Source organism: Agelaius phoeniceus, chromosome 28 (genome assembly GCF_051311805.1).
Source record: "Agelaius phoeniceus isolate bAgePho1 chromosome 28, bAgePho1.hap1, whole genome shotgun sequence".
Lineage (NCBI taxonomy): Eukaryota > Metazoa > Chordata > Aves > Passeriformes > Icteridae > Agelaius > Agelaius phoeniceus.
Window position 1 is genome coordinate 3,373,822 of NC_135292.1, and position 1,141,545 is coordinate 4,515,366.

Below are 1,141,545 nucleotides of genomic sequence, written 5' to 3' on the forward strand. Positions count from 1 at the left end.
TCCTGGGTGCCACAAGGCCTGCCTTTGTCACAGTGGAACCTTGCTTGCACCAGCCCTGGCAATGTCCCAGTGGCACAGGGGTTCCAGGAGACCCTGCCGTGTCACAATGGGCCCTTGGTTCCATCAGGTTCCATTGTGTCACAGCGCTCTCCTAGGTGCCATGAGGCCTTGGTCTGACACAGTGGTGTCTTGTTCCTACCAGGCCTGACAATGTCCCTGTGGCACCTGTGTCCCATGAGGCCCCACTTGATCAAAGCAGAGCCTTGCTCCCATGAGATTCCACTGTGTCACAATGTTCTGCTTGGTTTCATGAGACCTGATGTGTTGACAATTGATCCTTGGATCCTAGAGATTCCATTGCATCATGGCTGTGTCCTTGGTTCCACGAGGCCCAGCTTTGCCACAGCTGGACCTTGGTTCCATGAGATTCCATTGTATCACAGCGGTGTCCTTGGTTCCATGAGGCCCTGCTGGGTCACAGTGGAGCCTTTGTGCCATTCGTTTCCATGGTGCCACAATGGTCTCCAGCATTCCATGAGGCCACGCAGCAAAAGAGTGGACCCTTGAATCCATGAGTTTCCATTCCATCAGGATGATCTCTTGCATTCCATGAGGCCCTGCTGTGTCACTAAGGAGCCTTTGTTCCATGTGTTCCCTTTGGGACACCATGGTCTCCAGTGCTCCTTGAGGCTGAGCTGTGAAACTCTGGGCTCTTGGTTCCATGAGATTCCACCACGGTGTCACCATGGTCTCCTGGGTGCTCTAACAATTCACACTTGGTTCCATGAGATCCCACCACGGTGTCACCATGGTCTCCTGGGTCCCATGAGGGCCCCTCTCTGTGTCACAGTGTTTGCCTTGGTTTCCTGAGAAGCTGATGTGTTGACAGTTGACCCTTGGCTCCTTGAGATTCCATTGCATCCCAGTGGTGTCCTTGGTTTCATAAAGCCCAGGTTTGTCACAAGGGAGCCGTGGTTTCAGGATATTCCATGGTGACACAAGGGTCTCACCACTCTCTGAGGCTGCACCATCAAACAGTGGACACCTGGTTCCATGAGATTCCGTGGGGTAACAGTCAATTCTTTTGCTTCTTTTCTGCCAAGGTCGGGATGAAATCCCAAGACAGCATTTCTTGTTTGGACTCAGGTGTTCATTAGCTCTTGTCTCTAGAACAGTCTCACAAGCTGTGAGTTCTGCAGCACTTCGCTAACAAGGTAAAAATGGAGCCCTGTCTCTCTCTCTGCAAGGTCTTTTGAGGATAAACTGTCCAATTAAGAAATGACACCTAAATTATTTTTACTTTTAACCCAATAACCAATCACCCGTGCCCAACATAAGGGACGAGGAGGAGGAGGAGGAGGAGGAGGAGGAGGAGGAGAAGGAGAAGGAGAAGGAGAAGGAGAAGGAGAAGGAGAAGGAGAAGGAGAAGGAGAAGGAGAAGGAGAAGGAGAAGAAGGATCAGCCTCCACCCTAAAACCTCCATCTTGCTTTATCTATATTACTATATTCTAAAACCTTAAACTCCAAGTTGTCCACCATGTGATATTACACCCTTCTATTCAAACTCCACACCCATAATCCCAGTTCCATCATTCCATTTTGGAAGCCTTCTCCACAGCCTCAGGTCAAATGCAGTGTTCTCTTGGGGGTCAGTGTCTGTCAGCTCAGAAAGTCCAAAATTCTCAGCAGCCTGGGTTCCAACAGGTAACAATGTTCTCCTGTGTTCTAGTAGGTTCCATTAGGCCTGGCTCTGTCACCATGGACACCTGGTTCCATGGGATTCCATTGGGTGACAATGTTCTCCAGTGTCACCATGGACACCTGGTTCCATGGATTCCATGGGGTGACAATGTTCTCCAGTGTCACCATGGACACCTGGTTCCATGGATTCCATGGGGTGACAATGTTCTCCAGTGTCACCATGGACACCTGGTTCCATGGATTCCATGGGGTGACAATGTTCTCCAGTGTTCCATCAGGCCCGGCTCTGTCCCCATGGACACTCGGTTCCATGGGCAGTGTCCGTGTCCCAGTGGCACCTGTGTTCCATGGCACCCCTGTCTGACCAGGGACAGTTTGTTCCAGGACATTCCATGGAGTCCCAGCGGTCACTTGGGTTCCATGCAGGTGCCTGGGCAGCGGGAGCTCAGCCCAAATATCCTGGGGGTCCCTGGGCTGGTGTTTTTTGGGGGGAACCTTTGGATCTTGCAGGGCTCCAAAGCTGAGCCACGGATGCCCCTTGGGACAGAGTGGAGCATCATGGAAGCCAGGAGAGCCTGATGGAGCCAGGAGAGCCTGATGGAGCCAGGAGAGCCTGATGGAAGCCAGGAGACCCTGATGGAAGCCAGGAGACCCTGATGGAGACCAGGGGACCCTGATGGAGCCAGGAGACCCTGATGGAGCCAGGAGACCCTGATGGAAGCCAGGAGAGCCTGATGGAAGCCAGGAGAGCCTGATGGGAGGCAGGAGACCCTGATGGAGCCAAGGCTGCAGCGGGACACAGAGGGACCTCACAGGAGCCAGGAGAGCGTTGTGAGGCTGTGGAACAATGTGGCACCGAGGTTTCCCTGGGGCTTGGCAGAAGCTCCCGGAGACAAGGAAGCGCTGGGAGCCTCCGGAATCAGCGTCTGCAGGAGGATTTTCTGCTCCCTCCTGGGATGCTGGTGGACAATAAAGCCTGAGGCAGCCTCCCAAGGGTCCGGCTGTGCCACCAGCGGGGGCCACATCTGGGGGGACGCCCGGCCAGCCCTGGCCCTGCTGCTCCTCCTGGCCGGGCCTGGAGCTGCTGGGAGCCCGGGCTGGGGGAATCCTCAGGGCTGTGCAAGGAAAGGTTCAGCACAAGCAGCCCTGGAGCGAGATGTGCAGTGTGAAACACGCCAATCACTTGATTTTGAAATTGTAAAAGCTCCAAAGTAATAAAATGGTTATAAAAACAGTAATACAATTAGAGTAATAATAATTTGGACAATTTGAATTAGGACAATATGAGACAATAGAGAGAAAGGGTTATGGAGGTCTCGGTACCTTTTCTGGGCACCACGAGCCTGAAAAAGGAACCCGTTAACACAGGATTAACCCTTAAAAATAACAGCCTGTTGCATATTCATACACTTCATCCAGGATGCATAAATTCCATTCAAACACAGGATTCTGTCTGGGCAGTGCCACCTTCTTCCTCCGAATCCTAACAGCGCCTTCGAGGCGGGAAAAAGTTCATTTCTTCTGATAAGAGGGAAATAAATTCCTTTTCTCTGAAAGATTTAGGTGTCCTGTGGCTGCTATCACACTGCGAGTCCTTTCTTTAAAAAAAGAATCCTTCATAGCATCGTTTCTTTTTTAACATTTTTTATAACCTAAAACTATATTTAACACAAGAGAATTAATACAGCATTGCTTTCTAACACAAGACATATAATATTAATTTTAATATTTGCGAAAAGCCAATCATAAAATACATGCATTTTTCACATGCAGGCAAAGCCAGCGAGGCAGCAGAGCAAGAGAGAGAGCAGAGCCAGCGACACAACAAACGCACCGAGAGCGAGAGAGCAAGTTTGAACAGAGCTTGCAAAGGGCAAAATCAGCTCAGACCAGGTTAGACTGAAGAACAAGGAGCACCAGGCATGGGCTGATGGTCCAGGTAAAAAGTTCCAGCGTGAGGAGGACGACAGAAGCCTTCATCAAAAGAGCACCAGAAGACTGAGGGCCGCCACAGGAGGAACGGACGCAGGCGCTGAAGCCACACACGGCTGTAAAACCGGGACACAGCTTTATGCAAATGTGAGTATGCTAATGAAGTGTTGTAATTGTGACTTTTAAAATGGAGCTGAAGGCCAAAGGAGACCGAGTGGGTTTTTGCCAGAGAGATCCCCCTCGCTCCCAGCGCTGGATACACAAATCCCTGCTCTGTCTGACTGCAGAGTTTGATTTCCTCGCCCAGTTTGTCCCACTCCCCCTTTCCCTGCCCTCTCCTCCCCTCTCCCAATCCCATTTATGGGATTTGGGGTCATTTATGGGATTTGGGATCATTTATGGGATTGGCGTAATTTGAGGGATTTGGGCTCATTTGGGGGATTTGGGTTCTTTGTGTGCCTTTGGGGTTATTTGGGGGTTTTTTGGGGTGTTTCAGGGTAAATTTGGGATAATTTGGGGTAATTTTTCACATTGTTAGTTTTTTAGGGCTGTGTGTGTGGGGGGTAATTCAGGGCCAATTCTGTGTGGGTTTGGGATTATTTTATGGGATTGGATGGGATTTTAATGGATTTAAATAGGAATTTAGTAGGATTTTAATGGGATTTAATAGGAATTTATAGGATTTAATGGGATTTTAATTGGATTTTATGGACTTTTAATGGAATGTTATGGGATTGTAATGGAATTTTATGGGATTTTAATGAGATGTCATGATATTTTAATAGGATTTTAATGGTATTTAATGGGAATTGAGTGGAATTTAATGGGATTTTTATGGGATTTTAATGGGATTTGATGGGGGTTTCCCCCAGTCCACAGCTCCCTCCCACCTCAATTTGGGGGTCCCATCCCCCTCTTCCCGCCGCTCTCCCGCCCCTTCCCCATCGTTCCCCCAGTCCCCAGTCCCCTCCCCCGTGCTTGGTTTTGGGGGTTCCAGGCCCCTCCTGCTCCCTTTGGGGGTCCCGACCCCCCTTTGGTTCAATTTGGGGCCCCCCCGACCCCCTTCTCCCCGCGCCCCCCGCTCCCCCCGCGGCCGGGGGGGCTCCCAGCGCCCCCAGCGCCACCAGTGCGGCCCCAGCTGCCCCCGCGCGCCCCATCCCCATCGCCGGGGTCACCGCCCCCCGCCCCAAATTCCGCTCCTGGACACTGAGAGCCATCAGCGACAAACGCTCTGATTGGCTGGGAATGGCCCCGCGCAGTCTCTGATTGGCCAGCGCTGTGAGAGGCGCTGGGTTCTGCCCGGCACGCGATGAGTCACAGCCGAGCCGGGCGCTGATTCGCTGGAAATCGCCGGGCGGGGCCAGTGCGCCGAGTTTCTGCCCGGCAACGGGATCGTCATCAGCGCCCCGCGCTCTGATTGGCCAGGATCTGTTTCGGGCTGGGGACGGGAGGAACTGGGCACCCCCAGGAGCCCCTCGGGTTTGGGGCTTTCGATCCCCCCTCGGCCCTCGGGGCGGCCCTGGGGCCCCCCCAACACCCCCAAAATGGGGAGGGTCCGCGGGGCCCTTTGGAACCCCCAGAAATGGGCGGGGAGCGGCAGGAGCCGCCCCAAAAAGGGATGGAAGGGTCCGGGCCGGGAATGGGGGAGGCTCTGGGGATGGCTCCGGCCCGGATCGGGGCGGGCTGGGATTGAGGGAGGCTCCGTTCAGCGGCCGGGGAGGGGCTGGGCCTGGGGAGGGCTCCGGGATTGTGGGGATGGGGCCATTCCGGGACTGGGGAGGGGCCTCTCCCTGGGGTTGGGGTCCGGCATTGGCTCAGGGACCCTCCCCGTTCCTGTTCCGCTTCCCGATCCCGTTCCCGATCCCGATCCCGCCGCTGGCTCCAGGGCATGTCCCTGATCTCAACCCCGGCCCCAAACCCGAGGTGAGGTCAAACATTGGGGTCAAACACCCCAAATCCTGGGGTCAACTCCCCCGGACCCCAAATCCTGGGGGTTCAAACACTGGGGGGGGCCAAACACCCCCAGACCTAAACTCTGGGATCTCAACCTCCCCCCTGCCCCCCAGCCCGAACCCCAAATTTTAGGCCTTAAACCCCCCAAATCCCAGATCCTGGGGTGTCAAACACTCTGCAATTTGCAAATGTTGGGGTTAAATCCCCCTGACCCCAAATCCTGGGGTTTGAAACATTTGGGGTGTCCAACACCCCCCGTTCCTAAAGTCTGGGGTCAAACACCCCCAAATCCCAAATCCTGAGGTGTCAAACACCCCCAAGCCCAAAAGTTTGGGGTCTAAAGCCCCAATCCCCAACTCCTGGGGTTTGAAACATCTGGGGTGTCCAACCGCCCTGATCCCAAAGTTTGGGGCTCAAACCCCCTGATCCCCAAATCCTGGGGAAAAAAACTTCCAAACCCCAAATCCTGGGAACAAAAACCCCCAAATCCCAAACCCAGGGGTGTCAAACATCCCAAATTCCCAACCTTTGGGGTCAAAAATCCCCAAAGCCTGAGGTGTCAAATCCCCTAACCCCCAAATTTCAGGATCAACCCCACACAACCCCCAAATTTTAGGATCAAACCCCCCAATTCCCAAAGTTTGGGGTCAAACACCCCCAAACCCCGAATTTTAGAATCACCCCCCCCCCCCCCGCCCCCAGTCCCAAATTTTGGGGTTATTTGGGGTTTATTTGGGGCAGCTCCATGTGCAATGTCTGCAGAGAGACCCTGGGTACAATGCTGGGAAAAACCCCAATAACCCCTCTGGAGCCCCAAAATCCCTGGGGGCTGGGAAAGGGGATTTGGGGTGAAAGAAGAAGGATTTGGAATGCACAAAGAAGGATTTGGGATGGAGAGAGGGGATTTGGGTGGGAAACTGGGTCCCTTTTTGGCGCAGGAGATCTTCCTGGCGCTGCTCTGGGTGATGCTGAAGCCCTGCAGGGCCTCGCGGGCGGCGCCCGCCTGCACCTCGGGCTCCAAGTGCACCCAGGCGATGTCGCGGGGCCCGGGCACCAGGGCAGCTCCTGAACCCCGGGAACCTGGGCTGGGAACGGGGCCAGGAGAGCCCCAGACACCCGGGAGTGTTCCCCAGACACGCGGGAGTGTTCCCCAGACACCCGGGAATGTTCCCCAGAAACCCGGGAGTGTTCCCCAGGCACCCGGGAATGTTCCCCAGAAACCCAGGAATGTTCCCAGACAGCCGGGAATGTTCCACAGACACCCGGGAATGTTCCACAGACACCCGGGAATGTGCCCCAGAAACCTGGGAATATTCCCCGCCAAAAATCCAGAAATGTTCCCCCACAATTGGAGAAATGTTCCCCAAAAAATCCAGAAATGTTCTCAGAAGAACACCTGAAACATTCCCCCAAAAATCCAGAAACATTCCCATAGAAATCCAGAAATGTTCCTCCAAAAATCCTGGAACATTCCCAAAAACTGAGGAACTTTCCCCAGAAAATCCAGAAACATTCCTCCCCAAACTATACAAAACCAACCCCATTCCCCATGCAGAAACATTCCCAAAAACTCCAGAAACATTCCCAAAAACCCAGAAATCCCTCCCCAAAAATCCAGAAGAGCCCCACAAAAAATTCAGAAAATTCTCCCTAAAAAATCCAGAAATTTCCACCAAAATTCAAGAAATTTCCTCCCTAAAATATCCAGAATTTCCTCCCCGCCAAATCCTGCTCTTTCCCAAAACTCCAGACATTCCCCCAAAATCCCGATCCTTTCCCCAGACAATCCAGCCCCAAGCCCCCCTCACCCCTCTCGCCCCCCAAGCCCCAGAATCCCCCAATGCCCAAAGGGCCCGGAATGCCCGGGATGCCCGGGATGCCGGGATTGCCCCAGATCTCCCTGGGTGCAGAGCATGGGGAGCAGCAGCTCCTTGGGCTCCTCAGGGAGTGGGGCAGGAACAGGATGTGCTTCGGGGCTCTGCCCACAGCTGGGGAAACGGGAGAAAAACCCCAACAGCAGCAACAAATCTGCCCCAAACCTGCCCCAAGCAGGCCCCAAATCTGCCCAAAGTCACTCTGGATACACACCAAACCATCTGCCCAAAATCCCACCAAAATCCTCCATGCTTTGACCCAGGGCTGTCTCATCAGTTTTAAGTCTTTTTCACAGTTCCAAGAAATGATATCTCAGCTTGGTGGGAAGCCTCCTCTAAACTGATGGCATTGTGACATCTACTCTCAGTAATCAGATGCAGCCCCAATGATTATTACAGAACCACTCCAACAGTTTGCTGGGTTTAAAGCATCTCTGTGCTGAGGGGATTTTGGAGGAGACAGCTCTTGCATGGTTCATTAGTCTGTCACCCCCAGACCTTTACTCCTCAGCGCTGTTCTCAAGAGCCTTGTTTTCAATGACGTTCAGGGAATTCTCTCTCACTTGGAGCTTGGGTGGCGGCCAGGCCTTGGCTCTGCCTGGACGGGAATTTGCCAACAGACCCAGATGTTTTCTGCATCAAAACCAGATTTGAGTTGCTTTGACTTGGCCATCTGACCCTCTAGACATGACAGTTGAACTCTTTTTAAAGGCAGCTTGGGAATTATTATCTGGAAATAATGATCCAAGTCCCCCCTGAATCGAGGTTTGTCAGCTGTTTGCAGACTCTGGGATGATGGTACATTATTGCAGAGATTGCTATTTACCTCATTCCACCTACGTTGTTAGCTTTGTCTGCTATTTGAAATGTTCCTGACTGTTGTATCCAAATTCTTCCTAATTGCTCTAAGTTTCTTGTCCACTGCATGTATTATTTTACTGTGATGGTGCTTCATACTCATAACAAAAGACATGCATCTCATTCTTAAAAAACAAAAAAGAAGAGGAATGAACGCCTTAAGAACGTTCAAATAATGCAATATGTACATGAGACATTTGGACAAGGAATCATTTTGAATAATGCAATATTTACATGAGGAATTTGGAAACAAGATCATCCCATCTAAATCCCAATGGAGTGTACCACAGTGCAGCCTGATTGATTCATTCCCTTCAGGAGAAGATGTGCCTGTGTTTCATCATCAGCAGCTCAAAGCAGTCACCTGTTCATTCCATCAGATCCTGATCAGCTCTGAAGAAATGAGGCCCAGTGCAGAGAGAAATAACCTCATCACCTTGCAGCCTTTGTGGCCAGAGCAGGAGCAGGAGGAGGCCTGGCCAGACACGGCTGTGTCTGGGCACTGACAGAGGCAATTTGCCAGCAAAAGCCTCCTGGCATCCTCATGGTACAGAGCTCCTACGAACCTTCTCCAGTTATTCCCTGTTCCAGCTGCCAGGGGACATTCAGTGGTGTCAAAGATCAACATTTCCAGCTCAAAGACTTTCTCACACTTCTCAACTCATTGGAAACAATGGTCATTTCTTTCCATTTCCCCAAGAGACATTGGACATTATTCTTTTGTCTTCTCATGCTGCAAAACCCTGTGTCAATGACTTGATGGAATTTGGTAAGTTTTGTTGATTGTAAGTGGTCTTTTATCTCTCTTATCCCATATCTAACAGATAACCAGTGATAACCTTGATGAGATAATGCCCTGACAAGAGTGAGCTGTTTCAGCATCAGAACATAGGAGCCTTTTTTAAATGAACGAGAAGGGGGAGATGTCACAGGCAGGTGGGATAATGATAAAAGAAAGGCCCTATGAAATCAGGCCTTGTTCTGCCACATTAACAGCTGGCCTGCCATCTCTTCTGAGTGCAGCTAAGCAGTTACAAGTTCCCATGGGAAGCTCTTGTGAGAATGAGACTTTGTGAACAATCTGTTCTGAGGGTGAAAAACAAATGCACCTGCAACAACAAGGGATTTGTCCGTGAGAATCAGTGCAGAGAACAGGTAAACAATAAAACAGAGAGATTTGATGCACAAGTAAAATCTATTTTATTAACCAGTAATAGAATAACCTGCAAGAAATCTATGAACTAACTAAAGTTGCACACGAGGTCTGTCAAACTGTGTAAAATGAGTTGTGTGAAAAAGAGTAAAGAGTTCTTCTCCAGCTCAGCTGTGTCCTCTGGGATTTGAGTTCCCCCCTTCTTTGGGGCTTTGATTTCCTTCTTCTCAGAGATTTTGGTTTCCTTCTTCTCTGGGATTTTGGTTTCCTTCTTCTCTGGGGCCTTGGTTTCTTTCTTCTCTGGGGCTTTCTTTTCCTTCTTCTCTGGGGCCTTGGTTTCCTTATTTGGGATTTTGTTTTCCTTCTTCTCTGGGGCCTTGGCTTCCTTCTTCTGTGGTTGTTTGCTTTTCCCCTTCTCTGGTTTTGGGGGTTGCTTCCCCACAGAGACACCCTTCTTTTCCTTCTTCTGCCTCTCTTCCTCCTTCCCCCTCTCTCCCTCCTCTAAGGCTTTTGCCTCCTCCTCAAGCTTTTGAGCCGGCTGCTTCAGCTCCCTTGTGCAGACAAAACAGAAGCCATGGCTGAGAGTCCCCACCAGAAACTTGGGCTCCCCAGTCCTGGCTGGCCCTGCACTTCATTCCTTGACCCTGAGGCCATTCCCGTGAATTCTCCTCAAGCCACAGGGGCTGGGAACATCCCAAGGGAGGGCATTGGTGGAAGGGGACCTCCAGGCCCAGCCAAACCTCAGCTTTGCCATCAGAGGCTCTTGACTGTGCCAGCTCCCTCTGAAGGCACAGCCAGACCCCTCCAGGCCCTGCCCAAGGCTGATCCAGCAGCTCTCTGTGCTGCTGCCTGAAAACGCCCTTTGTCTCTTGGCTTCCCAGTTTAGAGCAGAGCACAGATTGCTGACAGCTGCTCATCTCCCCTACAATTCTTACTCAGCTCATTCAGCCCCCTTCCCCCTGGGCATGGCTGAAGCATGATTGTAAAGAGTTCAGATTTCAGCTGAGGCTTAGAAGCAATTCCCATTGATCAGGATGTAAGTTAGACAGGCAGACCATAGGTTAATGATGGTGAGATGCTTAAGCTGGAGCTGATTGTTCTATTGTTTACCATTAGGAGCTCCTTTCTAGAAGGAAGTGGAGTCAGTGAACTGTTAGAAGAACATCTTGAAACCAGGAGAACAATGGTTTAGCACCTGGGCTTGATGTCAATCAGTCACTAAGCAGGGGACCTTGGATGGTGCCAGAGGGTCACAGAGACCTGATGAAGACATTCCTGACTTCATCCCTTAAGACCACGGACCCAATTCGAGACCACGGACCCAATTCAAGGGAGGAATTGCACAGGTGTGAAGGACCAATGAGCTCATTTGAATACAGAGCAGGGATGGGAGGTGCTGGGCTTGTGTAGATGTATTGTATGTAAGATCTTGGGCAATAAAGAGAGGGCAAAGAACCTTGGGCAGCGCGGTCTCGCCTTTTAGGGACGGCTCTGGTGCCACCCGCCGGTGTTAATAAACACAGCACTGTCTAACTCTAATTAGTTAGAGAGTCTCTGCCCGTGATCTTGGGCTTTAACGACCCATAGCCTGCTCCTTCATGAGAACAATGCTGTCAGTCAGAAAGCAGAGGCTGCAGGAACTCCTCTCCTGCAAGGCAGGCTCTTGTCAGGCAGATTTCCTGCTGGAGCCCAGCTGGGACCAAGCAAACCAGTGCTGGCTGCCACGGAAACCATTGGAAGCAGCCTGGTCCCTCTCCTCCCCATGAAACCAACTCCAGCCTGGCCTGAAGAAGTCCTGATGCACAGGCTGGCTTGGAGCACCTCCACTCCCAGCTCCACCCTGGGCCTGTGTGTCCTGGGCTGGGCTGCCTTGCTGGAGCTGAGCTTCTCCTGTGCTTGCCCACGGCTGCAGCTGCAGGGGAGCCTAAAGGACAGGAGCTTTTCTGGCTGCTGTCCCAGCATAAGGAGAGCCCTGGCAGATCAGCAGTGCAAGGGCTTCATCTGGGGCAGGAGCAGGGCCCAAAGCAAGGTTTGCTCTGTGCCCCACGCCTGGCCATAGCACAATCCCAGTGCTTTGGTGAAGAAGGGAGATGATGGAGAAGATGCCACTCAACACCATGGACTTGCAGACCCCTCTAGAGGCAGTGCCAAGGCAAGCCCAGAGCCCAGCTCCCTGCAGGCAGCAGCTGAGCCAGGAGGGCTCAGCACTCAGATAGAGAAGAAGATGTTGTGTCTCAACAGGAGAAGGTCCTTCCTCTCTTGGCAGCCAGGGAGCTCAGAGTGGCCATGCCTGTGTTGCTGCTGCCTTTGCTGTGCAGCACCTCTGAGCTCAGAGTCCTTGGAGCAGGGAAGCCCTGCAGGGACAATAACCCATGGCAGAGCAGGAGCCCATGGAAGGCTGACTCACCTGTCCCTGAGAGGGGCCTGGGAGCCACAGTTGATCTCGGGGGGCTCAGGGAGGAGCTGACACGTGAGGCCTCCCCGGGCACCAGCCCCTCGTAGCTGGGGCCTCCCTCCACGTGGCACAGCTCCGGGACACTGCAGGTGCTGCTGAGGTGGCCAGAGAAGGTGGAGGAGACCTGCTGGCTCTCTCCTGGCTGCAGCACACCTGGCAGGGGCAGGATTCTGAAAGCCTGGGGGGAAGACAGGAGAGATTGAGGTGCTGAGCATGGGAATGGATGCAGAAGAGCATCTTGGAGCAAAGGGCAGCTGTAGCCGGAGGGGCCTATTCCCCAAACACTGCCAGAATCACCCTTGCCTCATCCTGCATCCATGCCACTGACCAGGGCAGGGACCATGGGCAAAATCTTCTCCCACACTCACGGGCCAATGCATTAATTAGTACATGACAGGAAAGGGAGCTGGGATGTCTCCTGGCAGCAGAAATTCTCTCTGATGCACAACTTGCCTTTAAAAAGTTTAAAAGCTTCCTGCTTTTAGAAAAGGAGGAGACTCAGAGTGAGAGCTCCTGGAGCTGAGGGAAGGAGTCCAGCCCAGCTCATCTGACTCCTGAGGCTCTTGCCCTCTCTCTCTGATTTAAATGCTGCTTTCTCAAGGTGCTGCAGCAAAAGCTCCTGCCAAAATTTCCAGTGGAGCACCTGAGGAGTTCCAGGGGGAGCAGTGCCCTGCACAGGTGCTGCCCAGCGTCCTTGGGCAGCCCTGCAACGTGTCCTGCAGGGCCTCTCCAACAAGCAGCTGCTCCAGCAGCCCTTTGTGATGGGCCTGCAGGGATGGGAGGCCCCTCTGTGGCCAGTGCTGAGGGCCCCCAGCGGCACTGGCAGCTCCAGCCCTGCTGGCCACGCTGACAATGGGCAGGGAGACAGATTCCCTCCTGCCTTCTCCGCTCCCAGGGGAACGTGCGCCACGTCCAGGGAGCACCTGAACCCCTCCGAGCCTCGTGGCAGGTGAGGGTGCTCAGGAGTTGGTGCTGGCACCTGGAAAACAAGCCATTTTCTGTGCTGGGAGGCAGAGACAGCCACTTTGCAAAGTCTCCCTTTGTCAGACAGCTCCAGGGCCAGCAGGGCAGCAGCAGCTCTGGGGGAAAGCAGAGCCCTGCAAACAGGGAGTCTGGCTGCCTTGGGAAGAGGCTCCAGGGAGATCAGGATCATCCCAGCTGGCTCTGGGAGGGAAGCTGGAGATCTGACCAGGATGATGCAGGGAAAAGCCTCATCTTACACTGGGAAGGAAACAAGGCACAAAATCCCACACTCAGCACAGGCCTGTAGGATCTGAGTCAGCTTCTCCAAGGAAAACTCTCCTGTTTCTCCCTCCCCCTCAGCCCATGTCCAGCCACTGGCCCTGCTGCCCAGCCCACTGTCAGGGCACAGCACAGCAGGGCAGCAAAAAGGGAGCTCAGCATGAGCAGGACTTGGTGCTGGCAGGCTGGGGAGGAACACAAGCACGGCATGGACAAGAAAATCTACCTCTGCTCCTGAAGAGTGGGGAAAATCCTGCACTTCTTTCAGGGCTGCGGCTGGCTCCTCCACATTTCTGACCTTGGAATGCCTCCATTGAGATGCCAAGGAACCCAAACTGCTTCTCTTCCCCTTTGGTGGTTGGGGTTTGACTTTAGGAGGGTAAAGTTCATCTCTGGAAAATAAGATAACCATGAACAGGGACCTGCAGTGGGAGGGAGGGACACCTGCACCAGCAGGAGCTGTTTGTGCCTCCCATCCCTCCTGTCCTTCTCCGCAGCAGCCTGGGCCTGTTTTCCCCGGCAGAATCCCTGTCCCTGTGCACCCTGCCAGGAGCAGCTGCACACAAAAAATCCAGGGAGGTCTGAGTGGGATTTTTTGGGATTTTTGGGGGGGATCTCACCTGTTTTTTATTTTATTTTTAGGGGTTTCTCCTGGATTTTTTGGGGTGGGTTTGGGATTTATTTGGGTTTTTTTGGGGGGAGGGTCTCACCTGGACTTTTTGGCATTTTTGGAGGACCTCACCTAGATTTTTGAGGAATTTTTTGATGTTTCTCACCTGGATTTTTTTGGGGGGTCTCACTTGTTTTCTGGGCTTTTGGGGGGGTCTCACTGGGATTTTCGAGGGGGGGGGTCTCACCTGAATTTTTAAAAATTTTTTTGTGGAGGTGTCTCACCTGGACTTTGGGGTTTTTTGGGGATTTTTTGGGGAGGATCTCACCTGGATTTTTTGTCATTTTTGGGGGAATCTCACCCAGATTGTTTGAGATTTTTCAGGGGGGTCTGACTGGGATTTTTTGGGATTTTGAGGGGTCTCCCCTGGATTTTTTGGGATATTTTTGGAGTGTCTCACCTGTTTTTTGGGGATATTTTGGGGTCTCAGCAGCCGCAGCTCTGCCGGGCGGGGGCCGGAGCCCTCCGGGGCTGCCGGGGCTGCCGGAGCGACGCGTCCCCGTATTGGATCCCCGAGCCACCCGCTCGGGACCCAGCTCATCCCCGAACACGCCGGTGACAGCGCTGGGGCCGTGAGTGCCCAGGGCCTGCACTGCCACCACAGCTGGGATCTCTGCTGAGCTCTGGGGCTGCACAATCCCACAGGGCTTGGGGCTGGGGTCGAGCACAGCAGAGTCCTCCTTGCGTTTCTGGCAGGGACAGAATGAAATGCAGCTTCAGAGGCACCTCTGGAGAAACTTTAGACTCCTCAACATGCACCGCAACAGAACTTACACACGCGTTTACAACTGCCCAGGACAAAGGTAAAAGGCACAAACAAGATGCAAGAATTGTAGGCTTAGCACTCCCAGGGGATCCTGCAAGGAGGCTGCCAGCACAGGCACTGGTGTCTGTGGATGCAGCAGCTTTTCACAACCCTCTCACATCTCCCACAAGAAAAGCCCCTGAAGACCAGAACATCAACTGTTTCCTCAGGAGCTTCAACTGCCTCCTAAAGTTTACATTCGGGTAGGATCCTGTTCTCAGCAGATCTTTAAGGCTGAATAGAAACCAGCAAGGTCTTATCCAAACCCTTTTTTTCCCCTAATAATCTCCTCAGTAATATTTGACAGGAGGAGGTGGATGTGATGCCAAACCTGGGGAATGAGCCTGTAGCAGCCAGGAAGGTGGCTGGGATTCCTAATGAGGATCTTCCTCTCATGGGGCACCTTCAGGTGGCACTCATCGTACAGCAGCACTTGGGGGGACACTTGGAGCTCAGGAACGAGACATCTGGGCAGAGAGATGACCCCAGGGCATCAGAGATCCTGAGAGAATGGAGAACGTTTCCCCCCAGAGATTGTGCAATGGAGCAGAACACATTGGTCACTGTCCAATGCACATTGAACAGCCCTACAGGGATAAATTGCCTTCTACCTCTGCCCACTCCAACACGTCTTGTCAAGGAGGCCCAAACCCTGAGAGGCAGCACCCAGAGGCTGCCCAGTGCCCCAGGCAGAGCCCTTTGCCCCACAGCTGCCTCAGCCCCTCCTGCACCCCAGAAGGCTTGCAAGGACTCCTGGAACAGTCCCAGTGAGCCACGAGCTCTGGGGGAGCCTTCCCAACAAGGATCAGGGCTCCCCAAGGCCCAAGGAACACACAACCCCCGTGTCTCAGTACAAATGACTCCCTTCTCTGCCATGGTGCTGCTGCCCTGCCTGAGAACTCAGCTCTTTGCCCCAGCCCTGGAGGGCACGAGACAGCAGCTGCCCCACAGAGGGGCTGATCAGCCCCTGCCAGGCCCTGCAGCTCCCTGGCTCCTGCACTGCACAGCTCCAGGCCCTGCCTGGCCCCAGCTCCACCTGCTTTACAGAATGGCAGCCCAGGCACTGCCTGCATGGCTCTGCCTGCGACAGGGAACAGCCCCAGGGAGCTGCATCCCTCTGGGCATCACACTGACACCCACAGCAGCACAGCAGCATGGAATTCTGCTGCAGCAACCACGACTTTTGGGCTCAGCTCTGACAGCATTAAAGCTCAAAATGGGAAGCAGAGGGAAGGAGAAAATCTGGAGCTGACCTGCCCCACCAAGGGCTGCTTTCCCCTCATCAGACCTTGCCCTCCCCACTCTTGCTGGGAGCCACTTCCCCCCTGCCATGGGCCCTCATGGACAGAGCCAGACCCTGACTCTCAGCAGCTGCTTGGTGTGGCCCAAACCCGTGCACGGTGCTCACCACCAGCACAACTCCACCTCTTGCAGGAAGAAGGACAGGAGGCCCTCGGGAAATTTGTTCCCCCTCACGCACCAAAGCCCAGGCCAATCAATGATATCATTGCTGGTGCCTTTAGAAGAGGGCCCAGGCCCGTGCTGGGCTGTGAGCAGGGGTGCTTTTCACCACAGGCTGCTGGCCAAGCACTGCTGTTCTCATGTCCAGCTGGCACAACATGAGGGCATTCAGCAGCACTTCTCCTTGGCACTGCAGCCAGCAAAGCCTGGGCAAGGCAGTGCCTGGGGGAGCCAGGCAAGGGCTGGGACCTGGCTGTGGTGATCAGGGTTGCCCCTCCCTTGCCAACACCCTCCAGGTGCACCAGCATTCTCTGGTAGAACTCCATCACCGTGTTGGAGCACAGGGACACCTGGTGGGAGAGAAGAACAGTCAATTCTCCCTTACAAAAGCTCCTTACCCACGTGTGATATCCTCCAGATCCTGAGGGAGGATTTGGCTTTAATTCTTCTGCTGCTCCATGTGCAGAGCACAGTCTGAGAGTAACAAAAGCCTTCTGGCAATACCAGATTTGTTAAACACCCCTTGCTATCAGGGCACAGGTCAGCTACATTGAAACATTAGACTACAGCTCTATGCACCACTGCATTCAAATTAAGGGGCCAATTTCTCATCTGACTACAATGACATCCGTGCAGAGGAAATCTGATTGAACACAATGAGTTCAGCTTCACAGCAGGAACCAGCTCACCTTGCTGTTCATTCAAATCAGCCTGGCCATTTTCTTCTTGATCATCTTCATGGTCTTCCACATCACCTTCAAGTCTTTTTGCATGTCCTCTTGAAGCGAAGCCTTCTCTGCTCCATTTCCATCCTGCGCCTTCTGGCCTCTTCTTCAGCTCTCCGGGCCACTGCTCTCTGCTTCATGGCCACCCTTCTGCGCCTGAGGCAGAGGAAGAAAGGCAGGAAGAGCAGCTCAGCAGCAGCCCAGTAGGGCCCCTGCTGCACGGCTGCCCAGAGCAGGGGTCCCCAGGCAGGCTCGGGTGCCTCTGGGGGAGCCTGCTCCAGGCCCTCTTTGCCCAGCTCTGCATCCTCATCCCAACTGATCACCACGGGCCGCGGGAAGTGGAAGAGGAGCAGCACCAGCAGGGCAGGGACTGATTTGGACACCATGGTCTGCAGGAGGAGAGAGACAATTTGTGTTGCTTTGCACAAGAGTTGCAAACCCGTGTGTTATTAGGGAATGGCTGCTCCTGCTGTGCCAGAACGCTCGAGCAGGGGTGAGGATCTGGTGTCAAAGTGCATTCATGTGCTCCATGTTGCATGGGGCACCCGTGTGCAGGAATAGAGAACACCTTCCCTCAGATGGGATCTGCTGTGGCAAGACCCCTCTGGTTTTCTCCTCCACACAGCAGTTTGCATGCAGAATGTGGGCAGATGTAACTTGGAGGTCCTCCTGCTCACCCTTGGGTTCCTCTTGCAGAGCCTCAGCCCCTGTGTTCTGTCAGGGCCCCTGGGCAGGTGGGATATTCCCAGAGGAGAGGGGCCGGCTGTGTCCCCATTGCCCCTGTCCCTTATGTGCCTGTGCTCAGGAGGGCACAGAGAGGATGGGGACTCCTGCCTGCCCCGTGTCCTGTCTGCCTGCCGGGCCTGTCCCAGGGCAGCCGGGCTGTGATTGCTGTGCTGTGTCCCCCTGTCCCTGCTGTCCCTGCTGTCCCTGCTGTCATGGCCCACTGCAGGTTCCACACCTACACAGCCATGGTGGTTCCTGAGCTCTGCAGGGACCCGAGTGACAGTCTGAGTGGTGGCACTCCTGGTTTTCTTGCATTTGGCATCGCGCAGAGCAGAGGCTGGATCACAGCACCAAAGGAGCAGCTGCTGCAGGGGAGGAAAGGAGCCTCTGCATGGCCAAGGGCTGCTGTGGTGCCCCTGTGTCAGGAATTCCCCACAGCTGACACCTGAGTCCAGCATGGCCACTCACAGACACAGCGTTTGTTCAGGCATTGCCTTTATTGCATCTTGACAGGGACTGCAGCTGCCTGAGGGAAGTCACCCTCCCGAGACAGGAGGGCAGAGAGTGTAATTTAAATTAACCAATTGTGATTATAGGCATTCGTAGCAACAGCCTATATACTGTATATATGAATATTAAACAAGACACAAAGTAATTATTGGATCATGGAGATTAAGCAACATTTGCTGTTTTAAACAGAAATAAAGTATACTTCAGTTTTGGTTAACTGTAATAATTCTTGGTAATTTTGATGAATTATAAGTTCTATGTAATATAAGGAAAAGTGCCATTATTTATTACTACTTAATATTAAAATATTTATGTTATCTTACAAGAGTAGTAATCTACATTATAGTAATAAAAAGTTTGGAAAATGTTGCTAAAGACAACTATTTTTAAATAAAACATTTTAAATATTTCAAAACTATTTAAGAATTTGAATCATTCTCCAATCATTGGGCCCGATGCCTTCAGATGGTGCTTTCCTCCGAGCAGATGCAAAGGCTCTGTATGGGAAAGGGTTAAAATCGATGCAGTTACTACAGATCCCGTGAGGAGAGAGAGGGCAGAGGGGCAGGGTGTGTCAGGAGCCCGGAGCCTGTGCCCCGGCGCAGGGCTGTGCTGGGCAGCAAGCGCAGCTCTGTGCGCCGGCTGCTCACAAAGATGTGCGGCTCGCCTTGGCCGGCCCAGAGAGCATCTCCAGCAGGAAGCTTTTCTTCACACAGCCACTGCCTGTGCTCCTCCAAAAGCCTGCCCTGCCTACCTTCAGCATCCTGTTTGTATGCCTATTCATTCCAATCAGCCTGGCCATTTGCTTTTCTATTTCTTTCGTGGCCCGGCGCATTTGCTCCATGTCTTTGAATCTCTTCCTAAGGAGCCGCCTTCTCCGCTCGCTTTCCACCTTCCTCCTTCTGGCCTTTTCCTCAGCTCTCTGGGCCGCTGCTCTCTGCCTCGTGGCTGCCCTTCTGCGCCTGAGCCACCAGCCCAAAAGCAGGAGCAGCGGCTGAGCAATTTGCCAGAGCTGGTGCAGGTAGCGCAAGGCAGCCAGGAGCCAGGGTCCCCAGCCAGGCTCAGCTGGCTCTGGGGGGGCCGCTTTCATCTCCTCTGCACGGGGCTGCCCATCCCCGTGAAATCTGTCCACCACGGAAAGTGGGAACAGGAAGAGGAGCAGCACAAGCCCAGCCAGGACTGCTCTGTGCGCCATGGTCTGCAGGAGGAGAGAGACAAGGCTTTCACTGGGGCTGCCAAGGGAGCTTGTGGGGGCTGAAGTGAGGCCCGGAGGCGCAGGGCTGTGAGGGCAGAAGCAGAGGGCCCCGGGCAGCTGGCAGGCAGCAGGGCCTGTGCCAGTGGGCCAGCAGCAGCAGCCCCGTGCCCCGGCCAAGGCGCCGGCCCCAGGGGCTGGCCCTGGGTGCAGGGGGACAATGCAGGCCCGGGTGCGGCGCTTGTGGCCCGGCCCTGGCCCGGCCCAGCCCCGCCACGTGCGCACTCACCGCTTGCTCAGGCTGTGCTGGGCCAGCGTTACCTGCGGGGGCCTTTTCCAGCTGCCCCCATTGTGACACGCTGCCCCTGGTGTCACAGGGGCCAGAGGCATCACAGCCGGGCCAGCCCTGCCCTTGGTGCCCAGCCCAGCTCAGGGGCTCCCAGTGGGCCCAGCAATGAAAGCCCCGGCAGGCAGCAAGTGCAGCCCCTCTGGGAGGGGATGGGCCCCAGGGGTTCCCTTCACAAAGCAGGCAGAAGTCCCCACTGATAAGGTTCCAAATGGAAAAGATTATAATCCATAATGTTGAGTAGGATACATATTATCAACTATGAAAACGCCTGAGGTGCTTTTCCTAATGGGATTTGGTTCTTCTGTGAGTGGCATTGGGTGATGGTTGCTCAGTTTTTCTTGCTTGACTCTTCCCTGATCCAGTCCATCCAAGACTTCTCTGAAACCTTCCCATTATCAGACAGCAGAAATAAAGAACTGCAGTGAAACCACTTCTAGTCCCCTTCAGATCAAGAAGGAGGTGCAGGGGGGTGGTTCTGGCAGAGAGTTTGAACTGCTCTGGACAGAGTCGCACTGCTGTGTTAGCAGGGACTGGCTGCTTGTGTTTTCCTTTGGATGAACAGAATCTTCCTTGTGTCCCCAGTGAACACATGGAGCTCACACCAGCAGTGCCTCTTGCCTGTTCCCTGCCCAGCCAGACCTTCCAGCCCAGCTGAAATGCCCAGCGTGGCCTTTGAGCACAAAGGGATTGCAGAGCCAAAAGCATCTGTGTAGCCACCATGGTGTTCAGCGGCTGCTGCTCGGGGAAGGGCACTGAGAGGAGGCCACTGCTGCTCTTGTCAGAGCGCTGCTGTGCAGGGATGTCCCTCGCCCTGCTCAGTCCCACATCTGCCCATCTTTTGGCCTGCTCTGAGCTCAGGTGGATGCCATCTGCTCCCAGCAGACCCAGCTGCTCCACGGTAGATGCACAGGCATGGAATCCAAAACCTTGAGTATCCCCTGAGTAGCCAGGCATTCAGCTGTTCAGTTTGTCACGGCCCACAGCAGGGGTTAGAACAAGATGGTTTTTCAGATTCCTTGTGACCCGAACCATTCCAGGCTTCTAGGATTTCTCCATGACTGACTTTGGTCCCCTCAAAAGACCTCCTCTCTCCTCTCTTCCCTCCACCTGTGGAGAACGCATTCTGATGCTGCTGCTGCTGTTGGGACAGGTTGGTGGATACTCTTCCTGCCATCCCATGGGTGTAAGCATGACTCCTCTCTGAAGTCTTTGTCCCTGAATCAGTGCCTTCAAAGAACAGTTATCTCCCCTCCTTCCTTTTCCATTCAGCACTTGAGCACATACAGCATTTCTCATCGTTTTCCACAGAACAGGACAGGTGCCAGTTCCCATCTTGTGGAGCCCTCTGCCATAAATCAGCCTGACAGGTTTATTCTCAACGTAATGGGAAATGATGACAAATGCAGCTGCATAATCTAGTTAGTAACTCACCATAATGACTGCTTCTGGGCTGATTTATGGGTTTTGTCACATGTGAGCTTTCAGAACTTTAGAGATTACATTTTTCACACTTTTTTGTTGGAATCTCAGTTTATCAGACTTTACTGCAGCATTATCACTTCCAGTACAACCCTGGACTTCACAAATGTATCACATCAGCGTGAAAAAGGCAGAGAAAACAAGAACTGTTGTGAATTAATGAGCCGGGTAACACATGTCTCACAACAGCGATGAAACAACCTGTGTTCTTCTTCAAGCCGCAACAGAAAGTCCCAAAGTCTGGTTATTTAATTTTTTTTTTTTTTCACAAAACACAAGCAGAGGCAAAGAACTGAAACAACACAGCCAGGCTTGAAACCTGAAAGATCTGAAAGGCTGAGTCTATCCTAGTTAGTGGTGAAATGATGTGTGACTCTGTCCTAGATGTTCAAATGAAGAAGATTGATTCACAGTTATAATATGGCTTCTAAGCAAAACACTGGGATTATATAGGAGAAATGCACGTGTCATGAAACAACCAAGAAATCAGAGAGACAGTTCCAAGCTCTGCTGTGAAGGTCTGGGAAATGTTCAGAGTTACCATCTATGGAGTTTGGTGCAGGATAAGCTGGAACAAAAGGCCATCATTACCCAAATTGATTTCCTTTGGGCTGGTCTGTTGGTTTTTTGGTTTGTTTTTTCTTATTTTTTTGCGGTTTTTTTGGTTTGTTTTTTTTTTTTGGTTTATTGTTTGTCAGGTAATGTTTTATAATACTCCAAGAAATATGTTGAAAAGGTCAGCATGATCCATCAGACACAAGCAGCGGGGCTGGGGTAGATGCAACATGTTCCTTGCACTGGAGGGTAGACAGAGGCAAGATCTGGTTTGGGGTCAATCACACCTGGATCAAGGAGGTGGCTGAAACCTGGGCTGGCCAAAGCCTTAGAATCACAAAATATCCTGGGCTGGAAAGGACCCCCAAGGATCACCAAGTCCAACTCCTGGCCCTGCAGAGGACACCTCCCCAAGAACCCCATGCTGTGCCTTGGCATGTGCTGGTGGGCAGGAGCACACAGCTGGCCGTGGCTTTGGGTGCATGGGTAAGATGAGATGGTGAGGAGCATCCCTGCTCCCTGAGCTCCTGGAGAGCTGCAGACACTGATCACTGGTAAGGACAGCACCAGGGCCATGGCCTGGGGCTGGTGATCTGGTGTCTCCTTCCTGCTGCTGCTTTCTGCTACAGATAACAGCCTGGTACCAAGGTCTTGTTGCTGAGGTGATAAACGGCTGGGGAGATTCCCTCCCTGCTCTTGTCTGCACGAGTTCTTATGCTCAGCACCAGGAAGGATTGGGCCAGAATGGAGGCATTTGGGGTCTCAGGGCTGAGGCTGAGACAGACAGGCAGGCAGAGCAGCTCCTCCTGGCTGATGCAAACATTAGCCCTGTGCTGGCCAGGCCAGTGATCCATAGCTATGGGTCCACAGTTATGGTGGTGCTGGGTACTCACTGGGAGAAGAGGAGGTGTAAAATGAAGCTTCTGAAGCTGCTTGGGATCCTGGAAGCTGCTCAGACCCCACTTGACCACAGTGGTTGTTTGGCCAGCTGAAGTGATGGAATTTATTGGGCTGTGCAGGGACAGTTTTCTGTGCAAACATGAAGGACTTTCAGGGGGGATGAAATACAGCCTCATAGTAGAAACAGCTGGGCTGAACACTCTTTATTCCAGCTATGAATCTTTGCTCTTAAGAGCAACAGATTCCACCTTTCATTAAACCAGAACTTCTTGTTGTTGTTGTTGTTGTTGTTGTTGTTGTTATTTTGAGGAACAAAAATGACCTTTCTTGTTTATTTTATTAGCATTTTAAATCATCTGGTCACCCACTGCATGCATGAAACATGAGATGTTCCCAAAGTGTAGCTCACTTCAGACAGGGAGTGCTGATAGTTGGCAGATCTGTACAGGTGTCCTCATCCTGGGTGCATTGGATGTTATCCCATCCAAGCAGGCAGTTTAACACAAGCAGCTATTTCACTAAGCTTAATTAACAACAGAAATAAAAACTATATCTTTAGAACAAAGTTACTTTGACATCTACCATCACTCAGCGAGAGGTTTATTGTTATGGACACATAATATTGGCTTTTTGCAGAGATTAAAATGGATTTTCTATCTGTGGTGTTCAAGTAACTTTGTTATTGTCTTGGTTTGAAAAGCCAGGTGTCTGCTAAGGAAGGCAGGAGCCTCCCCTGGAATGGAAAATGTCAACCCCTCCCTCTGAATTGTTATAATTTTGAAATTAAGGAGCTTTCAGGCAAAGATATGGGAATAGGAATAACAGTTCTTTTTTAGGAAAAATTAAAAATATAAATGCAGTAGTACAAACAAAAAAAACCCCACAGACAGAGTCAGAACAGGGCCTGACCCCCTGTGGGTCAGGGTGCTGGCAGCAGTCCCATTCAGTGGTGGCTGCAGCCCTCCTGCAGTGCCAGGTGTGGCTCTGTTGGAGCAGGGATCCTGGAGAAGGGTGGAGTTTTCCTCTGAAGGTCCAGGGCTGCTGTAGATGGGCCTGGGAATCTTCCTTCCTCTGGGAATCCAGGAGGAAAAGGCTGATCCTCTGGGAATCCCGTGGAGAAGAAAGACAGCTGCTCCTCTGGGAATCCAGCAGGAAAAGGCTGCCTACAGTGTTCCAAATCTCAGATTCTACCCAGGTAGGAATGCTTGGCTCCTCCCCCTGGGCGGAGCATCTCCCAATGGGATGATGTCATTTAATCAGCCATGCAGTGACACTCAGTGGCCCAATACCAGAAGATAATTAATAATTAATGGCCTATTAATGGAACACACCTCCCCAGAGGGAGGATTGGTTGTGGAAGAGAGAAACTGCCCAATGAACAGAAGATAACTGCCCCACCACTGACAGATGGCAAACAGAACACACACTTATCTTGCAGTCCAGGACCTGTCCCCACTGGCTGCCCCCATTCTCCAGAGTTCATGGTGTCCAGGGAGGCTGCAGCTGCCGGTGCCGGGAACAAACGAGACGGGTCTGGGTTTCAGAAAGCTCCAGAATCCATTTCTGACCCCCGAAAGACAGGGCAAAGGCAGGGCTGTGGGGCTTTTATAGGGTATCCCAGGGCTGGAGTTTGGGTTTGGGTCAGGGGAGGAGTTCTTAGCAACACAAGATGGGTAAGATCAAATTCCTGCCTCTTAGCAACAGGGGCACTCCACACAGAATGGGTCCTCAAATCCTAAATTCCCCCTCAAACACGTCTGAAATGGTGGGACTTTAGACATCTTTGATCAATTTCATCCTCTAATAACACTGATGCTGTTAGTTTCAGAGTGCCCAGGATCCGCCTGGCAAGTCAGCTCTGGCAGGAAGAAGGCGGCTGCCAGGGGACTGCTTGTGGCCTCTGACAGCCCCATTGCTCAGGGCTTGCCAGCGCCCCAGCCCCTCAGGCCCTGCCCCAGCGCGGCCAAGCTGCCCGGCAGCAGCGCCGCAGCCCCACAGCAGCTCCAGAGCAGCCCCATGCAGAGGCACCCGGGAGCCCTCAGCAAGGCAGCCAGCAGCAGACGGGCAGGAGGGCACGGATGGCGCTTCCTGCCTGGCACAGGGCTTGTGGCCATCTCCAGGCAGCGCTCTGGCAGGGATCCCCGCAGCTCCGGCCCCTGCCCAGCCGCTCTGTGGGCAGCACAAAGGCTTCAGCAGAACCACCAAAGGCCAAGGGCCTTCTGGCCATTTCCCCTCGCCCACTGCACGCCTGGGCATCTGGCTGAGCACAAGCACCCTTTATCCCCTCTTCCCCTAGGCCCTGCGCACCCTGGGCAGCAAAAGAAAGATCCTGGCAGTCTGTGTATTAGAACACAGTCTATATTTACATGGTAAAGGAAAAAAAAAAAAAAAAGAAAAGAACATTCTTGAAGTAAAAGAAAATTTCTCCTGACTCAGGTGGCCCCAGCAAAAAGAGCTTCTGGGATCAGCTCTCCACAGAGCTGCAGCAGGGCAGGCAGCCGAGCCGTGACACACGAGGCCGTGCCTTCCATGCCCTGCGCAGGTGATTTCAGAGCCACTGGAAGCTGGAGATGGGAGCCCGCTCTCCTGACTTGAGGATGCAGAGGGTTTGAATTGCCAGGCTTCCGACGGCGAGGCTGATGTCATTTGTTTTTTCTTCAAGGGCTGCAAGAGAGAGCAACAGAGCCACGGTCAGAGCCGGATGTGCGGGGAGCCGAGGAGAGCCCCCAGCAAGGGCCATGCCAGGCGGCTCTTGCCATGGCCAGGAGGGAGCAGGGAGCAAGGCGATCAGGCCGAAGCTGCGGGCCAGCAATGGCCCCCGTGGCCCTGAAAGCTCAGTGTGCTCTGGCCACGGGAGCAGAGCCCTCCGCAGCCGGGGCAGGGCTTGCAGCTCCCCCCCGGCAGCCCCCGCTGCCAGCCCGCTGCCCTCACTCACCAGCGCAGATCAGCTGCAGCTCTCGCTGCTGCCCCCTCAGGCGCCGCCCGGCCATGCCTGTGAACACAGAGCCTGTCACGGCGGCAGCGGCACAGCTCCCTGCCAGCGGCGCTGCCGGCGCTGTGGCCACACGGGCTGCTGGCCCGGCAGGGCTCAGCCCGGCCCTTGGCGCACGCTGCCGCCCCAGGGCACGGCTGCCAGAGGGCGGCAGCAGCAATGCCCAGCCCAGGCGGGGCTCCACGGCGTCGGGCCCGGTTGGCGCTGCCGGGGCAGCAGGCGGGGCCGGGGCCGAGCTGCGGCGGGCCGGGCCGGGGAGGGGGCGCGGGCTCGTGGCTCACCCGTGAAGCTGATGGCCGCCTCTCGCAGGGGCTCCTGCGGGCTCTGCAGGTAGCGCAGGGCCCGCCGCAGGTGCTCGGCCGCTCGGCTCCTGTCCTCTGCCAGCTGCAGAGAGCGGCAGGAGGGAAGGCTTGGCGCGGGCTCAGCCCCTGGGCCGGGCGCTGCCTGCGCCCAGCCCCGGCCTCCCCTGCCCGCACAGCCCTGAGGCGCGGCCAGCAGCCGCCGGCCAAGGGCTCCCGAGGGGAGGGGGCAGCGGGCCGGCTGCTGCCCGGGGAGCCGCGGTGCCGCCCCGCAGCCCCGCCGGGCCGGGGCTCCACGGGCACCCGGCTCGGGCCCTCGGGAGCCTGGAGAGGAGCCCGCGCGGCCTCTGGCTGCAGCAGCGGGCAGGGGCACAGCTGCCCGGCCCGCACACTGAGCGCCGCCCTCAGGGGCCTTCTCCAGCCTGAGGCTGGGCCTTGCAGGCCCTCCTTACCAGGCACTCGCTGAACTTGCACAGTTTCTGCTCCTTCACCAGCTTCTTGAGATCCCTCCTCTTCATCAACTTGAGCGCACAAAGCAGCGCTTCCCGAGAAGCCTGGAGAGCAGCAGGGACGCGGAGATGGCCCCACAGCCCAGGGCACGGCACCCGCATCCCCGTGCCATGGCCTGGAGGAGGCTGTGATCCAGCAGGCGCAGGGCAGGAGGCAGCCGAGCCCCCTGCCAGGGGGAAAGCAGCACACGAGTCCTCACCTCTGCCACACGCTGATTCTTCCTGGCAGTGGAAGAAGAGTGGAAGCAAGCTCTGTTGCACAGGGCTTTCCAAAGGTTTTTCTCTCTCTTCCAAATACTCCATCATGTCTCGGAAGAGTTTGATGGAGAGCAGCTGGACCTGGCTATTATCCTGTAGGGAAAAAAAAAGAAAACTACCTCAGCATTGGCTCCTGCAGACCACCTGGGCACAGGGCTGGAAATGCACAGGGCACACAGTTTCCAGGCAGCAGCCAGCGGCTGTGGCTGGGGGCACAGAGCCTTACGTGGTCAAAGAGTGGCAGGAGCGCCTCAGCCAGCTGCAGGGCAATGGGGGTTGATATCAGAATGTGTGATTTGTGCAGGAATAGAAAGCTGAGTGTGATGAGGGTCATGCCAGCGATCTCTGCATCATTGTCGCACAGTAGGTCCATGAGGCATTGGGTCAGGCTCCACATTCTTTGGGCCTGTGCGGAACACAAGTCTGTGAAAGGCCATCCTGCTGCCGCAGGGCCCAGAGGCCAAAGGCCTGTCCCGAAGCACGCGGGCAGCTGAAGCGGGAGGCAGGAGAGCTGGGAGCAGCTGCCCCAGTGCCCCAAGCCCAGGCCAGGCTGAGTGACTGCGTTCCCAGCGCAGCTTCAGCCACCGCCCCCTTCTCACCATTGAGGGATCATCAATGAGCTCCAGCAGGGCCCTGAGTGCCAGGCGACGCCTCTCCCTGCACTCGCTCTGCAGGTACCTTGAAGAGACCTTCACAACACTGGCACCACATTCACTGGCATCCAGGCACTGGAGGAGCTGAAAGGCACAGGCCAGTGATGGGGGAGCCGGCCGGCAGGAGCCCGGAGCCGCACAGGGCTGGGCCCAGGCAGCAGCAGCAGCAGCAGCAGCAGCAGCAGCAGCAGCACAGGGCGCGGGCAGCGTCCCAGGTGGCTGCGGCTCCCAGAGGGCAGAGAGCTGGGAGGCAGCTCAGCCAGGCAGCGCTGCACACCCGGCTCACCTCCACAAGGAACGCCAGGGCGGGCAGATCCCAGTGTGGCTCCTGTGTGCTGAGCAGCCCGAGGAGGTGGAGTGCAATACTGGAACCCAACCCAAGACAAGCATGGCGCATCTCCCTAGGAGGGCGAAAAAGGGACCAGGAACCTGAGCAAATCTCTCCAAGGACAGGCTGGCAGAGCCTGCTGGTCTTTCACCACCATCCTGCAAGGGGACCTGGGCCCTTTAGGAGGTGTCTCCTCCTGTGCTCTCTCCCCTGCCAGCCTTTTCCAGTCTGCTTGGCTGTCCCTCAGTGACAAGGCCCTGTGTCCCAGGGCCACGGGGACTGTGTGGGACAGCCCAGGCACAGGGCACAAATGCCGGGAGCAATGGGGAGAAGGGGAATCTCACCTGGCCAGCAGACCCACGGCATAGTGGCGGGTGTCAGCACAGAGCAGCGTGTCCCAGCCACGCTTGCGTTCCACTGACACCACCACCTCCTTGTACTGCTTTTGGCAGAGCAGGGACTTCAGGCTCTGCACTGCCAACCTGTGTGCACAGCAAAGGCCAGGTCACCCTGGCAGCACTGGCTCCTTGGCAGGCCACGTGGCAGGGACAGGAGGACTGGCATGGAGCACCTGTTGGGGCTGGTGGCAAGGCCGTGCTCTTGCAGGCATTCCTTCCAGAAGGCATCGACCTCCTCTGGCATCTCTTCTGTGCTGAAGAACACTTGGAAGAGCAGATGCACAAATAGCTGGGGGAAATACGACGTCACTACACGTGGCACATGGGGCTCCTGGAGCATCTTCCACATGACCACAGTTGCCTGCAAGGGACAAAGGCCCCCGAGACAGTGCTCAGTGCCCAGGTGTCCCTGGGGCAGGGCCCGAGCAGGGCAGGGAGAGGCCCGCAGAGACCTTGGCAGGGGGAGCACGGGGCCTGGTGGGCCTGAGGCTGCCCCTGGGCCAGGTTTCAGGGCAGTGCCTGAGGCAGGGAGATGCAGTGGGGGAAGGAGGATGGAGAGCTGCTGGAGAGGCGGCCTTGGGGCCAGCAAAGGCCACTTGCAGAAACTCACAGCCAGGCCAAAGACACCTGTTTTGTCCCCATCGGAGGTGCATGTGCTGCGCTCTGGCCAGCTGCCCAGCACATCCAGGAGGATCAGCAGCACTGGCTCTGCAGTCCTGGACGAGCACATGATGGTCTTCCACATGGTGATGGCAGCTCTGCGGGGTTAGAGCTCTGTCTCAGGGGGGTCTCAGACACAGCACCGTGGCCTGGGCATCCCTAGGGGCCCGGGCTGACCGCCGGCTCTGCCTCTGCCCACTGGGCCTGGCCAGCAGCAGCCAGGCAGCCCAGCCCTGTGGGGACAGGCCCCTGAGGGGCGGCAAGGGAGCATGGCAGCAGGCTCGGGGGCTGACGTGCCAGGGCTTGGAAAGGCAGCAGCCAGAGGGCCCTGGAACTCTCTGTTGCTCAGACACCTGGGCCAGGCGGTACAGGGTGATGGGCTGGGGAGGCCTGAGCCCTCTGGGCAGGTGGGCCCCATACCTGTCACAGGATGGGGCCACACGCAGGAGCGTCACCACTGCGTCACCCGGGTGTGCTCTGGTGAGATTCAGCAGGGCCTTGTCCAGCCGGTGCTGGGCTGAATCATTGGCCAGGAGGCATCAGTGAATGGACCTCACCATGGCGGGCACCTGGAGAAGGCACGGGGAGACTTGGAAAGCTGCCAGAGGGAGCGATGTCCCCAGGGTCCCCAGAGAAGTGCTTCCCTTGCCAGCGCACTGCCATGGCCTCAAAGGCTCCCAGGGACCAGCAGGCGTGGCTGGGGAAGCCACGGGACTCATGGGGGAATTGAAGCCTGGCCCCAGGCTGCTCACTTGTTCTGGCCTGGCAACAGCCTTCTCCAGGAGCAAATCCAGCAGGGCGGCACTGGTCTCATGACTGAGGAGCTCTGAGTGAGCTCTGAGCCCAGTGCCCATGGTGCTGGTCTCTTCCTGCCCAATGCTCCGGATAAAGTCGCAGACGAGCTGTAGGAGAAGGGCAAGAGGCCGGGGATGTTGCATGGAGTGCTGCACACACGGTGCTGGGCTGAGCAGGGACAGCAGGCCCAGCCCAGGTGGGGGTGGCTGCAGGTACCTGCGCTGTTCTGCGGAAGCGGCCACGGCTGGATTCCTGCTCTTGTGTGCGCTCCAGGGCTGCATCTGGCAAAGAGCGAGCGCAGCCAGAGCTGAGGGGCTGCGGGAGAGGCCGGAGAACAGAGCCCAGCCCTGCGCTGCCCAGGCAGGGAGAGCCCCGGGATGCCCCAGGGGATGGAGCACGGCCACTGCGGGGTGTCTGCCCGGGCCCTCTTCCCTCCTGTCCATGGGCATTTCCCCAGGGGATGGCATGGCATGGCATGGCATGGCATGGCATGGCATGGCATGGCATGGCATGGCATGGCATGGCGCCAATTGGCTGCAGGCTCCAGCCCTGCAGCCCAGCTCTGCCACTCACCCTCCTGCGGTGGATGGAACGGCACCACCTCTTCTGTCTCCTGTGCTGGGGCAGCTCCAGGGCCTTCTTCTTCCTCCTCCTCCTCCTCCTCCACCCAGGCCAGCTTGGGCACTCTCGGGGGTCTCTGCTCCATGGCTGTGCCTGGAGCTCCTTGCAGGAGAGATGCCTTGGGAAAGCTCCGGGGCACCGAGTCCCACGCTCTGCCCTTGAGGGCAGCTGCAGAATAGAAGCCTCAGGAAGGCCACGGGTCAGCGAGTCCCGTGCTCTGGCCTCGAGCTCAGCTGCAGGAACAGCGCCGCGGAGAAGCTCCGGGTCAGACGGGAGCGAGTGCGCTGTGCGGGGGCTCCTCACGGCACCGCTCTGTCCCGTTGTGCCCCGTTGCGTGTTGCCAGCAGCCGGGCAAGCTTCTATTTCCCACGTGTCACAAAGGGGCCTTGGACACCGGCTTCCGTTCCATGGCACGGTGACCGTGCTGCAGCGTGCCACCCAGGGCCCTTGCACACACTGCCTTCTGCCCCGGGGCCGCCCCCGGCCCAGCCAAAGTGGCCCAGCTTGGAAGGAATCCCTGGCCCCAGGTGTCTGAGACAGCCCGCACAGGATCTTTAGGAAGGGCTCAGAGCATCAGCAAACACTGCCTGGCTCTGCGGGCTCAGTTCCTATCCCCATATCTTTCCCCGAGAGCATTTGAATTTCTAAATGAGAATCATTTGAAGGGAGGGGATTGACATTTTCCATTTCAGAGAAGGCTTCTGCCTTCCTTAGCAGACACCTCTCTTTTCAAACCAAGACAATTGTTTATCATCTTGCAGATCCGCACTTGCTGGGCAGCCCCGTTCTACAGCCATGGCCTGGAGAACCATTCCCAGCAACTGGGAAAATCCTAGCTGCTCCATCCTCCCAGAGATGAGGTCTCCAAATTTGCCCCGAAAGTGGCTCCAGATTTTAGAGGCCAAAAAGAGCAAGCCCCAGTGACTTGATGACAGTTTTAGCCCAGAAAGCCCTGCAGCTGATGGCACACTTGACAATCAGCAGGGGACACAGCTAGGCCAAAGCCCAGAGCTCTGCCGGGAGCCTTTCTCCTCAAATACCCTTCAAACAAACCTCCATGCAAGTCAGTTGGGAAAGTTTCTTCAAATGATCCATTTCTGGCACCACAGAACTGCACAGGGTTCTGTGAAAGATTCTAAAGCAGCTGCTCTGGAGTCCAAGAGCCAGCACTAAGAGTCCTTGTCATCTATTTGTAGCTAAATCACACTTTGGGCGATTTGAAGGAGTTTGGAAGGAGCTAGAGAGCGGACCTCTGAGTTTTTCAGATGATGCCATTGCTTTTTCTTCTCTTCTACATAGACAGGAAGGGTGAGTTGGGCTCCCATCTGCACCGCATGGCTCACAGGGCCGCAAGACTTTTAGTTACAAGAGCTTTGAAGGATTTCTTGGTCAAGAAGACACAACCAACAAGGATATTTATGTTTTGGAGCCAGTCCTTCAAGATTTCGTCTTACGGACTCATGCACTCGGGGTCTCTGGCTGGTCAGAGTGAGCCCGAGATAAGTTCCAAAGTCTCTTTTCCCAGCCCGGCGCTCGAAGAAGGAGTCAGAGCTCTTCATTTCTGGCTCTCCGGGTTGTTTCTTGTATCTTATCTATAAAATTCTTTTTCCTGTCCTGCCAAGGTCCGCTCAGCAAGACAGTCTAAGGCACTCTGCCTGCCCCAGGGAGGTGTTATCTTTTTATCCTAAAAACTACCTGTACGATATTTACAATTACTTTCCAATACCTATCACCTATGTTAGACAGTGAGCTTCTACTCTAAACCAATCTAAAAGTGCCACCATCCAGCAGAAGATGAAGGCCAAGAAGAAGAAGAAGAAAAAGAAGAAGAAAGGCTGGACACGCTCAGATTCCACCATCTTGCCCCTTGAAGCCCCATTCTAGAAACCCCCAAAAATCTATTTTCCACCCTGGGATAAATTCACTATCATTCTACTTAAAGTGTCATGGCTCACAAATCTTCATATAAGCTTGTTTTTTCCAAGGGCTAAATCAAAGGCACAGGGGTCTTGGGCTCTGTGCTAGGGTCTCTGAGCCCCCTGGGCAGGGGCTCGAGTCCTCCAGGGCAGCCAGAGGAATTTCCTGGGTTCTGACAAGCAGCCCTGTTGTAGTCCCTGCGTACAAGAGTTTACTTGATCCCTTTGATGCCAGAGAGCACCAAGAACTTGAACCTTACTGGAGTCCAGCACTGCCTGCCTGTCATGGAGAAGACGGAAAAGATGAAGAACCTGGGCGGTGGTTGAGCCAAATTGGCATTTTTCCATTTCTGATTTCCTCCCAGCTTTTGCAGCAGGGCAACAACCCCATCACTGCAAAGCACTTCCTTTTGCAAGGCACACACTGACCTTGGTGGAAGCTCAGGGCTCTTGAAGGGGCTGCTGCAGTTGGCAACAGGAGCTGTTGTTGAATTTTTCACGTTGCTTAACCCCCCCTGCCAAATGCCATCAAGCGGTTGAGGAAGGAAAAAAAAGATTACCCTGGAGGAAGGGAGGCCAAGAGCTTGGAAAAGGAGGAAAGAAATGCTCCGATGATGACAATGACAAAAAAACCCAATTTATTTTTGACAGCAAATGAACACCGGCCGCCCTCCAGCCGTCCCAGCCTGGCAGGCCGAGCGGTGCCGTTCCCATGGCATGAGGTGCTGGCAGCCTGCGGAGAGAAACCAGAGAGCCACGGTCAGTGGCAGCAGGCTCCTGTCCCCCTGTCCCGCCATGGCCTGTGCCTGGGCCAGGCTGCTGGCTGTGCTCAGAGCCCAAACCTCCCGACCCATTCTCTGTTTTTAGAGAAGGGCAGCGGGGCAGGCCACGTTCCACCTCCTCTGCTTAATCCCGGCACAGCAACCTCCTCAGCAGCTGCAAGAGCGGGATGCCCGTGTGCCCGGTGCCGCCTGCCCGGAGCCCTTCTGCCAGCTGAGCTGTGGAGCCAGGTGCCCACCTCTGCAGAGCTGCTGCCAGGAGAGGAGCCGATCCCAAACCAGGTCCTCGTCCTTCTGGAAGGGGCTGTCCCTGCAGACCATGGCCCCTGGGGCAGCACTGGCACTGGATGCGCTCCACGGACGCTGCAGGCGCTTCCCCGTCCGGTCCGGGCACCAGGTGTAATCCTCCTGGGAAAAACAAAGAACAATTGCACGAAAGTCAATTCAAAACAAGACCTGGAAACAAGAAAAAGCACAAAGCCTGTCACCGTTTCATGGGCCTGAGGAGGCTCTGACCACTCCATGTGAGAATTAAACCTGTCCACAGGTGGGGAAAATCCGCACCTTTCCTGCCCATAAACACACCCCTTCCTCAAGGGCCTGCAGAGCAGACCAGCTGGGGCACGGCTTGGGAACCCGTCCCCCTCTGCCGCCCCCATCCACATGGATGGATGCTTTTGTCAGGCTGGCTGCCCCCGCCTCAGCCCGTGCCAGGCTGGCTGGCAGAAGCTGTCAGCAAGGCCAGGAGCCGGCTCCCCTTCCACAACATCCATCCCCTGTCCTGCCAAAAAGTAGCTCGGCGGCCGGAGGGAAAATTAATATTCCCCAGCGCCGCCGAGCGGGGAACCTCTGGCGCGTGGCCAGGCCGAGCCCTGCCGTGCCTGGGAGCACCAGCATCCCCCCGCCCCTGCGCCGGCTGGGGACTCATCTTGATTCCATCGGGGCGCAGAGCGTGTCCTCCAGGCAGGGGCTGCAGCCAAAGCCAATCGGCTCTGCCCCGCCAGCCGCCAGCTCCAGGATGGTGTTCCCAGCTCCACGTCGTGCTCCAGAAGAACGCGCCAGCTGTGCCCCGGCTTGCGGGGACATCACGATGCCATTGAGCTGCAGGGGGATGTTTCCCCTGTCCCAGTCCGTGGCACCTTCACCGCACTGCCACCACTTCTCCAATGGGACGGGCAGCACGGAGCCGCTGCCTCCACAGCTCGCGGGGACCAGCGGAAGCAGCATCTCCTCGGCTGCGCTCTCTCCTCCGCACCGCGGCCGCAGGGAAACGCTCCGGGGTTTTCTTCCAGCGCCACGAGACGCGTGCCGCTGCTGCTTGCTGGGCTCCTGGATCCTACTGAGCACAGGGAGGCATCTCTGCTGTCTCCTGGGCCAGGCAGGGCTCCTGCAGCCAAGAATGCTCAAAAAGGTCCTCCAGTGCTGGCCTGTCTGTGGGCTCCATGCATAAACACCACCTGATGAGGTGTTGGCACTCTGCACAGAGAAACCAGAAACCGCCACTCAGCGGGACAAGGCTCCTGTCCGTGCTCTCCCACATTCCACAGTGCCCAGGCCACACCAGGAGTGCTCAGAGCTGCATCCAAAAGCTTCCTATCGATCCTCTCTTGCAGAGGACACCAGCACAGAGGCACAGGTGCCACCTCCTCCAGCTAAGCCCGGGAGATCCACCTCCTCACCAGCTGCAAGAGCAGGACGCTTATGTGCCAGCCGCCCCTCCCAACCCCGTTTGTTCTTCCCCTCGTGCCTTGAAGGCGCATCCCCACCTTGAGACACCCGGGACAGGAAGAAGAGCTGGCCCCAGACGATGTCCTCGTTGGTGTGGAAAGGAAGGTGCCCTCAGAGCAGCTCATAGAGCAGGATGCCCAGGGACCAGATGGTGGCTGGCTGGCCATGGTAGCAGCCAAAGAGGATCCACTCCGGTGGGCTGTACTCCGGCGTTCCTATGGGACACGGGCGCAGCTCATCAGGCCCATGCTGCTCCCTCCCTCCCAGCCAGCTCCCGTTCCACAACAGCCAGGGCCTGCCCTGCCAAAAAGCAACTTGGCTGCAGCTGGCTGAAGATGGATTCCCCCTCCTTCCTTCCCTCCTTCTTTTCCTCCCTCTTCCCCCTCTGCCAGCCAAGGGGGGAACTCCGCTGCCCGGCTGGGCCCCGTCTTGGGCTCACCTGACATCCGGGTGTAGAACGTGTCCTGGAGGATCGTGCCGCAGCCGAAGTCGATGAGCTTTGCCTCGCCTGTGGCCAGGTCGACGAGGACGTTCTCGGCCTTGATGTGGGGGTGCAGGACGCCGCGGCTGCTGCAGTGCCCCATGGCCTCCAGCACCTGGCGGAACAGCCCCCGCGCCACGGGCTCCGTCAGGAACCGCCGCTCGTGCAGGAAGTACCAGAGGTGCTGACAGCGCTGCGGACGCTCCATGAGCAGCGCGAAGCCCTCGGGCACCTCAAACCAGTCCAAGAGCCTCACGACGCCGGGGAAGCCAGGCCGTGACACCATCCACAGCAGCGCCAGCTCCAGGGGCACAAGGGCGCCCTTGCACTGCGGGGGGACCGCGATGCCGTCAGCGGGGCCGATGCTGAGCCGCGCCTTGGGCAGCCCCTGCCCGGCCCCGCCGCGGCTCGCCATGGCCCGGCCCGGGGCGCTGCGCGGCCCCCGCTCACTCCACGCTCGCTGCCCTCGCAGTGTTCCGGCTGCCGCCCTGCCGGGCCTCGCCTCAGCCCCGCCCGGCACGCCCCGCCGGCTCCTCCCGCTGGCCCCGCTCACTCCCCAGCCGCGCCCACTCCGAGATGCGCTCCCGGACACTCGCTTGATGGCCGCCTGCGAGCCAAGGCCAGCGGCGGGCTGAGCTCATCGCCCGCCGCCCGCCGCCGCCCTCCGAGCCGGCCCCGTCTCTTCCCGGGGCGCCTTCGGTGAGGCGGGGACCGGAGTAAACGCTGCCGCAGCCGCCGCTGCCCAGCAGCGGGCCCTGCCGCTAGAGCTGCTCTAGGGGAGGCGTCTCCGCCTGTGCGGGCGGCACCGCGCTGCCGCTCTTCTGCCCGGGGCACCCGCCCGCCCGGCGCGCTGCTGCTTGCCGAGCTGCGGGGCAGCTGCCGGCCACACTGTCGGCCACGGGGCGGGAGCCGGGCGGCAGCGGGGCGGCTGCGGGCGGAACCGCGGCAGGGGCTTTGTTCGGGGCCGGGCCCTCGGCCGGGGCTGGGCCAGAGCCCACGCCAGGCGCAGCCAAAAGCCCGCGCTGCTCCGCCAGCACCAGAGCGAGCGGCTCTTCCAGCGGCGCCACAGCCAGGACGGAGAGAGCCCGGCCGAGGCGGAACCACGGCGGGCCAGGCAGGGGCGGGCACGGGGCGGCCCCGCCGAGGGGCGCCTTGCGGGGCACAGCATCAGCCGGGCTGGGAGAGGCGGAACACGGACGGGACAGGACGGAACGGGACGGGAGTAGAGTGAGTGTGAGAGGGAGAAGGGGATGGGGAGTGAGTGAAAAGTCGAGTGGAAAACCAATCAAGAGAAGCGCTGCTGCTGCTGCTTCTGCTGCTGCTGCTGCTGCGGAGCCGCCGGAGCTCGCGGCCGTTCCTCCGTTGCCCCCGCGAACCCAACGGAGGAGCCGCCGCGCGCCCCAAGGAACGAAAGAGAGAAACAAACAAATCACACCCCAAAGTCATTCCTATTAGAGAAGTAACCAAAGAAAACAATGTAGCAATAACGAAGACTGTTGGCTTCTGGCTTCTTTCTTCTTTGCACGAGACCAAGCATTTCATGGGGAACAATTGCCTCTTGTGACAATTTTGCCAGAGTGGACAGGAGCAGAGCATTTACTTTTCAAGTAGAAAAGGGAAATCGTGTCAGTAATGTCATCTCTTTTCATCCTCTGTTGACACAGTTGCAGGCTACCAAAAGACATGGTCTGTAGTGTGGAACATGGGGCCAAGTTTCTTTTTCTGCCAGAGGATGAGGAGGGGCAGTATCCCAGAATCATGGAGTCGTGGCATGGTTTGGCTTGGAAGGGATCTGGAAAATCCCATGGCTGCAACCCCCCTGCTGTGGCTGGGGACCCCTTGCACTGGACCGGCTTGTCTAGAGCTCCATGCAGCCTGGCCTTGAACACTGTCAGGGACGGGACATGCCCACCTTCTCTGGGCAACCTGTTCCAGGAGAGCCTTTTTTCTGAATCCCTTACCTAAACCTAATCTCTCTCCATTTGGATCCATGCTTCCTTGTCCTGTCCTTGCCTGGCCTCGTACAAAGTCCCTGTCCAGCTTTCTTGTGTGTTGCCCTCAGGTACTGGAAGGCCACAGCTGGATCAAGGCTGGGTCTCTTTCCCAGGCTGAAGAAGCCGAGCTGTGTCAGCCTTTCCTTGCAGGAGAGGAGCTGCAGCCCCGGCACCATCTGGGTGTCCCTGCTGGGCCCCTGCTGCAGCGTGTCCACGTCCTTGCCGTCCGTGCCGGGGAGCCCGGCAGAGGCGGAGGCAGCGCTGCAGGTGCAGGGTCAGCGGCGGGGAGGAGACCCGGCCCTGGCAGCGGCTCCGGGAGCAGCGATCGGCGCTGGGCCGCCCGCACTGCAGAGAGCCGGGGCCCTTGTGCCTGCCCTTGTGCCCAGGGCGCCTTTCCCCGCCGCCCGCCCGCCCGCCCGCTCGGGGGAAATGCCCCCTGTGCCGCCCCTCAGGGCCGCCCCTCGCCGCTGCCCCGGGCGCTCCCGGCGCCGCCTGGAGGGGCCCAGGCCTCGGCCTCACCCTGCTCAGCCCGAGGCCTGGAAAAGCAGATTCAAACACCCACCCAGAAAGTGCCCCAGGATGCCAAGGTCAATCTTTTGTCACCAGCACGGCTTTGCTATCAGAGTCTGGACGGGAGTAGAAAATCACCAGGGGAAAAGAGCATGAACAAGTTCTGCCTTGGCAGTACCTCATGCTGTGGGGTACCAGTTGTTGGTTTCACTGGCTCTGGATTGAAGGCACTTGAGACAGTAATTCATGTTCAGACTCAAGTGTTTATTATTTCTTATCGGTAAAACAGCCTCATTACTGGGAGTTCAGCAGCTTTTCATTAGAAGGCACAAAATGGCCAACAATCTCTTGTTCCAAGGTCTTTTAAGACTAAACTATCCAATTAGGAACTGACACCTAGATTATTTTCCCTTTTAACCTAATAACTGATCCCAAAGAGCCTGCAATGTGGAATTTCTGCCCAAATACAAAAAGCCACCCAAACCCATGAAGAAGAAGGAAGAAGCATGAAGAAAAAACCCAGGACGAAACACTGTGCCCTCCATTTTGCTTCCATCCACAACATACTAAAAATCCCAAAACCTCAATTTCTCAGAGTCAGAGTGAACCAAAGCCCAAAAACTGGAGGTGATAAAAATGGACTAAAGCCACAACCAAGGAATCTGCATCGCCCTGAAATACCTTTCCCCTTACATCAGCCTGGTGCATATTCATAGAGCCTCACGCATATCCATAAACTACTTTACATATTCCAGGAATGATTTTACATGGCCCCTCCTTGGGTCTGCCTTTTCAGAGCATGTGTGTTTCTTGGCTGTGGTTTTGGCTCCTTCTCTTTATCACCTCCAGTTTTTGGGCCTTGGTGCACTCTGCCTTCAGACGGGGAGTGCTGATAGTTGGCAGATCTGTACAGGTGTCCTCATCCTGGGTGCATTGGATGTTATCCCATCCAAGCAGGCAGTTTAACACAAGCAGCTATTTCACTGAGCTTAATTAACAACAGAAATAAAAACTTATAACAAAGTTACTTTCAGAAACAGTCCCAGCCCATATTTGATCCCAGTCCAATTGATCCCAGTCTGTGTGGTCCTGATCCATATGGTCCCAGCCTGTGCAGCCCCAATCCAAAAGATCCCAGCCCATATTTGATCCCAGCCCATATTTGATCCCAGTCCATATTTGATCCCAGTCTGTGGGGTCCTGCACACACTCCCAGGGTCTGGAATTCCAGTTCCCAGCCAGGAAAAAATGTTCCTGCCCTTGAACTTCCTTCCTATCCCCTCAACAAATTGCAATAAAATTATAAACAAAGAAATAATAATTGAAATTAAATAAATTATAATAAAAAAATCTCAACTCTTCTTTACAATACTCCAACTATGATTTAATAACTTTAATAACATCCTTAAGTACTCTTGAAAAATTAAAATTATTTTTAAAACATTAATTGTGTGCGGGTGGTTTTATTTTGATATTGGTTTTTGGATTGTTTGGGTTAGATGATTTAAAACATGGGATTTTTATAGGAATTGAATCAGCTGAGAAGGTGGCACTCTGCAAACAGAATTGACTGAAAATAAATGGGACAGAAATCAGTAACTCTGAAAGTTTTATTTGCTATCAAATACATCCCACACAATCCCCATCCCATTGCTCCAAATTGGGATCCCACTTCTCCCAATCTCCTTCCAACCCCATCTCACCCTGGTGGGTGTGGAATGGATTGAGTTTGGCATGGGATTGAGTTTTTTTTAGGAGGGAACAAGGAATTTAAGGTAGGATTGAGCCTTTTTGGGTTAAAGTTCAGTTATGTTCAGTGGGATTTGAGTGGTTTTGAGGGGACAGATCCATCCCTCTTGGCTTTTGGAGTAGAGAGAGATGGAGAAGAGAAAAAAATTCAGGCCAAACCAAAGGACAAGCAGCCAGGAGTGTTCCCAACATGGATCACATGGAATGTGAGTGACCAGGGCTGTGCCCAAAGTGCCTCCTCCAGTGGGGGATGGAGCTGCAGCAGCGCACGAAGCTCTTCCCGCACTCGGGGCACTCGCAGGGCTTCCCTTACCGGTGCCTCCGTTGGTGTTGAGTCAAGTGAGAGCTCCTGGAGAAGCTCTTCCCACACTGGGGACACTCGTAGGGCCTCTCCCCTGTGTGGATGCGCCGGTGGGTGATGAGGTGGGAGTTGAGCTTGAATCCCTTCCCACAGTCGGGGCATTGGAATGGCCTCTCCTCTGTGTGAATCCAATAGTGCTGGAGGAGCCTGGAGCTGGTCAGAAACCTCTTCCTGCATTTATCACACTCGTAGGGCCTCTCCCCTGTGTGGATGCGCTGGTGGGTGACGAGGGTGGAGTTGTTCTTGAATCCCTTCCCACAGTCGGGGCATTGGAAGGGCCTCTCCTCTGTGTGAATCCGATAGTGCTGGAAGAGACTGGAGCTGGTCGGAAACCTCTTCCCACACTTGGAGCACTCATAGGGTCTCTCCCCAGTGTGGGTCCTCTGGTGGCTGATAAGGTGGGAGCTCCTCCTGAAGCTCTTCCCACACTCCCCACACTCATAGGGCCTCTCCCCCGTGTGGGACCTCTGGTGCCTGATCAGGCTGGAGCTCTCTCTGAAGCTTTTCCCACACTCCCCACACTCGTAGGGCCGTTCCCCAGTGTGGATCCTCTGGTGCCTGATCAGGTGGCAGTTCCACCTGAAGCTCTTCCCACACTCCATGCATGTGTGGGGCTTCTCCCCATCATGGAGCTGCTCATGGAGCACCAGCTCCGAGCTCTGCCTCCATCTCCGGCCGCCTTCCCGGCCCAGGCTGGCTCTTTCCCCCTCCCATCCCCGCCATCTGCGTTTGCAGCCCCTCCTCATGCGGCATCTCCGGGCCTTTTCCTCCCCGTTGGCTTCCTGCGCTGTGGAGCCGCTCAAAACGGCCTCTGCCACCAGGTTCTGCCGCGGGCATTTGTCCTCCCTGCTCTCCATGCTCAGCTCCTGCTCTGGGCGAGGAAGGACAAGGACAGCATGGGATTTGCCTCCGTGCCACAGGCAAGGGCAACGAGATCCCCCCAGGGCTGTGCTGCAGCTGGGGGCCCTGCTGGGCTGGGAGATGGAGAAGCACAGAGGGGAAAGGGGCCCTGACTTCCTCCTCACCTGCCTCAGTGTCCCAGAGCATCTTCCTCTTTCTCACAGCCTCACAGGGGTTGGCAATGTGAAATCCTGGTTTGGAGAAAACAAGGGATGAGCACCTGGAGTTTGAAGTTCCCCCCACCCAAGTCCATCTCTACAAGTCACCGGCCATCTGGGCTCCAGAAAACCCTCCCAAACACCAAGATTCAGCCATGAAAAAGCCTTCCAGGAGTTCCCCATCCCTGGTCCCTCCCCTCTGGAATTCGGGGATTCCCCCCTGTCCCAGCTGCTGGGGTCAAACTTGGATTGGGGGTCCCCCTTCTCCTGGGTGCCCCCCCTGCCCAGGCTGCTGGCAGTGCCAGCAATGCCAAAAGCTCCCCCCTCTTGGCTCTCCCCATTTCGGGATGCCGGGGCTGTTTGGGCTCCCGGGCTCCCTTCTCCCCTCATTCTCTGCTCTGGGCTGCAGCGGCTCCAAGGAGTCCCCCCTGCCCCTCTCCAGGCTCTTGAGGCTCCCGCCAATGGCGGCGCTCCCCCCTCTCTGGCCTCCCCACTTTGGCCTCCTGGGGGACACAGGGCTCTGCTCCTCCAGGCTGCCTCTGCCCGCAGCCGCCACCGCCACCCCCCGATGTCCCCCCGAGGGGCCTTTTCCGCTCAGCCTTGGACTTCTTCATTCTCCAAACATCCCCCCAAAAACCCAACCCAGGGACCCCCCGGGATATCCGGGCCGGGCTCCCCCTCCCCGCTCACCGGAGCCATGGGGGGGGGCGATGATCCCACAGGTGGGGGCTGCGAATTCAGGCAGGATCGAGACCGCGTGGCTCCCGCAGCTCAGCCTTGATCCGCCTTTGTCCCTCCTCTTCCTCTTCCTCCCGCTCCTCCTCTGTCCTATCTCCACCTCCCTGTCCTCCTCCCTCCTAACCCCGCCTCCTTCCCTGCTCTTTCTCCTCCCGCTCCTCCTCTTCCATCCCCCCTCCTCCTCCTCCTCTGTCTTATCCCCACCTCCTGCTCCTCTTCCATCCCGCCCCTTCCATTCCTTCTCCTCCTCCCCCTCCATCCCTGCCCTTCCCTCCCTCCTCCTCCTCCCCCAGCAGCAGCCACACCCTCGGTGCCCCGTTCCCGCAGCCCTCGCAGCCCGCGGCAGCAGCGGCCATGGAGCCGGGCCAGGTCGGCATGGGCAGCGCGGGGCTCTCGGCTGCTCCCAGCCGCTGCGGGCGGGGGGAACCCGGCCCGGGCCAAAGGAGAGGCAAACTGGGCAAACTGGGGGCAGATCACAAAGCTAAGGATGCAGCAGAAAATGGAGCTGAAAGAGTTATGTTAATATTCACTCCAAACGAGGAAAAGCTGGAAATTCCAAAGTTTAGGGAAGCCGAGAAAAAAGAATTAAACAAGATAGGATATGAACAAGATAAATCAGGGAAATAGAAACTTCTACATGGAAGACAATTACTTAATAAAATGTGCTTACTAGGAAAAGATTAGAAGACGTGCATCAGAAGCCCCACTGGCGTACTCAAGCTTTGTGTGATCATTTTTTAAGGAATTTTGGGTGCACTGGGATTTTTGGTGTAGCAAAGCAAGTAACTGAAAGATGCTTCATTTGCCAAAGGATAAATAAAAAAGGTGATGAGAAAAACAACATTAGGAGGTCATGAGTTAGCTCGTCGACCATTTCAAAATATCCAAGCAGAAGTTTAGATTTGTTAGGTTCTGGATTTATTTGGAAAAAAACCCATTTAATCTAGAAGAAAGAGAATATGCCATATGTTAGACAGGAGATTTTAGGAGAATAAAAATCTTTGAAGTATCAGAAACACCCGAGGAAAAAACCAAGAAAATAAAAAGGGGAAATGAAAGGGAGGGGAACAAGAGGAAAAGTCAGAAAGAGAGTGGGATCCTCTGCAGCTCTTGCCCCCTCCGTTGGCGGCCGAGGCGCCTGTCCCGGGTCCCGGCTGGCTGCCCGCCTCAGCTCCGCCTGCCCCGGTTTCCATCCCAGGTGCGGGCTCACTGCCCAGGGCAGCTCCACCTGCCCCGGCGCTGGCGGTGAATTTGTGTGCCCTGGCCCCACTGCCCGGCCCGCGGCCGCTCTGCCGGCCATGCTGGGCAAGATGGGGTTGCTCTGTCCTGCCGCGTGGGCCGAGGTCACCGCGCCGACCGCACCGAGGGCGGGTCCCAGCCATCCCATCCCCGGCTGCCCTGCCCGTGCCAGCTGCGCTGGGCAGCGCCGCTGCTGCTGCCGGGGTCTCCCACCTGCCTTTTCTCTGCCGGGAGCTGCCGGATCAGCCGCCAGAAGCCATGTGGGGGCTGCCCACGCTCCGGCTCGGCCTCCACGGGAAGATCCCCCTCTGGCGATTCCGGCAGCACACCCTGCCCACACTCCGACCGAGCCTCGGCGGGATATCCTCCCCTGACCCCTCCTGCTCTGAGTTACGTCCCCTTGGTAACCACAGCTCCGGCTGTTCAGGGAAAATCCCTCTCTCTACAGGAAGCACCTTATCGAAACACGAGGAGCTCAGTTAAAAGGCAGCCCTCTCCAAATTCTTTCTCAAAACACGGGAGAAAGGCTAGAGAAGGTAAAAAAGTGAAAGAGTTAGATGAAGGGATTGCTCTATTGCCGTTCAGAGAGGTTCCCATGGCAGGGATGCGCTGCCCCGCCCCGCGGGAGCCACCGGCGCCCCTGCCGGCCGTGCCCGGAACTGCACCCAAGGGGAAAGCGCCGCAGCCGAAAGGCCGGGACCGGCTCCGGGCTCTGTTTGTTGGCACTGCCGGAGCTGTTGATACACACTACTATTATTATATTATACACACTAGTAAAGAACCGTTATTCCTAATCCCATATCTTTGCCTGAGAGCCCCTTGATTTCACTATCCTAAAAATTAAGAGGGAGGGGGTTTGCATTCTCCATTCCAAGAGAGGCTTTTTCTGCCTTCCCAAGCAGACGCCTGTCTTGTAAAGCAAGACAAGCACCCACAGGCACTGAGGGGGGCTGCAGGAGGGGCAGAAGAAGGCCCTGCAGCACTTGGGCACAAAGGCCCAGCAGGTGAATGCAAGAAGGGAGCAGCAAAAGGCCAAGCTGAAGGCAAAGGCCAGGGCAGAGCTCCTACAGCCCCTGAGGGATCAGCCCCAGGGCCCAAGGGGGCCCCAGCACCCAGGGCACGGCTCGGCCACAAGCACCCGGCAGAGGCATTGCCCTCCTCGGCAGGGCACAGCCCACCCAAACAGCCCCTGGCAAGGAATCAGGGCTCCGGCTGCAGGGCACAAGGACACTGCAAGCAGAGACAGCAGCACCCTCAGGACCAGCAAGTCCAGCCCGTGATGGACATGGATTGGCAGGGCTGTCACAGCTCCCATCACACCAGGGACCCTCCACACTGGAGCCCTTGAGAACATTCAGGTGGGTCTGCATTGAGAGGAGGCATTTCCTGATGGACACAGGGGCCTCTCAATCTGCTCTGAATCTTAGACCTAAAGGGGAAAATAGTAAAGGAATATTTTAATTTTTAAGGGAATGAGTGGGAAAGATGAGCAGGTATGATTTGTTCAACCACTATTAGAAGCTGTGGGGGATAGGTTTGAAATAAATGAATTTCTTTTTCTTCCTCCTGTGATTGTAATTAACTAGGAAGGAGTTTGAGAGCTGGATTTTAATACTGTAAAAAGGGACACAGAGGCTAGTTCTGTTGTACCTCTGTGTCAAAAGTCTGACAAGGCCTATGCTGAAGTGAACCCAGAAGTGTGGGCAGCCCCAGGGAAATACAGAAAATTAGATATGGAGCCTCTACAAATTAAAGCAACCAGGACAAGCACTACCCTGTTCCAAGAGAGGGAAGGAAGGGCTCACAGCCTGGTATTGAGTCCCTGTTAAAGGCAGGGCTTTTGGAGCCAAGGATGTCTCCCTACAACACTCCTATCCTGCCAGTCAACAAACTGGATGGATGGACACAAGGAGGAAACACAGAATTTTCAAGTGTTAAAATTAAGATTAACTGAGGCGAGTGGCCTGGGCCTTCAAGACAGGGAAAAAGAATTTGAATTATAGGTGGACGTTAAACAGGGTCTTGCCAAAGGAATTCTTGTGCTAAAATGTTTAACCCAGTGGCCAGAGAGCAGCCTCATTGTCTGCAGAATTGTGCAGCCACAGCTTCCGTGGGAGCAGAGGCCTGAAAACTGATGACAACAGGAGGATCTCCTAGAGTTCAAGTCTGGCATCAAGTTAAAGCTTTGACAACCACAAGAGCCTCTAAATGGATGAGCAGGGCTCGGTTATTACAGTATGAAACTTGTTCAGTGGCACAGGAGGATTCAGAACTGAGGACAGGGCAAGGGTTTAACCCAGCCTCCTGTTTGAACAGCCTGGAGAGGGGCTGGCAAGGAACCCAGGACTGCACTCAAGGGACAGAGCTCCCGAGCCAGGCTGGGAGAGATGGATGGGACATTCCCTGGCCTGAGGGAGACAATGTGTTTGTGGATGGCTCTGCAAGGGCAGCAGGAGGGAAAAGAGCTACAAGACAGGCTGTTATTAAGGAGGGGGAATCAGACAAAGCGCAGGTCACCGGCCCATGCTCAGCTCAACCCGCGGAGCTGTGGGTGCTTGTAAGAGCCTGGCACTGAAATGCCCTGAGCAGGAAGGCTTCAAAATCTTCTGCTGACACCATGGCACCTAACAGGGGGGCAAAAGCAATTCTGACTGCTTCAGCAAGCACTGGATCACTTATTAACCTATTGCTAAAACAAATAATTCAAAGATAATGGATTGTGGAAGCCATAGATTCAGATGGGGAACTCATTTTACAGGAAAGACCCTTCAGGGGGTTATGGCAGCTTTAGGAATACAATGGGACCTCCATAACCCCTGGCAAGCCCAGAGCTCGGGTTGGGTAGAAAGAATGAATGGGGAAATAAAGAAACACCTTTGGAAGCCGGAGATGGAAACCAAGATGCCATGGGTACAGCTTTTGCCATTGGCCTTGGCAAGAAAAAGAGCCAGACCCAAGGCAGATATTCAATTATCTCCCTTGGAATTCATGTCTGGAATTCCTTACCTGGGCAATTCTCCACCTAGTGCAGGGTGGAAATAAGGGATGTAAATGTAAGGCAGGCTGTAGCCAGAATCCTGTCTCCTGTGGAATCTCTCCCCCAGGAAGCTGGGCTGGCACAGAGCCTGCCCTGGGACTTTGCTGTTGCCAACACCCAGCCAGGCCATCGGCTCCTGCCTAAGGAGTGCAAAGCAGCACCACTGGTGGCCAAGGGGCCCACGCCAAGTGTCCCTGAGGCCAGAAACAGCCGCCAGCACAGCTGAGCACGGGGGGACCCCTCAGCCTGGCCTCAGGGGCTCTGAAGCCCCGGAGATTTGCACTTCCCGCCTGCAGCAGGACCATGGGAGCCGCCCCTGAGCCTGCCCTGAAGGCAACGCAGCAGCAGCCAGGGCTCCACAGCGGGCCAAGCCCCTGGGCCTGCCCACAGATCCTCTGCTCAAACCCTCGGGAATCCTGGCCACCCTCCCCTGGCACCTCCAGCCACTGCGGCCAAGCCTCGCTGCCGCTGCTGCAGCTCCAGCGCTGGCTGGGCCTGCACTGCCACAGCTGCTGGGGAGCACCGCGGCACAATTCCACCCTGGGGCTCACTCACACCCACACTCTGGGCTGCCTGCGACTGCACTGCTGCAAAATGTACCCATCCTGCTTCTTTTAAATCTTATTTCCCTGCTCAGAAAGGTTTCTCTACTCAAAGGTTTGCCTTTGGGAAAGAAATTTTAAAGGTTTTATTTAAGGGGTTCCCAGTCTGTTCGGATGTTAAACTCATCTCCACCACTCAATGGAGACGAGTTTAACATCCGAACAGACTGGGAATAGCCCAAAAGACACCCACAAAGATAAGGACCAGCAACAAAACATCAACGCCCCGCAGCAAACAGCAACCAACAGCTACCCCAGACACTGCCCCCGCACAGCTGGAGACACCTGGTCTGGAAAAGGCTGAGAAGGAAATCCAGGAGTGTGGGCGGAATTCACATCAGAGGGGAAGAAATCCCAGTCTAATAGGAAACCAAACACTAAAAACTTACACGACTTGGAAGCAATGAACATTAAAGCAGTGGATTTAGATTGGTTCAGACTATGTAAAGTTTAGGAAAAATCGAGTAAAACTGACATGTCATGGAATGATGTTTTCTGCTCAGCCGGGCTATGTGTGGATGAAAGTATTTCTGTTGCACATCCTGGCCAGAACCAAGCAATGCCTTGACTCTCTCACACGAAAGAGATTCTTGGAGAGTTTTTGTTTTCCCTACAGTTTCAGTGATAAGATTACAACATGAGAAACATTTTTTATTATAATCCTACTTTATATTGTCAGGTAGGTTTGGGACAGAAGGGTGAGAATCAATTTTTGGTCTGGGTTTTTCCATGTTCGCCTTTATGTTGCATTTTGCAAAATTGAAGAGCTTTAACCGTGATACTTTTAACCCTTAAATAGTTAATACTTTTTTTTAAAAAAAGCAGATTCCGGGGGGCCACATGTGACTCACCAGATGGCAGCCCTGGAAGAGAAGCTTTGGTTCTAGTCAGCCAGGAGAGGAGCTTTAGGAATGCAAATGAACCCTGCTGGGCAAAGCCTGGCCAATGTACCTGGGTCTCTTGCCTGGGGCAGGAATTGGGCTGGTTCCCCCTGCCCCTCACCCCGAGCTCTGCCTGCTTGCACTGATGGAATTTGCACAGCTCAAGGCAGAGCCCGGGGTGAGGATATCTGACCCTGCAACAGAAACGGGTGAGGCTGCACAGGGAAACAGCAAATGGAGAATGTTGGGAAAACTTCACTATAAATAAATGGGGGGGAATCATCCCTCTGCCCACTCCAACGTGTGCTGTCACTGTCTATGTTATATAGGGTGGATTAGAGCACTGAGATGTTCTTGCTACCACAAGTTCCGGGAAATCAGTTGGGAATCCAAGTATTTGATGATTTAATTAGAGACAAATGGTCAATTGATGCAGCCCTGGCTGGAGAGAGCGGCCAAAAATGGGGAGAAGATGAACGGCCAGCAGAACAAATCCTACAACACCATGGACCAGCCCCTGGGAACCCAAACCAATTCATATCAGGAGCCACAGAACCCATTTCTCATTTCAATGGCACCATTAGATTACAAGCTGCCCTCGGAATAACCACCCAGACAGCTCCAGCTCCTGACCTTCCTGCTGAGCAATCCACTGAAATGAGGAACACAACATTTCACCATGGGATGGGATCAGATCATCTGTTAGCAGAGAAAAGAGGAGTTTGTGGAAAATCAAATGACTCAAACTGGTCTTGGCAAATAGATGACAAAGCCAAAGTGGTGAAACAGATAACAAAGGAAACAAAAAAGCAGCTCATGTACCAGTCCAAACGTGGAAAGGATGGGAATGGGACATGGTTTTGTGGTTCCCTGGCAGACCATGGGTTAAACGAATGCTGCTTCTGCTCTGATGTGCTGCAGCACCTCTCACCTTTTTACCATGCTCCACACCTTGAGAGTGCAGCTCATTCAGCAGCTGAGCGAGGGGCCAGGGGCTTGTAGATAAGGAAGTAAGGGGCGAAACCACCAGCTTCAATAAATGTTATTAATTAACATGGACTGCTGCTCACAGAAAGTCCCGCTAAATTCCTGAACGTCGAGAACAAAAAAGACTTAACAGAGCCGTGAATATCGGCTGTTCTACAAAAGTGGGGGTGCACATTAACGAGGACGTGCAGTTGGCAGATCGGGAGGTCTGAACCTTCCAAGTACCTCAGCCAGTGGGCAAAGGGAGAGGGAGATGAGCCGGGAAAATGAGGATAAAAAGGAGGCTGCGAACTACAACAATGGCAGCGAGCGCACGGCAAATGCGCCACGGCCTCTCCCTCTGCTCAGCAATAAAGTCACTTGTACAGGACTCCTCTGTCTCCTCGGGGCACAGAAACCTCCGGCCACGTGAATTTCCCCGCACAGCCGCGGGCACGGGGCAGCCGCCCCTGTGCCAGCCACAGGAACCGGGCCGAGCCAGCGCTGCTCCGGCAGCGGCTCCTGCCGAGGCAGCGGCCGCAAGGAGACCGCGGGCAGCCGCTCCCGCAGCGCCCTCACGGCAGCGGCACCACGGGCCGGACACGGCACAAGGAACCCGCCTGAGCCCCCTGCCGCCCCCGAGGCCCGCAGCGAGCCCCGAGCCCCCGCACAACCCAGCGCGGCTCCCACCTGCGCTGCGGCCGCCTCCCAGCTCCGCCGCCGCCTCACCGGTGGCTCCCGGTCACTCCCAGTATGGTCCAAATCACTCCCGGTAGGATCCCAGTTGCCCCCGACACGGTCCCAGCGGCTCCCAGTCATGCCCTGTATGGTTCCTTTCACTCTCAGTCCCTCTCAGGAAGAGCCCAGTGTGGCCCCAGGCACTTCCAGGATGAGCCCGGTCACACCTTACCCGATGCCATTTGCCCCCGCTGTGGTCCCAGTTGCTGCCAGTATAAGTCCAGTCACCTCCAGTTTGATCCCAGTTACTCCCAGACACTCCCAGTACTATGCCAGTCACTCCAAGTGTCACCCCATCAGTCCCAGTATGATCCCAGTATGACCCCAGCATGGGGCAGCTGCTCCCAGTATGATCCCAGTTGCTCCCTGCATTATTCCAGTTTCTCTTCTTCACCCCTACTACAGATCTGATCACTCCCAGTATGATTCCAGTCAGTCCCAGGATGATCCAAACCATTCCCTGTCCAATCTCAATTGTCCCCTGCATGTTCCCAGTAGCCCTCAGTGTGGTCCCAGTATATCCCAGTATGATCTCTGCTGCCTCAGTTCTGCTCCCAGTGGGTTCTTTTCCCAGTCTGTCCCAGTCCATTCCAGTCTGTCCCAGTCTCTCTCCAGCAACTGCTGCCCACCCCCCCCTCCCAACCCCATTCCCAGGTACTGGGACCCCCCCTGCACCCCCTTATCCTGCACCAACACCCCCCTGCACCCCCTTTCCCGGGTATCCTCCTCTCCCAGCCCCTGGATCCCCCATTTCCGTGAGCCCAGGGAGCCGCGGGCCCCCATTCCCGGCCAGCCCGGGGCACCTCAGCCCCAGCCTCCCTTTGCTGGGAAACCCGGCCTGGGCACGGGGCTCTGCGGCCGCTCTGGGATTTATGATCCCCCAAAGGAAAGGGAGAGAACAGCAGAGAGAGAGCGAGAGAGAAGGAGATTGGGAATCAGGGATCGGGTCCCAGCGCCCAGCCCTGCTCCGCCGGGGGTGGGACCCGCACCCGCAGCAAAAATTGGCTCCGCTGCTCCCGCTGCTTGCCCGGCTTTGGGCCGAGCCCAGCGGGGTCCGGGCAGAGTTTGAGCGCAGGGCCGGGAGTTCAGCAGAGCCCGGCCCGGGGGTCCCGCAGGGCGCGGCCCTGGAGGGTCCCAGACGGATCCCCGAGGGATCCAGAGGGGTGCCAGGAGGGGATCCAGGTGAATTCCCTGGAATTCGCCCTTTCCCCCTCCCCCCGCGCTCCCTCGGGCACTTTCGCTTTCGCGTCTCTGCAGCCGCGATCGGGGACGGCTGCGATGGCCCCAGCGCTGGGGCTGGGGGTGCTCCGGGGGCTCCTGGGGCTCCTGGGGGACCCGGGGGCCGCGACCAAAGGTGAGTGGGACCCCCCGAAACCGGGACCCCCCTGAACCGCAATTCCCGGGTACCGGGACCCCCTTGATCTTCCATTCCCGGGCAGGGGAACCCTCCTGAACCCCCATTTTGGGTCATGCCACCCCCCCCTCACTCCACTTCCCCAGCACCGGGACCCCCCTGTACCCCCCCATCTGGCACCGAGATCCCCTGAACCCCCATTTCTGTTCACCGGGACCCCCCTGAACCGCAATTCCTGGGCCCCGGGAACTCCCTAAACCTCCATTCCCGGGTACCGGGACTCCCCTGAACCCCCATTTTCGGTCCTGTGACCCCCTCAGCACCCTTTTTCAGCACCGGGACCCCCCTGAACCCCCATTCCTGAGCACGCGGACCCCCTTGAGCGCCCATTTCTGGGCACAGGGACCCCCCTGTACCCCCTTGCCCAGCATTGGCACCGCCCTGTACCCCCTCATGTGGCCCCAGGACCCCCCTGAATCCCCATTTCTGGTCACCGACGCCCCCGGAACCGCAATTCCCGGCCACCGGGACCCCCTTGAATCCCAAATTCCTGGAAGGAAACTCCCCCCGAACCCGCATTCCCCGGCACGGGAACCCCCTGAACCCCAATTTTTGGGCACTGGGACCCCCCTGCCCCCCCTAATCCGGGCCTAGGATCCTCCCGCACCCCCGTCAGTGCTCTGGGACGCCCTGCACGCCCATTCCCGGCCACCTCGTCCTTCCCAGACCCCAGACCCGCCCTTTTCCTCGGCTTTTGGACCCCCAGATCTCCCAAATTTCGGCGTCCCCACAGTTCTTCATTGCCGGCGCTTCCTGGAAGGGGTTCCAGGGGATCCCGGAGGGTCCCCTGGGGTTGCAGGGGGTCAAGAGACCCCCCTTGAACGTTCATTTCGGGACACTGGGACCCCCCCTGTACCCCCTTCCTCAGCCCCGATAACCCCTGCACCCCCTTATCTGCAGCCTGGAACCCCCTGAGCCCCCATTCCCGGGCAGGGAAACCGCCCTGAACCCCAATTTCTGGGCACCAGGATCCACTACATCCCCTTACCCGGCACCGGGACCCCCTGAACCTCAATTTTCAGGCACCAGGACCCCTTGAACCCCGGAACTCGGGAATGGAACCCCCTGGAACCCCATTCCTGGGCACCGGGACCCCAGTGCATCCCGTTATCTGGCCCTGGGACCCCCTGCACCCCTTTTCCCAGCACCAGACCCCAGCCAGGCCATTATCTGGCACCGGCACCCCTGAACCCCCATTCCTGGGCACCGGGACCCCACTGCATCCCCTTATACAGCACCAGGACCCCCTGAACCCCCATTCCACTGCACCAGGACCCCCGTGCACCCCCATATCCGAGATTGGAACCCTCCCAAACCCTCCGTTCTCAGGCACAGGGACCCCCCCCTGCACCCCCTTATCCAGCACGGGGACCCTCCTGCACCCCCTCATGCAGCACCAATGCCCCCCCGCACCCCCTTTCCCGGCCCTCCCCCTCTCAGACACCCCAGCCCCCGCTTTTCCTTGACCCCAGCACCCCCTGGACCCCCACTCCTGCCTTCCACAGCCCCCACCCACCACCTTCCTCAACACCGGGGCCCGTGCACCCCCTTTCCTGGGCACAGGGACCCCCTGGACACCCCATTGTTATAAAATTGACTCAAAACGAGTAATTTCCAATCAAAGAATTTATTAATTATTGAAGCAGTTATACTACGTAAGCAAAGGCTCAGCGCTGGGCGACAGGGGAGTCTCCGCTCCACCAACTGCCGCCCCAACTAGTTTCTGATTCAGTCCTTTTATCCTCTCCATCCTTCAGGAGTCCATGTTATCTCGGAGTTCTCTGCGCCTGCGCTGGTTGTTGCTAGGGGGTCATCCTTCTGTCTCCTGGTGGTCGGTGATAAAGGCTGCGGAGTCTTCCTCAGCCGCGTCTTCTTCACCCTATGTCCTTATTTGGTGACTTCTCTGTGGAAAATTACCAAAATCTTATGATTAACGCAATATGTGCCCTATCAAGCTTAAGCAGGCAAATGTCCTGCCTTGCAAACTGTGCCCTATCAAGCTTAAGCAAGCAAATGTCCTGCCTTGCAGACTGTTTATCTGCCCCTGCCCTTTCCCCAGCCTTTCCCTGGTCGTTATTTCTGTGAGTTATCTGTTTGTACCATTTGCTGGGTGGGACTATGTGTGGGCTCCTGCAACCCCTTCCCTGGTATCCTTGTAGCTCATATCTCATGAAGTAGTACAGAAATAGTCAGCAGACAACTCTTGTAACACACTGGTCTCTTTTTCATGACAAACAAAATGTAGTCCCTCATCTCAATCCCCCCTTTGTTTTTATACTCAATTTTGTTCGTCAAAACGCTCTAATTCCCTTTTGCTGAGCTCCAGAGATTCTTCTGGATCATCCATCTTCAAGGTTCCGTATTTTGCTCGTGTGAGCATAAGGTGAGCAGCTTCTAATCTGCCTTTTACAATGCTAATCAATTTATTAAAAATACAAGGGCCAAACGTGAGTCCCAATAGTAAGAGAAGTAGTGGACCCGCTATCGTTGATAATAAAGTTGTAAGCCAAGGAGAATAGTTAAACCAAGATTCATAGCAGCTTTGGTGTTTTTCCCTTTCTCTTTGTCTTCTTTCTAGCCCCTCCCGTAGTTTTGCCATTGAGTCCTGTATAATTCCGCTCTTGTTTACATATGTGCAGCATTCTTCTCTTAAAGCAGCACATAGTCCTCCTTGTTGCAGGAATAATAGATTTAACCCCCTTCGATTTTGTAAGGCTACCTCTGCTAGGGAATCTAATGATTCTGTGAGGTCTTTGATGGAGGTTTCGATCCTCCTGAGGTCTTCATCTACAGAGGCTCTTAGTTCTTGGAATCCTTGGTGTTGCTGTATGAGTGAGGCTATTCCTGTTCCTGTCCCGGCTGCACCTATTCCTAGTAACATTGCTACAGTGAAGGTTGTGAATATTTCCCGTTTCACTATGTGGGGTCCTATATTTTGATATTGTTCATAAACGTACTCTACGGGGTGGTAAAGGACTCTGGGTACTATCAATACTTGAATACAAAAGTCACTGGATTTATTAAATCGGTCTATATTTATACATGGGGTGACTCCGAGAGTGTTACAGACCCATTTAGTATTTGCTGCTGGCAGTATCCAGCTGGCAGGTTTCTTAGGGTCACTCAAATTCCCCATAACCTGACATAGATGTCGTTTTTCCACTGGTACTCGTCCTATACATCTTCCTCTCCCCGTTACCCTTGCCAAGGTTATCCCTCTCGATTCTTCTCCTTCTTTTTTCCATAGGCACCTAGCTGGGTTGGTCCCATTTACTCGTCTGCTTTTTGCTGTTACCCCTAGGGCTTCATAGAACGGGGGGTTTACGGTGTAACACAGCCAACATTCCTCAGTTAGATTTGGATGGGTCTCATTCAGGACTAGGAAAGTGGCCTGTAATATTTTCCACAAGTCCCCTTCTCCCGGGTTTTCAGGTCCTTGGGTCGAATCAGTAAAGTTTTGCTTATACATTTCTGGAAAACTAGTGGTTGGGGCTGTTTCTGATTCATTTCCATTATTTTCTCCTAGCATTAGTTCTCCAGCTATCGCCTGGTTTGGTCCAATTGGTTCGGGGTCGTGTGGCACGGTTGTCTTTTGGATTATAAAGTGCCCCCCTCTGTCTGTCCCTGGTTCCCATAATCGGGCTCCCCACATTTTCCCTAATAACCAGACTTGGTCATGTGGTTTTGTCACATTAATGTAAATCATATTGCATGTTCCATCTAACCCTCCTTCTTTCTGGGTATATGTGGAAGTGGGCTGTGTACACCCGTATGGACCCCATCCAGTTCTGATAAACCCGTCCTCGTTCCCCCCAAAGGAGCTTACTGATACACAGTCCCAATAAGCACAGTAAAAGTGTCCTGGATAGTTACAATACCCTTCTCCCAGGTTTGAGCTTGGACAAAAATAATATCCAAACTGATTTAAACATGGATTTACAGGTATTAAATCACACAAAGTACATAAAAAGCTGGGTGCGCCAGACGTGATTTTGGTCTGGATAACATACTGGTCTTCCCATCTAATCAGTGACCATTTGAAGGGTTGATGTGAATACCCTTCTGCCCCTGAACTTGTTATGATGCACCAGAAAAGAATTAAGGCTTGTAATTTGGGGCTGTCATTGTCGGAGCTCAGGTTGAATTTTACCTTTGGTTTCCCCAGTGGTGGGTTACCAATCCTGGGGCAGGACGGCCAACATTTCCTGGACATCCCATATGGGGGTCGGGGCTTCCGACGGACTCCACTGGTTATTACCTCTCTGCCTCGCCCGACGATTCGGTTGCTGCGAGCCTCGGGGTTTACCATCTTCTTGGCAGCAGGGGTATTCTTCAGGAGCCGGATAAACCTCCCGTTTCCACTTTTTAGCACTGGCGGCCCAGTTATCAGCTTTTATTAATGAGAGGTCACGCCGCAAATTGGGGGCTTTCTTCCGACACACCACTTCCAGGATGTCCAGGAGAAAGGGGATCGGTTCGTTAGGGTGGTAGCAGAACCGATCAGGATTTACCCCTTTGGAAAAGGTTTCCCACCACTCGTCAGATCCAAGCTTTACCTCCCCCGTAGCAACTCTGCTACTAAGAATGATAGAAGTTAGTCTCCTCTCTTTCTCATAGCACGGCGTACAAATTCCCCTAGGTGTTCTACCACTCCGACAATGAGACCACCAAGGTTCGTGACACAATTTACAGGAAAAGCATACAAGGAGGTGACAGTCACAATCTAACCAGTTACACTTTAACCTAATATCTTTGTTTTGTGCTTTTTCCCCCTCCCATGTGTGCCCTTTATGTTCTAATCTCGGGGACTTAAAGTAGGGCTTTCTCAACTCGTCCTCTAAGAGTTTGCAATATCCAAGAGCCTCCTGATTCCCTATTAGGTGGGTTTGGAGATAATGGTTATCTCCAACCCAGATTATTATCCAAATCATTTATCAGTTCGTTTCAGCTTTAATTTGGTTTCTCCCGGGAGACTGCAAACCTCCCAGCTGTGAGGGGGTTTTACCGGTCCTTTTATGCGACTAGCATGAGTCCATCCTTTTTCAGCGGCTCGTATGGCTGCTTCTGTGGTGAGGAGTACTTGGAACGGTCCTTCCCACCTTGGAGTCAAGGGGTTTTCTTTCCAGCTTTTCACGAGCACCCAATCTCCTGGCTGTACCTGGTGTAAGATAAAATCCAAAGGAGGCCGTTGTGCTAACATACCTTTTTCCCATAATGCCTTTCTGTACTTTGTCAATTCCACCAAATATTTTTGCGTACATGTGTCATTAATGACAGGATGTTTGTTAGGATTTTCTAGGTTATACGGCATCCCATACATCATTTCAAAGGGTGATACCCCTAAATCAGCTCTAGGTCTTGTTCTTATATTTAGCAACGCTAGAGGAATACATTTAACCCAGGTCAAATTGGTTTCTGCTACCAGTTTGGTCAATTGCTTTTTTATTTCCCCATTCATTCGTTCAACTCGTCCAGAGCTCTGGGGATGCCAGGGGGCATGTTGTTCCCACCGTATGCCCAGAGCTGTTGCTAAGTTTTGGGTAACTTGGGAAATAAAATGCGGCCCTCTATCTGAGTCAATGACTTCTGGGACCCCGTATCTCGGGATTATCTCTTCCATCAATATTTTCGTAACTACTTTGGCTGTTTCTCTTACGCTTGGGAAGGCTTCCACAAAATGTGTTAGGTGGTCCACCAAGACCAAGAAATATTTGGTTCTCCCTACTTTGGGGAGCTCGGTGAAATCTATCTGAATGTGGGAGAAAGGCCTTTTCGCTAGCGGTCGGCCTCCCTCCGGTAATTTTCTCAAATTTTTTCTATTTACTTGTAAGCAAATTAGGCATCCTCTGGTTACTTGTTTGGCAATGTCCCAGATTCCCACACTCACATACTTTGCAGCAAAATAATCTACCAGTCCCTGTGATCCCCAATGTGTTTTTTGATGTATCTTAGTCAGTAATCTATGTGCCAATGCTCTAGGTATTATTTCTCTGCCATCTGCAAATTTCTATGCTCCTTGTGCATCCCTTTTAGCTCCTAGTTTTTGTATTTTATTCTCTTCCTCTTTATTAAACTTGATGTTGGGGTCAGGTTCTGGCGTTTGGGAGTGTTCTATGTTTTCCTGCAAAGTGAGAAGTCTCAGGGCAGCCCGTTTAGCCTCCTGGTCAGCTGCATTATTTCCCCTACTTCTCAAATCCAGTCCTTTCTGGTGACCTTTCAGGTGAACTATAGCTATTTTTCGGGGTTTTTGTAGGGCACTGAGCACGTCTAATATTAATTTACGGTGAACTAAATCTTTCCCTTGTGAATTTATTAGTCCTCTTTCCTCCCATATTTTGCCAAATGTATGGACTACCCCATAGCTATATTTCGAGTCCGTAAAAATAGTCCCATCTTTTCCTGTTAACCATTCCAGGGCTCATAGTACAGCATATAGTTCACATGCTTGGGCGGACCAGGATCCACTAAGGGGTCCCGATTCTATCACTTCCAGGTTGGGTCCCCTTATGATAGCATATCCTGATTTTCTCCTTCCCTCAACTACTCTGGACGATCCATCCACAAACAGTCTTCCTCCTTTTTCCAATTCTTCTTCTTCCAAATCTGGTCTGATTTTTGTCCGTTCTTCTATAGTCACTATACAATCATGTGTTAGTGCTTCTTCTGGTCCTCCATATAAGAAGGAAGCTGGATTTTGGATATTAGTAGTTTCTAGAGTTAAATTTGGAGCCTCAATGAATATTCCTTCATATTTTAGAAGCCTTGCGTCTGAGATCCATTTTTCAGCCTTTTGCTGTAAGACTCCCTGTATGTTATGGGGGGACAGCACTTTCAGGCTGCTATTAAATGTAATTTTCCGGGCTTCTTCTACCAAAAGAGCACATCCTACAATTGCTTGTAAGCACGTAGGCCATCCTCTGCTTACTGGGTCCAAGATCTTTGATAGATAAGCCACCGGTTTCCTTTTCTCTGCCCATTCTTGAGTAAGGACCCCATATGCGACCCCCTTGTCTACGTTTATGAACAAAAAGAAGGGTCTATTAGTATTAGGTAAACTTAATACCGGGGCATGGATTAGGCTCTCTTTAAGCTCTTGCAGCCTTTCGGTGTCCTCCTGATCCCATTTTAGGAGTCCCTCTTGAGTAAGTTTCTGATACAAGAAAGTCGCCTTACTACTGTAGTTTTCAATCCATTGTCGACAATAACCAGTTAGTCCAAGTATTTGCCTGATTTGTCTCTTATTTCTTGGAATTGGTAATGCTAAAATCACCTGTATTCGTTCGGGGTCTATTCTCTTCTCTCCTTTCTTTAGATAATGGCCTAGGTATTTTACTTCTTCTTCGACAAATTGTAGTTTTGCCTTGGAGACTTTCAATCCCTTTAATCCTAAAAAGTTCAATAACTTAATACTTTCTTTCCGTACATTCTCTTCCTGCTGCCCCGCCAGGAGTAGATCATCTACGTATTGGATTAATGTAACCCCTGGCCCCGCTTGGTAATCCTGTAAAATTTGCTCTAAAGCCTGCCCGAAGAGATTAGGGGACTCAGTGAATCCTTGAGGGAGTACCGTCCATCTTAATTGTTGTCTCCTTCCCGTATCGGGGTCTTCCCATTCAAATGCAAAATAATCCCGGCTTTCTTTAGCCAAAGGGCATGCCCAAAAGGCATCTTTGAGATCTATAACACTGTACCATAAATTCTCAGGCCCCAGTTTAGTCAAGAGGGTATAAGGATTTGCCACCACCGGGAACCGGGCTACAGTTCGCTTGTTTATTTCCCTTAAATCATGCACCAATCGATAGGTGCCGTTTGGCTTTTTAACTGGTAGGATGGGAGTATTGAACGGAGACATGCAGGGTTCTAACAATCCATTATCCAACAACCTTTCTATTTCTGGTTTTAATCCTCGTCTCCCTTCTGGGGATAATGGGTATTGCTTAATTCGGACGGGGACATCCGGATTTTTGATAGTTACCGAAAATGGAGTGATTTTTAGCTGTCCCACGCTCTCAGGCGTGTACCAGACTTCGGGGTTAATTTGCTTTTCATCTTCTACCCTTAAAGGGCATAATTTAATTTTTAATTCCTTATTATCTACACCTATACTAATCCCTAATTCTATAATCATGTCTCGCCCGAGCAGATTATAATCTGACTCGGGTACCAATAATAGATTTCCCATCCCTATTTTGGATCCTGATTCTATAGTCACATTTTTTATGATTTGTACTTCAAAAGGTTCCCCTTTTGCCCCTATGACAGTGGCAGTTTCTTTAGAGATGGTACATCCTTTTGGTAGGTTCTGTACCGTGGATCTTTCTGCCCCCGTATCTACCAAGAATTCCATTTCTTGGTTGTGGGGACCCACTTTAAGTTTTATCAAGGGCTCTTTATGATTTTTCCGGGTCCCCACCAAATAGAGCCCCTGACCCCCCTAGTCCATTTGGAACTGCTTCTCGTCTCTGATTCGGACTCTACATTCTTGCTTAAAATGCCTTTTTTTTCCGCAATAAAAACACACCTTCACCCCTTCTGACTCCCCTATACTTTTCTCTTTTTGTTCACTCGAACCTCCCTTTCGCCCTTCTCTTTGGTACCTCTCCCCACCTGTTGCTGCGACCATCAACCTTACTTGTCTGCGGTCTCTTTCGTCGTCCCTACAGACATATACTTTCTGTGCCTCCCTAAGCAGTTCATCCAGCCCCCTGTCCTGCCAGTCCTCTAACTTCTGGATTTTCTTCTTTATGTCGTCCCACGATTTTAAAACGAAATGGACTTTCAGCATTGACTGTAAAGTTTGGCTATCAGGGTCCATTCTGGAGTACAATCGTAAGTTCCGCCGTAATCTCTCGAGCCATTCCGTAGGCGACTCGTCCTTCTTTTGCCTATCGTTGAATGCCCGATCTATATTTTGCCCCCTCGGGACTGAGTCCCTAATCCCCTGAATAATTATGGTCCTTAAATCCTGCATATGTGTTCTATGTGCCGCATTTTGGTGGTCCCAATGGGGGTTCTGTAGGGGCCATTTAGCGTCCACAGCCGGGCCTTGGACATGCTGCGTGTCCCAAATACACATTCCTTCCCTTCTTATCATATTCCGTTCTTCAGTAGAGAACAGAATGCCCAAAATGGACTGCATTTCTTCCCAGGTATAGATGTTTGGTCCTAAGAACTGGTCGACCCTCTCGGCTACCCCAATAGGGTCCTCTAATAAATGTCCCATGTCCTTCTTAAAGTCTCGTACATCTGCCAAACTCAAGGGGACAGTAATAAATCCTATACCCGCCTGTGGTCCACCCATGGGCATCTCCCGTAGAGGGAATAACCCCGTCTCAACCCTACTGCGGCTCCTTGTAATCGGGCCTTGGTAACCGGTTTGGTTAACCTCCCCTTGGTTACCCTCTTCATCATTGTTCGGTGCAGGTGGTTGTGGAGGTGGTGGGGCATTGGGTGCTAGCGGTGGGACATATGGGGGCGGTGCTTTAATTAAGTCGCCCAAATTATTGTCCCTCTTCCCCTTTTTGTCCGGATCCCCTTTCCCTTCTCTTAATTGGAAAACATACACTTCGGGTCTTGCTACCCATATTTTGGCATAATCACTCTCCTCTTACGAGAAGGGCTCTTTAGAATTTACCCATAGGTTCGAGTCCTGTCGAACCCAGTCTTCAGATGATCCAAACATGGGCCAAAAAACTTTTTTGGAAATCTCTTTCCAACCCCATACTTCCATGCAATAATGTATCATTCTGGCCCTATCCTTAGTCTCGGTCCCCGGGTAATGCTTCCAATTACTAAGCATAAATCCTAGGGGACTGTCCCTTGGAATGGGGGGAGTTTGACTTGGGTTGGGGTCTTGCTTTTCCCCTGCCCCATTTGTCTGGAGTGCCTTCTTTCACTCTCAAATTCCTTTCACTTCCCCTTTTTTGTGGCCCGAGCCCTCGCGGGTCTACGGGAACCGCACTACTCAAGGGTCCGCACTCACTTGGAGAGTCCGGCTGCCGGCCCTCCTCTCATTCACACTTGTCCACCGCCACACTCCGGGATCCCAACCCCGCCCGAACGGATTCCCTTTTATACTTACGCGTCCTGCGTCTTCGTCCGGACTCCGTGCACAGATTATTAAGGGGGTCACCGGTATAATTTGTCCCGTTTGCTTACTAGTATATATTTTAGGGTCGTCGGTGAGAGTGGCGGAGGTTCTCCCAGAGGGGCCACCCGGAAAGCACTGGATGAGGCGCCCCCCACTCTGGGTAGATCTTACCCGATCCAAACTCTCATCCGAGTCACGGCACCAAACTGTTATAAAATTGACTCAAAACGAGTAATTTCCAATCAAAGAATTTATTAATTATTGAAGCAGTTATACTACGTAAGCAAAGGCTCAGCGCTGGGCGACAGGGGAGTCTCCGCTCCACCAACTGCCGCACCAACTAGTTTCTGATTCAGTCCTTTTATCCTCTCTATCCTTCAGGAGTCCATGTTATCTCAGAGTTCTCTGCGCCTGCACTGCTTGTTGCTAGGGGGTCATCCTTCTGTCTCCTGGTGGTGGGTGATAAAGGCTGCGGAGTCTTCCTCAGCCGCGTCTTCTTCACCCTATGTCCTTATTTGGTGACTTCTCTGTGGAAAATTACCAAAATCTTATGATTAACGCAATATGTGCCCTATCAAGCTTAAGCAAGCAAATGTCCTGCCTTGCAAACTGTGCCCTATCAAGCTTAAGCAAGCAAATATCCTGCCTTGCAGACTGTTTATCTGCCCCTGCCCCTTCCCCAGCTTTTCCCTGGTCGTTATCTCTGTGAGTTATCTGCTTGTACCATTTGTCAGCGGGAAAGGTTTCCCTGCTGGGTGTTTATCTGCCCCTGCCCTTTCCCCAGCCTTTCCCTGGTCGTTATTTCTGTGAGTTATCTGTTTGTACCATTTGCTGCGTGGGACTATGTGTGGGCTCCTGCAACCCCTTCCCTGGTATCCTTGTAGCTCATATCTCATGAAGTAGTACAGAAATAGTCAGCAGACAACTCTTGTAACACACTGGTCTCTTTTTCATGACGAACAAAATGTAGTCCCTCATCTCAATTCCCCCCCATTTATTTATAGTAAAGTTTTCCCCACATTCTCCATTTGCTGTTTCCCTTTGCAGCTTCACCCTGCTTTTTTTAAAAAAAGTATTAACTATTTAAGAGTTAAAAGTATCACGGTTAAAGCTCTTCAATTTTGCAAAATGCAACATAAAGGCGAACATGGAAAAACCCAGACCAAAAATTGATTCTCACCCTTCTGTCCCAAACCTACTGACAATATAAAGTAGGATTATTAAAAAAAATGTTTCTCATGTTGTAATCTTATCAGTGAAACTGTAGGGAAAACAAAAACTCTCCAAGAATCTCTTTAGTGTGAGAGAGTCAAGGCATTACTTGGTTCTGGCCAGGATGTGCAACAGAAATACTTTCATCCACACATAGCCCAGCTGTGCAGAAAACATCATTCCATGACACGTCAGTTTTACTCGATTTTTCCTAAACTTTACGTAGTCTGAACCAATCTAAATCCACTGCTTTAATGTTCATTGCTTCCAAGTCGTGTAAGTTTTTAGTGTTTGGTTTCCTGTTGGACCCGGATTTCTTCCCCTCTGCTGTGAATTCCGCCCACACTCCTGGATTTCCTTCTCAGCCTTTTCCAGACCAGGTGTCTCCAGCTGTGCCGGGGGCAGTGTCTGGGGTAGCTGTTGGTTGCTGTTTGCTGCGGGGCGTTGATGTTTTGTTGCTGGTCCTTATCTCTGTGGGTGTCTTTTGGGCTATTCCCAGTCTGTTCGGATGTTAAACTCGCCTCCATTGAGTGGTGGAGATGAGTTTAACATCCGAACAGACTGGGAACCCCTTAAATAAAACCTTTAAAATTTCTTTCCCAAAGGCAAACCTTTGAGTAGAGAAACCTTTCTGAGCAGACAAATAAGATTTAAAAGAACCAGGACGGGTACATTTTGCAGCAATGCAGTCGCAGGCAGCCCAGAGTGTGGGTGTGAGTGAGCCCCAGGGTGGAATTGTGCCGCGGTGCTCCCCAGCAGCTGTGGCAGTGCAGGCCCAGCCAGCGCTGGAGCTGCAGCAGCGGCAGCGAGGCTTGGCCGCAGTGGCTGGAGGTGCCAGGGGAGGGTGGCCAGGATTCCCGAGGGTTTGAGCAGAGGATCTGTGGGCAGGCCCAGGGGCTTGGCCCGCTGTGGAGCCCTGGCTGCTGCTGCGTTGCCTTCAGGGCAGGCTCAGGGGCGGCTCCCATGGTCCTGCTGCAGGCGGGAAGTGCAAATCTCCGGGGCTTCAGAGCCCCTGAGGCCAGGCTGAGGGGTCCCCCCGTGCTCAGCTGTGCTGGCGGCTGTTTCTGGCCTCAGGGACACTTGGCGTGGGCCCCTTGGCCACCAGTGGTGCTGCTTTGCACTCCTTAGGCTGGAGCCGATGGCCTGGCTGGGTGTTGGCAACAGCAAAGTCCCAGGGCAGGCTCTGTGCCAGCCCAGCTTCCTGGGGGAGAGATTCCACAGGAGACAGGATCCTGGCTACAGCCTGCCTTACATTTACATCCCTTATTTCCACCCTGCACTAGGTGGAGAATTGCCCAGGTAAGGAATTCCAGACATGAATTCCAAGGGAGATAATTGAATATCTGCCTTGGGTCTGGCTCTTTTTCTTGCCAAAGCCAATGGCAAAAGCTGTACCCATGGCATCTTGGTTTCCATCTCCGGCTTCCAAAGGTGTTTCTTTATTTCCCCATTCATTCTTTCTACCCAACCCGAGCTCTGGGCTTGCCAGGGGTTATGGAGGTCCCATTGTATTCCTAAAGCTGCCATAACCCCCTGAAGGGTCTTTCCTGTAAAATGAGTTCCCCATCTGAATCTATTGCTTCCACGATCCATTATCTTTGAATTATTTCTTTTAGAAATAGGTTAATAAGTGATCCAGTGCTTGCTGAAGCAGTCAGAATTGCTTTTGCCCCCCTGTTAGGTGCCATGGTGTCAGCAGAAGATATTGAAGCCTTCCTGCTCAGGGCATTTCAGTGCCAGGCTCTTACAAGCACCCACAGCTCCGCGGGTTGAGCTGAGCATGGCATGGGCCGGTGACCTGCGCTTTGTCTGATTCCCCCTCCTTAATAACAGCCTGTCTTGTAGCTCTTTTCCCTCCTGCTGCCCTTGCAGAGCCATCCACAAACACATTGTCTCCCTCAGGCCAGGGAATGTCCCATCAATCTCTCCCAGCCTGGCTCGGGAGCTCTGTCCCTTGAGTGCAGTCCTGGGTTCCTTGCCAGCCCCTCTCCAGGCTGTTCAAACAGGAGGCTGGGTTAAACCCTTGCCCTGTCCTCAGTTCTGAATCCTCCTGTGCCATTGAACAAGTTTTATACTGTAATAACCGAGCCCTGGTCATCCATTTAGAGGCTCTTTTGGTTGTCAAAGCTTTAACTTGATGCCAGACTTGAACTCTAGGAGATCCTCCTGTTGTCATCAGTTTTCAGGCCTCTGCTCCCACGGAAGCTGTGGCTGCACAATTCTGCAGACAATGAGGCTGCTCTCTGGCCACTGGGTTAAACATTTTAGCACAAGAATTCCTTTGGCAAGACCCTGTTTAACGTCCACCCATAATTCAAATTCTTTTTCCCTGTCTGGAAGGCCCAGGCCACTCGCCTCAGTTAATCTTAATTTTAACACTTGAAAATTCTGTGTTTCCTCCTTGTGTCCATCCATCCAGTTTGTTGACTGGCAGGATAGGAGTGTTGTAGGGAGACATCCTTGGCTCCAAAAGCCCTGCCTTCTACAGGGACTCAATACCAGGCTGTGAGCCCTTCCTTCCCTCTCTTGGAACAGGGTATTGCTTGTCCTGGTTGCTTTAATTTGTAGAGGCTCCATATCTAATTTTCTGTATTTCCCTGGGGCTGCCCACACTTCTGGGTTCACTTCAGCATAGGCCTTGTCAGACTTTTGACACAGAGGTACAACAGAACTAGCCTCTGTATCCCTTTTTACAGTATTAAAATCCAGCTCTCAAACTCCTTCCTAGTTAATTACAATCACAGGAAGAAGAAAAAGAAATTTATTTCAAACCTATCCCCCACAGCTTCTAATAGTGGTTGAACAAATCATACCTGCTCATCTTTCCCACTCATTCCCTTAAAAATTAAAATATTCCTTTACTATTTTCCCCTTTAGGTCTAAGATTCAGAGCAGATTGAGAGGCCCCTGTGTCCATCAGGAAATGCCTCCTCTCAATGCAGACCCACCTGAATGTTCTCAAGGGCTCCAGTGTGGAGGGTCCCTGGTGTGATGGGAGCTGTGACAGCCCTGCCAATCCATGTCCATCACGGGCTGGACTTGCTGGTCCTGAGGGTGCTGCTGTCTCTGCTTGCAGTGTCCTTGTGCCCTGCAGCCGGAGCCCTGATTCCTTGCCAGGGGCTGTTTGGGTGGGCTGTGCCCTGCCGAGGAGGGCAATGCCTCTGCCGGGTGCTTGTGGCCGAGCCGTGCCCTGGGTGCTGGGGCCCCCTTGGGCCCTGGGGCTGATCCCTCAGGGGCTGTAGGAGCTCTGCCCTGGCCTTTGCCTTCAGCTTGGCCTTTTGCTGCTCCCTTCTTGCATTCACCTGCTGGGCCTTTGTGCCCAAGTGCTGCAGGGCCTTCTTCTGCCCCTCCTGCAGCCCCCCTCAGTGCCTGTGGGTGCTTGTCTTGCTTTACAAGACAGGCGTCTGCTTGGGAAGGCAGAAAAAGCCTCTCTTGGAATGGAGAATGCAAACCCCCTCCCTCTTAATTTTTAGGATAGTGAAATCAAGGGGCTCTCAGGCAAAGATATGGGATTAGGAATAACGGTTCTTTACTAGTGTGTATAATATAATAATAGTAGTGTGTATCAACAGCTCCGGCAGTGCCAACAAACAGAGCCCGGAGCCGGTCCCGGCCTTTCGGCCGCGGCGCTTTCCCCTTGGGTGCAGTTCCGGGCACGGCCGGCAGGGGCGCCGGTGGCTCCCGCGGGGCGGGGCAGCGCATCCCTGCCATGGGAACCTCTCTTAACGGCAATAGAGCAATCCCTTCATCTAACTCTTTCACTTTTTTACCTTCTGTAGCCTTTCTCCCGTGTTTTGAGAAAGAATTTGGAGAGGGCTGCCTTTTAACTGAGCTCCTCGTGTTTCGATAAGGTGCTTCCTGTAGAGAGAGGGATTTTCCCTGAACAGCAGGAGCTGTGGTTACCAAGGGGACGTAACTCAGAGCAGGAGGGGTCAGGGGAGGATATCCCGCCGAGGCTCGGTCGGAGTGTGGGCAGGGTCTGCTGCCGGAATGGCCAGAGGGGGATCTTCCCGTGGAGGCCGAGCCGGAGCGTGGGCAGCCCCCACATGGCTTATGGCGGCTGATCCGGCAGCTCCCGGCAGAGAAAAGGCAGGTGGGAGACCCCGGCAGCAGCAGCGGCGCTGCCCAGCGCAGCTGGCACGGGCAGGGCAGCCGGGGATGGGATGGCTGGGACCCGCCCTCGGTGCGGTGGGCGCGGTGACCTCGGCCCACGCGGCAGGACAGAGCAACCCCATCTTGCCCAGCATGGCCGGCAGAGCGGCCGCGGGCCGGGCAGTGGGGCCAGGGCACACAAATTCACCGCCAGCGCCGGGGCAGGTGGAGCTGCCCTGGGCAGTGAGCCCGCACCTGGGATGGAAACCGGGGCAGGCGGAGCTGAGGCGGGCAGCCAGCCGGGACCCGGGACAGGCGCCTCGGCCGCCAACGGAGGGGGCAAGAGCTGCAGAGGATCCCACTCTCTTTCTGACTTTTCCTCTTGTTCCCCTCCCTTTCATTTCCCCTTTTTATTTTCTTGGTTTTTTCCTCGGGTGTTTCTGATACTTCAAAGATTTTTATTCTCCTAAAATCTCCTGTCTAACATATGGCATATTGTCTTTCTTCTAGATTAAATGGGTTTTTTTCCAAATAAATCCAGAACCTAACAAATCTAAACTTCTGCTTGGATATTTTGAAATGGTCGGCGAGCTAACTCATGACCTCCTAATGTTGTTTTTCTCATCACCTTTTTATTTATCCTTTGGCAAATTAAGCATCTTTCAGTTACTTGCTTTGCTACACCAAAAATCCCAGTGCACCCAAAATTCCTTAAAAAATGATCACACAAAGCTTGAGTACGCCAGTGGGGTTTCTGATGCACGTCTTCTAATATTTTCCTAGTAAGCACATTTTATTAAGTAATTGTCTTCCATGTAGAAGTTTCTATTTCCCTGATTTATCTTGTTCATTTCCTATCTTGTTTAATTTTTTTTTCTCGGCTTCCCTAAACTTTGGAATTTGCAGTTCTTCCTCGTTTGGAGTGAATATTAACATAACTCTTTCAGCTCCATTTTCTGCTGCATCCTTAGCTTTGTGATCTGCCCCCAGTTTGCCCAGTTTGCCTCTCCTTTGGCCCGGGCCGGGTTCCCCCCGCCCGCAGCGGCTGGGAGCAGCCGAGAGCCCCGCGCTGCCCATGCCGACCTGTCCCGGCACCATGGCCGCTCCTGCCGCGGGCTGCGAGGGCTGCGGGAACGGGGCACCGAGGGTGTGGCTGCTGCTGGGGGAGGAGGAGGAGGAGGGAGGGAAGGGCAGGGATGGAGGGGGAGGAGGAGGCAGGGTTAGGGGGGAGAAGGAGGGGGAGGGATGGAAGGGGCGGGATGGAAGAGGAGCAGGAGGTGGGGATAAGACAGGGGAGGAGGAGGAGGGGGGATGGAAGAGGAGGAGCGGGAGGAGAAAGAGCAGTGAAGGAGGCGGGGTTAGGAGGGAGGAGGACAGGGAGGTGGAGATAGGACAGAGGAGGAGCGGGAGGAAGAGGAAGAGGAGGGACAAGGGCGGATCAAGGCTGAGCTCAGGGAGCCACGCGGTCTCGATCCTGCCTGAATTCGCAGCCCCCACCTGTGGGATCATCGCCCCCCCCTCCATGGCTCCGGTGAGCGGGGAGGGGGAGCCCGGCCCGGGTATCCCGGGGGGTCCCTGGGTTGGGTTTTTGGGGGGATGTTTGGAGAATGAAGAAGTCCAAGGCTGAGCGGAAAAGGCCCCTCGGGGGGACATCGGGGGGTGGCGGTGGCGGCTGCCGGCAGAGGCAGCCTGGAGGAGCAGAGCCCTGTGTCCCCCAGGAGGCCAAAGTGGGGAGCCCAGAGAGGGGGGAGCGCCGCCATTGGCGGGAGCCTCAAGAGCCTGGAGAGGGGCAGGGGGGACTCCTTGGAGCCGCTGCAGCCCAGAGCAGAGAATGAGGGGAGAAGGGAGCCCGGGAGCCCAAAGAGCCCCGGCATCCCGAAATGGGGAGAGCCAAGAGGGGGCAGTGCGTCCCCAGAGACGGCCTGGGGGGATCTCGTTGCCCTTGCCTGTGGCACGGAGGCAAATCCCATGCTGTCCTTGTCCTTCCTTGCCCAGAGCAGGAGCTGAGCATGGAGAGCAGGGAGGACAAATGCCCGCGGCAGAACCTGGTGGCAGAGGCCGTTTTGAGCGGCTCCACGGCGCAGGAAGCCAACGGGGAGGAAAAGGCCCGGAGATGCTGCACGAGGAGTGGCTGCAAACGCAGATGGCGGGGATGTGAGGGGGAAAGAGCCAGCCTGGGCCGGGAAGGCGGCCAGAGATGGAGCCAGAGCTCAGAGCTGGTGCTCCATGAGCAGCTCCATGATGGGGAGAAGCCCCACACGTGCGAGGAGTGTGGGAAGAGCTTCAGGTCGAACTGCCACCTGATCCTGCACCAGAGGATCCAGACAGGGGAGAGACCCTATGAGTGTTCCGAGTGTGGGAAGAGGTTTCAGACCAGCTCCCATCTCCTCCAGCACTATCAGAGTCACACAGAGGAGAGGCCCTTCCAATGCCCCAACTGCAGGAAGGGATTCAAGCACAACTCTGACCTTGTCAGGCACCAGCGCATCCACACAGGGGAGAGGCCCTACGAGTGTCCCCAGTGTGGGAAGAGCTTCTCCAGGAGCTCTACCTTGACCAAACACCAACGGAGGCACCGGTAAGGGAAGCCCTGCGAGTGCCCCGAGTGCGGGAAGAGCTTCGTGCGCTGCTGCAGCTCCATCCCCCACTGGAGGAGGCACTTTGGGCACAGCCCTGGTCACTCACATTCCCTGTGATCCATGTTGGGAACACTCCTGGCTGCTTGTCCTTTGGTTTGGCCTGAACTTTTTTCTCTTCTCCATCTCTCTCTACTCCAAAAGCCAAGAGGGATCGATCTGTCACCTCAAAACCACTCATATTCCACTGAAAATAACTGAATTTTAACCCAAAAAGGCTCAATCCTACCTCAAATTCCTTGTTCCCTCCTCAAAAAAACTCAGTCCCATGCCAAACTCTCCATTCCACAGCCACCAGGGTGAGATGGGGTTGGAAGGAGATTGGGAGAAGTGGGATCCCAGTTTGAAGCAATGGGATGGGGATTGTGTGGGATGTATTTGATAGCAAATAAAACTTTCAGAGTTACTGATTTCTGTCCCATTTATTTTCTGTCAGTTCTGTTTGCAGAGTGCCACCTTCTCAGCTGATTCAATTCCTATAAAAATCCCATTTTTAAATCATCTAACCCAAACAATCCAAAAACCAATATCAAAATAAAACCACCCGCACATAATTAATTTTTTAAAAATAATTTTAATTTTTCAAGAGTACTTAAGGATGTTATTAAAGTTTGTTTGGTTGAAATGTCTGAGAAATTATAGTGGTGTTTGCTTTTGTGTTTAGTATATTTGTAATATGAATTGTTTAACTAAGATGTGTTAGATTGTTTGTTATTTTCTTTAGATTTTTTAATCTAAAAAAATTAGTCATCGAGTTAAACTTTTCAAGAGGTATTTCTTGATATATAATTTGTTTATTTATATGCATTGGTAATATTATAGTAATACTTATTTTTGGTTTGAGTTAAATCATAGTTGGAGTATTGTAAAGAAGTGTTGATTTTTTTTTATTATAATTTATTTAATTTCAATTATTATTTCTTTGTTTATAATTTTATTGCAATTTGTTGAGGGGATAGGAAAGAAGTTCAAGGGCAGGAACATTTTTTCCTGGCTGGGAACTGGAATTCCAGACCCTGGGAGTGTGTGCAGGACCCCACAGACTGGGATCAAATATGGACTGGGACTGTTTTTTAAAGTAACTTTGTTATAAGTTTTTATTTCTGTTGTTAATTAAGCTCAGTGAAATAGCTGCTTGTGTTAAACTGCCTGCTTGGGTGGGATAACATCCAATGCACCCAGGATGAGGACACCTGTACAGATCTGCCAACTATCAGCACTCCCTGTCTGAAGGCAGAGTGCACCAAGGCCCAAAAACTGGAGGTGATAAAGAGAAGGAGCCAAAACCACAGCCAAGAAACACACATGCTCTGAAAAGGCAGACCCAGGGAGGGGCCATGTAAAATCATTCCTGGAATATGTAAAGTAGTTGATGGATATGCGTGAGGCTCTATGAATATGCACCAGGCTGATGTAAGGGGAAAGGTATTTCAGGGCGATGCTGATTCCTTGGTTGTGGTTTTAGTCCATTCTTATCACCTCCAGTTTTTGGGCTTTGGTCCACTCTGACTCTGAGAAATTGAGGTTTTGGGATTTTTAGTATGTTGTGGATGGAAGCAAAATGGAGGGCACAGTGTTTCGTCCTGGGTTTCTTCTTCATGCTTCTTCCTTCTTCTTCATGCGTTTGGGTGGCTTTTTGTAATTGGGCAGAAATTCCACATTGCAGGCTCTTTGGGATCAGTTATTGGGTTAAAAGGGAAAATAATCTAGGTGTCAGTTCTTAGTTGGATAGTTTAGTCTTAAAAGACCTTGGAACAAGAGATTGTGGGCCATTTTGTGCCTTCTACTGAAAAGCTGCTGAACTCCCAGTAATGAGGCTGTTTTACTGATAAGAAATAATAAACACTTGAGTCTGAACATGAATTACTGTCTCAAGTGCCTTCAATCCAGAGCCAGTGAAACCAACAACTGGTACCCCACAGCTTGAGGTAGTGCCAAGGCAGAACTTGTTCATGCTCTTTTCCCCTGGTGATTTTCTACTCCCGTCCAGACTCTGATAGCAAAGCCGTGCTGGTGACACAAGATTGACCCTGGCATCCTGGGGCACTTTCTGGGTGGGTGTTTGAATCTGCTTTTCCAGGCCTCGGGCTGAGCAGGGTGAGGCCGAGGCCTGGGCCCCTCCAGGCGGCGCCGGGAGCGCCCGGGGCAGCGGCGAGGGGCGGCCCTGAGGGGCGGCACAGGGGGCATTTCCCCCGAGCGGGCGGGCGGGCGGGCGGCGGGGAAAGGCGCCCTGGGCACAAGGGCAGGCACAAGGGCCCCGGCTCTCTGCAGTGCGGGCGGCCCAGCGCCGATCGCTGCTCCCGGAGCCGCTGCCAGGGCCGGGTCTCCTCCCCGCCGCTGACCCTGCACCTGCAGCGCTGCCTCCGCCTCTGCCGGGCTCCCCGGCACGGACGGCAAGGACGTGGACACGCTGCAGCAGGGGCCCAGCAGGGACACCCAGATGGTGCCGGGGCTGCAGCTCCTCTCCTGCAAGGAAAGGCTGACACAGCTCGGCTTCTTCAGCCTGGGAAAGAGACCCAGCCTTGATCCAGCTGTGGCCTTCCAGTACCTGAGGGCAACACACAAGAAAGCTGGACAGGGACTTTGTACGAGGGCAGGCAAGGACAGGACAAGGGAGCATGGATCCAAATGGAGAGAGATTAGGTTTAGGTAAGGGATTCAGAAAAAAGACTCTCCTGGAACAGGTTGCCCAGAGAAGGTGGGCATGTCCCGTCCCTGACAGTGTTCAAGGCCAGGCTGCATGGAGCTCTAGACAAGCCGGTCCAGTGCAAGGGGTCCCCAGCCACAGCAGGGGGGTTGCAGCCATGGGATTTTCCAGATCCCTTCCAAGCCAAACCATGCCACGACTCCATGATTCTGGGATACTTCACCTCCTCATCCTCTGGCAGAAAAAGAAACTTGGCCCCAAGTTCCACACTGCAGACCATGTCTTTTGGCAGCCTGCAACTGTGTCAACAGAGGATGAAAAGAGATGACATTACTGACACGATTTTCCTTTTCTATTTGAAAAGTAAATGCTCTGCTCCTGTCCACTCTGGCAAAACTGTCACAAAAGGCAATTGTTCCCCATGAAAAGCTTGGTCTCATGCAAAGAAGAAAGAAGCCAGAAGCTAACACTCTTCGTTATTGCTACGTTGTTTTCTTTGGTTACTTCTCTAATAGGAATGACTTTGAGGTGTGATTTGTTTGTTTCTCTCTTTCGTTCCTGAGGGCATCGCGGTCCCCCCGCAGCGCAAGGGCGCCCTTGTGCCCCTGGAGCTGGCGCTGCTGTGGAAGGTGTCGCGGCCTGGCTTCCTCAGCGTCGTGAGGCTCCTGGACTGGTTCGAGGTGCCCGAGGGCTTCGCGCTGCTCATGGAGCGTCCGCAGCGCTGTCAGCACCTCTGGTACTTCCTGCACGAGCGGCGGTTCCTGACGGAGCCTGTGGCGCGGTGGCTGTTCCGCCAGGTGCTGGAGGCCATGGGGCACTGCAGCAGCCGCGGCGTCCTGCACCGCCACATCAAGGCCGAGAACGTCCTCGTCGACCTGGCCACGTGCTGGGCGAAGCTCATCGACTTCGGCTGCGGCACGATCCTCCAGGACACGTTCTACACCCGGATGTCAGGTGAGCCCAAGCCAGGGCCCAGCTTCACAGTGGAGTTCCCCCCTTGGCTGGCAGAGGGGGAAGAGGGAGGGAAGGAAGGAGGCAAGGAAGGAGGGGGAATCCATCTTCAGCCAGCTGCAGCCAAGTTGCTTTTTGGCAGGGCAGGGACTGGCTGTTGTGGAACAGGAGCTGGCTGGGAGGGAGGGAGCAGCATGGGCCTGATGAGCTGCGCCCGTGTCCCATAGGAACGCTGGAGTACAGCCCACCGGAGTGGATCCTCTTTGGCTGCTACCATGGCCAGCCAGCCACCATCTGGTCCCTGGGCATCCTGCTCTATGAGCTGCTCTGTGGGCACCTTCCTTTCCACAGCAACGAGGACATCGTCCGGGGCCAGCTCTTCTTCCTACCCCGGGTGTCTCAAGGTGGGGATGAGCCTTCAAGGCACGAGGGGAAGAACGGGGTTGGGAGGGGCGGCTGGCACATAAGCGTCCTGCTCTTGCAGCTGGTGAGGAGGTGGATCTCCTGGGCTTAGCTGGAGGAGGTGGCACCTGTGCCTCTGTGCTGGTGTCCTCCGCAAAAGAGGATCGATAGGAAGCTTTTGGCTGCAGCTCTGAGCACTCCTGATGTGGCCTGGGCACTGTGGAATGTGGGAGAGCACGGACAGGAGCCTTGTCCCGCTGAGTGGCGGTTTCTGGTTTCTCTGTGCAGAGTGCCAACACCTCATCAGGTGGTGTTTATGCATGGAGCCCACAGACAGGCCAGCACTGGGGGACCTTTTTGAGCATTCTTGGCTGCAGGAGCCCTGCCTGGCCCAGGAGACAGCAGAGATGCCTCCCTGTGCACAGGAGGATCCAGGAGCCCAGCAAGCAGCAGCGGCACGCGTCTCGTGGCGCTGGAAGAAAACCCCGGAGCGTTTCCCTGCGGCCGCGGCGCGGAGGAGAGAGCGCAGCCGAGGAGATGCTGCTTCCACTGGTCCCCGCGAGCTGTGGAGGCAGCAGCTCCGTGCTGCCCGTCCCATTGGAGAAGTGGTGGCAGTGCGGTGAAGGTGCCACGGACTGGGACAGGGGAAACATCCCCCTGCAGCTCAATGGCATCGTGATGTCCCCGCAAGCCGAGGCACAGCTGGCGCGTTCTTCTGGAGCACGACATGGAGCTGGGAACACCATCCTGGAGCTGGCCGCTGGCAGGGCAGAGCCGATTGGCTTTGGCTGCGGCCCCTGCCTGGAGGACACGCTCTGTGCCCCGATGGAATCAAGATGAATCCCCAGCCGGCGCAGGGGCGGGGGGATGCTGGTGCTCCCAGGCACGGCAGGGCTCGGCCTGGCCACGTGCCGGAGGTTCCCCGCTCGGCGGCGCTGGGGAATATTAATTTTTCCGCCGGCCGCCGAGCTGCTTTTTGGCAGGACAGGGGACGGATGTTGTGGAAGGGGAGCTGGCTCCTGGCCTTGCTGACAGCTTCTGCCAGCCAGCCTGGCACGGGCTGAGGCGGGGGCAGCCAGCCTGACAAAAGCATCCATCCATGTGGATGGGGGCGGCAGAGGGGGACGGGTTCCGAAGCCGTGCCCCAGCTGGTCTGCTCTGCAGGCCCTTGAGGAAGGGGTGCGTTTATGGGCGGGAAAGGTGGGGATTTTCCCCACCCCTGGACAGGTTTAATTCTCACATGGAGTGGTCAGACCCTCCTCAGGCCCATGAAACGGTGACAGGCTTTGTGCTTTTTCTTGTTTCCAGGTCTTGTTTTGAATTGACTTTCGTGCAATTGTTCTTTGTTTTTCCCAGGAGGATTACACCTGGTGCCCGGACCGGACGGGGAAGCGCCTGCAACGTCCGTGGAGCGCGTCCAGTGCCAGCGCTGCCCCAGGGTCCACGGTCTGCAGGGACAGCCCCTTCCAGAAGGACGAGGACCTGGTTTGGGATCGGCTCCTCTCCTGGCAGCAGCTCTGCAGAGGTGGGCACCCGGCTCCACAGCTCGGCTGGCAGAAGGGCTCCGGGCAGGCGGCAGCGGGCACACGGGCATCCCGCTCTTGCGGCTGCTGAGGAGGTTGCTGTGCCAGGATTAAGCAGAGGAGGTGGAACGTGGCCTGCCCCGCTGCCCTTCTCTAAAAACAGAGAATGGGTTGGGAGGTTTGGGCTCTGAGCACAGCCAGCAGCCTGGCCCGGGCACAGGCCATGGCGGGACAGGGGGACAGGAGCCTGCTGCCACTGACCGTGGCTCTCTGGTTTCTCTCCGCAGGCTGCCAGCACCTCATGCCATGGGAATGGCACCGCTCGGCCTGCCAGGCTGGGAGGGCTGGAGGGCGGCCGGTGTTCATTTGCTGTCAAAAATAAATTGGGTTTTTTGCCATTGTCATCATTGGAGCGTTTCTTTCCTCCTTTTCCAAGCTCTTGGCCTCCCTTCCTCCAGGGTAATCTTTTTTCTCCTTCCTCAACCGCTTGACGGCATTTGGCAGGGGGGGTTAAGCAACGTGAAAAATTCAACAACAGTTCCTGTTGCCAACTGCAGCAGCCCCTTCAAGAGCCCTGAGCTTCCACCAAGGTCAGTGTGTGCCTTGCAAAAGGAAGTGCTTTGCAGTGATGGGGTTGTTGCCCTGCTGCAAAAGCTGGGAGGAAATCAGAAATGGAAAAATGTCAATTTGGCTCAACCACTGCCCAGGTTATTCATCTTTTCCCTCTTCTCCATGACAGGCAGGCAGTGCTGGACTCCAGCAAGGTTCAAGTTCTTGGTGCTCTCTGGCATCAAAGGGATCAAGTAAACTCTTGTACGCAGGGACTACAACAGGGCTGCTTGTCAGAACCCAGGAAATTCCTCTGGCTGCCCTGGAGGACTCGAGCCCCTGCCCAGGGGGCTCAGAGACCCTGGCACAGAGCCCAAGACCCCTGTGCCTTTGATTTAGCCCTTGGAAAAAACAAGCTTATATGAAGATTTGTGAGCCATGACAGTTTCAGTAGAATGATAGTGAATTTATCCCAGGGTGGAAAATAGATTTTTGGGGGTTTCTAGAATGGGGTTTCAAGGGGCAAGATGGAGGAATCTGGGCTTGTCCATCCTTCCTCCTTCTTCTTGGCCTCCATCTTCTGCTGTGATGGTGGCACTTTCAGTTTGGTTTAGAGTAGAAGCTCACTGTCTAACATAGGTGATAGGTATTGGAAAGTAATTGTAAATATCGTACAGGTAGTTTTTAGGATAAAAAGATAACGCTGCCCTGGGGCAGGCAGAGTGCCTTAGACTGTCTTGCTGAGCGGACCTAGGCAGGACAGGAGAAAGAATTTTATAGATAAGATACAAGAAACAACCTTGAGAGCCAGAAATGAAGAGCTCTGACTCCTTCTTTGAGCGCCGGGCTGGGAAAAGAGACTTTGGAACTTATCTCGGGCTCACTCTGACCAGCCAGAGACCCCGAGAGCATGAGTCCGTAAGACGAAATACTGAAGGACTGGCTCCAAAACATAAATATCCTTGTTGGTCGTGTCTTCTTGACCAAGAAATCCTTCAAAGCTCTTGTAACTACAAGTCTTGCGGCCCTGTGAGCCATGCGGTGCAGATGGGAGCCCAACTCACCCTTCCTGTCTATGGAGAAGAGAAGAAAAAGCAATGGCATCATCTGAAAAACTCACAGGTCCGCTCTCTAGCTCCTTCCAAACTCCTTCAAATCACCCAAAGTGGGATTTAGCTTACAAATAGGTGTCAAGGACTCTTAGTGCTGGCTCTTGGACTCCAGAGCATCTGCTTTAGAATCTTTCACAGAACCCTGTGTAGTTCTGTAGTGCCAGAAATGGATCATTTGAAGAAACTTTCCCAACTGACTTGCATGGAGGTTTGTTTGAAGGGTATTTGAGGAGAAAGGCTCCCGGCAGAGCTCTGGGCTTTGGCCTAGCTGTGTCCCCTGCTGATTGTCAAGTGTGCCATCAGCTGCAGGGCTTTCTGGGCTAACACTATCATCAAGTCACTGGGACTTGCTCTTTTTGGCCTATAAGAGATGGACCCACTTTCGGGGCAAATTTGGAGACCTCATCTCTGGGTGGATGGAGCAGCTAGGATTTTCCCAGTTGCTGGGAATGGTTCTCCAGGCCCTGGGTGTAAAATGGGGCTGCCCAGCAAGTGCGGATCTGCAAGATGAGAAACAATTGTCTTGGTTTGAAAAGAGAGGTGTCTGCTAAGGAAGGCAGAAGCCTTCTCTGAAATGGAAAATGTCAATCCCCTCCCTTCAAATGATTCTCATTTAGAAATTCAAATGCTCTCGGGGAAAGATATGGGGATAGGACTGAGCCTGCAGAGCCGGGCAGCGTTTGCTGATGCTCTGAGCCCTTGCTAAAGATCCTGTGTGGGCTGTCTCAGACACCTGGGGCCAGGGATTCCTTCCAAGCTGGGCCACTTTGGCTGGGCCGGGGGCAGCCCCGGGGCAGAAGGCAGTGTGTGCAAGGGCCCTGGGTGGCACGCTGCAGCACGGTCACCGTGCCATGGAACGGAAGCCGGTGTCCAAGGCCCCTTTGTGACACGTGGGAAATAGAAGCTTGCCCGGCTGCTGGCAACACGCAACGGGGCACAACGGGACAGAGCGGTGCCGTGAGGAGCCCCCGCACAGCGCACTCGCTCCCGTCTGACCCGGAGCTTCTCCGCGGGGCTGTTCCTGCAGCTGAGCTCGAGGCCAGAGCACAGCACTCGCTGACCCGTGGCCTTCCTGAGGCTTCTATTCTGCAGCTGCCCTCAAGGGCAGAGCGTGGGACTTGGTGCCCCGGAGCTTTCCCAAGGCATCTCTCCTGCAAGTAGCTCCAGGCACAGCCATGGAGCAGAGAGCCCCGAGAGTGCCCAAGCTGGCCTGGGTGGAGGAGGAGGAGGAGGAAGAAGAAGGCCCTGGAGCTGCCCCAGCACAGGAGACAGAAGAGGTGGTGCCGTTCCATCCACCACAGGAGGGTGAGTGGCAGAGCTGGGCTGCAGGGCTGGAGCCTGTGCCAATTGGCGCCATGCCATGCCATGCCATGCCATGCCATGCCATGCCCTGCCATGCCATCCCCTGGGGAAATGCCCACAGACAGGATGGAAGAGGGGCCGCGCAGACACCCCGCAGTGGCCGTGCTCCATCCCCTGGGGCATCCCGGGGCTCTCCCTGCCTGGGCAGTGCAGGGCTGGGCTCTGTTCTCCGGCCTCTCCCGCAGCCCCTCAGCTCTGGCTGCGCTCGCTCTTTGCCAGGTGCAGCCAAGGACCAGACTCAAGAGCCGGAGCCCACCCCTGGCCTGTTCCGCAGAGCAGCGCAGGTACCTGCGGCCGTCCCCACCTGGGCCGGGCCTGCTGGCACTGCCCGGCCGAGCCCCGCGCTTGGAGCAGGCCATGGAATGTCCCTCTCTTCCCGCCCTTCCTTCTGCTGCAGGCACTGCGGAGGCTCCTGCGCCTTGGCCGCACAAAGACCGGCGGCACCGGCACCGAGGGCACGGCCCAGCCCGACCCCAGGCCCGGCGAGCTGCGGGCAGAGGCTGCTGCCAGCTCAGCATCCTCGGAGCTCACAGCAGCCTCTGAGCAGGACACGGCCCAGAGCAGGGCGGAGGCTGACACGGCCCTGACTGAGGGCACGGCCAGCACCCACACCCAGGCTCAGGGCGTGCCAGAGACTCAGACCATGCCCACACTGACTGTGACTCCTGCAGCCACTCTGGAGGTTTTCCAGAAGGGAGCTGCTTCTCCACAGCAGGTAAGCAGCCTGGGGCCAGGGCTGAAGGCCTCCCAGGGTCATGTGGCCTCTCAAGCCACGTCCCCTGGACCCCCTCAGCCTTTGAGGCCATCACAGTGGGCTGGGAAGGCAAGCACTTCTTGGGGGAAGCTGGGCAATTGCTCCCTTGGACAGCACTCCAAGTCTCCCCCATGCCGCCTCCTCCAGGTGTTAGCCAGGGTCAGGGACATTCTCCAGAGACTGGCGTCCTGTGTCACCGTGGACGCCAGGCTGCAAATGGAGATTCTGAGCCTGACGGAAGAACACCCTGCTCAAGTGGTGATGAGCCTCCTGTGCTGTGCCCCGACGTGTGACAGGTACAGGGCACAACTGCCTCGAGAGCTCGGTGCTCCCTGGCCCGTAGGGCCCCTGGCCCTGTCCAGCCTGTCCAGCGGGCTCTGCCAGACAGGTGGAGAGCTGCGGGAGCCTAGGGCCCCTCTGTTTCCTGAGCCTCTGCCATGCTCCCTCCCTGCCCCTCAGGGCACCGGGGCTCTGTCCCCCGGCCCCATGCAGCCGCACGGGGCACGGTGCTGACGCACAGCTCTGCTCCCACAGAGCCGCCACGCTGATGTGGAGAGCCATGGGCACGTCGGGAGTGGCCGCCCAGGAGGTGCTTCCAGCGCTGCTCTCTGCCATGGAGGAGCAGCCGCCCTATGGCAGCTTCTCCTGCGGGGACAACAAGGCCGTCTTTGCCCTGGCTGTGAGTTTCTGGAGCTGGCCTTTGCGCGCCCTCCCGGTCGCCTCCCCAGCAGCTCTCCCTGCTCTCCCCAGCCTGCAGCTCCCTGCCTGGGCTCAAAGCCGGCCTAGGGGCTGCAAGCCGTGTGCTTCATGGACACCCTGGCACTGAGTGCTGCCTCGGGCTGCTTTGTCTCTTGCAGGCCACTCTGGTGCTGTGGAGGATTGCCCCCATGTCCGAGTGGCACTATGCCATTCTGCTTCATTCTCCCCAACTGTTTGTGGCTCTGTTCTGGCAAATTGTCACCACCACAGGGCAGATGCCAGGGGACATTGAGACCTGGAGCTTCTGGAGGGCGTGCCGGGAGGAACACGGCCTTCCCTGCCACCCCAACAGGTGCCAGTCGCCCCATCCTTCCCACGTCCTCGTGGCCAGGGCCAGCGCTCCCAGAGTGACCTGGCCTTTGCTCGGCACGCAGGTTTGCAGCGCAGACCATGAAGGCTCTGCTCTCCCGCCTGGGCTTTGGCAAGAATCTGCTGGCTTTGGAGCAAAAGCAGCTCTGGGACACCCTGCTCTGTGCCAACACCCAGCACTATGCAGCGGGTCTGCTGGCCAGGTGAGATCCCTTACTCCTGCCACCACTGCCAGCGTTTGTGCCCCCTGCCCAGAGTGCCCCACACAGTCCCCGGGGTTGTCAGTGAGAGGGCCTTGTCAGCGAGGGAGGGCCGAGCAGACTGGAAAAGGCTGGGAGAGGAGGATGCCCAGGAGCAGCTGCCTCCCAAGGGGCCCATGTGCCCTTGCAGAGTGCTGGGGAAAGATCAGACCTCTGTGAGTCAGAGAGAGGTTTGCCTGCCCGGCTCAGGGCCTTGGTGCCTTTTTCCCCTGGCAGGGAGATGCACCGTGGCTTGAGCCCCTTGTGTCCCTACATGGCCTCGCACCTGCTCAGCCTGCTGATGGGGAAGCAGCGCCGCTGGCATCTGCCCGCCCTGGCGTTCCTTGTGGAGGTGAGCCGGGTGTGCAGCGCTGCCTGGCTGAGCTGCCTCCCAGCTCTCTGCCCTCTGGGAGCCGCAGCCGCCTGGGACGGTGCCCGCGCCCTGTGCTGCTGCTGCTGCTGCTGCTGCTGCTGCTGCTGCTGCCTGGGCCCAGCCCTGTGCGGCTCCGGGCTCCTGCCGGCCGGCTCCCCCATCACTGGCCTGTGCCTTTCAGCTCCTCGAGTGCCTGGACTTGAGCAAACACGGTCCCAGTGCCCTGCTGGTGGTATCCAGGCACCTGCCCAGCCAGTGCAGGGACAGGCTGCGCCTGGCGCTCAGAGGCCTCGTGGTGCTCAGCAAGGAGCCCTCGCTGGTGAGAAGGGGGCAGTGCCTGAAGCCCCGCTGGCAGCATGGGACTGGGCAATGCAGACCTCTGGGCTTGGCTGGCCTTTGGCAGCAGAGGCAGCTGCTCCCAGCTCTCCTGCCTCCCGCCTCAGCTGCCCCAGTGCCCCAAGCAGCTGTTGGTGCTGCGGCCATTCACGGCTTCACAGCACAGCCTGGTCCTGCACACAGGGAGAAGGAATACGTGGCCTCTATCAACACCTGGTGCAGCAGCTGGATGATCCAGATGCAGAGGTGGTCTGGATGAGCCTCTGTGTGCTCACACATATACTCCAGGACAAAGACCTCCTGCTACCCTTCACCGCCCTGAAGCTGGCTGAGCCCCTCCTGCCACACTTTGAGAACGTAAGGCTCTGTGCCCCAGCCAAGGGCACTGGATGCTACCTGGAAACTTTGTGCCCTGTGCAGTTCTGGGCCTTTGCCCCAACGGGCCTGGAGTAGTTGGTGCTTAGGACTTTTCCTTTCCTTCCAGGACAACAGCCACGTGCAGCTGCTCTCCATTCAGCTCTTCTGCAAGGTGATGGAGCTGGTAGTGGAAGAGGGGGAAGAGCTTCTCACAACAGTCGTGAACCAGAGCCTGCTCCCTCTATTCTTGCGCTGGCACGATGAGAACCTGCAGGTGGCCAAGGTGAGGTTTTCTGTGACGCTGCCGCATCCCTGGCAGGGGGCTCGGCCGCCTCCTGCCCCGGCGCCTGGCGGGCTCCAGCCTCCCCTGGCCTTGGTGCAGGGACACGGGTCCCGTGCCCTGGGCTCTGGTGCCACCTGCGGCTCTCTGCCGCTCTCCAGGCCTCCGGCCAAGCCCTGCTTTGTGCGGCACGCTTCCTGAGGAGGAGGGACCTGGAGGAGCTGCTGACGAAGGAGCGGCGGACGAAGTTCGCCGAGAGCCTGGTAAGGCCAGCCCGGGAGCCCGAGCCCTGCCCCCGGTGCTCGGTGCGGGGCGCTGGCAGCTGTGGCCCTGCCCGGCGCCGCAGCCGGGCCCGCCAGCCTGCGCCGCCCCCGCTGCTCCCTGCCCCGGGCCGTGCGGGCCGGCTCGGCCGCTGCTGGGCGCAGGGAGCGCCCGGCCGAGGGGCAGAGCCCGTGCCGAGCCTTCCCTGCCGGCGCTCCCCGCAGCTGCTGCAGGACGAGAGCCGAGCGGCCGAGCAGCTGCGCTGGGCCCTGCCGCGCCTGCGGAGCCCACAGAGGCCCCTGCGAGAGGCGGCCGTCCGGTTCATCGGTGAGCCCCGAGCCCGGCGTCCCTCCCTGCCCCTGGCCCGGCTGCTGCCCCGGCTACAGCGGGAGCCGCGCCCGGGCCGCCGCAGCCCCGGCCGCCCTCGGCGCTGCCGCCGCCCTCCCGCAGCCGAGCCCTCGGGCGGCAGCGTGCGGCAGGGGCCGGCAGGAGCCCTGCCCGGGCCGGAGGGCGTGCGGCCGCAGGGCTGGCAGCGCCCGTGCCGGGCAGCTGTGCCGCCTGGCGCCGCCACGGGCTCTGTCTTGCCAGGGCTGGCCGGAGTGCTCATGATGGGGCAGAAGGAGGAGCTCCAGGTCCTCACTGAGGGTGAGTCAGGGCAGCCGCGTGGCAGCGAGCACCACCGGGGGCAGCTGCACATCCCGGCCCCGCAGCTACAATCCGTGCCCGGGCTGCGGAGGGCTCTGCTCCCCGTGCGGACCAGGGGCGGCGGGGGCAGAGCCCAGAGAGCTGTCAGGGAAACGTGGGCGATCCGTGGCCAGCACCTTCCGGCCCAAGCCCTTGTCTGCCGCTCCCTCCTGTCCATGGCAAGAGCCGGCTGGGATGGCCCTGGCAGGAGGCTTTCCTTGGATTCCCTCAATCTGGCCTCTGACCGTGCCTCTGTTCCTCTTTCTTCCAGCTCTTCAAGCCCTGAAGGAAGATGAGAGCCCATCGTGCATGAGCAAACTGCTTCAGATGACCTTTGAAAGAAGATCTACAGGACTTTGTTGGTCTGCTGGATCAGATGTACCGGCGTCCATCGGCGATTTCCAGTGCCCATTGAAGATGGGAGTGAGATGAGGGATTACATTTTGTTCGTCACGAAAAAGAGACCAGTGTGTTACAAGAGTTGTCTGCTGACTATTTCTGTACTACTTCATGAGATATGAGCCACAAGGATACCAGGGAAGGGGTTGCAGGAGCCCACACATAGTCCCACCCAGCAAATGGTACAAACAGATAACTCACAGAAATAACGACCAGGGAAAAGCTGGGGAAAGGGCAGGGGCAGATTAACACCCAGCAGGGAAACCTTTCCCGCTGACAAATGGTACAAGCAGATAACTCACAGAGATAACGACCAGGGAAAAGCTGGGGAAGGGGCAGGGGCAGATAAACAGTCTGCAAGGCAGGACATTTGCTTGCTTGATAGGGCACATATTGCGTTAATCATAAGATTTTGGTAATTTTCCACGGAGAAGTCACCAAATAAAGACACAGGGTGAAGAAGACACAGCTGAGGAGGACTCCGCAGCCTTTTATCACCGACCACCAGGAGACAGAAGGATGACCACCTAGCAACAACCAGCACAGGCGCAGAGAACTCCGAGATAACATGGACTCCTGAAGGATGGAGAGGATAAAAGGACTGAATCAGAAACTAGTTGGTGCGGCAGTAGTGGAGCGGAGACTCCCCTGTCGCCCAGCGCTGAGCCTTTGCTTACGTAGTATAACTGCTTCCATAATTAATAAATTCTTTGATTGGAAATTACTCGTTTTGAGTCAATTTTATAACAGGGAGCACCTGCAGAGCAGGATGGACCAGCTGGAGCTCCAGGCACAGCTCTGGCTGCTCAGAGCTGAGCCCGTGGCAAGCTCCAGGAGCTCCTGCCATCTCTCTCCCTGTTGGCAGCTCCCTCCCTGCAGCCCTCAGGCCCTGCCCATCCCCTTTTCTGCCTCCCAGCCCGGGGAGGCGCAGGGCCCTGCTGCCGTTCCCCTGCGCGCTGCCTTCTGGGCACGGACAGAGAGGAGCAAGGGCAGCTCAGGCTGCAGAGGTCCCTGTGCCGCTGCTCCGGGGGCCATTCCCAGCCAATCAGAGCATTTGTCGCTGATGGCTCTCAGTGTCCAGGAGCGGAATTTGGGGCGGGGGCGGTGACCCCGGCGATGGGGATGGGGCGTGCGGGGGCAGCTGGGGCCGCACTGGTGGCACTGGGGGCGCTGGGAGCCCCCCCGGCCGCGGGGGGAGCGGGGGGCGCGGGGAGAAGGGGGGGCGGGGGGACCCCAAATTCAACCAAAGGGGGGTCGGGACCCCCAAAGGGAGCAGGAGGGGCCTGGAACCCCCAAAACCAAGCACGGGGGAGGGGATTGGGGACTGGGGGAACGATGGGGAAGGGGTGGGAGAGTGGAGAAAAGAGGGGAATATGGAATATAAAAATCTCAAGTCTTCTTTACAATACTCCAACTATGATTCAACCCAAACAAACAACTACTACTATAATATTACCAATGCATATAAATAAACAAATTATATATCAAGAAATACCTTTTGAAAGTTTTAACTCAATAACTAATATACTTTAGATAAAAAAATCTAAAAAACTAACATGCAATCTAACACACCTTAGTTAAAAATTCATATTACAAATATACTAAACACAAAACCAAACACCACTATAATTTCTCAAACATTTTAAACAAACAATTAAACTTTAATAATATTCTTTAGTACTCTTAAAATATTAACATTATTTTTAAAAATTTAATTGTGTGTGGGTGGTTTTATTTGGATATTGATTTTTGGATTGTTTGCGTTAGATGATTTTAAAAAGGAATTAAATCAGCTGAGAAGGTGGCACTCTGCAAACAGAACTGACTGAAAATGAACGGGACAGAAATCAGTAAGTCTGAGAGTTTTATTTGCTATCAAATACATCCCACACACCCAGCCCCACACAATCCCCATCCCATTGCTCCAAAAAGGGATCACACTTCTGCCTGTCTCCTCCCAAACCCATCTAAGCCTGGTGGCTCTGGAATCGAGTGGGTTTGGCATGGAATTGAGGTTTTCTGAGGTGGGAATGAGCTCTTTTGGGGTAATATTGAGCTGTTTTCAGTGGGATTAGGGTTGTTTTGAGGTGACAGATCCATCCCTCTTGGCTTTTGGAGTGCAAAGACATGGAGAAGAGAGAAACATTATGGTGAAAAAAAAAGGAAAACAAGACACGTGTGTTCCTAACATGGACCACGGGGACTGTGGCTCACCAGGGCTGTGCCCAAAGTGCCTCCTCCAGTGGGGGATGGAGCTGCAGCAGTGCACGAAGCTCTTCCCGCACTCGGGGCACTCGCAGGGCTTCCCTTACCGGTGCCTCCGTTGGTGTCGGATCAAGTTAGAGCTGCAAGAGAAGCTCTTCCCACACTGGGGACATTTGTAGGGCCTCTCCCCAGTGTGGATGAGCTGGTGCATGATGAGGTGGGAGTTGTGCTTGAATCCCTTCCCACAGCTGGGGCAGCGGAATGGCCTCTCCTCTGTGTGAATCCGATAGTGCAGGAGGAGATTGGAGCTGGTCTGAAACCTCTTCCTGCATTTATCACACTCGTAGGGCTTCTCCCCAGTGTGGATGCGCCGGTGCTTGACAAGGGTGGAGTTGTTCTTGAATCCCTTCCCGCAGTCGGGGCATTGGAAGGGCCTCTCCTCTGTGTGACTCTGATAGTGCCGGAGGAGATGGAAGCTGGTCAGAAACCTCTTCCTGCATTTATCACACTCGTAGGGCCTCTCCCCTGTGTGGGTCATCTGGTGCCTGATTAGGTCAGATCTCTGGCTGAAGCGCATCTCACACTCCCCACACTCGTAGGGTCTCTCTCCAGTGTGGGTCCTCTGGTGCTTTATAAGGTCAGAGCTCCTCCTGAAGGCCTTCCCACACTCCCCACACTCGTAGGGCCGTTCCACAGTGTGGATCCTCTGGTGCCTGATCAGGTTGGAGCTCAGGCTGAAGCTCTTCCCACACTCCACGCACACATAGGGCCGCTCCCCAGTGTGGATCCTCTGATGCTGGAACAGGTTCCCTTTGTGTCCAAAGCTCTTCCCACATTCCACACATTGGTAGGGCCGTTCCCCAGTGTGGATGCGCCGGTGCTTCACGAGGGTGGAGTTGCGTTGGAATCTCATCCCACAGTCGGGGCAGTGGAAGGGCCTCTCCTCTGTGTGATTCTGATAGTGTCGGAGGAGATGGGAGCTGGTCTGAAACCTCTTCCCACACTCCCCACACTCGTAGGGCCGTTCCCCAGTGTGGATCCTCTGGTGCCTGATCAGCTCAGAGTTCCACCTGAAGCTCTTCCCACACTCCACGCACGTGTGGGGCTTCTCCCCATCATGGAGCTGCTCATGGAGCACCAGCTCCGAGCTCTGCCTCCATCTCCGGCCGCCTTCCCGGCCCAGGCTGCCTCTTTCCCCCTCACATCCCCGCCATCTGCGTTTGCAGCCCCTCCTCGTGCGGCAGCTCCGGGCCTTTTCCTCCCCGTTGGCTTCCTGCACCGTGGAGCCGCTCAAAACGGCCTCTGCCACCAGGTTCTGCCGCGGGCATTTGTCCTCCCTGCTCTCCATGCTCAGCTCCTGCTCTGGGCGAGGAAGGACAAGGACAGCATGGGATTTGCCTCCGTGTCACAGGCAAGGGCAACGAGATCCCCCCAGGCCGTCTCTGGGGACGCACTGCCCCCTCTTGGCTCTCCCCATTTCGGGATGCCGGGGCTCTTTGGGCTCCGGGGCTCCCTTCTCCCCTCATTCTCTGCTCTGGGCTGCAGCGGCTCCAAGGAGTCCCCCCTGCCCCTCTCCAGGCTCTTGAGGCTCCCGCCAATGGCAGCGCTCCCCCCTCTCTGGGCTCCCCACTTTGGCCTCCTGGGGGACACAGGGCTCTGCTCCTCCAGGCTGCCTCTGCCGGCAGCCGCCACCGCCACCCCCCGATGTCCCCCCGAGGGGCCTTTTCCGCTCAGCCTTGGACTTCTTCATTCTCCAAACATCCCCCCAAAAACCCAACCCAGGGACCCCCCGGGATATCTGGGCCGGGCTCCCCCTCCCCGCTCACCTGTGCCATGGGGGGGGCGATGATCCCACAGGTGGGGGCTGCGAATTCAGGCAGGGCTCAAGACCACGTGGTTCCTGCAGCTCAGCCTTGATCCACCTTTGTCCCTCCTCTTCCTCTTCCTCCCGCTCCTCCTCTGTCCTATCTCCACCTCCCTCTCCTCCTCCCCCCAACCCCGCCTCCTTCACTGCTCTTTCTCCTCCTGCTCCTCCTCTTCCATCCCCCCTCCTCCTCCTCCCCTGTCTTATCCCCACCTCCTGCTCCTCTTCCATCCCGCCCCTTCCATTCCTTCTCCACCTCCTCCCCCCTTACCCCACCTCCTCCTCCCCCTCCATCCCTGCCCTTCCCTCCCTCCTCCTCCTCCCCCAGCAGCAGCCACACCCTCGGTGCCCCGTTCCCGCAGCCCTCGCAGCCCGCGGCAGCAGCGGCCATGGAGCCGGGCCAGGTCGGCATGGGCAGCGCGGGGCTCTCGGCTGCTCCCAGCCGCTGCGGGCGGGGGGAACCCGGCCCGGGCCAAAGGAGAGGCAAACTGGGCAAACTGGGGGCAGATCACAAAGCTAAGGATGCAGCAGAAAATGGAGCTGAAAGAGTTATGTTAATATTCACTCCAAACGAGGAAGAACTGCAAATTCCAAAGTTTAGGGAAGCCGAGAAAAAAGAATTAAACAAGATAGGAAATGAACAAGATAAATCAGGGAAATAGAAACTTCTACATGGAAGACAATTACTTAATAAAATGTGCTTACTAGGAAAATATTAGAAGACGTGCATCAGAAACCCCACTGGCGTACTCAAGCTTTGTGTGATCATTTTTTAAGGAATTTTGGGTGCACTGGGATTTTTGGTGTAGCGAAGCAAGTAACTGAAAGATGCTTAATTTGCCAAAGGATAAATAAAAAGGTGATGAGAAAAACAACATTAGGAGGTCATGAGTTAGCTCGCCGACCATTTCAAAATATCCAAGCAGAAGTTTAGATTTGTTAGGTTCTGGATTTATTTGGAAAAAAACCCATTTAATCTAGAAGAAAGAGAATATGCCATATGTTAGACAGGAGATTTTAGGAGAATAAAAATCTTTGAAGTATCAGAAACACCCGAGGAAAAAACCAAGAAAATAAAAAGGGGAAATGAAAGGGAGGGGAACAAGAGGAAAAGTCAGAAAGAGAGTGGGATCCTCTGCAGCTCTTGCCCCCTCCGTTGGCGGCCGAGGCGCCTGTCCCGGGTCCCGGCTCGCTGCCCGCCTCAGCTCCGCCTGCCCCGGTTTCCATCCCAGGTGCGGGCTCACTGCCCAGGGCAGCTCCACCTGCCCCGGCGCTGGCGGTGAATTTGTGTGCCCTGGCCCCACTGCCCGGCCCGCGGCCGCTCTGCCGGCCATGCTGGGCAAGATGGGGTTGCTCTGTCCTGCCGCGTGGGCCGAGGTCACCGCGCCGACCGCACCGAGGGCGGGTCCCAGCCATCCCATCCCCGGCTGCCCTGCCCGTGCCAGCTGCGCTGGGCAGCGCCGCCGCTGCTGCCGGGGTCTCCCACCTGCCTTTTCTCTGCTGGGAGCTGCCGGATCAGCCGCCATAAGCCATGTGGGGGCTGCCCACGCTCCGGCTCGGCCTCCACGGGAAGATCCCCCTCTGGCCATTCCGGCAGCACACCCTGCCCACACTCCGACCGAGCCTCGGCGGGATATCCTCCCCTGACCCCTCCTGCTCTGAGTTACGTCCCCTTGGTAACCACAGCTCCTGCTGTTCAGGGAAAATCCCTCTCTCTACAGGAAGCACCTTATCGAAACACTAGGAGCTCAGTTAAAAGGCAGCCCTCTCCAAATTCTTTCCCAAAACACGGGAGAAAGGCTACAGAAGGTAAAAAAGTGAAAGAGTTAGATGAAGGGATTGCTCTATTGCCGTTAAGAGAGGTTCCCATGGCAGGGATGCGCTGCCCCGCCCCGCGGGAGCCACCGGCGCCCCTGCCGGCCGTGCCCGGAACTGCACCCAAGGGGAAAGCGCCGCGGCCGAAAGGCCGGGACCGGCTCCGGGCTCTGTTTGTTGTCACTGCCGGAGCTGTTGATACACACTACTATCATTATATTATACACACTAGTAAAGAACCGTTATTCCTAATCCCATATCTTTGCCTGAGAGCCCTTTGATTTCACTATCCTAAAAATTAAGAGGGAGGGGGTTTGCATTCTCCATTCCAAGAGAGGCTTTTTCTGCCTTCCCAAGCAGACGCCTGTCTTGTAAAGCAAGACAAGCACCCACAGGCACTGAGGGGGGCTGCAGGAGGGGCAGAAGAAGGCCCTGCAGCACTTGGGCACAAAGGCCCAGCAGGTGAATGCAAGAAGGGAGCAGCAAAAGGCCAAGCTGAAGGCAAAGGCCAGGGCAGAGCTCCTACAGCCCCTGAGGGATCAGCCCCAGGGCCCAAGGGGGCCCCAGCACCCAGGGCACGGCTCGGCCACAAGCACCCGGCAGAGGCATTGCCCTCCTCGGCAGGGCACAGCCCACCCAAACAGCCCCTGGCAAGGAATCAGGGCTCCGGCTGCAGGGCACAAGGACACTGCAAGCAGAGACAGCAGCACCCTCAGGACCAGCAAGTCCAGCCCGTGATGGACATGGATTGGCAGGGCTGTCACAGCTCCCATCACACCAGGGACCCTCCACACTGGAGCCCTTGAGAACATTCAGGTGGGTCTGCATTGAGAGGAGGCATTTCCTGATGGACACAGGGGCCTCTCAATCTGCTCTGAATCTTAGACCTAAAGGGGAAAATAGTAAAGGAATATTTTAATTTTTAAGGGAATGAGTGGGAAAGATGAGCAGGTATGATTTGTTCAACCACTATTAGAAGCTGTGGGGGATAGGTTTGAAATAAATGAATTTCTTTTTCTTCCTCCTGTGATTGTAATTAACTAGGAAAGAGGTTGAGAGCTGGATTTTAATACTGTAAAAAGGGATACAGAGGCTAGTTCTGTTGTACCTCTGTGTCAAAAGTCTGACAAGGCCTATGCTGAAGTGAACCCAGAAGTGTGGGCAGCCCCAGGGAAATACAGAAAATTAGATATGGAGCCTCTACAAATTAAAGCAACCAGGACAAGCAATACCCTGTTCCAAGAGAGGGAAGGAAGGGCTCACAGCCTGGTATTGAGTCCCTGTTAAAGGCAGGGCTTTTGGAGCCAAGGATGTCTCCCTACAACACTCCTATCTTGCCAGTCAACAAACTGGATGGATGGACACAAGGAGGAAACACAGAATTTTCAAGTGTTAAAATTAAGATTAACTGAGGCGAGTGGCCTGGGCCTTCCAGACAGGGAAAAAGAATTTGAATTATAGGTGGACGTTAAACAGGGTCTTGCCAAAGGAATTCTTGTGCTAAAATGTTTAACCCAGTGGCCAGAGAGCAGCCTCATTGTCTGCAGAATTGTGCAGCCACAGCTTCCGTGGGAGCAGAGGCTGAAAACTGATGACAACAGGAGGATCTCCTAGAGTTCAAGTCTGGCATCAAGTTAAAGCTTTGACAACCAAAAGAGCCTCTAAATGGATGAGCAGGGCTCGGTGATTACAGTATGAAACTTGTTCAGTGGCACAGGAGGATTCAGAACTGAGGACAGGGCAAGGGTTTAACCCAGCCTCCTGTTTGAACAGCCTGGAGAGGGGCTGGCAAGGAACCCAGGACTGCACTCAAGGGACAGAGCTCCCGAGCCAGGCTGGGAGAGATTGATGGGACATTCCCTGGCCTGAGGGAGACAATGTGTTTGTGGATGGCTCTGCAAGGGCAGCAGAAGGGAAAAGAGCTACAAGACAGGCTGTTATTAAGGAAGGGGAATCAGACAAAGCGCAGGTCACCGCCCCATGCTCAGCTCAACCCGCGGAGCTGTGGGTGCTTGTAAGAGCCTGGCACTGAAATGCCCTGAGCAGGAAGGCTTCAAAATCTTCTGCTGACACCATGGCACCTAACAGGGGGGCAAAAGCAATTCTGACTGCTTCAGCAAGCACTGGATCACTTATTAACCTATTTCTAAAACAAATAATTCAAAGATAATGGATTGTGGAAGCAATAGATTCAGATGGGGAACTCATTTTACAGGAAAGACCCTTCAGGGGGTTATGGCAGCTTTAGGAATACAATGGGACCTCCATAACCCCTGGCAAGCCCAGAGCTCGGGTTGGGTAGAAAGAATGAATGGGGAAATAAAGAAACACCTTTGGAAGCCGGAGATGGAAACCAAGATGCCATGGGTACAGCTTTTGCCATTGGCTTTGGCAAGAAAAAGAGCCAGACCCAAGGCAGATATTCAATTATCTCCCTTGGAATTCATGTCTGGAATTCCTTACCTGGGCAATTCTCCACCTAGTGCAGGGTAGAAATAAGGGATGTAAATTTAAGGCAGGCTGTAGCCAGGATCCTGTCTCCTGTGGAATCTCTCCCCCAGGAAGCTGGGCTGGCACAGAGCCTGCCCTGGGACTTTGCTGTTGCCAACACCCAGCCAGGCCATCGGCTCCTGCCTAAGGAGTGCAAAGCAGCACCACTGGTGGCCAAGGGGCCCACGCCAAGTGTCCCTGAGGCCAGAAACAGCCGCCAGCACAGCTGAGCACGGGGGGACCCCTCAGCCTGGCCTCGGGGGCTCTGAAGCCCCGGAGATTTGCACTTCCCGCCTGCAGCAGGACCATGGGAGCCGCCCTGAGCCTGCCCTGAAGGCAACGCAGCAGCAGCCAGGGCTCCACAGCGGGCCAAGCCCCTGGGCCTGCCCACAGATCCTCTGCTCAAACCCTCGGGAATCCTGGCCACCCTCCCCTGGCACCTCCAGCCACTGCGGCCAAGCCTCGCTGCCGCTGCTGCAGCTCCAGCGCTGGCTGGGCCTGCACTGCCACAGCTGCTGGGGAGCACCGCGGCACAATTCCACCCTGGGGCTCACTCACACCCACACTCTGGGCTGCCTGCGACTGCATTGCTGCAAAATGTACCCATCCTGGTTCTTTTAAATCTTATTTCTCTGCTCAGAAAGGTTTCTCTACTCAAAGGTTTGCCTTTGGGAAAGAAATTTTAAAGGTTTTATTTAAGGGGTTCCCAGTCTGTTCGGATGTTAAACTCATCTCCACCACTCAATGGAGATGAGTTTAACATCCGAACAGACTGGGAATAGCCCAAAAGACACCCACAGAGATAAGGACCAGCAACAAAACATCAACGCCCCGCAGCAAACAGCAACCAACAGCTACCCCAGACACTGCCCCCGCACAGCTGGAGACACCTGGTCTGGAAAAGGCTGAGAAGGAAATCCAGGAGTGTGGGCGGAATTCACAGCAGAGGGGAAGAAATCCAAGTCTAATAGGAAACCAAACACTAAAAACTTACACGACTTGGAAGCAATGAACATTAAAGCAGTGGATTTAGATTGGTTCAGACTACGTAAAGTTTAGGAAAAATCGAGTAAAACTGACATGTCATGGAATGATGTTTTCTCCACAGCCGGGCTATGTGTGGATGAAAGTATTTCTGTTGCACATCCTGGCCAGAACCAAGTAATGCCTTGACTCTCTCACACTAAAGAGATTCTTGGAGAGTTTTTGTTTTCCCTACAGTTTCAGTGATAAGATTACAACATGAGAAACATTTTTTATAATAATCCTACTTTATATTGTCAGGTAGGTTTGGGACAGAAGGGTGAGAATCAATTTTTGGTCTGGGTTTTTCCATGTTCGCCTTTATGTTGCATTTTGCAAAATTGAAGAGCTTTAACCGTGATACTTTTAACTCTTAAATAGTTAATACTTTTTTTAAAAAAAGCAGTGTGAAGCTGCAAAGGGAAACAGCAAATGGAGAATGTGGGGAAAACTTTACTATAAATAAATGGGGGGGAATTGAGATGAGGGACTACATTTTGTTCGTCACAAAAAAGAGACCAGTGTGTTACAAGAGTTGTCTGCTGACTATTTCTGTACTACTTCATGAGATATGAGCCACAAGGATACCAGGGCAGGGGTTGCAGGAGCCCACACATAGTCCCACCCAGCAAATGGTACAAACAGATAACTCACAGAAATAACGACCAGGGAAAGGCTGGGGAAAGGGCAGGGGCAGATTAACACCCAGCAGGGAAACCTTTCCCGCTGACAAATGGTACAAGCAGATAACTCACAGAGATAATGACCAGGGAAAAGCTGGGGAAGGGGCAGGGGCAGATAAACAGTCTGCAAGGCAGGATATTTGCTTGCTTAAGCTTGATAGGGCACAGTTTGCAAGGCAGGACATTTGCTTGCTTAAGCTTGATAGGGCACATATTGCGTTAATCATAAGATTTTGGTAATTTTCCACAGAGAAGTCACCAAATAAGGACATAGGGTGAAGAAGACGCGGCTGAGGAAGACTCCGCAGCCTTTATCACCCACCACCAGGAGACAGAAGGATGACCCCCTAGCAACAACCAGCACAGGCGCAGAGAACTCCGAGATAACATGGACTCCTGAAGGATGGAGAGGATAAAAGGACTGAATCAGAAACTAGTTGGTGCGGCAGTAGTGGAGCGGAGACTCCCCTGTCGCCCAGCGCTGAGCCTTTGCTTACGTAGTATAACTGCTTCCATAATTAATAAATTCTTTGATTGGAAATTACTCGTTTTGAGTCAATTTTATAACAGTTTGGTGCCGTGACTTGGATGAGAGTTTGGATTGGGTAAGATCTACCCAGAGTGGGGGGCGCCTCATCCAGTGCTTTCCGGGTGGCCCCTCTGGGAGAACCTCCGCCACTCTCACCGACGACCCTAAAATATATACTAGTAAGCAAACGGGACAAATTATACCGGTGAACCACTTAATAATCTGTGCACGGAGTCCGGACGAAGACGCAGGACGCGTAAGTATAAAAGGGAATCCGTTCGGGCGGGGTTGGGATCCCGGAGTGTGGCGGTGGACAAGTGTGAATGAGAGGAGGGCCGGCAGCCGGACTCTCCAAGTGAGTGCGGACCCTTGAGTAGTGCGGTTCCCGTAGACCCGCGAAGGGCTCGGGCCACGAAAAAGGGGAAGTGAAAGGAATTTGAGAGTGAAAGAAGGCACTCCGGACGAATGGGGCAGGGGAAAAGCAAGACCCCAACCCAAGTCAAACTCCCCCCCATTCCAAGGGACAGCCCCCTAGGATTCATGCTTAGTAATTGGAAGCATTACCCGGGGACCGAGACTAAGGATAGGGCCAGAATGATACATTATTGCATGGAAGTATGGGGTGGGAAAGAGATTTCCAAAAAAGTTTTTTGGCCCGTGTTTGGATCATCTGAAGACTGGGTTCGACAGGACTTGAACCTATGGGTAAATTCTAAAGAGCCCTTCTCGTAAGAGGAGAGTGATTATGCCAAAATATGGGTAGCAAGACCCGAAATGTATGTTTTCCAATTAAGAGAAGGGAAAGGGGATCCGGACAAAAAGGGGAAGAGGGACAATCATTTGGGCAACTTAATTATAGCACCACCCCCATATGTCCCACCGCCAGCACCCAATGCCCCACCACCTCCACAACCACCTGCACCGAACAATGATGAAGAGGGTAACCAAGGGGAGGTTAACCAAACCGGTTACCAAGGCCCGATTACAAGGAGCCGCAGTAGGGTTGAGACGGGGCTATTCCCTCTACGGGAGATGCCCATGGGTGGACCACAGGCGGGTATAGGATTTATTACTGTCCCCTTGAGTTTGGCAGATGTACGAGACTTTAAGAAGGACATGGGACATTTATTAGAGGACCCTTTTGGGGTAGCCGAGAGGGTCGACCAGTTCTTAGGACCAAACATCTATACCTGGGAAGAAATGCAGTCCATTTTGGGCATTCTGTTCTCTACTGAAGAACGGAATATGATAAGAAGGGAAGGAATGCGTATTTGGGACACGCAGCATGTCCAAGGCCCGGCTGCGGACACTAAATGGCCCCTACAGAGCCCCCATTGGGACCACCAAAATGCGGCACATAGAACACATATGCAGGATTTAAGGACCATAATTATTCAGGGGATTAGGGACTCAGTCCCGAGGGGGCAAAATATAGATCGGGCATTCAACGATAGGCAAAAGAAGGACGAGTCGCCTACGGAATGGCTCGAGAGATTACGGAGGAACTTACGATTGTACTCCAGAATGGACCCCGATAGCCAAACTTCACAGTCAATGCTGAAAGTCCATTTCGTTTTAAAATCGTGGGACGACATAAAGAAGAAAATCCAGAAGTTAGAGGACTGGCAGGACAGGGGGCTGGATGAACTGCTTAGGGAGGCACAGAAAGTATATGTCCGTAGGGACGACGAAAGAGACCGCAGACAAGTAAGGTTGATGGTCACAGCAACAGGTGGGGGGAGGTACCAAAGAGAAGGGCGAAAGGGAGGTTCGAGTGAACAAAAAGAGAAAAGTATAGGGGAGTCAGAAGGGGTGAAGGTGTGTTTTTATTGTGGAAAAAAAGGGCATTTTAAGCGAGAATGTAGAGTCCGAATCAGAGACGAGAAGCAGTTCCAAATGGACTAGGGGGGTCAGGGGCTCTATTTGGTGGGGACCCGGAAAAATCATAAAGAGCCCTTGATAAAACTTAAAGTGGGTCCCCACAACCAAGAAATGGAATTCTTGGTAGATACGGGGGCAGAAAGATCCACGGTACAGAACCTACCAAAAGGATGTACCATCTCTAAAGAAACTGCCACTGTCATAGGGGCGAAAGGGGAACCTTTTGAAGTACAAATCATAAAAAATGTGACTATAGAATCAGGATCCAAAATAGGGATGGGAAATCTATTATTGGTACCCGAGTCAGATTATAATCTGCTCGGGCGAGACATGATTATAGAATTAGGGATTAGTATAGGTGTAGATAATAAGGAATTAAAAATTAAATTATGCCCTTTAAGGGTAGAAGATGAAAAGCAAATTAACCCCGAAGTCTGGTACACGCCTGAGAGCGTGGGACAGCTAAAAATCACTCCATTTTCGGTAACTATCAAAAATCCGGATGTCCCCGTCCGAATTAAGCAATACCCATTATCCCCAGAAGGGAGACGAGGATTAAAACCAGAAATAGAAAGGTTGTTGAATAATGGATTGTTAGAACCCTGTATGTCTCCGTTCAATACTCCCATCCTACCAGTTAAAAAGCCAAACGGCACCTATCGATTGGTGCATGATTTAAGGGAAATAAACAAGCGAACTGTAGCCCGGTTCCCGGTGGTGGCAAATCCTTATACCCTCTTGACTAAACTGGGGCCTGAGAATTTATGGTACAGTGTTATAGATCTCAAAGATGCCTTTTGGGCATGCCCTTTGGCTAAAGAAAGCCGGGATTATTTTGCATTTGAATGGGGAGACCCCGATACGGGAAGGAGACAACAATTAAGATGGACGGTACTCCCTCAAGGATTCACTGAGTCCCCTAATCTCTTCGGGCAGGCTTTAGAGCAAATTTTACAGGATTACCAAGTGGGGCCAGGGGTTACATTAATCCAATACGTAGATGATCTACTCCTGGCGGGGCAGCAGGAAGAGAATGTACGGAAAGAAAGTATTAAGTTATTGAACTTTTTAGGCTTAAAGGGATTGAAAGTCTCCAAGGCAAAACTACAATTTGTCGAAGAAGAAGTAAAATACCTAGGCCATTATCTAAAGAAAGGAGAGAAGAGAATAGACCCCGAACGAATACAGGCGATTTTAGCATTACCAATTCCAAGAAATAAGAGACAAATCAGGCAAATACTTGGACTAACTGGTTATTGTCGACAATGGATTGAAAACTACAGTAGTAAGGCGACTTTCTTGTATCAGAAACTTACTCAAGAGGGACTCCTAAAATGGGATCAGGAGGACACCGAAAGGCTGCAAGAGCTTAAAGAGAGCCTAATCCATGCCCCGGTATTAAGTTTACCTAATACTAATAGACCCTTCTTTTTGTTCATAAACGTAGACAAGGGGGTCGCATATGGGGTCCTTACTCAAGAATGGGCAGAGAAAAGGAAACCGGTGGCTTATCTATCAAAGATCTTGGACCCAGTAAGCAGAGGATGGCCTACGTGCTTACAAGCAATTGTAGGATGTGCTCTTTTGGTAGAAGAAGCCCAGAAAATTACATTTAATAGCAGCCTGAAAGTGCTGTCCCCCCATAACATACGGGGAGTCTTACAGCAAAAGGCTGAAAAATGGATCTCAGACGCAAGGCTTCTAAAATATGAAGGAATATTAATTGAGGCTCCAAATTTAACTCTAGAAACTACTAATATCCAAAATCCAGCTTCCTTCTTATATGGAGGACCAGAAGAAGCACTAACACATGATTGTATAGTGACTATAGAAGAACAGACAAAAATCAGACCAGATTTGGAAGAAGAAGAATTGGAAAAAGGAGGAAGACTGTTTGTGGATGGATCCTCCAGAGTAGTTGAGGGAAGGAGAAAATCAGGATATGCTATCATAAGGGGACCCAACCTGGAAGTGATAGAATCGGGACCCCTTAGTGGATCCTGGTCCGCCCAAGCATGTGAACTATATGCTGTACTACGAGCCCTGGAATGGTTAACAGGAAAAGATGGGACTATTTTTACGGACTCGAAATATAGCTATGGGGTAGTCCATACATTTGGCAAAATATGGGAGGAAAGAGGACTAATAAATTCACAAGGGAAAGATTTAGTTCACCGTAAATTAATATTAGATGTGCTCAGTGCCCTACGAAAACCCCGAAAAATAGCTATAGTTCACCTGAAAGGTCACCAGAAAGGACTGGATTTGAGAAGTAGGGGAAATAATGCAGCTGACCAGGAGGCTAAACGGGCTGCCCTGAGACGCCTCACTTTGCAGGAAAACATAGAACACTCCCAAACGCCAGAACCTGACCCCGACATCAAGTTTAATAAAGAGGAAGAGAATAAAATACAAAAACTAGGAGCTAAAAGGGATGCACAAGGAGCATGGAAATTAGCAGATGGCAGAGAAATAATACCTAGAGCATTGGCACATAGATTACTGACTAAGATACATCAAAAAACACATTGGGGATCACAAGGACTGGTAGATTATTTTGCTGCAAAGTATGTGAGTGTGGGAATCTGGGACATTGCCAAACAAGTAACCAGAGGATGCCTAATTTGCTTACAAGTAAATAGAAAAAATTTGAGAAAATTACCGGAGGGAGGCCGACCGCTAGCGAAAAGGCCTTTCTCCCACATTCAGATAGATTTCACCGAGCTCCCCAAAGTAGGGAGAACCAAATATTTATTGGTCTTGGTGGACCACCTAACACATTTTGTGGAAGCCTTCCCAACTGTAAGAGAAACAGCCAAAGTAGTTACGAAAATATTGATGGAAGAGATAATCCCGAGATACGGGGTCCCAGAAGTCATCGACTCAGATAGAGGGCCGCATTTTATTTCCCAAGTTACCCAAAACTTAGCAACAGCTCTGGGCATACGGTGGGAACAACATGCCCCCTGGCATCCCCAGAGCTCTGGACGAGTTGAACGAATGAATGGGGAAATAAAAAAGCAATTGACCAAACTGGTAGCAGAAACCAATTTGACCTGGGTAAAATGTATTCCTCTAGCATTGCTAAATATAAGAACAAGACCTAGAGCTGATTTAGGGGTATCACCCTTTGAAATGATGTATGGGATGCCGTATAACCTAGAAAATCCTAATGAACATCCTGTCATTAATGACACATGTATGCAAAAATATTTGGTGAAATTGACAAAGTACAGAAAGGCATTATGGGAAAAAGGTATGTTAGCACAACGGCCTCCTTTAGATTTTATCTTACACCAGGTACAGCCAGGAGATTGGGTGCTCGTGAAAAGCTGGAAAGAAAACCCCTTGACTCCAAGGTGGGAAGGACCGTTCCAAGTACTCCTCACCACAGAAGCAGCCATACGAACCGCTGAAAAAGGATGGACTCATGCTAGTCGCATAAAAGGACCGGTAAAACCCCCTCACAGCTGGGAGGTTTGCAGTCTCCCGGGAGAAACCAAATTAAAGCTGAAACGAACTGATAAATGATTTGGATAGTAATCTGGGTTGGAGATAACCATTATCTCCAAACCCAGCTAATAGGGAATCGGGAGGCTCTTGGATATTGCAAACTCTTAGAGGACGAGTTGAGAAAGCCCTACTTTAAGTCCCCGAGATTAGAACATAAAGGGCACACATGGGAGGGGGAAAAAGCACAAAACAAAGATATTAGGTTAAAGTGTAACTGGTTAGATTGTGACTGTCACCCCCTTGTATGCTTTTCCTGTAAATTGTGTCACGAACCTTGGTGGTCTCATTGTCGGAGTGGTAGAACACCTAGGGGAATTTGTACGCCGTGCTATGAGAAAGAGAGGAGACTAACTTCTATCATTCTTAGTAGCAGAGTTGCTACGGGGGAGGTAAAGCTTGGATCTGACGAGTGGTGGGAAACCTTTTCCAAAGGGGTAAATCCTGATCGGTTCTGCTACCACCCTAACGAACCGATCCCCTTTCTCCTGGACATCCTGGAAGTGGTGTGTCGGAAGAAAGCCCCCAATTTGCGGCGTGACCTCTCATTAATAAAAGCTAATAACTGGGCCGCCAGTGCTAAAAAGTGGAAACGGGAGGTTTATCCGGCTCCTGAAGAACACCTCTGCTGCCGAGAAGATGGCAAACCCCGAGGCTCGCAGCAACCGAGTCGTCGGGCGAGGCAGAGAGGTAATAACCAGTGGAGTCTGTCGGAAGCCCCGACCCCCATATGGGATGTCCAGGAAATGTTGGCCGTCCTGCCCCAGGATTGGTAACCCACCACTGGGGAAACCAAAGGTAAAATTCAACCTGAGCTCCGACAATGACAGCCCCAAATTACAAGCCTTAATTCTTTTCTGGTGCATCGTAACAAGTTCAGGGGCAGAAGGGTATTCACATCAACCCTTCAAATGGTCACTGATTAGATGGGAAGACCAGTATGTTATCCAGACCAAAATCACGTCTGGCGCACCCAGCTTTTTATGTACTTTGTGTGATTTAATACCTGTAAATCCATGTTTAAATCAGTTTGGATGTTATTTTTGTCCAAGCTCAAACCCGGGAAAAGGGTATTGTAACTATCCAGGACACTTTTACTGTGCTTATTGGGACTGTGTATCAGTAAGCTCCTTTGGGGGGAACGAGGACGGGTTTATCAGAACTGGATGGGGTCCATACGGGTGTACACAGCCCACTTCCACATATACCCAGAAAGAAGGAGGGTTAGAAGGAACATGCAATATGATTTACATTAATGTGACAAAACCACATGACCAAGTCTGGTTATTAGGGAAAATGTGGGGAGCCCGATTATGGGAACCAGGGACAGACAGAGGGGGGCACTTTATAATCCAAAAGACAACCGTGCCACACGACCCCGAACCAATTGGACCAAACCAGGCGATAGCTGGAGAACTAACGCTAGGAGAAAATAATGGAAATGAATCAGAAACAGCCCCAACCACTAGTCTTCCAGAAATGTATAAGCAAAACTTTACTAATTCAACCCGAGGACCTGAAAACCCGGGAGAAGGGGACTTGTGGAAAATATTACAGGCCACTTTCCTAGTCCTGAATGAGACCCATCCAAATCTAACTGAGGAATGTTGGCTGTGTTACACCGTAAACCCCCCGTTCTATGAAGCCATAGGGGTAACAGCAAAAAGCAGATGAGTAAATGGGACCAACCCAGCTAGGGGCCTATGGAAAAAAGAAGGAGAAGAATCGAGAGGGATAACCTTGGCAAGGGTAACGGGGAGAGGAAGATGTATAGGACGAGTACCAGTGGAAAAACGACATCTATGTCAGGTTATGGGGAATTTGAGTGACCCTAAGAAACTGCCAGCTGGATACTGCCAGCAGCAAATACTAAATGGGTCTGTAATACTCTCGGAGTCACCCCATGTATAAATATAGACCAATTTAATGAATCCAGTGACTTTTGTATTCAAGTATTGATAGTACCCAGAGTCCTTTACCACCCCGTAGAGTACGTTTATGAACAATATCAAAATATAGGACCCCACATAGTGAAACGGGAAATATTCACAACCTTGACTGTAGCAATGTTACTAGGAATAGGTGCAGCCGGGACAGGAACAGGAATAGCCTCACTCATACAGCAACACCGAGGATTCCAAGAACTAAGAGCCTCTGTAGATGAAGACCTCAGGAGGATCGAAACCTCCATCAAAGACCTCACAGAATCATTAGATTCCCTAGCAGAGGTAGCCTTACAAAATCGAAGGGGGTTAAATCTATTATTCCTGCAACAAGGAGGACTATGTGCTGCTTTAAGAGAAGAATGCTGCACATATGTAAACAAGAGCGGAATTATACGGGACTCAATGGCAAAACTAAGGGAGGGGCTAGAAAGAAGACAAAGAGAAAGGGAAAAACACCAAAGCTGCTATGAATCTTGGTTTAACTATTCTCCTTGGCTTACAACTTTATTATCAACGATAGCGGGTCCACTACTTCTCTTACTATTGGGACTCACGTTTGGCCCTTGTATTTTTAATAAATTGATTAGCATTGTAAAAGGCAGATTAGAAGCTGCTCACCTTATGCTCACACGAGCAAAATACGAAACCTTGAAGATGGATGATCCAGAAGAATCTCTGGAGCTCAGCAAAAGGGAATTAGAGTGTTTTGACGAACAAAATTGAGTATCAAAACAAAGGGGGGATTGAGATGAGGGACTACATTTTGTTCGTCATGAAAAAGAGACCAGTGTGTTACAAGAGTTGTCTGCTGACTATTTCTGTACTACTTCATGAGATATGAGCCACAAGGATACCAGGGAAGGGGTTGCAGGAGCCCACACATAGTCCCACCCAGCAAATGGTACAAACAGATAACTCACAGAAATAACGACCAGGGAAAGGCTGGGGAAAGGGCAGGGGCAGATAAACACCCAGCAGGGAAACCTTTCCCGCTGACAAATGGTACAAGCAGATAACTCACAGAGATAACGACCAGGGAAAAGCTGGGGAAGGGGCAGGGGCAGATAAACAGTCTGCAAGGCAGGATATTTGCTTGCTTAAGCTTGATAGGGCACAGTTTGCAAGGCAGGACATTTGCTTGCTTAAGCTTGATAGGGCACATATTGTGTTAATCATAAGATTCTGGTAATTTTCCACAGAGAAGTCACCAAATAAGGACATAGGGTGAAGAAGACGCAGCTGAGGAAGACTCCGCAGCCTTTATCACCGACCACCAGGAGACAGAAGGATGACCCCCTAGCAACAACCAGCGCAGGCGCAGAGAACTCCGAGATAACATGGACTCCTGAAGGATGGAGAGGATAAAAGGACTGAATCAGAAACTAGTTGGGGCGGCAGTTGGTGGAGCGGAGACTCCCCTGTCGCCCAGCGCTGAGCCTTTGCTTACGTAGTATAACTGCTTCAATAATTAATAAATTCTTTGATTGGAAATTACTCGTTTTGAGTCAATTTTATAACAATGGGGTGTCCAGGGGGTCCCTGTGCCCAGGAAAGGGGGTGCACGGGCCCCGGTGTTGAGGAAGGTGGTGGGTGGGGGCTGTGGAAGGCAGGAGTGGGGGTCCAGGGGGTGCTGGGGTCAAGGAAAAGTGGGGGCTGGGGTGTCTGAGAGGGGGAGGGCCGGGAAAGGGGGTGCGGGGGGGCATTGGTGCTGCATGAGGGGGTGCAGGAGGGTCCCCGTGCTGGATAAGGGGGTGCAGGGGGGGTCCCTGTGCCTGAGAACGGAGGGTTTGGGAGGGTTCCAGTCTCAGATATGGGGGTGCACGGCGGTCCTGGTGCAGTGGAATGGGGGTTCAGGGGGTCCTGGTGCTGTATAAGGGGATGCAGTGGGGTCCCGGTGCCCAGGAATGGGGGTTCAGGGGTGCCGGTGCCAGATAATGGCCTGGCTGGGATCTGGTGCTGGGAAAGGGGGTGCAGGGGGTCCCAGGGCCAGATAACGGGATGCACTGGGGTCCCGGTGCCCAGGAATGGGGTTCCGGGGGGTTCCATTCCCGGGTTCCGGGGTTCAAGGGGTCCTGGTGCCTGAAAATTGAGGTTCAGGGGGTCCCGGTGGCGGATAAGGGGATGTAGTGGATCCCGGTGCCCAGAAATTGGGGTTCAGAGCGGTTTCCCTGCCCGGGAATGGGGGCTCAGGGGGTTCCAGGCTGCAGATAAGGGGGTGCAGGGGTTATCGGGGCTGAGGAAGGGGGTTCAGGGGGGGTCCCAGTGCCCCGAAATGAACGTTCAAGGGGGGTCTCTTGACCCCCTGGAACCCCAGGGGACCCTCCGGGATCCCCTGGAACCCCTTCCAGGAAGCGCCGGGAATGAAGAACTGGGGGGACACTGAAATTTGGGAGATCTGGGGGTCCAAAAGCCGAGGAAAAGGGCGGGTCTGGGGTCTGGGAAGGACGAGGTGGCCGGGAATGGGCGTGCAGGGCGTCCCAGAGCACTGACGGGGGTGCGGAGGGATCCTAGGCCCGGATTAGGGGGGGCAGGGGGGTCCCAGTGCCCAAAAATTGGGGTTCAGGGGGTTCCCGTGCCGGGGAATGCGGGTTCGGGGGGAGTTTCCTTCCAGGAATTTGGGATTCAAGGGGGTCCCGGTGGCCGGGAATCGCGGTTCCGGGGGCGTTGGTGACCAGAAATGGGGATTCAGGGGGGTCCTGGGGCCACATGAGGGGGTACAGGGCGGTGCCAATGCTGGGCAAGGGGGTACAGGGGGGTCCCTGTGCCCAGAAATGGGCGCTCAAGGGGGTCCGCGTGCTCAGGAATGGGGGTTCAGGGGGGTCCCGGTGCTGAAAAAGGGTGCTGAGGGGGTCACAGGACCGAAAATGGGGGTTCAGGGGAGTCCCGGTACCCGGGAATGGAGGTTTAGGGAGTTCCCGGGGCCCAGGAATTGCGGTTCAGGGGGGTCCCGGTGAACAGAAATGGGGGTTCAGGGGATCTCGGTGCCAGATGAGGGGGTACAGGGGGGTCCCGGTGCTGGGGAAGTTGAGTGAGGGGGGGTGACATGACCCAAAATGGGGGTTCAGGAGGGTTCCCCTGCCCGGGAATGGAAGATCAAGGGGGTCCCGGTGCCCGGGAATTGCGGTTCAGGGGGGTCCCGGTTTCGGGGGGTCCCACTCACCTTTGGTCGCGGCCCCCGGGTCCCCCAGGAGCCCCAGGAGCCCCCGGAGCACCCCCAGCCCCAGCGCTGGGGCCATCGCAGCCGTCCCCGATCGCGGCTGCAGAGACGCGAAAGCGAAAGTGCCCGAGGGAGCGCGGGGGGAGGGGGAAAGGGCGAATTCCAGGGAATTCACCTGGATCCCCTCCTGGCACCCCTCTGGATCCCTCGGGGATCCGTCTGGGACTCTCCAGGGCCACGCCCTGCGGGACCCCCGGGCCGGGCTCTGCTGAACTCCCGGCCCTGCGCTCAAACTCTGCCCGGACCCCGCTGGGCTCGGCCCAAAGCCGGGCAAGCAGCGGGAGCAGCGGAGCCAATTTTTGCTGCGGGTGCGAGTCCCACCCCGGCGGAGCAGGGCTGGGCGCTGGGACCCGATCCCTGATTCCCAATCTCCTTCTCTCTCTCTCTCTCTCTCTCTGCTGTTCTCTCCCTTTCCTTTGGGGGATCATAAATCCCAGAGCGGCCGCAGAGCCCCGTGCCCAGGCCGGGTTTCCCAGCAAAGGGAGGCTGGGGCTGAGGTGCCCCGGGCTGGCCGGGAATGGGGGCCCGGGGCTCCCTGGGCTCACGGAAATGGGGGATCCAGGGGCTGGGAGAGGAGGATACCCGGGAAAGGGGGTGCAGGGGGGTGTTGGGGCAGGATAAGGGGGTGCAGGGGGGGGTCCCAGTGCCCGGGAATGGGGTTGGGACGGGGGGGTGAGCAGCAGCTGCTGGAGAGAGACTGGGACAGACTGGAATGGACTGGGACAGACTGGGAAAAGAACCCACTGAGAGCAGAACTGAGGCAGCAGAGATCATACTGGGATATACTGGGACCACACTGAGGGCTACTGGGAACATGCAGGGGACAATTGAGAGTGGACTGGGAGGGACTGGGAATGGTTTGGATCATCCTGGGACTGACTGGAATCATACTGGGAGTGATCAGATCTGTAGTAGGGGTGAAGAAGAGAAACTGGAATAATGCAGGGAGCAACTGGGATCATACTGGGAGCAGCTGCCCCATGCTGGGGTCATACTGGGATCATACTGGGACTGATGGGGTGACACTTGGAGTGACTGGCATAGTACTGGGAGTGTCTGGGAGTAACTGGGATCAAACTGGAGGTGACTGGACTTATACGGGCAGCAACTGGGACCACAGCGGGGGCAAATGGCATCGGGTAAGGTGTGACCGGGCTCATCCTGGAAGTGACTGGGGCCACACTGGGCTCTTACCGAGAGGGACTGAGAGTGAAAGGAACCATACAGGGCATGACTGGGAGCCGCTGGGACCGTGTCGGGGGCAACTGGGATCCTACCGGGAGTGATTTGGACCATACTGGGAGTGACCGGGAGCCACCGGTGAGGCGGCGGCGGAGCTGGGAGGCGGCCGCAGCGCAGGTGGGAGCCGCGCTGGGTTGTGCGGGGGCTCGGGGCTCGCTGCGGGCCTCGGGGGCGGCAGGGGGCTCAGGCGGGTTCCTTGTGCCGTGTCCGGCCCGTGGTGCCGCTGCCGTGAGGGCGCTGCGGGAGCGGCTGCCCGCGGTCTCCTTGCGGCCGCTGCCTCGGCAGGAGCCGCTGCCGGAGCAGCGCTGGCTCGGCCCGGTTCCTGTGGCTGGCACAGGGGCGGCTGCCCCGTGCCCGCGGCTGTGCGGGGAAATTCACGTGGCCGGAGGTTTCCGTGCCCCGAGGAGACAGAGGAGTCCTGTACAAGTGACTTTATTGCTGTGCCGAGGGAGAGGCCGTGGGGCATTTGCCGTGCGCTCGCTGCCATTGTTGTAGTTCGCAGCCTCCTTTTTATCCTCATTTTCCCGGCTCATCTCCCTCTCCCTTTGCCCACTGGCTGAGGTACTTGGAAGGTTCAGACCTCCCGATCTGCCAACTGCACGTCCTCGTTAATGTGCACCCCCACTTTTGTAGAACAGCCGATATTCACGGCTCTGTTAAGTCTTTTTTGTTCTCGACGTTCAGGAATTTAGCGGGACTTTCTGCGAGCAGCAGTCCATGTTAATTAATAACATTTATTGAAGCTGTGGTTTCGCCCGTTACTTCCTTATCTACAAGTCCCTGGCCCCTCGCTCAGCTGCTGAATGAGCTGCACTCTCAAGGTGTGGAGCATGGTAAAAAGGTGAGAAGTGCTGTAGCACATCAGAGCAGAAGCAGCATTCGTTTAACCCATGGTCTGCCAGGGAACCACAAAACCATGTCCCATTCCCTTCCTTTCCACGTTTGGACTGGTACATGAGCTGCTTTTTTGTTTCCTTTGTTATCTGTTTCACCACTTTTGCTTTGTCATCTATTTGCCAAGACCAGTTGGAGTCATTTGATTTTCCAAAAACTCCTCTTTTCTCTGCTAACAGATGATCTGATCCCATCCCATGGTGAAATGTTGTGTTCCTCATTTCAGTGGATTGCTCAGCAGGAAGGTCAGGAGCTGGAGCTGTCTGGGTGGTTATTCCGAGGACAGCTTGTAATCTAATGGTGCCATTGAAATGAGAAATGGGTTCTGTGGCTCCTGATATGAACTGGTTTGGGTTCCCAGGGGCTGGTCCATGGTGTTGTAGGATTTGTTCTGCTGGCCGTTCATCTTCTCCCCATCTTTGGCCGCTCTCTCCAGCCAGGGCTGCATCAATTGACCATTTGTCTCTAATTAAATCATCAAATACTTGGATTCCCAACTGATTTCCCGGAACTTGTGGGAGCAAGAACATCTCAGTGCTCTAATCCACCCCATATAACATAGACAGTGACAGCACACGTTGGAGTGGGCAGAGGGATGATTCCCCCCCATTTATTTATAGTGAAGTTTTCCCAACATTCTCCATTTGCTGTTTCCCTTTGCAGCTTCACCCGTTTCTGTTGCAGGGTCAGATATCCTCACCCCGGGCTCTGCCTTGAGCTGTGCAAATTCCATCAGTGCAAGCAGGCAGAGCTCGGGGTGAGGGGCAGGGGGAATCAGCCCAATTCCTGCCCCAGGCAAGAGACCCAGGTACATTGGCCAGGCTTTGCCCAGCAGGGTTCATTTGCATTCCTAAAGCTCCTCTCCTGGCTGACTAAAACCAAAGCTTCTCTTCCAGGGCTGCCATCTGGTGAGTCACATGTGGCCCCCCGGAATCTGCCTTTTTTAAAAAAAGTATTAACTATTTAAGAGTTAAAAGTATCACGGTTAAAGCTCTTCAATTTTGCAAAATGCAACATAAAGGCGAACATGGAAAAACCCAGACCAAAAATTGATTCTCACCCTTCTGTCCCAAACCTACCTGACAATATAAAGTAGGACTATTATAAAAAATGTTTCTCATGTTGTAATCTTATCACTGAAACTGTAGGGAAAACAAAAACTCTCCAAGAATCTCTTTAGTGTGAGAGAGTCAAGGCATTACTTGGTTCTGGCCAGGATGGGCAACAGAAATACTTTCATCCACACATAGCCCGGCTGTGGAGAAAACATCATTCCATGACATGTCAGTTTTACTCGATTTTTCCTAAACTTTACGTAGTCTGAACCAATCTAAATCCACTGCTTTAATGTTCATTGCTTCCAAGTCGTGTAAGTTTTTAGTGTTTGGTTTCCTATTAGACTCGGATTTCTTCCCCTCTGATGTGAATTCCGTCCACACTCCTGGATTTCCTTCTCAGCCTTTTCCAGACCAGGTGTCTCCAGCTGTGCGGGGGGCAGTGTCTGGGGTAGCTGTTGGTTGCTGTTTGCTGCGGGGCGTTGATGTTTTGTTGCTGGTCGTTATCTCTGTGGGTGTCTTTTGGGCTATTCCCAGTCTGGTCGGATGTTAAACTCATCTCCATTGAGTGGTGGAGATGAGTTTAACATCCGAACAGACTGGGAACCCCTTAAATAAAACCTTTAAAATTTCTTTCCCAAAGGCAAACCTTTGAGTAGAGAAACCTTTCTGAGCAGAGAAATAAGATTTAAAAGAACCAGGATGGGTACATTTTGCAGCAGTGCAGTCGCAGGCAGCCCAGAGTGTGGGTGTGAGTGAGCCCCAGGGTGGAATTGTGCCGCGGTGCTCCCCAGCAGCTGTGGCAGTGCAGGCCCAGCCAGCGCTGGAGCTGCAGCAGCGGCAGCGAGGCTTGGCCGCAGTGGCTGGAGGTGCCAGGGGAGGGTGGCCAGGATTCCCGAGGGTTTGAGCAGAGGATCTGTGGGCAGGCCCAGGGGCTTGGCCCGCTGTGGAGCCCTGGCTGCTGCTGCGTTGCCTTCAGGGCAGGCTCAGGGCGGCTCCCATGGTCCTGCTGCAGGCGGGAAGTGCAAATCTCCGGGGCTTCAGAGCCCCTGAGGCCAGGCTGAGGGGTCCCCCCGTGCTCAGCTGTGCTGGCGGCTGTTTCTGGCCTCAGGGACACTTGGCGTGGGCCCCTTGGCCACCAGTGGTGCTGCTTTGCACTCCTTAGGCAGGAGCCGATGGCCTGGCTGGGTGTTGGCAACAGCAAAGTCCCAGGGCAGGCTCTGTGCCAGCCCAGCTTCCTGGGGGAGAGATTCCACAGGAGACAGGATCCTGGCTACAGCCTGCCTTACATTTACATCCCTTATTTCCACCCTGCACTAGGTGGAGAATTGCCCAGGTAAGGAATTCCAGACATGAATTCCAAGGGAGATAATTGAATATCTGCCTTGGGTCTGGCTCTTTTTCTTGCCAAAGCCAATGGCAAAAGCTGTACCCATGGCATCTTGGTTTCCATCTCCGGCTTCCAAAGGTGTTTCTTTATTTCCCCATTCATTCTTTCTACCCAACCCGAGCTCTGGGCTTGCCAGGGGTTATGGAGGTCCCATTGTATTCCTAAAGCTGCCATAACCCCCTGAAGGGTCTTTCCTGTAAAATGAGTTCCCCATCTGAATCTATTGCTTCCACAATCCATTATCTTTGAATTATTTGTTTTAGAAATAGGTTAATAAGTGATCCAGTGCTTGCTGAAGCAGTCAGAATTGCTTTTGCCCCCCTGTTAGGTGCCATGGTGTCAGCAGAAGATTTTGAAGCCTTCCTGCTCAGGGCATTTCAGTGCCAGGCTCTTACAAGCACCCACAGCTCCGCGGGTTGAGCTGAGCATGGGCCGGTGACCTGCGCTTTGTCTGATTCCCCCTCCTTAATAACAGCCTGTCTTGTAGCTCTTTTCCCTTCTGCTGCCCTTGCAGAGCCATCCACAAACACATTGTCTCCCTCAGGCCAGGGAATGTCCCATCAATCTCTCCCAGCCTGGCTCGGGAGCTCTGTCCCTTGAGTGCAGTCCTGGGTTCCTTGCCAGCCCCTCTCCAGGCTGTTCAAACAGGAGGCTGGGTTAAACCCTTGCCCTGTCCTCAGTTCTGAATCCTCCTGTGCCACTGAACAAGTTTCATACTGTAATCACCGAGCCCTGCTCATCCATTTAGAGGCTCTTTTGGTTGTCAAAGCTTTAACTTGATGCCAGACTTGAACTCTAGGAGATCCTCCTGTTGTCATCAGTTTTCAGGCCTCTGCTCCCACGGAAGCTGTGGCTGCACAATTCTGCAGACAATGAGGCTGCTCTCTGGCCACTGGGTTAAACATTTTAGCACAAGAATTCCTTTGGCAAGACCCTGTTTAACGTCCACCCATAATTCAAATTCCTTTTCCCTGTCTGGAAGGCCCAGGCCACTCGCCTCAGTTAATCTTAATTTTAACACTTGAAAATTCTGTGTTTCCTCCTTGTGTCCATCCATCCAGTTTGTTGACTGGCAAGATAGGAGTGTTGTAGGGAGACATCCTTGGCTCCAAAAGCCCTGCCTTTAACAGGGACTCAATACCAGGCTGTGAGCCCTTCCTTCCCTCTCTTGGAACAGGGTATTGCTTGTCCTGGTTGCTTTAATTTGTAGAGGCTCCATATCTAATTTTCTGTATTTCCCTGGGGCTGCCCACACTTCTGGGTTCACTTCAGCATAGGCCTTGTCAGACTTTTGACACAGAGGTACAACAGAACTAGCCTCTGTATCCCTTTTTACAGTATTAAAATCCAGCTCTCAAACTCCTTCCTAGTTAATTACAATCACAGGAGGAAGAAAAAGAAATTCATTTATTTCAAACCTATCCCCCACAGCTTCTAATAGTGGTTGAACAAATCATACCTGCTCATCTTTCCCACTCATTCCCTTAAAAATTAAAATATTCCTTTACTATTTTCCCCTTTAGGTCTAAGATTCAGAGCAGATTGAGAGGCCCCTGTGTCCATCAGGAAATGCCTCCTCTCAATGCAGACCCACCTGAATGTTCTCAAGGGCTCCAGTGTGGAGGGTCCCTGGTGTGATGGGAGCTGTGACAGCCCTGCCAATCCATGTCCATCACGGGCTGGACTTGCTGGTCCTGAGGGTGCTGCTGTCTCTGCTTGCAGTGTCCTTGTGCCCTGCAGCCGGAGCCCTGATTCCTTGCCAGGGGCTGTTTGGGTGGGCTGTGCCCTGCCGAGGAGGGCAATGCCTCTGCCGGGTGCTTGTGGCCGAGCCGTGCCCTGGGTGCTGGGGCCCCCTTGGGCCCTGGGGCTGATCCCTCAGGGGCTGTAGGAGCTCTGCCCTGGCCTTTGCCTTCAGCTTGGCCTTTTGCTGCTCCCTTCTTGCATTCACCTGCTGGGCCTTTGTGCCCAAGTGCTGCAGGGCCTTCTTCTGCCCCTCCTGCAGCCCCCCTCAGTGCCTGTGGGTGCTTGTCTTGCTTTACAAGACAGGCGTCTGCTTGGGAAGGCAGAAAAAGCCTCTCTTGGAATGGAGAATGCAAACCCCCTCCCTCTTAATTTTTAGGATGGTGAAATCAAGGGGCTTTCAGGCAAAGATATGGGATTAGGAATAACGGTTCTTTACTAGTGTGTATAATATAATAATAGTAGTGTGTATAAACAGCTCCGGCAGTGCCAACAAACAGAGCCCGGAGCCGGTCCCGGCCTTTCGGCCGCGGCGCTTTCCCCTTGGGTGCAGTTCCGGGCACGGCCGGCAGGGGCGCCGGTGGCTCCCGCGGGGCGGGGCAGCGCATCCCTGCCATGGGAACCTCTCTTAACGGCAACAGAGCAATCCCTTCATCTAACTCTTTCACTTTTTTACCTTCTGTAGCCTTTCTCCCGTGTTTTGAGAAAGAATTTGGAGAGGGCTGCCTTTTAACTGAGCTCCTAGTGTTTTGATAAGGTGCTTCCTGTAGAGAGAGGGATTTTCCCTGAACAGCCGGAGCTGTGGTTACCAAGGGGACGTAACTCAGAGCAGGAGGGGTCAGGGGAGGATATCCCGCCGAGGCTCGGTCGGAGTGTGGGCAGGGTGTGCTGCCGGAATCGCCAGAGGGGGATCTTCCCGTGGAGGCCGAGCCGGAGCGTGGGCAGCCCCCACATGGCTTCTGGCGGCTGATCCGGCAGCTCCCGGCAGAGAAAAGGCAGGTGGGAGACCCCGGCAGCAGCAGCGGCGCTGCCCAGCGCAGCTGGCACGGGCAGGGCAGCCGGGGATGGGATGGCTGGGACCCGCCCTCGGTGCGGTCGGCGCGGTGACCTCGGCCCACGCGGCAGGACAGAGCAACCCCATCTTGCCCAGCATGGCCGGCAGAGCGGCCGCGGGCCGGGCAGTGGGGCCAGGGCACACAAATTCACCGCCAGCGCCGGGGCAGGTGGAGCTGCCCTGGGCAGTGAGCCCGCACCTGGGATGGAAACCGGGGCAGGCGGAGCTGAGGCGGGCAGCGAGCCGGGACCCGGGACAGGCGCCTCGGCCGCCAACGGAGGGGGCAAGAGCTGCAGAGGATCCCACTCTCTTTCTGACTTTTCCTCTTGTTCCCCTCCCTTTCATTTCCCCTTTTTATTTTCTTGGTTTTTTCCTCGGGTGTTTCTGATACTTCAAAGATTTTTATTCTCCTAAAATCTCCTGTCTAACATATGGCATATTCTCTTTCTTCTAGATTAAATGGGTTTTTTTCCAAATAAATCCAGAACCTAACAAATCCAAACTTCTGCTTGGATATTTTGAAATGGTCGACGAGCTAACTCATGACCTCCTAATGCTGTTTTTCTCATCACCTTTTTATTTATCCTTTGGCAAATTAAGCATCTTTCAGTGACTTGCTTTGCTACACCAAAAATCCCAGTGCACCCAAAATTCCTTAAAAAATGATCACACAAAGCTTGAGTACGCCAGTGGGGTTTCTGATGCACGTCTTCTAATCTTTTCCTAGTAAGCACATTTTATTAAGTAATTGTCTTCCATGTAGAAGTTTCTATTACTCTGATTTATCTTGTTCATTTCCTATCTTGTTTAATTCTTTTTTCTCGGCTTCCCTAAACTTTGGAATTTCCAGTTTTTCCTCGTTTGGAGTTAATATTAACATAACTCTTTCAGCTCCATTTTCTGCTGCATCCTTAGCTTTGTGATCTGCCCCCAGTTTGCCCAGTTTGCCTCTCCTTTGGCCCGGGCCGGGTTCCCCCCGCCCGCAGCGGCTGGGAGCAGCTGAGAGCCCCGCGCTGCCCATGCCGACCTGGCCCGGCTCCATCGCCGCTGCTGCCGCGGGCTGCGAGGGCTGCGGGAACGGGGCACCGAGGGTGTGGCTGCTGCTGGGGGAGGAGGAGGAGGGAGGGAAGGGCAGGGATGGAGGGGGAGGAGGAGGAGAAGGAATGGAAGGGGCGGGATGGAAGAGGAGCAGGAGGCGGGGATAAGACAGAGGAGGAGGAGGAGGAGGGGGGATGGAAGAGGAGGAGCGGGAGGAGAAAGAGCAGGGAAGGAGGCGGGGTTAGGAGGGAGGAGGACAGGGAGGTGGAGATAGGACAGAGGAGGAGCGGGAGGAAGAGGAAGAGGAGGGACAAGGGCCGATCAAGGCTGAGTTGCGGGAGCCACGCGGTCTCGAGCCCTGCCTGAATTCGCAGCCCCCACCTGTGGGATCATCGCCCCCCCCATGGCACAGGTGAGCGGGGAGGGGGAGCCCGGCCCAGATATCCCGGGGGGTCCCTGGGTTGGGTTTTTGGGGGATGTTTGGAGAATGAAGAAGTCCAAGGCTGAGCGGAAAAGGCCCCTCGGGGGGACATCGGGGGGTGGCGGTGGCGGCTGCCGGCAGAGGCAGCCTGGAGGAGCAGAGCCCTGTGTGCCCCAGGAGGCCAAAGTGGGGAGGCCAGAGAGGGGGGAGCGCCGCCATTGGCGGGAGCCTCAAGAGCCTGGAGAGGGGCAGGGGGGACTCCTTGAAGCCGCTGCAGCCCAGAGCCGAGAATGAGGGGAGAAGGGAGCCCGGGAGCCCAAACAGCCCCGGCATCCCAAAATGGGGAGAGCCAAGAGGGGGCAGTGCATCCCCAGAGACGGCCCGGGGGGATCTCGTTGCCCTTGCCTGTGGCACGGAGGCAAATCCCATGCTGTCCTTGTCCTTCCTCGCCCAGAGCAGGAGCTGAGCATGGAGAGCAGGGAGGACAAATGCCCGCGGCAGAACCTGGTGGCAGAGGCCGTTTTGAGCGGCTCCACGGCGCAGGAAGCCAACGGGGAGGAAAAGGCCCGGAGATGCCGCACGAGGAGGGGCTGCAAACGCAGATGGCGGGGATGTGAGGGGGAAAGAGCCAGCCTGGGCCGGGAAGGCGGCCGGAGATGGAGCCAGAGCTCAGAGCTGGTGCTCCATGAGCAGCTCCATGATGGGGAGAAGCCCCACACATGCGTGGAGTGTGGGAAGAGCTTCAGGTGGAACTGCCACCTGATCAGCCACCAGAGGATCCACACTGGGGAACGGCCCTACGAGTGTGGGGAGTGTGGGAAGAGCTTCAGAGAGAGCTCCAGCCTGATCAGGCACCAGAGGTCCCACACGGGGGAGAGGCCCTACGAGTGTGGGGAGTGTGGGAAGAGCTTCAGGAGGAGCTCCCACCTGATCAGCCACCAGAGGACCCACACTGGGGAGAGGCCCTACGAGTGTGGGGAGTGTGGGAAGAGCTTCAGGAGGAGCTCCCACCTGATCAGCCACCAGAGGACCCACACTGGGGAGAGGCCCTATGAGTGTTCCAAGTGTGGGAAGAGGTTTCAGACCAGCTCTGATCTTCTCCTGCACTATCAGAGTCACACAGAGGAGAGGCCCTTCCAATGCCCCGACTGTGGGAAGGGATTCAAGCGCAACTCTGACCTCGTCAAGCACCGGCGCATCCACACAGGGGAGAGGCCCTACGAGTGTGATAAATGCAGGAAGAGGTTTCAGACCAGCTCCCATCTCCTCCAGCACTATCGGATTCACACAGAGGAGAGGCCATTCCGCTGCCCCGACTGCGGGAAGGGATTCAAGTACAACTCCACCCTCGTCACCCACCGGCGCATCCACACTGGGGAGAGGCCCTACGAGTGTCCCCAGTGTGGGAAGAGCTTCTCCTGCAGCTCTAACTTGACCAAACACCAACGGAGGCACCGGTAAGGGAAGCCCTGCGAGTGCCCCGAGTGCGGGAAGAGCTTCGTGCGCTGCTCCAGCTCCATCCCCCACTGGAGGAGGCACTTTGGGCACAGCCCTGGTCACTCACATTCCCTGTGATCCATGTTGGGAACACACCTGCCTGCTTCTCCTTTGGTTTGGCCTGAATTTTTTCTCTTCTCCATGTGTTTCCACTCCAAAAGCCAAGAGGGATGAATCTGTCACCTCAAAACCACTCAAATCCCTCTGAAAATAACTGAATTTTAACCCAAAAAGGCTCAATCCTACCTCAAATTCCTTGTTCCCTCCTCAAAAAACCTCAATCCCATGCTAAACTCTCCATTCCACAACCACCAGGGTGAGATGGGGTTAGAAGGGGACTGGGAGAAGTGGGATCCCAATTTGGAGCAATGGGATTGGGAATGTGTGGGGCTGTGTGTGTGGGTTGTATTTGATAGCAAATAAAACTTTCAGAGTTACTGATTTCTGTCCTGTTCATTTTCAGTCAGTTCTGTTTGCAGAGTGCCACCTTTTCATCTCATTCAATTCTTATAAAAGTCCCATTTTTTAAATCATCTAGCCTCTAACAATTAAAAAAACAATATCCAAATAAAACCACGCACCCCCAATAAACCTTTTAAAAATAATTTTAATTGTTTTGGAGTACTTAAGGATGTTATTAAAGTTTAATTGTTTGGTTGAAATGTCTGAGAAATTGTACTGGTGTTTGGTTTTGTGTTTAGTATGTAATATGAATTGTAATATGTGTTTTGTGTATGAATTGTAATATTGTCATATGTGTCATATGTGTATGAATTGTAATATTGTAATTTTGTGTTTAGTTTGTAATATGAATTGTTTTACTAAGGTGTGTTAGATTGCTTGGTAGTTTCTTTAGATATTTTTATCTAAAGTACATTAGTCATAGAGTTAAAATTTTCAAAAGGTATTTCTTGATATATAATTTGTTTATTTATATACATTGGTAATATTATAGTAATAGTTGTTGCTTTGGTTTGAATCACTGTTGGAGTATTGTAAAGAAGAGTTGAGATTTTTATATTTTATTTTTATTATAATTTTTTAAAGTTCAATTATTATTTCTTTGTTTATAATTTTATTGCAATTTGTTGAGGGGATAGGAAGGAAGTTCAAGGGCAGGAACATTTTTTCCTGGCTGGGAACTGGAATTCCAGACCCTGGGAGTGTGTGCAGGACCCCACAGACTGGGATCAAATATGGGCTTGGATCAAAGATGGGCTGGGATCAAATATGGGCTGGGATCAAATACGGACTGGGATCAAATATGGGCTTGGATCAAATACGGACTGGGATCAAATATGGACTGGGATCAAATACGGACTGGGATCAAATATGGGCTGGGATCAAATATGGGCTGGGATCACATGGATGGGGATCCTGTGCATCAGAACCCTCCAGACCAGGATAGCCTGGAGTGGGATCAAATATGGACTGGGATCCCAGGGACTGGGACCATATGGATCAGGACCACACAGACTGGGATCAAATATGGGCTGGGACTGTTTTTTAAAGTAACTTTGTTATAAGTTTTTATTTCTGTTGTTAATTAAGCTTGTGAAATAGCTGCTTGTGTTAAACTGCCTGCTTGGATGGGATAACATCCAATGCACCCAGGATGAGGACACCTGTACAGATCTGCCAACTATCAGCACTCCCCGTCTGAAGGCAGAGTGCACCAAGGCCCAAAAACTGGAGGTGATAAAGAGAAGGAGCCAAAACCACAGCCAAGAAACACACATGCTCTGAAAAGGCAGACCCAGGGAGGGGCGATGTAAAATCATTCCTGGAATATGTAAATAAATTTATGGGTATGCATGAGGCTCTATGAATATGCACCAGGCTGATGTAAGGGGAAAGGTATTTCAGGGCAATGCAGATTCCTTGGTTGTGGTTTTAGTCCATTCTTATCACCTCCAGTGTTTGGGCTTTGGTCCATTCTGACTCTGAGAAGTTGAGGTTTTGGGATTTTTAGTATGTTGTGGATGGAAGCAAAATGGAGGGCACAGTGTTTCGTCCTGGGTTTCTTCTTCATGCTTCTTCCTTCTTCTTCATGGGTTTGGGTGGCTTTTTGTAATTGGGCAGAAATTCCACATTGCAGGCTCTTTGGGATCAGTTATTGGGTTAAAAGGGAAAATAATCTAGGTGTCAGTTCCTAATTGGATAGTTTAGTCTTAAAAGACCTTGGAACAAGAGATTGTTGGCCATTTTGTGCCTTCTACTGAAAAGCTGCTGAACTCCCAGTAATGAGGCTGTTTTACTGATAAGAAATAATAAACACTTGAGTCTGAACATGAATTACTGTCTCAAGTGCCTTCAATCCAGAGCCAGTGAAACCAACAACTGGTACCCCACAGCTTGAGGTAGTGCCAAGGCAGAACTTGTTCATGCTCTTTTCCCCTGGTGATTTTCTACTCCCATCCAGACTCTGATAGCAAAGCCGTGCTGGTGACAAAAGATTGACCTTGGCATCCTGGGGCACTTTCTGGGTGGGTGTTTGAATCTGCTTTTCCAGGCCTCGGGCTGAGCAGGGTGAGGCCGAGGCCTGGGCCCCTCCAGGCGGCGCCGGGAGCGCCCGGGGCAGCGGCGAGGGGCGGCCCTGAGGGGCGGCACAGGGGGCATTTCCCCCGAGCGGGCGGGCGGGCGGGCGGCGGGGAAAGGCGCCCTGGGCACAAGGGCAGGCACAAGGGCCCCGGCTCTCTGCAGTGCGGGCGGCCCAGCGCCGATCGCTGCTCCCGGAGCCGCTGCCAGGGCCGGGTCTCCTCCCCGCCGCTGACCCTGCACCTGCAGCGCTGCCTCCGCCTCTGCCGGGCTCCCCGGCACGGATGGCAAGGACGTGGACACGCTGCAGCAGGGGCCCAGCAGGGACACCCAGATGGTGCCGGGGCTGCAGCTCCTCTCCTGCAAGGAAAGGCTGACACAGCTCGGCTTCTTCAGCCTGGGAAAGAGACCCAGCCTTGATCCAGCTGTGGCCTTCCAGTACCTGAGGGCAACACACAAGAAAGCTGGACAGGGACTTTGTACCAGGGCAGGCAAGGACAGGACAAGGGAGCATGGATCCAAATGGAGAGAGATTAGGTTTAGGTAAGGGATTCAGAAAAAAGGCTCTCCTGGAACAGGTTGCCCAGAGAAGGTGGGCGTGTCCCGTCCCTGACAGTGTTCAAGGCCAGGCTGCATGGAGCTCTAGACAAGCCGGTCCAGTGCAAGGGGTCCCCAGCCACAGCAGGGGGGTTGCAGCCATGGGATTTTCCAGATCCCTTCCAAGCCAAACCATGCCACGACTCCATGATTCTGGGATACTTCCCCTCCTCATCCTCTGGCAGAAAAAGAAACTTGGCCCCAAGTTCCACACTGCAGACCATGTCTTTTGGCAGCCTGCAACTGTGTCAACAGAGGATGAAAAGAGATGACATTACTGACTCGATTTCCCTTTTCTACTTGAAAAGTAAATGCTCTGCTCCTGTCCACTCTGGCAAAATTGTCACAAGAGGCAATTGTTCCCCATGAAAAGCTTGGTCTCATGCAAAGAAGAAAGAAGCCAGAAGCCAACAGTCTTCGTTATTGCTACGTTGTTTTCTTTGGTTACTTCTCTAATAGGAATGACTTTGAGGTGTGATTTGTTTGTTTCTCTCTTTCGTTCCTGGCGGCATCGTGGTCCCCCCGCAGCGCAAGGGCGCCCTTGTGCCCCTGGAGCTGGCGCTGCTGTGGATGGTGTTGCGGCCTGGCTTCCGCGGCCTCGTGAGGCTCCTGGACTGGTTCGAGGTGCCCGAGGGCTTCGCGCTGCTCATGGAGCGTCCGCAGCGCTGTCAGCACCTCTGGTACTTCCTGCACGAGCGGCGGTTCCTGACGGAGCCCGTGGCGCGGGGGCTGTTCCGCCAGGTGCTGGAGGCCATGGGGCACTGCAGCAGCCGCGGCGTCCTGCACCGCCACATCAAGGCCGAGAACGTCCTCATCGACCTGGCCACGGGCTGGGCGAAGCTCATCGACTTCGGCTGCGGCACGATCCTCCAGGACACGTTCTACACCCGGATGTCAGGTGAGCCCAATGCCGGGGCCCAGCTGGGCAGCAGAAGTTCCTCCCTTGGCTGGCATAGGGGGAAGAGGGAGGGAAGGAAGGAGGGAAGGAAGGAGGGGGAATCCATCTTCAGCCAGCTGCAGCCAAGTTGCTTTTTGGCAGGGCAGGGGCTGGCTGTTGTGGAACGGGAGCTGGCTGGGAGGGAGGGAGCAGCATGGGCCTGATGAGCTGCGCCCGTGTCCCATAGGAACGCCGGAGTACAGCCCACCGGAGTGGATCCTCTTTGGCTGCTACCATGGCCAGCCAGCCACCATCTGGTCCCTGGGCATCCTGCTCTATGAGCTGCTCTGAGGGCACCTTCCTTTCCACACCAACGAGGACATCGTCTGGGGCCAGCTCTTCTTCCTGCCCCGGGTGTCTCAAGGTGGGGATGCGCCTTCAAGGCACGAGGGGAAGAATGGGGTTGGAAGGGGTGGTTGGCACATAAGCATCCTGCTCTTGCAGCTGGTGAGGAGGTGGATCTCCTGGGCTTAGCTGGAGGAGGTGGCACCTGTGCCTCTGTGCTGGTGTCCTCCGCAAGAGAGGATCGATAGGAAGCTTTTGGCTGCAGCTCTGAGCACTCCTGGTGTGGCCTGGGCACTGTGGAATGTGGGAGAGCATGGACAGGAGCCTTGTCCCGCTGAGCTTTGTAGACAGTTGGCTGGCTGAGAAAGGTCACGTCAACATAATACCCCTGGTTAAGCAAGAAGGAGAGAAGTCTAGAAGTCAGCAGTCAGTGTCCATATAAGGCAAGGACATTATGCCCTTGATGCAACAACAGGATAGGGAAGAGGCTCTTTTGCCAAAAATATGAAGAATAGTTTCAACAGAATAACCACAAGAATGCAGAAGAAGGCGTAGTTGGCCGATAAGTAACTAACCAATAATGAGCACTCCTTTGCAATATGTATGAGCTTTATTAAATCCAATATAAACATGTGTGACTCTCAATAAAGTTCGAGACGTGCTGATCAGTCATATTGCATGCCACATTTCTCCCGCCGATCCGACACAAACCCAAACTCCAGCCCTGGGATACCCTATAAAAACCCCACGGCCCTCCCTTTGCCCTGTCTTTCGGGGGTCAGAAATGGATTCTGGAGCTTTCTGAAACCCAGACCCGTCTCGTTTGTTCCTGGCACCGGCAGCTGCAGCCTCCCTGGACACCATGAACTCTGGAGAATGGGGGCAGCCAGTGGGGACAGGTCCTGGACTGCAAGATAAGTGTGTGTTCTGTTTGCCATCTGTCAGTGGTGGGGCAGTTATCTTCTGTTCATTGGGCAGTTTCTCTCTTCCACAACCAATCCTCCCTGTGGGGAGGTGTGTTCCATTAATAGGCCATTAATTATTAATTATTAATCTTCTGGTAATGGTCCACTGAGTGTCACTGCATGGCTGATTAAATGACATCATCCCATTGGGAGATGCTCCGCCCAGGGGGAGGAGCCAAGCATTCCTACCTGGATAGAATCTGAGATTTGGAACACTGTAGGCAGCCTTTTCCTCCTGGATTCCCAGAGGAGCAGCTGTCTTTCTTCTCCATGGGATTCCCAGAGGATCAGCCTTTTCCTACTGGATTCCCAGAGGAGCAGCTGTCTTTCTTCTCCACGGGATTCCCAGAGGATCAGCCTTTTCCTACTGGATTCCCAGAGGAGCAGCTGTCTTTCTTCTCCACGGCATTCCCAGAGGATCAGCCTTTTCCTACTGGATTCCCAGAGGAAGGAAGATTCCCAGGCCCATCTACAGCAGCCCTGGACCTTCAGAGGAAAATTCCACCCTTCTCCAGGATCCCTGCTCCAACAGAGCCACACCTGGCACTGCAGGAGGGCTGCAGCCACCACTGAATGGGACTGCTGCCAGCACCCTGACCCACAGCGTGTCAGGCCCTGTTCTGACTCTGTCAGTGGGGTTTTTTTCGTTTGTACTACTGCATTTATATTTTTATTTTTTCCTAAAAAAGAACTGTTATTCCTATTCCCATATCTTTGCCTGAAAGCTCCTTAATTTCAAAATTATAACAATTCAGAGGGAGGGGTTTACATTTTCCATTCCAGGGGAGGCTCCTGCCTTCCTTAGCAGACACCTGGCTTTTCAAACCAAGACAATAACAAAGTTACTTTAACACCACAGATAGAAAATCCATTTTAATCTCTGCAAAAAGCCAATATTATGTGTCCATAACAATAAACCTCTCGCTGAGTGATGGTAGATGTTAAAGCAACTTTGTTCTAAAGATATAGTTTTTATTTCTGTTGTTAATTAAGCTCAGTGAAAAGGCTGCTTGTGTTAAACTGCCTGCTTGGATGGGATAACATCCAATGAACCCAGGATGAGGACACCTGTACAGATCTGCCAACTGTCAGCACTCCCTGTCTGAAGTGAGCTACAATTTGGGAACATCTCATGTTTCATGCATGCAGTGGATGACCAGATGATTTAAAATGCTAATGAAATAAACAAGAAAGATTTAAAAATGCTAATAAAATAAACAAGAAAGGTCATTTTTATTCCTCAAAATAACAACAACAACAACAAGAAGTTCTGGTTTAATGAAAGGTGGAATCCGTTGCTCTTAAGAGCAAAGCTTCATAGCTGGAATAAAGAGTGTTCAGCCCAGCTGTTTCTACTATGAGGCTGTATTTCATCCCCCCTGAAAGTCCTTCATGTTTGCACAGAAAACTGTCCCTGCACAGCCCAATAAATTCCATCACTTCAGCTGGCCAAACAACCACTGTGGTCAAGTGGGGTCTGAGCAGCTTCCAGGATCCCAAGCAGCTTCAGAAGCTTCATTTTACACCTCCTCTTCTCCCAGTGAGTACCCAGCACCACCATCACTGTGGACCCATAGCTATGGATCACTGGCCTGGCCAGCACAGGGCTAATGTTTGCATCAGCCAGGAGGAGCTGCTCTGCCTGGCTGTCTGTCTCAGCCTCAGCCCTGAGACCCCAAATGCCTCCATTCTGGCCCAATCCTCCCTGGTGCTGAGCATAAGAACTTGTGCAGACAAGAGCAGGGAGGGAATCTCCCCAGCCGTTTATCACCTCAGCAACAAGACCTTGGTACCAGGCTGTTATCTGTAGCAGAAAGCAGCAGCAGGAAGGAGACACCAGATCACCAGCCCCAGGCCATGGCCCTGGTGCTGTCCTTACCAGTGATCAGTGTCTGCAGCTCTCCAGGAGCTCAGGGAGCAGGGATGCTCCTCACCATCTCATCTCACCCATGCACCCAAAGCCACAGCCAGCTGTGTGCTCCTGCCCACCAGCACATGCCAAGGCACAGCGTGGGATTCTTGGGGAGGTGTCCTCTGCAGGGCCAGGAGTTGGACTTAGTGATGCTTGGGGGTCCTTTCCAGCCCAGGATATTTTGTGATTCTAAGGCTTTGGCCAGCCCAGGTTTCAGCCACCTCCCTGATCCAGGTGTGATTGACCCCAAACCAGATCTTGCCTCTGTCTACCCTCCAGTGCAAGGAACATGTTGCATCTACCCCAGCCCTGCTGCTTGTGTCTGATGGATCATGCTGACCTTTTCAACATATTTCTTGGAGTATTAGAAAACACTATCTGACAAAAAATAAACAAAAAAAAAAAACAAAAAACCCCCACAAAAAATAAGAAAAAAACAACAAAAAAACCAACAGACCAGCCCAAAGGAAATCAATTTGGGTGATGATGGCCTTTTGTTCCAGCTTATCCTGCACCAAACTCCACAGATGGTAACTCTGAACATTTCCCAGACCTTCACAGCAGAGCTTGGAAGTGTCTCTCTGATTTCTTGGTTGTTTCATGACACATGCATTTCTCCTATATAATCCCAGTGTTTTGCTTAGAAGCCATATTATAACTGGGAATCAATCTTCTTCATTTGAACATCTAGGACAGATTCACACATCATTTCACCATTAACTAGGATAGACTCAGCCTTGCAGATCTTTCAGGTTTCAAGCCTGGCTGTGTTGTTTCAGTTCTTTGCTGCTGCTTGTGCTCTGTGAAAAAAAAAAAAAAAAAAAAAAATTAAATAACCAGACTTTGGAACTTTCTGTTGTGGCTTGAAGAAGAACACAGGTTGTTTCATCGCTGTTGTGAGACATGTGTTACCCGGCTCATTAATTCACAACAGTTCTTGTTTTCTCTGCCTTTTTCACGCTGATGTGATACATTTGTGAAGTCCAGGGTTGTACTGCAAGTGATTAATGCTGCAGTGAAGTCTGATAAACTGAGATTCCAACAAAAAAGTGTGAAAAATGTAACCTCTAGAGTTCTGAAAGCTCACATATGACAAAACCCATAAATCAGCCCAGAGGCAGTCATTATGGTGAGTTACTAACTAGATTATGCAGCTGCATTTGTCATCATTTCCCATTACGTAGAGAATAAACCTGTCAGGCTGATTTATGGCAGAGGGCTCCACAAGATGGGAACTGGCACCTGTACTGTTCTGTGGAAAACGATGAGAAATGCTGTGTCTGCTCAAGTGCTGAATGGAAAAGGAAGGAGGGGAGATAACTGTTCTTTGAAGGCACTGATTCAGGGACAAAGACTTCAGAGAGGAGTCATGCTTACACCCATGGGATGGCAGGAAGAGTATCCACCAACCTGTCCCAACAGCACCAGCAGCATCAGAATGCGTTCTCCAGAGGTGGAGGGAAGAGAGGAGAGAGGAGGTCTTTTGAGGGGACCAAAGTCAGTCATGGAGAAATCCTAGAAGCCTGGAATGGTTCGGGTCACAAGGAATCTGAAAAACCATCTTGTTCTAACCCCTGATGTGGGCCGTGACAAACTGAACAGCCGAATGCCTGGCTACTCAGGGGATACTCAAGGTTTTGGATTCCATGCCTGTGCATCTACCGTGGAGCAGCTGGGTCTGCTGGGAGCAGATGGCATCCACCTGAGCCCAGACCAGGCCAAAAGATGGGCAGATGTGGGACTGAGCAGGGCGAGGGACATCCCTGCACAGCAGCGCTCTGACAAGAGCAGCAGTGGCCTCCTCTCAGTGCCCTTCCCCGAGCAGCAGCCGCTGAACACCATGGTGGCTACACAGATGCTTTTGGCTCTGCAATCCCTTTGTGCTCAAAGGCCACGCTGGGCATTGCAGCTGGGCTGGAAGGTCTGGCTGGGCAGGGAACGGGCAAGAGGCACTGCTGGTGTGAGCTCCATGTGTTCACTGGGGACACAAGGAAGATTCTGTTCATCCAAAGAAAACCACAAGCAGCCAGTCCCTGCTAACACAGCAGTGCGACTCTGTCCAGAGCAGCTCAAATTTGTCTGCCAGAACCACCCCCCTGCACCTTCTTGATCTGAAGGGGACTAGAAGTGGTTTCACTGAAGTTCTTTCTTTCTGCTGTCTGATAATGGGAAGGTTTCACAGAAGTCTTGGATGGACTGGATCAGGGAATAGTCAAGCAGGAAAAACAGAGCAACCATCACCCAACCCCACTCACAGAAGAACAAGTCCCATTAGGAAAAGCACCTCAGGTGTTTTCATAGTTGATAATATGTATCCTACTCAAGATTATTGATTATAATCTTTTCCCTTTGGAAACTTATCAGTGGGGACTTCTGCCTGCTTTGTGAAGGGAGCCCCTGGGGCCCATCCCCTCCCAGAGGGGCTGCACTTGCTGCCTGCCGGGGCTTTCATTGCTGGGCCCACTGGGAGCCCCTGGGCTGGGCTGGGCACCAAGGGCAGGGCTGGCCCGGCTGTGATGCCTCTGGCCCCTGTGACACCAGGGGCAGCGTGTCACAATGGGGGCAGCTGGAAAAGGCCCCCGCAGGTAACGCTGGCCCAGCACAGCCTGGGCAAGCGGTGAGTGCGCACGTGGCGGGGCTGGGCCGGGCCAGGGCCGGGCCACAAGCGCCGCACCCGGGCCTGCATTGTCCCCCTGCACCCAGGGCCAGCCCCTGGGGCCGGCGCCTTGGCCGGGGCACGGGGCTGCTGCTGCTGGCCCACTGGCACAGGCCCTGCTGCCTGCCAGCTGCCCGGGGCCCTCTGCTTCTGCCCTCACATCCCTGCGCCTCCGGGCCTCACTTCAGCCCCCACAAGCTCCCTTGGCAGCCCCAGTGAAAGCCTTGTCTCTCTCCTCCTGCAGACCATGGCGCACAGAGCAGTCCTGGCTGGGCTTGTGCTGCTCCTCTTCCTGTTCCCACTTTCCGTGGTGGACAGATTTCACGGGGATGGGCAGCCCCGTGCAGAGGAGATGAAAGCGGCCCCCCCAGCGCCAGCTGAGCCTGGCTGGGGACCCTGGCTCCTGGCTGCCTTGCGCTACCTGCACCAGCTCTGGCAAATTGCTCAGCCGCTGCTCCTGCTTTTGGGCTGGTGGCTCAGGCGCAGAAGGGCAGCCACGAGGCAGAGAGCAGCGGCCCAGAGAGCTGAGGAAAAGGCAAGAAGGAGGAAGGTGGAAAGCGAGCGGAGAAGGCGGCTCCTTAGGAAGAGATTCAAAGACATGGAGCAAATGCGCCGGGCCACGAAAGAAATAGAAAAGCAAATGGCCAGGCTGATTGGAATGAATAGGGATACAACCAGGATGCTGAAGGTAGGCAGGGCAGGCTTTTGGAGGAGCACAGGCAGTGGCTGTGTGAAGAAAAGCTTCCTGCTGGAGATGCTCTCTGGGCCGGCCAAGGCGAGCCGCACATCTTTGTGAGCAGCCGGCGCACAGAGCTGCGCTTGCTGCCCAGCACAGCCCTGCGCCGGGGCACAGGCTCCGGGCTCCTGACACACCCTGCCCCTCTGCCCTCTCTCTCCTCACGGGATCTGTAGTAACTGCATCTCTTTTAACCCTTTCCCATACAGAGCCTTTGCATCTGCTCGAAGGAAAGCACCATCTGAAGGCATCGGGCCAATGATTGGAGATTGATTCAAATTCTTCAATAGTTTTGAAATATTTAAAATATCTTATTTAAAAATAGTTGTCTTTAGCAACATTTTCCAAACTTTTTATTACTATAATGTAGATTAATTCTCTTGTAAGAGATCATAAATAGTTTAATAGTAAGTAGTAAATAAATAATGGCACTTTTCTTTAGATTACATATAATAATATATTATAATTAATTTATAATTAATTGTATAATTTATATAATTCTTCAAAATTACCAAGAATTATTGCAGTTAACCAAAACTGAAGTATACTTTATTTTTATCTAAACCAGCAAATGTTGCTTGATCTTCATGATCCAATAATTATTTTGTGTCTTGTTTAATATTCATATATACAGTACATAGACTGTCGCTACGAATGCCTATAATCACAATTGGTTAATTTAAATTACACTCTCTGCCCTCCTGTCTCGGGAGGGTGACTTCCCTCAGGCAGCTGCAGTCCCTGTCAAGATGCAATAAAGGCAATGCCTGAACAAACGCTGTGTCTGTGAGTGTCCATGCTGGACTCAGGTGTCAGCTGTGGGGAATTCCTGACACAGGGGCACCACAGCAGCCCTTGGCATGCAGAGGCTCCTTTCCTCCCCTGCAGCAGCTGCTCCTTTGGTGCTGTGATCCAGCCTCTGCTCTGCGCGATGCCAAATGCAAGAAAACCAGGAGTGCCACCACTCAGACTGTCACTCGGGTCCCTGCAGAGCTCAGGAGCCACCATGGCTGTGTAGGTGTGGAACCTGCAGTGGGCCATGACAGCAGGGACAGCAGGGACAGCAGGGACAGCAGGGACAGCAGGGGCAGGGGGACACAGCACAGCAATCACAGCCCGGCTGCCCTGGGACAGGCCCGGCAGGCAGACAGGACACGGGGCAGGCAGGAGTCCCCATCCTCTCTGTGCCCTCCTGAGCACAGGCACATAAGGGACAGGGGCAATGGGGACACAGCCGGCCCCTCTCCTCTGGGAATATCCCACCTGCCCAGGGGCCCTGACAGAACGCAGGGGCTGAGGCTCTGCAAGGGGAACCCAAGGGTGAGCAGGAGGACCTCCAAGTTACATCTGCCCACATTCTGCATGCAAACTGCTGCGTGGAGGAGAAAACCAGAGGGGCCTTGCCACAGCAGATCCCGTCTGAGGGAAGCTGTTCTCTATTCCTGCACACGGGTGCCCCATGCAACATGGAGCACATGAATGCACTTTGACACCAGATTCTCAGCCCTGCTCGAGCGCTCTGGCACAGCAGGAGCAGCCATTCCCTAATAACACACGGGTTTGCAACTCTTGTGCAAAGCAACACAAATTGTCTCTCTCCTCCTGCAGACCATGGTGTCCAAATCAGTCCCTGCCCTGCTGGTGCTGCTCCTCTTCCACTTCCCATGGCCCGTGGTGATCAGTTGGGATGAGGATGCAGAGCTGGGCAAAGAGGGCCTGGAGCAGGCTACCCCAGAGGCACCCGAGCCTGCCTGGGGACCCCTGCTCTGGGCAGCCATGCAGCAGGGGCCCTACTGGGCTGCTGCTGAGCTGCTCTTCCTGCCTTTCTTCCTCTGCCTCAGGCCCAGAAGGGCGGCCATGAAGCAGAGAGCAGCGGCCCGGAGAGCTGAAGTAGAGGCCAGAAGGTGCAGGATGGAAATGGAGCAGAGAAGGCTTCGCTTCAAGAGGACCTGCACAGACTTGAAGGAGCTGTGGAGGACCATGAAGATGATCAAGAAGAAAATGGCCAGGCTGATTTGAATGAACAGCAAGATGAGCTGGTTCCTGCTGTGAAGCTGAACTCATTGTGTTCAAGGCAGATTTCCTCTGCACGGATGTCATTGTAGTCAGATGAGAAATTGGCCCCTTAATTTGAATGCAGTGGTGCATAGAGCTGTAGTCTAATGTTTTAATGTAGCTGACCTGTGCCCTGATAGCAAGGGGTGTTTAACAAATCTGGTATTGCCAGAAGGCTTTTGTTACTCTCAGACTGTGCTCTGCACATGGAGCAGCAGAAGAATTAAGGCCAAATCCTCCCTCAGGAACTGGAGGATATCACACGTGGGTAAGGAGCTTTTGTAAGGGAGAATTGACTGTTCTTCTCTCCCACCAGGTGACCCTGTGCTCCAACACGGTGATGGAGTTCTACCAGAGAATGCTGGTGCACCTGGAGGGTGTTGGCAAGGGAGGGGCAACCCTGATCATCACAGCCAGGTCCCAGCCCTTGCCTGGCTCCCCCAGGCACTGCCTTGCCCAGGCTTTGCTGGCTGCAGTGCCAAGGAGAAGTGCTGCTGGATGCCCTCATGTTGTGCCAGCTGGACATGAGAACAGCAGTGCTTGGGCAGCAGCCAGTGGTGAAAAGCACCCCTGCTCACAGCCCAGCACGGGCCTGGGCCCTCTTCTAAAGGCACCAGCAATGATATCATTGATTGGCCTGGGCTTTGGTGCGTGAGGGGGAACAAATTTCCCGAGGGCCTCCTCCCCTTCTTCCTGCAAGAGGTGGAGTTGTGCTGGTGGTGAGCACCGTGCACTGGTTTGGGCCACACCAAGCAGCTGCTGAGAGTCAGGGTCTGGCTCTGTCCATGAGGGCCCATGGCAGGGGGGAAGTGGCTCCCAGCAAGAGTGGGGAGGGCAAGGTCTGACGAGGGGAAAGCAGCCCTTGGTGTGGCAGGTCAGCTCCAGATTTTCTCCTTCCCTCTGCTTCCCATTTTGAGCTTTAATGTTGTCAGAGCTGAGCCCAAAAGTCGTGGTTGCTGCAGCAGAATTCCATGCTGCTGTGCTGCTGTGGGTGTCAGTGTGATGCCCAGAGGGATGCAGCTCCCTGGGGCTGTTCCCTGTCGCAGGCAGAGCCATGCAGGCAGTGCCTGGGCTGCCATTCTGTAAAGCAGGTGGAGCTGGGGCCAGGCAGGGCCTGGAGCTGTGCAGTGCAGGAGCCAGGGAGCTGCAGGGCCTGGCAGGGGCTGATCAGCCCCTCTGTGGGGCAGCTGCTGTCTCGTGCCCTCCAGGGCTGGGGCAAAGAGCTGAGTTCTCAGGCAGGGCAGCAGCACCATGGCAGAGAAGGGAGTCATTTGTACTGAGACACTGGGGTTGTGTGTTCCTTGAGCCTTGGGGAGCCCTGATCCTTGTTGGGAAGGCTCCCCCAGAGCTCGTGGCTCACTGGGACTGTTCCAGGAGTCCTTGCAAGCCTTCTGGGGTACAGGAGGGGCTGAGGCAGCTGTGGGGCAAAGGGCTCTGCCTGGGGCACTGGGCAGCCTCTGGGTGCTGCCTCTCAGGGTTTGGGCCTCCTTGACAAGACGTGTTGGAGTGGGCAGAGGTAGAAGGCAATTTATCCCTGTAGGGCTGTTCAATGTGCATTGGACAGTGACCAATGTGTTCTGCTCCATTGCACAATCTCTGGGGGGAAACGTTCTCCATTCTCTCAGGATCTCTGATTGCCCTGGGGTCATCTCTCTGCCCAGATGTCTCGTTCCTGAGCTCCAAGTGTCCCCCCAAGTTCTGCTGTACGGTGAGTGCCACCTGAAGGTGCCCCATGAGAGGAAGATCCTCATGAGGAATCCCAGCCACCTTCCTGGCTGCTACGGGCTCATTCCCCAGGTTTGGCATCACATCCACCTCCTCCTGTCAAATATTACTGAGGAGATTATTAGGGGAAGAAAGGGTTTGGATAAGACCTTGCTGGTTTCTATTCAGCCTTAAAGATCTGCTGAGAACAGGATCCTACCCAAATGTAAACTTTAGGAGGCCGTTGAAGCTCCTGAGGAAACAGTTGATGTTCTGGTCTTCAGGGGCTTTTCTTGTGGGAGATCTGAGAGGGTTGTGAAAAGCTGCTGCATCCACAGACACCAGTGCCTGTGCTGGCAGCCTCCTTGCAGGATCCCCTGGGAGTGCTAAGCCTACAATTCTTGCATCTTGTTTGTGCCTTTTACCTTTGTCCTGGGCAGTTGTAAACGTGTGTGTAAGTTGCTGTTGCGGTGCATGTTAAGGAGGCTAAAGTTTCTCCAGAGGTGCCTCTGAAGCTGCATTTCATTCTGTCCCTGCCAGAAACGCAAGGAGGACTCTGCTGTGCTCGACCCCAGCCCCAAGCCCTGTGGGATTGTGCAGCCCCAGAGCTCAGCAGAGATCCCAGCTGTGGTGGCAGTGCAGGCCCTGGGCACTCACGGCCCCAGCGCTGTCATCGGCGTGTTCGGGGATGAGCTGGGTCCCGAGCGGGTGGCTCGGGGATCCAATACGGGGACGCGTCGCTCCGGCAGCCCCGGCAGCCCCGGAGGGCTCCGGCCCCCGCCCGGCAGAGCTGCGGCTGCTGAGACCCCAAAATATCCCCAAAAAACAGGTGAGACACCCCAAAAATATCCCAAAAAATCCAGGGGAGACCCCTCAAAATCCCAAAAAATCCCAGTCAGACCCCCCTGAAAAATCTCAAACAATCTGGGTGAGATTCCCCCAAAAATGCCAAAAAATTCGGGTGAGATCCTCCCCAAAAAATCCCAAAAAAACCCGAAGTCCAGGTGAGACACCTCCCCAAAAAAATTTTTAAAATATCAGGTGAGACCCCCCCCCGAAAATCCCAGTGAGACCCCCCCAAAAATCCCAGAAAACAAGTGACACCCCCCAAAAAAATCCAGGTGAGAAACGTAAAAAATTCCTCAAAAATCTAGGTGGGGTCCTCCAAAAATCCCAAAAAATCCCACTCAGACCCCCCTGGATTTTTTTGTGTGCAGCTGCTCCTGGCAGGGTGCACAGGGACAGGGATTCTGCCGGGGAAAACAGGCCCAGGCTGCTGCGGAGAAGGACAGGAGGGATGGGAGGCACAAACAGCTCCTGCTGGTGCAGGTGTCCCTCCCTCCCATTGCAGGTCCCTGTTCATGGTTATCTTATTTTCCAGAGATGAGCTTTACCCTCCTAAAGTCAAACCCCACCCACCAAAGGGGAAGAGAAGCAGTTTGGGTTCCTTGGCATCTCAATGGAGGCATTCCAAGGTCAGAAATGTGGAGGAGCCAGTCGCAGCCCTGAAAGAAGTGCAGGATTTTCCCCACTCTTCAGGAGCAGAGGTAGATTTTCTTGTCCATGCCGTGCTTGTGTTCCTCCCCAGCCTGCCAGCACCAAGTCCTGCTCATGCTGAGCTCCCTTTTTGCTGCCCTGCTGGGCTGTGCCCTGACAGTGGGCTGGGCAGCAGGGCCAGTGGCTGGACATGGGCTGAGGGGGAGGGAGAAACAGGAGAGTTTTCCTTGGAGAAGCTGACTCAGATCCTACAGGCCTGTGCTGAGTGTGGGATTTTGTGCCTTGTTTCCTTCCCAGTGTAAGATGAGGCTTTTCCCTGCATCATCCTGGTCAGATCTCCAGCTTCCCTCCCAGAGCCAGCTGGGATGATCCTGATCTCCATGGAGCCTCTTCCCAAGGCAGCCAGACTCCCTGTTTGCAGGGCTCTGCTTTCCCCCAGAGCTGCTGCTGCCCTGCTGGCCCTGGAGCTGTCTGACAAAGGGAGACTTTGCAAAGTGGCTGTCTCTGCCTCCCAGCACAGAAAATGGCTTGTTTTCCAGGTGCCAGCACCAACTCCTGAGCACCCTCACCTGCCACGAGGCTCGGAGGGGTTCAGGTGCTCCCTGGACGTGGCGCACGCTCCCCTGGGAGCGGAGAAGGCAGGAGGGAATCTGTCTCCCTGCCCATTGTCAGCGTGGCCAGCAGGGCTGGAGCTGCCAGTGCCGCTGGGGGCCCTCAGCACTGGCCACAGAGGGGCCTCCCATCCCTGCAGGCCCATCACAAAGGGCTGCTGGAGCAGCTGCTTGTTGGAGAGGCCGTGCAGGACACGTTGCAGGGCTGCCCAAGGACGCTGGGCAGCACCTGTGCAGGGCACTGCTCCCCCTGGAACTCCTCAGGTGCTCCACAGGAAATTTTGGCAGGAGCTTTTGCTGCAGCACCTTGAGAAAGCAGCATTTAAACCAGAGAGAGAGGGCAAGAGCCTCAGGAGTCAGATGAGCTGGGCTGGACTCCTTCCCTCAGCTCCAGGAGCTCTCACTCTGAGTCTCCTCCTTTTCTAAAAGCAGGAAGCTTTTAAACTTTTTAAAGCCAAGTTGTGCATCAGAGAGAATTTCTACTGCCAGGAGACATCCCAGTTCCCTTTCATGTCATGTACTAATTAATGCATTGGCCTGTGAGTGTGGGAGAAGATTTTGCCCATGGTCCCTGCCCTGGTCAGTGGCATGGATGCAGGATGAGGCAAGGGTGATTCTGGCAGTGTTTGGGGAATAGGCCCCTCTGGCTACAGCTGCCCTTTGCTCCAAGATGCTCTTCTGCATCCATTTCCATGCTCAGCACCTCAATCTCTCCTGTCTTCCACCCAGGCTTTCAGTATCCTGCCCCTGCCAGGTGTGCTGCAGCCAGGAGAGAGCCAGCAGGTCTCCTCCACCTTCTCTGGCCACCTCAGCAGCACCTGCAGTGTCCCAGAGCTGTGCCAGTGGAGGGAGGCCCCAGCTACGAGGGGCTGGTGCCCGGGGAGGCCTCACGTGTCAGCTCCTCCCTGGGCCCCCCGAGATCAACTGTGGCTCTCAGGCCCCTCTCAGGGACAGGTGAGTCAGCCTTCCATGGGCTCCTGCTCTGCCATGGGTTATTGTCCCTGCAGGGCTTCCCTGCTCCAAGGACTCTGAGCTCAGAGGTGCTGCACAGCAAAGGCAGCAGCAACACAGGCATGGCCACTCTGAGCTCCCTGGCTGCCAAGAGAGGAAGGACCTTCTCCTGTTGAGACACAACATCTTCTTCTCTATCTGAGTGCTGAGCCCTCCTGGCTCAGCTGCTGCCTGCAGGGAGCTGGGCTCTGGGCTTGCCTTGGCACTGCCTCTAGAGGGGTCTGGAAGTCCATGGTGTTGAGTGGCATCTTCTCCATCATCTCCCTTCTTCACCAAAGCACTGGGATTGTGCTATGGGCAGGCGTGGGGCACAGAGCAAACCTTGCTTTGGGCCCTGCTCCTGCCCCAGATGAAGCCCTTGCACTGCTGATCTGCCAGGGCTCTCCTTATGCTGGGACAGCAGCCAGAAAAGCTCCTGTCCTTTAGGCTCCCCTGCAGCTGCAGCCGTGGGCAAGCACAGGAGAAGCTCAGCTCCAGCAAGGCAGCCCAGCCCAGGACACACAGGCCCAGGGTGGAGCTGGGAGTGGAGGTGCTCCAAGCCAGCCTGTGCATCAGGACTTCTTCAGGCCAGGCTGGAGTTGGTTTCATGGGGAGGAGAGGGACCAGGCTGCTTCCAATGGTTTCCGTGGCAGCCAGCACTGGTTTGCTTGGTCCCAGCTGGGCTCCAGCAGGAAATCTGCCTGACAAGAGCCTGCCTTGCAGGAGAGGAGTTCCTGCAGCCTCTGCTTTCTGACTGATAGCATTGTTCTCATGAAGGAGCAGGCTATGGGTCGTTAAAGCCCAAGGTCACGGGCAGAGACTCTCTAACTAATTAGAGTTAGACAGTGCTGTGTTTATTAACACCGGCGGGCGGCACCAGAGCCGTCCCTAAAAGGCGCGACCGCGCTGCCCAAGGTTCTTTGCCCTCTCTTTATTGCCCAAGATCTTACATACAATACATCTGCACAGGCCCAGTACCTCCCATCCCTGCTCCGTATTCAAATGAGCTCATTGGTCCTTCACACCTGTGCAATTCCTCCCTTGAATTGGGTCCGTGGTCTCGAATTGGGTCCGTGGTCTTAAGGGATGAAGTCAGGAATGTCTTCATCAGGTCTCTGTGACCCTCTGGCACCATCCAAGGTCCCCTGCTTAGTGACTGATTGACATCAAGCCCAGGTGCTAAACCATTGTTCTCCTGGTTTCAAGATGTTCTTATAACACTTCACTGACTCCACTTCCTTCTAGAAAGGAGCTCCTAATGGTAAACAATAGAACAATCAGCTCCAGCTTAAGCATCTCACAATCATTAACCTATGGTCTGCCTGTCTAACTTACATCCTGATCAATGGGAATTGCTTCTAAGCCTCAGCTGAAATCTGAACTCTTGAAAATCATGCTTCAGCCATGCCCAGGGGGAAGGGGGCTGAATGAGCTGAGTAAGAATTGTAGGGGAGATGAGCAGCTGTCAGCAATCTGTGCTCTGCTCTAAAGTGGGAAGCCAAGAGACAAAGGGCGTTTTCAGGCAGCAGCACAGAGAGCTGCTGGATCAGCCTTGGGCAGGGCCTGGAGGGGTCTGGCTGTGCCTTCAGAGGGAGCTGGCACAGTCAAGAGCCTCTGATGGCAAAGCTGAGGTTTGGCTGGGCCTGGAGGTCCCCTTCCACCAATGGCCTCCCTTGGGATGTTCCCAAGCCCTGTGGCTTGAGGAGAATTCACGGGAATGGCCTCAGGGTCAAGGAATGAAGTGCAGGGCCAGCCAGGACTGGGGAGCCCAAGTTTCTGGTGGGGACTCTCAGCCATGGTTTCTGTTTTGTCTGCACAAGGGAGCTGAAGCAGCCGGCTCAAAAGCTTGAGGAGGAGGCAAAAGCCTTAGAGGAGGGAGAGAGGGGGAAGGAGGAAGAGAGGCAGAAGAAGGAAAAGAAGGGTGTCTCTGTGGGGAAGCAACCCCCAAAACCAGAGAAGGGGAAAAGCAAACAACCACAGAAGAAGGAAGCCAAGGCCCCAGAGAAGAAGGAAACCAAAATCCCAGAGAAGAAGAAAACCAAAGCCTCAAAGAAGGGGGAACCCAAAGCCCCAAAGAAGGGGGGAACTCAAATCCCAGAGGACACAGCTGAGCTGGAGAAGAACTCTTTACTCTTTATTCACACAACTCATTTTACACAGTTTGACAGACCCCGTGTGCAACTTTAGTTAGTTCATAGATTTCTTGCAGGTTATTCTAATATTGGTTAATAAAATAGATTTTACTTGTGCATCAAATCTCTCTGTTGTATTGTTTACCTGTTCTCTTCACTGATTCTCACGGACAAATCCCTTGTTGTTGCAGGTGCATTTGTTTTTCACTCTCAGAACAGATTGTTCACAAAGTCTCATTCTCACAAGAGCTTCCCATGGGAACTTGTAACTGCTTAGCTGCACTCAGAAGAGATGGCAGGCCAGCTGTTAATGTGGCAGAACAAGGCCTGATTTCATAAGGCCTTTCTTTTATCATTATCCCACCTGCCTGTGACATCTCCCCCTTCTCGTTCATTTAAAAAAGGCTCCTATGTTCTGATGCTGAAACAGCTCACTCTTGTCAGGGCATTATCTCATCAAGGTTATCACTGGTTATCTGTTAGATATGGGATAAGATGGATAAAAGACCACTTACAATCCACAAAACTTACCAAATTCCATCAAGTCATTGACACAGGGTTTTGCAGCAGGAGAAGACAAAAGAATAATGTCCAATGTCTCTTAGGGAAATGGAAAGAAATGACCATTGTTTCCAATGAGTTGAGAAGTGTGAGAAAGTCTTTGAGCTGGAAATGTTGATCTTTGACACCACTGAATGTCCCCTGGCAGCTGGAACAGGGAATAACTGGAGAAGGTTCGTAGGAGCTCTGTACCATGAGGATGCCAGGAGGCTTTTGCTGGCAAATTGCCTCTGTCAGTGCCCAGACACAGCCGTGTCTGGCCAGGCCTCCTCCTGCTCCTGCTCTGGCCACAAAGGCTGCAAGGGGATGAGGTTATTTCTCTCTGCACTGGGCCTCATTTCTTCAGAGCTGATCAGGATCTGATGGAATGAACAGGTGACTGCTTTGAGCTGCTGATGATGAAACACAGGCACATCTTCTCCTGAAGGGAATGAATCAATCAGGCTGCACTGTGGTACACTCCATTGGGATTTAGATGGGATGATCTCTTTTCCAAATTCCTCATGTAAATATTGCATTGTTCAAAATGATTCCTTGTCCAAATGTCTCATGTTCATATTGCATTATTTGAACGTTCTTAAGGCGTTCATTCCTCTTCTTTTTTTGTTTTTTTAAGAATGAGATGCATGTCTTTTGTTATGTGCATGAAGCAACATCACAGTAAAATAATACATGCAGTGGACAAGAAACTTACAGCAATTAGGAAGAATTTGGATACAACAATCAGGAACATTTCAAATAGCAGACAAAGCTAAAAACGTAGGTGGAATGAGGTAAATAGCAATCTCTGCAATAATGTACCATCATCCCAGGGTCTGCAAACAGCTGACAAACCTCAATTCAGGGGAGACTTGGATCATTATTTCCAGATAATAATTCCCAAGCTGCCTTTAAAAAGAGTTCAACTGTCATGTCTAGAGGGTCAGATGGTCAAGTCAAAGCAACTCAAATCCAGTTTTGATGCAGAAAACATCTGGGTCTGTTGGCAAATTCCCGTCCAGGCAGAGCCAAGGCCTGGCCGCCACCCAAGCTCCAAGTGGGAGAGAATTCCCTGAACGTCATTGAAAACAAGGCTCTTGGGAACAGCGCTGAGGAGTAAAGGTCTGGGGGCGACAGACTAATGAACCATGCAAGAGCTGTCTCCTCCAAAATCCCCTCAGCACAGAGATGCTTTAAACCCAGCAAACTGTGGGAGTGGTTCTGTAATAATCATTGGGGCTGCATCTGATTGCTGAGAGTAGATGTCACAATGCCATCAGTTTAGAGGAGGCTTCCCACCAAGCTGAGATATCATTTCTTGGAACTGTGAAAAAGAATTAAAAATGACGAGACAGCCCTGGGTCAAAGCATGGAGGATTTTGGTGGGATTTTGGGCAGATGGTTTGGTGTGTATCCAGAGTGACTTTGGGCAGATTTGGGGCCTGCTTGGGGCAGGTTTGGGGCAGATTTGTTGCTGCTGTTGGGGTTTTTCTCCCGTTTCCCCAGCTGTGGGCAGAGCCCCGAAGCACATCCTGTTCCTGCCCCACTCCCTGAGGAGCCCAAGGAGCTGCTGCTCCCCATGCTCTGCACCCAGGGAGATCTGGGGCAATCCCGGCATCCTGGGCATCCCGGGCATTCCGGGCCCTTTGGGCATTGGGGGATTCTGGGGCTTGGGGGGCGAGAGGGGTGAGGGGGGCTTGGGGCTGGATTGTCTGGGGAAAGGATCGGGATTTTGGGGGAATGTCTGCATTTTTGGGAAAGAGCAGGGTTTGGGGGGGAGGAAATTCTGGATATTTTAGGGAGGAAATTTCTTGAATTTTGGTAGAAATTTCTGGATTTTTTAGGGAGAATTTTCTGAATTTTTTGTGGGGCTCTTCTGGATTTTTTGGGGAGGGATTTCTGGATTTTGGGGGATGTTTCTGGAGTTTTTGGGAATGTTTCTGCATGGGGAATGGGGTTAGTTTTGTATAGCTTGGGGAGGAATGTTTCTGGATTTTCTGGGGAAAGTTCCTCATTTTTTGGGAATGTTCCAGGATTTTTGGAGGAACATTTCTGGATTTCTTTGGGAATGTTCCAGGATTTTTGGAGGAACATTTCTGGATTTCTTTGGGAATGTTTCAGGATTTTTGGAGGAACATTTCTGGATTTCTTTGGGAATGTTTCAGGATTTTGGGGGGAAAAGTTTCAGGCATTCTTTTGAGAACCTTTCTGGATTTTTTGGGGAACATTTCTCCATTTGGGGGGGAACATTTCTGGATTTTTGGGGGAGAATATTCCCAGGTGTCTGGGGAACATTCCCGGGTGTCTGTGGAACATTCCCGGGTGTCTGTGGAACATTCCCGGCTGTCTGGGAACATTCCTGGGTTTCTGGGGAACATTCCCAGGTGTCTGGGGAACACTCCCGGGTGTCTGGGGAACACTCCCGGGTGTCTGGGGCTCTCCTGGCCCCGTTCCCAGCCCAGGTTCCCGGGGTTCAGGAGCTGCCCTGGTGCCCGGGCCCCGCGACATCGCCTGGGTGCACTTGGAGCCCGAGGTGCAGGCGGGCGCCGCCCGCGAGGCCCTGCAGGGCTTCAGCATCACCCAGAGCAGCGCCAGGAAGATCTCCTGCGCCAAAAAGGGACCCACAACACCCCAAACCCCACCAAAACACCCCCAAACCCAAAACAACGGGCCTGAAGTACCCCAAAAATCCCAAAAAACGCCTCAAACCTGCCCCCAAATACCCAAAAACTGCCCCCAAACACCCCAAATCCCTCCAAACCACCCCAAAATCCCATAGAAACACCCCAAAATCCCTCAGAAAGACCCCAACATTATTCAAAACTTCCCCTGAATACCTAAATCACCTCAAATGCCTTTAAGCTGCCACAAAATCCCATAGAAGCACCCCAAAATCCCATAGAAACACCCCCAAATCCCAGAAAACTTCCCAAAAAACCAGTCCTGACCCTACCCCAAACTCCCCATGTGCCCCCACTCCCCCAGGTAAGCTCAGCTCTGCGCAAATCCTCCTTTTTTTATCCCAAATCCTCATTTTACCCCCAAAGCCTCCCTTTTTCAACCCCAAAATTTCTCTTCACCCCAAATCTCCTTTTTTTTGACCCCAAATCCTTCTTTGTGCACCCCAAATTTCCTTTTCCCATCCTAAATTCTCCTTTTTCCACCCCAAATCCTTTGTGTGTGCCCAAATCCCTTTTCCCATCCCAAAATCTCCCTTTTCCACCCCAATTTCCCACCCCAGATCCCCTTTTTCCTTCCCAAATCCTTCTTCTTTCACCCCAAACCCTGTTTTCCCACTCCAGATCCCCTTTTCCCACCCCAAATCCTTCTCCTTTCACCCCAAAATCTCCTTTTCCAATCCTAAATCCTTCTTTTTCCACCCCAAATCTCCTCACCCCAAATCCCCTTCTGCCACCCCAGATCCCCACCCTAAATCCCCTTTCCCAGCCCCCAGGGGTTTTGGGGCTCCTGAGGGGTTATTGGGGTTTTTCCCAGCATTGTACCCAGGGTCTCTCTGCAGACATTGCACCTGGAGCTGCCCCAAATAAACCCCAAATAACCCCAAATTTTGGCACTGCGGGTGGCTGACACTAAAATTTAGGGTTTGGGGGTGTTTGACCCCAAACGTTGGGAATTGGGGGGTTTGATCCTAAAATTTGGGGGTTGGGTGGCGTTGATCCTAAAATTTGGGGTTTAGGGGATTTTGACACCTCAGGGTTTGGGGATTATTGACCCCAAAATTTGGGAATTGGGCATGTTTGACACCCCTGGCTTTGGGATTTGGGGGTTTTTGTTCCCAGTATTTGGGGTTTGGGAGTTTTTTCCTCAGAATTTGGGGATCAGGGGATTTGACCCCCAAACTTTGGGATCAGGGCAGTTGGACACCCCAGATATTTCAAACCCCAGGAGTTGGGGATTGGGGGTTTAGACCCCAAACTTTGGGGCTTGGGGGTGTTTGACACCTCAGGATTTGGGATTTGGGGGTGTTTGACCCCAGACTTTGGGAACAGGGGGTGTTGGACACCCCAAATGTTTCAAACCCCAGGATTTGGGGTCAGGGGGATTTAACCCCAACATTTGCAAATTGGAGAGTGTTTGACACCCCAGGATCTGGGATTTGGGGGGTTTAAGGCCTAAAATTTGGGGTTCGGGCTGGGGGGCAGGGGGGGAGGTTGAGATCCCAGAGTTTGAGTCTGGGGGTGTTTGGCCTCCCCCAGTGTTTGAACCCCCAGGATTTGGGGTCCGGGGGGGTTGACCCCAGGATTTGGGGTGTTTGACCCCAATGTTTGACCTCACCTCGGGTTTGGGGTCGGGGTTGAGATCAGGGACATTCCCTGGAGCCAGCGGCGGGATCGGGATCGGGAACGGGATCGGGAAGCGGAACAGGAACGGGGAGGGTCCCTGAGCCAATGCCGGACCCCAACCCCAGGGAGAGGCCCCGCCGCAGTCCCGGAATGGCCCCATCCCCACAATCCCGGAGCCCTCCCCAGGCCCAGCCCCTCCCCGGCCGCTGAACGGAGCCTCCCTCAATCCCAGCCCGCCCCGATCCGGGCCGGAGCCATCCCCAGAGCTTCCCCCATTCCCGGCCCGGACCCTTCCATCCCTTTTTGGGGCGGCTCCTGCCGCTCCCCGCCCATTTCTGAGGGTTCCAAAGAGCCCCGCGGACCCTCCCCATTTTGGGGGTGTTCGGGTGGCCCCAGGGCCGCCCCGAGGGCCGAGGGGGGATCGAAAGCCGCAAACCCGAGGGGCTCCTGGGGGTGCCCAGTTCCTCCCGTCCCCAGCCCGAAGCAGATCCTGGCCAATCAGAGCGCGGGGCGCTGATGACGATCCCGTTGCCGGGCAGACACTCGGCGCACTGGCCCCGCCCGGCGATTTCCAGCGAATCAGCGCCCGGCTCGGCTGTGACTCATCGGGTGCCGGGCAGAACCCAGCGCCTCTCACAGCGCTGGCCAATCAGAGACTGCGCGGGGCCATTCCCAGCCAATCAGAGCGTTTGTCGCTGATGGCTCTCAGTGTCCAGGAGCGGAATTTGGGGCGGGGGGCGGTGACCCCGGCGATGGGGATGGGGCGTGCGGGGGCAGCTGGGGCCGCACTGGTGGCACTGGGGGCGCTGGGAGCCCCCCCGGCCGCGGGGGGAGCGGGGGGCGCGGGGAGAAGGGGGGCGGGGGGGCCCCAAATTCAACCAAAGGGGGGTCGGGACCCCCAAAGGGAGCAGGAGGGGCCTGGAACCCCCAAAACCAAGCACGGGGGAGGGGATTGGGGACTGGGGGAACGATGGGGAAGGGGCGGGAGAGCGGGGGGAAAGAGGGGGATGGGAACCCCAAATTGAGGTGGGAGGGAGCTGTGGACTGGAGGAAACGCCCATCAAATCCCATTAAAATCCCATAAAAATCCCATTAAATTCCACTCAATTCCCATTAAACATTATTAAAATCCTATTAAATTCCATTAAAATCCTATTAAAATCCCATGACATCTCATTAAAATCCCATAAAACTCCATTACAATCCCATCAAATTCCATTAAAAATCCATAAAATCCCATTAAGATCCCATTAAATCCTATTAAATTTCTATTAAATCCCATTACATCCCATTAAAATCCTACTAAATTCCTATTAAAATCCATTTAAATCCCCTCCAATCCCATAAAATGATCCCAAACCCACACAGAATTGGCCCTGAATTACCCCGGACACACACAGCCCTAAAAACCCAACAATGTGAAAAGTTACCCCAAATTATCCCAAATTTATCCTGAATAACCCCCCAAAAAAAACCCCAAATAACCCCAAAGGCACACAAAGAACCCAAATCCCCCAAATGACTCCAAATGCCCCAAATGATCCCAATCCCATAAATGACCCCAAATCCCATAAATGACCCCAAATCCCATAAATGGGACTGGGAGAGGGGAGGAGAGGGCAGGGAAAGGGGGAGTGGGACAAACTGGGCGAGGAAATCAAACTCTGCAGTCAGACAGAGCAGGGATTTGTGTACCCAGCACTGGGAGCGAGGGGGATCTCTCTGGCAAAAACCCACTCGGTCTCCTTTGGCCTTCAGCTCCATTTTAAAAGTCACAATTACAACACTTCATTAGCATACTCACATTTGCATAAAGCTGTGTCCCGGTTTTACAGCCGTGTGTGGCTTCAGCGCCTGCGTCCGTTCCTCCTGTGGCGGCCCTCAGTCTTCTGGTGCTCTTTTGATGAAGGCTTCTGTCGTCCTCCTCACGTTGGAACTTTTTACCTGGACCATCAGCCCATGCCTGGTGCTCCTTGTTCTTCAGTCTAACCTGGTCTGAGCTGATTTTGCCCTTTGCAAGCTCTGTTCAAACTTGCTCTCTCGCTCTCGGTGCGTTTGTTGTGTCGCTGGCTCTGCTCTCTCTCTTGCTCTGCTGCCTCGCTGGCTTTGCCTGCATGGGAAAAATGCATGTATTTTATGATTGCCTTTTCGCAAATATTAAAATGAATATTATATGTCTGGTGTTAGAATATTATATATATATATAATATAATATAATAATATACTATAATCTATATATTATATATAAAATATATAATATATAACAATATATAATATATATAATATTATATCTTTTATATTACATATATAATTATATGTAATATAATATATATTATATATTATATAATTATATTATATATATTATATAATCATACATTATATAATTATTATATATAATATATTTATATATTAATATTATATGTCTGCTGTATTAATTCTCTTAAGTACTGTGTTAAATATAGTTTTAGGTTATAAAAAATGTTAAAATAGAAACGATGCTATGTAGGATTCTTTTTTTACAGAAAGGACTCGCAGTGAGATAGCCGCCACAGGACACCTAAATCTTTCAGAGAAAAAGAATTTCTTGCCCTCTTATCAGAAGAAATGAACTTCTTTCCACCTCGAAGGCGCTGTTAGGATTCGGAGGAAGAAGGTGGCACTGCCCAGACAGAATCCTGTGTTTGAATGGAATTTATGCATCATGGATGAAGTGTATGAATATGCAACGGGCTGTTATTTTTAAGGGTTAATCCTTTGTTAACGGGTTCCTTTTTCGGGTTCGTGCTGCCCAGAAAAGGTACCCAGACCTCCATAACCCTTTCTCTCTATTGTCTCATATTGTCCTAATTCAAATTGTCCAAATTATTATTTCTCTAATTGTATTGCTATTTTTATAACCATTTTATTACTAATGAACTTTTACAATTTCAAAATCAAGTGATTGGCGTATTTCACACTGCACATCTCGCTCCAGGGCTGCTTGTGCTGAACCTTTCCTTGCACAGCCCTGAGGATTCCCCCAGCCCGGGCTCCCAGCAGCTCCAGGCCCGGCCAGGAGGAGCAGCAGGGCCAGGGCTGGCCGGGCGTCCCCCCAGATGTGGCCCCCGCTGGTGGCACAGCCGGACCCTTGGGAGGCTGCCTCAGGCTTTATTGTCCACCAGCATCCCAGGAGGGAGCAGAAAATCCTCCTGCAGACGCTGATTCCGGAGGCTCCCAGCGCTTCCTTGTCTCCGGGAGCTTCTGCCAAGCCCCAGGGAAACCTCGGTGCCACATTGTTCCACAGCCTCACAACGCTCTCCTGGCTCCCGTGAGGTCCCTCTGGGTCCCGCTGCAGCCTTGGCTCCATCAGGGTCTCCTGCCTCCCATCAGGGTCTCCTGGCTCCATCAGGGTCTCTTGGCTTCCATCAGGCTCTCCTGGCTTCCATCAGGGTCTCCTGGCTCCATCAGGGTCCCCTGGTCTCCATCAGGGTCTCCTGGCTTCCATCAGGGTCTCCTGGCTTCCATCAGGCTCTCCTGGCTCCATCAGGGTCTCCTGGCTCCATCAGGCTCTCCTGGCTTCCATGATGCTCCACTCTGTCCCAAGGGGCATCCGTGGCTCAGCTTTGGAGCCCTGCAAGATCCAAAGGTTCCCCCCAAAACACACCAGCCCAGGGACCCCCAGGATATTTGGGCTGAGCTCCCACTGCCCAGGCACCTGCATGGAACCCAAGTGACCGCTGGGACTCCATGGAATGTCCTGGAACAAACTGTCCCTGGTCAGACAGGGGTGCCATGGAACACAGGTGCCACTGGGACACGGACACTGCCCATGGAACCGAGTGTCCATGGGGACAGAGCCGGGCCTGATGGAACACTGGAGAACACTGTCACCCAATGGAATCCATGGAACCAGGTGTCCATGGTGACACTGGAGAACATTGTCACCCCATGGAATCCCATGGAACCAGGTGTCCATGGTGACACTGGAGAACATTGTCACCCCATGGAATCCATGGAACCAGATGTCCATGGTGACACTGGAGAACATTGTCACTCCATGGAATCCATGGAACCAGGTGTCCATGGTGACAGAGCCGGGCCCAATGGAACCTACTGGAACACAGGAGAATATTGTTACCTGTTGGAACCCGGGCTGCTGAGAATTTCGGACTTTCTGAGCTGACAGACACTGACCCCCAAGAGAACACTGCATTTGACCTGAGGCTGTGGAGAAGGCTTCCAAAATGGAATGATGGAACTGGGATTATGGGTGTGGAGTTTGAAAAGAAGGGTATAATATCACATGGTGGACAACTTGGAGTTTAAGGTTTTAGAATATAGTAATATATATAAAGCAAGATGGAGGTTTTAGGGTGGAGGCTGATTCTTCTTCTTCTTCTTCTTCTTCTTCTTCTTCTTCTTCTTCTTCTTCTTCTTCTTCTTCTTCTTCTTCTTCTTCTTCTTCTTCTTCTTCTCCTTCTCCTTCTCCTTCTCCTTCTCCTTCTCCTTCTCCTTCTTCTTCTTCTTCTTCTTCTTCTCCTTCTCCTTCTCCTTCTCCTTCTCCTTCTCCTTCTTCTCCTTCTCCTCCTTCTCCTCCTCCTCGTCCCTTATGTTGGGCACGGGTGATTGGTTATTGGGTTAAAATTAAAAACAATTTAGGTGTCATTTCTTAATTGGACAGTTTATCCTCAAAAGACCTTGCAGAGAGAGAGATGGGGCTCCATTTTTACCTTGTTAGCGAAGTGCTGTAGAACTCACAGCTTGTGAGACTGTTCTAGAGACAAGAGCTAATGAACACCTGAGTCCAAACAAGAAATGCTGTCTTGGGATTTCATCCCGACCTTGGCAGAAAAGAAGCAAAAGAATTGACGGTTACCCCACGGAATCTCATGGAACCAGGTGTCCACTGTTTCATGGTGCAGCCTCAGAGAGTGGTGAGACCCTTGTGTCACCATGGAATATCCTGAAACCACAGCTCCCCTGTGACAAACCTGGGCTTTATGAAACCAAGGACACCGCTGGGATGCAATGGAATCTCAGGGGACCAAGGGTCAGCTGTCAACACATCAGCTTCTCAGGAAACCAAGGCAAACACTGTGACACAGAGAGGGGCCCTCATGGGACCCAGGAGACCATGGTGACACCGTGGTGGGATCTCATGGAACCAAGTGTGAATTGTTACAGGACCCAGGAGACCATGGTGACACCGTGGTGGGATCTCATGGAACCAAGTGTGAATTGTTAGAGCACCCAGGAGACCATGGTGACACCGTGGTGGGATCTCATGGAACCAAGTGTGAATTGTTACAGGACCCAGGAGACCATGGTGACACTGTGGTGGGATCTCATGGAACCAAGAGCCCAGAGTTTCACAGCTCAGCCTCAAGGAGCGCTGGAGACCATGGTGTCCCAAAGGGAACACATGGAACAAAGGCTCCTTAGTGACACAGCAGGGCCTCATGGAATGCAAGAGATCATCCTGATGGAATGGAAACTCATGGATTCAAGGGTCCACTCTTTTGCTGCGTGGCCGCATGGAATGCTGGAGACCATTGTGGCACCATGGAAACGAATGGCACAAAGGCTCCACTGTGACCCAGCAGGGCCTCATGGAACCAAGGACACCGCTGTGATACAATGGAATCTCATGGAACCAAGGTCCAGTTGTGGCAAAGCTGGGCCTCGTGGAACCAAGGACACAGCCATGATGCAATGGAATCTCTAGGATCCAAGGATCAATTGTCAACACATCAGGTCTCATGAAACCAAGCAGAACATTGTGACACAGTGGAATCTCATGGGAGCAAGGCTCTGCTTTGATCAAGTGGGACCTCATGGGACACAGGTGCCACTGGGACATTGTCAGGCCTGGTAGGAACAAGACACCACTGTGTCAGACCAAGGCCTCATGGGACCTAGGAGAGCCCTGGGACACAATGGAACTGATGGAACCAAGGGCCCATTGTGACACGGCAGGGTCTCATGGAACCCCTGTGCCACTGGGACATTGCCAGGGCTGGTGCAAGCAAGGTTCCACTGTGACAAAGGCAGGCCTTGTGGCACCCAGGAGACCATTGTGGGACAATGGAATCTCATGGAAGCAAGGCCCCATTGTGACAAAGCGCGGCCTCATGGAAGCCCAGTGCCACTGGGACATCTCCAGCCTTGGAGGAAGCAAGTGTCCATTGTGACACAGCACAGCCTCAAATCACAGGAGAGCAGAGGGATGGAGCCATGGAATCTTGGGGAACCAAGTGTCAATTCTAAACACAGCGAGGACTCATGGAACCCAGGAGACCATTGTGATGCTGCACTTTGTCACAACGGGGCCGTGCTTCTATGAGGATCCATGGGCCCACAATGTTCTCCTGGGTTCCAGGAGGCCCCGCTGGGTCACAATGGCCCCTTGCTCCCACGAGCCACAGCACGGTCCCCGTTGCCCCTGGGTTCTGTGAGGCCCTGCTGCGTTCACAACTGACACTTGCTTCCATGGGATTCCATTGCGTCACAGTGGCCCCCATGTTTCCATGAGGTTCTGCTGTGTCACAGTGGACACTGAGTTCCACAAGAGCTGGCAATGTCCCAGTGGCACCTGTGTCCTGTGGGCCCCACTTTGCCAAAGCAGAGCCTTGGCTCCATGAGATTCCAGGCTGTCCCAATGCTCTGCTGAGTTCCACGAGGCTGTGCTGTGTCACAATGGACACTGAGTTCCACCTGCCCTGGCAATATCCAAGTGGCCCCTGGCTTCCATGAGGCCCCGTTGTGTTTGCAGGTGACACTTGGTTCCCCAAGATGTCATTGTCACGCTGCTCTCCTGGGCGCCCTGAGGCCTTGCTGTGTGTGAGAAATGACCGCTACTTTTAAAATTTTAAGGGTGATTCAACCTTGAAAAAAATGACAACAAAGGACTGAAACAGGAGAAATCACAGCACTGGGAGCCCTTCCCCACCCCGTGGCTATCAGCCACATGGCTCCTTCACAAATTGGCTGCTCCTCCTTTTAGACTTTTGGTGTTGCATCAGGTAATCCTAGCTCCACCCAAAGTCTGTCAGGTAACTCTTTGTGGCCGTCCATTGGTGGAGAATGCTTTCTTGCAACCTGACTGGAGAGCAGGTGTTGCCATGCCTGCCTTCCAGTGACAAACCTGCCCTCCCCAAATGCCCCAACCACCAAGGCCATTACAAGGGGAGGGGAAGAGGACTATGGGGGACAGATGACAATAACATCACTACACATCTTAACACACACATAGGATCTATCTCCTCACTGTGAGACCCAACTATGACATTACTCATCTGTAACACTGTGCAATAATGGAGCCTTGTTCCTACCAGACCTGGCAATGTCCCAGTGGCACCTGTGTCCCATGAGGCCCCACTTGGTCAAAGCAGAGCCTTGGCTTAACAACTGACCCTTGTTTCCTTGAGATTCCATTTGTGAAAAACACGTTCACTCTCCTGTGAAAATGTACAAAGTTTAATAAAGGACAATGGGAGACCAGGACCATGGAGCAAAGGTTATTACGGCCGGGTGCATCTTGGCAGTCAGCCAGGAGCACCCTGTTACCTCGGGGATCCCCTGAAATACCTTTCCCCTTACATCAGCCTGGTGCATATTCATAGAGCCTCATGCATATCCATAAACTACTTTACATATTCCAGGAATGATTTTACATGGCCCCTCCTTGGGTCTGCCTTTTCAGAGCATGTGTGTTTCTTGGCTGTGGTTTTGGCTCCTTCTCTTTATCACCTCCAGGTTTTGGGCCTTGGTGCACTCTGCCTTCAGACAGGGAGTGCTGATAGTTGGCAGATCTGTACAGGTGTCCTCATCCTGGGTGCATTGGATGTTATTCCATCCAAGCAGGCAGTTTAACACAAGCAGCAATTTCACTAAGCTTAATTAACAACAGAAATAAAAACTCTATCTGTAGAACAAAGTAACTTTTACATCACACATATAAAATCCATTTTAATATTTGCAAAAAGCCAATATTATGATATTTATCTATAACAGGGTGAAGGAGCCCTGGCCCAGGCTCTGGCCCTGGGGCACACGGGGACGCTGCCGGGGGGTCCCTGTCCCCCTGTGCCACCCCCAGGGCCCCGGCCCCCCGTGCCCATGTCAGGCTCTGGGGTCGATCTCGTGGAACATCCTCTGGGGGAGGCTGCGGGGCCCGGGCCGGGGGGACCCGGGGGGACAGGGGACCCCACTGTGCACGAGCAGGGTTGGACTGCTCTGGGGGGAGCTGTGAGGGGGCCGGGGCAGAGTGACCTACCCAGGGACCTCAGACAGCCATCTGTGATGTCACACAACCCCTGTGACGTCACAAAGCCCTCGTGGTGTCACACGGCCTGCAAGGCCTGCAAGGGTCACTTGTCCCCTCCTGGCTCAGGCCCAGGGCCAGCAGCCATGGCCAAAGCGCTGCCCAGGTTGGCTCTGTCAGGGCTGTCTTGCAGCTGCTGCCCATCCCTGTGCCCTGTGCAGCCCAGGCTGTCCCACGGTGTCCCTGCCCTGGCCTCTGTCCCTGCAGGCTCTCGGCATCCCCAGGCTGCCCCACCTGGCTGGGCCCTTCCTTTGCTGACAGCTCTGCCTCCTGCCTGCCCCTGCCTGCCCACACAAAGCCTGGGGCTGCTCCAGGCTCCTGCTGAGGACGTGCTGCACCACAGCCCTGCCCTGACAGGGAAATTCCTTTCTCCTGCAGCCACTCTGGGCCTCCCCAGCTGCACTTGGCGTTGATTCTGTCTCTCTCTGACTGTTTTCCACTATGTCAAAAGGATCCACCATCCCTGAAATCGCTCTTTAAACACTCTCATGGCTCTGCTCCACTGTCCTCAGTCTCCACCCCACTGAGCACAGAGCTCCTTTGTCCCTATACAGTGCTCATGGGCCCAAGGCCTCCAAACCCCCACTCCTTGGGACATCTCTGGGCCCTCTCCAAAGTGTTTCCAAATGAAAACATTCGGCTGAGGGTCTAAAGAAATCACCAGAGGACAGGGCCAGCCAGACCTGTCTGCCCGGGCTACTTTTGTCTGGGAGCAATCCTTGGATATACAGAATTTGGGAGGCCAAATTCTAATTTTGGCCATGGTCCCTGGACAAGAAGGCCGGTTCTTTTCCATAGGAATGAAGGAACAGAGTCCCAGTGTTTCAGGGGCAGATGAGAGGTGACCACCAGAGGCCACGGCCAGCCAGACCTGGCAGGTTTTGTTTGGTGAGATACCCTTGCAAATAGAAAGTATTTTAGGCAGAGTACCCATTTTGACAATGACCATCTGGAAAGTCAGACAGCTCTTTTCCATAGCAAGGAAAGCAGAGAGCCCCAGTGCTCCAGGAGCTGATGAGAGGCAGCCCTTGACATGCCAAGATCAGCCAGAGCTGTCAGGTGGCCCCTGGGAGGCCAAGCCAGCCAGAGCTGTTCCATGTTCCCTGGGTTCCATGGGGCCCCACAGTGTCCCAATGGTCCCTTGCTTCCATGGGGCCCTGAGGTGTCATAATGTCCCCTTGGTGACACCAGGCCCTGAAGGTTGGAATGGTCTCCATGCTTCCATCAGGCCCCACAGAGCCACAATGGTCTCTGGGTCCATGGAGCCCCTCTGTGTCACCATGGCCCCTTGGTTCCCTGGGCTCCAGTGGGGCCACAATGATCCCCTAGGTTCCCTGGGCTCCAGTGGTGCCACAATGATCCCCTTGGTTCCATGGGCTCCAGTGGGGCCACAATGATCCCCTTGGTTCCATGAGGTCCCCACAGTGTCCCAGGGATCTCCATGGGAAGGAAAGAACCCAGCCCCACTGTTGCAGGCGCAGCCACCAGAGGCCAAGGCCAGCCAGCCTTGACGGTACTGGAGCAACCCTTGGATATTGAGAATTTCAGAGGTGGAATCCCAATTTCAGACATGGACACTGGAGGAGAAGGATGGTTCTTTTCCATAGGAAAGAAAGCACAGAACACCGGTGGTGTCTCAGGGGCAGATGAAAGGCGGCCATCAGAGGCCAAGGCCAGCCAGACCTCTCTGTCCTGGCAGCTTTTGTCTGAAAGCAACCCTTGGATATCGGGAATTTGGGAGGTGGAACCCCAGTTTCGGCCCTTTCTGCATGGATAAGAAGGACGGTTCTTTTCCATAGGAAGGAAAGCACCCAGCCCCAGTGTTTGGACAGCAGGGGAGCGGCACCCCCAGGAGCCCAAGGGCAGCCAGACCTGTCTGTCCTGGCAGCTTTCACCTGGGAGCAATCCTTGGATGTACGGAGTTTTGGAGGGGGAATCCCAGTTTTGGCCATGGTCAAGATGGGTGGTTTTGCCCATAGGAAAGTAAAGCACAAAGTCCAAGTGTTTAGGAAGAAGATGAGAGGTGGCCACCCTCAGGCCAAGCCAGCCAGCCCTGTCTCTCCTGGCACCTTTTGTCTAGGGGCTTTCCTTGGACATTGGGCATTTTGGAGGTGCAATCTCAGTGTTGGCTGTGGGTGCCTGGACAGGAAGAAGAGTTCTTTTTATAAGGAAGGAAAGCACCCAGCCCCAGTGTTTCAGAGGCAGATGAGGGCCAGCCCTCAGGAAGCCAGGGCAAGCCAGACTTGTCAGTGCTGGCAGCTTTTGTCTGGGAGCTATCCTTGGATATAAGGAATTGCAGAGGCAGTTGCCCAGTTTTGGCCATGAGTGCCTGGTTGAGATGGAGGGTTTTTTCCTACAAGAAATAAAAGTGATAGTGGAGCCCTGGAAAATGTTAAAAATAGTCTTTGAAAATATTGGGCTTTGTGTTTTCTCAGGTCACTGCACCTGTGTAAGCAGTATGATAAAAGATATAATTGTTAGATGTGGTGATTTTTTAGTAATTAAATATAATTATTCTATAACCATAAGAAGAATTGTGAGAAACTCTGTTGGAAATTTAAAGGGGGCTATGTTTAGCTGAAATCTGTGTATACAATAGAACAATTTAAGTTTAATAATTACATGAAGGTTATGTAATGATAGAGGATAAAACACGTTCACCTCGAATGTATGGTCGGAATCAGATTTGGGTGGAAACTACCCCGATTCCCAGAGCTCTTGAATAAAAAGCACCGCATATAATCGCTTCTGTGATTATGTGTTTCTGAACGCTAACATTTTGGCGACCCCGGATGGGACCCTGCGGGTGCTGCTGAGCGAGTTTCGCGACTCGACCGCGCTCCAGCCGGCACCGAGGGATTCTCGGGGAGCTCGATCGGCCGCGACCGCTTCTGCCGCTCGCCACGTCCCCGGGAGAAAGGTAAGGTGCTTTTTACTTTGGTTTGGGTGCCTGCCAATGAGACGCAGCGAAAGCTACGCTTGGTTGGGCTAAAGGAATTTCTGCTGGTACAAGCCCAGGCGCCGTCCCATAAGACAATCGCGAGAGCGTTGCGGGTTCGGCAATTTGTGGTATATTTGGAATGGAGAAACTGAAAGGGATTTTGGGCAGCAACACCTCTATCCCGCAAAGTTCTCCTTTGGGGTGCTTATTAGCACATTGGAAACAGGGTAATTTTGGGGAAGAATTACGTAAAGCCAAGTTGATTGATTATTGTAATACATGGTGGCCAGGATATGCCTTGGAGTATGGTGAAAAATGGCCAAAATACGGGACTCTGCAATATAACACTATTTCGCAGTTTATGTCGTTTTGTAAACAAGAAGGAAAATGGGATGAGGTTCCGTATGTTGATTTGTTTTTCTATTTACGGGCAAAGCCAGAATGGCAGGATGAATGTGGATTAATGATGGTTAAAACATCTGCAAGCAATAAGTGTGGGGTTTGTGAGGAACGTTGTTTAGAACACTTGGCGTTGAAAGAAAGCCTGAGTAGGGAAAATTATACAGATATTGATTTACAGGTAGCTCCAATAGGAACAAGAGAACCTAACCCTATCCCACCTGTTCCATCTGTCCCTATCCCACTGCCTGCTCCTACCCCACCTAGTCCTGAACCGGTCTCGTCTAGTACACCCTTCCCTCTTTATTCTCCTCTCCCATCGTCACCTGATCCCTCTTCCTCGGAAGATGAGCAAAACCTAACTGTGGCAGGAAGGAGAGAGAGAGAATCAACGATGGGGTAGCCCACAGAACCAGGAGTCGGTCTAACCTTGCCCCAGTTATGGATAGAAAAGACATAGGCAGACAAAAATGGATTGTAATTGCCCCCTTGCGACAAAGTGTAGGAGTGGAAGGGCCAGTATTTATAAAAGTGCCTTTCTCTCCTGCAGATTTAGTTATTTGGAAACAATCAGCCAGAATTCATAGAGAAAATCCTGATAAAATGGCATGAGTATTGAAAATGGTTATAAAAACCTCAAAATCCTGACTGGGATGACATACAATAATATGTATAATAATATTATATATATATAAAATTATATATAGTATAATAATATATCTAATATATATCTATATATAATATATTAATATATCTAATATATTAATATTAGATACTTTGATGGATTCTACTGAGAAAGAGACGGTACTTAAGGCAGCCAAAGAAAGGGTAAGACAGAACATCAGAAATGGATTCGTAACAGGGAATTTAGATGAGAATTTCCCAATTGAGGATCCAAATTGGGACCCTAATTTATTTTGCGGTATGGGGAGACTACGGAAATATCAAGAGTGGATCCAAATAGGAGTTCAGAATGCTGTGCCCAAAACTATAAATTGGTCTAAACTATACAAAGTTCGACAGGAAGGAATCTCCCACTGCGTTTTTGGAGAGGCTTAAGGAGGTAGCAAGAAAATATACAGATCTCCAAATGGACACAGCACAAGCAAAGGTTCAGCTCGCTCTCATATTCTTGGGCCAGTCACAGGACAATATTCATAGAAAATTGCAAAATTAGAAGGGGAAGAACGAAGGAATTTGGATAAGCTACTTGAGGTAGCCTGGAAGGTATATAACAATCGCGAAAGACAAGCGAGTAAAAGGCAGCAGCAGAATCTGTTGGCAGTAATACAAGGAAAAGGGAACCCAAATTTCAGGGGATGTAACAGGAATAGTCAAAATAGGAGACCAGTCAGGCAGGGGTCAAACCTAAATCAATGTGCGTATTGCAAGCGGGAGGGGCATTGGAAGAGACAATGTCCAGACTTGAACAACCAGTTTCACCAGGGCAATCAGTGCCAGCAGGTTACCAAGGGGATGGTTTTGGGGGAGTATACTGGCTGACTAGACACAGAGCCAGTAGAACAAGTTAAGGAACCTGTTATAAATAAACAATTAGGACATAAAGAGGTCAAATTTCTAATAGATACAGGAGCTACTTACTTGGTATTGAATGATTTGCAAGGACAAATTGGGGACAAGCAAACAACAATAGTCGGTGCTACAGGGAAAGAGGAAAAACGGCCATTCTTGCAACCCCTAGATTTGTGTTTTGGGAACAAAGTTATAACACACAAATTCCTATACGTACCTGAGTGTCCAATTCCGCTTTTAGGGAGAGATTTGCTAGAGAAACTTGATGCGGTAATAACCTTTGAAAATGGAGAACTTATACTGAAAATATCTGAATCAAAGACGGGACAGATATTAATGATCAAAGAAAAACCTGTTCCCTCTACCCCTAGGGAGGTAGGAGATGCAGTGATTCCCTCTGTATGGGAGACAGATATACCAGGGAAATCTAAATTGGCACAACCAGTGCATGTAGAGTTAAAAGAAGGGGCGAGGGCTCTACAAGTCAAACACTATCCCATAAAACCAGAAGCATGGCAAGGAATAGTAAAGATTTTTGAGAAATTCTTGAAATACCGAATTTTAGAAGAATGTGAATCAGAATTTACTACACCAATATTTCCAGTAAAGAAGCCAAATGGTGAATATAGATTAGTGCAGGATTTGAGAGCAATAAATACAATAACAAAGGACATTTCTCCAGTGGTAACAAATCCTTACACACTGCTAAGATCCGTAAAAGAGATATATAAGTGGTTTACTGAAATTGATTTAAAAGATGCCTTTTTCTGCATCCCCCTTGACAAAGAAAGTAGGAAACTGTTTACCTGTGAGTGGGAAAACCCAGGGAATGGGAGAAAGACCCAGCTCACCTGCACACGATATAAGAACTTGCCGACCCTATTTGGAAACCAACTGGCAAAGGAGCTGGAGATTTGGACCGAGAGTGGGCAAGTACCAAGAGACCAATACCTGTTGTTGCAGTATGTTGATGATATACTAATAGCTACAGAAGAAAAGCAACCTGTATAAAGGTAACCATTGAGATTTTAAATTCCCTGGGAATGGGAGGTTATAAAGTATCCAGAGGAAAGGCACAAATTGCCCAAATCACAGACTGTGATCTACCTGGGATGTGAAATTTCACAAAGGCAATGAAAACTAGGCACTAACCGTATCCAAGCTATTTGTGCTATTCCAGAGCCCCAGAATCTACATGAGCTGCGAGTCTTCCTCGGGATGGCAGGATGGTGTCGCCTGTGGATCATGGACTATGGACTGATTGTGAAACCCCTGTGTGAAGCTCAGAAGATGCAGCCATTCACCTGGGGCAAGCCGCAGAAAGAAGCCTTCCTAAAATTAAAGGAAGCACTGACAACTGCTCCAGCATTAGGGTTACCTGATCTGTCTAAAGATTTTCAGCTGTTTGTCCATGAAAGGCTGCGCCTAGCACTAGGAGTCCTGACCCAAGGTCTGGGAAGCTGGAAAAGGCCGCTGGGCTACTTTTCCAAACAACTTGACAGCATAAGTGCCGGGTGGCCTCCATGTCTGCGGGCAGTCGCAGCCACTGTGATGCTGATACAAGAAGCCAGGAAGCTCACGATGGGAAGGCACATAGATGTCAATGTACCACACATGGTAACCACTGTCTTAGAGCAGAAGGGGGGCCATTGGCTATCCCCAAGCAGGATGATGAAATTACAGGTAGTCCTGACTGAGCAGGATGATGTCACATTAAAAACAACTAACCTTTTGAATCCAGCTTTGTTCCTAGGTACCACAACTGAAGAAGGCCCATTAGAGCATGACTGTGTGGAGGTAATAGAGTACACCTACTCAGCAAGAGAAGACCTGAAAGACGTCCCACTAGAGCAGCCAGAGTGGGAGCTGTTTACAGATGGGAGCAGCTTCGTGGAAAACGGAACCAGATACGCTGGGTATGCGGTAACAACAGTCAGTACAGCAGTGGAGGCAAAGGCATTACCACCAAATACATCTGCCCAGAAGGCAGAACTGGTTGCCTTAACCAGGGCCCTGGAATTAAGTGAAGGGAAAAAGGCAAATATCTGGACTGACTCAAAATATGCTTTTGGAGTGGTGCATGTACACAGAGCACTGTGGAAAGAAAGAGGACTATTGTCCTTCTCTGGGTATGCACATTAAACATCAGGATGCAGTCCTGCAATTGATAAAATCAGTACAAAAACCTAAACAAGTGGCAATCATACACTGCAAAGCACAGCAATCAGGAAACTCCAAAATCTGTGAGGGAAATCGAAAGGCAGACTGGGCAGCCCGACAGGTTGCTCGAGAGGTGCAAACAACAATGGCATTGATACCTTTAAAGCTTAATGTATCCCAATTCAATTTGCCTCCAGAACCAAAATATTCAGTAGAAGATGAGAGACTGGCACGTTTGCTAAATGCACAAAAGAATTCAGAGGGATGGTATGTGACTGCACAAGGACAGATAGTGGTACCCCCTTGATAATGAGAGAAGTTGTACAAATTAAACATAATGAATGTCACTGGGGAGCAGAGGCATTGGTAAAATTGCTAAAGCAGAGTTTAATTTCAGTACAGATGTTAACAATGGCAAAATCAGTAATGTCAAAGTGCGATATCTGCTTGAAAAACAATCCAGTGGCTGGCGACAGGCACAGCTAGGAAGAATTCGGATAGGAATAGAGCCAGGAGACTATTGGCAGGTAGATTTTGTAGAACTGCCAAGAACTCGAGGATACAAATACCTGTTAGTGGGGGTTGACACATTCTCTGGGTGGCCAGAAGCCCTTCCCTGTCGCACCAACCAAGCAAAGGAAACAGTAAAGTGGTTACTACAGGAGATTATTCCCACGTTCGGGGTACCCCTAGGGTATCATCAGATAGGGGGCCCCATTTCATAGCTACAGTAGTAAGAGAGGTAAGTAGATTGCTGGGGATAACTTGGGACCTCCACACACCGTGGAGACCCCAGTCGAGTGGACAGGTAGAGAGGATGAATCAGACACTAAAGAGGCAAATCAGTAAAATATGCCAAGAAGCCACATTGCAGTGGCCCCAGGCTTTGCCAATAGCACTGTTGAGGATTCGGATAAAGCCTAGGAGTGGGATGTCAGTCAGTCCTTATGAGATATTGCATGGGAAACCATATGAATCTCCTGAGCCTAACCCTAATGTGCACATCACAGGAAAGCAGGAAGTGTATAATTATGTTCTGTCTCTCGGGAAAACTTTAGCTCGGCTCCGGAGCATCCTCGTGTGGAATAGACCGCTGACTCTCGAGAACCCAGTTCATAACATACATCCAGGAGACAAGGTGTACATCAAGAACTGGAACGAAGAACCGCTGAAAGAAAAGTGGAGTGGGCCCCACCAGGTACTGCTGACCACCTTTACAGCAGCCAAAGTAGCCGGCGTGGACCCCTGGATTCACTACACCCGAGTGAAGAAAATCCATCCTGGATCACGGCCTGTGTAAACTGTGGAACCAACAAGGCTGCAGATAAGATGTGTTTAATCACTTTGAGAATGCTATCAGTAATTGTGCCAATGTTATGGTCATTAATGTCTTTGGGATGTGGAATGCAAAAAGATCAACTAACCACTCTTCATTCTAGAATGAAGAGAGAGGTACAAGCAGAAACACAGGTGATAAAGGTTTCTAATGCAGTTTGGGCTGAGAATGTAATGATTGGATTAGTCAAAGACTTTGCCAAAATGCAAAACACCTGTAGAATAACTGCCTGTCTGCCAATACCAAAGGGCAGCAGGAGACCCAGTAAATTGGGGAATCATAACATCAAAACTACCTGAAATACAAAACAACAAAACAATTCCATGCAAACAGGTACCTGAGTCGAGGCAAGTAGTCAAGGAAACTTGGGAGAAAATAGGAACATGGATGAGACCCATGGGCCAGAAAGACTGTATTCTAAGTGATGGCACACTAGGAACCCCTATGGGAGAATCAGCAGGCATCACACAATGGCAATGCTATTTGCCACACTATAAAAAGATTACAGAAAACGTTACAGAAACCACTCTGGTATGGAAGTGTGAGGCCAAGGATCAGAAAGATCAGACAGAGCCTTGGGACAGTGCGTGGTCTGTGAGTATCCTTCAAAGATTCCAATGTATGGCAAACACCCCTTGGTGCATTAAGTGGGAAGGCCCCGAGAATGAAACAGATCCAGCAGTAACAAACACTGCCACCAGTAGCAGAACGAGGGCAGACAAAGTAAGTTGGTGGGCATGTAATAAAACTTATGACTGCACTTCTGATGATGCAGAGTTAAAGCAGATGCCACCCCTGGCAATAGCCCTACAAACTGGCTGTGCTTGCAGAGGGATCAAACATAAACAAGGCAGAGGGAATTATAAAGCAGCTGTAGGATGTACCAGGAGTACAGTCCGAGGTCCAGGACAATTTGTATGGGCAGCAAGCGATGGCACCTGGACAACACATCTGCCTGTAGATGGGAAAGTAAAGGAAATTACTTTAGGCCTCCCAACCTCATGTCCAATTTGGAAAAAGTCCCCATTTAACAGAAAACATGAACTTGTGCAGATAAGAGCAAGATGAGAAGTTCTAGACAATGAAAATCCAGATGACACTTGGCAAGAACCCTCTGGTGGAGTGAAATTTGGGTGGGCCCGAGAGTCTTTGCTTGGTCCTACAGCAAACTATCAGAGTAGAAGATGCTGTACAAACTTACAGGTCAGGTAGATAGACTGGCAAGAGTCACCCGGGAAGGATTTAAAGAATTAAACGTACAATTACAAGCCACCACAAAAATGACTTTACAAAATCGATTAGCCTTAGATTTGTTACTCCTGAAAGAGCATGGAGTATGTGGATTTTTAAAGGGACAAGTTGGTCATTGCTGCGTTCACATCCCAAATGTAACTGCAGATGTAGAATGTGACATCAATCAGTTGAAACAAAGAGAGCATGAAGCACAAGAAGAGCAAAAGGATTTGACTACGACCTGGCTAGGCAAAATCTTTAAAGGGCTAGGGTGGAATGTGAGTTGATGGATTAAATCTATCATTGAGAGTGTGATAATCTTACTAATTGTATTCTTAGCAATTTGGTTAGTTCACAGCATCTTGAAAGGAGAGATACAGAAGAAAACGTCCTGGAACCAGAAGATAATAAAGGCTCTGACACGAGATCCACGCCCACCATCTTCTGGTTCTCCAGTTCGTGACAGCATCCACGACAACGTTTACATCAACCATGGACTTGAAGAATGTCAAGAATAAATTGAGAAATAAAGGACTGTATCAAGTGAAAACATTTACACCTATAGTGAAGTGAAAATGCTTTCAAAGGGGGGAGAATGATAGTGGGGCCCTGGAAAAATGTCAAAAATAGACTCTGAAAATGTTAGGCTTTGTGCTTGCCAGATCATGTGAAATTGCACCTGCGTAAGCAGAACATGATAAATGATATAATTGTTAGATGTGATGATTGTTTAGTAATTAAATATAATTATTGTTTAATCATAAGAAGAATCATGAGAAACTATGTTAGAAGTTTGAGGGGGGCCATGAGGAGCCCATGCTTGGCTGAAATCTATGTATACAATAGAACAATTGAAGTTTAATCATTAACATGAACGTTATATAAGGATAGAATATAAAAACATGTTCATCCCAAACCCATGTCGGAGTCAGATTTGGGTTGGTACCCCTGACACCCAGAGCTCTTCAATAAAAGCACCTGCATATAATCATTCTGGTGATTATGTGTTTCTGAACACTAATATACCCAGTAAAGTGTTAAACCCTTCCCAGTTGCTGTGCATGAGGCTCTATGAATATGCACCAGGCTGATGTAAGGGGAAAGGTATTTCAGGGGATCCCTGAAGGTAACAGGGTGCTCCTGGCTGAGTGCCAAGATGCACCCGGCTGTAATAACCTTTGCTCCATGGTCCTGGTCTCCCATTGTCCCTTATTAAACTTTTTAGATTTTCACAGGAGAGTGAACGCATTTTTCACACTTTTGAATGGCTGAAGTTTTTTCATTTTTCACGGGAGGGAGTTTTGAAGAGCTGCAAGTGGCCAATCTGCCTGCAACAAGGACCATTCCACGGGCTCTTGTCACCTTTCCCGACAGGTCTGCTGCAGCTCATGGAGGGTAAAGCCCTGGAGGCTCCTTATGGGCGGTTATGGACGATTGCAGGCAGCGCCTCCATGCCCTGGATCAGCGGTGCCCACTCCTGGGAACCCCCACGTGTTCCAGTTTCTGTGAAGCTGCCTGTGAAAAACACGTTCACTCTCCTGTGAAAATGTAAACAGGTTAATAAGGGACTTTAATAAAAGTTTAATGGGAGACCAGGACCATGGAGCAAAGGTTATTACGGCCGGGTGCATCTTGGCGCTCAGGCAGGAGCACCCTGTTACCTTCGGGGATCCCCTGAAATACCTTTCCCCTTACATCAGCCTGGGGCATATTCACAGACCCTCATGCACAGCAAACTTTTCCCCCAAACTAGTTTACGTTCCAAGAACTCGATGACTAAAGTACTTCAGATGAAAAATATCTAAAGAAACTACCATGCAATCTAACAGATCTTAGTAAACAATTCATATTACAAATACACTAAACACAAGACCAAACACCACTATAATTTCTCAGACATTTCAACCAAACAATTAAACTTTAATAACATCCTTAAGTACTCTTGAAAAATTAAAATTATTTTTAAAACATTAATTGTGTGCGGGTGGTTTTATTTTGATAATGATTTTTGGATTGTTTGGGTTAGATGATTTAAAAAATGGGATTTTTATAGGAATTGAATCAGATGAAAAGGTGGCACTCTGCAAACAGAAATGACTGAAAATGAACAGGACAGAAATCAGTAACTCTGAAAGTTTTATTTGCTATCAAATACATCCCACACACCCAGGCCCACACAATCCCCATCCCACTGCTCCAAATTGAGATCCCACTTCTCCCAGTCCCCTTCTAACCCCATTTTACCCTGGTGGCTGTGGAATGGATTGAGTTTGGCATGGGATTGAGTTTTTTGAGGAGGGAACAAAGAATTTGAGGTAGGATTGAGCCTTTTTGGGTTAAAATTCAGTTATTTTCAGTGGAATTTGAGTGGTTTTGAGGGGACAGATCCATCCCTCTTGGCTTCTGGAGTAGAGAGAGATGGAGAAGAGAAAAAAATTCAGGCCAAACCAAAGGACAAGCAGGCAGGTGTGTTCCCAACATGGATCACAGGGAATGTGAGTGACCAGGGCTGTGCCCAAAGTGCCTCCTCCAGTGGGGGATGGAGCTGCAGCAGCGCACGAAGCTCTTCCCGCACTCGGGGCACTGGCAGGGCTTCCCTTACCGGTGCCTCCGTTGGTGTCGGGTCAAGTGAGAGCTGCTGGAGAAGCTCTTCCCACACTGGGGACACTCGTAGGGCCTCTCCCCAGTGTGGATGCGCCGGTGGGTGATGAGGGTGCAGTTGCGCTGGAATCCCTTCCTGCAGTCGGGGCATTGGAAGGGCCTCTCCTCTGTGTGAATCCGATAGTGCTGGAGGAGATTGGAGCTGGTCTGAAACCTCTTCCTGCACTTGGAGCACTCATAGGGTCTCTCCCCAGTGTGGGTCCTCTGGTGGCTGATCAGCTCGGAGTTCCACCTGAAGCTCTTCCCACACTCCACGCATGTGTGCGGCTTCTCCCCATCATGGAGCTGCTCATGGAGCACCAGCTCCGAGCTCTGCCTCCATCTCCGGCCGCCTTTCCGGCCCAGGCTGCCTCTTTCCCCCTCACATCCCCGCCATCTGCGTTTGCAGCCCCTCCTCGTGCGGCATCTCCGGGCCTTTTCCTCCCCGTTGGCTTCCTGCGCCGTGGAGCCGCTCAAAACGGCCTCTGCCACCAGGTTCTGCCGCGGGCATTTGTCCTCCCTGCTCTCCATGCTCAGCTCCTGCTCTGGGCAAGGAAGGACAAGGACAGCATGGGATTTGCCTCCGTGCCACAGGCAAGGGCATCGAGATCCCCCCAGGCCGTCTCTGGGGACGCAGTGCCCCCTCTTGGCTCTCCCCATTTCGGGATGCCGGGGCTCTTTGGGCTCCCGGGCTCCCTTCTCCCCTCATTCTCTGCTCTGCGCTGCAGCGGCTCCAAGGAGTCCCCCCTGCCCCTCTCCAGGCTCTTGAGGCTCCCGCCAATGGCGGCGCTCCCCCCTCTCTGGCCTCCCCACTTTGGCCTCCTGGGGGACACAGGGCTCTGCTCCTCCAGGCTGCCTCTGCCGGCAGCCGCCACCGCCACCGCCCGATGTCCCCCCGAGGGGCCTTTTCCGCTCAGCCTTGGACTTCTTCATTCTCCAAACATCCCCCCAAAAACCCAACCCAGGGACCCCTGGAATATCCGGGCCGGGCTCCCCCTCCCCGCTCACCGGAGCCATGGGGGGGGGGGGCGATGATCCCACAGGTGGGGGCTGCGAATTCAGGCAGGGATCGAGACCGCGTGGCTCCCTGAGCTCAGCCTTGATCCACCTTTGTCCCTCCTCTTCCTCTTCCTCCCGCTCCTCCTCTGTCCTATCTCCACCTCCCTCTCCTCCTGCCCTCTAACCCCGCCTCCTTCACTGCTCTTTCTCCTCCCGCTCCTCCTCTTCCATCCCCCCTCCTCCTCCTCCTCTCTGTCTTATCCCCACCTCCTGCTCCTTTTCCATCCCGCCCCTTCCATTCCTTCTCCCCCTCCTCCCCCCTTACCCACCTCCTACTCCCCCTCCATCCCTGCCCTTCCCTCCTCCTCCTCCTCCCCCAGCAGCAGCCACACCCTCGGTGCCCCGTTCCCGCAGCCCTCGCAGCCCGCGGCAGCAGCGGCCATGGAGCCGGGCCAGGTCGGCATGGGCAGCGCGGGGCTCTCGGCTGCTCCCAGCCGCTGCGGGCGGGGGGAACCCGGCCCGGGCCAAAGGAGAGGCAAACTGGGCAAACTGGGGGCAGATCACAAAGCTAAGGATGCAGCAGAAAATGGAGCTGAAAGAGTTATTTTAATATTAACTCCAAACGAGGAAAAACTGGAAATTCCAAAGTTTAGGGAAGCCAAGAAAAAAGAATTAAACAAGATAGGAAATGAACAAGATAAATCAGGGAAATAGAAACTTCTACATGGAAGACAATTACTTAATAAAATGTGCTTACTAGGAAAAGATTAGAAAACGTGCATCAGAAACCCCACTGGCGTACTCAAGCTTTGTGTGATCATTTTTTAAGGAATTTTGGGTGCACTGGGATTTTTGGTGTAACAAAGCAAGTCATTGAAAGATGCTTAATTTGCCAAAGGATAAATAAAAAGGTGATGAGAAAAACAACATTAGGAGGTCATGAGTTAGCTCGTTGACCATTTCAAAATATCCAAGCAGAAGTTTAGATTTGTTAGGTTCTGGATTTATTTGGAAAAAAAAACCATTTAATCTAGAAGAAAGAGAATATGCCATATGTTAGACAGGAGATTTTAGGGGAATAAAAATCTTTGAAGTATCAAAAACACCCGAGGAAAAAACCAAGAAAATAAAAAGGGGAAATGAAAGGGAGGGGAACAAGAGGAAAAGTCAGAAAGAGAGTGGGATCCTCTGCAGCTCTTGCCCCCTCCGTTGGCGGCCGAGGCGCCTGTCCCGGGTCCCGGCTCGCTGCCCGCCTCAGCTCCGCCTGCCCCGGTTTCCATCCCAGGTGCGGGCTCTCTGCCCAGGGCAGCTCCACCTGCCCCGGCGCTGGCGGTGAATTTGTGTGCCCTGGCCCCACTGCCCGGCCCGCGGCCGCTCTGCCGGCCATGCTGGGCAAGATGGGGTTGCTCTGTCCTGCCGCGTGGGCCGAGGTCACCGCGCCGACCGCACCGAGGGCGGGTCCCAGCCATCCCATCCCCGGCTGCCCTGCCCGTGCCAGCTGCGCTGGGCACTGCCGCTGCTGCTGCCGGGGTCTCCCACCTGCCTTTTCTCTGCCGGGAGCTGCCGGATCAGCCGCCATAAGCCATGTGGGGGCTGCCCACGCTCCGGCTCGGCCTCCACGGGAAGATCCCCCTCTGGCCATTCCGGCAGCAGACCCTGCCCACACTCCGACCGAGCCTCGGCGGGATATCCTCCCCTGACCCCTCCTGCTCTGAGTTACGTCCCCTTGGTAACCACAGCTCCTGCTGTTCAGGGAAACGCCCTCTCTCTACAGGAAGCACCTTATCGAAACACTAGGAGCTCAGTTAAAAGGCAGCCCTCTCCAAATTCTTTCCCAAAACACGGGAGAAAGGCTACAGAAGGTAAAAAAGTGAAAGAGTTAGATGAAGGGATTGCTCTATTGCCGTTCAGAGAGGTTCCCATGGCAGGGATGCGCTGCCCCGCCCCGCGGGAGCCACCGGCGCCCCTGCCGGCCGTGCCCGGAACTGCACCCAAGGGGAAAGCGCCGCGGCCGAAAGGCCGGGACCGGCTCCGGGCTCTGTTTGTTGGCACTGCCGGAGCTGTTTATACACACTACTATTATTATATTATACACACTAGTAAAGAACCGTTATTCCTAATCCCATATCTTTGCCTGAGAGCCCCTTGATTTCACTATCCTAAAAATTAAGAGGGAGGGGGTTTGCATTCTCCATTCCAAGAGAGGCTTTTTCTGCCTTCCCAAGCAGACGCCTGTCTTGTAAAGCAAGACAAGCACCCACAGGCACTGAGGGGGGCTGCAGGAGGGGCAGAAGAAGGCCCTGCAGCACTTGGGCACAAAGGCCCAGCAGGTGAATGCAAGAAGGGAGCAGCAAAAGGCCAAGCTGAAGGCAAAGGCCAGGGCAGAGCTCCTACAGCCCCTGAGGGATCAGCCCCAGGGCCCAAGGGGGCCCCAGCACCCAGGGCACGGCTCGGCCACAAGCACCCGGCAGAGGCATTGCCCTCCTCGGCAGGGCACAGCCCACCCAAACAGCCCCTGGCAAGGAATCAGGGCTCCGGCTGCAGGGCACAAGGACACTGCAAGCAGAGACAGCAGCACCCTCAGGACCAGCAAGTCCAGCCCGTGATGGACATGGATTGGCAGGGCTGTCACAGCTCCCATCACACCAGGGACCCTCCACACTGGAGCCCTTGAGAACATTCAGGTGGGTCTGCATTGAGAGGAGGCATTTTCTGATGGACACAGGGGCCTCTCAATCTGCTCTGAATCTTAGACCTAAAGGGGAAAATAGTACAGGAATATTTTAATTTTTAAGGGAATGAGTGGGAAAGATGAGCAGGTATGATTTGTTCAACCACTATTAGAAGCTGTGGGGGATAGGTTTGAAATAAATGAATTTCTTTTTCTTCCTCCTGTGATTGTAATTAACTAGGAAGGAGTTTGAGAGCTGGATTTTAATACTGTAAAAAGGGATACAGAGGCTAGTTCTGTTGTACCTCTGTGTCTAAAGTCTGACAAGGCCTATGCTGAAGTGAACCCAGAAGTGTGGGCAGCCCCAGAGAAATACAGAAAATTAGATATGGAGCCTCTACAAATTAAAGCAACCAGGACAAGCACTACCCTGTTCCAAGAGAGGGAAGGAAGGGCTCACAGCCTGGTATTGAGTCCCTGTTAAAGGCAGGGCTTTTGGAGCCAAGGGTGTCTCCCTACAACACTCCTATCTTGCCAGTCAACAAACTGGATGGATGGACACAAGGGGGAAACACAGAATTTTCAAGTGTTAAAATTAAGATTAACTGAGGCGAGTGGCCTGGGCCTTCCAGACAGGGAAAAAGAATTTGAATTATAGGTGGACGTTAAACAGGGTCTTGCCAAAGGAATTCTTGTGCTAAAATGTTTAACCCAGTGGCCAGAGAGCAGCCTCATTGTCTGCAGAATTGTGCAGCCACAGCTTCCGTGGGAGCAGAGGCCTGAAAACTGATGACAACAGGAGGATCTCCTAGAGTTCAAGTCTGGCATCAAGTTAAAGCTTTGACAACCAAAAGAGCCTCTAAATGGATGAGCAGGGCTCGGTTATTACAGTATGAAACTTGTTCAGTGGCACAGGAGGATTCAGAACTGAGGACAGGGCAAGGGTTTAACCCAGCCTCCTGTTTGAACAGCCTGGAGAGGGGCTGGCAAGGAACCCAGGACTGCACTCAAGGGACAGAGCTCCCGAGCCAGGCTGGGAGAGATTGATGGGACATTCCCTGGCCTGAGGGAGACAATGTGTTTGTGGATGGCTCTGCAAGGGCAGCAGGAGGGAAAAGAGCTACAAGACAGGCTGTTATTAAGGAAGGGGAATCAGACCAAGCGCAGGTCACCGCCCCATGCTCAGCTCAACCCGTGGAGCTGTGGCTGCTTGTAAGAGCCTGGCACTGAAATGCCCTGAGCAGGAAGGCTTCAAAATCTTCTGCTGACACCATGGCACCTAACAGGGGGGCAAAAGCAATTCTGACTGCTTCAGCAAGCACTGGATCACTTATTAACCTATTTCTAAAAGAAATAATTCAAAGATAATGGATTGTGGAAGCAATAGATTCAGATGGGGAACTCATTTTACAGGAAAGACTCTTCAGGGGGTTATGGCAGCTTTAGGAATACAATGGGACCTCCATAACCCCTGGCAAGCCCAGAGCTCGGGTTGGGTAGAAAGAATGAATGGGGAAATAAAGAAACACCTTTGGAAGCCGGAGATAGAAACCAAGATGCCATGGATACAGCTTTTGCCATTGGCTTTGGCAAGAAAAAGAGCCAGACCCAAGGCAGATATTCAATTATCTCCCTTGGAATTCATGTCTGGAATTCCTTACCTGGGCAATTCTCCACCTAGTGCAGGGTGGAAATAAGGGATGTAAATGTAAGGCAGGCTGTAGCCAGGATCCTGTCTCCTGTGGAATCTCTCCCCCAGGAAGCTGGGCTGGCACAGAGCCTGCCCTGGGACTTTGCTGTTGCCAACACCCAGCCAGGCCATCGGCTCCTGCCTAAGGAGTGCAAAGCAGCACCACTGGTGGCCAAGGGGCCCACGCCAAGTGTCCCTGAGGCCAGAAACAGCCGCCAGCACAGCTGAGCACGGGGGGACCCCTCAGCCTGGCCTCAGGGGCTCTGAAGCCCCGGAGATTTGCACTTCCCGCCTGCAGCAGGACCATGGGAGCCGCCCTGAGCCTGCCCTGAAGGCAACGCAGCAGCAGCCAGGGCTCCACAGCGGGCCAAGCCCCTGGGCCTGCCCACAGATCCTCTGCTCAAACCCTCGGGAATCCTGGCCACCCTCCCCTGGCACCTCCAGCCACTGCGGCCAAGCCTCGCTGCCACTGCTGCAGCTCCAGCGCTGGCTGGGCCTGCACTGCCACAGCTGCTGGGGAGCACCGCGGCACAATTCCACCCTGGGGCTCACTCACACCCACACTCTGGGCTGCCTGCGACTGCACTGCTGCAAAATGTACCCATCCTGCTTCTTTTAAATCTTATTTCTCTGCTCAGAAAGGTTTCTCTACTCAAAGGTTTGCCTTTGGGAAAGAAATTTTAAAGGTTTTATTTAAGGGGTTCCCAGTCTGTTCGGATGTTAAACTCATCTCCACCACTCAATGGAGATGAGTTTAACATCCGACCAGACTGGGAATAGCCCAAAAGACACCCACAGAGATAACGACCAGCAACAAAACATCAACGCCCCGCAGCAAACAGCAACCAACAGCTACCCCAGACACTGCCCCCGGCACAGCTGGAGACACCTGGTCTGGAAAAGGCTGAGAAGGAAATCCAGGAGTGTGGGCGGAATTCACAGCAGAGGGGAAGAAATCCGAGTCTAAAAGGAAACCAAACACTAAAAACTTACACGACTTGGAAGCAATGAACATTAAAGCAGTGGATTTAGATTGGTTCAGACTACGTAAAGTTTAGGAAAAATCGAGTAAAACTGACATGTCATGGAATGATGTTTTCTGCACAGCCGGGCTATGTGTGGATGAAAGTATTTCTGTTGCACATCCTGGCCAGAACCAAGCAATGCCTTGACTCTCTCACACTAAAGAGATTCTTGGAGAGTTTTTGTTTTCCCTACAGTTTCAGTGATAAGATTACAACATGAGAAACATTTTTTATAATAATCCTACTTTATATTGTCAGGTAGGTTTGGGACAGAAGGGTGAGAATCAATTTTTGGTCAGGGTTTTTCCATGTTCGCCTTTATGTTGCATTTTGCAAAATTGAAGAGCTTTAACCGTGATACTTTTAACTCTTAAATAGTTAATACTTTTTTTAAAAAAAGCAGGGTGAAGCTGCAAAGGGAAACAGCAAATGGAGAATGGTGGGAAAACTTTACTATAATTAAATGGGGGGGAATTGAGATGAGGGACTACATTTTGTTCGTCATGAAAAAGAGACCAGTGTGTTACAAGAGTTGTCTGCTGACTATTTCTGTACTACTTCATGAGATATGAGCTACAAGGATACCAGGGAAGGGGTTGCAGGAGCCCACACATAGTCCCACCCAGCCAATGGTACAAACAGATAACTCACAGAGATAACGACCAGGGAAAAGCTGGGGAAGGGGCAGGGGCAGATAAACAGTCTGCAAGGCAGGACATTTGCTTGCTTAAGCTTGATAGGGCACAGTTTGCAAGGCAGGACATTTGCTTGCTTAAGCTTGATAGGGCACATATTGCGTTAATCATAAGATTTTGGTAATTTTCCACGGAGAAGTCACCAAATAAGGACATAGGGTGAAGAAGACGCGGCTGAGGAAGACTCCGCAGCCTTTATCACCGACCACCAGGAGACAGAAGGATGACCCCCTAGCAACAACCAGTGCAGGCGCAGAGAACTCCGAGATAACATGGACTCCTGAAGGATGGAGAGGATAAAAGGACTGAATCAGAAACTAGTTGGGGCGGCAGTAGGTGGAGCGGAGACTCCCCTGTCGCCCAGCGCTGAGCCTTTGCTTACGTAGTATAACTGCTTCAATAATTAATAAATTCTTTGATTGGAAATTACTCGTTTTGAGTCAATTTTATAACAATGGGGTGTCCAGGGGGTCCCTGTGCCCAGGAAAGGGGGTGCACGGGCCCCGGTGTTGAGGAAGGTGGTGGGTGGGGGCTGTGGAAGGCAGGAGTGGGGGTCCAGGGGGTGCTGGGGTCAAGGAAAAGCGGGGGCTGGGGTGTCCGAGAGGGGGAGGGCCGGGAAAGGGGGTGCAGGGGGGCATTGGTGCTGCATGAGGGGGTGCAGGAGGGTCCCCGTGCTGGATAAGGGGGTGCAGGGGGAGGTCCCTGTGCCTGAGAACGGAGGGTTTGGGAGGGTTCCAGTCTCAGATATGGGGGTGCACGGGGGTCCTGGTGCAGTGGAATGGGGGTTCAGGGGGTCCTGGTGCTGTATAAGGGGATGCAGTGGGGTCCCGGTGCCCAGGAATGGGGGGTTCAGGGGTGCCGGTGCCAGATAATGGCCTGGCTGGGATCTGGTGCTGGGAAAGGGGGTGCAGGGGGTCCTAGGGCCAGATAACGGGATGCACTGGGGTCCCGGTGCCCAGGAATGGGGTTCCAGGGGGTTCCATTCCCGAGTTCCGGGGTTCAAGGGGTCCTGGTGCCTGAAAATTGAGGTTCAGGGGGTCCCGGTGCCGGATAAGGGGATGTAGTGGATCCCGGTGCCCAGAAATTGGGGTTCAGGGCGGTTTCCCTGCCCGGGAATGGGGGCTCAGGGGGTTCCAGGCTGCAGATAAGGGGGTGCAGGGGTTATCGGGGCTGAGGAAAGGGGGTACAGGGGGGGTCCCAGTGTCCCGAAATGAACGTTCAAGGGGGGTCTCTTGACCCCCTGGAACCCCAGGGGACCCTCCGGGATCCCCTGGAACCCCTTCCAGGAAGCGCCGGGAATGAAGAACTGGGGGGACGCCGAAATTTGGGAGATCTGGGGGTCCAAAAGCCGAGGAAAAGGGCGGGTCTGGGGTCTGGGAATGACGAGGTGGCCGGGAATGGGCGTGCAGGGCTTCCCAGAGCACTGACGGGGGTGCGGAGGGATCCTAGGCCCGGATTAGAGGGGGCAGGGGGGTCCCAGTGCCCAAAAATTGGGGTTCAGGGGGTTCCCGTGCCGGGGAATGCGGGTTCGGGGGGAGTTTCCTTCCAGGAATTTGGGATTCAAGGGGGTCCCGGTGGCCGGGAATTGCGGTTCCGGGGGCGTCGGTGACCAGAAATGGGGATTCAGGGGGGTCCTGGGGCCACATGAGGGGGTACAGGGCGGTGCCAATGCTGGGCAAGGGGGTACAGGGGGGTCCCTGTGCCCAGAAATGGGCGCTCAAGGGGGTCCGCGTGCTCAGGAATGGGGGTTCAGGGCGGTCCCGGTGCTGAAAAAGGGTGCTGAGGGGGTCACAGGACCGAAAATGGGGGTTCAGGGGAGTCCCGGTACCCGGGAATGGAGGTTTAGGGAGTTCCCGGGGCCCAGGAATTGCGGTTCAGGGGGGTCCCGGTGAACAGAAATGGGGGTTCAGGGGATCTCGGTGCCAGATGAGGGGGTACAGGGGGGTCCCGGTGCTGGGGAAGTGGAGTGAGGGGGGGTGGCATGACCCAAAATGGGGGTTCAGGAGGGTTCCCCTGCCCGGGAATGGAAGATCAAGGGGGTCCCGGTGCCCGGGAATTGCGGTTCAGGGGGGTCCCGGTTTCGGGGGGTCCCACTCACCTTTGGTCGCGGCCCCCGGGTCCCCCAGGAGCCCCAGGAGCCCCCGGAGCACCCCCAGCCCCAGCGCTGGGGCCATCGCAGCCGTCCCCGATCGCGGCTGCAGAGACGCGAAAGCGAAAGTGCCCGAGGGAGCGCGGGGGGAGGGGGAAAGGGCGAATTCCAGGGAATTCACCTGGATCCCCTCCTGGCACCCCTCTGGATCCCTCGGGGATCCGTCTGGGACCCTCCAGGGCCGCGCCCTGCGGGACCCCCGGGCCGGGCTCTGCTGAACTCCCGGCCCTGCGCTCAAACTCTGCCCGGACCCCGCTGGGCTCGGCCCAAAGCCGGGCAAGCAGCGGGAGCAGCGGAGCCAATTTTTGCTGCGGGTGCGGGTCCCACCCCCGGCGGAGCAGGGCTGGGCGCTGGGACCCGATCCCTGATTCCCAATCTCCTTCTCTCTCTCGCTCTCTCTCTGCTGTTCTCTCCCTTTCCTTTGGGGGATCATAAATCCCAGAGCGGCCGCAGAGCCCCGTGCCCAGGCCGGGTTTCCCAGCAAAGGGAGGCTGGGGCTGAGGTGCCCCGGGCTGGCCGGGAATGGGGGCCCGGGGCTCCCTGGGCTCACGGAAATGGGGGATCCAGGGGCTGGGAGAGGAGAATACCCGGGAAAGGGGGTGCAGGGGGGTGTTGGTGCAGGATAAGGGGGTGCAGGGGGGGTCCCAGTGCCCGGGAATGGGGTTGGGAGGGGGGGGTGGGCAGCAGCTGCTGGAGAGAGACTGGGACAGACTGGAATGGACTGGGACAGACTGGGAAAAGAACCCACTGGGAGCAGAACTGAGGCAGCAGAGATCATACTGGGATATACTGGGACCACACTGAGGGCTACTGGGAACATGCAGGGGACAATTGAGATTGGACTGGGAGGGACTGGGAATGGTTTGGATCATCCTGGGACTGACTGGAATCATACTGGGAGTGATCAGATCTGTAGTAGGGGTGAAGAAGAGAAACTGGAATAATGCAGGGAGCAACTGGGATCATACTGGGAGCAGCTGCCCCATGCTGGGGTCATACTGGGATCATACTGGGACTGATGAGGTGACACTTGGAGTGACTGGCATAGTACTGGGAGTGTCTGGGAGTAACTGGGATCAAACTGGAGGTGACTGGACTTATACTGGCAGCAACTGGGACCACAGCGGGGGCAAATGGCATCGGGTAAGGTGTGACCTGGCTCATACTGGAAGTGCCTGGGGCCACACTGGGCTCTTACTGAGAGGGACTGAGAGTGAAAGGAACCATACAGGGCATGACTGGGAGCCGCTGGGACCGTGTCGGAGGCAACTGGGATCCTACCGGGAGTGATTTGGACCATACTGGGAGTGACCGGGAGCCACCGGTGAGGCGGCGGCGGAGCTGGGAGGCGGCCGCAGCGCAGGTGGGAGCCGCGCTGGGTTGTGCGGGGGCTCGGGGCTCGCTGCGGGCCTCGGGGGCGGCAGGGGGCTCAGGCGGGTTCCTTGTGCCGTGTCCGGCCCGTGGTGCCGCTGCCGTGAGGGCGCTGCGGGAGCGGCTGCCCGCGGTCTCCTTGCGGCCGCTGCCTCGGCAGGAGCCGCTGCCGGAGCAGCGCTGGCTCGGCCCGGTTCCTGTGGCTGGCACAGGGGCGGCTGCCCCGTGCCCGCGGCTGTGCGGGGAAATTCACGTGGCCGGAGGTTTCTGTGCCCCGAGGAGACAGAGGAGTCCTGTACAAGTGACTTTATTGCTGAGCAGAGGGAGAGGCCGTGGGGCATTTGCCGTGCGCTCGCTGCCATTGTTGTAGTTCGCAGCCTCCTTTTTATCCTCATTTTCCCGCCTCATCTCCCTCTCCCTTTGCCCACTGGCTGAGGTACTTGGAAGGTTCAGACCTCCCGATCTGCCAACTGCACGTCCTCGTTAATGTGCACCCCCACTTTTGTAGAACAGCCGATATTCACGGCTCTGTTAAGTCTTTTTTGTTCTCGACGTTCAGGAATTTAGCGGGACTTTCTGTGAGCAGCAGTCCATGTTAATTAATAACATTTATTGAAGCTGGTGGTTTCGCCCCTTACTTCCTTATCTACAAGTCCCTGGCCCCTCGCTCAGCTGCTGAATGAGCTGCACTCTCAAGGTGCGGAGCATGGTAAAAAGGTGAGAGGTGCTGTAGCACATCAGAGCAGAAGCAGCATTCGTTTAACCCATGGTCTGCCAGGGAACCACAAAACCATGTCCCATTCCCATCCTTTCCACGTTTGGACTGGTACATGAGCTGCTTTTTTGTTTCCTTTGTTATCTGTTTCACCACTTTGGCTTTGTCATCTATTTGCCAAGACCAGTTTGAGTCATTTGATTTTCCACAAACTCCTCTTTTCTCTGCTAACAGATGATCTGATCCCATCCCATGGTGAAATGTTGTGTTCCTCATTTCAGTGGATTGCTCAGCAGGAAGGTCAGGAGCTGGAGCTGTCTGGTTGGTTATTCCGAGGGCAGCTTGTAATCTAATGGTGCCATTGAAATGAGAAATGGGTTCTGTGGCTCCTGATATGAATTGGTTTGGGTTCCCAGGGGCTGGTGCATGGTGTTGTAGGATTTGTTCTGCTGGCCGTTCATCTTCTCCCCATCTTTGGCCGCTCTCTCCAGCCAGGGCTGCATCAATTGACCATTTTTCTCTAATTAAATCATCAAATACTTGGATTCCCAACTGATTTCCCGGAACTTGTTGTAGCAAGAACATCTCAGTGCTCTAATCCACCCTATATAACATAGACAGTGACAGCACACGTTGGAGTGGGCAGAGGGATGATTCCCCCCATTTATTTATAGTGAAGTTTTCCCAACATTCTCCATTTGCTGTTTCCCTGTGCAGCTTCACCCGTTTCTGTCGCAGGGTCAGATATCCTCACCCCGGGCTCTGCCTTGAGCTGTGCAAATTCCATCAGTGCAAGCAGGCAGAGCTCGGGGTGAGGGGCAGGGGGAACCAGCCCAATTCCTGCCCCAGGCAAGAGACCCAGGTACATTGGCCAGGCTTTGCCCAGCAGGGTTCATTTGCATTCCTAAAGCTCCTCTCCTGGCTGACTAGAACCAAAGCTTCTCTTCCAGGGCAGCCATCTGGTGAGTCACATGTGGCCCCCCGGAATCTGCTTTTTTTAAAAAAAGTATTAACTATTTAAGAGTTAAAAGTATCACGGTTAAAGCTCTTCAATTTTGCAAAATGCAACATAAAGGCGAACATGGAAAAACCCTGACCAAAAATTGATTCTCACCCTTCTGTCCCAAACCTACCTGACAATATAAAGTAGGATTATTATAAAAAATGTTTCTCATGTTGTAATCTTATCACTGAAACTGTAGGGAAAACAAAAACTCTCCAAGAATCTCTTTAGTGTGAGAGAGTCAAGGCATTACTTGGTTCTGGCCAGGATGTGCAACAGAAATACTTTCATCCACACATAGCCCGGCTGTGCAGAAAAAATCATTCCATGACATGTCAGTTTTACTCGATTTTTCCTAAACTTTACGTAGTCTGAACCAATCTAAATCCACTGCTTTAATGTTCATTGCTTCCAAGTCGTGTAAGTTTTTAGTGTTTGGTTTCCTATTAGACTCGGATTTCTTCCCCTCTGCTGTGAATTCCGCCCACACTCCTGGATTTCCTTCTCAGCCTTTTCCAGACCAGGTGTCTCCAGCTGTGCGGGGGCAGTGTCTGGGGTAGCTGTTGGTTGCTGTTTGCTGCGGGGCGTTGATGTTTTGTTGCTGGTCGTTATCTCTGTGGGTGTCTTTTGGGCTATTCCCAGTCTGGTCGGATGTTAAACTCATCTCCATTGAGTGGTGGAGATGAGTTTAACATCCGAACAGACTGGGAACCCCTTAAATAAAACCTTTAAAATTTCTTTCCCAAAGGCAAACCTTTGAGTAGAGAAACCTTTCTGAGCAGAGAAATAAGATTTAAAAGAACCAGGATGGGTACATCTTGCAGCAGTGCAGTCGCAGGCAGCCCAGAGTGTGGGTGTGACTGAGCCCCAGGGTGGAATTGTGCCGCGGTGCTCCCCAGCAGCTGTGGCAGTGCAGGCCCAGCCAGCGCTGGAGCTGCAGCAGCGGCAGCGAGGCTTGGCCGCAGTGGCTGGAGGTGCCAGGGGAGGGTGGCCAGGATTCCCGAGGGTTTGAGCAGAGGATCTGTGGGCAGGCCCAGGGGCTTGGCCCGCTGTGGAGCCCTGGCTGCTGCTGCGTTGCCTTCAGGGCAGGCTCAGGGGCGGCTCCCATGGTCCTGCTGCAGGCGGGAAGTGCAAATCTCCGGGGCTTCAGAGCCCCTGAGGCCAGGCTGAGGGGTCCCCCCGTGCTCAGCTGTGCTGGCGGCTGTTTCTGGCCTCAGGGACACTTGGCGTGGGCCCCTTGGCCACCAGTGGTGCTGCTTTGCACTCCTTAGGCAGGAGCCGATGGCCTGGCTGGGTGTTGGCAACAGCAAAGTCCCAGGGCAGGCTCTGTGCCAGCCCAGCTTCCTGGGGGAGAGATTCCACAGGAGACAGGATCCTGGCTACAGCCTGCCTTACATTTACATCCCTTATTTCCACCCTGCACTAGGTGGAGAATTGCCCAGGTAAGGAATTCCAGACATGAATTCCAAGGGAGATAATTGAATATCTGCCTTGGGTCTGGCTCTTTTTCTTGCCAAAGCCAATGGCAAAAGCTGTACCCATGGCATCTTGGTTTCTATCTCTGGCTTCCAAAGGTGTTTCTTTATTTCCCCATTCATTCTTTCTACCCAACCCGAGCTCTGGGCTTGCCAGGGGTTATGGAGGTCCCATTGTATTCCTAAAGCTGCCATAACCCCCTGAAGGGTCTTTCCTGTAAAATGAGTTCCCCATCTGAATCTATTGCTCCCACAATCCATTATCTTTGAATTATTTGTTTTAGAAATAGGTTAATAAGTGATCCAGTGCTTGCTGAAGCAGTCAGAATTGCTTTTGCCCCCCTGTTAGGTGCCATGGTGTCAGCAGAAGATTTTGAAGCCTTCCTGCTCAGGGCATTTCAGTGCCAGGCTCTTACAAGCACCCACAGCTCCGCGGGTTGAGCTGAGCATGGGGCGGTGACCTGCGCTTTGTCTGATTCCCCCTCCTTAATAACAGCCTGTCTTGTAGCTCTTTTCCCTCCTGCTGCCCTTGCAGAGCCATCCACAAACACATTGTCTCCCTCAGGCCGGGGAATGTCCCATCAATCTCTCCCAGCCTGGCTCGGGAGCTCTGTCCCTTGAGTGCAGTCCTGGGTTCCTTGCCAGCCCCTCTCCAGGCTGTTCAAACAGGAGGCTGGGTTAAACCCTTGCCCTGTCCTCAGTTCTGAATCCTCCTGTGCCACTGAACAAGTTTCATACTGTAATCACCGAGCCCTGCTCATCCATTTAGAGGCTCTTTTGGTTGTCAAAGCTTTAACTTGATGCCAGACTTGAACTCTAGGAGATCCTCCTGTTGTCATCAGTTTTCAGCCTCTGCTCCCACGGAAGCTGTGGCTGCACAATTCTGCAGACAATGAGGCTGCTCTCTGGCCACTGGGTTAAACATTTTAGCACAAGAATTCCTTTGGCAAGACCCTGTTTAACGTCCACCTATAATTCAAATTCTTTTTCCCTGTCTGGAAGGCCCAGGCCACTCACCTCAGTTAATCTTAATTTTAACACTTGAAAATTCTGTGTTTCCCCCTTGTGTCCATCCATCCAGTTTGTTGACTGGCAAGATAGGAGTGTTGTAGGGAGACACCCTTGGCTCCAAAAGCCCTGCCTTTAACAGGGACTCAATACCAGGCTGTAAGCCCTTCCTTCCCTCTCTTGGAACAGGGTATTGCCTGTCCTGGTTGCTTTAATTTGTAGAGGCTCCATATCTAATTTTCTGTATTTCCCTGGGGCTGCCCACACTTCTGGGTTCACTTCAGCATAGGCCTTGTCAGACTTTTGACACAGAGGTACAACAGAACTAGCCTCTGTATCCCTTTTTACAGTATTAAAATCCAGCTCTCAAACTCCTTCCTAGTTAATTACAATCACAGGAGGAAGAAAAAGAAATTCATTTATTTCAAACCTATCCCCCACAGCTTCTAATAGTGGTTGAACAAATCATACCTGCTCATCTTTCCCACTCATTCCCTTAAAAATTAAAATATTCCTGTACTATTTTCCCCTTTAGGTCTAAGATTCAGAGCAGATTGAGAGGCCCCTGTGTCCATCAGGAAATGCCTCCTCTCAATGCAGACCCACCTGAATGTTCTCAAGGGCTCCAGTGTGGAGGGTCCCTGGTGTGATGGGAGCTGTGACAGCCCTGCCAATCCATGTCCATCACGGGCTGGACTTGCTGGTCCTGAGGGTGCTGCTGTCTCTGCTTGCAGTGTCCTTGTGCCCTGCAGCCGGAGCCCTGATTCCTTGCCAGGGGCTGTTTGGGTGGGCTGTGCCCTGCCGAGGAGGGCAATGCCTCTGCCGGGTGCTTGTGGCCGAGCCGTGCCCTGGGTGCCGGGGCCCCCTTGGGCCCTGGGGCTGATCCCTCAGGGGCTGTAGGAGCTCTGCCCTGGCCTTTGCCTTCAGCTTGGCCTTTTGCTGCTCCCTTCTTGCATTCACCTGCTGGGCCTTTGTGCCCAAGTGCTGCAGGGCCTTCTTCTGCCCCTCCTGCAGCCCCCCTCAGTGCCTGGGGGTGCTTGTCTTGCTTTACAAGACAGGTGTCTGCTTGGGAAGACAGAAAAAGCCTCTCTTGGAATGGAGAATGCAAACCCCCTCCCTCTTAATTTTTAGGATAGTGAAATCAAGGGGCTCTCAGGCAAAGATAGGGGATTAGGAATAACGGTTCTTTACTAGTGTGTATAATATAATAATAGTAGTGTGTATAAACAGCTCCGGCAGTGACAACAAACAGAGCCCGGAGCCGGTCCCGGCCTTTCGGCCGCGGCGCTTTCCCCTTGGGTGCAGTTCCGGGCACGGCCGGCAGGGGCGCCGGTGGCTCCCGCGGGGCGGGGCAGCGCATCCCTGCCATGGGAACCTCTCTTAACGGCAATAGAGCAATCCCTTCATCTAACTCTTTCACTTTTTTACCTTCTGTAGCCTTTCTCCCGTGTTTTGAGAAAGAATTTGGAGAGGGCTGCCTTTTAACTGAGCTCCTAGTGTTTCGATAAGGTGCTTCCTGTAGAGAGAGGGATTTTCCCTGAACAGCAGGAGCTGTGGTTACCAAGGGGACGTAACTCAGAGCAGGAGGGGTCAGGGGAGGATATCCCGCCGAGGCTCGGTCGGAGTGTGGGCAGGGTCTGCTGCCGGAATCGCCAGAGGGGGATCTTCCCGTGGAGGCCGAGCCGGAGCGTGGGCAGCCCCCACATGGCTTATGGCGGCTGATCCGGCAGCTCCCGGCAGAGAAAAGGCAGGTGGGAGACCCCGGCAGCAGCAGCGGCGCTGCCCAGCGCAGCTGGCACGGGCAGGGCAGCCGGGGATGGGATGGCTGGGACCCGCCCTCGGTGCGGTCGGCGCGGTGACCTCGGCCCACGCGGCAGGACAGAGCAACCCCATCTTCCCCAGCATGGCCGGCAGAGCGGCCGCGGGCCGGGCAGTGGGGCCAGGGCACACAAATTCACCGCCAGCGCCGGGGCAGGTGGAGCTGCCCTGGGCAGTGAGCCCGCACCTGGGATGGAAACCGGGGCAGGCGGAGCTGAGGCGGGCAGCGAGCCGGGACCCGGGACAGGCGCCTCGGCCGCCAACGGAGGGGGCAAGAGCTGCAGAGGATCCCACTCTCTTTCTGACTTTTCCACTTGTTCCCCTCCCTTTCATTTCCCCTTTTTATTTTCTTGGTTTTTTCCTCGGGTGTTTCTGATACTCCAAAGATTTTTATTCCCCTAAAATCTCCTGTCTAACATATGGCATATTCTCTTTCTTCTAGATTAAATGGGTTTTTTTCCAAATAAATCCAGAACCTAACAAATCTAAACTGCTGCTTGGATATTTTGAAATAATTTTGGATTATTCTTCTGCTTGGATATTTTGAAAAACAAGCTAACTCATGACCTCCTAATGTTGTTTTTCTCATCACCTTTTTATTTATCCTTTGGCAAATTAAGCATCTTTCAGTGACTTGCTTTGCTACACCAAAAATCCCAGTGCACCCAAAATTCCTTAAAAAATGATCACACAAAGCTTGAGTACGCCAGTGGGGTTTCTGATGCACGTCTTCTAATCTTTTCCTAGTAAGCACATTTTATTAAGTCATGTAGAAGTTTCTATTTCCCTGATTTATCTTGTTCATTTCCTATCTTGTTTAATTCTTTTTTCTCGGCTTCCCTAAACTTTGGAATTTCCAGTTTTTCCTCGTTTGGAGTGAATATTAAACTAACTCTTTCAGCTCCATTTTCTGCTGTATCCTTAGCTTTGTGATCTGCCCCCAGTTTACCCAGTTTGCCTCTCCTTTGGCCCGGGCCGGGTTCCCCCCGCCCGCAGCGGCTGGGAGCAGCCGAGAGCCCCGCGCTGCCCATGCCGACCTGGCCCGGCTCCATGGCCGCTGCTGCCGCGGGCTGCGAGGGCTGCGGGAACGGGGCACCGAGGGTGTGGCTGCTGCTGGGGGAGGAGGAGGAGGGAGGGAAGGGCAGGGATGGAGGGGGAGGAGGAGGCGGGGTAAGGGGGAAGAGGGGGAGAAGGAATGGAAGGGGCGGGATGGAAGAGGAGCAGGAGGTGGGGATAAGACAGGGGAGGAGGAGGAGGGGGGATGGAAGAGGAGGAGCGGGAGGAGAAAGAGCAGGGAAGGAGGCGGGGTTAGGAGGGAGGAGGAGAGGGAGGTGGAGATAGGACAGAGGAGGAGCGGGAGGAAGAGGAGGGACAATGGCGGATCAAGGCTGAGCTTTTCGAACAATGCGGTCTCGATCCCTGCCTGAATTCGCAGCCCCCACCTGTGGGATCATCGCCCCCCCCATGGCGCAGGTGAGCAGGGAGGGGGAGCCCGGCCCGGATATCCCGGGGGGTCCCTGGGTTGGGTTTCTGGGGGGATGTTTGGAGAATGAAGAAGTCCAAGGCTGAGCGGAAAAGGCCCCTCGGGGGGACATCGGGGGGTGGCGGTGGCGGCTGCCGGCAGAGGCAGCCTGGAGGAGCAGAGCCCTGTGTCCCCCAGGAGGCCAAAGTGGGGAGGCCAGAGAGGGGGGAGCGCCGCCATTGGCGGGAGCCTCAAGAGCCTGGAGAGGGGCAGGGGGGACTCCTTGGAGCCGCTGCAGCGCAGAGCAGAGAATGAGGGGAGAAGGGAGCCCGGGAGCCCAAAGAGCCCCGGCATCCCGAAATGGGGAGAGCCAAGAGGGGGCAGTGCGTCCCCAGAGACGGCCTGGGGGGATCTGGTTGCCCTTGCCTGTGACACGGAGGCAAATCCCATGCTGTCCTTGTCCTTCCTCGCCCAGAGCAGGAGCTGAGCATGGAGAGCAGGGAGGACAAATGCCCGCGGCAGAACCTGGTGGCAGAGGCCGTTTTGAGCGGCTCCACGGCGCAGGAAGCCAACGGGGAGGAAAAGGCCCGGAGATGCCACACGAGGAGGGGCTGCAAACGCAGATGGCGGGGATGTGAGGGGGAAAGAGGCAGCCTGGGCCGGGAAGGCGGCCGGAGATGGAGGCAGAGCTCGGAGCTGGTGCTCCATGAGCAGCTCCATGATGGGGAGAAGCCCCACACGTGCGTGGAGTGTGGGAAGAGCTTCAGGTGGAACTGCGACCTGATCAGGCACCAGAGGACCCACACAGGGGAGAGACCCTATGAGTGCTCCAAGTGTGCGAAGAGGTTTCAGACCAGCTCCAGTCTCCTCCAGCACTATCAGAGTCACACAGAGGAGAGGCCCTTCCAATGCCCCGACTGCAGGAAGGGATTCCAGCGCAACTCTGACCTCGTCAGGCACCGGCGCATCCACACAGGGGAGAGGCCCTACGAGTGTGATAAATGCAGGAAGAGGTTTCAGACCAGCTTCAATCTCCTCCTGCACTATCGGATTCACACAGAGGAGAGGCCATTCCGCTGCCCCGACTGTGGGAAGGGATTCAAGCTCAACTCCCACCTTGTCACCCACCGGCGCATCCACACAGGGGAGAGGCCCTACGAGTGTCCCCAGTGTGGGAAGAGCTTCTCCAGGAGCTCTACCTTGACCAAACACCAACGGAGGCACCAGTAAGGGAAGCCCTGCGAGTGCCCCGAGTGCGGGAAGAGCTTCGTGCGCTGCTGCAGCTCCATCCCCCACTGGAGGAGGCACTTTGGGCACAGCCCTGGTCACTCACATTCCCTGTGATCCATGTTGGGAACACTCCTGGCTGCTTGTCCGTTTCTTTGGCCTTAATTTTTTTCTCTTCTCCCTCTCTCTCTACTCCAAAAGCCAAGAGGGATGGATCTGTCACCTCAAAACCACTCAAATTCCACTGAAAATAACTGAATGTTAACCCAAAAAGGCTCAACCCTACCTCAAATTCCTTGTTCCCTCCTCAAAAAAACTCAATCCCATGCCAAACTCACTCCATTCCACAGCCACCAGGGTGAGATGGGGTTGGAAGGAGATTGGGAGAAGTGGGATCCCAATTTTGGAGCAGTGGGATGGGGATTGTGTGGGGCTGGGTGTGTGGGATGTATTTGATAGCAAATAAAACTTTCAGAGTTACTGATTTCTGTCCCGTTCATTTTCAGTCATTTCTGTTTGCAGAGTGCCACCTTCTCAGCTGATTCAATTCCTATAAAATTCCCATTTTTTAAATCATCTAACCCAAACAATCCAAAAACCAATATTGAAATAAAACCACCTGCACACAATTAATTTTTTAAAAATAATTTTAATTTTTCAAGAGTACTTAAGGATGTTATTAAAGTTTAATTGTTTGGTTGAAATGTCTGAGAAATTGTACTGGTGTTTGGTTTTGTGTTTAGTATATTTGTAATATGAATTGTTTAACTAAGAGGTGTTAGATTGCTTGTTTGTTTCTTTAGATTTTTTTATCTAAAGTACATTAGTCATCGAGTTAAAATTTTCAAAAGGTATTTCCTGATATATAATTTGTTTATTTATATGCATTGGTAATATTATAGTAATAGTTATTTTTGGTCTGAGTTAAATCATAGTTGGAGTATTGTAAAGAAGAGTTGAGGTTTTTTTTATTATAATTTATTTAATTTCAATTATTATTTCTTTGTTTATAATTTTATTGCAATTTGTTGAGGGGATAGGAAGGAAGTTCAAGGGCAGGAACATTTTTTCCTGGCTGGGAACTGGAATTCCAGACCCTGGGAGTGTGTGCAGGACCCCACAGACTGGGATCAAAGATGGGCTGGGATCAAAGATGGGCTGGGATCAAATATGGGCTGGGATCAAAGATGGGCTGGGATCAAATACGGACTGGGATCACATGGATGGGGATCCTGTGGATCAGAACCCTCCAGGCCAGGATAGCCTGGAGTGGGGTCAAATATGGACTGGGACTGTATGGACTGGGATCCCAGGGACTGGGACCATATGGATCAGGACCACACAGACTGGGATCAAATATGGGCTGGGACTGTTTTTTAAAGTAACTTTGTTATGTAGTTTTTATTTCTGTTATTAATCAGTGAAATAGCTGCTTGTGTTAAACTGCCTGCTTGGATGGGATAACATCCAATGCACACAGGATGAGGACACGTGTACAGATCTGCCAACTATCAGCACTCCCCGTCTGAAGGCAGAGTGCACCAAGGCCCAAAAACTGGAGGTGATAAAGAGAAGGAGCCAAAACCACAGCCAAGAAACACACATGCTCTGAAAAGGCAGACCCAGGGAGAGGCCATGTAAAATCATTCCTGGAATATGTAAAGTAGTTTATGGATATGCATGAGGCTCTATGAATATGCACCAGGCTGAAGTAAGGGGAAAGGTATTTCAGGGCGATGCAGATTCCTTGGTTGTGGTTTTAGTCCATTCTTATCACCTCCAGTGTTTGGGCTTTGGTCCATTCTGACTCTGAGAAGTTGAGGTTTTGGGATTTTTAGTATGTTGTGGATGGAAGCAAAATGGAGGGCACAGTGTTTCGTCCTGGGTTTCTTCTTCATGCTTCTTCCTTCTTCTTCATGAGTTTGGGTGGCTTTTTGTAATTGGGCAGAAATTCCACATTGCAGGCTCTTTGGGATCAGTTATTGGCTTAAACGGGAAAATAATCTAGGTGTCAGTTCCTAATTGGATAGTTTAGTCTTAAAAGACCTTGGAACAAGAGATTGTTGGCCATTTTGTGCCTTCTAATGAAAAGCTGCTGAACTCCCAGTAATGAGGCTGTTTTACCGATAAGAAATAATAAACACTTGAGTCTGAACATGAATTACTGTCTCAAGTGCCTTCAATCCAGAGCCAGTGAAAGCAACAACTGGTACCCCACAGCTTGAGGTAGTGCCAAGGCAGAACTTGTTCATGCTCTTTTCCCCTGGTGATTTTCTACTCCCGTCCAGACTCTGATAGCAAAGCCGTGCTGGTGACAAAAGATTGACCTTGGCATCCTGGGGCACTTTCTGGGTGGGTGTTTGAATCTGCTTTTCCAGGCCTCGGGCTGAGCAGGGTGAGGCCGAGGCCTGGGCCCCTCCAGGCGGCGCCGGGAGCGCCCGGTGCAGCGGCGAGGGGCGGCCCTGAGGGGCGGCACAGGGGGCATTTCCCCCGAGCGGGCGGGCGGGGCGGGCGGCGGGGAAAGGCGCCCTGGGCACAAGGGCAGGCACAAGGGCCCCGGCTCTCTGCAGTGCGGGCGGCCCAGCGCCAATCGCTGCTCCCGGAGCCGCTGCCAGGGCCGGGTCTCCTCCCCGCCGCTGACCCTGCACCTGCAGCGCTGCCTCCGCCTCTGCCGGGCTCCCCGACACGGACGGCAAGGACGTGGACACGCTGCAGCAGGGGCCCAGCAGGGACACCCAGATGGTGCCGGGGCTGCAGCTCCTCTCCTGCAAGGAAAGGCTGACACAGCTCGGCTTCTTCAGCCTGGGAAAGAGACCCAGCCTTGATCCAGCTGCGGCCTTCCAGTACCTGAGGGCAACCCACAAGAAAGCTGGACAGGGACTTTGTACGGGGGCAGGCAAGGACAGGACAAGGGAGCATGGATCCAAATGGAGAGAGATTAGGTTTAGGTAAGGGATTCAGAAAAAAGACTCTCCTGGAACAGGTTGCCCAGAGAAGGTGTGCATGTCCCGTCCCTGACAGTGTTCAAGGCCAGGCTGCATGGAGCTCTAGACAAGCCGGTCCAGTGCAAGGGATCCCCAGCCACAGCAGGGGGGTTGCAGCCATGGGATTTTCCAGATCCCTTCCAAGCCAAACCATGCCACGACTCCATGATTCTGGGATACTTCCCCTCCTCATCCTCTGGCAGAAAAAGAAACTTGGCCCCAAGTTCCACACTACAGACCATGCCTTTTGGCAGCCTGCAACTGTGTCAACAGAGGATGAAAAGAGATGACATTACTGACACGATTTCCCTTTTCTACTTGAAAAGTAAATGCTCTGCTCCTGTCCACTCTGGCAAAATTGTCAGAAGAGGCAATTGTTCCCCACGAAATGCTTGGTCTCATGCAAAGAAGAAAGAAGCCAGAAGCCAACAGTCTTCGTTATTGCTACGTTGTTTTCTTTGGTTACTTCTCTAATAGGAATGACTTTGGGGTGTGATTTGTTTGTTTCTCTCTTTCGTTCCTTGGGGCGCGCGGCGGCTCCTCCGTTGGGTTCGCGGGGGCAACGGAGGAACGGCCGCGAGCTCCGGCGGCTCCGCAGCAGCAGCAGCAGCAGCGCTTCTCTCGATCGGTTTTCTGCTCGACTTCCCACTCGCTCGACAGCCCCTTCTCCCTCTCACACTCACTCTACTCCCGTCCCGTCCCGTCCCGTCCCATGCCGTGCCTCTCCCAGCCCGGCTGATGCCGCGTCCCGCAAGGCGCCCCTCGGCGGGGCCGCCCCGTGCCCGCCCCTGCCCGGCCCGCCGTGGTTCCGCCTCGGCCGGGCTCTCTCCGTCCTGGCTGTGGCGCCGCTGGAAGAGCCGCTCGCTCTGGTGGTGGCGGAGCAGTGCGGGCTTTTGGATGCGCCTGGCGCGGGCTCTGGCCCAGCCCCGGCCGAGGCCCCGGCCCCGAACGAAGCCCCTGCCGCGGTTCCGCCCGCAGCCGCCCCGCTGCCGCCCGGCTCCCGCCCCGTGGCCGACAGCGTGGCCGGCAGCTGCCCCGCTCCGACCTCCGCCGCTCGCCAGCTCGGCCGCCGGCCCCGAGCCGCCGCAGCCCAGGGCAGCTCGGCAAGCAGCAGCGCCTCGGGCGGGCGGGTGCCCCGGGCAGAAGAGCGGCAGCGCGGTGCCGCCCGCACGGGCGGAGAGGCCTCCCCTGGAGCAGCTCTAGCGGCAGGGCCCGCTGCTGGGCAGCGGCGGCTGCGGCAGCGTTTACTCCGGTCCCCGCCTCGCCAATGGCGCCCCGGGAAGAGACGGGGCCGGCTCGGAGGGCGGCGGCGGGCGGCGGGCGACGAGCTCAGCCCGCCGCTGGCCTTGGCTCGCAGGCGGCCATCAAGCGAGTGTCCCGGGAGCGCATCTCGGAGTGGGCGCGGCTGGGGAGTGAGCGGGGCCAGCGGGAGGAGCCGGCGGGGCGTGCCGGGCGGGGCTGAGGCGAGGCCCGGCAGGGCGGCAGCCGGAACGCTGCGAGGGCAGCGAGCGTGGAGTGAGCGGGGGCCGCGCAGCGCCCCGGGCCGGGCCATGGCGAGCCGCGGCGGGGCCGGCCAGGGGCTGCCCAAGGCGCGGCGCAGCATCGGCCCCGCTGATGGCATCGCGGTCCCCCCGCAGTGCAAGGGCGCCCTTGTGCCCCTGGAGCTGGCGCTGCTGTGGAAGGTGTCGCGGCCTGGCTTCGTGCGGCTCCTGGACTGGTTCGAGGTGCCTGAGGGCTTCGCGCTGCTCATGGAGCGTCCGCAGCGCTGTCAGCACCTCTGGTACTTCCTGCACGAGCGGCGGTTCCTGACGGAGCCCGTGGCGCGGGGGCTGTTCCGCCAGGTGCTGGAGGCCATGGGGCACTGCAGCAGCCGCGGCGTCCTGCACCGCCACATCAAGGCCGAGAACGTCCTCGTCGACCTGGCCATGGGCGAGGCGAAGCTCATTGACTTCGGCTGCGGCACGATCCTCCAGGACACGTTCTACACCCGGATGTCAGGTGAGCCCAAAGCCAGGGCCCAGCTGGGCAGTGGAGTTCCTCCCTTGGCTGGCAGAGGGGGAAGAGGGAGGGAAGGAAGGAGGCAAGGAAGGAGGGGGAATCCTTCTTCAGCCAGCTGCAGCCAAGTTGCTTTTTGGCAGGGCAGGGGCTGGCTGTTGTGGAACGGGAGCTGGCTGGGAGGGAGGGAGCAGCATGGGCCTGATGAGCTGCGCCCGTGTCCCATAGGAACGCTGGAGTACAGCCCACCGGAGTGGATCCTCTTTGGCTGCTACCATGGCCAGCCAGCCACCATCTGGTCCCTGGGCATCCTGCTCTATGAGCTGCTCTGTGGGCACCTTCCTTTCCACACCAACGAGGACATCGTCTGGGGCCAGCTCTTCTTCCTGCCCCGGGTGTCTCAAGGTGGGGATGCGCCTTCAAGGCACGAGGGGAAGAACGGGGTTGGGAGGGGCGGCTGGCACATAAGCGTCCTGCTCTTGCAGCTGGTGAGGAGGTGGATCTCCTGGGCTTAGCTGGAGGAGGTGGCACCTGTGCCTCTGTGCTGGTGTCCTCCGCAAGAGAGGATCGATAGGAAGCTTTTGGCTGCAGCTCTGAGCACTCCTGGTGTGGCCTGGGCACTGTGGAATGTGGGAGAGCATGGACAGGAGCCTTGTCCCGCTGAGCTTTGTGGACAGTTGGCTGGCTGAGAAAGGTCACGTCGACATAATACCCCTGGTTAAGCAAGAAGGAGAGAAGTCTAGGAGTCAGCAGTCAGTGTCCATATAAGGCAAGGACATTATGCCCTTGATGCAACAACAGGATAGGGAAGAGGCTCTTTTGCTAAAAATATGAAGAATAGTTTCAACAGAATAACCACAAGAATGCAGAAGGAGGCGTAGTTGGCCGATAAGTAACTAACCAATAATGAGCACTCCTTTGCAATATGTATGAGCTTTATTAACACCAATATAAATATGTGTGACTATCAGTAAAGTTCGAGACTTGCTGATCAGTCATACTGCATGCCACATTTCTCCCGCCGATCCAACACAAACCCAAACTCCAGCCCTGGGATACCCTATAAAAGCCCCACGGCCCTGCCTTTGCCCTGTCTTTCGGGGGTCAGAAATGGATTCTGGAGCTTTACTGAAACCCAGACCCGTCTCGTTTGTTCCTGGCACCGGCAGCTGCAGCCTCCCTGGACACCATGAACTCTGGAGAATGGGGGCAGCCAGTGGGGACAGGTCCTGGAGTGCAAGATAAGTGTGTGTTCTGTTTGCCATCTGTCAGTGGTGGGGCAGTTATCTTCTGTTCATTGGGCAGTTTCTCTCTTCCACAACCAATCCTCCCTCTGGGGAGGTGTGTTCCATTAGTAGGCCATTAATTATTAATTATTAATCTTCTGGTAATGGGCCACTGAGTGTCACTGCATGGCTGATTAAATGACATCATCCCATTGGGAGATGCTCCGCCCAGGGGAAGGAGCCAAGCATTCCTACCTGGACAGAATCTGAGATTTGGAACACTGTAGGCAGCCTTTTCCTCCTGGATTCCCAGAGGAGCAGCTGTCTTTCTTCTCCACTGGATTCCCAAAGATCAGCCTTTTCCTCCTGGATTCCCAGAGGAGCAGCTGTCTTTCTTCTCCATGGGATTCCCAGAGGATCAGCCTTTTCCAACTGGATTCCCAGAGGAAGGAAGATTCCCAGGCCCATCTACAGCAGCCCTGGACCTTCAGAGGAAAACTCCACCCTTCTCCAGGATCCCTGCTCCAACAGAGCCACACCTGGCACTGCAGGAGGGCTGCAGCCACCACTGAATGGGACTGCTGCCAGCACCCTGACCCACAGGGTGTCATGCCCTGTTCTGACTCTGTCAGTGGGGGTTTTTTTTGTTTGTACTACTGCATTTATATTTTTAATTTTTCCTAAAAAAGAACTGTTATTCCTATTCCCATATCTTTGCCTGACAGCTCCTTAATTTCAAAATTATAACAATTCAGAGGGAGGGGTTTACATTTTCCACTCCAGGGGAGGCTCCTGCCTTCCTTAGCAGACACCTGGCTTTTCAAACCAAGACAATAACAAAGTTACTTTAACACCACAGATAGAAAATCCATTTTAATCTCTGCAAAAAGCCAATATTATGTGTCTGTAACAATAAACCTCTCGCTGAGTGATGGTAGATGTCAAAGTAACTTTGTTCTAAAGATACAGTTTTTATTTCTGTTGTTAATTAAGCTCAGTGAAATAGCTGCTTGTGTTAAACTGCCTGCTTGGATGGGATAACATCCAATGCACCCAGGATGAGGACACCTGTACAGATCTGCCAACTATCAGCACTCCCTGTCTGAAGTGAGCTACACTTTGGTAACATCTCATGTTTCATGCCTGCAGTGGGTGACAAGATGATTTAAAATGCTAATAAAATAAACAAGAAAGATTTAAAAATGCTCATAAAATAAACAAGAAAGGTCATTTATGTTCCTCAAAATAGCAACAACAACAAAGACAAGTTCTGGTTTAATGAAAGGTGGAATCTGTTGCTCTTAAGAGCAAAGATTCATAGCTGGAATAAAGAGTGTTCAGCCCAGCTGTTTCTACTATGAGGCCGTTTTTCATCCCCCCCTGAAAGTCCTTCATGTTTGCACAGAAAACTGTCCCTGCACAGCCCAATAAATTCCATCACTTCAGCTGGCCAAACAACCACTGTGGTCAAGTGGGGTCTGAGCAGCTTCCAGGATCCCAAGCAGCTTCAGAAGCTTCATTTTACACCTCCTCTTCTCCCAGTGAATACCCAGCACCACCATAACTGTGGACCCATAGCTATGGATCACTGGCCTGGCCAGCACAGGGCTAATGTTTGCATCAGCCAGGAGGAGCTGCTCTGCCTGCCTGTCTGTCTCAGCCTCAGCCCTGAGACCCCAAATGCCTCCATTCTGGCCCAATCCTTCCTGGTGCTGAGCATAAGAACTCGTGCAGACAAGAGCAGGGAGGGAATCTCCCCAGCCGTTTATCACCTCAGCAACAAGACCTTGGTACCAGGCTGTTATCTGTAGCAGAAAGCAGCAGCAGGAAGGAGACACCAGATCACCAGCCCCAGGCCATGGCCCTGGTGCTGTCCTTACCAGTGATCAGTGTCTGCAGCTCTCCAGGAGCTCAGGGAGCAGGGATGCTCCTCACCATCTCATCTTACCCATGCACCCAAAGCCACAGCCAGCTGTGTGCTCCTGCCCACCAGCACATGCCAAGGCACAGCGTGGGATTCTTGGGGAGGTGTCCTCTGCAGGGCCAGGAGTTGGACTTGGTGATCCTTGGGGGTCCTTTCCAGCCCAGGATATTTTGTGATTCTAAGGCTTTGGCCAGCCCAGGTTTCAGCCACCTCCCTGATCCAGGTGTGATTGACCCCAAACCAGATCTTGCCTCTGTCTACCCTCCAGTGCAAGGAACATGTTGCATCTACCCCAGCCCCGCTGCTTGTGTCTGATGGATCATGCTGACCTTTTCAACATATTTCTTGGAGTATTATAAAACACTATCTGACAAAAAACAAAACAAAACCAAAAAAAAAAAAAAAAAGGAAAGAAAAGAAAAAAGAAAAAACAAACCAAAAAACCAACAAACCAGCCCAAAGGAAATCAATTTGGGTAATGATGGCCTTTTGTTCCAGCTTATCCTGCACCAAACTCCACAGATGGTAACTCTGAACATTTCCCAGACCTTCACAGCAGAGCTTGGAACTGTCTCTCTGATTTCTTGGTTGTTTCATGACACGTGCATTTCTCCTATATAATCCCAGTGTTTTGCTTAGAAGCCATATTATAACTGGGAATCAATCTTCTTCATTTGAACATCTAGGACAGATTCACACATCATTTCACCACTAACTAGGATAGACTCAGCCTTGCAGATCTTTCAGGTTTCAAGCCCGGCTGTGTTGTTTCAGTTCTTTGCTGCTGCCTGTGTTTTGTGAAAAAAAAAAATTAAATAACCAGACGTTGGGACTTTCTGTTGCGGCTTGAAGAAGAACACAGGTTGTTTCATCCCTGTTGTGAGACATGTGTTACCCGGCTCATTAATTCACAACAGTTCTTGTTTTCTCTGCCTTTTTCACGCTGATGTGATACATTTGTGAAGTCCAGGGTTGTACTGCAAGTGATTAATGCTTCAATAAAGTCTGATAAACTGAGATTCAACAAAAAAGTATGAAAAATGTAACCTCTAAAGTTCTGAAAGCTCACATGTGACAAAACCCATAAATCACCCCAGAGGCAGTCATTATGGTGAGTTACTAACGTGATTATGCAGCTGCATTTGTCATCATTTCCCATTACGTAGAGAATAAACCTGTCAGGCTGATTTATGGCAGAGGGCTCCACAAGATGGGAACTGGCACCTGTACTGTTCTGTGGAAAACGATGAGAAATGCTGTGTCTGCTCAAGTGCTGAATGGAAAAGGAAGGAGGGGAGATAACTGTTCTTTGAAGGCACTGATTCAGGGACAAAGACTTCAGAGAGGAGTCATGCTTGCACCCATGGGATGGCAGGAAGAGTATCCACCAACCTGTCCCAACAGCAGCAGCAGCATCAGAATGCGTTCTCCACAGGTGGAGGGAAGAGAGGAGAGAGGAGGTCTTTTGAGGGGACCAAAGTCAGTCATGGAGAAATCCTAGAATCCTGGAATGGTTCGGGTCACAAGGAATCTGAAAAACCACCTTGTTCTAACCCCTGATGTGGGCCGTGACAAACTGAACAGCTGAATGCCTGGCTACTCAGGGGATACTCAAGGTTTTGGATTCCATGCCTGTGCATCTCCCGTGGAGCAGCTGGGTCTGCTGGGAGCAGATGGCATCCACCTGAGCTCAGAGCAGGCCAAAAGATGGGCAGATGTGGGACTGAGCAGGGCGAGGGACATCCCTGCACAGCAGCGCTCTGACAAGAGCAGCAGTGGCCTCCTCTCAGTGCCCTTCCCCGAGCAGCAGCCGCTGAACACCATGGTGGCTACACAGATGCTTTTGGCTCTGCAATCCCTTTGTGCTCAAAGGCCACGCTGGGCATTGCAGCTGGGCTGGAAGGTCTGGCTGGGCAGGGAACAGGCAAGAGGCACTGCTGGTGTGAGCTCCATGTGTTCACTGGGGACACAAGGAAGATTCTGTTCATCCAAAGAAAAACACAAGCAGCCAGTCCCTGCTAACACAGCAGTGCGACTCTGTCCAGAGCAGCTCAAACTCTCTGCCAGAACCACCCCTCTGCACCTTCTTGATCTGAAGGGGACTAGAAGTGCTTTCACTGCAGTTCTTTATTTCTGCTGTCTGAGAATGGGAAGGTTTCACAGAAGTCTTGGATGGACTGGATCAGGGAAGAGTCAAGCAAGAAAAACTGAGCAACCATCACCCAACGCCACTCACAGAAGAACAAGTCCCATTAGGAAAAGCACCTCAGGTGTTTTCATAGTTGATAATATGTATCCTACTCAACATTATTGATTATAATCTTTTCCATTTGGAAACTTATCAGTGGGGACTTCTGCCTGCTTTGTGAAGGGAGCCCCTGGGGCCCATCCCCTCCCAGAGGGGCTGCACTTGCTGCCTGCCGGGGCTTTCATTGCTGGGCCCACTGGGAGCCCCTGAGCTGGGCTGGGCACCAAGGGCAGGGCTGGCCCGGCTGTGATGCCTCTGGCCCCTGTGACACCAGGGGCAGCGTGTCACAATGGGGGCAGCTGGAAAAGGCCCCCGCAGGTAACGCTGGCCCAGCACAGCCTGGGCAAGCGGTGAGTGCGCACGTGGCGGGGCTGGTACAGGCCAGGGCCGGGCCACAAGCGCCGCACCCGGGCCTGCATTGTCCCCCTGCACCCAGGGCCAGCCCCTGGGGCCGGCGCCTTGGCCGGGGCACGGGGCCGCTGCTGCTGGCCCACTGGCACAGGCCCTGCTGCCTGCCAGCTGCCCGGGGCCCTCTGCTTCTGCCCTCACATCCCTGCGCCTCCGGGCCTCACTTCAGCCCCCACAAGCTCCCTTGGCAGCCCCAGTGAAAGCCTTGTCTCTCTCCTCCTGCAGACCATGGCGCACAGAGCAGTCCTGGCTGGGCTTGTGCTGCTCATCTTCCTGGTCCCACTTTCCGTGGTGGACAGATTTCACGGGGATGGGCAGCCCCGTGCAGAGGAGATGAAAGCGGCCCCCCCAGAGCCAGCTGAGCCTGGCTGGGGACCCTGGCTCCTGGCTGCCTTGCGCTACCTGCACCAGCTCTGGCAAATTGCTCAGCCGCTGCTCCTGCTTTTGGGCTGGTGGCTCAGGCGCAGAAGGGCAGCCACGAGGCAGAGAGCAGCGGCCCAGAGAGCTGAGGAAAAGGCCAGAAGGAGGAAGGTGGAAAGCGAGCGGAGAAGGCGGCTCCTTAGGAAGAGATTCAAAGACATGGAGCAAATGCGCCGGGCCACGAAAGAAATAGAAAAGCAAATGGCCAGGCTGATTGGAATGAATAGGGATACAACCAGGATGCTGAAGGTAGGCAGGGCAGGCTTTTGGAGGAGCACAGGCAGTGGCTGTGTGAAGAAAAGCTTCCTGCTGGAGATGCTCTCTGGGCCGGCCAAGGCGAGCCGCACATCTTTGTGAGCAGCCGGCGCACAGAGCTGCGCTTGCTGCCCAGCACAGCCCTGCGCCGGGGCACAGGCTCCGGGCTCCTGACACACCCTGCCCCTCTGCCCTCTCTCTCCTCACGGGATCTGTAGTAACTGCATCTATTTTAACCCTTTCCCATACAGAGCCTTTGCATCTGCTCGGAGGAAAGCACCATCTGAAGGAATCGGGCCAATGTTTGGAGATCGATTCAAATTCTTAAATAGTTTTGAAATATTTAAAATATCTTATTTAAAAATAGTTGTCTTTAGCAACATTTTCCAAACTTTTTATTACTATAATGTAGATTAATTCTCTTGTAAGAGATCATAAATATTTTAATAATAAGTAGGAATTAAATAATGGCACTGTTCTTTAGATTACATAGAACTTATAATTCACCAAAATTACCAAGAATTATTGCAGTTAAGCAAAACTGAAGTATACTTTCTTTTTATCTAAACCAGCAAATGTTGCTTAATCTTCATGATCCAATAATTATTTTGTGTCTTGTTTAATATTCATATATACAGTACATAGACTGTTGCTACGAATGCCTATAATCACAATTGGTTAATTTCAATTACACTCTCTGCCCTCCTGTCTCGGGAGGGTGACTTCCCTCAGGCAGCTGCAGTCCCTGTCAAGATGCAATAAAGGCAATGCCTGAACAAACGCTGTGTCTGTGAGTGTCCATGCTGGACTCAGGTGTCAGCTGTGGGGAATTTCTGACACAGGGGCACCACAGCAGCCCTTGGCCATGCAGAGGCTCCTTTCCTCCCCTGCAGCAGCTGCTCCTTTGGTGCTGTGATCCAGCCTCTGCTCTGCGTGATGCCAAATGCAAGAAAACCACGAGTGCCACCACTCAGACTGTCACTCGGGTCCCTGCAGAGCTCAGGAGCCACCATGGCTGTGTAGGTGTGGAACCTGCAGTGGGCCATGACAGCAGGGACAGCAGGGACAGCAGGGACAGGGGGACACAGCACAGCAATCACAGCCCGGCTGCCCTGGGACAGGCCCGGCAGGCAGACAGGACACGGGGCAGGAAGGAGTCCCCATCCTCTCTGTGCCCTCCTGAGCACAGGCACATAAGGGACAGGGGCAATGGGGACACAGCCGGCCCCTCTCCTCTGGGAATATCCCACCTGCCCAGGGGCCCTGACAGAACGCAGGGGCTGAGGCTCTGCAAGGGGAACCCAAGGGTGAGCAGGAGGACCTGCAAGTTACATCTGCCCACATTCTGCATGCAAACTGCTGCGTGGAGGAGAAAACCAGAGGGGCCTTGCCACAGCAGATCCCATCTGAGGGATGTTGTTCTCTATTCCTGCACACGGGTGCCCCGTGCAACGTGGAGCACATGAATGCACTTTGACACCAGATTCTCACCCCTGCTCGAGCGCTCTGGCACAGCAGGAGCGGCCATTCCCTAATAACACACGGGTTTGCAACTCTTGTGCAAAGCAACACAAATTGTCTCTCTCCTCCTGCAGACCATGGTGTCCAAATCAGTCCCTGCCCTGCTGGTGCTGCTCCTCTTCCACTTCCCACGGCCCGTGGTGATCAGTTGGGATGAGGATGCAGAGCTGGGCAAAGAGGGCCTGGAGCAGGCTACCCCAGAGCCACCCGAGCCTGCCTGGGGACCCCTGCTCTGGGCAGCCGTGCAGCAGGGGCCCTACTGGGCTGCTGCTGAGCTGCTCTTCCTGCCTTTCTTCCTCTGCCTCAGGCCCAGAAGGGCGGCCATGAAGCAGAGAGCAGTGGCCCGGAGAGCTGAAGTAGAGGCCAGAAGGCGCAGGTTGGAAATGGAGCAGAGAAGGCTTCGCTTCAAGAGGACATGCAAAGACTTGAAGGAGATGTGGAGGACCATGAAGATGATCAAGAAGAAAATGGCCAGGCTGATTTGAATGAACAGCAAGGCGAGCTGGTTCCTGCTGTGAAGCTGAACTCATTGTGTTCAATCAGATTTCCTCTGCATGGATGTCATTGTAGTCAGATGAGAAATTGGCCCCTTAATTTGAATGCAGTGGTGCATAGAGCTGTAGTCTAATGTTTTAATGTAGCTGACCTGTGCCCTGATAGCAAGGGGTGTTTAACAAACCTGCTATTGCCAGAAGGCTTTTGTTACTCTGAGACTGTGCTCTGCACATGGAGCAGCAGAAGAATTAAGGCCAAATCCTCCCTCGGGAACTGGAGGATATCACACGTGGGTAAGGAGCTTTTGTAAGGGAGAATTGACTGTTCTTCTCTTCCACCAGGTGACCCTGTGCTCCAACACGGTGATGGAGTTCTACCAGAGAATGCTGGTGCACCTGGAGGGTGTTGGCAAGGGAGGGGCAGCCCTGATCATCACAGCCAGGTCCCAGCCCTTGCCTGGCTCCCCCAGGCACTGCCTTGCCCAGGCTTTGCTGGCTGCAGTGCCAAGGAGAAGTGCTGCTGGATGCCCTCATGTTGTGCCAGCTGGACATGAGAACAGCAGTGCTTGGGCAGCAGCCTGTGGTGAAAAGCACCCCTGCTCACAGCCAGCACGGGCCTGGGCCCTCTTCTAAAGGCACCAGCAATGATATCATTGATTGGCCTGGGCTTTGGTGCGTGAGGGGGAACAAATTTCCCGAGGGCCTCCTGTCCTTCTTCCTGCAAGAGGTGGAATTGTGCTGGTGGTGAGCACCGTGCACTGGTTTGGGTCACACCAAGCAGCTGCTGAGAGTCAGGGTCTGGCTCTGTCCATGAGGGCCCATGGCAGGGGGGAAGTGGCTCCCAGCAAGAGTGGGGAGGGCAAGGTCTGACGAGGGGAAAGCAGCCCTTGGTGGGGCAGGTCAGCTCCAGATTTTCTCCTTCCCTCTGCTTCCCATTTTGAGCTTTAATGTTGTCAGAGCTGAGCCCAAAAGTCGTGGTTGCTGCAGCAGAATTCCATGCTGCTGTGCTGCTGTGGGTGTCAGTGTGATGCCCAGAGGGATGCAGCTCCCTGGGGCTGTTCCCTGTCCCAGGCAGAGCCATGCAGGCAGTGCCTGGGCTGCCATTCTGTAAAGCAGGTGGAGCTGGGGCCAGGCAGGGCCTGGAGCTGGGCAGTGGAGGAGCCAGGGAGCTGCAGGGCCTGGCAGGGGCTGATCAGCCCCTCTGTGGGGCAGCTGCTGTCTCGTGCCCTCCAGGGCTGGGGCAAAGAGCTGAGTTCTCAGGCAGGGCAGCAGCACCATGGCAGAGAAGGGAGTCATTTGTACTGAGACACTGGGGCTGTGTGTTCCTTGAGCCTTGGGGAGCACTGATCCTTGTTGGGAAGGCTCCCCCAGAGCTCGTGGCTCACTGGGACTGTTCCAGGAGTCCTTGCAAGCCTTCTGGGGTACAGGAGGGGCTGAGGCAGCTGTGGGGCAAAGGGCTCTGCCTGGGGCACTGGGCAGCCTCTGGGTGCTGCCTCTCAGGGTTTGGGCCTCCTTGACAAGACGTGTTGGAGTGGGCAGAGGTAGAAGGCAATTTATCCCTGTAGGGCTGTTCAATGTGCATTGGACAGTGACCAATGTGTTCTGCTCCATTGCACAATCTCTGGGGGGAAACGTTCTCCATTCTCTCAGGATCTCTGATTGCCCTGGGGTCATCTCTCTGCCCAGATGTCTCGTTCCTGAGCTCCAAGTGTCTCCCCAAGTGCTGCTGTACGATGAGTGCCACCTGAAGGTGCCCTAGGAGAGGAAGATCCTCATGAGGAATCCCAGCCACCTTCCTGGCTGCTACGGGCTCATTCCCCAGGTTTGGCATCACATCCACCTCCTCCTGTCAAATATTACTGAGGAGATTATTAGGGGAAAAAAGGGTTTGGATAAGACCTTGCTGGTTTCTATTCAGCCTTAAAGATCTGCTGAGAACAGGATCCTACCCGAATGTAAACTTTAGGAGGCAGTTGAAGCTCCTGAGGAAACAGTTGATGTTCTGGTCTTCAGGGGCTTTTCTTGTGGGAGATGTGAGAGGGTTGTGAAAAGCTGCTGCATCCACAGACACCAGTGCCTGTGCTGGCAGCCTCCTTGCAGGATCCCCTGGGAGTGCTGAGCCTACAATTCTTGCATCTTGTTTGTGCCTTTTACCTTTGTCCTGGGCAGTTGTAAACGTGTGTGTAAGTTGCTGTTGCAGTGCATGTTGAGGAGTCTAAAGTTTCTCCAGAGGTGCCTCTGAAGCTGCATTTCATTCTGTCCCTGCCAGAAAGGCAAGGAGGACTCTGCTGTGCTCGACCCCAGCCCCAAGCCCTGTGGGATTGTGCAGCCCCAGAGCTCAGCAGAGATCCCAGCTGTGGTGGCAGTGCAGGCCCTGGGCACTCACGGCCCCAGCGCTGTCACCGGCGTGTTCGGGGATGAGCTGGGTCCCGAGCGGGTGGCTCGGGGATCCAATACGGGGACGCGTCGCTCCGGCAGCCCCGGCAGCCCCGGAGGGCTCCGGCCCCCGCCCGGCAGAGCTGCGGCTGCTGAGACCCCAAAATATCCCCAAAAAACAGGTGAGACACCCCAAAAATATCCCAAAAAATCCAGGGGAGACCCCTCAAAATCCCAAAAACTCCCAGTCAGACCCCCCTGAAATATCTCAAACAATCTGGGTGAGATTCCCTCAAAAATGACAAAAAATTCATGTGAGATCATCCCCAAAAAATCCCCAAAAACCAAGTGAGATCCTCCCCAAAAAATCCCTAAAAAACCCCAAAGTCCAGGTGAGACACCTCCCCCAAAAAATTTTTGAAAATTCAGGTGAGACCTCCCCCAAAAATCCCAGTGAGACCCCCCCCCAAAAATCCCAGAAAACAAGTGAGACCCCCCAAAAAAATCCAGGTGAGAAACGTCAAAAAGTTCCTCAAAAATCTAGGTGAGATTCTTCAAAAATGCCAAAAAGTCCAGGTGAGGCCCTCCCCAAAAAAACCCCAAATAAATCCCACACCCACCCCAAAAAATCCAGGAGAAACCCCCAAAAAATAAAACAAAAAATAGGTGAGATCCCCCCAAAAATCCCAAAAAATCCCACTCAGACCCCCCTGGATTTTTTGTGTGCAGCTGCTCCTGGCAGGGTGCACAGGGACAGGGATTCTGCCGGGGAAAACAGGCCCAGGCTGCTGTTGAGAAGGACAGGAGGGATGGGAGGCACAAACAGCTCCTGCTGGTGCAGGTGTCCCTCCCTCCCACTGCAGGTCCCTGTTCATGGTTATCTTATTTTCCAGAGATGAACTTTACCCTCCTAAAGTCAAACCCCACCCACCAAAGGGGAAGAGAAGCAGTTTGGGTTCCTTGGCATCTCAATGGAGGCATTCCAAGGTCAGAAATGTGGAGGAGCCAGTCGCAGCCCTGAAAGAAGTGCAGGATTTTCCCCACTCTTCAGGAGCAGAGGTGGATTTTCTTGTCCATGCCATGCTTGTGCTGCCTCCCCAGCCTGCCAGCACCAAGTCCTGCTCATGCTGAGCTCCCTTTTTGCTGCCCTGCTGGGCTGTGCCCTGACAGTGGGCTGGGCAGCAGGGCCAGTGGCTGGACATGGGCTGAGGGGGAGGGAGAAACAGGAGAGTTTTCCTTGGAGAAGCTGACTCAGATCCTACAGGCCTGTGCTGAGTGTGGGATTTTGTGCCTTGTTTCCTTCCCAGTGTAAGATGAGGCTTTTCCCTGCATCATCCTGGTCAGATCTCCAGCTTCCCTCCCAGAGCCAGCTGGGATGATCCTGATCTCCATGGAGCCTCTTCCCAAGGCAGCCAGACTCCCTGTTTGCAGGGCTCTGCTTTCCCCCAGAGCTGCTGCTGCCCTGCTGGCCCTGGAGCTGTCTGACAAAGGGAGACTTTGCAAAGTGGCTGTCTCTGCCTCCCAGCACAGAAAATGGCTTGTTTTCCAGGTGCCAGCACCAACTCCTGAGCACCCTCACCTGCCACGAGGCTCGGAGGGGTTCAGGTGCTCCCTGGACGTGGCGCACGCTCCCCTGGGAGCGGAGAAGGCAGGAGGGAATCTGTCTCCCTGCCCATTGTCAGCGTGGCCAGCAGGGCTGGAGCTGCCAGTGCCGCTGGGGGCCCTCAGCACTGGCCACAGAGGGGCCTCCCATCCCTGCAGGCCCATCACAAAGGGCTGCTGGAGCAGCTGCTTGTTGGAGAGGCCCTGCAGGACACGTTGCAGGGCTGCCCAAGGACGCTGTGCAGCACCTGTGCAGGGCACTGCTCCCCCTGGAACTCCTCAGGTGCTCCACAGGAAATTTTGGCAGGAGCTTTTGCTGCAGCACCTTGAGAAAGCAGCATTTAAATCAGAGAGAGAGGGCAAGAGCCTCCGGAGTCAGATGAGCTGGGCTGGACTCCTTCCCTCAGCTCCAGGAGCTCTCACTCTGAGTCTCCTCCTTTTCTAAAAGCAGGAAGCTTTTAAACTTTTTAAAGGCAAGTTGTGCATCAGAGAGAATTTCTACTGCCAGGAGACATCCCAGTTCCCTTTCATGTCATGTACTAATTAATGCATTGGCCCGTGAGTGTGGGAGAAGATTTTGCCCATGGTCCCTGCCCTGGTCAGTGGCATGGATGCAGGATGAGGTGAGGGTGATTCTGGCAGTGTTTGGGGAATAGGCCCCTTTGGCTGCAACTGCCCTTTGCTCCAAGATGCTCTTCTGCATCCATTTCCATGCTCAGCACCTCAATCTCTCCTGTCTTCCCCCCAGGCTTTCAGTATCCTGCCCCTGCCAGGTGTGCTGCAGCCAGGAGAGAGCCAGCAGGTCTCCTCCACCTTCTCTGGCCACCTCAGCAGCACCTGCAGTGTCCCGGAGCTGTGCCACGTGGAGGGAGGCCCCAGCTACGAGGGGCTGGTGCCCGGGGAGGCCTCACGTGTCAGCTCCTCCCTGAGCCCCCCGAGATCAACTGTGGCTCCCAGGCCCCTCTCAGGGACAGGTGAGTCAGCCTTCCATGGGCTCCTGCTCTGCCATGGGTTATTGTCCCTGCAGGGCTCCCCTGCTCCAAGGACTCTGAGCTCAGAGGTGCTGCACAGCAAAGGCAGCAGCAACACAGGCATGGCCACTCTGAGCTCCCTGGCTGCCAAGAGAGGAAGGACCTTCTCCTGTTGAGACACAACATCTTCTTCTCTATTTGAGTGCTGAGCCCTCCTGGCTCAGCTGCTGCCTGCAGGGAGCTGGGCTCTGGGCTTGCCTTGGCACTGCCTCTAGAGGGGTCTGGAAGTCCATGGTGTTGAGTGGCATCTTCTCCATCATCTCCCTTCTTCACCAAAGCACTGGGATTGTGCTATGGGCAGGCGTGGGGCACAGAGCAAACCTTGCTTTGGGCCCTGCTCCTGCCCCAGATGAAGCCCTTGCACTGCTGATGTGCCAGGGCTCTCCTTATGCTGGGACAGCAGCCAGAAAAGCTCCTGTCCTTTAGGCTCCCCTGCAGCTGCAGCCGTGGGCAAGCACAGGAGAAGCTCAGCTCCAGCAAGGCAGCCCAGCTCAGGACACACAGGCCCAGGCTGGAGCTGGGAGTGGAGGTGCTCCAAGCCAGCCTGTGCATCAGGACTTCTTCAGGCCAGGCTGGAGTTGGTTTCATGGGGAGGAGAGGGACGAGGCTGCTTCCAATGGTTTCCGTGGCAGCCAGCACTGGTTTGCTTGGTCCCAGCTGGGCTCCAGCAGGAAATCTGCCTGACAAGAGCCTGCCTTGCAGGAGAGGAGTTCCTGCAGCCTCTGCTTTCTGACTGATAGCATTGTTCTCCTGAAGGAGCAGGCTATGGGTCGTTAAAGCCCAAGGTCACGGGCAGAGACTCTCTAACTAATTAGAGTTTTACAGTGCTGTGTTTATTAACACCGGCGGGCGGCACCAGAGCCGTCCCTAAAAGGCGCGACCGCGCTGCCCAAGGTTCTTTGCCCTCTCTTTATTGCCCAAGATCTTACATACAATACATCTGCACAAGCCCAGCACCTCCCATCCCTGCTCTGTATTCAAATGAGCTCATTGGTCCTTCACACCTGTGCAATTCTTCCCTTGAATTGGGTCCGTGGTCTCGAATTGGGTCCATGGTCTTAAGGGATGAAGTCAGGAATGTCTTCATCAGGTCTCTGTGACCCTCTGGCACCATCCAAGGTCCCCTGCTTAGTGACTGATTGACATCAAGCCCAGGTGCTAAACCATTGTTCTCCTGGTTTCAAGATGTTCTTATAACAGTTCACTGACTCCACTTCCTTCTAGAAAGGAGCTCCTCATGGTAAACAATAGAACAATCAGCTCCGGCTTAAGCATCTCACAATCATTAACCTATGGTCTGCCTGTCTAACTTACATCCTGATCAATGGGAATTGCTTCTAAGCCTCAGCTGAAATCTGAACTCTTTACAATCATGCTTCAGCCATGCCCAGGGGGAAGGGGGCTGAATGAGCTGAGTAAGAACTGTAGGGGAGATGAGCAGCTGTCAGCAATCTGTGCTCTGCTCTAAAGTGGGAAGCCAAGAGACAAAGGGCGTTTTCAGGCAGCAGCACAGAGAGCTGCTGGATCAGCCTTGGGCAGGGCCTGGAGGGGTCTGGCTGTGCCTTCAGAGGGAGCTGGCACAGTCAAGAGCCTCTGATGGCAAAGCTGAGGTTTGGCTGGGCCTGGAGGTCCCCTTCCACCAATGCCCTCCCTTGGGATGTTCCCAAGCCCTGTGGCTTGAGGAGAATTCACGGGAATGGCCTCAGGGTCAAGGAATGAAGTGCAGGGCCAGCCAGGACTGGGGAGCCCAAGTTTCTGGTGGGGACTCTCAGCCATGGCTTCTGTTTTGTCTGCACAAGGGAGCTGAAGCAGCCGGCTCAAAAGCTTGAGGAGGAGGCAAAAGCCTTAGAGGAGGGAGAGGGGGAAGGAGGAAGAGAGGCAGAAGAAGGAAAAGAAGGGTGTCTCTGTGGGGAAGCAACCTCCAAAACCAGAGAAGGGGAAAAGCAAACAACCACAGAAGAAGGAAGCCAAGGTCCCAGAGAAGAAGGAAACCAAAATCCCAGAGAAGAAGAAAACCAAAGCCTCAAAGAAGGGGGAACCCAAAGCCCCAAAAAGGAGGGAACTCAAATCCCAGAGGACACAGCTGAGCTGGAGAAGAACTCTTTACTCTTTATTCACACAACTCATTTTACACAGTTTGACAGACCCCGTGTGCAGCTTTAGTTAGTTCATAGATTTCTTGCAGGTTATTCTATTACTGGTTAATAAAATAGATTTTACTTGTGCATCAAATCTCTCTGTTGTATTGTTTACCTGTTCTCTTCACTGATTCTCACGGACAAATCCCTTGTTGTTGCAGGTGCATTTGTTTTTCACTCTCAGAACAGATTGTTCACAAAGTCTCATTCTCACAAGAGCTTCCCATGGGAACTTGTAACTGCTTAGCTGCACTCAGAAGAGATGGCAGGCCAGCTGTTAATGTGGCAGAACAAGGCCTGATTTCATAAGGCCTTTCTTTTATCATTATCCCACCTGCCTGTGACATCTCCCCCTTCTCGTTCATTTAAAAAAGGCTCCTATGTTCTGATGCTGAAACAGCTCACTCTTGTCAGGGCATTATCTCATCAAGGTTATCACTGGTTATCTGTTAGATATGGGATAAGATGGATAAAAGACCACTTACAATCCACAAAACTTACCAAATTCCATCAAGTCATCAACACAGGGTTTTGCAGCATGAGAAGACAAAAGAATAATGTCCAATGTCTCTTGGGGAAATGGAAAGAAATGACCATTGTTTCCAATGAGTTGAGAAGTGTGAGAAAGTCTTTGAGCTGGAAATGTTGATCTTTGACACCACTGAATGTCCCCTGGCAGCTGGAACAGGGAATAACTGGAGAAGGTTCGTAGGAGCTCTGTACCATGAGGATGCCAGGAGGCTTTTGCTGGCAAATTGCCTCTGTCAGTGCCCAGACACAGCCGTGTCTGGCCAGGCCTCCTCCTGCTCCTGCTCTGGCCACAAAGGCTGCAAGGTGATGAGGTTATTTCTCTCTGCACTGGGCCTCATTTCTTCAGAGCTGATCAGGATCTGATGGAATGAACAGGTGACTGCTTTGAGCTGCTGATGATGAAACACAGGCACATCTTCTCCTGAAGGGAATGAATCAATCAGGCTGCACTGTGGTACACTCCATTGGGATTTAGATGGGATGATCTTGTTTCCAAATTCCTCATGTAAATATTGCATTGTTCAAAATGATTCCTTGTCGCAGACATCTTTCATGAAAAATCCTTTCTTAGGATTTTTCCTTGTGAGAAGCTGCAGTTTCAGCAACCAAAGTAAACAATGGTTATCTGCTGCTGTGGAATGCAACAGGTAGACCCGTGATTGGTCTTCTGTGGGTGTTTGGATTTCCTGACCACTCATGGCAGAGCTGGCTCTTGCTCTGTCTGAGACACAGATCTTTGTTATTAATTCTTTTTTATTCTTAGCTTAGGTAGCTTCTGAAGAAGCCTTTTCTTTTCTATTTCTTTTTAGTATAGTCTTAATGTAACATATATCATAAAATAATAATTTAAGCCTTCTGATCATGGAGTCAACAGTCTTGTCTCTTCTTCATCCTGAAAACCCTTGAGACCATGGTCACAATTTCTTGTCCAAATTTCTCGTGTACATATTGCATTATTTGAACGTTCTTAAGGCGTTCATTCCTCTTCTTTTTTGTTTTTTAAGAATGAGATGCATGTCTTTTGTTATGAGCATGAAGCAACATCACAGTAAAATAATACATGCAGTGGACAAGAAACTTACAGCAATTAGGAAGAATTTGGATACAACAATCAGGAACATTTCAAATAGCAGACAAAGCTAACAACGTAGGTGGAATGAGGTAAATAGCAATCTCTGCAATAATGTACCATCATCCCAGGGTCTGCAAACAGCTGACAAACCTCGATTCAGGGGGGACTTGGATCATTATTTCCAGATAATAATTCCCAAGCTGCCTTTAAAAAGAGTTCAACTGTCATGTCTAGAGGGTCAGATGGCCAAGTCAAAGCAACTCAAATCCAGTTTTGATGCAGAAAACATCTGGGTCTGTTGGCAAATTCCCATCCAGGCAGAGCCAAGGCCTGGCCGCCACCCAAGCTCTAAGTGGGAGAGAATTCCCTGAACGTCATTGAAAACAAGGCTCTTGAGAACAGCGCTGAGGAGTAAAGGTCTGGGGGTGACAGACTAATGAACCATGCAAGAGCTGTCTCCTCCAAAATCCCCTCAGCACAGAGATGCTTTAAACCCAGCAAACTCTTGGAGTGGTTCTGTAATAATCATTGGGGCTGCATCTGATTGCTGAGAGTAGATGTCACAATGCCATCAGTTTAGAGGAGGCTTCCCACCAAGCTGAGATATCATTTCTTGGAACTGTGAAAAAGACTTAAAAATGATGAGACAGCCCTGGGTCAAAGCATGGAGGATTTTGGTGGGATTTTGGGCAGATGGTTTGGTGTGTATCCAGAGTGACTTTGGGCAGATTTGGGGCCTGCTTGGGGCAGGTTTGGGGCAGATTTGTTGCTGCTGTTGGGGTTTTTCTCCCGTTTCCCCAGCTGTGGGCAGAGCCCCGAAGCACATCCTGTTCCTGCCCCACTCCCTGAGGAGCCCAAGGAGCTGCTGCTCCCCATGCTCTGCACCCAGGGAGATCTGGGGCAATCCCGGCATCCCGGGCATCCCGGGCATTCCGGGCCCTTTGGGCATTGGGGGATTCTGGGGCTTGGGGGGCGAGAGGGGTGAGGGGGGCTTGGGGCTGGATTGTCTGGGGAAAGGATCGGGATTTTGGGGGAATGTCTGCATTTTTGGGAAAGACCAGGGTTTGGGGGGGAGGAAATTCTGGATATTTTAGGGAGGAAATTTCTTGAATTTTGGTGGAAATTTCTGGATTTTTTAGGGAGAATTTTCTGAATTTTTTGCAGGGGTCTTCTGGATTTTTTGGGGAGGGATTTCTGGGAATGTTTCTGGAATTTTTGGGAATGTTTCTGCATAGAGAATGGGGTTGGTTTTGTATAGTTTGGGGAGGAGTGTTTCTGGATTTTCTGGGGAAAGTTCCTCATTTTTTGGGAATGATCCAGGATTTTTGGAGGAACATTTCTGGATTTCTTTGGGAATGTTTCCGGATTTTTGGGGGAATGTTTCAGGCGTTCTTTTGAGAACATTTCCGGATTTTTTGGGGAACATTTCTCCATTTGGGGGGGACCATTTCTGGATTTTTGGGGGGAATATTCCCAGGTTTCTGGGGCACATTCCCAGGTGGCTGGGGAACATTCCCGGGTTCCTGGGGAACATTCCCGGGTGTCTGGGGAACACTCCCGGGTTTCTGGGGAACATTCCCAGGGGTCTGGGGAACACTCCCGGGTGTCTGGGGCTCTCCTGGCCCCGTTCCCAGCCCAGGTTCCCGGGGTTCAGGAGCTGCCCTGGTGCCCGGGCCCCGCGACATCGCCTGGGTGCACTTGGAGCCCGAGGTGCAGGCGGGCGCCGCCCGCGAGGCCCTGCAGGGCTTCAGCATCACCCAGAGCAGCGCCAGGAAGACCTCCTGCGCCAAAAAGGGACCCACAACACCCCAAACCCCACCAAAACACCCACAAACCCAAAACAACGGGCCTGAAGTACCCCAAAATCCCAAAAAACGCCTCAAACCTGCCCCCAAATACCCAAAAACTGCCCCCAACCACCCCAAATCCCTCCAAACCACCCCAAAATCCCATAGAAACACCCCAAAATCCCTCAGAAAGACCCCAAAATTATTCAAAACTTCCCCTGAATACCCTAAATCACCTCAAATGCCTTTAAGCTGCCACAAAACCCCATAGAAGCACTGCAAAATCCCATAGAAACACCCCAAGATCCCAGAAAACTGCCCAAAAAACCAGTCCTGACCCTACCCCAAACTCCCCACGTGCCCCCACTCCCCCAGGTAAGCTCAGCTCTGCGCACATCCTCCTTTTTTTATCCCAAATACTCATTTTACCCCCAAAGCCTCCCTTTTTCAACCCCAAAATCTCTCTTCACTCCAAATCTCCTTTTTTGGACCCCAAATCCTTCTTTGTGCACCCCAAATTTCCTTTTCCCATCCCAAATTCACCTTTTTCCACCCCAAATCCTTTGTGTGTGCCCAAATCCCTTTTCCCATCCTAAAATCTCCCTTTTCCACCCCAATTTCCCACCCCAAATCCTGTTTTTCTACCCCGAATCCTTCTTTGTGAATCCCAAATCTCCTTTCCCACCCCAAATCCCCTTTCCTCACCCCAAACCCTTTCCCCATCCAAAATCTCCCTTTTTCAACCCCAAAATCCCCTTTTCCCACCTCGATCCTGACCCCAAACCTGCAATCCCCACCCAAATCCCCTTTTTCCTTCCCAAATCCTTCTTCTTTCACCCCAAACCCTCTTTTCCCACTCCAGATCCCCTTTTTCCACCGAAAATCCTTCTCCTTTCACCCCAAAATCTCCTTTTTCCATCCTAAATCCTTCTTTTTCCACCCCAAATCTCCTCACCCCAAATCCCCTTCTGCCACCCCAGATCCCCACCCTAAATCCCCTTTCCCAGCCCCCAGGGGTTTTGGGGCTCCTGAGGGGTTTTTGGGGTTTTTCCCAGCATTGTACCCAGGGTCTCTCCGCAGACATTGCACCTGGAGCTGCCCCACATAAACCCCAAATAACCCCAAATTTGGGGACTGGGGGTGCCTGACACTAAAATTTAGGGTTTGGGGGTGTTTGACTACAAACGTTGGGAACTGGGGGGTTTGATCCTAAACTTTGGGGGTTGGGTGGGGTTGATCCTAAAATTTGGGTTTTAGGGGATTTTGACACCTCAGGGTTTGGGGATTTTTGACCCCAAACTTTGGGAATTGGGCATGTTTGACACCCCTGGCTTTGGGATTTGGGGGTTTTTGTTCCCAGGATTTGGGGTTTGGGAGTTTTTTTCCCCAGAATTTGGGGATCAGGGGGTGTGAGCCCCAAACTTTGGGATCAGGGCGGTTGGACACCCCAGATGTTTCAAACCCCAGGATTTGGGGTCAGGGGGTTTTGAACCCAAAGTTCAGGAATTGGGGGGATTGACCCCAGGATTTGGGGGGATTTAACCCCAAAGTTGGGGGGATCAGGGGGATTTGACACCCCAGAGTTTGGGATCGGGGGGCCTTTGACCCCAAAGTTTTGGGATTGGGGGCTTTGACCCCAAACTTTGGGATCAGGGTGGTTGGACACCCCAGATATTTCAAATCCCTGGAGGTGGGGATTGGGGGTTTAGACCCCAAACTTTGGGGCTTGGGGTGTTTGACACCTCAGGATTTGGGATTTGGGGGTGTTTGACCCCAGACTTTGGGAACGGGGGTGTTGGACACCCCAAATGTTTCAAACCCCAGGATTTGGGGTCAGGGGGATTTAACCCCAACATTTGCAAATTGCAGAGTGTTTGACACCCCAGGATCTGGGATTTAAGGGGTTTAAGGCCTAAAATTTGGGGTTCGGGCTGGGGGGCGGGGGGGGAGGTTGAGATCGCAGAGTTTGGGTCTGGGGGTGTTTGGCCCCCCCCAGTGTTTGAACCCCAGGATTTGGGGTCCGGGGGAGTTGACCCCAGGATTTGGGGTGTTTGACCCCAATGTTTGACCTCACCTCGGGTTTGGGGTCGGGGTTGAGATCAGGGACATTCCCTGGAGCCAGCGGCGGGATCGGGATCGGGAACGGGATCGGGAAGCGGAACAGGAGCGGGGAGGGTCCCTGAGCCAATGCCGGACCCCAACCCCAGGGAGAGGCCCCGCCGCAGTCCCGGAATGGCCCCATCCCCACAATCCCGGAGCCCTCCCCAGGCCCAGCCCCTCCCCAGCCGCTGAACGGAGCCTCCCTCAATCCCGGCCCACCCCGATCCGGGCCGGAGCCATCCCCAGAGCCTCCCCCATTCCCGGCCCGGACCCTTCCATCCCTTTTTGGGGCGGCTCCTGCCGCTCCCCGCCCATTTCTGGGGGTTCCAAAGGGCCCCGCGGACCCTCCCCATTTTGGGGGTGTTGGGGTGGCCCCAGGGCCGCCCCGAGGGCCGAGGGGGGATCGAAAGCCCCAAACCCGAGGGGCTCCTGGGGGTGCCCAATTCCTCCCCTCCCCAGCCCGAAACAGATCCTGGCCAATCAGAGCGCGGGGATCTGATGACGATCCCGTTGCCGGGCAGACACTCGGCGCACTGGCCCCGCCCGGCGATTTCCAGCGAATCAGCGCCCGGCTCGGCTGTGACTCATCGCGTGCCGGGCAGAACCCAGCGCCTTCCACAGCGCTGGCCAATCAGAGACTGCGCGGGGCCATTCCCAGCCAATCAGAGCGTTTGTCGCTGATGGCTCTCAGTGTCCAGGAGCGGAATTTGGGGCGGGGGCGGTGACCCCGGCGATGGGGATGGGGCGTGCGGGGGCAGCTGGGGCCGCACTGGTGGCACTGGGGGCTCTGGGAGCCCCCCCGGCCGCGGGGGGAGCGGGGGGCGCGGGGAGAAGGGGGGCGGGGGGGCCCCAAATTGAACCAAAGGGGGGTCGGGACCCCCAAAGGGAGCAGGCGGGGCCTGGAACCCCCAAAACCAAGCACGGGGGAGGGGATTGGGGACTGGGGGAACGATGGGGAAGGGGCGGGAGAGCGGCGGGAAGAGGGGGATGGGACCCCCAAATTGAGGTGGGAGGGAGCTGTGGACTGGGGGAAACCCCCATCAAATCCCATTAAAATCCCATAAAAATCCCATTAAATTCCACTCAATTCCCATTAAACACCATTAAAATCCTATTAAAATCCCATGACATCTCATTAAAATCCCATAAATTTCCATTACAATCCCATCAAATTCCATTAAAACTCCATAAAAACAATTCTATTAAAATCCTACTAAATTCCCATTAAAATCCATTAAAATCCCATCTAATCCCATAAAATGATCCCAAACCCACACAGAATTGGCCCTGAATTACCCCCACACACACGGCCCTAAAAACCCAACAATGTGAAAAATTACCCCAAATTATCCCAAATTTACCCTGAATAACGCCAAAAAAAACCCCAAATAACCCCAAAGGCACACAAAGAACCCAAATCGCCCAAATGACCCCAATCCCATAAATGACCACAAATCCCATAAATGGGACTGGCTGGGAGAGGGGAGGAGAGGGCAGGGAAAGGGCGAGTGGGACAAACTGGGTGAGGAAATCAAACTCTGCAGTCAGACAGAGCAGGGATTTGTGTATCCAGCGCTGGGAGCGAGGGGGATCTCTCTGGCAAAAACCCACTCGGTCTCCTTTGGCCTTCAGCTCCATTTTAAAAGTCACAATTACAACACTTCATTAGCATACTCACATTTGCATAAAGCTGTGTCCCGGTTTTACAGCCGTGTGTGGCTTCAGCGCCTGCGTCCGTTCCTCCTGTGGCGGCCCTCAGTCTTCTGGTGCTCTTTTGATGAAGGCTTCTGTCGTCCTCCTCACGTTGGAACTTTTTACCTGGACCATCAGCCCATGCCTGGTGCTCCTTGTTCTTCAGTCTAACCTGGTCTGAGCTGATTTTGCCCTTTGCAAGCTCTGTTCAAACTTGCTCTCTCGCTCTCGGTGCGTTTGTTGTGTCGCTGGCTCTGCTCTCTCTCTTGCTCTGCTGCCTGGCTGGCTTTGCCTGCATGTGAAAAATGCATGTATTTTATGATTGGCTTTTCGCAAATATTAAAATGAATATTATATGTCTGGTGTTAGAATATTATATATATATATATATAATATAATATATTATAATATAATAATATACTATAATATATATATTATATATAAAATATATAATATATAACAATATATAATATATATAATATTATATCTTATATATTACGTATATAATTATATTATATATAATATATATTATATATTATATAATTATATTATATATATTATATAATCATAAATATATAATTATGATAAATAATATATTTATATAATAATATTATATGTCTGCTGTATTAATTCTCTTAAGGAGTGTGTTAAATATAGTTTTAGGTTATAAAAAATGTTAAAATAGAAACGATGCTATGTAGGATTCTTTTTTTACAGAAAGGACTCGCAGTGAGATAGCAGCCACAGGACACCTAAATCTTTCAGAGAAAAAGAATTTCTTGCCCTCTTATCAGAAGAAATGAACTTCTTCCCACCTCGAAGGCGCTGTTAGGATTTGGAGGAAGAAGGTGGCACTGCCCAGACAGAATCCTGTGTTTGAATGGAATTTATGCATCATGGATGAAGTGTATGAATATGCAACAGGCTGTTGTTTTTAAGGGTTAATCCTTTGTTAATGGGTGTCCCTTTTCGGGCTCGTGGTGCCCAGAAAAGGTACCCGGACCTCCATAACCCTTTCTCTCTATTGTCTCATATTGTCCTAATTCAAATTGTCCAAATTATTATTTCTCTAATTGTATTGCTATTTTTATAACCATTTTATTACTAATGAACTTTTACAATTTTAAAAACAAGTGATTGGCGTATTTCACACTGCACATCTCGCTCCAGGGCTGCTTGTGCTGAACCTTTCCTTGCACAGCGCTGAGGATTCCCCCAGCCCGGGCTCCCAGCAGCTCCAGGCCTGGCCAGGAGGAGCAGCAGGGCCAGGGCTGGCCGGGCGTCCCCCCAGATGTGGCCCCCGCTGGTGGCACAGCCGGACCCTTGGGAGGCTGCCTCAGGCTTTATTGTCCACCAGCATCCCAGGAGGGAGCAGAAAATCCTCCTGCAGACGCTGATTCCAGAGGCTTCCAGCGCTTCCTCGTCTCCAGGAGCTTCTGTCAAGCCCCAGTGAAACCTCGGTGCCACATTGTTCCACAGCCTCACAACGCTCTCCTGGCTCCCGTGAGGTCCCTCTGTGTCCCGCTGCAGCCTTGGCTCCATCAGGGTCTCCTGGCTTCCATCAGGGTCTCCTGGCTCCATCAGGGTCTCCTGGCTTCCATCAGGGTCTCCTGGCTCCATCAGGGTCTCCTGGCTCCATCAGGGTCTCCTGGCTTCCATCAGGCTCTCCTTGCTTCCATGATGCTCCACTCTGTCCCAAGGGGCATCCGCGGTTCAGCTTTGGAGCCCTGCAAGATCCAAAGGTTCCCCCCAAAAAACACCAGCCCAGGGACCCCCAGGATATTTGGGCTGAGCTCCCGCTGCCCAGGCACCTGCATGGAACCCAAGTGACCGCTGGGACTCCATGGAATGTCCTGGAACAAACTGTCCCTGGTCAGACAGGGGTGCCATGGAACACAGGTGCCACTGGGACACGGACACTGCCCATGGAACTGAGTGTCCATGGGGACAGAGCCGGGCCTGATGGAACACTGGAGAACATTGTCACCCCATGGAATCCCATGGAACCAGGTGTCCATGGAACACTGGAGAACATTGTCACCCCATGGAATCCCATGGAACCAGGTGTTCATGGTGACACTGGAGAACATTGTCACCCCATGGAATCCATGGAACCAGGTGTCCATGGTGACATTCGAGAACATTGTCACCCAATGGAATCCATGGAACCAGGTGTCCATGGTGACACTGGAGAACATTGTCACCCAATGGAATCCATGGAACCAGGTGTCCATGGTGACACTGGAGAACATTGTCACCCCATGGAATCCCATGGAACCAGGTGTCCATGGTGACACTGGAGAACATTGTCACCCCATGGAATCCATGGAACCAGGTGTCCATGGTGACACTGGAGAACATTGTCACCCCATGGAATCTCATGGAACCAGGTGTCCATGGTGACACTGGAGAACATTGTCACCCCATGGAATCCCATGGAACCAGGTGTCCATGGTGACACTGGAGAACATTGTCACCCCATGGAATCTCATGGAACCAGGTGTCCATGGTGACACTTGAGAACATTGTCACCCCATGGAATCCATGGAACCAGGTGTCCATGGTGACACTGGAGAACATTGTCACCCCATGGAATCTCATGGAACCAGGTGTCCATGGTGACAGAACCGGGCCCAATGGAACCTACTGGAACACAGGAGAACATTGTTACCTGTTGGAACCCAGGCTGCTGAGAATTTTGGACTTTCTGAGCTGGCAGACACTGACCCCCAAGAGAACACTGCATTTGACCTGAGGCTGTGGAGAAGGCTTCCAAAATGGAATGATGGAACTGGGATTATGGGTGTGGAGTTTGAATAGAAGGGTGTAATATCACATGGTGGACAACTTGGAGTTTAAGGTTTTAGAATATAGTAATGTATATAAAGCAAGATGGAGGTTTTAGGGTGGAGGCTGATCCGTTTTCTTTGCCTTCTTCACCTGCTTCTTCTTCTTCTTCTTCTTCTTCTTCTTCTTCTTCTTCTTCTTCTTCTTCTTCTTCTTCTTCTTCTTCTTCTTCTTCTTCTTCTTCTTCTTCTTCTTCTTCTCCTCCTTGTTTTCCTTCTCCTTCTCCTTCTCCTCCTCCTCCTCCTCCTCAGGTTTGGGTGGTACTGTGTAATTGGATAAAAAAGTCCCTTATGTTGGGCACGGGTGATTGGTTATTGGGTTAAAAGTAAAAATAATTTAGGTGTCATTTCTTAATTGGACAGTTTATCCTCAGAAGACCTTGCAGAGAGAGAGATGGGGTTCCATTTTTACCTTGTTAGTGAAGTGCTGCAGAACTCACAGCTTGTGAGACTGTTCTAGAGACATGAGCTAATGAACACCTGAGTCCAAACAAGAAATGCTGTCTTGGGATTTCATCCCGACCTTGGCAGAAAAGAAGCAAAAGATTTGACTGTTACCCCACGGAATCTCATGGAACCAGGTGTCCACTGTTTCACTGTGCAGCCTCAGAGAGTGGTGAGACCCTTGTGTCACCATGGAATATCCTGAAACCACGGCTCCCTTGTCACAAACCTGGGCTTTATGAAACCAAGGAAACTGCTGGGATGCAATGGAATCTCAAGGAACCAAGGGTCAGCTGTCAACACATCAGCTTCTCAGGAAACCAAGGCAAACACTGTGACACAGAGAGGGGCCCTCATGGGACCCAGGAGACCATGGTGACACCGTGGTGGGATCTCATGGAACCAACTGTGAATTGTTACAGGACCCAGGAGACCATGGTGACACCATGGTGGGATCTCAGGGAACCAAGAGCCCAGAGTTTCACGGCTCAGCCTCATGGAGCACTGGAGACCATGGTGTCCCAAAGGGAACACATGGAACAAAGGCTCCTTAGTGACACAGCAGGGCCTCATGGAATGCAAGAGATCATCCTGATGGAATGGAAACTCATGGATTCAAGGGTCCACTCTTTTGCTGTGTGGCCTCATGGAATGCTGGAGACCATTGTGGCACCATGGAAACGAATGGCACAAAGGCTCCACTGTGACCCAGCAGGGCCTCATGGAACCAAGGACACCGCTGTAATACAATGGAATCTCATGGAACCAAGGTCCAGCTGTGGCAAAGCTGGGCCTCATGGAATCAAGGACACAGCCGTGATGCAATGGAATCTCTAGGATCCAAGGATCAATTGTCAACACATCAGGTTCCCATGAAACCAAGCAGAACATTGTGACACAGGGGAATCTCATGGGAGCAAGGCTCTGCTTTGATCAAGTGGGGCCTCATGGGACACAGGTGCCACTGGGACATTGTCAGGCCCGGTAGGAACAAGACACCACTGTGTCAGACCAAGGCCTCATGGGACCTAGGAGAGCGCTGTGACACAATGGAACCTGATGGAACCAAGGGCCCATTGTGACACGGCAGGGTCTCCTGGAACCCCTGTGCCACTGGGACATTGCCAGGGCTGGTGCAAGCAAGGTTCCACTGTGACAAAGGCAGGCCTTGTGGCACCCAGGAGACCATTGTGGGACAATGGAATCTCATGGAAGCAAGGCCCCATTGTGACAAAGCGCGGCCTCATGGAAGCCCAGTGCCACTGGGACATCTCCAGCCTTGGAGGAAGCAAGTGTCCATTGTGACACAGCACAGCCTCAAATCACAGGAGAGCAGAGGGATGCCATGGAATCTTGGGGAACCAAGTGTCAATTCTAAACACAGCGAGGACTCATGGAACCCAGGAGACCATTGTGATGCTGCACTTTGTCACAACGGGGCCGTGCTTCTATGAGGATCCATGGGCCCACAATGTTCTCCTGGGTTCCAGGAGGCCCCGCTGGGTCACAATGGCCCCTTGCTCCCACGAGCAACAGCACAGTCCCCGTTGCCCCTGGGTTCTGTGAGGCCCTGCTGCGTTCACAACTGACACTTGCTTCCATGGGATTCCATTGCGTCACAGTGGCCCCCATGTTTCCATGGGGTTCTGCTGTGTCACAGTGGACACTGGGTTCCACAAGAGCTGGCAATGTCCCAGTGGCACCTGTGTCCTGTGGGCCCCACTTTGCCAAAGCAGAGCCTTGGCTCCATGAGATTCCAGGCTGTCCCAATGCTCTGCTGAGTTCCACGAGGCTGTGCTGTGTCACAATGGACACTGAGTTCCACCTGCCCTGGCAATATCCAAGTGGCCCCTGGCTTCCATGAGGCCCCGTTGTGTTTGCAGGTGACACTTGGTTCCCCAAGATGTCATTGTCACGCCGCTCTCCTGGGCGCCCTGAGGCCTTGCTGTCTGTGAGACATGACCGCTACTTTTAAAATATAAGGGTGATTCAACCTTGAAAAAAATGACAACAAAGGACTGAAACAGGAGAAATCACAGCACTGGGAGCCCTTCCCCACCCCGTGGCTATCAGCCACATGGCTCCTTCACAAATTGGCTGCTCCTCCTTTTAGACTTTGGTGTTGCATCAGGCAATCCTAGCCCCACCCAAAGTCTGTCAGGTAACTCTTTATGGCCATCCATTGGTGGAGAATGCTTTCTTGCAAACTGACTGGAGAGCAGGTGTGGCCATGCCTGCCTTCCAGTGACAAACCTGCCCTCCCCAAATGCCCCAACCACCAAGGCCATTACAAGGGCAGGGGAAAGAGGACTATGGGGGACAGATGACAATAACATCACTACACATCTTAACACACACATAGGATCTATCTCCTCACTGTGAGACCCAACTATGACATTACTCATCTGTAACACTGTGCAATAATGGAGCCTTGTTCCTAGCAGGCCTGGCAATGTCCCAGTGGCACCTGTGTCCCATGAGGCCCCACTTGGTCAAAGCAGAGCCTTGGCTTAACAACTGACCCTTGTTTCCTTGAGATTCCATTTGTGAAACACACGTTCACTCTCCTGTGAAAATGTACAAAGTTTAATAAAGGACAATGGAAGACCAGGACCATGGAGCAAAGGTTATTATGGCCGGGTGCATCTTGGCACTCAGCCAGGAGCACCCTGTTACCTTCGGGGATCCCCTGAAATACCTTTCCCCTTACATCAGCCTGGTGCATATTCATAGAGCCTCATGCATATCCATCAACTACTTTACATATTCCAGGAATGATTTTACATGGCCCCTCCTTGGGTCTGCCTTTTCAGAGCATGTGTGTTTCTTGGCTGTGGTTTTGGCTCCTTCTCTTTATCACCTCCAGGTTTTGGGCCTTGCTGCACTCTGCCTTCAGACAGGGAGTGCTGAGAGTTGGCAGATCTGTACAGGTGTCCTCATCCCGTGTGCATTGGATGTTATCCCATCCAAGCAGGCAGTTTAACACAAGCACACTTCTATCAGCTATTTCACTACTATGTCTAAGCTCAATTAACAACAGAAATAAAAACGATATCTTTAGAACAAAGTTACTTTAACACCACACATATAAAATCCATTTTAATATTTGCAAAAAGCCAATATTATGATATTTATCTATAACAGCGTGAAGGAGCCCTGGCCCAGGCTCTGGCCCTGGGGCACACGGGGACGCTGCCGGGGGGGTCCCTGTCTCCCTGTGCCACCCCCAGGGCCCCGGCCCCCGTCCCCGTGTCAGGCTCTGGGGTCGATCTCGTGGAACATCCTCTGGGGGAGGCTGCGGGGCCGGGGGACCCGGGGGGACCCGGGGGAACAAGGGACCCCGCTGTGCACGAGCAGGGTTGGACTGCTCTGGGGGGAGCTGTGAGGGGGCCGGGGCAGAGTGACCTCCCCAGGGACCTCACACAGCCCCCGTGATGTCACACAGCCCCTGTGATGTCACACAGCCCCTGTGATGTCACACAATCACTCTGTTATGTCACACAACCTCCATATGATGTCATTCCGCTGCTATGTGATGTCACACTGCACATTTGTGATGTCACTGTCACCCTGTGATGTCACAGCCTTCTCTGTGGCATCACACAGCTGCTCTGTGACTCTGTGTCACAACCCACATTGTGATGTCACAGAGCCGCCTTCAGTGATGTCAGGCCAGTGCTGAGCCCCTGTGAGCTCTGTCTGTGCCCTGCTGGTGTCCCTGAGGGGCCCTAGCAGTGCCCCAGCCCTGCTGGGCTGTGCACAGGAGCTGCTCCTGGCCAGAGCTGTCTCTCTGCAGCTCTGCTGCCCTTGCCAGGAGCTGCCTCTGGGCCAGGAGCCCAGCCCAGCTCAGCAGCACAGACACAGCACAAGGACTTTAATCACCCTCTGGGCCTTTGCTGCTCTTTGCATCACACCCAGTCCCACAGAGTGGGCTCAAAGACTTCTCAAGAGCTCCAAGTGAGATTGAAAGACTGAAGTTTCTTGTACTTTAAAGAGATCCCTGTGAGGGACAGGACTGAGAAAGTGTCCCTGGGTTCCAGGGAGAGCAGAACACTGGAGGCACTGATGGCAGCTGGGGACAAACAAGGCAAAGGTGTCTCTGGTGCTGAGCAAACCTGGATTTGTTTCAGGAATGTAAAGGGCCAAGGCCTGAGCCCCAGGGCCTGGCCAGGCAGATCCTGTCCCTCCCTCCTTGCTCAGGGCTCTTCCCGGGACGGGCCCTGGCATGTGGGGATGGGCAATGCCAAGGGCAGGAGCGTGGGGCGGCCCCTGCCAGGCTGCTGAGCAGGGACAGGGAGGCCATGAGGCCCCAGGCCTGCAAGGGTCACTTGTCCCCTCCTGGCTCAGGCCCAGGGCCAGCAGCCATGGCCAAAGCGCTGCCCAGGTTGGCTCTGTCAGGGCTGTCTTGCAGCTGCTGCCCATCCCTGTGCCCTGTGCAGCCCAGGCTGTCCCACGGTGTCCCTGCCCTGGCCTCTGTCCCTGCAGGCTCTCGGCATCCCCCGGCTGCCCCACCTGGCTGGGCCCTTCCTTTGCTGACAGCTCTGCCTCCTGCCTGCCCCTGCCTGCCCACACAGAGCCTGGGGCTGCTCCAGGCTCCTGCTGGGGACGTGCTGCACCACAGCCCTGCCCTGACAGGGAAATTCCTTCCTCCTGGAGCCACTCTGGGCCTCCCCAGCTGCCCTTGGCTTTGATTCCTTCTCTCTCTGGCTGTTTTCCACTATGTCAAAAGGATCCACCAGCCCTGAAATCGCTCTTTAAACACTCTCATGGCTCTGCTCCACTGTCCTCAGTCTCCACCCCAGTGAGCACAGAGCTCCTTTGTCCCTATACAGTGCTCATGGGCCCTAGGTCTCCAAACCCCCCCTCCTTGGGACATCTCTGGGCCCTCTCCAAAGTGTTTCCAAATGAAAACATTCAGCTCAGGGTCTAAAGAAATCACCAGAGGACAGGGCCAGCCTGACCTGTCTGTCCTGGCTACTTTTGGGAGCAAAACTTTTGGCAAAACTTTTGGGAGCAGTCTGGGAGCAATCCTTGGATATACAGAATTTGGGAGGCCAAATTCTAATTTTGGCCATGGTCCCTGGACAAGAAGGCTGGTTCTTTTCCATAGGAATGCAGGAACAGAGCCCCAGTGTTTCAGGGGCAGATGAGAGGTGACCACCAGAGGGCAAGGCCAGCCAGAGCTGGCAGGTTTTGTTTTGTGAGATGCCCTTGCATAGAGGGAATTATTTTAGGGAGATTACCCGTTCTGGCAATGGGCATCTGAAAAGTCAGACAGCCCTTTTCCATAGCAAGGAAAGCACAGAGCCCTAGTGCTCCAAGAGCTGATGAGAGGCAGCCCTTGACACCCCAAGATCAGCCAGAGCTGTCAGGTGGCCCCTGGGAGGCCAAGCCAGCCAGAGCTGTTCCATGTTCCCTGGGTTCCATGGGGTCCCACAGTGTCCCAATGGTCCCTTGCTTCCATGGGGCCCTGAGGTGTCATAATGCCCCCTTGGTGACAGGAGGCCCTGAAGGTTGGAACGGTCTCCAAGGTTCTACCAGGCCTCAAAGAGCCACAATGGTCTCTGGGTCCATGGAGCCCCTCTGTGTCACCATGGCCCCTTGGTTCCCTGGGCTCCAGTGGTGCCACCATGATCCCCTTGGTTCCATGGGCTCCAGTGGTGCCACCATGATCCCCTTGGTTCCATGGGCTCCAGTGGTGCCACAATGATCCCCTTGGTTCCATGGGCTCCAGTGGTGCCACAATGATCCCCTTGGTTCCATGAGGTCCCCACAGTGTCCCAGGGATCTCCATGGGAAGGAAAGAACCCAGCCCCGCTGTTGCAGGCGCAGCCACCAGAGGCCAAGGCCAGCCAGCCTTGACGGTACTGGCAGATTTTGCCTGGGAGCAACCCTTGGATATTGAGAATTTCAGAGGTGGAATCCCAGTTTCAGACATGGACACTGGAGGAGAAGGATGGTTCTTTTCCATAGGAAGGAAAGCACAGAACACCGCTGGTGTCTCAGGGGCAGATGAAAGGCGGCCATCAGAGGCCAAGGCCAGCCAGACCTCTCTGTCCTGGCAGCTTTTGTCTGAAAGCAACCCTTGGATATCGGGAATTTGGGAGGTGGAACCCCAATTTCGGCTGTTTCTGCATGGATAAGAAGGATGGTTCTTTTCCATAGGAAGGAAAGCACCCAGCCCCAGTGTTTGGACAGCAGGGGAGAGGCAGCCGCAGGAGGCCAAGGGCAGCCAGACCTGTCTGTCCTGGCAGCTTTCACCTGGGAGCAATCCTTGGATGTACGGAGTTTTGGAGGTGGAATCCCAGTTTTGGCCATGGTCAAGATGGGTGTTTTTGCCCATAGGAAAGTAAAGCACAAAGTCCAAGTGTTGAGGAAGAAGATGAGAGGTGGCCACCCTCAGGCCAAGCCAGCCAGCCCTGTCTCTCCTGGCACCTTTTGTCTAGGGGCTTTCCTTGGACATTGGGCATTTTGGAGGTGCAATCTCAGTTTTGGCTGTGGGTGCCTGGACAGGAAGCAGAGTTCTTTTCATAAGGAAGGAAAGCACCCAGCCCCAGTGTTTCAGAGGCAGATGAGGGCCAGCCCTCAGGAAGCCAAGGCCAGCCAGACTTGTCAGTGCTGGCAGCTTTTGTCTGGGAGCTATCCTTGGATATAAGGAATTCCAGAGGCAGTTGCCCAGCTTTGGCCATGAGTGCCTGGTTGAGATGGAGGGTTTTTTCCCACAAGAAATAAAAGTGAGAGTGGAGCCCTGGAAAATGTTAAAAATAGTCTTTGAAAATATTGGGCTTTGTGTTTTCTCAGGTCACTGCACCTGCGTAAGCAGTATGATAAAAGATATAATTGTTAGATGTGGTGATTGTTTAGTAATTAAATATAATTATTATATAACCATAAGAAGAATCGTGAGAAACTCTGTTGGAAATTTAAAGGGGGCTATGTTTAGCTGAAATCTGTGTATACAATAGAAGAATATAAGTTTAATAATTACATGAAAGTTATGTAATGATAGAGGATAAAACACATTCACCTCGAATGTATGGTCGGAATCAGATTTGGGTGGAAACTACCCCGATTCCCAGAGCTCTTGAATAAAAAGCACCGCATATAATCGCTGATGTGATTATGTGTTTCTGAACGCTAACATTTTGGCGACCCCGGATGGGACCCTGCGGGTGCTGCTGAGCGAGTTTCGCGACTCGACCGCGCTCCAGCCGGCACCGAGGGATTCTCGGGGAGCTCGATCGGCCGCGACCGCTTCTGCCGCTCGCCACGTCCCCGGGAGAAAGGTAAGGTGCTTTTTACTTTGGTTTGGGTGCCTGCCAATGAGACGCAGCGAAAGCTACGCTTGGTTGCGCTAAAGGAATTCCTGCTGGTACAAGCCCAGGCGCCATTCCATAAGACAATCGCGAAAGCGTTGCGGGTTTGGCAATTTGTGGTATATTTGGAATGGAGAAACTGAAAGGGATTTTGGGCGGCAACACCTCTATCCCGCAAAGTTCTCCTTTGGGGTGCTTATTAGCACATTGGAATATAACACTATTTCGCAGTTAATGTCATTTTGTAAACAAGAAGGAAAATGGGATGAGGTTCCGTATGTTGATTTGTTTGTCTATTTACGGGAAAAGCCAGAATGGCAGGATGAATGTGGATTAATGATGGTTAAAACAACTGCAAGCAATAAGTGTGGGGTTTGTGAGGAACGTTGTTTAGAACACTTGGCGTTGAAAGAAAGCCTGAGTAGGGAAAATTAGACAGATATTGATTTACAGGTAGCTCCAATAGGAACAAGAGAACCTAACCCTATCCCACCTGTTCCATCTGTCCCTATCCCACTGCCTGCTCCTACCCCACCTAGTCCTGAACCTGTCTCGTCTAGTACACCCTTCCCTCTTTATTCTCCTCTCCCATCGTCACCTGATCCCTCTTCCTCGGAAGATGAGCAAAACCTAACTGTGGCAGGAAGGAGAGAGAGAGAATCAACGATGGGGTAGCCCACAGAACCAGGAGTCGGTCTAACCTTGCCCCAGTTATGGATAGAAAAGACATAGGCAGACAAAAACGGACTGTAATTGCCCCCTTGCGACAAAGTGTAGGAGTGGAAGGGCCAGTATTTATAAAAGTGCCTTTCTCTCCTGCAGATTTAGTTATTTGGAAACAATCAGCCAGAATTCATAGAGAAAATCCTGATAAAATGGCATGAGTATTAAAAATGGTTATACAAAACTCAAAATCCTGACTGGGATGACATACAATAATATGTATATTAATATATTATATATGTATTTATATATATATATATATAAAATTATATATAGTATATTAATATATCTGATATATTAATATTAGATACTTTGATGGATTCTACTGAGAAAGAGATGGTACTTAAGGCAGACAAAGAAAGGGTAAGAGAGGACATCAGAAATGGACTCGTAACAGGGAATTGAGATGAGAATTTCCCAATTGAGGATCCAAATTGGGACCATGATTTATTTTGCGATATGGGGAGACTATGGAAATATCAAGAGTGGATCCAAATAGGAGTTCAGAATGCTGTGCCCAAAACTATAAATTGGTCTAAACTATATGAAGTTCAGCAGGAAGAGACAATGTCCAGACTTGAACAACCAGTTTCACCAGGGCAATCAGTGCCAGCAGGTTACCAAGGGGATGGTTTTGGGGGAGTATACCAGCTGACTAGACACAGAGCCAGTAGAAAAAGTTAAGGAACCTGTTCTAAATATACAATTAGGACATAAAGAGGTCAAATTTCTAATAGATACAGGAGCTACTTACTCGGTATTGAATGATTTGCAAGGACAAATTGGGGACAAGGAAACAACAATAGTCGGCGCTACAGGGAAAGAGGAAAAACGGCCATTCTTGCAACCCCTAGATTTGTGTTTTGGGAACAAAGTTATAACACACGAATTCCTATACGTACCTGAGTGTCCAATTCCGCTTTTAGGGAGAGATTTGCGAGAGAAACTTGATGCGGTAATAACCTTTGAAAATGGGGAGCTTATAATGAAAATATCTGAATCAAAGACGGGACAGATTTTAATGATCAAAGAAAAACCTGTTCCCTCTATCCCTAGGGAGGTAGGAGATGCAGTGATTCCCTCTGTATGGGAGACAGATATACCAGGGAAATCTAAATTGGCACAACCAGTGCATGTAGAGTTAAAAGAAGGGGTGAGGGCTGTACAAGTCAAACACTATCCCATAAAACCAGAAGCATGGCAAGGAATAAGTAATGATTATTGATAAGTTCTTGAAATACCAAATTCTAGAAGAATGTGAATCAGAATTGAATACACCAATATTACCAGTAAAGAAGCCAAATGGTGAATATAGATTAGTGCAGGATTTGAGAGCAATAAATAAAATAACAAAGGACATTTATCCAGTGGTAACAAATCCTTACACATTGCTAACATCCGTAAAGGAGATATATAAGTGGTTTACTGAAATTGATTTAAAAGATGCCTTTTTCTGCATTCCCCCTTGACAAAGAAAGTAGGAAACTGTTTGCCTGTGAGTGGGAAAACCCAGGGAGTGGGAGAAAGACCCAGCTCACCTGGACACGATATCAGAACTTGCCGACCCTATTTGGAAACCAACTGGCAAAGGAGCTGGAGATTTGGACCGAGAGTGGGCAAGTACCAAGAGACCAATACCTGTTGTTGCAGTATGTTGATGATATACTAACAGCTACAGAAGAAAAGGCAACCTGTATAAAGGTAACCATTGAGATTTTAAATTCCCTGGGAATGGGAGGTTATAAAGTATCCAGAGGAAAGGCACAAATTGCCCAACAGACTGTGATCTACCTGGGATGTGAAATTTCACAAAGGCAATGAAAACAAGGCACTAACCGTATCCAAGCTATTTGTGCTATTCCAGAGCCCCAGAATCTACATGAGCTGCGAGTCTTCCTCGGGATGGCAGGATGGTGTCGCCTGTGGATCATGGACTATGGACTGATTGCGAAACCCCTGTGTGAAGCTCAGAAGATGCAGCCATTCACCTGGGGCAAGCCACAGAAAGAAGCCTTCCTAAAATTAAAGGAAGCACTGACAACTGCTCCAGCATTAGGCTTACCTGATCTGTCTAAAGATTTTCAGCTGTTTGTCCATGAAAGGCTGCGCCTAGCACTAGGAGTCCTGACCCAAGGTCTGGGAAGCTGGAAAAGGCCGCTGGGCTACTTTTCCAAACAACTTGACAGCATAAGTGCCGGGCGGCCTCCATGTCTGCGGGCAGTCGCAGCCACTGTGATGCTGATACAAGAAGCCAGGAAGCTCACGATGGGAAGGCACATAGATGTCAATGTACCACACATGGTAACCACTGTCTTAGAGCAGAAGGGGGGCCATTGGCTATCCCCAAGCAGGATGATGAAATTCCAGGTAGTCCTGACTGAGCAGGATGATGTCACATTAAAAACAACCAACCTTTTGAATCCAGCTTTGTTCCTAGGTACCACAACTGAAGAAGGCCCATTAGAGCATGACTGTGTGGAGGTAATAGAGTACACCTACTCAGCAAGAGAAGACCTGAAAGACGTCCCACTAGAGCAGCCAGAGTGGGAGCTGTTTACAGATGGGAGCAGCTTCGTGGAAAACGGAACCAGATACGCTGGGTATGCGGTAACAACAGTCAGTACAGCAGTGGAGGCAAAGGCATTACCACCAAATACATCTGCCCAGAAGGCAGAACTGGTTGCTTTAACCAGGGCACTAGAATTAAGTGAAGGGAAAAAGGTAAATATCTGGACTGACTCAAAATATGCTTTTGGAATGGTGCATGTACACGGAGCACTATGGAAAGAAAGGGGACTATTGTCCTTCTCTGGGTATGCACATTAAACATCAGGATGCAGTCCTGCAATTGATAAAATCAGTACAAAAACCTGAACAAGTGGCAATCATACACTGTAAAGCACAGCAATCAGGAAACTCCAAAATCTGTGAGGGAAATCGAAAGGCAGACTGGAGAGCCCGACAGGTTGCTCGAGAGGTGCAAACAACAATGGCATTGATACCTTTCTAGCTTAATGTATCCCAATTCAATTTGCCTCCAGAACCAAAATATTCAGTAGAAGATGAGAGACTGGCACGTTTGCTAGATGCACAAAAGAATTCAGAGGGATGGTATGTGACTACTCAAGGACAGATAGTGGTACCCCCTTGATAATGAGAGAAGTTCTACAAATTAAAAATAACGAATGTCATTGGGGTGCAGAGGCATTGGTAAAATTGCTAAAGCAGAGTTTAATTTCGGTGCGGATGTTAACAATGGCAAAATCAGTAATGTCAAAATGTGATATCTGCTTGAAAAACAACCCAGTGGCTAGACGACAGGCACAGCTAGGAAGAATTCGGATAGGAATAGAGCCAGGAGACTATTGGCAGGTAGATTTTGTAGACTTGCCAAGAACTCGAGGATACAAATACCTGTTAGTGGGGGTTGACACATTCTCTGGGGGCCAGAAGCCCTTCCCTGTTGCACCAACCAAGCAAAGGAAACAGTAAAGTGGTTACTACAGGAGATTATTCCCAGGTTCGGGGTGCCCCTAGGGTATCATCAGATAGGGGGCCCCATTTCATAGCTACAGTAGTAAGAGAGGTAAGTAGATTGCTGGGGATAACTTGGGACCTCCACACACCATGGAGACCCCAGTCAAGTGGACAGGTAGAGAGGATGAATCAGACACTAAGGAGGCAAATCAGTAAAATATGCCAAGAAGCCACATTGCAGTGGCCCCAGGCTTTGCCAATAGCACTGTTGAGGATTCGGATAAAGCCTAGGAGTGGGATGTCAGTCAGCCCTTATGAGATATTGCATGGGAAACCATATGAATCTCCTGAGCCTAACCCTAATGTGCACGTCACAGGAAAGCAGGAAGTGTATAATTATGTTCTGTCTCTCGGGAAAACTTTAGCTCGGCTCCGGAGCATCCTCGTGTGGAATAGACCGCTGACTCTCGAGAACCCAGTTCATAACATACATCCAGGAGACGAGGTGTACATCAAGAACTGGAACGAAGAACCGCTGAAAGAAAAGTGGAGTGGAGCCCACCAGGTACTGCTGACCACCTTTACAGCAGCCAAAGTAGCCGGCGTGGACCCCTGGATTCACTACACCCGAGTGAAGAAAATCCATCCTGGATCACAGACTGTGTAAACCGTGGAACCAACAAGGCTGCAGATAAGATGTGTTTAATCACTTTGAGAATGCTATCAGTAATTGTGCCAATGTTATGGTCATTAATGTCTTTGGGATGTGGAATGCAAAAAGATCAACTAACCACTCTTCATTCTAGAATGAAGAGAGAGGTACAAGCAGAAACACAGGTGATAAAGGTTTCTAATGCAGTTTGGGCTGAGAATGTAATGATTGGATTAGTCAAAGACTTTGCCAAAATGCAAAACACCTGTAGAATAACTGCCTGTATACCAATACAAAAGGGCAGCAGGAGATCCAGTAAATTGGGGAATCACAACATCAAAACTACCTGAAATACAAAAGAACAAAACAATTGCATGCAAACAGGTACCCGAATCGAGGCAAGTAATCAAGGAAACTTGGGAGAAAATAGGAACATGGATGAGACCCATGGGCCAGAAAGACTGTATTCTAAGTGATGGCACACTAGGAACCCCTATGGGAGAATCAGGAGGCATCACACAATGGCAATGCTATTTGCCACACTATAAAAAGATTATAGAAAATGTTAGAGAAACCACTCTGGTATGGAAGTGTGAGGCCAAGGATCAGAAAGGTCAGACAGAGCCTTGGGACAGTGCGTGGTCTGTGAGTATCCTTCAAAGATTCCAATGTATGGCAAACACCCCTTGGTGCATTAAGTGGGAAGGCTCCGAGAATGAAACAGATCCAGCAGTAACAAACACTGCCACCAGTAGCAGAACGAGGGCAGACCAAGTAAGTTGGTGGGCATGTAATAAAACTTATGACTGCACTTCTGCTGATGCAGAGATAAAGCAGATGCCACCCCTGGCAATAGCCCTACAAACTGGCTGTGCTTGCAGAGGGATCAAACATAAACAAGGCAGAGTGAATTATAAAGCAGTTGTAGGATGTACCAGGAGTACAGTCCGAGGTCCAGGACAATTTGTATGGGCAGCAAGCGATGGCACCTGGACAACACATCTGCCTGTAGATGGGAAAGTAAAGGAAATTACTTTAGGCCTCCCAACCTCATGTCCAATTTGGAAAAAGTCCCCATTTAACGGAAAACATGAACTTGTGCAGATAAGAGCAAGATGAGAAGTTCTAGACAATGAAAATCCAGATGACACTTGGCAAGAACCCTCTGGTGGAGTGAAATTTGGGTGGGCCCGAGAGTCTTTGCTTGGTCCTACAGCAAACTATCAGAGTAGGGAGATGCTGTACAAACTTACAGGTCAGGTGGATAGACTGGGTCTATGGGAAGGATTTAAAGAATTAAACGTACAATTAGAAGCCACCACAAAAATGACTTTACAAAATCGATTAGCCTTAGATTTGTTACTCCTGAAAGAGCATGGAGTATGTGGATTTTTAAAGGGACGGGTTGGTCATTGCTGCGTTCACATCCCAAATGTAACTGCAGATGTAGAATATGACATCAATCAGTTGAAACAAAGAGAGCATGAAGCACAAGAAGAGCAAAAGGATTTGACTACAACCTGGCTAGGCAAAATCTTTAAAGGGCTAGGGTGGAATGTGCGTTCATGGATTAAATCTATCATTGAGAGTGTGATAATCTTACTAATTGTATTCTTAGCAATTTGGTTAGTTCACAGCATCTTGAAAGGAGAGATACAGAAGAAAACATCCTGGAACCAGAAGATAATAAAGGCTCTGACACGAGATCCACGCCCACCATCTTCTGGTTCTCCAGTTCGTGACAGCATCCACGACAACGTTTACATCAACCATGGACTTGAAGAACGTCAAGAATAAATTGAGAAATAAAGGCCTGTATCAAGTGAAAACATTTACACCTATAGTGAAGTGAAAATGCTTTCAAAGGGGGGAGAATGATAGTGGGGCCCTGGAAAAATGTCAAAAATAGACTCTGAAAATGTTAGGCTTTGTGCTTGCCAGATCATGTGAAATTGCACCTGCGTAAGCAGAACATGATAAATGATATAATTGTTAGATGTGATGATTGTTTAGTAATTAAATATAATTATTGTTTAATCATAAGAAGAATCATGAGAAACTATGTTAGAAGTTTGAGGGGGGCCACGAGGAGCCCATGCTTGGCTGAAATCTATGTATACAATAGAACAATTGAAGTTTAATCATTAACATGAACGTTATATAAGGATAGAATATAAAAACATGTCCATCCCGAACCCATGTCGGAGTCAGATTTGGGCTGGTACCCCTGACACCCAGAGCTCTTCAATAAAAGCACCTGCATATAATCATTCTGGTGATTATGTGTTTCTGAACGCTAATATACCCAGTAAAGTGTTAAACCCTTCCCAGTTGCTGTGCATGAGGCTCTATGAATATGCACCAGGCTGATGTAAGGGGAAAGGTATTTCAGGGGATCCCTGAAGGTAACAGGGTGCTCCTGGCTGAGTACCAAGATGCACCCGGCCGTAATAACCTTTGCTCCATGGTCCTGCTCTCCCATTGTCCCTTGTTAAACTTTGTACATTTTCACAGGAGAGTAAACACATTTTTCACATTTTTGAATGGTTGAAGTTTTTTCATTTTTCACGGGAGGGAGTTTTGAAGAGCTGCAAGTGGCCAATCTGCCTGCAACAAGGACCATTCCACGGGCTCTTGTCACCTTTCCCGACACGTCTGCTGCAGCTCATGGAGGGTAAAGCCCTGGAGGCTCCTTATGGGCGGTTATGGACGATTGCAGGCAGCGCCTCCATGCCCTGGATCAGCAATGCCCCCTCCTGGGAACCCCCACGTTTCCAGTTTCTGTGAAGCTGCCTGTGAAAAACACGTTCACTCTCCTGTGAAAATGTAAACAGGTTAATAAAGGACTTTAATAAAAGTTTAATGGGAGAGCAGGACCATGGAGCAAAGGTTATTACGGCCGGGTGCATCTTGGCGTTCAGGCAGGAGCACCCTGTTACCTTCAGGGATACCCTGAAATACCTTTCCCCTTACATCAGCCTGGGGCATATTCACAGACCCTCATGCACAGCAAACTTTTCCCCCAAACTAGTTTACGTTCCAAGAACTCGATGACTAAAGTACTTCAGATGAAAAATATCTAAAGAAACTACCATGCAATCTAACAGATCTTAGTTAAACAATGCATATTACAAATATACTAAACACAAAACCAAACACCACTATAATTTCTCAGACATTTCAACCAAACAATTAAACTTTAATAACATCCTTAAGTACTCTTGAAAAATTAAAATTATTTTTAAAACATTAATTGTGTGCAGGTGGCTTTATTTCGATATTGGTTTTTGGATTGTTTGGGTTAGATGATTTAAAAAATGGGATTTTTATAGGAATTGAATCAGCTGAGAAGGTGGCACTCGGCAAACAGAAATGACTAAAAATGAACGGGACAGAATCAGTAACTCTGAAAGTTCTATTTGCTATCAAATACATCCCACACACCCAGGCCCACACAATCCCCATCCCACTGCTCCAAATTGGGATCCCACTTCTCCCAATCTCCTTCCAACTCCATCTCAACTTGACAGCTGTGGAATGGAGTGAGTTTGGCCTGGGATTGAGTTTTTTGAGGAGGGAACAAGGAATTTGAGGTAGGATTGAGCCTTTTTGGGTTAAAATTCAGTTATTTCCAGTGGAATTTGTGTGGTTTTGAGGGGACAGATCCATCCCCCCGGACTTTTGGAGCAGAGAGATAGAGAAGAGAAAAAAATTCAGGTCAAACCAAAGGAGAAGCAGCCAGGAGTGTCCCCAACATGGATCACAGGGAATGTGAGTGACCAGGGCTGTGCCCAAAGTGCCTCCTCCAGTGGGGGATGGAGCTGCAGCAGCGCACGAAGCTCTTCCCGCACTCGGGGCACTCGCAGGGCTTCCCTTACCGGTGCCTCCGTTGGTGTCGGGTCAAGTGAGAGCTGCTGGAGAAGCTCTTCCCACACTGGGGACACTCATTGGGCCTCTCCCCAGTGTGGATGCGCTTGTGGGTGATGAGGGTGGAGTTGTACTTGAATCCCTTGCCACAGTCAGGGCAGCGGAATGGCCTCTCCTCTGTGTGAATCCGATAGTGCCGGAGGAGACTGGAGCTGGTCTGAAACCTCTTCCTGCATTTATCACACTCGTAGGGCCTCTCCCCTGTGTGGATGCCCTGGTGCTTGACAAGGTCGGAGTTGTACTTGAATCCCTTCCCACAGTCGGGGCATTGGAAGGGCCTCTCCTCTGTGTGACTCTGATAGTGTCGGTGAAGATTGGACCTGGTCTGAAAGCTCTTCCCACATTTGGAGCATTCATAGGGCCGTTCCCCAGTGTGGGTCCTCTGGTGCAGGATCAGGCTGGAGCTCCAACTGAAGCTCTTCCCACACTCCCCACACTCATAGGGCTTTTCCCCAGTGTGGATCCTCTGGTGCTCGATGAGCTTGCACTTCCTCCTGAAGCTCTTCCCACACTCCACGCACGTGTGGGGCTTCTCCCCATCATGGAGCTGCTCATGGAGCACCAGCTCCGAGCTCTGGCTCCATCTCCGGCCGCCTTCCCGGCCCAGGCTGGCTCTTTCCCCCTCACATCCCCGCCATCTGCGTTTGCAGCCCCTCCTCCTGCGGCATCTCCGGGCCTTTTCCTCCCCGTTGGCTTCCTGCGCCGTGGAGCCGCTCCAAATGGCCTCTGCCACCAGGTTCTGCCGCGGGCATTTGTCCTCCCTGCTCTCCATGCTCAGCTCCTGCTCTGGGCGAGGAAGGACAAGGTCAGCATGGGATTTGCCTCCGTGCCACAGGCAAGGGCAACGAGATCCCCCCAGGGCTGTGCTGCAGCCGGGGGCCCTGCTGGGCTGGGAGATGGAGCAGCACAGAGGGGAAAGGGGCACTGACTTCCTCCTCACCTGCCTCAGTGTCCCGGGGCATCTTCCTCTTCCTCAGAGCCTCACAGGGGTTGGCAATGGGAAATCCTGGTTTGGGAAAAACAAGGAATGAGCACATTGAGTTTGAAGTTTCCTCTGCCCAAGTCCATCTCTACAAGTCACTTCCCACCTGGGCTCCAGAAACACCTCCCAAACACCATGATTCAGCCCTGAAAAAGCCTCCCAGGAGTTCCCTGTCCCTGGTCCCTCCCCTCTGGTGTTCGCGGGTTCCCCCCTGTCCCAGCTGCTGCGGTCACGCTTGTATTGGGGGTCCCCCTTCTCCTGGGTGCCCCCCCTGCCCAGGCTGCTGGCAGTGCCAGCAATGCCAAAAGTTCCCCCCTCTTGGCTCTCCCCATTTCGGGATGCCGGGGCTGTTTGGGCTCCCGGGCTCCCTTCTCCCCTCATTCTCTGCTCTGGGCTGCAGCGGCTCCAAGGAGTCCCCCCTGCCCCTCTCCAGGCTCTTGAGGCTCCCGCCAATGGCGGCGCTCCCCCCTCTCTGGCCTCCCCACTTTGGCCTCCTGGGGCACACAGGGCTCTGCTCCTCCAGGCTGCCTCTGCCGGCAGCCGCCACCGCCACCCCCCGATGTCCCCCCGAGGGGCCTTTTCCGCTCAGCCTTGCACTTCTTCATTCTCCAAACATCCCCCCAAAAACCCAACCCAGGGACCCCCCGGGATATCCGGGCCGGGCTCCCCCTGCCCGCTCACCGGAGCCATGGGGGGGGCGATGATCCCACAGGTGGGGGCTGCGAATTCAGGCAGGGATCGAGACCGCGTGGCTCCCGCAGCTCAGCCTTGATCCGCCCTTGTCCCTCCTCTTCCTCTTCCTCCCACTCCTCCTCTGTCTTATCTCCACCTCCCTCTCCTCCTCCCCCCTAACCCCGCCTCCTTCCCTGCTCTTTCTCCTCCCGCTCCTCCTCTTCCATCCCCCCTCCTCCTCCTCCCCTGTCTTATCCCCACCCCCATCTCCTCTTCCGTCCCGCCCCTTCCATTCCTTCTCCCCCTCCTCCCCCCTTACCCCGCCTCCTCCTCCCCCTCCATCCCTGCCCTTCCCTCCCTCCTCCTCCTCCCCCAGCAGCAGCCACACCCTCGGTGCCCCGTTCCCGCAGCCCTCGCAGCCCGCGGCAGCAGCGGCGATGGAGCCGGGCCAGGTCGGCATGGGCAGCGCGGAGCTCTCGGCTGCTCCCAGCCGCTGCGGGCGGGGGGAACCCGGCCCGGGCCAAAGGAGAGGCAAACTGGGCAAACTGGGGGCTGCACATCCAAACTGGGCCTTGCTGGGGACCCTGCCTGGCCCCTGCCAGCCCTTGGGGCTCCTCTCGGCACATCCGCCAGGGGGGAACGCACACAGGCCTGGGGGATCCCAGCAGTGGCAGCACTGCCAGGGACTGGGCTGCACTGGGATCGTACTGGGAGCGACTGGGGCTGTACTGGCTTTGTACTGACATCAGACTGGGATCATACTGGGATTATACTGCCATACCAGGGCAGATTGTGATCACACTGATGGATACTGGGATCATACTGGGAGCCAGTAGGAGCCTTCGGGGGGCTATTGACACCATGTTATGGGCAATTGGGATATACTGGGAGTGACTGGGATTATGCTGAGGGTGACTGGGAACAGCTGTGAACAACTGGGATCATGCCAGGAACAACTGGGAGTGACTGGCTGCACACTGGGGGTGACTGGAAACTGCTGGGCTTATACTGGGGTGAACTGGGATCATGCTGGAGCTGACTGGGATCATTCTGGCAGTGAGTGCCACTACACTGAGGCTGACTGGGAGTGCTTGGGAGCAAATGGGATCATACTGGAAGGAGCTGGAAAGATGCTGGAGGGAACTGGGCTACACTGGGACATACTGGGAGTGACTGGAACAAAAGTGAGGGTGAAAGAGAGCAACTGGAACCATGTGGAGCACAACTGGTTCATACTGGCAGGGACTGGGAGCACACTGGGCTCATCTCTGGATCATACTGGGAGGGACTGGACTAATACTGGGAGGATCTGAGAGGGACTGGGAGCACACCCTGCACATCATCCCCCATACTGGGCCTGACTGGGAGAAACTGGGAGCACGCTGGCAGCAAATGGCATCATACTGGGACTGACTGGGCTGATCTAGGGAGCAACTGGAACCGTGCTCGAGGCAGCTGGGACCATACTGGGAGAGACTGGAAGCAACTGGGATTATACTGGGACCACACTGGCAGAGCTGGCATGTGACTGGGATCAAACTGGAGCTTACTGGGATCATATTGGGGTTGAAAGGGAGTGACTGGGATCACGCTTTGGGCTACTGGGAGCAGCTGAGGGAAAACTGGGATGATGCTGCAAGCAAACTGGAGGAACTGGGAAGCACTGGATGCATGCTGGAGGCAACTGGGATATACTGGGCATGACTGGGGGATCATACTGGGATAACTGACACCTTACTGGGGCCACTGGCAGTGCCTGGGAATGACTGCAGACATGCTGGGGGCAACTGGGATATACTGGGAGTGTCTGGAACCATCCTGGGGGGACTGGAACCACACTGGGAACAACTGGGATCATGCTGGGGAGAACTGGGACCACGCTGGGGGCAACTGGGAGTGAGTGGGACCATGCTGGGAGGGACTGGGATCATATGGGGAGTGACTGGGACTAGAGCAGGGGCAACTGGGTTCAACTGGGACCATCCTGGGAGTGTCTGTAACCATAGGGGAGTGATGGAAGCACACTGGGAACAGCTGGGCCCATGCTGGGAGCAACTGGGATCCCACTGGGGGCACTGGCATCAGACTGGGAGTGACTGGGAGCAACTGGGATTAGACGGCAAGGGACTGGGATCATACTGGGAGTGGCTACACTCATACTGGGATTATACTGGGTGTGAATGGAACCCGACTGGGGCTTACTGGGAGCTACTGGGCCCATGTTGGGAGGAAAATGTGACCCACTGGGAGCAACTGGGATCGGCTGGAAGGTTCTGGAACCATGCTGAGAGGACTGAGACTACAACTGGGGCAACTGGGATCATACTGGGAGCAACTGGGGCCACCCTTTGAGCAACAGATGGAAACTGGGATGATGCCAGAGGAAACTGGGAGGAACTGGGAAAGACTGGGATCATTCTGAGGTAACTGAAACATACTGGGAGTGTCTCTAACCATCCTGGGGGCACTGGAACCACACTGGGAACAGCTGGGATCATGCTGGGAGCAACTGGGACGATGCTGGGGGAAACTGAATCTACCCTGGAGGCAACTGGGCACGACTGGGACCCTGCTGGGAGGGACTGGGACTATTCTTGGGGCAACTGGGATCATCATGGGAGGAACTGGGAACCTCTGGAATTATGCTGGGAGCAACTGGGATCACACTGGGATCCCAGTGAGAGCAGCTGAGTCCATGCTGGGTTACACTGGGATCTCATTGAGAGTGACTGGAATCACACTGGGATTGACTGGGAGTGGCTGGTTTTGTGGATTTTGGGGGTTTGGATTTTGGGGGATTTTCTTGGCATTTTGAGGGGGAGTTTTTCTGGGGGCGTTTGGGGGTTTATTGAAATTTTTTGTGGCTTTTACTGGGATTTGGTTGGGATTTTTAGGAGATTTTGGGGCATTTTATTGGAATTGTGGTGGCATTTAGTGGGATTCATTGGGGATTTGAGGATTTTTGGGATTCTTGGAGGGATTTGAAGGTTTTTGTGGGTTTTTTTTGGGTGTTGCCAGGATTACTTTGGGTCTTGTGGGAGATTTTGTGGGACTTTTGATGGTTTGGGGGACATTTTGGGGGGATTTGCGTAGTTTAATTTGGATTTTTGGGGGTTATTGGGATTTCAAAGGATTTTGTGGGTTTATATTGGGATTCTGGAGTGTTCTAATGGGATTTTGAGAGATTTAATTGGGATTTAGTGGGTTTTATTGGGACTTTTAGGGCTTTTAAGGAGATTTTGGTGCCTCTCAGCCCTTCCCCACACCCAGGGAATGCCCCAAAGCCCCCCTAAAATTCCACTAAAACCCCACAAAATCCCCAAAAAATTACAAGAAAACCCTCCAAAACCCCAGAGAATCTCTGAAAATTCTAGTGGAACACAAAAATATTTTAAAAACCACCAAAAATTTTCAATAAATCCTCCTCCAATAAATCCCCACAACCCCAACAAAACACCCAAAATCCAAAACCTCCCCAAATCAACAAAACCCCCCAAAATCACATAACCATCCCAAAACCAAATAATTCTTCCCAAAAACCCCAATGCTTCCCCCCAAACTCCAAACAAAATCCCCCAAAGCCCAAAAAAGCCACCCCGAAATCCCCAAAAACCCTCTCAGAACCCCAAAGTCCCCACAAACCCCCCCAGACTCAGTGGGGCCGTCCTGGATCAGGGGGCACCGGCCGGTGGAAAGGAGCCACTTCAGGGGGCCCTGGGAGCTTTTTGGGGAGGGGGCACCATGGCAGACCCCCCCAAAAACAGGGGAGGGGGAACCCCTGCAGTGCCCCCTCCCCCCGAAACCCCCAGACCCCGGTTCAGGGTGGGCCTGGGACCCCCCGGGACGCCCAAATCTCCCCCAGGACCCCCAGAGCCCCCCAAGGTTTGCCCAGGACCCCCCTGAGAGCCCCCAGACCCCAATGGGGCCCAGCCCAGGATGTCCCCTGAGACCCCCCCAGACCCTTCCCAAGACCCCACCCAGGACCCTCCAGACCCCTCCCCAAACCCAACTCAGGCTCCCCCAGCCCCTCCCCAGATCGCGCCGGGACCTCTCCCCAAAACTCCCCAAATCCCCCCCCCCCACCAGAGCCTCTCCCAAAACCCTTCCAGACCCCCCAAAGCCCCTCCCCAAAACCTCCAAAACCCTCCCAGGACAGCCTCAGGACCCCCCAGAGCCCTCCCCAAATTCCCCCAGGACCATCCCAACACCCCCAGACCTTCCCAGGACCTTCCTACGACCCCTCCTCAAAACCCCCCCAGACCCTCCCACGACCCCCTCCCCCTCCCGAGACCCCTCTTAGGACCCATCCGCACCCCCCAGGTCCCCCCACAGTGCCCCAGGACCCCTCCCCAGACCCCCCCAAACCCCCGGACCCCTCCCCAAAGCCCCCCCAGACCCCCCGGACCCTCCCCCGCCCCCCCCGATCCCCTCTCAGGCCCCTCCCGCTCCTGTCCCGAGCCCGGGGGGTCCCGGCGGCGGCGGGGAAGGGGGCGCCGCTTCCGGCTCGGCTCTGATTGGCTGGGACGGCGAGGGGGAGGCGGGCCTTGCTGGGAGATCCGCGCCGTGATTGGTTAGTTCAGGGATGTGCAGCGCGCTGATTGGTTGGTTCGGGGCGGGGCGCGCCGCCATTGCTGGGAGCCCGCACACGCGGTGGAGGCGCGCGATTGTGAGGGAGAGCGGAGCTGAGGTGGGGCCGGGGGCAAACTGGGGGGGTTTGGGGCGGGTCTGAGGGGAAACTGGGGATTTTTGGGGGCCTCGACGGGAAACACGAGGGTGTGCGGTGGGTTTGGGGGGAATGAGGGGGTCTGAGGGGGCTTTGGTGGGTCTGAGGGGGCTTTAGGGAGCTTTGGGGGGAGCTTGAGAGCGTCTGGAGCGTTCTCAGGTGGGTTTAGGGGGAACTGAGGGGAATTGGGAGAGTCTGGGGGGATTTTGGGGGATTCCGAGAGGAACTGGGCGGTTGTGAGTGGATCTGGGCGGTTCTGAGGTGGGTCTGGGGAATTTCGAGGAGTCTGAGGCGATTTCATGAGGTTTGGGGGGATTGAGGGGTCCGAGGGGGATTTGGGGCAGTCTGATGGATTTGGGGGCGTCTCAGGTGGGTCTGGGGTGAATTTTGGGGAGAACTGGGGGGGTTGAGGGTCCTGGGGAGGTTTTTGGGGTCCTGGGGAGGGTTTGGGGGTCCAGAGAGGTTCTGGGCCAACACTGGGGGAGCTCTGCGGGGTTGGGCGTTCCTGGAGGGGTCCCGGGGGAGATTTGGGGGTGCCGGGGGGTCCCAGGCCCACCCTGAACCGGGGTCTGGGGGTTTCGGGGGGAGGGGGCACTGCAGGGGTTCCCCCCCCCCGGTTTTGGGTGCCCCCTCCCCAAAAAGCTCCCAGGGCCCCCTGAAGTGGCTCCTTTGCACCGGCCGGTGCCCCCTGATCCAGGACTGCCCCACTGAGTCTGAGGGGGTTTGTGGGGACTTTGGGGTTCTGAGAGGGGTTTTGGGGATTTGGGGGTGGCTTTTTTGGGATTTTGTTGGGAGTTTAGGAGGGATTATTGCGGTTTTTGGGAAGAATTATTTGGTTTTGGGATGGTTATGTGATTTTGGGGGGTTTTGTTGATTTGGGGGATTTTGGATTTTTGGTGTTTTGTTGGGGTTGTGGGGGCTTTTGGGGGGAGATTTATTGAAAATTTAGTGAGTTTTTTAAAATTTTGGTGAGTTCCACTGGGATGTTTGAAGATTCCCTGGGGTTTTTGAGGGTTATCTTGTAATTTTTGGGGATTTGTGGGGTTTTAGTGGAATTTTAGGGGGGCTTTGGGACAGTCCCTGGGTGTGGGGAAGGGCTGAGAGGCACCAAAATCTCCTTAAAAGCCCCAAAAGTCCCAATAAAACCCACTAAATCCTTTGAAATCTCTCAAACTCCCATTAGAACACCCTAGAATCCCAATAAAAGCCCATAAAATCCTTTGGAATCCCAAAAACCCCAAAAATCCTGATTAAACTCCGCAAATCCCCCAAAGATGTCCCCAAATCTAGAAAAAGTCCCACAAAATCTCCCCCAAGATGCAAAGAAATCCTGGCAACACCCAAAACCCCCCAAATCCCACCAAAAATCCTCATAACCCCAAATCCCCAATTAATCCCTCTGAATGCCACCACAATTCCAATAAAATGCCCCAAAATCTCCTAAAAATCCCAATAAAACCCCAGGAATTTCTGAGAATCCCAAAAAATCCCAACAAAATCCCAGTAAAACCCCCAAAATTCAGAAAGAGCCACAAAAATTTCAATAAACCCCCAAACTCCCCCAGAAAACTCCCCCTCAAAATGCCAAGAAAATCCCCCAAAATCCAAACCCCCAAAATCCACAAAACCAGCCACTCCCAGTCAATCCCAGTGTGATTCCAGTTGCTCTCAATGAGATCCCAGTGTAACCCAGCATGGACTCAGCTGCTCTCACTGGGATCCCATTGTGATCCCAGTTGCTCCCAGCATAATTCCAGATGTTCCCAGTTCCTCCCATGATGATCCCAGTTGCCCCAAGAATAGTCCCAGTCCCTCCCAGCAGGGTCCCAGTCGTGCCCAGTTGCCTCCAGGGTAGATTCAGTTTCCCCCAGCATCGTCCCAGTTGCTCCCAGCATGATCCCAGCTATTCCCAGTGTGGTTCCAGTGCCCCCAGTATGGTTAGAGACACTCCCAGTATGTTTCAGTTACCTCAGAATGATCCCAGTCTTTCCCAGTTCCTCCCAGTTTCCTCTAGCATCATCCCAGTTTCCATCTGTTGCTCAAAGGGTGGCCCCAGTTGCTCCCAGTATGATCCCAGTTGCCCCAGTTGTAGTCTCAGTCCTCTCAGCATGGTTCCAGAACCTTCCAGCCGATCCCAGTTGCTCCCAGTGGGTCACATTTTCCTCCCAACATGGGCCCAGTAGCTCCCAGTAAGCCCCAGTCGGGTTCCATTCACACCCAGTATAATCCCAGTATGAGTGTAGCCACTCCCAGTATGATCCCAGTCCCTTGCAGTCTAATCCCAGTTGCTCCCAGTCACTCCCAGTCTGATGCCAGTGCCCCCAGTGGGATCCCAGTTGCTCCCAGCATGGGCCCAGCTGTTCCCAGTGTGCTTCCATCACTCCCCTATGGTTACAGACACTCCCAGGATGGTCCCAGTTGGACCTAGTTGCCCCTGCTCTAGTCCCAGTCACTCCCCATATGATCCCAGTCCCTCCCAGCATGGTCCCACTCACTCCCAGTTGCCCCCAGTGTGGTCCCAGTTCTCCCCAGCATGGTCCCAGTTGTTCCCAGTGTGATTCCAGTCCCCCCAGTATGGTTCCAGACACTCCCAGTATATCCCAGTTGCCCCCAGCATGTCTGCAGTCATTCCCAGGCACTGCCAGTGGCCCCAGTAAGGTGTCAGTTATCCCAGTATGATCCCCCAGTCATACCCAGTATATCCCAGTTGCCCCCAGCATGCATCCAGTCCTTCCCAGTTCCTCCAGTTTGCTTACAGCATCATCCCAGTTTCCCTCAGCTGCTCCCAGTAGCCCAAAGTGTGATCCCAGTCGCTCCCTTTCAACCCCAATATGATCCCAGTAAGCTCCAGTTTTATTCCAGTCACATGCCAGCCCTGCCAGTGTGGTCCCAGTAGAATCCCAGTTGCTTCCAATCTCTCCCAGTATGGTCCCAGCTGCCTCGAGTGTGGTTCCAGTTTCTCCCTAGATCAGCCCAGTCAGTCCCAGTATGATGCCATTTGCTGCCAGCGTGCTCCCAGTTGCTCCCAGTCAGGCCCAGTCTGGGGGATGATGTGCAGGGTGTGCTCCCAGTCCCTCTCAGATCCTCCCAGTATTAGTCCACTCCCTCCCAGTATGATCCAGAGATGAGCCCAGTGTGCTCCCAGTCCCTGCCAGTATGAACCAGTTGTGCTCCACATGGTTCCAGTTGCTCTCTTTCACCCTCACTTTTGTTCCAGTCACTCCCAGTATGTCCCAGTGTAGCCCAGTTCCCTCCAGCATCTTTCCAGTTCCTTCCAGTATGATCCCATTTGCTCCCAAGCACTCCCAGTCAGCCTCAGTGTAGTGGCACTCACTGCCAGAATGATCCCAGTCAGCTCCAGCATGATCCCAGTTCACCCCAGTATAAGCCCAGCAGTTTCCAGTCACCCCCAGCGGGCTCCCAGTCACTCCCAGTTGTTCCTGGCGTGATCCCAGTTGTTCACAGCTGTTCCCAGTCACTCTCAGCATAATCCCAGTCACTCCCAGTACAATCCCAGTCTGATGTCAGTACAAAGCCAGTACAGCCCCAGTCAGTCCCAGTACGATCCCAGTGCAGCCCAGTCCCTGGCAGTGCTGCCACTGCTGGGATCCCCCAGGCCTGTGTGCGCTCCCCCCTGGCGCATGTGCCGAGAGGAGCCCCAAGGGCTGGCAGGGGCCAGGCAGGGTCCCCAGCAAGGCCCAGTTTGGATGTGCAGCCCCCAGTTTGCCCAGTTTGCCTCTCCTTTGGCCCGGGCCGGGTTCCCCCCACCCGCAGCGGCTGGGAGCAGCCGAGAGCCCCGCGCTGCCCATGCCGACCTGGCCCGGCTCCATGGCCGCTGCTGCCGCGGGCTGCGAGGGCTGCGGGAACGGGGCACCGAGGGTGTGGCTGCTGCTGGGGGAGGAGGAGGAGGAGGAGGGAGGGAAGGGCAGGGATGGAGGGGGAGGAGGAGGCGGGGTTAGGGGGGAGGAGGAGGAAAGGGAGGAGGGATGGAAGGGGAGGGATGAAGGCGGAGAGAGAGCAGCGATGGAAGGAGGAGAAGGAGGTGGGGTTAGGGAGGAGGAGGAGGAGAAGGAATGGAAGGGGCGGGATGGAAGTTGAGAAGGCGGTGGGGATAACAGAGAGGAGCTGGAGGGGGGATGGAAGAGGACGATGGGAGGAAGAGGAAGAGGAGGGACAAGGGCGGATCAAGGTTTAGCTGAGGGAGCCACGCGGTCTCGATCCCTGCCTGAATTCGCAGCCCCCACCTGTGGGATCATCGCCCCCCCCCATGGCTCCGGTGAGCGGGGAGGGGGAGCCCGGCCCGGATATCCCGGGGTGTCCCTGGGTTGTGTTTTTGGGGGGATGTTTGGAGAATGAAGAAGTCCAAGGCTGAGCGGAAAAGGCCCCTCGGGGGGACATCGGGGGGTGGCGGTGGCGGCTGCCGGCAGAGGCAGCCTGGAGGAGCAGAGCCCTGTGTGCCCCAGGAGGCCAAAGTGGGGAGGCCAGAGAGGGGGGAGCGCCGCCATTGGCGGGAGCCTCAAGAGCCTGGAGAGGGGCAGGGGGGACTCCTTGGAGCCGCTGCAGCCCAGAGCAGAGAATGAGGGGAGAAGGGAGCCCGGGAGCCCAAACAGCCCCGGCATCCCGAAATGGGGAGAGCCAAGAGAGGGCAGTGCGTCCCCAGAGACGGCCTGGGGGGATCTCGTTGCCCTTGCCTGTGGCACGGAGGCAAATCCCATGCTGTCCTTGTCCTTCCTCGCCCAGAGCAGGAGCTGAGCATGGAGAGCAGGGAGGACAAATGCCCGCAGCAGAACCTGGTGGCAGAGGCCGTTTTGAGCGGCTCCACGGCGCAGGAAGCCAACGGGGAGGAAAAGGCCCGGAGATGCCGCACGAGGAGGGGCTGCAAACGCAGATGGCGGGGATGTGAGGGGGAAAGAGCCAGCCTGGGCCGGGAAGGCGGCCGGAGATGGAGCCAGAGCTCGGAGCTGGTGCTCCATGAGCAGCTCCATGATGGGGAGAAGCCCCACACGTGCGTGGAGTGTGGGAAGAGCTTCAGGTGGAACTGCCGCCTGATCAGGCACCAGAGGACCCACACTGGGGAACGGCCCTATGAGTGTGGGGAGTGTGAGAAGAGCTTCAGCTGGAGCTCCGACCTGATCAGGCACCAGAGGACCCACACAGGGGAGAGGCCCTATGAGTGCTCCAAGTGTGCGAAGAGGTTTCAGACCAGCTCCAGTCTCTTCCGGCACTATCAGAGTCACACAGAGGAGAGGCCCTTCCAATGCCCCGACTGTGGGAAGGGATTCCAGCGCAACTCCACCCTCGTCACCCATCGGCGCATCCACACAGGGGAGAGGCCCTACGAGTGTGATAAATGCAGGAAGAGGTATCAGACCTGCTCCAATCTCCTCCAGCACTATTGGATTCACACAGAGGAGAGGCCATTCCAATGCCCAGACTGCGGGAAGGGATTCCAGCGCAACTCCCACCTCGTCACCCACCGGCGCATCCACACCGGGGAGAGGCCCTACGAGTGTCCCCAGTGTGGGAAGAGCTTCTCCATCAGCTCTACCTTGACCAAACACCAACGGAGGCACCGGTAAGGGAAGCCCTGCGAGTGCCCCGAGTGCGGGAAGAGCTTCGTGCGCTGCTGCAGCTCCATCCCCCACTGGAGGAGGCACTTTGGGCACAGCCCTGGTCACTCACATTCCCTGTGATCCATGTTGGGAACACTCCTGGCTGCTTCTCCTTTGGTTTGGCCTGAATTTTTTTCTCTTCTCCATCTCTCTGTCCTCCAAAAGTCCATTGGGATGGAACAGTCACCTCAAAACCACTCAAATTCCACTGGAAATAACTGAATTTTAACCCCAAAGGGCTCAATTCCACCTCAGATTGCTTGTTCCCTCCTCAAAAAACTTAATCCCAGGCCAAACTCACTCCATTCCACAACTGTCAAGTTGAGATGGAGTTGGAAGGAGATTGGGAGAAGTGGGATCCCAATTTGGAGCAGTGGGATGTGGATTGTGTGGGGCTGGGTGTGTGGGATGTATTTGATAGCAAATAAAACTTTCAGAGTTACTGATTTCTGTCCCGTTCATTTTCAGTCAGTTCTGTTTGCCGAGTGCCACCTTCTCAGCTGATTCAATTCCTATAAAAATCCCATTTTTTAAATCATCTAACCCAAACAGTCCAAAAACCAATATCAAAATAAAACCACCTGCACACAATTAATGTTTTAAAAATAATTTTAATTTTTCAAGAGTACTTAAGGATGTTATTAAAGTTTAATTGTTTGGTTGAAATGTCTGAGAAATTGTACTGGTGTTTGGTTTTGTGTTTAGTATATTTGTAATATGAATTGTTTAACTAAGAGGTGTTAGATTGCATGGTAGTTTCTTTAGATAATTTTATCTAAAGTACATTAGTCATCGAGTTAAAATTTTCAAAAGGTATTTCTTGATATATAATTTGTTTATTTATATGCATTGGTAATATTATAGTAATAGTTATTGTTGGTTTGAGTTGAATCATTGTTGGAGTTGAATCATTGTAAAGAAGAGTTGAGATTTTTATATTTTATTTTTATTATAATTTATTTAATTTCAATTATTATTTCTTTGCTTATAGTTTTATTGCAATTTGTTGAGGGGATAGGAAGGAAGTTCAAGGGCAGGAACATTTTTTCCTGGCTGGGAACTGGAATTCCAGACCCAGGGAGTGTGTGCAGGACCCCACAGACTGGGATCAAATATGGGCTTGGATCAAATACGGACTGGGATCACATGGATGGGGATCCTGTGGATCAGAACCCTCCAGACCAGGATAGCCTGAAGTGGGATCAAATATGGACTGGGACTGTATGGACTGGGATCCCAGGGACTGGGACCATATGGATCAGGACCACACAGACTGGGATCAAATATGGGCTGGGACTGTTTTTTAAAGTAACTTTGTTCTATAGTTTTTATTTCTGTTGTTAATTAAGCTCAGTGAAATAGCTGCTTGTGTTAAACTGCCTGCTTGGATGGGATAACATCCAATGCACACTGGGTGAGGACACCTGTACAGATCTGCCAACTATCAGCACTCCCTGTCTGAAGGCAGAGTGCACCAAGGCCCAAAACCTGGAGGTGATAAAGAGAATGGACTAAAACCACAGCCAAGGAATCTGCATGCTCTAAAAAGGCAGATCCAGGGCAGAGCCATGCTAAACAGTTCTTGGAAGATGTAAACTGGGTGCATCTTGGCACTCAGGCAGGAGCACCCTGTTACCTTCAGGGATCCCCTGAAATACCTTTCCCCTTACATCAGCCTGGTGCATATTCATAGAGCCTCATGCACAGCAGCTGGGAAGGGTTTAACACTTTACTGGGTATATTAGCGTTCAGAAACACATAATCACCAGAATGATTCTATGCAGGTGCTTTTATTGAAGAGCTCTGGGTGTCAGGGGTACCAACCCAAATCTGACTCCGACATGGGTTCGGGATGAACGTGTTTTTATATTCTATCCTTATATAACATTCATGTTAATGACTAAACTTATATTGTTCTATTGTATACATAGATTTCAGCCAAGCATGGGCTCCTTGTGGCCCCCCTCAAACTTCTAACATAGTTCCTCATGATTCTTCTTATGATTAAACAATAATTATATTTAATTACTAAACAATCATCACATCTAACAATTATATCATTTATCATGTTCTGCTTACGCAGGTGCAATTTCACATGATCTGGCAAGCACAAAGCCTAACATTTTCAGAGTCTATTTTTGACATTTTTCCAGGGCCCCACTATCATTCTCCCCCCTTTGAAAGCATTTTCACTTCACTATAGGTGTAAATGTTTTCACTTGATACAGTCCTTTATTTCTCAATTTATTCTTGACGTTCTTCAAGTCCATGGTTGATGTAAACGTTGTCGTGGATGCTGTCACGCACTGGAGAACCAGAAGATGGTGGGCGTGGATCTCGTGTCAGTGCCTTTATTATCTTCTGGTTCCAGGACGTTTTCTTCTGTATCTCTCCTTTCAAGATGCTGTGAACTAACCAAATTGCTAAGAATACAATTAGTAAGATTATCACACTCTCAATGATAGATTTAATCCATGAACTCACATTCCACCCTAACCCTTTAAAGATTTTGCCTAGCTAGGTCGTAGTCAAATCCTTTTGCTCTTCTTGTGCTTCATGCTCTCTTTGTTTCAACTGATTGATGTCATATTCTACATCTGCAGTTACATTTGGGATGTGAACGCAGCAGTGACCAACCCGTCCCTTTAAAAATCCACATACTCCATGCTCTTTCAGGAGTAACAAATCTAAGGCTAATCGATTTTGTAAAGTCATTTTTGTGCTGGCTTAATTCTTTAAATCCTTCCCGGGTGACTCTTGCCAGTCTATCAACCTGACCTGTAAGTTTGTACAGCATCTCCCTACTCTGATAGTTTGCTGTAGGACCAAGCAAAGACTCTCAGGCCCACCCAAATTTCACTCCACCAGAGGGTTCTTGCCAAGTGTCATCTGGATTTTCATTGTCTAGAACTTCTCGTCTTGCTCTTATCTGCACAAGTTCATGTTTTCCGTTAAATGGGGACTTTTTCCAAATTGGAGATGAGGTTGGGAGGCCTAAAGTAATTTCCTTTACTTTCCCATCTACAGGCAGATGTGTTGTCCAGGTGCCATCGCTTGCTGCCCATACAAATTGTCCTGGACCTCGGACTGTACTCCTGGTACATCCTACAGCTGCTTTATAATTCACTCTGCCTTGTTTATGTTTGATCCCTCTGCAAGCACAGCCAGTGTTTAGGGCTATTGCCAGAGGTGGCATCTGCTTTATCTCTGCATCATCAGAAGTGCAGTCATAAGTTTTATTACATGCCCACCAACTTACTTTGTCTGCCCTCGTTCTGCTGCTGGTGGCAGTGTTTGTTACTGCTGGATCTGTTTCATTCTCGGAGCCTTCCCACTTAATGCCCCAAGGGGTGTTTGCCATACATTGGAATCTTTGAAGGATACTCACAGACCACGCACTGTCCCAAGGCTCTGTCTGATCTTTCTGATCCTTGGCCTCACACTTCCATACCAGAGTGGTTTCTGTAACATTTTCTGTAATCTTTTTATAGTGTGGCAAATAGCATTGCCATTGTGTGATGCTTCCTGATTCTCTCATAGGGGTTCCTAGTGTGCCAGCACTTAGAATACAGTCTTTCTGGCCCATGGGTCTCATCCATGTTCCTATTTTCTCCCAAGTTTCCTTGATTACTTGCCTCGATTCGGGTACCTGTTTGCATGCAATTGTTTTGTTCTTTTGTATTTCAGGTAGTTTTGCTGTTATGATTCCCCAATTTACTGGATCTCCTGCTGCCCTTTTGTATTGGTATACAGGCAGTTATTCTACAGGTGTTTTGCATTTAGGCAAAGGCTTTGACTAATCCAATCATTACATTCTCAGCCCAAACTGCATTAGAAACCTTTATCACCTGTGTTTCTGCTTGTACCTCTCTCTTCATTCTAGAATGAAGAGTGGTTAGTTGATCATTTTGCATTCCACATCCCAAAGACATTAATGACCATAACATTGGCACAATTACTGATAGCATTCTCAAAGTGATTAAACACATCTTATCTGCAGCCTTGTTGGTTCCACAGTTTACACAGTCCGTGATCCAGGATGGATTTTCTTCACTCGGGTGTAGTGAATCCAGGGGTCCACGCCGGCTACTTTGGCTGCTGTAAAGGTGGTCAGCAGTACCTGGTGGGGCCCACTCCACTTTTCTTTCAGCGGTTCTTCGTTCCAGTTCTTGATGTACACCTCGTCTCCTGGATGTATGTTATGAACTGGGCTCTCGAGAGTCAGCGGTCTATTCCACACGAGGATGCTCCGGAGCCGAGCTAAAGTTTTCCCGAGAGACAGAACATAATTATACACTTCCTGCTTTCCTGTGACGTGCACATTAGGGTTAGGCTCAGGAGATTCATATGGTTTCCCATGCAATATCTCATAAGGGCTGACTGACATCCCACTCCTAGGCTTTATCCCAATCCTCAACAGTGCTATTGGCAAAGCCTGGGGCCACTGCAATTTGGCTTCTTGGCATATTTTACTGATTTGCCTCTTTAGTGTCTGATTCATCCTCTCTACCTGTCCACTTGACTGGGGTTTCCACGGTGTGTGGAGGTCCCAAGTTATCCCCAGCAATCTACTTACCTCTCTTACTACTGTAGCTATGAAATGGGGCCCCCTATCTGATGATACCCTAGGGGTACCCCGAACCTGGGAATAATCTCCTGTAGTAACCACTTTACTGTTTCCTTTGCTTGGTTGGTGCGACAGGGAAGGGCTTCTGGCCACCCAGAGAATGTGTCAACCCCCACTAACAGGTATTTGTATCCTCGAGTTCTTGGCAAGTCTACAAAATCTACCTGCCAATAGTCTCCTGGCTCTATTCCTATCCGAATTCTTCCTAGCTGTGCCTGTCGTCTAGCCACTGGGTTGTTTTTCAAGCAGATATCACATTTTGACATTACTGATTTTGCCATTGTTAACATCCGCACCGAAATTAAACTCTGCTTTAGCAATTTTACCAATGCCTCTGCTCCCCAGTGACATTCGTTATGTTTAATTTGTAGAACTTCTCTCATTATCAAGGGGGTACCACTATCTGTCCTTGTGCAGTCACATACCATCCCTCTGAATTCTTTTGTGCATTTAGCAAACGTGCCAGTCTCTCATCTTCTACTGAATATTTTGGTTCTGGAGGCAAATTGAATTGGGATACATTAAGCTAGAAAGGTATCAATGCCATTGTTGTTTGCACCTCTCGAGCAACCTGTCGGGCTGTCCAGTCTGCCTTTTGATTTCCCTCACAGATTTTGGAGTTTCCTGATTGGTGTGCTTTGCAGTGTATGATTGCCACTTGTTCAGGTTTTTGTACTGCTTTTATCAATTGCAGGACTGCATTCTGATGTTTAATGTGCATACCCAGAGAAGGACAATAGTCCCCTTTCTTTCCACAGTGCTCCGTGTACATGCACCATTCCAAAAGCATATTTTGAGTCAGTCCAGATATTTACCTTTTTCCCTTCACTTAATTCTAGTGCCCTGGTTAAAGCAACCAGTTCTGCCTTCTGGGCAGACGTATTTGGTGGTAATGCCTTTGCCTCCACTGCTGTACTGACTGTTGTTACCGCATACCCAGCGTATCTGGTTCCGTTTTCCACGAAGCTGCTCCCATCTGTAAACAGCTCCCACTCTGGCTGCTCTAGTGGGACGTCTTTCAGGTCTTCTCTTGCTGAGTAGGTGTACTCTATTACCTCCACACAGTCATGCTCTAATGGGCCTTCTTCAGTTGTGGTACCTGGGAACAGAGCTGGATTCAAAAGGTTGGTTGTTTTTAATGTGACATCATCCTGCTCAGTCAGGACTACCTGGAATTTCATCATCCTGCTTGGGGATAGCCAATGGCCCCCCTTCTGCTCTAAGACAGTGGTTACCATGTGTGGTACATTGACATCTATGTGCCTTCCCATCGTGAGCTTCCTGGCTTCTTGTATCAGCATCACAGTGGCTGCGACTGCCCGCAGACATGGAGGCCACCCGGCACTTATGCTGTCAAGTTGTTTGGAAAAGTAGCCCAGCGGCCTTTTCCAGCTTCCCAGACCTTGGGTCAGGACTCCTAGTGCTAGGCGCAGCCTTTCATGGACAAACAGCTGAAAATCTTTAGACAGATCAGGTAACCCTAATGCTGGAGCAGTTGTCAGTGCTTCCTTTAATTTTAGGAAGGCTTCTTTCTGTGGCTTGCCCCAGGTGAATGGCTGCATCTTCTGAGCTTCACACAGGGGTTTTGCAATCCGTCCACAGTCCATGATCCACAGGCGACACCATCCTGCCATCCCGAGGAAGACTCGCAGCTCATGTAGATTCTGGGGCTCTGGAATAGCACAAATGGCTTAGATACGGTTAGTGCCTAGTTTTCATTGCCCTTGTGAAATTTCATATCCCAGGTAGATCACAGTCTGTTGGGCAATTTGTGCCTTTCCTCTGGGTACTTTATAACCTCCCATTCCCAGGGAATTTAAAATCTCAATGGTTACCTTTATACAGGTTGCTTTTCTTCTGTAGCTATTAGTATATCATCAACATACTGCAACAACAGGTATTGGTCTCTTGGTACTTGCCCACTCTCGGTCCAAATCTCCAGCTCCTTTGCCAGTTGGTTTCCGAATAGGGTCGGCGAGTTCTTATATCGTGTCCAGGTGAGCTGGGTCTTTCTCCCGTTCCCTGGGTTTTCCCACTCACAGGCAAACAGTTTCCTACTTTCTTTGTCAAGGGGGATGCAGAAAAAGGCATCTTTTAAATCAATTACACTAAACCACTTATATATCTCTTTTACGGATATCAGCAATGTGTAGGGATTTGTTACCACTGAATAAATGTCCTTTGTTATTTTATTTATTGCTCTCAAATCCTGCACTAATCTATATTCACCATTTGGCTTCTTTATTGGAAATATTGGTGTATTAAATTCTGATTCACATTCTTCTAGAATTCGGTATTTCAAGAATTTCTCAATAATCTTTACTTATTCCTTGCCATGCTTCTGGTGTTATGGAATAGTGTTTGACTTGTACAGCCCTCACCCCTTCTTTTAACTCTACATGCACTGCTTGTGCCAATTTAGATTTCCCTGGTATATCTGTCTCCCATACAGAGGGAATCACTGCATCTCCTACCTCCCTAGGGATAGAGGGAACAGGTTTTTCTTTGATCATTAAAATCTGTCCCGTCTTTGATTCAGATATTTCCATTATAAGCTCTCCAGTTTCAAAGGTTATTACCGCATCAAGTTTCTCTAGCAAATCTCTCCCGAAAAGCGGAATTGGACACTCAGGTGCATGTGGGAATTCGTGTGTTATAACTTTGTTCCCAAAACACAAATCTAGGGGTTGCAAGAATGGCCGTTTTTCCTCTTTCCCTGTAGCGCCGCCTATTGTTGTTTGCTTGTCCCCAATTTGTCCTTGCAAATCATTCAATACCGAGTAAGTAGCTCCTGTATCTATTAGAAATTTGACCTCTTTATGTCCTAATTGTATATTTACAACAGGTTCCTGATCTTGTTCTACTGGCTCTGTGTCTAGTCAGCTGGTATACTCCCCCAAAACCATCCCCTTGGTAACCTGCTGGCACTGATTGCCCTGGTGAAACTGGTTGTTCAAGTCTGGACATTGTCTCTTCCAATGCCCCTCCCGCTTGCAATACGCACATTGATTTAGGTTTAACCCCTGCCTGACTGGTCTCCTATTTTGACTATTCCTGTTACATCCCCTGAAATTTGGGTTCCCTTTTCCTTGTATTACTGCCAACAGATTCTGCTGCTGCCTTTTACTAGCTTCTCTTTCGCGATTGTTATATACCTTCCAGGCTGCCTCAAGTAGCTTATCCAAATTCCTTAGTTCTTCCCCTTCTAATTTTGCAATTTTCTACGAATATCGTCCTGTGACTGGCCCAAAAATATGAGAGCGAACTGAACCTTTGCTTGTGCTGTGTCCATTTGGAGATCTGTATATTTTCTTGCTACTCCTTAAGCCTCTCCAAAAATGCAGTGGGAGATTCCTTCTTTTCCTGTCGAACTTTGTATAGTTTAGACCAATTTATAGTTTTGGGCACAGCATTCTGAACTCCTATTTGGATCCAGTCTTGATATTTCCGTAGTCTCCCCATATCGCAAAATAAATTAGGGTCCCAATTTGGATCCTCAATTGGGAAATTCTCATCTCAATTCCCTGTTACGAGTCCATTTCTGATGTCCTCTCTTGCCCTTTCTTTGTCTGCCTTAAGTACCATCTCTTTCTCAGTAGAATCCATCAAAGTGTCTAATATTAATATATTAGATATATTAATATACTAAATATAAATATATATTAGATATATTAATATACTCTATATATATATATGTATTAATATACATATTATTTTATGTCATCCGAGTCAGGATTTTGAGGTTTTTATAACCATTTTTACTACTCATGCCATTTTATCAGGATTTTCTCTATGAATTCTGGCTGATTGTTTCCAAATAACTAAATCTGCAGGAGAGAAAGGCACTTTTATAAATACTGGCCCTTCCACTCCTACACTTTGTCGCAAGGGGGCAATTACAGTCCGTTTTTGTCTGCCTATGTCTTTTCTATCCATAACTGGGGCAAGGTTAGACCGACTCCTGGTTCTGTGGGCTACCCCATCGTTGATTCTCTCTCTCTCCTTCCTGCCACAGTTAGGTTTTGCTCATCTTCCGAGGAAGAGGGATCAGGTGACGATGGGAGAGGAGAATAAAGAGGGAAGGGTGTACTAGACAAGACAGGTTCAGGACTAGGTGGGGTAGGAGCAGGCAGTGGGATAGGGACAGATGGAACAGGTGGGATAGGGTTAGGTTCTCTTGTTCCTATTGGAGCTACCTGTAAATCAATATCTGTATAATTTTCCCTACTCAGGCTTTCTTTCAATGCCAAGTTCCAAACAACGTTCCTCACAAACCCCACACTTATTGCTTGCAGTTGTTTTAACCATCATTAATCCACATTCATCCTGCCATTCTGGCTTTCCCCATAAATAGAAAAACAAATCAACATACGGAACCTCATCCCATTTTCCTTCTTGTTTACAAAACGACATTAACTGCGAAATAGTGTTATATTGCAGAGTTCCGTATTTTGGCCATTTGTCACCATTCTCCCAGGCATATTCTGGCCACCATGTATTACAATAATCAATCAACTTAGCTTTACGTAATTCTTCCCCAAAATTCCCCTGTTTCCAATGTGCTAGTAAGCACCCCAAAGGAGAACTTTGCGGGATAGGGGTGTTGCCGCCCAAAATCCCTTTAAGTTTCTCCATTCCAAATATACCACAAATTGCCGAACCCGCAACGCTCTCGCGATTGTCTTATGGAACGGCGCCTGGGCTTGTACCAGCAGGAATTCCTTTAGCGCAACCAAGCGTAGCTTTCGCTGCGTCTCATTGGCAGGCACCCAAACCAAAGTAAAAAGCACCTTACCTTTCTCCCGGGGACGTGGCGAGCGGCAGAAGCGGTCGCGGCCGATCGAGCTCCCCGAGAATCCCTCGGTGCCGGCTGGAGCGCGGTCGAGTCGCGAAACTCGCTCAGCAGCACCCGCAGGGTCCCATCCGGGGTCGCCAAAATGTTAGCGTTCAGAAACACATAATCACAGAAGCGATTATATGTGGTGCTTTTTATTCAAGAGTTCTGGGAATCGGGGTAGTTTCCACCCAAATCTGATTCCGACCACACATTCGAGGTGAACATGTTTTATCCTCTATCATTACATAACTTTCATGTAATTATTAAACTTATATTGTTCTATTGTATACACAGATTTCAGCTAAACATAGCCCCCTTTAAATTTCCAACATAGTTTCTCACGATTCTTCTTATGGTTATATAATAATTATATTTAATTACTAAACAATCACCACATCTAACAATTATATCTTTTATCATACTGCTTACGCAGGTGCAGTGACCTGAGAAAACACTAAGCCCAATATTTTCAAAGACTATTTTTAACATTTTCCAGGGCTCCACCCTCCATCTCAACCAGGCACCCATGGCCAAAACTGGGCAACTGCCTCTGGAATTCCTTATATCCAAGGATAGCTCCCAGACAAAAGCTGCCAGCACTGACAAGTCTGGCTGGCCTTGGCTTCCTGAGGGCTGGCCCTCATCTGCCTCTGAAACACTGGGGCTGGGTGCTCTCCTTCCTTATGAAAAGAGCTCTTCTTCCTGTCCAGGCACCCACAGCCAAAACTGAGATTCCACCTCCAAAATGCCCAATGTCCAAGGAAAGCCCCTAGACAAAAGGTGCCAGGAGAGACAGGGCTGGCTGGCTTGGCCTGAGGGTGGCCACCTCTCATCTTCTTCCTAAACACTTGGACTTTGTGCTTTACTTTCCTATGGGCAAAACCACCCATCTTGACCATGGCCAAAACTGGGATTCCACCTCCAAAACTCCATACATCCAAGGATTGCTCCCAGGTGAAAGCTGCCAGGACAGACAGGTCTGGCTGCCCTTGGCCTCCTGGGGGTGCCTCTCCCCTGCTGTCCAAACACTGGGGCTGGGTGCTTTCCTTCCTATGGAAAAGAACCGTCCTTCTTATCCATGCAGAAACGGCCGAAATTGGGGTTCCACCTCCCAAATTCCCGATATCCAAGGGTTGCTTTCAGACAAAAGCTGCCAGGACAGAGAGGTCTGGCTGGCCTTGGCCTCTGATGGCCGCCTTTCATCTGCCCCTGAGACACCACCGGTGTTCTGTGCTTTCCTTCCTATGGAAAAGAACCATCCTTCTCCTCCAGTGTCCATGTCTGAAATTGGGATTCCACCTCTGAAATTCTCAATATCCAAGGGTTGCTCCCAGGCAAAATCTGCCAGTACCATCAAGGCTGGCTGGCCTTGGCCTCTGGTGGCTGCGCCTGCAACAGTGGGGCTGGGTTCTTTCCTTCCCATGGAGATCCCTGGGACACTGTGGGGACCTCATGGAACCAAGGGGATCATTGTGGCCCCACTGGAGCCCATGGAACCAAGGGGATCATTGTGGCCCCACTGGAGCCCATGGAACCAAGGGAATCATTGTGGCCCCACAAGAGCCCATGGAACCAAGGGGATCATTGTGGCACCACTGCAGCCCAGGGAACCAAGGGGATCATTGTGGCACCACTGGAGCCCATGGAACCAAGGGGATCATTGTGGCACCACTGGAGCCCATGGAACCAAGGGGATCATTGTGGCCCCACTGGAGCCCATGGAACCAAGGGGATCATTGTGGCCCCACTGGAGCCCAGGGAACCAAGGGGATCATTGTGGCCCCACTGGAGCCCAGGGAACCAAGGGGCCATGGTGACACAGAGGGGCTCCATGGACCCAGAGACCATTGTGGCTCTGTGGGGCCTGATGGAACCATGGAGACCATTCCAACCTTCAGAGCCTGGTGTCACCAAGGGGGCATTATGACACCTCAGGGCCCCATGGAAGCAAGGGACCATTGGGACACTGTGGGACCCCATGGAACCCAGGGAACATGGAACAGCTCTGGCTGGCTTGGCCTCCCAGGGGCCACCTGACAGCTCTGGCTGATCTTGGCATGTCAAGGGCTGCCTCTCATCAGCTCCTGGAGCACTGAGGCTCTGTGCTTTCCTTGCTGTGGAAAAGAGCTGTCTGACTTTTCAGATGCCCATTGCCAAAACGGGTACTCTCCCTAAAATAATTCCATCTATGCAAGGGTATCTCACAAAATCAAACCTGCCAGCTCTGGCTGGCCTTGGCCTCTGGTGGTCACCTCACATCTGCCCCTGAAACACTGGGGCTCTGTTGCTTCATTCCTATGGAAAAGAACCAGCCTTCTTGTCCAGGGACCATGGCCAAAATTAGAATTTGGCCTCCAAAATTCTGGATATCCAAGGATCGCTCCCAGACAAAAGTAGTCAGGACAGACAGGTCGGGCTGGCCCTGTCCTCTGGTGATTTCTTTAGACACTGAGCTGAATGTTTTCATTTGGAAACACCTTGGAGAGGGCCCAGAGATGTCCCAAGGAGGGGTTTGGAGGCTTTGGGCCCATGAGCACTGTATAGGGACAAAGGAGCTCTGTGCTCACTGGGGTGGAGACTGAGGACAGTGGAGCAGAGCCATGAGAGTGTTTAAAGAGCGATTTCAGGGCTGGTGGATCCTTTTGACATAGTGGAAAACAGCCAGAGAGAGAAAGAATTAATGCCAAGGGCAGCTGGGGAGGCCCAGAGTGGCTGCAGGAGAAAGGAATTTCCCTGTCAGGGCAGGGCTGTGGTGCAGCACATCCCCAGCAGGAGCCTGGAGCAGCCCCAGGCTTTGTGTGGGCAGGCAGGGGCAGGCAGGAGGCAGAGCTGTCAGCAAAGGAAGGGCCCAGCCAGGTGGGGCAGCCGGGGGATGCCCAGAGCCTGCAGGGACAGAGGCCAGGGCAAGGACACCGTGGGACAGCCTGGGCTGCACAGGGCACAGGGATGGGCAGCAGCTGCAAGACAGCCCTGACAGAGCCAACCTGGGCAGCACTTTGGCCATGGCTGCTGGCCCTGGGCCTGAGCCAGGAGGGGACAAGTGACCCTTGCAGGCCTGGGGCCTCATGGCCTCCTTGTCCCTGCTCAGCAGCCTGGCAGGGGCCGCCCCACGCTCCTGCCCTTGGCATTGCCCATCCCCACATGCCAGGGCCCATCCCGGGAAGAGCCCTGAGCAAGGAGGGAGGGACAGGATCTGCCTGGCCAGGCCCTGGAGCTCAGGCCTTGGCCCTTTACATTCCTGAAACAAATCCAGGTTTGCTCAGCACCAGAGACACCTTTGCCTTGTTTGTCCCCAGCTGCCATCAGTGCCTCCAGTGTTCTGCTCTCCCTGGAACCCGGGGACACTTTCTCAGTGCTGTCCCTCACAGGGATCTCTGTAAAGTACAAGAAACTTCAGTATTTCAATCTCACTCTGAGCTCTTGAGAAGTCTTTGAGCCCACTCTGAGGGACTGAGTGTGATGCAAAGAGCAGCAGAGGCCCAGAGGGTGATTAAAGTCCTTGTGCTGTGTCTGTGCTGCTGAGCTGGGCCGGGCTCCTGGCCCAGAGGCAGCTCCTGGCAAGGGCAGCAGAGCTGCAGAGAGACAGCTCTGGCCAGGAGCAGCTCCTGTGCACAGCCCAGCAGGGCTGGGGCACTGCCAGGGCCCCTCAGGGACACGAGCCGGGCACAGACAGAGCTCCCAGGGGCTCAGCACTGGCCGGGGCTGTGGGATGTCCCCACGGGGGCTGTGTCACAGCAGCACCTCTGGGGCTGTGTCCCAGAGCCACAGAGCAGCTGGGATGGCAGCAAGGGGCTGTGTGACAGCACAGAGTGGGCTGTGTGACAGCACTGAGGGGGTTGTGACATCACAGAGCTAGCTGTGACATCAGAGAAGGCGGCTCTGTGACATCACAATGTGGGTTGTGACACAGAGTCACAGAGCAGCTGTGTGATGTCACAGAGAAGGCTGTGACATCACAAATCTGCTGTGTGACATCACATAGCAGCTGAATGACATCATATGGAGGTTGTGTGACATAAGAGAGTGGTTGTGTGACATCACCAGGGCTGTGTTACATCACAGGAAGCTGTGTGACATCACAGGGTCTATGTGACATCACAGGCAGCATTGTGACACCACGGGAGCTGTGTGACATCACAGGAGGCACTGTGACATCACAGGGGCAGTGTGACATCACGGGGGCTGTGTGAGGTCCCTGGGGAGGTCACTCTGCCCCGGCCCCCTCACAGCTCCCCCCAGAGCAGTCCAACCCTGCTCGTGCACAGCGGGGTCCCCTGTCCCCCCGGGTCCCCCCGTCCCCAGCCCTGCAGCCTCCCCCAGAGGATGTTCCACGAGATCGACCCCAAAGCCTGACACGGGGACGGGGGGCTGGGGCCCTGGGGGTGGCACAGGGGGACAGGGACCCCCCCGGCAGCGTCCCCGTGTCCCCCAGGGCCAGAGCCTGGGCCAGGGCTCCTTCACCCTGTTATAGATAAATATCATAATATTGGCTTTTTGCAAATATTAAAATGGATTTTATATGTGTGGTGTTAAAGTAACTTTGTTCTAAAGATATAGTTTTTATTTCTGTTGTTAATTGAGCTTAGACATAGTAGTGAAATAGCTGATAGAAGTGTGCTTGTGTTAAACTGCCTGCTTGGATGGGATAACATCCAATGCACACGGGATGAGGACACCTGTACAGATCTGCCAACTATCAGCACTCCCCGTCTGAAGGCAGAGTGCACCAAGGCCCAAAACCTGGAGGTGATAAAGAGAAGGAGCCAAAACCACAGCCAAGAAACACACATGCTCTGAAAAGGCAGACCCAAGGAGGGGCCATGTAAAATCATTCCTGGAATATGTAAAGTAGTTTATGGATATGCATGAGGCTCTATGAATATGCACCAGGCTGATGTAAGGGGAAAGGTATTTCAGGGGATCCCCGAGGTAACAGGGTGCTCCTGGCTGAGTGCCAAGAGGCACCCGGCCGTAATAACCTTTGCTCCATGGTCCTGGTCTCCCATTGTCCCTTATTAAACTTTGTGCATTTTCACAGGAGAGTGAACGTGTTTTTCACAAATGGAATCTCAAGGAAACAAGGGTCAGTTGTTAAGCCAAGGCTCTGCTTTGACCAAGTGGGGCCTCATGGGACACAGGTGCCACTGGGACATTGCCAGGTCTGGTAAGAACAAGGCTCCATTATTGCACAGTGTTACAGATGAGTAATGTCATAGCTGGGTCTCACAGTGAGGAGATAGATTCTATGTGTGTGTTAAGATGTGTAGTGATGTTATTGTCATCTGTCCCCCATAGTCCTCTTTCCCCTGCCCTTGTAATGGCCTTGGTGGTTGGGGCATTTGGGGAGGGCAGGTTTGTCACTGGAAGGCAGGCATGGCAACACCTGCTCTCCAGTCAGGGTGCAAGAAAGCATTCTCCACCAATGGACGGCCACAAAGAGTTACCTGACAGACTTTGGGTGGGGCTAGGATTTCCTGATGCAACACCAAAAGTCTAAAAGGAGGAGCAGCCAATTTGTGAAGGAGCCATGTGGCTGATAGCCACGGGGTGGGGAAGGGCTCCCAGTGCTGTGATTTCTCCTGTTTCAGTCCTTTGTTGTCATTTTTTTCAAGGTTGAATCACCCTTAAAATTTTAAAAGTAGCGGTCATTTCTCACACACAGCAAGGCCTCAGGGCGCCCAGGAGAGCGGCGTGACAATGACATCTTGGGGAACCAAGTGTCACCTGCAAACACAACGGGGCCTCATGGAAGCCAGGGGCCACTTGGATATTGCCAGGGCAGGTGGAACTCAGTGTCCATTGTGACACAGCACAGCCTCGTGGAACTCAGCAGAGCATTGGGACAGCCTGGAATCTCATGGAGCCAAGGCTCTGCTTTGGCAAAGTGGGGCCCACAGGACACAGGTGCCACTGAGACATTTCCAGCTCTTGTGGAACCCAGTGTCCACTGTGACACAGCAGAACCTCATGGAAACACGGGGGCCACTGTGACGCAATGGAATCTCATGGAAGCAAGTGTCAGTTGTGAACGCAGCAGGGCCTCACAGAACCCAGGGGCAACGGGGACCGTGCTGTGGCTCGTGGGAGCAAGGGGCCATTGTGACCCAGCGGGGCCTCCTGGAACCCAGGAGAACATTGTGGGCCCATGGATCCTCATAGAAGCACGGCCCCGTTGTGACAAAGTGCAGCATCACAATGGTCTCCTGGGTTCCATGAGTCCTCGCTGTGTTTAGAATTGACACTTGGTTCCCCAAGATTCCATGGCATCCCTCTGCTCTCCTGTGATTTGAGGCTGTGCTGTGTCACAATGGACACTTGCTTCCTCCAAGGCTGGAGATGTCCCAGTGGCACTGGGCTTCCATGAGGCCGCGCTTTGTCACAATGGGGCCTTGCTTCCATGAGATTCCATTGTCCCACAATGGTCTCCTGGGTGCCACAAGGCCTGCCTTTGTCACAGTGGAACCTTGCTTGCACCAGCCCTGGCAATGTCTCAGTGGCACAGGGGTTCCATGAGACCCTGCCATGTCACAATGGGCCCTTGGTTCCATCAGGTTCCATTGTGTCCCAGGGCTCTCCTAGGTCCCATGAGGCCTTGGTCTGCCACAGTGGTGTCTTGTTCCTACCAGGCCTGACAATGTCCCAGTGGCACCTGTGTCCCATGAGGCCCCACTTGATCAAAGCAGAGCCTTGCTCCCATGAGATTCCACTGTGTCACAATGTTCTGCTTGGTTTCATGGGAACCTGATGTGTTGACAATTGATCCTTGAATCCCAGAGATTCCATTGCATCACGGCTGTGTCCTTGGTTCCATGAGGCCCAGCTTTGTCACAACTGGACCTTGGTTCCACGAGATTCCATTGTATCACAGCAGTGTCCTTGGTTCCATGAGGCCCTGCTGGGTCACAGTGGAGCCTTTGTGCCATTCGTTTCCATGGTGCCACAATGGTCTCCAGCATTCCATGAGGCCACGCAGCAAAAGAGTGGACCCTTGAATCCATGAGTTCCCATTCCATCAGGATGATCTCTTGCATTCCATGAGGCCCTGCTGTGTCACTAAGGAGCCTTTGTTCCATGTGTTCCCTTTGGGACACCATGGTCTCCAGTGCTCCATGAGGCTGAGCCATGAAACTCTGGGCTCTTGGTTCCATGAGATCCCACCACGGTGTCACCATGGTCTCCTGGGTCCTGTAACAATTCACACTTGGTTCCATGAGATCCCACCACGGTGTCACCATGGTCTCCTGGGTGCTGTAACAATTCACACTTGGTTCCATGAGATCCCACCACGGTGTCACCATGGTCTCCTGGGTCCCATGAGGGCCCCTCTCTGTGTCACAGTGTTTGCCTTGGTTTCCTGAGAAGCTGATGTGTTGACAGCTGACCCTTGGTTCCTTGAGATTCCATTGCATCCCAGCGGTGTCCTTGGTTTCATAAAGCCCAGGTTTGTCACAAGGGAGCTGTGGTTTCAGGATATTCCATGGTGCCACAAGGGTCTCACCACTCTCTGAGGCTGCACAGTGAAACAGTGGACACCTGGTTCCATGAGATTCCGTGGGGTAAGAGTCAATTCTTTTGCTTCTTTTCTGCCAAGGTCGGGATGAAATCCCAAGACAGCATTTCTTGTTTGGACTCAGGTGTTCATTAGCTCTTGTCTCTAGAACAGTCTCACAAGCTGTGAGTTCTGCAGCACTTCGCTAACAAGGTGAAAATGGAGCCCCGTCTATCTCTCTGCAAGGTCTTTTGAGGATAAACTGTCAAATTAAGAAATGACACCTAAATTATTTTTACTTTTAACCCAATAACCAATCACCCATGCCCAACATAAGGGACGAGGAGGAGGAGGAGGAGGAGGAGGAAGAGGAGGAGGAGGAGGAGGAGAAGGAGAAGGAGAAGGAGAAGAAGAAGAAGAAGAAGAAGAAGAAGAAGAAGAAGAAGAAGAAGAAGAAGAAGAAGAAGAAGAAGGATCAGCCTCCACCCTAAAACCTCCATCTTGCTTTATATAGATTACTATATTCTAAAACCTTAAACTCCAAGTTGTCCACCATGTGATATTACACCCTTCTATTCAAACTCCACACCCATAATCCCAGTTCCATCATTCCATTTTGGAAGCCTTCTCCACAGCCTCAGGTCAAATGCAGTGTTCTCTTGGGGGTCAGTGTCTGTCAGCTCAGAAAGTCCGAAATTCTCAGCAGCCCGGGTTCCAACAGGTAACAATGTTCTCCTGTGTCCCAGTAGGTTCCATTGGGCCCGGCTCTGTCACCATGGACACCTGGTTCCATGGGATTCCATGGGGTGACAATGTTCTCCAGTGTCACCATGGACACCTGGTTCCATGGATTCCATTGGGTGACAATGTTCTCCAGTGTCACCATGGACACCTGGTTCCATGGATTCCATTGGGTGACAATGTTCTCCAGTGTCACCATGGACACCTGGTTCCATGGATTCCATGGGGTGACAATGTTCTCCAGTGTTCCAGGGCTCTGTCACCATGGACACCTGGTTCCATGGATTCCATTGGGTGACAATGTTCTCCAGTGTTCCATCAGGCCCGGCTCTGTCCCCATGGACACTCGGTTCCATGGGCAGTGTCCGTGTCCCAGTGGCACCTGTGTTCCATGGCACCCCTGTCTGACCAGGGACAGTTTGTTCCAGGACATTCCATGGAGTCCCAGCGGTCACTTGGGTTCCATGCAGGTGCCTGGGCAGCGGGAGCTCAGCCCAAATATCCTGGGGGTCCCTGGGCTGGTGTTTTTTGGGGGGAACCTTTGGATCTTGCAGGGCACCAAAGCTGAGCCGCGGATGCCCCTTGGGACTGAGTGGAGCATCATGGAAGCCAGGAGAGCCTGATGGAGCCAGGAGAGCCTGATGGAGACCAGGAGAGCCTGATGGAGCCAGGAGACCCTGATGGAGCCAGGAGACCCTGATGGGAGCCAGGAGACCCTGATGGAGCCAGGAGAGCCTGATGGAGCCAGGAGACCCTGATGGGAGCCAGGAGACCCTGATGGAACCAGGAGACCCTGATGGAGCCAAGGCTGCAGCAGGACCCAGAGGGACCTCACGGGAGCCAGGAGAGCGTTGTGAGGCTGTGGAACAATGTGGCACCGAGGTTTCACTGGGGCTTGGCAGAAGCTCCTGGAGACAAGGAAGCGCTGGGAGCCTCCGGAATCAGCGTCTGCAGGAGGATTTTCTGCTCCCTCCTGGGATGCTGGTGGACAATAAAGCCTGAGGCAGCCTCCCAAGGGTCCGGCTGTGCCACCAGCGGGGGCCACATCTGGGGGGACGCCCGGCCAGCCCTGGCCCTGCTGCTCCTCCTGGCCGGGCCTGGAGCTGCCGGGAGCCCGGGCTGGGGGAATCCTCAGGGCTGTGCAAGGAAAGGTTCAGCACAAGCAGCCCTGGAGCGAGATGTGCAGTGTGATACACGCCAAACACTTGATTTTAAAATTGTAAAAGTTCATTAGTAATAAAATGGTTATAAAAATAGCAATGCAATTAGAGAAATAATAATTTGGACAATTTGAATTAGGACAATATGAGACAATAGAGAGAAAGGGTAATGGAGGTCCGGGTACCTTTTTCTGGGCACCACGAGCCTGAAAATGGACACCCGTTAACAAAGGATTAAGCCTTAAAAACAACAGCCTGTTGCATATTCATACACTTCATCCATGATGCATAAATTCCATTCAAACACAGGATTCTGTCTGGGCAGTGCCACCTTCTTCCTCCGAATCCTAACAGCACCTTCGAGGTGGGAAGAAGTTAATTTCTTCTGATAAGAGGGCCATAAATGCTTTTTCTCTGAAAGATTTAGGTGTCCTGTGGCTACTATCACACTGCAAGTCCTTTCTTTAAAACAAGAATCCTACATAGCATCGTTTCTATTTTAACAATTTTTATAACCTAAAACGATATTTAACACAGTACTTAAGAGAATTAATACAGCAGTGCTTTCTAACACCAGACATATAATATTCATTTTAATATTTGCGGAAAGCCAATCATAAAATACATGCATTTTTCCCATGCAGGCAAAGCCAGCGAGGCAGCAGAGCAAGGGAGAGAGCAGAGCCAGTGACACAACAAACGCACCGAGAGCGAGAGAGCAAGTTTGAACAGAGCTTGCAAAGGACAAAATCAGCTCAGACCAGGTTAGACTGAAGAACAAGGAGCACCAGGCATGGGCTGATGGTCCAGGTAAAAAGTTCCAACGTGAGGAGGACGACAGAAGCCTTCATCAAAAGAGCACCAGAAGACTGAGGGCCGCCACAGGAGGAACGGACGCAGGCGCTGAAGCCACACACGGCTGTAAAACCGGGACACAGCTTTATGCAAATGTGAGTATGCTAATGAAGTGTTGTAATTGTGACTTTTAAATGGAGCTGAAGGCTAAAGGAGACCGAGTGGGTTTTTGCCAGAGAGATCCCCCTCGCTCCCAGCGCTGGATACACAAATCCCTGCTCTGTCTGACTGCAGAGTTTGATTTCCTCACCCAGTTTGTCCCACTCCCCCTTTCCCTGCCCTCTCCTCCCCTCTCCCAGTCCCATTTATGGGATTTGGGGTCATTTATGGGATTTGGGGTCATTTATGGGATTGGGGTCATTTGGGGGATTTGGGTTCTTTGTGTGCCTTTGGGGTTATTTGGGGTTTTTTTTGGGTTATTCAGGGTACATTTGGGATAATTTGGGGTAGTTTTTCACATTTTTCGGTTTTTGGGGCCGTGTGTGTGGGGGATAATTCAGGGCCAGTTCTGTGTGGGTTTGGGATCATTTTATGGGATTGAAGGAGATTTTAAGGGATTTTAATAGGAATTTAGTAGGATTTTAATAGAATTTAATGAGATTTAATAGAAATGTAATAGGATTTAATGGGATTTTAATGGGATTTTATGGACATTTAATGGAATTTGATGGGATTGTAATGTAATTTTATGGGATTTTTATGAGATGTCATGGGATTTTAATGGGATTTTAATGGTGTTTGATGGGAACTGAGTGGAATTTAATGGGATTTCTATGGGGTTTTAATGGGATTTGATGGGGGTTTCCCCCAGTCCACAGCTCCCTCCCACCTCAATTTGGGGGTCCCATTCCCCTCTTTCCCCCCGCTCTCCCGCCCCTTCCCCATCGTTCCCCCAGTCCCCAATCCCCTCCCCCGTGCTTGGTTTTGGGGGTTCCAGGCCCCTCCTGCTCCCTTTGGGGGTCCCGACCCCCCTTTGGTTGAATTTGGGGCCCCCCCGCCCCCCTTCTCCCCGCGCCCCCCGCTCCCCCCGCGGCCGGGGGGGCTCCCAGCGCCCCCAGTGCCACCAGTGCGGCCCCAGCTGCCCCCGCACGCCCCATCCCCATCGCCGGGGTCACCGCCCCCCGCCCCAAATTCCGCTCCTGGACACTGAGAGCCATCAGCGACAAACGCTCTGATTGGCTGGGAATGGCCCCGCGCAGTCTCTGATTGGCCAGCGCTGTGAGAGGCGCTGGGTTCTGCCCGGCACCCGATGAGTCACAGCCGAGCCGGGCGCTGATTCGCTGGAAATCGCCGGGCGGGGCCAGTGCGCCGAGTTTCTGCCCGGCAACGGGATCGTCATCAGCGCCCCGCGCTCTGATTGGCCAGGATCTGTTTCGGGCTGGGGACGGGAGGAACTGGGCACCCCCAGGAGCCCCTCGGGTTTGGGGCTTTCGATCCCCCCTCGGCCCTCGGGGCGGCTCTGGGGCCACCCCAACACCCCCAAAATGGGGAGGGTCCGCGGGGCCCTTTGGAACCCCCAGGAATGGGCGGGGAGCGGCAGGAGCCGCCCCAAAAAGGGATGGAAGGGTCCGGGCCGGGAATGGGGGAGGCTCTGGGGATGGCTCCGGCCCGGATCGGGGCGGGCTGGGATTGAGGGAGGCTCCGTTCAGCGGCCGGGGAGGGGCTGGGCCTGGGGAGGGCTCCGGGATTGTGGGGATGGGGCCATTCCGGGACTGCGGCGGGGCCTCTCCCTGGGGTTGGGGTCCGGCATTGGCTCAGGGACCCTCCCCGTTCCTGTTCCGCTTCCCGATCCCGTTCCCGATCCCGATCCCGCCGCTGGCTCCAGGGAATGTCCCTGATCTCAACCCCGACCCCAAACCCGAGGTGAGGTCAAACATTGGGGTCAAACACCCCAAATCCTGGGGTCAACTCCCCGGACCCCAAATCGTGGGGGTTCAAACACTGGGGGGGGCCAAACACCCCCAGACCCAAACTCTGCGATCTCAACCTCCCCCCCCCCGCCCCCCAGCCCGAACCCCAAATTTTAGGCCTTAAACCCCCCAAATCCCAGATCCTGGGGTGTCAAACACTCTGCAATTTGCAAATGTTGGGGTTAAATCCCCCTGACCCCAAATCCTGGGGTTTGAAACATTTGGGGAGTCCAACACCCCAGTTCCCAAAGTCTTGGGTCAAACACCCCCAAATCCCAAATCCTGAGTTGTCAAACACCCCCAAGCCCCAAATTTGGGTCTAAACCCCCAATCCCCAACTCCTGGGGTTTGAAATATCTGGGGTGTCCAACCCTCCTCATCCCCGAAGTTTGGGGTCAAAGCCCCCAATCCCCAAACTTTGGGGTCAAAGGCCCCCCGATCCCAAACTCTGGGGTGTTAAATCCCCCTGATCCCCCCAACTTTGGGGTTAAATCCCCCCAAATCTTGGGCTCAATCCCTCCAGTTCCCAAACTTTGGGGTCAAAACCCCCAGACCCCAAATCCTGGGGTTTGAAACATCTGGGGTGTCCAACCGCCTTGATCCCAAAGTTTGGGGGTCAAACCCCATGATCCCCAAATTCTGGAGACAAAAACCCCCAAATCCCAAACCCAGGGGTGTCAAACATCCCCAATTCCCAAAGTCTGGGGTCAAAAATCCCGAAACCCTGAGGTGTCAAAATCCCCTAAACCCCAAATTTTGTGATCAAACCCCCCAGTTCCCAAAGTTTGGGGTCAAACATCCCTAAACCTCGAATTTTATTATCACACCCCCCCCCCCCACCCCCAGTCCCAAAATTTGGGGTCATTTGGGGTTTATTTGGGGCAGCTCCAGGTGCAATGTCTGCAGAGAGACCCTGGGTACAATGCTGGGAAAAACCCCAATAACCCCTCTGGAGCCCCAAAATCCCTGGGGGCTGGGAAAGGGGATTTGGGGTGAAAGAAGAAGGATTTGGAATGCACAAAGAAGGATTTGGGATGGAGAGAGGGGATTTGGGTGGGAAACTGGGTCCCTTTTTGGGGCAGGAGATCTTCCTGGCGCTGCTCTGGGTGATGCTGAAGCCCTGCAGGGCCTCGCGGGCGGCGCCCGCCTGCACCTCGGGCTCCAAGTGCACCCAGGCGATGTCGCGGGGCCCGGGCACCAGGGCAGCTCCTGAACCCCGGGAACCTGGGCTGGGAACGGGGCCAGGAGAGCCCCAGACACCCGGGAGTGTTCCCCAGACACCCGGGAATGTTCCTCAGTAACCTGGGAATGTTCCCCAGTAACCCGGGAGTGTTCCCCAGACACCCGGGAATGTTCCACAGACACCCGAAGCCTTCTCTGCTCCATTTCCATCCTGCGCCTTCTGGCCTCTTCTTCAGCTCTCTGGGCCTCTGCTCTCTGCTTCATGGCCGCCCTTCTGGGCCTGAGGCAGAGGAAGAAAGGCAGGAAGAGCAGCTCAGCAGCAGCCCAGTAGGGCCCCTGCTGCACGGCTGCCCAGAGCAGGGGTCCCCAGGCAGGCTCGGGTGCCTCTGGGGTAGCCTGCTCCAGGCCCTCTTTGCCCAGCTCTGCATCCTCATCCCAACTGATCACCACGGGCCGTGGGAAGTGGAAGAGGAGCAGCACCAGCAGGGCAGGGACTGATTTGGACACCATGGTCTGCAGGAGGAGAGAGACAATTTGTGTTGCTTTGCACAAGAGTTGCAAACCCGTGTGTTATTAGGGAATGGCCGCTCCTGCTGTGCCAGAGCGCTCGAGCAGGGCTGAGAATCTGGTGTCAAAGTGCATTCATGTGCTCCATGTTGCATGGGGCACCCGTGTGCAGGAATAGAGAACAGCTTCCCTCAGATGGGATCTGCTGTGGCAAGGCCCCTCTGGTTTTCTCCTCCACGCAGCAGTTTGCATGCAGAATGTGGGCAGATGTAACTTGGAGGTCCTCCTGCTCACCCTTGGGTTCCCCTTGCAGAGCCTCAGCCCCTGCGTTCTGTCAGGGCCCCTGGGCAGGTGGGATATTCCCAGAGGAGAGGGGCCGGCTGTGTCCCCATTGCCCCTGTCCCTTATGTGCCTGTGTTCAGGAGGGCACAGAGAGGATGGGGACTCCTGCCTGCCCCATGTCCTGTCTGCCTGCCGGGCCTGTCCCAGGGCAGCCGGGCTGTGATTGCTGTGCTGTGTCCCCCTGTCCCTGCTGTCCCTGCTGTCCCTGCTGTCATGGCCCACTGCAGGTTCCACACCTACACAGCCATGGTGGCTCCTGAGCTCTGCCGGGACCCGAGTGACAGTCTGAGTGGTGGCACTCCTGGTTTTCTTGCACTTGGCATCGCACAGAGCAGAGGCTGGATCACAGCACCAAAGGAGCAGCTGCTGCAGGGGAGGAAAGGAGCCTCTGCATGGCCAAGGGCTGCTGTGGTGCCCCTGTGTCAGGAATTCCCCACAGCTGACACCTGAGTCCAGCATGGACACTCACAGACACAGCGTTTGTTCAGGCATTGCCTTTATTGCATCTTGACAGGGACTGCAGCTGCCTGAGGGAAGTCACCCTCCCGAGACAGGAGGGCAGAGAGTGTAATTTAAATTAACCAATTGTGATTATAGGCATTCAGAGCGACAGTCTATGTACTGTATATATGAATATTAAACAAGACACAAAATAATTATTGGATCATGAAGATTAAGCAACATTTGCTGGTTTAGATAAAAATAAAGTATACTTCAGTTTTGGTTAACTGCAATAATTCTTGGTAATTTTGAAGAATTATAAGTTCTATGTAATCTAAAGAAAAGTGCCATTATTTAATTCCTACTTATTATTAAAATATTTATGATCTCTTACAAGAGTATTAATCTACATTATAGTAATAAAAAGTTTGGAAAATGTTGCTAAAGACAACTATTTTTAAATAAGATATTTTAAATATTTCAAAACTATTTAAGAATCTGAATCAATCTCCAAACATTGGGCCCGATGCCTTCAGATGGTGCTTTCCTTCGAGCAGATGCAAAGGCTCTGTATGGGAAAGGGTTAAAATCGATGCAGTTACTACAGATCCCGTGAGGAGAGAGAGGGCAGAGGGGCAGGGTGTGTCAGGAGCCCGGAGCCTGTGCCCCGGCGCAGGGCTGTGCTGGGCAGCAAGCGCAGCTCTGTGCGCCGGCTGCTCACAAAGATGTGCGGCTCGCCTTGGCCGGCCCAGAGAGCATCTCCAGCAGGAAGCTTTTCTTCACACAGCCACTGCCTGTGCTCCTCCAAGAGCCTGCCCTGCCTACCTTCAGCATCCTGTTTGTATCCCTATTCATTCCAATCAGCCTGGCCATTTGCTTTTCTATTTCTTTCGTGGCCCGGCGCATTTGCTCCATGTCTTTGAATCTCTTCCTAAGGAGCCGCCTTCTCCGCTCGCTTTCCACCTTCCTCCTTCTGGCCTTTTCCTCAGCTCTCTGGGCCGCTGCTCTCTGCCTCGTGGCTGCCCTTCTGCGCCTGAGCCACCAGCCCAAAAGCAGGAGCAGCGGCTGAGCAATTTGCCAGAGCTGGTGCAGGTAGCGCAAGGCAGCCAGGAGCCAGGGTCCCCAGCCAGGCTCAGCTGGCTCTGGGGGGGCCGCTTTCATCTCCTCTGCACGGGGCTGCCCATCCCCGTGAAATCTGTCCACCACGGAAAGTGGGAACAGGAAGAGGAGCAGCACAAGCCCAGCCAGGACTGCTCTGTGCGCCATGGTCTGCAGGAGGAGAGAGACAAGGCTTTCACTGGGGCTGCCAAGGGAGCTTGTGGGGGCTGAAGTGAGGCCCGGAGGCGCAGGGCTGTGAGGGCAGAAGCAGAGGGCCCCGGGCAGCTGGCAGGCAGCAGGGCCTGTGCCAGTGGGCCAGCAGCAGCAGCCCCGTGCCCCGGCCAAGGCGCCGGCCCCAGGGGCTGGCCCTGGGTGCAGGGGGACAATGCAGGCCCGGGTGCGGCGCTTGTGGCCCGGCCCTGGCCCGGCCCAGCCCCGCCACGTGCGCACTCACCGCTTGCCCAGGCTGTGCTGGGCCAGCGTTACCTGCGGGGGCCTTTTCCAGCTGCCCCCATTGTGACACGCTGCCCCTGGTGTCACAGGGGCCAGAGGCATCACAGCCGGGCCAGCCCTGCCCTTGGTGCCCAGCCCAGCTCAGGGGCTCCCAGTGGGCCCAGCAATGAAAGCCCCGGCAGGCAGCAAGTGCAGCCCCTCTGGGAGGGGATGGGCCCCAGGGGCTCCCTTCACAAAGCAGGCAGAAGTCCCCACTGATAAGTTTCCAAATGGAAAAGATTATAATCAGTAATGTTGAGTAGGATACATATTATCAACTATGAAAACACCTGAGGTGCTTTTCCTAATGGGACTTGTTCTTCTGTGAGTGGGGTTGGGTGATGGTTGCTCAGTTTTTCTTGCTTGACTATTCCCTGATCCAGTCCATCCAAGACTTCTGTGAAACCTTCCCATTATCAGACAGCAGAAATGAAGAACTGCAGTGAATCCACTTCTAGTCCCCTTCAGATCAAGAAGGTGCAGGGGGGTGGTTCTGGCAGAGAGTTTGAGCTGCTCTGGACAGAGTCGCACTGCTGTGTTAGCAGGGACTGGCTGCTTGTGTTTTTCTTTGGATGAACAGAATCTTCCTTGTGTCCCCAGTGAACACATGGAGCTCACACCAGCAGTGCCTCTTGCCTGTTCCCTGCCCAGCCAGACCTTCCAGCCCAGCTGAAATGCCCAGCGTGGCCTTTGAGCACAAAGGGATTGCAGAGCCAAAAGCATCTGTGTAGCCACCATGGTGTTCAGCGGCTGCTGCTCGGGGAAGGGCACTGAGAGGAGGCCACTGCTGCTCTTGTCAGAGCGCTGCTGTGCAGGGATGTCCCTCGCCCTGCTCAGTCCCACATCTGCCCATCTTTTGGCCTGCTCTGAGCTCAGGTGGATGCCATCTGCTCCCAGCAGACCCAGCTGCTCCAGGGTAGATGCACAGGCATGGAATCCAAAACCTTGAGTATCCCCTGAGTAGCCAGGCATTCAGCTGTTCAGTTTGTCACGGCCCACATCAGGGGTTAGAACAAGATGGTTTTTCAGATTCCTTGTGACCCGAACCATTCCAGGCTTCTAGGATTTCTCCATGACTGACTTTGGTCCCCTCAAAAGACCTCCTCTCTCCTCTCTTCCCTCCACCTGTGGAGAACGCATTCTGATGCTGCTGCTGCTGTTGGGACAGGTTGGTGGATGCTCTTCCTGCCATCCCATGGGTGCAAGCATGACTCCTCTCTGAAGTCTTTGTCCCTGAATCAGTGCCTTCAAAGAACAGTTATCTCTCCTCCTTCCTTTTCCATTCAGCACTTGAGCAGACACAGCATTTCTCATCGTTTCCACAGAACAGTACAGGTGCCAGTTCCCATCTTGTGGAGCCCTCTGCCATAAATCAGCCTGACAGGTTTATTCTCTACGTAATGGGAAATGATGACAAATGCAGCTGCATAATCACGTTAGTAACTCACCATAATGACTGCCTCTGGGGGGATTTATGGGTTTTGTCACATGTGAGCTTCAGAACTTTAGAGGTTACATTTTTCACACTTTTTTGTTGGAATCTCAGTTTATCAAACTTTACTGCAGCATTAATCACTTGCAGTACAACCCTGGACTTCACAAATGTATCACATCAGCGTGAAAAAAGGCAGAGAAAACAAGAACTGTTGTGAATTAATGAGCCGGGTAACACATGTCTCACAACAGCGATGAAACAACCTGTGTTCTTCTTCAAGCCACAACAGAAAGTCCCAAAGTCTGGTTATTTTATTTTTTTTATTTTTTTTTCACAAAACACAGGCAGCAGCAAAGAACTGAAACAACACAGCCAGGCTTGAAAGCTGACAGATCTGAAAGGTTGAGTCTGTCCTAGTTAATGGTGAAATGATGTGTGAATCTGTCCTAGATGTTCAAATGAAGAAGATTGATTCCCAGTTATAATATGGCTTCTAAGCAAAACACTGGGATTATATAGGAGAAATGCACGTGTCATGAAACAACCAAGAAATCAGAGAGAGAATTCCAAGCTCTACTGTGAAGGTCTGGGAAATGTTCAGAGTTACCATCTATGGAGTTTGGTGCAGGATAAGCTGGAACAAAAGGCCATCATTACCCAAATTGATTTTCTTCGGGCTGGTCTGTTGTTTTTTTTGGTTTGTTTTTTCTTTTTTTTTTTTTTTTTTTGTTTTGTTTTGTTTTTTGGTTTGGTTTGGTTTGGTTTGGTTTGGTTTTTTTGTGTTTTTTTTTGTTTTGTTTTTTTCTGTTTTGTTTTTTGTTTTTTGTTTTTTATTGTTTGTCAGATAATGTTTTATAATACTCCAAGAAATATGTTGAAAAGGTCAGCATGATCCATCAGACACAAGCAGGGGGGCTGGGGTAGATGCAACATGTTCCTTGCACCGGAGGGTAGACAGAGGCAAGATCTGGTTTGGGGTCAATCACACCTGGATCAGGGAGGTGGCTGAAACCTGGGCTGGCCAAAGCCTTAGAATCACAAAATATCCTGGGTTGGAAAGGACCCCCAAGGATCACCAAGTCCAACTCCTGGCCCTGCAGAGGACACCTCCCCAAGAATCCCACGCTGTGCCTTGGCATGTGCTGGTGGGCAGGAGCACACAGCTGGCCGTGGCTTTGGGTGCATGGGTAAGATGAGATGGTGAGGAGCATCCCTGCTCCCTGAGCTCCTGGAGAGCTGCAGACACTGATCACTGGTAAGGACAGCACCAGGGCCATGGCCTGGGGCTGGTGATCTGGTGTCTCCTTCCTGCTGCTGCTTTCTGCTACAGATAACAGCCTGGTGCCAAGGTCTTGTTGCTGAGGTGATAAACGGCTGGGGAGATTCCCTCCCTGCTCTTGTCTGCACGAGTTCTTATGCTCAGCACCAGGAAGGATTGGGCCAGAATGGAGGCATTTGGGGTCTCAGGGCTGAGGCTGAGACAGACAGCCAGGCAGAGCAGCTCCTCCTGGCTGATGCAAACATTAGCCCTGTGCTGGCCAGGCCAGTGATCCATAGCTATGGGTCCACAGTGATGGTGGTGCTGGGTATTCACTGGGAGAAGAGGAGGTGTAAAATGAAGCTTCTGAAGCTGCTTGGGATCCTGGAAGCTGCTCAGACCCCACTTGACCACAGTGGTTGTTTGGCCAGCTGAAGTGATGGAATTTATTGGGCTGTGCAGGGACAGTTTTCTGTGCAAACATGAAGGACTTTCAGGGGGGATGAAATATGGCCTCACAGTAGAAACAGCTGGGCTGAACACTCTTTATTCCAGCTATGAATCTTTGCCCTTAAGAGCAACAGATTCCACCTTTCATTAAACCAGAACTTGTTGTTGTTGTTGTTATTGTTGTTGTTATTTTGAGGAACATAAATGACCTTTCTTGTTTATTTTATTAGCATTTTAAAATCTTTCTTGTTTATTTTATTAGCATTTTAAATCATCTGGTCACCCACTGCATGCATGAAACATGAGATGTTACCAAAGTGTAGCTCACTTCAGACAGGGAGTGCTGATAGTTGGCAGATCTGTACAGGTGTCCTCATCCTGGGTGCATTGGATGTTATCCCATCCAAGCAGGCAGTTTAACACAAGCAGCTATTTCACTAAGCTTAATTAACAACAGAAATAAAAACTGTATCTTTATAGCAAAGTTACTTTGACATCTACCATCACTCAGCGAGAGGTTTATTGTTATGGACACATAATATTGGCTTTTTGCAGAGATTAAAATGGATTTTCTATCTGTGGTGTTCAAGTAACTTTGTTATTGTCTTGGTTTGAAAAGCCAGGTGTCTGCTAAGGAAGGCAGGAGCCTCCCCTGGAATGGAAAATGTAAACCCCTCCCTCTGAATTGTTATAATTTTGAAATTAAGGAGCTTTCAGGCAAAGATATGGGAATAGGAATAACAGTTCTTTTTTAGGAAAAATTAACAATATAAATGCAGTAGTACAGACGAAAAAAAACCCACTGACAGAGTCAGAACAGGGCCTGACACCCTGTGGGTCAGGGTGCTGGCAGCAGTCCCATTCAGCGGTGGCTGCAGCCCTCCTGCAGTGCCAGGTGTGGCTCTGTTGGAGCAGGGATCCTGGAGAAGGGTGGAGTTTTCCTCTGAAGGTCCAGGGCTGCTGTAGATGGGCCTGGGAATCTTCCTTCCTCTGGGAATCCAGTAGGAAAAGGCTGATCCTCTGGGAATCCCGTGGAGAAGAAAGACAGCTGCTCCTCTGGGAATCCAGGAGGAAAAGGCTGATCCTCTGGGAATCCCATGGAGAAGAAAGACAGCTGCTCCTCTGGGAATCCAGGAGGAAAAGGCTGCCTACAGTGTTCCAAATCTCAGATTCTATCCAGGTAGGAATGCTTGGCTCCTCCCCCTGGGCGGAGCATCTCCCAATGCGATGATGTCATTTCATCAGCCATGCAGTGACACTCAGTGGCCCAATACCAGAAGATAATTAATAATTAATGGCCTATTAATGGAACACACCTCCCCAGAGGGAGGATTGGTTGTGGAAGAGAGAAACTGCCCCATGAACAGAAGATAACTGCCCCACCACTGACAGATGGCAAACAGAACACACACTTATCTTGCACTCCAGGACCTGTCCCCACTGGCTGCCCCCATTCTCCAGAGTTCATGGTGTCCAGGGAGGCTGCAGCTGCCGGTGCCGGGAACAAACGAGACGGGTCTGGGTTTCAGAAAGCTCCAGAGTCCATTTCTGACCCCTGAAAGACAGGGCAGAGGCAGGGCCGTGGGGTTTTTATAGGGTATCCCAGGGCTGGAGTGTGGGTTTGGGTCAGGGGAGGAGTTCTTAGCAACACAAGAAGGGTGAGATCAAATTCCTGCCTCTTAGCAACAGGGGCACTCCACACAGAATGTGTCCCCAAATCCTAAATTCCCCCTCAAACACCTCTGAAATGGTGGGACTTTAGACATCTTTGATCACTTTCATTCTCTAATAACACTGATGCTGTTAGTTCCAGAGTGCCCAGGATCCGCCTGGCAAGTCAGCTCTGGCAGGAAGAAGGCGGCTGCCAGGGGGCTGCTTGTGGCCTCTGACAGCCCCATTGCTCAGGGCTTGCCAGCGCCCCAGCCCCTCAGGCCCTGCCCCAGTGCGGCCAAGCTGCCCGGCAGCAGCGCCGCAGCCCCACAGCAGCTCCAGAGCAGCCCCAGGCAGAGGCACCTGGGAGCCCTCAGCAAGGCAGCCAGCAGCAGACGGGCAGGAGGGCACGGATGGCGCTTCCTGCCTGGCACAGGGCTTGTGGCCATCTCCAGGCAGCGCTCTCAGCCAGCCAACTGTCCACAAAGCTCAGCGGGACAAGGCTCCTGTCCATGCTCTCCCACATTCCACAGTGCCCAGGCCACACCAGCTCAGAGCTGCAGCCAAAAGCTTCCTATCGATCCTCTCTTGCAGAGGACACCAGCACAGAGGCACAGGTGCCACCTCCTCCAGCTAAGCCCAGGAGATCCACCTCCTCACCAGCTGCAAGAGCAGGACGCTTATGTGCCAGCCGCCCCTCCCAGCCCCGTTCTTCCCCTCGTGCCTTGAAGGCGCATCCCCACCTTGAGACACCCGGGGTGGGAAGAAGAGCTGGCCCCAGACAATGTCCTCGTTGGTGTGGAAAGGAAGGTGCCCACAGAGCAGCTCATAGAGCAGGATGCCCAGGGACCAGATGGTGGCTGGCTGGCCATGGTAGCAGCCAAAGAGGATCCACTCCGGTGGGCTGTACTCCAGCGTTCCTATGGGACACGGGCAAAGCTCATCAGGCCCATGCTGCTCCCTCCCTCCCAGCCAGCTCCCGTTCCACAACAGCCAGCCCCTGCCCTGCCACAAAGCAACTTGGCTGCAGCTGGCTGAAGAAGGATTCCCCCTCCTTCCTTCCCTCCTTCCTTCCCTCCCTCTTCCCCCTCTGCCAGCCAAGGGGGGAACTCCACTGCGAAGCTGGGCCCCGGCTTTGGGCTCACCTGACATCTGGGTGTAGAACGTGTCCTGGAGGATTGTGCCGCAGCCGAAGTCGATGAGCTTCGCCTCGCCCGTGGCCAGGTCGACGAGGACGTTCTCGGCCTGGATGTGGGGGTGCAGGACGCCGCGGCTGCTGCAGTGCCCCATGGCCTCCAGCACCTGGCGGAACAGCCCCCGCGCCACGGGCTCCGTCAGGAACCGCCGCTCGTGCAGGAAGTACCAGAGGTGCTGACAGCGCTGCGGACGCTCCATGAGCAGCGCGAAGCCCTCGGGCACCTCGAACCAGTCCAGGAGCCGCACGAAGCCAGGCCGTGACACCTTCCACAGCAGCGCCAGCTCCAGGGCCACAAGGGCGCCCTTGCGCTGCGGGGGGACCGCGATGCCGTCAGGAATGAAAGAGAGAAACAAACAAATCACACCCCAAAGTCATTCCTATTAGAGAAGCAACCAAAGAAAACAACGTAGCAATAACGAAGACTGTTGGCTTCTGGCTTCTTTCTTCTTTGCATGAGACCAAGCATTTCATGGGGAACAATTGCCTCTTGTGACAGTTTTGCCAGAGTGGACTGGAGCAGAGCATTTACTTTTCAAATAGAAAAGGGAAATCGTGTCAGTAATGTCATCTCTTTTCATCCTCTGTTGACACAGTTGCAGGCTGCCAAAAGACATGGTCTGCAGTGTGGAACTTGGGGCCAAGTTTCTTTTTCTGCCAGAGGATGAGGAGGGGAAGTATCCCAGAATCATGGAGTCGTGGCATGGTTTGGCTTGGAAGGGATCTGGAAAATCCCATGGCTGCAACCCCCCTGCTGTGGCTGGGGACCCCTTGCACTGGACCGGCTTGTCTAGAGCTCCATGCAGCCTGGCCTTGAACACTGTCAGGGACGGGACATGCCCACCTTCTCTGGGCAACCTGTTCCAGGAGAGTCTTTTTTCTGAATCCCTTACCTAAACCTAATCTCTCTCCATTTGGATCCATGCTCCCTTGTCCTGTCCTTGCCTGCCCCCGTACAAAGTCCCTGTCCAGCTTTCTTGTGTGTTGCCCTCAGGTACTGGAAGGCCACAGCTGGATCAAGGCTGGGTCTCTTTCCCAGGCTGAAGAAGCTGAGCTGTGTCAGCCTTTCCTTGCAGGAGAGGAGCTGCAGCCCCGGCACCATCTGGGTGTCCCTGCTGGGCCCCTGCTGCAGCGTGTCCACGTCCTTGCCGTCCGTGCCGGGGAGCCCGGCAGAGGCGGAGGCAGCGCTGCAGGTGCAGGGTCAGCGGCGGGGAGGAGACCCGGCCCTGGCAGCGGCTCCGGGAGCAGCGATCGGCGCTGGGCCGCCCGCACTGCAGAGAGCCGGGGCCCTTGTGCCTGCCCTTGGGCCCAGGGCGCCTTTCCCCGCCGCCCGCCCGCCCGCCCGCTCGGGGGAAATGCCCCCTGTGCCGCCCCTCAGGGCCGCCCCTCGCCGCTGCCCCGGGCGCTCCCGGCGCCGCCTGGAGGGGCCCAGGCCTCGGCCTCACCCTGCTCAGCCCGAGGCCTGGAAAAGCAGATTCAAACACCCACCCAGAAAGTGCCCCAGGATGCCAAGGTCAATCTTTTGTCACCAGCACGGCTTTGCTATCAGAGTCATGACGGGAGTAGAAAATCACCAGGGGAAAAGAGCATGAACAAGTTCTGCCTTGGCACTACCTCAAGGCTTTGAGGGAGAGGCTCTGTGGTGCTTTCTTGCTTGCAGGGACACACAGAAAGTGTTGAAATGGTAAAAATAATCAAAACCCCTTAGAAAGAGACCCTAGGGAGCCTGGCCCACCAGAAATGATGCTGAGGAGAGGCCGTTTTGCTGACCCGCAAGCTCAAGCACGTTTGCATACTGCTATTTTGCAACAGTCTCAGAAACTTGCATGAGAGGCTTCTCATGCATTTCCAGATATGGGACTAGCACCTCCATCTTATACCCCCATTGGACAAGAGGCAAATGAGACTTGTATGAGTTTCCTAGATCGCCTCAGAAATGCAGTAGTTTGGGCTCCAGGAATGTGCCCAGAGGTTAAAGCTGTGCTAGGAATGCAATTAGCAGTAGAAAATGCAAATCTCACCTCCAAAAGGATCCTGCAAACTTTGCCTAGAACAGCTAATGTGGCAGACATGACAGAAGCTTGTTTGGGAGTAGGAGCTCCAGAGGACAAGGCCACCTATCCAGCAACGCAATGGCAACTGCCCTTGAACCACTTGTGCAGCACAGAGAAAACGGCCCCGACCGAGTTTGCCTTCGGTGTGGCAGCCACAGGTGCAAAGTTAGAGCCGTAAAGAAAAGTAACAAACAGCAACAGCTACTGGTTCCAAGGGAAAGTGCAGCAGATGTGACAAGCACGGGCACCGAAGCGGCGAATGCAAATCCACAGACGGGAGAGACGGAGCCGCTGGGACCCGCGGAACCGAGCGCTAAAGGGGGCGCGCCGTGACACAAATGCTCCCCCACAACCTGGACATTCTTCAATCAGCCACAGCAGGGAGCGCAGGAGTCGGTGTGGCAGCAGCAGCAGAAGCTACCTTGGAAAACACTGACGTGCAAGTCATCCCATCTACAGCAAACGGACCTTTGGGACATTGTCCTAGGGTGACGTTACGATGCTTGTATCCCCATTCGTGTCTTCTGTTCATGCTGGATATTATGTTCTGTGCCTTCAAGACTGGCTCTGAAGAGTGAAAGTTTTGTTTTGGTTTCTTATCAGCCTGCTCCTCCACAGCTGGTGGGACACAGAGACGGGGCAGTACATGGTGCTGTTTTTGCTTTTTGCTGGGCTTTTTGCTTTGCTCTTGCTCCTGCTTTGCTCTCGCTTTTTGCTTCTGCTCATTAGTTAGTTTAGCTAAGCAGTCTGAATTTTTCCCTGGACTGTTTTTCCTTTCCTTTTTTCAGAATTACTTGAACCTGCTCTGGACTGGGAGCTGGGAAACACCGAGTGTTTGCACCTTGTGGCTGCAGCAGCTGCCCCAGCGCCGGAGGGACTGAGAACAGAGCGACCACCCCCAAGAGAGACTTTCTGAATTTGTCATCCTTTTCAGAGCCGGGAAAGAGCGGTGTCATGGGTATTGTTCATTTTGTGTGCTGGGGGTGCTGTGCCTGTTAAATGAACAGGTTCTTTCCACTTCTCTCTGAGCAATCCCTCCCGAACCGGCTGGGGGGAGGGCCCTGTGGCTTTGCTTTCTGGAGGGGCCCCCGTGGAGGTTTTTCTCTCAAATTTGCCCTAAACCAGGACACATCTCAAAAAAATTAGAATTATAAATAAAGAAATAATAATTAAAATTAAATAAATTATAATAAAAATGAAATATAAAAATCTCAAGTCTTCCTTACAATATTCCAATGGTTCAACCCAAAAAAACAACAATTGTTGCTATAATATTACCAATGCATATAAATAAACAAGTTATATACCAAGAAATCCCTTTTGAAAGTTTTAACTCGATGACTAATATACTTTAGATAAAAAACATCTAAAAAAGCTAGCATACAATCTAACACACCGTAGTGAAACAATTCATATTACAAATATACTAAACGCAAAACCAAACAGCAGTATAATTTCTCAGACATTTTAACCAAACAATTAAACTTTATCACCCTTAGATACTCAAAAACAATTAAAATAATTTTTAAAAATTTAATTACAGGTGAGTGGCTTTACTTGGATATTGGTTTTTGGATTGTTTGGGTTAGATGATTTAAAAATAGGACTTTTATAGGAATTTAATCAGCTGACAAGGTGGCACTCTGCAAACAGAACTGACTGAAAATGAACGGGACAGAAATCAGGACTGCTTGAAAGTTTTATTTGCTATCAAATACATCCCACAATGCCAGCCCCACACAATCCCCATCCCACTGCTCCACATTGGGATCCCACTTCTCCCAATCTCCTTCTAACCCCATCTCACCCTGATGGGTGTGGAACTGAGCAAGTTTATCCTGGGATGGAGTTTTTTTGAGGAAGGAACAAGCAATTTGAAGTGGGATTGAGCATTTATGGCTTAAAATGTAGCTGTTTTCAGTGGGATTTGAGTGGTTTTGAGGTGACAGATCAATCCCTCTTGGTTTTTGGAGTGCAAAGATATTGAGAAGAGCAAAAATTAAAGCCAAACAAAGGAGAAGCAGCCAGGCGTGTTCCCAACATGGATCACAGGGAATGTGAGTGACCAGGGCTGTGCCCAAAGTGCCTCCTCCAGTGGGGGATGGAGCTGCAGCAGCGCACGAAGCTCTTCCCGCACTCGGGGCACTCGCAGGGCTTCCCTTACCGGTGCCTCCGTTGGTGTTGGGTCAAGTGAGAGCTCTGTGAGAAGCTCTTCCCACACTGGGGACACTCGTAGGGCCTCTCCCCTGTGTGGATGCGCCGGTGCCTGACAAGGGTGCAGTTGTATTTGAATCCCTTCCCGCAGTCTGGGCAGTGGAAGGGCCTCTCATCTGTGTGAATCCGATAGTGCAGGACGAGATCAGGGCTGGTCTGAAACCTCTTCCTGCATTTATCACACTCGTAGGGCCTCTCCCCAGTGTGAATGCGCCGGTGCCTGACGAGGGTGGAGTTGTACTTGAATCCCTTCCCACAGTCGGGGCATTGGAAGGGCCTCTCCTCTGTGTGACTCTGATAGTGCCGGAGGAGATGGGAGCTGGTCTGAAACCTCTTCGCACACTTGGAACACTCATAGGGCCTCTCCCCAGTGTGGGACCTCTGGTGCACGATCAGGCTGGAGATCCGGCTGAAGCTCTTCCCACACTCCCCACACTCGTAGGGCCGTTCCCCAGTGTGGATCCTCTGGTGCCTGATCAGCTCCGAGTTCCACCTGAAGCTCTTCCCACACTCCACGCATGTGTGGGGCTTCTCCCCATCATGGAGCTGCTCATGGAGCACCAGCTCTGAGCTCTGGCTCCATCTCCGGCCGCCTTCCCGGCCCAGGCTGGCTCTTTCCCCCTCACATCCCCGCCATCTGCGTTTGCAGCCCTTCCTCGTGCGGCATCTCCGGGCCTTTTCCTCCCCGTTGGCTTCCTGCGCCGTGGAGCCGCTCAAAACGGCCTCTGCCACCAGGTTCTGCCGCGGGCATTTGTCCTCCCTGCTCTCCATGCTCAGCTCCTGCTCTGGGCGAGGAAGGACAAGGACAGCATGGGATTTGCCTCCGTGCCACAGGCAAGGGCAACGAGATCCCCCCAGGGCTGTGCTGCAGCTGGGGGCCGTGCTGGGCTGGGAGATGGAGCAGCACAGAGGGGAAAGGGGCATTCATCGCCAGCTCGCGGCTGTGCACACATCACAAACAGGACTGGACTGCTAGGAACACGTCTTGAGCTGTTTTATTTTTCAGCATCAGTCTCATTTCTTGGTTATGACAATGGGAAGATGCCAGCAGCTCACATCCCAGGTAGCAGAAAAAAACCTTAATGTTAAAACTTACTTTAAAAGGTTTTTCACCAATCACACAAAGCAAAAGCATATTGACAGTGGTTCCATCCAAGCACTATTGGTTAAAACCATGCTCCATTACTTCAAACACAATACCTATTTGTAAGCCTTACAACACGATGAACAGAGCTCCATTATTAAGCTTGGAACTTCCTGATATCTTGCTATATATACTTTTCTGCAGGTTAGGGAGTTAGTATAGATAAGTGTTAATGCACAGACCGTTGTTCTATTGCTCCTTACTTTCTACTTCTTATATAATTTTTCTGCTGACCAATCTTATGGCTGCTGCAAAGCTATAATCACAGTTCTACTGTCTCTGAGGCTTGTCTTTTGAAGCTTTCCCAAAACCCTCTAAATTTAAGCATTCCAGAGACACTGACTTCCTCCTCACCTGCTTCAGTGCCCTGGAGCATCTTCCTCTTCCTCGCAGCCTCCCAGGGGTTGGCAATGGGAAATCCTGGTTTGGAGAAAACAAGGGATGAGCACATTGAGTTTCAACGTCCCTCTGCCCAAGTCCATCTCTACAAGTCACCGGCCATCTGGGCTCCAGTAAACCCTCCCAAACACCAAGATTCAGCCCTGAAAAAGCCTCCCAGGAGTTCCCCGTCCCTGGTCCCTCCCCTTTGGTGTTCAGGGGTTCCCCCCTGTCCCAGCTGCTGGGGTCACCCTTGCATTGGGGGTCCCCCTTCTCCTGGGTGCCCGCCCTGCCCAGGCTGCTGGCAGTGCCAGCAATGCCAAAAGCTCCCCCCTCTTGGCTCTCCCCATTTCGGGATGCCGGGGCTCTTTGGGCTCCCGGGCTCCCTTCTCCCCTCATTCTCTGCTCTGCGCTGCAGCGGCTCCAAGGTGTCCCCCCTGCCCCTCTCCAGGCTCTTGAGGCTCCCGCCAATGGCGGCGCTCCCCCCTCTCTGGCCTCCCCACTTTGGCCTCCTGGGGCACACAGGGCTCTGCCCCTCCAGGCTGCCTCTGCCGGCAGCCGCCACCGCCACCCCCCGATGTCCCCCCGAGGGGCCTTTTCCGCTCAGCCTTGGACTTCTTCATTCTCCAAACATCCCCCCAAAAACCCAACCCAGGGACCCCCCGGGATATCCGGGCCGGGCTCCCCCTCCCCGCTCACCTGTGCCATGGGGGGGGGGGGGGGGGGGGGGGGGGGGCGATGATCCCACAGGTGGGGGCTGCGAATTCAGGCAGGGCTCGAGACCGCGTGGCTCCCGCAGCTCAGCCTTGATCCGCCCTTGTCCCTCCTCTTCCTCTTCCTCCTGCTCCTCCTCTGTCCTATCTCCACCTCCCTCTCCTCCTCCCCCCTAACCCCGCCTCCTTCACTGCTCTCTCTCTCCCCCTCCTCCTCTTCCATCCCCCCTCCCGCTCCTCTCTGTTATCCCCACCTCCTTCTCCTCTTCCATCCCTTCTCCTTCTCCTTCTCCTCCTCCTCCCTAACCCCACCTCCTTCTCCTCCTTCCATCGCTGCTCTCTCTCCGCCTTCATCCCTGCCCCTGCTCCTCCCCCCTTACCCGCCTCCTCCTCCCCCTCCATCCCTGCCCTTCCCTCCCTCCTCCTCCTCCCCCAGCAGCAGCCACACCCTCGGTGCCCCGTTCCCGCAGCCCTCGCAGCCCGCGGCAGCAGCGGCCATGGAGCCGGGCCAGGTCGGCATGGGCAGCGCGGGGCTCTCGGCTGCTCCCAGCCGCTGCGGGCGGGGGGAACCCGGCCCGGGCCAAAGGAGAGGCAAACTGGGCAAACTGGGGGCTGCACATCCAAACTGGGCCTTGCTGGGGACCCTGCCTGGCCCCTGCCAGCCCTTGGGGCTCCTCTCGGCACATCCGCCAGGGGGGAGCGCACACAGGCCTGGGGGATCCCAGCAGTGGCAGCACTGCCAGGGACTGGGCTGCACTGGGATCGTACTGGGAGCGACTGGGGCTGTACTGGCTTTGTACTGACATCGTACTGGGATCGTACTGGGAGTGACTGGGACTGTACTGGCTTTGTACTGACATCGTACTGGGATCATACTGCCATACCAGGGCAGATTGTGATCACACTGATGGATACTGGGATCATACTGGGATCATACTGGGATCATGCTGGGAGCGAGTAGGAGCCTTCGGGGGGGGGCAGTTAACACCATCTTATGGGCAATTGGGATATACTGGGAGTGACTGGGATTATGCTGAGGGTGACTGGGAACAGCTGTGAACAACTGGGATCATGCCAGGAGCAACTGGGAGTGACTGGGTGCACGCTGGGGGTGACTGGAAACTGCTGCTCTTATACTGGGGTGAACTGGGATCATGCTGGAGCTGACTGGGATCATTCTGGCAGTGAGTGCCACTACACTGAGGCTGACTGGGAGTGCTTGGGAGCAAATGGGATCATACTGGAAGGAACTGGAAAGATGCTGGAGGGGACTGGGCTACACTGGGGGATACTGGGAGTGACTGGAACAAAAGTGAGGGTGAAAGAGAGCAACTGGAACCATGTGGAGCACAACTGGTTCATACTGGCAGGGACTGGGAGCACACTGGGCTCATCTCTGGATCATACTGGGAGGGACTGGACTAATACTGGGAGGATCTGAGAGGGACTGGGAGCACACCCTGCACATCATCCCCCAGACTGGGCCTGACTGGGAGCAACTGGGAGCACGCTGGCAGCAAATGGCATCATACTGGGACTGACTGGGCTGATCTAGGGAGCAACTGGAACCACACTGGAGGCAGCTGGGACCATACTGGGAGAGACTGGAAGCAACTGGGATTATACTGGGACCCCACTGGGAGAGCTGGCATGTGACTGGGATCAAACTGGAGCTTACTGGGATCATATTGGGGTTGAAAGGGAGCGACTGGGATCACACTTTGGGCTACTGGGAGCAGCTGAGGGAAACTGGGATGATGCTGTAAGCAAACTGGAGGAACTGGGAAGCACTGGATGCATGCTGGGGGCAACTGGGATATACTGGGCATGACTGGGGGATCATACTGGGGGCACTGGAACCACACTGGGAACAACTGGGACCATGCTGGGGAGAACTGGGACCACACTGGGGGCAACTGGGAGTGAGTGGGACCATGCTGGGAGGGACTGGGATCATATGGGGAGGGACTGGGACTAGAGCAGGGGCAACTAGGTCCAACTGGGACCATCCTGGGAGTGTCTGTAACCATAGGGGAGTGATGGAAGCCCACTGGGAACAGCTGGGCCCATGCTGGGAGCAACTGGGATCCCACTGGGGGCACTGGCATCAGACTGGGAGTGACTGGGAGCAACTGGGATTGGACCGCAAGGGACTGGGATCATACTGGGAGTGGCTACACTCATACTGGGATTATACTGGGTGTGAATGGAACCTGACTGGGGCTTACTGGGAGCTCCTGGCCCCATGTTGGGAGGAAAATGTGACCCACTGGGAGCAACTGGGATCGGCTGGAAGGTTCTGGAACCATGCTGAGAGGACTGAGACTACAACTGGGGCAACTGGGATCATACTGGGAGCAACTGGGGCCACCCTTTGAGCAACAGATGGAAACTGCGATGATGCTAGAGGAAACTGGGAGGAACTGGGAAAGACTGGGATCATTCTGAGGTAACTCAAACATACTGGGAGTGTCTCTAACCATCCTGGGGGCACTGGAACCACCCTGGGAACAGCTGGGATCATGCTGGGAGCAACTGGGACGATGCTGGGGGAAACTGAATCTGCCCTGGAGGCAACTGGGCACGACTGGGACCCTGCTGGGAGGGACTGGGACTATTCTTGGGGCTACTGGGATCATCATGGGAGGAACTGGGAACATCTGGAATTATGCTGGGAGCAACTGGGATCACACTGGGATCCCAGTGAGAGCAGCTGAGTCCATGCTGGGTTACACTGGGATCTCATTGAGAGCGACTGGAATCACACTGGGATTGACTGGGAGTGGCTGGTTTTGTGGATTTGGGGGGTTTGGATTTTGGGGGATTTTCTTGGCATTTTGAGGGAGAGTTTTCTGGGGGTGGTTGGGAGTTTATTTAAATTTCTTGTGGCTTTTTTTGAATTTTGGGGATTTTACTGGGATGTTGTTGGGATTTTTTGGGATTCTCAGAAATTCCTGGGGTTTTAATGAGATTTTTAGGAGATTTTGGGGCATTTTTTTTGAATTGTGGTGGCATTCAGAGGGATTCATTGGGGATTTGGGGTTTTTGGGGATTCTTGGTGGGATTTGTGGGGTTTTGTGGGGTTTTTTGGGTCTTGCCAGGATTTCCTTGGATCTTGCAGGAGATTTTGTGGGGCTTTTAATGGTTTTGGGGATATTTTGTGGGGATTTGCGGAGTTTAATCAGGATTTTTGGGGTTTTTGGGATTCCAAAGGATTTTGTGGGCTTTTATTGGGATTCTAGGGTGTTCTAATGGGATTTTGAGAGATTTAATTGGGATTTTGTGGGTTTTATTGGGACTTTCGGGGCTTTTAAGGAGATTTTGGTGCCTCTCAGCCCTTCCCCACACCCAGGGAATGCCCCAAAGCCCCCCTAAAATTCCACTAAAACCCCACAAAATCCCCAAAAATTACAAGATAACCCTCAAAAACCCCAGAGAATCACCAAACATCCCAGTGGAACTCACCAAAATTTAAAAAACTCCCCAATTTTTCAGTAAATCCTTCCCAAAAAACCTACACAACCCCAACAAAACACCAAAAATCCAAAACCCCCCAAATCAACAAAACCCCCCAAAATCACATAACCATCTCAAAACCCAACAATTCTCCCCCAAACCCCCAATAATCCCTCCTAACTCCCAACAAAATCCCAAAAAAGCCACCCCCAAATCCCCAAAAACCCTCTCAGAACCCCAAAATCCCCACAAATCTGCCCAGACTCAGTGGGGCCGTCCTGGATCAGGGGGCACCGGCCGGTGGAACAGGAGCCACTGCAGGGGGCCCTGGGAGCTTTTTGGGGAGGGGGCACCATGGGAGACCCCCCAAAACCGGGGGGGGGGAAACCCCTGCTGTGCCCCCTCCCCCCGAGACCCCCAGACCCCGGTTCAGGGTGGGCCTGGGACCCGCCGGGACCCCCAAATCTCCCCTGGGACCCCCAGAGCCCCCCAAGGTTTTCCCAGGACCCCCCTGAGAGCCCCCAGACCCCAATGGGGCCCAGCCCAGGATGTCCCCTGAGACCCCCCCAGACCCTTCCCAAGACCCCACCCAGGACCCTCCAGACCCCTCCCCAAACCCAACTCAGGCTCCCCCAGCCCCTCCCCAGATCGCGCCGGGACCTCTCCCCAAAACCCCTCAAACCCCCCCCACCAGAGCCTCTCCCAAAACCCTTCCAGACCCCCCAAAGCCCCTCCCCAAACCTCCAAAACCCTCCAGGACACCCTCAGGACCCCCCAGAGCCCTCCCCAAATTCCCCCAGGACCATCCCAACAACCCCAGACCCTCCCAAGACCTTCCTACGACCCCTCCTCAAAACCCCCCCAGACCCTCCCACGACCCCTCCCCCTCCCGAGACCCCTCTTAGGACCCATCCGCACCCCCCAGGTCCCCCCACAGTGCCCCAGGACCCCTCCCCAGACCCCCCCAAACCCCCGGACCCCTCCCCAAAGCCCCCCCAGACCCCCCGGATCCTCCCCCGCCCCCCCCCCCGATCCCCTCTCAGGCCCCTCCCGCTCCTGTCCCGAGCCCGGGGGGTCCCGGCGGCGGCGGGGAAGGGGGCGCCGCTTCCGGTCGCCTCTGATTGGCTGGGACGCGAGGGGAGGCGGGCCTTGCTGGGGGATCCGCGCCGTGATTGGTTAGTTCAGGGATGTGCAGCGCGCTGATTGTTTGGTTCGGGGCGGGGCGCGCCGCCATTGCTGAGAGCCCGCACACGCGGTGGAGGCGCGCGATTCTGAGGGAGAGCGGAGCTGAGGTGGGGCCGGGGGCAAACTGGGGGGGTTTGGGGCGGGTCTGAGGGGAAATTGGGGATTTTTGGGGGCATCGACGGGAAACACGAGGGTGTGCGGTGGGTTTGGGGGAAATGAGGGGGTCTGAGGGGGCTTTGGTGGGTCTGAGGGGGCTTTAGGGAGCTTTGGGGGGAGCTTGAGAGCGTCTGGAGCGTTCTCAGGTGGGTTTAGGGGGAACTGAGGAATTGGGAGAGTCTGGGGGGATTTTGGGGGATTGCGAGAGGAACTGGGCGGTTGTGAGTGGATCTGGGCGGTTCTGAGGTGGGTCTGGGGAACTTCGAGGAGTCTGAGGCGATTTCATGAGGTTTGGGGGGATTGAGGGGTCCGAGGGGGATTTGGGGCAGTCTGATGGATTTGGGGGCGTCTCAGGTGGGTCTGGGGTGAATTTTGGGGAGAACTGGGGGGGGTTGAGGGTTCTGGGGAGGTTTTTGGGGTCCTGGGGAGGGTTTGGGGGTCCAGAGAGGTTCTGGGCCAACACTGGGGGAGCTCTGCGGGGTTGGGCGTTCCTGGAGGGGTCCTGGGGGAGATTTGGGGGTCCCGGGGGGTCCCAGGCCCACCCTGAACCGGGGTCTGGGGGTTTCGGGGGGAGGGGGCACAGCAGGGGTTCCCCCCCCCCCCCCCCCGGTTTTTGGGGTGTCTCCCATGGTGCCCCCTCCCCAAAAAGCTCCCAGGGCCCCCTGAAGTGGCTCCTTTGCACCGGCCGGTGCCCCCTGATCCAGGACGGCCCCACTGAGTCTGGGGGGGTTTGTGGGGACTTTGGGGTTCTGAGAGGGGTTTTGGGGATTTGGGGGTGGCTTTTTTGGGATTTTGTTGGGAGTTTAGGAGGGATTATTGGGGTTTTTGGGAAGAATTATTGGGTTTTGGGATGGTTATGTGATTTTGGGGGGTTTTGTTGATTTGGGGTGTTTTGGATTTTTGGTGTTTTGTTGGGGTTGTGGGGGCTTTTGGGGGGAGATTTATTGAAAATTTAGTGAGTTTTTTAAAATTTTGGTGAGTTCCACTGGGATGTTTGGTGATTCTCTGGGGTTTTGGAGGGTTTTCTTGTAATTTTTGGGGATTTTGTGGGGTTTTAGTGGAATTTTAGGGGGGCTTTGGGGCATTCCCTGGGTGTGGGGAAGGGCTGAGAGGCACCAAAATCTCCTTAAAAGCCCCGAAAGTCCCAATAAAACCCACAAAATCCCAATTAAATCTCTCAAAATCCCATTAGAACACCCCAGAATCCCCATATAAACCCACAAAATCCTTTGAAATCCCAATAACCCCAAAAATCCTGATTAAACTCCGCAAATCCCCCCAAAATGTCCCCAAAACCATTAAAAGCCCCAGAAAATCTCCTGCAAGATCCAAGGAAATCCTGGCAACACCCAAAAAACCCCACAAAACCCCACAAATCCCACCAGAAATCCCCAAAAAATCCAAATCCCCAATGAATCCCTCTGAATGCCACCACAATTCCAATAAAATGCCCCAAAATCTCAATAAAACCCCAGGAATTTCTGAGAATCCCAAAAAATCCCAACAAAATCCCAGTAAAATCCCCAAAATTCAAAAAGAGCCACAAGAAATTTCAATAAACTCCCAACCACCCCCAGAAAACTCCCCCTCAAAATGCCAAGAAAATCCCTCAAAATCCAAACCCCCCAAATCCACAAAACCAGCCACTCCCAGTCAATCCCAGTGTGATTCCAGTTGCTCTCAGTGAGATCCCAGTGTAACCCAGCATGGCCTCAGCTGCTCTCACTGGGATCCCAGTGTGATCCCAGTTGCTCCCAGCATAATTCCAGCTGTTCCCAGTTCCTCCCATGATGATCCCAGTTGCCCCAAGAATAGTCCCAGTCCCTCCCAGCAGGGTCCCAGTCGTGCCCAGTTGCCTCCAGGGTAGATTCAGTTTCCCCCAGCATCGTCCCAGTTGCTCCCAGCATGATCCCAGCTATTCCCAGTGTGGTTCCAGTGCCCCCAGGATGGTTAGAGACACTCCCAGTATGTTTCAGTTACCTCAGAATGATCCCAGTCTTTCCCAGTTCCTCCCAGTTTCCTCTGGCATCATCCCAGTTTCCATCTGTTGCTCAAAGGGTGGCCCCAGTTGCTCCCAGGATGATCCCAGTTGCCCCAGTTGTAGTCTCAGTCCTCTCAGCATGGTTCCAGAACCTTCCAGCCGATCCCAGTTGCTCCCAGTGGGTCACATTTTCCTCCCAACATGGGCCCAGTAGTTCCCAGTAAGCCCCAGTCAGGTTCCATTCACACCCAGTATAATCCCAGTATGAGTGTAGCCACTCCCAGTATGATCCCAGTCACTCCCAGTCTGCTGCCAGTGCCCCCAGTGGGATCCCAGTTGCTCCCAGCATGGGCCCAGCTGTTCCCAGTGTGCTTCCATCACTCCCCTATGGTTACAGACACTCCCAGGATGGTCCCAGTTGAACCCAGTTGCCCCTGCTCTAGTCCCAGTCCCTCCACATATGATCCCAGTCCCTCCCAGCATGGTCCCACTCACTCCCAGTTGCCCCCAGCGTGGTCCCAGTTCTCCCTAGCATGGTCCCAGTTGTTCCCAGTGTGGTTCCAGTGCCCCCAGGATGGTTCCAGACACTCCCAGTAGATCCCAGTTGCCCCCAGCATGCATCCAGTCCTTCCCAGTTGCTCCAGTTTGCTTGCAGCATCATCCCAGTTTCCCTCAGCTGCTCCCAGTAGCCCAAAGTGTGATCCCAGTCGCTCCCTTTCAACCCCAATATGATCCCAGTAAGCTCCAGTTTGATCCCAGTCACATGCCAGCTCTCCCAGTGGGGTCCCAGTATAATCCCAGTTGCTTCCAGTCTCTCCCAGTATGGTCCCAGCTGCCTCCAGTGTGGTTCCAGTTGCTCCCTAGATCAGCCCAGTCAGTCCCAGTATGATGCCATTTGCTGCCAGCGTGCTCCCAGTTGCTCCCAGTCAGGCCCAGTCTGGGGGATGATGTGCAGGGTGTGCTCCCAGTCCCTCTCAGATCCTCCCAGTATTAGTCCAGTCCCTCCCAGTATGATCCAGAGATGAGCCCAGTGTGCTCCCAGTCCCTGCCAGTATGAACCAGTTGTGCTCCACATGGTTCCAGTTGCTCTCTTTCACCCTCACTTTTGTTCCAGTCACTCCCAGTATCCCCCAGTGTAGGCCAGTTCCCTCCAGCATCTGTCCAGTTCCTTCCAGTATGATCCCATTTGCTCCCAAGCACTCCCAGTCAGCCTCAGTGTAGTGGCACTCACTGCCAGAATGATCCCAGTCAGCTCCAGCATGATCCCAGTTCATCCCAGTATAAGCCCAGTTGTTTCCAGTCACCCCCAGCGTGCAGCCAGTCACTCCCAGTTGCTCCTGGCATGATCCCAGTTGCTCACAGCTGTTCCCAGTCACCCTCAGCATAATCCCAGTCACCCTCTGTACGATCCCAGTGCAGCCCAGTCCCTGGCAGTGCTGCCACTGCTGGGATCCCCAGGCCTGTGTGCGTTCCCCCCTGGCGGATGTGCCGAGAGGAGCCCCAAGGGCTGGCAGGGGCCAGGCAGGGTCCCCAGCAAGGCCCAGTTTGGATGTGCAGCCCCCAGTTTGCCCAGTTTGCCTCTCCTTTGGCCCGGGCCGGGTTCCCCCCGCCCGCAGCGGCTGGGAGCAGCCGAGAGCCCCGCGCTGCCCATGCCGACCTGGCCCGGCTCCATGGCCGCTGCTGCCGCGGGCTGCGAGGGCTGCGGGAACGGGGCACCGAGGGTGTGGCTGCTGCTGGGGGAGGAGGAGGAGGGAGGGAAGGGCAGGGATGGAGGGGGAGGAGGAGTCAGGGTAAGGGGGGAGGAGGGGGAGAAGGAATGGAAGGGGAGGGATGGAAAAGGAGAAGGAGGTGGGGAAAACAGAGAGGAGCGGGAGGAAGAGGAAGAGGAGGGACAAAGGCGGATCAAGGCTGAGCTGCGGGAGCCACGCGGTCTCGAGCCCTTTCTGAATTCGCAGCCCCCACCTGTGGGATCATCACCCCCCCCCCATGGCTCCGGTGAGCGAGGAGGGGGAGCCCAGCCCAGATATCCCGGGGGGTCCCTGGGTTGGGTTTTTGGGGGGATGTTTGGAGAATGAAGAAGTCCAAGGCTGAGCGGAAAAGGCCCCTCGGGGGGACATCGGGGGGTGGCGGTGGCGGCTGCGGGCAGAGGCAGCCTGGAGGAGCAGAGCCCTGTGTGCCCCAGGAGGCCAAAGTGGGGAGGCCAGAGAGGGGGGAGCGCCGCCATTGGCGGGAGCCTCAAGAGCCTGGAGAGGGGCAGGGGGGACTCCTTGGAGGCGCTGCAGCCCAGAGCAGAGAATCAGGGGAGAAGGGAGCCCGGGAGCCCAAACAGCCCCAGCATCCTGAAATGGGGAGGGCCAAGAGGGGGCAGTGCGTCCCCAGAGACGGCCTGGGGGGATCTGGTTGCCCTTGCCTGTGGCACGGAGGCAAATCCCATGCTGTCCTTGTCCTTCCTCGCCCAGAGCAGGAGCTGAGCATGGAGAGCAGGGAGGACAAATGCCCGCGGCAGAACCTGGTGGCAGAGGCCGTTTTGAGCGGCTCCACGGCGCAGGAAGCCAACGGGGAGGAAAAGGCCCGGAGATGCCGCACGAGGAGGGGCTGCAAACGCAGATGGCGGGGATGTGAGGGGGAAAGAGCCAGCCTGGGCCGGGAAGGAGGCCGGAGATGGAGGCAGAGCTCGGAGCTGGTGCTCCATGAGCAGCTCCATGATGGGGAGAAGCCCCACATGTGCGTGGAGTGTGGGAAGAGCTTCAGGTGGAACTCCGACCTGATCAGGCACCAGAGGATCCACACTGGGGAACGGCCCTACGAGTGTGGGGAGTGTGGGAAGGGCTTCAGCCGGAGCTGCAGCCTGATCCTGCACCAGAGGACCCACACAGGGGAGAGGCCCTATGAGTGCTCCGAGTGTGGGAAGAGCTTCAGCTGCAGCTCCAGCCTGATCAGCCACCAGAGGAGCCACACTGGAGAGAGGCCCTATGAGTGCTCCAAGTGTGGGAAGAGGTTTCAGACCAGCTCCAGTCTCCTCCAGCACTATTGGATTCACACAGAGGAGAGGCCCTTCCAATGCCCCGACTGTGGGAAGGGATTCCAGCGTAACTCCACCCTCGTCACCCATCGGCGCATCCACACTGGGGAGAGGCCCTACGAGTGTGATAAATGCAGGAAGAGGTTTCTGACCAGCTCCAAGCTCCTCCGGCACTATCGGATTCACACAGAGGAGAGGCCCTTCCAATGCCCCGACTGTGGGAAGGGATTCCAGCGCAACTCCCACCTCGTCAGGCACCGGCGCATCCACACAGGGGAGAGGCCCTACGAGTGTCCCCAGTGTGGGAAGAGCTTCTCCAGGAGCTTTCACTTGACCCGACACCAACGGAGGCACCGGTAAGGGAAGCCCTGCGAATGCCCCGAGTGCGGGAAGAGCTTCGTGCGCTGCTGCAGCTCCATCCCCCACTGGAGGAGGCACTTTGGGCACAGCCCTGGTCACTCACATTCCCTGTGATCCATGTTGGGAACACACCTGGCTGCTTCTCCTTTGGTTTGGCCTGAATTTTTTTCTCTTCTCCATCTCTCTGTCCTCCAAAAGTCCATTGGGATGGAACAGTCACCTCAAAACCACTCTAATTCCACTGAAAATAACTGAATTTTAACCCCAAAGGGCTCAATTCCACCTCAGATTGCTTGTTCCTTCCTCAAAAAACTCAATCCCATGCCAAACTCACTCCATTCCACAGCTGTCAAGTTGAGATGGAGTTGGAAGGAGATTGGGAGAAGTGGGATCTCAATTTGGAGCAGTGGGATAGGAATTGTGTGGGGCTGGGTGTGTGGGATGTATTTGATAGCAAATAAAACTTTCAGAGTTACTGATTTCTGTCCCGTTCATTTTCAGTCAGTTCTGTTTGCAGAGTGCCACCTTCTCAGCTGATTCAATTCCTATAAAAGTCCCATTTTTTAAATAATCTAACCCAAACAATCCAAAAACCAATATCAAAATAAAACCACCTGCACACAATTAATCTTTTGAAAATAATTTTAATTTTTCAAGAGTACTTAAGGATATTATTAAAGTTTAATTGTTTGGTTGAAATGTCTGAAAAATTGTACTGGTGTTTGGTTTTGTGTTTAGTATATTTGTAATATGCATTGTTTAACTAAGAGGTGTTAGATTGCATGGCAGTTTCTTTAGATATTTTTAATCTAAAGTACATTAGTCATCGAGTTAAAATTTTCAAAAGGTATTTCTTGATATATAATTTGTTTATTTATATGCATTGGTAATATTATAGTAATAGTTATTGTTGGTTTGAGTTGAATCATTGTTGGAGTTGAAACATTGTAAAGAAGAGTTGAGATTTTTATATTTTATTTTTATTATAATTTATTTAATTTCAATTATTATTTCTTTGTTTATAGTTTTATTGCAATTTGTTGAGGGGATAGGAAGGAAGTTCAAGGGCAGGAACATTTTTTCCTGGCTGGGAACTGGAATTCCAGACCCTGGGAGTGTGTGCAGGACCCCCCAGACTGGGATCAAATACGGGCTTGGATCAAATACGGACTGGGATCACAAATGGGCTGGGATCAAATATGGGCTGGGATCACCTGGACTGGGATCACATGGATGGGGATCCTGTGGATCAGAACCCTCCAGACCAGGATAGCCTGGAGTGGGATCAAATATGGACTGGGACTGTATGGACTGGGATCCCAGGGACTGGGACCATATGGATCAGGACCACACAGACTGGGATCAAATATGGGCTGGGACTGTTTTTTAAAGTAACTTTGTTCTATAGTTTTTATTTCTGTTGTTAATTAAGCTCAGTGAAATGGCTGCTTGTGTTAAACTGCCTGCTTGGATGGGATAACATCCAATGCACACGGGATGAGGACACCTGTACAGATCTGCCAACTATCAGCACTCCCTGTCTGAAGGCAGAGTGCACCAAGGCCCAAAACCTGGAGGTGATAAAGAGAAGGAGCCAAAACCACAGCCAAGGAATCTGCATGCTCTAAAAAGGCAGATCCAGGGCAGAGCCATGCTAAACAGTTCTTGGAAGATGTAAACTGGGTGCATCTTGGCACTCAGCCAGGAGCACCCTGTTACCTTCAGGGATCCCCTGAAATACCTTTCCCCTTACATCAGCCTGGTGCATATTCATAGAGCCTCATGCACAGCAGCTGGGAAGGGTTTAACACTTTACTGGGTATATTAGCGTTCAGAAACACATAATCACCAGAATGATTATATGCAGGTGCTTTTATTGAAGAGCTCTGGGTGTCAGGGGTACCAACCCAAATCTGACTCCGACATGGGTTTGGGATGAACATGTTTTTATATTCTATCCTTATATAACTTTCATGTTAATGATTAAACTTCAATTGTTCTATTGTATACATAGATTTCAGCCAAGCATGGGCTCCTTGTGGCCCCCCTCAAACTTCTAACATAGTTTCTCATGATTCTTCTTATGATTATACAGTAATTATATTTAATTACTAAACAATCATCACATCTAACAATTGTATCATTTATCATGTTCTGCTTACACAGGTGCAATTTCACATGATCTGGCAAGCACAAAGCCTAACATTTTCAGAGTCTATTTTTGACATTTTTCCAGGGCCCCACTATCATTCTCCCCCCTTTGAAAGCATTTTCACTTCACTATAGGTGTAAATGTTTTCACTTGATACAGTCCTTTATTTCTCAATTTATTCTTGACGTTCTTCAAGTCCATGGTTGATGTAAACGTTGTCGTGGATGCTGTCACGCACTGGAGAACCAGAAGATGGTGGGCGTGGATCTCGTGTCAGTGCCTTTATTATCTTCTGGTTCCAGGATGTTTTCTTCTGTATCTCTCCTTTCAAGATGCTGGAACTAACCAAATTGCTAAGAATAGAATTAGTGAGATTATCACACTCTAAATGATAGATTTAATCCATGAACTCACATTCCACCCTAACCCTTTAAAGATTTTGCCTAGCCAGGTCGTAGTCAAATCCTTTTGCTCTTCTTGGGCTTCATGCTCTATTTGTTTCAACTGATTGATGTCATATTCTACATCTGCAGTTACATTTGGGATGTGAACGCAGCAATGACCAACCCGTCCCTTTAAAAATCCACATACTCCATGCTCTTTCAGGAGTAACAAATCTAAGGCTAATCGATTTTGTAAAGTCATTTTTGTGGTGGCTTGTAATTGTACGTTTAATTCTTTAAATCCTTCCCGGGTGACTCTTGCCAGTCTATCTACCTGACCTGTAAGTTTGTACAGCATCTCCCTACTCTGAGAGTTTGCTGTAGGACCAAGCAAAGACTCTCGGGCCCACCCAAATTTCACTCCACCAGAGGGTTCTTGCCAAGTGTCATCTGGATTTTCATTGTCTAGAACTTCTCGTCTTGCTCTTATCTGCACAAGTTCATGTTTTCCATTAAATGGGGACTTTTTCCAAATTGGACATGAGGTTGGGAGGCCTAAAGTAATTTCCTTTACTTTCCCATCTACAGGCAGATGTGTTGTCCAGGTGCCATCGCTTGCTGCCCATACAAATTGTCCTGGACCTCGGACTGTACTCCTGGTACATCCTACAACTGCTTTATAATTCCCTCTGCCTTGTTTATGTTTGATCCCTCTGCAAGCACAGCCAGTTTGTAGGGCTATTGCCAGGGGTGGCATCTGCTTTATCTCTGCATCATCAGAAGTGCAGTCATAAGTTTTATTACATGCCCACCAACTTACTTGGTCTGCCCTCGTTCTGCTACTGGTGGCAGTGTTTGTTACTGCTGGATCTGTTTCATTCTCGGAGCCTTCCCACTTAATGCACCAAGGGGTGTTTGCCATACATTGGAATCTTTGAAGGATACTCACAGACCACGCACTGTCCCAAGGCTCTGTCTGATCTTCCTGATCCTTGGCCTCACACTTCCATACCAGAGTGGTTTCTGTAACATTTTCTATAATCTTTTTATAGTGTGGCAAATAGCATTGCCATTGTGTGATGCCTCCTGATTCTCCCATAGGGGTTCCTAGTGTGCCATCACTTAGAATACAGTCTTTCTGGCCCATGGGTTTCATCCATGTTCCTATTTTCTCCCAAGTTTCCTTGATTACTTGCCTCGACTCGGGTACCTGTTTGCATGCAATTGTTTTGTTGTTTTGTATTTCAGGTAGTTTTGCTGTTATGATTCCCCAATTTACTGGATGTCCTGCTGCCCTTGGTATTGGCAGACAGGCAGTTATTCTACAGGTGTTTTGCATTTTGGCAAAGGCTTTGACTAATCCAATCATTACATTCTCAGCCCAAACTGCATTAGAAACCTTTATCACCTGTGTTTCTGCTTGTACCTCTCTCTTCATTCTAGAATGAAGAGTGTTTAGTTGATCTTTTTGCATTCCACATCCCAAAGACATTAATGACCATAACATTGGCACAATTACTGATAGCATTCTCAAAGTGATTAAACACATCTTATCTGCAGCCTTGTTGGTTCCACAGTTTACACAGGCCGTGATCCAGGATGGATTTTCTTCACTCGGGTGTAGTGAATCCAGGGGTCCATGCCGGCTACTTTGGCTGCTGTAAAGGTGGTCAGCAGTACCTGGTGGGGCCCACTCCACTTTTCTTTCAGCGGTTCTTCGTTCCAGTTCTTGATGTACACCTCGTCTCCTGGATGTATGTTATGAACTGGGCTCTCGAGAGTCAGCGGTCTATTCCACACGAGGATGCTCCGGAGCCGAGCTAAAGTTTTCCCGAGAGACAGAACATAATTATACACTTCCTGCTTTCCTGTGACGTGCACATTAGGGTTAGGCTCAGGAGATTCATATGGTTTCCCATGCAATATCTCATAAGGGCTGACTGACATCCCACTCCTAGGCTTTATCCGAATCCTCAGCAGTGCTATTGGCAAAGCTTGGGGCCACTGCAATTTGGCTTCTTGGCATATTTTACTGATTTGCCTCTTTAGTGTCTGATTCATCCTCTCTACCTGTCCACTTGACTGGGGTCTCCATGGTGTGTGGAGGTCCCAAGTTATCCCCAGCAATCTACTTACCTCTCTTACTACTGTAGCTATGAAATGGGGCCCCCTATCTGATGATACCCTAGGGGCACCCCGAACCTGGGAATAATCTCCTGTAGTAACCACTTTACTGTTTCCTTTGCTTGGTTGGTGCGACAGGGAAGGGCTTCTGGCCACCCAGAGAATGTGTCAACCCCCACTAACAGGTATTTGTATCCTCGAGTTCTTGGTAAGTCTACAAAATCTACCTGCCAATAGTCTCCTGGCTCTATTCCTATCCGAATTCTTCCTAGCTGTGCCTGTTGCCAGCCACTGGGTTGTTTTTCAAGCAGATATCGCACTTTGACAACACTGATTTTGCCATTGTTAACATCCGTACCAAAATTAAACTCTGCTTTAGCAATTTTACCAATGCCTCTGCTCCCCAGTGACATTCATTATGTTTAATTTGTAGAACTTCTCTCATTATCAAGGGGGTACCACTATCTGTCCTTGTGCAGTCACATACCATCCCTCTGAATTCTTTTGTGCATTTAGCAAACGTGCCAGTCTCTCATCTTCTACTGAATATTTTGGTTCTGGAGGCAAATTGAATTGGGATACATTAAGCTTTAAAGGTATCAATGCCATTGTTGTTTGCACCTCTCGAGCAACCTGTCGGGCTCTCCAGTCTGCCTTTTGATTTCCCTCACAGATTTTGGAGTTTCCTGATTGCTGTGCTTTGCAGTGTATGATTGCCACTTGTTCAGGTTTTTGTACTGCTTTTATCAATTGCAGGACTGCATCCTGATGTTTAATGTGCATACCCAGAGAAGGACAATAGTCCTCTTTCTTTCCACAGTGCTCCGTGTACATGCACCACTCCAAAAGCATATTTTGAGTCAGTCCAGATATTTATCCTTTTCCCTTCACTTTATTCTAGTGCCCTGGTTAAAGCAACCAGTTCTGCCTTCTGGGCAGATGTATTTGGTGGTAATGCCTTTGCCTCCACTGCTGTACTGACTGTTGTTACCGCATACCCAGCGTATCTGGTTCCGTTTTCCACGAAGCTGCTCCCATCTGTAAACAGCTCCCACTCTGGCTGCTCTAGTGGGACGTCTTTCAGGTCTTCTCTTGCTGAGTAGGTGTACTCTATTACCTCCACACAGTCATGCTCTAATGGGCCTTCTTCAGTTGTGGTACCTGGGAACAGAGCTGGATTCAAAAGGTTAGTTGTTTTTAATGTGACATCATCCTGCTCAGTCAGGACTACCTGGAATTTCATCATCCTGCTTGGGGATAGCCAATGGCCCCCTTCTGCTCTAAGACAGTGGTTACCATGTGTGGTACATTGACATCTATGTGCCTTCCCATCGTGAGCTTCCTGGCTTCTTGTATCAGCATCACAGTGGCTGCAACTGCCCGCAGACATGGAGGCCACCCGGCACTTATGCTGTCAAGTTGTTTGGAAAAGTAGCCCAGCGGCCTTTTCCAGCTTCCCAGACCTTGGGTCAGGACTCCTAGTGCTAGGCGCAGCCTTTCATGGACAAACAGCTGAAAATCTTTAGACAGATCAGGTTATGCTAATGCTGGAGCAGTTGTCAGTGCTTCCTTTAATTTTAGGAAGGCTTCTTTCTGCGGCTTGCCCCAGGTGAATGGCTGCATCTTCTGAGCTTCACACAGGGGTTTCGCAATCAGTCCATAGTCCATGATCCACAGGCGACACCATCCTGCCATCCCGAGGAAGATTCGCAGCTCATGTAGATTCTGGGGCTCTGGAATAGCACAAATAGCTTGGATACGGTTAGTGCCTAGTTTTCGTTGCCCTTGTGAAATTTCACATCCCAGGTAGATCACAGTCTGTTGGGCAATTTGTGCCTTTCCTCTGGGTACTTTATAACCTCCCATTCCCAGTGAATTTAAAATCTCAATGGTTACCTTTATACAGGTTGCTTTTCTTCTGTAGCTATTAGTATATCATCAACATACTGCATCAACAGGTATTGGTCTCTTGGTACTTGCCCATTCTCGGTCCAGATCTCCAGCTCCTTTGCCAGTTGGTTTCCGAATAGGGTCGGCGAGTTCTTATATCGTGTCCAGGTGAGCTGGGTCTTTCTCCCATTCCCTGGGTTTTCCCACTCACAGGCAAACAGTTTCCTACTTTCTTTGTCAAGGGGGATGCAGAAAAAGGCATCTTTTAAATCAATTTCAGTAAACCACTTATATATCTCTTTTACGGATGTTAGCAATGTGTAAGGATTTGTTACCACTGGAGAAATGTCCTTTGTTATTGTATTTATTGCTCTCAAATCCTGCACTAATCTATATTCACCATTTGGCTTCTTTACTGGAAATATTGGTGTATTAAATTCTGGTTCACATACTTGTAAAATTTGGTATTTCAAGAATTTCTCAATAATCTTTACTTATTCCTTGCCATGCTTCTGGTTTTATGGGATAGTGTTTGACTCGTAGAGCCCTCGTCCCTTCTTTTAACTCTACATGCACTGGTTGTGCCAATTTAGCTTTCCCTGGTATATCTGTCTCCCATACAGAGGGAATCACTGCATCTCCTACCTCCCTAGGGATAGAGGGAACAGGTTTTTCTTTGATCATTAAAATCTGTCCCGTCTTTGATTCAGGTATTTTCATTATAAGCTCCCCATTTTCAAAGGTTATTACCGCATCAAGTTTCGCTAGCAAATCTCTCTCTAAAAGCGGAATTGGACACTCAGGTACGTATAGGAATTTGTGTGTTATAACTTTGTTCCCAAACCACAAATTTGGGGTTGCAAGAATGGCCGTTTTTCCTCTTTCCCTGTAGCGCCGACTATTGTTGTTTCCTTGTCCCCAATTTGTCCTTGCAAATCATTCAATACCGAGTAAGTAGCTCCTGTATCTGTTAGAAATTTGACCTCTTTATGTCCTAATTGTTTATTTATAAGAGGTTCCTTAACTTGTTCTACTGGCTCTATGTCTAGTCAGCTGGTATACTCCCCCAAAACCATCCCCTTGGTAACCTGCTGGCACTGATTGCATATTATTGTATGTCATCCCAGTCAGGATTTTGAGGTTTTTATAACCATTTTTAATACTCATGCCATTTTATCAGGATTTTCTCTGTGAATTCTGGCTGATTGTTTCCAAATAACTAAATCTGCAGGAGAGAAAGGCACTTTTATAAATACTGGCCCTTCCACTCCTACACTTTGTCGCAACGGGGCAATTACAGTCCGTTTTTGTCTGCCTTTGTCTTTTCTATCCATAACTGGGGCAAGGTTAGACCGACTCCTGGTTCTGTGGGCTACCCCATCGTTGATTCTCTCTCTCTCCTTCCTGCCACAGTTAGGTTTTGCTCATCTTCTGAGGAAGAGGGATCAGGTGACGATGGGAGAGGAGAATAAAGAGGGAAGGGTGTACTAGACGAGACAGGTTCAGGACTAGGTGGGGTAGGAGCAGGCAGTGGGATAGGGACAGATGGAACAGGTGGGATAGGGTTAGGTTCTCTTGTTCCTATTGGAGCTACCTGTAAATCAATATCTGTATAATTTTCCCTACTCAGGCTTTCTTTCAACGCCAAGTGTTCTAAACAACGTTCCTCACAAACCCCACACTTATTGCTTGCAGTTGTTTTAACCATCATTAAACCACATTCATCCTGCCATTCTGGCTTTCCCCATAAATAGAAAAACAAATCAACATACGGAACCTCATCCCATTTTCCTTCTTGTTTACACAATGACAGTAACTGCGAAATAGTGTTATATTGCAGACTCCCGTATTTTGGCCATTTTTCACCATTCTCCCAGGCATATCCTGGCCACCATGTATTACAATAATCAATCAACTTAGCTTTACGTAATTCTTCCCCAAAATTCCCCTGTTTCCAATGTGCTAATAAGCACCCCAAAGGAGAACTTTGCGGGATAGAGGTGTTGCCTCCCAAAATCCCTTTCAGTTTCTCCATTCCAAATATTCCACAAATTGCCGAACCCGCAACGCTCTCGCGATTGTCTTATGGAACGGCGCCTGGGCTTGTACCAGCAGGAATTCCTTTAGCCCAACCAAGCGTAGCTTTCACTGCGTCTCATTGGCAGGCACCCAAACCAAAGTAAAAAGCACCTTACCTTTCTCCCGGGGACGCTGCGAGCGGCAGAAGCGGTCGCGGCCGATCGAGCTCCCCGAGAATCCCTCGGTGCCGGCTGGAGCGCGGTCGAGTCGCGAAACTCGCTCAGCAGCACCCGCAGGGTCCATCCGGGGTCGCCAAAATGTTAGCGTTCAGAAACACATAATCACAGAAGCGATTATATGCGGTGCTTTTTATTCAAGAGCTCTGGGAATCGGGGTAGTTTCCACCCAAATCTGATTCCGACCATACATTCGAGGTGAACGTGTTTTACTCTATCATTACATAACTTTCATGTTAATTATTAAACTTATATTGTTGTATTGTATAAACAGATTTCAGCTAAACATAGCCCCCTTTAAATTTCCAACAGAGTTTCTCACGATTCTTCTTATGGTTATGTAATAATTCTATTTAATTACTAAACAATCACCACATCTAACAATTATATCTTTTATCATACTGCTTACGCAGGTGCAGTGACCTGAGAAAACACAAAGTCCAATAGTTTCAAAGACTATTTTTAACATTTTCCAGGGCTTCATTATCACTTTTATTTCTTGTGGGAAAAAACTCTCCATCTGAACCAGGCACTCATGGCCAAAACTGGGCAACTGCCTCTGGAATTCCTTATACCCAAGGATAGCTCCCAGACAAAAGCTGCCAGCACTGACAAGCCTGGCTGGCCTTGGCTTCCTGAGGGCTGGCCCTCATCTGCCTCTGAAACACTGGGGCTGGGTGCTTTCCTTCCTTATAAAAAGAACTCTTCTTCCTGTCCAGGCATCCACAGCCAAAACTGAGATTGCACCTCCAAAATGCCCAATGTCCAAGGAAAGCCCCTAGACAAAAGGTGCCAGGAGAGACAGGGCTGGCTGGCTTGGCCTGAGGGTGGCCACCTCTCATCTTCTTCCTAAACACTTGGACTTTGTGCTTTACTTTCCTATGGGCAAAACCACCCATCTTGACCATGGCCAAAACTGGGATTCCACCTCCAAAACTCCGTACATCCAAGGATTGCTCCCAGGTGAAAGCTGCCAGGACAGACAGGTCTGGCTGCCCTTGGCCTCCTGGGGGTGCCTCTCCCCTGCTGTCCAAACACTGGGGCTGGGTGCTTTCCTTCCTATGGAAAAGAACCGTCCTTCTTATCCATGCAGAAAGGGCCGAAATTGGGGTTCCACCTCCCAAATTCCCAATATCCAAGGGTTGCTTTCAGACAAAAGCTGCCAGGACAGAGAGGTCTGGCTGGCCTTGGCCTCTGATGGCCGCCTTTCATCTGCCCCTGAGACACCACCGGTGTTCTGTGCTTTCCTTCCTATGGAAAAGAACCATCCTTCTCCTCCAGAGTCCATGTCTGAAATTGGGATTCCACCTCTGAAATTCTGAATATCCAAGGGTTGCTCCCAGGCAAAATCTGCCAGTACCGTCAAGGCTGGCTGGCCTGGGCCTCTGGTGGCTGCGCCTGCAACAGTGGGGCTGGGTTCTTTCCTTCCCATGGAGATCCCTGGGACACTGTGGGGACCTCATGGAACCAAGGGGATCATTGTGGCACCACTGGAGCCCAGGGAACCAAGGGGATCATTGTGGCCCCACTGGAGCCCAGGGAACCAAGGGGATCATTGTGGCCCCACTGGAGCCCAGGGAACCAAGGGGATCATTGTGGCACCACTGGAGCCCAGGGAACCAAGGGGATCATTGTGGCACCACTGGAGCCCAGGGAACCAAGGGGATCATTGTGGCCCCACTGGAGCCCATGGAACCAAGGGGATCATTGTGGCACCACTGGAGCCCAGGGAACCAAGGGGCCATGGTGGCACAGAGGGGCTCCATGGACCCAGAGACCATTGTGGCTCTGTGGGGCCTGATGGAACCATGGAGACCATTCCAACCTTCAGGGCCTGGTGTCACCAAGGGGGCATTATGACACCTCAGGGCCCCATGGAAGCAAGGGACCATTGGGACACTGTGGGACCTCATGGAACCCAGGGAACATGGAACAGCTCTGGCTGGCTTGGCCTCCCAGGGGCCACCTGACAGCTCTGGCTGATCTTGGGATGTCAAGGGCTGCCTCTCATCAGCTCCTGGAGCACTGAGGCTCTGTGCTTTCCTTGTTATGGAAAAGGGCTGTCTGACTTTCCAGATGCCCATTGCCAAAACGGGTACTCTCCCTAAAATAATTTCCTCTATGCAAGGGTATCTCACAAAACAAAACCTGCCAGCTCTGGCTGGCCTTGGCCTCTGGTGGTCACCTCTCATCTGCCCCTGAAACACTGGGGCTCTGTTCCTTCATTCCTATGGAAAAGAACCAGCCTTCTTGTCCAGGGACCATGGCCAAAATGAGAATTTGGCCTCCCAAATTCTGTATATCCAAGGATTGCTCCCAGACAAAAGTAGCCAGGACAGACAGGTCGGGCTGGCCCTGTCCTCTGGTGATTTCTTTAGACTCTGAGCTGAATGTTTTCATTTGGAAACACTTTGGAGAGGGCCCAGAGATGTCCCAAGGAGGGGGGGTTGAGGCCTTGGGCCCATGAGCACTGTATAGGGACAAAGGAGGTCTGTGCTCAGTGGGGTGGAGCCTGAGGACAGTGGAGCAGAGCCATGAGAGTGTTTAAAGAGCCATTTCAGGGCTGGTGGATCCTTTTGACATAGTGGAAAACAGCCAGAGAGAGAAAGAATTAACACCAAGGGCAGCTGGGGAGGCCCAGAGTGGCTGCAGGAGAAAGGAATTTCCCTGTCAGGGCAGGGCTGTGGTGCAGCACGTCCCCAGCAGGAGCCTGGAGCAGCCCCAGGCTTTGTGTGGGCAGGCAGGGGCAGGCAGGAGGCAGAGCTGTCAGCAAAGGAAGGGCCCAGCCAGGTGGGGCAGCCGGGGGATGCCCAGAGCCTGCAGGGACAGAGGCCAGGGCAGGGACACCGTGGGACAGCCTGGGCTGCACAGGGCACAGGGATGGGCAGCAGCTGCAAGACAGCCCTGACAGAGCCAACCTGGGCAGCACTTTGGCCATGGCTGCTGGCCCTGGGCCTGAGCCAGGAGGGGACAAGTGACCCTTGCAGGCCTGGGGCCTCATTGCCTCCTTGTCCCTGCTCAGCAGCCTGGCAGGGGCTGCCCAAACTCCTGCCCTTGGCATTGCCCATCCCCACATGCCAGGGCCCATCCCGGGAAGAGCCCTGAGCAAGGAGGGAGGGACAGGATCTGCCTGGCCAGGCCCTGGGGCTCAGGCCTTGGCCCTTTACATTCCTGAAACAAATCCAGGTTTGCTCAGCACCAGAGACACCTTTGCCTTGTTTGTCCCCAGCTGCCATCAGTGCCTCCAATGTTCTGCTCTCCCTGGAACCCGGGGACACTTTCTCAGTGCTGTCCCTCACAGGGATCTCTTTAAAGTACAAGAAACTTCAGTATTTCAATCTCACTGTGAGCTCTTGAGAAGTCTTTGAGCCCACTCTGAGGGACTGGGTGTGATGCAAAGAGCAGCAAAGGCCCAGAGGGTGATTAAAGTCCTTGTGCTGTGTCTGTGCTGCTGAGCTGGGCCGGGCTCCTGGCCCAGAGGCAGCTCCTGGCAAGGGCAGCAGAGCTGCAGAGAGACAGCTCTGGCCAGGAGCAGCTCCTGTGCACAGCCCAGCAGGGCTGGGGCACTGCCAGGGCCCCTCAGGGACACGAGCAGGGCACAGACAGAGCTCCCAGGGGCTCAGCACTGGCCGGGGCTGTGGGATGTCCCCGCGGGGGCTGTGTCACAGCAGCACCTCTGGGGCTGTGTCCCAGAGCCACAGAGCAGCTGGGATGGCAGCAAGGGGCTGTGTGACAGCACAGAGTGGGCTGTGTGACAGCACTGAGGGGGTTGTGACATCACAGAGCTAGCTGTGACATCACAGAAGGCAGCTCTGTGACATCACAATGTGGGTTGTGACACAGAGTCACAGAGCAGCTGTGTGATGTCACAGAGAAGGCTGTGACATCACAGGGTGACTGTGACATCACAAATCTGCTGTGTGACATCACATAGCAGATGAATGACATCATATGGAGGTTGTGTGACCTAACAGAGTTATTGTGTGACATCACAGGGGCAGTGTGACATCTCAGGAAGCATTGTGACATTACAGGGATTGTGTGACATCACAGGGGCTGTGTGACATCACGGGGGCTGTGTGAGGTCACTGGGGAGGTCACTCTGCCCCGGCCCCCTCACAGTTCCCCCCAGAGCAGTCCAACCCTGCTCGTGCACAGCAGGGTCCCCTGTCCCCCCGGGTCCTCCCACCCCTGGCCCCGCAGCCTCCCCCAGAGGATGTTCCACGAGATCGACCCCAGAGCCTGACACGGGGACGGGGGCCGGGGCCCTGGGGGTAGCACAGGGGGACAGGGACACCCCGGCAGCGTCCCCGTGTCCCCCAGGGCCAGAGCCTGGGCCAGGGCTCCTTCACCCTGTTATAGATAAATATCATAATATTGGCTTTTTGCAAATATTAAAATGGATTTTATATGTGTGATGTTAAAATAACTTTGTTCTAAAGATGTAGTTTTTCTTTCTGTTGTTAATTGAGCTTAGACATAGTAGTGAAATAGCTGATAGAAGTGTGCTTGTGTTAAACTGCCTGCTTGGATGGGATAACATCCAATGCACACAGGATGAGGACACCTGTACAGATCTGCCAACTATCAGCACTCCCCGTCTGAAGGCAGAGTGCACCAAGGCCCAAAAACTGGAGGTGATAAAGAGAAGGAGCCAAAACCACAGCCAAGAAACACACATGCTCTGAAAAGGCAGACCCAAGGAGGGGCCATGTAAAATCATTCCTGGAATATGTAAAGTAGTTGATGGATATGCATAAGGCTCTATGAATATGCACCAGGCTGATGTAAGGGGAAAGGTATTTCAGGGGATCCCCGAAGGTAACAGGGTGCTCCTGGCTGAGTGCCAAGATGCACCCGGCCGTAATAACCTTTGCTCCATGGTCCTGCTCTCCCATTGTCCCTTATTAAACTTTGTACATTTTCACAGGAGAGTGAACGCATTTTTCACAAATGGAATCTCAAGGAAACAAGGGTCAGTTGTTAAGCCAAGGCTCTGCTTTGACCAAGTGGGGCCTCATGGGACACAGATGCCACTGGGACATTGCCAGGTCTGCTAGGAACAAGGCTCCAGTATTGCACAGTGTTACAGATGAGTAATGTCATAGTTGGGTCTCACAGTGAGGAGATAGATCCTATATGTGTGTTAAGATGTGTAGTGATGTTATTGTCATCTGTCCCCCATAGTCCTCTTTCCCCTCCCCTTGTAATGGCCTTGGTGGTTGGGGCATTTGGGGAGGGCAGGTTTGTCACTGGAAGGCAGGCATGGCAACACCTGCTCTCCAGTCAGGGTGCAAGAAAGCATTCTCCACCAATGGACGGCCACAAAGAGTTACCTGACAGACTTTGGGTGGGGCTAGGATTACCTGATGCAACACCAAAAGCCTAAAAGGAGGAGCAGCCAATTTGTGAAGGAGCCATGTGGCTGATAGCCACGGAGTGGGGAAGGGCTCCCAGTGCTGTGATTTCTCCTGTTTCAGTCCTTTGTTGTCATTTTTTTCAAGGTTGAATCAACCTTAAAATTTTAAAAGTAGCGGTCATTTCTCACACACAGCAAGGCCTCAGGGCGCCCAGGAGAGCGGCGTGACAATGACATCTTGGGGAACCAAGTGTCACCTGCAAACACAACGGGGCCTCATGGAAGCCAGGGGCCACTTGGATATTGCCAGGGCAGGTGGAACTCAGTGTCCATTGTGACACAGCACAGCCTCGTGGAACTCAGCAGAGCATTGGGACAGCCTGGAATCTCATGGAGCCAAGGCTCTGCTTTGGCAAAGTGGGGCCCACAGGACACAGGTGCCACTGGGACATTGCCAGCTCTTGTGGAACCCAGTGTCCACTGTGACCCGGCAGAACCTCATGGAAACATGGGGGCCACTGTGACGCAATGGAATCCCATGGAAGCAAGTGTCAGTTGTGAACGCAGCAGGGCCTCACAGAACCCAGGGGCAACGGGGACCGTGCTGTGGCTCGTGGGATCAAGGGGCCATTGTGACCAAGAGGGGCCTCCTGGAACCCAGGAGAACATTGTGGGCCCATGGATCCTCATAGAAGCACGGCCCCGTTGTGACAAAGTGCAGCATCACAATGGTCTCCTGGGTTCCATGAGTCCTCGCTGTGTTTAGAATTGACACTTGGTTCCCCAAGATTCCATGGCATCCCTCTGCTCTCCTGTGATTTGAGGCTGTGCTGTGTCACAATGGACACTTGCTTCCTCCAAGGCTGGAGATGTCCCAGTGGCACTGGGCTTCCATGAGGCCGCGCTTTGTCACAATGGGGCCTTGCTTCCATGAGATTCCATTGTCCCACAATGGTCTCCTGGGTGCCACAAGGCCTGCCTTTGTCACAGTGGAACCTTGCTTGCACCAGCCCTGGCAATGTCCCAGTGGCACAGGGGTTCCATGAGACCCTGCCGTGTCACAATGGGCCCTTGGTTCCATCAGTTCCATTGTGTCACAGCGCTCTCCTAGGTCCCATGAGGCCTTGGTCTGACACAGTGTTGTCTTGTTCCTACCAGGCCTGACAATGTCCCAGTGGCACCTGTGTCTCATGAGGCCCCACTTGATCAAAGCAGAGCCTTGCTCCCATGAGATTCCACTGTGTCACAATGTTCTGCTTGGTTTCATGGGAACCTGATGTGTTGACAATTGATCCTTGGATCCTAGAGATTCCATTGCATCACGGCACTGTCCTTGGTTCTATGAGGCCCAGCTTTGTCACAACTGGACCTTGGTTCCATGAGATTCCATTGTATCACAGCAGTGTCCTTGGTTCCATGAGGCCCTGCTGGGTCACAGTGGAGCCTTTGTGCCATTCGTTTCCATGGTGCCACAATGGTCTCCAGCATTCCATGAGGCCATGCAGCAAAAGAGTGGACCCTTGAATCCATGAGTTCCCATTCCATCAGGATGATCTCTTGCATTCCATGAGGCCCTGCTGTGTCACTAAGGAGCCTTTGTTCCATGTGTTCCCTTTGGGACACCATGGTCTCCAGTGCTCCATGAGGCTGAGCTGTGAAACTCTGGGCTCTTGGTTCCATGAGATCCCACCACGGTGTCACCATGGTCTCCTGGGTCCTGTAACAATTCACACTTGGTTCCATGAGATCCCACCACGGTGTCACCATGGTCTCCTGGGTCCCATGAGGCCCCTCTCTGTGTCACAGTGTTTGCCTTGGTTTCCTGAGAAGCTGATGTGTTGACAGCTGACCCTTGGTCCCTTGAGATTCCATTGCATCCCAGCGGTGTCCTTGGTTTCATAAAGCCCAGGTTTGTCACAAGGGAGCCGTGGTTTCAGGATATTCCATGGTGCCACAAGGGTCTCACCACTCTCTGAGGCTGCACCGTGAAACAGTGGACACCTGGTTCCATGAGATTCCGTGGGGTAACAGTCAATTCTTTTGCTTCTTTTCTGCCAAGGTCGGGATGAAATCCCAAGACAGCATTTCTTGTTTGGACTCAGGTGTTCATTAGCTCTTGTCTCTAGAACAGTCTCACAAGCTGTGAGTTCTGCAGCACTTCGCTAACAAGGTGAAAATGGAGCCCTGTCTCTCTCTCTGCAAGGTCTTTTGAGGATAAACTGTCCAATTAAGAAATGACACCTAAATTATTTTTACTTTTAACCCAATAACCAAGCACCCGTGCCCAACATAAGGGACTTTTTTATCCAATTACACAATACCACCCAAACCTGAGGAGGAGGAGGAGGAGGAGAAGGAGGAGGAGCAGGAGGAGGAGGAGGAGAAGAAGAAGAAGAAGGAGAAGAAGGAGATGAAGGAGAAGAAGGTAAAGAAGGAGGAGAAGGAGGAGAAGGAGAAGGAGAAGGAGAAGGAGAAGGAGAAGGAGAAGGAGAAGGAGAAGGAGAAGGAGAAGGAGAAGGAGAAGGAGAAGGAGAAGGAGAAGGAGAAGGAGAAGAAGGAGAAAGAGAAGGAGAAGGAGAAAGAGAAGGAGAAGGAGAAGAAGAAGAAGAAGAAGAAGAAGAAGAAGAAGAAGAAGAAGAAGAAGGCAAAGAAAAAGGATCAGCCTCCACCCTAAAACCTCCATCTTGCTTTATATATATTACTATATTCTAAAACCTTAAATTCCAAGTTTTCCACCATGTGATATTACACCCTTCTATTCAAACTCCACACCCATAATCCCAGCTCCATCATTCCATTTTGGAAGCCTTCTCCACAGCCTCAGGTCAAATCCAGTGTTCTCTTGGGGGTCAGTGTCTGCCAGCTCAGAAAGTCCGAAATTCTCAGCAGCCCGGGTTCCAACAGGTAACAATGTTCTCCTGTGTTCCAGTAGGTTCCATTGGGCCCGGCTCTGTCACCATGGACACCTGGTTCCATGGGATTCCATTGGGTGACAGTGTTCTCCAGTGTCACCATGGACACCTGGTTCCATGGGATTCCATGGGGTGACAATGTTCTCCAGTGTCACCATGGACACCTGGTTCCATGGATTCCATTGGGTGACAGTGTTCTCCAGTGTCTCCATGGACACCTGGTTCCATGGGATTCCATGGGGTGACAATGTTCTCCAGTGTCACCATGGACACCTGGTTCCATGGGATTCCATGGGGTGACAATGTTCTCCAGTGTCACCATGGACACCTGGTTCCATGGATTCCATGGGGTGACAATGTTCTCCAGTGTTCCATCAGGCCCGGCTCTGTCCCCATGGACACTCGGTTCCATGGGCAGTGTCCGTGTCCCAGTGGCACCTGTGTTCCATGGCACCCCTGTCTGACCAGGGACAGTTTGTTCCAGGACATTCCATGGAGTCCCAGCGGTCACTTGGGTTCCATGCAGGTGCCTGGGCAGCGGGAGCTCAGCCCAAATATCCTGGGGGTCCCTGGGCTGGTGTTTGTTGGGGGGAACCTTTGGATCTTGCAGGGCTCCAAAGCTGAGCCGCGGATGCCCCTTGGGACAGAGTGGAGCATCATGGAAGCCAGGAGACCCTGATGGAGCCAGGAGAGCCTGATGGAAGCCAGGAGAGCCTGATGGAGCCAGGAGACCCTGATGGAGACCAGGAGACCCTGATGGAGCCAGGAGACCCTGATGGGAGCCAGGAGAGCCTGATGGAGCCAGGAGATCCTGATGGAGCCAGGAGAACCCTGATGGAACCAGGAGACCCTGATGGAGCCAGGAGACCCTGATGGAGCCAGGAGAGCCTGATGGAGCCAAAGCTGCAGCGGGATACAGAGGGACCTCATGGGAGCCCGGGCTGGGGGAATCCTCAGGGCTGTGCAAGGAAAGGTTCAGCACAAGCAGCCCTGGAGCGAGATGTGCAGTGTGAAACACGCCAAACACTTGTTTTTTAAATTTTAAAAGTTTAATAGAAATAAAATGGTTATAAAAATAGCAATACAATTAGAGTAATAATAATTTGGACAATTTGAATTAGGACAATATGAGACAATAGAGAGAAAGGGTTATGGAGGTCCGGGTACTTTTTCTGGGCACCACGAGCCCGAAAAGGACACCCGTTAACAAAGGATTAACCCTTAAAAACAACAGCCCGTTGCATATTCATACACTTCATCCATGATGCAGAAATTCCATTCAAACACAGGATTCTGTCTGGGCAGTGCCACCTTCTTCCTCCGAATCCTAACAGCGCCTTCGAGGCAGGAAGAAGTTCATTTCTTCTGATAAGAGGGCAATAAATTCCTTTTCTCTGAAAGATTTAGGTGTCCTGTGGCTGCTATCTCACTGCGAGTCCTTTCTTTAAAAAAAGAATCCTTCATAGCATCGTTTCTATTTTAACATTTTTTATAACCGAAAACTATATTTAACACAGAACTTAAGAGAATTAATACAGCATTGCTTTCTAACACAAGACATATAATATTCATTTTAATATTTGCAAAAAGCCAATCATAAAATACATGCATTTTTCACATGCAGGCAAAGCCAGCGAGGCAGCAGAGCAAGAGAGAGAGCAGAGCCAGCGACACAACAAACGCACCGAGAGCGAGAGAGCAAGTTTGAACAGAGCTTGCAAAGGGCAAAATCAGCTCAGACCAGGTTAGACTGAAGAACAAGGAGCACCAGGCATGGGCTGATGGTCCAGGTAAAACGTTCCAGCGTGAGGAGGACGACAGAAGCCTTCATCAAAAGAGCACCAGAAGACTGAGGGCCGCCACAGGAGGAACGGACGCAGGCGCTGAAGCCACACACGGCTGTAAAACCGGGACACAGCTTTATGCAAATGTGAGTATGCTAATGAAGTGTTGTAATTGTGACTTTTAAAATGGAGCTGGAGGCTAAAGGAGACCGAGTGGGTCTCTCTTTTTGCCAGAGAGATCCCCCTCGCTCCCAGCGCTGGATACACAAATCCCTGCTCTGTCTGACTGCAGAGTTTGATTTCCTCGCCCAGTTTGTCCCACTCCCCCTTTCCCTGCCCTCTCCTCCCCTCTCCCAGTCCCATTTATGGGATTTGGGGTCATTTATGGGATTTGGGGTCATTTATGGGATTTGGGTCATTTATGGGATTGGGGTCATTTGCGGGTTTTGGGTTCTTTCTGTGCCTTTGGGGTTATTTGGGTTTTTTTTGGGGTTATTCAGGGTAAATTTGGGATCATTTGAGGTAATTTTTCACATTTTTTGGTTTTTAGGGCTGTGTGTGTGGGGGGTAATTCAGGGCCAATTCTGTGTGGGTTTGGGATCATTTTATGGGATTGGAAGGGATTTTAATGGATTTTAATAGGAATTTAGTAGGATTTTAATAGAATTTAATGGGATTTAAAAGGAATTTTAATAGGATTTAATGGGATTTTAGTGGGATTTTATGGACTTTTAATGGAATTTGATGGGATTGTAATAGAATTTTATGGGATTTTAATGAGATGTCATGGGATTTTAATGGAATTTAATAGGATTTTAATGGGATTTTAATGGTGTTTAATGGGAATTGAGTGGAATTTAATGTGATTTTTATGGGATTTTAATGGGATTTGATGGGGGTTTCCCCCAGTCCACAGCTCCCTCCCACCTCTATTTTGGGGTCCCATTCCCCTCTTTCCCGCCGCTCTCCCGCCCCTTCCCCATCGTTCCCCCAGTCCCCAATCCCCTCCCCCGTGCTTGGTTTTGGGGGTTCCAGGCCCCTCCTGCTCCCTTTGGGGGTCCCGACCCCCTTTGGTTGAATTTGGGGCCCCCCCGCCCCCCTTCTCCCCGCGCCCCCCGCTCCCCCCGCGGCCGGGGGGGCTCCCAGCGCCCCCAGTGCCACCAGTGCGGCCCCAGCTGCCCCCGCACGCCCCATCCCCATCGCCGGGGTCACCGCCCCCCGCCCCAAATTCCGCTCCTGGACACTGAGAGCCATCAGCGACAAACGCTCTGATTGGCTGGGAATGGCCCCGCGCAGTCTCTGATTGGCCAGCGCTGTGAGAGGCGCTGGGTTCCGCCCGGAACCCGATGAGTCACAGCCGAGCCGGGCGCTGATTCGCTGGAAATCGCCGGGCGGGGCCAGTGCGCCGAGTGTCTGCCCGGCAACGGGATCGTCATCAGCGCCCCGCGCTCTGATTGGCCAGGATCTGTTTCGGGCTGGGGACGGGAGGAACTGGGCACCCCCAGGAGCCCCTCGGGTTTGGGGCTTTCGATCCCCCCTCGGCCCTCGGGGCGGCCCTGGGGCCCCCCCAACACCCCCAAAATGGGGAGGGTCCGCGGGGCCCTTTGGAACCCCCAGAAATGGGCGGGGAGCGGCAGGAGCCGCCCCAAAAAGGGATGGAAGGGTCCGGGCCGGGAATGGGGGAGGCTCTGGGGATGGCTCCGGCCCGGATCGGGGCGGGCTGGGATTGAGGGAGGCTCCGTTCAGCGGCTGGGGAGGGGCTGGGCCTGGGGAGGGCTCCGGGATTGTGGGGATGGGGCCATTCCGGGACTGGGGCAGGGCCTCTCCCTGGGGTTGGGGTCCGGCTTTGGCTCAGGGACCCTCCCCGTTCCTGTTCCGCTTCCCGATCCCGTTCCCGATCCCGATCCCGATCCCGCCGCTGGCTCCAGGGAATGTCCCTGATCTCAACCCCGACCCCAAACCCGAGGTGAGGTCAAACATTGGGGTCAAACACCCCAAATCCTGGGGTCAACTCCCCCGGACCCCAAATCCTGGGGGTTCAAACACTGGGGGGAGGCCAAACACCCCCAGACCCAAACTCTGGGATCTCAACTTCCCCCCTGTCCCCCAGCCCGAACCCCAAATTTTAGGCCTTAAACCCCCCAAATCCCAGATCCTGGGGTGTCAAACACTCTGCAATTTGCAAATGTTGGGGTTAAATCCCCCTGACCCCAAATGCTGGGGTTTGAAACATTTGGGGTGTCTAACACCCCCCGTTCCCAAAGTCTGGGGTCAAACACCCCCAAATCCCAAATCCTGAGGTGTCAAACACCCCCAACCCCCAAAGTTTGGGGTCTAAAGCCCCAATCCCCACCTCCTGGGATTTGAAATATCTGGGGTGTCCAACCCTCCTCATTACCCAAAGTTTGGGGTCAATCCCCCCAATCCCAAAACTTTGGGGTCAAAAGCCCCCTGATCCCAAACTCTGGAGTGTCAAATCCCCCTGCTCCCCCAACTTTGGGGTTAAATTCCCCCGAATCCTGGGGTCAATCCCCCCAATCCCCAAATTTTGGGGTCAAAACCCCCTGACCCCAAATCCTGGGGTTTGAGACATCTGGGGTGTCCAACCGCCCTGATCCCAAAGTTTGGGGCTCAAACCCCCTGATCCCCAAATCCTGGGGGAAAAAAACTCCCAAACCCCAAATCCTGGGAACAAAAACCCCCAAATCCGAAACCCAGGGGTGTCAAACATCCCCAATTCCCAAAGTTTGGGGTCAAAAATCCCCAAACCCTGAGGTGTCAAAATCCCCTTAACCCCATATTTTAGGACCAACCCCACCCAACCCCCAAAGTTTAGGATCAAACCCCCCAATTCCCAAAGTTTGGGGTCAAACACCCCCAAACCCCGAATTTTAGTATCAGCCCCCCCCCCCCCCCAGTCTCAAAATTTGGGATCATTTGGAGTTTATTTGGGGCAGCTCCAGGTGCAATGTCTGCAGAGAGACCCTGGGTACAATGCTGGGAAAAACCCCAATAACCCCTCAGGAACCCCAAAATCCCTGGGGGCTGGGAAAGGGGATTTGGGGTGAAAGAAGAAGGATTTGGAATGCACAAAGAAGGATTTGGGATGGAGAGAGGGGATTTGGGTGGGAAACTGGGTCCCTTTTTGGCGCAGGAGATCTTCCTGGCGCTACTCTGGGTGATGCTGAAGCCCTGCAGGGCCTCGCGGGCGGCGCCCGCCTGCACCTCGGGCTCCAAGTGCACCCAGGCGATGTCGCGGGGCCCGGGCAACAGGGCAGCTCCTGAACCCCGGGAACCTGGGCTGGGAACGGGGCCAGGAGAGCCCCAGACACCCGGGAGTGTTCCCCAGACACCCGGGAATGTTCCCCAGAAACCCGGGAGTGTTCCCCAGACACCCGGGAATGTTCCCCAGAAACCTGGGAATGTTCCCCAGAAACCCAGGAGTGTTCCCCAGAAATCCGGGAATGTTCCCCAGACACGCGGGAATGTTCCACAGACACCCGAAGCCTTCTCTGCTCCATTTCCATCCTGCGCCTTCTGGCCTCTTCTTCAGCTCTCCGGGCCGCTGCTCTCTGCTTCATGGCCGCCCTTCTGCGCCTGAGGCAGAGGAAGAAAGGCAGGAAGAGCAGCTCAGCAGCAGCCCAGTAGGGCCCCTGCTGCACGGCTGCCCAGAGCAGGGGTCCCCAGGCAGGCTCGGGTGCCTCTGGGGTAGCCTGCTCCAGGCCCTCTTTGCCCAGCTCTGCATCCTCATCCCAACTGATCACCACGGGCCGTGGGAAGTGGAAGAGGAGCAGCACCAGCAGGGCAGGGACTGATTTGGACACCATGGTCTGCAGGAGGAGAGAGACAATTTGTGTTGCTTTGCACAAGAGTTGCAAACCCGTGTGTTATTAGGGAATGGCCGCTCCTGCTGTGCCAGAGCGCTCGAGCAGGGCTGAGAATCTGGTGTCAAAAGGCATTCATGTGCTCCATGTTGCATGGGGCACCCGTGTGCAGGAATAGAGAACAACTTCCCTCAGATGGGATCTGCTGTGGCAAGGCCCCTCTGGTTTTCTCCTCCACGCAGCAGTTTGCATGCAGAATGTGGGCAGATGTAACTCTGAGGTCCTCCTGCTCACCCTTGGGTTCCCCTTGCAGAGCCTCAGCCCCTGCGTTCTGTCAGGGCCCCTGGGCAGGTGGGATATTCCCAGAGGAGAGGGGCCGGCTGTGTCCCCATTGCCCCTGTCCCTTATGTGCCTGTGCTCAGGAGGGCACAGAGAGGATGGGGACTCCTGCCTGCCCCGTGTCCTGTCTGCCTGCCGGGCCTGTCCCAGGGCAGCCGGGCTGTGATTGCTGTGCTGTGTCCCCCTGTCCCTGCTGTCCCTGCTGTCCCTGCTGTCATGGCCCACTGCAGGTTCCACACCTACACAGCCATGGTGGCTCCTGAGCTCTGCAGGGACCCGAGTGACAGTCTGAGTGGTGGCACTCCTGGTTTTCTTGCATTTGGCATCGCGCAGAGCAGAGGCTGGATCACAGCACCAAAGGAGCAGCTGCTGCAGGGGAGGAAAGGAGCCTCTGCATGGCCAAGGGTGCTGTGGTGCCCCTGTGTCAGGAATTCCCCACAGCTGACACCTGAGTCCAGCATGGACACTCACAGACACAGCGTTTGTTCAGGCATTGCCTTTATTGCATCTTGACAGGGACCGCAGCTGCCTGAGGGAAGTCACCCTCCCGAGACAGGAGGGCAGAGAGTGTAATTTAAATTAACCAATTGTGATTATAGGCATTCGTAGCAACAGTCTATATACTGTATATATGAATATTAAACAAGACACAAAATAATTATTGGATCATGAAGATTAAGCAACATTTGCTGTTTTAAACAGAAATAAAGTATACTTCAGTTTTGGTTAACTGTAATAATTCTTGGTAATTTTGATGAATTATAAGTTCTATGTAATATAAGGAAAAGTGCCATTATTTATTACTACTTAATATTAAAATATTTATGTTATCTTACAAGAGTAGTAATCTACATTATAGTAATAAAAAGTTTGGAAAATGTTGCTAAAGACAATTATTTTTAAAGAAAACATTTTAAATATCTCAAAACTATTTAAGAATTTGAATCATTCTCCAATCATTGGCCCGATGCCTTCAGATGGTGCTTTCCTCCGAGCAGATGCAAAGGCTCTGTATGGGAAAGGGTTAAAATAGATGCAGTTACTACAGATCCCGTGAGGAGAGAGAGGGCAGAGGGGCAGGGTGTGTCAGGAGCCCGGAGCCTGTGCCCCGGCGCAGGGCTGTGCTGGGCAGCAAGCGCAGCTCTGTGCGCCGGCTGCTCACAAAGATGTGCGGCTCGCCTTGGCCGGCCCAGAGAGCATCTCCAGCAGGAAGCTTTTCTTCACACAGCCACTGCCTGTGCTCCTCCAAAAGCCTGCCCTGCCTACCTTCAGCATCCTGTTTGTATCCCTATTCATCCCAATCAGCCTGGCCATTTGCTTTTCTATTTCTTTCGTGGCCCGGCGCATTTGCTCCATGTCTTTGAATCTCTTCCTAAGGAGCCGCCTTCTCTGCTCGATTTCCACCTTCCTCCTTCTGGCCTTTTCCTCAGCTCTCTGGGCCGCTGCTCTCTGCCTCGTGGCTGCCCTTCTGCGCCTGAGCCACCAGCCCAAAAGCAGGAGCAGCGGCTGAGCAATTTGCCAGAGCTGGTGCAGGTAGCGCAAGGCAGCCAGGAGCCAGGGTCCCCAGCCAGGCTCAGCTGGCTCTGGGGGGGCCGCTTTCATCTCCTCTGCACGCTGCTGCCCATCCCCGTGAAATCTGTGCACCACGGAAAGTGGGAACAGGAAGAGGAGCAGCACAAGCCCAGCCAGGACTGCTCTGTGCGCCATGGTCTGCAGGAGGAGAGAGACAAGGCTTTCACTGGGGCTGCCAAGGGAGCTTGTGGGGGCTGAAGTGAGGCCCGGAGGCGCAGGGATGTGAGGGCAGAAGCAGAGGGCCCCGGGCAGCTGGCAGGCAGCAGGGCCTGTGCCAGTGGGCCAGCAGCAGCAGCCCCGTGCCCCGGCCAAGGCGCCGGCCCCAGGGGCTGGCCCTGGGTGCAGGGGGACAATGCAGGCCCGGGTGCGGCACTTGTGGCCCGGCCCTGGCCCGGCCCAGCCCCGCCACGTGCGCACTCACCGCTTGCCCAGGCTGTGCTGGGCCAGCGTTACCTGCGGGGGCCTTTTCCAGCTGCCCCCATTGTGACACGCTGCCCCTGGTGTCACAGGGGCCAGAGGCATCACAGCCGGGCCAGTCCTGCCCTTGGTGCCCAGCCCAGCTCAGGGGCTCCCAGTGGGCCCAGCAATGAAAGCCCCGGCAGGCAGCAAGTGCAGCCCCTCTGGGAGGGGATGGGCCCCAGGGGCTCCCTTCACAAAGCAGGCAGAAGTCCCCACTGATAAGTTTCCAAAGGGAAAAGATTATAATCAATAATGTTGAGTAGGATACATATTATCAACTATGAAAACACCTGAGGTGCTTTTCCTAATGGGACTTGTTCTTCTGTCAGTGGGGTTGGGTGATGGTTGCTCAGTTTTTCTTGCTTGACTCTTCCCTGATCCAGTCCATCCAAGACTTCTGTGAAACCTTCCCATTGTCAGACAGCAGAAATAAAGAACTGCAGTGAAACCACTTCTAGTCCCCTTCAGATCAAGAAGGTGCAGGGGGATGGTTCTGGCAGAGAATTTGAGCTGCTCTGGACAGAGTCGCACTGCTGTGTTAGCAGGGACTGGCTGCTTGTGTATTTCTTTGGATGAACAGAATCTTCCTTGTGTCCCCAGTGAACACATGGAGCTCACACCAGCAGTGCCTCTTGCCTGTTCCCTGCCCAGCCAGACCTTCCAGCCCAGCTGCAATGCCCAGCGTGGCCTTTGAGCACAAAGGGATTGCAGAGCCAAAAGCATCTGTGTAGCCACCATGGTGTTCAGCGGCTGCTGCTCGGGGAAGGGCACTGAGAGGAGGCCACTGCTGCTCTTGTCAGAGCGCTGCTGTGCAGGGATGTCCCTCGCCCTGCTCAGTCCCACATCTGCCCATCTTTTGGCCTGCTCTGAGCTCAGGTGGATGCCATCTGCTCCCAGCAGACCCAGCTGCTCCAGGGTAGATGCACAGGCATGGAACCCAAAACCTTGAGTATCCCCTGAGTAGCCAGGCATTCAGCTGTTCAGTTTGTCACGGCCCACAGCAGGGATTAGAACAAGATGGTTTTTCAGATTCCTTGTGACCCGAACCATTCCAGGATTCTAGGATTTCTCCATGACTGACTTTGGTCCCCTCAAAAGACCTCCTCTCTCCTCTCTTCCCTCCACCTGTGGAGAACGCATTCTGATGCTGCTGCTGCTGTTGGGAAAGGTTGGTGGATACTCTTCCTGCCATCCCATGGGTGTAAGCATGACTCCTCTCTGAAGTCTTTGTCCCTGAATCAGTGCCTTCAAAGAACAGTTATCTCCCCTCCTTCCTTTTCCATTCAGCACTTGAGCACACACAGCATTTCTCATCGTTTTCCACAGAACAGCACAGGTGCCAGTTCCCATCTTGTGGAGCCCTCTGCCATAAATCAGCCTGACAGGTTTATTCTCTACGTAATGGGAAATGATGACAAATGCAGCTGCATAATCTAGTTAGTAACTCACCATAATGACTGCCTCTGGGGTGATTTATGGGTTTTGTCATATGTGAGCTTTCAGAACTTTAGAGATTACATTTTTCACACTTTTTTGTTGGAATCTCAGTTTATCAGACTTTACTGCAGCCTTAATCACTTGCAGTACAACCCTGGACTCCACAAATGTATCACATCAGCGTGAAAAAGGCAGAGAAAACAAGAACTGTTGTGAATTAATGAGCCGGGTAACACATGTCTCACAACAGCGATGAAACAACCTGTGTTCTTCTTCAAGCCGCAACAGAAAGTCCCAAAGTCTGGTTATTTAATTTTTTTTTCACAAAACACAGGCAGCAGCAAAGAACTGAAACAACACAGCCAGGCTTGAAACCTGAAAGATCTGCAAGGCTGAGTCTATCCTAGTTAATGGTGAAATGATGTGTGACTCTGTCCTAGATGTTCAAATGAAGAAGATTGATTCACAGGTATAATATGGCTTCTAAGCAAAACACTGGGATTATATAGGAGAAATGCACGTGTCATGAAACAACCAAGAAATCAGAGAGACACTTCCAAGCTCTGCTGTGAAGGTCTGGGAAATGTTCAGATTTACCATCTGTGGAGTTTGGTGCAGGATAAACTGGAACAAAAGGCCATCATTACCCAAATTGATTTCGTTTGGGCTGGTTTGTTGGTTTTTGGTTTGCTTTTTCTTTTTTTTTTTTTTTTTTTTTGTTTGTTTGCTTTTTGTCAGATAATGTTTTATAATACTCCAAGAAATATGTTAAAAAGGTCAGCATGATCCATCAGACACAAGCAGCAGGGCTGGGGTAGATGCAACATGTTCCTTGCACTGGAGGGTAGACAGAGGCAAGATCTGGTTTGGGGTCAATCACACCTGGATCAGGGAGGTGGCTGAAACCTGGGCTGGCCAAAGCCTTAGAATCACAAAATATCCTGGGCTGGAAAGGACCCCCAAGGATCACCAAGTCCAACTCCTGGCCCTGCAGAGGACACCTCCCCAAGAACCCCACGCTGTGCCTTGGCATGTGCTGGTGGGCAGGAGCACACAGCTGGCCGTGGCTTTGGGTGCATGGGTAAGATGAGATGGTGAGGAGCATCCCTGCTCCCTGAGCTCCTGGAGAGCTGCAGACACTGATCACTGGTAAGGACAGCACCAGGGCCATGGCCTGGGGCTGGTGATCTGGTGTCTCCTTCCTGCTGCTGCTTTCTGCTACAGATAACAGCCTGGTACCAAGGTCTTGTTGCTGAGCTGATAAACGGCTGGGGAGATTCCCTCCCTGCTCTTGTCTGCACGAGTTCTTATGCTCAGCACCAGGAAGGATTGGGCCAGAATGGAGGCATTTGGGGTCTCAGGGCTGAGGCTGAGACAGACAGCCAGGCAGAGCAGCTCCTCCTGGCTGATGCAAACATTAGCCCTGTGCTGGCCAGGCCAGTGATCCATAGCTATGGGTCCACAGTGATGGTGGTGCTGGGTATTCACTGGGAGAAGAGGAGGTGTAAAATGAAGCTTCTGAAGCTGCTTGGGATCCTGGAAGCTGCTCAGACCCCACTTGACCAGAGTGGTTGTTTGGCCAGCTGAAGTGATGGAATTTATTGGGCTGTGCAGGGACAGTTTTCTGTGCAAACATGAAGGACTTTCAGGGGGGATGAAATACGGCCTCATAGTAGAAACAGCTGGGCTGAACACTCTTTATTCCAGCTATGAATCTTTGCTCTTAAGAGCAACGGATTCCACCTTTCATTAAACCAGAACTTGTTGTTGTTGTTGTTGTTGTTGTTGTTGTTATTTTGAGGAACATAAATGACCTTTCTTGTTTATTTTATGAGCATTTTAAATCATCTTGTCACCCACTGCATGCATGAAACATGAGATGTTCCCAAAGTGTAGCTCACTTCAGACAGGGAGTGCTGACAGATCTGTACAGGTGTCCTCATCCTGGGTGCATTGGATGTTATCCCATCCAAGCAGGCAGTTTAACACAAGCAGCTATTTCACTGAGCTTAATTAACAACAGAAATAAAAACTATATCTTTATAGCAAAGTTACTTTGACATCTACCATCACTCAGCAAGAGGTTTATTGTTATGGACACATAATATTGGCTTTTTGCAGAGATTAAAATGGATTTTCTATCTGTGGTGTTACAGTAACTTTGTTATTGTCTTGGTTTGAAAAGCCAGGTGTCTGCTAAGGAAGGCAGGAGCCTCCCCTGGAATGGAAAATGTAAACCTCTCCCTCTGAATTGTTATAATTTTGAAATTAAGGAGCTTTCAGGCAAAGATATGGGAATAGGAATAACAGTTCTTTTTTAGGAAAAATTAAAAATATAAATGCAGTAGTACAGACGAAAAAAAACCCCACTGACAGAGTCAGAACAGGGCCTGACACCGTGTGGGTCAGGGTGCTGGCAGCAGTCCCATTCAGCGGTGGCTGCAGCCCTCCTGCAGTGCCAGGTGTGGCTCTGTTGGAGCAGGGATCCTGGAGAAGGGTGGAGTTTCCCTCTGAAGGTCCAGGGCTGCTGTAGATGGGCCTGGGAATCTTCCTTCCTCTGGGAATCCAGTTGGAAAAGGCTGATCCTCTGGGAATCCAGTGGAGAAGAAAGACAGCTGCTCCTCTGGGAATCCAGGAGGAAAAGGCTGCCTACAGTGTTCCAAATCTCAGATTCTATCCAGGTAGGAATGCTTGGCTCCTCCCCCTGGGCGGAGCATCTCCCAATGCGATGATGTCATTTCATCAGCCATGCAGTGACACTCAGTGGCCCAATACCAGAAGATAATTAATAATTAATGGCCTATTAATGGAACACACCTCCCCAGAGGGAGGATTGGTTGTGGAAGAGAGAAACTGCCCAATGAACAGAAGATAACTGCCCCACCACTGACAGATGGCAAACAGAACACACACTTATCTTGCAGTCCAGGACCTGTCCCCACTGGCTGCCCCCATTCTCCAGAGTTCATGGTGTCCAGAGAGGCTGCAGCTGCCGGTGCTGGGAACAAACGAGACGGGTCTGGGTTTCAGAAAGCTCCAGAGTCCATTTCTTTCCCCTGAAAGACAGGGCAGAGGCAGGGCCGTGGGGTTTTTATAGGGTATCCCAGGGCTGGAGTTTGGGTTTGGGTCAGGGGAGGAGTTCTTAGCAACACAAGAAGGGTGAGATCAAATTCCTGCCTCTTAGCAACAGGGGCACCCCACACAGAATGTGTCCCCAAATCCTGAATTCCCCCTCAAACACCTCTGAAATGGTGGGACTTTAGACATCTTTGGTCACTTTCATTCTCTAATAACACTGATGCTGTTAGTTCCAGAGTGCCCAGGATGCGTCTGGCAAGTCAGCTCTGGCAGGAAGAAGGCGGCTGCCAGGGGCCTGCTTGTGGCCTCTGACAGCCCCATTGCTCAGGGCTTGCCAGCGCCCCAGCCCCTCAGGCCCTGCCCCAGCGCGGCCAAGCTGCCCGGCAGCAGCGCCGCAGCCCCACAGCAGCTCCAGAGCAGCCCCAGGCAGAGGCACCCGGGAGCCCTCAGCAAGGCAGCCAGCAGCAGACGGGCAGGAGGGCACGGATGGCGCTTCCTGCCTGGCACAGGGCTTGTGGCCATCTCCAGGCAGCGCTCTGGCAGGGATCCCCGCAGCTCCGGCCCCTGCCCAGCCGCTCTGTGGGCAGCACAAAGGCTTCAGCAGAACCACCAAAGGCCAAGGGCCTTCTGGCCATTTCCCCTTGCCCACTGCACGCCTGGGCAGCTGGCTGAGCACAAGCACCCTTTATCCCCTCTTCCCCTAGGCCCTGCGGAGCCTGGGCAGAAAAAGAAAGATCCTGGCAGTCTGTGTATTAGAACACAGTCTATATTTACATAGTAAAGGGAAAAAAAAAAAAACAAAGAAAAGAACATTCTTGAAGTAAAAGAAAAATCCTCCTGACTCAGGTGGCCCAGCAAAAACAGCTTCTGGGATCAGCTCTCCACAGAGCTGCAGCAGGGCAGGCAGCCGAGCCGTGACACACGAGGCCGTGTCTTCCATGCCCTGCGCAGGTGATTTCGGAGCCACTGGAAGCTGGAGATGGGAGCCCGCTCTCCTGACTTGAGGATGCAGAGCGTTTGAATTGCCAGGCTTCCGACGGCGATGCTGATGTCATTTGTTTTGTCTTCAAGGGCTGCAAGAGAGAGCAACAGAGCCACGGTCAGAGCCAGATGTGCGGGGAGCCGAGGAGAGCCCCCTGCAAGGGCCATGCCAGCCGGCTCTTGCCATGGCCAGGAGGGAGCAGGGAGCAAGGCGATCAGGCCGAAGCTGCGGGCCAGCAATGGCCCCCGTGGCCCTGAAAGCTCCGTGTGCTCTGGCCACGGGAGCAGAGCCCTCCGCAGCCGGGGCAGGGCTTGCAGCTCCCCCCCGGCAGCCCCCGCTGCCAGCCCGCTGCCCTCACTCACCAGCGCAGATCAGCTGCAGCTCTCGCTGCTGCCCCCTCAGGCGCCGCCCGGCCATGCCTGTGAACACAGAGCCTGTCACGGCGGCAGCGGCACAGCTCCCTGCCAGCGGCGCTGCCGGCGCTGTGGCCACACGGGCTGCTGGCCCGGCAGGGCTCAGCCCGGCCCTTGGCGCACGCTGCCGCCCCAGGGCACGGCTGCCAGAGGGCGGCAGCAGCAATGCCCAGCCCAGGCGGGGCTCCACGGCGCCGGGCCCGGCTGGCGCTGCCAGGGCAGCAGGCGGGGCCGGGGCCGAGCTGCGGCGGGCCGGGCCGGGGAGGGAGCGCGGGCTCGTGGCTCACCCATGAAGCTGATGGCCGCCTCTCGCAGGGGCTCCTGTGGGCTCTGCAGGTAGCGCAGGGCCTGGCGCAGGTGCTCGGCCGCTCGGCTCCTGTCCTCTGCCAGCTGCAGAGAGCGGCGGGAGGGAAGGCTTGGCGCGGGCTCAGCCCCTGGGCCGGGCGCTGCCTGCGCCCAGCCCCGGCCTCCCCTGCCCGCACAGCCCTGAGGCGCGGCCAGCAGCCGCCGGCCAAGGGCTCCCGAGGGGAGGGGGCAGCGGGCCGGCTGCTGCCCGGGGAGCCGCGGTGCCGCCCCGCAGCCCCGCCGGGCCGGGGCTCCACGGGCACCCGGCTCGGGCCCTCGGGAGCCTGGAGAGGAGCCCGCGCGGCCTCTGGCTGCCGCAGCGGGCAGGGGCTCAGCTGCCCGGCCCGCACACTGAGCGCCGCCCTCAGGGGCCTTCTCCAGCCTGAGGCTGGGCCTTGCAGGCCCTCCTTACCAGGCACTCGCTGAACTTCCACAGTTTCTGCTCCTTCACCAGCTTCTTGAGATCCCTCCTCTTCATCAACTTGAGCGCACAAAGCAGCGCTTCCCGAGAAGCCTGGAGAGCAGCAGGGACGCGGAGATGGCCCCACAGCCCAGGGCACGGCACCCGCGTCCCCGTGCCATGGCCTGGAGGAGGCTGCGATCCAGCAGGCGCAGGGCAGGAGGCAGCCGAGCCCCCTGCCAGGGGAACAGCAGCAGCCCACGAGTCCTCACCTCTGCCACACGCTGATTCTCATCATGGCAGTGGAAGAAGAGTGCAAGCAAGCTCTGTTGTACAGGGATTTCCAAAGGGTTTTCTCTCTCTTCCAAATACTCCATCATGTCTCGGAAGAGTTTGATGGAGAGCAGCTGGACCTGGCTATTATCCTGTAGGAATAAAAAAAAAAGAAAAACTACCTCAGCATTGGCTCCTGCAGGCCCCCCTGGGCACAGGGCTGGAAATGCACAGGGCACACAGTTTCCAGGCAGCAGCCGGTGGCTGTGGCTGGGGGCACAGAGCCTTACGTGGTCAAAGAGTGGCAGGAGCGCCTCAGCCAGCTGCAGGGCAATGGGGGTTGACATCAGAATGTGTGATTTGTGCAGGAATAGAAAGCTGAGTGTGATGAGGGTCATGCCAGCTATCTCTGCATCACTGTCGCACAGTAGGTCCATGAGGCTTTGGGTCAGGCTCCACATTCTTTGGGCCTGTGCGGAACACAAGTCTGTGAAAGGCCATCCTGCTGCCACAGGGCCCAGAGGCCAAAGGCCTGTCCCGAAGCACGTGGGCAGCTGAAGCGGGAGGCAGGAGAGCTGGGAGCAGCTGCCCCAGCGGCCCAAGCCCAGGCCAGGCCAAGTGACTGCATTCCCAGCGCAGCTTCAGCCACCGCCCCCTTCTCACCATTGAGGGATCATCAATGAGCTCCAGCAGGGCCCTGAGCGCCAGGCGACGCCTCTCCCTGCACTCGCTCTGCAGGTACCTTGAAGAGACCTTCACAACACTGGCACCACATTCACTGGCATCCAGGCACTGGAGGAGCTGAAAGGCACAGGCCAGTGATGGGGGAGCCGGCTGGCAGGAGCCCAGAGCCGCACAGGGCTGGGCCCAGGCAGCAGCAGCAGCAGCAGCAGCAGCAGCAGCACAGGGCGCGGGCAGCGTCCCAGGTGGCTGCGGCTCCCAGAGGGCAGAGAGCTGGGAGGCAGCTCAGCCAGGCAGCGCTGCACACCCGGCTCACCTCCACAAGGAACGCCAGGGCGGGCAGATCCCAGTGTGGCTCCTGTGTGCTGAGCAGCCAGAGGAGGTGGAGTGCAATACTGGAACCCAACCCAAGACAAGCATGGCGCATCTCCCTAGGAGGGCAAAAAAGGGACCAGGAACCTGAGCAAATCTCTCCAAGGACAGGCTGGCAGAGCCTGCTGGTCTTTCACCACCGTCCTGCAAGGGGACCTGGGCCCTTTAGGAGGTGTCTCGTCCTGTGCTCTCTCCCCTCCCAGCCTTTTCCAGTCTGCTTGGCCGTCCCTCGGTGACAAGGCCCTGTGACCCAGGGCCACGGGGACTGTGTGGGACAGCCCGGGCACAGGGCACAAATGCCGGGAGCAATGGGGAGAAGGGGAGTCTCACCTGGCCAGCAGACCCACGGCATAGTGGCGGGTGTCAGCACAGAGCAGCGTGTCCCAGCCACGCTTGCGTTCCACTGACACCACCACCTCCTTGTACTGCTTTCGGCAGAGCAGGGACTTCAGGGTCTGCACTGCAAACCTGTGTGCACAGCAAAGGCCAGGTCACCCTGGCAGCACTGGCTCCTTGGCAGGCCACATGGCAGGGACAGGAGGACTGGCATGGAGCACCTGTTGGGGCTGGTGGCAAGGCCGTGCTCTTGCAGGCATTGCTTCCAGAAGGCATCGACCTCCTCTGGCATCTCTTCTGTGCTGAAGAACACTTGGAAGAGCAGATGCACAAATAGCTGGGGGAAATACGACTTCACTACACGTGGCACATGGGGCTCCTGGAGCATCTTCCACATCACCACGGTGGCCTGCAAGGGACAAAGGCCCCCGAGACAGTGCTCAGTGCCCAGGTGTCCCTGTGGCAGGGCCCGAGCAGGGCAGGGAGAGGCGCGCAGAGACCTTGGGAGGGGGAGCACGGGGCCTGGTGGGCCTGAGGCTGCCCCTGGGCCAGGTTTCAGGCCAGTGCCTGAGGCAGGGAGATGCAGTGGGGGAAGGAGGATGGAGAGCTGCTGGAGAGGCGGCCTTGGGGCCAGCAAAGGCCACTTGCTGAAACTCACAGCCAGGCCAAAGACACCCGTTTTGTCCCCATCGGAGGTGCACGTGCTGTGCTTGGGCCAGCTGCCCAGCACATCCAGGAGGATCAGCAGCACTGGCTCCGCAGTCCTGGACGAGCACATGATGGTCTTCCACATGGAGATGGCAGCTCTGAGGGGTTAGAGCTCTGTCTCAGGGGGGTCTCAGACACAGCACCGTGGCCTGGGCATCCCTAGGGGCCCGGGCTGACCGCCGGCTCTTCCTCTGCCCACTGGGCCTGGCCAGCAGCAGCCAGGCAGCCCAGCCCTGTGGGGACAGGCCCCTGAGGGGTGGCAAGGGAGCATGGCAGCAGGCTTGGGGGCTGACGTGCCAGGGCTGGGAAAGGCAGCAGCCAGAGGGCCCTGGAACTCTCTGTTGCTCAGACACCTGGGCCAGGCGGTACAGGGTGATGGGCTGGGGAGGCCTGAGCCCTCTGGGCAGGTGGGCCCCATACCTGTCACAGGACGGGGCCACACGCAGCAGCGTCACCACTGCCTCACCCGGGTGTGCTCTGGTGAGATTCAGCAGGGCCTTGTCCAGCCGGTGCTGGGCAGAATCATTGGCCAGGAGCCATCGGTGAATGGACCTCACCATGGCGGGCACCTGGAGAAGGCACGGGGAGACTTGGAAAGCTGCCAGAGGGAGCGATGTCCCCAGGGTCCCCAGAGAAGTGCTTCCCTTGCCAGCGCACTGCCATGGCCTCAAAGGCTCCCAGGGACCAGCAGGCGTGGCTGGGGAAGCCACGGGACTCATGGGGGAATTGAAGCCTGGCCCCAGGCTGCTCACTTGTTCTGGCCTGGCAACACCCTTCTCCAGGAGCAAATCCAGCAGGGCGGCACTGGTCTCATGACTGAGGAGCTCTGAGTGAGCTCTGAGCCCTGTGCCCATGGTGCTGGTCTCTTCCTGCCCAATGCTCTGGATAAAGTCGCAGACGAGCTGTAGGAGAAGGGCAAGAAGCCGGGGATGTTGCAAGGAGTGCTGCACACACGGTGCTGGGCTGAGCAGGGACAGCAGGCCCAGCCCAGGTGGGGGTGGCTGCAGGTACCTGCGCTGTTCTGCGGAAGCGGCCACGGCTGGATTCCTGCTCTTGTGTGCGCTCCAGGGCTGCATCTGGCAAAGAGCGAGCGCAGCCAGAGCTGAGGGGCTGCGGGAGAGGCCGGAGAACAGAGCCCAGCCCTGCGCTGCCCAGGCAGAGAGAGCCCCGGGATGCCCCAGGGGATGGAGCACGGCCACTGTGGGGTGTCTGCCCAGCCCCTCTTCCCTCCTGTCCATGGGCATTTCCCCAGGGGATGGCATGGCATGGCATGGCATGGCATGGCATGGCATGGCATGGCATGGCATGGCATGGCATGGCATGGCATGGCATGGCATGGCATGGCATGGCATGGCATGGCGCCAATTGGCTGCAGGCTCCAGCCCTGCAGCCCAGCTCTGCCACTCACCCTCCTGCGGTGGATGGAACGGCACCACCTCTTCTGTCTCCTGTGCTGGAGCAGCTCCAGGGCCTTCTTCTTCCTCCTCCTCCTCCTCCTCCTCCACCCAGGCCAGCTTGGGCACTCTCGGGGGTCTCTGCTCCATGGCTGTGCCTGGAGCTCCTTGCAGGAGAGATGCCTTGGGAAAGCTCCGGGGCACCAAGTCCCACGCTCTGCCCTTGAGGGCAGCTGCAGAATAGAAGCCTCAGGAAGGCCACGGGTCAGCAAGTCCTGTGCTCTGGCCTCGAGCTCAGCTGCAGGAACAGCGCCGCGGAGAAGCTCCGGGTCAGACGGGAGCGAGTGCGCTGTGCGGGGGCTCCTCACGGCACCGCTCTGTCCCGTTGTGCCCCGTTGCGTGTTGCCAGCAGCCGGGCAAGCTTCTATTTCCCACGTGTCACAAAGGGGCCTTGGACACCGGCTTCCGTTCCATGGCACGGTGCCCGTGCTGCAGCGTGCCACCCAGGGCCTTTGCACACACTGCCTTCTGCCCCGGGGCCGCCCCCGGCCCAGCCAAAGTGGCCCAGCTTGGAAGGAATCCCTGGCCCCAGGTGTCTGAGACAGCCCGCACAGGATCTTTAGGAAGGGCTCAGAGCATCAGCAAACACTGCCCGGCTCTGCGGGCTCAGTTCCTATCCCCATATCTTTCCCTGAGAGCATTTGAATTTCTAAATGAGAATCATTTGAAGGGAGGGGATTGACATTTTCCATTTCAGAGAAGGCTTCTGCCTTCCTTAGCAGACACCTGTCTTTTCAAACCAAGACAATTGTTTATCATCTTGCAGATCCGCACTTGCTGGGCAGCCCCGTTCTACAGCCATGGCCTGGAGAACCATTCCCAGCAACTGGGAAAATCCTAGCTGCTCCATCCTCCCAGAGATGAGGTCTCCAAATTTGCCCCGAAAGTGGCTCCAGCTTTTAGAGGCCAAAAAGAGCAAGCCCCAGTGACTTGATGACAGTTTTGGCCCAGAAAGCCCTGCAGCTGATGGCACACTTGACAATCAGCAGGGGACACAGCTAGGCCAAAGCCCAGAGCTCTGCCGGGAGCCTTTCTCTTTAAATACCCTTCAAACAAACCTCCATGCAAGTCAGTTGGGAAAGTTTCTTCAAATGATCCATTTCTGGCACCACAGAACTGCACAGGGTTCTGTGAAAGATTCTAAAGCAGCTGCTCTGGAGTCCAAGAGCCAGCACTAAGAGTCCTTGTCATCTATTTGTAGCTAAATCACACTTTGGGCGAGTTGAAGGAGTTTGGAAGGAGCTAGAGAGCGGACCTCTGAGTTTTTCAGATGATGCCATTGCTTTTTCTTCTCTTCTACATAGACAGGAAGGGTGAGTTTGGCTCCCATCTGCACCGCATGGCTCCCAGGGCCGCAAGACTTGTAGTTACAAGAGCTTTGAAGGATTTCTTGGTCAAGAAGACACGGCCAACAAGGATATTTATGTTTTGGAGCCAGTCCTTCAAGATTTCGTCTTACGGACTCATGCACTCGGGGTCTCTGGCTGGTCAGAGTGAGCCCGAGATAAGTTCCAAAGTCTCTTTTCCCAGCCCGGCGTTCGAAGAAGGAGTCAGAGCTCTTCATTTCTGGCTCTCAGGGTTGTTTCTTGTATCTTATCTATAAAATTCTTTTTCCTGTCCTGCCAAGGTCCGCTCAGCAAGACAGTCTAAGGCACTCTGCCTGCCCCAGGGCAGCGTTATCTTTTTATCCTAAAAACTACCTGTACAATATTTACAATTACTTTCCAATACCTATCACCTATGTTAGACAGTGAGCTTCTACTCTAAACCAATCTAAAAGTGCCACCATCCAGCAGAAGATGAAGGCCAAGAAGAAGAAGAAGAAAAAGAAGAAGAAAGGCTGGACACGCTCAGATTCCACCATCTTGCCCCTTGAAGCCCCATTCTAGAAACCCCCAAAAATCTATTTTCCACCCTGGGATAAATTCACTATCATTCTACTTAAAGTGTCATGGCTCACAAATCTTCATATAAGCTTGTTTTTTCCAAGGGCTAAATCAAAGGCACAGGGGTCTTGGGCTCTGTGCTAGGGTCTCTGAGCCCCCTGGGCAGGGGCTCGAGTCCTCCAGGGCAGCCAGAGGAATTTCCTGGGTTCTGACAAGCAGCCCTGTTGTAGTCCCTGCGTACAAGAGTTTACTTGATCCCTTTGATGCCAGAGAGCACCAAGAACTTGAACCTTACTGGAGTCCAGCACTGCCTGCCTGTCATGGAGAAGAGGGAAAAGATGAAGAACCTGGGCGGTGGTTGAGCCAAATTGGCATTTTTCCATTTCTGATTTCCTCCCAGCTTTTGCAGCAGGGCAACAACCCCATCACTGCAAAGCACTTCCTTTTGCAAGGCACACACTGACCTTGGTGGAAGCTCAGGGCTCTTGAAGGGGCTGCTGCAGTTGGCAACAGGAGCTGTTGTTGAATTTTTCACGTTGCTTAACCCCCCCTGCCAAATGCCGTCAAGCGGTTGAGGAAGGAAAAAAAAGATTACCCTGGAGGAAGGGAGGCCAAGAGCTTGGAAAAGGAGGAAAGAAACGCTCCGATGATGACAATGACAAAAAAACCCAATTTATTTTTAACAGCAAATGAACACCGGCCGCCCTCCAGCCCTCCCAGCCTGGCAGGCCGAGCGGTGCCGTTCCCATGGCATGAGGTGCTGGCAGCCTGCGGAGAGAAACCAGAGAGCCACGGTCAGTGGCAGCAGGCTCCTGTCCCCCTGTCCCGCCATGGCCTGTGCCTGGGCCAGGCTGCTGGCTCTGCTCAGAGCCCAAACCTCCCGACCCATTCTCTGTTTTTAGAGAAGGGCAGCGGGGCAGGCCACGTTCCACCTCCTCTGCTTAATCCCGGCACAGCAACCTCCTCAGCAGCTGCAAGAGCGGGATGCCCGTGTGCCCGCTGCCGCCTGCCCGGAGCCCTTCTGCCCACCGAGCTGAGGAGCCGGGTGCCCACCTCTGGAGAGCTGCTGCCAGGAGAGGAGCCGATCCCAAACCAGGTCCTCGTCCTTCTGGAAGGGGCTGTCCCTGCAGACCGTGGCCCCTGGGGCAGCACTGGCAATGGACGCGCTCCACGGACGCTGCAGGCGCTTCCCCATCCGGTCCGGGCACCAGGTGTAATCCTCCTGGGAAAAACAAAGAACAATTGCACGAAAGTCAATTCAAAACAAGACCTGGAAACAAGAAAAAGCACAAAGCCTGTCACCGTTTCATGGGCCTGAGGAGGGTCTGACCACTCCATGTGAGAATTAAACCTGTCCACAGGTGGGGAAAATCCCCACCTTTCCCGCCCGTAAACGCACCCCTTCCTCAAGGGCGTGCAGAGCAGACCAGCTGGGGCACGGCTTCAGAACCCGTCCCCCTCTGCCGCCCCCATCCACATGGATGGATGCTTTTGTCAGGCTGGCTGCCCCCGCCTCAGCCCGTGCCAGGCTGGCTGGCAGAAGCTGTCAGCAAGGCCAGGAGCCGGCTCCCCTTCCACAACATCCATCCCCTGTCCTGCCAAAAAGCAGCTCGGCGGCCGGAGGGAAAATTAATATTCCCCAGCACCGCCGAGCGGGGAACCTCCGGCGCGTGGCCAGGCCGAGCCCTGCCGTGCCTGGGAGCACCAGCATCCCCCCGCCCCTGCGCCAGCTGGGGACTCATCTTGATTCCATCGGGGCGCAGAGCGTGTCCTCCAGGCAGGGGCTGCAGCCAAAGCCAATCGGCTCTGCCCCACCAGCGGCCAGCTCCAGGATGGTGTTCCCAGCTCCACGTCGTGCTCCAGAAGAACAGGCCAGGTGTGCCTCGGCTTGCGGGGACATCACGATGCCATTGAGCTGCAGGGGGATGTTTCCCCTGTCCCAGTCCGTGGCACCTTCACCGCACTGCCACCACTTCTCCAATGGGACGGGCAGCACGGAGCCGCTCCCTCCACAGCTCGCGGGGACCAGTGGAAGCAGCATCTCCTCGGCTGCGCTCTCTCCTCCGCGCTGCGGCCGCAGGGAAACGCTCCAGGGTTTTCTTCCAGCGCCATGAGACGCGTGCCACTGCTGCTTGCTGGGCTCCTGGATCCTACTGAGCACAGGGAGGCATCTCTGCTGTCTCCTGGGCCAGGCAGGGCTCCTGCAGCCAAGAATGCTCAAAAAGGTCCTCCAGTGCTGGCCTGTCTGTGGGCTCCATGCATAAACACCACCTGATGAGGTGCTGGCACTCTGCGGAGAGAAACCAGAATCCACCGCTCAGCGGGACAAGGCTCCTGTCCGTGCTCTCCCACATTCCACAGCGCCCAGGCCACACCAGGAGTGCTCAGAGCTGCAGCCAAAAGCTTCCTATCGATCCTCTCTTGCAGAGGACACCAGCACAGAGGCACAGGTGCCACCTCCTCCAGCTAAGCCCAGGAGATGCACCTCCTCACCAGCTGCAAGAGCAGGACGCTTATGTGCCAGCCGCCCCTCCCAACCCCGTTTGTTCTTCCCCTCGTGCCTTGAAGGCGCATCCCCACCTTGAGACACCCAGGGTGGGAAGAAGAGCTGGCCCCGGACGATGTCCTCGTTGCTGTGGAAAGGAAGGTGCCCTCAGAACAGCTCATAGAGCAGGATGCCCAGGGACCAGATGGTGGCTGGCTGGCCATGGTAGCAGCCAAAGAGGATCCACTCCGGTGGGCTGTACTCCGGCGTTCCCATGGGACACGGGCACAGCTCATCAGGCCCATGCTGCTCCCTCCCTCCCAGCCAGCTCCCGTTCCACAACAGCCAGGCCCTGCCCTCCCAAAAAGCAACTTGGCTGCAGCTGGCTGAAGAAGGATTCCCCCTCCTTCCTTCCCTCCTTCTTTTCCTCCCTCTTCCCCCTCTGCCAGCCAAGGGGGGAACTCCGCTGCCCGGCTGGGCCCCGGCTTGGGCTCACCTGACATCCGGGTGTAGAACGTGTCCTGGAGGATCGTGCCGCAGCCGAAGTCGATGAGCTTTGCCTCGCCTGTGGCCAGGTTGACGAGGACGTTCTCGGCCTTGATGTGGGGGTGCAGGACGCCGCGGCTGCTGCAGTGCCCCATGGCCTCCAGCACCTGGCGGAACAGCCCCTGCGCCACGGGCTCCGTCAGGAACCGCCGCTCGTGCAGGAAGTACCAGAGGTGCTGACAGCGCTGCGGACGCTCCATGAGCAGCGCGAAGCCCTCGGGCACCTCGAACCAGTCCAGGAGCCGCACGACGCCGGGGAAGCCAGGCCGCGACACCATCCACAGCAGCGCCAGCTCCAGGGGCACAAGGGCGCCCTTGCGCTGCGGGGGGACCGCGATGCCGTCAGCGGGGCCGATGCTGCGCCGTGCCTTGGGCAGCCCCTGCCCGGCCCCGCCGCGGCTCGCCATGGCCCGGCCCGGGGCGCTGCGCGGCCCCCGCTCACTCCACGCTCGCTGCCCTCGCAGCGTTCCGGCTGCCGCCCTGCTGGGCCTCGCCTCAGCCCCGCCCGGCACGCCCCGCCGGCTCCTCCCGCTGGCCCTGCTCACTCCCCAGCCGCGCCCACTCCGAGATGCGCTCCCGGGACACTCGCTTGATGGCCGCCTGCGAGCCAAGGCTGAGCTCATCGCCCGCCGCCCTCCGAGCCGGCCCCGTCTCTTCCCGGGGCGCCGTCGGCGAGGCGGGGACCGGAGTAAACGCTGCCGCAGCCGCCGCTGCCCAGCAGCGGGCCCTGCCGCTAGAGCTGCTCCAGGGGAGGCCTCTCCGCCCGTGCGGGCGGCACCGCGCTGCCGCTCTTCTGCCCGGGGCACCCGCCCGCCCGGCGCGCTGCTGCTTGCCGAGCTGCCCCGAGCTGCGGCGGCTCGGGGCCGGCGGCCGAGCTGGCGAGCGGCGGAGCTCGGAGCGGGGGAGCTGCCGGCCACGCTGTCAGCCACGGGGCGGGAGCCGGGCGGCAGCGGGGCGGCTGCGGGCGGAACCGCGGCAGGGGCTTCGTTCGGGGCCGGGGCCTCGGCCGGGGCTGGGCCAGAGCCCGCACCAGGCGCAGCCAAAAGCCCGCACTGCTCCGCCAGCACCAGAGCGAGCGGCTCTTCCAGCGGCGCCACAGCCAGGACGGAGAGAGCCCGGCCGAGGCGGAACCACGGCGGGCCGGGCAGGGGCGGGCACGGGGCGGCCCCGCCGAGGGGCGCCTTGCGGGACGCGGCATCAGCCGGGCTGGGAGAGGCGGAACACGGACGGCACGGCCCAACACGGGACGGGAGTAGGGTGAGTGTGAGAGGGAGAAGAGGATGGGGAGCGAGTGGGAAGTCCAGTGGAAAACCAATCAAGAGAAGCGCTGCTGCTGCTGCTGCTGCTGCTGCTGCTGCTGCTGCTGCTGCGGAGCCGCCGGAGATCGCGGCCGTTCCTCCATTGCCCGGGGAACCCAACGGAGGAGCCGCCGCGCGCCCCAAGGAACGAAAGAGAGAAACAAACAGATCACACCCCAAAGTCATTCCTATTAGAGAAGCAACCAAAGAAAACAACGTAGCAATAACGAAGACTGTTGGCTTCTGGCTTATTTCTTCTTTGCATGAGACCAAGCTTTTCATGGGGAACAATTGCCTCTTGTGACAATTTTGCCAGAGTGGACAGGAGCAGAGCATTTACTTTTCAAGTAGAAAAGGGAAATCGTGTCAGTAATGTCATCTCTTTTCATCCTCTGTTGACACAGTTGCAGGCTGCCAAAAGACATGGTCTGCAGTGTGGAACTTGGGGCCAAGTTTCTTTTTCTGCCAGAGGATGAGGAGGGGAAGTATCCCAGAATCATGGAGTCGTGGCATGGTTTGGCTTGGAAGGGATCTGGAAAATCCCATGGCTGCAACCCCCCTGCTGTGGCTGGGGACCCCTTGCACTGGACCGGCTTGTCTAGAGCTCCATGCAGCCTGGCCTTGAACACTGTCAGGGACGGGACATGCCCACCTTCTCTGGGCAACCTGTTCCAGGAGAGTCTTTTTTCTGAATCCCTTACCTAAACCTAATCTCTCTCCATTTGGATCCATGCTCCCTTGTCCTGTCCTTGCCTGCCCTCGTACAAAGTCCCTGTCCAGCTTTCTTGTGGGTTGCCCTCAGGTACTGGAAGGCCACAGCTGGATCAAGGCTGGGTCTCTTTCCCAGGCTGAAGAAGCCGAGCTGTGTCAGCCTTTCCTTGCAGGAGAGGAGCTGCAGCCCCGGCACCATCTGGGTGTCCCTGCTGGGCCCCTGCTGCAGCGTGTCCACGTCCTTGCCGTCCGTGCCGGGGAGCCCGGCAGAGGCGGAGGCAGCGCTGCAGGTGCAGGGTCAGCGGCGGGGAGGAGACCCGGCCCTGGCAGCGGCTCCGGGAGCAGCGATTGGCGCTGGGCCGCCCGCACTGCAGAGAGCCGGGGCCCTTGTGCCTGCCCTTGTGCCCAGGGCGCCTTTCCCCGCCGCCCGCCCGCCCGCCCGCTCGGGGGAAATGCCCCCTGTGCCGCCCCTCAGGGCCGCCCCTCGCCGCTGCCCCGGGCGCTCCCGGCGCCGCCTGGAGGGGCCCAGGCCTCGGCCTCACCCTGCTCAGCCCGAGGCCTGGAAAAGCAGATTCAAACACCCACCCAGAAAGTGCCCCAGGATGCCAAGGTCAATCTTTTGTCACCAGCGGCTTTGCTATCAGAGTCTGGACGGGAGTAGAAAATCACCAGGGGAAAAGAGCATGAACAAGTTCTGCCTTGGCACTACCTCAAGCTGTGGGGTACCAGTTGTTGGTTTCACTGGCTCTGGATTGAAGGCACTTGAGACAGTAATTCATGTTCAGACTCAAGTGTTTATTATTTCTTATCAGTAAAACAGCCTCATTACTGGGAGTTCAGCAGCTTTTCAGTAGAAGGCACAAAATGGCCCACAAGCTCTTGTTCCAAGGTCTTTTAAGACTAAACTATCCAATTAGGAACTGACACCTAGATTATTTTCCCGTTTAAGCCAATAACTGATCCCAAAGAGCCTGCAATGTGGAATTTCTGCCCAATTACAAAAAGCCACCCAAACCCATGAAGAAGAAGGAAGAAGCATGAAGAAGAAACCCAGGACGAAACACTGTGCCCTCCATTTTGCTTCCATCCACAACATACTAAAAATCCCAAAACCTAAATTTCTCAGAGTCAGAGTAGACCAAAGCCCAAAAACTGGAGGTGATAAGAATGGACTAAAACCACAACCAAGGAATCAGCATCGCCCTGAAATACCTTTCCCCTTACATCAGCCTGGTGCATATTCATAGAGCCTCATGCATACCCATAAACTACTTTACATATTCCAGGAATGATTTTACGTGGCCCCTCCTTGGGTCTGCCTTTTCAGAGCATGTGTGTTTCTTGGCTGTGGTTTTGGCTCCTTCTCTTTATCACCTCCAGTTTTTGGGCCTTGGTGCACTCTGCCTTCAGACGGGGAGTGCTGATAGTTGGCAGATCTGTACAGGTGTCCTCATCCTGGGTGCATTGGATGTTATCCCATCCAAGCAGGCAGTTTAACACAAGCAGCTATTTCACTGAGCTTAATTAACAACAGAAATAAAAACTATATAACAAAGTTACTTTAAAAAACAGTCCCAGCCCATATTTGATCCCAGTCTGTGTGGTCCTGATCCATATGGTCCCAGTCCCTGGGATCCCAGGCCATATTTGATCCCACTCCAGGCTATCCTGGTCTGGAGGGTTCTGATCCACAGGATCCCCATCCATGTGATCCCAGCCCATATTTGATCCCAGCCCATATTTGATCCCAGTCCGTATTTGATCCCAGTCCGTATTTGATCCCAGCCCATCTTTGATCCCAGTCTGTGGGGTCCTGCACACACTCCCAGGGTCTGGAATTCCAGTTCCCAGCCAGGAAAAAATGTTCCTGCCCTTGAACTTCCTTCCTATCCCCTCAACAAATTGCAATAAAATTATAAACAAAGAAATAATAATTGAACTTTAAAAAATTATAATAAAAATAAAATATAAAAATCTCAACTCTTCTTTACAATACTCCAACAGTGATTCAAACCAAAGCAACAACTATTACTATAATATTACTAATGTATATAAATAAACAAATTATATATCAAGAAATACCTTTTGAAAATTTTAACTCTATGACTAATGTACTTTAGATAAAAATATCTAAAGAAACTACCAAGCAATCTAACACACCTTAGTAAAACAATTCATATTACAAATATACTAAACACAAAAGCAAACACCACTACAATTTCTCAGACATTTCAACCACACAATTAAACTTTAATAACATCCTTAAGTACTCTTGAAAAATTAAAATTATTTTTAAAAGGTTTATTGGGGGTGCGTGGTTTTATTTGGATATTGGTTTTTTAATTGTTAGAGGCTAGATGATTTAAAAAATGGGACTTTTATAAGAATTGAATCAGCTGAGAAGGTGGCACTCTGCAAACAGAACTGACTGAAAATGAACAGGACAGAAATCACTAACTCTGAAAGTTTTATTTGCTATCAAATACAACCCACACACCCAGCCCCACACAATCCCAATCCCATTGCTCCAAATTGGGATCCCACTTCTCCCAGTCCCCTTCTAACCCCATCTCACCCTGGTGGCTGTGGAATGGAGAGTTTAGCATGGGATTGAGGTTTTTTGAGGAGGGAACAAGGAATTTGAGGTAGGATTGAGCCTTTTTGGGTTAAAATTCAGTTATTTTCAGTGGAATTTGAGTGGTTTTGAGGTGACAGATTCATCCCTCTTGGCTTTTGGAGTGGAAACACATGGAGAAGAGAAAAAAATTCAGGCCAAACCAAAGGACAAGCAGGCAGGTGTGTTCCCAACATGGATCACAGGGAATGTGAGTGACCAGGGCTGTGCCCAAAGTGCCTCCTCCAGTGGGGGATGGAGCTGCAGCAGCGCACGAAGCTCTTCCCGCACTCGGGGCACTTGCAGGGCTTCCCTTACCGGTGCCTCCGTTGGTGTTGGGTCAAGTGAGAGCTGCAGGAGAAGCTCTTCCCACACTGGGGACACTCGTAGGGCCTCTCCCCAGTGTGGATGCGCCGGTGCCTGACGAGGGTGGAGTTCTGCTGGAATCCCTTCCCACAGTCGGGGCAGCGGAATGGCCTCTCCTCTGTGTGAATCCGATAGTGCCGGAGGAGATGGGAGCTGGTCTGAAACCTCTTCCTGCATTTATCACACTCGTAGGGCCTCTCCCCTGTGTGGATGCGCTGGTGCTTGATGAGGTCAGAGTTGCGCTTGAATCCCTTCCCACAGTCGGGGCATTGGAAGGGCCTCTCCTCTGTGTGACTCTGATAGTGCAGGAGAAGATCAGAGCTGGTCTGAAACCTCTTCCCACACTTGGAACACTCATAGGGCCTCTCCCCAGTGTGGGTCCTCTGGTGCCTGATCAGGCTGGAGCTGCAGCTGAAGCTCTTCCCACACTCCCCACACTCATAGGGCCGTTCCCCAGTGTGGATCCTCTGGTGCCTGATCAGCTCGGAGTTCCACCTGAAGCTCTTCCCACACTCCACGCACGTGTGGGGCTTCTCCCCATCATGGAGCTGCTCATGGAGCACCAGCTCCGAGCTCTGGCTCCATCTCCGGCCGCCTTCCCGGCCCAGGCTGGCTCTTTCCCCCTCACATCCCCGCCATCTGCGTTTGCAGCCCCTCCTCGTGCGGCATCTCCGGGCCTTTTCCTCCCCGTTGGCTTCCTGCGCCGTGGAGCCGCTCCAAACGGCCTCTGCCACCAGGTTCTGCCGCGGGCATTTGTCCTCCCTGCTCTCCATGCTCAGCTCCTGCTCTGGGCGAGGAAGGACAAGGACAGCATGGGATTTGCCTCCGTGCCACAGGCAAGGGCAACGAGATCCCCCCAGGCCGTCTCTGGGGACGCACTGCCCCCTCTTGGCTCTCCCCATTTCGGGATGCCAGGGCTCTTTGGGCTCCCGGGCTCCCTTCTCCCCTCATTCTCTGCTCTGGGCTGCAGCGGCTCCAAGGAGTCCCCCCTGCCCCTCTCCAGGCTCTTGAGGCTCCCGCCAATGGCGGCGCTCCCCCCTCTCTGGCCTCCCCACTTTGGCCTCCTGGGGCACACAGGGCTCTGCTCCTCCAGGCTGCCTCTGCCGGCAGCCGCCACCGCCACCCCCCGATGTCCCCCCGAGGGGCCTTTTCCGCTCAGCCTTGGACTTCTTCATTCTCCAAACATCCCCCCAAAAACCCAACCCAGGGACCCCCCGGGATATCCGGGCCGGGCTCCCCCTCCCCGCTCACCGGAGCCATGGGGGGGGCGATGATCCCACAGGTGGGGGCTGCGAATTCAGGCAGGGATCGAGACCGCGTGGCTCCCGCAGCTCAGCCTTGATCTGCCTTTGTCCCTCCTCTTCCTCCCGCTCCTCCTCTGTCCTATCTCCACCTCCCTGTCCTCCTCCCTCCTAACCCCACCTCCTTCACTGCTCTTTCTCCTCCCGCTCCTCCTCTTCCATCCCCCCTCCTCCTCCTCCCCTGTCTTATCCCCACCTCCTGCTCCTCTTCCATCCCGCCCCTTCCATTCCTTCTCCTCCTCCTCCCCCTCCATCCCTGCCCTTCCCTCCCTCCTCCTCCTCCCCCAGCAGCAGCCACACCCTCGGTGCCCCGTTCCCGCAGCCCTCGCAGCCCGCGGCAGCAGCGGCCATGGAGCCGGGCCAGGTCGGCATGGGCAGCGCGGGGCTCTCGGCTGCTCCCAGCCGCTGCGGGCGGGGGGAACCCGGCCCGGGCCAAAGGAGAGGCAAACTGGGCAAACTGGGGGCAGATCACAAAGCTAAGGATGCAGCAGAAAATGGAGCTGAAAGAGTTATGTTAATATTAACTCCAAACGAGGAAAAACTGGAAATTCCAAAGTTTAGGGAAGCCGAGAAAAAAGAATTAAACAAGATAGGAAATGAACAAGATAAATCAGGGAAATAGAAACTTCTACATGGAAGACAATTACTTAATAAAATGTGCTTACTAGGAAAAGATTAGAAGACGTGCATCAGAAACCCCACTGGCGTACTCAAGCTTTGTGTGATCATTTTTTAAGGAATTTTGGGTGCACTGGGATTTTTGGTGTAGCAAAGCAAGTCACTGAAAGATGCTTAATTTGCCAAAGGATAAATAAAAAGGTGATGGGAAAAACAACATTAGGAGGTCATGAGTTAGCTCGTCGACCATTTCAAAATATCCAAGCATTGGATTTGTTAGGTTCTGGATTTATTTGGAAAAAAACCCATTTAATCTAGAAGAAAGACAATATGCCATATGTTAGACAGGAGATTTTAGGGGAATAAAAATCTTTGAAGTATCAGAAACACCCGAGGAAAAAACCAAGAAAATAAAAAGGGGAAATGAAAGGGAGGGGAACAAGAGGAAAAGTCAGAAAGAGAGTGGGATCCTCTGCAGCTCTTGCCCCCTCCGTTGGCGGCCGAGGCGCCTGTCCCGGGTCCCGGCTCGCTGCCCGCCTCAGCTCCGCCTGCCCCGGTTTCCATCCCAGGTGCGGGCTCACTGCCCAGGGCAGCTCCACCTGCCCCGGCGCTGGCGGTGAATTTGTGTGCCCTGGCCCCACTGCCCGGCCCGCGGCCGCTCTGCCGGCCATGCTGGGCAAGATGGGGTTGCTCTGTCCTGCCGCGTGGGCCGAGGTCACCGCGCCGACCGCACCGAGGGCGGGTCCCAGCCATCCCATCCCCGGCTGCCCTGCCCGTGCCAGCTGCGCTGGGCAGCGCCGCTGCTGCTGCCGGGGTCTCCCACCTGCCTTTTCTCTGCCGGGAGCTGCCGGATCAGCCGCCAGAAGCCATGTGGAGGCTGCCCACGCTCCGGCTCGGCCTCCACGGCAAGATCGCCCTCTGGCGATTCCGGCAGCACACCCTGCCCACACTCCGACCGAGCCTCGGCGGGATATCCTCCCCTGACCCCTCCTGCTCTGAGTTACGTCCCCTTGGTAACCACAGCTCCTGCTGTTCAGGGAAAATCCCTCTCTCTACAGGAAGCACCTTATCGAAACACTAGGAGCTCAGTTAAAAGGCAGCCCTCTCCAAATTCTTTCTCAAAACACGGGAGAAAGGCTACAGAAGGTAAAAAAGTGAAAGAGTTAGATGAAGGGATTGCTCTATTGCCGTGAAGAGAGGTTCCCATGGCAGGGATGCGCTGCCCCGCCCCGCGGGAGCCACCGGCGCCCCTGCCGGCCGTGCCCGGAACTGCACCCAAGGGGAAAGCGCCGCAGCCGAAAGGCCGGGACCGGCTCCGGGCTCTGTTTGTTGGCACTGCCGGAGCTGTTGATACACACCACTATTATTATATTATACACACAAGGAAAGAACCGTTATTCCTAATCCCATATCTTTGCCTGAGAGCCCCTTGATTTCACTATCCTAAAAATTAAGAGGGAGGGGGTTTGCATTCTCCATTCCAAGAGAGGCTTTTTCTGCCTTCCCAAGCAGACACCTGTCTTGTAAAGCAAGACAAGCACCCGCAGGCACTGAGGGGGGCTGCAGGAGGGGCAGAAGAAGGCCCTGCAGCACTTGGGCACAAAGGCCCAGCAGGTGAATGCAAGAAGGGAGCAGCAAAAGGCCAAGCTGAAGGCAAAGGCCAGGGCAGAGCTCCTACAGCCCCTGAGGGATCAGCCCCAGGGCCCAAGGGGGCCCCAGCACCCAGGGCACGGCTCGGCCACAAGCACCCGGCAGAGGCATTGCCCTCCTCGGCAGGGCACAGCCCACCCAAACAGCCCCTGGCAAGGAATCAGGGCTCCGGCTGCAGGGCACAAGGACACTGCAAGCACAGACAGCAGCACCCTCAGGACCAGCAAGTCCAGCCCGTGATGGACATGGATTGGCAGGGCTGTCACAGCTCCCATCACACCAGGGACCCTCCACACTGGAGCCCTTGAGAACATTCAGGTGGGTCTGCATTGAGAGGAGGCATTTTCTGATGGACACAGGGGCCTCTCAATCTGTTCTGAATCTTAGACCTAAAGGGGAAAATAGTAAAGGAATATTTTAATTTTTAAGGGAATGAGAGGGAAAGATGAGCAGGTATGATTTGTTCAACCACTATTAGAAGCTGTGGGGGATAGGTTTGAAATAAATGAATTTCTTTTTCTTCTTCCTGTGATTGTAATTAACTAGAAAGGAATTTGAGAGCTGGATTTTAATACTGTAAAAAGGGATACAGAGGCCAGTTCTGTTGTACCTCTGTGTCAAAAGTCTGACAAGGCCTATGCTGAAGTGAACCCAGAAGTGTGGGCAGCCCCAGGGAAATACAGAAAATTAGATATGGAGCCTCTACAAATTAAAGCAACCAGGACAAGCACTACCCTGTTCCAAGAGAGGGAACGAAGGGCTCACAGCCTGGTATTGAGTCCCTGTTAAAGGCAGGCCTTTTGGAGCCAAGGGTGTCTCCCTACAACACTCCTATCTTGCCAGTCAACAAACTGGATGGATGGACACAAGGAGGAAACACAGAATTTTCAAGTGTTAAAATTAAGATTAACTGAGGCGGCTGCCCTGGCCCTTCCAGACAGGGAAAAAGAATTTGAATTATAGGTGGACGTTAAACAGGGTCTTGCCAAAGGAATTCTTGTGCTAAAATGTTTAACCCAGTGCCTAGAGAGCAGCCTCATTGTCTGCAGAATTGTGCAGCCACAGCTTCCATGGGAGCAGAGGCTGAAAACTGATGACAACAGGAGGATCTCCTAGAGTTCAAGTCTGGCATCAAGTTAAAGCTTTGACAACCAAAAGAGCCTCTAAATGGATGAGCAGGGCTCGGTGATTACAGTATGAAACTTGTTCAGTGGCACAGGAGGATTCAGAACTGAGGACAGGGCAAGGGTTTAACCCAGCCTCCTGTTTGAACAGCCTGGAGAGGGGCTGGCAAGGAACCCAGGACTGCACTCAAGGGACAGAGCTCCCGAGCCAGGCTGGGAGAGATTGATGGGACATTCCCTGGCCTGAGGGAGACAATGTGTTTGTGCATGGCTCTGCAAGGGCAGCAGAAGGGAAACGAGCTACAAGACAGGCTGTTATTAAGGAAGGGGAATCAGACCAAGCGCAGGTCACCGCCCCATGCTCAGCTCAACCCGCGGAGCTGTGGGTGCTTGTAAGAGCCTGGCACTGAAATGCCCTGAGCAGGAAGGCTTCAAAATCTTCTGCTGACACCATGGCACCTAACAGGGGGGCAAAAGCAATTCTGACTGCTTCAGCAATCACTGGATCACTTATTAACCTATTTCTAAAAGAAATAATTCAAAGATAATGGATTGTGGAAGCAATAGATTCAGATGGGGAACTCATTTTACAGGAAAGACCCTTCAGGGGGTTATGGCAGCTTTAGGAATACAATGGGACCTCCATAACCCCTGGCAAGCCCAGAGCTCGGGTTGGGTAGAAAGAATGAATGGGGAAATAAAGAAACACCTTTGGAAGCCGGAGATGGAAACCAAGATGCCATGGGTACAGCTTTTGCCATTGGCCTTGGCAAGAAAAAGAGCCAGACCCAAGGCAGATATTCAATTATCTCCCTTGGAATTCATGTCTGGAATTCCTTACCTGGGCAATTCTCCACCTAGTGCAGGGTGGAAATAAGGGATGTAAATTTAAGGCAGGCTGTAGCCAGAATCCTGTCTCCTGTGGAATCTCTCCCCCAGGAAGCTGGGCTGGCACAGAGCCTGCCCTGGGACTTTGCTGTTGCCAACACCCAGCCAGGCCATCGGCTCCTGCCTAAGGAGCGCAAAGCAGCACCACTGGTGGCCAAGGGGCCCACGCCAAGTGTCCCTGAGGCCAGAAACAGCCGCCAGCACAGCTGAGCACGGGGGGACCCCTCAGCCTGGCCTCAGGGGCTCTGAAGCCCCGGAGATTTGCACTTCCCGCCTGCAGCAGGACCATGGGAGCCGCCCCTGAGCCTGCCCTGAAGGCAACGCAGCAGCAGCCAGGGCTCCACAGCGGGCCAAGCCCCTGGGCCTGCCCACAGATCCTCTGCTCAAACCCTCGGGAATCCTGGCCACCCTCCCCTGGCACCTCCAGCCACTGCGGCCAAGCCTCGCTGCCGCTGCTGCAGCTCCAGCGCTGGCTGGGCCTGCACTGCCACAGCTGCTGGGGAGCACCGCGGCACAATTCCACCCTGGGGCTCACTCACACCCACACTCTGGGCTGACTGCGACTGCACTGCTGCAAAATGTACCCATCCTGGTTCTTTTAAATCTTATTTCTCTGCTCAGAAAGGTTTCTCTACTCAAAGGTTTGCCTTTGGGAAAGAAATTTTAAAGGTTTTATTTAAGGGGTTCCCAGTCTGTTCGGATGTTAAACTCATCTCCACCACTCAATGGAGACGAGTTTAACATCCGAACAGACTGGGAATAGCCCAAAAGACACCCACAGAGATAACGACCAGCAACAAAACATCAACGCCCCGCAGCAAACAGCAACCAACAGCTACCCCAGACACTGCCCCCGGCACAGCTGGAGACACCTGGTCTGGAAAAGGCTGAGAAGGAAATCCAGGAGTGTGGACGGAATTCACATCAGAGGGGAAGAAATCCGAGTCTAATAGGAAACCAAACACTAAAAACTTACACGACTTGGAAGCAATGAACATTAAAGCAGTGGATTTAGATTGGTTCAGACTAGGTAAAGTTTAGGAAAAATCGAGTAAAACTGACATGTCATGGAATGATTTTTTCTGCACAGCCGGGCTATGTGTGGATGAAAGTATTTCTGTTGCACATCCTGGCCAGAACCAAGTAATGCCTTGACTCTCTCACACGAAAGAGATTCTTGGAGAGTTTTTGTTTTCCCTACAGTTTCAGTGATAAGATTACAACATGAGAAACATTTTTTATAATAGTCCTACTTTATATTGTCAGGTAGGTTTGGGACAGAAGGGTGAGAATCAATTTTTGGTCTGGGTTTTTCCATGTTCGCCTTTATGTTGCATTTTGCAAAATTGAAGAGCTTTAACCGTGATACTTTTAACTCTTAAATAGTTAATACTTTTTTTAAAAAAAGCAGGGTGAAGCTGCAAAGGGAAACAGCAAATGGAGAATGTTGGGAAAACTTTACTATAAATAAATGGGGGGGAATTGAGATGAGGGACTACATTTTGTTCATCATGAAAAAGAGACCAGTGTGTTACAAGAGTTGTCTGCAGACTATTTCTGTACTACTTCATGAGATATGAGCTACAAGGATACCAGGGAAGGGGTTGCAGGAGCCCACACATAGTCCCACCCAGAAAATGGTACAAACAGATAACTCACAGAAATAACGACCAGGGAAAGGCTGGGGAAAGGGCAGGGGCAGATTAACACCCAGCAGGGAAACCTTTCCCGCTGACAAATGGTACAAGCAGATAACTCACAGAGATAACGACCAGGGAAAAGCTGGGGAAGGGGCAGGGGCAGATAAACAGTCTGCAAGGCAGGATATTTGCTTGCTTAAGCTTGATAGGGCACAGTCTGCAAGGCAGGATATTTGCTTGCTTAAGCTTGATAGGGCACATATTGCATTAATCATAAGATTTTGGTAATTTTCCACGGAGAAGTCACCAAATAAGGACATAGGGTGAAGAAGACGCGGCTGAGGAAGACTCCGCAGCCTTTATCACCGACCACCAGGAGACAGAAGGATGACCCCCTAGCAACAACCAGCGCAGGCGCAGAGAACTCTGAGATAACATGGACTCCTGAAGGATGGAGAGGATAAAAGGACTGAATCAGAAACTAGTTGGGGCGGCAGTAGTGGAGCGGAGACTCCCCTGTCGCCCAGCGCTGAGCCTTTGCTTACGTAGTATAGCTGCTTCAATAATTAATAAATTCTTTGATTGGAAATTACTTGTTTTGAGTCAATTTTATAACAATTTGGTGCCGTGACTCGGATGAGAGTTTGGATCGGGTAAGATCTACCCAGAGTGGGGGGCGCCTCATCCAGTGCTTTCTGGGTGGCCCCTCTGGGAGAACCTCTGCCACTCTCACCGACGACCCTAAAATATATACTAGTAAGCAAACGGGACAAATTATACCGGTGACCCCCTTAATAATCTGTGCACGGAGTCCGGAGGAAGACGCAGGACGCGTAAGTATAAAAGGGAATCCGTTCGGGCGGGGTTGGGATCCCGGAGTGTGGCGGTGGACAAGTGTGAATGAGAGGAGGGCCGGCAGCCGGACTCTCCAAGTGAGTGCGGACCCTTGAGTAGTGCGGTTCCCGTAGACCCGCGAAGGGCTCGGGCCACGAAAAAGGGGAAGTGAAAGGAATTTGAGAGTGAAAGAAGGCACTCCGGACGAATGGGGCAGGGGAAAAGCAAGACCCCAACCCAAGTCAAACTCCCCCCCATTCCAAGGGACAGTCCCCTAGGATTTATGCTTAGTAATTGGAAGCATTACCCGGGGACCGAGACTAAGGATAGGGCCAGAATGATACATTATTGTATGGAAGTATGGGGTGGGAAAGAGATTTCCAAAAAAAAAAAAAAAAAAAAAAAAGTTTTTTGGCCCATGTTTGGATCATCTGAAGACTGGGTTCGACAGGACTTGAACCTATGGGTAAATTCTAAAGAGCCCTTCTCGTAAGAGGAGAGTGATTATGCCAAAATATGGGTAGCAAGACCCGAAGTGTATGTTTTCCAATTAAGAGAAGGGAAAGGGGATCCGGACAAAAAGGGGAAGAGGGACAATCATTTGGGCGACTTAATTATAGCACCGCCCCCATATGTCCCACCGCCAGCACCCAATGCCCCACCACCTCCACAACCACCTGCACCGAACAATGATGAAGAGGGTAACCAAGGGGAGGTTAACCAAACCGGTTACCAAGGCCCGATTACAAGGAGCCGCAGTAGGGTTGAGACGGGGTTATTCCCTCTACGGGAGATGCCCATGGGTGGACCACAGGCGGGTATAGGATTTATTACTGTCCCCTTGAGTTCGGCAGATGTACGAGACTTTAAGAAGGACATGGGACATTTATTAGAGGACCCTTTTGGGGTAGCCGAGAGGGTCGACCAGTTCTTAGGACCAAACATCTATACCTGGGAAGAAATGCAGTCCATTTTGGGCATTCTGTTCTCTACTGAAGAACGGAATATGATAAGAAGGGAAGGAATGCGTATTTGGGACACGCAGCATGTCCAAGGCCCGGCTGCGGACACTAAATGGCCCCTACAGAACCCCCATTGGGACCACCAAAATGCGGCACATAGATTACTGACTAAGATACATCAAAAAAAAAAAAAAACACATTGGGGATCACAGGGACTGGTAGATTATTTTGCTGCAAAGTATGTGAGTGTGGGAATCTGGGACATTGCCAAACAAGTAACCAGAGGATGCCTAATTTGCTTACAAGTAAATAGAAAAAAAAAAATTTGAGAAAATTACCGGAGGGAGGCCGACCGCTAGCGAAAAGGCCTTTCTCCCACATTCAGATAGATTTCACCGAGCTCCCCAAAGTAGGGAGAACCAAATATTTCTTGGTCTTGGTGGACCACCTAACACATTTTGTGGAAGCCTTCCCAACCGTAAGAGAAACAGCCAAAGTAGTTACAAAAATATTGATGGAAGAGATAATCCCGAGATACGGGGTCCCAGAAGTCATTGACTCAGATAGAGGGCCGCATTTTATTTCCCAAGTTACCCAAAACTTAGCAACAGCTCTGGGCATACGGTGGGAACAACATGCCCCCTGGCATCCCCAGAGCTCTGGACGAGTTGAACGAATGAATGGGGAAATAAAAAAGCAATTGACCAAACTGGTAGCAGAAACCAATTTGACCTGGGTTAAATGTACTCCTCTAGCGTTGCTAAATATAAGAACAAGACCTAGAGCTGATTTAGGGGTATCACCCTTTGAAATGATGTATGGGATGCCGTATAACCTAGAAAATCCTAACGAACATCCTGTCATTAATGACACATGTACGCAAAAATATTTGGTGAAATTGACAAAGTACAGAAAGGCATTATGGGAAAAAGGTATGTTAGCACAACGGCCTCCTTTAGATTTTATCTTACACCAGGTACAGCCAGGAGATTGGGTGCTCGTGAAAAGCTGGAAAGAAAACCCCTTGACTCCAAGGTGGGAAGGACCGTTCCAAGTACTCCTCACCACAGAAGCAGCCATACGAACCGCTGAAAAAGGATGGACTCATGCTAGTCGCATAAAAGGACCGGTAAAACCCCCTCACAGCTGGGAGGTTTGCAGTCTCCCGGGAGAAACCAAATTAAAGCTGAAACGAACTGATAAATGATTTGGATAATAATCTGGGTTGGAGATAACCATTATCTCCAAACCCAGCTAATAGGGAATCAGGAGGCTCTTGGATATTGCAAACTCTTAGAGGACGAGTTGAGAAAGCCCTACTTTAAGTCCCCGAGATTAGAACATAAAGGGCACCCATGGAAGGGGGAAAAAGCACAGAACAAAGATATAAGGTTAAAGTGTAACTGGTTAGATTGTGACTGTCACCCCCTTGTATGCTTTTCCTGTAAATTGTGTCACAAACCTTGGTGCTCTCATTGTCGGAGTGGTAGAACACCTAGGGGAATTTGTACGCCGTGCTATGAGAAAGAGAGGAGACTAACTTCTATCATTCTTAGTAGCAGAGTTGGTACGGGGGAGGTAAAGCTTGGATCTGACGAGTGGTGGGAAACCTTTTCCAAAGGGGTAAATCCTGATCGGTTCCGCTACCACCCTAACGAACCGATCCCCTTTCTCCTGGACATCCTGGAAGTGGTGTGTCGGAAGAAAGCCCCCAATTTGCGGCGTGACCTCTCATTAATAAAAGCTAATAACTGGGCCGCCAGTGCTAAAAAGTGGAAACGGGAGGTTTATCTGGCTCCTGAAGAATACCTCTGCTGCCGAGAAGATGGTAAACCCCGAGGCTCGCAGCAACCGAGTCGTCGGGCGAGGCAGAGAGGTAATAACCAGTGGAGTCCGTCGGAAGCCCCGACCCCCATATGGGATGTCCAGGAAATGTTGGCTGTCCTGCCCCAGGATTGGTAACCCACCACTGGGGAAACCAAAGGTAAAATTCAACCTGAGCTCCGACAATGACAGCCCCAAATTACAAGCCTTAATTCTTTTCTGGTGCATCGTAACAAGTTCAGGGGCAGAAGGGTATTCACATCAACCCTTCAAATGGTCACTGATTAGATGGGAAGACCAGTATGTTATCCAGACCAAAATCACGTCTGGCGCACCCAGCTTTTTATGTACTTTGTGTGATTTAATACCTGTAAATCCATGTTTAAATCAGTTTGGATGTTATTTTTGTCCAAGCTCAAACCCGGGAAAAGGGTATTGTAACTATCCAGGACACTTTTACTGTGCTTATTGGGACTGTGTATCAGTAAGCTCCTTTGGGGGGAACGAGGACGGGTTTATCAGAACTGGATGGGGTCCATAGAGGGGTACACAGCCCACTTCCACATATACCCAGAAAGAAGGAGGGTTAGATGGAACATGCAATATGATTTACATTAATGTGACAAAACCACATGACCAAGTCTGGTTATTAGGGAAAATGTGGGGAGCCCGATTATGGGAACCAGGGACAGACAGAGGGGGGCACTTTATAATCCAAAAGACAACTGTGCCACACGACCCCGAACCAATTGGACCAAACCAGGCGATAGCTGGAGAACTAATGCTAGGAGAAAATAATGGAAATGAATCAGAAACAGCCCCAACCACTAGTTTTCCAGAAATGTATAAGCAAAACTTTACTGATTCGACCCGAGGACCTGAAAACCCGGGAGAAGGGGACTTGTGGAAAATATTACAGGCCACTTTCCTAGTCCTGAATGAGACCCATCCAAATCTAACTGAGGAATGTTGGCTGTGTTACACCGTAAACCCCCCGTTCTATGAAGCCCTAGGGGTAACAGCAAAAAGCAGACGAGTAAATGGGACCAACCCAGCTAGGTGCCTATGGAAAAAAGAAGGAGAAGAATCGAGAGGGATAACCTTGGCAAGGGTAACAGGGAGAGGAAGATGTATAGGATGAGTACCAGTGGAAAAACGACATCTATGTCAGGTTATGGGGAATTTGAGTGACCCTAAGAAACCTGCCAGCTGGATACTGCCAGCAGCAAATACTAAATGGGTCTGTAACACTCTCGGAGTCACCCCATGTATAAATATAGACCGATTTAATGAATCCAGTGACTTTTGTATTCAAGTATTGATAGTACCCAGAGTCCTTTACCACCCCGTAGAGTATGTTTATGAACAATATCAAAATATAGGACCCCACATAGTGAAACGGGAAATATTCACAACCTTCACTGTAGCAATGTTACTAGGAATAGGTGCAGCCGGGACAGGAAGAGGAATAGCCTCACTCATACAGCAACACCGAGGATTCCAAGAACTAAGAGCCTCTGTAGATGAAGACCTCAGGAGGATCGAAACCTCCATCAAAGACCTCACAGAATCATTAGATTCCCTAGCAGAGGTAGCCTTACAAAATCGAAGGGGGTTAAATCTATTATTCCTGCAACAAGGAGGACTATGTGCTGCTTTAAGAGAAGAATGCTGCACATATGTAAACAAGAGCAGAATTATACGGGACTCAATGGCAAAACTAAGGGAGGGGCTAGAAAGAAGACAAAGAGAAAGGGAAAAACACCAAAGCTGGTATGAATCTTGGTTTAACTATTCTCCTTGGCTTACAACTTTATTATCAACGGTAGCGGGTCCACTACTTCTCTTACTATTGGGACTCACGTTTGGCCCTTGTATTTTTAATAAATTGATTAGCATTGTAAAAGGCAGATTAGAAGCTGCTCACCTTATGCTCACACGAGCAAAATACGGAACCTTGAAGATGGATGATCCAGAAGAATCTCTGGAGCTCAGCAAAAGGGAATTAGAGCGTTTTGACGAACAAAATTGAGTATCAAAACAAAGGGGGGATTGAGATGAGGGACTACATTTTGTTCGTCACGAAAAAGAGACCAGTGTGTTACAAGAGTTGTCTGCTGACTATTTCTGTACTACTTCATGAGATATGAGCCACAAGGATACCAGGGAAGGGGTTGCAGGAGCCCACACATAGTCCCACCCAGCAAATGGTACAAACAGATAACTCACAGAAATAACGACCAGGGAAAGGCTGGGGAAAGGGCAGGGGCAGATAAACACCCAGCAGGGAAACCTTTCCCGCTGACAAATGGTACAAGCAGATAACTCACAGAGATAACGACCAGGGAAAAGCTGGGGAAGGGGCAGGGGCAGATAAACAGTCTGCAAGGCAGGACATTTGCTTGCTTAAGCTTGATAGGGCACAGTTTGCAAGGCAGGACATTTGCTTGCTTAAGCTTGATAGGGCACATATTGCGTTAATCATAAGATTTTGGTAATTTTCCACAGAGAAGTCACCAAATAAGGACATAGGGTGAAGAAGACACGGCTGAGGAAGACTCCGCAGCCTTTATCACCGACCACCAGGAGACAGAAGGATGACCCCCTAGCAACAACCAGCGCAGGCGCAGAGAACTCTGAGATAACATGGACTCCTGAAGGATGGAGAGGACCAAAGGACTGAATCAGAAACTAGTTGGTGCGGCAGTTGGTGGAGCGGAGACTCCCCTGTCGCCCAGCGCTGAGCCTTTGCTTACGTAGTATAACTGCTTCAATAATTAATAAATTCTTTGATTGGAAATTACTCGTTTTGAGTCAATTTTATAACAATGGGGTGTCCAGGGGGTCCCTGTGCCCAGGAAAGGGGGTGCACGGGCCCCGGTGTTGAGGAAGGTGGTGGGTGGGGGCTGTGGAAGGCAGGAGTGGGGGTCCAGGGGGTGCTGGGGTCAAGGAAAAGCGGGGGCTGGGGTGTCTGAGAGGGGGAGGGCCGGGAAAGGGGGTGCGGGGGGGCATTGGTGCTGCATGAGGGGGTGCAGGAGGGTCCCCGTGCTGGATAAGGGGGTGCAGGGGGGGTCCCTGTGCCTGAGAACGGAGGGTTTGGGAGGGTTCCAGTCTCAGATATGGGGGTGCACGGCGGTCCTGGTGCAGTGGAATGGGGGTTCAGGGGGTCCTGGTGCTGTATAAGGGGATGCAGTGGGGTCCCGGTGCCCAGGAATGGGGGTTCAGGGGTGCTGGTGCCAGATAATGGCCTGGCTGGGATCTGGTGCTGGGAAAAGGGGTGCAAGGGGTCCCAGGGCCAGATAACGGGATGCACTGGGGTCCCGGTGCCCAGGAATGGGGTTCCGGGGGGTTCCATTCCCGAGTTCCGGGGTTCAAGGGGTCCTGGTGCCTGAAAATTGAGGTTCAGGGGGTCCCGGTGCCGGATAAGGGGATGTAGTGGATCCCGGTGCCCAGAAATTGGGGTTCAGGGCGGTTTCCCTGCCCGGGAATGGGGGCTCAGGGGGTTCCAGGCTGCAGATAAGGGGGTGCAGGGGTTATCGGGGCTGAGGAAGGGGGTACAGGGGGGGTCCCAGTGTCCCGAAATGAACGTTCAAGGGGGGTCTCTTGACCCCCTGGAACCCCAGGGGACCCTCCGGGATCCCCTGGAACGCCTTCCAGGAAGCGCCGGCAATGAAGAACTGGGGGGACGCCGAAATTTGGGAGATCTGGGGGTCTAAAAGCCGAGGAAAAGGGCGGGTCTGGGGTCTGGGAAGGACGAGGTGGCCGGGAATGGGCGTGCAGGGCGTCCCAGAGCACTGACGGGGGTGCGGGGGGATCCTAGGCCCGGATTAGGGGGGGCAGGGGGTCCCAGTGCCCAAAAATTGGGGTTCAGGGGGTTCCCGTGCCGGGGAATGCGGGTTCGGGGGGAGTTTCCTTCCAGGAATTCGGGATTCAAGGGGGTCCCGGTGGCCGGGAATTGCGGTTCCGGGGGCGTTGGTGACCAGAAATGGGGATTCAGGGGGGTCCTGGGGCCACATGAGGGGGTACAGGGCGGTGCCAATGCTGGGGAAGGGGGTACAGGGGGGTCCCTGTGCCCAGAAATGGGCGCTCAAGGGGGTCCGCGTGCTCAGGAATGGGGGTTCAGGGGGGTCCCGGTGCTGAAAAAGGGTGCTGAGGGGGTCACAGGACCGAAAATGGGGGTTCAGGGGAGTCCCGGTACCCGGGAATGGAGGTTTAGGGAGTTCCCGGGGCCCAGGAATTGCGGTTCAGGGGGGTCCCGGTGAACAGAAATGGGGGTTCAGGGGATCTCGGTGCCAGATGAGGGGGTACAGGGGGGTCCCGGTGCTGGGGAAGTGGAGTGAGGGGGGGTGGCATGAACCAAAATGGGGGTTCAGGAGGGTTCCCCTGCCCGGGAATGGAGGTTTAGAGGGTTCCCCTGCCCGGGAATGGAAGATCAAGGGGGTCCCGGTGCCCGGGAATTGTGGTTCAGGGGGGTCCCGGTTTCGGGGGGTCCCACTCACCTTTGGTCGCGGCCCCCGGGTCCCCCAGGAGTCCCAGGAGCCCCCGGAGCACCCCCAGCCCCAGCGCTGGGGCCATCGCAGCCGTCCCCGATCGCGGCTGCAGAGACGCGAAAGCGAAAGTGCCCGAGGGAGCGCGGGGGGAGGGGGAAAGGGCGAATTCCAGGGAATTCACCTGGATCCCCTCCTGGCACCCCTCTGGATCCCTCGGCGATCCGTCTGCGACCCTCCAGGGCCGCGCCCTGCGGGACCCCCGGGCCGGGCTCTGCTGAACTCCCGGCCCTGCGCTCAAACTCTGCCCGGACCCCGCTGGGCTCGGCCCAAAGCCGGGCAAGCAGCGGGAGCAGCGGAGCCAATTTTTGCTGCGGGTGCGGGTCCCACCCCCGGCGGAGCAGGGCTGGGCGCTGGGACCCGATCCCTGATTCCCAATCTCCTTCTCTCTCTTTCTCTGCTGTTCTCTCCCTTTCCTTTGGGGGATCATAAATCCCAGAGCGGCCGCAGAGCCCCGTGCCCAGGCCGGGTTTCCCAGCAAAGGGAGGCTGGGGCTGAGGTGCCCCGGGCTGGCCGGGAATGGGGGCCCGGGGCTCCCTGGGCTCACGGAAATGGGGGATCCAGGGGCTGGGAGAGGAGGATACCCGGGAAAGGGGGTGCAGGGGGGTGTTGGGGCAGGATAAGGGGGTGCAGGGGGGGGTCCCAATGCCGGGAATGGGGTTGGGAGGGGGGGGTGGGCAGCAGCTGCTGGAGAGAGACTGGGACAGACTGGAATGGACTGGGACAGACTGGGAAAAGAACCCACTGGGAGCAGAACTGAGGCAGCAGAGATCACACTGGGATATACTGGGACCACACTGAGGGCTACTGGGAACATGCAGGGGACAATTGAGATTGGACTGGGAGGGACTGGGAATGGTTTGGATCATCCTGGGACTGACTGGAATCATACTGGGAGTGATCAGATCTGTAGTAGGGGTGAAGAAGAGAAACTGGAGTAATGCAGGGAGCAACTGGGATCATACTGGGAGCAGCTGCCCCATGCTGGGGTCATACTGGGATCATACTGGGACTGATGGGGTGACACTTGGAGTGACTGGCATAGTACTGGGAGTGTCTGGGAGTAACTGGGATCAAACTGGAGGTGACTGGACTTATACTGGCAGCAACTGGGACCACAGCGGGGGCAAATGGCATCGGGTAAGGTGTGACCGGGCTCATACTGGAAGTGCCTGGGGCCACACTGGGCTCTTACTGAGAGGGACTGAGAGTGAAAGGAACCATACAGGGCATGACTGGGAGCCGCTGGGACCGTGTCGGGGGCAACTGGGATCCTACCGGGAGTGATTTGGACCATACTGGGAGTGACCGGGAGCCACCGGTGAGGCGGCGGCGGAGCTGGGAGGCGGCCGCAGCGCAGGTGGGAGCCGCGCTGGGTTGTGCGGGGGCTCGGGGCTCGCTGCGGGCCTCGGGGGCGGCAGGGGGCTCAGGCGGGTTCCTTGTGCCGTGTCCGGCCCGTGGTGCCGCTGCCGTGAGGGCGCTGCGGGAGCGGCTGCCCGCGGTCTCCTTGCGGCCGCTGCCTCGGCAGGAGCCGCTGCCGGAGCAGCGCTGGCTCGGCCCGGTTCCTGTGGCTGGCACAGGGGCGGCTGCCCCGTGCCCGGGGCATTGCGGGGAAATTCACGTGGCCGGAGGTTTCCGTGCCCCGAGGAGACAGAGGAGTCCTGTACAAGTGACTTTATTGCTGAGCAGAGGGAGAGGCCGTGGCGCATTTGCCGTGCGCTCGCTGCCATTGTTGTAGTTCGCAGCCTCCTTTTTATCCTCATTTTCCCGGCTCATCTCCCTCTCCCTTTGCCCACTGGCTGAGGTACTTGGAAGGTTCAGACCTCCCGATCTGCCAACTGCACGTCCTCGTTAATGTGCACCCCCACTTTTGTAGAACAGCCGATATTCACGGCTCTGTTAAGTCTTTTTTGTTCTCGACGTTCAGGAATTTAGCGGGACATTCTGTGAGCAGCAGTCCGTGTTAATTAATAACATTTATTGAAGCTGGTGGTTTTGCCCCTTACTTCCTTATCTACAAGTCCCTGGCCCCCCGCTCAGCTGCTGAATGAGCTGCACTCTCAAGGTTCGGAGCATGGTAAAAAGGTGAGAGGTGCTGTAGCACATCAGAGCAGAAGCAGCATTCGTTTAACCCATGGTCTGCCAGGGAACCACAAAACCGTGTCCCATTCCCATCCTTTCCACGTTTGGACTGGTACATGAGCTGCTTTTTTGTTTCCTTTGTTATCTGTTTCACCACTTTGGCTTTGTCATCTATTTGCCAAGACCAGTTGGAGTCATTTGATTTTCCACAAACTCCTATTTTCTCTGCTAACAGATGATCTGATCCCATCCCATGGTGAAATGTTGTGTTCCTCATTTCAGTGGATTGCTCAGCAGGAAGGTCAGGAGCTGGAGCTGTCTGGTTGGTTATTCCGAGGACAGCTTGTAATCTAATGGTGCCATTGAAATGAGGAATGGGTTCTGTGGCTCCTGATATGAATTGGTTGGGGTTCCCAGGGGCTGGTCCATGGTGTTGTAGGATTTGTTCTGCTGGCCGTTCATCTTCTCCCCATTTTTGGCCGCTCTCTCCAGCCAGGGCTGCATCAATTGACCATTTTTCTCTAATTAAATCATCAAATACTTGGATTCCCAACTGATTTCCCGGAACTTGTGGTAGCAAGAACATCTCAGTGCTCTAATCCACCCTATATAACATAGACAGTGACAGCACACGTTGGAGTGGGCAGAGGGATGATTCCCCCCATTTATTTATAGTGAAGTTTTCCCAACATTCTCCATTTGCTGTTTCCCTGTGCAGCTTCACCCGTTTCTGTCGCAGGGTCAGATATCCTCACCCCGGGCTCTGCCTTGAGCTGTGCAAATTCCATCAGTGCAAGCAGGCAGAGCTCGGGGTGAGGGGCAGGGGGAACCAGCCCAATTCCTGCCCCAGGCAAGAGACCCAGGTACATTGGCCAGGCTTTGCCCAGCAGGGTTCATTTGCATTCCTAAAGCTCCTCTCCTGGCTGACTAGAACCAAAGCTTCTCTTCCAGGGCTGCCATCTGGTGAGTCACATGTGGCCCCCCGGAATCTGCTTTTTTTAAAAAAAGTATTAACTATTTAAGAGTTAAAAGTATCATGGTTAAAGCTCTTCAATTTTGCAAAATGCAACATAAAGGCGAACATGGAAAAACCCAGGCCAAAAATTGATTCTCACCCTTCTGTCCCAAACCTACCTGACAATATAAAGTAGGATTATTATAAAAAATGTTTCTCATGTTGTAATCTTATCACTGAAACTGTAGGGAAAACAAAAACTCTCCAAGAATCTCTTTCGTGTGAGAGAGTCAAGGCATTGCTTGGTTCTGGCCAGGATGGGCAACAGAAATACTTTCATCCACACATAGCCCGGCTGTGCAGAAAAAATCATTCCATGACATGTCAGTTTTACTCGATTTTTCCTAAACTTTACGTGGTCTGAACCAATCTAAATCCACTGCTTTAATATTCATTGCTTCCAAGTCGTGTAAGTTTTTAGTGTTTGGTTTCCTATTAGACTCGGATTTCTTCCCCTCTGCTGTGAATTCCGTCCACACTCCTGGATTTCCTTCTCAGCCTTTTCCAGACCAGGTGTCTCCAGCTGTGCCGGGGGCAGTGTCTGGGGTAGCTGTTGGTTGCTGTTTGCTGCGGGGCGTTGATGTTTTGTTGCTGGTCGTTATCTCTGTGGGTGTCTTTTGGGCTATTCCCAGTCTGTTCGGATGTTAAACTCGTCTCCATTGAGTGGTGGAGATGAGTTTAACATCCGAACAGACTGGGAACCCCTTAAATAAAACCTTTAAAATTTCTTTCCCAAAGGCAAACCTTTGAGTAGAGAAACCTTTCTGAGCAGAGAAATAAGATTTAAAAGAAGCAGGATGGGTACATTTTGCAGCAGTGCAGTCGCAGGCAGCCCAGAGTGTGGGTGTGAGTGAGCCCCAGGGTGGAATTGTGCCGCGGTGCTCCCCAGCAGCTGTGGCAGTGCAGGCCCAGCCAGCGCTGGAGCTGCAGCAGCGGCAGCGAGGCTTGGCCGCAGTGGCTGGAGGTGCCAGGGGAGGGTGGCCAGGATTCCCGAGGGTTTGAGCAGAGGATCTGTGGGCAGGCCCAGGGGCTTGGCCCGCTGTGGAGCCCTGGCTGCTGCTGCGTTGCCTTCAGGGCAGGCTCAGGGGCGGCTCCCATGGTCCTGCTGCAGGCGGGAAGTGCAAATCTCCGGGGCTTCAGAGCCCCTGAGGCCAGGCTGAGGGGTCCCCCCGTGCTCAGCTGTGCTGGCGGCTGTTTCTGGCCTCAGGGACACTTGGCGTGGGCCCCTTGGCCACCAGTGGTGCTGCTTTGCACTCCTTAGGCAGGAGCCGATGGCCTGGCTGGGTGTTGGCAACAGCAAAGTCCCAGGGCAGGCTCTGTGCCAGCCCAGCTTCCTGGGGGAGAGATTCCACAGGAGACAGGATCCTGGCTACAGCCTGCCTTACATTTACATCCCTTATTTCCACCCTGCACTAGGTGGAGAATTGCCCAGGTAAGGAATTCCAGACATGAATTCCAAGGGAGATAATTGAATATCTGCCTTGGGTCTGGCTCTTTTTCTTGCCAAAGCCAATGGCAAAAGCTGTACCCATGGCATCTTGGTTTCCATCTCCGGCTTCCAAAGGTGTTTCTTTATTTCCCCATTCATTCTTTCTACCCAACCCGAGCTCTGGGCTTGCCAGGGGTTATGGAGGTCCCATTGTATTCCTAAAGCTGCCATAACCCCCTGAAGGGTCTTTCCTGTAAAATGAGTTCCCCATCTGAATCTATTGCTCCCACAATCCATTATCTTTGAATTATTTGTTTTAGAAATAGGTTAATAAGTGATCCAGTGCTTGCTGAAGCAGTCAGAATTGCTTTTGCCCCCCTGTTAGGTGCCATGGTGTCAGCAGAAGATTTTGAAGCCTTCCTGCTCAGGGCATTTCAGTGCCAGGCTCTTACAAGCACCCACAGCTCCGCGGGTTGAGCTGAGCATGGGCCGGTGACCTGCGCTTTGTCTGATTCCCCTTCCTTAATAACAGCCTGTCTTGTAGCTCTTTTCCCTTCTGCTGCCCTTGCAGAGCCATCCACAAACACATTGTCTCCCTCAGGCCAGGGAATGTCCCATCAATCTCTCCCAGCCTGGCTCGGGAGCTCTGTCCCTTGAGTGCAGTCCTGGGTTCCTTGCCAGCCCCTCTCCAGGCTGTTCAAACAGGAGGCTGGGTTAAACCCTTGCCCTGTCCTCAGTTCTGAATCCTCCTGTGCCACTGAACAAGTTTCATACTGTAATCACCGAGCCCTGCTCATCCATTTAGAGGCTCTTTTGGTTGTCAAAGCTTTAACTTGATGCCAGACTTGAACTCTAGGAGATCCTCCTGTTGTCATCAGTTTTCAGCCTCTGCTCCCACGGAAGCTGTGGCTGCACAATTCTGCAGACAATGAGGCTGCTCTCTGGCCACTGGGTTAAACATTTTAGCACAAGAATTCCTTTGGCAAGACCCTGTTTAACGTCCACCTATAATTCAAATTCTTTTTCCCTGTCTGGAAGGCCCAGGCCACTCGCCTCAGTTAATCTTAATTTTAACACTTGAAAATTCTGTGTTTCCTCCTTGTGTCCATCCATCCAGTTTGTTGACTGGCAAGATAGGAGTGTTGTAGGGAGACACCCTTGGCTCCAAAAGCCCTGCCTTCTACAGGGACTCAATACCAGGCTGTAAGCCCTTCCTTCCCTCTCTTGGAACAGGGTAGTGCTTGTCCAGGTTGCTTTAATTTGTAGAGGCTCCATATCTAATTTTCTGTATTTCCCTGGGGCTGCCCACACTTCTGGGTTCACTTCAGCATAGGCCTTGTCAGACTTTTGACACAGAGGTACAACAGAACTGGCCTCTGTATCCCTTTTTACAGTATTAAAATCCAGCTCTCAAACTCCTTCCTAGTTAATTACAATCACAGGAAGAAGAAAAAGAAATTTATTTCAAACCTATCCCCCACAGCTTCTAATAGTGGTTGAACAAATCATACCTGCTCATCTTTCCCACTCATTCCCTTAAAAATTAAAATATTCCTTTACTATTTTCCCCTTTAGGTCTAAGATGCAGAGCAGATTGAGAGGCCCCTGTGTCCATCAGGAAATGCCTCCTCTCAATGCAGACCCACCTGAATGTTCTCAAGGGCTCCAGTGTGGAGGGTCCCTGGTGTGATGGGAGCTGTGACAGCCCTGCCAATCCATGTCCATCACGGGCTGGACTTGCTGGTCCTGAGGGTGCTGCTGTCTCTGCTTGCAGTGTCCTTGTGCCCTGCAGCTGGAGCCCTGATTCCTTGCCAGGGGCTGTTTGGGTGGGCTGTGCCCTGCCGAGGAGGGCAATGCCTCTGCCGGGTGCTTGTGGCCGAGCCGTGCCCTGGGTGCTGGGGCCCCCTTGGGCCCTGGGGCTGATCCCTCAGGGGCTGTAGGAGCTCTGCCCTGGCCTTTGCCTTCAGCTTGGCCTTTTGCTGCTCCCTTCTTGCACTCACCTGCTGGGCCTTTGTGCCCAAGTGCTGCAGGGCCTTCTTCTGCCCCTCCTGCAGCCCCCCTCAGTGCCTGTGGGTGCTTGTCTTGCTTTACATGACAGGTGTCTGCTTGGGAAGGCAGAAAAAGCCTCTCTTGGAATGGAGAATGCAAAGCCCCTCCCTCTTAATTTTTAGGATAGTGAAATCAAGGGGCTCTCAGGCAAAGATATGGGATTAGGAATAACGGTTCTTTACTAGTGTGTATAATATAATAATAGTAGTGTGTATAAACAGCTCCGGCAGTGCCAACAAACAGAGCCCGGAGCCGGTCCCGGCCTTTCGGCTGCGGCGCTTTCCCCTTGGGTGCAGTTCCGGGCACGGCCGGCAGGGGCGCCGGTGGCTCCCGCGGGGCGGGGCAGCGCATCCCTGCCATGGGAACCTCTCTTCACGGCAATAGAGCAATCCCTTCATCTAACTCTTTCACTTTTTTACCTTCTGTAGCCTTTCTCCCGTGTTTTGAGAAAGAATTTGGAGAGGGCTGCCTTTTAACTGAGCCCCTTGTGTTTCGATAAGGTGCTTCCTGTAGAGAGAGGGATTTTCCCTGAACAGCAGGAGCTGTGGTTACCAAGGGGACGTAACTCAGAGCAGGAGGGGTCAGGGGAGGATATCCCGCCGAGGCTCGGTCGGAATGTGGGCAGGGTGTGCTGCCGGAATCGCCAGAGGGGGATCTTCCCGTGGAGGCCGAGCCGGAGCGTGGGCAGCCCCCACATGGCTTCTGGCGGCTGATCCGGCAGCTCCCGGCAGAGAAAAGGCAGGTGGGAGACCCCGGCAGCAGCAGCGGCGCTGCCCAGCGCAGCTGGCACGGGCAGGGCAGCCGGGGATGGGATGGCTGGGACCCGCCCTCGGTGCGGTCGGCGCGGTGACCTCGGCCCACGCGGCAGGACAGAGCAACCCCATCTTGCCCAGCATGGCCGGCAGAGCGGCCGCGGGCCGGGCAGTGGGGCCAGGGCACACAAATTCACCGCCAGCGCCGGGGCAGGTGGAGCTGCCCTGGGCAGTGAGCCCGCACCTGGGATGGAAACCGGGGCAGGCGGAGCTGAGGCGGGCAGCGAGCCGGGACCCGGGACAGGCGCCTCGGCCGCCAACGGAGGGGGCAAGAGCTGCAGAGGATCCCACTCTCTTTCTGACTTTTCCTCTTGTTCCCCTCCCTTTCATTTCCCCTTTTTATTTTCTTGGTTTTTTCCTCGGGTGTTTCTGATACTTCAAAGATTTTTATTCTCCTAAAATCTCCTGTCTAACATATGGCATATTGTCTTTCTTCTAGATTAAATGGGTTCTTTTCCAAATAAATCCAGAACCTAACAAATCTAAACTTCTGCTTGGATATTTTGAAATGGTCGGCGAGCTAACTCATGACCTCCTAATGTTGTTTTTCCCATCACCTTTTTATTTATCCTTTGGCAAATTAAGCATCTTTCAGTGACTTGCTTTGCTACACCAAAAATCCCAGTGCACCCAAAATTCCTTAAAAAATGATCACACAAAGCTTGAGTACGCCAGTGGGGTTTCTGATGCACGTCTTCTAATCTTTTCCTAGTAAGCACATTTTATTAAGTAATTGTCTTCCATGTAGAAGTTTCTATTACCCTGATTTATCTTGTTCATTTCCTGTCTTGTTTAATTCTTTTTTCTCGGCTTCCCTAAACTTTGGAATTTCCAGTTTTTCCTCGTTTGGAGTTAATATTAACATAACTCTTTCAGCTCCATTTTCTGCTGCATCCTTAGCTTTGTGATGTGCCCCCAGTTTGCCCAGTTTGCCTCTCCTTTGGCCCGGGCCGGGTTCCCCCCGCCCGCAGCGGCTGGGAGCAGCCGAGAGCCCCGCGCTGCCCATGCCGACCTGGCCCGGCTCCATGGCCGCTGCTGCCGCGAGCTGCGAGGGCTGCGGGAACGGGGCACCGAGGGTGTGGCTGCTGCTGGGGGAGGAGGAGGAGGGAGGGAAGGGCAGGGATGGAGGGGGAGGAGGAGGCGGGGTAAGGGGGGAGGAGGAGGAGAAGGAATGGAAGGGGCGGGATGGAAAAGGAGCAGGAGGTGGGGATAACACAGAGGAGGATGAGGAGGGGGGATGGAAGAGGAGGAGCCGGAGGAGAAAGAGCAGTGAAGGAGGCGGGGTTAGGGGGAGGAGGAGAGGGAGGGGGAGATAGGACAGAGGAGGAGCGAGAGGAAGAGGAAGAGGGGGGACAAGGGCGGATCAAGGCTGAGCTGCGGGAGCCACGCGGTCTCGATCCCTGCCTGAATTCGCAGCCCCCACCTGTGGGATCATCGCCCCCCCCATGGCTCCGGTGAGCGGGGAGGGGGAGCCCGGCCCGGATATCCCGGGGGGTCCCTGGGTTGGGTTTTTGGGGGGATGTTTGGAGAATGAAGAAGTCCAAGGCTTAGCGGAAAAGGCCCCTCGGGGAGACATCGGGGGGTGGCGGTGGCGGCTGCCGGCAGAGGCAGCCTGGAGGAGCAGAGCCCTGTGTGCCCCAGGAGGCCAAAGTGGGGAGCCCAGAGAGGGGGGAGCGCCGCCATTGGCGGGAGCCTCAAGAGCCTGGAGAGGGGCAGGGGGGACTCCTTGGAGCCGCTGCAGCGCAGAGCAGAGAATGAGGGGAGAAGGGAGCCCGGGAGCCCAAAGAGCCCCGGCATCCCGAAATGGGGAGAGCCAAGAGGGGGCAGTGCGTCCCCAGAGACGGCCTGGGGGGATCTCGTTGCCCTTGCCTGTGGCACGGAGGCAAATCCCATGCTGTCCTTGTCCTTCCTCGCCCAGAGCAGGAGCTGAGCATGGAGAGCAGGGAGGACAAATGCCCGCAGCAGAACCTGGTGGCAGAGGCCGTTTGGAGCGGCTCCACGGCGCAGGAAGCCAACGGGGAGGAAAAGGCCCGGAGATGCCGCACGAGGAGGGGCTGCAAACGCAGATGGCGGGGATGTGAGGGGGAAAGAGCCAGCCTGGGCCGGGAAGGCGGCCGGAGATGGAGCCAGAGCTCGGAGCTGGTGCTCCATGAGCAGCTCCATGATGGGGAGAAGCCCCACATATGCGTGGAGTGTGGGAAGAGCTTCAGGTGGAACTGCCGCCTGATCATGCACCAGAGGACCCACACTGGGGAAAAGCCCTACGAGTGTGGGGAGTGTGGGAAGAGCTTCAGGAGGAGCTCCCACCTGATCAGCCACCAGAAGACCCACACTGGGGAGAGGCCCTACGAGTGTTCCAAGTGTGCGAAGAGGTTTCAGACCAGCTCCAGTCTCTTCCGGCACTATCGGATTCACACAGAGGAGAGGCCCTTCCAATGCCCCGACTGTGGGAAGGGATTCAATCGCAACTGCACCCTCGTCACCCATCGGCGCATCCACACAGGGGAGAGGCCCTATGAGTGTGATAAATGCAGGAAGAGGTTTCAGACCAGCTCCAGTCTCCTCCAGCACTATCAGAGTCACACAGAGGAGAGGCCCTTCCAATGCCCCGACTGTGGGAAGGGATTCAAGCGTAACTCCACCCTCGTCAAGCACCGGCGCATCCACACTGGGGAGAGGCCCTACGAGTGTGATAAATGCAGGAAGAGGTTTCAGACCAGCTCCAATCTCCTCCAGCACTATCGGATTCACACAGAGGAGAGGCCATTCCAATGCCCCGACTGTGGGAAGGGATTCAGGCAGAACTCCCACCTCGTCACCCACCGGCGCATCCACACTGGGGAGAGGCCCTACGAGTGTCCCCAGTGTGGGAAGAGCTTCTCCTGCAGCTCTAACTTGACCCAACACCAACGGAGGCACCGGTAAGGGAAGCCCTTCGAGTGCCCCGAGTGCGGGAAGAGCTTCGTGCGCTGCTGCAGCTCCATCCCCCACTGGAGGAGGCACTTTGGGCACAGCCCTGGTCACTCACATTCCCTGTGATCCATGTTGGGAACACTCCTGGCTGCTTCTCCTTTGGTTTGACCTGAATTTTTTTCTCTTCTCAATCTCTCTGTCCTCCAAAAGTCCATTGGGATGGAACAGTCACCTCAAAACCACTTAAATCCCTCTGAAAATAACTGAATTTTAACCCCAAAGGGCTCAATTCCACCTCAGATTGCTTGTTCCCTCCTCAAAAAACTCAATCCCAGGCCAAACTCACTCCATTCCACAGCTGTCAAGTTGAGATGGAGTTGGAAGGAGATTGGGAGAAGAGGGATCCCAATTTGGAGCAGTGGGATGGGGATTGTGTGGGGCTGGGTGTGTGGGATGTATTTGATAGCAAATAAAACTTTCAGAGTTACTGATTTCTGCCTCATTCATTTTCAGTCATTTCTGTTTGCAGAGTGCCACCTTCTCAGCTGATTCAATTCCTATAAAAATCCCATTTTTTAAATCATCTCACCCAAAAAATCCAAAAACCAATATCAAAATAAAGCCACCTGCACACAATTAATGTTTTAAAAATAATTTTAATTTTTCAAGAGTACTTAAGGATGTTATTAAAGTTTAATTGTTTGGTTGAAATGTCTGAGAAATTGTAGTGGTGTTTGGTTTTGTGTTTAGTATATTTGTAATATGAATTGTTTAACTAAGATGTGTTAGATTGCATGGTAGTTTCTTTAGATATTTTTATCTAAAGTACATTAGTCATCGAGTTAAAATTTTCAAAAGGTATTTCTTGATATATAATTTGTTTATTTATATGCATTGGTAATATTATAGTAATAGTTATTGTTGGTTTGAGTTGAATCATTGTTGGAGTTGAATCATTGTAAAGAAGAGTTGAGATTTTTATATTTTATTTTTATTATAATTTATTTAATTTCAGTTATTATTTCTTTGTTTATAATTTTATTGCAATTTGTTGAGGGGATAGGAAGGAAGTTCAAGGGCAGGAACATTTTTTCCTGGCTGGGAACTGGAATTCCAGACCCAGGGAGTGTGTGCAGGACCCCCCAGACTGGGATCAAATATGGGCTGGGATCAAAGATGGACTGGGATCACCTGGACTGGGATCACATGGATGGGGATCGTGTGGATCAGAACCCTCCAGACCAGGATAGCCTGAAGTGGGATCAAATATGGACTGGGACTGTATGGACTGGGATCCCAGGGACTGGGACCATATGGATCAGGACCACACAGACTGGGATCAAATATGGGCTGGGACTGTTTTTTAAAGGAACTTTGTTCTATAGTTTTTATTTCTGTTGTTAATTAAGCTCAGTGAAATAGCTGCTTGTGTTAAACTGCCTGCTTGGATGGGATAACATCCAATGCACACTGGGTGAGGACACCTGTACAGATCTGCCAACTATCAGCACTCCCCGTCTGAAGGCAGAGTGCACCAAGGCCCAAAACCTGGAGGCGATAAAGAGAATGGACTAAAACCACAGCCAAGGAATCTGCATGCTCTAAAAAGGCAGATCCAGGGCAGAGCCATGCTAAACAGTTCTTGGAAGATGTAAACTGGGTGCATCTTGGCACTCAGCCAGGAGCACCCTGTTACCTTCAGGGATCCCCTGAAATACCTTTCCCCTTACATCAGCCTGGTGCATATTCATAGAGCCTCATGCACAGCAGCTGGGAAGGGTTTAACACTTTACTGGGTATATTAGCGTTCAGAAACACATAATCACCAGAATGATTATATGCAGGTGCTTTTATTGAAGAGCTCTGGGTGTCAGGGGTACCAACCCAAATCTGACTCCGACATGGGTTTGGGATGAACATGTTTTTATATTCTATCCTTATATAACTTTCATGTTAATGACTGAACTTCAATTGTTCTATTGTATACATAGATTTCAGCCAAGCATGGGCTCCTCGTGGCCCCCCTCAAACTTCTAACATAGTTCCTCATGATTCTTCTTATGATTAAACAATAATTATATTTAATTACTAAACAATCATCACATCTAACAATTATATCATTTATCATGTTCTGCTTACGCAGGTGCAATTTCACATGATCTGGCAAGCACAAAGCCTAACATTTTCAGAGTCTATTTTTGACATTTTTCCAGGGCCCCACTATCATTCTCCCCCCTTTGAAAGCATTTTCACTTCACTATAGGTGTAAATGTTTTCACTTGATACAGTCCTTTATTTCTCAATTTATTCTTGACGTTCTTCAAGTCCATGGTTGATGTAAACGTTGTCGTGGATGCTGTCACGCACTGGAGAACCAGAAGATGGTGGGCGTGGATCTCGTGTCAGAGCCTTTATTATCTTCTGGTTCCAGGACGTTTTCTTCTGTATCTCTCCTTTTAAGATGCTGTGAACTAACCAAATTGCTAAGAATACAATTAGTAAGATTATCACACTCTCAATGATAGATTTAATCCATGAACTCACATTCCACCCTAACCCTTTAAAGATTTTGCCTAGCCAGGTTGTAGTCAAATCCTTTTGCTCTTCTTGTGCTTCATGCTCTCTTTGTTTCAACTGATTGATGTCATATTCTACATCTGCAGTTACATTTGGGATGTGAACGCAGCAATGACCAACCCGTCCCTTTAAAAATCCACATACTCCATGCTCTTTCAGGAGTAACAAATCTAAGGCTAATCGATTTTGTAAAGTCATTTTTGTGGTGGCTTGTAATTGTACGTTTAATTCTTTAAATCCTTCCCGGGTGACTCTTGCCAGTCTATCTACCTGACCTGTAAGTTTGTACAGCATCTTCTACTCTGATAGTTTGCTGTAGGACCAAGCAAAGACTCTCGGGCCCACCCAAATTTCACTCCACCAGAGGGTTCTTGCCAAGTGTCATCTGGATTTTCATTGTCTAGAACTTCTTGTCTTGTTCTTATCTGCACAAGTTCATGTTTTCCGTTAAATGGGGACTTTTTCCAAATTGGACATGAGGTTGGGAGGCCTAAAGTAATTTCCTTTACTTTCCCATCTACAGGCAGATGTGTTGTCCAGGTGCCATCGCTTGCTGCCCATACAAATTGTCCTGGACCTCGGACTGTACTCCTGGTACATCCTACAACTGCTTTATAATTCACTCTGCCTTGTTTATGTTTGATCCCTCTGCAAGCACAGCCAGTTTGTAGGGCTATTGCCAGGGGTGGCATCTGCTTTATCTCTGCATCATCAGAAGTGCAGTCATAAGTTTTATTACATGCCCACCAACTTACTTTGTCTGCCCTCGTTCTGCTGCTGGTGGCAGTGTTTGTTACTGCTGGATCTGTTTCATTCCCGGAGCCTTCCCACTTAATGCACCAAGGGGTGTTTGCCATACATTGGAATCTTTGAAGGATACTCACAGACCACGCACTGTCCCAAGGCTGTCTGACCTTTCTGATCCTTGGCCTCACACTTCCATACCAGAGTGGTTTCTGTAACATTTTCTGTAATCTTTTTATAGTGTGGCAAATAGCATTGCCATTGTGTGATGCCTCCTGATTCTCCCATAGGGGTTCCTAGTGTGCCAGCACTTAGAATACAGTCTTTCTGGCCCATGGGTTTCATCCATGTTCCTCTTTTCTCCCAAGTTTCCTTGACTACTTGCCTCGACTCGGGTACCTGTTTGCATGCAATTGTTTTGTTCTTTTGTATTTCAGGTAGTTTTGATGTTGTGATTCCCCAATTTACTGGATCTCCTGCTGCCTTTGGTATTGGTATACAGGCAGTTATTCTACAGGTGTTTTGCATTTTGGCAAAGGCTTTGACTAATCCAATCATTACATTCTCAGCCCAAACTGCATTAGAAACCTTTATCACCTGTGTTTCTGCTTGTACCTCTCTCTTCATTCTAGAATGAAGAGTGTTTAGTTGATCTTTTTGCATTCCACATCCCAAAGACATTAATGACCATACCATTGGCACAATTACTGATAGCATTCTCAAAGTGATTAAACACATCTTATCTGCAGCCTTGTTGGTTCCACAGTTTACACAGTCCGTGATCCAGGATGGATTTTCTTCACTCGGGTGTAGTGAATCCAGGGGTCCACGCCGGCTACTTTGGCTGCTGTAAAGGTGGTCAGCAGTACCTGGTGGGGCCCACTCCACTTTTCTTTCAGCGGTTCTTCGTTCCAGTTCTTGATGTACACCTCGTCTCCTGGATGTATGTTATGAACTGGGCTCTCGAGAGTCAGCGGTCTATTCCACACGAGGATGCTCCGGAGCCGAGCTAAAGTTTTCCCGAGAGACAGAACATAATTATACACTTCCTGCTTTCCTGTGACGTGCACATTAGGGTTAGGCTCAGGAGATTCATATGGTTTCCCATGCAATATCTCATAAGGACTGACTGACATCCCACTCCTAGGCTTTATCCGAATCCTCAGCAGTGCTATTGGCAAAGCCTGGGGCCACTGCAATTTGGCTTCTTGGCATATTTTACTGATTTGCCTCTCTAGTGTCTGATTCATCCTCTCTACCTGTCCACTCGACTGGGGTCTCCACGGTGTGTGGAGGTCCCAAGTCATCCCCAGCAATCTACTTACCTCTCTTACTACTGTAGCTATGAAATGGGGCCCCCTATCTGATGATACCCTAGGGGCACCCCAAACCTGGGAATAATCTCCTGTAGTAACCACTTTACTGTTTCCTTTGCTTGGTTGGTGCCACACGGAAGGGCTTCTGGCCACCCAGAGAATGTGTCAACCCCCACTAACAGGTATTTGTATCCTCGAGTTCTTGGCAAGTCTACAAAATCTACCTGCCAATAGTCTCCTGGCTCTATTCCTATCCGAATTCGTCCTAGCTGTGCCTGTCGTCTAGCCACTGGGTTGTTTTTCAAGCAGATATCACATTTTGACATTACTGATTTTGCCATTGTTAACATCCGTACCGAAATTAAACTCTGCTTTAGCAATTTTACCAATGCCTCTGCACCCCAATGACATTCGTTATTTTTAATTTGTAGAACTTCTCTCATTATCAAGGGGGTACCACTATCTGTCCTTGTGCAGTCACATACCATCCCTCTGAATTCTTTTGTGCATTTAGCAAACGTGCCAGTCTCTCATCTTCTACTGAATATTTTGGTTCTGGAGGCAAATTGAATTGGGATACATTAAGCTATAAAGGTATCAATGCCATTGTTGTTTGCACCTCTCGAGCAACCTGTCAGGCTGCCCAGTCTGCCTTTCGATTTCCCTCACAGATTTTGGAGTTTCCTGATTGCTGTGCTTTGCAGTGTATGATTGCCACTTGTTCAGGTTTTTGTACTGCTTTTATCAATTGCAGGACTGCATCCTGATGTTTAATGTGCATACCCAGAGAAGGACAATAGTCCCCTTTCTTTCCACAGTGCTCCGTGTACATGCACCAGTCCAAAAGCATATTTTGTGTCAGTCCAGATATTTACCCTTTTCCCTTCACTTAATTCTAGTGTCCTGGTTAAAGCAACCAGTTCTGCCTTCTGGGCAGATGTATTTGGTGGTAATGCCTTTGCCTCCACTGCTGTACTGACTGTTGTTACCGCATACCCAGCGTATCTGGTTCCGTTTTCCACGAAGCTGCTCCCATCTGTAAACAGCTCCCACTCTGGCTGCTCTAGTGGGACGTCTTTCAGGTCTTCTCTTGCTGAGTAGGTGTACTCTATTACCTCCACACAGTCATGCTCTAATGGGCCTTCTTCAGTTGTGGTACCTAGGAACAAAGCTGGATTTAAAAGGTTGGTTGTTTTTAATGTGACATCACCCTGCTCAGTCAGGACTACCTGGAATTTCATCATCCTGCTTGGGGATAGCCAATGCCCCCCTTCTGCTCTAAGACAGTGGTTACCATGTGTGGTACATTGACATCTATGTGCCTTCCCATCGTGAGCTTCCTGGCTTCTTGTATCAGCATCACAGTGGCTGCGACTGCCCGCAGACATGGAGGCCACCCGGCACTTATGCTGTCAAGTTGTTTGGAAAAGTAGCCCAGCGGCCTTTTCCAGCTTCCCAGACCTTGGGTCAGGACTCCTAGTGCTAGGCGCAGCCTTTCATGGACAAACAGCTGAAAATCTTTAGACAGATCAGGTAAGCCTAATGCTGGAGCAGTTGTCAGTGCTTCCTTTAATTTTAGGAAGGCTTCTTTCTGTGGCTTGCCCCAGGTGAATGGCTGCATCTTCTGAGCTTCACACAGGGGTTTCACAATCAGTCCACAGTCCATGATCCACAGGCGACACCATCCTGCCATCCCGAGGAAGACTCGCAGCTCATGTAGATTCTGGGGCTCTGGAATAGCACAAATAGCTTGGATACGGTTAGTGCCTAGTTTTCATTGCCTTTGTGAAATTTCACATCCCAGGTAGATCACAGTCTGTTGGGCAATTTGTGCCTTTCCTCTGGATATTTATAACCTCCCATTCCCAGTAAATTTAAAATCTCAATGGTTACCTTTATACAGGTTGCTTTTCTTCTGTAGCTATTAGTATATCATCAACATACTGCAACAACAGGTATTGGTCTCTTGATACTTGCCCACTCTCGGTGCAAATCTCCAGCTCCTTTGCCAGTTGGTTTCCAAATAGGGTCGGCGAGTTCTTATATCGTGTCCAGGTGAGCTGGGTCTTTCTCCCATTCCCTGGGTTTTCCCACTCACAGGCAAACAGTTTCCTACTTTCTTTGTCAAGGGGGGATGCAGAAAAAGGCATCTTTTAAATCAATTTCAGTAAACCACTTATATATCTCCTTTACGGATGTTAGCAATGTGTAAGGATTTGTTACCACTGGAGAAATGTCCTTTGTTATTTTATTTATTGCTCCCAAATCCTGCACTAATCTATATTCACCATCTGGCTTCTTTATTTGGAATATTGGTGTATTAAATTCTGGTTCACATTCTTCTAAAATTCGGTATTTCAAGAATTTCTCAATAATCTTTACTTATTCCTTGCCGTGCTTCTGGTGTTATGGAATAGTGTTTGACTTGTACAGCCCTCGCCCCTTCTTTTAACTCTACATGCACTGGTTGTGCCAATTTAGATTTCCCTGGTATATCTGTCTCCCATACAGAGGGAATCACTGCATCTCCTACCTCCCTAGGGATAGAGGGAACAGGTTTTTCTTTGATCATTAATATCTGTCCCGTCTTTGATTCAGGTATTTTCATTATAAGCTCCCCATTTTCAAAGGTTATTACCGCATCAAGTTTCTCTAGCAAATCTCTCCCTAAAAGCGGAATTGGACACTCAGGTACGTATAGGAATTCGTGTTATAACTTTGTTCCCAAAACACAAATTTGGGGTTGCAAGAATGGCCGTTTTTCCTCTTTCCCTGTAGCGCCGACTATTGTTGTTTGCTTGTCCCCAATTTGTCCTTGCAAATCATTCAATACCGAGTGAGTAGCTCCTGTATCTATTAGAAATTTGACTTCTTTATGTCCTAATTGTTTATTTATAACAGGTTCCTTAACTTGTTCTACTGGCTCTGTGTCTAGTCAGCTGGTATACTCCCCCAAAACCATCCCCTTGGTAACCTGCTGGCACTGATTGCCCTGGTGAAACTGGTTGTTCAAGTCTGGACATTGTCTCTTCCAATGCCCCTCCCGCTTGCAATACGCACATTGATTTAGGTTTAACCCCTGCCTGACTGGTCTCCTATTTTGACTATTCCTGTTACATCCCCTGAAATTTGGGTTCCCTTTTCCTTGTATTACTGCCAACAGATTCTGCTGCTGCCTTTTACTAGCTTCTCTTTCGCGATTGTTATATACCTTCCAGGCTATCTTATGTAGCTTATTCAAATTCCTTCGTTCTTCCCCTTCTAATTTTGCAATTTTCTACGAATATTGTCCTGTGACTGGCCCAAGAATATGAGAGCGAGCTGAACCTTTGCTTGTGCTGTGTCCATTTGGAGATCTGTATATTTTCTTGCTACCTCCTTAAGCCTCTCCAAAAACGCAGTGGGAGATTCCTTCCTGTCGAACTTTGTATAGTTTAGACCAATTTATAGTTTTGGGCACAGCATTCTGAACTCCTATTTGGATCCACTCTTGATATTTCCGTAGTCTCCCCATACCGCAAAATAAATTAGGGTCCCAATTTGGATCCTCAATTGGGAAATTCTCATCTAAATTCCCTGTTACGAATCCATTTCTGATGTTCTGTCTTACCCTTTCTTTGGCTGCCTTAAGTACCATCTCTTTCTCAGTAGAATCCATCAAAGTATCTAATATTAATATATTAGATATATTAATATATTATATATAGATATATATTAGATATATTATTATACTATATATAATTTTATATATATATAATATTATTATACATATTATTGTATGTCATCCCAGTCAGGATTTTGAGGTTTTTATAACCATTTTTAATACTCATGCCATTTTATCAGGATTTTCTCTATGAATTCTGGCTGATTGTTTCCAAATAACTAAATCTGCAGGAGAGAAAGGCACTTTTATAAATACTGGCCCTTCCACTCCTACACTTTGTCGCAAGGGGGCAATTACAATCCATTTTTGTCTGCCTATGTCTTTTCTATCCATAACTGGGGCAAGGTTAGACCGACTCCTGGTTCTGTGGGCTACCCCATTGTTGATTCTCTCTCTCTCCTTTCTACCACAGTTAGGTTTTGCTCATCTTCCGAGGAAGAGGGATCAGGTGACGATGGGAGAGGAGAATAAAGAGGGAAGGGTGTATTAGACGAGACAGGTTCAGGATTAGGTGGGGTAGGAGCAGGCAGTGGGATAGGGACAGATGGAACAGGTGGGATAGGGTTAGGTTCTCTTGTTCCTATTGGAGCTACCTGTAAATCAATATCTGTATAATTTTCCCTACTCAGGCTTTCTTTCAACGCCAAGTCTTCTAAACAACGTTCCTCACAAACCCCACACTTATTGCTTGCAGATGTTTTAACCATCATTAATCCACATTCATCCTGCCATTCTGGCTTTGCCCGTAAATAGAAAAACAAATCAACATACGGAACCTCATCCCATTTTCCTTCTTGTTTACAAAACGACATAAACTGCGAAATAGTGTTATATTGCAGAGTCCCGTATTTTGGCCATTTTTCACCATACTCCAAGGCATATTCTGGCCACCATGTATTACAATAATCAATCAACTTAGCTTTACGTAATTCTTCCCCAAAATTCCCCTGTTTCCAATGTGCTAATAAGCACCCCAAAGGAGAACTTTGCGGGATAGAGGTGTTGCCACCCAAAATCCCTTTAAGTTTCTCCATTCCAAATATACCACAAATTGCCGAACCCGCAACGCTCTCGCGATTGTCTTATGGAACGGCGCCTGGGCTTGTACCAGCAGGAATTCCTTTAGCCCAACCAAGCGTAGCTTTCGCTGCGTCTCATTGGCAGGCACCCAAACCAAAGTAAAAAGCACCTTACCTTTCTCCCGGGGACGTGGCGAGCGGCAGAAGCGGTCGCGGCCGATCGAGCTCCCTGAGAATCCCTCGGTGCCGGCTGGAGCGCGGTCGAGTCGCGAAACTCGCTCAGCAGCACCCGCAGGGTCCCATCCGGGGTCGCCAAAATGTTAGCGTTCAGAAACACATAATCACATCAGCGATTATATGCGGTGCTTTTTATTCAAGAACTCTGGGAATCGGGGTAGTTTCCACCCAAATCTGATTCCGACCATACATTCGAGGTGAACATGTTTTATCCTCTATCATTATATAACTTTCATGTAATTATTAAACCTATATTGTTCTATTGTATGCACAGATTTCAGCTAAACATAGCCCCCTTTAAATTTCCAACAGAGTTTCTCACAATTCTTCTTATGGTTATGTAATAATTATATTTAATTACTAAACAATCACCACATCTAACAATTATATCTTTTATCATACTGCTTACGCAGGTGCAGTGACCTGAGAAAACACAAAGCCCAATATTTTCAAAGACTATTTTTAACATTTTCCAGGGCTCCACTATCACTTTTATTTCTTGTGGGAAAAAAACCTCCATCTCAACCAGGCACTCATGGCCAAAACTGGGCAACTGCCTCTGGAATTCCTTATATCCAAGGATTGCTCCCAGACAAAAGCTGCCAGGAGTGACAAGTCTGGCTGGCCTTGGCTTCCTGAGGGCTGGCCCTCATCTGCCTCTGAAACACTGGGGCTGGGTGCTTTCCTTCCTTATGAAAAGAGCTCTTCTTCCTGTCCAGGCATCCACAGCCAAAAATGAGATTGCACCTCCAAAATGCCCAATGTCCAAGGAAAGCCCCTAGACAAAAGGTGCCAGGAGAGACAGGGCTGGCTGGCTTGGCCTGAGGGTGGCCACCTCTCATCTTCTTCCTAAACACTTGGACTTTGTGCTTTACTTTCCTATGGGCAAAACCACCCATCTTGACCATGGCCAAAACTGGGATTCCACCTCCAAAACTCCGTACATCCAAGGATTGCTCCCAGGTGAAAGCTGCCAGGACAGACAGGTCTGGCTGCCCTTGGCCTCCTGGGGGTGCCTCTCCCCTGCTGTCCAAACACTGGGGCTGGGTGCTTTCCTTCCTATGGAAAAGAACCGTCCTTCTTATCCATGCAGAAACGGCCGAAATTGGGGTTCCACCTCCCAGATTCCCAATATCCAAGGGTTGCTTTCAGACAAAAGCTGCCAGGACAGAGAGGTCTGGCTGGCCTTGGCCTCTGATGGCCGCTTTTCATCTGCCCCTGAGACACCACCGGTGTTCTGTGCTTTCCTTCCTATGGAAAAGAACCATCCTTCTCCTCCAGAGTCCATGTCTGAAATTGGGATTCCACCTCTGAAATTCTCAATATCCAAGGGTTGCTCCCAGGTAAAATCTGCCAGTACCGTCAAGGCTGGCTGGCCTGGGCCTCTGGTGGCTGCGCCTGCAACAGTGGGGCTGGGGTCTTTCCTTCCCATGGAGATCCCTGGGACACTGTGGGGACCTCATGGAACCAAGGCGATCATTGTGGCACCACTGGAGCCCATGGAACCAAGGGGATCATTGTGGCACCCCTGGAGCCCAGGGAACCAAGGGGATCATTGTGGCCCCACTGGAGCCCATGGAACCAAGGGGATCATTGTGGCACCACTGGAGCCCATGGAACCAAGGGGATCATTGTGGTACCACTGGAGCCCAGGGAACCAAGGGGATCATTGTGGCCCCACTGGAGCCCAGGGAACCAAGGGGATCATTGTGGCCCCACTGGAGCCCCTGGAACCAAGGGGATCATTGTGGCACCCCTGGAGCCCATGGAACCAAGGGGATCATTGTGGCACCACTGGAGCCCATGGAACCAAGGGGCCATGGTGACACAGAGGGGCTCCATGGACCCAGAGACCATTGTGGCTCTGTGGGGCCTGATGGAACCATGGAGACCATTCCAACCTTCAGGGCCTGGTGTCACCAAGGGGGCATTATGACACCTCAGGGCCCCATGGAAGCAAGGGACCATTGGGACACTGTGGGACCTCATGGAACCCAGGGAACATGGGACATCTCTGGCTGGCTTGGCCTCCCAGGGGCCACCTGACAGCTCTGGCTGATCTTGGGCTGTCAAGGGCTGCCTCTCATCAGCTCCTGGAGCACTGGGGCTCTCTGCTTTCCTTGCTATGGGAAAGAGCTGTCTGACTTTTCAGATGCCCATTGCCAAAACGGGTGCTCTCCCTAAAATAATTCCTATTTGCAAGGGTATCTCACAAAACAAAACCTGCCAGCTCTGGCTGGCCTTGGCCTCTGGTGGTCACCTCTCATCTGCCCCTGAAACACTGGGGCTCTGTTCCTGCATTCCTATGGAAAAGAACCAGCCTTCTTGTCCAGGGACCATGGCCAAAATTAGAATTTGGCCTCCCAAATTCTGTATATCCAAGGATTGCCTCCCAGACAAATGTGTCCAGGACAGACAGGTCGAGCTGGCCCTGTCCTCTGGTGATTTCTTTAGACCCTGAACTGAATGTTTTCATTTGGAAACACCTTGGAGAGGGCCCAGAGATGTCCCAAGGAGGGGTTTGGAGGCCTTGGGCCCATGAGCACTGTATAGGGACAAAGGAGCTCTGTGCTCAGTGGGATGGAGACTGAGGACAGTGGAGCAGAGTCATGAGAGTGTCTAAAGAGCGATTTCAGGGCTGGTGGATCCTTTTGACATAGTGGAAAACAGCCAGAGAGAGAAAGAATTAACGCCAAGGGCAGCTGGGGAGGCCCAGAGTGGCTGCAGGAGAAAGGAATTTCCCTGTCAGGGCAGGTCTGTGGTGCAGCACGGCCCCAGCAGGAGCCTGGAGCAGCCCCAGGCTTTGTGTGGGCAGGCAGGGGCAGGCAGGAGGCAGAGCTGTCAGCAAAGGAAGGGCCCAGCCAGGTGGGGCAGCCGGGGGATGCCGAGAGCCTCCAGGGACAGAGGCCAGGGCAGGGACACCGTGGGACAGCCTGGGCTGCACAGGGCACAGGGATGGGCAGCAGCTGCAAGACAGCCCTGACAGAGCCAACCTGGGCAGCGCTTTGGCCATGGCTGCTGGCCCTGGGCCTGAGCCAGGAGGGGACAAGTGACCCTTGCAGGCCTGGGGCCTCATTGCCTCCTTGTCCCTGCTCAGCAGCCTGGCAGGGGCTGCCCCACGCTCCTGCCCTTGGCATTGCCCATCCCCACATGCCAGGGCCCATCCCGGGAAGAGCCCTGAGCAAGGAGGGAGGGACAGGATCTGCCTGGCCAGGCCCTGGGGCTCAGGCCTTGGCCCTTTGCATTCCTGAAACAAATCCAGGTTTGCTCAGCACCAGAGACACCTTTGCCTTGTTTGTCCCCAGCTGCCATCAGTGCCTCCAATGTTCTGCTCTCCCTGGAACCCGGGGACACTTTCTCAGTGCTGTCCCTCACAGGGATCTCTTTAAAGTACAAGAAACTTCAGTATTTCAATCTGACTTGGAGCTCTTGAGAAGTCTTTGAGCCCACTCTGAGGGACTGGGTGTGATGCAAAGAGCAGCAAAGGCCCAGAGGGTGATTAAAGTCCTTGTGCTGTGTCTGTGCTGCTGAGCTGGGCCGGGCTCCTGGCCCAGAGGCAGCTCCTGGCAAGGGCAGCAGAGCTGCAGAGAGACAGCTCTGGCCAGGAGCAGCTCCTGTGCACAGCCCAGCAGGGCTGGGGCACTGCCAGGGCCCCTCAGGGACACCAGCAGGGCACAGACAGAGCTCACAGGGGCTCAGCACTGGCCGGGGCTGTGGGATGTCCCCGCGGGGGCTGTGTCACAGCAGCACCTCTGGGGCTGTGTCCCAGAGCCACAGAGCAGCTGGGATGGCAGCAAGGGGCTGTGTGACAGCACAGAGTGGGCTGTGTGACAGCACTGAGGGGGTTGTGACATCACAGAGCTAGCTGTGACATCACAGAACGCGGCTCTGTGACGTCACAATGTGGGTTGTGACACAGAGTCACAGAGCAGCTGTGTGATGCCACAGAGAAGGCTGTGACATCACAGGGTGACTGTGACACCACAAATGTGCTGTGTGACATCACATAGCAGCTGAATGACATCATATGGAGGTTGTGTGACCTAACAGAGTGATTGTGTGACATCACAGGGACAGTGTGACATCACAGGGGCAGTGTGACATCACAGGGACAGTGTGACATCACGGGGGCTGTGTGACATCACAGAGGCTGTGTGACATCACGGGGGCTGTGTGACATCACAGAGATTGTGTGACATCACATGGGGCTGTGTGACATCACAGGGGCTGTGTGACATCACGGGGGCTGTGTGAGGTCACTGGGGAGGTCACTCTGCCCCGGCCCCCTCACAGCTCCCCCCAGAGCAGTCCAACTCTGCTCGTGCACAGCGGGGTCCCCTGTCCCCCTGGGTCCCCCCGGGTCCCCCGGCCCAGCAGGCTCCCCCAGAGGATGTTCCACGAGATCGACCCCAGAGCCTGACACGGGGACGGGGGCCGGGGCCCTGGGGGTGGCACAGGGGGACAGGGACCCCCCGGCAGCGTCCCCGTGTCCCCCAGGGCCAGAGCCTGGGCCAGGGCTCCTTCACCCTGTTATAGATAAATATCATAATATTGGCTTTTTGCAAATATTAAAATGGATTTTATATGTGTGGTGTTAACCTTGTTCTAAAGATATAGTTTTTATTTCTGTTGTTAATTGAGCTTAGACATAGTAGTGAAATAGCTGATAGAAGTGTGCTTGTGTTAAACTGCCTGCTTGGATGGGATAACATCCAATGCACACGGGATGAGGACACCTGTACAGATCTGCCAACTATCAGCACTCCCCGTCTGAAGGCAGAGTGCACCAAGGCCCAAAACCTGGAGGTGATAAAGAGAAGGAGCCAAAACCACAGCCAAGAAACACACATGCTCTGAAAAGGCAGACCCAAGGAGGGGCCATGTAAAATCATTCCTGGAATATGTAAAGTAGTTTATGGGGATGCATGAGGCTCTATGAATATGCACCAGGCTGATGTAAGGGGAAAGGTATTTCAGGGGATCCCCGAAGGTAACAGGGTGCTCCTGACTGAGTGCCAAGAGGCACCCGGCCGTAATAACCTTTGCTCCATGGTCCTGCTCTCCCATTGTCCCTTGTTAAACTTTGTGCATTTTCACAGGAGAGTGAACGTGTTTTTCACAAATGGAATCTCAAGGAAACAAGGGTCCGTTGTTAAGCCAAGGCTCTGCTTTGACCAAGTGGGGCCTCATGGGACACAGGTGCCACTGGGACATTGCCAGGCCTGGTAGGAACAAGGCTCCATTATTGCACAGTGTTACAGATGAGTAATGTCATAGTTGGGTCTCACAGTGAGGAGATAGATCCTATGTGTGTGTTAAGATGTGTAGTGATGTTATTGTCATCTGTCCCCCATAGTCCTCTTCCCCTGCCCTTGTAATGGCCTTGGTGGTTGGGGCATTTGGGGAGGGCAGGTTTGTCACTGGAAGGCAGGCATGGCAACACCTGCTCTCCAGTCAGGTTGCAAGAAAGCATTCTCCACCAATGGACGGCCACAAAGAGTTACCTGACAGACTTTGGGTGGGGCTAGGATTACCTGATGCAACACCAAAAGCCTAAAAGGAGGAGCAGCCGATTTGTGAAGGAGCCATGTGGCTGATAGCCACGGGGTGGGGAAGGGCTCCCAGTGCTGTGATTTCTGCTGTTTCAGTCCTTTGTTGTTATTTTTTTCAAGGTTGAATCACCCTTAAAATTTTAAAAGTAGCGGTCATTTCTCACACACAGCAAGGCCTCAGGGCGCCCAGGAGAGCGGCGTGACAATGACACCTTGGGGAACCAAGTGTCACCTGCAAACACAACGGGGCCTCATGGAAGCCAGGGGCCACTTGGATATTGCCAGGGCAGGTGGAACTCAGTGTCCATTGTGACACAGCACAGCCTCGTGGAACTCAGCAGAGCATTGGGACAGCCTGGAATCTCATGGAGCCAAGGCTCTGCCTTGGCAAAGTGGGGCCCACAGGACACAGGTGCCACTGGGACATTGCCAGCTCTTGTGGAACCCAGTGTCCGCTGTGACGCAGCAGAACCTCATGGAAACATGGGGGCCACTGTGACGCAATGGAATCTCATGGAAGCAAGTGTCAGTTGTGAACGCAGCAGGGCCTCACAGAACCCAGGGGCAACGGGGACCGTGCTGTGGCTCGTGGGAGCAAGGGGCCATTGTGACCCAGCGGGGCCTCCTGGAACCCAGGAGAACATTGTGGGCCCATGGATCCTCATAGAAGCACGGCCTCATTGTGACAAAGTGCAGCATCACAATGGTCTCCTGGGTTCCATGAGTCCTCGCTGTGTTTAGAATTGACACTTGGTTCCCCAAGATTCCATGGCATCCCTCTGTTCTCCTGTGATTTGAGGCTGTGCTGTGTCACAATGGACACTTGCTTCCTCCAAGGCTGGAGATGTCCCAGTGGCACTGGGCTTCCATGAGGCCGCGCTTTGTCACAATGGGGCCTTGCTTCCATGAGATTCCATTGTCCCACAATGGTCTCCTGGGTGCCACAAGGCCTGCCTTTGTCACAGTGGAACCTTGATTGCACCAGCCCTGGCAATGTCCCAGTGGCACAGGGGTTCCATGAGACCCTGCCGTGTCACAATGGGCCCTTGGTTCCATCAGGTTCCATTGTGTCCCAGGGCTCTCCTAGGTCCCATGAGGCCTTGGTCTGACACAGTGGTGTCTTGTTCCTACCAGGCCTGACAATGTCCCAGTGGCACCTGTGTCCCATGAGGCCCCACTTGATCAAAGCAGAGCCTTGCTCCCATGAGATTCCACTGTGTCACAATGTTCTGCTTGGTTTCATGAGAACCTGATGTGCTGACAATTGATCCTTGGATCCTAGAGGTTCCATTGCATCATGGCTGTGTCCTTGGTTCCATGAGGCCCAGCTTCGTCACAACTGGACCTTGGTTCCATGAGATTCCATTGTATCACAGCGGTGTCCTTGGTTCCATGAGGCCCTGCTGGGTCACAGTGAAGCCTTTGTGCCATTCGTTTCCATGGTGCCACAATGGTCTCCAGCATTCCATGAGGCCATGCAGCAGAAGAGTGGACCCTTGAATCCATGAGTTCCCATTCCATCAGGATGATCTCTTGCATTCCATGAGGCCCTGCTGTGTCACTAAGGAGCCTTTGTTCCATGTGTTCCCTTTGGGACACCATGGTCTCCAGTGCTCCATGAGGCTGAGCTGTGAAACTCTGGGCTCTTGGTTCCATGAGATCCCACCACGGTGTCACCATGGTCTCCTGGGTGCTGTAACAATTCACACTTGGTTCCATGAGATCCCACCACGGTGTCACCATGGTCTCCTGGGTCCTGTAACAATTCACACTTGGTTCCATGAGATCCCACCACGGTGTCACCATGGTCTCCTGGGTCCCATGAGGCCCCTCTCTGTGTCACAGTGTTTGCCTTGGTTTCCTGAGAAGCTGATGTGTTGACAGTTGACCCTTGGTCCCTTGAGATTCCATTGCATCCCAGCGGTGTCCTTGGTTTCATAAAGCCCAGGTTTGTCACAAGGGAGCCGTGGTTTCAGGATATTCCATGGTGCCACAATGGTCTCACCACTCTCTGAGGCTGCACTGTGAAACAGTGGACACCTGGTTCCATGAGATTCCGTGGGGTAACAGTCAATTCTTTTTCTTCTTTTCTGCCAAGGTCGGGATGAAATCCCAAGACAGCATTTCTTGTTTGGACTCAGGTGTTCATTAGCTCTTGTCTCTAGAACAGTCTCACAAGCTGGGAGTTCTGCAGCACTTCGCTAACAAGGTAAAAATGGAGCCCTGTCTATCTCTCTGCAAGGTCTTTTGAGGATAAACTGTCCAATTAAGAAATGACACCTAAATTTTTTTTACTTTTAACCCAATAACCAATCACCCGTGCCCAACATAAGGGACGAGGAGGAGGAGGAGGAGGAGGAGAAGGAGAAGAAGAAGAAGGAGAAGGAGAAGGAGAAGGAGAAGGAGAAGGAGAAGGAGAAGGAGAAGGAGAAGGAGAAGGAGAAGGAGAAGGAGAAGAAGTGGAAGAAGAAGAAGAAGGAGAAGAAGAGGAAGAAGAAGAAGAAGAAGAAGAAGAAGAAGAAGAAGAAGAAGAAGAAGGAGAAGAAGAGGAAGAAGAAGAAGAAGAAGAAGAAGAAGAAGAAGAAGAAGAAGAAGAAGAAGAAGAAGAAGAAGAAGAGGAAGGCAGCAAAGAAAAAGGATCAGCCTCCGCCCTAAAACCTCCATCTTGCTTTATATATATTACTATATTCTAAAACCTTAAACTCCAAGTTGTCCACCATGTGATATTACACCCTTCTATTCAAACTCCACACCCATAATCCCAGTTCCATCATTCCATTTTGGAAGCCTTCTCCACAGCCTCAGGTCAAATGCAGTGTTCTCTTGGGGGTCAGTGTCTGTCAGCTCAGAAAGTCTGAAATTCTCAGCAGCCCGGGTTCCAACAGGTAACAATGTTCTCCTGTGTTCCAGTAGGTTCCATTGGGCCCGGCTCTGTCACCATGGACACCTGGTTCCATGGATTCCATGGGGTGACAATGTTCTCCAGTGTCACCATGGACACCTGGTTCCATGGATTCCATTGGGTGACAATGTTCTCCAGTGTCACCATGGACACCTGGTTCCATGGGATTCCATGGGGTGACAATGTTCTCCAGTGTTCCATCAGGCCCGGCTCTGTCCCCATGGACACTCGGTTCCATGGGCAGTGTCCGTGTCCCAGTGGCACCTGTGTTCCATGGCACCCCTGTCTGACCAGGGACAGTTTGTCCCAGGACATTCCATGGAGTCCTGTTGTAGTGCGTTCTTATATTTTGTAATACTTTGAAGTAGTTTGTTTTGTATTCCCATGTTTTTCCCAAATGGTTTATCCCAGACTGTACCCCCCCCCTCCTTTTCCCTCTACTTGTGTTATCCCTTTCCCGGGATAAGATCTCCAAAACCCCCACCCTGGCTCTCTGTCAGTCACCTCGACATCCCAGCCCCTTATCCAGAAGTTTCGGTCCAAGTTGTCAAGTGATTAGCCAGAGGCCAGAGGTCAGCCCCCCAAGTCCTGCCCCATGCGCTGTTTTGTATGTCTATCCCCCCAGCACCCATCCCCCAGAGATACCTATTGGTCAGTAGGATTTTTTCTATGTTAGTTTCCTCCCCCCTTTAAATGTGAGCTCCGGACATCCCCCGGGGCTCTCGGCAGGAGCCCCCTGAGGTATAGGAGCTCCTTCGGGCTCCTTAATAAAAACCTTGGAATATCCCCTGCTGAGAGTCGGCCCCTTTTCTCTTCCACCGACGTCTCGGTCGTCTCTGCTGCAGCGAAGGCAACCAGCCTGAGTGCCCTCAGCACCCTCGGGGCACAGAGAGTGTCTCCCCGCAGTCGGCCGTGGTGGGGCCACCCCCCCCACTCTCTGCCGAGCCGGGTAAGGCCCAGGGACTTGAGAGGACTTGCAGAGAGACTGAGACAGCTTGGCGCCCAGCCGTGGGGCTCTGGGACCATTCCAGGAGCCCACGGAAAGGGGCTTGGACATTCTTTCAGACTGTTCGTTAAGCCTTTGGCCGGCAAGCTACCTCAGAAGAAAAAACTCCGTTTTAGTGAGTTGCTCTCCTGTGGATGAAGCTGGGAGCTTCTGAAGTGCCCTAAGAAGTCAGCTTCAGGTGGAAATCAACATCCCAGGATTTTTCGTTCCCCTGTCCTGCAGCTGGATTGGTAAGTTTTACCCTTCTCTTGTTTCTCCCCTCTTTGGGAGGGGGTGTTTCCCTGCCTTTTGTTCTCAGGCCCGCCGCGGAGGGCCGAAGTTTTTTTTCTCTCTATTGTGGGCAGGCTGCCAGCCGCAGGCTTTTTTTCTCCCCCCCCCCACCTGGGTTGGTGAAAATTGAGATACAAATTTAAAATCAGAGCCAAAATGGGTGCTAGGCTTTCTGTATCTCACAAGGGTGTCTATTATTATCTTTTAAACATTCTTAAGAGTGAAAAAATCCGATTTTCAAAAACAGATGTTAAACAATTTGTCAGATGGCTTTTTCTTCACTTCCCCGATGTGTCAGCTGAAAATATCAGTGATTTGGCTTTTTGGGACAAAATTGGTAGTGAATTATTGAAGGCAGGGAAATCAGGAGACACCTCTCCGTCAAAATTTGCTTTTTTAGCCCTGCAGATACGAAATGTTGTAAAATTTAATTTAAAGATGCAAGAACAGCCATCCGGCAACAGTTTCAATACCTCTGTTTCCCAAAAACCCGATCTACCCCCCTCCAAGTTCGGTTCTCCCTCCCTGACCCACCTTTCCCCACTCCCAGCCCCTGCACAAACCCCTGCCCTCCCCCCGAGGCCCCCTGTCTCCAACCCGGACACTTCTGCCCTGAATTCCCGAGATCCTACCCTCCCCCCTGCTTCCCCAAGTTATAATACCGTGTCTCACAACCTTAGTGCCCGCCTTTGTACCCCCGAGCCGCGTCCGGTAATCCCCTCTGACCATAATGGTGGACACCACGTGGCAATGCCGGTTTCCTCTTCTTCCCATAACCCCTTTCGCTCTCCCAACAACCCATTCTGCTTGGAGCACCCCGCCCCTGAAACCCGCCCTCCCTGCGTCCTTCCCCCGGCCCCTCCTCCGGCTCCTCCCGCCCCGGCCCCGGCCGCCCCTCCTGCTCCGGCCCCGGCCGCCCCCGCCCCCTCAGAGCTCTGCCCGCCCGCCGCGGGCTCCCTCCGCCCCCCCCACGGCCCGCCCTCCGGCTCCCAGGGCAGTGTAACCAGAGACGCTGCGCTCGGGAGACAGAACCCGGAAACAGCACAGTTCCTTTCTGCAGCACCTGTCTCATATATCCCTGATTTAAACGGGGCATTCCAGCCAAATTATAGCCCCCTTTCTGTTGATTCTGTTAAAGAACTAGCCAAAGCCCAAAAAGATTTTGGGAGATCAAGTGAATATTTTAGAGGGCTCCTTAAAGCTACATTATTCGCTCACATTCTAACCCCTGCTGATATAAAACACCTTTTTTCCTGCCTGTTATCCTCTTCTGAATATCTCTTGTGGGAGGTTGCATGGCAAAAAGGATTGAGAGCAATTTTACCAGCTCTGTGGGCTGATGAAGCTACTGCTCGTGATGTTTATGGTAATATGTTATCCCTCGATCACCTCTGTGGACAGGGAGGTTGGGAAGATAGCGTGATCCAGGCAGAAAGCATTCCCACAAGGGCTTTCAGAGAAGGTGCTAGAGCAGCTGAGAAAGCTTTCTTTGGGCTCCGTCCTAGTATTCCAATTGAAAATTATTTGAAAATAACACAATCTCCATTTGAGTCCTTTTTGAGTTTTGTGGAAAGGTTGAGAAAAGCTGTTGAATTGCAAGTTCAAAATGAAGGAGCCAGGATGGAAATCCTCACCGAGATTGCTAAAGAAAATGCCAATGAGAAGTGCAAAGCTGCTATCCTCAGCCTGCCTCTTGACCCAACGCCTACGCTGCAGGCCATGCTTGAAGTGTGTGAGAAGAAAGTTACCATTACCCTCGCTGACCACGACGAGAGACCAAAACCACAGAGAAGGATTGCTGCAGTGGAAACCCCTGAGCCACCATTTACCAGCCAGCTCCAGCATGTCACGATGCCACAAGACAGAATCTCCAGCTCTAATAGACCTTGCCATCTTTGTGGGAAGTTGGGGCATTGGATGCCTGACTGCCCTCTGAAAAAGCAGTTTTTAGATTTTAAATACAATATGCTTAAAAACCAGAATTCCCCAAAGGACCACCTCTCAAAAAACTGAGTAAAGAGCGCTCCTTTCCCCAGCGCTATGACAAAAATAGGGTGGGCTCAATTCAAGTACGGGGGAGGGAAAAGAAATCTAGTGTAAAAGATGTATCGGTGCCAAGCGAGGCACTGGCTTTGAACAAAACAGAACATTCATTTCATTGGAATAATCCCAGACCAATTTTAACCACTGACTCTTCCCATAATCCTTACAGGCTGGCGTTGACCGAACCTCTCCATCTCAGAGACACTAACTGGCATTTCATATCTGTTAACCCTGAACAACCAGGTACTTGGACACAGCTTTGCCAGAAACGTCACAGTAAGTATGTCGTCCTTGGGGACACAAAACACACACCCCAAGAAATTATTATTCCTCCGGGTCTCATATCATCAGACCCGAAACAATTTGTCATATGGCTTCACTGTACTCATCCACCCGTGTACTTGCCCAAAGGCCAAATCATAGCCCAAGCCATCCCAGTGCCTGAGCCTCCATGGGACCAGGAGCAAGCAGACACCCTCAGAGGTAAACTCCATCCCAATGTCTGCTGGACTCAGGTATTGGGAAAAGAAAAACCCAAGCTATCATGTGGGTTACACCGTGGTGGCGAGTACAAGTCCATACAAGGACTTTTAGATACTGGAGCAGATGTCACGATTATTCCATCTAAAGAGTGGCCATCACACTGGGAATTGCAAAACGTAGCAGGACACGTGCAAGGTGTAGGGGGAATTCAATTGGCAAGACAGTCAAAAAACGTTGTTCAAATTGAGGGACCCAATGGCAAAATAGCTTCCATTCGCCCGTTTGTTTTAGACTACACAGAGCCCCTCTGGGGCAGAGATTTAATGGTTCAATGGGGAACCACAATTGATATCCCAGAAAACCCGCAGGTTTTTCGGGGAGCAGTCGCTGAAGTGCGCCATGCCCAAAAATTGATTTGGAAAACTGATACTCCAATAAGGGTAGTTCAGTGGCCGCTCAATAAAACCAAATTAAAGGCGCTTGAAGAACTTGTACAAGAGCAGTTAGAAAAAGGTCACATTGTGGAGACCACGTCGCCGTGGAATTCGCCTGTCTTTGTCATTAAAAAACCAAACAAAGACAAGTGGAGACTCCTCCATGACCTCCGTCAAATCAACAACGTTATTGAGGACATGGGCTCCCTACAACCAGGGATGCCCTCACCAAGCATGCTTCCACAAAATTGGTCTTTAGCTGTAATTGACATCAAAGATTGTTTTTTTCACATTCCCCTACATCCTGACGATGCTCCGCGTTTTGCCTTTTCGGTTCCCACCATTAACCTGGAGGCCCCAATGAAGAGATACCATTGGACGGTCCTCCCTCAGGGATTGAAAGTCAGTCCTGTGATTTGCCAGAGGTATGTCTCTTCCTTGTTGTCTCCAGTCCGTGAAGCTGCAGGAGATTCCATCATCCTGCACTACATGGATGACATCCTGGTGTGTGCCCCAAGTGATGACATGCTTACTCACACACTTGACCTGACAATCAATGCATTGGTTGCTGCAGGGTTCGAGCTCCAAGAAGAAAAGATTCAAAAGATGCCACCTTGGAAGTACCTGGGCCTTGAGATTGGAAAGCGGACCATTGTGCCGCAAAAATTGACTATCAAACATGATATCAAAACCTTAGCGGATCTCCATCAACTTTGTGGATCCTTAAATTGGGTGAGACCTTGGCTAGGCATTTCCACCGAAGACCTAGCCCCCCTTTTCAATTTGTTAAAAGGGGGAGATGACCTTAGTGCTCCTAGGACCCTCACCCAGGAAGCGAAAACCGCACTGGAGAAAGTTCAGGAAATCATGTCTACTAGACAGGCCCACAGGTGCCAGCAGGGTCTCCCCTTCAAATTTATCATCTTAGGCAAATTGCCACACCTCCATGGGATGATTTTTCAGTGGGAAACTGTCCAGGCAAAGAAAAAGGACCAGGTCAAGAAAGATCCCCTCTTAATTATAGAGTGGGTCTTTCTCAGTCACAACAGGTCAAAAAGGATGACAATGCCACAAGAGCTGATGGCAGAATTGATCCGGAAAGCAAGGATACGGATCAGAGAATTGGCAGGGTGTGACTTTGACTGCATTTACATTTCCTTAAACCTGAAATCAGGCCATTTGTCTCAAGCAATGCTAGAGCAATTTTATCAAGAGAATGAAGCCTTGCAATTAGCCCTAGATAGCTACACAGGCCAAATTTCAATTCATAGACCGGCCCACAAAATTTTCAATTCAGATGTTCAGTTTTCATTATCACTGACAAGTATTCAGAGCAGGACACCTCTAAAAGCACTGACAGTTTTTACTGATGCGTCTGGTGCGTCTCACAAGTCAGTGGTAACTTGGAAAGATCCCCAAACTCAACAGTGGGAGGCAGATATTGCCAAGGTGGAAGGATCACCCCAAATTGCTGAGTTGGCCGCTGTAGTCAGAGCTTTTGAGAAGTTTCCTGAGCCTTTAAATGTAGTTACTGATTCAGCTTATGTTGCAGGTGTAGTGTCTAGGGCAGAGAATGCTGTGTTGCAAGAAGTTTCCAACATTCCTTTATATGAATTACTTTCTAAGTTAGTAAGAATAATTTCTTGCCGAGAACACCCCTTTTATGTGATGCACGTTAGGTCACACACAGACCTGCCGGGGTTCATTGCAGAAGGAAACCGGAAAGCTGATGCCCTTGCGGCTACAGCCAAGATGGCCCCGCTCCCAGAGGTATTCCAACAAGCAAAGATCAGTCATCAATTTTTTCATCAGAATGCACCTGCCTTGGTCCGACAATTCCATCTGAAGCACAAACAAGCCCAGGCCATCGTAGCCACGTGCCCTTCTTGTCAAAATCAGTCACTACCTACTTTAAGTGCAGGTGCAAACCCTAGGGGCTTGCAGAGCTGCGAAGTGTGGCAGACAGATGTAACCCACATCCCATCATTTGGCAGATTTAAATATGTCCACGTCTCCGTGGATACCTTTTCTGGTGCCATCTATGCTTCTGCCCACACAAGGGAGAAAGCCAGTGAGGTAAAGAAGCATTTCATGCAAGCCTTTTCCACATTAGGAATCCCTAAGGTCATCAAAACAGACAATGGCCCAGCGTACAAGTCCAAAGACCTTCAGAGCTTCCTGCAGCAATGGGGAATAGAACACAAAACAGGCATCCCCTATTCCCCGACAGGCCAAGCTGTGGTGGAGAGAGCCCATCAGAACCTAAAAAAGGTTCTTCACCGACAACGTGAAGTTATGAAAACAGAGACCCCTCAAATCCAGCTGTCCAAAGCGCTGTTCACACTGAACTTTTTGAACTGTACCTATGAAAACCTTAACCCACCTATTGTCAGACATTTTAACGAGAACAGTCAGCACAAATTAAAAGTCCGTCCGCCAGTCCTCATAAAGGACCCTGAAACTTGGAAAATAGAGGGGCCCCATGAGCTCGTAGTCTGGGGTAGGGGGTATGCGTGCGTATCCACTCCCTCAGGCTTGAGATGGATCCCCTCCAGGTGGGTGAGACCGTACATTCCTAAGGTGTCAAAGGACAAAGCTGCAACACAGGTAGCCAGTGCCTGCTGGAGGAGGAAGCGCCGTCAGACTCTTTAAAGTTAGATTGTTGTTACCTGGACCTTATCCCTAACATTTTTTATTTTCAGTTTTAGTGTTTTCCTTTGATCTGAACTCAGCCCTGGTGTCATCAGAATGAGCCCCATCCTTCCGTTGCTTCTGTTGACAGCCGTCCATCCAGGTCAGATGTGGATTGTTCCACAACCCCAAGCAAATGTGTGGACCACCCTCGCCAGAGTCCTCAACCAAGACCACATTTGCCTGTCAGCCTCTTCTGTGTCTGACCCGATGTCCACTTGCCTTGTGGGGATCCCATCTAAATATGATGAATTTCCGCCAACATTAGCTGCTCCCCTTCCCCCAGTATATAATCCGTTATCCCCTTGGTCAAAATTAATTGATAGACAAGCAGTAGCAGAAAAAGAACCCCAAGAATTTGAACTCCTTGGTTCTGCCAAGGCATTCTATTGTGTTCAGTTTACGTTTACACCAAAAGATCAAGTAGATTTGTACCATGAAGTCAAACAGTTTAAAGTGAATTATACAGCAAAAATTTGGTGTAAGAAAATTTCCCAAGTAGGAATACCTTCCACCCCTGATAATAAGCCCCGTGCCCTTCCTAAGGGGTTTTTCCTCATTTGCGGGGACAGGGCATGGGCAGGCATCCCCTCTCGTCTAATCGGAGGTCCATGCACCATTGGAAAGCTGAGCCTGTTTACACCCAACAAAACCCAAATCATGGATTGGCGAACCAAAACCAGCACCCGCAATTCGGCCCGCAAAAAGAGAGATTTAAGGAATCTGGACCCAAATTGCGATTCTGAAATTGTACATTGGTCCAAACCAAAAGGAGTTGCGATCACCGTATTTTTGCCATGGGTGTCTGCAGCCAAAGCTTTAGGTGAATTATCACATCTAGAGTGTTGGGTTGCTAAACAGGCCAATATTACATCAGCTGCACTTTCGGACCTCCTGGCAGATGATGAAACAACAAGGCAAGCCACCCTACAAAATCGGGCTGCAATTGATTTTCTCCTCTTGCTACATAATCATCGTTGTGAGGAGTTTGAAGGTCTCTGTTGCCTGAATCTGTCATCCAAAGCTGAAAATGTCCACAAAATCATCGGGAAGATGCAACAAATGGTCCAAGACATCAAGCAAGAAACAGTGGACTGGATGGATGGACTCTTTCAGGGATGGGGACTCTTGGGCTGGGTCAAATCCATTTTGAAATCTGTATTTTTAGTTTTGCTTGTTCTTCTTGTCATTTTGTTCAGTTTTGTGATCATCAAGAGCATTGTGACCAAACTGATCTCGAAAGCTATTTCCCCTTTAGAGGTCAATCAGGTGACTGTTCCCACCTCTTCTGAGGAAGGGACAGACACCTCTGCAGAATTTACAAAACAGCCTTGGTTTGCTGATGCTTGATAGCACTCCGAGCTGAAATTTAAGTTTAGGTGCCTCTTCCTTTTTTATTTAAACGAAAAGAGGGAGATGTTGTAGTGCCTTCTTATATTTTGTAATACTTTGAAGTAGTTTGTTTTGTATCCCCATGTTTTTCCCAAATGGTTTATCCCAGACTGTACCCCCCCCCTCCTTTTCCCTCTACTTGTGTTATCCCTTTCCCGGGATGAGATCTCCAAAACCCCCACCCTGGCTCTCTGCCAGTCACCTCGACATCCCAGCCCCCTACCTAGAAGTTTCGGTCCAAGTTGTCGAGTGATTAGCCAGGGGCTAGGGGTCAGCCCCCCAAGTCCTGCCCCATACGCTGTTTTGTATGTCTATCCCCCCAGCACCCATCCCCCAGAGATACCTATTGGTCAGTAGGATTTTATCTATGTTAGTTTCCTCCCCCCTTTAAATGTGAGCTCCAGACTTCCCCCAGTGCTCTCGGCAGGAACCCCCTGAGGTATAGGAGCTCCCTCGGGACTCCTTAATAAAACCTTGGAATACCCCCTGCTGGGAGTCGGCCCCTTTCCTCTTCCACCGACGTCTCGGTCGTCTCTGCTGCAGCGAAGGCGACCAGCCTGAGTGCCCTCAGCACCCTCGGGGCACAGAGAGTGTCTCCCCGCAGTCGGCCGTGGTGGGGCTACCCCCCCCACTCTCTGCCGAGCCGGGTAAGGCCCAGGGACTGGAGAGGCCTGCAGAGAGACTGGGACATGTGACCATGACCATGACACAACCACAACCCTGACCATGAGATGATTTGGACCAAAAGGTGACCATGGGTTGGCCATGGCACAACCACGGCCTTGAGGTGACCGTGACGTGATGGTGGCCATGAGGTGACAATGAAGTGACCATGACATGATCATGAGATGACCATTACAGTGAGATGACCCTGAGCATAAGATGATGGTGATCAGGAAATGACCATGACCATGAGATGATCATGACACAACCATGGCTGTGAGACAATTGTGAGACAATTGTGAGACAATTGTGACCATGAGGTGACTGTGAGATGACCATAACTGTGGGAAATAAGAAAAGCCTTACAGAATAAAGACCTTTTCCAACTTTGTTCAATCCTGTTCACTTCTGTTCGCCTAAAGGCATTCTGGGAAGATTCAGCTGTGGTTTGATGGCCAGAGAGTGGGTTGGTGGTCACCTCGTGTGCGAGGCAGGGATTGGCTGGGGAGATGCGCAGGCACCACATGATCAGAGAGCTGATTGGGTAAAGGGACACGTCAATAGCAGCACCTCAGTGGCAGATGTGGGAATCCGCAAAATTAGAGGGTCTTGGGAAAGCTGCAAGATGCAGGCCTCAGAGCTAGCAGAACTGTGAGTAGAGCTAAGCAGCAGCCGTGAGATAGGTCAGCAGAAAAAGTATTTAAACTGTAGAAAAGCAAGGGCAAATAGAACAATGGTCTGTGTATTAACGCTTGTCTAGAATAACTCTAAGCTCCAGAAAGTTTATCTAGCAAGATATTAGGAAGGTTAAAGCTTAATAGTGGAGCTCTGTGCTTTGTGTTTTAAGGCTTACAAGCAGGTATTGTATTCGAAATAAGCAAGCATTGTTTTAACCAAAAGTACGTGTGCTTGTGGTGATTGGAGAGAACTACTGTCAATATGATTTTGCTTTGTGTGATTGGTCAAGAAACTTATAAAGTAAGTTGTAACATTAAGTTCTTGGTCTGCTGCCTGGGATGTGAGCTGCTGGCATCTTCCCATTGCCATAATCATGTAATGTGACTGATGCTGAACAATAAAACAGCTCAAGGCACGTTCCACAGCAGTCCCGTCCCTTTTGTGGTCTGTAAATAACCCCCAGCCGGCGTTAAATGGTGCTTCCTCTGTGAGGAGTTACGTTAGACTCGAAGAATAAAAAAGAAGATCATGGACAGTTTGGGCGCCAGAGGCCCAGGTTGTTAAAAAGGAGGAATAGACCATCCCCTTCGCCGTCTGCATCTGATGTCCTTGTGAGTAGCATTATTAGGGGCGCCTGGGCTACAATATGGGAAATCATTTATCTAAAACAGAATGGGACGTGTTTTACCAGCTTGAAAAAGTTTTACAGGATAAAGGACGTTCAGATATCTCAAAACATGAACTGAAAGACTTATTAATCTGGGTAAAAGCGAATACTTTAAATATAGACTTGCAGTCTGCTTTTACCTTTGATTTTTGGGACCAGATAAACTGGAAAATTTATAATCTATTCTCTCTCAAAAAGGAAGAGACTGTAGGCAGACTAATGCCTGTCTCCTGAGCTTTATTGGAGAGTTTTAAACAAAATAATTGTAACAGAGACCTTTTTGAACAACAAAACAGAACATCTTGTTCTGAGACTTTAAATCCAAGTGATGCTGGGCCATCATCCTCTTTTGGAGAAATTCTGAGTTCTGTTCGAAGTTCCTTCCCTTCTGGCACGTCCGAGATTTCTCCAAGCAGTGCAGACAGCACTCTGATTCCTGGAAGTCAGATCAGCGCTCAGCTTCGGTCGTGCCCTCTGTTTCTCCCGGGATTCTCTGCGTCCCTGCTGCTGAGAACAGCCGTCCTCCCATTCCTCCACGAAAGCAGCCACCCCCGCAATGCCCAGAAAAGTGTTCAGGATTTTCATGGCATCCCAGGAATGTGGGAGTTTGTGAGTTATGTTCAGGGCAGGGTGGAGGTCGCACAGACCCGGGAGACGAGAATTTGAAGAGGCTTTGTGATACAAGAGCTACTTGTTCTGAAATTGTGCAAGCAGGGACGGCCGAGGGGAGCTTTGGGTCTGCTCTGCCTGGCCGGGGGCTGTGGGGGCCACTCCTGCCACTGCTTCCCCTTCTCGGGAAAATACCCCCTTGGATTTGGTTCAGGCGGGCAGATTGCTTTGCAATTCTGAAAATTCTTTTCGTGTAAATTCCTCCAACAGGTCTCTCCCAGGGTTTTCTATGGTACGCTGTCTGTCTGTCTGTCTGTCTGTCTCTGCCCCGACACGGGCAGGGCGGTTCTTTGGTGGGCGCGATGCAAAGGACGAGTCTGGACTCTTCAGCTTTTCGGTCTTCAGGTTGTTTATTATTTCTTATCTACAAAATTTTTCTGTCTGCCCAACAGAGGTCTGATCTGCAAGCAGTCACAGGCACTCTCTGCCCACCCACGGGGCGGTCATGTCTTCTTATACTAAAATCTACGTACACAATATTTACCTTTATTTCCCAATGCTTTTCGCCCATGTTAGCAAGTGCACCTTCACCAGAAACCAATCTCTAAGTGCCAACATCATCACAGGAGATGGAGGACAAGAAGAAGAAAGAAGAAGGATGAGACACGCCCTGATCCCTCCATCTTGTCTCCATAACCCCCCTGTACCAAAAACCTTAAAGTTTATATTTCACCCTCTAAATGTGTCTCTTTTACACCTTTTACTCTAAAGTGATTCTCTTGTCCTCAGACTCTTGTTACTTCTGTGGATGGATCAAAATCAAGCCACCAAACACTCTTGGCAACATTCCAGGATTTTCGAGTCCCCCAAGGGTTCTCCTGGCATCTCTGGGCATCGGGAACGATGTGCTGAGATCCCACAGTACGCCAGCCCTCAGATAGAGGCGGTGGGGGAGCTGTGGATTTGGCTCTGCCTGCAGAGGACAGGGCAGGGGGAGGACAGAGGCAGCGGGCAGCAGCCAGGAGCCGAGCGGAACCAGGATGGCTCTGCCCAGACAGATGCCTGGGATGGAGGCAGGAGGGCTCAGAGGAGTTTCTGGAAACACAAACAGAAGCCTTGAAGCCCGTCTCATTTGCTGCTGGGGGGGAAAACAGCACGTCGAGGTCGCGGCTTGGAGCTGGCAATTTTCCAGCTGGTTCCCCGCAGGCAGAGCTGCAGCGCAGAACCTGTAACAGTGCAATGGAAATTATCACAGATACAAATTCGCACGCACTCCGAGAGCAGGAGTCAAATTCTGGCTTTTTTCCACAGTCCAGGGTACGTGGCTCCTCCCCTGCCCTTCCTGGCAGGGCTCCGGAGGCGGCGTGGTCCTTAAGTGATGCTGCAGCCAAGAATTCAGAGTTCTCTCCCCCGCCCATGCTGGCAGAGCTCCCAGGAAAGTTTGTTGCTTTGGCTACATCCCTGCCGAGAACTTGGTGTGACTGCGGTCACAAGGGTTTTCAGGATGAAGAAGAGACGAGAATGTTGACTCTATGATCAGAAGGCTTGATTTATTATTTTATGTTATATGTTACATTAGGACTATACTAAAAAGCAATAGAAAAGAAAAGGTTTCTTCAGAAGCTAGCTAAGCTAAGAATAGACAAGAAAGAATAACAAAGATCTGTGTCTCAGACAGAGCAAGAGCCAGCTCTGCCATGAGTGGTCAGGAAATCCAAACACCCACAGGAGACCAATCACGGGTCCACCTGGTGCATTCCACAGCAGCAGATAACCATTGTTGTTCCTCTATTATTTCTAGAGAGTCCCATCTTGTTGTTATTAGATTTCCAAAGTCCATACCTCTCCGGTGTATTCTCATGGCCGCAGATCTTCACTGACTCCTTCTGCTGCATGCTGTTCTCTCTCAGGTCAGGGCTCCTCCAAGGCTCTCCCTGACTGGCTTACCCGCCCTCTTTTATCCCGGTCATCTTCATCAGTTACAGCTGCAGCCCAATTAAGGACATCGCAGCTGCAGCCCATCGAGGGCAACCGGGACCTCTGGGGCAAAGCCTCTATACACATATTCAAATACATTTCCTCTACTATAACCATTGTTTACTTTGGTTCCTGAAACTGCAGCTTCTCACAAGGAAAAATCCTAAGAAAGGATTTTTCATGAAAGATGTCTGCGACACTTGGAGCTTGGCAGAGCTCCCAGAACAGCTGCTGGCAGTGACAATTTCACCTTTTCTGTACCAAAGACTACAATGATGAGAGGAAAAATTAGAAAGCAATCTAAATCAGAGGTTGAACCTCCCTTGAGATTACCTAATTGGTCTAATATTAATCAAAATTTAGAAAAAGTTTTGGATTCAAAGATGCAACTCCTTGCATTATCTGTAAGATACGATCGTAATGATGCAAATCCACGACATGACAGTCTTTCTCACCATGATATAAAAGAACTGCGTCAGGCTTTGAAAGAAAGTGGGTTCTCCTTATCTTAATAATGTGTTGAAAAGTATTTTTAATTGTTATGACTTAGTCCCTGCTGACTGTCGAAATGTGGCTTCCCTGATTTTAACCAATTCACAATATCTTTTATGGGAATTTACAATGGAAAAAACTCCTTAATAAATTGATTGAAAGATATGCAAATACTGCTTATGAGGATCTAGATGTTACCCAATTAGCAGGCGATCCACCTTACCATAGACTGGAAAATCAAGCAGCAGAATTGCCTCGGCCTGTATTAACAGATATTAAAGATGCTGCTAGAAAAGCTTTGTTTTCAGTTGAGCCAGCTGGTACACATGTGAATGCTTTTACTACTTTTAGGCAGGGTGAAACAGAATCCTATGGTTCTTTTTTAGATAGATTAACCCAAGCAGTCAAAAAACAACGTCCAGATGAACAAGCTCGCTACTATATTGTTCAAAACCTTGCTTTTGTAAATGCTAATGAGGAATGTAGAAAAACTATTTTAACTTTTCCTGATCAGCCTCCAGCTGTTACACAGATGCTAACAGCTTGCAGTAGGCTCACTGCTCCACAACATCTTGCTAATATACAGGTCAATGCTTTAGGAAAAACATTGGAAGACCATCTGACACAATGAATGGATACATTTGAAAAGCTCCTAGAAAAACAAGAAAAAATTTGGGAAAACTCTGTTAGCACTGTGCAGTTGGACTCTGATGAAAAGACTTGTTGCTGTGCGTGTGGTAAACCAAGTCACATTAAAAAGGATTGTCGTGTGAAAACAATCCAACCAAAACAACTTCCTATTTGCCCTCGACGTCGAAAAGGGAAGCATCTTGCTAAGTACTGTCCCTCTCGTTTGACATCGATGGCAGACCCTTGTCGTTAAATTTAAAACACAGCGCGAACCACCGCGCTCAGACACAAGCAGTGGTAGCCCCTGGCAACCAGGTACCAGTCAGGTGGTGTTGGTACCTCAGTCATTTATCCCTCAGTCAACCAATCCTCAAATGGTTCCAGCTCAATACCCTCAAGGGCAAGGTTCCAACTGGCCTCCTCAAAACTGATTCATCTATTAAATAATTTGTGTTGTGTGAACATTCCTACTGGAATTGTCAATCTTTTTCAACAAAGACAAGATTTTTTGATTCTGGGCAAAGCCAACAACAAAATTCTTGGACTCTCAATCCTTCCTTCTGTTGTTTCAGTAAATTGTAATGAAGAGCTAGTGATTTTAGCTCTTGCACTTGATGTTCCTATGATAATTCCACCAAAAACACCTATTGCTATTGCATTTCTGCTACCCATGAGTACACCCAAGCAAAACAACTTTCCAAAGAATTCAGTTGTGTCTGTGCCATCTGGTACCTCAGGTCCAGAGGTCTTTTGGGTGCAATGTTTGGACTGTGACCGACCACAACTGACTTGTAGCCTGACTCACTATGGTAAAACAATTTATGTTACAGGCATGCCAGATCCTGGTGCAGATGTCACTGGAATTTCCCATATGTTCTGGCCCAATGACTGGGATTTGGTGGCTCCTTCAGGTTCCCTCACAGGGACTGGAGGTGCTACTGTGTGTTTGCAAAGTGCATCCATGATTAACATTACGGGTCCTGAAGGAAAGACAGCAACAGTGCATCCTTTTGTTGTTCAGGAGCCTCTCACCGGCTGGGGGAGAGACGTCCTGTCCCAATGGGGAGCTGTGACTGTGGTCACAAGGGTTTTCAGGATGAAGAAGAGACGAGAATGTTGACTCCATGATCAGAAGGCTTGATTTATTATTTTATATGTTACATTAGACTATACTAAAAAGCAATAGAAAGGAAAGGTTTCTTCAGCAGCTAGCTAAGCTAAGAATAGAAAAGAATGAATAACAAAGATCTGTGTCTCAGACAGAGCAAGAGCCAGCTCTGCCATGAGTGGTCAAGAAATCCAAACACCCACAGGAGACCAATCACCTGTTGCATTCCACAGCAGCAGATAACCATTGTTTACTTTGGTTGCTGAAAACTGCAGCTTCTCACAAGGAAAAATCCTAAGAAAGGATTTTTCATGAAAGATGTCTGCGACAGGGAGCAAAACTGGAGGTGGGACTGTGACGGAAACCACGTCAAAACCGGCCACTTTCAAGCTGACCTGGAAAACTGATCATCCTGTATGGATTGATCAATGGCCTTTAACAGAGAAAAAACTAAATATCCTTAAAAAATCGGTAAAGGAACAATTACAGCAAGGTGACATCACCCCCACAAATAGTCCTTGGAATTCACCAGTATTCGTCATCCACAAGAAGACATCGGACTCCTGGAGGTTGCTTCCTGACCTGAGGAAGATCAATGAAGTGATTGAAGACATGGCACCTCTTCAACCTGGACTCCCTTCTTTATCAATGATCCCAAAACACTGGCCTCTCGTTGTCACTGATTTAAAGGACTGTTTTTCCCACATTCCACTTCATCCTGATGATGCTCCAAGATTTGCCTTTTCCGTTCCTGTCATCAATCGAAGAGAACCCGTGCAGAGATATCACTGGAAATCCCTGCCCCAAGGAATGAAGAATTCGCCTGTAATTTGTCAGCATTTTGTTGCCCAAGCTCTGTCTCCAGTTCGACAGAAGTTTCCAAGATCCATGATTCTGAACTACATGGATGATTTGCTCATCGCAGCTCCAACGCAGGCAGAGATGGAGCAAACCTGTGCCGGTGTTGTCGCTGAAATCCAAAATGCTGGGCTTGAAATTTCTGCAACAAAAATCCAAGAAGTTCCACCCTGGAAGTATCTGGGATGGAAGATGACTGAGAAAACAATAACGCCGCAGAAGATACAGCTCCAGACCAGTGTCAACAACCTGCAAGACTTACAACAACTTTTGGGAGAAATCAATTGGGTCAGACCTGTTTTGGGAATCACCAACGACGAACTGGGTCCACTTTTCAATTTACTGAGAGGAAGCTGCGACATCATTTCTCCAAGAACCTTAACACCTGAAGCTTGTGCAGCCCTTGACAAGGTCATGGAAGCTCTCCAAAGACGACAAGCTCATCGCTGTATTCCAGAAAAGCCTTTCTTTTTTGCAATTTTAGGAGGAAAAAATGCAACTTTGTAGTCTCATTTTCCAGTGGGACCCTTCTGAGACAGATCCTTTGTTGATAATATAATGGATTTTTCTTCCTTACACGTTTCCAAGGACTATTTTCACAGTTTTGGAGATGATAGCCCAAATTGTAATTAAGGCCAGCACCAGATTGCTAACTTTAGCAGGTCAAGAATTTGCAGTTATCTATTTACCATTGAAAAAAGATTATCTTAATTGGCCAATGCAAAATTCTGATGATTTGCAGTACGCATTGTTGGACTTCCCAGGTGTTTGTTCTGTTCATTACCCAGCTCACAAATTATTGCAAGCCAAATTGAGTTTTAGGGAGAAACCTAAGTTAAGTGAAGAACCCTTAAATGCAATAATTCTCTTCACTGATGGCTCTGGGCAAAAGTCACAAATCAGTCGTAACTTGGTTGAACCAAAAAACTAATGCTTGGGAGTCAGACATTCAAATAGTAGAATGGTCTGCTCAGATTGTTGAGCTTGCTGCTGTGGTTCGGGCTTTTCAGCTCTTTCCACAGCCTCTTAATTTAATCACAGATTCTGCTTATGTTGCTATTGTAGTTAAAAGATTAGAAGGGTCAATTTTAAAGGATGTTAGTCATGACACTTTATACCGTTGGCTCTCATGCCTTTATACAACTTTGCAATATAGAACTAATCCACATTTTGTTTCTCACATCAGGGCTCATTCTTCGCTTCCTGGATTTTTAGTGGGAGGAAACGCGGGAGCGGACAAACTGACAATGGTCATTTCAAACACTTTGCCAAACGTTTTTGAACGAGCAAAACTGACCCATGCCTTTTTTCACCAAAACCCGCAAGCACCTCTGCGAATGTTTCAAATTTCCAAAAGTCAAGCTAAGGCTGTCGTGAGTACTTGCCCTGACTGTCAGCTTGTGCAGCCTGCTGTTTCTACAGGAGCAGTCAACCCACGAGGTTTGCAAAGCCTGCAGTTATGGCAAACGGATATCATTAAATACCCTTCCTTTGGTAAATTTAAAAATATTCATGTTTCAGTGGACGCGTTCTCTGGTGCAGTTTTTGCTTCTCTTCACACAGATGAAACAAACAATCATGCCTGTCACCATTTTTTACAAGCTTTTTCTTCATTGGGTGTGCCCCAAGAAGTAAAAGCGATAATAGTCCTGCATATATAGCTCAAAAATTAACCAAATTTTTAAAAACATGAAGTGTCCGTCGCATCCTTAGTATTCCTCACTCTCCCACAAGTCAAAAAATTATTAAAAAGACACATCAAATATTAAAACACATTCTTGATCAACAGAAGAGAGAAGTAGAAGTCACACCACAAATAAGGTTGAAGAAAGCTTTGTATGTTTTTAATTTTTTAAACAACTCTGTTGCAAAACCCAATCCACCAATTTTTAAGCATTTTTCAAATAACACACAAGCAAAACTGAAAGAAAATCCCCCTGTTTTAATTAGAAACCCTGAGACTGGACAAATTGAAAGTCCTTTCCAATTAATCACTTAAAAAGTATGCTTCTGTCTCTGCAAGTGCAAAAATTAAGTGAATCCCAGCCAAAAACGCCAAACTGTACCGCACCCCAGAATGTGTCAACGAGTCCAAAACTATAAAAGCAAATACACAGACATAAGCTAAACAAAAAAATCACGAGTCACACCTGACATTCCTTATTCATCAGTAAAACCTACAAACTCTAATTTTATGTTATTTATAAGTGTGTCAATTGTTAGTTTCATAGAACTGATTTTTGGCAAAAGCCTAGTTTTTGTTTTGTTAAGTTATAAATCCCCTCTATTAGACTTTCAAAGATAAAATTTTATTTTAAATTCAAAAGCAAAGTTTCTAAATTAATATATATGAGAAGATTTTTTGCCAAAAATAAGCTCATGAAAAAGATAAGGCAAAATCAAATGATATGCTGGTGTTAATTAGTTTTAATTGCTTCTTATAGTGCAAATTTGCCTGTGAAACAACCAAAACCAAATGTTTATGTGACCTTAGCCAAGGCAGCTGACTCAAATACTAAATGTTTGTCTAATTCAAAACCAAAAAACGCCTTCTCAACCTGTCTAATCAGCGTGCCAGTAGAAAATTTGCCTTTGATCAAAAAGCAATCTAATAGCAAGCCTAGTAAAATTAACAATGAGAGCAATCCCGTATTAAATTAAAACATTTAAGCCAAAAAACTTCCCAAAGCAATGTCTAAACCCCCCAAATTAAAAATCCTTAATTCTTTAACAATAGATTTTTGCCTTATGTTTACAGCTAATGATTAGCAAAAAAGTAATCCTCTGAAGTACAATGTTATTCCCCATCATTTTGCATGCAGAAATTTAAGTGTTTGGTGTAATTATTCAAACAGATGAAATGTACTTTCCAAAACTAACTAATATCCACAACAATTGCCAAAAGAATATTAGTTCATTGGTAAAGATAGAGCTTAGCAAAGCATTCCATCACGCCTTAAAAGTAACGCATGTAGCATTGGAATGCTCACTGTAATAACACCTACTGCTAAAGCAGTCATTAAAAAGAAACATAAAACAACAAAATCTGTTCATCATTATGATGAAAACTGAAAGAGTAATTTCATGCCTTAAATTGCTACCAAAAAAATTTCAGCAAGTTTGTTTTTACCCCAAGTGGCTTCAGCAATGACATTGAAACAATTAAATCAAGTTAGATGTTAGCTAAGTAAACAAACTAATGCCACATCCACAGCAATCAGTGATATGTTAACAAATGTTAATAGTGTTAAACATGCTACCCCTCAGAATAGAACAGCAATGGATTTTCTTTTACTAGCACATAAACATAATTGTGAAAATTTTGAAAGATTGTTGTATAAACCTATCTGATCATTCTGAATCCATCTGCAAAAGCTTACAAAAGCTGAAAATTTTGACAACTCAAATTTAAAAAAATAGTGAATCCTAATTAAATAATTTGTTCCAAAAACAGAGCTTTACACCTTAGCTAAAGAAACTTTGTAAGATAAGTGTATTTATGTTAAGTGTTTTAGTAGTTACATTAGTAGTAATACCTTACATACTTCAGTGTGTACAACAAATAATAAACAAAACGATCAAAAAAGTTTTTATCATACAAAAAAGAGAAGTAAAAAATAAATTCACAAAAAATTCTCAAAATACCACAAAAATAGTAGATGAAAGTATAAACATAGAAGAAAGTTTTAAATTAAAGCCTTAAAATCGACAATTTTTTTTAAAAAATAACTTAAAATTGTTATCAAACATAACTTATGCCCTTTAAACTAACTAAACTTCCACAGCATTAAAATTGCTGTGTTGTAATACAGCAATGCTTAATGCAAGCAAAAAACCACTTTAAATAAGAAATAAGCAAATATATTATAGTAAAAATACGAAACACAAAGTAGTTAATAAACAACCCAATTACAAAAGTTTCTTTTTAAGTAAATTGAGAGGGGGTATTGTGGGAATCCATAAAATCAGAGGATTTTGGGAAAGCTGCAAAAGGCAGGCCTCAGGGACTGCAGAACTGTGATAAGAGCTAAGCAGTAGCCATGAGATTGGTCAGCAGAAAAATTATGTAAGAAGTAGAAAAGTAAGGACAAATAGAACAATGGTCTGTGTATTAACACTTGTCTAGAATAACTCCCTAACCTGCAGAAAAGTATATCTAGCAAGACATTAGGAAAGTTCTAAGCTTAATAATGGAGCTCTGTGCTTTGTGTTTTAAGGCTTACAATCAGGGATTGGACTCGAAATAAGCAAGCATTGCTTTAAGCAAAAGTATGTGTGCTTATGGATTCCACAGCTGCCAGGGTGGGGTGGGGTTGGAAGGCAATTGGAATTGGTAGAAATGGGATCCCAGTTTGGAGCGGTGGGATGGGGATTGTGTGGGGCTGGCAGGGTGGGATGTATTTGATAGCAAATAAAACTTTCAGAGTTACTGATTTCTCTCCTGTTTATTTTCTGTCAGTTCTGTTTGCAGAGTGCCACCTTCTCAGCTGATTCAATTCCTATAAAAATCCCATTTTTAAAATCATCTAACCCTAACAACCCAAAACTAATATCCAAATAAAACCACCTACCCGCAATTAAATTTTTTAAAAATAATTTTAATTGGTTTAGAGTACTTAAGGATGTTATTAAAGTTTAATTGTTTGGTTAAAATGTATGAGAAATTATAGTGGTCTTTGGTTTTGTGTTTAGTATATTTGTAATATGAATTGTTTTACTAAGGTGTGTTAGATTGTATGTTAGTTTTTTTAGGACCACAGAGACTGGGATCAAATATGGACTGGGATCTTATGGACTGGTGTGAGACATGGTCTGGAGTTCCCCTCATTTGCCTCATGACCATCCCAAGGACAGGTATCAGGACCCTGAGGACCCTGATTGGAATTCTGGCCTGCCTGAGGTGGATGCACACCAAAATCCTGAGGCCCCTGAGCAGAGTTCTGGCCTGCCAAGTGATTGTTTGCAGATGTATTTGCTGCTATGGTACCTTGCTTCTGGCAGGGCCTGCCAAGGGGCCACGTGCTCTATATGCTTGCACCTGCTTCGTGACAATAGCCCAGGAATCTTCCCACCTCTTGGCCAGATGAACTTGCTGGGGCGACTTTGGTGGTCCCCCCGCCATGGAAAGTCCTTCATCTGCTTCACTACCACTATGACAAACAGAGACTGAAGCCCCCTCCCAAGGACTGAGACTGAGACCCCGTAATTCTGATACAGGGGGTGCTGGCCTGACTGGAGTGAGCCAAGTATTGCCTGCAGGTGTGTTTGCTGGACCAAGAAAAGCAATGGGTCCCGCTCACTGCTGAGAACATGGACTATCTGTGCCTGTTCCCCCCTTGATGGCTTCAATACCCTTATTCTTCATTGTATCTGTTCCCCCTCAGCAATTTCAACAGACTTATTCTCTGCTACCTGTTCCCCCCTCATGCAAAGGGCTATGATAGGCCTCTGAGTTAACCAGGGCTTTTCAGATCTTCCCAATATGACTGGGCGAACTCCAGCCACTGGACCACGAGGCCTTCATCTCTACGTTTGGTAGCTACACCCACTCTGTCTCCCCCTCTCTTTCTCTATTCTTTTCATTCTTTTCCTTTTTCCTAATTCCTTTAAGACATTTGCTGTGGTCATTCAAAAATAGGTGCATTTGTTTGATTGATACTGCAATCCCCTTCTGTGTTGCTTTTGCCCTCTGAGATCAGCTAAAGAACTATCACAACCTCCATCTGTATGAGTGGATTGTGACAGTATCTCACCTTTAGCTGCTTCTTTCAACTCTCTTTCCACCAGCTCATTCCCTTCTTCCAATTCAGAGCTCATTTCTAGTGGGCCTTGATATGCATGATGGCTGCCTTCTCAGGCAGCTGAACTGCTTCCAACAGTCTTATTGTCTCTTTGCATGTTTAATATTTTCCCCTTGTGAATTCAACAGTCCTCTTTCTTTCCAAGTCACTCAGTGGGCATGCACAACCCCAAATGCATACCTTAAGTCTGTATAAATGTTGATTTCTCTTCGTTTTGCCTGTTCTAAAGCACTTATTTCAGCCTTTTGGGCAGAGGTGTTTGTTGATAGTGGTCCAGACTCTATTACCTCTCTGCAAGTGGTGACAGCATGCCAAGCATGTCTTTTTCCACTGATGACATTAACTGCTCCCATCGGTGAGCCAGGTCTCGGCATTATTGAGGGGGTGTCCTTCAAATCCAACGGCTGCAGTAGGTGGCCTCAATAGTTTCCAGGCAATCATGGATCTCTGGATCTCTTGTGCTGGACAATGCTCTTTTCCTGACCCAGAGATAGGGCAACTGAGAGGCATTTTAAAAACTTTTATTCCATTTTCAGTCTCATAAGAAGGCTAAGAGAATACAGATGTTATAATTCACGCCATCACAATCAGAAGCCAACTGTTTCCTAATTACAATACACTTTAGGCCTCTCTTGGCCCATCAGCTTTTTGCCACGCCATGCTGTAGATGCCTTACAGCCAATCATCTGAAACTACCCTCGTGGGTCCCACTACACTGCATCTTTCATAGTTCTATTTCTCCAAAGTATCTAGTCTTATTTGCTAGGCCATCTTTTAAAACTTTTATCCATTTCTCTCTCATCAATATCTGTCCTATTCCATGGCATTTCTAAGTCAGCATTTCTTGTCTCAAAGTTTGCACATGGATGAATACAGTGTGGGCCTTCTGTCAGGCCTTGAGAACTCTCTACAAATCCATTGCCCACACATGGTCAGAGAGAAATCTGGGGAGAAATCCTGGAATTTTGGGAAAAATCCTGAAATTCTGGGAAAAAAAACCCAAATCTGGGATCATACTGGGAGTGACGAGGATTGTACTGAATTTGTAGTGATCATCATACTGGGCTCATACTGCCATGCCATGGCAGATGGTGATCACACCAATGGAGACTGGGATCATACTGGGAGTGAGCAGGAGCCTGCAGGGGGGGGCAATTGCGACCATGTTATGGGCAAATGGGATGTACTGGAAGTGACTGGGATTATGCTGAGGGTGACTGGGAGCAGCTGTGAGTAACTGGGATCATGCTAGGAGCAACTGGGAGGAACTGGGAGTGACTGGGTACATGCTGGGGGTGATTGGAAACAACTGGACTTATACTGGGATGAACTGGGATCATGCTGGAGCTGACTGGGATCATTCTGGCAGTGAGTGCTTGGGAGCAAATGGGATCATACTGGAAGGAACTGCAAAGATGCTGGAGGGAACTGGGCTACACTGGGAAATACTGGGAGTGACTGGAACAAAAGTGAGGATGAAAGAAAACAATTGGAACCATGTGGAGCACAACTGGTTCATACTGGCAGGGACTGGGAGCACACTGGGCTCATATTTGGATCATACTGGAAATGACTTGGCTCATATATGAAGCAACTGGGATTCTGCAGTGAGTGAGGGGAAGTGACCAGGATCATACTGGGAGTGCTGAGGAAACTGGAAGCACACGGGGGGACCAACTGGGCTCATACTGGGAGCAGCCACTGCCAGCCCTGGCACCCCCCAAAAACACCTCCCAGGATCCCCCCGAGGGCCATCTGCAGCTCAGCTTTGGAGCCCTGCCAGCTGCAAACATCCCCCCCCCCCCAAAAACCCCAAACCCAGGCTCCCCCCGGGATATTTGGGCTGCGCTCCCCCTGCCTGGGCACCTGCAAAATGGGGGACGATGCTCCTGGGGCTGCGGCGACTGCAGGGTTCCCTCTCCCCTTCTCCAGCTGCTTCCTGCAGTTGCTCGGCCTCTTCCTCCCTCCCTCCTCCTCCTCCCCCACTCCCAAAGACTGAACCATGAGGGGAAAGGGGGCAGGGAAAGGGCGGGAACCGTGAGGGGAAAGGGGGCGGGGAAAGGGCGGGAACCGTGAGGGGAAAGGGGGCGGGGAAAGGGCGGGAACCGTGAGGGGAAAGGGGGCGGGGAAAGGGCGGGAACCGTGAGGGGAAAGGGGCGGGCTCAGGCCATGGGCGGCAACTGTGAGGGGACACTCTGGGAGGCGGCACCCTGCAAACAGAACTGCAACGGACTGAACGTGAACGGGAAAGAAACCAGTAAGTCTGAGAGTTTTATTTGCCATTAAATACATCCCACACATCCAGCCCCACACAATCCCCATCCCACCGCTCCCATGATCCCATCCTATCGCTCCCAAATTGGGATCCCATTTCTCCGTATCTCCTTCCAACCCCATCTCACCCTGGTTCCTGTGGAATGGAGTGAGTTTGGCATAGGATTGAGATTTTGAGGTGGGAACAAGCAGTTTGAGGTAGGATTGAGCCCTTTTGTGTTAAGATTGAGCTGTTTTCAGTGGGATTTGAGTGGTTTTTGAGGTGAAAGATCGATCCCTCTTCACTTTTGGACTGCAAAGAGATGGAAAAGACAAGAAAATTAAGGCCAAACCAAAAGAATAAGAAGCCAGGTGTGTTCCCAACATGGATCACAGGGAATGTGAGTGACCAGGGCTATGCCCAAAGTGCCTCCTCCAGTGGGGGATGGAGCTGCAGCAGCGCACGAAGCTCTTCCCGCACTCGGGGCACTCGCAGGGCTTCCCTTACTGGTGCCTCCGTTGGTGTTGGGTCAAGTGAGAGCTGCAGGAGAAGCTCTTCCCACACTGGGGACACTCGTAGGGCCTCTCCCCAGTGTGGATGCACCGGTGGGTGATGAGGGTGGAGTTCTTCTTGAATCCCTTCCTGCAGTCAGGGCAGAAGAAGGGCCTCTCCTCTGTGTGACTGAGATTGTGCAGGAGGACATGGGAGTTGAACCAAAATCTATTCCCACACTCGGAACACTCGTAAGGCCTCTCCCTAGTGTGGATCTTTCGGTGGCTGATCAGGATGTCATGGTCCCTAAAGCTCTTCCCACACTCCCCACACGCGTAGGGTCGTTCCCCAGTGTGGATCCTCTGGTGCTTGATCAGGTCAGAGCTCCCCCTGAAGCTCTTCCCACACTCCCAACACTCGTAGGGCCTCTCCCCAGTGTGGGTGAAAGAGAGCAACTGGAACCATGTGGAGCACAACTGGTTCAGACTGGCAGGGACTGGGAGCACACTGGGGCCATATTTGGATCATACTGGGAGGGAGTGGACTAATACTGGGAGGATCTGAGAGGGACTGGGAGCACACCCTGCACATCATCCCCCAGACTGGGCCTGACTGGGAGCAACTGGGAGCACGCTGGCAGCAAATGGCATCATACTGAGACTGACTGGGCTGATCTAGGAAGCAACTGGAACCATGCTGGAGGCAGCTGGGACCATACTGGGAGAGATTGGAAGCAACTGGGATTATACTGGGACCCCACTGGGAGGGCTGGCATGTGACTGGGATCAAACTGGAGCTTACTGGGATGATATTGGGGTTGAAAGGGAGCGACTGGGATCACACTTTGGGCTACTGGGAGCAGCTGAGGGAAACTGGGATGATGCTGCAAGCAAACTGGAGCAACTGGGAAGCACTGGATGCCTGCTGGGGGCAACTGGGATATACTGGGCATGACTGGGGGATCATACTGGGAGAACTGACACCTTACTGGGGCCACTGGCAGTGCCTGGGAATGACTGCAGACATGCTGGGAGCAACTGGGATATACTGGGAGTGTCTGGAACCATCCTGGGGGGACTGGAACCACACTGGGAACAACTGGGACCATGCTGGGGACAACTGGGACCACACTGGGGGCAACTGGGAGGGAGTGGGACCATGCTGGGAGGGACTGGGATCATATGGGGAGGGACTGGGACTAGAGCAGGGGCACCTGGGTTCAACTGGGACAATACTGGGAGTGTCTGTAACCATAGGGGAGTGATGGAAGCACACTGGGAACAGCTGGGCCCATGCTGGGAGCAACTGGGATCCCACTGGGGGCACTGGCATCAGACTGGGAGTGACTGGGAGCAACTGGGATTAGACTGCAAGGGACTGGGATCATACTGGGAGTGGCTACACTCATACTGGGATTATACAGTATGATGCCATTTGCTGCCAGCGTGCTCCCAGTTGCTCCCAGTCAGGCCCAGTCTGGGGGATGATGTGCAGGGTGTGCTCCCAGTCCCTCTCAGATCCTCCCAGTATTAGTCCAGTCCCTCCCAGTATGATCCAGAGATGAGCCCAGTGTGCTCCCTGTCCCTGCCAGTATGAACCAGTTGTGCTCCACATGGTTCCAGTTGCTCTCTTTCACCCTCACTTTTGTTCCAGTCACTCCCAGTATCCCCCAGTGTAGCCCAGTTCCCTCCAGCATCTTTGCAGTTCCTTCCAGTATGATCCCATTTGCTGCCAAGCACTCCCAGTCAGCCTCAGTGTAGTGGCACTCACTGCCAGAATGATCCCAGTCAGTTCCAGCATGATCCCAGTTCATCCCAGGATAAGCCCAGCAGTTTCCAGTCACCCCCAGCGTGCAGCCAGTCACTCCCAGTTGCTCCTGGCATGATCCCAGTTGTTCCCAGTCACCCTCAGCATAATCCCAGTCACCCTCTGTACGATCCCAGTGCAGCCCAGTCCCTGGCAGTGCTGCCACTGCTGGGATCCCCCAGGCCTGTGTGCGTTCCCCCCTGGCGGATGTGCCGAGAGGAGCCCCAAGGGCTGGCAGTGGCCAGGCAGGGTCCCCAGCAAGGCCCAGTTTGGATGTGCAGCCCCCAGTTTGCCCAGTTTGCCTCTCCTTTGGCCCGGGCCGGGTTCCCCCCGCCCGCAGCGGCTGGGAGCAGCCGAGAGCCCCGCGCTGCCCATACCGACCTGGCCCGGCTCCATGGCCGCTGCTGCCGCGGGCTGCGAGGGCTGCGGGAACGGGGCACCGAGGGTGTGGCTGCTGCTGGGGGAGGAGGAGGAGGGAGGGAAGGGCAGGGATGGAGGGGGAGGAGGAGGCGGGGTTAGGGGGGAGGAGGAGGAGAAGGAATGGAAGGGGAGGGATAGAAGATGAGAGGAGGTGGGGAAAACAGAGAGGAGCGGGAGGAAGAGGAAGAGGAGGGACAAAGGTGGATCAAGGCTGAGCTGCGGGAGCCACGCGGTCTTGAGCCCTGCCTGAATTCGCAGCCCCCACCTGTGGGATCATCCCCCCCCCCCCCCATGGCGCAGGTGAGCGGGGAGGGGGAGCCCGGCCCGGATATCCCGGGGGGTCCCTGGGTTGGGTTTTTGGGGGGATGTTTGGAGAATGAAGAAGTCCAAGGCTGAGCGGAAAAGGCCCCTCGGGGGGACATCGGGGGCTGGCGGTGGCCAAAGTGGGGAGGCCAGAGAGGGGGGAGTGCCGCCATTGGCGGGAGCCTCAAGAGCCTGGAGAGGGGCAGGGGGGACTCCTTGGAGCCGCTGCAGCCCAGAGCAGAGAATGAGGGGAGAAGGGAGCCCGGGAGCCCAAAGAGCCCCGGCATCCCGAAATGGGGAGAGCCAAGAGGGGGCAGTGCGTCCCCGGGTGTGCCCTGGGGGGATCTCGTTGCCCTTGCCTGTGGCACGGAGGCAAATCCCATGCTGTCCTTGTCCTTCCTCGCCCAGAGCAGGAGCTGAGCATGGAGAGCAGGGAGGACAAATGCCCGCGGCAGAACCTGGTGGCAGAGGCCGTTTGGAGCGGCTCCACGGCGCAGGAAGCCAACGGGGAGGAAAAGGCCCGGAGATGCCGCACGAGGAGGGGCTGCAAACGCAGATGGCGGGGATGTGAGGGGGAAAGAGCCAGCCTGGGCCGGGAAGGCAGGCAGAGATGGAGCCAGAGCTCGGAGCTGGTGCTCCATGAGCAGCTCCATGATGGGGAGAAGCCCCACACGTGCGAGGAGTGTGACAAGAGCTTCAGGTGGAACTCCGAGCTGATCAAGCACCAGAGGATCCACACTGGGGAACGGCCCTACGAGTGTGGGCAGTGTGGGAGGAGGTTTCAGACCAGGTCCCATCTCCTCCAGCACTATCAGAGTCACACAGAGGAGAGGCCCTTCCAATGCCCCGACTGTGGGAAGGGATTCAAGCACAACTCTGACCTCGTCAGGCACCGGCGCATCCACACAGGGGAGAGGCCCTACGAGTGTGATAAATGCAGGAAGAGGTTTCAGTCCAGCTCCAATCTCCTCCGGCACTATCGGATTCACACAGAGGAGAGGCCCTTCCAATGCCCCGACTGTGGGAAGGGATTCCAGCGCAACTCCCACCTCGTCACCCACCAGCCCATCCACAGTGGGGAGAGGCCCTACGAGTGTCCCCAGTGTGGGAAGAGCTTCTCCTGCAGCTCTCACTTGACCAAACACCAACGGAGGCACCGGTAAGGGAAGCCCTGCGAGTGCCCCGAGTGCGGGAAGAGCTTCGTGCGCTGCTGCAGCTCCATCCCCCACTGGAGGAGGCACTTTGGGCACAGCCCTGGTCACTCACATTCCCTGTGATCCATGTTGGGAACACACCTGGCTGCTTCTCCTTTTGGTTTGGCCTGAATTTTTTTCCCTTCTCCATCTCTTAGCAGTTCAAAAGCCAGGAGGGATTCATCTGTCACTTCAAAACCACTCAAATCTCACTGAAAACAAATGAATTTTAACCCAAAAGGCTCAATTCCACCTCAAATTCCTTGTTCCCTCCTCAAAAAAACTCAATCCCATGGCAAACTCACTCCATTCCACAGCCACCAGGGTGAGATGGGGTTGGAAGCAGACTGGGAGAAGTGGGATCATGTGGAGCGGTGGGATGGGGATTGTGTGGGCCTGGCTGTGTGGGATGTATTTGATAGCAAATAAAAATTTCTGAGTTACTGATTTCTGTCCCATTCATTTTCAGGCAATTTTGTTTGCGGTGTCACCTTGTCAGCTGAATTAATTCCCATAAGAATCCCTTCTTTAAAATCATCTAACCCAAACAATCCAAAAACCAGTATCCAAATAAAAACACCCGCCTGCATTTAATTTTTTTAATTGTAATTTAATTGTTTTAGAGTATTTAGGGGTGTTATAAATTGTTTGGTTAAAAGGTATGAGAAATTATCGTCTTTGGTTTTGTGTTTAGTATATTTGTAATATGAATTGTTTAACTAAGGTGTGTTAGATTGCATGTTTGTTTTTTAGATATTTTTTATCTCAAGTATATTAGCCATCGAGTTAAAACTTTCAAAGGTTATTTCTTGGTATATAATTTATTTATATTTATTGGTAATGTTATAGTTCTTGTTTTTTTGGCTTGAATCATTATTGGAGTATTGTAAGTAAGAGTTGAAGTTACTATATTTCATTTTCATTCTAATTATTTATTTTAATTATTATTTATTTAATTATAATTTCATTCTAATTTTTTAAGATGATAGGAAGGAAGTTCAAGGGCACGAACATTTTTTCCTGGCTGGGAACTGGAATTCCAGATCCTTGGAGCGTGTGCAGGACCACACAGACTGGGATCAAGTATGGGCTGGGATCAAATATGGGCTGGGATCCTATGGGTTGGGACTCCACAGAGTGGGACCATATGGATCAGGACCACACAGACTGGGATCAACTGGACTGGGATCAAATATGGACTGGGACTGTTTCTGAAAGTAACTTTTTCTATAGTTTTTATTTCTGGTGTTAATTAAGCTCAGTGAAATAGCTGCTTGTGTTAAACTGCCTGCTTGGGTGAGATAACATCCAATGCACCCAGGATGAGGACACCTGTACAGATCTGCCAACTATCAGCACTCCCTGTCTGAAGGCAGAGTGCACCAAGGCCCAAAAACTGGAGGTGATAAAGAGAAGGAGCCAAAACCACAGCCAAGAAACACACATGCTCTGAAAAGGCAGACCCAGGGAGGGGCCCTGTAAAATCATTCCTGGAATATGTAAAGTAGTTGATGGATATGCATGAGGGTCTATGAATATGCACCAGGCTGATGTAAGGGGAAAGGTATTTCAGGGCGATGCTGATTCCTTGGTTGTGGTTTTAGTCCATTTTTATCACCTCCAGTTTTTGGGCTTTGGTTCACTCTGACTCTGAGAAATTGAGGTTTTGGGATTTTTAGTATGTTGTGGATGGAAGCAAAATGGAAGGCACAGTGCTTCGTCCTGGGTTTCTTCTTCATGCTTCTTCCTTCTTCTTCATGGGTTTGGGTGGCTTTTTGTATTTGGGCAGAAATTCCACATTGCAGGCTCTTTGGGATCAGTTATTGGGTTAAAAGGGAAAATAATCTAGGTGTCAGTTCCTAAGTGGATAGTTTAGTCTTAAAAGACCTTGGAACAAGAGACTGTTGGCCATTTTGTGCCTTCTACTGAAAAGCTGCTGAACTCCCAGTAATGAGGCTGTTTTACCAATAAGAAATAATAAACACTTGAGTCTGAACATGAATTACTGTCTCAAGTGCCTTCAATCCAGAGCCAGTGAAACCAACAACTGGTACCCCACAGCTTGAGGTAGTGCCATGGCAGAACTTGTTCATGCTCTTTTCCCCTGGTGATTTTCTACTCCCGTCCAGACTCTGATAGCAAAGCCGTGCTGGTGACAAAAGATTGACCTTGGCATCCTGGGGCACTTTCTGGGTGGGTGTTTGAATCTGCTTTTCCAGGCCTCGGGCTGAGCAGGGTGAGGCCGAGGCCTGGGCCCCTCCAGGCGGCGCCGGGAGCGCCCGGGGCAGCGGCGAGGGGCGGCCCTGAGGGGCGGCACAGGGGGCATTTCCCCCGAGCGGGCGGGCGGGCGGGCGGCGGGGAAAGGCGCCCTGGGCACAAGGGCAGGCACAAGGGCCCCGGCTCTCTGCAGTGCGGGCGGCCCAGCGCCAATCGCTGCTCCCGGAGCCGCTGCCAGGGCCGGGTCTCCTCCCCGCCGCTGACCCTGCACCTGCAGCGCTGCCTCCGCCTCTGCCGGGCTCCCCGGCACGGACGGCAAGGACGTGGACACGCTGCAGCAGGGGCCCAGCAGGGACACCCAGATGGTGCCGGGGCTGCAGCTCCTCTCCTGCAAGGAAAGGCTGACACAGCTCGGCTTCTTCAGCCTGGGAAAGAGACCCAGCCTTGATCCAGCTGGGGCCTTCCAGTACCTGAGGGCAACACACAAGAAAGCTGGACAGGGACTTTGTACGAGGGCAGGCAAGGACAGGACAAGGGAGCATGGATCCAAATGGAGAGAGATTAGGTTTAGGTAAGGGATTCAGAAAAAAGGCTCTCCTGGAACAGGTTGCCCAGAGAAGGTGGGCATGTCCCGTCCCTGACAGTGTTCAAGGCCAGGCTGCATGGAGCTCTAGACAAGCTGGTCCAGTGCAAGGGGTCCCCAGCCACAGCAGGGGGGTTGCAGCCATGGGATTTTCCAGATCCCTTCCAAGCCAAACCATGCCACAACTCCATGATTCTGGGATACTTCCCCTCCTCATCCTCTGGCAGAAAAAGAAACTTGGCCCCAAGTTCTACACTGCAGACCATGTCTTTTGGCAGCCTGCAACTGTGTCAACAGAGGATGAAAAGAGATGACATTACTGACATGATTTTCCTTTTCTATTTGAAAAGTAAATGCTCTGCTCCTGTCCACTCTGGCAAAATTGTCAGAAGAGGCAATTGTTCCCCATGAAAAGCTTGGTCTCATGCATAGAAGAAAGAAGCCAGAAGCCAACACTCTTCGTTATTGCTACGTTGTTTTCTTTGGTTACTTCTCTAATAGGAATCACTTTGAGGTGTGATTTGTTTGTTTCTCTCTTTCGTTCCTGACGGCATCGCGGTCCCCCCGCAGCGCAAGGGCGCCCTTGTGCCCCTGGAGCTGGCGCTGCTGTGGAAGGTGTCGCGGCCTGGCTTCCGCGGCGTTGTGCAGCTCCTGGACTGGTTCGAGGTGCCCGAGGGCTTCGCGCTGCTCATGGAGCGTCCGCAGCGCTGTCAGCACCTCTGGTACTTCCTGCACGAGCGGCGGTTCCTGACGGAGCCTGTGGCGCGGGGGCTGTTCCGCCAGGTGCTGGAGGCCATGGGGCACTGCAGCAGCCGCGGCGTCCTGCACCGCCACATCAAGGCCGAGAACGTCCTCGTCAACCTGGCCACGCGCGAGGCGAAGCTCATCGACTTTGGCTGCGGCACGATCCTCCAGGACACGTTCTACACCCGGATGTCAGGTGAGCCCAAAGCCGGGGCCCAGCCGGGCAGCAGAAGTTCCTCCCTTGGCTGGCAGAGGGGGAAGAGGGGGGGAAGGAAGGAGGGAAGGAAGGAGGGGGAATCCTTCTTCAGCCAGCTGCAGCCAAGTTGCTTTGTGGCAGGGCAGGGGCTGGCTGTTGTGGAACGGGAGCTGGCTGGGAGGGAGGGAGCAGCATGGGCCTGATGAGCTGCGCCCGTGTCCCATAGGAACGCCGGAGTACAGCCCACCGGAGTGGATCCTCTTTGGCTGCTACCATGGCCAGCCAGCCACCATCTGGTCCCTGGGCATCCTGCTCTATGAGCTGCTCTGTGGGCACCTTCCTTTCCACAGCAACGAGGACATCGTCCGGGGCCAGCTCTTCTTCCCGCCCCGGGTGTCTCAAGGTGGGGATGCGCCTTCAAGGCACGAGGGGAAGAACGGGGTTGGGAGGGGCGGCTGGCACATAAGTGTCCTGCTCTTGCAGCTGGTGAGGAGGTGGATCTGCTGGGCTTAGCTGGAGGAGGTGGCACCTGTGCCTCTGTGCTGGTGTCCTCTGCAAGAGAGGATCGATAGGAAGCTTTTGGCTGCAGCTCTGAGCACTCCTGGTGTGGCCTGGGCACTGTGGAATGTGGGAGAGCATGGACAGGAGCCTTGTCCCGCTGAGCTTTGTAGACAGTTGGCTGGCTGAGAAAGGTCACGTCGACATAATACCCCTGGTTAAGCAAGAAGGAGAGAAGTCTAGAAGTCAGCAGTCAGTGTCCATATAAGGCAAGGACATTATGCCCTTGATGCAACAACAGGATAGGGAAGAGGCTCTTTTGCCAAAAATATGAAGAATAGTTTCAACAGAATAACCACAAGAATGCAGAAGGAGGCGTAGTTGGCCGATAAGTAACTAACCAATAATGAGCTCTTCTTTGCAATATGTATGAGCTTTATTAACACCAATATAAATATGTGTGACTCTCAATAAAGTTCGAGACTTGCCGATCAGTCATATTGCATGCCACATTTCTCCTGCCGATCCAACACAAACCCAAACTCCAGCCCTGGGATACTCTATAAAAGCCCCATGGCCCTGCCTTTGCCCTGTCTTTCAGGGGTCAGAAATGGATTCTGGAGCTTTCTGAAACCCAGACCCGTCTCGTTTGTTCCCGGCACCGGCAGCTGCAGCCTCCCTGGACACCATGAACTCTGGAGAATGGGGACAGCCAGTGGGGACAGGTCCTGGAGTGCAAGATAAGTGTGTGTTCTGCTTGCCATCTGTCAGTGGTGGGGCAGTTATCTTCTGTTCATTGGGCAGTTTCTCTCTTCCACAACCAATCCTCCCTGTGGGGAGGTGTGTTCCATTAATAGGCCATTGATTATTAATTATTAATCTTCTGGTAATGGGCCACTGAGTGTCACTGCATGGCTGATTAAATGACATCATCCCATTGGGAGATGCTCCGCCCAGGGGGAGGAGCCAAGCATTCCTACCTGGACAGAATCTGAGATTTGGAACACTGTAGGAAGCCTTTTCCTCCTGGATTCCAAGAGGAGCAGCTGTCTTTCTTCTCCACGGCATTCCCAGAGGATCAGCCTTTTCCAACTGGATTCCCAGAGGAAGGAAGATTCCCAGGCCCATCTACAGCAGCCCTGGACCTTCAGAGGGAAACTCCACCCTTCTCCAGGATCCCTGCTCCAACAGAGCCACACCTGGCACTGCAGGAGGGCTGCAGCCACCACTGAATGGGACTGCTGCCAGCACCCTGACCCACAGGGTGTCAGGCCCTCTTCTGACTCTGTCAGTGGGGTTTTTTTTGTTTGTACTACTGCATTTATATTTTTAATTTTTCCTAAAAAAGAACTGTTATTCCTATTCCCATATCCTTGACTGAAAGCTCCTTAATTTCAAAATTATAACAATTCAGAGGGAGGGGGTTTACATTTTCCATTCCAGGGGAGGCTCCTGCCTTCCTTAGCAGACACCTGGCTTTTCAAACCAAGACAATAACAAGGTTACTTTAACACCACAGATAGAAAATCCATTTTAATCTCTGCAAAAAGCCAATATTATGTGTCCATAACAATAAACCTCTTGCTGAGTGATGGTAGATGTCAAAGTAACTTTGTTCTAAAGATATAGTTTTTATTTCTGTTGTTAATTAAGCTTAGTGAAATAGCTGCTTGTGTTAAACTGCCTGCTTGGATGGGATAACATCCAATGCACCCAGGATGAGGACACCTGTACAGATCTGCCAACTATCAGCACTCCCTGTCTGAAGTGAGCTACACTTTGGGAACATCTCATGTTTCATGCATCCAGTGGGTGACAAGATGATTTAAAATGCTAATAACATAAACAAGAAAGATTTAAAAATGATAATAAAATAAACAAGAAAGGTCATTTTTATTCCTCAAAATAACAACAACAACAACAAGTTCTGGTTTAATGAAAGGTGGAATCTGTTGCTCTTAAGGGCAAAGATTCATAGCTGGAATAAAGAGTGTTCAGCCCAGCTGTTTCTACTGTGAGGCTGTATTTCATCCCCCCTGAAAGTCCTTCATGTTTGCACAGAAAACTGTCCCTGCACAGCCCAATGAATTCCATCACTTCAGCTGGCCAAACAACCACTGTGGTCAAGTGGGGTCTGAGCAGCTTCCAGGATCCCAAGCAGCTTCAGAAGCTTCATTTTACACCTCCTCTTCTCCCAGTGAGTACCCAGCACCACCATCACTGTGGACCCATAGCTATGGATCACTAGCCTGGCCAGCACAGGGCTAATGTTTGCATCAGCCAGGAGGAGCTGCTCTGCCTGGCTGTCTGTCTCAGCCTCAGCCCTGAGACCCCAAATGCCTCCATTCTGGCCCAATCCTTCCTGGTGCTGAGCATAAGAACTCGTGCAGACAAGAGCAGGGAGGGAATCTCCCCAGCCGTTTATCACCTCAGCAACAAGACCTTGGTACCAGGCTGTTATCTGTAGCAGAAAGCAGCAGCAGGAAGGAGACACCAGATCACCAGCCCCAGGCCATGGCCCTGGTGCTGTCCTTACCAGTGATCAGTGTCTGCAGCTCTCCAGGAGCTCAGGGAGCAGGGATGCTCCTCACCATCTCATCTTACCCATGCACCCAAAGCCACGGCCAGCTGTGTGCTCCTGCCCACCAGCACATGCCAAGGCACAGCGTGGGATTCTTGGGGAGGTGTCCTCTGCAGGGCCAGGAGTTGGACTTGGTGATCCTTGGGGGTCCTTTCCAGCCCAGGATATTTTGTGATGCTAAGGCTTTGGCCAGCCCAGGTTTCAGCCACCTCCCTGATCCAGGTGTGATTGACCCCAAACCAGATCCTGCCTCTGTCTACCCTCCAGTGCAAGGAACATGTTGCATCTACCCCAGCCCCCTGCTTGTGTCTGATGGATCATGCTGACCTTTTCAACATATTTCTTGGAGTATTAGAAAACATTATCTGACAAAAAGCAAACAAACAAAAAAAAAAAAAAAAAAGAAAAAGCAAACCAAAAACCAACAAACCAGCCCAAACGAAATCAATTTGGGTAATGATGGCCTTTTGTTCCAGTTTATCCTGCACCAAACTCCACAGATGGTAACTCTGAACATTTCCCAGACCTTCACAATAAAGCTTGGAACTGTCTCTCTGATTTATTGGTTGTTTCATGACACGTGCATTTCTCCTATATAATCCCAGTGTTTTTCTTAGAAGCCATATTATAACTGGGAATCAATCTTCTTCATTTGAACATCTAGGACAGATTCACACATCATTTCACCATTAACTAGGACAGACTCAGCCTTGCAGATCTTTCAGGTTTCAAGCCTGGCTGTGTTGTTTCAGTTCTTTGCTGCTGCCTGTGTTTTGTGAAAAAAAAAAAAAAAAAAAAAAAAAACCAACCCAAAAAACCGAGACTTTTGGACTTTCTGTTGTGGCTTGAAGAAGAACACAGGTTGTTTCATCGCTGTTGTGAGACATGTGTTACCCGGCTCATTAATTCACAACAGTTCTTGTTTTCTCTGCCTTTTTCACGCTGATGTGATACATTTGTGAAGTCCAGGGTTGTACTGCAAGTGATTAATGCTGCAGTAAAGTCTGATAAACTGAGATTCCAACAAAAAGTGTGAAAAATGTAACCTCTAAAGTTCTAAAAGCTCACATGTGACAAAACCCATAAATCAGCCCTGAGGCAGTCATTATGGTGAGTTACTAACGTGATTATGCAGCTGCATTTGTCATCATTTCCCATTACGTAGAGAATAAACCTGTCAGGCTGATTTATGGCAGAGGGCTCCACAAGATGGGAACTGGCACCTGTCCTGTTCTGTGGAAAACGATGAGAAATGCTGTTTGTGCTCAAGTGCTGAATGGAAAAGGAAGGAGGGGAGATAACTGTTCTTTGAAGGCACTGATTCAGGGACAAAGACTTCAGAGAGGAGTCATGCTTACACCCATGGGATGGCAGGAAGAGTATCCACCAACCTGTCCCAACAGCAGCAGCAGCATCAGAATGCGTTCTCCACAGGTGGAGGGAAGAGAGGAGAGAGGAGGTCTTTTGAGGGGACCAAAGTCAGTCATGGAGAAATCCTAGAGCCTGGAATGGTTCGGGTCACAAGGAATCTGAAAAACCATCTTGTTCTAACCCCTGATGTGGGCCGTGACAAACTGAACAGCTGAATGCCTGGCTACTCAGGGGATACTCAAGGTTTTGGATTCCATGCCTGTGCATCTACCGTGGAGCAGCTGGGTCTGCTGGGAGCAGATGGCATCCACCTGAGCTCAGAGCAGGCCAAAAGATGGGCAGATGTGGGACTGAGCAGGGCGAGGGACATCCCTGCACAGCAGCGCTCTGACAAGAGCAGCAGTGGCCTCCTCTCAGTGCCCTTCCCCGAGCAGCAGCCGCTGAACACCATGGTGGCTACACAGATGCTTTTGGCTCTGCAATCCCTTTGTGCTCAAAGGCCACGCTGGGCATTTCAGCTGGGCTGGAAGGTCTGGCTGGGCAGGGAACAGGCAAGAGGCACTGCTGGTGTGAGCTCCATGTGCTCACTGGGGACACAAGGAAGATTCTGTTCATCCAAAGGAAAACACAAGCAGCCAGTCCCTGCTAACAGAGCAGTGCGACTCTGTCCAGAGCAGCTCAAATTCTCTGCCAGAACCACCCCCCTGCACCTTCTTGATCTGAAGGGGAGTAGCAGTGGTTTCACTGCAGTTCTTTATTTCTGCTGTCTGATAATGGGAAGGTTTCACAGAAGTCTTGGATGGACTGGATCAGGGAAGAGTCAAGCAAGAAAACCTGAGCCACCATCACCCAACCCCACTCACAGAAGAACAAGTCCCATTAGGAAAAGCACCTCAGGTGTTTTCATAGTTGATAATATGTATCCTACTCAACATTATTGATTATAATCTTTTCCCTTTGGAACGTTATCAGAGGGGACTTCTGCCTGCTTTGTGAAGGGAGCCCCTGGGGCCCATCCCCTCCCAGAGGGGCTGCACTTGCTGCCTGCCGGGGCTTTCATTGCTGGGCCCACTGGGAGCCCCTGAGCTGGGCTGGGCACCAAGGGCGGGGCTGGCCCGGCTGTGATGCCTCTGGCCCCTGTGACACCAGGGGCAGCGTGTCACAATGGGGGCAGCTGGAAAAGGCCCCCGCCGGTAACGCTGGCCCAGCACAGCCTGAGCAAGCGGTGAGTGCGCACGTGGCGGGGCTGGGCCGGGCCAGGGCCGGGCCACAAGCGCCGCACCCGGGCCTGCATTGTCCCCCTGCACCCAGGGCCAGCCCCTGGGGCCGGCGCCTTGGCCGGGGCACGGGGCTGCTGCTGCTGGCCCACTGGCACAGGCCCTGCTGCCTGCCAGCTGCCCGGAGCCCTCTGCTTCTGCCCTCACATCCCTGCGCCTCCGGGCCTCACTTCAGCCCCCACAAGCTCCCTTGGCAGCCCCAGTGAAAGCCTTGTCTCTCTCCTCCTGCAGACCATGGCGCACAGAGCAGTCCTGGCTGGGCTTGTGCTGCTCCTCTTCCTGTTCCCACTTTCCGTGGTGGACAGATTTCACGGGGATGGGCAGCCCCGTGCAGAGGAGATGAAAGCGGCCCCCCCAGAGCCAGCTGAGCCTGGCTGGGGACCCTGGCTCCTGGCTGCCTTGCGCTACCTGCACCAGCTCTGGCAAATTGCTCAGCCGCTGCTCCTGCTTTTGGGCTGGTGGCTCAGGCGCAGAAGGGCAGCCACGAGGCAGAGAGCAGCGGCCCAGAGAGCTGAGGAAAAGGCCAGAAGGAGGAAGGTGGAAAGCGAGCGGAGAAGGCGGCTCCTTAGGAAGAGATTCAAAGACATGGAGCAAATGCGCCGGGCCACGAAAGAAATAGAAAAGCAAATGGCCAGGCTGATTGGAATGAATAGGGATACAAACAGGATGCTGAAGGTAGGCAGGGCAGGCTCTTGGAGGAGCACAGGCAGTGGCTGTGTGAAGAAAAGCTTCCTGCTGGAGATGCTCTCTGGGCCGGCCAAGGCGAGCCGCACATCTTTGTGAGCAGCCGGCGCACAGAGCTGCGCTTGCTGCCCAGCACAGCCCTGCGCCGGGGCACAGGCTCCGGGCTCCTGACACACCCTGCCCCTCTGCCCTCTCTCTCCTCACGGGATCTGTAGTAACTGCATCGATTTTAACCCTTTCCCATACAGAGCCTTTGCATCTGCTCGGAGGAAAGCACCATCTGAAGGAATCGGGCCAATGTTTGGAGATTGATTCAAGTTCTTAAATGGTTTTGAAATATTTAAAATATCTTATTTAAAAATAATTGTCTTTAGAAACATTTTCCAAATTTTTTATTTCTATAATGTAGATTAATACTCTTGTAAGAGATCATAAATAGTTTAATAGTAAGTAGTAAATAAATAATGGCACTTTTCTTTAGATTACATATAATAATATATTATAATTAATTTACAATTAATTGTATTAATTATATAATTCTTCAAAATTACCAAGAATTATTGCAGTTAACCAAAACTGAAGTATACTTTATTTTTATCTAAACCAGCAAATGTTGCTTGATCATCATGATCCAATAATTATTTTGTGTCTTGTTTAATATTCATATATACAGTATATAGACTGTTGCTACGAATGCCTATAATCACAATTGGTTAATTTAAATTACACTCTCTGCCCTCCTGTCTCGGGAGGGTGACTTCCCTCAGGCAGCTGCAGTCCCTGTCAAGATACAATAAAGGCAATGCCTGAACAAACGCTGTGTCTGTGAGTGTCCATGCTGGACTCAGGTGTCAGCTGTGGGGAATTCCTGACACAGGGGCACCACAGCACCCTTGGCCATGCAGAGGCTCCTTTCCTCCCCTGCAGCAGCTGCTCCTTTGGTGCTGTGATCCAGCCTCTGCTCTGCGCGATGCCAAATGCAAGAAAACCAGGAGTGCCACCACTCAGACTGTCACTCGGGTCCCTGCAGAGCTCAGGAGCCACCATGGCTGTGTAGGTGTGGAACCTGCAGTGGGCCATGACAGCAGGGACAGCAGGGACAGCAGGGACAGCAGGGACAGGGGGACACAGCACAGCAATCACAGCCCGGCTGCCCTGGGACAGGCCCGACAGGCGGACAGGACACGGGGCAGGCAGGAGTCCCCATCCTCTCTGTGCCCTCCTGAGCACAGGCACATAAGGGACAGGGGCAATGGGGACACAGCCGGCCCCTCTCCTCTGGGAATATCCCACCTGCCCAGGGGCCCTGACAGAACACAGGGGCTGAGGCTCTGCAAGGGGAACCCAAGGGTGAGCAGGAGGACCTCCAAGTCACATCTGCCCACATTCTGCATGCAAACTGCTGCGTGGAGGAGAAAACCAGAGGGGCCTTGCCACAGCAGATCCCATCTGAGGGAAGGTGTTCTCTATTCCTGCACACAGGTGCCCCATGCAACATGGAGCACATGAATGCCTTTTGACACCAGATTCTCAGCCCTGCTCGAGCGCTCTGGCACAGCAGGAGCGGCCATTCCCTAATAACACACGGGTTTGCAACTCTTGTGCAAAGCAACACAAATTGTCTCTCTCCTCCTGCAGACCATGGTGTCCAAATCAGTCCCTGCCCTGCTGGTGCTGCTCCTCTTCCACTTCCCACGGCCCGTGGTGATCAGTTGGGATGAGGATGCAGAGCTGGGCAAAGAGGGCCTGGAGCAGGCTACCCCAGAGGCACCCGAGCCTGCCTGGGGACCCCTGCTCTGGGCAGCCGTGCAGCAGGGGCCCTACTGGGCTGCTGCTGAGCTGCTCTTCCTGCCTTTCTTCCTCTGCCTCAGGCGCAGAAGGGCGGCCATGAAGCAGAGAGCAGCGGCCCGGAGAGCTGAAGGAGAGGCCAGAAGGCGCAGGATGGAAATGGAGCAGAGAAGGCTTCGCTTCAAGAGGACATGCAAAGACTTGAAGGAGATGTGGAGGACCATGAAGATGATCAAGAAGAAATGGCCAGGCTGATTTGAATGAACAGCAAGGTGAGCAGGATGCTCTCTGGGCTGGCCAAGGCGAGCCGCACATCTTTGTGAGCAGCCAGCGCACAGAGCTGCGCTTGCTGCCCAGCACAGCCCTGCGCCGGGGCACAGGCTCTGGGCTCCTGACACACCCTGCCCCTCTGCCCTCTCTCTTACTTTATCCGTGTTAACTGTATCTATTTGAACCCTTTTCCATACAGAAGCTTTGCATTTGCTCGAGGATGGAGGCATTTGAAGCAGGATTGGGCCGGATGGATGGATGGGGCAGGCACAGGGCCTGCAAGGCCTCCCTGGCGTTCAGCAGCCTAAGGCAGGAAATGCCGAGTCATGATGGCTGGGCCTAAGATGCCCCTCTTCCGCCTTTGGACCCCTGCTTATCTCTCTCTACGACTATAGGCCACTTTCGCCTCAACCCTTACTATTGAACAATTTCTAAAACCCCTGAATGCTGTAAAAACCTTTACTTTCAGCCAGATTGGCAGAAGAGGCTGTCCCTGAAAACCTTTGCAGAAGAGCCCAATAAAGACATCTCTGTGGAACCTCACACAGCCTTCTCCTCTCTCTCCCCGCATCTGCCCAAGGCACTTAGCAAGCCAAAGAGCTGCAAACCCAAATGGGCTGATAATCACTAAAGAGCTGATATCCCCCATGAGCTGAGCTTGCTAAGGTAGCCTGCAGCTGGAAGCTGCCTGGGAGTCCAGGCAGGCTGTGCTGGACAGGACTGTGCTATCCGGAGCAGCCACAGCCGGACGGGGATACCCCGAAACGTGGCCGAGGCACGCATTAGGTGGATATTGATTTAACTTCACACTTAGTTTAGAAACAATTTAGATAGTTTATTTTTTTATCTATAAAGAATTTCATTGTATAGTATAAAAATTGTACATTTTAGTAGGAATTATATAAGAAACAACTACTAATTCTCTTAGAATGATTCTACATTCTACTTACTACATAGTAATTATCATTAATTGTAACAATTACTGCGAATTATGGCAATGAACCAGAATTGATATTTGTTGAATCTTTGTCACACTAAGTAACTTTTCACACTCTACAATGTCCAAACACCATTGTCCTTCTATTAGTTCATATATCTTTTAGAACGCTCCAGAAAAAAATTCTTAAGGTAAGGATGACTATTATTGTGATTTGTTCCTGAGGATGTTTAAAGTATATGATAGATTTTCAAAAGGACACTGCCCGCCCTCATTTCTTGTGGCATTCTGTTCCCTCTGGAGCTGCAGTCAGTGCAGAGTTCCAACAAAGGCAGTGCTTGAACAAACACTGTGTCTGTGAGTGTCCACAGTGGCCTCCAAGGCCATCCAGTTCTACCCCTGTGCCATGGGCTGGGACACCTCTGGCTGGGCCAGGTTGCTCCAAGGCCCATCCAGCCTGGACTGGAACACTTGCAGGGACGGGGCAGCTGCAGCTGCTCTGAGCACCCTGTGCCAGGGCCTCACAGCCCTCACAGCCAAGGCTTCCTTCCCCAGAGCCCAGCTCGGCCTGCCCTGTGGCAGGGGGAAGAAGCCATTGGCCCTGGCGCTGGCCCTGCAGGCCCCGGCCCACAGCCCCTCTGCAGGTCTCTGCTGGGCCTGGTGCAGGCACGGAAAGGCTGCAGGAAGGCACCCCTGGAGAAGGCCTTGGAGAGCGCTGGGGCCAGGAGTGCCCCCGTGAGGGCAGCGAGCAGGGCCCGGCCTGTCCGTCCGTGCGCGAGGGCACAGGGCGGGCACTGAGGCCCTGCCAGCTGGAGCGCATGAATGCGCTCGGACCTGAGATTCCTGCCCCTTGCTCAGCTGTTCCGCTACAGCACGAGTGGCCAATTTGTGCCACTCTCGTACAAAACAGCTGAAATTCTCTGTCAGAACCAGCCGTGTGCTGCTTCTTGATCTAGAGGAGCCTGGAGGTGGTCTGGCTACTGTTCCATCTCAGTGGTGTCCGATAATGGGAAGGTTTCACAGAGCTCTTGGATGGGCTGCATCTGGGAAGACTCAGGCAGGAAAACTGAGCCACCCTCACCTACTCCACAGACAGAGAGAAAAACCAGCGCCATCACAGAAGCAACTCTGGTGCTCTCATAGTTGATATTATGTATCCTATTCAAGATTATCAGTTATATTCTTTTCTCTTCCACAACATGTCTGGCAACTTCTGCCTGCTTTGTGGAGGGAGCCCCTGGGGCCCATCCCCTCCCAGAGGGGCTGCACTTGCTGCCTGCCGGGGCTTTCATTGCTGGGCCCACTGGGAGCCCCTGGGCTGGGCTGGACACCAAGGGCGGGGCTGGCCCGGCTGTGATGCCTCTGACCCCTGTGACACCAGGGGCAGGGTGTCACAATGGGGGCAGCTGGAAAAGGCCCCCGCAGGTAACGCTGGCCCAGCACAGCCTGGGCAAGCGGTGAGTGCGCACGTGGCGGGGCTGGGCCGGGCCAGGGCCGGGCCACAAGCGCCGCACCCGGGCCTGCATTGTCCCCCTGCACCCAGGGCCAGCCCCTGGGGCCGGCGCCTTGGCCGGGGCACGGGGCTGCTGCTGCTGGCCCACTGGCACAGGCCCTGCTGCCTGCCAGCTGCCCGGAGCCCTCTGCTTCTGCCCTCACATCCCTGCGCCTCCGGGCCTCACTTCAGCCCCCACAAGCTCCCTTGGCAGCCCCAGTGAAAGCCTTGTCTCTCTCCTCCTGCAGACCATGGCGCAGAGAGCAGTCCTGGCTGGGCTTGTGCTGCTCCTCTTCCTGTTCCCACTTTCCGTGGTGGACAGATTTCACGGGGATGGGCAGCCCCGTGCAGAGGAGATGAAAGCGGCCCCCCCAGAGCCAGCTGAGCCTGGCTGGGGACCCTGGCTCCTGGCTGCCTTGCGCTACCTGCACCAGCTCTGGCAAATTGCTCAGCCGCTGCTCCTGCTTTTGGGCTGGTGGCTCAGGCGCAGAAGGGCAGCCACGAGGCAGAGAGCAGCGGCCCAGAGAGCTGAGGAAAAGGCCAGAAGGAGGAAGGTGGAAAGCGAGCGGAGAAGGCGGCTCCTTAGGAAGAGATTCAAAGACATGGAGCAAATGCGGCGGGCCACGAAAGAAATAGAAAAGCAAATGGCCAGGCTGATTGGAATGAATAGGCATACAAACAGGATGCTGAAGGTAGGCAGGGCAGGCTTTTGGAGGAGCACAGGCAGTGGCTGTGTGAAGAAAAGCTTCCTGCTGGAGATGCTCTCTGGGCCGGCCAAGGCGAGCCGCACATCTTTGTGAGCAGCCGGCGCACAGAGCTGCGCTTGCTGCCCAGCACAGCCCTGCGCCAGGGCACAGGCTCCGGGCTCCTGACACACCCTGCCCCTCTGCCCTCTCTCTCCTCACGGGATCTGTAGTAACTGCATCGATTTTAACCCTTTCCCATACAGAGGCTTTGCATCTGCTCGGAGGAAAGCACCATCTGAAGGAATCGGGCCAATGTTTGGAGATTGATTCAGATTCTTCAATAGTTTTGAAATATTTAAAATGTTTTCTTTAAGAATAATTGTCTTTAGAAACATTTTCCAAACTTTTTATTACTATAATGTAGATTACTACTCTTGTAAGATAACATAAATATTTTAATAATAAGTAGTAATTAAATAATGGCACTTTTCTTTAGATTACATAGAATTTATAATTCATCAAAATTACCAAGAATTATTGCAGTTAACTAAAACTGAAGTAAACTTTATTTTTATCTAAACCAGCAAATGTTGCTTGATCATCATGATCCAATAATTATTTTGTGTCTTGTTTAATATTCATATATACAGTATATAGACTGTTGCTACGAATGCCTATAATCACAATTGGTTAATTTAAATTACACTCTCTGCCCTCCTGTCTCGGGAGGGTGACTTCCCTCAGGCAGCTGCAGTCCCTGTCAAGATGCAATAAAGGCAATGCCTGAACAAACGCTGTGTCTGTGAGTGTCCATGCTGGACTCAGGTGTCAGCTGTGGGGAATTCCTGACACAGGGGCACCACAGCACCCTTGGCCATGCAGAGGCTCCTTTCCTCCCCTGCAGCAGCTGCTCCTTTGGTGCTGTGATCCAGCCTCTGCTCTGTGCGATGCCAAATGCAAGAAAACCAGGAGTGCCACCACTCAGACTGTCACTCGGGTCCCTGCAGAGCTCAGGAGCCACCATGGCTGTGTAGGTGTGGAACCTGCAGTGGGCCATGACAGCAGGGACAGCAGGGACAGCAGGGACAGCAGGGACAGGGGGACACAGCACAGCAATCACAGCCCGGCTGCCCTGGGACAGGCCCGACAGGCGGACAGGACACGGGGCAGGCAGGAGTCCCCATCCTCTCTGTGCCCTCCTGAGCACAGGCACATAAGGGACAGGGGCAATGGGGACACAGCCGGCCCCTCTCCTCTGGGAATATCCCACCTGCCCAGGGGCCCTGACAGAACACAGGGGCTGAGGCTCTGCAAGGGGAACCCAAGGGTGAGCAGGAGGACCTCCAAGTCACATCTGCCCACATTCTGCATGCAAACTGCTGCGTGGAGGAGAAAACCAGAGGGGCCTTGCCACAGCAGATCCCATCTGAGGGAAGGTGTTCTCTATTCCTGCACACAGGTGCCCCATGCAACATGGAGCACATGAATGCCTTTTGACACCAGATTCTCAGCCCTGCTCGAGCGCTCTGGCACAGCAGGAGCGGCCATTCCCTAATAACACACGGGTTTGCAACTCTTGTGCAAAGCAACACAAATTGTCTCTCTCCTCCTGCAGACCATGGTGTCCAAATCAGTCCCTGCCCTGCTGGTGCTGCTCCTCTTCCACTTCCCACGGCCCGTGGTGATCAGTTGGGATGAGGATGCAGAGCTGGGCAAAGAGGGCCTGGAGCAGGCTACCCCAGAGGCACCCGAGCCTGCCTGGGGACCCCTGCTCTGGGCAGCCGTGCAGCAGGGGCCCTACTGGGCTGCTGCTGAGCTGCTCTTCCTGCCTTTCTTCCTCTGCCTCAGGCGCAGAAGGGCGGCCATGAAGCAGAGAGCAGCGGCCCGGAGAGCTGAAGGAGAGGCCAGAAGGCGCAGGATGGAAATGGAGCAGAGAAGGCTTCGCTTCAAGAGGACATGCAAAGACTTGAAGGAGATGTGGAGGACCATGAAGATGATCAAGAAGAAATGGCCAGGCTGATTTGAATGAACAGCAAGGTGAGCAGGATGCTCTCTGGGCTGGCCAAGGCGAGCCGCACATCTTTGTGAGCAGCCAGCGCACAGAGCTGCGCTTGCTGCCCAGCACAGCCCTGCGCCGGGGCACAGGCTCTGGGCTCCTGACACACCCTGCCCCTCTGCCCTCTCTCTTACTTTATCCGTGTTAACTGTATCTATTTGAACCCTTTTCCATACAGAAGCTTTGCATTTGCTCGAGGATGGAGGCATTTGAAGCAGGATTGGGCCGGATGGATGGATGGGGCAGGCACAGGGCCTGCAAGGCCTCCCTGGCGTTCAGCAGCCTAAGGCAGGAAATGCCGAGTCATGATGGCTGGGCCTAAGATGCCCCTCTTCCGCCTTTGGACCCCTGCTTATCTCTCTCTACGACTATAGGCCACTTTCGCCTCAACCCTTACTATTGAACAATTTCTAAAACCCCTGAATGCTGTAAAAACCTTTACTTTCAGCCAGATTGGCAGAAGAGGCTGTCCCTGAAAACCTTTGCAGAAGAGCCCAATAAAGACATCTCTGTGGAACCTCACACAGCCTTCTCCTCTCTCTCCCCGCATCTGCCCAAGGCACTTAGCAAGCCAAAGAGCTGCAAACCCAAATGGGCTGATAATCACTAAAGAGCTGATATCCCCCATGAGCTGAGCTTGCTAAGGTAGCCTGCAGCTGGAAGCTGCCTGGGAGTCCAGGCAGGCTGTGCTGGACAGGACTGTGCTATCCGGAGCAGCCACAGCCGGACGGGGATACCCCGAAACGTGGCCGAGGCACGCATTAGGTGGATATTGATTTAACTTCACACTTAGTTTAGAAACAATTTAGATAGTTTATTTTTTTATCTATAAAGAATTTCATTGTATAGTATAAAAATTGTACATTTTAGTAGGAATTATATAAGAAACAACTACTAATTCTCTTAGAATGATTCTACATTCTACTTACTACATAGTAATTATCATTAATTGTAACAATTACTGCGAATTATGGCAATGAACCAGAATTGATATTTGTTGAATCTTTGTCACACTAAGTAACTTTTCACACTCTACAATGTCCAAACACCATTGTCCTTCTATTAGTTCATATATCTTTTAGAACGCTCCAGAAAAAAATTCTTAAGGTAAGGATGACTATTATTGTGATTTGTTCCTGAGGATGTTTAAAGTATATGATAGATTTTCAAAAGGACACTGCCCGCCCTCATTTCTTGTGGCATTCTGTTCCCTCTGGAGCTGCAGTCAGTGCAGAGTTCCAACAAAGGCAGTGCTTGAACAAACACTGTGTCTGTGAGTGTCCACAGTGGCCTCCAAGGCCATCCAGTTCTACCCCTGTGCCATGGGCTGGGACACCTCTGGCTGGGCCAGGTTGCTCCAAGGCCCATCCAGCCTGGACTGGAACACTTGCAGGGACGGGGCAGCTGCAGCTGCTCTGAGCACCCTGTGCCAGGGCCTCACAGCCCTCACAGCCAAGGCTTCCTTCCCCAGAGCCCAGCTCGGCCTGCCCTGTGGCAGGGGGAAGAAGCCATTGGCCCTGGCGCTGGCCCTGCAGGCCCCGGCCCACAGCCCCTCTGCAGGTCTCTGCTGGGCCTGGTGCAGGCACGGAAAGGCTGCAGGAAGGCACCCCTGGAGAAGGCCTTGGAGAGCGCTGGGGCCAGGAGTGCCCCCGTGAGGGCAGCGAGCAGGGCCCGGCCTGTCCGTCCGTGCGCGAGGGCACAGGGCGGGCACTGAGGCCCTGCCAGCTGGAGCGCATGAATGCGCTCGGACCTGAGATTCCTGCCCCTTGCTCAGCTGTTCCGCTACAGCACGAGTGGCCAATTTGTGCCACTCTCGTACAAAACAGCTGAAATTCTCTGTCAGAACCAGCCGTGTGCTGCTTCTTGATCTAGAGGAGCCTGGAGGTGGTCTGGCTACTGTTCCATCTCAGTGGTGTCCGATAATGGGAAGGTTTCACAGAGCTCTTGGATGGGCTGCATCTGGGAAGACTCAGGCAGGAAAACTGAGCCACCCTCACCTACTCCACAGACAGAGAGAAAAACCAGCGCCATCACAGAAGCAACTCTGGTGCTCTCATAGTTGATATTATGTATCCTATTCAAGATTATCAGTTATATTCTTTTCTCTTCCACAACATGTCTGGCAACTTCTGCCTGCTTTGTGGAGGGAGCCCCTGGGGCCCATCCCCTCCCAGAGGGGCTGCACTTGCTGCCTGCCGGGGCTTTCATTGCTGGGCCCACTGGGAGCCCCTGGGCTGGGCTGGACACCAAGGGCGGGGCTGGCCCGGCTGTGATGCCTCTGACCCCTGTGACACCAGGGGCAGGGTGTCACAATGGGGGCAGCTGGAAAAGGCCCCCGCAGGTAACGCTGGCCCAGCACAGCCTGGGCAAGCGGTGAGTGCGCACGTGGCGGGGCTGGGCCGGGCCAGGGCCGGGCCACAAGCGCCGCACCCGGGCCTGCATTGTCCCCCTGCACCCAGGGCCAGCCCCTGGGGCCGGCGCCTTGGCCGGGGCACGGGGCTGCTGCTGCTGGCCCACTGGCACAGGCCCTGCTGCCTGCCAGCTGCCCGGAGCCCTCTGCTTCTGCCCTCACATCCCTGCGCCTCCGGGCCTCACTTCAGCCCCCACAAGCTCCCTTGGCAGCCCCAGTGAAAGCCTTGTCTCTCTCCTCCTGCAGACCATGGCGCAGAGAGCAGTCCTGGCTGGGCTTGTGCTGCTCCTCTTCCTGTTCCCACTTTCCGTGGTGGACAGATTTCACGGGGATGGGCAGCCCCGTGCAGAGGAGATGAAAGCGGCCCCCCCAGAGCCAGCTGAGCCTGGCTGGGGACCCTGGCTCCTGGCTGCCTTGCGCTACCTGCACCAGCTCTGGCAAATTGCTCAGCCGCTGCTCCTGCTTTTGGGCTGGTGGCTCAGGCGCAGAAGGGCAGCCACGAGGCAGAGAGCAGCGGCCCAGAGAGCTGAGGAAAAGGCCAGAAGGAGGAAGGTGGAAAGCGAGCGGAGAAGGCGGCTCCTTAGGAAGAGATTCAAAGACATGGAGCAAATGCGGCGGGCCACGAAAGAAATAGAAAAGCAAATGGCCAGGCTGATTGGAATGAATAGGCATACAAACAGGATGCTGAAGGTAGGCAGGGCAGGCTTTTGGAGGAGCACAGGCAGTGGCTGTGTGAAGAAAAGCTTCCTGCTGGAGATGCTCTCTGGGCCGGCCAAGGCGAGCCGCACATCTTTGTGAGCAGCCGGCGCACAGAGCTGCGCTTGCTGCCCAGCACAGCCCTGCGCCGGGGCACAGGCTCCGGGCTCCTGACACACCCTGCCCCTCTGCCCTCTCTCTCCTCACGGGATCTGTAGTAACTGCATCGATTTTAACCCTTTCCCATACAGAGGCTTTGCATCTGCTCGGAGGAAAGCACCATCTGAAGGAATCGGGCCAATGTTTGGAGATTGATTCAGATTCTTCAATAGTTTTGAAATATTTAAAATGTTTTCTTTAAGAATAATTGTCTTTAGAAACATTTTCCAAACTTTTTATTACTATAATGTAGATTACTACTCTTGTAAGATAACATAAATATTTTAATAATAAGTAGTAATTAAATAATGGCACTTTTCTTTAGATTACATAGAATTTATAATTCATCAAAATTACCAAGAATTATTGCAGTTAACTAAAACTGAAGTAAACTTTATTTTTATCTAAACCAGCAAATGTTGCTTGATCATCATGATCCAATAATTATTTTGTGTCTTGTTTAATATTCATATATACAGTATATAGACTGTTGCTACGAATGCCTATAATCACAATTGGTTAATTTAAATTACACTCTCTGCCCTCCTGTCTCGGGAGGGTGACTTCCCTCAGGCAGCTGCAGTCCCTGTCAAGATGCAATAAAGGCAATGCCTGAACAAACGCTGTGTCTGTGAGTGTCCATGCTGGACTCAGGTGTCAGCTGTGGGGAATTCCTGACACAGGGGCACCACAGCACCCTTGGCCATGCAGAGGCTCCTTTCCTCCCCTGCAGCAGCTGCTCCTTTGGTGCTGTGATCCAGCCTCTGCTCTGTGCGATGCCAAATGCAAGAAAACCAGGAGTGCCACCACTCAGACTGTCACTCGGGTCCCTGCAGAGCTCAGGAGCCACCATGGCTGTGTAGGTGTGGAGCCTGCAGTGGGCTATGACAGCAGGGACAGCAGGGACAGCAGGGACAGGGGGACACAGCACAGCAATCACAGCCCGGCTGCCCTGGGACAGGCCCGGCAGGCAGACAGGACACGGGGCAGGCAGGAGTCCCCATCCTCTCTGTGCCCTCCTGAGCACAGGCACATAAGGGACAGGGGCAATGGGGACACAGCCGGCCCCTCTCCTCTGGGAATATCCCACCTGCCCAGGGGCCCTGACAGAACGCAGGGGCTGAGGCTCTGCAAGGGGAACCCAAGGGTGAGCAGGAGGACCTCCAAGTTACATCTGCCCACATTCTGCATGCAAACTGCTGCGTGGAGGAGAAAACCAGAGGGGCCTTGCCACAGCAGATCCCATCTGAGGGAAGGTGTTCTCTATTCCTGCACACGGGTGCCCCATGCAACATGGAGCACATGAATGCCTTTTGACACCAGATTCTCAGCCCTGCTCGAGCGCTCTGGCACAGCAGGAGCGGCCATTCCCTAATAACACACGGGTTTGCAACTCTTGTGCAAAGCAACACAAATTGTCTCTCTCCTCCTGCAGACCATGGTGTCCAAATCAGTCCCTGCCCTGCTGGTGCTGCTCCTCTTCCACTTCCCACGGCCCGTGGTGATCAGTTGGGATGAGGATGCAGAGCTGGGCAAAGAGGGCCTGGAGCAGGCTACCCCAGAGGCACCCGAGCCTGCCTGGGGACCCCTGCTCTGGGCAGCCGTGCAGCAGGGGCCCTACTGGGCTGCTGCTGAGCTGCTCTTCCTGCCTTTCTTCCTCTGCCTCAGGCGCAGAAGGGCGGCCATGAAGCAGAGAGCAGCGGCCCGGAGAGCTGAAGGAGAGGCCAGAAGGCGCAGGATGGAAATGGAGCAGAGAAGGCTTCGCTTCAAGAGGACATGCACAGACTTGAAGGAGCTGTGGAGGACCATGAAGATGATCAAGAAGAAAATGGCCAGGCTGATTTGAATGAACAGCAAGGTGAGCTGGTTCCTGCTGTGAAGCTGAACTCATTGTGTTCAAGCCAGATTTCCTCTGCACGGATGTCATTGTAGTCAGATGAGAAATTGGCCCCTTAATTTGAATGCAGTGGTGCATAGAGCTGTAGTCTAATGTTTCAATGTAGCTGACCTGTGCCCTGATAGCAAGGGGTGTTTAACAAATCTGGTATTGCCAGAAGGCTTTTGTTACTCTCAGACTGTGCTCTGCACATGGAGCAGCAGAAGAATTAAGGCCAAATCCTCCCTCAGGAACTGGAGGATATCACACGTGGGTAAGGAGCTTTTGTAAGGGAGAATTGACTGGTCTTCTCTTCCACCAGGTGACCCTGTGCTCCAACACGGTGATGGAGTTCTACCAGAGAATGCTGGTGCACCTGGAGGGTGTTGGCAAGGGAGGGGCAACCCTGATCATCACAGCCAGGTCCCAGCCCTTGCCTGGCTCCCCCAGGCACTGCCTTGCCCAGGCTTTGCTGGCTGCAGCTGCCAAGGAGAAGTGCTGCTGGATGCCCTCATGTTGTGCCAGCTGGACATGAGAACAGCAGTGCTTGGGCAGCAGCCAGTGGTGAAAAGCACCCCTGCTCACAGCCCAGCACGGGCCTGGGCCCTCTTCTAAAGGCACCAGCAATGATATCATTGATTGGCCTGGGCTTTGGTGCGTGAGGGGGAACAAATTTCCCGAGGGCCTCCTCTCCTTCTTCCTGCAAGAGGTGGAGTTGTGCTGGTGGTGAGCACCGTGCACGGGTTTGGGCCACACCAAGCAGCTGCTGAGAGTCAGGGTCTGGCTCTGTCCATGAGGGCCCATGGCAGGGGGGAAGTGGCTCCCAGCAAGAGTGGGGAGGGCAAGGTCTGACGAGGGGAAAGCAGCCCTTGGTGGGGCAGGTCAGCTCCAGATTTTCTCCTTCCCTCTGCTTCCCAATTTGAGCTTTAATGTTGTCAGAGCTGAGCCCAAAAGTCGTCGTTGCTGCAGCAGAATTCCATGCTGCTGTGCTGCTGTGGGTGTCAGTGTGATGCCCAGAGGGATGCAGCTCCCTGGGGCTGTTCCCTGTCGCAGGCAGAGCCATGCAGGCAGTGCCTGGGCTGCCATTCTGTAAAGCAGGTGGAGCTGGGGCCAGGCAGGGCCTGGAGCTGGGCAGTGGAGGAGCCAGGGAGCTGCAGGGCCTGGCAGGGGCTGATCAGCCCCTCTGTGGGGCAGCTGCTGTCTCGTGCCCTCCAGGGCTGGGGCAAAGAGCTGAGTTCTCAGGCAGGGCAGCAGCACCATGGCAGAGAAGGGAGTCATTTGTACTGAGACACTGGGGCTGTGTGTTCCTTGGGCCTTGGGGAGCCCTGATCCTTGTTGGGAAGGCTCCCCCAGAGCTTGTGGCTCACTGGGACTGTTCCAGGAGTCCTTGCAAGCCTTCTGGGGTACAGGAGGGGCTGAGGCAGCTGTGGGGCAAAGGGCTCTGCCTGGGGCACTGGGCAGCCTCTGGGTGCTGCCTCTCAGGGTTTGGGCCTCCTTGACAAGACGTGTTGGAGTGGGCAGAGGTAGAAGGCAATTTATCCCTGTAGGGCTGTTCAATGTGCATTGGACAGTGACCAATGTGTTCTGCTCCATTGCACAATCTCTGGGGGGAAACGTTCTCCATTCTCTCAGGATCTCTGATTGCCCTGGGGTCATCTCTCTGCCCAGATGTCTCGTTCCTGAGCTCCAAGTGTCCCCCCAAGTGCTGCTGTATGATGAGTGCCACCTGAAGGTGCTCTAGGAGAGGAAGATCCTCATGAGGAATCCCAGCCACCTTCCTGGCTGCTACGGGCTCATTCCCCAGGTTTGGCATCACATCCACCTCCTCCTGTCAAATATTATTGAGGAGATTATTAGGGGAAAAAAGGATTTGGATAAGACCTTGCTGGTTTCTATTCAGCCTTTAAGATCTGCTGAGAACAGGATCCTACCCGAATGTAAACTTTAGGAGGCACTTGAAGCTCCTGAGGAAACAGTTGATGTTCTGGTCTTCAGGGGCTTTTCTTGTGGGAGATCTTAGAGGGCTGTGAAAAGCTGCTGCATCCACAGACACCAGTGCCTGTGCTGGCAGCCTCCTTGCAGGATCCCCTGGGAGTGCTGAGCCTACAATTCTTGCATCTTGTTTGTGCCTTTTACCTTTGTCCTGGGCAGTTGTAAACGTGTGTGTAAGTTGCTGTTGCAGTGCATGTTGAGGAGTCTAAAGTTTCTCCAGAGGTGCCTCTGAAGCTGCATTTCATTCTGTCCCTGCCAGAAAGGCAAGGAGGACTCTGCTGTGCTCGACCCCAGCCCCAAGCCCTGTGGGATTGTGCAGCCCCAGAGCTCAGCAGAGATCCCAGCTGTGGTGGCAGTGCAGGCCCTGGGCACTCACGGCCCCAGCGCTGTCATCGGCGTGTTCGGGGATGAGCTGGGTCCCGAGCGGGTGGCTCGGGGATCCAATACGGGGACGCGTCGCTCCGGCAGCCCCGGCAGCCCCGGAGGGCTCCGGCCCCCGCCCAGCAGAGCCTGCGGCTGCTGAGACCCCAAAATATCCCCAAAAAACAGGTGAGACACCCCAAAAATATCCCAAAAAATCCAGGGGAGGCCCCTCAAAATCCCAAAAACTCCCAGTCAGACCCCCCTGAAAAATCTCAAACAATCTGGGTGGGATTCCCCCAAAAATGCCAAAAAATCCATGTGAGATCCTCCCCAAAAAATCCCCAAAAAACCAAGTGAGATCCTCCCCAAAAAATCCCAAAAAACCCCAAAGTCCAGGTGAGACAGCTCCCCAAAAAAATTTTTAAAATTTCAGGTGAGACCCCCCCCCAAAAATCCCAGAAAACAAGTGAGACCCCCCAAAAAATCCAGGTGAGACCCCCCCAAAAATTCCTCAAAAATCTAGGTGAGATCCCCCAAAAATGCCAAAAAGTCCAGGTGAGACCCCCCCCCCAAAAAAACCCCAAATAAATCCCAAACCCACTCCAAAAAATCCAGGAGAAACCCTCAAAAATAAAACAAAAAACAGGTGAGATACCCCCCAAAAATCCCAAAAAATCCCACTCAGACCCCCCTGGATTTTTTGTGTGCAGCTGCTCCTGGCAGGGTGCACAGGGACAGGGATTCTGCCGGGGGAAACAGGCACAGGCTGCTGTGCAGAAGGACAGGAGGGATGGGAGGCACAAACAGCTCCTGCTGGTGCAGGTGTCCCTCCCTCCCACTGCAGGTCCCTGTTCATGGTTATCTTATTTTCCAGAGATGAACTTTACCCTCCTAAAGTCAAACCCCACCCACCAAAGGGGAAGAGAAGCAGTTTGGGTTCCTTGGCATCTCAATGGAGGCATTTCAAGGTCAGAAATGTGGAGGAGCCAGTCACAGCCCTGAAAGAAGTGCAGGATTTTCCCCACTCTTCAGGAGCAGAGGTGGATTTTCTTGTCCATGCCGTGCTTGTGTTCCTCCCCAGCCTGCCAGCACCAAGTCCTGCTCATGCTGAGCTCCCTTTTTGCTGCCCTGCTGGGCTGTGCCCTGACAGTGGGCTGGGCAGCAGGGCCAGTGGCTGGACATGGGCTGAGGGGGAGGGAGAAACAGGAGAGTTTTCCTTGGAGAAGCTGACTCAGATCCTACAGGCCTGTGCTGAGTGTGGGATTTTGTGCCTTGTTTCCTTCCCAGTGTAAGATGAGGCTTTTCCCTGCATCATCCTGGTCAGATCTCCAGCTTCCCTCCCAGAGCCAGCTGGGATGATCCTGATCTCCATGGAGCCTCTTCCCAAGGCAGCCAGACTCCCTGTTTGCAGGGCTCTGCTTTCCCCCAGAGCTGCTGCTGCCCTGCTGGCCCTGGAGCTGTCTGACAAAGGGAGACTTTGCAAAGTGGCTGTCTCTGCCTCCCAGCACAGAAAATGGCTTGTTTTCCAGGTGCCAGCACCAACTCCTGAGCACCCTCACCTGCCACGAGGCTCGGAGGGGTTCAGGTGCTCCCTGGACGTGGCGCGCGCTCCCCTGGGAGCGGAGAAGGCAGGAGGGAATCTGTCTCCCTGCCCATTGTCAGCGTGGCCAGCAGGGCTGGAGCTGCCAGTGCCGCTGGGGGCCCTCAGCACTGGCCACAGAGGGGCCTCCCATCCCTGCAGGCCCATCACAAAGGGCTGCTGGAGCAGCTGCTTGTTGGAGAGGCCCTGCAGGACACGTTGCAGGGCTGCCCAAGGACGCTGTGCAGCACCTGTGCAGGGCACTGCTCCCCCTGGAACTCCTCAGGTGCTCCACAGGAAATTTTGGCAGGAGCTTTTGCTGCAGCACCTTGAGAAAGCAGCATTTAAATCAGAGAGAGAGGGAGAGAGCCTCAGGAGTCAGATGAGCTGGGCTGGACTCCTTCCCTCAGCTCCAGGAGCTCTCACTCTGAGTCTCCTCCTTTTCTAAAAGCAGGAAGCTTTTAAACTTTTTAAAGGCACGTTGTGCATCAGAGAGAATTTCTACTGCCAGGAGACATCCCAGTTCCCTTTCATGTCATGTACTAATTAATGCATTGGCCCGTGAGTGTGGGAGAAGATTTTGCCCATGGTCCCTGCCCTGGTCAGTGGCATGGATGCAGGATGAGGTGAGGGTGATTCTGGCAGTGTTTGGGGAATAGGCCCCTCTGGCTGCAGCTGCCCTTTGCTCCAAGATGCTCTTCTGCATCCATTTCCATGCTCAGCATCTCAATCTCTCCTGTCTTCCCCCCAGGCTTTCAGTATCCTGCCCCTGCCAGGTGTGCTGCAGCCAGGAGAGAGCCAGCAGGTCTCCTCCACCTTCTCTGGCCACCTCAGCAGCACCTGCAGTGTCCCGGAGCTGTGCCACGTGGAGGGAGGCCCCAGCTACGAGGGGCTGGTGCCCGGGGAGGCCTCACGTGTCAGCTCCTCCCTGAGCCCCCCGAGATCAACTGTGGCTCCCAGGCCCCTCTCAGGGACAGGTGAGTCAGCCTTCCATGGGCTCCTGCTCTGCCATGGGTTATTGTCCCTGCAGGGCTCCCCTGCTCCAAGGACTCTGAGCTCAGAGGTGCTGCACAGCAAAGGCAGCAGCAACACAGACATGGCCACTCTGAGCTCCCTGGCTGCCAAGAGAGGAAGGACCTTCTCCTGTTGAGACACAACATCTTCTTCTCTATCTGAGTGCTGAGCCCTCCTGGCTCAGCTGCTGCCTGCAGGGAGCTGGGCTCTGGGCTTGCCTTGGCACTGCCTCTAGAGGGGTCTGGAAGTCCATGGTGTTGAGTGGCATCTTCTCCATCATCTCCCTTCTTCACCAAAGCACTGGGATTGTGCTATGGGCAGGCGTGGGGCACAGAGCAAACCTTGCTTTGGGCCCTGCTCCTGCCCCAGATGAAGCCCTTGCACTGCTGATCTGCCAGGGCTCTCCTTATGCTGGGACAGCAGCCAGAAAAGCTCCTGTCCTTTAGGCTCCCCTGCAGCTGCAGCCGTGGGCAAGCACAGGAGAAGCTCAGCTCCAGCAAGGCAGCCCAGCCCAGGACACACAGGCCCAGGCTGGAGCTGGGAGTGGAGGTGCTCCAAGCCAGCCTGTGCATCAGGACTTCTTCAGGCCAGGCTGGAGTTGGTTCATGGGGAGGAGAGGGACGAGGCTGCTTCCAATGGTTTCCGTGGCAGCCAGCACTGGTTTGCTTGGTCCCAGCTGGGCTCCAGCAGGAAATCTGCCTGACAAGAGCCTGCCTTGCAGGAGAGGAGTTCCTGCAGCCTCTGCTTTCTGACTGATAGCATTGTTCTCGTGAAGGAGCAGGCTATGGGTCGTTAAAGCCCAAGATCACGGGCAGAGACTCTCTAACTAATTAGAGTTAGACAGTGCTGTGTTTATTAACACTGGCGGGCGGCACCAGAGCCGTCCCTAAAAGGCGCGACCGCGCTGCCCAAGGTTCTTTGCCCTCTCTTTATTGCCCAAGGTCTTACATACAATACATCTGCACAAGCCCAGCACCTCCCATCCCCGCTCTGTATTCAAATGAGCTCATTGGTCCTTCACACCTGTGCAATTCTTCCCTTGAATTGGGTCCGTGGTCTCGAATTGGGTCCGTGGTCTTAAGGGATGAAGTCAGGAATGTCTTCATCAGGTCTCTGTGACCCTCTGGCACCATCCAAGGTCCCCTGCTTAGTGACTGATTGACATCAAGCCCAGGTGCTAAACCATTGTTCTCCTGGTTTCAAGATGTTCTTATAACAGTGCACTGACTCCACTTCCTTCTAGAAAGAAGCTCCTAATGGTAAACAATAGAACAATCAGCTCCAGCTTAAGCATCTCATCATCATTAACCTATGGTCTGCCTGTCTAACTTACATCCTGATCAATGGGAATTGCTTCTAAGCCTCAGCTGAAATCTGAACTCTTTACAATCATGCTTCAGCCATGCCCAGGGGGAAGGGGGCTGAATGAGCTGAGTAAGAATTGTAGGGGAGATGAGCAGCTGTCAGCAATCTGTGCTCTGCTCTAAACTGGGAAGCCAAGAGACAAAGGGCGTTTTCAGGCAGCAGCACAGAGAGCTGCTGGATCAGCCTTGGGCAGGGCCTGGAGGGGTCTGGCTGTGCCTTCAGAGGGAGCTGGCACAGTCAAGAGCCTCTGATGGCAAAGCTGAGGTTTGGCTGGGCCTGGAGGTCCCCTTCCACCAATGGCCTCCCTTGGGATGTTCCCAAGCCCTGTGGCTTGAGGAGAATTCACGGGAATGGCCTCAGGGTCAAGGAATGAAGTGCAGGGCCAGCCAGGACTGGGGAGCCCAAGTTTCTGGTGGGGACTCTCAGCCATGGTTTCTGTTTTGTCTGCACAAGGGAGCTGAAGCAGCCGGCTCAAAAGCTTGAGGAGGAGGCAAAAGCCTTAGAGGAGGGAGAGAGGGGGAAGGAGGAAGAGAGGCAGAAGAAGGAAAAGAAGGGTGTCTCTGTGGGGAGGGAACCCCCAAAACCAGAGAAGGGGAAAAGCAAACAACCACAGAAGAAGGAAGCCAAGGCCCCAGAGAAGAAGGAAACCAAAATCCCAAATAAGGAAACCAAGGCCCCAGAGAAGAAGGAAACCAAAATCCCAGAGAAGAAGGAAACCAAAATCCCAGAGAAGAAGAAAACCAAAGCCTCAAAGAAGGGGGAACCCAAAGCCCCAAAAAAGGAGGGAACTCAAATCCCAGAGGACACAGCTGAGCTGGAGAAGAACTCTTTACTCTTTATTCACACAACTCATTTTACACAGTTTGACAGACCCCGTGTGCAACTTTAGTTAGTTCATAGATTTCTTGCAGGTTATTCTAATATTGGTTAATAAAATAGATTTTACTTGTGCATCAAATCCCTCTGTTGTATTGTTTACCTGTTCTCTTCACTGATTCTCACGGACAAATCCCTTGTTGTTGCAGGTGCATTTGTTTTTCACCCTCAGAACAGATTGTTCACAAAGTCTCATTCTCACAAGAGCTTCCCATGGGAACTTGTAACTGCTTAGCTGCACTCAGAAGAGATGGCAGGCCAGCTGTTAATGTGGCAGAACAAGGCCTGATTTCATAAGGCCTTTCTTTTATCATTATCTCACCTGCTTGTGACATCTCCCCCTTCTCGTTCATTTAAAAAAGGCTCCTATGTTCTGATGCTGAAACAGCTCACTCTTGTCAGGGCATTATCTCATCAAGGTTATCACTGGTTATCTGTTAGATATGGGATAAGACAGATAAAAGACCACTTACAATCAACAAAACTTACCAAATTCCATCAAGTCATCGACACAGGGTTTTGCAGCATGAGAGGACAAAAGAATAATGTCCAATGTCTCTTGGGGAAATGGAAAGAAATGGCCATTGTTTCCAATGAGTTGAGAAGTGTGAGAAAGTCTTTGAGCTGGAAATGTTGATCTTTGACACCACTGAATGTCCCCTGGCAGCTGGAACAGGGAATAACTGGAGAAGGTTCGTAGGAGCTCTGTACCATGAGGATGCCAGGAGGCTTTGCTGGCAAATTGCCTCTGTCAGTGCCCAGACACAGCCGTGTCTGGCCAGGCCTCCTCCTGCTCCTGCTCTGGCCACAAAGGCTGCAAGGTGATGAGGTTATTTCTCTCTGCACTGGGCCTCATTTCTTCAGAGCTGATCAGGATCTGATGGAATGAACAGGTGACTGCTTTGAGCTGCTGCTGATGAAACACAGGCACATCTTCTCCTGAAGGGAATGAATCAATCAGGCTGCACTGTGGTACACTCCATTGGGATTTAGATGGGATGATCTTGTTTCCAAATTCCTCATGTAAATATTGCATTATTCAAAATGATTCCTTGTCCAAATGTCTCATGTACATATTGCATCATTTGAACATTCTTAAGGCGTTCATTCCTCTTCTTTTTTGTTTTTTAAGAATGAGATGCATGTCTTTTGTTATGAGTATGAAGCAACATCACAGTAAAATAATACATGCAGTGGACAAGAAACTTACAGCAATTGGGAATAATTTGGATACAACAATCAGGAACATTTCAAATAGCAGACAAAGCTAACAACGTAGGTGGAATGAGGTAAATAGCAATCTCTGCAATAATGTACCATCATCCCAGAGTCTGCAAACAGCTGACAAACCTCGATTCAGGGGGACTTTGATCATTATTTCCAGATAATAATTCCCAAGCTGCCTTTAAAAAGAGTTCAACTGTCATGTCTAGAGGGTCAGATGGCCAAGTCAAAGCAACTCAAATCCAGTTTTGATGCAGAAAACATCTGGGTCTGTTGGCAAATTCCCATCCAGGCAGAGCCAAGGCCTGGCCAGCACCCAAGCTCTAAGTGGGAGAGAATTCCCTGAACGTCATTTAAAACAAGGCTCTTGAGAACAGCGCTGAGGAGTAAAGGTCTGGGGGTGACAGACTAATGAACCATGCAAGAGCTGTCTCCTCCAAAATCCCCTCAGCACAGAGATGCTTTAAACCCAGCAAACTGTGGGAGTGGTTCTGTAATAATCATTGGGGCTGCATCTGATTGCTGAGAGTAGATGTCACAATGCCATCAGTTTAGAGGAGGCTTCCCACCAAGCTGAGATATCATTTCTTGGAACTGTGAAAAAGACTTAAAAATGACGAGACAGCCCTGGGTCAAAGCATGGAGGATTTTGGTGGGATTTTGGGCAGATGGTTTGGTGTGTATCCAGAGTGACTTTGGGCAGATTTGGGGCCTGCTTGGGGCAGGTTTGGGGCAGATTTGTTGCTGCTGTTGGGGTTTTTCTCCCGTTTCCCCAGCTGTGGGCAGAGCCCCGAAGCACATCCTGTTCCTGCCCCACTCCCTGAGGAGCCCAAGGAGCTGCTGCTCCCCATGCTCTGCACCCAGGGAGATCTGGGGCAATCCTGGCATCCCGGGCATTCCGGGCATTCCGGGCCCTTTGAGCACTGGGGGATTCTGGGGCTTGGGGGGCGAGAGGGGTGAGGGGGGCTTGGGGCTGGATTGTCTGGGGAAAGGATTGGGATTTTGGGGGAATGTCTGCATTTTTGGGAAAGAGCAGGATTTGGGGGGGAGGAAATTCTGGATATTTTAGGGAGGAAATTTCTTGAATTTTGGTGGAAATTTCTGGATTTTTTAGGGAGGAATTTCTGAATTTTTTGCGGAGGTCTTCTGGATTTTTTGGGGAGGGGTTTCTGGATTTCTGGGAATGTTTCTGGAGTTTTTGGGAATGTTTCTGCATGGAGAATGGGGTTGGTTTTGTATAGTTTGGGGAGGAATGTTTCTGGATTTTCTGGGGAAAGTTCCTCATGTTTTGGGAATGTTCCAGGATTTTTGGAGGAACATTTCTGGATTTCTATGGGAATGTTTCTGGATTTTTGGGGGAATGTTTCAGGCGTTCTTTTGAGAACATTTCTGGATATTTTGGGGAACATTTCTCCATTTGGGGGGAACATTTCTGGATTTTTGGGGGGGAATATTCCCAGTTTTCTGGGGAACATTCCCAGGTTTCTGGGGAACATTCCCGGGTGCCTGTGGAACATTCCCGGGTGTCCGGGGAACATTCCCGGGTTTCTGGGGAACATTCCCGGGTGTCTGGGGAACATTCCCGGGTGTCTGGGGAACACTCCCGGGTGTCTGGGGCTCTCCTGGCCCCGTTCCCAGCCCAGGTTCCCGGGGTTCAGGAGCTGCCCTGGTGCCCGGGCCCCGCGACATCGCCTGGGTGCAGTTGGAGCCCGAGGTGCAGGCGGGCGCCGCCCGCGAGGCCCTGCAGGGCTTCAGCATCACCCAGAGCAGCATCAGGAAGATCTCCTGCGCCAAAAAGGGACCCCGTTTCCCACCCAAATCCCCTTTCTCCATCCCAAATCCTTCTTTGTGCATTCCAAATCCTTCTTCTTTCACCCCAGATCCCCTTTCCCAGCCCCCAGGGATTTTGGGGCTCCAGAGGGGTTATTGGGGTTTTTCCCAGCATTGTACCCAGGGTCTCTCTGCAGACATTGCACCTGGAGCTGCCCCAAATAAACCCCAAATAACCCCAAATTTTGGGACTGAAGGGGGGGGGGAGTGATACTAAAATTCGGGGGTTCGGGGTGTTTGACCCCAAACTTTGGGAATTGGGGGGTTTGATCCTAAAATTTGGGGGTTGGGTGGAGTTGATCCTAAAATTTGGGGTTTTGGGGATTTTGACACCTCAGGGTTTAGGGATTTTTGACCCCAAACTTTGGAAACTGGGGATGTTTGACACCCCTGGGTTTGGGATTTGGGGGTTTTTGTTCCCAGGATTTGGGGTTTGGGAGTTTTTTTTTCCCCAGGATTTGGGGATCAGGGGGTTTGAGCCCCAAACTTTGGGGATGAGGAGGGTTGGACACCCCAGATGTTTCAAACCCCAGGATTTGGGGTCAGGGGGTTTAGACCCCAAACTTTGGGGGTTGGGATGTTTGACACCTCAGGATTTGGGATTTGGGGGTGTTTGACCCCAGACTTTGGGAACAGGGGGTGTTGGACACCCCAAATGTTTCAAACCCCAGGATTTGGGGTCAGGGGGATTTAACCCCAACATTTGCAAATTGCAGAGTGTTTGACACCCCAGGATCTGCGATTTGGGGGGTTTAAGGCCTAAAATTTGGGGTTCGGGCTGGGGGGCAGGGGGGGAGGTTGAGATCCCAGAGTTTGGGTCTGGGGGTGTTTGGCCCCCCCCAGTGTTTGAACCCCAGGATTTGGGGTCCGGGGGAGTTGATCCCAGGATTTGGGGTGTTTGACCCCAATGTTTGACCTGACCTCGGGTTTGGGGTCGGGGTTGAGATCAGGGACATTCCCTGGAGCCAGCGGCGGGATCGGGAACGGGATCGGGAACGGGATCGGGAACGGGATCGGGAACGGGATCGGGAAGCGGAACAGGAACGGGGAGGGTCCCTGAGCCAATGCCGGACCCCAACCCCAGGGAGAGGCCCCGCCGCAGTCCCGGAATGGCCCCATCCCCACAATCCCGGAGCCCTCCCCAGGCCCAGCCCCTCCCCGGCCGCTGAACGGAGCCTCCCTCAATCCCAGCCCGCCCCGATCCGGGCCGGAGCCATCCCCAGAGCCTCCCCCATTCCCGGCCCGGACCCTTCCATCCCTTTTTGGGGCGGCTCCTGCCGCTCCCCGCCCATTTCTGGGGGTTCCAAAGGGCCCCGCGGACCCTCCCCATTTTGGGGGTGTTGGGGTGGCCCCAGGGCCGCCCCGAGGGCCGAGGGGGGATCGAAAGCCCCAAACCCGAGGGGCTCCTGGGGGTGCCCAGTTCCTCCCGTCCCCAGCCCGAAACAGATCCTGGCCAATCAGAGCGCGGGGCGCTGATGACGATCCTGTTGCCGGGCAGACACTCGGCGCACTGGCCCCGCCCGGCGATTTCCAGCGAATCAGCGCCCGGCTCGGCTGTGACTCATCGCGTGCCGGGCAGAACCCAGCGCCTCTCGCAGCGCTGGCCAATCAGAGACTGCGCGGGGCCATTCCCAGCCAATCAGAGCGTTTGTCGCTGATGGCTCTCAGTGTCCAGGAGCGGAATTTGGGGCGGGGGGCGGTGACCCCGGCGATGAAGATGGGGCGAGCAGGGGCAGCTGGGGCCGCACTGGTGGCACTGGGGGCGCTGGGAGCCCCCTCGGCCGCGGGGGGAGCGGGGGGCGCGGGGAGAAGGGGGGCGGGGGGGCCCCAAATTCAACCAAAGGGGGGTCGGGACCCCCAAAGGGAGCAGGAGGGGCCTGGAACCCCCAAAACCAAGCACGGGGGAGGGGATTGGGGACTGGGGGAACGATGGGGAAGGGGCGGGAGAGCGGCGGGAAAGAGGGGGATGGGACCCCCAAATTGAGGTGGGAGGGAGCTGTGGACTGGGGGAAACCCCCATGAAATCCCATTAAAATCCCATAAAAATCCCATTAAATTCCACTCCATTCCCATTAAACACCATTAAAATCCAATAAAATACTATTAAATTCCATTAAAATCCCATGACATCTCATTAAATTACCATAAAATTCCATTACAATCCCATCAAATTCCATTAAAAGTCCATAAAATCCAATTCTATTAAAATCCTACTAAATTCCCATTAAAATCCATTAAAATCCATTAAAATCCCATCCAATCCCAAAAAAATGATCCCAAAACCACACAGAATTGGCCCTGAATTACCCCCCACACATACGGCCCTAAAAACCCAACAATGTGAAAAATTACCCCAAATTATCCCAAATTTACCCTGAATAACCCCAGAAATACCCCCAAATAACCCCAAAGGCACACAAAGAACCCAAATCCCCCAAATGACCCCAATCCCATAAATGACCCCAAATCCCATAAATGACCCCAAATCCCATAAATGGGATTGGGAGAGGGGAGGAGAGGGCAGGGAAAGGGGGAGTGGGACAAACTGGGTGAGGAAATCAAACTCTGCAGTCAGACAGAGCAGGGATTTGTGTACCCAGCGCTGGGAGCGAGGGGGATCTCTCTGGCAAAAACCCACTCGGTCTCCTTTGGCCTTCAGCTCCATTTTAAAAGTCACAATTACAACACTTCATTAGCATACTCACATTTGCATAAAGCTGTGTCCCGGTTTTACAGCCGTGTGTGGCTTCAGCGCCTGCGTCCGTTCCTCCTGTGGCGGCCCTCAGTCTTCTGGTGCTCTTTTGATGAAGGCTTCTGTCGTCCTCCTCACGTTGGAACTTTTTACCTGGACCATCAGCCCATGCCTGGTGCTCCTTGTTCTTCAGTCTAACCTGGTCTGAGCTGATTTTGCCCTTTGCAAGCTCTGTTCAAACTTGCTCTCTCGCTCTCGGTGCGTTTGTTGTGTCGCTGGCTCTGCTCTCTCTCTTGCTCTGCTGCCTCGCTGGCTTTGCCTGCATGTGAAAAATGCATGTATTTTATGAATGGCTTTTCGCAAATATTAAAATGAATATTATATGTCTTGTGTTAGAAAGTAATGCTGTATTAATTCTCTTAAGTACTGTGTGAAATATAGTTTTAGGTTATAAAAGTTGTTAAAATAGAAACGATGCTATGTAGGATTCTTGTTTTAAAGAAAGGACTCGCAGTGAGATAGCAGCCACAGGACACCTAAATCTTTCAGAGAAAAAGAATTTCTTGCCCTCTTATCAGAAGAAATTAACTTCTTCCCACCTCGAAGGTGCTGTTAGGATTCAGAGGAAGAAGGTGGCACTGCCCAGACAGAATCCTGTGTTTGAATGGAATTTATGCATCATGGATGAAGTGTATGAATATGCAACAGGCTGTTGTTTTTAAGGGTTAATCCTTTGTTAACGGGTGTCCTTCTTCGGACTCGTGCTGCCCAGAAAAAGGTACCCGGACCTCCATAACCCTTTTTCTCTATTGTCTCATATTGTCCTAATTCAAATTGTCCAAATTATTATTTCTCTAATTGCATTGCTATATTTATAACCATGTTATTACTAATGAACTTTAAAAATGTCAAAATCAAGTGATTGGCGTGTTTCACACTGCACATCTCGCTCCAGGGCTGCTTGTGCTGAACCTTTCCTTGCACAGCCCTGAGGATTCCCCCAGCCCGGGCTCCCAGCAGCTCCAGGCCCGGCCAGGAGGAGCAGCAGGGCCAGGGCTGGCCGGGCGTCCCCCCAGATGTGGCCCCCGCAGGTGGCACAGCCGGACCCTTGGGAGGCTGCCTCAGGCTTTATTGTCCACCAGCATCCCAGGAGGGAGCAGAAAATCCTCCTGCAGACGCTGATTCCGGAGGCTCCCAGCGCTTCCTTGTCTCCGGGAGCTTCTGCCAAGCCCCAGTGAAACCTCGGTGCCACATTGTTCCACAGCCTCACAACGCTCTCCTGGCTCCTGTGAGGTCCCTCTGGGTCCCGCTGCAGCCTTGGCTCCATCAGGGTCTCCTGGCTTCCATCAGGGTCTCTTGGCTTCCATCAGGGTCTCCTGGCTCCATCCGGCTCTCCTGGCTCCATCAGGGTCTCCTGGCTTCCATCAGGGTCTCCTGGCTCCATCAGGGTCTCCTGGTTTCCATCAGGCTCTCCTGGCTCCATCAGGGTCTCCTGGTCTCCATCAGGCTCTCCTGGCTCCATCAGGCTCTCCTGGCTTCCATGATGCTCCACTCAGTCCCAAGGGGCATCCACGGCTCAGCTTTGGAGCCCTGCAAGATCCAAAGGCTCCCCCCAAAAAACACCAGCCCAGGGACCCCCAGGATATTTGGGCTGAGCTCCTGCTGCCCAGGCACCTGCATGGAACCCAAGTGACCGCTGGGACTCCATGGAATGTCCTGGGACAAACTGTCCCTGGTCAGACAGGGGTGCCATGGAACACAGGTGCCACTGGGACACGGACACTGCCCATGGAACCGAGTGTCCATGGGGACAGAGGTGGGCCTGATGGAACACTGGAGAACATTGTCACCCAATGGAATCCATGGAACCAGGTGTCCATGGTGACACTGGAGAACATTGTCACCCCATGGAATCCCGTGGAACCAGGTGTCCATGGTGACACTGGAGAACATTGTCACCCCATGGAATCCCGTGGAACCAGGTGTCCATGGTGACACTGGAGAACATTGTCACCCCATGGAATCCCATGGAACCAGGTGTCCATGGTGACACTGGAGAACATTGTCACCCCATGGAATCCCATGGAACCAGGTGTCCATGGTGACACTGGAGAACATTGTCACCCCATGGAATCCCATGGAACCACGTCTCCATGGTGACATTGGAGAACATTGTCACCCCATGGAATCTCATGGAACCAGGTGTCCATGGTGACACTGGAGAACATTGTCACCCAATGGAATCCATGGAACCAGGTGTCCATGGTGACACTGGAGAACATTGTCACCCCATGGAATCCATGGAACCAGGTGTCCATGGTGACACTGGAGAACATTGTCACCCCATGGAATCTCATGGAACCAGGTGTCCATGGTGACAGAGCCGGGCCCAATGGAACCTACTGGAACACAGGAGAACACTGTTACCTGTTGGAACCCAGGCTGCTGAGAATTTTGGACTTTCTGAGCTGACAGACACTGACCCCCAAGAGAACACTGCATTTGACCTGAGGCTGTGGAGAAGGCTTCCAAAATGGAATGATGAAACTAGGATTATGGGTATGGAGTTTGAATAGAAGGGTGTAATATCAAATGGTGGACAACTTGGAGTTTAAGGTTTTAGAATATACTAATACATATAAAGCAAGATGGAGGTTTTAGGGTGGAGGCTGATCCTTCTTCTTCTTCTCCTTCTTCTTCTTCTTCTTCTCCTTCTCCTTCTTCTTCTCCTTCTCCTTCCTGTTCTTCTTCTTCTTCCTCTTCCTCTTCCCCTTCCTCTTCCTCTTCCTCTTCCTCTTCCTCTTCCTCTTCCTCTTCCTCTTCCTCTTCCTCTTCCTCTTCCTCTTCCTCTTCCTCTTCCTCTTCCTCTTCTTCCTACTCCTCCTCCTCTTCTTCTTCTCCTTCTCCTCCTCCTCCTCCTGGTCCTCATCCTTATCCTACTCCTCCTCCTCATCCTCCTCCTTCTCCTCTTCTCCTCGTCCTCCTTGTCCTCTTACTTTTCCTCATCCAACCTTCTCCTCCTCCTGCTCCTCCTCCTCCTCAGGTTTGGGTGGTACTGTGTCATTGGATAAAAAAGTCCCTTATGTTGGGCACGGGTGATTGGTTATTGGGTTAAAAGTAAAAATAATTTAGGTGTCATTTCTTAATTGGACAGTTTATCCTCAAAAGACCTTGCAGAGAGAGAGACGGGGCTCCATTTTTACCTTGTTAGTGAAGTGCTGCAGATCTCACAGCTTGTGAGACTGTTCTAGAGACAAGAGCTAATGAACACCTGAGTCCAAACAAGAAATGCTGTCTTGGGATTTCATCCCGACCTTGGCAGAAAAGAAGCAAAAGAATTGACGGTTACCACACGGAATCTCGTGGAACCAGGTGTCCACTGTTTCATGGTGCAGCCTCAGAGAGTGGTGAGACCATTGTGGCACCATGGAATATCCTGAAACCACGGCTCCCTTGTGACAAACCTGGGCTTTATGAAACCAAGGACACTGCTGGGATGCAATGGAATCTCAAGGAGCCAAGGGTCAGCTGTCAACACATCAGCTTCTCAGGAAACCAAGGCAAACACTGTGGCACAGAGAGGGGCCCTCATGGGACCCAGGAGACCATGGTGACACCGTGGTGGGATCTCATGGAACCAAGTGTGAATTGTTGCAGGACCCAGGAGACCATGGTGACACCGTGGTGGGATCTCATGGAACCAAGAGCCCAGAGTTTCACGGCTCAGCCTCATGGAGCGCTGGAGACCATGGTGTCCCAAAGGGAACACATGGAACAAAGGCTCCTTAGTGACACAGCAGGGCCTCATGGAGTGCAAGAGATCATCCTGATGGAATGGGAACTCATGGATTCAAGGGTCCACTCTTTTGCTGCATGGCCTCATGGAATGATGGAGACCATTGTGGCACCATGGAAACGAATGGCACAAAGGCTCCACTGTGACCCAGCAGGGCCTCATGGAACCAAGGACACCGCTGTGATACAATGGAATCTCATGGAACCAAGGACCAGTTGTGACAAAGCTGGGCCTCATGGAACCAAGGACACAGCCGTGATGCAATGGAATCTCTAGGATCCAAGGATCAATTGTCAACACATCAGGTTCCCATGAAACCAAGCAGAACATTGTGACACAGGGGAATCTCATGGGAGCAAGGCTCTGCTTTGATCAAGTGGGGCCTCATGGGACACAGGTGCCACTGGGACATTGTCAGGCCTAGTAGGAACAAGACACCACTGTGGCAGACCAAGGCCTCATGGGACCTAGGAGAGCACTGTGAAACAATGGAACCTGATGGAATCAAGGGCCCATTGTGACACGGCAGGGTCTCATGGAACCCCTGTGCCACTGGGACATTGCCAGGGCTGGTGCAAGCAAGGTTCCACTGTGACAAAGGCAGGCCTTGTGGCACCCAGGAGACCATTGTGGGACAATGGAATCTCATGGCAGCAAGGCCCCATTGTGACAAAGCGCGGCCTCATGGAAGCCCAGTGCCACTGGGACATCTCCAGCCTTGGAGGAAGCAAGTGTCCATTGTGACACAGCACAGCCTCAAATCACAGGAGAGCAGAGGGATGCCATGGAATCTTGGGGAACCAAGTGTCAATTCTAAACACAGCGAGGACTCATGGAACCCAGGAGACCATTGTGATGCTGCACTTTGTCACAACGGGGCCGTGCTTCTATGAGGATCCATGGGCCCACAATGTTCTCCTGGGTTCCAGGAGGCCCCGCTGGGTCACAATGGCCCCTTGCTCCCACGAGCCACAGCACGGTCCCCGTTGCCCCTGGGTTCTGTGAGGCCCTGCTGCGTTCACAACTGACACTTGCTTCCATGGGATTCCATTGCGTCACAGTGGCCCCCCATGTTTCCATGAGGTTCTGCTGTGTCACAGTGGACACTGGGTTCCACAAGAGCTGGCAATGTCCCAGTGGCACCTGTGTCCTGTGGGCCCCACTTTGCCAAAGCAGAGCCTTGGCTCCATGAGATTCCAGGCTGTCCCAATGCTCTGCTGAGTTCCACGAGGCTGTGCTGTGTCACAATGGACACTGAGTTCCACCTGCCCTGGCAATATCCAAGTGGCCCCTGGCTTCCATGAGGCCCCGTTGTGTTGGCAGGTGACACTTGGTTCCCCAAGATGTCATTGTCACGCCGCTCTCCTGAGCGCCCTGAGGCCTTGCTGTCTGTGAGACATGACCGCTACTTTTAAAATTTTAAGGGTGATTCAACCTTGAAAAAAATGACAACAAAGGACTGAAACAGGAGAAATCACAGCACTGGGAGCCCTTCCCCACCCTGTGGCTATCAGCCACATGGCTCCTTCACAAATTGGCTGCTCCTCCTTTTAGACTTTTGGTGTTGCATCAGGTAATCCTAGCCCCACCCAAAGTCTGTCAGGTAACTCTTTGTGGCCGTCCATTGGTGGAGAATGCTTTCTTGCACCCTGACTGGAGAGCAGGTGTTGCCATGCCTGCCTTCCAGTGACAAACCTGCCCTCCCCAAATGCCCCAACCACCAAGGCCATTACAAGGGGAGGGGAAAGAGGACTATGGGGGACAGATGACAATAACATCACTACACATCTTAACACACACATAGGATCTATCTCCTCACTGTGAGACCCAACTATGACATTACTCATCTGTAACACTGTGCAATAATGGAGCCTTGTTCCTAGCAGACCTGGCAATGTCCCAGTGGCACCTGTGTCCCATGAGGCCCCACTTGGTCAAAGCAGAGCCTTGGCTTAACAACTGACCCTTGTTTCCTTGAGATTCCATTTGTGAAAAACACGTTCACTCTCCTGTTAAAATGTACAAAGTTTAATAAAGGACAATGGGAGAGCAGGACCATGGAGCAAAGGTTATTACGGCCGGGTGCATCTTGGCACTCAGCCAGGAGCACCCTGTTACCTTCGGGGATCCCCTGAAATACCTTTCCCCTTACATCAGCCTGGTGCATATTCATAGAGCCTCATGCATATCCATAAACTACTTTACATATTCCAGGAATGATTTTACATGGCCCCTCCTTGGGTCTGCCTTTTCAGAGCATGTGTGTTTCTTGGCTGTGGTTTTGGCTCCTTCTCTTTATCACCTCCAGTTTTTGGGCCTTGGTGCACTCTGCCTTCAGACGGGGAGTGCTGATAGTTGGAAGATCTGTACAGGTGTCCTCATCCTGGGTGCATTGGATGTTATCCCATCCAAGCAGGCAGTTTAACACAAGCACGCTTCTATCAGCTATTTCACTACTATGTCTAAGCTCAATTAACAACAGAAATAAAACCTATATCTTTAGAACAAAGTTACTTTGACACCACACATATAAAATCCATTTTAATATTTGCAAAAAGCCAATATTACGATGTTTATCTATAACAGGGTGAAGGAGCCCCGGCCCAGGCTCTGGCCCTGGGGCACACGGGGACGCTGCCGGGGGGTCCCTGTCCCCCTGTGCCACCCCCAGGGCCCCGGCCCCCGTCCCCGTGTCAGGCTCTGGGGTCGATCTCGTGGAACATCCTCTGGGGGAGGCTGCGGGGCCGGGGGCGGGGGGACCCGGGGGGACAGGGGACCCCGCTGTGCACGAGCAGGGTTGGACTGCTCTGGGGGAGCTGTGAGGGGGCCGGGGCAGAGTGACCTCCCTAGGGACCTCACACTGTCCCTGTGATGTCACACTGTCCCTGTGATGTCACACTGCCCCTGAGATGTCACACAACCCGTGTGATGTCAGACTGCCCCTGTGATGTCACACAGCACCTGTGATGTCACACAACCTCCATATGGTGTCATTCAGCTGCTATGTGATGTCACACAGCAGATTTGTGGTGTCACAGTCACCTTGTGATGTGACAGCCTTCTATGTGGCATCACACAGCTGCTCTGTGACTCTGTGTCACAACCCACATTGTGATGTCACGGAGCCGCCTTCTGTGATGTCACAGCTAGCTCTGTGATGTCACAACCCCCTCAGTGCTGTCACACAGCCCACTCTGTGCTGTCACACAGCCCCTTGCTGCCATCCCAGCTGCTCTGTGGCTCTGGGACACAGCCCCAGAGGTGCTGCTGTGACACAGCCCCCGCGGGGACATCCCACAGCCCCGGCCAGTGCTGAGCCCCTGTGAGCTCTGTCTGTGCCCTGCTCGTGTCCCTGAGGGGCCCTGGCAGTGCCCCAGCCCTGCTGGGCTGTGCACAGGAGCTGCTCCTGGCCAGAGCTGTCTCTCTGCAGCTCTGCTGCCCTTGCCAGGAGCTGCCTCTGGGCCAGGAGCCCGGCCCAGCTCAGCAGCACAGACACAGCACAAGGACTTTAATCACCCTCTGGGCCTTTGCTGCTCTTTGCATCACACCCAGTCCCTCAGAGTGGGCTCAAAGACTTCTCAAGAGCTCAGAGTGAGATTGAAATACTGAAGTTTCTTGTACTTTAAAGAGATCCCTGTCAGGGACAGCGCTGACAAAGTGTCCCTGGGTTCCAGGGAGAGCAGAACACTGGAGGCACTGATGGCAGCTGGGGACAAACAAGGCAAAGGTGTCTCTGGTGCTGAGCAAACCTGGATTTGTTTCAGGAATGTAAAGGGCCAAGGCCTGAGCCCCAGGGCCTGGCCAGGCAGATCCTGTCCCTCCCTCTTTGCTCAGGGCTCTTCCCAGGATGGGCACTGGCATGTGGGGATGGGCAATGCCAAGGGCAGGAGCGTGGGGCGGCCCCTGCCAGGCTGCTGAGCAGGGACAAGGAGGCAATGAGGCCCCAGGCCTGCAAGGGTCACTTGTCCCCTCCTGGCTCAGGCCCAGGGCCAGCAGCCATGGCCAAAGCGCTGCCCAGGTTGGCTCTGTCAGGGCTGTCTTGCAGCTGCTGCCCATCCCTGTGCCCTGTGCAGCCCAGGCTGTCCCACGGTGTCCCTGCCCTGGCCTCTGTCCCTGCAGGCTCTGGGCATCCCCCGGCTGCCCCACCTGGCTGGGCCCTTCCTTTGCTGACAGCTCTGCCTCCTGCCTGCCCCTGCCTGCCCACACAAAGCCTGGGGCTGCTCCAGGCTCCTGCTGGGGACGTGCTGCACCACAGCCCTGCCCTGACAGGGAAATTCCTTTCTCCTGCAGCCACTCTGGGCCTCCCCAGCTGCCCTTGGCGTTAATTCTTTCTCTCTCTGGCTGTTTTCCACTATGGCAAAAGGATCCACCAGCCCTGAAATCGCTCTTTAAACACTCTCATGGCTCTGCTCCACTGTCCTCAGTCTCCACCCCACTGACCACAGAGCTCCTTTGTCCCTATACAGTGCTCATGTTCCCAAGGCCTCCAAACCCCTCCTTGGGACATCTCTGGGCCCTCTCCAAGGTGTTTCCAAATGAAAACATTCAGCTCAGAGTCTAAAGAAATCACCAGAGGACAGGGCCAGCCCGACCTATCTGTCCTGGCTACTTTTGTCTGGGAGGCAATCCTTGGATATACAGAATTTGGGAGGCCACATTCTAATTTTGGCCATGGTCCCTGGACAAGAAGGCTGGTTCTTTTCCATAGGAATGAAGGAACAGAGCCCCAGTGTTTCAAGGACAGATGAGAGGTGACCACCAGAGGTCAAGGCCAGCCAGAGCTGGCAGGTTTTGTTTTGTGAGATACCCTTGCATAGAGGAAATTATTTTAGGGAGAGTACCCATTTTGGCAATGGGCATCTGAAAAGTCAGACAGCTCTTTTCCATAGCAAGGAAAGCACAGAGCCCCAGTGCTCCAGGAGCTGATGAGAGGCAGCCCTTGACATCCCAAGATCAGCCAGAGCTGTCAGGTGGCCCCTGGGAGGCCAAGCCAGCCAGAGCTGTTCCATGTTCCCTGGGTTCCATGGGGCCCCACAGTGTCCCAATGGTCCCTTGCTTCCATGGGGCCCTGAGGTGTCATAATGCCCCCTTGGTGACACCAGGCCCTTAAGGTTGGAATGGTCTCCATGGTTCCATCAGGCCCCACAGAGCCACAATGGTCTCTGGGTCCATGGAGCCCCTCTGTGTCACCATGGCCCCTTGGTTCCATGGGCTCCAGTGGTGCCACAATGATCCCCTTGGTTCCATGGGCTCCAGTGGGGCCACAATGATCCCCTTGGTTCCATGGGCTCCAGTGGTGCCACAATGATCCCCTTGGTTCCATGGGCTCCAGTGGTGCCACAATGATCCCCTTGGTTCCATGGGCTCCAGTGGTGCCACAATGATCCCCTTGGTTCCATGGGCTCTTGTGGGGCCACAATGATCCCCTTGGTTCCCTGGGCTCCAGTGGGGCCACAATGATCCCCTTGGTTCCCTGGGCTCCAGTGGTGCCACAATGATCCCCTTGGTTCCATGAGGTCCCCACAGTGTCCCAGGGATCTCCATGGGAAGGAAAGAACCCAGCCCCACTGTTGCAGGCGCAGCCACCAGAGGCCAAGGCAAGCCAGCCTTGACGGTACTGGCAGATTTTGCCTGGGAGCAACCCTTGGATATTCAGAATTTCAGAGGTGGAATCCCAATTTCAGACATGGACACTGGAGGAGAAGGATGGTTCTTTTCCATAGGAAGGAAAGCACAGAACACCGGTGGTGTCTCAGGGGCAGATGAAAAGCGGCCATCAGAGGCCAAGGCCAGCCAGACCTCTCTGTCCTGGCAGCTTTTGTCTGAAAGCAACCCTTGGATATCAGGAATTTGGGAGATGGAACCCCAATTTCGGCCGTTTCTGCATGGATAAGAAGGACGGTTCTTTTCCATAGGAAGGAAAGCACCCAGCCCCAGTGTTTGGACAGCAGGGGAGAGGCACCCCCAGGAGGCCAAGGGCAGCCAGACCTGTCTGTCCTGGCAGCTTTCACCTGGGAGCAATCCTTGGATGTACGGAGTTTTGGAGGTGGAATCCCAGTTTTGGCCATGGTCAAGATGGGTGTTTTTGCCCATAGGAAAGTAAAGCACAAAGTCCAAGTGTTTAGGAAGAAGATGAGAGGTGGCCACCCTCAGGCCAAGCCAGCCAGCCCTGTCTCTCCTGGCATCTTTTGTCTACGGGCTTTCCTTGGACATTGGGCATTTTGGAGGTGCAATCTCAGTTTTGGCTGTGGGTGCCTGGACAGGAAGAAGAGCTCTTTTCATAAGGAAGGAAAGCACCCAGCCCCAGTGTTTCAGAGGCAGATGAGGGCCAGCCCTCAGGAAGCCAAGGTCAGCCAGACTTGTCACTCCTGGCAGCTTTTGTCTGGGAGCTATCCTTGGGTATAAGGAATTCCAGAGGCAGTTGCCCAGTTTTGGCCATGAGTGCCTGGTTGAGATGGAGGGTTTTTTCCACAAGAAATAAAAGTGATAGTGGAGCCCTGGAAAATGTTAAAAATAGTCTTTGAAAATATTGGGCTTTGTGTTTTCTCAGGTCACTGCACCTGCGTAAGCAGTATGATAAAAGATATAATTGTTAGATGTGGTGATTTTTTAGTAATTAAATAGAATTATTATATAACCATAAGAAGAATAGTGAGAAACTATGTTGGAAATTTAAAGGGGGCTATGTTTAGCTGAAATCTGTGTATACAATACAACAATATAAGTTTAATAATTACATGAAAGTTATGTAATGATAGAGTATAAAACACGTTCACCTCGAATGTGTGGTCAGAATCAGATTTGGGTGGAAACTACCCCGATTCCCAGAGCTCTTGAATAAAAAGCACCGCATATAATCGCTGATGTGATTATGTGTTTCTGAACGCTAACATTTTGGCGACCCCGGATGGGACCCCGCGGGTGCTGCTGAGCGAGTTTCGCGACTCGACCGCGCTCCAGCCGGCACCGAGGGATTCTCGGGGAGCTCGATCGGCCGCGACCGCTTCTGCCGCTCGCCACGTCCCCGGGAGAAAGGTAAGGTGCTTTTTACTTTGGTTTGGGTGCCTGCCAATGAGACGCAGCGAAAGCTACGCTTGGTTGGGCTAAAGGAATTCCTGCTGGTACAAGCCCAGGCGCCGTTCCATAAGACAATCGCGAAAGCGTTGCGGGTTCGGCAATTTGTGGTATATTTGGAATGGAGAAACTGAAAGGGATTTTGGGTGGCAACACCTCTATCCCGCAAAGTTCTCCTTTGGGGTGCTTATTAGCACATTGGAAACAGGGTAATTTTGGGGAAGAATTACGTAAAGCTAAGTTGATTGATTATTGTAATACATGGTGGCCAGAATATGCCTTGGAGTATGGTGAAAAATGGTCAAAATACGGTACTTTGCAATATAACACTATTTCGCAGTTAATGTCATTGTGTAAACAAGAAGGAAAATGGGATGAGATTCTGTATGTTGATTTGTTTTTCTCTTTATGGGGAAAGCCAGAATGGCAGGATGAATGTGGATTAATGATGGTTAAAACATCTGCAAGCAATAAGTGTGGGGTTTGTGAGGAACGTTGTTTAGAACACTTGGCGTTGAAAGAAAGCCTGAGTAGGGAAAATTATACAGATATTGATTTACAGGTAGCTCCAATAGGAACAAGAGAACCTAACCCTATCCCACCTGTTCCATCTGTCCCTATCCCACTGCCTGCTCCTACCCCACCTAGTCCTGAACCTGTCTCGTCTAGTACACCCTTCCCTCTTTATTCTCCTCTCCCATCGTCACCTGATCCCTCTTCCTCGGAAGATGAGCAAAACCTAACTGTGGTAGAAAGGAGAGAGAGAGAATCAACAATGGGGTAGCCCACAGAACCAGGAGTCGGTCTAACCTTGCCCCAGTTATGGATAGAAAAGACATAGGCAGACAAAAATGGATTGTAATTGCCCCCTTGCAACAAAGTGTAGGAGTGGAAGGGCCAGTATTCATAAAAGTGCCTTTCTCTGCTGCAGATTTAGTTATTTGGAAACAATCAGCCAGAATTCATAGAGAAAATCCTGATAAAATGGCATGAGTATTAAAAATGGTTATAAAAACCTCAAAATCCTGACTGGGATGACATACAATAATATGTATATTAATATTATATATATATATATATATATATATATATATATATATATATATAGTATAATAATATATCTAATATATATCTATATATAATATATTAATATATCTAATATATTAATATTAGATACTTTGATGGATTCTACTGAGAAAGAGATGGTACTTAAGGCAGCCAAAGAAAGGGTAAGAGAGAACATCAGAAATGGATTCGTAACAGGGAATTGAGATGAGAATTTCCCAATTGAGGATCCAAATTGGGACCCTAATTTATTTTGCAATATGGAGACACTATGGAAATACCAAGAGTGGATCCAAATAGGAGTTCAGAATGCTGTGCCCAAAACTATAAATTGGTCTAAACTATATGAAGTTTGGCAGGAAAAGAAGGAATCTCCCACTGCATTTTTGGGGAGGCTTAAGGAGTAGCAAGAAAATATACAGATCTCCAAATGGACACAGAACAAGCAAAGGTTCAGCTCGCTCTCATATTCTTGGGCCAGTCACAGGACGATATTCGTAGAAAATTGCAAAATTAGAAGGGGAAGAACGAAGGAATTTGGATAAGCTACTTGAGGTAGCCTGGAAGGTATATAACAATCGCGAAAGAGAAGCGAGTAAAAGGCAGCAGCAGAATCTGTTGGCAGTAACACAAGGAAAAGGGAACCCAAATTTCAGGGGATGTAACAGGAATAGTCAAAATAGGAGACCAGTCAGGCAGGGGTTAAACCTAAATCAATGTGCGTATTGCAAGCGGGAGGGGCATTGGACGAGACAATGTCCAGACTTGAACAACCAGTTTCACCAGGGCAATCAGTGCCAGCAGGTTACCAAGGGGATGGTTTTGGGGGAGTATACCAGCTGACTAGACATAGAGCCAGTAGAACAAGTTAAGGAACCTGTTATAAATAAACAATTAGGACATAAAGAGGTCAAATTTCTAATAGATACAGGAGCTACTTACTCGGTATTGAATGATCTGCAAGGACAAATTGGGGACAAGGAAACAACAATAGTCGGCGCTACAGGGAAAGAGGAAAAACGGCCATTCTTGCAACCCCTAGATTTGTGTTTTGGGAGCAAAGTTATAACACACGAATTCCTATACATACCTGAGGGTCCAATTCCGCTTTTAGAGAGAGATTTGCTAGCGAAACTTGATGCAGTAATAACCTTTGAAAATGGAGAACTTATACTGAAAATATCTGAATCAAAGATGGGACAGATTTTAATGATCAAAGAAAAACCTGTTCCCTCTACCCCTAGGGAGGTAGGAGATGCAGTGATTCCCTCTGTATGGGAGACAGATATACCAGGGAAATCTAAATTGGCACAACCAGTGCATGTAGAGTTAAAAGAAGGGGCGAGGGCTCTACAAGTCAAACACTATCCCATAAAACCAGAAGCACGGCAAGGAATAAGTAAAGATTATTGAGAAATTCTTGAAATACCAAATTTTAGAAGAATGTGAATCAGAATTTCATACACCAATATTTCCAGTAAAGAAGCCAAATGGAGAATATAGATTAGTGCAGGATTTGAGAGCCATAAATAAAATCACAAAGGACATTTCTCCAGTGGTAACAAATCCTTACACATTGCTAACATCCGTAAAAGAGATATATAAGTGGTTTACTGAAATTGATTTAAAAGATGCCTTTTTCTGCATCCCCCTTGACAAAGAAAGTAGGAAACTGTTTGCCTGTGAGTGGAAAACCCAGGGAATGGGAGAAAGACCCAGCTCACCTGGACACGATATAAGAACTCGCCGACCCTATTCGGAAACCAACTGGCAAAGGAGCTGGAGATTTGCACCGAGAGTGGGCAAGTACCAAGAGACCAATACCTGTTGTTGCAGTATGTTGATGATATACTAACAGCTACAAAAGAAAAGGCAACCTGTATAAAGGTAACCATTGAGATTTTAAATTAACTGGGAATGGGAGGTTATAAAGTATCCAGAGGAAAGGCACAAATTGCCCAACAGACTGTGATCTACCTGGGATGTGAAATTTCACAAGGGCAATGAAAACTAGGCACTAACCGTATCCAAGCTATTTGTGCTATTCCAGAGCCCCAGAATCTACATGAGCTGCGAGTCTTCCTCCGGATGGCAGGATGGTGTCGCCTGTGGATCATGGACTATGGACTGATTGTGAAACCCCTGTGTGAAGCTCAGAAGATGCAGCCATTCACCTGGGGCAAGCCACAGAAAGAAGCCTTCCTAAAATTAAAGGAAGCACTGACAACTGCTCCAGCATTAGGGTTACCTGATCTGTCTAAAGATTTTCAGCTGTTTGTCCATGAAAGGCTGCGCCTAGCACTAGGAGTCCTGACCCAAGGTCTGGGAAGCTGGAAAAGGCCGCTGGGCTACTTTTCCAAACAACTTGACAGCATAAGTGCCGGGTGGCCTCCATGTCTGCGGGCAGTCGCAGCCACTGTGATGCTGATACAAGAAGCCAGGAAGCTCACGATGGGAAGGCACATAGATGTCAATGTACCACACATGGTAACCACTGTCTTAGAGCAGAAGGGGGCCATTGGCTATCCCCAAGCAGGATGATGAAATTCCAGGTAGTCCTGACTGAGCAGGATGATGTCACATTAAAAACAACTAACCTTTTGAATCCAGCTTTGTTCCTAGGTACCACAACTGAAGAAGGCCCATTAGAGCATGACTGTGTGGAGGTAATAGAGTACACCTACTCAGCAAGAGAAGACCTGAAAGACGTCCCACTAGAGCAGCCAGAGTGGGAGCTGTTTACAGATGGGAGCAGCTTCGTGGAAAACGGAACCAGATACGCTGGGTATGCGGTAACAACAGTCAGTACAGCAGTGGAGGCAAAGGCATTACCACCAAATACGTCTGCCCAGAAGGCAGAACTGGTTGCTTTAACCAGGGCACTAGAATTAAGTGAAGGGAAAAAGGGAAATATCTGGACTGACTCAAAATATGCTTTTGGAGTGGTGCATGTACACGGAGCACTGTGGAAAGAAGGAGGACTATTGTCCTTCTCTGGGTATGCACATTAAACATCAGGATGCAGTCCTGCAATTGATAAAAGCAGTACAAAAACCTGAACAAGTGGCAATCATACACTGTAGAGCACAGCAATCAGGAAAACTCCAAAATCTGTGAGGGAAATCGAAAGGCAGACTGGGCAGCCCGACAGGTTGCTCGAGAGGTGCAAACAACAATGGCATTGATACCTTTAAAGCTTAATGTATCCCAATTCAATTTGCCTCCAGAACCAAAATATTCAGTAGAAGATGAGAGACTGGCACGTTTGCTAAATGCACAAAAGAATTCAGAGGAATGGTATGTGACTGCACAAGGACAGATAGTGGTACTCCCTTCATAATGAGAGAAGTTCTACAAATTAAACATAACGAATGTCACTGGGGAGCAGAGGCATTGGTAAAATTGCTAAAGCAGAGTTTAATTTCGGCGCGGATGTTAACAATGGCAAAATCAGTAATGTCAAAATGTGATATCTGCTTGAAAAGCAACCCAGTGGCTGGCGGCAGGCACAGCTAGGAAGAATTCGGATAGGAATAGAGCCAGGAGACTATTGGCAGGTAGATTTTGTAGAACTGCCAAGAACTCGAGGATACAAATACCTGTTAGTGGGGGTTGACACATTCTCTGGGTGGCCAGAAGCCCTTCCCTGTCGCACCAACCAAGCAAAGGAAACAGTAAAGTGGTTACTACAGGAGATTATTCCCAGGTTCGGGGTGCCCCTAGTGTATCATCAGATAGGGGGCCCCATTTCATAGCTACAGTAGTAAGAGAGGTAAGTAGATTGCTGGGGATAACTTGGGACCTCCACACACCATGGAGACCCCAGTCAAGTGGACAGGTAGAGAGGATGAATCAGACACTAGAGAGGCAAATCAGTAAAATATGCCAAGAAGCCAAATTGCAGTGGCCCCAGGCTTTGCCAATAGCACTGTTGAGGATTCGGATAAAGCCTAGGAGTGGGATGTCAGTCAGCCCTTATGAGATATTGCATGGGAAACCATATGAATCTCCTGAGCCTAACCCTAATGTGCACGTCACAGGAAAGCAGGAAGTGTATAATTATGTTCTGTCTCTCGGGAAAACTTTAGCTCGGCTCCGGAGCATCCTCGTGTGGAATAGACCGCTGACTCTCGAGAACCCAGTTCATAACATACATCCAGGAGACGAGGTGTACATCAAGAACTGGAACGAAGAACTGCTGAAAGAAAAGTGGAGTGGGCCCCACCAGGTACTGCTGACCACCTTTACAGCAGCCAAAGTAGCCGGCGTGGACCCCTGGATTCACTACACCCAAGTGAAGAAAATCCATCCTGGATCACGGACTGTGTAAACTGTGGAACCAACAAGGCTGCAGATAAGATGTGTTTAATCACTTTGAGAATGCTATCAGTAATTGTGCCAATGTTATGGTCATTAATGTCTTTGGGATGTGGAATGCAAAAAGATCAACTAAACACTCTTCATTCTAGAATGAAGAGAGAGGTACAAACAGAAACACAGGTGAAAAAGGTTTCTAATGCAGTTTGGGCTGAGAATGTAATGATTGGATTAGTCAAAGACTTTGCCAAAATGCAAAACACCTGTAGAATAACTGCCTGTCTGCCAATACCAAAGGCAGCAGGAGACCCAGTAAACTGGGGAATCATAACATCAAAACTACCTGAAACACAAAAGAACAAAACAATTGCATGCAAACAGGTACCTGAATCGAGGCAAGTAATCAAGGAAACTTGGGAGAAAATAGGAACATGGATGAGACCCATGGGCCAGAAAGACTGTATTCTAAGTGATGGCACACTAGGAACCCCTATGGGAGAATCAGGAGGCATCACACAATGGCAATGCTATTTGCCACACTATAAACAGATTACAGAAAATGTTACAGAAACCACTCTGGTATGGAAGTGTGAGGCCAAGGATCAGAAAGATCAGACAGAGCCTTGGGACAGTGCGTGGTCTGAGTATCCTTCAAAGATTCCAGTGTATGGCAAACACCCCTTGGTGCATTAAGTGGGAAGGCTCTGGGAATGAAACAGATCCAGCAGTAACAAACACTGCCACCAGCAGCAGAACAAGGGCAGACAAAGTAAGTTGGTGGGCATGTAATAAAACTTATGACTGCACTTCTGATGATGCAGAGATAAAGCAGATGCCACCCCTGGCAATAGCCCTACAAACTGGCTGTGCTTGCAGAGGGATCAAACATAAACAAGGCAGAGTGAATTATAAAGCAGTTGTAGGATGTACCAGGAGCACAGTCCGAGGTCCAGGACAATTTGTATGGGCAGCAAGCGATGGCACCTGGACAACACATCTGCCTGTAGATGGGAAAGTAAAGGAAATTACTTTAGGCCTCCCAACCTCATGTCCAATTTGGAAAAAGTCCCCATTTAACAGAAAACATGAACTTGTGCAGATAAGAGCAAGACGAGAAGTTCTAGACAATGAAAATCCAGATGACACTTGGCAAGAACCCTCTGGTGGAGTGAAATTTGGGTGGGCCCTAGAGTCTTTGCTTGGTCCTACAGCAAACTATCAGAGTAGAAGATGCTGTACAAACTTACAGGTCAGGTAGATAGACTGGCAAGAGTCACCCGGGAAGGATTTAAAGAATTAAACGCACAGTTACAAGCCAGCACAAAAATGACTTTACAAAATCTATTAGCCTTAGATTTGTTACTCCTGAAAGAGCATGGAGTATGTGGATTTTTAAAGGGACGGGTTGGTCATTGCTGCGTTCACATCCCAAATGTAACTGCAGATGTAGAATATGACATCAATCAGTTGAAACAAAGAGAGCATGAAGCACAAGAAGAGCAAAAGGATTTGACTACGACCTGGCTAGGCAAAATCTTTAAAGGGTTAGGGTGGAATGTGAGTTCATGGATTAAATCTATCATTGAGAGTGTGATAATCTTACTAATTGTATTCTTAGCAATTTGGTTAGTTCACAGCATCTTGAAAGGAGAGATACAGAAGAAAACATCCTGGAACCAGAAGATAATAAAGGCTCTGACACGAGATCCACGCCCACCATCTTCTGGTTCTCCAGTTCGTGACAGCATCCACGACAACGTTTACATCAACCATGGACTTGAAGAACATCAAGAATAAATTGAGAAATAAGGGACTGTATCAAGTGAAAACATTTACACCTATAGTGAAGTGAAAATGCTTTCAAAGGAGGGAGAATGATAGTGGGGCCCTGGAAAAATGTCAAAAATAGACTCTGAAAATGTTAGGCTTTGTGCTTGCCAGATCATGTGAAATTGCACCTGCGTAAGCAGAACATGATAAATGATATAATTGTTAGATGTGATGATTGTTTAGTAATTAAATATAATTATTGTTTAATCATAAGAAGAATCATGAGAAACTATGTTAGAAGTTTGAGGGGGGCCACAAGGAGCCCATGCTTGGCTGAAATCTATGTATACAATAGAACAATTGAAGTTTAATCATTAACATGAAAGTTATATAAGGATAGAATATAAAAACATGTTCATCCCGAACCCATGTTGGAGTCAGATTTGGGTTGGTACCCCTGACACCCAGAGCTCTTCAATAAAAGCACCTGCATATAATCATTCTGGTGATTATGTGTTTCTGAACGCTAATATACCCAGTAAAGTGTTAAACCCTTCCCAGTTGCTGTGCATGAGGCTCTATGAATATGCACCAGGCTGATGTAAGGGGAAAGGTATTTCAGGGGATCCCTGAAGGTAACAGGGTGCTCCTGGCTGAGTGCCAAGATGCACCCAGTTTACATCTTCCAAGAACTGTTTAGCATGGCTCTGCCCTGGATCTGCCTTTTTAGAGCATGCAGATTCCTTGGCTGTGGTTTTAGTCCATTCTCTTTATCACCTCCAGGTTTTGGGCCTTGGTGCACTCTGCCTTCAGACGGGGAGTGCTGATAGTTGGCAGATCTGTACAGGTGTCCTCATCCTGGGTGCATTGGATGTTATCCCACCCAAGCAGGCAGTTTAACACAAGCAGCTATTTCACTGAGCCTAATTAACAACAGAAATAAAAACTATATAACAAAGTTACTTTAAAAAACAGTCCCAGCCCATATTTGATCCCAGTCTGTGTGGTCCTGATCCATATGGTCCCAGTCCCTGGGATCCCAGTCCATACAGTCCCAGTCCATATTTGATCCCACTTCAGGCTATCCTGGTCTGGAGGGTTCTGATTCACAGGATCCCCATCCATGTGATCCCAGTCCAGGTGATCCCAGCCCATCTTTGATCCCAGCCCATCTTTGATCCCAGTCCGTATTTGATCCCAGCCCATATTTGATCCAAGCCCATATTTGATCCCAGTCTGTGGGGTCCTGCACACATTCCCAGGGTCTGGAATTCCAGTTCCCAGCCAGGAAAAAATGTTCCTGCCCTTGAACTTCCTTCCTATCCCCTCAACAAATTGCAATACAATTATAAACAAAGAAATAATAATTGAAATTAAATAAATTATAATAAAAATAAAATATAAAAATCTCAACTCTTCTTTACAATGATTCAACTCCAACAATGATTCAACTCAAACCAACAATAACTATTACTATAATATTACCAATGCATATAAATAAACAAATTATATATCAAGAAATACCTTTTGAAAATTTTAACTCGATGACTAATGTACTTTAGATAAAAATATCTAAAGAAACTACCATGCAATCTAACACATCTTAGTTAAACAATTCATATTACAAATATACTAAACACAAAACCAAACACCACTACAATTTCTCAGACATTTCAACCAAACAATTAAACTTTAATAACATCCTTAAGTACTCTTGAAAAATTAAAATTATTTTTAAAACATTAATTGTGTGCAGGTGGTTTTATTTTGATATTGGTTTTTGGATTGTTTGGGTTAGATGATTTAAAAAATGGGATTTTTATAGGAATTGAATCAGCTGAGAAGGTGGCACTCGGCAAACAGAAATGACTGAAAATGAACGGGACAGAAATCAGTAACTCGGAAAGTTTTATTTGCTATCAAATACATCCCACACACCCAGGCACACACAATCCCCATCCCACTGCTCCAAATTGAGATCCCACTTCTCCCAATCTCCTTCCAACTCCATCTCAACTTGACAGCTGTGGAATGGAGTGAGTTTGGCCTGGGATTGAGTTTTTTGAGGAAGGAACAAGCAATCTGAGGTGGAATTGAGCCCTTTGGGGTTAAAATTCAGTTACTTTCAGTGGGATTTGAGTGGATTTGAGGTGACTGTTCCATCCCAATGGACTTTTGGAGGACAGAGAGATGGAGAAGAGAAAAAAATTCAGGCCAAACCAAAGGACAAGCAGGCAGGTGTGTCCCCAACATGGATCACAGGGAATGTGAGTGACCAGGGCTGTGCCCAAAGTGCCTCCTCCAGTGGGGGATGGAGCTGCAGCAGCGCACGAAGCTCTTCCCGCACTCGGGGCACTCGCAGGGCTTCCCTTACCGGTGCCTCCGTTGGTGTTGGGTCAAGTGAGAGCTGCTGGAGAAGCTCTTCCCACACTGGGGACACTCGTAGGGCCTCTCCCCAGTGTGGATGCGCCGGTGCCTGACGAGGTGGAAGTTGCGCTGGAATCCCTTCCCGCAGTCGGGGCATTGGAATGGCCTCTCCTCTGTGTGAATCCAATAGTGCCGGAGGAGCTTGGAGCTGGTCTGAAACCTCTTCCTGCATTTATCACACTCGTAGGGCCTCTCCCCAGTGTGGATGCGCCGATGGGTGACGAGGGTGGAGTTACGCTGGAATCCCTTCCCGCAGTCGGGGCATTGGAAGGGCCTCTCCTCTGTGTGACTCTGATAGTGCCGGAGGAGACTGAAGCTGGTCTGAAACCTCTTCCCACACTTGGAGCACTCATAGGGTCTCTCCCCAGTGTGGGTCCTCTGGTGCCTGATCAGGCTAGAGCTCCGGCTGAAGCTCTTCCCACACTCCCCACACTCGTAGGGCCGTTCCCCAGTGTGGATCCTCTGGTGCTTGATCAGCTCGGAGTTCCACCTGAAGCTCTTCCCACACTCCACGCACGTGTGGGGCTTCTCCCCATCATGGAGCTGCTCATGGAGCACCAGCTCCGAGCTCTGGCTCCATCTCCGGCCGCCTTCCCGGCCCAGGCTGCCTCTTTCCCCCTCACATCCCCGCCATCTGCGTTTGCAGCCCCTCCTCGTGCGGCATCTCCGGGCCTTTTCCTCCCCGTTGGCTTCCTGCGCCGTGGAGCTGCTAAAAACGGCCTCTGCCACCAGGTTCTGCCGCGGGCATTTGTCCTCCCTGCTCTCCATGCTCAGCTCCTGCTCTGGGCGAGGAAGGACAAGGACAGCATGGGATTTGCCTCCGTGCCACAGGCAAGGGCATCGAGATCCCCCCAGGGCTGTGCTGCAGCTGGGGGCCCTGCTGGGCTGGGAGATGGAGCAGCACAGAGGGGAAAGTGGCACTGACTTCCTCCTCACCTGCCTCAGTGTCCCAGAGCATCTTCCTCTTCCTCACAGCCTCACAGGGGTTGGCAATGTGAAATCCTGGTTTGGAGAAAACAAGGGATGAGCACCTGGAGTTTGAAGGTCCCCCCACCCAAGTCCATCTCTACAAGTCACCGGCCATCTGGGCTCCAGAAAACCCTCCCAAACACCAAGATTCAGCCATGAAAAAGCCTCCCAGGAGTTCCCCATCCCTGGTCCCTCCCCTCTGGTGTTCGGGGGTTCCCCCCTGTCCCAGCTGCTGGGGTCAAACTTGGATTACGGGTCCCCCTTCTCCTGGGTGCCTGCCCTGCCCAGGCTGCTGGCAGTGCCAGCAATGCCAAAAGCTCCCCCCTCTTGGCTCTCCCCATTTCGGGATGCTGGGGCTCTTTGGGCTCCCGGGCTCCCTTCTCCCCTCATTCTCTGCTCTGGGCTGCAGCGGCTCCAAGGAGTCCCCCCTGCCCCTCTCCAGGCTCTTGAGGCTCCCGCCAATGGCGGCGCTCCCCCCTCTCTGGCCTCCCCACTTTGGCCTCCTGGGGGACACAGGGCTCTGCTCCTCCAGACTGCCTCTGCCGGCAGCCGCCACCGCCACCCCCCGATGTCCCCCCGAGGGGCCTTTTCCGCTCAGCCTTGGACTTCTTCATTCTCCAAACATCCCCCCAAAAACCCAACCCAGGGACCCCCCGGGACATCCGGGCCGGGCTCCCCCTCCCCGCTCACCGGAGCCATGGGGGGGGGGGGCGATGATCCCACAGGTGGGGGCTGCGAATTCAGGCAGGGCTCGAGACCGCGTGGCTCCCGCAGCTCAGCCTTGATCCGCCTTTGTCCCTCCTCTTCCTCTTCTGTCCGCTCCTCCTCTGTCTTATCTCCACCTCCCTCTCCTCCTCCCCCCTAACCCCGCCTCCTTCCCTGCTCTTTCTCCTCCCGCTCCTCCTCTTCCATCCCCCCTCCTCCTCCTCCCCTGTCTAATCACCACCTCCTGCTCCTTTTCCATCCCGCCCCTTCCATTCCTTCTCCCCCTCCTCCCCCCTTACCCCGCCTCCTCCTCCCCCTCCATCCCTGCCCTTCCCTCCCTCCTCCTCCTCCCCCAGCAGCAGCCACACCCTCGGTGCCCCGTTCCCGCAGCCCTCGCAGCCCGCGGCAGCAGCGGCCATGGAGCCGGGACAGGTCGGCATGGGCAGCGCGGGGCTCTCGGCTGCTCCCAGCCGCTGTGGGCGGGGGGAACCCGGCCCGGGCCAAAGGAGAGGCAAACTGGGCAAACTGGGGGCAGATCACAAAGCTAAGGATGCAGCAGAAAATGGAGCTGAAAGAGTTATGTTAATATTCACTCCAAACGAGGAAAAACTGGAAATTCCAAAGTTTAGGGAAGCCGAGAAAAAATAATTAAACAAGATAGGAAATGAACAAGATAAATCAGGGAAATAGAAACTTCTACATGGAAGACAATTACTTAATAAAATGTGCTTACTAGGAAAAGATTAGAAGACGTGCATCAGAAACCCCACTGGCGTACTCAAGCTTTGTGTGATCATTTTTTAAGGAATTCTGGGTGCACTGGGATTTTTGGTGTAGCAAAGCAAGTCACTGAAAGATGCTTAATTTGCCAAAGGATAAATAAAAAGGTGATGAGAAAAACAGCATTAGGAGGTCATGAGTTAGCTCGTCGACCATTTCAAAATATCCAAGCAGAAGTTTGGATTTGTTAGGTTCTGGATTTATTTGGAAAAAAACCCATTTAATCTAGAAGAAAGAGAATATGCCATATGTTAGACAGGAGATTTTAGGAGAATAAAAATCTTTGAAGTATCAGAAACACCCGAGGAAAAAAACAAGAAAATAAAAAGGGGAAATGAAAGGGAGGGGAACAAGAGGAAAAGTCAGAAAGAGAGTGGGATCCTCTGCAGCTCTTGCCCCCTCCGTTGGCGGCCGAGGCGCCTGTCCCGGGTCCCGGCTCGCTGCCCGCCTCAGCTCCGCCTGCCCCGGTTTCCATCCCAGGTGCGGGCTCACTGCCCAGGGCAGCTCCACCTGCCCCGGCGCTGGCGGTGAATTTGTGTGCCCTGGCCCCACTGCCCGGCCCGCGGCCGCTCTGCCGGCCATGCTGGGCAAGATGGGGTTGCTCTGTCCTGCCGCGTGGGCCGAGGTCACCGCGCCGACCGCACCGAGGGCGGGTCCCAGCCATCCCATCCCCGGCTGCCCTGCCCGTGCCAGCTGCGCTGGGCAGCGCCGCTGCTGCTGCCGGGGTCTCCCACCTGCCTTTTCTCTGCCGGGAGCTGCCGGATCAGCCGCCAGAAGCCATGTGGGGGCTGCCCACGCTCCGGCTCGGCCTCCACGGGAAGATCCCCCTCTGGCGATTCCGGCAGCAGACCCTGCCCACACTCCGACCGAGCCTCGGCGGGATATCCTCCCCTGACCCCTCCTGCTCTGAGTTACGTCCCCTTGGTAACCACAGCTCCTGCTGTTCAGGGAAAATCCCTCTCTCTACAGGAAGCACCTTATCGAAACACTAGGAGCTCAGTTAAAAGGCAGCCCTCTCCAAATTCTTTCTCAAAACACGGGAGAAAGGCTACAGAAGGTAAAAAAGTGAAAGAGTTAGATGAAGGGATTGCTCTATTGCCGTTAAGAGAGGTTCCCATGGCAGGGATGCGCTGCCCCGCCCCGCGGGAGCCACCGGCGCCCCTGCCGGCCGCGCCCGGAACTGCACCCAAGGGGAAAGCGCCGCGGCCGAAAGGCCGGGACCGGCTCCGGGCTCTGTTTGTTGTCACTGCCGGAGCTGTTGATACACACTACTATTATTATATTATACACACTAGTAAAGAACCGTTATTCCTAATCCCATATCTTTGCCTGAGAGCCCCTTGATTTCACTATCCTAAAAATTAAGAGGGAGGGGGTTTGCATTCTCCATTCCAAGAGAGGCTTTTTCTGCCTTCCCAAGCAGACGCCTGTCTTGTAAAGCAAGACAAGCACCCACAGGCACTGAGGGGGGCTGCAGGAGGGGCAGAAGAAGGCCCTGCAGCACTTGGGCACAAAGGCCCAGCAGGTGAATGCAAGAAGGGAGCAGCAAAAGGCCAAGCTGAAGGCAAAGGCCAGGGCAGAGCTCCTACAGCCCCTGAGGGATCAGCCCCAGGGCCCAAGGGGGCCCCAGCACCCAGGGCACGGCTCGGCCACAAGCACCCGGCAGAGGCATTGCCCTCCTCGGCAGGGCACAGCCCACCCAAACAGCCCCTGGCAAGGAATCAGGGCTCCAGCTGCAGGGCACAAGGACACTGCAAGCACAGACAGCAGCACCCTCAGGACCAGCAAGTCCACCCCGTGATGGACATGGATTGGCAGGGCTGTCACAGTTCCCATCACACCAGGGACCCTCCACACTGGAGCCCTTGAGAACATTCAGGTGGGTCTGCATTGAGAGGAGGCAGGACAGAGCAACCCCATCTTGCCCAGCATGGCCGGCACAGCGGCCGCGGGCCGGGCAGTGGGGCCAGGGCACACAAATTCACCGCCAGCGCCGGGGCAGGTGGAGCTGCCCTGGGCAGTGAGCCCGCACCTGGGATGGAAACCGGGGCAGGCGGAGCTGAGGCGGGCAGCGAGCCGGGACCCGGGACAGGCGCCTCGGCCGCCAACGGAGGGGGCAAGAGCTGCAGAGGATCCCACTCTCTTTCTGACTTTTCCTCTTGTTCCCCTCCCTTTCATTTCCCCTTTTTATTTTCTTGTTTTTTTCCTCGGGTGTTTCTGATACTTCAAAGATTTTTATTCTCCTAAAATCTCCTGTCTAACATATGGCATATTCTCTTTCTTCTAGATTAAATGGGTTTTTTTCCAAATAAATCCAGAACCTAACAAATCCAAACTTCTGCTTGGATATTTTGAAATGGTCGACGAGCTAACTCATGACCTCCTAATGCTGTTTTTCTCATCACCTTTTTATTTATCCTTTGGCAAATTAAGCATCTTTCAGTGACTTGCTTTGCTACACCAAAAATCCCAGTGCACCCAGAATTCCTTAAAAAATGATCACACAAAGCTTGAGTACGCCAGTGGGGTTTCTGATGCACGTCTTCTAATCTTTTCCTAGTAAGCACATTTTATTAAGTAATTGTCTTCCATGTAGAAGTTTCTATTTCCCTGATTTATCTTGTTCATTTCCTATCTTGTTTAATTATTTTTTCTCGGCTTCCCTAAACTTTGGAATTTCCAGTTTTTCCTCGTTTGGAGTGAATATTAAAATAACTCTTTCAGCTCCATTTTCTGCTGCATCCTTAGCTTTGTGATCTGCCCCCAGTTTGCCCAGTTTGCCTCTCCTTTGGCCCGGGCCGGGTTCCCCCCGCCCGCAGCGGCTGGGAGCAGCCGAGAGCCCCGCGCTGCCCATGCCGACCTGTCCCGGCTCCATGGCCGCTGCTGCCGCGGGCTGCGAGGGCTGCGGGAACGGGGCACCGAGGGTGTGGCTGCTGCTGGGGGAGGAGGAGGAGGGAGGGAAGGGCAGGGATGGAGGGGGAGGAGGAGGAGAAGGAATGGAAGGGGCGGGATGGAAGAGGAGCAGGAGGCGGGGATAAGACAGAGGAGGAGGAGGAGGAGGGGGGATGGAAGAGGAGGAGCGGGAGGAGAAAGAGCAGGGAAGGAGGCGGGGTTAGGGGGGAGGAGGACAGGGAGGTGGAGATAGGACAGAGGAGGAGCGGGAGGAAGAGGAAGAGGAGGGACAAAGGCGGATCAAGGCTGAGCTGCGGGAGCCACGCGGTCTCGAGCCCTGCCTGAATTCGCAGCCCCCACCTGTGGGATCATCGCCCCCCCCCCCCCATGGCACAGGTGAGCGGGAGGGGGAGCCCGGCCCGGATATCCCGGGGGGTCCCTGGGTTGGGTTTTTGGGGGGATGTTTGGAGAATGAAGAAGTCCAAGGCTGAGCGGAAAAGGCCCCTCGGGGAGACATCGGGGGGGTGGCGGTGGCGGCTGCCGGCAGAGGCAGCCTGGAGGAGCAGAGCCCTGTGTGCCCCAGGAGGCCAAAGTGGGGAGGCCAGAGAGGGGGGAGCGCCGCCATTGGCGGGAGCCTCAAGAGCCTGGAGAGGGGCAGGGGGGACTCCTTGAAGCCGCTGCAGCCCAGAGCCGAGAATGAGGGGAGAAGGGAGCCCGGGAGCCCAAACAGCCCCGGCATCCCGAAATGGGGAGAGCCAAGAGGGGGCAGTGCGTCCCCAGAGACGGCCTGGGGGGATCTCGTTGCCCTTGCCTGTGGCACGGAGGCAAATCCCATGCTGTCCTTGTCCTTCCTCGCCCAGAGCAGGAGCTGAGCATGGAGAGCAGGGAGGACAAATGCCCGCGGCAGAACCTGGTGGCAGAGGCCGTTTTGAGCGGCTCCACGGCGCAGGAAGCCAACGGGGAGGAAAAGGCCCGGAGATGCCGCACGAGGAGGGGCTGCAAACGCAGATGGCGGGGATGTGAGGGGGAAAGAGCCAGCCTGGGCCGGGAAGGCGGCCGGAGATGGAGCCAGAGCTCAGAGCTGGTGCTCCATGAGCAGCTCCATGATGGGGAGAAGCCCCACACATGCGTGGAGTGTGGGAAGAGCTTCAGGTGGAACTGCCACCTGATCAGCCACCAGAGGATCCACACTGGGGAACGGCCCTACGAGTGTGGGGAGTGTGGGAAGAGCTTCAGAGAGAGCTCCAGCCTGATCAGGCATCAGAGGTCCCACACGGGGGAGAGGCCCTACGAGTGTGGGGAGTGTGGGAAGAGCTTCAGGAGGAGCTCCCACCTGATCAGCCACCAGAGGACCCACACTGGGGAGAGGCCCTATGAGTGTTCCAAGTGTGGGAAGAGGTTTCAGACCAGCTCTGATCTTCTCCTGCACTATCAGAGTCACACAGAGGAGAGGCCCTTCCAATGCCCCGACTGTGGGAAGGGATTCAAGCGCAACTCTGACCTCGTCAAGCACCGGCGCATCCACACAGGGGAGAGGCCCTACGAGTGTGATAAATGCAGGAAGAGGTTTCAGACCAGCTCCGCTCTCCTCCTGCACTATCAGAGTCACACAGAGGAGAGGCCATTCCGCTGCCCCGACTGCAGGAAGGGATTCAAGCACAACTCCACCCTCGTCAGGCACCGGCGCATCCACACTGGGGAGAGGCCCTACAAATGTCCCCAGTGTGGGAAGAGCTTCTCCTGCAGCTCTAACTTGACCCAACACCAACGGAGGCACCGGTAAGGGAAGCCCTGTGAGTGCCCCGAGTGCGGGAAGAGCTTCGTGCGCTGCTGCAGCTCCATCCCCCACTGGAGGAGGCACTTTGGGCACAGCCCTGGTCACTCACATTCCCTGTGATCCATGTTGGGAACACACCTGGCTGCTTCTCCTTTGGTTTGGCCTGAATTTTTTTCTCTTCTCCATGTGTTTCCACTCCAAAAGCCAAGAGGGATGAATCTGTCACCTCAAAACCACTCAAATCCCTCTGAAAATAACTGAATTTTAACCCAAAAAGGCTCAATCCTACCTCAAATTCCTTGTTCCCTCCTCAAAAAACCTCAATCCCATGCTAAACTCTCCATTCCACAGCCACCAGGGTGAGATGGGGTTAGAAGGGGACTGGGAGAAGTGGGATCCCAATTTGGAGCAATGGGATTGGGAATGTGTGGGGCTGTGTGTGTGGGTTGTATTTGATAGCAAATAAAACTTTCAGAGTTACTGATTTCTGTCCTGTTCATTTTCAGTCAGTTCTGTTTGCAGAGTGCCACCTTTTCATCTGATTCAATTCTTATAAAAGTCCCATTTTTTAAATCATCTAGCCTCTAACAATTAAAAAAACAATATCCAAATAAAACCACGCACCCCCAATAAACCTTTTAAAAATAATTTTAATTGTTTTGGAGTACTTAAGGATGTTATTAAAGTTTAATTGTTTGGTTGAAATGTCTGAGAAATTGTACTGGTGTTTGGTTTTGTGTTTAGTATGTAATATGAATTGTAATATGTGTTTTGTGTATGAATTGTAATATTGTCATATGTGTCATATGTGTATGAATTGTAATATTGTAATTTTGTGTTTAGTTTGTAATATGAATTGTTTTACTAAGGTGTGTTAGATTGCTTGGTAGTTTCTTTAGATATTTTTATCTAAAGTACATTAGTCATAGAGTTAAAATTTTCAAAAGGTATTTCTTGATATATAATTTGTTTATTTATATACATTGGTAATATTATAGTAATAGTTGTTGCTTTGGTTTGAATCACTGTTGGAGTATTGTAAAGAAGAGTTGAGATTTTTATATTTTATTTTTATTATAATTTTTTAAAGTTCAATTATTATTTCTTTGTTTATAATTGTATTGCAATTTGTTGAGGGGATAGGAAGGAAGTTCAAGGGCAGGAACATTTTTTCCTGGCTGGGAACTGGAATTCCAGACCCTGGGAGTGTGTGCAGGACCCCACAGACTGGGATCAAAGATGGGCTGGGATCAAATACGGACTGGGATCAAATACGGACTGGGATCAAATACGGACTGGGATCAAATATGGGCTGGGATCAAATATGGGCTGGGATCACATGGATGGGGATCCTGTGCATCAGAACCCTCCAGACCAGGATAGCCTGGAGTGGGATCAAATATGGACTGGGATCCCAGGGACTGGGACCATATGGATCAGGACCACACAGACTGGGATCAAATATGGGCTGGGACTGTTTTTTAAAGTAACTTTGTTATAAGTTTTTATTTCTGTTGTTAATTAAGCTTGTGAAATAGCTGCTTCTGTTAAACTGCCTGCTTGGATGGGATAACATCCAATGCACCCAGGATGAGGACACCTGTACAGATCTGCCAACTATCAGCACTCCCCGTCTGAAGGCAGAGTGCACCAAGGCCCAAAACCTGGAGGTGATAAAGAGAAGGAGCCAAAACCACAGCCAAGAAACACACATGCTCTGAAAAGGCAGACCCAGGGAGGGGCCATGTAAAATCATTCCTGGAATATGTAAATAAATTTATGGGTATGCATGAGGCTCTATGAATATGCACCAGGCTGATGTAAGGGGAAAGGTATTTCAGGGCGATGCAGATTCCTTGGTTGTGGTTTTAGTCCATTTTTATCACCTCCAGTTTTTGGGCTTTGGTCTACTCTGACTCTGAGAAATTGAGGTTTTGGGATTTTTAGTATGTTGTGGATGGAAGCAAAATGGAGGGCACAGTGTTTTGTCCTGGGTTTCTTCTTCATGCTTCTTCCTTCTTCTTCATGGGTTTGGGTGGCTTTTTGTAATTGGGCAGAAATTCCACATTGCAGGCTCTTTGGGATCAGTTATTGGGTTAAAAGGGAAAATAATCTAGGTGTCAGTTCCTAATTGGATAGTTTAGTCTTAAAAGACCTTGGAACAAGAGATTGTGGGCCATTTTGTGCCTTCTAATGAAAAGCTGCTGAACTCCCAGTAATGAGGCTGTTTTACTGATAAGAAATAATAAACACTTGAGTCTGAACATGAATTACTGTCTCAAGTGCCTTCAATCCAGAGCCAGTGAAACCAACAACTGGTACCCCACAGCTTGAGGTAGTGCCAAGGCAGAACTTGTTCATGCTCTTTTCCCCTGGTGATTTTCTACTCTCGTCCAGACTCTGACAGCAAAGCCGTGCTGGTGCAAAAGATTGACCTTGGCATCCTGGGGCACTTTCTGGGTGGGTGTTTGAATCTGCTTTTCCAGGCCTCGGGCTGAGCAGGGTGAGGCCGAGGCCTGGGCCCCTCCAGGCGGCGCCGGGAGCGCCCGGGGCAGCGGCGAGGGGCGGCCCTGAGGGGCGGCACAGGGGGCATTTCCCCCGAGCGGGCGGGCGGGCGGGCGGCGGGGAAAGGCGCCCTGGGCACAAGGGCAGGCACAAGGGCCCCGGCTCTCTGCAGTGCGGGCGGCCCAGCGCCAATCGCTGCTCCCGGAGCCGCTGCCAGGGCCGGGTCTCCTCCCCGCCGCTGACCCTGCACCTGCAGCGCTGCCTCCGCCTCTGCCGGGCTCCCCGGCACGGACGGCAAGGACGTGGACACGCTGCAGCAGGGGCCCAGCAGGGACACCCAGATGGTGCCGGGGCTGCAGCTCCTCTCCTGCAAGGAAAGGCTGACACAGCTCGGCTTCTTCAGCCTGGGAAAGAGACCCAGCCTTGATCCAGCTGGGGCCTTCCAGTACCTGAGGGCAACACACAAGAAAGCTGGACAGGGACTTTGTACGAGGGCAGGCAAGGACAGGACAAGGGAGCATGGATCCAAATGGAGAGAGATTAGGTTTAGGTAAGGGATTCAGAAAAAAGACTCTCCTGGAACAGTTTGCCCAGAGAAGGTGGGCATGTCCCGTCCCTGACAGTGTTCAAGCCAGGCTGCATGGAGCTCTAGACAAGCCGGGCCAGTGCAAGGGGTCCCCAGCCACAGCAGGGGGGTTGCAGCCATGGGATTTTCCAGATCCCTTCCAAGCCAAACCATGCCACGACTCCATGATTCTGGGATACTTCCCCTCCTCATCCTCTGACAGAAAAAGAAACTTGGCCCCAAGTTTTACACTGCAGACCATGTCTTTTGACAGCCTGCAACTGTGTCAACAGAGGATGAAAAGAGATGACATTACTGACTCGATTTCCCTTTTCTACTTGAAAAGTAAATGCTCTGCTCCTGTCCACTCTGGCAAAATTGTCAGAGGAGGCAATTGTTCCCCATGAAAAGCTTGGTCTCATGCAAAGAGGAAAGAAGCCAGAAGCCAACAGTCTTCGTTATTGCTACGTTGTTTTCTTTGGTTACTTCTCTAATGGGAATGACTTTGGGGTGTGATTTGTTTGTTTCTCTCTTTCGTTCCTGACGGCATCGCGGTCCCCCCGCAGCGCAAGGGCGCCCTTGTGCCCCTGGAGCTGGTGCTGCTGTGGAAGGTGTCACAGCCTGGCTTCCACGGCGTCGTGCAGCTCCTGGACTGGTTCGATGTGCCCGAGGGCTTCGTGCTGCTCATGGAGCGTCCGCAGCGCTGTCAGCACCTCTGGTACTTCCTGCACGAGCGGCGGTTCCTGACGGAGCCCGTGGCGCGGGGGCTGTTCCGCCAGGTGCTGGAGGCCATGGGGCACTGCAGCAGCCGCGGCGTCCTGCACCCCCACATCAAGGCCGAGAACGTCCTCGTCGACCTGGCCACGGGTGAGGCGAAGCTCATCGACTTCGGCTGCGGCACGATCCTCCAGGACACGTTCTACACCCGGATGTCAGGTGAGCCCAAAGCCGGGGCCCAGCCGGGCAGTGGAGTTCTCCCCTTGGCTGGCAGAGGGGGAAGAGGGAGGGAAGGAAGGAGGGAAGGAAGGAGGGGGAATCCATCTTCAGCCAGCTGCAGCCAAGTTGCTTTTTGGCAGGGCAGAGGGTGGCTGTTGTGGAACAGGAGCTGGCTGGGAGGGAGGGAGCAGCATGGGCCTGATGAGCTGCGCCCGTGTCCCATAGGAACGCCGGAGTACAGCCCACCGGAGTGGATCCTCTTTGGCTGCTACCACGGCCAGCCAACCACCATCTGGTCCCTGGGCATCCTGCTCTATGAGCTGCTCTGAGGGCACCTTCCTTTCCACACCAACGAGGACATCGTCCGGGGCCAGCTCTTCTTCCTGCCCCGGGTGTCTCAAGGTGGGGATGCGCCTTCAAGGCACGAGGGGAAGAATGAACGGGGTTGGGAGGGGCGGCTGGCACATAAGCATCCTGCTCTTGCAGCTGGTGAGGAGGTGCATCTCCTGGGCTTAGCTGGAGGAGGTGGCACCTGTGCCTCTGTGCTGGTGTCCTCTGCAAGAGAGGATCGATAGGAAGCTTTTGGCTGCAGCTCTGAGCACTCCTGGTGTGGCCTGGGCGCTGTGGAATGTGGGAGAGCACGGACAGGAGCCTTGTCCCGCTGAGCTTTGTGGACAGTTGGCTGGCTGAGAAAGGTCACGTCGACATAATACCCCTGGTTAAGCAAGAAGGAGAGAAGTCTAGAAGTCAGCAGTCAGTGTCCATATAAGGCAAGGACATTGTGCCCTTGATGCAACAACAGGATAGGGAAGAGGCTCTTTTGCCAAAAATATGAAGAATAGTTTCAACAGAATAACCACAAGAATGCAGAAGTAGGCGTAGTTGGCCGATAAGTAACTAACCAATAATGAGCTCTTCTTTGCAATATGTATGAGCTTTATTAATACCAATATAAATATGTGTGACTCTCAATAAAGTTCGAGACTTGCTGATCAGTCATATTGCATGCCACATTTCTCCCGCCGATCCAACACAAACCCAAACTCCAGCCTTGGGATACCCTATAAAAGCCCCACGGCCCTGCCTTTGCCCTGTCTCTCGGGGGTCAGAAACGGATTCTGGAGCTTTCTGAAACCCAGACCCGTCTCGTTTGTTCCCGGCACCGGCAGCTGCAGCCTCCCTGGACACCATGAACTCTGGAGAATGGGGGCAGCCAGTGGGGACAGGTCCTGGAGTGCAAGATAAGTGTGTGTTCTGTTTGCCATCTGTCAGTGGTGGGGCAGTTATCTTCTGTTCATGGGGCAGTTTCTCTCTTCCACAACCAATCCTCCTTGTGGGGAGGTGTGTTCCATTAATAGGCCATTGATTATTAATTATTAATCTTCTGGTAATGGGCCACTGAGTGTCACTGCATGGCTGATTAAATGACATCATCGCATTGGGAGATGCTCCGCCCAGGGGGAGGAGCCAAGCATTCCTACCTGGACAGAATCTGAGATTTGGAACACTGTAGGCAGCCTTTTCCTCCTGGATTCCCAGAGGAGCAGCTGTCTTTCTTCTCCACGGCATTCCCAGAGGATCAGCCTTTTCCAACTGGATTCCCAGAGGAAGGAAGATTCCCAGGCCCATCTACAGCAGCCCTGGACCTTCAGAGGAAAACTCCACCCTTCTCCAGGATCCCTGCTCCAACAGAGCCACACCTGGCACTGCAGGAGGGCTGCAGCCACCACTGAATGGGACTGCTGCCAGCACCCTGACCCACGGGGTGTCAGGCCCTGTTCTGACTCTGTCAGTGGGGTTTTTTTCATTTGTACTACTGCATTTATATTTTTAATTTTTCCTAAAAAAGAACTGTTATTCCTATTCCCATATCTTTGCCTGAAAGCTCCTTAATTTCAAAATTATAACAATTCAGAGGGAGGGGTTGACATTTTCCATTCCAGGGGAGGCTCCTGCCTTCCTTAGCAGACACCTGGCTTTTCAAACCAAGACAATAACAAAGTTACTTTAACACCACAGATAGAAAATCCATTTTAATCTCTGCAAAAAGCCAATATTATGTGTCCATAACAATAAACCTCTTGCTGAGTGATGGTAGATGTCAAAGTAACTTTGTTATAAAGATATAGTTTTTATTTCTGTTGTTAATTAAGCTTAGTGAAATAGCTGCTTGTGTTAAACTGCCTGCTTGGATGGGATAACATCCAATGCACCCAGGATGAGGACACCTGTACAGATCTGCCAACTATCAGCACTCCCTGTCTGAAGTGAGCTACACTTTGGGAACATCTCATGTTTCATGCATGCAGTGAGTGGCAAGATGATTTAAAATGCTAATGAAATAAACAAGAAAGATTTAAAAATGCTCATAAAATAAACAAGAAAGGTCATTTTTATTCCTCAAAATAACAACAACAACAACAAGAAGTTCTGGTTTAATGAAAGGTGGAATCCGTTGCTCTTAAGAGCAAAGATTCATAGCTGGAATAAAGAGTGTTCAGCCCAGCTGTTTCTACTGTGAGGCTGTATTTCATCCCCCCTGAAAGTCCTTCATGTTTGCACGGAAAACTGTCCTTGCACAGCCCAATAAATTCCATCACTTCAGCTGGCCAAACAACCACTGTGGTCAAGTGGGGTCTGAGCAGCTTCCAGGATCCCAAGCAGCTTCAGAAGCTTCATTTTACACCTCCTCTTCTCCCAGTGAATACCCAGCACCACCATCACTGTGGACCCATAGCTATGGATCCCTGGCCTGGCCAGCACAGGGCTAATGTTTGCATCAGCCAGGAGGAGCTGCCCTGCCTGGCTGTCTGTCTCAGCCTCAGCCCTGAGACCCCAAATGCCTCCATTCTGGCCCAATCCTTCCTGGTGCTGAGCATAAGAACTCGTGCAGACAAGAGCAGGGAGGGAATCTCCCCAGCCGTTTATCAGCTCAGCAACAAGACCTTGGTACCAGGCTGTTATCTGTAGCAGAAAGCAGCAGCAGGAAGGAGACACCAGATCACCATCCCCAGGCCATGGCCCTGGTGCTGTCCTTACCAGTGATCAGTGTCTGCAGCTCTCCAGGAGCTCAGGGAGCAGGGATGCTCCTCACCATCTCATCTTACCCATGCACCCAAAGCCACGGCCAGCTGTGTGCTCCTGCCCAGCAGCACATGCCAAGGCACAGCGTGGGATTCTTGGGGAGGTGTCCTCTGCAGGGCCAGGAGTTGGACTTGGTGATCCTTGGGGGTCCTTTCCAGCCCAGGATATTTTGTGATGCTAAGGCTTTGGCCAGCCCAGGTTTCAGCCACCTCCCTGATCCATGTGGGATTGACCCCAAACCAGATCTTGCCTCTGTCTACCCTCCAGTGCAAGGAACATGTTGCATCTACCCCAGCCCCCTGTTTGTGTCTGAGGGATCATGCTGACCTTTTCAACATATTTCTTGCAGTATTATAAAACATTATCTGACAAAAAACAAAAAAAAAAAACCAAAAAAAAAAAACCCAAAAAAATAAGAAAAAACAAACCAAAAAACCAACAAACCAACCCAAACAAAATCAATTTGGGTGATGATGGCCTTTTGTTCCAGCTTATCCTGCACCAAACTCCACAGATGGTAACTCTGAACATTTCCCAGACCTTCACAGCAGAGCTTGGAAGTGTCTCTCTGATTTATTGGTTTTTTCATGACACGTGCATTTCTCCTATATAATCCCAGTGTTTTGCTTAGAAGCCATATTATAATTGTGAATCAATCTTCTTCATTTGAACATCTAGGACAGATTCACACATCATTTCACCACTAACTAGGATAGACTCAGCCTTGCAGATCTTTCAGGTTTCAAGCCTGGCTGTGTTGTTTCAGTTCTTTGCTGCTGCTTGTGTTTTGTGAAAAAAAAAATAAAATTAAATAACCAGACTTTGGGACTTTCTGTTGCAGCTTGAAGAAGAACACAGGTTGTTTCATCACTGTTGTGAGACATGTGTTACCTGGCTCATTAATTCACAACAGTTCTTGTTTTCTCTGCCTTTTTCATGCTGATGTGATACATTTGTGAAGTCCAGGGTTGTACTGCAAGTGATTTATGCTGCAGTAAAGTCTGATAAACTGAGATTCCAACAAAAAACTGTGAAAAATGTAACCTCTAAAGTTCTGAAAGCTCACATGTGACAAAACCCATAAATCAGCCCAGAAGCAGTCATTATGGTGAGTTACTAACGTGATTATGCAGCTGCATTTGTCATCATTTCCCATTACGTAGAGAATAAACCTGTCAGGCTGATTTATGGCAGAGGGCTCCACAAGATGGGAACTGGCACCTGTACTGTTCTGTGGAAAACGATGAGAAATGCTGTGTCTGCTCAAGTGCTGAATGGAAAAGGAAGGAGGGGAGATAACTGTTCTTTGAAGGCACTGATTCAGGGACAAAGACTTCAGAGAGGAGTCATGCTTACTCCCATGGGATGGCAGGAAGAGTATCCACCAACCTGTCCCAACAGCAGCAGCAGCATCAGAATGCGTTCTCCACAGGTGGAGGGAAGAGAGGAGAGAGGAGGTCTTTTGAGGGGACCAAAGTCAGTCATGGAGAAATCCTAGAATCCTGGAATGCTTCGGGTCACAAGGAATCTGAAAAACCATCTTGTTCTAACCCCTGCTGTGGGCCGTGACAAACTGAACAGCTGAATGCCTGGCTACTCAGGGGATACTCAAGGTTTTGGATTCCATGCCTGTGCATCTACCGTGGAGCAGCTGGGTCTGCTGGGAGCAAATGGCATCCACCTGAGCTCAGAGCAGGCCAAAAGATGGGCAGATGTGGGACTGAGCAGGGCAAGGGACATCCCTGCACAGCAGCGCTCTGACAAGAGCAGCAGTGGCCTCCTCTCAGTGCCCTTCCCCGAGCAGCAGCCGCTGAACACCATGGTGGCTACACAGATGCTTTTGGCTCTGCAATCCCTTTGTGCTCAAAGGCCACGCTGGGCATTTCAGCTGGGCTGGAAGGTCTGGCTGGGCAGGGAACGGGCAAGAGGCACTGCTGGTGTGAGCTCCATGTGCTCACTGGGGACACAAGGAAGATTCTGTTCATCCAAAGAAAAACACAAGCAGCCAGTCCCTGCTAACACAGCAGTGCGACTCTGTCCAGAGCAGCTCAAACTCTCTGCCAGAACCACCCCATTGCACCTTCTTGATCTGAAGGGGACTAGAAGTGCTTTCACTGCAGTTCTTTATTTCTGCTGTCTGATAATGGGAAGGTTTCACAGAAGTCTTGGATGGACTGGATCAGGGAATAGTCAAGCAAGAAAACCTGAGCAACCATCACCCAACCCCACTGACAGAAGAACAAGTCCCATTAGGAAAAGCACCTCAGGCGTTTTCATAGTTGATAATATGTATCCTACTAAACATTATGGATTATAATCTTTTCCCTTTCGAAACTTATCAGAGGGGACTTCTGCCTGCTTTGTGAAGGGAGCCCCTGGGGCCCATTCCCTCCCAGAGGGGCTGCACTTGCTGCCTGCCGGGGCTTTCATTGCTGGGCCCACTGGGAGCCCCTGAGCTGGGCTGGGCACCAAGGGCAGGGCTGGCCCGGCTGTGATGCCTCTGGCCCCTGTGACACCAGGGGCAGCGTGTCACAATGGGGGCAGCTGGAAAAGGCCCCCGCAGGTAACGCTGGCCCAGCACAGCCTGGGCAAGCGGTGAGTGCGCACGTGGCGGGGCTGGGCCGGGCCAGGGCCGGGCCACAAGCGCCACACCCGGGCCTGCATTGTCCCCCTGCACCCAGGGCCAGCCCCTGGGGCCGGCGCCTTGGCCGGGGCACGGGGCTGCTGCTGCTGGCCCACTGGCACAGGCCCTGCTGCCTGCCAGCTGCCCGGGGCCCTCTGCTTCTGCCCTCACATCCCTGCGCCTCCGGGCCTCACTTCAGCCCCCACAAGCTCCCTTGGCAGCCCCAGTGAAAGCCTTGTCTCTCTCCTCCTGCAGACCATGGCGCACAGAGCAGTCCTGGCTGGGCTTGTGCTGCTCCTCTTCCTGTTCCCACTTTCCGTGGTGGACAGATTTCACGGGGATGGGCAGCCCCGTGCAGAGGAGATGAAAGCGGCCCCCCCAGAGCCAGCTGAGCCTGGCTGGGGACCCTGGCTCCTGGCTGCCTTGCGCTACCTGCACCAGCTCTGGCAAATTGCTCAGCCGCTGCTCCTGCTTTTGGGCTGGTGGCTCAGGCGCAGAAGGGCAGCCACGAGGCAGAGAGCAGCGGCCCAGAGAGCTGAGGAAAAGGCCAGAAGGAGGAAGGTGGAAAGCGAGCGGAGAAGGCGGCTCCTTAGGAAGAGATTCAAAGACATGGAGCAAATGCGCCGGGCCACAAAAGAAATAGAAAAGCTAATGGCCAGGCTGATTGGAATGAATAGGGATACAACCAGGATGCTGAAGGTAGGCAGGGCAGGCTTTTGGAGGAGCACAGGCAGTGGCTGTGTGAAGAAAAGCTTCCTGCTGGAGATGCTCTCTGGGCCGGCCAAGGCGAGCCGCACATCTTTGTGAGCAGCCGGCGCACAGAGCTGCGCTTGCTGCCCAGCACAGCCCTGCGCCGGGGCACAGGCTCCGGGCTCCTGACACACCCTGCCCCTCTGCCCTCTCTCTCCTCACGGGATCTGTAGTAACTGCATCTATTTTAACCCTTTCCCATACAGAGCCTTTGCATCTGCTCGGAGGAAAGCACCATCTGAAGGAATCAGGCACTATGATTGGAGATTGATTCAGATTCTTAAATAGTTTTGAAATATTTAAAATATCTTATTTAAAAAAAGTTGTCTTTAGCAACATTTTCCAAAGTTTTTATTACTATAATGTAGATTAATACTCTTGTAAGAGATCATAAATATTTTAATAATAAGAAGGAATTAAATGATGGCAATTTTCCTTATATTACATAGAACTTATACTTCATCAAAATTACCAAGAATTATTGCAGTTAAGCAAAATTGAAGTATACTTTATTTCTGTTTAAAACAGCAAATGTTGCTTAATCTCCATGGTCCAATAATTATTTTGTGTCTTGTTTAATATTCATATATACAGTACATAGACTGTCGCTACGAATGCCTATAATCACAATTGGTTAATTTAAATTACACTCTCTGCCCTCCTGTCTCGGGAGGGTGACTTCCCTCAGGCAGCTGCAGTCCCTGTCAAGATGCAATAAAGGCAATGCCTGAACAAACGCTGTGTCTGTGAGTGTCCATGCTGGACTCAGGTGTCAGCTGTGGGGAATTCCTGACACAGGGGCACCACAGCAGCCCTTGGCCATGCAGAGGCTCCTTTCCTCCCCTGCAGCAGCTGCTCCTTTGGTGCTGTGATCCAGCCTCTGCTCTGCGCGATGCCAAATGCAAGAAAACCAGGAGTGCCACCACTCAGACTGTCACTCGGGTCCCTGCAGAGCTCAGGAGCCACCATGGCTGTGTAGGTGTGGAACCTGCAGTGGGCCATGACAGCAGGGACAGCAGGGACAGCAGGGACAGGGGGACACAGCACAGCAATCACAGCCCGGCTGCCCTGGGACAGGCCCGGCAGGCAGACAGGACACGGGGCAGGCAGGAGTCCCCATCCTCTCTGTGCCCTCCTGAGCACAGGCACATAAGGGACAGGGGCAATGGGGACACAGCCGGCCCCTCTCCTCTGGGAATATCCCACCTGCCCAGGGGCCCTGACAGAACGCAGGGGCTGAGGCTCTGCAAGGGGAACCCAAGGGTGAGCAGGAGGACCTCCAAGTTACATCTGCCCACATTCTGCCTGCAAACTGCTGCGTGGAGGAGAAAACCAGAGGGGCCTTGCCACAGCAGATCCCATCTGAGGGAAGGTGTTCTCTATTCCTGCACACGGGTGCCCCATGCAACATGGAGCACATGAATGCACTTTGACACCAGATTCTCACCCCTGCTCGAGCGCTCTGGCACAGCAGGAGCGGCCATTCCCTAATAACACACGGGTTTGCAACTCTTGTGCAAAGCAACACAAATTGTCTCTCTCCTCCTGCAGACCATGGTGTCCAAATCAGTCCCTGCCCTGCTGGTGCTGCTCCTCTTCCACTTCCCACGGCCTGTGGTGATCAGTTGGGATGAGGATGCAGAGCTGGGCAAAGAGGGCCTGGAGCAGGCTCCCCCAGAGGCACCCGAGCCTGCCTGGGGACCCCTGCTCTGGGCAGCCGTGCAGCAGGGGCCCTACTGGGCTGCTGCTGAGCTGCTCTTCCTGCTTTTCTTCCTCTGCCTCAGGCCCAGAAGGGCGGCCATGAAGCAGAGAGCAGCGGCCCGGAGAGCTGAAGAAGAGGCCAGAAGGCGCAGGATGGAAATGGAGCAGAGAAGGCTTCGGGTGTCTGTGGAACATTCCCGGGTTTCTGGGGAACATTCCCGGGTGCCTGGGGAACACTCCTGGGTTTCTGGGGAACACCCCCGGGTGTCTGGGGAACACTCCCGGGTGTCTGGGGCTCTCCTGGCCCCGTTCCCAGCCCAGGTTCCCGGGGTTCAGGAGCTGCCCTGGTGCCCGGGCCCCGCGACATCGCCTGGGTGCACTTGGAGCCCGAGGTGCAGGCGGGCGCCGCCCGCGAGGCCCTGCAGGGCTTCAGCATCACCCAGAGCAGCGCCAGGAAGATCTCCTGCGCCAAAAAGGGACCCAGTTTCCCACCCAAATCCCCTCTCTCCATCCCAAATGCTTCTTTGTGCATTCCAAATCCTTCTTCTTTCACCCCAAATCCCCTTTCCCAGCCCCCAGGGATTTTGTGGTTCCAGAGGGGTTATTGGGGTTTTTCCCAGCATTGTACCCAGGGTCTCTCTGCAGACATTGCACCTGGAGCTGCCCCAAATAAACCCCAAATAACCCCAAATTTTGGGACTGGGGGCGGGGGGGGGGGGGTGGTGATTCTAAAATTCGGGGTTTGGGGGTGTTTGACCCCAAACTTTGGGAATTGGGGGGTTTGATCCTAAAATTTGGGGGTTGGGTGGGATTGATCCTAGAATTTGGGGTTTAGGGGATTTTGACACCTCAGGGTTTGGGGATTTTTGACCCCAAACTTTGGGAATTGGGGATGTTTGACACCCCTGGGTTTGGGATTTGGGGGTTTTTGTTCCCAGGATTTGGGGTTTAAGAGGTTTTTTTTCCCCCAGGATTTGGGGATCAAGGGGTTTGACACCCAAACTATGGGGATGAGGAGGGTTGGACACCTCAGATGTTTCAAACCCCAGGATTTGGGGTCAGGGGGTTTTGGCCCCAAAGATCAGGAATTGGGGGGATTGATCCCAGGATTTGGGGGGATTTAACCCCAAAGTTGGGGGGATCAGGGGGATTTGACACCCCAGAGTTTGGGATCGGGGGGCCTTTGACCCCAAAGTTTTGGGATTGGTGGCTTTGACCCCAAACTTTGGGATCAGGGTGGTTGGACACCCCAGATATTTCAAACCCTAGAGTTGGGGATTGGGGGTTTAGACCCCAAACTTTGGGGGTTGGGGGTGTTTGACACCTCAGGATTTGGGATTTGGGGGTGTTTGACCCCAGACTTTGGGAACGGGGGGTGTTGGACACCCCAAATGTTTCAAACCCCAGGATTTGGGGTCAGGGGGATTTAACCCCAACATTTGCAAATTGCAGAGTGTTTGACACCCCAGGATCTGCGATTTGGGGGGTTTAAGGCCTAAAATTTGGGGTTCGGGCTGGGGGGCAGGGGGGGAGGTTGAGATCCCAGAGTTTGGGTCTGGGGGTGTTTGGCCCCCCCCAGTGTTTGAACCCCCAGGATTTGGGGTCCGGGAAAGTTGACCCCAGGACTTGGGGTGTTTGACCCCAATGTTTGACCTCACCTCGGGTTTGGGGTCGGGGTTGAGATCAGGGACATTCCCTGGAGCCAGCGGCGGGATCGGGATCGGGAACGGGATCGGGAAGCGGAACAGGAACGGGGAGGGTCCCTGAGCCAATGCCGGACCCCAACCCCAGGGAGAGGCCCCGCCCCAGTCCCGGAATGGCCCCATCCCCACAATCCCGGAGCCCTCCCCAGGCCCAGCCCCTCCCCAGCCGCTGAACGGAGCCTCCCTCAATCCCAGCCCGCCCCGATCCGGGCCGGAGCCATCCCCAGAGCCTCCCCCATTCCCGGCCCGGACCCTTCCATCCCTTTTTGGGGCGGCTCCTGCCGCTCCCCGCCCATTTCTGGGGGTTCCAAAGGGCCCCGCGGACCCTCCCCATTTTGGGGGTGTTGGGGGGGCCCCAGGGCCGCCCCGAGGGCCGAGGGGGGATCGAAAGCCCCAAACCCGAGGGGCTCCTGGGGGTGCCCAGTTCCTCCCGTCCCCAGTCCGAAACAGATCCTGGCCAATCAGAGGGCGGGGCGCTGATGACGATTCTGTTGCCGGGCAGACACTCGGCGCACTGGCCCCGCCCGGCGATTTCCAGCGAATCAGCGCCCGGCTCGGCTGTGACTCATCGCGTGCCGGGCAGAACCCAGCGCCTCTCACAGCGCTGGCCAATCAGAGACTGCGCGGGGCCATTCCCAGCCAATCAGAGCGTTTGTCGCTGATGGCTCTCAGTGTCCAGGAGCGGAATTTGGGGCGGGGGGCGGTGACCCCGGCGATGGGGATGGGGCGTGGGGGGCAGCTGGGGCCGCACTGGTGGCACTGGGGGCGCTGGGAGCCCCCCCGGCCGCGGGGGGAGCGGGGGGCGCGGGGAGAAGGGGGGCGGGGGGGCCCCAAATTCAACCAAAGGGGGGTCGGGACCCCCAAAGGGAGCAGGAGGGGCCTGGAACCCCCAAAACCAAGCACGGGGGAGGGGATTGGGGACTGGGGGAACGATGGGGAAGGGGCGGGAGAGGGGCGGGGAAGAGCGGGATGGGACCCTCAAATTGAGGTGGGAGGGAGCTGTGGACTGGGGGAAACCCCCATCAAATCCCATTAAAATCCCATAAAAATCCCATTAAATTACACTCAATTCCCATTAAACACCATTAAAATCCAATAAAATACTATTAAATTCCATTAAAATCCCATGACATGTCATTAAAATCCCATAAAATTCCATTACAATCCCATCAAATTCCATTAAAAGTCCCTAAAATCCAAAGAAAATCCCATTAAATCCGATTACATTTCTATTAAACCCCTTTACATTCTATTAAAATCCCTCTAAATTCCTATTATAATCCATTAAAATTCCCTCAAATCCTATAAAATGATCCCAAACCCATACAGTGCCCTGAATTACCCCACATACACATTGCCCTAAAAACCCAACAATGTGAAAAATTACCCCAAATGATCCCAAATTTACCCTGAATAACCCCAAAAACCCCCAAATAGCCCCAAAGGCACAAAAAGAACCCAAATCCCCCAAATGACCCCAAATCCCCCAAATGACCCCAAATCCCATAAATGGGACTGGGAGAGGGGAGGAGAGGGCAGGGAAAGGGGGAGTGGGACAAACTGGGCAAGGAAATCAAACTCTGCAGTCAGACAGAGCAGGGATTTGTGTATCCAGTGCTGGGAGCGAGGGGGATCTCTCTGGCAAAAACCCACTCAGTCTCCTTTGGCCTTCAGCTCCATTTTAAAAGTCACAATTACAACACTTCATTAGCATACTCACATTTGCATAAAGCTGTGTCCCGGTTTTACAGCCGTGTGTGGCTTCAGCGCCTGCGTCCGTTCCTCCTGTGGCGGCCCTCAGTCTTCTGGTGCTCTTTTGATGAAGGCTTCTGTCGTCCTCCTCACGTTGGAACTTTTTACCTGGACCATCAGCCCATGCCTGGTGCTCCTTGTTCTTCAGTCTAACCTGGTCTGAGCTGATTTTGCCCTTTGCAAGCTCTGTTCAAACTGGCTCTCTCGCTCTCGGTGCGTTTGTTGTGTCGCTGGCTCTGCTCTCTCTCTTGCTCTGCTGCCTCGCTGGCTTTGCCTGCATGTGAAAAATGCATGTATTTTATGATTGGCTTTTCGCAAATATTAAAATGAATATTATATGTCTGGTGTTAGAATATTTTATATATATATATATTATATATATATATATTATATATATAATATATATTATATATTATATGGTTATATATTATATATTATTATATATTATATATAATGAATTATGGATAATATTATATATATCTATATATATAAAATATATTATATATAATATTATATATGTTATATATAATATAATATATATTATATAATATAATAATATGACATATATAAAATATATAATGTATAATAATATATAATATATATTTTATATATTATATATTATATATATTATACATTATATATTATATATTACATATATTAAAAATAATATATTATATATTGTATATTATATATATCATATATATTATATATTATATATATATATATAAATATTATATGTCTGGTGTATTAATTCTCTTAAGTACTGTGTTAAATATAGTTTTAGGTTATAAAAAATGTTAAAATAGAAACGATGCTATGTAGGATTCTTGCTTTAAAGAAAGGACTCGCACTGAGATAGCAGCCACAGGATACCTAAATCTTTCAGAGAAAAAGAATTTATTGCCCTCTTATCAGAAGAAATGAACTTCTTCCCGCCTCGAAGGCGCTGTTAGGATTCAGAGGAAGAAGGTGGCACTGCCCAGACAGAATCCTGTGTTTGAATGGAATTTATGCATCATGGATGAAGTGTATGAATATGCAACAGGCTGTTGATTTTAAGGATTAATCCTTTGTTAACGGGTGTCCCTTTTCGGGCTCGTGCTGCCCAGAAAAAGGTACCCGGACCTCCATAACCCTTTTTCTCTATTGTCTCATATTGTCCTAATTCAAATTGTCCAAATTATTATTTCTCTAATTGCATTGCTATTTTTATAACCATTTTATTACTAATGAACTTTAAAAATTTCAAAATCAAGTGATTGGCGTGTTTCACACTGCACATCTCGCTTCAGGGCTGCTTGTGCTGAACCTTGCCTTGCACAGCCCTGAGGATTCCCCCAGCCTGGGCTCCCAGCAGCTCCAGGCCCGGCCAGGAGGAGCAGCAGGGCCAGGGCTGGCCGGGCGTCGCCCCAGATGTGGCCCCCGCTGGTGGCACAGCCGGACCCTTGGGAGGCTGCCTCAGGCTTTATTGTCCACCAGCATCCCAGGAGGGAGCAGAAAATCCTCCTGCAGACGCTGATTCCGGAGGCTCCCAGCGCTTCCTTGTCCCCAGGAGCTTCTGCCAAGCCCCAGTGAAACCTCGGTGCCACATTGTTCCACAGCCTCACAACGCTCTCCTGGCTCCCGTGAGGTCCCTCTGGGTCCCGCTGCAGCCTTGGCTCCATCAGGGTCTCCTGGCTCCCATCAGGGTCTCCTGGCTTCCATCAGGGTCTCCTGGCTCCATCAGGCTCTCCTGGCTTCCATGATGCTCCACTCTGTCCCAAGGGGCATCCGCGGCTCAGCTTTGGAGCCCTGCAAGATCCAAAGGTTCCCCCAAAAAACACCAGCCCAGGGACCCCCAGGATATTTGGGCTGAGCTCCTGCTGCCCAGGCACCTGCATGGAACCCAAGTGACCGCTGGGACTCCATGGAATGTCCTGGAACAAACTGTCCCTGGTCAGACAGGGGTGCCATGGAACACAGGTGCCACTGGGACACGGACACTGCCCATGGAACCGAGTGTCCATGGGGACAGAGCCGGGCCTGATGGAACACTGGAGAACATTGTCACCCCATGGAATCCCATGGAACCAGGTGGCCATGGTGACACTGGAGAACATTGTCACCCAATGGAATCCATGGAACCAGGTGTCCATGGTGACACTGGAGAACATTGTCACCCCATGGAATCCCATGGAACCCCGTGTCCATGGTGACACTGGAGAACATTGTCACCCCATGGAATCCATGGAACCAGGTGTCCATGGTGGCACTGGAGAACATTGTCACCCCATGGAATCCCATGGAACCATGTGTCCATGGTGACACTGGAGAACATTGTCACCCCATGGAATCCATGGAACCAGGTGTCCATGGTGACACTGGAGAACATTGTCACCCCATGGAATCCCATGGAACCAGGTGTCCATGGTGGCAGAGCCGGGCCCAATGGAACCTACTGGAACACAGGAGAACATTGTTACCTGTTGGAACCCGGGCTGCTGAGAATTTCGGACTTTCTGAGCTGACAGACACTGACCCTCAAGAGAACACTGCATTTGAACTGAGGCTGTGGAGAAGGCTTCCAAAATGGAATGATGGAACTGGGATTATGGGTGTGGAGTTTGAATAGAAGGGTGTAATATCACATGGTGGACAACTTGGAGTTTAAGGTTTTAGAATATAGTAATATATATAAAGCAAGATGGTGGTTTTAAGGTGGAGGCTGATCCTTTTTCTTTGCCTCCTTCTCCTTCTCCTTCTTCTTCTTCTTCTTCTCCTCCTTCTTCTTCTTCTTCTTCTTCTTCTTCTTCTTCTTCTTCTTCTTCTTCTTCTTCTTCTTCTTCTTCTTCTTCTTCTCCTTCTCCTTCTCCTTCTCCTCCTCCACCTCCTGGACCTCATCCTTGTCCTCCTCCTCGTCCTCCTTGTCCTCGTACTTGTCCTTGTCCACCCTCCTCTTCCTCCTCCTCCTCCTTCTCGGGTTTGGGTGGTATCGTGTCATTGGATAAAAAGTCCCTTATGTTGGACACGGGTGGTTGGTTATTGGGTTAAAAGTAAAAATAATTTAGCTGCCATTTCTTAATTGGACAGTTTATCCTCAAAAGACCTTGCAGAGAGAGAGACGGGGCTCCATTTTTACCTTGTTAGTGAAGTGCTGCAGAACTCACAGCTTGTGAGACTGTTCTAGAGACAAGAGCTAATGAACACCTGAGTCCAAACAAGAAATGCTGTCTTGGGATTTCATCCCGACCTTGGCAGAAAAGAAGCAAAAGAATTGACTGTTACCCCATGGAATCTCGTGGAACCAGGAGTCCACTGTTTCACGGTGCAGCCTCAGAGAGCGGTGAGACCATTGTGGCACCATGGAATATCCTGAAACCACGGCTCCCTTGTGACAAACCTGGGATTTATGAAACCAAGGACACTGCTGGGATGCAATGGAATCTCAAGGGACCAAGGGTCAGCTGTCAACACATCAGCTTCTCAGGAAACCAAGGCAAACACTGTGACACAGAGAGGGGCCCTCATGGGACCCAGGAGACCATGGTGACACCGTGGTGGGATCTCATGGAACCAAGAGCCCAGAGTTTCATGGCTCAGCCTCAAGGAGCGCTGGAGACCATGGTGTCCCAAAGGGAACACATGGAACAAAGGCTCCTTAGTGACACAGCAGGGCCTCATGGAATGCAAGAGATCATCCTGATGGAATGGGAACTCATGGATTCAAGGGTCCACTCTTTTGCTGCATGGCCTCATGGAATGCTGGAGACCATTGTGGCACCATGGAAATGAATGGCACAAAGGCTCCACTGTGACCCAGCAGGGCCTCATGGAACCAAGGACACCGCTGTGATACAATGGATTCTCATGGAACCAAGGTCCAGTTGTGACAAAGCTGGGCCTCATGGAACCAAGGACACAGCCGTGATGCAATGGAATCTCTAGGATCCAAGGATCAATTGTCAACCCATCAGGTTCCCATGAAACCAAGCAGAACATTGTGACACAGTGGTATCTCATGGGAGCAAGGCTCTGCTTTGATCAAATGGGGCCTCATGGGACACAGGTGCCACTGGGACATTGTCAGGCCTAGTAGGAACAAGACACCACTGTGTCAGACCAAGGCCTCATGGGACCTAGGAGAGCCCTGGGACACAATGGAACCTGATGGAACCAAGGGCCCATTGTGACACGGCAGGGTCTCATGGAACCCCTGTGCCACTGGGACATTGCCAGGGCTGGTGCAAGCAAGGTTCCACTGTGACAAAGGCAGGCCTTGTGGCACTCAGGAGACCATTGTGGGACAATGGAATCTCATGGCAGCAAGGCCCCATTGTGACAAAGCGCGGCCTCATGGAAGCCCAGTGCCACTGGGACATCTCCAGCCTTGGAGGAAGCAAGTGTCCATTGTGACACAGCACAGCCTCAAATCACAGGAGAGCAGAGGGATGCCATGGAATCTTGGGGAACCAAGTGTCAATTCTAAACGCAGCGAGGACTCATGGAACCCAGGAGACCATTGTGATGCTGCACTTTGTCACAACGGGGCCGTGCTTCTATGAGGATCCATGGGCCCACAATGTTCTCCTGGGTTCCAGGAGGCCCCGCTTGGTCACAATGGCCCCTTGCTCCCACGAGCCACAGCACGGTCCCTGTTGCCCCTGGGTTCTGTGAGGCCCTGCTGCGTTCACAACTGACACTTGCTTCCATGGGATTCCATTGCGTCACAGTGGCCCCCATGTTTCCATGAGGTTCTGCTGTGTCACAGTGGACACTGGGTTCCACAAGAGCTGGCAATGTCCCAGTGGCACCTGTGTCCTGTGGGCCCCACTTTGCCAAAGCAGAGCCTTGGCTCCATGAGATTCCAGGCTGTCCCAATGCTCTGCTGAGTTCCACGAGGCTGTGCTGTGTCACAATGGACACTGAGTTCCACCTGCCCTGGCAATATCCAAGTGGCCCCTGGCTTCCATGAGGCCCCGTTGTGTTGGCAGGTGACACTTGGTTCCCCAAGGTGTCATTGTCACGCCGCTCTCCTGGGCGCCCTGAGGCCTTGCTGTGTGTGAGAAATGACCACTACTTTTAAAATTTTAAGGGTTATTCAACCTTGAAAAAAATGACAACAAAGGACTGAAACAGCACTGGGAGCCCTTCCCCACCCCGTGGCTATCAGCCACATGGCTCCTTCACAAATTGGCTGCTCCTCCTTTTAGACTTTTGGTGTTGCATCAGGTAATCCTAGCCCCACCCAAAGTCTGTCAGGTAACTCTTTGTGGCCGTCCATTGGTGGAGAATGCTTTCTTGCACCCTGACTGGAGAGCAGGTGTTGCCATGCCTGCCTTCCAGTGACAAACCTGCCCTCCCCAAATGCCCCAACCACCAAGGCCATTACAAGGGCAAGGGAAAGAGGACTATGGGGGACAGATGACAATAACATCACTACACATCTTAACACACACATAGGATCTATCTCCTCACTGTGAGACCCAACTATGACATTACTCATCTGTAACACTGTGCAATAATGGAGCCTTGTTCCTAGCAGACCTGGCAATGTCCCAGTGGCACCTGTGTCCCATGAGGCCCCACTTGGTCAAAGCAGAGCCTTGGCTTAACAACTGACCCTTGTTTCCTTGAGATTCCATTTGTGAAAAACACGTTCACTCTCCTGTGAAAATGTACAAAGTTTAATAAGGGACAATGGGAGACCAGGACCATGGAACAAAGGTTATTACAGCCGGGTGCATCTTGGCACTCAGCCAGGAGCACCCTGTTACCTTCAGGGATCCCCTGAAATACCTTTCCCCTTACATCAGCCTGGTGCATATTCATAGAGCCTCATGCATACCCATAAACTACTTTACATATTCCAGGAATGATTTTACATGGCCCCTCCTTGGGTCTGCCTTTTCAGAGCATGTGTGTTTCTTGGCTGTGGTTTTGGCTCCTTCTCTTTATCACCTCCAGTTTTTGGGCCTTGCTACACTCTGCCTTCAGATGGGGAGTGCTGATAGTTGGCAGATCTGTACAGGTGTCCTCATCCTGGGTGCATTGGATGTTATCCCATCCAAGCAGGCAGTTTAACACAAGGACACTTCTATCAGCTATTTCACTACTATGTCTAAGCTCAATTAACAACAGAAATAAAAACTACATCTTTAGAACCAAGTTATTTTACCACCACACATATAAAATCCATTTTAATATTTGCAAAAAGCCAATATTATGATATTTATCTCTAACAGGGTGAAGGAGCCCTGGCCCAGGCTCTGGCCATGGGGACACGGGGACGCTGGCGGGGGGTCCCTGTCCCCCTGTGCCACCCCCAGGGCCCCGGCCCCCCGTCCTCGTGTCAGGCTCTGGGGTCGATCTCGTGGAACATCCTCTGGGGGAGGCTGCGGGGCCAGGGGCGGGGGGACCCGGGGGGACAGGGGACCCCGCTGTGCACGAGCAGGGTTGGACTGCTCTGGGGGGAACTGTGAGGGGGCCGGGGCAGAGTGACCTACCCAGGGACCTCACACAGCCCCCGTGATGTCACACAACCCCCGTGATGTCACAATGCTGCCTGTGATGTCACACAGTCCCTGTGATGTCACACTGCCCCTGTGATGTCACACTGCCCCTTGTGATGTCACACTGCCATCTATGATGTCACACTGCCCCTGTGATGTCACACAGCCCCTGTGATGTCACACTGCCCCTGTGATGTAACGGAACCCATGTGATGTCACACACTCTGTTATGTCACACAACCTCCATATGATGTCATTCAGCTGCTATGTGATGTCACAGGGCAGATTTGTGATGTCACTGTCACCCTGTGATGTCACAGCCTTCTCTGTGGCATCACACAGCTGCTCTGTGACTCTGTGTCACAACCCACATTGTGATGTCACAGAGCCGCCTTCTGTGATGTCACAGCTAGCTCTGTGATGTCACAACCCCCTCAGTGCTGTCCCACAGCCCACTCTGTGCTGTCCCACAGCCCCTTGCTGCCATCCCAGCTGCTCTGTGGCTCTGGGACACAGCCCCAGAGGTGCTGCTGTGACACAGCCCCCGCGGGGACATCCCACAGCCCCGGCCAGTGCTGAGCCCCTGGGAGCTCTGTCTGTGCCCTGCTCGTGTCCCTGAGGGGCCCTGGCAGTGCCCCAGCCCTGCTGGGCTGTGCACAGGAGCTGCTCCTGGCCAGAGCTGTCTCTCTGCAGCTCTGCTGCCCTTGCCAGGAGCTGCCTCTGGGCCAGGAGCCTGGCCCAGCTCAGCAGCACAGACACAGCACAAGGACTTTAATCACCCTCTGGGCCTTTGCTGCTCTTTGCATCACACCCAGTCCCTCAGAGTGGGCTCAAAGACTTCTCAAGAGCTCCAAGTCAGATTGAAATACTGAAGTTTCTTGTACTTTAAAGAGATCCCTGTGAGGGACAGCACTGAGAAAGTGTCCCCGGGTTCCAGGGAGAGCAGAACACTGGAGGCACTGATGGCAGCTGGGGACAAACAAGGCAAAGGTGTCTCTGGTGCTGAGCAAACCTGGATTTGTTTCAGGAATGCAAAGGGCCAAGGCCTGAGACCCAGGGCCTGGCCAGGCAGATCCTGTCCCTCCCTCCTTGCTCAGGGCTCTTCCCGGGATGGGCCCTGGCATGTGGGGATGGGCAATGCCAAGGGCAGGAGCGTGGGGCGGCCCCTGCCAGGCTGCTGAGCAGGGACAAGGAGGCAATGAGGCCCCAGGCCTGCAAGGGTCACTTGTCCCCTCCTGGCTCAGGCCCAGGGCCAGCAGCCATGGCCAAAGTGCTGCCCAGGTTGGCTCTGTCAGGGCTGTCTTGCAGCTGCTGCCCATCCCTGTGCCCTGTGCAGCCCAGGCTGTCCCACGGTGTCCCTGCCCCGGCCTCTGTCCCTGCAGGCTCTGGGCATCCCCCGGCTGCCCCACCTGGCTGGGCCCTTCCTTTGCTGACAGCTCTGCCTCCTGCCTGCCCCTGCCTGCCCACACAAAGCCTGGGGCTGCTCCAGGCTCCTGCTGGGGCCGTGCTGCACCACAGCCCTGCCCTGACAGGGAAATTCCTTTCTCCTGCTGCCACTCTGGGCCTCCCCAGCTGCCCTTGGTGTTAATTCTTTCTCTCTCTGGCTGTTTTCCACTATGGCAAAAGGATCCACCAGCCCTGAAATCGCTCTTTAAACACTCTCATGGCTCTGCTCCACTGTCCTCAGTCTCCACCCCACTGACCACAGAGCTCCTTTGTCCCTATACAGTGCTCATGGGCCCAAGGCCTCCAAACCCCCACTCCTTGGGACATCTCTGGGCCCTCTCCAAGGTGTTTCCAAATGAAAACATTCGGCTCAGAGTCTAAAGAAATCACCAGAGGACAGGGCCAGCCTGACCTGTCTGTCCTGGCTACTTTTGTCTGGGAGGCAATCCTTGGATATACAGAATTTGGGAGGCCAAATTCTAATTTTGGCCACGGTCCCTGGACAAGAAGGCTGGTTCTTTTCCATAGGAATGAAGGAACAGAGCCCCAGTGTTTCAGGGGAAGATGAGAGGTGACCACCAGAGGCCAAGGCCAGCCAGACCTGGCAGGTTTTGTTTTGTGAGATACCCTTGCAAATAGGAATTATTTTAGGCAGAGTACCCATTTTGGCAATGGGCATCTGAAAAGTCAGACAGCTCTTTTCCATAGCAAGGGAAGCACAGAGCCCCAGTGCTCCAGGAGCTGATGAGAGGCAGCCCTTGACACCCCTAGATCAGCCAGAGCTGTCAGGTGGCCCCTGGGAGGCCAAGCCAGCCAGAGCTGTTCCATGTTCCCTGGGTTCCATGGGGCCCCACAGTGTCCCAATGGTCCCTTGCTTCCATGGGGCCCTGAGGTGTCATAATGCCCCCTTGGTGACAGGTGGCCCTGAAGGTTGGAATGGTCTCCATGGTTCCATCAGGCCCCACAGAGCCACAATGGTCTCTGGGTCCATGGAGCCCCCCTGTGTCACCATGGCCCATTGGTTCCCTGGGCTCCAGTGGGGCCACAATGATCCCCTTGGTTCCCTGGGCTCCAGTGGGGCCACAATGATCCCCTTGGTTCCCTGGGCTCCAGTGGTGCCACAATGATCCCCTTGGTTCCCTGGGCTCTAGTGGTGCCACAATGATCCCCTTGGTTCCCTGGGCTCCAGTGGTGCCACAATGATCCCCTTGGTTCCATGGGCTCCAGTGGGGCCACAATGATCCCCTTGGTTCCATGAGGTCCCCACAGTGTCCCAGGGATCTCCATGGGAAGGAAAGAACCCAGCCCCACTGTTGCAGGCGCAGCCACCAGAGGCCAAGGCCAGCCAGCCTTGACGGTACTGGCAGATTTTGCCTGGGAGCAACCCTTGGATATTGAGAATTTCAGAGGTGGAATCCCAATTTCAGACATGGACACTGGAGGAGAAGGATGGTTCTTTTCCATAGGAAGGAAAGCACAGAACACCGGTGGTGTCTCAGGGGCAGATGAAAGGTGGCCATCAGAGGCCAAGGCCAGCCAGACCTCTCTGTCCTGGCAGCTTTTGTCTGAAAGCAACCCTTGGATATTGGGAATCTGGGAGGTGGAACCCCAATTTCGGCCGTTTCTGCATGGATAAGAAGGACGGTTCTTTTCCATAGGAAGGAAAGCACCCAGCCCCAGTGTTTGGACAGCAGGGGAGAGGCACCCCCAGGAGGCCAAGGGCAGCCAGACCTGTCTGTCCTGGCAGCTTTCACCTGGGAGCAATCCTTGGATGTAGGGAGTTTTGGAGGGGGAATCCCAGTTTTGGCCGTGGTCAAGATGGGTGGTTTTGCCCATAGGAAAGTAAAGCACAAAGTCCAAGTGTTGAGGAAGAAGATGAGAGGTGGCCACCCTCAGGCCAAGCCAGCCAGCCCTGTCTCTCCTGGCACCTTTTGTCTAGGGGCTTTCCTTGGACATTGGGCATTTTGGAGGTGCAATCTCAGTTTTGGCTGTGGGTGCCTGGACAGGAAGAAGAGTTCTTTTCATAAGGAAGGAAAGCACCCAGCCCCAGTGTTTCAGAGGCAGAGGAGGGCCAGCCCTCAGGAAGCCAAGGCCAGCCAGACTTGTCATTCCTGGCAGCTTTTGTCTGGGAGCTATCCTTGGATATAAGGAATTCCAGAGGCAGTCACCCAGTTTTGGCCATGAGTGCCTGGTTGAGATGAAGGGTTTTTTCCCACAAGAAATAAAAGAGATAGTGGAGCCCTGGAAAATGTTAAAAATAGTCTTTGAAAATATTGGGCTTTGTGTTTTCTCAGGTCACTGCACCTGCGTAAGCAGTATGATAAAAGATATAATTGTTAGATGTGGTGATTGTTTAGTAATTAAATATAATTATTCTATAACCATAAGAAGAATCATGAGAAACTATGTTGGAAATTTAAAGGGGGCTATGTTTAGCTGAAATCTGTCCATACAATAGAACAATATAGGTTTAATAATTACATGAAAGTTATGTAATGATAGAGGATAAAACACGTTCACCTCGAATGTGTGGTCGGAATCAGATTTGGGTGGAAACTACCCCGATTCCCAGAGCTCTTGAATAAAAAGCACCGCATATAATCGCTGATGTGATTATGTGTTTCTGAACGCTAACATTTTGGCGACCCTGGCTGGACCCTGCGGGTGCTGCTGAGCGAGTTTTGCGACTCGACCGCGCTCCAGCCGGCACCGAGGGATTCTCGGGGAGCTCGATCGGCCGCGACCGCTTCTGCCGCTCGCAGCGTCCCCGGGAGAAAGGTAAGGTGCTTTTTACTTTGGTTTGGGTGCCTGCCAATGAGACGCAGCGAAAGCTACGCTTGGTTGGGCTAAAGGAATTCCTGCTGGTACAAGCCCAGGCACCGTTCCATAAGACAATCGCGAGAGCGTTGCGGGTTCGGCAATTTGTGGTATATTTGGAATGGAGAAACTTAAAGGGATTTTGGGCAGCAACACCTCTATCCCGCAAAGTTCTCCTTTGGGGTGCTTATTAGCACATTGGAAACAGGGGAGTTTTGGGGAAGAATTACGTAAAGCTAAGTTGATTGATTATTGTAATACATGGTGGCCAGAATATGCCTTGGAGAATGGTGACAAATGGCCAAAATACGGGACTCTGCAATATAACACTATTTCGCAGTTAATGTCGTTTTGTAAACAAGAAGGAAAATGGGATGAGGTTCCGTATGTTGATTTGTTTTTCTATTTACGGGCAAAGCCAGAATGGCAGGATGAATGTGGATTAATGATGGTTAAAACATCTGCAAGCAATAAGTGTGGGGTTTGTGAGGAACGTTGTTTAGAACACTTGGCGTTGAAAGAAAGCCTGAGTAGGGAAAATTAGACAGATATTGATTTACAGGTAGCTCCAATAGGAACAAGAGAACCTAACCCTATCCCACCTGTTCCATCTGTCCCTATCCCACTGCCTGCTCCTACCCCACCTAGTCCTGAACCGGTCTCATCTAGTACACCCTTCCCTCTTTATTCTCCTCTCCCATCGTCACCTGATCCCTCTTCCTCGGAAGATGAGCAAAACCTAACTGTGGCAGGAAGGAGAGAGAGAGAATCAACGATGGGGTAGCCCACAGAACCAGGAGTCGGTCTAACCTTGCCCCAGTTATGGATAGAAAAGACATAGGCAGACAAAAACGAACTGTAATTGCCCCCTTGCAACAAAGTGTAGGAGTGGAAGGGCCAGTATTTATAAAAGTGCCTTTCTCTCCTGCAGATTTAGTTATTTGGAAACAATCAGCCAGAATTCATAGAGAAAATCCTGATAAAATGGCATGAGTATTAAAAATGGTTATAAAAACCTCAAAATCCTGACTGGGATGACATACAAAAATATGTATATTAATATTATATATATATAAAATTATATATAGTATAATAATATATCTAATATATATCTATATATAATATATTAATATATCTAATATATTAATATTAGATACTTTGATGGATTCTACTGAGAAAGAGATGGTACTTAAGGCAGACAAAGAAAGGGCAAGAGAGGACATCAGAAATGGACTCGTAACAGGGAATTGAGATGAGAATTTCCCAATTGAGGATCCAAATTGGGACCCTAATTTATTTTGCGGTATGGGGAGACTACGGAAATATCAAGAGTGGATCCAAATAGGAGTTCAGAATGCTGTGCCCAAAACTATAAATTGGTCTAAACTATACAAAGTTCGACAGGAAGGAATCTCCCACTGCGTTTTTGGAGAGGCTTAAGGAGGTAGCAAGAAAATATACAGATCTCCAAATGGACACAGAACAAGCAAAGGTTCAGCTCGCTCTCATATTCTTGGGCCAGTCACAGGACGATATTCGTAGAAAATTGCAAAATTAGAAGGGGAAGAACTAAGGAATTTGGATAAGCTACTTGAGGTAGCCTGGAAGGTATATAACAATCGCGAAAGAGAAGCTAGTAAAAGGCAGCAGCAGAATCTGTTGGCAGTAATACAAGGAAAAGGGAACCCAAATTTCAGGGGATGTAACAGGAATAGTCAAAATAGGAGACCAGTCACGCAGGGGTTAAACCTAAATCAATGTGCGTATTGCAAGCGGGAGGGGCACTGGAAGAGACAATGTCCAGACTTGAACAACCAGTTTCACCAGGGCAATCAGTGCCAGCAGGTTACAAGGGGATGGTTTTGGGGGAGTATACCAGCTGACTAGACATAGAGCCAGTAGAACAAGTTAAGGAACCTGTTATAAATAAACAATTAGGACATAAAGAAGTCAAATTTCTAATAGATACAGGAGCTACTTACTCGGTATTGAATGATTTGCAAGGACAAACTGGGGACAAGGAAACAACAATAGTCGGCGCTACAGGGAAAGAGGAAAAACGGCCATTCTTGCAACCCCTAGATTTGTGTTTTGGGAACAAAGTTATAACACATGAATTCCTATACGTACCTGAGGGTCCAATTCCACTTTTAGGGAGAGATTTGCTAGAGAAACTTGATGCGGTAATAACCTTTGAAAATGGGGAGCTTATAATGAAAATACCTGAATCAAAGACGAGACAGATTTTAATGATCAAAGAAAAACCTGTTCCCTCTATCCTTAGGGAGGTAGGAGATGCAGTGATTCCCTCTGTATGGGAGACAGATATACCAGGGAAATCTAAATTGGCACAACCAGTGCATGTAGAGTTAAAAGAAGGGGCAAGGGCTCTACAAGTCAAACACTATTCCATAAAACCAGAAGCATGGCGAGGAATAAGTAAAGATTATTGAGAAATTCTTGAAATACCAAATTTTAGAAGAATGTGAATCAGAATTTAATACACCAATATTTCCAATAAAGAAGCCAAATGGTGAATATAGATTAGTGCAGGATTTGAGAGCAATAAATAAAATCACAAAGGACATTTCTCCAGTGGTAACAAATCCTTACACATTGCTAACATCCGTAAAGGAGATATATAAGTGGTTTACTGAAATTGATTTAAAAGATGCCTTTTTCTGCATCCCCCCTTGACAAAGAAAGTAGGAAACTGTTTGCCTGTGAGTGGGAAAACCCAGGGAATGGGAGAAAGACCCAGCGCACCTGGACACGATATAAGAACTCGCCGACCCTATTCAGAAACCAACTGGCAAAGGAGCTGGAGATTTGGACCGAGAGTGGGCAAGTACCAAGAGACCAATACCTGTTGTTGCAGTATGTTGATGATATACTAATAGCTACAGAAGAAAAGCAACCTGTATAAAGGTAACCATTGAGATTTTAAATTCCCTGGGAATGGGAGGTTATAAAGTACCCAGAGGAAAGGCACAAATTGCCCAACAGACTGTGATCTACCTGGGATGTGAAATTTCACAAGGGCAACGAAAACTAGGCACTAACCGTATCCAAGCCATTTGTGCTATTCCAGAGCCCCAGAATCTACATGAGCTGCGAGTCTTCCTCCGGATGGCAGGATGGTGTCGCCTGTGGATCATGGACTATGGACTGATTGTGAAACCCCTGTGTGAAGCTCAGAAGATGCAGCCATTCACCTGGGGCAAGCCACAGAAAGAAGCCTTCCTAAAATTAAAGGAAGCACTGACAACTGCTCCAGCATTAGGCTTACCTGATCTGTCTAAAGATTTTCAGCTGTTTGCCCATGAAAGGCTGCGCCTAGCACTAGGAGTCCTGACCCAAGGTCTGGGAAGCTGGAAAAGGCCGCTGGGCTACTTTTCCAAACAACTTGACAGCATAAGTGCCGGGTGGCCTCCATGTCTGCGGGCAGTCGCAGCCACTGTGATGCTGATACAAGAAGCCAGGAAGCTCACGATGGGAAGGCACATAGATGTCAATGTACCACACATGGTAACCACTGTCTTAGAGCAGAAGGGGGCCATTGGCTATCCCCAAGCAGGATGATGAAATTCCAGGTAGTCCTGACTGAGCAGGATGATGTCACATTAAAAACAACCAACCTTTTGAATCCAGCTCTGTTCCCAGGTACCACAACTGAAGAAGGCCCATTAGAGCATGACTGTGTGGAGGTAATAGAGTACACCTACTCAGCAAGAGAAGACCTGAAAGACGTCCCACTAGAGCAGCCAGAGTGGGAGCTGTTTACAGATGGGAGCAGCTTTGTGGAAAACGGAACCAGATACGCTGGGTATGCGGTAACAACAGTCAGTACAGCAGTGGAGGCAAAGGCATTACCACCAAATACATCTGCCCAGAAGGCAGAACTGGTTGCCTTAACCAGGGCACTAGAATTAAGTGAAGGGAAAAAGGTAAGTATCTGGACTGACTCAAAATATGCTTTTGGAGTGGTGCATGTACACAGAGCACTGTGGAAAGAAAGAGGACTATTGTCCTTCTCTGGGTATGCACATTAAACATCAGGATGCAGTCCTGCAATTGATAAAGGCAGTACAAAAACCTGAACAAGTGGCAATCATACACTGTAAAGCACAGCAATCAGGAAACTCCAAAATCTGTGAGGGAAATCGAAAGGCAGACTGGGCAGCCTGACAGGTTGCTCGAGAGGTGCAAACAACAATGGCATTGATACCTTTAAAGCTTAATGTATCCCAATTCAATTTGCCTCCAGAACCAAAATATTCAGTAGAAGATGAGAGACTGGCACGTTTGCTAAATGCACAAAAGAATTCAGGGGGATGGTATGTGACTGCACAAGGACAGATAGTGGTACCCCCTTGATAATGAGAGAAGTTCTACAAATTAAACATAATGAATGTCACTGGGGAGCAGAGGCATTGGTGAAATTGCTAAAGCAGAGTTTAATTTTGATACGGATGTTAACAATGGCAAAATCAGTAATGTCAAAGTGTGATATCTGCTTGAAAAACAACCCAGTGGCTGGCGACAGGCACAGCTAGGAAGAATTCGGATAGGAATAGAGCCAGGAGACTATTGGCAGGTAGATTTTGTAGACTTGCCAAGAACTCGAGGATACAAATACCTGTTAGTGGGGGTTGACACATTCTCTGGCTGGCCAGAAGCCCTTCCCTGTCACACCAACCAAGCAAAGGAAACAGTAAAGTGGTTACTACAGGAGATAATTCCCAGGTTCGGGGTGCCCCTAGGGTATCATCAGATAGGGGGCCCCATTTCATAGCTACAGTAGTAAGAGAGGTAAGTAGATTGCTGGGGATAACTTGGGACCTCCACACACCATGGAGACCCCAGTCAAGTGGACAGGTAGAGAGGATGAATCAGACACTAGAGAGGCAAATCAGTAAAATATGCCAAGAAGCCAAATTGCAGTGGCCCCAGGCTTTGCCAATAGCACTGTTGAGGATTCGGATAAAGCCTAGGAGTGGGATGTCAGTCAGCCCTTATGAGATATTGCATGGGAAACCATATGAATCTCCTGAGCCTAACCCTAATGTGCACGTCACAGGAAAGCAGGAAGTGTATAATTATGTTCTGTCTCTCGGGAAAACTTTAGCTCGGCTCCGGAGCATCCTCGTGTGGAATAGACCGCTGACTCTCGAGAACCCAGTTCATAACATACATCCAGGAGACGAGGTGTACATCAAGAACTGGAACGAAGAACCGCTGAAAGAAAAGTGGAGTGGGCCCCACCAGGTACTGCTGACCACCTTTACAGCAGCCAAAGTAGCCGGCGTGGACCCCTGGATTCACTACACCCGAGTGAAGAAAATCCATCCTGGATCACGGACTGTGTAAACTGTGGAACCAACAAGGCTGCAGATAAGATGTGTTTAATCACTTTGAGAATGCCATCAGTAATTGTGCCAATGTTATGGTCATTAATGTCTTTGGGATGTGAAATGCAAAAAGATCAACTAACCACTCTTCATTCTAGAATGAAGAGAGAAGTACAAGCAGAAACACAGGGGATAAAGGTTTCTAATGCAGTTTGGGCTGAGAATGTAATGATTGGATAAGTCAAAGCCTTTGCCAAAATGCAAAACACCTGTAGAATAACTGCCTGTCTGCCAATACCAAAGGCAGCAGGAGATCCAGTAAATTGGGGAATCATAACATCAAAACTACCTGAAATACAAAACAACAAAACAATTGCATGCAAACAGGTACCCGAATCGAGGCAAGTAGTCAAGGAAACTTGGGAGAAAATAGGAACATGGATGAGACCCATGGGCCAGAAAGACTGTATTCTAAGTGCTGGCACACTAGGAACCCCTATGGGAGAATCAGGAGGCATCACACAATGGCAATGCTATTTGCCACACTATAAAAAGATTATAGAAAATGTTACAGAAACCACTCTGGTATGGAAGTGTGAGGCCAAGGATCAGAAAGATCAGACAGAGCCTTGGGACAGTGCGTGGTCTGTGAGTATCCTTCAAAGATTCCAATGTATGGCAAACACCCCTTGGTGCATTAAGAGGGAAGGCCCCGAGAATGAAACAGATCCAGCAGTAACAAACACTGCCACCAGTAGCAGAACGAGGGCAGACCAAGTAAGTTGGTGGGCATGTAATAAAACTTATGACTGCACTTCTGATGATGCAGAGATAAAGCAGATGCCACCCCTGGCAATAGCCCTAAACACTGGCTGTGCTTGCAGAGGGATCAAACATAAACAAGGCAGAGGGAATTATAAAGCAGTTGTAGGATGTACCAGGAGTACAGTCCGAGGTCCAGGACAATTTCTATGGGCAGCAAGCGATGGCACCTGGACAACACATCTGCCTGTAGATGGGAAAGTAAAGGAAATTACTTTAGGCCTCCCAACCTCATGTCCAATTTGGAAAAAGTCCCCATTTAACGGAAAACATGAACTTGTGCAGATAAGAGCAAGACGAGAAGTTCTAGACAATGAAAATCCAGATGACACTTGGCAAGAACCCTCTGGTGGAGTGAAATTTGGGTGGGCCCTAGAGTCTTTGCTTGGTCCTGTAGAAAACTATAAGAGTAGGGAGATGCTGTACAAACTTACAGGTCAGGTAGATAGACTGGCAAGAGTCACCCGGGAAGGATTTAAAGAATTAAATGTACAATTACAAGCCAGCACAAAAATGACTTTACAAAATCGATTAGCCTTAGATTTGTTACTCCTGAAAGAGCATGGAGTATGTGGATTTTTAAAGGGACGGGTTGGTCATTGCTGCGTTCACATCCCAAATGTAACTGCAGATGTAGAATGTGACATCAATCAGTTGAAACAAATAGAGCATGAAGCACAAGAAGAGCAAAAGGATTTGACTACGACCTGGCTAGGCAAAATCTTTAAAGGGTTAGGGTGGAATGTGAGTTCATGGATTAAATCTATCATTGAGAGTGTGATAATCTTACTAATTGTATTCTTAGCAATTTGGTTAGTTCACAGCATCTTGAAAGGAGAGATACAGAGGAAAACATCCTGGAACCAGAAGATAATAAAGGCTCTGACACGAGATCCACGCCCACCATCTTCTGGTTCTCCAGTGCGTGACAGCATCCACGACAACGTTTACATCAACCATGGACTTGAAGAATGTCAAGAATAAATTGAGAAATAAAGGACTGTATCAAGTGAAAACATTTACACCTATAGTGAAGTGAAAATGCTTTCCAAGGGGGGAGAATGATAGTGGGGCCCTGGAAAAATGTCAAAAATAGACTCTGAAAATGTTAGGCTTTGTGCTTGCCAGATCATGTGAAATCGCACCTCCGTAAGCAGAACATGATAAATGATATAATTGTTAGATGTGATGATTGTTTAGTAATTAAGTATAATTATTGTTTAACCATAAGAAGAATCGTGAGAAACTATGTTAGAAGTTTGAGGGGGGCCACAAGGAGCCCATGCTTGGCTGAAATCTATGTATACAATAGAACAATTGAAGTTTAATAATTAACATGAAAGTTATGTAACGATAGAATATAAAAACATGTTCATCCCAAACCCATGTCGGAGTCAGATTTGGGTTGGTACCCCTGACACCCAGAGCTCTTCAATAAAAGCACCTGCATAGAATCATTCTGGTGATTATGTGTTTCTGAACACTAATATACCCAGTAAAGTGTTAAACCCTTCCCAGTTGCTGTGCATGAGGCTCTATGAATATGCACCAGGCTGATGTAAGGGGAAAGGTATTTCAGGGGATCCCTGAAGGTAACAGGGTGCTCCTGGCTGAGTGCCAAGATGCACCCGGCTGTAACAACCTTTGTTCCATGGTCCTGCTCTCCCATTAAACTTTATTAAACTTTTTAGATTTTCACAGGAGAGTGAACGCATTTTTCACATTTTTGAATGGTTGAAGTTTTTTCATTTTTCACGGGAGGCAGTTTTGAAGAGCTGCAAGTGGCCAATCTGCCTGCAACAAGGACCATTCCACGGGCTCTTGTCACCTTTCCCGACACGTCTGCTGCAGCTCATGGAGGGTAAAGCCCTGGAGGCTCCTTATGGGCGGTTATGGACGATTGCAGGCAGCGCCTCCATGCCCTGGATCAGCGGTGCCCACTCCTGGGAACCCCCACGTGTTCCAGTTTCTGTGAAACTGCCTGTGAAAAACACGTTCACTCTCCTGTGAAAATGTAAACAGTTCATAAAGGACTTTAATAAAAGTTTAATGGGAGACCAGGACCATGGAGCAAAGGTTATTACGGCCGGGTGCATCTTGGCGCTCAGGCAGGAGCACCCTGTTACCTTCGGGGATCCCCTGAAATACCTTTCCCCTTACATCAGCCTGGGGCATATTCACAGACCCTCATGCACAGCAAACTTTTCCCCCAAACTAGTTTACGTTCCAAGAACTCGATGACTAAAGTACTTCAGATGAAAAATATCTAAAGAAACTAACATGCAATCTAACAGATCTTAGTTAAACAATTCATATTACAAATATACTAAACACAAAACCAAACACCACTATAATTTCTCAGACATTTCAACCAAACAATTAAACTTTAATAACATCCTTAAGTACTCTTGAAAAATTAAAATTATTTTTAAAAAATTAATTGTGTGCGGGTGGTTTTATTTTGATATTGGTTTTTGGATTGTTTGGGTTAGATGATTTAAAAAATGGGACTTTTATAAGAATTGAATCAGCTGAGAAGGTGGCACTCTGCAAACAGAAATGACTGAAAATGAACGGGACAGAAATCAGTAACTCGGAAAGTTTTATTTGCTACCAAATATAACCCACACAATCCCCATCCCATTGCTCCAAATTGAGATCCCACTTCTCCCAATCTCCTTCCAACCCCATCTCAACTTGACAGCTGTGGAATGGAGTGAGTTTGGCATGGGATTGAGTTTTTTGAGGAAGGAACAAGCAATCTGAGGTGGAATTGAGCCCTTTGGGGTTAAAATTCAGTTATTTTCAGTGGAATTTGAGTGGTTTTGAGGTGACTGTTCCATCCCTCCGGACTTTTGGAGGACAGAGAGATGGAGAAGAGAAAAAAATTCAGGCCAAACCAAAGGACAAACAGCCAGGTGTGTTCCCAACATGGATCACAGGGAATGTGAGTGACCAGGGCTGTGCCCAAAGTGCCTCCTCCAGTGGGGGATGGAGCTGCAGCAGCGCACGAAGCTCTTCCCGCACTCGGGGCACTCGCAGGGCTTCCCTTACCGGTGCCTCCGTTGGTGTTGGGTCAAGTGAGAGCTCTGTGAGAAGCTCTTCCCACACTGAGGACACTCGTAGGGCCTCTCCCCAGTGTGGATGCGCTGGTGAATGATGAGGTTGGAGTTGTACTTGAATCCCTTCCCGCAGTCGGGGCAGCGGAAGGGCCTCTCCTCTGTGTGAATCCGATAGTGCAGGAGGAGATTGGAGCTGGTCTGAAACCTCTTCCTGCATTTATCACACTCGTAGGGCCTCTCCCCTGTGTGGATGCGCCGGTGCCTGACGAGGTTGCAGTTGTGCTTGAATCCCTTCCCACAGTCAGGGCATTGGAAGGGCCTCTCCTCTGTGTGACTCTGATAGTGCAGGAGAAGATGGGACCTGGTCTGAAACCTCTTCCCACACTCCCCACACTCGTAGGGCCGTTCCCCAGTGTGGATCCTCTGGTGCACGATCAGGGTGGAGCTCCACCTGAAGCTCTTCCCACACTCCACGCACGTGTGGGGCTTCTCCCCATCATGGAGCTGCTCATGGAGCACCAGCTCCGAGCTCTGGCTCCATCTCCAGCCGCCTTCCCGGCCCAGGCTGCCTCTTTCCCCCTCACATCCCCGCCATCTGCGTTTGCAGCCCCTCCTCGTGCGGCATCTCCGGGGCTTTTCCTCCCCGTTGGCTTCCTGCGCCGTGGAGCCGCTCAAAACGGCCTCTGCCACCAGGTTCTGCCGCGGGCATTTGTCCTCCCTGCTCTCCATGCTCAGCTCCTGCTCTGGGCGAGGAAGGACAAGGACAGCATGGGATTTGCCTCCGTGCCACAGGCAAGGGCAACGAGATCCCCCCAGGGCTGTGCTGCAGCTGGGGGCCCTGCTGGGCTGGGAGATGGAGCAGCACAGAGGGGAAAGGGGCACTGACTTCCTCCTCACCTGCCTCAGTGTCCCGGGGCATCTTCCTCTTCCTCGCAGCCCCCCAGGCGTTGGCAATGGGAAATCCTGGTTTGGGGAAAACAAGGGATGAGCACGTTTGTAGGAGCGTCGGGGGTAGCACGGTCGGGATGGACGGAGACGAGAGATCTCTGCAGCCAGGTCGTGGAACTTGCGGTTTATTGCAAAGGGCCTGGGTGCAGGGCCCTGCTTGGAGCTGCCAGCCACAGCTTGGAGCAGGCCTGAGAGAAGAGAGGGAGGGAGAGGATGAGAGGGTGAGAGAGTAAGAGGGTAAGAGTGTAAGAGAGTAAGGTTCCTGTTACAATACAATAATTCTTCTTCTGTGTTAAATATTCTATTTTTCACTAACCAGTCCAGTACAAGATACAAATCCAATAGCAATTACATACAGCCTATAAAAATCATTACATCACCATACTGTAATAAGTAGCAATATATTTGTTCATTAATTAAATCAATAGCTAAATAATTATACAATATAAAAGCAATAACTAAATAGCTAAAACTGCTTGATTCTTAAATGTGCAGCCACATATGGTTGCTTGGCTTGCAGGAATCGTATAGTGCTTTGGGAATTCCTTGGTAAAGATATACACGATAAGGAAAAGTTCACCCAGAGGTCACAGAGGAAGGCTCTAACAACAGTTCCTAAACTCGCAAGAATTCCTTAGGCTTGCAGGAATCGTAGAGTGTTCTGAAAATTCCACTGTAAAGGTACGCCTTATAAGGAAAAGTTCAGTCAGCGGTTAAAGAGGAAGACTTGGAGCCTTCATCCCACGACCACCAGAAGGCAGAAAAAGACCCCCTAGCAACTGAATGAGCAAGCGCAAAAGACAGACCACGTCATCCCTGGACCTGGGAGAAGAAGGCGATAAAAGGCGAACTTTGGGGATAGGAACGGCGCGAGCCTAGAGGAGCGGAGACTCCCGGCCGCCCAGCGCTGAACTTTGCTTGTTCTCGCTTGCAAAATAATAAAAAAAAAGTATGATCCTTAAATCCAGTGAACTCATTTATCACCATACTGTGTTACATTTTAAACCCCAAAAACTCCTCTTTGGAGCCCTTCTGCTGAGCTAGTAGGGTCTGCTCTGACCCTTGGACCTGTCTGCAAGCAGAGGGAATTGTTTCATCAGAAGAGGATTACCTTCAGTCAGGCCACACCATTGTTTTCCACTTGTTCAGTATCTAAGATATCTAAAAGCTTGCTTTCATTCCAATCTTGCTTAGAGTTCCTATACTCTCAAAAGCTTTTGAGAATATAGAAACTATAAGCAAGATTGGAATGAAAGGCCAGACAATAATATTTATAAGGCTTTCCTGTTTCATCTACCCCAACACACGTTGAGTTTGAAGATCTCTCTGCCCAGGTACATCTCTAGTCCGGCCATGTGGGCTCCAGAAAAACCTCCCAAACACCAAGATTCAGCCCTGAAAAAGCCTCCCAGGGGTTGCCCGTCCCTTGTCCCTCCCCTCTGGTGTTCGGGGGTTCCCCCCTGTCCCAGCTGCTGGGGTCACACTTGGATTGGGGGTCCCCCTTCTCCTGGGTGCCCCCCCTGCCCAGGCTGCTGGCAGTCCCAGCAATGCCCAAAGCTCCCCCCTCTTGGCTCTCCCCATTTTGGGATGCCGGGGCTCTTTGGGCTCCCGGGCTCCCTTCTCCCCTCATTCTCTGCTCTGGGCTGCAGCGGCTCCAAGGAGTCCCCCCTGCCCCTCTCCAGGCCCTTGAGGCTCCCGCCAATGGCGGCGCTCCCCCCTCTCTGGCCTCCCCACTTTGGCCTCCTGGGGGACACAGGGCTCTGCTCCTCCAGGCTGCCTCTGCCGGCAGCCACCACCGCCACCCCCCGAGGGGCCTTTTCCACTCAGCCTTGGACTTCTTCATTCTCCAAACATCCCCCCAAAAACCCAACCCAGGGACCCCCCGGGATATCCGGGCCGGGCTCCCCCTCCCCGCTCACCTGCGCCATGGGGGAGGCGATGATCCCACAGGTGGGGGCTGCGAATTCAGGCAGGGATCGAGACCGCGTGGCTCCCGCAGCTCAGACCTGATCCGCCCTGGTCCCTCCTCTTCCTCTTCTTCCCGCTCCTCCTCTGTCCTATCTCCACCTCCCTCTCCTCCTCCCCCCTCACCCCACCTCCTTCCCTGCTCTTTCTCCTCCCGCTCCTCCTCTTCCATCCCCCCTCCTCCTCCTCCCCTGTCTTATCCCCACCTCCTGCTCCTCTTCCATCCCGCCCCTTCCATTCTTCTCCTCCTCCTCCCCCCTTACCCCGCCTCCTCCTCCCCCTCCATCCCTGCCCTTCCCTCCCTCCTCCTCCTCCCCCAGCAGCAGCCACACCCTCGGTGCCCCGTTCCCGCAGCCCTCGCAGCCCGCGGCAGCAGCGGCCATGGAGCCGGGACAGGTCGGCATGGGCAGCGCGGGGCTCTCGGCTGCTCCCAGCCGCTGCGGGCGGGGGGAACCCGGCCCGGGCCAAAGGAGAGGCAAACTGGGCAAACTGGGGGCAGATCACAAAGCTAAGGATGCAGCAGAAAATGGAGCTGAAAGAGTTATGTTAATATTCACTCCAAACGAGGAAAAACTGGAAATTCCAAAGTTTAGGGAAGCCGAGAAAAAAGAATTAAACAAGATAGGAAATGAACAAGATAAATCAGGGAAATAGAAACTTCTACATGGAAGACAATTACTTAATAAAATGTGCTTACTAGGAAAAGATTAGAAGACGTGCATCAGAAACCCCACTGGCGTACTCAAGCTTTGTGTGATCATTTTTTAAGGAATTTTGGGTGCACTGGGATTTTTGGTGTAGCAAAGCAAGTAATTGAAAGATGCTTAATTTGCCAAAGGATAAATAAAAAGGTGATGAGAAAAACAACATTAGGAGGTCATGAGTTAGCTCGTCGACCATTTCAAAATATCCAAGCAGAAGTTTAGATTTGTTAGGTTCTGGATTTATTTGGAAAAAAACCCATTTAATCTAGAAGAAAGAGAATATGCCATATGTTAGACAGGAGATTTTAGGAGAATAAAAATCTTTGAAGTATCAGAAACACCCGAGGAAAAAACCAAGAAAATAAAAAGGGGAAATGAAAGGGAGGGGAACAAGAGGAAAAGTCAGAAAGAGAGTGGGATCCTCTGCAGCTCTTGCCCCCTGCGTTGGCGGCCGAGGCGCCTGTCCCGGGTCCCGGCTCGCTGCCCGCCTCAGCTCCGCCTGCCCCGGTTTCCATCCCAGGTGCGGGCTCACTGCCCAGGGCAGCTCCACCTGCCCCGGCGCTGGCGGTGAATTTGTGTGCCCTGGCCCCACTGCCCGGCCCGCGGCCGCTCTGCCGGCCATGCTGGGCAAGATGGGGTTGCTCTGTCCTGCCGCGTGGGCCGAGGTCACCGCGCCGACCACACCGAGGGCGGGTCCCAGCCATCCCATCCCCGGCTGCCCTGCCCGTGCCAGCTGCGCTGGGCAGCGCCGCTGCTGCTGCCGGGGTCTTCCACCTGCCTTTTCTCTGCCGGGAGCTGCCGGATCAGCCGCCATAAGCCATGTGGGGGCTGCCCACGCTCCGGCTCGGCCTCCACGGGAAGATCCCCCTCTGGCGATTCCGGCAGCACACCCTGCCCACACTCCCACCGAGCCTCGGCGGGATATCCTCCCCTGACCCCTCCTGCTCTGAGTTACGTCCCCATGGTAACCACAGCTCCTGCTGTTCAGGGAAAATCCCTCTCTCTACAGGAAGCACCTTATCGAAACACTAGGAGCTCAGTTAAAAGGCAGCCCTCTCCAAATTCTTTCTCAAAACACGGGAGAAAGGCTACAGAAGGTAAAAAAGTGAAAGAGTTAGATGAAGGGATTGCTCTATTGCCGTTAAGAGAGGTTCCCATGGCAGGGATGCGCTGCCCCGCCCCGCGGGAGCCACCGGCGCCCCTGCCGGCCGTGCCCGGAACTGCACCCAAGGGGAAAGCGCCGCAGCCGAAAGGCCGGGACCGGCTCCGGGCTCTGTTTGTTGTCACTGCCGGAGCTGTTGATACACACTACTATTATTATATTATACACACTAGTAAAGAACCGTTATTCCTAATCCCATATCTTTGCCTGAGAGCCCCTTGATTTCACCATCCTAAAAATTAAGAGGGAGGGGGTTTGCATTCTCCATTCCAAGAGAGGCTTTTTCTGCCTTCCCAAGCAGACACCTGTCTTGTAAAGCAAGACAAGCACCCACAGGCACTGAGGGGGGCTGCAGGAAGGGCAGAAGAAGGCCCTGCAGCACTTGGGCACAAAGGCCCAGCAGGTGAATGCAAGAAGGGAGCAGCAGAAGGCCAAGCTGAAGGCAAAGGCCAGGGCAGAGCTCCTACAGCCCCTGAGGGATCAGCCCCAGGGCCCAAGGGGGTCCCAGCACCCAGGGCACGGCTCGGCCACAAGCCCCCGGCAGAGGCATTGCCCTCCTCGGCAGGGCACAGCCCACCCAAACAGCCCCTGGCAAGGAATCAGGGCTCCAGCTGCAGGGCACAAGGACACTGCAAGCAGAGACAGCAGCACCCTCAGGACCAGCAAGTCCACCCTGTGATGGACATGGATTGGCAGGGCTGTCACAGCTCCCATCACACCAGGGACCCTCCACACTGGAGCCCTTGAGAACATTCAGGTGGGTCTGCATTGAGAGGAGGCATTTTCTGATGGACACAGGGGCCTCTCAATCTGCTCTGAATCTTAGACCTAAAGGGGAAAATAGTACAGGAATATTTTAATTTTTAAGGGAATGAGTGGGAAAGATGAGCAGGTATGATTTGTTCAACCACTATTAGAAGCTGTGGGGGATAGGTTTGAAATAAATGAATTTCTTTTTCTTCCTCCTGTGATTGTAATTAACTAGGAAGGAGTTTGAGAGCTGGATTTTAATACTGTAAAAAGGGATACAGAGGCTAGTTCTGTTGTACCTCTGTGTCTAAAGTCTGACAAGGCCTATGCTGAAGTGAACCCAGAAGTGTGGGCAGCCCCAGGGAAATACAGAAAATTAGATATGGAGCCTCTACAAATTAAAGCAACCAGGACAAGCACTAGCCTGTTCCAAGAGAGGGAAGGAAGGGCTCACAGCCTGGTATTGAGTCCCTGTTAAAGGCAGGGCTTTTGGAGCCAAGGATGTCTCCCTACAACACTCCTATCTTGCCAGTCAACAAACTGGATGGATGGACACAAGGAGGAAACACAGAATTTTCAAGTGTTAAAATTAAGATTAACTGAGGCGAGTGGCCTGGGCCTTCCAGACAGGGAAAAAGAATTTGAATTATAGGTGGACGTTAAACAGGGTCTTGCCAAAGGAATTCTTGTGCTAAAATGTTTAACCCAGTGGCCAGAGAGCAGCCTCATTGTCTGCAGAATTGTGCAGCCACAGCTTCCGTGGGAGCAGAGGCCTGAAAACTGATGACAACAGGAGGATCTCCTAGAGTTCAAGTCTGGCATCAAGTTAAAGCTTTGACAACCAAAAGAGCCTCTCAATGGATGAGCAGGGCTCGGTGATTACAGTATGAAACTTGTTCAGTGGCACAGGAGGATTCAGAACTGAGGACAGGGCAAGGGTTTAACCCAGCCTCCTGTTTGAACAGCCTGGAGAGGGGCTGGCAAGGAACCCAGGACTGCACTCAAGGGACAGAGCTCCCGAGCCAGGCTGGGAGAGATTGATGGGACATTCCCTGGCCTGAGGGAGACAATGTGTTTGTGGATGGCTCTGCAAGGGCAGCAGGAGGGAAAAGAGCTACAAGACAGGCTGTTATTAAGGAAGGGGAATCAGACAAAGCGCAGGTCACCGGCCCATGCTCAGCTCAACCCAAGGAGCTGTGGGTGCTTGTAAGAGCCTGGCACTGAAATGCCCTGAGCAGGAAGGCTTCAAAATCTTCTGCTGACACCATGGCACCTAACAGGGGGGCAAAAGCAATTCTGACTGCTTCAGCAATCACTGGATCACTTATTAACCTATTGCTAAAACAAATAATTCAAAGATAATGGATTGTGGAAGCAATAGATTCAGATGGGGAACTCATTTTACAGGAAAGACCCTTCAGGGGATTATGGCAGCTTTAGGAATACAATGGGACCTCCATAACCCCTGGCAAGCCCAGAGCTCGGGTTGGGTAGAAAGAATGAATGGGGAAATAAAGAAACACCTTTGGAAGCCGGAGATAGAAACCAAGATGCCATGGGTACAGCTTTTGCCATTGGCCTTGGCAAGAAAAAGAGCCAGACCCAAGGCAGATATTCAATTATCTCCCTTGGAATTCATGTCTGGAATTCCTTACCTGGGCAATTCTCCACCTAGTGCAGGGTGGAAATAAGGGATGTAAATGTAAGGCAGGCTGTAGCCAGGATCCTGTCTCCTGTGGAATCTCTCCCCCAGGAAGCTGGGCTGGCACAGAGCCTGCCCTGGGACTTTGCTGTTGCCAACACCCAGCCAGGCCATCGGCTCCTGCCTAAGGAGCGCAAAGCAGCACCACTGGTGGCCAAGGGGCCCACGCCAAGTGTCCCTGAGGCCAGAAACAGCCGCCAGCACAGCTGAGCACGGGGGGACCCCTCAGCCTGGCCTCAGGGGCTCTGAAGCCCCGGAGATTTGCACTTCCCGCCTGCAGCAGGACCATGGGAGCCGCCCCTGAGCCTGCCCTGAAGGCAACGCAGCAGCAGCCAGGGCTCCACAGCGGGCCAAGCCCCTGGGCCTGCCCACAGATCCTCTGCTCAAACCCTCGGGAATCCTGGCCACCCTCCCCTGGCACCTCCAGCCACTGCGGCCAAGCCTCGCTGCCGCTGCTGCAGCTCCAGCGCTGGCTGGGCCTGCACTGCCACAGCTGCTGGGGAGCACCGCGGCACAATTCCACCCTGGGGCTCACTCACACCCACACTCTGGGCTGACTGCGACTGCACTGCTGCAAAATGTACCCATCCTGCTTCTTTTAAATCTTATTTCTCTGCTCAGAAAGGTTTCTCTACTCAAAGGTTTGCCTTTGGGAAAGAAATTTTAAAGGTTTTATTTAAAGGGTTCCCAGTCTGTTCGGATGTTAAACTCATCTCCACCTCTCAATGGAGATGAGTTTAACATCCGAACAGACTGGGAATAGCCCAAAAGACACCCACAGAGATAAGGACCAGCAACAAAACATCAACGCCCCGCAGCAAACAGCAACCAACAGCTACCCCAGACACTGCCCCCGCACAGCTGGAGACACCTGGTCTGGAAAAGGCTGAGAAGGAAATCCAGGAGTGTGGACCGAATTCACAGCAGAGGGGAAGAAATCCGAGTCTAATAGGAAACCAAACACTGAAAACTTACACGACTTGGAAGCAATGAACATTAAAGCAGTGGATTTAGATTGGTTCAGACCACGTAAAGTTTAGGAAAAATCGAGTAAAACTGACATGTCATGGAATGATGTTTTCTGCACAGCCGGGCTATGTGTGGATGAAAGTATTTCTGTTGCACATCCTGGCCAGAACCAAGTAATGCCTTGACTCTCTCACACGAAAGAGATTCTTGGAGAGTTTTTGTTTTCCCTACAGTTTCAGTGATAAGATTACAACATGAGAAACATTTTTTATAATAATCCTACTTTATATTGTCAGGTAGGTTTGGGACAGAAGGGTGAGAATCAATTTTTGGTCTGGGTTTTTCCATGTTCGCCTTTATGTTGCATTTTGCAAAATTGAAGAGCTTTAACCGTGATACTTTTAACTCTTAAATAGTTAATACTTTTTTTAAAAAAAGCAGGGTGAAGCTGCAAAGGGAAACAGCAAATGGAGAATGTTGGGAAAACTTTCCTATAAATAAATGGGGGGGAATTGAGATGAGGGACTACATTTTGTTCGTCATGAAAAAGAGACCAGTGTGTTACAAGAGTTGTCTGCTGACTATTTCTGTACTACTTCATGAGATATGAGCTACAAGGATACCAGGGAAGGGGTTGCAGGAGCCCACACATAGTCCCACCCAGCAAATGGTACAAACAGATAACTCACAGAAATAACGACCAGGGAAAGGCTGGGGAGAGGGCAGGGGCAGATAAACACCCAGCAGGGAAACCTTTCCCGCTGACAAATGGTACAAGCAGATAACTCACAGAGATAATGACCAGGGAAAAGCTGGGGAAGGGGCAGGGGCAGATAAACAGTCTGCAAGGCAGGATATTTGCTTGCTTGATAGGGCACATATTGCGTTAATCATAAGATTTTGGTAATTTTCCACAGAGAAGTCACCAAATAAGGACATAGGGTGAAGAAGACGCGGCTGAGGAAGACTCCGCAGCCTTTATCACCGACCACCAGGAGACAGAAGGATGACCCCCTAGCAACAACCAGCGCAGGCGCAGAGAACTCCGAGATAACATGGACTCCTGAAGGATGGAGAGGATAAAAGGACTGAATCAGAAACTAGTTGGTGCGGCAGTAGGTGGAGCGGAGACTCCCCTGTCGCCCAGCGCTGAGCCTTTGCTTACGTAGTATAACTGCTTCAATAATTAATAAATTCTTTGATTGGAAATTACTCGTTTTGAGTCAATTTTATAACAGTTTGGTGCCGTGACTCGGATGAGAGTTTGGATCGGGTAAGATCTACCCAGAGTGGGGGGCGCCTCATCCAGTGCTTTCCGGGTGGCCCCTCTGGGAGAACCTCCGCCACTCTCACCGACGACCCTAAAATATATACTAGTAAGCAAACAGGACAAATTATACCGGTGAACCCCTTAATAATCTGTGCACGGAGTCCGGAGGAAGACGCAGGACGCGTAAGTATAAAAGGGAATCCGTTCGGGCGGGGTTGGGATCCCGGAGTGTGGCGGTGGACAAGTGTGAATGAGAGGAGGGCCGGCAGCCGGACTCTCCAAGTGAGTGCGGACCCTTGAGTAGTGCGGTTCCCGTAGACCCGCGAGGGCTCGGGCCACGAAAAAGGGGAAGTGAAAGGAATTTGAGAGTGAAAGAAGGCACTCCGGACGAATGGGGCAGGGGAAAAGCAAGACCCCAACCCAAGTCAAACTCCCCCCCATTCCAAGGGACAGTCCCCTAGGATTCATGCTTAGTAATTGGAAGCATTACCCGGGGACCAAGACTAAGGATAGGGCCAGAATGATACATTATTGTATGGAAGTATGGGGTGGGAAAGAGATTTCCAAAAAAAAAAAAAAAAAAAAGTTTTTTGGCCCATGTTTGGATCATCTGAAGACTGGGTTCGACAGGACTTGAACCTATGGGTAAATTCTAAAGAGCCCTTCTCGTAAGAAGAGAGTGATTATGCCAAAATATGGGTAGCAAGACCCGAAGTGTATGTTTTCCAATTAAGAGAAGGGAAAGGGGATCCGGACAAAAAGGGGAAGAGGGACAATCATTTGGGCGACTTAATTATAGCACCGCCCCCATATGTCCCACCGCCAGCACCCAATGCCCCACCACCTCCACAACCACCTGCACCGAACAATGATGAAGAGGGTAACCAAGGGGAGGTTAACCAAACCGGTTACCAAGGCCCGATTACAAGGAGCCGCAGTAGGGTTGAGACGGGGCTATTCCCTCTACGGGAGATGCCCATGGGTGGACCACAGGCGGGTATAGGATTTATTACTGTCCCCTTGAGTTCGGCAGATGTACGAGACTTTAAGAAGGACATGGGACATTTATTAGAGGACCCTTTTGGGGTAGCCGAGAGGGTCGACCAGTTCTTAGGACCAAACATCTATACCTGGGAAGAAATGCAGTCCATTTTGGGCATTCTGTTCTCTACTGAAGAACAGAATATGATAAGAAGGGAAGGAATGCGTATTTGGGACACGCAGCATGTCCAAGGCCCAGCTGCGGACACTAAATGGCCCCTACAGAACCCCCATTGGGACCACCAAAATGCGGCACATAGAACACATATGCAGGATTTAAGGACCATAATTATTCAGGGGATTAGGGACTCAGTCCCGAGGGGGCAAAATATAGATCGGGCATTCAACAATAGGCAAAAGAAAGACGAGTCGCCTACGGAATGGCTCGAGAGATTACGGCGGAACTTACAATTGTACTCCGGAATGGACCCCGATAGCCAAACTTCACAGTCAATGCTGAAAGTCCATTTCGTTTTAAAATCGTGGGACAACATAAAGAAGAAAATCCAGAAATTAGAGGACTGGCAGGACAGGGGGCTGGATGAACTGCTTAGGGAGGCACAGAAAGTATATGTCCGTAGGGACGACGAAAGAGACCGCAGACAAGTAAGGTTGATGGTCGCAGCAACAGGTGGGGGGAGGTACCAAAGAGAAGGGCGAAAGGGAGGTTTGAGTGAACAAAAAGAGAAAAGTATAGGGGAGTCAGAAGGGGTGAAGGTGTGTTTTTATTGCGGAAAAAAAGGGCATTTTAAGCGAGAATGTAGAGTCCGAATCAGAGACGAGAAGCAGTTCCAAATGGACTAGGGGGGTCAGGGGCTCTATTTGGTGGGGACCCGGAAAAATCATAAAGAGCCCTTGATAAAACTTAAAGTGGGTCCCCTCAACCAAGAAATTGAATTCTTGGTAGATACAGGGGCAGAAAGATCCACGGTACAGAACCTACCAAAAGGATGTACCATCTCTAAAGAAACTGCCACTGTCATAGGGGCAAAAGGGGAACCTTTTGAAGTACAAATCATAAAAAATGTGACTATAGAATCAGGATCCAAAATAGGGATGGGAAATCTATTATTGGTACCCGAGTCAGATTATAATCTGCTCGGGCGAGACATGATTATAGAATTAGGGATTAGTATAGGTGTAGATAATAAGGAATTAAAAATTAAATTATGCCCTTTAAGGGTAGAAGATGAAAAGCAAATTAACCCCGAAGTCTGGTACACGCCTGAGAGCGTGGGACAGCTAAAAATCACTCCATTTTCGGTAACTATCAAAAATCCGGATGTCCCCGTCCAAATTAAGCAATACCCATTATCCCCAGAAGGGAGACGAGGATTAAAACCAGAAATAGAAAGGTTGTTGAATAATGGATTGTTAGAACCCTGTATGTCTCTGTTCAATACTCCCATCCTACCAGTTAAAAAGCCAAACGGCACCTATCGATTGGTGCATGATTTAAGGGAAATAAACAAGCGAACTGTAGCCCGGTTCCCGGTGGTGGCAAATCCTTATACCCTCTTGACTAAACTGGGGCCTGAGAATTTATGGTACAGTGTTATAGATCTCAAAGATGCCTTTTGGGCATGCCCTTTGGCTAAAGAAAGCCGGGATTATTTTGCATTTGAATGGGGAGACCCCAATACGGGAAGGAGACAACAATTAAGATGGACGGTATTCCCTCAAGGATTCACTGAGTCCCCTAATCTCTTCGGGCAGGCTTTAGAGCAAATTTTACAGGATTACCAAGTGGGGCCAGGGGTTACATTAATCCAATACGTAGATGATCTACTCCTGGCGGGGCAGCAGGAAGAGAATGTACGGAAAGAAAGTATTAAGTTATTGAACTGTTTAGGATTAAAGGGATTGAAAGTCTCCAAGGCAAAACTACAATTTGTCGAAGAAGAAGTAAAATACCTAGGCCATTATCTAAAGAAAGGAGAGAAGAGAATAGACCCCGAACGAATACAGGCGATTTTAGCATTACCAATTCCAAGAAATAAGAGACAAATCAGGCAAATACTTGGACTAACTGGTTATTGTCGACAATGGATTGAAAACTACAGTAGTAAGGCGACTTTCTTGTATCAGAAACTTACTCAAGAGGGACTCCTAAAATGGGATCAGGAGGACACCGAAAGGCTGCAAGAGCTTAAAGAGAGCCTAATCCATGCCCCGGTATTAAGTTTACCTAATACTAATAGACCCTTCTTTTTGTTCATAAACGTAGACAAGGGGGTCGCATATGGGGTCCTTACTCAAGAATGGGCAGAGAAAAGGAAACCGGTGGCTTATCTACCAAAGATCTTGGACCCAGTAAGCAGAGGATGGCCTACATGCTTACAAGCAATTGTAGGATGTGCTCTTTTGGTAGAAGAAGCCCGGAAAATTACATTTAATAGCAGTCTGAAAGTGCTGTCCCCCCATAACATACGGGGAGTCTTACAGCAAAAGGCTGAAAAATGGATCTCAGACGCAAGGCTTCTAAAATATGAAGGAATATTAATTGAGGCTCCAAATTTAACTCTAGAAACTACTAATATCCAAAATCCAGCTTCCTTCTTATATGGAGGACCAGAAGAAGCACTAACACATGATTGTATAGTGACTATAGAAGAACAGACAAAAATCAGACCAGATTTGGAAGAAGAAGAATTGGAAAAAGGAGGAAGACTGTTTGTGGATGGATCCTCCAGAGTAGTTGAGGGAGGGAGAAAATCAGGATATGCTATCATAAGGGGACCCAACCTGGAAGTGATAGAATCGGGACCCCTTAGTGGATCCTGGTCCGCCCAAGCATGTGAACTATATGCTGTACTACGAGCCCTGGAATGGTTAACAGGAAAAGATGGGACTATTTTTACGGACTCGAAATATAGCTATGGGGTAGTCCATACATTTGGCAAAATATGGGAGGAAAGAGGACTAATAAATTCACAAGGGAAAGATTTAGTTCACCGTAAATTAATATTAGACGTGCTCAGTGCCCTACGAAAACCCCGAAAAATAGCTATAGTTCACCTGAAAGGTCACCAGAAAGGACTGGATTTGAGAAGTAGGGGAAATAATGCAGCTGACCAGGAGGCTAAACGGGCTGCCCTGAGACTTCTCACTTTGCAGGAAAACATAGAACACTCCCAAACGCCAGAACCTGACCCCGACATCAAGTTTAATAAAGAGGAAGAGAATAAAATACAAAAACTAGGAGCTAAAAGGGATGCACAAGGAGCATGGAAATTAGCAGATGGCAGAGAAATAATACCTAGAGCATTGGCACATAGATTACTGACTAAGATACATCAAAAAACACATTGGGGATCACAGGGACTGGTAGATTATTTTGCTGCAAAGTATGTGAGTGTGGGAATCTGGGACATTGCCAAACAAGTAACCAGAGGATGCCTAATTTGCTTACAAGTAAATAGAAAAAATTTGAGAAAATTACCGGAGGGAGGCCGACCGCTAGCGAAAAGGCCTTTCTCCCACATCCAGATAGATTTCACCGAGCTCCCCAAAGTAGGGAGAACCAAATATTTATTGGTCTTGGTGGACCACCTAACACATTTTGTGGAAGCCTTCCCAAGCGTAAGAGAAACAGCCAAAGTAGTTACGAAAATATTGATGGAAGAGATAATCCCGAGATACGGGGTCCCAGAAGTCATTGACTCAGATAGAGGGCCGCATTTTATTTCCCAAGTTACCCAAAACTTAGCAACAGCTCTGGGCATACGGTGGGAACAACATGCCCCCTGGCATCCCCAGAGCTCTGGACGAGTTGAACGAATGAATGGGGAAATAAAAAAGCAATTGACCAAACTGGTAGCAGAAACCAATTTGACCGGGGTTAAATGTATTCCTCTAGCGTTGCTAAATATAAGAACAAGACCTAGAGCTGATTTAGGGGTATCACCCTTTGAAATGATGTATGGGATGCCGTATAACCTAGAAAATCCTAACGAACATCCTGTCATTAATGACACATGTACGCAAAAATATTTGGTGGAATTGACAAAGTACAGAAAGGCATTATGGGAAAAAGGTATGTTAGCACAACGGCCTCCTTTAGATTTTATCTTACACCAGGTACAGCCAGGAGATTGGGTGCTCGTGAAAAGCTGGAAAGAAAACCCCTTGACTCCAAGGTGGGAAGGACCGTTCCAAGTACTCCTCACCACAGAAGCAGCCATACAAACCGCTGAAAAAGGATGGACTCATGCTAGTCGCATAAAAGGACCGGTAAAACCCCCTCACAGCTGGGAGGTTTGCAGTCTCCCGGGAGAAACCAAATTAAAGCTGAAACAAACTGATAAATGATTTGGATAATAATCTGGGTTGGAGATAACCATTATCTCCAAACCCAGCTAATAGGGAATCGGGACGCTCTTGGATATTGCAAACTCTTAGAGGACGAGTTGAGAAAGCCCTACTTTAAGTCCCCGAGATTAGAACATAAAGGGCACACATGGGAGGGGGAAAAAGCACAAAACAAAGATATTAGGTTAAAGTGTAACTGGTTAGATTGTGACTGTCACCCCCTTGTATGGTTTTCCTGTAAATTGTGTCACGAACCTTGGTGGTCTCATTGTCGGAGTGGTAGAACACCTAGGGGAATTTGTACGCCGTGCTATGAGAAAGAGAGGAGACTAACTTCTATCATTCTTAGTAGCAGAGTTGCTATGGGGGAGGTAAAGCTTGGATCTGACGAGTGGTGGGAAACCTTTTCCAAAGGGGTAAATCCTGATCGGTTCTGCTACCACCCTAACGAACCGATCCCCTTTCTCCTGGATATCCTGGAAGTGGTGTGTCAGAAGAAAGCCCCCAATTTGCGGCGTGACCTCTCATTAATAAAAGCTAATAACTGGGCCGCCAGTGCTAAAAAGTGGAAACGGGAGGTTTATCCGGCTCCTGAAGAATACCCCTGCTGCCGAGAAGATGGTAAACCCCGAGGCTCGCAGCAACCGAGTCGTCGGGCGAGGCAGAGAGGTAATAACCAGTGGAGTCCGTCGGAAGCCTCGACCCCCATATGGGATGTCCAGGAAATGTTGGCCGTCCTGCCCCAGGATTGGTAACCCACCACTGGGGAAACCAAAGGTAAAATTCAACCTGAGCTCCGACAATGACAGCCCCAAATTACAAGCCTTAATTCTTTTCTGGTGCATCATAACAAGTTCAGGGGCAGAAGGGTATTCACATCAACCCTTCAAATGGTCACTGATTAGATGGGTAGACCAGTATGTTATCCAGACCAAAATCACGTCTGGCGCACCCAGCTTTTTATGTACTTTGTGTGATTTAATACCTGTAAATCCATGTTTAAATCAGTTTGGATGTTATTTTTGTCCAAGCTCAAACCCGGGAAAAGGGTATTGTAACTATCCAGGACACTTTTACTGTGCTTATTGGGACTGTGTATCAGTAAGCTCCTTTGGGGGGAACGAGGACGGGTTTATCAGAACTGGATGGGGTCCATACGGGTGTACACAGCCCACTTCCACATATACCCAGAAAGAAGGAGGGTTAGATGGAACATGCAATATGATTTACATTAATGTGACAAAACCACATGACCAAGTCTGGTTATTAGGGAAAATGTGGGGAGCCCGATTATGGGAACCAGGGACAGACAGAGGGGGGCACTTTATAATCCAAAAGACAACCGTGCCACACGACCCCGAACCAATTGGACCAAACCAGGCGATAGCTGAAGAACTAATGCTAGGAGAAAATAATGGAAATGAATCAGAAACAGCCCCAACCACTAGTCTTCCAGAAATGTATAAGCAAAACTTTACTGATTCGACCCAAGGACCTGAAAACCCGGGAGAAGGGGACTTGTGGAAAATATTACAGGCCACTTTCCTAGTCCTGAATGAGACCCATCCAAATCTAACTGAGGAATGTTGGCTGTGTTACACCGTAAACCCCCCGTTCTATGAAGCCATAGGGGTAACAGCAAAAAGCAGACGAGTAAATGGGACCAACCCAGCTAGGTGCCTATGGAAAAAAGAAGGAGAAGAATCGAGAGGGATAACCTTGGCAAGGGTAACGGGGAGAGGAAGATGTATAGGACGAGTACCAGTGGAAAAACGACATCTATGTCAGGTTATGGGGAATTTGAGTGACCCTAAGAAACCTGCCAGCTGGATACTGCCAGCAGCAAATACTAAATGGGTCTGTAACACTCTCGGAGTCACCCCATGTATAAATATAGACCGATTTAATGAATCCAGTGACTTTTGTATTCAAGTATTGATAGTACCCAGAGTCCTTTACCACCCCGTAGAGTACGTTTATGAACAATATCAAAATATAGGACCCCACATAGTGAAACGGGAAATATTCACAACCTTCACTGTAGCAATGTTACTAGGAATAGCTGCAGCTGGGACAGGAACAGGAATAGCCTCACTCATACAGCAACACCGAGGATTCCAAGAACTAAGAGCCTCTGTAGATGAAGACCTCAGGAGGATCGAAACCTCCATCAAAGACCTCACAGAATCATTAGATTCCCTAGCAGAGGTAGCCTTACAAAATCGAAGGGGGTTAAATCTATTATTCCTGCAACAAGGAGGACTATGTGCTGCTTTAAGAGAAGAATGCTGCACATATGTAAACAAGAGCGGAATTATACGGGACTCAATGGCAAAACTAAGGGAGGGGCTAGAAAGAAGACAAAGAGAAAGGGAAAAACACCAAAGCTGCTATGAATCTTGGTTTAACTATTCTCCTTGGCTTACAACTTTATTATCAACGGTAGCGGGTCCACTACTTCTCTTACTATTGGGACTCACGTTTGGCCCTTGTATTTTTAATAAATTGATTAGCATGGTAAAAGGCAGATTAGAAGCTGCTCACCTTATGCTCACACGAGCAAAATACGAAACCTTGAAGATGGATGATCCAGAAGAATCTCTGGAGCTCAGCAAACGGGAATTAGAGCGTTTTGACGAACAAAATTGAGTATCAAAACAAAGGGGGGATTGAGATGAGGGACTACATTTTGTTCGTCACGAAAAAGAGACCAGTGTGTTACAAGAGTTGTCTGCTGACTATTTCTGTACTACTTCATGAGATATGAGCCACAAGGATACCAGGGAAGGGGTTGCAGGAGCCCACACAGAGTCCCACCCAGCAAATGGTACAAACAGATAACTCACAGAAATAACGACCAGGGAAAGGCTGGGGAAAGGGCAGGGGCAGATAAACACCCAGCAGGGAAACCTTTCCCGCTGACAAATGGTACAAGCAGATAACTCACAGAGATAACGACCAGGGAAAAGCTGGGGAAGGGGCAGGGGCAGATAAACAGTCTGCAAGGCAGGATATTTGCTTGCTTAAGCTTGATAGGGCACAGTTTGCAAGGCAGGACATTTGCTTGCTTAAGCTTGATAGGGCACATATTGCGTTAATCATAAGATTTTGGTAATTTTCCACGGAGAAATCACCAAATAAAAACATAGGGTGAAGAAGACGCGGCTGAGGAAGACTCCGCAGCCTTTATCACCGACCACCAGGAGACAGAAGGATGACCCCCTAGCAACAACCAGCGCAGGCGCAGAGAACTCTGAGATAACATGGACTCCTGAAGGATGGAGAGGATAAAAGGACTGAATCAGAAACTAGTTGGTGCGGCAGTAGGTGGAGCGGAGACTCCCCTGTCGCCCAGCGCTGAGCCTTTGCTTACGTAGTATAACTGCTTCAATAATTAATAAATTCTTTGATTGGAAATTACTCGTTTTGAGTCAATTTTATAACAATGGGGTGTCCAGGGGGTCCCTGTGCCCAGGAAAGGGGGTGCACGGGTCCCGGTGTTGAGGAAGGTGGTGGGTGGGGGCTGTGGAAGGCAGGAGTGGGGGTCCAGGGGGTGCTGGGGTCCAGGAAAAGCGGGGGCTGGGGTGTCTGAGAGGGGGAGGGCCGGGAAAGGGGGTGCGGGGGGGCATTGGTGCTGCATGAGGGGGTGCAGGAGGGTCCCCGTGCTGGATAAGGGGGTGCAGGGGGGGGTCCCTGTGCCTGAGAACGGAGGGTTTGGGAGGGTTCCAGTCTCAGATATGGGGGTGCACGGCGGTCCTGGTGCAGTGGAATGGGGGCTTAGGGGGTCCTGGTGCTGTATAAGGGGATGCAGTGGGGTCCCGGTGCCCAGGAATGGGGGTTCAGGGGTGCCGGTGCCAGATAATGGCCTGGCTGGGATCTGGTGCTGGGAAAAGGGGTGCAGGGGGTCCCAGGGCCAGATAACGGGATGCACTGGGGTCCCGGTGCCCAGGAATGGGGTTCCGGGGGGTTCCATTCCCGAGTTCCGGGGTTCAAGGGGTCCTGGTGCCTGAAAATTGAGGTTCAGGGGGTCCCGGTGCCGGGTAAGGGGATGTAGTGGATCCCGGTGCCCAGAAATTGGGGTTCAGGGCGGTTTCCCTGCCCGGGAATGGGGGCTCAGGGGGTTCCAGGCTGCAGATAAGGGGGTGCAGGGGTTATCGGGGCTGAGGAAGGGGGTACAGGGGGGGTCCCAGTGCCCCAAAATGAACGTTCAAGGGGGGTCTCTTGACCCCCTGGAGCCCCAGGGGACCCTCCAGGATCCCCTGGAACCCCTTCCAGGAAGCGCCGGGAATGAAGAGCTGGGGGGACGCCGAAATTTGGGAGATCTGGGGGTCCAAAAGCCGAGGAAAAGGGTGGGTCTGGGGTCTGGGAAGGACGAGGTGGCCGGGAATGGGCGTGCAGGGCGTCCCAGAGCACTGACGGGGGTGCGGGGGGATCCTAGGCCCGGATTAGGGGGGGCAGGGGGGTCCCAGTGCCCAAAAATTGGGGTTCAGGGGGTTCCCGTGCCGGGGAATGCGGGTTCGGGGGGAGTTTCCTTCCAGGAATTCGGGATTCAAGGGGGTCCCGGTGGCCGGGAATTGCGGTTCCGGGGGCGTCGGTGACCAGAAATGGGGATTCAGGGGAGTCCTGGGGCCACATGAGGGGGTACAGGGCGGTGCCAATGCTGGGCAAGGGGGTACAGGGGGGTCCCTGTGCCCAGAAATGGGCGCTCAAGGGGGTCCGCGTGCTCAGGAATGGGGGTTCAGGGGGGTCCCGGTGCTGAAAAAGGGTGCTGAGGGGGTCACAGGACCGAAAATGGGGGTTCAGGGGAGTCCCGGTACCCGGGAATGGAGGTTTAGGGAGTTCCCGGTGCCCAGGAATTGCGGTTCAGGGGGGTCCCGGTGAACAGAAATGGGGGTTCAGGGGATCTCGGTGCCAGATGAGGGGGTACAGGGGGGTCCCGGTGCTGGGGAAGTGGAGTGAGGGGGGGTGGCATGACCCAAAATGGGGGTTCAGGAGGGTTCCCCTGCCCGGGAATGGAAGATCAAGGGGGTCCCGCTGCCCGGGAATTGCGGTTCAGGGGGGTCCCGGTTTCGGGGGGTCCCACTCACCTTTGGTCGCGGCCCCCGGGTCCCCCAGGAGCCCCAGGAGCCCCCGGAGCACCCCCAGCCCCAGCGCTGGGGCCATCGCAGCCGTCCCCGATCGCGGCTGCAGAGACGCGAAAGCGAAAGTGCCCGAGGGAGCGCGGGGGGAGGGGGAAAGGGCGAATTCCAGGGAATTCACCTGGATCCCCTCCTGGCACCCCTCTGGATCCCTCGGGGATCCGTCTGGGACCCTCCAGGGCCGCGCCCTGCGGGACCCCCGGGCCGGGCTGTGCTGAACTCCCGGCCCTGCGCTCAAACTCTGCCCGGACCCCGCTGGGCTCGGCCCAAAGCCGGGCAAGCAGCGGGAGCAGCGGAGCCAATTTTTGCTGCGGGTGCGGGTCCCACCCCCGGCGGAGCAGGGCTGGGCGCTGGGACCCGATCTCTGATTCCCAATCTCCTTCTCTCTCGCTCTCTCTCTGCTGTTCTCTCCCTTTCCTTTGGGGGATCATAAATCCCAGAGCGGCCGCAGAGCCCCGTGCCCAGGCCGGGTTTCCCAGCAAAGGGAGGCTGGGGCTGAGGTGCCCCGGGCTGGCCGGGAATGGGGGCCCGGGGCTCCCTGGGCTCACGGAAATGGGGGATCCAGGGGCTGGGAGAGGAGGATACCCGGGAAAGGGGGTGCAGGGGGGTGTTGGTGCAGGATAAGGGGGTGCAGGGGGGGGTCCCAGTGCCCGGGAATGGGGTTGGGAGGGGGGGGTGGGCAGCAGCTGCTGGAGAGAGACTGGGACAGACTGGGAAAAGAACCCACTGGGAGCAGAACTGAGGCAGCAGAGATCATACTGGGATATACTGGGACCACACTGAGGGCTACTGGGAACATGCAGGGGACAATTGAGATTGGACTGGGAATGGTTTGGATCATCCTGGGACTGACTGGAATCATACTGGGAGTGATCAGATCTGTAGTAGGGGTGAAGAAGAGAAACTGGAATAATGCAGGGAGCAACTGGGATCATACTGGCAGCAGCTGCCCCATGCTGGGGTCATACTGGGATCATACTGGGACTGATGGGGTGACACTTGGAGTGACTGGCATAGTACTGGGAGTGTCTGGGAGTAACTGGGATCAAACTGGAGGTGACTGGACTTATACTGGGAGCAACTGGGACCACCGCGGGGGCAAATGGCATCGGGTAAGGTGTGACCGGGCTCATCCTGGAAGTGCCTGGGGCCACACTGGGCTCTTCCTGAGAGGGACTGAGAGTGAAAGGAACCATACAGGGCATGACTGGGAGCCGCTGGGACCGTGTCGGGGGCAACTGGGATCCTACCGGGAGTGATTTGGACCATACTGGGAGTGACCGGGAGCCACCGGTGAGGCGGCGGCGGAGCTGGGAGGCGGCCGCAGCGCAGGTGGGAGCCGCGCTGGGTTGTGCGGGGGCTCGGGGCTCGCTGCGGGCCTCGGGGGCGGCAGGGGGCTCAGGCGGGTTCCTTGTGCCGTGTCCGGCCCGTGGTGCCGCTGCCGTGAGGGCGCTGCGGGAGCGGCTGCCCGCGGTCTCCTTGCGGCCGCTGCCTCGGCAGGAGCCGCTGCCGGAGCAGCGCTGGCTCGGCCCGGTTCCTGTGGCTGGCACAGGGGCGGCTGCCCCGTGCCCGCGGCTGTGCGGGGAAATTCACGTGGCCGGAGGTTTCCGTGCCCCGAGGAGACAGAGGAGTCCTGTACAAGTGACTTTATTGCTGAGCAGAGGGAGAGGCCGTGGCGCATTTGCCGTGCGCTCGCTGCCATTTTTGTAGTTCGCAGCCTCCTTTTTATCCTCATTTTCCCGGCTCATCTCCCTCTCCCTTTGCGCACTGGCTGAGGTACTTGGAAGGTTCAGACCTCCCGATCTGCCAACTGCACGTCCTCGTTAATGTGCACCCCCACTTTTGTAGAACAGCCGATATTCACGGCTCTGTTAAGTCTTTTTTGTTCTCGACGTTCAGGAATTTAGCGGGACTTTCTGTGAGCAGCAGTCCATGATAATTAATAACATTTATTGAAGCTGGTGGTTTTGCCCCTTACTTCCTTATCTACAAGTCCCTGGCCCCTCGCTCAGCTGCTGAATGAGCCGCACTCTCAAGGTGTGGAGCATGGTAAAAAGGTGAGAGGTGCTGTAGCACATCAGAGCAGAAGCAGCATTCGTTTAACCCATGGTCTGCCAGGGAACCACAAAACCGTGTCCCATTCCCATCCTTTCCACGTTTGGACTGGTACATGAGCTGCTTTTTTGTTTCCTTTGTTATCTGTTTCACCACTTTGGCTTTGTCATCTATTTGCCAAGACCAGTTGGAGTCATTTGATTTTCCACAAACTCCTCTTTTCTCTGCTAACAGATGATCTGATCCCATCCCATGGTGAAATGTTGTGTTCCTCATTTCAGTGGATTGCTCAGCAGGAAGGTCAGGAGCTGGAGCTGTCTGGTTGGTTATTCCGAGGGCAGCTTGTAATCTAATGGTGCCATTGAAATGAGAAATGGGTTCTGTGGCTCCTGATATGAACTGGTTTGGGTTCCCAGGGGCTGGTCCATGGTGTTGTAGGATTTGTTCTGCTGGCCGTTCATCTTCTCCCCATCTTTGGCCGCTCTCTCCAGCCAGGGCTGCATCAATTGACCATTTGTCTCTAATTAAATCATCAAATACTTGGATTCCCAACTGATTTCCCGGAACTTGTGGGAGCAAGAACATCTCAGTGCTCTAATCCACCCCATATAACATAGACAGTGACAGCACACGTTGGAGTGGGCAGAGGGATGATTCCCCCCCATTTATTTATAGTGAAGTTTTCCCAACATTCTCCATTTGCTGTTTCCCTGTGCAGCTTCACCCGTTTCTGTTGCAGGGTCAGATATCCTCACCCCGGGCTCTGCCTTGAGCTGTGCAAATTCCATCAGTGCAAGCAGGCAGAGCTCGGGGTGAGGGGCAGGGGGAACCAGCCCAATTCCTGCCCCAGGCAAGAGACCCAGGTACATTGGCCAGGCTTTGCCCAGCAGGGTTCATTTGCATTCCTAAAGCTCCTCTCCTGGCTGACTAGAACCAAAGCTTCTCATCCAGGGCTGCCATCTGGTGAGTCACATGTGGCCCCCCGGAATCTGCTTTTTTTTAAAAAATGTATTAACTATTTAAGAGTTAAAAGTATCACCGTTAAAGCTCTTCAATTTTGCAAAATGCAACATAAAGGCGAACATGGAAAAACCCAGACCAAAAATTGATTCTCACCCTTCTGTCCCAAACCTACCTGACAATATAAAGTAGGATTATTATAAAAAATGTTTCTCATGTTGTAATCTTATCACTGAAACTGTAGGGAAAACAAAAACTCTCCAAGAATCTCTTTAGTGTGAGAGAGTCAAGGCATTGCTTGGTTCTGGCCAGGATGGGCAACAGAAATACTTTCATCCACACATAGCCCGGCTGTGCAGAAAACATCCTTCCATGACATGTCAGTTTTACTCGATTTTTCCTAAACTTTACCTAGTCTGAACCAATCTAAATCCACTGCTTTAATCTTCATTGCTTCCAAGTCGTGTAAGTTTTCAGTGTTTGGTTTCCTATTAGACTCGGATTTCTTCCCCTCTGCTGTGAATTCGGTCCACACTCCTGGATTTCCTTCTCAGCCTTTTCCAGACCAGGTGTCTCCAGCTGTGCGGGGGCAGTGTCTGGGGTAGCTGTTGGTTGCTGTTTGCTGCGGGGCGTTGATGTTTTGTTGCTGGTCCTTATCTCTGTGGGTGTCTTTTGGGCTATTCCCAGTCTGTTCGGATGTTAAACTCATCTCCATTGAGTGGTGGAGATGAGTTTAACATCCAAACAGACTGGGAACCCCTTAAATAAAACCTTTAAAATTTCTTTCCCAAAGGCAAACCTTTGAGTAGAGAAACCTTTCAGAGCAGAGAAATAAGATTTAAAAGAAGCAGGATGGGTACATTTTGCAGCAGTGCAGTCGCAGGCAGCCCAGAGTGTGGGTGTGAGTGAGCCCCAGGGTGGAATTGTGCCGCGGTGCTCCCCAGCAGCTGTGGCAGTGCAGGCCCAGCCAGCGCTGGAGCTGCAGCAGCGGCAGCGAGGCTTGGCCGCAGTGGCTGGAGGTGCCAGGGGAGGGTGGCCAGGATTCCCGAGGGTTTGAGCAGAGGATCTGTGGGCAGGCCCAGGGGCTTGGCCCGCTGTGGAGCCCTGGCTGCTGCTGCGTTGCCTTCAGGGCAGGCTCAGGGGCGGCTCCCATGGTCCTGCTGCAGGCGGGAAGTGCAAATCTCCGGGGCTTCAGAGCCCCTGAGGCCAGGCTGAGGGGTCCCCCCGTGCTCAGCTGTGCTGGCGGCTGTTTCTGGCCTCAGGGACACTTGGCGTGGGCCCCTTGGCCACCAGTGGTGCTGCTTTGCACTCCTTAGGCAGGAGCCGATGGCCTGGCTGGGTGTTGGCAACAGCAAAGTCCCAGGGCAGGCTCTGTGCCAGCCCAGCTTCCTGGGGGAGAGATTCCACAGGAGACAGGATCCTGGCTACAGCCTGCCTTACATTTACATCCCTTATTTCCACCCTGCACTAGGTGGAGAATTGCCCAGGTAAGGAATTCCAGACATGAATTCCAAGGGAGATAATTGAATATCTGCCTTGGGTCTGGCTCTTTTTCTTGCCAAGGCCAATGGCAAAAGCTGTACCCATGGCATCTTGGTTTCCATCTCCGGCTTCCAAAGGTGTTTCTTTATTTCCCCATTCATTCTTTCTACCCAACCCGAGCTCTGGGCTTGCCAGGGGTTATGGAGGTCCCATTGTATTCCTAAAGCTGCCATAACCCCCTGAAGGGTCTTTCCTGTAAAATGAGTTCCCCATCTGAATCTATTGCTCCCACAATCCATTATCTTTGAATTATTTCTTTTAGCAATAGGTTAATAAGTGATCCAGTGATTGCTGAAGCAGTCAGAATTGCTTTTGCCCCCCTGTTAGGTGCCATGGTGTCAGCAGAAGATTTTGAAGCCTTCCTGCTCAGGGCATTTCAGTGCCAGGCTCTTACAAGCACCCACAGCTCCGCGGGTTGAGCTGAGCATGGGCCGGTGACCTGCGCTTTGTCTGATTCCCCCTCCTTAATAACAGCCTGTCTTGTAGCTCTTTTCCCTCCTGCTGCCCTCTCAGAGCCATCCACAAACACATTGTCTCCCTCAGGCCAGGGAATGTCCCATCAATCTCTCCCAGCCTGGCTCGGGAGCTCTGTCCCTTGAGTGCGGTCCTGGGTTCCTTGCCAGCCCCTCTCCAGGCTGTTCAAACAGGAGGCTGGGTTAAACCCTTGCCCTGTCCTCAGTTCTGAATCCTCCTGTGCCACTGAACAAGTTTCATACTGTAATCACCGAGCCCTGCTCATCCATTGAGAGGCTCTTTTGGTTGTCAAAGCTTTAACTTGATGCCAGACTTGAACTCTAGGAGATCCTCCTGTTGTCATCAGTTTTCAGCCTCTACTCCCACGGAAGCTGTGGCTGCACAATTCTGCAGACAATGAGGCTGCTCTCTGGCCACTGGGTTAAACATTTTAGCACAAGAATTCCTTTGGCAAGACCCTGTTTAACGTCCACCTATAATTCAAATTCTTTTTCCCTGTCTGGAAGGCCCAGGCCACTCGCCTCAGTTAATCTTCATTTTAACACTTGAAAATTCTGTGTTTCCTCCTTGTGTCCATCCCTCCAGTTTGTTGACTGGCAAGATAGGAGTGTTGTAGGGAGACATCCTTGGCTCCAAAAGCCCTGCCTTTAACAGGGACTCAATACCAGGCTGTGAGCCCTTCCTTCCCTCTCTTGGAACAGGGTATTGCTTGTCCTGGTTGCTTTAATTTGTAGAGGCTCCATATCTAATTTTCTGTATTTCCCTGGGGCTGCCCACACTTCTGGGTTCACTTCAGCATAGGCCTTGTCAGACTTTTGACACAGAGGTACAACAGAACTAGCCTCTGTATCCCTTTTTACAGTATTAAAATCCAGCTCTCAAACTCCTTCCTAGTTAATTACAATCACAGGAAGAAGAAAAAGAAATTTATTTCAAACCTATCCCCCACAGCTTCTAATAGTGGTTGAACAAATCATACCTGCTCATCTTTCCCACTCATTCCCTTAAAAATTAAAATATTCCCGTACTATTTTCCCCTTTAGGTCTAAGATTCAGAGCAGATTGAGAGGCCCCTGTGTCCATCAGGAAATGCCTCCTCTCAATGCAGACCCACCTGAATGTTCTCAAGGGCTCCAGTGTGGAGGGTCCCTGGTGTGATGGGAGCTGTGACAGCCCTGCCAATCCATGTCCATCACGGGCTGGACTTGCTGGTCCTGAGGGTGCTGCTGTCTCTGCTTGCAGTGTCCTTGTGCCCTGCAGCTGGAGCCCTGATTCCTTGCCAGGGGCTGTTTGGGTGGGCTGTGCCCTGCCGAGGAGGGCAATGCCTCTGCCGGGTGCTTGTGGCCGAGCCGTGCCCTGGGTGCTGGGGCCCCCTTGGGCCCTGGGGCTGATCCCTCAGGGGCTGTAGGAGCACTGCCCTGGCCTTTGCCTTCAGCTTGGCCTTTTGCTGCTCCCTTCTTGCATTCACCTGCTGGGCCTTTGTGCCCAAGTGCTGCAGGGCCTTCTTCTGCCCCTCCTGCAGCCCCCCTCAGTGCCTGTGGGTGCTTGTCTTGCTTTACAAGACAGGCGTCTGCTTGGGAAGGCAGAAAAAGCCTCTCTTGGAATGGAGAATGCAAACCCCCTCCCTCTTAATTTTTAGGATAGTGAAATCAAGGGGCTCTCAGGCAAAGATATGGGATTAGGAATAACGGTTCTTTCCTAGTGTGTATAATATAATAATAGTAGTGTGTATAAACAGCTCCGGCAGTGCCAACAAACAGAGCCCGGAGCCGGTCCCGGCCTTTCGGCCGCGGCGCTTTCCCCTTGGGTGCAGTTCCGGGCACGGCCGGCAGGGGCGCCGGTGGCTCCCGCGGGGCGGGGCAGCGCATCCCTGCCATGGGAACCTCTCTTCACGGCAATAGAGCAATCCCTTCATCTAACTCTTTCACTTTTTTACCTTCCGTAGCCTTTCTCCCGTGTTTTGAGAAAGAATTTGGAGAGGGCTGCCTTTTAACTGAGCTCCTAGTGTTTCGATAAGGTGCTTCCTGTAGAGAGAGGGCGTTTCCCTGAACAGCAGGAGCTGTGGTTACCAAGGGGACGTAACTCAGAGCAGGAGGGGTCAGGGGAGGATATCCCGCCGAGGCTCGGTGGGAGTGTGGGCAGGGTCTGCTGCCAGAATCGCCAGAGGGGGATCTTCCCGTGGAGGCCGAGCCGGAGCGTGGGCAGCCCCCACATGGCTTCTGGCGGCTGATCCGGCAGCTCCCGGCAGAGAAAAGGCAGGTGGGAGACCCCGGCAGCAGCAGCGGCGCTGCCCAGCGCAGCTGGCACGGGCAGGGCAGCCGGGGATGGGATGGCTGGGACCCGCCCTCGGTGCGGTCGGCGCGGTGACCTCGGCCCACGCGGCAGGACAGAGCAACCCCATCTTGCCCAGCATGGCCGGCAGAGCGGCCGCGGGCCGGGCAGTGGGGCCAGGGCACACAAATTCACCGCCAGCGCCGGGGCAGGTGGAGCTGCCCTGGGCAGTGAGCCCGCACCTGGGATGGAAACCGGGGCAGGCGGAGCTGAGGCGGGCAGCGAGCCGGGACCCGGGACAGGCGCCTCGGCCGCCAACGGAGGGGGCAAGAGCTGCAGAGGATCCCACTCTCTTTCTGACTTTTCCTCTTGTTCCCCTCCCTTTCATTTCCCCTTTTTATTTTCTTGGTTTTTTCCTCGGGTGTTTCTGATACTTCAAAGATTTTTATTCTCCTAAAATCTCCTGTCTAACATATGGCATCTTCTCTTTCTTCTAGATTAAATGGGGTTTTTAAAAATAAATCCAGAAGCTAACAAATCTAAACTTCTGCTTGGATATTTTGAAATGGTCGACGAGCTAACTCATGACCTCCTAATGTTGTTTTTCTCATCACCTTTTTATTTATCCTTTGGCAAATTAAGCATCTTTCAGTGACTTGCTTTGCTACACCAAAAATCCCAGTGCACCCAAAATTCCTTAAAAAATGATCACACAAAGCTTGAGTACGCCAGTGGGGTTTCTGATGCACGTCTTCTAATCTTTTCCTAGTAAGCACATTTTATTAAGTAATTGTCTTCCATGTAGAAGTTTCTATTACTCTGATTTATCTTGTTCATTTCCTATCTTGTTTAATTCTTTTTTCTCGGCTTCCCTAAACTTTGGAATTTCCAGTTTTTCCTCGTTTGGAGTGAATATTAAACTAACTCTTTCAGCTCCATTTTCTGCTGCATCCTTAGCTTTGTGATCTGCCCCCAGTTTGCCCAGTTTGCCTCTCCTTTGGCCCGGGCCGGGTTCCCCCCGCCCGCAGCGGCTGGGAGCAGCCGAGAGCCCCGCGCTGCCCATGCCGACCTGGCCCGGCTCCATGGCCGCTGCTGCCGCGGGCTGCGAGGGCTGCGGGAACGGGGCACCGAGGGTGTGGCTGCTGCTGGGGGAGGAGGAGGAGGGAGGGAAGGGCAGGGATGGAGGGGGAGGAGGAGGCGGGGTTAGGGGGGAGGAGGAAATGGAGGAGGGATGGAAGGGGCGGGATGGAAGAGGAGCAGGAGGTGGGGATAAGACAGGGGAGGAGGAGGAGGGGGGATGGAAGAGGAGGAGCGGGAGGAGAAAGAGCAGTGAAGAAGGCGGGGTTAGGGGGGAGGAGGAGAGGGAGGTGGAGATAGGACAGAGGAGGAGCGGGAGGAAGAGGAAGAGGAGGGACAAGGGCGGATCAAGGCTGAGCTGCGGGAGCCTCGCGGTCTCGATCCCTGCCTGAATTCGCAGCCCCCACCTGTGGGATCATCGCCCCCCCCATGGCTCCGGTGAGCGGGGAGGGGGAGCCCGGCCCGGATATCCCGGGGGGTCCGTGGGTTGGGTTTTTGGGGGGATGTTTGGAGAATGGAGAAGTCCAAAGCTGAGCGGAAAAGGCCCCTCGGGGGGACATCGGGGGGTGGCGGTGGCGGCTGCCGGCAGAGGCAGCCTGGAGGAGCAGAGCCCTGTGTGCCCCAGGAGGCCAAAGTGGGGAGGCCAGAGAGGGGGGAGCGCCGCCATTGGCGGGAGCCTCAAGAGCCTGGAGAGGGGCAGGGGGGACTCCTTGGAGCCGCTGCAGCCCAGAGCAGAGAATGAGGGGAGAAGGGAGCCCGGGAGCCCAAACAGCCCCGGCATCCCGAAATGGGGAGAGCCAAGAGGAGGCAGTGCGTCCCCAGAGATGGCCTGGGGGGATCTCGTTGCCCTTGCCTGTGGCAGGGAGGCAAATCCCATGCTGTCCTTGTCCTTCCTCGCCCAGAGCAGGAGCTGAGCATGGAGAGCAGGGAGGACAAATGCCCGCGGCAGAACCTGGTGGCAGAGGCCGTTTTGAGCGGCTCCACAGCGCAGGAAGCCAACGGGGAGGAAAAGGCCCGGAGATGCCGCACGAGGAGGGGCTGCAAACGCAGATGGCAGGGATGTGAGGGGGAAAGAGGCAGCCTGGGCCGGGAAGGCGGCCGGAGATGGAGCCAGAGCTCGGATCTGGTGCTCCATGAGCAGCTCCATGATGGGGAGAAGCCCCACATGTGCATGGAGTGTGGGAAGAGCTTCAGCTGGAGCTCCCACCTGATCAGCCACCAGAGGATCCACACTGGGGAGAGGCCCTACGAGTGTGGGGAGTGTGGGAAGAGCTTCAGCCAGAGCTCCAACCTGATCAGCCACCAGAGGACCCACACTGGGGAGAGGCCCTATGAGTGCTCCAAGTGTGGGAAGAGGTTTCAGACCAGGTCCCATCTTCTCCTACACTATCAGAGTCACACAGAGGAGAGGCCCTTCCAATGCCCCGACTGTGGGAAGGGATTCAAGCGTAACTCCACCCTCGTCACCCATCGGCGCATCCACACTGGGGAGAGGCCCTACGAGTGTGATAAATGCAGGAAGAGGTTTCAGACCAGCTCCAGTCTCCTCCGGCACTATTGGATTCACAAAGATGAGAGGCCATTCCAATGCCCCGACTGTGGGAAGGGATTCAAGTACAACTCCCACCTCGTCCTTCACCAGCGCATCCACACTGGGGAGAGGCCCTACGAGTGTCCCCAGTGTGGGAAGAGCTTCTCCTGCAGCTCTCACTTGACCCGACACCAACGGAGGCACCGGTAAGGGAAGCCCTGCGAGTGCCCCGAGTGCAGGAAGAGCTTCGTGCGCTGCTGCAGCTCCATCCCCCACTGGAGGAGGCACTTTGGGCACAGCCCTGGTCACTCACATTCCCTGTGATCCATGTTGGGAACACTCCTGGCTGCTTCTCCTTTGGTTTGGCCTGAATTTTTTTCTCTTCTCCATCTCTCTGTCCTCCAAAAGTCCGGAGGGATGGAACAGTCCCCTCAAAACCACTCAAATTCCACTGAAAATAACTGAATTTTAACCCGAAAGGGCTCAATTCCACCTCAGATTGCTTGTTCCTTCCTCAAAAAACTCAATCCCAGGCCAAACTCACTCCATTCCACAGCTGTCAAGTTGAGATGGAGTTGGAAGGAGATTGGGAGAAGTGGGATCCCAATTTGGAGCAATGGGATGGGGATTGTGTGGGGCTGGGTGTGTGGGATGTATTTGATAGCAAATAAAACTTTCAGAGTTACTGATTTCTGTCCCGTTCATTTTCAGTCATTTCTGTTTGCAGAGTGCCACCTTCTCAGCTGATTCAATTCCTATAAAAATCCCATTTTTAAATCATCTAACCCAAACAATCCAAAAACCAATATCAAAATAAAGCCACCTGCACACAATTAATGTTTTAAAAATAATTTTAATTTTTCAAGAGTACTTAAGGATGTTATTAAAGTTTAATTGTTTGGTTGAAATGTCTGAGAAATTGTACTGGTGTTTGGTTTTGTGTTTAGTATATTTGTAATATGAATTGTTTAACTAAGATGTGTTAGATTGCATGGTAGTTTCTTTAGATAATTTTATCTAAAGTACATTAGTCATCGAGTTAAAATTTTCAAAAGGTATTTCCTGATATATAATTTGTTTATTTATATGCATTGGTAATATTATAGTAATAGTTATTGTTGGTTGGAGTTGAGTCATTGTTGGAGTTGAATCATTGTAAAGAAGAGTTGAGATTTTTATATTTTATTTTTATTATAATTTATTTAATTTCAATTATTATTTCTTTGTTTATAATTTTATTGCAATTTGTTGAGGGGATAGGAAGGAAGTTCAAGGGCAGGAACATTTTTTCCTGGCTGGGAACTGGAATTCCAGACCCAGGGAGTGTGTGCAGGACCCCACAGACTGGGATCAAATATGGACTGGGATCACATATGGGCTTGGATCAAATACGGACTGGGATCACATGGATGGGGATCCTGTGGATCAGAACCCTCCAGACCAGGATAGCCTGAAGTGGGATCAAATATGGACTGGGACTGTATGGACTGGGATCCCAGGGACTGGGACCATATGGATCAGGACCACACAGACTGGGATCAAATATGGTCTGGGACTGTTTTTTAAAGTAACTTTGTTCTATAGTTTTTATTTCTGTTGGTAATTAAGCTCAGTGAAATAGCTGCTTGTGTTAAACTGCCTGCTTGGATGGGATAACATCCAATGCACCCAGGATGAGGACACCTGTACAGATCTGGCAACTATCAGCACTCCCCGTCTGAAGGCAGAGTGCACCAAGGCCCAAAACCTGGAGGTGATAAAGAGAATGGACTAAAACCACAGCCAAGGAATCTGCATGCTCTAAAGAGGCAGATCCAGGGCAGAGCCATGCTAAACAGTTCTTGGAAGATGTAAACTGGGTGCATCTTGGCACTCAGGCAGGAGCACCCTGTTACCTTCAGGGATCCCCTGAAATACCTTTCCCCTTACATCAGCCTGGTGCATATTCATAGAGCCTCATGCACAGCAGCTGGGAAGGGTTTAACAGTTTACTGGGTATATTAGCGTTCAGAAACACATAATCACCAGAATGATTATATGCAGGTGCTTTTATTGAAGAGCTCTGGGTGTCAGGGGTACCAACCCAAATCTGACTCCGACATGGGTTTGGGATGAACATGTTTTTATATTCTATCCTTACATAACTTTCATGTTAATGATTAAACTTATATTGTTCTATTGTATACATAGATTTCAGCCAAGCATGGGCTCCTTGTGGCCCCCCTCAAACTTCTAACATAGTTTCTCATGGTTCTTCCTATGATTATACAGTAAGTATATTTAATTACTAAACAAACATCACATCTAACAATTATATCATTTATCATGTTCTGCTTACGCAGGGGCAATTTCACATGATCTGGCAAGCACAAAGCCTAACATTTTCAGAGTCTATTTTTGACATTTTTCCAGGGCCCCACTATCATTCTCCCCCCTTTGAAAGCATTTTCACTTCACTATAGGTGTAAATGTTTTCACTTGATACAGGCCTTTATTTCTCAATTTATTCTTGACGTTCTTCAAGTCCATGGTTGATGTAAACGTTGTCGTGGATGCTGTCACGAACTGGAGAACCAGAAGATGGTGGGCGTGGATCTCGTGTCAGTGCCTTTATTATCTTCTGGTTCCAGGATGTTTTCTTCTGTATCTCTCCTTTTAAGATGCTGTGAACTAACCAAATTGCTAAGAATACAATTAGTAAGATTATCACACTCTCAATGACAGATTTAATCCGTGAACTCACATTCCACCCTAACCCTTTAAAGATTTTGCCTAGCCAGGTCGTAGTCAAATCCTTTTGCTCTTCTTGTGCTTCATGCTCTCTTTGTTTCAACTGATTGATGTCATATTCTACATCTGCAGTTACATTTGGGATGTGAACGCAGCAATGACCAACCCGTCCCTTTAAAAATCCACATACTCCATGCTTTTTCAGGAGTAACAAATCAAAGGCTAATCGATTTTGTAAAGTCATTTTTGTGGTGGCTTGTAATTGTACGTTTAATTCTTTAAATCCTTCCCGGGTGACTCTTGCCAGTCTATCTACCTGACCTGTAAGTTTGTACAGCATCTTCTACTCTTATAGTTTGCTGTAGGACCAAGCAAAGACTCTAGGGCCCACCCAAATTTCACTCCACCAGAGGGTTCTTGCCAAGTGTCATCTGGATTTTCATTGTCTAGAACTTCTCTTCTTGCTCTTATCTGCACAAGGTCATGTTTTCCGTTAAATGGGGACTTTTTCCAAATTGGACATGAGGTTGGGAGGCCTAAAGTAATTTCCTTTACTTTCCCATCTACAGGCAGATGTGTTGTCCAGGTGCCATCGCTTGCTGCCCATACAAATTGTCCTGGACCTCGGACTGTACTCCTGGTACATCCTACAACTGCTTTATAATTCCCTCTGCCTTGTTTATGTTTGATCCCTCTGCAAGCACAGCCAGTTTGTAGGGCTATTGCCAGGGGTGGCATCTGCTTTATCTCTGCATCATCAGAAGTGCAGTCATAAGTTTTATTACATGCCCACCAACTTACTTGGTCTGCCCTCGTTCTGCTGCTGGTGGCAGTGTTTGTTACTGCTGGATCTGTTTCATTCTCGGAGCCTTCCCACTTAATGCACCAAGGGGTGTTTGCCATACATTGGAATCTTTGAAGGATACTCACAGACCACGCACTGTCCCAAGGCTCTGTCTGATCTTTCTGATCCTTGGCCTCACACTTCCATACCAGAGTGGTTTCTCTAACATTTTCTGTAATCTTTTTATAGTGTGGCAAATAGCATTGCCATTGTGTGATGCCTGCTGATTCTCCCATAGGGGTTCCTAGTGTGCCATCACTTAGAATACAGTCTTTCTGGCCCATGGGTTTCATCCATGTTCCTATTTTCTCCCAAGTTTCCTTGATTACTTGCCTCGATTCGGGTACCTGTTTGCATGCAATTGTTTTGTTCTTTTGTATTTCAGGTAGTTTTGATGTTGTGATTCCCCAATTTACTGGATCTCCTGCTGCCCTTTGGTATTGGTATACAGGCAGTTATTCTACAGGTGTTTTGCATTTTGGCAAAGTCTTTGACTAATCCAATCATTACATTCTCAGCCCAAACTGCATTAGAAACCTTTATCACCTGTGTTTCTGCTTGTACCTCTCTCTTCATTCTAGAATGAAAAGTGTTTAGTTGATCTTTTTGCATTCCACATCCCAAAGACATTAATGACCATACCATTGGCACAATTACTGATAGCTTTCTCAAAGTGATTAAACACATCTTATCTGCAGCCTTGTTGGTTCCACAGTTTACACAGTCCGTGATCCAGGATGGATTTTCTTCACTCGGCTGTAGTGAATCCAGGGGTCCACGCCGGCTACTTTGGCTGCTGTAAAGGTGGTCAGCAGTACCTGGTGGGGCCCACTCCACTTTTCTTTCAGCGGTTCTTCGTTCCAGTTCTTGATGTACACCTCGTCTCCTGGATGTATGTTATGAACTGGGCTCTCGAGAGTCAGCGGTCTATTCCACACGAGGATGCTCCGGAGCCGAGCTAAAGTTTTCCCGAGAGACAGAACATAATTATACACTTCCTGCTTTCCTGTGACGTGCACATTAGGGTTAGGCTCAGGAGATTCATATGGTTTCCCATGCAATATCTCATAAGGGCTGACTGACATCCCACTCCTAGGCTTTATCCGAATCCTCAACAGTGCTATTGGCAAAGCCTGGGGCCACTGCAATTTGGCTTCTTGGCATATTTTACTGATTTGCCTCTCTAGTGTCTGATTCATCCTCTCTACCTGTCCACTCGACTGGGGTCTCCACGGTGTGTGGAGGTTCCAAGTTATCCCCAGCAATCTACTTACCTCTCTTACTACTGTAGCTATGAAATGGGGCCCCCTATCTGATGATACCCTAGGGGCACCCCGAACCTGGGAATAATCTCCTGTAGTAACCACTTTACTGTTTCCTTTGCTTGGTTGGTGCGACAGGGAAGGGCTTCTGGCCACCCAGAGAATGTGTCAACCCCCACTAACAGGTATTTGTATCCTCGAGTTCTTGGTAAGTCTACGAAATCTACCTGCCAATAGTCTCCTGGCTCTATTCCTATCCGAATTCTTCCTAGGTGTGCCTGTCGCCAGCCACTGGGTTGTTTTTCAAGCAGATATCGCACTTTGACAACACTGATTTTGCCATTGTTAACATCCGTACCAAAATTAAACTCTGCTTTAGCAATTGTACCAATGCCTCTGCTCCCCAGTGACATTCATTATGTTTAATTTGTAGAACTTCTCTCATTTTCAAGGGGGTACCACTATCTGTCCTTGTGCAGTCACACACCATCCCTCTGAATTCTTTTGTGCATTTAGCAAACGTGCCAGTCTCTCATCTTCTACTGAATATTTTGGTTCTGGAGGCAAATTGAATTGGGATACATTAAGCTTTAAAGGTATCAATGCCATTGTTGTTTGCACCTCTCTAGCAACCTGTCGGGCTGCCCAGTCTGCCTTTCGATTTCCCTCACAGATTTTGGAGTTTCCTGATTGCTGTGCTTTGCAGTGTATGATTGCCACTTGTTCAGGTTTTTGTACTGCTTTTATCAATTGCAGGACTGCATCCTGATGTTTAATGTGCATACCCTGAGAAGGACAATAGTCCCCTTTCTTTCCACAGTGCTCTGTGTACATGCACCACTCCAAAAGCATATTTTGAGTCAGTCCAGATATTTATCCTTTTCCCTTCACTTAATTCTAGTGCCCTGGTTAAAGCAACCAGTTCTGCCTTCTGGGCAGATGTATTTGGTGGTAATGCCTTTGCCTCCACTGCTGTACTGACTGTTGTTACTGCATATCCAGCGTATCTGGTTCCGTTTTCCACGAAGCTGCTCCCATCTGTAAACAGCTCCCACTCTGGCTGCTCTAGTGGGACGTCTTTCAGGTCTTCTCTTGCTGAGTAGGTGTACTCTATTACCTCCACACAGTCATGCTCTAATGGGCCTTCCTCAGTTGTGGTACCTAGGAACAAAGCTGGATTCAAAAGGTTGGTTGTTTTTAATGTGACATCATCCTGCTCAGTCAGGACTACCTGGAATTTCATCATCCTGCTTGGGGATAGCCAATGGCCCCCCTTCTGCTCTAAGACAGTGGTTACCATGTGTGGTACATTGACATCTATGTGCCTTCCCATCGTGAGCTTCCTGGCTTCTTGTATCAGCATCACAGTGGCTGCGACTGCCCGCAGACATGGAGGCCACTCGGCACTTATGCTGTCAAGTTGTTTGGAAAAGTAGCCCAGCGGCCTTTTCCAGCTTCCCAGACCTTGGGTCAGGACTCCTAGTGCTAGGCACAGCCTTTCATGGACAAACAGCTGAAAATCTTTAGACAGATCAGGTAAGCCTAATGCTGGAGCAGTTGTCAGTGCTTCCTTTAATTTTAGGAAGGCTTCTTTCTGTGGCTTGCCCCAGGTGAATGGCTGCATCTTCTGAGCTTCACACAGGGGTTTCACAATCAGTCCACAGTCCATGATCCACAGGCGACACCATCCTGCCATCCCGAGGAAGACTCGCAGCTCATGTAGATTCTGGGGCTCTGGAATAGCACAAATGGCTTGGATACGGTTAGTGCCTAGTTTTCATTTGCCCTTGTGAAATTTCACATCCCAGGAGATCACAGTCTGTTGGGCAATTTGTGCCTTTCCTCTGGATATTTATAACCTCCCATTCCCAGTAAATTTAAAATCTCAATGGTTACCTTTATACAGGTTGCTTTTCTTCTGTAGCTATTAGTATATCATCAACATACTGCAACAACAGGTATTGGTCTCTTGGTACTTGCCCACTCTCGGTGCAAATGTCCAGCTCCTTTGCCAGTTGGTTTCCAAATAGGGTCGGCGAGTTCTTATATCGTGTCCAGGTGAGTTGGGTCTTTCTCCCATTCCCTGGGTTTTCCCACTCACAGGCAAACAGTTTCCTACTTTCTTTGTCAAGGGGGGATGCAGAAAAAGGCATCTTTTAAATCAATTTCAGTAAACCACTTATATATCTCCTTTACGGATGTTAGCAATGTGTAAGGATTTGTTACCACTGGAGAAATGTCCTTTGTTATTTTATTTATTGCTCCCAAATCCTACACTAATCTATATTCACCATCTGGCTTCTTTATTTGGAATATTGGTGTATTAAATTCTGGTTCACATTCTTCTAAAATTCGGTATTTCAAGAATTTCTCAATAATCTTTACTTATTCCTTGCCGTGCTTCTGGTGTTATGGAATAGTGTTTGACTTGTACAGCCCTCGCCCCTTCTTTTAACTCTACATGCACTGGTTGTGCCAATTTAGATTTCCCTGGTATATCTGTCTCCCATACAGAGGGAATCACTGCATCTCCTACCTCCCTAGGGATAGAGGGAACAGGTTTTTCTTTGATCATTAATATCTGTCCCGTCTTTGATTCAGATATTTTCATTATAAGCTCCCCATTTTCAAAGGTTATTACCGCATCAAGTTTTGCTAGCAAATTTCTCCCTAAAAGCGGAATTGGACACTCAGGTACGTATAGGAATTCGTGTTATAACTTTGTTCCCAAAACACAAATTTGGGGTTGCAAGAATGGCCGTTTTTCCTCTTTCCCTGTAGCGCCGACTATTGTTGTTTGCTTGTCCCCAATTTGTCCTTGCAAATCATTCAATACCGAGTGAGTAGCTCCTGTATCTATTAGAAATTTGACTTCTTTATGTCCTAATTGTTTATTTATAACAGGTTCCTTAACTTGTTCTACTGGCTCTGTGTCTAGTCAGCTGGTATACTCCCCCAAAACCATCCCCTTGGTAACCTGCTGGCACTGATTGCCCTGGTGAAACTGGTTGTTCAAGTCTGGACATTGTCTCTTCCAATGCCCCTCCCGCTTGCAATACGCACATTGATTTAGGTTTAACCCCTGCCTGACTGGTCTCCTATTTTGACTATTCCTGTTACATCCCCTGAAATTTGGGTTCCCTTTTCCTTGTATTACTGCCAACAGATTCTGCTGCTGCCTTTTAGTAGCTTCTCTTTCGCGATTGTTATATACCTTCCAGGCTACCTCATGTAGCTTATTCAAATTCCTTCGTTCTTCCCCTTCTAATTTTTCAATTTTCTACGAATATTGTCCTGTGACTGGCCCAAGAATATGAGAGCGAGCTGAACCTTTGCTTGTGCTGTGTCCATTTGGAGATCTGTATATTTTCTTGCTACCTCCTTAAGCCTCTCCAAAAACGCAGTGGGAGATTCCTTCCTGTCGAACTTTGTATAGTTTAGACCAATTTATAGTTTTGGGCACAGCATTCTGAACTCCTATTTGGATCCACTCTTGATATTTCCGTAGTCTCCCCATACCGCAAAATAAATTAGGGTCCCAATTTGGATCCTCAATTGGGAAATTCTCATCTAAATTCCCTGTTACGAATCCATTTCTGATGTTCTGTCTTACCCTTTCTTTGGCTGCCTTAAGTACCGTCTCTTTCTCAGTAGAATCCATCAAAGTATCTAATATTAATATATTAGATATATTAATATATTATATATAGATATATATTAGATATATTATTATACTATATATAATTTTATATATATATAATATTATTATACATATTATTGTATGTCATCCCAGTCAGGATTTTGAGGTTTTTATAACCATTTTTAATACTCATGCCATTTTATCAGGATTTTCTCTATGAATTCTGGCTGATTGTTTCCAAATAACTAAATCTGCAGGAGAGAAAGGCACTTTTATAAATACTGGCCCTTCCACTCCTACACTTTGTCGCAAGGGGGCAATTACAATCCATTTTTGTCTGCCTATGTCTTTTCTATCCATAACTGGGGCAAGGTTAGACCGACTCCTGGTTCTGTGGACTACCCCATCGTTGATTCTCTCTCTCTCCTTCCTGCCACAGTTAGGTTTTGCTCATCTTCCGAGGAAGAGGGATCAGGTGACGATGGGAGAGGAGAATAAAGAGGGAAGGGTGTACTAGACGAGACCGGTTCAGGACTAGGTGGGGTAGGAGCAGGCAGTGGGATAGGGACAGATGGAACAGGTGGGATAGGGTTAGGTTCTCTTGTTCCTATTGGAGCTACCTGTAAATCAATATCTGTATAATTTTCCCTACTCAGGCTTTCTTTCAATGCCAAGTGTTCTAAACAACGTTCCTCACAAACCCCACACTTATTGCTTGCAGATGTTTTAACCATCATTAATCCACATTCATCCTGCCATTCTGGCTTTGCCCGTAAATAGAAAAACAAATCAACATACGGAACCTCATCCCATTTTCCTTCTTGTTTACAAAACGACATAAACTGCGAAATAGTGTTATATTGCAGAGTCCCGTATTTTGGCCATTTTTCACCATACTCCAAGGCATATCCTGGCCACCATATATTACAATAATCAATCAACTTAGCTTTACGTAATTCTTCCCCAAAATTACCCTGTTTCCAATGTGCTAATAAGCACCCCAAAGGAGAACATTGCGGGATAGAGGTGTTGCTGCCCAAAATCCCTTTAAGTTTCTCCATTCCAAATATTCCACAAATTGCCGAACCCGCAACACTCTCGCGATTGTCTTATGGAACGGCGCCTGGGCTTGTACCAGCAGGAATTCCTTTAGCCCAACCAAGCGTAGCTTTCGCTGCGTCTCATTGGCAGGCACCCAAACCAAAGTAAAAAGCACCTTACCTTTCTCCCGGGGACGTGGCGAGCGGCAGAAGCGGTCGCGGCCGATCGAGCTCCCCGAGAATCCCTCGGTGCCGGCTGGAGCGCGGTCGAGTCGCGAAACTCGCTCAGCAGCACCCGCAGGGTCCCATCCGGGATCGCCAAAATGTTAGCGTTCAGAAACACATAATCCCATCAGCGATTATATGCGGTGCTTTTTATTCAAGAGCTCTGGGAATCGGGGTAGTTTCCACCCAAATCTGATTCCGACCACACATTCGAGGTGAACGTGTTTTATACTCTATCATTACATAACTTTCATGTAATTATTAAACTTATATTCTTCTATTGTATAAACAGATTTCAGCTAAACATAGCCCCCTTTAAATTTCCAACATAGTTTCTCACATAGATTCTTCTTATGGTTATATAATAATTCTATTTAATTACTACACAATCACCACATCTAACAATTATATCTTTTATCATACTGCTTAGGCAGGTGCAGTGACCTGAGAAAACACAAAGCCCAATATTTTCAAAGACTATTTTTAACATTTTCCAGGGATCCACTATCACTTTTATTTCTTGTGGGAAAAAACCCTCCATCTCAAGCAGGCACTCATGGCCAAAACTAGGCAACTGCCTCTGGAATTCCTTATATCCAAGGATAGCTCCCAGACAAAAGCTGCCAGGAGTGACAAGTCTGGCTGGCCTTGGCTTCCTGAGGGCTGGCCCTCATCTGCCTCTGAAACACTGGGGCTGGGTGCTTTCCTTCCTTATGAAAAGAACTCTTCTTCCTGTCCAGGCACCCACAGCCAAAACTGAGATTGCACCTCCAAAATGCCCAATGTCCAAGGAAAGCCCCTAGACAAAAGGTGCCAGGAGAGACAGGGCTGGCTGGCTTGGCCTGAGGGTGGCCACCTCTCATCTTCTTCCTAAACACTTGGACTTTGTGCTTTACTTTCCTATGGGCAAAAACACCCATCTTGACCATGGCCAAAACTGGGATTCCCCCTCCAAAACTCCATACATCCAAGGATTTCTCCCAGGTGAAAGCTGCCAGGACAGACAGGTCTGGCTGCCCTTGGCTCCTGGGGGCTGCCTCTCCCCTGCTGTCCAAACACTGGGGCTGGGTGCTTTCCTTCCTATGGAAAAGAACCGTCCTTCTTATCCATGCAGAAATGGCTGAAATTGGGGTTCCACCTCCCAAATTCCCGATATCCAAGGGTTGCTTTCAGACAAAAGCTGCCAGGACAGAGAGCTCTGGCTGGCCTTGGCCTCTGATGGCCGCCTTTCATTTGCCCCTGAGACACCAACGGTGTTCTGTGCTTTCCTTCCTATGGAAAAGAACCATCCTTCTCCTCCAGTGTCCATGTCTGAAATTGGGATTCCACCTCTGAAATTCTCAATATCCAAGGGTTGCTCCCAGGCAAAACCTGCCAGTACTGTCAAGGCTGGCTGGCCTGGGCCTCTGGTGGCTGCGCCTGCAACAGCGGGGCTGGGTTCTTTCCTTCCCATGGAGATCCATGGGACACTGTGGGGACCTCATGGAACCAAGGGGATCATTGTGGCCCCACTGGAGCCCATGGAACCAAGGGGATCATTGTGGCACCACTGGAGCCCAGGGAACAAAGGGGATCATTGTGGCACCACTGGAGCCCAGGGAACCAAGGGGATCATTGTGGCACCACTGGAGCCCAGGGAACCAAGGGATCATTGTGGCATCACTGGAGTCCATGGAACCAAGGGAATCATTGTGACACCACTGGAGCCCATGAAACCAAGGGGATCATTGTGGCACCACTGGAGCCCATGGAACCAAGGGGATCATTGTGGCCCCACTGGAGCCCAGGGAACCAAGGGGCCATGGTGACACAGAGGGGCTCCATGGACCCAGAGACCATTGTGGCTCTGTGGGGCCTGATGGAACCATGGAGACCATTCCAACCTTCAGGGCCTGGTGTCACCAAGGGGGCATTATGACACCTCAGGGCCCCATGGAAGCAAGGGACCATTGGGACACTGTGGGGCCCCATGGAACCCAGGGAACATGGAACAGCTCTGGCTGGCTTGGCCTCCCAGGGCCCACCTGAGAGCTCTGGCTGATCTTGGCATGTCAAGGGCTGCCTCTCATCAGCTCCTGGAGCACTGGGGCTCTGTGCTTTCCTTGCTATGGAAAAGATCTGTCTGACTTTTCAGATGCCCATTGCCAAAATGGGTACTCTCCCTAAAATAATTCCATCTATGCAAGGGTATCTCACAAAACCAAACCTGCCAGCTCTGGCTGGCCTTGGCCTCTAGTGGTCACCTCTCATCTGCCCCTGAAACACTGGGGCTCTGTTCCTTCATTCCTATGGAAAAGAACCAGCCTTCTTGTCCAGGGACCATGGCCAAAATTAGAATTTGGCCTCCCAAATTCTGTATATCCAAGGATTGCTCCCAGACAAAAGTAGCAAGGACGGACAGGTCAGGCTGGCCCTTTCCTCTGGTGATTTCTTTAGACTCTGAGCCGAATGTTTTCATTTGGAAACACCTTGGAGAGGGCCCAGAGATGTCCCAAGGAGGGGTTTGGAGGCCTTGGGAACATGAGCACTGTATAGGGACAAAGGAGCTCTGTGCTCAGTGGGGTGGAGACTGAGGACAGTGGAGCAGAGCCATGAGAGTGTTTAAAGAGCGATTTCAGGGCTGGTGGATCCTTTTGACATAGTGGAAAACAGCCAGAGAGAGAAAGAATCAACGCCAAGGGCAGCTGGGGAGGCCCAGAGTGGCACCAGGAGAAAGGAATTTCCCTGTCAGGGCAGGGCTGTGGTGCAGCACGTCCCCAGCAGGAGCCTGGAGCAGCCCCAGGCTCTGTGTGGGCAGGCAGGGGCAGGCAGGAGGCAGAGCTGTCAGCAAAGGAAGGGCCCAGCCAGGTGGGGCAGCCGGGGGATGCCCAGAGCCTGCAGGGACAGAGGCCAGGGCAGGGACACCGTGGGACAGCCTGGGCTGCACAGGGCACAGGGATGGGCAGCAGCTGCAAGACAGCCCTGACAGAGCCAACCTGGGCAGCACTTTGGCCATGGCTGCTGGCCCTGGGCCTGAGCCAGGAGGGGACAAGTGACCCTTGCAGGCCTGGGGCCTCATTGCCTCCTTGTCCCTGCTCAGCAGCCTGGCAGGGGCCGCCCCACGCTCCTGCCCTTGGCATTGCCCATCCCCACATGCCAGGGCCCATCCCGGGAAGAGCCCTGAGCAAGGAGGGAGGGACAGGATCTGCCTGGCCAGGCCCTGGGGCTCAGGCCTTGGCCCTTTGCATTCCTGAAACAAATCCAGGTTTGCTCAGCACCAGAGACACCTTTGCCTTGTTTGTCCCCAGCTGCCATCAGTGCCTCCAGTGTTCTGCTCTCCCTGGAACCCGGGGACACTTTCTCAGTGCTGTCCCTCACAGGGATCTCTTTAAAGTACAAGAAACTTCAGTATTTCAATCTCACTGTGAGCTCTTGAAAAGTCTTTGAGCCCACTCTGAGGGACTGGGTGTGATGCAAAGAGCAGCAAAAGCCCAGAGGGTGATTAAAGTCCTTGTGCTGTGTCTGTGCTGCTGAGCTGGGCCGGGCTCCTGGCCCAGAGGCAGCTCCTGGCAAGGGCAGCAGAGCTGCAGAGAGACAGCTCTGGCCAGGAGCAGCTCCTGAGCACAGCCCAGCAGGGCTGGGGCACTGCCAGGGCCCCTCAGGGACACGAGCAGGGCACAGACAGAGCTCCCAGGGGCTCAGCACTGGCCGGGGCTGTGGGATGTCCCCGCGGGGGCTGTGTCACAGCAGCACCTCTGGGGCTCTGTCCCAGAGCCACAGAGCAGCTGGGATGGCAGCAAGGGGCTGTGTGACAGCACAGAGTGGGCTGTGTGACAGCACTGAGGGGGTTGTGACAGCACAGAGCTAGCTGTGACATCACAGAAGGCGGCTCTGTGACATCACAATGTGGGTTGTGACACAGAGTCACAGAGCAGCTGTGTGATGTCACAAAGAAGGCATCACACAGGGTGACTGTGACATCACAAAACTGCTGTGTGACATCACATAGCAGCTGAATGATATCATATAGAGGTTGTGTGACATAACAGAGTGGTTGTGTGACATCACGGGGGTGGTGTGACATCACGGGGGCTGTGTGAGGTCACTGGGGAGGTCACTCTGCCCCGGCCCCCTCACAGCTCCCCCCAGAGCAGTCCAACCCTGCTCGTGCACAGCGGGGTCCCCTGTCCCCCCGGGTCCCCCCGCCCCCGGCCCCGCAGCCTCCCCCAGAGGATGTTCCATGAGATCGACCCCAGAGCCTGACACGGGGACGGGGGGCCGGGGCCCTGGGGGTGGCACAGGGGGACAGGGACCCCCCGGCAGCGTCCCCGTGTCCCCCAGGGCCAGAGCCTGGGCCAGGGCTCCTTCACCCTGTTATAGATAAATACCATAATATTGGCTTTTTGCAAATATTAAAATGGATTTTATATGTGTGATGTTAAAGTAACTTTGTTCTAAAGATATAGTTTTTATTTCTGTTGTTAATTGAGCTCAGTGAAATAGCTGCTTGTGTTAAACTGCCTGCTTGGATGGGATAACATCCAATGCACACGGGATGAGGACACCTGTACAGATCTGCCAACTATCAGCACTCCCTGTCTGAAGGCAGAGTGCACCAAGGCCCAAAACCTGGAGGTGATAAAGAGAAGGAGCCAAAACCACAGCCAAGAAACACACATGCTCTGAAAAGGCAGACCCAAGGAGGGGCCATGTAAAATCATTCCTGGAATATGTAAAGTAGTTTATGGATATGCATGAGGCTCTATGAATATGCACCAGGCTGATGTAAGGGGAAAGGTATTTCAGGGGGTCCCCGAAGGTAACAGGGTGCTCCTGGCTGAGTGCCAAGATGCACCCGGCTGTAATAACCTTTGCTCCACGGTCCTGGCCTCCCATTGTCCCTTATTAAACTTTGTACATTTTCACAGGAGAGTGAACGTGTTTTTCACAAATGGAATCTCAAGGAAACAAGGGTCAGTTGTTAAGCCAAGGCTCTGCTTTGACCAAGTGGGGCCTCATGGGACACAGGTGCCACTGGGACATTGCCAGGTCTGCTAGGAACAAGGCTCCATTATTGCACAGTGTTACAGATGAGTAATGTCATAGTTGGGTCTCACAGTGAGGAGATAGATACTATGTGTGTGTTAAGATGTGTAGTGATGTTATTGTCATCTGTCCCCCATAGTCCTCTTTCCCCTCCCCTTGTAATGGCCTTGGTGGTTGGGGCATTTGGGGAGGGCAGGTTTGTCACTGGAAGGCAGGCATGGCAACACCTGCTCTCCAGTCAGGGTGCAAGAAAGCATTCTCCACCAATGGACGGCCACAAAGAGTTACCTGACAGACTTTGGGTGGAGCTAGGATTACCTGGTGCAACACCAAAAGCCTAAAAGGAGGAGCAGGCAATTTGTGAAGGAGCCATGTGGCTGATAGGCATGGGGTGGGGAAGGGCTCCCAGTGCTGTGATTTCTCCTGTTTCAGTCCTTTGTTGTCATTTTTTTCAAGGTTGAATCAACCTTAAAAATTTTAAAAGTAGCGGTCATTTCTCACACACAGCAAGGCCTCAGGGCGCCCAGGAGAGCGGTGTGACAATGACATCTTGGGGAACCAAGTGTCACCTGCAAACACAACGGGGCCTCATGGAAGCCAGGGGCCACTTGGATATTGCCAGGGCAGGTGGAACTCAGTGTCCATTGTGACACAGCACAGCCTCGTGGAACTCAGCAGAGCATTGGGACAGCCTGGAATCTCATGGAGCCAAGGCTCTGCTTTGGCAAAGTGGGGCCCACAGGACACAGGTGCCACTGGGACATTGCCAGCTCCTCTGGAACCCAGTGTCCACTGTGACACAGCAGAACCTCATGGAAACATGGGGGCCACTGTGACGCAATGGAATCTCATAGAAGCAAGTGTCAGTTGTGAACGCAGCAGGGCCTCACAGAACCCAGGGGCAACAGGGACTGTGCTGTGGCTCGTGGGAGCAAGGGGCCATTGTGACCCAGCGGGGCCTCCTGGAACCCAGGAGAACATGGTGGGCCCATGGATCCTCATAGAAGCACGGCCCCGTTGTGACAAAGTGCAGCATCACAATGGTCTCCTGGGTTCCATGAGTCCTCGCTGTTTTTAGAATTGACACTTGGTTCCCCAAGATTCCATGGCATCCCTCTGCTCTCCTGTGATTTGAGGCTGTGCTGTGTCACAATGGACACTTGCTTCCTCCAAGGCTGGAGATGTCCCAGTGGCACTGGGCTTCCATGAGGCCGCGCTTTGTCACAATGGGGCCTTGCTTCCATGAGATTCCATTGTCCCACAATGGTCTCCTGGGTGCCACAAGGCCTGCCTTTGTCACAGTGGAACCTTGCTTGCCCGAGCCCTGGCAATGTCCCAGTGGCACAGGGGTTCCAGGAGACCCTGCCGTGTCACAATGGGCCCTTGGTTCCATCAGGTTCCATTGTGTCACAGGGCTCTCCTAGGTCCCATGAGGCCTTGGTCTGCCACAGTGGTGTCTTGTTCCTACCAGGCCTGACAATGTCCCAGTGGCACCTGTGTCCCATGAGGCCCCACTTGATCAAAGCAGAGCCTTGCTCCCATGAGATTCCACTGTGTCACAATGTTCTGCTTGGTTTCATAAAAACCTGATGTGTTGACAATTGATCCTTGGATCCTAGAGATTCCATTGCATCACAGCTGTGTCCTTGGTTCCATGAGGCCCAGCTTTGCCACAGCTGGACCTTGGTTCCATGAGATTCCATTGTATCACAGCAGTGTCCTTGGTTCTATGAGACCCTGCTGTGTCACTAAGGAGCCTTTGTTCCATGTGTTCCCTTTGGGACACCATGGTCTCCAGCCCTCCATGAGGCTGAGCCGTGAAACTCTGGGCTCTTGGTTCCATGAGATCCCACCACGGTGTCACCATGGTCTCCTGGCTCCTGTAACAATTCACACTTGGTTCCATGAGATCCCACCACGGTGTCACCATGGTCTCCTGGGTCCTGCAACAATTCACACTTGGTTCCATGAGATCCCACCACGGTGTCACCATGGTCTCCTGGGTCCTGTAACAATTCACACTTGGTTCCATGAGATCCCACCACGGTGTCACCATGGTCTCCTGGGTCCCATGAGGCCCCTCTCTGTGTCACAGTGTTTGCCTTGGTTTCCTGAGAAGCTGATGTGTTGACAGTTGACCCTTGGCTCCTTGAGATTCCATTGCATCCCAGCGGTTTCCTTGGTTTCATAAAGCCCAGGTTTGTCACATGGGAGCCGTGGTTTCAGGATATTCCATGGTGCCACAATGGTCTCACCACTCTCTGAGGCTGCACAGTGAAACAGTGGACACCTGGTTCCATGAGATTCCGTGGGGTAACAGTCAATTCTTTTGCTTCTTTTCTGCCAAGGTCGGGATGAAATCCCAAGACAGCATTTCTTGTTTGGACTCAGGTGTTCATTAACTCTTGTCTCTAGAACAGTCTCACAAGCTGTGAGATCTGCAGCACTTCGCTAACAAGGTAAAAATGGAGCCCCATCTCTCTCTCTGCAAGGTCTTTTGAGGATAAACTGTCCAATTAAGAAATGACACCTAAATTATTTTTCCTTTTAACCCAATAACCAATCATCCGTGCCCAACATAAGGGACGAGGAGGAGGAGAAGAAGAAGGAGGAGAAGAAGAAGGAGAAGGAGAAGGAGAAGGAGAAGGAGAAGGAGAAGGAGAAGGAGAAGGAGAAGGAGAAGGAGAAGGAGAAGGAGAAGGAGAAGGAGAAGGAGAAGAAGGATCAGCCTCCACCCTAAAACCTCCATCTTGCTTTATATATATTACTATATTCTAAAACCTTAAACTCCAAGTTGTCCACCATGTGATATTACACCCTTCTATTCAAACTCCACACCCATAATCCCAGTTCCATCATTCCATTTTGGAAGCCTTCTCCACAGCCTCAGGTCAAATGCAGTGTTCTCTTGGGGGTCAGTGTCTGTCAGCTCAGAAAGGCCAAAATTCTCAGCGGCCCGGGTTCCAACAGGTAACAATGTTCTCCTGTGTTCCAGTAGGTTCCATTGGGCCCGGCTCTGTCACCATGGACACCTGGTTCCATGGATTCTATTGGGTGACAATGTTCTCCAGTGCCACCATGGACACCTGGTTCCATGGGATTCCATGGGGTGACAATGTTCTCCAGTGTCACCATGGACACCTGGTTCCATGAGATTCCATGGGGTGACAATGTTCTCCAGTGTCACCATGGACACCTGGTTCCATGAGATTCCATGGGGTGACAATGTTCTCCAGTGTTCCATCAGGCCCGGCTCTGTCCCCATGGACACTCGGTTCCATGGGCAGTGTCCGTGTCCCAGTGGCACCTGTGTTCCATGGCACCCCTGTCTGACCAGGGACAGTTTGTCCCAGGACATTCCATGGAGTCCCAGCGGTCACTTGGGTTCCATGCAGGTGCCTGGGCAGCGGGAGCTCAGCCCAAATATCCTGGGGGTCCCTGGGCTGGTGTTTGTTGGGGGGAACCTTTGGATCTTGCAGGGCTCCAAAGCTGAGCCACGCTTGCCCCTTGGGACAGAGTGGAGCAGCATGGAAGCCAGGAGAGCCTGATGGAGCCAGGAGACCCTGATGGAGCCAGGAGACCCTGATGGAAGCCAGGAGACCCTGATGGAAGCCAGGAGACCCTGATGGAAGCCAGGAGACCCTGATGGAGCCAGGAGACCCTGATGGAAGCCAGGAGACCCTGATGGAGACCAGGAGACCCTGATGGAGCCAGGAGAGCCTGATGGAGCCAGGAGACCCTGATGGAAGCCAGGAGACCCTGATGGAGCCAGGAGACCCTGATGGAGCCAAGGCTGCAGCGGGACCCAGAGGGACCTCACGGGAGCCAGGAGAGCGTTGTGAGGCTGTGGAACAATGTGGCACCGAGGTTTCACTGGGGCTTGGCAGAAGCTCCCGGAGACAAGGAAGCGCTGGGAGCCTCCGGCATCAGCGTCTGCAGGAGGATTTTCTGCTCCCTCCTGGGATGCTGGTGGACAATAAAGCCTGAGGCAGCCTCCCAAGGGTCCGGCTGTGCCACCAGCGGGGGCCACATCTGGGGGGACGCCCGGCCAGCCCTGGCCCTGCTGCTCCTCCTGGCCGGGCCTGGAGCTGCTGGGAGCCCGGGCTGGGGGAATCCTCAGGGCTGTGCAAGGAAAGGTTCAGCACAAGCAGCCCTGGAGCGAGATGTGCAGTGTGAAATACGCCAATCACTTGATTTTGAAATTTTAAAGTTTAATAGTAATAAAATGGTTATAAAAATAGTAATGCAATTAGAGTAATAGTAATTTGGACAATTTGAATTAGGACAATATGAGACAATAGAGAGAAAGGGTTATGGAGGTCCGGGTACCTTTTTCTTGGCAGCACGAGCCCGAAAAAGGACACCCGTTAACAAAGGATGAACCCTTAAAAACAACAGCCTGTTGCATATTCATACACTTCATCCAGGATGCATAAATATTTAACACAGTACTTAAGAGAATTAATACAGCATTACTTTCTAACAGCAGACATATAATATTCATTTTAATATTTGCGAAAAGCCAATCATAAAATACATGCATTTTTCACATGCAGGCAAAGCCAGCGAGGCAGCAGAGCAAGAGAGAGAGCAGAGCCAGCGACACAACAAACGCACCGAGAGCGAGAGAGCAAGTTTGAACAGAGCTTGCAAAGGGCAAAATCAGCTCAGACCAGCTTAGACTGAAGAACAAGGAGCACCAGGCATGGGCTGATGGTCCAGGTAAAAAGTTCCAGCGTGAGGAGGACGACAGAAGCCTTCATCAAAAGAGCACCAGAAGACTGAGGGCCGCCACAGGAGGAACGGACGCAGGCGCTGAAGCCACACACGGCTGTAAAACCGGGACACAGCTTTATGCAAATGTGACTATGCTAATGAAGTGTTGTAATTGTGACTTTTAAAATGGAGCTGAAGGCCAAAGGAGACCGAGTGGGTTTTTGCCAGAGAGATCCCCCTCGCTCCCAGCGCTGGATACACAAATCCCTGCTCTGTCTGACTGCAGAGTTTGATTTCCTCGCCCAGTTTGTCCCACTCCCCCTTTCCCTCCCCTCTCCTCCCCTCTCCCAATCCCATTTATGGGATTTGGGGTCATTTATGGGATTAGGGTCATTTGGGGGATTTGGGTTCTTTGTGTGCCTTTGGGGTTATTTGGGGTTTTTTCTGGGTTTATTCAGGGTAAATTTGGGATAATATGGGGTATTTTTCACATTGTTGGGTTTTTAGGGCCGTGTGTGTGGGGGGTAATTCAGGGCCAATTTTGTGTGGGTTTGGGATCATTTTATGCGATTGGATGGGATTTTAATGGATTTTAATAGGAATTAAGTAGGATTTTAATAGAATTGGATTTTATGGACTTTTAATGGAATTTGATGGGATTGTAATGGAATTTTATGGGATTTTAATGAGATGTCATGGGATTTTAATAGGATGTTAATGGTGTTTACTGGGAATTGAGTGGAATTTAATGGGATTTTTATGGGATTTTAATGGGATTTGATGGGGGTTTCCCCCACTCCACAGCTCCCTCCCACCTCAATTTGGGGGTCCCATCCCCCTCTTCCCCCCGCTCTCCCGCCCCTTCCCCATCGTTCCCCCAGTCCCCAATCCCCTCCCCCGTGCTTGGTTTTGGGGGTTCCAGGCCCCTCCTGCTCCCTTTGGGGGTCCCGACCCCCCTTTGGTTGAATTTGGGGCCCCCCCGCCCCCCTTCTCCCCGTGCCCCCCGCTCCCCCCGCGGCCGGGGGGGCTCCCAGCGCCCCCAGTGCCACCAGTGCGGCCCCAGCTGCCCCCGCACGCCCCATCCCCATCGCCGGGGTCACCGCCCCCCGCCCCAAATTCCGCTCCTGGACACTGAGAGCCATCAGCGACAAACGCTCTGATTGGCTGGGAATGGCCCCGCGCAGTCTCTGATTGGCCAGCGCTGTGAGAGGCGCTGGGTTCTGCCCGGCACCCGATGAGTCACAGCCGAGCCGGGCGCTGATTCGCTGGAAATCGCCGGGCGGGGCCAGTGCGCCGAGTGTCTGCCCGGCAACGGGATCGTCATCAGCGCCCCGCGCTCTGATTGGCCAGGATCTGTTTCGGGCTGGGGACGGGAGGAACTGGGCACCCCCAGGAGCCCCTCGGGTTTGGGGCTTTCGATCCCCCCTCGGCCCTCGGGGCGGCCCTGGGGCCCCCCCAACACCCCCAAAATGGGGAGGGTCCGCGGGGCCCTTTGGAACCCCCAGAAATGGGCGGGGAGCGGCAGGAGCCGCCCCAAAAAGGGATGGAAGGGTCCGGGTCGGGAATGGGGGAGGCTCTGGGGATGGCTCCGGCCCGGATCGGGGCGGGCTGGGATTGAGGGAGGCTCAGTTCAGCGGCCGGGGAGGGGCTGGGCCTGGGGAGGGCTCCGGGATTGTGGGGATGGGGCCATTCCGGGACTACGGCGGGGCCTCTCCCTGGGGTTGGGGTCCGGCATTGGCTCAGGGACCCTCCCCGTTCCTGTTCCGCTTCCCGATCCCGTTCCCGATCCCGATCCCGCCGCTGGCTCCAGGGAATGTCCCTGATCTCAACCCCGACCCCAAACCCGAGGTGAGGTCAAACATTGGGGTCAAACACCCCAAATCCTGGGGTCAACTCCCCCGGACCCCAAATCCTGGGGGTTCAAACACGGGGGGGGGCCAAACACCCCCAGACCCAAACTCTGGGATCTCAACCTCCCCCCCTGCCCCCCAGCCCGAACCCCAAATTTTAGGCCTTAAACCCCCCAAATCCCTGATCCTGGGGTGTCAAACACTCTCCAATTTGCAACTGTTGGATTTAAATCCCCCTGACCCCGAATACTGGGGTTTGAAACATTTGGGGTGTCCAACACCCCCCGTTCCCAAAGTCTGGGGTCAAACACCCCCAAATCCCAAATCCTGAGGTGTCAAACACCCCCAACCCCCAAAGTTTGGGGTCTAAACCCCCAATCCCAAACTTTGGAGTCAGATCCCCCCGATCCCAAAACCTGGGGTGTCAAATCCCCCTGATCCCCCCAGCTTTGGGGTTAAATCGCCCCAAATCCTGGGATCAATCCCCCCATTTCCCGAACTTTGGGGCCAAAACCCCCTGACCCCAAATCCTGGGGTTTGAAACATCTGAGGTGTCCAACCCTCCTCATCCCCATAGTTTGGGTGTCAAACCCCTTGATCCCCAAATCCTGGGGAAAAAAAAACCTCTTAAACCCCAAATCCTGGGAACAAAAACCCCCAAATCCCAAACCCAGGGGTGTCAAACATCCCCAATTCCCAAAGTTTGGGGTCAAAAATCCCCAAACCCTGAGGTGTCAAAATCCCCCAAACCCAAAATTCTAGGATCAATCCCACACAACCCCAAAATTTTAGGATCAAACCCCCCAATTCCCAAAGTTGGGGTCAAACACCCCCAAACCCCGAATTTTAGAATCACCACCCCCCCCCCCCGCCCCCAGTCCCAAAATTTGGGGTTATTTGGGGTTTATTTGGGGCAGCTCCAGGTGCAATGTCTGCAGAGAGACCCTGGGTACAATGCTGGGAAAAACCCCAGTAACCCCTCTGGAGCCCCAAAATCCCTGGGGGCTGGCAAAGGGGATTTGGGGTGAAAGAAGAAGGATTTGGAATGCACAAAGAAGGATTTGGGATGGAGAGAGGGGATTTGGGTGGGAAACTGGGTCCCTTTTTGGCACAGGAGATCTTCCTGGCGCTGCTCTGGGTGATGCTGAAGCCCTGCAGGGCCTCGTGGGCGGCGCCCGCCTGCACCTCGGGCTCCAACTGCACCCAGGCGATGTCGCGGGGCCCGGGCACCAGGGCAGCTCCTGAACGCCGGGAACCTGGGCTGGGAACGGGGCCAGGAGAGCCCCAGACACCCGGGAGTGTTCCCCAGACACCCGGGAGTGTTCCCCAGAAACCCGGGAGTGTTCCCCAGACACCCGAAGCCTTCTCTGCTCCATTTCCATCCTGCGCCTTCTGGCCTCTTCTTCAGCTCTCCGGGCTGCTGCTCTCTGCTTCATGGCCGCCCTTCTGGGCCTGAGGCAGAGGAAGAAAGGCAGGAAGAGCAGCTCAGCAGCAGCCCAGTAGGGCCCCTGCTGCACGGCTGCCCAGAGCAGGGGTCCCCAGGCAGGCTCGGGTGCCTCTGGGGTAGCCTGCTCCAGGCCCTCTTTGCCCAGCTCTGCATCCTCATCCCAACTGATCACCACAGGCCGTGGGAAGTGGAAGAGGAGCAGCACCAGCAGGGCAGGGACTGATTTGGACACCATGGTCTGCAGGAGGAGAGAGACAATTTGTGTTGCTTTGCACAAGAGTTGCAAACCCGTGTGTTATTAGGGAATGGCCGCTCCTGCTGTGCCAGAGCGCTCGAGCAGGGCTGAGAATCTGGTGTCAAAGTGCATTCATGTGCTCCATGTTGCATGGGGCAGCCGTGTGCAGGAATAGAGAACACCTTCCCTCAGATGGGATCTGCTGTGGCAAGGCCCCTCTGGTTTTCTCCTCCACGCAGCAGTTTGCATGCAGAATGTGGGCAGATGTAACTTGGAGGTCCTCCTGCTCACCCTTGGGTTCCCCTTGCAGAGCCTCAGCCCCTGCGTTCTGTCAGGGCCCCTGGGCAGGTGGGATATTCCCAGAGGAGAGGGGCCGGCTGTGTCCCCATTGCCCCTGTCCCTTATGTGCCTGTGCTCAGGAGGGCACAGAGAGGATGGGGACTCCTGCCTGCCCCGTGTCCTATCTGCCTGCCGGGCCTGTCCCAGGGCAGCCGGGCTGTGATTGCTGTGCTGTGTCCCCCTGTCCCTGCTGTCCCTGCTGTCCCTGCTGTCCCTGCTGTCATGGCCCACTGCAGGTTCCACACCTACACAGCCATGGTGGCTCCTGAGCTCTGCAGGGACCCGAGTGACAGTCTGAGTGGTGGCACTCCTGGTTTTCTTGCATTTGGCATCGCGCAGAGCAGAGGCTGGATCACAGCACCAAAGGAGCAGCTGCTGCAGGGGAGGAAAGGAGCCTCTGCATGGCCAAGGGCTGCTGTGGTGCCCCTGTGTCAGGAATTCCCCACAGCTGACACCTGAGTCCAGCATGGACACTCACAGACACAGCGTTTGTTCAGGCATTGCCTTTATTGCATCTTGACAGGGACTGCAGCTGCCTGAGGGAAGTCACCCTCCCGAGACAAGAGGGCAGAGAGTGTAATTTAAATTAACCAATTGTGATTATAGGCATTCGTAGCAACAGTCTATGTACTGTATATATGAATATTAAACAAGACACAAAATAATTATTGGACCATGAAGATTAAGCAACATTTGCTGGTTTAGAAAGAAATAAAGTATACTTCAGTTTTGGTTAACTGCAATAATTCTTGGTAATTTTGATGAATTATAAGTTCTATATAATCTAAAGAAAAGTGCCATTATTTATTACTACTTAATATTAAAATATTTATGTTATCTTACAAGAGTATTAATCTACATTATAGTAATAGAAAGTTTGGAAAATGTTGCTAAAGACAATTATTTTTAAAGAAAACATTTTAAATATTTCAAAACTATTTAAGAATTTGAATCAATCTCCCATCATGGGGCCCGATTCCTTCAGATGGTGCTTTCCTCCGAGCAGATGCAAAGGCTCTGTATGGGAAAGGGTTAAAATAGATGCAGTTACTACAGATCCCGTGAGGAGAGAGAGGGCAGAGGGGCAGGGTGTGTCAGGAGCCCGGAGCCTGTGCCCCGGCGCAGGGCTGTGCTGGGCAGCAAGCGCAGCTCTGTGCGCCGGCTGCTCACAAAGATGTGCGGCTCGCCTTGGCCGGCCCAGAGAGCATCTCCAGCAGGAAGCTTTTCTTCACACAGCCACTGCCTGTGCTCCTCCAAGAGCCTGCCCTGCCTACCTTCAGCATCCTGTTTGTATCCCTATTCATTCCAATCAGCCTGGCCATTTGCTTTTCTATTTCTTTCGTGGCCCGGCGCATTTGCTCCATGTCTTTGAATCTCTTCCTAAGGAGCCGCCTTCTCCGCTCGCTTTCCACCTTCCTCCTTCTGGCCTTTTCCTCAGCTCTCTGGGCCGCTGCTCTCTGCCTCGTGGCTGCCCTTCTGCGCCTGAGCCACCAGCCCAAAGGCAGGAGCAGCGGCTGAGCAATTTGCCAGAGCTGGTGCAGGTAGCGCAAGGCAGCCAGGAGCCAGGGTCCCCAGCCAGGCTCAGCTGGCTCTGGGGGGGCCGCTTTCATCTCCTCTGCACGGGGCTGCACATCCCCGTGAAATCTGTCCACCACGGAAAGTGGGAACAGGAAGAGGAGCAGCACAAGCCCAGCCAGGACTGCTCTGTTCGCCATGGTCTGCAGGAGGAGAGAGACAAGGCTTTCACTGGGGCTGCCAAGGGAGCTTGTGGGGGCTGAAGTGAGGCCCGGAGGCGCAGGGATGTGAGGGCAGAAGCAGAGGGCCCCGGGCAGCTGGCAGGCAGCAGGGCCTGTGCCAGTGGGCCAGCAGCAGCAGCCCCGTGCCCCGGCCAAGGCGCCGGCCCCAGGGGCTGGCCCTGGGTGCAGGGGGACAATGCAGGCCCGGGTGCGGCGCTTGTGGCCCGGCCCTGGCCCGGCCCAGCCCCGCCACGTGCGCACTCACCGCTTGCCCAGGCTGTGCTGGGCCAGCGTTACCTGCGGGGGCCTTTTCCAGCTGCCCCCATTGTGACACGCTGCCCCTGGTGTCACAGGGGCCAGAGGCATCACAGCCGGGCCAGCCCTGCCCTTGGTGCCCAGCCCAGCTCAGGGGCTCCCAGTGGGCCCAGCAATGAAAGCCCCGGCAGGCAGCAAGTGCAGCCCCTCTGGGAGGGGATGGGCCCCAGGGGCTCCCTTCACAAAGCAGGCAGACGTACCCACTGATAAGTTTCGAAAGGGAAAAGATTATAATCAATAATGTTGAGTAGGATACATGTTATCAACTATGAAAACACCTGAGGTGCTTTTCCTAATGGGACTTGTTCTTCTGTGAGTGGCGTTGGGTGATGGTTGCTCAGGTTTTCTTGCTTGACTCTTCCCTGATCCAGTCCATCCAAGACTTCTCTGACACCTTCCCATTATCAGACAGCAGAAATAAAGAACTGCAGTGAAAGCACTTCTAGTCCCCTTCAGATCAAGAAGGTGCAGGGGGGTGGTTCTGGCAGAGAATTTGAGCTGCTCTGGACAGAGTCGCACTGCTGTGTTAGCAGGGACTGGCTGCTTGTGTTTTTCTTTGGATGAACAGAATCTTCCTTGTGTCCCCAGTGAACACATGGAGCTCACACCAGCAGTGCCTCTTGCCTGTTCCCTGCCCAGCCAGACCTTCCAGCCCAGCTGAAATGCCCAGCGTGGCCTTTGAGCACAAAGGGATTGCAGAGCCAAAAGCATCTGTGTAGCCACCATGGTGTTCAGCGGCTGCTGCTCGGGGAAGGGCACTGAGAGGAGGCCACTGCTGCTCTTGTCAGAGCGCTGCTGTGCAGGGATGTCCCTCGCCCTGCTCAGTCCCACATCTGCCCATCTTTTGGCCTGCTCTGGGCTCAGGTGGATGCCATCTGCTCCCAGCAGACCCAGCTACTCCACGGTAGATGCACAGGCATGGAATCCAAAACCTTGAGCATCCCCTGAGTAGCCAGGCATTCAGCTGTTCAGTTTGTCATGGCCCACATCAGGGGTTAGAACAAGATGGTTTTTCAGATTCCTTGTGACCCGAACCATTCCAGGCTTCTAGGATTTCTCCATGACTGACTTTGGTCCCCTCAAAAGACCTCCTCTCTCCTCTCTTCCCTCCACCTGTGGAGAACGCATTCTGATGCTGCTGCTGCTGTTGGGACAGGTTGGTGGATACTCTTCCTGCCATCCCATGGGTGTAAGCATGACTCCTCTCTGAAGCCTTTGTCCCTGAATCAGTGCCTTCAAAGAACAGTTATCTCCCCTCCTTCCTTTTCCATTCAGCACTTGAGCAGACACAGCATTTCTCATCGTTTTCCACAGAACAGTACAGGTGCCAGTTCCCATCTTGTGGAGCCCTCTGCCATAAATCAGCCTGACAGGTTTATTCTCTACGTAATGGGAAATGATGACAAATGCAGCTGCATAATCTAGTTAGTAACTCTCCATAATGACTGCCTCTGGGGTGATTTATGGGTTTTGTCACATGTGAGCTTTCAGAACTTTAGAGGTTACATTTTTCACACTTTTTTGTTGGAATCTCAGTTTATCAGACTTTACTGCAGCATTAATCACTTGCAGTACAACCCTGGACTTCACAAATGTATCACATCAGCGTGAAAAAGGCAGAGAAAAGAAGAACTATTGTGAATTAATGAGCCGGGTAACACGTCTCACAACAGCGATGAAACAACCTGTGTTCTTCTTCAAGCCACAACAGAAAGTCCCAAAGTCTGGTTATTTAATTTTTTTTTTTTCACAAAACACAGGCAGCAGCAAAGAACTGAAACAACACAGCCAGGCTTGAAACCTGACAGATCTGCAAGGCTGAGTCCATCATAGTTAATGGTGAAATGATGTGTGAATCTGTCCTAGATGTTCAAATGAAGAAGATTGATTCCCAGTTATAATATGGCTTCTAAGCAAAACACTGGGATTATATAGGAGAAATGCATGTGTCATGAAACAACCAAGAAATCAGAGACACAGTTCCAAGCTCTGCTGTGAAGGTCTGGGAAATGTTCAGAGTTAGCATCTGTGGAGTTTGGTGCAGGATAAACTGGAACAAAAGGCCATCATTACCCAAATTGATTTCGTTTGGGCTGGTTTGTTGGCTTTTTGGTTTGTTTTTTGGGTTTGTTTTGTTTTGTTTGTTTGTTTGGTTTTTGTCATATAATGATTTTAATACTCCAAGAAATATGTTGAAAAGGTCAGCATGATCCATCAGACACAAGCAGCAGGGCTGGGGTAGATGCAACATGTTCCTTGCACTGGAGGGTAGACAGAGGCAAGATCTGGTTTGGGGTCAATCACACCTGGATCAGGGAGGTGGCTGAAACCTGGGCTGGCCAAAGCCTTAGAATCACAAAATATCCTGGGCTGGAAAGGACCCCCAAGGATCACCAAGTCCAACTCCTGGCCCTGCAGAGGACACCTCCCCAAGAATCCCACGCTGTGCCTTGGCATGTGCTGGTGGGCAGGAGCACACAGCTGGCCGTGGCTTTGGGTGCATGGGTAAGATGAGATGGTGAGGAGCATCCCTGCTCCCTGAGCTCCTGGAGAGCTGCAGACACTGATCACTGGTAAGGACAGCACCAGGGCCATGGCCTGGGGCTGGTGATCTGGTGTCTCCTTCCTGCTGCTGCTTTCTGCTACAGATAACAGCCTGGTACCAAGGTCTTGTTGCTGAGCTGATAAACGGCTGGGGAGATTCCCCCCCTGCTCTTGTCTGCACAAGTTCTTATGCTCAGCACCAGGAAGGATTGGGCCAGAATGGAGGCATTTGGGGTCTCAGGGCTGAGGCTGAGACAGACAGCCAGGCAGAGCAGCTCCTCCTGGCTGATGCAAACATTAGCCCTGTGCTGGCCAGGCCAGTGATCCATAGCTATGGGTCCACAGTTGCGGTGGTGCTGGGTATTCACTGGGAGAAGAGGAGGTGTAAAATGAAGCTTCTGAAGCTGCTTGGGATCCTGGAAGCTGCTCAGCCCCCACTTGACCACAGTGGTTGTTTGGCCAGCTGAAGTGATGGAATTTATTGGGCTGTGCAGGGACAGTTTTCTGTGCAAACATGAAGGACTTTCAGGGGGGATGAAATACGGCCTCACAGTAGAAACAGCTGGGCTGAACACTCTTTATTCCAGCTATGAATCTTTGCCCTTAAGAGCAACAGATTCCACCTTTCATTAAACCAGAACTTCTTGTTGTTGTTGTTGTTATTTTGAGGAATAAAAATGACCTTTCTTGTTTATTTTATTAGCATTTTTAAATCTTTCTTGTTTATTTTATGAGCATTTTAAATCATCTTGTCACCCACTGCATGCATGAAACATGAGATGTTCCCAAAGTGTAGCTCACTTCAGACAGGGAGTGCTGATAGTTGGCAGATCTGTACAGGTGTCCTCATCCTGGGTGCATTGTATGTTATCCCATCCAAGCAGGCAGTTTAACACAAGCAGCTATTTCACTGAGCTTAATTAACAACAGAAATAAAAACTGTATCTTTATAACAAAGTTACTTTGACATCTACCATCACTCAGCAAGAGGTTTATTGTTATGGACACATAATATTGGCTTTTTGCAGAGATTAAAATGGATTTTCTATCTGTGGTGTTAAAGTAACCTTGTTATTGTCTTGGTTTGAAAAGCCAGGTGTCTTCTAAGGAAGGCAGGAGCCTCCCCTGGAATGGAAAATGTAAACCCCACCCTCTGAATTGTTATAATTTTGAAATTAAGGAGCTTTCAGGCAAAGATATGGGAATAGGAATAACAGTTCTTTTTTAGGAAAAATTAAAAATATAAATGCAGTAGTACAAATGAAAAAAACCCCACTGACAGAGTCAGAACAGGGCCTGACGCCCTGTGGGTCAGGGTGCTGGCAGCAGTCCCATTCAGTGGTGGCTGCAGCCCTCCTGCAGTGCCAGGTGTGGTTCTGTTGGGGCAGGGATCCTGGAGAAGGGTGGAGTTTTCCTCTGAAGGTCCAGGGCTGCTGTAGATGGGCCTGGGAATCTTCCTTCCTCTGGGAATCCAGTTGGAAAAGGCTGATCCTCTAGGAATCCCGTGGAGAAGAAAGACAGCTGCTCCTCTGGGAATCCAGGAGGAAAAGGCTGATCCTCTGGGAATCCCGTGGAGAAGAAAGACAGCTGCTCCTCTGGGAATCCAGGAGGAAAAGGCTGCCTACAGTGTTCCAAATCTCAGATTCTATCCAGGTAGGAATGCTTGGCTCCTCCCCCTGGGCGGAGCATCTCCCAATGCGATGATGTCATTTAATCAGCCATACAGTGACACTCAGTGGCACATTACCAGAAGATAATTAATAATCAATGGCCTATTAATGGAACACACCTCCCCACAGGGAGGATTGGTTGTGGAAGAGAGAAACTGCCCAATGAACAGAAGATAACTGCCCCACCACTGACAGATGGCAAACAGAACACACACTTATCTTGCAGTCCAGGACCTGTCCCCACTGGCTGCCCCCATTCTCCAGAGTTCATGGTGTCCAGGGAGGCTGCAGCTGCCGGTGCCGGGAACAAACGAGACGGGTCTGGGTTTCAGAAAGCTCCAGAATCCATTTCTGACCCCCGAAAGACAGGGCAAAGGGAGGGCCGTGGGGCTTTTATAGGGTATCCCAGGGCTGGAGTTTGGGTTTGTGTTGGATCGGTGGGAGAAATGTGGCATGCAATATGACTGATCAGCAAGTCTCGAACTTTACTGATAGTCACACATATTTATATTGGTGTTAATAAAGCTCATACATATTGCAAAGGAGTGCTCATTATTGGTTAGTTACTTATCGGCCAACTACGCCTACTTCTGCATTCTTGTGGTTATTCTGTTGAAACTATTCTTCATATTTTTGGCAAAAGAGCCTCTTCCCTATCCTGTTGTTGCATCAAGGGCATAATGTCCTTGCCTTATATGGACACTGACTGCTGACTTCTAGACTTCTCTCCTTCTTGCTTAACCAGGGGTATTATGTTGACGTGACCTTTCTCAGCCAGCCGTCTACAAAGCTCAGCGGGACAAGGCTCCTGTCCATGCTCTCCCACATTCCACAGTGCCCAGGCCACACCAGGAGTGCTCAGAGCTGCAGCCAAAAGCTTCCTATCGATCCTCTCTTGCAGAGGACACCAGCACAGAGGCACAGGTGCCACCTCCTCCAGCTAAGCCCAGGAGATCCACCTCCTCACCAGCTGCAAGTGGAGGACGCTTATGTGCCAGCCGCCCCGCCCAACCCCGTTTGTTCTTCCCCTCGTGCCTTGAAGGCGCATCCCCACCTTGAGACACCCGGGGCAGGAAGAAGAGCTGGCCCCGGACGATGTCCTCGTTGGTGTGGAAAGGAAGGTGCCCTCAGAGCAGCTCATAGAGCAGGATGCCCAGGGACCAGATGGTGGCTGGCTGGCCATGGTAGCAGCCAAAGAGGATCCACTCCGGTGGGCTGTACTCCGGCGTTCCCATGGGACACGGGCGCAGCTCATCAGGCCCATGCTGCTCCCTCCCTCCCAGCCAGCTCCCGTTCCACAACAGCCAGGCCCTGCCCTGCCAAAAAGCAACTTGGCTGCAGCTGGGTGAAGGATTCCCCCTCCTTCCTTGCCTCCTTCCTTCCCTCCCTCTTCCCCCTCTGCCAGCCAAGGGGGGAACTCCACTGCCCGGCTGGGCCCCAGCTTTGGGCTCACCTGACATCCGGGTGTAGAACGTGTCCTGGAGGATCGTGCCGCAGCCGAAGTCAATGAGCTTCGCCTCGCCTGTGGCCAGGTCGACGAGGACGTTGTCGGCCTTGATGTGGGGGTGCAGGACGCCGCGGCTGCTGCAGTGCCCCATGGCCTCCAGCACCTGGTGGAACAGCCACTGCCCCACGGGCTCCGTCAGGAACCGCCGCTCGTGCAGGAAGTACCAGAGGTGCTGACAGCGCTGCGGACGCTCCATGAGCAGCGCGAAGCTCTCGGGCACCTCGAACACGTCCAGGAGCCTCACGACGCCAGGGAAGCCAGGCTGTGACACCTTCCACAGCAGCGCCAGCTCCAGGGGCACAAGGGCGCCCTTGCGCTGCGGGGGGACCGCGATGCCGTCAGGAATGAAAGAGAGAAACAAACAAATCACACTCCAAAGTCATTCCTATTAGAGAAGTAACCAAAGAAAACAACGTAGCAATAACGAAGACTGTTGGCTTCTGGCTTCTTTCTTCTTTGCATGAGACCAAGCTTTTCATGGGGAACAATTGCCTCTTCTGACAATTTTGCCAGAGTGGACTGGAGCAGAGCATTTACTTTTCAAATAGAAAAGGAAAATCGTGTCAGTAATGTCATCTCTGTCTCTGTTGACACAGTTGCAGGCTGTCAAAAGACATGGTCTGCAGTGTGGAACTTGGGGCCAAGTTTCTTTTTCTGCCAGAGGATGAGGAGGGGAAGTATCCCAGAATCATGGAGTCGTGGCATGGTTTGGCTTGGAAGGGATCTGGAAAATCCCATGGCTGCAACCCCCTGCTGTGGCTGGGGACCCCTTGCACTGGACCGGCTTGTCTAGAGCTCCATGCAGCCTGGCCTTGAACACTGTCAGGGACGGGACATGCCCACCTTCTCTGGGCAACCTGTTCCAGGAGAGCCTTTTTTCTGAATCCCTTACCTAAACCTAATCTCTCTCCATTTGGATCCATGCTCCCTTGTCCTGTCCTTGCCTGCCCCCATACAAAGTCCCTGTCCAGCTTTCTTATGTGTTGCCCTCAGGTACTGGAAGGCCGCAGCTGGATCAAGGCTGGGTCTCTTTCCCAGGCTGAAGAAGCCGAGCTGTGTCAGCCTTTCCTTGCAGGAGAGGAGCTGCAGCCCCGGCACCATCTGGGTGTCCCTGCTGGGCCCCTGCTGCAGCGTGTCCACGTCCTTGCCGTCCGTGCCGGGGAGCCCGGCAGAGGCGGAGGCAGCGCTGCAGGTGCAGGGTCAGCGGCGGGGAGGAGACCCGGCCCTGGCAGCGGCTCCGGGAGCAGCGATTGGCGCTGGGCCGCCCGCACTGCAGAGAGCCGGGGCCCTTGTGCCTGCCCTTGTGCCCAGGGCGCCTTTCCCCGCCGCCCGCCCGCCCGCCCGCTCGGGGGAAATGCCCCCTGTGCCGCCCCTCAGGGCCGCCCCTCACCGCTGCCCCGGGGGCTCCCGGCGCCGCCTGGAGGGGCCCAGGCCTCGGCCTCACCCTGCTCAGCCCGAGGCCTGGAAAAGCAGATTCAAACACCCACCCAGAAAGTGCCCCAGGATGCCAGGGTCAATCTTTTGTCACCAGCACGGCTTTGCTATCAGAGTCTGGACGGGAGTAGAAAATCACCAGGGGAAAAGAGCATGAACAAGTTCTGCCTTGGCACTACCTCAAGGCTTTGAGGGAGAGGCTCTGTGGTGCTTTCTTGCTTGCAGGGACACACAGAAAGTGTTGAAATGGTAAAAATAATCAAAACCCCTTCGAAAGAGACCCTAGGGAACCTGGCCCCCCAGAAATGATGCTGAAGAGAGGCCCTTTTGCTGACCCGCAAGCTAAAGCACGTTTGCATACTGCTATTTTGCAACAGTCTCAGAAACTTGCATGAGAGGCTTCTCATGCATTTCCAGATATGGGACTAGCACCTCCATCTTATACCCCCATTGGACAAGAGGCAAATGAGACTTGTATGAGTTTCCTAGATCGCCTCAGAAATGCAGTAGTTTGGGCTCCAGGAATGTGCCCAGAGGTTAAAGCTGTGCTAGGAATGCAATTAGCAGTAGAAAATGCAAATCTCACCTCCAAAAGGATCCTGCAAACTTTGCCCAGAACAGCTAATGTGGCAGACATGACAGAAGCTTGTTTGGGAGTAGGAGCTCCAGAGGACAAGGCCACCTATCAATGGCAACTGCCCTTGAACCACTTGTGCAGCACAGAGAAAACGGCCCTGACCGAGTTTGCCTTCGGTGTGGCAGCCACAGGTGCAAAGTTAGAGCCGTAAAGAAAAGTAACAAACAGCAGCAGCTACTGGTTCCAAGGGAAAGTGCAGCAGATGTGACAAGCACGGGCACCGAAGCGGCGAATGCAAATCCACAGACGAGAGAGACGGAGCCGCTGGGACCCGCGGAACCGAGCGCTAAAGGGGGCGCGCCGTGACACAAATGCTCCCCCACAACCTGGACATTCTTCAATCAGCCACAGCCGGGAGCGCAGGAGTCGGTGTGGCAGCAGCAGCAGAAGCTGCCTTGGAAAACACTGACGTGCAAGTCATCCCATCTACAGCAAATGGACCTTTGGGACATTGTCCTAGGGTGACGTTACGATGCTTGTATCCCCATTCGTGTCTTCTGTTTATGCTGGATATTATGTTCTGTGCCTTCAAGACTGGCTCTGAAGAGTGAAAGTTTTGTTTTGGTTTCTTATCAGCCTGCTCCTCCACAGCTGGTGGGACACAGAGACGGGGCAGTACATGGTGCTGTTTTTGCTTTTTGCTGGGCTTTTTGCTTTGCTCTTGCTCCTGCTTTGCTCTCGCTTTTTGCTTCTGCTCATTAGTTAGTTTAGCTAAGCAGTCTGAATTTTTCCCTGGACTGTTTTTCCTTTTCTTTTTTCAGAATTACTTGAACCTGCTCTGGACTGGGACCTGGGAAACACCGAGTGTTTGCACCTTGTGGCTGCAGCAGCTGCCCCAGCGCCGGAGGGACTGAGAACAGAGCGACCACCCCCAAGAGAGGCTTTCTGAATTTGTCATCCTTTTCAGAGCCGGGAAAGAGCGGTGTCATGGGTATTGTTCATTTTGTGTGCTGGGGGTGCTGTGCCTGTTAAATGAACAGGTTCTTTCCACTTCTCTCTGAGCAATCCCTCCCGAACCGGTTGGGGGGAGGGCCCTGTGGCTTTGCTTCCTGGAGGGTCCCCCGTGGAGGTTTTCTCTCAAATTTGCCCTAAACCAGGACACATCTCAAAAAAATTAGAATTATAAATAAAGAAATAATAATTAAAATTAAATAAATTATAATAAAAATGAAATATAAAAATCTCAAGTCTTCCTTACAATATTCCAATGGTTCAACCCAAAAAAACAACAATTGTTGCTATAATATTACCAATGCATATAAATAAACAAGTTATATACCAAGAAATCCCTTTTGAAAGTTTTAACTCGATGACTAATATACTTTAGATAAAAAACATCTAAAAAAGCTAGCATACAATCTAACACACCGTAGTGAAACAATTCATATTACAAATATACTAAACGCAAAACCAAACAGCAGTATAATTTCTCAGACATTTTAACCAAACAATTAAACTTTATCACCCTTAGATACTCAAAAACAATTAAAATAATTTTTAAAAATTTAATTACAGGTGAGTGGCTTTACTTGGATATTGGTTTTTGGATTGTTTGGGTTAGATGATTTAAAAATAGGACTTTTATAGGAATTTAATCAGCTGACAAGGTGGCACTCTGCAAACAGAACTGACTGAAAATGAACGGGACAGAAATCAGGACTGCTTGAAAGTTTTATTTGCTATCAAATACATCCCACAATGCCAGCCCCACACAATCCCCATCCCACTGCTCCACATTGGGATCCCACTTCTCCCAATCTCCTTCTAACCCCATCTCACCCTGATGGGTGTGGAACTGAGCAAGTTTATCCTGGGATGGAGTTTTTTTGAGGAAGGAACAAGCAATTTGAAGTGGGATTGAGCATTTATGGCTTAAAATGTAGCTGTTTTCAGTGGGATTTGAGTGGTTTTGAGGTGACAGATCAATCCCTCTTGGTTTTTGGAGTGCAAAGATATTGAGAAGAGCAAAAATTAAAGCCAAACAAAGGAGAAGCAGCCAGGTGTGTTCCCAACATGGATCACAGGGAATGTGAGTGACCAGGGCTGTGCCCAAAGTGCCTCCTCCAGTGGGGGATGGAGCTGCAGCAGCGCACGAAGCTCTTCCCGCACTCGGGGCACTCGCAGGGCTTCCCTTACCGGTGCCTCCGTTGGTGTTGGGTCAAGTGAGAGCTGCTGGAGAAGCTCTTCCCACACTGGGGACACTCGTAGGGCCTCTCCCCTGTGTGGATGCGCCGGTGCCTGACAAGGGTGCAGTTGTATTTGAATCCCTTCCCGCAGTCTGGGCAGTGGAAGGGCCTCTCATCTGTGTGAATCCGATAGTGCAGGACAAGATCAGGGCTGGTCTGAAACCTCTTCCTGCATTTATCACACTCATAGGGCCTCTCCCCAGTGTGAATGCGCCGGTGCCTGACGAGGGTGGAGTTGTACTTGAATCCCTTCCCACAGTCGGGGCATTGGAAGGGCCTCTCCTCTGTGTGACTCTGATAGTGCCGGAGGAGATGGGAGCTGGTCTGAAACCTCTTCGCACACTTGGAACACTCATAGGGCCTCTCCCCAGTGTGGGACCTCTGGTGCACGATCAGGCTGGAGATCCGGCTGAAGCTCTTCCCACACTCCTCACACTCGTAGGGCCGTTCCCCAGTGTGGATCCTCTGGTGCACGATCAGGTGGCAGTTCCACCTGAAGCTCTTCCCACACTCCACGCATGTGTGGGGCTTCTCCCCATCATGGAGCTGCTCATGGAGCACCAGCTCTGAGCTCTGGCTCCATCTCCGGCCGCCTTCCCGGCCCAGGCTGCCTCTTTCCCCCTCACATCCCCGCCATCTGCGTTTGCAGCCCCTCCTCGTGCGGCATCTCCGGGCCTTTTCCTCCCCGTTGGCTTCCTGCGCCGTGGAGCCGCTCAAAACGGCCTCTGCCACCAGGTTCTGCCGCGGGCATTTGTCCTCCCTGCTCTCCATGCTCAGCTCCTGCTCTGGGCGAGGAAGGACAAGGACAGCATGGGATTTGCCTCCGTGCCACAGGCAAGGGCAACGAGATCCCCCCAGGGCTGTGCTGCAGCTGGGGGCCGTGCTGGGCTGGGAGATGGAGCAGCACAGAGGGGAAAGGGGCATTCATCGCCAGCTCGCGGCTGTGCACACATCACAAACAGGACTGGACTGCTAGGAACACGTCTTGAGCTGTTTTATTTTTCAGCATCAGTCTCATTTCTTGGTTATGACAATGGGAAGATGCCAGCAGCTCACATCCCAGGTAGCAGAAAAAAACCTTAATGTTAAAACTTACTTTAAAAGGTTTTTCACCAATCACACAAAGCAAAAGCATATTGACAGTGGTTCCATCCAAGCACTATTGGTTAAAACCATGCTCCATTACTTCAAACACAATACCTATTTGTAAGCCTTACAACACGATGAACAGAGCTCCATTATTAAGCTTGGAACTTCCTGATATCTTGCTATATATACTTTTCTGCAGGTTAGGGAGTTAGTATAGATAAGTGTTAATGCACAGACCGTTGTTCTATTGCTCCTTACTTTCTACTTCTTATATAATTTCTGCTGACCAATCTTATGGCTGCTGCAAAGCTATAATCACAGTTCTACTGTCTCTGAGGCTTGTCTTTTGAAGCTTTCCCAAAACCCTCTAAATTTAAGCATTCCAGAGACACTGACTTCCTCCTCACCTGCTTCAGTGCCCTGGAGCATCTTCCTCTTCCTCGCAGCCTCCCAGGGGTTGGCAATGGGAAATCCTGGTTTGGAGAAAACAAGGGATGAGCACATTGAGTTTCAACGTCCCTCTGCCCAAGTCCATCTCTACAAGTCACCGGCCATCTGGGCTCCAGTAAACCCTCCCAAACACCAAGATTCAGCCCTGAAAAAGCCTCCCAGGAGTTCCCCGTCCCTGGTCCCTCCCCTTTGGTGTTCAGGGGTTCTACCCTGTCCCAGCTGCTGGGGTCACGCTTGGATTGGGGGTCCCCCTTCTCCTGGGTGCCCGCCCTGCCCAGGCTGCTGGCAGTGCCAGCAATGCCAAAAGCTCCCCCCTCTTGGCTCTCCCCATTTCGGGATGCCGGGGCTGTTTGGGCTCCCGGGCTCCCTTCTCCCCTCATTCTCTGCTCTGGGCTGCAGCGGCTCCAAGGAGTCCCCCCTGCCCCTCTCCAGGCTCTTGAGGCTCCCGCCAATGGCGGCGCTCCCCCCTCTCTGGCCTCCCCACTTTGGCCTCCTGGGGCACACAGGGCTCTGCTCCTCCAGTCTGCCTCTGCCGGCAGCCGCCACCGCCACCCCCCGATGTCCCCCCGAGGGGCCTTTTCCGCTCAGCCTTGGACTTCTTCATTCTCCAAACATCCCCCCAAAAACCCAACCCAGGGACCCCCCGGGATATCCGGGCCGGGCTCCCCCTCCCCGCTCACCTGTGCCATGGGGGGGGGGGCGATGATCCCACAGGTGGGGGCTACGAATTCAGGCAGGGCTCGAGACCGCGTGGCTCCGGCAGCTCAGCCTTGATCCGCCCTTGTCCCTCCTCTTCCTCTTCCTCCTGCTCCTCCTCTGTCTTATCTCCACCTCCCTCTCCTCCTCCCCCCTAACCCCGCCTCCTTCACTGCTCTCTCTCTCCCCCTCCTCCTCTTCCATCCCCCCTCCCGCTCCTCTCTGTTATCCCCACCTCCTTCTCCTCTTCCATCCCTTCTCCTTCTCCTTCTCCTCCTCCTCCCTAACCCCACCTCCTTCTCCTCCTTCCATCGCTGCTCTCTCTCCGCCTTCATCCCTGCCCCTGCTCCTCCCCCCTTACCCGCCTCCTCCTCCCCCTCCATCCCTGCCCTTCCCTCCCTCCTCCTCCTCCCCCAGCAGCAGCCACACCCTCGGTGCCCCGTTCCCGCAGCCCTCGCAGCCCGCGGCAGCAGCGGCCATGGAGCCGGGCCAGGTCGGCGTGGGCAGCGCGGGGCTCTCGGCTGCTCCCAGCCGCTGCGGGCGGGGGGAACCCGGCCCGGGCCAAAGGAGAGGCAAACTGGGCAAACTGGGGGCTGCACATCCAAACTGGGCCTTGCTGGGGACCCTGCCTGGCCCCTGCCAGCCCTTGGGGCTCCTCTCGGCACATCCGCCAGGGGGGAACGCACACAGGCCTGGGGGATCCCAGCAGTGGCAGCACTGCCAGGGACTGGGCTGCACTGGGATCGTACTGGGAGCGACTGGGGCTGTACTGGCTTTGTACTGACATCGTACTGGGATCGTACTGGGAGTGACTGGGACTGTACTGGCTTTGTACTGACATCGTACTGGGATCATACTGCCATACCAGGGCAGATTGTGATCACACTGATGGATACTGGGATCATGCTGGGATCATGCTGGGAGCGAGTAGGAGCCTTCGGGGGGGGGCAGTTAACACCATCTTATGGGCAATTGGGATATACTGGGAGTGACTGGGATTATGCTGAGGGTGACTGGGAACAGCTGTGAACAACTGGGATCATGCCAGGAGCAACTGGGAGTGACTGGCTGCACGCTGGGGGTGACTGGAAACTGCTGGGCTTATACTGGGATGAACTGGGATCATGCTGGAGCTGACTGGGATCATTCTGGCAGTGAGTGCCACTACACTGAGGCTGACTGGGAGTGCTTGGGAGCAAATGGGATCATAGTGGAAGGAACTGGAAAGATGCTGGAGGGGACTGGGCTACACTGGGGGATACTGGGAGTGACTGGAACAAAAGTGAGAGTGAAAGAGAGCAACTGGAACCATGTGGAGCACAACTGGTTCATACTGGCAGGGACTGGGAGCACACTGGGCTCATCTCTGGATCATACTGGGAGGGACTGGACTAATACTGGGAGGATCTGAGAGGGACTGGGAGCACACCCTGCACATCATCCCCCATACTGGGCCTGACTGGGAGCACGCTGGCAGCAAATGGCATCATACTGGCACTGACTGGGCTGGTCTAGGGAGCAACTGGAACCACACTGGAGGCAGCTGGGACCATACTGGGAGAGATTGGAAGCAACTGGGATTATACTGGGACCCCACTGGGAGGGCTGGCATGTGACTGGGATCAAACTGGAGCTTACTGGGATCATATTGGGGTTGAAAGGGAGCGACTGGGATCACACTTTGGGCTACTGGGAGCAGCTGAGGGAAACTGGGATGATGCTGTAAGCAAACTGGAGGAACTGGGAAGCACTGGATGCATGCTGGGGGCAACTGGGATATACTGGGCATGACTGGGGGATCATACTGGGGGCACTGGAACCACACTGGGAACAACTGGGACCATGCTGGGGACAACTGGGACCACACTGGGGGCAACTGGGAGTGAGTGGGACCATGCTGGGAGGGACTGGGATCATATGGGGAGGGACTGGGACTAGAGCAGGGGCAACTGGGTTCAACTGGGACCATCCTGGGAGCGTCTGTAACCATAGGGGAGTGATGGAAGCACACTGGGAACAGCTGGGCCCATGCTGGGAGCAACTGGGATCACACTGGGGGCACTGGCATCAGACTGGGAGTGACTGGGAGCAACTGGGATTAGACTGCAAGGGACTGGGATCATACTGGGAGTGGCTACACTCATACTGGGATTATACTGGGTGTGAATGGAACCTGACTGGGGCTTACTGGGAGCTACTGGGCCCATGTTGGGAGGAAAATGTGACCCACTGGGAGCAACTGGGATCGGCTGGAAGGTTCTGGAACCATGCTGAGAGGACTGAGACTACAACTGGGGCAACTGGAGCCACCCTTTGAGCAACAGATGGAAACTGGGATGATGCCAGAGGAAACTGGGAGGAACTGGGAAAGACTGGGATCATTCTGAGGTAACTGAAACATACTGGGAGTGTCTCTAACCATCCTGGGGGCACTGGAACCACACTGGGAACAGCTGGGATCATGCTGGGAGCAACTGGGACGATGCTGGGGGAAACTGAATCTGCCCTGGAGGCAACTGGGCACGACTGGGACCCTGCTGGGAGGGACTGGGACTATTCTTGGGGCAACTGGGATCATCATGGGAGGAACTGGGAACATCTGGAATTATGCTGGGAGCAACTGGGATCACACTGGGATCCCAGTGAGAGCAGTTGAGTCCATGCTGGGTTACACTGGGATCTCATTGAGAGCAACTGGAATCACACTGGGATTGACTGGGAGTGGCTGGTTTTGTGGATTTGGGGGGTTTGGATTTTGGGGGATTTTCTTGGCATTTTGAGGGAGAGTTTTCTGGGGGAGTTTGGGGGTTTATTGAAATTTCTTGTGGCTTTTTTTGAATTTTGGGGATTTTACTGGGATGTTGTTGGGATTTTTTGGGATTCTCAGAAATTCCTGGGGTTTTAATGAGATTTTTAGGAGATTTTGGGGCATTTTTTTGGAATTGTGGTGGCATTCAGAGGGATTCATTGGGGATTTGGGGTTTTTGGGGATTCTTGGTGGGATTTGTGGGGTTTTGTGGGGTTTTTTGGGTGTTGCCAGGATTTCCTTGGATCTTGCAGGAGATTTTGTGGGGCTTTTAATGGTTTTGGGGACATTTTGTGGGGATTTGCGGAGTTTAATCAGGATTTTTGGGGTTTTTGGGATTCCAAAGGATTTTGTGGGCTTTTATTGGGATTCTAGGGTGTTCTAATGGGATTTTGAGAGATTTAATTGGGATTTTGTGGGTTTTATTGGGACTTTCGGGGCTTTTAAGGAGATTTTGGTGCCTCTCAGCCCTTCCCCACACCCAGGGAATGCCCCAAAGCCCCCCTAAAATTCCACTAAAACCCCACAAAATCCCCAAAAATTACAAGAAAACCCTCAAAAACCCCAGGGAATCACCAAACATCCCAGTGGAACTCAGCAAAATTTAAAAAGCTCCCCAATTTTTCAATAAATCCTTCCCAAAAAAAACCAACACAACCCCAACAAAACACCAAAAATCCAAAACACCCCAAATCAACAAAACCCCCCAAAATCACATAACCATCTCAAACCCCAACAATTCTCCCCCAAACCCCCAATAATCCCTCCTAAACTCCCAACAAAATCCCAAAAAAGCCCAAAAAAGCCACCCCCAAATCCCCAAAACCCCTCTCAGAACCCCAAAGTCCCCACAAACCCCCCCAGACTCAGTGGGGCCGTCCTGGATCAGGGGGCACCGGCCGGTGGAAAGGAGCCACTTCAGGGGGCCCTGGGAGCTTTTTGGGGAGGGGGCACCATGGGAGACCCCCCAAAAACCGGGGGGGGGGAACCCCTGCAGTGCCCCCTCCCCCCGAAACCCCCAGACCCCGGTTCAGGGTGGGCCTGGGACCCCCCGGGACCCCCAAATCTCCCCCAGGCCCCCCAGAGCCCCCCAAGGTTGGCCCAGGACCCCCCTGAGAGCCCCCAGACCCCAATGGGGCCCAGCCCAGGATGTCCCCTGAGACCCCCCCAGACCCTTCCCAAGACCCCACCCAGGACCCTCCAGACCCCTCCCCAAACCCAACTCAGGCTCCCCCAGCCCCTCCCCAGATCGCGCCGGGACCTCTCCCCAAAACTCCCCAAATCCCCCCCCCCACCAGACCCTCTCCCAAAACCCTTCCAGACCCCCCAAAGCCCCTCCCCAGATCCTCCAAAACCCTCCAGGACACCCTCAGGACCCCCCAGAGCCCTCCCCAAATTCCCCCAGGACCATCCCAACACCCCCAGACCCTCCCAAGACCTTCCTACGACCCCTCCTCAAAACCCCCCCAGACCCTCCCACGACCCCCTCCCCCTCCCGAGACCCCTCTTAGGACCCATCCGCACCCCCAGGTCCCCCCATAGTGCCCCAGGACCCCTCCCCAGACCCCCCCAAACCCCCGGACCCCTCCCCAAAGCCCCCCCGGACCCTCCCCCGCCCCCCCCGATCCCCTCTCAGGCCCCTCCCGCTCCTGTCCCGAGCCCGGGGGGTCCCGGCGGCGGCGGGGAAGGGGGCGCCGCTTCCGGTCGCCTCTGATTGGCTGGGACGGCGAGGGGGAGGCGGGCCTTGCTGGGGGATCCGCGCCGTGATTGGTTAGTTCAGGGATGTGCAGCGCACTGATTGGTTGGTTCGGGGCGGGGCGCGCCGCCATTGCTGGGAGCCCGCACACGCGGTGGAGGCGCGAGATTGTGAGGGAGAGCGGAGCTGAGGTGGGGCCGGGGGCAAACTGGGGGCGTTTGGGGCGGGTCTGAGGGGAAATTGGGGATTTTTGGGGGCATCGACGGGAAACACGAGGGTGTGCGGTGGGTTTGGGGGGAATGAGGGGGTCTGAGGGGGCTTTGGTGGGTCTGAGGGGGCTTTAGGGAGCTTTGGGGGGAGCTTGAGAGCGTCTGGAGCGTTCTCAGGTGGGTTTAGGGGGAACTGAGAGGAATTGGGAGAGTCTGGGGGGATTTTGGGGGATTGCGAGAGGAACTGGGCGGTTGTGAGTGGATCTGGGCGGTTCTGAGGTGGGTCTGGGGAACTTCGAGGAGTCTGAGGCGATTTCATGAGGTTTGGGGGAATTGAGGGGTCCGAGGGGGATTTGGGGCAGTCTGATGGATTTGGGGGCGTCTCAGGTGGGTCTGGGGTGAATTTTGGGGAGAACTGGGGGGGGTTGAGGGTCCTGGGGAGGTTTTTGGGGTCCTGGAGAGGGTTTGGGGGTCCAGAGAGGTTCTGGGCCAACACTGGGGGACTCTGGGGAGTTTGGGGTTCCTGGAGGGGTCCTGGGGGAGATTTGGGGGTCCCGGGGGGTCCCAGGCCCACCCTGAACCGGGGTCTGGGGGTTTCGGGGGGAGGGGGCACTGCAGGGGTTCCCCCCCCCCCGTTTTTGGGGGGGTCTCCCATGGTGCCCCCTCCCCAAAAAGCTCCCAGGGCCCCCTGAAGTGGCTCCTTTCCACCGGCCGGTGCCCCCTGATCCAGGACGGCCCCACTGAGTCTGGGGGGGTTTGTGGGGATTTTGGGGTTCTGAGAGGGGTTTTGGGGATTTGGGGGTGGCTTTTTTGGGCTTTTTTGGGATTTTGTTGGGAGTTTAGGAGGGATTATTGCGGTTTTTGGGAAGAATTATTTGGTTTTGGGATGGTTATGTGATTTTGGGGGGTTTTGTTGATTTGGGGGATTTTGGATTTTTGGTGTTTTGTTGGGGTTGTGGGGGCTTTTGGGGGGAGATTTATTGAAAATTTAGTGAGTTTTTTAAAATTTTGGTGAGTTCCACTGGGATGTTTGAAGATTCCCTGGGGTTTTTGAGGGTTATCTTGTAATTTTTGGGGATTTGTGGGGTTTTAGTGGAATTTTAGGGGGGCTTTGGGGCATTCCCTGGGTGTGGGGAAGGGCTGAGAGGCACCAAAATCTCCTTAAAAGCCCCGAAAGTCCCAATAAAACCCACTAAATCCCAATTAAATCTCTCAAAATCCCATTAGAACACCCCAGAATCCCCATATAAACCCACAAAATCCTTTGGAATGCCAAAAACCCCAAAAATCCAGATTAAACTCCGCAAATCCCCCCAAAATGTCCCCAAAACCATTAAAAGCCCCAGAAAATCTTCCCCAAGATCCAAGGAAATCCTGGCAACACCCAAAAAACCCCACAAAACCCCACAAATCCCACCAAGAATCCCCAAAAACCCCAAATCCCCAATGAATCCCTCTGAATGCCACCACAATTCCAAAAAAATGCCCCAAAATCTCCTAAAAATCTCATTAAAACACCAGGAATTTCTGAGAATCCCAAAAAATCCCAACAACATCCCAGTAAAATCCCCAAAATTCAAAAAAAGCCACAAGAAATTTAAATAAACTCCCAACCACCCCCAGAAAACTCCCCCTCAAAATGCCAAGAAAATCTCTCAAAATCCAAACCCCCCAAATCCACAAAACCAGCCACTCCCAGTCAATCCCAGTGTGATTCCAGTTGCTCTCAATGAGATCCCAGTGTAACCCAGCATGGACTCAGCTGCTCTCACTGGGATCCCAGTGTGATCCCAGTTGCTCCCAGCATAATTCCAGATGTTCCCAGTTCCTCCCATGATGATCCCAGTTGCCCCAAGAATAGTCCCAGTCCCTCCCAGCAGGGTCCCAGTCGTGCCCAGTTGCCTCCAGGGTAGATTCAGTTTCCCCCAGCATCGTCCCAGTTGCTCCCAGCATGATCCCAGCTGTTCCCAGTGTGGTTCCAGTGCCCCCAGGATGGTTAGAGACACTCCCAGTATGTTTCAGTTACCTCAGAATGATCCCAGTCTTTCCCAGTTCCTCCCAGTTTCCTCTGGCATCATCCCAGTTTCCATCTGTTGCTCAAAGGGTGGCTCCAGTTGCCCCAGTTGTAGTCTCAGTCCTCTCAGCATGGTTCCAGAACCTTCCAGCCGATCCCAGTTGCTCCCAGTGGGTCACATTTTCCTCCCAACATGGGCCCAGTAGCTCCCAGTAAGCCCCAGTCAGGTTCCATTCACACCCAGTATAATCCCAGTATGAGTGTAGCCACTCCCAGTATGATCCCAGTCCCTTGCGGTCCAATCCCAGTTGCTCCCAGTCACTCCCAGTCTGATGCCAGTGCCCCCAGTGGGATCCCAGTTGCTCCCAGCATGGGCCCAGCTGTTCCCAGTGTGCTTCCATCACTCCCCTATGGTTACAGACACTCCCAGGATGGTCCCAGTTGGACCCAGTTGCCCCTGCTCTAGTCCCAGTCCCTCCCCATATGATCCCAGTCCCTCCCAGCATGGTCCCACTCACTCCCAGTTGCCCCCAGCGTGGTCCCAGTTGTCCCCAGCATGGTCCCAGTTGTTCCCAGTGTGGTTCCAGTCCCCCCAGTATGATCCCCCAGTCATGCCCAGTATATCCCAGTTGCCCCCAGCATGCATCCAGTCCTTCCCAGTTCCTCCAGTTTGCTTGCAGCATCATCCCAGTTTCCCTCAGCTGCTCCCAGTAGCCCAAAGTGTGATCCCAGTCGCTCCCTTTCAACCCCAATATGATCCCAGTAAGCTCCAGTTTGATCCCAGTCACATGCCAGCCCTCCCAGTGGGGTCCCAGTATAATCCCAGTTGTTCCAATCTCTCCCAGTATGGTCCCAGCTGCCTCCAGTGTGGTTCCAGTTGCTCCCTAGATCAGCCCAGTCAGTCCCAGTATGATGCCATTTGCTGCCAGCGTGCTCCCAGTCAGGCCCAGTATGGGGGATGATGTGCAGGGTGTGCTCCCAGTCCCTCTCAGATCCTCCCAGTATTAGTCCAGTCCCTCCCAGTATGATCCAGAGATGAGCCCAGTGTGCTCCCAGTCCCTGCCAGTATGAACCAGTTGTGCTCCACATGGTTCCAGTTGCTCTCTTTCACCTTCACTTTTGTTCCAGTCACTCCCAGTATCTCCCAGTGTAGCCCAGTTCCCTCCAGCATCTTTCCAGTTCCTTCCACTATGATCCCATTTGCTCCCAAGCACTCCCAGTCAGCCTCAGTGTAGTGGCACTCACTGCCAGAATGATCCCAGTCAGCTCCAGCATGATCCCAGTTCATCCCAGTATAAGCCCAGCAGTTTCCAATCACCCCCAGCAGGCTCCCAGTCACTCCCAGTTCCTCCCAGTTGCTCCTAGCATGATCCCTGTTGCTCAGAGCTGCTCCATCCCAGTCACTCCCAGTATATCCCATTTGCCCCTAACGTGGTCTCAATTGCCTCCTGCAGGCTCCTACTCTCTCCCAGTATGATCCCAGTATGATCCCAGTGTCCATCAGTGCAATCACAGTCTGCCCTGGCATGGCAGTATGATCCCAGTATGATGTCAGTACAAACCCAGTCCCGTCCCAGCATGATACCAGTATAATATCAATAGAAACCTAGAATTGTCCCAGTCACTCCAGTATGATGCCAGTATATTCCCAGTCACTCCCAGTACGATCCAAGTACACAGCCAGTACATCCCCAATACACTCCCAGTACGATCCCAGTCTGATGTCAGTACAAAGCCAGTACAGCCCCAGTCGCTCCCAGTACGATCCCAGTGCAGCCCAGTCCCTGGCAGTGCTGCCACTGCTGGGATCCCCCAGGCCTGTGTGCGCTCCCCCCTGGCGGATGTGCCGAGAGGAGCCCCAAGGGCTGGCAGTGGCCAGGCAGGGTCCCCAGCAAGGCCCAGTTTGGATGTGCAGCCCCCAGTTTGCCCAGTTTGCCTCTCCTTTGGCCCGGGCCGGGTTCCCCCGCCCGCAGCGGCTGGGAGCAGCCGAGAGCCCCGCGCTGCCCATGCCGACCTGGCCCGGCTCCATCGCCGCTGCTGCCGCGGGCTGCGAGGGCTGCGGGAACGGGGCACCGAGGGTGTGGCTGCTGCTGGGGGAGGAGGAGGAGGGAGGGAAGGGCAGGGATGGAGGGGGAGGAGGAGGCGGGGTAAGGGGGCAGGAGGAGGAAAGGGAGGAGGGATGGAAGGGGAGGGATGAAGGCGAATGAAGAAGTCCAAGGCTGAGTGGAAAAGGCCCCTCGGGGGGACATCGGGGGATGGTGGTGGCGGCTGCCGGCAGAGGCAGCCTGGAGGAGCAGAGCCCTGTGTGCCCCAGGAGGCCAAAGTGGGGAGGCCAGAGAGGGGGGAGCGCCGCCATTGGCGGGAGCCTCAAGAGCCTGGAGAGGGGCAGGGGGGACTCCTTGGAGCCGCTGCAGCCCAGGGCAGAGAATGAGGGGAGAAGGGAGCCCAAAGAGCCCCGGCATCCCGAAATGGGGAGAGCCAAGAGGGGGCAGTGCGTCCCCAGGTGTGCCCTGGGGGGATCTCGTTGCCCTTGCCTGTGGCACGGAGGCAAATCCCATGCTGTCCTTGTCCTTCCTCGCCCAGAGCAGGAGCTGAGCATGGAGAGCAGGGAGGACAAATGCCCGCGGCAGAACCTGGTGGCAGAGGCCGTTTTGAGCGGCTCCACGGCACAGGAAGCCAACGGGGAGGAAAAGGCCCGGAGATGCCGCACGAGGAGGGGCTGCAAACGCAGATGGCGGGGATGTGAGGGGGAAAGAGGCAGCCTGGGCCGGGAAGGCGGCCGGAGATGGAGGCAGAGCTCGGAGCTGGTGCTCCATGAGCAGCTCCATGATGGGGAGAAGCCCCACACGTGCGTGGAGTGTGGGAAGAGCTTCAGGTGGAAGTACAACCTGACTGTGCACCAGAGGACCCACACTGGGGAAAAGCCCTACAAGTGTGGGGAGTGTGAGAAGAGCTTCAGCCAGAGCTCCAGCCTGATCAAGCACCAGAGGAGCCACACAGGGGAGAGGCCCTACGAGTGTGGGGAATGTAGGAAGAGCTTCAGCGAGAACTCCACCCTGATCAAGCACCTGAGGAGCCACACAGGGGAGAGGCCCTATCAGTGTGGGGAATGTAGGAAGAGCTTCAGCCGGAGCTCCAGCCTGATCAAGCACCAGAGGACCCACACTGGGGAGAGGCCCTATGAGTGTTCCAAGTGCGGGAAGAGGTTTCAGACCAGCTCCCATCTCCTCCAGCACTATCAGAGTCACACAGAGGAGAGGCCCTTCCAATGCCCCGACTGTGGGAAGGGATTCAAGAACAACTCCGACGTTGTCAAGCACCGGCGCATCCACACTGGGGAGAGGCCCTACGAGTGTGATAAATGCAGGAAGAGGTTTCAGACCAGCTTCAGTCTCCTCCGGCACTATCGGATTCACACAGAGGAGAGGCCCTTCCAATGCCCCGACTGCAGGAAGGGATTCAAGTACAACTCCACCCTCATCACCCACCGGCGCATCCACACCAGGGAGAGGCCCTACGAGTGTCCCCAGTGTGGGAAGAGCTTCTCCAGGAGCTCTACCTTGACCCGACACCAACGGAGGCACCACTAAGGGAAGCCCAGCGAGTGCCCCGAGTGCAGGAAGAGTTCGTGCGCTGCTGCAGCTCCATCCCCCACTGGAGGAGGCACTTTGGGCACAGCCCTGGTCACTCACATTCCCTGTGATCCATGTTGGGAACACACCTGCCTGTTTGTCCTTTTGTTTGGCATTTTTTTCTGATTCATCTTCATCCCTTAAAAACAGCCAAAACAGTGTTTAAAGAAAAAAATTGATCACAGATGTCTAAAGTCCCACAATTTCAGAGTTTTTTAATGGGAAATTGATGGTTTGGAGAGAATATTCTGGAGGATTTGTGTAGTCTGGGGGGGGATTTTGTGCAGTGTTCTCCATCTCTTTGCACTCCAAAAGCCAAGAGGGTCACCTCAAAACAACTGAATCCCACTGAAAACAACTGAATTTTAATTCATACAGGCTCAATCCCACATCAAAATGCCTTGTTCCCACCCTAAAAAACTCAGTCCCACACCAGACTCACTCCATTCCACAGCTGCCAGAGTGAGATGGGGTGTGAAGGAGATTGGGAGAAGTGCAATCCCAATTTGGAGTGATGGGATTGGGATTGTGTGGGGCTGGGTGGGTGGGATGTATTTGATAGCAAATAAAACTTTCAGAGTTAGTGCCACCTTCTCAGCTGATTGTGTTTGTGTCCTCCTTTCTCTCCTGCCTCTCTTTGCCTGCTCTGTTTCTCTCTCAGTGTCTCCCTTGAGCCAGGGCAGCTGCCACCAAAGACCCTGCCCTGATTTAATTCCCAGTGCAGGAGCTACAATGGCCATGGGTGAAGTTCTGAAGGCTGGCAGTGAAATGTCACTGTAGGATCCACTTGGCTTTCGGCCCCTTCTTAGGAGCTTTGCCTTCAAGGGCAGGAACATCTTTTCCTGGCTGGGAACTGGAATTCCAGGTCCTTGGAGTGTGTGCCATGCAGGACCATACAGACTGGCATCATGTAGACTGGGATTGTATGGCTTGGGATTGTACGGACTGGGATCATGTGGACTGGGATTTCACAGGCTGGGACCGTGGGGATTAGGAGCCGAGACTGGGATCATACAAACTGGACCATATGGACCGGGATGGCTGCACCGGATCAATGTGAACCGAGGGGGTCCCACCCTGCCCAGGGGTCCCTCCCCATCCTGCCCGGGAGCGCAGCCAAAGCTCCCCGGAACGAATGCAGAGGTCCAGGAGGGATCCCAGTGCCAATCCCATTTCCAATCCCATTTCCAGTCCAGTTCCTGCTCCTTGTGCTGGTCCCAGAGTGATCCTGGTGCTGATCCTGGTTCCGGTGCCTGCCTCAGTCTCCATCTCAGTCCCGGAGCACTCCTGGGGCTGATTCTGGTTCTCGTGTTGATCTCGATACTGGAGCGGTGCCAGTCCCAGTCCCAGTCTTGGTACCAGAGCGGTGCCAGTCCCAGTCTCAGTCCCAGTCTCGGTCGTGGAGCGGTGCCATTCTCGGTGCCGGTGCTGGTGCTGGTTTCAGTGCTGGTCTCAGTCTTGGTCCCAGAGTGGTTCTGGACCCAGTGCTGCTACTGGTGCTGGTCTTGGTCCTGGAGTGCTCCCAGTGCCAATCTCAGTCTCAGTCCCAGTCCCAGAGCGCTGCCACTCTCGGTGCTGGTTCCGGTGACGGTCTCGGTCTCAGTCCTGGAGGGCTCCCGGTCTCGGTCCTGGTCCCGGTCCCAGAGCAGTCCCGGTGCGGGTGCCGGGTTCCAGTCTCAGTCCTGATCCCAGTCCTGGAGCGCTGCCGGTGCCAGTCCCAGTTCCAAAGCGCTCCTGGTGCCGGTCCCAGTGTCAGGCTTGGTCCCAGTCTTGGACCCAGTGCCAGTTCTGGTGCAGGTTCTGGTCTGGGTCTTGGTCCTAGTCCCGGTGCCGGTCCTGTGGCGCTGCCAATCTCAGTTCCAGTGTCAGTCTTGCTGCTGGTGCCACTTCTGCTGCTGGGTTTGGTCTTGGTCCCGGAGAATTTAGGTCCATTTGGGTGATTTTAGGCCAAACTGGACAGGTTTAGGGTGGGTTTCAGATCCCTTGCAGTGATTTCAAGCCTTTTAGGGTGGATCTTAGGCCCCTTTGCAGATTTTAGGCCAAATCTGTTGGGTTTGAGGGTGGATTTTAGATCCCTTTGAATGATTTAAGCCCATTTGGGTGGGGTTTGGGCCTGTTTGGGTGATTTTAGGATAAACTGGGCAGTTTTAGAGTGGATTTTAGATGCCTTTGGCTGATTTTAGGCCCATATGGGTGGATTTTAGGCCTCTTTGGGTAATTTTACCTTTTAACGGTGATTTTAGGTCCCTTTGTACTATAGATGGCTAATGAGATGATTGGCTCTCGCAATTAAGGGATGGATACTGTGTGAATATTAAGAGAAGCTTTATTGATGTGTGATTGTTATTGCAGTCTGTTGTTTAGATGTCCTCTGCTCTCCCCACAGTCCCTTTCCCCCCGTTGTTACCATCAGACAGCCTGAGCCATCCAGGACAGGTGGAAAGAAGGCGAGAACAAAGACTTGTTCCTAGGGGAGGGGGCGTGGCAGGACAGCACCTGACCCTCCAATCAAGCTGCAGGAAAGCAGACTCCACCAATAAACAGCAAAGAAGAGTTGACTGACAGACTGTGGGAGGGGCCAGGGTTGGCTGAAGAAATCCCGGGGTATCAAAGGTGAAGCGTCCATCTTGAGGACGAGCCAGGCATGTGGTAGGCGGCCACGAGGGGAGCTCCCAGGCCTGTTCTTCCTTATTTAGTCCTTTTCTTGTCATTTTGTTAAGGTTGAATAAACCTTTTAAAATTTTGAAAGTCAGCAGTCGTTTCTCACAGTAACCAAGGGTTCCTTTCCTGGAGTTTGGTGCACAGGAGAAACACCAACCATATATTCTCAAGAGGACAAAATGGCACAAAATTTTCCTGGCAAAGATCAGAAAATCAAGAAACTTTGGAAAAAGATTTACTAAAACATCCAATTCAACATAAAACACCATAGCAGTAACTTCATTAACTCAGCCCGGTGTACCTGGAAACGTTTAATCACTTCAGTTGTTGAGGTATCAAAAAATGTTCCATATCAAGAGCATTAGAAGGAGAAGACAGAGAGACAGGAAGACAGAAGCTCTATAGAAAGAAACGCACATGGCTACCAACTGCTGGGGTTCCAGCATGGGTGAGACACAAACCCCAGCCACAGAGCCCTTGTGACACATCAAGGCCCCTCTGGAGCAAAGAAACCATTGCTGACAGTCCAGAAACTCATTGAACCTTGTGACAACGCAGATCCAAGGACACCATGGTGGCACTATGGAACCTCATGGGAGCAAAGAGACCATTGTGACACGCTGGTGCCTCACGGAATCAGGGGGACCATTGTGAAACTCAGGCCCCCTCTGGAACCAAGGGCCAAGGATGAAGCTATGGCACCCGTGGAACCAAGGAGCCGTTGTGACACAGCGGGGCCACAGGGAGCCGAGGGGCCATGGGGACATTGCAAGGGCTCAGGGAAGCCAAGGGGCCGTTGTGACACTGCAGAAGAAAGGAGAACATTGTGACACTGCAGGGACTCCTGGAATCAAGGAGACCATGGGGACACTGTGGGTCCTCATGGAACCAAGGGTACAGGGAGCAGGTGTGGCTGGTTTGGCCTCCCGGGGGCTGCTGGACAGGTCTGGCTGACCTTGGCATGTGGAGGGCTGCTCCTCATCTGCCCCTGAAGCACTGGGGCTCTGGGCTCTCCTTCCTATGGGATAGAACTGTCCTGATCCTCTTCCAGGGCCCTATGGCCAAAACTGGGATTCCTTCTCCAAATTCCCTTACATGCAAAGCTTGTTCCCAGATGAAATCTGCCAGGAGGGACAGATCTGGCTCCCTTGCCTACCTGGGGGCACCTCTCATCTGCCTTTGAAACCCTGGGATCATGTGCTTTTATTTCTTGTGGGAAAAAACCCTCCATCTCAACCAGGCACTCATGGCCAAAGCTGGGCAACTGCCTCTGGAATTCCTTATATCGAAGGATAGCTCCCAGACAAAAGCTGCCAGGAGTGACAAGCCTGGCTGGCCTTGGCTTCCTGAGGGCTGGCCCTCATCTGCCTCTGAAACACTGGGGCTGGGTGCTTTCCTTCCTTATGAAAAGAGCTCTTCTTCCTGTCCAGGCACCCACAGCCAAAACTGAGATTGCACCTCCAAAATGCCCAATATCCAAGGAAAGCCCCTAGACAAAAGGTGCCAGGAGAGACAGGGCTGGCTGGCTTGGCCTGAGGGTGGCCACCTCTCATCTTCTTCCTAAACACTTGGACTTTGTGCTTTACTTTCCTATGGGCAAAAACACCCATCTTGACCATGGCCAAAACTGGGATTCCCCCTCCAAAACTCCATACATCCAAGGATTGCTCCCAGGTGAAAGCTGCCAGGACAGACAGGTCTGGCTGCCCTTGGCTCCTGGGGGTGCCTCTCCCCTGCTGTCCAAACACTGGGGCTGGGTGCTTTCCTTCCTATGGAAAAGAACCATCCTTCTTATCCATGCAGAAATGGCTGAAATTGGGGTTCCACCTCCCAGATTCCTGATATCCAAGGGTTGCTTTCAGACAAAAGCTGCCAGGACAGAGAGGTCTGGCTGGCCTTGGCCTCTGATGGCCGCCTTTCATCTGCCCCTGAGACACCACCGGTGTTCTGTGCTTTCCTTCCTATGGAAAAGAACCATCCTTCTCCTCCAGTGTCCATGTCTGAAATTGGGATTCCACCTCTGAAATTCTCAATATCCAAGGGTTGCTCCCAGGCAAAATCTGCCAGTACCGTCAAGGCTGGCTGGCCTGGGCCTCTGGTGGCTGCGCCTGCAACAGTGGGGCTGGGTTCTTTCCTTCCCATGGAGATCCCTGGGACACTGTGGGGACCTCATGGAACCAAGGGGATCATTGTGGCCCCACTGGAGCCCATGGAACCAAGGGGATCATTGTGGCACCACTGGAGCCCATGGAACGAAGGGGATCATTGTGGCACCACTGGAGCCCAGGGAACCAAGGGGATCATTGTGGCACCACTGGAGCCCAGGGAACCAAGGGGCCATGGTGACACAGAGGGGCTCCATGGACCCAGAGACCATTGTGGCTCTGTGGGGCCTGATGGAACCATGGAGACCATTCCAACCTTCAGGGCCTGGTGTCACTAAAGGGGCATTATGACACCTCAGGGCCCCATGGAAGCCAGGGACCATTGGGACACTGTAGGGCCCCATGGAACCCAGGGAACATGGAACAGCTCTGGCTGGCTTGGCCTCCCAGGGGCCACCTGACAGCTCTGGCTGATCTTGGCATGTCAAGGGCTGCCTCTCATCAGCTCCCGGAGCACTGGGGCTCTGTGCTTTCCTTGCTATGGAAAAGGGCTGTCTGACTTTTCAGATGGTCATTGCCAAAATGGGTACTCTCCCTAAAATAATTTCCTCTGTGCAAAGGTATCTCACCAAACAAAACCTGCCAGCTCTGGCTGGCCTTGGCCTCTGGTGGTCACCTCTCATCTGCCCCTGAAACACTGGGGCTCTGTTCCTGCATTCCTATGGAAAAGAACCAGCCTTCTTGTCCAGGGACCATGGCCAAAATTAGAATTTGGCCTCCGAAATTCTGTATATCCAAGGATTGCTCCCAGACAAAAGTAGCCAGGACAGACAGGTCGGGCTGGCCCTGTCCTCTGGTGATTTCTTTAGACTCTGAGCTGAATGTTTTCATTTGGAAACACCTTGGAGAGGGCCCAGAGATGTCCCAAGGAGGGGTTTGGAGGCTTTGGGCCCATGAGCACTGTATAGGGACAAAGGAGCTCTGTGCTCAGTGGGGTGGAGACTGACGACAGTGGAGCAGAGCCATGAGAGTGTTTAAAGAGCGATTTCAGGGCTGGTGGATCCTTTTGACATAGTGGAAAACAGTCAGAGAGAGAAAGAATTAACACCAAGGGCAGCTGGGGAGGCCCAGAGTGGCTGCAGGAGAAAGGAATTTCCCTGTCAGGGCAGGGCTGTGGTGCAGCACGTCCCCAGCAGGAGCCTGGAGCGGCCCCAGGCTTTGTGTGGGCAGGCAGGGGCAGGCAGGAGGCAGAGCTGTCAGCAAAGGAAGGGCCCAGCCAGGTGGGGCAGCCGGGGGATGCCCAGAGCCTGCAGGGACAGAGGCCGGGGCAGGGACACCGTGGGACAGCCTGGGCTGCACAGGGCACAGGGATGGGCAGCAGCTGCAAGCCAGCCCTGACAGAGCCAACCTGGGCAGCACTTTGGCCATGGCTGCTGGCCCTGGGCCTGAGCCAGGAGGGGACAAGTGACCCTTGCAGGCCTGGGGCCTCATTGCCTCCTTGTCCCTGCTCAGCAGCCTGGCAGGGGCCGCCCCACGCTCCTGCCCTTGGCATTGCCCATCCCCACATGCCAGGGCCCATCCCGGGAAGAGCCCTGAGCAAGGAGGGAGGGACAGGATCTGCCTGGCCAGGCCCTGGGGCTCAGGCCTTGGCCCTTTACATTCCTGAAACAAATCCAGGTTTGCTCAGCACCAGAGACACCTTTGCCTTGTTTGTCCCCAGCTGCCATCAGTGCCTCCAGTGTTCTGCTCTCCCTGGAACCCGGGGACACTTTCTCAGCCCTGTCCCTCACAGGGATCTCTCTAAAGTACAAGAAACTTCAGTATTTCAATCTCACTGTGAGCTCTTGAGAAGTCTTTGAGCCCACTCTGAGGGACTGGGTGTGATGCAAAGAGCAGCAAAGGCCCAGAGGGTGATTGAAGTCCTTGTGCTGTGTCTGTGCTGCTGAGCTGGGCCGGGCTCCTGGCCCAGAGGCAGCTCCTGGCAAGGGCAGCAGAGCTGCAGAGAGACAGCTCTGGCCAGGAGCAGCTCCTGTGCACAGCCCAGCAGGGCTGGGGCACTGCCAGGGCCCCTCAGGGACATGAGCAGGGCACAGACAGAGCTCCCAGGGGCTCAGCACTGGCCGGGGCTGTGGGATGTCCCCGCGGGGGCTGTGTCACAGCAGCACCTCTGGGGCTGTGTCCCAGAGCCACAGAGCGTCTGGGATGGCAGCAAGGGGCTGTGTGACAGCACAGAGTGGGCTGTGTGACAGCACTGAGGGGGTTGTGACATCACAGAGCTAGCTGTGACATCACAGAAGGTGGCTCTGTGACATCACAATGTGGGTTGTGACACAGAGTCACAGAGCAGCTGTGTGATGCCACAGAGAAGGTTGTGACATCCCAGGGTGACTGACATCACAAAGCTGCTGTGTGACATCACATAGCAGCTGAATGACATCATATGGAGGTTGTGTGACATCACAGGGGCTGTGTTAATAAAGCCTCTTATCTGGCCTTATTATCAAGTAATGGAAGTTATTCCATGGGGTTTACCTCACTGTGTGACATCACAGGGGCTGTGTGACATCATGGGAATGTTGTGACATCTCAGGTGGCTGTGTGACATCACAGGGGCTCCGTTACATCACAGCGACTGTGTGATATCACGGGGGGGCTGTGTGACGTTACAGGGGTTGTGTGACATCACAGATGGCTGTGTGACATCACGAGGGCAGTGTGACATCACGGGGGCTGTGTGACATCACAGGAGGCACTGTGACATCACAGGGGCTGTGTGACATCACAGGGGCAGTGTGAGGTCCCTGGGGAGGTCACTCTGCCCCGGCCCCCTCACAGTTCCCCCCAGAGCAGTCCAACCCTGCTCGTGCACAGCGGGGTCCCCTGTCCCCCCGGGTCCCCCCGCCCCCGGCCCCGCAGCCTCCCCCAGAGGATGTTCCACGAGATCGACCCCAGAGCCTGACACGGGGACGGGGGCCGGGGCCCTGGGGGTGGCACAGGGGGACAGGGACCCCCCGGCAGCGTCCCCGTGTCCCCCAGGGCCAGAGCCTGGGCCAGGGCTCCTTCACCCTGTTATGGATAAATATCATAATATTGGCTTTTTGCAAATATTAAAATAGATTTTATATCTGTGGTGTTAAAATAACCTTGTTCTAAAGATATAGTTTTTATTTCTGTTGTTAATTGAGCTTAGACATAGTAGTGAAATAGCTGATAGAAGTGTGCTTGTGTTAAAATGCCTGCTTGGGTGGGATAACATCCAATGCACACGGGATGAGGACACCTGTACAGATCTGCCAACTATCAGCACTCCCCATCTGAAGGCAGAGTGCACCAAGGCCCAAAACCTGGAGGTGATAAAGAGAAGGAGCCAAAACCACAGCCAAGAAACACACATGCTCTGAAAAGGCAGACCCAAGGAGGGGCCATGTAAAATCATTCCTGGAATATGTAAAGTAGTTGATGGATATGCATGAGGCTCTATGAATATGCACCAGGCTGATGTAAGGGGAAAGGTATTTCAGGGGATCCCTGAAGGTAACAGGGTGCTCCTGGCTGAGTGCCAAGATGCACCCGGCTGTAATAACCTTTGCTCCATGGTCCTGCTCTCCCATTGTCCTTTATTAAACTTTGTACATTTTCACAGGAGAGTGAACGTGTTTTTCACAAATGGAATCTCAAGGAAACAAGGGTCAGTTGTTAAGCCAAGGCTCTGCGTTGACCAAGTGGGGCCTCATGGGACACAGGTGCCACTGGGACATTGCCAGGCCTGGTAGGAACAAGGCTCCATTATTGCACAGTGTTGCAGATGAGTAATGTCATAGTTGGGTCTCACAGTGAGGAGATAGATCCTATGTGTGTGTTAAGATGTGTAGTGATGTTATTGTCATCTGTCCCCCATAGTCCTCTTTCCCCTGCCCTTGTAATGGCCTTGGTGGTTGGGGCATTTGGGGAGGGCAGGTTTGTCACTGGAAGGCAGGCATGGCAACACCTGCTCTCCAGTCAGGTTGCAAGAAAGCATTCTCCACCAATGGACGGCCACAAAGAGTTACCTGACAGACTTTGGGTGGGGCTAGGATTACCTGATGCAACACCAAAAGCCTAAAAGGAGGAGCAGCCAATTTGTGAAGGAGCCATGTGGCTGATAGCCACGGGGTGGGGAAGGGCTCCCAGTGCTGTGATTTCTCCTGTTTCAGTCCTTTGTTGTCATTTTTTTCAAGGTTGAATCAACCTTAAAACTTTAAAAGTAGCGGTCATGTCTAACACAGAGCAAGGCCTCAGGGCGCCCAGGAGAGCGGCGTGACAATGACATCTTGGGGAACCAAGTGTCACCTGCCAACACAACGGGGCCTCATGGAAGCCAGGGGCCACTTGGATATTGCCAGGGCAGGTGGAACTCAGTGTCCATTGTGACACAGCACAGCCTCGTGGAACTCAGCAGAGCATTGGGACAGCCTGGAATCTCATGGAGCCAAGGCTCTGCTTTGGCAAAGTGGGGCCCACAGGACACAGGTGCCCCTGGGACATTGCCAGCTCTTGTGGAACCCAGTGTCCACTGTGACACAGCAGAACCTCATGGAAACATGGGGGCCACTGTGACGCAATGGAATCTCATGGAAGCAAGTGTCAGTTGTGAACGCAGCAGGGCCTCACAGAACCCAGGGGCAACGGGGACCATGCTGTGGCTCGTGGGAGCAAGGGGCCATTGTGACCCAGCGGGGCCGCCTGGAACCCAGGAGAACATTGTGGGCCCATGGATCCTCATAGAAGCACGGCCCCGTTGTGACAAAGTGCAGCATCACAATGGTCTCCTGGGTTCCATAAGTCCTCGCTGTGTTTAGAATTGACACTTGGTTCCCCAAGATTCCATGGCTCCATCCCTCTGCTCTCCTGTGATTTGAGGCTGTGCTGTGACACAATGGACACTTGCTTCCTCCAAGGCTGGAGATGTCCCAGTGGCACTGGGCTTCCATGAGGCCGCGCTTTGTCACAATGGGGCCTTGCTTCCATGAGATTCCATTGTCCCACAATGGTCTCCTGGGTGCCACAAGGCCTGCCTTTGTCACAGTGGAACCTTGCTTGCACCAGCCCTGGCAATGTCCCAGTGGCACAGGGGTTCCAGGAGACCCTGCCGTGTCACAATGGGCCCTTGGTTCCATCAGGTTCCATTGTGTCACAGGGCTCTCCTAGGTCCCATGAGGCCTTGGTCTGACACAGTGGTGTCTTGTTCCTACCAGGCCTGACAATGTCCCTGTGGCACCTGTGTCCCATGAGGCCCCACTTGATCAAAGCAGAGCCTTGCTCCCATGAGATTCCACTGTGTCACAATGTTCTGCTTGGTTTCATGAGAACCTGATGTGTTGACAATTGATCCTTGGATCCCAGAGATTCCATTGCATCATGGCTGTGTCCTTGGTTCCATGAGGCCCAGCTTTGTCACAACTGGACCTTGGTTCCATGAGATTCTATGGTGTCACCATGGTCTCTTGGGTCCTGTAACAATTCACACTTGGTTCCATGAGATCCCACCACAGTGTCACCATGGTCTCCTGGGTCCCATGAGGCCCCTCTCTGTGTCACAGTGTTTGCCTTGGTTTCCTGAGAAGCTGATGTGTTGACAGCTGACCCTTGGTCCCCTGAGATTCCATTGCATCCCAGCAGTGTCCTTGGTTTCATAAAGTCCAGGTTTGTTACATGGGAGCCGTGGTTTCAGGATATTCCATGGTGCCACAAGGGTCTCACCACTCTCTGAGGCTGCACAGTGAAACAGTGGACACCTGGTTCCATGAGATTCCGTGGGGTAACAGTCAATTCTTTTGCTTCTTTTCTGCCAAGGTCAGGATGAAATCCCAAGACAGCATTTCTTGTTTGGACTCAGGTGTTCATTAGCTCTTGTCTCTAGAACGGTCTCACAAGCTGTGAGTTCTGCAGCACTTCACTAACAAGGTGAAAATGGAGCCCCGTCTATCTCTCTGCAAGGTCTTTTGAGGATAAACTGTCCAATTAAGAAATGACACCTAAATTACTTTTACTTTTAACCCAATAACCAAGCACCCGTGCCCAACATACGGGACTTTTTTATCCAATTACACAATACCACCCAAACCCGAGGAGGAGGAGGAGGAGGAGGAGGAGGAGGAGGAGAAGAAGAAGAAGAAGAAGAAGAAGAAGAAGAAGAAGAAGAAGAAGAAGAAGAAGAAGAAGAAGAAGAAGAAGAAGAAGAAGAAGAAGAAGAAGAAGAAGAAGAAGAAGAAGAAGAAGGCAAAGAAAAAGGATCAGCCTCCACCCTAAAACCTCCATCTTGCTTTATATACATTACTATATTCTAAAACCTTAAACTCCAAGTTGTCCACCATATGATATTACACCCTTCTATTCAAACTCCACACCCATAATCCCAGCTCCATCATTCCATTTTGGAAGCCTTCTCCACAACCTCAGGTCAAATGCAGAGTTCTCTTGGGGGTCAGTGTCTGCCAGCTCAGAAAGTCCAAAATTCTCAGCAGCCCGGGTTCCAACAGGTAACAATGTTCTCCTGTGTTCCAGTAGGTTCCATTGGGCCCGGTTCTGTCACCATGGACACCTGGTTCCATGGATTCCATGGGGTGACAATGTTCTCCAGTGTCACCATGGACACCTGGTTCCATGGGATTCCATGGGGTGACAATGTTCTCCAGTGTCACCATGGACACCTGGTTCCATGGATTCCATGGGGTGACAATGTTCTCCAGTGTCACCATGGACACCTGGTTCCATGGATTCCATGGGGTGACAATGTTCTCCAGTGTCACCATGGACACCTGGTTCCATGGATTCCATGGGGTGACAATGTTCTCCAGTGTCACCATGGACACCTGGTTCCATGGATTCCATGGGGTGACAATGTTCTCCAGTGTTCCATCAGGCCCGGCTCTGTCCCCATGGACACTCGGTTCCATGGGCAGTGTCCGTGTCCCAGTGGCACCTGTGTTCCATTGCACCCCTGTCTGACCAGGGACAGTTTGTTCCAGGACATTCCATGGAGTCCCAGCGGTCACTTGGGTTCCATGCAGGTGCCTGGGCAGCGGGAGCTCAGCCCAAATATCCTGGGGGTCCCTGGGCTGGTGTTTGTTGGGGGGAACCTTTGGATCTTGCAGGGCTCCAAAGCTGAGCCGCGGATGCCCCTTGGGACTGAGTGGGGCATCATGGAAGCCAGGAGAGCCTGATGGAGCCAGGAGACCCTGATGGAGCCAGGAGACCCTGATGGAAGCCAGGAGACCCTGATGGAGCCAGGAGACCCTGATGGAAGCCAGGAGAGCCTGATGGAAGCCAGGAGAGCCTGATGGAAGCCAGGGGACCCTGATGGAGCCAGGAGACCCTGATGGAGCCAGGAGACCCTAATGGGAGCCAGGAGAGCCTGATGGAGCCAGGAGACCCTGATGGAGCCAAGGCTGCAGCAGGACCCAGAGGGACCTCACGGGAGCCAGGAGAGCGTTGTGAGGCTGTGGAACAATGTGGCACTGAGGTTTCACTGGGGCTTGGCAGAAGCTCCCGGAGAGAAGGAAGCGCTGGGAGCCTCCGGAATCAGCGTCTGCAGGAGGATTTTCTGCTCCCTCCTGGGATGCTGGTGGACAATAAAGTCTGAGGCAGCCTCCCAAGGGTCCGGCTGTGCCACCAGCGGGGGCCACATCTGGGGGGACGCCCGGCCAGCCCTGGCCCTGCTGCTCCTCCTGGCCGGGCCTGGAGCTGCTGGGAGCCCGGGCTGGGGGAATCCTCAGGGCTGTGCAAGGAAAGGTTCAGCACAAGCAGCCCTGGAGCGAGATGTGCAGTGTGAAATACGCCAATCACTTGATTTTGAAATTTTTAAAGTTCATTAGTAATAAAATGGTTATAAAAATAGTAATACAATTAGGGTAATAATAATATGGACAATTTGAATTAGGACAATATGAGACAATAGAGAGAAAGGGTTATGGAGGTCCGGGTACCTTTTTCTTGGCAGCACGAGTCCGAAAAAGGACACCCGTTAACAAAGGATGAACCCTTAAAAACAACAGCCTGTTGCATATTCATACACTTCATCCATGATGCATAAATTCCATTCAAACACAGGATTCTGTCTGGGCAGTGCCACCTTCTTCCTCTGAATCCTAACAGCGCCTTCGAGGCAGGAAGAAGTTCATTCCTTCTGATAAGAGGGCAAAAAATTCTTTTTCTCTGAAAGATTTAGGTGTCCTGTGGCTGCTATCTCACTGTGAGTCCTTTCTTTAAAACAAGAATCCTACATAGCATCGTTTCTATTTTAACAATTTTTATAACCTAAAACTATATTTAACACAGTACTTAAGAGAATTAATACACCAGACATATAATATATATATATATATAAAATATATATATTATTTTTATATAATTATATTATATAAAATATATTTTTATAATATTATATTTATATATTTATATATTTATTTATTTATATATTTTTATAATATTATATTATTATATAATTATATAATATATGATTCTTTAATATATGTAATATATAATATATATAATGTATAATATATATTATATCTATAATATATAATATATATTATATATTATAATACATTATATATTTTTATACTATTTTATTATGTTATATATAATATATAGATAGATTGATATATTATATATAATATATTATATATATATCATATATAATATATAATAATATATAACATATAACCCTATTATATATAATAATATATCATATATACATATATATTATATATAATAATATATAATATATACATATATATATATATATATAATATTCTAACACCAGACATATAATATTCATTTTAATATTTGCGAAAAGCCAATCATAAAATACATGCATTTTTCACATGCAGGCAAAGCCAGCAAGGCAGCAGAGCAAGAGAGAGAGCAGAGCCAGCGACACAACAAACGCAGCGAGAGCGAGAGAGCAAGTTTGAACAGAGCTTGCAAAGGGCAAAATCAGCTCAGACCAGCTTAGACTGAAGAACAAGGAGCAGCAGGCATGGGCTGATGGTCCAGGTAAAAAGTTCCAGCGTGAGGAGGACGACAGAAGCCTTCATCAAAAGAGCACCAGAAGACTGAGGGCCGCCACAGGAGGAACGGACGCAGGCGCTGAAGCCACACACGGCTGTAAAACCGGGACACAGCTTTATGCAAATGTGAGTATGCTAATGAAGTGTTGTAATTGTGACTTTTTAAATGGAGCTGAAGGCTAAAGGAGACCGAGTGGGTTTTTGCCAGAGAGATCCCCCTCGCTCCCAGCGCTGGATACACAAATCCCTGCTCTGTCTGACTGCAGAGTTTTATTTCCTCGCCCAGTTTGTCCCACTCCCCCTTTCCCTGCCCTCTCCTCCCCTCTCCCAGTCCCATTTATGGGATTTGGGGTCATTTATGGGATTTGGGGTCATTTATGGGATTTGGGTCATTTATGGGATTGGGGTCATTTGGGGGATTTGGAGTCATTTGGGGGATTTGGGTTCTTTGTGTGCCTTTGGGGTTATTTGGGGTTTTTTGGGGGGTTATTCAGGGTAAATTTGGGATAATTTGGGGTAACTTTTCACATTGTTGGGTTTTTAGGGCTGTCTGTGTCCGGGGTAATTCAGGGCCAATTCTGTGTGGGTTTGGGATCATTTTATGGGATTGGAGGGGATTTAAATGGATTGTTATCGGAATTTAGTAGGATTTTAATGGGATTTAATGGGATGTAATGGGATTTAATAGAAATTTAATAGGATTTAATGGGATCTTAATGGGATTTTATTGATTTTTAATGGAATTTGATGGGATTGTAATGGAGTTTTATGGGATTTTAATGAGATGTCATGGGATTTTAATAGGATTTTAATGGAATTTTATAGGATTTTAATAATGTTTAATGGGAATTGAGTGGAATTTAATGGGATTTTTATGGGATTTTAATGGGATTTGATGGGGGTTTCCCCCAGTCCACAGCTCCCTCCCACCTCAATTTGGGGGTCCCATCCCCCTCTTTCCCCCGCTCTCCCGCCCCTTCCCCATCGTTCCCCCAGTCCCCAATCCCCTCCCCCGTGCTTGGTTTTGGGGGTTCCAGGCCCCTCCTGCTCCCTTTTGGGGGTCCCGACCCCCCTTTGGTTGAATTTGGGGCCCCCCCGCCCCCCTTCTCCCCGCGCCCCCCGCTCCCCCCGCGGCCGGGGGGGCTCCCAGCGCCCCCAGTGCCACCAGTGCGGCCCCAGCTGCCCCCGCACGCCCCATCCCCATCGCCGGGGTCACCGCCCCCCGCCCCAAATTCCGCTCCTGGACACTGAGAGTCATCAGCGACAAACGCTCTGATTGGCTGGGAATGGCCCCGCGCAGTCTCTGATTGGCCAGCGCTGTGAGAGGCGCTGGGTTCTGCCCGGCACCCGATGAGTCACAGCCGAGCCGGGCGCTGATTCGCTGGAAATCGCCGGGCGGGGCCAGTGCGCCGAGTTTCTGCCCGGCAACGGGATCGTCATCAGCGCCCCGCGCTCTGATTGGCCACGATCTGTTTCGGGCTGGGGACGGGAGGAACTGGGCACCCCCAGGAGCCCCTCGGGTTTGGGGCTTTCGATCCCCCCTCGGCCCTCGGGGCGGCCCTGGGGCCACCCCAACACCCCCAAAATGGGGAGGGTCCGCGGGGCCCTTTGGAACCCCCAGAAATGGGCGGGGAGCGGCAGGAGCCGCCCCAAAAAGGGATGGAAGGGTCCGGGCCGGGAATGGGGGAGGCTCTGGGGATGGCTCCGGCCCAGATCGGGGCGGGCTGGGATTGAGGGAGGCTCCGTTCAGCGGCCGGGGAGGGGCTGGGCCTGGGGAGGGCTCCGGGATTGTGGGGATGGGGCCATTCCGGGACTGGGGCGGGGCCTCTCCCTGGGGTTGGGGTCCGGCATTGGCTCAGGGACCCTCCCCGTTCCTGTTCCGCTTCCCGATCCCGTTCCTGATCCCGATCCCGCCGCTGGCTCCAGGGAATGTCCCTGATCTCAACCCCGACCCCAAACCCGAGGTGAGGTCAAACATTGGGGTCAAACACCCCAAATCCTGGGGTCAACTCCCCCGGACCCCAAATCCTGGGGGTTCAAACACTGGGGGGGGCCAAACACCCCCAGACCCAAACTCTGGGATCTCAACCTCCCCCCCTGCACCCCAGCCCGAACCCCAAATTTTCGGCCTTAAACCCCCCAAATCCCAGATCCTGAGGTGTCAAACACTCTCCAATTTGCAAATGTTGGGGTTAAATCCCCCTGACCCCGAATACTGGGGTTTGAAACATTTGGGGTGTCCAACATCCCCCGTTCCCAAAGTCTGGGGTCAAACACCCCCAAATCCCAAATCCTGAGGTGTCAAACACCCCCAACCCCCAAAGTTTGGGGTCTAAACCCCCAATCCCCAACTCCTGGGGTTTGAAATATCTGGGGTGTCCAACCCTCCTCATCCCCATAGTTTGGGTGTCAAACCCCTTGATCCCCAAATCCTGGGGAAAAAAAAACCTCTTAAACCCCAAATCCTGGGAACAAAAACCCCCAAATCCCAAACCCAGGGGTGTCAAACATCCCCAATTCCCAAAGTTTGGGGTCAAAAATCCCCAAACCCTGAGGTGTCAAAATCCCCTAAACCCCAAATTCTAGGATCAATCCCCCCCAACCCCCAAATTTTAGGATCAAACCCCCCAATTCCCAAAGTTTGGGGTCAAACACCCCCAAACCCCGAATTTTAGAATCACCACACCCCCCCCCCCGCCCCCAGTCCCAAAATTTGGGGTTATTTGGGGTTTATTTGGGGCAGCTCCAGGTGCAATGTCTGCAGAGAGACCCTGGGTACAATGCTGGGAAAAACCCCAATAACCCCTCTAGAACCCCAAAATCCCTGGGGGCTGGGAAAGGGGATTTGGGGTGAAAGAAGAAGGATTTGGAATGCACAAAGAAGGATTTGGGATGGAGAAAGGGGATTTGGGTGGGAAACTGGATCCCTTTTTGGCGCAGGAGATCTTCCTGGCGCTGCTCTGGGTGATGCTGAAGCCCTGCAGGGCCTCGCGGGCGGCGCCCGCCTGCACCTCGGGCTCCAACTGCACCCAGGCGATGTCGCGGGGCCCGGGCACCAGGGCAGCTCCTGAACGCCGGGAACCTGGGCTGGGAACGGGGCCAGGAGAGCCCCAGACACCCGGGAGTGTTCCCCAGACACCCGGGAGTGTTCCCCAGACACCCGGGAATGTTCCACAGACACCCGAAGCCTTCTCTGCTCCATTTCCATCCTGCGCCTTCTGGCCTCTTCTTTGGCTCTCCGGGCCGCTGCTCTCTGCTTCATGGCCGCCCTTCTGGGCCTGAGGCAGAGGAAGAAAGGCAGGAAGAGCAGCTCAGCAGCAGCCCAGTAGGGCCCCTGCTGCACGGCTGCCCAGAGCAGGGGTGCCCAGGCAGGCTCGGGTGCCTCTGGGGTAGCCTGCTCCAGGCCCTCTTTGCCCAGCTCTGCATCCTCATCCAAACTGATCACCACGGGCCGTGGGAAGTGGAAGAGGAGCAGCACCAGCAGGGCAGGGACTGATTTGGACACCATGGTCTGCAGGAGGAGAGAGACAATTTGTGTTGCTTTGCACAAGAGTTGCAAACCCGTGTGTTATTAGGGAATGGCCGCTCCTGCTGTACCAGAGCGCTCGAGCAGGGGTGAGAATCTGGTGTCAAAGTGCATTCATGTGCTCCATGTTGCATGGGGCACCCGTGTGCAGGAATAGAGAACAACTTCCCTCAGATGGGATCTGCTGTGGCAAGGCCCCTCTGGTTTTCTCCTCCACGCAGCAGTTTGCATGCAGAATGTGGGCAGATGTGACTTGGAGGTCCTCCTGCTCAGCCTTGGGTTCCCCTTGCAGAGCCTCAGCCCCTGCGTTCTGTCAGGGCCCCTGGGCAGGTGGGATATTCCCAGAGGAGAGGGGCCGGCTGTGTCCCCATTGCCCCTGTCCCTTATGTGCCTGTGCTCAGGAGGGCACAGAGAGGATGGGGACTCCTGCCTGCCCCGTGTCCTGTCCGCCTGCCGGGCCTGTCCCAGGGCAGCCGGGCTGTGATTGCTGTGCTGTGTCCCCCTGTCCCTGCTGTCCCTGCTGTCCCTGCTGTCATGGCCCACTGCAGGCTCCACACCTACACAGCCATGGTGGCTCCTGAGCTCTGCAGGGACCCGAGTGACAGTCTGAGTGGTGGCACTCCTGGTTTTCTTGCATTTGGCATCGCGCAGAGCAGAGGCTGGATCACAGCACCAAAGGAGCAGCTGCTGCAGGGGAGGAAAGGAGCCTCTGCATGGCCAAGGGCTGCTGTGGTGCCCCTGTGTCAGGAATTCCCCACAGCTGACACCTGAGTTCAACATGGACACTCACAGACACAGCGTTTGTTCAGGCATTGCCTTTATTGCATCTTGACAGGGACTGCAGCTGCCTGAGGGAAGTCACCCTCCCGAGACAGGAGGGCAGAGAGTGTAATTTCAATTAACCAATTGTGATTATAGGCATTCGTAGCAACAGTCTATATACTGTATATATGAATATTAAACAAGACACAAAATAATTATTGGACCATGGAGATTAAGCAACATTTGCTGGTTTAGATAAAAAGAAAGTATACTTCATATTTGGTTAACTGCAATAATTCTTGGTAATTTTGATGAATTACAAGTTCTATATAATCTTAAGAAAAGTGCCATTATTTAATTACTACTTATTATTAAAATATTTATGATCTCTTACAAGAGTATTAATCTACATTATAGTAATAAAAAGTTTGGAAAATGTTTCTAAAGACAACTATTTTTAAATAAGATATTTCAAATATTTCAAAACTATTTAAGAATTTGAATCAATCTCCAAACATTGGGCCCGATGCCTTCAGATGGTGCTTTCCTCCGAGCAGATGCAAAGGCTATGTATGGGAAAGGGTTAAAATAGATGCAGTTCCTACAGATCCCGTGAGGAGAGAGAGGGCAGAGGGGCAGGGTGTGTCAGGAGCCCGGAGCCTGTGCCCCGGCGCAGGGCTGTGCTGGGCAGCAAGCGCAGCTCTGTGCGCCGGCTGCTCACAAAGATGTGCGGCTCGCCTTGGCCGGCCCAGAGAGCATCTCCAGCAGGAAGCTTTTCTTCACACAGCCACTGCCTGTGCTCCTCCAAAAGCCTGCCCTGCCTACCTTCAGCATCCTGTTTGTATCCCTATTCATTCCAATCAGCCTGGCCATTTGCTTTTCTATTTCTTTCGTGGCCCGGCGCATTTGCTCCATGTCTTTGAATCTCTTCCTAAGGAGCCGCCTTCTCCGCTCGCTTTCCACCTTCCTCCTTCTGGCCTTTTCCTCAGCTCTCTGGGCCGCTGCTCTCTGCCTCGTGGCTGCCCTTCTACGCCTGAGCCACCAGCCTAAAAGCAGGAGCAGCGGCTGAGCAATTTGCCAGAGCTGGTGCAGGTAGCGCAAGGCAGCCAGGAGCCAGGGTCCCCAGCCAGGCTCAGCTGGCTCTGGGGGGGCCGCTTTCATCTCCTCTGCACGGGGCTGCCCATCCCCGTGAAATCTGTCCACCACGGAAAGTGGGAACAGGAAGAGGAGCAGCACAAGCCCAGCCAGGACTGCTCTGTGCGCCATGGTCTGCAGGAGGAGAGAGACAAGGCTTTCACTGGGGCTGCCAAGGGAGCTTGTGGGGGCTGAAGTGAGGCCCGGAGGCGCAGGGATGTGAGGGCAGAAGCAGAGGGCCCCGGGCAGCTGGCAGGCAGCAGGGCCTGTGCCAGTGGGCCAGCAGCAGCAGCCCCGTGCCCCGGCCAAGGCGCCGGCCCCAGGGGCTGGCCCTGGGTGCAGGGGGACAATGCAGGCCCGGGTGCGGCGCTTGTGGCCCGGCCCTGGCCCGGCCCAGCCCCGCCACGTGCGCACTCACCGCTTGCCCAGGCTGTGCTGGGCCAGCGTTACCTGCGGGGGCCTTTTCCAGCTGCCCCCATTGTGACACGCTGCCCCTGGTGTCACAGGGGCCAGAGGCATCACAGCCGGGCCAGCCCCGCCCTTGGTGCCCAGCCCAGCTCAGGGGCTCCCAGTGGGCCCAGCAATGAAAGCCCCGGCAGGCAGCAAATGCAGCCCCTCTAGGAGGGAATGGGTCCCAGGGGCTCCCTTCACAAAGCAGGCAGAAGTCCCCACTGATAAGGTTCCAAAGGGAAAAGATTATAATCAATAATGTTGAGTAGGATACATATTATCAACTATGAAAACACCTGAGGTGCTTTTCCTAATGGGACTTGTTCTTCTGTCAGTGGGGTTGGGTGATGGTTGCTCAGTTTTTCTTGCTTGACTCTTCCCTGATCCAGTCCATCCAAGACTTCTCTGAAACCTTCCCATTCTCACACAGCAGAAATAAAGAACTGCAGTGAAACCACTTCTAGTCCCCTTCAGATCAGAAAGGTGCAGGGGGGTGGTTCTGGCAGAGAATTTGAGCTGCTCTGGACAGAGTCGCACTGCTGTGTTAGCAGGGACTGGCTGCTTGTGTTTTTCTTTGGATGAACAGAATCTTCCTTGTGTCCCCAGTGAACACATGGAGCTCACACCAGCAGTGCCTCTTGCCTGTTCCCTGCCCAGCCAGACCTTCCAGCCCAGCTGAAATGCCCAGCGTGGCCTTTGAGCACAAAGGGATTGCAGAGCCAAAAGCATCTGTGTAGCCACCATGGTGTTCAGCGGCTGCTGCTCGGGGAAGGGCACTGAGAGGAGGCCACTGCTGCTCTTGTCAGAGCGCTGCTGTGCAGGGATGTCCCTCGCCCTGCTCAGTCCCACATCTGCCCATCTTTTGGCCTGCTCTGAGCTCAGGTGGATGCCATCTGCTCCCAGCAGACCCAGCTGCTCCACGGGAGATGCACAGGCATGGAATCCAAAACCTTGAGTATCCCCTGAGTAGCCAGGCATTCAGCTGTTCAGTTTGTCACGGCCCACAGCAGGGGTTAGAACAAGATGGTTTTTCAGATTCCTTGTGACCCGACCCATTCCAGGCTTCTAGGATTTCTCCATGACTGACTTTGGTCCCCTCAAAAGACCTCCTCTCTCCTCTCTTCCCTCCACCTGTGGAGAACGCATTCTGATGCTGCTGCTGCTGTTGGGACAGGTTGGTGGATACTCTTCCTGCCATCCCATGGGTGTAAGCATGACTCCTCTCTGAAGTCTTTGTCCCTGAATCAGTGCCTTCAAAGAACAGTTATCTCCCATCCTTCCTTTTCCATTCAGCACTTGAGCACACACAGCATTTCTCATCGTTTCCACAGAACAGTACAGGTGCCCGTTCCCATCTTGTGGAGCCCTCTGCCATAAATCAGCCTGACAGGTTTATTCTCTACGTAATGGGAAATGATGACAAATGCAGCTGCATAATCTAGTTAGTAACTCACCATAATGACTGCTTCTGGGGGGATTTATGGGTTTTGTCACATGTGAGCTTCAGAACTTTAGAGATTACATTTTTCACACTTTTTTGTTGGAATCTCAGTTTATCAGATTTTACTGCAGCATTAATCACTTGCCGTACAACCCTGGACTTCACAAATGTATCACATCAGCGTGAAAAAGGCAGAGAAAACAAGAACTGTTGTGAATTAATGAGCCGGGTAACACATGTCTCACAACAGTGATGAAACAACCTGTGTTCTTCTTCAAGCCACAACAGAAAGTCCCAAAGTCTGGTTATTTAATTTTTTTTATTTTTTTTTTCACAAAACACAGGCAGCAGCAAAGAACTGAAACAACACAGCCAGGTTTGAAACCTGAAAGATCTGCAAGGCTGAGTCTATCCTTGTTAATGGTGAAATGATGTGTGAATCTGTCCTAGATGTTCAAATGAAGAAGATTGATTCCCAGTTATAATATGGCTTCTAAGCAAAACACTGGGATTATATAGGAGAAATGCACGTGTCATGAAACAGCCAAGAAATCAGAGAGACAGTTCCAAGCTCTATAGTGAAGGTCTGGGAAATGTTCAGAGTTACCATCTATGGAGTCTGGTGCAGGATAAACTGGAACAAAAGGCCATCATTACCCAAATTGATTTTCTTCGGGCTGGTCTGTTGTTTTTTTTGGTTTGTTTTTTTCTTTTTTTTTTTTGTTTTGTTTTGTTTTTTGGTTTGGTTTGGTTTGGTTTTTTTTTGGTGTGTTTTTTTTTTTTTTTTTTTTTTTTTTTTTTTTTTTTATTGTTTGTCAGGTAATGTTTTATAATACTCCAAGAAATATGTTGAAAAGGTCAGCATGATCCATCAGACACAAGCAGGGGGCTGGGGTAGATGCAACATGTTCCTTGCACTGGAGGGTAGACAGAGGCAAGATCTGGTTTGGGGTCAATCACACATGGATCAGGGAGGTGGCTGAAACCTGGGCTGGCCAAAGCCTTAGAATCACAAAATATCCTGGGTTGGAAAGGACCCTCAAGGATCACCAAGTCCACCTCCTGGCCCTGCAGAGGACACCTCCCCAAGAATCCCACGCTGTGCCTTGGCATGTGCTGGTGGGCAGGAGCACACAGCTGGCCGTGGCTTTGGGTGCATGGGTAAGATGAGATGGTGAGGAGCATCCCTGCTCCCTGAGCTCCTGGAGAGCTGCAGACACTGATCACTGGTAAGGACAGCACCAGGGCCATGGCCTGGGGCTGGTGATCTGGTGTCTCCTTCCTGCTGCTGCTTTCTGCTACAGATAACAGCCTGGTGCCAAGGTCTTGTTGCTGAGGTGATAAACGGCTGGGGAGATTCCCCCCCTGCTCTTGTCTGCACGAGTTCTTATGCTCAGCACCAGGAAGGATTGGGCCAGAATGGAGGCATTTGGGGTCTCAGGGCTGAGGCTGAGACAGACAGGCAGGCAGAGCAGCTCCTCCTGGCTGATGCAAACATTAGCCCTGTGCTGGCCAGGCCAGTGATCCATAGCTATGGGTCCACAGTGATGGTGGTGCTGGGTATTCACTGGGAGAAGAGGAGGTGTAAAATGAAGCCTCTGAAGCTGCTTGGGATCCTGGAAGCTGCTCAGACCCCACTTGACCACAGTGGTTGTTTGGCCAGCTGAAGTGATGGAATTTATTGGGCTGTGCAGGGACAGTTTTCTGTGCAAACATGAAGGACTTTCAGGGGGGATGAAATACGGCCTCATAGTAGAAACAGCTGGGCTGAACACTCTTTATTCCAGCAATGAATCTTTGCTCTGAAGAGCAACAGATTCCACCTTTCATTAAACCAGAACTTCTTCTTGTTGTTGTTGTTGTTGTTGTTGTTGTTGTTATTTTGAGGAACAAAAATGACCTTTCTTGTTTATTTTATGAGCATTTTAAATCATCTTGTCACCCACTGCATGCATGAAACATGAGATGTTACCAAAGTGTAGCTCACTTCAGACAGGGAGTGCTGATAGTTGGCAGATCTGTACAGGTGTCCTCATCCTGGGTGCATTGGATGTTATCCAATCCAAGCAGGCAGATTAACACAAGCAGCTATTTCACTGAGCTTAATTAACAACAGAAATAAAAACTATATCTTTATAACAAAGTTACTTTGACATCTACCATCACTCAGCGAGAGGTTTATTGTTATGGACACATAATATTGGCTTTTTGCAGAGATTAAAATCTCTGCAATAAAGGATTTTCTATCTGTGGTGTTCAAGTAACTTTGTTATTGTCTTGGTTTGAAAAGCCAGGTGTCTGCTAAGGAAGGCAGGAGCCTCCCCTGGAATGGAAAATGTAAACCCCTCCCTCTGAATTGTTATAATTTCGAAATTAAGGAGCTTTCAGGCAAAGATATGGGAATAGGAATAACAGTTCTTTTTTAGGAAAAATTAAAAATATAAATGCAGTAGTACAAATGAAAAAAACCCCACTGACAGAGTCAGAACAGGACGTGACACCGTGTGGGTCAGGGTGCTGGCAGCAGTCCCATTCAGTGGTGGCTGCAGCCCTCCTGCAGTGCCAGGTGTGGCTCTGTTGGAGCAGGGATCCTGGAGAAGGGTGGAGTTTTCCTCTGAAGGTCCAGGGCTGCTGTAGATGGGCCTGGGAATCTTCCTTCCTCTGGGAATCCAGTTGGAAAAGGCTGATCCTCTGGGAATCCCGTGGAGAAGAAAGACAGCTGCTCCTCTGGGAATCCAGGAGGAAAAGGCTGCCTACAGTGTTCCAAATCTCAGATTCTATCCATGTAGGAATGCTTGGCTCCTCCCCCTGGGCGGAGCATCTCCCAATGGGATGATGTCATTTAATCAGCCATGCAGTGACACTCAGTGGCACATTACCAGAAGATTAATAACTAATAATTAATGGCCTACTAATGGAACACACCTCCCCAGAGGGAGGATTGGTTGTGGAAGAGAGAAACTGCCCCATGAACAGAAGATAACTGCCCCACCACTGACAGGTGGCAAACAGAACACACACTTATCTTGCAGTCCAGGACCTGTCCCCACTGGCTGCCCCCATTCTCCAGAGTTCATGGTGTCCAGGGAGGCTGCAGCTGCCGGTGCCAGGAACAAACGAGACGGGTCTGGGTTTCAGAAAGCTCCAGAGTCCATTTCTGACCCCCGAAAGACAGGGCAAAGGGAGGGCCGTGGGGCTTTTATAGGGTATCCCAGGGCTGGAGTTTGGGTTTGTGTTGGATCGGCAGGAGAAATGTGGCATGCAATATGACTGATCAACAAGTCTCGAACTTTATTGAGAGTCACACATATTTATATTGGTGTTAATAAAGCTCATACATATTGCAAAGGAGTGCTCATTATTGGTTAGTTACTTATCGGCCAACTACGCCTACTTCTGCATTCTTGTGGTTATTCTGTTGAAACTATTCTTCATATTTTTGGCAAAAGAGCCTCTTCCCTATCCTGTTGTTGCATCAAGGGCATAATGTCCTTGCCTTATATGGACACTGACTGCTGACTTCTAGACTTCTCTCCTTCTTCCTTAAGCAGGGGTATTATGTCGACGTGACCTTTCTCAGCCAGCCAACTGTCCACAAAGCTCAGCGGGACAAGGCTCCTGTCCATGCTCTCCCACATTCCACAGTGCCCAGGCCACACCAGGAGTGCTCAGAGCTGCAGCCAAAAGCTTCCTATCGATCCTCTCTTGCAGAGGACACCAGCACAGAGGCACAGGTGCCACCTCCTCCAGCTAAGCCCAGGAGATCCACCTCCTCACCAGCTGCAAGAGCAGGACACTTATGTGCCAGCTGCCCCTCCCAACCCCGTTCTTCCCCTCATGCCTTGAAGGCGCATCCCCACCTTGAGACACCCGGGGCAGGAAGAAGAGCTGGCCCCGGACGATGTCCTCGGTGGTGTGGAAAGGAAGGTGCCCACAGAGCAGCTCATAGAGCAGGATGCCCAGGGACCAGATGGTGGCTGGCTGGCCATGGTAACAGCCAAAGAGGATCCACTCCGGTGGGCTGTACTCCAGCGTTCCTATGGGACACGGGCGCAGCTCATCAGGCCCATGCTGCTCCCTCCCTCCCAGCCAGCTCCCGTTCCACAACAGCCAGCCCCTGCCCTGCCAAAAAGCAACTTGGCTGCAGCTGCCTGAAGGTGGATTCCCCCTCCTTCCTTCCCTCCTTCCTTCCCTCCTTCCTTCCCTCCCTCTTCCCCCTATGCCAGCCAAGGGAGGAACTTCTGCTGCCCGGCTGGGCCCCGGCTTTGGGCTCACCTGACATCCGGGTGTAGAATGTGTCCTGGAGGATCGTGCCGCAGCCGAAGTCGATGAGCTTCGCCTCGCCCATGGCCAGGTTGACGAGGACGTTCTCGGCCTTGATGTGGCGGTGCAGGACGCCGCGGCTGCTGCAGTGCCCCATGGCCTCCAGCACCTGGCGGAACAGCCCCCGCGCCACGGGCTCCGTCAGGAACCGCCGCTCGTGCAGGAAGTACCAGAGGTGCTGACAGCACTGCGGACGCTCCATGAGCAGCGCGAAGCCCTCGGGCACCTCGAACACGTCCAGGAGCCGCACGACGCTGGGGAAGCCAGGCTGCGACACCGTCCACAGCAGCGCCAGCTCCAGGGGCACAAGGGCGCCCTTGCGCTGCGGGGGGACCGCGATGCCGTCAGCGGGGCCGAAGCTGCGCCGCGCCTTGGGCAGCCCCTGCCCGGCCCCGCCGCGGCTCGCCATGGCCCGGCCTGGGGCGCTGCGCGACCCCCGCTCACTCCACGCTCGCTGCCCTCACAGCGTTCCGGCTGCCGCCCTGCCGGGCCTCGCCTCAGCCCCGTCCTGCACGCCCCGCCGGCTCCTCCCGCTGGCCCCGCTCACTCCCCAGCCGCGCCCACTCCGAGATGCGCTCCCGGGACACTCGCTTGATGGCCGCCTGCGAGCCAAGGCTGAGCTCATCGCCTGCCGCCCTCCGAGCCGGCCCCGTCTCTTCCCGGGGCGCCGTCGGTGAGGCGGGGACCGGAGTAAACGCTGCCGCAGCCGCCGCTGCCCAGCAGCGGGCCCTGCCACTAGAGCTGCTCCAGGGGAGGCCTCTCCGCCCATGCGGGCGGCACCGCGCTGCCGCTCTTCTGCCCGGGGCACCCGCCCGCCCGGCGCGCTGCTGCTTGCCGAGCTGCCCCGGGCTGCGGCGGCTCGGGGCCGGCGGCCGAGCTGGCGAGCGGCGGAGCTCGGAGCGGGGCAGCTGCCGGCCACGCTGTCGGCCACGGGGTGGGAGCCGGGTGGCAGCGGGGCGGCTGCGGGCGGAACCGCGGCAGGGGCTTCGTTCGGGGCCGGGGCCTCAGCCGGGGCTGGGCCAGAGCCCGCTCCAGGCGCGGCCAAAAGCCCGCGCTGCTCCGCCAGCACCAGAGCGAGCGGCTCTTCCAGCGGCGCCACAGCCAGGACGGAGAGAGCCCGGCCGAGGCGGAACCACGGCGGGCCGGGCAGGGGCAAGCACGGGGCGGCCCCGCCGAGGGGCGCCTTGCGGGACACAGCATCAGCCGGGCTGGGAGAGGCACGGCATGGGACGGGACGGGACGGGAGTAGAGTGAGTGTGAGAGGGAGAAGGGGATGGGGAGCGAGTGAAAAGCCGAGTGGAAAACCGATCGAGAGAAGCACTGCTGCTGCTGCTGCTGCTGCTGCGGAGCTGCCGGAGCTCGCGGCCGTTCCTCCATGGCCCCCGCGAACCCAACGGAGGAGCCGCCGCGCGCCCCAAGGAACGAAAGAGAGAAACAAACAAATCACACTCCAAAGTCATTCCTATTAGAGAAGTAACCAAAGAAAACAATGTAGCAATAACGAAGAGTGTTGGCTTCTGGCTTCTTTCCTCTTTGCATGAGACCAAGCATTTCATGGGGAACAATTGCCTCTTCTGACAATTTTGCCAGAGTGGACAGGAGCAGAGCATTTACTTTTCAAGTAGAAAAGGGAAATCGTGTCAGTAATGTCATCTCTTTTCATCCTCTGTTGACACAGTTGCAGGCTGCCAATAGACATGGTCTGCAGTGTGGAACTTGGGGCCAAGTTTCTTTTTCTGCCAGAGGATGAGGAGGGGAAGTATCCCAGAATCATGGAGTCGTGGCATGGTTTGGCTTGGAAGGGATCTGGAAAATCCCATGGCTGCAACCCCCCTGCTGTGGCTGGGGACCCCTTGCACTGGACCGGCTTGTCTAGAGCTCCATGCAGCCTGGCCTTGAACACTGTCAGGGACGGGACATGCCCACCTTCTCTGGGCAACCTGTTCCAGGAGAGTCTTTTTTCTGAATCCCTTACCTAAACCTAATCTCTCTCCATTTGGATCTATGCTCCCTTGTCCTGTCCTTGCCTGCCCCCGTACAAAGTCCCTGTCCAGCTTTCTTGTGTGTTGCCCTCAGGTACTGGAAGGCCACAGCTGGATCAAGGCTGGGTCTCTTTCCCAGGCTGAAGAAGCCGAGCTGTGTCAGCCTTTCCTTGCAGGAGAGGAGCTGCAGCCCCGGCACCATCTGGGTGTCCCTGCTGGGCCCCTGCTGCAGCGTGTCCACGTCCTTGCCGTCCGTGCCGGGGAGCCCGGCAGAGGCGGAGGCAGCGCTGCAGGTGCAGGGTCAGCGGCGGGGAGGAGACCCGGCCCTGGCAGCGGCTCCGGGAGCAGCGATTGGCGCTGGGCCGCCCGCACTGCAGAGAGCTGGGGCCCTTGTGCCTGCCCTTGTGCCCAGGGCGCCTTTCCCCGCCGCCCGCCCGCCCGCCCGCTCGGGGGAAATGCCCCCTGTGCCGCCCCTCAGGGCCGCCCCTCGCCGCTGCCCCGGGGCTCCCGGCGCCGCCTGGAGGGGCCCAGGCCTCGGCCTCACCCTGCTCAGCCCGAGGCCTGGAAAAGCAGATTCAAACACCCACCCAGAAAGTGCCCCAGGATGCCAAGGTCAATCTTTTGTCACCAGCATGGCTTTGCTATCAGAGTCTGGACGGGAGTAGAAAATCACCAGGGGAAAAGAGCATGAACAAGTTCTGCCGTGGCACTACCTCAAGCTGTGGGGTACCAGTTGTTGGTTTCACTGGCTCTGGATTGAAGGCACTTGAGACAGTAATTCATGTTCAGACTCAAGTGTTTATTATTTCTTATCAGTAAAACAGCCTCATTACTGGGAGTTCAGCAGCTTTTCATTAGAAGGCACAAAATGGCCAACAATCTCTTGTTCCAAGGTCTTTTAAGACTAAACTATCCAATTAAGAACTGACACCTAGATTATTTTCCCTTTTAACCCAATAACTGATCCCAAAGAGCCTGCAATGTGGAATTTCTGCCCAATTACAAAAAGCCACCCAAACCCATGAAGAAGAAGGAAGAAGCATGAAGAAGAAACCCAGGACGAAACACTGTGTCCTCCATTTTGCTTCCATCCACAACATACTAAAAATCCCAAAACCTCAATTTCTCAGAGTCAGAGTGGACCAAAGCCCAAAAACTGGAGGTGATAAGAATGGACTAAAACCACAACCAAGGAATCTGCATCGCCCTGAAATACCTTTCCCCTTACATCAGCCTGGTGCATATTCATAGACCCTCATGCATATCCATAAACTACTTTACATATTCCAGGAATGATTTTACATGGCCCCTCCCTGGGTCTGCCTTTTCAGAGCATGTGTGTTTCTTGGTTGTGGTTTTAGTCCATTCTCTTTATCACCTCCAGTTTTGGGCCTTGGTGCACTCTGCCTTCAGACGGGGAGTGCTGATAGTTGGCAGATCTGTACAGGTGTCCTCATCCTGGGTGCATTGGATGTTATCCCATCCAAGCAGGCAGTTTAACACAAGCAGCTATTTCACTGAGCTTAATTAACAACAGAAATAAAAACTATAGAACAAAGTTACTTTAAAAAACAGTCCCAGTCCATATTTGATCCCAGTCCGTGTGGTCCTGATCCATATGGTCCCAGAAACCTGGGATCCCAGTCCATACAGTCCCAGTCCATATTTGATCCCACTTCAGGCTATCCTGGTCTGGAGGATTCTGATCCACAGTGCCAGCAATGCCAAAAGCTCCCCCCTCTTGGCTCTCCCCATTTCGGGATGCCGGGGCTGTTTGGGCTCCCGGGCTCCCTTCTCCCCTCATTCTCTGCTCTGGGCTGCAGCGGCTCCAAGGAGTCCCCCCTGCCCCTCTCCAGGCTCTTGAGGCTCCCGCCAATGGCGGCGCTCCCCCCTCTCTGGCCTCCCCACTTTGGCCTCCTGGGGGACACAGGGCTCTGCTCCTCCAGGCTGCCTCTGCTGGCAGCCGCCACCGCCACCCCCCGATGTCCCCCCGAGGGGCCTTTTCCGCTCACCCTTGGACTTCTTCATTCTCCAAACATCCCCCCAAAAACCCAACCCAGGGACCCCCCGGGATATCCGGGCCGGGCTCCCCCTCCCCGCTCACCGGAGCCATGGGGGGGGCGATGATCCCACAGGTGGGGGCTGCGAATTCAGGCAGGGATCGAGACCGCGTGGCTCCCGCAGCTCAGCCTTGATCTGCCTTTGTCCCTCCTCTTCCTCTTCCTCCCGCTCCTCCTCTTCCATCCCCCCTCCAGCTCCTCTGTTATGCCCACCGGCTTCTCAACTTCCATCCCTCCCCTTCCATCCCTTCTCCTCCTCCCTAACCCCACCTCCTTCTCCTCCTTCCATCGCTGCTCTCTCTCCGCCTTCATCCCTCCCCTTCCATCCCTCCTCCCTTTCCTCCTCCTGCCCCCTTACCCCGCCTCCTCCTCCCCCTCCATCCCTGCCCTTCCCTCCCTCCTCCTCCTCCCCCAGCAGCAGCCACACCCTCGGTGCCCCATTCCCGCAGCCCTCGCAGCCCGCGGCAGCAGCGGCCATGGAGCCGGGCCAGGTCGGCATGGGCAGCGCGGGGCTCTCGGCTGCTCCCAGCCGCTGCGGGCGGGGGGAACCCGGCCCGGGCCAAAGGAGAGGCAAACTGGCCAAACTGGGGGCTGCACATCCAAACTGGGCCTTGCTGGGGACCCTGCCTGGCCCCTGCCAGCCCTTGGGGCTCCTCTCGGCACATCCGCCAGGGGGGAATGCACACAGGCCTGGGGGATCCCAGCAGTGGCAGCACTGCCAGGGACTGGGCTGCACTGGGATCGTACAGAGGGTGACTGGGATTATGCTGAGGGTGACTGGGAACAGCTGTGAACAACTGGGATCACGCCAGGAGCAACTGGGAGTGACTGGCTGCACACTGGTGGTGATTGGAAACTGCTGGGCTTATACTGGGATGAACTGGGATCATGCTGGAGCTGACTGGGATCATTCTGGCAGTGAGTGCCACTACACTGAGGCTGACTGGGAGTGCTTGGGAGCAAATGGGATCATAGTGGAAGGAACTGGAAAGATGCTGGAGGGGACTGGGCTACACTGGGAGATACTGGGAGTGACTGGAACAAAAGTGAGGGTGAAAGAGAGCAACTGGAACCATGTGGAGCACAACTGGTTCATACTGGCAGGGACTGGGAGCACACTGGGGCCATATTTGGATCATACTGGGAGAGACTGGACTAATACTGGGAGGATCTGAGAGGGACTGGGAGCACACCCTGCACATCATCCCCCATACTGGGCCTGACTGGGAGCAACTGGGAGCATGCTGGCAGCAAATGGCATCATACTGGGACTGACTGGGCTGATCTAGGAAGAAACTGGAACCACACTGGAACCATACTGGGAGAGACTGGAAGCAACTGGGATTATACTGGGACCACACTGGGAGGGCTGGCATGTGACTGGGATCAAACTGGAGCTTACTGGGATCATATTGGGGTTGAAAGGGAGCGACTGGGATCACACTTTGGGCTACTGGGAGCAGCTGAGGGAAACTGGGATGATGCTGCAAGCAAACTGGAGGAACTGGGAAGGACTGGATGCATGCTGGGGGCAAATGGGATATACTGGGCATGACTGGGGGATCATACTGGGATAACTGACACCTTACTGGGGCCACGGGCAGTGCCTGGAAATGACTGCAGACATGCTGGGGGCAACTGGGATATACTGGGAGTGTCTGGAACCATCCTGGGGGGACTGGAACCACACTGGGAACAACTGGGACCATGCTGGGGACAACTGGGACCACACTGGGGGCAACTGGGAGTGAGTGGGACCATGCTGGGAGGGACTGGGATCATCTGGGGAGGGACTGGGACTAGAGCAGGGGCAACTGGGTCCAACTGGGACCATCCTGGGAGTGTCTGTAACCATAGGGGAGTGATGGAAGCACACTGGGAACAGCTGGGCCCATGCTGGGAGCAACTGGGATCACACTGGGGGCACTGGCATCAGACTGGGAGTGACTGGGAGCAACTGGGATTGGACTGCAAGGGACTGGGATCATACTGGGAGTGGCTACACTCATACTGGGATTATACTGGCTGTGAATGGAACCTGACTGGGGCTTACTGGGAGCTACTGGGCCCATGTTGGGAGGAAAATGTGACCCACTGGGAGCAACTGGGATCGGCTGGAAGGTTCTGGAACCATGCTGAGAGGACTGAGACTACAACTGGGGCAACTGGGATCATCCTGGGAGCAACTGGGGCCACCCTTTGAGCAACAGATAGAAACTGGGTTGATGCTAGAGGAAACTGGGAGGAACTGGGAAAGACTGGGATCATTCTGAGGTAACTGAAACATACTGGGAGTGTCTCTAACCATACTGGGGGCACTGGAACCACCCTGGGAACAGCTGGGACCATGCTGGGAGCAACTGGGACGATGCTGGGGGAAACTGAATCTACCCTGGAGGCAACTGGGCACGACTGGGACCCTGCTGGGAGGGACTGGGACTATTCTTGGGGCAACTGGGATCATCATGGGAGGAACTGGGAACATCTGGAATTATGCTGGGAGCAACTGGGATCACACTGGGATCCCAGTGAGAGCAGCTGAGTCCATGCTGGGTTACACTGGGATCTCATTGAGAGCGACTGGAATCACACTGGGATTGACTGGGAGTGGCTGGTTTTGTGGATTTGGGGGGTTTGGATTTTGGGGGATTTTCTTGGCATTTTGAGGGGGAGTTTTTCTGGGGGTGGTTGGGGGTTTATTGAAATTTTTTGTGGCTTTTACTGGGATTTGGTTGGGATTTTTAGGAGATTTTGGGGCATTTTATTGGAATTGTGGTGGCATTTAGTGGGATTCATTGGGGATTTGAGAATTTTTGGGATTCTTGGAGGGATTTGAAGGTCTTTGTGGGTTTTTTTTGGGTGTTGCCAGGATTTCTTTGGGTCTTGGGGGAGATTTTGTGGGACTTTTAATGGTTTTGGGGACATTTTGTGGGGATTTGCCGAGTTTAATCTGGATTTTTTGGGTTATTGGGATTTCAAAGGATTTTGTGGGTTTATATTGGGATTCTAGGGTGTTCTAATGGGAGTTTGAGAGATTTAATTGGGATTTAGTGGGTTTTATTGGGACTTTTGGGGCTTTTAAGGAGATTTTGGTGCCTCTCAGCCCTTCCCCACACCCAGGGACTGTCCCAAAGCCCCCCTAAAATTCCACTAAAACCCCACAAATCCCCAAAAATTACAAGATAACCCTCAAAAACCCCAGAGAATCACCAAACATCCCAGTGGAACTCAGCAAAATTTTAAAAACTCCCCAATTTTTCAATAAATCCCCAAAAAACCTACACAACCCCAACAAAACACCAAAAATCCAAAACACCCCAAATCAACAAAACCCCCCAAAATCACATAACCATCTCAAACCCCAACAATTCTCCCCCAAACCCCCAATAATCCCTCCTAAACTCCCAACAAAATCCCAAAAAAGCCCAAAAAAGCCACCCCCAAATCCCCAAAACCCCTCTCAGAACCCCAAAGTCCCCACAAACCCCCCCAGACTCAGTGGGGCCGTCCTGGATCAGGGGGCACCGGCCGGTGGAAAGGAGCCACTTCAGGGGGCCCTGGGAGCTTTTTGGGGAGGGGGCACCATGGGAGACCCCCCAAAAACCGGGGGGGGGAACCCCTGCTGTGCCCCCTCCCCCCAAAACCCCCAGACCCCGGTTCAGGGTGGGCCTGGGACCCCCGGGGACCCCCAAATCTCCCCCAGAACCCCCAGAGCCCCCCAAGGTTGGCCCAGGTCCCCCCTGAGAGCCCCCAGACCCCAATGGGGCCCAGCCCAGGATGTCCCCTGAGACCCCCCCAGACCCTTCCCAAGACCCCACCCAGGACCCTCCAGACCCCTCCCCAAACCCAACTCAGGCTCCCCCAGCCCCTCCCCAGATCGCGCCGGGACCTCTCCCCAAAACTCCCCAAATCCCCCCCCCCCCACCAGACCCTCTCCCAAAACCCTTCCAGACCCCCCAAAGCCCCTCCCCAAACCTCCAAAACCCTCCAGGACACCCTCAGGACCCCCCAGAGCCCTCCCCAAATTCCCCCAGGACCATCCCAACACCCCCAGACCTTCCCAAGACCTTCCTACGACCCCTCCTCAAAACCTCCCCAGACCCTCCCACGACCCCCTCCCCCTCCCGAGACTCCTCTTAGGACCCATCTGCACCCCCCAGGTCCCCCCACAGTGCCCCCGGACCCCTCCCCAGACCCCCCCAAACCCCCGGACCCCTCCCCAAAGCCCCCCCAGACCCCCCGGACCCTCCCCCGCCCCCCCCCGATCCCCTCTCAGGCCCCTCCCGCTCCTGTCCCGAGCCCGGGGGGTCCCGGCGGCAGCGGGGAAGGGGGCGCCGCTTCCGGTCGCCTCTGATTGGCTGGGACGGCGAGGGGGAGGCGGGCCTTGCTGGGGGATCCGCGCCGTGATTGGTTAGTTCAGGGATGTGCAGCGCGCTGATTGGTTGGTTCGGGGCGGGGCGCGCCGCCATTGCTGGGAGCCCGCACACGCGGTGGAGGCGCGCGATTCTGAGGGAGAGCGGAGCTGAGGTGGGGCCGGGGGCAAACTGGGGGGGTTTGGGGCGGGTCTGAGGGGAAATTGGGGATTTTTGGGGGCATCGACGGGAAACACGAGGGTGTGCGGTGGGTTTGGGGGGAATGAGGGGGTCTGAGGGGGCTTTGGTGGGTCTGAGGGGGCTTTAGGGAGCTTTGGGGGGAGCTTGAGAGCGTCTGGAGCGTTCTCAGGTGGGTTTAGGGGGAACTGAGGGGAATTGGGAGAGTCTGGGGGGATTTTGGGGGATTGCGAGAGGAACTGGGCGGTTGTGAGTGGATCTGGGCGGTTCTGAGGTGGGTCTGGGGAATTTCGAGGAGTCTGAGGCGATTTCATGAGGTTTGGGGGGATTGAGGGGTCCGAGGGGGATTTGGGGCAGTCTGATGGATTTGGGGGCGTCTCAGGTGGGTCTGGGGTGAATTTTGGGGAGAACTGGGGGGGTTGAGGGTCCTGGGGAGGTTTTTGGGGTCCTGGGGAGGGTTTGGGGGTCCAGAGAGGTTCTGGGCCAACACTGGGGGAGCTCTGCGGGGTTGGGCGTTCCTGGAGGGGTCCCGGGGGAGATTTGGGGGTCCCGGGGGGTCCCAGGCCCACCCTGAACCGGGGTCTGGGGGTTTCGGGGGGAGGGGGCACTGCAGGGGTTCCCCCCCCCGGTTTTGGGGGGGTCTCCCATGGTGCCCCCTCCCCAAAAAGCTCCCAGGGCCCCCTGCAGTGGCTCCTTTGCACCGGCCGGTGCCCCCTGATCCAGGACGGCCCCACTGAGTCTGAGGGGGTTTGTGGGGACTTTGGGGTTCTGAGAGGGGTTTTGGGGATTTGGGGGTGGCTTTTTTGGGATTTTGTTGGGAGTTTAGGAGGGATTATTGCGGTTTTTGGGAAGAATTATTTGGTTTTGGGATGGTTATGTGATTTTGGGGGGTTTTGTTGATTTGGGGGATTTTGGATTTTTGGTGTTTTGTTGGGGTTGTGGGGGCTTTTGGGGGGAGATTTATTGAAAATTTAGTGAGTTTTTTAAAATTTTGGTGAGTTCCACTGGGATGTTTGAAGATTCCCTGGGGTTTTTGAGGGTTATCTTGTAATTTTTGGGGATTTGTGGGGTTTTAGTGGAATTTTAGGGGGGCTTTGGGACAGTCCCTGCGTGTGGGGAAGGGCTGAGAGGCACCAAAATCTCCTTAAAAGCCCCAAAAGTCCCAATAAAACCCACAAAATCCTTTGAAATCTCTCAAACTCCCATTAGAACACCCTAGAATCCCAATAAAAGCCCACAAAATCCTTTGGAATGCCAAAAACCCCAAAAATCCTGATTAAACTCCGCAAATCCCCCAAAGATGTCCCCAAATCTAGAAAAAGTCCCACAAAATCTCCCCCAAGATGCAAAGAAATCCTGGCAACACCCAAAACCCCCCAAATCCCACCAAAAATCCTCATAACCCCAAATCCCCAATTAATCCCTCTGAATGCCACCACAATTCCAAAAAAATGCCCCAAAATCTCCTAAAAATCCCAATAAAACCCCAGGAATTTCTGAGAATCCCAAAAAATCCCAACAAAATCCCAGTAAAACCCCCAAAATTCAGAAAGAGCCACAAAAATTTCAATAAACCCCCAAACTCCCCCAGAAAACTCCCCCTCAAAATGCCAAGAAAATCCCCCAAAATCCAAACCCCCAAAATCCACAAAACCAGCCACTCCCAGTCAATCCCAGTGTGATTCCAGTCGCTCTCAATGAGATCCCAGTGTAACCCAGCATGGACTCAGCTGCTCTCACTGGGATCCCAGTGTGATCCCAGTTGCTCCCAGCATAATTCCAGAGGTTCCCAGTTCCTCCCATGATGATCCCAGTTGCCCCAAGAATAGTCCCAGTCCCTCCCAGCAGGGTCCCAGTCGTGCCCAGTTGCCTCCAGGGCAGATTCAGTTTCCCCCAGCATCGTCCCAGTTGCTCCCAGCATGATCCCAGCTGTTCCCAGTGTGGTTCCAGTGCCCCCAGGATGGTTAGAGACACTCCCAGTATGTTTCAGTTACCTCAGAATGATCCCAGTCTTTCCCAGTTCCTCCCAGTTTCCTCTGGCATCATCCCAGTTTCCATCTGTTGCTCAAAGGGTGGCCCCAGTTGCTCCCAGGATGATCCCAGTTGCCCCAGTTGTAGTCTCAGTCCTCTCAGCATGGTTCCAGAACCTTCCAGCCGATCCCAGTTGCTCCCAGTGGGTCACATTTTCCTCCCAACATGGGCCCAGTAGCTCCCAGTAAGCCCCAGTCAGGTTCCATTCACAGCCAGTATAATCCCAGTATGAGTGTAGCCACTCCCAGTATGATCCCAGTCCCTTGCAGTCCAATCCCAGTTGCTCCCAGTCACTCCCAGTCTGATGCCAGTGCCCCCAGTGGGATCCCAGTTGCTCCCAGCATGGGCCCAGCTGTTCCCAGTGTGCTTCCATCACTCCCCTATGGTTACAGACACTCCCAGGATGGTCCCAGTTGGACCCAGTTGCCCCTGCTCTAGTCCCAGTCCCTCCCCATATGATCCCAGTCCCTCCCAGCATGGTCCCACTCACTCCCAGTTGCCCCCAGTGTGGTCCCAGTTCTCCCCAGCATGGTCCCAGTTGTTCCCAGTGTGGTTCCAGTCCCCCCAGGATGGTTCCAGACACTCCCAGTATATCCCAGTTGCCCCCAGCATGTCTGCAGTCATTCCCAGGCACTGCTAGTGGCCCCAGTAAGGTGTCAGTTATCCCAGTATGATCCCCCAGTCATGCCCAGTATATCCCAGTTGCCCCCAGCATGCATCCAGTCCTTCCCAGTTCCTCCAGTTTGCTTGCAGCATCATCCCAGTTTCCCTCAGCTGCTCCCAGTAGCCCAAAGTGTGATCCCAGTCGCTCCCTTTCAACCCCAATATGATCCCAGTAAGCTCCAGTTTGATCCCAGTCACATGCCAGCCCTCCCAGTGGGGTCCCAGTATAATCCCAGTTGCTTCCAATCTCTCCCAGTATGGTCCCAGCTGCCTCCAGTGTGGTTCCAGTTGCTCCCTAGATCAGCCCAGTTAGTCCCAGTATGATGCCATTTGCTGCCAGCGTGCTCCCAGTTGCTCCCAGTCAGGCCCAGTCTGGGGGATGATGTGCAGGGTGTGCTCCCAGTCCCTCTCAGATCCTCCCAGTATTAGTCCAGTCCCTCCCAGTATGATCCAGAGATGAGCCCAGTGTGCTCCCAGTCCCTGCCAGTATGAACCAGTTGTGCTCCACATGGTTCCAGTTGCTCTCTTTCACCCTCACTTTTGTTCCAGTCACTCCCAGTATCTCCCAGTGTAGCCCAGTTCCCTCCAGCATCTTTCCAGTTCCTTCCAGTATGATCCCATTTGCTCCCAAGCACTCCCAGTCAGGCTCAGTGTAGTGGCACTCACTGCCAGAATGATCCCAGTCAGCTCCAGCATGATCCCAGTTCACCCCAGTATAAGCCCAGCAGTTTCCAGTCACCCCCAGCGGGCTCCCAGTCACTCCCAGTTGCTCCTGGCGTGATCCCAGTTGTTCACAGCTGTTCCCAGTCACTCTCAGCATAATCCCAGTCACTCCCAGTACAATCCCAGTCTGATGTCAGTACAAAGCCAGTACAGCCCCAGTCAGTCCCAGTACGATCCCAGTGCAGCCCAGTCCCTGGCAGTGCTGCCACTGCTGGGATCCCCCAGGCCTGTGTGCGTTCCCCCCTGGCGGATGTGCCGAGAGGAGCCCCAAGGGCTGGCAGTGGCCAGGCAGGGTCCCCAGCAAGGCCCAGTTTGGATGTGCAGCCCCCAGTTTGCCCAGTTTGCCTCTCCTTTGGCCCGGGCCGGGTTCCCCCCGCCCGCAGCGGCTGGGAGCAGCCGAGAGCCCCGCGCTGCCCATGCCGACCTGGCCCGGCTCCATGGCCGCTGCTGCCGCGGGCTGCGAGGGCTGCGGGAACGGGGCACCGAGGGTGTGGCTGCTGCTGGGGGAGGAGGAGGAGGAGGAGGGAGGGAAGGGCAGGGATGGAGGGGGAGGAGGAGGCGGGGTTAGGGGGGAGGAGGAGGAAAGGGGGGAGGGATGAAGGCGGAGAGAGAGCAGCGATGGAAGGAGGAGAAGGAGGTGGGGTTAGGGAGGAGGAGGAGGAGAAGGAATGGAAGGGCAGGGATGGAAGTTGAGAAGGCGGTGGGGATAACAGGGAGGAGCTGGAGGGGGGAGGGAAGAGGACGATGGGAGGAAGAGGAAGAGGAGGGACAAGGGCGGATCAAGGCTGAGCTGCGGGAGCCACGCGGTCTCGAGCCCTGCCTGAATTCGCAGCCCCCACCTGTGGGATCATCGCCCCCCCCATGGCTCCGGTGAGCGGGGAGGGGGAGCCCGGCCCGGATATCCCGGGGGGTCCCTGGGTTGGGTTTTTGGGGGGATGTTTGGAGAATGAAGAAGTCCAAGGGTGAGCGGAAAAGGCCCCTCGGGGGGACATCGGGGGGTGGCGGTGGCGGCTGCCAGCAGAGGCAGCCTGGAGGAGCAGAGCCCTGTGTGCCCCAGGAGGCCAAAGTGGGGAGGCCAGAGAGGGGGGAGCGCCGCCATTGGCGGGAGCCTCAAGAGCCTGGAGAGGGGCAGGGGGGACTCCTTGGAGCCGCTGCAGCGCAGAGCAGAGAATGAGGGGAGAAGGGAGCCCGGGAGCCCAAACAGCCCCGGCATCCCGAAATGGGGAGAGCCAAGAGGGGGCAGTGCGTCCCCAGAGACGGCCTGGGGGGATCTCGTTGCCCTTGCCTGTGGCACGGAGGCAAATCCCATGCTGTCCTTGTCCTTCCTCGCCCAGAGCAGGAGCTGAGCATGGAGAGCAGGGAGGACAAATGCCCGCGGCAGAACCTGGTGGCAGAGGCCGTTTTGAGCGGCTCCACGGCGCAGGAAGCCAACGGGGAGGAAAAGGCCCGGAGATGCCGCACGAGGAGGGGCTGCAAACGCAGATGGCGGGGATGTGAGGGGGAAAGAGGCAGCCTGGGCCGGGAAGGCGGCCGGAGATGGAGCCAGAGCTCGGAGCTGGTGCTCCATGAGCAGCTCCATGATGGGGAGAAGCCCCACACATGCGTGGAGTGTGGGAAGAGCTTCAGGTGGAACTGCCGCCTGATCAGGCACCAGAGGACCCACACTGGGGAACGGCCCTACGAGTGTGGGGAGTGTGGGAAGAGCTTCAGCTGGAGCTCCGACCTGATCAGGCACCAGAGGACCCACACAGGGGAGAGACCCTATGAGTGCTCCAAGTGTGCGAAGAGGTTTCAGACCAGCTCCAGTCTCCTCCGGCACTATCAGAGTCACACAGAGGAGAGGCCCTTCCAATGCCCCGACTGTGGGAAGGGATTCCAGCGCAACTCCACCCTCGTCACCCATCGGCGCATCCACACAGGGGAGAGGCCCTACGAGTGTGATAAATGCAGGAAGAGGTATCAGACCTGCTCCAATCTCCTCCAGCACTATTGGATTCACACAGAGGAGAGGCCATTCCAATGCCCAGACTGCGGGAAGGGATTCCAGCGCAACTCCCACCTCGTCACCCACCGGCGCATCCACACCGGGGAGAGGCCCTACGAGTGTCCCCAGTGTGGGAAGAGCTTCTCCATCAGCTCTACCTTGACCAAACACCAACGGAGGCACCGGTAAGGGAAGCCCTGCGAGTGCCCCGAGTGCGGGAAGAGCTTCGTGCGCTGCTGCAGCTCCATCCCCCACTGGAGGAGGCACTTTGGGCACAGCCCTGGTCACTCACATTCCCTGTGATCCATGTTGGGAACACACCTGGCTGCTTCTCCTTTGGTTTGGCCTGAATTTTTTTCTCTTCTCCATCTCTCTGTCCTCCAAAAGTCCATTGGGATGGAACAGTCACCTCAAAACCACTCAAATTCCACTGAAAATAACTGAATTTTAACCCCAAAGGGCTCAATTCCACCTCAGATTGCTTGTTCCCTCCTCAAAAAACTTAATCCCAGGCCAAACTCACTCCATTCCACAGCTGTCAAGTTGAGATGGAGTTGGAAGGAGATTGGGAGAAGTGGGATCCCAATTTGGAGCAATGGGATGTGGATTGTGTGGGGCTGGGTGTGTGGGATGTATTTGATAGCAAATAAAACTTTCAGAGTTACTGATTTCTGTCCCGTTCATTTTCAGTCAGTTCTGTTTGCAGAGTGCCACCTTCTCAGCTGATTCAATTCCTATAAAAGTCCCATTTTTTAAATCATCTAACCCAAACAGTCCAAAAACCAATATCAAAATAAAACCACCTGCACACAATTAATGTTTTAAAAATAATTTTAATTTTTCAAGTGTACTTAAGGATGTTATTAAAGTTTAATTTTTTGGTTGAAATGTCTGAGAAATTGTAGTGGTGTTTGGTTTTGTGTTTAGTATATTTGTAATATGAATTGTTTAACTAAGAGGTGTTAGATTGCATGGTAGTTTCTTTAGATAATTTTATCTAAAGTACATTAGTCATCGAGTTAAAATTTTCAAAAGGTATTTCTTGATATATAATTTGTTTATTTATATGCATTGGTAATATTATAGTAATAGTTATTGTTGGTTTGAGTTGAATCATTGTTGGAGTTGAATCATTGTAAAGAAGAGTTGAGATTTTTATATTTTATTTTTATTATAATTTATTTAATTTCAATTATTATTTCTTTGCTTATAGTTTTATTGCAATTTGTTGAGGGGATAGGAAGGAAGTTCAAGGGCAGGAACATTTTTTCCTGGCTGGGAACTGGAATTCCAGACCCAGGGAGTGTGTGCAGGACCCCCCAGACTGGGATCAAAGATGGGCTGGGATCAAATATGGACTGGGATCACATGGATGGGGATCCTGTGGATCAGAACCCTCCAGACCAGGATAGCCTGAAGTGGGATCAAATATGGATTGGGACTGTATGGACTGGGATCCCAGGGACTGGGACCATATGGATCAGGACCACACAGACTGGGAGCAAATATGGGCTGGGACTGTTTTTTAAAGTAACTTTGTTCTATAGTTTTTATTTCTGTTGTTAATTAAGCTCAGTGAAATAGCTGCTTGTGTTAAACTGCCTGCTTGGATGGGATAACATCCAATGCACACTGGGTGAGGACACCTGTACAGATCTGCCAACTATCAGCACTCCCTGTCTGAAGGCAGAGTGCACCAAGGCCCAAAACCTGGAGATGATAAAGAGAATGGACTAAAACCACAGCCAAGGAATCTGCATGCTCTAAAAAGGCAGATCCAGGGCAGAGCCATGCTAAACAGTTCTTGGAAGATGTAAACTGGGTGCATCTTGGCACTCAGGCAGGAGCACCCTGTTACCTTCAGGGATCCCCTGAAATACCTTTCCCCTTACATCAGCCTGGTGCATATTCATAGAGCCTCATGCACAGCAGCTGGGAAGGGTTTAACACTTTACTGGGTATATTAGCGTTCAGAAACACATAATCACCAGAATGATTATATGCAGGTGCTTTTATTGACGAGCTCTGGGTGTCAGGGGTACCAACCCAAATCTGACTCCGACATGGGTTTGGGATGAACATGTTTTTATATTCTATCCTTATATAACATTCATGTTAATGACTAAACTTATATTGTTCTATTGTATACATAGATTTCAGCCAAGCATGGGCTCCTTGTGGCCCCCCTCAAACTTCTAACATAGTTTCTCATGATTCTTCTTATGATTAAACAATAATTATATTTAATTACTAAACAATCATCACATCTAACAATTATATCATTTATCATGTTCTGCTTACGCAGGTGCAATTTCACATGATCTGGCAAGCACAAAGCCTAACATTTTCAGAGTCTATTTTTGACATTTTTCCAGGGCCCCACTATCATTCTCCCCCCTTTGAAAGCATTTTCACTTCACTATAGGTGTAAATGTTTTCACTTGATACAGTCCTTTATTTCTCAATTTATTCTTGACGTTCTTCAAGTCCATGGTTGATGTAAACGTTGTCGTGGATGCTGTCACGAACTGGAGAACCAGAAGATGGTGGGCGTGGATCTCGTGTCAGTGCCTTTATTATCTTCTGGTTCCAGGACATTTTCTTCTGTATCTCTCCTTTCAAGATGCTGTGAACTAACCAAATTGCTAAGAATACAATTAGTAAGATTATCACACTCTAAATGATAGATTTAATCCATGAACTCACATTCCACCCTAACCCTTTAAAGATTTTGCCTAGCCAGGTCGTAGTCAAATCCTTTTGCTCTTCTTGTGCTTCATGCTCTCTTTGTTTCAACTGATTGATGTCATATTCTACATCTGCAGTTACATTTGGGATGTGAACGCAGCAGTGACCAACCCGTCCCTTTAAAAATCCACATACTCCATGCTCTTTCAGGAGTAACAAATCTAAGGCTAATCGATTTTGTAAAGTCATTTTTGTGCTGGCTTAATTCTTTAAATCCTTCCCGGGTGACTCTTGCCAGTCTATCAACCTGACCTGTAAGTTTGTACAGCATCTCCCTACTCTGATAGTTTGCTGTAGGACCAAGCAAAGACTCTCGGGCCCACCCAAATTTCACTCCACCAGAGGGTTCTTGCCAAGTGTCATCTGGATTTTCATTGTCTAGAACTTCTCGTCTTGCTCTTATCTGCACAAGTTCATGTTTTCCGTTAAATGGGGACTTTTTCCAAATTGGACATGAGGTTGGGAGGCCTAAAGTAATTTCCTTTACTTTCCCATCTACAGGCAGATGTGTTGTCCAGGTGCCATCGCTTGCTGCCCATACAAATTGTCCTGGACCTCGGACTGTACTCCTGGTACATCCTACAGCTGCTTTATAATTCACTCTGCCTTGTTTATGTTTGATCCCTCTGCAAGCACAGCCAGTGTTTAGGGCTATTGCCAGAGGTGGCATCTGCTTTATCTCTGCATCATCAGAAGTGCAGTCATAAGTTTTATTACATGCCCACCAACTTACTTTGTCTGCCCTCGTTCTGCTGCTGGTGGCAGTGTTTGTTACTGCTGGATCTGTTTCATTCTCGGAGCCTTCCCACTTAATGCACCAAGGGGTGTTTGCCATACATTGGAATCTTTGAAGGATACTCACAGACCACGCACTGTCCCAAGGCTCTGTCTGATCTTTCTGATCCTTGGCCTCACACTTCCATACCAGAGTGGTTTCTGTAACATTTTCTGTAATCTTTTTATAGTGTGGCAAATAGCATTGCCATTGTGTGATGCTTCCTGATTCTCTCATAGGGGTTCCTAGTGTGCCATCACTTAGAATACAGTCTTTCTGGCCCATGGGTCTCATCCATGTTCCTATTTTCTCCCAAGTTTCCTTGATTACTTGCCTCGATTTGGGTACCTGTTTGCATGCAATTGTTTTGTTCTTTTGTATTTCAGGTAGTTTTGCTGTTATGATTCCCCAATTTACTGGATCTCCTGCTGCCCTTTGGTATTGGCAGACAGGCAGTTATTCTACAGGTGTTTTGCATTTAGGCAAAGGCTTTGACTAATCCAATCATTACATTCTCAGCCCAAACTGCATTAGAAACCTTTATCACCTGTGTTTCTGCTTGTACCTCTCTCTTCATTCTAGAATGAAGAGTGTTTAGTTGATCATTTTGCATTCCACATCCCAAAGACATTAATTACCATAACATTGGCACAATTACTGATAGCATTCTCAAAGTGATTAAACACATCTTATCTGCAGCCTTGTTGGTTCCACAGTTTGCACAGGCCGTGATCCAGGATGGATTTTCTTCACTCGGGTATAGTGAATCCAGGGGTCCACGCCGGCTACTTTGGCTGCTGTAAAGGTGGTCAGCAGTACCTGGTGGGGCCCACTCCACTTTTCTTTCAGCGGTTCTTCGTTCCAGTTCTTGATGTACACCTCGTCTCCTGGATGTATGTTATGAACTGGGTTCTCGAGAGTCAGCGGTCTATTCCACACGAGGATGCTCCGGAGCCGAGCTAAAGTTTTCCCGAGAGACAGAACATAATTATACACTTCCTGCTTTCCTGTGACGTGCACATTAGGGTTAGGCTCAGGAGATTCATATGGTTTCCCATGCAATATCTCATAAGGGCTGACTGACATCCCACTCCTAGGCTTTATCCGAATCCTCAACAGTGCTATTGGCAAAGCCTGGGGCCACTGCAATTTGGCTTCTTGGCATATTTTACTGATTTGCCTCTTTAGTGTCTGATTCATCCTCTCTACCTGTCCAATTGACTGGGGTTTCCACGGTGTGTGGAGGTCCCAAGTTATCCCCAGCAATCTACTTACCTCTCTTACTACTGTAGCTATGAAATGGGGCCCCCTATCTGATGATACCCTAGGGGTACCCCGAACCTGGGAATAATCTCCTGTAGTAACCACTTTACTGTTTCCTTTGCTTGGTTGGTGCGACAGGGAAGGGCTTCTGGCCACCCAGAGAATGTGTCAACCCCCACTAACAGGTATTTGTATCCTCGAGTTCTTGGCAAGTCTACAAAATCTACCTGCCAATAGTCTCCTGGCTCTATTCCTATCCGAATTCTTCCTAGCTGTGCTTGTCATCTAGCCACTGGGTTGTTTTTCAAGCAGATATCACATTTTGACATTACTGATTTTGCCATTGTTAACATCCGCACCGAAATTAAACTCTGCTTTAGCAATTTTACCAATGCCTCTGCACCCCAATGACATTCGTTATGTTTAATTTGTAGAACTTCTCTCATTATCAAGGGGGTACCACTATCTGTCCTTGTGCAGTCACATACCATCCCTCTGAATTCTTTTGTGCATTTAGCAAACGTGCCAGTCTCTCATCTTCTACTGAATATTTTGGTTCTGGAGGCAAATTGAATTGGGATACATTAAGCTATAAAGGTATCAATGCCATTGTTGTTTGCACCTCTCGAGCAACCTGTCGGGCTGCCCAGTCTGCCTTTCGAATTCCCTCACAGATTTTGGAGTTTCCTGATTGCTGTGCTTTACAGTGTATAATTGCCACTTGTTCAGGTTTTTGTACTGCTTTTATCAATTGCAGGACTGCATCCTGATGTTTAATGTGCATACCCAGAGAAGGACAATAGTCCCCTTTCTTTCCACAGTGCTCTGTGTACATGCACCACTCCAAAAGCATATTTTGAGTCAGTCCAGATATTTACCCTTTTCCCTTCACTTAATTCTAGTGCCCTGGTTAAAGCAACCAGTTCTGCCTTCTGGGCAGATGTATTTGGTGGTAATGCCTTTGCCTCCACTGCTGTACTGACTGTTGTTACCGCATACCCAGCGTATCTGGTTCCGTTTTCCACGAAGCTGCTCCCATCTGTAAACAGCTCCCACTCTGGCTGCTCTAGTGGGACGTCTTTCAGGTCTTCTCTTGCTGAGTAGGTGTACTCTATTACCTCCACACAGTCATGCTCTAATGGGCCTTCTTCAGTTGTGGTACCTAGGAACAAAGCTGGATTCAAAAGGTTAGTTGTTTTTAATGTGACATCATCCTGCTCAGTCAGGACTACCTGGAATTTCATCATCCTGCTTGGGGATAGCCAATGCCCCCCTTCTGCTCTAAGACAGTGGTTACCATGTGTGGTACATTGACATCTATGTGCCTTCCCATCGTGAGCTTCCTGGCTTCTTGTATCAGCATCACAGTGGCTGCGACTGCCCGCAGACATGGAGGCCACCCAGCACTTATGCTGTCAAGTTGTTTGGAAAAGTAGCCCAGCGGCCTTTTCCAGCTTCCCAGACCTTGGGTCAGGACTCCTAGTGCTAGGCGCAGCCTTTCGTGGACAAACAGCTGAAAATCTTTAGACAGATCAGGTAAGCCTAATGCTGGAGCAGTTGTCAGTGCTTCCTTTAATTTTAGGAAGGCTTCTTTCTGTGGCTTGCCCCAGGTGAATGGCTGCATCTTCTGAGCTTCACACAGGGGCTTCGCAATCAGTCCATAGTCCATGATCCACAGGCGACACCATCCTGCCATCCCGAGGAAGACTCGCAGCTCATGTAGATTCTGGGGCTCTGGAATAGCACAAATAGCTTGGATACGGTTAGTGCCTAGTTTTCATTGCCCTTGTGAAATTTCACATCCCAGGTAGATCACAGTCTGTTGTGCAATTTGTGCCTTTCCTCTGGGTACATTATAACCTCCCATTCCCAGGGAATATAAAATCTCAATGGTTACCTTTATACAGGTTGCTTTTCTTCTGTAGCTATTAGTATATCATCAACATACTGCAACAACAGGTATTGGTCTCTTGGTACTTGCCCACTCTCGGTCCAAATCTCCAGCTCCTTTGCCAGTTGGTTTCCAAATAGGGTCGGCGAGTTCTTATATCGTGTCCAGGTGAGCTGGGTCTTTCTCCCATTCCCTGGGTTTTCCCACTCACAGGCAAACAGTTTCCTACTTTCTTTGTCAAGGGGGATGCAGAAAAAGGCATCTTTTAAATCAATTTCAGTAAACCACTTATATATCTCTTTTACGGATATCAGCAATGTGTAGGGATTTGTTACCACTGAATAAATATCCTTTGTTATTTTATTTCTTGCTCTCAAATCCTGCACTAATCTATATTCACCATTTGGCTTCTTTATTGGAAATATTGGTGTATGAAATTCTGATTCACATTCTTCTAAAATTCGGTATTTCAAGAACTTATCAATAATCTTTACTTATTCCTTGCCATGCTTCTGGTGTTATGGAATAGTGTTTGACTTGTAGAGCCCTCACCCCTTCTTTTAACTCTACATGCACTGGTTGTGCCAATTTAGATTTCCCTGGTATATCTGTCTCCCATACAGAGGGAATCACTGCATCTCCTACCTCCCTAGGGATAGAGGGAACAGGTTTTTCTTTGATCATTAAAATCTGTCCCGTCTTTGATTCAGGTATTTCCATTATAAGCTCTCCATTTTCAAAGGTTATTACCGCATCAAGTTTCTCTAGCAAATCTCTTCCGAAAAGCGGAATTGGACACTCAGGTATGTATAGGAATTTGTGTGTTATAACTTTGTTCCCAAAACACAAATCTAGGGGTTGCAAGAATGGCCGCTTTTCCTCTTTCCCTGTAGCGCCGACTATTGTTGTTTGCTTGTCCCCAATTTGTCCTTGCAAATCATTCAATACCGAGTGAGTAGCTCCTGTATCTATTAGAAATTTGACCTCTTTATGTCCTAATTGTATATTTATAACAGGTTCCTTAACTTGTTCTACTGGCTCTGTGTCTAGTCAGCTGGTATACTCCCCCAAAACCATCCCCTTGGTAACCTGCTGGCACTGATTGCCCTGGTGAAACTGGTTGTTCAAGTCTGGACATTGTCTCTTCCAATGCCCCTCCCGCTTGCAATACACACATTGATTTAGGTTTAACCCCTGCCTGACTGGTCTCCTATTTTGACTATTCCTGTTACATCCCCTGAAATTTGGGTTCCCTTTTCCTTGTATTACTGCCAACAGATTCTGCTGCTGCCTTTTAGTAGCTTCTCTTTCGCGATTGTTATATACCTTCCAGGCTACCTCATGTAGCTTATTCAAATTCCTTAGTTCTTCCCCTTCTAATTTTGCAATTTTCTACGAATATTGTCCTGTGACTGGCCCAAGAATATGAGAGCGAGCTGAACCTTTGCTTGTGCTGTGTCCATTTGGAGATCTGTATATTTTCTTGCTACCTCCTTAAGCCTCTCCAAAAACGCAGTGGGAGATTCCTTCCTGTCGAACTTCGTATAGTTTAGACCAATTTATAGTTTTGGGCACAGCATTCTGAACTCCTATTTGGATCCACTCTTGATATTTCCGTAGTCTCCCCATACCGCAAAATAAATTAGGGTCCCAATTTGGATCCTCAATTGGGAAATTCTCATCTCAATTCCCTGTTACGAATCCATTTCTGATGTTCTGTCTTACCCTTTCTTTGGCTGCCTTAAGTACCATCTCTTTCTCAGTAGAATCCATCAAAGTATCTAATATTAATATATTAGATATATTAATATATTATATATAGATATATATTAGATATATTATTATACTATATATAATTTTATATATATATAATATTAATATACATATTATTGTATGTCATCCCAGTCAGGATTTTGAGGTTTTTATAACCATTTTTAATACTCATGCCATTTTATCAGGATTTTCTCTATGAATTCTGGCTGATTGTTTCCAAATAACTAAATCTGCAGGAGAGAAAGGCACTTTTATAAATACTGGCCCTTCCACTCCTACACTTTGTCGCAAGGGGGCAATTACAGTCCGTTTTTGTCTGCCTATGTCTTTTCTATCCATAACTAGGGCAAGGTTAGACCGACTCCTGGTTCTGTGGGCTACCCCATTGTTGATTCTCTCTCTCTCCTTTCTACCACAGTTAGGTTTTGCTCATCTTCCGAGGAAGAGGGATCAGGTGACGATGGGAGAGGAGAATAAAGAGGGAAGGGTGTACTAGACGAGACAGGTTCAGGACTAGGTGGGGTAGGAGCAGGCAGTGGGATAGGGACAGATGGAAGAGGTGGGATAGGGTTAGGTTCTCTTGTTCCTATTGGAGCTACCTGTAAATCAATATCTGCATAATCTTCCCTACTCAGGCTTTCTTCCAATGCCAAGTGTTCTAAACAACGTTCCTCACAAACCCCACACTTATTGCTTGCAGTTGTTTTAACCATCATTAATCCACATTCATCCTGCCATTCTGGCTTTCCCCGTAAATAGAAAAACAAATCAACATACGGAACCTCATCCCATTTTCCTTCTTGTTTACAAAACGACATAAACTGTGAAATAGTGTTATATTGCAGAGTCCCGTATTTTGGCCATTTTTCACCATACTCCAAGGCATATCCTGGCCACCATGTACTACAATAATCAATCAACTTAGCTTTACGTAATTCTTCCCCAAAATTCCCCTGTTTCCAATGTGCTAATAAGCACCCCAAAGGAGAACTTTGCGGGATAGAGGTGTTGCTGCCCAAAATCCCTTTCAGTTTCTCCATTCCAAATATACCACAAATATCCGAACCCGCAACACTTTAGCGATTGTCTTATGGAACGGCGCCTGGGCTTGTACCAGCAGGAATTCCTTTAGCGCAACCAAGCGTAGCTTTCACTGCGTCTCATTGGCAGGCACCCAAACCAAAGTAAAAAGCACCTTACCTTTCTCCCGGGGACGTGGCGAGCGGCAGAAGTGGTCGCGGCCGATCGAGCTCCCCGAGAATCCCTCGGTGCCGGCTGGAGCGCGGTCGAGTCGCGAAACTCGCTCAGCAGCACCCGCACGGTCCCCTCCGGGGTCGCCAAAATGTTAGCGTTCAGAAACACATAATCACATCAGCGATTATATGCGGTGCTTTTTATTCAAGAGCTCTGGGAATCGGGGAGTTTCCACCCAAATCTGATTCCGACCATACATTCGAGGTGAACCTGTTTTATCCTCTATCATTACATAACTTTCATGTAATTATTAAACCTATATTGTTCTATTGTATACACAGATTTCAGCTAAACATAGCCCCCTTTAAATTTCCAACAGAGTTTCTCACAATTCTTCTTATGGTTATGTAATAATTATATTTAATTACTAAACAATCACCACATCTAACAATTATATCTTTTATCATACTGCTTACGCAGGTGCAGTGACCTGAGAAAACACAAAGCCCAATATTTTCAAAGACTATTTTTAACATTTTCCAGGGCTCCACTATCACTTTTATTTCTTGTGGGAAAAAACCCTCCATCTCAAGCAGGCACTCATGGCCAAAACTGGGCAACTGCCTCTGGAATTCCTTATATCCAAGGATAGCTCCCAGACAAAAGCTGCCAGGAGTGACAAGCCTGGCTGGCCTTGGCTTCCTGAGGGCTGGCCCTCATCTGCCTCTGAAACACTGGGGCTGGGTGCTTTCCTTCCTTATGAAAAGAGCTCTTCTTCCTGTCCAGGCACCCACAGCCAAAACTGAGATTGCACCTCCAAAATGCCCAATGTCCAAGGAAAGCCCGTAGACAAAAGGTGCCAGGAGAGACAGGGCTGGCTGGCTTGGCCTGAGGGTGGCCACCTCTCATCTTCTTCCAAAACACTTGGACTTTGTGCTTTACTTTCCTATGGGCAAAAACACCCATCTTGACCATGGCCAAAACTGGGATTCCACCTCCAAAACTCCGTACATCCAAGGATTGCTCCCAGGTGAAAGCTGCCAGGACAGACAGGTCTGGCTGCCCTTGGCCTCCTGGGGCTGCCTCTCCCCTGCTGTCCAAACACTGGGGCTGGGTGCTTTCCTTCCTATGGAAAAGAACCGTCCTTCTTATCCATGCAGAAACGGCCGAAACTGGGGTTCCACCTCCCAAATTCCTGATATCCAAGGGTTGCTTTCAGACAAAAGCTGCCAAGACAGAGAGGTCTGGCTGGCCTTGGCCTCTGATGGCCGCCTTTCATCTGCCCCTGAGACACCAGCGGTGTTCTGTGCTTTCCTTCCTATGGAAAAGAACCATCCTTCTCCTCCAGTGTCCATGTCTGAAATTGGGATTCCACCTCTGAAATTCTCAATATCCAAGGGTTGCTCCCAGGCAAAATCTGCCAGTACTGTCAAGGCTGGCTGGCCTGGGCCTCTGGTGGCTGCGCCTGCAACAGTGGGGCTGGGTTCTTTCCTTCCCATGGAGATCCCTGGGACACTGTGGGGACCTCATGGAACCAAGGGGATCATTGTGGCCCCACTGGAGCCCATGGAACCAAGGGGATCATTGTGGCACCACAGGAGCCCATGGAACCAAGGGGATCATTGTGGCACCACTGGAGCCCATGGAACCAAGGGGCCATGGTGACACAGAGGCGGCTCCATGGACCCAGAGACCATTGTGGCTCTGTGGGGCCTGATGGAACCATGGAGACCATTCCAACCTTCAGGGCCTGGTGTCACCAAGGGGGCATTATGACACCTCAGGGCCCCATGGAATCAAGGGACCATTGGGACACTGTGGGACCCCATGGAACCCAGGGAACATGGAACAGCTCTGGCTGGCTTGGCCTCCCAGGGGCCACCTGACAGCTCTGGCTGATCTTGGCATGTCAAGGGCTGCCTCTCATCAGCTCCTGGAGCACTGGGGCTCTGTGCTTTCCTTGCTATGGAAAAGAGCTGTCTGACTTTTCAGATGCCCATTGCCAAAACGGGTACTCTCCCTAAAATAATTTCCTCTATGCAAGGGTATCTCACAAAACAAAACCTGCCAGCTCTGGCTGGCCTTGGCCTCTGGTGGTCACCTCTCATCTGCCCCTGAAACACTGGGGCTCTGTTCCTTCATTCCTATGGAAAAGAACCAGCCTTCTTGTCCAGGGACCATGGCCAAAATTAGAATTTGGCCTCCGAAATTCTGTATATCCAAGGATTGCTCCCAGACAAAAGTAGCCAGGACAGACAGGTCGAGCTGGCCCTGTCCTCTGGTGATTTCTTTAGACTCTGAGCCGAATGTTTTCGTTTGGAAACACCTTGGAGAGGGCCCAGAGATGTCCCAAGGAGGGCTTTGGAGGCCTTGGGCCCATGAGCACTGTATAGGGACAAAGGAGCTCGGTGCTCAGTGGGGTGGAGACTGAGGACAGTGGAGCAGAGCCATGAGAGTGTTTAAAGAGCGATTTCAGGGCTGGTGGATCCTTTTGACATAGTGGAAAACAGTCAGAGAGAGAAAGAATTAACGCCAAGGGCAGCTGGGGAGGCCCAGAGTGGCTGCAGGAGAAAGGAATTTCCCTGTCAGGGCAGGGCTGTGGTGCAGCACGTCCCCAGCAGGAGCCTGGAGCAGCCCCAGGCTTTGTGTGGGCAGGCAGGGGCAGGCAGGAGGCAGAGCTGTCAGCAAAGGAAGGGCCCAGCCAGGTGGGGCAGCCGGGGGATGCCCAGAGCCTGCAGGGACAGAGGCCAGGGCAGGGACACCGTGGGACAGCCTGGGCTGCACAGGGCACAGGGATGGGCAGCAGCTGCAAGACAGCCCTGCCAGAGCCAACCTGGGCAGCGCTTTGGCCATGGCTGCTGGGCCTGGGCCTGAGCCAGGAGGGGACAAGTGACCCTTGCAGGCCTGGGGCCTCATTGCCTCCTTGTCCCTGCTCAGCAGCCTGGCAGGGGCTGCCCCACACTCCTGCCCTTGGCATTGCCCATCCCCACATGCCAGGGCCCATCCCGGGAAGAGCCCTGAGCAAGGAGGGAGGGACAGGATCTGCCTGGCCAGGCCCTGGGGCTCAGGCCTTGGCCCTTTGCATTCCTGAAACAAATCCAGGTTTGCTCAGCACCAGAGACACCTTTGCCTTGTTTGTCCCCAGCTGCCATCAGAGCCTCCAGTGTTCTGCTCTCCCTGGAACCCGGGGACACTTTCTCTGTCCTGTCCCTCACAGGGATCTCTCTAAAGTACAAGAAACTTCAGTATTTCAATCTCACTGTGAGCTCTTGAGAAGTCTTTGAGCCCACTCTGAGGGACTGGGTGTGATGCAAAGAGCAGCAAAGGCCCAGAGGGTGATTAAAGTCCTTGTGCTGTGTCTGTGCTGCTGATCTGGGCCGGGCTCCTGGCCCAGAGGCAGCTCCTGGCAAGGGCAGCAGAGCTGCAGAGAGACAGCTCTGGCCAGGAGCAGCTCCTGTGCACAGCCCAGCAGGGCTGGGGCACTGCCAGGGCCCCTCAGGGACACGAGCAGGGCACAGACAGAGCTCCCAGGGGCTCAGCACTGGCCGGGGCTGTGGGATGTCCCCGTGGGGGCTGTGTCACAGCAGCACCTCTGGGGCTGTGTCCCAGAGCCACAGAGCAGCTGGGATGGCAGCAAGGGGCTGTGTGACAGCACAGAGTGGGCTGTGTGACAGCACTGAGGGGGTTGTGACATCACAGAGCTAGCTGTGACATCAGAGAAGGCGGCTCTGTGACATCACAATGTGGGTTGTGACACAGAGTGACAGAGCAGCTGTGTGATGTCACAGAGGAGGCTGTGACATCACAGGGTGACTGTGACATCACAAATGTGCTGTGTGACATCACATAGCAGCTGAATGACATCATATGGAGGTTGTGTGACCTAACAGAGTGGTTGTGTGACATCACAGGGGCAGTGTGACATCACGGGGGCTGTGTGACATCACAGGGACAGTGTGACATCACAGGGGTAGTGTGACATCACATGGGGCTGTGTGACATCACAAGGGTAGTGTGACATCACATGGGGCTGTGTGACATCACAGGGACAGTGTGACATCACAGGGGTAGTGTGACATCACATGGGGCTGTGTGACATCACGGGGGCTGTGTGAGGTCCCTGGGGAGGTCACTCTGCCCCGGCCCCCTCACAGCTCCCCCCAGAGCTGTCCAACCCTCCTCGTACACAGCGGGGTCCCCTGTCCCCCCGGGTCCCCCGGCCCCGCAGCCTCCCCCAGAGGATGTTCCACGAGATCGACCCCAGAGCCTGACACGGGGACGGGGGCCGGGGCCCTGGGGGTGGCACAGGGGGACAGGGACCCCCCGGCAGCCTCCCCGTGTCCCCCAGGGCCAGAGCCTGGGCCAGGGCTCCTTCACCCTGTTATAGATAAATATCATAATATTGGCTTTTTGCAAATATTAAAATGGATTTTATATGTGTGATGTTAAAATAACTTTGTTCTAAAGATATAGTTTTTATTTCTGTAGTTAATTTAGCTTAGACATAGTAGTGAAATAGCTGATAGAAGTGTGCTTGTGTTAAACTGCCTGCTTGGATGGGATAACATCCAATGCACACCGGATGAGGACACCTGTACAGATCTGCCAACTATCAGCACTCCCTGTCTGAAGGCAGAGTGCACCAAGGCCCAAAAACTGGAGGTGATAAAGAGAAGGAGCCAAAACCACAGCCAAGAAACACACATGCTCTGAAAAGGCAGACCCAAGGAGGGGCCATGTAAAATCAGTCCTGGAATATGTAAAGTAGTTTATGGATATGCATGAGGCTCTATGAATATGCACCAGGCTGATGTAAGGGGAAAGGTATTTCAGGGGATCCCCAAAGGTAACAGGGTGCTCCTGGCTGAGTGCCAAGATGCACCTGGCCGTAATAACCTTTGCTCCATGGTCCTGGTCTCACATTGTCCCTTATTAAACTTTGTACATTTTCACAGGAGAGTGAACGTGTTTTTCACAAATGGAATCTCAAGGAAACAAGGGTCAGTTGTTAAGCCAAGGCTCTGCTTTGACCAAGTGGGGCCTCATGGGACACAGGTGCCACTGGGACATTGCCAGGCCTGGTAGGAACAAGGCTCCATTATTGCACAGTGTTACAGATGAGTAATGTCATAGTTGGGTCTCACAGTGAGGAGATAGATCCTATGTGTGTGTTAAGATGTGTAGTGATGTTATTGTCATCTGTCCCCCATAGTCCTCTTCCCCTCCCCTTGTAATGGCCTTGGTGGTTGGGGCATTTGGGGAGGGCAGGTTTGTCACTGGAAGGCAGGCATGGCAACACCTGCTCTCCAGTCAGGGTGCAAGAAAGCATTCTCCACCAATGGACGGCCACAAAGAGTTCCCTGACAGACTTTGGGTGGGGCTAGGATTGCCTGGTGCAACACCAAAAGTCTAAAAGGAGGAGCAGCCAATTTGTGAAGGAGCCATGTGGCTGATAGGCACGGGGTGGGGAAGGGCTCCCAGTGCTGTGATTTCTCCTGTTTCAGTCCTTTGTTGTCATTTTTTTCAAGGTTGAATCACCCTTAAAATTTTAAAAGTAGCGGTCATTTGTCACAGACAGCAAGGCCTCAGGGCGCCCAGGAGAGCAGCGTGACAATGACATCTTGGGGAACCAAGTGTCACCTGCAAACACAACGGGGCCTCATGGAAGCCAGGGGCCACTTGGATATTGCCAGGGCAGGTGGAACTCAGTGTCCATTGTGACACAGCACAGCCTCGTGGAACTCAGCAGAGCATTGGGACAGCCTGGAATCTCATGGAGCCAAGGCTCTACTTTGGCAAAGTGGGGCCCACAGGACACAGGTGCCACTGGGACATTGCCAGCTCTTGTGGAACCCAGTGTCCACTGTGACACAGCAGAACCTCATGGAAACATGGGGGCCACTGTGACGCAATGGAATCTCATGGAAGCAAGTGTCAGTTGTGAACGCAGCAGGGCCTCACAGAACCCAGGGGCAACGGGGACCGTGCTGTGGCTCGTGGGAGCAAGGGGCCATTGTGACCCAGCGGGGCCTCCTGGAACCCAGGAGAACATTGTGGGCCCATGGATCCTCATAGAAGCACGGCCCCATTGTGACAAAGTGCAGCATCACAATGGTCTCCTGGGTTCCATGAGTCCTCGCTGTGTTTAGAATTGACACTTGGCTCCCCAAGATTCCATGGCATCCCTCTGCTCTCCTGTGATTTGAGGCTGTGCTGTGTCACAATGGACACTTGCTTCCTCCAAGGCTGGAGATGTCCCAGTGGCACTGGGCTTCCATGAGGCCGCGCTTTGTCACAATGGGGCCTTGCTGCCATGAGATTCCATTGTCCCACAATGGTCTGCTGGGTGCCACAAGGCCTGCCTTTGTCACAGTGGAACCTTGCTTGCACCAGCCCTGGCAATGTCCCAGTGGCACAGGGGTTCCATGAGACCCTGCCGTGTCACAATGGGCCCTTGGTTCCATCAGGTTCCATTGTGTCCCAGGGCTCTCCTAGGTCCCATGAGGCCTTGGTCTGACACAGTGGTGTCTTGTTCCTACCAGGCCTGACAATGTCCCTGTGGCACCTGTGTCCCATGAGGCCCCACTTGATCAAAGCAGAGCCTTGCTCCCATGAGATTCCCCTGTGTCACAATGTTCTGCTTGGTTTCATGAGAACCTGATGTGTTGACAATTGATCCTTGGATCCTAGAGATTCCATTGCATCACGGCTGTGTCCTTGGTTCCATGAGGCCCAGCTTTGTCACAACTGGACCTTGGTTCCATGAGATTCCATTGCATCCCAGCGGTTTCCTTGGTTCCATAAAGCCCAGGTTTGTCACAAGGGAGCCGTGGTTTCAGGATATTCCATGGTGCCACAAGGGTCTCATCGCTCTCTGAGGCTGCACCGTGAAACAGTGGACACCTGGTTCCATGAGATTCCGTGGGGTAACAGTCAATTCTTTTGCTTCTTTTCTGCCAAGGTCGGGATGAAATCCCAAGAGAGCATTTCTTGTTTGGACTCAGGCGTTCATTAGCTCTTGTCTCTAGAACAGTCTCACAAGCTGTGAGTTCTGCAGCACTTCGCTAACAAGGTAAAAATGGAGCCCTGTCTCTCTCTCTGCAAGGTCTTTTGAGGATAAACTGTCCAATTAAGAAATGACACCTAAATTATTTTTCCTTTTAACCCAATAACCAATCATCCGTGCCCAACATAAGGGACGAGGAGGAGGAGAAGAAGAAGGAGGAGGAGAAGAAGAAGGAGAAGGAGAAGGAGAAGGAGAAGGAGAAGGAGAAGGAGAAGGAGAAGGAGAAGGAGGCAAAGAAAAAGGATCAGCCTCCACCCTAAAACCTCCATCTTGCTTTATCTATATTACTATATTCTAAAACCTTAAACTCCAAGATGTCCACCATGTGATATTACACCCTTCTATTCAAACTCCACACCCATAATCCCAGTTCCATCATTCCATTTTGGAAGCCTTCGCCACAGCCTCAGGTCAAATGCAGTGTTCTCTTGGGGGTCAGTGTCTGTCAGCTCAGAAAGGCCAAAATTCTCAGCAGCCCGGGTTCCAACAGGTAACAATGTTCTCCTGTGTTCCAGTAGGTTCCATTAGGCCTGGCTCTGTCACCATGGACACCTGGTTCCATGGGATTCCATTGGGTGACAATGTTCTCCAGTGTCACCATGGACACCTGGTTCCATGGGATTCCATTGGGTGACAATGTTCTCCAGTGTCACCATGGACACCTGGTTCCATGGATTCCATGGGGTGACAATGTTCTCCAGTGTCACCATGGACACCTGGTTCCATGGATTCCATGGGGTGACAATGTTCTCCAGTGTCACCATGGACACCTGGTTCCATGGATTCCATGGGGTGACAATGTTCTCCAGTGTTCCATCAGGCCCGGCTCTGTCCCCATGGACACTCGGTTCCATGGGCAGTGTCCGTGTCCCAGTGGCACCTGTGTTCCATGGCACCCCTGTCTGACCAGGGACAGTTTGTCTCAGGACATTCCATGGAGTCCCAGCGGTCACTTGGGTTCCATGCAGGTGCCTGGGCAGCGGGAGCTCAGCCCAAATATCCTGGGGGTCCCTGGGCTGGTGTTTTTTGGGGGGAACCTTTGGATCTTGCAGGGCTCCAAAGCTGAGCCACGGATGCCCCTTGGGACAGAGTGGAGCATCATGGAAGCCAGGAGAGCCTGATGGAAGCCAGGAGACCCTGATGGGAGCCAGGAGACCCTGATGGAGCCAGGAGACCCTGATGGAGACAGGAGACCCTGATGGAGCCAAGGCTGCAGCGGGACCCAGAGGGACCTCACAGGAGCCAGGAGAGCGTTGTGAGGCTGTGGAACAATGGGGCACCGAGGTTTCACTGGGGCTTGGCAGAAGCTCCCGGAGACAAGGAAGCGCTGGGAGCCTCCGGAATCAGCGTCTGCAGGAGGATTTTCTGCTCCCTCCTGGGATGCTGGTGGACAATAAAGCCTGAGGCAGCCTCCCAAGGGTCCGGCTGTGCCACCAGCAGGGGCCACATCTGGGGGGACGCCCGGCCAGCCCTGGCCCTGCTGCTCCTCCTGGCCGGGCCTGGAGCTGCTGGGAGCCCGGGCTGGGGGAATCCTCAGGGCTGTGCAAGGAAAGGTTCAGCACAAGCAGCCCTGGAGCGAGATGTGCAGTGTGAAACACGCCAATCACTTGATTTTGAAATTTTAAAAGTTCATTAGTAATAAAATGGTTATAAAAATAGCAATACAATTAGAGTAATAATAATTTGGACAATTTGAATTAGGACAATATGAGACAATAGAGAGAAAGGGTTATAGGGCAGCGCGAGCCCGAAAAAGGACACCCGTTAACAAAGGATTAACCCTTAAAAACAACAGCCTGTTGCATATTCATACACTTCATCCATGATGCATAAATTCCATTCAAACACAGGATTCTGCCTGGGCAGTGCCACCTTCTTCCTCCGAATCCTAACAGCGCCTTCGAGGTGGGAAGAAGTTCATTTCTTCTGATAAGAGGGCAAGAAATTCTTTTTCTCTGAAAGATTTAGGTGTCCTGTGGCTGCTATCTCACTGTGAGTCCTTTCTTTAAAACAAGAATCCTACATAGCATCGTTTCTATTTTAACAATTTTTATAACCTAAAACTATATTTAACACAGTACTTAAGAGAATTAATACAGCATTACTTTCTAACAGCAGACATCTAATATTCATTTTAATATTTGCGAAAAGCCAATCATAAAATACATGCATTTTTCACATGCAGGCAAAGCCAGCGAGGCAGCAGAGCAAGAGAGAGAGCAGAGCCAGCGACACAACAAACGCACCGGGAGCGAGAGAGCAAGTTTGAACAGAGCTTGCAAAGGGCAAAATCAGCTCAGACCAGGTTAGACTGAAGAACAAGGAGCACCAGGCATGGGCTGATGGTCCAGGTAAAAAGTTCCAACGTGAGGAGGACGACAGAAGCCTTCATCAAAAGAGCACCAGAAGACTGAGGGCCGCCACAGGAGGAACGGACGCAGGCGCTGAAGCCACACACGGCTGTAAAACCGGGACACAGCTTTATGCAAATGTGACTATGCTAATGAAGTGTTGTAATTGTGACTTTTAAATGGAGCTGAAGGCTAAAGGAGACCGAGTGGGTTTTTGTCAGAGAGATCCCCCTCGCTCCCAGCGCTGGATACACAAATCCCTGCTCTGTCTGACTGCAGAGTTTGATTTCCTCGCCCAGTTTGTCCCACTCCCCCTTTCCCTGCCCTCTCCTCCCCTCTCCCAATCCCATTTATGGGATTTGGGGTCATTTATGGGATTTGGGTCATTTATGGGATTGGGGTCATTTGGGGGATTTGGGGTTCTTTGTGTGCCTTTGAGGTTATTTGGGTTTTTCTCTGGGGTTATTCAGGGTAAATTTGGGATCATTTGGGGTAATTTTTCACATTGTTGGGTTTTTAGGGCCGTGTGTATTTGGGGTAATTCAGGGCACTGTGTGGGTTTGGGATCATTTTATGGGATTGGAGGGGATTTTAATGGATTTTAATAGGAATTTAGTAGGATTTAAATAGAATTTAATGGGATTTAATAGGAATTTTAATAGGATTTTATGGGATTTTAATGGGATTTTATGGACTTTTAATGGAATTTGATGGGATTGTAATGGAAATTTATGGGATTTTTATGAGATGTAATCGGATTTTAATGGGATTTTAATGGTTTTTAATGGGAATTGAGTGGAATTTAATGGGATTTTTATGGATTTTAATGGGATTTGATGGGGGTTTCCCCCAGTCCACAGCTCCCTCCCACCTCAATTTTGGGGTCCCATCCCCCTCTTTCCCCCGCTCTCCCGCCCCTTCCCCATCGTTCCCCCAGTCCCCAATCCCCTCCCCCGTGCTTGGTTTTGGGGGTTCCAGGCCCCTCCTGCTCCCTTTGGGGGTCCCGACCCCCCTTTGGTTGAATTTGGGCCCCCCCCGCCCCCCTTCTCCCCGCGCCCCCCGCTCCCCCCGCGGCCGGGGGGGCTCCCAGCGCCCCCAGTGCCACCAGTGCGGCCCCAGCTGCCCCCGCACGCCCCATCCCCATCGCCGGGGTCACCGCCCCCCGCCCCAAATTCCGCTCGTGGACACTGAGAGCCATCAGCGACAAACGCTCTGATTGGCTGGGAATGGCCCCGCGCAGTCTCTGATTGGCCAGCGCTGTGAGAGGCGCTGGGTTCTGCCCGGCACCCGATGAGTCACAGCCGAGCCGGGCGCTGATTCGCTGGAAATCGCCGGGCGGGGCCAGTGCGCCGAGTGTCTGCCCGGCAACGTGATCGTCATCAGCGCCCCGCGCTCTGATTGGCCACGATCTGTTTCGGGCTGGGGACGGGAGGAACTGGGCACCCCCAGGAGCCCCTCGGGTTTGGGGCTTTCGATCCCCCCTCGGCCCTCGGGGCGGCCCTGGGGCCCCCCCAACACCCCCAAAATGGGGAGGGTCCGCGGGGCCCTTTGGAACCCCCAGAAATGGGCGGAGAGCGGCAGGAGCCGCCCCAAAAAGGGATGGAAGGGTCCGGGCCGGGAATGGGGGAGGCTCTGGGGATGGCTCCGGCCCGGATCGGGGCGGGCTGGGATTGAGGGAGGCTCCGTTCAGCGGCCGGGGAGGGGCTGGGCCTGGGGAGGGCTCCGGGATTGTGGGGATGGGGCCATTCCGGGACTGCGGCGGGGCCTCTCCCTGGGGTTGGGGTCCGGCTTTGGCTCAGGGACCCTCCCCGTTCCTGTTCCGCTTCCCGATCCCGTTCCCGATCCCGATCCCGCCGCTGGCTCCAGGGAATGTCCCTGATCTCAACCCCGACCCCAAACCCGAGGTGAGGTCAAACATTGGGGTCAAACACCCCAAATCCTGGGGTCAACTCCCCCGGACCCCAAATCCTGGGGGTTCAAACACTGGGGGGGGCCAAACACCCCCAGACCCAAACTCTGGGATCTCAACCTCCCCCCCTGCCCCTCAGCCCGAACCCCAAATTTTAGGCCTTAAACCCCCCAAATCCCAGATCCTGGGGTGTCAAACACTCTGCAATTTGCAAATGTTGGGGTTAAATCCCCCTGACCCCAAATCCTGGGGTTTGAAACATTTGGGGTGTCCAACACCCCCCGTTCCCAAAGTCTGGGGTCAAACACCCCCAAATCCCAAATCCTGAGGTGTCAAACACCCCCAACCCCCAAAGTTTGGGGTCTAAAGCCCCAATCCCCAACTCCTGGGGTTTGAAACATCTGGGGTGTCCAACCCTCCTCATCCCCAAAGTTTTGGGTCAAAGCCCCCAATCCCCAAACTTTGGGGTCAAAGGCCCCCCGATCCCAAACTCTGGGGTGTCAAATCCCCCTGATCCCTCCAACTTTGGGGTTAAATCCCCCCAAATCCTGGGGTCAATCCCCCCAATTCCCAAACTTTGTGATCAAAACCCCCAGACCCCAGATCCTGGGGTTTGAAACATCTGGCGTGTCCAACCGCCTTGATCCCAAAGTTTGGGGGTCAAACCCCATGATCCTCAAATCCTGGAGACAAAAACCCCCAAATCCCAAACCCAGGGGTGTCAAACATCCCCAATTCCCAAAGTCTGGGGTCAAAAATCCCCAAACCCTGAGGTGTCAACATCCCCTAAACCCCAAATTTTAGGATCAAACCCCCCAATTCCCAAAGTTTGGGGTCAAACATCCCTAAACCTCGAATTTTATTATCACACCCCCCCCCACCCCCAGTCCCAAAATTTGGGGTTATTTGGGGTTTATTTGGGGCAGCTCCAGGTGCAATGTCTGCAGAGAGACCCTGGGTACAATGCTGGGAAAAACCCCAATAACCCCTCAGGAGCCCCAAAATCCCTGGGGCTGGGAAAGGGGATTTGGGGTGAAAGAAGAAGGATTTGGAATGCACAAAGAAGGATTTGGGATGGAGAGAGGGGATTTGGGTGGGAAACTGGGTCCCTTTTTGGCACAGGAGATCTTCCTGGCGCTGCTCTGGGTGATGCTGAAGCCCTGCAGGGCCTCGCGGGCGGCGCCCGCCTGCACCTCGGGCTCCAAGTGCACCCAGGCGATGTCGCGGGGCCCGGGCACCAGGGCAGCTCCTGAACCCCGGGAACCTGGGCTGGGAACGGGGCCAGGAGAGCCCCAGACACCCGGGAGTGTTCCCCAGACACCCGGGAGTGTTCCCCAGGCACCCGGGAGTGTTCCCCAGACACCCGGGAATGTTCCCCAGACACCCGGGAATGTTCCCCAGACACCCGGGAATGTTCCACAGAAACCCGGGAGTGTTCCCCAGAAACCCGGGAATGTTCCCCAGACACCCGGGAGTGTTCCCCAGAAACCTGGGAATATTTCCCTCCAAAAATTCAGAAATGTTCCCCCCCAAATGGAGAAATGTTCCCCAAAAAATCCAGAAATGTTCTCAAAAGAACGCCTGAAACTTTTCCCCCAAAAATCCTGAAACATTCCCAAAGAAATCCAGAAATGTTCCTCCAAAAATCCTGGAACATTCCCAAAAAATGAGGAACTTTCCCCAGAAAATCCAGAAACATTCCTCCCCAAGCTATACAAAACTAACCCCATTCCCCATGCAGAAACATTCCCAAAAACTCCAGAAACATTCCCAAAAATCCAGAAATCCCTCCCCAAAAAATCCAGAAGAGCCCCACAAAAAATTCAGAAAATTCTCCCTAAAAAATCCAGAAATTTCCACCAAAATTCAAGAAATTTCCTCCCTAAAATATCCAGAATTTCCTCCCCCCCAAACCCTGGTCTTTCCCAAAACTCCAGACATTCCCCCAAAATCCCGATCCTTTCCCCAGACAATCCAGCCCCAAGCCCCCCTCACCCCTCTCGCCCCCCAAGCCCCAGAATCCCCCAATGCCCAAAGGGCCCGGGATGCCCGGAATGCCCGGGATGCCGGGATTGCCCCAGATCTCCCTGGGTGCAGAGCATGGGGAGCAGCAGCTCCTTGGGCTCCTCAGGGAGTGGGGCAGGAACAGGATGTGCTTCGGGGCTCTGCCCACAGCTGGGGAAACGGGAGAAAAACCCCAACAGCAGCAACAAATCTGCCCCAAACCTGCCCCAAGCAGGCCCCAAATCTGCCCAAAGTCACTCTGGATACACACCAAACCATCTGCCCAAAATCCCACCAAAATCCTCCATGCTTTGACCCAGGGCTGTCTCATCATTTTTAAGTCTTTTTCACAGTTCCAAGAAATGATATCTCAGCTTGGTGGGAAGCCTCCTCTAAACTGATGGCATTGTGACATCTACTCTCAGCAATCAGATGCAGCCCCAATGATTATTACAGAACCACTCCAACAGTTTGCTGGGTTTAAAGCATCTCTGTGCTGAGGGGATTTTGGAGGAGACAGCTCTTGCATGGTTCATTAGTCTGTCACCCCCAGACCTTTACTCCTCAGCGCTGTTCTCAAGAGCCTTGTTTTCAATGACGTTCAGGGAATTCTCTCCCACTTAGAGCTTGGGTGGGGGCCAGGCCTTGGCTCTGCCTGGACGGGAATTTGCCAACAGACCCAGATGTTTTCTGCATCAAAACCGGATTTGAGTTGCTTTGGCTTGGCCATCTGACCCTCTAGACATGACAGTTGAACTCTTTTTAAAGGCAGCTTGGGAATTATTATCTGGACATAATGATCCAAGTCCCCCCTGAATCGAGGTTTGTCAGCTGTTTGCAGACTCTGGGATGATGGTACATTATTGCAGAGATTGCTATTTACCTCATTCCACCTACGTTGTTAGCTTTGTCTGCTATTTGAAATATTCCTGATTGTTGTATCCAAATTATTCCTATTGCTGTAAGTTTCTTGTCCACCGCCTGTATTATTTTACTGTGATGTTGCTTCATACTCATAACAAAAGACATGCATCTCATTCTTAAAAAACAAAAAAGAAGAGGAATGAGCACCTTAAGAATGTTCAAATAATGCAATATGAACATGAGACATTTGGACAAGGAATCATTTTGAATAATGCAATATTTACATGAGGAATTTGGAAACCAGATCATCCCATCTAAATCCCAATGGAGTGTTCCACAGTGCAGCCTGATTGATTCATTCCCTTCAGGAGAAGATGTGCCTGTGTTTCATCATCAGCAGCTCAAAGCAGTCACCTGTTCATTGCATCAGATCCTGATCAGCTCTGAAGAAATGAGGCCCAGTGCAGAGAGAAATAACCTCATCCCCTTGCAGCCTTTGTGGCCAGAGCAGGAGCAGGAGGAGGCCTGGCCAGACACGGCTGTGTCTGGGCACTGACAGAGGCAATTTGCCAGCAAAGCCTCCTGGCATCCTCATGGTACAGAGCTCCTACGAACCTTCTCCAGTTATTCCCTGTTCCAGCTGCCAGGAGCACATTCAGTGGTGTCAAAGATCAACATTTCCAGCTCAAAGACTTTCTCACACTTCTCAACTCATTGGAAACAATGGTCATTTCTTTCCATTTCCCCAAGAGACATTGGACATTATTCTTTTGTCTTCTCATGCTGCAAAACCCTGTGTCAATGACTTGATGGAATTTGGTAAGTTTTGTGGATTGTAAGTGGTCTTTTATCTATCTTATCCCATATCTAACAGATAACCAGTGATAACCTTGATGAGATAATGCCCTGACAAGAGTGAGCTGTTTCAGCATCAGAACATAGGAGCCTTTTTTAAATGAACGAGAAGGGGGAGATGTCACAGGCAGGTGGGATAATGATAACAGAAAGGCCTTATGAAATCAGGCCTTGTTCTGCCACATTAACAGCTGGCCTGCCATCTCTTCTGAGTGCAGCTAAGCAGTTACAAGTTCCCATGGGAAGCTCTTGTGAGAATGAGACTTTGTGAACAATCTGTTCTGAGGGTGAAAAACAAATGCACCTGCAACAACAAGGGATTTGTCCGTGAGAATCAGTGAAGAGAACAGGTAAACAATACAACAGAGAGATTTGATGCACAAGTAAAATCTATTTTATTAACCAATATTAGAATAACCTGCAAGAAATCTATGAACTAACTAAAGTTGCACACGAGGTCTGTCAAACTGTGTAAAATGAGTTGTGTGAATAAAGAGTAAAGAGTTCTTCTCCAGCTCAGCTGTGTCCTCTGGGATTTGAGTTCCCCCCTTCTTTGAGGCTTTGATTTCCTTCTTCTCTGGGATTTTGGTTTCCTTCCTCTCTGATGCTTTGGTGTCCTTCTTCTCTGGGGCCTTGGTTTTCTTCTTCTCTGGGATTTTGGTTTCCTTCTTCTCTGGGGCCTTGGTTTCCTTATTTGGGATTTTGGTTTCCTTCTTCTCTGGGATTTTGGTTTCCTTCTTCTCTGGGGCCTTGGCTTCCTTCTTCTGTGGTTGTTTGCTTTTCCCCTTCTCTGGTTTGGGGGGTTGCTTCCCCACAGAGACACCCTTCTTTTCCTTCTTCTGCCTCTCTTCCTCCTTCCCCCTCTCTCCCTCCTCTAAGGCTTTTGCCTCCTCCTCAAGCTTTTGAGCCGGCTGCTTCAGCTCCCTTGTGCAGACAAAACAGAAGCCATGGCTGAGAGTCCCCACCAGAAACTTGGGCTCCCCAGTCCTGGCTGGCCCTGCACTTCATTCCTTGACCCTGAGGCCATTCCCGTGAATTCTCCTCAAGCCACAGGGGCTGGGAACATCCCAAGGGAGGGCATTGGTGGAAGGGGACCTCCAGGCCCAGCCAAACCTCAGCTTTGCCATCAGAGGCTCTTGACTGTGCCAGCTCCCTCTGAAGGCACAGCCAGACCCCTCCAGGCCCTGCCCAAGGCTGATCCAGCAGCTCTCTGTGCTGCTGCCTGAAAACGCCCTTTGTCTCTTGGCTTCCCAGTTTAGAGCAGAGCACAGATTGCTGACAGCTGCTCATCTCCCCTACAATTCTTACTCAGCTCATTCAGCCCCCTTCCCCCTGGGCATGGCTGAAGCATGATTTTCAAGAGTTCAGATTTCAGCTGAGGCTTAGAAGCAATTCCCATTGATCAGGATGTAAGTTAGACAGGCAGACCATAGGTTAATGATGATGAGATGCTTAAGCTGGAGCTGATTGTTCTATTGTTTACCATTAGGAGCTCCTTTCTAGAAGGAAGTGGAGTCAGTGAACTGTTATAAGAACATCTTGAAACCAGGAGAACAATGGTTTAGCACCTGGGCTTGATGTCAATCAGTCACTAAGCAGGGGACCTTGGATGGTGCCAGAGGGTCACAGAGACCTGATGAAGACATTCCTGACTTCATCCCTTAAGACCACGGACCCAATTCGAGACCACGGACCCAATTCAAGGGAGGAATTGCACAGGTGTGAAGGACCAATGAGCTCATTTGAATACAGAGCGGGGATGGGAGGTGCTGGGCCTGTGCAGATGTATTGTATGTAAGATCTTGGGCAATAAAGAGAGGGCAAAGAACCTTGGGCAGCGCGGTCTCGCCTTTTAGGGACGGCTCTGGTGCCACCCGCCGGTGTTAATAAACACAGCACTGTCTAACTCTAATTAGTTAGAGAGTCTCTGCCCGTGATCTTGGGCTTTAACGACCCATAGCCTGCTCCTTCACGAGAACAATGCTATCAGTCAGAAAGCAGAGGCTGCAGGAACTCCTCTCCTGCAAGGCAGGCTCTTGTCAGGCAGATTTCCTGCTGGAGCCCAGCTGGGACCAAGCAAACCAGTGCTGGCTGCCACGGAAACCATTGGAAGCAGCCTCGTCCCTCTCCTCCCCATGAAACCAACTCCAGCCTGGCCTGAAGAAGTCCTGATGCACAGGCTGGCTTGGAGCACCTCCACTCCCAGCTCCAGCCTGGGCCTGTGTGTCCTGAGCTGGGCTGCCTTGCTGGAGCTGAGCTTCTCCTGTGCTTGCCCACGGCTGCAGCTGCAGGGGAGCCTAAAGGACAGGAGCTTTTCTGGCTGCTGTCCCAGCATAAGGAGAGCCCTGGCAGATCAGCAGTGCAAGGGCTTCATCTGGGGCAGGAGCAGGGCCCAAAGCAAGGTTTGCTCTGTGCCCCACGCCTGCCCATAGCACAATCCCAGTGCTTTGGTGAAGAAGGGAGATGATGGAGAAGATGCCACTCAACACCATGCACTTCCAGACCCCTCTAGAGGCAGTGCCAAGGCAAGCCCAGAGCCCAGCTCCCTGCAGGCAGCAGCTGAGCCAGGAGGGCTCAGCACTCAGATAGAGAAGAAGATGTTGTGTCTCAACAGGAGAAGGTCCTTCCTCTCTTGGCAGCCAGGGAGCTCAGAGTGGCCATGCCTGTGTTGCTGCTGCCTTTGCTGTGCGGCACCTCTGAGCTCAGAGTCCTTGGAGCAGGGGAGCCCTGCAGGGACAATAACCCATGGCAGAGCAGGAGCCCATGGAAGGCTGACTCACCTGTCCCTGAGAGGGGCCTGGGAGCCACAGTTGATCTCGGGGGGCTCAGGGAGGAGCTGACACGTGAGGCCTCCCCAGGCACCAGCCCCTCGTAGCTGGGGCCTCCCTCCACGTGGCACAGCTCCGGGACACTGCAGGTGCTGCTGAGGTGGCCAGAGAAGGTGGAGGAGACCTGCTGGCTCTCTCCTGGCTGCAGCACACCTGGCAGGGGCAGGATACTGAAAGCCTGGGTGGAAGACAGGAGAGATTGAGGTGCTGAGCGTGGAAATGGATGCAGAAGAGCATCTTGGAGCAAAGTGCAGCTGCAGCCAGAGGGGCCTATTCCCCAAACACTGCCAGAATCACCCTCACCTCATCCTGCATCCATGCCACTGACCAGGGCAGGGACCATGGGCAAAATCTTCTCCCACACTCACGGGCCAATGCATTAATTAGTACATGACATGAAAGGGAACTGGGATGTCTCCTGGCAGTAGAAATTCTCTCTGATGCACAACTTGCCTTTAAAAAGTTTAAAAGCTTCCTGCTTTTAGAAAAGGAGGAGACTCAGAGTGAGAGCTCCTGGAGCTGAGGGAAGGAGTCCAGCCCAGCTCATCTGACTCCTGAGGCTCTTGCCCTCTCTCTCTGATTTAAATGCTGCTTTCTCAAGGTGCTGCAGCAAAAGCTCCTGCCAAAATTTCCTGTGGAGCACCTGAGGAGTTCCAGGGGGAGCAGTGCCCTGCACAGGTGCTGCCCAGCGTCCTTGGGCAGCCCTGCAACGTGTCCTGCAGGGCCTCTCCAACAAGCAGCTGCTCCAGCAGCCCTTTGTGATGGGCCTGCAGGGATGGGAGGCCCCTCTGTGGCCAGTGCTGAGGGCCCCCAGCGGCACTGGCAGCTCCAGCCCTGCTGGCCACGCTGACAATGGGCAGGGAGACAGATTCCCTCCTGCCTTCTCCGCTCCCAGGGGAGCGTGCGCCACGTCCAGGGAGCACCTGAACCCCTCCGAGCCTCGTGGCAGGTGAGGGTGCTCAGGAGTTGGTGCTGGCACCTGGAAAACAAGCCATTTTCTGTGCTGGGAGGCAGAGACAGCCACTTTGCAAAGTCTCCCTTTGTCAGACAGCTCCAGGGCCAGCAGGGCAGCAGCAGCTCTGGGGGAAAGCAGAGCCCTGCAAACAGGGAGTCTGGCTGCCTTGGGAAGAGGCTCCATGGAGATCAGGATCATCCCAGCTGGCTCTGGGAGGGAAGCTGGAGATCTGACCAGGATGATGCAGGGAAAAGCCTCATCTTACACTGGGAAGGAAACAAGGCACAAAATCCCACACTCAGCACAGGCCTGTAGGATCTGAGTCAGCTTCTCCAAGGAAAACTCTCCTGTTTCTCCCTCCCCCTCAGCCCATGTCCAGCCACTGGCCCTGCTGCCCAGCCCACTGTCAGGGCACAGCCCAGCAGGGCAGCAAAAAGGGAGCTCAGCATGAGCAGGACTTGGTGCTGGCAGGCTGGGGAGGAACACAAGCACGGCATGGACAAGAAAATCCACCTCTGCTCCTGAAGAGTGGGGAAAATCCTGCACTTCTTTCAGGGCTGCGACTGGCTCCTCCACATTTCTGACCTTGGAATGCCTCCATTGAGATGCCAAGGAACCCAAACTGCTTCTCTTCCCCTTTGGTGGGTGGGGTTTGACTTTAGGAGGGTAAAGCTCATCTCTGGAAAATAAGATAACCATGAACAGGGACCTGCAGTGGGAGGGAGGGACACCTGCACCAGCAGGAGCTGTTTGTGCCTCCCATCCCTCCTGTCCTTCTCCACAGCAGCCTGTGCCTGTTTTCCCCGGCAGAATCCCTGTCCCTGTGCACCCTGCCAGGAGCAGCTGCACATAAAAAATCCAGGGGGGTCTGAGTGGGATTTTTTGGGATTTTTGGGGGGGATCTCACCTGTTTTTTGTTTTATTTTTGGGGGGTTTCTCCTGGATTTTTTGGGTTGGGTTTGGGATTTATTTGGGTTTTTTTGGGGGGACTGGCTCAGCTGGATTTTTTGGCATTTTTGGGGGATCTCATCTAGATTTTTGAGGAATTTTTTGATGTTTCTCACCTGGAGTTTTTGGGGAGGGTCTCACTTGTTTTCTGGGATTTTGGGGGGGGTCTCATTGGGATTTTTGGGGGGGGGTCTCACCTGAAATTTTAAAAATTTTTTTGGGGAGGTGTCTCACCTGGACTTCGGGGTTTTTTGGGATTTTTTGGGGAGGATCTCACTTGGTTTTTGGGGATTTTTTGGGGAGGATCTCACCCGGATTTTTTGGCATTTTTTGGGGGAATCTCACCCAGATTGTTTGAGATTTTTCAGGGGGGTCTGACTGGGATTTTTTGGGATTTTGAGGGGTCTCCCCTGGATTTTTTGGGATATTTTTGGGGTGTCTCACCTGTTTTTTGGGGATATTTTGGGGTCTCAGCAGCCGCAGCTCTGCCGGGCGGGGGCCGGAGCCCTCCGGGGCTGCCGGGGCTGCCGGAGCGACGCGTCCCCGTATTGGATCCCCGAGCCACCCGCTCGGGACCCAGCTCATCCCCGAACACGCCGGTGACAGCGCTGGGGCCGTGAGTGCCCAGGGCCTGCACTGCCACCACAGCTGGGATCTCTGCTGAGCTCTGGGGCTGCACAATCCCACAGGGCTTGGGGCTGGGGTCGAGCACAGCAGAGTCCTCCTTGCGTTTCTGGCAGGGACAGAATGAAATGCAGCTTCAGAGGCACCTCTGGAGAAACTTTAGACTCCTTAACATGCACCGCAACAGCAACTTACACACACGTTTACAACTGCCCAGGACAAAGGTAAAAGGCACAAACAAGATGCAAGAATTGTAGGCTTAGCACTCCCAGGGGATCCTGCAAGGAGGCTGCCAGCACAGGCACTGGTGTCTGTGGATGCAGCAGCTTTTCACAACCCTCTCAGATCTCCCACAAGAAAAGCCCCTGAAGACCAGAACATCAACTGTTTCCTCAGGAGCTTCAACTGCCTCCTAAAGTTTACATTTGGGTAGGATCCTGTTCTCAGCAGATCTTTAAGGCTGAATGGAAACCAGCAAGGTCTTATCCAAACCCTTTTTTCCCCTAATAATCTCCTCAGTAATATTTGACAGGAGGAGGTGGATGTGATGCCAAACCTGGGGAATGAGCCCGTAGCAGCCAGGAAGGTGGCTGGGATTCCTCATGAGGATCTTCCTCTCCTAGGGCACCTTCAGGTGGCACTCATCGTACAGCAGCACTTGGGGGGACACTTGGAGCTCAGGAATGAGACATCTGGGCAGAGAGATGACCCCAGGGCAATCAGAGATCCTGAGAGAATGGAGAACGTTTCCCCCCAGAGATTGTGCAATGGAGCAGAACACATTGGTCACTGTCCAATGCACATTGAGCAGCCCTACAGGGATAAATTGCCTTCTACCTCTGCCCACTCCAACACGTCTTGTCAAGGAGGCCCAAACCCTGAGAGGCAGCACCCAGAGGCTGCCCAGTGCCCCAGGCAGAACCCTTTGCCCCACAGCTGCCTCAGCCCCTCCTGTACCCCAGAAGGCTTGCAAGGACTCCTGGAACAGTCCCAGTGAGCCACGAGCTCTGGGGGAGCCTTCCCAACAAGGATCAGGGCTCCCCAGGGCTCAAGGAACACACAGCCCCAGTGTCTCAGTACAAATGACTCCCTTCTCTGCCATGGTGCTGCTGCCCTGCCTGAGAACTCAGCTCTTTGCCCCAGCCCTGGAGGGCACGAGACAGCAGCTGCCCCACAGAGGGGCTGATCAGCCCCTGCCAGGCCCTGCAGCTCCCTGGCTCCTCCACTGCCCAGCTCCAGGCCCTGCCTGGCCCCAGCTCCACCTGCTTTACAGAATGGCAGCCCAGGCACTGCCTGCATGGCTCTGCCTGGGACAGGGAACAGCCCCAGGGAGCTGCATCCCTCTGGGCATCACACTGACACCCACAGCAGCACAGCAGCATGGAATTCTGCTGCAGCAACGACGACTTTTGGGCTCAGCTCTGGCAACATTAAAGCTCAAAATGGGAAGCAGAGGGAAGGAGAAAATCTGGAGCTGACCTGCCCCACCAAGGGCTGCTTTCCCCTCGTCAGACCTTGCCCTCCCCACTCTTGCTGGGAGCCACTTCCCCCCTGCCATGGGCCCTCATGGACAGAGCCAGACCCTGACTCTCAGCAGCTGCTTGGTGTGGCCCAAACCAGTGCACGGTGCTCACCACCAGCACAACTCCACCTCTTGCAGGAAGAAGGAGAGGAGGCCCTCGGGAAATTTGTTCCCCCTCACGCACCAAAGCCCAGGCCAATCAATGATATCATTGCTGGTGCCTTTAGAAGAGGGCCCAGGCCCGTGCTGGGCTGTGAGCAGGGGTGCTTTTCACCACAGGCTGCTGCCCAAGCACTGCTGTTCTCATGTCCAGCTGGCACAACATGAGGGCATCCAGCAGCACTTCTCCTTGGCACTGCAGCCAGCAAAGCCTGGGCAAGGCAGTGCCTGGGGGAGCCAGGCAAGGGCTGGGACCTGGCTGTGATGATCAGGGTTGCCCCTCCCTTGCCAACACCCTCCAGGTGCACCAGCATTCTCTGGTAGAACTCCATCACCGTGTTGGAGCACAGGGTCACCTGGTGGAAGAGAAGACCAGTCAATTCTCCCTTACAAAAGCTCCTTACCCACGTGTGATATCCTCCAGATCCTGAGGGAGGATTTGGGCTTAATTCTTCTGCTGCTCCATGTGCAGAGCACAGTCTGAGAGTAACAAAAGCCTTCTGGCAATACCAGGTTTGTTAAACACCCCTTGCTATCAGGGCACAGGTCAGCTACATTAAAACATTAGACTACAGCTCTATGCACCACTGCATTCAAATTAAGGGGCCAATTTCTCATCTGACTACAGTGACATCCATGCAGGGGAAATCTGATTGAACACAATGAGTTCAGCTTCACAGCAGGAACCAGCTCGCCTTGCTGTTCATTCAAATCAGCCTGGCCATTTTCTTCTTGATCATCTTCATGGTCCTCCACAGCTCCTTCAAGTCTTTGCATGTCCTCTGGAAGCTAAGCCTTCTCTGCTCCATTTCCATCCTGCGCCTTCTGGCCTCTCCTTCAGCTCTCCGGGCCGCTGCTCTCTGCTTCATGGCCGCCCTTCTGGGCCTGAGGCAGAGGAAGAAAGGCAGGAAGAGCAGCTCAGCAGCAGCCCAGTAGGGCCCCTGCTGCACGGCTGCCCAGAGCAGGGGTCCCCAGGCAGGCTCGGGTGGCTCTGGGGTAGCCTGCTCCAGGCCCTCTTTGCCCAGCTCTGCATCCTCATCCCAACTGATCACCACGGGCCGTGGGAAGTGGAAGAGGAGCAGCACCAGCAGGGCAGGGACTGATTTGGACACCATGGTCTGCAGGAGGAGAGAGACAATTTGTGTTGCTTTGCACAAGAGTTGCAAACCCGTGTGTTATTAGGGAATGGCCGCTCCTGCTGTGCCAGAGTGCTCAAGCAGGGCTGAGAATCTGGTGTCAAAGTGCATTCATGTGCTCCATGTTGCATGGGGCACCCGTGTGCAGGAATAGAGAACACCTTCCCTCAGATGGGATCTGCTGTGGCAAGGCCCCTCTGGTTTTCTCCTCCACGCAGCAGTTTGCAGGCAGAATGTGGGCAGATGTGACTTGGAGGTCCTCCTGCTCAGCCTTGGGTTCCCCTTGCAGAGCCTCAGCCCCTGCGTTCTGTCAGGGCCCCTGGGCAGGTGGGATATTCCCAGAGGAGAGGGGCCGGCTGTGTCCCCATTGCCCCTGTCCCTTATGTGCCTGTGCTCAGGAGGGCACAGAGAGGATGGGGACTCCTGCCTGCCCCGTGTCCTGTCCGCCTGCCGGGCCTGTCCCAGGGCAGCCGGGCTGTGATTGCTGTGCTGTGTCCCCCTGTCCCTGCTGTCCCTGCTGTCCCTGCTGTCATGGCCCACTGCAGGCTCCACACCTACACAGCCATGGTGGCTCCTGAGCTCTGCCGGGACCTAAGTGACAGTCTGAGTGGTGGCACTCCTGGTTTTCTTGCATTTGGCATCGCGCAGAGCAGAGGCTGGATCACAGCACCAAAGGAGCAGCTGCTGCAGGGGAGGAAAGGAGCCTCTGCATGGCCAAGGGCTGCTGTGGTGCCCCTGTGTCAGGAATTCCCCACAGCTGACACCTGAGTCCAGCATGGACACTCACAGACACAGCGTTTGTTCAGGCATTGCCTTTATTGCATCTTGACAGGGACTGCAGCTGCCTGAGGGAAGTCACCCTCCCGAGACAGGAGGGCAGAGAGTGTAATTTAAATTAACCAATTGTGATTGTAGGCATTCGTAGCGACAGTCTATATACTGTATATATGAATATTAAACAACACACAAAATAATTATTGGATCATGAAGATTAAGCAACATTTGCTGGTTTAGATAAAAATAAAGTATACTTCAGTTTTGGTTAACTGTAATAATTCTTGGTAATTTTGATGAATTATAAGTTCTATGTAATATAAGGAAAATTGCCATTATTTATTACTACTTATTATTAAAATATTTATGATCTCTTACAAGAGTAGTAATCTACATTATAGTAATAAAAAGTTTGGAAAATGTTGCTAAAGACAATTATTTTTAAAGAAAACATTTTAAATATCTCAAAACTATTTAAGAATTTGAATCAATCTCCAAACATTGCGCCCGATGCCTTCAGATGGTGCTTTCCTCCGAGCAGATGCAAAGGCTCTGTATGGGAAAGGGTTAAAATAGATGCAGTTCCTACAGATCCCGTGAGGAGAGAGAGGGCAGAGGGGCAGGGTGTGTCAGGAGCCCGGAGCCTGTGCCCCGGCGCAGGGCTGTGCTGGGCAGCAAGCGCAGCTCTGTGCGCCGGCTGCTCACAAAGATGTGCGGCTCGCCTTGGCCGGCCCAGAGAGCATCTCCAGCAGGAAGCTTTTCTTCACACAGCCACTGCCTGTGCTCCTCCAAAAGCCTGCCCTGCCTACCTTCAGCATCCTGTTTGTATCCCTATTCATTCCAATCAGCCTGGCCATTTGCTTTTCTATTTCTTTCGTGGCCCGGCGCATTTGCTCCATGTCTTTGAATCTCTTCCTAAGGAGCCGCCTTCTCCGCTCGCTTTCCACCTTCCTCCTTCTGGCCTTTTCCTCAGCTCTCTGGGCCGCTGCTCTCTGCCTCGTGGCTGCCCTTCTGCGCCTGAGCCACCAGCCCAAAAGCAGGAGCAGCGGCTGAGCAATTTGCCAGAGCTGGTGCAGGTAGCGCAAGGCAGCCAGGAGCCAGGGTCCCCAGCCAGGCTCAGCTGGCTCTGGGGGGGCCGCTTTCATCTCCTCTGCACGGGGCTGCCCATCCCCGTGAAATCTGTCCACCACGGAAAGTGGGAACAGGAAGAGGAGCAGCACAAGCCCAGCCAGGACTGCTCTGTGCGCCATGGTCTGCAGGAGGAGAGAGACAAGGCTTTCACTGGGGCTGCCAAGGGAGCTTGTGGGGGCTGAAGTGAGGCCCGGAGGCGCAGGGATGTGAGGGCAGAAGCAGAGGGCCCCGGGCAGCTGGCAGGCAGCAGGGCCTGTGCCAGTGGGCCAGCAGCAGCAGCCCCGTGCCCCGGCCAAGGCGCCGGCCCCAGGGGCTGGCCCTGGGTGCAGGGGGACAATGCAGGCCCGGGTGCGGCGCTTGTGGCCCGGCCCTGGCCCGGCCCAGCCCCGCCACGTGCGCACTCACCGCTTGCCCAGGCTGTGCTGGGCCCGCGTTACCTGCGGGGGCCTTTTCCAGCTGCCCCCATTGTGACACGCTGCCCCTGGTGTCACAGGGGCCAGAGGCATCACAGCCGGGCCAGCCCTGCCCTTGGTGCCCAGCCCAGCTCAGGGGCTCCCAGTGGGCCCAGCAATGAAAGCCCCGGCAGGCAGCAAGTGCAGCCCCTCCGGGAGGGGATGGGCCCCAGGGGCTCCCTTCACAAAGCAGGCAGAAGTCCCCACTGATAAGTTTCCAAATAGAAAAGATTATAATCACTAATGTTGAGTAGGATACATATTATCAACTATGAAAACACCTGAGGTGCTTTTCCTAATGGGACTTGTTCTTCTGTCAGTGGGGTTGGGTGATGGTTGCTCAGTTTTTCTTGCTTGACTCTTCCCTGATCCAGTCCATCCAAGACTTCTGTGAAACCTTCCCATTATCAGACAGCAGAAATAAAGAACTGCAGTGAAACCACTTCTAGTCCCCTTCAGATCAAGAAGGTGCAGGGGGATGGTTCTGGCAGAGAATTTGAGCTGCTCTGGACAGAGTCGCACTGCTGTGTTAGCAGGGACTGGCTGCTTGTGTTTTTCTTTGGATGAACAGAATCTTCCTTGTGTCCCCAGTGAGCACATGGAGCTCACACCAGCAGTGCCTCTTGCCCGTTCCCTGCCCAGCCAGACCTTCCAGCCCAGCTGAAATGCCCAGCGTGGCCTTTGAGTACAAAGGGATTGCAGAGCCAAAAGCATCTGTGTAGCCACCATGGTGTTCAGCGGCTGCTGCTCGGGGAAGGGCACTGAGAGGAGGCCACTGCTGCTCTTGTCAGAGCGCTGCTGTGCAGGGATGTCCCTCGCCCTGCTCAGTCCCACATCTGCCCATCTTTTGGCCTGGTCTGGGCTCAGGTGGATGCCATCTGCTCCCAGCAGACCCAGCTGCTCCACGGTAGATGCACAGGCATGGAATCCAAAACCTTGAGTATGCCCTGAGTAGCCAGGCATTCAGCTGTTCAGTTTGTCACGGCCCACAGCAGGGGTTAGAACAAGATGGTTTTTCAGATTCCTTGTGACCCAAACCATTCCAGGCTTCTAGGATTTCTCCATGACTGACTTTGGTCCCCTCAAAAGACCTCCTCTCTCCTCTCTTCCCTCCACCTGTGGAGAACGCATTCTGATGCTGCTGCTGCTGTTGGGACAGGTTGGTGGATACTCTTCCTGCCATCCCATGGGTGCAAGCATGACTCCTCTCTGAAGTCTTTGTCCCTGAATCAGTGCCTTCAAAGAACAGTTATCTCCCCTCCTTCCTTTTCCATTCAGCACTTGAGCACACACAGCATTTCTCATCGTTTTCCACAGAACAGTACAGGTGCCAGTTCCCATCTTGTGGAGCCCTCTGCCATAAATCAGCCTGACAGGTTTATTCTCTACGTAATGGGAAATGATGACAAATGCAGCTGCATAATCACGTTAGTAACTCACCATAATGACTGCTTCTGGGCTGATTTATGGGTTTTGTCACATGTGAGCTTTCAGAGCTTTAGAGGTTACATTTTTCATACTTTTTTGTTGGAATCTCAGTTTATCAGACTTTACTGCAGCATTAATCACTTGCAGTACAAGCCTGGACTTCACAAATGTATCACATCAGCGTGAAAAAGGCAGAGAAAACAAGAACTGTTGTGAATTAATGAGCCGGGTAACACATGTCTCACAACAGTGATGAAACAACCTGTGTTCTTCTTCAAGCCGCAACAGAAAGTCCAAATGTCTGTTTTTTTGGTGTTTTTTTCTGTTTGTTTGTTTTTTGTTTGTTTGTTTGTTTGTTGGTTGGTTGGTTGGTTTGTTTTTTTTTGTTTTTTTTTTTTCACAAAACACAGGCAGCAGCAAAGAACTGAAACAACACAGCCAGGCTTAAAACCTGAAAGATCTGCAAGGCTGAGTCTATCCTAGTTAATGGTGAAATGATGTGTGAATCTGTCCTAGATGTTCAAATGAAGAAGATTGATTCCCAGTTATAATATGGCTTCTAAGCAAAACACTGGGATTATATAGGAGAAATGCATGTGTCATGAAACAACCAAGAAATCAGAGAGACAGTTCCAAGCTCTGCTGTGAAGGTCTGGGAAATGTTCAGAGTTACCATCTGTGGAGTTTGGTGCAGGATAAGCTGGAACAAAAGGCCATCATTACCCAAATTGATTTTGTTTTGGTTGGTTTGTTGGTTTTTTTGGTTTGTTTTTTCTTTTTCTTTTTCTTTTTTTTTTTTTTTGTTTTTTTTTTTGCTTTTTGTCAGATAATGTTTTCTAATACTCCAAGAAATATGTTGAAAAGGTCAGCATGATCCATCAGACACAAGCAGCGGGGCTGGGGTAGATGCAACATGTTCCTTGCACTGGAGGGTAGACAGAGGCAAGATCTGGTTTGGGGTCAATCACACCTGGATCAGGGAGGTGGCTGAAACCTGGGCTGGCCAAAGCCTTAGAATCACAAAATATCCTGGGCTGGAAAGGACCCCCAAGGATCACCAAGTCCAACTCCTGGCCCTGCAGAGGACACCTCCCCAAGAATCCCACGCTGTGCCTTGGCATGTGCTGGTGGGCAGGAGCACACAGCTGGCCGTGGCTTTGGGTGCATGGGTAAGATGAGATGGTGAGGAGCATCCCTGCTCCCTGAGCTCCTGGAGAGCTGCAGACACTGATCACTGGTAAGGACAGCACCAGGGCCATGGCCTGGGGCTGGTGATCTGGTGTCTCCTTCCTGCTGCTGCTTTCTGCTACAGATAACAGCCTGGTGCCAAGGTCTTGTTGCTGAGGTGATAAACGGCTGGGGAGATTCCCTCCCTGCTCTTGTCTGCACGAGTTCTTATGCTCAGCACCAGGAAGGATTGGGCCAGAATGGAGGCATTTGGGGTCTCAGGGCTGAGGCTGAGACAGACAGGCAGGCAGAGCAGCTCCTCCTGGCTGATGCAAACATTAGCCCTGTGCTGGCCAGGCCAGTGATCCATAGCTATGGGTCCACAGTGATGGTGGTGCTGGGTATTCACTGGGAGAAGAGGAGGTGTAAAATGAAGCTTCTGAAGCTGCTTGGGATCCTGGGAGCTGCTCTGCCCCCACTTGACCACAGTGGTTGTTTGGCCAGCTGAAGTGATGGAATTCATTGGGCGGTGCAGGGACAGTTTTCTGTGCAAACATGAAGGACTTTCAGGGGGGATGAAATACGGCCTCATAGTAGAAACAGCTGGGCTGAACACTCTTTATTCCAGCTATGAATCTTTGCTCTTAAGAGCAACGGATTCCACCTTTCATTAAACCAGAACTTGTTGTTGTTGTTGTTGTTATTTTGAGGAATAAAAATGACCTTTCTTGTTTATTTTATTAGCATTTTTAAATCTTTCTTGTTTATTTTATTAACATTTTAAATCATCTGGTCACCCACTGCATGCATGAAACATGAGATGTTCCCAAAGTGTAGCTCACTTCAGACAGGGAGTGCTGATAGTTGGCAGATCTGTACAGGTGTCCTCATCCTGGGTGCATTGGATGTTATCCCATCCAAGCAGGCAGTTTAACACAAGCAGCTATTTCACTAAGCTTAATTAACAAGAGAAATAAAAACTATATCTTTAGAACAAAGTTGCTTTGATATCTACCATCACTCAGCGAGAGGTTTATTGTTATGGACACATAATATTGGCTTTTTGCAGAGATTAAAATGGATTTTCTATCTGTGGTGTTAAAGTAACTTTGTTATTGTCTTGGTTTGAAAAGCCAGGTGTCTGCTAAGGAAGGCAGGAGCCTCCCCTGGAATGGAAAATGTCAACCCCTCCCTCTGAATTGTTATAATTTTGAAATTAAGGAGCTTTCAGGCTAAGATATGGGAATAGGAATAACAGTTCTTTTTTAGGAAAAATTAAAAATATAAATGCAGTAGTACAAATGAAAAAAACCCCACTGACAGAGTCAGAACAGGGCCTGACACCGTGTGGGTCAGGGTGCTGGCAGCAGTCCCATTCAGTGGTGGCTGCAGCCCTCCTGCAGTGCCAGGTGTGGCTCTGTTGGAGCAGGGATCCTGGAGAAGGGTGGAGTTTTCCTCTGAAGGTCCAGGGCTGCTGTAGATGGGCCTGGGAATCTTCCTTCCTCTGGGAATCCAGGAGGAAAAGGCTGATCCTCTGGGAATCCCGTGGAGAAGAAAGACAGCTGCTCCTCTGGGAATCCAGGAGGAAAAGGCTGATCCTCTGGGAATCCAGTGGAGAAGAAAGACAGCTGCTCCTCTGGGAATCCAGGAGGAAAAGGCTGATCCTCTGGGAATCCAGTAGAGAAGAAAGACAGCTGCTCCTCTGGGAATCCAGGAGGAAAAGGCTGCCTACAGTGTTCCAAATCTCAGATTCTGTCCAGGTAGGAATGCTTGGCTCCTCCCCCTGGGCGGAGCATCTCCCAATGGGATGATGTCATTTAATCAGCCATGCAGTGACACTCAGTGGCACATTACCAGAAGATTAATAATTAATAATTAATGGCCTACTAATGGAACACACCTCCCCAGAGGGAGGATTGGTTGTGGAAGAGAGAAACTGCCCAATGAACAGAAGATAACTGCCCCACCACTGACAGATGGCAAGCAGAACACACACTTATCTTGCAGTCCAGGACCTGTCCCCACTGGCTGCCCCCATTCTCCAGAGTTCATGGTGTCCAGAGAGGCTGCAGCTGCCCGTGCTGGGAACAAACGAGACGGGTCTGGGTTTCAGAAAGCTCCAGAGTCCATTTCTGACCCCCGAAAGACAGGGCAAAGGCAGGGCCGTGGGGTTTTTATAGGGTATCCCAGGGCTGGAGTTTGGGTTTGTGTCGGATCGGCAGGAGAAATGTGGCATGCAATATGACTGATCAGCAAGTCTCGAACTTTACTGATAGTCACACATATTTATATTGGTGTTAATAAAGCTCATACATATTGCAAAGGAGTGCTCATTATTGGTTAGTTACTTATCGGCCAACTACGCCTCCTTCTGCATTCTTGTGGTTATTCTGTTGAAACTATTCTTCATATTTTTAGCAAGAGAGCCTCTTCCCTATCCTGTTGTTGCATCAAGGGCATAATGTCCTTGCCTTATATGGACACTGACTGCTGACTCCTAGACTTCTCTCCTTCTTGCTTAACCAGGGGTATTATGTCGACGTGACCTTTCTCAGCCAGCCAACTGTCTACAAAGCTCAGCGGGACAAGGCTCCTGTCCATGCTCTCCCACATTCCACAGTGCCCAGGCCACACCAGGAGTGCTCAGAGCTGCAGCCAAAACCTTCCTATCGATCCTCTCTTGCGGAGGACACCAGCACAGAGGCACAGGTGCCACCTCCTCCAGCTAAGCCCAGGAGATCCACCTCCTCACCAGCTGCAAGAGCAGGACGCTTATGTGCCAGCTGCCCCTCCCAACCCCGTTCTTCCCCTCGTGCCTTGAAGGTGCATCCCCACCTTGAGACACCCGGGGCAGGAAGAAGAGCTGGTCCCGGACGATGTCCTTGTTGGTGTGGAAAGGAAGGTGCCCACAGAGCAGCTCATAGAGCAGGATGCCCAGGGACCAGATGGTGGCTGGCTGGCCATGGTAGCAGCCAAAGAGGATCCACTCCGGTGGGCTGTACTCCGGCGTTCCCATGGGACATGGGCGCAGCTCATCAGGCCCATGCTGCTCCCTCCCTCCCAGCCAGCTCCCGTTCCACAACAGCCAGCCCCTGCCCTGCCAAAAAGCAACCTGGCTGCAGCTGGCTGAAGAAGGATTCCCCCTCCTTCCTTGTCTCCTTCCTTCCCTCCCTCTTCCCCCTCTGCCAGCCAAGGGGGGAACTCCACTGCGAAGCTGGGCCCCGGCTTTGGGCTCACCTGACATCCGGGTGTAGAACGTGTCCTGGCGGATCGTGCCGCAGCCGAAGTCGATGAGCTTCGCCTCGCCAGTGGCCAGGTTGACGAGGACGTTCTCGGCCTTGATGTGGGGGTGCAGGACGCCGCGGCTGCTGCAGTGCCCCATGGCCTCCAGCACCTGGCGGAACAGCCCCCGCGCCACGGGCTCCGTCAGGAACCGCCGCTCGTGCAGGAAGTACCAGAGGTGCTGACAGCGCTGCGGACGCTCCATGAGCAGCGCGAAGCCCTCGGGCACCTCGAACCAGTCCAGGAGCCTCACGACGCCGGGGAAGCCAGGCTGCGACACCATCCACAGCAGCGCCAGCTCCAGGACCACAAGGGAGCCCTTGCGCTGCGGGGGGACCGCGATGCCGTCAGGAATGAAAGAGAGAAACAAACAAATCACACCCCAAAGTCATTCCTATTAGAGAAGTAACCAAAGAAAACAAATTAGCAATAACAAAGAGTGTTGGCTTCTGGCTTCTTTCTTCTTTGCATGAGACCAAGCTTTTCATGGGGAACAATTGCCTCTTCTGACAATTTTGCCAGAGTGGACAGGAGCAGAGCATTTACTTTTCAAATAGAAAAGGAAAATCGTGTCAGTAATGTCATCTCTTTTCATCCTCTGTTGACACAATTGCAGGCTGCCAAAAGACATGGTCTGCAGTGTGGAACTTGGGGCAAAGTTTCTTTTTCTGCCAGAGGATGAGGAGGGGAAGTATCCCAGAATCATGGAGTCGTGGCATGGTTTGGCTTGGAAGGGATCTGGAAAATCCCATGGCTGCAACCACCCTGCTGTGGCTGGGGACCCCTTGCACTGGACCGGCTTGTCTAGAGCTCCATGCAGCCTGGCCTTGAACACTGTCAGGGACGGGACATGCCCACCTTCTCTGGGCAACCTGTTCCAGGAGAGTCTTTTTTCTGAATCCCTTACCTAAACCTAATCTCTCTCCATTTGGATCCATGCTCCCTTGTCCTGTCCTTGCCTGCCCCCGTACAAAGTCCCTGTCCAGCTTTCTTGTGTGTTGCCCTCAGGTACTGGAAGGCCACAGCTGGATCGAGGCTGGGTCTCTTTCCCAGGCTGAAGAAGCCGAGCTGTGTCAGCCTTTCCTTGCAGGAGAGGAGCTGCAGCCCCGGCACCATCTGGGTGTCCCTGCTGGGCCCCTGCTGCAGCGTGTCCACGTCCTTGCCGTCCGTGCCGGGGAGCCCGGCAGAGGCGGAGGCAGCGCTGCAGGTGCAGGGTCAGCGGCGGGGAGGAGACCCGGCCCTGGCAGCGGCTCCGGGAGCAGCGATTGGCGCTGGGCCGCCCGCACTGCAGAGAGCCGGGGCCCTTGTGCCTGCCCTTGTGCCCAGGGCGCCTTTCCCCGCCGCCCGCCCGCCCGCTCGGGGGAAATGCCCCCTGTGCCGCCCCTCAGGGCCGCCCCTCGCCGCTGCCCCGGGCGCTCCCGGCGCCGCCTGGAGGGGCCCAGGCCTCGGCCTCACCCTGCTCAGCCCGAGGCCTGGAAAAGCAGATTCAAACACCCACCCAGAAAGTGCCCAAGGATGCCAAGGTCAATCTTTGTCACCAGCATGGCTTTGCTATCAGAGTCTGGACGGCAGTAGAAAATCACCAGGGGAAAAGAGCATGAACAAGTTCTGCCGTGGCACTACCTCAAGCTGTGGGGTACCAGTTGTCGGTTTCACTGGCTCTGGATTGAAGGCACTTGAGACAGTAATTCATGTTCAGACTCAAGTGTTTATTATTTCTTATCAGTAAAACAGCCTCATTACTGGGAGTTCAGCAGCTTTTCATTAGAAGGCACAAAATGGCCCACAATCTCTTGTTCCAAGGTCTTTTAAGACTAAACTATCCAATTAGGAACTGACACCTAGATTATTTTCCCTTTTAACCCAATAACTGATCCCAAAGAGCCTGCAATGTGGAATTTCTGCCCAATTACAAAAAGCCACTCAAACCCATGAAGAAGAAGGAAGAAGCATGAAGAAGAAACCCAGGACGAAACACTGTGCCCTCCATTTTGCTTCCATCCACAACATACTAAAAATCCCAAAACCTCAATTTCACAGAGTCAGAGTAGACCAAAGCCCAAACACTGGAGGTGATAAGAATGGACTAAAACCACAACCAAGGAATCTGCATGCTCCGAAAAGGCAGATCCAAGGAAGAGCCTTGCTAAACAATTCTCAGAACATGAAACTAGTTTTGGGGAAAAGTTTACTATGCATGAGGGTCTATGAATATGCACCAGGCTGATGTAAGGGGAAAGGTATTTCAGGGGATCCCTGAAGGTAACAGGGTGCTCCTGGCTGAGTGCAAAGATGTACCCGGCCGTAATAACCTTTGCTCCATGGTCCTGGTCTCCCATTGTCCCTTATTAAACTTTTTACATTTCCACAGGAGAGTGGAAATACCTTTCCCCTTACATCAGCCTGGTGCATATTCATAGACACTCATGCATATCCATAAACTACTTTATATATTCCAGGAATGATTTTACATGGCCCCTCCTTGGGTCTGCCTTTTCAGAGCATGTGTGTTTCTTGGCTGTGGTTTTGGCTCCTTCTCTTTATCACCTCCAGTTTTTGGGCCTTGGTGCACTCTGCCTTCAGACGGGGAGTGCTGATAGTTGGCAGATCTGTACAGGTGTCCTCATCCTGTGTGCATTGGATGTTATCCCATCTGTCGTGAACGGCGGGAGAAATGCAACACACTATACGCGTGAATGGCAAATCTCGAAGTTTATTGAAAACTCACACATATTTATATTGGTGTTAATGAAGCTTATACATATTGCAAAAGCTGAGCTCATTATTGGTTAAAGCACCCTTGGATCAACCACACCTACTTCTATCTTCTAATAATTATTTTGCTTCTATGTTTGCATTCTTCTAGCTTCTCTACCTAAGATAACTACATTTTCTGGCAAGCGATTTTCTCCCCCGTCTTCCCATTTCAGAGAAGGTCACTGTGACCTTTGTCAGTGATTGGACACTGGTTGCTCAGTTCCCAGCTTGTTTCCCCTATCCTTATCCATTGGTATCACATCGAAATGTCCTTTCTCAGCTAACCAATTATCCAAAAAGCTCTCTACACCCATCCAAGCAGGCAGTTTAACACAAGCAGCTATTTCACTGAGCTTAATTAACAACAGAAATAAAAACTATAGAACAAAGTTACTTTAAAAAACAGTCCCAGCCCATATTTGATCCCAGTCTGTGTGGTCCTGATCCATATGATCCCAGTCCCTGGGATCCCAGTCCATACAGTCCCAGTCCATATTTGATCCCACTCCAGGTATCCTGGTCTGGAGGGTTCTGATTCACAGGATCCCCATCCATGTGATCCCAGTCCATGTGATCCCAGCCCATATTTGATCCCAGCCCATATTTGATCCCAGTCTGGGGGGTCCTGCACACACTCCCAGGGTCTGGAATTCCAGTTCCCAGCCAGGAAAAAATCTTCCTGCCCTTGAACTTCCTTCCTATCCCCTCAACAAATTACAATAAATTTATAAACAAAGAAATAATAATTGAAATTAAATAAATTATAATAAAAATAAAATATGAAAATCTCAACTCTTCTTTACAATACTCCAACAATGAGTCAAACCAAACCAACAACTATTACTATAATATTACCAATGCATATAAATAAACAAATTATATATCAGGAAATACCTTTTGAAAATTTTAACTCGATGACTAATGTACTTTAGATAAAAAAATCTAAAGAAACTAACAAGCAATCTAACACCTCTTAGTTAAATAATTCATATTACAAATATAAAAAACACAAAACCAAACACCACTATAATTTCTCAGACATTTCAACCAAACAATTAAACTTTAATAACATCCTTAAGTACTCTTGAAAAAGTAAAATTATTTTCAAAAGATTAATTGTGTGTGGGTGGTTTTATTTCAATATTGGTTTTTGGATTGTTTGGGATAGATGATTTAAAAAATGGGATTTTTATAGGAATTGAATCAGCTGAGAAGGTGGCACTCTGCAAACAGAACTGACTGAAAATGAATGAGACAGAAATCAGTAACTCTGAAAGTTTTATTTGCTATCAAATACATCCTACACAATCCTCATCCCATTGCTTCAAATTGGGATCCCACTTCTCCCAATCTCCTTCCAACCCCATCTCACCCTGGTGGCTGTGGAATGGAGAGTTTGGCATGGGATTGAGGTTTTTTGAGGAGGGAACAAAGAATTTGAGGTAGGATTGAGCCTTTTTGGGTTAAAATTCAGTTATTTTCAGTGGGATTTGAGTGGTTTTGAAGTGACAGATTCATCCCTCTTTGCTTTTGGAGTAGAGAGAAATGGAGAAGAGAAAAAAATTCAGGCCAAACCAAAGGACAAGCAGGCAGGAGTGTCCCCAACATGGATCACAGGGAATGTGAGTGACCAGGGCTGTGCCCAAAGTGCCTCCTCCAGTGGGGGATGGAGCTGCAGCAGCGCACGAAGCTCTTCCCGCACTCGGGGCACTCGCAGGGCTTCCCTTACCGGTGCCTCCGTTGGTGTCGGGTCAAGTGAGAGCTGCTGGAGAAGCTCTTCCCACACAGGGGACACTCGTAGGGCCTCTCCCCTGTGTGGATGCGCCGGTGGGTGACGAGGGTGGAGTTGAGCTTGAATCCCTTCCCGCAGTCGGGGCAGCGGAATGGCCTCTCCTCTGTGTGAATCCGATAGTGCAGGAGGAGATTGGAGCTGGTCTGAAACCTCTTCCTGCATTTATCACACTCGTAGGGCCTCTCCCCTGTGTGGGTGCTCCGGTGCCTGACGAGGTTGCAGTTGCGCTTGAATCCCTTCCCACAGTCGGGGCATTGGAAGGGCCTCTCCTCTGTGTGACTCTGATAGTGCTGGAGGAGACTGGAGCTGGTCTGAAACCTCTTCGCGCACTTGGAGCACTCATAGGGCCTCTCCCCAGTGTGGGTCCTCTGGTGCACGATCAGGCTGGAGCTCTGGCTGAAGCTCTTCCCACACTCCCCACACTCGTAGGGCCGTTCCCCAGTGTGGATCCTCTGGTGCCTGATCAGGTGGCAGTTCCTCCTGAAGTTCTTCCCACACTCCTTGCACGTGTGGGGCTTCTCCCCATCATGGAGCTGCTCAGAGAGCACCAGCTCCGAGCTCTGGCTCCATCTCCGGCCGCCTTCCCGGCCCAGGCTGCCTCTTTCCCCCTCACATCCCCGCCATCTGCGTTTGCAGCCCCTCCTCGTGCGGCATCTCCGGGCCTTTTCCTCCCCGTTGGCTTCCTGCGCCGTGGAGCCGCTCAAAACGGCCTCTGCCACCAGGTTCTGCCGCGGGCATTTGTCCTCCCTGCTCTCCATGCTCAGCTCCTGCTCTGGGTGAGGAAGGACAAGGACAGCATGGGATTTGCCTCCGTGCCACAGGCAAGGGCATCGAGATCCCCCCAGGCCGTCTCTGGGGACGCACTGCCCCCTCTTGGCTCTCCCCATTTCGGGATGCTGGGGCTGTTTGGGCTCCCGGGCTCCCTTCTCCCCTCATTCTCTGCTCTGCGCTGCAGCGGCTCCAAGGAGTCCCCCCTGCCCCTCTCCAGGCTCTTGAGGCTCCCGCCAATGGCGGCGCTCCCCCCTCTCTGGCCTCCCCACTTTGGCCTCCTGGGGCACACAGGGCTCTGCTCCTCCAGGCTGCCTCTGCCGGCAGCCGCCACCGCCACCCCCCGATGTCCCCCCGAGGGGCCTTTTCCGCTCAGCCTTGGACTTCTCCATTCTCCAAACATCCCCCAAAAACCCAACCCAGGGACCCCCCGGGATATCCGGGCCGGGCTCCCCCTCCCCGCTCACCGGAGCCATGGGGGGGGCGATGATCCCACAGGTGGGGGCTGCGAATTCAGGCAGGGATCGAGACCGCGTGGCTCCCGCAGCTCAGCCTTGATCTGCCTTTGTTCCTCCTCTTCCTCTTCCTCCCGCTCCTCCTCTGTCCTATCTCCACCTCCCTCTCCTCCTCCCCCCTAACCCCGCCTCCTTCACTGCTCTCTCTCCTCCCCCTCCTCCTCTTCCATCCCCCCTCCCCGTCCCCTCTGTTATCCCCACCTCCTTCTCCTCTTCCATCCCTTCTCCTCCTTCTCCTCCTCCTCCCTAACCCCTCCTCCTTCTCCTCCTTCCATCGCTGCTCTCTCTCCGCCTTCATCCCTGCCCCTGCTCCTCCCCCCTTACCCGCCTCCTCCTCCCCCTCCATTCCTGCCCTTCCCTCCCTCCTCCTCCTCCCCCAGCAGCAGCCACACCCTCGCTGCCCCGTTCCCGCAGCCCTCGCAGCCCGCGGCAGCAGCGGCCATGGAGCCGGGCCAGGTCGGCATGGGCAGCGCGGGGCTCTCGGCTGCTCCCAGCCGCTGCGGGCGGGGGGAAGCCGGCCCGGGCCAAAGGAGAGGCAAACTGGGCAAACTGGGGGCTGCACATCCAAACTGGGCCTTGCTGGGGACCCTGCTTGGCCACTGCCAGCCCTTGGGGCTCCTCTCGGCACATCCGCCAGGGGGGAACGCACACAGGCCTGGGGGATCCCAGCAGTGGCAGCACTGCCAGGGACTGGGCTGCACTGGGATCGGACTGGGAGCGACTGGGGCTGTACTGGCTTTGTACTGACATCATACTGGGACTGACTGGGCTGATCTAGGAAGCAACTGGAACCACGCTGGAGGCAGCTGGGACCATACTGGGAGAGACTGGAAGCAACTGGGATTATACTGGGACCCTACTGGGAGGGCTGGCATGTGACTGGGATCAAACTGGAGCTTACTGGGATCATATTGGGGTTGAAAGGGAGCGACTGGGATCACACTTTGGGCTACTGGGAGCAACTGAGGGAAACTGGGATGATGCTGCAAGCAAACTGGAGGAACTGGGAAGCACTGGATACCTGCTGGGGGCAACTGGGATATACTGGGCATGACTGGGGGATCATACTGGGATAGCTGACACCTTACTGGGGCCACTGGCAGTGCCTGGAAATGACTGCAGACATGCTGGGGGCAACTGGGATATACTGGGATTGTCTGGAACCATACTGGGGGGACTGGAACCACACTGGGAACAACTGGGACCATGCTGGGGACAACTGGGACCATGCTTGGGGCAACTGGGAGTGAGTGGGACCATGCTGGGAGGGACTGGGATCATCTGGGGAGTGACTGGGACTAGAGCAGGGGCAACTGGGTTTAACTGGGACCATCCTGGGAGTGTCTGTAACCATAGGGGAGTGATGGAAGCACACTGGGAACAGCTGGGCCCATGCTGGGAGCAACTGGGATCACACTGGGGGCACTGGCATCAGACTGGGAGTGACTGGGAGCAACTGGGATTAGACTGCAAGGGACTGGGATCATACTGGGAGTGGCTACACTCATACTGGGATTATACTGGGTGTGAATGGAACCCGACTGGGGCTTACTGGGAGCTACTGGGCCCATGTTGGGAGGAAAATGTGACCCACTGGGAGCAACTGGGATCGGCTGGAAGGTTCTGGAACCATGCTGAGAGGACTGAGACTACAACTGGGGCAACTGGGATCATCCTGGGAGCAACTGGGGCCACCCTTTGAGCAACAGATGGAAACTGGGATGATGCTAGAGGAAACTGGGAGGAACTGGGAAAGATTGGGATCATTCTGAGGTAACTGAAACATACTGGGAGTGTCTCTAACCATACTGGGGGCACTGGAACCACCCTGGGAACAGCTGGGATCATGCTGGGAGCAACTGGGACGATGCTGGGGGAAACTGAATCTACCCTGGAGGCAACTGGGCACGACTGGGACCCTGCTGGGAGGGACTGGGACTATTCTTGGGGCAACTGGGATCATCATGGGAGGAACTGGGAACCTCTGGAATTATGCTGGGAGCAACTGGGATCACACTGGGATCCCAGTGAGAGCAGCTGAGTCCATGCTGGGTTACACTGGGATCTCACTGAGAGCGACTGGAATCACACTGGGATTGACTGGGAGTGGCTGGTTTTGTGGATTTGGGGGGTTTGGATTTTGGGGGATTTTCTTGGCATTTTGAGGGGGAGTTTTTCTGGGGGAGTTTGGGGGTTTATTGAAATTTCTTGTGGCTTTTTTTGAATTTTGGAGATTTTACTGGGATGTTGTTGGGATTTTTTGGGATTCTCAGAAATTCCTGGGGTTTTATTGGGATTTTTAGGAGATTTTGGGGCATTTTAATGGAATTGTGGTGGCATTCAGAGGGATTCATTGGGGATTTGGGTTTTTTGGGATTTTTTCTGGGATTTGGGGGGTTTTGTGGGGTTTTTTGGTTGTTGCCAGGATTTCTTTGGGCTTTGGGGGAGATTTTGTGTCGGGTCCGGCTGTCTGTCTCTGCCCCGACACGGGTAGAGTGGTTCTTTGGTGGGCGCGATGCAAAGGACGAGTCTGGACTCTTCAGCTTTCGGTCTTCAGGTTGTTTATTATTTCTTATCTACAAAAATTTTCTGTCTGCCCAACAGAGGTCTGATCTGCAGGCAGTCACAGGCACTCTCTGACCACCCACGGGGCGGTCATGTCTTTTTATACTAAAACCTACGTATACAATATTTACCTTTATTTCCCAATGCTTTTCGCCCATGTTGGCAAGTGCACCTTCACTAGAAACCAATCTCTAAGTGCCAACATCATCACAGGAGATGGAGGACAAGAAGAAGAAAGAAGAAGGACAAGACACGCCCCGATCTCTCCATCTTGTCTCCATAACCCCCCTGTACCAAAAACCTTAAAATCTATATCTCACCCTCTAAATGTGTCTCTTTTACACCTTTTACTCTAAAGTGATTCTCTTGTCCTCAGACTCTTGTTACTTCTGTGGATGGATCAAAATCAAGCCACCAAGCACTCTTGGCAACATTCCAGGGTTTTCGAGACCCCCAAGGGTTCTCCTGGCATCTCTGGACATCGGGAACGATGTGCTGAGATCCCACATCTCCCCCTTCTGTTTGCACCAAGAAGACTTCTTTGGCAACTTGACTCATGACACGTCTCACACACATAAAGATGCATGGGACAATGAGCATGAGGACTAAGAGTATCATTAAAATATAAAATCCCATTTTTAAAAACCCTCTCCATAAGGGAGAAAGATCAAAAAATCCCGCCACATCATCAATCCATGACCCAGTGATTTCGCCGAGTTTCTTTATACTGTCTTTTATATTTTGAATGCTTTCATGAATTGATCTCGAATGGTCTGAGAGATTCATGCAGCACATCCCCTCAAACTCTTCACATCCATGTCCATGAGCAAGCAATAGATAATCGATTGCTGCTCTATTTTGAAGAGTTGCCTCTCTCACACTGCTTACATCTTTCAACATGTCACTCAAAGCAAGAGAAACTGATTGAGCATGCTTGCTCAACCAACAACCCATGTGGTCCAGTTGAGTCAAGGCCACCCCCGATGCTGTCTGAGGTGAGAAAATTGCTGTCGCAATTCTCCTTGCCTTGTCCCAGGTGTACACTTCATCATCACAGTCTGCACTGTAATGTTGCAAGGACCTTTTCTCTTTGTGTTTTTGTTCTCTCAACACTTTTAAATCTGGCGACAACATTGAAATCCTCCCAATGCTGCATGGACCTCCCTTGGCATTTGCAGGAATGCCGTGCCAAATTCTGTCCCCACAAATTAAAAACAACCCACGTGGCAATTGCACTGGGACCTGGATTGATCCTTTGGCTGTCGTCACAGTGTGATTGCACCAAGCTGATGCATTTCTATAATATTCATGATTTGGTGTGACATCAATGCTATTGTTTGTCCTTGACACATTCGAATTTTCAAATTTCATGCATAGCTCCATTGTTGTGGACCCAAAAATCTCCAATTCCTGTGGTTCAGTAGAGGCCACAGGTAAAAGATGTGTCCACGCACACCATTCATTCACAGGATCTTTGATGACCTGTGAAATCTCCATTGGAGGATGCCCTGGAATTGGCCATTCGCCCACTGGCAACCCAACCATGCATGCCGTGAATGGTTTCCCTGGTTTCGAATGTGTCAGGCAGATACTTTCTAAATTTGCTGCCTGGGCTAACGTTTCCCAAACATTTTGTTTCGGCTGACTGACTGAGCTGACATTGAGGGCTGAATATTTGAGCGTTTCTTTTGAGTGGAAGGGGTTTGAACCATAGGGATTGAAGCTAGCATTGGGACCGGAGAGGGGGTGGGGCCACGGGATGCCGAACCCCGAGCGTGGCCCCTCCTTTTCTCCCCGGACGTCACAGAGGATCGGACCCGCCCCCGACCTCGCTCCGCCGGCACTTCCCGCGCATGCGTGCCCTCGGGGACGCCCCCTGCCTCCCCTGTACTGACGTCACTGTCTCCGTCCCGCTCCACCTCCGAAGTCTCCTCCCTATTGTCTGTTCCTGCCCCTCTCTCCTCCTCCTCTGACGCTGTATCCACACCCCCCGCTGAAGCGCGCAGCCCCCTCCCCGCGGGTGCCCCCTTTCTCGCTGCGATTCGAGCCGATCTCCGGGTCCAGACTTCCGGGTCTGACGTCACCACCGCGCGTCTCCTGCGTCCCTTCACAGCGGCTCTCCGGAGCTCTGCAGCTGCTCCGCCCTTGCCGCCCGTGTCTGACGCTCCCGCGCTGGTTTGAGAGGTCTCCCCGGCCACTCCCTGAGCCTTGCTCGACCCGCGCGTCTTTGGCACCGCTCCAAAGGCGACTGTCGCTTTCGGCGTTGCGCTCGCAAGAGCCGCACGGAAACCCATGTCTCCCATTGCCTCCCCGCCCCCCCCCGCCGGCCGCCGCCGCTTCCGCGCCGCCGCGCCTGCCGCGAGAGAGCGCATCCCCCCTCCCCGCTTGTTCCCTTTGAACCCCCCTCCCCGACTCCGCCACGTTTTCCACCTCCTCCCCCCCTGATTCCTGCGAATCGGGACAGTACACTCCGGAAGGGTGGCCTGTCTCCTCGATGTCGCTGGGAGAAAACTTTATTTCATCAGGAAGAGGAATGGTATCATCAGTGTCTGAGTCGGAGTCTGAAATCCCTGTATTCTCTGTAGTTTCAGGGTACTTTAGGGTTCCCTTGGGTTTTCGGGATGGTGGGACTGAGGGCAATGACATTTTCCCTTGTACCCTTTTCTCGGGCACCTTTTCCCCCGGGCTAATTGAGATCAGAGCCAATTTCTGCTTGGAACCTTGCTCTGCTCCCTCCGCCCCTTTGGGACCTGCAACAACTTGTTGCCTGGCTGACCCCCTAAATTGAGTTGAGGTCGCCTCTAACATAATTCTTGCTGAGGACAGCAATTTTAAGGCTGTTTTATCCTCATTGATGGCTAGAAAATATAGGTGTCTGTTAACTTCTTGCCAAAAGCCTACTTCAAATAACAGCCTTGTTTCGGAGTACGGGTAATTACACCGCACCCATAGCAATAATTCTCTAAGCTTTTTCTTTGGGATCCCCTTAGTGTGTGTGTCTGCCACGCCTTGTAGGTCGGACAGAATTTCTATTTGTTCCTGGGAAAGTGTACCCCCCATGTTCTTAATTCTTGACCTTCTCACCGAATTCCTGTCGTCAGAGCAGTCCGGAGGCTCCTGGTCTCTGGCCTGCAGGTCACAGGAGATGGATCCGGAGGCGCCTTTCCGATTCCGATCCGGGCTGTTCTGCTACGAACTTTCTTCGGCTGAGGTGGAGTGCGATGTTTTCTGTGGCTGCTGCGTCTTCAGAGTCTCCTGGCTGCTTTCTGGCTGTTTTCCCAAGGAGTTATCAGGCTCTCCTGGGAATGAGTCCAACTCGGGAGCTGCCCACTCGGTGCTTCAAGGCTGCCCCTGTGCAAGAGGTGCACAGCAGAGCTCACCGTGGCTCAGCGAAGGCTGCTGGATGCTGCTGGATCGCCGGTCGCTGCCGAGCTGCTCCCGGGTCGCCGCCGGGTGCCCACGGGGTGCCGGTGCCCACGGGGTGCCCACCCAGGGACGCCAAATGTCGGGACCGGCTGTCTGTCTCTGCCCCGACACGGGTAGAGTGGTTCTTTGGTGGGCGCGATGCAAAGGACGAGTCTGGACTCTTCAGCTTTCGGTCTTCAGGTTGTTTATTATTTCTTATCTACAAAAATTTTCTGTCTGCCCAACAGAGGTCTGATCTGCAGGCAGTCACAGGCACTCTCTGACCACCCACGGGGCGGTCATGTCTTTTTATACTAAAACCTACGTATACAATATTTACCTTTATTTCCCAATGCTTTTCGCCCATGTTGGCAAGTGCACCTTCACTAGAAACCAATCTCTAAGTGCCAACATCATCACAGGAGATGGAGGACAAGAAGAAGAAAGAAGAAGGACAAGACACGCCCCGATCTCTCCATCTTGTCTCCATAACCCCCCTGTACCAAAAACCTTAAAATCTATATCTCACCCTCTAAATGTGTCTCTTTTACACCTTTTACTCTAAAGTGATTCTCTTGTCCTCAGACTCTTGTTACTTCTGTGGATGGATCAAAATCAAGCCACCAAGCACTCTTGGCAACATTCCAGGGTTTTCGAGACCCCCAAGGGTTCTCCTGGCATCTCTGGACATCGGGAACGATGTGCTGAGATCCCACAATTTTGTGGGGCTTTTTCTGGTTTTGGGGACATTTTGGGGGTTTGCGGAGTTTAATCAGGATTTTTGGGGTTTTTGGCATTCCAAAGGATTTTGTGGGCTTTTATTTGGATTCTAGTGTGTTCTGATGGGATTTTGAGAGATTTAATTGGGATTTTGTGGGTTTTATTGGGGCTTTCACGGCTTTTAAGGAGATTTTGGTGCTTTTCTGCCCTTCCCCACACCCAGGGACTGCCCCAAAGCCCCCCTAAAATTCCACAAAAACCCCACAAAATCCCCAAAAATTACAAGATAACCCTCAAAAACCCCAGAGAATCACCAAACATCCCAGTGGAACTCCCCAAAATTTAAAAAACTCCCCAATTTTTCAGTAAATCCTTCCCAAAAAACCTACACAACCCCAACAAAACACCAAAAATCCAAAACCCCCCAAATCAACAAAACCCCCCAAAATCACATAACCATCTCAAACCCCAACAATTCTCCCCCAAACCCCCAGTAATCCCTCCTAAACTCCCAACAAAATCCCAAAAAAGCCCAAAAAAGCCACCCCCAAATCCCCAAAACCCCTCTCAGAACCCCAAAGTCCCCACAAACCCCCCCAGACTCAGTGGGGCCGTCCTGGATCAGGGGGCACCGGCCGGTGGAAAGGAGCCACTTCAGGGGGCCCTGGGAGCTTTTTGGGGAGGGGGCACCATGGGAGACCCCCCAAAAACCGGGGGGGGGGAACCCCTGCTGTGCCCCCTCCCCCCAAAACCCCCAGACCCCGGTTCAGGGTGGGCCTGGGACCCCCGGGGACCCCCAAATCTCCCCCAGAACCCCCAGAGCCCCCCAAGGTTGGCCCAGGTCCCCCCTGAGAGCCCCCAGACCCCAATGGGGCCCAGCCCAGGATGTCCCCTGAGACCCCCCCCAGACCCTTCCCAAGACCCCACCCAGGACCCTCCAGACCCCTCCCCAAACCCAACTCAGGCTCCCCCAGCCCCTCCCCAGATCGCGCCGGGACCTCTCCCCAAAACTCCCCAAATCCCCCCCCCCACCAGACCCTCTCCCAAAACCCTTCCAGACCCCCCAAAGCCCCTCCCCAAACCTCCAAAACCCTCCAGGACACCCTCAGGACCCCCCAGAGCCCTCCCCAAATTCCCCCAGGACCATCCCAACACCCCCAGACCCTCCCAAGACCTTCCAACGACCCCTCCCCAACCCCCCCAGACCCTCCCCCGACCCCCTCCCCCTCCCGAGACCCCTCTTAGGACCCATCCGCACCCCCCAGGTCCCCCCACAGTGCCCCAGGACCCCTCCCCAGACCCCCCCAAACCCCCGGACCCCTCCCCAGACCCCCCCAAACCCCCGGACCCCTCCCCAAAGCCCCCCCAGACCCCCCGGACCCTCCCCCGCCCCCCCCGATCCCCTCTCAGGCCCCTCCCGCTCCTGTCCCGAGCCCGGGGGGTCCCGGCGGCGGCGGGGAAGGGGGCGCCGCTTCCGGTCGCCTCTGATTGGCTGGGACGGCACAGGGGAGGCGGGCCTTGCTGGGGGATCCGCGCCGTGATTGGTTAGTTCAGGGATGTGCAGCGCGCTGATTGGTTGGTTCGGGGCGGGGCGCGCCGCCATTGCTGAGAGCCCGCACACGCGGTGGAGGCGCGAGATTGTGAGGGAGAGCGGAGCTGAGGTGGGGCCAGGGGCAAACTGGGGGGGTTTGGGGCGGGTCTGAGGGGAAATTGGGGATTTTTAGGGGCATCGACGGGAAACACAAGGTTGTGCGGTGGGTTTGGGGGGAATGAGGGGGTATGAGGGGGCTTTGGTGGGTCTGAGGGGGCTTTAGGGAGCTTTGGGGGGAGCTTGAGAGCGTCTGGAGCGTTCTCAGGTGGGTTTAGGGGGAACTGAGAGGAATTGGGAGAGTCTGGGGGGATTTTGGGGGATTGCGAGAGGAACTGGGCGGTTGTGAGTGGATCTGGGCGGTTCTGAGGTGGGTCTGGGGAATTTCGAGGAGTCTGAGGCGATTTCATGAGGTTTGGGGGAATTGAGGCGTCTGAGGGGGATTCGGGGCAGTTTGATGGATTTGGGGGCGTCTCAGGTGGGTCTGGGGTGAATTCTGGGGAGAACTGGGGGGTTTGAGGGTCCTGGGGAGGTTTTTGGGGTCCTGGGGAGGGTTTGGGGGTCCAGAGAGGTTCTGGGCCAACACTGGGGGACTCTGGGGAGTTTGGGGTTCCTGGAGGGGTCCTGGGGGAGATTTGGGGGTCCCAGGGGGTCCCAGGCCCACCCTGAACCGGGGTCTGGGGGTTTCGGGGGGAGGGGGCACTGCAGGGGTTCCCTCCCCCGTTTTTGGGGGTCTCCCATGGTGCCCCCTCCCCAAAAAGCTCCCAGGGCCCCCTGAAGTGGCTCCTTTCCACCGGCCGGTGCCCCCTGATCCAGGACGGCCCCACTGAGTCTGGGGGGGTTTGTGGGGATTTTGGGGATTTTGAGAGGGTTTTTGGGGATTTGGGGGTGGCTTCTTTGGGAGATTTTGTTGGGAGTTTGGGGGGAATTATTGGGGTTTTTGGGGAGAATTATTGGGTTTTGTGATGGCAATGTGATTTTGGGGGATTTTGTTGATTTGGGGTGTTTTGGATTTTTGGTGTTTTGTTGGGGTTGTGTAGGTTTTTTGGGGAAGGATTTATTGAAAAATTGGGGAGTTTTTTAAATTTTGGGGAGTTCCACTGGGATGTTTGGAGATTCTCTGGGGTTTTTGAGGTTTATCTTGTAATTTTTGGGGATTTTGTGGGGTTTTAGTGGAATTTTAGGGGGGCTTTGGGGCATTCCCTGGGTGTGGGGAAGGGCTGAGAGGCACCAAAATCTCCTTAAAAGCCGTGAAAGCCCCAATAAAACCCACAAAATCCCAATTAAACCTCTCAAAATCCCATTAGAACACTCTAGAATCCAAATAAAAGCCCACAAAATCCTTTGGAATGCCAAAAACCCCAAAAATCCAAATTAAACTCGGCAAATCCCTCAAAGATGTCCCCAAAATCAGAAAAAATCACAAAAAATCTTCCCCAAGATCCAAAGAAATCCTGGCAACACCCAAAACCCCCAAATCCCACCAAAAATCCCTAAATCCCCAATGAATCCCCCTGAATGCCACCACAATTCCAATAAAATGCCCCAAAATCTCCTAAAAATCCCAATAAAACCCCAGGAATTTCTGAGAATCCCAAAAAATCCCAACAAAATCCCAGTAAAACCCCCAAAATTCAAAAAGAGACTCAAGAAATTTCAATAAACCCCCAACCACCCCCAGAAAAACTCCCTCTCAAAATGCCAAGAAAATCCCCCAAAACCCAAACCCCCAAAATCCACAAAACCAGCCACTCCCAGTCAATCCCAGTGTGATTCCAGTCGCTCTCAGTGAGATCCCAGTGTAACCCAGCATGGACTCAGCTGCTCTCACTGGGATCCCAGTGTGATCCCAGTTGCTCCCAGCATAATTCCAGAGGTTCCCAGTTCCTCCCATGATGATCCCAGTTGCCCCAAGAATAGTCCCAGTCCCTCCCAGCAGGGTCCCAGTCGTGCCCAGTTGCCTCCAGGGTAGATTCAGTTTCCCCCAGCATCGTCCCAGTTGCTCCCAGCATGGTCCCAGCTGTTCCCAGTGTGGTTCCAGTGCCCCCAGTATGGTTAGAGACACTCCCAGTATGTTTCAGTAAGCTCCAGTTTGATCCCAGTCACATGCCAGCCCTCCCAGTGTGGTCCCAGTATAATCCCAGTTGCTTCCAGTCTCTCCCAGTATGGTCCCAGCTGCCTCCAGTATGGTTCCAGTTGCTCCCTAGATCAGCCCAGTCAGTCCCAGTATGATGCCATTTGCTGCCAGCGTGCTCCCAGTTGCTCCCAGTCAGTCCCAGTCTGGGGGATGATGTGCAGGGTGTGCTCCCAGTCACTCTCAGATCCTCCCAGTATTAGTCCAGTCCCTCCCCGTATGATCCAAATATGGCCCCAGTGTGCTCCCAGTCCCTGCCAGTATGAACCAGTTGTGCTCCACATGGTTCCAGTTGCTCTCTTTCACCCTCACTTTTGTTCCAGTCACTCCCAGTATGTCCCAGTGTAGCCCAGTTCCCTCCAGCGTCTTTGCAGTTCCTTCCAGTATGATCCCATTTGCTCCCAAGCACTCCCAGTCAGCCTCAGTGGAGTGGCACTCACTGCCAGAATGATCCCAGTCAGCTCCAGCATGATCCCAGTTCACCCCAGTATAAGCCCAGCAGTTTCCAATCACCCCCAGCATGCACCCATTCAGTTCCAGTTCCTCCCAGTTGCTCCTAGCATGTCCCCAGTTGTTCACAGCTACTCCCAGTAATACTCAGCACCATCCCAGTTCATCCCAGTAAATCCCATTTGTCCCTAACATGGTCTCAAGTGCCCCCCACACGCTCCTACTCACTCCCAGTATGATCCCAGTGTCCCTAGGTGCAATCACAGTCTGCCCTGATACGGCAGTATGATCCCAGTATGATGTCAGTACAAAGCCAGCACAGCCCCAGTTGCTCCCAGTACGATCCCAGTGCAGCCCAGTCCCTGGCAGTGCTGCCACTGCTGGGATCCCCCAGGCCTGTGTGCGTTCCCCCCTGGCGGATGTGCCGAGAGGAGCCCCAAGGGCTGGCAGTGGCCAGGCAGGGTCCCCAGCAAGGCCCAGTTTGGATGTGCAGCCCCCAGTTTGCCCAATTTGCCTCTCCTTTGGCCCGGGCCGGGTTCCCCCCGCCCGCAGCGGCTGGGAGCAGCCGAGAGCCCCGCGCTGCCCATGCCGACCTGGCCCGGCTCCATGGCCGCTGCTGCCGCGGGCTGCGAGGGCTGCGGGAACGGGGCACCGAGGGTGTGGCTGCTGCTGGGGGAGGAGGAGGAGGGAGGGAAGGGCAGGGATGGAGGGGGAGGAGGAGGCGGGGTAAGGGGGGAGAAGGAGGGGGAGGGATGGAAGGGGCGGGATGGAAGAGGAGCAGGAGGTGGGGATAAGACAGGGGAGGAGGAGGAGGGGGGATGGAAGAGGAGGAGCGGGAGGAGAAAGAGCAGTGAAGGAGGCGGGGTTAGGGGGGAGGAGGAGAGGGAGGAAGGATGGAGGAGAAGAAGGAGGGGGAGATAAGACAGAGGAGGAGTGGGAGGAAGAGGAAGAGGAGGGACAAAGGCGGATCAAGGCTGAGCTGCGGGAGCCACGCGGTCTCGATCCCTGCCTGAATTCGCAGCCCCCACCTGTGGGATCATCGCCCCCCCCATGGCTCCGGTGAGCGGGGAGGGGGAGCCCGGCCCGGATATCCCGGGGGGTCCCTGGGTTGGGTGTTTGGGGGGATGTTTGGAGAATGAAGAAGTGCAAGGCTGAGCGGAAAAGGCCCCTCGGGGGGACATCGGGGGGTGGCGGTGGCGGCTGCCGGCAGAGGCAGCCTGGAGGAGCAGAGCCCTGTGTGCCCCAGGAGGCCAAAGTGGGGAGGCCAGAGAGGGGGGAGCGCCGCCATTGGCGGGAGCCTCAAGAGCCTGGAGAGGGGCAGGGGGGACTCCTTGGAGCCGCTGCAGCGCAGAGCAGAGAATGAGGGGAGAAGGGAGCCCGGGAGCCCAAAGAGCCCCGGCATCCCGAAATGGGGAGAGCCAAGAGGGGGCAGTGCGTCCCCAGAGACGGCCTGGGGCGATCTTGTTGGCCTTGCCTGTGGCACGGAGGCAAATCCCATGCTGTCCTTGTCCTTCCTCGCCCAGGGCAGGAGCTGAGCATGGAGAGCAGGGAGGACAAATGCCCGCGGCAGAACCTGGTGGCAGAGGCCGTTTTGAGCGGCTCCACGGCGCAGGAAGCCAACGGGGAGGAAAAGGCCCGGAGCTGCCGCACGAGGAGGGGCTGCAAACGCAGATGGCGGGGATGTGAGGGGGAAAGAGGCAGCCTGGGCCGGGAAGGCGGCCGGAGATGGAGCCAGAGCTCAGAGCTGGTGCTCCATGAGCAGCTCCATGATGGGGAGAAGCCCCACACGTGCGTGGAGTGTGGGAAGAGCTTCAGGTGGAACTCCGAGCTGATCAGGCACCAGAGGATCCACACTGGGGAACGGCCCTACGAGTGTGGGGAGTGTGGGAAGAGCTTCAGCTGCAGCTCCAGCCTGATCAGCCACCAGAGGACCCACACTGGGGAGAGGCCCTATGAGTGCTCCAAGTGTGGGAAGAGCTTTCAGACCAGCTCCAGTCTCCTCCAGCACTATCAGAGTCACACAGAGGAGAGGCCCTTCCAATGCCCAGACTGTGGGAAGGGATTCAAGCGTAACTTCGCCCTCATCACCCATCGGCGCATCCACACTGGGGAGAGGCCCTACGAGTGTGATAAATGCAGGAAGAGGTTTCTGACCAGCTCCAGGCTCCTCCAGCACTATTGGATTCACACAGAGGAGAGGCCATTCCAATGCCCCGACTGTGGGAAGGGATTCAGGCACAACTGCACCCTCGTCACCCACCGGCGCATCCACACAGGGGAGAGGCCCTACGAGTGTCCCCAGTGTGGGAAGAGCTTCTCCTGCAGCTCTCACTTGACCCGACACCAACGGAGGCACCGGTAAGGGAAGCCCTGTGAGTGCCCCGAGTGCGGGAAGAGCTTCGTGCGCTGCTGCAGCTCCATCCCCCACTGGAGGAGGCACTTTGGGCACAGTCCTGGTCACTCACATTCCCTGTGATCCATGTTGGGAGCACTCCTGGCTGCTTCTCCTTTGGTTTGACCTGAATTTTTTTCTCTTCTCCATCTCTCTGTCCTCCAAAAGTCCATTGGGATGGAACAGTCACCTCAAAACCACTCTAATTCCACTGAAAATAACTGAATTTTAACCCAAAAAGGGCTCAATTCCACCTCAGATTGCTTGTTCCTTCCTCAAAAAACTCAATCCCATGCCAAACTCACTCCATTCCACAACTGTCAAGTTGAGATGGAGTTGGAAGGAGATTGGGAGAAGTGGGATCCCAATTTGGAGCAGTGGGATGGGGATTGTGTGGGGCTGGGTGTGTGGGATGTATTTGATAGCAAATAAAACTTTCAGAGTTACTGATTTCTGTCCCGTTCATTTTCAGTCAGTTCTGTTTGCAGAGTGCCACCTTCTCAGCTGATTCAATTCCTATAAAAGTCCCATTTTTTAAATCATCTAACCCAAACAATCCAAAAAACAATATCAAAATAAAACCACCTGCACACAATTAATCTTTTGAAAATAATTTTAATTTTTCAAGAGTACTTAAGGATGTTATTAAAGTTTAATTGTTTGGTTGAAATGTCTGAGAAATTATAGTGGTGTTTGGTTTTGTGTTTAGTATATTTGTAATATGAATTGTTTAACTAAGAGGTGTTAGATTACATGTTAATTTCTTTAGATATTTTTTATCTAAAGTACATTAGTCATCGAGTTAAAATTTTCAAAAGGTATTTCTTGATATATAATTTGTTTATTTATATGCATTGGTAATATTATAGTAATAGTTATTGTTGGTTTGAGTTGAATCATTGTTGGAGTTGAATCATTGGAAAGAAGAGTTGAGATTTTTATATTTTATTTTTATTATAATTTATTTAATTTCAATTATTATTTCTTTGTTTATAATTTTATTGCAATTTGTTGCGGGGATAGGAAGGAAGTTCAAGGGCAGGAACATTTTTTCCTGGCTGGGAACTGGAATTCCAGACCCTGGGAGTGTGTGCAGGACCCCCCAGACTGGGATCAAATATGGGCTGGGATCACCTGGACTGGGATCACATGGATGGGGATCGTGTGGATCAGAACCCTCCAGACCAGGATAGCCTGGAGTGGGATCAAATATGGACTGGGACTGTATGGACTGGGATCCCAGGGACTGGGACCATATGGATCAGGACCACACAGACTGGGATCAAATATGGGCTGGGACTGTTTTTTAAAGTAACTTTGTTCTATAGTTTTTATTTCTGTTGTTAATTAAGCTCAGTGAAATGGCTGCTTGTGTTAAACTGCCTGCTTGGATGGGATAACATCCAATGCACCCAGGATGAGGACACCTGTACAGATCTGCCAACTATCAGCACTCCCTGTCTGAAGGCAGAGTGCACCAAGGCCCAAAAACTGGAGGTGATAAAGAGAATGGACTAAAGCCACAGCCAAGGAATCTGCATGCTCTAAAAAGGCAGATCCAGGGCAGAGCCATGCTAAACAGTTCTTGGAAGATGTAAACTGGGTGCATCTTGGCACTCAGGCAGGAGCACCCTGTTACCTTCAGGGATCCCCTGAAATACCTTTCCCCTTACATCAGCCTGGTGCATATTCATAGAGCCTCATGCACAGCAGCTGGGAAGGGTTTAACACTTTACTGGGTATATTAGCGTTCAGAAACACATAATCACCAGAATGATTATATGCAGGTGCTTTTATTGAAGAGCTCTGGGTGTCAGGGGTACCAACCCAAATCTGACTCTGACATGGGTTTGGGATGAACATGTTTTTATATTCTATCCTTATATAACTTTCATGTTAATGATTAAACTTCAATTGTTCTATTGTATACATAGATTTCAGCCAAGCATGGGCTCCTTGTGGCCCCCCTCAAACTTCTAACATAGTTTCTCATGATTCTTCTTATGATTAAACAATAATTATATTTAATTACTAAACAATCATCACATCTAACAATTGTATCATTTATCATGTTCTGCTTACACAGGTGCAATTTCACATGATCTGGCAAGCACAAAGCCTAACATTTTCAGAGTCTATTTTTGACATTTTTCCAGGGCCCCACTATCATTCTCCCCCCTTTGAAAGCATTTTCACTTCACTATAGGTGTAAATGTTTTCACTTGATACAGTCCTTTATTTCTCAATTTATTCTTGACGTTCTTCAAGTCCATGGTTGATGTAAACGTTGTCGTGGATGCTGTCACGAACTGGAGAACCAGAAGATGGTGGGCGTGGATCTCGTGTCAGTGCCTTTATTATCTTCTGGTTCCAGGATGTTTTCTTCTGTATCTCTCCCTTTAAGATGCTGTGAACTAACCAAATTGCTAAGAATACAATTAGTAAGATTATCACACTCTCAATGATAGATTTAATCCATGAACTCACATTCCACCCTAACCCTTTAAAGATTTTGCCTAGCCAGGTCGTAGCCAAATCCTTTTGCTCTTCTTGTGCTTCATGCTCTCTTTGTTTCAACTGATTGATGTCATATTCTACATCTGCAGTTACATTTGGGATGTGAACGCAGCAATGACCAACCCGTCCCTTTAAAAATCCACATACTCCATGCTCTTTCAGGAGTAACAAATCTAAGGCTAATCGATTTTGTAAAGTCATTTTTGTGGTGGCTTGTAATTGTATGTTTAATTCTTTAAATCCTTCCCGGGTGACTCTTGCCAGTCTATCTACCTGACCTGTAAGTTTGTACAGCATCTCCCTACTCTGATAGTTTGCTGTAGGACCAAGCAAAGACTCTCGGGCCCACCCAAATTTCACTCCACCAGAGGGTTCTTGCCAAGTGTCATCTGGATTTTCATTGTCTAGAGCTTCTCGTCTTGCTCTTATCTGCACAAGTTCATGTTTTCCGTTAAATGGGGACTTTTTCCAAATTGGACATGAGGTTGGGAGGCCTAAAGTAATTTCCTTTACTTTCCCATCTACAGGCAGATGTGTTGTCCAGGTGCCATCGCTTGCTGCCCATACAAATTGTCCTGGACCTTGGACTGTACTCCTGGTACATCCTACAACTGCTTTATAATTCACTCTGCCTTGTTTATGTTTGATCCCTCTGCAAGCACAGCCAGTTTGTAGGGCTATTGCCAGGGGTGGCATCTGCTTTATCTCTGCATCATCAGAAGTGCAGTCATAAGTTTTATTACGTGCCCACCACCTTACTTTGTCTTCCCTCGTTCTGCTACTGGTGGCAGTGTTTGTTACTGCTGGATCTGTTTCATTCTCGGAGCCTTCCCACTTAATGCACCAAGGGGTGTTTGCCATACATTGGAATCTTTGAAGGATACTCACAGACCACGCACTGTCCCAAGGCTCTGTCTGACCTTTCTGATCCTTGGCCTCACACTTCCATACCAGAGTGGTTTCTGTAACATTTTCTATAATCTGTTTATAGTGTGGCAAATAGCATTGCCATTGTGTGATGCCTCCTGATTCTCCCATAGGGGTTCCTAGTGTGCCATCACTTAGAATACAGTCTTTCTGGCCCATGGGTTTCATCCATGTTCCTATTTTCTCCCAAGTTTCCTTGACTACTTGCCTCGATTCGGGTACCTGTTTACATGCAATTGTTTTGTTCTTTTGTATTTCAGGTAGTTTTGATGTTATGATTCCCCAATTTACTGGGTCTCCTGCTGCCCTTTGGTATTGGTATACAGGCAGTTATTCTACAGGTGTTTTGCATTTGGCAAAGTCTTTGACTAATCCAATCATTACATTCTCAGCCCGAACTGCATTAGAAACCTTTATCACCTGTGTTTCTGCTTGTACCTCTCTCTTCATTCTAGAATGAAGAGTGTTTAGTTGATCTTTTTGCATTCCACATCCCAAAGACATTAATGACCATAACATTGGCACAATTACTGATAGCATTCTCAAAGTGATTAAACACATCTTATCTGCAGCCTTGTTGGTTCCACAGTTTACACAGGCCGTGATCCAGGATGGATTTTCTTCACTCGGGTGTAGTGAATCCAGGGGTCCACGCCGGCTACTTTGGCTGCTGTAAAGGTGGTCAGCAGTACCTGGTGGGGCCCACTCCACTTTTCTTTCAGCGGTTCTTCATTCCAGTTCTTGATGTACACCTCGTCTCCTGGATGTATGTTATGAACTGGGTTCTCGAGAGTCAGCGGTCTATTCCACACGAGGATGCTCCGGAGCCGAGCTAAAGTTTTCCCGAGAGACAGAACATAATTATCCACTTCCTGCTTTCCTGTGACGTGCACATTAGGGTTAGGCTCAGGAGATTCATATGGTTTCCCATGCAATATCTCCTAAGGGCTGACTGACATCCCACTCCTAGGCTTTATCCGAATCCTCAACAGTGCTATTGGCAAAGCCTGGGGCCACTGCAATTTGGCTTCTTGGCATATTTTACTGATTTGCCTCTCTAGTGTCTGATTCATCCTCTCTACCTGTCCACTCGACTGGGGTCTCCATGGTGTGTGGAGGTCCCAAGTCATCCCCAGCAATCTACTTACCTCTCTTACTACTGTAGCTATGAAATGGAGCCCCCTATCTGATGATACCCTAGGGGTACCCCAAACCTGGGAATAATTTCCTGTAGTAACCACTTTACTGTTTCCTTTGCTTGGTTGGTGCGACAGGGAAGGGCTTCTGGCCAGCCAGAGAATGTGTCAACCCCCACTAACAGGTATTTGTATCCTCGAGTTCTTGGCAAGTCTACAAAATCTACCTGCCAATAGTCTCCTGGCTCTCTTCCTATCCGAATTCTTCCTAGCTGTGCCTGTCGCCAGCCACTGGGTTGTTTTTCAAGCAGATATCACACTTTGACATTACTGATTTTGCCATTGTTAACATCTGTACCGAAATTAAACTCTGCTTTAGCAATTTTACCAATGCCTCTGCTCCCCAGTGACATTCGTTATGTTTAATTTGTACAACTTCTCTCATTTTCAAGGGGGTACCACTATCTGTCCTTGAGCAGTCACATACCATCCCTCTGAATTCTTTTGTGCATTTAGCAAACGTGCCAGTCTCTCATCTTCTACTGAATATTTTGGTTCTGGAGGCAAATTGAATTGGGATACATTAAGCTATAAAGGTATCAATGCCATTGTTGTTTGCACCTCTCGAGCAACCTGTCAGGCTGCCCAGTCTGCCTTTCGATTTCCCTCACAGATTTTGGAGTTTCCTGATTGCTGTGCTTTGCAGTGTATGATTGCCACTTGTTCAGGTTTTTGTACTGCTTTTATCAATTGCAGGACTGCATCCTGATGTTTAATGTGCATACCCAGAGAAGGACAATAGTCCTCTTTCTTTCCACAGTGCTCTGTGTACATGCACCACTCCAAAAGCATATTTTGAGTCAGTCCAGATATTTACCTTTTTCTCTTCACTAAATTCTAGTGCCCTGGTTAAAGCAACCAGTTCTGCCTTCTGGGCAGATGTATTTGGTGGTAATGCCTTTGCCTCCACTGCTGTACTGACTGTTGTTACCGCATACCCAGCGTATCTGGTTCCGTTTTCCACGAAGCTGCTCCCATCTGTAAACAGCTCCCACTCTGGCTGCTCTAGTGGGACGTCTTTCAGGTCTTCTCTTGCTGAGTAGGTGTACTCTATTACCTCCACACAGTCATGCTCTAATGGGCCTTCTTCAGTTGTGGTACCTGGGAACAAAGCTGGATTCAAAAGGTTAGTTGTTTTTAATGTGACATCATCCTGCTCAGTCAGGACTACCTGGAATTTCATCATCCTGCTTGGGGATAGCCAATGGTCCCCTTCTGCTCTAAGACAGAGGTTACCGTGTGTGGTACATTGACATCTATGTGCCTTCCCATCGTGAGCTTCCTGGCTTCTTGTATCAGCATCACAGTGGCTGCGACTGCCCGCAGACATGGAGGCCACCCGGCACTTATGCTGTCAAGTTGTTTGGAAAAGTAGCCCAGCGGCCTTTTCCAGCTTCCCAGACCTTGGGTCAGGACTCCTAGTGCTAGGCGCAGCCTTTCATGGACAAACAGCTGAAAATCTTTAGACAGATCAGGTAAGCCTAATGCTGGAGCAGTTGTCAGTGCTTCCTTTAATTTTAGGAAGGCTTCTTTCTGTGGCTTGCCCCAGGTGAATGGCTGCATCTTCTGAGCTTCACACAGGGGTTTCGCAATCAGTCCATAGTCCATGATCCACAGGCGACACCATCCTGCCATCCCGAGGAAGACTCGGAGCTCATGTAGATTCTGGGGCTCTGGAATAGCACAAATAGCTTGGATACGGTTAGTGCCTAGTTTTCATTTGCCCTTGTGAAATTTCACATCCCAGGAGATCACAGTCTGTTGGGCAATTTGTGCCTTTCCTCTGGATATTTATAACCTCCCATTCCCAGGGAATTTAAAATCTCAATGGTTACCTTTATACAGGTTGCTTTTCTTCTGTAGCTATTAGTACATCATCAACATACTGCAACAACAGGTATTGGTCTCTTGGAACTTGCCCACTCTCGGTGCAAATCTCCAGCTCCTTTGCCAGTTGGTTTCCAAATAGGGTCGGCGAGTTCTTATATCGTGTCCAGGTGAGCTGGGTCTTTCTCCCATTCCCTGGGTTTTCCACTCACAGGCAAACAGTTTCCTACTTTCTTTGTCAATGGGGATGCAGAAAAAGGCATCTTTTAAATCAATTACCGTAAACCACTTATATATCTCCTTTACGGATGTTAGCAATGTGTAAGGATTTGTTACCACTGGAGAAATGTCCTTTGTGATTTTATTTATTGCTCTCAAATCCTGCACTAATCTATATTCACCATTTGGCTTCTTTACTGGAAATATTGGTGTATTAAATTCTGATTCACATTCTTCTAAAATTCGGTATTTCAAGAATTTCTCAATAATCTTTACTATTCCTTGCTGTGCTTCTGGTTTTATGGAATAGTGTTTGACTTGTACAGCCCTCACCCCTTCTTTTAACTCTACATGCACTGGTTGTGCCAATTTAGATTTCCCTGGTATATCTGTCTCCCATACAGAGGGAATCACTGCTTCTCCTACCTCCCTAGGGATAGAGGGAATAGGTTTTTCTTTGATCATTAATATCTGTCCCCTCTTTGATTCAGGTATTTTCATTATAAGCTCCCCATTTTCAAAGGTTATTACCGCATCAAGTTTCTCTAGCAAATCTCTCCCTAAAAGCGGAATTGGACCCTCAGGTACGTATAGGAATTCGTGTGTTATAACTTTGTTCCCAAAACACAAATCTAGGGGTTGCAAGAATGGCCGTTTTTCCTCTTTCCCTGTAGCGCCGACTATTGTTGTTTCCTTGTCCCCAATTTGTCCTTGCAAATCATTCAATACCGAGTAAGTAGCTCCTGTATCTATTAGAAATTTGACTTCTTTATGTCCTAATTGTTTATTTATAACAGGTTCCTTAACTTGTTCTACTGGCTCTATGTCTAGTCAGCTGGTATACTCCCCCAAAACCATCCCCTTGGTAACCTGCTGGCACTGATTGCCCTGGTGAAACTGGTTGTTCAAGTCTGGACATTGTCTCTTCCAATGCCCCTCCCGCTTGCAATACGCACATTGATTTAGGTTTGACCCCTGCCTGACTGGTCTCCTATTTTGATTATTCCTGTTACATCCCCTGAAATTTGGGTTCCCTTTTCCTTGTATTACTGCCAACAGATTCTGCTGCTGCCTTTTACTAGCTTCTCTTTTGCAATTGTTATATACCTTCCAGGCTACCTCAAGTAGCTTATCCAAATTCAGTAGTTCCTCCCCTTCTAATTTTGCAATTTTCTACGAATATTGTCCTGTGACTGGCCCAAGAATATGAGAGCGAGCTGAACCTTTGCTTGTTCTGTGTCCATTTGGAGATCTGTATATTTTCTTGCTACTCCTTAAGGCTCTCCAAAAATGCAGTGGGAGATTCCTTCTTTTCCTGCCAAACTTCATATAGTTTAGACCAATTTATAGTTTTGGGCACAGCATTCTGAACTCCTATTTCGATCCACTCTTGATATTTCCATAGTCTCCCCATATTGCAAAATAAATTAGGGTCCCAATTTGGATCCTCAATTGGGAAATTCTCATCTCAATTCCCTGTTACGAATCCATTTCTGATGTTCTCTCTTACCCTTTCTTTGGCTGCCTTAAGTACCATCTCTTTCTCAGTAGAATCCATCAAAGTATCTAATATTAATATATTAGATATATTAATATATTATATATAGATATATATTAGATATATTATTATACTATATATAATTTTATATATATATATATATATAATATTAATATACATATTATTGGATGTCATCCCAGTCAGGATTTTGAGGTTTTTATAACCATTTTTACTACTCATGCCATTTTATCAGGATTTTCTCTATAAATTCTGGCTGATTGTTTCCAAATAACTAAATCTGCAGGAGAGAAAGGCACTTTTATAAATACTGGCCCTTCCACTCCTACACTTTGTTGCAAGGGGGCAATTACAATCCGTTTTTGTCTGCCTATGTCTTTTCTATCCATAACTGGGGCAAGGTTAGACCGACTCCTGGTTCTGTGGGCTACCCCATCGTTGATTCTCTCTCTCTCCTTTCTACCACAGTTAGGTTTTGCTCATCTTCCGAGGAAGAGAGATCAGGGGACGATGGGAGAGGAGAATAAAGAGGGAAGGGTGTACTAGACGAGACAGGTTCAGGACTAGGTGGGGTAGGAGCAGGCAGTGGGATAGGGACAGATGGAACAGGTGGGATAGGGTTAGGTTCTCTTGATCCTATTGGAGCTACCTGTAAATCAATATCTGTATAATTTTCCCTACTCAGGCTTTCTTTCAACGCCAAGTGTTCTAAACAACGTTCCTCACAAACCCCACACTTATTGCTTGCAGTTGTTTTAACCATCATTAATCCACATTCATCCTGCCATTCTGGTTTTGCCCATAAATAGAAAAACAAATCAACATACGGAACCTCATCCCATTTTCCTTCTTGTTTACAAAATGACATTAACTGCAAAATAGTGTTATATTGCAGAGTCCCGTATTTTGGCTGTTTGTTGTCATTCTCCAAGGCATATCCTGGCCACCATGTATTACAATAATCAATCAACTTAGCTTTACGTAATTCTTCCCCAAAATTACCCTGTTTCCAATGTGCTAGTAAGCACCCAAAGGAGAACTTTGCGGGATAGAGGTGTTGCCGCCCAAAATCCCTTTCAGTTTCTTCATTCCAAATATACCACAAATTGCTGAACCCGGAACACTCTCGCGATTGTCTTATGGAACGGCGCCTGGGCTTGTACCAGCAGGAATTCCTTTAGCCCAACCAAGCGTAGCTTTCGCTGCGTCTCATTGGCAGGCACCCAAACCAAAGTAAAAAGCACCTTACCTTTCTCCCGGGGACGTGGCGAGCGGCAGAAGCGGTCGCGGCCGATCGAGCTCCCCGAGAATCCCTCGGTGCTGGCTGGAGCGCGGTCGAGTTGCAAAACTCGCTCAGCAGCACCCGCAGGGTCCCATCCGGGGTCACCAAAATGTTAGCGTTCAGAAACACATAATCACAGAAGCGATTATATGCGGTGCTTTTTATTCAAGAGCTCTGGGAATCGGGGTAGTTTCCACCCAAATCTGATTCCGACCATACATTCGAGGTGAACCTGTTTTATACTCTATCATTACATAACTTTCATGTTAATTATTAAACTTATATTGTTCTATTGTATACACAGATTTCAGCTAAACATAGCCCCCTTTAAATTTCCAACATAGTTTCTCACGATTCTTCTTATGGTTATAGAATAATTCTATTTAATTATTAAACAATCACCACATCTAACAATTATATCTTTTATCATACTGCTTACGCAGGTGCAGTGACCTGAGAAAACACAAAGCCCAATATTTTCAAAGACTATTTTTAACATTTTCCAGGGCTGCACTATCACTTTTATTTCTTGTGGGAAAAAAACATCCATATCAAGCAGGCACTCATGGCCAAAGCTGGGCAACTGCCTCTGGAATTCCTTATATCCAAGGATAGCTCCCAGACAAAAGCTGCCAGGAGTGACAAGCCTGGCTGGCCTTGGCTTCCTGAGGGCTGGCCCTCATCTGCCTCTGAAACACTGGGGCTGGGTGCTTTCCTTCCTTATAAAAAGAGCTCTTCTTCCTGTCCAGGCACCCACAGCCAAAACTGAGATTCCACCTCCAAAATGCCCAATGTCCAAGGAAAGCCCCTAGACAAAAGGTGCCAGGAGAGACAGGGCTGGCTGGCTTGGCCTGAGGGTGGCCACCTCTCATCTTCTTCCAAAACACTTGGACTTTGTGCTTTACTTTCCTATGGGCAAAAACACCCATCTTGACCATGGCCAAAACTGGGATTCCACCTCCAAAACTCCGTACATCCAAGGATTGCTCCCAGGTGAAAGCTGCCAGGACAGACAGGTCTGGCTGCCCTTGGCCTCCTGGGGGTGCCTCTCCCCTGCTGTCCAAACACTGGGGCTGGGTGCTTTCCTTCCTATGGAAAAGAACCGTCCTTCTTATCCATGCAGAAACGGCTGAAATTGGGGTTTCACCTCCCAAATTCCCGATATCCAAGGGTTGCATTGAGACAAAAGCTGCCAGGACAGAGAGGTCGGGCTGGCCTTGGCCTCTGATGGCCGCCTTTCATCTGCCCCTGAGACACCAGCGGTGTTCTGTGCTTTCCTTCCTATGGAAAAGAACCATCCTTCTCCTCCAGTGTCCAGGTCTGAAATTGGGATTCCACCTCTGAAATTGTCAATATCCAAGGGTTGCTCCCGGCAAAATCTGCCAGTACCGTCAAGGCTGGCTGGCCTGGGCCTCTGGTGGCTGCCCCTGCAACAGTGGGGCTGGGTTCTTTCCTTCCCATGGAGATCCCTGGGACACTGTGGGGACCTCATGGAACCAAGGGGATCATTGTGGCCCCACTGGAGCCCATGGAACCAAGGGGATCATTGTGGCACCACTGGAGCCCAGGGAACCAAGGGGATCATTGTGGCACCACTGGAGCCCATGGAACCAAGGGGATCATTGTGGCCCCACTGGAGCCCAGGGAACCAAGGGGATCATTGTGGCACCACTGGAGCCCAGGGAACCAAGGGGATCATTGGGGCACCACTGGAGCCCTTGGAACCAAGGGGCCATGGTGACACAGAGGGGCTCCATGGACCCAGAGACCATTGTGGCTCTGTGGGGCCTGATGGAACCATGGAGACCATTCCAACCTTCAGAGCCTCTTGTCACCAAGGGGGCATTATGACACCTCAGGGCCCCATGGAAGCAAGGGACCATTGGGACACTGTGGGACCCCATGGAACCCAGGGAACATGGAACAGCTCTGGCTGGCTTGGCCGCCAGGGGCCACCTGACAGCTCTGGCTGATCTTGGGGTGTCAAGGGCTGCCTCTCATCAGCTCCTGGAGCACTGGGGCTCTGTGCTTTCCTTGCTGTGGAAAAGAGCTGTCTGACTTTTCAGATGCCCATTGCCAAAACGGGTACTCTCCCTAAAATAATTTCCTCTGTGCAAGGGTATCTCACCAAACAAAACCTGCCAACTCTGGCTGGCCTTGGCCTCTGGTGGTCACCTCTCATCTGCCCCTGAAACACTGGGGCTCTGTTCCTTCATTCCTATGGAAAAGAACCAGCCTTCTTGTCCAGGGACCATGGCCAAAATTAGAATTTGGCCTACCAAATTCGGTATATCCAAGGATTGCTCCCAGACAAAAGTAGCCAGGACAGACAGGTCAGGCTGGCCCTGTCCTCTGGTGATTTCTTTAGACACTGAGCTGAATGTTTTCATTTGGAAACACCTTGGAGAGGGCCCAGAGATGTCCCAAGGAGGGCTTTGGAGACCTAGGGCCCATGAGCACTGTATAGGGACAAAGGAGCTCTGTGCTCAGTGGGATGGAGACTGAGGAGAGTGGAGCAGAGCCATGAGAGTGTTTAAAGAGCAATTTCAGGGATGGTGGATCCTTTTGACATAGTGGAAAACAGCCAGAGAGAGAAAGAATTAACGCCAAGGGCAGCTGGGGAGGCCCAGAGTGGCAGCAGGAGAAAGGAATTTCCCTGTCAGGGCAGGGCTGTGGTGCAGCACGTCCCCAGCAGGAGCCTGGAGCAGCCCCAGGCTTTGTGTGGGCAGGCAGGGGCAGGCAGGAGGCAGAGCTGTCAGCAAAGGAAGGGCCCAGCCAGGTGGGGCAGCCGGGGGATGCCCAGAGCCTGCAGGGACAGAGGCCAGGGCAGGGACACCGTGGGACAGCCTGGGCTGCACAGGGCACAGGGATGGGCAGCAGCTGCAAGACAGCCCTGACAGAGCCAACTTGGGCAGCGCTTTGGCCATGGCTGCTGGCCCTGGGCCTGAGCCAGGAGGGGACAAGTGACCCTTGCAGGCCTGGGGCCTCATGGCCTCCTTGTCCCTGCTCAGCAGCCTGGCAGGGGCCGCCCCACGCTCCTGCCCTTGGCATTGCCCATCCCCACATGCCAGTGCCCATCCCGGGAAGAGCCCTGAGCAAGGAGGGAGGGACAGGATCTGCCTGGCCAGGCCCTGGGGCTCAGCCCTTGGCCCTTTACATTCCTGAAACAAATCCAGGTTTGCTCAGCACCAGAGACACCTTTGCCTTGTTTGTCCCCAGCTGCCATCAGTGCCTCCAGTGTTCTGCTCTCCCTGGAACCCGGGGACACTTTCTCAGTCCTGTCCCTCAGAGGGATCTCTTTAAAGTACAAGAAACTTCAGTATTTCAATCTGACTTGGAGCTCTTGAGAAGTCTTTGAGCCCACTCTGAGGGACTGGGTGTGATGCAAAGAGCAGCAAAGGCCCAGAGGGTGATTAAAGTCCTTGTGCTGTGTCTGTGCTGCTGAGCTGGGCCGGGCTCCTGGCCCAGAGGCAGCTCCTGGCAAGGGCAGCAGAGCTGCAGAGAGACAGCTCTGGCCAGGAGCAGCTCCTGTGCACAGCCCAGCAGGGCTGGGGCACTGCCAGGGCCCCTCAGGGACACGAGCAGGGCACAGACAGAGCTCACAGGGGCTCAGCACTGGCCGGGGCTGTGGGATGTCCCCGCGGGGGCTGTGTCACAGCAGCACCTCTGGGGCTGTGTCCCAGAGCCACAGAGCAGCTGGGATGGCAGCAAGGGGCTGTGTGACAGCACAGAGTGGGCTCGGTGACAGCACTGAGGGGGTTGTGACATCACAGAGCTAGCTGTGACATCACAGAAGGTGGCTCTGGGACATCACAATGTGGGTTGTGACACAGAGTCACAGAGCAGCTGTGTGATGCCACAGAGAAGGCTGTGACATCACAGGGTGACTGTGACATCACAAATCTGCTGTGTGACATCACATAGCAGCTGAATGCCATCATATGGAGGGTGTGTTACATCACAGGGGCTGTGTTAATAAAGCCTCTTATCTGGCCTTATTATCAAGCAATGCAAGGTATTCCATGGGGTTTACTAAAGTGTGTGACATCACAGGGGCTGTGTGACATCATGGGAATGTTGTGATATCACAGGGGCTGTGTGACATCACAGGGGCTTTGTGATGTCACAGGCAGCATTGTGACATCACGGGGGCTGTGTGACACCACGAGGGCTTTGTGACGTCACAGGGGTTGTGTGATATCACAGATGGCTGTGTGACATCACGAGGGCAGTGTGACATCACAGGGGCTGTGTGACATCACAGGGGTTGTGTGACATCACAGGGGCTGTCTGAGGTCCCTGGGTAGGTCACTCTGCCCCAGCCCCCTCACAGCTCCCCCCAGAGCAGTCCAACCCTGCTCGTGCACAGCGGGGTCCCCTGTTCCCCCGGGTCCCCCCGGGTCCCCCCGTCCCCGGCCCCGCAGCCTCCCCCAGAGGATGTTCCACGAGATCGACCCCAGAGCCTGACACGGGGACGGGGGGCCGGGGCCCTGGGGGTGGCACAGGGGGACAGGGACCCCCCGGCAGCGTCCCCGTGTCCCCCAGGGCCAGAGCCTGGGCCAGGGCTCCGTCACCCTGTTATGGATAAATATCATAATATTGGCTTTTTGCAAATATTAAAATGGATTTTATATGTGTGGTGTTAAAATAACTTTGTTCTAAAGATATTGTTTTTATTTCTGTTGTTAATTGAGCTTAGACATAGTAGTGAAATAGCTGATAGAAGTGTGCTTGTGTTAAACTGCCTGCTTGGATGGGATAACATCCAATGCACCCAGGATGAGGACACCTGTACAGATCTGCCAACTCTCAGCACTCCCCGTCTGAAGGCAGAGTGCACCAAGGCCCAAAACCTGGAGGTGATAAAGAGAAGGAGCCAAAACCACAGCCAAGAAACACACATGCTCTGAAAAGGCAGACCCAAGGAGGGGCCATGTAAAATCATTCCTGGAATATGTAAAGTAGTTGATGGATATGCATGAGGCTCTATGAATATGCACCAGGCTGATGTAAGGGGAAAGGTATTTCAGGGGGTCCCCGAAGGTAACAGGGTGCTCCTGGCTGAGTGCCAAGATGCACCCGGCTGTAATAACCTTTGCTCCATGGTCCTGGTCTCCCATTGTCCTTTATTAAACTTTGTACATTTTCACAGGAGAGTGAACATGTTTTTCACAAATGGAATCTCAAGGAACCAAGGGTCAGTTGTTAAGCCAAGGCTCTGCTTTGACCAAGTGGGGCCTCATGGGACACAGGTGCCACTGGGACATTGCCAGGTCTGCTAGGAACAAGGCTCCATTATTGCACAGTGTTACAGATGAGTAATGTCATAGTTGGGTCTCACAGTGAGGAGATAGATCCTATGTGTGTGTTAAGATGTGTAGTGATGTTATTGTCATCTGTCCCCCATAGTCCTCTTCCCCTCCCCTTGTAATGGCCTTGGTGGTTGGGGCATTTGGGGAGGGCAGGTTTGTCACTGGAAGGCAGGCATGGCAACACCTGCTCTCCAGTCAGGTTGCAAGAAAGCATTCTCCACCAATGGACGGCCACAAAGAGTTACCTGACAGACTTTGGGTGGGGCTAGGATTACCTGATGCAACACCAAAAGCCTAAAAGGAGGAGCAGCCAATTTGTGAAGGAGCCATGTGGCTGATAGCCATGGGGTGGGGAAAGGCTCCCAGTGCTGTGATTTCTCCTGTTTCAGTCCTTTGTTGTCATTTTTTTCAAGGTTGAATCACCCTTATATTTTAAAAGTAGTGGTCATTTCTCACACACAGCAAGGCCTCAGGGCGCCCAGGAGAGCGGCGTGACAATGACATCTTGGGGAACCAAGTGTCACCTGCAAACACAACGGGGCCTCATGGAAGCCAGGGGCCACTTGGATATTGCCAGGGCAGGTGGAACTCAGTGTCCATTGTGACACAGCACAGCCTCGTGGAACTCAGCAGAGCATTGGGACAGCCTGGAATCTCATGGAGCCAAGGCTCTGCTTTGGCAAAGTGGGGCCCACAGGACACAGGTGCCACTGGGACATTGCCAGCTCTTGTGGAACCCAGTGTCCACTGTGACACAGCAGAACCTCATGGAAACATGGGGGCCACTGTGACGCAATGGAATCCCATGGAAGCAAGTGTCAGTTGTGAACGCAGCAGGGCCTCACAGAACCCAGGGGCAACGGGGACCGTGCTCTGGCTCGTGGGAGCAAGGGGCCATTGTGACCCAGCGGGGCCTCCTGGAACCCAGGAGAACATTGTGGGCCCATGGATCCTCATAGAAGCACGGCCCCGTTGTGACAAAGTGCAGCATCACAATGGTCTCCTGGGTTCCATGAGTCCTCGCTGTGTTTAGAATTGACACTTGGTTCCCCAAGATTCCATGGCTCCATCCCTCTGCTCTCCTGTGATTTGAGGCTGTGCTGTGTCACAATGGACACTTGCTTCCTCCAAGGCTGGAGATGTCCCAGTGGCACTGGGCTTCCATGAGGCCGCGCTTTGTCACAATGGGGCCTTGCTTCCATGAGATTCCATTGTCCCACAATGGTCTCCTGGGTGCCACAAGGCCTGCCTTTGTCACAGTGGAACCTTGCTTGCACCAGCCCTGGCAATGTCCCAGTGGCACAGGGGTTCCAGGAGACCCTGCCGTGTCACAATGGGCCCTTGGTTCCATCAGGTTCCATTGTGTCCCAGGGCTCTCCTAGGTCCCATGAGGCCTTGGTCTGACACAGTGGTGTCTTGTTCCTACCAGGCCTGACAATGTCCCAGTGGCACCTGTGTCCCATGAGGCCCCACTTGATCAAAGCAGAGCCTTGCTCCCATGAGATTCCCCTGTGTCACAATGTTCTGCTTGGTTTCATGAGAACCTGATGTGTTGACAATTGATCCTTGGATCCTAGAGATTCCATTGCATCACGGCTGTGTCCTTGGTTCCATGAGGCCCAGCTTTGTCACAACTGGACCTTGGTTCCATGAGATTCTATGGTGTCACCATGGTCTCCTGGGTCCTGTAACAATTCACACTTGGTTCCATGAGATCCCACCACGGTGTCACCATGGTCTCCTGGGTCCCATGAGGGCCCCTCTCTGTGTCACAGTGTTTGCCTTGGTTTCCTGAGAGGCTGATGTGTTGACAGCTGACCCTTGGCTCCTTGAGATTCCATTGCATCCCAGCGGTGTCCTTGGTTTCATAAAGCCCAGGTTTGTCACAAGGGAGCTGTGGTTTCAGGATATTCCATGGTGACACAAGGGTCTCACCACTCTCTGAGGCTGCACCGTCAAACAGTGGACACCTGGTTCCATGAGATTCCGTGGGGTAACAGTCAATTCTTTTCCTTCTTTTCTGCCAAGGTCGGGATGAAATCCCAAGACAGCATTTCTTGTTTGGACTCAGGTGTTCATTAGCTCTTGTCTCTAGAACAGTCTCACAAGCTGTGAGTTCTGCAGTGCTTCGCTAACAAGGTAAAAATGGAGCCCCATCTCTCTCTCTCTGCAAGGTCTTTTGAGGATAAACTGTCCAATTAAGAAATGACACCTAAATTATTTTTACTTTTAACCCAATAACCAATCACCCGTGCCCAACATAAGGGACGAGGAGGAGGAGGAGGAGGAGGAGGAGAAGGAGAAGGAGGAGAAGGAGAAGAAGGAGAAGGAGAAGGAGAAGGAGAAGGAGAAGAAGAAGAAGAAGAAGAAGAAGAAGAAGAAGAAGAAGAAGAAGGCAAAGAAGAAGGATCAGCCTCCACCCTAAAACCTCCATCTTGCTTTATATAGATTACTATATTCTAAAACCTTAAACTCCAAGTTGTCCACCATGTGATATTCCACCCTTCTAATCAAACTCCACACCCATAATCCCAGTTCCATCATTCCATTTTGGAAGCCTTCTCCACAGCCTCAGGTCAAATGCAGTGTTCTCTTGGGGGTCAGTGTCTGCCAGCTCAGAAAGTCCAAAATTCTCAGCAGCCCGGGTTCCAACAGGTAACAATGTTCTCCTGTGTTCCAGTAGGTTCCATTGGACCCGGCTCTGTCACCATGGACACCTGGTTCCATGGGATTCCATGGGGTGACAATGTTCTCCAGTGTCACCATGGACACCTGGTTCCATGGGATTCCATGGGGTGACAATGTTCTCCAGTGTCACCATGGACACCTGGTTCCATGGATTCCATGGGGTGACAATGTTCTGCAGTGTCACCATGGACACCTGGTTCCATGGATTCCATGGGGTGACAATGTTCTCCAGTGTCACCATGGACACCTGGTTCCATGGATTCCATGGGGTGACAATGTTCTCCAGTGTTCCATCAGGCCCGGCTCTGTCCCCATGGACACTCGGTTCCATGGGCAGTGTCCGTGTCCCAGTGGCACCTGTGTTCCATGGCACCCCTGTCTGACCAGGGACAGTTTGTTCCAGGACATTCCAATGAGTCCCAGCGGTCACTTGGGTTCCATGCAGGTGCCTGGGCAGTGGGAGCTCAGCCCAAATATCCTGGGGGTCCCTGGGCTGGTGTTTTTTGGGGGGAACCTTTGGATCTTGCAGGGCTCCAAAGCTGAGCCACGGATGCCCCTTGGGACTGAGTGGAGCATCATGGAAGCCAGGAGAGCCTGATGGAAGCCAGGAGACCCTGATGGGAGCAAGGAGACCCTGATGGAGACCAGGAGAGCCTCATGGAGCCAGGAGACCCTGATGGAGCCAGGAGACCCTGATGGAAGCCAGGAGAGCCTGATGGAAGCCAAGAGACCCTGATGGAGCCAGGAGACCCTGATGGGAGGCAGGAGACCCTGATGGAGCCAAGGCTGCAGCAGGACCCAGAGGGACCTCACGGGAGCCAGGAGAGCGTTGTGAGGCTGTGGAACAATGTGGCACCGAGGTTTCCCTGGGGCTTGGCAGAAGCTCCCGGAGACAAGGAAGCGCTGGGAGCCTCCGGAATCAGCGTCTGCAGGAGGATTTTCTGCTCCCTCCTGGGATGCTGGTGGACAATAAAGCCTGAGGCAGCCTCCCAAGGGTCCGGCTGTGCCACCTGCGGGGGCCACATCTGGGGGGACGCCCGGCCAGCCCTGGCCCTGCTGCTCCTCCTGGCCGGGCCTGGAGCTGCTGGGACCCCGGCCTGGGGGAATCCTCAGGGCTGTGCAAGGAAAGGTTCAGCACAAGCAGCCCTGGAGCGAGATGTGCAGTGTGATACACGCCAAACACTTGTTTTTTAAATTGTAAAAGTTCCATAGTAATAAAATGGTTATAAAAACAGTAATATAATTAGAGTAATAATAATTTGGACAATTTGAATTAGGACAATATGAGACAATAGAGAGAAAGGGTTATGGAGGTCTGGGTACCTTTTCTGGGCACCACGAGCCTGAAAAAGGAACCCGTTAACACAGGATTAAGCCTTAAAAATAACAGCCTGTTGCATATTCATACACTTCATCCATGATGCATAAATTCCATTCAAACACAGGATTCTGTCTGGGCAGTGCCACCTTCTTCCTCCGAATCCTAACAGCGCCTTCGAGGTGGGAAGAAGTTCATTTCTTCTGATAAGAGGGCAAGAAATTCTTTTTCTCTGAAAGATTTAGGTGTCCTGTGGCTGCTATCTCACTGTGAGTCCTTTCTGTAAAAAAAGAATCCTACATAGCATCGTTTCTATTTTAACATTTTTTATAACCTAAAACTATATTTAACACACTCCTTAAGAGAATTAATACAGCAGACATATAATATTAAGATATAAATATATTATATATAATAATTATATAATGTATGATTATATAATATATATAATATAATTATATAATATATAATATATATTATATATAATATAATTATATATGTAATATATAAGATATAATATTATATATATTATATATTGTTATATATTATATATTTTATATATAATATATAGATTATAGTATATTATTATATTATATTATATTATATATATATATAATATTCTAACACCAGACATATAATATTCATTTTAATATTTGCAAAAAGCCAATCATAAAATACATGCATTTTTCCCATGCAGGCAAAGCCAGCGAGGCAGCAGAACAAGAGAGAGAGCAGAGCCAGCGACACAACAAACGCACCGAGAGCGAGAGAGCAAGTTTGAACAGAGCTTGCAAAGGGCAAAATCAGCTCAGACCAGGTTAGACTGAAGAACAAGGAGCACCAGGCATGGGCTGATGGTCCAGGTAAAAAGTTCCAGCGTGAGGAGGACGACAGAAGCCTTCATCAAAAGAGCACCAGAAGACTGAGGGCCGCCACAGGAGGAACGGACGCAGGCGCTGAAGCCACACACGGCTGTAAAACCGGGACACAGCTTTATGCAAATGTGAGTATGCTAATGAAGTGTTGTAATTGTGACTTTTAAAATGGAGCTGAAGGCTAAAGGAGACCGAGTGGGTTTTTGCCAGAGAGATCCCCCTCGCTCCCAGCGCTGGATACACAAATCCCTGCTCTGTCTGACTGCAGAGTTTGATTTCCTCGCCCAGTTTGTCCCACTCCCCCTTTCCCTGCCCTCTCCTCCCCTCTCCCAGTCCCATTTATGGGATTTGGGGTCATTTATGGGATTGGGATCATTTGGGGCATTTGGAGTCATTTGGGGGATTTGGGTTCTTTGTGTGCCTTTGGGGTTATTTGGGGGTTTTTTGGGGTGTTTCAGGGTAAATTTGGGATAATTTGGGGTAATTTTTCACATTGTTAGTTTTTTAGGGCCGTGTGTGTGGGGGGTAATTCAGGGCCAATTCTGTGTGGGTTTGGGATTATTTTATGGGATTGGATGGGATGTTAATGGATTTAAATAGGAATTTAGTAGGATTTTAATGGGATTTAATAGGAATTTAATAGGATTTAATGGGATTTTAATTGGATTTTATGGACTTTTAATGGAATGTTATGGGATTGTAATGGAATTTTATGGGATTTTAATGAGATGTCATGATATTTTAATAGGATTTTAATGGTATTTAATGGGAATTGAGTGGAATTTAATGGGATTTTTATGGGATTTTAATGGGATTTGATGGGGGTTTCCCCCAGTCCACAGCTCCCTCCCACCTCAATTTGGGGGTCCCATCCCCCTCTTCCCGCCGCTCTCCCGCCCCTTCCCCATCGTTCCCCCAGTCCCCAATCCCCTCCCCCGTGCTTGGTTTTGGGGGTTCCAGGCCCCTCCTGCTCCCTTTGGGGGTCCCGACCCCCCTTGGGTTGAATTTGGGGCCCCCCCGCCCCCCTTCTCCCCGCGCCCCCCGCTCCCCCCGCGGCCGGGGGGGCTCCCAGCGCCCCCAGTGCCACCAGTGCGGCCCCAGCTGCCCCCGCACGCCCCATCCCCATCGCCGGGGTCACCGCCCCCCGCCCCAAATTCCGCTCCTGGACACTGAGAGCCATCAGCGACAAACGCTCTGATTGGCTGGGAATGGCCCCGCGCAGTCTCTGATTGGCCAGCGCTGTGAGAGGCGCTGGGTTCTGCCCGGCACCCGATGAGTCACAGCCGAGCCGGGCTCTGATTCGCTGGAAATCGCCGGGCGGGGCCATTGCGCCGAGTTTCTGCCCGGCAACGGGATCGTCATCAGCGCTCCACGCTCTGATTGGCCAGGATCTGTTTCGGACTGGAGACGGGAGGAACTGGGCACCCCCAGGAGCCCCTCGGGTTTGGGGCTTTCGATCCCCCCTCGGCCCTCGGGGCGGCCCTGGGGCCACCCTAACACCCCCAAAATGGGGAGGGTCCGCGGGGCCCTTTGGAACCCCCAGGAATGGGCGGGGAGCGGCAGGAGCCGCCCCAAAAAGGGATGGAAGGGTCCGGGCCGGGAATGGGGGAGGCTCTGGGGATGGCTCCGGCCCGGATCGGGGCGGGCTGGGATTGAGGGAGGCTCCGTTCAGCGGCCGGGGAGGGGCTGGGCCTGGGGAGGGCTCCGGGATTGTGGGGATGGGGCCATTCCGGGACTGCGGCGGGGCCTCTCCCTGGGGTTGGGGTCCGGCATTGGCTCAGGGACCCTCCCCGTTCCTGTTCCGCTTCCCGATCCCGTTCCTGATCCCGATCCCGCCGCTGGCTCCAGGGAATGTCCCTGATCTCAACCCCGACCCCAAACCCGAGGTGAGGTCAAACATTGGGGTCAAACACCCCAAATCCTGGGGTCAACTCCCCCGGACCCCAAATCCTGGGGGTTCAAACACTGGGGGGGGCCAAACACCCCCAGACCCAAACTCTGCGATCTCAACCTCCCCCCCTGCCCCCCAGCCCGAACCCCAAATTTTAGGCCTTAAACCCCCCAAATCACAGATCCTGGGGTGTCAAACACTCTCCAATTTGCAAATGTTGGGGTTAAATCCCCCTGACCCCGAATACTGGGGTTTGAAACATTTGGGGTGTCCATCACCCCCCGTTCCCAAAGTCTGGGGTCAAACACCCCCAAATCCCAAATCCTGAGTTGTCAAACACCCCCAATCCCCAAAGTTTGGGGTCTAAAGCCCCAATCCCAAACTTTGGAGTCAGATCCCCCCGATCCCAAAACCTGGGGTGTCAAATCCCCCTGATCCCCCCAGCTTTGGGGTTAAATCCCCCCAAATCCAGGGATCAATCCCCCCATTTCCCGAACTTTGGGGCCAAAACCCCTGACCACAAATCCTGGGGTTTGAAACATCTGAGGTGTCCAACCCTCCTCATCCCCATAGTTTGGATGTCAAACCCCTTGATCCCCAAATCCTGGGGAAAAAAAACCTCTTAAACCCCAAATCCTGGGAACAAAAACCCCCAAATCCCAAATCCTGAGGTGTCAAACATCCCCAATTCCCAAAGTTTGGGGTCAAAAATCCCCAAACCCTGAGGTGTCAAAATCCCCTAAACCCCAAATTCTAGGATCAATCCCACCCAACCCCCAAATTTTAGGATCAAACCCCCCAATTCCCAAAGTTTGGGGTCAAACACCCCCAAACCCCGAATTTTAGAATCGCCACCCCCCCCCCCCCGCCCCCAGTCCCAAAAATTTGGGGTTATTTGGGGTTTATTTGGGGCAGCTCCAGGTGCAATGTCTGCAGAGAGACCCTGGGTACAATGCTGGGAAAAACCCCAAGAACCCCTCTGGAGCCCCAAAATCCCTGGGGGCTGGGAAAGGGGATTTGGGGTGAAAGAAGAAGGATTTGGAATGCACAAAGAAGGATTTGGGATGGAGAGAGGGGATTTAGGTGGGAAACTGGGTCCCTTTTTGGCGCAGGAGATCTTCCTGGCGCTGCTCTGGGTGATGCTGAAGCCCTGCAGGGCCTCGCGGGCGGTGCCCGCCTGCACCTCGGGCTCCAACTGCACCCAGGCGATGTCGCGGGGCCCGGGCACCAGGGCAGCTCCTGAACCCCGGGAACCTGGGCTGGGAACGGGGCAAGGAGAGCCCCAGACACCTGGGGGTGTTCCCCAGACACCCGGGAATGTTCCCCAGACACCCGGGAATGTTCCACAGACACCCGAAGCCTTCTCTGCTCCATTTCCATCCTGCGCCTTCTGGCCTCTTCTTCAGCTCTCCGGGCCGCTGCTCTCTGCTTCATGGCCGCCCTTCTGGGCCTGAGGCAGAGGAAGAAAGGCAGGAAGAGCAGCTCAGCAGCAGCCCAGTAGGGCCCCTGCTGCACGGCTGCCCAGAGCAGGGGTCCCCAGGCAGGCTCGGGTGCCTCTGGGGTAGCCTGCTCCAGGCCCTCTTTGCCCAGCTCTGCATCCTCATCCCAACTGATCACCACGGGCCGTGGGAAGTGGAAGAGGAGCAGCAGCAGCAGGGCAGGGACTGATTTGGACACCATGGTCTGCAGGAGGAGAGAGACAATTTGTGTTGCTTTGCACAAGAGTTGCAAACCTGTGTGTTATTGGGGAATGGCCGCTCCTGCTGTGCCAGAGTGCTCGAGCAGGGGTGAGAATCTGGTGTCAAAGTGCATTCATGTGCTTCATGTTGCACGGGGCACCCGTGTGCAGGAATAGAGAACAACTTCCCTCAGATGGGATCTGCTGTGGCAAGGCCCCTCTGGTTTTCTCCTCCACGCAGCAGTTTGCATGCAGAATGTGGGCAGATGTAACTTGGAGGTCCTCCTGCTCACCCTTGGGTTCCCCTTGCAGAGCCTCAGCCCCTGCGTTCTGTCAGGGCCCCTGGGCAGGTGGGATATTCCCAGAGGAGAGGGGCCGGCTGTGTCCCCATTGCCCCTGTCCCTTATGTGCCTGTGCTCAGGAGGGCACAGAGAGGATGGGGACTCCTGCCTGCCCCGTGTCCTGTCCGCCTGCCGGGCCTGTCCCAGGGCAGCCGGGCTGTGATTGCTGTGCTGTGTCCCCCTGTCCCTGCTGTCCCTGCTGTCCCTGCTGTCCCTGCTGTCATGGCCCACTGCAGGTTCCACACCTGCACAGCCATGGTGGCTCCTGAGCTCTGCAGGGACCCGAGTGACAGTCTGAGTGGTGGCACTCCTGGTTTTCTTGCATTTGGCATCGCACAGAGCAGAGGCTGGATCACAGCACCAAAGGAGCAGCTGCTGCAGGGGAGGAAAGGAGCCTCTGCATGGCCAAGGGCTGCTGTGGTGCCCCTGTGTCAGGAATTCCCCACAGCTGACACCTGAGTCCAGCATGGACACTCACAGACACAGCGTTTGTTCAGGCATTGCCTTTATTGCATCTTGACAGGGACTGCAGCTGCCTGAGGGAAGTCACCCTCCCGAGACAGGAGGGCAGAGAGTGTAATTTAAATTAACCAATTGTGATTATAGGCATTCGTAGCGACAGTCTATGTACTGTATATATGAATATTAAACAAGACACAAAATAATTATTGGATCATGAAGATTAAGCAACATTTGCTGGTTTAGATAAAAAGAAAGTATACTTCAGTTTTGCTTAACTGCAATAATTCTTGGTAATTTTGAAGAAGTATAAGTTCTATATAATCTTAAGAAAAGTGCCATTATTTAATTACTACTTATTATTAAAATATTTATGATCTCTTACAAGAGTATTAATCTACATTATAGTAATAAAAAGTTTGGAAAATGTTTCTAAACACAATTTTTTTTAAACAAAACAATTTAAATATTTCAAAACTATTTAAGAATTTGAATCAATCTCCAATCATTGGGCCCGATTCCTTCAGATGGTGCTTTCCTCCGAGCAGATGCAAAGCCTCTGCATGGAAAAGGGTTAAAATAGATGCAGTTACTACAGATCCCTTGAGGAGAGAGAGGGCAGAGGGGCAGGGTGTGTCAGGAGCCCGGAGCCTGTGCCCCGGCGCAGGGCTGTGCTGGGCAGCAAGCGCAGCTCTGTGCGCCGGCTGCTCACAAAGATGTGCGGCTCGCCTTGGCCGGCCCAGAGAGCATCTCCAGCAGGAAGCTTTTCTTCACACAGCCACTGCCTGTGCTCCTCCAAGAGCCTGCCCTGCCTACCTTCAGCATCCTGTTTGTATCCCTATTCATTCCAATCAGCCTGGCCATTTGCTTTTCTATTTCTTTCGTGGCCCGGCGCATTTGCTCCATGTCTTTGAATCTCTTCCTAAGGAGCCGCCTTCTCCGCTCGCTTTCCACCTTCCTCCTTCTGGCCTTTTCCTCAGCTCTCTGGGCCGCTGCTCTCTGCCTCGTGGCTGCCCTTCTGCGCCTGAGCCACCAGCCCAAAAGCAGGAGCAGCGGCTGAGCAATTTGCCAGAGCTGGTGCAGGTAGCGCAAGGCAGCCAGGAGCCAGGGTCCCCAGCCAGGCTCAGCTGGCTCTGGGGGGGCCGCTTTCATCTCCTCTGCACGGGGCTGCCCATCCCCGTGAAATCTGTCCACCACGGAAAGTGGGAACAGGAAGAGGAGCAGCACAAGCCCAGCCAGGACTGCTCTGTGCGCCATGGTCTGCAGGAGGAGAGAGACAAGGCTTTCACTGGGGCTGCCAAGGGAGCTTGTGGGGGCTGAAGTGAGGCCCGGAGGCGCAGGGATGTGAGGGCAGAAGCAGAGGGCCCCGGGCAGCTGGCAGGCAGCAGGGCCTGTGCCAGTGGGCCAGCAGCAGCAGCCCCGTGCCCCGGCCAAGCCGCCGGCCCCAGGGGCTGGCCCTGGGTGCAGGGGGACAATGCAGGCCCGGGTGTGGCGCTTGTGGCCCGGCCCTGGCCCGGCCCAGCCCCGCCACGTGCGCAATCACCGCTTGCCCTGTGCTGGGCCAGCGTTACCTGCGGGGGCCTTTTCCAGCTGCCCCCATTGTGACACGCTGCCCCTGGTGTCACAGGGGCCAGAGGCATCACAGCCGGGCCAGCCCTGCCCTTGGTGCCCAGCCCAGCTCAGGGGCTCCCAGTGGGCCCAGCAATGAAAGCCCCGGCAGGCAGCAAGTGCAGCCCCTCTGGGAGGGGATGGGCCCCAGGGGCTCCCTTCACAAAGCAGGCAGAAGTCCCCTCTGATAAGTTTCCAAAGGGAATAGGTTATAATCAATAATGTTGAGTAGGATACATATTATCAACTATGAAAACACCTGAGGTGCTTTTCCTAATGGGACTTGTTCTTCTGTCAGTGGGGTTGGGTGATGGTTGCTCAGTTTTTCTTGCTTGACTCTTCCCTGATCCAGTCCATCCAAGAGCTCTGTGAAACCTTCCCATTATCAGACAGCAGAAATAAAGAACTGCAGTGAAACCACTTCTAGTCCCCTTCAGATCAAGAAGGTGCAGGGGGGTGGTTCTGGCAGAGAATTTGAGCTGCTCTGGACAGCGTTGCACTGCTGTGTTAGCAGGGACTGGCTGCTTGTGTTTTTCTTTGGATGAACAGAATCTTCCTTGTGTCCCCAGTGAACACATGGAGCTCACACCAGCAGTGCCTCTTGCCCGTTCCCTGCCCAGCCAGACCTTCCAGCCCAGCTGAAATGCCCAGCGTGGCCTTTGAGCACAAAGGGATTGCAGAGCCAAAAGCATCTGTGTAGCCACCATGGTGTTCAGCGGCTGCTGCTCGGGGAAGGGCACTGAGAGGAGGCCACTGCTGCTCTTGTCAGAGCGCTGCTGTGCAGGGATGTCCCTCGCCCTGCTCAGTCCCACATCTGCCCATCTTTTGGCCTGCTCTGAGCTCAGGTGGATGCCATCTGCTCCCAGCAGACCCAGCTGCTCCACGGTAGATGCACAGGCATGGAATCCAAAACCTTGAGTATCCCCTGAGTAGCCAGGCATTCAGCTGTTCAGTTTGTCACGGCCCACATCAGGGGTTAGAACAAGATGGTTTTTCAGATTCCTTGTGACCCGAACCATTCCAGGCTTCTAGGATTTCTCCATGACTGACTTTGGTCCCCTCAAAAGACCTCCTCTCTCCTCTCTTCCCTCCACCTGTGGAGAACGCATTCTGATGCTGCTGCTGCTGTTGGGACAGGTTGGTGGATACTCTTCCTGCCATCCCATGGGTGTAAGCATGACTCCTCTCTTAAGTCTTTGTCCCTGAATCAGTGCCTTCAAAGAACAGTTATCTCCCCTCCTTCCTTTTCCATTCAGCACTTGAGCAGACACAGCATTTCTCATCGTTTTCCACAGAACAGTACAGGTGCCAGTTCCCATCTTGTGGAGCCCTCTGCCATAAATCAGCCTGACAGGTTTATTCTCTACGTAATGGGAAATGATGACAAATGCAGCTGCATAATCTAGTTAGTAACTCACCATAATGACTGCTTCTGGGCTGATTTATGGGTTTTGTCACATGTGAGCTTTCAGAACTTTAGAGGTTACATTTTTCACACTTTTTTGTTGGAATCTCAGTTTATCAGACTTTACTGCAGCATTAATCACTTGCAGTACAACCCTGGACTTCACAAATGTATCATATCAGCATGAAAAAGGCAGAGAAAACAAGAACTGTTGTGAATTAATGAGCCGGGTAACACATGTCTCACAACAGCGATGAAACAACCTGTGTTCTTCTTCAAGCCACAACAGAAAGTCCCAAAGTCTGGTTATTTAATTTTTTTTTTTTTTTTCACAAAACACAAGCAGCAGCAAAGAACTGAAACAACACAGCCAGGCTTGAAACCTGAAAGATCTGCAAGGCTGAGTCTATCCTAGTTAATGGTGAAATGATGTGTGAAGCTGTCCTAGATGTTCAAATGAAGAAGATTGATTCCCAGTTATAATATGGCTTCTTAGCAAAACACTGGGATTATATAGGAGAAATGCACGTGTCATGAAACAACCAAGAAATCAGAGAGACACTTCCAAGCTCTATAGTGAAGGTCTGGGAAATGTTCAGACTTACCATCTGTGGAGTTTGGTGCAGGATAAGCTGGAACAAAAGGCCATCATTACCCAAATTGATTTCCTTTGGGCTGGTCTGTTGGTTTTTTGATTTTTTTTTTCTTATTTTTTTGGGGTTTTTTTGGTTTTGTTTTTTTTTTTTTTTGTTTATTGTTTGTCAGATAATGTTTTATAATACTCCAAGAAATATGTTGAAAAGGTCAGCATGATCCATCAGACACAAGCAGCAGGGCTGGGGTAGATGCAACATGTTCCTTGCACTGGAGGGTAGACAGAGGCAAGATCTGGTTTGGGCTCAATCACACCTGGATCAGGGAGGTGGCTGAAACCTGGGCTGGCCAAAGCCTTAGAATCACAAAATATCCTGGGTTGGAAAGGACCCCCAAGGATCACCAAGTCCAGCTCCTGGCCCTGCAGAGGACACCTCCCCAAGAATCCCACGCTGTGCCTTGGCATGTGCTGGTGGGCAGGAGCACACAGCTGGCCGTGGCTTTGGGTGCATGGGTAAGATGAGATGGTGAGGAGCATCCCTGCTCCCTGAGCTCCTGGAGAGCTGCAGACACTGATCACTGGTAAGGACAGCACCAGGGCCATGGCCTGGGGCTGGTGATCTGGTGTCTCCTTCCTGCTGCTGCTTTCTGCTACAGATAACAGCCTGGTACCAAGGTCTTGTTGCTGAGGTGATAAACGGCTGGGGAGATTCCCTCCCTGCTCTTGTCTGCACGAGTTCTTATGCTCAGCACCAGGAAGGATTGGGCCAGAATGGAGGCATTTGGGGTCTCAGGGCTGAGGCTGAGACAGACAGGCAGGCAGAGCAGCTCCTCCTGGCTGATGCAAACATTAGCCCTGTGCTGGCCAGGCCAGTGATCCATAGCTATGGGTCCACAGTGATGGTGGTGCTGGGTATTCACTGGGAGAAGAGGAGGTGTAAAATGAAGCTTCTGAAGCTGCTTGGGATCCTGGAAGCTGCTCAGACCCCACTTGACCACAGTGGTTGTTTGGCCAGCTGAAGTGATGGAATTTATTGGGCTGTGCAGGGACAGTTTTCTGTGCAAACATGAAGGACTTTCAGGGGGGATGAAATACGGCCTCATAGTAGAAACAGCTGGGCTGAACACTCTTTATTCCAGCTATGAATCTTTGCTCTTAAGAGCAATGGATTCCACCTTTCATTAAACCAGAACTTCTTGTTGTTGTTGTTGTTATTTTGAGGAACAAAAATGACCTTTCTTGTTTATTTTATGAGCATTTTTAAATCTTTGTTGTTTATTTCATTAGCATTTTAAATCATCTTGTCACCCACTGCATGCATGAAACATGAGATGTTACCAAAGTGTAGCTCACTTCAGACAGGGAGTGCTGATAGTTGGCAGATCTGTACAGGTGTCCTCATCCTGGGTGGATTGGATGTTATCCCATCCAAGCAGGCAGTTTAACACAAGCAGCCTTTTCACTGAGCTTAATTAACAACAGAAATAAAAACTATATCTTTATAGCAAAGTTACTTTGACATCTACCATCACTCAGCAAGAGGTTTATTGTTATGGACACATAATATTGGCTTTTTGCAGAGATTAAAATGGATTTTCTATCTGTGGTGTTCAAGTAACTTTGTTATTGTCTTGGTTTGAAAAGCCAGGTGTCTGCTAAGGAAGGCAGGAGCCTCCCCTGGAGTGGAAAATGTAAACCCTCCCTCTGAATTGTTATAATTTTGAAATTAAGGAGCTTTCAGGCAAAGATATGGGAATAGGAATAACAGTTCTTTTTTAGGAAAAATTAAAAATATAAATGCAGTAGTACAAACAAAAAAAACCCCACAGACAGAGTCAGAACAGGGCCTGACCCCCTGTGGGTCAGGGTGCTGGCAGCAGTCCCATTCAGTGGTGGCTGCAGCCCTCCTGCAGTGCCAGGTGTGGCTCTGTTGGAGCAGGGATCCTGGAGAAGGGTGGAGTTTTCCTCTGAAGGTCCAGGGCTGCTGTAGATGGGCCTGGGAATCTTCCTTCCTCTGGGAATCCAGTTGGAAAAGGCTGATCCTCTGGGAATCCCGTGGAGAAGAAAGACAGCTGCTCCTCTGGGAATCCAGTAGGAAAAGGCTGATCCTCTGGGAATCCAGGAGGAAAAGGCTGATCCTCTGGGAATCCAGGAGGAAAAGGCTGATCCTCTGGGAATCCAGTGGAGAAGAAAGACAGCTGCTCCTCTGGGAATCCAGGAGGAAAAGGCTGATCCTCTGGGAATCCAGTGGAGAAGAAAGACAGCTGCTCCTCTGGGAATCCAGGAGGAAAAGGCTGCCTACAGTGTTCCAAATCTCAGATTCTGTCCAGGTAGGAATGCTTGGCTCCTCCCCCTGGGCGGAGCATCTCCCAATGGGATGATGTCATTTAATCAGCCATGCAGTGACACTCAGTGGCACATTACCAGAAGATTAATAATTAATAATTAATGGCCTATTAATGGAACACACCTCCCCAGAGGGAGGATTGGTTTTGGAAGAGAGAAACTGCCCAATGAACAGAAGATAACTGCCCCACCACTGACAGATGGCAAACAGAACACACACTTATCTTGCAGTCCAGGACCTGTCCCCACTGGCTGCCCCCATTCTCCAGAGTTCATGGTGTCCAGGGAGGCTGCAGCTGCCGGTGCCAGGAACAAACGAGACGGGTCTGGGTTTCAGAAAGCTCCAGAGTCCATTTCTGACCCCCGAAAGACAGGGCAAAGGCAGGGCTGTGGGGCTTTTATAGAGTATCCCAGGGCTGGAGTTTGGGTTTGTGTTGGATCGGCGGGAGAAATGTGGCATGCAATATGACTGATCAGCAAGTCTCGAACTTTATTGAGAGTCACACATATTTATATTGGTGTTAATAAAGCTCATACATATTGCAAAGGAGCGCTCATTATTGGTTAGTTACTTATCGGCCAACTACGCCTCCTTCTGCATTCTTGTGGTTATTCTGTTGAAACTATTCTTCATATTTTTGGCAAAAGAGCCTCTTCCCTATCCTGTTGTTGCATCAAGGGCATAATGTCCTTGCCTTATATGGACACTGACTGCTGACTTCTAGACTTGTCTCCTTCTTGCTTAACCAGGGGTATTATGTCGACGTGACCTTTCTCAGCCAGCCGTCTACAAAGCTCAGCGGGACAAGGCTCCTGTCCATGCTCTCCCACATTCCACAGTGCCCAGGCCACACCAGGAGTGCTCAGAGCTGCAGCCAAAAGCTTCCTATCAATCCTCTCTTGCGGAGGACACCAGCACAGAGGCACAGGTGCCACCTCCTCCAGCTAAGCCCAGGAGATCCACCTCCTCACCAGCTGCAAGAGCAGGACGCTTATGTGCCAGCCGCCCCTCCCAACCCCGTTCTTCCCCTCGTGCCCTGAAGGCGCATCCCCACCTTGAGACACCCGGGGCAGGAAGAAGAGCTGGCTCCGGACGATGTCCTCGTTGCTGTGGAAAGGAAGGTGCCCACAGAGCAGCTCATAGAGCACGATGCCCAGGGACCAGATGGTGGCTGGCTGGCCATGGTAGCAGCCAAAGAGGATCCACTCCGGTGGGCTGTACTCCAGCGTTCCTATGGGACACGGGCGCAGCTCATCAGGCCCATGCTGCTCCCTCCCTCCCAGCCAGCTCCCGTTCCACAACAGCCAGCCCCTGCCCTGCCATAAAGCAACTTGGCTGCAGCTGGCTGAAGATGGATTCCCCCTCCTTCCTTCCCTCCTTCCTTCCCTCCCTCTTCCCCCTCTGCCAGCCAAGGGGGGAACTCCACTGCCCGGCTGGGCCCCGGCTTTGGGCTCACCTGACATCCGGTTGTAGAACGTGTCCTGGAGGATCGTGCCGCAGCCGAAGTCGATGAGCTTCGCCTCGCCCATGGCCAGGTTTACGAGGACGTTCTCGGCCTTGATGTGGGGGTGCAGGACGCCGCGGCTGCTGCAGTGCCCCATGGCCTCCAGCACCTGGTGGAACAGCCCCCGCCCCACGGGCTCCGTCAGGAACCGCCGCTCGTGCAGGAAGTACCAGAGGTGCTGACAGCGCTGCGGACGCTCCATGAGCAGCGCGAAGCCCTCGGGCACCTTGAACCAGTCCAGGAGCTGCACGACGCTGAGGAAGCCAGGCCGCGACACCTTCCACAGCAGCGCCAGCTCCAGGGGCACAAGGGCGCCCTTGCGCTGCGGGGGGACCGCGATGCCGTCAGCGGAGCCGATGCTGCACCGCGCCTTGGGCAGCCCCTGCCCGGCCCCGCCGCGGCTCGCCATGGCCCGGCCCGGGGCGCTGCGCGGCCCCCGCTCACTCCACGCTCGCTGCCCTCGCAGCGTTCCGGCTGCCACCCTGCCCGGCCTCGCCTCAGCCCCGCCCGGCACGCCCCGCCGGCTCCTCCCGCTGGCCCCGCTCACTCCCCAGCCGCGCCCACTCCGAGATGCGCTCCCGGACACTCGCTTGATGGCCGCCTGCGAGCCAAGGCCAGCGGCGGGCTGAGCTCATCGCCCGCCGCCCGCCGCCGCCCTCCGAGCCGGCCCCGTCTCTTCCCGGGGCGCCGTCGGCGAGGCGGGGACCGGAGTAAACGCTGCCGCAGCCGCCGCTGCCCAGCAGCGGGCCCTGCCGCTAGAGCTGCTCCAGGGGAGGCCTCTCCGCCCGTGCGGGCAGCACCGCGCTGCCGCTCTTCTGCCCGGGGCACCCGCCCGCCCGGCGCGCTGCTGCTTGCCGAGCCGCCCCGGGCTGCGGCGGCTCGGGGCCGGCGGCCGAGCTGGCGAGCGGCGGAGCTCGGAGCGGGGCAGCTGCCGGCCACGCTGTCGGCCACGGGGCAGGAGCCGGGCGGCAGCGGGGCGGCTGCGGGTGGAACCGCGGCAGGGGCTTCGTTCGGGGCCGGGGCCTCGGCCGGGGCTGGGCCAGAGCCAGCGCCAGGCGCAGCCAAAAGCCCGCACTGCTCCGCCAGCACCAGAGCGAGCGGCTCTTCCAGCGGCGCCACAGCCAGGACGGAGAGAGCCCGGCCGAGGCGGAACCACGGCGGGCCGGGCAGGGGCGGGCACGGGGCGGCCCCGCCGAGGGGCGCCTTGCGGGACGCGGCATCAGCCGGGCTGGGAGAGGCGGAACACGGACGGGACGGCACGGGACGGGAGTAGAGTGAGTGTGAGAGGGAGAAGGGGATGCGGAGCGAGTGAAAAGTCGAGTGGAAAACCGATCGAGAGTAGCGCTGCTGGTGCTGCTGCGGAGCCGCCGGAGCTCGCGGCCGTTCCTCCGTTGCCCCCGCGAACCCAACGGAGGAGCCGCCGCGCGCCCCAAGGAACGAAAGAGAGAAACAAACAGATCACACCCCAAAGTCATTCCTATTAGAGAAGTAACCAAAGAAAACAATGTAGCAATAACGAAGACTGTTGGCTTCTGGCTTCTTTCTTCTTTGCACGCGACCAAGCATTTCATGGGGAACAATTGCCTCTTCTGACAATTTTGCCAGAGTGGACAGGAGCAGAGCATTTACTTTTTAAGTAGAAAAGGGAAATTGTGTCAGTAATGTCATCTCTTTTCATCCTCTGTTGACACAGTTGCAGGCTGCCAAAAGACATGGTCTGCAGTGTGGAACTTGGGGCCAAGTTTCTTTTTCTGCCAGAGGATGAGGAGGGGAAGTATCCCAGAATCATGGAGTCGTGGCATGGTTTGGCTTGGAAGGGATCTGGAAAATCCCATGGCTGCAACCCCCTGCTGTGGCTGGGGACCCCTTGCACTGGACCGGCTTGTCTAGAGCTCCATGCAGCCTGGCCTTGAACACTGTCAGGGACGGGACATGCCCACCTTCTCTGGGCAACCTGTTCCAGGAGAGCCTTTTTTCTCAATCCCTTACCTAAACCTAATCTCTCTCCATTTGGATCCATGCTCCCTTGTCCTGTCCTTGCCTGCCCCCGTACAAAGTCCCTGTCCAGCTTTCTTGTGTGTTGCCCTCAGGTACTGGAAGGCCACAGCTGGATCAAGGCTGGGTCTCTTTCCCAGGCTGAAGAAGCCGAGCTGTGTCAGCCTTTCCTTGCAGGAGAGGAGCTGCAGCCCCGGCACCATCTGGGTGTCCCTGCTGGGCCCCTGCTGCAGCGTGTCCACGTCCTTGCCGTCCGTGCCGGGGAGCCCGGCAGAGGCGGAGGCAGCGCTGCAGGTGCAGGGTCAGCGGCGGGGAGGAGACCCGGCCCTGGCAGCGGCTCCGGGAGCAGCGATTGGCGCTGGGCCGCCCGCACTGCAGAGAGCCGGGGCCCTTGTGCCTGCCCTTGTGCCCAGGGCGCCTTTCCCCGCCGCCCGCCCGCCCGCCCGCTCGGGGGAAATGCCCCCTGTGCCGCCCCTCAGGGCCGCCCCTCGCCGCTGCCCCGGGCGCTCCCGGCGCCGCCTGGAGGGGCCCAGGCCTCGGCCTCACCCTGCTCAGCCCGAGGCCTGGAAAAGCAGATTCAAACACCCACCCAGAAAGTGCCCCAGGATGCCAAGGTCAATCTTTTGTCACCAGCTCGGCTTTGCTATCAGAGTCTGGACGGGAGTAGAAAATCACCAGGGGAAAAGAGCATGAACAAGTTCTGCCTTGGCACTACCTCAAGCTGTGGGGTACCAGTTGTTGGTTTCACTGGCTCTGGATTGAAGGCACTTGAGACAGTAATTCATGTTCAGACTCAAGTGTTTATTATTTCTTATCAGTAAAACAGCCTCATTACTGGGAGTTCAGCAGCTTTTCAGTAGAAGGCACAAAATGGCCCACAATCTCTTGTTCCAAGGTCTTTTAAGACTAAACTATCCACTTAGGAACTGACACCTAGATTATTTTCCCTTTTAACCCAATAACTGATCCCAAAGAGCCTGCAATGTGGAATTTCTGCCCAATTACAAAAAGCCACCCAAACCCATGAAGAAGAAGGAAGAAGCATGAAGAAGAAACCCAGGACAAAACACTGTGCCTTCCATTTTGCTTCCATCCACAACATACTAAAAATCCCAAAACCTCAATTTCTCAGAGTCAGAGTAGACCAAAGCCCAAAAACTGGAGGTGATAAAAATGGACTAAAACCACAACCAAGGAATCTGCATCGCCCTGAAATACCTTTCCCCTTACATCAGCCTGGTGCATATTCATAGACCCTCATGCATATCCATAAACTACTTTACATATTCCAGGAATGATTTTACATGGCCCCTCCTTGGGTCTGCCTTTTCAGAGCATGTGTGTTTCTTGGCTGTGGTTTTGGCTCCTTCTCTTTATCACCTCCAGGTTTTGGGCCTTGGTGCACTCTGCCTTCAGACAGGGAGTGCTGATAGTTGGCAGATCTGTACAGGTGTCCTCATCCTGGGTGCATTGGATGTTATCCCATCCAAGCAGGCAGTTTAACACAAGCAGCTATTTCACTGAGCTTAATTAACAACAGAAATAAAAACTATAGAACAAAGTTACTTTCAAAAACAGTCCCAGCCCATATTTGCTCCCAGTCTGTGTGGTCCTGATCCATATGGTCCCAGTCCCTGGGATCCCAGTCCATACAGTCCCAGTCCATATTTGATCCCACTTCAGGCTATCCTGGTCTGGAGGGTTCTGATGCACAGGATCCCCATCCATGTGATCCCAGCCCATATTTGATCCCAGCCCATATTTGATCCCAGTCCGTATTTGATCCCAGTCCGTATTTGATCCCAGCCCATCTTTGATCCCAGTCTGTGGGGTCCGGCACACACTCCCAGGGTCTGGAATTCCAGTTCCCAGCCAGGAAAAAATGTTCCTGCCCTTGAACTTCCTTCCTTTCCCCTCAACAAATTGCAATAAAATTATAAACAAAGAAATAATAATTGAAATTAAATAAATTATAATAAAAATAAAATATGAAAATCTAAACTCTTCTTTACAATACTCCAACAATGAGTCAAACCAAACCAACAACTATTACTATAATATTACCAATGCATATAAATAAACAAATTATATATCAAGAAATACCTTTTGAAAGTTTTAACTCGATGGCTAATATACTTGAGATAAAAAATATCTAAAAAACAAACATGCAATCTAACACACCTTAGTTAAACAATTCATATTACAAATATACTAAACACAAAACCAAACACCATGATAATTTCTCATACCTTTTAACCAAATAATTTATAACACCCCTAAATACTCTAAAACAATTAAATTACAATTAAAAAAATTAAACGCAGGGGGGTGGTTTTATTTGGATACTGGTTTTTTGGATTGCTTGGGTTAGATGATTCTAAAGAAGGGATTCTTATGGGAATTAATTCAGCTGACAAGGTGACACCGCAAACAAAATTGCCTGAAAATGAATGGGACAGAAATCAGTAACTCAGAAATTTTTATTTGCTATCAAATACATCCCACACAGCCAGGCCCACACAATCCCCATCCCACCGTTCCACATGATCGCACTTCTCCCAGTCTGCTTCCAACCCCATCTCACCCTGGTGGCTGTGGAATGGAGTGAGTTTGCCATGGGATTGAGTTTTTTTGAGGAGGGAACAAGGAATTTGAGGTGGAATTGAGCCCTTTTGGGTTAAAATTCATTTGTTTTCAGTGAGATTTGAGTGGTTTTGAAGTGACAGATGAATCCCTCTTGGCTTTTGAACTGCTAAGAGATGGAGAAGGGAAAAAAATTCAGGCCAAACCAAAAGGAGAAGCAGCCAGGTGTGTTCCCAACATGGATCACAGGGAATGTGAGTGACCAGGGCTGTGCCCAAAGTGCCTCCTCCAGTGGGGGATGGAGCTGCAGCAGCGCACGAAGCTCTTCCCGCACTCGGGGCACTCGCAGGGCTTCCCTTACCGGTGCCTCCGTTGGTGTTGGGTCAAGTGAGAGCTCCTGGAGAAGCTCTTCCCACACTGGGGACACTCGTAGGGCCTCTCCCCGGTGTGGATGCGCTGGTGAAGGACGAGGTGGGAGTTGAGCTTGAATCCCTTCCCGCAGTCGGGGCATTGGAAGGGCCTCTCCTCTGTGTGACTCTGATAGTGCCGGAGGAGATGGGACCTGATTTGAAACCCCTTCCCACACTCAGAACACTCGTAGGGCCTCTCCCCAGTGTGGATCTTTTGGTGGACGATCAGGTTGGAGCTGCAGCTGAAGCTCCTCCCACATTCTTCACACTCGTAGGGCTTCTCCCCTGTGTGGATCCTTTGGTGTTTGATCAGGTCAGAGCTCCCCCTGAAACTCTTCCCACACTGCCCACACTCGTAGGGCCGTTCCCCAGTGTGGATGCGCCGGTGCTTGACGAGGTCAGAGTTGCGCTTGAATCCCTTCCCACAGTCGGGGCATTGGAAGGGCCTCTCCTCTGTGTGACTCTGATAGTGCTGGAGGAGACTGGAGCTGGTCTGAAACCTCTTCCCACACTTGGAGCACTCATAGGGCCTCTCCCCCGTGTGGGTCCTCTGGTGCCTGATCAGGCTGGAGCTCCAGCTGAAGCTCTTCCCACACTCCCCACACTCGTAGGGCCGTTCCCCAGTATGGATCCTCTGGTGCCTGATCAGCTCGGAGTTCCACCTGAAGCTCTTCCCACACTCCACGCACGTGTGGGGCTTCTCCCCATCATGGAGCTGCTCATGGAGCACCAGCTCCGAGCTCTGACTCCATCTCCGGCCGCCTTCCCGGCCCAGGCTGGCTCTTTCCCCCTCACATCCCCGCCATCTGCGTTTGCAGCCCCTCCTCGTGCGGCATCTCCGGGCCTTTTCCTCCCCGTTGGCTTCCTGCGCCGTGGAGCCGCTCAAAACGGCCTCTGCCACCAGGTTCTGCCGCGGGCATTTGTCCTCCCTGCTCTCCATGCTCAGCTCCTGCTCTGGGCGAGGAAGGACAAGGACAGCATGGGATTTGCCTCCGTGCCACAGGCAAGGGCAACGAGATCCCCCCAGGCCGTCTCTGGGGACGCACTGCCCCCTCTTGGCTCTCCCCATTTCAGGATGCCGGGGCTCTTTGGGCTCCTGGGCTCCCTTCTCCCCTCATTCTCTGCTCTGCGCTGCAGCGGCTCCAAGGAGTCCCCCTGCCCCTCTCCAGGCTCTTGAGGCTCCCGCCAATGGCGGCGCTCCCCCCTCTCTGGCCTCCCCACTTTGGCCTCCTGGGGGACACAGGGCTCTGCTCCTCCAGGCTGCCTCTGCCGGCAGCCGCCACCGCCACCCCCCGATGTCCCCCCGAGGGGCCTTTTCCGCTCACCCTTGGACTTCTTCATTCTCCAAACATCCCCCCAGAAACCCAACCCAGGGACCCCCCGGGATATCCGGGCTGGGCTCCCCCTCCCCGCTCACCTGCGCCATGGAGGGGGGGGCGATGATCCCACAGGTGGGGGCTGCGAATTCAGGCAGGGATCGAGACCGCGTGGCTCCCACAGCTCAGCCTTGATCCACCTTTGTCCCTCCTCTTCCTCTTCTTCCCGCTCCTCCTCTGTCCTATCTCCACCTCCCTCTCCTCCTCCCCCTAACCCCGCCTCCTTCCCTGCTCTTTCTCCTCCCGCTCCTCCTCTTCCATCTCCCCTCCTCCTCCTCCCCTGTTTTATCCCCACCCCCATCTCCTCTTCCATCCCGCCCCTTCCTTTCCTTCTCCCCCTCCTCCCCCTTACCCCGCCTCCTCCTCCCCCTCCATCCCTGCCCTTCCCTCCCTCCTCCTCCCCCAGCAGCAGCCACACCCTCGGTGCCCCGTTCCCGCAGCCCTCGCAGCCCGCGGCAGCAGCGGCGATGGAGCCGGGCCAGGTCGGCATGGGCAGCGCGGGGCTCTCGGCTGCTCCCAGCCGCTGCGGGCGGGGGGAACCCGGCCCGGGCCAAAGGAGAGGCAAACTGGGCAAACTGGGGGCTGCACATCCAAACTGGGCCTTGCTGGGGACCCTGCCTGGCCACTGCCAGCCCTTGGGGCTCCTCTCGGCAAATCCGCCAGGGGGGAACGCACACAGGCCTGGGGAATCCCAGCAGTGGCAGCACTGCCAGGGACTGGGCTGCACTGGGATCGTACTGGGACTGACTGGGACTGTACTGGCTTTGTACTGACATCATACTGGGATTATACTGCCGTATCAGGGCAGACTGTGATCTGATGGATACGTGGATCATACTGGGATCATACTGGGAGCGAGTAGGAGCCTGCAGGGGGCAGTTAACACCATGTTATGGGCAATTGGGATATACTGGGAGTGACTGGGATTATGCTGAGAGTGACTGAGAACAGCTGTGAACAACTGGGATCATGCCAGGAGCAACTGGGAGTGACCGGCTGCACGCTGGGGGTGACTGGAAACTGCTGGGCTTATACTGGGGTGAACTGGGATCATGCTGGAGCTGACTGGGATCATTCTGGCAGTGAGTGCCACTACACTGAGGCTGACTGGGATTGCTTGGGAGCAAATGGGATCATACTGGAAGGAACTGGAAAGATGCTGGAGGGAACTGGGCTACACTGGGACATACTGGGGGTGACTGGAACAAAAGTGAGAGTGAAAGAGAGCAACTGGAACCATGTGGAGCACAACTGGTTCATACTGGCAGGGACTGGGAGCACACTGGGCTCATCTCTGGATCATACTGGGAGGGACTGGACTAATACTGGGAGGATCTGAGAGGGACTGGGAGCACACCCTGCACATCATCCCCCAGACTGGGCCTGACTGGGAGCAACTGGGAGCACGCTGGCAGCAAATGGCATCATACTGGGACTGACTGGGCTGATCTAGGAAGCAACTGGAACCATACTGGAGGCAGCTGGGACCATACTGGGAGAGACTGGAAGCAACTGGGATTATACTGGGACCACACTGGGAGGGCTGGCATGTGACTGGGATCAAACTGGAGCTTACTGGGATCATATTGGGGTTGAAAGGGAGCGACTGGGATCACACTTTGGGCTACTGGGAGCAGCTGAGGGAAACTGGGATGATGCTGCAAGCAAACTGGAGGAACTGGGAAGGACTGGATGCATGCTGGGGGCAACTGGGATATACTGGGCATGACTGGGGGATCATACTGGGATAACTGACACCTTACTGGGGCCACTGGCAGTGCCTGGAAATGACTGCAGACATGCTGGGGGCAACTGGGATATACTGGGAGTGACTGGGAGCAACTGGGATTAGACTGCAAGGGACAGGGATCATACTGGGAGTGGCTACACTCATACTGGGATTATACTGGGTGTGAATGGAACCCGACTGGGGCTTACTGGGAGCTACTGGGCCCATGTTGGGAGGAAAATGTGACCCACTGGGAGCAACTGGGATCAGCTGGAAGGTTCTGGAACCATGCTGAGAGGACTGAGACTACAACTGGGGCAACTGGGATCATCCTGGGAGCAACTGGGGCCACCCTTTGAGCAACAGATGGAAACTGGGATGATGCTAGAGGAAACTGGGAGGAACTGGGAAAGACTGGGATCATTCTGAGGTAACTGAAACATACTGGGAGTGTCTCTAACCATCCTGGGGGCACTGGAACCACCCTGGGAACAGCTGGGACCATGCTGGGAGCAACTGGGACGATGCTGGGGGAAACTGAATCTACCCTGGAGGCAACTGGGCACGACTGGGACCCTGCTGGGAGGGACTGGGACTATTCTTGGGGCAACTGGGATCATCATGGGAGGAACTGGGAACAGCTGGAATTATGCTGGGAGCAACTGGGATGACACTGGGATCCCAGTGAGAGCAGCTGAGGCCATGCTGGGTTACACTGGGATCTCATTGAGAGCGACTGGAATCACACTGGGATTGACTGGGAGTGGCTGGTTTTGTGGATTTTGGGGGTTTGGATTTTGGGGGATTTTCTTGGCATTTTGAGGGGGAGTTTTTCTGGGGGTGGTTGGGGGTTTATTGAAATTTCTTGTGGCTCCTTTTGAATTTTGGGGGTTTTACTGCGATTTTATTGGGATTTTTTGGGATTCTCAGAAATTCCTGGGGTTTTATTGGGATTTTTAGGAGATTTTGGGGCATTTTATTGGAATTGTGGTAGCATTCAGAGGGATTCATTGGGGATTTGGGGTTTTTGGGATTTTTGGTGGGATTTGGGGGGTTTGGGTGTTGCCAGGATTTCTTTGGATCTTGGGGGTGATTTTGTGGGACTTTTTCTGGTTTTGGGGACATCTTTGGGGGATTGGTGGAGTTTAATCAGGATTTTTGGGGTTTTTGGGATTCCAAAGGATTTTATGGGCTTTTATTGGGATTCTAGAGTGTTCTAATGGGATTTTGAGATCAAAGGATTTTGTGGGTTTTATTGGGACTTTCGGGGCTTTTAAGGAGATTTTGGTACCTCTCAGCCCTTCCCCACACCCAGGGAATGCCCCAAAGCCCCCCTAAAATTTCACTAAAACCCCACAAATCCTCAAAAATTACAAGAAAACCCTCAAAAACCCCAGGGAATCTCCAAACATACCAGTGGAACTCACCAAAATTTTAAAAAACTCACTAAATTTTCAATAAATCTCCCCCCAAAAGCCCCCACAACTCCAACAAAACACCAAAAATCCAAAATCCCCCAAATCAACAAACCCCCCCAAAATAACATAACCATCCCAAAACCCAATAATTCCTCCCAAAAACCCCAATAGTTCCCCCCAAACTCCAAACAAAATCCCCCAAAGCCCAAAAAAGCCACGCTGAAATCCCCAAAAACCCTCTCAGAACCCCAAAATCCCCACAAATCCCCCCAGACTCAGTGGGGCCGTCCTGGATCAGGGGGCACCGGCCGGTGGAACAGGAGCCACTTCAGGGGGCCCTGGGAGCTTTTTGGGGAGGGGGCACCATGGGAGACCCCCCAAAAACGGGGGAGGGGGGAACCCCTGCAGTGCCCCCTCCCCCCGAAACCCCCAGACCCCGGTTCAGGGTGGGCCTGGGACCCCCCGGGACCCCCAAATCTCCCCCAGGACCCCTCCAGGAACGCCCAACCCCACAGAGCTCCCCCAGTGTTGGCCCAGAACCTCTCTGGACCCCCAAACCCTCCCCAGGACCCCAAAAACCTCCCCAGAACCCTCATCCCCCCCAGTTCTCCCCAAAATTCACCCCAGATCCACCTGAGACGCCCCCAAATCTATCAGACTGCCCCAAATCACCCTCAGACCCCTCAATCCCCCCAAACCTCATGAAATTGCCTCAGACTCCTCGAAATTCCCCAGACCCACCTCAGAACGGCCCAGATCCTCTCGCAATCCCCCAAAATCCCCTCAGACTCTCCCAATTCCTCTCAGTTTCCCCTAAACCCACCTGAGAACGCTCCAGACGCTCTCAAGCTCCCCCCAAAGCTCCCTAAAGCCCCCTCAGACCCACCAAAGCCCCCTCAGACCCCCTCATTTCCCCCAAACCCACAGCACACCCTCGTGTTTCCCGTCGATGCCGCTAAAAATCCCCAATTTCCCCTCAGACCCGCCCCAAACCCCCCCAGTTTGCCCCCGGCGCCACCTCAGCTCCGCTCTCCCTCACAATCTCGCGCCTCCACCGCGTGTGCGGGCTCCCAGCAATGGCGGCGCGCCCCGCCCCGAACCAACCAATCAGCGCGCTGCACATCCCTGAACTAACCAATCACGGCGCGGATCCCCTCAGCAAGGCCCGCCTCCCCTGCGCCGTCCCAGCCAATCAGAGGCGACCGGAAGCGGCGCCCCCTTCCCCGCCGCCGCCGGGACCTCCCGGGCTCGGGACAGGAGCGGGAGGGGCCTGAGAGGGGATCGGGGGGGGGCGGGGGAGGGTCCGGGGGGTCTGGGGGGGCTTTGGGGAGGGGTCCGGGGGTTTGGGGGGGTCTGGGGAGGGGTCCTGGGGCACTGTGGGGGGACCTGGGGGGTGCGGATGGGTCCTAAGAGGGGTCTCGAGGAGGGGTCGCGTGACATGAGACACTCATGCCACAGTGTAAGCTGTAAGCGAAAGGAATTTTAAGAGCTGTTTTGGTTATTTCAGAGAAAGTTTAAAAGGGAGAAGCTGCTGTGTGATGTTATGATCGATTTTTGGTGCCAGAGTCCAAGGAGTTTAGGGCTGGAAATCCCAGCCCCACTGGATCCAAATGAGGAAATCACCTGGGCCTGTCCTACCAAGGTGTCACGTTGGTGAAATTAAAAGGCAAAACACGGTCCATAAGACAGAAAGGAAAGTGGTACTGCCTCAAGAAAACCTCTTAAGCAAGTCTGGCTGCACTTTTTATTCAAGAGAAAAGCAAAGTTCAGGAGAAAATGAAAAGTGTTTTGCATGGCTGATCAAAGACATCTGGAAGATTTAGAAGAAAGCCCAGCAAGCTGCTGCAATTGATAAAAAAAAGATAAGTGCAGAGCAATTTTCTTGGAGATAGCCAGGAAAGAGCAGAATAGCAGAGAGCAGAGAAAGGGATCCACCCTGAGGTGTCTTGTCCATATCCATGACTGACTCCAACAAATCCAAGAATATCCTGAGCTGGAAGGGACTCACAGGGATCATGAGTCTGACTCATGGCCCTGCGCAGGACATCCCACCACAGGTCTGAGAGCCTTGTCCAAACATTCCTTGAATTCACAGGGGCTGGGACCATTCCCTGGGGAGTCTGTTCCAGTGTCCAGCACCCTCTGGTCCAAATCTGATGAAAACTGCACCAGGACAGAGTCCAAACCCAAAGACTAAGGAAAGTCAGGAGACCCCTTGGTCTGAATGCACCGAATGTCCCAGCACCAGACCCATGGTTCAGAATGGGCAGTCATCAATGCAAGATTAACTAATTGTGGGAGTCAGAAGTAAGTTGTAGTGATATAAACTGAGGTTTTTGGCCTCACTGAAAGGGGCAATGGCCACAAGCTTTCAACGGAGGACTCACAGGAAGAAATGTTAGATTTCCTAAAAGGCCAGTTGAGGTTTTGGAGGATGGAGCCCACCAAGACCTCCAGAAGTAGGAGAGGGGCTGAAAGGATGAAGTCAGCAGGGACAGAAATGGCAGAAAAGCCACACTTGCCAAGGAAATTCCAGAAGCAGAGATGGCAACAGCAGCACTGGCTCCAGCTTCCTCAGCTTCTTCTTTAAGGTGGGAAAGGAGGAAAAGGGGGGGAAGATGTTCTTAGAAGGGAAGGCTTGGCACTGATGGGGCTGTGGACTCCTCGCCTGAAACTCCCTGAAACTGTGACACTGGCTCAAACCACGGCATTTTTTAAAAGCTAATTTTCTTGAGAGCAAAAGTTTGAGTCTTGAAAGTGATCTCAGGCTTCACACCTTATCTGAGAAAAGTTTTTAAACAAACACTGAAATTCTCAGTGACATGACTCCAAGAACGGAGATACAAGGGTAGGCATTGAGAACTCCTTGATTCCCCTGGATCCTAATGCATCTTAGGATCAGCTTAATAAAGGAGGAATGGATTTAGGTGCTGGCTCAAGTCCAACATTCATTAATATTTGTGGGTGTGGATGTTGTGGCTGCCCCATCCCTGGAAATGTTCCATGCCAGGCTGGATGGGCTTGGAGCAATCTGGGATGCTGGAAGGTGTCCTGTGGCAGGGGGTGGGACTGGATGAGCTTTAAGATTCTTTCCAGCCTGAACCATTTGGGGATTCTGTGATTCCATGAACACGTCCACACCCAGCCTCACTCCAAACGTGTCAAGCAGGGACGGGGGGTTGGCAGTCCCCAGACAACAGTGGGCAGGAGGAGAAGAAGCTGGCACGGATTAACTGAGCTGCTCTCCACAGAAAGAGCAGCAAGGGGGATTCTCAGCCAGGACCAGCCCCAGAGGGACCCGGGCTCCTCCCTGGATGTGAGGGGGAATGCAAACAAGAGGCGTCACACATTCCTCTGTGCATCCCTCACCTGCAGCTGGCCTGAGGAGGGGGCCAGCTCACGGCCAAAGGGAAGGGTGTGTTTGTGCAGCATCCCGGCTTCCATGTGGGCCAAAGCAGAGCCAAACTCCCGTTTGATTAATGAGCCCTTGGATCCAGTTCCCTGCCTCCCTCCGCGTGCAAGGAGCACGATCCCAGCAGCACGCACTGCTGGCCTTCAAGGGCTGGCTGGGGCAGCTCCTGATAGCGCTGTTTATTCAGCTTCCCCAAGGAAACAGTGTGGATTTTATTAAATGATCCCATCAGTGTTTCTCCATGCTGTCAGTGCAGACTCCAAAGGATGATTCCTGTTGGCTCGTGGGTCTTTGTCCGCGCACCGAGAGCGGCAGCCAAGGACAAAGCGTTGCGGGACGGGGCGGTGGGAGCCCTGCTGCTCCGGCTGCGCGGCCCTGCCGGGCTCTGAGCCCCCCGTGCCACATGCCAGGCCACAAAGGGGACAGCTGGCCCGCCAAGGACAGTGACACGAGGCACAGGGACACCTGGGACTGCCCTTGGTGCTGTCACACTCCCGCATGGATGGCTTCAAGGGAGAGAGGCACAGCCCATGGAGACCCAGCCACAGGCAAGGTTTTTATGCTATTTGAAGTGGCACGGATCCTTTTATCCCAGAAAAACAGCACCTGTTTGTCACCTGCTGGTTCTTAGCCCTAAGAATTACATTGATACTGCCAGGCCAGTTTTCTGCCTATTTTTGCCAGTTTTCCACCCCATCATTCCCTGATTTTATTCCCCAAACCAATTTTGCCTGTTTTGTATGCACGCTGGTTTTCACCTCAGGAGCGAAGCAAATAATCCACTCAGTGAAGAAAACACAGCTATGAAGTGGAGGACTGTCCCCTTTGGGACACAAAAGCCACAGCCACCCACACTTGGACAAAGCAAGCTGTGGCAAGGCCAGGAGTGACTGTGCAGTCAGTATGGATGGAGCCAGGAGTACATTCCCCAGGGAATCCTTCACATGGGCTTGGAGAGGTGTCCAAAATGCAAAGCCCATGCTTTTCAGAGTACTCCCCTGTGTTGCTCTGAGTTTGTGCTCAGGTTGTGGGAATGAGCCAATCCTGGGATGTATCTTCCCATACTGAAAAAAATCCCAGGTTTTTGCTGGCAGGCACCACCTTTGTGTGTGTGTGTGTGTCCAAGGGCTTTGCTCTCAAAGCTCACCCTGAAGATCCACCAGATGCCTTGGTCACTTGCTCTCTCTGCCAAATGAGCAGAGGGCTCATGCCCTGGATGAGGGGGGTCACAAAAACACATCCAGCAACTCCATGGCCCTGTGAGCTGCTGAAAAATCAGACCAGAAGCTCTGGAGCTGCTTTTCATGCACATGGCATGGCTGAGTGAGCCTGCTCCTCACCCTCCTGTTTAAACACAACCTCTGCCCTCAGCTGCAGCGAGAGTGTTTCACCCTGTGCGAGTCTCCCAGGGAAGATCTTCCTCTTTGGGAAACTGCACTTGGAGTGGATGTTTTGAAGAGCTTCAAACCTCCCGTCTCTCACCCATGGAAGGTCACTGTGATCACTGTAAAACAGAGCTTTCAAGTGTTTGGAGCCTAGCCTGTGACTTCCCACTGTTTTTGTCAGCACCTGCACACCCCAAATGTTTCTATGCCTAAAACAGCACTACTGAGAGCTCAGAGTGATGCTGTAGAGAGGATTTGGGGGGAGCCTGTGCAGGATAGCAAAAGTGCAGCTCAGTTTCTGGCATATTTTGGGTTAAAAATCATCACATGCTGAAAGCAAAAGTCAGAATTGAACCAAACAAAAATGCATTTATCGTCCACAAGTCTAAGATCCTGCAGAATCAAGAAGCTTTCCTTGCCCAGCTTTGGAAAGATCACTTCTCTGGCCTAAACCCTACTTATGCTTCTTGTTTCTTCTTTATTTCCTAATTTATTTTTTTTTAATTCTTCTTAGGTCTTCAGTTTATTAAGCCATCGTCTAGCCATCCATTGCACTGCAACAAACCTTGGACCAAGCTCCAGGAGCTTGAGGCAATGGCCAGAGCAGCTCTGCAGGGACTGGCTCACAAGGGCTGGGGCAGGGTGACAGTGTGTCCCCTTGCAGAGGACAGGCACCAGCACACAGCTGCTCTCCTTCCCTCCGTGCTGGCCACTCAGTGGGTGAAGTGTTTCTTCTTCTGGCTGCAGAGAATGAGGCTCCAAAATCTGGCAGCAGTAACAAGGAAATGGAACAGCCTTGCCTTTCTTCAGGGTGAGGGCTGCTGTGTCTGGATTTCAGCAGCACTCAAAAGACCACCAAGCCAGCCCATTTCCTGCCACTCCAGTGGGAAAGGGTGGCATGAAAGCCCAAGCCTCAGGTGTCCGCATGGACATGCCTAAGCAGAGACAAATCACAGAATCCCAGAATGGTTTGGGTGGGAAGGGACACTAAAGATCATTCATTCCACCGCCTTCCACTATCCTATTGCTCCAAGCTCCTTCCAGCCTGGCCTTGGGCACTCCCAGGGATCCGGGGGCAGCCACAGCTTCTCTGGGCAGCCTCTTCCAAGAGCTGCATCCAAAAAAGTCACAGAGGCGCCTGCGTGCACTTTGCAGGTGAATCCCTCACTGGGGCAAGGAGATGAGCTCAAGCTCTGAGTCTTGCAGGGAAATGTTTCCCCTAAGCCAGCATAAAGACTGACTATGTTACTACAGGCTGGAGAAACCCCTGAAATAGTGACAGACCGCTGAAGGGAAGAATATATTGGGAAGGGAATCATCCGGCCGGCTGGGAAACGCAGGGCTCTGAAAGGGGATGGGGCGGCACAGGAAGAACATTCCTTTCTCACTCCAAGCGCCTGCAGCCGCTCGGGAAGCATCGGCCGGGGCCGCCCGCTCGCAGCCCGGGGCCGGCAGCGCTGCTCCTGCCGCGGGCAGATGCTGCTCTGGGCGGCCGCAGGCTCATCCCGGACCAGCTCCATGGATGGAGAGCGATGAGGTGCCCGGCAAGAGGCAGCCTGAGCCCCAGATGCTGCGGGGGGCTGGCGATCGCCGCCTGTGCCGGGTGCGGGCGGCCGCGGGCGGCGGGGTCACCCTGCCCTGTGGCCACCGCTGGGCTGCGCGCATGGAGAAAGAGGGAGAGGGCAGCGCGGGGCTGCAGGGCTGTGCTTTGCAATTCCGCGCCGTGCTCGCTTCTCTCTGCCCTCGGAAGATGGGGAGAACTGCAGTTGCTTCGTGCTTTCAGCTCAAACGGGGCTTTACAGCCCCTTCCCCACCTTGCCGAGGGGCACAGAGGAGTGGATCAGCCTCAGAGCAGGGCTCCTTTCCAGCACCCTGCTGCTCATCTCCTTGTCTCTGCATCTGCTTGGCCACACTGTTTCATTAATTTGTCTGTTCTTCCCCAAATTTCTGAATTATTGTCAAAACCAGGGCTTGTGGATACATGGAAGTGAAGAATGAAACCCCTCTTCTGCGTCTCAGGCTGACAAAGACATACTTGGGATGTCAAGGCCAACCCAAATGACCAGATGAGAGTAGGAACTGCTGAGGCAGCCCCTGGCTCCCCCTTAAGCAGCACAACCCCCTACACTGTGTCATGGTTTGACACTGGCACAATGCCAGTGCCCCCATGAGAATACCCTCTCCCTGGTTTCTGCTGTGAGATGGGACCAGGAATAAGCACAGCAGGCTCCCACTTAGGAAAAAAAAAATTATTAACTAAACTACAAGGGAAAGGAAAAAAACAACAAAATAAAAGAAACACACAAGGAAAATGAAAACTTCACAAATACATCTCCTCCTCCTCCCCACCAAATTCCCAACACAATACATCCCCCAAATCATCGACTCTCAGTCCGGCACCACCCTTCAGAATACTCAATCCTCATTCATCAAGAGGAGAAGGAGTCCTTCTTGTGCCAATGGGGACCTCTTCCTTTCATGTCCAGCGCTCTCACCACTGAACATGGACCAGAGCTGCTCCTAGGGTTGTCTTTTTAAGGATGCTTTGTCCCGATCCAAAAAGGGCACAGTCTCTCCTTTGGGACACCTGTCCCCCCCATATTTCACCCCCTGGGGCCGAGGGGCACCAACACTGAACCCTCTTGGTCCTGAGGCATTGCCTCCCCCTGGATGCAGTCTCTGTGTCACAAGGAACATGGTTCTGTCCATGGCTGTACAAAAAGAGCCCAGCAAAAGCCACTCCATCATCTCTTCCCACTAAGATTCTTCTCTATTCTTCCACCATCTCTCACTTGCCCAGACCTCTCTCACACTTGCCCATTTCCTTCCTCATCTTCCACTCTATCTCTCTTCTAGGAAAGGTCAATGTTCTGTAAAGTTCTCATTTTCCAAAAAGGGGTTAAAAGCTCCTACAAGCGGCCGGCTGCACCCCCCCTTCTTCTCCGTCCCAGCCGTGCTGCCGGCACAGGCCCATGTTTATCAAGGTTCAAGGTCACAGTCCCAGGCACCGGCTCTCTCTCTCTCTCTCTCTGTCTCCCGGGAGGCTGCCCGATGGCTCCCGGTGTCTCTCTCTCTCTCTCTTCCACCCTTCCAGCCCCGGGCTCAGGCCTACCTCTCCCGGCCACATGGCTTTTCCCCTCCGCCCGCCCAGCCAGCAGCTGGGCCGGGGCAGAGACCCGAACTCTTTCCCGCCGGAAACCCAAGAGAACTTCCCCCGCGAGTGCTCTGCTTTTAACCCCTGTGTTCTCAGAGGCGGATCCATGTCCTAATGGCCAGGTTAAATGCCAATATTAAAGTCTGAATATCCATTGGCCCAAAACACAGCATCCCAAAAAACACATTTCCTGTCAAACCACCAAATCCATGTTGCATGGGGCACCCGTGTGCAGGAATAGAGAACACCTTCCCTCAGATGGGATCTGCTGTGGCAAGGCCCCTCTGGTTTTCTCCTCCACGCAGCAGTTTGCATGCAGAATGTGAGCAGATGTAACTTGGAGGTCCTCCTGCTCACCCTTGGGTTCCCCTTGCAGAGCCTCAGCCCCTGCGTTCTGTCAGGGCCCCTGGGCAGGTGGGATATTCCCAGAGGAGAGGGGCCGGCTGTGTCCCCATTGCCCCTGTCCCTTATGTGCCTGTGCTCAGGAGGGCACAGAGAGGATGGGGACTCCTGCCTGCCCCGTGTCCTGTCCGCCTGCCGGGCCTGTCCCAGGGCAGCCGGGCTGTGATTGCTGTGCTGTGTCCCCCTGTCCCTGCTGTCCCTGCTGTCCCTGCTGTCATGGCCCACTGCAGGTTCCACACCTACACAGCCATGGTGGCTCCTGAGCTCTGCAGGGACCCGAGTGACAGTCTGAGTGGTGGCACTCCTGGTTTTCTTGCATTTGGCATCACACAGAGCAGAGGCTGGATCACAGCACCAAAGGAGCAGCTGCTGCAGGGGAGGAAAGGAGCCTCTGCATGGCCAAGGGCTGCTGTGGTGCCCCTGTGTCAGGAATTCCCCACAGCTGACACCTGAGTCCAGCATGGACACTCACAGACTCAGCGTTTGTTCAGGCATTGCCTTTATTGCATCTTGACAGGGACTGCAGCTGCCTGAGGGAAGTCACCCTCCTGAGACAGGAGGGCAGAGAGTGTAATTTAAATTAACCAATTGTGATTGTAGGCATTTGTAGCAACAGTCTATGTACTGTATATATGAATATTAAACAACACACAAAATAATTATTGGATCATGAAGATCAAGCAACATTTGCTGGTTTAGATAAAAAGAAAGTATACCTCAGTTTTGGTTAGCTGCAATAATTCTTGGTAATTCTGATGAATCATAAGTTCTATATAATATAAAGAAAAGTGCCATTATTTAATTACTACTTAATATTAAAATATTTGTGTTATCTTACAAGAGTATTAATCTACATTATAGTAATAAAAAGTTTGGAAAATGTTGCTAAAGAAAGTTATTTTTAAAGAAAACATTTTAAATATTTCAAAACTATTTAAGAATCTGAATCAATCTCCCATCATTGCACCCGATTCCTTCAAATGGTGCTTTCCTTCAAACAGATGCAAAGGCTCTGTATGGAAAAGGGTTAAAATAGATACAGTTAACACAGATAAAATAAGAGAGAGGGCAGAGGGGCAGGGTATGTCAGGAGCCCGGAGCCTGTGCCCCGGCGCAGGGCTGTGCTGGGCAGCAAGCGCAGCTCTGTGCGCCGGCTGCTCACAAAGATGTGCGGCTCGCCTTGGCCGGCCCAGAGAGCATCTCCAGCAGGAAGCTTTTCTTCACACAGCCACTGCCTGTGCTCCTCCAAAAGCCTTCCCTGCCTACCTTCAGCATCCTGTTTGTATCCCTATTCATTCCAATCAGCCTGGCCATTTGCTTTTCTATTTCTTTCGTGGCCTGGCGCATTTGCTCCATGTCTTTGAATCTCTTCCTAAGGAGCCGCCTTCTCCGCTCGCTTTCCACCTTCCTCCTTCTGGCCTTTTCCTCAGCTCTCTGGGCCGCTGCTCTCTGCCTCGTGGCTGCCCTTCTGCGCCTGAGCCACCAGCCCAAAAGCAGGAGCAGCGGCTGAGCAATTTGCCAGAGCTGGTGCAGGTAGCGCAAGGCAGCCAGGAGCCAGGGTCCCCAGCCAGGCTCAGCTGGCTCTGGGGGGGGCCGCTTTCATCTCCTCTGCACGGGGCTGCCCATCCCCGTGAAATCTGTCCACCACGGAAAGTGGGAACAGGAAGAGGAGCAGCACAAGCCCAGCCAGGACTGCTCTGTGCGCCATGGTCTGCAGGAGGAGAGAGACAAGGCTTTCACTGGGGCTGCCAAGGGAGCTTGTGGGGGCTGAAGTGAGGCCCGGAGGCGCAGGGATGTGAGGGCAGAAGCAGAGGGCCCCGGGCAGCTGGCAGGCAGCAGGGCCTGTGCCAGTGGGCCAGCAGCAGCAGCCCCGTGCCCCGGCCAAGCCGCCGGCCCCAGGGGCTGGCCCTGGGTGCAGGGGGACAATGCAGGCCCGGGTGCGGCGCTTGTGGCCCGGCCCTGGCCCGGCCCAGCCCCGCCACGTGCACACTCACCACTTGCCCAGGCTGTGCTGGGCCCGCGTTACCTGCGGGGGCCTTTTCCAGCTGCCCCCATTGTGACACGCTGCCCCTGGTGTCACAGGGGCCAGAGGCATCACAGCCGGGCCAGCCCTGCCCTTGGTGCCCAGCCCAGCTCAGGGGCTCCCAGTGGGCCCAGCAATGAAAGCCCCGGCAGGCAGCAAGTGCAGCCCCTCTGGGAGGGGATGGGCCCCAGGGCCTCCCTTCACAAAGCAGGCAGAAGTCCCCACTGATAAGTTTCCAAAGGGAAAAGATTATAATCAATAATGTTGAGTAGGATACATATTATCAACTATGAAAACAGCTGAGGTGCTTTTCCTAATGGGACTTGTTCTTCTGTGAGTGGGGTTGGGTGATGGTTGCTCAGTTTTTCTTGCTTGACTCTTCCCTGATCCAGTCCATCCAAGACTTCTCTGAAACCTTCCCATTCTCAGACAGCAGAAATAAAGAACTGCAGTGAAACCACTTCTAGTCCCCTTCAGATCAAGAAGGTGCAGGGGGATGGTTCTGGCAGAGAATTTGAGCTGCTCTGGACAGAGTCGCACTGCTGTGTTAGCAGGGACTGGCTGCTTGTGTTTTCCTTTGGATGAACAGAATCTTCCTTGTGTCCCCAGTGAGCACATGGAGCTCACACCAGCAGTGCCTCTTGCCTGTTCCCTGCCCAGCCAGACCTTCCAGCCCAGCTGAAATGCCCAGCGTGGCCTTTGAGCACAAAGGGATTGCAGAGCCAAAAGCATCTGTGTAGCCACCATGGTGTTCAGCGGCTGCTGCTCGGGGAAGGGCACTGAGAGGAGGCCACTGCTGCTCTTGTCAGAGCGCTGCTGTGCAGGGATGTCCCTCGCCCTGCTCAGTCCCACATCTGCCCATCTTTTGGCCTGCTCTGAGCTCAGGTGGATGCCATCTGCTCCCAGCAGACCCAGCTGCTCCACGGTAGATGCACAGGCATGGAATCCAAAACCTTGAGTATCCCCTGAGTAGCCAGGCATTCAGCTGTTCAGTTTGTCACGGCCCACAGCAGGGGTTAGAACAAGATGGTTTTTCAGATCCCTTGTGACCCGAAGCATTCCAGGCTTCTAGGATTTCTCCATGACTGACTTTGGTCCCCTCAAAAGACCTCCTCTCTCCTCTCTTCCCTCCACCTGTGGAGAACGCATTCTGATGCTGCTGCTGCTGTTGGGACAGGTTGGTGGATACTCTTCCTGCCATCCCATGGGTGTAAGCATGACTCCTCTCTGAAGCCTTTGTCCCTGAATCAGTGCCTTCAAATAACAGTTATCTCCCCTCCTTCCTTTTCCATTCAGCACTTGAGCAGACACAGCATTTCTCATCGTTTTCCACAGAACAGTACAGGTGCCAGTTCCCATCTTGTGGAGCCCTCTGCCATAAATCAGCCTGACAGGTTTATTCTCTACGTAATGGGAAATGATAACAAATGCAGCTGCATAATCTAGTTAGTAACTCACCATAATGACTGCCTCTGGGGTGATTTATGGGTTTTGTCACATGTGAGCTTTCAGAACTTTAGAGATTACATTTTTCACACTTTTTTGTTGGAATCTCAGTTTATTAGACTTTATTGCAGCATTAATCACTTGCAGTACAACCCTGGTCTCCACAAATGTATCACATCAGCGTGAAAAAGGCAGAGAAAACAAGAACTGTTGTGAATTAATGAGCCGGGTAACACATGTCTCACAACAGCGATGAAACAACCTGTGTTCTTCTTCAAGCCACAACAGAAAGTCCCAAAGTCTGGTTATTTAATTTTTTTTTCACAAAACACAGGCAGCAGCAAAGAACTGAAACAACACAGCCAGGCTTGAAACCTGAAAGATCTGCAAGGCTGAGTCTATCCTAGTTAATGGTGAAATGATGTGTGAATCTGTCCTAGATGTTCAAATGAAGAAGATTGATTCCCAGTTATAATATGGCTTCTAAGCAAAACACTGGGATTATATAGGAGAAATGCATGTGTCATGAAACAACCAAGAAATCAGAGACACAGTTCCAAGCTCTACTGTGAAGGTCTGGGAAATGTTCAGAGTTACCATCTGTGGAGTTTGGTGCAGGATAAACTGGAACAAAAGGCCATCATCACCCAAATTGATTCCGTTTGGGCTGGTTTGTTGGTTTTTTTGGTTTGTTTTTTGGGTTTGTTTTGTTTTGTTTGTTTGTTTGTTTTTTGTCATATAATGTTTTATAATACTCCAAGAAATATGTTGAAAAGGTCAGCATGATCCATCAGACACAAGCAGGGGGGCTGGGGTAGATGCAACATGTTCCTTGCACTGGAGGGTAGACAGAGGCAAGATCTGGTTTGGGGTCAATCACACATGGATCAGGGAGGTGGCTGAAACCTGGGCTGGCCAAAGCCTTAGAATCACAAAATATCCTGGGTTGGAAAGGACCCCCAAGGATCACCAAGTCCAGCTCCTGGCCCTGCAGAGGACACCTCCCCAAGAATCCCACGCTGTGCCTTGGCATGTGCTGGTGGGCAGGAGCACACAGCTGGCTGTGGCTTTGGGTGCATGGGTAAGATGAGATGGTGAGGAGCATCCCTGCTCCCTGAGCTCCTGGAGAGCTGCAGACACTGATCACTGGTAAGGACAGCACCAGGGCCATGGCCTGGGGCTGGTGATCTGGTGTCTCCTTTCTGCTGCTGCTTTCTGCTACAGATAACAGCCTGGTACCAAGGTCTTGTTGCTGAGCTGATAAACGGCTGGGGAGATTCCCCCCCTGCTCTTGTCTGCACGAGTTCTTATGCTCAGCACCAGGAAGGATTGGGCCAGAATGGAGGCATTTGGGGTCTCAGGGCTGAGGCTGAGACAGACAGCCAGGCAGAGCAGCTCCTCCTGGCTGATGCAAACATTAGCCCTGTGCTGGCCAGGCCAGTGATCCATAGCTATGGGTCCACAGTTGCGGTGGTGCTGGGTATTCACTGGGAGAAGAGGAGGTGTAAAATGAAGCTTCTGAAGCTGCTTGGGATCCTGGAAGCTGCTCAGACCCCACTTGACCACAGTGGTTGTTTGGCCAGCTGAAGTGATGGAATTTATTGGGCGGTGCAAGGACAGTTTTCTGTGCAAACATGAAGGACTTTCAGGGGGGATGAAATACGGCCTCACAGTAGAAACAGCTGGGCTGAACACTCTTTATTCCAGCTATGAATCTTTGCTCTTAAGAGCAACGGATTCCACCTTTCATTAAACCAGAACTTGTTGTTGTTGTTGTTGTTGTTGTTATTTTGAGGAACAAAAATGAACTTTCTTGTTTATTTTATTAGCATTTTAAATCATCTTGTCACCCATTGCATGCATGAAACATGAGATGTTCCCAAAGTGTAGCTCACTTCAGACAGGGAGTGCTGATAGTTGGCAGATCTGTACAGGTGTCCTCATCCTGGGTGCATTGGATGTTATCCCATCCAAGCAGGCAGTTTAACACAAGCAGCCATTTCACTAAGCTTAATTAACAACAGAAATAAAAACTATATCTTTAGAACAAAGTTACTTTGACATCTACCATCACTCAGCGAGAGGTTTATTGTTATGGACACATAATATTGGCTTTTTGCAGAGATTAAAATGGATTTTCTATCTGTGGTGTTCAAGTAACTTTGTTATTGCCTTGGTTTGAAAAGCCAGGTGTCTGCTAAGGAAGGCAGGAGCCTCCCCTGGAGTGGAAAATGTAAACCCCTCCCTCTGAATTGTTATCATTTTGAAATTAAGGAGCTTTCAGGCAAAGATATGGGAATAGGAAAAACAGTTCTTTTTTAGGAAAAATTAAAAATATAAATGCAGTAGTACAGATGAAAAAAACCCCACTGACAGAGTCAGAACAGGGCCTGACCCCCTGTGGGTCAGGGTGCTGGCAGCAGTCCCATTCAGTGGTGGCTGCAGCCCTCCTGCAGTGCCAGGTGTGGCTCTGTTGGAGCAGGGATCCTGGAGAAGGGTGGAATTTTCCTCTGAAGGTCCAGGGCTGCTGTAGATGGGCCTGGGAATCTTCCTTCCTCTGGGAATCCAGTAGGAAAAGGCTGATCCTCTGGGAATCCCGTGGAGAAGAAAGACAGCTGCTCCTCTGGGAATCCAGGAGGAAAAGGCTGATCCTCTGGGAATGCTGTGGAGAAGAAAGACAGCTGCTCCTCTGGGAATCCAGGAGGAAAAGGCTGCCTACAGTGTTCCAAATCTCAGATTCTGTCCAGGTAGGAATGCTTGGCTCCTCCCCCTGGGCGGAGCATCTCCCAATGGGATGATGTCATTTAATCAGCCATGCAGTGACACTCAGTGGACCATTACCAGAAGATAATTAATAATTAATGGCCTATTAATGGAACACACCTCCCCAGAGGGAGGATTGGTTTTGGAAGAGAGAAACTGCCCAATGAACAGAAGATAACTGCCCCACCACTGACAGATGGCAAACAGAACACACACTTATCTTGCAGTCCAGGACCTGTCCCCACTGGCTGCCCCCATTCTCCAGAGTTCATGGTGTCCAGAGAGGCTGCAGCTGCCGGTGCCGGGAACAAATGAGACGGGTCTGGGTTTCAGAAAGCTCCAGAGTCCATTTCTGACCCCCGAAAGACAGGGCAAAGGCAGGGCCATGGGGCTTTTATAGAGTATCCCAGGGCTGGAGTTTGGGTTTGTGTTGGATCGGCGGGAGAAATGTGGCATGCAATATGACTGATCAGCAAGTCTCGAACTTTATTGAGAGTCACACATATTTATATTGGTGTTAATAAAGCTCATACATATTTCAAAGGAGTGCTCATTATTGGTTAGTTACTTATCGGCCAACTACGCCTCCTTCTGCATTCTTGTGGTTATTCTGTTGAAACTATTCTTCATATTTTTGGCAAAAGAGCCTCTTCCCTATCCTGTTATTGCATCAAGGGCATAATGTCCTTGCCTTATATGGACACTGACTGCTGACTCCTAGACTTGTCTCCTTCTTGCTTAACCAGGGGTATTATGTCGATGTGACCTTTCTCAGCTAGCCAACTGTCCACAAAGCTCTCCACAGGTTTGGGTCAGGGGAGGAGTTCTTAGCAACACAAGATGGGTGAGATCAAATTCCTGCCTCTTAGCAACAGGGGCACTCCACACAGAATGTGTCCCCAAATCCTAAATTCCCCCTCAAACACCTCTGAAATGGTGGGACTTTAGACATCTTTGGTCACTTTCATTCTCTAATAACACTGATGCTGTTAGTTCCAGAGTGCCCAGGATCCGCCTGGCAAGTCAGCTCTGGCAGGAAGAAGGCGGCTGCCAGGGGGCTGCTTGTGGCCTCTGACAGCCCCATTGCTCAGGGCTTGCCAGCGCCCCAGCCCCTCAGGCCCTGCCCCAGCGCGGCCAAGCTGCCCGGCAGCAGCGCCGCAGCCCCACAGCAGCTCCAGAGCAGCCCCAGGCAGAGGCACCTGGGAGCCCTCAGCAAGGCAGCCAGCAGCAGACGGGCAGGAGGGCACGGATGGCGCTTCCTGCCTGGCACAGGGCTTGTGGCCATCTCCAGGCAGCGCTCTGGCAGGGATCCCCGCAGCTCCGGCCCCTGCCCAGCCACTCTGTGGGCAGCACAAAGGCTTCAGCAGAACCACCAAAGGCCAAGGGCCTTCTGGCCATTTCCCCTTGCCCACTGCACTCCTCGGCAGCCGGCTGAGCACAAGCACCCTTCATCCCCTCTTCCCCTAAGCCCTGCGCACCCTGGGCAGCAAAAGAAAGATCCTGGCAGTCTGTGTATTAGAACACAGTCTATATTTACATGGTAAAGGAAAAAAAAAAAAAAAGAAAAGAACATTCTTGAAGTAAAAGAAAATTCCTCCTGACTCAGGTGGCCCCAGCAAAAAGAGCTTCTGGGATCAGCTCTCCACAGAGCTGCGGCAGGGCAGGCAGCCGAGCAGCGACAGACGAGGCCGTGTCTTCCATGCCCTGCGCAGGTGATTTCGGAGCCACTGGAAGCTGGAGATGGGAGCCCGCTCTCCTGACTTGAGGATGCAGAGCGTTTGAATTGCCAGGCTTCCGACTGCGAGGCTGATGTCATTTGTTTTTTCTTCAAGGGCTGCAAGAGAGAGCAACAGAGCCACGGTCAGAGCCGGATGTGCGGGGAGCCGAGGAGAGCCCCCAGCAAGGGCCATGCCAGCCGGCTCTTGCCATGGCCAGGAGGGAGCAGGGAGCAAGGCGATCAGGCCGAAGCTGCGGGCCACCAATGGCCCCCGTGGCCCTGAAAGCTCAGTGTGCTCTGGCCACGGGAGCAGAGCCCTCCGCAGCCGGGGCAGGGCTTGCAGCTCCCCCCCGGCAGCCCCCGCTGCCAGCCCGCTGCCCTCACTCACCAGTGCAGATCAGCTGCAGCTCTCGCTGCTGCCCCCTCAGGCGCCGCCCGGCCATGCCTGTGAACACAGAGCCTGTCACGGCGGCAGCGGCACAGCTCCCTGCCAGCGGCGCTGCCGGCGCTGTGGCCACACGGGCTGCTGGCCCGGCAGGGCTCAGCCCGGCCCTTGGCGCACGCTGCCGCCCCAGGGCACGGCTGCCAGAGGGCGGCAGCAGCAATGCCCAGGCCGGGCGGGGCTCCACGGCGCCGGGCCCGGCTGGCGCTGCCGGGGCAGCAGGCGGGGCCGGGGCCGAGCTGCGGCGGGCCGGGCCGGGGAGGGAGCGCGGGCTCGTGGCTCACCCATGAAGCTGATGGCCGCCGCTCGCAGGGGCTCCTGCGGGCTCTGCAGGTAGCGCAGGGCCCGGCGCAGGTGCTCGGCCGCTCGGCTCCTGTCCTCTGCCAGCTGCAGAGAGCGGCAGGAGGGAAGGCTTGGCGCGGGCTCAGCCCCTGGGCCGGGCGCTGCCTGCGCCCAGCCCCGGCCTCCCCTGCCCGCACAGCCCTGAGGCGCGGCCAGCAGCCGCCGGCCAAGGGCTCCCGAGGGGAGGGGGCAGCGGGCCGGCTGCTGCCCGGGGAGCCGCGGTGCCGCCCCGCAGCCCCGCCGGGCCGGGGCTCCACGGGCACCTGGCTCGGGCCCTCGGGAGTCTGGAGAGGAGCCCGCGCGGCCTCTGGCTGCCGCAGCGGGCAGGGGCACAGCTGCCCGGCCCGCACACTGAGCGCCGCCCTCAGGGGCCTTCTCCAGCCTGAGGCTGGGCCTTGCAGGCCCTCCTTACCAGGCACTCGCTGAACTTTCACAGTTTCTGCTCCTTCACCAGCTTCTTGAGATCCCTCCTCTTCATCAACTTGACTGCACAAAGCAGCGCTTCCCGAGAAGCCTGGAGAGCAGCAGGGACGCGGAGATGGCCCCACAGCCCAGGGCACGGCACCCGCGTCCCCGTGCCATGGCCTGCAGGAGGCTGCGATCCAGCAGGCGCAGGGCAGGAGGCAGCCGAGCCCCCTGCCAGGGGGACAGCAGCAGCCCACGAGTCCTCACCTCTGCCACACGCTGATTCTCATCATGGCAGTGGAAGAAGAGTGCAAGCAAGCTCTGTTGCACAGGGCTTTCCAAAGGCTTTTCGCTCTCTTCCAAATACTCCATCATGTCTCGGAAGAGTTTGATGGAGAGCAGCTGGACCAGGCTATTATCCTGTAGGGAAAAAAAAAGAAAAACTACCTCAGCATTGGCTCCTGCAGGCCCCCCTGGGCACAGGGCTGGAAATGCACAGGGCACACAGTTTCCAGGTAGCAGCCAGCGGCTGTGGCTGGGGGCACAGAGCCTTACGTGGTCAAAGAGTGGCAGGAGTGCCTCAGCCAGCTGCAGGGCAATGGGGGTTGACATCAGAATATGTGATTTGTGCAGGAATAGAAAGCTGAGTGTGATGAGGGTCATGCCAGCTATCTCTGCATCACTGTCGCACAGTAGGTCCATGAGGCATTGGGTCAGGCTCCACATTCTTTCGGCCTGTGCGGAACACAAGTCTGTGAAAGGCCATCCTGCTGCCGCAGGGCCCAGAGGCCAAAGGCCTGTCCCGAAGCACGCGGGCAGCTGAAGCGGGAGGCAGGAGAGCTGGGAGCAGCTGCCCCAGCGGCCCAAGCCCAGGCCAGGCCAAGTGACTGCGTTCCCAGTGCAGCTTCAGCCACCGCCCCCTTCTCACCATTGAGGGATCATCAATGAGCTCCAGCAGGGCCCTGAGCGCCAGGCGACGCCTCTCCCTGCACTCGCTCTGCAGGTACCTTGAAGAGACCTTCACAATACTGGCACCACATTCACTGGCATCCAGGCACTGGAGGAGCTGAAAGGCACAGGCCAGTGACGGGGGAGCCGGCCGGCAGGAGCCTGGAGCCGCACAGGGCTGGGCCCAGGCAGCATCAGCAGCAGCAGCAGCAGCAGCAGCAGCAGCACAGGGCGCGGGCAGCGTCCCAGGCGGCTGCGGCTCCCAGAGGGCAGAGAGCTGGGAGGCAGCTCAGCCAGGCAGCGCTGCACACCCGGCTCACCTCCACAAGGAACGCCAGGGCGGGCAGATCCCAGTGTGGCTCCTGTGTGCTGAGCAGCCCGAGGAGGTGGAGTGCAATACTGGAACCCAACCCAAGACAAGCATGGCGCATCTCCCTAGGAGGGCGAAAAAGGGTCCAGGAACCTGAGCAAATCTCTCCAAGGACAGGCTGGCAGAGCCTGCTGGTCTTTCACCACCATCCTGCAAGGGGACCTGGGCCCTTTAGGAGGTGTCTCCTCCTGTGCTCTCTCCCCTCCCAGTCTTTTCCATTCTGCTTGGCCGACCCTCGGTGACAAGGCCCTGTGTCCCAGGGCCACGGGGACTGTGTGGGACAGCCCGGGCACAGGGCACAAATGCCGGGAGCAATGGGGAGAAGGGGAGTCTCACCTGGCCAGCAGACCCACGGCATAGTGGCGGGTGTCAGCACAGAGCAGCGTGTCCCAGCCACGCTTGCGTTCCACTGACAGCACCACCTCCTTGTACTGCTTTCGGCAGAGCAGGGACTTCAGGCTCTGCACTGCAAACCTGTGTGCACAGCAAAGGCCAGGTCACCCTGGCAGCACTGGCTCCTTGGCAGGCTACGTGGCAGGGACAGGAGGACTGGCATGGAGCACCTGTTGGGGCTGGTGGCAAGGCCGTGCTCTTGCAGGCATTCCTTCCAGAAGGCATCGACCTCCTCTGGCATCTCTTCTGTGCTGAAGAACACTTGGAAGAGCAGATGCACAAATAGCTGGGGGAAATACGACGTCACTACACATGGCACATGGGGCTCCTGGAGCATCTTCCACATGACCACAGTTGCCTGCAAGGGACAAAGCCCCCTGAGACAGCGCTCAGTGCCCAGGTGTCCCTGGGGCAGGGCCCGAGCAGGGCAGGGAGAGGCCCGCAGAGACCTTGGGAGGGGGAGCACGGGGCCTGTTGGGCCTGAGGCTGCCCCTGGGCCAGGTTTCAGGCCAGAGCCTGAGGCAGGGAGATGCAGTGGGGGAAGGAGGATGGAGAGCTGCTGGAGAGGCGGCCTTGGGGCCAGCAAAGGCCACTTGCAGAAACTCACAGCCAGGCCAAAGACACCCGTTTTGTCCCCATCAGAGGTGCACGTGCTGCGCTCTGGCCAGCTCCCCAGCACATCCAGGAGGATCAGCAGCACTGGCTCTGCAGTCCTGGACGAGCACATGATGGTCTTCCACATGGAGATGGCAGCTCTGCGGGGTTAGAGCTCTGTCTCAGGGGGGTCTCAGACACGGCACCGTGGCCTGGGCATCCCTAGGGGCCCGGGCTGACCGCCGGCTCTGCCTCTGCCCACTGGGCCTGGCCAGCAGCAGCCAGGCAGCCCAGCCCTGTGGGGACAGGCCCCTGAGGGGCGGCAAGGGAGCATGGCAACAGGCTCGGGGGCTGACGTGCCAGGGCTGGGAAAGGCAGCAGCCAGAGGGCCCTGGAACTCTCTGTTGCTCAGACACCTGGGCCAGGCGGTACAGGGTGATGGGCTGGGGAGGCCTGAGCCCTCTGGGCAGGTGGGCCCCATACCTGTCACAGGACGGGGCCGCACGCAGGAGCGTCACCACTGCCTCACCCGGGTGTGCTCTGGTGAGATTCAGCAGGGCCTTGTCCAGCCTGTGCTGGGCAGAATCATTGGCCAGGAGCCATCGGTGAATGGACCTCACCATGGCGGGCACCTGGAGAAGGCACGGGGAGACTTGGAAAGCTGCCAGAGGGAGCCATGTCCCCAGGGTCCCCAGAGAAGTGCTTCCCTTGCCAGCGCACTGCCATGGCCTCAAAGGCTCCCAGGGACCAGCAGGCGTGGCTGGGGAAGCCACGGGACTCATGGGGGAATTGAAGCCTGGCCCCAGGCTGCTCACTTGTTCTGGCCTGGCAACACCCTTCTCCAGGAGCATATCCAGCAGGGCGGCACTGGTCTCATGACTGAGGAGCTCTGAGAGAGCTCTGAGCCCAGTGCCCATGGTGCTGCTGTCTTCCTGCCCAATGCTCCGGATAAAGTCGCAGACGAGCTGTAGGAGAAGGGCAAGAGGCCGGGGATGTTGCATGGAGTGCTGCACACACGGTGCTGGGCTGAGCAGGGACAGCAGGCCCAGCCCAGGTGGGGGTGGCTGCAGGTACCTGCGCTGTTCTGCGGAAGCGGCCACGGCTGGATTCCTGCTCTTGTGTGCGCTCCAGGGCTGCATCTGGCAAAGAGCGAGCGCAGCCAGAGCTGAGGGGCTGCGGGAGAGGCCGGAGAACACAGCCCAGCCCTGCGCTGCCCAGGCAGGGAGAGCCCCGGCATGCCCCAGGGGATGGAGCACGGCCACTGCGGGGTGTCTGCCCGGCCCCTCTTCCATCCTGTCCATGGGCATTTCCCCAGGGGATGGCATGGCATGGCATGGCATGGCATGGCATGGCATGGCACCAATTGGCTGCAGGCTCCAGCCCTGCAGCCCAGCTCTGCCACTCACCCTCCTGTGCTGGATGGAACGGCACCACCTCTTCTGTCTCCTGTGCTGGGGCAGCTCCAGGGCCTTCTTCTTCCTCCTCCTCTTCCTCCACCCAGGCCAGCTTGGGCACTCTCGGGGGTCTCTGCTCCATGGCTGTGCCTGGAGCTACTTGCAGGCGAGATGCCTTGGGAAAGCTCTGGGGCACCAAGTCCCACGCTCTGCCCTTGAGGGCAGCTGCAGAATAGAAGCCTCGGGAAGGCCACGGGTCAGCGAGTCCTGTGCTCTGGCCTCGAGCTCAGCTGCAGGAACAGCACCGTGGAGAAGCTCCGGGTCAGACGGGAGCGAGTGCGCTGTGCGGGGGCTCCTCACGGCACCGCTCTGTCCCGTTGTGCCCCGTTGCGTGTTGCCAGCAGCCGGGCAAGCTTCTATTTCCCACGTGTCACAAAGGGGCCTTGGACACCGGCTTCCGTTCCATGGCACGGTGACCGGGCTGCAGCGTGCCACCCAGGGCCCTTGCACACACTGCCTTCTGCCCCGGGGCCGCCCCCGGCCCAGCCAAAGTGGCCCAGCTTGGAAGGAATCCCTGGCCCCAGGTGTCTGAGACAGCCCGCACAGGATCTTTAGCAAGGGCTCAGAGCATCAGCAAACGCTGCCCGGCTCTGTGGGCTCAGTCCTATCCCCATATCTTTCCCCGAGAGCATTTGAATTTCTAAATGAGAATCATTTGAAGGGAGGGGATTGACATTTTCCATTTCACAGAAGGCTTCTGCCTTCCTTAGCAGACACCTCTCTTTTCAAACCAAGACAATTGTTTATCATCTTGCAGATCCGCACTTGCTGGGCAGCCCCGTTTTACACCCAGGGCCTGGAGAACCATTCCCAGCAACTGGGAAAATCCTAGCTGCTCCATCCTCCCAGAGATGAGGTCTCCAAATTTGCCCCGAAAGTGGGTCCAGCTTTTAGAGGCCAAAAAGAGCAAGTCCCAGTGACTTGATGATAGTTTTAGCCCAGAAAGCCCTGCAGCTGATGGCACACTTGACAATCAGCAGGGGACACAGCTAGGCCAGAGCCCAGAGCTCTGCCGGGAGCCTTTCTCCTCAAATACCCTTCAAACAAACCTCCATGCAAGTCAGTTGGGAAAGTTTCTTCAAATGATCCATTTCTGGCACTACAGAACTGCACAGGGCTCTGTGGAAGATTCTAAAGCAGCTGCTCTGGAGTCCAAGAGCCAGCACTAAGAGTCCTTGACACCTATTTGTAAGCTAAATCGCACTTTGGCCGATTTGAAGGAGTTTGGAAGGAGCTAGAGAGCGGACCTCTGAGTTTCTCAGATGATGCCATTGCTTTTTCTTCTCTTCTCCGTAGACAGGAAGGGTGAGTTGGGCTCACATCTGCACCGCATGGCTCACAGGGCCCCAAGACTTGTAGTTACAAGAGCTTTGAAGGATTTCTTGGTCAAGAAGACACGGCCAACAAGGATATTTATGTTTTGGAGCCAGTCCTTCAAGATTTCGTCTTACGGACTCATGCTCTCGGGGTCTCTGGCTGGTCAGAGTGAGCCCGAGATAAGTTCCAAAGTCTCTTTTCCCAGCCCGGCGCTCGAAGAAGGAGTCAGAGCTCTTCATTTCTGGCTCTCAGGGTTGTTTCTTGTATCTTATCTATAAAATTCTTTCTCCTGTCCTGCCAAGATCCTCTCAGCAACACAGTCTAAGGCACTCTGCCTGCCCCAGGGCAGCGTTATCTTTTTATCCTAAAAACTACCTGTACGATATTGACAATTACTTTCCAATACCTACCACCTATGTTAGACTGTGAGCTTCTACTCTAAACCAATCTAAAAGTGCCAACATCACAGCAGAAGATGGAGGCCAAGAAGAAGGAGAAAGGCTGGACAAGCCCAGATTCCTCCATCTTGCCCCTTGAAGCCCCATTCTAGAAACCCCCAAAAATCTATTTTCCACCCTGGGATAAATTCACTATCATTCTACTGAAACTGTCATGGCTCGCAATTCTTCACATAAGGTTGTTTTTTCCAAGGGCTAAATCAAAGGCACAGGGGTCTTGGGCTCTGTGCCAGGGTCTCTGAGCCCCCTGGGCAGGGGCTCGAGTCCTCCAGGGCAGCCAGAGGAATTTCCTGGGTTCTGACAAGTAGCCCTGTTGTAGTCCCTGCGTACAAGAGTTTACTTGATCCCTTTGATGCCAGAGAGCACCAAGAACTTGAACCTTACTGGAGTCCAGCACTGCCTGCCTGTCATGGAGAAGAGGGAAAAGTTGAAGAACCTGGGCAGTGGTTGAGCCCAATTGGCATTTTTCCATTTCTGATTTCCTCCCAGCTTTTGCAGCAGGGCAACAACCCCATCACTGCAAAGCACTACCTTTTGCAAGGCACACACTGACCTTGGTGGAAGCTCAGGGCTCTTGAAGGGGCTGCTGCAGTTGGCAACAGGAGCTGTTGTTGAATTTTTCACGTTGCTTAACCCCCCCTGCCAAATGCCATCAAGCGGTTGAGGAAGGAGAAAAAAGATTACCCTGGAGGAAGGGAGGCCAAGAGCTTGGAAAAGGAGGAAAGAAACGCTCTGATGATGACAATGACAAAAAACCCCAATTTATTTTTGACAGCAAATGAACACCGGCCACCCTCCAGCCCTCCCAGCCTGGCAGGCTGAGCGGTGCCGTTCCCATGGCATGAGGTGCTGGCAGCCTGCGGAGAGAAACCAGAGAGCCACGGTCAGTGGCAGCAGGCTCCTGTCCCCCTGTCCCGCCAGGGCCTGTGCCCGGGCCAGGCTGCTGGCTCTGCTCAGAGCCCAAACCTCCCGACCCATTCTCTGTTTTTAGAGAAGGGCAGCGGGGCAGGCCATGTTCCACCTCCTCTGCTTAATCCCGGCACAGCAACCTCCCCAGCAGCTGCAAGAGCAGGATGCCCATGTGCCCGCTGCCGCCTGCCTGGAGCCCTTCTGCCAGCCGAGCTGTGGAGCCGGGTGCCCACCTCTGCAGAGCTGCTGCCAGGAGAGGAGCCGATCCCAAACCAGGTCCTCGTCCTTCTGGAAGGGGCTGTCCCTGCAGACCGTGGCCCCTGGGGCAGCGCTGGCACTGGACGCGCTCCACGGACGCTGCAGGGGCTTCCCCGTCCGGTCCGGGCACCAGGTGTAATCCTCCTGGGAAAAACAAAGAACAATTGCACGAAAGTCAATTCAAAACAAGACCTGGAAACAAGAAAAAGCACAAAGCCTGTCACCGTTTCATGGGCCTGAGGAGGGTCTGACCACTCCATGTGAGAATTAAACCTGTCCACGGGTGGGGAAAATCCCCACCTTTCCCGCCCATAAACGCACCCCTTCCTCAAGGGCGTGCAGAGCAGACCAGCTGGGGCACGGCTTCGGAACCCGTCCCCCTCTGCCGCCCCCATCCACATGGATGGATGCTTTTGTCAGGCTGGCTGCCCCCGCCTCAGCCCGTGCCAGGCTGGCTGGCAGAAGCTGTCAGCAAGGCGAGGAGCCAGCTCCCCTTCAGCAACATCCATCCCCTGTCCTGCCAAAAAGCAGCTCGGCGGCCGGCGGAGAAATTAATATTCCCCAGCGCCGCCGAGCGGGGAACCTCCGGCGTGTGGCCAGGCCGAGCCCTGCCGTGCCTGGGAGCACCAGCATCCCCCCGCCCCTGCGCCGGCTGGGGACTCATCTTGATTCCATCGGGGCGCAGAGCGTGTCCTCCAGGCAGGGGCCGCAGCCAAAGCCAATCGGCTCTGCCCCGCCAGCAGCCAGCTCCAGGATGGTGTTCCCAGCTCCACGTCGTGCTCCAGAAGAACGCGCCAGCTGTGCCCCGGCTTGCGGGGACATCACGATGCCATTGAGCTGCAGGGGGATGTTTCCCCTGTCCCAGTCCGTGGCACCTTCACCGCACTGCCACCACTTCTCCAATGGGACGGGCAGCACGGAGCCGCTGCCTCCACAGCTCGCGGGGACCAGCGGAAGCAGCATCTCCTCGGCTGCGCTCTCTCCTCCGCGCCGCGGCTGCAGGGAAACGCTCCGGGGTTTTCTTCCAGCGCCATGAGACGCGTGCCGCTGCTGCTGGCTGGGCTCCTGGATCCTCCTGTGCACAGGGAGGCATCTCTGCTGTCTCCTGGGCCAGGCAGGGCTCCTGCAGCCAAGAATGCTCAAAAAGGGCCTCCAGTGCTGGCCTGTCTGTGGGCTCCATGCATAAACACCACCTGATGAGGTGCTGGCACTGTGCGGAGAGAAACCAGAAACTGCCGCTCAGCGGGACAAGGCTCCTGTCCATGCTCTCCCACATTCCACAGTGCCCAGGCCACACCAGGAGTGCTCAGAGCTGCAGCCAAAAGCTTCCTATCGATCCTCTCTTGCGGAGGACACCAGCACAGAGGCACAGGTGCCACCTCCTCCAGCTAAGCCCAGGAGATCCACCTCCTCACCAGCTGCAAGAGCAGGACGCTTATGTGCCTGCCGCCCCTCCCAATCCCGTTCTTCCCCTCGTGCCTTGAAGGCACATCCCCACCTTAAGACACCCGGGGCGGGAAGAAGAGCTGGCTCCGGACGATGTCCTCGTTGCTGTGGAAAGGAAGGTGCCCACAGAGCAGCTCATAGAGCAGGATGCCCAGGGACCAGATGGTGGCTGGCTGGCCATGGTAGCAGCCAAAGAGGATCCACTCCGGTGGGCTGTACTCCGGCGTTCCTATGGGACATGCCGCAGCTCATCAGTCCCATGCTGCTCCCTCCCACCCTCCTTCCCTCCCTCCCAGCCAGCTCCAGTTCCACAACAGCCAGCCCCTGCCCTGCCAAAAAGCAACCTGGCTGCAGCTGGCTGAAGATGGATTCCCCCTCCTTCCTTCCCTCCTTCTTTTCCTCCCTCTTCCCCCTCTGCCAGCCAAGGGGGGAACTCCGCTGCCCGGCTGGGCCCCGGCTTGGGCTCACCTGACATCCGGGTGTAGAACGTGTCCTGGAGGATCGTGCCGCAGCCGAAGTCGATGAGCTTCGCCTCACCCGTGGCCAGGTCGACGAGGACGTTCTCGGCCTTGATGTGGCGGTGCAGGACGCCGCGGCTGCTGCAGTGCCCCATGGCCTCCAGCACCTGGCGGAACAGCCCCCGCGCCACGGGCTCCGTCAGGAACCGCCGCTCGTGCAGGAAGTACCAGAGGTGCTGACAGCGCTGCGGACGCTCCATGAGCAGCGTGAAGCCCTCGGGCACCTCAAACCAGTCCAAGAGCCTCACGACGCTGGGGAAGCCAGGCCGTGACACCTTCCACAGCAGCGCCAGCTCCAGGGCCACAAGGGCGCCCTTGCGCTGCGGGGGGACCGCGATGCCGTCAGCGGGGCCGAAGCTGCGCCGCGCCTCGGGCAGCCCCTGCCCGGCCCCGCCGCGGCTCGCCATGGCCCGGCCCGGGGCGCTGCGCAGCCCCCGCTCACTCCACGCTCGCTGCCCTCGCAGCGTTCCGGCTGCCGCCCTGCCCGGCCTCGCCTCAGCCCCGCCCGGCACGCCCCGCCGGCTCCTCCCGCTGGCCCCGCTCACTACCCAGCCGCGCCCACTCCGAGATGCGCTCCCGGGACACTCGCTTGATGGCCGCCTGCGAGCCAAGGCCAGCGGCGGGCTGAGCTCATCGCCCGCCGCCCGCCGCCGCCCTCCGAGCCGGCCCCGTCTCTTCCCGGGGCGCCATCAGTGAGGCGGGGACCGGAGTAAACGCTGCCGCAGCCGCCGCTGCCCAGCAGCGGGCCCTGCCGCTAGAGCTGCTCTAGGGGAGGCCTCTCCGCCCGTGCGGGTGGCACCGCGCTGCCGCTCTTCTGCCCGGGGCACCCGCCCGCCCGGCGCGCTGCTGCTTGCCGAGCCGCCCCGGGCTGCGGTGGCTCGGGGCCGGCGGCCGAGCTGGCGAGCGGCGGAGCTCGGAGCGGGGCAGCTGCCGGCCACGCTGTCGGCCACGGGGCGGGAGCCGGGCGGCAGCGGGGCGGCTGCGGGCGGAACCGCGGCAGGGGCTTCGTTCGGGGCCGGGGCCTCGGCCGGGGCTGGGCCAGAGCCCGCGCCAGGCGCAGCCAAAAGCCCGCGCTGCTCCGCCAGCACCAGAGCGAGCGGCTCCTCCAGCGGCGCCACAGCCAGGACGGAGAGAGCCCGGCCGAGGCGGAACCACGGCGGGCCGGGCACGGGCGGGCACGGGGCGGCCCCGCCGAGGGGCGCCTTGCGGGACGCGGCATCAGCCGGGCTGGGAGAGGTGGAACACGGACGGAACGGGACGGGACGGGAGTAGCGTGAGTGTGAGAGGGAGAAGGGGATGTCGAGCGAGTGGGATGTCGAGCAGAAAACCGATCGAGAGAAGCGCTGCTGCTGCTGCTGCTGCGGAGCCGCCGGAGCTCGCGGCCGTTCCTGCGTTGCCCCCGCGAACCCAACGGAGGAGCCGCCGCGCGCCCCGAGGAACGAAAGAGAGAAACAAACAAATCACATCCCAACGTCATTCCTATTAGAGAAGTAACCAAAGAAAACAATGTAGCAAGAACGAAGAGTGTTGGCTTCTGGCTTCTTTCCTCTTTGCATGAGACCAAGCATTTCATGGGGAACAATTGTGTCTTCTGACAATTTTGCCAGAGTGGACAGGAGCAGAGCATTTACTTTTCAAGTAGAAAAGGGAAATCGTGTCAGTAATGTCATCTCTTTTCATCCTCTGTTGACACAATTGCAGGCTGTCAAAAGACATGGTCTGCAGTGTGGAACTTGGGGCCAAGTTTCTTTTTCTGCCAGAGGATGAGGAGGGGAAGTATCCCAGAATCATGGAGCTGTGGCATGGTTTGGCTTGGAAGGGATCTGGAAAATCCCATGGCTGCAACCCCCTGCTGTGGCTGGGGACCCCTTGCACTGGACCGGCTTGTCTAGAGCTCCATGCAGCCTGGCCTTGAACACTGTCAGGGACGGGACATGCCCACCTTCTCTGGGCAACCTGTTCCAGGAGAGTCTTTTTTCTGAATCCCTTACCTAAACCTAATCTCTCTCCATTTGGATCCATGCTCCCTTGTCCTGTCCTTGCCTGCCCCCGTACAAAGTCCCTGTCCAGCTTTCTTGTGTGTTGCCCTCAGGTACTGGAAGGCCACAGCTGGATCAAGGCTGGGTCTCTTTCCCAGGCTGAAGAAGCCGAGCTGTGTCAGCCTTTCCTTGCAGGAGAGGAGCTGCAGCCCCGGCACCATCTGGGTGTCCCTGCTGGGCCCCTGCTGCAGCGTGTCCACGTCCTTGCCGTCCGTGCCGGGGAGCCCGGCAGAGGCGGAGGCAGCGCTGCAGGTGCAGGGTCAGCGGCGGGGAGGAGACCCGGCCCTGGCAGCGGCTCCGGGAGCAGCGATTGGCGCTGGGCCGCCCGCACTGCAGAGAGCCGGGGCCCTTGTGCCTGCCCTTGTGCCCAGGGCGCCTTTCCCCGCCGCCCGCCCGCCCGCCCGCTCGGGGGAAATGCCCCCTGTGCCGCCCCTCAGGGCCGCCCCTCGCCGCTGCCCCGGGCGCTCCCGGCGCCGCCTGGAGGGGCCCAGGCCTCGGCCTCACCCTGCTCAGCCCGAGGCCTGGAAAAGCAGATTCAAACACCCACCCAGAAAGTGCCCCAGGATGCCAAGGTCAATCTTTTGTCACCAGCACGGCTTTGCTATCAGAGTCTGGACGAGAGTAGAAAATCACCAGGGGAAAAGAGCATGAACAAGTTCTGCCTTGGCACTACCTCAAGCTGTGGGGTACCAGTTGTTGGTTTCACTGGCTCTGGATTGAAGGCACTTGAGACAGTAATTCATGTTCAGACTCAAGTGTTTATTATTTCTTATCAGTAAAACAGCCTCATTACTGGGAGTTCAGCAGCTTTTCAGTAGAAGGCACAAAATGGCCAACAATCTCTTGTTCCAAGGTCTTTTAAGACTAAACTATCCACTTAGGAACTGACACCTAGATTATTTTCCCTTTTAACCCAATAACTGATCCCAAAGAGCCTGCAATGTGGAATTTCTGCCCAATTACAAAAAGCCACCCAAACCCATGAAGAAGAAGGAAGAAGCATGAAGAAGAAACCCAGGACAAAACACTGTGCCCTCCATTTTGCTTCCATCCACAACATACTAAAAATCCCAAAACCTCAATTTCTCAGAGTCAGAGTGAACCAAAGCCCAAAAACTGGAGGTGATAAGAATGGACTAAAACCACAACCAAGGAATCTGCATCGCCCTGAAATACCTTTCCCCTTACATCAGCCTGGTGCATATTCATAGACCCTCATGCATATCCATAAACTACTTTACATATTCCAGGAATGATTTTACATGGCCCCTCCCTGGGTCTGCCTTTTCAGAGCATGTGTGTTTCTTGGCTGTGGTTTTGGCTCCTTCTCTTTATCACCTCCAGGTTTTGGGCCTTGGTGCACTCTGCCTTCAGACAGGGAGTGCTGATAGTTGGCAGATCTGTACAGGTGTCCTCATCCTGGGTGCATTGGATGTTATCCCATCCAAGCAGGCAGTTTAACACAAGCAGCTATTTCACTGATTAATAACAGAAATAAAAACTACATAACAAAGTTACTTTAAAAAACAGTCCCAGCCCATATTTGATCCCAGTCTGTGTGGTCCTGATCCATATGGTCCCAGTCCCTGGGATCCCAGTCCATACAGTCCCAGTCCATATTTGATCCCACTCCAGGCTATCCTGGTCTGGAGGGTTCTGATCCACAGGATCCCCATCCATGTGATCCCAGCCCATATTTGATCCCAGCCCATCTTTGATCCCAGTCTGTGGGGTCCTGCACACACTCCCAGGGTCTGGAATTCCAGTTCCCAGCCAGGAAAAAATGTTCCTGCCCTTGAACTTCCTTCCTATCCCCTCAACAAATTGCAATAAAATTATAAACAAAGAAATAATAATTGAAATTAAATAAATTATAATAAAAAAAATCTCAACTCTTCTTTACAATACTCCAACTATGATTTAACTCAAACCAACAATAACTATTACTATAATATTACCAATGCATATAAATAAACAAATTATATATCAAGAAATACCTTTTGAAAATTTTAACTCGATGACTAATGTACTTTAGATAAAAAATATCTAAAGAAACTACCAAGCAATCTAACAAACCTTAGTAAAACAATTCATATTACAAATATACTAAACACAAAACCAAACACCACTATAATTTCTCAGACATTTCAACCAAACAATTAAACTTTAATAACATCCTTAAGTACTCTTGAAAAATTAAAATTATTTTTAAAAAATTAATTGTGTGTGGGTGGCTTTATTTCAATATTGGTTTTTGGATTGTTTGGGTTAGATGATTTAAAAAATGGGATTTTTATAGGAATTGAATCAGCTGAGAAGGTGGCACTCTGCAAACAGAACTGACTGAAAATGAACAGGACAGAAATCAGTAACTCTGAAAGTTTTATTTGCTATCAAATACATCCTACACAATCCTCATCCCATTGCTTCAAATTGGGATCCCACTTCTCCCAATCTCCTTCCAACCCCATCTCACCCTGGTGGCTGTGGAATGGATTGAGTTTGGCCTGGGATTGAGTTTTTTTGAGGAGGGAACAAGGAATTTGAGGTAGGATTGAGCCTTTTGGGGTTAAGATTCAGTTATTTTCAGAGAGATTTGAGTGGTTTTGAGGTGACAGATCCATCCCTCTTGGATTTTGGAGTAGAGAGAGAGGGAGAAGAGAAAAAAATTAAGGCCAAACCAAAGGACAAACAGCCAGGAGTGTTCCCAACATGGATCACAGGGAATGTGAGTGACCAGGGCTGTGCCCAAAGTGCCTCCTCCAGTGGGGGATGGAGCTGCAGCAGCGCACGAAGCTCTTCCCGCACTCGGGGCACTCGCAGGGCTTCCCTTACCGGTGCCTCTGTTGGTGTCGGGTCAAGTGAGAGCTGCTGGAGAAGCTCTTCCCACACTGGAGACACTCGTAGGGCCTCTCCCCTGTGTGGATGCGCTGGTGGGTGACGAGGGCGGAGTTGTGCTTGAATCCCTCCCTGCAGTCAGGACAGCGGAATGGCCTCTCCTCTGTGTGACTCTAATAGTGCAGGAGGAGATGGGAGCTGGTCTGAAACCTCTTCCTGCATTTATCACACTCGTAGGGCCTCTCCCCTGTGTGGGTCCTCTGGTGCAGGATCAGGCTGGAGCTCCAGCTGAAGCCCTTCCCACACTCCCCACACTCGTAGGGCCGTTCCCCAGTGTGGATCCTCTGGTGCTTGATCAGGTCGCAGTTCCACCTGAAGCTCTTCCCACACTCCACACACGTGTGGGGCTTCTCCCCATCATGGAGCTGCTCATGGAGCACCAGCTCCGAGCTCTGGCTCCATCTCCGGCCGCCTTCCCGGCCCAGGCTGCCTCTTTCCCCCTCACATCCCCGCCATCTGCGTTTGCAGCCCCTCCTCGTGCGGCAGCTCCGGGCCTTTTCCTCCCCGTTGGCTTCCTGCGCCGTGGAGCCGCTCAAAACGGCCTCTGCCACCAGGTTCTGCCGTGGGCATTTGTCCTCCCTGCTCTCCATGCTCAGCTCCTGCTCTGGGCAAGGAAGGACAAGGACAGCATGGGATTTGCCTCCGTGCCACAGGCAAGGGCAACGAGATCCCCCCAGGCCGTCTCTGGGGACGCACTGACCCCTCTTGGCTCTCCCCATTTCGGGATGCCGGGGCTGTTTGGGCTCCCGGGCTCCCTTCTCCCCTCATTCTCTGCTCTGGGCTGCAGCGGCTCCAAGGAGTCCCCCCTGCCCCTCTCCAGGCTCTTGAGGCTCCCGCCAATGGCGGCGCTCCCCCCTCTCTGGCCTCCCCACTTTGGCCTCCTGGGGGACACAGGGCTCTGCTCCTCCAGGCTGCCTCTGCCGGCAGCCGCCACCGCCACCCCCCGATGTCCCCCCGAGGGGCCTTTTCCCATCAGCCTTGGACTTCTTCATTCTCCAAACATCCCCCCAAAAACCCAACCCAGGGACCCCCCGGGATATCCAGGCCGGGCTCCCCCTCCCTGCTCACCTGCGCCATGGGGGGGGCGATGATCCCACAGGTGGGGGCTGCGAATTCAGGCAGGGATCGAGACCGCGTGGCTCCCGCAGCTCAGCCTTGATCCGCCTTTGTCCCTCCTCTTCCTCTTCCTCCCGCTCCTCCTCTGTCTCATCTCCGCCTCCTTCTCCTCCTGCCCTCTAACCCCGCCTCCTTCACTGCTCTCTCTCCTCCCGCTCCTCCTCTTCCATCCCCCCTCCTCCTCCTCCTCTGTGTTATCCCCACCTCCTGCTCCTTTTCCATCCCGCCCCTTCCATTCCTTCTCCCCCTCCTCCCCCCTAACCCCGCCTCCTCCTCCCCCTCCATCCCTGCCCTTCCCTCCCTCCTCCTCCTCCCCCAGCAGCAGCCACACCCTCGGTGCCCCGTTCCCGCAGCCCTCGCAGCCCGCGGCAGCAGCGGCCATGGAGCCGGGCCAGGTCGGCATGGGCAGCGCGGGGCTCTCGGCTGCTCCCAGCCGCTGCGGGCGGGGGGAACCCGGCCCGGGCCAAAGGAGAGGCAAACTGGGCAAACTGGGGGCACATCACAAAGCTAAGGATGCAGCAGAAAATGGAGCTGAAAGAGTTATTTTAATATTAACTCCAAACGAGGAAAAACTGGAAATTCCAAAGTTTAGGGAAGCCGAGAAAAAAGAATTAAACAAGATAGGAAATGAACAAGATAAATCAGGGAAATAGAAACTTCTACATGGAAGACAATTACTTAATAAAATGTGCTTACTAGGAAAAGATTAGAAGACGTGCATCAGAAACCCCACTGGCGTACTCAAGCTTTGTGTGATCATTTTTTAAGGAATTTTGGGTGCACTGGGATTTTTGGTGTAGCAAAGCAAGTAACTGAAAGATGCTTAATTTGCCAAAGGATAAATAAAAAGGTGATGGGAAAAACAACATTAGGAGGTCATGAGTTAGCTCGTCGACCATTTCAAAATATCCAAGCAGAAGTTTAGATTTGTTAGGTTCTGGATTTATTTGGAAAAAAACCCATTTAATCTAGAAGAAAGAGAAGATGCCATATGTTAGACAGGAGATTTTAGGAGAATAAAAATCTTTGAAGTATCAGAAACACCCGAGGAAAAAACCAAGAAAATAAAAAGGGGAAATGAAAGGGAGGGGAACAAGAGGAAAAGTCAGAAAGAGAGTGGGATCCTCTGCAGCTCTTGCCCCCTCCGTTGGCGGCCGAGGCGCCTGTCCCGGGTCCCGGCTCGCTGCCCGCCTCAGCTCCGCCTGCCCCGGTTTCCATCCCAGGTGCGGGCTCACTGCCCAGGGCAGCTCCACCTGCCCCGGCGCTGGCGGTGAATTTGTGTGCCCTGGCCGCACTGCCCGGCCCGCGGCCGCTCTGCCGGCCATGCTGGGCAAGATGGGGTTGCTCTGTCCTGCCGCGTGGGCCGAGGTCACCGCGCCGACCGCACCGAGGGCGGGTCCCAGCCATCCCATCCCCGGCTGCCCTGCCCGTGCCAGCTGCGCTGGGCAGCGCCGCTGCTGCTGCCGGGGTCTCCCACCTGCCTTTTCTCTGCCGGGAGCTGCCGGATCAGCCGCCAGAAGCCATGTGGGGGCTGCCCACGCTCCGGCTCGGCCTCCACGGGAAGATCCCCCTCTGGCGATTCCGGCAGCAGACCCTGCCCACACTCCCACCGAGCCTCGGCGGGATATCCTCCCCTGACCTCTCCTGCTCTGAGTTACGTCCCCTTGGTAACCACAGCTCCGGCTGTTCAGGGAAAATCCCTCTCTCTACAGGAAGCACCTTATCGAAACACTAGGAGCTCAGTTAAAAGGCAGCCCTCTCCAAATTCTTTCTCAAAACACGGGAGAAAGGCTACAGAAGGTAAAAAAGTGAAAGAGTTAGATGAAGGGATTGCTCTATTGCCGTTAAGAGAGGTTCCCATGGCAGGGATGCGCTGCCCCGCCCCGCGGGAGCCACCGGCGCCCCTGCCGGCCGTGCCCGGAACTGCACCCAAGGGGAAAGCGCCGCAGCCGAAAGGCCGGGACCGGCTCCGGGCTCTGTTTGTTGGCACTGCCGGAGCTGTTTATACACACTACTATTATTATATTATACACACTAGTAAAGAACCGTTATTCCTAATCCCCTATCTTTGCCTGAGAGCCCCCACTATTCTAAAAATTAAGAGGGAGGGGCTTTGCATTCTCCATTCCAAGAGAGGCTCTTTCTGCCTTCCCAAGCAGACGCCTGTCTTGTAAAGCAAGACAAGCACCCACAGGCACTGAGGGGGGCTGCAGGAGGGGCAGAAGAAGGCCCTGCAGCACTTGGGCACAAAGGCCCAGCAGGTGAATGCAAGAAGGGAGCAGCAAAAGGCCAAGCTGAAGGCAAAGGCCAGGGCAGAGCTCCTACAGCCCCTGAGGGATCAGCCCCAGGGCCCAAGGGGGCCCCAGCACCCAGGGCACGGCTCGGCCACAAGCACCCGGCAGAGGCATTGCCGTCCTCGGCAGGGCACAGCCCACCCAAACAGCCCCTGGCAAGGAATCAGGGCTCCGGCTGCAGGGCACAAGGACACTGCAAGCAGAGACAGCAGCACCCTCAGGACCAGCAAGTCCAGCTCGTGATGGACATGGATTGGCAGGGCTGTCACAGCTCCCATCACACCAGGGACCCTCCACACTGGAGCCCTTGAGAACATTCAGGTGGGTCTGCATTGAGAGGAGGCATTTCCTGATGGACACAGGGGCCTCTCAATCTGTTCTGAATCTTAGACCTAAAGGGGAAAATAGTACAGGAATATTTTAATTTTTAAGGGAATGAGTGGGAAAGATGAGCAGGTATGATTTGTTCAACCACTATTAGAAGCTGTGGGGGATAGGTTTGAAATAAATTTCTTTTTCTTCTTCCTGTGATTGTAATTAACTAGGAAGGAATTTGAGAGCTGGATTTTAATACTGTAAAAAGGGACACAGAGGCTAGTTCTGTTGTACCTCTGTGTCAAAAGTCTGACAAGGCCTATGCTGAAGTGAACCCAGAAGTGTGGGCAGCCCCAGGGAAGTACAGAAAATTAGATATGGAGCCTCTACAAATTAAAGCAACCAGGACAAGCACTACCCTGTTCCAAGAGAGGGAAGGAAGGGCTCACAGCCTGGTATTGAGTCCCTGTTAAAGGCAGGGCTTTTGGAGCCAAGGGTGTCTCCCTACAACATTCCTATCTTGCCAGTCAACAAACTGGATGGATGGACACAAGGAGGAAACACAGAATTTTCAAGTGTTAAAATTAAGATTAACTGAGGCCAGTGGCCTGGGCCTTCCAGACAGGGAAAAAGAATTTGAATTATAGGTGGACGTTAAACAGGGTCTTGCCAAAGGAATTCTTGTGCTAAAATGTTTAACCCAGTGGCCAGAGAGCAGCCTCAATGTCTGCAGAATTGTGCAGCCACAGCTTCCGTGGGAGCAGAGGCTGAAAACTGATGACAACAGGAGGATCTCCTAGAGTTCAAGTCTGGCATCAAGTTAAAGCTTTGACAACCAAAAGAGCCTCTCAATGGATGAGCAGGGCTCGGTTATTACAGTATGACACTTGTTCAATGGCACAGGAGGATTCAGAACTGAGGACAGGGCAAGGGTTTAACCCAGCCTCCTGTTTGAACAGCCTGGAGAGGGGCTGGCAAGGAACCCAGGACTGCACTCAAGGGACAGAGCTCCCGAGCCAGGCTGGGAGAGATTGATGGGACATTCCCCGGCCTGAGGGAGACAATGTGTTTGTGGATGGCTCTGCAAGGGCAGCAGGAGGGAAAAGAGCTACAAGACAGGCTGTTATTAAGGAAGGGGAATCAGACAAAGCGCAGGTCACCGCCCCATGCTCAGCTCAACCCGCGGAGCTGTGGGTGCTTGTAAGAGCCTGGCACTGAAATGCCCTGAGCAGGAAGGCTTCAAAATCTTCTGGTGACACCATGGCACCTAACAGGGGGGCAAAACCAATTCTGACTGCTTCAGCAAGCACTGGATCACTTATTAACCTATTGCTAAAAGAAATAATTCGAAGATAATGGATTGTGGAAGCAATAGATTCAGATGGGGAACTCATTTTACAGGAAAGACCCTTCAGGGGGTTATGGCAGCTTTAGGAATACAATGGGACCTCCATAACCCCTGGCAAGCCCAGAGCTCGGGTTCGGTAGAAAGAATGAATGGGGAAATAAAGAAACACCTTTGGAAGCCGGAGATGGAAACCAAGATGCCATGGGTACAGCTTTTGCCATTGGCTTTGGCAAGAAAAAGAGCCAGACCCAAGGCAGATATTCAATTATCTCCCTTGGAATTCAAGTCTGGAATTCCTTACCTGGGCAATTCTCCACCTAGTGCAGGGTGGAAATAAGGGATGTAAATGTAAGGCAGGCTGTAGCCAGGATCCTGTCTCCTGTGGAATCTCTCCCCCAGGAAGCTGGGCTGGCACAGAGCCTGCCCTGGGACTTTGCTGTTGCCAACACCCAGCCAGGCCATCGGCTCCTGCCTAAGGAGTGCAAAGCAGCACCACTGGTGGCCAAGGGGCCCACGCCAAGTGTCCCTGAGGCCAGAAACAGCCGCCAGCACAGCTGAGCACGGGGGGACCCCTCAGCCTGGCCTCAGGGGCTCTGAAGCCCCGGAGATTTGCACTTCCCGCCTGCAGCAGGACCATGGGAGCCGCCCCTGAGCCTGCCCTGAAGGCAACGCAGCAGCAGCCAGGGCTCCACAGCGGGCCAAGCCCCTGGGCCTGCCCACAGATCCTCTGCTCAAACCCTCGGGAATCCTGGCCACCCTCCCCTGGCACCTCCAGCCACTGCGGCCAAGCCTCGCTGCCGCTGCTGCAGCTCCAGCGCTGGCTGGGCCTGCACTGCCACAGCTGCTGGGGAGCACCGCGGCACAATTCCACCCTGGGGCTCACTCACACCCACACTCTGGGCTGCCTGCGACTGCATTGCTGCAAAATGTACCCATCCTGGTTCTTTTAAATCTTATTTCTCTGCTCAGAAAGGTTTCTCTACTCAAAGGTTTGCCTTTGGGAAAGAAATTTTAAAGGTTTTATTTAAGGGGTTCCCAGTCTGTTCGGATGTTAAACTCATCTCCACCACTCAATGGAGATGAGTTTAACATCCGAACAGACTGGGAATAGCCCAAAAGACACCCACAGAGATAAGGACCAGCAACAAAACATCAACGCCCCGCAGCAAACAGCAACCAACAGCTACCCCAGACACTGCCCCCGCACAGCTGGAGACACCTGGTCTGGAAAAGGCTGAGAAGGAAATCCAGGAGTGTGGACAGAATTCACATCAGAGGGGAAGAAATCCGAGTCTAAAAGGAAACCAAACACTAAAAACTTACACGACTTGGAAGCAATGAACATTAAAGCAGTGGATTTAGATTGGTTCAGACTACGTAAAGTTTAGGAAAAATCGAGTAAAACTGACATGTCATGGAATGATTTTTTCTGCACAGCCGGGCTATGTGTGGATGAAATTATTTCTGTTGCCCATCCTGGCCAGAACCAAGCAATGCCTTGACTCTCTCACACGAAAGAGATTCTTGGAGAGTTTTTGTTTTCCCTACAGTTTCAGTGATAAGATTACAACATGAGAAACATTTTTTATAATAGTCCTACTTTATATTGTCAGGTAGGTTTGGGACAGAAGGGTGAGAATCAATTTTTGGTCTGGGTTTTTCCATGTTCGCCTTTATGTTGCATTTTGCAAAATTGAAGAACTTTAACCGTGATACTTTTAACTCTTAAATAGTTAATACTTTTTTTTAAAAAAGCAGATTCCGGGGGCCACATGTGACTCACCAGATGGCAGCCCTGGAAGAGAAGCTTTGGTTCTAGTCAGCCAGGAGAGGAGCTTTAGAAATGCAAATGAACCCTGCTGGGCAAAGCCTGGCCAATGTACCTGGGCCTCTTGCCTGGGGCAGGAATTGGGCTGGTTCCCCCTGCCCCTCACCCCGAGCTCTGCCTGCTTGCACTGATGGAATTTGCACAGCTCAAGGCAGAGCCCGGGGTGAGGATATCTGACCCTGCAAGAGAAACGGGTGAAGCTGCACAGGGAAACAGCAAATGGAGAATGTTGGGAAAACTTCACTATAAATAAATGGGGGGGAATCATCCCTCTGCCCACTCCAACGTGTGCTGTCACTGTCTATGTTATATGGGGTGGATTAGAGCACTGAGATGTTCTTGCTACCACAAGTTCCGGGAAATCAGTTGGGAATCCAAGTATTTGATGATTTAATTAGAGACAAATGGTCAATTGATGCAGCCCTGGCTGGAGAGAGCGGCCAAAAATGGGGAGAAGATGAACGGCCAGCAGAACAAATCCTACAACACCATGGACCAGCCCCTGGGAACCCAAACCAATTCATATCAGGAGCCACAGAACCCATTTCTCATTTCAATGGCACCATTAGATTACAAGCTGTCCTCGGAATAACCAACCAGACAGCTCCAGCTCCTGACCTTCCTGCTGAGCAATCCACTGAAATGAGGAACACAACATTTCACCATGGGATGGGATCAGATCATCTGTTAGCAGAGAAAAGAGGAGTTTGTGGAAAATCAAATGACTCAAACTGGTCTTGGCAAATAGATGACAAAGCAAAAGTGGTGAAACAGATAACAAAGGAAACAAAAAAGCAGCTCATGTACCAGTCCAAACGTGGAAAGGATGGGAATGGGACATGGTTTTGTGGTTCCCTGGCAGACCATGGGTTAAACGAATGCTGCTTCTGCTCTGATGTGCTACAGCACCAGAACCCCCTGAACCCCCATTCCACTGCACCGGGACCCCGGTGCACCCCCATATCTGAGACTGGAACCCTCCCAAACCCTCCGTTCTCAGGCACAGGGACCCCCTCCTGCACCCCCTTATCCAGCACGGGGACCCTCCTGCACCCCCTCATGCAGCACCAATGCCCCCCCGCACCCCCTTTCCCGGCCCTCCCCCTCTCAGACACCCCAGCCCCCACTTTTCCTTGACCCCAGCACCCCCTGGACCCCCACTCCTGCCTTCCACAGCCCCCACCCACCACCTTCCTCAACACCGGGGGCCGTGCACCCCCTTTCCTGGGCACAGGGACCCCCTGGACACCCCATTGTTATAAAATTGACTCAAAACGAGTAATTTCCAATCAAAGAATTTATTAATTATTGAAGCAGTTATACTACGTAAGCAAAGGCTCAGCGCTGGGCGACAGGGGAGTCTCCGCTCCACCAACTGCCGCCCCAACTAGTTTCTGATTCAGTCCTTTTATCCTCTCCATCCTTCAGGAGTTCATGTTATCTCAGAGTTCTCTGCGCCTGCGCTGGTTGTTGCTAGGGGGTCATCCTTCTGTCTCCTGGTGGTCGGTGATAAAGGCTGCAGAGTCTTCCTCAGCCGCGTCTTCTTCACCCTATGTCCTTATTTGGTGACTTCTCTGTGGAAAATTACCAAAATCTTATGATTAATGCAATATGTGCCCTATCAAGCTTAAGCAAGCAAATATCCTGCCTTGCGGACTGTTTATCTGCCCCTGCCCCTTCCCCAGCTTTTCCCTGGTCGTTATCTCTGTGAGTTATCTGCTTGTACCATTTGTCAGCGGGAAAGGTTTCCCTGCTGGGTGTTTATCTGCCCCTGCCCTTTCCCCAGCCTTTCCCTGGTCGTTATTTCTGTGAGTTATCTGTTTGTACCATTTGCTGGGTGGGACTATGTGTGGGCTCCTGCAACCCCTTCCCTGGTATCCTTGTGGCTCATATCTCATGAAGTAGTACAGAAATAGTCAGCAGACAACTCTTGTAACACACTGGTCTCTTTTTCATGACGAACAAAATGTAGTCCCTCATCTCAATTCCCCCCCATTTATTTATAGTAAAGTTTTCCCAACATTCTCCATTTGCTGTTTCCCTTTGCAGCTTCACCCTGCTTTTTTTAAAAAAAGTATTAACTATTTAAGAGTTAAAAGTATCACGGTTAAAGCTCTTCAATTTTGCAAAATGCAACATAAAGGCGAACATGGAAAAACCCTGACCAAAAATTGATTCTCACCCTTCTGTCCCAAACCTACATGACAATATAAAGTAGGATTATTATAAAAAATGTTTCTCATGTTGTAATCTTATCACTGAAACTGTAGGGAAAACAAAAACTCTCCAGGAATCTCTTTAGTGTGAGAGAGTCAAGGCATTACTTGGTTCTGGCCAGGATGGGCAACAGAAATCATTTCATCCACACATAGCCCGGCTGTGCAGGAAAAATCATTCCATGACATGTCAGTTTTACTCGATTTTTCCTAAACTTTACCTAGTCTGAACCAATCTAAATCCACTGCTTTAATGTTCATTGCTTCCAAGTCGTGTAAGTTTTTAGTGTTTGGTTTCCTTTTAGACTCGGATTTCTTCCCCTCTGCTGTGAATTCCGCCCACACTCCTGGATTTCCTTCTCAGCCTTTTCCAGACCAGGTGTCTCCAGCTGTGCGGGGGCAGTGTCTGGGGTAGCTGTTGGTTGCTGTTTGCTGCGGGGCGTTGATGTTTTGTTGCTGGTCCTTATCTCTGTGGGTGTCTTTTGGGCTATTCCCAGTCTGTTCGGATGTTAAACTCATCTCCATTGAGTGGTGGAGATGAGTTTAACATCCGAACAGACTGGGAACCCCTTAAATAAAACCTTTAAAATTTCTTTCCCAAAGGCAAACCTTTGAGTAGAGAAACCTTTCTGAGCAGAGAAATAAGATTTAAAAGAACCAGGATGGGTACATTTTGCAGCAATGCAGTCGCAGGCAGCCCAGAGTGTGGGTGTGAGTGAGCCCCAGGGTGGAATTGTGCCGCGGTGCTCCCCAGCAGCTGTGGCAGTGCAGGCCCAGCCAGCGCTGGAGCTGCAGCAGCGGCAGCGAGGCTTGGCCGCAGTGGCTGGAGGTGCCAGGGGAGGGTGGCCAGGATTCCCGAGGGTTTGAGCAGAGGATCTGTGGGCAGGCCCAGGGGCTTGGCCCGCTGTGGAGCCCTGGCTGCTGCTGCGTTGCCTTCAGGGCAGGCTCAGGGGCGGCTCCCATGGTCCTGCTGCAGGCGGGAAGTGCAAATCTCCGGGGCTTCAGAGCCCCTGAGGCCAGGCTGAGGGGTCCCCCCGTGCTCAGCTGTGCTGGCGGCTGTTTCTGGCCTCAGGGACACTTGGCGTGGGCCCCTTGGCCACCAGTGGTGCTGCTTTGCACTCCTTAGGCAGGAGCCGATGGCCTGGCTGGGTGTTGGCAACAGCAAAGTCCCAGGGCAGGCTCTGTGCCAGCCCAGCTTCCTGGGGGAGAGATTCCACAGGAGACAGGATCCTGGCTACAGCCTGCCTTACATTTACATCCCTTATTTCCACCCTGCACTAGGTGGAGAATTGCCCAGGTAAGGAATTCCAGACATGAATTCCAAGGGAGATAATTGAATATCTGCCTTGGGTCTGGCTCTTTTTCTTGCCAAGGCCAATGGCAAAAGCTGTACCCATGGCATCTTGGTTTCCATCTCCGGCTTCCAAAGGTGTTTCTTTATTTCCCCATTCATTCTTTCTACCCAACCCGAGCTCTGGGCTTGCCAGGGGTTATGGAGGTCCCATTGTATTCCTAAAGCTGCCATAACCCCCTGAAGGGTCTTTCCTGTAAAATGAGTTCCCCATCTGAATCTATTGCTTCCACAATCCATTATCTTTGAATTATTTCTTTTAGCAATAGGTTAATAAGTGATCCAGTGCTTGCTGAAGCAGTCAGAATTGCTTTTGCCCCCCTGTTAGGTGCCATGGTGTCAGCAGAAGATTTTGAAGCCTTCCTGCTCAGGGCATTTCAGTGCCAGGCTCTTACAAGCACCCACAGCTCCGTGGGTTGAGCTGAGCATGGGGCGGTGACCTGCGCTTGGTCTGATTCCCCTTCCTTAATAACAGCCTGTCTTGTAGCTCTTTTCCCTCCTGCTGCCCTTGCAGAGCCATCCACAAACACATTGTCTCCCTCAGGCCAGGGAATGTCCCATCAATCTCTCCCAGCCTGGCTCGGGAGCTCTGTCCCTTGAGTGCAGTCCTGGGTTCCTTGCCAGCCCCTCTCCAGGCTGTTCAAACAGGAGGCTGGGTTAAACCCTTGCCCTGTCCTCAGTTCTGAATCCTCCTGTGCCATTGAACAAGTTTCATACTGTAATAACCGAGCCCTGCTCATCCATTTAGAGGCTCTTTTGGTTGTCAAAGCTTTAACTTGATGCCAGACTTGAACTCTAGGAGATCCTCCTGTTGTCATCAGTTTTCAGGCCTCTGCTCCCACGGAAGCTGTGGCTGCACAATTCTGCAGACAATGAGGCTGCTCTCTGGCCACTGGGTTAAACATTTTAGCACAAGAATTCCTTTGGCAAGACCCTGTTTAACGTCCACCTATAATTCAAATTCTTTTTCCCTGTCTGGAAGGCCCAGGCCACTCGCCTCAGTTAATCTTAATTTTAACACTTGAAAATTCTGTGTTTCCTCCTTGTGTCCATCCATCCAGTTTGTTGACTGGCAAGATAGGAGTGTTGTAGGGAGACATCCTTGGCTCCAAAAGCCCTGCCTTCTACAGGGACTCAATACCAGGCTGTGAGCCCTTCCTTCCCTCTCTTGGAACAGGGTAGTGCTTGTCCTGGTTGCTTTAATTTGTAGAGGCTCCATATCTAATTTTCTGTATTTCCCTGGGGCTGCCCACACTTCTGGGTTCACTTCAGCATAGGCCTTGTCAGACTTTTGACACAGAGGTACAACAGAACTAGCCTCTGTATCCCTTTTTACAGTATTAAAATCCAGCTCTCAAACTCCTTCCTAGTTAATTACAATCACAGGAGGAAGAAAAAGAAATTCATTTATTTCAAACCTATCCCCCACAGCTTCTAATAGTGGTTGAACAAATCATACCTGCTCATCTTTCCCACTCATTCCCTTAAAAATTAAAATATTCCTTTACTATTTTCCCCTTTAGGTCTAAGATTCAGAGCAGATTGAGAGGCCCCTGTGTCCATCAGGAAATGCCTCCTCTCAATGCAGACCCACCTGAATGTTCTCAAGGGCTCCAGTGTGGAGGGTCCCTGGTGTGATGGGAGCTGTGACAGCCCTGCCAATCCATGTCCATCACGAGCTGGACTTGCTGGTCCTGAGGGTGCTGCTGTCTCTGCTTGCAGTGTCCTTGTGCCCTGCAGCTGGAGCCCTGATTCCTTGCCAGGGGCTGTTTGGGTGGGCTGTGCCCTGCCGAGGAGGGCAATGCCTCTGCCGGGTGCTTGTGGCCGAGCCGTGCCCTGGGTGCTGGGGCCCCCTTGGGCCCTGGGGCTGATCCCTCAGGGGCTGTAGGAGCTCTGCCCTGGCCTTTGCCTTCAGCTTGGCCTTTTGCTGCTCCCTTCTTGCATTCACCTGCTGGGCCTTTGTGCCCAAGTGCTGCAGGGCCTTCTTCTGCCCCTCCTGCAGCCCCCCTCAGTGCCTGTGGGTGCTTGTCTTGCTTTACAAGACAGGCGTCTGCTTGGGAAGGCAGAAAAAGCCTCTCTTGGAATGGAGAATGCAAACCCCCTCCCTCTTAATTTTTAGGATAGTGAAATCAAGGGGCTCTCAGGCAAAGATATGGGATTAGGAATAACGGTTCTTTACTAGTGTGTATAATATAATAATAGTAGTGTGTATCAACAGCTCCGGCAGTGCCAACAAACAGAGCCCGGAGCCGGTCCCGGCCTTTCGGCCGCGGCGCTTTCCCCTTGGGTGCAGTTCCGGGCACGGCCGGCAGGGGCGCCGGTGGCTCCCGCGGGGCGGGGCAGCGCATCCCTGCCATGGGAACCTCTCTTCACGGCAATAGAGCAATCCCTTCATCTAACTCTTTCACTTTTTTACCTTCCGTAGCCTTTCTCCCGTGTTTTGAGAAAGAATTTGGAGAGGGCTGCCTTTTAACTGAGCTCCTAGTGTTTCGATAAGGTGCTTCCTGTAGAGAGAGGGATTTTCCCTGAACAGCCGGAGCTGTGGTTACCAAGGGGACGTAACTCAGAGCAGGAGGGGTCAGGGGAGGATATCCCGCCGAGGCTCGGTGGGAGTGTGGGCAGGGTCTGCTGCCGGAATGGCCAGAGGGGGATCTTCCCGTGGAGGCCGAGCCGGAGCGTGGGCAGCCCCCACATGGCTTCTGGCGGCTGATCCGGCAGCTCCCGGCAGAGAAAAGGCAGGTGGGAGACCCCGGCAGCAGCAGCGGCGCTGCCCAGCGCAGCTGGCACGGGCAGGGCAGCCGGGGATGGGATGGCTGGGACCCGCCCTCGGTGCGGTCGGCGCGGTGACCTCGGCCCACGCGGCAGGACAGAGCAACCCCATCTTGCCCAGCATGGCCGGCAGAGCGGCCGCGGGCCGGGCAGTGGGGCCAGGGCACACAAATTCACCGCCAGCGCCGGGGCAGGTGGAGCTGCCCTGGGCAGTGAGCCCGCACCTGGGATGGAAACCGGGGCAGGCGGAGCTGAGGCGGGCAGCGAGCCGGGACCCGGGACAGGCGCCTCGGCCGCCAACGGAGGGGGCAAGAGCTGCAGAGGATCCCACTCTCTTTCTGACTTTTCCTCTTGTTCCCCTCCCTTTCATTTCCCCTTTTTATTTTCTTGGTTTTTTCCTCGGGTGTTTCTGATACTTCAAAGATTTTTATTCTCCTAAAATCTCCTGTCTAACATATGGCATCTTCTCTTTCTTCTAGATTAAATGGGTTTTTTTCCAAATAAATCCAGAAGCTAACAAATCTAAACTTCTGCTTGGATATTTTGAAATGGTCGACGAGCTAACTCATGACCTCCTAATGTTGTTTTTCTCATCACCTTTTTATTTATCCTTTGGCAAATTAAGCATCTTTCAGTTACTTGCTTTGCTACACCAAAAATCCCAGTGCACCCAAAATTCCTTAAAAAATGATCACACAAAGCTTGAGTACGCCAGTGGGGTTTCTGATGCACGTCTTCTAATCTTTTCCTAGTAAGCACATTTTATTAAGTAATTGTCTTCCATGTAGAAGTTTCTATTTCCCTGATTTATCTTGTTCATTTCCTATCTTGTTTAATTCTTTTTTCTCGGCTTCCCTAAACTTTGGAATTTCCAGTTTTTCCTCGTTTGGAGTTAATATTAAAATAACTCTTTCAGCTCCATTTTCTGCTGCATCCTTAGCTTTGTGATGTGCCCCCAGTTTGCCCAGTTTGCCTCTCCTTTGGCCCGGGCCGGGTTCCCCCCGCCCGCAGCGGCTGGGAGCAGCCGAGAGCCCCGCGCTGCCCATGCCGACCTGGCCCGGCTCCATGGCCGCTGCTGCCGCGGGCTGCGAGGGCTGCGGGAACGGGGCACCGAGGGTGTGGCTGCTGCTGGGGGAGGAGGAGGAGGGAGGGAAGGGCAGGGATGGAGGGGGAGGAGGAGGAGAAGGAATGGAAGGGGCGGGATGGAAGAGGAGCAGGAGGTGGGGATAAGACAGGGGAGGAGGAGGAGGGGGGATGGAAGAGGAGGAGCGGGAGGAGAAAGAGCAGGGAAGGAGGCAGGGTTAGGAGGGAGGAGGAGAAGGAGGTGGAGATAAGACGGAGGAGGAGCGGGAGGAAGAGGAGGGACAAGGGCGGATCAAGGTTGAGCTGAGGCAGCCACGCGGTCTCGAGCCCTGCCTGAATTCGCAGCCCCCACCTGTGGGATCATCGCCCCCCCCATGGCTCCGGTGAGCGGGGAGGGGGAGCCCGGCCCGGATATCCCGGGGGGTCCCTGGGTTGGGTTTTTGGGGGGATGTTTGGAGAATGAAGAAGTCCAAGGCTGAGCGGAAAAGGCCCCTCGGGAGGACATCGGGGGGTGGCGGTGGCGGCTGCCGGCAGAGGCAGCCTGGAGGAGCAGAGCCCTGTGTCCCCCAGGAGGCCAAAGTGGGGAGGCCAGAGAGGGGGGAGCGCCGCCATTGGCGGGAGCCTCAAGAGCCTGGAGAGGGGCAGGGGGGACTCCTTGGAGCCGCTGCAGCCCAGGGCAGAGAATGAGGGGAGAAGGGAGCCCGGGAGCCCAAAGAGCCCCGGCATCCCGAAATGGGGAGAGCCAAGAGGGGGCAGTGCGTCCCCGGGTGTGCCCTGGGGGGATCTGGTTGCCCTTGCCTGTGGCACGGAGGCAAATCCCATGCTGTCCTTGTCCTTCCTCGCCCAGAGCAGGAGCTGAGCATGGAGAGCAGGGAGGACAAATGCCCGTGGCAGAACCTGGTGGCAGAGGCCGTTTTGAGCGGCTCCACGGCGCAGGAAGCCAACGGGGAGGAAAAGGCCCGGAGATGCCGCACGAGGAGGGGCTGCAAACGCAGATGGCGGGGATGTGAGGGGGAAAGAGGCAGCCTGGGCCGGGAAGGCGGCCGGAGATGGAGCCAGAGCTCGGAGCTGGTGCTCTATGAGCAGCTCCATGATGGGGAGAAGCCCCACACGTGCGTGGAGTGTGGGAAGAGCTTCAGGAGGAACTGCCACCTGATCAGGCACCAGAGGATCCACACTGGGGAACGGCCCTACGAGTGTGGGGAGTGTGGGAAGAGCTTCAGCCAGAGCTCCAGCCTGATCGTGCACCAGAGGACCCACACTGGGGAGAGGCCCTATGAGTGCTCCAAGTGTGCGAAGAGGTTTCAGACCAGCTCCAGTCTCCTCCAGCACTATCAGAGTCACACAGAGGAGAGGCCCTTCCAATGCCCCGACTGTGGGAAGGGATTCAAGCGCAACTGCAACCTCGTCAGGCACCAGAGCACCCACACAGGGGAGAGGCCCTACGAGTGTGATAAATGCAGGAAGAGGTTTCAGACCAGCTCCAATCTCCTCCTGCACTATCGGATTCACACAGAGGAGAGGCCATTCCGCTGCCCAGACTGTGGGAAGGGATTCCAGCGCAACTCTGACCTCGTCAAACACCGGCGCATCCACACAGGGGAGAGGCCCTACGAGTGTCCCCAGTGTGGGAAGAGCTTCTCCAGCAGCTCTCACTTGACCCGACACCAACGGAGGCACCGGTAAGGGAAGCCCTGCGAGTGCCCCGAGTGCGGGAAGAGCTTCGTGCACTGCTGCAGCTCCATCCCCCACTGGAGGAGGCACTTTGGGCACAGCCCTGGTCACTCACATTCCCTGTGATCCATGTTGGGAACACACCTGCCTGCTTCTCCTTTGGTTTGGCCTGAATTTTTTTCTCTTCTCCATCTCTCTCTACTCCAGAAGCCAAGAGGGATGGATCTGTCCCCTCAAAACCACTCAAATCCCACTGAAAATAACTGAATTTTAACCCAAAAAGGCTCAATCCTACCTCAAATTCCTTGTTCCCTCCTCAAAAAACTCAATCCCATGCCAAACTCAATCCATTCCACAGCCACCAGGGTGAGATGGGGTTCGAAGGGGATTGGGAGAAGTGGGATCCCAATTTGGAGCAGTGGGATAGCGATTGTGTGGGCCTGGGTGTGTGGGATGTATTTGATAGCAAATAAAACTTTCAGAGTTACTGATTCTGTCCCGTTTATTTTCAGTCAGTTCTGTTTGCAGAGTGCCACCTTCTCAGCTGATTCAATTCCTATAAAAATCCCATTTTTTAAATCATCTATCCCAAACAATCCAAAAACCAATATCAAAATAAAACCACCTGCACACAATTAATGTTTTAAAAATAATTTTAATTTTTCAAGAGTACTTAAGGATGTTATTAAAGTTTAATTGTTTGGTTGAAATGTCTGAGAAATTGTAGTGGTGTTTGGTTTTGTGTTTAGTATATTTGTAATATGAATTATTTAACTAAGAGGTGTTAGATTGCTTGGTAGTTTCTTTAGATTTTTTTATCTAAAGTACATTAGTCATCGAGTTAAAACTTTCAAAAGGTATTTCTTGATATATAATTTGTTTATTTATATGCATTGGTAATATTATAGTAATAGTTGTTGGTTTGGTTTGACTCATAGTTGGAGTATTGTAAAGAAGACATGAGATTTTCATATTTTATTTTTATTATAATTTATTTAATTTCAATTATTATTTCTTTGTTTATAATTTTATTGCAATTTTTTGAGAGGATAGGAAGGAAGTTCAAGGGCAGGAAGATTTTTTCCTGGCTGGGAACTGGAATTCCAGACCCTGGGAATGTGTGCAGGACCCCCCAGACTGGGATCAAATACGGACTGGGATCAAATATGGGCTGGGATCACATGGATGGGGATCGTGTGGATCAGAACCCTCCAGACCAGGATAGCCTGGAGTGGGATCAAATATGGACTGGGACTGTATGGACTGGGATCCCAGGGACTGGGATCATATGGATCAGGACCACACAGACTGGGATCAAATATGGGCTGGGACTGTTTTTTAAAGTAACTTTGTTCTATAGTTTTTATTTCTGTTGTTAATTAAGCTCAGTGAAATAGCTGCTTGTGTTAAACTGCCTGCTTGGATGGGTGTAGAGGGCTTTTTGGATAATTGGTTAGCTGAGAAAGGACATTTCGATGTGATACCAATGGATAAGGATAGGGGAAACAAGCTGGGAACTAAGCAACCAGTGTCCAATCACTGACAAAGGTCACAGTGACCTTCTCTGAAACGGGAAGACGGGGGAGAAAATCGCTTGCCAGAAAATGTAGTTATCTTAGGTAGAGAAGCTAGAAGAATGCAAACATAGAAGCAAAATAATTATTAGAAGATAGAAGTAGGTGTGGTTGATCCAAGGGTGCTTTAACCAATAATGAGCTCAGCTTTTGCAATATGTATAAACTTCATTAACACCAATATAAATATGTGTGAGTTTTCAATAAACTTCGAGATTTGCCATTCACGCGTATAGTGTGTTGCATTTCTCCCGCCGTTCACGACAGATGGGATAAAATCCAATGCACACAGGATGAGGACACCTGTACAGATCTGCCAACTATCAGCACTCCCCGTCTGAAGGCAGAGTGCACCAAGACCCAAAACTGGAGGTGATAAAGAGAAGGAGCCAAAACCACAGCCAAGAAACACACATGCTCTGAAAAGGCAGACCCAAGGAGGGGCCATGTAAAATCATTCCTGGAATATGTAAAGTAGTTTATGGATATGCATGAGTGTCTATGAATATGCACCAGGCTGATGTAAGGGGAAAGGTATTTCCACTCTCCTGTGGAAATGTAAAAAGTTTAATAAGGGACAATGGGAGACCAGGACCATGGAGCAAAGGTTATTACGGCCGGGTGCATCTTGGCACTCAGCCAGGAGCACCCTGTTACCTTCAGGGATCCCCTGAAATACCTTTCCCCTTACATCAGCCTGGTGCATATTCATAGACCCTCATGCATAGTAAACTTTTCCCCAAAACTAGTTTCATGTTCTGAGAATTGTTTAGCAAGGCTCTTCCTTGGATCTGCCTTTTCGGAGCATGCAGATTCCTTGGTTGTGGTTTTAGTCCATTCTTATCACCTCCAGTTTTTGGGCTTTGGTCCACTCTGACTCTGTGAAATTGAGGTTTTGGGATTTTTAGTATGTTGTGGATGGAAGCAAAATGGAGGGCACAGTGTTTTGTCCTGGGTTTCTTCTTCATGCTTCTTCCTTCTTCTTCATGGGTTTGGGTGGCTTTTTGTAATTGGGCAGAAATTCCACATTGCAGGCTCTTTGGGATCAGTTATTAGGTTAAAAGGGAAAATAATCTAGGTGTCAGTTCCTAATTGGATAGTTTAGTCTTAAAAGACCTTGGAACAAGAGATTGTTGGCCATTTTGTGCCTTCTAATGAAAAGCTGCTGAACTCCCAGTAATGAGGCTGTTTTACTGATAAGAAATAATAAACACTTGAGTCTGAACATGAATTACTGTCTCAAGTGCCTTCAATCCAGAGCCAGTGAAAGCAACAACTGGTACCCCACAGCTTGAGGTAGTGCCAAGGCAGAACTTGTTCATGCTCTTTTCCCCTGGTGATTTTCTACTCCCGTCCAGACTCTGATAGCAAAGCCGTGCTGGTGACAAAAGATTGACCTTGGCATCCTGGGGCACTTTCTGGGTGGGTGTTTGAATCTGCTTTTCCAGGCCTCGGGCTGAGCAGGGTGAGGCCGAGGCCTGGGCCCCTCCAGGCGGCGCCGGGAGCGCCCGGGGCAGCGGCGAGGGGCGGCCCTGAGGGGCGGCACAGGGGGCATTTCCCCCGAGCGGGCGGGCGGGCGGGTGGCGGGGAAAGGCGCCCTGGGCACAAGGGCAGGCACAAGGGCCCCGGCTCTCTGCAGTGCGGGCGGCCCAGCGCCGATCGCTGCTCCCGGAGCCGCTGCCAGGGCCGGGTCTCCTCCCCGCCGCTGACCCTGCACCTGCAGCGCTGCCTCCGCCTCTGCCGGGCTCCCCGGCACGGACGGCAAGGACGTGGACACGCTGCAGCAGGGGCCCAGCAGGGACACCCAGATGGTGCCGGGGCTGCAGCTCCTCTCCTGCAAGGAAAGGCTGACACAGCTCGGCTTCTTCAGCCTGGGAAAGAGACCCAGCCTTGATCCAGCTGCGGCCTTCCAGTACCTGAGGGCAACACACAAGAAAGCTGGACAGGGACTTTGTATGAGGGCAGGCAAGGACAGGACAAGGGAGCATGGATCCAAATGGAGAGAGATTAGGTTTAGGTAAGGGATTCAGAAAAAAGACTCTCCTGGAACAGGTTGCCCAGAGAAGGTGGGCATGTCCCGTCCCTGACAGTGTTCAAGGCCAGGCTGCATGGAGCTCTAGACAAGCCGGTCCAGTGCAAGGGATCCCCAGCCACAGCAGGAGAGTTGCAGCCATGGGATTTTCCAGATCCCTTCCAAGCCAAACCATGCCATGACTCCATGATTCTGGGATACTTCCCCTCCTCATCCTCTGGCAGAAAAAGAAACTTGGCCCCAAGTTCCACACTGCAGACCATGTCTTTTGACAGCCTGCAACTGTGTCAACAGAGACAGAGATGACATTACTGACACGATTTCCCTTTTCTACTTGAAAAGTAAATGCTCTGCTCCTGTCCACTCTGGCAAAATTGTCACAAGAGGCAATTGTTCCCCATGAAATGCTTGGCCTCATGCAAAGATGAAAGAAGCCAGAAGCCAACAGTCTTCGTTATTGCTACATTGTTTTCTTTGGTTACTTCTCTAATAGGAATGACTTTGGGGTGTGATTTGTTTGTTTCTCTCTTTCGTTCCTTGGGGCGCGCGGCAGCTCCTCCGTTGGGTTCGCGGGGGCAACGGAGGAACGGCCGCGAGCTCCGGCGGCTCCGCAGCAGCAGCAGCAGCAGCGCTTCTCTCGATCGGTTTTCCGCTTGACTTTTCACTCGCTCCCCATCCCCTTCTCCCTCTCACACTCACTCTACTCCCGTACCGTGCCGTTCCGTCCGTGTTCCGCCTCTCCCAGCCCGGCTGATGCCGCGTCCCGCAAGGCGCCCCTCGGCGGGGCCGCCCCGTGCCCGCCCCTGCCCGGCCCGCCGTGGTTCCGCCTCGGCCGGGCTCTCTCCGTCCTGGCTGTGGCGCCGCTGGAGGAGCCGCTCGCTCTGGTGCTGGCGGAGCAGTGCGGGCTTTTGGCTGCGCCTGGCGCGGGCTCTGGCCCAGCCCCGGCCGAGGCCCCGGCCCCGAACGAAGCCCCTGCCGCGGTTCCGCCCGCGGCCGCCCCGCTGCCGCCCGGCTCCCGCCGCGTGGCCGACAGCGTGGCCGGCAGCTGCCCCGCTCCGAGCTCCGCCGCTCGCCAGCTCGGCCGCCGGCCCCGAGCCACCGCAGCCTGGGGCGGCTCGGCAAGCAGCAGCGCGCCGGGCGGGCGGGTGCCCCGGGCAGAAGAGCGGCAGCGCGGTGCCGCCCGCACGGGCGGAGAGGCCTCCCCTAGAGCAGCTCTAGCGGCAGGGCCCGCTGCTGGGCAGCGGCGGCTGCGGCAGCGTTTACTCCGGTCCCCGCCTCACCGATTGCGCCCCGGGAAGAGACGGGGCGGGCTCGGAGGGCGGCGGCGGGCGGCGGGCGATGAGCTCAGCCCGCCGCTGGCCTTGGCTCGCAGGCGGCCATCAAGCGAGTGTCCCGGGAGCGCATCTCGGAGTGGGCGCGGCTGGGGAGTGAGCGGGGCCAGCGGGAGGAGCCGGCGGGGCGTGCCGGGCGGGGCTGAGGCGAGGCCCGGCAGGGCGGCAGCCGGAACGCTGCGAGGGCAGCGAGCGTGGAGTGAGCGGGGGCCGCGCAGCGCCCCGGGCCGGGCCATGGCGAGCTGCGGCGGGGCCGGGCAGGGGCTGCCCAAGGCACGGCGCAGCTTCGGCCCTGCTGACGGCATCGCGGTCCCCCCGCAGCGCAAGGGCGCCCTTGTGCCCCTGGAGCTGGCGCTGCTGTGGAAGGTATCACGGCCTGGCTTCCGCGGCGTCGTGCGGCTCCTGGACTGGTTCGAGGTGCCCGAGGGCTTCGCGCTGCTCATGGAGCGTCCGCAGCGCTGTCAGCACCTCTGGTACTTCCTGCACGAGCGGCGGTTCCTGACGGAGCCCGTGGGGCGGGGGCTGTTCCGCCAGGTGCTGGAAGCCATGGGGCACTGCAGCAGCCGCGGTGTCCTGCACCGCCACATCAAGGCCGAGAACGTCCTCGTCGACCTGGCCACGGGCAAGGTGAAGCTCATCGACTTCGGCTGTGGCACGATCCTCCAGGACACGTTCTACACCCAGATGTCAGGTGAGCCCAAAGCCGGGGCCCAGCCGGGCAGTGGAGTTCCCCCCTTGGCTGGCAGAGGGGGAAGAGGGGGGGAAGGAAGGAGGCAAGGAAGGAGGGGGAATCCATCTTCAGCCAGCTGCAGCCAAGTTGCTTTGTGGCAGGGCAGGGGCTGGCTGTTGTGGAACGGGAGCTGGCTGGGAGGGAGGGAGCAGCATGGGCCTGATGAGCTGCGCCCGTGTCCCATAGGAAGGCCGGAGTACAGCCCACCGGAGTGGATCCTCTCTGGCTGCTACCATGGCCAGCCAGCCACCATCTGGTCCCTGGGCATCCTGCTCTATGAGCTGCTCTGTGGGCACCTTCCTTTCCACAGCAACGAGGACATCGTCCGGGGCCAGCTCTTCTTCCCACCCTGGGTGTCTCAAGGTGGGGATGCGCCTTCAAGGCACGAGGGGAAGAATGGGATTGGGAGGGGCAGCTGGCACATAAGCGTCCTGCTCTTGCAGCTGGTGAGGAGGTGGATCTCCTGGGCTTAGCTGGAGGAGGTGGCACCTGTGCCTCTGTGCTGGTGTCCTCCGCAAGAGAGGATCGATAGGAAGCTTTTGGCTGCAGCTCTGAGCACTCCTGGTGTGGCCTGGGCACTGTGGAATGTGGGAGAGCATGGACAGGAGCCTTGTCCCGCTGAGCTTTGTGGACAGTTGGCTGGCTGAGAAAGGTCACGTCGACATAATACCCCTGGTTAAGCAAGAAGGAGAGAAGTCTAGAAGTCAGCAGTCAGTGTCCATATAAGGCAAGGACATTATGCCCTTGATGCAACAACAGGATAGGGAAGAGGCTCTTTTGCCAAAAATATGAAGAATTGTTTCAACAGAATAACCACAAGAATGCAGAAGTAGGCGTAGTTGGCCGATAAGTAACTAACCAATAATGAGCTCTCCTTTGCAATATGTATGAGCTTTATTAACACCAATATAAATATGTGTGACTCTCAATAAAGTTCGAGACTTGCTGATCAGTCATATTGCATGCCACATTTCTCCTGCCGATCCAACACAAACCCAAACTCCAGCCCTGGGATACCCTATAAAAGCCCCACGGCCCTCTTTTTGCCCTGTCTTTCGGGGGTCAGAAATGGACTCTGGAGCTTTCTGAAACCCAGACCCGTCTCGTTTGTTCCTGGCACCGGCAGCTGCAGCCTCCCTGGACACCATGAACTCTGGAGAATGGGGGCAGCCAGTGGGGACAGGTCCTGGAGTGCAAGATAAGTCTGTGTTCTGTTTGCCATCTGTCAGTGGTGGGGCAGTTATCTTCTGTTCATTGGGCAGTTTCTCTCTTCCACAACCAATCCTCCCTCTGGGAAGGTGTGTTCCATTAATAGGCCATTAATTATTAATTATTAATCTTCTGGTAATGTGCCACTGGGTGTCACTGCATGGCTGATTAAATGACATCATCCCATTGGGAGATGCTCCGCCCAGGGGGAGGAGCCAAGCATTCCTACCTGGATAGAATCTGAGATTTGGAGCACTGTTGGCAGCCTTTTCCTCCTGGATTCCCAGAGGAGCAGCTGTCTTCCTTCTCCACGGGATTCCCAGAGGATCAGCCTTTTCCTCCTGGATTCCCAGAGGAGCAGCTGTCTTTCTTCTCCACGGGATTCCCAGAGGATCAGCCTTTTCCAACTGGATTCCCAGAGGAAGGAAGATTCCCAGGCCCATCTACAGCAGCCCTGGACCTTCAGAGGAAAACTCCACCCTTCTCCAGGATCCCTGCTCCAACAGAGCCACACCTGGCACTGCAGGAGGGCTGCAGCCACCACTGAATGGGACTGCTGCCAGCACCCTGACCCACACGGTGTCAGGCCCTGTTCTGACTCTGTCAGTGGGGTTTTTTTCATTTGTACTACTGCATTTATATTTTTAATTTTTCCTAAAAAAGAACTGTTATTCCTATTCCCATATCTTTGCCTGAAAGCTCCTTCATTTCAAAATTATAACAATTCAGAGGGAGGGGTTTACATTTTCCATTCCAGGGGAGGCTCCTGCCTTCCTTAGCAGACACCTGGCTTTTCAAACCAAGACAATAACAAAGTTACTTGAACACCACAGATAGAAAATCCATTTTAATCTCTGCAAAAAGCCAATATTATGTGTCCATAACAATAAACCTCTCGCTGAGTGATGGTAGATGTCAAAGTAACTTTGTTCTAAAGATATAGTTTTTATTTCTGTTGTTAATTAAGCTTAGTGAAATAGCTGCTTGTGTTAAACTGCCTGCTTGGATGGGATAACATCCAATGCACCCAGGATGAGGACACCTGTACAGATCTGCCAACTATCAGCACTCCCTGTCTGAAGTGAGCTACACTTTGGGAACATCTCATGTTTCATGCATGCAGTGGGTGACAAGATGATTTAAAATGCTAATGAAATAAACTAGAACGATTTTAAAATGCTAATAAAATAAACAAGAAAGGTCATTTATGTTCCTCAAAATAACAACAACAACAACAACAACAACAAGTTCTGGTTTAATGAAAGGTGGAATCTGTTGCTCTTCAGAGCAAAGATTCATAGCTGGAATAAAGAGTGTTCAGTCCAGCTGTTTCTACAATGAGGCCGTATTTCATCCCCCCTGAAAGTCCTTCATGTTTGCACAGAAAACTGTCCCTGCACAGCCCAATGAATTCCATCACTTCAGCTGGCCAAACAACCACTGTGGTCAAGTGGGGGCTGAGCAGCTTCCAGGATCCCAAGCAGCTTCAGAAGCTTCATTTTACACCTCCTCTTCTCCCAGTGAATACCCAGCACCACCATCACTGTGGACCCATAGCTATGGATCACTGGCCTGGCCAGCACAGGGCTAATGTTTGCATCAGCCAGGAGGAGCTGCTCTGCCTGCCTGTCTGTCTCAGCCTCAGCCCTGAGACCCCAAATGCCTCCATTCTGGCCCAATCCTTCCTGGTGCTGAGCATAAGAACTCGTGCAGACAAGAGCAGGGAGGGAATCTCCCCAGCCGTTTATCACCTCAGCAACAAGACCTTGGCACCAGGCTGTTATCTGTAGCAGAAAGCAGCAGCAGGAAGGAGACACCAGATCACCAGCCCCAGGCCATGGCCCTGGTGCTGTCCTTACCAGTGATCAGTGTCTGCAGCTCTCCAGGAGCTCAGGGAGCAGGGATGCTCCTCACCATCTCATCTTACCCATGCACCCAAAGCCACGGCCAGCTGTGTGCTCCTGCCCACCAGCACATGCCAAGGCACAGCGTGGGATTCTTGGGGAGGTGTCCTCTGCAGGGCCAGGAGTTGGACTTGGTGATCCTTGGGGGTCCTTTCCAACCCAGGATATTTTGTGATTCTAAGGCTTTGGCCAGCCCAGGTTTCAGCCACCTCCCTGATCCATGTGGGATTGACCCCAAACCAGATCTTGCCTCTGTCTACCCTCCAGTGCAAGGAACATGTTGCATCTACCCCAGCCCCCTGCTTGTGTCTGAGGGATCATGCTGACCTTTTCAACATATTTCTTGCAGTATTATAAAACATTATCTGACAAAAAACAAAAAAAAAAAAAACCAAAAAAAAAAAAAACCCAAAAAAATAAGAAAAAACAAACCAAAAAACCAACAAACCAACCCAAACAAAATCAATTTGGGTAATGATGGCCTTTTGTTCCAGCTTATCCTGCACCAAACTCCACAGATGGTAACTCTGAACATTTCCCAGACCTTCACAGTAGAGCTTGGAAGTGTCTCTCTGATTTATTGGTTGTTTCATGACACGTGCATTTCTCCTATATAATCCCAGTGTTTTGCTTAGAAGCCATATTATAACTGTGAATCAATCTTCTTCATTTGAACATCTAGGACAGATTCACACATCATTTCACCACTAACTAGGACAGACTCAGCCTTGCAGATCTTTCAGGTTTCAAGCCTGGCTGTGTTGTTTCAGTTCTTTGCTGCTGCTTGTGTTTTGTGAAAAAAAAAATAAAATTAAATAACCAGACTTTGGGACTTTCTGTTGTGGCTTGAAGAAGAACACAGGTTGTTTCATCACTGTTGTGAGACATGTGTTACCTGGCTCATTAATTCACAACAGTTCTTGTTTTCTCTGCCTTTTTCATGCTGATGTGATACATTTGTGAAGTCCAGGGTTGTACTGCAAGTGATAATGCTGCAGTAAAGTCTGATAAACTGAGATTCCAACAAAAAAGTGTGAAAAATGTAACCTCTAAAGTTCTGAAAGCTCACATGTGACAAAACCCATAAATCAGCCCAGAAGCAGTCATTATGGTGAGTTACTAACGTGATTATGCAGCTGCATTTGTCATCATTTCCCATTACGTAGAGAATAAACCTGTCAGGCTGATTTATGGCAGAGGGCTCCACAAGATGGGAACTGGCACCTGTGCTGTTCTGTGGAAAACGATGAGAAATGCTGTGTCTGCTCAAGTGCTGAATGGAAAAGGAAGGAGGGGAGATAACTGTTCTTTGAAGGCACTGATTCAGGGACAAAGACTTCAGAGAGGAGTCATGCTTACTCCCATGGGATGGCAGGAAGAGTATCCACCAACCTGTCCCAACAGCAGCAGCAGCATCAGAATGCGTTCTCCACAGGTGGAGGGAAGAGAGGAGAGAGGAGGTCTTTTGAGGGGACCAAAGTCAGTCACGGAGAAATCCTAGAAGCCTGGAATGGTTCAGGTCACAAGGAATCTGAAAAACCATCTTGTTCTAACCCCTGCTGTGGGCCGTGACAAACTGAACAGGTGAATGCCTGGCTACTCAGGGGATACTCAAGGTTTTGGATTCCATGCCTGTGCATCTACCGTGGAGCAGCTGGGTCTGCTGGGAGCAAATGGCATCCACCTGAGCTCAGAGCAGGCCAAAAGATGGGCAGATGTGGGACTGAGCAGGGCGAGGGACATCCCTGCACAGCAGCGCTCTGACAAGAGCAGCAGTGGCCTCCTCTCAGTGCCCTTCCCCGAGCAGCAGCCGCTGAACACCATGGTGGCTACACAGATGCTTTTGGCTCTGCAATCCCTTTGTGCTCAAAGGCCACACTGGGCATTTCAGCTGGGCTGGAAGGTCTGGCTGGGCAGGGAACGGGCAAGAGGCACTGCTGGTGTGAGCTCCATGTGCTCACTGGGGACACAAGGAAGATTCTGTTCATCCAAAGAAAAACACAAGCAGCCAGTCCCTGCTAACACAGCAGTGCGACCCTGTCCAGAGCAGCTCAAACTCTCTGCCAGAACCACCCCATTGCACCTTCTTGATCTGAAGGGGACTAGAAGTGCTTTCACTGCAGTTCTTCATTTCTGCTGTCTGACAATGGGAAGGTTTCACAGAAGTCTTGGATGGACTGGATCAGGGAAGAGTCAAGCAAGAAAAACTGAGCAACCATGACCCAACCCCACTGACAGAAGAACAAGTCCCATTAGGAAAAGCACCTCAGGTGTTTTCATAGTTGATAATATGTATCCTACTCAACATTACTGATTATAATCTTTTCCCTTTCGAGACTTATCAGTGGGGACTTCTGCCTGCTTTGTGAAGGGAGCCCCTGGGGCCCATCCCCTCCCAGAGGGGCTGCACTTGCTGCCTGCCGGGGCTTTCATTGCTGGGCCCACTGGGAGCCCCTGAGCTGGGCTGGGCACCAAGGGCGGGGCTGGCCCGGCTGTGATGCCTCTGGCCCCTGTGACACCAGGGGCAGCGTGTCACAATGGGGGCAGCTGGAAAAGGCCCCCGCAGGTAACGCTGGCCCAGCACAGCCTGGGCAAGCGGTGAGTGCGCACGTGGCGGGGCTGGGCCGGGCCAGGGCCGGGCCACAAGCGCCGCACCCGGGCCTGCATTGTCCCCCTGCACCCAGGGCCAGCCCCTGGGGCCGGCGCCTTGGCCGGGGCACGGGGCTGCTGCTGCTGGCCCACTGGCACAGGCCCTGCTGCCTGCCAGCTGCCTGGGGCCCTCTGCTTCTGCCCTCACATCCCTGCGCCTCCGGGCCTCACTTCAGCCCCCACAAGCTCCCTTGGCAGCCCCAGTGAAAGCCTTGTCTCTCTCCTCCTGCAGACCATGGCGCACAGAGCAGTCCTGGCTGGGCTTGTGCTGCTCCTCTTCCTGTTCCCACTTTCCGTGGTGGACAGATTTCACGGGGATGGGCAGCCCCGTGCAGAGGAGATGAAAGCGGCCCCCCCAGAGCCAGCTGAGCCTGGCTGGGGACCCTGGCTCCTGGCTGCCTTGCGCTACCTGCACCAGCTCTGGCAAATTGCTCAGCCGCTGCTCCTGCTTTTGGGCTGGTGGCTCAGGCGCAGAAGGGCAGCCACGAGGCAGAGAGCAGCGGCCCAGAGAGCTGAGGAAAAGGCCAGAAGGAGGAAGGTGGAAAGCGAGCGGAGAAGGCGGCTCCTTAGGAAGAGATTCAAAGACATGGAGCAAATGCGCCGGGCCACAAAAGAAATAGAAAAGCAAATGGCCAGGCTGATTGGAATGAATAGGGATACAAACAGGATGCTGAAGGTAGGCAGGGCAGGCTTTTGGAGGAGCACAGGCAGTGGCTGTGTGAAGAAAAGCTTCCTGCTGGAGATGCTCTCTGGGCTGGCCAAGGTGAGCCGCACATCTTTGTGAGCAGCCGGCGCACAGAGCTGCGCTTGCTGCCCAGCACAGCCCTGCGCCGGGGCACAGGCTCCGGGCTCCTGACACACCCTGCCCCTCTGCCCTCTCTCTCCTCACGGGATCTGTAGTAACTGCATCTATTTTAACCATTTCCCATGCAGAGGCTTTGCATCTGCTCGGAGGAAAGCACCATTTGAAGGCATCGGGCCAATGTTTGGAGATTGATTCAAGTTCTTAAATGGTTTTGAAATATTTAAAATATCTTATTTAAAAATAATTGTCTTTAGAAACGTTTTCCAAATTTTTTATTTCTATAATGTAGATTAATACTCTTGTAAGAGATCATAAATAGTTTAATAGTAAGTAGTAAATAAATAATGGCACTTTTCTTTAGATTACATATAATAATATATTATAATTAATTTATAATTAATTGTATTAATTTTATAATTCTTCAAAATTACCAAGAATTATTGCAGTTAACCAAAACTGAAGTATACTTTATTTTTATCTAAACCAGCAAATGTTGCTTGATCATCATGATCCAATAATTATTTTGTGTCTTGTTTAATATTCATATATACAGTACATAGACTGTTGCTACGAATGCCTATAATCACAATTGGTTAATTTAAATTACACTCTCTGCCCTCCTGTCTCGGGAGGGTGACTTCCCTCAGGCAGCTGCAGTCCCTGTCAAGATGCAATAAAGGCAATGCCTGAACAAACGCTGTGTCTGTGAGTGTCCATGCTGGACTCAGGTGTCAGCTGTGGGGAATTCCTGACACAGGGGCACCACAGCAGCCCTTGGCCATGCAGAGGCTCCTTTCCTCCCCTGCAGCAGCTGCTCCTTTGGTGCTGTGATCCAGCCTCTGCTCTGCGCGATGCCAAATGCAAGAAAACCACGAGTGCCAGCACTCAGACTGTCACTTAGGTCCCTGCAGAGCTCAGGAGCCACCATGGCTGTGTAGCTGTGGAACCTGCAGTGGGCCATGACAGCAGGGACAGCAGGGACAGCAGGGACAGCAGGGACAGGGGGACACAGCACAGCAATCACAGCCCGGCTGCCCTGGGACAGGCCCGGCAGGCAGACAGGACACGGGGCAGGCAGGAGTCCCCATCCTCTCTGTGCCCTCCTGAGCACAGGCACATAAGGGACAGGGGCAATGGGGACACAGCCGGCCCCTCTCCTCTGGGAATATCCCACCTGCCCAGGGGCCCTGACAGAACGCAGGGGCTGAGGCTCTGCAAGGGGAACCCAAGGCTGAGCAGGAGGACCTCCAAGTCACATCTGCCCACATTCTGCATGCAAACTGCTGCGTGGAGGAGAAAACCAGAGGGGCCTTGCCACAGCAGATCCCATCTGAGGGAAGGTGTTCTCTATTCCTGCACACGGGTGCCCCATGCAACATGGAGCACATGAATGCCCTTTGACACCAGATTCTCAGCCCTGCTCGAGCGCTCTGGCACAGCAGGAGCGGCCATTCCCTAATAACACACGGGTTTGCAACTCTTGTGCAAAGCAACACAAATTGTCTCTCTCCTCCTGCAGACCATGGTGTCCAAATCAGTCCCTGCCCTGCTGGTGCTGCTCCTCTTCCACTTCCCACGGCCCGTGGTGATCAGTTGGGATGAGGATGCAGAGCTGGGCAAAGAGGGCCTGGAGCAGGCTACCCCAGAGGCACCCGAGCCTGCCTGGGGACCCCTGCTCTGGGCAGCCATGCAGCAGGGGCCCTACTGGGCTGCTGCTGAGCTGCTCTTCCTGCCTTTCTTCCTCTGCCTCAGGCCCAGAAGGGTGGACATGAAGCAGAGAGCAGCGGCCCGGAGAGCTGAAGAAGAGGCCAGAAGGCGCAGGATGGAAATGGAGCAGAGAAGGCTTCGCTTCAAGAGGACATGCAAAGACTTGAAGGAGATGTGGAGGACCATGAAGATGATCAAGAAGAAAATGGCCAGGCTGATTTGAATGAACAGCAAGGTGAGCAGGATGCTCTCTGGGCTGGCCAAGGCGAGCCGCACATCTTTGTGAGCAGCCAGCACACAGAGCTGCGTTTGCTGCCCAGCACAGCCCTGCGCCGGGGCACAGGCTCCGGGCTCCTGACACACCCTGCCCCTCTGCCCTCTCTCTTACTTTATCCGTGTTAACTGTATCTATTTGAACCCTTTTACATACAGAAGCTTTGCATTTGCTCGAGGATGGAGGCATTTGAAGCAGGATTAGGCCGGATGGATGGATGGGGCAGGCACAGGGCCTGCAAGGCCTCCCTGGCGTTCAGCAGCCTAAGGCAGGAAATGCCGAGTCATGATGGCTGGGCCTAAGATGCCCCTCTTCCGCCTTTGGACCCCTGCTTATCTCTCTCTACGACTATAGGCCACTTTCGCCTCAACCCTTATTATTGAACAATTTCTAAAACCCCTGAATGCTGTAAAAACCTTTACTTTCAGCCAGATTGGCAGAAGAGGCTGTCCCTGAAAACCTTTGCAGAAGAGCCAAATAAAGACATCTCTGTGGAACCTCACACAGCCTTCTCCTCTCTCTCCCCGCATCTGCCCAAGGCACTTAGCAAGCCAAAGAGGTGAAACCCAAATGGGCTGATAATCACTAAAGAGCTGATATCCCCCATGAGCTGAGCTTGCTAAGGTAGCCTGCAGCTGGAAGCTGCCTGGGAGTCCAGGCAGGCTGTGCTGGACAGGACTGTGCTATCCGGAGCAGCCACAGCCGGACGGGGATACCCCGAAACGTGGCCGAGGCACGCATTAGGTGGATATTGATTTAACTTCACACTTAGTTTAGAAATAATTTAGATAGTTTATTTTTTTATCTATAAAGAATTTCATTGTATAGTATAAAAATTGTACATTTTAGTAGGAATTATATAAGAAACAACTACTAATTCTCTTAGAATGATTCTACATTCTACTTACTACATAGTAATTATCATTAATTGTAACAATTACTGCGAATTATGGCAATGAACCAGAATTGATATTTGTTGAATCTTTGTCACACTAAGTAACTTTTCACACTCTACAATGTCCAAACACCATTGTCCTTCTATTAGTTCATATATCTTTTAGAACGCTCCAGAAAAAAATTCTTAAGGTAAGGATGACTATTATTGTGATTTGTTCCTGAGGATGTTTAAAGTATATGATAGATTTTCAAAAGGACACTGCCCGCCCTCATTTCTTGTGGCATTCTGTTCCCTCTGGAGCTGCAGTCAGTGCAGAGTTCCAACAAAGGCAGTGCTTGAACAAACACTGTGTCTGTGAGTGTCCACAGTGGCCTCCAAGGCCATCCAGTTCTACCCCTGTGCCATGGGCTGGGACACCTCTGGCTGGGCCAGGTTGCTCCAAGGCCCATCCAGCCTGGACTGGAACACTCGCAGGGACGGGGCAGCCGCAGCTGCTCTGAGCACCCTGTGCCAGGGCCTCACAGCCCTCACAGCCAAGGCTTCCTTCCCCAGAGCCCAGCTCGGCCTGCCCTGTGGCAGGGGGAAGAAGCCATTGGCCCTGGCGCTGGCCCTGCAGGCCCTGGCCCACAGCCCCTCTGCAGGTCTCTGCTGGGCCTGGTGCAGGCACGGAAAGGCTGCAGGAAGGCGCCCCTGGAGAAGGCCTTGGAGAGCGCTGGGGCCAGGAGTGCCCCCGTGAGGGCAGCGAGCAGGGCCCGGCCTGTCCGTCCGTGCGCGAGGGCACAGGGCGGGCGCTGGGGCCCTGCCAGCTGGAGCGCATGAATGCGCTCGGACCTGAGATTCCTGCCCCTTGCTCAGCTGTTCCGCTACAGCATGAGTGGCCAATTTGTGCCACTCTCGTACAAAACAGCTGAAATTCTCTGTCAGAACCAGCCGTGTGCTGCTTCTTGATCTAGAGGAGCCTGGAGGTGGCCTGGCTACTGTTCCATCTCAGTGGTGTCCGATAATGGGAAGGTTTCACAGAGCTCTTGGATGGGCTGCATCTGGGAAGACTCAGGCAGGAAAACTGAGCCACCCTCACCTACTCCACAGAGACAGAGAGAAAAACCAGCGCCATCACAGAAGCAACTCTGGTGCTCTCATAGTTGATATTATGTATCCTATTCAAGATTATCAGTTATATTCTTTTCTCTTCCACAACATGTCTGGCAACTTCTGCCTGCTTTGTGGAGGGAGCCCCTGGGGCCCATCCCCTCCCAGAGGGGCTGCACTTGCTGCCTGCCGGGGCTTTCATTGCTGGGCCCACTGGGAGCCCCTGGGCTGGGCTGGGCACCAAGGGCAGGGTTGGCCCGGCTGTGATGCCTCTGGCCCCTGTGACACCAGGGGCAGCGTGTCACAATGGGGGCAGCTGGAAAAGGCCCCCGCAGGTAACGCTGGCCCAGCACAGCCTGGGCAAGCGGTGAGTGCGCACGTGGCGGGGCTGGGCCGGGCCAGGGCCGGGCCACAAGCGCCACACCCGGGCCTGCATTGTCCCCCTGCACCCAGGGCCAGCCCCTGGGGCCGGCGCCTTGGCCGGGGCACGGGGCTGCTGCTGCTGGCCCACTGGCACAGGCCCTGCTGCCTGCCAGCTGCCCGGAGCCCTCTGCTTCTGCCCTCACATCCCTGCGCCTCCGGGCCTCACTTCAGCCCCCACAAGCTCCCTTGGCAGCCCCAGTGAAAGCCTTGTCTCTCTCCTCCTGCAGACCATGGCGCAGAGAGCAGTCCTGGCTGGGCTTGTGCTGCTCCTCTTCCTGTTCCCACTTTCCGTGGTGCACAGATTTCACGGGGATGGGCAGCCCCGTGCAGAGGAGATGAAAGCGGCCCCCCCAGAGCCAGCTGAGCCTGGCTGGGGACCCTGGCTCCTGGCTGCCTTGCGCTACCTGCACCAGCTCTGGCAAATTGCTCAGCCGCTGCTCCTGCTTTTGGGCTGGTGGCTCAGGCGCAGAAGGGCAGCCACGAGGCAGAGAGCAGCGGCCCAGAGAGCTGAGGAAAAGGCCAGAAGGAGGAAGGTGGAAAGCGAGCGGAGAAGGCGGCTCCTTAGGAAGAGATTCAAAGACATGGAGCAAATGCGCCGGGCCACAAAAGAAATAGAAAAGCAAATGGCCAGGCTGATTGGAATGAATAGGGATACAAACAGGATGCTGAAGGTAGGCAGGGCAGGCTCTTGGAGGAGCACAGGCAGTGGCTGTGTGAAGAAAAGCTTCCTGCTGGAGATGCTCTCTGGGCCGGCCAAGGCGAGCCGCACATCTTTGTGAGCAGCCGGCGCACGGAGCTGCGCTTGCTGCCCAGCACAGCCCTGCGCCGGGGCACAGGCTCCGGGCTCCTGACACACCCTGCCCCTCTGCCCTCTCTCTCCTCACGGGATCTGTAGTAACTGCATCGATTTTAACCCTTTCCCATACAGAGGCTTTGCATCTGCTCGGAGGAAAGCACCATCTGAAGGCATCGGGCCCAATGTTTGGAGATTAATTCAGATTCTTCAATAGTTTTGAAATATTTAAAATGTTTTCTTTAAGAATAATTGTCTTTAGCAACATTTTCCAAACTTTTTATTACTATAATGTAGATTAATACTCTTGTAAGAGATCATAAATATTTTAATAATATGTAGTAATTAAATAATGGCACTTTTCTTTAGATTACATAGAATTTATAATTCATCAAAATTACCAAGAATTATTGCAGTTAACTAGAACTGAAGTAAACTTTATTTTTATCTAAACCAGCAAATGTTGCTTGATCATCATGATCCAATAATTATTTTGTGTCTTGTTTAATATTCATATATACAGTACATAGACTGTTGCTACGAATGCCTATAATCACAATTGGTTAATTTAAATTACACTCTCTGCCCTCCTGTCTCGGGAGGGTGACTTCCCTCAGGCAGCTGCAGTCCCTGTCAAGATGCAATAAAGGCAATGCCTGAACAAACGCTGTGTCTGTGAGTGTCCATGCTGGACTCAGGTGTCAGCTGTGGGGAATTCCTGACACAGGGGCACCACAGCAGCCCTTGACCATGCAGAGGCTCCTTTCCTCCCCTGCAGCAGCTGCTCCTTTGGTGCTGTGATCCAGCCTCTGCTCTGCGCGATGCCAAATGCAAGAAAACCACGAGTGCCAGCACTCAGACTGTCACTCGGGTCCCTGCAGAGCTCAGGAGCCACCATGGCTGTGTAGCTGTGGAACCTGCAGTGGGCCATGACAGCAGGGACAGCAGGGACAGGGGGACACAGCACAGCAATCACAGCCCGGCTGCCCTGGGACAGGCCCGGCAGGCAGACAGGACACGGGGCAGGCAGGAGTCCCCATCCTCTCTGTGCCCTCCTGAGCACAGGCACATAAGGGACAGGGGCAATGGGGACACAGCCGGCCCCTCTCCTCTGGGAATATCCCACCTGCCCAGGGGCCCTGACAGAACGCAGGGGCTGAGGCTCTGCAAGGGGAACCCAAGGGTGAGCAGGAGGACCTCCAAGTTACATCTGCCCACATTCTGCATGCAAACTGCTGCGTGGAGGAGAAAACCAGAGGGGCCTTGCCACAGCAGATCCCATCTGAGGGAAGCTGTTCTCTATTCCTGCACACGGGTGCCCCATCCAACATGGAGCACATGAATGCACTTTGACACCAGATTCTCACCCCTGCTCGAGCGCTCTGGCACAGCAGGAGCGGCCATTCCCTAATAACACACGGGTTTGCAACTCTTGTGCAAAGCAACACAAATTGTCTCTCTCCTCCTGCAGACCATGGTGTCCAAATCAGTCCCTGCCCTGCTGCTGCTGCTCCTCTTCCACTTCCCACGGCCCGTGGTGATCAGTTGGGATGAGGATGCAGAGCTGGGCAAAGAGGGCCTGGAGCAGGCTACCCCAGAGGCACCCGAGCCTGCCTGGGGACCCCTGCTCTGGGCAGCCATGCAGCAGGGGCCCTACTGGGCTGCTGCTGAGCTGCTCTTCCTGCTTTTCTTCCTCTGCCTCAGGCCCAGAAGGGCGGCCATGAAGCAGAGAGCAGAGGCCCGGAGAGCTGAAGGAGAGGCCAGAAGGCGCAGGATGGAAATGGGGCAGAGAAGGCTTCGCTTCAAGAGGACCTGCACAGACTTGAAGGAGCTGTGGAGGACCATGAAGATGATCAAGAAGAAAATGGCCAGGCTGATTTGAATGAACAGCAAGGTGAGCTGGTTCCTGCTGTGAAGCTGAACTCATTGTGTTCAAGCCAGATTTCCTCTGCACGGATGTCATTGTAGTCAGATGAGAAATTGGCCCCTTAATTTGAATGCAGTGGTGCATAGAGCTGTAGTCTAATATTTTAATGTAGCTGACCTGTGCCCTGATAGCAAGGGGTGTTTAACAAATCTGGTATTGCCAGAAGGCTTTTGTTACTCTCAGACTGTGCTCTGCACATGGAGCAGCAGAAGAATTAAGACCAAATCCTCCCTCAGGATCTGGAGGATATCACACGTGGGTAAGGAGCTTTTGTAAGGGAGAATTGACTGTTCTTCTCTTCCACCAGGTGACCCCGTGCTCCAACACGGTGATGGAGTTCTACCAGAGAATGCTGGTGCACCTGAAGGGTGTTGGCAAGGGAGGGGCAACCCTGATCATCACAGCCAGGTCCCAGCCCTTGCCTGGCTCCCCCAGGCACTGCCTTGGCCAGGCTTTGCTGGCTGCACCTGCCAAGGAGAAGTGCTGCTGGATGCCCTCATGTTGTGCCAGCTGGACATGAGAACAGCAATGCTTGGGCAGCAGCCTGTGGTGAAAAGCACCCCTGCTCACAGCCCAGCACGGGCCTGGGCCCTCTTCTAAAGGCACCAGCAATGATATCATTGATTGGCCTGGGCTTTGGTGCGTGAGGGGGAACAAATTTCCCGAGGGCCTCCTCTCCTTCTTCCTGCAAGAGGTGGAGTTGTGCTGGTGGTGAGCACCGTGCACTGGTTTGGGCCACACCAAGCAGCTGCTGAGAGTCAGGGTCTGGCTCTGTCCATGAGGGCCCATGGCAGGGGGGAAGTGGCTCCCAGCAAGAGTGGGGAGGGCAAGGTCTGACGAGGGGAAAGCAGCCCTTGGTGTGGCAGGTCAGCTCCAGATTTTCTCCTTCCCTCTGCTTCCCCTTTTGAGCTTTAATGTTGTCAGAGCTGAGCCCAAAAGTCGTTGTTGCTGCAGCAGAATTCCATGCTGCTGTGCTGCTGTGGGTGTCAGTGTGATGCCCAGAGGGATGCAGCTCCCTGGGGCTGTTCCCTGTCCCAGGCAGAGCCATGCAGGCAGTGCCTGGGCTGCCATTCTGTAAAGCAGGTGGAGCTGGGGCCAGGCAGGGCCTGGAGCTGGGCAGTGGAGGAGCCAGGGAGCTGCAGGGCCTGGCAGGGGCTGATCAGCCCCTCTGTGGGGCAGCTGCTGTCTCGTGCCCTCCAGGGCTGGGGCAAAGAGCTGAGTTCTCAGGCAGGGCAGCAGCACCATGGCAGAGAAGGGAGTCATTTGTACTGAGACACGGGGGTTGTGTGTTCCTTGAGCCTTGGGGAGCCCTGATCCTTGTTGGGAAGGCTCCCCCAGAGCTCGTGGCTCACTGGGACTGTTCCAGGAGTCCTTGCAAGCCTTCTGGGGTACAGGAGGGGCTGAGGCAGCTGTGGGGCAAAGGGCTCTGCCTGGGGCACTGGGCAGCCTCTGGGTGCTGCCTCTCAGGGTTTGGGCCTCCTTGACAAGACGTGTTGGAGTGGGCAGAGGTAGAAGGCAATTTATCCCTGTAGGGCTGTTCAATGTGCATTGGACAGTGACCAATGTGTTCTGCTCCATTGCACAATCTCTGGGGGGAAACGTTCTCCATTCTCTCAGGATCTCTGATTGCCCTGGGGTCATCTCTCTGCCCAGATGTCTCGTTCCTGAGCTCCAAGTGTCCCCCCAAGTGCTGCTGTACGATGAGTGCCACCTGAAGGTGCCCCATGAGAGGAAGATCCTCATGAGGAATCCCAGCCACCTTCCTGGCTGCTACGGGCTCATTCCCCAGGTTTGGCATCACATCCACCTCCTCCTGTCAAATATTACTGAGGAGATTATTAGGGGAAAAAAGGGTTTGGATAAGACCTTGCTGGTTTCTATTCAGCCTTAAAGATCTGCTGAGAACAGGATCCTACCCAAATGTAAACTTTAGGAGGCAGTTGAAGCTCCTGAGGAAACAGTTGATGTTCTGGTCTTCAGGGGCTTTTCTTGTGGGAGATCTGAGAGGGTTGTGAAAAGCTGCTGCATCCACAGACACCAGTGCCTGTGCTGGCAGCCTCCTTGCAGGATCCCCTGGGAGTGCTAAGCCTACAATTCTTGCATCTTGTTTGTGCCTTTTACCTTTGTCCTGGGCAGTTGTAAACGCGTGTGTAAGTTGCTGTTGCGGTGCATGTTAAGGAGTCTAAAGTTTCTCCAGAGGTGCCTCTGAAGCTGCATTTCATTCTGTCCCTGCCAGAAACGCAAGGAGGACTCTGCTGTGCTCGACCCCAGCCCCAAGCCCTGTGGGATTGTGCAGCCCCAGAGCTCAGCAGAGATCCCAGCTGTGGTGGCAGTGCAGGCCCTGGGCACTCACGGCCCCAGCGCTGTCACCGGCGTGTTCGGGGATGAGCTGGGTCCCGAGCGGGTGGCTCGGGGATCCAATACGGGGACGCGTCGCTCCGGCAGCCCCGGCAGCCCCGGAGGGCTCCGGCCCCCGCCCGGCAGAGCTGCGGCTGCTGAGACCCAAAATATCCCCAAAAAACTGGTGAGACACCCCAAAAATATCCCAAAAAATCCAGGGGAGACCCCTCAAAATCCCAAAAAATCCCAGTCAGACCCCCCTGAAAAATCTCAAACAATCTGGGTGAGATTCCCCCAAAAATGACAAAAAATCCGGGTGAGATCCTCCCCAAAAAATCCCTAAAAACCCTGAAGTCCAGGTGAGACACCTCAGCAAAAAAATCCCAAACCTACCCCAAAAAATCCAGGAGAAACCCCCAAAAATAAAATAAAAAACAGGTGAGATCCCCCCAAAAATCCCAAAAAATCCCACTCAGACCTCCCTGGATTTTTTGTGTGCAGCTGCTCCTGGCAGGGTGCACAGGGACAGGGATTCTGCCAGGGAAAACAGGCACAGGCTGCTGGGGAGAAGGACAGGAGGGATGGGAGGCACAAACAGCTCCTGCTGGTGCAGGTGTCCCTCCCTCCCACTGCAGGTCCCTGTTCATGGTTATCTTATTTTCCAGAGATGAGCTTTACTCTCCTAAAGTCAAACCCCACCCACCAAAGGGGAAGAGAAGCAGTTTGGGTTCCTTGGCATCTCAATGGAGGCATTCCAAGGTCAGAAATGTGGAGGAGCCAGTCGCAGCCCTGAAAGAAGTGCAGGATTTTCCCCACTCTTCAGGAGCAGAGGCGGATTTTCTTGTCCATGCCGTGCTTGTGTTCCTCCCCAGCCTGCCAGCACCAAGTCCTGCTCATGCTGAGCTCCCTTTTTGCTGCCCTGCTGGGCTGTGCCCTGACAGTGGGCTGGGCAGCAGGGCCAGTGGCTGGACATGGGCTGAGGGGGAGGGAGAAACAGGAGAGTTTTCCTTGGAGAAGCTGACTCAGATCCTACAGGCCTGTGCTGAGTGTGGGATTTTGTGCCTTGTTTCCTTCCCAGTGTAAGATGAGGCTTTTCCCTGCATCATCCTGGTCAGATCTCCAGCTTCCCTCCCAGAGCCAGCTGGGATGATCCTGATCTCCATGGAGCCTCTTCCCAAGGCAGCCAGACTCCCTGTTTGCAGGGCTCTGCTTTCCCCCAGAGCTGCTGCTGCCCTGCTGGCCCTGGAGCTGTCTGACAAAGGGAGACTTTGCAAAGTGGCTGTCTCTGCCTCCCAGCACAGAAAATGGCTTGTTTTCCAGGTGCCAGCACCAACTCCTGAGCACCCTCACCTGCCACGAGGCTCGGAGGGGTTCAGGTGCTCCCTGGACGTGGCGCACGCTCCCCTGGGAGCGGAGAAGGCAGGAGGGAATCTGTCTCCCTGCCCATTGTCAGCGTGGCCAGCAGGGCTGGAGCTGCCAGTGCCGCTGGGGGCCCTCAGCACTGGCCACAGAGGGGCCTCCCATCCCTGCAGGCCCATCACAAAGGGCTGCTGGAGCAGCTGCTTGTTGGAGAGGCCGGGCAGGACACGTTGCAGGGCTGCCCAAGGACGCTGGGCAGCACCTGTGCAGGGCACTGCTCCCCCTGGAACTCCTCAGGTGCTCCACAGGAAATTTTGGCAGGAGCTTTTGCTGCAGCACCTTGAGAAAGCAGCATTTAAATCAGAGAGAGAGGGCAAGAGCCTCAGGAGTCAGATGAGCTGGGCTGGACTCCTTCCCTCAGCTCCAGGAGCTCTCACTCTGAGTCTCCTCCTTTTCTAAAAGCAGGAAGCTTTTAAACTTTTTAAAGGCAAGTTGTGCATCAGAGAGAATTTCTACTGCCAGGAGACATCCCAGCTCCCTTTCCTGTCATGTACTAATTAATGCATTGGCCCGTGAGTGTGGGAGAAGATTTTGCCCATGGTCCCTGCCCTGGTCAGTGGCATGGATGCAGGATGAGGTGAGGGTGATTCTGGCAGTGTTTGGGGAATAGGCCCCTCTGGCTACAGCTGCCCTTTGCTCCAAGATGCTCTTCTGCATCCATTTCCATGCTCAGCACCTCAATCTCTCCTGTCTTCCCCCCAGGCTTTCAGTATCCTGCCCCTGCCAGGTGTGCTGCAGCCAGGAGAGAGCCAGCAGGTCTCCTCCACCTTCTCTGGCCACCTCAGCAGCACCTGCAGTGTCCCGGAGCTGTGCCACGTGGAGGGAGGCCCCAGCTACGAGGGGCTGGTGCCCGGGGAGGCCTCACGTGTCAGCTCCTCCCCGAGCCCCCCGAGATCAACTGTGGCTCCCAGGCCCCTCTCAGGGACAGGTGAGTCAGCCTTCCATGGGCTCCTGCTCTGCCATGGGTTATTGTCCCTGCAGGGCTCCCCTGCTCCAAGGACTCTGAGCTCAGAGGTGCTGCACAGCAAAGGCAGCAGCAACACAGACATGGCCACTCTGAGCTCCCTGGCTGCCAAGAGAGGAAGAACCTTCTCCTGTTGAGACACAACATCTTCTTCTCTATCTGAGTGCTGAGCCCTCCTGGCTCAGCTGCTGCCTGCAGGGAGCTGGGCTCTGGGCTTGCCTTGGCACTGCCTCTAGAGGGGTCTGGAAGTCCATGGTGTTGAGTGGCATCTTCTCCATCATCTCCCTTCTTCACCAAAGCACTGGGATTGTGCTATGGGCAGGCGTGGGGCACAGAGCAAACCTTGCTTTGGGCCCTGCTCCTGCCCCAGATGAAGCCCTTGCACTGCTGATCTGCCAGGGCTCTCCTTATGCTGGGACAGCAGCCAGAAAAGCTCCTGTCCTTTAGGCTCCCCTGCAGCTGCAGCCATGGGCAAGCACAGGAGAAGCTCAGCTCCAGCAAGGCAGCCCAGCCCAGGACACACAGGCCCAGGCTGGAGCTGGGAGTGGAGGTGCTCCAAGCCAGCCTGTGCATCAGGACTTCTTCAGGCCAGGCTGGAGTTGGTTTCATGGGGAGGAGAGGGACGAGGCTGCTTCCAATGGTTTCCGTGGCAGCCAGCACTGGTTTGCTTGGTCCCAGCTGGGCTCCAGCAGGAAATCTGCCTGACAAGAGCCTGCCTTGCAGGAGAGGAGTTCCTGCAGCCTCTGCTTTCTGACTGACAGCATTGTTCTCGTGAAGGAGCAGGCTATGGGTCGTTAAAGCCCAAGATCACGGGCAGAGACTCTCTAACTAATTAGAGTTAGACAGTGCTGTGTTTATTAACACCGGTGGGCAGCACCAGAGCCGTCCCTAAAAGGCGCGACCGCGCTGCCCAAGGTTCTTTGCCCTCTCTTTATTGCCCAAGATCTTACATACAATACATCTGCACAAGCCCAGCACCTCCCATCCCTGCTCTGTATTCAAATGAGCTCATTGGTCCTTCACACCTGTGCAATTCTTCCCTTGAATTGGGTCCGTGGTCTCAAATTGGGTCCGTGGTCTTAAGGGATGAAGTCAGGAATGTCTTCATCAGGTCTCTGTGACCCTCTGGCACCATCCAAGGTCCCCTGCTTAGTGACTGATTGACATCAAGCCCAGGTGCTAAACCATTGTTCTCCTGGTTTCAAGATATTCTTATAACAGTTCACTGACTCCACTTCCTTCTAAAAGGAGCTCCTAATGGTAAACAATAGAACAATCAGCTCCGGCTTAAGCATCTCACAATCATTAACCTATGGTCTGCCTGTCTAACTTACATCCTGATCAATGGGAATTGCTTCTAAGCCTCAGCTGAAATCTGAACTCTTGAAAATCATGCTTCAGCCATGCCCAGGGGGAAGGGGGCTGAATGAGCTGAGTAAGAACTGTAGGGGAGATGAGCAGCTGTCAGCAATCTGTGCTCTGCTCTAAACTGGGAAGCCAAGAGACAAAGGGCGTTTTCAGGCAGCAGCACAGAGAGCTGCTGGATCAGCCTTGGGCAGGGCCTGGAGGGGTCTGGCTGTGCCTTCAGAGGGAGCTGGCACAGTCAAGAGCCTCTGATGGCAAAGCTGAGGTTTGGCTGGGCCTGGAGGTCCCCTTCCACCAATGCCCTCCCTTGGGATGTTCCCAAGCCCTGTGGCTTGAGGAGAATTCACGGGAATGGCCTCAGGGTCAAGGAATGAAGTGCAGGGCCAGCCAGGACTGGGGAGCCCAAGTTTCTGGTGGGGACTCTCAGCCATGGCTTCTGTTTTGTCTGCACAAGGGAGCTGAAGCAGCCGGCTCAAAAGCTTGAGGAGGAGGCAAAAGCCTTAGAGGAGGGAGAGAGGGGGAAGGAGGAAGAGAGGCAGAAGAAGGAAAAGAAGGCTGTCTCTGTGGGGAAGCAACCCCCAAAACCAGAGAAGGGGAAAAGCAAACAACCACAGAAGAAGGAAGCCAAGGCCCCAGAGAAGAAGGAAAAGAAAGACCCAGAGAAGAAAGAAACCAAGGCCCCAGAGAAGAAGGAAACCAAAGCACCAGAGAGGAAAGAAACCAAAATCCCAGAGAAGAAGAAAACCAAAGCCTCAAAGAAGCAGGAACCCAAAGCCCCAAAGAAGGGGGGAACTCAAATCCCGGAGGACACAGCTGAGCTGGAGAAGAACTCTTTACTCTTTATTCACACAACTCATTTTACACAGTTTGACAGACCTCGTGTGCAACTTTAGTTAGTTCATAGATTTCTTGCAGGTTATTCTAATATTGGTTAATAAAATAGATTTTACTTGTGCATCAAATCTCTCTGTTGTATTGTTTACCTGTTCTCTTCACTGATTCTCACGGACAAATCCCTTGTTGTTGCAGGTGCATTTGTTTTTCACCCTCAGAACAGATTGTTCACAAAGTCTCATTCTCACAAGAGCTTCCCATGGGAACTTGTAACTGCTTAGCTGCACTCAGGAGAGATGGCAGGCCAGCTGTTAATGTGGCAGAACAAGGCCTGATTTCATAAGGCCTTTCTGTTATCATTATCCCACCTGCCTGTGACATCTCCCCCTTCTCGTTCATTTAAAAAAGGCTCCTATGTTCTGATGCTGAAACAGCTCACTCTTGTCAGGGCATTATCTCATCAAGGTTATCACTGGTTATCTGTTAGATATGGGATAAGATGGATAAAAGACCACTTACAATCCACAAAACTTACCAAATTCCATCAAGTCATCGACACAGGGTTTTGCAGCATGAGAAGACAAAAGAATAATGTCCAATGTCTCTTGGGGAAATGGAAAGGAATGACCATTGTTTCCAACGAGTTGAGAAGTGTGAGAAAGTCTTTGAGCTGGAAATGTTGATCTTTGACACCACTGAATGTCCCCTGGCAGCTGGAACAGGGAATAACTGGAGAAGGTTCGTAGGAGCTCTGTACCATGAGGATGCCAGGAGGCTTTGCTGGCAAATTGCCTCTGTCAATGCCCAGACACAGCCGTGTCTGGCCAGGCCTCCTCCTGCTCCTGCTCTGGCCACAAAGGCTGCAAGGGGATGAGGTTATTTCTCTCTGCACTGGGCCTCATTTCTTCACAGCTGATCAGTATCTGATGGAATGAACAGGTGACTGCTTTGAGATGCTGATGATGAAACACAGGCACATCTTCTGAAGGGAATGAATCAATCAGGCTGCACTGTGGTACACTCCATTGGGATTTAGATGGGATGATCTTGTTTTCAAATTCCTCATGTAAATATTGCATTATTCAAAATGATTCCTTGTCCAAATGTCTCATGTTCATATTGCATTATTTGAACGTTCTTAAGGTGCTCATTCCTCTTCTTTTTTGTTTTTTAAGAATGAGATGCATGTCTTTTGTTATGAGTATGAAGCAACATCACAGTAAAATAATACATGCAGTGGACAAGAAACTTACAGCAATTGGGAATAATTTGGATACAACAATCAGGAACATTTCAAATAGCAGACAAAGCTAACAACGTAGGTGGAATGAGGTAAATAGCAATCTCTGCAATAATGTACCATCATCCCAGAGTCTGCAAACAGCTGACAAACCTCGATTCAGGGGGTACTTGGATCATTTTTTCCAGATAATAATTCCCAAGCTGCCTTTAAAAAGAGTTCAACTGTCATGTCTAGAGGGTCAGATGGCCAAGTCAGAGCAACTCAAATCTGGTTTTGATGCAGAAAACATCTGGGTCTGTTGGCAAATTCCCGTCCAGGCAGAGCCAAGGCCTGGCCGCCACCCAAGCTCTAAGTGGGAGAGAATTCCCTGAACGTCATTGAAAACAAGGCTCTTGAGAACAGCACTGAGGAGTAAAGGTCTGGGGGTGACAGACTAATGAACCATGCAAGAGCTGTCTCCTCCAAAATTCCCTCAGCACAGAGATGCTTTAAACCCAGCAAACTGTGGGAGTGGTTCTGTAATAATCATTGGGGCTGCATCTGATTGCTGAGAGTAGATGTCACAATGCCATCAGTTTAGAGGAGGCTTCCCACCAAGCTGAGATATCATTTCTTGGAACTGTGAAAAAGACTTAAAAATGACGAGACAGCCCTGGGTCAAAGCATGGAGGATTTTGGTGGGATTTTGGGCAGATGGTTTGGTGTGTATCCAGAGTGACTTTGGGCAGATTTGGGGCCTGCTTGGGGCAGGTTTGGGGCAGATTTGTTGCTGCTGTTGGGGTTTTTCTCCCGTTTCCCCAGCTGTGGGCAGAGCCCCGAAGCACATCCTGTTCCTGCCCCGCTCCCTGAGGAGCCCAAGGAGCTGCTGCTCCCCATGCTCTGCACCCAGGGAGATCTGGGGCAATCCCGGCATCCCGGGCATCCCGGGCATTCCGGGCCCTTTGGGCATTGGGGGATTCTGGGGCTTGGGGGGCGAGAGGGGTGAGGGGGGCTTGGGGCTGGATTGTCTGGGGAAAGGATCGGGATTTTGGGGGGATGTCTGCATTTTTGGGAAAGACCAGGGTTTGGGGGGGAGGAAATTCTGGATATTTTAGGGAGGAAATTTCTTGAATTTTGGTGGAAATTTCTGGATTTTTTAGGGAGGAATTTTCTGAAATTTTTTTTTTTCAGATTTTTCTGGATTTTTCTGGATCCCCCCCCCCCCCCCCCCCCCCGGTCTTCTGGATTTCTGGGAATGTTTCTGGAGTTTTTGGGAATGTTTCTGCATGGAGAATGGGGTTGGTTTTGTATAGTTCGGGGAGGAATGTTTCTGGATTTTCTGGGGAAAGTTCCTCATTTTTTGGGAATGTTCCAGAATTTTTGGAGGAACATTTCTGGATTTCTTAGGGAATATTTCTGGATTTTTGGGGGAAAAGTTTCAGGCGTTCTTTTGAGAACATTTATGGATTTTTTGGGGAACATTTCTCCATTTGGGGGGGAACATTTCTGGATTTTTGGGGGGGATATTCCCAGGTTTCTGGGGAACATTCCCAGGTTTCTGGGGAACATTCCTGGGTTCCTGGGGAACATTCCCGGGTTTCTGGGGAACACTCCCGGGTGTCTGGGGAACATTCCCGGGTGTCTGGGGCTCTCCTGGCCCCGTTCCCAGCCCAGGTTCCCGGGGTTCAGGAGCTGCCCTGGTGCCCGGGCCCCGCGACATCGCCTGGGTGCAGTTGGAGCCCGAGGTGCAGGCGGGCGCCACCCGCGAGGCCCTGCAGGGCTTCAGCATCACCCAGAGCAGCGCCAGGAAGATCTCCTGCGCCAAAAAGGGACCCAGTTTCCCACCCAAATCCCCTCTCTCCATCCCAAATCCTTCTTTGTGCATTCCAAATCCTTCTTCTTTCACCCCAAATCCCCTTTCCCAGCCCCCAGGGATTTTGGGGCTCCAGAGGGGTTATTGGGGTTTTTCCCAGCATTGTACCCAGGGTCTCTCTGCAGACATTGCACCTGGAGCTGCCCCAAATAATCCCCAAATAACCCCAAATTTTGAGATTGGGGGTGGGGGGCGGCTGATACTAAAATTCGGGGTTTGGGGATGTTTGACCCCAAACTTTGGGAATTGGGGGGTTGATCCTAAAATTTGGGGGTTGGGTGGGGTTGATGCTAAAATTTGGGGTTTAGGGGATTTTGACACCTCAGGGTTTGGGGATGTTTGACCCCAAACTTTGGGAACTGGGGATGTTTGACACCCCTGGGTTTGGGATTTGGGGGTTTTTGTTCCCAGGATTTGGGGTTTGGGAGTTTTTTTCCCGAGAATTTGGGGATCAGGGGGTTTGACCCCCAAACTTTGGGATCAGGGTGGTTGGACACCCTAGATGTTTCAAACCCCAGGATTTTGGGTCAGGGGGTTTTGACCCCAAAGTTCGGGAATTGGGGGGATCGACCCCAGGGTTTGGGGGAATTTAACCCCAAAGTTGGGGGGATCAGGGGGATTTGACACCCCAGACTTGGGGTCGGGGGGCCATTGACCCCAAAGTTTGGGGATTGGGGGCTTTGACCCCAAACTTTGGGGATGAGGAGGGTTGGACACCCCCAGATGTTTCAAACCCCAGGAGTTGGGGATTGGGGCTTTAGACCCCAAACTTTGGGGGTTGGGGGTGTTTGACACCTCAGGATTTGGGATTTGGGGGTGTTTGACCCCAGACTTTGGGAACAGGGGGTATTGGACACCCCAAATGTTTCAAACCCCAGCATTTGGGGTCAGGGGGATTTAACCCCAACATTTGCAAATTGCAGAGTGTTTGACACCCCAGGATCTGGGATTTGGGGGGTTTAAGGCCTAAAATTTGGGGTTCGGGCTGGGGGTGGGGGGGGAGGTTGAGATCGCAGAGTTTGGGTCTGGGGGTGTTTGGCCCCCCCCCGTGTTTGAACCCCCAGGATTTGGGGTCCGGGGGAGTTGACCCCAGGATTTGGGGTGTTTGACCCCAATGTTTGACCTCACCTCGGGTTTGGGGTCGGGGTTGAGATCAGGGACATTCCCTGGAGCCAGCGGCGGGATCGGGACCGGGAACAGGATCGGGAAGCGGAACAGGAACGGGGAGGGTCCCTGAGCCAATGCCGGACCCCAGCCCCAGGGAGAGGCCCCGCCGCAGTCCCGGAATGGCCCCATCCCCACAATCCCGGAGCCCTCCCCAGGCCCAGCCCCTCCCCGGCCGCTGAACGGAGCCTCCCTCAATCCCAGCCCGCCCCGATCCGGGCCGGAGCCATCCCCAGAGCCTCCCCCATTCCCGGCCCGGACCCTTCCATCCCTTTTTGGGGCGGCTCCTGCCGCTCCCCGCCCATTTCTGGGGGTTCCAAAGGGCCCCGCGGACCCTCCCCATTTTGGGGGTGTTGGGGTGGCCCCAGGGCCGCCCCGAGGGCCGAGGGGGGATCGAAAGCCCCAAACCCGAGGGGCTCCTGGGGGTGCCCAGTTCCTCCCGTCCCCAGCCCGAAACAGATCCTGGCCAATCAGAGCGCGGAGCGCTGATGACGATCCCGTTGCCGGGCAGACACTCGGCGCACTGGCCCCGCCCGGCGATTTCCAGCGAATCAGCGCCCGGCTCGGCTGTGACTCATCGGGTGCCGGGCAGAACCCAGCGCCTCTCACAGCGCTGGCCAATCAGAGACTGCGCGGGGCCATTCCCAGCCAATCAGAGCGTTTGTCGCTGATGGCTCTCAGTGTCCAGGAGCGGAATTTGGGGCGGGGGCGGTGACCCCGGCGATGGGGATGGGGCGTGCGGGGGCAGCTGGGGCCGCACTGGTGGCACTGGGGGCGCTGGGAGCCCCCCCGGCCGCGGGGGGAGCGGGGAGCGCGGGGAGAAGGGGGGCGGGGGTCCCCAAATTGAACCAAAGGGGGGTCGGGACCCCCAAAGGGAGCAGGAGGGGCCTGGAACCCCCAAAACCAAGCACGGGGGAGGGGATTGGGGACTGGGGGAACGATGGGGATGGGGCGGGAGAGCGGGGGGAAGAGGGGGATGGGACCCCCAAATTGAGGTGGGAGGGAGCTGTGGACTGGGGGAAAAGCCCATCAGATCCCATTAAAACCCCATAAAAATCCCATTAAATTCTATAAAAATCCTACTAAATTCCTATTAAAATCCATTAAAATCGCATCCATCCCATAAAATGATCCCAAACCCACACAGAATTGGCCCTGAATTACCCCCCACACACACAGCCCTAAAAACCAAAAAATGTGAAAAGTTACCCGAAATTATCCCAAATTTACCCTGAATAACCCCCCAAAAAACCCCAAATAACCCCAAAGGCACACAAAGAACCCAAATCCCCCAAATGACTCCAAATGCCCCAAATGATCCCAATCCCATAAATGACCCCAAATCCCATAAATGACCCCAAATCCCATAAATGGGACTGGGAGAGGGGAGGAGAGGGCAGGGAAAGGGGGAGTGGGGCAAACTGGGCGAGGAAATCAAACTCTGCAGTCAGACAGAGCAGGGATTTGTGTATCCAGCGCTGGGAGCGAGGGGGATCTCTCTGGCAAAAACCCACTCGGTCTCCTTTGGCCTTCAGCTCCATTTTAAAAGTCACAATTACAACACTTCATTAGCATACTCACATTTGCATAAAGCTGTGTCCCGGTTTTACAGCCGTGTGTGGCTTCAGCGCCTGCGTCCGTTCCTCCTGTGGCGGCCCTCAGTCTTCTGGTGCTCTTTTGATGAAGGCTTCTGTCGTCTTCCTCACGCTGGAACTTTTTACCTGGACCATCAGCCCATGCCTGGTGCTCCTTGTTCTTCAGTCTAACCTGGTCTGAGCTGATTTTGCCCTTTGCAAGCTCTGTTCAAACTTGCTCTCTCGCTCTCGGTGCGTTTGTTGTGTCGCTGGCTCTGCTCTCTCTCTTGCTCTGCTGCCTCGCTGGCTTTGCCTGCATGTGAAAAATGCATGTATTTTATGATTGGCTTTTCGCAAATATTAAAATTAATATTATATGTCTGCTGTTAGAAAGTAATGCTGTATTAATTCTCTTAAGTACTGTGTTAAATATAGCTTTAGGTTATAAAAAATGTTAAAATAGAAACAATGCTATGTAGGATTCTTTTTTTAAAGACACGTCTGGCAGTGAGATAGCAGCCACAGGACACCTAAATCTTTCAGGGAAAAAGAATTTATTGCCCTCTTATCAGAAGAAATGAATTTCTTCCCGCCTCGAAGGCGCTGTTAGGATTCAGAGGAAGAAGGTGGCAATGTCCAGACAGAATCCTGTGTTTGAATGTAATTTATGCATCATGGATGAAGTGTATGAATATGCAACAGGCTGTTGTTTTTAAGGGTTAATCCTTTGTTAACGGGTGTCCTTTTTCGGACACGTGGTGCCCAGAAAAAGGTACCCAGACCTCCATAACCCTTTCTCTCTATTGTCTCATATTGTCCTAATTCAAATTGTCCAAATTATTATTACTCTAATTGTATTGCTATTTTTATAACCATTTTATTTCTATGGAACTTTTAAAATTTCAAAATCAAGTGATTGGCATGTTTCACACTGCACATCTCGCTCCAGGGCTGCTTGTGCTGAACCTTTCCTTGCACAGCCCTGAGGATTCCCCCAGCCCGGGCTCCCAGCAGCTCCAGGCCCGGCCAGGAGGAGCAGCAGGGCCAGGGCTGGCCGGGCGTCCCCCCAGATGTGGCCCCCGCTGGTGGCACAGCCGGACCCTTGGGAGGCTGCCTCAGGCTTTATTGTCCACCAGCATCCCAGGAGGGAGCAGAAAATCCTCCTGCAGACGCTGATTCCGGAGGCTCCCAGCGCTTCCTTGTCTCCAGGAGCTTCTGCCAAGCCCCAGTGAAACCTCGGTGCCACATTGTTCCCCAGCCTCACAACGCCCTCCTGGCTCCCGTGAGGTCCCTCTGGGTCCCGCTGCAGCCTTGGCTCCATCAGGGTCTCCTGGCTCCATCAGGCTCTCCTGGCTCCATCAGGGTCTCCTGGTCTCCATCAGGGTCTCCTGGCTCCATCAGGGTCTCCTGGCTCCATTAGGGTCTCCTGGCTTCCATCAGGGTCTCCTGGCTTCCATCAGGGTCTCCTGGCTCTATCAGGCTCTCCTGGCTTCCATCAGGGTCTCCTGGCTCCATCAGGGTCTCCTGGCTCCATCACGCTCTCCTGGCTCCATCAGGCTCTCCTGGCTTCCATGATGCTCCACTCTGTCCCAAGGGGCATCCACGGCTCAGCTTTGAAGCCCTGCAAGATCCAAAGGTTCCCCCAAAAAAACACCAGCCCAGGGACCCCCAGGATATTTGGGCTGAGCTCCCGCTGCCCAGGCACCTGCATGGAACCCAAGTGACCGCTGGGACTCCATGGAATGTCCTGAGACAAACTGTCCCTGGTCAGACAGGGGTGCCATGGAACACAGGTGCCACTGGGACACGGACACTGCCCATGGAACCGAGTGTCCATGGGGACAGAGCCGGGCCTGATGGAACACTGGAGAACATTGTCACCCCATGGAATCCATGGAACCAGGTGTCCATGGTGACACTGGAGAACATTGTCACCCCATGGAATCCATGGAACCAGGTGTCCATGGTGACACTGGAGAACATTGTCACCTCATGGAATCCCATGGAACCAGGTGTCCATGGTGACACTGGAGAACATTGTCACCCCATGGAATCCATGGAACCAGGTGTCCATGGTGACACTGGAGAACATTGTCACCCCATGGAATCCATGGAACCAGGTGTCCATGGTGACACTGGAGAACATTGTCACCCAATGGAATCCATGGAACCAGGTGTCCATGGTGACAGAGCCGGGCCCAATGGAACCTACTGGAACACAGGAGAACATTGCTACCTGTTGGAACCCGGGCTGCTGAGAATTTTGGACTTTCTGAGCTGACAGACACTGACCCCCAAGAGAACACTGCATTTGACCTGAGGCTGTGGAGAAGGCTTCCAAAATGGAATGATGGAACTGGGATTATGGGTGTGGAGTTTGAATAGAAGGGTGGAATATCACATGGTGGACAACTTGGAGTTTAATGTTTTAGAATATAGTAATATATATAAAGCAAGATGGAGGTTTTAGGGTGGAGGCTGATCCTTTTTCTTTGCCTTCTTCACCTGCTTCATCTTCTTCTTCTTCTTCTTCTTCTTCTTCTTCTCCTCCTCCTTGTTTTCCTTCTCCTTCTCCTTCTCCTCCTCCTCCTCCTCCTCGGGTTCGGGTGGTATTGTGTAATTGGATAAAAAAGTCCCTTATGTTGGGCACGGCTGATTGGTTATTGGGTTAAAAGTAAAAATAATTTAGCTGCCATTTCTTAATTGGACAGTTTATCCTCAAAAGATCTTGCAGAGAGATAGACAGGGCTCCATTTTCACCTTGATAGTGAAGTGCTGCAGAACTCACAGCTTGTGAGACTGTTCTAGAGACAAGAGCTAATGAACACCTGAGTCCAAACAAGAAATGCTGTCTTGGGATTTCATCCCGACCTTGGCAGAAAAGAAGCAAAAGAATTGACTGTTACCCCACAGAATCTCATGGAACCAGGTGTCCACTGTTTCACTGTGCAGCCTCAGAGAGTGGTGAGACCCTTGTGTCACCATGGAATATCCTGAAACCATGGCTCCCTTGTGACAAACCTGGGCTTTATGAAACCAAGGACACCACTGGGATGCAATGGAATCTCAAGGAACCAAGGGTCAGCTGCCAACACATCAGCTTCTCAGGAAACCAAGGCAAACACTGTGACACAGAGAGGGGCCCTCATGGGACCCAGGAGACCATGGTGACACCGTGGTGGGATCTCATGGAAGCAAGTGTGAATTGTTACAGGACCCAGGAGACCATGGTGACACCGTGGTGGGATCTCATGGAACCAAGAGCCCAGAGTTTCACGGCTCAGCCTCATGGAGCACTGGAGACCATGGTGTCCCAAGGGGAACACATGGAACAAAGGCTCCTTAGTGACACAGCAGGGCCTCATGGAATGCAGGAGATAATCCTGATGGAATGGGAACTCATGGATTCAAGGGTCCACTCTTTTGCTGCATGGCCTCATGGAATGCTGGAGACCATTGTGGCACCATGGAAACGAATGGCACAAAGGCTCCACTGTGACCCAGCAGGGCCTCATGGAACCAAGGACACCGCTGTGATACAATGGAATCTCATGGAACCAAGGTCCAGTTGTGACAAAGCTGGGCCTCATGGAACCAAGGACACAGCTGTGATGCAATGGAATCTCTGGGATCCAAGGATCAATTGTCAACACATCAGGTTCTCATGAAACCAAGCAGAACATTGTGACACAGGGGAATCTCATGGGAGCAAGGCTCTGCTTTGATCAAGTGGGGCCTCATGGGACACAGGTGCCACAGGGACATTGTCAGGCCTGGTAGGAACAAGACACCACTGTGTCAGACCAAGGCCTCATGGGACCTAGGAGAGCCCTGGGACACAATGGAACTGATGGAGCCAAGGGCCCATTGTGACACGGCAGGGTCTCATGGAACCCCTGTGCCACTGGGACATTGCCAGGGCTGGTGCAAGCAAGGTTCCACTGTGACAAAGGCAGGCCTTGTGGCACCCAGGAGACCATTGTGGGACAATGGGATCTCATGGAACCAAGGCCCCATTGTGACAAAGCGCGGCCTCATGGAAGCCCAGTGCCACTGGGACATCTCCAGCCTTGGAGGAAGCAAGTGTCCATTGTGACACAGCACAGCCTCAAATCACAGGAGAGCAGAGGGATGGAGCCATGGAATCTTGGGGAACCAAGTGTCAATTCTAAACACAGCGAGGACTCATGGAACCCAGGAGACCATTGTGATGCTGCACTTTGTCACAATGGGGCCGTGCTTCTATGAGGATCCATGGGCCCACAATGTTCTCCTGGGTTCCAGGAGGCCCCGCTGGGTCACAATGGCCCCTTGCTCCCACGAGCCACAGCACGGTCCCCGTTGCCCCTGGGTTCTGTGAGGCCCTGCTGCGTTCACAACTGACACTTGCTTCCATGGGATTCCATTGCGTCACAGTGGCCCCCATGTTTCCATGAGGTTCTGCTGGGTCACAGTGGACACTGGGTTCCACAAGAGCTGGCAATGTCCCAGTGGCACCTGTGTCCTGTGGGCCCCACTTTGCCAAAGCAGAGCCTTGGCTCCATGAGATTCCAGGCTGTCCCAATGCTCTGCTGAGTTCCACGAGGCTGTGCTGTGTCACAATGGACACCGAGTTCCACCTGCCCTGGCAATATCCAAGTGGCCCCTGGCTTCCATGAGGCCCCGTTGTGTTGGCAGGTGACACTTGGTTCCCCAAGATGTCATTGTCACGCCGCTCTCCTGGGCGCCCTGAGGCCTTGCTGTCTGTGAGAAATGACCGCTACTTTTAAAATTTTAAGGTTGATTCAACCTTGAAAAAATGACAACAAAGGACTGAAACAGGAGAAATCACAGCACTGGGAGCCCTTCCCCACCCCGTGGCTATCAGCCACATGGCTCCTTCACAAATTGGCTGCTCCTCCTTTTAGACTTTGGTGTTGCATCAGGTAATCCTAGCCCCACCCAAAGTCTGTCAGGTAACTCTTTGTGGCCGTCCATTGGTGGAGAATGCTTTCTTGCACCCTGACTGGAGAGCAGGTGTTGCCATGCCTGCCTTCCAGTGACAAACCTGCCCTCCCCAAATGCCCCAACCACCAAGGCCATTACAAGGGGAGGGGAAAGAGGACTATGGGGGACAGATGACAATAACATCACTACACATCTTAACACACACATAGTATCTATCTCCTCACTGTGAGACCCAACTATGACATTACTCATCTGTAACACTGTGCAATAATGGAGCCTTGTTCCTACCAGACCTGGCAATGTCCCAGTGGCACCTATGTCCCATGAGGCCCCACTTGGTCAAAGCAGAGCCTTGGCTTAACAACTGACCCTTGTTTCCTTGAGATTCCATCTGTGAAAAACACGTTCACTCTCCTGTGAAAATGAACAAAGTTTAATAAGGGACAATGGGAGAGCAGGACCATGGAGCAAAGGTTATTACGGCCGGGTGCATCTTGGCACTCAGCCAGGAGCACCCTGTTACCTTCGGGGATCCCCTGAAATACCTTTCCCCTTACATCAGCCTGGTGCATATTCATAGAGCCTCATGCATATCCATAAACTACTTTACATATTCCAGGAATGATTTTACATGGCCCCTCCTTGGGTCTGCCTTTTCAGAGCATGTGTGTTTCTTGGCTGTGGTTTTGGCTCCTTCTCTTACTCACCTCCAGGTCTTGGGCCTTGGTGCACTCTGCCTTCAGACGGGGAGTGCTGATAGTTGGCAGATCTGTACAGGTGTCCTCATCCCGTGTGCATTGGATGTTATCCCACCCAAGCAGGCAGTTTAACACAAGCACACTTCTATCAGTTATTTCTCTACTATGTCTAAGTAAATTAACAACAGAAATAAAAACTATATCTTTAGAACAAAGTTATTTTAACATCACACATATAAAATCCATTTTAATATTTGCAAAAAGCCAATATTATGATATTTATCTATAAGAGGGTGAAGGAGCCCTGGCCCAGGCTCTGGCTCTGAGGGACACGGGGACGCTGCCGGGGGGTCCCTGTCCCCCTGTGCCACCCCCAGGGCCCCGGCCCCCCCCGTCCCCGTGTCAGGCTCTGGGGTCGATCTCGTGGAACATCCTCTGGGGGAGGCTGCGGGGCCGGGGGGACCTGGGGGGACAGGGGACCCCGCTGTGCACGAGCAGGGTTGGACTGCTCTGGGGGGAACTGTGAGGGGGCCGGGACAGAGTGACCTCCCCAGTGACCTCACACAGCCCCCGTGATGTCACACTTCCCTCGTGATGTCACACAGCTCCCGTGGTGTCACAATGCTGCCTGTGATGTCACATAGCCCCTGTGATGTCACACAGCCACCTGTGATGTAACACAGCCCTGGTGATGTCACACAACCACTCTCTTAGGTCACACAACCTCCATATGATGTCATTCAGCTGCTATGTGATGTCACACAGCATATTTGTGATGTCACAGCCTTCTCTGTGACATCTCACAGCTGCTCTGTCACTCTGTGTCACAACCCACATTGTGATGTCACAGAGCCGCCTTCTGTGATGTCACAGCTAGCTCTGTGATGTCACAACCCCCTCAGTGCTGTCACACAGCCCACTCTGTGCTGTCACACAGCCCCTTGCTGCCATCCCAGCTGCTCTGTGGCTCTGGGACACAGCCCCAGAGGTGCTGCTGTGACACAGCCCCCGCAGGGACATCCCACAGCCCCGGCCAGTGCTGAACCCCTGTGAGCTCTGTCTGTGCCCTGCTCGTGTCCCTGAGGGGCCCTGGCAGTGCCCCAGCCCTGCTGGGCTGTGCACAGGAGCTGCTCCTGGCCAGAGCTGTCTCTCTGCCGCTCTGCTGCCCTTGCCAGGAGCTGCCTCTGGGCCAGGAGCCCGGCCCAGCTCAGCAGCACAGACACAGCACAAGGACTTTAATCACCCTCTGGGCCTTTGCTGCTCTTTGCATCACACCCAGTCCCTCAGAGTGGGCTCAAAGGCTTCTCAAGAGCTCAGAGTGAGATTGAAATACTGAAGTTTCTTGTACTTTAGAGAGATCCCTGTGAGGGACAGGACTGAGAAAGTGTCCCCGGGTTCCAGGGAGAGCAGAACACTGGAGGCCCTGATGGCAGCTGGGGACAAACAAGGCAAAGGTGTCTCTGGTGCTGAGCAAACCTGGATTTGTTTCAGGAATGTAAAGGGCCAAGGCCTGAGCCCCAGGGCCTGGCCAGGCAGATCCTGTCCCTCCCTCCTTGCTCAGGGCTCTTCCCGGGATGGGCCCTGGCATGTGGGGATGGGCAATGCCAAGGGCAGGAGCGTGGGGCGGCCCCTGCCAGGCTGCTGAGCAGGGACAGGGAGGCAATGAGGCCCCAGGCCTGCAAGGGTCACTTGTCCCCTCCTGGCTCAGGTCCAGGGCCAGCAGCCATGGCCAAAGTGTGGCCCAGGTTGGCTCTGTCAGGGCTGTCTTGCAGCTGCTGCCCATCCCTGTGCCCTGTGCAGCCCAGGCTGTCCCACGGTGTCCCTGCCCTGGCCTCTGTCCCTGCAGGCTCTGGGCATCCCCCGGCTGCCCCACCTGGCTGGGCCCTTCCTTTGCTGACAGCTCTGCCTCCTGCCTGCCCCTGCCTGCCCACACAAAGCCTGGGGCTGCTCCAGGCTCCTGCTGGGGACGTGCTGCACCACAGCCCTGCCCTGACAGGGAAATTCCTTTCTCCTGCAGCCACTCTGGGCCTCCCCAGCTGCCCTTGGCGTTAATTCTTTCTCTCTCTGGCTGTTTTCCACTATGTCAAAAGGATCCACCATCCCTGAAATTGCTCTTTAAACACTCTCATGGCTCTGCTCCACTGTCCTCAGGCTCCACCCCACTGAGCACAGAGCTCCTTTGTCCCTATACAGTGCTCATGTTCCCAAGGCCTCCAAACCCCTCCTTGGGACATCTCTGGGCCCTCTCCAAGGTGTTTCCAAATGAAAACATTCACCTCAGAGTCTAAAGAAATCACCAGAGGACAGGGCCAGCCCAACCTGTCTGTCCTGGCTACTTTTGTCTGGGAGCGATCCTTGGATATCCATAATTTGGGAGGCCAAATTCTAATTTTGGCCATGGTCCCTGGACAAGAAGGCTGGTTCTTTTCCATAGGAATGAAGGAACAGAGCCCCAGTGTTTCAGGGGCAGATGAGAGGTGACCACCAGAGGCCAAGGCCAGCCAGAGCTGGCAGGTTTTGTTTTGTGAGATACCCTTGCACAGAGGAAATTATTTTAGGGAGAGTACCCGTTCTGGCAATGGGCATCTGAAAAGTCAGACAGCCCTTTTCCATAGCAAGGAAAGCACAGAGCCCCAGTGCTCCAGGACCTGATGAGAGGCAGCCCTTGACATGCCAAGATCAGCCAGAGCTGTCAGGTGGCCCCTGGGAGGCCAAGCCAGCCAGAGCTGTTCCATGTTCCCTGGGTTCCATGAGGTCCCACAGTGTCCCAATGGTCCCTTGCTTCCATGGGGCCCTGAGGTGTCATAATGCCCCCTTGGTGACACCAGGCCCTGAAGGTTGGAATGGTCTCCATGGTTCCATCAGGCCCCACAGAGCCACAATGGTCTCTGGGTCCATGGAGCCCCTCTGTGTCACCATGGCCCCTTTGGTTCCCTGGGCTCCAGTGGTGCCACAATGATCCCCTTGGTTCCCTGGGCTCCAGTGGTGCCACAATGATCCCCTTGGTTCCATGGGCTCCAGTGAGGCCACAATGATCCCCTTGGTTCCCTGGGCTGCAGTGGTGCCACAATGATCCCCTTGGTTCCATGGGCTCCAGTGGGGCCACAATGATCCCCTTGGTTCCCTGGGCTCCAGTGGGGCCACAATGATCCCCTTGGTTCCCTGGGCTGCAGTGGTGCCACAATGATCCCCTTGGTTCCATGGGCTCCTGTGGGGCCACAATGATCCCCTTGGTTCCATGAGGTCCCCACAGTGTCCCAGGGATCTCCATGGGAAGGAAAGAACCCAGCCCCACTGTTGCAGGCGCAGCCACCAGAGGCCAAGGCCAGCCAGCCTTGACGGTACTGGCAGATTTTGCCTGGGAGCAACCCTTGGATATTGGGAATTTGGGAGGTGGAACCCCAATTTCAGCCATTTCTGCATGGATAAGAAGGACGGTTCTTTTCCATAGGAAGGAAAGCACCCAGCCCCAGTGTTTGGACAGCAGGGGAGAGGCACCCCCAGGAGGCCAAGGGCAGCCAGACCTGTCTGTCCTGGCAGCTTTCACCTGGGAGCAATCCTTGGATGTACGGAGTTTTGGAGGTGGAATCCCAGTTTTGGCCATGGTCAAGATGGGTGTTTTTGCCCATAGGAAAGTAAAGCACAAAGTCCAAGTGTTTAGGAAGAAGATGAGAGGTGGCCACCCTCAGGCCAAGCCAGCCAGCCCTGTCTCTCCTGGCACCTTTTGTCTAGGGGCTTTCCTTGGACATTGGGCATTTTGGAGGTGCAATCTCAGTTTTGGCTGTGGGTGCCTGGACAGGAAGAAGAGCTCTTTTCATAAGGAAGGAAAGCACCCAGCCCCAGTGTTTCAGAGGCAGATGAGGGCCAGCCCTCAGGAAGCCTAGGCCAGCCAGACTTGTCAGTGCTGGCAGCTTTTGTCTGGGAGCTATCCTTGGATATAAGGAATTCCAGAGGTAGTTGCCCAGTTTTGGCCATGAGTGCCTGGTTGAGATGGAGGGTTTTTTCCCACAAGAAATAAAAGCACATGGTCCCAGGGTTTCAAAGGCAGATGAGAGGTGCCCCCAGGTAGCCAAGGCAGCCAGATCTGTCCCTCCTGGCAGATTTCATCTGGGAACAATCTTTGCATGTAAGGGAATTTGGAGAAGGAATCCCAGTTTTGGCCATAGGGCCCTGGAGGAGGATCAGGACAGTTCTGTCCCATAGGAAGGAGAGCCCAGAGCCCCAGTGCTTCAGGGGCAGATGAGGAGCAGCCCTCGACATGCCAAGGTCAGCCAGACCTGTCCAGCAGCCCCCGGGAGGCCAAACCAGCCACACCTGCTCCCTGTGCCCTTGGTTCCATGGGGCCCCACAGTGTCCCAATGGTCTCCTTGATTCCAGGAGTCCCTGCAGTGTCACAATGTTCTCCTTTCTTCTGCAGTGTCACAACGGCCCCTTGGCTTCCCTGAGCCCTTGCAATGTCCCCGTGGCCCCTCGGCTCCCCGTGGCCCCGCTGTGTCACAACGGCTCCTTGGTTCCACGGGTGCCATAGCTTCATCCTTGGCCCTTGGTTCCAGAGGGGGCCTGAGTTTCACAATGGTCCCCCTGATTCCATGAGGCACCAGAGTGTCACAATGGTCTCTTTGCTCCCATGAGGTTCCATAGTGCCACCGTGGTGTCCTTGGATCTGCGTTGTCACAAGGGCCCCTTGGTTCCATGAGTTTCTGGACTGTCAGCAATGGTTTCTTTGCTCCAGAGGGGCCTTGATGTGTCACAAGGGCTCCGTGGCTGGGGTTTGTGTCTCACCCACGCTGGAACCCCAGCAGTTGGTAGCCATGTGCGTTTCTTTCTATAGAGCTTCTGTCTTCCTGTCTCTCTGTCTTCTCCTTCTAATGCTCTTGATATGGAACATTTTTTGATACCTCAACAACTGAAGTGATTAAACGTTTCCAGGTACACCGGGCTGAGTTAATGAAGTTACTGCTATGGTGTTTTATGTTGAATTGGATGTTTTAGTAAATCTTTTTCCAAAGTTTCTTGATTTTCTGATCTTTGCCAGGAAAATTTTGTGCCATTTTGTCCTCTTGAGAATATATGGTTGGTGTTTCTCCTGTGCACCAAACTCCAGGAAAGGAACCCTTGGTTACTGTGAGAAACGACTGCAGACTCTTAAAATTTTAAAAGGTTTATTCAACCTTAACAAAATGACAAGAAAAGGACTAAATAAGGAAGAACAGGCCTGGGAGCTCCCCTCATGGCTGCCTACCACGTGCCTGGCTCGTCCTCAAGATGGACGCTTCGCCTTTGATACCCCGGGATTTCTTCAGCCAACCCTGGCCCCTCCCACAGTCTGTCAGTCAACTCTTCTTTGCTGTTTATTGGTGGAGTCTGCTTTCCTGCAGCTTGATTGGAGGGTCAGGTGCTGTCCTGCCACGCCCCCTCCCCTAGGAACAAGTCTTTGTTCTCGCCTTCTTTCTACCTGTCCTGGATGGCTCAGGCTGTCTGATGGTAACAACGGGGGGAAAGGGACTGTGGGGAGAGCAGAGGACATCTAAACAACAGACTGCAATAACATAATCACACATCAATAAAGCTTCTCTTAATATTCACACAGTATCCATCCCTTAATTGCGAGAGCCAATCATCTCATTAGCCATCTATAACACAAAGGGACCTAAAATCACCGTTACAAGGTAAAATTACCCAAAGACTAAAATCCACCCATATGGGCCTAAAATCAGCCAAAGGCATCTAAAATCCACTCTAAAACTGCCCAGTTTATCCTAAAATCGCCCAAACAGGCCCAAACCCCACCCAAATGGGCTTAAATCATTCAAAGGGATCTAAAATCCACCCTCAAACCCAACAGATTTGGCCTAAAATCTGCAAAGGGGCCTAAGATCCACCCTAAAAGGCTTGAAATCACTGCAAGGGATCTGAAACCCACCCTAAACCTGTCCAGTTTGGCCTAAAATCACCCAAATGGACCTAAATTCTCCGGGACCAAGACCAAACCCAGCAGCAGAAGTGGCACCAGCCACAAGACTGACACTGGAACTGAGATTGGCAGCGCCACAGGACCGGCACCGGGACTAGGACCAAGACCCAGACCAGAACCTGCACCAGAACTGGCACTGGGACCAAGACTGGGACCAAGCCTGACACTGGGACCGGCACCAGGAGCGCTTTGGAACTGGGACTGGCACCGGCAGCGCTCCAGGACTGGGATCAGGACCGAGACTGGAACCCGGCACCCGCACCGGGACTGCTCTGGGACCGGGACCAGGACCGAGACCGGGAGCCCTCCAGGACTGAGACCGAGACCGTCACCGGAACCAGCACCGAGAGTGGCAGCACTCTGGGACTGGGACTGAGACTGAGATTGGCACTGGGAGCACTCCAGGACCAAGACCAGCACCAGTAGCAGCACTGGGTCCAGAACCACTCTGGGACCAAGACTGAGACCAGCACTGAAACCAGCACCAGCACCAGCACCGAGAATGGCACCGCTCCAGGACCGAGACTGGGACTGAGACTGGGACTGGCACCGCTCTGGTACCAAGACTGGGACTGGGACTGGCACCGCTCCAGTATCGAGATCAACACGAGAACCAGAATCAGCCCCAGGAGTGCTCCGGGACTGAGATGGAGACTGAGGCAGGCACCGGAACCAGGATCAGCACCAGGATCACTCTGGGACCAGCACAAGGAGCAGGAACTGGACTGGAAATGGGATTGGAAATGGGATTGGCACTGGGATCCCTCCTGGACCTCTGCATTCGTTCCGGGGAGCTTTGGCTGTGCCCCCGGGCAGGATGGGGAGGGACCCCTGGGCAGGGCGGGACCCCCTCGGTTCACATTGATCCGGTGCAGCCATCCCGGTCCATATGGTCCAGTTTGTATGATCCCAGTCTCGGCTCCTAATCCCCACGGTCCCAGCTTGTGAAATCCCAGTCCACATGATCCCAGTCTGTACAATCCCAAGCCATACAATCCCAGTCTACATGATGCCAGTCCACATGGTCCCAATCGGTGCAGTCCCAGTCTGTGGGATCCCAGTCCATATCATCCCAGTCTGTATGGTCCTGCATGGCACACACTCCAAGGACCTGGAATTCCAGTTCCCAGCCAGGAAAAGATGTTCCTGCCCTTGAAGGCAAAGCTCCTAAGAAGGGGCCGAAAGCCAAGTGGATCCTACAGTGACATTTCACTGCCAGCCTTCAGAACTTCACCCATGGCCATTGTAGCTCCTGCACTGGGAATTAAATCAGGGCAGGGTCTTTGGTGGCAGCTGCCCTGGCTCAAGGGAGACACTGAGAGAGAAACAGAGCAGGCAAAGAGAGGCAGGAGAGAAAGGAGGACACAAACACAATCAGCTGAGAAGGTGGCACTAACTCTGAAAGTTTTATTTGCTATCAAATACATCCCACCCACCCAGCCCCACACAATCCCAATCCCATCACTCCAAATTGGGATTGCACTTCTCCCAATCTCCTTCACACCCCATCTCACTCTGGCAGCTGTGGAATGGAGTGAGTCTGGTGTGGGACTGAGTTTTTTAGGGTGGGAACAAGGCATTTTGATGTGGGATTGAGCCTGTATGAATTAAAATTCAGTTGTTTTCAGTGGGATTCAGTTGTTTTGAGGTGACCCTCTTGGCTTTTGGAGTGCAAAGAGATGGAGAACACTGCACAAAATCCCCCGCAGACTACACAAATCCTCCAGAATATTCTCTCCAAACCATCAATTTCCCATTAAAAAACTCTGAAATTGTGGGACTTTAGACATCTTTGATCAATTTTTTTCTTTAAACACTGTTTTGGCTATTTTTAAGGGATGAAGATGAATCAGAAAAAAATGCCAAACAAAAGGACAAGCAGCCAGGTGTGTTCCCAACATGGATCACAGGGAATGTGAGTGACCAGGGCTGTGCCCAAAGTGCCTCCTCCAGTGGGGGATGGAGCTGCAGCAGCGCACGAAGCTCTTCCCGCACTCGGGGCACTCGCAGGGCTTCCCTTACCGGTGCCTCCGTTGGTGTTGGGTCAAGTGAGAGCTGCAGGAGAAGCTCTTCCCACACTGGGGACACTCGTAGGGCCTCTCCCCAGTGTGGATGCGCCGGTGGGTGACGAGGTGGGAGTTGTACTTGAACGCCTTCCCACAGTCTGGGCATTGGAAGAGCCTCTCCTCTGTGTGAATCCGATAGTGCAGGAGGAGATGGGAGCTGGTCCGAAACCTCTTCCTGCATTTATCACACTCGTAGGGCCTCTCCCCAGTGTGGATGCGCTGGTGCTTGACAACGTCGGAGTTGTTCTTGAATCCCTTCCCACAGTCGGGGCATTGGAAGGGCCTCTCCTCTGTGTGACTCTGATAGTGCTGGAGAAGATGGGACCTGGTCTGAAACCTCTTCCCACACTTGGAACACTCATAGGGCCTCTCCCCAGTGTGGGTCCTCTGGTGCTTGATCAGGCTGGAGCTCCGGCTGAAGCTCTTCCTACATTCCCCACACTCATAGGGCCTCTCCCCTGTGTGGCTCCTCAGGTGCTTGATCAGGGTGGAGTTGTCGCTGAAGCTCTTCCTACATTCCCCACACTCATAGGGCCTCTCCCCTGTGTGGCTCCTCTGGTGCTTGATCAGGCTGGAGCTCTGGCTGAAGCTCTTCTCACTCTCCCCACACTTGTAGGGCTTTTCCCCAGTGTGGGTCCTCTGGTGCACAGTCAGGTTGTACTTCCACCTGAATCTCTTCCCACACTCCACGCACGTGTGGGGCTTCTCCCCATCATGGAGCTGCTCATGGAGCACCAGCTCCGAGCTCTGGCTCCATCTCCGGCCGCCTTCCCGGCCCAGGCTGCCTCTTTCCCCCTCACATCCCCGCCATCTGCGTTTGCAGCCCCTCCTCGTGCGGCATCTCCGGGCCTTTTCCTCCCCGTTGGCTTCCTGCGCCGTGGAGCCGCTCAAAACGGCCTCTGCCACCAGGTTCTGCCGCGGGCATTTGTCCTCCCTGCTCTCCATGCTCAGCTCCTGCTCTGGGCGAGGAAGGACAAGGACAGCATGGGATTTGCCTCCGTGCCACAGGCAAGGGCAACGAGATCCCCCCAGGCCGTCTCTGGGGACGCACTGCCCCCGCTTGGCTCTCCCCATTTCGGGATGCCGGGGCTGTTTGGGCTCCCGGGCTCCCTTCTCCCCTCATTCTCTGCTCTGCGCTGCAGCGGCTCCAAGGAGTCCCCCCTGCCCCTCTCCAGGCTCTTGAGGCTCCCGCCAATGGCGGCGCTCCCCCCTCTCTGGCCTCCCCACTTTGGCCTCCTGGGGCACACAGGGCTCTGCTCCTCCAGGCTGCCTCTGCCGGCAGCCGCCACCGCCACCCCCCGATGTCCCCCCGAGGGGCCTTTTACGCTCAGCCTTGGACTTCTTCATTCACCTTCATCCCTCCCCTTCCATCCCTCCTCCCTCTCCTCCTCCCCCCTTTCCCCGCCTCCTCCTCCCCCTCCATCCCTGCCCTTCCCTCCTCCTCCTCCTCCTCCCCCAGCAGCAGCCACACCCTCGGTGCCCCGTTCCCGCAGCCCTCGCAGCCCGCGGCAGGAGCGGCCATGGAGCCGGGCCAGGTCGGCATGGGCAGCGCGGGGCTCTCGGCTGCTCCCAGCCGCTGCGGGCGGGGAGAACCCGGCCCGGGCCAAAGGAGAGGCAAACTGGGCAAACTGGGGGCTGCACATCCAAACTGGGCCTTGCTGGGGACCCTGCCTGGCCACTGCCAGCCCTTGGGGCTCCTCTCGGCACATCCGCCAGGGGGGAACGCACACAGGCCTGGGGGATCCCAGCAGTGGCAGCACTGCCAGGGACTGGGCTGCACTGGGATCGTACTGGGAGCGACTGGGGCTGTACTGGCTTTGTACTGACATCATACTGGGATCATACTGGGATCATGCTGGGAGTGTATTGGGGATGTACTGGCTGTGTACTTGGATAGTACTGGGAGTGACTGGGAATATACTGGCATCATACTGGAGTGACTGGGACAATTCTAGGTTTCTATTGATATTATACTGGTATCATGCTGGGACGGGACTGGGTTTGTACTGACATCATACTGGGATCATACTGCCATGCCAGGGCAGACTGTGATCGCACTGATGGACACTGGGATCATACTGGGATCATACTGGGAGAGAGCAGGAGCCTGCAGGAGGCAATTGAGACCACGTTAGGGGCAAATGGGATATACTGGGAGTGACTGGGATGGAGCAGCTCTGAGCAACTGGGATCATGCTAGGAGCAACTGGGAGGAACTGGGAGTGACTGGGAGCCTGCTGGGGGTGATTGGAAACTGCTGGGCTTATACTGGGATGAACTGGGATCATGCTGGAGCTGACTGGGATCATTCTGGCAGTGAGTGCCACTACACTGAGGCTGACTGGGAGTGCTTGGGAGCAAATGGGATCATACTGGAAGGAACTGGAAAGATGCTGGAGGGAACTGGGCTACACTGGGAGATACTGGGAGTGACTGGAACAAAAGTGAAGGTGAAAGAGAGCAACTGGAACCATGTGGAGCACAACTGGTTCATACTGGCAGGGACTGGGAGCACACTGGGCTCATCTCTGGATCATACTGGGAAGGACTGGACTAATACTGGGAGGATCTGAGAGTGACTGGGAGCACACCCTGCACATCATCCCCCAGACTGGGCCTGACTGGGAGCAACTGGGAGCACGCTGGCAGCAAATGGCATCATACTGGGACTGACTGGGCTGATCTAGGGAGCAACTGGAATCATGCTGGAGGCAGCTGGGACCATACTGGGAGAGACTGGAAGCAACTGGGATTATACTGGGACCACACTGGGAGGGCTGGCATGTGACTGGGATCAAACTGGAGCTTACTGGGATCATATTGGGGTTGAAAGGGAGCGACTGGGATCACACTTTGGGCTACTGGGAGCAGCTGAGGGAAACTGGGATGATGCTGCAAGCAAACTGGAGGAACTGGGAAGGACTGGATGCATGCTGGGGGCAACTGTGATATACTGGGAGTGTCTGGAACCATCCTGGGGGGACTGGAACCACACTGGGAACAACTGGGACCATGCTGGGGAGAACTGGGACCATGCTGGGGAGAACTGGGACCACACTGGGGGCAACTGGGAGTGAGTGGGACCATGCTGGGAGGGACTGGGATCATCTGGGGAGTGACTGGGACTAGAGCAGGGGCAACTGGGTTCAACTGGGACCATCCTGGGAGTGTCTGTAACCATAGGGGAGTGATGGAAGCACACTGGGAACAGCTGGGCCCATGCTGGGAGCAACTGGGATCCCACTGGGGGCACTGGCATCAGACTGGGAGTGACTGGGAGCAACTGGGATTGGACTGCAAGGGACTGGGATCATACTGGGAGTGGCTACACTCATACTGGGATTATCCTGGGTGTGAATGGAACCTGACTGGGGCTTACTGGGAGCTACTGGGCCCATGTTGGGAGGAAAATGTGACCCACTGGGAGCAACTGGGATCGGCTGGAAGGTTCTGGAACCATGCTGAGAGGACTGAGACTACAACTGGGGCAACTGGGATCATACTGGGAGCAACTGGGGCCACCCTTTGAGCAACAGATGGAAACTGGGATGATGCCAGAGGAAACTGGGAGGAACTGGGAAAGATTGGGATCATTCTGAGGTAACTGAAACATACTGGGAGTGTCTCTAACCATACTGGGGGCACTGGAACCACCCTGGGAACAGCTGGGATCATGCTGGGAGCAACTGGGACGATGCTGGGGGAAACTGAATCTGCCCTGGAGGCAACTGGGCACGACTGGGACCCTGCTGGGAGGGACTGGGACTATTCTTGGGGCTACTGGGATCATCATGGGAGGAACTGGGAACAGCTGGAATTATGCTGGGAGCAACTGGGATCACACTGGGATCCCAGTGAGAGCAGCTGAGTCCATGCTGGGTTACACTGGGATCTCATTGAGAGCAACTGGAATCACACTGGGATTGACTGGGAGTGGCTGGTTCTGTGGATTTTGGGGGGTTTGGATTTTGGGGGATTTTCTTGGCATTTTGAGGGGGAGTTTTCTGGGGGTGGTTGGGGGTTTATTGAAATTTCTTGTGGCTCTTTTTGAATTTTGGGGATTTTACTGGGATTTTGTTGGGATTTTTTGGGATTCTCAGAAATTCCTGGGGTTTTATTGAGATTTTTAGGAGATTTTGGGGCATTTTATTGGAATTGTGGTGGCATTCAGAGGGATTCATTGGGGATTTGGGTTTTTTGGGGATTTCTGGTGGGATTTGTGGGGTTTTGTGGGGTTTTTTGGGTGTTGCCAGGATTTCCTTGGATCTTGGGGGAGATTTTCTGGGGCTTTTAATGGTTTTGGGGACATTTTGGGGGGATTTGCGGAGTTTAATCTGGATTTTTGGGGTTTTTGGCATTCCAAAGGATTTTGTGGGTTTATATGGGGATTCTGGGGTGTTCTAATGGGATTTAGAGAGATTTAATTGGGATTTTGTGGGTTTTATTGGGACTTTTGGGGCTTTTAAGGAGATTTTGGTGCCTCTCAGCCCTTCCCCACACCCAGGGAATGCCCCAAAGCCCCCCTAAAATTCCACTAAAACCCCACAAATCCCCAAAAATTACAAGAAAACCATCAAAAACCCCAGGGAATCTTCAAACATCCCAGTGGAACTCACCAAAATTTAAAAAACTCACTAAATTTTCAATAAATCTCCCCCCAAAAGCCCCCACAACCCCAACAAAACACCAAAAATCCAAAATCCCCCAAATCAACAAAACCCCCCAAAATCACATAACCATCCCAAAACCCAATAATTCTTCCCAAAAACCGCAATAATCCCTCCTAAACTCCCAACAAAATCCCAAAAAAGCCCAAAAAAGCCACCCCCAAATCCCCAAAACCCCTCTCAGAACCCCAAAATCCCCACAAACCCCCCCAGACTCAGTGGGGCCGTCCTGGATCAGGGGGCACCGGCCGGTGGAAAGGAGCCACTTCAGGGGGCCCTGGGAGCTTTTTGGGGAGGGGGCACCATGGGAGACCCCCCAAAAACGGGGGAGGGAACCCCTGCAGTGCCCCCTCCCCCCGAAACCCCCAGACCCCGGTTCAGGGTGGGCCTGGGACCCCCCGGGACCCCCAAATCTCCCCCAGGACCCCTCCAGGAACCCCAAACTCCCCAGAGTCCCCCAGTGTTGGCCCAGAACCTCTCTGGACCCCCAAACCCTCTCCAGGACCCCAAAAACCTCCCCAGGACCCTCAAACCCCCCCCAGTTCTCCCCAGAATTCACCCCAGACCCACCTGAGACGCCCCCAAATCCATCAGACTGCCCCAAATCCCCCTCGGACCCCTCAATCCCCCCAAACCTCATGAAATCACCTCAGACTCCTCGAAGTTCCCCAGACCCACCTCAGAACCGCCCAGATCCACTCACAACCGCCCAGTTCCTCTCGCAATCCCCCAAAATCCCCCCAGACTCTCCCAATTCCCTCAGTTCCCCCTAAACCCACCTGAGAACGCTCCAGACGCTCTCAAGCTCCCCCCAAAGCTCCCTAGAGCCCCCTCAGACCCACCAAAGCCCCCTCAGATCCCCTCATTCCCCCCAAACCCGCCGCACACCCTCGTGTTTCCCGTCGATGCCCCTAAAAATCCCCAGTTTCCCCTCAGACCCGCCCCAAACCCCCCCAGTTTGCCCCCGGCCCCACCTCAGCTCCGCTCTCCCTCACAATCTCGCGCCTCCACCGCGTGTGCGGGCTCTCAGCAATGGCGGCGCGCCCCGGCCCGCCCCGAACCAGCCAATCAGCGCGCTGCACATCCCTGAACTAACCAATCCCGGCGCGGCTTCCCTCAGCAAGGCCCACCTCCCCCACGCCGTCCCAGCCAATCAGAGGCGAGCCGGAAGCGGCGCCCCCTTCCCCGCCGCCGCCGGGACCCCCCGGGCTCGGGACAGTAGCGGGAGGGGCCTGAGAGGGGATCGGGGGGGGGCGGGGGAGGGTCCGGGGGGTCTGGGGGGGCTTTGGGGAGGGGTCCGGGGGTTTGGGGGGGTCTGGGGAGGGGTCCTGGGGCACTGTGGGGGGACCTGGGGGGTGCGGATGGGTCCTAAGAGGGGTCTCGGGAGGGGTCGCGAGACATGAGACACTCATGCCACAGTGTAAGCTGTAAGCTGTAAGCAAAAGGAATTTTAAGAGCTGTTTTGGTTATTTCAGAGAAAGTTTAAAAGGGAGAAGCTGCTGTGTGATGTTATGATCGATTTTTGGTGCCAGAGTCCAAGGAGTTTAGGGCTGGAAATCCCAGCCCCACTGGATCCAAATGAGGAAATCACCTGGCCCTGTCCAACCAAGGTGTCACGTTGGTGAAATTAAAAGGCAAAACACGGTCCATAAGATAGAAAGGAAAGTGGTACTGCCTCAAGAAAACCTCTTAAGCAAGTCTGGCTGCACTTTTTATTCAAGAGAAAAGCAAAGTTCAGGAGAAAATGAAAAGTGTTTTGCATGGCTGATCAAAGACATCTGGAAGATTTAGAAGAAAACCCAGCAAGCTGCTGCAATTGATAAAAAAAGATTAGTGCAGAGCAATTTTCTTGGAGATAGCCAGGAAAGAGCAGAATAGCAGAGAGCAGAGAAAGGGATCCACCCTGAGGTGTCTTGTCCATATCCATGACTGACTCCAACAAATCCAAGAATATCCTGAGCTGGAAGGGACTCACAGGGATCATGAGTCTGACTCATGGCCCTGCGCAGGACATCCCACCACAGGTCTGAGAGCCTTGTCCAAACATTCCTTGAATTCACAGGGGCTGGGACCATTCCCTGGGGAGTCTGTTCCAGTGTCCAGCACCCTCTGGTCCAAATCTGATGAAAACTGCACCAGGACAGAGTCCAAACCCAAAGACTAAGGAAAGTCAGGAGACCCCTTGGTCTGAATGCACCGAATGTCCCAGCACCAGACCCATGGTTCAGAATGGGCAGTCATCAATGCAAGATTAACTAATTGTGGGAGTCAGAAGTAAGTTGTAGTGATATAAACTGAGGTTTTTGGCCTCACTGAAAGGGGCAATGGCCACAAGCTTTCAACGGAGGACTCACAGGAAGAAATGTTAGATTTCCTAAAAGGCCAGTTGAGGTTTTGGAGGATGGAGCCCACCAAGACCTCCAGAAGTAGGAGAGGGGCTGAAAGGATGAAGTCAGCAGGGACAGAAATGGCAGAAAAGCCACACTTGCCAAGGAAATTCCAGAAGCAGAGATGGCAGCAGCAGCAGCACTGGCTCCAGCTTCCTCAGCTTCTTCTTTAAGGTGGGAAGGGAGGAAAAGGGGGGGAAGATGTTCTTAGAAGGGAAGGCTTGGCACTGATGGGGCTGTGGACTCCTCACCTGAAACTCCCTGAAACTGTGACACTGGCTCAAACCACAGCATTTTTTAAAAGCTAATTTTCTTGAGAGCAAAAATTTGAGTCTTGAAAGTGATCTCAGGCTTCACACCTTATCTGAGAAAAGTTTTTAAACAAACACTGAAATTCTCAGTGACATAATAGAGATACAAGGGTAGGCATTGAGAACTCCTTGATTCCCCTGGATCCTAATGCATCTTAGGATCAGCTTAATAAAGGAGGAATGGATTTAGGTGCTGTCTCAAGTCCAACATTCATTAATATTTGTGGGTGTGGATGTTGTGGCTGCCCCATCCCTGGAAATGTTCCATGCCAGGCTGGATGGGCTTGGAGCAATCTGGGATGCTGGAAGGTGTCCTGTGGCAGGGGGTGGGACTGGATGAGCTTTAAGATCCTTTCCAGCCGGAACCATTTGGGGATTCTGTGATTCCATGAACACGTCCACACCCAGCCTTACTCCAAACGTGTCAAGCAGGGACGGGGGGTTGGCAGTCCCCAGACAACAGTGGGCAGGAGGAGAAGAAGCTGGCACGGATTAACTGAGCTGCTCTCCACAGAAAGAGCAGCAAGGGGGATTCTCAGCCAGGACCAGCCCCAGAGGGACCCGGGCTCCTCCCTGGATGTGAGGGGGAATGCAAACAAGAGGCGTCACACATTCCTCTGTGCATCCCTCACCTGCAGCTGGCCTGAGGAGGGGGCCAGCTCACGGCCAAAGGGAAGGGTGTGTTTGTGCAGCATCCCGGCTTCCATGTGGGCCAAAGCAGAGCCAAACTCCCGTTTGATTAATGAGCCCTTGGATCCAGCTCCCTGCCTCCCTCCGCGTGCAAGGAGCACGATCCCAGCAGCACGCACTGCTGGCCTTCAAGGGCTGGCTGGGGCAGCTCCTGATAGCGCTGTTTATTCAGCTTCCCCAAGGAAACAGTGTGGATTTTATTAAATGATCCCATCAGTGTTTCTCCATGCTGTCATTGCAGACTCCAAAGGATGATTCCTGTTGGCTCGTAGGTCTTTGTCCGCGCACCGAGAGCGGCAGCCAAGGACAAAGCGTTGCGGGACGGGGCGGTGGGAGCCCTGCTGCTCCGGCTGCGCGGCCCTGCCGGGCTCTGAGCCCCCCGTGCCACATGCCAGGCCACAAAGGGGACAGCTGGCCTGCCAAGGACAGTGACACGAGGCACAGGGACACCTGGGACTGCCCTTGGTGCTGTCACACTCCCGCATGGATGGCTTCAAGGGAGAGAGGCACAGCCCATGGAGACCCAGCCACAGGCAAGGTTTTTATGCTATTTGAAGTGGCACGGATCCTTTTATCCCAGAAAAACGGCACCTGTTTGTCACCTGCTGATTCTTAGCCCTAAGAATTACATTGATACTGCCAGGCCAGTTTTCTGCCTATTTTTGCCATTTTTCCACCCCATCATTCCCTGATTTTATTCCCCAAACCAATTTTGCCTGTTTTGTATGCACGCTGGTTTTCACCTCAGGAGTGAAGCAAATAATCCACTCAGTGAAGAAAACACAGCTATGAAGTGGAGGACTGTCCCCTTTGGGACACAAAAGCCACAGCCACCCACACTTGGACAAAGCAAGCTGTGGCAAGGCCAGGAGTGACTGTGCAGTCAGTATGGATGGAGCCAGGAGTACATTCCCCAGGGAATCCTTCACATGGGCTTGGAGAGGTGTCCAAAATGCAAAGCCCATTCTTTTCAGAGTACTCCCCTGTGTTGCTCTGAGTTTGTGCTGAGGTTGTGGGAATGAGCCAATCCTGGGATGTATCTTCCCATACTGAAAAAATCCAAGGTTTTTGCTGGCAGGCACCACCTTTGTGTGTGTGTGTGTGTCCAAGGGCTTTGCTCTCAAAGCTCACCCTGAAGATCCACCAGATGCCTTGGTCACTTGCTCTCTCTGCCAAATGAGCAGAGGGCTCATGCTCTGGGTGAGGGGGGTCGCAAAAACACATCCAGCAACTCCATGGCCCTGTGAGCTGCTGAAAAATCAGACCAGAAGCTCTGGAGCTGCTTTTCATGCACATGGGATGGCTGAGTGAGCCTGCTCCTCACCCTCCTGTTTAAACACAACCTCTGCCCTCAGCTGCAGTGAGAGTGTTTCACCCTGTGCGAGGCTCCCAGGGAAGATCTTCCTCTTTGGGAAACTGCACTTGGAGTGGATGTTTTGAAGAGGTTCAAACCTCCTCTCTCTCACCCATGGAAGGTCACTGTGATCACTGTAAAACAGAGCTTTCAAGTGTTTGGAGCCTAGCCTGTGACTTCCCCACTGTTTTTGTCAGCACCTGCACACCCCAAATGTTTCTATGCCTAAAACAGCACTACTGAGAGCTCAGAGTAATGTTGTAGAGAGGATCTGGGGGGAGCCTGTGCAGGATAGCAAAAGTGCAGCTCAGTTTCTGGCATATTTTGGGTTAAAAATCATCACATGCTGAAAGCAAAAGTCAGAATTGAACCAAACAAAAATGCATTTATCATCCACAAGTCTAAGATCCTGCAGAATAAAGAAGCTTTCCTTGCCCAGCTTTGGAAAGATCACTTCTCTGGCCTAAACCCTTCTTATGCTTCTTGTTTCTTCTTTATTTCCTAATTTTTTTTTTTTTTTAATTCTTCTTAGGTCTTCAGTTTATTAAGCCATCGTCTAGCCATCCATTGCACTGCAACAAACCTTGGACCAAGCTCCAGGAGCTTGTGGCAATGGCCAGAGCAGCTCTGCAGGGACTGGCTCACAAGGGCTGGGGCAGGGTGACAGTGTGTCCCCTTGCAGAGGACAGGCACCAGCACACAGCTGCTCTCCTTCCCTCCGTGCTGGCCACTCAGTGGGTGAAGTGTTTCTTCTTCTGGCTGCAGAGAATGAGGCTCCAAAATCTGGCAGCAGTAACAAGGAAATGGAACAGCCTTGCCTTTCTTCAGGGTGAGGGCTGCTGTGTCTGGATTTCAGCAGCACTCAAAAGACCACCAAGCCAGCCCCTTTCCTGCCACTCCAGTGGGAAAGGGTGGCATGAAAGCCCAAGCCTCAGGTGTCCCCATGGACATGCCTAAGCAGAGACAAATCACAGAATCCCAGAATGGTTTGGGTGGGAAGGGACACTAAAGATCATTCATTCCACCGCCTTCCACTATCCTATTGCTCCAAGCTCCTTCCAGCCTGGCCTTGGACACTCCCAGGGATCCAGGGCAGCCACAGCTTCTCTGGGCAGCCTCTTCCAAGAGCTGCATCCAAAAAAGTCACAGAGGCGTCTGCGTGCACTTTGCAGGTGAATCCCTCACTGGGGCAAGGAGATGAGCTCAAGCTCTGAGTCTTGCAGGGAAATGTTTCCCCTAAGCCAGCATAAAGACTGACTATGTTACTGCAGGCTGGAGAAACCCCTGAAATAGTGACAGACAGCTGAAGGGAAGAATATATTGGGAAGGGAATCATCCGGCCGGCTGGGAAACGCAGGGCTCTGAAAGGGGATGGGGCGGCACAGGAAGAACATTCCTTTCTCACTCCAAGCGCCTGCAGCCGCTCGGGAAGCATCGGCCGGGGCCGCCCGCTCGCAGCCCGGGGCCGGCAGCGCTGCTCCTGCCGCGGGCAGATGCTGCTCTGGGCGGCCGCAGGCTCATCCCGGACCAGCACCATGAATGGAGAGCGATGAGGTGCCCGGCAAGAGGCAGCCTGAGCCCCAGATGCTGCGGGGGGCTGGCGATCGCCGCCTGTGCCGGGTGCGGGCGGCCGCGGGCGGCGGGGTCACCCTGCCCTGTGGCCACCGCTGGGCTGCGCGCATGGAGAAAGAGGGAGAGGGCAGCGCGGGGCTGCAGGGCTGTGCTTTGCAATTCCGCGCCGTGCTCGCTTCTCTCTGCCCTCGGAAGATGGGGGGAACTGCAGTTGCTTCGTGCTTTCAGCTCAAACGGGGCTTTACAGCCCCTTCCCCACCTTGCCGAGGGGCACAGAGGAGTGGATCAGCCTCAGAGCAGGGCTCCTTTCCAGCACCCTGCTGCTCATCTCCTTGTCTCTGCATCTGCTTGGCCACACTGTTTCATTCATTTGTCTGTTCTTCCCCAAATTTCTGAATTATTGTCAAAACCAGGGCTTGTGGATACATGGAAGTGAAGAATGAAACCCCTCTCCTGCGTCTCAGGCTGACAAAGCCATACTTGGGATGTCAAGGCCAACCCAAATGACCAGATGAGAGTAGGAACTGCTGAGGCAGCCCCTGGCTCCCCCTTAAGCAGCACAACCCCCTACACTGTGTCATGGTTTGACACTGGCACAATGCCAGTGCCCCCATGAGAATACCCTCTCCCTGGTTTCTGCTGTGAGATGGGACCGGGAATAAGCACAGCAGGCTCCCACTTAGGAAAAAAAATTATTAACTAAACTACAAGGGAAAGGAAAAAAAGAAAAAAAAAAAAAAGAAACACACAAGGAAAATGAAAACTTCACAAATACATCTCCTCCTCCTCCCCACCAAATTCCCAACACAATACATCCCCCAAATCATCGACTCTCAGTCTGCCAGCACCCTTCAGAATACTCAATCCTCATTCATCAAGATGAGAAGGAGTCCTTCTTCTGCCAATGGGGACCTCTTCCTTTCATGTCCAGTGCTCTCACCACTGAACACGGACCAGAGCTGCTCCTAGGGTTGTCTTTTTAAGGATGCTTTGTCCCGATCCAAAAAGGGCACAGTCTCTCCTTTGGGACACCTGTCCCCCCCATATTTCACCCCCTGGGGCCGAGGGGCACCAACACTGAACCCTCTTGGTCCTGAGGCATTGCCTCCCCCTGGATGCAGTCTCTGTGTCACAAGGAACATGGTTCTGTCCATGGCTGTACAAAAAGAGTCCAGCAAAAGCCAGTCCATCATCTCTTCCCACTAAGATTCTTCTCTATTCTTCCAACATCTCTCACTTGCCCAGACCTCTCTCACACTTGCCCATTTCCTTCTTCATCTTCCACTCTATCTCTCTTCTAGGAAAGGTCAATGTTCTGTAAAGTTTTCATTGTCCAAAAAGGGGTTAAAAGCTCCTACAAGCGGCCGGCTGCACCCCCCCTTCTTCTCCGTCCCAGCCGTGCTGCCGGCACAGGCCCATGTTTATCAAGGTTCAAGGTCACAGTCCCAGGCACCGGCTCTCTCTCTCTCTCTCTCTGTCTCCCGGGAGGCTGCCCGATGGCTCCCGGTGTCTCTCTCTCTCTCTTCCACCCTTCCAGCCCCGGGCTCAGGCCTACCTCTCCCGGCCACATGGCTTTTCCCCTCCGCCCGCCCAGCCAGCAGCTGGGCCGGGGCAGAGACCCGAACTCTTTCCCCACGGAAACCCAAGAGAACTTCCCCCACAAGTGCTCTGCTTTTAACCCCTGTGTTCTCAGAGGCGGACCCAATGTCCCAATGGCCACATTACGTGCCAATATTCAAATCGGAACATCCATGGCCTAACCACAGCATCCCAGAAAACATATTTCCTGTCAAACCACCACACATGGGGAGGAAAGCTGAAGTGGAGGAAAGCTGAGTGGCCACTCTTTGGGCAGCACAAAGGCTTCAGCAGAACCACCAAAGGCCAAGGGCCTTCTGGCCATTTCCCCTTGCCCACTGCACGCCTGGGCAGCTGGCTGAGCACAAGCACCCTTTATCCCCTCTGCCCCTAGGCCCTGCGCACCCTGGGCAGCAAAAGAAAGATCCTGGCAGTCTGTGTATTAGAACACAGTCTATATTTACATGGTAAAAGGAAAAAAAAAAAAAAAGAAAAGAACATTCTTGAAGTAAAAGAAAATTCCTCCTGACTCAGGTGGCCCCAGCAAAAAGATCTTCTGGGATCAGCTCTCCACAGAGCTGCAGCAGGGCAGGCAGCCGAGCCGTGACAGACGAGGCCGTGTCTTCCATGCCCTGCGCAGGTGATTTAGGAGCCACTGGAACCTTGAGATGGGAGCCCGCTCTCCTGACTTGAGGATGCAGAGCGTTTGAATTGCCAGGCTTCCGACGGCGAGGCTGATGTCATTTGTTTTGTCTTCAAGGGCTGCAAGAGAGAGCAACAGAGCCACGGTCAGAGCCGGATGTGCGGGGAGCCGAGGAGAGCCCCCAGCAAGGGCCATGCCAGCCGGCTCTTGCCATGGCCAGGAGGGAGCAGGGAGCAAGGCGATCAGGCCGAAGCTGCGGGCCAGCAATGGCCCCCGTGGCCCTGAAAGCTCAGTGTGCTCTGGCCACGGGAGCAGAGCCCTCCGCAGCCGGGGCAGGGCTTGCAGCTCCCCCCCGGCAGCCCCCGCTGCCAGCCCGCTGCCCTCACTCACCAGCGCAGATCAGCTGCAGCTCTCGCTGCTGCCCCCTCAGGCGCCGCCCGGCCATGCCTGTGAACACAGAGCCTGTCACGGCGGCAGCGGCACAGCTCCCTGCCAGCGGCGCTGCCGGCGCTGTGGCCACACGGGCTGCTGGCCCGGCAGGGCTTAGCCCGGCCCTTGGCGCACGCTGCCGCCCCAGGGCACGGCTGCCAGCGGGCAGCAGCAGCAATGCCCAGGCCAGGCGGGGCTCCATGGCGCCGGGCCCGGCTGGCGCTGCCGGGGCAGCAGGCGGGGCCGGGGCCGAGCTGCGGCGGGCCTGGCCGGGGAGGGAGCGCGGGCTCGTGGCTCACCCATGAAGCTGATGGCCGCCTCTCGCAGGGGCTCCTGTGGGCTCTGCAGGTAGCGCAGGGCCCGGCGCAGGTGCTCGGCCGCTCGGCTCCTGTCCTCTGCCAGCTGCAGAGAGCGGCAGGAGGGAAGGCTTGGCGCGGGCTCAGCCCCTGGGCCGGGCGCTGCCTGCGCCCAGCCCCGGCCACCCCTGCCCGCACAGCCCTGAGGCGCGGCCAGCAGCCGCCGGCCAAGGGCTCCCGAGAGCAGGGGGCAGCGGGCCGGCTGCTGCCCGGGGAGCCACGGTGCCGGCCCGCAGCCCCGCCGGGCCGGGGCTCCACGGGCACCCGGCTCGGGCCCTCGGGAGCCTGGAGAGGAGCCCGCGCGGCCTCTGGCTGCCGCAGCGGGCAGGGGCACAGCTGCCCGGCCCGCACACTGAGCACCGCCCTCAGGGGCCTTCTCCAGCCTGAGGCTGGGCCTTGCAGGCCCTCCTTACCAGGCACTCGCTGAACTTGCACAGTTGCTGCTCCTTCACCAGCTTCTTGAGATCCCTCCTCTTCATCAACTTGAGCGCACAAAGCAGCGCTTCCCGAGAAGCCTGGAGAGCAGCAGGGACGCGGAGATGGCCCCACAGCCCAGGGCACGGCACCCGCGTCCCCGTGCCATGGCCTGCAGGAGGCTGCGATCCAGCAGGCGCAGGGCAGGAGGCAGCCGAGCCCCCTGCCAGGGGGACAGCAGCAGCCCACGAGTCCTCACCTCTGCCACACGCTGATTCTCATCATGGCAGTGGAAGAAGAGTGCAAGCAAGCTCTGTTGCACAGGGCTTTCCAAAGGGTTTTCTCTCTCTTCCAAATACTCCATCATGTCTCGGAAGAGTTTGATGGAGAGCAGCTGGACCTGGCTATTATCCTGTAGGAAAAAAAAAAGAAAAACTACCTCAGCATTGGCTCCTGCAGGCCCCCCTGGGCACAGGGCTGGAAATGCACAGGGCACACAGTTTCCAGGCAGCAGCCGGCGGCTGTGGCTGGGGGCACAGAGCCTTACGTGGTCAAAGAGTGGCAGGAGCGCCTCAGCCAGCTGCAGGGCAATGGGGGTTGACATCAGAATATGTGATTTGTGCAGGAATAGAAAGCTGAGTGTGATGAGGGTCATGCCAGCTATCTCTGCATCATTGTCGCACAGTAGGTCCATGAGGCGTTGGGTCAGGCTCCACATTCTTTCGGCCTGTGCGGAACACAAGTCTGTGAAAGGCCATCCTGCTGCCGCAGGGCCCAGAGGCCAAAGGCCTGTCCTGAAGCACGTGGGCAGCTGAAGCGGGAGGCAGGAGAGCTGGGAGCAGCTGCCCCAGCGCCCCAAGCCCAGGCCAGGCCAAGTGACTGCGTTCCCAGCGCAGCTTCAGCCACCGCCCCCTTCTCACCATTGAGGGATCATCAATGAGCTCCAGCAGGGCCCTGAGCGCCAGGCGACGCCTCTCCCTGCACTCGCTCTGCAGGTACCTTGAAGAGACCTTCACAACACTGGCACCACATTCACTGGCATCCAGGCACTGGAGGAGCTGAAAGGCACAGGCCAGTGATGGGGGAGCTGGCTGGCAGGAGCCCGGAGCCGCACAGGGCTGGGCCCAGGCAGCAGCAGCAGCAGCAGCAGCAGCAGCAGCAGCAGCAGCAGCAGCAGCAGCACAGGGCGCGGGCAGCGTCCCAGGCGGCTGCGGCTCCCAGAGGGCAGAGAGCTGGGAGGCAGCTCAGCCAGGCAGCGCTGCACACCCGGCTCACCTCCACAAGGAACGCCAGGGCGGGCAGATCCCAGTGTGGCTCCTGTGGCTGAGCAGCCAGAGGAGGCGGAGTGCAATACTGGAACCCAACCCAAGACAAGCATGGCGCATCTCCCTAGGAGGGCGAAAAAGGGACCAGGAACCTGAACAAATCTCTCCAAGGACAGGCTGGCAGAGCCTGCTGGTCTTTCACCACCATCCTGCAAGGGGACCTGGGCCCTTTAGGAGGTGTCTCCTCCTGTGCTCTCTCCCTTCCCAGTCTTCCAGTCTGCTTGGCCGTCCCTCGGTGACAAGGCCCTGTGACCCAGGGCCACGGGGACTGTGTGGGACAGCCCGGGCACAGGGCACAAATGCCGGGAGCAATGGGGAGAAGGGGAGTCTCACCTGGCCAGCAGACCCACGGCATAGTGGCGGGTGTCAGCACAGAGCAGCGTGTCCCAGCCACGCTTGCGTTCCACTGACACCACCACCTCCTTGTACTGCTTTCGGCAGAGTAGGGACTTCAGGCTCTGCACTGCAAACCTGTGTGCACAGCAAAGGCCAGGTCACCCTGGCAGCACTGGCTCCTTGGCAGGCCACGTGGCAGGGACAGGAGGACTGGCATGGAGCACCTGTTGGGGCTGGTGGCAAGGCCGTGCTCTTGCAGGCATTCCTTCCAGAAGGCATTGACCTCCTCTGGCATCTCTGCTGTGCTGAAGAACACTTGGAAGAGCAGATGCACAAATAGCTGGGGGAAATACGACGTCACTACACGTGGCACATGGGGCTCCTGGAGCATCTTCCACATGACCACAGTTGCCTGCAAGGGACAAAGCCCCCCGAGACAGCGCTCAGTGCCCAGGTGTCCCTGGGGCAGGGCCCGAGCAGGGCAGGGAGAGGCCCGGAGAGACCTTGGCAGGGGGAGCATGGGGCCTGGTGGGCCTGAGGCTGCCCCTGGGCCAGGTTTGAGGCCAGAGCCTGAGGCAGGGAGATGCAGTGGGGGAAGGAGGATGGAGAGCTGCTGGAGAGGCAGCCTTGTGGCCAGCAAAGGCCACTTGCAGAAACTCACAGCCAGGCCAAAGACACCCGTTTTGTCCCCATCGGAGGTGCATGTGCTGCGCTCTGGCCAGCTGCCCAGCACATCCAGGAGGATCAGCAGCACTGGCTCTGCAGTCCTGGACGAGCACATGATGGTCTTCCACATGGAGATGGCAGCTCTGCGGGGTTAGAGCTCTGTCTCAGGGGCGTCTCAGACACAGCACTGTGGCCTGGGCATCCCTAGGGGCCCGGGCTGACCGCCGGCTCTTCCTCTGCCCACTGGGCCTGGCCAGCAGCAGCCAGGCAGCCCAGCCCTGTGGGGACAGGCCCCTGAGGGGTGGCAAGGGAGCATGGCAGCAGGCTCGGGGGCTGACGTGCCAGGGCTGGGAAAGGCAGCAGCCAGAGGGCCCTGGAACTCTCTGTTGCTCAGACACCTGGGCCAGGCGGTACAGGGTGATGGGCTGGGGAGGCCTGAGCCCTCTGGGCAGGTGGGCCCCATACCTGTCACAGGACGGGGCCGCACGCAGCAGCGTCACCACTGCCTCACCCGGGTGTGCTCTGGTGAGATTCAGCAGGGCCTTGTCCAGCCTGTGCTGGGCAGAATCATTGGCCAGGAGCCATCGGTGAATGGACCTCACCATGGCGGGCACCTGGAGAAGGCACGGGGAGACTTGGAAAGCTGCCAGAGGGAGCCATGTCCCCAGGGTCCCCAGAGAAGTGCTTCCCTTGCCAGCGCACTGCCATGGCCTCAAAGGCTCCCAGGGACCAGCAGGCGTGGCTGGGGAAGCCACGGGACTCATGGGGGAATTGAAGCCTGGCCCCAGGCTGCTCACTTGTTCTGGCCTGGCAACAGCCTTCTCCAGGAGCAAATCCAGCAGGGCGGCACTGGTCTCATGACTGAGGAGCTCTGAGTGAGCTCTGAGCCCAGTGCCCATGGTGCTGGTCTCTTCCTGCCCAATGCTCCGGATAAAGTCGCAGAGGAGCTGTAGGAGAAGGGCAAGAGGCCGGGGATGTTGCAAGGAGTGCTGCATACACGGTGCTGGGCTGAGCAGGGACAGCAGGCCCAGCCCAGGTGGGGGTGGCTGCAGGTACCTGTGCTGTTCTGCGGAAGCAGCCACGGCTGGATTCCTGCTCTTGTGTGCGCTCCAGGGCTGCATCTGGCAAAGAGCGAGTGCAGCCAGAGCTGAGGGGCTGCGGGAGAGGCCGGAGAACAGAGCCCAGCCCTGTGCTGCCCAGGCAGGGAGAGCCCCGGGATGCCCCAGGGGATGGAGCACGGCCACTGCGGGGTGTCTGCCCGGCCCCTCTTCCCTCCTGTCCATGGGCATTTCCCCAGGGGATGGCATGGCATGGCATGGCATGGCATGGCATGGCATGGCATGGCATGGCATGGCATGGCATGGCATGGCATGGCATGGCATGGTGCCAATTGGCTGCAGGCTCCAGCCCTGCAGCCCAGCTCTGCCACTCACCCTCCTGCGGTGGATGGAACGGCACCACCTCTTCTGTCTCCTGTGCTGGAGCAGCTCCAGGGCCTTCTTCTTCCTCCTCCTCCTCCTCCTCCACCCAGGCCAGCTTGGGCACTCTCGGGGGTCTCTGCTCCATGGCTGTGCCTGGAGCTCCTTGCAGGAGAGATGCCTTGGGAAAGCTCCGGGGCACCAAGTCCCACGCTCTGCCCTTGAGGGCAGCTGCAGAATAGAAGCCTCAGGAAGGCCACGGGTCAGCGAGTCCTGTGCTCTGGCCTCGAGCTCAGCTGCAGGAACAGCGCCGCGGAGAAGCTCCGGGTCAGACGGGAGCGAGTGCGCTGTGCGGGGGCTCCTCACGGCACCGCTCTGTCCCGTTGTGCCCCGTTGCGTGTTGCCAGCAGCCGGGCAAGCTTCTATTTCCCACGTGTCACAAAGGGGCCTTGGACACCGGCTTCCGTTCCATGGCACGGTGACCGTGCTGCAGCGTGCCACCCAGGGCCTTTGCACACACTGCCTTCTGCCCCGGGGCCGCCCCCGGCCCAGCCCAAGTGGCCCAGCTTGGAAGGAATCCCTGGCCCCAGGTGTCTGAGACAGCCCGCACAGGATCTTTAGGAAGGGCTCAGAGCATCAGCAAACACTGCCCGGCTCTGTGGGCTCAGTTCCTATCCCCATATCTTTCCCTGAGAGCATTTGAATTTCTAAATGAGAATCATTTGAAGGGAGGGGATTGACATTTTCCATTTCAGAGAAGGCTTCTGCCTTCCTTAGCAGACACCTCTCTTTTCAAACCAAGACAATTGTTTATCATCTTGCAGATCCGCACTTGCTGGGCAGCCCCGTTTTACACTCAGGGCCTGGAGAACCATTCCCAGCAACTGGGAAAATCCTAGCTGCTCCATCCTCCCAGAGATGAGGTCTCCAAATTTGCCCCGAAAGTGGCTCCAGCTTTTAGAGGCCAAAAAGAGCAAGTCCCAGTGACTTGATGACAGTTTTAGCCCAGAAAGCCCTGCAGCTGATGGCACACTTGACAATCAGCAGGGGACACAGCTAGGCCAAAGGCCAGAGCTCTGCCGGGAGCCTTTCTCCTCAAATACCCTTCAAACAAACCTCCATGCAAGTCAGTTGTTTCTTCAAAGTTTCTTCAAATGATCCATTTCTGGCACCACAGAACTGCACAGGGTTCTGTGAAAGATTCTAAAGCAGCTGCTCTGGAGTCCAAGAGCCAGCACTAAGAGTCCTTGTCATCTATTTGTAGCTAAATCACACTTTGGGCCATTTGAAGGAGTTTGGAAGGAGCTAGAGAGCGGACCTCTGAGTTTTTCAGATGATGCCATTGCTTTTTCTTCTCTTCTACATAGACAGGAAGGGTGAGTTGGGCTCCCATCTGCACCGCATGGCTCACAGGGCCGCAAGACTTGTAGTTACAAGAGCTTTGAAGGATTTCTTGGTCAAGAAGACACGACCAACAAGGATATTTATGTTTTGGAGCCAGTCCTTCAAGATTTCGTCTTACGGACTCATGCACTCGGGGTCTCTGGCTGGTCAGAGTGAGCCCGAGATAAGTTCCAAAGTCTCTTTTCCCAGCCCGGCGCTCGAAGAAGGAGTCAGAGCTCTTCATTTCTGGCTCTCAAGGTTGTTTCTTGTATCTTATCTATAAAATTCTTTCTCCTGTCCTGCCAAGGTCCTCTCAGCAACACAGTCTAAGGCACTCTGCCTGCCCCAGGGTGGTGTTATCTTTTTATCCTAAAAACTACCTGTACGATATTGACAATTACTTTCCAATACCTATCACCTATGTTAGACAGTGAGCTTCTACTCTAAACCAATCTAAAAGTGCCACCATCCAGCAGAAGATGAAGGCCAAGAAGAAGAAGAAAAAGAAGAAGAAAGGCTGGACACGCTCAGATTCCACCATCTTGCCCCTTGAAGCCCCATTCTAGAAACCCCCAAAAATCTATTTTCCACCCTGGGATAAATTCACTATCATTCTACTTAAAGTGTCATGGCTCACAAATCTTCATATAAGCTTGTTTTTTCCATGGGCTAAATCAAAGGCACAGGGGTCTTGGGCTCTGTGCTAGGGTCTCTGAGCCCCCTGGGCAGGGGCTCGAGTCCTCCAGGGCAGCCAGAGGAATTTCCTGGGTTCTGACAAGTAGCCCTGTTGTAGTCCCTGCGTACAAGAGTTTACTTGATCCCTTTGATGCCAGAGAGCACCAAGAACTTGAACCTTACTGGAGTCCAGCACTGCCTGCCTGTCATGGAGAAGAGGGAAAAGATGAAGAACCTGGGCGGTGGTTGAGCCAAATTGGCATTTTTCCATTTCTGATTTCCTCCCAGCTTTTGCAGCAGGGCAACAACCCCATCACTGCAAAGCACTTCCTTTTGCAAGGCACACACTCACCTTGGTGGAAGCTCAGGGCTCTTGAAGGGGCTGCTGCAGTTGGCAACAGGAGCTGTTGATGAATTTTTCATGTTGCTTAACCCCCCCTGCCAAATGCCATCAAGCGGTTGAGGAAGGAGAAAAAAGATTACCCTGGAGGAAGGGAGGCCAAGAGCTTGGAAAAGGAGGAAAGAAACGCTCCGATGATGACAATGACAAAAAAACCCAATTTATTTTTAACAGCAAATGAACACCGGCCGCCCTCCAGCCCTCCCAGCCTGGCAGGCCGAGCGGTGCCGTTCCCATGGCATGAGGTGCTGGCAGCCTGCGGAGAGAAACCAGAGAGCCACGGTCAGTGGCAGCAGGCTCCTGTCCCCCTGTCCCGCCAGGGCCTGTGCCCGGGCCAGGCTGCTGGCTGTGCTCAGAGCCCAAACCTCCCGACCCATTCTCTGTTTTTAGAGAAGGGCAGCGGGGCAGGCCACGTTCCACCTCCTCTGCTTAATCCCGGCACAGCAACCTCCTCAGCAGCTGCAAGAGCGGGATGCCCGTGTGCCCGCTGCCGCCTGCCCAGAGCCCTTCTGCCAGCCGAGCTGTGGAGCCGGGTGCCCACCTCTGGAGAGCTGCTGCCAGGAGAGGAGCCGATCCCAAACCAGGTCCTCGTCCTTCTGGAAGGGGCTGTCCCTGCAGACCGTGGCCCCTGGGGCAGCGCTGGCAATGGACGCGCTCCACGGACGCTGCAAGCGCTTCCCCGTCCGGTCCGGGCACCAGGTGTAATCCTCCTGGGAAAAACAAAGAACAATTGCACGAAAGTCAATTCAAAACAAGACCTGGAAACAAGAAAAAGCACAAAGCCTGTCACCGTTTCATGGGCCTGAGGAGGGTCTGACCACTCCATGTGAGAATTAAACCTGTCCACGGGTGGGGAAAATCCCCACCTCTCCTGCCCATAAACGCACCCCTTCCTCAAGGGCGTGCAGAGCAGACCAGCTGGGGCACGGCTTCGGAACCCGTCCCCCTCTGCCGCCCCCATCCACATGGATGGATGCTTTTGTCAGGCTGGCTGCCCCCGCCTCAGCCCGTGCCAGGCTGGCTGGCAGAAGCTGTCAGCAAGGCCAGGAGCCGGCTCCCCTTCCACAACATCCATCCCCTGTCCTGCCAAAAAGCAGCTCGGCGGCCGGCGGAAAAATTAATATTCCCCAGCACCGCCGAGCAGGGAACCTCCGGCGCGTGGCCAGGCCGAGCCCTGCCGTGCCTGGAAGCACCAGCATCCCCCCGCCCCTGCGCCGGCTGGGGACTCATCTTGATTCCATCGGGGCGCAGAGCGTGTCCTCCAGGCAGGGGCCGCAGCCAAAGCCAATCGGCTCTGCCCCACCAGCGGCCAGCTCCAGGATGGTGTTCCCAGCTCCACGTCGTGCTCCAGAAGAACACGCCAGCTGTGCCTCGGCTTGCGGGGACATCACGATGCCATTGAGCTGCAGGGGGATGTTTCCCCTGTCCCAGTCCGTGGCACCTTCACCGCACTGCCACCACTTCTCCAATGGGACGGGCAGCACGGAGCCGCTGCCTCCACAGCTCGCGGGGACCAGCAGAAGCAGCATCTCCTCAGCTGCGCTCTCTCCTCCGCGCCGCGGCCGCAGGGAAACGCTCCGGGGTTTTCTTCCAGCGCCATGAGACGCGTGCCGCTGCTGCTTGCTGGGCTCCTGGATCTCTGCTGTCTCCTGGGCCAGGCAGGGCTCCTGCAGCCAAGAATGCTCAAAAAGGTCCTCCAGTGCTGGCCTGTCTGTGGGCTCCATGCATAAACACCACCTGATGAGGTGTTGGCACTCTGCGGAGAGAAACCAGAAACCGCCGCTCAGCGGGACAAGGCTCCTGTCTGTGCTCTCCCACATTCCACAGTGCCCAGGCCACACCAGGAGTGCTCAGAGCTGCAGCCAAAAGCTTCCTATCGATCCTCTCTTGCGGAGGACACCAGCACAGAGGCACAGGTGCCACCTCCTCCAGCTAAGCCCAGGAGATCCACCTCCTCACCAGCTGCAAGAGCAGGACGCTTATGTGCCAGCCGCCCCTCCCAGTGCCGTTCTTCCCCTCGTGCCTTGAAGGCGCATCCCCACCTTGAGACACCCGGGGCAGGAAGAAGAGCTGGCCCCGGACGATGTCCTCGTTGGTGTGGAAAGGAAGGTGCCCACAGAGCAGCTCATAGAGCAGGATGCCCAGGGACCAGATGGTGGCTGGCTGGCCATGGTAGCAGCCAAAGAGGATCCACTCTGGTGGGCTGTACTCCGGCGTTCCTATGGGACACGGGCGCAGCTCATCAGGCCCATGCTGCTCCCTCCCTCCCAGCCAGCTCCCGTTCCACAACAGCCAGCCCCTGCCCTGCCACAAAGCAACTTGGCTGCAGCTGGCTGAAGAAGGATTCCCCCTCCTTCCTTGCCTCCTTCCTTCCCTCCCTCTTCCCCCTATGCCAGCCAAGGGAGGAACTTCTGCTGCCCAGCTGGGCCCCGGCATTGGGCTCACCTGACATCCGGGTGTAGAACGTGTCCTGGAGGATCGTGCCGCAGCCGAAGTCGATGAGCTTCGCCTCGCCCATGGCCAGGTCGACGAGGACGTTCTCGCCTTGATGTGGGGGTGCAGGACGCCGCGGCTGCTGCAGTGCCCCATGGCCTCCAGCACCTGGCGGAACAGCCCCCGCGCCACGGGCTCCGTCAGGAACCGCCGCTCGTGCAGGAAGTACCAGAGGTGCTGACAGCGCTGCGGACGCTCCGTGAGCAGCACGAAGCCCTCGGGCACCTCGAAGCAGTCCAGGAGCCGCACGAAGCCAGGCCGCGACACCATCCACAGCAGCGCCAGCTCCAGGGCCACAAGGGCGCCCTTGCACTGCGGGGGGACCGCGATGCCGTCAGCGGGGCCGAAGCTGCGCCGCGCCTCGGGCAGCCCCTGCCCGGCCCCGCCGCGGCTCGCCATGGCCCGGCCCGGGGCGCTGCGCGGCCCCCGCTCACTCCACGCTCGCTGCCCTCGCAGCGTTCCGGCTGCCGCCCTGCCGGGCCTCGCCTCAGCCCCACCCGGCACGCCCCGCCGGCTCCTCCCGCTGGCCCCGCTCACTCCCCAGCCGTGCCCACTCCGAGATGTGCTCCCGGGACACTCGCTTGATGGCCGCCTGCGAGCCAAGGCCAGCGGCGGGCTGAGCTCATCGCCCGCCGCCCGCCGCCGCCCTCCGAGCCGGCCCCGTCTCTTCCCGGGGCGCCATCGGTGAGGCGGGGACCGGAGTAAACGCTGCCGCAGCCGCCGCTGCCCAGCAGTGGGCCCTGCTGCTAGAGCTGCTCTAGGGGAGGCCTCTCCGCCCGTGCGGGCGGCACCGCGCTGCCGCTCTTCTGCCCGGGGCACCCGCCCGCCCGGCACGCTGCTGCTTGCCGAGCTGCCCCGGGCTGCGGCGGCTCGGGGCCGGCGGCCGAGCTGGCGAGCGGCGGAGCTCGGAGCAGGGCAGCTGCCGGCCACGCTGTCGGCCACGGGGCGGGAGCCGGGCGGCAGCGGGGCGGCCGCGGGCGGAACCGCGGCAGGGGCTTCGTTCGGGTCCGGGGCCTCAGCTGGGGCTGGGCCAGAGCCCGCGCCAGGCGCGGCCAAAAGACCGCGCTGCTCCGCCAGCACCAGAGCGAGCGGCTCCTCCAGCGGCGCCACAGCCAGGACGGAGAGAGCCCGGCCGAGGCGGAACCACGGCGGGCCGGGCAGGGGCGGGCACGGGGCGGCCCCGCCGAGGGGCGCCTTGCGGGACGCGGCATCAGCCGGGCTGGGAGAGGCGGAACACGGACGGCACGGCCCAACACGGGACGGGAGTAGGGTGAGTGTGAGAGGGAGAAGAGGATGGGGAGCGAGTGGGAAGTCGAGTGGAAAACCAATCAAGAGAAGCGCTGCTGCTGCTGCTGCTGCTGCTGCTGCTGCTGCTGCTGCTGCTGCTGCTGCTGCTGCTGCTGCTGCTGCGGAGCCGCCGGAGATCGCGGCCGTTCCTCCATTGCCCGGGGAACCCAACGGAGGAGCCGCCGCACGCCCCAAGGAACGAAAGAGAGAAACAAACAGATCACACCCCAAAGTCATTCCTATTAGAGAAGCAACCAAAGAAAACAACGTAGCAATAACGAAGACTGTTGGCTTCTGGCTTCTTTCTTCTTTGCATGAGACCAAGCATTTCGTGGGGAACAATTGCCTCTTCTGACAATTTTGCCAGAGTGGACAGGAGCAGAGCATTTACTTTTCAAGTAGAAAAGGGAAATCGTGTCAGTAATGTCATCTCTTTTCATCCTCTGTTGACACAGTTGCAGGCTGCCAAAAGACATGGTCTGCAGTGTGGAACTTGGGGCCAAGTTTCTTTTTCTGCCAGAGAATGAGGAGGGGAAGTATCCCAGAATCATGGAGTCGTGGCATGGTTTGGCTTGGAAGGGATCTGGAAAATCCCATGGCTGCAACCCCCCTGCTGTGGCTGGGGACCCCTTGCACTGGACCGGCTTGTCTAGAGCTCCATGCAGCCTGGCCTTGAACACTGTCAGGGACGGGACATGCCCACCTTCTCTGGGCAACCTGTTCCAGGAGAGTCTTTTTTCTGAATCCCTTACCTAAACCTAATCTCTCTCCATTTGGATCCATGCTCCCTTGTCCTGTCCTTGCCTGCCCTCGTACAAAGTCCCTGTCCAGCTTTCTTGTGTGTTGCCCTCAGGTACTGGAAGGCCACAGCTGGATCAAGGCTGGGTCTCTTTCCCAGGCTGAAGAAGCCGAGCTGTGTCAGCCTTTCCTTGCAGGAGAGGAGCTGCAGCCCCGGCACCATCTGGGTGTCCCTGCTGGGCCCCTGCTGCAGCGTGTCCACGTCCTTGCCGTCCGTGCCGGGGAGCCCGGCAGAGGCGGAGGCAGCGCTGCAGGTGCAGGGTCAGCGGCGGGGAGGAGACCCGGCCCTGGCAGCGGCTCCGGGAGCAGCGATCGGCGCTGGGCCGCCCGCACTGCAGAGAGCCGGGGCCCTTGTGCCTGCCCTTGTGCCCAGGGCGCCTTTCCCCGCCGCCCGCCCGCCCGCCCGCTCGGGGGAAATGCCCCCTGTGCCGCCCCTCAGGGCTGCCCCTCGCCGCTGCCCCGGGCGCTCCCGGCGCCGCCTGGAGGGGCCCAGGCCTCGGCCTCACCCTGCTCAGCCCGAGGCCTGGAAAAGCAGATTCAAACACCCACCCAGAAAGTGCCCCAGGATGCCAAGGTCAATCTTTTGTCACCAGCATGGCTTTGCTATCAGAGTCTGGACGGGAGTAGAAAATCACCAGGGGAAAAGAGCATGAACAAGTTCTGCCTTGGCACTACCTCAAGCTGTGGGGTACCAGTTGTTGGTTTCACTGGCTCTGGATTGAAGGCACTTGAGACAGTAATTCATGTTCAGACTCAAGTGTTTATTATTTCTTATCGGTAAAACAGCCTCATTACTGGGAGTTCAGCAGCTTTTCATTAGAAGGCACAAAATGGCCAACAATCTCTTGTTCTAAGGTCTTTTAAGACTAAACTATCCAATTAGGAACTGACACCTAGATTATTTTCCCTTTTAACCTAATAACTGATCCCAAAGAGCCTGCAATGTGGAATTTCTGCCCAAATACAAAAAGCCACCCAAACCCATGAAGAAGAAGGAAGAAGCATGAAGAAGAAACCCAGGACGAAACACTGTGCCCTCCATTTTGCTTCCATCCACAACATACTAAAAATCCCAAAACCTCAATTTCTCAGAGTCAGAGTGAACCAAAGCCCAAAAACTGGAGGTGATAAGAATGGACTAAAGCCACAACCAAGGAATCTGCATCGCCCTGAAATACCTTTCCCCTTACATCAGCCTGGTGCATATTCATAGACCCTCATGCATATCCATAAACTACTTTACATATTCCAGGAATGATTTTACATGGCCCCTCCCTGGGTCTGCCTTTTCAGAGCATGTGTGTTTCTTGGCTGTGGTTTTGGCTCCTTCTCTTTATCACCTCCAGTTTTTGGGCCTTGGTGCACTCTGCCTTCAGACGGGGAGTGCTGATAGTTGGCAGATCTGTACAGGTGTCCTCATCCCGTGTGCATTGGATGTTATCCCATCCAAGCAGGCAGTTTAACACAAGCAGCTATTTCACTGTGCTTAATTAACAACAGAAACAAAAACTTATAACAAAGTTACTTTCAGAAACAGTCCCAGCCCATATTTGATCCCAGTCCAATTGATCCCAGTCTGTGTGGTCCTGATCCATATGGTCCCAGTCTGTGCAGCCCCAATCCAAAGGATCCAAGCCCATATTTGATCCCAGCCCATATTTGATCCCAGCCCGTATTTGATCCCAGTCTGTGGGGTCCTGCACACACTCCCAGGGTCTGGAATTCCAGTTCCCAGCAAGGAAAAAATGTTCCTGCCCTTGAACTTCCTTCCTATCCCCTCAACAAATTGCAATAAAATTATAAACAAAGAAATAATAATTGAAATTAAATAAATTATAATAAAAAAATCTCAACTCTTCTTTACAATACTCCAACTATGATTTAACTCAAACCAAAAATAAGTATTACTATAATATTACCAATGCATATAAATAAACAAATTATATATCAAGAAATACCTTTTGAAAATTTTAACTCGATGACTAATGTACTTTAGATAAAAAAATCTAAAGAAACAAACAAGCAATCTAACACCTCTTAGTTAAACAATTCATATTACAAATATACTAAACACAAAACCAAATACCACTATAATTTCTCAGACATTTCAACCAAAAAATTAAACTTTAATAACATCCTTAAGTACTCTTGAAAAATTATAATTATTTTTAAAACATTAATTGTGTGCGGGTGGTTTTATTTTGATATTGGGTTTTGGATTGTTTGGGTTAGATGATTTAAAACATGGGATTTTTATAGGAATTGAATCAGCTGAGAAGGTGGCACTCTGCAAACAGAATTGACTGAAAATAAATGGGACAGAAATCAGTAACTCTGAAAGTTTTATTTGCTATCAAATACATCCCACACAATCCCCATCCCATTGCTCCAAATTGGGATCCCACTTCTCCCAATCTCCTTCCAACCCCATCTCACCCTGGTGGGTGTGGAATGGATTGAGTTTGGCATGACATTGAGTTTTTTTTAGGAGGGAACAAGGAATTTAAGGTAGGATTGAGCCTTTTTGGGTTAAAGTTCAGTTATGTTCAGTGGAATTTGAGTGGTTTTGAGGGGACAGATCCATCCCTCTTGGCTTTTGGAGTAGAGAGAGATGGAGAAGAGAAAAAAATTCAGGCAAAACCAAAGGACAAGCAGCCAGGAGTGTTCCCAACATGGATCACAGGGAATGTGAGTGACCAGGGCTGTGCCCAAAGTGCCTCCTCCAGTGGGGGATGGAGCTGCAGCAGCGCACGAAGCTCTTCCCGCACTCGGGGCACTCGCAGGGCTTCCCTTACCGGTGCCTCTGTTGGTGTTGAGTCAAGTGAGAGCTCCTGGAGAAGCTCTTCCCACACTGGGGACACTCGTAGGGCCTCTCCCCAGTGTGGATGCGCCGGTGGGTGACGAGGTGGGAGTTGCGCTGGAATCCCTTCCCACAGTTGGGGCATTGGAAGGGCCTCTCCTCTGTGTGAATCCAATAGTGCTGGAGGAGCCTGGAGCTGGTCAGAAACCTCTTCCTGCATTTATCACACTCGTAGGGCCTCTCCCCTGTGTGGATGCGCTGGTGGGTGACGAGGGTGGAGTTGTTCTTGAATCCCTTCCCACAGTCGGGGCATTGGAAGGGCCTCTCCTCTGTGTGAATCCGATAGTGCTGGAAGAGACTGGAGCTGGTAGGAAACCTCTTCCCACACTTGGAGCACTCATAGGGTCTCTCCCCAGTGTGGGTCCTCTGGTGGCTGATCAGGTGGGAGCTCCTCCTGAAGCTCTTCCCACACTCCCCACACTCGTAGGGCCTCTCCCCAGTGTGGGTCCTCTGGTGGCTGATCAGGTGGGAGCTCCTCCTGAAGCTCTTCCCACACTCCCCACACTCATAGGGCCTCTCCCCCGTGTGGGACCTCTGGTGCCTGATCAGGCTGGAGCTCTCTCTGAAGCTCTTCCCACACTCCCCACACTCGTAGGGCCGTTCCCCAGTGTGGATCCTCTGGTGCACGATCAGGTGGCAGTTCCACCTGAAGCTCTTCCCACACTCCATGCATGTGTGGGGCTTCTCCCCATCATGGAGCTGCTCATGGAGCACCAGCTCCGAGCTCTGGCTCCATCTCCGGCCGCCTTCCCGGCCCAGGCTGGCTCTTTCCCCCTCACATCCCCGCCATCTGCGTTTGCAGCCCTTCCTCGTGCGGCATCTCCGGGCCTTTTCCTCCCCATTGGCTTCCTGCGCCGTGGAGCCGCTCAAAACGGCCTCTGCCACCAGGTTCTGCCGCGGGCATTTGTCCTCCCTGCTCTCCATGCTCAGCTCCTGCTCTGGGCGAGGAAGGACAAGGACAGCATGGGATTTGCCTCCGTGCCACAGGCAAGGGCAACGAGATCCCCCCAGGGCTGTGCTGCAGCTGGGGGCCCTGCTGGGCTGGGAGATGGAGAAGCACAGAGGGGAAAGGGGCCCTGACTTCCTCCTCACCTGCCTCAGTGTCCCGGAGCATCTTCCTCTTTCTCACAGCCTCACAGGGGTTGGCAATGTGAAATCCTGGTTTGGAGAAAACAAGGGATGAGCACCTGGAGTTTGAAGTTCCCCCCACCCAAGTCCATCTCTACAAGTCACCGGCCATCTGGGCTCCAGAAAACCCTCCCAAACACCAAGATTCAGCCATGAAAAAGCCTTCTAGGAGTTCCCCATCCCTGGTCCCTCCCCTTTGGTGTTCAGGGGTTCCCCCCTGTCCCAGCTGCTGGGGTCAAACTTGGATTGGGGGTCCCCCTTCTCCTGGGTGCCCGCCCTGCCCAGGCTGCTGGCAGTGCCAGCAATGCCAAAAGCTCCCCCCTCTTGGCTCTCCCCATTTCGGGATACCGGGGCTGTTTGGGCTCCCAGGCTCCCTTCTCCCCTCATTCTCTGCTCTGGGCTGCAGCGCCTCCAAGGAGTCCCCCCTGCCCCTCTCCAGGCTCTTGAGGCTCCCGCCAATGGCGGCGCTCCCCCCTCTCTGGCCTCCCCGCTTTGGCCTCCTGGGGCACACAGGGCTCTGCTCCTCCAGGCTGCCTCTGCCGGCAGCCGCCACCGCCACCCCCCGATGTCCCCCCGAGGGGCCTTTTCCGCTCAGCCTTGGACTTCTTCATTCTCCAAACATCCCCCCAAAAACACAACCCAGGGACCCCCCGGGATATCCGGGCCGGGCTCCCCCTCCCCGCTCACCGGAGCCATGGGGGGGGCGATGATCCCACAGGTGGGGGCTGCGAATTCAGGCAGGGATCGAGACCGCGTGGTTCCCGCAGCTCAGCCTTGATCCGCCTTTGTCCCGGCTCTTCCTCTTCCTCCCGCTCCTCCTCTGTCCTATCTCCTCCTCCCCCCTAACCCCGCCTTCTTCACTGCTCTTTCTCCTCCCACTCCTCCTCTTCCATCCCTGCCCTTCTCCTCCTCCCCTGTCTTATCCCCACCTCCTGCTCCTCTTCCATCCCGCCCCTTCCTTTCCTTCTCCCCCTCCTCCCCCCTTACCCCGCCTCCTCCTCCCCCTCCATCCCTGCCCTTCCCTCCCTCCTCCTCCTCCTCCCCCAGCAGCAGCCACACCCTCGGTGCCCCGTTCCCGCAGCCCTCGCAGCCCGCGGCAGCAGCGGCCATGGAGCCGGGCCAGGTCGGCATGGGCAGCGCGGGGCTCTCGGCTGCTCCCAGCCGCTGCGGGCGGGGGGAACCCGGCCCGGGCCAAAGGAGAGGCAAACTGGGCAAACTGGGGGCACATCACAAAGCTAAGGATGCAGCAGAAAATGGAGCTGAAAGAGTTATTTTAATATTAACTCCAAACGAGGAAAAACTGGAAATTCCAAAGTTTAGGGAAGCCGAGAAAAAAGAATTAAACAAGATAGGAAATGAACAAGATAAATCAGGGAAATAGAAACTTCTACATGGAAGACAATTACTTAATAAAATGTGCTTACTAGGAAAAGATTAGAAGACGTGCATCAGAAACCCCACTGGCGTACTCAAGCTTTGTGTGATCATTTTTTAAGGAATTTTGGGTGCACTGGGATTTTTGGTGTAGCAAAGCAAGTAACTGAAAGATGCTTAATTTGCCAAAGGATAAATAAAAAGGTGATGAGAAAAACAACATTAGGAGGTCATGAGTTAGCTCGTCGACCATTTCAAAATATCCAAGCAGAAGTTTAGATTTGTTAGCTTCTGGATTTATTTGGAAAAAAAACCATTTAATCTAGAAGAAAGAGAAGATGCCATATGTTAGACAGGAGGTTTTAGGAGAATAAAAATCTTTGAAGTATCAGAAACACCCGAGGAAAAAAACCAAGAAAATAAAAAGGGGAAATGAAAGGGAGGGGAACAAGAGGAAAAGTCAGAAAGAGAGTGGGATCCTCTGCAGCTCTTGCCCCCTCCGTTGGCGGCCGAGGCGCCTGTCCCGGGTCCCGGCTCGCTGCCCGCCTCAGCTCCGCCTGCCCCGGTTTCCATCCCACGTGCGGGCTCACTGCCCAGGGCAGCTCCACCTGCCCCGGCGCTGGCGGTGAATTTGTGTGCCCTGGCCCCACTGCCCGGCCCACGGCCGCTCTGCCGGCCATGCTGGGCAAGATGGGGTTGCTCTGTCCTGCCGCGTGGGCCGAGGTCACTGCGCCGACCGCACCGAGGGCGGGTCCCAGCCATCCCATCCCCGGCTGCCCTGCCCGTGCCAGCTGCGCTGGGCAGCGCCGCTGCTGCTGCCGGGGTCTCCCACCTGCCTTTTCTCTGCCGGGAGCTGCCGGATCAGCCGCCAGAAGCCATGTGGGGGCTGCCCACGCTCCGGCTCGGCCTCCACGGGAAGATCCCCCTCTGGCGATTCCGGCAGCACACCCTGCCCACACTCCGACTGAGCCTCGGCGGGATATCCTCCCCTGACCCCTCCTGCTCTGAGTTACGTCCCCTTGGTAACCACAGCTCCGGCTGTTCAGGGAAAATCCCTCTCTCTACAGGAAGCACCTTATCGAAACACGAGGAGCTCAGTTAAAAGGCAGCCCTCTCCAAATTCTTTCTCAAAACACGGGAGAAAGGCTACAGAAGGTAAAAAAGTGAAAGAGTTAGATGAAGGGATTGCTCTATTGCCGTTCAGAGAGGTTCCCATGGCAGGGATGCGCTGCCCCGCCCCGCGGGAGCCACCGGCGCCCCTGCCGGCCGTGCCCGGAACTGCACCCAAGGGGAAAGCGCCGCAGCCGAAAGGCCGGGACCGGCTCCGGGCTCTGTTTGTTGTCACTGCCGGAGCTGTTGATACACACTACTATTATTATATTATACACACTAGTAAAGAACCGTTATTCCTAATCCCATATCTTTGCCTGAGAGCCCCTTGATTTCACTATCCTAAAAATTAAGAGGGAGGGGGTTTGCATTCTCCATTCCAAGAGAGGCTTTTTCTGCCTTCCCAAGCAGACACCTGTCTTGTAAAGCAAGACAAGCACCCACAGGCACTGAGGGGGGCTGCAGGAGGGGCAGAAGAAGGCCCTGCAGCACTTGGGCACAAAGGCCCAGCAGGTGAGTGCAAGAAGGGAGCAGCAAAAGGCCAAGCTGAAGGCAAAGGCCAGGGCAGAGCTCCTACAGCCCCTGAGGGATCAGCCCCAGGGCCCAAGGGGGCCCCGGCACCCAGGGCACGGCTCGGCCACAAGCACCCGGCAGAGGCATTGCCCTCCTCGGCAGGGCACAGCCCACCCAAACAGCCCCTGGCAAGGAATCAGGGCTCCGGCTGCAGGGCACAAGGACACTGCAAGCACAGACAGCAGCACCCTCAGGACCAGCAAGTCCAGCCCGTGATGGACATGGATTGGCAGGGCTGTCACAGCTCCCATCACACCAGGGACCCTCCACACTGGAGCCCTTGAGAACATTCAGGTGGGTCTGCATTGAGAGGAGGCATTTCCTGATGGACACAGGGGCCTCTCAATCTGCTCTGAATCTTAGACCTAAAGGGGAAAATAGTAAAGGAATATTTTAATTTTTAAGGGAATGAGTGGGAAAGATGAGCAGGTATGATTTGTTCAACCACTATTAGAAGCTGTGGGGGATAGGTTTGAAATAAATGAATTTCTTTTTCTTCCTCCTGTGATTGTAATTAACTAGGAAGGAGTTTGAGAGCTGGATTTTAATACTGTAAAAAGGGATACAGAGGCTAGTTCTGTTGTACCTCTGTGTCAAAAGTCTGACAAGGCCTATGCTGAAGTGAACCCAGAAGTGTGGGCAGCCCCAGGGAAGTACAGAAAATTAGATATGGAGCCTCTACAAATTAAAGCAACCAGGACAAGCAATACCCTGTTCCAAGAGAGGGAAGGAAGGGCTCACAGCCTGGTATTGAGTCCCTGTTAAAGGCAGGGCTTTTGGAGCCAAGGGTGTCTCCCTACAACACTCCTATCTTGCCAGTCAACAAACTGGATGGATGGACACAAGGAGGAAACACAGAATTTTCAAGTGTTAAAATTAAGATTAACTGAGGCGAGTGGCCTGGGCCTTCCAGACAGGGAAAAAGAATTTGAATTATAGGTGGACGTTAAACAGGGTCTTGCCAAAGGAATTCTTGTGCTAAAATGTTTAACCCAGTGGCCAGAGAGCAGCCTCATTGTCTGCAGAATTGTGCAGCCACAGCTTCCGTGGGAGCTCAGGCTGAAAACTGATGACAACAGGAGGATCTCCTAGAGTTCAAGCCTGGCATCAAGTTAAAGCTTTGACAACCAAAAGAGCCTCTCAATGGATGAGCAGGGCTCGGTGATTACAGTATGAAACTTGTTCAGTGGCACAGGAGGATTCAGAACTGAGGACAGGGCAAGGGTTTAACCCAGCCTCCTGTTTGAACAGCCTGGAGAGGGGCTGGCAAGGAACCCAGGACTGCACTCAAGGGACAGAGCTCCCGAGCCAGGCTGGGAGAGATTGATGGGACATTCCCTGGCCTGAGGGAGACAATGTGTTTGTGGATGGCTCTGCAAGGGCAGCAGGAGGGAAAAGAGCTACAAGACAGGCTGTTATTAAGGACGGGGAATCAGACAAAGCGCAGGTCACCGGCCCATGCTCAGCTCAACCCGCGGAGCTGTGGGTGCTTGTAAGAGCCTGGCACTGAAATGCCCTGAGCAGGAAGGCTTCAAAATCTTCTGCTGACACCATGGCACCTAACAGGGGGGGCAAAAGCAATTCTGACTGCTTCAGCAAGCACTGGATCACTTATTAACCTATTGCTAAAAGAAATAATTCAAAGATAATGGATTGTGGAAGCAATAGATTCAGATGGGGAACTCATTTTACAGGAAAGACCCTTCAGGGGGTTATGGCAGCTTTAGGAATACAATGGGACCTCCATAACCCCTGGCAAGCCCAGAGCTCGGGTTGGGTAGAAAGAATGAATGGGGAAATAAAGAAACACCTTTGGAAGCCGGAGATAGAAACCAAGATGCCATGGGTACAGCTTTTGCCATTGGCCTTGGCAAGAAAAAGAGCCAGAGCCAAGGCAGATATTCAATTATCTCCCTTGGAATTCATGTCTGGAATTCCTTACCTGGGCAATTCTCCACCTAGTGCAGGGTGGAAATAAGGGATGTAAATGTAAGGCAGGCTGTAGCCAGAATCCTGTCTCCTGTGGAATCTCTCCCCCAGGAAGCTGGGCTGGCACAGAGCCTGCCCTGGGACTTTGCTGTTGCCAACACCCAGCCAGGCCATCGGCTCCTGCCTAAGGAGTGCAAAGCAGCACCACTGGTGGCCAAGGGGCCCACGCCAAGTGTCCCTGAGGCCAGAAACAGCCGCCAGCACAGCTGAGCACGGGGGGACCCCTCAGCCTGGCCCCAGGGGCTCTGAAGCCCCGGAGATTTGCACTTCCCGCCTGCAGCAGGACCATGGGAGCCGCCCCTGAGCCTGCCCTGAAGGCAACGCAGCAGCAGCCAGGGCTCCACAGCGGGCCAAGCCCCTGGGCCTGCCCACAGATCCTCTGCTCAAACCCTCGGGAATCCTGGCCACCCTCCCCTGGCACCTCCAGCCACTGCGGCCAAGCCTCGCTGCCGCTGCTGCAGCTCCAGCGCTGGCTGGGCCTGCACTGCCACAGCTGCTGGGGAGCACCGCGGCACAATTCTACCCTGGGGCTCACTCACACCCACACTCTGGGCTGCCTGCGACTGCACTGCTGCAAAATGTACCCATTCTGGTTCTTTTAAATCTTATTTCTCTGCTCTGAAAGGTTTCTCTACTCAAAGGTTTGCCTTTGGGAAAGAAATTTTAAAGGTTTTATTTAAGGGGTTCCCAGTCTGTTCGGATGTTAAACTCATCTCCACCACTCAATGGAGACGGGTTTAACATCCGAACAGACTGGGAATAGCCCAAAAGACACCCACAGAGATAACGACCAGCAACAAAACATCAACGCCCCGCAGCAAACAGCAACCAACAGCTACCCCAGACACTGCCCCGGCACAGCTGGAGACACCTGGTCTGGAAAAGGCTGAGAAGGAAATCCAGGAGTGTGGGCGGAATTCACAGCAGAGGGGAAGAAATCCGAGTCTAATAGGAAACCAAACACTAAAAACTTACATGACTTGGAAGCAATGAACATTAAAGCAGTGGATTTAGATTGGTTCAGACTAGGTAAAGTTTAGGAAAAATCGAGTAAAACTGACATGTCATGGAATGATGTTTTCTGCACAGCTGGGCTATGTGTGGATGAAAGTATTTCTGTTGCCCATCCTGGCCAGAACCAAGTAATGCCTTGACTCTCTCACACGAAAGAGATTCTTGGAGAGTTTTTGTTTTCCCTACAGTTTCAGTGATAAGATTACAACATGAGAAACATTTTTTATAATAATCCTACTTTATATTGTCAGGTAGGTTTGGGACAGAAGGGTGAGAATCAATTTTTGGTCAGGGTTTTTCCATGTTCGCCTTTATGTTGCATTTTGCAAAATTGAAGAGCTTTAACCATGATACTTTTAACTCTTAAATAGTTAATACTTTTTTTAAAAAAAGCAGGGTGAAGCTGCAAAGGGAAACAGCAAATGGAGAATGTTGGGAAAACTTTACTATAAATAAATGGGGGGGAATTGAGATGAGGGACTACATTTTGTTCATCATGAAAAAGAGACCAGTGTGTTACAAGAGTTGTCTGCTGACTATTTCTGTACTACTTCATGAGATATGAGCTACAAGGATACCAGGGAAGGGGTTGCAGGAGCCCACACATAGTCCCACCCAGCAAATGGTACAAACAGATAACTCACAGAAATAACGACCAGGGAAAGGCTGGGGAAAGGGCAGGGGCAGATAAACACCCAGCAGGGAAACCTTTCCCGCTGACAAATGGTACAAGCAGATAACTCACAGAAATAACGACCAGGGAAAAGCTGGGGAAGGGGCAGGGGCAGATAAACAGTCTGCAAGGCAGGACATTTGCTTGCTTGATAGGGCACATATTGCGTTAATCATAAGATTTTTGTAATTTTCCACAGAGAAGTCACCAAATAAGGACATAGGGTGAAGAAGACGCGGCTGAGGAAGACTCCGCAGCCTTTATCACCGACCACCAGGAGACAGAAGGATGACCCCCTAGCAACAACCAGCGCAGGCGCAGAGAACTCCGAGATAACATGGACTCCTGAAGGATAGAGAGGATAAAAGGACTGAATCAGAAACTAGTTGGGGCGGCAGTAGGTGGAGCGGAGACTCCCCTGTCGCCCAGCGCTGAGCCTTTGCTTACGTAGTATAACTGCTTGAATAATTAATAAATTCTTTGATTGGAAATTACTCGTTTTGAGTCAATTTTATAACAATTTGGTGCCGTGACTCGGATGAGAGTTTGGATCGGGTAAGATCTACCCAGAGTGGGGGGCGCCTCATCCAGTGCTTTCCGGGTGGCCCCTCTGGGAGAACCTCCGCCACTCTCACCGACAACCCTAAAATATATACTAGTAAGCAAACGGGACAAATTATACCGGTGAACCCCTTAATAATCTGTGCACGGAGTCCGGACGAAGACGCAGGACGCGTAAGTATAAAAGGGAATCCGTTCGGGCGGGGTTGGGATCCCGGAGTGTGGCGGTGGACAAGTGTGAATGAGAGGAGGGCCGGCAGCCGGACTCTCCAAGTGAGTGCGGACCCTTGAGTAGTGCGGTTCCCGTAGACCCGCGAGGGCTCGGGCCACGAAAAAGGGGAAGTGAAAGGAATTTGAGAGTGAAAGAAGGCACTCCGGACGAATGGGGCAGGGGAAAAGCAAGACCCCAACCCAAGTCAAACTCCCCCCCATTCCAAGGGACAGTCCCCTAGGATTTATGCTTAGTAATTGGAAGCATTACCCGGGGACCGAGACTAAGGATAGGGCCAGAATGATACATTATTGCATGGAAGTATGGGGTGGGAAAGAGATTTCCAAAGAAGTTTTTTGGCCCGTGTTTGGATCATCTGAAGACTGGGTTCGACAGGACTTGAACCTATGGGTAAATTCTAAAGAGCCCTTCTCGTAAGAGGAGAGTGATTATGCCAAAATATGGGTAGCAAGACCCGAAGTGTATGTTTTCCAATTAAGAGAAGGGAAAGGGGATCCGGACAAAAAGGGGAAGAGGGACAATCATTTGGGCGACTTAATTATAGCACCGCCCCCATATGTCCCACCGCTAGCACCCAATGCCCCACCACCTCCACAACCACCTGCACCAAACAATGATGAAGAGGGTAACCAAGGGGAGGTTAACCAAACCGGTTACCAAGGCCCGATTACAAGGAGCCGCAGTAGGGTTGAGACGGGGCTATTCCCTCTACGGGAGATGCCCATGGGTGGACCACAGGCGGGTATAGGATTTATTACTGTCCCCTTGAGTTCGGCAGATGTACGAGACTTTAAGAAGGACATGGGACATTTATTAGAGGACCCTTTTGGGGTAGCCGAGAGGGTCGACCAGTTCTTAGGACCAAACATCTATACCTGGGAAGAAATGCAGTCCATTTTGGGAATTCTGTTCTCTACTGAAGAACGGAATATGATAAGAAGGGAAGGAATGTGTATTTGGGACACACAGCATGTCCAAGGCCCGGCTGCGGACGCTAAATGGCCCCTACAGAACCCCCATTGGGACCATCAAAATGCGGCACATAGAACACATATGCAGGATTTAAGGACCATAATTATTCAGGGGATTAGGGACTCAGTCCCGAGGGGGCAAAATATAGATCGGGCATTCAACGATAGGCAAAAGAAGGACGAGTCGCCTACGGAATGGCTCGACAGATTACGGCGGAACTTATGATTGTACTCCGGAATGGACCCCGATAGCCAAACTTCACAGTCAATGCTGAAAGTCCATTTCGTTTTAAAATCGTGGGACAACATAAAGAAGAAAATCCAGAAGTTAGAGGACTGGCAGGACAGGGGGCTGGATGAACTGCTCAGGGAGGCACAGAAAGTATATGTCCGTAGGGACGACGAAAGAGACCGCAGACAAGTAAGGTTGATGGTCGCAGCAACAGGTGGGGGGAGGTACCAAAGAGAAGGGCGAAAGGGAGGTTCGAATGAACAAAAAGAGAAAAGTATAGGGGAGTCAGAAGGGGTGAAGGTGTGTTTTTATTGCGGAAAAAAAGGGCATTTTAAGCGAGAATGTAGAGTCCGAATCAGAGACGAGAAGCAGTTCCAAATGGACTAGGGGGGTCAGGGGCTCTATTTGGTGGGGACCCAGAAAAATCATAAAGAGCCCTTGATAAAACTTAAAGTGGGTCCCCACAACCAAGAAATGGAATTCTTGGTAGATACGGGGGCAGAAAGATCCACGGTACAGAACCTACCAAAAGGATGTACCATCTCTAAAGAAACTGCCACTGTCATAGGGGCAAAAGGGGAACCTTTTGAAGTACAAACCATAAAAAATGTGACTATAGAATCAGGATCCAAAATAGGGATGGGAAATCTATTATTGGTACCCGAGTCAGATTATAATCTGCTCGGGCGAGACATGATTATAGAATTAGGGATTAGTATAGATGTAGATAATAAGGAATTAAAAATTAAATTATGCCCTTTAAGGGTAGAAGATGAAAAGCAAATTAACCCCGAAGTCTGGTACACGCCTGAGAGCGTGGGACAGCTAAAAATCACTCCATTTTCGGTAACTATCAAAAATCCGGATGTCCCCGTCCGAATGAAGCAATACCCATTATCCCCAGAAGGGAGACGAGGATTAAAACCAGAAATAGAAAGGTTGTTGAATAATGGATTGTTAGAACCCTGTATGTCTCCGTTCAATACTCCCATCCTACCAGTTAAAAAGCCAAACGGCACCTATCGATTGGTGCATGATTTAAGGGAAATAAGCGAACTGTAGCCCGGTTCCCGGTGGTGGCAAATCCTTATACCCTCTTGACTAAACTGGGGCCTGAGAATTTATGGTACAGTGTTACAGATCTCAAAGATGCCTTTTGGGCATGCCCTTTGGCTAAAGAAAGCCGGGATTATTTTGCATTTGAATGGGAAGACCCCGATACGGGAAGGAGACAACAATTAAGATGGACGGTACTCCCTCAAGGATTCACTGAGTCCCCTAATCTCTTCGGGCAGGCTTTAGAGCAAATTTTACAGGATTACCAAGTGGGGCCAGGGGTTACATTAATCCAATACGTAGATGATCTACTCCTGGCGGGGCAGCAGGAAGAGAATGTACGGAAAGAAAGTATTAAGTTATTGAACTTTTTAGGCTTAAAGGGATTGAAAGTCTCCAAGGCAAAACTACAATTTGTCGAAGAAGAAGTAAAATACCTAGGCCATTATCTAAAGAAAGGAGAGAAGACAATAGACCCCGAACGAATACAGGCGATTTTAGCATTACCAATTCCAAGAAATAAGAGACAAATCAGGCAAATACTTGGACTAACTGGTTATTGTCGACAATGGATTGAAAACTACAGTAGTAAGGCGACTTTCTTGTATCAGAAACTTACTCAAGAGGGACTCCTAAAATGGGATCAGGAGGACACCGAAAGGCTGCAAGAGCTTAAAGAAAGCCTAATCCATGCCCCGGTATTAAGTTTACCTAATACTAATAGACCCTTCTTTTTGTTCATAAACGTAGACAAGGGGGTCGCATATGGGGTCCTTACTCAAGAATGGGCAGAGAAAAGGAAACCGGTGGCTTATCTATCAAAGATCTTGGACCCAGTAAGCAGAGGATGGCCTACATGCTTACAAGCAATTGTAGGATGTGCTCTTTTGGTAGAAGAAGCCCGGAAAATTACATTTAATAGCAGCCTGAAAGTGCTGTCCCCCCATAACATACGGGGAGTCTTACAGCAAAAGGCTGAAAAATGGATCTCAGACGCAAGGCTTCTAAAATATGAAGGAATATTAATTGAGGCTCCAAATTTAACTCTAGAAACTACTAATATCCAAAATCCAGCTTCCTTCTTATATGGAGGACCAGAAGAAGCACTAACACATGATTGTATAGTGACTATAGAAGAACAGACAAAAATCAGACCAGATTTGGAAGAAGAAGAATTGGAAAAAGGAGGAAGACTGTTTGTGGATGGATCCTCCAGAGTAGTTGAGAGAAGGAGAAAATCAGGATATGCTATCATAAGGGGACCCAACCTGGAAGTGATAGAATCGGGACCCCTTAGTGGATCCTGGTCCGCCCAAGCATGTGAACTGTATGCTGTACTATGAGCCCTGGAATGGTTAACAGGAAAAGATAGGACTATTTTTAGGGACTCGAAATATAGCTATGGGGTAGTCCATACATTTGGCAAAATATGGGAGGAAAGAGGACTAATAAATTCACAAGGGAAAGATTTAGTTCACCGTAAATTAATATTAGACGTGCTCAGTGCCCTACGAAAACCCCAAAAAATAGCTATAGTTCACCTGAAAGGTCACCAAAAAGGACTGGATTTGAGAAGTAGGGGAAATAATGCAGCTGACCAGGAGGCTAAACGGGCTGCCCTGAGACTCCTCACTTTGCAGGAAAACATAGAACACTCCCAAACGCCAGAACCTGACCCCGACATCAAGTTTAATAAAGAGGAAGAGAATAAAATACAAAAACTAGGAGCTAAAAGGGATGCACAAGGAGCATGGAAATTAGCAGATGGCAGAGAAATAATACCTAGAGCATTGGCACATAGATTACTGACTAAGATACATCAAAAAACACATTGGGGATCACAGGGACTGGTAGATTATTTTGCTGCAAAGTATGTGAGTGTGGGAATCTGGGACATTGCCAAACAAGTAACCAGAGGATGCCTAATTTGCTTACAAGTAAATAGAAAAAATTTGAGAAAATTACCGGAGGGAGGCCGACCGCTAGCGAAAAGGCCTTTCTCCCACATTCAGATAGATTTCACCGAGCTCCCCAAAGTAGGGAGAACCAAATATTTATTGGTCTTGGTGGACCACCTAACACATTTTGTGGAAGCCTTCCCAACCGTAAGAGAAACAGCCAAAGTAGTTACGAAAATATTGATGGAAGAGATAATCCTGAGATACGGGGTCCCAGAAGTCATTGACTCAGATAGAGGGCCGCATTTTATTTCCCAAGTTACCCAAAACTTAGCAACAGCTCTGGGCATACGGTGGGAACAACATGCCCCCTGGCATCCCCAGAGCTCTGGACGAGTTGAACGAATGAATGGGGAAATAAAAAAGCAATTGACCAAACTGGTAGCAGAAACCAATTTGACCTGGGTTAAATGTATTCCTCTAGCGTTGCTAAATATAAGAACAAGACCTAGAGCTGATTTAGGGGTATCACCCTTTGAAATGATGTATGGGATGCCGTATAACCTAGAAAATCCTAACGAACATCCTGTCATTAATGACACATGTACGCAAAAATATTTGGTGAAATTGACAAAGTACAGAAAGGCATTATGGGAAAAAGGTATGTTAGCACAACGGCCTCCTTTAGATTTTATCTTACACCAGGTACAGCCAGGAGATTGGGTGCTCGTGAAAAGCTGGAAAGAAAACCCCTTGACTCCAAGGTGGGAAGGACCGTTCCAAGTACTCCTCAGCACAGAAGCAGCCATACGAACCGCTGAAAAAGGATGGATTCATGCTAGTCGCATAAAAGGACCGGTAAAACCCCCTCACAGCTGGGAGGTTTGCAGTCTCCCGGGAGAAACCAAATTAAAGCTGAAACGAACTGATAAATGATTTGGATAATAATCTGGGTTGGAGATAACCATTATCTCCAAACCCACCTAATAGGGAATCGGGAGGCTCTTGGATATTGCAAACTCTTAGAGGACGAGTTGAGAAAGCCCTACTTTAAGTCCCCGTGATTAGAACATAAAGGGCACCCATGGAAGGGGGAAAAAGCACAGAACAAAGATATAAGGTTAAAGTGTAACTGGTTAGATTGTGACTGTCACCCCCTTGTATGCTTTTCCTGTAAATTGTGTCACGAACCTTGGTGGTCTCATTGTCGGAGTGGTAGAACACCTAGGGGAATTTGCACGCTGTGCTATGAGAAAGAGAGGAGACTAACTTCTATCATTCTTAGTAGCAGAGTTGGTACGGGGGAGGTAAAGCTTGGATCTGACGAGTGGTGGGAAACCTTTTCCAAAGGGGTAAATCCTGATCGGTTCTGCTACCACCCTAACAAACTGATCCCCTTTCTCCTGGACATCCTGGAAGTGGTGTGTCGGAAGAAAGCCCCCAATTTGCGGCGTGACCTCTCATTAATAAAAGCTGATAACTGGGCCGCCAGTGCTACAAAGTGGAAACGGGAGGTTTATCCGGCTCCTGAAGAATACCTCTGCTGCCGAGAAGATGGCAAACCCCGAGGCTCACAGCAACCGAGTCGTCGGGTGAGGCAGAGAGGTAATAACCAGTGGAGTCCGTCGGAAGCCCCGACCCCCATATGGGATGTCCAGGAAATGTTGGCTGTCCTGCCCCAGGATTGGTAACCCACCACTGGGGAAACCAAAGGTAAAATTCAACCTGAGCTCCGACAATGACAGCCCCAAATTACAAGCCTTAATTCTTTTCTGGTGCATCGTAACAAGTTCAGGGGCAGAAGGGTATTCACATCAACCCTTCAAATGGTCACTGATTAGATGGGAAGACCAGTATGTTATCCAGACCAAAATCACGTCTGGCGTACCCAGCTTTTTATGTACTTTGTGTGATTTAATACCTGTAAATCCATGTTTAAATCAGTTTGGATGTTATTTTTGTCCAAGCTCAAACCCGGGAAAAGGGTATTGTAACTATCCAGGACACTTTTACTGTGCTTATTGGGACTGTGTATCAGTAAGCTCCTTTGGGGGGAACGAGGACGGGTTTATCAGAACTGGATGGGGTCCATACGGGTGTACACAGCCCACTTCCACATATACCCAGAAAGAAGGAGGGTTAGATGGAACATGCAATATGATTTACATTAATGTGACAAAACCACATGACCAAGTCTGGTTATTAGGGAAAATGTGGGGAGCCCGATTATGGGAACCAGGGACAGACAGAGGGGGGCACTTTATAATCCAAAAGACAACCGTGCCACACGACCCCGAACCAATTGGACCAAACCAGGCGATAGCTGGAGAACTAACGCTAGGAGAAAATAATGGAAATGAATCAGAAACAGCCCCAACCACTAGTTTTCCAGAAATGTATAAGCAAAACTTTACTGATTCGACCCGAGGACCTGAAAACCCGGGAGAAGGGGACTTGTGGAAAATATTACAGGCCACTTTCCTAGTCCTGAATGAGACCCATCCAAATCTAACTGAGGAATGTTGGCTGTGTTACACCGTAAACCCCCCGTTCTATGAAGCCATAGGGGTAACAGCAAAAAGCAGACGAGTAAATGGGACCAACCCAGCTAGGTGCCTATGGAAAAAAGAAGGAGAAGAATCGAGAGGGATAACCTTGGCAAGGGTAACGGGGAGAGGAAGATGTATAGGACGAGTACCAGTGGAAAAACGACATCTATGTCAGGTTATGGGGAATTTGAGTGACCCTAAGAAACCTGCCAGCTGGATACTGCCAGCAGCAAATACTAAATGGGTCTGTAACACTCTCGGAGTCACCCCATGTATAAATATAGACCGATTTAATGAATCCAGTGACTTTTGTATTCAAGTATTGATAGTACCCAGAGTCCTTTACCACCCCGTAGAGTACGTTTATGAACAATATCAAAATATAGGACCCCACATAGTGAAACGGGAAATATTCACAACCTTCACTGTAGCAATGTTACTAGGAATAGCTGCAGCCGGGACAGGAACAGGAATAGCCTCACTCATACAGCAACACCGAGGATTCCAAGAACTAAGAGCCTCTGTAGATGAAGACCTCAGGAGGATCGAAACCTCCATCAAAGACCTCACAGAATCATTAGATTCCCTAGCAGAGGTAGCCTTACAAAATCGAAGGGGGTTAAATCTATTATTCCTGCAACAAGGAGGACTATGTGCTGCTTTAAGAGAAGAATGCTGCACATATGTAAACAAGAGCGGAATTATACGGGACTCAATGGCAAAACTAAGGGAGGGGCTAGAAAGAAGACAAAGAGAAAGGGAAAAACACCAAAGCTGGTATGAATCTTGGTTTAACTATTCTCCTTGGCTTACAACTTTATTATCAACGATAGCGGGTCCACTACTTCTCTTACTATTGGGACTCACGTTTGGCCCTTGTATTTTTAATAAATTGATTAGCATTGTAAAAGGCAGATTAGAAGCTGCTCACCTTATGCTCACACGAGCAAAATACGGAACCTTGAAGATGGATGATCCAGAAGAATCTCTGGAGCTCAGCAAAAGGGAATTAGAGCGTTTTGACGAACAAAATTGAGTATCAAAACAAAGGGGGGATTGAGATGAGGGACTACATTTTGTTCGTCACGAAAAAGAGACCAGTGTGTTACAAGAGTTGTCTGCTGACTATTTCTGTACTACTTCATGAGATATGAGCTACAAGGATACCAGGGAAGGGGTTGCAGGAGCTCACACATAGTCCCACCCAGCAAATGGTACAAACAGATAACTCACAGAAATAACGACCAGGGAAAGGCTGGGGAAAGGGCAGGGGCAGATAAACACCCAGCAGGGAAACCTTTCCCGCTGACAAATGGTACAAGCAGATAACTCACAGAGATAACGACCAGGGAAAAGCTGGGGAAGGGGCAGGGGCAGATAAACAGTCTGCAAGGCAGGACATTTGCTTGCTTAAGCTTGATAGGGCACATATTGCGTTAATCATAAGATTTTTGTAATTTTCCACAGAGAAGTCACCAAATAAGGACATAGGGTGAAGAAGACGCGGCTGAGGAAGACTCCGCAGCCTTTTATCACCGACCACCAGGAGACAGAAGGATGACCCCCTAGCAACAACCAGCGCAGGCGCAGAGAACTCTGAGATAACATGGACTCCTGAAGGATGGAGAGGATAAAAGGACTGAATCAGAAACTAGTTGGGGCGGCAGTAGTGGAGCGGAGACTCCCCTGTCGCCCAGCGCTGAGCCTTTGCTTACGTAGTATAACTGCTTCAATAATTAATAAATTCTTTGATTGGAAATTACTCGTTTTGAGTCAATTTTATAACAATGGGGTGTCCAGGGGGTCCCTGTGCCCAGGAAAGGGGGTGCATGGTCCCCGGTGTTGAGGAAGGTGGTGGGTGGGGGCTGTGGAAGGCAGGAGTGGGGGTCCAGGGGGTGCTGGGGTCAAGGAAAAGCGGGGGCTGGGGTGTCTGAGAGGGGGAGGGCCGGGAAAGGGGGTGCGGGGGGGCATTGGTGCTGCATGAGGGGGTGCAGGAGGGTCCCCGTGCTGGATAAGGGGGTGCAGGGGGGGTCCCTGTGCCTGAGAACGGAGGGTTTGGGAGGGTTCCAGTCTCGGATATGGGGGTGCACGGTGGTCCTGGTGCAGTGGAATGGGGGTTCAGGGGGTCCTGGTGCTGTATAAGGGGATGCAGTGGGGTCCCGGTGCCCAGGAATGGGGGGTTCAGGGGTGCCGGTGCCAGATAATGGCCTGGCTGGGATCTGGTGCTGGGAAAAGGGGTGCAGGGGGTCCCAGGGCCAGATAACGGGATGCACTGGGGTCCCGGTGCCCAGGAATGGGGTTCCGGGGGGTTCCGTTCCCGAGTTCCGGGGTTCAAGGGGTCCTGGTGCCTGAAAATTGAGGTTCAGGGGGTCCCGGTGCCGGGTAAGGGGATGTAGTGGATCCCGGTGCCCAGAAATTGGGGTTCAGGGCGGTTTCCCTGCCCGGGAATGGGGGCTCAGGGGGTTCCAGGCTGCAGATAAGGGGGTGCAGGGGTTATCGGGGCTGAGGAAGGGGGTACAGGGGGGGTCCCAGTGCCCCGAAATGAACGTTCAAGGGGGGTCTCTTGACCCCCTGGAGCCCCAGGGGACCCTCCGGGATCCCCTGGAACCCCTTCCAGGAAGCGCCGGGAATGAAGAACTGGGGGGACGCCGAAATTTGGGAGATCTGGGGGTCCAAAAGCCGAGGAAAAGGGCGGGTCTGGGGTCTGGGAAGGACGAGGTGGCCGGGAATGGGCGTGCAGGGTGTCCCAGAGCACTGACGGGGGTGCAGGGGGATCCTAGGCCCGGATTAGGGGGGGCAGGGGGGTCCCAGTGCCCAAAAATTGGGGTTCAGGGGGTTCCCGTGCCGGGGAATGCGGGTTCGGGGGGAGTTTCCTTCCAGGAATTCGGGATTCAAGGGGGTCCCGGTGGCCGGGAATTGCGGTTCCGGGGGCGTCGGTGACCAGAAATGGGGATTCAGGGGGGTCCTGGGGCCACATGAGGGGGTACAGGGCGGTGCCAATGCTGGGCAAGGGGGTACAGGGGGTCCCTGTGCACAGAAATGGGCGCTCAAGGGGGTCCGCGTGCTCAGGAATGGGGGTTCAGGGGGGTCCCGGTGCTGAAAAAGGGTGCTGAGGGGGTCACAGGACCGAAAATGGGGGTTCAGGGGAGTCCCGGTACCCGGGAATGGAGGTTTAGGGAGTTCCCGGGGCCCAGGAATTGCGGTTCAGGGGGGTCCCGGTGAACAGAAATGGGGGTTCAGGGGATCTCGGTGCCAGATGAGGGGGTACAGGGGGGTCCCGGTGCTGGGGAAGTGGAGTGAGGGGGGCTGGCATGACCCAAAATGGGGGTTCAGGAGGGTTCCCCTGCCCGGGAATGGAAGATCAAGGGGGTCCCGGTGCCCGGGAATTGCGGTTCAGGGGGGTCCCGGTTTCGGGGGGTCCCACTCACCTTTGGTCGCGGCCCCCGGGTCCCCCAGGAGCCCCAGGAGCCCCCGGAGCACCCCCAGCCCCAGCGCTGGGGCCATCGCAGCCGTCCCCGATCGCGGCTGCAGAGACGCGAAAGCGAAAGTGCCCGAGGGAGCGCGGGGGGAGGGGGAAAGGGCGAATTCCAGGGAATTCACCTGGATCCCCTCCTGGCACCCCTCTGGATCCCTCGGGGATCCGTCTGGGACCCTCCAGGGCCGCGCCCTGCGGGACCCCCGGGCCGGGCTGTGCTGAACTCCCGGCCCTGCGCTCAAACTCTGCCCGGACCCCGCTGGGCTCGGCCCAAAGCCGGGCAAGCAGCGGGAGCAGCGGAGCCAATTTTTGCTGCGGGTGCGGGTCCCACCCCCGGCGGAGCAGGGCTGGGCGCTGGGACCCGATCCCTGATTCCCAATCTCCTTCTCTCTCTCGCTCTCTCTCTGCTGTTCTCTCCCTTTCCTTTGGGGGATCATAAATCCCAGAGCGGCCGCAGAGCCCCGTGCCCAGGCCGGGTTTCCCAGCAAAGGGAGGCTGGGGCTGAGGTGCCCCGGGCTGGCCGGGAATGGGGGCCCGGGGCTCCCTGGGCTCACGGAAATGGGGGATCCAGGGGCTGGGAGAGGAGGATACCCGGGAAAGGGGGTGCAGGGGGGTGTTGGTGCAGGATAAGGGGGTGCAGGGGGGGTCCCAGTGCCCGGGAATGGGGTTGGGAGGGGGGGGTGGGCAGCAGCTGCTGGAGAGAGACTGGGACAGACTGGAATGGACTGGGACAGACTGGGAAAAGAACCCACTGGGAGCAGAACTGAGGCAGCAGAGATCATACTGGGATATACTGGGACCACACTGAGGGCTACTGGGAACATGCAGGGGACTATTGAGATTGGACTGGGAGGGACTGGGAATGGTTTGGATCATCCTGGGACTGACTGGAATCATACTGGGAGTGATCAGATCTGTAGTAGGGGTGAAGAAGAGAAACTGGAATAATGCAGGGAGCAACTGGGATCATACTGGGAGCAGCTGCCCCATGCTGGGGTCATACTGGGATCATACTGGGACTGATGGGGTGACACTTGGAGTGACTGGCATAGTACTGGGAGTGTCTGGGAGTAACTGGGATCAAACTGGAGGTGACTGGACTTATACTGGGAGCAACTGGGACCACAGCGGGGGCAAATGGCATCGGGTAAGGTGTGACCGGGCTCATCCTGGAAGTGCCTGGGGCCACACTGGGCTCTTCCTGAGAGGGACTGAGAGTGAAAGGAACCATACAGGGCATGACTGGGAGCCGCTGGGACCGTGTCGGGGGCAACTGGGATCCTACCGGGAGGGATTTGGACCATACTGGGAGTGACCGGGAGCCACCGGTGAGGCGGCGGCGGAGCTGGGAGGCGGCCGCAGCGCAGGTGGGAGCCGCGCTGGGTTGTGCGGGGGCTCGGGGCTCGCTGCGGGCCTCGGGGGCGGCAGGGGGCTCAGGCGGGTTCCTTGTGCCGTGTCCGGCCCGTGGTGCCGCTGCCGTGAGGGCGCTGCGGGAGCGGCTGCCCGCGGTCTCCTTGCGGCCGCTGCCTCGGCAGGAGCCGCTGCCGGAGCAGCGCTGGCTCGGCCCGGTTCCTGTGGCTGGCACAGGGGCGGCTGCCCCGTGCCCGCGGCTGTGCGGGGAAATTCACGTGGCCGGAGGTTTCCGTGCCCCGAGGAGACAGAGGAGTCCTGTACAAGTGACTTTATTGCTGAGCAGAGGGAGAGGCCGTGGCGCATTTGCCGTGCGCTCGCTGCCATTGTTGTAGTTCACAGCCTCCTTTTTATCCTCATTTTCCCGCCTCATCTCCCTCTCCCTTTGCCCACTGGCTGAGGTACTTGGAAGGTTCAGACCTCCCGATCTGCCAACTGCACGTCCTCGTTAATGTGCACCCCCACTTTTGTAGAACAGCCGATATTCACGGCTCTGTTAAGTCTTTTTTGTTCTCGACGTTCAGGAATTTAGCGGGACTTTCTGTGAGCAGCAGTCCATGTTAATTAATAACATTTATTGAAGCTGGTGGTTTCGCCCCTTACTTCCTTATCTACAAGTCCCTGGCCCCTCGCTCAGCTGCTGAATGAGCTGCACTCTCAAGGTGCGGAGCATGGTAAAAAGGTGAGAGGTGCTGTAGCACATCAGAGCAGAAGCAGCATTCGTTTAACCCATGGTCTGCCAGGGAACCACAAAACCATGTCCCATTCCCATCCTTTCCACGTTTGGACTGGTACATGAGCTGCTTTTTTGTTTCCTTTGTTATCTTTGGCTTTGTCATCTATTTGCCAAGACCAGTTTGAGTCATTTGATTTTCCACAAACTCCTCTTTTCTCTGCTATCAGATGATCTGATCCCATCCCATGGTGAAATGTTGTGTTCCTCATTTCAGTGGATTGCTCAGCAGGAAGGTCAGGAGCTGGAGCTGTCTGGTTGGTTATTCCGAGGGCAGCTTGTAATCTAATGGTGCCATTGAAATGAGAAATGGGTTCTGTGGCTCCTGATATGAATTGGTTTGGGTTCCCAGGGGCTGGTCCATGGTGTTGTAGGATTTGTTCTGCTGGCCGTTCATCTTCTCCCCATTTTTGGCCGCTCTCTCCAGCCAGGGCTGCATCAATTGACCATTTGTCTCTAATTAAATCATCAAATACTTGGATTCCCAACTGATTTCCCGGAACTTGTGGTAGCAAGAACATCTCAGTGCTCTAATCCACCCTATATAACATAGACAGTGACAGCACACGTTGGAGTGGGCAGAGGGATGATTCCCCCCCATTTATTTATAGTGAAGTTTTCCCAACATTCTCCATTTGCTGTTTCCCTGTGCAGCTTCACCTGTTTCTGTCGCAGGGTCAGATATCCTCACCCCGGGCTCTGCCTTGAGCTGTGCAAATTCCATCAGTGCAAGCAGGCAGAGCTCGGGGTGAGGGGCAGGGGGAACCAGCCCAATTCCTGCCCCAGGCAAGAGGCCCAGGTACATTGGCCAGGCTTTGCCCAGCAGGGTTCATTTGCATTCCTAAAGCTCCTCTCCTGGCTGACTAGAACCAAAGCTTCTCTTCCAGGGCTGCCATCTGGTGAGTCACATGTGGCCCCCCGGAATCTGCTTTTTTTAAAAAAAGTATTAACTATTTAAGAGTTAAAAGTATCACGGTTAAAGTTCTTCAATTTTGCAAAATGCAACATAAAGGCGAACATGGAAAAACCCAGACCAAAAATTGATTCTCACCCTTCTGTCCCAAACCTACCTGACAATATAAAGTAGGATTATTATAACAAATGTTTCTCATGTTGTAATCTTATCACTGAAACTGTAGGGAAAACAAAAACTCTCCAAGAATCTCTTTCGTGTGAGAGAGTCAAGGCATTGCTTGGTTCTGGCCAGGATGGGCAACAGAAATAATTTCATCCACACATAGCCCAGCTGTGCAGAAAACATCATTCCATGACATGTCAGTTTTACTCGATTTTTCCTAAACTTTACCTAGTCTGAACCAATCTAAATCCACTGCTTTAATGTTCATTGCTTCCAAGTCGTGTAAGTTTTTAGTGTTTGGTTTCCTATTAGACTCGGATTTCTTCCCCTCTGCTGTGAATTCCGCCCACACTCCTGGATTTCCTTCTCAGCCTTTTCCAGACCAGGTGTCTCCAGCTGTGCCGGGGGCAGTGTCTGGGGTAGCTGTTGGTTGATGTTTTGTTGCTGGTCCTTATCTCTGTGGGTGTCTTTTGGGCTATTCCCAGTCTGTTCGGATGTTAAACTCATCTCCATTGAGTGGTGGAGATGAGTTTAACATCGGAACAGACTGGGAACCCCTTAAATAAAACCTTTAAAATTTCTTTCCCAAAGGCAAACCTTTGAGTAGAGAAACCTTTCAGAGCAGAGAAATAAGATTTAAAAGAACCAGGATGGGTACATTTTGCAGCAATGCAGTCGCAGGCAGCCCAGAGTGTGGGTGTGAGTGAGCCCCAGGGTGGAATTGTGCCGCGGTGCTCCCCAGCAGCTGTGGCAGTGCAGGCCCAGCCAGCGCTGGAGCTGCAGCAGCGGCAGCGAGGCTTGGCCGCAGTGGCTGGAGGTGCCAGGGGAGGGTGGCCAGGATTCCCGAGGGTTTGAGCAGAGGATCTGTGGGCAGGCCCAGGGGCTTGGCCCGCTGTGGAGCCCTGGCTGCTGCTGCGTTGCCTTCAGGGCAGGCTCAGGGGCGGCTCCCATGGTCCTGCTGCAGGCGGGAAGTGCAAATCTCCGGGGCTTCAGAGCCCCTGAGGCCAGGCTGAGGGGTCCCCCCGTGCTCAGCTGTGCTGGCGGCTGTTTCTGGCCTCAGGGACACTTGGCGTGGGCCCCTTGGCCACCAGTGGTGCTGCTTTGCACTCCTTAGGCAGGAGCCAATGGCCTGGCTGGGTGTTGGCAACAGCAAAGTCCCAGGGCAGGCTCTGTGCCAGCCCAGCTTCCTGGGGGAGAGATTCCACAGGAGACAGGATCCTGGCTACAGCCTGCCTTAAATACATCCCTTATTTCCACCCTGCACTAGGTGGAGAATTGCCCAGGTAAGGAATTCCAGACATGAATTCCAAGGGAGATAATTGAATATCTGCCTTGGGTCTGGCTCTTTTTCTTGCCAAGGCCAATGGCAAAAGCTGTACCCATGGCATCTTGGTTTCTATCTCCGGCTTCCAAAGGTGTTTCTTTATTTCCCCATTCATTCTTTCTACCCAACCTGAGCTCTGGGCTTGCCAGGGGTTATGGAGGTCCCATTGTATTCCTAAAGCTGCCATAACCCCCTGAAGGGTCTTTCCTGTAAAATGAGTTCCCCATCTGAATCTATTGCTTCCACAATCCATTATCTTTGAATTATTTCTTTTAGCAATAGGTTAATAAGTGATCCAGTGCTTGCTGAAGCAGTCAGAATTGCTTTTGCCCCCCTGTTAGGTGCCATGGTGTCACCAGAAGATTTTGAAGCCTTCCTGCTCAGGGCATTTCAGTGCCAGGCTCTTACAAGCACCCACAGCTCCGCGGGTTGAGCTGAGCATGGGCCGGTGACCTGCGCTTTGTCTGATTCCCCTTCCTTAATAACAGCCTGTCTTGTAGCTCTTTTCCCTTCTGCTGCCCTTGCAGAGCCATCCACAAACACATTGTCTCCCTCAGGCCAGGGAATGTCCCATCCATCTCTCCCAGCCTGGCTCGGGAGCTCTGTCCCTTGAGTGCAGTCCTGGGTTCCTTGCCAGCCCCTCTCCAGGCTGTTCAAACAGGAGGCTGGGTTAAACCCTTGCCCTGTCCTCAGTTCTGAATCCTCCTGTGCCACTGAACAAGTTTCATACTGTAATCACCGAGCCCTGCTCATCCATTGAGAGGCTCTTTTGGTTGTCAAAGCTTTAACTTGATGCCAGGCTTGAACTCTAGGAGATCCTCCTGTTGTCATCAGTTTTCAGGCCTCTGCTCCCACGGAAGCTGTGGCTGCACAATTCTGCAGACAATGAGGCTGCTCTCTGGCCACTGGGTTAAACATTTTAGCACAAGAATTCCTTTGGCAAGACCCTGTTTAACGTCCACCTATAATTCAAATTCTTTTTCCCTGTCTGGAAGGCCCAGGCCACTCGCCTCAGTTAATCTTAATTTTAACACTTGAAAATTCTGTGTTTCCTCCTTGTGTCCATCCATCCAGTTTGTTGACTGGCAAGATAGGAGTGTTGTAGGGAGACACCCTTGGCTCCAAAAGCCCTGCCTTTAACAGGGACTCAATACCAGGCTGTGAGCCCTTCCTTCCCTCTCTTGGAACAGGGTATTGCTTGTCCTGGTTGCTTTAATTTGTAGAGGCTCCATATCTAATTTTCTGTATTTCCCTGGGGCTGCCCACACTTCTGGGTTCACTTCAGCATAGGCCTTGTCAGACTTTTGACACAGAGGTACAACAGAACTAGCCTCTGTATCCCTTTTTACAGTATTAAAATCCAGCTCTCAAACTCCTTCCTAGTTAATTACAATCACAGGAGGAAGAAAAAGAAATTCATTTATTTCAAACCTATCCCCCACAGCTTCTAATAGTGGTTGAACAAATCATACCTGCTCATCTTTCCCACTCATTCCCTTAAAAATTAAAATATTCCTTTACTATTTTCCCCTTTAGGTCTAAGATTCAGAGCAGATTGAGAGGCCCCTGTGTCCATCAGGAAATGCCTCCTCTCAATGCAGACCCACCTGAATGTTCTCAAGGGCTCCAGTGTGGAGGGTCCCTGGTGTGATGGGAGCTGTGACAGCCCTGCCAATCCATGTCCATCACGGGCTGGACTTGCTGGTCCTGAGGGTGCTGCTGTCTGTGCTTGCAGTGTCCTTGTGCCCTGCAGCCGGAGCCCTGATTCCTTGCCAGGGGCTGTTTGGGTGGGCTGTGCCCTGCCGAGGAGGGCAATGCCTCTGCCGGGTGCTTGTGGCCGAGCCGTGCCCTGGGTGCCGGGGCCCCCTTGGGCCCTGGGGCTGATCCCTCAGGGGCTGTAGGAGCTCTGCCCTGGCCTTTGCCTTCAGCTTGGCCTTTTGCTGCTCCCTTCTTGCACTCACCTGCTGGGCCTTTGTGCCCAAGTGCTGCAGGGCCTTCTTCTGCCCCTCCTGCAGCCCCCCTCAGTGCCTGTGGGTGCTTGTCTTGCTTTACAAGACAGGTGTCTGCTTGGGAAGGCAGAAAAAGCCTCTCTTGGAATGGAGAATGCAAACCCCCTCCCTCTTAATTTTTAGGATAGTGAAATCAAGGGGCTCTCAGGCAAAGATATGGGATTAGGAATAACGGTTCTTTACTAGTGTGTATAATATAATAATAGTAGTGTGTATCAACAGCTCCGGCAGTGACAACAAACAGAGCCCGGAGCCGGTCCCGGCCTTTCGGCTGCGGCGCTTTCCCCTTGGGTGCAGTTCCGGGCACGGCCGGCAGGGGCGCCGGTGGCTCCCGCGGGGCGGGGCAGCGCATCCCTGCCATGGGAACCTCTCTGAACGGCAATAGAGCAATCCCTTCATCTAACTCTTTCACTTTTTTACCTTCTGTAGCCTTTCTCCCGTGTTTTGGGAAAGAATTTGGAGAGGGCTGCCTTTTAACTGAGCTCCTAGTGTTTCGATAAGGTGCTTCCTGTAGAGAGAGGGATTTTCCCTGAACAGCCGGAGCTGTGGTTACCAAGGGGACGTAACTCAGAGCAGGAGGGGTCAGGGGAGGATATCCCGCCGAGGCTCGGTCGGAGTGTGGGCAGGGTTTGCTGCCGGAATCGCCAGAGGGGGATCTTCCCGTGGAGGCCGAGCCGGAGCGTGGGCAACCCCCACATGGCTTCTGGCGGCTGATCCGGCAGCTCCCGGCAGAGAAAAGGCAGGTGGGAGACCCCGGCAGCAGCAGCGGCGCTGCCCAGCGCAGCTGGCACGGGCAGGGCAGCCGGGGATGGGATGGCTGGGACCCGCCCTCGGTGCGGTCGGCGCGGTGACCTCGGCCCACGCGGCAGGACAGAGCAACCCCATCTTGCCCAGCATGGCCGGCAGAGCGGCCGCGGGCCGGGCAGTGGGGCCAGGGCACACAAATTCACCGCCAGCGCCGGGGCAGGTGGAGCTGCCCTGGGCAGTGAGCCCGCACGTGGGATGGAAACCGGGGCAGGCGGAGCTGAGGCGGGCAGCGAGCCGGGACCCGGGACAGGCGCCTCGGCCGCCAACGGAGGGGGCAAGAGCTGCAGAGGATCCCACTCTCTTTCTGACTTTTCCTCTTGTTCCCCTCCCTTTCATTTCCCCTTTTTATTTTCTTGGTTTTTTCCTCGGGTGTTTCTGATACTTCAAAGATTTTTATTCTCCTAAAATCTCCTGTCTAACATATGGCATCTTCTCTTTCTTCTAGATTAAATGGGTTTTTTTCCAAATAAATCCAGAACCTAACAAATCTAAACTTCTGCTTGGATATTTTGAAATGGTCGACGAGCTAACTCATGACCTCCTAATGTTGTTTTTCTCATCACCTTTTTATTTATCCTTTGGCAAATTAAGCATCTTTCAGTTACTTGCTTTGCTACACCAAAAATCCCAGTGCACCCAAAATTCCTTAAAAAATGATCACACAAAGCTTGAGTACGCCAGTGGGGTTTCTGACGCACGTCTTCTAATCTTTTCCTAGTAAGCACATTTTATTAAGTCATGGAGAAGTTTCTGTTACTCTGATTTATCTTGTTCATTTCCTATCTTGTTTAATTCTTTTTTCTCGGCTTCCCTAAACTTTGGAATTTCCAGTTTTTCCTCGTTTGGAGTTAATATTAAACTAACTCTTTCAGCTCCATTTTCTGCTGCATCCTTAGCTTTGTGATGTGCCCCCAGTTTGCCCAGTTTGCCTCTCCTTTGGCCCGGGCCGGGTTCCCCCCGCCCGCAGCGGCTGGGAGCAGCCGAGAGCCCCGCGCTGCCCATGCCGACCTGGCCCGGCTCCATGGCCGCTGCTGCCGCGGGCTGCGAGGGCTGCGGGAACGGGGCACCGAGGGTGTGGCTGCTGCTGGGGGAGGAGGAGGAGGGAGGGAAGGGCAGGGATGGAGGGGGAGGAGGAGGAAAGGGAGGAGGGATGGAAGGGGAGGGATGAAGGCGGAGAGAGAGCAGCGATGGAAGGAGGAGAAGGAGGTGGGGTTAGGGAGGAGGAGAAGGAATGGAAGGGCAGGGATGGAAGTTGAGAAGCTGGTGGGCATAACAGAGGAGCTGGAGGGCAGATGGAAGAGGACGATGGGAGGAAGAGGAAGAGGAGGGACAAAGGCAGATCAAGGCTGAGCTCAGGGAGCCACGCGGTCTCGATCCCTGCCTGAATTCGCAGCCCCCACCTGTGGGATCATCGCCCCCCCCATGGCGCAGGTGAGTGGGGAGGGGGAGCCCGGCCCGGATATCCCGGGGGGTCCCTGGGTTGGGTTTTTGGGGGGATGTTTGGAGAATGAAGAAGTCCAAGGGTGAGCGGAAAAGGCCCCTCGGGGGGACATCGGGGGGTGGCGGTGGCAGCTGCCGGCAGAGGCAGCCTGGAGGAGCAGAGCCCTGTGTGCCCCAGGAGGCCAAAGTGGGGAGGCCAGAGAGGGGGGAGCGCCGCCATTGGCGGGAGCCTCAAGAGCCTGGAGAGGGGCAGGGGGGACTCCTTGGAGCCGCTGCAGCGCAGAGCAGAGAATGAGGGGAGAAGGGAGCCCGGGAGCCCAAACAGCCCCGGCATCCCGAAATGGGGAGAGCCAAGAGGGGGGAGCTTTTGGCATTGCTGGCACTGCCAGCAGCCTGGGCAGGGTGGGCACCCAGGAGAAGGGGGACCCCCAATGCAAGGGTGACCCCAGCAGCTGGGACAGGGGGGAACCCCTGAACGCCAGAGGGGAGGGACCAGGGACGGGCAACCCCTGGGAGGCTTTTTCAGGGCTGAATGTTGGTGTTTAGGAGGGTTTTCTGGAGCCCAGATGGCCGGACTAGAGATGTACCTGGTCAGAGAGACCTTCAAACTCAACGTGTGTTGGGGTAGATGAAACAGGAAAGCCTTATGAATATTATTGTCTGGCCTTTCATTCCAATCCTGCTTATAGTTACTATATTCTCAAAAGCTTTTGAGAGTATAGGAACTCTAAGCAAGATTGGAATGAAAGCAAGCTTTTAGATACCTTAGTTACTGAACAAAAGGAAAACAATGGTGTGGCCCGACTGAAGGTAATCCTCTTCTGATGAAACAATTCCCACTGCTTGCAGACAGGTCCAAGGGTCACAGCAGACTCTACTAGCTCAGCAGAAGGGCTCCAAAGAGGTGTTTTTAGGGTTTGAAATGTAACACAGTATGGTGATGTAATGATTCTTACAGGCTGTATGTAAATGCTAAAGGATTTGTATCTTGTACTGGACTGGTTAGTGAGAAATAGAATATTTAACACAGAAGAAGATTTATTGTATCGTAACGGGAACCTTACACTCTTACACTCTTACCCTCTTACTCTCTCACCCTCTCATCATCTCTGGTCCTCTCTTCTCTCAGGCCTGCTCCAAGCTGTGGCTGGCAGCTCCAAGCAGGGCCCTGCACCCAGGCCCTTTGCAATAAACCACAAGTTCCACGACCTGGCTGCAGAGATCTCTCGTCTCCGTCCGTCCCAACCGTGCTACCCCCGACGCTCCTACAAACGTGCTCATCCCTTGTTTTCCCCAAACCAGGATTTCCCATTGCCAACCCTGAGAGGCTGTGAGGAAGAGGAAGATGCCCCGGGACACTGAGGCAGGTGAGGAGGAAGTCAGTGCCCCTTTCCCCTCTGTGCTGCTCCATCTCCCAGCCCAGCAGGGCCCCCGGCTGCAGCACAGCCCTGGGGGGATCTCATTGCCCTTGCCTGTGACACGGAGGCAAATCCCATGCTGTCCTTGTCCTTCCTCGCCCAGAGCAGGAGCTGAGCATGGAGAGCAGGGAGGACAAATGCCCACGGCAGAACCTGGTGGCAGAGGCCGTTTTGAGCGGCTCCACGGCGCAGGAAGCCAACGGGGAGGAAAAGGCCCGGAGATGCCGCACGAGGAGGGGCTGCAAACGCAGATGGCGGGGATGTGAGGGGGAAAGAGGCAGCCTGGGCCGGGAAGGCGGCCGGAGATGGAGCCAGAGCTCGGAGCTGGTGCTCCATGAGCAGCTTCATGATGGGGAGAAGCCCCACACGTGCGTGGAGTGTGGGAAGAGCTTCAGGTGGAACTGCCACCTGATCAGGCACCAGAGGATCCACACTGGGGAACGGCCCTACGAGTGTGGGGAGTGTGGGAAGAGCTTCAGAGAGAGCTCCAGCCTGATCAAGCACCAGAGGACCCACACTGGGGAGAGACCCTATGAGTGCTCCAAGTGTGGGAAGAGGTTTCAGACCAGCTCGAGTCTCTTCCAGCACTATCAGAGTCACACAGAGGAGAGGCCCTTCCAATGCCCTGACTGTGGGAAGGGATTCAGGCAGAACTCCACCCTCGTCACCCACCGGCGCATCCACACTGGGGAGAGGCCCTACGAGTGTGATAAATGCAGGAAGAGGTTTCAGACCAGCTCCAGTCTCCTCCGGCACTGTCGGATTCACACAGAGGAGAGGCCATTCCAATGCCCAGACTGTGGGAAGGGATTCAAGTACAACTCCGACCTTGTCAATCACCAGCGCATCCACACTGGGGAGAGGCCCTACGAGTGTGATAAATGCAGGAAGAGGTTTCAGACCAGCTCCAGTCTCCTCCGGCACTATCGAATTCACACAGAGGAGAGGCCCTTCCAATGCCCTGACTGTGGGAAGGGATTCCAGCGCAACTCCACCCTCGTCAGGCACCGGCGCATCCACACAGGGGAGAGGCCCTACGAGTGTCCCCAGTGTGGGAAGAGCTTCTCACAGAGCTCTAACTTGACCCGACACCAATGGAGGCACCGGTAAGGGAAGCCCTGCAAGTGCCCCGAGTGCGGGAAGAGCTTCGTGCGCTGCTGCAGCTCCATCCCCCACTGGAGGAGGCACTTTGGGCACAGCCCTGGTCACTCACATTCCCTGTGATCCATGTTGGGAACACGCCTGGCTGTTTGTCCTTTGGTTTGGCTTTAATTTTTGCTCTTCTCAATATCTTTGCTCTCCAAAAACCCAGAGGGATTGATCTGTCACCTTAAAACCACTCAAATCCCACTGAAAACTAAGTTTTAAGCCATAAATGCTCAATCGCACTTCAAATTGCTTGTTCCCTCCTCAAAAAAACTCAGTCCCAGGATAAACTTGCTCAATTCCACAGCCATCAGGGTGAGATGGGGTTGGAAGGAGATTGGGAGAAGTGGGATCATGTGGAGCAGTGGGATGGGGATTGTGTGGGCCTGGGTGTGTGGGATGTATTTGATAGCAAATAAAACTTTCAAGAGGTCCTGATTTCTGTCCCGTTCATTTTCAGTCAGTTCTGTTTACAGAGTGCCACCTTGTCAGCTGATTAAATTCCTATAAAAGTCCCATTTTTAAATCATCTAACCCAAACAGTCCAAAAACCAATATCCAAGTAAAGCCACTCACCTATAATTAAATTTTTAAAAAATATTTTAATTGTTTTTGAGTATCTAAGGGTGATAAAGTTTAATTGTTTGGTTAAAATGTCTGAGAAATTATACTGCTGTTTGGTTTTGTGTTTAGTATATTTGTAATATGAATTGTTTCACTACGGTGTGTTAGATTGTATGCTAGTTTTTTTAGATATTTTTTATCTAAAGTATATTAGTCATCGAGTTAAAACTTTCAAAAGGGATTTCTTGGTATATAATTTGTTTATTTATATGCATTGGTAATATTATAGCAACAATTGTTTTTTTGGGTTGAACCATTTGAATATTGTAAGGAAGACTTGAGATTTTTATATTTCATTTTTATTATAATTTATTTAATTTTAATTATTATTTCTTTATTTATAATTCTAATTTTTTTGAGATGTGTCCTGGTTTAGGGCAAATTTGAGAGAAAACCTCCACGGGGGCCCCTCCAGAAAGCAAAGCCACAGGGCCCTCCCCCCAACCGGTTCGGGAGGGATTGCTCAGAGAGAAGTGGAAAGAACCTGTTCATTTAACAGGCACAGCACCCCCAGCACACAAAATGAACAATACCCATGACACCGCTCTTTCCCGGCTCTGAAAAGGATGACAAATTCAGAAAGTCTCTCTTGGGGGTGGTCGCTCTGTTCTCAGTCCCTCCGGCGCTGGGGCAGCTGCTGCAGCCACAAGGTGCAAACTCTCGGTGTTTCCCAGCTCCCAGTCCAGAGCAGGTTCAAGTAATTCTGAAAAAAGGAAAGGAAAAACAGTCCAGGGAAAAATTCAGACTGCTTAGCTAAACTAACTAATGAGCAGAAGCAAAAAGCGAGAGCAAAGCAGGAGCAAGAGCAAAGCAAAAAGCCAAGCAAAAAGCAAAAACAGCACCATGTACTGCCCCGTCTCTGTGTCCCACCAGCTGTGGAGGAGCAGGCTGATAAGAAACCAAAACAAAACTTTCACTCTTCAGAGCCAGTCTTGAAGGCACAGAACATAATATCCAGCATGAACAGAAGACACGAATGGGGATACAAGCATCGTAACGTCACCCTAGGACAATGTCCCAAAGGTCCATTTGCTGTAGATGGGATGACTTGCACGTCAGTGTTTTCCAAGGTAGCTTCTGCTGCTGCTGCCACACCGACTCCTGCGCTCCCGGCTGTGGCTGATTGAAGAATGTCCAGGTTGTGGGGGAGCATTTGTGTCACGGCGCGCCCCCTTTAGCGCTCGGTTCCGCGGGTCCCAGCGGCTCCGTCTCTCTCGTCTGTGGATTTGCATTCGCCGCTTCGGTGCCCGTGCTTGTCACATCTGCTGCACTTTCCCTTGGAACCAGTAGCTGTTGCTGTTTGTTACTTTTCTTTACGGCTCTGATTTGCACCCGTGGCTGCCACACCGAAGGCAAACTCGGTCGGGGCCGTTTTCTCTGTGCTGCACAAGTGGCTCAAGGGCAGTTGCCATTGCGTTGCTGGATAGGTGGCCTTGTCCTCTGGAGCTCCTACTCCCAAACAAGCTTCTGTCATGTCTGCCACATTAGCTGTTCTGGGCAAAGTTTGCAGGATCCTTTTGGAGGTGAGATTTGCATTTTCTACTGCTAATTGCATTCCTAGCACAGTTTTAACCTCTGGGCACATTCCTGGAGCCCAAACTACTGCATTTCTGAGGCGGCCTAGGAAACTCATACAAGTCTCATTTGCCTCTTGTCCAATGGGGGTATAAGATGGAGGTGCTAGTCCCATATCTGGAAATGCATGAGAAGCCTCTCATGCAAGTTTCTGAGACTGTTGCAAAATAGCAGTATGCAAACGTGCTTGAGCTTGCGGGTCAGCAAAAGGGCCTCTCTTCAGCATCATTTCTGGGGGGCCAGGCTCCCTAGGGTCTCTTTCTAAGGGGTTTTGATTATTTTTACCATTTCAACACTTTCTGTGTGTCCCTGCAAGCAAGAAAGCACCACAGAGCCTCTCCCTCAAAGCCTTGAGGTAGTGCCAAGGCAGAACTTGTTCATGCTCTTTTCCCCTGGTGATTTTCTACTCCCGTCCGGACTCTGATAGCAAAGCCGTGCTGGTGACAAAAGATTGACCTTGGCATCCTGGGGCACTTTCTGGGTGGGTGTTTGAATCTGCTTTTCCAGGCCTCGGGCTGAGCAGGGTGAGGCCGAGGCCTGGGCCCCTCCAGGCGGCGCCGGGAGCGCCCGAGGCAGCGGCGAGGGGCGGCCCTGAGGGGCGGCACAGGGAGCATTTCCCCTGAGCGGGCGGGCGGGCGGGCGGCGGGGAAAGGCGCCCTGGGCACAAGGGCAGGCACAAGGGCCCCGGCTCTCTGCAGTGCGGGCGGCCCAGCGCCAATCGCTGCTCCCGGAGCCGCTGCCAGGGCCGGGTCTCCTCCCCGCCGCTGACCCTGCACCTGCAGCGCTGCCTCCGCCTCTGCCGGGCTCCCCGGCACGGACGGCAAGGACGTGGACACGCTGCAGCAGGGGCCCAGCAGGGACACCCAGATGGTGCCGGGGCTGCAGCTCCTCTCCTGCAAGGAAAGGCTGACACAGCTCGGCTTCTTCAGCCTGGGAAAGAGACCCAGCCTTGATCCAGCTGTGGCCTTCCAGTACCTGAGGGCAACACACAAGAAAGCTGGACAGGGACTTTGTACGAGGGCAGGCAGGGACAGGACAAGGGAGCATGGATCCAAATGGAGAGAGATTAGGTTTAGGTAAGGGATTCAGAAAAAAGACTCTCCTGGAACAGGTTGCCCAGAGAAGGTGGGCATGTCCCATCCCTGACAGTGTTCAAGGCCAGGCTGCATGGAGCTCTAGACAAGCCGGTCCAGTGCAAGGGGTCCCCAGCCACAGCAGGGGGTTGCAGCCATGGGATTTTCCAGATCCCTTCCAAGCCAAACCATGCCACGACTCCATGATTCTGGGATACTTCCCCTCCTCATCCTCTGGCAGAAAAAGAAACGTGGCCCCAAGTTCCACACTGCAGACCATGTCTTTTAGCAGCCTGCAACTGTGTCAACAGAGGATGAAAAGAGATGACATTACTGACACGATTTTCCTTTTCTATTTGAAAAGTAAATGCTCTGCTCCTGTCCACTCTGGCAAAATTGTCAGAAGAGGCAATTGTTCCCCATGAAAAGCTTGGTCTCATGCAAAGAAGAAAGAAGCCAGAAGCCAACAGTCTTCGTTATTGCTACATTGTTTTCTTTGGTTACTTTTCTAATAGGAATGACTTTGAGGTGTGATTTGTTTGTTTCTCTCTTTCGTTCCTGACGGCATCGCAGTCCCCCCGCAGCGCAAGGGCTCCCTTGTGCCCCTGGAGCTGGCGCTGCTGTGGAAGGTGTCGCGGCCTGGCTTCCCCGGCGTCGTGCGGCTCCTGGACTGGTTCGAGGTGCCCGAGGGCTTCGCGCTGCTCATGGAGCGTCCGCAGCGCTGTCAGCACCTCTGGTACTTCCTGCACGAGCGGCGGTTCCTGACGGAGCCCGTGGCGCGGGGGCTGTTCCGCCAGGTGCTGGAGGCCATGGGGCACTGCAGCAGCCGCGGTGTCCTGCACCCCCACATCCAGGCCGAGAACGTCCTCGTCGACCTGGCCATGGGCGAGGCGAAGCTCATCAACTTTGGCTGCGGCACGATCCTCCAGGACACGTTCTACACCCGGATGTCAGGTGAGCCCAAAGCCAGGGCCCAGCTGGGCAGCAGAGTTCCCCCCTTGGCTGGCAGAGGGGGAAGAGGGAGGGAAGGAAGGAGGGAAGGAAGGAGGGGGAATCCATCTTCAGCCAGCTGCAGCCAAGTTGCTTTTTGGCAGGGCAGGGGCTGGCTGTTGTGGAACGGGAGCTGGCTGGGAGGGAGGGTGCAGCATGGGCCTGATGAGCTGCGCCCGTGTCCCATAGGAACGCCGGAGTACAGCCCACCGGAGTGGATCCTCTCTGGCTGCTACCATGGCCAGCCAGCCACCATCTGGTCCCTGGGCATCCTGCTCTATGAGCTGGTCTGTGGGCACCTTCCTTTACACACCAACGAGGACATCATCCGGGGCCAGCTCTTTTTCCTGCCCCAGGAGTCTCAAGGTGGGGATGCGCCTTCAAGGCACGAGGGGAAGAACGGGACTGGGAGGGGCGGCTGGCACATAAGCGTCCTCCTCTTGCAGCTGGTGAGGAGGTGGATCTCCTGGGCTTAGCTGGAGGAGGTGGCACCTGTGCCTCTGTGCTGGTGTCCTCTGCAAGAGAGCATCGATAGGAAGCTTTTGGCTGCAGCTCTGAGCACTCCTGGTGTGGCCTGGGCACTGTGGAATGTGGGAGAGCATGGACAGGAGCCTTGTCCCGCTGAGCTTTGTGGACACTTGGCTGGCTGAGAAAGGTCACGTCGACATAATACCCCTGGTTAAGCAAGAAGGAGAGAAGTCTAGGAGTCAGCAGTCAGTGTCCATATAAGGCAAGGACATTATGCCCTTGATGCAACAACAGGATAGGGAAGAGGCTCTTTTGCCAAAAATATGAAGAATAGTTTCAACAGAATAACCACAAGAATGCAGAAGGAGGCGTAGTTGGCCGATAAGTAACTAACCAATAATGAGCTCTTCTTTGCAATATGTATGAGCTTTATTAACACCAATATAAATATGTGTGACTCTCAGTAAAGTTCGAGACTTGCTGATCAGTCATATTGCATGCCACATTTCTCCTGCCGATCCAACACAAACCCAAACTCCAGCCCTGGGATACCCTATAAAAGCCCCACAGCCCTCCCTTTGCCCTGTCTTTCGGGGGTCAGGAATGGACTCTGGAGCTTTCTGAAACCCAGACCCGTCTCGTTTGTTCCCGGCACCGGCAGCTGCAGCCTCCCTGGACACCATGAACTCTGGAGAATGGGGGCAGCCAGTGGGGACAGGTCCTGGACTGCAAGATAAGTGTGTGTTCTGTTTGCCATCTGTCAGTGGTGGGGCAGTTATCTTCTGTTCATTGGGCAGTTTCTCTCTTCCACAACCAATCCTCCCTCTGGGGAGGTGTGTTCCATTAATAGGCCATTAATTATTAATTATTAATCTTCTGGTAATGGGCCACTGAGTGTCACTGCATGGCTGATTAAATGACATCATCCCATTGGAAGATGCTCCCCCCAGGGGGAGGAGCCAAGCATTCCTACCTGGATAGAATCTGAGATTTGGAACACTGTAGGCAGCCTTTTCCTCCTGGATTCCCAGAGGAGCAGCTGTCTTTCTTCTCCACGGGATTCCCAGAGGATCAGCATTTTCCTCCTGGATTCCCAGAGGAGCAGCTGTCTTTCTTCTCCACGGGATTCCCAGAGGATCAGCCTTTTCCAACTGGATTCCCAGAGGAAGGAAGATTCCCAGGCCCATCTACAGCAGCCCTGGACCTTCAGAGGAAAACTCCACCCTTCTCCAGGATCCCTGCTCCAACAGAGCCACACCTGGCACTGCAGGAGGGCTGCAGCCACCACTGAATGGGACTGCTGCCAGCACCCTGACCCACAGGGGGTCATGTCCTGTTCTGACTCTGTCTGTGGGGGTTTTTTTCGTTTGTACTACTGCATTTATATTTTTATTTTTTCCTAAAAAATAACTGTTATTCCTATTCCCATATCTTTGCCTGACAGCTCCTTAATTTCAAAATTATAACAATTCAGAGGGAGGAGGTTTACATTTTCCATTCCAGGGGAGGCTCCTGCCTTCCTTAGCAGACACCTGGCTTTTCAAACCAAGACAATAACAAAGTTACTTTAACACCACAGATAGAAAATCCATTTTAATCTCTGCAAAAAGCCAATATTATGTGTCTGTAACAATAAACCTCTTGCTGAGTGATGGTAGATGTCAAAGTAACTTTGTTATAAAGATATAGTTTTTATTTCTGTTGTTAATTAAGCTTAGTGAAATAGCTGCTTGTGTTAAAATGCCTGCTTGGATGGGATAACATCCAATGCACCCAGGATGAGGACACCTGTACAGATCTGCCAACTATCAGCACTCCCTGTCTGAAGTGAGCTACACTTTGGTAACATCTCATGTTTCATGCCTGCAGTGGGTGACAAGATGATTTAAAATGCTAATAAAATAAACAACAAAGATTTAAAAATGCTCATAAAATAAACAAGAAAGGTCATTTTTGTTCCTCAAAATAACAACAACAACAAGAAGTTCTGGTTTAATGAAAGGTGGAATCTGTTGCTCTTAAGAGCAAAGATTCATAGCTGGAATAAAGAGTGTTCAGCCCAGCTGTTTCTACTATGAGGCCGTATTTCATCCCCCCTGAAAGTCCTTCATGTTTGCACAGAAAACTGTCCCTGCACAGCCCAATGAATTCCATCACTTCAGCTGGCCAAACAACCACTGTGGTCAAGTGGGATCTGAGCAGCTTCCAGGATCCCAAGCAGCTTCAGAAGCTTCATTTTACACCTCCTCTTCTCCCAGTGAATACCCAGCACCACCATCACTGTGGACCCATAGCTATGGATCACTGGCCTGGCCAGCACAGGGCTAATGTTTGCATCAGCCAGGAGGAGCTGCTCTGCCTGCCTGTCTGTCTCAGCCTCAGCCCTGAGACTCCAAATGCCTCCATTCTGGCCCAATCCTTCCTGGTGCTGAGCATAAGAACTCGTGCAGACAAGAGCAGGGAGGGAATCTCCCCAGCCGTTTATCACCTCAGCAACAAGACCTTGGCACCAGGCTGTTATCTGTAGCAGAAAGCAGCAGCAGGAAGGAGACACCAGATCACCAGCCCCAGGCCATGGCCCTGGTGCTGTCCTTACCAGTGATCAGTGTCTGCAGCTCTCCAGGAGCTCAGGGAGCAGGGATACTCCTCACCATCTCATCTTACCCATGCACCCAAAGCCACGGCCAGCTGTGTGCTCCTGCCCACCAGCACATGCCAAGGCACAGCGTGGGATTCTTGGGGAGGTGTCCTCTGCAGGGCCAGGAGTTGGACTTGGTGATCCTTGGGGGTCCTTTCCAGCCCAGGATATTTTGTGATTCTAAGGCTTTGGCCAGCCCAGGTTTCAGCCACCTCCCTGATCCAGGTGTGATTGACCCCAAACCAGATCTTGCCTCTGTCTACCCTCCAGTGCAAGGAACATGTTGCATCTACCCCAGCCCCCTGCTTGTGTCTGATGGATCATGCTGACCTTTTAAACATATTTCTTGGAGTATTAGAAAACATTATATGACAAAAACCAAACAAACAAACAAAACAAAACAAACCCAAAAAACAAACCAAAAAGCCAACAAACCAGCCCAAAGGAAATCAATTTGGGTAATGATGGCCTTTTGTTCCAGTTTATCCTGCACCAAATTCCATAGATGCTAACTCTGAACATTTCCCAGACCTTCACAGCAGAGCTTGGAATTGTGTCTCTGATTTCTTGGTTGTTTCATGACACGTGCATTTCTCCTATATAATCCCAGTGTTTTGCTTAGAAGCCATATTATAACTGGGAATCAATCTTCTTCATTTGAACATCTAGGACAGATTCACACATCATTTCACCATTAACTAGGATAGACTCAGCCTTGCAGATCTTTCAGGTTTCAAGCCTGGCTGTGTTGTTTCAGTTCTTTGCTGCTGCCTGTGTTTTGTGAAAAAAAAAAAAATTAAATAACCAGACTTTGGGACTTTCTGTTGTGGCTTGAAGAAAAACACAGGTTGTTTCATCGCTGTTGTGAGACGTGTTACCCGGCTCATTAATTCACAACAGTTCTTGTTTTCTCTGCCTTTTTCATGCTGATGTGATACATTTGTGAAGTCCAGGGTTGTACTGCAAGTGATTAATGCTGCAGTAAAGTCTGATAAACTGAGATTCCAACAAAAAAGTGTGAAAAATGTAACCTCTAAAGTTCTGAAAGCTCACATGTGACAAAACCCATAAATCACCCCAGAAGCAATCATTATGGTGAGTTACTAACGTGATTATGCAGCTGCATTTGTCATCATTTCCCATTACGTAGAGAATAAACCTGTCAGGCTGATTTATGGCAGAGGGCTCCACAAGATGGGAACTGGCACCTGTACTGTTCTGTGGAAACGATGAGAAATGCTGTGTGTGCTCAAGTGCTGAATGGAAAAGGAAGGAGGGGAGATAACTGTTCTTTGAAGGCACTGATTCAGGGACAAAGACTTCAGAGAGGAGTCATGCTTGCACCCATGGGATGGCAGGAAGAGTATCCACCAACCTGTCCCAACAGCAGCAGCAGCATCAGAATGCATTCTCCACAGGTGGAGGGAAGAGAGGAGAGAGGAGGTCTTTTGAGGGGACCAAAGTCAGTCATGGAGAAATCCTAGAAGCCTGGAATGGTTGGGGTCACAAGGGATCTGAAAAACCATCTTGTTCTAACCCCTGATGTGGGCCGTGACAAACTGAACAGCTGAATGCCTGGCTACTCAGGGCATACTCAAGGTTTTGGATTCCATGCCTGTGCATCTACCGTGGAGCAGCTGGGTCTGCTGGGAGCAGATGGCATCCACCTGAGCTCAGAGCAGGCCAAAAGATGGGCAGATGTGGGACTGAGCAGGGCGAGGGACATCCCTGCACAGCAGCGCTCTGACAAGAGCAGCAGTGGCCTCCTCTCAGTGCCCTTCCCCAAGCAGCAGCCGCTGAACACCATGGTGGCTACACAGATGCTTTTGGCTCTGCAATCCCTTTGTGCTCAAAGGCCACGCTGGGCATTTCAGCTGGGCTGGAAGGTCTGGCTGGGCAGGGAACAGGCAAGAGGCACTGCTGGTGTGAGCTCCATGTGTTCACTGGGGACACAAGGAAGATTCTGTTCATCCAAAGAAAAACACAAGCAGCCAGTCCCTGCTAACACAGCAGTGCGACTCTGTCCAGAGCAGCTCAAATTCTCTGCCAGAACCACCCCCCTGCACCTTCTTGATCTGAAGGGGAGTAGCAGTGGTTTCACTGCAGTTCTTTATTTCTGCTGTCTGATAATGGGAAGGTTTCACAGAAGTCTTGGATGGACTGGATCAGGGAATAGTCAAGCAAGAAAACCTGAGCAACCATCACCCAACCCCACTGACAGAAGAACAAGTCCCATTAGGAAAAGCACCTCAGGTGTTTTCATAGTTGATATTATGTATCCTACTATACATTATTGATTGTAATCGTTTCCCTTTGGAAACTTATCAGAGGGGACTTCTGCCTGCTTTGTGAAGGGAGCCCCTGGGGCCCATCCCCTCCCAGAGGGGCTGCACTTGCTGCCTGCCGGGGCTTTCATTGCTGGGCCCACTGGGAGCCCCTGAGCTGGGCTGGGCACCAAGGGCAGGGCTGGCCCGGCTGTGATGCCTCTGGCCCCTGTGACACCAGGGGCAGCGTGTCACAATGGGGGCAGCTGGAAAAGGCCCCCGCAGGTAACGCTGGCCCAGCACAGCCTGGGCAAGCGGTGAGTGCGCACGTGGCGGGGCTGGGCCGGGCCAGGGCCGGGCCACAAGCGCCGCACCCGGGCCTGCATTGTCCCCCTGCACCCAGGGCCAGCCCCTGGGGCCGGCGCCTTGGCCGGGGCACGGGGCTGCTGCTGCTGGCCCACTGGCACAGGCCCTGCTGCCTGCCAGCTGCCCGGGGCCCTCTGCTTCTGCCCTCACATCCCTGCGCCTCCGGGCCTCACTTCAGCCCCCACAAGCTCCCTTGGCAGCCCCAGTGAAAGCCTTGTCTCTCTCCTCCTGCAGACCATGGCGCACAGAGCAGTCCTGGCTGGGCTTGTGCTGCTCCTCTTCCTGTTCCCACTTTCCGTGGTGGACAGATTTCACGGGGATGGGCAGCCCCGTGCAGAGGAGATGAAAGCGGCCCCCCCAGAGCCAGCTGAGCCTGGCTGGGGACCCTGGCTCCTGGCTGCCTTGCGCTACCTGCACCAGCTCTGGCAAATTGCTCAGCCGCTGCTCCTGCTTTTGGGCTGGTGGCTCAGGCGCAGAAGGGCAGCCACGAGGCAGAGAGCAGCGGCCCAGAGAGCTGAGGAAAAGGCCAGAAGGAGGAAGGTGGAAAGTGAGCGGAGAAGGCGGCTCCTTAGGAAGAGATTCAAAGACATGGAGCAAATGCGCCGGGCCATGAAAGAAATAGAAAAGCAAATGGCCAGGCTGATTGGAATGAATAGGGATACAACCAGGATGCTGAAGGTAGGCAGGGCAGGCTTTTGGAGGAGCACAGGCAGTGGCTGTGTGAAGAAAAGCTTCCTGCTGGAGATGCTCTCTGGGCCGGCCAAGGCGAGCCGCACATCTTTGTGAGCAGCCGGCGCACAGAGCTGCGCTTGCTGCCCAGCACAGCCCTGCGCCGGGGCACAGGCTCCGGGCTCCTGACACACCCTGCCCCTCTGCCCTCTCTCTCCTCACGGGATCTGTAGTAACTGCATCTATTTTAACCCTTTCCCATACAGAGGCTTTGCATCTGCTCGGAGGAAAGCACCATTTGAAGGCATCGGGCCAATGTTTGGAGATTGATTCAAGTTCTTAAATGGTTTTGAAATATTTAAAATATCTTATTTAAAAATAATTGTCTTTAGAAACGTTTTCCAAATTTTTTATTTCTATAATGTAGATTAATACTCTTGTAAGAGATCATAAATAGTTTAATAGTAAGTAGTAAATAAATAATGGCACTTTTCTTTAGATTACATATAATAATATATTATAATTAATTTATAATTAATTGTATTAATTTTATAATTCTTCAAAATTACCAAGAATTATTGCAGTTAACCAAAACTGAAGTATACTTTATTTTTATCTAAACCAGCAAATGTTGCTTGATCATCATGATCCAATAATTATTTTGTGTCTTGTTTAATATTCATATATACAGTACATAGACTGTTGCTACGAATGCCTATAATCACAATTGGTTAATTTAAATTACACTCTCTGCCCTCCTGTCTCGGGAGGGTGACTTCCCTCAGGCAGCTGCAGTCCCTGTCAAGATGCAATAAAGGCAATGCCTGAACAAACGCTGTGTCTGTGAGTGTCCATGCTGGACTCAGGTGTCATCTGTGGGGAATTCCTGACACAGGGGCACCACAGCAGCCCTTGGCCATGCAGAGGCTCCTTTCCTCCCCTGCAGCAGCTGCTCCTTTGGTGCTGTGATCCAGCCTCTGCTCTGCGCGATGCCAAATGCAAGAAAACCAGGAGTGCCACCACTCAGACTGTCACTCGGGTCCCTGCAGAGCTCAGGAGCCACCATGGCTGTGTAGGTGTGGAACCTGCAGTGGGCCATGACAGCAGGGACAGCAGGGACAGCAGGGACAGGGGGACACAGCACAGCAGTCACAGCCCGGCTGCCCTGGGACAGGCCCGGCAGGCAGACAGGACACGGGGCAGGCAGGAGTCCCCATCCTCTCTGTGCCCTCCTGAGCACAGGCACATAAGGGACAGGGGCAATGGGGACACAGCCGGCCCCTCTCCTCTGGGAATATCCCACCTGCCCAGGGGCCCTGACAGAACGCAGGGGCTGAGGCTCTGCAAGGGGAACCCAAGGGTGAGCAGGAGGACCTCCAAGTTACATCTGCCCACATTCTGCATGCAAACTGCTGCATGGAGGAGAAAACCAGAGGGGCCTTGCCACAGCAGATCCCATCTGAGGGAAGCTGTTCTCTATTCCTGCACACGGGTGCCCCATGCAACATGGAGCACATGAATGCCCTTTGACACCAGATTCTCACCCCTGCTCGAGCGCTTTGGCACAGCAGGAGCGGCCATTCCCTAATAACACACGGGTTTGCAACTCTTGTGCAAAGCAACACAAATTGTCTCTCTCCTCCTGCAGACCATGGTGTCCAAATCAGTCCCTGCCCTGCTGGTGCTGCTCCTCTTCCACTTCCCACGGCCCGTGGTGATCAGTTGGGATGAGGATGCAGAGCTGGGCAAAGAGGGCCTGGAGCAGGCTACCCCAGAGGCACCCGAGCCTGCCTGGGGACCCCTGCTCTGGGCAGCCATGCAGCAGGGGCCCTACTGGGCTGCTGCTGAGCTGCTCTTCCTGCCTTTCTTCCTCTGCCTCAGGCCCAGAAGGGTGGACATGAAGCAGAGAGCAGCGGCCCGGAGAGCTGAAGAAGAGGCCAGAAGGCGCGGGATGGAAATGGAGCAGAGAAGGCTTCGCTTCAAGAGGACATGCAAAGACTTGAAGGAGCTGTGTAGTACCATGAAGATGATCAAGAAGAAAATGGCCAGGCTGATTTGAATGAACAGCAAGGTGAGCAGGATGCCCTCTGGGCTGGCCAAGGCGAGCCGCACATCTTTGTGAGCAGCCAGCGCACAGAGCTGCGCTTGCTGCCCAGCACAGCCCTGCGCCGGGGCTCAGGCTCCGGGCTCCTGACACACCCTGCCCCTCTGCCCTCTCTCTTCCTTTATCCGTGTTAACTGTATCTATTTTAACCCTTTTCCATACAGAAGCTTTGCATTTGCTCGAGGATGGAGGCATTTGAAGCAGGATTGGGCCGGATGGATGGATGGATGGGGCAGGCACAGGGCCTGCAAGGCCTCCCTGGCGTTCAGCAGCCTAAGGCAGGAAATGCTGAGTCATGATGGCTGGGCCTAAGATGCCCCTCTTCCGCCTTTGGACCCCTGCTTATCTCTCTCTACGACTATAGGCCACTTTCGCCTCAACCCTTATTATTGAACAATTTCTGAAACCCCTGAATGCTATAAAAACCTTTACTTTCACCCAGATTGGCAGAAGAGGCTGTCCCTGAAAACCTTTGCAGAAGAGCCCAATAAAGACATCTCTGTGGAACCTCACACAGCCTTCTCCTCTCTCTCCCTGCATCTGCCCAAGGCACTTAGCAAGCCAAAGAGCTGAAATCCCAAATGATTTGCTGATAATCACTAAAGAGCTGATATCCCCCATGAGCTGAGCTTGCTAAGGTAGCCTGCAGCTGGAAGCTGCCTGGGAGTCCAGGCAGGCTGTGCTGGACAGGACTGTGCTATCTGGAGCAGCCACAGACGGACAGGGATACTCCGAAACGTGGCCGAGGCACGCATTAGATGGATATTGATTTAACTTCATACTTAGTTTAGAAATAATTTAGATAGTTTATTTTTTTATCTATAAAGAATTTCATTGTATAGTATAAAAATTGTACATTTTAGTAGGAATTATATAAGAGACAACTACTAATTCTATTAGAATGATTCTACATTCTACTTACTACATAGTAATTATCATTAATTGTAACAATTACTGCAAATTATGGCAATGAACCAGAACTGATATGTGTTGAATCTTTGTCACACTAAGTAACTTTTCACACTCTACAATGTCCAAACACCATTGTCATTCTATTAGTTCATATATCTTTTAGAACGCTCTAGAAAAAAATTCTTAAGGTAAGGATGACTATTATTGTGATTTGTTCCTGAGGATGTTTAACGTATATGATATATTTTCAAAAGGACACTGCCTGCCCTCATTTCTTGTGGCATTCTGTTCCCTCTGGAGCTGCAGTCAGTGCAGAGTTCCAACAAAGGCAGTGCTTGAACAAACACTGTGTCTGTGAGTGTCCACAGTGGCCTCCAAGGCCATCCAGTTCTACCCCTGTGCCATGGGCTGGGACACCTCTGGCTGGGCCAGGCTGCTCCAAGGCCCATCCAGCCTGGACTGGAACACTTGCAGGGACGGGGCAGCCGCAGCTGCTCTGAGCGCCCTGTGCCAGGGCCTCACAGCCCTCACAGCCAAGGCTTCCTTCCCCAGAGCCCAGCTCGGCCTGCCCTGTGGCAGGGGGAAGAAGCCATTGGCCCTGGCGCTGGCCCTGCCGGCCCTGGCCCACAGCCCCTCTGCAGGGCTCTGCTGGGCCTGGTGCAGGCACGGAAAGGCCGCAGGAAGGCGCCCCTGGAGAAGGCCTTGGAGAGCGCTGGGGCCAGCAGTGCCCCCGTGAGGGCAGCGAGCAGGGCCCGGCCTGTCCGTCCGTGCGCGAGGGCACAGGGCGGGCGCTGAGGCCTTGCCAGCTGGAGCGCATGAATGCGCTCGGACCTGAGATTCCTGCCCCTTGCTCAGCTGTTCCGCTACAGCACGAGTGGCCAATTTGTGCCACTCTCGTACAAAACAGCTGAAATTCTCTGTCAGAACCAGCCGTGTGCTGCTTCTTGATCTAGAGGAGCCTGGAGGTGGCCTGGCTACTGTTCCATCTCAGTGGTGTCCGATAATGGGAAGGTTTCACAGAGCTCTTGGATGGGCTGCATCTCGGAAGACTCAGGCAGGAAAACTGAGCCACCCTCACCTACTCCACAGAGACAGAGAGAAAAACCAGCGCCATCACAGAAGCAACTCTGGTGCTCTCATAGTTGATATTATGTATCCTATTCGAGATTATCAGTTATATTCTTTTCTCTTCCACAACATGTCTGGCAACTTCTGCCTGCTTTGTGAAGGGAGCCCCTGGGCCCCTTCCCCTCCCAGAGGGGCTGTACTTGCTGCCTGCCGGGGCTTTCATTGCTGGGCCCACTGGGAGCCCCTGAGCTGGGCTGGGCACCAAGGGCAGGGCTGGCCCGGCTGTGATGCCTCTGGCCCCTGTGACACCAGGGGCAGCGTGTCACAATGGGGGCAGCTGGAAAAGGCCCCTGCAGGTAACGCTGGCCCAGCACAGCCTGAGCAAGCGGTGAGTGCGCACGTGGCGGGGCTGGGCCGGGCCAGGGCCGGGCCACAAGCGCCGCACCCGGGCCTGCATTGTCCCCCTGCACCCAGGGCCAGCCCCTGGGGCCGGCGCCTTGGCCGGGGCACGGGGCTGCTGCTGCTGGCCCACTGGCACAGGCCCTGCTGCCTGCCAGCTGCCCGGGGCCCTCTGCTTCTGCCCTCACATCCCTGCGCCTCCGGGCCTCACTTCAGCCCCCACAAGCTCCCTTGGCAGCCCCAGTGAAAGCCTTGTCTCTCTCCTCCTGCAGACCATGGCGCACAGAGCAGTCCTGGCTGGGCTTGTGCTGCTCCTCTTCCTGTTCCCACTTTCCGTGGTGGACAGATTTCACGGGGATGGGCAGCCCCGTGCAGAGGAGATGAAAGCGGCCCCCCCAGAGCCAGCTGAGCCTGGCTGGGGACCCTGGCTCCTGGCTGCCTTGCGCTACCTGCACCAGCTCTGGCAAATTGCTCAGCCGCTGCTCCTGCTTTTGGGCTGGTGGCTCAGGCGCAGAAGGGCAGCCACGAGGCAGAGAGCAGCGGCCCAGAGAGCTGAGGAAAAGGCCAGAAGGAGGAAGGTGGAAAGTGAGCGGAGAAGGCGGCTCCTTAGGAAGAGATTCAAAGACATGGAGCAAATGCGCCGGGCCATGAAAGAAATAGAAAAGCAAATGGCCAGGCTGATTGGAATGAATAGGGATACAACCAGGATGCTGAAGGTAGGCAGGGCAGGCTTTTGGAGGAGCACAGGCAGTGGCTGTGTGAAGAAAAGCTTCCTGCTGGAGATGCTCTCTGGGCCGGCCAAGGCGAGCCGCACATCTTTGTGAGCAGCCGGCGCACAGAGCTGCGCTTGCTGCCCAGCACAGCCCTGCGCCGGGGCACAGGCTCCGGGCTCCTGACACACCCTGCCCCTCTGCCCTCTCTCTCCTCACGGGATCTGTAGTAACTGCATCGATTTTAACCCTTTCCCATACAGAGGCTTTGCATCTGCTCAAAGGAAAGCACCATTTGAAGGCATCGGGCCAGCCAATGTTTGGAGATCGATTCAAGTTCTTAAATGGTTTTGAAATATTTAAAATATCTTATTTAAAAATAATTGTCTTTAGCAACATTTTCCAAACTTTTTATTACTATAATGTAGATTAATACTCTTGTAAGAGATCATAAATATTTTAATAGTAAGTAGGAATTAAATAATGGCACTTTTCTTTTGATTACATATAAAAATATATTATAATTAATTTATAATTAATTGTATTAATTATATAATTCTTCAAAATTACCAAGAATTATTGCAGTTAACCAAAACTGAAGTATACTTTATTTTTATCCAAACCAGCAAATGTTGCTTGATCTTCATGATCCAATAATTATTTTGTGTCTTGTTTAATATTCATATATACAGTATATAGGCTGTGGCTACGAATGCCTATAATCACAATTGGTTAATTTAAATTACACTCTCTGCCCTCCTGTCTCGGGAGGGTGACTTCCCTCAGGCAGCTGCAGTCCCTGTCAAGATGCAATAAAGGCAATGCCTGAACAAACGCTGTGTCTGTGAGTGTCCATGCTGGACTCAGGTGTCAGCTGTGGGGAATTCCTGACACAGGGGCACCACAGCAGCCCTTGGCCATGCAGAGGCTCCTTTCCTCCCCTGCAGCAGCTGCTCCTTTGGTGCTGTGATCCAGCCTCTGCTCTGCGCGATGCCAAATGCAAGAAAACCAGGAGTGCCACCACTCAGACTGTCACTCGGGTCCCTGCAGAGCTCAGGAGCCACCATGGCTGTGTAGGTGTGGAACCTGCAGTGGGCCATGACAGCAGGGACAGCAGGGACAGCAGGGACAGGGGGACACAGCACAGCAATCACAGCCCGGCTGCCCTGGGACAGGCCCGGCAGGCAGACAGGACACGGGGCAGGCAGGAGTCCCCATCCTCTCTGTGCCCTCCTGAGCACAGGCACATAAGGGACAGGGGCAATGGGGACACAGCCGGCCCCTCTCCTCTGGGAATATCCCACCTGCCCAGGGGCCCTGACAGAACGCAGGGGCTGAGGCTGTGCAAGGGGAACCCAAGGCTGAGCAGGAGGACCTCCAAGTTACATCTGCCCACATTCTGCATGCAAACTGCTGCGTGGAGGAGAAAACCAGAGGGGCCTTGCCACAGCAGATCCCGTCTGAGGGAAGTTGTTCTCTATTCCTGCACACGGGTGCCCCGTGCAACATGGAGCACATGAATGCACTTTGACACCAGATTCTCAGCCCTGCTCGAGCGCTCTGGCACAGCAGGAGCGGCCATTCCCTAATAACACACGGGTTTGCAACTCTTGTGCAAAGCAACACAAATTGTCTCTCTCCTCCTGCAGACCATGGTGTCCAAATCAGTCCCTGCCCTGCTGGTGCTGCTCCTCTTCCACTTCCCACGGCCCGTGGTGATCAGTTGGGATGAGGATGCAGAGCTGGGCAAAGAGGGCCTGGAGCAGGCTACCCCAGAGCCACCCGAGCCTGCCTGGGGACCCCTGCTCTGGGCAGCCGTGCAGCAGGGGCCCTACTGGGCTGCTGCTGAGCTGCTCCTCCTGCCTTTCTTCCTCTGCCTCAGGCCCAGAAGGGCGGCCATGAAGCAGAGAGCAGCGGCCCAGAGAGCTGAAGAAGAGGCCAGAAGGCGCAGGATGGAAATGGAGCAGAGAAGGCTTCGCTTCAAGAGGACATGCAAAGACTTGAAGGAGGTGTGGAGGACCATGGAAATGATCAAGAAGAAAATGGCCAGGCTGATTTGAATGAACAGCAAGGTGAGCAGGATGCCCTCTGGGCTGGCCAAGGCGAGCCGCACATCTTTGTGAGCAGCCGGCGCACAGAGCTGCGCTTGCTGCCCAGCACAGCCCTGCGCCGGGGCACAGGCTCCGGGCTCCTGACACACCCTGCCCCTCTGCCCTCTCTCTTCCTTTATCTGTGTTAACTGTATCTATTTGAACCCTTTTACATACAGAAGCTTTGCATTTGCTCGAGGATGGAGGCATTTGAAGCAGGATTGGGCCGGATGGATGGATGGGGCAGGCACAGGGCCTGCAAGGCCTCCCTGGCGTTCAGCAGCCTAAGGCAGGAAATGCCGAGTCATGATGGCTGGGCCTAAGATGCCCCTCTTCCGCCTTTGGACCCCTGCTTATCTCTCTCTACGACTATAGGTCACTTTTGCCTCAACCCTTACTATTGAACAATTTCTGAAACCCCTGAATGCTGTAAAAACCTTTACTTTCAGCCAGATTGGCAGAAGAGGCTGTCCCTGAAAACCTTTGCAGAAGAGCCAAATAAAGACATCTCTGTGGAACCTCACACAGCCTTCTCCTCTCTCTCCCTGCATCTGCCCAAGGCACTTAGCAAGCCAAAGAGCTGAAACCCAAATGGGCTGATAATCACTAAAGAGCTGATATCCCCCATGAGCTGAGCTTGCTAAGGTAGCCTGCAGCTGGAAGCTGCCTGGGAGTCCAGGCAGGCTGTGCTGGACAGGACTGTGCTATCCGGAGCAGCCACAGCCGGACGGGGATACCCCGAAACGTGGCCGAGGCACGCATTAGGTGGATATTGATTTAACTTCACACTTAGTTTAGAAATAATTTAGATAGTTTATTTTTTTATCTATAAAGAATTTCATTGTATAGTATAAAAATTGTACATTTTAGTAGGAATTATATAAGAAACAACTACTAATTCTCTTAGAATGATTCTACATTCCACTTACTACATAGTAATTATCATTAATTGTAACAATTACTGCGAATTATGGCAATGAACCAGAATTGATATTTGTTGAATCTTTGTCACACTAAGTAACTTTTCACACTCTACAATGTCCAAACACCATTGTCATTCTATTAGTTCATATATCTTTTAGAACGCTCCAGAAAAAAATTCTTAAGGTAAGGATGACTATTATTGTGATTTGTTCCTGAGGATGTTTAAAGTATATGATAGATTTTCAAAAGGACACTGCCCGCCCTCATTTCTTGTGGCATTCTGTTCCCTCTGGAGCTGCAGTCAGTGCAGAGTTCCAACAAAGGCAGTGCTTGAACAAACACTGTGTCTGTGAGTGTCCACAGTGGCCTCCAAGGCCATCCAGTTCTACCCCTGTGCCATGGGCTGGGACACCTCTGGCTGGGCCAGGCTGCTCCAAGGCCCATCCAGCCTGGACTGGAACACTTGCAGGGACGGGGCAGCTGCAGCTGCTCTGAGCGCCCTGTGCCGGGGCCTCACAGCCCTCACAGCCAAGGCTTCCTTCCCCAGAGCCCAGTTCAGCCTGCCCTGTGGCAGGGGGAAGAAGCCATTGGCCCTGGCGCTGGCCCTGCAGGCCCTGGCCCACAGCCCCTCTGCAGGTCTCTGCTGGGCCTGGTGCAGGCACGGAAAGGCCGCAGGAAGGCGCCCCTGGAGAAGGCCTTGGAGAGCGCTGGGGCCAGGAGTGCCCCCGTGAGGGCAGCGAGCAGGGCCCGGCCTGTCCGTCCGTGCGCGAGGGCACAGGGCGGGCGCTGGGGCCCTGCCAGCTGGAGCGCATGAATGCGCTCGGACCTGAGATTCCTGCCCCTTGCTCAGCTGTTCCGCTACAGCACGAGTGGCCAATTTGTGCCACTCTCGTACAAAACAGCTGAAATTCTCTGCCAGAACCAGCCGTGTGCTGCTTCTTGATCTAGAGGAGCCTGGAGGTGGCCTGGCTACTGTTCCATCTCAGTGGTGTCCGATAATGGGAAGGTTTCACAGAGCTCTTGGATGGGCTGCATCTCGGAAGACTCAGGCAGGAAAACTGAGCCACCCTCACCTACTCCACAGAGACAGAGAGAAAAACCAGCGCCATCACAGAAGCAACTCTGGTGCTCTCATAGTTGATATTATGTATCCTATTCAAGATTATCAGTTATATTCTTTTCTCTTCCACAACATGTCTGGCAACTTCTGCCTGCTTTGTGAAGGGAGCCCCTGGGGCCCATCCCCTCCCAGAGGGGCTGCACTTGCTGCCTGCCGGGGCTTTCATTGCTGGGCCCACTGGGAGCCCCTGAGCTGGGCTGGGCACCAAGGGCGGGGCTGGCCCGGCTGTGATGCCTCTGGCCCCTGTGACACCAGGGGCAGCGTGTCACAATGGGGGCAGCTGGAAAAGGCCCCCGCAGGTAACTCTGGCCCAGCACAGCCTGGCCAAGCGGTGAGTGCACACGTGGCGGGGCTGCGCCGGGCCAGGGCCAGGCCACGAGCGCCGCACCCGGGCCTGCATTGTCCCCCTGCACCCAGGGCCAGCCCCTGGGGCCGGCGCCTTGGCCGGGGCACGGGGCTGCTGCTGCTGTCCCACTGGCACAGGCCCTGCTGCCTGCCAGCTGCCCGGGGCCCTCTGCTTCTGCCCTCACATCCCTGCGCCTCCGGGCCTCACTTCAGCCCCCACAAGCTCCCTTGGCAGCCCCAGTGAAAGCCTTGTCTCTCTCCTCCTGCAGACCATGGCGCACAGAGCAGTCCTGGCTGGGCTTGTGCTGCTCCTCTTCCTGTTCCCACTTTCCGTGGTGGACAGATTTCACGGGGATGGGCAGCCCCGTGCAGAGGAGATGAAAGCGGCCCCCCAAGAGCCAGCTGAGCCTGGCTGGGGACCCTGGCTCCTGGCTGCCTTGCGCTACCTGCACCAGCTCTGGCAAATTGCTCAGCCGCTGCTCCTGCTTTTGGGCTGGTGGCTCAGGCGCAGAAGGGCAGCCACGAGGCAGAGAGTAGTGGCCCAGAGAGCTGAGGAAAAGGCCAGAAGGAGGAAGGTAGAAAGTGAGCGGAGAAGGCGGCTCCTTAGGAAGAGATTCAAAGACATGGAGCAAATGCGCCGGGCCACGAAAGAAATAGAAAAGCAAATGGCCAGGCTGATTGGAATGAATAGGGATACAACCAGGATGCTGAAGGTAGGCAGGGCAGGCTTTTGGAGGAGCACAGGCAGTGGCTGTGTGAAGAAAAGCTTCCTGCTGGAGATGCTCTCTGGGCCGGCCAAGGCGAGCCGCACATCTTTGTGAGCAGCCGGCGCACAGAGCTGCGCTTGCTGCCCAGCACAGCCCTGCGCCGGGGCACAGGCTCCGGGCTCCTGACACACCCTGCCCCTCTGCCCTCTCTCTCCTCACGGGATCTGTAGTAACTGCATCGATTTTAACCCTTTCCCATACAGAGCCTTTGCGTCTGCTCGGAGGAACGCACCATCTGAAGGCATCGGGCCCAATGATTGGAGATTGATTCAAATTCTTCAATAGTTTTGAAATATTTAAAATATCTTATCTAAAAATAGTTGTCTTTAGAAACATTTTCCAAAATTTTTATTACTATAATGTAGATTAATACTCTTGTAAGAGATCGTAAATATTTTAATAATAAGTAGGAATTAAATAATGGCACTTTTCCTTATATTACATAGAACTTATAATTCACCAAAGTTACCAAGAATTATTGCAGTTAACCATAACTGAAGTATACTTTATTTCTATCTAAACCAGCAAATGTTGCTTGATCTTCATGATCCAATAATTATTTTGTGTCTTGTTTAATATTAATATATACAGTACATAGACTGTTGCTACGAATGCCTATAATCACAATTGGTTAATTTAAATTTCACTCTCTGCCCTCCTGTCTCGGGAGGGTGACTTCCCTCAGGCAGCTGCAGTCCCTGTCAAGATGCAATAAAGGCAATGCCTGAACAAACGCTGTGTCTGTGAGTGTCCATGCTGGACTCAGGTGTCAGCTGTGGGGAATTCCTGACACAGGGGCACCACAGCAGCCCTTGGCCATGCAGAGGCTCCTTTCCTCCCCTGCAGCAGCTGCTCCTTTGGTGCTGTGATCCAGCCTCTGCTCTGCGCGATGCCAAATGCAAGAAAACCAGGAGTGCCACCACTCAGACTGTCACTCGGGTCCCGGCAGAGCTCAGGAGCCACCATGGCTGTGTAGGTGTGGAACCTGCAGTGGGCCATGACAGCAGGGACAGCAGGGACAGCAGGGACAGCAGGGACAGCAGGGACAGCAGGGACAGGGGGACACAGCACAGCAATCACAGCCCGGCTGCCCTGGGACAGGCCCGGCAGGCGGACAGGACACGGGGCAGGCAGGAGTCCCCATCCTCTCTGTGCCCTCCTGAGCACAGGCACATAAGGGACAGGGGCAATGGGGACACAGCCGGCCCCTCTCCTCTGGGAATATCCCACCTGCCCAGGGGCCCTGACAGAACGCAGGGGCTGAGGCTCTGCAAGGGGAACCCAAGGGTGAGCAGGAGGACCTCCAAGTTACATCTGCCCACATTCTGCCTGCAAACTGCTGCGTGGAGGAGAAAACCAGAGGGGCCTTGCCACAGCAGATCCCATCTGAGGGAAGGTGTTCTCTATTCCTGCACACGGGTGCCCCATGCAACATGGAGCACATGAATGCACTTTGACACCAGATTCTCACCCCTGCTCGAGCGCTCTGGCACAGCAGGAGCAGCCATTCCCTAATAACACACGGGTTTGCAACTCTTGTGCAAAGCAGCACAAATTGTCTCGCTCCTCCTGCAGACCATGGTGTCCAAATCAGTCCCTGTGCTGCTGGTGCTGCTCCTCTTCCACTTCCCACGGCCCGTGGTGATCAGTTGGGATGAGGATGCAGAGCTGGGCAAAGAGGGCCTGGAGCAGGCTACCCCAGAGGCACCCGAGCCTGCCTGGGGACCCCTGCTCTGGGCAGCCGTGCAGCAGGGGCCCTACTGGGCTGCTGCTGAGCTGCTCTTCCTGCCTTTCTTCCTCTGCCTCAGGCCCAGAAGGGCGGCCATGAAGCAGAGAGCAGCGGCCCGGAGAGCTGAAGAAGAGGCCAGAAGGCGCAGGATGGAAATGGGGCAGAGAAGGCTTCGCTTCCAGAGGACATGCAAAGACTTGAAGGAGATGTGGAGGACCATGAAGATGATCACACCTAGTCCTGAACCTGTCTCGTCTAGTACACCCTTCCCTCTTTATTCTCCTCTCCCATCGTCACCTGATCCCTCTTCCTCGGAAGATGAGCAAAACCTAACTGTGGTTAGAAAGGAGAGAGAGAGAATCAACGATGGGGTAGCCCCCAGAACCAGGAGTCGGTCTAACCTTGCCCCAGTTATGGATAGAAAAGACATAGGCAGACAAAAACGGATTGTAATTGCCCCCTTGCGACAAAGTGTAGGAGTGGAAGGGCCAGTATTTATAAAAGTGCCTTTCTCTCCTGCAGATTTAGTTATTTGGAAACAATCAGCCAGAATTCATAGAGAAAATCCTGATAAAATGGCATGAGTAGTAAAAATGGTTATAAAAACCTCAAAATCCTGACTGGGATGACATACAATTATATATATATATATATATATATATATATATATATATATATATATATATATATATAAAAAATAACATATTATATTAATATATCTAATATATATTTATATATAGTATATTAATATATCTAATATATTAATATTAGATACTTTGATGGATTCTACTGAGAAAGAGATGGTACTTAAGGCAGCCAAAGAAAGGGTAAGAGAGAACATCAGAAACAGACTCGTAACAGGGAATTTAGATGAGAATTTCCCAACTGAGGATCCAAATTGGGACCCTAATTTATTTTGCGATGTGGGGAGACCTATAAGAAGTTCAGCAGGAAAAGACAATGTCCAGACTTGAACAACCAGTTTCACCAGGGCAATCAGTGCCAGCAGGTTACCAAGGGGATGGTTTTGGGGGAGTATACCAGCTGACTAGACATAGAGCCAGTAGAACAAGTTAAGGAACCTGTTATAAATATACAATTAGGACATAAAGAGGTCAAATTTCTAATAGATACAGGAGCTACTCACTCGGTATTGAATGATCTGCAAGGACAAATTGGGGACAAGGAAACAACAATAGTCGGCGCTACAGGGAAAGAGGAAAAACGGCCATTCTTGCAACCCCTAGATTTGTGTTTTGGGAACAAAGTTATAACACACGAATTCCTATACGTACCTGAGTGTCCAATTCCGCTTTTAGGGAGAGATTTGCTAGCGAAACTTGATGCGGTAATAACCTTTGAAAATGGGGAGCTTATAATGAAAATATCTGAATCAAAGACGGGACAGATTTTAATGATCAAAGAAAAACCTGTTCCCTCTATCCCTAGGGAGGTAGGAGATGCAGTGATTCCCTCTGTATGGGAGACAGATATACCAGGGAAATCTAAATTGGCACAACCAGTGCATGTAGAGTTAAAAGAAGGGGCGAGGCCTCTACAAGTCAAACACTATTCCATAAAACCAGAAGCATGGCAAGGAATAAGTAAAGATTATTGAGAAATTCTTGAAATACCAAATTTTAGAAGAATGTGAATCAGAATTTACTACACCAATATTTCCAGTAAGGAAGCCAAATGGTGAATATAGATTAGTGCAGGATTTGAGAGCAATCAATAAAATAACAAAGGACATTTCTCCAGTGGTAACAAATCCTTACACATTGCTAACATCTGTAAAAGAGATATATAGGTGGTTTACTGAAATTGATTTAAAAGATGCCTTTTTCTGCATCCCCCTTGACAAAGAAAGTAGGAAACTGTTTGCCTGTGAGTGGGAAAACCCAGGGAATGGGAGAAAGACCCAACTCACCTGCACACGATATAAGAACTTGCCGACCCTATTTGGAAACCAACTGGCAAAGGAGCTGGAGATTTGCACCGAGAGTGGGCAAGTACCAAGAGACCAATACCTGTTGGTGCAGTATGTTGATGATATACTAATAGCTACAGAAGAAAAGCAACCTGTATAAAGGTAACCATTGAGATTTTAAATTTACTGGGAATGGGAGGTTATAAAGTATCCAGAGGAAAGGCACAAATTGCCCAACAGACTGTGATCTACCTGGGATGTGAAATTTCACAAGGGCAATGAAAACTAGGCACTAACCGTATCCAAGCTATTTGTGCTATTCCAGAGCCCCAGAATCTACATGAGCTGCGAGTCTTCCTCGGGATGGCAGGATGGTGTTGCCTGTGGATCATGGACTATGGACTGATTGCGAAACCCCTGTGTGAAGCTCAGAAGATGCAGCCATTCACCTGGGGCAAGCCACAGAAAGAAGCCTTCCTAAAATTAAAGGAAGCACTGACAACTGCTCCAGCATTAGCATTACCTGATCTGTCTAAAGATTTTCAGCTGTTTGTCCATGAAAGGCTGCGCCTAGCACTAGGAGTCCTGACCCAAGGTCTGGGAAGCTGGAAAAGGCCGCTGGGCTACTTTTCCAAACAACTTGACAGCATAAGTGCCGGGTGGCCTCCATGTCTGCGGGCAGTCGCAGCCACTGTGATGCTGATACAAGAAGCCAGGAAGCTCACGATGGGAAGGCACATAGATGTCAATGTACCACACATGGTAACCACTGTCTTAGAGCAGAAGGGGGCCATTGGCTATCCCCAAGCAGGACGATGAAATTCCAGGTAGTCCTGACTGAGCAGGATGATGTCACATTAAAAACAACTAACCTTTTGAATCCAGCTTTGTTCCTAGGTACCACAACTGAAGAAGGCCCATTAGAGCATGACTGTGTGGAGGTAATAGAGTACACCTACTCAGCAAGAGAAGACCTGAAAGACGTCCCACTAGAGCAGCCAGAGTGGGAGCTGTTTACAGATGGGAGCAGCTTCGTAGAAAACGGAACCAGATACGCTGGATATGCAGTAACAACAGTCAGTACAGCAGTGGAGGCAAAGGCATTACCACCAAATACATCTGCCCAGAAGGCAGAACTGGTTGCTTTAACCAGGGCACTAGAATTAAGTGAAGGGGAAAGGATAAATATCTGGACTGACTCAAAATATGCTTTTGGAGTGGTGCACGTACACGGAGCACTGTGGAAAGAAAGGGGACTATTGTCCTTCTCAGGGTATGCACATTAAACATCAGGAAGCAGTCCTGCAATTGATAAAGGCGGTACAAAAACCTGAACAAGTGGCAATCATACACTGCAAAGCACAGCAATCAGGAAACTCCAAAATCTGTGAGGGAAATCGAAAGGCAGACTGGGCAGCCCAACAGGTTGCTCGAGAGGTGCAAACAACAATGGCATTGATACCTTTATAGCTTAATATATCCCAATTCAATTTGCCTCCAGAACCAAAATATTCAGTAGAAGATGAGAAACTGGCACGTTTGCTAAATGCACAAAAGAATTCAGAAGGATGGTATGTGACTGCACAGGACAGATAGTGGTACCCCCTTGGTAATGAGAGAAGTTCTACAAATTAAACATAACGAATGTCACGGGGGAGCAGAGGCATTGGTACAATTGCTAAAGCAAAGTTAAATTTCGGTATGGATGTTAACAATGGCAAAATCAGTAATGTCAAAGTGTGATATCTGCTTGAAAAACAACCCAGTGGCTGGCGACAGGCACAGCTAGGAAGAATTCGGATAGGAATAGAGCCAGAACACTATTGGCAGGTAGATTTTGTAGAACTGCCAAGAACTCGAGGATACAAATACCTGTTAGTGGGGGTTGACACATTCTCTGGGTGGCCAGAAGCCCTTCCCTGTCGCACCAACCAAGCAAAGGAAACAGTAAAGTGGTTACTACAGGAGATTATTCCCAGGTTCGGGGTGCCCCTAGGGTATCATCAGATAGGGGGCCCCATTTCATAACTACAGTAGTAAGAGAGGTAAGTAGATTGCTGGGGATAACTTGGGACCTCCACACACCGTGGAGACCCCAGTCGAGTGGACAGGTAGAGAGGATGAATCAGACACTAGAGAGGCAAATCAGTAAAATATGCCAAGAAGCCAAATTGCAGTGGCCCCAGGCTTTGCCAATAGCACTGTTGAGGATTGGGATAAAGCCTAGGAGTGGGATGTCAGTCAGCCCTTATGAGATATTGCATGGGAAACCATATGAATCTCCTGAGCCTAACCCTAATGTGCACGTCACAGGAAAGCAGGAAGTGTATAATTATGTTCTGTCTCTCGGGAAAACTTTAGCTCGGCTCCGGAGCATCCTCGTGTGGAATAGACCGCTGACTCTCGAGAGCCCAGTTCATAACATACATCCAGGAGACGAGGTGTACATCAAGAACTGGAACGAAGAGTCGCAGATTTTCATTTTTTTGGAATGCAAAATGATCAACTTACCACTCTTCATTCTAGAATGAAGAGAGAGGTACAAACAGAAACACAGGTGATAAAGGTTTCTAATGCAGTTTGGGCTGAGAATGTAATGATTGGATTAGTGAAAGACTTTGCCAAATGCAGAACACCTGTAGAATAACTGCCTGTCTGCCAATACCAAAGGCAGCAGGAGACTCAGTAAATTGGGGAATCATAACATCAAAACTACCTGAAATACAAAACAACAAAACAATTGCATGCAAACAGGTACCTGAGTCGAGGCAAGTAATCAAGGAAACTTGGGAGAAAATAGGAACATGGATGAGACCCATGGGCCAGAAAGACTGTATTCTAAGTGATGGCACACTAGGAACCCCTATGGGAGAATCAGGAGGCATCACACAATGGCAATGCTATTTGCCACACTATAAAAAGATTATAGAAAATGTTACAGAAACCACTCTGGTATGGAAGTGTGAGGCCAAGGATCAGAAAGATCAGACAGAGCCTTGGGACAGTGCATGGTCTGTGAGTATCCTTCAAAGATTCCAATGTATGGCAAACACCCCTTGGTGCATTAAGTGGGAAGGCTCCGAGAATGAAACAGATCCAGCAGTAACAAACACTGCCACCAGCAGCAGAACGAGGGCAGACAAAGTAAGTTGGTGGGCATGTAATAAAACTTATGACTGCACTTCTGATGATGCAGAGATAAAGCAGATGCCACCCCTGGCAATAGCCCTACAAACTGGCTGTGCTTGCAGAGGGATCAAACATAAACAAGGCAGAGGGAATTATAAAGCAGTTGCAGGATGTACCAGGAGTACAGTCCGAGGTCCAGGACAATTTGTATGGGCAGCAAGCGATGGCACCTGGACAACACATCTGCCTGTAGATGGGAAAGTAAAGGAAATTACTTTAGGCCTCCCAACCTCATGTCCAATTTGGAAAAAGTCCCCATTTAACGGAAAACATGAATTTGTGCAGATAAGAGCAAGACGAGAAGTTCTAGACAATGAAAATCCAGATGACACTTGGCAAGAACCCTCTGGTGGAGTGAAATTTGGGTGGGCCCTAGAGTCTTTGCTTGGTCCTGTAGAAAACTATAAGAGTAGGGAGATGCTGTACAAACTTACAGGTCAGGTAGATAGACTGGCAAGAGTCACCCGGGAAGGATTTAAAGAATTAAACATACAATTACAAGCCAGCACAAAAATGACTTTACAAAATCCATTAGCCTTAGATTTGTTACTCCTGAAAGAGCATGGAGTATGTGGATTTTTAAAGGGACAAGTTGGTCATTGCTGCGTTCACATCCCAAATGTAACTGCAGATGTAGAATATGACATCAATCAGTTGAAACAAATAGAGCATGAAGTACAAGAAGAGCAAAAGGATTTGACTACGACCTGGCTAGGCAAAATCTTTAAAGGGTTAGGGTGGAATGTGAGTTCATGGATTAAATCTATCATTGAGAGTGTGATAATCTTACTAATTGTATTCTTAGCAATTTGGTTAGTTCACAGCATCTTAAAAGGAGAGATACAGAAGAAAACATCCTGGAACCAGAAGATAATAAAGGCACTGACACGAGATCCACGCCCACCATCTTCTGGTTCTCCAGTGCGTGACAGCATCCACGACAACGTTTACATCAACCATGGACTTGAAGAACGTCAAGAATAAATTGAGAAATAAAGGACTGTATCAAGTGAAAACATTTACACCTATAGTGAAGTGAAAATGCTTTCAAAGGGGGGAGAATGATAGTGGGGCCCTGGAAAAATGTCAAAAATAGACTCTGAAAATGTTAGGCTTTGTGCTTGCCAGATCATGTGAAATTGCACCTGCGTAAGCAGTACATGATAAATGATATAATTGTTAGATGTGATGATTGTTTAGTAATTAAGTATAATTATTGTTTAACCATAAGAAGAATCGTGAGAAACTATGTTAGAAGTTTGAGGGGGGCCACAAGGAGCCCATGCTTGGCTGAAATCTATGTATACAATAGAACAATTGAAGTTTAATCATTAACATGAAAGTTATGTAACGATAGAATATAAAAACATGTTCATCCCAAACCCATGTCGGAGTCAGATTTGGGTTGGTACCCCTGACACCCAGAGCTCTTCAATAAAAGCACCTGCATATAATCATTCTGGTGATTATGTGTTTCTGAACGCTAATATACCCAGTAAACTGTTAAACCCTTCCCAGTTGCTGTGCATGAGGCTCTATGAATATGCACCAGGCTGATGTAAGGGGAAAGGTATTTCAGGGGATCCCTGAAGGTAACAGGGTGCTCCTGGCTGAGTGCCAAGATGCACCCGGCTGTAACAACCTTTGCTCCATGGTCCTGCTCTCCCATTAAACTTTATTAAACTTTTTAGATTTTCACAGGAGAGTGAACGCATTTTTCACATTTTTGAATGGTTGAAGTTTTTTCATTTTTCACAGGAGGCAGTTTTGAAGAGCTGCAAGTGGCCAATCTGCCTGCAACAAGCACCATTCCACGGGCTCTTGTCACCTTTCCCGACACGTCTGCTGCAGCTCATGGAGGGTAAAGCCCTGGAGGCTCCTTATGGGCGGTTATGGACGATTGCAGGCAGCGCCTCCATGCCCTGGATCAGCGGTGCCCCCTCCTGGGAACCCCCACGTGTTCCAGTTTCTGTGAAGCTGCCTGTGAAAAACACGTTCACTCTCCTGTGAAAATGTAAACAGTTCATAAAGGACTTTAATAAAAGTTTAATGGGGGACCAGGACCATGGAGCAAAGGTTATTACGGCCGGGTACATCTTGGCGCTCAGCCAGGAGCACCCTGTTACCTTCGGGGATCCCCTGAAATACCTTTCCCCTTACATCAGCCTGGGGCATATTCACAGACCCTCATGCACAGCAAACTTTTCCCCCAAACTAGTTTACGTTCCAAGAACTCGATGACTGAAGTACTTCAGATGAAAAATATCTAAAGAAACTAACAAGCAATCTAAAAGATCTTAGTTAAACAATGCATATTACAAATATACTAAACACAAAACCAAACACCACTGCAATTTCTCAGACATTTCAACCAAACAATTAAACTTTAATAACATCCTTAAGTACTCTTGAAAAATTAAAATTATTTTTAAAAAATTAATTGTGTGCGGGTGGTTTTATTTTGATATTGGTTTTTGGATTGTTTGGGTTAGATGATTTAAAACATGGGACTTTTATAAGAATTGAATCAGCTGAGAAGGTGGCACTCTGCAAACAGAACTGACTGAAAATGAACGGGACAGAATCAGTAACTCGGAAAGTTTTATTTGCTATCAAATACATCCTACACAATCCCCATCCCATTGCTCCAAATTGAGATCCCACTTCTCCCAATCTCCTTCCAACCCCATCTCAACTTGACAGCTGTGGAATGGAGTGAGTTTGGCATGGGATTGAGTTTTTTGAGGAAGGAACAAGCAATCTGACGTGGAATTGAGCCCTTTGGGGTTAAAATTCAATTATTTTCAGTGGAATTTGAGTGGTTTTGAGGTGACTGTTCCATCCCTCCGGACTTTTGGAGGACAGAGAGATGGAGAAGAGAAAAAAATTAAGGCCAAACCAAAGGAGAAGCAGCCAGGTGTGTTCCCAACATGGATCACAGGGAATGTGAGTGACCAGGGCTGTGCCCAAAGTGCCTCCTCCAGTGGGGGATGGAGCTGCAGCAGCGCACGAAGCTCTTCCCGCACTCGGGGCACTCGCAGGGCTTCCCTTACCGGTGCCTCCGTTGGTGTTTGGTCAAGTTAGAGCTCTGTGAGAAGCTCTTCCCACACTGGGGACACTCGTAGGGCCTCTCCCCTGTGTGGATGCGCTGGTGAATGATGAGGTTGGAGTTGTACTTGAATCCCTTCCGCAGTCAGGGCAGCGGAAGGGCCTCTCCTCTGTGTGAATCCGATAGTGCAGGAGGAGATTGGAGCTGGTCAGAAACCTCTTCCTGCATTTATCACACTCGTAGGGCCTCTCCCCTGTGTGGATGCGCCGGTGCCTGACGAGGTTGCAGTTGTGCTTGAATCCCTTCCCACAGTCAGGGCATTGGAAGGGCCTCTCCTCTGTGTGACTCTGATAGTGCAGGAGAAGATGGGACCTGGTCTGAAACCTCTTCCCACACTCCCCACACTCGTAGGGCCGTTCCCCAGTGTGGATCCTCTGGTGCACGATCAGGGTGGAGCTCCACCTGAAGCTCTTCCCACACTCCACGCACGTGTGGGGCTTCTCCCCATCATGGAGCTGCTCATGGAGCACCAGCTCCGAGCTCTGGCTCCATCTCCGGCCGCCTTCCCGGCCCAGGCTGGCTCTTTCCCCCTCACATCCCCGCCATCTGCGTTTGCAGCCCCTCCTCGTGCGGCATCTCCGGGGCTTTTCCTCCCCGTTGGCTTCCTGCGCCGTGGAGCCGCTCAAAACGGCCTCTGCCACCAGGTTCTGCCGCGGGCATTTGTCCTCCCTGCTCTCCATGCTCAGCTCCTGCTCTGGGCGAGGAAGGACAAGGACAGCATGGGATTTGCCTCCATGCCACAGGCAAGGGCAACGAGATCCCCCCAGGGCTGTGCTGCAGCTGGGGGCCCTGCTGGGCTGGGAGATGGAGCAGCACAGAGGGGAAAGGGGCACTGACTTCCTCCTCACCTGCCTCAGTGTCCCGGGGCATCTTCCTCTTCCTCGCAGCCTCCCAGGCGTTGGCAATGGGAAATCCTGGTTTGGGGAAAACAAGGGATGAGCACGTTTGTAGGAGCGTCAGGGGTAGCACGGTCGGGATGGACGGAGACGAGAGATCTCTGCAGCCAGGTCGTGGAACTTGCGGTTTATTGCAAAGGGCCTGGGTGCAGGGCCCTGCTTGGAGCTGCCAGCCACAGCTTGGAGCAGGCCTGAGAGAAGAGAGGGAGGGAGAGGATGAGAGGGTGAGAGAGTAAGAGGGTAAGAGTGTAAGAGAGTAAGGTTCCTGTTACAATACAATAATTCTTCTTCTGTGTTAAATATTCTATTTTTCACTAACCAGTCCAGTACAAGATACAAATCCAATAGCAATTACATACAGCCTATAAAAATCATTACATCACCATACTGTAATAAGTAGCAATATATTTGTTCATTAATTAAATCAATAGCTAAATAATTATACAATATAAAAGCAATAACTAAATAGCTAAAACTGCTTGATTCTTAAATGTGCAGCCACATATGGTTGCTTGGCTTGCAGGAATTGTATAGTGCTTTGGGAATTCCTTGGTAAAGATATACACGATAAGGAAAAGTTCACCCAGAGGTCACAGAGGAAGGCTCTAACAACAGTTCCTAAACTCGCAAGAATTCCTTAGGCTTGCAGGAATCGTATAGTGTTCTGAAAATTCCACTGTAAAGGTACGCCTTATAAGGAAAAGTTCAGTCAGCGGTTAAAGAGGAAGACTTGGAGCCTTCATCCCACGACCACCAGAAGGCAGAAAAAGACCCCCTAGCAACTGAATGAGCAAGCGCAAAAGACAGACCACGTCATCCCTGGACCTGGGAGAAGAAGGCGATAAAAGGCGAACTTTGGGGATAGGAACGGCGCGAGCCTAGAGGAGCGGAGACTCCCGGCCGCCCAGCGCTGAACTTTGCTTGTTCTCGCTTGCAAAATAATAAAAAAAAAGTATGATCCTTAAATCCAGTGAACTCATTTATCACCATACTGTGTTACATTTTAAACCCCAAAAACTCCTCTTTGGAGCCCTTCTGCTGAGCTAGTAGGGTCTGCTCTGACCCTTGGACCTGTCTGCAAGCAGAGGGAATTGTTTCATCAGAAGAGGATTACCTTCAGTCAGGCCACACCATTGTTTTCCACTTGTTCAGTATCTAAGATATCTAAAAGCTTGCTTTCATTCCAATCTTGCTTAGAGTTCCTATACTCTCAAAAGCTTTTGAGAATATAGAAACTATAAGCAAGATTGGAATGAAAGGCCAGACAATAATATTTATAAGGCTTTCCTGTTTCATCTACCCCAACACACGTTGAGTTTGAAGATCTCTCTGCCCAGGTACATCTCTAGTCCGGCCATGTGGGCTCCAGAAAAACCTCCCAAACACCAAGATTCAGCCCTGAAAAAGCCTCCCAGGGGTTGCCCGTCCCTTGTCCCTCCCCTCTGGTGTTCGGGGGTTCCCCCCTGTCCCAGCTGCTGGGGTCACACTTGGATTGGGGGTCCCCCTTCTCCTGGGTGCCCCCCCTGCCCAGGCTGCTGGCAGTCCCAGCAATGCCCAAAGCTCCCCTCTCTTGGCTCTCCCCATTTCGGGATGCCGGGGCTCTTTGGGCTCCCGGGCTCCCTTCTCCCCTCATTCTCTGCTCTGGGCTGCAGCGGCTCCAAGGAGTCCCCCCTGCCCCTCTCCAGGCCCTTGAGGCTCCCGCCAATGGCGGCGCTCCCCCCTCTCTGGCCTCCCCACTTTGGCCTCCTGGGGGACACAGGGCTCTGCTCCTCCAGGCTGCCTCTGCCGGCAGCCACCACCGCCACCCCCCGAGGGGCCTTTTCCACTCAGCCTTGGACTTCTTCATTCTCCAAACATCCCCCCAAGAACCCAACCCAGGGACCCCCCGGGATATCCGGGCCGGGCTCCCCCTCCCCGCTCACCTGCGCCATGGGGGAGGCGATGATCCCACAGGTGGGGGCTGCGAATTCAGGCAGGGATCGAGACCGCGTGGCTCGCGCAGCTCAGACCTGATCCGCCCTCGTCCCTCCTCTTCCTCTTCTTCCCGCTCCTCCTCTGTCCTATCTCCACCTCCCTCTCCTCCTCCCCCCTCACCCCGCCTCCTTCCCTGCTCTTTCTCCTCCCGCTCCTCCTCTTCCATCCCCCCTCCTCCTCCTCCCCTGTCTTATCCCCACCTCCTGCTCCTCTTCCATCCCGCCCCTTCCATTCCTTCTCCCCCTCCTCCCCCCTTACCCCGCCTCCTCCTCCCCCTCCATCCCTGCCCTTCCCTCCCTCCTCCTCCTCCCCCAGCAGCAGCCACACCTTCGGTGCCCCGTTCCCGCAGCCCTCGCAGCCCGCGGCAGCAGCGGCCATGGAGCCGGGACAGGTCGGCATGGGCAGCGCGGGGCTCTCGGCTGCTCCCAGCCGCTGCGGGCGGGGGGAACCCGGCCCGGGCCAAAGGAGAGGCAAACTGGGCAAACTGGGGGCAGATCACAAAGCTAAGGATGCAGCAGAAAATGGAGCTGAAAGAGTTATGTTAATATTCACTCCAAACGAGGAAAAACTGGAAATTCCAAAGTTTAGGGAAGCCGAGAAAAAAGAATTAAACAAGATAGGAAATGAACAAGATAAATCAGGGAAATAGAAACTTCTACATGGAAGACAATTACTTAATAAAATGTGCTTACTAGGAAAAGATTAGAAGACGTGCATCAGAAACCCCACTGGCGTACTCAAGCTTTGTGTGATCATTTTTTAAGGAATTTTGGGTGCACTGGGATTTTTGGTGTAGCAAAGCAAGTAATTGAAAGATGCTTAATTTGCCAAAGGATAAATAAAAAGGTGATGAGAAAAACAACATTAGGAGGTCATGAGTTAGCTCGTCGACCATTTCAAAATATCCAAGCAGAAGTTTAGATTTGTTAGGTTCTGGATTTATTTGGAAAAAAACCCATTTAATCTAGAAGAAAGAGAATATGCCATATGTTAGACAGGAGATTTTAGGAGAATAAAAATCTTTGAAGTATCAGAAACACCCGAGGAAAAAAGCAAGAAAATAAAAAGGGGAAATGAAAGGGAGGGGAACAAGAGGAAAAGTCAGAAAGAGAGTGGGATCCTCTGCAGCTCTTGCCCCCTCCGTTGGCGGCCGAGGCGCCTGTCCCGGGTCCCGGCTCGCTGCCCGCCTCAGCTCCGCCTGCCCCGGTTTCCATCCCAGGTGCGGGCTCACTGCCCAGGGCAGCTCCACCTGCCCCGGCGCTGGCGGTGAATTTGTGTGCCCTGGCCCCACTGCCCGGCCCGCGGCCGCTCTGCCGGCCATGCTGGGCAAGATGGGGTTGCTCTGTCCTGCCGCGTGGGCCGAGGTCACCGCGCCGACCGCACCGAGGGCGGGTCCCAGCCATCCCATCCCCGGCTGCCCTGCCCGTGCCAGCTGCGCTGGGCAGCGCCGCTGCTGCTGCCGGGGTCTCCCACCTGCCTTTTCTCTGCCGGGAGCTGCCGGATCAGCCGCCATAAGCCATGTGGGGGCTGCCCACGCTCCGGCTCGGCCGCCACGGGAAGATCCCCCTCTGGCGATTCCGGCAGCACACCCTGCCCACACTCCCACCGAGCCTCGGCGGGATATCCTCCCCTGACCCCTCCTGCTCTGAGTTACGTCCCCATGGTAACCACAGCTCCTGCTGTTCAGGGAAAATCCCTCTCTCTACAGGAAGCACCTTATCGAAACACTAGGAGCTCAGTTAAAAGGCAGCCCTCTCCAAATTCTTTCTCAAAACACGGGAGAAAGGCTACAGAAGGTAAAAAAGTGAAAGAGTTAGATGAAGGGATTGCTCTATTGCCGTGAAGAGAGGTTCCCATGGCAGGGATGCGCTGCCCCGCCCCGCGGGAGCCACCGGCGCCCCTACCGGCCGTGCCCGGAACTGCACCCAAGGGGAAAGCGCCGCAGCCGAAAGGCCGGGACCGGCTCCGGGCTCTGTTTGTTGTCACTGCCGGAGCTGTTGATACACACTACTATTATTATATTATACACACTAGTAAAGAACCGTTATTCCTAATCCCATATCTTTGCCTGAGAGCCCCTTGATTTCACTATCCTAAAAATTAAGAGGGAGGGGGTTTGCATTCTCCATTCCAAGAGAGGCTTTTTCTGCCTTCCCAAGCAGACACCTGTCTTGTAAAGCAAGACAAGCACCCACAGGCACTGAGGGGGGCTGCAGGAGGGGCAGAAGAAGGCCCTGCAGCACTTGGGCACAAAGGCCCAGCAGGTGAATGCAAGAAGGGAGCAGCAGAAGGCCAAGCTGAAGGCAAAGGCCAGGGCAGAGCTCCTACAGCCCCTGAGGGATCAGCCCCAGGGCCCAAGGGGGTCCCAGCACCCAGGGCACGGCTCGGCCACAAGCACCCGGCAGAGGCATTGCCCTCCTCGGCAGGGCACAGCCCACCCAAACAGCCCCTGGCAAGGAATCAGGGCTCCGGCTGCAGGGCACAAGGACACTGCAAGCAGAGACAGCAGCACCCTCAGGACCAGCAAGTCCAGCCCGTGATGGACATGGATTGGCAGGGCTGTCACAGCTCCCATCACACCAGGGACCCTCCACACTGGAGCCCTTGAGAACATTCAGGTGGGTCTGCATTGAGAGGAGGCATTTTCTGATGGACACAGGGGCCTCTCAATCTGCTCTGAATCTTAGACCTAAAGGGGAAAATAGTACAGGAATATTTTAATTTTTAAGGGAATGAGTGGGAAAGATGAGCAGGTATGATTTGTTCAACCACTATTAGAAGCTGTGGGGGATAGGTTTGAAATAAATGAATTTCTTTTTCTTCCTCCTGTGATTGTAATTAACTAGGAAGGAGTTTGAGAGCTGGATTTTAATACTGTAAAAAGGGATACAGAGGCTAGTTCTGTTGTACCTCTGTGTCAAAAGTCTGACAAGGCCTATGCTGAAGTGAACCCAGAAGTGTGGGCAGCCCCAGGGAAATACAGAAAATTAGATATGGAGCCTCTACAAATTAAAGCAACCAGGACAAGCACTAGCCTGTTCCAAGAGAGGGAAGGAAGGGCTCACAGCCTGGTATTGAGTCCCTGTTAAAGGCAGGGCTTTTGGAGCCAAGGATGTCTCCCTACAACACTCCTATCTTGCCAGTCAACAAACTGGATGGATGGACACAAGGAGGAAACACAGAATTTTCAAGTGTTAAAATTAAGATTAACTGAGGCGAGTGGCCTGGGCCTTCCAGACAGGGAAAAAGAATTTGAATTATAGGTGGACGTTAAACAGGGTCTTGCCAAAGGAATTCTTGTGCTAAAATGTTTAACCCAGTGGCCAGAGAGCAGCCTCATTGTCTGCAGAATTGTGCAGCCACAGCTTCCGTGGGAGCAGAGGCTGAAAACTGATGACAACAGGAGGATCTCCTAGAGTTCAAGTCTGGCATCAAGTTAAAGCTTTGACAACCAAAAGAGCCTCTCAATGGATGAGCAGGGCTCGGTGATTACAGTATGAAACTTGTTCAGTGGCACAGGAGGATTCAGAACTGAGGACAGGGCAAGGGTTTAACCCAGCCTCCTGTTTGAACAGCCTGGAGAGGGGCTGGCAAGGAACCCAGGACTGCACTCAAGGGACAGAGCTCCCGAGCCAGGCTGGGAGAGATTGATGGGACATTCCCTGGCCTGAGGGAGACAATGTGTTTGTGGATGGCTCTGCAAGGGCAGCAGAAGGGAAAAGAGCTACAAGACAGGCTGTTATTAAGGAAGGGGAATCAGACCAAGCGCAGGTCACCGGCCCATGCTCAGCTCAACCCAAGGAGCTGTGGGTGCTTGTAAGAGCCTGGCACTGAAATGCCCTGAGCAGGAAGGCTTCAAAATCTTCTGCTGACACCATGGCACCTAACAGGGGGGCAAAAGCAATTCTGACTGCTTCAGCAATCACTGGATCACTTATTAACCTATTGCTAAAACAAATAATTCAAAGATAATGGATTGTGGAAGCAATAGATTCAGATGGGGAACTCATTTTACAGGAAAGACCCTTCAGGGGATTATGGCAGCTTTAGGAATACAATGGGACCTCCATAACCCCTGGCAAGCCCAGAGCTCGGGTTGGGTAGAAAGAATGAATGGGGAAATAAAGAAACACCTTTGGAAGCCGGAGATAGAAACCAAGATGCCATGGGTACAGCTTTTGCCATTGGCCTTGGCAAGAAAAAGAGCCAGACCCAAGGCAGATATTCAATTATCTCCCTTGGAATTCATGTCTGGAATTCCTTACCTGGGCAATTCTCCACCTAGTGCAGGGTGGAAATAAGGGATGTAAATGTAAGGCAGGCTGTAGCCAGGATCCTGTCTCCTGTGGAATCTCTCCCCCAGGAAGCTGGGCTGGCACAGAGCCTGCCCTGGGACTTTGCTGTTGCCAACACCCAGCCAGGCCATCGGCTCCTGCCTAAGGAGCGCAAAGCAGCACCACTGGTGGCCAAGGGGCCCACGCCAAGTGTCCCTGAGGCCAGAAACAGCCGCCAGCACAGCTGAGCACGGGGGGACCCCTCAGCCTGGCCTCAGGGGCTCTGAAGCCCCGGAGATTTGCACTTCCCGCCTGCAGCAGGACCATGGGAGCCGCCCCTGAGCCTGCCCTGAAGGCAACGCAGCAGCAGCCAGGGCTCCACAGCGGGCCAAGCCCCTGGGCCTGCCCACAGATCCTCTGCTCAAACCCTCGGGAATCCTGGCCACCCTCCCCTGGCACCTCCAGCCACTGCGGCCAAGCCTCGCTGCCGCTGCTGCAGCTCCAGCGCTGGCTGGGCCTGCACTGCCACAGCTGCTGGGGAGCACCGCGGCACAATTCCACCCTGGGGCTCACTCACACCCACACTCTGGGCTGCCTGCGACTGCACTGCTGCAAAATGTACCCATCCTGCTTCTTTTAAATCTTATTTCTCTGCTCAGAAAGGTTTCTCTACTCAAAGGTTTGCCTTTGGGAAAGAAATTTTAAAGGTTTTATTTAAAGGGTTCCCAGTCTGTTCGGATGTTAAACTCATCTCCACCTCTCAATGGAGATGAGTTTAACATCCGAACAGACTGGGAATAGCCCAAAAGACACCCACAGAGATAAGGACCAGCAACAAAACATCAACGCCCCGCAGCAAACAGCAACCAACAGCTACCCCAGACACTGCCCCGGCACAGCTGGAGACACCTGGTCTGGAAAAGGCTGAGAAGGAAATCCAGGAGTGTGGACCGAATTCACAGCAGAGGGGAAGAAATCCGAGTCTAATAGGAAACCAAACACTGAAAACTTACACGACTTGGAAGCAATGAACATTAAAGCAGTGGATTTAGATTGGTTCAGACCACGTAAAGTTTAGGAAAAATCGAGTAAAACTGACATGTCATGGAATGATGTTTTCTGCACAGCCGGGCTATGTGTGGATGAAAGTATTTCTGTTGCACATCCTGGCCAGAACCAAGTAATGCCTTGACTCTCTCACACGAAAGAGATTCTTGGAGAGTTTTTGTTTTCCCTACAGTTTCAGTGATAAGATTACAACATGAGAAACATTTTTTATAATAATCCTACTTTATATTGTCAGGTAGGTTTGGGACAGAAGGGTGAGAATCAATTTTTGGTCTGGGTTTTTCCATGTTCGCCTTTATGTTGCATTTTGCAAAATTGAAGAGCTTTAACCGTGATACTTTTAACTCTTAAATAGTTAATACTTTTTTTAAAAAAAGCAGGGTGAAGCTGCAAAGGGAAACAGCAAATGGAGAATGTTGGGAAAACTTTCCTATAAATAAATGGGGGGGAATTGAGATGAGGGACTACATTTTGTTCATCATGAAAAAGAGACCAGTGTGTTACAAGAGTTGTCTGCTGACTATTTCTGTACTACTTCATGAGATATGAGCTACAAGGATACCAGGGAAGGGGTTGCAGGAGCCCACACATAGTCCCACCCAGCAAATGGTACAAACAGATAACTCACAGAAATAACGACCAGGGAAAGGCTGGGGAGAGGGCAGGGGCAGATAAACACCCAGCAGGGAAACCTTTCCCGCTGACAAATGGTACAAGCAGATAACTCACAGAGATAATGACCAGGGAAAAGCTGGGGAAGGGGCAGGGGCAGATAAACAGTCTGCAAGGCAGGACATTTGCTTGCTTAAGCTTGATAGGGCACATATTGCGTTAATCATAAGATTTTGGTAATTTTCCACAGAGAAGTCACCAAATAAGGACATAGGGTGAAGAAGACGCGGCTGAGGAAGACTCCGCAGCCTTTATCACCGACCACCAGGAGACAGAAGGATGACCCCCTAGCAACAACCAGCGCAGGCGCAGAGAACTCCGAGATAACATGGACTCCTGAAGGATGGAGAGGATAAAAGGACTGAATCAGAAACTAGTTGGTGCGGCAGTAGGTGGAGCGGAGACTCCCCTGTCGCCCAGCGCTGAGCCTTTGCTTACGTAGTATAACTGCTTGAATAATTAATAAATTCTTTGATTGGAAATTACTCGTTTTGAGTCAATTTTATAACAGTTTGGTGCCGTGACTCGGATGAGAGTTTGGATCGGGTAAGATCTACCCAGAGTGGGGGGCGCCTCATCCAGTGCTTTCCGGGTGGCCCCTCTGGGAGAACCTCCGCCACTCTCACCGACGACCCTAAAATATATACTAGTAAGCAAACAGGACAAATTATACCGGTGAACCCCTTAATAATCTGTGCACGGAGTCCGGACGAAGACGCAGGACGCGTAAGTATAAAAGGGAATCCGTTCGGGCGGGGTTGGGATCCCGGAGTGTGGCGGTGGACAAGTGTGAATGAGAGGAGGGCCGGCAGCCGGACTCTCCAAGTGAGTGCGGACCCTTGAGTAGTGCGGTTCCCGTAGACCCGCGAGGGCTCGGGCCACGAAAAAGGGGAAGTGAAAGGAATTTGAGAGTGAAAGAAGGCACTCCGGACGAATGGGGCAGGGGAAAAGCAAGACCCCAACCCAAGTCAAACTCCCCCCCATTCCAAGGGACAGTCCCCTAGGATTCATGCTTAGTAATTGGAAGCATTACCCGGGGACCAAGACTAAGGATAGGGCCAGAATGATACATTATTGTATGGAAGTATGGGGTGGGAAAGAGATTTCCAAAAAAAAAAAAAAAAAAAAAGTTTTTTGGCCCATGTTTGGATCATCTGAAGACTGGGTTCGACAGGACTTGAACCTATGGGTAAATTCTAAAGAGCCCTTCTCGTAAGAAGAGAGTGATTATGCCAAAATATGGGTAGCAAGACCCGAAGTGTATGTTTTCCAATTAAGAGAAGGGAAAGGGGATCCGGACAAAAAGGGGAAGAGGGACAATCATTTGGGCGACTTAATTATAGCACCGCCCCCATATGTCCCACCGCCAGCACCCAATGCCCCACCACCTCCACAACCACCTGCACCGAACAATGATGAAGAGGGTAACCAAGGGGAGGTTAACCAAACCGGTTACCAAGGCCCGATTACAAGGAGCGCAGTAGGGTTGAGACGGGGCTATTCCCTCTACGGGAGATGCCCATGGGTGGACCACAGGCGGGTATAGGATTTATTACTGTCCCCTTGAGTTCGGCAGATGTACGAGACTTTAAGAAGGACATGGGACATTTATTAGAGGACCCTTTTGGGGTAGCCGAGAGGGTCGACCAGTTCTTAGGACCAAACATCTATACCTGGGAAGAAATGCAGTCCATTTTGGGCATTCTGTTCTCTACTGAAGAACGGAATATGATAAGAAGGGAAGGAATGCGTATTTGGGACACGCAGCATGTCCAAGGCCCAGCTGCGGACACTAAATGGCCCCTACAGAACCCCCATTGGGACCACCAAAATGCGGCACATAGAACACATATGCAGGATTTAAGGACCATAATTATTCAGGGGATTAGGGACTCAGTCCCGAGGGGGCAAAATATAGATCGGGCATTCAACAATAGGCAAAAGAAAGACGAGTCGCCTACGGAATGGCTCGAGAGATTACGGCGGAACTTACAATTGTACTCCGGAATGGACCCCGATAGCCAAACTTCACAGTCAATGCTGAAAGTCCATTTCGTTTTAAAATCGTGGGACAACATAAAGAAGAAAATCCAGAAATTAGAGGACTGGCAGGACAGGGGGCTGGATGAACTGCTTAGGGAGGCACAGAAAGTATATGTCCGTAGGGACGACGAAAGAGACCGCAGACAAGTAAGGTTGATGGTCGCAGCAACAGGTGGGGGGAGGTACCAAAGAGAAGGGCGAAAGGGAGGTTTGAGTGAACAAAAAGAGAAAAGTATAGGGGAGTCAGAAGGGGTGAAGGTGTGTTTTTATTGCGGAAAAAAAGGGCATTTTAAGCGAGAATGTAGAGTCCGAATCAGAGACGAGAAGCAGTTCCAAATGGACTAGGGGGTTCAGGGGCTCTATTTGGTGGGGACCCGGAAAAATCATAAAGAGCCCTTGATAAAACTTAAAGTGGGTCCCCTCAACCAAGAAATTGAATTCTTGGTAGATACAGGGGCAGAAAGATCCACGGTACAGAACCTACCAAAAGGATGTACCATCTCTAAAGAAACTGCCACTGTCATAGGGGCAAAAGGGGAACCTTTTGAAGTACAAATCATAAAAAATGTGACTATAGAATCAGGATCCAAAATAGGGATGGGAAATCTATTATTGGTACCCGAGTCAGATTATAATCTGCTCGGGCGAGACATGATTATAGAATTAGGGATTAGTATAGGTGTAGATAATAAGGAATTAAAAATTAAATTATGCCCTTTAAGGGTAGAAGATGAAAAGCAAATTAACCCCGAAGTCTGGTACACGCCTGAGAGCGTGGGACAGCTAAAAATCACTCCATTTTCGGTAACTATCAAAAATCCGGATGTCCCCGTCCGAATTAAGCAATACCCATTATCCCCAGAAGGGAGACGAGGATTAAAACCAGAAATAGAAAGGTTGTTGAATAATGGATTGTTAGAACCCTGTATGTCTCTGTTCAATACTCCCATCCTACCAGTTAAAAAGCCAAACGGCACCTATCGATTGGTGCATGATTTAAGGGAAATAAACAAGCGAATGTAGCCCGGTTCCCGGTGGTGGCAAATCCTTATACCCTCTTGACTAAACTGGGGCCTGAGAATTTATGGTACAGTGTTATAGATCTCAAAGATGCCTTTTGGGCATGCCCTTTGGCTAAAGAAAGCCGGGATTATTTTGCATTTGAATGGGGAGACCCCAATACGGGAAGGAGACAACAATTAAGATGGACGGTATTCCCTCAAGGATTCACTGAGTCCCCTAATCTCTTCGGGCAGGCTTTAGAGCAAATTTTACAGGATTACCAAGTGGGGCCAGGGGTTACATTAATCCAATACGTAGATGATCTACTCCTGGCGGGGCAGCAGGAAGAGAATGTACGGAAAGAAAGTATTAAGTTATTGAACTTTTTAGGCTTAAAGGGATTGAAAGTCTCCAAGGCAAAACTACAATTTGTCGAAGAAGAAGTAAAATACCTAGGCCATTATCTAAAGAAAGGAGAGAAGAGAATAGACCCCGAACGAATACAGGCGATTTTAGCATTACCAATTCCAAGAAATAAGAGACAAATCAGGCAAATACTTGGACTAACTGGTTATTGTCGACAATGGATTGAAAACTACAGTAGTAAGGCGACTTTCTTGTATCAGAAACTTACTCAAGAGGGACTCCTAAAATGGGATCAGGAGGACACCGAAAGGCTGCAAGAGCTTAAAGAAAGCCTAATCCATGCCCCGGTATTAAGTTTACCTAATACTAATAGACCCTTCTTTTTGTTCATAAACGTAGACAAGGGGGTCGCGTATGGGGTCCTTACTCAAGAATGGGCAGAGAAAAGGAAACTGGTGGCTTATCTATCAAAGATCTTGGACCCAGTAAGCAGAGGATGGCCTACGTGCTTACAAGCAATTGTAGGATGTGCTCTTTTGGTAGAAGAAGCCCGGAAAATTACATTTAATAGCAGCCTGAAAGTGCTGTCCCCCCATAACATACGGGGAGTCTTACAGCAAAAGGCTGAAAAATGGATCTCAGATGCAAGGCTTCTAAAATATGAAGGAATATTAATTGAGGCTCCAAATTTAACTCTAGAAACTACTAATATCCAAAATCCAGCTTCCTTCTTATATGGAGGACCAGAAGAAGCACTAACACATGATTGTATAGTGACTATAGAAGAACAAACAAAAATCAGACCAGATTTGGAAGAAGAGGAATTGGAAAAAGGAGAAAGACTGTTTGTGGATGGATCCTCCAGAATAGTTGAGGGAAGGAGAAAATCAGGATATGCTATCATAAGGGGACCCAACCTGGAAGTGATAGAATCGGGACCCCTTAGTGGATCCTGGTCCGCCCAAGCATGTGAACTATATGCTGTACTACGAGCCCTGGAATGGTTAACAGGAAAAGATGGGACTATTTTTACGGACTCGAAATACAGCTATGGGGTAGTCCATACATTTGGCAAAATATGGGAGGAAAGAGGACTAATAAATTCACAAGGGAAAGATTTAGTTCACCGTAAATTAATATTAGATGTGCTCAGTGCCCTACGAAAACCCCAAAAAATAGCTATAGTTCACCTGAAAGGTCACCAGAAAGGACTGGATTTGAGAAGTAGGGGAAATAATGCAGCTGACCAGGAGGCTAAACGGGCTGCCCTGAGACTTCTCACTTTGCAGGAAAACATAAAACACTCCCAAATGCCAGAACCTGACCCCGACATCAAGTTTAATAAAGAGGAAGAGAATAAAATACAAAAACTAGGAGCTAAAAGGGATGCACAAGGAGCATGGAAATTAGCAGATGGCAGAGAAATAATACCCAGAGCATTGGCACATAGATTACTGACTAAGATACATCAAAAAACACATTGGGGATCACAGGGACTGGTAGATTATTTTGCTGCAAAATATGTGAGTGTGGGAATCTGGGACATTGCCAAACAAGTAACCAGAGGATGCCTAATTTGCTTACAAGTAAATAGAAAAAATTTGAGAAAATTACCGGAGGGAGGCCGACCGCTAGCGAAAAGGCCTTTCTCCCACATCCAGATAGATTTCACCGAGCTCCCCAAAGTAGGGAGAACCAAATATTTATTGGTCTTGGTGGACCACCTAACACATTTTGTGGAAGCCTTCCCAACCGTAAGAGAAACAGCCAAAGTAGTTACGAAAATATTGATGGAAGAGATAATCCCGTGATACGGGGTCCTAGAAGTCATTGACTCAGATAGAGGGCCGCATTTTATTTCCCAAGTTACCCAAAACTTAGCAACAGCTCTGGGCATACAGTGGGAACAACATGCCCCCTGGCATCCCCAGAGCTCTGGACGAGTTGAACGAATGAATGGGGAAATAAAAAAGCAATTGACCAAACTGGTAGCAGAAACCAATTTGACCTGGGTTAAATGTATTCCTCTAGCGTTGCTAAATATAAGAACAAGACCTAGAGCTGATTTAGGGGTATCACCCTTTGAAATGATGTATGGGATGCCGTATAACCTAGAAAATCCTAACGAACATCCTGTCATTAATGACACATGTACGCAAAAATATTTGGTGGAATTGACAAAGTACAGAAAGGCATTATGGGAAAAAGGTATGTTAGCACAACGGCCTCCTTTAGATTTTATCTTACACCAGGTACAGCCAGGAGATTGGGTGCTCGTGAAAAGCTGGAAAGAAAACCCCTTGACTCCAAGGTGGGAAGGACCGTTCCAAGTACTCCTCACCACAGAGGCAGCCATACGAACCGCTGAAAAAGGATGGACTCATGCTAGTCGCATAAAAGGACCGGTAAAACCCCCTCACAGCTGGGAGGTTTGCAGTCTCCCGGGAGAAACCAAATTAAAGCTGAAACGAACTGATAAATGATTTGGATAGTAATCTGGCTTGGAGATAACCATTATCTCCAAACCCACCTAATAGGGAATCGGGAGGCTCTTGGATATTGCAAACTCTTAGAGGACGAGTTGAGAAAGCCCTACTTTAAGTCCCCGAGATTAGAACATAAAGGGCACCCATGGTGGAAGGGGGAAAAAGCACAAAACAAAGATATAAGGTTAAAGTGTAACTGGTTAGATTGTGACTGTCACCCCCTTGTATGCTTTTCCTGTAAATTGTGTCACGAACCTTGGTGGTCTCATTGTCGGAGTGGTAGAACACCTAGGGGAATTTGCACGCCATGCTATGAGAAAGAGAGGAGACTAACTTCTATCATTCTTAGTAGCAGAGTTGCTACGGGGGAGGTAAAGATTGGATCTGACGAGTGGTGGGAAACCTTTTCCAAAGGCGTAAATCCTGATCGGTTCTGCTACCACCCTAACGAACCGATCCCCTTTCTCCTGGACAACCTGGAAGTGGTGTGTCAGAAGAAAGCCCCCAATTTGCGGCGTGACCTCTCATTAATAAAAGCTGATAACTGGGCCGCCAGTGCTAAAAAGTGGAAACGGGAGGTTTATCCGGCTCCTGAAGAATACCTCTGCTGCCGAGAAGATGGCAAACCCCGAGGCTCGCAGCAACCGAGTCGTCGGGCGAGGCAGAGAGGTAATAACCAGTGGAGTCCGTCGGAAGCCCCAACCCCCATATGGGATGTCCAGGAAATGTTGGCCGTCCTGCCCCAGGATTGGTAACCCACCACTGGGGAAACCAAAGGTAAAATTTAACCTGAGCTCCGACAATGACAGCCCCAAATTACAAGCCTTAATTCTTTTCTGGTGCATTGTAACAAGTTCAGGGGCAGAAGGGTATTCACATCAACCCTTCAAATGGTCACTGATTAGATGGGAAGACCAGTATGTTATCCAGACCAAAATCACGTCTGGCACACCCAGCTTTTTATGTACTTTGTGTGATTTAATACCTGTAAATCCATGTTTAAATCAGTTTGGATATTATTTTTGTCCAAGCTCAAACCCGGGAAAAGGGTATTGTAACTATCCAGGACACTTTTACTGTGCTTATTGGGACTGTGTATCAGTAAGCTCCTTTGGGGGGAACGAGGACGGGTTTATCAGAACTGGATGGGGTCCATACGGGTGTACACAGCCCACTTCCACATATACCCAGAAAGAAGGAGGGTTAGATGGAACATGCAATATGATTTACATTAATGTGACAAAACCACATGACCAAGTCTGGTTATTAGGGAAAATGTGGGGAGCCCGATTATGGGAACCAGGGACAGACAGAGGGGGGCACTTTATAATCCAAAAGACAACCGTGCCACACGACCCCGAACCAATTGGACCAAACCAGGCGATAGCTGGAGAACTAACGCTAGGAGAAAATAATGGAAATGAATCAGAAACAGCCCCAACCACTAGTCTTCCAGAAATGTATAAGCAAAACTTTACTAATTCGACCCGAGGACCTGAAAACCCGGGGGAAGGGGACTTGTGGAAAATATTACAGGCCACTTTCCTAGTCCTGAATGAGACCCATCCAAATCTAACTGAGGAATGTTGGCTGTGTTACACCGTAAACCCCCCGTTCTATGAAGCCATAGGGGTAACAGCAAAAAGCAGACGAGTAAATGGGACCAACCCAGCTAGGTGCCTATGGAAAAAAGAAGGAGAAGAATTGAGAGGGATAACCTTGGCAAGGGTAACGGGGAGAGGAAGATGTATAGGACGAGTACCAGTGGAAAAACGACATCTATGTCAGGTTATGGGGAATTTGAGTGACCCTAAGAAACCTGCCAGCTGGATACTGCCAGCAGCAAATACTAAATGGGTCTGTAACACTCTCGGAGTCACCCCATGTATAAATATAGACCGATTTAATGAATCCAGTGACTTTTGCATTCAAGTATTGATAGTACCAAGAGTCCTTTACCACCCCGTAGAGTACGTTTATGAACAATATCAAAATATAGGACCCCACATAGTGAAACGGGAAATATTCACAACCTTCACTGTAGCAATGTTACTAGGAATAGCTGCAGCCGGGACAGGAACAGGAATAGCCTCACTCATACAGCAACACCGAGGATTCCAAGAACTAAGAGCCTCTGTAGATGAAGACCTCAGGAGAATCGAAACCTCCATCAAAGACCTCACAGAATCATTAGATTCCCTAGCAGAGGTAGCCTTACAAAATCGAAGGGGGTTAAATCTATTATTCCTGCAACAAGGAGGACTATGTGCTGCTTTAAGAGAAGAATGCTGCACATATGTAAACAAGAGCGGAATTATACGGGACTCAATGGCAAAACTACGGGAGGGGCTAGAAAGAAGACAAAGAGAAAGGGAAGAACACCAAAGCTGGTATGAATCTTGGTTTAACTGTTCTCCTTGGCTTACAACTTTATTATCAACGATAGCGGGTCCACTACTTCTCTTACTATTGGGACTCACGTTTGGCCCTTGTATTTTTAATAAATTGATTAGCATTGTAAAAGGCAGATTAGAAGCTGCTCACCTTATGCTCATACGAGCAAAATACGAAACCTTGATAATGGATGATCCAGAAGAATCTCTAGAGCTCAGCAAAAGAGAATTAGAGCGTTTTGATGAACAAAATTGAGTATCAAAACAAAGGGGGGATTGAGATGAAGGACTACATTTTGTTCATCACGAAAAAGAGACCAGTGTGTTACAAGAGTTGTCTGCTGACTATTTCTGTACTACTTCATGAGATATGAGCTACAAGGATACCAGGGAAGGAGTTGCAGGAGCCCACACATAGTCCCACCCAGCAAATGGTACAAACAGATAACTCACAGAAATAACGACCAGGGAAAGGCTGGGGAAAGGGCAGGGGCAGATTAACACCCAGCAGGGAAACCTTTCCCGCTGACAAATGGTACAAGCAGATAACTCACAGAGATAACGACCAGGGAAAAGCTGGGGAAGGGGCAGGGGCAGATAAACAGTCTGCAAGGTAGGATATTTGCTTGCTTAAGCTTGATAGGACACAGTTTGCAAGGCAGGACATTTGCTTGCTTAAGCTTGATAGGGCACATATTGCGTTAATCATAAGATTTTGGTAATTTTCCACGGAGAAGTCACCAAATAAAGACATAGGGTGAAGAAGACGCAGCTGAGGAAGACTCCGCAGCCTTTTATCACCGACCACCAGGAGACAGAAGGATGACCCCCTAGCAACAACCAGCGCAGGCGCAGAGAACTCTGAGATAACATGGACTCCTGAAGGATGGAGAGGATCAAAGGACTGAATCAGAAACTAGTTGGGGCGGCAGTAGTGGAGCGGAGACTCCCCTGTCGCCCAGCGCTGAGCCTTTGCTTACGTAGTATAACTGCTTCAATAATTAATAAATTCTTTGATTGGAAATTGCTCGTTTTGAGTCAATTTTATAACAGGCAGCCCCCACATGGCTTCTGGCGGCTGATCCGGCAGCTCCCGGCAGAGAAAAGGCAGGTGGGAGACCCCGGCAGCAGCAGCGGCGCTGCCCAGCGCAGCTGGCACGGGCAGGGCAGCCGGGGATGGGATGGCTGGGACCCGCCCTCGGTGCGGTCGGCGCGGTGACCTCGGCCCACGCGGCAGGACAGAGCAACCCCATCTTGCCCAGCATGGCCGGCAGAGCGGCCGCGGGCCGGGCAGTGGGGCCAGGGCACACAAATTCACCGCCAGCGCCGGGGCAGGTGGAGCTGCCCTGGGCAGTGAGCCCGCACCTGGGATGGAAACCGGGGCAGGCGGAGCTGAGGCGGGCAGCGAGCCGGGACCCGGGACAGGCGCCTCGGCCGCCAACGGAGGGGGCAAGAGCTGCAGAGGATCCCACTCTCTTTCTGACTTTTCCTCTTGTTCCCCTCCCTTTCATTTCCCCTTTTTATTTTCTTGGTTTTTTCCTCGGGTGTTTCTGATACTTCAAAGATTTTTATTCTCCTAAAATCTCCTGTCTAACATATGGCATATTCTCTTTCTTCTAGATTAAATGGGTTTTTTTCCAAATAAATCCAGAAGCTAACAAATCTAAACTTCTGCTTGGATATTTTGTAATGGTCGACGAGCTAACTCATGACCTCCTAATGTTGTTTTTCTCATCACCTTTTTATTTATCCTTTGGCAAATTAAGCATCTTTCAGTGACTTGCTTTGCTACACCAAAAATCCCAGTGCACCCAAAATTCCTTAAAAAATGATCACACAAAGCTTGAGTACGCCAGTGGGGTTTCTGATGCACGTCTTCTAATCTTTTCCTAGTAAGCACATTTTATTAAGTAATTGTCTTCCATGTAGAAGTTTCTGTTACTCTGATTTATCTTGTTCATTTCCTATCTTGTTTAATTCTTTTTTCTTGGCTTCCCTAAACTTTGGAATTTGCAGTTCTTCCTCGTTTGGAGTGAATATTAACATAACTCTTTCAGCTCCATTTTCTGCTGCATCCTTAGCTTTGTGATCTGCCCCCAGTTTGCCCAGTTTGCCTCTCCTTTGGCCCGGGCCGGGTTCCCCCCGCCCGCAGCGGCTGGGAGCAGCCGAGAGCCCCGCGCTGCCCATGCCGACCTGGCCCGGCTCCATGGCCGCTGCTGCCGCGGGCTGCGAGGGCTGCGGGAACGGGGCACCGAGGGTGTGGCTGCTGCTGGGGGAGGAGGAGGAGGGAGGGAAGGGCAGGGATGGAGGGGGAGGAGGAGGTGGGTAGAGGGGGGAGGAGGAGGAGAAGGAATGGAAGGGGCGGGATGGAAGAGGAGCAGGAGGTGGGGATAAGACAGGGGAGGAGGAGGAGGGGGGATGGAAGAGGAGGAGCGGGAGGAGAAAGAGTAGGGAAGGAGGCGGGGTTAGGGGGGAGGAGGAGAGGGAGGTGGAGATAGGACAGAGGAGGAGCGGGAAGAAGAGGAAGAGGAGGGACAAAGGTGGATCAAGTCTGAGCTGCGGGAGCCACGCGGTCTCAATCCCTGCCTGAATTCACAGCCCCCACCTGTGGGATCATCGCCCCCCCCCCCCATGGCTCTTGTGAGCGGGGAGGGGGAGCCCGGCCCGGATATCCCGGGGGGTCCCTGGGTTGGGTTTTTGGGGGATGTTTGGAGAATGAAGAAGTCCAAGGCTGAGCGGGAAAAGGCCCCTCGGGGGGACATCGGGGGTGGCGGTGGCGGCTGCCGGCAGAGGCAGCCTGGAGGAGCAGAGCCCTGTGTGCCCCAGGAGGCCAAAGTGGGGAGGCCAGAGAGGGGGGAGCGCCGCCATTGGCGGGAGCCTCAAGAGCCTGGAGAGGGGCAGGGGGGACTCCTTGGAGCCGCTGCAGCGCAGAGCAGAGAATGAGGGGAGAAGGGAGCCCGGGAGCCCAAACAGCCCCGGCATCCCGAAATGGGGAGAGCCAAGAGGGGGCAGTGCGTCCCCAGAGACAGCCTGGGGGGATCTCGTTGTCCTTGCCTGTGGCACGGAGGCAAATCCCATGCTGTCCTTGTCCTTCCTCGCCCAGAGCAGGAGCTGAGCATGGAGAGCAGGGAGGACAAATGCCCGCGGCAGAACCTGGTGGCAGAGGCCGTTTTGAGCGGCTCCACGGCACAGGAAGCCAACGGGGAGGAAAAGGCCCAGAGATGCCGCACAAGGAGGGGCTGCAAACACAGATGGCGGGGATGTGAGGGGGAAAGAGGCAGCCTGGGCCGGGAAGGCGGCCAGAGATGGAGCCAGAGCTCAGAGCTGGTGCTCCATGAGCAGCTCCAGGATGGGGAGAAGCCCCACACGTGCGTGGAGTGTGGGAAGAGCTTCAGGTGGAACTCCGAGCTGATCAGGCACCAGAGGATCCACACTGGGGAACGGCCCTACGAGTGTGGGGAGTGTGGGAAGAGGTTTCAGACCAGCTCCCATCTCCTCCAGCACTATCGGATTCACACAGAGGAGAGGCCCTTCCAATGCCCCAGCTGTGGGAAGGGATTCAAGCACAACTCCCACCTCATCATGCACCAGCTCATCCACACTGGGGAGAGGCCCTACAAATGTCCCCAGTGTGGGAAGAGCTTCTCTTGCAGCTCTAACTTGATCCGACACCAACGGAGGCACCGGTAAGGGAAGCCCTGCCAGTGCCCCGAGTGCGGGAAGAGCTTCGTGCGCTGCTGCAGCTCCATCCCCCCCCTGGAGGAGGCACTTTGGGCACAGCCCTGGTGAGCCACAGTCCCTGTGGTCCATGTTAGGAACACACGTGTCTTGTTTTCCTTTTTTTTTCACCATAATGTTTCTCTCTTCTCCATGTCTTTGCACTCCAAAAGCCAAGAGGGATGGATCTGTCACCTCAAAACAACCCTAATCCCACTGAAAACAGCTCAATATTACCCCAAAAGAGCTCATTCCCACCTCAGAAAACCTCAATTCCATGCCAAACCCACTCGATTCCAGAGCCACCAGGCTTAGATGGGTTTGGGAGGAGACAGGCAGAAGTGCGATCCCTTTTTGGAGCAATGGGATGGGGATTGTGTGGGACTGGGTGTGTGGGATGTATTTGATGGCAAATAAAACTCTCAGACTTACTGATTTCTGTCCCGTTCATTTTCAGTCAGTTCTGTTTGCAGAGTGCCACTTTCTCAGCTGATTTAATTCCTTTTTAAAATCATCTAACGCAAACAATCCAAAAATCAATATCCAAATAAAACCACCCACACACAATTAAATTTTTAAAAATAATGTTAATATTTTAAGAGTACTAAAGAATATTATTAAAGTTTAATTGTTTGGTTAAAATGTTTGAGAAATTATAGTGGTGTTTGGTTTTGTGTTTAGTATATTTGTAATATGAATTTTTAACTAAGGTGTGTTAGATTGCATGTTAGTTTTTTAGATATTTTTTATCTAAAGTATATTAGTTATTGAGTTAAAACTTTCAAAAGGTATTTCTTGATATATAATTTGTTTATTTATATGCATTGGTAATATTATAGTAGTAGTTGTTTTTTTGGGTTGAATCATTGTTGGAGTATTGTAAAGAAGACTTGAGAATTTTATATTCCATATTCCCCTCTTTTCTCCACTCTCCCACCCCTTCCCCATCGTTCCCCCAGTCCCCAATCCCCTCCCCCGTGCTTAGTTTTGGGGGTTCCAGGCCCCTCCTGCTCCCTTTGGGGGTCCCGACCCCCCTTTGGTTGAATTTGGGGCCCCCCCGCCCCCCTTCTCCCCGCGACCCCCGCTCCCCCCGCGGCCGGGGGGCTCCCAGCGCCCCCAGTGCCACCAGTGCGGCCCCAGCTGCCCCCGCACGCCCCATCCCCATCGCCGGGGTCACCGCCCCCGCCCCAAATTCCGCTCCTGGACACTGAGAGCCATCAGCGACAAACGCTCTGATTGGCTGGGAATGGCCCCTGGAGCAGCGGCACAGGGACCTCTGCAGCCTGAGCTGCCCTTGCTCCTCTCTGTCCGTGCCCAGAACGCAGCGCGCAGGGGAACGGCAGCAGGGCCCTGCGCCTCCCCGGGCTCTGGTTTTGCGTCGCTTCAGCTCCACGGAGACGCGGCTCAAGTGAAAAACCCTAACAGTTTATTAAGGCAAAGCGAAGGGGAGGGCTGAGCTGGGAGGCAGAAAAGGGGATGGGCAGGGCCTGAGGGCTGCAGGGAGGGAGCTGCCAACAGGGAGAGAGATGGCAGGAGCTCCTGGAGCTTGCCACGGGCTCAGCTCTGAGCAGCCAGAGCTGTGCCTGGAGCTCCAGCTGGTCCATCCTGCTCTGCAGGTGCTCCCATCTTCAATGGGCACTGGAAATCGCCGATGGACGCCGGTACATCTGATCCAGCAGACCAACAAAGTCCTGCAGATCTTCTTTCAAAGGTCATCTGAAACAGTTTGCTCATGCACGATGGGCTCTCATCTTCCTTCAGGGCTTGAAGAGCTGGAAAAGAGAGGAACAGAGGCACGGTCAGAGGCCAGATTGAGGGAATCCAAGGAAAGCCTCCTGCCAGGGCCATCCCAGCCGGCTCTTGCCATGGCCAGGAGGGAGCGGCAGACAAGGGCTTGGGCCGGAAGGTGCTGGCCACGGATCGCCCACGTTTCCCTGACAGCTCTCTGGGCTCTGCCCCCGCCGCCCCTGGTCCGCACGGGGAGCAGAGCCCTCCGCAGCCCGGGCACGGATTGTAGCTGCGGGGCCGGGATGTGCAGCTGCCCCCGGCGGTGCTCGCGGCCACGCGGCTGCCCTGACTCACCCTCAGTGAGGACCTGGAGCTCCTCCTTCTGCCCCATCATGAGCACTCCGGCGAGCCCTGGCAAGACAGAGCCCGTGGCGGCGCCAGGCGGCACAGCTGCCCGGCACGGGCGCTGCCAGCCCTGCGGCCGCACGCCCTCCGACCCGGGCAGGGCTCCTGCCGGCCCTGCCGCACGCTGCCGCCCGAGGGCTCGGCTGCGGGAGGGCGGCGGCAGCGCCGAGGGCGGCCGGGGCTGCGGCGGCCCAGGCGCGGCTCCCGCTGTAGCCGGGGCAGCAGCCGGGCCAGGGGCAGGGAGGGGCGCCGGGCCCGGGGCTCACCGATGAACCTGACGGCCGCCTCTCGCAGGGGCCTCTGTGGGCTCCGCAGGCGCGGCAGGGCCCAGCGCAGCTGCTCGGCCACTCGGCTCTCGTCCTGCAGCAGCTGCGGGGAGCGCCAGCAGGGAAGGCTCGGCACGGGCTCTGCCCCTCGGCCGGGCGCTCCCTGCGCCCAGCAGCGGCCGAGCCGGCCCGCACGGCCCGGGGCAGGGAGCAGCGGGGGCGGCGCAGGCTGGCGGGCCCGGCTGCGGCGCCGGGCAGGGCCACAGCTGCCAGCGCCCCGCACCGAGCACCGGGGGCAGGGCTCGGGCTCCCGGGCTGGCCTTACCAGGCTCTCGGCGAACTTCGTCCGCCGCTCCTTCGTCAGCAGCTCCTCCAGGTCCGTCCTCCTCAGGAAGCGTGCCGCACAAAGCAGGGCTTGGCCGGAGGCCTGGAGAGTGGCAGAGAGCCGCAGGTGGCACCAGAGCCCAGGGCGCGGGACCCGGGTCCCTGTGCCACAGCCAGGGGAGGCTGGAGCCCGCCAGGCGCCAGGGCAGGAGGCGGCCGAGCCCCCTGCCAGGGATGTGGCAGCGTCACAGAAAACCTCACCTTGGCCACCTGCAGGTTCTCATCGTGCCAGCGCAAGAATAGAGGGAGCAGGCTCTGGTTCACGACTGTTGTGAGAAGCTCTTCCCCCTCTTCCACTACCAGCTCCATCACCTTGCAGAAGAGCTGAATGGAGAGCAGCTGCACGTGGCTGTTGTCCTGGAAGGAAAGGAAAAGTCCTAAGCACCAACTACTCCAGGCCCGTTGGGGCAAAGGCCCAGAACTGCACATGGCACAAAGTTTCCAGGTAGCATCCAGTGCCCTTGGCTGGGGCACAGAGCCTTACGTTCTCAAAGTGTGGCAGGAGGGGCTCAGCCAGCTTCAGGGCGGTGAAGGGTAGCAGGAGGTCTTTGTCCTGGAGTATATGTGTGAGCACACAGAGGCTCATCCAGACCACCTCTGCATCTGGATCATCCAGCTGCTGCACCAGGTGTTGATAGAGGCCGCGTATTCCTTCTCCCTGTGCGCAAGACCAGGCTGTGCTGTGAAGCAGTGAACGGCCGCAGCACCAACAGCTGCTTGGGGCACTGGGGCAGCTGAGGCAGGAGGCAGGAGAGCTGGGAGCAGCTGCCTCTGCTGCCAAAGGCCAGCCAAGCCCAGAGGTCTGCATTGCCCAGTCCCATGCTGCCAGCGGGGCTTCAGCCACTGCCCCCTTCTCACCAGCGAGGGCTCCTTGCTGAGCACCACGAGGCCTCTGAGCGCCAGGCGCAGCCTGTCCCTGCACTGGCTCGGCAGGTGCCTGGATACCACCAGCAGGGCACTGGGACCGTGTTTGCTCAAGTCCAGGCACTCGAGGAGCTGAAAGGCACAGGCCAGTGATGGGGGAGCCGGCCGGCAGGAGCCCGGAGCCGCACAGGGCTGGGCCCAGGCAGCAGCACAGGGCACGGGCAGCGTCCCAGGCGGCTGCGGCTCCCAGAGGGCAGAGAGCTGGGAGGCAGCTCAGCCAGGCAGCGCTGCACACCCGGCTCACCTCCACAAAGAACGCCAGGGCGGGCAGATGCCAGCGGCGCTGCTTCCCCATCAGCAGTCTGAGCAGGTGCGAGGCCATGTAGGGACACAAGGGGCTCAAGCCACAGCGCATCTCCCTGCCAGGGGAAAAAGGCACCAAGGCCCTGAGCCGGGCGGGCAAACCTCTCTCTGACTCACAGAGGTCTGATCTTTCCCCAGCACTCTGCAAAGGCACATGGGCCCCTTGGGAGGCAGCTGCTCCTGGGCATCCTCCTCTCCCAGCCTTTTCCAGTCTGCTCGGCCCTCCCTTGCTGACAAGGCCCTCTCGCTGACAACCCCAGGGACTGTGTGGGGCACTCTGGGCAGGGGGCACAAATGCTGGCAGTGGTGGCAGGAGTAAGGGATCTCACCTGGCCAGCAGACCCGCTGCATAGTGCTGGGTGTTGGCACAGAGCAGGGTGTCCCAGAGCTGCTTTTGCTCCGAAGCCAGCAGATTCTTGCCAAAGCCCAGGCGGGAGAGCAGAGCCTTCATGGTCTGCGCTGCAAACCTGCGTGCCGAGCAAAGGCCAGGTCACTCTGGGAGCGCTGGCCCTGGCCACGAGGACGTGGGAAGGACGGGGCGACTGGCACCTGTTGGGGTGGCAAGGAAGGCCGTGTTCCTCCCGGCACACCCTCCAGAAGCTCCAGGTCTCAATGTCCCCTGGCATCTGCCCTGTGGTGGTGACAATTTGCCAGAACAGAGCCACAAACAGTTGGGGAGAATGAAGCAGAATGGCATAGTGCCACTCGGACATGGGGGCAATCCTCCACAGCACCAGAGTGGCCTGCAAGAGACAAAGCAGCCCGAGGCAGCACTCAGTGCCAGGGTGTCCATGAAGCACACGGCTTGCAGCCCCTAGGCCGGCTTTGAGCCCAGGCAGGGAGCTGCAGGCTGGGGAGAGCAGGGAGAGCTGCTGGGGAGGCGACCGGGAGGGCGCGCAAAGGCCAGCTCCAGAAACTCACAGCCAGGGCAAAGACGGCCTTGTTGTCCCCGCAGGAGAAGCTGCCGTAGGGCGGCTGCTCCTCCATGGCAGAGAGCAGCGCTGGAAGCACCTCCTGGGCGGCCACTCCCGACGTGCCCATGGCTCTCCACATCAGCGCGGCGGCTCTGTGGGAGCAGAGCTGTGCGTCAGCACCGTGCCCCGTGCGGCTGCGTGGGGCCGGGGGACAGAGCCCCGGTGCCCTGAGGGGCAGGGAGGGAGCGTGGCAGAGGCTCAGGAAACAGAGGGGCCCTAGGCTCCCGCAGCTCTCCACCTGTCTGGCAGAGCCCGCTGGACAGGCTGGACAGGGCCAGGGGCCCTACGGGCCAGGGAGCACCGAGCTCTTGAGGCAGTTGTGCCCTGTACCTGTCACACGTCGGGGCACAGCACAGGAGGCTCATCACCACTTGAGCAGGGTGTTCCTCCGTCAGGCTCAGAATCTCCATTTGCAGCCTGGCGTCCACGGTGACACAGGACGCCAGTCTCTGGAGAATGTCCCTGACCCTGGCTAACACCTGGAGGAGGCGGCATGGGGAAGACTTGGAGTGCTGTCCAAGGGAGCAATTGCCCAGCTTCCCCCAAGAAGTGCTTCCCTTCCCAGCCCACTGTGATGGCCTCAAAGGCAGAGGGGGTCCAGGGGACATGGCTTGAGAGGCCACGTGATCCGGGGAGGCCTTCAGCCCTGGCCCCAGGCTGCTCACCTGCTGTGGAGAAGCAGCTCCCTTCTGGAAAAGCTCCAGAGTGCCTGCAGGAGTCCCGGTCAGTGTGGGCATGGCCTGAGTCTGTGGCACGCCCTGAGCTTGGGTGTGGGTGCTGGCCGTGCCCTCAGTCAGGGCCATATCAGCCTCCGCCCTGCCCTGGGCCATGTCCTGCTCAGAGGCTGCTGCAAGCTCCGAGGACGCTGAGCTGGCAGCAGCCTCTGCCCGCAGCTCGCCGGGCCTGGGGTCGGGCTGGGCCGTGCCCTCGGTGCCGGTGCCGCCGGTCTTTGTGCGGCCAAGGCGCAGGAGCCTCTGCAGAGCCTGCAGCAGAAGGAAGGGCGGGAAGAGAGGGACATTCCATGGCCTGCTCCAAGCGCGGGGCTCAGCCGGGCAGTGCCAGCAGGCCCGGTCCAGGTGGGGATGGCCGCAGGTACCTGCGCTGCTCTGCGGAACAGGCCAGGGGTGGGCTCTGGCTCTTGAGTCCGGTCCAAGGCTGCATCTGGCAAAGAGCGAGCGCAGCCAGAGCTGAGGGGCTGCGGGAGAGGCCGGAGAACAGAGCCCAGCCCTGCACTGCCCAGGCAGGGAGAGCCCCGGCATGCCCCAGGGGATGGAGCACGGCCACTGCGGGGTGTCTGCGCGGCCCCTCTTCCATCCTGTCTGTGGGCATTTCCCCAGGGGATGGCATGGCATGGTATGGTATGGCATGGCATGGCATGGCATGGCATGGCATGGCATGGTGCCAATTGGCACATGCTCCAGCCCTGCAGCCCAGCTCTGCCACTCACCCTCCTGTGCTGGATGGAACGGCACCACCTCTTCTGTCTCCTGTGCCAGGGCAGCTCCGGGGCCTTCTTCCTCCTCCTCCTCCTCCACCCGGGCCAGCTTGGGCACTCTCAGGGGTCTCTGCTCCATGGCTGTGCCTGGAGCTACTTGCAGGAGAGATGCCTTGGGAAAGCTCTGGGGCACCAAGTCCCACGCTCTGCCCTTGAGGGCAGCTGCAGAATAGAAGCCTCAGGAAGGCCACGGGTCAGCGAGTCCTGTGCTCTGGCCTCGAGCTCAGCTGCAGGAACAGCGCCGCAGAGAAGCTCCGGGTCAGACGGGAGCGAGTGCGCTGTGCGGGGGCTCCTCACGGCACCGCTCTGTCCCGTTGTGCCCCGTTGCATGTTGCCAGCAGCTGGGCAAGCTTCTATTTCCCACGTGTCACAAAGGGGCCTTGGACACCGGCTTCCGTTCCATGGCACGGTGCCCGTGCTGCAGCGTGCCACCCAGGGCCCTTGCACACACTGCCTTCTGCCCCAGGGCCGCCCCCGGCCCAGCCCAAGTGGCCCAGCTTGGAAGGAATCCCTGGCCCCAGGTGTCTGAGACAGCCCGCACAGGATCTTTAGCAAGGGCTCAGAGCATCAGCAAACGCTGCCCGCCTCTGCGGGCTCAGTTCCTATCCCCATATCTTTTCCTGAGAGCATTTGAATTTCTAAATGAGAATCATTTGAAGGGAGGGGATTGACATTTTCCATTTCAAAGAAGGCTTCTGCCTTCCTTAGCAGACACCTCTCTTTTCAAACCAAGACAATTGTTTATCATCTTGCAGATCCGCACTTGCTGGGCAGCCCCGTTTTACACCCAGGGCCTGGAGAACCATTCCCAGCAACTGGGAAAATCCTAGCTGCTCCATCCACCCAGAGATGAGGTCTCCAAATTTGCCCCAAAAGTGGCTCCAGCTTTTAGAGGCCAAAAAGAGCAAGTCCCAGTGACTTGATGATAGTTTTAGCCCAGAAAGCCCTGCAGCTGATGGCACACTTGACAATCAGCAGGGGACACAGCTAGGCCAAAGCCCAGAGCTCTGCCGGGAGCCTTTCTCCTCAAATACCCTTCAAACAAACCTCCATGCAAGTCAGTTGGGAAAGTTTCTTCAAATGATCCATTTCTGGCACTACAGAACTACACAGGGTTCTGTGAAAGATTCTAAAGCAGCTGCTCTGGAGTCCAAGAGCCAGCACTAAGAGTCCTTGTCATCTATTTGTAGCTAAATCGCACTTTGGCCGATTTGAAGGAGTTTGGAAGGAGCTAGAGAGCGGACCTCTGAGTTTTTCAGATGATGCCATTGCTTTTTCTTCTCTTCTCCATAGACAGGAAGGGTGAGTTTGGCTCCCATCTGCACCGCATGGCTCACAGGGCCGCAAGACTTGTAGTTACAAGAGCTTTGAAGGATTTCTTGGTCAAGAAGACACGACCAACAAGGATATTTATGTTTTGGAGCCAATCCTTCAGTATTTCGTCTTACGGACTAATGCACTCGGGGTCTCTCGCTGGTCAGAGTGAGCCCGAGATAAGTTCCAAAGTCTCTTTTCCCAGCCCGGCGCTCAAAGAAGGAGTCAGAGCTCTTCATTTCTGGCTCTCAAGGTTGTTTCTTGTATCTTATCTATAAAATTCTTTCTCCTGCCCCAGGCCAGTGTTATCTTTTAATCCTAAAAACTACCTGTACAATATTTACAAATACTTTCCAATACCTATCACCTAGACAGTGAGCTTCTACTCTAAACCAAACTAAAAGTGCCACCCTCACAGCAGAAGATGGAGGCCAAGAAGAAGAAGAAGAAGAAGAAGAAGAAGAAAAAGAAGGAGAAAGGCTGGACAAGCCCAGATTCCTCACTCTCGCCCCCTGAAGCCCCATTCTAAAAACCCCAACAATCTATTTTTCACCCTGGGATAAATTCACTATCATTCTACTGAAACTTTGGCAGCTTGTCATTCTTCCTACAAGGTTGGTAATTGATTTTTCCAAGGGCTAAATCGAAGGCACAGGGGTCTTGGGCTCTGTGCCAGGGTCTCTGAATGCCCTGGGCAGGGGCTCGAGTCCTCCAGGGCAGCCAGAGGAATTTCCTGTGTTCCCACATCATGCTACAGTGTAAGCTGTAAGCTTCCTTAGCCAATCGTGTTATGACACACAAACCTCCAGCACTGCATCCTAAACTTCTTGTTTACCATTATAACTACTTTGATTTTTTCTAGATCTTGAACTCTAAACCACTAAACTTTCCTCCACTTCAACTTTCCTCCCCATGTGTGGTGGTTTGACAGGAAACATGTTTTCTGGGATGCTGTGGTTAGGCCAATGGGTGCTCAGATTTTAATATTGGCACCTAATGTGGCCCCTGGGGCATTGGATGCGCCTCTGAGAACACAGGGGTTAAAAGCAGAGCACTCGCGGGGGAAGTTCTCTTGGGTTTCCGGCGGGAAAGAGTTCGGGTCTCTGCCCCGGCCCAGCTGCTGGCTGGGCGGGCGGAGGGGAAAAGCCATGTGGCCGGGAGAGGTAGGCCTGAGCCCGGGGCTGGAAGGGTGGAAGAGAGAGAGAGAGACACCGGGAGCCATCGGGCAGCCCCCCGGGAGACAGAGAGAGAGAGAGAGAGAGCCGGTGCCTGGGACTGTGACCTTGAACCTTGATAAACATGGGCCTGTGCCGGCAGCACGGCTGGGACGGAGAAGAAGGGGGGGTGCAGCCGGCCGCTTGTAGGAGCTTTTAACCCCTTTTTGGAGAATGAGAACTTTACAGAACATTGACCTCTCCTAGAAGAGAGATAGAGTGGAAGATGAAGAAGAAATGGGCAAGTGTGAGAAAGGTCTGGGCAAGTGAGAGATGTTGGAAGAATAGAGAAGAATCTTAGTGGGAAGAGATGATGGAGTGGCTTTTGCTGGACTCTTTTTGTACAGCCATGGACAGAACCATGTTCCTTGTGACACAGAGACTGCATCCAGGGGGAGGCAATGCCTCAGGACCAAGAGGGTTCAGTGTTGGTGCCCCTCGGCCCCAGGGGGTGAAATATGGGGGGGACAGGTGTCCCAAAGGAGAGACCGTGCCCTTTTTGGATCGGGACAAAGCATCCTTAAAAAGACAACCCTAGGAGCAGCTCTGGTCCATGTTCGGTGGTGAGAGCGCTGGACATGAAAGGAAGAGGTCCCCATTGGCACAAGAAGGACTCCTTCTCCTCTTGATGAACTGAGGATGGAGTATTCTGAAGGGTGGTGCCAGACTGAGAGTCGATGATTTGGGGGATGTATTGTGTTAGGAATTTGGTGGGGAGGAGGAGGAGATGTATTTGTGAAGTTTTCATTTTCCTTGTGTGTTTCTTTTTTTTTTTTTTCTTTTTTTCCTTTCCCTTGTAGTTTGGTTAATAATTTTTTTTCCTAAGTGGGAGCCTGCTGTGCTTATTCCTGGTCCCATCTCACAGCAGAAACCAGGGAGAGGGTATTCTCATGGGGGCACTGGCATTGTGCCAGTGTCAAACCATGACACAGTGTAGGGGGTTGTGCTGCTTAAGGGGGAGCCAGGGGCTGCCTCAGCAGTTCCTACTCTCATCTGGTCATTTGGGTTGGCCTTGACATCCCAAGTATGGCTTTGTCAGCCTCAGACGCAGGAGAGGGGTTTCATTCTTCACTTCCATGTATCCACAAGCCCTGGTTTTGACAATAATTCAGAAATTTGGGGAAGAACAGACAAATTAATGAAACAGTGTGGCCAAGCAGATGCAGAGATAAGGAGATGAGCAGCAGGGTGCTGGAAAGGAGCCCTGCTCTGAGGCTGATCCACTCCTCTGTGCCCCTCGGCAAGGTGGGGAAGGGGCTGTAAAGCCCCGTTTGAGCTGAGAGCACGAAGCAACTGCAGTTCCCCCCATCTTCCGAGGGCAGAGAGAAGCGAGCACGGCGCGGAATTGCAAAGCACAGCCCTGCAGCCCCGCGCTGCCCTCTCCCTCTTTCTCCATGCGCGCAGCCCAGCGGTGGCCACAGGGCAGGGTGACCCCGCCGCCCGCGGCCGCCCGCACCCGGCACAGGCGGCGATCGCCAGCCCCCCGCAGCATCTGGGGCTCAGGCTGCCTCTTGCCGGGCACCTCATCGCTCTCCATCCATGGTGCTGCTCCGGGATGAGCCTGCGGCCGCCCAGAGCAGCATCTGCCCGCGGCAGGAGCAGCGCTGCCGGCCCCGGGCTGCGAGCGGGCGGCCCCGGCCGATGCTTCCCGAGCGGCTGCAGGCGCTTGGAGTGAGAAAGGAATGTTCTTCCTGTGCCGCCCCATCCCCTTTCAGAGCCCTGCGTTTCCCAGCCGGCCGGATGATTCCCTTCCCAATATATTCTTCCCTTCAGCTGTCTGTCACTATTTCAGGGGTTTCTCCAGCCTGCAGTAACATAGTCAGTCTTTATGCTGGCTTAGGGGAAACATTTCCCTGCAAGACTCAGAGCTTGAGCTCATCTCCTTGCCCCAGTGAGGGATTCACCTGCAAAGTGCACGCAGGCGCCTCTGTGACTTTTTTGGATGCAGCTCTTGGAAGAGGCTGCCCAGAGAAGCTGTGGCTGCCCCGGATCCCTGGGAGTGTCCAAGGCCAGGCTGGAAGGAGCTTGGAGCAATAGGATAGTGGAAGGCGGTGGAATGAATGATCTTTAGTGTCCCTTCCCACCCAAACCATTCTGGGATTCTGTGATTTGTCTCTGCTTAGGCATGTCCATGCGGACACCTGAGACTTGGGCTTTCATGCCACCCTTTCCCACTGGAGTGGCAGGAAATGGGCTGGCTTGGTGGTCTTTTGAGAGCTGCTGAAATCCAGACACAGCAGCCCTCACCCTGAAGAAAGGCAAGGCTGTTCCATTTCCTTGTTACTGCTGCCAGATTTTGGAGCCTCATTCTCTGCAGCCAGAAGAAGAAACACTTCACCCACTGAGTGGCCAGCACGGAGGGAAGGAGAGCAGCTGTGTGCTGGTGCCTGTCCTCTGCAAGGGGACACACTGTCACCCTGCCCCAGCCCTTGTGAGCCAGTCCCTGCAGAGCTGCTCTGGCCATTGCCACAAGCTCCTGGAGCTTGGTCCAAGGTTTGTTGCAGTGCAATGGATGGCTAGACGATGGCTTAATAAACTGAAGACCTAAGAAGAATTAAAAAAAAAATTAGTAAATAAAGAAGAAACAAGAAGCATAAGTAGGGTTTAGGCCAGAGAAGTGATCTTTCCAAAGCTGGGCAAGGAAAGCTTCTTGATTCTGCAGGATCTTAGACTTGTGGATGATAAATGCATTTTTGTTTGGTTCAATTCTGACTTTTGCTTTCAGCATGTGATGATTTTTAACCAAAAATATGCCAGAAACTGAGCTGCACTTTTGCTGTCCTGCACAGGCTCCCCCCAGATCCTCTCTACAGCATCACTCTGAGCTCTCAGTAGTGCTGTTTTAGGCATAGAAACATTTGGGGTGTGCAGGTGCTGACAAAAACAGTGGGGAAGTCACAGGCTAGGCTCCAACAACCTGAAAGCTCTGTTTTACAGTGATCACAGTGACCTTCCATGGGTGAGAGAGAGGAGGTTTGAACCTCTTCAAAGCATCCACTCCAACTGCAGTTTCCCAAAGAGGAAGATCTTCCCTGGGAGCCTCGCACAGGGTGAAACACTCTCGCTGCAGCTGAGGGCAGAGGTTGTGTTTAAACAGGAGGGTGAGGAGCAGGCTCACTCAGCCATCCCATGTGCATGAAAAGCAGCTCCAGAGCTTCTGGTCGGATTTTTCAGCAGCTCACAGGGCCATGGAGTTGCTGGATGTGTTTTTGTGACCCCCCTCACCCAGAGCATGAGCCCTCTGCTCATTTGGCAGAGAGAGCAAGTGACCAAGGCATCTGGTGGATCTTCAGGGTGAGCTTTGAGAGCAAAGCCCTTGGACACACACACACACAAAGGTGGTGCCTGCCAGCAAAAACCTTGGATTTTTTTCAGTATGGGAAGATACATCCCAGGATTGGCTCATTCCCACAACCTCAGCACAAACTCAGAGCAACACAGGGGAGTACTCTGAAAAGCATGGGCTTTGCATTTTGGACACCTCTCCAAGCCCATGTGAAGGATTCCCTGGGAATGTACTCCTGGCTCCATCCATACTGACTGCACAGTCACTCCTGGCATTGCCACAGCTTGCTTTGTCCAAGTGTGGGTGGCTGTGGCTTTTGTGTCCCAAAGGGGTCAGTCCTCCACTTCATAGCTGTGTTTTCTTCACTGAGTGGATTATTTGCTTCACTCCTGAGGTGAAAACCAGCGTGCATACAAAACAGGCAAAATTGGTTTGGGGAATAAAATCAGGGAATGATGGGGTGGAAAAATGGCAAAAATAGGCAGAAAACTGGCCTGGCAGTATCAATGTAATTCTTAGGGCTAAGAACCAGCAGGTGACAAACAGGTGCCGTTTTTCTGGGATAAAAGGATCCGTGCCACTTCAAATAGCATAAAAACCTTGCCTGTGGCTGGGTCTCCATGGGCTGTGCCTCTCTCCCTTGAAGCCATCCATGCGGGAGTGTGACAGCACCAAGGGCAGTCCCAGGTGTCCCTGTGCCTCGTGTCACTGTCCTTGGCGGGCCAGCTGTCCCCTTTGTGGCCTGGCATGTGGCACGGGGGGCTCAGAGCCCGGCAGGGCCGCGCAGCCGGAGCAGCAGGGCTCCCACCGCCCCGTCCCGCAACGCTTTGTCCTTGGCTGCCGCTCTCGGTGCGCGGACAAAGACCTACGAGCCAACAGGAATCATCCTTTGGAGTCTGCACTGACAGCATGGAGAAACACTGATGGGATCATTTAATAAAATCCACACTGTTTCCTTGGGGAAGCTGAATAAACAGCGCTATCAGGAGCTGCCTCAGCCAGCCCTTGAAGGCCAGCAGTGCGTGCTGCTGGGATCGTGCTCCTTGCACGCGGAGGGAGGCAGGGAGCTGGATCCAAGGGCTCATTAATCAAACGGGAGTTTGGCTCTGCTTTGGCCCACATGGAAGCCGGGATGCTGCACAAACACACCCTTCCCTTTGGCCGTGAGCTGGCCACCTCCTCAGGCCAGCTGCAGGTGAGGGATGCACAGAGGAATGTGTGACGCCTCTTGTTTGCATTCCCCCTCACATCCAGGGAGGAGCCCGGGTCCCTCTGGGGCTGGTCCTGGCTGAGAATCCCCCTTGCTGCTCTTTCTGTGGAGAGCAGCTCAGTTAATCCATGCCAGCTTCTTCTCCTCCTGCCCACTGTTGTCTGGGGACTGCCAACCCCCCGTCCCTGCTTGACACGTTTGGAGTAAGGCTGGGTGTGGACGTGTTCATGGAATCACAGAATCCCCAAATGGTTCCGGCTGGAAAGGATCTTAAAGCTCATCCAGTCCCACCCCCTGCCACAGGACACCTTCCAGCATCCCAGATTGCTCCAAGCCCATCCAGCCTGGCATGGAACATTTCCAGGGATGGGGCAGCCACAACATCCACACCCACAAATATTAATGAATGTTGGACTTGAGCCAGCACCTAAATCCATTCCTCCTTTATTAATCTGATCCTAAGATGCATTAGGATCCAGGGGAATCAAGGAGTTCTCAATGCCTACCCTTGTATCTCCATTCTTGGAGTCATGTCACTGAGAATTTCAGTGTTTGTTTAAAAACTTTTCTCAGATAAGGTGTGAAGCCTGAGATCACTTTCAAGACTCAAAATTTTGCTCTCAAGAAAATTAGCTTTTAAAAAATGCCGTGGTTTGAGCCAGTGTCACAGTTTCAGGGAGTTTCAGGTGAGGAGTCCACAGCCCCATCAGTGCCAAGCCTTCCCTTCTAAGAACATCTTCCCCCCCTTTTCCTCCTTTCTCACCTTAAAGAAGAAGCTGAGGAAGCTGGAGCCAGTGCTGCTGTTGCCATCACTGCTTCTGGAATTTCCTTGGCAAGTGTGGCTTATCCCCCATTTCTGTCCCTGCTGACTTCATCCTTTCAGCCCCTCTCCTACTTCTGGAGGTCTTGGTGGGCTCCATCCTCCAAAACCTCAACTGGCCTTTCAGGAAATCTAACATTTCTTCCTGTGAGTCCTCCGTTGAAAGCTTGTGGCCATTGCCCCTTTCAGTGAGGCCAAAAACCTCAGTTTATATCACTTCAACTTACTTCTGACTCCCACAATTAGTTAATCTTGCATTGATGACTGCCCATTCTGAACCATGGGTCTGGTGCTGGGACATTCGGTGCATTCAGACCAAGGGGTCTCCTGACTTTCCTTAGTCTTTGGGTTTGGACTCTGTCCTGGTGCAGTTTTCATCAGATTTGGACCAGAGGGTGCTGGACACTGGAACAGACTCCCCAGGGAATGGTCCCAGCCCCTGTGAATTCAAGGAATGTTTGGACAAGGCTCTCAGACCTGTGGTGGGATGTCCTGCGCAGGGCCATGAGTCAGACTCATGATCCCTGTGAGTCCCTTCCAGCTCAGGATATTCTTGGATTTGTTGGAGTCAGTCATGGATATGGACAAGACTCCTCAGGGTGGATCCCTTTCTCTGCTCTCTGCTATTCTGCTCTTTCCTGGCAATCTCCAAGAAAATTGCTCTGCACTAATCTTTTTTTATCAATTGCAGCAGCTTGCTGGGCTTTCTTCTAAATCTTCCAGATGTCTTTGATCAGCCATGCAAAACACTTTTCATTTTCTCCTGAACTTTGCTTTTCTCTTGAATAAAAAGTGCAGCCAGACTTGCTTAAGAGGTTTTCTTGAGGCAGTACCACTTTCCTTTCTGTCTTATGGACCGTGTTTTGCCTTTTAATTTCACCAACGTGACACCTTGGTTGGACAGGGCCAGGTGATTTCCTCATTTGGATCCAGTGGGGCTGGGATTTCCAGCCCTAAACTCCTTGGACTCTGGCACCAAAAATCGATCATAACATCACACAGCAGCTTCTCCCTTTTAAACTTTCTCTGAAATAACCAAAACAGCTCTTAAAATTCCTTTCGCTTACAGCTTACACTGTGGCATGAGTGTCTCATGTCTCGCGACCCCTCCCGAGACCCCTCTTAGGACCCATCCGCACCCCCCAGGTCCCCCCACAGTGCCCCAGGACCCCTCCCCAGACCCCCCCAAACCCCCGGACCCCTCCCCAAAGCCCCCCAGACCCCCCGGACCCTCCCCCGCCCCCCCGATCCCCTCTCAGGCCCCTCCCGCTCCTGTCCCGAGCCCGGGGGGTCCCGGCGGCTGCGGGGAAGGGGGCGCCGCTTCCGGCTCACCTCTGATTGGCTGGGACGGTGCAGGGGAGGCAGGCCTTCCTGAGGGGATCCGCGCCGTGATTGGTTAGTTCAGGGATGTGCAGCGCGCTGATTGGTTGGTTCGGGGCGGGGCGCGCCGCCATTGCTGGGAGCCCGCACACGCGGTGGAGGCGCGAGATTGTGAGGGAGAGCGGAGCTGAGGTGGGGCCGGGGGCAAACTGGGGGTGTTTGGGGCGGGTCTCAGGGGAAATTGGGGATTTTTGGGGGCCTCGACGGGAAACACGAGGGTGTGCGGTGGGTTTGGGGGGAATGAGGGGGTCTGAGGGGGCTTTGGTGGGTCTGAGGGGGCTTTAGGGAGCTTTGGGGGGAGCTTGAGAGCGTCTGGAGCGTTCTCAGGTGGGTTTAGGGGGAACTGAGGGAAATTGGGAGAGTCTGAGGGGATTTTGGGGGATTGCGAGAGGAACTGGGCGGTTGTGAGTGGATCTGGGTGGTTCTGAGGTGGGTCTGGGGAATTTGGAGGAGTCTGAGGCGATTTCATGAGGTTTGGGGGGGATTGAGGGGTCTGAGGGGGATTTGGGGCAGTCTGATGGATTTGGGGGCGTCACAGGTGGGTCTGGGGTGAATTTTGGGGAGAACTGGGGGGGTTTGAGGGTCCTGGGGAGGTTTTGGGGGTCCTGGAGAGGGTTTGGGGGTCCAGAGAGGTTCTGGGCAAACCTTGGGGGGCTCTGGGGGGTTTGGGGTTCCTGGAGGGGTCCCGGGGGAGATTTGGGGGTCCCGGGGGGTCCCAGGCCCACCCTGAACCGGGGTCTGGGGATTTTGAGGGGAGGGGGCACAGCAGGGGTTCCCCCCTCCCCCGTTTTTGGGGTGTCTCCCATGGTGCCCCCTCCCCAAAAAGCTCCCAGGGCCCCCTGAAGTGGCTCCTGTTCCACCGGCCGGTGCCCCCTGATCCAGGACGGCCCCACTGAGTCTGGGGGGGTTTGTGGGGATTTTGGGGTTCTGAGAGGGTTTTTGGGGATTTGGGGGTGGCTTTTTTGGGCTTTGGGAGATTTTGTTGGGAGTTTGGGGGGAAATGATTGGGGTTTTTGGGGAGAATTATTGGGTTTTGGGATGGTAATGTGATTTTGCGGGGTTTTGTTGATTTGGGGGGTTTTGGATTTTTGGTGTTTTGTTGGGGTTGTGGAGGTTTTTTGGGGAAGGATTTATTGAAAAATTGGGGAGTTTTTTTAAATTTTGGTGAGTTCCACTGGGATGTTTGGAGATTCCCTGGGGTTTTGGAGAGTTTTCTTGTAATTTTGGGGGATTTGTGGGTTTTAGTGGAATTTTAGGGGAGCTTTGGGGCATTCCCTGGGTGTGGGGAAGGGCTGAGAGGCACCAAAATCTCCTTAAAAGCCCTGAAAGTCCCAATAAAACCCACTAAATCCCAATTAAATCTCTCAAAATCCCATTAAACACCCCAGAATCCCAATAAAAGCCCACAAAATCCTTTGGAATCCCAAAAACCCCAAAAATCCTGATTAAACTCCGCAAACCCCCAAAGATGTCCCCAAAACCAGAAAAAGCCCCACAAAATCTCCTCCAAGATCCAAGGAAATCCTGGCAACACCCAAAAAACCCATCAAAACCCCCCAAATACCACCAAAAATCCCCAAAAACCCCAAATCCCCAATGAATCCCTCTGAATGCCACCACAATTCCAATAAAATGCCCCAAAATCTCCTAAAAATCTCAAGAAAACCCCAGGAATTTCTGAGAATCCCAAAAAATCCCAACAAAATCCCAGTAAAATCCCCAAAATTCAAAAGGAGCCACAAGAAATTTCAATAAACCCCCAAACACCCCAAGAAAAACTCCCCCTCAAAATGCCAAGAAAAACCTCCAAAATCCAAACCCCCCAAATCCACAAAACCAGCCACTCCCAGTCAATCCCAGTGTGATTCCAGTCGCTCTCAATGAGATCCCAGTGTAACCCAGCATGGACTCAGCTCCTCTCACTGGGATCCCAGTGTGATCCCAGTTGCTCCCAGCATAATTCCAGATGTTCCCAGTTCCTCCCATGATGATCCCAGTTGCCCCAAGAATAGTCCCAGTCCCTCCCAGCAGGGTCCCAGTCGTGCCCAGTTGCCTCCAGGGTAGATTCAGTTTCCCCCAGCATCGTCCCAGTTGCTCCCAGCATGATCCCAGCTGTTCCCAGGGTGGTTCCAGTGCCCCCAGGATGGTTAGAGACACTCCCAGTATGTTTCAGTTACCTCAGAATGATCCCAGTCTTTCCCAGTTCCTCCCAGTTTCCTCTAGCATCATCCCAGTTTCCATCTGTTGCTCAAAGGGTGGCCCCAGTTGCTCCCAGTGTGATCCCAGTTGCCCCAGTTGTAGTCTCAGTCCTCTCAGCATGGTTCCAGAACCTTCCAGCCGATCCCAGTTGCTCCCAGTGGGTCACATTTTCCTCCCAACATGGGCCCAGTAGCTCCCAGTAAGCCCCAGTCAGGTTCCATTCACGCCCAGTATAATCCCAGTATGAGTGTAGCCACTCCCAGTATGATCCCAGTCCCTTGCAGTCCAATCCCAGTTGCTCCCAGTCACTCCCAGTCTGATGCCAGTGCCCCCAGAGTGATCCCAGTTGCTCCCAGCATGGGCCCAGCTGTTCCCAGTGTGCTTCCATCACTCCCCTATGGTTACAGACACTCCCAGGATGGTCCCAGTTGGACCCAGTTGCCCCTGCTCTAGTCCCAGTCCCTCCCCAGATGATCCCAGTCCCTCCCAGCATGGTCCCACTCACTCCCAGTTGCCCCCAGCGTGGTCCCAGTTCTCCCCAGCATGGTCCCAGTTGTTCCCAGTGTGGTTCCAGTCCCCCCAGGATGGTTCCAGACACTCCCAGTATATCCCAGTTGCCCCCAGCATGTCTGCAGTCATTCCCAGGAACTGCCAGTGGCCCCAGTAAGGGGTCAGTTCTCCCAGTATGATCCCCCAGTCATACCCAGTATATCCCAGTTGCCCCCAGCATGCATCCAGTCCTTCCCAGTTCCTCCAATTTGCTTGCAGCATCATCCCAGTTTCCCTCAGCTGCTCCCAGTAGCCCAAAGTGTGATCCCAGTCACTCCCTTTCAACCCCAATATGATCCCAGTAAGCTCCAGTTTGATCCCAGTCACATGCCAGCCCTCCCAGTGTGGTCCCAGTATAATCCCAGTTGCTTCCAGTCTCTCCCAGTATGGTCCCAGCTGCCTCCAGCGTGGTTCCAGTTGCTTCCTGGATCAGCCCAGTCAGTCCCAGTATGATGCCATTTGCTGCCAGCGTGCTCCCAGTTGCTCCCAGTCAGGCCCAGTCTGGGGGATGATGTGCAGGGTGTGCTCCCAGTCACTCTCAGATCCTCCCAGTATTAGTCCAGTCTCTCCCAGTATGATCCAAATATGGCCCCAGTGTGCTCCCATTCCCTGCCAGTATGAACCAGTTGTGCTCCACATGGTTCCAGTTGCTCTCTTTCACCCTCACTTTTGTTCCAGTATCTCCCAGTTTCTCCTAGCATGATCCCAGTTGCTCACAGCTGCACCCAGTCATCCTCAGCACCATGCCAGTCACTCCCAGTATATGCCAATTGCCCAGAACATGGTGTCAATTGCCCCCAGCAGGCTCCTACTCACTCCCAATATGATCCCAGTATTATGTCAGTACAAAGCCAATACAGCCCCAGTCGCTCCCAGTACGATCCCAGTGCAGCCCAGTCCCTGGCAGTGCTGCCACTGCTGGGATCCCCCAGGCCTGTGTGTGTTCCCCCCTGGCGGATGTGCCGAGAGGAGCCCCAAGGGCTGGCAGTGGCCAGGCAGGGTCCCCAGCAAGGCCCAGTTTGGATGTGCAGCCCCCAGTTTGCCCAGTTTGCCTCTCCTTTGGCCCGGGCCGGGTTCCCCCCGCCCGCAGCGGCTGGGAGCAGCCGAGAGCCCCGCGCTGCCCGTGCCGACCTGGCCCGGCTCCATGGCCGCTCCTGCCGCGGGCTGCGAGGGCTGCGGGAACGGGGCACCGAGGGTGTGGCTGCTGCTGGGGGAGGAGGAGGAGGGAGGGAAGGGCAGGGATGGAGGGGGAGGAGGAGGCGGGGTTAGGGGGGAGGAGGGGGAGAAAGAATGGAAGGGGTGGGATGGAAGATGAGCAGGAGGTGGGGATAACACAGAGGAGGAGGAGGAGGGGGGATGGAAGAGGAGGAGCGGGAGGAGAAAGAGGAGGGAAGGAGGCGGGGTTAGGGGGGAGGATGAGAGGGAGGTGGAGATAGGACAGAGGAGGAGCGAGAGGAAGAGGAAGAGGAGGGACAAAGGTGGATCAAGGCTGAGTTGCGGGAGCCACGCGGTCTCGATCTCTGCCTGAATTCGCAGCCCCCACCTGTGGGATCATCGCCCCCCCCCCATGGCGCAGGTGAGCGGGGAGGGGGAGCCCGGCCCGGATATCCCGGGGGGTCCCTGGGTTGGGTTTTTGGGGGGATGTTTGGAGAATGAAGAAGTCCAAGGCTGAGCGGAAAAGGCCCCTCGGGGGGACATCGGGGGGGTGGCGGTGGTGGCTGCCGGCAGAGGCAGCCTGGAGGAGCAGAGCCCTGTGTGCCCCAGGAGGCCAAAGTGGGGAGGCCAGAGAGGGGGGAGCGCCGCCATTGGCGGGAGCCTCAAGAGCCTGGAGAGGGGCAGGGGGGACTCCTTGGAGCCGCTGCAGCCCAGAGCAGAGAATGAGGGGAGAAGGGAGCCCGGGAGCCCAAACAGCCCCGGCATCCCGAAATGGGGAGAGCCAAGAGGGGGCAGTGCGTCCCCCGAGACGGCCTGGGGGGATCTCACTGCCCTTGCCTGTGGCACGGAGGCAAATCCCATGCTGTCCTTGTCCTTCCTCGCCCAGAGCAGGAGCTGAGCATGGAGAGCAGGGAGGACAAATGCCCGCGGCAGAACCTGGTGGCAGAGGCCGTTTTGAGCGGCTCCACGGCGCAGGAAGCCAACGGGGAGGAAAAGCCCTGGAGATGCCGCACGAGGAGGGGCTGCAAACGCAGATGGCGGGGATGTGAGGGGGAAAGAGCCAGCCTGGGCCGGGAAGGCAGCTGGAGATGGAGCCAGAGCTCGGAGCTGGTGCTCCATGAGCAGCTCCATGATGGGGAGAAGCCCCACACGTGCGTGGAGTGTGGGAAGAGCTTCAGGTGGAACTGCCACCTGATCAGCCACCAGAGGATCCACACTGGGGAACGGCCCTACGAGTGTGGGGAGTGTGGGAAGAGCTTCAGCCGGAGCTCCAGCCTGATCCTGCACCAGAGGACCCACACTGGAGAGAGACCCTATGAGTGCTCCAAGTGTGGGAAGAGGTTTCAGACCAGCTCCCATCTCCTCCGGCACTATCAGAGTCACACAGAGGAGAGGCCCTTCCAATGCCCCGACTGTGGGAAGGGATTCAAGTACAACTCCACCCTCGTCAGGCACCGGCGCATTCACACTGGGGAGAGGCCCTACGAGTGTGATAAATGCAGGAAGAGGTTTCAGACCAGCCCTGATCTCGTCCTGCACTATCAGAGTCACACAGAGGAGAGGCCCTTCCACTGCCCAGACTGCGGGAAGGGATTCAAATACAACTGCACCCTTGTCAGGCACCGGCGCATCCACACAGGGGAGAGTCCCTATGAGTGTCCCCAGTGTGGGAAGAGCTTCTCACAGAGCTCTCACTTGACCCAACACCAACGGAGGCACCGGTAAGGGAAGCCCTGCGAGTGCCCCGAGTGCGGGAAGAGCTTCGTGCGCTGCTGCAGCTCCATCCCCCACTGGAGGAGGCACTTTGGGCACAGACCTGGTCACTCACATTCCCTGTGATCCATGTTGGGAACACACCTGGCTGCTTCTCCTTTTGGTTTGGCCTGAATTTTTTTCCCTTCTCCATCTCTTAGCAGTTCAAAAGCCAAGAGGGATTCATCTGTCACTTCAAAACCACTCAAATCTCACTGAAAACAAATGAATTTTAACCCAAAAGGGCTCAATTCCACCTCAAATTCCTTGTTCCCTCCTCAAAACAACTCAATCCCATGGCAAACTCACTCCATTCCACAGCCACCAGGGTGAGATGGGGTTGGAAGCAGACTGGGAGAAGTGGGATCATGTGGAGCGGTGGGATGGGGATTGTGTGGGCCTGGCTGTGTGGGATGTACTTGATAGCAAATAAAAGTTTCTGAGTTACTGATTTCTGTCCCATTCATTTTCAGGCAATTTTGTTTGCGGTGTCACCTTGTCAGCTGAATTAATTCCCATAAGAATCCCTTCTTTAGAATCATCTAACCCAAACAATCCAAAAAACCAGTATCCAAATAAAACCACCCCCCTGCGTTTATTTTTTTTAATTGTAATTTAATTGTTTTAGAGTATTTAGGGGTGTTATAAATTGTTTGGTTAAAAGGTATGAGAAATTATCGTGGTGTTTGGTTTTGTGTTTAGTATATTTGTAATATGAATTGTTTAACTAAGGTGTGTTAGATTGCATGTTTGTTTTTTAGATATTTTTTATCTCAAGTATATTAGCAATCGAGTTAAAACTTTCCAAGGTTATTTCTTGGTATATAATTTATTTATATGTATTGGTAATGTTATAGTTCTTGTTTTTTTGGCTTGAATCATTACTGGAGTATTGTAAGTAAAAGTTGAAGTTACTATATTTCATTTTCATTCTAATTATTTATTTTAATTATTATTTATTTAATTATAATTTCATTCTAATTTTTTAAGATGATAGGAAGGAAGTTCAAGGGCAGGAACATTTTTTCCTGGCTGGGAACTGGAATTCCAGATCCTTGGAGCGTGTGCAGGACAACACAGACTGGGATCAAGTATGGGCTGGGATCAAATATGGGCTGGGATCCTATGGGTTGGGACTCCACAGAGTGGGACCATATGGATCAGGACCACACAGACTGAGATCAACTGGACTGGGATCAAATATGGGCTGGGACTGTTTCTGAAAGTAACTTTTTGTATAGTTTTTATTTCTGTTGTTAATTAAGCTCAGTGAAATAGCTACTTGTGTTAAACTGCCTGCTTGGATGGGATAACATCCAATGCACCCAGGATGAGGACACCTGTACAGATCTGCCAACTATCAGCACTCCCCGTCTGAAGGCAGAGTGCACCAAGGCCCAAAACTGGAGGCGATAAAGAGAAGGAGCCAAAACCACAGCCAAGAAACACACATGCTCTGAAAAGGCAGACCCAAGGAGGGGCCATGTAAAATCATTCCTGGAATATGTAAAGTAGTTGATGGATATGCATGAGGGTCTATGAATATGCACCAGGCTGATGTAAGGGGAAAGGTATTTCAGGGCGATGCACATTCCTTGGTTGTGGTTTTAGTCCATTTTTATCACCTCCAGTTTTTGGGCTTTGGTTCACTCTGACTCTGAGAAATTGAGGTTTTGGGATTTTTAGTATGTTGTGGATGGAAGCAAAATGGAGGGCACACTGTTTTGTCCTGGGTTTCTTCTTCATGCTTCTTCCTTCTTCTTCATGGGTTTGGGTGGCTTTTTGTAATTGGGCAGAAATTCCACATTGCAGGCTCTTTGGGATCAGTTATTGGGTTAAAAGGGAAAATAATCTAGGTGTCAGTTCCTAATTGGATAGTTTAGTCTTAAAAGACCTTGGAACAAGAGATTGTGGGCCATTTTGTGCCTTCTAATGAAAAGCTGCTGAACTCCCAGTAATGAGGCTGTTTTACCGATAAGAAATAATAAACACTTGAGTCTGAACATGAATTACTGTCTCAAGTGCCTTCAATCCAGAGCCAGTGAAACCAACAACTGGTACCCCACAGCTTGAGGTAGTGCCAAGGCAGAACTTGTTCATGCTCTTTTCCCCTGGTGATTTTCTACTCCCATCCAGACTCTGATAGCAAAGCCGTGCTGGTGACAAAAGATTGACCTTGGCATCCTGGGGCACTTTCTGGGTGGGTGTTTGAATCTGCTTTTCCAGGCCTCGGGCTGAGCAGGGTGAGGCCGAGGCCTGGGCCCCTCCAGGCGGCGCCGGGAGCGCCCGGGGCAGCGGCGAGGGGCGGCCCTGAGGGGCGGCACAGGGGGCATTTCCCCCGAGCGGGCGGGCGGGCGGGCGGCGGGGAAAGGCGCCCTGGGCACAAGGGCAGGCACAAGGGCCCCGGCTCTCTGCAGTGCGGGCGGCCCAGCGCCGATCGCTGCTCCCGGAGCCGCTGCCAGGGCCGGGTCTCCTCCCCGCCGCTGACCCTGCACCTGCAGCGCTGCCTCCGCCTCTGCCGGGCTCCCCGGCACGGACGGCAAGGACGTGGACACGCTGCAGCAGGGGCCCAGCAGGGACACCCAGATGGTGCCGGGGCTGCAGCTCCTCTCCTGCAAGGAAAGGCTGACACAGCTCGGCTTCTTCAGCCTGGGAAAGAGACCCAGCCTTGATCCAGCTGTGGCCTTCCAGTACCTGAGGGCAACACACAAGAAAGCTGGACAGGGACTTTGTACGAGGGCAGGCAAGGACAGGACAAGGGAGCATGGATCCAAATGGAGAGAGATTAGGTTTAGGTAAGGGATTCAGAAAAAAGACTCTCCTGGAACAGGTTGCCCAGAGAAGGTGGGCATGTCCCGTCCCTGACAGTGTTCAAGGCCAGGCTGCATGGAGCTCTAGACAAGCCGGTCCAGTGCAAGGGATCCCCAGCCACAGCAGGGGGGTTGCAGCCATGGGATTTTCCAGATCCCTTCCAAGCCAAACCATGCCACGACTCCATGATTCTGGGATACTTCCCCTCCTCATCCTCTGGCAGAAAAAGAAACTTGGCCCCAAGTTCCACACTGCAGACCATGTCTTTTGGCAGCCTGCAACTGTGTCAACAGAGGATGAAAAGAGATGACATTACTGACTCGATTTCCCTTTTCTACTTGAAAAGTAAATGCTCTGCTCCTGTCCACTCTGGCAAAATTGTCACAAGAGGCAATTGTTCCCCACGAAATGCTTGGTCTCATGCAAAGAAGAAAGAAGCCAGAAGCCAACACTCTTCGTTATTGCTACATTGTTTTCTTTGGTTACTTCTCTAATAGGAATGACTTTGGTGTGTGATTTGTTTGTTTCTCTCTTTCGTTCCTTGGGGCGCGCGGCGGCTCCTCCGTTGGGTTCGCGGGGGCAATGGAGGAACGGCCGCGAGCTCTGGCGGCTCCGCAGCAGCAGCAGCAGCAGCAGCAGCAGTGCTTCTCTTGATTGGTTTTACACTCGACTTCCCACTCGCTCCCCATCCTCTTCTCCCTCTCACACTCACTCTACTCCCGTCCCGTGCTGGGCCGTGCCGTCCGTGTTCCGCCTCTCCCAGCCCGGCTGATGCCGCGTCCCGCAAGGCGCCCCTCGGCGGGGCCGCCCCGTGCCCGCCCCTGCCCGGCCCGCCGTGGTTCCGCCTCGGCCGGGCTCTCTCCGTCCTGGCTGTGGCGGCGCTGGAAGAGCCGCTCGCCCTGGTGCTGGCGGAGCAGTGCGGGCTTTTGGCTGCGCCTGGCGCGGGCTCTGGCCCAGCCCCGGCCGAGGCCCCGGCCCCGAACGAAGCCCCTGCCGCGGTTCCGCCCGCAGCCGCCCCGCTGCCGCCCGGCTCCCGCCCCGTGGCCGGCAGCGTGGCCGGCAGCTGCCCCGCTCCGAGCTCCGCCGCTCGCCAGCTCGGCCGCCGGCCCCGAGCCGCCGCAGCCCGGGGCGGCTCGGCAAGCAGCAGCGCGCCGGGCGGGCGGGTGCCCCGGGCAGAAGAGCGGCAGCGCGGTGCCGCCCACACGGGCGGAGAGGCCTCCCCTGGAGCAGCTCTAGCGGCAGGGCCCGCTGCTGGGCAGAGGCGGCTGCGGCAGCGTTTACTCCGGTCCCCGCCTCGCGGATGGCGCCCCGGGAAGAGACGGGGCCGGCTCGGAGGGCGGCGGGCGATGAGCTCAGCCTTGGCTCGCAGGCGGCCATCAAGCGAGTGTCCCGGGAGCGCATCTCGGAGTGGGCGCGGCTGGGGAGTGAGCGGGGCCAGCGGGAGGAGCCGGCGGGGCGTGCCGGGCGGGGCTGAGGCGAGGCCCGGCAGGGCGGCAGCCGGAACGCTGCTAGGGCAGCGAGCGTGGAGTGAGCGGGGGCCGCGCAGCGCCCCGGGCCGGGCCATGGCGAGCCGCGGCGGGGCCGGGCAGGGCTGCCCAAGGCGCGGCGCAGCATCGGCCCCGCTGACGGCATCGCGGTCCACCCGCAGCGCAAGGGCGCCCTTGTGGCCCTGGAGCTGGCGCTGCTGTGGAAGGTGTCGCGGCCTGGCTTCGTGCGGCTCCTGGACTGGTTCGAGGTGCCCAAGGGCTTCGCACTGCTCATGGAGCGTCCGCAGCGCTGTCAGCACCTCTGGTACTTCCTGCACGAGCGGCGGTTCCTGACGGAGCCCGTGGGGCGGGGGCTGTTCTGCCAGGTGCTGGAGGCCATGGGGCACTGCAGCAGCCGCGGTGTCCTGCACCGCCACATCAAGGCCGAGAACGTCCTCATCGACCTGGCCACAGGCGAGGTGAAGCTCATCGACTTCGGCTGCGGCACGATCCTCCAGGACACGTTCTACACCCGGATGTCAGGTGAGCCCAAAGCCGGGGCCCAGCTGGGCAGCAGAGTTCCCCCTTGGCTGGCAGAGGGGGAAGAGGGAGGGAAGGAAGGAGGCAAGGAAGGAGGGGGAATCCTTCTTCACCCAGCTGCAGCCAGGTTGCTTTGTGGCAGGGCAGGGGCTGGCTGTTGTGGAACGGGAGCTGGCTGGGAGGGAGGGAGCAGCATGGGCCTGATGAGCTGCGCCCGTGTCCCATAGGAACGCCGGAGTACAGCCCACCGGAGTGGATCCTCTTTGGCTGCTACCATGGCCAGCCAGCCACCATCTGGTCCCTGGGCATCCTGCTCTATGAGCTGCTCTGAGGGCACCTTCCTTTTCACAACAACGAGGACATTGTCTGGGGCCAGCTCTTCTTCCTGCCCCGGGTGTCTCAAGGTAGGGATGCGCCTTCAAGGCACGAGGGGAAGAACGGGGTTGGGAGGGGCGGCTGGCACATAAGCGTCCTGCTCTTGCAGCTGGTGAGGAGGTGCATCTCCTGGGCTTAGCTGGACGAGGTGGCACCTGTGCCTCTGTGCTGGTGTCCTCCGCAAGAGAGGATCGATAGGAAGCTTTTGGCTGCAGCTCTGAGCACTCCTGGTGTGGCCTGGGCACTGTGGAATGTGGGAGAGCACGGACAGGAGCCTTGTCCCGCTGAGCGGCGGTTTCTGGTTTCTCTCCGCAGAGTGCCAGCCCCTCATCAGGTGGTGTTTATGCATGGAGCCCACAGACAGGCCAGCACTGGAGGACCTTTTTTAGCATTCTTGGCTGCAGGAGCCCTGCCTGGCCCAGGAGACAGCAGAGATGCCTCCCTGTGCACAGGAGGATCCAGGAGCCCAGCAAGCAGCAGCGGCACGCGTCTCGTGGCGCTGGAAGAAAACCCCGGAGCGTTTCCCTGCGGCCGCGGCGCAGAGGAGAGAGCGCAGCCGAGGAGATGCTGCTTCCGCTGGTCCCCGCGAGCTGTGGAGGGAGCGGCTCCGTGCTGCCCGTCCCATTGGAGAAGTGGTGGCAGTGCAGTGAAGGTGCCACAGACTGGGACAGGGGAAACATCCCCCTGCAGCTCAATGGCATCGTGATGTCCCCGCAAGCCGAGGCACAGCTGGCGCGTTCTTCTGGAGCACGACGTGGAGCTGGGAACACCATCCTGGAGCTGGCCGCTGGCGGGGCAGAGCCGATTGGCTTTGGCTGCGGCCCCTGCCTGGAGGACACGCTCTGTGCCCTGATGGAATCAAGATGAGTCCCCAGCCAGCGCAGGGGCGGGGGGATGCAGGTGCTCCCAGGCACAGCAGGGCTCGGCCTGGCCACGTGCTGGAGGTTCCCCGCTCAGCGGTGCTGGGGAATATTAATTTTCCCTCCGGCCGCCGAGCTGCTTTTTGGCAGGACAGGGGATGGATGCTGTGGAAGGGGAGCCGGCTCCTGGCCTTGCTGACAGCTTCTGCCAGCCAGCCTGGCACGGGCTGAGGCGGGGGCAGCCAGCCTGACAAAAGCATCCATCCATGTGGATGGGGGCAGCAGAGGGGGACGGGTTCCGAAGCCGTGCCCCAGCTGGTCTGCTCTGCAGGCCCTTGAGGAAGGGGTGCGTTTATGGGCGGGAAAGGTGGGGATTTTCCCCACCCGTGGACAGGTTTAATTCTCACATGGAGTGGTCAGACCCTCCTCAGGCCCATGAAACGGTGACAGGCTTTGTGCTTTTTCTTGTTTCCAGGTCTTGTTTTGAATTGACTTTCGTGCAATTGTTCTTTGTTTTTCCCAGGAGGATTACACCTGGTGCCTGGACCGGACGGGGAAGCCCCTGCAGCGTCCATGGAGCGCGTCCAGTGCCAGCGCTGCCCCAGGGGCCACGGTCTGCAGGGACAGCCCCTTCCAGAAGGACGAGGACCTGGTTTGGGATCGGCTCCTCTCCTGGCAGCAGCTCTGCAGAGGTGGGCACCCGGCTCCACAGCTCGGCTGGCAGAAGGGCTCCGGGCAGGCGGCAGCGGGCACACGGGCATCCCGCTCTTGCAGCTGCTGAGGAGGTTGCTGTGCCGGGATTAAGCAGAGGAGGTGGAACGCGGCCTGCCCCGCTGCCCTTCTCTAAAAACAGAGAATGGGTCGGGAGGTTTGGGCTCTGAGCACAGCCAGCAGCCTGGCCTGGGCACAGGCCATGGTGGGACAGGGGGACAGGAGCCTGCTGCCACTGACTGTGGCTCTCTGGTTTCTCTCCGCAGGCTGCCAGCACCTCATGCCATGGGAACGGCACCACTCGGCCTGCCAGGCTGGGAGGGCTGGAGGGCGGCCGGTGTTCATTTGCTGTCAAAAATAAATTGGGGTTTTTTGTCATTGTCATCATCGGAGCGTTTCTTTCCTCCTTTTCCAAGCTCTTGGCCTCCCTTCCTCCAGGGTAATCTTTTTTCTCCTTCCTCAACCGCTTGATGGCATTTGGCAGGGGGGGTTAAGCAACATGAAAAATTCAACAACAGCTCCTGTTGCCAACTGCAGCAGCCCCTTCAAGAGCCCTGAGCTTCCACCAAGGTCAGTGTGTGCCTTGCAAAAGGAAGTGCTTTGCAGTGATGGGGTTGTTGCCCTGCTGCAAAAGCGGGGAGGAAATCAGAAATGGAAAAATGTCAATTTGGCTCAACCACCGCCCACGTTCTTCATCTTTTCCCTCTTCTCCATGATAGGCAGGCAGGGCTGGACTCCAGCAAGTTTCAAGTTCTTGGTGCTCTCTGGCATCAAAGGGATCAAGTAAACTCTTGTACGCAGGGACTACAACAGGGCTACTTGTCAGAACCCAGGAAATTCCTCTGGCTGCCCCGGAGGACTCCAGCCCCTGCCCAGGGGGCTCAGAGACCCTGGCACAGAGCCCAAGACCCCTGTGCCTTTGATTTAGCCCTTGGAAAAAACAACCTTATATGAAGAATTGCGAGCCATGACAGTTTCAGTAGAATGACAGTGAATTTATCCCAGGGTGAAAAATAGATTGTTGGGGTTTCTAGAATGGGGCTTCAGGGGCCAAGATGGAGGAATCTGGCGTGTCCACCCTTTCTCCTTCGTCTTGGCCTTCATCTTCTGCTGTGATGTTGGGCCTTTTAGATTGGTTTGGAGTAGAAGCTCACTGTCTAACATAGGTAATAGGTATTGGAAAGTATTTGTAAATGTGGTAGTGGTAGTTTTTAGGATAAAAAGATAACACCACCCTGGGGCAGGCAGAGTGCCTTAGACTGTCTTCCTGAGCGGACCTTCGCAGGACAGGAGAAAGAATTTTATAGATAAGATACAAGAAACAACCTTGAGAGCCAGAAATGAAGAGCTCTGACTCCTTCTTCGAGCGCCGGGCTGGGAAAAGAGACTTTGGAACTTATCTCGGGCTCACTCTGACCAGCCAGAGACCCCGAGAGCATGAGTCTGTAAGACGAAATACTGAAGGATTGGCACCAAAACATAAATATCCTTGTTGGCTGTGTCTTCTTGACCAAGAAATCCTTCAAAGCTCTTGTAACTACAAGTCTTGCGGCCCTGTGAGCCATGCGGTGCAGATGGGAGCCAAACTCACCCTTCCTGTCTATGGAGAAGAGAAGAAAAAGCAATGGCATCATCTGAAAAACTCAGAGGTCCGCTCTCTAGCTCCTTCCAAACTCCTTCAAATCGGCCAAAGTGCGATTTAGCTACAAATAGATGACAAGGACTCTTAGTGCTGGCTCTTGGACTCCAGAGCAGCTGCTTTAGAATCTTTCACAGAACCCTGTGCAGTTCTGTAGTGCCAGAAATGGATCATTTGAAGAAACTTTCCCAACTGACTTGCATGGAGGTTTGTTTGAAGGGTATTTGAGGAGAAAGGCTCCCGGCAGAGCTCTGGGCTTTGGCCTAGCTGTGTCCCCTGCTGATTGTCAAGTGTGCCATCAGCTGCAGGGCTTTCTGGGCTAAAACTATCATCAAGTCACTGGGACTTGCTATTTTTGCCTCTAAAAGCTGGAGCCACTTTTGGGGCAAATTTGGAGACCTCATCTCTGGGAGGATGGAGCAGCTAGGATTTTCCCAGTTGCTGGGAATGGTTCTCCAGGCCCTGGGTGTAAAACGGGGCTGCCCAGCAAGTGCGGATCTGCAAGATGATAAACAATTGTCTTGGTTTGAAAAGACAGGTGTCTGCTAAGGAAGGCAGAAGCCTTCTGTGAAATGGAAAATGTCAATCCCCTCCCTTCAAATGATTCTCATTTAGAAATTCAAATGCTCTCGGGGAAAGATATGGGGATAGGACTGAGCCCGCAGAGCCAGGCAGCGTTTGCTGATGCTCTGAGCCCTTGCTAAAGATCCTGTGCGGGCTGTCTCAGACACCTGGGGCCAGGGATTCCTTCCAAGCTGGGCCACTTGGGCTGGGCCGGGGGCGGCCCCGGGGCAGAAGGCAGTGTGTGCAAGGGCCCTGGGTGGCACGCTGCAGCACGGGCACCGTGCCATGGAACGGAAGCCGGTGTCCAAGGCCCCTTTGTGACACGTGGGAAATAGAAGCTTGCCCAGCTGCTGGCAACACGCAATGGGGCACAACAGGACAGAGCGGTGCCGTGAGGAGCCCCCGCACAGCGCACTCGCTCCCGTCTGACCCGGAGCTTCTCTGCGGCGCTGTTCCTGCAGCTGAGCTCGAGGCCAGAGCACAGGACTCACTGACCCGTGGCCTTCCTGAGGCTTCTATTCTGCAGCTGCCCTCAACGGCAGAGCGTGGGACTTGGTGCCCCGGAGCTTTCCCAAGGCATCTCTCCTGCAAGTAGCTCCGGGCACAGCCATGGAGCAGGGACCCCCAAGAGTGCCCAAGCTGGCCTGGGTGGAGGAGGAGGAGGAGGAAGAAGGCCCTGGAGCTGCCCCAGCACAGGAGTCAGAAGAGGTGGTGCCGTTCCATCCACTGCAGGAGGGTGAGTGGCAGAGCTGGGCTGCAGGGCTGGAGCCTGTGCCAATTGGCACCATGCCATGCCATGCCATGCCATGCCATGCCATGCCATGCCATGCCATCCCCTGGGGAAATCCCCATGGACAGGAGGGAAGAGGGGCTGGGCAGACACCCCGCAGTGGCCGTGCTCCATCCCCTGGGGCATGCCGGGGCTCTCCCTGCCTGGGCAGCGCAGGGCTGGGCTCTGTTCTCCGGCCTCTCCCGCAGCCCCTCAGCTCTGGCTGCGCTCGCTCTTTGCCAGATGCAGCCCTGGAGCGCACACAAGAGCAGGAATCCAGCCGTGGCCGCTTCCGCAGAACAGCGCAGGTACCTGCAGCCACCCCCACCTGGGCTGGGCCTGCTGTCCCTGCTCAGCCCAGCACCGTGTGTGCAGCACTCCATGCAACATCCCCGGCCTCTTGCCCTTCTCCTACAGCTCGTCTGCGACTTGATCCGGAGCATTGGGCAGGAAGAGACCAGCACCATGGGCACTGGGCTCAGAGCTCCCTCAGAGCTCCTCAGTCATGAGACCAGTGCCGCCCTGCTGGATTTGCTCCTGGAGAAGGCTGTTGCCAGGCCAGAACAAGTGAGCAGCCTGGGGCCAGGCTTCAATTCCCCCATGAGTCCCGTGGCTTCCCCAGCCAGGCCTGCTGGTCCCTGGGAGCCTTTGAGGCCATGGCAGTGCGCTGGCAAGGGAAGCACTTCTCTGGGGACCCTGGGGACATCGCTCCCTCTGGCAGCTTTCCAAGTCTCCCCGTGCCTTCTCCAGGTGCCCGCCATGGTGAGGTCCATTCACCGATGGCTCCTGGCCAATGATTCTGCCCAGCACAGGCTGGACAAGGCCCTGCTGAATCTCACCAGAGCACACCCGGGTGAGGCAGTGGTGACGCTCCTGCGTGTGGCCCCGTCCTGTGACAGGTATGGGGCCCACCTGCCCAGAGGGCTTAGGCCTCCCCAGCCCATGACCCTGTACCGCCTGGCCCAGGTGTCTGAGCAACAGAGAGTTCCAGGGCCCTCTGGCTGCTGCCTTTCCCAGCCCTGGCACGTCAGCCCCCGAGCCTGCTGCCATGCTCCCTTGCCGCCCCTCAGGGGCCTGTCCCCACAGGGCTGGGCTGCCTGGCTGCTGCTGGCCAGGCCCAGTGGGCAGAGGCAGAGCTGGCGGTCAGCCTGGGCCCCTAGGGATGCCCAGGCCACGGTGCTGTGTCTGAGACCCCCCTGAGACAGAGCTCCAACCCCTCAGAGCTGCCATCTCCATGTGGAAGACCATCATGTGCTCGTCCAGGACTGCAGAGCCAGTGCTGCTGATCCTCCTGGATGTGCTGGGCAGCTGGCCAGAGCGCAGCACATGCACCTCCGATGGGGACAAAACGGGTGTCTTTGGCCTGGCTGTGAGTTTCTGCAAGTGGCCTTTGCTGGCCCCAAGGCCGCCTCTCCAGCAGCTCTCCATCTTCCTTCCCCCACTGCATCTCCCTGCCTCAGGCGCTGGCCTGAAACCTGGCCCAGGGGCAGCCTCAGGCCCACCAGGCCCCGTGCTCCCCCTGCCAAGGTCTCTGCGGGCCTCTCCCTGCCCTGCTCGGGCCCTGCCCCAGGGACACCTAGGCACTGAGCGCTGTCTCGGGGGGCTTTGTCCCTTGCAGGCAACTGTGGTCATGTGGAAGATGCTCCAGGAGCCCCATGTGCCACGTGTAGTGACGTCGTATTTCCCCCAGCTATTTGTGCATCTGCTCTTCCAAGTGTTCTTCAGCACAGAAGAGATGCCAGAGGAGGTCGATGCCTTCTGGAAGGAATGCCTGCAAGAGCACGGCCTTGCCACCAGCCCCAACAGGTGCTCCATGCCAGTCCTCCTGTCCCTGCCACGTGGCCTGCCAAGGAGCCAGTGCTGCCAGGGTGACCTGGCCTTTGCTGTGCACACAGGTTTGCAGTGCAGAGCCTGAAGTCCCTGCTCTGCCAAAAGCAGTACAAGGAGGTGGTGGTGTCAGTGGAACGCAAGCGTGGCTGGGACACGCTGCTCTGTGCTGACACCCGCCACTATGCCGTGGGTCTGCTGGCCAGGTGAGACTCCCCTTCTCCCCATTGCTCCCAGCATTTGTGCCCTGTGCCCGGGCTGTCCCACACAGTCCCCGTGGCCCTGGGTCACAGGGCCTTGTCACCGAGGGTCGGCCAAGCAGAATGGAAAAGGCTGGGAGGGGAGAGAGCACAGGAGGAGACACCTCCTAAAGGGCCCAGGTCCCCTTGCAGGATGGTGGTGAAAGACCAGCAGGCTCTGCCAGCCTGTCCTTGGAGAGATTTGCTCAGGTTCCTGGACCCTTTTTCACCCTCCTAGGGAGATGCGCCATGCTTGTCTTGGGTTGGGTTCCAGTATTGCACTCCACCTCCTCGGGCTGCTCAGCACACAGGAGCCACACTGGGATCTGCCCGCCCTGGCGTTCCTTGTGGAGGTGAGCCGGGTGTGCAGCGCTGCCTGGCTGAGCTGCCTCCCAGCTCTCTGCCCTCTGGGAGCCGCAGCCACCTGGGACGCTGCCCGCGCCCTGTGCTGCTGCTGCTGCTGCTGCTGCTGCTGCTGCTGCTGCTGCTGCTGCTGCCTGGGCCCAGCCCTGTGCGGCTCCGGGCTCCTGCCGGCCGGCTCCCCCGTCACTGGCCTGTGCCTTTCAGCTCCTCCAGTGCCTGGATGCCAGTGAATGTGGTGCCAGTGTTGTGAAGGTCTCTTCAAGGTACCTGCAGAGCGAGTGCAGGGAGAGGCGTCGCCTGGCACTCAGGGCCCTGCTGGAGCTCATTGATGATCCCTCAATGGTGAGAAGGGGGCGGTGGCTGAAGCTGCACTGGGAACGCAGTCACTTGGCCTGGACTGGGCTTGGGGCGCTGGGGCAGCTGCTCCCAGCTCTCCTGCCTCCCGCTTCAGCTGCCCGCGTGCTTCGGGACAGGCCTTTGGCCTCTGGGCCCTGCGGCAGCAGGATGGCCTTTCACAGACTTGTGTTCCGCACAGGCTGAAAGAATGTGGAGCCTGACCCAATGCCTCATGGACCTACTGTGCGACAATGATGCAGAGATAGCTGGCATGACCCTCATCACACTCAGCTTTCTATTCCTGCACAAATCACACATTCTGATGTCAACCCCCATTGCCCTGCAGCTGGCTGAGGCGCTCCTGCCACTCTTTGACCACGTAAGGCTCTGTGCCCCCAGCCACAGCCGCTGGCTGCTGCCTGGAAACTGTGTGCCCTGAGCATTTCCAGCCCTGTGCCCAGGGGGGCCTGCAGGAGCCAATGCTGAGGTAGTTTTTCTTTTTTTTTTTCCTACAGGATAATAGCCAGGTCCAGCTGCTCTCCATCAAACTCTTCCGAGACATGATGGAGTATTTGGAAGAGAGAGAAAAGCCTTTGGAAAGCCTTGTGCAACAGAGCTTGCTTCCACTCTTCTTCCACTGCCATGATGAGAATCAGCGTGTGGCAGAGGTGAGGACTCGTGGGCTGCTGCTGTCCCCCTGGCAGGGGGCTCGGCTGCCTCCTGCCCTGCGCCTGCTGGATCGCAGCCTCCTGCAGGCCATGGCACGGGGATGCGGGTGCTGTGCCCTGGGCTGTGGGGCCATCTCCGCGTCCCTGCTGCTCTCCAGGCTTCTCGGGAAGCGCTGCTTTGTGCAGTCAAGTTGATGAAGAGGAGGGATCTCAAGAAGCTGGTGAAGGAGCAGAAACTGTGGAAGTTCAGCGAGTGCCTGGTAAGGAGGGCCTGCAAGGCCCAGCCTCAGGCTGGAGAAGGCCCCTGAGGGCGGCGCTCAGTGTGCGGGCCGGGCAGCTGTGCCCCTGCCCGCTGCGGCAGCCAGAGGCCGCGCGGGCTCCTCTCCAGGCTCCCGAGGGCCCGAGACGGGTGCCCGTGGAGCCCCGGCCCGGCGGGGCTGCGGGGCGGCACCGCGGCTCCCCGGGCAGCAGCCGGCCCGCTGCCCCCTCCCCTCGGGAGCCCTTGGCCGGCGGCTGCTGGCCGCGCCTCAGGGCTGTGCGGGCAGGGGAGGCCGGGGCTGGGCGCAGGCAGCGCCCGGCCCAGGGGCTGAGCCCGCGCCAAGCCTTCCCTCCTGCCGCTCTGTGCAGCTGGCAGAGGACAGGAGCCGAGCGGCCGAGCACCTGCGCCGGGCCCTGCGCTACCTGCAGAGCCCACAGAAGCCCATGCGAGAGGCGGCCATCAGCTTCATGGGTGAGCCACGAGCCCGCGCTCCCTCCCCGGCCCGGCCCGCCGCAGCTCGGCCCCGGCCCCGCCTGCTGCCCCGGCAGCGCCAGCCGGGCCCGGCGCCGTGGAGCCCCGCCCGGCCTGGGCATTGCTGCTGCCGCCCTCTGTCAGCCGTGCCCTGGGGCGGCAGCGTGCGCCAAGGGCCGGGCTGAGCCCTGCCGGGCCAGCAGCCCGTGTGGCCACAGCGCCGGCAGCGCCGCTGGCAGGGAGCTGTGCCGCTGCCGCCGTGACAGGCTCTGTGTTCACAGGCATGGCCGGGCGGCGCCTGAGGGGGCAGCAGCGAGAGCTGCAGCTGATCTGCACTGGTGAGTGAGGGCAGCGGGCTGGCAGCGGGGGCTGCCGGGGGGGAGCTGCAAGCCCTGCCCCGGCTGCGGAGGGCTCTGCTCCCGTGGCCAGAGCACACTGAGCTTTCAGGGCCACGGGGGCCATTGGTGGCCCGCAGCTTCGGCCTGATCGCCTTGCTCCCTGCTCCCTCCTGGCCATGGCAAGAGCCGGCTGGCATGGCCCTTGCAGGGGGCTCTCCTCGGCTCCCCGCAGATCCGGCTCTGACGTGGCTCTGTTGCTCTCTCTTGCAGCCCTTGAAGACAAAACAAATGACATCAGCCTTGCCGTCGGAAGCCTGGCAATTCAAACACTCTGCATCCTCAAGTCAGGAGAGCGGGCTCCCGTCTCCAGCTTCCAGTGGCTCCGAAATCACCTGCGCAGGGCATGGAAGACACGGCCTCGTCTGTCACTGCTCGGCTGCTTGTCCTGCTGCAGCTCTGTGGAGAGCTGATCCCAGAAGCTCTTTTTGCTGGGGCCACCTGAGTCAGGAGAAATTTTCTTTTACTACAAGAATGTTCTTTTCTTTTACTTCAAGAATGTTCTGTTCTTTTTTTTTTTTCCTTTACCATGTAAATATAGACTGTGTTCTAATACACAGACTGCCAGGATCTTTCTTTTGCTGCCCAGGGTGCGCAGGGCCTAGGGGAAGAGGGGATAAAGGGTGCTTGTGCTCAGCTAGCTGCCCAGGCGTGCAGTGGGCAAGGGGAAATGGCCAGAAGGCCCTTGGCCTTTGGTGGTTCTGCTGAAGCCTTTGTGCTGCCCACAGAGCGGCTGGGCAGGGGCCGGAGCTGCGGGGATCCCTGCCAGAGCGCTGCCTGGAGATGGCCACAAGCCCTGTGCCAGGCAGGAAGCGCCATCCGTGCCCTCCTGCCCATCTGCTGCTGGCTGCCTTGCTGAGGGCTCCCAGGTGCCTCTGCCTGGGGCTGCTCTGGAGCTGCTGTGGGGCTGCGGCGCTGCTGCCGGGCAGCTTGGCCGCGCTGGGGCAGGGCCTGAGGGGCTGGGGCGCTGGCAAGCCCTGAGCAATGGGGCTGTCAGAGGCCACAAGCAGCCCCCTGGCAGCCGCCTTCTTCCTGCCAGAGCTGACTTGCCAGGCGGATCCTGGGCACTCTGGAACTAACAGCATCAGTGTTATTAGAGAATGAAATTGATCAAAGATGTCTAAAGTCGCACCATTTCAGAGGTGTTTGAGGGGGAATTTAGGATTTGGGGACACATTCTGTGTGGAGTGCCCCTGTTGCTAAGAGGCAGGAATTTGATCTCACCCTTCTTGTGTTGCTAAGAACTCCTCCCCTGACCCAAACCCAAACTCCAGCCCTGGGATACCCTATAAAAACCCCACGGCCCTGCCTTTGCCCTGTCTTTCGGGGGTCAGAAATGGATTCTGGAGCTTTCTGAAACCCAGACCCGTCTCGTTTGTTCCTGGCACCGGCAGCTGCAGCCTCCCTGGACACCATGAACTCTGGAGAATGGGGGCAGCCAGTGGGGACGGGTCCTGGACTGCAAGATAAGTGTGTGTTCTGTTTGCCATCTGTCAGTGGTGGGGCAGTTATCTTCTGTTCATTGGGCAGTTTCTCTCTTCCACAACCAATCCTCCCTGTGGGGAGGTGTGTTCCATTAATAGGCCATTAATTATTAATTATCTTCTGGTATTGGGCCACTGAGTGTCACTGCATGGCTGATTAAATGACATCATCCCATTGGGAGATGCTCCGCCCAGGGGGAGGAGCCAAGCATTCCTACCTGGATAGAATCTGAGATTTGGAACACTGTAGGCAGCCTTTTCCTCCTGGACTCCCAGAGGAGCAGCTGTCTTCCTTCTCCACGGGATTCCCAGAGGATCAGCCTTTTCCTACTGGATTCCCAGAGGAAGGAAGATTCCCAGGCCCATCTACAGCAGCCCTGGACCTTCAGAGGAAAACTCCACCCTTCTCCAGGATCCCTGCTCCAACAGAGCCACACCTGGCACTGCAGGAGGGCTGCAGCCACCACTGAATGGGACTGCTGCCAGCACCCTGACCCACAGGGTGTCAGGCCCTGTTCTGACTCTGTCAGTGGGGTTTTTTTCATTTGTACTACTGCATTTATATTTTTATTTTTTCCTAAAAAAGAACTGTTATTCCTATTCCCATATCTTTGCCTGAAAGCTCCTTAATTTCAAAATTATTACAATTCAGAGGGAGGGGTTTACATTTTCCATTCCAGGGGAGCCTCCTGCCTTCCTTAGCAGACACCTGGCTTTTCAAACCAAGACAATAACAAAGTTACTTGAACACCACAGATAGAAAATCCATTTTAATCTCTGCAAAAAGCCAATATTATGTGTCCATAACAATAAACCTCTTGCTGAGTGATGGTAGATATCAAAGCAACTTTGTTCCAAAGATATAGTTTTTATTTCTGTTGTTAATTAAGCTCAGTGAAAAGGCTGCTTTTGTTAAAGTGCCTGCTTGGATGGGATAACATCCAATGCACCCAGGATGAGGACACCTGTACAGATCTGCCAACTATCAGCACTCCCTGTCTGAAGTGAGCTACACTTTGGGAACATCTCATGTTTCATGCATGCAGTGGGTGACCAGATGATTTAAAATGCTAATGAAATAAACAAGAAAGATTTAAAAATGCTAATAAAATAAACAAGAAAGGTCATTTTTATTCCTCAAAATAACAACAACAACAACAAGAAGTTCTGGTTTAATGAAAGGTGGAATCCGTTGCTCTTAGGAGCAAAGCTTCATAGCTGGAATAAAGAGTGTTCAGCCCAGCTGTTTCTACTATGAGGCCGTATTTCATCCCCCCTGAAAGTCCTTCATGTTTGCACGGAAAACTGTCCCTGCACAGCCCAATAAATTCCATCACTTCAGCTGGCCAAACAACCACTGTGGTCAAGTGGGGTCTGAGCAGCTTCCAGGATCCCAAGCAGCTTCAGAAGCTTCATTTTACACCTCCTCTTCTCCCAGTGAATACCCAGCACCACCATCACTGTGGACCCATAGCTATGGATCACTGGCCTGGCCAGCACAGGGCTAATGTTTGCATCAGCCAGGAGGAGCTGCTCTGCCTGGCTGTCTGTCTCAGCCTCAGCCCTGAGACCCCAAATGCCTCCATTCTGGCCCAATCCTTCCTGGTGCTGAGCATAAGAACTCGTGCAGACAAGAGCAGGGAGGGAATCTCCCCAGCCGTTTATCAGCTCAGCAACAAGACCTTGGTACCAGGCTGTTATCTGTAGCAGAAAGCAGCAGCAGGAAGGAGACACCAGATCACCAGCCCCAGGCCATGGCCCTGGTGCTGTCCTTACCAGTGATCAGTGTCTGCAGCTCTCCAGGAGCTCAGGGAGCAGGGATGCTCCTCACCATCTCATCTTACCCATGCACCCAAAGCCACAGCCAGCTGTGTGCTCCTGCCCACCAGCACATGCCAAGGCACAGCGTGGGATTCTTGGGGAGGTGTCCTCTGCAGGGCCAGGAGCTGGACTTGGTGATCCTTGGGGGTCCTTTCCAACCCAGGATATTTTGTGATTCTAAGGCTTTGGCCAGCCCAGGTTTCAGCCACCTCCCTGATCCATGTGTGATTGACCCCAAACCAGATCTTGCCTCTGTCTACCCTCCAGTGCAAGGAACATGTTGCATCTACCCCAGCCCCCCTGCTTGTGTCTGATGGATCATGCTGACCTTTTCAACATATTTCTTGGAGTATTATAAAACATTATCTGACAAACAATAAACAAAAAAAAAAAAAAAAAAAAAACAAAAAAACCCCCAAAAAATAAGAAAAAACAAATCAAAAAACCAACAGACCAGCCCAAAGGAAATCAATTTGGGTAATGATGGCCTTTTGTTCCAGCTTATCCTGCACCAAACTCCACAGATGGTAAGTCTGAACATTTCCCAGACCTTCACAGCAGAGCTTGGAAGTGTCTCTCTGATTTCTTGGTTGTTTCATGACACGTGCATTTCTCCTATATAATCCCAGTGTTTTGCTAAGAAGCCATATTATAACTGTGAATCAATCTTCTTCATTTGAACATCTAGGACAGATTCACACATCATTTCACCATTAACTAGGATAGACTCAGCCTTTCAGATCTTTCAGGTTTCAAGCCTGGCTGTGTTGTTTCAGTTCTTTGCTGCTGCATGTGTTTTGTGAAAAAAAAAAAAAAATTAAATAACCAGACTTTGGGACTTTCTCTTGTGGCTTGAAGAAGAACACAGGTTGTTTCATCGCTGTTGTGAGACATGTGTTACCCGGCTCATTAATTCACAACAGTTCTTGTTTTCTCTGCCTTTTTCATGCTGATGTGATACATTTGTGAAGTCCAGGGTTGTACTGCAAGTGATTAATGCTGCAGTAAAGTCTGATAAACTGAGATTCCAACAAAAAAGTGTGAAGAATGTAACCTCTAAAGTTCTGAAAGCTCACATATGACAAAACCCATAAATCACCCCAGAGGCAGTCATTATGGAGAGTTACTAACTAGATTATGCAGCTGCATTTGTCATCATTTCCCATTACGTAGAGAATAAACCTGTCAGGCTGATTTATGGCAGAGGGCTCCACAAGATGGGAACTGGCACCTGTACTGTTCTGTGGAAACGATGAGAAATGCTGTGTCTGCTCAAGTGCTGAATGGAAAAGGAAGGAGGGGAGATAACTGTTATTTGAAGGCACTGATTCAGGGACAAAGACTTCAGAGAGGAGTCATGCTTGCACCCATGGGATGGCAGGAAGAGTATCCACCAACCTGTCCCAACAGCAGCAGCAGCATCAGAATGCGTTCTCCACAGGTGGAGGGAAGAGAGGAGAGAGGAGGTCTTTTGAGGGGACCAAAGTCAGTCATGGAGAAATCCTAGAAGCCTGGAATGCTGCGGGTCACAAGGAATCTGAAAAACCATCTTGTTCTAACCCCTGATGTGGGCCGTGACAAACTGAACAGCTGAATGCCAGGCTACTCAGGGGATACTCAAGGTTTTGGATTCCATGCCTGTGCATCTACCGTGGAGCAGCTGGGTCTGCTGGGAGCAGATGGCATCCACCTGAGCTCAGAGCAGGCCAAAAGATGGGCAGATGTGGGACTGAGCAGGGCAAGGGACATCCCTGCACAGCAGCGCTCTGACAAGAGCAGCAGTGGCCTCCTCTCAGTGCCCTTCCCCGAGCAGCAGCCGCTGAACACCATGGTGGCTACACAGATGCTTTTGGCTCTGCAATCCCTTTGTGCTCAAAGACCACACTGGGCATTTCAGCTGGGCTGGAAGGTCTGGCTGGGCAGGGAACGGGCAAGAGGCACTGCTGGTGTGAGCTCCATGTGTTCACTGGGGACACAAGGAAGATTCTGTTCATCCAAAGGAAAACACAAGCAGCCAGTCCCTGCTAACACAGCAGTGCGACTCTGTCCAGAGCAGCTCAAACTCTCTGCCAGAACCATCCCCCTGCACCTTCTTGATCTGAAGGGGACTAGAAGTGGTTTCACTGCAGTTCTTCATTTCTGCTGTCTGATAATGGGAAGGTTTCAGAGAAGTCTTGGATGGACTGGATCAGGGAAGAGTCAAGCAAGAAAAACTGAGCAACCATCACCCAACCCCACTGACAGAAGAACAAGTCCCATTAGGAAAAGCACCTCAGGTGTTTTCATAGTTGATAATATGTATCCTACTCAACATTATTGATTATAATCTTTTCCCTTTGGAACCTTATCAGTGGGGACTTCTGCCTGCTTTGTGAAGGGAGTCCCTGGGACCCATTCCCTCCCAGAGGGGCTGCACTTGCTGCCTGCCGGGGCTTTCATTGCTGGGCCCACTGGGAGCCCCTGAGCTGGGCTGGGCACCAAGGGCAGGGCTGGCCCGGCTGTGATGCCTCTGGCCCCTGTGACACCAGGGGCAGCGTGTCACAATGGGGGCAGCTGGAAAAGGCCCCCGCAGGTAACGCTGGCCCAGCACAGCCTGGGCAAGCGGTGAGTGCGCACGTGGCGGGGCTGGGCCGGGCCAGGGCCGGGCCACAAGCGCCGCACCCGGGCCTGCATTGTCCCCCTGCACCGAGGGCCAGCCCCTGGGGCCGGCGCCTTGGCCGGGGCACGGGGCTGCTGCTGCTGGCCCACTGGCACAGGCCCTGCTGCCTGCCAGCTGCCCGGGGCCCTCTGCTTCTGCCCTCACATCCCTGCGCCTCCGGGCCTCACTTCAGCCCCCACAAGCTCCCTTGGGAGCCCCAGTGAAAGCCTTGTCTCTCTCCTCCTGCAGACCATGGCGCACAGAGCAGTCCTGGCTGGGCTTGTGCTGCTCATCTTCCTGTTCCCACTTTCCGTGGTGGACAGATTTCACGGGGATGGGCAGCCCCGTGCAGAGGAGATGAAAGCGGCCCCCCCAGAGCCAGCTGAGCCTGGCTGGGGACCCTGGCTCCTGGCTGCCTTGCGCTACCTGCACCAGCTCTGGCAAATTGCTCAGCCGCTGCTCCTGCTTTTGGGCTGGTGGCTCAGGCGCAGAAGGGCAGCCACGAGGCAGAGAGCAGCGGCCCAGAGAGCTGAGGAAAAGGCCAGAAGGAGGAAGGTGGAAAGCGAGCGGAGAAGGCGGCTCCTTAGGAAGAGATTCAAAGACATGGAGCAAATGCGCCGGGCCACGAAAGAAATAGAAAAGCAAATGGCCAGGCTGATTGGAATGAATAGGGATACAAACAGGATGCTGAAGGTAGGCAGGGCAGGCTTTTGGAGGAGCACAGGCAGTGGCTGTGTGAAGAAAAGCTTCCTGCTGGAGATGCTCTCTGGGCCGGCCAAGGCGAGCCGCACATCTTTGTGAGCAGCCGGCGCACAGAGCTGCGCTTGCTGCCCAGCACAGCCCTGCGCCGGGGCACAGGCTCCGGGCTCCTGACACACCCTGCCCCTCTGCCCTCTCTCTCCTCACGGGATCTGTAGTAACTGCATCTATTTTAACCCTTTCCCATACAGAGCCTTTGCATCTGCTCGGAGGAACGCACCATCTGAAGGCATCGGGCCCAATGATTGGAGATTGATTCAAATTCTTCAATAGTTTTGAAATATTTAAAATATCTTATCTAAAAATAGTTGTCTTTAGAAACATTTTCCAAAATTTTTATTACTATAATGTAGATTAATACTCTTGTAAGAGATCGTAAATATTTTAATAATAAGTAGGAATTAAATAATGGCACTTTTCCTTATATTACATAGAACTTATAATTCACCAAAGTTACCAAGAATTATTGCAGTTAACCATAACTGAAGTATACTTTATTTCTATCTAAACCAGCAAATGTTGCTTGATCTTCATGATCCAATAATTATTTTGTGTCTTGTTTAATATTCATATATACAGTACATAGACTGTTGCTACGAATGCCTATAATCACAATTGGTTAATTTAAATTTCACTCTCTGCCCTCCTGTCTCGGGAGGGTGACTTCCCTCAGGCAGCTGCAGTCCCTGTCAAGATGCAATAAAGGCAATGCCTGAACAAACGCTGTGTCTGTGAGTGTCCATGCTGGACTCAGGTGTCAGCTGTGGGGAATTCCTGACACAGGGGCACCACAGCAGCCCTTGGCCATGCAGAGGCTCCTTTCCTCCCCTGCAGCAGCTGCTCCTTTGGTGCTGTGATCCAGCCTCTGCTCTGCGCGATGCCAAATGCAAGAAAACCAGGAGTGCCACCACTCAGACTGTCACTCGGGTCCCGGCAGAGCTCAGGAGCCACCATGGCTGTGTAGGTGTGGAACCTGCAGTGGGCCATGACAGCAGGGACAGCAGGGACAGCAGGGACAGCAGGGACAGCAGGGACAGGGGGACACAGCACAGCAATCACAGCCCGGCTGCCCTGGGACAGGCCCGGCAGGCGGACAGGACACGGGGCAGGCAGGAGTCCCCATCCTCTCTGTGCCCTCCTGAGCACAGGCACATAAGGGACAGGGGCAATGGGGACACAGCCGGCCCCTCTCCTCTGGGAATATCCCACCTGCGCAGGGGCCCTGACAGAACGCAGGGGCTGAGGCTGTGCAAGGGGAACCCAAGGCTGAGCAGGAGGACCTCCAAGTTACATCTGCCCACATTCTGCATGCAAACTGCTGTGTGGAGGAGAAAACCAGAGGGGCCTTGCCACAGCAGATCCCATCTGAGGGAAGGTGTTCTCTATTCCTGCACACGGGTGCCCCATGCAACATGGAGCACATGAATGCACTTTGACACCAGATTCTCAGCCCTGCTCGAGCGCTCTGGCACAGCAGGAGCAGCCATTCCCTAATAACACACGGGTTTGCAACTCTTGTGCAAAGCAGCACAAATTGTCTCTCTCCTCCTGCAGACCATGGTGTCCAAATCAGTCCCTGCCCTGCTGGTGCTGCTCCTCTTCCACTTCCCACGGCCCGTGGTGATCAGTTGGGATGAGGATGCAGAGCTGGGCAAAGAGGGCCTGGAGCAGGCTACCCCAGAGCCACCCGAGCCTGCCTGGGGACCCCTGCTCTGGGCAGCCGTGCAGCAGGGGCCCTACTGGGCTGCTGCTGAGCTGCTCTTCCTGCCTTTCTTCCTCTGCCTCAGGCGCAGAAGGGCAGCCATGAAGCAGAGAGCAGCGGCCCGGAGAGCTGAAGAAGAGGCCAGAAGGCGCAGGATGGAAATGGAGCAGAGAAGGCTTTGCTTCCAGAGGACATGCAAAGACTTGAAGGAGCTGTGGAGGACCATGAAGATGATCAAGAAGAAAATGGCCAGGCTGATTTGAATGAACAGCAAGGTGAGCGGGATGCTCTCTGGGCCGGCCAAGGCGAGCCGCACATCTTTGTGAGCAGCCAGCGCACAGAGCTGCGCTTGCTGCCCAGCACAGCCCTGCGCCCGGGGCACAGGCTCCGGGCTCCTGACACACCCTGCCCCTCTGCCCTCTCTCTTCCTTTATCCGTGTTAACTGTATCTATTTTAACCCTTTTCCATACAGAAGCTTTGCATTTGCTCGAGGATGGAGGCATTTGAAGGAGGATTGGGCTGGATGGATGGATGGGGCAGGCACAGGGCCTGCAAGGCCTCCCTGGCGTTCAGCAGCCTAAGGCAGGAAATGCCGAGTCATGATGGCTGGGCCTAAGATGCCCCTCTTCCGCCTTTGGGCCCCTGCTTATCTCTCTCTACGACTATAGGTCACTTTCGCCTCAACCCTTATTATTGAACAATTTCTAAAAACCCTGAATGCTATAAAAACCTTTACTTTTGCCCAGATTGGCAGAAGAGGCTGTCCCTGAAAACCTTCGCAGAAGGGCCCAATAAAGACATGTCTGTGGAACCTCACACAGCCTTCTCCTCTCTCTCCCCGCATCTGCCCAAGGCACTTAGCAAGCCAAAGAGCTGAAATCCCAAATGATTTGCTGATAATCACTAAAGAGCTGATATCCCCCATGAGCTGAGCTTGCTAAGGTAGCCTGCAGCTGGAAGCTGCCTGGGAGTCCAGGCAGGCTGTGCTGGACAGGACTGTGCTATCCGGAGCAGCCACAGCCGGACGGGGATACCCCGAAACGTGGCCGAGGCACGCATTAGGTGGATATTGATTTAACTTCATACTTAGTTTAGAAATAATTTAGATAGTTTATTTTTTTATCTATAAAGAATTTCATTGTATAGTATAAAAATTGTACATTTTAGTACATAAACATAGGAATTCTATAAGAGACAACTACTAATTCTCTTAGAATGATTCTACATTCTACTTACTACATAGTAATTATCATTAATTGTAACAATTACTGCGAATTATGGCAATGAACCAGAATTGATATGTGTTGAATCTTTGTCACACTAAGTAACTTTTCACACTCTACAATGTCCAAACACCATTGTCATTCTATTAGTTCATATATCTTTTAGAACGCTCCAGAAAAAAATTCTTAAGGTAAGGATGACTATTATTGTGATTTGTTCCTGAGGATGTTTAAAGTATATGATAGATTTTCGAAAGGACAATGCCCGCCCTCATTTCTTGTGGCATTCTGTTCCCTCTGGAGCTGCAGTCAGTGCAGAGTTCCAACAAAGGCAGTGCTTGAACAAACACTGTGTCTGTGAGTGTCCACAGTGGCCTCCAAGGCCATCCAGTTCTACCCCTGTGCCATGGGCTGGGACACCTCTGGCTGGGCCAGGCTGCTCCAAGGCCCATCCAGCCTGGACTGGAACACTTGCAGGGACGGGGCAGCCGCAGCTGCTCTGAGCACCCTGTGCCAGGGCCTCACAGCCCTCACAGCCAAGGCTTCCTTCCCCAGAGCCCAGCTCGGCCTGCCCTGTGGCAGGGGGAAGAAGCCATTGGCCCTGGCGCTGGCCCTGCAGGCCCTGGCCCACAGCCCCTCTGCAGGGCTCTGCTGGGCCTGGTGCAGGCACGGAAGGGCCGCAGGAAGGCGCCCCTGGAGAAGGCCTTGGAGAGCGCTGGGGCCAGGAGTGCCCCCGTGAGGGCAGCGAGCAGGGCCCGGCCTGTCTGTCCGTGAGCAAGGGCACAGGGCGGGTGCTGAGGCCCTGCCAGCTGGAGCGCATGAATGCGCTCGGACCTGAGATTCCTGCCCCTTGCTCAGCTGTTCCGCTACAGCACGAGTGGCCAATTTGTGCCACTCTTGTACAAAACAGCTGAAATTCTCTGCCAGAACCAGCCGTGTGCTGCTTCTTGATGTAGAAGAGCCTGGAGGTGGCCTGGCTACTGTTCCATCTCAGTGATGTCCAACAATGGGAAGGTTTCACAGAGCTCTTGGATGGGCTGCATCTCGGAAGACTCAGGCAGGAAAACTGAGCCACCCTCACCTACTCCACAGAGAAAGAGAGAAAAACCAGCGCCATCACAGAAGCACCTCTGGTGCTCTCATAGTTGATATTATGTATCCGATTCAAGATTATCAGTTATATTCTTTTCTCTTCCACAACATGTCTGGCAACTTCTGCCTGCTTTGTGAAGGGAGCCCCTGGGGCCCATCCCCTCCCAGAGGGGCTGCACTTGCTGCCTGCCGGGGCTTTCATTGCTGGGCCCACTGGGAGCCCCTGAGCTGGGCTGGGCACCAAGGGCGGGGCTGGCCCGGCTGTGATGCCTCTGGCCCCTGTGACACCAGGGGCAGCGTGTCACAATGGGGGCAGCTGGAAAAGGCCCCCGCAGGTAACGCTGGCCCAGCACAGCCTGGGCAAGCGGTGAGTGCGCACGTGGCGGGGCTGGGCCGGGCCAGGGCCGGGCCACGAGCGCTGCACCCGGGCCTGCATTGTCCCCCTGCACCGAGGGCCAGCCCCTGGGGCCGGCGCCTTGGCCGGGGCACGGGGCTGCTGCTGCTGGCCCACTGGCACAGGCCCTGCTGCCTGCCAGCTGCCCGGGGCCCTCTGCTTCTGCCCTCACATCCCTGCGCCTCCGGGCCTCACTTCAGCCCCCACAAGCTCCCTTGGGAGCCCCAGTGAAAGCCTTGTCTCTCTCCTCCTGCAGACCATGGCGCACAGAGCAGTCCTGGCTGGGCTTGTGCTGCTCATCTTCCTGTTCCCACTTTCCGTGGTGGACAGATTTCACGGGGATGGGCAGCCCCGTGCAGAGGAGATGAAAGCGGCCCCCCCAGAGCCAGCTGAGCCTGGCTGGGGACCCTGGCTCCTGGCTGCCTTGCGCTACCTGCACCAGCTCTGGCAAATTGCTCAGCCGCTGCTCCTGCTTTTGGGCTGGTGGCTCAGGCGCAGAAGGGCAGCCACGAGGCAGAGAGCAGCGGCCCAGAGAGCTGAGGAAAAGGCCAGAAGGAGGAAGGTGGAAAGCGAGCGGAGAAGGCGGCTCCTTAGGAAGAGATTCAAAGACATGGAGCAAATGCGCCGGGCCACGAAAGAAATAGAAAAGCAAATGGCCAGGCTGATTGGAATGAATAGGGATACAAACAGGATGCTGAAGGTAGGCAGGGCAGGCTTTTGGAGGAGCACAGGCAGTGGCTGTGTGAAGAAAAGCTTCCTGCTGGAGATGCTCTCTGGGCCGGCCAAGGCGAGCCGCACATCTTTGTGAGCAGCCGGCGCACAGAGCTGCGCTTTGCACAGAGTTGCAAACCCGTGTGTTATTAGGGAATGGCTGCTCCTGCTGTGCCAGAGCGCTCGAGCAGGGCTGAGAATCTAGTGTCAAAGTGCATTCATGTGCTCCATGTTGCATGGGGCACCCGTGTGCAGGAATAGAGAACACCTTCCCTCAGATGGGATCTGCTGTGGCAAGGCCCCTCTGGTTTTCTCCTCCACACAGCAGTTTGCATGCTGCTTGCTGCCCAGCACAGCCCTGCGCCGGGGCACAGGCTCCGGGCTCCTGACACACCCTGCCCCTCTGCCCTCTCTCTCCTCACGGGATCTGTAGTAACTGCATCTATTTTAACCCTTTCCCATACAGAGCCTTTGCATCTGCTCGGAGGAACGCACCATCTGAAGGCATCGGGCCCAATGATTGGAGATTGATTCAAATTCTTCAATAGTTTTGAAATATTTAAAATATCTTATCTAAAAATAGTTGTCTTTAGAAACATTTTCCAAAATTTTTATTACTATAATGTAGATTAATACTCTTGTAAGAGATCGTAAATATTTTAATAATAAGTAGGAATTAAATAATGGCACTTTTCCTTATATTACATAGAACTTATAATTCACCAAAGTTACCAAGAATTATTGCAGTTAACCATAACTGAAGTATACTTTATTTCTATCTAAACCAGCAAATGTTGCTTGATCTTCATGATCCAATAATTATTTTGTGTCTTGTTTAATATTCATATATACAGTACATAGACTGTTGCTACAAATGCCTATAATCACAATTGGTTAATTTAAATTTCACTCTCTGCCCTCCTGTCTCGGGAGGGTGACTTCCCTCAGGCAGCTGCAGTCCCTGTCAAGATGCAATAAAGGCAATGCCTGAACAAACGCTGTGTCTGTGAGTGTCCATGCTGGACTCAGGTGTCAGCTGTGGGGAATTCCTGACACAGGGGCACCACAGCAGCCCTTGGCCATGCAGAGGCTCCTTTCCTCCCCTGCAGCAGCTGCTCCTTTGGTGCTGTGATCCAGCCTCTGCTCTGCGCGATGCCAAATGCAAGAAAACCAGGAGTGCCACCACTCAGACTGTCACTCGGGTCCCGGCAGAGCTCAGGAGCCACCATGGCTGTGTAGGTGTGGAACCTGCAGTGGGCCATGACAGCAGGGACAGCAGGGACAGCAGGGACAGCAGGGACAGCAGGGACAGGGGGACACAGCACAGCAATCACAGCCCGGCTGCCCTGGGACAGGCCCGGCAGGCGGACAGGACACGGGGCAGGCAGGAGTCCCCATCCTCTCTGTGCCCTCCTGAGCACAGGCACATAAGGGACAGGGGCAATGGGGACACAGCCGGCCCCTCTCCTCTGGGAATATCCCACCTGCGCAGGGGCCCTGACAGAACGCAGGGGCTGAGGCTGTGCAAGGGGAACCCAAGGCTGAGCAGGAGGACCTCCAAGTTACATCTGCCCACATTCTGCATGCAAACTGCTGTGTGGAGGAGAAAACCAGAGGGGCCTTGCCACAGCAGATCCCATCTGAGGGAAGGTGTTCTCTATTCCTGCACACGGGTGCCCCATGCAACATGGAGCACATGAATGCACTTTGACACCAGATTCTCAGCCCTGCTCGAGCGCTCTGGCACAGCAGGAGCAGCCATTCCCTAATAACACACGGGTTTGCAACTCTTGTGCAAAGCAGCACAAATTGTCTCTCTCCTCCTGCAGACCATGGTGTCCAAATCAGTCCCTGCCCTGCTGGTGCTGCTCCTCTTCCACTTCCCACGGCCCGTGGTGATCAGTTGGGATGAGGATGCAGAGCTGGGCAAAGAGGGCCTGGAGCAGGCTACCCCAGAGGCACCCGAGCCTGCCTGGGGACCCCTGCTCTGGGCAGCCGTGCAGCAGGGGCCCTACTGGGCTGCTGCTGAGCTGCTCTTCCTGCCTTTCTTCCTCTGCCTCAGGCGCAGAAGGGCAGCCATGAAGCAGAGAGCAGCGGCCCGGAGAGCTGAAGAAGAGGCCAGAAGGTGCAGGATGGAAATGGAGCAGAGAAGGCTTCGCTTCCAGAGGACCTGCAAAGACTTGAAGGAGCTGTGGAGGACCATGAAGATGATCACACCTAGTCCTGAACCTGTCTCGTCTAGTACACCCTTCCCTCTTTATTCTCCTCTCCCATCGTCACCTGATCCCTCTTCCTCGGAAGATGAGCAAAACCTAACTGTGGTTAGAAAGGAGAGAGAGAGAATCAACGATGGGGTAGCCCCCAGAACCAGGAGTCGGTCTAACCTTGCCCCAGTTATGGATAGAAAAGACATAGGCAGACAAAAACGGATTGTAATTGCCCCCTTGCGACAAAGTGTAGGAGTGGAAGGGCCAGTATTTATAAAAGTGCCTTTCTCTCCTGCAGATTTAGTTATTTGGAAACAATCAGCCAGAATTCATAGAGAAAATCCTGATAAAATGGCATGAGTATTAAAAATGGTTATAAAACCTCAAAATCCTGACTGGGATGACATACAATTATATATATATATATATATATATATATATATATATATATATATATATATATATATATAATAACATATTATATTAATGTATCTAATATATATTTATATATAGTATATTAATATATCTAATATATTAATATTAGATACTTTGATGGATTCTACTGAGAAAGAGATGGTACTTAAGGCAGCCAAAGAAAGGGTAAGAGAGAACATCAGAAACAGACTCATAACAGGGAATTGAGATGAGAATATCCCAACTGAGGATCCAAATTGGGACCCTAATTTATTTTGCGATGTGGGGAGACCTATATGAAGTTCAGCAGGAAAAGACAATGTCCAGACTTGAACAACCAGTTTCACCAGGGCAATCAGTGCCAGCAGGTTACCAAGGGGATGGTTTTGGGGGAGTATACCAGCTGACTAGACATAGAGCCAGTAGAACAAGTTAAGGAACCTGTTATAAATATACAATTAGGACATAAAGAGGTCAAATTTCTAATAGATACAGGAGCTACTCACTCGGTATTGAATGATCTGCAAGGACAAATTGGGGACAAGGAAACAACAATAGTCGGCGCTACAGGGAAAGAGGAAAAACGGCCATTCTTGCAACCCCTAGATTTGTGTTTTGGGAACAAAGTTATAACACACGAATTCCTATACGTACCTGAGTGTCCAATTCCGCTTTTAGGGAGAGATTTGCGAGAGAAACTTGATGCGGTAATAACCTTTGAAAATGGGGAGCTTATAATGAAAATATCTGAATCAAAGACGGGACAGATATTAATGATCAAAGAAAAACCTGTTCCCTCTATCCCTAGGGAGGTAGAAGATGCAGTGATTCCCTCTGTATGGGAGACAGATATACCAGGGAAATCTAAATTGGCACAAGCAGTGCATGTAGAGTTAAAAGAAGGGGCAAGGGCTCTACAAGTCAAACACTATTCCATAAAACCAGAAGCACGGCAAGGAATAAGTAAAGATTATTGAGAAATTCTTGAAATACCAAATTTTAGAAGAATGTGAATCAGAATTTCATACACCAGTATTTCCAGTAAGGAAGCCAAATGGTGAATATAGATTAGTGCAGGATTTGAGAGCAATCAATAAAATAACAAAGGACATTTCTCCAGTGGTAACAAATCCTTACACATTGCTAACATCCGTAAAGGAGATATATAAGTGGTTTACTGAAATTGATTTAAAAGATGCCTTTTTCTGCATCCTCCTTGACAAAGAAAGTAGGAAACTGTTTGCCTGTGAGTGGGAAAACCCAGGGAATGGGAGAAAGACCCAGCTCACCTGGACACGATATAAGAACTCGCCGACCCTATTTGGAAACCAACTGGCAAAGGAGCTGGAGATTTGCACCGAGAGTGGGCAAGTACCAAGAGACCAATACCTGTTGGTGCAGTATGTTGATGATATACTAATAGCTACAGAAGAAAAGCAACCTGTATAAAGGTAACCATTGAGATTTTAAATTCACTGGGAATGGGAGGTTATAATGTACCCAGAGGAAAGGCACAAATTGCCCAACAGACTGTGATCTCCTGGGATGTGAAATTTCACAAGGGCAAATGAAAACTAGGCACTAACCGTATCCAAGCTATTTGTGCTATTCCAGAGCCCCAGAACCTACATGAGCTGCGAGTCTTCCTCGGGATGGCAGGATGGTGTCGCCTGTGGATCATGGACTATGGACGGATTGCGAAACCCCTGTGTGAAGCTCAGAAGATGCAGCCATTCACCTGGGGCAAGCCACAGAAAGAAGCCTTCCTAAAATTAAAGGAAGCACTGACAACTGCTCCAGCATTAGGCTTACCTGATCTGTCTAAAGATTTTCAGCTGTTTGTCCATGAAAGGCTGCGCCTAGCACTAGGAGTCCTGACCCAAGGTCTGGGAAGCTGGAAAAGGCCGCTGGGCTACTTTTCCAAACAACTTGACAGCATAAGTGCCGGGTGGCCTCCATGTCTGCAGGCAGTCGCAGCCACTGTGATGCTGATACAAGAAGCCAGGAAGCTCACGATGGGAAGGCACACAGATGTCAATGTACCACACATGGTAACCACTGTCTTAGAGCAGAAGGGGGCCATTGGCTATCCCCAAGCAGGATGATGAAATTCCAGGTAGTCCTGACTGAGCAGGATGATGTCACATTAAAAACAACTAACCTTTTGAATCCAGCTTTGTTCCCAGGTACCACAACTGAAGAGGGCCCATTAGAGCATGACTGTGTGGAGGTAATAGAGTACACCTACTCAGCAAGAGAAGACCTGAAAGACGTCCCACTAGAGCAGCCAGAGTGGGAGCTGTTTACAGATGGGAGCAGCTTCGTGGAAAACGGAACCAGATACGCTGGGTATGCGGTAACAACAGTCAGTACAGCAGTGGAGGCAAAGGCATTACCACCAAATACATCTGCCCAGAAGGCAGAACTGGTTGCTTTAACCAGGGCCCTAGAATTAAGTGAAGGGAAAAAGGTAAATATCTGGACTGACGCAAAATATGCTTTTGGAGTGGTGCATGTACACAGAGCACTATGGAAAGAAAGGGGACTATTGTCCTTCTCTGGGTATGCACATTAAACATCAGGATGCAGTCCTGCAATTGATAAAAGCAGTACAAAAACCAGAACAAGTGGCAATCATACTCTGTAAAGCACAGCAATCAGGAAACTCCAAAATCTGTGAGGGAAATCAAAAAGCAGACTGGACAGCCCGACAGGTTGCTCGAGAGGTGCAAACAACAATGGCATTGATACCTTTAAAGCTTAATGTATCCCAATTCAATTTGCCTCCAGAACCAAAATATTCAGTAGAAGATGAGAGACTGGCACGTTTGCTAAATGCACAAAAGAATTCAGAAGGATGGTATGTGACTGCACAAGGACAGATAGTGGTACCCCCTTGATAATGAGAGAAGTTCTACAAATTAAACATAACGAATGTCACTGGGGAGCAGAGGCATTGGTAAAATTGCTGAAGCAGAGTTTAATTTCGGTACGGATGTTAACAATGGCAAAATCAGTAATGTCAAAGTGTGATATCTGCTTGAAAAACAACCCAGTGGCTGGCGACAGGCACACCTAGGAAGAATTCGGATAGGAATAGAGCCAGAACACTATTGGCAGGTAGATTTTGTAGAACTGCCAAGAACTCGAGGATACAAATACCTGTTAGTGGGGGTTGACACATTCTCTGGGTGGCCAGAAGCCCTTCCCTGTCGCACCAACCAAGCAAAGGAAACAGTAAAGTGGTTACTACAGGAGATTATTCCCAGGTTCGGGGTGCCCCTAGGGTATCATCAGATAGGGGGCCCCATTTCATAGCTACAGTAGTAAGAGAGGTAAGTAGATTGCTGGGGATGACTTGGGACCTCCACACACCATGGAGACCCCAGTCGAGTGGACAGGTAGAGAGGATGAATCAGACACTAAAGAGGCAAATCAGTAAAATATGCCAAGAAGCCAAATTGCAGTGGCCCCAGGCTTTGCCAATAGCACTGTTGAGGATTGGGATAAAGCCTAGGAGTGGGATGTCAGTCAGCCCTTATGAGATATTGCATGGGAAACCATATGAATCTCCTGAGCCTAACCCTAATGTGCACGTCACAGGAAAGCAGGAAGTGTATAATTATGTTCTGTCTCTCGGGAAAACTTTAGCTCAGCTCCGGAGCATCCTCGTGTGGAATAGACCGCTGACTCTCGAGAGCCCAGTTCATAACATACATCCAGGAGACGAGGTGTACATCAAGAACTGGAACGAAGAACCGCTGAAAGAAAAGTGGAGTGGGCCCCACCAGGTACTGCTGACCACCTTTACAGCAGCCAAAGTAGCCGGCGTGGACCCCTGGATTCACTACACCCGAGTGAAGAAAATCCATCCTGGATCACGGACTGTGTAAACTGTGGAACCAACAAGGCTGCAGATAAGATGTGTTTCATCACTTTGAGAATGCTATCAGTAATTGTGATTGTCTTTGGGATGTGGAATGCAAAAAGATCAACTAACCACTCTTCATTCTAGAATGAAGAGAGAGGTACAAGCAGAAACACAGGTGATAAAGGTTTCTAATGCAGTTTGGGCTGAGAATGTAATGATTGGATTAGTCAAAGCCTTTGCCAAAATGCAAAACACCTGTAGAATAACTGCCTGTATACCAATACCAAAGGGCAGCAGGAGATCCAGTAAATTGGGGAATCATAACATCAAAACTACCTGAAATACAAAAGAACAAAACAATTGCATGCAAACAGGTACCTGAGTCGAGGCAAGTAGTCAAGGAAACTGGCGAGAAAATAGGAACATGGATGAAACCCATGGGCCAGAAAGACTGTATTCTAAGTGCTGGCACACTAGGAACCCCTATGGGAGAATCAGGAGGCATCACACAATGGCAATGCTATTTGCCACACTATAAACAGATTACAGAAAATGTTACAGAAACCACTCTGGTATGGAAGTGTGAGGCCAAGGATCAGAAAGGTCAGACAGAGCCTTGGGACAGTGCGTGGTCTGTGAGTATCCTTCAAAGATTCCAATGTATGGCAAACACCCCTTGGGGCATTAAGTGGGAAGGCCCCGAGAATGAAACAGATCCAGCAGTATCAAACACTGCCACCAGCAGCAGAACGAGGGCAGACCAAGTAAGTTGGTGGGCATGTAATAAAACTTATGACTGCACTTCTGATGATGCAGAGATAAAGCAGATGCCACCCCTGGCAATAGCCCTAAACACTGGCTGTGCTTGCAGAGGGATCAAACATAAACAAGGCAGAGTGAATTATAAAGCAGTTGTAGGATGTACCAGGAGTACAGTCCGAGGTCCAGGACAATTTGTATGGGCAGCAAGCGATGGCACCTGGACAACACATCTGCCTGTAGATGGGAAAGTAAAGGAAATTACTTTAGGCCTCCCAACCTCATGTCTAATTTGGAAAAAGTCCCCATTTAATGGAAAACATGAACTTGTGCAGATAAGAGCAAGACGAGAAGTTCTAGACAATGAAAATCCAGATGACACTTGGCAAGAACCCTCTGGTGGAGTGAAATTTGGGTGGGCCCGAGAGTCTTTGCTTGGTCCTACAGCAAACTATCAGAGTAGGGAGATGCTGTACAAACTTACAGGTCAGGTAGATAGACTGGGTCTATGGGAGGGATTTAAAGAATTAAACGTACAATTAGAAGCCACCACAAAAGTGACTTTACAAAATCGATTAGCCTTAGATTTGTTACTCCTGAAAGAGCATGGAGTATGTGGATTTTTAAAGGGACGAGTTGGTCATTGCTGCCTTCACATCCCAAATGTAACTGCAGATGTAGAATATGACATCAATCAGTTGAAACAAAGAGAGCATGAAGCACAAGAAGAGCAAAAGGATTTGACTATGACCTGGCTAGGCAAAATCTTTAAAGGGTTAGGGTGGAATGTGAGTTGATGGATTAAATCTGTCATTGAGAGTGTGATAATCTTACTAATGGTATTCTTAGCAATTTGGTTAGTTCACAGCATCTTAAAAGGAGAGATACAGAAGAAAACATCCTGGAACCAGAAGATAATAAAGGCACTGACACGAGATCCACGCCCACCATCTTCTGGTTCTCCAGTTCGTGACAGCATCCACGACAACGTTTACATCAACCATGGACTTAAGAACGTCAAGAATAAATTGAGAAATAAAGGACTGTATCAAGTGAAAACATTTACACCTATAGTGAAGTGAAAATGTTTTCAAAGGGGGGAGAATGATAGTGGGGCCCTGGAAAAATGTCAAAAATAGACTCTGAAAATGTTAGGCTTTGTGCTTGCCAGATCATGTGAAATTGCACCTGCGTAAGCAGAACATGATAAATGATATAATTGTTAGATGTGATGATTGTTTAGTAATTAAATATACTTACTGTATAATCACAGGAAGAATCATGAGAAACTATGTTAGAAGTTTGAGGGGGGCCACAAGGAGCCCATGCTTGGCTGAAATCTATGTATACAATAGAACAATATAAGTTTAGTCATTAACATGAAAGTTATATAAGGATAGAATATAAAAACATGTTAGTCCCGAACCCATGTCGGGAGTCAGATTTGGGTTGGTACCCCTGACACCCAGAGCTCTTCAATAAAAGCACCTGCATATAATCATTCTGGTGATTATGTGTTTCTGAACGCTAATATACCCAGTAAAGTGTTAAACCCTTCCCAGCTGCTGTGCATGAGGCTCTATGAATATGCACCAGGCTGATGTAAGGGGAAAGGTATTTCAGGGGATCCCTGAAGGTAACAGGGTGCTCCTGCCTCAGTGCCAAGATGCACCCAGTTTACATCTTCCAAGAACTGTTTAGCATGGCTCTGCCCTGGATCTGCCTTTTTAGAGCATGCAGATTCCTTGGCTGTGGTTTTAGTCCATTCTCTTTATCACCTCCAGGTTTTGGGCCTTGGTGCACTCTGCCTTCAGACAGGGAGTGCTGATAGTTGGCAGATCTGTACAGGTGTCCTCATCCTGGGTGCATTGGATGTTATCCCATCCAAGCAGGCAGTTTAACACAAGCAGCTATTTCACTGAGCTTAATTAACGACAGAAATAAAAACTATAGAACAAAGCTACTTTAAAAAACAGTCCCAGCCCATATTTGATCCCAGTCTGTGTGGTCCTGATCCATATGGTCCCAGTCCCTGGGATCCCAGTCCATACAGTCCCAGTCCATATTTGATCCCACTTCAGGCTATCCTGGTCTGGAGGGTTCTGATCCACACGATCCCCATCCATGTGATCCCAGTCCATATTTGATCCCAGTCCGTATTTGATCCCAGTCCGTATTTGATCCCAGCCCATATTTGATCCCAGTCTGTGGGGTCCTGCACACACTCCCTGGGTCTGGAATTCCAGTTCCCAGCAAGGAAAAAATGTTCCTGCCCTTGAACTTCCTTCCTATGCCCTCAACAAATTGCAATAAAATTATAAACAAAGAAATAATAATTGAAATTAAATAAATTATAATAAAAATAAAATATAAAAATCTCAACTCTTCTTTCCAATGATTCAACTCCAACAATGATTCAACTCAAACCAACAATAACTATTACTATAATATTACCAATGCATATAAATAAACAAATTATATATCAAGAAATACCTTTTGAAAATTTTAACTCGATGACTAATGTACTTTAGATAAAAAATATGTAAAGAAATTAACATGTAATCTAACACCTCTTAGTTAAACAATTCATATTACAAATATACTAAACACAAAACCAAACACCACTACAATTTCTCAGACATTTCAACCAAACAATTAAACTTTAATAACATCCTTAAGTACTCTTGAAAAATTAAAATTATTTTTAAAACATTAATTGTGTGCAGGTGGTTTTATTTTGATATTGGTTTTTGGATTGTTTGGGTTAGATGATTTATAAAATGGGATTTTTATAGGAATTGAATCAGCTGAGAAGGTGGCACTCTGCAAACAGAAATGACTGAAAATGAACAGGACAGAAATCAGTAACTCTGAAAGTTTTATTTGCTATCAAATACATCCCACACACCCAGCCCTACACAATCCCCATCCCACTGCTCCAAATTGAGGTCCCACTTCTCCCAATCTCCTTCCAACTCCATCTCAACTTGACAGTTGTGGAATGGAGTGAGTTTGGCATGGGATTGAGTTTTTTGAGGAAGGAAGAAGCAATCTGAGGTGGAATTGAGCCCTTTGGGGTTAAAATTCAGTTATTTCCAGTGGAATTTGAGTGGTTTTGAGGTGACTGTTCCATCCCAATGGACTTTTGGAGGACAGAGAGATGGAGAAGAGAAAAAAATTCAGGCCAAACCAAAGGACAAGCAGCCAGGAGTGTCCCCAACATGGATCACAGGGAATGTGAGTGACCAGGGCTGTGCCCAAAGTGCCTCCTCCAGTGGGGGATGGAGCTGCAGCAGCGCACGAAGCTCTTCCTGCACTCGGGGCACTCGCAGGGCTTCCCTTACCGGTGCCTCCGTTGGTGTCGGGTCAAGGTAGAGCTCCTGGAGAAGCTCTTCCCACACTGGGGACATTCGTAGGGCCTCTCCCCAGTGTGGATGCGCCGGTGCCTGACGAGGTGGGAGTTGCGCTGGAATCCCTTCCCACAGTCGGGGCATTGGAAGGGCCTCTCCTCTGTGTGAATCCAATAGTGCCGGAGGAGCTTGGAGCTGGTCTGAAACCTCTTCCTGCATTTATCACACTCGTAGGGCCTCTCCCCTGTGTGGATGCGCCGATGGGTGACGAGGGTGGAGTTACGCTGGAATCCCTTCCCACAGTCGGGGCATTGGAAGGGCCTCTCCTCTGTGTGAATACGATAGTGCTGGAAGAGACTGGAGCTGGTCTGAAACCTCTTCCCACACTTGGAGCACTCATAGGGCCTCTCCCCAGTGTGGGTCCTCTGGTGCTTGATCAGGCTGGAGCTCTCTCTGAAGCTCTTCCCACACTCCCCACACTCGTAGGGCCGTTCCCCAGTGTGGATCCTCTGGTGCCTGATCAGGTCGGAGTTCCACCTGAAGCTCTTCCCACACTCCATGCATGTGTGGGGCTTCTCCCCATCATGGAGCTGCTCATGGAGCACCAGCTCTGAGCTCTGCCTCCATCTCCGGCCGCCTTCCCGGCCCAGGCTGGCTCTTTCCCCCTCACATCCCCGCCATCTGCGTTTGCAGCCCCTCCTCGTGCGGCATCTCCGGGCCTTTTCCTCCCCGTTGGCTTCCTGTGCCGTGGAGCCGCTCAAAACGGCCTCTGCCACCAGGTTCTGCCGCGGGCATTTGTCCTCCCTGCTCTCCATGCTCAGCTCCTGCTCTGGGCGAGGAAGGACAAGGACAGCATGGGATTTGCCTCCGTGCCACAGGCAAGGGCAACGAGATCCCCCCAGGCCGTCTCTGGGGACGCACTGCCCCCTCTTGGCTCTCCCCATTTCGGGATGCTGGGGCTGTTTGGGCTCCCGGGCTCCCTTCTCCCCTCATTCTCTGCTCTGCGCTGCAGCGGCTCCAAGGAGTCCCCCCTGCCCCTCTCCAGGCTCTTGAGGCTCCCGCCAATGGCGGCGCTCCCCCCTCTCTGGCCTCCCCACTTTGGCCTCCTGGGGCACACAGGGCTCTGCTCCTCCAGGCTGCCTCTGCCCGCAGCCGCCACCGCCACCCCCCGATGTCCCCCCGAGGGGCCTTTTCCGCCCAGCCTTGGACTTCTTCATTCTCCAAACATCCCCCCAAAAACCCAACCCAGGGACCCCCCGGGACATCCGGGCCGGGCTCCCCCTCCCCGCTCACCGGAGCCATGGGGGGGGGCGATGATCCCACAGGTGGGGGCTGCAAATTCAGGCAGGGCTCGAGACCGCGTGGCTCCCGCAGCTCAACCTTGATCTGCCTTTGTCCCTCCTCTTCCTCTTCTTCCCGCTCCTCCTCTGTCCTATCTCCACCTCCTTCTCCTCCTCCTCCCTCCTAACCCCGCCTCCTTCCCTGCTCTTTCTCCTCCCGCTCCTCCTCTTCCATCCCCCCTCCTCCTCCTCCTCTGTGTTATCCCCACCTCCTGCTCCTCTTCCATCCCGCCCCTTCCATTCCTTCTCCCCCTCCTCCCCCCTTACCCGCCTCCTCCTCCCCCTCCATCCCTGCCCTTCCCTCCCTCCTCCTCCTCCCCCAGCAGCAGCCACACCCTCGGTGCCCCGTTCCCGCAGCCCTCGCAGCCCGCGGCAGCAGCGGCCATGGAGCCGGGCCAGGTCGGCATGGGCAGCGCGGGGCTCTCGGCTGCTCCCAACCGCTGCGGGCGGGGGGAACCCGGCCCGGGCCAAAGGAGAGGCAAACTGGGCAAACTGGGGGCACATCACAAAGCTAAGGATGCAGCAGAAAATGGAGCTGAAAGAGTTAGTTTAATATTCACTCCAAACGAGGAAAAACTGCAAATTCCAAAGTTTAGGGAAGCCGAGAAAAAAGAATTAAACAAGATAGGAAATGAACAAGATAAATCAGGGAAATAGAAACTTCTACATGGAAGACAATTACTTAATAAAATGTGCTTACTAGGAAAAGATTAGAAGACGTGCATCAGAAACCCCACTGGCGTACTCAAGCTTTGTGTGATCATTTTTTAAGGAATTTTGGGTGCACTGGGATTTTTGGTGTAGCAAAGCAAGTCACTGAAAGATGCTTAATTTGCCAAAGGATAAATAAAAAGGTGATGAGAAAAACAACATTAGGAGGTCATGAGTTAGCTCGTCGACCATTTCAAAATATCCAAGCAGAAGTTTAGATTTGTTAGCTTCTGGATTTATTTGGAAAAAAACCCATTTAATCTAGAAGAAAGAGAAGATGCCATATGTTAGACAGGAGATTTTAGGAGAATAAAAATCTTTGAAGTATCAGAAACACCCGAGGAAAAAACCAAGAAAATAAAAAGGGGAAATGAAAGGGAGGGGAACAAGAGGAAAAGTCAGAAAGAGAGTGGGATCCTCTGCAGCTCTTGCCCCCTCCGTTGGCGGCCGAGGCGCCTGTCCCGGGTCCCGGCTCGCTGCCCGCCTCAGCTCCGCCTGCCCCGGTTTCCATCCCAGGTGCGGGCTCACTGCCCAGGGCAGCTCCACCTGCCCCGGCGCTGGCGGTGAATTTGTGTGCCCTGGCCCCACTGCCCGGCCCGCGGCCGCTCTGCCGGCCATGCTGGGCAAGATGGGGTTGCTCTGTCCTGCCGCGTGGGCCGAGGTCACCGCGCCGACCGCACCGAGGGCGGGTCCCAGCCATCCCATCCCCGGCTGCCCTGCCCGTGCCAGCTGCGCTGGGCAGCGCCGCTGCTGCTGCCGGGGTCTCCCACCTGCCTTTTCTCTGCCGGGAGCTGCCGGATCAGCCGCCATAAGCCATGTGGGGGCTGCCCACGCTCCGGCTCGGCCTCCACGGGAAGATCCCCCTCTGGCGATTCCGGCAGCACACCCTGCCCACACTCCGACCGAGCCTCGGCGGGATATCCTCCCCTGACCCCTCCTGCTCTGAGTTACGTCCCCTTGGTAACCACAGCTCCGGCTGTTCAGGGAAAATCCCTCTCTCTACAGGAAGCCCCTTATCGAAACACTAGGAGCTCAGTTAAAAGGCAGCCCTCTCCAAATTCTTTCTCAAAACACGGGAGAAAGGCTACAGAAGGTAAAAAAGTGAAAGAGTTAGATGAAGGGATTGCTCTATTGCCGTGAAGAGAGGTTCCCATGGCAGGGATGCGCTGCCCCGCCCCGCGGGAGCCACCGGCGCCCCTGCCGGCCGTGCCCGGAACTGCACCCAAGGGGAAAGCGCCGCAGCCGAAAGGACAAGTGTGAATGAGAGGAGGGCCGGCAGCCGGACTCTCCAAGTGAGTGCGGACCCTTGAGTAGTGCGGTTCCCGTAGACCCGCGAGGGCTCGGGCCACGAAAAAGGGGAAGTGAAAGGAATTTGAGAGTGAAAGAAGGCACTCCGGACGAATGGGGCAGGGGAAAAGCAAGACCCCAACCCAAGTCAAACTCCCCCCCATTCCAAGGGACAGTCCCCTAGGATTTATGCTTAGTAATTGGAAGCATTACCCGGGGACCGAGACTAAGGATAGGGCCAGAATGATACATTATTGCATGGAAGTATGGGGTGGGAAAGAGATTTCCAAAAAAGTTTTTTGGCCCGTGTTTGGATCATCTGAAGACTGGGTTCGACAGGACTTGAACCTATGAGTAAATTCTAAAGAGCCCTTCTCGTAAGAGGAGAGTGATTATGCCAAAATATGGGTAGCAAGACCCGAAGTGTATGTTTTCCAATTAAGAGAAGGGAAAGGGGATCCGGACAAAAAGGGGAAGAGGGACAATCATTTGGCGACTTAATTATAGCACCGCCCCCATATGTCCCACCGCCAGCACCCAATGCCCCACCACCTCCACAACCACCTGCACCGAACAATGATGAAGAGGGTAACCAAGGGGAGGTTAACCAAACCGGTTACCAAGGCCCGATTACAAGGAGCCGCAGTAGGGTTGAGACGGGGCTATTCCCTCTACGGGAGATGCCCATGGGTGGACCACAGGCGGGTATAGGATTTATTACTGTCCCCTTGAGTTCGGCAGATGTACGAGACTTTAAGAAGGACATGGGACATTTATTAGAGGACCCTTTTGGGGTAGCCGAGAGGGTCGACCAGTTCTTAGGACCAAACATCTATACCTGGGAAGAAATGCAGTCCATTTTGGGCATTCTGTTCTCTACTGAAGAACGGAATATGATAAGAAGGGAAGGAATGCGTATTTGGGACACGCAGCATGTCCAAGGCCCGGCTGCGGACGCTAAATGGCCCCTACAGAACCCCCATTGGGACCATCAAAATGCGGCACATAGAACACATATGCAGGATTTAAGGACCATAATTATTCAGGGGATTAGGGACTCAGTCCCGAGGGGGCAAAATATAGATCGGGCATTCAACGATAGGCAAAAGAAGGACGAGTCGCCTACGGAATGGCTCGAGAGATTACGGCGGAACTTACAATTGTACTCCGGAATGGACCCCGATAGCCAAACTTCACAGTCAATGCTGAAAGTCCATTTCGTTTTAAAATCGTGGGACAACATAAAGAAGAAAATCCAGAAGTTAGAGGACTGGCAGGACAGGGGGCTGGATGAACTGCTTAGGGAGGCACAGAAAGTATTATGTCCGTAGGGACAACGAAAGAGACCGCAGACAAGTAAGGCTGATGGTCGCAGCAACAGGTGGGGGGAGGTACCAAAGAGAAGGGCGAAAGGGAGGTTCGAATGAACAAAAAGAGAAAAGTATAGGGGAGTCAGAAGGGGTGAAGGTGTGTTTTTATTGCGGAAAAAAAGGGCATTTTAAGCGAGAATGTAGAGTCCGAATCAGAGACGAGAAGCAGTTCCAAATGGACTAGGGGGGTCAGGGGCTCTATTTGGTGGGGACCCGGAAAAATCATAAAGAGCCCTTGATAAAACTTAAAGTGGGTCCCCACAACCAAGAAATGGAATTCTTGGTAGATACGGGGGCAGAAAGATCCACGGTACAGAACCTACCAAAAGGATGTACCATCTCTAAAGAAACTGCCACTGTCATAGGGGCGAAAGGGGAACCTTTTGAAGTACAAATCATAAAAAATGTGACTATAGAATCAGGATCCAAAATAGGGATGGGAAATCTATTATTGGTACCCGAGTCAGATTATAATCTGCTCGGGCGAGACATGATTATAGAATTAGGGATTAGTATAGGTGTAGATAATAAGGAATTAAAAATTAAATTATGCCCTTTAAGGGTAGAAGATGAAAAGCAAATTAACCCCGAAGTCTGGTACACGCCTGAGAGCGTGGGACAGCTAAAAATCACTCCATTTTCGGTAACTATCAAAAATCCGGATGTCCCCGTCCAAATTAAGCAATACCCATTATCCCCAGAAGGGAGACGAGGATTAAAACCAGAAATAGAAAGGTTGTTGAATAATGGATTGTTAGAACCCTGTATGTCTCCCTTCAATACTCCGATCCTACCAGTTAAAAAGCCAAACGGCACCTATCGATTGGTGCATGATTTAAGGGAAATAAACAAGCGAACTGTAGCCCGGTTCCCGGTGGTGGCAAATCCTTATACCCTCTTGACTAAACTGGGGCCTGAGAATTTATGGTACAGTGTTATAGATCTCAAAGATGCCTTTTGGGCATGCCCTTTGGCTAAAGAAAGCCGGGATTATTTTGCATTTGAATGGGAAGACCCCGATAGGGGAAGGAGACAACAATTAAGATGGACGGTACTCCCTCAAGGATCAGGAGACAACAATTAAGATGGACGGTACTCCCTCAAGGATTCACTGAGTCCCCTAATCTCTTCGGGCAGGCTTTAGAGCAAATTTTACAGGATTACCAAGTGGGGCCAGGGGTTACATTAATCCAATACGTAGATGATCTACTCCTGGCGGGGCAGCAGGAAGAGAATGTACGGAAAGAAAGTATTAAGTTATTGAACTTTTTAGGATTAAAGGGATTGAAAGTCTCCAAGGCAAAACTACAATTTGTCGAAGAAGAAGTAAAATACCTAGGCCATTATCTAAAGAAAGGAGAGAAGAGAATAGACCCCGAACGAATACAGGCGATTTTAGCATTACCAATTCCAAGAAATAAGAGACAAATCAGGCAAATACTTGGACTAACTGGTTATTGTCAACAATGGATTGAAAACTACAGTAGTAAGGCGACTTTCTTGTATCAGAAACTTACTCAAGAGGGACTCCTAAAATGGGATCAGGAGGACACCGAAAGGCTGCAAGAGCTTAAAGAGAGCCTAATCCATGCCCCGGTATTAAGTTTACCTAATACTAATAGACCCTTCTTTTTGTTCATAAACGTAGACAAGGGGGTCGCATATGGGGTCCTTACTCAAGAATGGGCAGAGAAAAGGAAACCGGTGGCTTATCTATCAAAGATCTTGGACCCAGTAAGCAGAGGATGGCCTACGTGCTTACAAGCAATTGTAGGATGTGCTCTTTTGGTAGAAGAAGCCCGGAAAATTACATTTAATAGCAGCCTGAAAGTGCTGTCCCCCCATAACATACGGGGAGTCTTACAGCAAAAGGCTGAAAAATGGATCTCAGACGCAAGGCTTCTAAAATATGAAGGAATATTAATTGAGGCTCCAAATTTAACTCTAGAAACTACTAATATCCAAAATCCAGCTTCCTTCTTATATGGAGGACCAGAAGAAGCACTAACACATGATTGTATAGTGACTATAGAAGAACAGACAAAAATCAGACCAGATTTGGAAGAAGAAGAATTGGAAAAAGGAGGAAGACTGTGGATGGATCCTCCAGAGTAGTTGAGGGAAGGAGAAAATCAGGATATGCTATCATAAGGGGACCCAACCTGGAAGTGATAGAATCGGGACCCCTTAGTGGATCCTGGTCCGCCCAAGCATGTGAACTATATGCTGTACTACGAGCCCTGGAATGGTTAACAGGAAAAGATGGGACTATTTTTACGGACTCGAAATATAGCTATGGGGTAGTCCATACATTTGGCAAAATATGGGAGGAAAGAGGACTAATAAATTCACAAGGGAAAGATTTAGTTCACCGTAAATTAATATTAGACGTGCTCAGTGCCCTACGAAAACCCCAAAAAATAGCTATAGTTCACCTGAAAGGTCACCAAAAAGGACTGGATTTGAGAAGTAGGGGAAATAATGCAGCTGACCAGGAGGCTAAACGGGCTGCCCTGAGACTCCTCACTTTGCAGGAAAACATAGAACACTCCCAAACGCCAGAACCTGACCCCGACATCAAGTTTAATAAAGAGGAAGAGAATAAAATACAAAAACTAGGAGCTAAAAGGGATGCACAAGGAGCATGGAAATTAGCAGATGGCAGAGAAATAATACCTAGAGCATTGGCACATAGATTACTGACTAAGATACATCAAAAAACACATTGGGGATCACAGGGACTGGTAGATTATTTTGCTGCAAAGTATGTGAGTGTGGGAATCTGGGACATTGCCAAACAAGTAACCAGAGGATGCCTAATTTGCTTACAAGTAAATAGAAAAAATTTGAGAAAATTACCGGAGGGAGGCCGACCGCTAGCGAAAAGGCCTTTCTCCCACATTCAGATAGATTTCACCGAGCTCCCCAAAGTAGGGAGAACCAAATATTTATTGGTCTTGGTGGACCACCTAACACATTTTGTGGAAGCCTTCCCAACCGTAAGAGAAACAGCCAAAGTAGTTACGAAAATATTGATGGAAGAGATAATCCCGAGATACGGGGTCCCAGAAGTCATTGACTCAGATAGAGGGCCGCATTTTATTTCCCAAGTTACCCAAAACTTAGCAACAGCTCTGGGCATACGGTGGGAACAACATGCCCCCTGGCATCCCCAGAGCTCTGGACGAGTTGAACGAATGAATGGGGAAATAAAAAAGCAATTGACCAAACTGGTAGCAGAAACCAATTTGACCTGGGTTAAATGTATTCCTCTAGCGTTGCTAAATATAAGAACAAGACCTAGAGCTGATTTAGGGGTATCACCCTTTGAAATGATGTATGGGATGCCGTATAACCTAGAAAATCCTAACGAACATCCTGTCATTAATGACACATGTACGCAAAAATATTTGGTGGAATTGACAAAGTACAGAAAGGCATTATGGGAAAAAGGTATGTTAGCACAACGGCCTCCTTTAGATTTTATCTTACACCAGGTACAGCCAGGAGATTGGGTGCTCGTGAAAAGCTGGAAAGAAAACCCCTTGACTCCAAGGTGGGAAGGACCGTTCCAAGTACTCCTCACCACAGAAGCAGCCATACGAACCGCTGAAAAAGGATGGACTCATGCTAGTCGCATAAAAGGACCGGTAAAACCCCCTCACAGCTGGGAGGTTTGCAGTCTCCCAGGAGAAACCAAATTAAAGCTGAAACGAACTGATAAATGATTTGGATAGTAATCTGGGTTGGAGATAACCATTATCTCCAAACCCAGCTAATAGGGAATCGGGAGGCTCTTGGATATTGCAAACTCTTAGAGGACGAGTTGAGAAAGCCCTACTTTAAGTCCCCGAGATTAGAACATAAAGGGCACACATGGGAGGGGGAAAAAGCACAAAACAAAGATATAAGGTTAAAGTGTAACTGGTTAGATTGTGACTGTCACCCCCTTGTATGCTTTTCCTGTAAATTGTGTCACGAACCTTGGTGGTCTCATTGTCGGAGTGGTAGAACACCTAGGGGAATTTGTACGCCGTGCTATGAGAAAGAGAGGAGACTAACTTCTATCATTCTTAGTAGCAGAGTTGCTACGGGGGAGGTAAAGCTTGGATCTGACGAGTGGTGGGAAACCTTTTCCAAAGGGGTAAATCCTGATCGGTTCTGCTACCACCCTAACGAACCGATCCCCTTTCTCCTGGACATCCTGGAAGTGGTGTGTCAGAAGAAAGCCCCCAATTTCCGGCGTGACCTCTCATTAATAAAAGCTGATAACTGGGCCGCCAGTGCTAAAAAGTGGAAACGGGAGGTTTATCCGGCTCCTGAAGAATACCCCTGCTGCCGAGAAGATGGTAAACCCCGAGGCTCGCAGCAACCGAGTCGTCGGGCGAGGCAGAGAGGTAATAACCAGTGGAGTCCGTCGGAAGCCCCGACCCCCATATGGGATGTCCAGGAAATGTTGGCCGTCCTGCCCCAGGATTGGTAACCCACCACTGGGGAAACCAAAGGTAAAATTCAACCTGAGCTCCGACAATGACAGCCCCAAATTACAAGCCTTAATTCTTTTCTGGTGCATCGTAACAAGTTCAGGGGCAGAAGGGTATTCACATCAACCCTTCAAATGGTCACTGATTAGATGGGAAGACCAGTATGTTATCCAGACCAAAATCACGTCTGGCGCACCCAGCTTTTTATGTACTTTGTGTGATTTAATACCTGTAAATCCATGTTTAAATCAGTTTGGATGTTATTTTTGTCCAAGCTCAAACCCGGGAAAAGGGTATTGTAACTATCCAGGACACTTTTACTGTGCTTATTGGGACTGTGTATCAGTAAGCTCCTTTGGGGGGAACGAGGACCGGTTTATCAGAACTGGATGGGGTCCATACGGGTGTACACAGCCCACTTCCACATATACCCAGAAAGAAGGAGGGTTAGATGGAACCTGCAATATGATTTACATTAATGTGACAAAACCACATGACCAAGTCTGGTTATTAGGGAAAATGTGGGGAGCCCGATTATGGGAACCAGGGACAGACAGAGGGGGGCACTTTATAATCCAAAAGACAACCGTGCCACACGACCCCGAACCAATTGGACCAAACCAGGCGATAGCTGGAGAACTAACGCTAGGAGAAAATAATGGAAATGAATCAGAAACAGCCCCAACCACTAGTTTTCCAGAAATGTATAAGCAAAACTTTACTGATTCGACCCGAGGACCTGAAAACCCGGGAGAAGGGGACTTGTGGAAAATATTACAGGCCACTTTCCTAGTCCTGAATGAGACCCATCCAAATCTAACTGAGGAATGTTGGCTGTGTTACACCGTAAACCCCCCGTTCTATGAAGCCATAGGGGTAACAGCAAAAAGCAGACGAGTAAATGGGACCAACCCAGCTAGGTGCCTATGGAAAAAAGAAGGAGAAGAATCGAGAGGGATAACCTTGGCAAGGGTAACGGGGAGAGGAAGATGTATAGGACGAGTACCAGTGGAAAAACGACATCTATGTCAGGTTATGGGGAATTTGAGTGACCCTAAGAAGCCTGCCAGCAGCAAATACTAAATGGGTCTGTAACACTCTCGGAGTCACCCCATGTATAAATATAGACCGATTTAATGAATCCAGTGACTTTTGTATTCAAGTATTGATAGTACCCAGAGTCCTTTACCACCCCATAGAGTACGTTTATGAACAATATCAAAATATAGGACCCCACGTAGTGAAACGGGAAATATTCACAACCTTCACTGTAGCAATGTTACTAGGAATAGGTGCAGCCGGGACAGGAACAGGAATAGCCTCACTCATACAGCAACACCGAGGATTCCAAGAACTAAGAGCCTCTGTAGATGAAGACCTCAGGAGGATCGAAACCTCCATCAAAGACCTCACAGAATCATTAGATTCCCTAGCAGAGGTAGCCTTACAAAATCGAAGGGGGTTAAATCTATTATTCCTGCAACAAGGAGGACTATGTGCTGCTTTAAGAGAAGAATGCTGCACATATGTAAACAAGAGCGGAATTATACGGGACTCAATGGCAAAACTACGGGAGGGGCTAGAAAGAAGACAAAGAGAAAGGGAAAAACACCAAAGCTGGTATGAATCTTGGTTTAACTATTCTCCTTGGCTTACAACTTTATTATCAACGATAGCGGGTCCACTACTTCTCTTACTATTGGGACTCACGTTTGGCCCTTGTATTTTTAATAAATTGATTAGCATTGTAAAAGGCAGATTAGAAGCTGCTCACCTTATGCTCACACGTGCAAAATACGAAACCTTGAAGATGGATGATCCAGAAGAATCTCTGGAGCTCAGCAAAAGGGAATTAGAGCGTTTTGACGAACAAAATTGAGTATCAAAACAAAGGGGGGATTGAGATGAGGGACTACATTTTGTTCGTCACGAAAAAGAGACCAGTGTGTTACAAGAGTTGTCTGCTGACTATTTCTGTACTACTTCATGAGATATGAGCCACAAGGATACCAGGGAAGGGGTTGCAGGAGCCCACACATAGTCCCACCCAGCAAATGGTACAAACAGATAACTCACAGAGATAACGACCAGGGAAAGGCTGGGGAAAGGGCAGGGGCAGATAAACACCCAGCAGGGAAACCTTTCCTGCTGACAAATGGTACAAGCAGATAACTCACAGAGATAACGACCAGGGAAAAGCTGGGGAAGGGGCAGGGGCAGATAAACAGTCTGCAAGGCAGGATATTTGCTTGCTTAAGCTTGATAGGGCACAGTTTGCAAGGCAGGACATTTGCTTGCTTAAGCTTGATAGGGCACATATTGCGTTAATAATAAGATTTTGGTAATTTTCCACAGAGAAGTCACCAAATAAGGACATAGGGTGAAGAAGACGCGGCTGAGGAAGACTCCGCAGCCTTTATCACCGACCACCAGGAGACAGAAGGATGACCCCCTAGCAACAACCAGCGCAGGCGCAGAGAACTCCGAGATAACATGGACTCCTGAAGGATGGAGAGGATAAAAGGACTGAATCAGAAACTAGTTGGGGCGGCAATTGGTGGAGCTGAGACTCCCCTGTCGCCCAGCGCTGAGCCTTTGCTTACGTAGTATAACTGCTTCAATAATTAATAAATTCTTTGATTGGAAATTACTCGTTTTGAGTCAATTTTATAACAATGGGGTGTCCAGGGGGTCCCTGTGCCCAGGAAAGGGGGTACACGGGCCCCGGTGTTGAGGAAGGTGGTGGGTGGGGGCTGTGGAAGGCAGGAGTGGGGGTCCAGGGGGTGCTGGGGTCAAGGAAAAGCGGGGGCTGGGGTGTCTGAGAGGGGGAGGGCCGGGAAAGGGGGTGCGGGGGGGCATTGGTGCTGCATGAGGGGGTGCAGGAGGGTCCCCGTGCTGGATAAGGGGGTGCAGGGGGGGTCCCTGTGCCTGAGAACGGAGGGTTTGGGAGGGTTCCAGTCTCAGATATGGGGGTGCACGGCGGTCCTGGTGCAGTGGAATGGGGGTTCAGGGGGTCCTGGTGCTGTATAAGGGGATGCAGTGGGGTCCCGGTGCCCAGGAATGGGGGTTCAGGGGTGCCGGTGCCAGATAATGGCCTGGCTGGGATCTGGTGCTGGGAAAAGGGGTGCAAGGGGTCCCAGGGCCAGATAACGGGATGCACTGGGGTCCCGGTGCCCAGGAATGGGGTTCCGGGGGGTTCCATTCCCGAGTTCCGGGGTTCAAGGGGTCCTGGTGCCTGAAAATTGAGGTTCAGGGGGTCCCGGTGCCAGATAAGGGGATGTAGTGGATCCCGGTGCGCAGAAATTGGGGTTCAGGGCGGTTTCCCTGCCCGGGAATGGGGGCTCAGGGGGTTCCAGGCTGCAGATAAAGGGGTGCAGGGGTTATCGGGGCTGAGGAAGGGGGTACAGGGGGGGTCCCAGTGCCCCAAAATGAACGTTCAAGGGGGGTCTCTTGACCCCTTGGAACCCCAGGGGACCCTCCGGGATCCCCTGGAACCCCTTCCAGGAAGCGCCGGCAATGAAGAACTGGGGGGACGCCGAAATTTGGGAGATCTGGGGGTCTAAAAGCCAAGGAAAAGGGCGGGTCTGGGGTCTGGGAAGGACGAGGTGGCCGGGAATGGGCGTGCAGGGCGTCCCAGAGCACTGACGGGGGTGTGGGGGGATTCTAGGCCCGGATTAGGGGGGGCAGGGGGGTCCCAGTGCCCAAAAATTGGGGTTCAGGGGGTTCCCGTGCCGGGGAATGCGGGTTTGGGGAGAGTTTCCTTCCAGGAATTCGGGATTCAAGGGGGTCCCGGTGGCCGGGAATTGCGCTTCCGGGGGCGTCGGTGACCAGAAATGGGGATTCAGCGGGGTCCTGGGGCCACATGAGGGGGTACAGGGCGGTGCCAATGCTGGGCAAGGGGGTACAGGGGGGTCCCTGTGCCCAGAAATGGGCGCTCAAGGGGGTCCGCGTGCTCAGGAATGGGGGTTCAGGGCGGTCCCGGTGCTGAAAAAGGGTGCTGAGGGGGTCACAGGACCGAAAATGGGGGTTCAGGGGGGTCCCGGTACCCGGGAATGGAGGTTTAGGGAGTTCCCGGTGCCCAGGAATTGCGGTTCAGGGGGGTCCCGGTGAACAGAAATGGGGGTTCAGGGGATCTCGGTGCCAGATGAGGGGGTACAGGGGGGTCCCGATGCTGGGGAAGTGGAGTGAGGGGGGGTGGCATGACCCAAAATGGGGGTTCAGGAGGGTTCCCCTGCCCGGGAATGGAAGATCAAGGGGGTCCCGGTGCCCGGGAATTGCGGTTCAGGGGGGTCCCGGTTTCGGGGGGTCCCACTCACCTTTGGTCGCGGCCCCCGGGTCCCCCAGGAGCCCCAGGAGCACCCAGAGCACCCCCAGCCCCAGCGCTGGGGCCATCGCAGCCGTCCCCGATCGCGGCTGCAGAGACGCGAAAGCGAAAGTGCCCAAGGGAGCGCGGGGGGAGGGGGAAAGGGCGAATTCCAGGGAATTCACCTGGATCCCCTCCTGGCACCCCTCTGGATCCCTCGGGGATCCGCCTGGGACCCTCCAGGGCCGCGCCCTGCGGGACCCCCGGGCCGGGCTGTGCTGAACTCCCGGCCCTGCGCTCAAACTCTGCCCGGACCCCGCTGGGCTCGGCCCAAAGCCGGGCAAGCAGCGGGAGCAGCGGAGCCAATTTTTGCTGCGGGTGCGGGTCCCACCCCCGGCGGAGCAGGGCTGGGCGCTGGGACCCGATCCCTGATTCCCAATCTCCTTCTCTCTCTCGCTCTCTCTCTACTGTTCTCTCCCTTTCCTTTGGGGGATCATAAATCCCAGAGCGGCCGCAGAGCCCCGTGCCCAGGCCGGGTTTCCCAGCAAAGGGAGGCTGGGGCTGAGGTGCCCCGGGCTGGCCGGGAATGGGGGCCCGGGGCTCCCTGGGCTCACGGAAATGGGGGATCCAGGGGCTGGGAGAGGAGGATACCCGGGAAAGGGGGTGCAGGGGGGTGTTGGTGCAGGATAAGGGGGTGCAGGGGGGGGGTCCCAGTGCCCGGGAATGGGGTTGGGAGGGGGGGGTGGGCAGCAGCTGCTGGAGAGAGACTGGGACAGACTGGAATGGACTGGGACAGACTGGGAAAAGAACCCACTGGGAGCAGAACTGAGGCAGCAGAGATCATACTGGGATATACTGGGACCACACTGAGGGCTACTGGGAACATGCAGGGGACTATTGAGATTGGACTGGGAGGGACTGGGAATGGTTTGGATCATCCTGGGACTGACTGGAATCATACTGGGAGTGATCAGATCTGTAGTAGGGGTGAAGAAGAGAAACTGGAATAATGCAGGGAGCAACTGGGATCATACTGGGAGCAGCTGCCCCATGCTGGGGTCATACTGGGATCATACTGGGACTGATGGGGTGACACTTGGAGTGACTGGCATAGTACTGGGAGTAACTGGGATCAAACTGGAGGTGACTGGACTTATACTGGCAGCAACTGGGACCACAGCGGGGGCAAATGGCATCGGGTAAGGTGTGACCGGGCTCATCCTGGAAGTGCCTGGGGCCACACTGGGCTCTTCCTGAGAGGGACTGAGAGTGAAAGGAACCATACAGGGCATGACTGGGAGCCGCTGGGACCGTGTCGGGGGCAACTGGGATCCTACCGGGAGGGATTTGGACCATACTGGGAGCGACCGGGACCCACCGGTGAGGCGGCGGCGGAGCTGGGAGGCGGCCGCAGCGCAGGTGGGAGCCGCGCTGGGTTGTGCGGGGGCTCGGGGCTCGCTGCGGGCCTCGGGGGCGGCAGGGGGCTCAGGCGGGTTCCTTGTGCCGTGTCCGGCCCGTGGTGCCGCTGCCGTGAGGGCGCTGCGGGAGCGGCTGCCCGCGGTCTCCTTGCGGCCGCTGCCTCGGCAGGAGCCGCTGCCGGAGCAGCGCTGGCTCGGCCCGGTTCCTGTGGCTGGCACAGGGGCGGCTGCCCCGTGCCCGGGGCTGTGCGGGGAAATTCACGTGGCCGGAGGTTTCTGTGCCCCGAGGAGACAGAGGAGTCCTGGACAAGTGACTTTATTGCTGAGCAGAGGGAGAGGCCGTGGCGCATTTGCCGTGCGCTCGCTGCCATTGTTGTAGTTCGCAGCCTCCTTTTTATCCCCATTTTCCCGGCTCATCTCCCTCTCCCTTTGCCCACTGGCTGAGGTACTTGGAAGGTTCAGACCTCCCGATCTGCCAACTGCACGTCCTCGTTAATGTGCACCCCCACTTTTGTAGAACAGCCGATATTCACGGCTCTGTTAAGTCTTTTTTGTTCTCGACGTTCAGGAATTTAGCGGGACTTTCTGCGAGCAGCAGTCCATGTTAATTAATAACATTTATTGAAGCTGGTGGTTTCGCCCCTTACTTCCTTATCTACAAGCCCCTGGCCCCTCGCTCAGCTGCTGAATGAGCTGCACTCTCAAGGTGTGGAGTATGGTAAAAAGGTGAGAGGTGCTGTAGCACATCAGAGCAGAAGCAGCATTCGTTTAACCCATGGTCTGCCAGGGAACCACAAAACCATGTCCCATTCCCATCCTTTCCACGTTTGGACTGGTACATGAGCTGCTTTTTTGTTTCCTTTGTTATCTGTTTCACCACTTTTGCTTTGTCATCTATTTGCCAAGACCAGGTTGAGTCATTTGATTTTCCACAAACTCCTCTTTTCTCTGCTAACAGATGATCTGATCCCATCCCATGGTGAAATGTTGTGTTCCTCATTTCAGTGGATTGCTCAGCAGGAAGGTCAGGAGCTGGAGCTGTCTGGTTGGTTATTCCGAGGACAGCTTGTAATCTAATGGTGCCATTGAAATGAGAAATGGGTTCTGTGGCTCCTGATATGAATTGGTTTGGGTTCCCAGGGGCTGGTCCATGGTGTTGTAGGATTTGTTCTGCTGGCCGTTCATCTTCTCCCCATTTTTGGCCGCTCTCTCCAGCCAGGGCTGCATCAATTGACCATTTGTCTCTAATTAAATCATCAAATACTTGGATTCCCAACTGATTTCCCGGAACTTGTGGTAGCAAGAACATCTCAGTGCTCTAATCCACCCCATATAACATAGACAGTGACAGCACACGTTGGAGTGGGCAGAGGGATGATTCCCCCCCATTTATTTATAGTGAAGTTTTCCCAACATTCTCCATTTGCTGTTTCCCTTTGCAGCTTCACCCGTTTCTGTTGCAGGGTCAGATATCCTCACCCCGGGCTCTGCCTTGAGCTGTGCAAATTCCATCAGTGCAAGCAGGCAGAGCTCGGGGTGAGGGGCAGGGGGAACCAGCCCAATTCCTGCCCCAGGCAAGAGACCCAGGTACATTGGCCAGGCTTTGCCCAGCAGGGTTCATTTGCATTCCTAAAGCTCCTCTCCTGGCTGACTAGAACCAAAGCTTCTCTTCCAGGGCAGCCATCTGGTGAGTCACATGTGCCCCCCCGCCCCCGTCCCAGAATCTGCTTTTTTTAAAAAAAGTATTAACTATTTAAGAGTTAAAAGTATCACGGTTAAAGCTCTTCAATTTTGCAAAATGCAACATAAAGGCGAACATGGAAAAACCCTGACCAAAAATTGATTCTCACCCTTCTGTCCCAAACCTACCTGACAATATAAAGTAGGACTATTATAAAAAATGTTTCTCATGTTGTAATCTTATCACTGAAACTGTAGGGAAAACAAAAACTCTCCAAGAATCTCTTTAGTGTGAGAGAGTCAAGGCATTGCTTGGTTCTGGCCAGGATGGGCAACAGAAATAATTTCATCCACACATAGCCCGGCTGTGCAGAAAACATCATTCCATGACATGTCAGTTTTACCCGATTTTTCCTAAACTTTACGTAGTCTGAACCAATCTAAATCCACTGCTTTAAAGTTCATTGCTTCCAAGTCGTGTAAGTTTTTAGTGTTTGGTTTCCTATTAGACTCGGATTTCTTCCCCTCTGCTGTGAATTCCGCCCACACTCCTGGATTTCCTTCTCAGCCTTTTCCAGACCAGGTGTCTCCAGCTGTGCGGGGGCAGTGTCTGGGGTAGCTGTTGGTTGCTGTTTGCTGCGGGGCGTTGATGTTTTGTTGCTGGTCCTTATCTCTGTGGGTGTCTTTTGGGCTATTCCCAGTCTGTTCGGATGTTAAACCCGTCTCCATTGAGTGGTGGAGATGAGTTTAACATCCGAACAGACTGGGAACCCCTTAAATAAAACCTTTAAAATTTCTTTCCCAAAGGCAAACCTTTGAGTAGAGAAACCTTTCTGAGCAGAGAAATAAGATTTAAAAGAAGCAGGATGGGTACATTTTGCAGCAGTGCAGTCGCAGGCAGCCCAGAGTGTGGGTGTGAGTGAGCCCCAGGGTGGAATTGTGCCGCGGTGCTCCCCAGCAGCTGTGGCAGTGCAGGCCCAGCCAGCGCTGGAGCTGCAGCAGCGGCAGCGAGGCTTGGCCGCAGTGGCTGGAGGTGCCAGGGGAGGGTGGCCAGGATTCCCGAGGGTTTGAGCAGAGGATCTGTGGGCAGGCCCAGGGGCTTGGCCCGCTGTGGAGCCCTGGCTGCTGCTGCGTTGCCTTCAGGGCAGGCTCAGGGCGGCTCCCATGGTCCTGCTGCAGGCGGGAAGTGCAAATCTCCGGGGCTTCAGAGCCCCTGAGGCCAGGCTGAGGGGTCCCCCCGTGCTCAGCTGTGCTGGCGGCTGTTTCTGGCCTCAGGGACACTTGGCGTGGGCCCCTTGGCCACCAGTGGTGCTGCTTTGCACTCCTTAGGCAGGAGCCGATGGCCTGGCTGGGTGTTGGCAACAGCAAAGTCCCAGGGCAGGCTCTGTGCCAGCCCAGCTTCCTGGGGGAGAGATTCCACAGGAGACAGGATCCTGGCTACAGCCTGCCTTACATTTACATCCCTTATTTCCACCCTGCACTAGGTGGAGAATTGCCCAGGTAAGGAATTCCAGACATGAATTCCAAGGGAGATAATTGAATATCTGCCTTGGGTCTGGCTCTTTTTCTTGCCAAGGCCAATGGCAAAAGCTGTACCCATGGCATCTTGGTTTCTATCTCCGGCTTCCAAAGGTGTTTCTTTATTTCCCCATTCATTCTTTCTACCCAACCCGAGCTCTGGGCTTGCCAGGGGTTATGGAGGTCCCATTGTATTCCTAAAGCTGCCATAACCCCCTGAAGGGTCTTTCCTGTAAAATGAGTTCCCCATCTGAATCTATGGCTCCCACAATCCATTATCTTTGAATTATTTGTTTTAGCAATAGGTTAATAAGTGATCCAGTGCTTGCTGAAGCAGTCAGAATTGCTTTTGCCCCCCTGTTAGGTGCCATGGTGTCACCAGAAGATTTTGAAGCCTTCCTGCTCAGGGCATTTCAGTGCCAGGCTCTTACAAGCACCCACAGCTCCGCGGGTTGAGCTGAGCATGGGGCGGTGAGCTGCGCTTTGTCTGATTCCCCTTCCTTAATAACAGCCTGTCTTGTAGCTCTTTTCCCTCCTGCTGCCCTTGCAGAGCCATCCACAAACACATTGTCTCCCTCAGGCCAGGGAATGTCCCATCAATCTCTCCCAGCCTGGCTCGGGAGCTCTGTCCCTTGAGTGCAGTCCTGGGTTCCTTGCCAGCCCCTCTCCAGGCTGTTCAAACAGGAGGCTGGGTTAAACCCTTGCCCTGTCCTCAGTTCTGAATCCTCCTGTGCCATTGAACAAGTTTCATACTGTAATCACCGAGCCCTGCTCATCCATTTAGAGGCTCTTTTGGTTGTCAAAGCTTTAACTTGATGCCAGACTTGAACTCTAGGAGATCCTCCTGTTGTCATCAGTTTTCAGCCTCTGCTCCCACGGAAGCTGTGGCTGCACAATTCTGCAGACAATGAGGCTGCTCTCTGGCCACTGGGTTAAACATTTTAGCACAAGAATTCCTTTGGCAAGACCCTGTTTAATGTCCACCTATAATTCAAATTCTTTTTCCCTGTCTGGAAGGCCCAGGCCACTCGCCTCAGTTAATCTTAATTTTAACACTTGAAAATTCTGTGTTTCCTCCTTGTGTCCATCCATCCAGTTTGTTGACTGGCAAGATAGGAGTGTTGTAGGGAGACACCCTTGGCTCCAAAAGCCCTGCCTTCAACAGGGACTCAATACCAGGCTGTGAGCCCTTCCTTCCCTCTCTTGGAACAGGGTAGTGCTTGTCCTGGTTGCTTTAATTTGTAGAGGCTCCATATCTAATTTTCTGTATTTCCCTGGGGCTGCCCACACTTCTGGGTTCACTTCAGCATAGGCCTTGTCAGACTTTTGACACAGAGGTACAACAGAACTAGCCTCTGTATCCCTTTTTACAGTATTAAAATCCAGCTCTCAAACTCCTTCCTAGTTAATTACAATCACAGGAAGAAGAAAAAGAAATTTATTTCAAACCTATCCCCCACAGCTTCTAATAGTGGTTGAACAAATCATACCTGCTCATCTTTCCCACTCATTCCCTTAAAAATTAAAATATTCCTTTACTATTTTCCCCTTTAGGTCTAAGATTCAGAGCAGATTGAGAGGCCCCTGTGTCCATCAGGAAATGCCTCCTCTCAATGCAGACCCACCTGAATGTTCTCAAGGGCTCCAGTGTGGAGGGTCCCTGGTGTGATGGGAGCTGTGTCAGCCCTGCCAATCCATGTCCATCACGGGCTGGACTTGCTGGTCCTGAGGGTGCTGCTGTCTCTGCTTGCAGTGTCCTTGTGCCCTGCAGCCGGAGCCCTGATTCCTTGCCAGGGGCTGTTTGGGTGGGCTGTGCCCTGCCGAGGAGGGCAATGCCTCTGCCGGGTGCTTGTGGCCGAGCCGTGCCCTGGGTGCTGGGGCCCCCTTGGGCCCTGGGGCTGATCCCTCAGGGGCTGTAGGAGCTCTGCCCTGGCCTTTGCCTTCAGCTTGGCCTTTTGCTGCTCCCTTCTTGCATTCACCTGCTGGGCCTTTGTGCCCAAGTGCTGCAGGGCCTTCTTCTGCCCCTCCTGCAGCCCCCCTCAGTGCCTGTGGGTGCTTGTCTTGCTTTACAAGACAGGTGTCTGCTTGGGAAGGCAGAAAAAGCCTCTCTTGGAGTGGAGAATGCAAACCCCCTCCCTCTTAATTTTTAGGATAGTGAAATCAAGGGGCTCTCAGGCAAAGATATGGGATTAGGAATAACGGTTCTTTACTAGTGTGTATAATATAATAATAGTAGTGTGTATCAACAGCTCCGGCAGTGCCAACAAACAGAGCCCGGAGCCGGTCCCGGCCTTTCGGCCGCGGCGCTTTCCCCTTGGGTGCAGTTCCGGGCACGGCCGGCAGGGGCGCCGGTGGCTCCCGCGGGGCGGGGCAGCGCATCCCTGCCATGGGAACCTCTCTTCACGGCAATAGAGCAATCCCTTCATCTAACTCTTTCACTTTTTTACCTTCTGTAGCCTTTCTCCCGTGTTTTGAGAAAGAATTTGGAGAGGGCTGCCTTTTAACTGAGCTCCTAGTGTTTTGATAAGGTGCTTCCTGTAGAGAGAGGGATTTTCCCTGAACAGCCGGAGCTGTGGTTACCAAGGGGACGTAACTCAGAGCAGGAGGGGTCAGGGGAGGATATCCCGCCGAGGCTCGGTCGGAGTGTGGGCAGGGTGTGCTGCCGGAATCGCCAGAGGGGGATCTTCCCGTGGAGGCCGAGCCGGAGCGTGGGCAGCCCCCACATGGCTTATGGCGGCTGATCCGGCAGCTCCCGGCAGAGAAAAGGCAGGTGGGAGACCCCGGCAGCAGCAGCGGCGCTGCCCAGCGCAGCTGGCACGGGCAGGGCAGCCGGGGATGGGATGGCTGGGACCCGCCCTCGGTGCGGTCGGCGCGGTGACCTCGGCCCACGCGGCAGGACAGAGCAACCCCATCTTGCCCAGCATGGCCGGCAGAGCGGCCGCGGGCCGGGCAGTGGGGCCAGGGCACACAAATTCACCGCCAGCGCCGGGGCAGGTGGAGCTGCCCTGGGCAGTGAGCCCGCACCTGGGATGGAAACCGGGGCAGGCGGAGCTGAGGCGGGCAGCGAGCCGGGACCCGGGACAGGCGCCTCGGCCGCCAACGGAGGGGGCAAGAGCTGCAGAGGATCCCACTCTCTTTCTGACTTTTCCTCTTGTTCCCCTCCCTTTCATTTCCCCTTTTTATTTTCTTGGTTTTTTCCTCGGGTGTTTCTGATACTTCAAAGATTTTTATTCTCCTAAAATCTCCTGTCTAACATATGGCATATTCTCTTTCTTCTAGATTAAATGGGTTTTTTTCCAAATAAATCCAGAAGCTAACAAATCTAAACTTCTGCTTGGATATTTTGAAATGGTCGACGAGCTAACTCATGACCTCCTAATGTTGTTTTTCTCATCACCTTTTTATTTATCCTTTGGCAAATTAAGCATCTTTCAGTGACTTGCTTTGCTACACCAAAAATCCCAGTGCACCCAAAATTCCTTAAAAAATGATCACACAAAGCTTGAGTACGCCAGTGGGGTTTCTGATGCACGTCTTCTAATCTTTTCCTAGTAAGCACATTTTATTAAGTAATTGTCTTCCATGTAGAAGTTTCTATTTCCCTGATTTATCTTGTTCATTTCCTATCTTGCTTAATTCTTTTTTCTCGGCTTCCCTAAACTTTGGAATTTCCAGTTTTTCCTCGTTTGGAGTTAATATTAAAATAACTCTTTCAGCTCCATTTTCTGCTGCATCCTTAGCTTTGTGATGTGCCCCCAGTTTGCCCAGTTTGCCTCTCCTTTGGCCCGGGCCGGGTTCCCCCCGCCCGCAGCGGCTGGGAGCAGCCGAGAGCCCCGCGCTGCCCATGCCGACCTGGCCCGGCTCCATGGCCGCTGCTGCCGCGGGCTGCGAGGGCTGCGGGAACGGGGCACCGAGGGTGTGGCTGCTGCTGGGGGAGGAGGAGGAGGGAGGGAAGGGCAGGGATGGAGGGGGAGGAGGAGGCAGGGTAAGGGGGGGAGGAGGAAATGATGGAGGGATGGAAGGGGCGGGATGGAAGAGGAGATGGGGGTGGGGATAAGACAGGGGAGGAGGAGGAGGGGGGATGGAAGAGGAGGAGCGGGAGCGGGAGGAGAAAGAGCAGTGAAGGAGGCGGGGTTAGGGGGGAGGAGGAGAAGGAGGTGGAGATAGGACAGAGGAGGAGCGGGAGGAAGAGGAAGAGGAGGGACAAAGGCGGATCAAGGCTGAGCTGCGGGAGCCACGCGGTCTCGATCCTTGCCTGAATTCGCAGCCCCCACCTGTGGGATCATCGCCCCCCCCATGGCTCCGGTGAGCGGGGAGGGGGAGCCCGGCCCGGATATCCCGGGGGGTCCCTGGGTTGGGTTTTTGGGGGATGTTTGGAGAATGAAGAAGTCCAAGGCTGAGCGGAAAAGGCCCCTCGGGGAGACATCGGGGGGGTGGCGGTGGCGGCTGCCGGCAGAGGCAGCCTGGAGGAGCAGAGCCCTGTGTGCCCCAGGAGGCCAAAGTGGGGAGGCCAGAGAGGGGGGAGCGCCGCCATTGGCGGGAGCCTCAAGAGCCTGGAGAGGGGCAGGGGGGACTCCTTGGAGCCGCTGCAGCGCAGAGCAGAGAATGAGGGGAGAAGGGAGCCCGGGAGCCCAAAGAGCCCCGGCATCCCGAAATGGGGAGAGCCAAGAGGGGTCAGTGCGTCCCCAGAGACGGCCTGGGGGGATCTCGTTGCCCTTGCCTGTGGCACGGAGGCAAATCCCATGCTGTCCTTGTCCTTCCTCGCCCAGAGCAGGAGCTGAGCATGGAGAGCAGGGAGGACAAATGCCTGCGGCAGAACCTGGTGGCAGAGGCCGTTTTGAGCGGCTCCACAGCGCAGGAAGCCAACGGGGAGGAAAAGGCCCGGAGATGCCGCACGAGGAGGGGCTGCAAACGCAGATGGGGGGGATGCGAGGGGGAAAGAGCCAGCCTGGGCCGGGAAGGCGGCCGGAGATGGAGGCAGAGCTCGGAGCTGGTGCTCCATGAGCAGCTCCATGATGGGGAGAAGCCCCACATGTGCGTGGAGTGTGGGAAGAGCTTCAGGAGGAACTGCCACCTGATCAGCCACCAGAGGATCCACACTGGGGAGAAGCCCTACGAGTGTGGGGAATGTGGGAAGAGCTTCAGCTGGAGCTCCAGCCTGATCAGGCACCAGAGGACCCACACTGGGGAGAGACCCTGTGAGTGCTCCAAGTGTGGGAAGAGGTTTCAGACCAGCTCCAGTCTTCTCCAGCACTATCAGAGTCACACAGAGGAGAGGCCCTTCCAATGCCCCGACTGTGGGAAGGGATTCAAGCGCAACTCCACCCTCGTCACCCATCGGCACATCCACAGTGGGGAGAGGCCCTACGAGTGTGATAAATGCAGGAAGAGGTTTCAGACCAGCTCCAATCTCCTCCAGCACTATCAGATTCACACAGAGGAGAGGCCCTTCCAATGCCCCGACTGTGGGAAGGGATTCCAGCGTAACTCCACCCTCGTCACCCATCGGCGCATCCACACAGGGGAGAGGCCCTACGAGTGTGATAAATGCAGGAAGAGGTTTCAGACCAGCTCCAATCTCCTCCAGCACTATTGGATTCACACAGAGGAGAGGCCCTTCCAATGCCCCGACTGTGGGAAGGGATTCCAGCGCAACTCCCACCTCGTCACCCATCGGCGCATCCACACAGGGGAGAGGCCCTACGAGTGTCCCCAGTGTGGGAAGAGCTTCTCCTGCAGCTCTCACTTGACCCGACACCAGCGGAGGCACCGGTAAGGGAAGCCCTGCGAGTGCCCCGAGTGCGGGAAGAGCTTCGTGCGCTGCTGCAGCTCCATCCCCCACTGGAGGAGGCACTTTGGGCACAGCCCTGGTCACTCACATTCCCTGTGATCCATGTTGGGAACACACCTGGCTGCTTCTTGTCCTTTGGTTTGGCCTGAATTTTTTTCTCTTCTCCATCTCTCTGTCCTCCAAAAGTCCATTGGGATGGAACAGTCACCTCAAAACCACTCAAATTCCACTGAAAATAACTGAATTTTAACCCGAAAGGGCTCAATTCCACCTCAGATTGCTTGTTCCTTCCTCAAAAAACTTAATCCCAGGCCAAACTCACTCCATTCCACAGCTGTCAAGTTGAGATGGAGTTGGAAGGAGATTGGGAGAAGTGGGATCCCAATTTGGAGCAGTGGGATGGGGATTGTGTGGGGCTGGGTGTGTGGGATGTATTTGATAGCAAATAAAACTTTCAGAGTTACTGATTCTGTCCCGTTCATTTTCAGTCAGTTCTGTTTGCAGAGTGCCACCTTCTCAGCTGATTCAATTCCTATAAAAATCCCATTTTTAAATCATCTAACCCAAACAATCCAAAAACCAATATCAAAATAAAACCACCTGCACACAATTAATGTTTTAAAAATAATTTTAATTTTTCAAGAGTACTTAAGGATGTTATTAAAGTTTAATTGTTTGGTTGAAATGTCTGAGAAATTGTAGTGGTGTTTGGTTTTGTGTTTAGTATATTTGTAATATGAATTGTTTAACTAAGAGGTGTTAGATTGCATGGTAGTTTCTTTAGATAATTTTATCTAAAGTACATTAGTCATCGAGTTAAAATTTTCAAAAGGTATTTCCTGATATATAATTTGTTTATTTATATGCATTGGTAATATTATAGTAATAGTTATTGTTGGTTGGAGTTGAATCATTGTTGGAGTTGAATCATTGTAAAGAAGAGTTGAGATTTTTATATTTCATTTTTATTATAATTTATTTAATTTCAATTATTATTTCTTTGTTTATAGTTTTATTGCAATTTGTTGAGGGGATAGGAAGGAAGTTCAAGGGCAGGAACATTTTTTCCTGGCTGGGAACTGGAATTCCAGACCCTGGGAGTGTGTGCAGGACCCCACAGACTGGGATCAAAGATGGGCTGGGATCAAATACAGGCTGGGATCAAATATGGGCTGGGATCAAAGATGGGCTGGGATCACCTGGACTGGGATCACATGGATGGGGATCGTGTGGATCAGAACCCTCCAGACCAGGATACCTGGAGTGGGATCAAATATGGACTGGGACTGTATGGACTGGGATCCCAGGTTTCTGGGACCATATGGATCAGGACCACACAGACTGGGATCAAATATGGGCTGGGACTGTTTTTTAAAGTAACTTTGTTCTATAGTTTTTATTTCTGTTGTTAATTAAGCTCAGTGAAATAGCTGCTTGTGTTAAACTGCCTGCTTGGATGGGATAACATCCAATGCACCCAGGATGAGGACACCTGTACAGATCTGCCAACTATCAGCACTCCCTGTCTGAAGGCAGAGTGCACCAAGGCCCAAAAACTGGAGGTGATAAAGAGAAGGAGCCAAAACCACAGCCAAGGAATCTGCATGCTCTAAAAAGGCAGATCCAGGGCAGAGCCATGCTAAACAGTTCTTGGAAGATGTAAACTGGGTGCATCTTGGCACTCAGGCAGGAGCACCCTGTTACCTTCAGGGATCCCCTGAAATACCTTTCCCCTTACATCAGCCTGGTGCATATTCATAGAGCCTCATGCACAGCAACTGGGAAGGGTTTAACACTTTACTGGGTATATTAGCGTTCAGAAACACATAATCACCAGAATGATTATATGCAGGTGCTTTTATTGAAGAGCTCTGGGTGTCAGGGGTACCAACCCAAATCTGACTCCGACATGGGTTTGGGATGAACATGTTTTTATATTCTATCCTTATATAACTTTCATGTTAATGATTGAACTTATATTGTTCTATTGTATACATAGATTTCAGCCAAGCATGGGCTCCTTGTGGCCCCCCTCAAACTTCTAACATAGTTTCTCATGATTCTTCCTGTGATTATACAGTAAGTATATTTAATTACTAAACAATCATCACATCTAACAATTATATCATTTATCATGTTCTGCTTACGCATGTGCGATTTCACATGATCTAGCAAGCACAAAGCCTAACATTTTCAGAGTCTATTTTTGACATTTTTCCAGGGCCCCACTATCATTCTCCCCCCTTTGAAAGCATTTTCACTTGACTATAGGTGTAAATGTTTTCACTTGATACAGTCCCTTATTTCTCAATTTATTCTTGACGTTCTTCAAGTCCATGGTTGATGTAAACGTTGTCGTGGATGCTGTCACGAACTGGAGAACCAGAAGATGGTGGGCGTGGATCTCGTGTCAGTGCCTTTATTATCTTCTAGTTCCAGGATGTTTTCTTCTGTATCTCTCCTTTTAAGATGCTGTAACTAACCAAATTGCTAAGAATACAATTAGTAAGATTATCACAGTCTCAATGACAGATTTAATCCATGAACTCACATTCCACCCTAACCCTTTAAAGATTTTGCCTAGCCAGGTCGTAGTCAAATCCTTTTGCTCTTCTTGTGCTTCATGCTCTCTTTGTTTCAACTGATAGATGTCACATTCTACATCTGCAGTTACATTTGGGATGTGAACGCAGCAATGACCAACCCGTCCCTTTAAAAATCCACATACTCCATGCTCTTTCAGGAGTAACAAATCTAAGGCTAATCGATTTTGTAAAGTCACTTTTGTGGTTGCTTGTAATTGTATGTTTAATTCTTTAAATCCTTCCCGGGTGACTCTTGCCAGTCTATCCACCTGACCTGTAAGTTTGTACAGCATCTCCCTACTCTGATAGTTTGCTGTAGGACCAAGCAAAGACTCTCGGGCCCACCCAAATTTCACTCCACCAGAGGGTTCTTGCCAAGTGTCATCTGGATTTTCATTGTCTAGAACTTCTCGTCTTGCTCTTATCTGCACAAGTTCATGTTTTCCGTTAAATGGGGACTTTTCCCAAATTGGATATAAGGTTGGGAGGCCTAAAGTAATTTCCTTTACTTTCCCATCTACAGGCAGATGTGTTGTCCAGGTGCCATCGCTTGCTGCCCATACAAATTGTCCTGGACCTCGGACTGTACTCCTGGTACATCCTACAACTGCTTTATAATTCACTCTGCCTTGTTTATGTTTGATCCCTCTGCAAGCACAGCCAGTTTGTAGGGCTATTGCCAGAGGTGGCATCTGCTTTAACTCTGCATCATCAGAAGTGCAGTCATAAGTTTTATTACATGCCCACCAACTTACTTTGTCTGCCCTCGTTCTGCTACTGGTGGCAGTGTTTGTTACTGCTGGATCTGTTTCATTCTCGGGGCCTTCCCACTTAATGCACCAAGGGGTGTTTGACATACATTGGAATCTTTGAAGGATACTCACAGACCACGCACTGTCCCAAGGCTCTGTCTGACCTTTCTGATCCTTGGCCTCACACTTCCATACCAGAGTGGTTTCTGTAACATTTTCTATAATCTTTTTATAGTGTGGCAAATAGCATTGCCATTGTGTGATGCCTCCTGATTCTCCCATAGGGGTTCCTAGTGTGCCATCACTTAGAATACAGTCTTTCTGGCCCATGGGTTTCATCCATGTTCCTATTTTCTCCCAAGTTTCCTTGATTACTTGCCTCGATTCGGGTACCTGTTTACATGCAATTGTTTTGTTGTTTTGTATTTCAGGTAGTTTTGATGTTATGATTCCTCAATTTACTGGGTCTCCTGCTGCCTTTGGTATTGGCAGACGGGCAGTTATTCTACAGGTGTTTTGCATTTGGCAAAGGCTTTGACTAATCCAATCATTACATTCTCAGCCTGAACTTCATTACAAACCTTTATCACCTGTGTTTCTGCTTGTACCTCTCTCTTCATTCTAGAATGAAGAGTGGTTAGTTGATCTTTTTGCATTCCACATCCCAAAGACATTAATTACCATAACGTTGGCACAATTACTGATAGCATTCTCAAAGTGATTAAACACATCTTATCTGCAGCCTTGTTGGTTCCACAGTTTACACAGGCCGTGATCCAGGATGGATTTTCTTCACTCGGGTGTAGTGAATCCAGGGGTCCACGCCGGCTACTTTGGCTGCTGTAAAGGTGGTCAGCAGTACCTGGTGGGGCCCACTCCACTTTTCTTTCAGTGGTTCTTCGTTCCAGTTCTTGATGTACACCTCGTCTCCTGGATGTATGTTATGAACTGGGTTCTCGAGAGTCAGCGGTCTATTCCACACGAGGATGCTCCGGAGCCGAGCTAAAGTTTTCCCGAGAGACAGAACATAATTATACACTTCCTGCTTTCCTGTGACGTGCACATTAGGGTTAGGCTCAGGAGATTCATATGGTTTCCCATGCAATATCTCATAAGGGCTGACTGACATCCCACTCCTAGGCTTTATCCGAATCCTCAGCAGTGCTATTGGCAAAGCCTGGGGCCACTGCAATTTGGCTTCTTGGCATATTTTACTGATTTGCCTCTTTAGTGTCTGATTCATCCTCTCTACCTGTCCATTTGACTGGGGTCTCCACGTTGTGTGGAGGTCCCAAGTTATCCCCAGCAATCTACTTACCTCTCTTACTACTGTAGCTATGAAATGGGGCCCCCTATCTGATGATACCCCTAGGGGCACCCCGAACCTGGGAATAATCTCCTGTAGTAACCACTTTACTGTTTCCTTTGCTTGGTTGGTGTGACAGGGAAGGGCTTCTGGCCAGCCAGAGAATGTGTCAACCCCCACTAACAGGTGTTTGTATCCTTGAGTTCTTGGCAAGTCTACAAAATCTACCTGCCAATAGTGTTCTGGCTCTATTCCTATCCGAATTCTTCCTAGCTGTGCCTGTCGTCTAGCCACTGGGTTGTTTTTCAAGCAGATATCACACTTTGACATTACTGATTTTGCCATTGTTAACATCCGTACCAAAATTAAACTCTGCTTTAGCAATTGTACCAATGCCTCTGCTCCCCAGTGACATTCATTATGTTTAATTTGTAGAACTTCTCTCATTATCAAGGGGGTACCACTATCTGTCCTGTGCAGTCACATACCATCCCTCTGAATTCTTTTGTGCATTTAGCAAACGTGCCAGTCTCTCATCTTCTACTGAATATTTTGGTTCTGGAGGCAAATTGAATTGGGATACATTAAGCTTTAAAGGTATCAATGCCATTGTTGTTTGCACCTCTCGAGCAACCTGTCGGGCTGCCCAGTCTGCCTTTCGATTTCCCTCACAGATTTTGGAGTTTCCTGATTGCTGTGCTTTGCAGTGTATGATTGCCACTTGTTCAGGTTTTTGTACTGCTTTTATCAATTGCAGGACTGCATTCTGATGTTTAATGTGCATACCCAGAGAAGGACAATAGTCCCCTTTCTTTCCACAGTGCTCCGTGTACATGCACCACTCCAAAAGCATATTTTGAGTCAGTCCAGATATTTATCCTTTTCCCTTCACTTTATTCTAGTGCCCTGGTTAAAGCAACCAGTTCTGCCTTCTGGGCAGATGTATTTGGTGGTAATGCCTTTGCCTCCACTGCTGTACTGACTGTTGTTACCGCATACCCAGCGTATCTGGTTCCGTTTTCCACGAAGCTGCTCCCATCTGTAAACAGCTCCCACTCTGGCTGCTCTAGTGGGACGTCTTTCAGGTCTTCTCTTGCTGAGTAGGTGTACTCTATTACCTCCACACAGTCATGCTCTAATGGGCCTTCCTCAGTTGTGGTACCTAGGAACAAAGCTGGATTCAAAAGGTTAGTTGTTTTTAATGTGACATCATCCTGCTCAGTCAGGACTACCTGGAATTTCATCATCCTGCTTGGGGATAGCCAATGGCCCCCCTTCTGCTCTAAGACAGTGGTTACCATGTGTGGTACATTGACATCTATGTGCCTTCCCATCGTGAGCTTCCTGGCTTCTTGTATCAGCATCACAGTGGCTGCGACTGCCTGCAGACATGGAGGCCACCCGGCACTTATGCTGTCAAGTTGTTTGGAAAAGTAGCCCAGCGGCCTTTTCCAGCTTCCCAGACCTTGGGTCAGGACTCCGAGTGCTAGGCGCAGCCTTTCATGGACAAACAGCTGAAAATCTTTAGACAGATCAGGTAAGCCTAATGCTGGAGCAGTTGTCAGTGCTTCCTTTAATTTTAGGAAGGCTTCTTTCTGTGGCTTGCCCCAGGTGAATGGCTGCATCTTCTGAGCTTCACACAGGGGTTTCACAATCAGTCCATAGTCCATGATCCACAGGCGACACCATCCTGCCATCCCGAGGAAGACTCGCAGCTCATGTAGATTCTGGGGCTCTGGAATAGCACAAATAGCTTGGATACGGTTAGTGCCTAGTTTTCGTTGCCCTTGTGAAATTTCACATCCCAGGTAGATCACAGTCTGTTGGGCAATTTGTGCCTTTCCTCTGGATACTTTATAACCTCCCATTCCCAGTGAATTTAAAATCTCAATGGTTACCTTTATACAGGTTGCTTTTCTTCTGTAGCTATTAGTACATCATCAACATACTGCAACAACAGGTATTGGTCTCTTGGTACTTGCCCATTCTCGGTCCAAATCTCCAGCTCCTTTGCCAGTTGGTTTCCGAATAGGGTCGGCGAGTTCTTATATCGTGTCCAGGTGAGCTGGGTCTTTCTCCCATTCCCTGGGTTTTCCCACTCACAGGCAAACAGTTTCCTACTTTCTTTGTCAAGGGGGGATGCAGAAAAAGGCATCTTTTAAATCAATTTCAGTGAACCACTTATATATCTCCTTTACGGATGTTAGCAATGTGTAAGGATTTGTTACCACTGGAGAAATGTCCTTTGTGATTTTATTTATTGCTCTCAAATCCTGCACTAATCTATATTCACCATTTGGCTTCTTTACTGGAAATATTGGTGTATTAAATTCTGATTCACATTCTTCTAAAATTTGGTATTTCAAGAATTTCTCAATAATCTTTACTTATTCCTTGCTGTGCTTCTGGTTTTATGGAATAGTGTTTGACTTGTAGAGGCCTCGCCCCTTCTTTTAACTCTACATGCACTGGTTGTGCCAATTTAGATTTCCCTGGTATATCTGTCTCCCATACAGAGGGAATCACTGCATCTCCTACCTCCCTAGGGATAGAGGGAACAGGTTTTTCTTTGATCATTAATATCTGTCCCATCTTTGATTCAGGTATTTTCATTATAAGCTCCCCATTTTCAAAGGTTATTACCGTATCAAGTTTCTCTAGCAAATCTCTCCCTAAAAGCGGAATTGGACACTCAGGTACGTATAGGAATTCGTGTGTTATAACTTTGTTCCCAAAACACAAATCTAGGGGTTGCAAGAATGGCCATTTTTCCTCTTTCTCTGTAGCACCGACTATTGTTGTTTCCTTGTCCCCAATTTGTCCTTGCAAATCATTCAATACCGAGTAAGTAGCTCCTGTATCTATTAGAAATTTGACTTCTTTATGTCCTAATTGTTTATTTATAAGAGGTTCCTTAACTTGTTCTACTGGCTCTATGTCTAGTCAGCTGGTATACTCCCCCAAAACCATCCCCTTGGTAACCTGCTGGCACTGATTGCCCTGGTGAAACTGGTTATTCAAGTCTGGACATTGTCTCTTCCAATGCCCCTCCCGCTTGCAATACGCACATTGATTTAGGTTTAACCCCTGCCTGACTGGTCTCCTATTTTGACTATTCCTGTTACATCCCCTGAAATTTGGGTTCCCTTTTCCTTGTATTACTGCCAACAGATTCTGCTGCTGCCTTTTACTAGCTTCCCTTTCGCGATTGTTATATACCTTCCAGGCTACCTCAAGTAGCTTATCCAAATTCCTTCGTTCTTCCCCTTCTAATTTTGCAATTTTCTACGAATATCGTCCTGTGACTGGCCCAAGAATATGAAAGCGAGCTGAACCTTTGCTTGTTCTGTGTCCATTTGGAGATCTGTATGTTTTCTTGCTACTCCTTAAGCCTCCCCAAAAATGCAGTGGGAGATTCCTTCTTTTCCTGCCAAACTTCATATAGTTTAGACCAATTTATAGTTTTGGGCACAGCATTCTGAACTCCTATTTGGATCCACTCTTGATATTTCCGTAGTCTCCCCATATCGCAAAATAAATTAGGGTCCCAATTTGGATCCTCAGTTGGGAAATTCTCATCTCAATTCCCTGTTACGAGTCCATTTCTGATGTCCTCTCTTGCCCTTTCTTTGTCTGCCTTAAGTACCATCTCTTTCTCAGTAGAATCCATCAAAGTGTCTAATATTAATATATTAGATATATTAATATACTAAATATAAATATATATTAGATATATTAATATATATATATACATATATAATACATATATAATATATATATATACATATATAATACATATATATATATATATGTATTAATATACATATTATTGTATGTCATCCGAGTCAGGATTTTGAGGTTTTTATAACCATTTTTAATACTCATGCCATTTTATCAGGATTTTCTCTATGAATTCTGGCTGATTGTTTCCAAATAACTAAATCTGCAGGAGAGAAAGGCACTTTTATAAATACTGGCCCTTCCACTCCTACACTTTGTCGCAAGTGGGCAATTACAGTCCGTTTTTGTCTGCCTATGTCTTTTCTATCCATAACTGGGGCAAGGTTAGACCGACTCCTGGTTCTGGGGGCTACCCCATCATTGATTCTCTCTCTCTCCTTCCTGCCACAGTTAGGTTTTGCTCCTCTTCCGAGGAAGAGGGATCAGGTGACGATGGGAGAGGAGGATAAAGAGGGAAGGGTGTACTAGACGAGACAGGTTCAGGACTAGGTGGGGTAGGAGCAGGCAGTGGGATAGGGACAGATGGAACAGTGGGATAGGGTTAGGTTCTCTTGTTCCTATTGGAGCTACCTGTAAATCAATATCTGTATAATTTTCCCTACTCAGGCTTTCTTTCAATGCCAAGTGTTCTAAACAACGTTCCTCACAAACCCCACACTTATTGCTTGCAGTTGTTTTAACCGTCATTAATCCACATTCATCCTGCCTTTCTGGCTTTGCCCGTAAATAGAAAAACAAATCAACATACGGAACCTCATCCCATTTTCCTTCTTGTTTACAAAATGACATAAACTGCGAAATAGTGTTATATTGCAGAGTCCCGTATTTTGGCCATTTTTCACCATTCTCCCAGGCATATTCTGGCCACCATGTATTACAATAATCAATCAACTTAGCTTTACGTAATTCTTCCCCAAAATTCCAGTTTCCAATGTGCTAGTAAGCACCCCAAAGGAGAACTTTGCGGGATAGAGGTGTTGCCGCCCAAAATCCCTTCAGTTTCTCCCTTCCAAATATACCACAAATTGCCGAACCCGCAACGCTCTCGCGATTGTCTTATGGAACGGCGCCTGGGCTTGTACCAGCAGGAATTCCTTTAGCCCAACCAAGCGTAGCTTTCGCTGCGTCTCATTGGCAGGCACCCAAACCAAAGTAAAAAGCACCTTACCTTTCTCCCGGGGACGTTGCGAGCGGCAGAAGCGGTCGCGGCCGATCGAGCTCCCCGAGAATCCCTCGGTGCCGGCTGGAGCGCGGTCGAGTCGCGAAACTCGCTCAGCAGCACCCGCAGGGTCCATCCGGGGTCGCCAAAATGTTAGCGTTCAGAAACACATAATCACATCAGCGATTATATGCGGTGCTTTTGATTCAAGAGCTCTGGGAATCGGGGAATTTTCCACCCAAATCTGATTCCGACCACACATTCGAGGTGAACGTGTTTTATACTCTATCATTACATAACTTTCATGTAATTATTAAACTTATATTGTTCTATTGTATACACAGATTTCAGCTAAACATAGCCCCCTTTAAATTTCCAACATAGTTTCTCACGATTCTTCTTATGGTTATATAATAATTCTATTTAATTACTAAACAATCACCACATCTAACAATTATATCTTTTATCATACTGCTTACGCAGGTGCAGTGACCTGAGAAAACACAAAGCCCAATATTTTCAAAGACTATTTTTAACATTTTCCAGGGCTCCACTATCACTTTTATTTCTTGGGGGAAAAAACCCTCCATCTGAACCCGGCACTCATGGCCAAAACTGGGCAACTGCCTCTGGAATTCCTTATATCCAAGGATAGCTCCCAGACAAAAGCTGCCAGCACTGACAAGTCTGGCTGGCCTTGGCTTCCTGAGGGCTGGCCCTCATCTGCCTCTGAAACACTGGGGCTGGGTGCTTTCCTTCCTTATGAAAAGAACTCTTCTTCCTGTCCAGGCACCCACAGCCAAAACTGAGATTGCACCTCCAAAATGCCCAATGTCCAAGGAAAGCCCCTAGACAAAAGGTGCCAGGAGAGACAGGGCTGGCTGGCTTGGCCTGAGGGTGGCCACCTCTCATCTTCTTCCTAAACACTTGGACTTTGTGCTTCACTTTCCTATGGGCAAAAACACCCATCTTGACCATGGCCAAAACTGGGATTCCCCCTCCAAAACTCCATACATCCAAGGATTGCTCCCAGGTGAAAGCTGCCAGGACAGACAGGTCTGGCTGCCCTTGGCCTCCTGGGGGTGCCTCTCCCCTGCTGTCCAAACGCTGGGGCTGGGTGCTTTCCTTCCTATGGAAAAGAACCGTCCTTCTTATCCATGCAGAAACGGCTGAAATTGGGGATCCACCTCCCAGATTCCCGATATCCAAGGGTTGCTTTCAGACAAAAGCTGCCAGGACAGAGAGGTCTGGCTGGCCTTGGCCTCTGATGGCCGCCTTTCATCTGCCCCTGAGACACCAGCGGTGTTCTGTGCTTTCCTTCCTATGGAAAAGAACCATCCTTCTCCTCCAGTGTCCATGTCTGAAATTGGGATTCCACCTCTGAAATTCTCAATATCCAAGGGTTGCTCCCAGGCAAAATCTGCCAGTACCGTCAAGGCTGGCTGGCCTGGGCCTCTGGTGGCTGCGCCTGCAACAGCGGGGCTGGGTTCTTTCCCTCCCATGGAGATCCCTGGGACACTGTGGGGACCTCATGGAACCAAGGGGATCATTGTGGCCCCACTGGAGCCCATGGAACCAAGGGGATCATTGTGGCCCCACTGGAGCCCATGGAACCAAGGGGATCATGGTGGCCCCACTGGAGCCAAGGGAACCAAGGGAATCATTGTGGCACCACTGGAGCCCAGGGAACCAAGGGGATCATTGTGGCACCACTGGAGCCAAGGGAACCAAGGGAATCATTGTGGCACCACTGGAGCCCAGGGAACCAAGGGGATCATTGTGGCACCACTGGAGCCCAGGGAACCAAGGGGATCATTGTGGCCCCACTGGAGCCCATGGAACCAAGGGGATCATTGTGGCCCCACTGGAGCCCATGGAACCAAGGGGATCATTGTGGCACCACTGGAGCCCAGGGAACCAAGGGGATCATTGTGGCCCCACTGGAGCCCAGGGAACCAAGGGGATCATTGTGGCCCCACTGGAGCCCAGGGAACCAAGGGGATCATTGTGGCCCCACTGGAGCCCAGGGAACCAAGGGGATCATGGTGACACAGAGGAGCTCCATGGACCTAGAGACCATTGTGGCTCTGTGGGGCCTGGTAGAACCATGGAGACCATTCCAACCTTCAGGGCCTGGTGTCACCAAGGGGGCATTATGACACCTCAGGGCCCCATGGAAGCAAGGGACCATTGGGACACTGTGGGGCCCTATGGAACCCAGGGAACATGGAACAGCTCTGGCTGGCTTGGCCTCCCAGGGGCCACCTGACAGCTCTGACTGATCTTGGGATGTCAAGGGCTGCCTCTCATCAGCTTCTGGAGCACTGGGGCTCTGTGCTTTCCTTGCTATGGAAAAGAGCTGTCTGACTTTTCAGATGCCCATTGCCAAAACGGGTACTCTGCCTAAAATAATTTCCTCTATGCAAGGGTATCTCACAAAACCAAACCTGCCAGCTCTGGCTGGCCTTGGCCTCTGGTGGTCACCTCTCATCTGCCGCTGAAACACTGGGGCTCTGTTCCTTCATTCCTATGGAAAAGAACCAGCCTTCTTGTCCGGGGACCATGGCCAAAATTAGAATTTGGCCTCCCAAATTCTGTATATCCAAGGATTGCTCCCAGACAAAAGTAGCCAGGACAGACAGGTCAGGCTGGCCCTGTCCTCTGGTGACTTTCTTAGACTCTGAGCTGAATGTTTTCATTTGGAAACACCTTGGAGAGGGCCCAGAGATGTCCCAAGGAGGGGTTTGGAGACCTAGGGCCCATGAGCACTGTATAGGGACAAAGGAGCTCTGTGCTCAGTGGGGTGGAGCCTGAGGACAGTGGAGTAGAGCCATGAGAGTGTTTAAAGAGCGATTTCAGGGCTGGTGGATCCTTTTGACATAGTGGAAAACAGCCAGAGAGAGAAAGAATTAATGCCAAGGGCAGCTGGGGAGGCCCAGAGTGGCATGAGGAGAAAGGAATTTCCCTGTCAGGGCAGGGCTGTGGTGCAGCACGTCCCCAGCAGGAGCCTGGAGCAGCCCCAGGCTTTGTGTGGGCAGGCAGGGGCAGGCAGGAGGCAGAGCTGTCAGCAAAGGAAGGGCCCAGCCAGGTGGGGCAGCCGGGGGATGCCCAGAGCCTGCAGGGACAGAGGCCAGGGCAGGGACACCGTGGGACAGCCTGGGCTGCACAGGGCACAGGGATGGGCAGCAACTGCAAGACAGCCCTGACAGAGCCAACCTGGGCAGCGCTTTGGCCATGGCTGCTGGGCCTGGGCCTGAGCCAGGAGGGGACAAGTGACCCTTGCAGGCCTGGGGCCTCATTGCCTCCTTGTCCCTGCTCAGCAGCCTGGCAGGGGCCGCCCCACGCTCCAGCCCTTGGCATTGCCCATCCCCACATGCCAGTGCCCATCCCGGGAAGAGCCCTGAGCAAGGAGGGAGGGACAGGATCTGCCTGGCCAGGCCCTGGGGCTCAGGCCTTGGCCCTTTACATTCCTGAAACAAATCCAGGTTTGCTCAGCACCAGAGACACCTTTGCCTTGTTTGTCCCCAGCTGCCATCAGTGCCTCCAGTGTTCTGCTCTCCCTGGAACCTGGCGACACTTTGTCAGCCCTGTCCCTGACAGGGATCTCTTTAAAGTACAAGAAACTTCAGTATTTCAATCTCACTCTGAGCTCTTGAGAAGTCTTTGAGCCCACTCTGAGGGACTGGGTGTGATGCAGAGGCAGCAAAGGCCCAGAGGGTGATTAAAGCAGCTCCTGTGCACAGCCCAGCAGGGCTGGGGCACTGCCAGGGCCCCTCAGGGACACGAGCAGGGCACAGACAGAGCTCACAGGGGCTCAGCACTGGCCGGGGCTGTGGGATGTCCCCGCGGGGGCTGTGTCACAGCAGCACCTCTGGGGCTGTGTCCCAGAGCCACAGAGCAGCTGGGATGGCAGCAAGGGGCTGTGTGACAGCACAGAGTGGGCTGTGTGACAGCACTGAGGGGGTTGTGACATCACAGAGCTAGCTGTGACATCACAGAAGGTGGCTCTGGGACATCACAATGTGGGTTGTGACCCAGAGTCACAGAGCAGCTGTGTGATGTCACAGAGAAGGCTGTGACATCACAGGGTGACTGTGACATCACAAATCTGCTGTGTGACATCACATAGCAGCTGAATGACATCATATGGAGGTTGTGTCACATCTCAGGGGCTGTGTTAATAAAGCCACTTATCTGGCCTTATTATCAAGCAATGGAAGTTATTCCATGGGGTTTACTAAACTGTGTGACATCCCAGGGGCTGTGTGACATCATGGGAATGTTGTGACATCACAGGGGCTCCGTTACATCACAGAGGCTGAGTGACATCACGGGGTCAGTGTGACATCACAGGGGCTTTGTGACGTCACAGGGGTTGTGTGATATCACAGATGGCTGTGTGACATCACATGGGGCTGTGTGACATCACGAGGGCAGTGTGACATCACGGGGGCTGTGTGACATCACAGGGGCTGTGTGACATCACGGGGGCTGTGTGACATTACGGGGGCAGTGTGACATCACAGGGGCAGGGTGACATCACGGGGGCTGTGTGAGGTCCCTGGGGAGGTCACTCTGCCCCGGCCCCCTCACAGCTCCCCCCAGAGCAGTCCAACCCTGCTCGTGCACAGCAGGGTCCCCTGTCCCCCTGGGTCCCCCCGTCCCCGGCCCCGCAGCCTCCCCCAGAGGATGTTCCACGAGATCAACCCCAGAGCCTGACACGGGGACGGGGGCCGGGGCCCTGGGGGTGGCACAGGGGGACAGGGACCCCCCGGCAGCGTCCCCGTGTCCCCCAGGACCAGAGCCTGGGCCAGGGCTCCTTCACCCTGTTATAGATAAATATCATAATATTGGCTTTTTGCAAATATTAAAATGGATTTTATATCTGTGGTGTTAAAATAACTTTGTTCTAAAGATATAGTTTTTATTTCTGTTGTTAATTGAGCTTAGACATAGTAGTGAAATAGCTGATAGAAGTGTGCTTGTGTTAAAATGCCTGCTTGGGTGGGATAACATCCAATGCACATGGGATGAGGACACCTGTACAGATCTGCCAACTATCAGCACTCCCCGTCTGAAGGCAGAGTGCACCAAGGCCCAAAAACTGGAGGTGATACAGAGAAGGAGCCAAAACCACAGCCAAGAAACACACATGCTCTGAAAAGGCAGACCCAAGGAGGGGCCATGTAAAATCATTCCTGGAATATGTAAAGTAGTTTATGGATATGCATGAGGGTCTATGAATATGCACCAGGCTGATGTAAGGGGAAAGGTATTTCAGGGGATCCCCAAAGGTAACAGGGTGCTCCTGGCTGAGTGCCAAGATGCACCCGGCTGTAATAACCTTTGCTTCATGGTCCTGGTCTCCCATTGTCCTTTATTAAACTTTGTACATTTTCACAGGAGAGTGAACGTGTTTTTCACAAATGGAATCTCAAGGAAACAAGGGTCAGTTGTTAAGCCAAGGCTCTGCTTTGACCAAGTGGGGCCTCATGGGACACAGGTGCCACTGGGACATTGCCAGGTCTGCTAGGAACAAGGCTCCATTATTGCACAGTGTTACAGATGAGTAATGTCATAGTTGGGTCTCACAGTGAGGAGATAGATCCTATGTGTGTGTTAAGATGTGTAGTGATTTTATTGTCATCTGTCCCCCATAGTCCTCTTTCCCCTCCCCTTGTAATGGCCTTGGTGGTTGGGGCATTTGGGGAGGGCAGGTTTGTCACTGGAAGGCAGGCATGGCAACACCTGCTCTCCAGTCAGGTTGCAAGAAAGCATTCTCCACCAATGGACGGCCACAAAGAGTTACCTGACAGACTTTGGGTGGGGCTAGGATTACCTGGTGCAACACCAAAAGCCTAAAAGGAGGAGCAGCCAATTTGTGAAGGAGCCATGTGGCTGATAGCCACGGGGTGGGGAAGGGCTCCCAGTGCTGTGATTTCTCCTGTTTCAGTCCTTTGTTGTCATTTTTTTCAAGGTTGAATCACCCTTAAAATTTTAAAAGTAGCGGTCATTTCTCACACACAGCAAGGCCTCAGGGCGCCCAGGAGAGCGGCGTGACAATGACATCTTGGGGAACCAAGTGTCACCTGCCAACACAACGGGGCCTCATGGAAGCCAGGGGCCACTTGGATATTGCCAGGGCAGGTGGAACTCAGTGTCCATTGTGACACAGCACAGCCTCGTGGAACTCAGCAGAGCATTGGGACAGCCTGGAATCTCATGGAGCCAAGGCTCTGCCTTGGCAAAGTGGGGCCCACAGGACACAGGTGCCCCTGGGACATTGCCAGCTCTTGTGGAACCCAGTGTCCACTGTGACACAGCAGAACCTCATGGAAACATGGGGGCCACTGTGACGCAATGGAATCCCATGGAAGCAAGTGTCAGTTGTGAACGCAGCAGGGCCTCACAGAACCCAGGGGCAACGGGGACCGTGCTGTGGCTCGTGGGAGCAAGGGGCCATTGTGACCCAGCGGGGCCTCCTGGAACCCAGGAGAACATTGTGGGCCCATGGATCCTCATAGAAGCACGGCCCCGTTGTGACAAAGTGCAGCATCACAATGGTCTCCTGGGTTCCATGAGTCCTCGCTGTGTTTAGAATTGACACTTGGTTCCCCAAGATTCCATGGCTCCATCCCTCTGCTCTCCTGTGATTTGAGGCTGTGCTGTGTCACAATGGACACTTGCTTCCTCCAAGGCTGGAGATGTCCCAGTGGCACTGGGCTTCCATGAGGCCGCGCTTTGTCACAATGGGGCCTTGGTTCCATGAGATTCCATTGTCCCACAATGGTCTCCTGGGTGCCACAAGGCCTGCCTTTGTCACAGTGGAACCTTGCTTGCACCAGCCCTGGCAATGTCCCAGTGGCACAGGGGTTCCAGGAGACCCTGCCGTGTCACAATGGGCCCTTGGTTCCATCAGTTCCATTGTGTCACAGGGCTCTCCTAGGTCCCATGAGGCCTTGGTCTGACACAGTGGTGTCTTGTTCCTACCAGGCCTGACAATGTCCCTGTGGCACCTGTGTCCCATGAGGTCCCACTTGATCAAAGCAGAGCCTTGCTCCCATGAGATTCCACTGTGTCACAATGTTCTGCTTGGTTTCATGGGAACCTGATGTGTTGACAATTGATCCTTGGATCCTAGAGATTCCATTGCATCATGGCTGTGTCCTTGGTTCCACGAGGCCCAGCTTTGCCACAACTGGACCTTGGTTCCATGAGATTCCATTGTATCACAGCGGTGTCCTTGGTTCCATGAGGCCCTGCTGGGTCACAGTGGAGCCTTTGTGCCATTCGTTTCCATGGTGCCACAATGGTCTCCAGCATTCCATGAGGCCATGCAGCAAAAGAGTGGACCCTTGAATCCATGAGTTTCCATTCCATCAGGATGATCTCTTGCATTCCATGAGGCCCTGCTGTGTCACTAAGGAGCCTTTGTTCCATGTGTTCCCTTTGGGACACCATGGTCTCCAGCGCTCCTTGAGGCTGAGCTGTGAAACTCTGGGCTCTTGGTTCCATGAGATCCCACCACGGTGTCACCATGGTCTCCTGGCTCCTGTAACAATTCACACTTGGTTCCATGAGATCCCACCACGGTGTCACCATGGTCTCCTGGGTCCCATGAGGGCCCCTCTCTGTGTCACAGTGTTTGCCTTGGTTTCCTGAGAAGCTGATGTGTTGACAGCTGACCCTTGGTCCCCTGAGATTCCATTGCATCCCAGCGGTGTCCTTGGTTTCATAAAGCCCAGGTTTGTCACAAGGGAGCTGTGGTTTCAGGATATTCCATGGTGACACAAGGGTCTCACCACTCTCTGAGGCTGCACCATGAAACAGTGGACACCTGGTTCCATGAGATTCCGTGGGGTAACAGTCAATTCTTTTGCTTCTTTTCTGCCAAGGTCGGGATGAAATCCCAAGACAGCATTTCTTGTTTGGACTCAGGTGTTCATTAGCTCTTGTCTCTAGAACAGTCTCACAAGCTGTGAGTTCTGCAGCACTTCACTAACAAGGTAAAAATGGAGCCCTGTCTCTCTCTGCAAGGTCTTTTGAGGATAAACTGTCCAATTAAGAAATGGCAGCTAAATTATTTTTACTTTTAACCCAATAACCAATCACCCATGCCCAACATAAGGGACAAGGAGGAGGAGGAGGAGGAAGAGGAGGAGGAGGAGGAGGAGAAGGAGAAGAAGAAGAAGGAGAAGAAGAAGAAGAAGAAGAAGAAGAAGAAGAAGAAGAAGAAGAAGAAGAAGAAGAAGAAGAAGAAGAAGAAGAAGAAGAAGAAGAAGAAGAAGAAGAAGGATCAGCCTCCACCCTAAAACCTCCATCTTGCTTTATCTATATTACTATATTCTAAAACCTTAAACTCCAAGTTGTCCACCATGTGATATTACACCCTTCTATTCAAACTCCACACCCATAATCCCAGTTCCATCATTCCATTTTGGAAGCCTTCTCCACAGCCTCAGGTCAAATGCAGTGTTCTCTTGGGGGTCAGTGTCTGTCAGCTCAGAAAGTCCAAAATTCTCAGCAGCCCGGATTCCAACAGGTAACAATGTTCTCCTGTGTTCCAGTAGGTTCCATTGGGCCCGGCTCTGTCACCACGGACACCTGGTTCCATGAGATTCCATGGGGTGACAATGTTCTCCAGTGTCACCATGGACACCTGGTTCCATGGATTCCATTGGGTGACAATGTTCTGCAGTGTCACCATGGACACCTGGTTCCATGGGATTCCATGGGGTGACAATGTTCTCCAGTGTCACCATGGACACCTGGTTCCATGGGATTCCATGGGGTGACAATGTTCTCCAGTGTCACCATGGACACCTGGTTCCATGGATTCCATGGGGTGACAATGTTCTCCAGTGCCACCATGGACACCTGGTTCCATGGATTCCATTGGGTGACAATGTTCTCCAGTGCCACCATGGACACCTGGTTCCATGGATTCCATTGGGTGACAATGTTCTCCAGTGTTCCATCAGGCCCAGCTCTGTCCCCATGGACACTCGGTTCCATGGTCAGTGTCCGTGTCCCAGTGGCACCTGTGTTCCATGGCACCCCTGTCTGACCAGGGACAGTTTGTTCCAGGACATTCCATGGAGTCCCAGCGGTCACTTGGGTTCCATGCAGGTGCCTGGGGAGCAGGAGCTCAGCCCAAATATCCTGGGGGTCTCTGGGCTGGTGTTTTTTGGGGGGAACCTTTGGATCTTGCAGGGCTCCAAAGCTGAGCTGTGGATGCCCCTTGGGACAGAGTGGAGCATCATGGAAGCCAGGAGAGCCTGATGGAGCCAGGAGACCCTGATGGAACCAGGAGACCCTGATGGAGACCAGGAGAGTCTGATGGAAGCCAGGAGACCCTGATGGAAGCCAGGAGAGCCTGATGGAGCCAGGAGAGCCTGATGGAGCCAGGAGACCCTGATGGAAGCCAGGAGAGCCTGATGGAGCCAGGAGAGCCTGATGGAGCCAGGAGACCCTGATGGAGCCAAGGCTGCAGCGGGACACAGAGGGACCTCACGGGAGCCAGGAGAGCGTTGTGAGGCTGTGGAACAATGTGGCACCGAGGTTTCACTGGGGCTTGGCAGAAGCTCCTGGAGACAAGGAAGCGCTGGGAGCCTCCGGAATCAGCGTCTGCAGGAGGATTTTCTGCTCCCTCCTGGGATGCTGGTGGACAATAAAGCCTGAGGCAGCCTCCCAAGGGTCCGGCTGTGCCACCAGCGGGGGCCACATCTGGGGGGACGCCCGGCCAGCCCTGGCCCTGCTGCTCCTCCTGGCCGGGCCTGGAGCTGCTGGGAGCCCGGGCTGGGGGAATCCTCAGGGCTGCGCAAGGAAAGGTTCAGCACAAGCAGCCCTGGAGCGAGATGTGCAGTGTGATACACGCCAATCACTTGATTTTGAAACTGTAAAAGTTCATTAGTAATAAAATGGTAATAAAAATAGCAATGCAATTAGAGTAATAATAATTTGGACAATTTGAATTAGGACAATATGAGACAATAGAGAGAAAGGGTTATGGAGGTCCGGGTACCTTTTTCTGGGCAGCACGAGTCCGAAAAAGGACACCCGTTAACAAAGGATTAACCCTTAAAAACAACAGCCTGTTGTATATTCATACACTTCATCCATGATGCATAAATTCCATTCAAACACAGGATTCTGTCTGGGCAGTGCCACCTTCTTCCTCCAATTCCTAACAGCGCCTTCGAGGTGGGAAGAAGTTCATTCCTTCTGATAAGAGGGCAATAAATTCTTTTTCTCTGAAAGATTTAGGTGTCCTGTGGCTGCTATCTCACTGTGAGTCCTTTCTTTAAAACAAGAATCCTACATAGCATCGTTTCTATTTTAAAAATTTTTATAACCTAAAACTATATTTAACACACTACTTAAGAGAATTAATACACCAGACATATAATAAATATATATATATAAAATAATATATAATATAGTATATATATTATATATATTATATATAATAATTAAATAATATATGATGATATAATATATATTATATATAATATATATTATTTATAATATACATTATATATAAAATAATTATATAATATACATTATATATAATATATTATATATATTATATGCATTATATATAATATATTATATATATCATATATATTATATGATATATTATATATATAATATTATATTGAGTATATTATATATAATATAACATTATATATTATATATGTTATATATATAATATATATAATAATATATAATATATAACCCTTTTATATATATATATATAAAATATATATTATATATATATATATATATTTTAAAAAATTTATATAATATTCTAACACCAGACATATAATATTCATTTTAATATTTGTGAAAAGCCAATCATAAAATACATGCATTTTTCACATGCAGGCAAAGCCAGCGAGGCAGCAGAGCAAGAGAGAGAGCAGAGCCAGTGACACAACAAACGCACCGAGAGCGAGAGAGCAAGTTTGAACAGAGCTTGCAAAGGGCAAAATCAGCTCAGACCAGGTTAGACTGAAGAACAAGGAGCACCAGGCATGGGCTGATGGGCCAGGTAAAAAGTTCCAACGTGAGGAGGACGACAGAAGCCTTCATCCAAAGAGCACCAGAAGACTGAGGGCCGCCACAGGAGGAACGGACGCAGGCGCTGAAGCCACACACGGCTGTAAAACCGGGACACAGCTTTATGCAAATGTGAGTATGCTAATGAAGTGCTGTAATTGTGACTTTTAAAATGGAGCTGAAGGCCAAAGGAGACCGAGTGGGTTTTTGCCAGAGAGATCCCCCTCGCTCCCAGCGCTGGATACACAAACCCCTGCTCTGTCTGACTGCAGAGTTTGATTTCCTCGCCCAGTTTGTCCCACTCCCCCTTTCCCTGCCCTCTCCTCCCCTCTCCCAGTCCCATTTATGGGATTTGGGGTCATTTATGGGATTTGGGGTCATTTATGGGATTGGGGTCATTTGGGGGTTTTGGGGTCATTTGGGGGATTTGGGTTCTTTGTGTGCCTTTGGGGTTATTTGGGGTTTTTTTGGGGGTTATTCAGGGTAAATTTGGGATAATTTGGGGTAATTTTTCACATTGTTGGGTTTTTAGGGCTGTGTGTGTGGGGGGTAATTCAGGGCCAATTCTGTGTGGGTTTGGGATCATTTTATGGGATTGGAGGAGATTTAAATGGATTTTAATAGGAATTTAGTAGAATTTAATAGGATTTAATGGGATTTGATAGGAATTTTAATAGGATTTAATGGGATTTTAATGGGATTTTATGGACTTTTAATGGAATTTGATGGGATTGTAATGTAATTTTATGGGATTTTTATGAGATGTCATGGAATTCTAATGGGATTTTAATGGTGTTTGATGGGAATTGAGTGGAATTTAATGGGATTTTTATGGGGTTTTAATGGGATTTGATGGGGGTTTCCTCCAGTCCACAGCTCCCTCCACCTCAATTTGGGGGTCCCATCCCCCTCTTCCCCGCCGCTCTCCCGCCCCTTCCCCATCATTCCCCCAGTCGCCAATCCCCTCCCCCGTGCTTGGTTTTGGGGGTTCCAGGCCCCTCCTGCTCCCTTTGGGGGTCCCGACCCCCCTTTGGTTGAATTTGGGGCCCCCCCGCCCCCCTTCTCCCCGCGCCCCCCGCTCCCCCCGCGGCCGGGGGGGCTCCCAGCGCCCCCAGTGCCACCAGTGCGGCCCCAGCTGCCCCCGCACGCCCCATCCCCATCGCCGGGGTCACCGCCCCCCGCCCCAAATTCCGCTCCTGGGCAGAGAGCCATCAGCGACAAACGCTCTGATTGGCTGGGAATGGCCCCGCGCAGTCTCTGATTGGCCAGCGCTGTGAGAGGCGCTGGGTTCTGCCCGGCACCCGATGAGTCACAGCCGAGCCGGGCGCTGATTCGCCGGAAATCGCCGGGCGGGGCCAGTGCGCCGAGTTTCTGCCCGGCAACAGGATCGTCATCAGCGCCCCGCGCTCTGATTGGCCAGGGTCTGTTTCGGGCTGGGGACGGGAGGAACTGGGCACCCCCAGGAGCCCCTCGGGTTTGGGGCTTTCGATCCCCCCTCGGCCCTCGGGGCGGCCCTGGGGCCCCCCCAACACCCCCAAAATGGGGAGGGTCCGCGGGGCCCTTTGGAACCCCCAGAAATGGGCGGGGAGCGGCAGGAGCCGCCCCAAAAAGGGATGGAAGGGTCCGGGCCGGGAATGGGGGAGGCTCTGGGGATGGCTCCGGCCCGGATCGGGGCGGGCTGGGATTGAGGGAGGCTCCGTTCAGCGGCCGGGGAGGGGCTGGGCCTGGCGAGGGCTCCGGGATTGTGGGGATGGGGCCATTCCGGGACTGCGGCGGGGCCTCTCCCTGGGGTTGGGGTCCGGCTTTGGCTCAGGGACCCTCCCCGTTCCTGTTCCGCTTCCCGATCCCGTTCCCGATCCCGATCCCGCCGCTGGCTCCAGGGAATGTCCCTGATCTCAACCCCGACCCCAAACCCGAGGTGAGGTCAAACATTGGGGTCAAACACCCCAAATCCTGGGGTCAACTCCCCCGGACCCCAAATCCTGGGGGTTCAAACACTGGGGGGGGCCAAACACCCCCAGACCCAAACTCTGGGATCTCAACCTCCCCCCCTGCCCCCCAGCCCGAACCCCAAATTTTAGGCCTTAAACCCCCCAAATCCCAGATCCTGGGGTGTCAAACACTCTCCAATTTGCAAATGTTGGGGTTAAATCCCCCTGACCCCGAATACTGGGGTTTGAAACATTTGGGGTGTCCAACACCCCCCGTTCCCAAAGTCTGGGGTCAAACACCCCCAAATCCCAAATCCTGAGGTGTCAAACACCCCCAACCCCCAAAGTTTGGGGTCTAAACCCCCAATCCCAAACTTTGGGGTCAGATCCCCCCAATCCCAAAACCTGGGGTGTCAAATCCCCCTGATCCCCCCAGCTTTGGGGTTAAATCCCCCCAAATCCTGGGATCAATCCCCCCAATTCCCGAACTTTGGGGCCAAAACCCCCTGACCCCAAATCCTGGGGTTTGAAACATCGGAGGTGTCCAACCCTCCTCATCCCCATAGTTTGGGTGTCAAACCCCTTGATCCCCAAATCCTGGGGAAAAAAAAACCTCTTAAACCCCAAATCCTGGGAACAAAAACCCCCAAATCCCAAACCCAGGGATGTCAAACATCTCCAATTCCCAAAGTTTGGGGTCAAAAATCCCCAAACCCTGAGGTGTCAAAATCCCCTAAACCCCAAATTTTAGGATCAAACCCCCCAGTTCCCCCCAGGTCAAACACCCCCAAACCCCGAATTTTAGAATCACCACCCCCCCGCTCCCAGTCCCAAAATTTGGGGTTATTTGGGGTTTATCTGGGGCAGCTCCAGGTGCAATGAATGCAGAGAGACCCTGGGTACAATGCTGGGAAAAACCCCAATAACCCCTCTGGAGCCCCAAAACCCCTGGGGGCTGGCAAAGGGGATTTGGGGTGAAAGAAGAAGGATTTGGAATGCACAAAGAAGGATTTGGGATGGAGAGAGGGGATTTGGGTGGGAAACTGGGTCCCTTTTTTAGCGCAGGAGATCTTCCTGGCGCTGCTCTGGGTGATGCTGAAGCCCTGCAGGGCCTCGCGGGCGGCGCCCGCCTGCACCTCGGGCTCCAACTGCACCCAGGCGATGTCGCGGGGCCCGGGCACCAGGGCAGCTCCTGAACCCCGGGAACCTGGGCTGGGAACGGGGCCAGGAGAGCCCCAGACACCCGGGAGTGTTCCCAGACACCCGGGAATGTTCCCCAGACACCCGGGAGTGTTCTCAGACACCCGGGAATGTTCCCCAGACACCCGAAGCCTTCTCTGCTCCATTTCCATCCTGCGCCTTCTGGCCTCTTCTTCAGCTCTCCGGGCCACTGCTCTCTGCTTCATGGCTGCCCTTCTGCGCCTGAGGCAGAGGAAGAAAGGCAGGAAGAGCAGCTCAGCAGCAGCCCAGTAGGGCCCCTGCTGCACGGCTGCCCAGAGCAGGGGTCCCCAGGCAGGCTCGGGTGCCTCTGGGGTAGCCTGCTCCAGGCCCTCTTTGCCCAGCTCTGCATCCTCATCCCAACTGATCACCACGGGCCGTGGGAAGTGGAAGAGGAGCAGCACCAGCAGGGCAGGGACTGATTTGGACACCATGGTCTGCAGGAGGAGAGAGACAATTTGTGTTGCTTTGCACAAGAGTTGCAAACCCGTGTGTTATTAGGGAATGGCCGCTCCTGCTGTGCCAGAGCGCTCGAGCAGGGGTGAGAATCTGGTGTCAAAGTGCATTCATGTGCTCCATGTTGCATGGGGCACCCGTGTGCAGGAATAGAGAACAGCTTCCCTCAGATGGGATCTGCTGTGGCAAGGCCCCTCTGGTTTTCTCCTCCACGCAGCAGTTTGCATGCAGAATGTGGGCAGATGTGACTTGGAGGTCCTCCTGCTCACCCTTGGGTTCCCCTTGCAGAGCCTCAGCCCCTGCGTTCTGTCAGGGCCCCTGGGCAGGTGGGATATTCCCAGAGGAGAGGGGCCGGCTGTGTCCCCATTGCCCCTGTCCCTTATGTGCCTGTGCTCAGGAGGGCACAGAGAGGATGGGGACTCCTGCCTGCCCCGTGTCCTGTCCGCCTGCCGGGCCTGTCCCAGGGCAGCCGGGCTGTGATTGCTGTGCTGTGTCCCCCTGTCCCTGCTGTCCCTGCTGTCCCTGCTGTCCCTGCTGTCATGGCCCACTGCAGGTTCCACACCTACACAGCCATGGTGGCTCCTGAGCTCTGCCGGGACCCGAGTGACAGTCTGAGTGGTGGCACTCCTGGTTTTCTTGCATTTGGCATCGCGCAGAGCAGAGGCTGGATCACAGCACCAAAGGAGCAGCTGCTGCAGGGGAGGAAAGGAGCCTCTGCATGGCCAAGGGCTGCTGTGGTGCCCCTGTGTCAGGAATTCCCCACAGCTGACACCTGAGTCCAGCATGGCCACTCACAGACACAGCGTTTGTTCAGGCATTGCCTTTATTGCATCTTGACAGGGACTGCAGCTGCCTGAGGGAAGTCACCCTCCCGAGACAGGAGGGCAGAGAGTGTAATTTAAATTAACCAATTGTGATTATAGGCATTCGTAGCGACAGTCTATATACTGTATATATGAATATTAAACAAGACACAAAATAATTATTGGATCATGAAGATTAAGCAACATTTGCTGTTTTAAACAGAAATAAAGTATACTTCAGTTATGGTTAACTGCAATATTTCTTGGTAATTTTGATGAATTATAAGTTTTATACAATCTAAAGAAAAGTGCCATTATTTAATTCCTACTTATTATTAAAATATTTATGATCTCTTACAAGAGTATTAATCTACATTATAGAAATAAAAAGTTTGGAAAATGTTTCTAAAGACAACTATTTTTAAAGAAAACATTTTAAATATTTCAAAACTATTTAAGAATTTGAATCAATCTCCAATCATTGGCCCGATTCCTTCAGATGGAGCTTTCCTCCGAGCAGATGCAAAGGCTCTGTATGGGAAAGGGTTAAAATAGATGCAGTTCCTACAGATCCCGTGAGGAGAGAGAGGGCAGAGGGGCAGGGTGTGTCAGGAGCCCGGAGCCTGTGCCCCGGCGCAGGGCTGTGCTGGGCAGCAAGCGCAGCTCTGTGCGCCGGCTGCTCACAAAGATGTGCGGCTCGCCTTGGCCGGCCCAGAGAGCATCTCCAGCAGGAAGCTTTTCTTCACACAGCCACTGCCTGTGCTCCTCCAAGAGCCTGCCCTGCCTACCTTCAGCATCCTGTTTGTATGCCTATTCATTCCAATCAGCCTGGCCATTTGCTTTTCTATTTCTTTTGTGGCCTGGCGCATTTGCTCCATGTCTTTGAATCTCTTCCTAAGGAGCCGCCTTCTCCGCTCGCTTTCCACCTTCCTCCTTCTGGCCTTTTCCTCAGCTCTCTGGGCCGCTGCTCTCTGCCTCGTGGCTGCCCTTCTGCGCCTGAGCCACCAGCCCAAAAGCAGGAGCAGCGGCTGAGCAATTTGCCAGAGCTGGTGCAGGTAGCGCAAGGCAGCCAGGAGCCAGGGTCCCCAGCCAGGCTCAGCTGGCTCTGGGGGGGCCGCTTTCATCTCCTCTGCATGGGGCTGCCCATCCCCGTGAAATCTGTCCACCACGGAAAGTGGGAACAGGAAGATGAGCAGCACAAGCCCAGCCAGGACTGCTCTGTGCGCCATGGTCTGCAGGAGGAGAGAGACAAGGCTTTCACTGGGGCTGCCAAGGGAGCTTGTGGGGGCTGAAGTGAGGCCCGGAGGCGCAGGGCTGTGAGGGCAGAAGCAGAGGGCCCCGGGCAGCTGGCAGGCAGCAGGGCCTGTGCCAGTGGGCCAGCAGCAGCAGCCCCGTGCCCCGGCCAAGGCGCCGGCCCCAGGGGCTGGCCCTGGGTGCAGGGGGACAATGCAGGCCCGGGTGCGGCGCTTGTGGCCCGGCCCTGGCCCGGCCCAGCCCCGCCACGTGCGCACTCACCGCTTGCCCAGGCTGTGCTGGGCCAGCATTACCTGCGGGGGCCTTTTCCAGCTGCTCCCATTGTGACACGCTGCCCCTGGTGTCACAGGGGCCAGAGGCATCACAGCCGGGCCAGCCCTGCCCTTGGTGCCCAGCCCAGCTCAGGGGCTCCCAGTGGGCCCAGCAATGAAAGCCCCGGCAGGCAGCAAGTGCAGCCCCTCTGGGAGGGGATGGGCCCCAGGGGCTCCCTTCACAAAGCAGGCAGAAGTCCCCTCTGATAAGTTTCCAAAGGGAAAAGATTATAATCAATAATGTTGAGTAGGATACATATTATCAACTATGAAAACACCTGAGGTGCTTTTCCTAATGGGACTTGTTCTTCTGTCAGTGGGGTTGGGTGATGGTTGCTCAGTTTTTCTTGCTTGACTATTCCCTGATCCAGTCCATCCAAGACTTCTGTGAAACCTTCCCATTATCAGACAGCAGAAATAAAGAACTGCAGTGAAACCACTGCTACTCCCCTTCAGATCAAGAAGGTGCAGGGGGATGGTTCTGGCAGAGAATTTGAGCTGCTCTGGACAGAGTCGCACTGCTGTGTTAGCAGGGACTGGCTGCTTGTGTTTTTCTTTGGATGAACAGAATCTTCCTTGTGTCCCCAGTGAGCACATGGAGCTCACACCAGCAGTGCCTCTTGCCAGCCAGACCTTCCAGCCCAGCTGAAATGCCCAGCGTGGCCTTTGAGCACAAAGGGATTGCAGAGCCAAAAGCATCTGTGTAGCCACCATGGTGTTCAGCGGCTGCTGCTCGGGGAAGGGCACTGAGAGGAGGCCACTGCTGCTCTTGTTCAGAGCGCTGCTGTGCAGGGATGTCCCTCGCCCTGCTCAGTCCCACATCTGCCCATCTTTTGGCCTGGTCTGGGGTCAGGTGGATGCCATCTGCTCCCAACAGACCCAGCTGCTCCACGGTAGATGCACAGGCATGGAACCCAAAACCTTGAGTATCCCCTGAGTAGCCAGGCATTCAGCTGTTCAGTTTGTCACGGCCCACAGCAGGGGTTAGAACAAGATGGTTTTTCAGATTCCTTGTGACCCGAACCATTCCAGGCTTCTAGGATTTCTCCATGACTGACTTTGGTCCCCTCAAAAGACCTCCTCTCTCCTCTCTTCCCTCCACCTGTGGAGAACGCATTCTGATGCTGCTGCTGCTGTTGGGACAGGTTGGTGGATACTCTTCCTGCCATCCCATGGGTGTAAGCATGACTCCTCTCTGAAGCCTTTGTCCCTGAATCAGTGCCTTCAAAGAACAGTTATCTCCCCTCCTTCCTTTTCCATTGAGCGCTTGAGCAGACACAGCATTTCTCATCGTTTCCACAGAACAGTACAGGTGCCAGTTCCCATCTTGTGGAGCCCTCTGCCATAAATCAGCCTGACAGGTTTATTCTCTACGTAATGGGAAATGATGACAAATGCAGCTGCATAATCACGTTAGTAACTCACCATAATGATTGCTTCTGGGGTGATTTATGGGTTTTGTCATATGTGAGCTTTCAGAACTTTAGAGGTTACATTTTTCACACTTTTTTGTTGGAATCTCAATTTATCAGACTTTACTGCAGCATTAATCACTTGCAGTACAACCCTGGACTTCACAAATGTATCAAATCAGCGTGAAAAAGGCAGAGAAAAGAAGAACTATTGTGAATTAATGAGCCGGGTAACACATGTCTCACAACAGGGATGAAACAACCTGTGTTCTTCTTCAAGCCGCAACAGAAAGTCCCAAAGTCTGGTTATTTAATTATTTTTTTTTTCACAAAACACAGGCAGCAGCAAAGAACTGAAACAACACAGCCAGGCTTGAAACCTGAAAGATCTGCAAGGCTGAGTCCATCCTAGTTAATGGTGAAATGATGTGTGAATCTGTCCTAGATGTTCAAATGAAGAAGATTGATTCCCAGTTATAATATGGCTTCTAAGCAAAACACTGGGATTATATAGGAGAAATGCATGTGTCATGAAACAACCAAGAAATCAGAGACACAGTTCCAAGCTCTGCTGTGAAGGTCTGGGAAATGTTCAGAGTTACCATCTGTGGAATTTGGTGCAGGATAAACTGGAACAAAAGGCCATCATTACCCAAATTGATTTCGTTTGGGCTGGTTTGTTGGCTTTTTGGTTTGTTTTTTGGGTTTGTTTTGTTTTGTTTATTTGGTTGGTTTTTGTCATATAATGTTTTCTAATACTCCAAGAAATATGTTGAAAAGGTCAGCATGATCCATCAGACACAAGCAGGGGGGCTGGGGTAGATGCAACATGTTCCTTGCACTGGAGGGTAGACAGAGGCAAGATCTGGTTTGGGGTCAATCACACCTGGATCAGGGAGGTGGCTGAAACCTGGGCTGGCCAAAGCCTTAGAATCACAAAATATCCTGGGTTGGAAAGGACCCCCAAGGATCACCAAGTCCAACTCCTGGCCCTGCAGAGGACACCTCCCCAAGAATCCCACGCTGTGCCTTGGCATGTGCTGGTGGGCAGGAGCACACAGCTGGCCGTGGCTTTGGGTGCATGGGTAAGATGAGATGGTGAGGAGCATCCCTGCTCCCTGAGCTCCTGGAGAGCTGCAGACACTGATCACTGGTAAGGACAGCACCAGGGCCATGGCCTGGGGCTGGTGATCTGGTGTCTCCTTCCTGCTGCTGCTTTCTGCTACAGATAACAGCCTGGTACCAAGGTCTTGTTGCTGAGGTGATAAACGGCTGGGGAGATTCCCTCCCTGCTCTTGTCTGCACGAGTTCTTATGCTCAGCACCAGGAAGGATTGGGCCAGAATGGAGGCATTTGGGGCCTCAGGGCTGAGGATGAGACAGACAGCCAGGCAGAGCAGCTCCTCCTGGCTGATGCAAACATTAGCCCTGTGCTGGCCAGGCCAGTGATCCATAGCTATGGGTCCACAGTGATGGTGGTGCTGGGTATTCACTGGGAGAAGAGGAGGTGTAAAATGAAGCTTCTGAAGCTGCTTGGGATCCTGGAAGCTGCTCAGACCCCACTTGACCACAGTGGTTGTTTGGCCAGCTGAAGTGATGGAATTCATTGGGCTGTGCAGGGACAGTTTTCTGTGCAAACATGAAGGACTTTCAGGGGGGATGAAATACGGCCTCATAGTAGAAACAGCTGGGCTGAACACTCTTTATTCCAGCTATGAATCTTTGCTCTTAAGAGCAACAGATTCCATCTTTCATTAAACCAGAATTTCTTGTTGTTGTTGTTATTTTGAGGAACATAAATGACCTTTCTTGTTTATTTTATGAGCATTTTTAAATCTTTCTTGTTTATTTCATTAGCATTTTAAATCATCTTGTCACCCACTGCAGGCATGAAACATGAGATGTTACCAAAGTGTAGCTCACTTCAGACAGGGAGTGCTGATAGTTGGCAGATCTGTACAGGTGTCCTCATCCTGGGTGCATTGGATGTTATCCCATCCAAGCAGGCAGTTTAACACAAGCAGCTATTTCACTAAGCTTAATTAACAACAGAAATAAAAACTGTATCTTTATAACAAAGTTACTTTGACATCTACCATCACTCAGCGAGAGGTTTATTGTTATGGACACATAATATTGGCTTTTTGCAGAGATTAAAATGGATTTTCTATCTGTGGTGTTCAAGTAACTTTGTTATTGTCTTGGATGGAAAAGCCAGGTGTCTGCTAAGGAAGGCAGGAGCCTCCCCTGGAATGGAAAATGTAAACCCCTCCCTCTGAATTGTTATAATTTTGAAATTAAGGAGCTGTCAGGCAAAGATATGGGAATAGGAATAACAGTTCTTTTTTAGGAAAAAATAAAAATATTAATGCAGTAGTACAAACGAAAAAAACCCCACTGACAGAGTCAGAACAGGGCCTGACCCCCTGTGGGTCAGGGTGCTGGCAGCAGTCCCATTCAGTGGTGGCTGCAGCCCTCCTGCAGTGCCAGGTGTGGCTCTGTTGGAGCAGGGATCCTGGAGAAGGGTGGAGTTTTCCTCTGAAGGTCCAGGGCTGCTGTAGATGGGCCTGGGAATCTTCCTTCCTCTGGGAATCCAGTTGGAAAAGGCTGATCCTCTGGGAATCCCGTGGAGAAGAAAGACAGCTGCTCCTCTGGGAATCCAGGAGGAAAAGGCTGATCCTCTGGGAATCCCGTGGAGAAGAAAGACAGCTGCTCCTATGGGAATCCAGGAGGAAAAGGCTGATCCTCTGGGAATCCCATGGAGAAGAAAGACAGCTGCTCCTCTGGGAATCCAGCAGGAAAAGGCTGCCTACAGTGTTCCAAATCTCAGATTCTATCCAGGTAGGAATGCTTGGCTCCTCCCCCTGGGCGGAGCATCTCCCAATGTGATGATGTCATTTAATCAGCCATGCAGTGACACTCAGTGGCACATTACCAGAAGATTAATAATTAATAATTAATGGCCTATTAATGGAACACACCTCCCCAGAGGGAGGATTGGTTGTGGAAGAGAGAAACTGCCCAATGAACAGAAGATAACTGCCCCACCACTGACAGATGGCAAACAGAACACACACTTATCTTGCAGTCCAGGACCTGTCCCCACTGGCTGCCCCCATTCTCCAGAGTTCATGGTGTCCAGGGAGGCTGCAGCTGCCGGTGCCAGGAACAAATGAGACGGGTCTGGGTTTCAGAAAGCTCCAGAATCCATTTCTGACCCCCGAAAGACAGGGCAAAGGCAGGGCCGTGGGGCTTTTATAGGGTATCCCAGGGCTGGAGTTTGGGTTTGTGTCGGATCGGCAGGAGAAATGTGGCATGCAATATGACTGATCAGCAAGTCTCGAACTTTATTAAGAGTCACACATATTTATATTGGATTTAATAAAGCTCATACATATTGCAAAGAAGAGCTCATTATTGGTTAGTTACTTATTGGCCAACTACGCCTACTTCTGCATTCTTGTGGTTATTCTGTTGAAACTACTCTTCATATTTTTGGCAAAAGAGCCTCTTCCCTATCCTGTTGTTGCATCAAGGGCATAATGTCCTTGCCTTATATGGACACTGACTGCTGACTGCTAGACTTCTCTCCTTCTTGCTTAACCAGGGGTATTATGTTGACGTGACCTTTCTCAGCCAGCCAACTGTCTACAAAGCTCAGCGGGACAAGGCTCCTGTCCATGCTCTCCCACATTCCACAGTGCCCAGGCCACACCAGGAGCGCTCAGAGCTGCAGCCAAAAGCTTCCTATCGATCCTCTCTTGCGGAGGACACCAGCACAGAGGCACAGGTGCCACGTCCTCCAGCTAAGCCCAGGAGATCCACCTCCTCACCAGCTGCAAGAGCAGGACGCTTATGTGCCAGCCGCCCCTCCCAACCCCGTTCTTCCCCTCGTGCCTTGAAGGCGCATCCCCACCTTGAGACACCCAGGGCCGGAAGAAGAGCTGGCCCCAGACGATGTCCTCGTTCCTGTGGAAAGGAAGGTGCCCTCAGAGCAGCTCATAGAGCAGGATGCCCAGGGACCAGATGGTGGCTGGCTGGCCATGGTAGCAGCCAAAGAGGATCCACTCCGGTGGGCTGTACTCCGGCGTTCCTATGGGACACGGGCGCAGCTCATCAGGCCCATGCTGCTCCCTCCCTCCCAGCCAGCTCCTGTTCCACAACAGCCAGGCCCTGCCCTGCCACAAAGCAACTTGGCTGCAGCTGGCTGAAGAAGGATTCCCCCTCCTTCCTTGCCTCCTTCCTTCCCTCCCTCTTCCCCCTCTGCCAGCCAAGGGAGGAACTTCTGCTGCCCAGCTGGGCCCCGGCTTTGGGTTCACCTGACATCCGGGTGTAGAACGTGTCCTGGAGGATCGTGCCGCAGCCGAAGTCGATGAGCTTCGCCTCGCCCGTGGCCAGGTCGACGAGGACGTTCTCGGCCTTGATGTGGGGGTGCAGGACGCCGCGGCTGCTGCAGTGCCCCATGGCCTCCAGCACCTGGCGGAACAGCCCCCGCGCCACGGGCTCTGTCAGGAACCGCCGCTCGTGCAGGAAGTACCAGAGGTGCTGACAGCGCTGCGGACGCTCCATGAGCAGCGCGAAGCCCTCGGGCACCTCGAACCAGTCCAGGAGCCGCACGACGCCGGGGAAGCCAGGCCGCGACACCATCCACAGCAGCGCCAGCTCCAGGGCCACAAGGGCGCCCTTGCGCTGCGGGGGGACCGCGATGCCGTCAGCGGGGCCGATGCTGCGCCGCGCCTTGGGCAGCCCCAGCCCGGCCCCGCCGCGGCTCGCCATGGCCCGGCCCGGGGCGCTGCGCGGCCTCCGCTCACTCCACGCTCGCTGCCCTCGCAGCGTTCCGGCTGCCGCCCTGCCGGGCCTCGCCTCAGCCCCGCCCGGCACGCCCCGCCGGCTCCTCCCGCTGGCCCCGCTCACTCCCCAGCCGCGCCCACTCCGAGATGTGCTCCCGGGACACTCGCTTGATGGCCGCCTGCGAGCCAAGGCCAGCGGCGGGCTGAGCTCATCGCCCGCCGCCCGCCGCCACCCTCCGAGCCGGCCCCGTCTCTTCCCGGGGCGCCGTCGGCGAGGCGGGGACCGGAGTAAACGCTGCCGCAGCCGCCGCTGCCCAGCAGTGGGCCCTGCCGCTAGAGCTGCTCCAGGGGAGGCCTCTCCGCCCGTGCTCTTCTGCCCGGGGCACCCGCCCGCCCGGCGCGCTGCTGCTTGCCGAGCCGCCCCGGGCTGCGGCGGCTCGGGGCCGGCGGCCGAGCTGGCGAGCGGCGGAGCTCGGAGCGGGGCAGCTGCCGGCCACGCTGTCGGCCACGGGGCGGGAGCCGGGCAGCAGCGGGGCGGCCGCGGGCGGAACCGCGGCAGGGGCTTCGTTCGGGGCCGGGGCCTCGGCCGGGGCTGGGCCAGAGCCCGCGCCAGGCGCAGCCAAAAGCCCGCACTGCTCCGCCAGCACCAGAGCGAGCGGCTCCTCCAGCGGCGCCACAGCCAGGACGGAGAGAGCCCGGCCGAGGCGGAACCACGGCGGGCCGGGCAGGGGCGGGCACGGGGCGGCTCCGCCGAGGGGCGCCTTGCGGGACGCGGCATCAGCCGGGCTGGGAGAGGTGGAACATGGACGGAACGGGACGGGACGGGACGGGAGTAGAGTGAGTGTGCGAGGGAGAAGGGGATGGGGAGCGAGTGAAAAGTCAAGCGGAAAACCAATCAAGAGAAGCGCTGCTGCTGCTGCTGCAGAGCTGCCGGAGCTCGCGGCCGTTCCTCCGTTGCCCCCGCGAACACAACGGAGGAGCCGCCGCGCGCCCCAAGGAACGAAAGAGAGAAACAAACAAATCACATCCCAAAGTCATTCCTATTAGAGAAGTAACCAAAGAAAACAATGTAGCAATAACGAAGACTGTTGGCTTCTGGCTTCTTTCTTCTTTGCATGAGAAGAAGAGCTTTTCATGGGGAACAATTGCCTCTTCTGACAATTTTGCCAGAGTGGACAGGAGCAGAGCATTTACTTTTCAAGTAGAAAAGGGAAATCGTGTCAGTAATGTCATCTCTTTTCATCCTCTGTTGACACAGAGACACAGTTGCAGGCTGCCAAAAGACATGGTCTGCAGTGTGGAACTTGGGGCCAAGTTTCTTTTTCTGCCAGAGGATGAGGAGGGGAAGTATCCCAGAATCATGGAGTCGTGGCATGGTTTGGCTTGGAAGGGATCTGGAAAATCCCATGGCTGCAACCCCCCTGCTGTGGCTGGGGACCCCTTGCACTGGACCGGCTTGTCTAGAGCTCCATGCAGCCTGGCTTGAACACTGTCAGGGATGGGACATGCCCACCTTCTCTGGGCAACCTGTTCCAGGAGAGCCTTTTTTCTGAATCCCTTACCTAAACCTAATCTCTCTCCATTTGGATCCATGCTCCCTTGTCCTGTCCTTGCCTGCCCTCGTACAAAGTCCCTGTCCAGCTTTCTTGTGTGTTGCCCTCAGGTACTGGAAGGCCACAGCTGGATCAAGGCTGGGTCTCTTTCCCAGGCTGAAGAAGCCGAGCTGTGTCAGCTTTTCCTTGCAGGAGAGGAGCTGCAGCCCTGGCACCATCTGGGTGTCCCTGCTGGGCCCCTGCTGCAGCGTGTCCACGTCCTTGCCGTCCGTGCCGGGGAGCCCGGCAGAGGCGGAGGCAGCGCTGCAGGTGCAGGGTCAGCGGCGGGGAGGAGACCCGGCCCTGGCAGCGGCTCCGGGAGCAGCGATCGGCGCTGGGCCGCCCGCACTGCAGAGAGCCGGGGCCCTTGTGCCTGCCCTTGTGCCCAGGGCGCCTTTCCCCGCCGCCCGCCCGCCCGCCCGCTCGGGGGAAATGCCCCCTGTGCCGCCCCTCAGGGCCGCCCCTCGCCGCTGCCCCGGGCGCTCCCGGCGCCGCCTGGAGGGGCCCAGGCCTCGGCCTCACCCTGCTCAGCCCGAGGCCTGGAAAAGCAGATTCAAACACCCACCCAGAAAGTGCCCCAGGATGCCAAGGTCAATCTTTTGTCACCAGCACGGCTTTGCTATCAGAGTCTGGACGGGAGTAGAAAACCACCAGGGGAAAAGAGCATGAACAAGTTCTGCCTTGGCACTACCTCAAGCTGTGGGGTACCAGTTGTTGGTTTCACTGGCTCTGGATTGAAGGCACTTGAGACAGTAATTCATGTTCAGACTCAAGTGTTTATTATTTCTTATCAGTAAAACAGCCTCATTACTGGGAGTTCAGCAGCTTTTCAGTAGAAGGCACAAAATGGCCAACAATCTCTTGTTCCAAGGTCTTTTAAGACTAAACTATCCAATTAGGAACTGACACCTAGATTATTTTCCCGTTTAAGCCAATAACTGATCCCAAAGAGCCTGCAATGTGGAATTTCTGCCCAAATACAAAAAGCCACCCAAACACATGAAGAAGAAGGAAGAAGCATGAAGAAGAAACCCAGGACAAAACACTGTGCCCTCCATTTTGCTTCCATCCACAACATACTAAAAATCCCAAAACCTCAATTTCTCAGAGTCAGAGTGGAGCAAAGCCGAAAAACTGGAGCTGATAAGAATGGACTAAAACCACAACCAAGGAATCAGCATCACCCTGAAATACCTTTCCCCTTACATCAGCCTGGTGCATATTCATAGACCCTCATGCATACCCATAAACTACTTTACATATTCCAGGAATGATTTTACATGGCCCCTCCCTGGGTCTGCCTTTTCAGAGCATGTGTGTTTCTTGGCTGTGGTTTTGGCTCCTTCTCTTTATCACCTCCAGGTTTTGGGCCTTGGTGCACTCTGCCTTCAGACGGGGAGTGCTGATAGTTGGCAGATCTGTACAGGTGTCCTCATCCCGTGTGCATTGGATGTTATCCCACCCAAGCAGCCTTTTCACAAGCTTAATTAACAACAGAAATAAAAACTTATAACAAAGTTACTTTAAAAAACAGTCCCAGCCCATATTTGATCCCAGTCTGTGTGGTCCTGATCCATATGGTCCCAGAAACCTGGGATCCCAGTCCATACAGTCCCAGTCCATATTTGATCCCACTCCAGGCTATCCTGGTCTGGAGGGTTCTAACCCACAGGATCCCCATCTATGTGATCCCAGTCCATGTGATCCCAGCCCATATTTGATCCCAGTCCATCTTTGATCCCAGCCCATATTTGATCCCAGTCTGTGGGGTCCTGCACACACTCCCTGGGTCTGGAATTCCAGTTCCCAGCCAGGAAAAAATGTTCCTGCCCTTGAACTTCCTTCCTATCCCCTCAACAAATTGCAATAAAATTATAAACAAAGAAATAATAATTGAAATTAAATAAATTATAATTAAAAAAATCTCAACTCTTCTTTACAATACTCCAACTAAGATTTAACTCAAACGAAAAATAACTATTACTATAATATTACCAATGCATATAAATAAATTATATATCAAGAAATACCTTTTGAAAATTTTAACTTGATGACTAATGTACTTTAGATAAAAAAATCTAAAGAAACAAACAAGCAATCTAACACCTCTTAGTTAAACAATTCATATTACAAATATACTAAACACAAAACCAAACACCACTATAATTTCTCAGACATTTCAACCAAACAATTAAACTTTAATAACATCCTTAAGTACTCTTGAAAAATTAAAATTATTTTAAAAAAATTAATTGTGTGTGGGTGGTTTTATTTCAATATTGGTTTTTGGATTGTTTGGGTTAGATGAATTAAAAAATGGGATTTTTATAGGAATTGAATCAGCTGAGAAGGTGGCACTCTGCAAACAGAATTGACTGAAAATAAATGGGACAGAAATCAGTAACTCTGAAAGTTTTATTTCCTATCAAATACAACCCACACACCCAGCCCCACACAATCCCCATCCCATTGCTTCAAATTGGGATCCCACTTCTCCCAATCTCCTTCCAACCCCATCTCACCCTGGCGGCTGTGGAATGGATTGAGTTTGGCATGGGATTGAGTTTTTTTTAGGAGGGAACAAGGAATTTAAGGTAGGATTGAGCCTTTTTGGGTTAACATTCAGTTATTTTCAGTGGAATTTGAGTGGTTTTGAGGTGACAGATCGATCCCTCTTGGATTTTGGAGTAGAGAGAGAGGGAGAAGAGAAAAAAATTCAGGCCAAACCAAAGGAGAAGCAGCCAGGAGTGTTCCCAACATGGATCACAGGGAATGTGAGTGACCAGGGCTGTGCCCAAAGTGCCTCCTCCAGTGGGGGATGGAGCTGCAGCAGCGCACGAAGCTCTTCCCGCACTCGGGGCACTCGCAGGGCTTCCCTTACCGGTGCCTCCGTTGGTGTCGGGTCAAGTGAGAGCTGCAGGAGAAGCTCTTCCCACACTGGGGACACTCGTAGGGCCTCTCCCCTGTGTGGATGCGCTGGTGAATGATGAGGTCGGAGTTGTGCTTGAATCCCTTCCTGCAGTCAGGGCAGCGGAATGGCCTCTCCTCTGTGTGACTTTGATAGTGCAGGAGGAGATTGGAGCTGGTCTGAAACCTCTTCCTGCATTTATCACACTCGTAGGGCCTCTCCCCAGTGTGGACGCGCCGGTGCCTGACGAGGTCGGAGTTGTACTTGAATCCCTTCCCGCAGTCGGGGCATTGGAAGGGCCTCTCCTCTGTGTGACTCTGATAGTGCTGGAGGAGACTGGAGCTGGTCTGAAACCTCTTCCCACACTCGGAACACTCATAGGGTCTCTCCCCAGTGTGGGTCCTCTGGTGCTTGAGCAGGTTGGAGCTCTGGTTGAAGCTCTTCCCACACTCCCCACACTCGTAGGGCCGTTCCCCAGTGTGGATCCTCTGGTGCCTGATCAGGTGGCAGTTCCACCTGAAGCTCTTCCCACACTCCATGCACGTGTGGGGCTTCTCCCCATCATGGAGCTGCTCATGGAGCACCGGCTCCGAGCTCTGGCTCCATCTCCGGCCGCCTTCCCGGCCCAGGCTGCCTCTTTCCCCCTCACATCCCCGCCATCTGCGTTTGCAGCCCCTCCTCGTGCGGCATCTCCGGGCCTTTTCCTCCCCGTTGGCTTCCTGCACCGTGGAGCTGCTCAAAACGGCCTCTGCCACCAGGTTCTGCCGTGGGCATTTGTCCTCCCTGCTCTCCATGCTCAGCTCCTGCTCTGGGCAAGGAAGGACAAGGACAGCATGGGATTTGCCTCCGTGCCACAGGCAAGGGCAACGAGATCCCCCCAGGGCTGTGCTGCAGCCGAGGGCCCTGCTGGGCTGGGAGATGGAGCAGCACAGAGGGGAAAGGGGCACTGACTTCCTCCTCACCTGCCTCAGTGTCCCGGAGCATCTTCCTCTTCCTCGCAGCCTCTCAGGGTTGGCAATGGGAAATCCTGGTTTGGGGAAAACAAGGGATGAGCGCGTTTGTAGGAGCGTCGGGGGTAGCACAGTGGGGATGGACGGAGACGAGAGATCTCTGCAGCCAGGTCGTGGAATTTGTGGTTTATTGCAAAGGGCCTGGGTGCAGGGCCCTGCTTGGAGCTGCCAGGCACAGCTTGGAGCAGGCCTGAGAGAAGAGAGGGAGGGAGAGGATGAGAGGGTGAGAGAGTAAGAGGGTAAGAGTGTAAGAGAGTAAGGTTCCCGTTACAATACAATAATTCTTCTGTGTTAAATATTCTATTTCTCACTAACCAGTCCAGTACAAGATACAAATCCTTTAGCATTTACATATAGCCTGTAAGAATCATTACATCACCATACTGTGTTACATTTTCAACCCTAAAAACACCTCTTTGGAGCCCTTCTGCTGAGCTAGTAGGGTCTGCTCTGACCCTTGGACCTGTCTGCAAGCAGAGGGAATTGTTTCATCAGAAGGGGATTACCTTCAGTCGGGCCACACCATTGTTTTCCTTTTGTTCAGTAACTAAGGAATCTAAAAGCTTGCTTTCATTCCAATCTTGCTTAGAGTTCCTATACTCTCAAAAGCTTTTGAGAATATAGTAACTATAAGCAAGATTGGAATGAAAGGCCAGACAATAATATTTATAAGGCTTTCCTGTTTCATCTACCCCAACACACGTTGACTTTGAAGGTCTCTCTGCCCAGGTACATCGGTAGTCCGGCCATCTGGGCTCCAGAAAACCCTCCCAAACACCAAAATTCAGCCCTGAAAAAGCCTCCCAGGGGTTGCCCGTCCCTGGTCCCTCCCCTCTGGTGTTCAGGGGTTCCCCCCTGTCCCAGCTGCTGGGGTCAAACTTGGATTGGGGGTCCCCCTTCTCCTGGGTGCCCGCCCTGCCCAGGCTGCTGGCAGTGCCAGCAATGCCAAAAGCTCCCCTCTCTTGGCTCTCCCCATTTCGGGATGCCGGGGCTCTTTGGGCTCCCGGGCTCCCTTCTCCCCTCATTCTCTGCTCTGGGCTGCAGCGGCTCCAAGGAGTCCCCCCTGCCCCTCTCCAGGCTCTTGAGGCTCCCGCCAATGGCGGCGCTCCCACCTCTCTGGCCTCCCCACTTTGGCCTCCTGGGGGACACAGGGCTCTGCTCCTCCAGGCTGCCTCTGCCGGCAGCCGCCACCGCCACCCCCCGACGTCCCCCCGAGGGGCCTTTTCCGCTCAGCCTTGGACTTCTTCATTCTCCAAACATCCCCCCAAAAACCCAACCCAGGGACCCCCCGGGATATCCGGGCCGGGCTCCCCCTCCCCGCTCACCGGAGCCATGGGGGGGGCGATGATCCCACAGGTGGGGGCTGCGAATTCAGGCAGGGATCGAGACCGCGTGGCTCCCTCAGCTCAGCCTTGATCCGCCCTTGTCCCTCCTCTTCCTCTTCCTCCCGCTCCTCCTCTGTCCTATCTCCACCTCCCTCTCCTCCTCCCCCTAACCCCGCCTCCTTCCCTGCTCTTTCTCCTCCCGCTCCTCCTCTTCCATCCCCCCTCCTCCTCCTCCTCCGTGTTATCCCCACCTCCTGCTCCTCTTCCATCCCGCCCCTTCCATTCCTTCTCCCCCTCCTCCCCCCTTACCCCGCCTCCTCCTCCCTCTCCATCCCTGCCCTTCCCTCCCTCCTCCTCCTCCCCCAGCAGCAGCCACACCCTCGGTGCCCCGTTCCCGCAGCCCTCGCAGCCCGCGGCAGCAGCGGCCATGGAGCCGGGCCAGGTCGGCATGGGCAGCGCGGGGCTCTCGGCTGCTCCCAGCCGCTGCGGGCGGGGGGAACCCGGCCCGGGCCAAAGGAGAGGCAAACTGGCCAAACTGGGGGCACATCACAAAGCTAAGGATGCAGCAGAAAATGGAGCTGAAAGAGTTATGTTAATATTAACTCCAAACGAGAAAAAACTGGAAATTCCAAAGTTTAGGGAAGCCGAGAAAAAAGAATTAAACAAGATAGGAAATGAACAAGATAAATCAGGGAAATAGAAACTTCTACATGGAAGACAATTACTTAATAAAATGTGCTTACTAGGAAAAGATTAGAAGACGTGCATCAGAAACCCCACTGGCGTACTCAAGCTTTGTGTGATCATTTTTTAAGGAATTTTGGGTGCACTGGGATTTTTGGTGTAGCAAAGCAAGTCACTGAAAGATGCTTAATTTGCCAAAGGATAAATAAAAAGGTGATGGGAAAAACAACATTAGGAGGTCATGAGTTAGCTCGTCGACCATTTCAAAATATCCAAGCAGAAGTTTAGATTTGTTAGCTTCTGGATTTATTTGGAAAAAAACCCATTTAATCTAGAAGAAAGAGAAGATGCCATATGTTAGACAGGAGATTTTAGGAGAATAAAAATCTTTGAAGTATCAGAAACAGCCGAGGAAAAAACCAAGAAAATAAAAAGGGGAAATGAAAGGGAGGGGAACAAGAGGAAAAGTCAGAAAGAGAGTGGGATCCTCTGCAGCTCTTGCCCCCTCCGTTGGCGGCCGAGGCGCCTGTCCCGGGTCCCGGCTCGCTGCCCGCCTCAGCTCCGCCTGCCCCGGTTTCCATCCCAGGTGCGGGCTCACTGCCCAGGGCAGCTCCACCTGCCCCGGCGCTGGCGGTGAATTTGTGTGCCCTGGCCCCACTGCCCGGCCCGCGGCCGCTCTACCGGCCATGCTGGGCAAGATGGGGTTGCTCTGTCCTGCCGCGTGGGCCGAGGTCACCGCGCCGACCGCACCGAGGGCGGGTCCCAGCCATCCCATCCCCGGCTGCCCTGCCCGTGCCAGCTGCGCTGGGCAGCGCCGCTGCTGCTGCCGGGGTCTCCCACCTGCCTTTTCTCTGCCGGGAGCTGCCGGATCAGCCGCCAGAAGCCATGTGGGGGCTGCCCACGCTCCGGCTCGGCCTCCACGGGAAGATCCCCCTCTGGCGATTCCGGCAGCACACCCTGCCCACACTCCGACCGAGCCTCGGCGGGATATCCTCCCCTGACCCCTCCTGCTCTGAGTTACGTCCCCTTGGTAACCACAGCTCCTGCTGTTCAGGGAAAACCCCTCTCTCTACAGGAAGCACCTTATCGAAACACTAGGAGCTCAGTTAAAAGGCAGCCCTCTCCAAATTCTTTCTCAAAACACGGGAGAAAGGCTATAGAAGGTAAAAAAGTGAAAGAGTTAGATGAAGGGATTGCTCTATTGCCGTGAAGAGAGGTTCCCATGGCAGGGATGCGCTGCCCCGCCCCGCGGGAGCCACCGGCGCCCCTGCCGGCCATGCCCGGAACTGCACCCAAGGGGAAAGCGCCGCAGCCGAAAGGCCGGGACCGGCTCCGGGCTCTGTTTGTTGTCACTGCCGGAGCTGTTTATACACACTACTATTATTATATTATACACGCTAGTAAAGAACCGTTATTCCTAATCCCATATCTTTGCCTGAGAGCCCCTTGATTTCACTATCCTAAAAATTAAGAGGGAGGGGCTTTGCATTCTCCATTCCAAGAGGGGCTTTTTCTGCCTTCCCAAGCAGACACCTGTCTTGTAAAGCAAGACAAGCACCCACAGGCACTGAGGGGGGCTGCAGGAGGGGCAGAAGAAGGCCCTGCAGCACTTGGGCACAAAGGCCCAGCAGGTGAATGCAAGAAGGGAGCAGCAAAAGGCCAAGCTGAAGGCAAAGGCCAGGGCAGAGCTCCTACAGCCCCTGAGGGATCAGCCCCAGGGCCCAAGGGGGCCCCAGCACCCAGGGCACGGCTCGGCCACAAGCACCCGGCAGAGGCATTGCCCTCCTCGGCAGGGCACAGCCCACCCAAACAGCCCCTGGCAAGGAATCAGGGCTCCAGCTGCAGGGCACAAGGACACTGCAAGCAGAGACAGCAGCACCCTCAGGACCAGCAAGTCCAGCCCGTGATGGACATGGATTGGCAGGGCTGTCACGGCTCCCATCACACCAGGGACCCTCCACACTGGAGCCCTTGAGAACATTCAGGTGGGTCTGCATTGAGAGGAGGCATTTCCTGATGGACACAGGGGCCTCTCAATCTGCTCTGAATCTTAGACCTAAAGGGGAAAATAGTAAAGGAATATTTTAATTTTTAAGGGAATGAGTGGGAAAGATGAGCAGGTATGATTTGTTCAACCACTATTAGAAGCTGTGGGGGATAGGTTTGAAATAAATGAATTTCTTTTTCTTCCTCCTGTGATTGTAATTAACTAGGAAAGAGTTTGAGAGCTGGATTTTAATACTGTAAAAAGGGATACAGAGGCTAGTTCTGTTGTACCTCTGTGTCAAAAGTCTGACAAGGCCTATGCTGAAGTGAACCCAGAAGTGTGGGCAGCCCCAGGGAAATACAGAAAATTAGATATGGAGCCTCTACAAATTAAAGCAACCAGGACAAGCACTACCCTGTTCCAAGAGAGGGAAGGAAGGGCTCACAGCCTGGTATTGAGTCCCTGTTAAAGGCAGGGCTTTTGGAGCCAAGGGTGTCTCCCTACAACACTCCTATCCTGCCAGTCAACAAACTGGATGGATGGACACAAGGAGGAAACACAGAATTTTCAAGTGTTAAAATTAAGATTAACTGAGGCGAGTGGCCTGGGCCTTCCAGACAGGGAAAAAGAATTTGAATTATAGGTGGACGTTAAACAGGGTCTTGCCAAAGGAATTCTTGTGCTAAAATGTTTAACCCAGTGGCCAGAGAGCAGCCTCATTGTCTGCAGAATTGTGCAGCCACAGCTTCCGTGGGAGCAGAGGCTGAAAACTGATGACAACAGGAGGATCTCCTAGAGTTCAAGTCTGGCATCAAGTTAAAGCTTTGACAACCAAAAGAGCCTCTCAATGGATGAGCAGGGCTCGGTGATTACAGTATGAAACTTGTTCAGTGGCACAGGAGGATTCAGAACTGAGGACAGGGCAAGGGTTTAACCCAGCCTCCTGTTTGAACAGCCTGGAGAGGGGCTGGCAAGGAACCCAGGACTGCACTCAAGGGACAGAGCTCCCGAGCCAGGCTGGGAGAGATTGATGGGACATTCCCTGGCCTGAGGGAGACAATGTGTTTGTGGATGGCTCTGCAAGGGCAGCAGGAGGGAAAAGAGCTACAAGACAGGCTGTTATTAAGGAAGGGGAATCAGACAAAGCGCAGGTCACCGGCCCATGCTCAGCTCAACCCGCGGAGCTGTGGGTGCTTGTAAGAGCCTGGCACTGAAATGCCCTGAGCAGGAAGGCTTCAAAATCTTCTGCTGACACCATGGCACCTAACAGGGGGGCAAAAGCAATTCTGACTGCTTCAGCAAGCACTGGATCACTTATTAACCTATTTCTAAAAGAAATAATTCAAAGATAATGGATTGTGGGAGCAATAGATTCAGATGGGGAACTCATTTTACAGGAAAGACCCTTCAGGGGGTTATGGCAGCTTTAGGAATACAATGGGACCTCCATAACCCCTGGCAAGCCCAGAGCTCGGGTTGGGTAGAAAGAATGAATGGGGAAATAAAGAAACACCTTTGGAAGCCGGAGATAGAAACCAAGATGCCATGGGTACAGCTTTTGCCATTGGCCTTGCAAGAAAAAGAGCCAGACCCAAGGCAGATATTCAATTATCTCCCTTGGAATTCATGTCTGGAATTCCTTACCTGGGCAATTCTCCACCTAGTGCAGGGTGGAAATAAGGGATGTAAATTTAAGGCAGGCTGTAGCCAGGATCCTGTCTCCTGTGGAATCTCTCCCCCAGGAAGCTGGGCTGGCACAGAGCCTGCCCTGGGACTTTGCTGTTGCCAACACCCAGCCAGGCCATCGGCTCCTGCCTAAGGAGTGCAAAGCAGCACCACTGGTGGCCAAGGGGCCCACGCCAAGTGTCCCTGAGGCCAGAAACAGCCGCCAGCACAGCTGAGCACGGGGGGACCCCTCAGCCTGGCCTCAGGGGCTCTGAAGCCCCGGAGATTTGCACTTCCCGCCCGCAGCAGGACCATGGGAGCCGCCCCTGAGCCTGCCCTGAAGGCAACGCAGCAGCAGCCAGGGCTCCACAGCGGGCCAAGCCCCTGGGCCTGCCCACAGATCCTCTGCTCAAACCCTCGGGAATCCTGGCCACCCTCCCCTGGCACCTCCAGCCACTGCGGCCAAGCCTCGCTGCCGCTGCTGCAGCTCCAGCGCTGGCTGGGCCTGCACTGCCACAGCTGCTGGGGAGCACCGCGGCACAATTCCACCCTGGGGCTCACTCACACCCACACTCTGGGCTGCCTGCGACTGCACTGCTGCAAAATGTACCCATCCTGCTTCTTTTAAATCTTATTTCTCTGCTCAGAAAGGTTTCTCTACTCAAAGGTTTGCCTTTGGGAAAGAAATTTTAAAGGTTTTATTTAAGGGGTTCCCAGTCTGTTCGGATGTTAAACTCATCTCCACCACTCAATGGAGACGAGTTTAACATCCGAACAGACTGGGAATAGCCCAAAAGACACCCACAGAGATAAGGACCAGCAACAAAACATCAACGCCCCCGCAGCAAACAGCAACCAACAGCTACCCCAGACACTGCCCCCGCACAGCTGGAGACACCTGGTCTGGAAAAGGCTGAGAAGGAAATCCAGGAGTGTGGGCGGAATTCACAGCAGAGGGGAAGAAATCCGAGTCTAATAGGAAACCAAATACTAAAAACTTACACGACTTGGAAGCAATGAACATTAAAGCAGTGGATTTAGATTGGTTCAGACTAGGTAAAGTTTAGGAAAAATCGGGTAAAACTGACATGTCATGGAATGATTTTTTCTGCATAGCTGGGCTATGTGTGGATGAAAGTATTTCTGTTGCACATCCTGGCCAGAACCAAGTAATGCCTTGACTCTCTCACACTAAAGAGATTCTTGGAGAGTTTTTGTTTTCCCTACAGTTTCAGTGATAAGATTACAACATGAGAAACATTTTTTATAATAATCCTACTTTATATTGTCAGGTAGGTTTGGGACAGAAGGGTGAGAATCAATTTTTGGTCTGGGTTTTTCCATGTTCGCCTTTATGTTGCATTTTGCAAAATTGAAGAGCTTTAACCGTGATACTTTTAACTCTTAAATAGTTAATACTTTTTTTAAAAAAAGCAGGGTGAAGCTGCAAAGGGAAACAGCAAATGGAGAATGTTGGGAAAACTTTCCTATAAATAAATTGGGGGGAATTGAGATGAGGGACTACGTTTTGTTCGTCATGAAAAAGAGACCAGTGTGTTACAAGAGTTGTCTGCTGACTATTTCTGTACTACTTCATGAGATATGAGCTACAAGGATACCAGGGAAGGGGTTGCAGGAGCCCACACATAGTCCCACCCAGCAAATGGTACAAGCAGATAACTCACAGAGATAACGACCAGGGAAAAGCTGGGGAAGGGGCAGGGGCAGATAAACAGTCTGCAAGGCAGGACATTTGCTTGCTTAAGCTTGATAGGGCACAGTTTGCAAGGCAGGACATTTGCCTGCTTAAGCTTGATAGGGCACATATTGCGTTAATCATAAGATTTTGGTAATTTTTCACAGAGAAGTCACCAAATAAGGACATAGGGTGAAGAAGACGCGGCTGAGGAAGACTCCGCAGCCTTTATCACCGACCACCAGGAGACAGAAGGATGACCCCCTAGCAACAACCAGCGCAGGCGCAGAGAACTCTGAGATAACATGGACTCCTGAAGGATGGAGAGGATAAAAGGACTGAATCAGAAACTAGTTGGTGCGGCAGTTGGTGGAGCGGAGACTCCCCTGTCGCCCAGCGCTGAGCCTTTGCTTACGTAGTATAACTGCTTCAATAATTAATAAATTCTTTGATTGGAAATTACTCGTTTTGAGTCAATTTTATAACAATGGGGTGTCCAGGGGGTCCCTGTGCCCAGGAAAGGGGGTGCACGGGCCCCGGTGTTGAGGAAGGTGGTGGGTGGGGGCTGTGGAAGGCAGGAGTGGGGGTCCAGGGGGTGCTGGGGTCAAGGAAAAGCGGGGGCTGGGGTGTCTGAGAGGGGGAGGGCCGGGAAAGGGGGTGCGGGGGGCATTGGTGCTGCATGAGGGGGTGCAGGAGGGTCCCCGTGCTGGATAAGGGGGTGCAGGGGGGGGTCCCTGTGCCTGAGAACGGAGGGTTTGGGAGGGTTCCAATCTCGGATATGGGGGTGCACGGGGGTCCTGGTGCAGTGGAATGGGGGTTCAGGGGGTCCTGGTGCTGTATAAGGGGATGCAGTGGCGTCCCGGTGCCCAGGAATGGGGGTTCAGGGGGGCCGGTGCCAGATAATGGCCTGGCTGGGATCTGGTGCTGGGAAAAGGGGTGCAGGGGGTCCCAGGGCCAGATAACGGGATGCACTGGGGTCCCGGTGCCCAGGAATGGGGTTCCGGGGGGTTCCATTCCCGAGTTCCAGGGTTCAAGGGGTCCTGGTGTCTGAAAATTGAGGTTCAGGGGGTCCCGGTGCCGGGTAAGGGGATGTAGTGGATCCCGGTGCCCAGAAATTGGGGTTCAGGGCGGTTTCCCTGCCCGGGAATGGGGGCTCAGGGGGTTCCAGGCTGCAGATAAGGGGGTGCAGGAGTTATCGGGGCTGAGGAAGGGGGTACAGGGGGGGTCCCAGTGCCCCAAAATGAACGTTCAAGGGGGGTCTCTTGACCCCCTGGAACCCCAGGGGACCCTCCGGGATCCCCTGGAACCCCTTCCAGGAAGCGCCAGCAATGAAGAACTGGGGGGACGCCGAAATTTGGGAGATCTGGGGGTCCAAAAGCCGAGGAAAAGGGCGGGTCTGGGGTCTGGGAAGGACGAGGTGGCCGGGAATGGGCGTGCAGGGGGTCCCAGAGCACTGACGGGGGTGCGGGGGGATCCTAGGCCCGGATTAGGGGGGGGGGCAGGGGGGTCCCAGTGCCCAAAAATTGGGGTTCAGGGGGTTCCCGTGCCGGGGAATGCGGGTTCGGGGGGAGTTTCCTTCAAGGAATTTGGGATTCAAGGGGGTCCCGGTGGCCGGGAATTGCGCTTCCGGGGGCGTCGGTGACCAGAAATGGGGATTCAGGGGAGTCCTGGGGCCACATGAGGGGGTACAGGGCGGTGCCAATGCTGGGCAAGGGGGTACAGGGGGGTCCCTGTGCCCAGAAATGGGCGCTCAAGGGGGTCCGCGTGCTCAGGAATGGGGGTTCAGGGGGGTCCCGGTGCTGAAAAAGGGTGCTGAGGGGGTCACAGGACCGAAAATGGGGGTTCAGGGGAGTCCCGGTACCCGGGAATGGAGGTTTAGGGAGTTCCCGGTGCCCAGGAATTGCGGTTCAGGGGGGTCCCGGTGAACAGAAATGAGGGTTCAGGGGATCTCGGTGCCAGATGAGGGGGTACAGGGGGGTCCCGGTGCTGGGGAAGTGGAGTGAGGGGGGGTGGCATGACCCAAAATGGGGGTTCAGGAGGGTTCCCCTGCCCGGGAATGGAAGATCAAGGGGGTCCCGGTGCCCGGGAATTGCGGTTCAGGGGGGTCCCGGTTTCGGGGGGTCCCACTCACCTTTGGTCGCGGCCCCCGGGTCCCCCAGGAGACCCAGGAGTCCCCGGAGCACCCCCAGCCCCAGCGCTGGGGCCATCGCAGCCGTCCCCGATCGCGGCTGCAGAGACGCGAAAGCGAAAGTGCCCGAGGGAGCGCGGGGGGAGGGGGAAAGGGCGAATTCCAGGGAATTCACCTGGATCCCCTCCTGGCACCCCTCTGGATCCCTCGGGGATCCGTCTGGGACCCTCCAGGGCCGCGCCCTGCGGGACCCCCGGGCCGGGCTCTGCTGAACTCCCGGCCCTGCGCTCAAACTCTGCCCGGACCCCGCTGGGCTCGGCCCAAAGCCGGGCAAGCAGCGGGAGCAGCGGAGCCAATTTTTGCTGCGGGTGCGGGTCCCACCCCCGGCGGAGCAGGGCTGGGCGCTGGGACCCGATCCCTGATTCCCAATCTCCTTCTCTCTCGCTCTCTCTCTGCTGTTCTCTCCCTTTCCTTTGGGGGATCATAAATCCCAGCAAAGGGAGGCTGGGGCTGAGGTGCCCCGGGCTGGCCGGGAATGGGGGCCCGGGGCTCCCTGGGCTCACGGAAATGGGGGATCCAGGGGCTGGGAGAGGAGGATACCCGGGAAAGGGGGTGCAGGGGGGTGTTGGGGCAGGATAAGGGGGTGCAGGGGGGGGTCCCAGTGCCCGGGAATGGGGTTGGGAGGGGGGGTGGGCAGCAGCTGCTGGAGAGAGACTGGGACAGACTGGAATGGACTGGGACAGACTGGGAAAAGAACCCACTGGGAGCAGAACTGAGGCAGCAGAGATCATACTGGGATATACTGGGACCACACTGAGGGCTACTGGGAACATGCAGGGGACAATTGAGATGGGACTGGGAATGGTTTGGATCATCCTGGGACTGACTGGAATCATACTGGGAGTGATCAGATCTGTAGTAGGGGGGAAGAAGAGAAACTGGAATAATGCAGGGAGCAACTGGGATCATACTGGGAGCAGCTGCCCCATGCTGGGGTCATACTGGGATCATACTGGGACTGATGGGGTGACACTTGGAGTGACTGGCATAGTACTGGGAGTGTCTGGGAGTAACTGGGATCAAACTGGAGGTGACTGGACTTATACTGGCAGCAACTGGGACCACAGCGGGGGCAAATGGCATCGGGTAAGGTGTGACCGGGCTCATCCTGGAAGTGCCTGGGGCCACACTGGGCTCTTCCTGAGAGGGACTGAGAGTGAAAGGAACCATACAGGGCATGACTGGGAGCCGCTGGGACCGTGCCGGGGGCAACTGGGATCCTACCGGGAGTGATTTGGACCATACTGGGAGTGACCGGGACCCACCGGTGAGGCGGCGGCGGAGCTGGGAGGCGGCCGCAGCGCAGGTGGGAGCCGCGCTGGGTTGTGCGGGGGCTCGGGGCTCGCTGCGGGCCTCGGGGGCGGCAGGGGGCTCAGGCGGGTTCCTTGTGCCGTGTCCGGCCCGTGGTGCCGCTGCCGTGAGGGCGCTGCGGGAGCGGCTGCCCGCGGTCTCCTTGCGGCCGCTGCCTCGGCAGGAGCCGCTGCCGGAGCAGCGCTGGCTCGGCCCGGTTCCTGTGGCTGGCACAGGGGCGGCTGCCCCGTGCCCGCGGCTGTGCGGGGAAATTCACGTGGCCGGAGGTTTCCGTGCCCCGAGGAGACAGAGGAGTCCTGTACAAATGACTTTATTGCTGAGCAGAGGGAGAGGCCGTGGCGCATTTGCCGTGCGCTCGCTGCCATTGTTGTAGTTCGCAGCCTCCTTTTTATCCTCATTTTCCCGGCTCATCTCCCTCTCCCTTTGCCCACTGGCTGAGGTACTTGGAAGGTTCAGACCTCCCGATCTGCCAACTGCACGTCCTCGTTAATGTGCACCCCCACTTTTGTAGAACAGCCGATATTCACGGCTCTGTTAAGTCTGTTTTGTTCTCGACGTTCAGGAATTTAGCGGGACTTTCTGCGAGCAGCAGTCCATGTTAATTAATAACATTTATTGAAGCTGGTGGTTTCGCCCCTTACTTCCTTATCTACAAGCCCCTGGCCCCTTGCTCAGCTGCTGAATGAGCTGCACTCTCAAGGTGCGGAGCATGGTAAAAAGGTGAGAGGTGCTGTAGCACATCAGAGCAGAAGCAGCATTCGTTTAACCCATGGTCTGCCAGGGAACCACAAAACCATGTCCCATTCCCATCCTTTCCACGTTTGGACTGGTACATGAGCTGCTTTTTTGTTTCCTTTGTTACCTGTTTCACCACTTTTGCTTTGTCTCTATTTGCCAAGACCAGTTTGAGTCATTTGATTTTCCACAAACTCCTCTTTTCTCTGCTAACAGATGATCTGATCCCATCCCATGGTGAAATGTTGTGTTCCTCATTTCAGTGGATTGCTCAGCAGGAAGGTCAGGAGCTGGAGCTGTCTGGTTGGTTATTCCGAGGACAGCTTGTAATCTAATGGTGCCATTGAAATGAGGAATGGGTTCTGTGGCTCCTGATATGAATTGGTTGGGGTTCCCAGGGGCTGGTCCATGGTGTTGTAGGATTTGTTCTGCTGGCCGTTCATCTTCTCCCCATCTTTGGCCGCTCTCTCCAGCCAGGGCTGCATCAATTGACCATTTGTCTCTAATTAAATCATCAAATACTTGGATTCCCAACTGATTTCCCGGAACTTGTGGTAGCAAGAACATCTCAGTGCTCTAATCCACCCTATATAACATAGACAGTGACAGCACACGTTGGAGTGGGCAGAGGGATGATTCCCCCCCATTTATTTATAGTGAAGTTTTCCCAACATTCTCCATTTGCTGTTTCCCTTTGCAGCTTCACCCGTTTCTGTCGCAGGGTCAGATATCCTCACCCCGGGCTCTGCCTTGAGCTGTGCAAATTCCATCAGCGCAAGCAGGCAGAGCTCGGGGTGAGGGGCAGGGGGAACCAGCCCAATTCCTGCCCCAGGCAAGAGACCCAGGTACATTGGCCAGGCTTTGCCCAGCAGGGTGCATTTGCATTCCTAAAGCTCCTCTCCTGGCTGACTAGAACCAAAGCTTCTCTTCCAGGGCTGCCATCTGGTGAGTCACATGTGGCCCCCCGGAATCTGCTTTTTTTAAAAAAAGTATTAACTATTTAAGAGTTAAAAGTATCACGGTTAAAGCTCTTCAATTTTGCAAAATGCAACATAAAGGCGAACATGGAAAAACCCAGACCAAAAATTGATTCTCACCCTTCTGTCCCAAACCTACCTGACAATATAAAGTAGGATTATTATTAAAAATGTTTCTCATGTTGTAATCTTATCACTGAAACTGTAGGGAAAACAAAAACTCTCCAAGAATCTCTTTAGTGTGAGAGAGTCAAGGCATTACTTGGTTCTGGCCAGGATGGGACACAGAAATACTTTCATCCACACATAGCCCGGCTGTGCAGAAAACATCATTCCATGACATGTCAGTTTTACTCGATTTTTCCTAAACTTTACCTAGTCTGAACCAATCTAAATCCACTGCTTTAATGTTCATTGCTTCCAAGTCGTGTAAGTTTTCAGTGTTTGGTTTCCTGTTAGACTCGGATTTCTTCCCCTCTGCTGTGAATTCCACCCACACTCCTGGATTTCCTTCTCAGCCTTTTCCAGACCAGGTGTCTCCAGCTGTGCGGGGGCAGTGTCTGGGGTAGCTGTTGGTTGCTGTTTGCTGCGGGGCGTTGATGTTTTGTTGCTGGTCCTTATCTCTGTGGGTGTCTTTTGGGCTATTCCCAGTCTGTTCGGATGTTAAACTCATCTCCATTGAGTGGTGGAGATGAGTTTAACATCCAAACAGACTGGGAACCCCTTAAATAAAACCTTTAAAATTTCTTTCCCAAAGGCAAACCTTTGAGTAGAGAAACCTTTCTGAGCAGAGAAATAAGATTTAAAAGAAGCAGGATGGGTACATTTTGCAGCAGTGCAGTCGCAGGCAGCCCAGAGTGTGGGTGTGAGTGAGCCCCAGGGTGGAATTGTGCCGCGGTGCTCCCCAGCAGCTGTGGCAGTGCAGGCCCAGCCAGCGCTGGAGCTGCAGCAGCGGCAGCGAGGCTTGGCCGCAGTGGCTGGAGGTGCCAGGGGAGGGTGGCCAGGATTCCCGAGGGTTTGAGCAGAGGATCTGTGGGCAGGCCCAGGGGCTTGGCCCGCTGTGGAGCCCTGGCTGCTGCTGCGTTGCCTTCAGGGCAGGCTCAGTGGGGCTCCCATGGTCCTGCTGCAGGCGGGAAGTGCAAATCTCCGGGGCTTCAGAGCCCCTGAGGCCAGGCTGAGGGGTCCCCCCCGTGCTCAGCTGTGCTGGCGGCTGTTTCTGGCCTCAGGGACACTTGGCGTGGGCCCCTTGGCCACCAGTGGTGCTGCTTTGCACTCCTTAGGCAGGAGCCGATGGCCTGGCTGGGTGTTGGCAACAGCAAAGTCCCAGGGCAGGCTCTGTGCCAGCCCAGCTTCCTGGGGGAGAGATTCCACAGGAGACAGGATCCTGGCTACAGCCTGCCTTAAATTTACATCCCTTATTTCCACCCTGCACTAGGTGGAGAATTGCCCAGGTAAGGAATTCCAGACATGAATTCCAAGGGAGATAATTGAATATCTGCCTTGGGTCTGGCTCTTTTTCTTGCCAAAGCCAATGGCAAAAGCTGTACCCATGGCATCTTGGTTTCCATCTCCGGCTTCCAAAGGTGTTTCTTTATTTCCCCATTCATTCTTTCTACCCAACCCGAGCTCTGGGCTTGCCAGGGGTTATGGAGGTCCCATTGTATTCCTAAAGCTGCCATAACCCCCTGAAGGGTCTTTCCTGTAAAATGAGTTCCCCATCTGAATCTATTGCTTCCACAATCCATTATCTTTGAATTATTTCTTTTAGCAATAGGTTAATAAGTGATCCAGTGCTTGCTGAAGCAGTCAGAATTGCTTTTGCCCCCCTGTTAGGTGCCATGGTGTCAGCAGAAGATTTTGAAGCCTTCCTGCTCAGGGCATTTCAGTGCCAGGCTCTTACAAGCACCCACAGCTCCGCGGGTTGAGCTGAGCATGGGGCGGTGACCTGCGCTTTGTCTGATTCCCCGTCCTTAATAACAGCCTGTCTTGTAGCTCTTTTCCCTCCTGCTGCCCTTGCAGAGCCATCCACAAACACATTGTCTCCCTCAGGCCAGGGAATGTCCCATCAATCTCTCCCAGCCTGGCTCAGGAGCTCTGTCCCTTGAGTGCAGTCCTGGGTTCCTTGCCAGCCCCTCTCCAGGCTGTTCAAACAGGAGGCTGGGTTAAACCCTTGCCCTGTCCTCAGTTCTGAATCCTCCTGTGCCACTGAACAAGTTTCATACTGTAATCACCGAGCCCTGCTCATCCATTGAGAGGCTCTTTTGGTTGTCAAAGCTTTAACTTGATGCCAGACTTGAACTCTAGGAGATCCTCCTGTTGTCATCAGTTTTCAGCCTCTGCTCCCACGGAAGCTGTGGCTGCACAATTCTGCAGACAATGAGGCTGCTCTCTGGCCACTGGGTTAAACATTTTAGCACAAGAATTCCTTTGGCAAGACCCTGTTTAACGTCCACCTATAATTCAAATTCTTTTTCCCTGTCTGGAAGGCCCAGGCCACTCGCCTCAGTTAATCTTAATTTTAACACTTGAAAATTCTGTGTTTCCTCCTTGTGTCCATCCATCCAGTTTGTTGACTGGCAAGATAGGAGTGTTGCAGGGAGACACCCTTGGCTCCAAAAGCCCTGCCTTTAACAGGGACTCAATACCAGGCTGTGAGCCCTTCCTTCCCTCTCTTGGAACAGGGTAGTGCTTGTCCTGGTTGCTTTAATTTGTAGAGGCTCCATATCTAATTTTCTGTACTTCCCTGGGGCTGCCCACACTTCTGGGTTCACTTCAGCATAGGCCTTGTCAGACTTTTGACACAGAGGTACAACAGAACTAGCCTCTGTATCCCTTTTTACAGTATTAAAATCCAGCTCTCAAACTCCTTCCTAGTTAATTACAATCACAGGAGGAAGAAAAAGAAATTCATTTATTTCAAACCTATCCCCCACAGCTTCTAATAGTGGTTGAACAAATCATACCTGCTCATCTTTCCCACTCATTCCCTTAAAAATTAAAATATTCCTTTACTATTTTCCCCTTTAGGTCTAAGATTCAGAGCAGATTGAGAGGCCCCTGTGTCCATCAGGAAATGCCTCCTCTCAATGCAGACCCACCTGAATGTTCTCAAGGGCTCCAGTGTGGAGGGGCCCTGGTGTGATGGGAGCTGTGACAGCCCTGCCAATCCATGTCCATCACGGGCTGGACTTGCTGGTCCTGAGGGTGCTGCTGTCTGTGCTTGCAGTGTCCTTGTGCCCTGCAGCCGGAGCCCTGATTCCTTGCCAGGGGCTGTTTGGGTGGGCTGTGCCCTGCCGAGGAGGGCAATGCCTCTGCCGGGTGCTTGTGGCCGAGCCCGTGCCCTGGGTGCTGGGGCCCCCTTGGGCCCTGGGGCTGATCCCTCAGGGGCTGTAGGAGCTCTGCCCTGGCCTTTGCCTTCAGCTTGGCCTTTTGCTGCTCCCTTCTTGCATTCACCTGCTGGGCCTTTGTGCCCAAGTGCTGCAGGGCCTTCTTCTGCCCCTCCTGCAGCCCCCCTCAGTGCCTGTGGGTGCTTGTCTTGCTTTACGAGACAGGTGTCTGCTTGGGAAGGCAGAAAAAGCCTCTCTTGGAATGGAGAATGCAAACCCCCTCCCTCTTAATTTTTAGGATAGTGAAATCAAGGGGCTCTCAGGCAAAGATAGGGGATTAGGAATAACGGTTCTTTACTAGTGTGTATAATATAATAATAGTAGTGTGTATCAACAGCTCCGGCAGTGACAACAAACAGAGCCCGGAGCCGGTCCCGGCCTTTCGGCTGCGGCGCTTTCCCCTTGGGTGCAGTTCCGGGCACGGCCGGCAGGGGCGCCGGTGGCTCCCGCGGGGCGGGGCAGCGCATCCCTGCCATGGGAACCTCTCTTAACGGCAATAGAGCAATCCCTTCATCTAACTCTTTCACTTTTTTACCTTCTGTAGCCTTTCTCCCGTGTTTTGAGAAAGAATTTGGAGAGGGCTGCCTTTTAACTGAGCTCCTCGTGTTTCGATAAGGTGCTTCCTGTAGAGAGAGGGATTTTCCCTGAGCAGCCGGAGCTTTGGTTACCAAGGGGACGTAACTCAGAGCAGGAGGGGTCAGGGGAGGATATCCCGCCGAGGCTCGGTGGGAGTGTGGGCAGGGTCTGCTGCCGGAATCGCCAGAGGGGGATCTTCCCGTGGAGGCCGAGCCGGAGCGTGGGCAGCCCCCACATGGCTTCTGGCGGCTGATCCGGCAGCTCCCGGCAGAGAAAAGGCAGGTGGGAGACCCCGGCAGCAGCAGCGGCGCTGCCCAGCGCAGCTGGCACGGGCAGGGCAGCCGGGGATGGGATGGCTGGGACCCGCCCTCGGTGCGGTCGGCGCGGTGACCTCGGCCCACGCGGCAGGACAGAGCAACCCCATCTTCCCCAGCGTGGCCGGCAGAGCGGCCGCGGGCCGGGCAGTGGGGCCAGGGCACACAAATTCACCGCCAGCGCCGGGGCAGGTGGAGCTGCCCTGGGCAGTGAGCCCGCACCTGGGATGGAAACCGGGGCAGGCGGAGCTGAGGCGGGCAGCGAGCCGGGACCCGGGACAGGCGCCTCGGCCGCCAACGGAGGGGGCAAGAGCTGCAGAGGATCCCACTCTCTTTCTGACTTTTCCTCTTGTTCCCCTCCCTTTCATTTCCCCTTTTTATTTTCTTGGTTTTTTTCCTCGGGTGTTTCTGATACTTCAAAGATTTTTATTCTCCTAAAATCTCCTGTCTAACATATGGCATATTCTCTTTCTTCTAGATTAAATGGGGTTTTTTTCCAAATAAATCCAGAACCTAACAAATCTAAACTTCTGCTTGGATATTTTGAAATGGTCGGCGAGCTAACTCATGACCTCCTAATGTTGTTTTTCTCATCACCTTTTTATTTATCCTTTGGCAAATTAAGCATCTTTCAGTGACTTGCTTTGCTACACCAAAAATCCCAGTGCACCCAAAATTCCTTAAAAAATGATCACACAAAGCTTGAGTACGCCAGTGGGGTTTGTGATGCACGTCTTCTAATCTTTTCCTAGTAAGCACATTTTATTAAGTCATGTAGAAGTTTCTATTTCCCTGATTTATCTTGTTCATTTCCTATCTTGTTTAATTCTTTTTTCTCGGCTTCCCTAAACTTTGGAATTTTCAGTTTTTCCTCGTTTGGAGTTAATATTAAAGAAACTCTTTCAGCTCCATTTCCTGCTGCATCCTTAGCTTTGTGATCTGCCCCCAGTTTGCCCAGTTTGCCTCTCCTTTGGCCCGGGCCGGGTTCCCCCCGCCCGCAGCGGCTGGGAGCAGCCGAGAGCCCCGCGCTGCCCATGCCGACCTGGCCCGGCTCCATGGCCGCTGCTGCCGCGGGCTGCGAGGGCTGCGGGAACGGGGCACCGAGGGTGTGGCTGCTGCTGGGGGAGGAGGAGGAGGGAGGGAAGGGCAGGGATGGAGGGGGAGGAGGAGGCGGGGTAAGGGGGGAGGAGCAGGGGGTGGGATGAAGGCGGAGAGAGAGCAGCGATGGAAGGAGGAGAAGGAGGAGGGGTTAGGGAGGAGGAGGAGAAGGAGAAGGGATGGAAGGGGCGGGATGGAAGAGGAGAAGGAGGTGGAGATAACAGAGAGGAGGGTGAGGGGGGATGGAAGAGGAGGAGCAGGAGGAGAAAGCAGTGAAGGAGGCAGGGTGAGGGGGAGGAGGAGAGGGAGGAAGGATGGAGGAGAAGAAGGAGGTGGAGATAAGACAGGAGGAGCGAGAGGAAGAGGAGGGACGAAGGTGGATCAAGGCTGAGCAGGAGGAGGAGGGCAGGGATGGAGGGGGAGGAGGAGGCGGGGTTAGGAAGGGGGAGATGGGGCTACGGAAGAGGAGGAGGGGAGAAGGAGAAGGAGGTGGGGTTAGCGAGGAGGAGGAGCGGGCATGGAAGAGGAGGGAGAGGGGTGGATCGAGGTTGAGCTGAGGGAACCACGCGGTCTCGAGCCCTGCCTGAATTCGCAGCCCCCACCTGGGGGATCATCGCCCCCCCCATGGCTCCGGTGAGCGGGGAGGGGGAGCCCGGCCCGGATATCCCGGGGGGTCCCTGGGTTGGGTTTTTGGGGGGATGTTTGGAGAATGGAGAAGTCCAAGGCTGAGCGGAAAAGGCCCCTCAGGGGGACATCGGGGGGTGGCGGTGGCGGCTGCCGGCAGAGGCAGCCTGGAGGAGCAGAGCCCTGTGTGCCCCAGGAGGCCAAAGTGGGGAGGCCAGAGAGGGGGGAGCGCCGCCATTGGCGGGAGCCTCAAGAGCCTGGAGAGGGGCAGGGGGGACTCCTTGGAGCCGCTGCAGCCCAGAGCAGAGAATGAGGGGAGAAGGGAGCTCGGGAGCCCAAAGAGCCCCGGCATCCCGAAATGGGGAGAGCCAAGAGGGGGCAGTGCGTCCCCAGAGACGACCTGGGGGGATCTCGTTGCCCTTGCCTGTGGCACGGAGGCAAATCTCATGCTGTCCTTGTCCTTCCTCGCCCAGAGCAGGAGCTGAGCATGGAGAGCAGGGAGGACAAATGCCCGCGGCAGAACCTGGTGGCAGAGGCCGTTTTGAGCGGCTCCACGGCGCAGGAAGCCAACGGGGAGGAAAAGGCCCGGAGATGCCGCACGAGGAGGGGCTGCAAACGCAGATGGCGGGGATGTGAGGGGGAAAGAGCCAGCCTGGGCCGGGAAGGCGGCCGGAGATGGAGGCAGAGCTCGGAGCTGGTGCTCCATGAGCAGCTCCATGATGGGGAGAAGCCCCACACATGCGTGGAGTGTGGGAAGAGCTTCAGGTGGAACTCGGAGCTGATCAGGCACCAGAGGATCCACACTGGGGAACGGCCCTACGAGTGTGGGGAGTGTGGGAAGAGCTTCAGCTGGAGCTCCAACCTGATCAGGCACCAGAGGACCCACACTGGGGAGAGGCCCTATGAGTGCTCCAAGTGTGGGAAGAGGTTTCAGACCAGCTCTGATCTTCTCCTGCACTATCAGAGTCACACAGAGGAGAGGCCCTTCCAATGCCCCGACTGTGGGAAGGGATTCAAGCGCAACTCTGACCTTGTCAAGCACCGGCGCATCCACACTGGGGAGAGGCCCTACGAGTGTGATAAATGCAGGAAGAGGTTTCAGACCAGCTCCGCTCTCCTCCGGCACTATCGGATTCACACAGAGGAGAGGCCCTTCCAATGCCCCGACTGCAGGAAGGGATTCCAGCGCAACTCCAACCTCGTCACCCACCGGCGCATCCACACAGGGGAGAGGCCCTACGAGTGTCCCCAGTGTGGGAAGAGCTTCTCCAGGAGCTCTCACTTGACCCGACACCAACGGAGGCACCGGTAGGGGAAGCCCTGCGAGTGCCCCGAGTGCGGGAAGAGCTTCGTGCGCTGCTGCAGCTCCATCCCCCACTGGAGGAGGCACTTTGGGCACAGCCCTGGTCACTCACATTCCCTGTGATCCATGTTGGGGACACACCTGGCTGCTTGTCCTTTGGTTTGGCCTGAATTTTTTTCTCTTTTCCATGTGTTTCCACTCCAAAAGCCAAGAGGGATGAATCTGTCACCTCAAAACCACTCAAATCCCTCTGAAAATAACTGAATTTTAACCCAAAAAGGCTCAATCCTACCTCAAATTCCTTGTTCCCTCCTCAAAAAACCTCAATCCCATGCTAAACTCTCCATTCCACACCCACCAGGGTGAGATGGGGTTAGAAGGGGACTGGGAGAAGTGGGATCCCAATTTGGAGCAATGGGATGGGGATTGTGTGGGCCTGGGTGTGTGGGATGTATTTGATAGCAAATAAAACTTTCAGAGTTACTGATTTCTGTCCTGTTCATTTTCTGTCAGTTCTGTTTGCAGAGTGCCACCTTCTCAGCTGATTCAATTCCTATAAAAATCCCATTTTTTAAATCATCTAGCCTCTAACAATTAAAAAACCAATATCCAAATAAAACCACGCACCCCCAATAAACCTTTTAAAAATAATTTTAATTGTTTTGGAGTACTTAAGGATGTTATTAAAGTTTAATTGTTTGGTTGAAATGTCTGAGAAATTATAGTGGTGTTTGGTTTTGTGTTTAGTATATTTGTAATATGAATTGTTTTACTAAGGTGTGTTAGATCGCTTGGTAGTTTCTTTAGATATTTTTTATCTAAAGTACATTAGTCATAGAGTTAAAATTTTCAAAAGGTATTTCTTGATATATAATTTGTTTATTTATATACATTGGTAATATTATAGTAATAGTTATTGTTGGTTTGAGTTGAATCATTGTTGGCGTATTGTAAAGAAGAGTTGAGATTTTTATATTTTATTTTTATTATAATTTATTTAATTTAAATTATTACTTCTTTGTTTATAATTTTATTGCAATTTGTTGAGGGGATAGGAAGGAAGTTCAAGGGCAGGAACATTTTTTCCTGGCTGGGAACTGGAATTCCAGACCCAGGGAGTGTGTGCAGGACCCCACAGACTGGGATCAAATATGGGCTGGGATCAAATATGGACTGGGATCACATGGATGGGGATCGTGTGGATCAGAACCCTCCAGACCAGGATAGCCTGGAGTGGGATCAAATATGGACTGGGACTGTATGGACTGGGATCCCAGGGACTGGGACCATATGGATCAGGACCACACAGACTGGGATCAAATATGGGCTGGGACTGTTTCTGAATGTAACTTTGTTATAAGTTTTTATTTCTGTTTTTAATTAAGCTCAGTGAAATGGCTGCTTGTGTTAAACTGCCTGCTTGGATGGGATAACATCCAATGCACCCAGGATGAGGACACCTGTACAGATCTGCCAACTATCAGCACTCCCCGTCTGAAGGCAGAGTGCACCAAGGCCCAAAACCTGGAGGTGATAAAGAGAAGGAGCCAAAACCACAGCCAAGAAACACACATGCTCTGAAAAGGCAGACCCAGGGAGGGGCCATGTAAAATCATTCCTGGAATATGTAAAGTAGTTTATGGATATGCATGAGGCTCTATGAATATGCACCAGGCTGATGTAAGGGGAAAGGTATTTCAGGGCGATGCAGATTCCTTGGTTGTGGTTTTAGTCCATTTTTATCACCTCCAGTTTTTGGGCTTTGGTCCATTCTGACTCTGTGAAATTTAGGTTGTGGGATTTTTAGTATGTTGTGGATGGAAGCAAAATGGAGGGCCCAGTGTTTTGTCCTGGGTTTCTTCTTCATGCTTCTTCCTTCTTCTTCATGGGTTTGGGTGGCTTTTTGTAATTGGGCTGAAATTCCACATTGCAGGCTCTTTGGGATCAGTTATTAGGTTAAAAGGGAAAATAATCTAGGTGTCAGTTCCTAATTGGATAGTTTAGTCTTAAAAGACCTTGGAACAAGAGATTGTGGGCCATTTTGTGCCTTCTAATGAAAAGCTGCTGAACTCCCAGTAATGAGGCTGTTTTACTGATAAGAAATAATAAACACTTGAGTCTGAACATGAATTACTGTCTCAAGTGCCTTCAATCCAGAGCTAGTGAAACCAACAACTGGTACCCCACAGCTTGAGGTAGTGCCAAGGCAGAACTTGTTCATGCTCTTTTCCCCTGGTGATTTTCTACTCCCGTCCAGACTCTGATAGCAAAGCCGTGCTGGTGACAGAAGATTGACCTTGGCATCCTGGGGCACTTTCTGGGTGGGTGTTTGAATCTGCTTTTCCAGGCCTCGGGCTGAGCAGGGTGAGGCCGAGGCCTGGGCCCCTCCAGGCGGCGCCGGGAGCGCCCGGGGCAGCGGCGAGGGGCGGCCCTGAGGGGCGGCACAGGGGGCATTTCCCCCGAGCGGGCGGGCGGGCGGGCGGCGGGGAAAGGCGCCCTGGGCACAAGGGCAGGCACAAGGGCCCCGGCTCTCTGCAGTGCGGGCGGCCCAGCGCCGATCGCTGCTCCCGGAGCCGCTGCCAGGGCCGGGTCTCCTCCCCGCTGCTGACCCTGCACCTGCAGCGCTGCCTCCGCCTCTGCCGGGCTCCCCGGCACGGACGGCAAGGACGTGGACACGCTGCAGCAGGGGCCCAGCAGGGACACCCAGATGGTGCCAGGGCTGCAGCTCCTCTCCTGCAAGGAAAGGCTGACACAGCTCGGCTTCTTCAGCCTGGGAAAGAGACCCAGCCTTGATCCAGCTGCGGCCTTCCAGTACCTGAGGGCAACACACAAGAAAGCTGGACAGGGACTTTGTACGAGGGCAGGCAAGGACAGGACAAGGGAGCATGGATCCAAATGGAGAGAGATTAGGTTTAGGTAAGGGATTCAGAAAAAAGGCTCTCCTGGAACAGGTTGCCCAGAGAAGGTGGGCATGTCCCGTCCCTGACAGTGTTCAAGCCAGGCTGCATGGAGCTCTAGACAAGCCGGTCCAGTGCAAGGGGTCCCCAGCCACAGCAGGGGGGTTGCAGCCATGGGATTTTCCAGATCCCTTCTAAGCCAAACCAATCCACGACTCCATGATTCTGGGATACTTCCCCTCCTCATCCTCTGGCAGAAAAAGAAACTTGGCCCCAAGTTCCACCCTGCAGACCATGTCTTTTGGCAGCCTGCAACTGTGTCAACAGAGGATGAAAAGAGATGACATTACTGACACGATTTCCCTTTTCTACTTGAAAAGTAAATGCTCTGCTCCTGTCCACTCTGGCAAAATTGTCACAAGAGGCAATTGTTCCCCATGAAAAGCTTGGTCTCATGCAAAGAAGAAAGAAGCCAGAAGCCAACAGTCTTCGTTATTGCTACGTTGTTTTCTTTGGTTACTTCTCTAATAGGAATGACTTTGGGGTGTGATTTGTTTGTTTCTCTCTTTCGTTCCTTGGGGCGCGCGGCGGCTCCTCCGTTGGGTTCATGGGGGCAACTGAGGAACGGCCGCGATCTCCGGCGGCTCCGCAGCAGCAGCAGCAGCAGCGCTTCTCTCGATCGGTTTTCTGCTCGACTTCCCACTCGCTCGACATCCCCTTCTCCCTCTCACACTCACGCTACTCCCGTTCTGTCCCGTGCCGTCCGTGTTCCGCCTCTCCCAGCCTGGCTGATGCTGCGTCCTGCAAGGCGCCCCTCGGCGGGGCCGCCCCGTGCCCGCCCCTGCCCGGCCCGCCGTGGTTCCGCCTCGGCCGGGCTCTCTCCGTCCTGGCTGTGGCGCCGCTGGAAGAGCCGCTCGCTCTGGTGCTGGCGGAGCAGTGCGGGCTTTTGGCTGCGCCTGGCGCGGGCTCTGGCCCAACCCGGCCGAGGCCCCGGCCCCGAACGAAGCCCCTGCTGCGGTTCCGCCCGCATCCGCCCCGCTGCCGCCCGGCTCCCGCCCCGTGGCCGACAGCGTGGCCGGCAGCTGCCCCGCTCCGAGCTCCGCCGCTCGCCAGCTCGGCCGCCGGCCCCGAGCTGCCGCAGCCCGGGGCGGCTCGGCAAGCAGCAGCGCGCCGGGCGGGCGGGTGCCCCGGGCGGAAGAGCGGCAGCGCGGTGCCGCCCGCACGGGCGGAGAGGCCTCCCCTAGAGCAGCTCTAGCGGCAGGGCCCGCTGCTGGGCAGCGGCGGCCGCGGCAGCGTTTACTCCGGTCCCCGCCTCACCGACGGCGCCCCGGGAAGAGACGGGGCCGGCTCAGAGGGTGGCGGCGGACGGCGGGCGACGAGCTCAGCCCGCCGCTGGCCTTGGCTCGCAGGCGGCCATCAAGCGAGTGTCTCGGGAGCACATCTCGGAGTGGGCGCGGCTGGGGAGTGAGCGGGGCCAGCGGGAGGAGCCGGCGGGGCGTGCCGTGCGGGGCTGAGGCGAGGCCCGGCAGGGCGGCAGCCGGAACGCTGCGAGGGCAGCGAGCGTGGAGTGAGCGGGGGCCGCGCAGCGCCCCGGGCCGGGCCATGGCGAGCCGCGGCGGGGCTGGGCAGGGGCTGTCCAAGGCACGGCACAGCATCGGCTCCGCTGACGGCACCGCGGTCCCCCCGCAGCGCAAGGGCGCCCTTGTGCCCCTGGAGCTGGCGCTGCTGTGGATGGTGTCGCAGCCTGGCTTCCGCGGCGTCGTGCAGCTCCTGGACTGGTTCGAGGTGCCCGAGGGCTTCGCGCTGCTCATGGAGCGTCCGCAGCGCTGTCAGCACCTCTGGTACTTCCTGCACGAGCGGCGGTTCCTGACGGAGCCCGTGGCGCGGGGGCTGTTCCGCCAGGTGCTGGAGGCCATGGGGCACTGCAGCAGCCGCGGCGTCCTGCACCCCCACATCAAGGCCGAGAACGTCCTCGTCAACCTGGCCACGGGCGAGGTGAAGCTCATCGACTTTGGCTGCGGCACGATCCTCCAGGACATGTTCTACACCTGGATGTCAGGTGAGCCCAAAGCCGGGGCCCAGCTGTGCAGCCTTGGCTGGCAGAGGGGGAAGAGGGAGGGAAGGAAGGAGGGAAGGAAGGAGGGGGAATCCATCTTCAGCCAGCTGCAGCCAAGTTGCTTTTTGGCAGGGCAGGGCCTGGCTGTTGTGGAACGGGAGCTGGCTGGGAGGGAGGGAGCAGCATGGGCCTGATGAGCTGCGCCCGTGTCCCATAGGAACGCTGGAGTACAGCCCACCGGAGTGGATCCTCTTTGGCTGCTACCATGGCCAGCCAGCCACCATCTGGTCCCTGGGCATCCTGCTCTATGAGCTGCTCTGAGGGCACCTTCCTTTCCACAGCAACGAGGACATCGTCTGGGGCCAGCTCTTCTTCCTACCCCGGGTGTCTCAAGGTGGGGATGCGCCTTCAAGGCACGAGGGGAAGAACGGGGTTGGGAGGGGCGGCTGGCACATAAGCGTCCTGCTCTTGCAGCTGGTGAGGAGGTGGATCTCCTGGGCTTAGCTGGAGGAGGTGGCACCTGTGCCTCTGTGCTGGTGTCCTCCGCAAAAGAGGATCGATAGGAAGCTTTTGGCTGCAGCTCCGAGCACTCCTGGTGTGGCCTGGGCACTGTGGAATGTGGGAGAGCATTGACAGGAGCCTTGTCCCGCTGAGCGGCGGTTTCTGGTTTCTCTACGCAGAGTGCCAGCACCTCATCAGGTGGTGTTTATGCATGGAGCCCACAGACAGGCCAGCTCTGGAGGACCTTTTTGAGCATTCTTGGCTGCAGGAGCCCTGCCTGGCCCAGGAGACAGCAGAGATGCCTCCCTGTACACAGGAGGATCCAGGAGCCCAGCAAGCAGCAGCAGCACGCGTCTCGTGGCGCTGGAAGAAAACCCCGGAGCGTTTCCCTGCGGCTGCGGCGCAGAGGAGAGAGCGCAGCCGAGGAGATGCTGCTTCCACTGGTCCCCGCGAGCTGTGGAGGGAGCGGCTCCGTGCTGCCCGTCCCATTGGAGAAGTGGTGGCAGTGCGGTGAAGGTGCCACGGACTGGGACAGGGGAAACATCCCCCTGCAGCTCAATGGCATCGTGATGTCCCCGCAAGCCGAGGCACAGCTGGCGCGTTCTTCTGGAGCACGACGTGGAGCTGGGAACACCATCCTGGAGCTGGCCGCTGGCGGGGCAGAGCCAATTGGCTTTGGCTGCGGCCCCTGCCTGGAGGACACGCTCTGCGCCCCGATGGAATCAAGATGAGTCCCCAGCCGGCGCAGGGGCGGGGGGATGCTGGTGCTCCCAGGCACGGCAGGGCTCGGTCTGGCCACGCGCCGGAGGTTCCCTGCTCGGTGGCACTGGGGAATATTAATTTTTCCGCCAGCCGCCGAGCTGCTTTTTGGCAGGACAGGGGATGGATGTTGTGGAAGGGGAGCTGGCTCCTGGCCTTGCTGACAGCTTCTGCCAGCCAGCCTGGCACGGGCTGAGGCGGGGGCAGCCAGCCTGACAAAAGCATCCATCCATGTGGATGGGGGCGGCAGAGGGGGACGGGTTCCGAAGCCGTGCCCCAGCTGGTCTGCTCTGCAGGCCCTTGAGGAAGGGGTGCGTTTATGGGCGGGAAAGGTGGGGATTTTCCCCACCCGTGGACAGGTTTAATTCTCACATGGAGTTGTCAGACCCTCCTCAGGCCCATGAAACGGTGACAGGCTTTGTGCTTTTTCTTGTTTCCAGGTCTTGTTTTGAATTGACTTTCGTGCAATTGTTCTTTGTTTTTCCCAGGAGGATTACACCTGGTGCCCGGACCGGACGGGGAAGCGCCTGCAGCGTCCGTGGAGCGCGTCCAGTGCCAGCGCTGCCCCAGGGGCCACGGTCTGCAGGGACAGCCCCTTCCAGAAGGACGAGGACCTGGTTTGGGATCGGCTCCTCTCCTGGCAGCAGCTCTGCAGAGGTGGGCACCCGGCTCCACAGCTCGGCTGGCAGAAGGGCTCCGGGCAGGCGGCAGCGGGCACACGGGCATCCCGCTCTTGCAGCTGCTGAGGAGGTTGCTGTGCCGGGATTAAGCAGAGGAGGTGGAACGTGGCCTGCCCTGCTGCCCTTCTCTAAAAACAGAGAATGGGTCGGGAGGTTTGGGCTCTGAGCAGAGCCAGCAGCCTGGCCCAGGCACAGGCCATGGTGGGACAGGGGGACAGGAGCCTGCTGCCACTGACCGTGGCTCTCTGGTTTCTCTCCGCAGGCTGCCAGCACCTCATGCCATGGGAACGGGACCGCTCGGCCTGCCAGGCTGGGAGGGCTGGAGGGCGGCCGGTGTTCATTTGCTGTCAAAAATAAATTGGGTTTTTTTGCCATTGTCATCATCGGAGCGTTTCTTTCCTCCTTTTCCAAGCTCTTGGCCTCCCTTCCTCCAGGGTAATCTTTTTTGTCCTTCCTCAACCGCTTGACGGCATTTGGCAGGGGGGGTTAAGCAACGTGAAAAATTCAACAACAGTTCCTGTTGCCAACTGCAGCAGCCCCTTCAAGAGCCCTGAGCTTCCACCAAGGTCAGTGTGTGCCTTGCAAAAGGAAGTGCTTTGCAGTGATGGGGTTGTTGCCCTGCTGCAAAAGCTGGGAGGAAATCAGAAATGGAAAAATGCCAATTGGGCTCAACCACCTCCCAGGTTCTTCATCTTTTCCCTCTTCTCCATGATAGGCAGGCAGTGCTGGACTCCAGCAAGGTTCAAGTTCCTGGTGCTCTCTGGCATCAAAGGGATCAAGGAAACTCTTGTACGCAGGGACTACAACAGGGCTACTTGTAAGAACCCAGGAAATTCCTCTGGCTGCCCTGGAGGACTCGAGCCCCTGCCCAGGGCACTCAGAGACCCTGGCACAGAGCCCAAGACTCCTGTGCCTTTGATTTAGCCCTTGGACAAAACAACCTTACATGAAGAATTGCGAGCCATGAAAGTTTAAGTAGAATGATAGTGAATTTATCCCAGGGTGAAATATAGATTGTTGGGGTTTCTAGAATGGGGTTTCAAGGGGCAAGATGGAGGAATCTGGGCATGTCCAGCCTTTCTCCTTCTTCTTGGCCTCCATCTTCTGCTGTGATGGTGGCACTTTCAGTTTGGTTTAGAGTAGAAGCACACTGTCTAACATAGGTGATAGGTATTAGAAAGTCATTGTAAATATTGTACAGGTAGTTTTTAGGATAAAAAGATAACACCACCCTGGGGCAGGCAGAATGCCATAGAATGTCTTGCTGAGCAGACCTTGGCAGGACAGGAGAAAGAATTTTATAGATAAGATCCAAGAAACAACCTTGAGAGCCAGAAATGAAGAGCTCTGACTCCTTCTTCGAGCGCCAGGCTGGGAAAAGAGACTGTGGAACTTATCTCGGGCTCACTCTGACCAGCCAGAGACCCCGAGAGCATGAGTCCGTAAGACGAAATACTGAAGGATTGGCTCCAAAACATAAATATCCTTGTTGGCCGTGTCTTCTTGACCAAGAAATCCTTCAAAGCTCTTGTAACTACAAGTCTTGCGGCCCTGTGAGCCATGCGGTGCAGATGGGAGCCAAACTCACCCTTCCTGTCTATGGAGAAGAGAAGAAAAAGCAATGGCATCATCTGAAAAACTCAGAGGTCCACTCTCTAGCTCCTTCCAAACTCCTTCAAATCACCCAAAGTGCGATTTAGCTTACAAATAGGTGTCAAGGACTCTTAGTGCTGGCTCTTGGACTCCAGAGCAGCTGCTTTAGAATCTTTCACAGAACCCTGTGTAGTTCTGTAGTACCAGAAATGGATCATTTGAAGAAACTTTCCCAACTGACTTGCATGGAGGTTTGTTTGAAGGGTATTTGAGGAGAAAGGCTCCCGGCAGAGCTCTGGGCTTTGGCCTAGCTGTGTCCCCTGCTGATTGTCAAGTGTGCCATCAGCTGCAGGGCTTTCTGGGCTAAAACTATCATCAAGTCACTGGGACTTGCTCTTTTTGGCCTCTAAAAGCTGGAGCCACTTTCGGGGCAAATTTGGAGACCTCATCTCTGGGTGGATGGAGCAGCCAGGATTTTCCCAGTTGCTGGGAATGGTTCTCCAGGCCCTGGGTGTAAAACGGGGCTGCCCAGCAAGTGCGGATCTGCAAGATGATAAACAATTGTCTTGGTTTGAAAAGAGAGGTGTCTGCTAAGGAAGGCAGAAGCCTTCTGTGAAATGGAAAATGTCAATCCCCTCCCTTCAAATGATTCTCATTTAGAAATTCAAATGCTCTCAGGGAAAGATATGGGGATAGGACTGAGCCCACAGAGCTGGGCTGAAAGTTTGCTGATGCTCTGAGCCCTTGCTAAAGATCCTGTGCGGGCTGTCTCAGACACCTGGGGCCAGGGATTCCTTCCAAGCTGGGCCACTTTGGCTGGGCCGGGGGCGGCCCCGGGGCAGAAGGCAGTGTGTGCAAGGGCCCTGGGTGGCACGCTGCAGCACGGTCACCGTGCCATGGAACGGAAGCCGGTGTCCAAGGCCCCTTTGTGACACGTGGGAAATAGAAGCTTGCCCGGCTGCTGGCAACACGCAACGGGGCACAAGGGGACAGAGCGGTGCTGTGAGGAGCCCCCGCACAGCGCACTCGCTCCCGTCTGACCCGGAGCTTCTCCGTGGCGCTGTTCCTGCAGCTGAGCTCGAGGCCAGAGCACAGGACTCGCTGACCCGTGGCCTTCCTGAGGCTTCTATTCTGCAGCTGCCCTCAAGGGCAGAGCGTGGGACTTGGTGCCCCGGAGCTTTCCCAAGGCATCTCTCCTGCAAGTAGCTCCAGGCACAGCCATGGAGCAGAGAGCCCCGAGAGTGCCCAAGCTGGCCTGGGTGGAGGAGGAGGAGGAGGAGGAAGAAGAAGGCCCTGGAGCTGCCCCAGCACAGGAGACAGAAGAGGTGGTGCCATTCCATCCACCGCAGGAGGGTGAGTGGCAGAGCTGGGCTGCAGGGCTGGAGCCTGTGCCAATTGGCGCCATGCCATGCCATGCCATGCCATGCCATGCCATGCCATGCCATGCTATGCCATGCCATGCCATGCCATGCCATGCCATCCCCTGGGGAAATGCCCATGGACAGGAGGGAAGAGGGGCCGGGCAGACACCCCGCAGTGGCTGTGCTCCATCCCCTGGGGCATCCCGGGGCTCTCCCTGCCTGGGCAGCGCAGGGCTGGGCTCTGTTCTCCGGCCTCTCCCGCAGCCCCTCAGCTCTGGCTGCGCTCGCTCTTTGCCAGATGCAGCCCTGGAGCGCACACAAGAGCAGGAATCCAGCCGTGGCCGCTTCCGCAGAACAGCGCAGGTACCTGCAGCCACCCCCACCTGGGCTGGGCCTGCTGTCCCTGCTCAGCCCAGCACCGTGTGTGCAGCACTCCATGCAACATCCCCGGCCTCTTGCCCTTCTCCTACAGCTCGTCTGCGACTTCATCCGGAGCATTGGGCAGGAAGAGATCAGCACCATGGGCACTGGGCTCAGAGCTCTCTCAGAGCTCCTCAGTCATGAGACCAGTGCCGCCCTGCTGGATTTGCTCCTGGAGAAGGGTGTTGCCAGGCCAGAACAAGTGAGCAGCCTGGAGCCAGGCTTCAATTCCCCCATGAGTCCCGTGGCTTCCCCAGCCACACCTGCTGGTCCCTGGGAGCCTTTGAGGCCATGGCAGTGCGCTGGCGAGGGAAGCACTTCTCTGGGGACCCTGGGGACATCGCTCCCTCTGGCAGCTTTCCAAGTCTCCCTGTGCCTTCTCCAGGTGCCCGCCATGGTGAGGTCCATTCACCGATGGCTCCTGGCCAATGATTCTGCCCAGCACAGGCTGGACAAGGCCCTGCTGAATCTCACCAGAGCACACCCGGGTGAGGCAGTGGTGACGCTCCTGCGTGCGGCCCCGTCCTGTGACAGGTATGGGGCCCACCTGCCCAGAGGGCTCAGGCCTCCCCAGCCCATCACCCTGTACCGCCTGGCCCAGGTGTCTGAGCAACAGAGAGTTCCAGGGCCCTCTGGCTGCTGCCTTTCCCAGCCCTGGCACGTCAGCCCCCGAGCCTGCTGCCATGCTCCCTTGCCGTCCCTCAGGGGCCTGTCCCCACAGGGCTGGGCTGCCTGGCTGCTGCTGGCCAGGCCCAGTGGGCAGAGGCAGGGCCAGTGGTCAGCCCGGGCCCCTAGGGATGCCCAGGCCACGGTGCTGTGTCTGAGACCCCCCTGAGACAGAGCTCTAACCCCGCAGAGCTGCCATCTCCATGTGCAAGACCATCATGTGCTCGTCCAGGACTGCGGAGCCAGTGCTGCTGATCCTCCTGGATGTGCTGGGCAGCTGGCCAGAGTGCAGCACGTGCACCTCTGATGGGGACAAAACGGGTGTCTTTGGCCTGGCTGTGAGTTTCTGCAAGTGGCCTTTGCTGGCCACAAGGCCGCCTCTCCAGCAGCTCTCCATCCTCCTTCCCCCACTGCATCTCCCTGCCTCAGGCACTGCCCTGAAACCTGGCCCAGGGGCAGCCTCAGGCCCACCAGGCCCCGTGCTCCCCCTGCCAAGGTCTCTGCACGCCTCTCCCTGCCCTGCTCGGGCCCTGCCCCAGGGACACCTGGGCACTGAGCGCTGTCTTGGGGGGCTTTGTCCCTTGCAGGCAACCGTGGTGATGTGGAAGATGCTCCAGGAGCCCCATGTGCCATGTGTAGTGACGTCGTATTTCCCCCAGCTATTTGTGCATCTGCTCTTCCAAGTGTTCTTCAGCACAGCAGAGATGCCAGAGGAGGTCGATGCCTTCTGGAAGGAATGCCTGCAAGAGCACGGCCTTGCCACCAGCCCCAACAGGTGCTCCATGCCAGTCCTCCTGTCCCTGCCACGTGGCCTGCCAAGGAGCCAGTGCTGCCAGGGTGACCTGGCCTTTGCTGTGCACACAGGTTTGCAGTGCAGAGCCTGAAGTCCCTGCTCTGCCAAAAGCAGTACAAGGAGGTGGTGCTGTCAGTGGAACGCAAGCGTGGCTGGGACACGCTGCTCTGTGCTGACACCCGCCACTATGCCGTGGGTCTGCTGGCCAGGTGAGACTCCCCTTCTCCACATTGCTCCCGGCATTTGTGCCCAGTGTCCGGGCTGTCCCACACAGTCCCTGTGGCCCTGGGTCACAGGGCCTTGTCACCGAGGGTCGGCCAAGCAGAATGGAAAAGGCTGGGAGGGGAGAGAGCACAGGAGGAGACACCTCCTAAAGGGCCCAGGTCCCCTTGCAGGATGGTGGTGAAAGACCAGCAGGCTCTGCGAGCCTGTCCTTGGAGAGATTTGCTCAGGTTCCTGGACCCTTTTTTGCCCTCCTAGGGAGATGCGCCATGCTTGTCTTGGGTTGGGTTCCAGTATTGCACTCCACCTGCTCTGGCTGCTCAGCACACAGGAGCCACACTGGGATCTGCCCGCCCTGGCGTTCCTTGTGGAGGTGAGCCAGGTGTGCAGCGCTGCCTGGCTGAGCTGCCTCCCAGCTCTCTGCCCTCTGGGAGCTGCAGCCGCCTGGGACGCTGCCCGCGCCCTGTGCTGCTGCTGCTGCTGCTGCTGCTGCTGCTGCTGCCTGGGCCCAGCCCTGTGCGGCTCTGGGCTCCTGCCGGCCGGCTCCCCCATCACTGGCCTGTGCCTTTCAGCTCCTCCAGTGCCTGGATGCCAGTGAATGTGGTGCCAGTGTTGTGAAGGTCTCTTCAAGGTACCTGCAGAGCGAGTGCAGGGAGAGGCGTCGCCTGGCGCTCAGGGCCCTGCTGGAGCTCATTGATGATCCCTCAATGGTGAGAAGGGGGCGGTGGCTGAAGCTGCGCTGGGAACGCAGTCACTTGGCCTGGCCTGGGCTTGGGGCGCTGGGGCAGCTGCTCCCAGCTCTCCTGCCTCCCGCTTCAGCTGCCCGCGTGCTTCGGGACAGGCCTTTGGCCTCTGGGCCCTGCAGCAGCAGGATGGCCTTTCACAGACTTGTGTTCTGCACAGGCCCAAAGAATGTGGAGCCTGACCCAAAGCCTCATGGACCTACTGTGCGACAGTGATGCAGAGATAGCTGGCATGACCCTCATCACACTCAGCTTTCTATTCCTGCACAAATCACATATTCTGATGTCAACCCCCATTGCCCTGCAGCTGGCTGAGGCGCTCCTGCCACTCTTTGACCACGTAAGGCTCTGTGCCCCCAGCCACAGCCGCCGGCTGCTGCCTGGAAACTGTGTGCCCTGTGCATTTCCAGCCCTGTGCCCAGGGGGGCCTGCAGGAGCCAATGCTGAGGTAGTTTTTCTTTTTTTTTTCCTACAGGATAATAGCCAGGTCCAGCTGCTCTCCATCAAACTCTTCCGAGACATGATGGAGTATTTGGAAGAGAGAGAAAAGCCTTTGGAAAGCCCTGTGCAACAGAGCTTGCTTGCACTCTTCTTCCACTGCCATGATGAGAATCAGCGTGTGGCAGAGGTGAGGACTCGTGGGCTGCTGCTGTCCCCCTGGCAGGGGGCTCGGCTGCCTCCTGCCCTGCGCCTGCTGGATCGCAGCCTCCTGCAGGCCATGGCACGGGGACGCGGGTGCCGTGCCCTGGGCTGTGGGGCCATCTCCGCGTCCCTGCTGCTCTCCAGGCTTCTCGGGAAGCGCTGCTTTCTGCGGTCAAGTTGATGAAGAGGAGGGATCTCAAGAAGCTGGTGAAGGAGCAGAAACTGTGCAAGTTCAGCGAGTGCCTGGTAAGGAGGGCCTGCAAGGCCCAGCCTCAGGCTGGAGAAGGCCCCTGAGGGCGGCGCTCAGTGTGCGGGCCGGGCAGCTGTGCCCCTGCCCGCTGCGGCAGCCAGAGGCCGCGCGGGCTCCTCTCCAGGCTCCCGAGGGCCCGAGCCGGGTGCCCGTGGAGCCCCGGCCCGGCGGGGCTGCGGGGCGGCACCGCGGCTCCCCGGGCAGCAGCCGGCCCGCTGCCCCCTCCCCTCGGGAGCCCTTGGCCGGCGGCTGCTGGCCGCGCCTCAGGGCTGTGCGGGCAGGCGAGGCCGGGGCTGGGCGCAGGCAGCGCCCGGCCCAGGGGCTGAGCCCGCGCCAAGCCTTCCCTCCTGCCGCTCTCTGCAGCTGGCAGAGGACAGGAGCCGAGCGGCCGAGCACCTGCGCCGGGCCCTGCGCTACCTGCAGAGCCCACAGGAGCCCCTGCGAGAGGCGGCCATCAGCTTCATGGGTGAGCCACGAGCCCGCGCTCCCTCCCCGGCCCGGCCCGCCGCAGCTCGGCCCCGGCCCCGCCTGCTGCCCCGGCAGCGCCAGCCGGGCCCGGCGCCGTGGAGCCCCGCCTGGCCTGGGCATTGCTGCTGGGGCCCTCTGGCAGCCGTGCCCTGGGGCGGCAGCGTGCGCCAAGGGCCGGGCTGAGCCCTGCCGGGCCAGCAGCCCGTGTGGCCACAGCGCCGGCAGCGCCGCTGGCAGGGAGCTGTGCCGCTGCCGCCGTGACAGGCTCTGTGTTCACAGGCATGGCCGGGCGGCGCCTGAGGGGGCAGCAGCGAGAGCTGCAGCTGATCTGCGCTGGTGAGTGAGGGCAGCGGGCTGGCAGCGGGGGCTGCCGGGGGGGAGCTGCAAGCCCTGCCCCGGCTGCGGAGGGCTCTGCTCCCGTGGCCAGAGCACACTGAGCTTTCAGGGCCACGGGGGCCATTGCTGGCCCGCAGCTTCGGCCTGATCGCCTTGCTCCCTGCTCCCTCCTGGCCATGGCAAGAGCCGCCTGGCATGGCCCTTGCAGGGGGCTCTCCTCGGCTCCCCGCAGATCTGCCTCTGACCGTGGCTCTGTTGCTCTCTCTTGCAGCCCTTGAAGAAAAAACAAATGACATCAGCCTCGCCGTCGGAAGCCTGGCAATTCAAACCCTCTGCATCCTCAAGTCAGGAGGGTGGGCTCCCATCTCCAGCTTCCAGTGGCTCCGAAATCACATGCGCAGGGCATGGAAGAGACGGCCTCGTGTGTCACGGCTCGGCTGCCTGCCCTGCTGCAGCTCTGTGCAGAGCTGATCCCAGAAGCTCTTTTTGCTGGGGCCACATAAATCAGGAGGAATTTTCTTTTACTTCAAGAATGTTCTTTTCTTTTTTTTTTTTTTCCTTTACATTTAAATATAGACTGTGTTCTAATACACAGACTGCCAGGATCTTTCTTGTGCTGCCCAGGGTGCGCAGGGCCTAGGGGAAGAGGGGATAAAGGGTGCTTGTGCTCAGCCAGCTGCCCAGGCGTGCAGTGGGCAAGGGGAAATGGCCAGAAGGCCCTTGGCCTTTGGTGGTTCTGCTGAAGCCTTTGTGCTGCCCACAGAGCGGCTGGGCAGGGGCCGGAGCTGCGGGGATCCCTGCCAGAGCGCTGCCTGGAGATGGCCACAAGCCCTGTGCCAGGCAGGAAGCGCCATCCGTGCCCTCCTGCCCGTCTGCTGCTGCCTGCCTTGCTGAGGGCTCCCAGGTGCCTCTGCCTGGGGCTGCTCTGGAGCTGCTGTGGGGCTGCGGCGCTGCTGCCGGGCAGCTTGGCCGCGCTGGGGCAGGGCCTGAGGGGCTGGGGCGCTGGCAAGCCCTGAGCAATGGGGCTGTCAGAGGCCACAAGCAGCCCCCTGGCAGCCGCCTTCTTCCTGCCAGAGCTGACTTGCCAGGCGGATCCTGGGCACTCTGGAACTAACAGCATCAGTGTTATTAGAGAATGAAATTGACCAAAGATGTCTAAAGTCCCACCATTTCAGAGGTGTTTGAGGGGGAATTTAGGATTTGGGGACACATTCTGTGTGGAGTGCCCCTGTTGCTAAGAGGCAGGAATTTGATCTCACCCTTCTTGTGTTGCTAAGAACTCCTCCCCTGACCCAAACCCAAACTCCAGCCCTGGGATACCCTATAAAAACCCCATGGCCCTCCCTTTGCCCAGTCTTTCGGGGGTCAGAAATGGATTCTGGAGCTTTCTGAAACCCAGACCCATCTCGTTTGTTCCCGGCACCGGCAGCTGCAGCCTCCCTGGACACCATGAACTCTGGAGAATGGGGGCAGCCAGTGGGGACAGGTCCTGGACTGCAAGATAAGTGTGTGTTCTGTTTGCCATCTGTCAGTGGTGGGGCAGTTATCTTCTGTTCATTGGGCAGTTTCTCTCTTCCACAACCAATCCTCCCTCTGGGGAGGTGTGTTCCATTAATAGGGCATTGATTATTAATTATCTTCTGGTAATGGGCCACTGAGTGTCACTGCATGGCTGATTAAATGACATCATCCCATTGGGAGATGCTCCGCCCAGGGGGAGGAGCCAAGCATTCCTACCTGGATAGAATCTGAGATTTGGAACACTGTAGGCAGCCTTTTCCTCCTGGATTCCCAGAGGAGCAGCTGTCTTTCTTCTCCATGGGATTCCCAGAGGATCAGCCCTTTCCTCCTGGATTCCCAGAGGAGCAGCTGTCTTTCTTCTCCATGGGATTCCCAGAGGATCAGCCTTTTCCTGCTGGATTCCCAGAGGAGCAGCTGTCTTTCTTCTCCACTGCATTCCCAGAGGATCAGCCTTTTCCTCCTGGATTCCCAGAGGAGCAGCTGTCTTTCTTCTCCACTGCATTCCCAGAGGATCAGCCTTTTCCAACTGGATTCCCAGAGGAAGGAAGATTCCCAGGCCCATCTACAGCAGCCCTGGACCTTCAGAGGAAAACTCCACCCTTCTCCAGGATCCCTGCTCCAACAGAGCCACACCTGGCACTGCAGGAGGGCTGCAGCCACCACTGATTGGGACTGCTGCCAGCACCCTGACCCACAGGGTGTCAGGTCCTGTTCTGACTCTGTCAGTGGGGTTTTTTTCATTTGTACTACTGCATTTATATTTTTAATTTTTCCTAAAAAAGAACTGTTATTCCTGTTCCCATATCTTTGCCTGAAAGCTCCTTAATTTCAAAATTATAACAATTCAGAGGGAGGGGTTTACATTTTCCATTCCAGGGGAGGCTCCTGCCTTCCTTAGCAGACACCTGGCTTTTCAAACCAAGACAATAACAAAGTTACTTGAACACCACAGATAGAAAATCCATTTTAATCTCTGCAAAAAGCCAATATTATGTGTCCATAACAATAAACCTCTTGCTGAGTGATGGTAGATGTCAAAGTAACTTTGTTCTAAAGATATAGTTTTTATTTCTGTTGTTAATTAAGCTTAGTGAAATAGCTGCTTGTGTTAAACTGCCTGCTTGGATGGGATAACATCCAATGCACCCAGGATGAGGACACCTGTACAGATCTGCCAACTATCAGCACTCCCTGTCTGAAGTGAGCTACACTTTGGGAACATCTCATGTTTCATGCATGCAGTGGGTGACAAGATGATTTAAAATGCTAATGAAAGAAACAAGAACGATTTTAAAATGCTAATAAAATAAACAAGAAAGGTCATTTTTATTCCTCAAAATAACAACAACAACAACAACAACAACAACAAGTTCTGGTTTAATGAAAGGTGGAATCCGTTGCTCTTAAGAGCAAAGATTCATAGCTGGAATAAAGAGTGTTCAGCCCAGCTGTTTCTACAATGAGGCTGTATTTCATCCCCCCTGAAAGTCCTTCATGTTTGCGCAGAAAACTGTCCCTGCACAGCCCAATAAATTCCATCACTTCAGCTGGCCAAACAACCACTGTGGTCAAGTGGGGTCTGAGCAGCTTCCAGGATCCCAAGCAGCTTCAGAAGCTTCATTTTACACCTCCTCTTCTCCCAGTGAATACCCAGCACCACCATCACTGTGGACCCATAGCTATGGATCACTGGCCTGGCCAGCACAGGGCTAATGTTTGCATCAGCCAGGAGGAGCTGCTCTGCCTGCCTGTCTGTCTCAGCCTCAGCCCTGAGACCCCAAATGCCTCCATTCTGGCCCAATCCTTCCTGGTGCTGAGCATAAGAACTCGTGCAGACAAGAGCAGGGAGGGAATCTCCCCAGCCGTTTATCACCTCAGCAACAAGACCTTGGTACCAGGCTGTTACCTGTAGCAGAAAGCAGCAGCAGGAAGGAGACACCAGATCACCAGCCCCAGGCCATGGCCCTGGTGCTGTCCTTACCAGTGATCAGTGTCTGCAGCTCTCCAGGAGCTCAGGGAGCAGGGATGCTCCTCACCATCTCATCTTACCCATGCACCCAAAGCCACAGCCAGCTGTGTGCTCCTGCCCACCAGCACATGCCAAGGCACAGCGTGGGATTCTTGGGGAGGTGTCCTCTGCAGGGCCAGGAGCTGGACTTGGTGATCCTTGGGGGTCCTTTCCAGCCCAGGATATTTTGTGATTCTAAGGCTTTGGCCAGCCCAGGTTTCAGCCACCTCCCTGATCCAGGTGTGATTGACCCCAAACCAGATCCTGCCTCTGTCTACCCTCCAGTGCAAGGAACATGTTGCATCTACCCCAGCCCCGCTGCTTGTGTCTGATGGATCATGCTGACCTTTTCAACATATTTCTTGGAGTATTAGAAAACATTATCTGACAAAAACCAAACAAACAAACAAAACAAAACAAACCCAAAAAACAAACCAAAAAACCAACAGACCAGCCCAAAGGAAATCAATTTGGGTAATGATGGCCTTTTGTTCCAGTTTATCCTGCACCAAACTCCACAGATGGTAACTCTGAACATTTCCCAGACCTTCACAGTAGAGCTTGGAACTGTCTCTCTGATTTCTTGGTTGTTTCATGACATGTGCATTTCTCCTATATAATCCCAGTGTTTTGCTTAGAAGCCATATTATAACTGGGAATCAATCTTCTTCATTTGAACATCTAGGACAGATTCACACATCATTTCACCATTAACTAGGACAGACTCAGCCTTGCAGATCTTTCAGGTTTCAAGCCTGGCTGTGTTGTTTCAGTTCTTTGCTGCTGCCTGTGTTTTGTGAAAAAAAAAAAAAATTAAATAACCAGACTTTGGGACTTTCTGTAGTGGCTTGAAGAAGAACAGAGGTTGTTTCATCGCTGTTGTGAGACATGTGTTACCCGGCTCATTAATTCACAACAGTTCTTGTTTTCTCTGCCTTTTTCACGCTGATGTGATACATTTGTGAAGTCCAGGGTTGTACTGCAAGTGATTAATGCTGCAGTGAAGTCCGATAAACTGAGATTCCAACAAAAAAGTATGAAAAATGTAATCTCTAAAGTTCTGAAAGCTCACATGTGACAAAACCCATAAATCACCCCAGAAGCAATCATTATGGTGAGTTACTAACGTGATTTTGCAGCTGCATTTGTCATCATTTTCCATTACGTAGAGAATAAACCTGTCAGGCTGATTTATGGCAGAGGGCTCCACAAGATGGGAACTGGCACCTGTGCTGTTCTGTGGAAACGATGAGAAATGCTGTGTCTGCTCAAGTGCTGAATGGAAAAGGAAGGAGGGGAGATAACTGTTCTTTGAAGGCACTGATTCAGGGACAAAGGCTTCAGAGAGGAGTCATGCTTACACCCATGGGATGGCAGGAAGAGTATCCACCAACCTGTCCCAACAGCAGCAGCAGCATCAGAATGCGTTCTCCACAGGTGGAGGGAAGAGAGGAGAGAGGAGGTCTTTTGAGGGGACCAAAGTCAGTCATGGAGAAATCCTAGAAGCCTGGAATGGTTCGGGTCACAAGGAATCTGGAAAACCATCTTGTTCTAACCCCTGCTGTGGGCCGTGACAAACTGAACAGCTGAATGCCTGGCTACTCAGGGGATACTCAAGGTTTTGGATTCCATGCCTGTGCATCTACCGTGCAGCAGCTGGGTCTGTTGGGAGCAGATGGCATCCACCTGAGCTCAGAGTAGGCCAAAAGATGGGCAGATGTGGGACTGAGCAGGGCGAGGGACATCCCTGCACAGCAGCGCTCTGACAAGAGCAGCAGTGGCCTCCTCTCAGTGCCCTTCCCCGAGCAGCAGCCGCTGAACACCATGGTGGCTACACAGATGCTTTTGGCTCTGCAATCCCTTTGTGCTCAAAGGCCACGCTGGGCATTTCAGCTGGGCTGGAAGGTCTGGCTGGGCAGGGAACAGGCAAGAGGCACTGCTGGTGTGAGCTCCATGTGCTCACTGGGGACACAAGGAAGATTCTGTTCATCCAAAGAAAAACACAAGCAGCCAGTCCCTGCTAACACAGCAGTGCGACTCTGTCCAGAGCAGCTCAAATTCTCTGCCAGAACCACCTCCCTGCACCTTCTTGATCTGAAGGGGACTAGAAGTGGTTTCACTGCAGTTCTTTATTTCTGCTGTCTGACAATGGGAAGGTTTCACAGAAGTCTTGGATGGACTGGATCAGGGAAGAGTCAAGCAAGAAAAACTGAGCAACCGTCACCCAACCCCACTCACAGAAGAACAAGTCCCATTAGGAAAAGCACCTCAGGTGTTTTCATAGTTGAAAATATGTATCCTATTCAACATTATTGATTATAATCTTTTCCCTTTGGAAACTTATCAGTGGGGACTTCTGCCTGCTTTGTGAAGGGAGCCCCTGGGCCCCTTCCCCTCCCAGAGGGGCTGCACTTGCTGCCTGCCGGGGCTTTCATTGCTGGGCCCACTGGGAGCCCCTGAGCTGGGCTGGGCACCAAGGGCGGGGCTGGCCCGGCTGTGATGCCTCTGGCCCCTGTGACACCAGGGGCAGCGTGTCACAATGGGGGCAGCTGGAAAAGGCCCCCGCAGGTAACGCTGGCCCAGCACAGCCTGGGCAAGCGGTGAGTGCGCACGTGGCGGGGCTGGGCCGGGCCAGGGCCGGGCCACAAGCGCCGCACCCGGGCCTGCATTGTCCCCCTGCACCCAGGGCCAGCCCCTGGGGCCGGCGCCTTGGCCGGGGCACGGGGCTGCTGCTGCTGGCCCACTGGCACAGGCCCTGCTGCCTGCCAGCTGCCCGGGGCCCTCTGCTTCTGCCCTCACATCCCTGCGCCTCCGGGCCTCACTTCAGCCCCCACAAGCTCCCTTGGCAGCCCCAGTGAAAGCCTTGTCTCTCTCCTCCTGCAGACCATGGCGCACAGAGCAGTCCTGGCTGGGCTTGTGCTGCTCCTCTTCCTGTTCCCACTTTCCGTGGTGGACAGATTTCACGGGGATGGGCAGCCGCGTGCAGAGGAGATGAAAGCGGTCCCCCCAGAGCCAGCTGAGCCTGGCTGGGGACCCTGGCTCCTGGCTGCCTTGCGCTACCTGCACCAGCTCTGGCAAATTGCTCAGCCCCTGCTCCTGCTTTTGGGCTGGTGGCTCAGGCGCAGAAGGGCAGCCACGAGGCAGAGAGCAGCGGCCCAGAGAGCTGAGGAAAAGGCCAGAAGGAGGAAGGTGGAAAGCGAGCGGAGAAGGCGGCTCCTTAGGAAGAGATTCAAAGACATGGAGCAAATGCGCCGGGCCACAAAAGAAATAGAAAAGCAAATGGCCAGGCTGATTGGAATGAATAGGGATACAAACAGGATGCTGAAGGTAGGCAGGGCAGGCTTTTGGAGGAGCACAGGCAGTGGCTGTGTGAAGAAAAGCTTCCTGCTGGAGATGCTCTCTGGGCCGGCCAAGGCGAGCCGCACGTCTTTGTGAGCAGCCGGCGCACAGAGCTGCGCTTGCTGCCCAGCACAGCCCTGCGCCGGGGCACAGGCTCCGGGCTCCTGACACACCCTGCCCCTCTGCCCTCTCTCTCCTCACGGGATCTGTAGTAACTGCATCTATTTTAACCCTTTCCCATACAGAGCCTTTGCATCTGCTCGGAGGAAAGCACCATCTGAAGGCATCGGGCCCAATGTTTGGAGATTAATTCAGATTCTTCAATAGTTTTGAAATATTTAAAATGTTTTCTTTAAGAATAATTGTCTTTAGCAACATTTTCCAAACTTTTTATTACTATAATGTAGATTAATACTCTTGTAAGAGATCATAAATATTTTAATAATATGTAGTAATTAAATAATGGCACTTTTCTTTAGATTACATAGAATTTATAATTCATCAAAATTACCAAGAATTATTGCAGTTAACTAGAACTGAAGTAAACTTTATTTTTATCTAAACCAGCAAATGTTGCTTGATCATCATGATCCAATAATTATTTTGTGTCTTGTTTAATATTCATATATACAGTACATAGACTGTTGCTACGAATGCCTATAATCACAATTGGTTAATTTAAATTACACTCTCTGCCCTCCTGTCTCGGGAGGGTGACTTCCCTCAGGCAGCTGCAGTCCCTGTCAAGATGCAATAAAGGCAATGCCTGAACAAATGCTGTGTCTGTGAGTGTCCATGCTGGACTCAGGTGTCAGCTGTGGGGAATTCCTGACACAGGGGCACCACAGCACCCTTGGCCATGCAGAGGCTCCTTTCCTCCCCTGCAGCAGCTGCTCCTTTGGTGCTGTGATCCAGCCTCTGCTCTGCGCGATGCCAAATGCAAGAAAACCACGAGTGCCAGCACTCAGACTGTCACTTAGGTCCCTGCAGAGCTCAGGAGCCACCATGGCTGTGTAGGTGTGGAACCTGCAGTGGGCCATGACAGCAGGGACAGCAGGGACAGCAGGGACAGGGGGACACAGCACAGCAATCACAGCCCGGCTGCCCTGGGACAGGCCCGGCAGGCAGACAGGACACGGGGCAGGCAGGAGTCCCCATCCTCTCTGTGCCCTCCTGAGCACAGGCACATAAGGGACAGGGGCAATGGGGACACAGCCGGCCCCTCTCCTCTGGGAATATCCCACCTGCCCAGGGGCCCTGACAGAACGCAGGGGCTGAGGCTCTGCAAGGGGAACCCAAGGGTGAGCAGGAGGACCTCCAAGTTACATCTGCCCACATTCTGCATGCAAACTGCTGCGTGGAGGAGAAAACCAGAGGGGCCTTGCCACAGCAGATCCCATCTGAGGGAAGCTGTTCTCTATTCCTGCACACGGGTGCCCCATGCAACATGGAGCACATGAATGCCCTTTGACACCAGATTCTCACCCCTGCTCGAGCGCTTTGGCACAGCAGGAGCGGCCATTCCCTAATAACACACGGGTTTGCAACTCTTGTGCAAAGCAACACAAATTGTCTCTCTCCTCCTGCAGACCATGGTGTCCAAATCAGTCCCTGCCCTGCTGGTGCTGCTCCTCTTCCACTTCCCACGGCCCGTGGTGATCAGTTGGGATGAGGATGCAGAGCTGGGCAAAGAGGGCCTGGAGCAGGCTACCCCAGAGGCACCCGAGCCTGCCTGGGGACCCCTGCTCTGGGCAGCCATGCAGCAGGGGCCCTACTGGGCTGCTGCTGAGCTGCTCTTCCTGCTTTTCTTCCTCTGCCTCAGGCCCAGAAGGGCGGCCATGAAGCAGAGAGCAGAGGCCCGGAGAGCTGAAGGAGAGGCCAGAAGGCGCAGGATGGAAATGGGGCAGAGAAGGCTTCGCTTCAAGAGGACATGCACAGACTTGAAGGAGCTGTGGAGGACCATGAAGATGATCAAGAAGAAAATGGCCAGGCTGATTTGAATGAACAGCAAGGTGAGCTGGTTCCTGCTGTGCAGCTGAACTCATTGTGTTCAAGCCAGATTTCCTCTGCACGGATGTCATTGTAGTCAGATGAGAAATTGGCCCCTTAATTTGAATGCAGTGGTGCATAGAGCTGTAGTCTAATGTTTTAATGTAGCTGACCTGTGCCCTGATAGCAAGGGGTGTTTAACAAATCTGGTATTGCCAGAAGGCTTTTGTTACTCTCAGACTGTGCTCTGCACATGGAGCAGCAGAAGAATTAAGACCAAATCCTCCCTCAGGATCTGGAGGATATCACACGTGGGTAAGGAGCTTTTGTAAGGGAGAATTGACTGTTCTTCTCTTCCACCAGGTGACCCCGTGCTCCAACACGGTGATGGAGTTCTACCAGAGAATGCTGGTGCACCTGAAGGGTGTTGGCAAGGGAGGGGCAACCCTGATCATCACAGCCAGGTCCCAGCCCTTGCCTGGCTCCCCCAGGCACTGCCTTGGCCAGGCTTTGCTGGCTGCACCTGCCAAGGAGAAGTGCTGCTGGATGCCCTCATGTTGTGCCAGCTGGACATGAGAACAGCAGTGCTTGGGCAGCAGCCTGTGGTGAAAAGCACCCCTGCTCACAGCCCAGCACGGGCCTGGGCCCTCTTCTAAAGGCACCAGCAATGATATCATTGATTGGCCTGGGCTTTGGTGCGTGAGGGGGAACAAATTTCCCGAGGGCCTCCTCTCCTTCTTCCTGCAAGAGGTGGAGTTGTGCTGGTGGTGAGCACCGTGCACGGGTTTGGGCCACACCAAGCAGCTGCTGAGAGTCAGGGTCTGGCTCTGTCCATGAGGGCCCATGGCAGGGGGGAAGTGGCTCCCAGCAAGAGTGGGGAGGGCAAGGTCTGACGAGGGGAAAGCAGCCCTTGGTGTGGCAGGTCAGCTCCAGATTTTCTCCTTCCCTCTGCTTCCCCTTTTGAGCTTTAATGTTGTCAGAGCTGAGCCCAAAAGTCGTTGTTGCTGCAGCAGAATTCCATGCTGCTGTGCTGCTGTGGGTGTCAGTGTGATGCCCAGAGGGATGCAGCTCCCTGGGGCTGTTCCCTGTCGCAGGCAGAGCCATGCAGGCAGTGCCTGGGCTGCCATTCTGTAAAGCAGGTGGAGCTGGGGCCAGGCAGGGCCTGGAGCTGTGCAGTGAAGGAGCCAGGGAGCTGCAGGGCCTGGCAGGGGCTGATCAGCCCCTCTGTGGGGCAGCTGCTGTCTCGTGCCCTCCAGGGCTGGGGCAAAGAGCTGAGTTCTCAGGCAGGGCAGCAGCACCATGGCAGAGAAGGGAGTCATTTGTACTGAGACACTGGGGTTGTGTGTTCCTTGGGCCTTGGGGAGCCCTGATCCTTGTTGGGAAGGCTCCCCCAGAGCTCGTGGCTCACTGGGACTGTTCCAGGAGTCCTTGCAAGCCTTCTGGGGTACAGGAGGGGCTGAGGCAGCTGTGGGGCAAAGGGCTCTGCCTGGGGCACTGGGCAGCCTCTGGGTGCTGCCTCTCAGGGTTTGGGCCTCCTTGACAAGACATGTTGGAGTGGGAAGAGGTAGAAGGCAATTTATCCCTGTAGGGCTGTTCAATGTGCATTGGACAGTGACCAATGTGTTCTGCTCCATTGCACAATCTCTGGGGGGAAACGTTCTCCATTCTCTCAGGATCTCTGATTGCCCTGGGGTCATCTCTCTGCCCAGATGTCTCGTTCCTGAGCTCCAAGTGTCCCCCCAAGTGCTGCTGTATGATGAGTGCCACCTGAAGGTGCCCCATGAGAGGAAGATCCTCATGAGGAATCCCAGCCACCTTCCTGGCTGCTACGGGCTCATTCCCCAGGTTTGGCATCACATCCACCTCCTCCTGTCAAATATTACTGAGGAGATTATTAGGGGAAAAAAGGGTTTGGATAAGACCTTGCTGGTTTCTATTCAGCCTTAAAGATCTGCTGAGAACAGGATCCTACCCAAATGTAAACTTTAGGAGGCAGTTGAAGCTCCTGAGGAAACAGTTGATGTTCTGGTCTTCAGGGGCTTTTCTTGTGGGAGATCTGAGAGGGTTGTGAAAAGCTGCTGCATCCACAGACACCAGTGCCTGTGCTGGCAGCCTCCTTGCAGGATCCCCTGGGAGTGCTAAGCCTACAATTCTTGCATCTTGTTTGTGCCTTTTACCTTTGTCCTGGGCAGTTGTAAACGCGTGTGTAAGTTGCTGTTGCGGTGCATGTTAAGGAGTCTAAAGTTTCTCCAGAGGTGCCTCTGAAGCTGCATTTCATTCTGTCCCTGCCAGAAAGGCAAGGAGGACTCTGCTGTGCTCGACCCCAGCCCCAAGCCCTGTGGGATTGTGCAGCCCCAGAGCTCAGCAGAGATCCCAGCTGTGGTGGCAGTGCAGGCCCTGGGCACTCACGGCCCCAGTGCTGTCACCGGCGTGTTCGGGGATGAGCTGGGTCCCGAGCGGGTGGCTCGGGGATCCAATACGGGGACGCGTCGCTCCGGCAGCCCCGGCAGCCCCGGAGGGCTCCGGCCCCCGCCCGGCAGAGCTGCGGCTGCTGAGACCCCAAAATATCCCCAAAAAACAGGTGAGACACCCCAAAAATATCCCAAAAAATCCAGGGGAGACCCCTCAAAATCCCAAAAAATCCCAGTCAGACCCCCCTGAAAAATCTCAAACAATCTGAGTGAGATTCCCCCAAAAATGACAAAAAATCCGGGTGAGATCCTCCCCAAAAAATCCCTAAAAACCCCGAAGTCCAGGTGAGACACCTCAGCAAAAAAATCCCAAACCTACCCCAAAAAATCCAGGAGAAACCCCCAAAAATAAAATAAAAAACAGGTGAGATCCCCCCAAAAATCCCAAAAAATCCCACTCAGACCTCCCTGGATTTTTTGTGTGCAGCTGCTCCTGGCAGGGTGCACAGGGACAGGGATTCTGCCAGGGAAAACAGGCACAGGCTGCTGGGGAGAAGGACAGGAGGGATGGGAGGCACAAACAGCTCCTGCTGGTGCAGGTGTCCCTCCCTCCCACTGCAGGTCCCTGTTCATGGTTATCTTATTTTCCAGAGATGAGCTTTACCCTCCTAAAGTCAAACCCCACCCACCAAAGGGGAAGAGAAGCAGTTTGGGTTCCTTGGCATCTCAATGGAGGCATTCCAAGGTCAGAAATGTGGAGGAGCCAGCCGCAGCCCTGAAAGAAGTGCAGGATTTTCCCCACTCTTCAGGAGCAGAGGCGGATTTTCTTGTCCATGCCGTGCTTGTGTTCCTCCCCAGCCTGCCAGCACCAAGTCCTGCTCATGCTGAGCTCCCTTTTTGCTGCCCTGCTGGGCTGTGCCCTGACAGTGGGCTGGGCAGCAGGGCCAGTGGCTGGACATGGGCTGAGGGGGAGGGAGAAACAGGAGAGTTTTCCTTGGAGAAGCTGACTCAGATCCTACAGGCCTGTGCTGAGTGTGGGATTTTGTGCCTTGTTTCCTTCCCAGTGTAAGATGAGGCTTTTCCCTGCATCATCCTGGTCAGATCTCCAGCTTCCCTCCCAGAGCCAGCTGGGATGATCCTGATCTCCATGGAGCCTCTTCCCAAGGCAGCCAGACTCCCTGTTTGCAGGGCTCTGCTTTCCCCCAGAGCTGCTGCTGCCCTGCTGGCCCTGGAGCTGTCTGACAAAGGGAGACTTTGCAAAGTGGCTGTCTCTGCCTCCCAGCACAGAAAATGGCTTGTTTTCCAGGTGCCAGCACCAACTCCTGAGCACCCTCACCTGCCACGAGGCTCGGAGGGGTTCAGGTGCTCCCTGGACGTGGCGCACGCTCCCCTGGGAGCGGAGAAGGCAGGAGGGAATCTGTCTCCCTGCCCATTGTCAGCGTGGCCAGCAGGGCTGGAGCTGCCAGTGCCGCTGGGGGCCCTCAGCACTGGCCACAGAGGGGCCTCCCATCCCTGCAGGCCCATCACAAAGGGCTGCTGGAGCAGCTGCTTGTTGGAGAGGCCCTGCAGGACACGTTGCAGGGCTGCCCAAGGACGCTGTGCAGCACCTGTGCAGGGCACTGCTCCCCCTGGAACTCCTCAGGTGCTCCACAGGAAATTTTGGCAGGAGCTTTTGCTGCAGCACCTTGAGAAAGCAGCATTTAAATCAGAGAGAGAGGGCAAGAGCCTCAGGAGTCAGATGAGCTGGGCTGGACTCCTTCCCTCAGCTCCAGGAGCTCTCACTCTGAGTCTCCTCCTTTTCTAAAAGCAGGAAGCTTTTAAACTTTTTAAAGGCAAGTTGTGCATCAGAGAGAATTTCTACTGCCAGGAGACATCCCAGCTCCCTTTCCTGTCATGTACTAATTAATGCATTGGCCCGTGAGTGTGGGAGAAGATTTTGCCCATGGTCCCTGCCCTGGTCAGTGGCATGGATGCAGGATGAGGTGAGGGTGATTCTGGCAGTGTTTGGGGAATAGGCCCCTCTGGCTACAGCTGCCCTTTGCTCCAAGATGCTCTTCTGCATCCATTCCCATGCTCAGCACCTCAATCTCTCCTGTCTTCCCCCCAGGCTTTCAGTATCCTGCCCCTGCCAGGTGTGCTGCAGCCAGGAGAGAGCCAGCAGGTCTCCTCCACCTTCTCTGGCCACCTCAGCAGCACCTGCAGTGTCCCGGAGCTGTGCCACGTGGAGGGAGGCCCCAGCTACGAGGGGCTGGTGCCCGGGGAGGCCTCACGTGTCAGCTCCTCCCTGAGCCCCCCGAGATCAACTGTGGCTCCCAGGCCCCTCTCAGGGACAGGTGAGTCAGCCTTCCATGGGCTCCTGCTCTGCCATGGGTTATTGTCCCTGCAGGGCTCCCCTGCTCCAAGGACTCTGAGCTCAGAGGTGCTGCACAGCAAAGGCAGCAGCAACACAGGCATGGCCACTCTGAGCTCCCTGCCTGCCAAGAGAGGAAGGACCTTCTCCAGTTGAGACACAACATCTTCTTCTCTATTTCAGTGCTGAGCCCTCCTGGCTCAGCTGCTGCCTGCAGGGAGCTGGGCTCTGGGCTTGCCTTGGCACTGCCTCTAGAGGGGTCTGGAAGTCCATGGTGTTGAGTGGCATCTTCTCCATCATCTCCCTTCTTCACCAAAGCACTGGGATTGTGCTATGGGCAGGCGTGGGGCACAGAGCAAACCTTGCTTTGGGCCCTGCTCCTGCCCCAGATGAAGCCCTTGCACTGCTGATCTGCCAGGGCTCTCCTTATGCTGGGACAGCAGCCAGAAAAGCTCCTGTCCTTTAGGCTCCCCTGCAGCTGCAGCCATGGGCAAGCACAGGAGAAGCTCAGCTCCAGCAAGGCAGCCCAGCCCAGGACACACAGGCCCAGGCTGGAGCTGGGAGTGGAGGTGCTCCAAGCCAGCCTGTGCATCAGGACTTCTTCAGGCCAGGCTGGAGTTGGTTTCATGGGGAGGAGAGGGACGAGGCTGCTTCCAATGGTTTCCGTGGCAGCCAGCACTGGTTTGCTTGGTCCCAGCTGGGCTCCAGCAGGAAATCTGCCTGACAAGAGCCTGCCTTGCAGGAGAGGAGTTCCTGCAGCCTCTGCTTTCTGACTGATAGCATTGTTCTCGTGAAGGAGCAGGCTATGGGTCGTTAAAGCCCAAGATCACGGGCAGAGACTCTCTAACTAATTAGAGTTAGACAGTGCTGTGTTTATTAACACCGGTGGGCAGCACCAGAGCCGTCCCTAAAAGGCGCGACCGCGCTGCCCAAGGTTCTTTGCCCTCTCTTTATTGCCCAAGATCTTACATACAATACATCTGCACAAGCCCAGCACCTCCCATCCCTGCTCTGTATTCAAATGAGCTCATTGGTCCTTCACACCTGTGCAATTCTTCCCTTGAATTGGGTCCGTGGTCTCAAATTGGGTCCGTGGTCTTAAGGGATGAAGTCAGGAATGTCTTCATCAGGTCTCTGTGACCCTCTGGCACCATCCAAGGTCCCCTGCTTAGTGACTGATTGACATCAAGCCCAGGTGCTAAACCATTGTTCTCCTGGTTTCAAGATGTTCTTATAACAGTTCACTGACTCCACTTCCTTCTAGAAAGAGGCTCCTAATGGTAAACAATAGAACAATCAGCTCCGGCTTAAGCATCTCACAATCATTAACCTATGGTCTGCCTGTCTAACTTACATCCTGATCAATGGGAATTGCTTCTAAGCCTCAGCTGAAATCTGAACTCTTGAAAATCATGCTTCAGCCATGCCCAGGGGGAAGGGGGCTGAATGAGCTGAGTAAGAATTGTAGGGGAGATGAGCAGATGTCAGTGCTCTGTGCTCTGCTCTAAACTGGGAAGCCAAGAGACAAAGGGCGTTTTCAGGCAGCAGCACAGAGAGCTGCTGGATCAGCCTTGGGCAGGGCCTGGAGGGGTCTGGCTGTGCCTTCAGAGGGAGCTGGCACAGTCAAGAGCCTCTGATGGCAAAGCTGAGGTTTGGCTGGGCCTGGAGGTCCCCTTCCACCAATGCCCTCCCTTGGGATGTTCCCAAGCCCTGTGGCTTGAGGAGAATTCACGGGAATGGCCTCAGGGTCAAGGAATGAAGTGCAGGGCCGGCCAGGACTGGGGAGCCCAAGTTTCTGGTGGGGACTCTCAGCCATGGTTTCTGTTTTGTCTGCACAAGGGAGCTGAAGCAGCCGGCTCAAAAGCTTGAGGAGGAGGCAAAAGCCTTAGAGGAGGGAGAGAGGGGGAAGGAGGAAGAGAGGCAGAAGAAGGAAAAGAAGGGTGTCTCTGTGGGGAGGGAACCCCCAAAACCAGAGAAGGGGAAAAGCAAACAACCACAGAAGAAGGAAGCCAAGGCCCCAGAGAAGAAGGAAAAGAAAGACCCAGAGAAGAAAGAAACCAAGGCCCCAGAGAAGAAGGAAACCAAAGCACCAGAGAGGAAAGAAACCAAAATCCCAGAGAAGAAGAAAACCAAAGCCTCAAAGAAGCAGGAACCCAAAGCCCCAAAGAAGGGGGGAACTCAAATCCCGGAGGACACAGCTGAGCTGGAGAAGAACTCTTTACTCTTTATTCACACAACTCATTTTACACAGTTTGACAGACCTCGTGTGCAACTTTAGTTAGTTCATAGATTTCTTGCAGGTTATTCTAATATTGGTTAATAAAATAGATTTTACTTGTGCATCAAATCTCTCTGTTGTATTGTTTACCTGTTCTCTTCACTGATTCTCACGGACAAATCCCTTGTTGTTGCAGGTGCATTTGTTTTTCACCCTCAGAACAGATTGTTCACAAAGTCTCATTCTCACAAGAGCTTCCCATGGGAACTTGTAACTGCTTAGCTGCACTCAGGAGAGATGGCAGGCCAGCTGTTAATGTGGCAGAACAAGGCCTGATTTCATAAGGCCTTTCTTTTATCATTATCCCACCTGCTTGTGACATCTCCCCCTTCTCGTTCATTTAAAAAAGGCTCCTATGTTCTGATGCTGAAACAGCTCACTCTTGTCAGGGCATTATCTCATCAAGGTTATCACTGGTTATCTGTTAGATATGGGATAAGATGGATAAAAGACCACTTACAATCCACAAAACTTACCAAATTCCATCAAGTCATCGACACAGGGTTTTGCAGCATGAGAAGACAAAAGAATAATGTCCAATGTCTCTTGGGGAAATGGAAAGGAATGACCATTGTTTCCAACGAGTTGAGAAGTGTGAGAAAGTCTTTGAGCTGGAAATGTTGATCTTTGACACCACTGAATGTCCCCTGGCAGCTGGAACAGGGAATAACTGGAGAAGGTTCGTAGGAGCTCTGTACCATGAGGATGCCAGGAGGCTTTGCTGGCAAATTGCCTCTGTCAATGCCCAGACACAGCCGTGTCTGGCCAGGCCTCCTCCTGCTCCTGCTCTGGCCACAAAGGCTGCAAGGGGATGAGGTTATTTCTCTCTGCACTGGGCCTCATTTCTTCACAGCTGATCAGTATCTGATGGAATGAACAGGTGACTGCTTTGAGATGCTGATGATGAAACACAGGCACATCTTCTCCTGAAGGGAATGAATCAATCAGGCTGCACTGTGGTACACTCCATTGGGATTTAGATGGGATGATCTTGTTTTCAAATTCCTCATGTAAATATTGCATTATTCAAAATGATTCCTTGTCCAAATGTCTCATGTTCATATTGCATTATTTGAACGTTCTTAAGGTGCTCATTCCTCTTCTTTTTTGTTTTTTAAGAATGAGATGCATGTCTTTTGTTATGAGTATGAAGCAACATCACAGTAAAATAATACATGCAGTGGACAAGAAACTTACAGCAATTGGGAATAATTTGGATACAACAATCAGGAACATTTCAAATAGCAGACAAAGCTAACAACGTAGGTGGAATGAGGTAAATAGCAATCTCTGCAATAATGTACCATCATCCCAGAGTCTGCAAACAGCTGACAAACTTCGATTCAGGGGGTACTTGGATCATTTTTTCCAGATAATAATTCCCAAGCTGCCTTTAAAAAGAGTTCAACTGTCATGTCTAGAGGGTCAGATGGCCAAGTCAAAGCAACTCAAATCCAGTTTTGATGCAGAAAACATCTGGGTCTGTTGGCAAATTCCCGTCCAGGCAGAGCCAAGGCCTGGCCGCCACCCAAGCTCTAAGTGGGAGAGAATTCCCTGAACGTCATTGAAAACAAGGCTCTTGGGAACAGCGCTGAGGAGTAAAGGTCTGGGGGTGACAGACTAATGAACCATGCAAGAGCTGTCTCCTCCAAAATTCCCTCAGCACAGAGATGCTTTAAACCCAGCAAACTGTGGGAGTGGTTCTGTAATAATCATTGGGGCTGCATCTGATTGCTGAGAGTAGATGTCACAATGCCATCAGTTTAGAGGAGGCTTCCCACCAAGCTGAGATATCATTTCTTGGAACTGTGAAAAAGACTTAAAAATGATGAGACAGCCCTGGGTCAAAGCATGGAGGATTTTGGTGGGATTTTGGGCAGATGGTTTGGTGTGTATCCAGAGTGACTTTGGGCAGATTTGGGGCCTGCTTGGGGCAGGTTTGGGGCAGATTTGTTGCTGCTGTTGGGGTTTTTCTCCCGTTTCCCCAGCTGTGGGCAGAGCCCCGAAGCACATCCTGTTCCTGCCCCGCTCCCTGAGGAGCCCAAGGAGCTGCTGCTCCCCATGCTCTGCACCCAGGGAGATCTGGGGCAATCCCGGCATCCCGGGCATCCCGGGCATTCCGGGCCCTTTGGGCATTGGGGGATTCTGGGGCTTGGGGGGCGAGAGGGGTGAGGGGGGCTTGGGGCTGGATTGTCTGGGGAAAGGATCGGGATTTTTGGGGGGATGTCTGCATTTTTGGGAAAGACCAGGGTTTGGGGGGGAGGAAATTCTGGATATTTTAGGGAGGAAATTTATTGAATTTTGGTGGAAATTTCTGGATTTTTTAGGGAGGAATTTTCTGAAATTTTTTTTTTCAGATTTTTCTGTATTTTTCTGGACCCCCCCCCCCCCCCCCCCCCCCCCCCCCCCCGTTCTACTGGATTTCTGGGAATGTTTCTGGAGTTTTTGGGAATGTTTCTGCATGGAGAATGGGGTTGGTTTTGTATAGTTTGGGGAGGAATGTTTCTGGATTTTCTGGGGAAAGTTCCTCATTTTTTGGGAATGTTCCAGAATTTTTGGAGGAACATTTCTGGATTTCTTAGGGAATATTTCTGGATTTTTGGGGGAAAAGTTTCAGGCGTTCTTTTGAGAACATTTATGGATTTTTTGGGGAACATTTCTCCATTTGGGGGGGAACATTTCTGGATTTTTGGGGGGGATATTCCCAGGTTTCTGGGGAACATTCCCAGGTTTCTGGGGAACATTCCTGGGTTCCTGGGGAACATTCCCGGGTTTCTGGGGAACACTCCCAGGTTTCTGGGGAACACTCCCGGGTGTCTGGGGAACACTCCCGGGTGTCTGGGGCTCTCCTGGCCCCGTTCCCAGCCCAGGTTCCCGGGGTTCAGGAGCTGCCCTGGTGCCCCGGGCCCCGCGACATCGCCTGGGTGCACTTGGAGCCCGAGGTGCAGGCGGCGCCGCCCGCGAGGCCCTGCAGGGCTTCAGCCACTCACCCAGAGCAGCGCCAGGAAGATCTCCTGCGCCAAAAAAGGGACCCAGTTTCCCACCCAAATCCCCTCTCTCCATCCCAAATCCTTCTTTGTGCATAAATCCTTCTTCTTTCACCCCAAATCCCCTTTCCCAGCCCCCAGGGATTTTGGGGCTCCAGAGGGGTTATTGGGGTTTTTCCCAGCATTGTACCCAGGGTCTCTCTGCAGACATTGCACCTGGAGCTGCCCCAAATAATCCCCAATAACCCCAAATTTTGAGATTGGGGGTGGGGGGGGGCTGATACTAAAATTCGGGGTTTGGGGATGTTTGACCCCAAACTTTGGGAATTGGGGGGTTTGATCCTAAAATTTGGGGGTTGGGTGGGGTTGATGCTAAAATTTGGGGTTTAGGGGATTTTGACACCTCAGGGTTTGGGGATGTTTGACCCCAAACTTTGGGAACTGGGGATGTTTGACACCCCTGGGTTTGGGATTTGGGGGTTTTTGTTCCCAGGATTTGGGGTTTGGGAGTTTTTTTCCCGAGAATTTGGGGATCAGGGGGTTTGACCCCCAAACTTTGGGATCAGGGTGGTTGGACACCCTAGATGTTTCAAACCCCAGGATTTTGGGTCAGGGGGTTTTGACCCCAAAGTTCGGGAATTGGGGGGATCGACCCCAGGGTTTGGGGGAATTTAACCCCAAAGTTGGGGGGATCAGGGGGATTTGACACCCCAGACTTGGGGTCGGGGGGCCATTGACCCCAAAGTTTGGGGATTGGGGGCTTTGACCCCAAACTTTGGGGATGAGGAGGGTTGGACACCCCCAGATGTTTCAAACCCCAGGAGTTGGGGATTGGGGCTTTAGACCCCAAACTTTGGGGGTTGGGGGTGTTTGACACCTCAGGATTTGGGATTTGGGGGTGTTTGACCCCAGACTTTGGGAACGGGGGTATTGGACACCCCAAATGTTTCAAACCCCAGGATTTGGGGTCAGGGGGATTTAACCCCAACATTTGCAAATTGCAGAGTGTTTGACACCCCAGGATCTGGGATTTGGGGGGTTTAAGGCCTAAAATTTGGGGTTCGGGCTGGGGGCACGGGGGGAGGTTGAGATCGCAGAGTTTGGGTCTGGGGGTGTTTGGCCCCCCCCCGTGTTTGAACCCCCAGGATTTGGGGTCCGGGGGAGTTGACCCCAGGATTTGGGGTGTTTGACCCCAATGTTTGACCTCACCTCGGGTTTGGGGTCGGGGTTGAGATCAGGGACATTCCCTGGAGCCAGCGGCGGGATCGGGACCGGGAACAGGATCGGGAAGCGGAACAGGAACGGGGAGGGTCCCTGAGCCAAAGCCGGACCCCAACCCCAGGGAGAGGCCCCGCCCCAGTCCCGGAATGGCCCCATCCCCACAATCCCGGAGCCCTCCCCAGGCCCAGCCCCTCCCCGGCCGCTGAACGGAGCCTCCCTCAATCCCAGCCCGCCCCGATCCGGGCCGGAGCCATCCCCAGAGCCTCCCCCATTCCCGGCCCGGACCCTTCCATCCCTTTTTGGGGCGGCTCCTGCCGCTCCCCGCCCATTTCTGGGGGTTCCAAAGGGCCCCGCGGACCCTCCCCATTTTGGGGGTGTTGGGGTGGCCCCAGGGCCGCCCCGAGGGCCGAGGGGGGATCGAAAGCCCCAAACCCGAGGGGCTCCTGGGGGTGCCCAGTTCCTCCCGTCCCCAGCCCGAAACAGATCCTGGCCAATCAGAGCGCGGAGCGCTGATGACGATCCCGTTGCCGGGCAGACACTCGGCGCACTGGCCCCGCCCGGCGATTTCCAGCGAATCAGCGCCCGGCTCGGCTGTGACTCATCGGGTGCCGGGCAGAACCCAGCGCCTCTCACAGCGCTGGCCAGAGACTGCGCGGGGCCATTCCCAGGCAGTCAGAGCGTTTGTCGCTGATGGCTCTCAGTGTCCAGGAGCGGAATTTGGGGCGGGGGGCGGTGACCCCGGCGATGGGGATGGGGCGTGCGGGGGCAGCTGGGGCCGCACTGGTGGCACTGGGGGCGCTGGGAGCCCCCCCGGCCGCGGGGGGAGCGGGGAGCGCGGGGAGAAGGGGGGCGGGGGTCCCCAAATTGAACCAAAGGGGGGTCGGGACCCCCAAAGGGAGCAGGAGGGGCCTGGAACCCCCAAAACCAAGCACGGGGGAGGGGATTGGGGACTGGGGGAACGATGGGGATGGGGCGGGAGAGCGGGGGGAAGAGGGGGATGGGACCCCCAAATTGAGGTGGGAGGGAGCTGTGGACTGGGGGAAAAGCCCATCAGATCCCATTAAAACCCCATAAAAATCCCGTTAAATTCTATAAAAATCCTACTAAATTCCTATTAAAATCCATTAAAATCGCATCCATCCCATAAAATGATCCCAAACCCACACAGAATTGGCCCTGAATTACCCCCCACACACACAGCCCTAAAAACCAAAAAATGTGAAAAGTTACCCGAAATTATCCCAAATTTACCCTGAATAACCCCCCAAAAAACCCCAAATAACCCCAAAGGCACACAAAGAACCCAAATCCCCCAAATGACTCCAAATGCCCCAAATGATCCCAATCCCATAAATGACCCCAAATCCCATAAATGACCCCAAATCCCATAAATGGGACTGGGAGAGGGGAGGAGAGGGCAGGGAAAGGGGGAGTGGGGCAAACTGGGCGAGGAAATCAAACTCTGCAGTCAGACAGAGCAGGGATTTGTGTATCCAGCGCTGGGAGCGAGGGGGATCTCTCTGGCAAAAACCCACTCGGTCTCCTTTAGCCTTCAGCTCCATTTTAAAAGTCACAATTACAACACTTCATTAGCATACTCACATTTGCATAAAGCTGTGTCCCGGTTTTACAGCCGTGTGTGGCTTCAGCGCCTGCGTCCGTTCCTCCTGTGGCGGCCCTCAGTCTTGTGGTGCTCTTTTGATGAAGGCTTCTGTCGTCCTCCTCACGCTGGAACTTTTTACCTGGACCATCAGCCCATGCCTGGTGCTCCTTGTTCTTCAGTCTAACCTGGTCTGAGCTGATTTTGCCCTTTGCAAGCTCTGTTCAAACTTGCTCTCTCGCTCTCGGTGCGTTTGTTGTGTCGCTGGCTCTGCTCTCTCTCTTGCTCTGCTGCCTCGCTGGCTTTGCCTGCATGTGAAAAATGCATGTATTTTATGATTGGCTTTTCGCAAATATTAAAATGAATATTATATGTCTGGTGTTAGAATATTATATATATATATAATAAAATATATTATAATTTAATAATATACTATAATATATATTATATATAAAATATATAATATATAACAATATATAATATATATAATATTATATCTTATATATTACGTATATAATTATATAATATATAATATATATTATATATTATATAATTATATTATATATTATATAATCATAATTATATAATTATGATATATAATATATTTATATAATAATATTATATGTCTGCTGTATTAATTCTCTTAAGTACTGTGTTAAATATAGTTTTAGGTTATAAAAAATGTTAAAATAGAAACGATGCTATGTAGGATTCTTTATTTACAGAAAGGACTCGCAGTGAGATAGCAGCCACAGGACACCTAAATCTTTCAGAGAAAAAGAATTTCTTGCCCTCTTATCAGAAGAAATGAACTTCTTCCCACCTCGAAGGCGCTGTTAGGATTTGGAGGAAGAAGGTGGCACTGCCCAGAAAGAATCATGTGTTTGAATGGAATTTATGCATCATGGATGAAGTGTATGAATATGCAATGGGCTGTTGTTTTTAAGGGTTAATCCTTTGTTAACGGGTTCCTTTTTCAGGCTCGTGGTACCCAGAAAAGGTACCCGGACCTCCATAACCCTTTCTCTCTATTGTCTCATATTGTCCTAATTCAAATTGTCCAAATTATTATTACTCTAATTGTATTACTGTTTTTATAACCACTTTATTACTAATGAACTTTTACAATTTCAAAATCAAGTGATTGGCGTGTTTCACACTGCACATCTCGCTCCAGGGCTGCTTGTGCTGAACCTTTCCTTGCACAGCCCTGAGGATTCCCCCAGCCCGGGCTCCCAGCAGCTCCAGGCCCGGCCAGGAGGAGCAGCAGGGCCAGGGCTGGCCGGGCGTCCCCCCAGATGTGGCCCCCGCTGGTGGCACAGCCGGACCCTTGGGAGGCTGCCTCAGGCTTTATTGTCCACCAGCATCCCAGGAGGGAGCAGAAAATCCTCCTGCAGACGCTGATTCCGGAGGCTCCCAGCGCTTCCTTGTCTCCAGGAGCTTCTGCCAAGCCCCAGTGAAACCTCGGTGCCACATTGTTCCACAGCCTCACAACGCTCTCCTGGCTCCCGTGAGGTCCCTCTGGGTCCCGCTTCAGCCTTGGCTCCATCAGGCTCTCCTGGCTCCATCAGGGTCTCCTGGCTCCATCAGGGTCTCCTGGCTCCCATCAGGGTCTCCTGGCTCCATCAGGGTGTCCTGGCTCCATCAGGGTCTCCTGGCTCCATCAGGCTCTCCTGGCTCCCATCAGGCTCTCCTGGCTCCATCAGGCTCTCCTGGCTCCATCAGGCTCTCCTGGCTTCATCAGGGTCTCCTGGTTTCCATCAGGGTCTCCTGGCTCCATCAGGGTCTCCTGGTCTCCATCAGGGTCTCCTGGCTCCATGAGGCTCTCCTGGCTTCCATCAGGGTCTCCTGGCTTCCATCAGGGTCTCCTGGCTCCATCAGGCTCTCCTGGCTCCATCAGGGTCTCCTGGCTCCATCAGGGTCTCCTGGTTTCCATCAGGCTCTCCTGGCTTCCATGATGCTCCACTCTGTCCCAAGGGGCATCCGCGGCTCAGCTTTGGAGCCCTGCAAGATCCAAAGGTTCCCCCCAAAAAACACCAGCCCAGGGACCCCCCGGATATTTGGGCTGAGCTCCCGCTGCCCAGGCACCTGCATGGAACCCAAGTGACCGCTGGGACTCCATGGAATGTCCTGGAACAAACTGTCCCTGGTCAGACAGGGGTGCCATGGAACACAGGTGCCACTGGGACACGGACACTGCCCATGGAACTGAGTGTCCATGGGGACAGAGCTGGGCCTGATGGAACACTGGAGAACATTGTCACCCCATGGAATCCATGGAACCAGGTGTCCATGGTGACACTGGAGAACATTGTCACCCCATGGAATCCATGGAACCAGGTGTCCATGGTGACACTGGAGAACATTGTCACCCCATGGAATCCCATGGAACCAGGTGTCCATGGTGACACTGGAGAACATTGTCACCCCATGGAATCCATGGAACCAGGTGTCCATGGTGACACTGGAGAACATTGTCACCCCATGGAATCCATGGATCCAGGTGTCCATGGTGACATTCGAGAACATTGTCACCCAATGGAATCCATGGAACCAGGTGTCCATGGTGACACTGGAGAACATTGTCACCCAATGGAATCCATGGAACCAGGTGTCCATGGTGACACTGGAGAACATTGTCACCCCATGGAATCCCATGGAACCAGGTGTCCATGGTGACACTGGAGAACATTGTCACCCCATGGAATCCCATGGAACCAGGTGTCCATGGTGACAGAGCCGGGCCCAATGGAACCTACTGGAACACAGGAGAACACTGTTACCTGTTGGAACCCGGGCTGCTGAGAATTTTGGACTTTCTGAGCTGACAGACACTGACCCCCAAGAGAACACTGGATTTGACCTGAGGCGGTGGAGAAGGCTTCCAAAATGGAATGATGGAACTGGGATTATGGGTGTGGAGTTTGAATAGAAGGGTGTAATATCACATGGTGGACAACTTGGAGTTTAAGGTTTTAGAATATAGTAATGTATATAAAGCAAGATGGAGGTTTTAGGGTGGAGGCTGATCCGTTTTCTTTGCCTTCTTCACCTGCTTCTTCTTCTTCTTCTTCTTCTTCTTCTCCTCCTTGTTTTCCTTCTCCTTCTCCTTCTCCTCCTCCTCCTCCTCCTCAGGTTTGGGTGGTATTGTGTAATTGGATAAAAAAGTCCCTTATGTTGGGCACGGGTGCTTGGTTATTGGGTTAAAAGTAAAAATAATTTAGGTGTCATTTCTTAATTGGACAGTTTATCCTCAGAAGACCTTGCAGAGAGAGAGACGGGGTTCCATTTTCACCTTGTTAGTGAAGTGCTGCAGAACTCACAGCTTGTGAGACTGTTCTAGAGACAAGAGCTAATGAACACCTGAGTCCAAACAAGAAATGCTGTCTTGGGATTTCATCCCGACCTTGGCAGAAAAGAAGCAAAAGAATTGACTGTTACCCCACGGAATCTCATGGAACCAGGTGTCCACTGTTTCACTGTGCAGCCTCAGAGAGTGGTGAGACCATTGTGGCACCATGGAATATCCTGAAACCACGGCTCCCTTGTGACAAACCTGGGCTTTATGAAACCAAGGACACCTCTGGGATGCAATGGAATCTCAAGGAACCAAGGGTCAGCTGTCAACACATCAGCTTCTCAGGAAACCAAGGCAAACACTGTGACACAGAGAGGGGCCTCATGGGACCCAGGAGACCATGGTGACACCGTGGTGGGATCTCATGGAACCAAGTGTGAATTGTTACAGGACCCAGGAGACCATGGTGACACCGTGGTGGGATCTCATGGAACCAAGTGTGAATTGTTACAGGACCCAGGAGACCATGGTGACACCGTGGTGGGATCTCATGGAACCAAGTGTGAATTTTTACAGGACCCAGGAGACCATGGTGACACCGTGGTGGGATCTCATGGAACCAAGAGCCCAGAGTTTCACAGCTCAGCCTCAAGGAGCGCTGGAGACCATGGTGTCCCAAAGGGAACACATGGAACAAAGGCTCCTTAGTGACACAGCAGGGCCTCATGGAATGCAAGAGATCATCCTGATGGAATGGGAACTCATGGATTCAAGGGTCCACTCTTTTGCTGTGTGGCCTCATGGAATGCTGGAGACCATTGCGGCACCATGGAAACGAATGGCACAAAGGCTCCACTGTGACCCAGCAGGGCCTCATGGAACCAAGGACACTGCTGTGATACAATGGAATCTCATGAAACCAAGGTCCAGTTGTGACAAAGCTGGGCCTCATGGAACCAAGGACACAGCCGTGATGCAATGGAATCTCTAGGATCCAAGGATCAATTGTCAACACATCAGGTCTCATGAAACCAAGCAGAACATTGTGACACAGGGGAATCTCATGGGAGCAAGGCTCTGCTTTGATCAAGTGGGGCCTCATGGGACACAGGTGCCACTGGGACATTGTCAGGCCTGGTAGGAACAAGACACCACTGTGGCAGACCAAGGCCTCATGGGACCTAGGAGAGCCCTGGGACACAATGGAACCTGATGGAACCAAGGGCCCATTGTGACACGGCAGGGTCTCATGGAACCCCTGTGCCACTGGGACATTGCCAGGGCTGGTGCAAGCAAGGTTCCACTGTGACAAAGGCAGGCCTTGTGGCACCCAGGAGACCATTGTGGGACAATGGAATCTCATGGAAGCAAGGCCCCATTGTGACAAAGCGCGGCCTCATGGAAGCCCAGTGCCACTGGGACATCTCCAGCCTTGGAGGAAGCAAGTGTCCATTGTGACACAGCACAGCCTCAAATCACAGGAGAGCAGAGGGATGGAGCCATGGAATCTTGGGGAACCAAGTGTCAATTCTAAACACAGCGAGGACTCATGGAACCCAGGAGACCATTGTGATGCTGCACTTTGTCACAATGGGGCCGTGCTTCTATGAGGATCCATGGGCCCACAATGTTCTCCTGGGTTCCAGGAGGCCCCGCTGGGTCACAATGGCCCCTTGCTCCCACGAGCCACAGCACGGTCCCCGTTGCCCCTGGGTTCTGTGAGGCCCTGCTGCGTTCACAACTGACACTTGCTTCCATGAGATTCCATTGCATCACAGTGGCCCCCATGTTTCCATGAGGTTCTGCTGTGTCACAGTGGACACTGGGTTCCACAAGAGCTGGCAATGTCCCAGTGGCACCTGTGTCCTGTGGGCCCCACTTTGCCAAAGCAGAGCCTTGGCTCCATGAGATTCCAGGCTGTCCCAATGCTCTGCTGAGTTCCACGAGGCTGTGCTGTGTCACAATGGACACTGAGTTCCACCTGCCCTGGCAATATCCAAGTGGCCCCTGGCTTCCATGAGGCCCCGTTGTGTTGGCAGGTGACACTTGGTTCCCCAAGATGTCATAGTCACGCCGCTCTCCTGGGCGTCCTGAGGCCTTGCTGTCTGTGAGAAATGACCGCTACTTTTAAAATTTTAAGGTTGATTCAACCTTGAAAAAATGACAACAAAGGACTGAAACAGGAGAAATCACAGCACTGGGAGCCCTTCCCCACCCCATGGCTATCAGCCACATGGCTCCTTCACAAATTGGCTGCTCCTCCTTTTAGACTTTTGGTGTTGCATCAGGTAATCCTAGCCCCACCCAAAGTCTGTCAGGTAACTCTTTGTGGCCGTCCATTGGTGGAGAATGCTTTCTTGCACCCTGACTGGAGAGCAGGTGTTGCCATGCCTGCCTTCCAGTGACAAACCTGCCCTCCCCAAATGCCCCAACCACCAAGGCCATTACAAGGGCAGGGGAAAGAGGACTATGGGGGACAGATGACAATAACATCACTACACATCTTAACACACATATAGGATCTATCTCCTCACTGTGAGACCCAACTATGACATTACTCATCTGTAACACTGTGCAATAATGGAGCCTTGTTCCTACCAGACCTGGCAATGTCCCAGTGGCACCTGTGTCCCATGAGGCCCCACTTGGTCAAAGCAGAGCCTTGGCTTAACAACTGACCCTTGTTTCCTTGAGATTCCATTTGTGAAAAACACGTTCACTCTCCTGTGAAAATGTACAAAGTTTAATAAAGGACAATGGGAGAGCAGGACCATGGAGCAAAGGTTATTACAGCCGGGTGCATCTTGGCACTCAGCCAGGAGCACCCTGTTACCTTCGGGGACCCCCTGAAATACCTTTCCCCTTACATCAGCCTGGTGCATATTCATAGACCCTCATGCATATCCATAAACTACTTTACATATTCCAGGAATGATTTTACATGGCCCCTCCTTGGGTCTGCCTTTTCAGAGCATGTGTGTTTCTTGGCTGTGGTTTTGGCTCCTTCTCTTTATCACCTCCAGGTCTTGGGCCTTGGTGCACTCTGCCTTCAGACGGGGAGTGCTGAGAGTTGGCAGATCTGTACAGGTGTCCTCATCCCGTGTGCATTGGATGTTATCCCACCCAAGCAGGCAGTTTAACACAAGCACACTTCTATCAGTTATTTCTCTACTATGTCTAAGCTAAATTAACAACAGAAATAAAAACTACATCTTTAGAACAAAGTTATTTTAACATCACACATATAAAATCCATTTTAATATTTGCAAAAAGCCAATATTATGATATTTATCTATAACAGCGTGAAGGAGCCCTGGCCCAGGCTCTGGCCCTGGGGGACACGGGGACGCTGCTGGGGGGTCCCTGTCCCCCTGTGCCACCCCCAGGGCCCCGGCCCCCCGTCCCTGTGTCAGGCTCTGGGGTCGATCTCGTGGAACATCCTCTGGAGGAGCCTGCGGGGCCGGGAGGACCCGGGGGGACCCGGGGGGACAGGGGACCCTGCTGTGCACGAGCAGGGTTGGACTGCTCTGGGGGGAGCTGTGAGGGGGCCGGGGCAGAGTGACCACCCCAGGGACCTCACACAGCCCCCATGATGTCACACAGCCCCTGTGATGTCACACAGCCCCCGTGATGTCACACTGTCCCTGTGATGTCACACTGCCCCTGTGATGTCACACTGTCCCTGTGATGTCACACAATCACTCTGTTAGGTCACACAACCTCCATATGATGTCATTCAGCTGCTATGTGATGTCACACAGCAGATTCGTGGTGTCCCAGTCACCCTGTGATGTCACAGCCTTCTCTGTGACATCACACAGCTGCTCTGTGACTCTGTGTCACAACCCACATTGTGATGTCACAGAGCCACCTTCAGTGATGTCACAGCTAGCTCTGTGCTGTCACAGCCCCCCAGTGCTGTCACACAGCCCACTCTGTGCTGTCACACAGCCCCTTGCTGCCATCCCAGCTGCTCTGTGGCTCTGGGACACAGCCCCAGCGGTGCTGCTGTGACACAGCCCCCGCAGGGACATCCCACAGCCCCGGCCAGTGCTGAGCCCCTGTGAGCTCTGTCTGTGCCCTGCTCGTGTCCCTGAGGGGCCCTGGCAGTGCCCCAGCCCTGCTGGGCTGTGCACAGGAGCTGCTCCTGGCCAGAGCTGTCTCTCTGCAGCTCTGCTGCCCTTGCCAGGAGCTGCCTCTGGGCCAGGAGCCCGGCCCAGCTCAGCAGCACAGACACAGCACAAGGACTTTAATCACCCTCTGGGCCTTTGCTGCTCTTTGCATCACACCCAGTCCCTCAGAGTGGGCTCAAAGACTTCTCAAGAGCTCACAGTCAGATTGAAATACTGAAGTTTCTTGTACTTTAAAGAGATCCCTGTGAGGGACAAAACTGACAAAGTGTCCCCGGGTTCCAGGGAGAGCAGAACACTGGAGGCACTGATGGCAGCTGGGGACAAACAAGGCAAAGGTGTCTCTGGTGCTGAGCAAACCTGGATTTGTTTCAGGAATGTAAAGGGCCAAGGCCTGAGCCCCAGGGCCTGGCCAGGCAGATCCTGTCCCTCCCTCCTTGCTCAGGGCTCTTCCCGGGATGGGCCCTGGCATGTGGGGATGGGCAATGCCAAGGGCAGGAGCGTGGGGCGGCCCCTGCCAGGCTGCTGAGCAGGGACAAGGAGGCAATGAGGCCCCAGGCCTGCAAGGGTCACTTGTCCCCTCCTGGCTCAGGCCCAGGGCCAGCAGCCATGGCCAAAGTGCTGCCCAGGTTGGCTCTGTCAGGGCTGTCTTGCAGCTGCTGCCCATCCCTGTGCCCTGTGCAGCCCAGGCTGTCCCACGGTGTCCCTGCCCTGGCCTCTGTCCCTGCAGGCTCTGGGCATCCCCCGGCTGCCCCACCTGGCTGGGCCCTTCCTTTGCTGACAGGTCTGCCTCCTGCCTGCCCCTGCCTGCCCACACAGAGCCTGGGGCTGCTCCAGGCTCCTGCTGGGGACGTGCTGCACCACAGCCCTGCCCTGACAGGGAAATTCCTTTCTCCTGCAGCCACTCTGGGCCTCCCCAGCTGCCCTTGGCGTTAATTCTTTCTCTCTCTGGCTGTTTTCCACTATGTCAAAAGGATCCACCAGCCCTGAAATCGCTCTTTAAACACTCTCATGGCTCTGCTCCACTGTCCTCAGTCTCCACCCCACTGAGCACAGAGCTCCTTTGTCCCTATACAGTGCTCATGGGCCCAAGGCCTCCAAACCCCCACTCCTTGGGACATCTCTGGGCCCTTTCCAAGGTGTTTCCAAATGAAAACATTCGGCTCAGAGTCTAAAGAAATCACCAGAGGACAGGGCCAGCCTGACCTGTCTGTCCTGGCTACTTTTGTCTGGGAGCAATCCTTGGATATACAGAATTTGGGAGGCCAAATTCTAATTTTGGCCATGGTCCCTGGACAAGAAGGCCGGTTCTTTTCCATAGGAATGAAGGAACAGAGCCCCAGTGTTTCAGGGGCAGATGTGAGATGACCACCAGAGGCCAAGGCCAGCCAGAGCTGGCAGGTTTTGTTTTGTGAGATACCGTTGCAAATAGGAATTATTTTAGGGAGAGTACCCGTTTTGGCAATGACCATCTGAAAAGTCAGACAGCTCTTTTCCATAGCAAGGAAAGCAGAGAGCCCCAGTGCTCCAGGAGCTGATGAGAGGCAGCCCTTGACATGCCAAGATCAGCCAGAGCTGTCAGGTGGCCCCTGGGAGGCCAAGCCAGCCAGAGCTGTTCCATGTTCCCTGGGTTCCATGGGGTCCCACAGTGTCCCAATGGTCCCTTGCTTCCATGGGGCCCTGAGGTGTCATAATGCCCCCTTGGTGACACCAGGCCCTGAAGGTTGGAATGGTCTCCATGGTTCCATCAGGCCCCACAGAGCCACAATGGTCTCTGGGTCCATGGAGCCCCTCTGGGTCACCATGGCCCCTTGGTTCCATGGGTTCCAGTGGTGCCACAATGATCCCCTTGGTTCCCTGGGCTCCAGTGGTGCCACAATGATCCCCTTGGTTCCCTGGGCTCCAGGGGTGCCACAATGATCCCCTTGGTTCCATGGGCTCCAGTGGTGCCACAATGATCCCCTTGGTTCCATGAGGTCCCCACAGTGTCCCAGGGATCTCCATGGGAGGGAAAGAACCCAGCCCCACTGTTGCAGGCGCAGCCACCAGAGGCCCAGGCCAGCCAGCCTTGACGGTACTGGCAGATTTTGCCTGGGAGCAACCCTTGGATTTTCAGAATTTCAGAGGTGGAATCCCAATTTCAGACCTGGACACTGGAGGAGAAGGATGGTTCTTTTCCATAGGAAGGAAAGCACAGAACACCGCTGGTGTCTCAGGGGCAGATGAAAGGCGGCCATCAGAGGCCAAGGCCAGCCAGACCTCTCTGTCCTGGCAGCTTTTGTCTGAAAGCAACCCTTGGATATTGGGAATTTGGGAGGTGGAACCCCAATTTCAGCCCTTTCTGCATGGATAAGAAGGACGGTTCTTTTCCATAGGAAGGAAAGCACCCAGCCCCAGTGTTTGGACAGCAGGGGAGAGGCACCCCCAGGAGGCCAAGGGCAGCCAGACCTGTCTGTCCTGGCAGCTTTCACCTGCGAGCAATCCTTGGATGTACGGAGTTTTGGAGGGGGAATCCCAGTTTTGGCCATGGTCAAGATGGGTGGTTTTGCCCATAGGAAAGTAAAGCACAAAGTCCAAGTGTTTAGGAAGAAGATGAGAGGTGGCCACCCTCAGGCCAAGCCAGCCAGCCCTGTCTCTCCTGGCACCTTTTGTCCAGGGGCTTTCCTTGAACATTGGGCATTTTGGAGGTGGAATCTCAGTTTTGGCTGTGGGTGCCTGGACAGGAAGAAGAGCTCTTTTCATAAGGAAGGAAAGCACCCAGTCCCGGTGTTTCAGAGGCAGATGAGGGCCAGCCCTCAGGAAGCCAAGGCCAGCCAGACTTGTCAGTGCTGGCAGCTTTTGTCTGGGAGCTATCCTTGGATATAAGGAATTCCAGAGGCAGTCACCCAGTTTTGGCCATGAGTGCCTGGTTGAGATGGAGGGTTTTTTCCCCCAAGAAATAAAAGTGATAGTGGAGCCCCGGAAAATGTTAAAAATAGTCTTTGAAAATATTGGGCTTTGTGTTTTCTCAGGTCACTGCACCTGCGTAAGCAGTATGATAAAAGATATAATTGTTAGATGTGGTGATTGTTTAGTAGTTAAATAGAATTATTACATAACCATAAGAAGAATTGTGAGAAACTATGTTGGAAATTTAAAGGGGGCTATGTTTAGCTGAAATCTGTGTATACAATAGAACAATATAAGTTTAATAATTACATGAAAGTTATGTAATGATAGAGGATAAAACATGTTCACCTCGAATGTATGGTCGGAATCAGATTTGGGTGGAAACTACCCCAATTCCCAGAGCTCTTGAATAAAAAGCACCGCATATAATCGCTTCTGTGATTATGTGTTTCTGAACGCTAACATTTTGGCGACCCCGGATGGGACCCTGCGGGTGCTGCTGAGCGAGTTTCGCGACTCGACCGCGCTCCAGCCGGCACCGAGGGATTCTCGGGGAGCTCGATCGGCCGCGACCGCTTCTGCCGCTCGCCACGTCCCCGGGAGAAAGGTAAGGTGCTTTTTACTTTGGTTTGGGTGCCTGCCAATGAGACGCAGCGAAAGCTACGCTTGGTTGGGCTAAAGGAATTCCTGCTGGTACAAGCCCAGGCGCCGTTCCATAAGACAATCGCGAGAGCGTTGCGGGTTCGGCAATTTGTGGTATATTTGGAAGGGAGAAACTTAAAGGGATTTTGGGCGGCAACACCTCTATCCCGCAAAGTTCTCCTTTGGGGTGCTTATTAGCACATTGGAAACAGGGGAATTTTGGGGAAGAATTACGTAAAGCTAAGTTGATTGATTATTGTAATACATGGTGGCCAGAATATGCCTGGGAGAATGGTGAAAAATGGCCAAAATACGGGACTCTGCAATAGAACACTATTTCGCAGTTAATGTCATTTTGTAAACAAGAAGGAAAATGGGATGAGGTTCCGTATGTTGATTTGTTTTTCTATTTACGGGGAAAGCCAGAATGGCAGGATGAATGTGAATTAATGATGGTTAAAACATCTGCAAGCAATAAGTGTGGGGTTTGTGAGGAACGTTGTTTAGAACACTTGGCGTTGAAAGAAAGCCTGAGTAGGGAAAATTATACAGATATTGATTTACAGGTAGCTCCAATAGGAACAAGAGAACCTAACCCTATCCCACCTGTTCCATCTGTCCCTATCCCACTGCCTGCTCCTACCCCACCTAGTCCTGAACCTGTCTCGTCTAGTACACCCTTCCCTCTTTATTCTCCTCTCCCATCGTCACCTGATCCCTCTTCCTCGGAAGATGAGCAAAACCTAACTGTGGTAGAAAGGAGAGAGAGAGAATCAACGATGGGGTAGCCCCCAGAACCAGGAGTTGGTCTAACCTTGCCCCAGTTATGGATAGAAAAGACATAGGCAGACAAAAACGGAATGTAATTGCCCCCCTTGTGACAAAGTGTAGGAGTGGAAGGGCCAGTATTTATAAAAGCGCCTTTCTCTCCTGCAGATTTAGTTATTTGGAAACAATCAGCCAGAATTCATAGAGAAAATCCTGATAAAATGGCATGAGTATTAAAAATGGTTATAAAAACCTCAAAATCCTGACTGGGATGACATACAATTATATATATATAATATCATATTATATTAATATATTTAATATATATTTATATATAGTATATTAATATATCTAATATATTAATATTAGATACCTTGATGGATTCTACTGAGAAACAGATGGTACTTAAGGCAGCCAAAGAAAGGGTAAGAGAGGACATCAGAAACAGACTCGTAACAGGGAATTTAGATGAGAATTTCCCAATTGAGGATCCAAATTGGGACCCTAATTTATTTTACAATATGGGAAGACTACGGAAATATCAAGAGTGGATCCAAATAGGAGTTCAGAATGCTGTGCCCAAAACTATAAATTGGTCTAAACTACATGAAGTTCAGCAGGAAAAGACAATGTCCAGACTTGAACAACCAGTTTCACCAGGGCAATCAGTGCCAGCAGGTTACCAAGGGGATGGTTTTGGGGGAGTATACCAGCTGACTAGACATAGAGCCAGTAGAACAAGATCAGGAACCTGTTATAAATATACAATTAGGACATAAAGAGGTCAAATTTCTAATAGATACAGGAGCTACTTACTCGGTATTGAATGATTTGCAAGGACAAATTGGGGACAAGGAAACAACAATAGTCGGCGCTACAGGGAAAGAGGAAAAACGGCCATTCTTGCAATCCCTGGATTTGTGTTTTGGGAACAAAGTTATAACACACAAATTCCTATACGTACCTGAATGTCCAATTCCGCTTTTAGGGAGAGATTTGCTAGCGAAACTTGATGCGGTAATAACCTTTGAAAATGGGGAGCTTATAATAAAAATATCTGAATCAAAGATGGGACAGATTTTAATGATCAAAGAAAAACCTATTCCCTCTACCCCTAGGGAGGTAGAAGATGCAGTGATTCCCTCTGTATGGGAGACAGATATACCAGGGAAATCTAAATTGGCACAACCAGTGCATGTAGAGTTAAAAGAAGGGGCGAGGGCTGTACAAGTCAAACACTATCCCATAAAACCAGAAGCATGGCAAGGAATAAGTAATGATTATTGATAAGTTCTTGAAATACCAAATTCTAGAAGAATGTGAATCAGAATTTAATACACCAATATTTCCAATAAAGAAGCCAAATGGTGAATATAGATTAGTGCAGGATTTGAGAGCAATAAATAAAATAACAAAGGACATTTATCCAGTGGTAACAAATCCCTACACATTGCTAACATCCATAAAAGAGATATATAAATGGTTTACGGTAATTGATTTAAAAGATGCCTTTTTCTGCATCCCCCTTGACAAAGAAAGTAGGAAACTGTTTGCCTGAGTGGGAAAACCCAGGGAGTGGGAGAAAGGCCCAGCTCACCTGGACACGATATAAGAACTCGCCGACCCTATTCGGAAACCAACTGGCAAAGGAGCTGGAGATTTGGACCGAGAGTGGGCAAGTACCATGAGACCAATACCTGTTGTTGCAGTATGTTGATGATATACTAATAGCTACAGAAGAAAAGCAACCTGTATAAAGGTAACCATTGTGATTTTAAATTCCCTGGGAATGGGAGGTTATAAAGTATCCAGAGGAAAGGCACAAATTGCCCAACAGACTGTGATCTACCTGGGATGTGAAATTTCACAAGGGCAATGAAAACTAGGCACTAACCGTATCCAAGCTATTTGTGCTATTCCAGAGCCCCAGAATCTACATGAGCTGCGAGTCTTCCTCGGGATGGCAGGATGGTGTTGCCTGTGGATCATGGACTATGGACTGATTGTGAAACCCCTGTGTGAAGCTCAGAAGATGCAGCCATTCACCTGGGGCAAGCCACAGAAAGAAGCCTTCCTAAAATTAAAGGAAGCACTGACAACTGCTCCAGCATTAGGCTTACCTGATCTGTCTAAAGATTTTCAGCTGTTTGTCCATGAAAGGCTGCGCCTAGCACTAGGAGTCCTGACCCAAGGTCTGGGAAGCTGGAAAAGGCCGGTGGGCTACTTTTCCAAACAACTTGACAGCATAAGTGCCGGGTGGCCTCCATGTCTGCGGGCAGTCGCAGCCACTGTGATGCTGATACAAGAAGCCAGGAAGCTCACGATGGGAAGGCACATAGATGTCAATGTACCACACATGGTAACCACTGTCTTAGAGCAGAAGGGGGCCATTGGCTATCGCCAAGCAGGATGATGAAATTCCAGGGAGTCCTGACTGAGCAGGATGATGTCACATTAAAAACAACCAACCTTTTGAATCCAGCTTTGTTCCTAGGTACCACAACTGAAGAAGGCCCATTAGAGCATGACTGTGTGGAGGTAATAGAGTACACCTACTCAGCAAGAGAAGACCTGAAAGACGTCCCACTAGAGCAGCCAGAGTGGGAGCTGTTTACAGATGGGAGCAGCTTCGTGGAAAACGGAACCAGATACGCTGGGTATGCGGTAACAACAGTCAGTACAGCAGTGGAGGCAAAGGCATTACCACCAAATACATCTGCCCAGAAGGCAGAACTGGTTGCTTTAACCAGGGCCCTAGAATTAAGTGAAGGGAAAAAGGTAAATATCTGGACTGACTCAAAATATGCTTTTGGAGTGGTGCATGTACACGGAGCACTGTGGAAAGAAAGGGGACTATTGTCCTTCTCTGGGTATGCACATTAAACATCAGGATGCAGTCCTGCAATTGATAAAGGCAGTACAAAAACCTGAACAAGTGGCAATCATACACTGCAAAGCACAGCAATCAGGAAACTCCAAAATCTGTGAGGGAAATCGAAAGGCAGACTGGGCAGCCTGACAGGTTGCTCGAGAGGTGCAAACAACAATGGCATTGATACCTTTAAAGCTTAATGTATCCCAATTCAATTTGCCTCCAGAACCAAAATATTCAGTAGAAGATGAGAGACTGGCACGTTTGCTAAATGCACAAAAGAATTCAGAGGGATGGTACGTGACTGCTCAAGGACAGATAGTGGTACCCCCTTGATAATGAGAGAAGTTCTACAAATTAAACATAACGAATGTCACTGGGGAGCAAAGGCATTGGTAAAATTGCTAAAGCAGAGTTAAATTTTGGTACGGATGTTAACAATGCAAAATCAGTAATGTCAGAATGTGATATCTGCTTGAAAAACAACCCAGTGGCTAGATGACAAGCACAGCTAGGAAGAATTCGGATAGGAATAGAGCCAGGAGACTATTGGCAGGTAGATTTTGTAGACTTGCCAAGAACTCGAGGATACAAATACCTGTTAGTGGGGGTTGACACATTCTCTGGGTGGCCAGAAGCCCTTCCCTGTCGCACCAACCAAGCAAAGGAAACAGTAAAGTGGTTACTACAGGAGATTATTCCCAGGTTCAGGGTGCCCCTAGGCTATCATCAGATAGGGGGCCCCATTTCATAGCTACAGTAGTAAGAGAGGTAAGTAGATTGCTGGGGATAACTTGGGACCTCCACACACCATGGAGACCCCAGTCGAGTGGACAGGTAGAGAGGATGAATCAGACACTTGAGAGGCAAATCAGTAAAATATGCCAAGAAGCCAAATTGCAGTGGCCCCAGGCTTTGCCAATAGCACTGTTGAGGATTTGGATAAAGCCTAGGAGTGGGATGTCAGTCAGTCCTTATGAGATATTGCATGGGAAACCATATGAATCTCCTGAGCCTAACCCTAATGTGCACGTCACAGGAAAGCAGGAAGTGGATAATTATGTTCTGTCTCTCGGGAAAACTTTAGCTCGGCTCCGGAGCATCCTCGTGTGGAATAGACCGCTGACTCTCGAGAACCCAGTTCATAACATACATCCAGGAGACGAGGTGTACATCAAGAACTGGAACGAAGAACCGCTGAAAGAAAAGTGGAGTGGAGCCCACCATCTTCTGGTTCTCCAGTGCGTGACAGCATCCACGACAACGTTTACATCAACCATGGACTTGAAGAACGTCAAGAATAAATTGATAAATAAAGGACTGTATCAAGTGAAAACATTTACACCTATAGTGAAGTGAAAATGCTTTCCAAGGGGGGAGAATGATAGTGGGGCCCTGGAAAAATGTCAAAAATAGACTCTGAAAATGTTAGGCTTTGTGCTTGCCAGATCATGTGAAATCGCACCTGCGTAAGCAGAACATGATAAATGATACAATTGTTAGATGTGATGATTGTTTAGTAATTAAATATAATTATTGTTTAATCATAAGAAGAATCATGAGAAAGTATGTTAGAAGTTTGAGGGGGGCCATGAGGAGCCCATGCTTGGCTGAAATCTATGTATACAATAGAACAATATAAGTTTAATCATTAACATGAAAGTTATGTAACGATAGAATATAAAAACATGTTCATCCCAAACCCATGTCAGAGTCAGATTTGGGTTGGTACCCCTGACACCCAGAGCTCTTCAATAAAAGCACCTGCATATAATCATTCTGGTGATTATGTGTTTCTGAACGCTAATATACCCAGTAAAGTGTTAAACCCTTCCCAGCTGCTGTGCATGAGGCTCTATGAATATGCACCAGGCTGATGTAAGGGGAAAGGTATTTCAGGGGATCCCTGAAGGTAACAGGGTGCTCCTGGCTGAGTGCCAAGATGCACCCAGTTTACATCTTCCAAGAACTGTTTAGCATGGCTCTGCCCTGGATCTGCCTTTTTAGAGCATGCAGATTCCTTGGCTGTGGTTTTAGTCCATTCTCTTTATCACCTCCAGGTTTTGGGCCTTGGTGCACTCTGCCTTCAGACGGGGAGTGCTGATAGTTGGCAGATCTGTACAGGTGTCCTCATCCCGTGTGCATTGGATGTTATCCCATCCAAGCAGGCAGTTTAACACAAGCAGCTATTTCACTGAGCTTAATTACCAACAGAAATAAAAACTATAGAACAAAGTTACTTTAAAAAACAGTCCCAGCCCATATTCGATCCCAGTCTGTGTGGTCCTGATCCATATGGTCCCAGTCCCTGGGATCCCAGTCCATACAGTCCCAGTCCATATTTGACCCCACTTCAGGCTATCCTGGTCTGGAGGGTTCTGATCCACAGGATCCCCATCCATGTGATCCCAGTCCGTATTTGATCCCAGCCCATATTTGATCCCAGCCCATCTTTGATCCCAGTCTGTGGGGTCCTGCACACACTCCCTGGGTCTGGAATTCCAGTTCCCAGCCAGGAAAAAATCTTCCTGCCCTTGAACTTCCTTCCTATCCCCTCAACAAATTGCAATAAAACTATAAACAAAGAAATAATAATTGAAATTAAATAAATTATAATAAAAATAAAATATAAAAATCTCAACTCTTCTTTACAATGATTCAACTCCAACAATGATTCAACTCAAACCAACAATAACTATTATTATAATATTACCAATGCATATAAATAAACAAATTATATATCAGGAAATACCTTTTGAAAATTTTAACTCGATGACTAATGTACTTTAGATAAAATTATCTAAAGAAACTACCATGCAATCTAACACATCTTAGTTAAACAATTCATATTACAAATATACTAAACACAAAACCAAACACCACTACAATTTCTCAGACATTTCAACCAAACAATTAAACTTTTAAAACACCCTTAAGTACTCTTGAAAAATTAAAATTATTTTTAAAACATTAATTGTGTGCAGGTGGTTTTATTTGGATATTGGTTTTTGGATTGTTTGGGTTAGATGATTTAAAAATGGGATTTTTATAGGAATTGAATCAGCTGAGAAGGTGGCACTCGGCAAACAGAACTGACTGAAAATGAACAGGACAGAAATCTGTAACTCTGAAAGTTTTATTTGCTATCAAATACATCCCACACACCCAGGCCCACACAATCCCCATCCCACCTCTCCAAAAAGGGATCCCACTTCTCCCAATCTCCTTCCAACTCCATCTCAACTTGACAGCTGTGGAATGGAGTGAGTTTGGCCTGGGATTGAGTTTTTTGAGGAAGGAACAAGCAATCTGAGGTGGAATTGAGCCCTTTGGGGTTAAAATTCAGTTATTTTCAGTGGGATTTGAGTGGTTTTGAGGTGACTGTTCCATCCCTCCGGACTTTTGGAGGACAGAGAGATGGAGAAGAGAAAAAAATTCAGGCCAAACCAAAGGACAAGCAGCCAGGAGTGTTCCCAACATGGATCACAGGGAATGTGAGTGACCAGGGCTATGCCCAAAGTGCCTCCTCCAGTGGGGGATGGAGCTGCAGCAGCGCACGAAGCTCTTCCTGCACTCGGGGCACTCGCAGGGCTTCCCTTACCGGTGCCTCCGTTGGTGTCGGGTCAAGTGAGAGCTGCAGGAGAAGCTCTTCCCACACTGGGGACACTCGTAGGGCCTCTCCCCAGTGTGGATGCGCTGGTGAAGGACGAGGTGGGAGTTGTACTTGAATCCCTTCCCACAGTCGGGGCATTGGAATGGCCTCTCATCTGTGTGAATCCAATAGTGCCGGAGGAGATCAGAGCTGGTCTGAAACCTCTTCCTGCATTTATCACACTCGTAGGGCCTCTCCCCAGTGTGGATGCGCCGATGGGTGACGAGGGTGGAGTTACGCTTGAATCCCTTCCCACAGTCGGGGCATTGGAAGGGCCTCTCCTCTGTGTGACTCTGATAGTGTAGGAGAAGATGGGACCTGGTCTGAAACCTCTTCCCACACTTGGAGCACTCATAGGGCCTCTCCCCAGTGTGGGTCCTCTGGTGGCTGATCAGGTTGGAGCTCTGGCTGAAGCTCTTCCCACACTCCCCACACTCATAGGGCCGTTCCCCAGTGTGGATCCTCTCGTGCACGATCAGGCGGCAGTTCCACCTGAAGCTCTTCCCACACTCCATGCACATGTGGGGCTTCTCCCCATCATGGAGCTGCTCATGGAGCACCAGCTCCGAGCTCTGGCTCCATCTCCGGCCGCCTTCCCGGCCCAGGCTGCCTCTTTCCCCCTCACATCCCCGCCATCTGCGTTTGCAGCCCCTCCTCGTGTGGCAGCTCCGGGCCTTTTCCTCCCCGTTGGCTTCCTGCGCCGTGGAGCCGCTCAAAACGGCCTCTGCCACCAGGTTCTGCCGCGGGCATTTGTCCTCCCTGCTCTCCATGCTCAGCTCCTGCTCTGGGCGAGGAAGGACAAGGACAGCATGGGATTTGCCTCCGTGCCACAGGCAAGGGCAACGAGATCCCCCCAGGCCATCTCTGGGGACGCACTGCCCCCTCTTGGCTCTCCCCATTTCGGGATGCCGGGGCTCTTTGGGCTCCCGGGCTCCCTTCTCCCCTCATTCTCTGCCCTGCGCTGCAGCGGCTCCAAGGAGTCCCCCCTGCCCCTCTCCAGGCTCTTGAGGCTCCCGCCAATGGCGGCGCTCCCCCCTCTCTGGCCTCCCCACTTTGGCCTCCTGGGGCACACAGGGCTCTGCTCCTCCAGGCTGCCTCTGCCGGCAGCCGCCACCGCCACCCCCCGATGTCCCCCCGAGGGGCCTTTTCCGCTCAGCTTTGGACTTCTCCATTCTCCAAACATCCCCCCAAAAACCCAACCCAGGGACCCCCCGGGATATCCGGGCCGGGCTCCCCCTCCCCGCTCACCGGAGCCATGGGGGGGGCGATGATCCCACAGGTGGGGGCTGCGAATTCAGGCAGGGATCGAGACCGCGTGGCTCCCGCAGCTCAGCCTTGATCCGCCCTTGTCCCTCCTCTTCCTCTTCCTCCCGCTCCTCCTCTGTCCTATCTCCACCTCCCTCTCCTCCTCCCCCTAACCCCGCCTCCTTCACTGCTCTTTCTCCTCCCGCTCCTCCTCTTCCATCCCCCCTCCTCCTCCTCCCCTGTCTTATCCCCACCTCCGTCTCCTCTTCCATCCCGCCTCTTCCATCCCTCCTCCATTTCCTCCTCCCCCCTTACCCGCCTCCTCCTCTCCCTCCATCCCTGCCCTTCCCTCCCTCCTCCTCCTCCCCCAGCAGCAGCCACACCCTCGGTGCCCCGTTCCCGCAGCCCTCGCAGCCCGCGGCAGCAGCGGCCATGGAGCCGGGCCAGGTCGGCATGGGCAGCGCGGGGCTCTCGGCTGCTCCCAGCCGCTGCGGGCGGGGGGAACCCGGCCCGGGCCAAAGGAGAGGCAAACTGGGCAAACTGGGGGCAGATCACAAAGCTAAGGATGCAGCAGGAAATGGAGCTGAAAGAGTTTCTTTAATATTAACTCCAAACGAGGAAAAACTGGAAATTCCAAAGTTTAGCGAAGCCGAGAAAAAAGAATTAAACAAGATAGGAAATTAACAAGATAAATCAGGGAAATAGAAACTTCTACATGGAAGACAATTACTTAATAAAATGTGCTTACTAGGAAAAGATTAGAAGACGTGCATCAGAAACCCCACTGGCGTACTCAAGCTTTGTGTGATCATTTTTTAAGGAATTTTGGGTGCACTGGGATTTTTGGTGTAGCAAAGCAAGTCACTGAAAGATGCTTAATTTGCCAAAGGATAAATAAAAAGGTGATGAGAAAAACAACATTAGGAGGTCATGAGTTAGCTCGTCGACCATTTCAAAATATCCAAGCAGAAGTTTAGATTTGTTAGGTTCTGGATTTATTTGGAAAAAAACCCATTTAATCTAGAAGAAAGAGAATATGCCATATGTTAGACAGGAGATTTTAGGAGAATAAAAATCTTTGAAGTATCAGAAACACCCGAGGAAAAAACCAAGAAAATAAAAAGGGGAAATGAAAGGGAGGGGAACAAGAGGAAAAGTCAGAAAGAGAGTGGGATCCTCTGCAGCTCTTGCCCCCTCCGTTGGCGGCCGAGGCGCCTGTCCCGGGTCCCGGCTCGCTGCCCGCCTCAGCTCCGCCTGCCCCGGTTTCCATCCCAGGTGCGGGCTCACTGCCCAGGGCAGCTCCACCTGCCCCGGCGCTGGCGGTGAATTTGTGTGCCCTGGCCCCACTGCCCGGCCCGCGGCCGCTCTGCCGGCCATGCTGGGGAAGATGGGGTTGCTCTGTCCTGCCGCGTGGGCCGAGGTCACCGCGCCGACCGCACCGAGGGCGGGTCCCAGCCATCCCATCCCCGGCTGCCCTGCCCGTGCCAGCTGCGCTGGGCAGCGCCGCTGCTGCTGCCGGGGTCTCCCACCTGCCTTTTCTCTGCCGGGAGCTGCCGGATCAGCCGCCATAAGCCATGTGGGGGCTGCCCACGCTCCGGCTCGGCATCCACGGGAAGATCCCCCTCTGGCGATTCCGGCAGCAGACCCTGCCCACACTCCGACCGAGCCTCGGCGGGATATCCTCCCCTGACCCCTCCTGCTCTGAGTTACGTCCCCTTGGTAACCACAGCTCCTGCTGTTCAGGGAAAATCCCTCTCTCTACAGGAAGCACCTTATCGAAACACTAGGAGCTCAGTTAAAAGGCAGCCCTCTCCAAATTCTTTCTCAAAACACGGGAGAAAGGCTACAGAAGGTAAAAAAGTGAAAGAGTTAGATGAAGGGATTGCTCTATTGCCGTTAAGAGAGGTTCCCATGGCAGGGATGCGCTGCCCCGCCCCGCGGGAGCCACCGGCGCCCCTGCCGGCCGTGACCGGAACTGCACCCAAGGGGAAAGCGCCGCGGCCGAAAGGCCGGGACCGGCTCCGGGCTCTGTTTGTTGTCACTGCCGGAGCTGTTTATACACACTACTATTATTATATTATACACACTAGTAAAGAACCGTTATTCCTAATCCCATATCTTTGCCTGAGAGCCCCTTGATTTCACTATCCTAAAAATTAAGAGGGAGGGGCTTTGCATTCTCCATTCCAAGAGAGGCTTTTTCTGCCTTCCCAAGCAGACGCCTGTCTTGTAAAGCAAGACAAGCACCCACAGGCACTGAGGGGGGCTGCAGGAGGGGCAGAAGAAGGCCCTGCAGCACTTGGGCACAAAGGCCCAGCAGGTGAATGCAAGAAGGGAGCAGCAAAAGGCCAAGCTGAAGGCAAAGGCCAGGGCAGAGCTCCTACAGCCCCTGAGGGATCAGCCCCAGGGCCCAAGGGGGCCCCAGCACCCAGGGCACGGCTCGGCCACAAGCACCCAGCAGAGGCATTGCCCTCCTCGGCAGGGCACAGCCCACCCAAACAGCCCCTGGCAAGGAATCAGGGCTCCGGCTGCAGGGCACAAGGACACTGCAAGCAGAGACAGCAGCACCCTCAGGACCAGCAAGTCCAGCCCGTGATGGACATGGATTGGCAGGGCTGGCACAGCTCCCATCACACCAGGGACCCTCCACACTGGAGCCCTTGAGAACATTCAGGTGGGTCTGCATTGAGAGGAGGCATTTCCTGATGGACACAGGGGCCTCTCAATCTGCTCTGAATCTTAGACCTAAAGGGGAAAATAGTAAAGGAATATTTTAATTTTTAAGGGAATGAGTGGGAAAGATGAGCAGGTATGATTTGTTCAACCACTATTAGAAGCTGTGGGGGATAGGTTTGAAATAAATGAATTTCTTTTTCTTCCTCCTGTGATTGTAATTAACTAGGAAGGAGTTTGAGAGCTGGATTTTAATACTGTAAAAAGGGACACAGAGGCTAGTTCTGTTGTACCTCTGTGTCAAAAGTCTGACAAGGCCTATGCTGAAGTGAACCCAGAAGTGTGGGCAGCCCCAGGGAAATACAGAAAATTAGATATGGAGCCTCTACAAATTAAAGCAACCAGGACAAGCACTACCCTGTTCCAAGAGAGGGAAGGAAGGGCTCACAGCCTGGTATTGAGTCCCTGTTAAAGGCAGGGCTTTTGGAGCCAAGGATGTCTCCCTACAACACTCTTATCTTGCCAGTCAACAAACTGGATGGATGGACACAAGGAGGAAACACAGAATTTTCAAGTGTTAAAATTAAGATTAACTGAGGCGAGTGGCCTGGCCCTTCCAGACAGGGAAAAAGAATTTGAATTATAGGTGGACGTTAAACAGGGTCTTGCCAAAGGAATTCTTGTGCTAAAATGTTTAACCCAGTGGCCAGAGAGCAGCCTCATTGTCTGCAGAATTGTGCAGCCACAGCTTCCATGGGAGCAGAGGCCTGAAAACTGATGACAACAGGAGGATCTCCTAGAGTTCAAGTCTGGCATCAAGTTAAAGCTTTGACAACCAAAAGAGCCTCTCAATGGATGAGCAGGGCTCGGTGATTACAGTATGAAACTTGTTCAGTGGCACAGGAGGATTCAGAACTGAGGACAGGGCAAGGGTTTAACCCAGCCTCCTGTTTGAACAGCCTGGAGAGGGGCTGGCAAGGAACCCAGGACTGCACTCAAGGGACAGAGCTCCCGAGCCAGGCTGGGAGAGATTGATGGGACATTCCCTGGCCTGAGGGAGACAATGTGTTTGTGGATGGCTCTGCAAGGGCAGCAGAAGGGAAAAGAGCTACAAGACAGGCTGTTATTAAGGAGGGGGAATCAGACAAAGCGCAGGTCACCGCCCCATGCTCAGCTCAACCCGCGGAGCTGTGGGTGCTTGTAAGAGCCTGGCACTGAAATGCCCTGAGCAGGAAGGCTTCAAAATCTTCTGCTGACACCATGGCACCTAACAGGGGAGCAAAAGCAATTCTGACTGCTTCAGCAATCACTGGATCACTTATTAACCTATTTCTAAAAGAAATAATTCAAAGATAATGGATTGTGGAAGCAATAGATTCAGATGGGGAACTCATTTTACAGGAAAGACCCTTCAGGGGGTTATGGCAGCTTTAGGAATACAATGGGACCTCCATAACCCCTGGCAAGCCCAGAGCTGGGGTTGGGTAGAAAGAATGAATGGGGAAATAAAGAAACACCTTTGGAAGCCGGAGATGGAAACCAAGATGCCATGGGTACAGCTTTTGCCATTGGCCTTGGCAAGAAAAAGAGCCAGACCCAAGGCAGATATTCAATTATCTCCCTTGGAATTCATGTCTGGAATTCCTTACCTGGGCAATTCTCCACCTAGTGCAGGGTGGAAATAAGGGATGTAAATTTAAGGCAGGCTGTAGCCAGGATCCTGTCTCCTGTGGAATCTCTCCCCCAGGAAGCTGGGCTGGCACAGAGCCTGCCCTGGGACTTTGCTGTTGCCAACACCCAGCCAGGCCATCGGCTCCTGCCTAAGGAGTGCAAAGCAGCACCACTGGTGGCCAAGGGGCCCACGCCAAGTGTCCCTGAGGCCAGAAACAGCCGCCAGCACAGCTGAGCACGGGGGGACCCCTCAGCCTGGCCTCAGGGGCTCTGAAGCCCCGGAGATTTGCACTTCCCGCCTGCAGCAGGACCATGGGAGCCGCCCTGAGCCTGCCCTGAAGGCAACGCAGCAGCAGCCAGGGCTCCACAGCGGGCCAAGCCCCTGGGCCTGCCCACAGATCCTCTGCTCAAACCCTCGGGAATCCTGGCCACCCTCCCCTGGCACCTCCAGCCACTGCGGCCAAGCCTCGCTGCCACTGCTGCAGCTCCAGCGCTGGCTGGGCCTGCACTGCCACAGCTGCTGGGGAGCACCACGGCACAATTCCACCCTGGGGCTCACTCACACCCACACTCTGGGCTGCCTGCGACTGCATTGCTGCAAAATGTACCCATCCTGCTTCTTTTAAATCTTATTTCTCTGCTCAGAAAGGTTTCTCTACTCAAAGGTTTGCCTTTGGGAAAGAAATTTTAAAGGTTTTATTTAAGGGGTTCCCAGTCTGTTCCGATGTTAAACTCATCTCCACCACTCAATGGAGACGAGTTTAACATCCGAACAGACTGGGAATAGCCCAAAAGACACCCACAGAGATAAGGACCAGCAACAAAACATCAACGCCCCGCAGCAAACAGCAACCAACAGCTACCCCAGACACTGCCCCCGCACAGCTGGAGACACCTGGTCTGGAAAAGGCTGAGAAGGAAATCCAGGAGTGTGGGCGGAATTCACAGCAGAGGGGAAGAAATCCGAGTCTAATAGGAAACCAAACACTAAAAACTTACACGACTTGGAAGCAATGAACATTAAAGCAGTGGATTTAGATTGGTTCAGACTAGGTAAAGTTTAGGAAAAATCGAGTAAAACTGACATGTCATGGAATGATTTTTTCTGCACAGCCGGGCTATGTGTGGATGAAAGTATTTCTGTTGCACATCCTGGCCAGAACCAAGTAATGCCTTGACTCTCTCACACTAAAGAGATTCTTGGAGAGTTTTTGTTTTCCCTACAGTTTCAGTGATAAGATTACAACATGAGAAACATTTTTTATAATAGTCCTACTTTATATTGTCAGGTAGGTTTGGGACAGAAGGGTGAGAATCAATTTTTGGTCTGGGTTTTTCCATGTTCGCCTTTATGTTGCATTTTGCAAAATTGAAGAGCTTTAACCGTGATACTTTTAACTCTTAAATAGTTAATACTTTTTTTAAAAAAAGCAGATTCCGGGGGGCCACATGTGACTCACCAGATGGCAGCCCTGGAAGAGAAGCTTTGGTTCTAGTCAGCCAGGAGAGGAGCTTTAGGAATGCAAATGAACCCTGCCGGGCAAAGCCTGGCCAATGTACCTGGGTCTCTTGCCTGGGGCAGGAATTGGGCTGGTTCCCCCTGCCCCTCACCCCGAGCTCTGCCTGCTTGCACTGATGGAATTTGCACAGCTCAAGGCAGAGCCCGGGGTGAGGATATCTGACCCTGCAACAGAAACGGGTGAAGCTGCACAGGGAAACAGCAAATGGAGAATGTTGGGAAAACTTCACTATAAATAAATGGGGGGGAATCATCCCTCTGCCCACTCCAACGGTGCTGTCACTGTCTATGTTATATAGGGTGGATTAGAGCACTGAGATGTTCTTGCTACCACAAGTTCCGGGAAATCAGTTGGGAATCCAAGTATTTGATGATTTAATTAGAGACAAATGGTCAATTGATGCAGCCCTGGCTGGAGAGAGCGGCCAAAGATGGGGAGAAGATGAACGGCCAGCAGAACAAATCCTACAACACCATGGACCAGCCCGTGGGAACCCAAACCAATTCATATCAGGAGCCACAGAACCCATTTCTCATTGCAATGGCACCATTAGATTACAAGCTGGCCTCGGAATAACCAACCAGACAGCTCCAGCTCCTGACCTTCCTGCTGAGCAATCCACTGAAATGAGGAACACAACATTTCACCATGGGATGGGATCAGATCATCTGTTAGCAGAGAAAAGAGGAGTTTGTGGAAAATCAAATGACTCCAACTGGTCTTGGCAAATAGAGACAAAGCAAAAGTGGTGAAACAGATAACAAAGGAAACAAAAAAGCAGCTCATGTACCAGTCCAAACGTGGAAAGGATGGGAATGGGACACGGTTTTGTGGTTCCCTGGCAGACCATGGGTTAAACGAATGCTGCTTCTGCTCTGATGTGCTACAGCACCTCTCACCTTTTTACCATGCTCCACACCTTGAGAGTGCAGCTCATTCAGCAGCTGAGCGAGGGGCCAGGGACTTGTAGATAAGGAAGTAACGGGCGAAACCACCAGCTTCAATAAATGTTATTAATTAACATGGACTGCTGCTCGCAGAAAGTCCCGCTAAATTCCTGAACGTGGAGAACAAAAAAGACTTAACAGAGCCGTGAATATCGGCTGTTCTACAAAAGTGGGGGTGCACATTAACGAGGACGTGCAGTTGGCAGATCGGGAGGTCTGAACCTTCCAAGTACCTCAGCCAGTGGGCAAAGGGAGAGGGAGATGAGCCGGGAAAATGAGGATAAAAAGGAGGCTGCGAACTACAACAATGGCAGCGAGCGCACGGCAAATGCGCCACGGCCTCTCCCTCTGCTCAGCAATAAAGTCACTTGTACAGGACTCCTCTGTCTCCTCGGGGCACAGAAACCTCCGGCCACGTGAATTTCCCCGCACAGCCCCGGGCACGGGGCAGCCGCCCCTGTGCCAGCCACAGGAACCGGGCCGAGCCAGCGCTGCTCCGGCAGCGGCTCCTGCCGAGGCAGCGGCCGCAAGGAGACCGCGGGCAGCCGCTCCCGCAGCGCCCTCACGGCAGCGGCACCACGGGCCGGACACGGCACAAGGAACCCGCCCGAGCCCCCTGCCGCCCCCGAGGCCCGCAGCGAGCCCCGAGCCCCCGCACAACCCAGCGCGGCTCCCACCTGCGCTGCGGCCGCCTCCCAGCTCCGCCGCCGCCTCACCGGTGGCTCCCGCTCGCTCCCAGTATGGTCCAAATCACTCCCGGTAGGATCCCAGTTGCCCCCGACACGGTCCCAGCGGCTCCCAGTCATGCCCTGTATGGTTCCTTTCACTCTCAGTCCCTCTCAGGAAGAGCCCAGTGTGGCCCCAGGCACTTCCAGGATGAGCCCGGTCACACCTTACCCGATGCCATTTGCCCCCGCTGTGGTCCCAGTTGCTGCCAGTATAAGTCCAGTCACCTCCAGTTTGATCCCAGTTACTCCCAGACACTCCCAGTACTATGCCAGTCACTCCAAGTGTCACCCCATCAGTCCCAGTATGATCCCAGTATGACCCCAGCATGGGGCAGCTGCTCCCAGTATGATCCCAGTTGCTCCCTGCATTATTCCAGTTTCTCTTCTTCACCCCTACTACAGATCTGATCACTCCCAGTATGATTCCAGTCAGTCCCAGGATGATCCAAACCATTCCCAGTCCAATCTCAATTGTCCCCTGCATGTTCCCAGTAGCCCTCAGTATGGTCCCAGTATATCCCAGTATGATCTCTGCTGCCTCAGTTCTGCTCCCAGTGGGTTCTTTTCCCAGTCTGTCCCAGTCCATTCCAGTCTGTCCCAGTCTCTCTCCAGCAGCTGCTGCCCACGCCCCCCTCCCAACCCCATTCCCGGGCACTGGGACCCCCCCCTGCACCCCCTTATCCTGCACCAACACCCCCCTGCACCCCCTTTCCCGGGTATCCTCCTCTCCCAGCCCCTGGATCCCCCATTTCCGTGAGCCCAGGGAGCCCCGGGCCCCCATTCCCGGCCAGCCCGGGGCACCTCAGCCCCAGCCTCCCTTTGCTGGGAAACCCGGCCTGGGCACGGGGCTCTGCGGCCGCTCTGGGATTTATGATCCCCCAAAGGAAAGGGAGAGAACAGCAGAGAGAGAGAGCGAGAGAGAAGGAGATTGGGAATCAGGGATCGGGTCCCAGCGCCCAGCCCTGCTCCGCCGGGGATGGGACCCGCACCCGCAGCAAAAATTGGCTCCGCTGCTCCCGCTGCTTGCCCGGCTTTGGGCCGAGCCCAGCGGGGTCCGGGCAGAGTTTGAGCGCAGGGCCGGGAGTTCAGCAGAGCCCGGCCCGGGGGTCCCGCAGGGCGCGGCCCTGGAGGGTCCCAGACGGATCCCCGAGGGATCCAGAGGGGTGCCAGGGGGGGATCCAGGTGAATTCCCTGGAATTCGCCCTTTCCCCCTCCCCCCGCGCTCCCTCGGGCACTTTCGCTTTCGCGTCTCTGCAGCCGCGATCGGGGACGGCTGCGATGGCCCCAGCGCTGGGGCTGGGGGTGCTCTGGGGGCTCCTGGGGCTCCTGGGGGACCCGGGGGCCGCGACCAAAGGTGAGTGGGACCCCCCGAAACCGGGACCCCCCTGAACCGCAATTCCCGGGCACCGGGACCCCCTTGATCTTCCATTCCCGGGCAGGGGAACCCTCCTGAACCCCCATTTTGGGTCATGTCACCCCCCCTCACTCCACTTCCCCAGCACCGGGACCCCCCTGTACCCCCTCATCTGGCACCGAGATCCCCTGAACCCCCATTTCTGTTCACCGGGACCCCCCTGAACCGCAATTCCTGGGCACCGGGAACTCCCTAAACCTCCATTCCCGGGTACCGGGACTCCCCTGAACCCCCATTTTCGGTCCTGTGACCCCCTCAGCACCCTTTTTCAGCTCCGGGACCCCCCTGAACCCCCATTCCTGAGCACGCGGACCCCCTTGAGCGCCCATTTCTGGGCACAGGGACCCCCCTGTACCCCCTTGCCCAGCATTGGCACCGCCCTGTACCCCCTCATGTGGCCCCAGGACCCCCCTGAATCCCCATTTCTGGTCACCGACGCCCCCGGAACCGCAATTCCCGGCCACCGGGACCCCCTTGAATCCCAAATTCCTGGAAGGAAACTCCCCCCGAACCCGCATTCCCTGGCACGGGAACCCCCTGAACCCCAATTTTTGGGCACTGGGACCCCCCTGCCCCCCCTAATCCGGGCCTAGGATCCCCCCGCACCCCCGTCAGTGCTCTGGGACGCCCTGCACGCCCATTCCCGGCCACCTCGTCCTTCCCAGACCCCAGACCCGCCCTTTTCCTCGGCTTTTGGACCCCCAGATCTCCCAAATTTCAGCGTCCCCCCAGTTCTTCATTCCCGGCGCTTCCTGGAAGGGGTTCCAGGGGATCCCGGAGGGTCCCCTGGGGTTCCAGGGGGTCAAGAGACCCCCCTTGAACGTTCATTTTGGGGCACTGGGACCCCCCCCTGTACCCCCTTCCTCAGCCCCGATAACCCCTGCACCCCCTTATCTGCAGCCTGGAACCCCCTGAGCCCCCATTCCCGGGCAGGGAAACCGCCCTGAACCCCAATTTCTGGGCACTGGGATCCACTACATCCCCTTATCCGGCACCGGGACCCCCTGAACATCAATTTTCAGGCACCAGGACCCCTTGAACCCCGGAACTCGGGAATGGAACCCCCTGGAACCCCATTCCTGGGCACCGGGACCCCAGTGCATCCTGTTATCTGGCCCTGGGACCCCTTGCACCCCTTTTCCCAGCACCAGATCCCAGCCAGGCCATTATCTGGCACCGGCACCCCTGAACCCCCATTCCTGGGCACCGGGACCCCACTGCATCCCCTTATACAGCACCAGGACCCCCTGAGCCCCCATTCCACTGCACCAGGACCGCCGTGCACCCCCATATCTGAGACTGGAACCCTCCCAAACCCTCCGTTCTCAGGCACAGGGACCCCCCCTGCACCCCCTTATCCAGCACGGGGACCCTCCTGCACCCCCTCATGCAGCACCAATGCCCCCCCGCACCCCCTTTCCCGGCCCTCCCCCTCTCAGACACCCCAGCCCCCACTTTTCCTTGACCCCAGCACCCCCTGGACGTCCACTCCTGCCTTCCACAGCCCCCACCCACCACCTTCCTCAACACCGGGGGCCGTGCACCCCCTTTCCTGGGCACAGGGACCCCCTGGACACCCCATTGTTATAAAATTGACTCAAAACGAGTAATTTCCAATCAAAGAATTTATTAATTATTGAAGCAGTTATACTACGTAAGCAAAGGCTCAGCGCTGGGCGACAGGGGAGTCTCCGCTCCACTACTGCCGCCCCAACTAGTTTCTGATTCAGTCCTTTTATCCTCTCCATCCTTCAGGAGTCCATGTTATCTCGGAGTTCTCTGCGCCTGCGCTGGTTGTTGCTAGGGGGTCATCCTTCTGTCTCCTGGTGGTCGGTGATAAAGGCTGCGGAGTCTTCCTCAGCCGTGTCTTCTTCACCCTATGTCCTTATTTGGTGACTTCTCTGTGGAAAATTACCAAAATCTTATGATTAACGCAATATGTGCCCTATCAAGCTTAAGCAAGCAAATGTCCTGCCTTGCAGACTGTGCCCTATCAAGCTTAAGCAAGCAAATATCCTGCCTTGCAGACTGTTTATCTGCCCCTGCCCCTTCCCCAGCTTTTCCCTGGTCGTTATCTCTGTGAGTTATCTGCTTGTACCATTTGTCAGCAGGAAAGGTTTCCCTGCTGGGTGTTTATCTGCCCCTGCCCTTTCCCCAGCCTTTCCCTGGTCGTTATTTCTGTGAGTTATCTGTTTGTACCATTTGCTGGGTGGGACTATGTGTGGGCTCCTGCAACCCCTTCCCTGGTATCCTTGTAGCTCATATCTCATGAAGTAGTACAGAAATAGTCAGCAGACAACTCTTGTAACACACTGGTCTCTTTTTCATGACGAACAAAATGTAGTCCCTCATCTCAATTCCCCCCCATTTATTTATAGTAAAGTTTTCCCAACATTCTCCATTTGCTGTTTCCCTTTGCAGCTTCACCCTGCTTTTTTAAAAAAAAAGTATTAACTATTTAAGAGTTAAAAGTATCACGGTTAAAGCTCTTCAATTTTGCAAAATGCAACATAAAGGCGAACATGGAAAAACCCAGACCAAAAATTGATTCTCACCCTTCTGTCCCAAACCTACCTGACAATATAAAGTAGGATTATTATAAAAAATGTTTCTCATGTTGTAATCTTATCACTGAAACTGTAGGGAAAACAAAAACTCTCCAAGAATCTCTTTCGTGTGAGAGAGTCAAGGCATTGCTTGGTTCTGGCCAGGATGGGCAACAGAAATACTTTCATCCACACATAGCCCAGCTGTGCAGAAAAAATCATTCCATGACATGTCAGTTTTACCCGATTTTTCCTAAAGTTTACGTAGTCTGAACCAATCTAAATCCACTGCTTTAATATTCATTGCTTCCAAGTCGTGTAAGTTTTTAGTGTTTGGTTTCCTATTAGACTCGGATTTCTTCCCCTCTGCTGTGAATTCCGCCCACACTCCTGGATTTCCTTCTCAGCCTTTTCCAGACCAGGTGTCTCCAGCTGTGCCGGGGGCAGTGTCTGGGGTAGCTGTTGGTTGCTGTTTGCTGCGGGGCGTTGATGTTTTGTTGCTGGTCCTTATCTCTGTGGGTGTCATTTGGGCTATTCCCAGTCTGTTCGGATGTTAAACTCGTCTCCATTGAGTGGTGGAGATGAGTTTAACATCCAAACAGACTGGGAACCCCTTAAATAAAACCTTTAAAATTTCTTTCCTAAAGGCAAACCTTTGAGTAGAGAAACCTTTCTGAGCAGAGAAATAAGATTTAAAAGAAGCAGGATGGGTACATTTTGCAGCAGTGCAGTCGCAGGCAGCCCAGAGTGTGGGTGTGAGTGAGCCCCAGGGTGGAATTGTGCCGCGGTGCTCCCCAGCAGCTGTGGCAGTGCAGGCCCAGCCAGCGCTGGAGCTGCAGCAGCGGCAGCGAGGCTTGGCCGCAGTGGCTGGAGGTGCCAGAGGAGGGTGGCCAGGATTCCCGAGGGTTTGAGCAGAGGATCTGTGGGCAGGCCCAGGGGCTTGGCCCGCTGTGGAGCCCTGGCTGCTGCTGCGTTGCCTTCAGGGCAGGCTCAGGGGCGGCTGCCATGGTCCTGCTGCAGGCGGGAAGTGCAAATCTCCGGGGCTTCAGAGCCCCTGAGGCCAGGCTGAGGGGTCCCCCCGTGCTCAGCTGTGCTGGCGGCTGTTTCTGGCCTCAGGGACACTTGGCGTGGGCCCCTTGGCCACCAGTGGTGCTGCTTTGCACTCCTTAGGCAGGAGCCGAGGTCCTGGCTGGGTGTTGGCAACAGCAAAGTCCCAGGGCAGGCTCTGTGCCAGCCCAGCTTCCTGGGGGAGAGATTCCACAGGAGACAGGATCCTGGCTACAGCCTGCCTTACATTTACATCCCTTATTTCCACCCTGCACTAGGTGGAGAATTGCCCAGGTAAGGAATTCCGGACATGAATTCCAAGGGAGATAATTGAATATCTGCCTTGGGTCTGGCTCTTTTTCTTGCCAAAGCCAATGGCAAAAGCTGTACCCATGGCATCTTGGTTTCTATCTCCGGCTTCCAAAGGTGTTTCTTTATTTCCCCATTCATTCTTTCTACCCAACCCGAGCTCTGGGCTTGCCAGGGGTTATGGAGGTCCCATTGTATTCCTAAAGCTGCCATAACCCCCTGAAGGGTCTTTCCTGTAAAATGAGTTCCCCATCTGAATCTATTGCTTCCACAATCCATTATCTTTGAATTATTTGTTTTAGAAATAGGTTAATAAGTGATCCAGTGATTGCTGAAGCAGTCAGAATTGCTTTTGCCCCCCTGTTAGGTGCCATGGTGTCACCAGAAGATTTTGAAGCCTTCCTGCTCAGGGCATTTCAGTGCCAGGCTCTTACAAGCACCCAGAGCTCCGCGGGTTGAGCTGAGCATGGGGCGGTGACCTGCGCTTTGTCTGATTCCCCTTCCTTAATAACAGCCTGTCTTGTAGCTCTTTTCCCTTCTGCTGCCCTTGCAGAGCCATCCACAAACACATTGTCTCCCTCAGGCCAGGGAATGTCCCATCAATCTCTCCCAGCCTGGCTCGGGAGCTCTGTCCCTTGAGTGCAGTCCTGGGTTCCTTGCCAGCCCCTCTCCAGGCTGTTCAAACAGGAGGCTGGGTTAAACCCTTGCCCTGTCCTCAGTTCTGAATCCTCCTGTGCCACTGAACAAGTTTCATACTGTAATCACCGAGCCCTGCTCATCCATTGAGAGGCTCTTTTGGTTGTCAAAGCTTTAACTTGATGCCAGACTTGAACTCTAGGAGATCCTCCTGTTGTCATCAGTTTTCAGGCCTCTGCTCCCATGGAAGCTGTGGCTGCACAATTCTGCAGACAATGAGGCTGCTCTCTGGCCACTGGGTTAAACATTTTAGCACAAGAATTCCTTTGGCAAGACCCTGTTTAACGTCCACCTATAATTCAAATTCTTTTTCCCTGTCTGGAAGGGCCAGGCCACTCGCCTCAGTTAATCTTAATTTTAACACTTGAAAATTCTGTGTTTCCTCCTTGTGTCCATCCATCCAGTTTGTTGACTGGCAAGATAGGAGTGTTGTAGGGAGACATCCTTGGCTCCAAAAGCCCTGCCTTTAACAGGGACTCAATACCAGGCTGTGAGCCCTTCCTTCCCTCTCTTGGAACAGGGTAGTGCTTGTCCTGGTTGCTTTAATTTGTAGAGGCTCCATATCTAATTTTCTGTATTTCCCTGGGGCTGCCCACACTTCTGGGTTCACTTCAGCATAGGCCTTGTCAGACTTTTGACACAGAGGTACAACAGAACTAGCCTCTGTATCCCTTTTTACAGTATTAAAATCCAGCTCTCAAACTCCTTCCTAGTTAATTACAATCACAGGAGGAAGAAAAAGAAATTCATTTATTTCAAACCTATCCCCCACAGCTTCTAATAGTGGTTGAACAAATCATACCTGCTCATCTTTCCCACTCATTCCCTTAAAAATTAAAATATTCCTTTACTATTTTCCCCTTTAGGTCTAAGATTCAGAGCAGATTGAGAGGCCCCTGTGTCCATCAGGAAATGCCTCCTCTCAATGCAGACCCACCTGAATGTTCTCAAGGGCTCCAGTGTGGAGGGTCCCTGGTGTGATGGGAGCTGTGACAGCCCTGCCAATCCATGTCCATCACGGGCTGGACTTGCTGGTCCTGAGGGTGCTGCTGTCTCTGCTTGCAGTGTCCTTGTGCCCTGCAGCCGGAGCCCTGATTCCTTGCCAGGGGCTGTTTGGGTGGGCTGTGCCCTGCCGAGGAGGGCAATGCCTCTGCCGGGTGCTTGTGGCCGAGCCGTGCCCTGGGTGCCGGGGCCCCCTTGGGCCCTGGGGCTGATCCCTCAGGGGCTGTAGGAGCTCTGCCCTGGCCTTTGCCTTCAGCTTGGCCTTTTGCTGCTCCCTTCTTGCATTCACCTGCTGGGCCTTTGTGCCCAAGTGCTGCAGGGCCTTCTTCTGCCCCTCCTGCAGCCCCCCTCAGTGCCTGTGGGTGCTTGTCTTGCTTTACAAGACAGGCGTCTGCTTGGGAAGGCAGAAAAAGCCTCTCTTGGAATGGAGAATGCAAAGCCCCTCCCTCTTAATTTTTAGGATAGTGAAATCAAGGGGCTCTCAGGCAAAAATATGGGATTAGGAATAACGGTTCTTTACTAGTGTGTATAATATAATAATAGTAGTGTGTATAAACAGCTCCGGCAGTGACAACAAACAGAGCCCGGAGCCGGTCCCGGCCTTTCGGCCGCGGCGCTTTCCCCTTGGGTGCAGTTCCGGTCACGGCCGGCAGGGGCGCCGGTGGCTCCCGCGGGGCGGGGCAGCGCATCCCTGCCATGGGAACCTCTCTTAACGGCAATAGAGCAATCCCTTCATCTAACTCTTTCACTTTTTTACCTTCTGTAGCCTTTCTCCCGTGTTTTGAGAAAGAATTTGGAGAGGGCTGCCTTTTAACTGAGCTCCTAGTGTTTCGATAAGGTGCTTCCTGTAGAGAGAGGGATTTTCCCTGAACAGCCGGAGCTGTGGTTACCAAGGGGACGTAACTCAGAGCAGGAGGGGTCAGGGGAGGATATCCCGCCGAGGCTCGGTCGGAGTGTGGGCAGGGTCTGCTGCCGGAATCGCCAGAGGGGGATCTTCCCGTGGAGGCCGAGCCGGAGCGTGGGCAGCCCCCACATGGCTTCTGGCGGCTGATCCGGCAGCTCCCGGCAGAGAAAAGGCAGGTGGGAGACCCCGGCAGCAGCAGCGGCGCTGCCCAGCGCAGCTGGCACGGGCAGGGCAGCCGGGGATGGGATGGCTGGGACCCGCCCTCGGTGCGGTCGGCGCGGTGACCTCGGCCCACGCGGCAGGACAGAGCAACCCCATCTTCCCCAGCATGGCCGGCAGAGCGGCCGCGGGCCGGGCAGTGGGGCCAGGGCACACAAATTCACCGCCAGCGCCGGGGCAGGTGGAGCTGCCCTGGGCAGTGAGCCCGCACCTGGGATGGAAACCGGGGCAGGCGGAGCTGAGGCGGGCAGCGAGCCGGGACCCGGGACAGGCGCCTTTGGCCGCCAACGGAGGGGGCAAGAGCTGCAGAGGATCCCACTCTCTTTCTGACTTTTCCTCTTGTTCCCCTCCCTTTCATTTCCCCTTTTTATTTTCTTGGTTTTTTTCCTCGGGTGTTTCTGATACTTCAAAGATTTTTATTCTCCTAAAATCTCCTGTCTAACATATGGCATATTCTCTTTCTTCTAGATTAAATGGGTTTTTTTTCCAAATAAATCCAGAACCTAACAAATCTAAACTTCTGCTTGGATATTTTGAAATGGTCGACGAGCTCACTCATGACCTCCTAATGTTGTTTTTCTCATCACCTTTTTATTTATCCTTTGGCAAATTAAGCATCTTTCAGTGACTTGCTTCGCTACACCAAAAATCCCAGTGCACCCAAAATTCCTTAAAAAATGATCACACAAAGCTTGAGTACGCCAGTGGGGTTTCTGATGCACGTCTTCTAATCTTTTCCTAGTAAGCACATTTTATTAAGTAATTGTCTTCCATGTAGAAGTTTCTATTTCCCTGATTTATCTTGTTCATTTCCTATCTTGTTTAATTCTTTTTTCTCGGCTTCGCTAAACTTTGGAATTTCCAGTTTTTCCTCGTTTGGAGTTAATATTAACATAACTCTTTCAGCTCCATTTTCTGCTGCATCCTTAGCTTTGTGATCTGCCCCCAGTTTGCTCAGTTTGCCTCTCCTTTGGCCCGGGCCGGGTTGCCCCCGCCCGCAGGGGCTGGGAGCAGCCGAGAGCCCCGCGCTGCCCATGCCGACCTGGCCCGGCTCCATGGCCGCTGCTGCCGCGGGCTGCGAGGGCTGCGGGAACGGGGCACCGAGGGTGTGGCTGCTGCTGGGGGAGGAGGAGGAGGGAGGGAAGGGCAGGGATGGAGGGGGAGGAGGAGGCGGGGTTAGGGGGGAGGAGGAGGAGGAGGAATGGAAGGGGAGGGATGGAAGAGGAGATGGGGGTGGGGATAAGACAGGGGAGGAGGAGGAGGGGGGATGGAAGAGGAGGAGCGGGAGGAGAAAGAGCAGTGAAGGAGGCGGGGTTAGGGGGGAGGATGAGAGGGAGGTGGAGATGGGACAGAGGAGGAGCGGGAAGAAGAGGAAGAGGAGGGACCAGGGCGGATCAAGGCTGAGCTGCGGGAGCCACGCGGTCTCGAGCCCTGCCTGAATTCGCAGCCCCCACCTGTGGGATCATCGCCCCCCCCATGGCTCCGGTGAGTGTGGAGGGGGGGCCCGGCCTGGATATCCCGGGGGGTCCCTGGGTTGGGTTTTTGGGGGGATGTTTGGAGAATGAAGAAGTCCAAGGGTGAGCGGAAAAGGCCCCTCGGGGGGACATCGGGGGTGGCGGTGGCGGCTGCCGGCAGAGGCAGCCTGGAGGAGCAGAGCCCTGTGTGCCCCAGGAGGCCAAAGTGGGGAGGCCAGAGAGGGGGGAGCGCCGCCATTGGCGGGAGCCTCAAGAGCCTGGAGAGGGGCAGGGGGGACTCCTTGGAGCCGCTGCAGCGCAGATCCGAGAATGAGGGGAGAAGGGAGCCCAGGAGCCCAAACAGCCCCGGCATCCCGAAATGGGGAGAGCCAAGAGGGGGCAGTGCGTCCCCAGAGACGGCCTGGGGGGATCTCGTTGCCCTTGCCTGTGGCACGGAGGCAAATCCCATGCTGTCCTTGTCCTTCCTCGCCCAGGGCAGGAGCTGAGCATGGAGAGCAGGGAGGACAAATGCCCGCGGCAGAACCTGGTGGCAGAGGCCGTTTTGAGCGGCTCCACGGCGCAGGAAGCCAACGGGGAGGAAAAGGCCCGGAGATGCCGCACGAGGAGGGGCTGCAAACGCAGATGGCGGGGATGTGAGGGGGAAAGAGGCAGCATGGGCCGGGAAGGCGGCCGGAGATGGAGCCAGAGCTCAGAGCTGGTGCTCCATGAGCAGCTCCATGATGGGGAGAAGCCCCACACGTGCGTGGAGTGTGGGAAGAGCTTCAGGTGGAACTCGGAGCTGATCAGGCACCAGAGGACCCACACTGGGGAACGGCCCTACGAGTGTGGGGAGTGTGGGAAGAGCTTCAGCTGCAGCTCCAGCCTGATCAGGCACCAGAGGACCCACACTGGGGAGAGGCCCTATGAGTGTTCCAAGTGTGGGAAGAGGTTTCAGACCAGGTCCCATCTTCTCCTGCACTATCAGAGTCACACAGAGGAGAGGCCCTTCCAATGCCCCGACTGTGGGAAGGGATTCAAGCGTAACTCCGCCCTCATCACCCATCGGCGCATCCACACAGGGGAGAGGCCCTACGAGTGTGATAAATGCAGGAAGAGGTTTCTGACCAGCTCCAGACTCCTCCAGCTCTATTGGATTCACACAGATGAGAGGCCATTCCAATGCCCCGACTGTGGGAAGGGATTCAGGCACAACTCCACCCTCGTCACCCACCAGCGCATCCACACTGGGGAGAGGCCCTACGAGTGTCCCCAGTGTGGGAAGAGCTTCTCCTGCAGCTCTAACTTGACCAAACACCAACGGAGGCACCGGTAAGGGAAGCCCTGCGAGTGCCCCGAGTGCGGGAAGAGCTTCATGCGCTGCTGCAGCTCCATCCCCCACTGGAGGAGGCACTTTGGGCACAGCCCTGGTCACTCACATTCCCTGTGATCCATGTTGGGGACACTCCTGGCTGCTTCTGCTTTGGTTTGACCTGAATTTTTTTCTCTTCTCCATCTCTCTGTCCTCCAAAAGTCCATTGGGATGGAACAGTCACCTCAAAACCACTCTAATTCCACTGAAAATAACTGAATTTTAACCCAAAAAGGGCTCAATTCCACCTCAGATTGCTTGTTCCTTCCTCAAAAAACTCAATCCCATGCCAAACTCACTCCATTCCACAACTGTCAAGTTGAGATGGAGTTGGAAGGAGATTGGGAGAAGTGGGATCTCAATTTGGAGCAGTGGGATGGGGATTGTGTGGGGCTGGGTGTGTGGGATGTATTTGATAGCAAATAAAACTTTCAGAGTTACTGATTTCTGTCCCGTTCATTTTCAGTCAGTTCTGTTTGCAGAGTGCCACCTTCTCAGCTGATTCAATTCCTATAAAAGTCCCATTTTTTAAATCATCTAACCCAAACAATCCAAAAACCAATATCCAAATAAAACCACCTGCACACAATTAATGTTTTAAAAATAATTTTAATTTTTCAAGAGTACTTAAGGATGTTATTAAAGTTTAATTGTTTGGTTGAAATGTCTGAGAAATTGTACTGGTGTTTGGTTTTGTGTTTAGTGTATTTGTAATATGAATTGTTTAACTAAGAGGTGTTAGATTACATGTTAATTTCTTTACATATTTTTTATCTAAAGTACATTAGTCATCGAGTTAAAATTTTCAAAAGGTATTTCTTGATATATAATTTGTTTATTTATATGCATTGGTAATATTATAGTAATAGTTATTGCTGGTTTGAGTTGAATCATTGTTGGAGTTGAATCATTGGAAAGAAGAGTTGAGATTTTTATATTTTATTTTTATTATAATTTATTTAATTTCAATTATTATTTCTTTGTTTATAGTTTTATTGCAATTTGTTGAGGGGATAGGAAGGAAGTTCAAGGGCAGGAACATTTTTTCCTTGCTGGGAACTGGAATTCCAGACCCTGGGAGTGTGTGCAGGACCCCACAGACTGGGATCAAATATGGGCTGGGATCAAATACGGACTGGGATCAAAGATGGACTGGGATCAAATATGGACTGGGATCACCTGGACTGGGATCACATGGATGGGGATCCTGTGGATCAGAACCCTCCAGACCAGGATAGCCTGAAGTGGGGTCAAATATGGACTGGGACTGTATGGACTGGGATCCCAGGGACTGGGACCATATGGATCAGGACCACACAGACTGGGATCAAATATGGGCTGGGACTGTTTTTTAAAGTAGCTTTGTTCTATAGTTTTTATTTCTGTCGTTAATTAAGCTCAGTGAAATAGCTGCTTGTGTTAAACTGCCTGCTTGGATGGGATAACATCCAATGCACCCAGGGTGAGGACACCTGTACAGATCTGCCAACTATCAGCACTCCCTGTCTGAAGGCAGAGTGCACCAAGGCCCAAAAACTGGAGGTGATAAAGAGAAGGAGCCAAAACCACAACCAAGGAATCTGCATGCTCTAAAAAGGCAGATCCAGAGCAGAGCCATGCTAAACAGTTCTTGGAAGATGTAAACTGGGTGCATCTTGGCACTCAGCCAGGAGCACCCTGTTACCTTCAGGGATCCCCTGAAATACCTTTCCCCTTACATCAGCCTGGTGCATATTCATAGAGCCTCATGCACAGCAACTGGGAAGGGTTTAACACTTTACTGGGTATATTAGCGTTCAGAAACACATAATCACCAGAATGATTATATGCAGGTGCTTTTATTGAAGAGCTCTGGGTGTCAGGGGTACCAACCCAAATCTGACTCCGACATGGGTTCGGGATGAACGTGTTTTTATATTCTATCCTTATATAACTTTCATGTTAATGACTGAACTTCAATTGTTCTATTGTATACATAGATTTCAGCCAAGCATGGGCTCCTCGTGGCCCCCCTCAAACTTCTAACATAGTTCCTCATGATTCTTCTTATGATTAAACAATAATTATATTTAATTACTAAACAATCATCACATCTAACAATTATATCATTTATCATGTTCTGCTTACGCAGGTGCAATTTCACATGATCTGGCAAGCACAAAGCCTAACATTTTCAGAGTCTATTTTTGACATTTTTCCAGGGCCCCACTATCATTCTCCCCCCTTTGAAAGCATTTTCACTTCTCTATAGGTGTAAATGTTTTCACTTGATACAGTCCCTTATTTCTCAATTTATTCTTGACGTTCTTCAAGTCCATGGTTGATGTAAACGTTGTCGTGGATGCTGTCACGCACTGGAGAAGCAGAAGATGGTGGGCGTGGATCTCGTGTCAGTGCCTTTATTATCTTCTGGTTCCAGGATGTTTTCTTCTGTATCTCTCCTTTCAAGATGCTGTGAACTAACCAAATTGCTAAGAATACAATTAGTAAGATTATCACAGTCTCAATGATAGATTTAATCCATGAACTCACATTCCACCCTAACCCTTTAAAGATTTTGCCTAGCCAGGTCGTAGTCAAATCCTTTTGCTCTTCTTGTGCTTCATGCTCTATTTGTTTCAACTGATTGATGTCACATTCTACATCTGCAGTTACATTTGGGATGTGAACGCAGCAATGACCAACCCGTCCCTTTAAAAATCCACATACTCCATGCTCTTTCAGGAGTAACAAATCTAAGGCTAATCGATTTTGTAAAGTCATTTTTGTGCTGGCTTAATTCTTTAAATCCTTCCCGGGTGACTCTTGCCAGTCTATCTACCTGACCTGTAAGTTTGTACAGCATCTTCTACTCTGATAGTTTGCTGTAGGACCAAGCAAAGACTCTCGGGCCCACCCAAATTTCACTCCACCAGAGGGTTCTTGCCAAGTGTCATCTGGATTTTCATTGTCTAGAACTTCTCGTCTTGCTCTTATCTGCACAAGTTCATGTTTTCCGTTAAATGGGGACTTTTTCCAAATTGGACATGAGGTTGGGAGGCCTAAAGTAATTTCCTTTACTTTCCCATCTACAGGCAGATGTGTTGTCCAGGTGCCATCGCTTGCTGCCCATACAAATTGTCCTGGACCTCGGACTGTACTCCTGGTACATCCTACAACTGCTTTATAATTCCCTCTGCCTTGTTTATGTTTGATCCCTCTGCAAGCACAGCCGGTTTGTAGGGCTATTGCCAGAGGTGGCATCTGCTTTATCTCTGCATCATCAGAAGTGCAGTCATAAGTTTTATTACATGCCCACCAACTTACTTTGTCTGCCCTCGTTCTGCTACTGGTGGCAGTGTTTGTTACTGCTGGATCTGTTTCATTCTCGGAGCCTTCCCACTTAATGCACCAAGGGGTGTTTGCCATACATTGGAATCTTTGAAGGATACTCACAGACCACGCACTGTCCCAAGGCTCTGTCTGATCTTTCTGATCCTTGGCCTCACACTTCCATACCAGAGTGGTTTCTGTAACATTTTCTGTAATCTTTTTATAGTGTGGCAAATAGCATTGCCATTGTGTGATGCCTGCTGATTCTCCCATAGGGGTTCCTAGTGTGCCATCACTTAGAATACAGTCTTTCTGGCCCATGGGTCTCATCCATGTTCCTATTTTCTCCCAAGTTTCCTTGATTACTTGCCTCGATTCGGGTACCTGTTTGCATGCAATTGTTTTGTTCTTTTGTATTTCAGGTAGTTTTGCTGTTATGATTCCCCAATTTACTGGATCTCCTGCTGCCCTTTGGTATTGGTATACAGGCAGTTATTCTACAGGTGTTTTTCATTTTGGCAAAGTCTTTGACTAATCCAATCATTACATTCTCAGCCCAAATTGCATTAGAAACCTTTATCACCTGTGTTTCTGCTTGTACCTCTCTCTTCATTCTAGAATGAAGAGTGGTTAGTTGATCTTTTTGCATTCCACATCCCAAAGACATTAATGACCATAACATTGGCACAATTACTGATAGCATTCTCAAAGTGATTAAACACATCTTATCTGCAGCCTTGTTGGTTCCAGAGTTTACACAGTCTGTGATCCAGGATGGATTTTCTTCACTCGGGTGTAGTGAATCCAGGGGTCCACGCCGGCTACTTTGGCTGCTGTAAAGGTGGTCAGCAGTACCTGGTGGGGCCCACTCCACTTTTCTTTCAGCGGTTCTTCGTTCCAGTTCTTGATGTACACCTCGTCTCCTGGATGTATGTTATGAACTGGGCTCTCGAGAGTCAGCGGTCTATTCCACACGAGGATGCTCCGGAGCCGAGCTAAAGTTTTCCCGAGAGACAGAACATAATTATACACTTCCTGCTTTCCTGTGACGTGCACATTAGGGTTAGGCTCAGGAGATTCATATGGTTTCCCATGCAATATCTCCTAAGGGCTGACTGACATCCCACTCCTAGGCTTTATCCGAATCCTCAGCAGTGCTATTGGCAAAGCCTGGGGCCACTGCAATTTGGCTTCTTGGCATATTTTACTGATTTGCCTCTCTAGTGTCTGATTCATCCTCTCTACCTGTCCACTTGACTGGGGTCTCCATGGTGTGTGGAGGTCCCAAGTTATCCCCAGCAATCTACTTACCTCTCTTACTACTGTAGCTATGAAATGGGGCCCCCTATCTGATGATACCCTAGGGGTACCCCGAACCTGGGAATAATCTCCTAGTAACCACTTTACTGTTTCCTTTGCTTGGTTGGTGCGACAGGGAAGGGCTTCTGGCCAGCCAGAGAATGTGTCAACCCCCACTAACAGGTATTTGTATCCTCGAGTTCTTGGCAAGTCTACAAAATCTACCAG

General features: G+C 52.7%; 11 protein-coding genes, 1 long non-coding RNA gene and 2 pseudogenes across 12 annotated transcripts; 10 read left to right on the top strand and 4 right to left on the bottom strand.

Moving 5' to 3' along the window:
• Nucleotides 1-39,310: 39,310 nt before the first annotated feature.
• On the bottom strand, nt 39,311-225,348 carry LOC143696059 (uncharacterized). The gene is made up of 7 exons (XM_077191265.1): nt 224,886-225,348; nt 224,640-224,717; nt 158,244-158,405; nt 84,769-84,852; nt 84,368-84,684; nt 73,556-73,584; nt 39,311-40,230 (listed from the first exon to the last, which is right to left on the bottom strand). The coding sequence occupies exons 1-7, from the start codon at nt 225,335-225,337 to the stop codon at nt 39,520-39,522; spliced, it is 1,833 nt and encodes a 610-aa protein (XP_077047380.1). The 5' UTR covers nt 225,338-225,348; the 3' UTR covers nt 39,311-39,519.
• Nucleotides 79,846-81,604, top strand: LOC143696020 (uncharacterized). The gene is made up of 6 exons (XM_077191236.1): nt 79,846-79,947; nt 80,075-80,230; nt 80,389-80,490; nt 80,713-80,815; nt 81,077-81,133; nt 81,444-81,604. The coding sequence occupies exons 1-6, from the start codon at nt 79,846-79,848 to the stop codon at nt 81,602-81,604; spliced, it is 681 nt and encodes a 226-aa protein (XP_077047351.1).
• LOC143696081 (uncharacterized) lies at nt 98,217-101,008 on the top strand. Its single transcript, XR_013185508.1, has 2 exons — nt 98,217-98,369; nt 100,722-101,008. It is a non-coding gene; the product is annotated as an uncharacterized LOC143696081 (long non-coding RNA).
• LOC143696021 (serine/threonine-protein kinase pim-3-like) lies at nt 181,099-192,610 on the top strand (annotated as a pseudogene).
• Nucleotides 225,349-235,513: 10,165 nt separating the features above from the next.
• On the top strand, nt 235,514-236,780 carry LOC143696067 (uncharacterized). Its single transcript, XM_077191281.1, has one exon. The coding sequence runs from the start codon at nt 235,568-235,570 to the stop codon at nt 236,519-236,521; it is 954 nt and encodes a 317-aa protein (XP_077047396.1). The 5' UTR covers nt 235,514-235,567; the 3' UTR covers nt 236,522-236,780.
• Nucleotides 236,781-271,963: 35,183 nt separating this feature from the next.
• Nucleotides 271,964-841,374, bottom strand: LOC143696054 (uncharacterized). The gene is made up of 13 exons (XM_077191260.1): nt 840,479-841,374; nt 812,245-812,961; nt 714,852-715,525; nt 663,801-664,395; nt 566,342-566,641; nt 501,300-501,467; nt 458,500-458,694; nt 458,146-458,247; nt 425,118-425,124; nt 398,794-398,999; nt 330,658-330,903; nt 326,848-326,866; nt 271,964-273,055 (listed from the first exon to the last, which is right to left on the bottom strand). The coding sequence occupies exons 1-13, from the start codon at nt 841,252-841,254 to the stop codon at nt 272,438-272,440; spliced, it is 4,623 nt and encodes a 1,540-aa protein (XP_077047375.1). The 5' UTR covers nt 841,255-841,374; the 3' UTR covers nt 271,964-272,437.
• On the top strand, nt 354,698-578,772 carry LOC143696055 (uncharacterized). Its single transcript, XM_077191261.1, is given in 7 exon segments — nt 354,698-355,745; nt 355,836-356,063; nt 373,292-373,306; nt 401,814-402,259; nt 464,718-465,110; nt 530,454-531,002; nt 578,044-578,772. Coding segments are annotated over 7 exon segments (3,159 nt in total). The 5' UTR covers nt 354,698-354,902; the 3' UTR covers nt 578,729-578,772.
• LOC143696064 (uncharacterized) lies at nt 612,658-870,672 on the top strand. Its single transcript, XM_077191276.1, has 2 exons — nt 612,658-612,791; nt 869,493-870,672. Exons 1-2 carry the CDS (start codon nt 612,687-612,689, stop codon nt 870,492-870,494), a joined length of 1,107 nt encoding a protein of 368 aa, XP_077047391.1. The 5' UTR covers nt 612,658-612,686; the 3' UTR covers nt 870,495-870,672.
• LOC143696022 (serine/threonine-protein kinase pim-3-like) lies at nt 745,108-747,049 on the bottom strand. The gene is made up of 4 exons (XM_077191237.1): nt 747,045-747,049; nt 746,508-746,799; nt 745,523-745,892; nt 745,108-745,283 (listed from the first exon to the last, which is right to left on the bottom strand). Exons 1-4 carry the CDS (start codon nt 747,047-747,049, stop codon nt 745,108-745,110), a joined length of 843 nt encoding a protein of 280 aa, XP_077047352.1.
• LOC143696023 (serine/threonine-protein kinase pim-3-like) lies at nt 770,863-798,805 on the top strand (annotated as a pseudogene).
• Nucleotides 870,673-942,839: 72,167 nt separating the features above from the next.
• LOC143696066 (uncharacterized) lies at nt 942,840-943,885 on the top strand. The gene has a single exon (XM_077191280.1). The coding sequence runs from the start codon at nt 942,862-942,864 to the stop codon at nt 943,813-943,815; it is 954 nt and encodes a 317-aa protein (XP_077047395.1). The 5' UTR covers nt 942,840-942,861; the 3' UTR covers nt 943,816-943,885.
• A 4,068-nt stretch (nt 943,886-947,953) lies between these two features.
• On the top strand, nt 947,954-949,423 carry LOC143696043 (serine/threonine-protein kinase pim-3-like). The gene is made up of 3 exons (XM_077191251.1): nt 947,954-948,103; nt 948,302-948,662; nt 949,350-949,423. The coding sequence occupies exons 1-3, from the start codon at nt 947,954-947,956 to the stop codon at nt 949,421-949,423; spliced, it is 585 nt and encodes a 194-aa protein (XP_077047366.1).
• Nucleotides 949,424-980,236: 30,813 nt separating this feature from the next.
• LOC143696058 (uncharacterized) lies at nt 980,237-1,117,739 on the bottom strand. The gene is made up of 3 exons (XM_077191264.1): nt 1,116,967-1,117,739; nt 1,041,722-1,042,357; nt 980,237-981,150 (listed from the first exon to the last, which is right to left on the bottom strand). Exons 1-3 carry the CDS (start codon nt 1,117,730-1,117,732, stop codon nt 980,552-980,554), a joined length of 2,001 nt encoding a protein of 666 aa, XP_077047379.1. The 5' UTR covers nt 1,117,733-1,117,739; the 3' UTR covers nt 980,237-980,551.
• On the top strand, nt 986,471-1,004,448 carry LOC143696024 (uncharacterized). Its single transcript, XM_077191238.1, has 2 exons — nt 986,471-986,505; nt 1,003,590-1,004,448. Exons 1-2 carry the CDS (start codon nt 986,471-986,473, stop codon nt 1,004,446-1,004,448), a joined length of 894 nt encoding a protein of 297 aa, XP_077047353.1.
• Nucleotides 1,117,740-1,141,545: the final 23,806 nt, after the last annotated feature.

Coding starts and splice junctions, on each gene's coding strand:
- LOC143696024 (XM_077191238.1), top strand. CDS start 986,471: ATGATCTACTCCTGGCGGGGCAGCAGGAAGAGAAT. Junction 986,506..1,003,589: donor CGGGGCAGCAGGAAGAGAAT/GTACGGAAAGAA, acceptor CTGCAAACGCAG/ATGGGGGGGATGCGAGGGGG.
- LOC143696059 (XM_077191265.1), bottom strand. CDS start 225,337: ATGGAGAGCAGGGAGGACAAATGCCCGCGGCAGAACCTGGTGGCAGAG. Junction 158,406..224,639: donor GACTGTGGCAAGGGATTCAA/GTACAACTCCAC, acceptor CCGGAGATGGAG/GCAGAGCTCGGAGCTGGTGC. Junction 84,685..84,768: donor TGTGGGGAGTGTGGGAAGAG/GTTTCAGACCAG, acceptor CTGTGGGATGAG/ATTCCAACGCAACTCCACCC.
- LOC143696067 (XM_077191281.1), top strand. CDS start 235,568: ATGGGGAGAGCCAAGAGAGGGCAGTGCGTCCCCAGAGACGGCCTGGGG.
- LOC143696020 (XM_077191236.1), top strand. CDS start 79,846: ATGAGCCTCTGTGTGCTCACACATATACTCCAGGACAAAGACCTCCTG. Junction 79,948..80,074: donor TCCTGCCACACTTTGAGAAC/GTAAGGCTCTGT, acceptor CTTTCCTTCCAG/GACAACAGCCACGTGCAGCT. Junction 81,134..81,443: donor GCTCCAGGTCCTCACTGAGG/GTGAGTCAGGGC, acceptor TCTTTCTTCCAG/CTCTTCAAGCCCTGAAGGAA.
- LOC143696064 (XM_077191276.1), top strand. CDS start 612,687: ATGTGCAGCGCGCTGATTGGTTGGTTCGGGGCGGGGCGCGCCGCCATT. Junction 612,792..869,492: donor TGAGGGAGAGCGGAGCTGAG/GTGGGGCCGGGG, acceptor CGCCCAGAGCAG/GAGCTGAGCATGGAGAGCAG.
- LOC143696022 (XM_077191237.1), bottom strand. Junction 745,893..746,507: donor GCCCCGTGGCCGACAGCGTG/GCCGGCAGCTGC, acceptor GTCCCCCCGCAG/CGCAAGGGCGCCCTTGTGGC. Junction 745,284..745,522: donor GTTCTACACCCGGATGTCAG/GTGAGCCCAAGC, acceptor CATGTCCCATAG/GAACGCCGGAGTACAGCCCA.
- LOC143696058 (XM_077191264.1), bottom strand. CDS start 1,117,732: ATGGAGAGCAGGGAGGACAAATGCCCGCGGCAGAACCTGGTGGCAGAG. Junction 1,042,358..1,116,966: donor GCCCTACGAGTGTCCCCAGT/GTGGGAAGAGCT, acceptor TGGGCCGGGAAG/GCGGCCGGAGATGGAGCCAG. Junction 981,151..1,041,721: donor CTTGACCCGACACCAACGGA/GGCACCGGTAAG, acceptor TCCATGAGCAGC/TCCATGATGGGGAGAAGCCC.
- LOC143696066 (XM_077191280.1), top strand. CDS start 942,862: ATGGGGAGAGCCAAGAGGGGGCAGTGCGTCCCCCGAGACGGCCTGGGG.
- LOC143696054 (XM_077191260.1), bottom strand. CDS start 841,254: ATGGAGAGCAGGGAGGACAAATGCCCGCGGCAGAACCTGGTGGCAGAG. Junction 812,962..840,478: donor TGTGATAAATGCAGGAAGAG/GTTTCTGACCAG, acceptor GTGTGGGAAGAG/ATTCAGGTGGAAGTACAACC. Junction 664,396..714,851: donor CTTGACCCAACACCAACGGA/GGCACCGGTAAG, acceptor TCTCTGAGCAGC/TCCATGATGGGGAGAAGCCC.
- LOC143696043 (XM_077191251.1), top strand. CDS start 947,954: ATGGCGCCCCGGGAAGAGACGGGGCCGGCTCGGAGGGCGGCGGGCGAT. Junction 948,104..948,301: donor GGGGCCAGCGGGAGGAGCCG/GCGGGGCGTGCC, acceptor GTCCACCCGCAG/CGCAAGGGCGCCCTTGTGGC. Junction 948,663..949,349: donor GTTCTACACCCGGATGTCAG/GTGAGCCCAAAG, acceptor TTCTCTCCGCAG/AGTGCCAGCCCCTCATCAGG.